The 1153433-nt window shown below is 38.2% G+C and overlaps 9 protein-coding genes, 1 long non-coding RNA gene and 1 other non-coding gene across 22 annotated transcripts; 4 read left to right on the forward strand and 7 right to left on the reverse strand.

The window, feature by feature from the left end:
- The first annotated feature begins 46156 nt into the window (after window positions 1-46156).
- Window positions 46157-56125, forward strand: LOC145994248 (PBAN-type neuropeptides-like). 2 transcript variants are annotated; one of them, XM_083130350.1, is made up of 3 exons: window positions 46157-46268; window positions 49362-49631; window positions 55823-56125. In XM_083130350.1, exons 1-3 carry the CDS (start codon window positions 46193-46195, stop codon window positions 56059-56061), a joined length of 585 nt encoding a protein of 194 aa, XP_082986476.1. In that variant the 5' UTR covers window positions 46157-46192; the 3' UTR covers window positions 56062-56125. The 2 variants fall into 2 exon arrangements, with proteins under 2 accessions (XP_082986476.1, XP_082986477.1); XM_083130351.1 differs by having other exon boundaries at window positions 55826-56125.
- Window positions 56126-85411: 29286 nt separating this feature from the next.
- LOC145994249 (uncharacterized) lies at window positions 85412-91033 on the forward strand. The gene is made up of 4 exons (XM_083130352.1): window positions 85412-85493; window positions 87613-87664; window positions 89510-89804; window positions 90888-91033. Exons 2-4 carry the CDS (start codon window positions 87617-87619, stop codon window positions 90896-90898), a joined length of 354 nt encoding a protein of 117 aa, XP_082986478.1. The 5' UTR covers window positions 85412-85493; window positions 87613-87616; the 3' UTR covers window positions 90899-91033.
- Window positions 91034-110798: 19765 nt separating this feature from the next.
- On the forward strand, window positions 110799-529120 carry Pi3K68D (phosphatidylinositol-4-phosphate 3-kinase catalytic subunit Pi3K68D). 4 transcript variants are annotated; one of them, XM_083129653.1, is made up of 28 exons: window positions 169725-169800; window positions 172369-172404; window positions 178460-178634; window positions 193009-194273; window positions 200029-200052; window positions 202521-202629; window positions 205099-205242; window positions 207157-207386; window positions 216726-216825; window positions 219387-219598; window positions 220762-220990; window positions 222987-223188; window positions 230759-230965; window positions 235903-236018; window positions 237622-237766; window positions 242529-242717; window positions 245896-246121; window positions 253411-253557; window positions 257747-257998; window positions 258477-258606; window positions 262215-262370; window positions 265822-265972; window positions 267638-267794; window positions 274810-275045; window positions 287472-287672; window positions 515404-515600; window positions 518769-519013; window positions 526150-529120. In XM_083129653.1, exons 3-28 carry the CDS (start codon window positions 178460-178462, stop codon window positions 526324-526326), a joined length of 5622 nt encoding a protein of 1873 aa, XP_082985779.1. In that variant the 5' UTR covers window positions 169725-169800; window positions 172369-172404; the 3' UTR covers window positions 526327-529120. The 4 variants fall into 4 exon arrangements, with proteins under 4 accessions (XP_082985777.1, XP_082985780.1, XP_082985778.1 ...); XM_083129651.1 differs by lacking the exons at window positions 169725-169800; window positions 172369-172404 and adding an exon at window positions 110799-111114; XM_083129652.1 differs by lacking the exon at window positions 172369-172404 and having other exon boundaries at window positions 169713-169800.
- LOC145994250 (uncharacterized) lies at window positions 294068-299642 on the reverse strand. Its single transcript, XM_083130353.1, has 2 exons — window positions 299510-299642; window positions 294068-296367 (listed from the first exon to the last, which is right to left on the reverse strand). The coding sequence occupies exons 1-2, from the start codon at window positions 299514-299516 to the stop codon at window positions 295184-295186; spliced, it is 1191 nt and encodes a 396-aa protein (XP_082986479.1). The 5' UTR covers window positions 299517-299642; the 3' UTR covers window positions 294068-295183.
- On the reverse strand, window positions 311997-333273 carry LOC145994251 (uncharacterized). Its single transcript, XM_083130354.1, has 2 exons — window positions 333163-333273; window positions 311997-313417 (listed from the first exon to the last, which is right to left on the reverse strand). The coding sequence occupies exons 1-2, from the start codon at window positions 333170-333172 to the stop codon at window positions 313026-313028; spliced, it is 402 nt and encodes a 133-aa protein (XP_082986480.1). The 5' UTR covers window positions 333173-333273; the 3' UTR covers window positions 311997-313025.
- LOC145994252 (uncharacterized) lies at window positions 364731-396109 on the reverse strand. The gene is made up of 2 exons (XM_083130355.1): window positions 395950-396109; window positions 364731-365345 (listed from the first exon to the last, which is right to left on the reverse strand). The coding sequence occupies exons 1-2, from the start codon at window positions 395960-395962 to the stop codon at window positions 365053-365055; spliced, it is 306 nt and encodes a 101-aa protein (XP_082986481.1). The 5' UTR covers window positions 395963-396109; the 3' UTR covers window positions 364731-365052.
- Window positions 449101-449175, reverse strand: TRNAA-UGC (transfer RNA alanine (anticodon UGC)). Its single transcript has one exon. It is a non-coding gene; the product is annotated as a tRNA-Ala (tRNA).
- LOC145993820 (uncharacterized) lies at window positions 452800-497079 on the reverse strand. The gene is made up of 2 exons (XM_083129650.1): window positions 496929-497079; window positions 452800-455792 (listed from the first exon to the last, which is right to left on the reverse strand). The coding sequence occupies exons 1-2, from the start codon at window positions 496930-496932 to the stop codon at window positions 455413-455415; spliced, it is 384 nt and encodes a 127-aa protein (XP_082985776.1). The 5' UTR covers window positions 496933-497079; the 3' UTR covers window positions 452800-455412.
- Window positions 529121-530605: 1485 nt separating the features above from the next.
- ZnT77C (Zinc transporter 77C) lies at window positions 530606-857603 on the reverse strand. 5 transcript variants are annotated; one of them, XM_083129658.1, is made up of 12 exons: window positions 724920-725234; window positions 669206-669253; window positions 619750-619954; window positions 608938-609018; window positions 574784-574912; window positions 561718-561952; window positions 551715-551921; window positions 551337-551462; window positions 546004-546185; window positions 541075-541161; window positions 537163-537330; window positions 530606-532511 (listed from the first exon to the last, which is right to left on the reverse strand). In XM_083129658.1, exons 3-12 carry the CDS (start codon window positions 619936-619938, stop codon window positions 532161-532163), a joined length of 1755 nt encoding a protein of 584 aa, XP_082985784.1. In that variant the 5' UTR covers window positions 619939-619954; window positions 669206-669253; window positions 724920-725234; the 3' UTR covers window positions 530606-532160. The 5 variants fall into 5 exon arrangements, with proteins under 5 accessions (XP_082985784.1, XP_082985783.1, XP_082985781.1 ...); XM_083129657.1 differs by lacking the exons at window positions 669206-669253; window positions 724920-725234 and adding an exon at window positions 857270-857603; XM_083129655.1 differs by lacking the exons at window positions 669206-669253; window positions 724920-725234 and adding an exon at window positions 628045-628211.
- Window positions 857604-940147: 82544 nt separating this feature from the next.
- On the reverse strand, window positions 940148-970541 carry LOC145993824 (uncharacterized). Of its 4 annotated transcripts, none has more exons than XM_083129664.1 (6): window positions 970498-970541; window positions 968425-968515; window positions 962628-962780; window positions 955620-955890; window positions 950352-950494; window positions 940148-943462 (listed from the first exon to the last, which is right to left on the reverse strand). In XM_083129664.1, the coding sequence occupies exons 2-6, from the start codon at window positions 968493-968495 to the stop codon at window positions 940426-940428; spliced, it is 3675 nt and encodes a 1224-aa protein (XP_082985790.1). In that variant the 5' UTR covers window positions 968496-968515; window positions 970498-970541; the 3' UTR covers window positions 940148-940425. The 4 variants fall into 4 exon arrangements, with proteins under 4 accessions (XP_082985790.1, XP_082985788.1, XP_082985789.1 ...); XM_083129662.1 differs by having other exon boundaries at window positions 962628-963317; XM_083129663.1 differs by having other exon boundaries at window positions 970274-970535.
- A 108969-nt stretch (window positions 970542-1079510) lies between these two features.
- LOC145994253 (uncharacterized) lies at window positions 1079511-1083421 on the forward strand. The gene is made up of 4 exons (XR_014442325.1): window positions 1079511-1079786; window positions 1080901-1081060; window positions 1081707-1081833; window positions 1083316-1083421. It is a non-coding gene; the product is annotated as an uncharacterized LOC145994253 (long non-coding RNA).
- Window positions 1083422-1153433: the final 70012 nt, after the last annotated feature.

Consider the following 1153433-nt stretch of genomic DNA (forward strand, 5'->3'; position numbering starts at 1 on the left):
TCAATAGCTTGCAACATGTTGCCGTGGTTTGTTGTTCACGCATACGCGATGCAATGAGTGTCTTGCTTTAGTGAGATTGCGCACCAAAGCGACAAGCGGCACGCGACACTTATCGCTTGAGGATTTCACCAACCGAACGCTGGCCTGTGCTTCCCGTATGCTGCTACGATGTGAAATGTTGCTCTTGATTGGCTCCTTTCCAAGCAACATGTGTCGCTTCGGTATGAAAGTTGACTTGGACCGAATGACCCGTGTCGCTTTGGTCTAAAATCTCCTTGAGGAAACGGTGCAGTCAGAGCTTGTGTCCCTACGGTTCGAAAGGCTGCATTGATTTCCGACTGCTCGCTTTCAAGCGACACTTGTGGTTTGTCGCCTCGGTATGAAATATCTCTCAGGATACTATTTATATTCTAATAACACAGAAAAATAAACTCTAATACACAGTCCAAGACCTGACGTCCGGAATCACATTGTGATGTTTCTTCTTGTGTTACGCACGCATGCTATTTATTTATTAATTTTATTTTACTTTTCTTTCCAAATTAATGCCATTTCGTGACTGCAAATCACTCCACAAATATAACTGTTTCCATCAATTCACGTAGGGGAGACCGGGGCACTTTGTCACAATTTTCACATTTTATTTTTTTGTGGCTCTCACGTAAGGCCGAAAATTATAATTTTTTACATGCAAATACTTAGTTATCTTGTGCACAACATATGTTCCTTTGTAAAATGGAACTCATCCTGAACTGGACTTATTAACTCTTCTTCATGATCAATACAGTTGTGACAATGTCCCCATATACGGGGTAAGTTGTCACAATATCTGGGGCAAGTTGTCACATGCTATTCTAGTGGCAGTTTCATTAAATAGGTATATATTATTAATGCAACTCATAGAAAAAGACTGGAAATGTTACTAGCACTAAATACTTAGCAGGTAAAAGAGACTTAAAAGCTAATTAAATTAAAAGGTAAATTATGCTAGTTAAACAGGAAATAAAGTAGGTAGGCCTGTATATTATCTTCATCCCAAAAGATACATATATTGTTACATCAATCTTTGTAGGTAAACCAGAACTTCATGAAAACAAGACTAGCTTACAGAGTAGCTAATGAATCAAAACTACAAACTTAAAGGTTACAGAAAACTGTTTCAGTAAGAACATTTACAAAAGATAGGGCCTACACTTCCCAAACACGAAATTTGCCAGTGGCATTCAACTTTCTTGTGATTTTAGAGTTAATAAATTGCAAAAGTATTCCTATTTATATGTCCGAAGCTTGTTTTAGGTATGATACTAATAAGTTTTCCTCATGTTCCGCAAATACTCTGTTACATGTTGAGTAATCCAATGTGAATGAGCATTGCCCGGACTGTAGTTCACTCAGTGGCGAAGCGTGGAGTTCCTAGCAGGGTAGGCACAGAAGTGCGATAATTTCCATTAGTTACTTAAATCTGTAAAAAGAAAAGGGGGGGGGGGGCTATGTCATGGAGAGTGGTTCAATGTCTCTCCAGACCGCTTCTTTACTTGTCAGTGGCGTGACGTTTTCAAAAGTGTTGTTACCGGCCATCAGTACGATAATTATGTCTAAATAAATAAATAAATAAATAGACGTTCTCCTCCCACTCACCAGATGTCATCGATTTAGATTTTTGTTCAGTTCTGGTTTTTTATTTGTTTGTATTTTTTCAAACCCTGATTTATGCACACACCTCCAGAAAGAACTACCAATCATGAGACATCGTGAAAATCCAACGAATAGTGCTCGAGCCCTGTTGTCAATTCTTCATCACTTTTTTCTAAATTTATTTATTTATTTTGCAATTGAGGTGAAAAGGGCTAGAAGAACCCCATAATTTTCGGGTCAATCTGACGTTTGTGCCGTGAGCAGACGACAGAATTCCGCACTTTCAGCGACTGTCAGTTTGGTATGTTATATTGCTGCCAACTTAGTTTTTTTAGCAAGACTTCCTTGCACTGAGGAAAACCTGTTGTCTAACTAAAGGAATGGTCGTAGTTAATTCCAGTCTTGGCTTTCTAGATAAATGAATTTCTGACACCTGTATGTGCAAGTAAACATAATTTAAATTTTGAATATTTTCGTCTCATTTGTTCTGATCTATGCTAATCGTGACGATGAGAATGTATGGAGAATGAATTAAAGATGATCAGGAAACATTGACATGACCACAATTAGGTCACCTGGCTTCGTAACGTGTTAGGATGACGACTACGGGGCTTTCAAGAAAAAAACATAAGTAAAGGTGACCTCTCTCATTCAGTGTGTATACTTCGCATCCTAGTTTGTTCTACCCCTTGTGTTAGTAGACACCTTTAAGTGATAATAGAACATAGGATCTTTGTTTGGGACCAGGCAACACGACAGGTTACTATGTAACATATAAACAGGTTATAATAAATTTAGTTGCTTGAGAGAATAGAATTTCAATTTTAGGCGCAATTTAGCTCTTTTCTGCCAATCCAATGTGACAACACTGGCCTGTTCCGCCAGACCTGAAACAGACATGGCCCGCGCAATAACCCCATAACCCTCTTTGTCCTAAACCCAAAAAAGTCTTCCCTTGCATTGTACTCTCCTTGACCGCCCTCTTCTCTTGTTATCCCTTCAGGGTAAACGAAACTGCCTACCTCTTCGCTTGTGTCGGCTGCATAAAAAATATATGCTTGTAATATTTATTCAACGACAGTGTTAACGCATTAAATAACGTTTCAACAACTTTGAATTTTTTAAAATATTTTACTGTCACTTGCCACTGCTACTTGCAAAAGAAAATATAGTTGAAAACATTTTAGAAATGATTGTTATAAGAAGGAAACATGAAACATTTAGCTTATTTTGAAAGAGTTGAACGGACGTGTTTTCGCGCAGCTCCTGAGTGGAGTGAGTGTAACGGGATGGGAAACAGTGTTGTGCAGTGGCGCCTGGCTATAGGCGCGTGGAGCGGGAGGTGGAGGCCCCAATCGGGGCAATCGAGAGGGCAGCTCCCCGCTAAAGAAGTGCGTTTGCTTTTTGTGGCCATGATTACTCTGGTGTTATTAGTGTTGAGTGGCTTGGAAGAGAATCCTGGCCCCTGCACCATCGAGGACGTCATGGCAAAACTTGACTCCATGGACGAAAAACTTAACTCGGTGACCAAAGACACGGCCATGTTGAAGGGTGAAATATCCAAACTCACAAAGGAACTGAATGACACGAGACAAGAAAATGACAGGCTTAAGCAACAAGTGCTAATGAACGAGGACGCTATAGATAGATTGGAAAGTCAATCAAGAAGAAATAACCTCGTTTTCTACAACATAAGGGAGGAACGTGAGGAGACATGGGCCAGAACAGAAGACTTGGTAAGGGAGTTTTTATCAACGGAAATGGGAATCGATACTGATGATTTCGACATTGACAGAGCGCATCGTCTCGGCAGGCCAAACGGACGGACCCGGCCAATAATTGTAAAATTGGCATTTTATAAAAGGAGGGAGGAAATTTTATCGAACAGTTATAGAGCCAAGAATACATCAGTCTATATCCAAGAAGACTACACGCGCCGAACGCGGATGGTACGTTCAGAACTCAAACCGTACCTTATAGAAGCAAAGGCTCGCGGTCAACATGCTAAATTGCAATATAACAAGCTACTCATAAATGGAAAACCATTTACTTTGGAAGAATTGAAATCCAACAACGTCCCGTCAAAACCACTTCCAGCAAGTTCCAGAGACGCACAAGTAAATTTGGCAACAACTTCGAACAAAGGACCCCGATCGTCTCCAGGAAAGAAGGAAGTCGTCGACCTCGGCGGTAACAGCAGGACTCCCCCCACCCCTTCACACAGTGGACAATCGCCAGCGTCTGGAACTGCATCTGATAGAACGTGGACGTCCAAAACCCCCAGGCCATGAGTTTCGGAAGGTGCGTGCAGTTTCTATGGAGGGATGAAGACGAAGCCCGAATCTCGGAAGCAAGTTGGAAATCCCCACCCCCTCCCAAATCCCACCCCTCCCCCAAATGACGTGGTAGCAGTGACAGCAACGGAGGAAGAATGTCAGCCCGGGGGCAACTCCCACAAACATAAACACGTAAGTTCTCAGACTAAAATATTTAGCATAGTGTACCAAAATGTTCGCGGGTTGCGTACCAAAATGCAAGTGGTCTCTCAGAACATATTATCTAACAATTACAGCATCGTAGCAATTACAGAGACTTGGCTTAATGAAAACCATCTAAGCACGGAACTTTTTGATGATCGCTATAACGTGTTCCGATCTGACAGGAACGCGACTGACTCTGGGAAAAATCTGGGTGGGGGTACTCTTCTGGCAATTCATAACAAATACGCAGCGACGCTCGTAGGCAAATTTAACGACGACCCTAACGTCGACTCATTGCTTGTGAAAATTGTAATTCATGGACTGCCTACCTTATACATCTGTATTGTGTACTTTACTCCATGCTGTAACGACAAGTCTTACAACTAACTTATTTTATAATTTTCTTGAAAGGCATTGTAGACCCACACATAACATTCTCCTCATAGGGGATTTCAATATCCCTTGCATAACAAGCAACGAATACAACCTCGTTAACGCCACTCCTGTATGTCGCGATTTATACAATCATATGTGCTTTTTTCAATTACGTAGCGTAAATAACATTCAAAATGGTAACGGCAAAACTCTCGATCTTGTGCTAAGTAACGTTTTTGGCATGCAGTTGACACGAGAAACTCAGCCACTCGTGCCTGAGGATAAGCATCATCCTTGTCTCGTAATCGAAATAAAGCACAGAAAAAGGACACAGAGTAACCATCCACCAAACAACCTCTCGTACAATTTCAAAAAAGCTGACTTTAACAAACTATACAACAAACTATCGGTCGTTAACTGGGATACACTAAAACTCTGTGATAACGTAAACGAAATGACAGATATGTTTTACAACATAATATACGAAGCATTTGACGCGTGCATCCCCTTGAGACGCATAACCCCTCCTAAATATCCATGCTGGTTTACCGCCAATATAATTAAAAAAATAAAAGCAAAGGCTCACCACCACCAAAAATTGAAGCAAAACGTAGGTAACCCAGTTCACCATGCCAACAAATTTAAAGAACTCAGAAAAGCAATCAAAAAAGAAATATCAGCCGCCCATAATAATTACTTGTTCGACATCGAAAGCAATATTCAAAGTGACCCGTCACTTTTCTGGTCGTACATAAATCGCAACAGGCAAAACAAACAGTTTCCAGTTTCTTCAAACAATGAACCCATATTAAACCTGAATACCGTCGTTGATGAATTTGCGAAATACTTTCAATCTGTGTACGCAAACAATACGGCAAAGTATAACCTCGAGATCATGGCGGGGCACACAGAGTGCAAAACGCTAGATTCACTCAACATTCAGATGATAAGTATGTCTGAAATTGAAGCAGCTGTAAAAAAATTAAAGCCAAAGAAGTCGGCGGGGCCAGACAAAATTCCACCCTACATATTCAAAGGATGTGTAGACATTCTAAAAATTCCACTCTTTGTTATCTACAATGCGATATTATCTTCCACGCAGTTTCCCGAAAGGTGGAAAGTTACTGCTGTATGTCCAGTACCGAAATCCTCGGAGAACAGAAACATACAAAACCATCGTCCTATAGCTCTTTTATCTGCCCCTGCTAAAATATTTGAGCAAATCTTATATTGCCACATATATAACCATGTCAAAGAAACTTTTTCTGAATACCAGCATGGCTTTCTGCCCAACTGCTCAATAGAAACAAACCTTGGCGAGAAACTGCATTATATAAGCACGGTGTTAGATGATGGGGGGCAGGTGGATGTAATATACACTGATTTTTCCAAAGCCTTTGACACTGTAAATCATGATGTACTACTGAGTAAATTGGGCACTTTCAACTTTTCCCTTCCCCTCAGGAAACTTATGGCGTCATATTTAATGAATAGAAAACAATATGTCTCGTATAAAGGCCACACATCCAGCGAATTTCTAGTACGTTCCGGAGTACCTCAAGGGTCCAACATAGGACCTCTTCTCTTTCTTCTATTAATCAACGACTTACCAGAACATTTGATTAATTCTAGAAAACTGTTATTTGCAGACGACCTGAAATTCTTTCAAAGAATAAAAAATATTGAAGACTGTGTGTGTCTACAACAAGACATAAATAGGTTGAGTGCGTGGTGCTTGCGCGACGGTCTTTCTCTTAATGCAGCAAAATGCTATTCCGTTACTTATTCTAAACAAAGAACGATCTTATATTTTCAATATAAACTTAATAATACCAATCTAAAAAAATCTGAAACAGCAAAGGACCTAGGAATATATTTTGACTCCAAGCTAACTTTCACTCACCATATTAACAAAGTAATAGGCAACGCTTACAAACTTATCGGGTTCATTATTAGAATGGGCAGAGACTTTCGAGACACCCAAACACTTAAGGTATTATATTACTCATTAGTGCGTTCCAAACTCGAATTCGGGTCTGTTGTATGGAACACTGACAGTATAGTACAGACTACAAAAATAGAGCGAGTACAATCAAAGATGTTACGTTATATGAAGTATAAACTTGAAGGTACTTATCCCAAATTTGATTCGTACAGTAATCTAATAGAGGAGCTCCGAATGCACAGGCTTGACGATCGAAGGACAGTCCGCGACCTGCTGCTGCTCTGGAAAATATTTAATGGAAAACTTCGCTCTCCTCATTGGATCTCACAATTTAAATTACGCGTTCCTAACAATAAGACGCGACCCAATCATCAAACCTGTTTTGTGAATAGAGCGCGAACAAACATTGTCAAGAAATCCCCTATCTGGAGAATGAGTATTCTCTACAATGCCTTAGAAAAGCGTAACAAAAAAATTGATTTGTTCTCTATGCCATATATACAATTTAAAAACTGTGGAATGAATACAATATCAAATAACAGCCACTGAAGCATGTATGAAAACCTGTATCTCTGAACTCTCTAACTGGGCGCCAGCCTGTTGAGTTCATTATTGAAAATAAAAAATAAAATAAAATAAATAAAAATAAGACCAAAAGTGGGTCCTACCTTACTGATGATTACATCTTCACTCAATTAAGAACTCTTGTTGTTCTTGCATTTCAGTCCAGCACTTCTTGCATAAATCTGATCGCTGCACACGACACGAATCAAAAACAAAGCTCGACCATCACGAACCTCGCGCGCCGAGCCAAGCTCCCTTCTAGCGTCGTGAGCAGGAGGCAAGTTTTCACAGAGGGGGAACGAGCCAGGAAATCCCCGTTCACGATAAGAATAAATTATTCTATTCCCAGTGAAAGTAAAACTACTTTGTACATATAAGGCGTAACTATCATTTTAATTTACGTAATTTGGTATGAAGACTTACTTTACAAATATAAGTTCTTTGGACTTTCTGTTTACGCTACGGTGTTGGGTGAATCGACAAGACCATCAGCAACGAAGTCAGAACTACAGTACTCCGTAATTTTCAATTTCACTTACACTTGTCGATGAAAGGAAGGAAAACCTAAGTTTCGTACAAAATATGGAGAATGTGCAATGAAATAGAAGTCTCTCTGCACGAACACAGGCTAATGTTTATTAAAAATGCTGGTACACCACAAATTTCCAACCCTGGCGGAAATGCAGTGTTGCTGATATTCTGTTCGTCCTAATGGGTAACACCGAGAGGCCGGTCTCAGGAGCACGTTATAAGCATACGGACAGTACTCGTAAGATTAGACTTCCCGCATATACGACCGTAGGACGGAATGTGAAGAGAAGAGGCCCCAGCAAATGTGCCTCACTCCGTGGAAAGTTCGTATACTGGACAGGGTTGGAATTTTTTTGTAATTATCATAAATGAAAATTCCAAAGTTTTCCATTGCATTACATATGTTTTGACGAAATAAGTAAATACACCTTTAAAAGAGTAATGGCGTGGGTAGGCCCGGCCTCCTGGCCTCATAGGACGCTTCGCCACTGAGTTCACTATCTGTAACACGTGCACAAAATCTCGCCAATGTTCTGTAGTGGACATGAAATTCTTTGGCAGCTTTACGTATTGATACGGTGTTGTCGTTTCTTTTCACGGCTCTTGCTGCAGCCAGTAGGTCTCCCATGGGCGGGGCATTCCTCTCAGTCTTTCTCTTGTATGTTCTCACCATCTGCGAAGCAACAGAGCCACTTATTAAAAGAGAAATACACCACTTGTATCACGACTAACCCACAGTGGGGCACATTGTCACAGTGACAACATGCCCCGTTTTGTTTGTGACAACTTGCCCCACGCGTCGTAGTTCCTCTTTTTTAAAAATATCTGTACCAAGCAATAAGATTAAGCGCATTCAGAGTACCACATTATGAAGCTCTATTTCTAACCTACATAACACACACGAAGATACTTACCGCTCACGCTTTCACGAACACACAGTAGGAAAATTCCAGGACTCAAAAAATTTATACTGAAGCACTGAAAACAGACAAAGCTCAACTGACTCAGCCACGTGTTTCCTGCACACCTCTAAACGAGTACAGTTGGAAGTGATATCTAGTGGGTAAAAGAGAAAGCAGCACCAGCTCGCTGACGTTTAGGCTTTTCTCAAAATTGCTATTGTGACAACGTGCCCCTTGTGACAATGTGCCCCTGTCTCCCCTACTGCCTTTCAAGACAAACAAATCTACATAATATATTCAAAAAACTAACTAAGCCGCATTACTTTCATAAGAAAATTAGCACCTACATTGATCGCACTGCCATCTATGTTTCTCATCCGTCTGGGGAACCAGTTTCTTGGGTCGTTTTCCACACTACGTTATTCAAGGCGCTGTATTGTAGGCAGTGGCGTAGCATGGACATTTCGGGTGGGAACGCCAAGTCCGAAGGAAGGGTCGGCCCTTTCTTGCTTAATAATTTACTTATGGTATTAGTCGCCACAGGCATTGTTTATTTGCCTGAAGTCAGCTGGGTTTTCAATAAAACATCATCCATGCATGTTTTAGCTAGAAAATTAGATGCCTCACTATGCCACAAATGTTTTGAACTCTGGTGTTTTATACCCTTTTTTATACCTTTCTGCATGACGCAAGTCATTAAAAACCTACCTGAATCACAAGCGCCTCTGCACAACAGTAGACGTCATTGTTGTGGATGATCCAACTACTGATTGATTTGGTTGATTTTACTTCGCTTTTCTACCACTTTTGGTTAATTGCGAATATGAATATGAGTGATGATATTGATGAAGGGACACTGACAAAGAACACCCGTGCTAACGCCGGGATTCGAACCAGGGACCTCTGTCGTCTTGGCGCACTGTGCAAAGCACTCTGACACGGAGGTGGGTGGATAATCCAAAGTAGTTGTATTGATACTATTATAAACTCAAGAAAGTATGAACCCCCCTCAAGCAGATTTGGCTATACTTAAAACAAGCTCAACATGCCCATATGAGCTTTTTGCTCAAGTGTGGAACCCCGTCTAATCCAAGATTTTTGTAAAAATGCCCTCAAATATTTCCTGAGAAAGTATGAACCCCCCCTCAAGCAGATTTGGCCATACTTACAAAAATTGCATCAGCCGGATTTTTGTCCATAAACTTGTCAAAAATTGATATTTTTTGGCTATACCTGAAATTAAGCTAAAACCCATACCTACATATACATATTTACTTCAGGTTTAAGTTTAATTGGATGCCAGGTTCAATTTTTTTTATCTATATGCAGAGTCCCTCTAGAATGGCAATGACCTTGTTATGTATTGATTTTTGCTTCCCAAGTAATGAAGCTTGGCGTGCAAACAATTGCATCAGCCACTATTGTGAGAGTGGTTGAGAAGAACAGATGCGTTGTTACAGTGCTTCTCATACTTACAGGCCTGTTTGTTTTAATATCATATTTCTGGTATATTGAACAATATTTTGCCTGACATCCAGCTTGTTTATTGTAATCCATTCATATTTAGGGGGTCAGGCTTATATCTGTCCCAGCCTGTTATATAAAAATCAATACATAATAAGGTTATTGCTATTCTAGACATGCATGTCCGTGCAGGTATTTGTACTAGGTCAGTGTGAATGAATATTTATTCTTTTTTTCCACTTGTAGGCTATTGGCTTTACAACCTGTCATAAGATAAGCATAGAGTTTTTGATTTGGACCCCAAGAAATTTTATATAAATACCAAAGCTAAAAAATATTAACACACATACACATACACATACACACACACACACACACACACACACACAAAATATACAAAGCACAGTGCTGAACCCAGCTGATATTTTTTATCCAGCATAGAGTTTTGATTTGAAACCCAGGAAATTGTATATAATAAACAACAACAAAAATGCCAAGTCAAAAATATTGTAATCAATGCAATAAGAATATATCCAGCCCTAATTGGGCCAAGCACCAAAAGATTTGTAACCCGGACAAATACAGAACCCCCACAAAAATATGCCCCAAATGCCATAGAAAATATAACATGCAATACTTCACATATAAACATAAAGATACTTGCTCTACACAGTTATCAACATTGCCCCCTCAACCATCTACATCTGGTCTGAAAAGGAAACATGAAGCACCTGTTAATGCTAGAGCAGCAAAGCAGCCACGCTATGTACCCATCCATAGCAGTTTTAATGCCCAATTAAGAGATTATCGGTTTGTATCAGAGCCAAGATGTGGTATTAAGAATTTTTTGAACAATATAAATCCTGATCTGCAGGCAATTCTAAATGCACAAAATGGGTCTTATAAGCTGTCCCTCAAATTGTTTGCACAATATAAGAAGCCAAATGGCACAAAATTTACACAGCCCCACATAACAGAAACTGTATCGGTATACTCAAATGCAAATTCAGACAAAATAATAAGCAGTTTAATAGATCAATTGAATATTAAACACTCTGAATTTGCAGCAAAAGAGTCAGGATGGAGCCTATGCGGTTCTCCACACAAGTTATATGTTAATATTTCTGAATTCAGCCCATTACAAGGATCTACATATTTGCCATTACCTGCCAATATTAAAAACAAAAGAGCCGTGGTTAATATTGAAAATACCGACCAGAAATGCTTTTTGTGGTGTATATTAGCTGCTTTGTTTCCAGTTTCAAGGAATCCTGAGAGAATAACTTATTACAAACAACATGAAAATGATTTTGATGAGGCAATGGAGGGTTTAGAATATCCAATGTCTGTTCAGAATATTGATAAATTTGAAAAAAGGGCCAAGCATATCAATGGCAAACAATTATCTATTAATGTATTTATTTGTTCCACTGGCAATTGCTTGATAGAACCTCTCAGAATCAGTACACTTGATGATGAATCTGCTATTCCGATTGATCTGCTCTTAATTGAAAAGGATGGCACATATCATTACACTCTGATACACAGTCTTGAAGCTTTGGTGAGAACACAACTAGACAAATCCAATACAATATTCAAGTTGTGCAGAAGATGCTTAACTGTATTTGATGGTCAAAAAATGGTGAATGGGGTTCGGGAAAAAAATGCAGAAATTGCAAAAAATAAGTTAATTGAGCATCTGAAATACTGTAAAAATCATAAACCTGTTCATATGGTGATGCCCAATCCAAGTGAAAACTGCAAATTCAAAAAGTTTGAAGCCTTGTCGGAACACCCAGCATATATTGTCTGTGATTTTGAATCAAACCTCAAACCTCTTGCATTTTGCAATCCAGATCCTGAAGAATCTTCAATTACACCATACCAGCTACATGAACCTTCCAGTTTTTGTTATATAGTTATACGGGATGGTGTAGCTAGTGAGCCACACTTATACCTGGGACCAGATGCCATCAAAGAATTTGCACATAGAATAGAAAATGAGTGCCGTGACATAGCATCTAACATCTTATTAAAATCAAAACCCATGTTGCCTTTAACAGAGAAACAGATTGAAGATTTCAACAATGCAGAAAAATGCCCGGTATGTGATTCTGAATTTTCAGATATAAATATCAAGGTGAAACACCATTCTCATACAGATGGTAAATTCAAAATGGCCCTGTGTAATAGCTGTAATATTAAGATCAAGAGACCAAGATTTGTCCCCATATTTTGCCATGGAGCATCCAATTATGATTTCCATCATCTGATCAGATACGAGGGGTTTGACAAGCAGAATTTAAACATTTTAGCTGAAAATGATGAAAAATATATATCTATTAGCAAGATAATTAAAGTTAATGGTGTTCCTATTCACATAAGATTTCTTTATTCTTACAGAATTTTATCTGCTAGCCTGGCTACACTGGCCACTCAATTATCTGATGATCAATTCAAAATCACAAGTGCCTTGTTTCCAAATCAGGACCTGAAATTAATTAGGCGGAAGGGTGTATATCCATATGACTATGTTACAGATTTTTCTAAATTTGATGAGTGTTCTCTGCCACCACAAGAAGAGTTTTACAGCAAAATCAGAGGATCTGGAATCACTGATGAAGATTATCACCATGCCCAGTTGATGTGGAACAATTTAAATTGCCAGACATTTGGTGATTATCACATGGCATATTTGAAACTTGATGTCACCCTCTTAGCTGATATATTGCAGGCATTCAGAAAATCTTCTATGCAAAATTATAAACTGGATCCAATATATTTTTTCAGTGTTTCGGGCCTAGCATGGGCCGCAATGTTTTTCAACACCAAAAAGCCATTGGATCAGATCCAAGATCAAGATACGTATCTGTTTATGGAGAAATGTATAAGAGGAGGGATGGTGCAATGTTCCCAGAGATATGCCAGAGCAAATAACAAATATATGCCTGATTATGATCCAGCACGGCCATCAAATTATATAGTGTATGTAGATGCAAACAGCCTCTATGGTCATGCCATGATGCAAAAACTGCCATATGCAGGGCTTGAGTGGGTTGAAGATTTCAATATTGAAGATCTTCAGGACTTTGATGACAGTAATTATGGCCTATTCTTAGAGGTTGATCTGACAATTCCTGATGATTTGCACAATAAATTTTCTGATCTGCCCCCAATTCCCGAGGTTCAGTGCTCACCTGGCTCTAAACAGAAGAAGCTCATGATGACTCTGGAGCCGAAACAAGGCTATGTCATATATTACAAAAACCTCCAGTTCCTGATGAAACATGGTGTCCAAGTGACCAAAGTTGGCAAAGTTTTGAGGTTCAGGCACTCAGAATGGTTGAAACCATACATTGATACAAACACAGAGCTTCGAACATCTGCAAACAGCCAATTTGATAAGGGCTTGTTTAAATTGATGGTTAATTCTGTGTATGGCAAAACTATTGAAAATGTCAGAAAACATACCGATGTTAAAATAATTACTGACCCCAGCCTGAGCAAAAAATTGGTTGCAAAGCCTAATTTCAATTATAGAAGAATTTATGATGAGCACATGGCACTTTTCAACATGAAAAAAACAAAGATCAAATTTGATAAACCTATTTATGTAGGGGCTGCGATATTGGAATTGGCCAAATTACATATGTTAACATTGTATTATGATGTGTTGAAACCTTTTTATGGTAATAATATAAAATTGATGTATATGGACACGGATAGTTTTATTCTTGATATTAAAACAGAAGATGTTTATCAAGATATGTCACAGCCTGAATTGTTTCAATACTTTGATACCAGTGAACATACAATAATTAAACACCACAACAAAAAGGTGCCTGGCAAGTTAAAAGATGAGACACTTGGTGATGTTATTGTGAAATTTGCTGGGTTAAGTGCCAAGATGTATACTTTTAAAACATGTAGTGGCGCTGTTGCCAAAAAGGCCAAGGGCATTGGCAGAGTGACTGTGGAAAAAGAGTTTGTATTTGAAGATTATAAAAATTGCCTCAAATCCCAGAATTTAATCAAAACATCAGAAAATAGAATTCAGAGTGTGGATCACTTATTGACTTCAAATATTGTAAGAAAAGTGGCCCTGGACCCACATGATGATAAGAGATGCATTTTATCATGTGGCATACATACTTTACCATGGGGGCATTGTGATTTGAAAAATGGAAATCAATGCCCAATTACAGAGCATGATTTGAAATAAATAAACATGCCTATGAACTTATTTGGGTTCAAAAAACAGGCTATTATGGACCTGCCAACACCACAACCCTCTTCTGATATGCTGTCTAAACTGAGTGGCTTGTTAATTATTCATCTGAACAGCATATTTACAGATGTTGATGATGAAACAGGCAAAACATTGTACATATTTAACAATAATTTAAATCATTACCAATTACCTGTAGGTGGTCAATTGCAATTTATTACAACCCCTGAGGGTGATGTTAAAATTTCAGTAGGGAGAAATATTTATAGAATTAAGCACTCAAACATGATTTCTGGCACTGTATATACTGTTTCTGCTGGTGACTGCTTATATATTGAGGTCCCTGGATCTTATGACAAGCTTATACCTTTTTTTATAGAATTAAGAATCAGATATTCAATAATAAATAACCACTAAAACAAAAATGCCTAATGATATATTTGGCCATACAAGACATGAAGATCACAGTGATGAGATTCTGATGCTTGATGTCAGAGTCAAGAAATTAAGAAGTGATTTACAAGCTTTACAAACCACACTCAATGCCAGTCTTCAATTAGAAATTAGAAATTTACAATCACAATGCATGGACCCTCTTCTTAAAATTGATTCTGAACTCAAATTATTGCTTCAGAAATATACTGATTTGGCAACTTTGGATAATTTTCAAAGTTTGGAAGAAGCTGTAGCAGCTCTTCAAGCCAAATTTAAGACCCAGGCTACCAACTCCGAGCAATTGAAACAACAATTGGAAGAGCAGATAAATAATGTCCAGGCACAGCTCCAAACAATTGTCAAAAGCATAAAATCACAAGAAGATTTTGATCTAGTGATTTCCACTCTAAAAGAACAGATTCAATCACTCCAAATACCTAATCTGGACCCTCTGGACAATGCCATAGCCGAGGTTAAAGAAAAAATTGAGACACTTGAAAATTTTATGAACAATTTGCCATCTTCTGATGCTTTGAATGCAATAACTCGGAGTGTAGCAAATATTAAGCTGCAACTTGAAACATATGAAGATTTTGGAAAAATTCAAAGTACCATAACCCATCTTGAAGGTACAATAGCAGCAGTGCAAAGTGATTTGACAAATGTACAAGAATCCCGCCTGCCCGGTATTGTAGACACTCTTGTCAGTGTCCAGCAACAGATCACAAAGCTTGAAAACCTCAACACCGAATCTGAACTATCTCATTTTCATCATTTGATTGATGATATCCAAACAAAACTTGAAATTTTACAACAATCCACACCCTCTCAGGCAGATATAGCCCTGCTCCAAAATGCTATGCAAAATGTGGCTGATGCTTCTGAATTAAACAATGTAAAATTGGCACTTGAATCTTTGCAAAATACTGTATCAAATCTGCCCACATCACAGGAACTTAAAAATATTAAGAGGGCAGTGAATCGCATATTGAAATCAGAAGATATCAAGAATATCCAGGCAGAGATCAAACAACTCACTCAGACAGTGGCCACTCTTCCAACCAATCAACATATTAATGAACTGCATGCTCTGTTTGAGGATATCAGAAGACAGGTCCATGATCTTACTGCTCAAAATTCAAAATTGGCAGTTGTTGAAAATTTACAGCAAATTGTAGCTAATATCAAGCAACAGCTAGGGACCATGGAATTCAATCAAGCAAATGCTTTGTCTGTTTTTGCCACCCAGCTTCAAGAGATTGTGCAACAATACAAGAAACTTGTTGTGGACATAAAAATTAAGCCAGGCCATGATGATGTTGTTAGGACCATCAATGAGCACCTTGAATCTGTAACAAGCAGATTGCTTACAGCAGAAAAAGAAATAACCGGCATAATTGAGAATCCAAAACATACAGTAATTCTTGAATTGTACAGCATCCCCAACAAAGAATATGATTCACCATTTACACCAGGTGGCAAAATATATATGCTGTCCCCTGCACAATTTTATTACCAGTTTTTTGTTGGGGGCACACTGAGACCAATCAAGATCAAATATTGGCTTCAACCACAAGCACACCACTACCCTACCTTATCAATAACAAATGCTGACAACAAACCAAAAATCACCAGTGTAGAGTTAGAGGATTTTACAGATCCCAATACACTAGAAACAGCCTATGTTGAAGATGATGGCTCTTTGGAATTTAAAATACATATTGGAGACAAATTATATTTAGAAAATCCTGCAGTCTCAGCTGCTGAACACCCCATAGTTGCAATATTCTTGTTTACATATTATGTCTAGAAAAATTATTGTTGATGAATTACACAGACAGGCCAGACATAATTATAAGAGACTCCCAGTAGTCACAAAAGGCATAGATGATTTATGGCAGAGCGACTTGATTGAAATGTCAAGTGGACAGTTGAAAAACTTAGACAAAATCAACAAGGGCTACAAGTATCTACTCACTGTGATTTTCAAAATTTTCAAAATTTGCCTGGGCTCTGCCACTCAAATCCAAGACTGGAAAATGTGTTACAGAAGCCATCAGAACAATCATCAATCAGAGTGGAAGATCACCGCGCTATTTGCAAACAGATAATGGCAAAGAATTTTATAATTCAGTGTTTCAACAATTTATTAAAAGCCAGGCAATAAAACATTACTCGAGTTACAGTGACCTCAAGGCCTCAATTGTAGAGAGATTCAACAAAACCCTAAAAAATCTTATGTATAAACAATTTACACTTCAAGGTAATTATAAATGGATTAATATTCTTCCAGAACTTCTACATAAATATAACAACTCGGTCCATTCCACAATCAACATGAAACCCTCTGAAGTAACTTCATCTGATGAGCAAAAATTGATCAACACTGTTTATTATCCTAGATACCAGCCAACAACAAGAAAGGCCAAATACAGGGTGGGTGATCAAGTAAGAATCAGCAAATATAAGCACTTATTCAAAAGAGGCTTTACAAGAAACTGGAGCACTGAATTATTTACAGTGGTTCAAGTTAAACCTGGGACCCTTAACACATATATAATAAAAGACCACCGAGGAGAAATTCTCAAAGGCAGATTCTAAGAACAAGAGCTCAGCAAAACTAAACAGCCTGACACATATCTCATAGAAAAAATCATCCGCAGAAAAGGCAACAAGTTATTTGTCAAATGGCTAGGACTTCCAGAACACAGCTGGATCGATGCAAACAAAATAATAATATGAACACCTGGGATGTTATAAAAAGGCTGCCAGAACCTGAACAACAGAATAAGAGAAATGGCAACTTGCTGCCTGAAAATATTAGATGTCTTATTGTTGGGCCATCGGCTTGTGGTAAAACTACACTAATGGTTGATAATTTTTTATTGGCACCCAACTGGTTAGACTGGAAAAACAGGCACTTGTATATCTTCTCTAAGAGCTTGGAACAATTAAAATATCAGCAGCTGATGAAGCTATATGATGGATTGGATTTAGCCACTTTTGAACCAGATGTTAAGCCACTTCATGAATGTCTCGATAATTCTGTTGTTGTGTTTGATGACATTATACTGGATAATCAAAACAAGGTTAGAAATTTCTTTACACAGGGCCGACACAAAAACATTGATTGCTTCTACCTGGCACAGACTTTTTCTAAAATACCGAAGCAACTGATCCGAGACAACAGCAATTTTATATGTGTGTTTCATCAAGATCATACCAATCTCAAACACATACATGATGAATATGTAGGTGGGGACTTGAGCTACAATGATTTTTCTAAATTTTGCAGTAGGTGCTGGAATCAGGACAGTTATGGGTTTGTCACAATTGATATGACAAGAACACCCAATAGTGGCAAATACAGAAATAAAATCAACAATTTTCTAGACATTGAAATATAAATAAATAAACATGAAAAGGCCAATCATTGATGATCTTAAGTTAAGAGATTATCTTGTAAAAAGATTTAAGGGATGGAAATCACAGAACCGAGGAATTTATGAACAACACAAACAAGCAGAACAGCCTATCATTGATGCTATTAGTGAATTAGGTAAGAATATCAAAACTGTTACAGAGCAAAATCAAAATTTGATCACAGAGCTTGTACCTGTAGCTGCTAGGAACATATTAGATTATCCAATCACCCCACTTTCCAGTATTCATACACCTAGTCCTATTGCTCCTAGAAGAATTGAAGCTACTCAGGATCCTATTGAATTGGGTCTTCTTGCTCAAAAATATTTAACCACACCTAAAGACAACAAAGATGAGGTCTTTGGCTTATATGCTGACACAGAGCTTGATGGCAGTATCATACATAGAATTGGCAATTTCAGAGTAACATTTATGGGGGATGATCTGATTGTATATTCAGAATCTCATCTTGGAGAAAAAGGTGGTTTTGTTAAATATCCCGGCACACCTGGGTTGTGGGAACTGATGACTCGGAAAAGGCCTGGCAGCTATACAGATCAAGATTATGAGCATTACAAAGAAATATTAATAAAATCAGATGCTCTATACCAGAACAATGATCCCACACAAAAAAGAGTCAAGTCTAGCAGTGGGGCAAAATACAATAATTTAATCAAGCCCATATGGTCACAGATCAAGACTGGCAGTGGAATCAAACAATACAACACCCTGCCTAAAGAATTTGTCTGGGTTGATGATGTCAGGAAACTTGTAGATAGGTTATTGGTGATAGCTGGGGAGGAAAATGCTGGGAACCACAATTTTTACAATGAAAAGGTTGGAATTATGGACATGATAAGCACAAAATTGTCTAATTTTATAGTGAATGACACTAAGGGGATTGGATATCTCATAAAAATTATTAATACTCTACCACCTAAATTTTGGAATATTTCTGAGGGTCGGGGCTTGGTTAATGACATTATAAACAAGCTGCCATTTGAACTACACATTCCAGGCTATCAGTATTGTGGTCCAGGCACAAAATTGGATCATAGATTAAACAGAGGTGATCCTGGTGTAAATCCCCTAGATGCTGCTTGTAGAGACCATGACATAGCATACAACACACATTCTGATCTTGACAAGAGACATGTTGCAGACAAGAAATTAGAAGAGGCTGCATTTGGTAGATTTGTAAGCAAAGATGCTTCTTTAAGTGAAAAAATAGCAGCATTGGGAACCACCATAGCTATGAACACCAAACAAAAACTGGGGTGGGGGTTGTGAATATGTATATAATAAACCTACAATGAAGACAAAGGGTGTTATGTATCAAATACCTTATGCAGGTCTTAAATCTCTTAAAACTATTGATAGTCTTTTAACCAAAAAGCAGCGCAAGAAAAAAAGCTCTTGTATTGCCAAGGGACATGGTATGAAATTGTTGCTTAGTACCCCCCAATTAAAAAAATTACAACAATCCAGGAAAAAATCACATGTGGGGGATTCATATTTACCATCCCTGCCATGTTAGCAGCTTTGGGGGCTGTTGGGAGCTTGGCTGGGGGATCAGCTGCCATAGCAAAAACAGTAATAGATGCCAAGAAGAATAAGGCAGAATTAGATGAGCAGAGGCGCCATAACCTGGCCATGGAGAAAAAAGGCAAAGGTGTTAAGAGAGCCATGAATAAGTTTAAAAAAAACAAGAGCCGCTTACAAACCAAGATATTGAAGCTTTAATCAAGCCACTGGCCATCAAAAATTTTAGAGGTGTGTACATGTCTGATTCTTTACCAGAACAACCACTCAACAAAGAGTGTGGCATTGTTAATTTGGATAAGTACAAAAATCAGGGCACTCACTGGATTTGTTATCTTAAATATTTAAACAATGAGGCATTTGTGTTTGATTCATTTGGAGGTGTTCCACCTGAAAATTTAATAAAATATCTAAATTCAGCTAATCTTTATTACAATAATGCACGTGTTCAAAACTTCAAAGATGTTAATTGTGGACATTTGTGTTTATCTGTTCTCAGATATATGTCTCAAATAAATAAACCATCAATTGAAAATTTTCAAAAGGCCTTGTGGTATCTGAAACATCATGGGGGTATTCCATCTCACCAGCCAAAATTCAATATTGAAACTCAAATTACATGATGATATAGTATATCCCAAAACAATAGCTCTCAGAGCATTTTACGGCATGTACTTGATCCCTAATATTACACACCACAACAACACAATTGCAGTAGGGGATCAAAAAATTGTCATCACTCCAGGGCAATATAATCTATCCACTCTAAATGCTCAATTACCCAGAGGTGTAGTATTAAGTCAAAATTCTGTCACTCACAGAGTAGAGATTGTATCTGCTACAGAAACAGTGGATCTGGGTACTATAGGAGAGCTGTTAGGCTTTGAGAACAACACAAAACTTGAACCGGCCATCAAACACACTGCTATTAATATACCCAAATTCTTAGCCATAGAGACTCTGAATATTCACTGTAATGAGGCTGAGGGTATGATCACCAAATCAAATGGCATAGGCACTCACAAACAAACTGGCATCATTGCAACATTCAAACCTAATTCCGAATTCATGGAGCCAATCATCTACAATCCATCCCCAACATTATATTTTCCTGTGTGCCATAATAGAATGGATTACATTGAGTTGATGGTCACTAATGAAAAAGAAGAATTAGTTGATTTTGCTGGAGCCACAACAACTGCTATCATAGAGATTAATATTTAAATAAAAATACATACAATGGAAAATATTGAGAGTTATGAGCTACAATCATTCTCCCCAAACAGGAGGACATTTGCAAATTTAAATCAACCCAACACAGAAATTGAAGTTGATCTTGATGTTGGGGATGGATTTATACACCCTCACTGAGCAGATCTATACATCAAATTTGATGTTGTAAAGCTCGATGGAACAGATTATCCGGCAAATTCAAATATAAGACTTGTAGACAATTTTGTGCCGCATCTGTTCTCTGAAATTGAGATCAGAAAGCATGGTGTTGTTATAAACAGAGTGGATTATCCCGGCATTACCTCCACAGCTTTGGCCACATTAAAATTATCCAAAACCGAGGCTTCTTACTACAAAATAGGTGGATTTGAGGCTGGTGAGAAAATATTATCTAAAAATCACACAGTGCTGTTCCCGATGCGCCTGTTGCCAGGATTCTTCTCAGATTACAAAGATATTATGTGGAAGGGTGGTTTAAGAATTACATTTAGAAGAGCTGCCAATGATAATAATGCTTTGATGAGGTACAGCACATTAAACCCTACAGGAGAAGCTCTGCCTAATACCCTACCTGATGAGGGCAAGTGCATTATTCAGACTATGGAGCTAAGAATCCCGGTTGTTGAATATGAAGCCAGTTATGCTCTTAAATACAAAGCAGATATAATAAAAAATCCACAGGTTCTTTTGCAATTTTATACATATCAATGTGTACAGAAGCCTGCCGCTGGTTCTTATTATGAGTTTGATGCTACAAATTCATTCTCCAGTATTCAATATGACATGCCGGATTTTGTGGTGGTACTGTTTCAGACTGGGAGACACAATAATCAGGAAAAAAATTCAAGTAGATTTGATAACTGCAACATCAAGAACATATATCTTAAAAATGGCAGAAATGAGGTATTCCCTAGAGAAAATTACAATTTAGACATGTCCAAGAATGATTTCCTCAAATTATATGAGGCATTTACGGCATTCAAAAGGGTCACTACTGGCAATACTGACATGTATTACACACCAGATGAATTCAAAGCACAGAGACCCATGTTTGTCATCAACACCTCAAAAAGAAAACAAGTTGTGGTGAATGACAGGACAAACATTAAAATTATCTGTGAATTCCATGAGGCATTACCTGATGACACCATATGTAGTGTTATTCTCATAGGTGAAAAATCATATGTTTATGATGTAAGAAATGAGAGGGTCACAGAGCAATTCTAGAAGATATTTGCTCTATTATCCTGTTGTACAACACACAAACCTCAACTGTATATCAGCTAGCAGTGAATATCTTATGTGTGGGCAGTTATATATATTTCAATCTTATATCAGGACTCGAACCCAAAGCCCCTGATTACAATGCAACAATATTAACACTTCTCAATATGGAATATGCCCACATTTTACTGGGTTCTGAGACCTTAATACAGACAAAATTGGATTTTGAACTGCCATAATATTTTCTAAGTCTTTGCCTAGGCTCTTATTATCAGAATAATACAAAACTAGAATTGCTTTCAGCATGAAAAGCAGTTCATTGCTACTGTGTCAGAAAATATGTATCTTTATCTCAATAATCTTTGTTACACTTTTACATGTTGCACAGAAAATGTGTATCTTTATCTCAATAATCTTTGTCACATTTTTACATGTCACACAGAAAAATTAATGACCTCTTCAGTGAATCGCACAGAAAAATCATTAATGCTCCCTTCTAGCTGTATAGATTATATCTCTTGCGTGCCGGCAAAACATGCAAACAATTAATTATGCTTACCCGCTCTTCTCCTATTGTATGGCTGAGCGGGTAGTTCCCAATAGAGAATAATTTTGATCTGTTGAACAACACTTTTTACCAGGTTTCAGATCTGGGAGTTGTATATCAACTAGGAATAATTATTCTCAAAATCTCACGTATGGAGATATTATTTTGCAACATGTATTTCAATCTTATAAATTTTATCAGGACTCAAACCCGAGCCTCCTGATTACAAAGCAACAATATTAACATTTTGCCATCAGGGGAGGCTTCACATTTTACCAGGATTCAAACCCGAGCCTTTATTACAAGGCAATAAAAACCATGCACCACACTCTACTGGGTTCTAAGACCCAGTATATCAATTCAAGATTCCTGGGATTTTGACAGAAAAACACACTATAAGCAATAAGATCATATGGGAACTTGGCATAGTTTTAAGTATGGCCAAATCTGCTTGAGGGGGGTTCATACTTTCTCAGGAAATATTTGAGGGCATTTTTACAAAAATCTTGGATTAGACGGGGTTCCACACTTGAGCAAAAAGCTCATATGGGCATGTTGAGCTTGTTTTAAGTATAGCCAAATCTGCTTGAGGGGGGTTCATACTTTCTTGAGTTTATAATAGTATCAATACAACTACTATCCAAATATCGTACACTCTACTGACGTAACAGTGCCGATTAGTAATTCAGACCACTGTTTATTACATGTTGAGAATGCTGATAAACATTTTAAAATAATTTTGTCCAGAGACAATTCGATGTTAAGAGTTTTCAAATGAATGCTAAACATTTCCATTGACACAATATTAAGCAGTTAGATAATAACGAAAAAATAATAACAATAAAAAAAATAATAGTTTTGCGGGTTAAGTGGTAGAGCAGCCACAGGCTGAATTTCTACCACGAGGACTTCACCAACTTATTTGACAAAAACTGTGTTGATCTTTTAGATCTAATGCACATCGCTGTTCGTGCGATAAATTATACAATGCAGTGGTCATTAAGAAGCGGTATATTTAAGAGATTGGTAAAGTTACGTCAGTCAATATTGCGTATTGTAGCATCACATAGCACGAGTTGCATGAGCGCGAAGAACCAGGTAGGAATTCTACCGCTGTCGTCTGTTTAGAAGGCAGGAAGGGTCACATGAACCAATCACGGTAGACCTCTGCTGCTCCATACGCTGGCGTATGAGAGAGCATTTACGCGCCTGCTGTAGACATCGAAGCTTTCCCTCCAGAAAGGCAGCAAGGAATATATAGAGCCTTTACGCCGAACCTGCTCGGCGTCCCGCCAGGAAAGGCATTAAAAAAAGATGCTAGAACGAGTGTTGAGAGTGGAGCGTTGCAAGCGGATCGCGAAAAATAGCTATTATAATGCCATGAAGGTCAAACATATATGGAATTACTCAAGTTTTACTTTATATTCACAGCATTTACGCATTTTTGAAATTTTAAATCTGGGAACTCCGGGCGTACGGGCGTACTATAAGGCTACGCCACTGATTGTAGGTGAGCATTTTCCTGCATGGACACCATCTTGAAATCACGTGATCGCCTGCACAAACGTCATTCAGCAGTGTGAGCAGAACAAGATTTTAAATTCTCCTTTGTGTAAAAAGAAAACAACAATAGAACCACATGTACTTTTTCACGATGCACATAATATCAGACACTAATTAATATGCTGTCTTTCGTGGTACCCCTCGTCCACAGTACAATTGAGGGGCCTCCAATTGCAAGGGACAGATTTTCAAAGTTGTGACGACGGAAGGATGAAAGGGATTAACTTACTTCCTTGATATGTGTGAATTAGTCAGATAGTAATGTATTTATGGTTTTGGCTATTTTCCAAACACCATAGCCTACATTACGTGTCGAATGGGACGACATTCTCGAACAGTAAGTCTCGATCCCGTCTATATTTTACAAAGTTTGTGTTGTTCTCGGTCTTGTCTCTATTTTCAAGAGTTTTCTCGCTCTAATTTTGAATTTTGAGACGTGGCTGGAAATTTGTAGCAATTCCGCTTATTTCTCGTGTCTCGTCTCAAAAATATACATAAAAATGTACACCACGTGAAGTATCGGTATCCTCGTTTCGTCGCGAGAAGTTCTCACAAAAGGAAATTTTATTCTGACGGAAAATAACCACACAGCATTAAGAGATTAATCAATAAGCCCACAAATTTTTAACTTTTTTTTCTGTAGAAGTCAGGCTGATGGGTATTTTTAGGACATCCTGTAGACAAAACGTGTGAAGTGACACATTGCTTGACTTGATTTTCGAAATCAGCGGGTAGAGATTATTTAAGAATACCCAATACTGAATTTTCATTTACTCTCGTGTGTTCAGTACAACATTTTGTTTGAAAAAATACATATGGAGTATTCCATTGTCACACGGACTACATTGTTAATATTAAAGTAACTATTCTACTCGTACTGATAGTTAAGCAACATTTTTCTTGAAGTTTCTGTGCAATGAAATATGAAACTTAACACTGTTGATTAAACATAACTACCCTTAAGATACTTTCCCAGATTTGTAGATAGAAGTGAACAATTTTGTCAGACGAAATGCTGCTTCTTCACTTAATAAGGAATTATTTTTAATGTCTGTGAATTGTCAAATGAAAAATAAATTATAAAAGCAAAACAGAAAAGGTAATTGACTTTTTAATATTCCAGTGCTGTTGAGGGGGAAATGCTACAGTTAAAGGAGAAATGAATTTATGGTGTCACAATACAAAACACTAGTACATCAAAAAGTTAAAATAAACAAACAATGTGTAAAATACCTTCTAACTTAATTATGTATAATACTTGATTTTTTTATGCAAATGACAATTTTAGATTGTTCACTCACAAGACAGGATAAAGCTACAGCATTGTATTTAATTTTGAAAATTGAGGTTCAGGTACACTTTCACATGGAATGCTCCATTTCCATGCGCATAACATGTCACAATAATGCAGGGTTTCTATAAATTAGTTATACAAAAGTAACCGTTAATTGTGAAGAAAGTGTATGTGTAATAGAAATGGTTTATACATCAATGAACACAGCATATCTTCAAGTTTATTGTTGCACGTTGTTAGTTTCAGACGCCGCCACTGGAGGCGCTAGCGTTTGTTTATCTTACACAAGTACCGACTTGGGTTGGTCGTGGTGGAACGATTCCGTGGCCACCTCGTTCGCCTGATTGGTTCCACATGGATTTCTCTATCTGGGGTTACATTAAAGAACGTGTGTTTGTTCCCCCTCTTCCCTGCAACGTCGACGAGGTGGCCACGGAATCGTTCCACCACGACCAATCCAAGTCGGTACTTGTGTAAGATAAACAAACGCTCACGCCTCCAGTGGCGGCGTCTGAAACTAACAACGTGCGAAAATAAACTTGAAGATATGCTGTATTCATTGACGTATAAACCATTTCTGTTACACATACACTTTCTTCACAATTAACGGTTACTTTTGTATAACTAATTTATAGAAACCCTGTATTACACATATGTGCCAGTCTTCGAACACTACTTTGTCTCCCATACTATCATTATCAGCTGCGATGGCTGCAACCAGTGGCGTGTCCAAAGGGGGGTTGGTAGGCGTCAAAACCGCCTTCCCTATTTTTAGCCCTGTATTCCTTAAAAAGAAACAATGTCAAAGGAAGAAAAAATGGAAAAATGAGGACTGAACGACTGACTATAGCTCGACCACAAGGAAAAAAACCTTCCGTCCAAAGCGTTCGCGCAACTTCCCTGCCGTTATCGGTGTTCGGGGCAGTGTTGCCAGGTCAGATTTGAAAAATTCGGGAGATTGTTTCTTGGAAGCCAGAAGTTCTGCTACAAAATCAGATGATCTAATAGTAGCGGATGAACGACGTTCTTGGGGGGAGGGGCGGCATAGTTGTGCGCACTGGGGGGGGGCAAGGGGAGTGGCGCGCATTGTTTACGGTGTAAACGTCACAGATACTTTTGTAACAATGGTGCTAAACCCAGCACCCTGTGTTTGGTGAAAATATACCGAAGATCTCCATTTCAGGAGTGGACATGATTCAAACAAAAGAAAGTAAACCGCCCGAAGGAACCGACCAACATCTTTCATCTCTTCCGCATTTTCCGGTTAGAGGGTGCGTGGAAAACACCCTCAAATTTGCCCTTTCTCAGCACCGACACAAGGGGTTTGCGATGCCTCTATTGTCGCGAGGAATTTTTATGACAGGAAATGGTAGAAAGTTGTGTTCACAGATGAAGCTAACGTGCCGCCTTTCGTTGTCGGTGATTTTCCACAATCTTTCAAGTCGAATGCTAACAATAACAAATCAATTTGCCTTCTGCTGGTGTTCGGTGTACAGTTATCGATAGGGGTGGGCACGCGTCCTGCACCATAATGAAAAAAATGCATTACGTATGTGAAATATATTTGGTGAATTAGACAGCATGTAATGTAATAAAAGTAATAAAATAATTTCCTAGCACAATTGAGTAGCATTTGACATAATTTCACAGTTCAAACAGCACTTTTCACGGCTGAGTGGAGTTCCATTCCACATCTCCCCTCCATGTTCAAGTAAAGATGAGCAGGAAACGTGTTTTTGAGCTGGCCGTTGAAGGTTCCATAGCAATAGTTTATTAAGGAATTCTCCCGAGAAATCAATAGGCCTGGCAACGCTGACGTGAGCCGGCTGAATGTTCCTTCCCCCCTGCCCTTTCCCGCACCCGCCGGCGCGATGTGCTTCTGCGCAGGTTTTTTTGCTTGTGGTTCCACTATACCAAAATGAGGCCTGACTACCATACCCTTCCCTTTTCAAAAGTCCTGGGAACGCCACTGGCTACAATCAACAACCAGACTGGCTGCTCGGTTTCACTGAGATACACGTGTCAGAAAAGGAGGAACGCACGAACCAAATGTAGGCCAATTCCCCTCTGGATGTGAATTATACCTAATTACCGCTAAAGGAAATTGATCTATCGCATTTTTTTTTTCTTTCGCGTAGTTGAGAGGATCTTTTTCGCTCGCCCTCTCGGCGCGGACACAGAAGTTTCTCTGTTTGTTTGGCCCCTGGAGACATCTATCGGCAACTGGGAACAACTGAGCGACTGAGATTACTGGAGCCGGCGGAAAGATGGTGCCCGTGGCCAGTGATTTACGAGGTCAGTCCGCGAAAAGTGTTGCCAGGGCATACATTGAAAAAAATATGTATTTCATGTCCACTTTTTCTCTTTACCTGTGGTGCTTCAAACAGTTCCACTTTGAACAGTAACCAGGGAGAATGCAGTGGTGTGTCCCGATAAATATCAGGTGCTATTTTTTTTACGGGGGTAATAATTTTGTAATGTGTGTGTGTGTGTGTGCATTTATGTATTCAGTCAAGTGACCTTACTTGGGACATTACCCTAACATGAGACAATTTTTGTTTTGTTTTTGCTGTATTATCAAAGTTTTCTGATTGATTGATTTTGATTTATTTTGCCTTGCATTTCTTCCACTTTTGGCTAATCGTGAACATGAGGATGAAAGAGATGAAGGGACAATCACAAACTCGTGTGGACAACACTCAACAAAGTCCCATAGAGGATTATATTGGCCATAGGTCCAGACGCCAGAGCCTCGTTAGGCCTCAAATTCCGGTCCAGGGTGTAATACGTGGAAGTGAGTTTGGCATTTGGATGTCTACACTCCTTACACCCTATGAATGGAGGAGATGGATGAAGGGACAATCGCGAACACACATGGACGACACAACACAAATCCTACAGAAGATTATCCTGGCTGCAGGTTCAGGCACCAGAGCCTCGTAACTCTGCAAAATGCAGTCCAGGGTGTACTACGTCGAAGTGGCCTTGAGAAGGTCAATCACCCCACCCCATACATCACGAATGCACGCTGAGTCAGAGGAACTGTAGGTAGGATGAATGGGCGTATATATAGTTCACGTAACGGAGGGGGGGGGGGTCAAATTTTGGTCCGATTAGGATTCCTGTATTCCATAAGTGAAAACCTGGGACACTGCTGACTGGAAGCTTATTAGGGAGAGGGGGCTGGACCCGACAAAGTTGACACGTTCTTTGGCCAAAAGAACATGATTTAACTACCGGAGCAAATAATAAATTCACATGAATGACTCGAAAGCATACACGTGATGCCTCTCAGGGTATGGGGTAATATCTCTCCTCGTTGTTCAAACCAAATAAAAATCAAAGTTAAGTTTGCACTAAGAAAAAGGAAGTCTATTTTACTTCTTTGCAAACTAAATACTTATATGCCTAACATATAATCCATGTCTCTCAAAGAAATTAAACTTCTTATAATTCAACTTGATCACTCTATTAAAAAAACCGAGCCCGAACTTCCAAGTCAAGACAATAGATACTCGTAATTGCAATGGTAACAGCCCTTACAAAATAAGTATATACAGGTTAGTCACTATCCTGACATTATCAGTGATAGGTAAATTACAGAAATTAAGATTAAAGAACTATAAACATTTGTACAAGAGAAAAGATAATTAATAACAATAGATATTAGTGCAATGGGAAAAGGACGTGGCAAAGTTGTATATGTACAACATAATGGACTGTACAAATGTGCATAATAATTATCATATTCTTTACACTTCTTAATAAAAAAGCAGAAATCCACATCGAAGTACAATCATTAACCCTGGAATTTCTTTTCGGTGCCACAATGAACTAAACTGCAATCTCACAATGTCGAAACTTTACATGAAAACTCCGGACTGAACAGATAGGCACCCGATCACTGACTGTTTACAGTAAGCAGTTTACTATGCTGCTAGCAGATGGAGGTGCCATCGTGGAGTCAAACATCTTTGCAGCATCTTCTTGTAACTTGATAACTCTGTATTATCGAGAGGGATCGGTTCAATGTACAGTTAGATTGTTTTACAAAATGAGCATTTTAAAATTACGCCCACGCATTTAAATATAAATAAAGTTCAGGAAAGTATAGTTTTATATCATTTATTCTTTCCCACCCGTGCATCCCGTAGAAATTATTCGGGACACCGGGACAAATTATAACATTCCGTGCCTGAATCGGAAAATCCGGGATGTAGGTAGCAGGCCTAGGTATGATCAGGCTATCAAAATCCAATCTGCCGCCACATGAAAGGCCATAACTTTATTAATTTATGTCTATCTACAAACTTCTAACTCCTCCATATAAAATGAGTAGAAAATGCTTTTAAAAAAGCTATTCCCAGCTTCATTTTAAAAAGGAATTACAATATTAGAATTAGTATTCTCCTCCTTGCTACAAAATTGAAAATAACATCATCTGTGTTATTTTAATTGCAGGGTCCATTAGCCGAGAATCTCCCGTTGAATTCGAAGAAACGATTTCAACTTCTCCAATGTTGAAAACATCCTCTCGGGTGTTGCAGTTGAAACTGGCTGTCTAGCCAAGATCACAAACAATTTGTGCATTAGGTAAAAAAGCATATCACAATTTCTACTGCCTATAATGCCGATCCTGGACGTGTCTTTTCAATTATTGTTTGCCACTCCTTTGGCTGCATTTGTCATTCAGAATTGAAAATGTAAAAATTATCAAGCAGGCCATTCAACATTTTGACACACTGTTCCAATGAATGAGGGTTAGCCATTTCACATTTTTGGAAGTTGTTGCAATTTTGCACTGTGTTGACTGTGTTCAGAGAAAAGTGAGTTCATTTCTACTACACAGTGGTCCAAAAATGGACAACAAAGGTTTACATTGTAATATTTAATTTTTACCTAAAGTTAAAATATGTGCTGAACAATGCACAAAAATGGCTTTTGGACACTTTTCTGGAATTATTGATGACACCCCCTTAAATCTACCATGCGTTACATCAGCACCAGCATATCCTTTAACAAACATTTTCCCTCCTAAATCTACACCCAACCCAGAGATAGTAGAAGTAATAGCTGAAGGTAACCCACACGCTGTTACATCTCCAACAGGAACAAATCGGAAATGTAGTTTGAGACTAGACTTTGAGAAATGATTTATCGACTCTCGGGATTAGCTATCGAACAGTGCGGAACGTTGAACGTTGAAGTTTCTTGAAGTTTTCTTGTTGAAGTGCCGTTTCCTTGACTTCCATCTGTTTTGATGTTGTGGTAGTGGCGTAATGCGATGAATTGGCTTCTGTTACCTCTGCAACTGTCGCTCGAGGTTCGGTCTGCGATGGCAGTTCAATTGTGAACTGAATGTTGTGGTCCTTAAAAGGGCCGACAGAATTTTGGTCCTAAGAAGGGTCGAAATAAATTTTGGTCCAAATTTCAAATTGTCAAAAAATTAGAATTTTATGAATGCTTAATATCGGGAACTTACAATGAAATGGTAATATTCGTGCTACAAGTTCACAAACAACTGCTTCGGGCAGTTATAGAATTTGCGAAATGTCAGGAATTATCTTAGCATTTTCCAGAGAAGTTCCAAAACTATCAGAAAATTGCAGATATTTGGCCTACAGCCCCATCTGGTGTGTAGAATTACGTAATTTCCTTCCCATCCGTATCCCGTCCTATACGTCTCTAATTTAGGAGAATAAAATCAGTTTAAAGAAATTTTTATGAACAAGAGAATAGAATAGGTAATGTGGTAACCAAAGGGGGGGGATGGACCCGTTGAACTCCCCTCCTTAAATACACCCGCCCATAGTAGGATATTTCTAAACCATCCGAAAATTATAAATATTACGTACTATATTCTTTAATTAAATAAACGACTAATTTATTTACAAATTTTGTTCTTAGAAACCTCTCTTGTAGAGAACAAACTGGTGCAAACAGCGTGGTGCTGATCACATCACCTCCAAAATGACCGAGATCCATACCCTAAATGTGCCTTCACGGTACGGTGCTACATGCACGGGGAACTTTACCTTACCAAGAACATTTTCACGACAACTTATCATCACCTTGCAACCCTGCGGTGCTAAGATGCAGAAAGCGTTGACGACCCCTGTCCCCCTTGCGGACGGGCCACACACTCCCCGCTTTTGGGAGTCCCCAGCCTCCCTAAGTGGAGAGGATTGATTTAGTGACGGCGCTTGGCAGACTCCCACGGTCACCCGGCAGACTGGATAAAGGGACCTTTTACATTAAACGCTCGTAACTTAGAATTGACTCGCTGATCCCTCGGGAGACTTTTAATGGTTCCCCACGCCTTCCGCTTGGCAGACGTCGCCTGGCCCTCGGGGGTGAGTGGCGACAATGTGGTGGGATGCCGTGGGCGCTGGAACCACCTAGGGGACCAACCACAAAACGGTCGACATCCAATATATTAACGCGGAGGAGTTCATTAATGTAATCTGATCTACACGGGGGCAATGCTTAATGTGTGTGTGTGTGGTTTTACGAAGCAAGCGTTTCAGAATTTCCAAGTCCTAGGTTCGATTTCCTAGCAGGGGCTCGGCTCAGTGGCGGATACAGAAGTTACAGTTGGGAGGGTCGAATTTCAGTAGTGTACACAGGGGCGGCGCTAGAAAATTGTGACCGGGTGGGCAGGATCCACTTATTGATAAATTAGGGTGGGCACATGTAAAGTATAGGCTATATGAGTTTCACAAACATGTATTCTCTCTCTCCCTATCCCCTCTTCTCCCGATTTCGTTTGTTATTCTTTCCACATTTTTTTTTGCGGGTGTATATTTTCTGAATTTTCATTTTCATCCTTTCATAAATTATTCTAAACAAATTTCCCATCTGAATTCTCTCTATTCACTCCACTCTAGAAAAATTGGCGAAGGAACTCTATTCCGTCACCCATTGAAAAAACATTTGGCAGGTCTTGGTTCAGGCCCGTAACCACAATCTTTTTTTTTGGGGGGGGCTCATCCTTTATCAGCAGCTGCCATCTAAAGTCAAAACATTGGGAGGGTGGAATCCCTGAAGATAGATTTCTCAGTATATTACAACTCATTATACAAGATCTTTAATCCTGCTAAAGAAGTCAAATAAATTTGCACTGTATACTATTTAAATTATATATTTGTAGGATTTCAGAGGGGCTTCAGCCTCCTTAGCCCTCCCTCTGGCTAAGTGCCGGACTTGACCACTGAAAGATCTGCTTCTGCTCAGAGTTTTCTCCTCTCTATAATTTCTTCTGTCTCTCTGAGTCTCTTACTTCTCTCTCATTATTAAGCCCCCCTTCCTTTCATTGTATCTCCATGTCCATGCTTTCAATTCTCACCATGCACTTGGCTTTGCATACTGGATATATTGTCTTGTCCCTTCAAGTTAAGAAGGAAATCCCCGCCTTCAACTTTATTAGGTGAACGTAGAAAATAACAGTAGGGCTGTACTGATTAAGGCGAGGAGATACAATTACGCAACAATTGTGCATTTATTTCAGTATCGCCCGAATGGACACTGCTACTAAAACAAACCCTGGGTGTATCCAAGAGTATGAATTTCTCTCCATGTTGCAAGTGCAAACATTTTGTTATGTTGATTATTAAGCTGGACACGATGTTTGAAAAATATGATGAATAATAATTTTCGGAATCCCATGTATTCCTTATGGGGAATCAACTTCAACATCAAGTTACGGCTAATCAAATGGAAGTTTCGACTTTTCCGCTGGTGAAATTCATCCTCAAACTGCCCTCTTCCCGTTGACATCTCTTTCTATTCCATCGGAAGTTTTATATTCACAAGAGAATGAATCAAATCATACTCCCATATGTTCAATCCTTTTTCCCTTGCCTCCTGGCAGTGTTGCGAAACCTGATGGGCATAAAATAACTAAATTTCACCTTAAATGGAGTTAAAACTGACTCTCATCGAGCTAGATTTACGATGGCTGGATAAAGTGCCTTCTAGGGTAATGTTAGTTGTCAAAGGGGTGGGGCACTGCTATTATCGTTAACTCTAAATTGATGACAATTTATTCTTAGTTTTCAACATGTAGATCCGGCGGCATTGCCCATCTCAATAATCCACCGATGGTGGTATGAAATCGAAAGTAAAGAATTCCCTGACGGCAATATTATGTCAATTTCACGTCTAACATTGCGCTATAAAGAAGTAGCTGGGGAGATAAGAGAGAGCGGGGCGACGCAGCCAATATAACAATATCACGTCACGTGCAAAATGTATAATTATGACGAAAGGTGGTCTATGTGGGTCGGAACCAGAGATGGCATCATAGTGGGGCACGGGGGCGGGCGTCCCAGTTCACAGCCGAACGAGTGCACGAAATATTGATTGATTGATTTAGTTTATTTTACTTCGTGTTTTGTGCATCTTGGCTAATTTGTGAAGATGGGGATGAGTGATGAAATTGATGAATGGACATTCGCAAACAACCAAGCCCGAGCGGGATTCGAAACCGGGACCCTTGGCGTCGCAGCGCGATGTGCTAACCACTCGCCCACAGGGTCCGGCTAGAGTGCACGAAAGAGCCAGATCTGGCTCCGAGAGAGCTAAGTTGGCACACTGTCATGGACGGAAGAGCTTGGGAAGACTCCCGCGGAAATTGTATCGCATGCCCTTAATTCATGCGACAATTATGAAACGTGTGGAAGAAATTCTTTACCACTGTAAAAGGCAGCGAAACTTATTGGGTTACAAGAAGTATTCATATTTGTGAAATCAGCACCGCCGTTGGAGATGGTCAAGCCTTCGCTCTACATGGAGGTAAGCCACCTAGCAACAAAAATATTTTATATGGAATTTTAGCATACCCAGTGGAGGCATATATCGGTTAGGATTCCACATTAAACTGTAGGTCCAGTCGCCATTACTTAAAACAAAAACTCAAAAAACTGAAATTTCAGCGTTTTAGAAAGCAAGTTAAGCCAAAATTCGACATTTACAGTTGCGCAAGTTTCAACAGCTTTTCTTTATTTGCCACTTTTCACGTCATTTACAAAACGAAATATCATGGTCTTCTTTCGATACAAGACACATGCTGCATGTACATATACAGAAGGTATGTAAACACCGACAACAGTAAAGATTTTTTTGTTTTGTTTTCTCCGTAATTCAAAATGATCTTGAATATTCAAATAGAATATTATGGCTTTATAACTGGAAAGAGTTCTGCTTCCTGGATGAGGATTAATGAATTATCCATTTACTTGGCTCACGGTTTTTTTTTAAATTGATAAGTCCATATGAATCTTTGCATTTAATTAGTGTCTTATTCTGAACATTTTAAAACACACAAGGAACACACAATTTTTGTTCATTCTGCATGAACTTTCTCAGCATAAAAACAAGAATTTTCACAGATATCACTAAAAGGAATTTGAGCAAAATGAATATCGAAAAATCGATGCTATTACAGAAGCGATCACTTACTGTAGTAAATCTTCATCTGGCCAATGCAGAAATTTCCCGATAGGTTTGAATAAAAATATGCATAGCGCTTGGGAAAACTTTTACCTTACTACCTTACTACGAGGGTCATTCGGAAAGTAACCGCCATTGTGGCGTGGCGCTAATAGTAGTGGGAAGAGCGCAACCGTTGTTACGTCATGCAATCTGTGATTCAGTAAGCTTACAGCTGTGCTAGTGAGAGCATCGTAGTGCCGCGCGTGTGCTGGTTATAACGTCACAAAATGTGTGCTACGAAAAATCCCGCCAAATGCGAGATACGCGGAGTGATAAGATTTCTTTGGGTAAAAATTCATGGAACGTGGTACGACAATCACTTCTGAAGTTTACTGTAACACTTTGCAGAAACTGAGACGAGCCATCCAGAAGAAACGTCGTGCTCTGCTGACATCTGGGGTTGTGTTCGTGCATGACAACACTCGCCCTCACACTGCTCGACGAATTCAAATGGGACGTTTTCGATCATCCCCCTTACATCCCGGACTTGGCTCCTTCTGATTTTCATCTGTGCACTCACATGAAGAAGTGGCTTGGGGCACAGCACTTCGTTGAGATGAGGATCTTCAAAATGCTGTGACATGTTGGTTGAATTCCCAGGCGGCCGAGTTTTACGTATGCAGAAGGGATTGGTAAGTTAGTGAAACGCTATGAGAAGTTCTTGAATTTACATGGCCTTTCAGATGTAAAGTAAATATTTGTTGTATCTATGCGGGTTTTTTTTTATTTATACCCAAACGGCGGTTACTTTCCGAATGAGCCTCGTATATTGTGGAAACTAATTTAGACCAAAAAAATCATCAAATTTGATCATGGTAGTTACGTAGCAATTCTTCTCTTTTGATCATAGCGTTTTAAAACTTTTGGAAAAATTTCATTTACTGACAATTATCACCATTGTCGCCGACTTTGGGGGGAGTTACTTTCTGCCTTTCTCCAAATCCCTCAAAAAATATTGTTGTCAATCTTTCCGCCACCCCACTCCTTAATATTTATATGAAGCTTGCACCCTCTGAATTATCACACTATCGAAATGAGATATGCATGACCCAAAACACTAGGATAAGGAAGCCTTGTCATAGATCGTAATTATTTTTTATACCATATGGAAGTAACGCGAGGAATGTGTTTTTATTTACGTGTTTGGTTGTTTTAAGATATTTGTTCCATTCAGTGGCGTACACTGAGTCCAATATCTGGGCTATCTCACGTGGTCCTAGGCTATGAATAGAAATAAGTTTACCAACTCCTAAGAAATCAGGTTGCTAAGTCATAAGAAATCAGGTTTCCAACTCATAGGAAATCAGGTTGCCAACTCACAAGAAATCAGGTTGCCAACTCCAGAATCACCATCATCATTTCACTGATATGAATAATTTTATTTACTTTATTTTGAACGATTTCCCTCCTGTATTTTATTATCTAGACTTCAGGCTTCGCAGATAGCCTAGCTAGCCTAGAATACACGCTCCTGGTTCCATTATATATGATTTTGTACTCTCCACCTCGGAAAACGTGCACTTTGGCTTAGCCAGATACACTGTATTGCTCTACTTCTAGCCACAGAAGTATTAACTGGATCATGTTTCAAGTTTTAAATGAGAGAAAAATTTGACAGGAATTTTCCATCAACATATTTCTAACGCTTTTCCTTATTGTTCTCAGTAAACTAACGTAAATCCAAAAACAACGAATGAGCGAAACTTCTTACATGATAATTCGTGACACTTTCAAGTACCGACAATATTCATAAGAAAAATGTGCATGGAGTCAAGACAAGAATATACTTTTTCTTATTGAAGCATTCGTATTTTCCTAAACAGGTCTTGAATTTGTTTGGTTGGGCAATCGGGTGGGCAGAGGAACTTTTGGGTGGGCGCTTGCCCACCCTCGTCCACCCGTAGCGACGTCCCTGAGTACATGACCAAAAATCAATTCTAACCTACACTTGCATTTTTGTACACGGGAATCAAACTGACTTCCCCAGGACTGGAGTAATGCTTACTTATTCCTATATTGTTATTATAATTGCTCACATTGTCACGGTAAACTGATAGATCAGGTATGAGGAATAAATTTAATAAACAAAGAAAACAAAAATATATATTCCCTCAAGGGGTCTCGAGTTCGATATCCACTTGACGCATATTGCACAGTCGTTCGGATCCAAATTTAAGCTGATGTGTAATTTAAGGGGCGACCCTTTCTACGGACACCCTAATCCTAATGTCAACGTAGTACACCCTGTACTGCATTTTCAGGCTAGCGAGGCTCTGGCGTCTAGATCCAAGGGCAGTATAATTCTCCGTGGGACTCGTGTTGTGTGTTGTCCTTGTGTGTTTGTGTTTGTCCCTTCTTTCATCTTATCGCCATTCATGCTCATCTTCGCAAATATCTAATAGTGGTAGAAACGTGAAGCAAAATTAATCAATCAACCAATTTTAAGCTGCAGGCACAGTTTCGATTGAGCTTAAAGTAGACTTTAAAATATAATTTCTCGAGCCTGTTAAACTTGGTGATAAAACAGAACATTTCAGCCTTAAAAATATAAGGCATAATAATGTATCCAAAATCTGGCAGTTGGGAGGGGCGATCACCCCTACTACCCTCCCCGTTGCTCGGTTGGACCTTTATCCAGGGCAGATATTTTCGAATTTTCCCCTTCGGCTTCCGAAAAACCGCTAAGAAATTTCAAAATCTGAAAAATTACATCAGCTTACAATTCCTTCTAGAGCTGTTGTTCAAATATTCTCAATAGGTTCGTGTCTACGCAAGTCTATTAAACTATTGATACTATCTAGACAACAACTAAAGCAAACAAGTCAAGATTCACTGTGACCCGGCTGGTCGGCCGGTGCGCCGTCCTCCGAGGGGCCCCAAGCTGAGGCGTCCTCCTTGATAAGTGCCAAACCCTTATACGTATGTAGATTTAGATTTATTTTCTTTTTGTGCGAACCATAGGCTGTACGCACTACATTGTTTTGATTTTTCTACAATATTTTGTTACATTTAGTTTTCTTTTAAGCTGTCTCTTCCTTTGTCCCCTATATAGCCTACACATTCTTCCCCTCTCTCGACAGTTCTTCTTTCAGTTTTTCTTCCTTCCTCCTCGCCCCATTTCTCTTTTCCTGCACTCTCACCAAAAAACGCATACATTTTACTTTACACACACTTACACTATAAAGATGGCTCGGCTGAAGCATGATCACTCATTTCGTTGCCTTCCCTAATAGCTTTCCCCCGCCGTTCTCTTACTTCTCCCAGGTATTTACCCACTTGCTGCCCCGCTTCCTTTATCTTTATTCTATCGTCTACCACTTCTATCACCTCCCTCCCTGTTAAGTTTTTCAGCCATTTGTCCCTTAGGTCACGTGTAGAAGGGCAGTTCAGTAGGATATGCTTGTCCGTCTCCTCCCCATCGCACAAAGGACATATCGTCTCCCCTGCTTCGTTTTTCTTTCTTAGTTGTTTCCATCCCCCTAATCTGAACCATGCCAGCGCGCCTCTTTCATTTTTTCCCACAACCTGGATATATTTCGCTTTCCCCATTCTCTTACTCTTAGCTGTTCCCTGATTGAGGTCAACCTTGATGCGTTTTGATGCACCAGCATGCATCTTTTTTGATGATGCAATAAGATGCATCAAGGTGCATCAACTGATGCATTAAAGTGCATCTCGACGGAAATAAATCGTCATTTGAATGAAATGATGCACTTTGGTGTTTCTTTCACGACATTCAAAAATGCACTAAAATGCATCAAATGTGAATCTGATTCTTCGAAGAAGCTACAAAAAACACTTTAGTGCATCAATCGATATGATGCATTTAGTTCTCTGTGTATAGGTTTTTCATTGAACTGGATCTCCTGCAATTGCATTGCAACCATCTTTATTCACTGCATCCCAATCATCGAATGAACCAGCACGATTCCGGTTGTAACACACTTCGAGTGGCCCTGACAATGGCACCACCATGGACGTCCGCAGGATTTTTTCCAGGGAGGGGCAAGGAAGGTATTTTTTTTCCAGGGGGGGCAAACAAGGCAAATTTTCCTGAAAAAAACATTGCTTAAATTTGAACATGCAATAATTAACACATATTATTGTGGCTAAAATGAAATTATATGTGTGAAATACATAATTTTAGGTTATTTCATTTTCCAGGGGGGGCCACGGCCCCCCCTTGCCCCCCCTTCCGGACGCCCATGGGCACCACGCATGCATTAGCTACACCAAATTTATCGCCACCACCTTCATCTTGATCATTTGGGCAATCTACTTTGTCTGGCGTTAGAACGACAATATCGGTGTTGCTAACTTATTGGTTTTCACTAATATCGTTTAGGAGAGCTTGTAGCTATTTCTTAAATTGGACACGCTTAAATGTGTGATAAACACGACATTGTTCTTCTAATAACCACAAAGCGTAAGATGAGGTAAAGTTCCATGTGCATGCATATAGCACCGTGAAGGCACATTTAGAGATATGGGGTAGGGCCCCATACATTCTCGACCTCGACCATTTTTGGAGGTGATGTCATCAGCACCACGATTCGGCCACCTTTACCACCCCCACCCCCCAGGTATCCATTGATTTGAGGCTGGGTGAGTCCAGAGCCGCTTTATGCGGAGAGAAAAAACTGGAAAAATTCCAACCATAGATCACCAAGCACAGGAATCAAACCCGAGTCTCCGCGTGGCAGTCAGACACCCTACCGACTAAACCACCGCGGGAGCTCTTCTGACAATCACAAAGAGTATATGCAAGAACTACTGGTAAACAACAATGCAGTATTTGTCGCTAATCATGCAACGTAAACAATGGAGAGGTGCGATTTACAAACTATCAGTGTTGCCAGTTCCGAAATGCCCAAGTTCCAGTAATCTCATATGAGATCACCGTTTTTTTGGCGAGGAAAAAGGTGGTAGTTTTTTATTTACAGTGACGAAAATTGCTCTACATTGACTTCAAACTAGGGGCAATAATATAATAGTACAATTGACCTCAATATACAACATAAATAATGAATAACAATAATTTTCTGTAATCCTTCAGAGGAAGTTAAAGAAATGAGTTTTAGTAGAGACCAGTAAATCCTATTTACATTATACGCAATTCATGGACCTTGCAAAAAGACATGAAAGAGTGTTTATTAATAATTATTGCAAAATATTTACTAGAATAACGGTTTTGTTAGGTGATCTTACATGAGATCACTGGGACCTGATAACGGCCACTGGACCCCTCACCATTCCGAAATCAGCATCCTCCATTTCAAATAATATTAATAAAAATACTTATTATAATAATAATTATTATTTTGATAGCCGATAATAGAAATAAAATTCAAGTAATTAGTACTCCTGCAGAAAAAAAAAGTTTCACGAGTTTTCGAAATTCCAAAGGGCCTCCTTGGTGGCGTAGTAGCAACGTTGTCGTCTTGTAAACAAGGGGTTCCGGGTTCGAGACAGAGTGGTTCGGATCCCATTTTACACTGTAGCTCTAGTCCCGATTAGACTGTGCGTAAAGTAACTCAAACTCAAATTCCAAAAATTGAGATTTTTATGAGAGATCATACAACGTAAACTTGGCGACTATTTTTTCCTCACTAAATGTCAAAGTCTCTTTTGAACGAAGTGCAATTACACGAAGAGATACTTTATCCTCATTAGTCAATATGTAGAAGGAAACTACAACAATAAATTGGGAGATACGCCTTATTCTGTTTAGCAACCTTGAAGCACATCGTGATTACACAGTAAACTGTAAACGTAATTCCAACTTGTTTATGTGTACGAAATACTAATAGTCGTTAGTTATTTCTAGCGCATATTGTTACGAAGTTACGATGCATATTAAAAAGGAAAAGCTGAAAGGCGAAAATACTTTGCACTCAGGATGACAAGATGATGACAGATAACTTAACAAACAGAATGCAAAATCTGTATTGGATAGGGGAAAATTTCAATCTCAGTCAAGAGGTTATCTGAGATTCTTTGGATGAAGTTCGCTTTTCAAAATGTTCTAATTTTGTTTTTGTTTCGGAAAACAAAACATTGTTGGAAGATTCAAGTAAAGTGCAACAGTGACCAAAGTAATCCAAGCAGAGAAATGTCTTTGGTGTAAATTTTTAGCTCACGATCTTTTACAAATCAGTTCTCGATCAACTTGTTGACTATCTCTTGCATACAAAAGTCATTCTTCCATTCTGTATCATCTATCAGATACTGGGTCACATGGACACACGCACACATACGTATATATAATAGGCGTCGATAGAGAGGGAGGGGTGGACTGGTTCGTCGACCCCCTTGACATTTTTCGTTTAAAGTTACAAAAATGCAGAAATCTTATTCTTAATAACAGATATAATGTTCAGCTAGTTAATACTCGAACAGAATGACAAAGAAAAATGTTTAAAAAAATTAATGTAAAACAGAGAAACCACTTTGTGTTTTTTTTCATATTTTACCACTGTTCATCCAAACAATAAATGGTTCCACAGTTTTCAAAATATCAAAAAAATTAGAGTTTCGTGTCAGAGGTCACACAGCATAGACTTTATGCTTAAAGTTTCCCCCTCTAACATTTAAAGTTTTTTCGTAGACGGGGTGTGAAAAACTTAATTATAAAATGTGATAGCTATGTTAACATAGCTACTCTATTTTATAATTGAGCTAGCGACATTAACTGGATGAAGTGTAAATAATAATAATAATAATAATAATAATAATAATAACAGTTGTGCTGGATATTCACTCATCTGGTTGGTCGAGTAGGAAAGTCTCCCTGGCCTAGGGTAGAACAATATTAATAATGATAATAAATTTGGAAAAAATTGGTATATTTTGATGAGATTATAATAGTAATTTATAAAAATAATTATAAATATGATAATAATTATTATTAATGTCATTATTTCTAATATTCTAGTTTTGTCAATGGCTTGACACCCTGCAAAAAAATCTGCTGATACCCACTGCACACACACACACACAAACTTGAAAATAACATTAATAAAGATTAACAAAAGTAAGTTAAATATTGCATGATTTGATATTATTTAGCAGCATTTGTCCTGATGGAAGAACGAGAGGCATAGTCTTGAGGAAAATTGAACTGTATATCGACACTTCATGGAAGGTCATTTAATTGGGAAGTCTGTAGAAGAGGGACCTGTCATTAACAATTTCGTACAGATAACTGAGATTATTCAACAAGCAGCGCTGATAGGGAGTCTGTAAATATATTCTTGATAATATTTCTAACTCTTTAGGTGAATCGTCAATATAACTAAGTGAACAATGGATCGTCCGATGAATAATGAGAATTCGAATAGAGGACCATAATTTGTCAGTGTCTTAAGATAATAATCATTCCACCGCGGTAGTTGGTTGCAAAATTACTTTTGGAAGTAATGTGGTATTTGGTGGTCTTTATATCTACTATAGGTCTTTTTAGTTCTTACGGCGGGCGCTCTACAAGCTTGCGAGGGAAGTGGAGAGCGGGAAAAACGCTGCAGACCAACCGGACAACAGCAGTGGCGCCGAGAGATACGACGTGGCGGGAATAAGTACTACGTGAAGCTCGTACTACAGGCTGCTGCGTTTCTTATCGCGCTGGATTGGTCGCTTCCCCGCTCCCCACTTCCCTTGCCAGCTTGTAGACCGCCCGCCGTAAGAACTGAAAAGACCTATAGTTTTTCTTAGAATTATGACCCCCAGTTTCTGATATATTGATACTTAACAAAGTATGACTTCAGTTACAGTCACCGCCAATAAGAATGGGACACCTATAGTCAGTGGCGGCGATTGCCGCCAAAGCTGGGGCTCAAAGACAGTATATTTCCCTTTGTATATAAGGTTTAGCATATTGCGGGGGCAAAAGTGGCGAAAAGTGGAGGGGCAACTGCCTATAGTGAAATTGCGGTATATGCCGGCGCGGGACCCGCCTTTCTGGCAGTGACCCTCTGTTGCCGCGTTTACCTACGAAGGAACTCGCGGTCAAACAACCAATTAGGCTTAGTACTTGGGCAAGAAGCGGCAACATTAGAATCCCTCCTCCCCGAAGCAGCCAGTAGGGAAACAGGATTTTGTCAAAATAGCCGTTCTGCGTTGTGATTGCACACAGGTTCCTGGCTTGACTCGAGAATTGATCTTGAAATGAGGACTAAAAGTGGTAAACGTTGTAAGTGCCAAAAGCGAAAGTGTTGGGAAATCGCATCGTTCCGCACATTGGCCCGTAAGAACGTGTACACTAGTGACCTCTTTACACGCCCTTTGAACTACTTAGAGGGCTACCAGCCACATTATAAAGCATGGCACATTTCACAGTTTAACGTGGAGAACGGTGTTTGAATTATTGTGGCACTTACAGCGTTTACTAATTTTAGTCTTCAAATACTCGCTTCCTCGAATGGCGTCATGTTTGTTGCCTAACTCTGCGGCGATGAGTTGAATTTAAAATAGCAAATTTACAATAACAAGTGGTACCACCGCCGTACAGTTAGGCAACACGCATAAGGCCATTCAAGAAAGCGAGTATTTCAAGATCTATTCTCGAGTCAAGCCAGGAAGCTGTGTGCAATCACAGCGCAGAACGGTTATCTTGACAAAATCCTGTTTCCCTACTGACTGCTTTGGGGATGGGGATTTTTAACGTTGTCGGCTCTTGCCCAAGCACCAGCTATGGTTGTTTGTATGGTTGTATGGAAACTCGGCAATACGGGGTCACTGCCATAAAGACGTTCCCCGCGCCGGGATTTAGCGCGGGCTTACTGTAGTGTCCCATTTTTATTGCCGGCGAGTGTACTTGATTCTTCCCCAGTACAGCAGCGTAGCGCATATGTCTGTGCTCCCTGCACTCCGGTGAACCTTAGTGAAAAATTAATTGCGAAGACATACATAGACAGTGATGATGTCAGAGGGTTAGAAAGTCTCAACCCCTCTCTCCAGTCACAACGGACAGGAAATTAAGTAATGGCCACGAAAATAAGGTTCATCTCTCTCACATACTTTTTATTATCCACATGTAGGTACGTACAATATGATTGAATTAGCTTCTGGGAATTAAATGATGACATGAATCTCGCCATAAGTAAGTGGAAGACGAAATCGGAGATTTTATCTTCCTTTAACGCCATGCCGCAGCCAAATTGTCTGTGTTGACCCAATACCGTGAGGACAACAGAGTCGACACTGTTTCGGGAATCTATGGAGCAAGCGAACTAAAACACGTCTCTGCGCAAGTAGAGTATTTAGAGGGCTCCACCTATGAATGATTAAGAGGGAAAGTGACTGCACGGAGAAGAGCGCAGTTTGCAGCAGTGCGGACTGCTTTGCTCCGCCCACTTTCTCACCTTCTCTAACCTTATGCGCGGCCTTGCTACACAGATTCCCGAGACAAAGTGTACTCGAATGTAATAGTTGCAGACTCAAGTTTCTTGTGTGTGTGAGAGAGTTTGTGTGTGAGTGAGTGAGTGAGTGAGAGAGAGAGAGAGAGAGAGAGAGAGAGAGAGAGAGAGAGGTAGAGACAGATAGGCTACAGAGTGGACTGGATTCCCTGACCAAATTCGATGGTCTGTTCGACCTTTAATTTCTTCCATGATATGAGTTCAAACCGGCACACGACGTAGAGATATTTGGTTCTAGGCTAAAGTGGATCCGAGTTTACTTCTAAATTTAGCGGACCTCGGCATGAATTATACCTAATATACACTTAGTTTTCGATATACCAGTAAATACATTTTGATAAGACTTTTCGGAAACAGTTTCTTTTTGTAAAATTCCATCGGCAAAATCTTCATAATACGCTGCTGAAAATCTCAGGCGATAGGAAGGTGATTAAAACTTCAGTGCGGAAGAAAAGTTAAATCAACATTGTATTGATTGATTGATTTTCTTTATTTTACTTCGCTCTTGTGCCACTTTTGGCTAATTTATAATAATTGAGAATAAGTGATGATATGATGAAATTGATGAATGTACACTCACAAACAACCATGCCCAGGTCGGTGTTCGAACCCGGGACCCCTGGTGTCGTAACGCGATGTGCTAACCACTCTGCCACGGGGGCCGACCAATTCAACATTGTAACGTACATAACCTATTTTCGCGAAATAGAAAATAACAGAAACTTCACAAAATCCACATAAATAATGGCATATTAGTATATCCTTTACCTCAGAGCAGTTGTAGAATTTACAACTTATTATCGTCGACATTAGACCGCGATCTGTACATGTGGAGACTCCGGCCAAACATCAAATTGAGGCCCTTATATACACTTTCACTTGTAACTTTCAGGCCAAGTTATATGAGATAATTCGTTACACTATTTATATTTGACCACATTTGAAATACCTCATTTCTTTCATTTTGTTGCCCTTTTTGAAACAATTTTTCTTCAACGGAGGCCCCTTTTGCACTTGGAGGCTTGAACCTAAGGCCGCACCTCTACACCAAGGCCTGGAAGGCATCAGCTTTTAAAAGGGAAACACGTGAACATACACGTTTACAAACATTTGTGAAGTATTTGTGTCTTCTACGTTCGTTGACAGTAAACAAGAGCAGCTTTATCTATTCTGCTTTACTCTCTCCTACACACACGCTCTCTCTCTCTCTCTTTCTCCCTCTCAAGAAAGAAAGAATAATAGAGAAAATAAAGAAATAGAGGAGCGAGAGAGAAAAGGGAAAGATGAGAGAGGGAGAGAGAAAGGAAGAGAAAAGGAGAACAGAAAAAGAGGGAGATAAACTCAAGGAGAGAAACTCAGAGACCGAACGCACGACCCCTCGTTTACATGGCGACAGCATTACCACTGCGTCATCGGGGAGGTCCTATTTTCAAAGTTACCTTTCAAAAGCAGTTAACTTTTCTCAAGAGGTCGAATTTAATAGCAACCTCCGTTATTGAAATCTTTAGAAGGACTCGAAAATCACATTTCTAATAATGCTCTTCAAAATAGCAGGAAAAGGTAAATTGGTAAGGAAGTAGGACTCTACGACACCGCAGCTTGCGTCAAACTTACATTGTTTTTTTCCTCTGGCGCCATCTAACGTGATCCTCGACAACCTCATTTCCGTCACGTAATTCAAAATGTTGACAAATTCCTAATGCCGCTTCACCTCATCCTAAATCCCTTCCGACTGTTTGATTAAATGGAGATGTCCATTTGTCAACCAGCTTCCAATAACGCTCGCTGTTGGCGCTGCACCCCTGCAGTCACGCCAAGGCGTTGTACGTAAGTGTCGAACCTAGTATATAAACCCTTTGGAAGCTGGTAAGGGATCAGCAGAACATCAACAGCAGCTCAACCATGGCATCTGCAGCGCTTCTTGTTGTTCATACGCTGGCTATCTTAGTTGCAATAGGTTTCTTCTCCAGCACCGTTGGTGAGTATTGGCTATAGACCGAACCTGCATTGAAAATGTATTCAAGTTCACATTCCATTTTTATTGCAGGTAACTGTACATACAATTCATGCAGTAGGTATACGCTAGGAAAGACCATGTCTCCATTAATTTTGGATTATGTTTCTATTAAATATATGTAGATGATATCATATAAGTTCCGCAAAAAAGTCATTGGTGATACAATACTGATGATGATGATTGCAGTGGCATGCGTGACAAAATGGGGGTTCCTTATACTTTCTTTAGTAGTCAGTCCTCATTTTGCCATCTTTTCCTGCTTTGACGTTCTTTTTTTAGAAGTGCTGGGCCAAAAGGGAAAAGGGTTATGACCCCCACTAACCACACTTGGGCACGCCACTGGATGATTGCCATAATTTCCATAAATAGGCATAATACAATAGAGAAGAGATCTTAAAATATGAAACGCTTATTTTAATTACTGCATTTGAACGTAAAGGATACAGTCACTGACATCTTTAATCCGAGGGAGGCCTGGGCGTCCGGAAGGGGGGCAAGGGGGGGACGTAGCCCACCTGGAAAACGAAAATCAACCTAAAATTACATATTTCGCACATATAATTTAATTTCAGCCACAATAATGTGTGTTAATTATTACACGAACATGATAAATTCAAATTTAAGCAATGTTTTTTGAGGGATGAACACTATTATTGGGGAAAATATGCCATGTTGCCCCCTCCCTGAAAAAAATACCTTCCTTGCCTCTCCCTGGAAAAAATCCTGCAGACGTCCATGGGCCGGAGCCCTCAATTTGGCAACCCTGTAAACCGTGACATCAGCCGGCCGATGTTACTCGGAAGAAACATTAGAGAGTGAACTTACAGACGTAAAAAAGTAATAATTTTCTGTAGCTCATTCATCCCGTAATCACTTCATTCGCTCAAATTCTATTCGCTAGTTTATTCAACGTTATTTCTAATAAGTGAAGCAGTATGTTATTAAGTTGTTAAAAATATGCATCAAAGTTTTTGAGCCGCATACCAGCATTTCACGCAGCATTCCGTACTTTTCACATGTGGTGAATCATCAAATATAATAAATATCCAATAATGATGTCATTAAGATTTTTAATTATGTGCAAAATAAATCAGCGACATCGAAAGCTATAACCATGACATAGAGGCATGGCAAAAGCAAATTCCACGCTGAGAAAAGTTGTGTGCTAGAGGCACCACACGCTAAGCTTTAAAGTTATACGTATTAAGTACAAGGGCGAAACTACAACACCCCAAAAAAAAAAAAAACAATTCGTATAACCTCTAACGAAAACAGCAGAACACAACACTCATTCTTTCACTATATCATATCTCCGCAAGAGAAAAGCAACGGAAACGTAAAACTAATTTCTAAACCATGCAAAATTATCCACTTTCTCTCAGGGAGTATATAGCCACTAACACCCGAAATGTCACTTGTTTGGAAAGATTTATTTTAAGATAATAAATGTCGTGGAAGGCATAATTTTAGTCTTGTATATATATATATATGCACACAAAACAAATATTTTCTCATACGCACATCGTAACTACAACGTATTGTCTGTTGAACAAAATCTTGCCAAATTATGTCGTAGAATGATAAAATGAAGACGATGTACAGAAATATTATGGACACAAGATAAATGTTACACTCTGCAATACTCGCCCATGCTGGTTTATCGCATCCAGAACTATACTTTTACGTGTTACTTTTAAAACTTTAAAGCCAGTGTGTTAGATCTTCCATCACTTATATATTTAGTTTCTAAAGAGTTTCTAATGTCATTCCGACATTCTAGCAAATAAAATAGGGTCAAACAACTGTACACATTATTGGAAAGTTCCATGCTGCATATGATATGTAAAGTTGGCCTTGTGTTTTATGTTTATTTCCATTTATTTAACGATAAATTTCCATTTCTATTGTTAATGTATGTTTTCCACTTACATCATAATGTCAATCTGCATTCCAGATTTGGATAAAGAAAAACATTTTACACAGATTCGCTTGTTTCTTTGAAAGTCAACATTAATTTTGCTATTCGCGCCCATGCTATGTAGCTTGATGTTTTAGGCCGGCGAGACAGCGTTGCCACCTTTCAGGATTCCGGCCCTAAATAAAGCTGGCCGTGATACAGTACAACATGTGATTGTAGTTCATTTTCATGTTGATATTGCTTTTGTGAATTGTCAGTTTGTATACTGCTAATAACTTTAATAATACTGCTAATAACACTAAAAATGAAGAACTTGGAAAAATGCTTTGAAGACCTCACTATTTACATTGCTTAATAGAGTCTTCTTCAGGAGCGGTTGTACCTCCAAAGTGCCTCTTTTGATACGTCACCAATTTGTGATAAGGAAGTTTTGCACAAACTCTAGAATAAGCATGATTTGCAGCAAAATGGTTTTGTAGCCATATTTTCACATATTTCTGAGGCTTAAACTGATCAACAGGTGAGCCGTCTCGACATTTTGTTCCCGATGACACGAAACCAGAAGTATTTATTAGTAATAACCGCATCGGTGTAATGGCCAAGTTAAGTTACATAAATAAAGAAAAAGGGAACGAAAGTAGAAGGTACACTCATTGTAGAAAGTATACGCTAATGAGGAAGGTTTACCAATGGGTACATGGAGTATATCGCCGTATACCCACGACTACAGCTCTGATGGTTTAAAATTTGACCAGTTAGTTCGCATATATGGGCACAATGGAACGCAATTTACTTTTAGTTACCAAATGCGACATAATAGCAAAAGGTGTGCATACGAGAATTGTATTGATCTGAAGTACTACACTCTGTGTTGAGAATCTGTGGATCAAGGTCGCACATAACGGTAGAGAAGGGAAGAAAGCGAGTGGGTAGAGCAAAGCAGTGCGCGCTGCTTCAAAGAAGTGGTAGCTGCAGCCTGTCACTCACTTCCACTTTTCCCTCCCCTCACTGCTTGCTCAGAGACTTGTTTTCGTTCTCTTGCTCCATATATTCCCGGGACAGGGTGTAGATACGTGCCTACATATTTTTACAGGTATGAAGAGCAAGGTTACTTAAAATGTAAATATTTTTTTCAGCTCTCAGGTTACCACTGAGCTACATCACCTCCCCTTACCTGCACGCGAGCGAACCAAGCTTCGATGGTGATGACGTCATCGATATAGAGGTGGACGACCCCAGCGAAGTCTTTGGAGGGCTTGGCAAGAGGGAGGCTGGGAGCGTGTGGTTCGGTCCCCGGCTGGGTAAGAGGGACAAGAGGTCGCTGGAGTCCAAGGCTGAACAAAACGAAGCTTTCAACCTGGTGGAACTTCTCAAGGATGCGCCTTGGGCCCTTATTGCACTGAAAGGTAAATATTCTTTTTCGCTAATGTCTGTCGTTCTCAAGTAAAATCCTCATGATCTTGCGTTTGATTCTCAGTTTCAAGTTACAAGCATGTAGCAAGCAAAAATGACAACTACACTCTTAGGAACAATGTACTCGATGGCGTAGTGGATACGTCGCCGCCTTGTAAGCAAGGGGTTCCGGGTTCGATACCTGCAGGTATGATGGAGGCACATCGTGATTCGGATCCTGCTTTAAACTGTAGCAATTAGCCTCTCTGTACATAAAAGTGCATTTAAAAACCATGATACACATGAATTTCACGATGCATATTTTTACATATTTTGGGATATTAGGTAGAAAAAACGGATTTGTTTGAATGACAAAACTCGTTTGTTTAAGATTTTTGTTAACCGTAACCAAAAAATTAGGTAACATTTACATAATTTGATAATTTAGATTAAAGTTTTTTGTAGTTCTAAGCAAATGTGGACGATTTCTAAAAAAAATTGCATTTTGTTCGTCGCCTATTTTAACAGATATTTCGTTACAAGTGCTACCTCTGCATACGTTAAGGTGCACCTTCATGTCCATCTTCTACCGTAAAATGTACAATATTCTACCGTTAAAATTTAAGTCTGCTTGTTAATTTACAAGAAAAGGATTTAACTTTAACTTAACTTTGACTTAAATTTGAATATATGTATAAAGATAGATAACGATTATTCGTAAATTGCAGTTGGGTTCACCACAAATATATTTTTAAAACTGAATCGTTAAATTACATTATTTATGTTAACGATTTAATGACCGTTAATACTTTAAAAACGGCCATTGTCATTTTTACAGTAGCTTAATGGCTTCGGAAATTGAATCTTATACCGTTATTTATTCAGGCAACTTCTTATACTCGTAAGGCACATGTGTCAAATAAGGCCCAACTAACATTTGGTAATATTTTTTGTGAGCGAGCTACAAGTTGAAAAGAAGCCAGTAAGTGTTCTCCCAATATATTGGCTATAAAGGACAAACATTAAAATGTGTATGACTTAAATAGCACAGCTGCAATAAGTTATCTTGCGAACACCTACAAATTGGCCTTTTTAGAAACATCTGTTCCAAATAAGGCCCATACCTTACACATTGTGTGTGACAGAGTCTTGTACACTTCTCTTATTTCAGTCGTTCACCGCCAGCGTGACGGCCGTTCGTCGGAGTCTTCATGCAACAGGTCCCGGCAAATTGCGTTCAGGAAGTCCGTAACAGAAACCGCTTGTTTTCTAATGTTTCCACTTTTCACAATTACAGTTACAATTACAATTGAAATAAGCACATACCTTGTCGCAAGGATGCTGCAAAAGGTGTCCTCGCAAATACAAATATTTCTGGCACCTTATTCCTGACATCTAATCTTAGATTAGACATCGGTACTTTATCCTCAGTTGACATTAAGGGAAGACAGCATCCCGGCGCATAAAGCAAACCGAAAGCGTAAAATGATATTTAAAAGTAATAATAATGATGATCACTAACCTCCTGTGTTATAAGAGATGTTGAAAATGACCTCCTTGAACCTTCTTAGGTTCAAGAGATCCTGTCTCTCGTAATTCCCTGACCACTTTTCTGCAAGAATTCGTTTTCACGTAATTATCGTACATAAAAACTCTCTGTTCAAGAGTATATTTGTTTAACGGCATAAGTAATGAATGAATAACAATTAACACACAATAAACACTGGCCATGAGTAGCACATTACAATAACACAGTATAAACAACACGCGTACTGATAAACGCAAACAGAAGTGAACATGAACGTACAGTGACTACGTCTGGTAGCTGACAGTGTTGCTAACCATTTTTCGGCAATGTCCCTACAGACGTAGTCAAAATGTCCCTACAACTGACCAAATGTTCCTGCTCCACGTAAAGCGACTAAAAAAAAAAAAAACACCTCATGAGCATGCAAGACAGAAGATAAAATATACACATTTACTTACCAAATCTTTCTGCTCGGTGCTTCCACAATTAATGAAGGAGCGAATTTACTGTACAGGACCCCTCCCCGATTTTTGTAATATTTGGCATACTCACTAATTGAGGCCTCCTAATCACGAATTTGAAGTTAAAATTTGTGGGTCACGTGTAGAAATTGCAAAATAAGTTAAATTGAGTGGTCCGCGATCGGCACGATTGCTCATTATTTACCGGAAGATTTTGTGTTTCCAATACTTAAAAAACGAAATATACATTCATGATATTACTACGACCCCAAATTTTAACTATGTTTGCTTATCCTAACCTAACCGTACCTGAATGGTTCGTGGGGCTATCCGTCAATGGTTTGTTGGGCTACCCGTGCATGTTTTTTTCGAGCCCAAATTTTAACTATGGTTGCCTTGCCTAACCTAACTTAACCTAACCTTACCGAGAATGGTCAGTGGGGCTATCCGTGAATGGTTTTGCGCTAATGGTGATTACGAACCGATAAAAAATCTTATTTTCGTAGCACTTTAACGGCAAACGTTCATCATCGAAGACGCCATTTTCGTATCCTGCAATTTTATGATTGATGTACTGTTGCCAAATTTACCTGTAATCAAATGAGTTCTTCTACATCGTGATTGTCGCTGTCACATGTAAGGACGTTCTTTGGGCAATATACTGAAATCCATAAGTTTATTAATTAGCCCACGGCCATCCTCCTGCACACTCAACCTAACAATCTGTACAACATTAACAACTTTTTACTGTTCTCTTCCGCCATTATTACACAATTCATGCTCTCCAAGTATGAAATCAACAGTGTGGCAACGCTGTAGAAAGCGTAACTAATTGCAAACGTCAATTGTTCATATCAACAAATATGGCTACCATACTTGTATACGGAGAATCATTGCGAGAATTGAAAAGCTTATTTTACAATTTCTACACGTTAATGAACAATTTTTTCACCTCACCCCAACATGTTAACTTGAGATAAATCATCACGACTAATTATTTCGTGAGTATAAGACGTAGCATAGAAATTACAGAAGGGTCCGGTATTGTAAATTCTTGCCTTAATGAATAATAGGGGTGTGCGGGACAGAATTTTTTGGGTCGGGACGGGATCGGGACGGTAATTTTTTTAAATCCCGACATTCGGGACTGAAAAATTTGCAATTTCCCGACCAAGTCGGAAAATTTTCGGGACGGGAAATGTTCGAAATTTTCCGAAGCACTGGAAATTTTAGTCATTTTCACTTTAAGTGATTGTTTTTGCATTTCTAGAATAAAAATTTACAATTTTCGATAAGTTCCAAAAACTTACAATGCAGAAAACGTCGAGAATTAACGACTTTTTAAAGTGACCATTCGGTATTTCCCGACTGCTCGGGATCCCGAAAAGTCGGGAAGTCATTTCCCGAAGTCGGGATTGGGACGGTAATTTTTTTTCCCGATCCCGGTCCTGACTTTTCGGGATCCCGCACACCCCTAATGAATAACGTTGAGTCGTTTACTATTGATTATGTTATTTGAAGTCACACATGGTGTTGCTGTGAAGAGATAGATGTTGGTTGGTGATATATGCTGTATTTCCTGCAGTCTTTAACAATTTTGGTCCCATTTTATTTCCCTTTGTTGTTTTTGTATCACTTAACATTGAAAATATTCTCTCCGTTTCCACGTTAGAATGGGGCAATGTTAGCACTATTTTCGCGAGAGTGGAAATGTTTTCAAAAAAGAACGTGCCTTGAAAGTTTTTGGTAACCGATAACATGTTCCAAAATTATGATGGAGACTTGTCACTTAGTTCTTTTTTTTCCTCCTCGCTAAAGTATCCAGATAAACTAATACATAAAATGTAATTTTCCAAGATTGAAAAAAGTACCTACGATTTCCCTCATTTGGCAAAATCTGTCCCTACGTCCCTACGCGGGCGAAATTTAGTGAAAAGTCCCTATGCGTAGGGACATGTCCCTACGGTTGGCATCACTGCCGATACGTGCAGTTTGAAGCGCCCTCTCGCGGCTGACAACTCCCCCAACCTCCGATAAGTTGCCGGCGCTGTCGCGACAACTGAGGATAAAGTAGCGATGTCTAATCTAAGATTAGATGTCAGAAATAAGGTGCCAGAAATATTTGTATTTGGGAGGGCACCTTTTCCAGCATCCTTGCGACAAGGTACGTGCTTATTTCAATTGTAATTGTAACTGTAATTGTGAAAAGTGGAAACATTAGAAAACAAGCGGTTTCTGTTACGGACTTCCTGTAATGCAATTTGCCGGGACCTGTTGCATGAAGACTCCGACGAACGGCCGTCACGCTGGCGGTGAACGACTGAAATAACCTCCCTGTACTTGCATTCTGGTTAGCCGTCGTCATTTTGAACAACTGTTGTGAGTTTTGCAATTGGACGTTGTTAACGTCTGTTTGTCAAAAAGCAAGAAAATAGTTTCGAAACGTCAAGCATACAAGTCATACGCGTGAATCAGATCAGTGTCAGTTGCTACTCATTTTACTCAGCATACTGTCCATACGTGTAACTTATTTGTCATTTTAGAGCTTGACATGTTTCAACTCATATCTCGTTACGGTGGCTTCTCCGACCCAGGTTCTCTCAAATTGTTCAATGATGCATCACCCATTTCCTGTTTCATTTTTGCACGCTTTCGCCGAATCATCCTACATACGAAGGTTGTTCAAAAAGTCTTGCCTCCCTGGGCTATAACTTTTTTTTGAGTGAGGGAAGTTTATGATTTTACATTCAAATGAAAGTTTGGAATGTCCTCTTTTAAAGGGTAACATCATTTCTCGATGTAGTCCCCACCAGCGTCGATACCCTTCCGCCATCGGTGCACTAGTGCCGTCAGGGGAAATGAGGTTGGCTAAGGTTTGTCAGCTGACGAGGGAACCAAAGTTCGTCGTTGATGACGCGATTCAAGAGATATGCCCAGAATGCCTACGATCTTTCTCTGCGGCGATTACCACGAATCAGTTCATCAATACGTGTCACCATCTCTCGATTGGATGCAGAGAGCGCGTCCACTGAGGTGCTTGTCTTTCAAAGTGGCCGTGGCTGGGTTGACCGTGCTAACGCAACGCATGCTTCCCCATCTACGACACGCAGGACGATGGGTTTCGATAGGTGGAACATCTTTCGCAGTCGGAAATTCAATCACAGCACGCCGCTTGAACCGTACGTCCACGTATAGTTCGACATCTTTCAAGCTACTGCTCCGACGTCCGTGGCACTAACTCAAACAGAAAAGATCCTATGAGAAGAGCCATTCCAATTTTTTTTTAAATGTGAAATCATAAACTTCCCTTACTCAATAAAAAAGTTACAGGTCAGAAGGCAAAACTTATTGAACAACCCGAATATATACAGTATATAAGATCACGGGTACCGGCCTTTATGGCGGAGTGGTTAGCACATTGCGCTACAACGCAAGGGACTCCGGGTTCGTATCCTGGCCTGGACATGGATGTTTGTGAGTGTCCATTAATCAATTTCATCATTAGGGCCTCCCCGAAGGCGCAGTAGTTGCGACATCGCATTGTATCAAGGGGTCCCCGGTTCGATATCCGGTGGAGGCACATAGTTGTTCGGATCACACTTTAAACTGTAGGTCCAGTACCGATTAGCCTTTCTGTGCATAAAGTGGACTTAGAACAACAATTGAAGCCGCCCACCGAATAACACTGTATGGCAATTTTGGGAATGTGCCGAGTTACCAGTAGAATCATGCTGCGGCCCTGCGGCTACAGGCTCTAAGCTGGCCAGTCATATGGTTGGATGTTGCCTAAAGATTGATACTGTGTTTGCATAAGGTTTTATGATTCTTTCTACTGTAGGCAAGTAACATACAACAGGTTGTATCCGTTGTTCTCGCATTCACTGAAATGTGCCATACAGCGTTATTCGGTAGGCGGCTTCAACAATTCAATCAATCAATCAATCATCAATTTCATCATATCATCACTCATCCCCATCTTCGCAAATTAGCCAAAAGTGGCACAAGAAGCGAAGTAAAATAAAACAAAAAATAATAATATAAACACGGAAAATTTGGGGGAACGTGGAAGTTTTGAAGGGACAGTATCCCCGGGCCCTCTTTAACGATGTCCCTGCTATCCTGTCCACCATAAGACAAAACTGGAATAATAATAATAATAATAAAAAAATAATAGTAAAATAAAGCAACCACATTCCTTGATTTCCTTCTGTTGCAGCAGATTCCGGAAGCGGCAAACGCCATTCCATCAACTTCACTCCCCGCCTCGGAAGGGAATCGGAGGAGAGCCAGAGCGTGGAGGAGCGATCGCCTCCCTTCGCCCCCCGCCTGGGGAGGAACAGCGAGCGCCGGAGGGCCGTCCCCATGACCCCGAGACTTGGCCGAGAGGAACCCGAGAGGACAGGGAGGGCCAACGTGTTCTCCCCTCGCCTGGGGAGGTCTACAACCAAGCACTGATTGTTAATTCGGCTTCGTTTACCCCGTGTACATTCCATCCAATAACTCTTCATATCTTCTTAAGTATGTGTAACGTATTATAGACTAATAAAGTACTATTACATGGTAACACGACCTAATTTGATTCGGCCACTGTTCAAATTTTACACAGCCGAGATTTGGAAAGGCTAGTGTCAACTTTTCAACGCAAACGTTTATGTTTACAGCAACTGGTAATTCAAATATATACAGTATTAAACAGGGTGTCCCTAAAGTACCGTTACCATTAAAATCAAACATAACTCTGAAACCACATGACATAGAGCAGGGCGGTTTACTGCAAAAGGTTCTACAGCTCAAGTACGTCAGTGCACCTCAACGTGTACCCCTCTGGTTGCACTCAGGATGTTAAGGCCATATTCCACTTCTACCCATACGTGCTGAAGCGTATCAGCATCAACCGTTTGCACAGCTGCAATGATCCTCCTGTGAAGTGTAACAAGATCTGGAACAGGGATTTAGTATACACAATCCTTGACGTACCCCTAGGAAAAAATCAAAAGGGGGGGGGGGTGATATCAGGAGATTGAGGGGGCTAGGCAATTGGTCCTCATGATTTATCCATCTGGCAGGGTAATGCCTATCCAGAATATCCCGAACATCATGAGACCAATGTCGGGGTGCTCCGTCTTGTTGGAAAAATAATGTATGCCTGCAACTTCTTCACCTGGGGTAGTAGGTACTGTTCAAGCATATCGCATTACATTTTCCATGAAATCAGTCCTGCATAAAGAAAAATGGGCCTAGAACACAAATGACAACAACAACAACATTTTGAGCTGTAGAGCACTTTGCAAAAAACCGACCTGATCTATGTCATATGCAATGATAACGGGACTTTAGGGACTCCCTGTATTTTTAATACATCGTGTCTATCCCCTTATATAGGGTAAGAAGCATAATTATGTTGCCTTTATGGCAGTGACCCGCTGTTGCCGCATTTACTGCAAAGATACTTGCAGTCAAACAGCCAATTAGACATACCGCTGCCCCTCTTTGGGCAAGAAGCGGCAACATTAGAATCCCTTTCCCCCGAAACAGCCAGCAGGATAACAGGATTTTGCCAAAATAACCGCTCTGCGCTGTGAATGGGGGCCGGTTCTTTTGGCGTCACTACTACAAGTTACAGTTACTGATAGTTTGAAAAGTAACTCTAACTTACTTTTACAGTTACTTTCTGCTCAGAATATTCTTGCAAAATAATTCCACACAATCAATGATCATTAATTGGAACAAAATAAATATATGAAGACCTGCACTCGTTTCATTTATGTTTCTGGTGAATAATATAAATCTTCAGATATTTATATTATTACAAGAGTAAAATGAAAATATTGGAAGTCCAATAAAAGCTGTATACAGCTCAAATTTACATGAGGTATCAACTGTTATTTACGAAACGACCTCAAGGCTGCAACCATGGACGTCCGCAGGAATTTTTCCAGGGAGGGGTAAGGAAGGTATTTTTTCCAGGGGGGCAAACAAGACACATTTTCCCAACTAATAGTGTCGTTCCCTCAAAAAAGATTGCTTAAATTTGAATTTATCATATTCATGCAATAATTAACACATATTATTGTGGCTGAAATGAAATTATATGTCAAAAATATATCATTTTTGGTTGACTTTCATTTTCCAGGGGGAACCACGGCCTGCAACATTAATCAAGTGAGCTTCAAAACGCCATTTTTGTTATTTTAAAGATGGCGCCTTCTATACATACGTGCACCAGTGAAGAGAAGTGGTTTTTTGCCCTCTGTCAGCCTAAAACTTACAGAAATTTATCGGCAATTGAAAATTCAGTATGTCTGTGCATGCTTACCACACGAACAAGTTCACTAATGGAGAAGAAAGTTGAACAATGGCCTCAGTTCGCAGGCAGGTGGGTGGAAAGGCTTTTCCAGTGGCTCATAAGTAGGGACCTGACTTGAAGTTTTCGTTTTAACGACAACACCGAAAAGTTGAGGAAAGCAAAAAAAGTTTGTAAAATTTATTTGGGTAGGTAAAGGGGGCGTTTTTAGGTGTTTCGGAATCGCGAAATAACTAGAATTCTGCCTTTTTTTTAGAATAACACCTAATATTACACTTTAACGCGAAATATGCAATATAAACTGGGGATAACACTTCTTTGGCTTAAAAAAAAGACATACCTGAAGCCCTTATAACGGTCAAATATTGAGTAACAAGTAATTAACCTAATTGCCCGTTATTAAGAATTAACTACGATTGGTAATATTAAAATCCGTCGCGAATACAGGTGTCTAGCGACTGTCTTAGCCAACACTAACTTGCTCACTCACCGTTTTTCGCCTGAATTCGGATTTACATGCATTCTTATGGAGAATAGCAGGAAAAGATCAACTTCTAAACCAATGGACCGAATTGGATGAGATTTTAACCAGCGAAAGACCACATCTTGAAAGTACTGATTCCAGAATTTGAGCCTAATCAGAACAGAACTACGGGAGTTATGAATTATTAAAGATTCATCGCTGGATTCAATGGGAGACTGTATCCTGGTGAGATGGCCCTTTCTGAACGTGTCGAACACAATAGCCGAGGATTTAGCATAATCTCTGCACGAGGGGCTGCTACGAGAGGTTAAGGACCGGGGTGAGCGTTGACCAGGATAGGAGGACAACGGTCAAAGCACCAGAAACAATAAATTGACACCTGAATACAGAGACTAGAGCGTCACTTCGTTCAAATCTGGAATAAAAGGGATGATTTGGAATAACGAGAAACAGTTTTGCCTACAATCGCCACCGGAGTGTGAGCTACGTGCGACCTAGCTCAGAGTCGCGATCGGATCCGAGGTCTGGATTTGTTTTTTCCTCGAGTGAGTGTTTTAGAGCCATGGAGTAGAGCAGAGTAGACAAAAGGGGGTCGTTTCCCCCTCGCCGTCAACGCGTTCGTGCACATACGTGTGGTATGTGAGAATAAAGCCAGACACGTCCACCTGTGTCAATCGTCCGAAACAACGTCCTAAGTTAGCAGAAGTTAATAACATTTAATAGCCATGTGAGTCCATGTGAAACCGTGAAGGACTGACCTACTACTGCGCTAGTTGTCGTATGGAGTCGACAGTGTACGTGTACCGTCATGGACGTCCCTGTGAAGTGAACGAGTGAAGCCAGGATCCGATGATGCCATACGGAACTGCCGGGAGATCCATTTTCGCCAACCAGGATAACCGCGAAGTGCAACAATGGAGTGCAGACGTCTTCCAAAACTGTAGGACCACTTTCACCCTACCCAGGTCAGAGGGAATGCCGCGAAGGTAAGATCCAACCATGTGCGTGTGTGAGAGAGATGACACCAATCTACCGCGAATCTGTGTACATCAAATCATTGCATAACTTAAATCAGTGCTAGGGCATAACTAGACATCGGTATTCCGGCGGACAATCAATGTTGTAGATCAGAGTTTATGTTAACAGCAAACAAAAGTTCATTGAAATATATTTATACCTTCAGAAAAGATAAAAGGGGTTCGCACAAGGAACAATTATTCACTTTATACTTAAAATCCTAAACGGTAAATTGTAAATGGCAATGTAGCCAAGAAATAGCATGAGTATAGTCAAAGTATTAATTAATCTAACCTTTGTAATTGACATATTGTCGCAATATGCCATGGAATGAGTGTATGAATGAGAGATCGAGTGAAAAAGGGCAAGATGTACTGTGTATTTATCTGTGCTTTAATATATGTGTATATTCAGAACCACCGTAGTATTATGTAACGTCATTTCAGGTACTTAAAATCAAATCCTCCTAGGTTTATTCTCGGTAACTCCGACTGTAGGCACTTATCCTGACCGTATTATAATTCATGTAATGTTTAATCCGCGTGACAGGTGTCACGGGGAGCGATTCTGCGTCGTTGCGTTGCTTAGCTCAGTTAAGTTGATCCTTTTCAGCGCGTAACACCCTATTCTGTCATTTGTGGTCTATCTGGTGATAGTACGATTCAAAAGAGATTATCACGCTTCATTTATTGTAGATTGGTGCAGACATAACTCACAGTGTTTAAGCTCGTCCTGAAATAGAATTCGTTCGGGTGATCTTCCCAGAAGGAAAATTTCTAAGGAACGGGAAAAGTTTCAGGGAGAACCACCTCTTGTGCTTCGGAGGGTAGGTTGGGGGGGGGGGGGGAGGGCGTGTATGTGTGTGTACACAAAACTGTATTTTGAGGTCGCAGAGGGATTTTTTGGCACTGTTAGGGAAACGTCATGTTTATGATTGTGTTCAAAGATTTGGGTGTTGTCATTCAATAAACATTTCATATTTAGTGTCTGATGAGATGAAATAGTTTTCCAAATGGAAGCAATTTGGTAATTTCTCACAAAGGTAAGCCATATTTTTTTGTCATTAAAATTTGTCTAAATTTTCCAGAAGTAACACAATGTGAAAATCTTAAGCAAAAGAGGAACAGGAAAAATACATGTAAAAATAACACAGATTTTAAATTAATGTCACCATTTTGCCCTAAACCGCGAGAAATAACACCGAATTGCAATAAAAAAATAACATTGAAATTTAGAGGAAAATAAAACTAAAACTTCACGTCCCTACTCATACGTGACTGCACGTGGACCCCAAAGACATATTCTTCTTGAGATATACAGGACTAACTCAAAGTTGAAAATATATGTAGATCAGCCATAGGTCTGTGTTAAAATGCAGCAAATTTGTGCAGCCCTACAGAAATCTACTAGATGAGAAACAAAAAGAAATTAAGATCTATTTATTTGACTCTCCCTTGTATTACAACACACAAATAAAAAAGAATAGAAAAAGGAGTCAGCTTTGTTTCAATGATTTGAATTCGAAAAATTGTTCGTATGCCTGCACGGTACTTTGCATGTGATGGCTTCAATTCCACTTGCACCTATTTCTTTCTCCTACATTTCCAGCTCAACAAGATCCACTCCCTCGACAATAACGTTTACCAGCTCGACTACCACCTACGTTCCAAATGAATCCAGAAATCCACCCAAAACACTAAAGTCTGTAACGGTCGGATTGACCATTACTGGTTTTGGTATATTGTAATAATTAATTGCTGGCCAGCAACAAGGTGTAGGGTTAAGTAATATGCTTCCATGAGTGTACTTTTATGTTATTATTGCATGTAAGTGTATATATTATTGGATTGTGCTTTGCTGGATGTTAGATTCCTCTGTTTTTTACCTCCCCGGTTGGGGGAGCTAGCTGTCTTACAAAGGACCGTTGGCAGTGGAATTTTCCAACGCTACGGGGTCCACGTCCACGGACGTTTACCCTGACTATAAAAAGAGCCAGTGGGCTTTAGCAAAAAAACAGTGTTTCCCCATTGATCGACGAAAGAGGAACGTCTCCTCAAGTTTAGTCCACTTATGGTGGCTAAACTGGATATAATAATGTAGCATCTGGTTATGCCAGCCCCTGTTGCTGTCCCAAGTCCCTTTTAGAAAAAGCTTTGAATATGTGGATATTTCCGTATTTGATAAATTGATGCCCAAAAGAAGGAGCGAAGGCGTAAGAAAACGCATTTGTAACGGAATATCATTTAAGCTGAGGATAGGCCCACCGAGATAGTTATGCTAACTCGGTGGTAAGGGAAGTGCCGATGGTTATGCCATAGGTGAGCAACTATATTGATTTAGAGATTTGGTAATTTGGTCTATGCAAGACACTCATGGAAACGCTCTGTAAAATATGTATATATATAACTACGTATAATAAACCAATATATCCTACGAGAATGTTATGATTTCAAGAACTGTCCATTTAACCAGTTGTATATTCACTTGCTGTATATGTGTAAACGAACCAGGGACATAAAAATATAAATTGTTATGTGAAACCCCCCCCTTTTGTAATTCCGGCGCAAATATAATCTGCTCGCTTGGCACCCAGGGTAAGGTGAAAGGAGAGATTGAGAGATTAAGTAGGAAGTAATCCAGACGGCCGGATAGAAACGAGGGATAGGGGGGCCGACACTTTCACAAGTCCTAGCACGCAATTAGAAATGTTATTTTACCTTAACACCCAGAAAAGACACATAGTTGGAAACAGTTGTTAAATTTACGTACTACTGTATCCATCGTATATACTTTCATTCTGAGCACTGAAGATCTTTATTTACGTATAATAAAAAACGCGATGGCACGTTTTGATTAGCTATACTTTATTAGAATTAAATTGACATATACATAATATATGAATGAAAATTTAGAACAATGTTTTTCCACACATTTCAAAAACTGTCGGCTAGCATCGACAATTTTCATTAACTTTATTTGGTTGTTGCCTCATAAGAACATTTTTATGTACGTACATAACATAACGCCCAGGGGCGCCGACTTGTCAAAATTATTGGGGGGGACTCTGATCACTGAAATATATGAATGAATGACCCACTCCCTCCCTTTTTTAAAAATAAAAATTACGTCTTCGTATAGCAGTTCTTAAGCAGCTATTATATTCGTCATGCAAATGAAATGTAACATGAAAAACGTGTGTCTGCTCATTTGTTTTTTAGATAACAATTAACATTTTTATTTAAAAGTAGGCTATGTATTTACATTAAGAGGCCAACATAACAGTTTTATGCCGGCCTCGGTAGCCGAGCGTGTTGGTTGGTCGGCTGAACTCGCTTTGATCCTGAGGTCTCGTGTTCGAGTCCCGGCGAGGGCATGGGTGTTTTTTAATGTCCGCAACAGATTTGTAAAGAAAGGACATGTGACGGGTGCAAAGAACCTTAGTGTTGACGTACCCATAAAAATAGCGAATATTTACAATATTTACCAGTTTTATTGAATTATTTACATAAATGATAAAACAAATCGTAGGCAAATAGTTTTACTTTTTTGTTCTTGCTACAATATTTTACTTTTTAAATTTAATTTTGCAATAATAAATAAACACATAGCACGCCGTGCTTTAGCAATAATGCCTTTAATCATAGCCGTTCCCGCTTTCGCTTTCATAAGCTTTCCTTGAGTACTTTACTGCAAGCCAGTGTTAAATAAACTCAAAGACTTTAGAATTATTTTCCCCTTATTCTTTGGACTAGAGGAAGAGATTTCGAGGATAACTAAATATCGTACATATCAATATTGCCTGAAAGTCGTGTTTTCGACCTCAAATTGTTCAGAATTAACTAAACAACATACTGGTAAAATTGTCCTATCACCTCGTTATTTTGAAACTCTTTTTAGTAAAAATGTTAACAATACTCATAATTTTATACTTAGTATATAGTAATAAGTCATGTGTTTTTCTGTCTCCGTTCATAGCCCCCCCAAAGTTGATGGTTTAGCGGTCTCAGCCCCCCAAATTTGATGGCTAGAACATTTCAAATATGTATTTAAAGTTAAGTTCATGTGGCACAATTCAGAGTAAACTTTACAAGAGAAGCAAAATAATACATTAGATCCTCTTAAGCAAATTTATTTGGGGAGGGGGCTCTGCCCCAACATCATTAACATTGGGGGGGGCTCGAGCCCCCCCAAGCCCCATGGAGTGATAACGCCAAATAACGGGTGATTCCCTCGCTAGAGGCTCCAAACTTTTGTCTATAAAACTGTCATTTACTTAAAGTTTGTCTTGAAATTTTGTATGCACATAACTTGAACAATGTAAAACAGGATCTAACCCCTCGCAATAGGTTTGGACTCTTCCAGTGACCTTCATTTGTTTTGTTCCGCGACAATGCATCTCGGTAGTGTTGGCTCGAATGTACAGGGATTACAATGTACACAATCGAAGAGCGTGTGTTCCTCGTTCGTAAATACTGGCAAACTGTTTCATTTAAAGTATGTCAAAGGGCATTTCAGACTGAATTTCGTGTCAGACGTGTACCTTCAAAGTGTTGTATCCCGAAAATGGTAAGAAAGTTAGAGACAACGGGAAGTCTTGTCACACAGCATTCAGGAGGCCGGAAAATGTCTGAAGAGACAAAACAGGATGTAAAGGAGCGATTACTGGCATCACCATCAAAATCATTGCGAAAACTTTCCCAAGAAACTAATCTCCCATATTCCACCTGTCAAAAAGCTGCAAAAAAAAAATAATCAAAACTACACGCTTACCGCGTGTCATGTGTTCAAGAATTGCAACCGACAGACCATGAAAAACGTGTGCGGTTTTGTTTATGGTTTCAAATTTTTCTTATTCAGAATCCTGGGATTTTAGACCTCACTTGTTTTACGGATGAAGCATGGTTTCATCTGAGTGGCCATAACTCTCAGAAGAAGGAAATCCTCGTGCAATACATGAACAGCTTTTGCATTCTCAGAAAATTGGAGTGTGGTGTGGAGTGTCTCGTAGGCGAATTATAGGCCTTATTTTTTTTAGACAAACGGTTAACACGGAAGTCTGCCTGGAAATATTCACTGAATTTGTCAATCAAGTAACAGATGATGAACTAACTGATGGATATTTCCAACAAGACAGTGCGACATGTCACACTTCAAATGTCAGCATGAGAGAAATTAAAAGTTTTTTTTGGAGACCGAATTATCTAAAAAAATCTTTGGCCACCAAGATCTCCCGATCTCATCCTACCCGACTTCTTTCTTTGGGGCTTATTGAAGGGATAAGTGTGCAAAAATAAACCCCGCATAATCGCAGCCCTGAAAGAAGCTATACGTCAATATATTGAACCCAAAAGTATTCCGGAATTTGGAGAGACGTGTACAAGAGTGCTTGCATGTGGAAGGGGACCATTTTCAGCATCGGATACGATCAGATCCTGTTTTACATTGTTCAAGGTATGTGCATACAAATTTTCAATACAAACTTTAAGTAAATGGTAGTTTTATAGAAAAAAGTTTGGGGCCTCTAGAGAGGGAATAACCCTGTATAATATTCTATTTTTAACGTGCAGTTGAAGTTTTAGTTATTTTTGGTTTACGTTAATAATAGAAAATTGTAAATTAACGATACAAAAACTGTCCGTTGCTACAGTTTGTAAAATGCGTGGAAAAACATTGGTCTAAATATTAATTTATTTTATTATAAAACATAAACTAAACGTAACGTTTCAACCTTCTAGCAAGGAGAATGGGGAAGACCACAGAAACGATATGCAAGGTGCTTAGGAAAGAGGGCATTAAAACTTACAGGAAGGGAGGGAGAAGCATCTTAAGAATAACGAAGATTGCAAACAAGAAAAAGGAAAACAGAGAAGAGGAAGAGGGAGGGATTATCTACGAAGTGTGTACATAGGAGAAACAAAAAAGTGGCTGAAAGACAGGTTGAAACAACATAGGGATGATGTACGACTTAAGAGAGAGAGAGAAATGCGATATTTAAACACACAAGAGAAACAGGACATGACATAGAGTGGGATGAGGCTTAGCAGATAGGAAGGGAGAAGAGAATACTAGTGAGAAAATGGAAGGAAGCCAAGGAAATAGAGAAGAAAGGTGAAGAAGACACAATGAACTGCAATGGGGAATGAAGATAAACAAAGAATGGAAGAAGGTGTTAGAAAGAGTAGAAAGGACAAGAGAGAAAGAGGAGAGAGAAAGGAAAAAGAGCGTGAGATAAAGAGTCCAACCACATTCACTTTCAGGTGAAAGTACAGTTGACAAGGGAAAGCCACCTGCTAGATTGTTCCAGAACAACTTTCTAATAGTCTGGAGGGGAGTAATGTTTGTGTATATATATCGTTCTTTTTTTGTACCTTGTTACATTTGTACTTGGTGCAGAGTCTGAAGAAGACCTTGCTAGAAGGTTGAAACGTTAGGTTCAGTTTATGTTTTATAATAAAATAAATTTCTGCCTTGGTCAGCATGTTGAGTTTTTCAAATCTTTATTAGTTTTGTCAATTCCATTATTCTAATAAAGTATACATTTTTTTCAACTAGTAGGCTATCTTGAGAATATTTGAAATATAATTTTGTCATACTTATCATCTACATGAAAATGCTGGGGCTAGTCAGAAAGAGTGTGCAAAATGTTGAAATTAAGAAGCAACAATGGATGTAAACAAAGTGATATGTTTATATCTGTGCAAACCACCTACTACCAGAAGTAAGAAACAATGTACAAAAAAATGACAATGAGACAGGTAACTGCAGCTACAAAATTAGCAAGCTGACAACTAGGAAGTCGTTTTTAACGAGATACACCATTCTTCAAGAATTCCGCGCGTAAACAAACGAACCATTTTACAAACTACATGGACGAGGAACTTCCCAGAACACGAATTAGTTCCTGCCAGAACATTTTTAATGGCTGCCGTAAAAGCGAAATTAAGGAGGCCGATGTTGGGTTTGAAGCCAAAATGAGACCCACATCAACGTGTCAGCAGCCGCTCGTTAAATCGTTTTAAGATCCTCACGTCGGTGGCGTCCTCTGTGCTTGTCTTGTGAATTGGGGAGCTTGTAAATGGGGGCGTTGTTTCCTTTATGTGACACGTGCGTCGTTTCGTTGCTTCTGTCGAGGTAGCTGCAGAATTAGCCATGTTTGCACACATGGAGGGAAGCAAATAAACATATGGGATCTGCTTGAGTTTTAGTTCCCAGAAATTTGATTTTTTTTTATTTCTCCCTTGTTTACTACACACGATCTATCTAGTTAAACATCAGTGGCGGGGATAATGACTATCCCCGGAATCTGTGGATCAAGCCCGCGCATAACGTCAGAGAAGGGGAGGAATCGAGTGGGCAGAGCGAAGCAGTACACGCTGCTGCAAAGGGTGTTAACTACGGGTCTGCCCGTTCGCACTTCATTTCTGCAACCTTGTGTTCTGATGTCAGACGAGGAATGCCTACGAGGTTAGGTTAGGTTACATTAGCATAAATACTAATAAAAATGATTATTTAGGCTAAGAGAACTAAACCTAGCTAGCCTAGCCTAACAGTGTAGGCATGTATCCTAATATCCTAAAATCAAAAAGCTTTCTCCCGTGACATCAGTACACAAGGTTGCTAAAGTGTTGTGCGATAAGTGAGACCCGTTAACTGCAGTTGCTTTCCCCCCTTCAAGCGATCCCGTTCCCTCTCACGTGTTCATTGGTGGAGCCGTCTCGCTTCACTACTTGCGCAGTGACGTGTTTGCGTTCGCTTGCTCCGGAACGGGTCTCCCTTTTTGGACAGCACTATACCGCGTTTGTTACAACCTGTCCCGGTTCCCGCGCTAGTTGCTCCCTGGCTTTTCTCGGTGCTGGGGAAAGTCAAAGCCAGGCAGCCAATTAAAATACGCAACGTCGCAACAGCATCTACGTAAGCGCCTCTCTTGTGGCTCCCATTCGCTCCTCGCTGCCCAGCAGACGATTTTTTCCTCGTTTCTCATTGGCACCGAAACTGTCGAGCGCTCCCTAGCGCGGGAAAGGGGACAGGTTGTAACAAACGCGGTATAGAGCAATCTTGTGTTTTAACATCACCGGGAAATGCTTTTATTGTTAGGCTAAATGCCTAAGTTGTAAGGCTACCTAGGTTTAGTCCTCTTACAATAGCATAAATAATAAATTTTCAGTGCATATATGCTAATAGAACCAAACCTAACAACATAGGACTTCCTTGTCTGACGTCAGAACGCAAGGTTGCTCTAATGTTGTGCGATAAGGGAGACCCGCTCCAGGAAAGAGTAGCCCCGTCTAGCTCGCTGCGCTTTTTGACAATAGCTGTAGTGCAGGTGTATCCCGGTGTCGTCAGGCTGGTGCAAGAAAATGGCTTTCAACCAAGTAGACGAATAGAGGTGCTCAAGTTCGGAAGACCCAACAAATGCCTGTCTGCTGCTTTAAAGGCTCATTTGATTAGTTAGCACACATCACGTGGTGACCATACACCACACACTACACCGCTCCAGAACCTAGTGCAAACGGCACAGGCACCAAAAACACTACTTGTCTTGTCACCAAATCAACGAAGTGGACGAGTCGGTATTGCACCGTGTAACCAGAGGCGCAACCACGAATTTTTGTCTGGGGAGGGAGGCAAGTACCAGAATAAACGTACCAATATTAATAATAACAACAACATTGACATTATTATTATTATTATTATTGCTACTACTACTAGTAGTGGTGGTAGTAGTAGTAATAGTAGTGGTATCAAAAACGTTATTATTCTCATAAATTACGCAAAGAGGGGGTTAGAAGTCGATGCTAAAGCATTTGTTTGGAACAAACGATTTGAAATACTTTTTCAACACGTTCAATTTCACATTAGCTAATAATTAAAAACAAGCACAGAAACCGTATTTTTGAATGGCAGAAAATGAATGATAAATTCATTGCGTAGATAATAATTGAGGCGCTCAGAAAAATAACGGCAGATCCCAACCAAAGTTCATTTTGAGAAAAATGACATTATCTGTTTAATTTCAAAACAACATTAACATGTAATTTTTTTAGGTTCTTTTAAATATGGTTTTTAACGTTTATCTACAAATTCTTGAACCATTGTGGTTAATAGTTTCACAGATTTTGTGCTGTTTACTTGGAAAAAATATACACAAGTGAAAAAATGGGGTAAAACTTATTTATTGAGTTTACATTTATTTAACATGTTGTATTAATCCAGCTCCATTCCCAGATTTTCACATTCTTCTTCAACATCAACAGCATCATGAAAAAGATTTTTTATAAAAACCATGATAGACGGGTAGTATATATATTCAATAGTTGCATCAGGTCAGTGTATTTAGCTTTCTTAATTTTTCTCTGTTCACTGTACTTCCGCTGAAACTTAAACAATGAAATATCTAAAGTTTTACCTAGTTTCCTAAAATTAACTGTTTGATGCACGTCAATTTCAGAATAAGATAAAATAAATTTTACAATATCAGGATTATCATGTTCCACAATAATGGAAGTAACCTTACGTAAAAGCAGAGGAGCACCATCAACATCTTTTTTTTTTGTGATGGCAAAGTTTGAACTACAGTAATACTAATTTGAATATCAACAAAATCTTCCCTATTCATTTTATTAATAGTGAAAAGGTTTTTACTCTTGCTGCTTCAATGACATCACACCATTGGTTGGGGCAATACAAACACCGCATCTTCCTTTTCTTCTTTTCAATAGCTTCATTCTTCATCGTAACATGATAGGCCTACTTTTAGGTAAACTTGCGTCTACTTTCGTTTCTGATTATTCTGTCCTTTTTGTATGCCTCTCGAGGTTCATTTTTTTTCGATTAAATTGAACAAATAGGTGTTCTGTTTATTATAATCATCAAGGCCATAAAAATTTAAAAACAATGTGTCCTTCACATCGTCAGACAAACGTTGAAACACGCAAGTTAAATCAGGGAAGTTACAGCACTTCTCTAATGGTTGACGTCTTTTTTTTTGGAACCACAGTTGAAGTTTTTGTTACATATGACTCATGGCCGTAGGCAGGAAAAATTTTCGGGGGGGGTTCAATCATAATTGTTCCCATGGGCGTCGCCAGAAATTTGAATAATAGAAATAATAACAATAATTGTACAATAATAATTAAAATTTCATAATAATAATACTAATAATTCTTATTATTATATAATTGTCATATCCTTGAGGGGGTTTACTCAATCCAGCAGATGAGTGAATATCCAGCACAAGTTTCTTTTTTTTTTTACGTTTCATACAATGTGTACTGAAATGCACAATTATTATACTTCGTCATTAAACTTTAGATACCTTCAAGAAAAAGCTTTAAATGTTAGATGGAAATTTTAATGATAAAGTTTTTGTTGTTTGACTTTAAAATTAAATTTTTGGAATTTTGAAAAGAGTGGAAGCAGTTATTATTTTTAAAAACTTAGCCTGGTGCATGGATTGTAACCTCAATCGCGAACGTAGCGCTACGAAACTGGAGATCCTAGGTTTGAACTCCTATCAAGGGGGATTTTCGACTTTTTCGGACAGGGAATTTAAAAGCTGGAAAGGGAATTTTGGGACAATCATAAGGGAATCTTCAGTCTATATTCCTTGTGACGCAGGAACAACACTGGAAAGATAACAGCAGAAGTGAAAATGGAGGGGTCGCGGGTAGGCTAGGATTCTGAGAATAAATCCTGTTTCACTACACTTTCAGAATTTTAAATGTATAAAAATTCTAGCTCTATCGTTTCAACATTGTCCCCTTGTATTTTTGTGATGTTTCGAAAAAAAAAATGAAAATTTGTTACACATTTTGGTTTCTGAACTTCCATTAATCCAACATGTCGGAAGTTTCGGGGGGGGGTTGAACCCTAGAAACCCCCCCTCTAAATACGGCCATGATATGACTTGCCACTGTTTCTGCATAACTTCCGTTTGTTTATTACCCATTCAGTTGAGTTTTTCACTCGTTTTTGACCTTTGTGCGGAGATTCAGGCATAACAACACACTCAGTCACGGACGTTGCCATATTGTCTACAACGCCACCGAACTCGTAGCGGACATAAACAAAAACACACACAGTTGGGATGTCATTTTTCCACTGAAAATATTTTCATTTTCCTTACGGTCGAATTTTGAACGTGACATACGAGAGTTTTGACATATCCCAATTCTTTTGATACTTCAGCATATGAAAGGTAGGTGGCAGCAGTATACCGTCATACTTATATCTCAAAATTCGAGGTCGATTGGGATCTGCCGTTATTATTCTGAGCACCTCAATTTTTGTACATATACGCAACTTGTATAACTTTTATGTCTTATATATATGCAACATGGAACGACATAAAATAAGAAAATATATATGCAACATGCTAACATTAATCGTGTACGTATTGAAAATTTATTCAATACATATAACACACGTATAGAACAGATTATTTAAATAGAATATATTACAGAAAAGAAAGAAGTTGCGAGCGAAGCGAGCAAGAACATTTTTAGATCCAATTTTTGCAGTTTGAAATAATATTTATTTAATAGGGCACAAATAATTTCACTGGACGGCATGGCATTCTCTCTTATACAACTTCTTTCATTTAGATCGCTCGGCATCCATGGCCAACTCCCGCTGTCCACTAGCTAAGGCTCTGAACTACAGTAGACGAAACCGAGAAAAGTAGGCTTTGCGAGCGAGGCGAGCAAGAAAATATTACGAAATGTATTTTAATGTGCATAAAATATGAAATTGAAGGGAGCAATTTCTCCTCTGCGCCCCCCTTGCAGGTGCTCTTTGCCGTCAATGTTTGCCCCTCCTTGCCCCCTATTTAGCCCTAATAGGGCGTAAATAATATCACGGGGTGTCAAGGCATTCTCTCTTTCACAACGTTTTTTCATTTAGATCAATGACTGACTCGAGCCGCCACCTAGATACGGCTCTGAACTTGGCGAAACTGAGAAAAGCAGGCATTGCGAGCGAAGCGAGCAAGAAAATTTTACGAAATGTACTTTTATTTGCATAAAATTTGAAATCGAAGGGGGCAATTCTCCTCTGTGGCCTCCCTGCAGGTGCCCTTAGCCGTCAATGTTTGCCCCCCTAGATTTAACTTCCGTCGAAGGTTGGGGGGGGGGGGGGGCAATGCCTTAAATTTGGCAACGCTGTCTCGCCGGCCTAAACATCGAGCTACATAGTATGGGTGCGAATAGCAACATTGATGTTGACTCTTAAAGAACCAAGGGAATCTGTGTAAAATGTTTTTCTTTTTCCAAATCTGGACAGAAGATAAACATTACGATGTAAGTGGAAAACCTACATTAACAATCGAAATATAAATTTGCCGATAAATATCTGGAAATAAGCAGAAAACTTTGCATTTCACACGCAGTATGGAACTTTCCAATAATGTGTAGTTCGCTCTTATTTTATTTGCTACCATTTCGGAATGACATTCGAATCTCTTTAACAGCTAAATATTTAAATGGTGGAAGATAAAAGTTAAAGTTCTGAAAGTAAAACGTACAAAGTAGTTTGGATGTGATAAACCAGCATGAACGAGTGTTACATTCAGAGTTTAAATAAATCTTACGTACGCGTACATATTGCTGTATAACGTCTTCATTTTAGCAGTCTTGGACATAATTGCCAATATTTCGTTCAACAGACAGTACATTGTAATTACAATCTGCATATGTACAAATATTTGTTTTCTTTATATAGCATATAGCCCATTTATGTAGAAGGCTACAATAATGCCGAGTGCTGGTGACTACCTACTCCCTGCGAGAAAGTGGATAATTTTGCATGGTTTAGAAATTATGTGTTACATTTCCGTTGTTTTTCTCTTGCGGTTACAGTGAAGGAATTAGTGATTTTGTGTTCAACTGTTTTTGTTAGGTTAGGCAGTTTTATGCTCTTAGAGGTTTGTTTGAGTTTTTATCGATTCCCGAATTCTCTTTTGAGTGTTGTAAGTGTAACCCTTGTACTTAATACAAGTAAAAGCTTAGCGTGACACAACTTTTCTCAGCGTCAGCGTGGAATTTGCTTCTTGCGTAAACATTTAAGCCTATATGTAATGGTTATAGCTCTTCAACGTCGCTAATTTAGTTTGCACATGAAGAATATTAATGACATCAATATTGGATATTTATAATATTTGATGATTCGCCACATGTGCAAAGTACGGAATGCTCCGTGAAATGCTGGTATGCGGCACAAAAAATGTAATGTATATTTTTAACAACTTAATAACATACTGCTTTACTTATGTAAAATAACGTTGAATAAACTAGCGAATACAATTTGAGCTAATGAAGTGATTACGGGATGAATAGGTAAAAAAAATATAAAGTGTTCCCCTGTGCTTAGCACCACGCCATGAAGGAGTATGGGGGTGCGGGGCTAACGCCCCACACTTTCTTGTACGGTCGTGAGTGGGGGTAATGTGATCAGCACCACACCCCTGACCGCCTTTACCCCCAGGTACCCATGTTATTCGACGCTGGGTGGGCGCCGGGGCCGATTCCAACGTTAGAAAAGTTCCCGGATTTGAACCGGCCGGGGATCGAACCCGGGACCTTTAGCATGGTAGTCAGACGCGTTACCGACTGAGCCACCGCGGCCACGAATAGGCTACAGAAAATTATTACTTTTTTACGTTTGGAAGTTCATTCTCTAATGTTTCTTTCGAGTAACATCGGCCGGCTGACGTCACGGTTTACAGGGTTGCCAAATTGAAGGCTCCGGCCTTCAATAAAGCTGGCCGTGGCTGGTGCCACGTAGTGCGGGGAATAAGCGCCAGAATATTTCAATTCCGGATCTTTCATTCTCTTAAACCTCCGAACACAAGGGGTTGTGCTCCGACGTGGCAACAGCACGAACTTTTGCCACCCGCCTAATTTCATGGCCGTGCGTTTCGACGCGCAAGTGCAGAAAGATGGACTAACAAGACTCTTTGCTTTATTTTACTTCGCTTTTCTACTACTTTTCGCTAATCACCAGTGACGTGCGGTGACGTCGACACGTGGGGTAGCAATGAGTGGCGTGCCCAACGGGTCATAATCCCCCCCTTTTTTAGGACCCAGTATTTTTAAAAGAAGAACGTCAAATACAGGAAAAATTGCAAAGTTAGGAATGACTACAAAAAATTGTACACATAACTTCCACCCACTTTCGAAAATCAAAAACCCTTTGATTTGACTACTGAGCCAGAGATGCCGGGTTTCAATCTCGGCTTGGCAATGGGTGATCTTTGTGTGTCCCTTGCCCTTCATTAATTTTATCATATCGTCTTCGCGATTAGCCAAATATGGCGGAAAGCGAAGTAAAATAAACCAAATCAAACAATCAATCAATGAATGATTTGATTTGATTCGCTTTTTTTATACATTTGTTTAATCGCGAAGATGATACGACAAAATTAATGAAGGGACAAACACAAAGAACACCCATGTCCAGGTAGGGGTTCGAACCAGGAACTCCTGGTGTTGTAGCGCGCTGTGGTAACCACTCCCCCACGGTTGGTTGATTTGACGTTTTAAGTCCACTTTATACACAGAAAGGCTAATCGGGACTAGACCTATAGTTTAATGTGGGATCCGAACCACTACATGCCTCCATCGGGTACAGATCCGGGACCTCTTCCACTCCCCCACGGAGGTCGGCCGACAACAAACGTGTGAGGAAGACTCTAACCATTCGGATACGTGGGTATCTGTAAAGCAAACTGCATTTTTCCTGAGTAGTAATTTTCAGTTGAATTTTTGAAATACCATCTTTCGTTTTTTCAAAAATTTTGCATTGCTTGATTTCCATAATTTCCCCATCTCACGATCTCGTTACTGAAGGATCCGGACTCGAGCCCTGGCCTTTGCATGAGTGTTTCTTTGCAACCACTCTTCACCCGTTTAATTTAATCAACGTTCATCGTCATGGCAGAAATTAGGTAAAGCGGTGGAAGAGAGAAGAAAATACAAATAATTTCCTCCCAGTGCATCTGCAGGGCACTGTGAAATCAGGAGCCTAGAATTCTCTGTTTATGATTGTCCCTCACGACTTTCCAAGCTCTTAGCTACTTATTCCGATTAAATCTATACAGCTAGAAAAAGCGATGGGTAACAAAACACAACTTTAAACAAACCATTTTTCTACTTTCTTCAATGATATTCATTTGGCTTTTTGAGTTCTGGGATACATTTTTCATTTCTAATTTTCTCATTATTCACTGCAGGCAGAGTACAACACATAAGAACAAGAATGCATGCTCGTCACGAATTCCGGCCTGAATTGTTTTTTGTGAGGTCCGTTCATCACTTTCATCACTTTCATCATATCATCACTCATCCTCATTTTCGAGATAACCAAATGTGGCAGAAAAGCGAAGTAAAATAAACTAAACCAGCAACAAGAATTGGAACGCGCGTTCACTTGCCCAAATAAGTACATCCGTATTTATGACTGTTTAGCTTATCCATTTTTTTATTGGAGGCCAAGAGATTAGTATATTTAAATAAAACACTACTAAAACGAGAACAAGAGAGAGCGCGAGCACATATTTGTTATTTAACCATTATATATTCCATCTTTTTTAAAAAAGCATAACATTTTGTCTGCACATAAGACGTTCCAATTGCATAAATGATAAAAGCACATCCCATATTATACATACATATTGTACAACGTGTAAAAAGTAGTGTAAATACAGAGGACAGAAGTACTGCAGAAAAATTTCCCCTTAGTTCTTTAGAGGATTTCAAAGAAATCGAAGGGAAACCAATCCCCTATCTGTCCTATAGGAGACCTGAAAGCACGGGCTTTCAACCATTGCAGTGGGGGCGAGGTGGCAAGGGAGGTAGAGGCAGAAAAGAGGCAGAAATCTTCCCTTTCCCTTCGAAAACCCGTTTCTACCTGGAACTGCTAAGGCGGAGAAAGAGCGAGCTAGGCCGCTGAACGCACCGAGGGATGAGAAGGGCGTGAAAAAAAGTGTTGCATATGAACTGTGGCTTCAACAAAACAATAAATATTGTGATTTGAAAATAATTAGAGATGTGAGATTGATTGATCTATCTCTGCTAGACTAGCTACTCCTCAGTGCACGTCACTGCTAATCACGAAGATAATGGTGAGTGATGATGTGTGATGAAGGAACACTCACAAGGAACACCCATTCCTAGACCGGGACAGGAACCTCCTAACCACTAGGCCACGGAGGTCGGCTAGTGTTGTATCGTCCATATCTGTTGTCATCGCAGGGGTTACAACAAGAGGGATTCATGACGCGCCTGTGTCATTGGATTTGGGGGGGGGGGGGATTTATAGTTTACCTACCAATTCTACATATCTTGACTTGATATTGATTTTTAGTTATGGTTATTATGTACAGTTTTTCTACCTACCTGTGGGTGATCCCTGCGATGGGGTTGAAATGAAACACCACCTCTTATGCGTTTGGAATCGGTTTGAAAGGTTGGGAAGTGCTATTCGCATTAATTCAAGGTTAGTCAAGCAAACAAACTGTCAGGGGCGTGCCGTGACCTTTCGTGATAGGCAAACGATGGGTGAATTTTTCGTTTCGGTTAATTATAACAATTTCAAATATAATATAGGCCTACACACATCCCCATTTACAATAATGTGCATAATGGTGACGTATCGGGCTTGAGTGTTTGATGTGCATAAATACCGTAAAATCAAATCTTCGCTGCACGGTTTTTAAAGAAGGAAAACAGCCTTTCGATATAACTTTTAAATTCCAACCATGAAGAAAATTATGATTTACCTGATATTTGAGGGCAACTATAAATTAAATTACGTTCTTCTTTAACCCTGAAAATAAGAAACATCCTATTAGCATAAAGTTTTGATATTAAATAAACGGATGGGTTTCGGTTTCTCACTTAGCTAGAATTATGAATCATGACTTGTCTTCAGTTGAATGCAAGCGCAGATGTGATTCTGCGAACGTTCATGTCTTTGCACTGCATTATAAAAATTTCTCGTCACTCACCGTAGCCTGTATAGTTCCATCAGTGGCGTGCTCAGGATTTTCGAAAGGGAGGGGTTATGTATACTTTTTCTTGGTACTCAGCCCTCATTTTGTCATATTTTCCTACTTTTGACGTTCTTTTTTAGGAATACTTGGCGAAAGAGGGATTATAACCCGCATCAACCCCCCCTCCCTTGGGCACGCCACTGAGTTCCATGGTCCTACATTTGTATTGAATGAAACGCATGGCGAACAAAATAATTTATTAAGATCATTGCTGCCACATAACCAGATAATATTGTTGTACTGAAATGTTTTAAACTGCCTAATGAGAACTTTCACATCTTTCTTAGTTGGCTTGGTTATGAACAATTCAGGACACGGTCGCTGATGGTTCACAAGCTCCAACCTTTCACCTTACGTTCTCGAACTGAATGGTTTTGAAAGAAGGCCCCTAATAATCAAGTCCTTACCTGCAACACTGCAAATCGATGGCTCGTCTGGTATGTCAACCATGGCGGAAATTTTCAATGTAGAATCATACTTTTACATCAGGTACAAAAACACTACACAAAGAACAGAAAAACACAGCACAATATCACAGTAAAAAACAACACGCATCCGCAGCACCCACGCTTCTTCCGTTTCACCCTACCTGCAGTGTTACATACCCTACATATTTCCGAGTAACTGACTACATGACGGATATGTTCAATTACCGGCTGTGATGTTATTTCTTATAAATAGCATACGACTGGTGATCACTGGCTAACTTCATAATGTAATTTGTTAATTACTATAGAGTTTCAAACATGAAAATCGTACCGCGTGGGGTGGTGGTACGGACGCACAGAAAATTCTGGAAGTTAGCAACCTTGTGGCCAGTGTGGACGAATTCTTTCCAAGACCCTTGCCAAAGACAGATGCGGGCTTGGTGTCGCTTGCCCTCGGTCTTTTTTCTTCGTAAACGGGGATGGACAGTTTCCATGCAAGAACTGCATAAGTCACTCGAAAAGCGGGGAGAAAGGCGAGCAGTCCTCTTCTTCTAACGCGGTCAGTCGTGCAGCATCGCCCAGCGTCATCAAGGGTGCAGCCAGTTTATGTTTCAAGCCAATAGAACAGGAAATAGGGGAAATGAAAATTCTGCAATGTAAATATCTTATAGTAAATAAATTCCATTCTAATGTGTATGAAGGCATTGAAAAACACGTACTTAAGATATTAAAAGTGTTTTAAAAAACAACGCAAGCGGCGGTTGCTCCGCCTTTCCTTACCGCACGCTTCTGCAAACTGTTAAGAATACGGTTCAATATACTAACAATGAAGTGAACCCGAAGAAATTATCAACAAGTTTGCTGCAACTACTTTGTAACGTCACTAGTTACTGTCATTTATTTAAAATGTTATTTCAATCGATGTCAAAGTAATATACAACATACATGTTAATGTCTGCATTATATTTTTCCGCAAATTTGGTCTGATCATAATAATTTAAGTAAATAATTAGGCATATAGGGGGTGGGCGCGAGGGGAGTGTTCTACCTTTTTGGGGGGAGTGCGTCATTGGCCTTGGGGGGATGGACATCTCTGTGTCATCCTTATCTTCGTGATTACTGGTAGAAATGCGAAATAAAATAAATAATTCAATCAATCGAAGGGAATTTTACTCTCTGCTTTACAATCTCACGTTTCCCCCTTTAGAATTTCGACCTTTCCATGTTTCTTAGTGGGGAAAAAAAAACAAGAGGAAATGACCTCAGAACGCAGCGAAGTATTCCTGTACACCTGTACTTTGGTTAGTGTAACGAGCCTTGCGCAAATAAACGTCGAATGGGGTCTGGTGCGGCGCTGTCGTCAAAGTGGTTAGTTTCCCGGTGCGAGCGCAGTGATTGGTGGGCGACAATCGTTCCCTTGCCCAAACATACACTGTGGCACGTGAACGGGGGCTCATGTTTAGCCAGATGCCCGCGCTTCCTGTTGGAGGGAACGGCGGATGTGTAAAATGTGTTGCCAGAACCTGAATTGAAACTACACCAACTACAATTTGGATTCATTCTTATAAACAATGATATGATGATTACTCGTGCTTGAATCAAAGCTAATAGAAGAGTTTGGAAATTCTCCCTCAATTTTTCTTCCAGTGTTTATTCTTTCAGCCGTATTGGAATTTTTGTTATTTGGCGCGTTTTCTTGCCTTTTTTTACTAATCGCGATGATTCAGCAGTTCTAAAAGTATCTTTAACCGTAAAAAGTAAGCTCTCACCCTTCTGACAATATACATCTCTACTTTCATCGTGGCGGAGTGGTTATTATAGCACATTACGACGCCAGAGGTCCCGTGTTCGAATCCCGACCAGAGCATGGATGTTTGTGAGTGTCCATTCATCAATTTCATCATATTAACACTCATCCCCATCTTCGCAAATTAGCCGAAGTGGCACTAAAAGCGAAGAAAAATAAAGCAAATCAATCATGGGTAAATTACGGTGTATTTAAGGTGTACATTTTTTTACATATATTTTATAAAATTGTATAAATGTTGGAATTTATATTGTCACGTACCCGGAGAGCCATGTGAGCGTGAAGTTTATGAAAGCTAAACATAGATGGCAGCACCAGGCTGAAAAGTTAAAATTACTGTTTATGCTTATAAACTTGTTTATAAAAACGTAAATCAAGATGAAAAGAATAGTTAATAATGATTGCTAATATAAAAAGAAAAGAATATACCGAATAATATATACATACACACATACACACACACACACACACACCATCACACACACACACACACACATATATATATATATATATATATATATATATATACACACAGAGAGGTTATTTCAGTCGTTTACCGCGAGCGTGTCGGCCGCTTAGCGGCGCCTTCATGCAACAGGTCCCGGCAAATTGCGTTACAGGAAGTCCGTAACAGAAACAGCTTGTTTTGTAATGTTTCCACTTTTCACAATTACAGTTACAATTACAATTGAAATAAGCACGCACCTTGTCGCAAGGATGCTGGAAAAGGTGCCCTCCCAAATACAAATATTTCTGGCACCTTATTCCTGACATCTAATCTTATCCTCAGTTGACAGAAAGGGACGATAGCATCCCGGCGTATATAGCAAACCGAAAGCGTAAAATGATATTTAAAAGTAATAATAATGATGATCACTAACCTCCTGTGTTATAAGATATGTTGAAAATGACCTCCTTCAACAGCAATACAACACGTTTCTTAGGTTCAAGAGATCCTGTCTCTCGTAATTGCCTGACCACTTTTCTGCAAGAGTTCGTTTTCACGTAATTATTGTACATAAAAACTCTTTGTTCAAGACTATATTTGTTTAGCGGAATAACTAATGAATGAATAACAATTAACACACAATAAAGCACTAGCACACCAACTCAATAACACAGTATAAACAAGACACGTACTGATAAACGCAAACAGAAGTGAACATGAGCTTAGACTCACTACGTCTGGTAGCCGACAGTGTTGCTAACCATTTTCCGGCAAAATCTCCCTACAACTGACCAAATGTGGCCGCGGTGGCTCAGTCGGTAACGCGTCTGACTACTATGCTGAAGGTCCCGGGTTCGATCCCCGGCCGGTTCAAATCCGGGAACTTTTCTAACGATGGAAGCGGCCCCGGCGCCCACCCAGCGTCGAATAACATGGGTACCTGGGGGAAACCCTGGGGGGTTAATGATGATGATCACATCACCCCCACTCACGACCGGATCAATAAAGTGTGGGGCGTTACCCCCACACCCCCTATACGCCTTCATGGCGTGGTGCTATGCACAGGGGAGCACTATACTTTTTTTTTTACTTTTAACTGACCAAATGTTCTTACGCCAAGTAAAGCGACTAAAAAAAGCAACACCTCATGAGCATGCAAAACAGAAGATAAAATATACATATTTACTTACCAAATCTTTCTGCTCGGTGCTTCCACAATTAATGAAGGAGCGAATTTACAATACAGGACCCCTCACCGATTTTTGTAATATTTCGCATACTCACTAATTGAGGCCTCCTAATCACGAATTTGAAGTTAAAATTTGCAGGTCACCTGTAGAAATTGCAAAATAAGTTAAATTGAGTGGTCCGCGATCGGCATGGTTGCTCATTATTTACAGAACGATTTTGTGTTTCCAATACTTAAGAAACTAAATATACATTCCTGATATTACTACGACCCCAAATTTTAACTATGTTTGCCTATCCTAACCTAACCTAACCTTACCGTGAATGGTTCGTGGGGCTATCCGTCAATGGTTTGTGGGGTTACCCGTGCATGGTTTTTCGACCCCAAATTTTAATTATGTTTGCCTTGCCTAACCTAACTTAACCTAACCTTACCGAGAATGGTCAGTGTAGCTATCCGTGAATGGTTTTGCGCTAATTGTGATTACGAACCGATAAAAAAAGAAAAAAATCGTAGCAATTTAACGGCAAACGTTCATCATCGAAGACGCCATTTTCGTATCCTGCAATTTTACGATCGATGCACTGTTGCCAAACTTACCTGTAATCAAATCAATCCACATTACACATGTTCTTCTACATCGTGATTTTCACTGTCACTGTCGGGCAATATACCGAAATCCATAATTTTATTAATTATCCCACGGCCATCCTCCTGCACACTCCACCTAAAAATCTGCACAACGTTTACATTTTTTTTACTGTTCTCTTCCGCCATTCTTGCACGATCCCTGCCCTCCAAGTATGACAGTGTGGCAACGCTGTAGACAGCGTAACTAATTGCGAACGTCAATTGTTCATATCAACAAATGGCTACCATACTTGTATACGGAGAATCATTGCGAGAATTGAAAAGCTTGTTTTACAACTTCTACACGTTAATGAACATTTTTTTCACCTCACCCCAACACGTTAACTTGAGATAAATCATCACGACTAATTATTTCGTGAGTTTGGGTTTGGGTTTTAATTACACTTTATGCACAGTAAGGCTAATCGGGACTGGACCTACAGTTTAAAATGGGATCCGAACCACTTGTGCCTCCATCGGGTATCGAACCCGGAACACCTTGATTACAAGGCAATGACGCTACCACTGCGCCTTGGGGGAGGCCCTTATTTCGTGAGTATATGACGTAGCATAGGAATTACAGAACGGTCCGGTATTGTAAATTCTTACCTTAATGAATAATAGGGGTATGAGGGACAGAATATTCTGGGTCGGGACGGGATAGGGACGGAATTTTTTTTAAATCTCGACATTCGGGACGAAAAATTTGCAATTTCCGCACATTTTCTGGACGGGAAATGTTCGAAATTTCCCGAAGCTCTGGAAATCTCGAATTCTACACGTCATTTTTACTTTAAGTGATTGTTTTTGCATTTCTAGAATAAAAACGTACAATTTCCGATAAGTTCCAGAAACTTACAATGCAGAAAACGTCGAGAATTTTTAAAGTGACCATTCTGTATTTCCCAACTGCTCGGGATCCCTAAAAGTCGGGAAGTCATTTCCCGTATTCGGGATCGGGACGGGAAATTTTTTTCCCGATCCCGGTCCCAACTTTTCGGGATCCCGCACACCCCTAATGAATATCGTTTGAGTCGTTTACTGTGGCTTATGTTATTTGAAGTCATACATGCTGCTGCTGTGAAGATATAGATGTTGGTTGGTGATGCTGTATTTCCTGTAGCCTTGAACAATTCTGGTCCCATTTTATTTCTCTTTTTTTGTTTTTGTATCACTTAACATTGAAAAAATTCTTTCCGTTTCCGCGTTAGAATGTGGCAACGTTAGCACTATTTTCGCGAGAGAGGAAATGTTTTCAAAAAAGAACTTGCCTTGAAAGTTCTTGGTAACCGATAACATGTTCCAAAATTCTGATGGAGATTTGTTAGTTAGTTCTTTTTTCTCCTCCTTGCTAAAGTATCCACATAAACTAATCCATTCAATCCAAACCGAGCACAAAGAAAGTGCAACTGACTGGCTAGTAAGCTTTGCACCTTTGCACAATAAAATGTTATTTTCCAAGATTGAAAATAGTCCCTACGTTTTCCCTCATTTGGCAAATCTGTCCCTACGCGGGCGAAATATAGTGAAAAGTCCCTATGCGTAGGGACATGTCCCTACGGTTGGCATCACTGACGAAAGGTGTCCCATTCGCGCCCTCTCGCGCTGAGAACTCCCCCGATAAGCCGACGGCGTTCTCGCGACAACTGAGGATAAAGTAGCGATGTCTAATCTAAGATTAGATGTCAGAAATAAGGTGCCAGAAATATTTGTATTTGGGAGGACACCTTTTCCAGCATCCTTGCGACAAGGTGCGTGCTTATTTCAATTGCAATTGTAACTGTAATTGTGGAAAGTGGAAACATTACAAAACAAGCTGTTTCTGTTACGGACTTCCTGTAACGCAATTTGCCGGGACCTGTTGCATGAAGGCGCCGCTAAGCGGCCGACACGCTCGCGGTAAACGACTGAAATAACCTCCCTGTATATATATATTTCGCAGACCGAACCTCGAGCGACAGTTGCAGAGGTAACAGAAGCCAATTCATCGCATTACGTCACTACCACATCATCAAAACAGATGGAAGTCAAAGAAACGGCACTTCAACAAGAAAACTTCAAGAAACTTCAACGTCAACGTATATATATAATAGCTTTAACTAAAGTTCTCATATGTAAAGAGGCCTCCTCCATGGCGCAGTGTTAGCGTCATTGCCTTGTAATCAAGGGATCCCGGGTTCGATACCCGGTGGAGGCACAAGTGGTTCGGATCCGACTTTAAAAATCGTAGGTCCAGTCCCGATTAGCCTTACTGAGCATAAAGTGGACTTAAAACACCAACTCCAACTCATATGTAAAGATATATCAAATTATAAGAATATGAAAGGCTGTTAGAAATTTGGGTCTCGTAACAGATTTCGGTCTGTTAAGGTATTTATATCCCCTTTGTGGAAATTCTGGCTTACACCAGGGGGAGCGCGTTCCAGTCGCAGCACCACAGCACTTTTGCTGCACGTCAGAACCACCGCACGACATGGCTGCGCGTTCTAGCCGCTGCACCGATTGATTGAGTTGGTGTTTTAAGTCCACTTTGTGCACAGTAAGGCTAATCGGGACTGGACCTACAGTTTAAAGTGGAATCCGAACCACTATGTGCCTCCACCGGGTATCGAACCCGTTGCACAGAGTTTGCACTTGTGGTTTATAGGAGTATAGGTGGTGGCGCGTTCCAGCCGACGCCCCAATGATTGGGAAAGTTAGTTTAGTGGAACATAGATGCCAAAGGTTAGGGCAATGTCAGGAAGATTATATACGAGGACCTGCCAATAAGTAATCCAAAAGATCCGCGTGCATATATTCAACCACTCCACAGAAGGAATCCCACCCCTGAGATGGAAGTCCGTCCGTAGCAAGAAGTCCGTCCCAGAGAAGGAAGTCCATTCCAAAGAAGGAAATTTGTCCGTTCCAGAGAAGGAAGTCCGTCCGGAGAAGGAAGGACTAATATACACGAACATAATATGTTACGTACCCAATAGGACCAAGTAATGTAAATAGTTTGCCAAAGAGGAATAGAGATGGCAGCACCAGGCGTGCAAGATTAAGAATTAGCATAATATGTGTGAATAACTTTATAAATAAGAACAAAGCAAATTGGAAAGATGAAAAACAATAGAATATATTATAAGAAGACAAAGAATAAATATGAAATAAATAAATTAATATATGCATTTTATAAATCAAATCAGTGATCATATGTAGGTTAATATGCGTAGCACCTACTTGGATGCGCGTGTCAATCGTTTGCACCAAGTATACACTCTGTTGTACTCAGTTAGTGTTGGCGCGTTCCAATCGCAGCCGCAAGGGAGGATATTGGTATTATTCCCAAAGCTTAAAGGAAAAAGTTGGAAAAGGATAAAAGAATTCGTTAAATAGTCAAAACATAAACAAATTGAACTCCAGAGGGAGGTTTACAAAGAAGACAAGAAGGAAGTCAAGATCCAGAACGTCCATTAAGGGAAGTCCCGATTCAGACCGTCCATTAAGAAGGAAGTCCAGATCCAGATCTGTCCATTACGAAGGAAGTCCAGATAGAAGAATATTCAAATAGAGAAAATAAATAATAAAAAGAATATTGAGATGAAAATTGACTGTAAACAAGAAAATTATAGAAGAAAGTAGCTTATCATGTAAATATTCTTACTCCATGTATCCTGTGTTTAAATAATATATTCGTTTAAACGTCTCCATTGGAAGGCATCCTGTCTGGTTTCGTTGTCTACAAAGAACCCTGTAGATAAGCTAGGTGAGTTTTAAGATTAAGATTTATGTACCTTTGCACCAAATGAAGGTAGCAAATATTTAGCAAAGTGAAAGAAAATTTATAGTGTAACGAGACAAATATTTTGAAGATTATAATATAATTAATGGACTCTAAATATTTTAAAAGAATGTGATATAAATATAAATGTAACAAGATAATTTAATAGAGTTATGTAAAATAAATCCTATAATACATTCTACTTGTTGTCTCCATTGGAAAATATTCACTCTTTGATTCACAATTCCTATAAAGAACCCCTTACCCTAGAGATTTAGGATTTGCACCCCAAAAGAGAGGTGGCAATTATTTGAAGGGAAAAAATCCCCACAAAAAATCTCGATGGCGCAGTCTGCGACATAATCCCCCCCGTTGACGTCAACAAAACTTCAGACTAACGTTTCACACTCAATTTAAAATAGATTTGATCTGATCAAATTGTAGAATGAGAAGAGTTAAGTGCTTTTACACAATATGTTACCTTTTGTTAACAAATGATGAATTTCTGACGTAACAGACTACTTTAGAAATATTTTTTGCTAGCAGCAAAGTGGAACTTGTACAAGGTTAAATATTAAAAGCAGATATCCGATGTATTATATTCTCCTGTGGCGAAACTTTTCTCCATAACATTGAAGTCATTTTTTTAATCAAATGGTTTTTGAGGCAACCACTTCAGACACACGTGTTGGTTTCCTCATCACACCCACTGGCATATAAGCTCGCCGGTGCTACAGCATCGTTTCTCACAGGAGCAGATATCGTCAACAGAGGTAAGTGCAGAATTTATTATCATACTGTATCGTACCCAAGGTATTGGGAAAGAAGTGTCAAGTCTTAACATAGCAAAGAAAGGAATGCTGAATAAGTAATCAGGCAAAGATTAGGTTATTGACTTGAGAGGCGTACGTGGCATGAGAGTTGGAAGGGAGAGAGAATGGACAGTTGGCGAGTGGACTGGATAGAGCAAGGAAGTTGGAGGGACGATTATTGGACAGTGGTGCATGAGGAGAGTGAACTCTGACTGAAAGGTCAGATGTGTGTCAATTACCATTATTGAGAGGACAATCTATGGAATAATATTCATCTATTTGTGAGGCAAATATCCACATCGGTTCAGTCATGGAGAGTACAGAAACTCAATTACTGTACGTGTGAACTATTGTGCCATAACTTTGGATTTAATCTTTCGCATACATTATACTTAGGCTAAGCGAGTGATAACCATCTGAAAGATGAATGATGGATAACTACACTACCCAATACAATGTAAAGGTTCTTGGTTCGATCCCAAACGCAGAAGTAACATTGCGTTACGTGATGTAAGCTGCGTTACGATACTTAGAAACTCTTTCCGTTTCCACGGTAATTTCTCTGTAACATGGTGTTGTTCAAGCAACACGCCAGTGGCGTATTCCGAAAATTTAACCTGGTTTACCGCAACAACTCTTATTTATTTAGTGTATATATTACAGTATTATACAGCCCATTCAGTTTAATTAGATGTAATAGAAACAAAACACGAATGCAGGCATGCAAGTAGAACAAAAACAGAAGTACAGCTACTACATTAAAATTTTATAGCAATTTCTATAATTTTTAATAAAATCTCGCCTTTTGCCTAAAATCGGATCTAGAATTTTCCATGCACCAAGGAAAATTTCAAAGTTCTCTAAATTCTGGTTTAGAAGCTTGTTTTAATAGTTTGCATAATATATAATTAGCAATTACCCATATCTTAAAGCTAAATGTATATATAAAAAGTTGGTTTACCTGGTAAACGTGGAAACATGGAGAATATTACACTGCAACATACATATATAAATGAAATAACCCTGGCTCGACAGTCCTCAAAGGGCCTTGACCTATCTCCCGACTGCCAGTCTCCCTCCCACAATCCTACCTAGAGGTGTGGAGATCTTCAACCGGTAATGGGGTCAGCACGTCGAACCCCCAGCCGTTGTAGGAGATTTCCGAGACCGGGTTACGCTACTCACTCGTAGCTCCTCAATTTCCTCACGATGGTGGGTTGCCACCGGTGCTATACAGGCCGAGAACCCAGAGACTGAACCCAGGCGGACTCGAACCCATGCCGTACCTTAGTCCAAAGCACAGCGCCTTAGACCGCACGACCACGGGGAAGGACATAACATACATATACATGTATTATCAGATTGAATAAGGCCCATTCTTTCACTCTAAGTTACAGGGATGTCAAGTACCTACATCGTTCACTTTCAATAGACTGATCACAAGGGAATGGATGTGTAAGTAAATACATACACATGAATCCAAAATCAATGTTATTTTACATTTACTTTGCGAATTGTAGTATATACAACGACAAAGCTATTTCAATTTTCCAAATTTCTTTTAGTACTTTTTGCATATAATTTCCATATGTTCAAATAATTTCCGACATATGTTCTATATTCATGATATTGCTACATTTTCCCTTGTGTTAAATACCAAAGATTTTCGTTCATCTGTATTCTGTTTGTTTTGCAGTTTCTGTTATTTTAAATGTTGACAATAGGCAATGCATCTATTATTCTAACCTTAGAGAATGCATCAAGTTTTCACGGTGAAATCCAATCCAAATCCAAAATAACTAAATACTGTATCTAACACTATTTTGTAGAAAGCCCTTCACGGAGAGCATGCCTGGTTAAGAGCGTGGTTTATAGCAAATTATGCCTATTAAACTTCAAATGTTTTACAATAATACGGTATTATTGGAAAAGTATTCACTATATAATTGGAAAGATACAGTATATCTTCTGTACAGAATTGTTTCTTTCCAATGTTTGAATATTATTCATTCAAGGTAAAAGAAGCTATTCATATCCTGATTGTTATTGTCTGTCTGTCTTATTTTCATTTATTTTTCAGCTCAATGGCTTGGTGCAAGGAAATTTTGTTCACCACACTGGTCGTCATGCTGGTAAGTTTACTGTCTCTTGCTTTGCACAGTGTCCCCCCATTGGATATCAAATATTTTAAACAAGGTAAACCAAATTACGCAAGGTGTTATGGGCTGCATTTAGAGTTAGGTATATCGTTGCGGCGTACCCAATAGGAATGTCTTAAACCTAAAAATGGAATACGAGGGATATCTCAATTCTAATATCTCGCAAAAAGGCCAGAGCTGAACTTGTGGAAAGCTACAATAGGAACTTAGGATGATGTATAAGATTGTAAGATCTATTGTATTATTTTATATTTGTGGGTTCAATATTGTAATTTTTATATCCTATTTTGATATAATGATTTAACGTATGGTGAAAAAAATTTGCACAAATTTTGCAACCCTGCGGAACTGGCAATATTGAACACTGACACACCATTTGAGCTGTGTTGGATTGTACGTCTACCAGTTATGTAGTGTGAAGAGCAAGAGAAGGTTGGTGTAAAAACAAGTCAGTATGGAGCTGAAAGAAGACGACCGTCGGAAAATGATCGTGCAATATTGGACAGAGAATCGTGATGTTCGAAAGTCCGAGCTTGTGAAACATTTTCAACGTGTAGGATTTTCCCGTCGTACGGTTTATAATATTGTGTCACAATTGGAGAAGGGAATCAATGTGGAAAGAAAGCCGGGCAGTAGACGGAAGTCGAAGTTAAATGAACCCAGAGTGTTGCAACAACTGCGACGTGTTACTGCAGGTAAGGTGGCAAAATCCTACCGTGAGCTTGGTAGGAGGTTTCAGTGTGATAAAAACACAGTGAAGAAAGCATTACAGAAGATGGGGATACGGAGATATAAACGAAAAACTATGCCAAAAGTGACGGAGCAACAAGTTGTTGTCCAGAAACAGCGTTTACGAACCCTTGTGACAAAAACGTTCACTGCAACAAATGACGTGATTTGTATCATGGACGATGAGACTTATTTCACCCTAGATGGCAATGAGTGGCAGCCGAAAACCTACTATGATCCTGGAACTGCTGCCGTGCCCGATCCAGTGCGTTTTGCTGCCAAAACGAAATTCCCACAGAAGGTGTTGCTATGGCTTGCCATGAGTGAGAAAGGACTGTCGAAACCTCAGTTTTTCAAGGCTGGCCTTGCACTCAACGCCGACCGGTATGTAAAGTTATGTTTGCCTAAAGTGAAGGAGTTTATCAATGAATACCATCGTGGGGACAATGTTGTTATTTGACCAGATTTAGCCAGCTGCCATTAAGCTGCACAAAGTCTTGCGGCCATGGAGCACTTAGGTATCCCTTACATATCCAAAGAACATAATCCCCCTAATGTTCCCCAACTGCGGCCCATTGAGGATTTCTGGGCAAATTTAAAGCGGATGGTGTATGCCAATAATTATCAACCACGAACCGTTTGCTACCCTCATCCAACGGATCCAGAGATGCTTGCGCGATTTTGATACATCAACATTTGCTCCATCTATGCAGAAAGTGCCCCAAAATTGTCGCAAGGTCAGCAGACTCGGTGTGAATGTGTTTGTTCATTGATGTTCAGATACCACCCTTGTATACGAACCAGCACCCGAAATACATCTGTGCGTTTTTGCCCTTGACCACAGCGTTTTATTTTTGTGCACATTTTTTTCACCATACGTTACTTGGTTGTCTATCGTGCTCATCATGCTCATAATAGTAATAATAATAATAATAATAATAATAATAATAATAATAATAATAATTATTATTATTATTATTATTATTATTATTATTATTATAGATCTTAGGATAATTTATTAGCATTTAGCATAATTTCACAGTTTAAACAGCTACTTTCCTTTTCGGGAAACTCTTGTTTGTTTATCAGATCGCCACTGCTATTGGTGATCCGAAAGGAGGTCCTGGAGGCGGACGAGAGCACGGACAGAGCAAGAAGGAGGAGCACGGACAAGGCGGACACGGTCAGGGAGGCGGACGGGAGCACGGACAGAGCAAGAAGGAGGAACACGGACAAGGTGGACGGGAGCATGGACAGAGCAAGAAGGCAGAACATGGAGGCGGACGGGGAGGTCGTAGTGTTGTTTCTGCAGGACCGGAAGGTCGATCTGCACCGGGTGGTCAATCTGGCGAAAACAAGCAACCTACAAAGAAGGGTCCACAAGGTAAATTGCACGTTATTACCTCAGCTAAAGTTTCAATTTCAATGTTTCCACACACAAGACCATCTAATTGATTTTATTTCTAAAAATCTTGTATCGAGAATAAATTGATTAGATGCAAAAATACTGTGCCCGCGCAAGGGGTTGTCATTTACCCTTAAAAATAAAAGAAAGAAAATATCACTTCATGATTTACATTAATTTTGCCCTGCAAAGAAGAATTCTCGTGTCTTCATTTCTATTCAAAACTTGCACAATTTTCTTCCCTTTGTTTTATCACCTTACTTCTTTTATATTTTAATATTTTTACCTCCTACTTTTATCCCCTTGTTTTGTTCGTCTTTATGCTTTTCCTTTTAATGAATTTTCGCACACCTAATATTCTTGTACTTTCATACTCTCTTTTTGACTATTTCCTTTAAAATGTATATCGCCCGTTGTCTTTGTTCATATTAACCAAGCTCCTTCTATCTTTCATTCTCTCTCTCTCTCACACACATTCATGCACTCTCTGCTTCACACGAACCACTTCAAAACTATGTGGTTCTCTATAAAGGGCACCAATGGAAACATGAAAATTACTACTACTTTTAATATATTATATCTTACAAATATACAATATTGATTTATTTTTTGTACTAATGCTTCCTTAGGACGTTAATTAATATTTGCAATTTTCAATTTGTTTTTGATTGTTTGGTGCTTCTTGTCCTCGGTAGTACACCCCACTCACCCCTTCCTATCTACGGCTCTGTAAAGTAAGGTCAGATATCTTATTCATCAACTTTTAAATTATTCTTATATGAAAGTTGTAGCTTGAATTTACCGAAGATAACATTTTCTATCGTGAGGCTAATTTAAACAGCATATCTCTGCATGAGGTTTTCCTATTGAAGCTACACTACGCCTAAAATGAATTAGAATTCAATTCCCACTAGGATATACGTAAGTATGCATACAATAAATCCTTCACTTTACTTTGCAATTTAATTTTGATGTTATGGTTCTTCGAACTTATTTGCTTAGTAAAGCAAGTAAAACGTGCAATATTTTAATGACTAATACTATATTCTTGTTGCTCTCTAGGTGGACGTTAAACCGAACCAGCAAGAATGCAACAGCTGGGAGATTATTTACCTTTCAGTTGGCAAAGTCTAGGCATTGATACATAATTATATCTTGTTGAGACTAGACTTGAGACTAAAATAAAAGTAGCACAGGAAAATGTATAATGGTATTATATTTCAATGTATTTAACCTCACTGTTATGCCACATTTATTTTCACCACGCACTCGGAAAGCGTTTCAAATGAAATGACATGAGTCAGATATCAAGACCAGCTTTTCTTGTTGAGTTTAGGCTATAAATTGCGAGTGGCAGAAGAAATTTCAAACGTGAAAACAGATTTGAGAACAAAAGGTGGTAAACGTTGTAAGTGCCAAAAGCGAAAGTGTTGGGAAATCGCATCGTTCCGCACATCAGCCCGTAAGAACGTTCACACTAGTGACCTCTTTACACGCCTTTTGAGCTACTTAGAGGGCTACCAGCCACTTTTCACGTTTACCACATTATAAAGCATGGCACATTACATAGTTTAACGTGAATAACGGTGTTTGAATTATTTTGGCACTTACAGCGTTTACCAATTTTAGTCTTTATTTCTGCATTCGTTTGAACTTTAATTACCGTGTTTCTCACAAGTACGACAATGTGACTTGGAGCTATCTCTCCCCGACCCCTTCACTTGTGATAGAAATGCAGAACGAAGGATCGTAATCCTTAAATGACCTCTGCGGGCAGGGACGTCGGAACTTATTTTGGAGGAGGGGTGTAGGTTTCTCAAATCCATCAACAAGTTTTTACAATATCTCCCCTCCATATATATATATATATAGGCTAAAGTTTTGCAACGAAAACTTGAAGAGGGCCGAGGTGTCAAATATGGGGCAAGTCACCACGCTACGCCAGTTGGTTTAAAATTAGATATTTTGATCTGTAATTATCATAGCAGCTAGGTACCTGGTATTGCATTTGAATAAAATCAGTCTTAACTTTACATGTATTTCAGATCAATGGCCCTTCTCAGATGTTTAAGATTTGAGAGAATAACCTAAGACTGAAGGCGAGAGGGGCGATCATCCCCCTCCCCTCCCCTCCCTCATAGAGAAGTCTAAAATATCGATCATACCTCGACCTTATCACCTAAAACTGAAGAATTACTCCTCCCAACGTAAAAATAAATCACCCGTGAACATAAGAATAAATGATGTTACCTCTCTCTGAGGTCTAAAACTAAGCCATCAGCCCTGAACATGACGTTTAAAACAAACATTAAACTTTTAATAATCTAAATGGCCAAGAAATAAAAGTTCCTCCCTTTCCACGAGAGGAGATGGTTCATACACTCCAAAGTTGGCAGCGTTAAAATCCGAAAGGGCAGAGAACTGATGGTACGTCTGTCTCTAGTGTCGTCTTTTTCTGTCTGTTCACAAAAAAATATAAATTAGTATAGAAAACGTAAGGAGAGAAGTAAAACTTACCAGTCTTTTGATTCTATACCAGACGACTAAAGCCCCTATCACACGGAACTGGATTTCTAGTTGGAATGCTCTAGTTGACGCTGGACTGGCTACCCATTTGCTAGTTTTCGCCTCACACGGTACTTGTTATACCGTACTTGTCGATAGTCTTTCGTTCCCATAATGGCGGCCGCGCGAGATGTAAACAACGTATCACTTCACACTTTTAAAATACGATAACTATCCAACCGAGAGGAATATCGCATCGCATTAAATGGTTTTAGGTAGAGAAGAACGGCGCTGATAAAATACATACTTTACAACGTTTACTGTACACGTATGGAAGAATATTTTAGCTTTTTCAATTGTAAACATGCCTTTCGTGTTGTATGCACTCGGAAGCCACAGACAAAAAAACGCTACTTTACAAACTCACAGAATATCTTCACATGGCCAAACTTTGCTCTGATTGGCTGTTCCACAGAATCTAGTCGAAGTAGTTAGCAGCAATTAGAACATGTCCTATTCCTCAAAACCAGTCAAGCAGTCAGCCAGGCGGCCATGATTACTAGCCAGAAAGTCAGTTCATCGCCAACTAGGGCATTCCAACTAGAAATCCAGTTCCGTGTGATAGGGGCTTTAGTGCAGTGCAGTGATCTTCCGACGTGACCTTGCAGTTGGTGTATTTTCTGCAAATGATTTGCACGTATACATGCACAGTTGTACCGCTTGGTGCGGAAGGAAATCCAAACTCATCACTACAATTTCCAGAGGAAATGCCGAAACACACCTTCTGCGGTTATTCTACTCTAAACAATAACTGTGTCGTCTGACCAAGTCAAATTTTGGAAAGGGAAGGGGAGATTAGCGTAGACTTGAATTTCCAAGAAGTTACAAGGTGCGACTTTTCTCATGGCCGATAAGCCTTTTGACAGCAAGGGGCCCTTAAAGAAAGCTGTCCTCTGTGCCCCTACCCCGGTGCATTGTTATATGAGAGTGCACTTGTAAGTACAAATCCTGGCAGGCTTCAAAGCAAAACTGGAAACCGAAGCAGCGAATTCCTACGGGGATACTTGATTTGCAGACACCTGAGTGCGATGTCACGTGATTCTTGCTGTTAAAGGAAACTTGAGTACACTTTCACAAATCTAGTGCAAAAATATTTTCCCAAATATTCTTCAAAACCGAGATAAGTTGAAAATATTATCTTTTTAGGGCGTGACTGGGGGGGGGGGGAAGCAAAAAGACATTCTTGCCCCTCCTCAGTCGTTTCTTCACATCAATCAATACTGATAGCACTTGTGGGTAAAGACGGAAGAACCAAGGGAGCGACTTTTGTTTCTTGGCTATTCAGATTTATTAGAAGTTTATTCTTTGTTTTAAACGTCATGTTCAGGGCTGATGGCTTAGTTTTAGACCTCAGAAAAAGGTAACACCATTTATTCTTATGTTCACGGGTGATTTTTTTTTTTACCCGTACATATAACACCGTACCATGAAGGCACATTTAGGGTAGGGCCCACACATTCTCGATCTAGGACATTTTGGAGATGATGTGACCAGCACCATGCTCCGGACGCCTACACGGGATGCCCACAGGTTCCCATTGATTTGAGGCTCGATGAGCCCCTGAGCCGCTTTATGCGGGACAAGGCTGGAAAAATTCCAACCTTAGATCACCCACCCCGGAAATCGAACCCGGGTCTCCGCGTGGCAGTCAGACGCCCTACCGACTAGATGCATTCGTCTCGAATTTTTTCCACCAACTTTTTACCTAGAAAGCTCAAGCTTCACCTGTCCCCCCTGGTTCGTAGTCCTTGCATCCGTGGAATGTAGTTGCAGATGGAAAAGAAGAGATTTAAAATTAAGCTTCTCTCTGCCCCCTTCTCCTCGGGGTTCGCGGGGTTTATTGATTGATTGATTGATTTCGTTTATTTTACTTCGCGTTTTGTGCCTCTTGGCTAATTTGCGAAGATGGGGATGAGTGATGAAATGATGAAATTGATGAATGGAAATTCACAAACAACCAAGCCCGACCGGGATTCGAACCCGGGACCCTTGGCGTCGCAGCGCGATGTGATAACCACTTTTTTTTTTTTTTTTTTTAAAGGAAATACCCCCTACACGGAGGTATCCCCCACCATTCACTCTTTTTCTCACTTTTACACTTTTCAATTCTTACATTTTTTTTCTTTGTTTCTTATCAACTGGACGAACACAAATACCCATGCCTTACCAGGGACTCGAACCCAGAACCCCTGGCGTTGTAGCGCGCTCTGCTAACCACTCCGCCACGGAGGTCGACGCCACTCGGCCACAGGGTCGGGCTCGCGGTGTTTATTGTTTCGCACTGATGTTCTAGGTACTAGCTTGTGTTTGCTGAGCGGTAATGGTAAAGTCGAGTGAATTCGAGTCTCAGGTTCAGTGGTTATGCCACAAGATAGTTACGCAAGAAAGAAGGCCCACACTTCTTTTCCGTCGTCTACAAGAAAATAAAGAACAATTCAATAATCAGTATTGCATTGTCTACCAACAATAGCATTCTAATCTCAGAGTCATCAAGAAATTTGGATCATGTGACCCAAACTACAGAATACTGTACTTCACGAAAACCACATTTAAAATGCAATGAAAGATAAGATTTCTGAAAACAAAACATATGTCAAGCTAAACTTTAGCATTCGGCCATTAACTGCAAATAACAAAAACTCAAAAGCCAAAGAAAAGAAAGCTATAAATTATACATACCTTTTAGTCTGTTTCAACAAGTGCCGCCTTATGTGGTTGACACCAAGATGATATTTTCATGTTTGCAAGTTTTTAAATACATGTAGAGGACTATGAAGTCAATAAACTTCACACCAGAGGACACATGCTAGTACCAGAAATGCAAAGAGATCACACAACTCCCTGCTGCCATCCAGTGCAGAAATTTTTAAACATGAAGTACAGTATACTGTACCGTGTGTCTTAGGAAGGAACGGGTCGCAGGAACGGGGGTTATGTACAGTCACCGGCATAAATAAATGGTACACTTAGATTGCTACCCTGCAAAGCGTTATGTGTATTGCCTAAATCTATGGCGATAAGTGGATTTTAATAGCAACATTATCAACAGCAACTTCTACCACCTCAGTAGAGTTAGACAGCAGGTAAGCGAATATTTCAGGACTTAGGTGTCCGATTTTTATTGCCGGCTTCAGAACGTAGTGGCTGAACGCAACTCCAACTGGCGGCTGACCTTGACGACTATTTCTGGCCCTTTCTGTCCCCCATTCGTCTTCGGGGGTGTGTTGCTCGATGGGCGTCAACAAACTCACAAGGGAGTTTATTTAAGTGTCCCCCTCCGATTTCCATGAAACCTGGCAGGTGTATAGAGGGGCTCAAAGGAAGAAATATGTGTTTCTTTGTTTCGACTAAAAAACTGTTTTAGGTGGCAACCCCCCCCCCTCCCCTCAAATGTTAAGATGAGGAGAAATTGAAGCGGGGATCTGACCCCTGTGTCTCCTCCGATTTCCATGTAAACTTGGCAGGTGAATAAAGGGACCCAAAGGAAGAAGAAATACGTGTTTTTTTTTTGTTCCGGCTAAAAAACTGTTTTAGGGGAGCAAAACCCCCCTCAAATGTCAAGATGAGGAGAAATTGAAGTGGGGGTCTGACCCCGAAACCACGTAAATATGGCATAGGACGAACACACACATATGATTGGAACACACACAGCATAGAACTGTAGGATTGTCGGTACCAAACGCAAGTGCTATCGTGAAGGACGATGGCGGTTGAAGTTCTGTGCTAATAGTACTGGCAGATACACAAGTAGGACACTTGAGATATGGAGTGCATATAACTGGCAAACACCCCGCTGATTTCTGGTGCTGGCAATGTCGTTGCCCAAGAAGACTTTCTCGCGCATTACAGTACGTTTGGCAACATGTGGTGGACCCAACGCTCATTTGTTTCGTCCCGCGAACAACGTTCGGTACTTTGTGACTCGAAAATGCCCGATTCCAGTCGAAGAAAATTCAACTGATCGCTGATTCGCTGTTTCCCAGTCGCCAGTTGGAGTTGCGTTCAGTATAGACACGTAAGTGCAAAGAGAGACAGGAAGCGTACCGGCGGGGGGGGGGGGGGGGGCACGGAGAGTAATACTGGGCTCTCATTTCGAAGCGTTAAACTTACCAATTCCCTTGCGTATTTCCAGCTGTTTCATGCTATCAGTTTACAATACAATATTTTTATTAATTTTATTGTAGCTACATGACAGATAATTTTCTATGCAACCACATACAAACAAACAATTGTAACTTGCAGGCATGGCGTTATGATTATAAAAATACTAAAACAAAATTCCACCAAGATTTTCCGCCTAACAATGTCACTGCAAGCGTGTAGGCAGGTAAGGGTTAACGAATTACCTCTTAGGCTCAAAATGAAGAATCATTCTATTTAGGTACTTTAATGTATTATATCATGTTTCACATGTATTTGTTATGTATAATACTCCAGGCAAACTTATTTTCCCGTTTACTTAACTTTATTATGTAGCATTATTTATTTAAGAACCATAATTGGACTACAAAGTAAGTTATCTCAGATAATTCTATCTATAATTCCATACTGTATGGCAAATTCTCAGTTTGGTAAAGTGGGATGCACAAATAGTGCTCGACGAAATGTCACTGATTATTTTCATTGACTTTTCTCTTGCATCCTGCGTGTTTTTAATGACTAGATTTTGACGTATGCTGGTGCAGATTTTGTTTAACGTGTAGCACTAATTGTGTAAAAGAGTGGCATAAAACATTCATTCTGCAGATCTGAAATGCTGAAGCGTGGCCTCGGATTGCACATTAGATAGCTTGCATATTTATCTGAAAATAAGCAATTTCAACCCCCTTGAAGTGAAAACCTCTAAAGAATTTTAGAAATTAATAATGAACTGTCGCATCAAGATAAAAGCATTTCTGTGCTCCATTTCAAGTTTTCACTTTATGCTCTTTTTTGATATGTGGATAATGCAACACTTTTATGTTTTTTCGGGGGTTAGATTCACTTGATCCCACAATCCGTCATCAGATCGCATACATTTTGATTAAACAAGCTTACGGCCCAACCTTGACCTTGATATTTATATCTTTAATAGATGGCGATGTAATTATGAATTGAACTTTTAAAGCTCACAACTATTATACGTTCATACTGTACGAGAGAAAATATAATATTTGGAAATAAAATTAGAAATTCGTAAGAAAAGAAACAAAATTACACTTACTTCTTTTTATGTGTTGTAGGATCATTAATAAAAAAAACTAAATCTTCGGAAATAGATGTTGTACATTGGCGCTTAAATACATGCCATAATACACTATTTAACTATCATTTTTTATTCACAAGGTTTCGATATTTTTGCAGGGGTGTTTTTTATAGTTGAATCTTGTTCACTAAGCCAGAACGCCCTATAATTGAGATATCGGGAAGCAAACATACACAATTTGCGTTTGCTCTTCGAGGATGTGGTGAACTCTTCTGCTACTAATAGTTTTTTAAGTCATCAGATAGTCTAATCGTGACAGGACCTACAGTTTATATCGAACCCTGGACTTCTTTATTAAAAAGACGTTACCACTACGCTATCAGGGACATCAGTAAGATGAATAATAAACTAAGAAACACTGTACAGTTTTCATAATTTCAAATACGTCACACTGTTTAAAAAATAACTCTCACTTGCAGGACCTATTCTACCCCAATTCAGATGATAAAAACATATTTTTCATGTACGATGGAAGTGAGACCTGAAAATGTCATCATCAGATAAATAAATGTTTTGAATTTACGTAATTATACAGGCATATACAACATTAATAACCTTTAACTTTTTGGAATTTAAAATTACATCTGTTTTAAAAAGTATTTACCGGCTTTTGCACTGAAATTATGAAGCATTAGTAAACTGTTACAGGAGCATTATTAACTATCTTTAGAACAATGAAGAGATACAATAATTAGCCCTGTGTGTCGGAAGAGAGCATCTATGACAAAGAAAATCAGTGGGGTTTTTTAAACGAAAATATGTTGTCCTAAATTTACTTCAATCTCTTTCTCTCGCACACATGGCACTATTAATATACAGTGTATCCCAAAAGTATTTGTCCACACACCAATATGTATGACGGTCCAACTGCACAGAAACTTTTGGGACATCCGGTATATGCACATGATAACATCAAGATTGTTTCACGCAACGTGAAGGGAAACTACTGAAATAAAAAAATTGCCAAAAATTACAAAAAGCAAAGAAAATGTTTACGATGTTTGGGCTTTCATGCTGCAAAACAGAGGGTAGGGTAATTTTATGTCAGGATCGTCCAATTTCGAATGTTTCCAGAAAATTCTGATTTAATTCAAGCTCCGTAAGTTTATCTGTATTGAACAATGAAATCGAGATATCAATTATCATTAATACAGTTTAAGCGTAACACATACCTATGTACTTGCCGTATTGTGTATTCTTCTTGCCACTTATATGAAAACCAAAATGAAAAGCAAATACTAAATCGTAGTACATATGCATGGATTTTGATTGTAGTTGCGCAGTTACAGGCGTCATTTTCAACAATACGCAATTGTTGAGTGTCTTACTGTTCTTAGACTGGTTCGGTGAAGTGGACAACTTGCAACTTCCCAACCGAAGTTCCCGGATTCAATTTGTTTTATTCATTCAGCATTAAATGTATCTACATTACCAACTCATATCATGATAAACAACATATACAATTAGTATTCGGCAACGTGGTTTTGAATTGTAGAGAAAAGAGAAATTTAATTATATACTTTGTCCCGGGTATCTTTGGAGCGAACGAACGAAAACAAGTCTCTGCGCAAGTAGTGACGCGAGACGGCTCTACCAATGAACACGTGAGAGGGAACGGTATTGTGTGTAGGGGGAAAAGCGAATGCAGTCGCCAGCCTTTGCAGCAGCATGTACGTATGTGCATATGTACTCAGGTTGGTCGGAAATTACTTTGTGTGCGTACACAGAAATTGCCTAACAGTACTTGGGAAAGTATTGATTCGAGGAATTCATTCATATATATATATATATATATATATATATATATATATATATATATATATATATATAAAATAAACCGTTGTCATAATCACACAACAAACAGGACGATTCATTTCTTTTTTATTTTATAATTTTCAGCCTTGAATGTTTGTCCTCTTCCACTGTTGCGTGTTTTTTCAATGGAAAACTAACATTGTCATGTTTACAATACAATGTGAAAGGTGGAATTTATACAGCTGCGTCCGTCCCGGATATTAATTCACTTATTTTCCACAATCACCTCTTCGTCCCATCTCTCCCAATATCTTTCTGTCCCTCTCTTTTCCATGTAGGGACCGTAGACTTTCTGAAGAATAGTATTATAATTTGAATAGCTTTGTGTGATTAATACACCACGTACGCTTTACCTCGCGTTGAATTAATCTTTTCAATCCATTGCACAACTTTGTGAGGGTCTCGGACCAATGTATACACATGGAAAGAACCCTCTTCGACATCCTTTTCTGATCTATTTAAACAACCCATAGCGCAACAGCCCTTGAGGGCCAGGGCCTAACTACCGACCGCCGGCCTCACTCCCACATGCCTCAGCAGAGGGCATCCAATCAGTTACGGGGTGAGGTGTAGTCAGCACGACAGCCCTCCAGTCGTTGTTGTAGGTTTTCATGACCGGGTTAACTACCCCCTATTTCCTCACGATGGTGGGTGGGCAACGGTTTCATAAACAGGCCAAAATCTCGGGACAAAAGTTGTTATGCTTCCCCTAACTAGGAGACTCGAACCTGCGCGCCTCCCGTAGCCGGATCTCCGTACGCAGGATTTTATCAAGGGGGGGGGGGGTATTTCTAAAACTTTCTCCAAATTCACATTACCATTGTTTTATTATACTTTAATTAAATAATAATCACAATTAATTAATAATACTTATAATTAATTAATTAGCTGAATTACTACTAATAATACTACTAATACCACTACTACTATTAAGTAGTAGAGATCTACATAAATATAGTATTTACGAAAGCAATAGAACAATATCACTTTCTAGTCATTCGATTTTTATCAAATTCTGGGAGCATTTTTTTGTTTCTTTGTTACGAAATAATTGTCTGGTCAACGAGGTGAGACATTTTAAGTGTGAAGAAAATCCATAAAAACAAGAAAATATATTAAAATTAATTAAAATAATCAAAGTGTGGAACTCATCCAAGGAGCTGCGGTGGTCTGGTTGGTTGGTAGAGCGTCTGACAACCACGCGGGAGATCCGGGTTCGATTCCCGGAATTGGTTGGAATTTTTCCGACTTTTTCCCCTCATAAATGTCCCCGATAATTCACATCTGTATTGTCTCTCTGTTCTTACCAACAAAACATTTTACAATAGTTAAGCTTATTGTCGTTTGAATAAATGTCTAGTCAACAAGGTGAGACATTTTAAAAGAGAGACATTCAAACATGCTGCGGTAAACAATGGGAAGGCGGACTGGTGACTGTTCTTGTCAGCCTAGCCTTTGTCTATACATTAGCAGCTTACAACGAACCAAGAACTTTCTTTAGTTAATTCTCATTGTTCACACAAAAAAATACATGTTCATTGAACACTGACGTACGTAGAGGGGTGGCTGATGGGGTTACAGCCCCTACCGAAATTTTGAGAAAATCAGAATTTTCAAATAAAAATCCGTTAAGAACTTTAAAATATCAAAATGTGTAAATGCGAAACCTCTTTTAAAGTGAGTCCCGATTACCATTTTTGTCTTTGAATACAATTTTAATAGACTGAAAAGCTCGAAAAATACGAAATATTTTATTATGCATCCTGCCCTCCAAAACGAAGGCATGTGCTATCCACATTTACTATTCCAGCCCATCCCGAAAAAAAATAAATCCTGCATACTATGCCAGTGTATTGAACATTGTTGCAACTGAGATACAAAACAAGTTTTATCTCTTTTAAATCATAGTTTCCATCATATTTTGTTTTCAAGAATACTTGTTAATTTTCAAGGCTTTCTCTCTGAAAGACGCATGTGTTTGGAATGCTGTGCTTTTCTCCGTGCTGCATGGAAATAATAATTCAAATTATTATTATTATTTTTATTATTATTATTATTAGTAGTAGTAGTAATAGTAACAGTATTGTCCTAGATCTTTGACTGTGGTAAGTTGGCCATTTAATTATTTTTTCCACAGCATTTGTCATAACATTTCACAAGCTCAAGGGGGGTAAACCTCTTACCCCTCCCCCCCTTTGCGTACGCCACTGTCTCAAAGCATGACTTTACTGGAACTGTGTCCAATGACCAGCTGCCTACCAACTCGGCACTTCGTAATAATTATTTGGTTATTTTTCTTTATTTTGCGTAGTAATTCTGCATGTCTAAAAGGGGCTCTACAAACAATATAACGATCTTTAAAGCATATTATTCTGCAGTGAATGGAATTATACAATTTCCTACTTCATATTTACTTTGAATAACTACCAACCAACGGAAATCAGGTTCCAGGCGTCAGGTTTTGTGCTCGTGCTTGTTTGACATTCATTTCTCATGGGAGGGCTTGGCCCCTGTTTCCTCCACTCGTTTCCCCTTCGCTTGATCCCGAGTGCCTCCATGTTGCCATATTTATAACGTCTCTCACTTGATTCGTTGGAAAAAAAAAGCTTTAAATATTATGTCTCTTTTTTTACTGTGTACATTTCCCCCTTCATAATGACACAAACATATGGCTAGGACTCGGAAGTAGATGAAAGTTTTTTTTTTATCAATTACAAGAGAGTAGTTGAATAATTCAATAAAACCCGTTGTTTGGTGGTTTAAAGTACAGTAAAACCTCGTTAATTCGAACCCCGATAAGACGGACTTCGCTTAATCCGGACAGGCAAAAGGAAAAAACAAAGCAGAATGCAAGGTTTGAAATGTGGCTAGAAGTCAACAGTCGCATTGTATGTACAGTATTGCTTTACATTTTACTGTACTGTAGTAGCTATACTGTATTTAGGCCTATGCCCTTTAAATACACCATAATAAACGTGTTTTGTTGCTATAAACGGAGTTTTAATGCACTTTTCACTGTTCTTTTAGGTTATTTCAGTTAATCCGGACTTTCGTTAAACCGGTTAACTTATTCCCCCATTAGTCAGGATTAACGAGGTTTTACTGTAACTCTTTATTTTTACTTTAAGGTTATATAAAATACGCCACAAGGTTTTTTGTGTGTCATTTACCTCCTTTCAGAGCGAGCCTTGCACAATACAGTGGTCGGTCAGTATCTGAAAATACAGAAGTATTTCGCGTACATCAGATTATACATATATGTCTATTTTTAATGTTGTAACAAATTTTACTTTAAAATCACAGATTAAAGAGATTATACTTGCTAGCAAGGAAACCTCAAATTAGGCTTCTTTCGCCCAAAGTATTTGAAGTTTGCTGGAAGAAAAATAAATTTACCATTGACAAAGCTTTCAATTAAAATAATATTGTGCTTTTGCATTGTCCATATTTTCGTTTAATGGTGCATCTGCTAAATGGATCATGTTAGGAAATTTAAATATGTAAGTTATATTAGCAAGTGCATGTAAAATTCATGAAACATTAGGGAAGGAGCAAAAAGAACCTAAAAAAATTATTAAAAATTCGACCAAAAAATACTGAAAATTACCTAATCGCCAAAAAGACCGGAAAATGAAAAAAAAATTGCAAAATAAAAACAATGTTTCCTGGTTCTAATTGAAGAGAAACAGATTATATCAGATTTAGCGTTGTCTTCAAGGTCCAGAAAAAAATATGATTTTTCGTCGACTTCCTAGCCCTACATATGACACTACATAAAGGCGACGACAATGTTTTAAAGAACGCCGCAAATTTTGGCAGCGGCATGATTAGATGACAAGCAGCTGATTGCATCGCCCACGCTCCCTTAGCTCGACGAGGCGTCAAGGGGTTTTCTCATCTTGGTCGAACTGTACAAAGGGACACTTCTGGATAGAAGAATATAAAATTTCAGGACATCTACTGGCAACACTTGGAATCGAATTTCAAAATCTCAAGAAATATCATTGCTGGCCCAGGTTAAATGTACATTTTTAATCAAAACACTTGTAAAACACTAGCATTATTCAGACATAAATATTAAACGATGAGAATCACATTGAGCACATCCTCTAGGACGTACCGGTGGTACCTCAGCATGCGGTTGCCACCTTTCAGTGTCAATACCTTTGCACCGTTACTGCTACCACACAACTAACTGCATTTCTTCGAAAATTCTAATGTGTTTTGATACCCCCACACGACCACCTTGCCATTTGAAAAAAAAAAAAAAGCTGGATCCAATATGGCGGACTTCAAGATGGCGATCATATCTCGGAAGCACCCTCACACATGGGCCCCTTACCCCGATGTACTTAGGTGAAGTTGGATATGCCATTACCGCATCCGTTTCAGAGGAGAAAAGGTGTCATCGGACTTTTGAGTCACCCTGTATTTATTAATTAAATGCTGGGTATGCAACTCGAAAAATTCCGGACAGAGTCTAAAAAGAATCGACTCCCCGGACTAAGTAGGAACGTCTGGTAGCCTTATATCAGTGCTTTTTAGACTACAATTATTAAATATTGCCGACTTCAGACTTTTCGAGCCTGCCACTCTCCAGAAACAACCCACTCATTTATGACAAAACCGAAATTCTTGCAAAATCTAAAAAAAAAAAAAAAAAAAAAAAAAAAAAAAAAAAAAAAAAAAAAAAAATTGTAAATTTGTATAGGTTCACATTAAAATATTTTATGTCTCGAGGGAAGGGGGCATGCCTCCCCTGGTTCCCCCTCTGCGTACGGACCTGCCGCCACGGAAGTCGACAACGTACGCTGTATACAGCCAAACCATTTACTTGGCAGATAAAATGGCAAGCTGCATTGCACACAAAATGACGAAGTGTACGATGTAGTTTTAGGAATTCGACGCCAGATGGCAGAAACGAGCAACCATAGTGTAACGAATGTAGCGCTATCTGTTGGATGAATATCTCAACTCTTTTAAAGAACACAGACTGTCCTTGCTCCAAATTAAGGCGCTGTACTCCAAATATTGAGATGAACGACCGTGCGAATGTGGTGGTGGTGGAGTGGTGGACTCCAACTTTGCGATGAACAACTGAGGATTCAACCCATCTCCCTCTGATTAAATCACATATCGCCGACCTTCGTGGTTTTCACAGCGCGCTACAACTGCAGAGGTCCCTGCTTCGAGTCCCGGTCTGGGCATGGGTCTTCTTTGTAAGTGTCCTTTCATCAATTCATTATATCATCATTCCTTCTCATCTTTGCCATTAGCCAAAGTGGCAGAAAATAACAAGAATGAAAAATCACCCCCCCCCCCCCTTGCGATGTTTGCGATAATAACATGTGTCTCCCCTCCAAAATACCATCGCGCTACGACGCCAGGGTCCTGGGTTCGAATCCTGGCCTGGGCATGGATGTTTGTGATGTTCATTCATCAATTTCATCATATCATCACTCATCCCCATCTTCGCAAATTATCCAAAAGTGGCACAAGAATCGAAGTAAAATGAAGCAAATCAATCAATCCAAAATACCAGATTAACTTATTTGCTCACAGATGGTCATCGATAGGATAAAAGAAGCTTCATACTTTCATACATCGTTTGACGTAGACATATAGAGCGTAAATTGCCTACGGTTATGAATCCAGTAGGAAGATTCAGTTGCTCAGCCAGTCTGTTTCTATCACACAATAAGCAATCGAAATTGATAATTCGTGAACTTTCACCACTAATATTAGTTTCACATGTGGCATTTAAAAGAGCAAGACCAATTTCCCACATTGTCCACATGCCTTACACGTTATTCTCGATTTCTTGCTATACTGTGACAAGGTAGTTGATTTTCCTTTTAACTGTTAACCCACAGATAAACATATTATAATACATTTATCTGTGGTTAAACACTTCAAAGGAGCCAAGACCTCAGTAGGAGGTGGAGTCCAGGCGGCAATTATCCCTTTGCCTTAAAGGCCAGTGCTCAATATCGTGTATTTCACACACCTCTTATGTCGTACAGGATACTAAATAGGAGTTAACGACACCATGATTTTGGGGAATTTCATGAAGTTAATTTTTTTCCATATTCAAGGTTTGCGAACATTTCTGTCGAAACGGTTCTTGTTTTATAGTTTACTAGTTGATTGCCCGGCGTTGCCCGGGTATTTATTTATCCCAATCTTCTATTAGACAGGAAAATAATGAATTCTAACTAGAGTGTAACATGAACTTGGAGTTGAACGGCATTGGGAGTGTCACTATTCATCTCAGCGACCCCGAAAACTATGGATTCCACACTAATATCGGTCGTTTTCGATTATTTTTACAAGTCACCCCCTCTCCACCGCCACCCACAGGGGTGCCGGGGGTGTCTTACCCCCACAGTATTTCTTTCCAGATTGCAAGTGATATGCGTACCAAGTTTGGTTGAAATCGCTCCAGGCGTTCGAGAGTTATACCGGAACAAACATACGCACACATACATCCATTTTTATATATTAGAAGATTATAAGAGTGTTTTTATGTGATCTATTTAAAAATATATTCTTTCATGAAAAAGGTCTAAGCAATATATGCTCAGTGGCATATCGAAAAGGAATGGCATCGTTAAAATGGTGTTTAATAATATCGACGTCCAGTAACTTTCCGTGTCTGTGTGATAACAACGTTTTGAAGGCCAAGTCCTTCCGGTCAGGGTTCTTGTAGGTTCAGGAATTTTAAATAAATTCAATTCCGGTCCAGGGGAGAAAATCAGCAAGCGTAAATGGGTTCTGGACCGTAAAGAACCTTTTTATTCGTAAAGTATTTCAATTCGGTCCAGGAACCTTTTTCCAGATCAATTTAAATTCGGTCCAGGAACCTTTTTTATGGCTGAATTTAAATACGGTCCAGCAACCTTTTTTTTTGGTTCAATTTAAATATTGTCCAGGAACCTTTTGTTCTGGATCAATTTAAATACGGTACATGAACGTCTTTTCCGGTTCAATTTAAATTCGGTCCAGCTCCCTGGACCTTTAACAACCCTTCTTCCGATCAACTTTTCATTGATTGACGCGTGATCAGTGAATCGATTCCGGCCACTCTTTCTTTCTAATAGGGTTGGCCACAAAGAACAGTCCCGCCTCATCTCACTTGGTCTGAAACTAAACTTTCTCCTGATTTAATGCCATATAATGAACTAGGCTATATGCTGGAAAAGGAGGGGGGGTGATGTAACGTGTCCAGATGGGGGAGAGGAGAGGAATGACTGAGTGTATGAGAAAGAATTGTAATTTCAGAATAACATATTTCAATTGACCTTGTGATGTTGAGTCTACGGTGACAATCTATAGGTCCAGTTCAACCCCCAGTACTGAACTCGTAAGTTTGCTTGAATATAGCCTATGTGACACTATTATGAGGGGGTATCAAAAAGTTTTGCCTGTTGAGATATAATTTGTTTAATAATGGAAAGATTGAAACAATGAACATACATATAGTTTGCCTGTAGTGTCCTCTACTGAGAGTTACCCTTACACACAGTTGCCATCATGTTCGATGCATTTGTGCCAGCGTTTTATACAGCCCTCAAAACCAATTTGGAAAAATTCCACAGAACACTCCCTGCCTCACCGTTTCAAAGCTGTTTTAAGCCCTGTAGGTCATCGAATCTCATGCCACGAAGCAAAGTGTGGACATGACAAGGAGTGGCAGGAGTGAAAGAAAGTAATAATTCTTCTCCCACAATTGATGCATGCGTCACTTCAGATCCAAGAAATGTAATATAAGCTTAGTTGAGCGCTCTCGTGTAAAATAAATACTTCTCCTATATGAAGAAATTAGAATGTAGAAATGCTCATGAATGTCGTCGCAGAGCAAGCTGTCCTTTTCCCCACAATTGACGCATGCGCAGCATGTACCGCATGCGTTCACGAGACGCCTCTGTTTGAGGCCTGGCTTAAATGCATCGAACGTGATGGGAACTATGTGTAAGGGTAACTCTGAGTAGAGGATACTACAGGCAAACTATATGTATGTTCATTGTTTCAATCTTTCCATTATTAAACAAATTATACCTCAACAGGCAAAACTTTTTGATACCCCCCGTAGTATTAAGTGTTAGTAGGCGATAGAACCTACAGTCTAGAGTGCATCCACTGGGTAGCGATGCTGATACTCTTTCGAAGGATTGATTCATTTGGTTTATTTTTCTTCGCTTTTCTGCCATTTTTGCCTAATCGCGAAGATGAGGATGAGTGGTCGATATGGTACAATTGATGAAGTAACACGCAAAGAGAACATCCATGTCCAGACCGAGTTTCGAACCAGGGACCCGGGCGACGACATTACCACTACGACATCAATATGTGATTATTACACAATTCTATGACAAGGTTGTTTTAGTGGTGTGAATTTTCACTTTTCAAAACAGTGGCGTCTACTTATATGGACCAGTGGGGCTCGAGTCCACACAATAATGTACGTATTATTATTATATTTGAGAAATACAGTACCAGCATTTAATAAAACAGAAGGTTTCAAAATTGAAGGACTCGGGTGTAAAACATGGTAAGTGTTTATTAGTTTATGAAAGTTTATTAGAAGCTACGTATACTGTAGATAAATTGCTTTCATGTTGCGTTTACCAACATGCCAATTTCACTCGAAAATTGAAGGATGGTGCATTTTACTTTGTAACTCAGAAATTACCAAAATGTCACTTACCACGTTTTACATCCGAGCCCTTCAATTATACTATTAAATAATTCTCACAACTTAAATACTGAATGAGTGTTATCTAGTTATTAAATAATAATTTGTTAGATTCCAAATGTGACATTTTTCAGTGTTCTGTTATTTACATTATCCGTATCCATATTGGTATTATGTGTCGTCGCCTTGTAATCAAGAGGTCTCGGGTTATATACTCGGTGGAGGCACATAGTGGTTCGGATCCCACTCTAAACTGTAGTCCAGTCGCGATTAGGCTTACTGTGCATAAAGTGGACTTAAAACACAAACTCAATCAATATTGGTATTATGAAAGTAAGGGAGAATGAATGATTGTGTTGTGTAGAAATTTACACAACAAATCTCCAAATCTTTAAGTCCAGCCCCCCCCCCCCAGCATTTTTAAAAGTTGACGCCTCTGTGCTCACCACTAATGCCGCGTTTACACAGAATGTTATCAACAAATGTTATCAACTTTTTGTTACCAACACGGTTAATAACAGATGTTGTCAACAAATGTTGTTACCCAGAACACTCGTTTGACTTTATTTTTGTTCATAACTTTTGTCAACATTTTGGCTGCTGACTGTGGAGGAAGTTGTACTCTCTGTGGCAGCATGTGTCATTTTGGCGCAACAGAGGAGACCAAGAAGATTCTGGGTGAGACTTTCAGTGCTGGCAAGAGCTAATTATAGCACAAGTGAATTCTTAGTTTTTGCCTTTAAATTGTGAACAAGTTTTGTCCCAAAGGACAGGTTTCTCGCGGAACAATTCAGCTAAGTTCAGCACTTGATCCTTTGACCACTCCATCTCACTCAAAAGATTTTCTATGATAAATACAAGAAAACAAAACACACCTCGCAAGGTTATCTGCGAAGCCTGAAGCCTAGAAAGCAAAATACTGATAAAAAAATCTATTAGAATCTGTGAACTAACCTGATTTTAAAAAAAAAAATAATGGCAATTCTAAAGTTAGAAACCTGAATTGTTAGGAGTTTGCAACCTGAATTCTTAGGAGTTGGCAACCTGATTTCATAATAGTTGGCAACCTTAATTTTTATAAGTTTGCAACCTGACTAGCGTTGGTATAGCAACGTGGTTTTTGAAGACGTCAAGAATGAACCTATTCTTCTCCCTTCCTCCATAGCCTAGGACCAGGTTGTAGAGCATTCCCCGATATTCGCTACGAGACACGGCGACAAGCGGCCTGGCGTCAGCGCTTGTCTTTCCCGACGAACGCGATCCGCGACAGTCGGTAGAGTCGGCTATTAAAAATACAGTTTTCCTTGACTACAGAAGGTGTTGAAAATGATGTCACTCTGCTGCAACACATTCCTGGTATCTCCGAAGTGAATTGGCATTTACAAGTGCAAGTTCGTCTACTGAATTCCCCAGATTTCTCGTACAATACTCTTTAAACTCACGGATGGTGTGCGGATTGTCTTTGTATACTTTATTTTTTAGATTTCCCCATAAATGAATATCACAGGCTGACAAATCGGGGGATCTAGAGGGTTTTTGAAACAGCCGTTTCTTGTGAGAGGCGGCGGATAGATTTCCGAGGAGACTGTTCTAACCTTTGTCCTATCTCATCGAGTTTTTCCTCAGTAAGTACACGTGGGTTTTTCTTTCCACTTTTATTCAGAACTGACCATGTTACTCGAAACTTTTTTACGAGGTTTAATATAGTGGTCCTATGTGGAACGCGAACACCAGGAAATTTCGTTGCAAAACGTCGTCGCACTTCTCCACAATTCCTCTTTCCGAAGTAACACTCGACAAGATAAATCCTTTGTTGTAATGTAAACTTTTGGGGTGCCATATTAAGCCACAATCTTCAACACACGGACACGACACAACACAACTTCCGAGGGAGGATTATACTGACGTCAGTCTGCAACCTCAACAGAAAGGGAAAGAGAGCGATGGCAAAGAGAGCGAAAAAACAACAGACTGTAGCGTGCGACTGCCGCGGACCCGTTCACCGGGAAAGACAAGCGCTGATGCCGGGTCGCGCTTGCCGCCGTCTCTCGTAGCGAATGTCAGGGAATGCTCTTATATTAAGCAAGTCCAGGTCGTAAACTCAGCAAATGGTGCTAACATTCTTTGATCTTTACCTACTTCTTGTGGATAACAAAATTTCTGTAGCCAACACGAGAAATCTGTTGCTAACATGAGATGTTGATAACAGATTCACAAGCGTTTTTCGAAATGTTACCAACATTTGCTGGTAACATGTGTTAGCAACCCCGGTGTAAACGTGGTTTTAACCACGGAAGTGAACTATAGACAGAATAAAGACCACAAAAAAGACAAAAAAGTTAAGCGTAAGACAACTTTTATGGTCAGATAGAGACTAGATCTGCAATTTACGATGGGGATCCGGAATGCTGTGTAATGCACCTCCGCCAGGAATCGAACATAGAACTTGTTGATTACATAAAAATTCTATCAATGCCAACAAATCTTACACCAGAGTGATTCAATTCTACGATGCGGGAAGTTATCGCTAATGATACGCTAACATTGACGTCTTATCATTTTTACTGATAAAGCTAAGCTGTTATGTTGTGCTTCTTTAGCTGAACGGAAGTCGAGCAGTTGCTCTGTAGTGGCAAGTAGTTTGACTTGTAGTGACTGTGTGTTGGTATTCTGTTTGTGTTACGCGTATCAGCAACATTGAGACATTCGCAGCGTAAGCTTAACTGAATCGGTTAGTGAATGCGAGCATGTGCTGTCTGGCGGTCGAACGAACGAGGATCTGCAAGTATGACGAAAGGAAGCTTTGACGTTTAATCGTCCCACCATCCAATTGCACGAGAATATTCGCATGCGCACAAACCGCGAACGTTTACTAAAACAGTGTCTGGAAGAGTTTTAAGTTGGTCATCGCCCTCTGAAAATGGATCGGCAGCTGGATTTCGTCGTGCATTCTGCTTCTTGTTTATCAGGCAAGTACTGTTTTTTTCCCCCCGTTGTTTTATCTCTCTTTGTGCAAAGCAGAACGAGCCGGCCATTAACTGAGCTTGCTTGGCTTTTTAAAGCAACGCCTCTGAAGTGAAAAGTTCGCGTACGTATTCTGTCCACTTCAGGGTTTAACGGGTCCAAACCCAACCATTGGTTTCATAAACACTTTGCATTATCTAATTTGTCGCATCAACTTCTGATCAGATCATCATGACATTTTTTGAATTGTAATTCATAATAATTTTAGTAATAACAAAAATCGTGTCGTATTAGATCGAGCGTGTTTCGGCCTCGAGGATCGCTCTTACAACAGAACCTCGTCTGGGTCATTGTTATAATGCAAAAATGTAACTCAAGCAAGATTGTATGCTGATTGAAGAAATGACTGTCCGCAGCCATCAAACTATAGAGCAAAACAATTATCATGACCATAGGCGCCGACTCCATGGGGCTTGGGGGGGCTGCCCCCCCCAATGTTAACGATGTGCTTTGTTTAAGAGGCTCTAATGTATTATTTTACTTCTCTTGTAAAGTTTACTCTGAATTGTGACACATGAACTTAACTTTAAATACACATTTGAAATGTTCTAGACCATCAACTTTGGAAGGGGGGCTATGACCAAAGACAGCAAAACACATGACTTATTACTATATACTAAGTATATAATTATGAGTATTGTTAACATTTTTACTAAAAAGAGTTTCAATTGACGATGTGCATGAACTAGGGGAGTGGATGAGACGTTCGGGCTACAAATGGCTCCCACATGACATTCAGAACGAGATCATTGATATATTAGGGAGATCTGCTTTGAGCTCCGTGGTAGCAGATATTAAAAGTCGGAAATATTTTGTTATTATGGTTAACGAAACTTGTGACATATCCATCCGTGAACAATTGACATTCTGCATTCGAACTGTGAATGAAAATTTTTATATTTTTGAGGAATTCATGGGCTTTTACGAGATTCCGAACACTGAAGCCTAAACTTAAAAAAGGGAGTGAGTCATTCATTAATTTATTTCAGTGATCATAGTCCCCCCAATAATTTTGACAAGTCTGCGCCTCTGATCATGACAGATTTTAAAGTGTTAATTGATTGATTTATTTTACTTCGCTTTTCTGCCATTTTTGGCGCATCTCGAAGATAAGTATGAATGGTGATGAGTGATGAGATGGATAAAGCGTCAATCACAAACGTATATACACGACACGACAACACAATCCCCACGGATTATACTGGCTTCGAGCCCAGACGTCAGAGCCTCGCTAGCCTGCAAAATGCAGTCCAGGGTGTACTACGTGGAAGTTTCTAAAGCATTAACGGCCAGTAAGTACATACGTACTACATAGTTAACAAGAAACGTAAGTTGAAATGATTCAGTTTTTAAAAATATATTTAGATACGCAACTGCAATTTATAATCGTTGACGCACGATAGAAATATTTCAATTTAAAAAGTTATTTCGTCGCAATTTTGTAAATTAACAGGCAAGACTGCTAAATTTAAACTTTATAGTATTGTAAATTTTCGGTAACACACAACAGTAAACGAATTAAAATGAATAATTTAGTTATTTATTATTACCGAACATTTGGTTTCGGCTTAACAAGCAAGAATGGGTGCATCCAGCCAGGGTACACATGCACACCTAGGAGAACGAGTGGTTAAAATCACTGTCCGAATTAACCTTTTTGCTTTGGCGAGATGCCCACTCAGTGGCGTATTTGCGATTTTATTTCTGGAGGTATTTTTTTTGGGGGGGTATGCAAATGTATATGTTACCAGTTACTAGATTTAACTATTGCCTTGCGGTTTTAAGTACCTTAGACAACATTGGTACTAATCTAGGTCATTAAATCTTATAACATTTACACGTAATTTAGAAACAATATACAGTAGCTATTTATAATGTAAGACAACCCAAATTCATTCATAAGATGAGCTATCGAACTAGTAACATCGAAAACTTGACCAAATGTCTATTGTCAAGTTCAAACTTAATGTTAATTTAACCTGCCTACAAGTTTCTCGTCAACATTTTAACACATGTAAAATATCAGCACGATGCCATGAAAACTTATATACAGTATAAAGGTATATGCAGATATGCCTGGATAGCAGTGGCTACCATTTGATACTACGTAATGGGCCAATCATGAGTGCCAGCCAAACTTGCTACGAAATCTCTTACCTGCCTCGTAGGTGGATGACGTATTCAGTGGCTAAACGTGTACATTATTAGGCTCCATAAATCGTATTGCTATTCTGAATAAATCTAACAGATGTGTAAACTGATTTTTTTTTTAAGTAGGACATCGTTCAACATCTAAAGAGCCGTTTATTTTCTTTTCTGTTTGTTAGTTACTCATTCGAGAACTGATAATGGTATGAGTGTTATCGATGTTCTCTCATTGTTTTCATCGTTATATCTATCCTTATCGTTGCAAATATTCAAGAGGGAGAAATAGGACGTTAAGAAATCAAAGAGTACACAAAGTAACTAATTCTTAAATGTTAAGAATTCGAAATATTAAAATTGGACCTCCACGCCCTGGTTATCTAACAGCAATACTGCTGCCTTGAAATTAAGGAGTCCCGGGTTCGATCCCTGGTGGAGGCACATATCATTAAGTGGCTCCGATTCCACTGTAAGCTGTAGGTCTCGTCCCAATTAGCTTGTGTGTATTGGTTCTTAATACAAATCCAATCAAGTAAACATTTTTGCATACGATGCAAAAATCAGCACGCTTGGGCAAATTTCATTCTTCGCAGGTCTAGGTCTACATGCTAATTAATTATTATTTGTGATGTTAGAAAATAATTTCTGCAGTACCGTCAAAGTGGCCAAATTTGATTCCGTACAAGAGAATCAATCTTTGAAGCACATATCATAAAACTATTGATAGAATTCTAATCAATATTCAGAGCATAATATATTCTGAAATAAAATTATAATCTTCAGCAGTCAATTCTCAAACCAAAATGGCCAGTGCAGAGTTGCAACTACATATATTGATTGATTTTATGTGAATATATTTGTCTCGTAGTGGAGGTGGATTTGTAGTGAAAATATTTTTGTTCCTTGAGAGTGGCACGTCCTAAGTGGACGATATTTCTCACATCCTCCCCATTTATAGCCCTAAGTTCTGAATTCCAGTCGTTGAACAAGAAAAGTGAGATATTTCATAATGGAAGAGAAAATGGTATCATCAATACAGTTTCTATTAAATGGTGTTTTCGCTTATTTGATGCCTACTTTATTAAGTTAGTGCCACCTTTCTGAAGCATGAAAAACTACAATCTTTATACGCTCCCTACTGTTGTGATTTGGACAATTTGCAATCATGGCACACTATGACGCAGAATTGAAGCCAAAATAAAGACCTTCAGCAGCTGCTTGCAATGATTGAAATATTCAAAATTTCCTTTTACGAAACTTTATAAGCTTTGGGTTATTGAAATGTTGGTATCAACGGTTGCTTGCAACAAACCTTCGAAATCTAATTGGTGACGAGAGGTTGAGTGCTCTATCTGTTCTGTCCTTTGAAGAGCTTGCAGAATCTTTGGATTTGAAAAAGATTGTGGCTGGTCATAAATATAGACGTATCTTATCGTAGTTTCTTGCTGTGGCTCATTTTTTCATTTTAGCAATTTACATAGAAATAGTGTTACGTGAAGTATTTATACGAATATCCAGCGAGTTGATAATGTAATGAGTGTAGTTTCTATGGTGTATTTTGTACTCTTCACATGACTAGTAAGACTCTGATATTATTCCACTCAATAATGGCTTAGGAAAAGAAACAATATAATTATTGCATTTTATTTGACATAAGAGATTAGTGCCTAAAAGTACTTTTGTATATGATGGAACAAAATGCAACATCTCATTGATTTAGCTTGAGTTCTGATTGTAAAATATGCAAGCGGTAAAATTATACCCTAAAAGTATGAAGTAAGTATATTTTAGTCAGTATTAGTTAGCCCCCGAGAATTTGACTCTGAAATCTGTGTAGCCCCACCCCCCACTTATTTCAGGCTGGCGCCGTCACTGTCCACAAGGTTTCATACTTTTCGACAAGGAAATCTTTGATAACTGGAACATTAATGAGCACGAATAATTTTTCAATTGTGTTTGTCACGTAGTTAAGAAATGGCATATTATATGATTCAATCCAATTAATTTTCTTTGAGGAAGATAAAAACATCCCTGACAGGGATAACAATAATTTTCTTCTGTGATATTTCTTTTGTTGGGGGAAATCTTCAGCATCCCCCACATTAATTCACACATTGGTTAAAATTGTAATTTGGTTCATTGTGCTTTTACGTTGGAAGTAAAATAAGTGTTTTCCTTTTCATACAATTCAAAATAAAGCATTTTCATAATTTTCAAGTATATATTCCTTGCCTTTTCGGTGAAAGTTTTGTGTCCCCCCCCTGGGCAAGAAGTTGTGTTTGCCCCCTCCTCCGGAAAAAAGAAGTCTGGGTATGTCCATGCAAACGAAACGAGTGATTGATTCGGTGACGTATTTGAGGGTCTGTGACTTCAGCCCCAAAACCCCACTCAGAAATATCCTAGAATCAGAAAAAGTTGTTATACTTTATAATCACTTTTTCAATTATAAGTTATGTCGTCTTATATCCGCATCACTGGCATGCGCAGGGGGTGAGCTGATGGGGCTAAAACCCCTCAAGAAGTTTTGAGAGAATGAAGATTTTCAAATGAAATCGGCAAAGAACTCGGGGAAAGAACAAAATGGTAAATGTAAACCATCTTAAAATCATTATCTACCTCTTGCATGATAAAAATATTCAAATTTATATAAAGAGCAGATACGTCGCGTTTTTTATAAATTAAGACAGGCTGTTAAATTTAAACGGTAAAATACTATGACTTTTACTGCAGCTTTAAACAAATATCCCACAAAATATTTGGATTATGCACTGTATGGGATCCATGAGTATTACAGTGCAAATTGTCCATGACTATTTTCATTAATTTTTCTCTTACACCCTGTGTGTTTTTAAGCTATGGATTTTATGTATGCTGGTGCAGAAGTTGTCGACAGCTTGTTTTGAGTTTTATTTTAATTCTTGAAGCTCTTATTGGGTCAAATAAAGTTCACGAACATGGTGATGGACAATTTGCACGGTAATACTCATGGATCCCACTGTACGTGGTGGACAGGAGCAGCGAAATGACCACAGCTTGCTTATCTCGTTGCAATTTGTTATCTGAAAACGTGCCATCTGGCAGTGTTCCTACACACCACTAGGTTACAAATGTGGTTTATACCACAAGCTGATTTCGCATGTATCGTATCGCTTGGCATTCTAGAAACAATTGCTTAATCTTTGCCGCCTGGTAGTAGCCTAGTATAGCAGGGTCCACAATTCTAGGCTCTAAAAAACTGCAAGAGTAGTTAGATTGGTTAACTTTATTTTTCTTCCCTTTTCTGCCTCTTGCGACTAATCGCGAAGATGAGGATATATGTCGATACATTAAGATGGATGAAGAGACGATCACAAAGCCATGAACGTTGCCCGAAATTTTTGCAAGGGGGGAGGGGTCAGGTCATTGATAAAAGTTCAATAGTAGAAATAATTACAACAATAATATTTATTACCATGGTAATGTTGTCTACAATAAACTAATAAAAGTAAACAAATTTTATTCGAAAATTACTACTATTAGCTACTCTATCCACCACACGAGTGAATACTTAGCACCACTATGTTACATTATTTCTGTTACATTTCATACAGTTGGTATTCTGAAATGCACAGTCATTGTATGGCCTGGCCTCGTCTATGACAGAGGTTGAGAAGAAGATAAAGAATATGTAAAGATAAACTGTGGATATTGCTATGTGGAGATAGTTTGTGTTTTGTCTTTGTTAATGTCTTGAATGGAGTTTTTGTAACATGGAGTTTTAAGTTACAATAAATGATGAATTGATGATCATTAGAATCTAGTCTCCAAGTATCTGCTCTGATCCGATCTCGTCTGGTGTCTAAGGGTCTTATAGGGACTGGCTTGGATCATCTCGTCTCGACCGAATGGTTCTCTGATCAACACTTAAGCAGTGGTCTCGTTTCGATTGACTTGGAAATTTGAGACAATATCTATGTGTTTTGCTACAGTTCCTAAATACAGTAAAACCTCGTTAATACGGACTAATGCGAGGGATAAGTTGACCTTTTTAACGAAAGTCCTGATTAACTTAAATAACCTAAAAGAACAGTAGAAAGTGCATTAAAACTCAGTTTTTTAGCAACAAAACAAGTTTATTATGGTGCATTTAAAGGGCATAGGCCTAAATACACTATACAGTAGAGTAAAATGTGAAGCAATACTACAATGCAGTACGTACAGTCATGGAGAGTTCTGGGTTGTAACGCTTCCATTGAAAGTCAATGGGATTGTTACAACCCAGAACTGTCCGTGACTGTACATACGCGATACCCACATTATGATGATGTGCCCGACGGACCTGGCTCTGCGTTACTCGAAACTCTTGCTGTGGAAGTTGATTGTTGACTTTTAGCCACATTTAAAAACCTTGCATTCTGCTCTTTTTTTTTGTGCGGATTAAGCGAAGTACGGCATATCGGGGTCCACATTAACGAGGTTTGACTGTACTGCTTACAAAGTGTTCGTTTGGCATGTTTCTACCTAGGGTTAGCAAAGAGATTGTGTATCTAACGCCGTGTATCACGTCGCACATGTTTGTTTAAATCGCATGACGCGGCGCAGCTTGTGTGTTTATTCCCGTTACACATTTTTGTGTCACGAACATCATACTCACCTTGACGTGCCTTGGTAAAGTTGTTGCCGTGTATTGGAAGAGTATGACAGAAAGGTCAAACATGCCTGATCTTTATAATACCCACCCCACCATCCCTGTCAGTCATTTCACTACCACCCAGTCGTAGGCGTGCGTACGGGGTGCAAGAGGGGGCAGTTGCCCTCCCTAATGCTCTCACTTAGAAATTTAGTGTAGAGGAATCTTGTCACTGTTATTAAATAATATTATGCCCTTTGCATACAAACTAAGTATTTTAAAGCCGACAAAAGTTCCAAGCAACTTGGGAGGCAAAGGAAGGTGTATTACTGCATTTCCTATGGAATTGAACTATCCAACTTTGTTTTCTAGCAAATTCCTTGTTATTAACAATCCGATACACTTTATTTGTTAGTTGTGTTACCTCTGCATCTGCGGAATACATTGCCCATACATTGAAAATCCGTAGCGGTGATTGGGTGACAAAAGTGTAAAAGGGGGGCGGGGAGGCAAGAAAATTTTACCTTTTTTTTGTAGACATGCATTAAGAGGCCATAGTGCAGGGGCAAAAGTGTTGGGAGCAACTGCCTCCTCCACGCCCCCTTAATCACCGCAACTGTTGGAAATTAATAGATTATACGAAGTGGTTTTCAATCACCTGTACGAAACTATGTTTATATGTAAACTAATCTCTGAACCACAGAGAGGGAAATAAAGGAGAGGGGCAAACTACACTTTTGCCACGGAGGTGTGATTTCTTCTAATAGTTATTTTCGGCGGGTCCGGACACACACTATACAGGGTGTTTCCGGGCTGAGACTAACATTCAGGGATGATGGAGAAGGGCACATGTTAAGACTTGTATGTATGAGTATAATGTGTGTGTGTGGACCTATGTGAAATGACTTAGTGTACTTTGTGTATAATATAATAATGTATAATTTTAAATGTATGGTTGAGTGGAAGAAAAGGCTTTGTACGGCTTTAACTCCGCCATTTAAAACAAGGCGTTAATAAATAAATAATAAATAAATAAATATCAATTTGAGATAAGGAACCCTGCTCCGGAAACGAGTTAGTCGAAAGTTATAAGCGAAAATCGGTGTATGAAGATTTAATACTTTTATTACCTGCACAAGTTTCACAAGCTGTTCCTTGGCCAGCTCGGTCACCTGATCTGCCCCACTTGATTTCTTCTTGTGGGGTCATGTGAAAAGTCTTGTGTACGAGACACCTGTAGTACACTGAAGAGTATCTCCTGGCAAGAATTCTCGCTGCCTGTGACATTGTTCGAACGACCCCGGGGTTGTTCCAATGGATACGTCAGAACTTTGTGCGACAATGTCATGCCTGCAGCGAAGCTAGGGGACGCCACTTTGAACAACTGTTGTGAATGTAGGAGCTTGTGCAACTTGTGCAGGTAATAAAAGTATTCCACCTTCATACACCCATTTTCGCTTATAACTTTCGACTAAGTCGTTTCCGCACCAGGGTTCCTTATCTCAAATTGATACATGTGCCCTTCTCCATCATCCCTGAAAGTTTGTATCATCAGCCCGGAAACACCCTGTATACACCCCTGATCCGTACCGATCAATACAATAAAATAGTACGATGAAATGTGGTTTTTCTTTCTCCAATTGAACTTTCTTCAAAGCCTTAATGAGAGAGCCTGCGCACGCCTATGCACCCAGTGGTGGCGATTAGGAGATAGTTGCCGCCCCCAGTTTTGCCCCGCACTATGCTAAACCTTATCTACCAAGGGAAAGTAAACTGTCCTCGCCCCCCCCCCCCCCAGTTCAGTTTTGGAATCCAAACGCCTTCACTGCTACCACCGATGAGCAACACACTGCCAAATTTCATTTCGCTTTAGATTCTCACCCACGTTATTTCACTTCCTTGATTTCTTCTGAAAGTGTTTTCTTATTAAAGACCACCTCAGTTGCATAGCAAGTGATGAAGCACGTTGGAGCTGTGCTTGCTATCTAACAGCCATATGTGGCATATTCACGGGTTTACTGGTTATAGATTTTAAATGAATTGTTAATGAGAATATCTTGTATCTTTCATTAGCATTTGAATCTGAATTAATTCCACAAAGTTTCATCTTCGCAGTATTTTAATAGCCAAACCGATATAACTACTATTTTATTAAAATTATCTTGTTGATATTTTACTCACAAAATATATTCCTATTCTATTGGTTACGGATATGTCGCCATAGATCTAGGCCCATGAATAGTATCGAAACGCGACTTGTCATTGAGACTGGTCAGTGTTTTGTTGGATCATAGGAAATTGACATGATTAAAGTCGCCGCCAAAGTATATATAATTCCATACTAAGAATCATGCCATTAGACTTTATTGGCTCAGCCTTTATGCTTTATATAAGATCTCCCACTCTCGGATGTGGATTACCTAGCTCACTGTTGATTTTGGGGTTCCATCCCTCCACTACATTATTTGTCCGGTGCTTCCTGTTGAAGCAGTTTCACATCACTTAAGGCACCAAGGGGTTTTCGAGTCATTAACACATGAATGAAAGTCAGATTACGTCGATAGACTGAGAGGGTGAAATGACCTTGGAGGAATTTACAAAGCAGAATACCATGATAAGTCAATCAGGTTGGTTGGCTATTGTTGTTAGTCAAACCAGCTGTTCCACTGCGTCACTACCTTATCTGTTTTTGAAAACAGGTTTTCCAGCCTCATGTGTTCGCAATTAGGGCATTAAATTATTTATCACTTATATGTGTTCGCAATTAGGACTGTTCGCAATTAGGACAAAACCATTATTGGGCAAGGTGTTGGCTTGATTTTGGGAGTGACACCTTCCCTACATCGACGTCCTCATGGTGCTAAAAGGAAAAGAACATCTTTCAAAAATACATAGAGGACTCGAAATGCGTCAAGGTTTTTGTGCATCGATTGACAAGAGTTAAAAGAGTAATTTTGGTTTATTCGAAATGATCCTGCCTGATCTTCTCAATCGGTGCACTTTTAGTGCATCCCATGGAGCAGCAACTGAAAAAAGTGCCATTTGATGCACTTCTCCGTGTCATTGGGTTCTTTGTGTGGGCTACTTTGTAAAATAAGCACTTTCCTGAGTCTATTTTTCCTTCAGCATTAAGAAAAGTAAATTTTCAACGACTGGCGTATATCGTCCCCAACATGCCTTATCACCAGAAATTGTCCTGGGAAGGGGGCGGGAGTAAAGCAAGAGATGAAACTTCAATAGTAGAAATAATAATTCTTAATGTTATTGTAATAACTATTATAAAGTAATAAATCAAATGTAATTCCAAATTTATTATTATATCCTTTGGAGACTTTTCTAATTCGATCCACAGCACAACTGTTTTTATTATTTATTTTTCTCATTTCACACAGTTATTGAATCGAAATGCATAGTTATTCGCTTTCGTTATTGTCTTTTAAACACCTCGTTGCAAAAAAGCTTTAAAAGTTTGGAGGAAATTGTAGCCATAGTGTTTCTTGTCTACCCTCTACGTTTAAAGTTTATTTTTTGGAATTTTGAAAAATGTAAAAGCATTTATTCTTTGGTTTAAATGAGAGAAGATGAAAAATACACTGGTTCCTTTATTTTACTCCCTATTTTTTCGATTTAACGAAGTTTTATTACTTTCTTAATCTGTTCGAAAACCGCGCCAGTGGTTTATCGATGGCTCCCACCACATTTCGCCCCACAACACGCTTTGAACTTACTCTCACGCCTTGTTGAGGCACGATTCAGCACTTCCAATGATACTTTATGGTTAGCCTCTTTGCATATAAAGTGTAGCAAACCTGAAGTAGCTTTTTATGTTACGGCATTGTTCTCTCCCCGATTAATTTCCCATACATTCATATCTTCACTTTTGGGTGACTGCAAGAAATGAGGATGTTTACTTCCTGCAATTTCGTGGGATTTCCTCTTCCACCTTCTTCCGGAACCAAAGACGACTACTTGAATAACTTCAGATAACTTGGGGAAAAGGGGGAGGGCATTATTGATTATATATATATATATATATATATATATATATATATATATATATATATATATGTGTGTGTGTGTGTGTGTGTGTGTGTGTGTGTGTGTATATATATATATATATATATATATATATATATATATAATTTCATAATATCAGGTTGTAATACGGCCTCCGCGGCCGAGTGGTTAGCACAACGCGCTACGACGTCCCGGATTTGAACCCCGACCTTGGCATGTTCTTTTTAAATGTTCCTTCATCATATCATTACTCATCGTCGCGATTAGCCAAAAGTGAAAGAAAAACTTCGATCGATAACAAAATCGATCAATTAAACTAGGGGGAAAGATTGGTTTGGGGTAGTAAAAAGGTAAATATTTTCTCGCCTAAGTTTATTTGTACAGCAATTGTTTTTGAAGAAAAGTAATTCTTTCCCTTCAAAATAGCAGCATGTACAATTAACGGCGTAAAACTGAGTACACTTTTATCATACATTTTCATAAAACAAGACTTAAAAGAAAAGAGATCTCGATCCATGGGCGTCGACAAAGGGAGTGAAACCGGTCAGCCGAGCACCCACGCCATTCCCGCCTGGAAATTGGAATTGTTCCCTTCCAGTTATAAAGAAAGCCTGTTATTTTTATTGTTAATAACACAAATAAAGTTCGGTTACTTTCTATCCGAACAAAATAACACTGTGTGAAATGTATGTTTGTGTCTATATATATATATATATATATTACACTCCACACACACACACACACACACACCCCACCCCCCCACACACACCCCCACACACACACATGAATAACAGTTGTGCTATTTACTCATCTTGTGGATTAAGTAAAAGCACAGAGAACTCTCCCCAACGAAATTATGGTAGTGATTGCTGCCACTACAGTTTTAAGCGCAGCTTCATAACCTCATAGAGCGCAGCTGGTTGATGTCTTCCTGCAAACTGAAGATATTGATCGCATGGATTGGCATGCTTGCTCTCCCGACTTGAACCCGATAGAGCACGTGTCGGATGCTCTCGGGAGACGAATTGCTTCACGTCCGACTCCACCAAGCACTCTCCGGGAGTTAAGAGTTGCTGTACAGGGTGAATGGGCATTAATACTGCAAAATGAGATTGATGACATTATTCACAGCATGCCACGTCGTTGTCGGACCTTGATTACTGCCAGAGGTGATCACACGCCGTATTGAGAAGAAGTAACCCGTCTTCTGGCGTTTGTGACAGTGGATACGATAAATCTTGTAGCACAGCAGACAATGGTGGTTTGTTACTGTTCTTTCATCAACAAGACATCAACACATACTGTGCCAGTGTTTACTTTGTTTATACTTTATATTTGACAATACCTGATACTATTTTGTGATAAATAAATAACACGAGGAAAGGATTTCTGTTTGTTGCTTTAATTTTGGACACTAGTGTATATGTGTGGGGGGGGGGGCAGTGGCGTAGCGTGATTCTATGAAAGGTGTAAGGCTTCCTTAGATAAACCTGATCTGAATATTGTATAAAGAAAACCCAAAGATATTTTAACTAAATAGAATCTATTTGAATGTAATGTAACGAGTGCACTCACGGTCTCCGAAATGACGTGTCCATCATACCCCGGCACGGGGTCAAACGTCGTTATGTGTATGGGAAACCGGTCGTGACTCTCACGGTTCAGGTTTTCAAGTTCGGTACTGAGACGGTCGTTTGTTGTCATACTATTGCGAGGCGGAGATTAATACCTTGAAATGTTAAACTGTTTTGTTTACCTTTGATATGTACATTCGAACAATCATAAAACACTAATACCTGAAAAACGTCAAATATCAACACTGACGAACGGTAAAAAGTGAATATATATTGTAACAACAAAAAAAAATATTGCAATCAACAACTCTTTACAAAGCCTCCTCAAACGCTCACTCATTCACTCTTTCTCTCTTTCACACCTCTGAGGTATTTTTACATGTGAAGTATAGATACAAATCATGGATCTCGTTAACATATCATTCCTTTTAAGTTTTTAAACCTTTATGTGAATATAGGGCATTTGTCTGCCAGCTCCTGTGCTCTTTTAAATTAACTTAAGTGCCAGCCCTCGGAAAGCGGTTAACTAAGACAATTGGGTCGGCGTGGTTAAATCTTTCGTTCGAATGAACGTATGCATACAGTCGTAAGCACGACATTACACAAGTTTCTCGGACGAAGGTAATACACACAAGCCTCTCTCGTCCAATGAGAACAACTACACAATTACATAGTGATGCAAAAACTTAATTGGCTCCAGCTGCCGGAAATACACAAATCAATCGTCGGCGCGAGCAAAAATTACATCAAAAACCACTATGCAACAAATAATACTACTTCATGCGCACGACCTTGCAATAAAAATTACGCTCTCCAAAATTAAAAAGGACTCATCAGTCAACTATTGACAAGTTAAATGGCGCGACGGGGCGGTCGGTTACACAAAAAATGGAGCACACTTTGACAATTTACACTAAATATTAAAGAAATGAAATGGAGCTTCTAACGCTGAATGCAGACAATTAAAGTAGAACATCTGAACATGAAATAACCCTTTTTTATAACTGTATCAAAAAATTGTCAGACACGGGGGTTAGGTTTGGGGTTTCCTGAGTAACTTTGCAAATATGTGAGACTTCGGCGTTAACAGTACGGTGTTGATACTAACAATGCACGTTTACATGGACATAGACCCTCTGAAGTATACTCTACCGGACTCTGTTACATTGCGTGGTCATTCATCTCTCCTGGACGCGGGACTTGCACACGGTTCCTTTGTGGCGAAATTGTTCTCCGAGGTCGATCGTGGCGAAGAATAATTGCGACGATATGGTGTACTTGCACCTCCTCAGTACTTCGGGCGTTCATCTTGTCACTAGCGTCGGGTGTACGTGGTCACGCGCCGGTCCGGAATCTCTCTTAGTGTCGGGCATCAATTGGGTGTCGATCTGCAATCATCTCTCTCTGGTAACGGGCTTCGGTTGGGCGTCGTTCTGGAGTCGTCCTTCTCTCTCTCTCTGGTAACGGGCTTGAGTTGGAACGTCGATCTGGAAACGTCCTTCGGGCTTTAAGCAGTGGTTGGTTTTGGCGTCGTCTGGCTGGCTTCTGCGTCGTTGCGGGTGCCGGGGAGGCGACGGCCCCCCTTCTCTATCTTCTTTAGCCCTCCATTATTATGTAGTCCACGCTTAGCAAAAACAAATCGCCGCGTAATCTTCACCAAAATAAGGCGCACACTTGTAACTCTCTATCTGCAATTCGCTCACGGTACGTAAGGAAACAAAGTTCACGGACACAAAACAATAATCACGCGAGAGTGTAGCGCGGAGATGCTCTCTCTATGAAATCCGGGTAAAAACTGTGTTTGGAATCGTGGTACTCTTGTTTATATGTCACTTTCGAATTTGTCCGTTGGGAAGGACGCTAAGGTGGCTTCGCTTCGGTTTCCCCAGGGGACGGAAATGACCTCTGTCCATTGTCTTGAAACGCGCGGTCGGCACCGCGTCCTCGATCCTTGCAGGCTTGGGCTCCAGCTGGTTTTCCTGGTCATCCGTGAACATGGGTTCGACCGCCCGCCGCGACTTGAAGCCCGGTCACGACGAAAATAATCTTTCCTTTTCTCCGTGTTGGTGCAAATATGTCATCTTCAAAGCAATGACAGCTCGGCTGTCACTCAGGAAAAACCCGTCTCCTAACTCCCGACGTCTGGCTTGGATACAAAGTTATCCACAAAATAAAGAACCTCACACTTTTATATTTGAACATAAAATGAATCAATAAACAAAAATAATTTATATCGAACTGCGTTTCACATGTCACTAGATACCGTGACAGTAAGTCATGCATGGGCATACTCAATTTCAAACAAAAAATGCACACACTCTATGTTAACAATAATAGCATATGTATGTACAGTCATGGAAAAAAGTTCTTCCCCATAAGGCTTTAATAGGAGCAAGTAATGCAGGAGGGTAGGCAACACATATTGCACCCTTCGATGATCGGGTGATTTTGCCTGTCTTAACACCGAGAAATGTGTTCCATGCGAAGGTCAACATGACAGGAAAGCAAAGAGGGTCACGTGACTATTGGTTACGTGGAGTGTTGTTGTGCTTCTCCACGTCCCCAGTTCTTGATCCACATTGCAGAAAAAGTAGAGCTGCATGCAATATATGAAAATAGGTTGTTTTCAACTACACACTTAATTATAATTTTCCCAATTGTAAATCTATCAGACGTGTCTCCCGATTTAGTCGGGACAGTCTTTTACTTTGAATTCCTGTTTGTCATAGGCGTAACTTGACGGGAGCAGAAAGGGCATTTGTAACCCCCCCCCCCCAAAATCAGGTTTCTTAAAGCTGCTAAAACAGGAATTAAATACTATGATTTGACGCGTCCAAAAAAAGTATTATATTGAAAGATTGTTCCCAAATACGTAGATAGCAATTTAATACTTTGAAAGTGTCTCAGATTTGTTTATTATGTCACATCTTAGTGTGGCACAGGTCTACTACAAAAGTGGAATTTCGTAACAGAAATATGAACCCACTCCTTTTATTTCGTAGCCGATTTCATCTTGAAACTGAAACTAAGAATATTAGTTAACAATGTCATTGGTAAACAATAAAAAAATGTGTTAGACCCAATTCTTTAATACCTTATCATAATCTTTATCGCAATTTTAAATGTTGTTGTAAGTCCACTTTATGCAAAAAAAAGTTAAAGTTCTCACCTGTGCTTAGCGCTACGCCATGAAGGCGTATAGGGGGTGTGGGGGTAACGCCCCACACTTTCTTGATTCGTTCGTGAGTGGGGGTGATATGATCAGCATCACGCCCCTGACCGCCTTTACCCCCAGGGTTTCCCCCAGGTACCCATGTCATTCGACGCTGGGTGGGCGCCGGGGCCGCTTCCAACGTTAGAAAAGTTACCGGACTTGAACCGTCCGGGGATTGAACCCGGGACCTAAAGCATGGTAGTCAGACGCGTTACCGACTGAGTCACCGGCACAGATAGACTAATCTGAACTGCATACAGTTTAAAGTGGGATCCGAACCACTATGTGCGATCACCTGGTATCGTACCCGAGACCCCTTGATTACAAGGCCTTACCACTACGCCATCAGTGAGGCGCACACAATCTTTGTATTTCGACCTTTTTAAACCTATATGTATCATATAAGAGGTTGTTTAACGTTGCTATGCCTCTATGGATTATATTTAGCCAGTATTCGAGCACATAGCGTCAGGTTTCATAGAATATAAGCTTCTCTTCCATGTTTATGGTTTCCTGTCTGCAGTAGAAAAACTGGCAGGTTCCCATAGCTTTTCTTTCAATAGTCTTCCAATGGTTGCATATCATATCACTCAAATTTGATTCATTCGTTTCGAACACAATCCCCGATGGCGCAGTGGGATCGTGGGCGCCTTGTAATTAAGGGATCCCGGGTTTCGATACTCGGTGGAGGAACATAGTGGTTCGGATCCCCCTTTAAACTGTAGGTCCATTCACGATTAGCCTAACAGGACATAAAGTGGACTTAAGACACCAAATCAAGCAACCAACACAATCCCGTTATTGTCCAGATTATCGAATCCAGAGCCTTCGTCGCGAATAACATAAGCAGGAAGACAACGTGAAATAACCGAACAGAAACAGAACCTAAAACCTACATCGGATAGATTGGATTAAGTCGACGATACAGCACGGGTTCTGAAATGAAAAAGAATACGAAAGTTGAAGGACCTCTATACGCAACCACTTTTCCTCCACTCAATGGGGAAGATATCCTTCTAGCTGAGAAGCCTTTACGTAGGAGTGCCCTGAGGGAACTTCAAGGCCACGACGATAAAGTGTTCTAGTGCAATGACGGGACCAAAACATACGTCAGATAGCTGTGTTCCTCCTTATTTCGTACGGCATTGAATACTGGAACACGTGACCTCGTCTTTGATAGAGCAGAAGCCTGCTTGCTTGCCACCAAACTTTAGTTCAGTGACCTTCGCCCGTAGTCAGCAAGAGGGAATGACTCACCATATACTTGTTGTCTGTGAGGCTACACAAGAATAGATATTTCGTTAGTGGCTGTAAGTATTGTTTCATCTGCAGTTATATCAGTTAACATTTCAATAGCTTTCTAATGGTTACGTTAGTGATAAACATGTAAATTAGTTCTCGAGAGTGAACGTTTTATCTATTTGAACGGGGGATTTTTATACAGCCTGCATGTATTATTTTTTCCTGAAACAAGAACAAATTCGAAGACGCAAAAAGAGTTGTATAAGAGTAGTTAACAAAAGGAAAAAAGAAGAAGAAAACGAAAATGTAAATGCTGAAATAAATTATGGTAGAGATCGAGTGAATAACATTTTGTCATGGGGCCTCCTCGATGGCGTAGTGATAACGTCGTCGCCTTGTAATCAGTGGATCCCGGGTTTGATACACGATGGATGCACATAGTGGTTAGTATCCCACTTTAAACTGAAGGTCGAGTCCAGATTAGCATATCTGTGCACCAAACCAAAACTAAGAAAGAAATTGTCACAGTGTAAGAAAATTTCATGTTCAACCAGATACGAAACAAAAGGGAATAATATATTGCAGGTTGGAGTTCACATCTGTAGCATCTAATCAGCACAATTATGAATCGCAACATATCGTATGAGATCCATTTTTATTATACATGTATGATAATATAAGAGAAGTAGAGGAAAGAGAAAACCAAGCGAAACACGGACGCCTTCTCCAGAATTTCAAATCTCGTTACATAAGGTTCTGGGTTGGAGTCCCGAACAGACATGACTTTCTTGTTATTGCCCTTTTATCTGCTTCATTTCATCATAATTCATCGTTATGGTTTACCTGCAGGGGAAGAATTATGACAATAATTGCCAATACAAAGCCAATGACAAACAGAACAACTCGATTACGGAGATGCCAAGAAGAAACGAGACTTGACAGTTTCTCCGTCTCTCGGTTTGTCGAACTGAAAATTGCTCTTCCGTTCTCGGTCTCGATTAGTTAAATATAGAAATCGAAAATGTATGTGAATGAATATACATGTATTTTATATATTCCGGTTTTTTAGGAGATTTCGTGAGAGATGAAATAAGTACTCCTCCATCGTATTTATTTTTATAATTTTTATTCCCTGTTCGATGATCGCGACGATAAGGACGAGTGACCATTACATGAAATTGATGACGAAATAGTCAAACACCCCCGACAAGGACGGTACTCAAACCCGGGAACTTTGGCGACGATATCGAATGTCAATCACTTAATGAGCTTGACCACCGAGCCTGCTTAATGTTGTTTCTGTCAGGTAATTCGTAATAACTGTCAATATCCCTCATTCACTATCATTTTCTTCATAATTTATCTTATTGTTGTGATTAACCTGAATTCAAAGAATTAGTTGAAAGGCAAACATGCAAGATTGAATGTCTCTGTTACTTCGTGCCGAATAATATGACGTGGTATTATGGTACCCCCACACCCCCTATACGCCTTCATGGCGTGGTGCTATGCACAGGGGAGGACTTTACCTTTTTTATTATGGTATGAATTTATTAATCATATAATATGCCTATTCATTCCATTGATTGATCCCAATTGAGCACACAAAATATGCTATAATGTCCACTCCATGGAGGAGTGGTTAGCACAGCGCGCTACGATGCCATGGGTCCCTGGTTAGAATCTCGACTTGGGCATGGGTGTCCTTGGTAAGTGTCCCTTCATCAATTTCATCATAGCATCACTCATCTTCATCGTCGCTATTTGCCAAAAGTGAAAGAATAGCAAATCTAAATAACAAACATCCAATCAAATCGAACATCTCTACCGATTTAATTCTATACGGTACCGAATTCCCACTTTATTACTGCATCTTAAGTCATTTTACAGCATCTCAATTGTTTTCCGATTCGAAAACATTTGGAATGTTGTTTTGTGCAGTTGATTGTGCATTGTTTCGTTGTTTGGATTGTTTAATTAACGTCGCATTAATTAGTTTTAGACCAATCGTGACGGGGGAAGCAAGAGCACAAAGAAAGCGAAAAAGACAAGGAAGAGACCACGGCTTTCATTAAAGATAGCATCCCGTGAATACAACTCAAGTGACTACAGAATATTATGAATAAAATTTATTTCGCTTTTTCCTTTTATTTCTGTTTGTTATTTTACTTCGCTTTTCTTCTACCACTCGCGTTACTCGTGTCGGTGAGGAAGAATTATAAACTCGTGAAATGGACGATGGTACAAAAAAATATATGCCTCTCCCACGGTTCGAAACTGTCAGTACAAAATATTGTCTTATTTTTAAAATTTACGGGCAAATATGGTTTGTCACGTAGCAATTTTCGCTTATCTCTTTCTCAAGGGGTTCCATTGCCTCTCTGATTTCGTAGTGGTAACGTCTTCGCCATGTAATGAAAGGCTTCCGAATTCAATACCAAATAGAGAGGCATTTGGTTCGAATCCCATTTTAATCTGTAGGTCCAGTGCATGAACTGGACTTAAACAATTAACGTGTGGCATGTGGTCTGTGATGAGAACCATCATTTCAGCGAACCTTCTTGACAATGACTCTAATATCACTTGATAGAATAGTATTTCCTTACGAGTAGCTCTTGTCAAGAAACCAGTTCCTGAAATTTTCTTCTGGAGGCATCGTAGCACCCAGCTGTTTGTTGTGGCTGGGGCACGAGTCATGTGACTCATGCTATCAAAGCTCAATCCTTCCCGAGAACTCAGAATCACCAGGCAAACTTAAGCGAATATTTTGTTATTTGGGTTGCATAAACAACAGGCTTTAAGACGTTACGAAATTCTACGTCCCGTGGCCCAGGTATTTTTTTCTAAGACTGTACTACTTAATGAAAATTCTCATTTATACTGTAACTCGATCCGGCGATCCTTTAGTCTGAACACCTCCAACACGTCGTCGTAGAATCGGGAGTTTCTGGTCAATGTTTTTGGCATCTCCTTTTCAATGGATATCAGTCCCAAGTCAGATTTCCTTGTTTGAGTCTGTGTGCTGCGTTGAAATGTGTGAATCCTCTTCAGTGCAGAAAACTACTTTTCCACCGACGAGGTTGAGGCAGGAACAGCGAGGAAGAATTATGTTAGTTTGTACACTTGTTCAACAGCTTCATTCAAATGGGTAGTGCGCAAATACTCATGAAGTTCAAACACACTCTTTACTCGATATTCGGCTTCAGAATAAATTACCTGTAGCTCAACTTTCAACTGGTAGCAATTGACAAATTTCGCATACAGCTTAGTTAAGGACACAAACTCTTCTTCTGGAAAGGCCATGTCATATTTTTATTCTAATTATTCTTTTTCTTTCACTAAAAAGCCATTTGTGGGAAATGCGTAGGATACAATTTGCAAATGCAAATGCATTCGAGAATATTACTCATTATCATGGTTACGATATTTGCGCACATTTTGAAAAGCATATCAAGCAACTTAGTCAAAGGAAAAGGTAAAACAAATCTGTAAATCATAACGCTAAGTATTACGCGCATGCTTTTAACATTACGGGCAACTGGGATGAACGCGCCTAACTTTACGGGCGCTGCCGGATATAGGATTGCCAGATATTCCTCTTTTATCTTTAACTTCGCTGCTTCTAATGAAGGTAATATCCAACATTAAACCATCTCTTTGTGAACTTCATAGCTAGTTTACACATTTAAAATGACATCCGTTTTGTTAGCTACACCTCCCGTCAAGCATTATTGAAACAACACGGGAGTCGATTTTCTTGGTTCTCTTCCGACCGTGGCAAACAGACGCAGCGGGGACAGAAATCTTGCCAGTTAGCACCCACTGGTAATGCGCCTTACAGTGCGTGAGAATCGGGACGCCCTGTCATTGGTTGAGAAGATACTACGTAAGCAAACACACCCGCCATGGGCGAGTCCAAATCATTTCTTCCATTCACCGGCATGTAAGTCCTCTCAAGAGGCCTTACAGAGAAACAACTCGAATCAAAACAAGTCCTCAATTGTTTCGTTAAAAGTTCTACTTGAAGTCTGATATTGCCATGTGTGTTCAACCGATAAATACGGGAATGAAATACGTTTACTTCAATAATTTCAACTTGTAAGGTGGACTTACAAGCCTTACGTGGGCACTACGCCGCTGGGGGGAGTGTATTGGAGAGGGTGGGTAGAGAAATTTGCTCATTTTGCTACGAAATGTTGAAGAACAGCATTTTCTAACCTATATGTATGCAACCACGTGACAAATATTTGCAGTTGACACTGACATTTGTTTCTGTCAGAGAGCAAATAAAATGTATATGATACGGGTAGACTACATGTGTGCATAATCAGAGGCGCAACCACGAATTTTTGTCTGGGGGGAGTAAGTACCAGGATAAAGTACCAATAATAATAATAATGTTATTATTATATAATTATTATTGATTTGCTTTAATTTACTTCGCTTATTGTGCCACTTTTGGCAAATTTGGGAATGAGATGATGAAACATCCATGTTCGATTCGATCCCGGGACCAACATTATTATTATTAGTAGTAGTACAGCGCCTAGAATAACGTAGTGTGGAAAACGGCATGGTTCTGCCCTCTCTCGCTGGTTCCACTCGAAAATGATCCGCTAGAGGCGCTGGTGTTGACCCCGGTGCTTGGTGTTCGACTGCTTATAATGGAAGTAAATGGGGTTTTTGCTGCAACGTCTGATTCTTTTCTTTGTAACATTTCTTTGTATCAGAAAATTGTTATGATATTTGGTACAGTAGTCGCGAAAATATTAAAGAATATTATGAACCGTCGATCATGACCTGTCCTTGAGTGTTTTATTAACAATACGGAAGAAAACATAGGTATGGATTGTAACACGGAACATGACAATTGCTGCGAGAATTAGTATTGTGTATGCATTATCCTGAAAGGTTCATTAATATTGTCATTGTCACAAATATTATTTTTATGGAAATTTACACAGACAATACTTGTTTATTTTTCAAAGATTGTTTTACATCCACTCGCGTGTTGTCCAACTTACCGCCCAAAAACTCGCAAGCGTGAAATATGACACTTTTCGTTTCCCGCTTACTGGAAAAATGTAAACAACGCGTTGGTTGAGTTATATTTTCACCATGTCTGGAAACTGTCGCCACTGTTTTGTGCCTGGTTGTTCTAGTGGATATCGTTGAAGTAAAGAAAAGGGTATTTCTGTATATAGTGTTCCCAAACAAAAAGATAAATTAGCCGAGTGGAATCGTGCAATTCCCACAGCTGACAAGGAACTCTATGACACAGCTGGTGTTTGTGAATTGCATTTCGATGAACAATACATTATCAGAGATTATGTTCACGTAATAAATGGTAAGGAGGTAAGGTTGCCAAGGGGGAGGATATTATTAACAAAGGATGCAGTGCCTACGAAGTTTCCAAATCTGACAAATTATTTCACAAAAACTGTTCCTGGAAAGAGAAAATGCAGAGAAATGTGTGGATCAAGTGCAAAAAAGCCAAAGAACAGTTTGACATTTAATGAAAGTTTGTCCATTCCCTCGCTTAAAGAAAACCTCACGGTACCCACAGAATTTTGGGGAAGGCATGTATGTAATCGGCTATTTGAACTCCATGGAATATGAAATTAAATTCTTTCGAATATCTACATTTCGGGAAAATGACTTCGTAATATGTACGCCACGAAACACTTTTTTTCCTTCAGGACACTATTTCAATTTTATTAGTATACAAAAATAAACTTGTGTACACAATCCAACGTTTGACGTCCAGCCTCACATGCGATATGTTGATGCTCGTGTTGCGTTGCACATAAAACGTATTTATGTTACTTTTCTGTGTAAATTAATGCCATTTCGTGACTGCAAATCACTCCACAAATATAACTGTTTCCATCAATTCACTTACCGCCTTTCTAGAGAAACAAATCCACACAATATATTCCAAAAACTAACTAAGCCGCATTACTTTCATAACAAAATTAGCACCTGGGTCGATCGCACTGCCATCTACTTGTCATCGTCTCGGGGAACCAGTTTCTTGGGTCGTTTTCCACACTAAGTTATTCAAGGCGCTGTAGTAGTAGTATCAAAGACTATATTACCCTTGTAAATTATGCAGAAAGAGGGTAGAAGTTGGTGCTAAAGCATTTGTGTTCGAACGAGCGATTTAAATTTTTTTTCAACATGTTCAATTTCACATTAATAATGGAAAACAAGCACACAAACTATTTTTGAAAGACAGAAAATGCTTGATAGATGCATTCAAAGTATAATTCTTTTTTACATTAACATGCATAACTTTCATGCACGATGTATATTTCACATAGGTATATGCAACATGGAGCGCTGTGGATACTAAATTGTGTGCGTATTCAAAGTTTCATTGATACATAACACATATTATTTAAATGCATTACACAATCAATTCATCTATCTCACAATAAACCAACAGCAAAAATTTCATAAATTGTCTCTGAAATGTGCACGCTCCCTTTCCTCAAAACAATTGTTCATGCATTTAAAACAAAATCAATGAGGACAAGTCATATTTCTCTGTCTGGTAATTTACAATGCATTACAGAGAACCACGACATATTGCGAGCGAAGCGAGCAAGAAAATGTTTGAATCCAATTGTATTGCAGGCTGAAATCAATATTGATTTAATAGGGCGCAAATAATTTCACGGGGCGCCAATGCATTCTCTCATCTACAGCTTTTGTGCCTCCCCGGTGGTGTAGTGGTAACATCGTCGCCTTGTGATCAAGGGGTCCCGGGTTCGATACCCGGTGAAGGCACATTGGCACAGTCGTTCTGATCCCCATTTAAACTAGGTCCAGTCCCGATTAGCCTTCCTGTGCGTAAAGTTAGACTTAAAACCACAAATCAATCAATCAATTTTACAGCTTATCTTTAAGATTGTTCGGTCCCCAACAACGGGTGTGAAGTTGAAAAGACGAAGAAAAGGAACAGGTATTGCAAGCGAAGCGAGCAAGAAAATTTTACAAAAAGTATTTTTATTTGCATAAAATTTGAAGTTGTGGGGGGGGGGAGGTTATTGCCCTGCAGGTACACTTGGCAGTCAATATTTGCTCCCCCCCTAGAACTCATTTCCGACTAAGGTTGGGGCAATGCCCCCCTGTGCATAATGCAAACAATTCAAATAGCCTACGAAAAGCAACATATGTGTGTGGGGTTGATAGATGGGGGTTCACACCCATTTTGCAAAGTCCCTGAATTTTCCAGGTATTTTACATAACTGTGTAATGATTTAACATGCTAAAAAATAAAAGTTACACTTCAACTTTATAAGTTAATTTAATGAATCACGTTTGTTGAACATTTTTGAAATAAAAATAAAAATGAAAGAACCTTTTTATAAGCAATATTACCCAAAAGGGAAGATTGTTGGGAAGATAAAACAAAACTTGTTTCCGATTACAAATTCTGCCAAGCAAAAATCATTTAATTCCCCTGACTTTTCCAGTTTTTGAAAGCTTTTATTAAAAAAATGATATGTTTCCAATTACCTCAGTCCTAGCCTTGTTTTCCTGACTCCTCCAGTTGTCAAGGACTTTGGAGTCCGTGCGAACCCTGTAAATAAATTATCTGAAGGGAACGGCTAATTGACTTCACCCTGGCAGTGTGTGTGTTGGCATAATATTGTTTCCATGTTGTGTTAGAATCTTATTCGACAGTAAAAATAATTGCCATTGGCAACCAAGAAGCTAAGGGTGTCCCAAAAGTAACGCAGGATTTTAATCGTGCGCCATTTTTCCCCTCAGGGTTGGCAGCGTTCTGAGAGGTTACATGTTGTAGGAAAAACATTGCTGTTAGTCAAAATGGAGCGCTACATGACGAAGGAGCGAGTGGCGATCGTTAAAATTCGTTACAAGTACGGAAACTGTGGCCAAATTACCTGACATCTTTGATAGGAGAAGCGTCTCAAATGAAACAACTGTGGACCTCACACCGTGCGATTTTTCTCCTCTGGGGATTCATTAAGTCCAAAGTTTATGCTGCGAAGAAAACAACGATTCCTGAATTGAAAGCAGGAATTCAATGAGCTTTTCCTTAAATTAAATCCTGCGTTACTTTTGGGTTTAATTAATGGGGATGCATACATGTGGATGGAAAATTTCATTTTTAACTGCTTGTAGCATCGAATTTTTGGCCTTGATGTCCTCTGCACACTGTGAAAGTTATACGGTCACACCACTGTGTATTTATGTTCAAGACAATTACAAGTAGAAGAGAAGAAAAGTTACAGTAAAACAAATTCCGATCGACAGAATTTCGTAAATAATAATGTACTTAATTTCTTGAGTGTTTTGGACAAATAACAATATATGTTGTTAAAAGTACTTCAGGCAATTTTTTACCCCAAAAATCTAGCAACGATTCTGCTGTGAAGTGGAATCCTATTTACATATTATTAATTAACCTTAAGCCATTGAGTGGCAGAATGGACATCAGTTGCAGAAAAACCCTGATGTTGGAGAAAGAAAACAACGTTTTTTATCCTTCTGCTCAGTGGTGGCGAAAAGGGATCACAGACCTTGCGGTGTGGGTGGAGAGCTAACTGCCCCTTATATGGTTGGTTTTGTATTGCAGTCCTTGAGGAAGCTTTCTTCCATAATGTAATGTAATAGAAAATTCCCCTCTACTCTAATTATGTGAAACATTAGTGACACTGTAATAGAAGAAACCATTCAATGATCAAGGGGTTCCTATTTGTCGAATGTCGTCAAACAACTGTTTTTGACTAAATAGCCCAATATTACAGACTGCAGACTTCTAGAGCCTGCCTCTGTCCAGAAACAACCTATTCATTTGTGCAAGGACAAAATCGAAATTCATGCAAAATTTGAAAAACCATCAACGTAATTTTTGTAGGTTTATATACGTTCAAATTAAAAAATTTCATGGCTCGAGGGGGCCTATGGCCTCCCTGCCCCCCCCCCCTTGGGTACGGTCCTGCCTCGGAGTATGCTCTTGCAGTGCAGTGTTAAAGGCTCTGTCCAAAAGGTAAAAAGTACAGACTTGAAGTATGGTCTTGTGCGGAAATGACGTCACCTAGTACAGTTCGAAAGCGCCAAGAACAGAAGCACGCAAGTGCACAGCTCGCAGTGCAGATGGTTGGTGACTAGGTCACGTAGTTTCCGCACTCGTTGTTCATTTGTTTAAAATTGCGGAGGTAGAAAGCCAGCGACACAGGTAGATATACGTTATGGGCCAGCAAGTTGTTGGTTATAGTTCTTCTAATGTGTGGAAATGTATGTGTACGAACATTTGAAAATGCTATGTGATTTCTATGGTGAAAAATAAGTGTTTAAAACGCGAGGAAAACAACGAGTACTCAGTTTTATCTACTGATCGTATTTGGCGCTGCAGTCGAAGTGCAATTCGAAAGACGTGTACTTCCAGTCCACGACTTGAAGACCGCACTCCAAGACCATACTCGGAGGATGCTCGCTTCAAGTACGGTATTGCACCTTTCGGATACGGCAAAAGTCGTGGGCTGGAAGTGAAAGTCTTTCGAACTGCACTTCGACTGCAGCGCCAAATACGATCAGTAGATCAAACTGTGGCTCTGTCCGAAAGGTACAAAGTAGATACTTGAAGTATGGTCTTGACGGAAGTGAGGTCACCTAGTACAGTTTGAAAGCGCCAAGAACAGAAGCACACAAGTATGCAGCTCGCAGCACAGATGATTGGTGACTAAGCCAAGTGTATAGCTAAGTTTGCAGCAGGTTTTATGTATCAATCCGCGCGAGGCTCAGAACCTTCCGTGCCAGTCTTGCCTCAACCGCCGAGCTGCTTACATCGTAGACACTGAGAAAATCCACAGTATTGCCAACCGCACAACACATCAAAACCCGCATGCATGTCAAGCGGAATGTATTTTCGCTTCTTTTTTGTCTCCTGAAACATAAAACTTTATAAGTACTTTCTGCGCATAGATTTAATAAATGTGTCATTACTTAATATAAATGCGAAATAACTTCTAAACATGAGAGCATGTGTGTATATTTCGAGCACGCAAAAAGAAAAATAAACAAAGATAAAAGTAAACAAGATAGGCCCCTATTGAATTTAATGACGAATTATTGTTTTTGGTTTAGAAAGAAATACATTTATGAAAAACTTCGTTGCTTCATTCTCAATACATCCGTTACTGTAAGACACACGCACTTCAAGTTATACCAACAAAAAAAATAAAAGATTTGTTATTGATGACAATCAGGTGCATTGTCTGCTGCTATAGACGGTGTTAAAGGCGGAGCTACTGCGGAGCATGCGTACTCGTCTGGCTCCCCTCAAACATCCGGTTACGCTTACGGTGCTATGGACGTTAATATGAAAGGGCAAAGTGGAGATTCTTTTACAAGGAAATAGGGTGTCAGCTGTGTAGCCTATGGTTGCACAGTTCGATCAGGAACAAATTTATTGAGTCAAGTATCACTTCGTAGATTTCCGAAGGACGTAGAGAGACGAAACTTGTTGATACAAGAAGAACGACGAAAGTATTGGTACCCGGAAAGGATTTGTACGTCTTGCATTTTGTTACAAGCATGTTGATCGTTTATCTCCGTATTGTGTTGTGGTGAAAAGCACGCCTCTTAGTAAGGTTTCAAACCGAAGCGACAAGCGACACAGGCCCATTTAGTCTATAAATAAGCATTTACCGCTCATGGAAAATCAAGTCTTAGGAGGCACAATACACGCTATTGGGAATCTGAGCGACACGTGCAACTTGTCGTGTCGCTTCGGTTCGAAAACTTTCATTGATAACTGAGGATTCACTTTTAAGTGGCACGGAGATTACACACCGAAGCGACAAGCAAGAGCCCCTTTACTCTAAAGGAAACAATTCACCTTGCATACGAGTACAACAGACCGAGGCGACACGATGCATAGTACTGAGAAAACAACAGTCCAGTCCAAGCGACACGTGCATTTTCTCGTGGTGAATTGGTTCGAAAGGAAGCTTTCAGACTGCAGCGATACGTCTCTCTTGGAAACCAACATTAAAAAATAAACAACACCTTCCGAATTTAAGCGACACGACAAATTGCAGGTGTCGATTTTCGTTCGGACTTGCCCGTTTTATCAATACCTTGCATTGTGTTGCCCCGGCCTGTTATTTGCGCAAGCGTGACTGGTGAATGGTTTGCCTTAGATCGAATGCAACTGTGCGAAATCCCGATATCGCTTGTCGCTTCAGTCTGAAAACTCCCTTGTTGTTTGAAGTAAATTCGTGCAAGTGAAAGTGGCATGCCATATTATAGGTTTTCCCTAAATCCCTCAGGCGGAAAGGCGACGTTGAAAGAACATTTTACTAGCATTTGTTATGTGTCATTTCATTATTTCTGCAGATTTGTCGGCAAAGATTCACTTATGCATACTGTATACCTATAATTATATCACTAGTTTTATAGCATTATCTTTCCCTCACTTTTCCATTTACAAAATAATTGAATATATCTAAACTTTCGTACGTTGTGAGTTCGTCGTGCGTGTACATGAGATACTTGTATGTACAAGGGTTGGATAAAAAGTAATGGCAACACTGGTATAATTGGTACTTGACTGTATTGGCAGAGGAGCACGTGTTACATTCCTTCAAAGTAATCGCCCCTCATCTCTACGACCTTCTGTCACACGTATGGAAGGCGTCGTACACCGTCAGCGCGTCCATCTCTGTCGATGCCCCGCAGTGACCGCCCTATAGCACGTATGATGGCTTCGCGCGTGTCGTAGTGCTTCCCGCCCAGTGGTTCCTTCATTTTGACAAAACGGTCGTAATCACACGGTCTCATACCGGTGAATACGGCGGATGTTCCAGTACCTCCCACTACCAGTTATGCAGGAGCGCCGTCACATTGTTCGCAGTGCGACACCTTGCCGTCGCTTCCTTCTTAATGCAAGACGAAGGTGGTGTTGCAAGAATGTGCAGAAGTAGGCTGCGTTGACCGTCTGCCTGAAAGACGTTGTTCTTCTTGCCTAAACATATTGTTAGGGCGCTTGCACTTTCGTCCTCTGCTTCAGAGCACTGCTGTTTTTGACTGAATAACATACAATTGCTCCCACTCACTATACTTCCTCGTCTGACATTCCTTTATCAGCCACGAAACGCTTGTGGCGCTGTGACTCACCCCTTTCACGGGACAGCAGTGTTGCCATTACTTTTTATCCAACCCTTGTAGTATGCTATACAACTGGCGGCCACAAAGACACGTCATATTTTAATAATCTGCTCTGCAGTTGATCATCTGACAGATTCTAGACGTCCACTCCTTCATAGTAGAACTTTAACAAATACCTTTCTTGACTATCGTCGCACAACTGATGAAAACAAGCGCTCATTTCTTACTTCGTATGCCGGTGAATCTGCACTGGAAACAACGGGGACTGGCCTAAACCGGAAGTTCCGGGGGGACCGGGCAAGACCTCACCAATGTTTATGTTTACATTTTTAACACGGTCCATTACTCTGGTTTCAATTTATAAATCACTTCACTAAACCAGGATTCAAATCTTGGTCTGTCCATTTCTTGCTGATGATCACCCTTTCTTTGCACGGAACAGTAAATATGCGCCTTCAACAAAGACGTCATTGCCGCCAGTGGGTGAAACAATAAGCCACCCCCTCTTCTTTTCTCGTCGGTTTCTTCAGCCCTGGCGGTGGTTTTGCACGGTGGTGTCCTTCAATGTTTGGTTCAATGTACGCCCCCCGCCCCCTCCGAGTTAAAGCACGTCTCGTCCAAATAATAAACATGTTTCTTATCACGGCGGAGATTATTTTGTCGTCAAACAACAAACAATCGTGCCCTCTTCCTAAACTTAAACCGCAAATCATTCAGCACCCGTGATTCAGTTCGTGCGCACATTGACGGCAAATCACCTCACGCCCTATTTTACTTTGATCATGTTGTCGTAAGGAGGATTATGCATTTAAAACAACTTGCTTGATTTGAAGAGCTTTTCCCTTCGGATGAAGCCCAAAATAACACTCGGGTAAAACCGCGCGCTGAACAGGAGACCTCGATTCTGCCATTCTCGCCGCTATATAGCATCATTATTACCACATTGACTGCCACCGTGTAACTGAAAATGTATCTCTTGTGGGCCAATCCGATTTTCTTGTTACTGACCGACTGTGAATGAAATGTGTATGCATAATATCTCAATACAATTGAAATTAAGCCCATTGTTGAGGTTTTTGTGGTGTGTATGCATTTCTATACACGCGGCGTAGGTTTTCAATTTGACATTGTATGCCACTTGTATATGATTTCATACACGTAAGTATTCGCTTTGTGTTACCACATTTTGTCTTGTTCTTTCCGAATATCACGCTGTTTTAAAATTTTGTGGTGATCAAAGTACCAAAATTATCAGACTACTGGAGCACTAGTGCTTTGTTTGATTTCCTCTTCCCCGAAGTATAATGAGTAGAAACAGTTTTGAAATGCCTCTACGAATGTGGCATTTTGCAGACAATTCACGTGCTGTCCCTAATGATAGATTACATAAAATTACGAACATCACCAACAAACTCATTTCACAATTCCAAGAAATATACTCACCAGGGGAAAAAAATTGTGTCGACGAAAGTATGATACCATGGCGGGGAAGACTTTCATTTCGGCAGTACATCCCTTCCAAAAAGAATAAATACGGAGTGAAAGTTTTCAAGTTGTGTGCCAGCAGGGGCTATACATGGAACATTATTCTTTATGTTGGAAATATAAATGGCCGGTAACATGCCAGTTCCTGAAACTGTTGTGTTACAGCTTGTAAGAGATCTTCTCGGTGAAGGCCGGCATCTTTACACAGATAATTATTACACCAGCGTTCCTCTTGCTTACCTTGCCATTGACAATAATACCCATCTGATCGGTACAATTAGGTCTAACCGTAAATATTTGCCAGCAGATGTTGTTCAAGATAAATTGAGGAAAGGTGATATTGTAGGAATGGAAACTCAGGAAGGTGTGACTATTCTGAAGTGGAGAGATAAGAGAGATGTGTTAGCAGGCGCGTGCCCAGGATTTTCGTAAGGGGGGGGTTATGAATCCAATACATTTTCCAGTTCACAGGTCAAATTTCTTGTAATAAATTAGATAATTAATATACTTGGATTTTACCCCAATGAATGCAATCAATGTATTTGCTATGGATGCTTCATGTTTTTATTGCATCATATAAAAGCACCTGCTTGAATATTTCCAAATTATTAATATTTTATATTTAATTGCTCAAATATAATTTTTTTTAAAAAAATATGTACACTCAACATTGTAACAACATTAAAGAGATTAAGACTACTTGATGTCTTAAAGACAGTAATAAATAAGGTACCACAGTTCAACAATTTAAATTCTGAAATTTAGGAATCGAGGTTTCTGTGCGAGTTCTGACAATATGCCGTCACAAGTAACTTTTATATCCCGGTGAATGTTCAGAGCAGCTAACCCATTTAATCATTCTTCGCAAATGGTATGTCGAAGATAGGTCTTCAACAGCCTCAAAGTTGAGAATGATTTATCATTTGATGTTGTTGTTACCGGGATTGTACACAATATGCGCAAACGTGTGTTTACCCAGGGAAATATTACTTCACTGCATATATCAATTGCTTCAAGAGCATTTACTGGACGTCATTGCATTGCTGCAAGATGACGATACCACAGTTTCATTTCAGTGTGAGCGTCGTCGCCTTGTAATCAAGGTGTCCCGGGTTCAATAACCGGTGGAGGCTAATAGTGGTTCGGGTCTCACTTTAAACTTTAGGCCCAGTCCCGATTGGCCTTACTGTGGATTTAAAACATCAATTCAATCAACATTGTACTTGTTGTGGAGGTGATTTTGCTAAATATTGTGTACATTTTTGGCATTGTATTATTATATTATTATATTATTGGTGAAAACATTTGTTTGACAGTCGACAAACAAATACGAACACCTTCAGTAATTAACATTTTCTACTACAGTGTCATTAATGTGTCATATTCATTTTCATATTAGGTCTATGGAGAGGAATTTTGTATAATGTTAACGTTATGGAACTGCGAAACCAACTGTTCAAGGGGCCACTCCCCCCTTCCCCTCCGAAGCCCAGTACCGCACCACAGGATCTGTCACTGAGCCCGACAAAATCTTGCCACACAGTGCTCGAAATAGAAATTCGTAGCCGAAAAGGGAGGGGATATTTGATCGATTTTGGAGATACAAGGGGGTACATCCTTGTATGGATCAACATGGAGACAATACAGTAGGTGGAGGATGCTCAATATGAAAATTATTCTAATTGGGGGTATGATTTGTGAAACTTTCTTAACTGGAGGCAGCATCCCCTAGTTCGACCACTGATGCCAGAAAAGATGCTTTCAGAAAATGAATTTATTACTGCACACGTATATTACTTATTGTATTTGTTGCGTTTGTACAAGAGAAATATTCAGAAGATTTGTAAGGAATATTTACAGTTAATAGGATGCCTATCTAGTCTATCCCGTGTCGTAATACAAATTTTATCCCTTTCCTACAAAATAATAAAACTGTCCATGGCAACTGTGATTTTATAATGTGGTTGCATACATATACACTGTATAGTAGCACCAAGCTTTCTGGGACCTCGGAAAATACGTGCCACTGCTCCGACGCCAGGGTTTCAAATGCCTTGGTGGATCTATAAGATAGGTAATATCGTCTTTTGAGTGTTCGTGAACAAAACAAAAAGTAAATGATTGTAAAGTCCATTTTATATTCAGATACGTTAATCGGGACTGGACTTAAATTTTAAATCGGGATACGTACCACTGTGCAATGCACCTTCACAGGGGATCAAACCCAGGACCTCTTTGATTACACCACCATCGGTGAGGCCCCTGAAATCATTGAGGGAACTTGTTCATCTTCATGTTATCTCGCCCTGCGAAAGTTTATTGGTGACATCCTACACATGTCTTCCAGACATACACACGCGGGCACCCCCCCTCCCTGCACACACACGATTGTATGCTTACAGCACATGCTGTGGCCTCCCAGAAAAACAATTCTAAATCCGCCTATGGATATATCTGCTATCAAATAATGAACGTCACTTACCTCGACAGTTCCTTGACATAATTTTGCAACAAGGTTTGCAATATCTTCTGTTATGCCTTCTTGTTGAATATCAAGAGTCTGAAAGTTCGCACGTTTCACTCTCGCAATTCGGATGGAATTCCTCTGAACTTAAATCGACCATTTCTGACGTTCTATTTGTGGAAGGTGAAGCTTCAACTTCCATTTTTTGTTTCTTTTGGAAATAATCTAATACGTATTTCTCCTCTTTTCCCTATCCATCTTTAGTTCCACGTCAAAAATCTATTACACACGCAGAAACGTAACACACAACACGACCACTTCGACTTGCTAACTTGCATACTGCAACTCCCTACAACCCCAGTGAACACCAGGACTTGGGACAAAGATACCTGGCGGTCGAATGTCTGAACCATGCATCCAGCTTGGTCCAGCTCAAATTACGTCACCAGTGTTGACAGCAACCAGTAGTATCAGTGTCAGTAGTGTTGGCAACTGCTAAATTATTTACGCACAAATTCAAGTGAGATCTTTCACACATGTTACAAGAAAATTCAATAAACTGAAGGCTGGAAATTGGTTGAGAAAAAAATATCTAATTTGTAAAGAGCACAAGAGTAAAACGTATAATATTTTGGCATATTAATTGCTTTTATTTTGTTTATGAACTGACTGGGCCAGTTGGGCTATATAACGCATCCTTCACCCCTCCCTTCCTCCCGGCATGCTATTGTACAAAACATCGCTTGCCTCCTTCGTAAAACCATGCTTCGCTACTGCCTGCAACAATTATTATTGTTATTATTATAATTATTGATATTTTGAAATAAATATGCATCCAGGTGCGAAATAAGATTTCGACTTACTTTGCCTACTAATTGTAGTGATTCAAATCTCACAGAACTTTGCTCTGCTGGTATAAATGGTATAAGAGGGGGAAAGAAAGAAAAGGGAAGTTAGCAGCACTGTCGTAACAGGAAAGGGAGGGTCATTCTCCTAAGAGGGTCATCGTGGGTGAAAGAAAGGGGAGGAGGGATTCCTTCAGTTCGCATTCCAAGGGTTACGGCTCTTTTCTTGACCATACTGAGAAGGAAATTCTCCTTCCTTTTCAGTGACTAAGGAATGAATGAATGCTTGTGCATTGCTGTAACTCAACTCCAATATTATCAAAAGTAATTGAAGAAGCAAATACATTTCTCATTGCCAAATGTAAACATTTTACAATATTGGCGATTTATGAAATAAAATGTATTTCTGTTTTGAATTTTTTTAAATGACGAAACCAATGGGGGGGGGTTTTAACCCCCACCAACCCCCCCCCCCTGGGCACGCCACTGTGTGTTAGTCCTATCTACAGCTCACTCTGCTGAAGAGGTAACTAACTGTAACAGAAAGACATGGTTCAGAAATTGGAAAGCCTACCGCAATTATTGATTACACTACTAACAAGTCCTTCATTGACGTAAGTGATCAATTCGCTTCATATGGGAATGCTCTGCGAAAGACTACAAAATGGTACAAGAAAGTTATTATTGAATTTATATGGGGAACGTGAATGCCTACATTCTCTACAGTGACTGCATCCAGTCCAGTAACATACACATAAATGAATTCAGGAAACTTGTAATCCTAAATATTCTTTCTGAAAAATTACCTCCTGGACAGCAAACTCACTTTACCTGTGCAACAAGGCAGAAAAACTCAAACTCATCACTTGATAAACAAAGTAGGGGATAATGGAAGAAAGAAGCAAGGACGCTGTGAACATTGCTACAAAATCTATGGCAGAAGTGGAAATTCTGACTCGACAGGGAGGAAGTTTGCCAGGTGGGTGAACACAGTATTTGACAAATGTCCCAAAAATCCTTTTATGTGCCGGGAGTGTTTCAACAAAAATCATTGAACTTCCAAAGTGTTCGGTATAAAATATGCCATCCTTATATCTATCTATATATCTACAAGGAACATAAGTTTACAAAAACATATTATATAACGAATCGTTTTGTAAGAATTATGATGTACTAGCAATGTATTCCATAATGCATAATCGTTTACTGTGAATTCCAACCAGAAAAAAAATGTATTTACACATTTACCCTTCCTTTTTTAGTTGTCAATACATCTGTACTAGTGAAAAGAATACGTAAGCGTAAATAAAGATTTGAAGATTTTTTTACTCTTGTAAGACATTACAGAAATTAAAATTATTACTGCCCCATCTTAGCTGTACGCCACGGCTATTTAACAGTCATATAGTTTTGCTTGAACTGTGTATGCGTATCCATACACGTGGCCAAGAATCAGGTTCTTGTTTGTGTATGGAGTAGCATACACGTGGCCCAGAAGCAAGAAGCCATGTGTATGACATATCATACACACGGCAGTCAATGTGTTAATCAATCACATCACAATAAACATAGGGTTAAAATAGTGGGATATGCAACACTGGTATCACGGATTCCACGCGCTCTGCAACGTATTCAGTCTTGCTCGACTCGCTCCTGATCTTCAGCGATTCTTCAGCGCAATACAAACCCCAGTTGGCGAATCTGCGGATCCTAGTTCGTCTGCACAGTGATTGCAACCGATCAAGTACATACCTGCTAATAGTTGTATTATTTTGTGTGTATTTTACAAATTAAATAACTGTTTTCTTGCAAGTATGCAGTTGTGTCGGAATAGAACCCGTCTCAGTGGAACTATATTCTTACGCGAATGATTGGATCTACATATGCGAAAACCTGCTGCAAAGTTGACTTGACGCTTGGCTTAGGGCACGTGATATCCACACAAGTTGTTCATTTGTTTAAAATTGCGGAGATAGAAAGCCAGCAACATGAGTTAAATATACGTTATGGGTCAGCAAGGTGTTGGTTAATGTGCTTCTAATGAGTGGAAATGTACGTGTAAGAACATTTGAAAATGCTTTGTGATATCTATGATGAAGAACAAGTGTTTAAACGCGAGCAAAACAACGTGTCCTAAGTTGTATCTACTGATCGTATTTGGCGCTGCAGTCGAAGTGCAATTCGAAAGATTGCACTTCCAGTCCACGACTTCAAGACCGCACTGCAAGACCATACTCGGAGGATGCTCGCTTCAAGTATGGTCTTGCACCTTTCGGACACGGTCTGAGGACACGTTGTTTCCCTCGCGTTTTAAATACTTGTTTTTCACCATAGGTAACATCACATATCATTTTCAAATGTTCTTACACATACATTTCCACACATTTGAAGCACTTTAACCAACAACTTGCTGACCCATAACATATAGCTATTTAACCCGTGTTGCTGGCTTTCTATCTTCGCGAGTTTAAACAAATGAACAACGAGTGTAGATATCAGTGACCTAGTCACCAACCATCTGCACTGCGAGCTGTGCACTTGCGTGCTTCTGTTCTTGGTGCTTTCGAACTGTACTAGGTGACGTCACTTCCGTCAAGACAATATTTCAAGTATCTACTTTGCAGAGGCGTATTCTGGGCGCATGCGTCAATTGTGGGAAAAGAATTATTACTTTCTTTCACTTCAGATCCAAGAAATGTAATATAAGCTTAGTTGAGCGCTCTCGTGTAAAATAAATACTTCTTCTATATGAAGAAATTAGAATGTAGAAATGCTCATTAATGTCGTCGCAGAGCAAGCTGTCCGATGTACCGCATCAGCGAAGGACGATATAGGCCGTGTCCGGATTGGCAAGCGCTCCTCCGTCCCATTCTCTCCCGTTGCTCTCGCGTGCCGTCGAAGTCACGTCCAAGTCGTCCGAATCTACATGTCCCCTTGTAGTACGGTTGTCACTTTTCCCGCCAGGTGTCAGCCCGAACTTCACCCACCGCGCTCTGGAGCGCAGGCGCACCGCACGCCAAACAAACATCACAATGATTTCCTCCTATTTACTACTCATATTAAAAATGTAACATGCTATTTCATCATTTACAATTTTTCTGCATTCAGTATTATCGATAAAATGTTAAAGTATCACTGAGTTTTACGTCGTCTAATCAGTAAATGTTGTCTGTACAAAGTGAAAGTTGGAATATGGCTGCCAAGCGCAGGGTCACAGCGAGTTCAAGCGTGCATCTGTCGCGCCTCTCTGCTCTCCCCTCAAGACTCCACGTCTGCCGCGAATTCGGACAACGGAGGTTGGCTGCGTCCCCGGATGGAACGGTGCTCTAGGTGACATCTGCTGCTGGTTCGAACGCGGCCTTTAACGTGGGCAAGCTCTGCTCGCGTGCTTCTTCCCTCCCCTCTCGGCTTCTTCTCCCTCACAATGCGTGAATTTCGCGTTGGCTGCATGCGGTGAGGTGACAGCTACAGAGAAGAGTATGCTTGTTGTTTCGTTGAACAAAGAGGTGGCAGCGATCGATTTTTTTCCCTTGGAGGTACAGTGCAATGCACATTTAGTTTAAAGTTAGGTTTATTTTTATTTATGGGCCCCCTTTCAAAGTTTCACATGGCTTAGTGCAGTATTTTCCCGAAATATTTTAAAAAAATGACTGAAAATGAAACAGAGGGTGTGATACAGGATTATTATTATTATTATTTGACTTTGTAAAGCTAAAGAATGAGTTGATTGCTCTCTATTCTTCCCCGAGTTTGAAAATAAACCTTTACATGCACTAGTACCATATATGAACACGAATAATATTCATAACATTATGAGTGAAACAAGTTGGCTACACTCATTTTGTCAATACCAGCTTCAACTGTATCAGTGTAACGATCTCCTGCACCCCGACTTCGAAAACAGCTTGTAGTTATTCATCTTCATTGTAGCGATTAGCCAAAAGTGGGAAGAAATGTGATGTTAGAGATGATACATAATAAATTAACCATGCGTTCTTATCGTTGCGGTTAAACAAAGTAAACGAAAAAGCGACGTAAAAGTAGGCTAAATACAAAAATTTGCAATATATTATATACTAACTGAAGAAAACTGTCATTTACTGCAGGAAATTTAAAAACTCACCGTACCTTTTTATACCGTATCACCTCTTATATTGCAGAAATTGGCGTGTAAACCAGTGTGTTTTAAAAGTATTATCTTAAAATTTGTGAAGGAAATATTATGACGAAAATAACTGTAATTCCAGAAAAGGCATTCCTATAACATTAAGTTCTTGCCAGTCAGAACTAACCTATGTATTCGCAATGAACAAGGCTGTTCACGTGTTCAGCCATTGACTCTTACAAGGTTTGCTTTGTCACCCTAATGGGAAAACCCTCTACCGAGTGGCTGAATTATAGTAAATACTACTATACTGCTAGGGCATAATTCATCACCAAGAAATGGAGCACAGATTTTTGCACTGGAAGTTGTAAGATACTTGTTTTACACAGTAACAAGTGAATTTTCTGTCGCTTCCGCGGCTCATGCTAAGTTGACGGGACGAACAGAAGCCCCGCCTGCACGCATTTCTAAGTGATGACGTCAGAGGACCACCTCTAATCTGTGCCTCCTGTCTGTGGAGAGTACGTTTTCAAATCCGTGACGTAGTAGGTGAATTTCAGCGGTGTTTGAAGGCGTGTTTCTCGAGAACCGAAACAAATATCACCGAGATATTTTGCACATCTCATGTTTGTGCCATTATCTGTAAAATGAATGGATTTAAAACGTTTTTCATGTCAAAGTGGAAATGTCCATTATATTAGAGCAACCCAATCGCAAGAAAGATTAAGTTCGCTTGGTATATTATCCATTAAAAAAGAGCTGCTTCTGAAAATTAAAGCATTGCCCTCATTTTACGAAGATGTTATAAGGGAATTTACCACTCAAAACAGACGAGCAGAATTTACATTTAAATTATTTTAATTAAGTCTGGTCTTTTGTTCCTGAATATCTGATTGTAATTTAGGCCTCTACTATCATGTTATTTGCATAAGCGAAACAAACCTAAATTGTGAATCTCCAATGTAAATATAAACTGTTTATAAATATCAAGTGATTTTATAATTTTATGAAGACTTCCACATCAGACATCAAACCTGGTGAGTTTTGAACTTTATTATCTATATTTGTACCTTTCGGACAGAGCCTTACTTCCATATTAGGTTTCTAAATAAAAATTACGCATATTATCATAAGATTTAATGACCTAGGTTAGAACCAATGTTCTAAGGTACTTAAGAATCGCAAGGAAATAGTTTAGTTTACTGACTGACATATATACACTTCTCAACATCTTATTTGACCGCCATGAAAAAATTCAAAGTCCGGAATTCGTAAATTTGGCAGCATAGCGCTTCAGAGCCAACTTTGCAACATTTCTTCTTCCTGAATGAAAACGCTCGTGATTTTTTTTTCATTCTTTCACATTCCATAAAGTAAAGATACCCTAAAGCAGTAATAAAATATATGAGTAGACAAAAAAAATATTAAGTAGAAATACGAATATTGAAAATATTTCAAGATTCTTCGTTCTGAATTTGAAAATAGGAAAATGTATGTGCATTGTGAAACACTGAACAGGTTCCCATCCACCTGGAAAGAATTGCGGTCACATTTGAATGCAAGAAGGCAAATTTATGATGATTTTATGCGAAATGTTTAGTAAATATACCTTGCACACACCAAACGATTCTGCAAAGTGTCTTTTTTCCTTGGTTCTTGGCGAAAAATGGTTCGAAACTCCGGCACAATGTTGCTTCAACATAGATTAACGTGTTTTAGTGAGCTTTCTGTTAGCAATCTCCTGGAGTAGTTGTTTAGATGACAGCACTTTCGTTTTTTACTGTTTCGTCAAGATCGAAAAATCCTAGGTTCAAATCCCACCCTTTCCTTATTATTTTTTCCTTTTTATTTACCGACTACGAAGTGTTCTAAAAACGAAATATAATATTATATGATATTACTGTAAATATTTATGCGATGCATGCTCAGTGGCGGCGATTGGGTTTCAAAACTGATGGGGAAAGGTGGGGGAGGGGGGAGGGCAAGGACAGTTTCTTTCCGTTGGTAGATAATGTTTAGCATAGTGCTGGGTCATCTGCCTCTCCACACTCCATAATCGTCGCCACTGTGCATGCTTCAAGTAATGCTTTAATCTTTCAGTGATTGGCAGGATTTTAGGAAATACTTTTCCTTTCAAGTTAACACATATTAAGAACTTACATGTCAACTTTCTGCATCCGGAAATGCTGGACATAAATCGCATAAATATCAACGGAAATATCCAAGAAACGTAGATAAGCATTCTCGTCCAAAGCCGTTTACTTTCCGAAAAAGATTTCGCAAAGAAGTAGGTTTGAACCCATGACCTTCCATTCCATAAGCAAACGACCCCCCTACACCACACGGTTCACGTTAGTAGATGGTATCCGCGCCAAGGACAATTAGTGCATGGGTGTTAATTAATTTGCATATAATTAAGAACTAATTTGCATAATATGAATAAATTAGCATATCATTAGAATACTTTACATTTATGTATTTGCATGTTTATAACTTTTTATGAATATATAATTATTTATTTTATGAAAAATATGTATATAGAAGGTAATTAGAGGTACTAAACGCTATGCATATGGTTTTATATTCATTACTGCAAAGTATGTAATGTATCAATCGATAATAATTAATGTTTATAATATTGAAAATAAGTTTTCTATGGTTTATGTACCGCTATGAACGGTGGTAATGGCTGTAGGTACAGGTTCAATTACGATTGGGGACGGTCCCGGTACTCGAACCCGCGATATGTAATATTATTAATTAGTACTATGTAATAATGTATGTTATTATGGTATGAAACACGGTGGTGCAACACGCCAGACAGAATACTGTCTCCGAATCTCGACTCGGCTGTGAAGGTAGACGAGAAAGGAATTTGGGAGATGTGCGGTCAAGGTCAAATGACGTCACAACGTCAGAACAAACAAAGAACCCGATTGACCAATCAGAACCGGTTTTTTCAAGGTTAACCAGTACGCAAGAACAGGGGGAAGCTATGCAATGCCGTAGGGCAGGGAGGGATTCAACCAGACAACAAAGGATGTCTGGAAATAAGCAGCAAGGGTCAAATCTCTGAAGCTATGCGTCGCTTGTAGAATCGGTTTCCGCCGCCATTTAATATTCCGTTCAGGTTTGCCTTCAAGGCACAGGACGCTTTAGCGCAGGTTTTTTTTATCTGTACTATGAAGAAGGGAGAGCTATTAGGGACGGGGCCTACAGTTTTCACCATTTGCTTTTATCACGGGGTAACGAACCTAGGACCCTTTGATTATTGATTTAGGTAGTAAATGTATGTTACTGTGTGCTATTTAACTTAATTTTGAGTTTATTTTTTACCAAACTTTGACTTTATGTCAAACATTTTCACAGCTTATCCTTATTTTTACAAAAATAACACTATTTGTACTATTCAGGCAACATTTTTTATTAAATTTTGGACTCGCAAAGATATTTTTACAACTTTTTAACTTATTATTTTACAACTTTATGTTAATTTTTTACCTAAATAACACTATTTGTACTATTCAGGCAACATTTTTTATTAAATTTTGGACTTACAAAGACATTTTTTTCAACGTTTAACTTATTATTTTACAACTTTATATTAATTTTTTACCAAAATAACACTATTTGTACTATTCAAGCAACATTTTTTATTAAATTTTGCACTCACAAAAAACATTTTTTCAATTTTTAACTTATTATTTTACAATTTTATGTTAATTTTTTTACCAAAATAACACTATTTGTACTATTCAGGCAACATTTTTTATTAAATTTTGGACTCGCAAAGACATTTTTTCAACTTTTAACTTATTATTTTACAACTTTAAGTTAATTTTTTACCAAAATAACACTATTTGTACTATTCAAGCAACATTTTTTATTAAATTTTGCACTCACAAAAAACATTTTTTCAATTTTTAACTTATTATTTTACAATTTTATGTTAATTTTTTTACCAAAATAACACTATTTGTACTATTCAGGCAACATTTTTTATTAAATTTTGGACTCGCAAAGACATTTTTTACAACTTTTTAACTTATTATTTACAATTTTGTACCTATTTTTTACCTAAATAACACTATTTATACTATTAAGGAAAGACTTTTAGTTATATTTTAGATACACAAAGTGTGTGTTCTCAACTTCTATCTGTTTATTTCACAAGTTTAGGCTTATTATTATTCAAATAACACAATTCAATCTGTTCAGGAAAGACTTTTAGTTATATTTTCGACACACAGAGTGTGTTTTTTCAACTTCTATCTGTTTATTTCACAAGTCCAGGCTTATTATTACCAAAATAATACAATTCAATCTGTTCAGGAAAGACTTTTAGTCGCATTTTCGACACACAAAGTGTGTGTTCTCAACTTTTATTTGTTTATTTTACAAGTTTAGCCTAATATTTACTCAAATGACACTATTTATATTATTCAGGCACCATTTTTATTACATTTTGGACTCTCAAAGACACACACACACACACACACACAGAGAGAGAGAGAGAGAGAGAGAGAGAGAGAGAGAGAGAGAGAGAGAGAGAGAGAGATTTTTTCCAAGTTTACAGGATTATTCTCTAGTTTACTCAAATAACACAATTTAGATGTGTTTTGAATTATATTTTGGATGCAAAAGTATGTTTTGACAAGTTCTACCCTTTTATTTTACAAGTTTAGGCTTATTATTACTCAAATAACACAATTTAATCCAGTCAGGAAGGATTTGTTATTATATTTTGGATGCACAAAGAGAGGTTTTCAACTTTTTTATTGATTTTTTGCAGGGTATGTATTAATTTTTATTTATTTTGTTTTGTATCATATATACATTTACAAATTTTTAACTTAGAGTTTAGTATTTATTTAATTTTTTCAAAAACACTAAAAAAAAGTACTTTTAGCTAAAATGTAAGCCACAGAATATATTATTATTATTATTAGGGTTTACTGATTTCCACTATGCTATTTTTGGTTCTGTATTTCTATATGTATTTATTTAGGGCAGGTTACGCCTGCCACGTAGGAAAGTTTGTTTATTTTAGAGTTTGCTGAGTATTTTGTTACTGCTATACTAGGTAAAGTTTCCAAAATATATCAGGTAGGGCTCCATCCATATACTTTTGTTTTTGCTGTTTGGAGATGATGCGATCAGCATCACTCTCCATCTGCTTTTTATTTTATGTACCCAATATTATTTTGAGGCTTAGTGAATTCTAGAGCCTATTTATGCAGGAGAGAGGAGAGAGGACTTGAAAATTTTGATCTCAGACAACCCACAACTATTTGTCAGAGTATTTTAAAGGATATTTTATACTTATTATGTGCCACTAGAATATCAAAGCTTGCTTAATTTTTATGTCTGTAACGCATTTATTGTATTTCTAGCTAAGGCTTACTGGATAAAGTACACGAAATGTTTAACATTTCAACTATTTGCTTTTATACGAAGCCAAATTTTTAGTGTAACGAAAATTATTGTGTGTCTATGAGGTCTGAAACCCCTTTCCCGATGGGTCCATAACTGGACGCTTACTAATATTGTTTTTTCCCCCTTACATATAACAATTTAACAATATAATTACAATACGAAGTTAACAGACGGCTTAGGGGCCTAGGTCCACTTTCCAAACTTTTTTACTATTCTAGAAGAATTATTTAGCTTTATAGCCTTTTTCAAAGTATTTTTGAAGTATTACTGGCTTCTTTGGGTGCATCAACACTTGGGTTATTTCCATTTGGTTTATTATACGAGGTTTATTTTTTACTCTAAGATCAATATATGTCTCCGAGGACTAAAATACATTTATTGAAGCTAAAAGCTTAGGCTGTAACTAGGGACTTAGCATGTATATCGACAATTTATAGGACAACACGAACCTTACAAAGGATTATAGGTGACGTACGACCACACGTCAGAGCTTTGTTAATCTGCAAGAAGCAGTTGCAACTAATGCTATGAGGATATAATGTTAATTTTTCATTGTTTCACAAGGAGGCTATTTTTTACACAACCAATATTTGCTTTTTCAAGTAACTACATGTACCAGAAGCACACATGCCAACACTAACTAGATTTTGATTTATACTATCTCAGGTGCTAAATGTAGCAAGAACTATATTTCTGAGGAAATACGCAAAAGCAGATTACCCGATTAAAGTATCTGAAAAACAGATTTTTCTATGTATGTATATTTTTATTGACTGGATTATTTAACAGATCAAACAGGAAGACTGCAAAATTCATTAAATGTAGTTCTATAGTATAGGTGGTTTCAGAGATATAAAAAGAACAAATATAAGATATCGCTTTTTTTGCTTCTGAGGCTAATCGCGACGCTAAGGGTAAATGGCGAGGAAATATAACGGAGGAGAAACAGTTCCAAAAGTTATGGGCTGCATGTAAGTTAATACCACAGAGATATTACAGTAGGTGTAGGTTCTACCACCAGAACATTTCTATTATAATAATACTGGTTATGCTGTACTGTTAGCTAAAGATGCTGATATTTGAGAAACTTAAAAGCTTATTTGCAAAATTTTAGATAAATAATAATCTGTTAGACTGTAAACATATTTTATATCCATTCTGCAAAAGACCCGATGACAAAATTTAAAAATTGTTATCGCCCAGACAGGGACTCGAACCCTGGACAGATAGGTTAAAAGCCTAACGCTATACCAACTAAGCTATCTGGGCACAAGGTATTCTTTTCTTGAAAAGTTAGTTATGTTAAGAAATATATTGAAACACTTGAGAACACTCTTGGTCTGGTTCGACAGAGAAGGAGACAACATTTCCAAATTTTTACAGACTGGGTGTATTTTTCCACTATAGAGGCCTTCACTATATGTAATTCGAAACGCCAAAGTTCAGCTAGCTTCCAAAACTGAGGTAAAGATTGTGTTTGGCGAGATTAACAAGTTACAATTATATCCAGTTACGGACAAATAAAGCTAAAACTCTCAGATTTACTGTACTAGCCAAGTTTTAGTAACATTTTCCTTCACTATAGTACTAATACCAAAGAAATAGGTATATTTTATTTTTTTAATAATTTGACAAAATGTACTAGTATTTAATTCACAAAGTTAGGTAAAGAAACAGTATTTTTAAAAAATATTGTTACTGCCTTCAAATTTTATGTTATTTAGCCACTAACAACTGGTTTACACTGTTTGGCATCCTTTAAATAGGAAAAGAAGGAATTATTTGTTTATTATTTTTACTACTTTATATTTATTTAAGAAAACAATTCTACAGTTTAACTTAATTTTAACAAATTGTTACTAATTTATGTATCAAAGTTATGTTATTTAGAGTGTATCAAGGCGTATAAAGTTAATATTTGTACTTATCAGTTCAACTAACAATTATATTTTACACACAAAAGATGATGTTTACAGTTAAATTATTTGAATCAGAGAATAATATTTTACAGTAATTGATTCATTCAGCACTAGTCAGTACTTTTATGCTTCAGAAAGTTTTTTTAATTTTCTATTACGCATGCTATTTTGGGCTATTTTTAAAATGTATTTCTAAGGCAAACTGGTTTAATTTTCTGCTTATAATGCAAAGTTGACATAGTTTTCGCACAATGCATTGTACATTTGTTATATTCTCTACTTACAATTCAAATATTATGCTTATTTAATGTATAACTAACTAACTCTCTAGCCTTCTTAAACCCGAAGGTTCATGGCTGCAGCAACACATGCCTTTCATCTGTCCCTGTTCTGAGCAAGATCTATATACTCCTTTCCTTCCCTACCAATTTCCTTTTGGTCCATCTCTACATTATCCCTCCATCTTTGTTTTGGTCTTTCTATTGGTCTTTTACCATCAGGTTTCCCAACAAGAATCCTGTATACTCTTTTTTACTCTCTCATTTGTACCACAGGATCTACACACCTAAGTCTTTTTGATTTAATCATTCTAATAATATCTGGACATGAATACAAATTATGTACTTCCAAATTATGTAACCTTCTCCACTCATCTGTCTCCTCATCTGTTTTAGGTCCAAATATTTTCCTAAGGATTTTATTTTCAAATACTTTCAATTTATGTTCCTTTTTCAATCTAAGGGACCAAGTTTATTTACTGTATTTAACTTTTATTTTTTGTAATTAACAAAAATTAAAAGCTTATACTGTAGTTATTATATCTTTTTCTATCAGCTTATTTTGAAATTAATATTATTAGGTATAGTCTTTGATTTATAACTATATTGCTTTTTTTATCAATTTATCTAAGAGTACACGCAGACAAACACATGTGTACACAATTTTATGTAAATAGATATGCCTTTTTTCAATATTTTAGTATGAAGATTGCACTTTAGCTATTTAAGCAAGGGTAGGAAAGGTAGGATTTCTGAGAATATGTTGCAGGATTTTGTTGTCCAAGTATAGATGAGAACTGAGCTGGGAGACTGTTTCGAACCTTTTCATGAGAGTTTGCATGTGAACTGTATGCAAATTGAGCACTATTGACTGTGCATGCTTCTAAGTTTTGCTGTTATTTTACATCAAGTCTGTGAGACTGTAGTCAGTTTTCCCATTTCAAGTAGTTTTTATTGATTGTATTTGTATATGTTTTGGGGACTTAGCAGTCTTATGTTATGAGGCAGTTTGTTGTAGAATATTTTTACATGATTGTTTTGAGATATTGAGTGTCTGCTGTTTTACTTGTAATTATTTTTCTTCTTGTGTTGTGTATTAGACTATATTTTGTCCAAGTTCGTAGTATTTAGAATAATTGTTATTGACTTGTAGATGTAGGGAGTAATAATCCTTTGCAAGATGCCCTATACTTTAGTCTGAACATTATTCTTACTGTTCACTTTTGAAGCCTTAGTATTCTGGTAGTATTATTAATGTAGAGGTAAATTAGGCTGAAATGTAGGCATTTTTCTGATAAATTATACTCACTTAGTTGTTTCAGCAGGTAGAAGTTGCATGATGGTTTACTGCTGATGATGTTAATTTGCTCTTCTTATGTACTACGTATGATGTAGCTTACTTGAGTAATTGGAATTTTCTACTGAAAAAGGATTGCTTGTCTATTTTATTCCTATGTTGTTGAGTTTGTCCATAAGCAAGCCATGTTTTTACTCTATCCTATGCCTTGGAAGAATCTAGATATATTGTGTTTGCAGTTTTATGTTTCTCTAAGCTTTCAGCTATGTAGTTTTTTAAACTGTGCTATGGGTGTGACTACTGATTTCTTTTTCTGGATGCCATGTTGGTTTCTGTGTATTCCTCTTGCTGCTTGAATTTGACTTAGGTTGTTTGTTTAGATCTTTATTTGTTTATTTGTTCAGTATTTTTTATTTTTTTGAATTTTAATTACTTTAATTTTACATTAACTAATATATTTTACTTTAACAACAAAAGAATTTACTCTAGTATAAAAACGTCTACTAACAAAAATGTACTATTATAACTTTTAATTTTAGAAAATTGTATTTTTAAAACTTTAAATTTGAAAAATTGATTTTAATTACTTTAATTTTACATTAACTAACAAATTTTACATTAACAACAAAATAATTCGCCCTAGTATAAAAACGTCTACTAACAAAAATGTACTATTATAACTTTTAATTTTAGAAAATTGTATTTTTAAAACTTTAAATTTGAAAAATTGATTTTAATTACTTTAATTTTACATTAACTAACAAATTTTACATTAACAACAAAATAATTCGCCCTAGTATAAAAACTTCTACTAACAAAAATATACTATTATAACTTTTAATTTTAGAAAATTGTATTTTTAAAACTTCAACTTTGAAAAATTGAATTTTAACACATTTTGACTTTAACAATGTACTTTGAATTTTTTTATGTAAAAGAATATTAAAAAATAAAAAAATACTGAACAAATAAACAAATAAAGATCTAAACAAACAACCTAAGTCAAATTCAAGCAGCAAGAGGAATACACAGAAACCAACATGGCATCCAGAAAAAGAAATCAGTAGTCACACCCATAGCACAGTTTAAAAAACTACATAGCTGAAAGCTTAGAGAAACATAAAACTGCAAACACAATATATCTAGATTCTTCCAAGGCATAGGATAGAGTAAAAACATGACTTGCTTATGGACAAACTCAACAACATAGGAATAAAATAGACAAGCAATCCTTTTTCAGTAGAAAATTCCAATTACTCAAGTAAGCTACATCATACGTAGTACATAAGAAGAGCAAATTAACATCATCAGCAGTAAACCATCATGCAACTTCTACCTGCTGAAACAACTAAGTGAGTATAATTTATCAGAAAAATGCCTACATTTCAGCCTAATTTACCTCTACATTAATAATACTACCAGAATACTAAGGCTTCAAAAGTGAACAGTAAGAATAATGTTCAGACTAAAGTATAGGGCATCTTGCAAAGGATTATTACTCCCTACATCTACAAGTCAATAACAATTATTCTAAATACTACGAACTTGGACAAAATATAGTCTAATACACAACACAAGAAGAAAAATAATTACAAGTAAAACAGCAGACACTCAATATCTCAAAACAATCATGTAAAAATATTCTACAACAAACTGCCTCATAACATAAGACTGCTAAGTCCCCAAAACATATACAAATACAATCAATAAAAACTACTTGAAATGGGAAAACTGACTACAGTCTCACAGACTTGATGTAAAATAACAGCAAAACTTAGAAGCATGCACAGTCAATAGTGCTCAATTTGCATACAGTTCACATGCAAACTCTCATGAAAAGGTTCGAAACAGTCTCCCAGCTCAGTTCTCATCTATACTTGGACAACAAAATCCTGCAACATATTCTCAGAAATCCTACCTTTCCTACCCTTGCTTAAATAGCTAAAGTGCAATCTTCATACTAAAATATTGAAAAAAGGCATATCTATTTACATAAAATTGTGTACACATGTGTTTGTCTGCGTGTACTCTTAGATAAATTGATAAAAAAAGCAATATAGTTATAAATCAAAGACTATACCTAATAATATTAATTTCAAAATAAGCTGATAGAAAAAGATATAATAACTACAGTATAAGCTTTTAATTTTTGTTAATTACAAAAAATAAAAGTTAAATACAGTAAATAAACTTGGTCCCTTAGATTGAAAAAGGAACATAAATTGAAAGTATTTGAAAATAAAATCCTTAGGAAAATATTTGGACCTAAAACAGATGAGGAGACAGATGAGTGGAGAAGGTTACATAATTTGGAAGTACATAATTTGTATTCATGTCCAGATATTATTAGAATGATTAAATCAAAAAGACTTAGGTGTGTAGATCCTGTGGTACAAATGAGAGAGTAAAAAAGAGTATACAGGATTCTTGTTGGGAAACCTGATGGTAAAAGACCAATAGAAAGACCAAAACAAAGATGGAGGGATAATGTAGAGATGGACCAAAAGGAAATTGGTAGGGAAGGAAAGGAGTATATAGATCTTGCTCAGAACAGGGACAGATGAAAGGCATGTGTTGCTGCAGCCATGAACCTTCGGGTTTAAGAAGGCTAGAGAGTTAGTTAGTTATACATTAAATAAGCATAATATTTGAATTGTAAGTAGAGAATATAACAAATGTACAATGCATTGTGCGAAAACTATGTCAACTTTGCATTATAAGCAGAAAATTAAACCAGTTTGCCTTAGAAATACATTTTAAAAATAGCCCAAAATAGCATGCGTAATAGAAAATTAAAAAAACTTTCTGAAGCATAAAAGTACTGACTAGTGCTGAATGAATCAATTACTGTAAAATATTATTCTCTGATTCAAATAATTTAACTGTAAACATCATCTTTTGTGTGTAAAATATAATTGTTAGTTGAACTGATAAGTACAAATATTAACTTTATACGCCTTGATACACTCTAAATAACATAACTTTGATACATAAATTAGTAACAATTTGTTAAAATTAAGTTAAACTGTAGAATTGTTTTCTTAAATAAATATAAAGTAGTAAAAATAATAAACAAATAATTCCTTCTTTTCCTATTTAAAGGATGCCAAACAGTGTAAACCAGTTGTTAGTGGCTAAATAACATAAAATTTGAAGGCAGTAACAATATTTTTTAAAAATACTGTTTCTTTACCTAACTTTGTGAATTAAATACTAGTACATTTTGTCAAATTATTAAAAAAATAAAATATACCTATTTCTTTGGTATTAGTACTATAGTGAAGGAAAATGTTACTAAAACTTGGCTAGTACAGTAAATCTGAGAGTTTTAGCTTTATTTGTCCGTAACTGGATATAATTGTAACTTGTTAATCTCGCCAAACACAATCTTTACCTCAGTTTTGGAAGCTAGCTGAACTTTGGCGTTTCGAATTACATATAGTGAAGGCCTCTATAGTGGAAAAATACACCCAGTCTGTAAAAATTTGGAAATGTTGTCTCCTTCTCTGTCGAACCAGACCAAGAGTGTTCTCAAGTGTTTCAATATATTTCTTAACATAACTAACTTTTCAAGAAAAGAATACCTTGTGCCCAGATAGCTTAGTTGGTATAGCGTTAGGCTTTTAACCTATCTGTCCAGGGTTCGAGTCCCTGTCTGGGCGATAACAATTTTTAAATTTTGTCATCGGGTCTTTTGCAGAATGGATATAAAATATGTTTACAGTCTAACAGATTATTATTTATCTAAAATTTTGCAAATAAGCTTTTAAGTTTCTCAAATATCAGCATCTTTAGCTAACAGTACAGCATAACCAGTATTATTATAATAGAAATGTTCTGGTGGTAGAACCTACACCTACTGTAATATCTCTGTGGTATTAACTTACATGCAGCCCATAACTTTTGGAACTGTTTCTCCTCCGTTATATTTCCTCGCCATTTACCCTTAGCGTCGCGATTAGCCTCAGAAGCAAAAAAAGCGATATCTTATATTTGTTCTTTTTATATCTCTGAAACCACCTATACTATAGAACTACATTTAATGAATTTTGCAGTCTTCCTGTTTGATCTGTTAAATAATCCAGTCAATAAAAATATACATACATAGAAAAATCTGTTTTTCAGATACTTTAATCGGGTAATCTGCTTTTGCGTATTTCCTCAGAAATATAGTTCTTGCTACATTTAGCACCTGAGATAGTATAAATCAAAATCTAGTTAGTGTTGGCATGTGTGCTTCTGGTACATGTAGTTACTTGAAAAAGCAAATATTGGTTGTGTAAAAAATAGCCTCCTTGTGAAACAATGAAAAATTAACATTATATCCTCATAGCATTAGTTGCAACTGCTTCTTGCAGATTAACAAAGCTCTGACGTGTGGTCGTACGTCACCTATAATCCTTTGTAAGGTTCGTGTTGTCCTATAAATTGTCGATATACATGCTAAGTCCCTAGTTACAGCCTAAGCTTTTAGCTTCAATAAATGTATTTTAGTCCTCGGAGACATATATTGATCTTAGAGTAAAAAATAAACCTCGTATAATAAACCAAATGGAAATAACCCAAGTGTTGATGCACCCAAAGAAGCCAGTAATACTTCAAAAATACTTTGAAAAAGGCTATAAAGCTAAATAATTCTTCTAGAATAGTAAAAAAGTTTGGAAAGTGGACCTAGGCCCCTAAGCCGTCTGTTAACTTCGTATTGTAATTATATTGTTAAATTGTTATATGTAAGGGGGAAAAAACAATATTAGTAAGCGTCCAGTTATGGACCCATCGGGAAAGGGGTTTCAGACCTCATAGACACACAATAATTTTCGTTACACTAAAAATTTGGCTTCGTATAAAAGCAAATAGTTGAAATGTTAAACATTTCGTGTACTTTATCCAGTAAGCCTTAGCTAGAAATACAATAAATGCGTTACAGACATAAAAATTAAGCAAGCTTTGATATTCTAGTGGCACATAATAAGTATAAAATATCCTTTAAAATACTCTGACAAATAGTTGTGGGTTGTCTGAGATCAAAATTTTCAAGTCCTCTCTCCTCTCTCCTGCATAAATAGGCTCTAGAATTCACTAAGCCTCAAAATAATATTGGGTACATAAAATAAAAAGCAGATGGAGAGTGATGCTGATCGCATCATCTCCAAACAGCAAAAACAAAAGTATATGGATGGAGCCCTACCTGATATATTTTGGAAACTTTACCTAGTATAGCAGTAACAAAATACTCAGCAAACTCTAAAATAAACAAACTTTCCTACGTGGCAGGCGTAACCTGCCCTAAATAAATACATATAGAAATACAGAACCAAAAATAGCATAGTGGAAATCAGTAAACCCTAATAATAATAATAATATATTCTGTGGCTTACATTTTAGCTAAAAGTACTTTTTTTTAGTGTTTTTGAAAAAATTAAATAAATACTAAACTCTAAGTTAAAAATTTGTAAATGTATATATGATACAAAACAAAATAAATAAAAATTAATACATACCCTGCAAAAAATCAATAAAAAAGTTGAAAACCTCTCTTTGTGCATCCAAAATATAATAACAAATCCTTCCTGACTGGATTAAATTGTGTTATTTGAGTAATAATAAGCCTAAACTTGTAAAATAAAAGGGTAGAACTTGTCAAAACATACTTTTGCATCCAAAATATAATTCAAAACACATCTAAATTGTGTTATTTGAGTAAACTAGAGAATAATCCTGTAAACTTGGAAAAAATCTCTCTCTCTCTCTCTCTCTCTCTCTCTCTCTCTCTCTCTCTCTCTCTCTGTGTGTGTGTGTGTGTGTGTGTGTGTCTTTGAGAGTCCAAAATGTAATAAAAATGGTGCCTGAATAATATAAATAGTGTCATTTGAGTAAATATTAGGCTAAACTTGTAAAATAAACAAATAAAAGTTGAGAACACACACTTTGTGTGTCGAAAATGCGACTAAAAGTCTTTCCTGAACAGATTGAATTGTATTATTTTGGTAATAATAAGCCTGGACTTGTGAAATAAACAGATAGAAGTTGAAAAAACACACTCTGTGTGTCGAAAATATAACTAAAAGTCTTTCCTGAACAGATTGAATTGTGTTATTTGAATAATAATAAGCCTAAACTTGTGAAATAAACAGATAGAAGTTGAGAACACACACTTTGTGTATCTAAAATATAACTAAAAGTCTTTCCTTAATAGTATAAATAGTGTTATTTAGGTAAAAAATAGGTACAAAATTGTAAATAATAAGTTAAAAAGTTGTAAAAAATGTCTTTGCGAGTCCAAAATTTAATAAAAAATGTTGCCTGAATAGTACAAATAGTGTTATTTTGGTAAAAAAATTAACATAAAATTGTAAAATAATAAGTTAAAAATTGAAAAAATGTTTTTTGTGAGTGCAAAATTTAATAAAAAATGTTGCTTGAATAGTACAAATAGTGTTATTTTGGTAAAAAATTAACTTAAAGTTGTAAAATAATAAGTTAAAAGTTGAAAAAATGTCTTTGCGAGTCCAAAATTTAATAAAAAATGTTGCCTGAATAGTACAAATAGTGTTATTTTGGTAAAAAAATTAACATAAAATTGTAAAATAATAAGTTAAAAATTGAAAAAATGTTTTTTGTGAGTGCAAAATTTAATAAAAAATGTTGCTTGAATAGTACAAATAGTGTTATTTTGGTAAAAAATTAATATAAAGTTGTAAAATAATAAGTTAAACGTTGAAAAAAATGTCTTTGTGAGTCCAAAATTTAATAAAAAATGTTGCCTGAATAGTACAAATAGTGTTATTTAGGTAAAAAATTAACATAAAGTTGTAAAATAATAAGTTAAAAAGTTGTAAAAATATCTTTGCGAGTCCAAAATTTAATAAAAAATGTTGCCTGAATAGTACAAATAGTGTTATTTTTGTAAAAATAAGGATAAGCTGTGAAAATGTTTGACATAAAGTCAAAGTTTGGTAAAAAATAAACTCAAAATTAAGTTAAATAGCACACAGTAACATACATTTACTACCTAAATCAATAATCAAAGGGTCCTAGGTTCGTTACCCCGTGATAAAAGCAAATGGTGAAAACTGTAGGCCCCGTCCCTAATAGCTCTCCCTTCTTCATAGTACAGATAAAAAAAAACCTGCGCTAAAGCGTCCTGTGCCTTGAAGGCAAACCTGAACGGAATATTAAATGGCGGCGGAAACCGATTCTACAAGCGACGCATAGCTTCAGAGATTTGACCCTTGCTGCTTATTTCCAGACATCCTTTGTTGTCTGGTTGAATCCCTCCCTGCCCTACGGCATTGCATAGCTTCCCCCTGTTCTTGCGTACTGGTTAACCTTGAAAAAACCGGTTCTGATTGGTCAATCGGGTTCTTTGTTTGTTCTGACGTTGTGACGTCATTTGACCTTGACCGCACATCTCCCAAATTCCTTTCTCGTCTACCTTCACAGCCGAGTCGAGATTCGGAGACAGTATTCTGTCTGGCGTGTTGCACCACCGTGTTTCATACCATAATAACATACATTATTACATAGTACTAATTAATAATATTACATATCGCGGGTTCGAGTACCGGGACCGTCCCCAATCGTAATTGAACCTGTACCTACAGCCATTACCACCGTTCATAGCGGTACATAAACCATAGAAAACTTATTTTCAATATTATAAACATTAATTATTATCGATTGATACATTACATACTTTGCAGTAATGAATATAAAACCATATGCATAGCGTTTAGTACCTCTAATTACCTTCTATATACATATTTTTCATAAAATAAATAATTATATATTCATAAAAAGTTATAAACATGCAAATACATAAATGTAAAGTATTCTAATGATATGCTAATTTATTCATATTATGCAAATTAGTTCTTAATTATATGCAAATTAATTAACACCCATGCACTAATTGTCCTTGGCGCGGATACCATCTACTCACGTTATTTTATGCACTCGGTTCGGATTCCACTTTAAACTGTAGGTCCAGTTCCCGATTAGCCTTAATATGCATAAAGTTGACTTAAAACACCAAATCAACCAATTCATCTCCTTTCAGAGTGGGCCTTCTATGATACTGTAGTCGGCCAGCATCCGAAAATACAGTTCTGCTTCGCGTATACCAGAGTGTAATTGCATTTAATATTGTGACTAATTTTACTTTAAAACTACAGATTAAGGCGATAATAGTGTCCAGAAAAAGAACCTCAAAGTAGATCTTCACACAAAGTAGCTATTCTAATCCATTGCCAAACATTTCAGTTAAGAATAATATTATGCTTTTCCTTTGACCGTATTTTCGATTCATGGTGAATTTGCTAAAAGGACCATCTCAAGAAATCTAAATATGTAAGTTTTACTAGTAAATGCATTTAAAATACACGAAACAACAGGGGAGGAGAAAAATAAACCTCAAAAATAAGTAAAAATGCAACAAAAACTGTTAAAAATACTGACAAATAAACTGAAAGCCAAAAAAGACAGAAAAATGCAAAAAAAAAAAGAAAATGTAAAATGGAAAGTGTTTTTCGGCTCCAACTGAATGGAAACGGACATGATATCAGGTTTAGCATTGTTTTTAAGGGTCAGAAAAAAAGTTGATTTTTCATCAACTTCCGGACCCTAATTAGAAATTATGATCATTGAAAAAGTTGGAGGTAGCTGACTTAAAATTTTCTTGCTGAGGGATCGTATTGTCCCATATCTCCACTTCATAATAAAGAAAAACATCAAGTTCATATTTCGAAAATGACTTGGAGTTTTCCACCACGAAAATATGTTTTTCATAGTTTGAAGTTCGTTAGTATTATCTTTCAAGATTTCCATTGTTTTAATTTCACACATATTTTATATTTCATACGTTCCTTTCTCTTTTCATACAGTCTTTGGAAAGAAGCTGAAGTTTCTTGTCAAACGGGGTCTGGTTCAAATGACTCCTTTTCGCTCTCCTGTTCCTACTAAACAAACAACAAAATAGTTCATAACTAAACGATTGCTTGTTCAAAACACGGAATGTTTACACAATTTACAAAATATGACAAAACGCCAATAGACGTGTTTATCATTTTTCCCTTTCAGCGTTTCTCGATTTTATCTGAATTCGTTTCCTCATGAAAATTGCCATGAGGAAATTATAGATATGACATTATGTGTGCATTGGTTTCTTCAAACTGGTAGCAAAATTTAACATGAGCTACCTGGAGAAGAGGTAGTCGTAGGATCGATTCTCCACCTAAGCAGGATTTTTTTCAGGATTATATCGTTGGGTGTAAAGTTTATCCACAGTGCTAAGAAGTTAACATTGGTCTCTGTATTTCACGAGAGGAAAGGAAATAGTAAGAGAAAGTTATTTCGATGATAGGAGGAAATCACATGCCACGTGGAATGCGCAGAATCAAGTTACGTAGAGCTAAGTCTGTGATGGTGGTATCGAATATTGCAAAGTTAGTGGGAAAGTTTGTTATATCTGATACTCGTACTTTCTGTTCAAAGAAGACAAACATTTTAGATACATAGCAGTGAGCAATTAACGATCATTATGAGGTTTTGAATTTTTTGTTTGTCACTCACTATATATAAATAATTATTAGTAGTTTCTTATCGAATCGGCCTTTGTCGCAATAACAATTTATTTATGTTAATAAAAACTAAACCCACAGCGCTACAGCCCTTTGAAGGGCCTTGGCTTACCTACCGACTGCTGGTCTCCCACACTGTTCCTCCGTCACCTGTTATAGCGTGGAGGTCTTAGACCAGTATTGGGGTGACGGGTGATCAGCCCGACGAACCCCCAGCCGTTATTGTAGGTCTTCTTGACCGGGTTACGCTCACTCACTCGGAGCTTCCCAATTTCCTCACGATGGTGGGTTGCCACCGGCCCTATACGTAGGCCGAATAAATTCCGACCAGAGCCGGATTCGAACCTACGCCGTCCCGCAGCGAACGATCTCAAGACGAGTGAATTTATGTTAATAATCGATTTACTATTAGTTTTAGACGCATGGTAAGATGGTGGTGAGGGGATTGACAACAGTCGTTACGAAGGAACGGACATAAAATTACCAATCTTAGCAATTTGAACTCATTAAACGTTCTCCTTCGTTACAGTACTGCACTACATCACTACTTAAACATAACTGTATATCTTTTTTTAGTATATCGAAATCATATAATCAATATTTTAGGTGTCAGTGAAGAACAAACAATAACATAACTTAAATAACATTACATTTTGCATCCTGAATACATATATGTGATTTGTGAATTAATCATGATGTGTGTGTTAACACAACATATGAACAATAACTAAAAAGAAAACTTTTAACTTTAAATCCTGGAAATCTCCAACTTCTAAGGGGAAATATTCGCAGAAGGGACGTCCCTCAAGTGTGCATCGGATTCATTTTTTTAAATATTCTAATATCAACGGTATCTGTGCAGCAAACAAAAAAAGAAAAAAGAAAGACGAGAGGGTGGGATTTGAACCCGCGACCTTTCACGCTTGATGAAAAATAAGGATAGCAGCGCCTAACCAACTGCTCTACGTTAACTTAATGATGTTATACCCTTAAAAACATGTTGACGTTTATGAAGACTCCCACCTTCCTGTGTTTCAAACACATTTTCTCGACAAGTCGTGTAAAATATATGTTTTTGAGAAATGTTCGATATTATGCAAGGTATTGTAAATAAAATGTCGCATAAACTCCTCACAAATTTGCTTCTTTATGCACAAACTTGATGGCAATTTCCTCCAGGTGGAGAAAAACTCTATTCAGTGTTTCAAACCCCCCAAATTTCAAGTCGAGCAAGCAGAATCGTAAATATCATACAAGGTTCTTTTTCCAATTTATTATATCTGTTTGATTGTGTATTATAATAGCGGTTTATAGTTTCTAAGTTCATGGAAAGTGTTAAATTGAAAACCTATCACCGCAGCGTTTATCGTCTAGTGGAAGGACCTACTCAAAGTTGGCTACTCTCACCTGGAGCTGAAGTGCAATGTTACTAAGTTTACGATTTCGGGACTTAGAATTCTTTCGGGGCGGTCAAATAAGACGTTGCGAAGTGTACAAATTTGCATACTCCCCAAAATGGAATCACAAGCACGCCACTGAGTGCCCCCCAGAAAGCTTTATTCGCGCTGTGCCTGTCAGTGACGGCGACAGAAAAAAATGAGGATGCAAGAAAAGAAGGGGGATATTTAGTAGTAGTTACTTTTAATATACCAAATATAATTAAAATGTACATTTGGGCTGAAAGAGCTTTAATGGAGGGGGACAGTAAATGTGACCATGATGTGACGAACTCTTCGATAGACCTTACGTCGTCCCCGATGCCCGCTGGAGTCGTTATAGACAGATATGTCACACACAACTACAATTTATTTATTTTTCCCTTGTCCATTCCAAATGGTTTCTTAGCATCTTGCTAATTGTTACTAATAGTAACAGAAAACAGACACTGTGCCTCGAGCCGGACATTGAACTAGGTAGTAATAGAAGTGTTAATTTTTTTGAGCTCACTGAAGCATTCGTTACACGAGCATTAGTCTTTATGATTTGGATGAAGATGGTCAATGTCAATGTTCTTTCGTTGTGCGAAGTTTAGTAGTGGTTGAAGAAAGTAAATCTGAGAACAAATTTGCGGGTAAATGTTTGTTTGTAGTTCCGAGGTGTTTGTGTTTAGCATTGAACTCGTGTTTACGAATGAAAACAAATGAACAACGGAATGTCAGTGAAAGGATTGGCCGACAGGTGGCATTGGATCTTGTAAATTGTCATTATGGCAGATGCGAATGAAGTGCATGATAGTTGATGCTTGCTGATTTTGCTGGATTTTGCATATTATCGTAAAAGTAAGAAGATATTCACTACATTTGTAGAGTCCCTTAACACTCGACTCTGTGGTATTCTTTAATTTAACACAATGGAAGTAAACAGTGCATCAACGTTGTGGAATGTGAATTCTTGCATGCATAGACGTTCTAAACAAGTGAATTTATTCTGCTTTTGTTGACAGTAGAAGAAACAAATAACCCAAATATCTTACAAAATCATTGTGCTTCAACACTGATAGGAAAAACGTAGAGCACTTGAAACAGGAGACTTGTGAAATAGCATTAGTCATAAACTTCACTTGCTAACCTGTTAGAATCACTACACGATTATATATTTTTTTGTGCATGATGTTCTTCGGTAGTGTTGACTATCGGCTTTCTGTTAGGCACAAAATCTAAAATATTTTATTGCTTTCTGATTGAAACACAGAAGTGCAATATAATTTCTCTTTGTAACATTAATTCTTGGTAAAGAATTAACAAATAACGAGATGTGTTATATGAAAATGACTAATGCTTCGAACTTAATACAAATTACTTCAGTTAGATATAAATATGATTGTCAGCCTTGTTTTCTATGTTAACTGTTAAACCACTCCTATTTTACAGTTCATTTTAGAATATATTTTGTTAAAGCTACATATGGATACTGTGCAGTCATTCTTATCCTGGGCATGTAATGTAACTGTGCCCTTTTATTAGTGTTTTATAATCTTTCTCTGCTCTCTCCTTCAGTAGTCAGTGTGCATATAGTTCATACATTTGCACTTTTTACCATTACAGACATGCATGGTAAAACTATGATTCTTTGTCAGTATTAACTTCTGTAGGTATAGTAAGTGTTGTGCGATTTTAGAAAAAAAAATGTTCATCTTCTATGTTGTTTACGTTCATCATTTTATCTTGTAACATTGGTATTTTTCAAAAGGAAGTAGTGTGTGGCTGTACGTATATTTACGTGTTAACAAAAATGGTGTCTTGCACTTCAAAACTTTATTAATTGGAAATGAAAGTCACATATATAGAGATTCTATATTTATAGCAGTGGGAAAACATTGTTTGCTTGTTTTGAATTGTCAAGCCCACTTTATGCACAAATAGCCCAATCGGAACTGGACCTACAGTTTAAAGTGGGATCTGAACCTGGGAGAGAAAACACTGTTGGTAACATTTGGAATATTTAACATGCTCTTCACTGATAGATCAACCTGTGAGGAACAGGAACTTGAGCCTGTCTGATTCTTTGTGGAAAATATTCAAAATTGAGTTATAGAATACCATATTTAAATAAGATACAAGCAACAACATATGCTACTCACAAATTTTGCAATTTCACTCTACAATTCAACATTGCACCTGTCTCTATTTTATCGTTTTCTAGCTGAAATAATTTTCTTGCTGCTGCAATTTAGTAAACTTAATTCCTAGACCTATTATATTTTTCATAGCCATGATATACAGAATACTTGAAGTAAAGAAAGATAATCACTTTCTTATAGAAATATTTAAATATATAACTACAAGTATATTTTTGAACCTATTAATTTCGTCATAGTAAAACTAGTGACGGACTTACTGGCTTCCATTTCAACTGACTGTGGGAAAGCAATGAATCTATGTTTCATTTTAGTCCTGTTTCATTGACAGTTTTCTTTCATGTCTCAAGGAGCTGCACTCCACTTGCAGTAGAAACAAATGAGTGTCGAATACACCATGTGTTGCCACAGTAGCGTGCACAAGGGGTGCTTGGCGTGGGTTATAACCCCTCCCCCCTTTGACCCAGTATGCCTAAAAAAAGAATATCAAGGCTAGGAAAAGATGGCAAAATGAGAGCTGGCTACCAGAAAAAGTGTATGTAACCCCTCCATTTCGAAAATCCTGGGCACGCCACTGTGTTGCCAAACCTATTCGCGATTAAAATTAACCGATATGTCATCTGGTGGGATTTTCAGGAAGTACTCTAAGTAGGATATGTTGTGTTGAAGTCGTTTAAAGCATGGGGAATATGCGAGAGACTAAGGTCTACTGTTCAGGTTTTTTTTGCTCTAAAACGTTTTATGGGTCAGAACATATTAAAAGTTTTCATGTGTTTACTGCTGAATGTAAACAAAGATTTATCCTACTTAGAGCGGCCATATTGGAAACGACACTAGCACTCAGGTGGTAATTTTAATCGTGAATACTTTCTGCTGCATTGAAGATAAAAATATATATACACACAGATCAAAATATTCCATGATAAAAAAAATGATTGAATGGTTGGTTGGTAACAATGGCAGAATTATGCTTGCCATTGTTGCTGCAGGACAGCCAATGTGACATGTCCGGATTTACTTTGGAACTGAGATTGCAAACCCATGAAAATGATTGGCAGAAATAGCCATCAAGGGTCTAGTTGGGATGGCAGTTGTTATAGATAATTTCATGCAAAGGGTAGCAAATTTTCAGTAGATGGTAATTGTTGAGCAGACCAAAATGTTAGGCACCATTTATGTTAAACTGTGCATGTGCATACTAAATAATTGGGAATAGAAATAACGTCTGTGAACATAAGATATGGTTTCTCAGTTGCATTTCTTTTACCAGTACATGCTGCAGGCAATTTGTGGATGGATACAGTGAGTAAGTTAATTTGCTTCTTTCACAGCACAAATTGTTTTCAAAAAGTTTATGATTTACATCATCAGTGTTGCACAGTAAGTTGATCTTGATAATAGGAAAATTCATGCAATTAAGATTTGTCTTGAGATTAACAGATCATTAACACAATTTTCTAGCCATACATTGATTTGCTCATTTGATTTTTGCACTGTTTTGCTGTTGTCATTAGCTAGGCACCATAATAGGGTGCAAAATGTTCAGAGGTGGTGAGGATTTTCCTCCATCAACCATCTTATCTCGCAAGATTTCCCAGGGGTAGAATTTATTGGTTATAACTAGAGGCATGCATATTTCGTTTTTGACGAAAACACAAAATGTGAAATAACGCATTGTAATGTTAATTTTTCATGTTTCTGAAAGGTGTGAGGTTCATTTTCCCACCATGTTTTGTCACAAAATAATGCGAAATGATGCGCAAAATGTGAAATAAACTCTTAAACATGAAATTTAGAGTTTATTTACTGACACGACACTTTCTGAAGTCAGAATTATCCTGAGAGTTATGCAGTTCATGGAAAATTGATTAATTCTGCTGCAAATATTTAAGAAGCAAAAAAATGGACCCCTTTACACAGGAATAAACTTAATATTCTGGTAACGACATAAATGTGCTATTAGAAGGGATATGTTTATTTTGTGTAATAAGTGCAGTTTTTAAATCAAATTTGGATTATATTCACATTTTTAAATCCAAAATGTAATTTTATATACCACCTTTTCACTGCTATAACAGTAAAATTTTATTTTATTTACTGCTTTTGAACCTGAAGTTGACTCTGTTTTTGTACCGAAATTTTACTTTTTTTATTTACCAAAAATATGTGTCTAGTTATAACAAGAAAAATAAGGTTGAGGGCTTATATATGGTCGAGGAGGAAGGTCATTTTTACGCACCCACCCACACATAAATAATTGTGATGAACTTGTATTGATGAATGTACACTCGCAAAGAAACATCATCACCACGTTGGGTCTCAAACTAAAAACTTTTGTTGGCGACATTTTGAGTTCTCTACTCAAAGCTTGGTCACTTAGGTAAAACAATATGGTGTGTATATGTGTACACCTTTGTGTCCCACCATTTTCTAAGGACCTTCCAGTTTTCTACTTGTTCCTAATTGGAAGTGGAGGTAGCAGGACATAGGGAAAAGTATTGTTAGAACATGGTAACTCAGTGTTATGGGTAGGAGTGTTGAAAGTAAGTGAGAAGATAGGATAGATCAGGATTACACACAGAATTCACACTTTAGGTGTTTTTGCAGTAATTTTACATGTTACATTTACATTCATGCATGATAGAATCATGTGTTTCATAATTTTATTATTTTTTTCTCAATTTTTTAAAGTACAGAAGTCCTGGAAAAAATTACAATAATATCTTGGTCAGAAGTCCAAGAGCTAATCAATATAATCACAAATATATGCATGTACAGTGTAATAATTTGAACTGGAAAAGGAGAAATTAATTTTATTAGTTTTTTTGTTCTGCACAATAATGTATTTTTATTATTGCACATCGCTTTTCTAATTTAATAGCAAAGGTAAAATGGCTCATGGAAGTCATGATGATGAGACCATCATAAAGATAGTCATTGTTATCTTGAGTTATTTGATGAACATTATGTTCAGTTGTTGTTTCAAGTCCGCTTTATGCACAGATAGGCTAATCGGGACTGAACCTACAGTTTAAAGTGGAATTCGAACCACTATGGGCCTCCACTGGGTATCAAACCCTGGACTGATGGACACGATGTGTGATACAAACTATTAATATATAAATAAAGGTAAATAAAATTAAAGTTTTACCAAATTATCATTCCTAATAAAATTGCTACAAAGTTTGTTCTACAATCTATAATTTTGTGCATCATTTGGTAAGGGGTGCACAATACTTTAAAGCACTAATTGCAAAAGTGATAATTGAATGATGAGCACACACAAATACATACCTACCTACCATCTCAATCAAGTGCTACTCCAAGTTGTTGTATGAGAACCAGAGGAATGTGACTTGAAAAATATGGTTTTCGGGTTAACACATCTCTGCTGAGAGCTCTATTGGAGCAGACAGACACATCTCCACTTCTGATCCTTAGCAGTAAGGTGGAGTCACTTAATTATCTCCAATTTGCTGACTCTTTTTAAGAGTCAGAGATATTCCTAAGAACACATTATTTCTTCTTCCCTGTAAATTCGATAAATTGGGAGTTACGTCATCTGGTTCTCACACAACAAAGTGTAAAAGTCACTCCACTCCCTAGGTATTGACAGGTAGATTCATTCTTGTATAGCACTGACTAAACTTAGCACAAACCATGTATTTTACTCCATAAACACAATTTCATTAATTTTGTTTATTTCATTTCGCCTTTTTTTTGCCACTTTTGGCTAATCATGAACATGAGGATGAGGGATGAAATTGATGAAGAGAAACTCGCAGAGAAAACCCATATCCTGGCCGGGATTCAAACCTGAGACCCCTGGTGTCGTTTCACACTGTGCTAATCACTCCACCATGGAGACTGGCTCGACACCTTTTGAATTAACACTTGGTAGTGTGAAATGAAAAAAAAAGTTCAGAATTGATTACAAAAGATGATATTTGGTTTTATTTTTGGTGCCATTTCTCTTTAATATTTTTCGTATCCTCAAGCTTGGTCATGTCATCATAAGATCACAAAGTTATACTTTTAAGTGTTTGGCTATATTTGTCTTAGTGCAAAGTACTCCCAGTCTTTTTCCTTTCACCCTGGTAAGTTACCAGGAATTAGATAATTAACTGGTACTGAATTGCCAATAATTTTAATTTTTAAAATTTAATTTCACCAATATGGTAAATAAATAGCCAGTAACTAGGGACATGCATATTTTGTTTTTGACGAAATCACGAAATGTGAAATAACGCATTGTAATGTTAATGTTTTTGAAAGGTGTGAAGTACATTTGGCAATTATGTATTGTCACGAAATGATGCGAAATGAACTGCAAAATGTGAAATAAACTCTTAAACACGAGATTTAGGGTTTATTTACAGACATGCCACTTTCTGAGGTCTAAATTATCCTGTGAGAAGCAAATCCTTTACACAGGAATAAACTTAATACTCTGATAACTATATAAATGTGCTATTAGAAGTGAAATGTTAATTTTGTGTAATGATTATAGTTTTAAGTTGAATTTTAGTTTTTTATTCACCATTTTTAACACCAAAATGCCATTTAATATACTGCTTTTGATCTCGAAATATGCCCAGTTTTTGTACCGAAATTTTGACCTTTTATTCACTGTAAATATGTGGCTCTCCCTGTTACATAATTCATGAGGTGATTGAACCATTCACGTTCTTCATGGATCCTTTGCATATTATTCAATTCTTAATTTTGAAATGATATCATTTATTGGCCAGTGTCATATCAGTACCTTAAATTATTCTTATTACAGACCTGCCAAGAATTTGTGTCAATCTGTTTTAGAAATGTTTGATCGTCAGTTGTGTATTACTTTTGAATAATAATGTGTGTCAGTGAACAAAGTCAATTGAACTTTTTTTGTAATTACATAATACTAAAGAAAATTAGCATAAACAGCAACCACGTGTGAAGTACAAAATTCATTCCTTAAGTGACAACCATTGCTGAATGTTTGGTTTGCATGACATCCATTTCTCTTTCTCAGGGGTTTATCCAGAATTTTTCATTTAGAGTTGTGTAAGTTCATGTTTAGAGGGTGTAAGTGTGTATATTTAGAGCCAAAATGACAAAAAATGGGGCCTTTGTGAGTTTTTCTTTGGGGGGGGGGGAAGATGTGAATAAATCACTGATCTTGTCATGCAGTTGGCTATTGCTGAACCATAAGAAGCAACGACCTGAAAGATGGTCAGCCCACCACTCCCATAACAAAATAGAAGCTTTATTTTTCCCAATTTTTAACACAATACATATGAAAAGAAATGTAAGCATGCAATGTTAATTGGACATTATCCATTGTCTAGTGCTTTACAGATTATTTTAACACTAACTTTTGAGATGGCACCTCTTCTCCCATCTTTAGGTGAAGTTTATTTTGCCAGTGATGGGAATCGAACCTATGACAGACCTGTGATTTTACTACAAAGCCGGTCCTCTGACCAACTATTCCATGGCAGTACACATGGGTGTGCATAGACTCTCTAATTAAGGGTGGAAAAACCTTGATGAAAGTTCAGTTGGGAAAGAAAAACCTCATTTTTATCTCGCTGTTTTAGATTCATTCATTGTTCATTGATGGGTACATGTATATAAATGCAGCAACATAGAGGCACCATAACGAATCAATAAATTGTCTCTGAAATGTGCTGCACTCTTTTTCGTCCAAATAATTATGTTCATGCATTTGAGACAAAACTGTTCAGCAGCAAGAGTCTGAAGTACAATGCATTACAGATAAACAATAAAATTGCGAGCGAAGTGAGCAAGAACATTTGTAGATCCAAATTTTTGCAAACTGAAAACAATATTGATTTAATATGGCCCAAACAATTTCATGAAGCTCCATGGCATTCTCTTTTACAATTTTTTTCATTTACAACCCCCTAGCAATGGCTCTGAACTTGACAAGACTGTAAGAAATGCAGATAATGCGAAGCGAAACAAGGAAGAAAATTTTACGAAGTGTATTTTTATTTGTATAAAATTTGATAAAATGGGGGGGGGGGGGGCAATTTCTCGTTGTGCCCCCTGCAGGTACTCTTGGCCGTCTGGAAGAAATAATGCAAGAAAGACGTGAAAACTTAATGCCATTTTGAACGACCTAACGTAACACTTTTGTTCTGCTTCTCTTAGATTCTACTATAGTCTCGCTTTCTTTTACCTCAATGTTTGCCCCCTTGCCCCTCTAGAATTATTTTCCATCCAAGGTTGGAGATGGGCAATGAGCATTGCCCCCTGTGGTTGCGCCACTGCACTTCCTTCCCCTGTAGTTGCATTGTACTTCGGCTTGAAAATATTTATTTTCTTTAAGAGTATAATATCGTTTAATAATGGCGATAAGATTCCTCTACACTAAAATTCTAGGTGAAAGTATAATAATATAGGGACATGGATGCCTGGAAGGGGGAGCAAGGATGGCCACACCTCCCCCTTATAAATCTAATGTCAACCTAAAAGTGCCGGATCCTGTGGCCGAGTGGTTAGCACATCGCGCTACGATGCCAAGGGTCCCGGGTTCGAATCCTGCTCGGGCTTGGTTGTTTGTGAATGTCCATTCATCAATTTCATCATTTCATCACTCATCTCCATCTTCACAAATTTGTCAAGAGGCACAAGACGTGAAATAAAATAAACTAAATCAATCAATCAATCTAAAAGTATATATTTCACACGTGTAATTTGATTTCAGTCATAGTAATTTACATTAATGTGATCATTTCAAATTCAAGTGGTGGTTTTTTGAGGGGGCAACACTTAATATACCCCATGGAAAAATACCTTGCTTTTTCCTCCGTGGAAAAAGTCTGTGGACGTACATGATTAGGGGACGTCTTCCCCCCATGCGCACTACAATGGCATTACATGCATCTTTGCTAGAAATGCAACTAGTTCCTAAAATATTTACCATTTCTATTATATTCACACACTGTTAACTATTGTTGTTACTTTCATATTATTCTTGTTGATATTTGAAAAGAATTTACTTTGATAAATCTTTAACCTATATTTGAAGAATGACACAGCAGTCTGTCTTGAGATTTTTGTTGGAACAGTCGGATTTAATAACACATACTATGGAACCCCAATTTTATATTTTCCCACATTATACATTTTTTTTGTGATGGTCCCAATATAGCAAAATGCCATAAAATTTTCCTCGATTTTACATTTCCCCGCATTGTAAGTTTTATTTGTTTGGTCCCCTGAGAAACGTAAAATCGAGGTTCCACTGTATGTGTTAACTTCTGGCAACCCTGTATATATTGTAGTTTGTATAGGATCTATGAAACCACTTTCATTAGTGACAGTAGAATGTGTCATCTTTGCAGATGTCAGATCAAACCATCGATGCGCCAGTGGCTGCACCTGCAGCTCCAGACTATGAACGCCAATTCCAGGAAGATCTAGAGAGAGCCACAGCACTTAGTCTGGAAAGCTTGGCTCTGGAAGAATTTCGGAATCAAAAGCAGCAACTGGAACAAATAGAATCTCGAAAATCTTCAGGTAGGTAACCTTTTGTTTTTGCCCAAGTTTAATCTACATTAAATTTAAACTTTAAATGTTATAGTTTGTTTCCATTAATGTGAGAGTAATGTAAGTGATGGCAACTTTTTTTTTTTTAATATGAAATATATAAATGGAAGAGAACACTATGGAACTGAACAATCTACGAACACTGCAGGTCATGTGCACCAGGCATTGGTAGGGAAATGCCAAACTACAGTAGCGTGCAAATTAATCCGAACAAGATGCATACTTTTCCAGGTATACAATAATTTTAAAATGTGTTTCAGTTTTAAGCTTTAGTTTCATTTTTTTTAAATAACTGCACATTCTCTCTCGATAATGCCCTGTGCTGTGAACAACGATCCATTTTTACTCAATACTTCATTGTTGAAGACCCGAAGTGGTCTATTGTTGAAGAACTTTGTTATCGTCGACAGACGAAGAGTCGTTGTGTTGCAAGTTATGTGCGAAGCGGAAGGTAAGTTTTTTTTTTGTGTGAGTGGTTCTTATTTTGGCTGCTACCCAAATGGATACAATGCCATGCAAACGGTCGAAAATTGTTACGTTATCACAGCATACTTCAATGACACAGAGACAAATTGCGACAAAATGTGGTGTCAGATTGGGTACGGTTATTTCAATTTTGAAACAATACCAAGATACTGGATCTATCGAGCCTCAAAGAAAGGGAAAATGTGGTCACAAACGGAAGACTTCGTTGCAGGATGACCAAATTCTTATTACAAAAAGCAAACAGAACCCCAGACTGACTGCTGTTGATTTAACACGTGATTTATTGTCAAGTGGAGTGGACGTCCACGCTACAACAGTGCGTCGCAGACTGCTTGCATCTGGAAGAAAAGCTTGTAGGCCATTGAAAAAACAGTTGCTTACAAAAAAAAATTGTAAAAAGAGTGTAACGTGGGCAAAATGTCATCGGGACTGGACCGTGAGGAGTGACTGGAAGAAAGTGCTTTTTTCGGACGAATGCCATTTTGAAGTGCATGGTCACAAGGTTTCTTTCGTTCGTAAAGGAAAATGTGAAAAACTTTCACCAGAACACATGCAACAAACTCCAAACACCCCCCCGAAAATAATGTTCTTGGGTTGTTTCACATCTGAAGGGCCTGGACCAATAGTTCCTGTTAAGGGGATGATGAACAGTAATAAATATATTGACATACTGCGACGAAAAGTTATACCTCATCTCAAGAAATCTTTTCCTGATTTTGATGGTGTTTTCCAACAGGACCTATCAAAATGTCATACATCTCGAAAAGTCAATGAGTTCTTTGATAATAACAATGTACAAGTACTCTTCTGGCCAGGAAACTCACCTGACTTAAATCCAATTGAAAATTTATGGTCTATCTGCAAAAGAAGTATGTCAAAAGTGGGTTGATCAACCAAGGAGAAAATGATTTGTGCCCTTGTTAATGTGTGGTACCATGATGAAGAAATTAAAAACATTTGTGCAAATTTAGTGTCATCCATGCCTAAACGTGTAAAAGATGTGATTACAAACAAGGGAGGTCACATAAAGTACTAAGGGTATTTCTAAATATATTGCAGCAATTACATTAACTCTTTCGCTGCGGAATTCTCTGGCACACAATATCCCTTGGCTGCGTAATTAAATTTGAAAAAATATTTTTTTTATAAACAAATAATTTTCACAATTACATTGCGTTATATATGAGAGAGAACTTACAAAATTCATTCCTTGCACTGGAAAACCATTCTGTAGTCCCTGGTGGTAAGATATTTTGAAAAAAAAATATTTAGAAAGTATAATTTTAAAAAATTACATTGCAAAATATGTTATAGAGAAATTACAAAAGTCATTCTTTGCACTGGCAAACCATTCTGTAGTCCCTGATGGTATGGTATTTCTCAAAACATGGGATGACGCAGAGTGGTGGAGCGGCGTGGAAATTCGTAAGTAGTATCAAGATACTGGGTGGTGAAAACTTCAGTTTGTTCTGCTGTGTGTTCAAATACTGAGCGGAGGAAATATTTGATAAAACAAGAAAATGGTGTGCTAAATACTGTACGGTCACCAAGTAACTTAGCACTTGCCTGTGTCGAACTTCCCGCACCTAGAGCAATGCTGCTTTGCACTCTGCTACATGATGTTACGGACGGCGGTACAAATTCTTCAGCAGACACTACACAATCACTGTCACCACTTGAAGTCTCATAAAAACTTTCGCTATTATCATCACAACTTAATTCACCTTCTGATTCAACAGTTGAGTAACATCATTATCAGACAAGTGTTGACGACTTGACGAAGCTATGTTGTTTACATTCGAACATGCATTTGAAACTGACATGTCAGAGAACTCAACGCTCGTATTCTAAACGGAGGCGTAATTAGCGACATCATACGGATATAAACAAAACTACAAGTTCAAATAGTTCCAAATAGTATCAACAGATGTCTGAAGCCTACTAAAAGCGACGTACTGCGGAAATGCGACACCTGCAGCGAGGGGAAGTATGAACTTGCAATAATGCGACTTCCGCAGAGCAAGGTACCGGGCGTGCTGTGCATAAATGCGACGAGCGCAGCGAAAGAGTTAAATGACAAAATGTGTATCTTGTTCAGATTAATTTGCACGCTACTGTACAATATGAGTATGATCTTCCTTCCGAAGAGAGAATCCCTCGTAACAGTACATTTTGTCATCAGATAACAGTGCAAAGTCCGATTATCGTATGGAGGGCACGAGAACATCGGTAGTGAGTCAAATTTCATGCAGGATGGAAGTTACTCTGCATGAACAGCATTCTTATGTCTACCAGAAAATGGCACAGGGAGTTGGTGGAAAGCATTAGGGACAAACGTCCTATCTTCAGTAATATGCTATAATTTTCCATGACAACATAACACTGCTTAAATCAGAATGTGTACAGGAGGTACTAGACCACCCACTATACTACTCACCAGATGTGTCCCTGTGGTGTGATTTTGACCTCATACCCAAAGTAAAGAAACATCTGCGCAGGAGACTTTACTTGAGAGGACATCACCACTCACACATGATAAGGTGGATGGTATTAGATGCCTCCCATATCGTTGGTAGTGTATTCTGGATGAACTGGGGGACTACTTTGGGGGTTCATAAGTTGCTTTGTGTGTGCCTCTTGATTTTGTACTGCCAAAGTAGCATGTATTGTTCTACATGCTTGAATGCATGTAGAACAATACTTTTTTTAAATGATTTTTTTGGTGCTTCTCTACCAACCCCTGATATGCATTGTTCATATATAGGGACATGAAGTTTTAGTTTTAGTTGTATTTTTATCTAAATTTCGATATTATTTTTTACTGCAATTTGATGTTATTTTTCACTGTTTAGGCCAAAATTCAGTGTTATTAATTTAAAATTGTTGTTATTTTTACATGCATTTTTACTGTTCCTTCTATGCTTAAGATTTTCATTGTTTTTAGCTCTGAAAAATTGAGACAAATTTTAATTTCAATGACAAAGATAATAAATTATGACTTAACTTTGCAGGAAATGGCCAAATTTCTTCCATTTGGAAAACTATTTCAACTCATCAGCCACTAAATATGAAATGTTTATTGAATGATATCACTCAAATCTTTGAATACAGTCATACACATCACATTTTCCTAACAATGCCAAAAAATCCCCCTGCGACTTCAAAATACCGTTTTGTGTACACACACATACACAGCCCCTAATCCCCTCCACTGAAACACAACAGATGCTTCTCTGAAAATTTTAACGTTCCTACAAAACTTCCCTTCTGGGAAGATCCCCAGCGAATTCCTTTTCAGGACGAGGTTAAACACTGTAACGGTCGGATTGACCATTACTGGTTTTGGTATGTTGTAATAATTAATTGCTGGCCAGCTACAAGGTGTAGGGTTAAGTAATATGTTTCCATGAGTGTACTTTTATGTTATTATTGCATGTAAGTGTATATTATTGGATTGTGCTTTGCTGGGTTTTGGATTCCCCTGTTTTTTTACCTCCCCGGTTGGGGGAGCTAGCTGTCTTACAAAGGACCGTTGGCAGTGGAATTTTCCAACGCTACGGGGTCCACGTCCACGGACGTTTACCCCGACTATAAAAAGAGCCAGTGGGCTTTAGCAAAAAAACAGTGTTTTCCCATTGATCGACGAAAGAGGAACGTCTCCTCAAGTTTAGTCCACTTATGGTGGCTAAACTGGATATAATAATGTAGCATCTGGTTATGCCAGCCCCTGTTGCTGTCCCAAGTCCCATTTTAGAAAAAGCTTTGATTATGAGGATATTTCCGTATTTGATTAATTGATGCCCAAAAGAAGGAGTGAAGGCGTAAGGAAACGCATTTGTAACGGAATATCATTTAAGCTGAGGATAGGCCCACCGAGATAGTTATGCTAACTCGGTGGTAAGGGAAGTGCCGATGGTTATGCCATAGGTGCGCAATTATATTGATTTAGAGATTTGGTAATTTTGGTCTATGCAAAGCACTCATGGAAACGCTCTGTAAAATATGTATATATATAAAACTACGTATAATAAACCAATATATCCTACGAGAATGTTATAATTTCAAGAACTACGGTACTGTCCATTTAACCATTTGTATATTCACTTGCTGTATATGTGTAAACGAACCAGGGACATAAAAATATAAATTGTTATGTGAAACCCCCCCTTTTGTAATTCCGGCGCAAATATAATCTGCTCGTTTTGCACCCAGGGTGAGGTGAAAGGAGAGATTGAGGGATGAAAGTAGGAAGTAATCCAGAGGGCCGGATAGAAACGAGGGATAGGGGGGCCGACACTTTTCACATATGGGGGTTCATCCGGGATATATCTTGTATAAATTGTCGTCAGGTCTATAAGTTTGAAAGATAGACGGACTGACGGATGGATAGATTTTTTAATTTTTACAACGAAGATTGTACAGAAGTGAATGTTATTACGTAGTGGAAAAAGTAAAGTAGAAAAAATGGCAGTACAAATTGATAGAGATTTGCTTGGACAGCTATTGGGTAATCAGGATATAAGCGATAAATCTCAGGAGGAAATTATTAGGGAATTAAATAATCTTGCTTTATCTCGCACTGAACAGCAGAGTGCTAAGGAAGAGGAGAAGAAAGTTCAGAAAATTCTCGATAAGTGAAATTTATCGATTCCAGTCTTCACAGGAAGCGATGACAAGATTTCGCCGCATGATTATTTGCAGGAGTTGCGGAATTATAAAGATGTCATGAGCATTTCGGAGAAGTCATTGTTTGACAAGATTCTTCCGTTTTCGCTAAGGAAGGCTGCAGGGGATTGGTTTAGATTTTCACGCCCGTTTCAAGATTTCAAGAGCTTTGAAAATGCTTTCTTAGAAGAATATTATTCTGTAGATTATAAGAATGAGATTGAGAGATTGATTCCGAATCGATTTCAGATTATTAATGAACCTTTGGTATTGTTTATTCGTCGAATGAGAAAACTGTTTTCTGAGGCAAAAAGAGACAGAATATGTTCGATGACTTCACCTTCGTCTATCTCATGCACACCCTAGTTTCCGAAAGCATTTGTATGGAATGCAATTTCATACTTTGAGGGAATTGGAATCTGAAGCAGCCATTGTTCAGAGAAGGTTGTATTCAGAAAGGCTTTATTATTCACCGCTCGCCGGTGAGACGGAATTATCTTTTTCTGAAGTTTGCAACACTGAAGAGGACACCTCGCGAAGAACAGGGGTAAAACATATGGCTTGGTCCGCGAGGACAAGCGAAGGGGGAACCGAGAGTGACCAGCTACCCTTATGCTCTCTCAATCCAGGTTTAGGAAAAAGGATCAAGTGCTGTGAAACAACCGTTTTACCAAGAAGGGGCATTGGCGGTGATGCAACCGTAGGGCAAAAGGGACCCTCTTTTCATGCAACTTTTGGACAAGCGGGGGCCAATAAAAATTCTGCAAAGTTAATTTGTTGGGGCTGTCGTTGTGAGGGCCATAAACTTCAGGAATGTCAACAGGCCAATAAAAGGAACCAACCCTCAGGAAAGGGGGGTCAGTAGCGCCCCCAAATAAACCTTCTGTCACCCGCCGGGAGAAAACGCAGAAACAAAGGCCGTTTTCTGAATGGAGAAGGCTGTTTTCAGCAAGACCTCGAACCTCTCATTCAATGTAAGATTAACAAGAAACGCTTTGTATTATTTGCAGATACGGGAGCTTCAGCTTCTACACTAAGTTTGGAAACAGCCAAATTGTTAGAGAGGGATGAGAATAAATTCATGTAGACGAGAAAATGGAACATTTCATTAGCTGTGGGCAGCGTTACATCAGCTGGCGAGATGTATGCTACTGTTTGTATTAATAACATGAAATTTAAGCATAAATTTATCATCCTTGAGAATTGTTTCCGTGACATAATCGTTGGAAGAAATTTTTTGAGGCAGAGTGGGATAATTTTGCACATTGAGGAGAAAGGTTGGTCGTTCAAGGATAGCGACGTGATTTACACGTTCTCGAAGCGTGCATGTAAACGAGAATTCGCTGTTACAGTTATGGAGAGAAATAAAATGGTACAGGAATAACTCGTCAGATCCCTCGAGCCTGGATGGATGCAACACACATGCACATGAGAATAGCGGGAAGTCTACGAATGAGGGTACAGGCCAATTAGTGGATCCCCAAGGACTCGAAGTTCAGAAGACTGCAAACGCTGGTACATTATGCTCTCTGAAAATCTCGAAAGAGGTGAAGAGAAAACGGAGGAAGGGAATAAAAAGGGAATGCAAATTTCCTCGAAAAAATTCCATTTCTACTGACGAGAAGAACCATTCATTATCATTGTTGCCTTTTGCTTTAGAGGACAATGAAAAGGATGAATTACTGGTTTCTGAGAGGCTACAAAAAACTTCATCGCTTGTTTTAGAGCAAATGAGAGACAGTTTGTTATCTCAAATAATGAAGCAACTGAAGTAAAAGCATTTCTATGGGAGTAAGAAGTATAAGGAGAAAGTTGCTAAGTTGGCCAATCAGTCGTTTTTGGATGAGGAGGGAGTTTTGTGCAGGAGGATAGTCTGCAAGCAAGATTCTAAGGGAACAGCCAAGATATGGGTCCCGTTGAGTTTGAAATCTCAAATATTGACGTCACATCACGATTCTGAATTTACAGGACACAATGGGAGGCAGAAAACTTTGTCGAAAGTCAGGGAGCAATATTCGTGGCTTGGAATGTCACGAGATATCGCTCGCTACGTCAGAAGTTGCGTTCCCTGTACAGTTTCCAGCGAAATGAAGAAAGAAATGAGACCGAAATATAAGAAAACGAGCCCAGCCTTACTTCAGGTGTTCTCGGATGAAGAGAACGAGATCAAATGTAAGCCATGAAAATTTTGCATTGGAGACAAGGTGTGGCTGAAAGAGCACACTACATCTGGTAGATTGCGTGGCGTTAATGGTGAACTTGAAACGGAACACTCAGGTCCATGTTTATTGTCTGGAAGGATTAAAGAAGATACTTTCAGGGCAAAGAATGGGAAGGATTGTCCGATTGTGGAAGGTGAACCAGGCCAGTTGTCCAGCCATAAACCACCAGCTTTTGCTGCGAGGTGGAGGGACAGCAAAGGGTTGAAGGGAGCCACGCGACAAGCTCCTAATGAGGGTTAGGAAGACTACTGTCGGGCTGCCTAGCCTGCAATCCCAGCTGTCATAATAGCCGACCGCGGATCTTCTTTTATTTGTTATTTTTTTATTTAGTTTTCATTTGTATATAACTTACCCCATTTTCTTCATTTTCACAACACTGTTTATTTATTTGCGTGTCTCCAAGTGGTAAACAGAAAGACACATTGTGGATTTAGGTTTGAGAGTCGAACCAGGACTCGGTTGAGAGTCGAACCAGGACTCGGTTGAGAGTCGAACCAGGACTCGGTTGAGAGTCGAACCAGGAACCAGAGAAAACCAACTTCAAGGAAGATGCTGTCAGGAAGACTTCATCCTAGAGAGGATACTTCAGTGGCGGACTTCACAAGGAAGAGGAAGCTTGGTGAATCTGTGAACATTGTGGACAATGTGATAAAGTTAATGAACTAGTGACTATTTCATTTTTCAGATACTTTGAGAACAGTTGATTTTTTAGTGTATGTTGGATGATTTTGTAAATATGGTGATCTGGTTTTGAGTGTATTGTTTTTTCTTGTTCCTCTTGAAGGGGGGAACTATGTAACTGTCGGATTGACCATTACTGGTTTTGGTATATTGTAATAATTAATTGCTGGCCAGCTACAAGGTGTAGGGTTAAGTAATATGTTTCCATGAGTGTACTTTCATGTTATTATTGCATGTAAGTGTATATTATTGGATTGTGCTTTGCTGGATTTTGGATTCCCCTGTTTTTTACCTCCCCGGTTGGGGGAGCTAGCTGTCTTACAAAGGACCGTTGGCAGTGGAATTTTCCAACGCTACGGGGTCCACGTCCACGGACGTTTACCCCGACTATAAAAAGAGCCAGTGGGCTTTAGCAAAAAAACAGTGTTTTCCCATTGATCGACGAAAGAGGAACGTCTCCTCAAGTTTAGTCCACTTATGGTGGCTAAACTGGATATAATAATGTAGCATCTGGTTATGCCAGCCCCTGTTGCTGTCCCAAGTCCCATTTTAGAAAAAGCTTTGATTATGAGGATATTTCCGTATTTGATTAATTGATGCCCAAAAGAAGGAGCGAAGGCGTAAGGAAACGCATTTGTAACGGAATATTATTTAAGCTGAGGATAGGCCCACCGAGATAGTTATGCTAACTCGGTGGTAAGGGAAGTGCCGATGGTTATGCCATAGGTGCGCAATTATATTGATTTAGAGATTTGGTAATTTTGGTCTATGCAAAGCACTCATGGAAACGCTCTGTAAAATATGTATATATATAAAACTACGTATAATAAACCAATATATCCTACGAGAATGTTATAATTTCAAGAACTACGGTACTGTCCATTTAACCATTTGTATATTCACTTGCTGTATATGTGTAAACGAACCAGGGACATAAAAATATAAATTGTTATGTGAAACCCCCCCTTTTGTAATTCCGGCGCAAATATAATCTGCTCGTTTTGCACCCAGGGTGAGGTGAAAGGAGAGATTGAGGGATGAAAGTAGGAAATAATCCAGAGGGCCGGATAGAAACGAGGGATAGGGGGGGCCGACACTTTTCACAACATTGCCAGACATGTCTGCACCAAACTGCAATAAATGAAGATTAACAATCTCTCTTGAATCAAACTTTCACCAGCTAGACTAGAAATGACAGATCTAATAGTGCTTTAGCTAGTTCTCTTTGAACAAAAGAAAAGTCATTCCCGGTTTATATTTCATATTTCGTGGCGTTTTTCATTCTAAAGTGGAAATTTTGGTATTATTCTGAAGAATTGCAAAATTCGCATTATTTCGCGATTCCGAAACACCGAAAACCTGCCTCCTTAGCGTACCCAAATACATTTTGAACACTGTATTTTGCTGTCCTCAACCTTTCAGTGCTTCAAGTCCCTATTCATACATTGTTGAGCTCCATACAGTGTGCTCTTCAATTTTTATATTTCAAATATTTATGTGGGTCCTGCATTGTTTTTGTATTGTATTGTTTTTACTGTCCACTGTTAGGGTGATGCAACTTTTGATGACAGGCAGTGGCATAAAAGTGATATCCCCCCCTCCATCCATCCTTTGCAGGTAAAACGCAAAGAACCCTTACTGAAAAGCTAATCAACAATTTAGAAGTACTTCCTGTATTTTTATTAGGGATGGGACCGATTAATCGGTACTCTATCGGTATCGGCCGATATAGGCGTATCGGTTTATCGGTAAAATTACCGATTATTTTACCGATCCGATATATCAATAAATATCTTATAATTTAGTGCAAAATTCTGCCATTTTGTTGTAATTTTTATGGACAATCTCGATGCTCTACTTTCTAAAAAGTAATTGTCTAAATATTCAACTTCTTTTGCAATGCAGTCACCTCGAAAAACACATTTGTTAAGGAGATCAAGGAACATTTCATGTACTTTAAGTACCATATCTAATTTTATATCGGATTGGTAGAATATCGGTTATCGGTATCGGTAAATTTTATATCGGTACTTTATCAGTATCGGCCAAAATTTCATATCGGTCCATCCCTAATTTTTATTTTGTGTTGCCTCCTCCCCTCCCCTCCACTTGTGGAAATGACGAGCATGAATGATTACTGGATGAAATCAATGAAGAGATTAATCACACATTGTGGCTAACCATGATGATGATAAGAAATGATTACTAAATGAAATTGATGAAAAAATTGAACAAACATCCATGCTGATACCAAGACTCAAACCTAGGCCTTTAAGTGGTGACATCATGAGCTATTTACTCGTCTTCCACCACTGAGGCATCCAGAATATGCAAGTATAGATGACTCCAGAGAATGAATGAATGCCACCATAGTTAGACATCCTAACTTGCTCCCCTTCAAAAGTAGAGAATTTTTTTTGATAATTATAGAACTTGTACCCGTGATGTGCCAACCGTACCCAAATGTGTATTGTGTGTACACATACATATGAAGGGCCAGGGGGAAAAACGATGAATGTCGACTTTTCGCAAATTTTGAGATTGCAGCACCATCTGATAGTTCAGAAGCTGTACTATAAGATTGTGAAAGGCCTTGGGGGGAAAACGGTGAGAAGTGCCTGAAAAACGCATTCAAACGTATGGGACAAGGGGGAATAACATTGAATAGCAAAACTTGTTTTTCATTTCCTGGCAAATCGTCTCGAATGAACATTCATCGTTTTTCCCCCTGACCCTTCATATGCTTAGTTGTTCTTTGTAGCTAATCAGTGGTGATTTATTCATTCTAGTTTTTTGAACTTTTAACCACTGTTATTTTTTTAAAAAAAGATTTACCTAACATTTCGGAGGCTGAATCTGCCTCAGTCTTCAGGGTAGCGTGTAGTCTGTTAGGTCACATAAATGGTTGCCTAGGAGGATTATTCTTGGTGGCCTAGGCTCCACCGCATCTGTAGGTCACAAGGACCTCTATATACAAAAAATTGCCAGGTAAGATTATGAGTGGCCCAGGCTCCACTTTGTGAGATGACCACGTCAAGGTCACGATCAAGGCTTCGTGTGGCACCGTTAGGTTTCGACCTTGATCTCCGGGGACTGGACCGCCCCAGATTGCATGCATATGCTTATATGCATATGCATTCTTAGTGTTGATAACTTTTTAAAAGATTTAAGGCACAGCAGTTGAAATAGGCAATCACAATAGAATCTATATGTTGTGACTATTGTATACTGCAATGTATTTCTCTAGTGTACAGGCCTGTTCATTGCAACAACATTTTTGTCCTACAATCCAGGCTCTACCGATAACCAAATGTCAGGTGTTACGAATTTGAAGGAATCTGAACAAAATTGTAAAATAATTTTATAATTAGCAGCTTCTCTTTCTAAGATCAAATCCATCATATCCATACGCTAATTGAGGAGGTTAATGAATCACTGATATTTGCCATGCAGTGTTTGTCCCCCCCCCCTTTTTATCACATTGGTATAATATTGGTTGTTATTGTCCGTAATTTCATTATATTAGTAAATATGTCATATCAGCAAATTCTAGGGTGACCAGACACACACATTCAAAAAAGAGGACAGAGCATGGTGAAAAAGGAGGACAAAGTCATAAAAAAGAGGACACCGCGAAAAAAGGGCAGCACATTTTGCCATTACTCATAATTTAATCAATATAAAAAAACTACCAACACTTTACTCACAGATAATTCTGATGATTTTTTCAATAAATTCCTCCTACTTTTAAGCAACGAAAGCAATTTCCTAATCTATTGTTTAACATGACAATCATAACTAAGAATATCTATAGTTTTGAAGCACAGAATTTTACTCTTTTTTTTTTTTTTTTTTTTTTTTTTTTTCCAATTCTTGGATATTAGAATGCAATAGCCGCATATGTGAATGTAAATGTTAAAAGTAAGCTTCGCTTTAACTTACTTCCAAAAACTAAATTTAAATATTAGGTAGTTTAGATTATGTCAGGATATTTGATTTTAATGCCACGAACATTTTGGCACTCTTTCAACAGCAGGGGAAAGTGACATTCACCTTACACTTAACCTCATGTTCGTTTCTTCCATCCATTAAAAGCGGAATATTTTCTTGGAAGATCATGATGAATTTACACTTTCGCTTCGTTATTTCATAATAGTAAATGTAAATATGACTTAATAATCAAAATTCTCACTATGCATTTCTGTATCGCATATATTTGACTCTAAAATGAACTGGCCGATCTCTGTGGCGGAGTGGTTAGCACACCGTGCCACAACGCCAGAGGTCCCGGGTTCGAATCCCACCCTGAGCATGAGTGTTCTTTGTGAGTGTCCCTTCATCAAAATTATTATATCATCGCTCATTCTCATCTTTACGATTAGCCAAAAGAGGCAGAAAACCATATCCATCAAAACCATATCAATCAATCAAAAATGAACTGCTCAGATTACATGTGTTTCAGAAGTCTCAGATTGCGAAGCAACGACTTAGAATAATACTAATGACCAGGGTTGTTAAAGGTCCAGGAAACCATAAATTCTATTGGGTTCCGCTACAGGACCGGAACCTTTATCTCGCACAATTTAAATTCGGTCCAAGTTGCATATTGTTTCATTTAAAAAAGGTTCCTGGACCGTATTTAAATTCATCCCGAAAAAAGGTTGTTCCTGGACCGTATTTAAATTCATCCGGAAAAAAGTTCCTGGACCGAATTGAAATACTTCACAGATAAAAAGGTCTTTACGGTCCAGAACCCATTTACGCGTGCTGATTTTCTCTCCGGGACCGGAATTGAATTATTTAAAATTCCTGGACCTTCAGAAACCCTGCTAATGACTAGGGAGTGTGCGGGACACAACTTTTTTTTTTTTGGTCGGGAAGGGAGAGAATCGCGATTTCCGGACCAAGCCGGGAAATTTTCGGGACGGGAAATGTTTAAAATTTTCCCGACGTTGTGGAAATCACGAATTATACGTCAGTCTTTTATTTATTTTTTTTTTTTTTACAATTTCCGAGAAGTGTCAAGACACTTATAACGCAGAAAACATCAAGAATTGACCACTTTTAAAAATAACCATATGAAAGTTCCTGACTGCTCGAAACCCTGAAAAGTCTGGAAATCATTCACCGAAGTCGGGATCGGGACCAGAGATGTCCAGCCTTGTGAGGTTCGGACTCGACCTCAGCCTCCACGACCATTGCGAGGCTGAGGCCGAGATGGAGTTCGGAGACTGAGGCAGGATGCCGACCTTCAACTCGGAGGCCGGGCCTTGCGGGGCCGAAGTTAAATGGCCGGGAAATTATTTTTACAGCTCTCGGTACCGGCTATTCTGGATTCTGCACACCCCCACTAATGACTTAGTCGGGAAAATGATCGTGTTAAACTCTCAGATGCTAGGTGAGCATTGCTCGAATACTTAACGTGCCCCAAGTGACATGCCTTAAATGATGATCGTTTCATGTGGAAGCATTCTCTAGGCAGGACATGTGCTATGGTCGATGCTAAACTCTTTCCAAAAAGGAGGACATTTACCGATTTCTAAAAAACCCACCCGGACAGACACCTGAAAAGGAGGACATGTCCGGATAAAAGAGGACGTCTGGTCACCCTAGCAAATTCCTATAATAACTAGACTGAGAGCTGATACCACTTCCCACCGATACAGATTCTTGAAAATTGTAACAGTTAAAAGTATTGATTAATATTTGTGTGCAAGAATTCCACTCCTATTATAAGCATACATTTGAAAGAGTTTTGCTTTAAAATAGTAATAAAAAAAATCAGACTTTAAAAATACCACAGTATTGGCTCAGCCTTAACAACAACATTTTAAACAATCTGCAAAATTACTTTTTGTTAAACAAAATTTTGAAGTAATCACTGAACTAGCATTTTTGCTGGTGTATATGACACACCGGCATAAAATACTTTTTCGTACACATTTTTGAGGAAAAATCTTTATCACTGAATTTATAATTAATTTACAGTATTTCAAATATAAAGTAATATGTATGTCTACTTTCAACAAATAACTTACCTAATCTAACTAGGAAAGAATACATTTTTAATCTTCTTCGTCACACACTCCAAGGAAATCGTCTAACTCAGAACAGACTTTCCAGAAATGAATGTAATCAAGAACTGAGTATCGACATGTAAGACATACCCTGTTTTTCAGACCTATTTTTAAAGAAGTGCATCTTATATGCCAACAAATATGGTAACTCAGAATGATGTAAAACTTTGGATTCATATTGGCTAAATTGACATATTGTTTCTTTCATTACAGAGAGGGTAACTCCAGACAGGAAGATGTTTGGGCAGACTGAACGACCGGAGAAGTTAGAACTCAAACCAAGGCCACGTCCAGGTTCATTCAAAACTGGAGGACCAAGAACAGGCCGGGATTCAATTACTATAGCTCCCCCTCCACCACCTTTGAAGAAAAATAGTTCAACTCCAATAGTGCCTAGTTCTGTAAATTCTGGCGGACCATCAAGTTCCGATTTGATATCATTTAACAGCCCTTCGCCTACCGAAAAATGCAAGACAAGGACCAGATTTACAGAGTTCTGTGCTTCTATACTCGGAAGTGATGACGGTAACATATCAGCTGATAGCTCCAATTGTAATACATTAAGTTTTCATAGTGCCGTTAGTCAAGAGCTTACAACAGTAAACAACAGGTTTCAAACGATGCCCAATCCTTCTTCAGTGGTTCCGTACGGATCCTGGTTTCAGAATTCTCCAAACACACCCCAAGCTGGAAATTTTACAAAACCTGTCCTGAATCCAAAGCTAGACTTGAGTGTTTCTAGAAGTTTAAGTCTGACGTCGTCACACGGTGTTTCTCCTATTACCACGCCACCTGTCGGTGTAGGCATGGTGTATAATACTGTCATACCTGCACTAGCTCACGAATCGCAAATACCTAGATCTTCCAGCCTGACTCTTGCACATGTATTTGACGTTCATAAAAACCTTTCAGCACCAAATCTGAGAAATCTGGAGCCTCCTGAATCATCAACCAGAGCTAACAGTGTTGGCAGTCTGGAATCTTCATCCTTGGAAGTATTGAAGGTTGTCGAAAAACGTAACAATAGCAATCTGATTGATTTAACACCATTCGATAACACTGAAGGTGAACAACAGACAGAAAAAACATCAGTTCGCGTTAGTGTTTTAGAAGCTTTTGACCCGCTTTTGAAATTCGACGATATGGAAACAAATGTTAAAACATTCTACGACTCAACTCCGCCTGAGCATAATCAGCATGTAAACAACGGTGAAACAGCTAGCGGTATACCGGATGAGAATCAGTCGGAATGTTCAAGTTTTTACGAGACTTACGATCCATTTGATTACATGTACTCAGTGTCTCAAACTGGCTCTCAGACTGATCCAGTTTATGCAGCAGTTGTAAAAGAATTTTCGCCAATAAAATCACCACCAGATGTGCCTGATAGACAATCATCGGAACCACCACCGCTACCCCCAAGACCATCTTCAGCATGGAGTACCATTGAAAGGAGAAAGTCTGGCGTTGACAGAAGGGTGAGTTTTCTCCTTTTTTGTATTTATTTTTATCTTAAGTTCTCAGTTGTATAGAGTTTAACCCTTTCCGGATGAGCGATAGAATTTCTGTCTATTAAGATGAAGATGGCTGATGGGCATAACCTGTCATTCACTGTGGGATATAATCGCACCATGTCTCTTGTGCACCAATGTTGTATCCACCTCTTGCAACAGTCTTTGTTGCTGAATTTTACTTGTACTCATGTCAAATTAAGTTGCGCTTTTGTTTATACTCTTGAAAATAGCATTTAATAATTTACACACACATTGTGGAAATTTCTTACAATGATTCCGCTTTGGATTTAGCACTTAGTGATAATTTTGATCCTAATTGAAAGTTTTTGTTATTTTCATGAATTAATTTTATATTTAGATAATGTGTAACTTACACCACATGCCAAAACATTGTTACAGAAAAAAATCATAAATGTGAAAAAGTTTACATAATATATATCTGTGGAGAGAGGAAGTGCTGTAGATTTTAGAAAAAAATGTTAAATAATAGCACACTTAACATATTTTCTGATTTTTTTAAAAAAAAAACATAAAAAAAAAAACAAGTCTCCTGGGGAAAACTCGATATTGTAAGTCTTGTCCGAAAAGGGTTAACAACAAGATGGAAACAAGTAGACCAAGTTTGATTTACATGTGTATATTGTTTTGCAAATTGCATTATATGACAATAGAAACTTCTTACGTCACATGCAAGCAAGATCTTTGTTAAACACCACACAGAACAAATAAATAGCATGATACTAGTGATGTATTTTGGCTGCTTGTTGCAGTGGTTCTCAACCTTTGTGAGACCACAGCCCAGTAAATTTATTTCTTACAAGTCGATGCCCTGGATCCAAAAAATTCACTCATAAATACTTTTCTGATCTTTGAAGTTTATATGGAAATGAATATGCACCCTTAATTAATGTTAATATATCAACTATGATCAGTGGCAGTGATAAGGGGGGTGAGGGGGTAGTTGCCCCCACTTTTTCCCACCACACTATGCTAAACCTTATATACCAAGGGAAAATAAACTCATTCCCCCCCCCCCCCCCCCAGGTTTGGCACCTTGCCCCTCCAGTTTTGGAACCGACTGACTATGGTATAATCATAGTTGAATTATGTATTGACTTGCGTCAAATATAAATTTATATTGAACTTAGTCTAGGGTGACCAGACACATACATTCAAAAAAGAGGACAGAGCAGAAGAAAAAGGAGGACAAAGTCATAAAAAAGAGGACACCCCAGAAAATGGCTGTACATTTGCCATTACTCATAATTTAATCAATATACAAAATCTTACCAACATTTTGCTCACAGATGCTTTTCAGAAGATCTCTTTCAAGAACTTCATCTTACCTTTAAGCAAAGAAAGCAATCTCCTAATCTGTTTTTTAACAAATTACAAAGAATATCTATAATTTGAAGCACAGAATTTTACTCCTTTTCTATTTTTTGGATATTAGTCTGAAATATCTCCACAAGTGAATGCAAATGTAACAAGTAAGATTCGCGTAACTTATTTCGAAAAGCCAAATTAAAATTTTAGGTAGCTTGGATTGGGTAGAGAAATATGATTTCAATGCCACGAACATTTCTAGCACTCTTTCAACAGCAGGGGAAAGTGGCAACCACCTTACACTTTAACCCATATTCGTTTCTTCCATCCTTTAAAACTGGATATTTTCTTTCGCTTCGTTATTTCATGAAAGTAAATATTACTTAATAATCAAAATTCTCACTACGCATTTCTGTATCGCGTATGTATAACTCGAAAAGAAACTGGCCGACCTCTGTGTTGGAGTGGTTAGCACACCGTGCCACAACACCAGAGGCCTCGGTTTCGAATCCCGGCCTGGGCATGTGTGTCCTTCATCAAAATCATTGTATCATCGCCCATACTCATCTTCGCAATTAGCCAAAAGTGAAAAAAAAATACGAAGTAAAATAAACCAAATCAATCAACCGAAAAAGAACTGCACAGACTACATGCGTTCCAGCAGTCTCAGCGCTTAATACTAATGACTGGGGTGCGGAAATTTGCCTTTTTTATTCCTTTGTAGTAAACCATAGGCTTTCATGTTTAAACTTTTAAGTTCGTTTCATGGAGTTTCTATTCTGAAAACACGTTTTTATAGTGCCTATAAATTCCTATTTTGATGGTTAGTGCCTATTTTGCTTAATCGTGCCAAAAAATTGATATTCTGCAATTTTTGCATACTCCAGCTTTTTTCTTACGTGCATTTGGCTTTCCCTATATTGAAAGATGTAAGTAAGGATTTGTTGATGTTGTACTGACTGAAATCTGGAATTCTCCAGATTTGATGGTCTGAATTGGAACATTGTTTTAAATATTTTTTTATTACAATGGTGCAAATTGTTTATTCATCATTTGTTCAAATTTGCAGTCGTTAGCACAAGCTCTTTTTGTGAGAATTACTTGAACAGACGATTCCCCGCAAATGTGAATTTCGATCAAAAGAGTATTATAGTATGTTAATCGCTAGCGCACTCTTATGTATAAACTGAAGTGCTAATACAGTATAACTGTGCATTGTAAGAAGAAAATTTAAATAAGTTCACATCCATTGCCTATTTTTATGTCTTTTTTTAATTTTAGGGTGCCTTTTTAGTGCCTATTTTCGTGCCTTTTCTTAGTTTATGGCAGTGACGTGCACTGAGGAGTAGCTAGTCTAGATGGATCAATCAATCTCACATTTCGAATTATATTCAAATCACAATATTTATTGTCTTGTTAAAGCCACAGTTCATATGCAACACTTTCTTTTCCACGCGCTTCTTGTCCATCGGTGTGATCCGCGGGCAAAGCTGGCTGGATACCCTAGCTTGCTCTTCTTACGCCTGACCAGTTTCCAGGTAGAAACGGCCGGCCCAAGGAAAAGGAAGATTTCTACCTCTACCTCTCTTGCCCCCTCGCCCCCGCTGCAATGGTTGAAAGCCCAGGCTTTCAGGTTCCCTAGTCTATCTCCTATAGGACAGATAGGGGATTGGTTTCTCATAGATTTTTTTGTAAATCCTCTAAAGAACAGGGTATAATTTTCTGCAGTACTTATGTTCTCTGAATTTACACAACCTTTTACACGTTTTACAATATGTATGTATAATATGGGATGTAGTTTTATTATTTATGAAATGGGAACTTGTTATGTGCAGACAATAATGTTATGCTTTTTCTTTTTTTTTCAAGTATGGAATATATAATGATTAAATTACAAACATGTGCTCGGGCTCTCTCTCACTCTCGTTTTAGTAGTGTTTTATTTAAATATACTACACTTGGCCTCTAACAGTCATAAATACGAATGTATTTATTTTGGCAAGAGAACGCACGTTCATATTGTTGTTGGTTTGGTTTATTTTACTTCGCTTTTCTGCCACATTGGTTATTGCGAAAATGAGGACGAGTGATGATATGATGAAATTGATGAAAGGACCTCATATGAACAATCCAGGCCGGGATTCGAACCCGTGATGAGCACACATTCTTGTTCCTATGTGCTGTACTCTGCAATGAATAATGAAATAATTTGGAATGAAAAATGTATCTCAGAACTCAAAGTCAAATGAATATTATTGAAGAAACTGCAAAAAAGTGTGTTTTGTTACCTGTTTTGTTTCTGTGCATAAAGTGGACTTAAAACACCAAATCAACCAACCGTGGAGGAGTGGTTATCACAGCACGGTAGGACACCAGGAGTTCCAGGTTCGAACCCCGACCTGGGGATGGGTGTTCTTTGTGTTTGTCCCGTCATTAATTTTATCGTATCATCTTCCCAATTAACCAAATGTGACAAAAAAGCGACGCTAAGTAACAAAAATGAAATCAAATCATTGATTGATTGCTTGATTTGGTTTATTTTACTTCGCCTTTCTCCCACTTTTCGCTAATCGCGAAGATGATACGATAAAATTGATGAAGGGACACACACAAAGAATACCCATGGCCAAGCAGAGATTCAAACCCAGGATCTCTGGCTTAGTGGTGAAATCAAATCGTCTTTTATTTTCGAATGTGTGTGGGGTTTACGTGTACTATTTTTTAGTACGCATTCATCATGTTGCAATCATTTCCTCTTATTGACATTCTTTTTTAGGAATACTGGGCCCTAAAGGGGGAGGGGTTTGACCACACCAACCCCAACCCCTTGAGCACGCCACTGACTGCTACCCCAAGGGTCGATGTCACCGCACGTCACTGGTTTATGGTGCTTTTTAAGTGCCTATTTTCATCATTTTGGCCTATTTGACTGCCTATTTCAGAGGTTTTTAGTGCCATAAATACGCGCCCTACTAATGACCCAGTCAGGAAAGTGATTGTATTGAGCTCCCAGATGCTAGGCGAGCATAGCTCGAATAAATGCGCACCAAATGAAGCATTCTGTATGCAGAACATTTGCTATGTCAATGCTATACTCTTTCCAAAAAAGGAGGACATTTACCGATTTCTAAAAAATCTGCCCGGATGCCGGACAGACACCTAAATAGGAGGACATGTCCGGATAAAAGAGGACGTCTGGTCACCCTAACTTAGTCGTCACACATATATTTTATCATTCACTAAAACTCACAAAGTTCATAATAATTTTTTTATTAATGCTTTTTTTGTTTGTAGAGGTTTATTAAATATAATAATTACCATCATTACCAATCAATTGTACACTGTCACTGGCATGAGTGTCTCGAGTGAGACTCATTCAAAGATTGCACCTGATATGCCCACAAAGTGCATTTGCCTCCTAATTACATTACATTATGTTTTTGTGAAGAAAAGTAATACAGAAATATTGGGAACACCCTAGGGAACAATGTAATTTATTTTCAAATAGTTGAAAAATCTAAGGAATAGATGTGGTGGGCCTGCAAGCTCCCCCCCTCTCAGTAAGCTAGGGTTAAAATTGTATTTGAACCACTATGCAATATGTGTCCACTGGGTTTAGCCAATATCTGTCTCTTGGCTGTTAGATCATGGAAATATTTTTAGCTAGTTGTAAAATTATGTCACTACAAACCTGTAACCTCATAACAGTAACTTCAACTGAAATAGGTTAGCTGTAATTGGTAAAAAGACAAAATTTCAGTTTTTTTTTTTTTTTTAAAAAACTGGCTTTTTATTTAAACAAAACTGCCCATTCAAAAAGCTAGTTTTTTTGCAACTCTATGATGAAGGGAGCGTGTGTTCTCCTGAAATGTGTTTATGTGCTTGTAAGAGCGTAAAGTAGTTCAATTTTTATCCTAAATGTAGTTATTGGAAATATTTTAATTTTATTCCGTTTAAAGAAATTCGTTTCCAGTCAAAGAAGTTTGGTGCAGAAATAAGAGTTCTGTCCATTAGATAATGTGAACAAGTTATCCCAATTCCAGAATGGCCTGGGAGATAAATTTTTAAATTATTTTTAGTTTATTCATGTTTTGGGAAATGAGAAGACATGGGAGTAAATAGATATAGTACTCACTTATCCATGCAACTGGTTTTTGTTAGTGTTCTGGTAATTTCAGTGGTGCATTTAGTGACAAATGATGATGAGAAAATTCTCATTTTATATTTTTAATATTGCTTCACCTTATTATATGTTCCTGGATTTACCCCCCCCCCCCCCCTGTTATACATTCATGGTCTCAACATAGGAAAACGTGAGTTATATTTATTTGAATGTAAGAATGTAATTTACTGACTATCGCTTGACTAATTGAATCTAATGTGTATTTTCAAGCTTCACTTGGATAAAGAGGATGAGGTAAGTGAAGCTTATGGCCTCCCACTAGCATCATTAATGTATGATTTAGTTCAAAATTTAGTATTTTAACTTAGATCAAAACAAGTTTTATATCACCTGCTTCCCGCAATAGTGTGTGCTTTGAAGAAGTGGGTCAGCTATGGTTATAGTATTGAGAAGGGACTAATTTTGGCTAAATTTAATGTTAAATACATATCTATCTAGTTTGAAAAAATACCAACAAATTTTGATATGTTGAACCTCAAGAGGCCCCATTGTTGTGCAAATTTAATATTTTTTTCCTCTGACCCCCATTTGGATTAGAGTATCAAACTTTCATTTTTTTTGTTGTTTTTTTTTTCAAAATTTTATTTTTTGGATGCTTAAAGACAGTGCTCGAAAAATTTTCTTCAAAGCTAGGTGCTAGCTCTGAAAATCAGGTGCCCAGAAAACACCTACTAGCAATTGTGCATACTACAGTATGTTTCAAAAGTCGCACAATTCAAACTTTGAAAATGTATATTATGAAAATCGTAAGAGATATTTACACCGGGTTTTCTGTACTAAACTAATCCTGTAGGCTATCACTGGGTTCATAAATTTATGTTAGCATTTATCTAAATAAAGGCAATTACATTATTTAAAAAAAAAACATTGTTAATTTACTGAAGACATCTGAGAACTAATTTTTAACAATAAATTCCAACTCTTAAACAATTTGTGGGATCATTTGTTGGTGTTTGGTTGTAAAACAGTTGCTTTGTGAGATAGCTACAGCAGAAGCAGGGAGGGCATTTTTATTGGAAAACATCTTGCACATGAGTGTAAGAATGAGTAGTAAAATACTCTTCAGCAATGCACACGTACTGCTCCAATGAATGCTGAATGAATTAAAACAAACAAACACAGTAGCAGCGAAAGTGAGGGAAGATAATTCAATATAAACAGGGGCAGCCTAGGATTCTGTCAAAGAGTCCAATTTCAGCACAAAATCTTTATTTACGATTTTTCACGTAAATGTATAGCCAATACTTAAAGACACTTGTTTGCGACTGTTGGCAATCTTTCGACCTGCTAGTGTTGCCATATACAGATATGTGTCCCAAAAATGGCACTTTTCGCTCAACCATAAAATCGCCAGTCAAAAATTCATCAAATGTTGCACATGACCAATATTGGTTGCAAATGACAGACTGACATGGCATCAGTCATCAAATGTCTGATTATGACCCTTCGATAATTTCTTACATATTTTTCTTACTCAGAAGTTCATTTCTGGAAACATTTGAATGGTGCTTTCCGTCAGTTATTAATTTATATATTTTTCTGTATGGAGTGAACTGATAATTTTAAGCATTGAAAAATATCTCAATGGATGAGGCTTTCTAATGCAGAAAACCCGGTGTAAATATCTCTTATGATTTTCATGATATACCACATTTCCAAAGTTTGGGTTGTGCTGTGCGACTTTTGAAACACACTATAAGATGCTGATCATCACGGTATTCAAAACATCGCTACATTATTTGAGAAAGCAGGAAATGGGGTGTTGGGGGACAAAGGGTAAGAAATTGTTACAGACTTTATGGAATGCTCACAATGTTGATAAAAAAAAACATCATTTGCTAACTTACGCTGTACTGCAATTTGAACTTAGAACCATCAAAATATCGTACATATAACAGCAGAAGATCACAGTTGGCAGACTGAAATTTTTAGTCGCCATGGCGACCAGGATTTTAAGAGCCCTGCTTATAGAGAAAATAGAGGCCCAGGCACCTCATATATTTAACAATTTGCAGTTTTACCAGGCACTGCACAGTAAGCATAAGAAATATGTTCAAGATCTTTTGCCCTGTTCATGGTTATTTTGTGCCCAAAATATCTGAAATTATGAAAGAAATTTTTTTGGATACAATATGGTATAGCATGGAAACTACCAATCTGAGGGCAAAAATTGTAATAAACAAAGAGAAAGAGCATTTATTTCTAAAGAAAATTGTTTTGAATCATTATATTTGGAATAACAAAACAGAAAGGTCTGAAAATACAAAAATCATTACATGTAACTAACTGAAAATGGCAGTCGGATTCAAACTCAAGCCTAAAAAACATTTTCAATGTTGGTTTATGGAAATAAGTGGTTAAATTATTATTTTTTTAAAAAAATGGTGAAGCAACAATTTAAAATTAGTTGAAATGTTATGGAATGACCCTACAAATAAAATTATCTGTAAACACAGTGATGCTCCATGTACTTGTCATTCATATTATATACTCCATTGGAGTTGAAATAGGGAGCAAGTACAGTGAACTTCATATTGTGTTGAAACAAATGCAGATTTCTTATACATTTTTTGGTGTTTCTTCTTTCAGTCACTGCCTGTAATATGAGAGAATGTACTATTTATATTTAATAGTAGAAAAGTGTATTTTCCAAGGTGCAAGAAAGTATTTTAATAAATTTTGTTTTACTTGTTTTTTTCCAGAGAAAGCAAAAATCTAGACTGTATGAGAACATACAAGTTGTAAAACGAAAAGCAATATTAGTCAATTCAGATATTGAAGCATTTCATCAGATGGTAAAAAAATTGAGAGGTAAGATAAAATTGTTCGTATATTTATCTATATCTATCTATGCATGCACACACGCATGTATATTCACAAATATTTATCCTGATTCCAGTAGACAAGTAATATAAAATTTACCAACAGTGAACCCACCCAATGAGTACATTATTTCTGAAGCTGAATGGGTAATCAAATCCCTAATAAATGTAGCAGATCTCCATGGCAATGTGGTTAGTACAGCACACTGCTATGCCAGCGGTCCTCGATTAGAACCCCAGTCTTGGCATGGATGTACTTTGTGAATTCATCAATTTCATCTGGTCATCGCTCTGTCTCATCTTCAGGATTGGCCTCCCCGATAATGCAGTGGTAGTGTCGTTGCCTTGTAATCGAGGGGTCCCAGGTTTGATACCCGGTGGAGGCCATAGTGGTTCGGTTCCCACTTGAAACTGTAGGTTCAGTCCCGATTATCCTTACTGTCCACAAAGTGGACTTGAAACACCAACTCAATCAATTAATCATCTTCGGGATTGGCCAATACTGATAGAGAACCAATTAATGTGCCCCATTTCATTGTCATACTGCAACAGACACTATGAAAATACAGGGTGTCCCAATGGTCTCCATACACAGTGAACTTCACTTCAAAGTAGAAATGTCACATAATGCAGTGACCTTCAAAAGCCAGGCACAGATCAGTGGGTTCTTGCCTGTGAATGTGTCAGGTTGATGAGCTCCTCACCATTCAATGACATTTTGGTGTTTCATCTGCAAAGTAAGAACATTTTCCCATGTATGGATACTTTTGGGACACCCTGTAGATCATATCATGGCAGACACTAATTTCTGTAGCTACTTGATCATGCATAACCTTTCAGTAATGCTTCATTGTGCAACCAGCTTTTTCAGTCACTACAAGAACCACTACTGCTTGAACCTGCACAAGTGCATTAGTCAGTGAATTCACAACTTTCAACTTAATTTAATAATTTGCTGAGAGATAAGTATTCATAGTCATATTGAACTGTTATTCACGCATTAGTCTCATTAAGGCTTCAGAAGTCATTTTGGTGACGGAGCATGCTAAGTGCTCTTCTTACCTCTCCACTCAAGGTCCTCGGTTAGAGTCCTAGCATGGGTATGGATATTCCTTGCGAGTGTCCCTTCATCAGTGTCATCCAATTATCACTAATCCCCATCATCACAGTCAACCAGAAGTGGCAGAAAAGGACATACAATAATAAAAATACAAATTACGTATATTAACATTCAGAAAACATACCACGGATCCTCATTCATATAAGTTTGGAGTGGAGCCACAACCTTTAAACTAATATAATAATGTGTTACAGCTCATGTACAGCATGGAGGATGATTTAAGACAGCTGATACAGTGTCCTATAGTTTTAGTGTTCAGTGAAGATTTTCATATGATTCTTGTATATACTGTATATTTCCTATATAGTTTGTAGGTATAGATTGATATGAATTTGTTTGCTCCTACTGCAAAGGGTACAGATATAATATTAACCAAAAACTGATATTGTACTGTTCTGATATAAAATTGTAAATGTTACATGAAGAACACAAATGGTTTATTAACCTCCTTAATTGATGTTTGAAACCAGGTGATTGCAATGTATTTTCTTCTATAAAAAGAGTGTGTATTTATCCCTTTGTTACAAAAGCCAGACTCAAGATTTATGGGTTTATACATATTCTTAAAACTAATAGAAAATTAACAAAATTTTGCACTAATTTTGAATCTCTTTATAGATACATCATATTGGTAAAATGTTTGTAGTTTTAACCCTGTGTTGGTCACGCACGGTCTCTAGTTCTGGGTGTGTGGTTTTAATGTCTCAATTTATCATTGATTTTTTTGTCAACACCATCCCTCTGTCTAGCTGAGTTTCTAACCTTCCTCTTTTACACCACGATTTTGTTTTCAGTGTTAGTCAGATCCTTGAGCCGCTCGTGAGGTTTGTTGAAGACCCTTGCTGTCTTGAGTCCATGCGCAACTATAGGTGTACCTAGTTTTTACTCAGAATCCGGTCTGCCATTCTGTGCCCGTCTTACAGAGAGTGGCTTTTTATAGTTTTATAGAATTTTCAATTTTTATAGTTTTATAGAATTTCAATTTTTATAGTTTTATAGAATCTCAATTGTTGCAAGAAATGATCTAATCATAATACTTGAGGGTTTGGCGTTTTAGACTATTTTTTAGACATATTTTAAGAAACCGGTCTCTGGCATCAATCACAACCATCAACGTATCTTTTCTCACGCGACCCACAAAGGGTTAATGACACACCAATATTCTTATATTGGCTGATACCAATCTAGTACTGACCCCTCCCCAATAGTTTGCAAAGGAATTAAGTAATAAAATTGACTTCCAAATTATCAAAATTCATTCCATTAGTATATTTTTACCCTCAAGCCCTTCAAAATATATTATATTTTTCTAACATTTGCATAATCTTTTCATTTTAGCTGATCATCCATACAGTGACCAGTACACAAATGTTGGATTGGTTATTAGCCCTACAATAGAAAGCACATACATTGAAGGAACAAGTATCAAGCTAGTCGTCTATTCCAAGGACTACGAGAATCCTGTTACCTTCACATGTGATGGTAAGATGTTATTATTTCTTTGTATTTGTTTAATTGAACTGCCACTGTAACAAATAGTAAAATCAATTTTATAAAATATTAGTGACTTAGTAATGAAGGCAGGGACGTATCCAGAAAGGAGGGGGGGGGAGTTCCAGCCAGGGTGCCATCCTCCAAGGCCAATGACATGTCCTCCTCTATAATAATACATTGATAGTTATCTTGTTTATTATTATTATTATTATTATTGTGTTTTGTTATTCGAATCGCAATTTCAGAATTGAATGTCTGTTGACACATTTTAAGCAGTATGAAATATTTCACTGAACACCTCATTTGAAATTTCACAAAGTCCCTGAAGCAGTTCTGTGATGTCTCTTGGCTAAGAAAGAGCAGAGTCTAAATTGTGATGAGGGCTCTAAATACAGTAATACTTTTCTCAGATAAAGAGTACAATTAAGAAAGTTCCCTTTTCAACTGTGGCTAGAAGATCACTTGCTTGGGATGGTTCACTTGGACCGCTCTGCTTAACTGACAAGGTTGAAGAAATTTGACAAAAATATGAAGTGAATCATGTTTTTCTAGAAGTTGAGTTTCACACATTGACAATAGTTTTTTTCAATGTCTGGTACATAATGCAATGTATTTGTTTTTAGTATTTCATTTAGTGGATGTTATTTTCAGAATCTACAAAAAAAAAATAAAGGAATTGGGGGAGGGGGGCTCCAGACCCCTGGATACGCCCTTGAATGGAGAATAAAACACATTGTTCTCAATGTTTTATGATTAGTGTTTACATTTTTATTTTAATGATAGTATAGGTTTTTGCAGGTATGTTTATTCAGTATGTGATCAGTAGAGGCATGCATATTTATTTTTTGACAAAAACACGAAAAATGAAATAACACACTGTAAAAATGCGAAATACAATATTAAACATGAAATTTAGAGTTTATTTACTGATGTGACACTCTGATGTCTGATTTATTCTGTGAGTTATGCAAATCAAGATAAATTGATTCTGCTGTAAATATTTGAGAAGCAAAAATTGACTCTCTTTACAAAAATAAACCGATAAATACATAAATGTGCTATTAGAATGTTTCTTTTGTGTAATACGTGTGGTTTTAAAATTAAATATAGGGTTTTATTCACAATTTTAACACCGATATGCCATTTTTATACTGTTTTTTATACCGAAATGTGCTCGGTTTTATGTGCTGTGTTTTATTCATCATAAATATGTGTCTAGTGATCACGTTATTGTATTTAGGTCTATTTATAATTTAATATAATTTATTATTTGTGATATTTATCAGAGCTGAGCTGCCAGTGTGATTCACACCTATACAAATGCTTGAAAATTGTACCAATTAAAAATTTTTCACAATATTGTTACTATGTAAGTATTTGTTTTATACCATAACATGCATATTTTACACGGTGAACTAGCAGCTATGGTCAAGTGCATTAGTCTGTGCATAGCAACTATTATGCACCTTGTTTATGTGTAACTTTATGTATGATTTTATGTGTTAAAATGTAAATCCACTTTATCAGTTAAAATATATTATTTATGAAGTTCCACTCTTGACATATGTATTTATATTTATGTCACTAAGATTAAGACATAAGAGAATTCCATTGCTAGGTGCATTAACTTACCTGAATTTTGTTTTAAGAATTAAATCAGAAAATTGAAATAGCAGCCATTTAAAGAGTTTTTTTCCTCCAAAATCAAAACTTTCAATTATGGGTAATTTTCAGGATTATTAGATTCCATGAAAGTGTCACATCAAATTTTTGTGTTCGCAGCGAAAAGCACAAAATCCAGAAAAGTATCAGCCCATATATTTTACCCGGTATTTTCCAATACCAATACCACAGTTATCAGCTGATGCCAATGCATGTTGTAACCCTTTATTCCTTTTTCAGTGGATTCAACAGTTGAACTCGTGGTGGAGCATGTTGTTTGCGAGCTGGAAGGTGACATAAAGGGAGATGTGAATGACTACGTGCTGAAAGTCTTCGGTTTGGCCGAATATTTTAGTTTCCACTCGAGCCTTTCAGATTACGAGTATGTTCATCAATGTATTAAGTTGGAGCAAGACGTTGTCTTAACCATCATGCATATTGATCAACTGAAACGCCCCTTGGGAAGAACTGTAAGTAATATTTAATCCACTTTTCATAGAGAACCATATGCATGTCTAAATGATTAAAGAAAATCCCAACAGCTCTCATGTTCTTTGTACTGAGGTTAGTGACAATGGTCTATCTAGCACACCCATTTCGACTTAAGGAATTCTCCAGCTACAAAACCAAGTGCATCCCCTTTGAGCCAAGACAGCACGTAAGTCTGCATTCTGCATTCTTCCACATTGCTCACATTAGTCAAAGAGTGGCATGTGCCTATTCAAGATTTTCTTCAGTTTTTTTTGGACTTATCCTTTTTTCAGGACCCTTTCAGACAAAATAGGCATTGGCCATTCGGAAAGCTGCACGTGTGTCAGGCATAATTCTTGGAATTTCAAGTTCCTGGCATTCGGGCAGGTATATTTCGGCATCAGGAAACGCGAGAGAGTCTTTTTGTTTGCATCCATTGTCAATAGATGGCATTTGCTGAAAGTATATATCGAAAGCGACGTCATGCTGACGTCTGTCGCCTGACATAGATAGAATCATTACACTCGTAAGTGTAACTTTTCTCCTTTTTGTTTTAATTTTTTTCTGTTCAGAGGACATATTGGTGTCGTGAGGCTAGGGGTGGAAAATCAACTTCTCTTGAGGGATGGGAAAGCAGGTGATCTTTTCTTTAGTTCGTTAGGTTTTAGTCATCAGAGAGCATTGTCGGCATTTATTCTTACGTTAATGGACTATTTATTGTTAGTTGGGGAGGAGTGATCGACTGATCATTTAAAGATATGTAAAGTTACGATTGGGTGAGAAACTCTACAGTACGGCTTTTGGTGCAACATAATTTTTTTTCGCACCAAATATTGTTTTACATCACTCAAAATACTGTTAAAACAATATTGAGTTTTATTTTGATTGGGGAAAAATTGAGGAATCTTTATAAATACATGCCCTATAAATAGAAGAGCGAAATGTGTTTGGGAATGACACATAAATGTAGCAAGTGTCTACGAGGGGAAAAAATATCCGCAGTTGCTGGTAACACAATATACTTTTACATCATTATCCTCTGTCGTTTTCACGGCGACAATAGATTCTTAAGTACACACATATATTATTAACACATCATATACTCTGCATTTCATTGTGTGAAAAATCTAATCACGTTCATATTCCTGTGATTATCCATTACATCTTTTGCGGCATTCTAGGCTGTAGATCAAGTTTCGTTAAGCCCCTGTGTATAAAGTTGTATTTAAAACATGCACTATATTTAAAAGTATTTATGGCCAAACTGAAGCCTATGTGATGTTACAAAATTTACCAAGTGTTTTGTTACTTAATCTCAATCTCTAAATCGTGATTTAGACATGGATTAGAAAATATAAGAAGAATATGGAATGCTTACTCGCAGCCACAGGCTGAACTTTGCAATGAATAAAGAATTTCTAATTCTAACAGTATTTTCAGAATTATACTCATATACACGCAGTGGCGTTTTTCATTTTGGAGAGGGGTGGGGTTCAAAATTCGGCCTCCCATATGTATATGTATATATATATATATGTGTGTGTGTGTGTGCGTGTATATATACACACCACACACTACTTACTTCACAGATACCTATACTTAGGTATAATGTGAAGACATGGTAAATATTCCATTTTAGAACAGCACACACACATTTGCATAAATAATTTTTATTTCTTTGTTTGGTTGTTTTAAAAATGGATTTTAAGGCCAGATAACAATTCCGAAATATATAAAGTTCTGGATCTTGTTCTGGCCTCATTTTGATTTGAACGGAATGGAAAATGAGGAGTTTGAAATATGAAAATTGCAAACAAAGATACATCTATTCATTTCAATGCAGGGTGAGTAGGATTCCCCCCTCCCTTATCTTCAGCTATCCCAACCAGGAATAATCATCTCCCACCCACTGGACATAGAAACCATACTATTACACATATCATACTTACATAGTTCCACTCTAGTTCAGTTTATTTTAATTTTAAAGTCCCATAGCTACATATAAAAATATTTTTAAACAATTTATGGCAGATGTGCACATCCAATGCCAATACATGCGTGTGTTTCAGGGTGACATGTCAATTCTTCATTTATGTGAAAAGGTGAACTTTAATGTAAGCAAAAGCATGTGCGCATCACAATTAAAGATTTTCGCATGTACAATGAAAATACAAAACACATTCCCACCTCGCCAGTCCCCGTGGTGGAGTGGTTAGCATAGAGTGCTACTTTGCCAGATGTCCTGGGTTCATATCCATGCCTGGGCATGGGTGTTATTTGTGAGTGTCCCTTCATCAATTTCATCATGTCATCACTCATTCTCATATTTGCGATTAGCCAAAAGTGGCAGAAATGGGAAGTAAAATAAACCAAATCAATTAATGAAACATTCCCATCTCACTCAAAGACCTTGTGAATCTAATCCAAAATCTACCAATATCTACAGCTCAATGTGCAAGCAGGTTGGTTCAATGACATATAACCTATCCTTAACTGATTAGAGAAATCATTTAGAAGGTTTAACCTACTTTTCCTTTCCTTATACCCCTTAAAGAAGTTTCGAAGAACACAGGTCAATGAACTAACTAGTAGGAAGCACAATGTTTACGGTAGTTTGAATTTCTGTGGTAAGGAAAATAATACTTATATGTTCTAAGCAATAGAAATTTTTTTTTTTGAGTGAATTGAAAATAGGTTCTTTTAACAGTAGCATCTTGCACCTGCCAAATTATCTAAGGGGGTGCAGGTGATACAATTGGATTTTTAGGGAGGTACAGTACCCTCTTCAAAAATTTTGGGGGGTACAATGTAGTGGCAACCTTTCCCACAGTGATCCTGAATTGGCAACCTTCACCACACTGATCCTGAATTGGCAACCTTTGCCACACTGATCCTGAATTGGCAACCTTTGCCACAATTATCCTGAATTGGCAACCTTTTCCACAATGATCCTGAATTGGCAACCTTTGCCACAGCGATCCTGAATGGTAACGTGCACACAGGGGAGGGGGAGAGAATCAGAATTTCTCTCTCTTTGTGTGTTTGTGGGTATGTTGTAGACACTAAAATGAAAATATTGGCAGTCTGTTTAATTAATAGTATAATTTGTATTATCAGTTTGCAAAGAAATACACTAAATATTTCTTGCTCGCTCCGTACACAGTGCAAAAATGTGAGTCACATCATATCTGTATTCATTACACCAGTCTGCATGGGTTTGGATGTCTCGCAGACGACTGTATTCTCTGAATAATTTCAGCATGCTGATTCCAAAAATGAAATACATTTATACCTATGACATCTAGTTTTTTCAGAAAACCATAATATATTAAAGTACCTTAATTTCACAGTAAAATGTGTAATTTCATCATTACCCCAATAGATGGCTTTGTTTAGATAGTGGTAAAATATTGATTTTCTACAATACAAATCCTCCAATTTCGAACTGTAAATGCACATAGAATAGTAAGCATTTAATCCACCATCTACCTTCACAAGATACATTGGCATGGAAATTGTATGGACTTTGATTATATAAGTTTTATTTTCAAAATCCCTCATAAAAATTTCCTTCACAATATGTCCAAAATTCAGTGTTATAACATGGTGGGTTGATTGAAATTTGTGATGTGTAGAAAAATTCTGACATGACGAGAAGACATTTATGTCATTTCTGTGATTAGCCTACAAAATACTAACGGAATCACCTATTGGTTTGTAAACAACTGAAATTTCACAAGTGTTGCATTCTGTGATCGGCCTCCCCAATGGCGCAGGGGTAGCATTGTCGCTTTGAAATCAAGGGGCCCCAAGTTTGATGCCCAGTGGAGGCACGTAGTGTTACAGATTCCAGTTTAAACTCTAGGTCCAATCTTGATTAACCTTACTGTGCATAAAGTGGATTTAAAACACCAACTCAATCAATCAATCCAAAAGCATTCTGTAATTAGCGTTATGGAATGGCGAATATGAGAATTTTGATTGTGAAATTGTGAAAATTCCTGACGTGATTGGGGAAAAAAGATGTCATGTGCGTGATCAGCATTCAAACTACTTTCAGAATCACATTGATTTGAAAACAACCGAAATTTCCCTTGCATAAATTTATTTTGTTGCTTTAAGTAAGAAATTCAATGTAATGGCGAAAACAAGAATTTTGATAGTGAAATTGTGAAAAATCCTGACGTGATGGTGAAAAATATATGTTATTTCCGTGATCAGCATTTAAAATACTTCAGAATCACCAGTGGTACTTTATAAGAGGGGGCAGGGGGAGAGCGCCAAGGTGAAAAGGGCACCGAACGAGCGAAAATAATTGTAAAGAGTGAATGTCGCAGGACACTATGAATTGAAAGTGTAGTGAAAGTGTTTGAATAATATGTATTATCCGTTTTGCAAGGACATAAATCTAAAAATTTTCTTCCTCTCTCCACATACAGTGCAACAATTTACTCAAGAATCTCATTAAATCTGTAATCATTATTACTTGAAATCAGTTCTTATTAAGTGCCATGTTATCAACTGTCTGAATATGCAAAATTGTAGACTTAACTCATCATAACACATTGTAAATTACTAAAAAGAAATTAAATAAATAGGACTGAATGCATGTTAGGAGCATTTTATCAAATTGTGATTTGATGTTACTAGGTCTTCTTTGCTGCAGTTATGAAAAACCTATTATAGAGCAACAAAAGGCACTTAAGACTAAAATGAATGTATTTTTTTTCTATCGATGCAGGTCAGTTATATACAGTACATGCAAATTTTAAAGGGAAGTGTAAGTTAAGAAATATAACACTTTTCTCAAACATGGGTGCAAAATTTTATTTTTGGTCCGGTCACAGAGATCTCAGAGAAGGAATCCAAATATATATGACATTTTCACTACAACTATCCTCTCAGATAAAGATGTTTTTCAAAAGTTAGAAATATATTTCAGGTAATTATGTATGGGTGCGTTCACTGATTCTTCAGCGGTTACGTGGGATCGCGTTGTGAATGCTGTCGGACTCAGCTGATAGATCTAGAGGTTTCGCTTTATTGTCCCCCTACAGTCTCCCTTATCAACTTCTCAGCCATAGCGTGGAAGGAAATAAGGGATGTTATGCATCGACCGACTCGCTTCTCGATCAGCAGTCCAGCGCAGACGTCAGGCATTAGGTTCATGTTATTTTCTGTTGCCCGTGAAGTCCACAGTCTTTCGGTTCTGTGGCGATGTAGGCTGTCTGGGCACTGGTGACTGGACTGAAAATGATTCCGGATACTAGGTTTCCCATTGATAAACCATCACTTTGCTGATAAATTTTGCCATCAAATATGAAGTAATTGTAATTTGCACATATACGAGGGGGTATCAAAAAGTTCATGCAATCTCCTGGAAGGAAACAAACTAGAAACCCCCTCGGATATGTGTATTGTACAATGGTCCTTCTAGGTTAAGCACACAAATTTTTGTCTGTTTTGGATGTTTATTGCTATCCTTGTTGAGGCATGGAGCGTCATCAAATTCCTGCATCTCCAGGGGAAAGCAGCGAAGCGAATTTACGATGAGATGAAAGCAGTGTACGGGGAGGAAAGCCCATCCCATGAGATTGTTTCCAAGTGGAAACGGAACTTCCAAACCGGTCACATGGTAATTTCTGATGCCCCTAGGACAGGGAGACCGTCCTTCACAAATGATGCCACATTGATGGAGAAAGTGGAGATGATAATGAAAGACAGGAGGATCACCATTGAAAGTGTGATGTCTGTAATCGGTGTTAGTTATGGGTCCATCTGGAATATCATCCATCACCAGCTGCACCTACATAAAGTGTCGGCACGGTGGGTGCCAATATTGCTCACCCCTTTCCAGAAGAGGACTAGAGAGGAAGCAGCACTAGAGATGTTAGGCCACTTTGAGCTGGATGAAGAGGATTTTTTCATCAGACTGGTTACAATGGACGAAAGCTGGATCTACCTTTATGACCCAGAAACAAAGGAGATGAGTAAGCAGTGGAAACATAGCTCCTCACCGCCCCCTCAAAAAGGCAAGAGTGCAAAGTCAGCCGCTAAGGTGATGCTGTCCGTTTTCTGGGACTGTGAGGGAGTCATCGTGACGGACTACCCGCCACAGACTCACACAATCACAAGTGACTATTATTGTGATCTCCTAGCTCGGTTACGTTTTGAATTGAAGGTGAAAAGGCGAGGAATGCTCACAAAAGGAGTGCTGCTATTGGCAGACAACGCACCAGCCCATTCTGCTCATGCATCCATTTCGAAAACAGTTCAATAAGGATACAAAATTTTGCCCCACCCTCCATATTCCCCAGACCTGGCACCGAGTGACTTCTTCCTCTTTCCGGAAATGAAGCGTCCACTCAAAGGATGCCACTTGACACGAGGGATGGTGTAATTTCTGAGGTGGAACAGTGGATTCAGGCCCAAAATGCAGTGTTCTATAAAAACGACTTGCACAAGGTGAAAGACCGCTGGCACAAATGTGTCACCAAGCATGGTGACTATGTGGAGAAGGACTAATACCACCATAATTTTGTACTTGTCCAAAGTTGTTTCCTTCCAGGTGATTGCACAAACTTTTTGATACCCCCTCGTATAGTAAACAATTGCACCACTACTCTCAGCTGGTGCCAAAGTACAATGTTGCTAAGTTTTCGAATTCGGGACTTACAATTATTTTGGGGCGTAAGAAGTTGCAAAGAGTATATTTAATGATTACAAAATGAGAAAATCTGTACTGTATGTAGAAACCACAGAAATATATAATATATTAAGTTGTTCATGTTCAAAGGATTATGTAGGACAAACAATAAGGAAAATGTCAATAAGATGGCACGAACATGATTTGGATATTATAAATTTAAACCCAAGAATAGGTTTGTCAGCTCACATCATCGAGGAGAAGCATATGATTAAAAGGAGAAGGGTTTTTAAAGAGAATGATGGGAAACATAGATTTGAATGTCTGGGAAGCTTCATTCATTGCAGAAGAACACTGGAATAGATTAAATAATGAAAACTGTAACATAGATCCACTATGGAGTTTTCTTAATGGTGTAGACAGATCACGGTCTTTAAAATTTAATGTAATGGAAAACATAAAGAATCTCTGTAAAAGCAATGATGATTTTGAATTGCCTGATGATATTTGGGTTTTATAATTTTTAAAGATTGTAAAATATAATAAAGCAGACTGCTTGTTTCACAGTTAAGTTGCTACATTACAACAATGTAACATTAACAAGATCCATTGTATAACTGATTCTTTTTTGTTGAAAATTTTTAACCATTGTTGTAACTGTATCTTGAATCATAATAAAAATAAATGAGGGTGACTACTTACACTTGAATTTTTGGCTCCGGGAATTATGCATGAATTTTTCTCCTTAAACTTTTATTAATCCAAATCCAATTGAACTTATTCATATTTATATATACTCTGAGGCAGGTATTTAACAGTTTAGCTTTTATTTTAATCAAAGAAGGGAAAGAAATCTACATGGAAAATAACAGAATTCTCTCAAGTTTTTATTTTGTTGGGGTTCTTTGCAGAAGAATATATCTGACAGACGGAAGTTTACTGAAAGATAAGATACGATCTTGAATTTGATCATGTAAAATTGATTTAAAAATTCTTGCATAATTAACAATTTTTCGTAGATTAGTTTATACGTAACATTTGTGACTTGTGTTTTTAGATGTATTTAGAGTCTATGCATCTGAAATTTAAAATGTAAACACCGCACCTTAAATGAAATACACATACCGATTAATTGAATTGAATCAGAATTTTTGATTTATTGATTGACTGATTGATTTCATTTAGTTACCTCACTTTTTTGTGCCACTTTTGGCTAATAGCTAATATGAGGATGAGTGATGATACGATACAATGAAATTGATGAAGGGACACTAACAAACACCCATGCCCAGGCTGTGATTTGAACCTGGGACCCTTAATCAAAATTTTCTGTACATTGGAATCACAAAGACCCTTTATATTGTTAACATACAATAGTTGTGTGTGTGCGGGGAGGGGGGGGCACACCCCACACCCCTTATACGCCTTCATGGCATGGTGCTATGCACAGGGGAGCACACTACCTTTTTTTACCTAGAGTATCCACCCTGTAAAAACTGTGTGCTTGTAACAACCGTATATTACAAGAAAAATAACATTAGAACAATAGATGAATTCCAACCGATACATCATAAATATGGGGGAAACTGCCTGATACAATGTGCTTTCATACATTTTTAAATATGTTTTCTGTATTCTCGGGGTTTTACATAGTTATAATATGATTTTGCAAGGTAAAGGGAAATTAGCACATTGCAGTGCTAATTTATGAATTCAAATTTTGTGATCGTAATAGCTTTCATGTGTCAGGCAGGGGACTTGTATTTTTCTTAGCATAGTTGCAGTAGTAGAAACTGTATTTAATATGTGGTGGTATTTTTATCTGTATACCTACTCATTATTTGCAAGAATTTTCTGAATGCGGTGGAACCTCAGTTTTTTTTGGTTTTCCAGGAGACCAACATGGAAAACTTAAAATTCTGGAGAATGTAATATCCAAGAAACATTTATAACATGTTATATTGGGACAAGAGGATGATATGTATAATGTAGGAATATGTAAAATCGGGGTTTCACTGTATCTACAAGCTTTTATTGATAGCCTGAATTAGAGCTGAGCATATAGCCATACCGATGCCAGTACTGTTACCGATTGCCACCAATACCTGTACCGATGCGTGAAAATTGTAATAATTAAAAGTTGTTTAAATTATTGATTAATATTAGTTTGTATTATGCACATCAATTTACCAATAGTTTTGCTTTAAAATATTCAAGAATTACATCATAATATTAAAATACATATTATGTAAACACAAGATACAGTTTTTCACACAAAACTGGTCCAAAATAAAAATAAACTTCTAATTTTGTGTAACTTCCAGGATAATTATACTGCGAAAGTGACGTGTGGTATTTTCTGGAGCCTGCTAAAGACCAAAACACCGGAAAAGTGTTGGCTAGTGTAAATTAGAAGCTCACCCCATGTCAGGAGTTTAAGTACCTTCTTATGAATAGTGCCTTGTAATCGAGGGGTCTCGGATTCGATACCCATTGAATTCACGTAGTTGTTCATATCCCACTTTAAACTGTAGGTCCTGTCCCAATTAGCCTTACTGTGCATCAAGTGGACTTAAAATAGAAGAAAATATAAAAAGTCATCATTATTTCTTACAAAGTGATTTTAACTGTTTGTTCCATGATTATGAATGTAAAAGCTTTCGAGTTGGTTTAATGCAGATGTTTTTTCCAGTTGCAGGATGATAACAATGACAATACTTTGTCCATAGAAGACCTTCTGCCAAATGAACCAATCCTGCCAATTAGTTATGATTCACTTTTGATATTATTGGGTATGTATCTTGATGTTAGTTTATGCAAGATTACATAGGCTTTACTAGCATGTTTTTTTTTTCCATGCCACATAATTTGTCCTACCTTTTATAAATTAAAAAATAATCATACAGTGAATTTTTTTTATGCAAGGATTGAACATTACATACAAGAACATAAAAATCATAAGTGTGAATGTTGTTTTGCATTTTATTGAGGTCAATACAGACAAAGAAGTGTAATTTTTAATTTATGTTGCCGACTACATGTTGTATGCTTTGTATCTGGGACTGTACTTTCTATGCTTCAAGATACATGCTGACTGGAAATATTGTTCATACCTTTTGTTATATACAGGGTGGCACACGAAAGGTTTCCCCTTTTGTTCTTGGATAAAAACTGTATTATAATGAAGCTTTCACAAAAAAGGTTATGCTTTGGAAAAATGTACTACTGTAATACATGCTCAAAAGGACCACCATTGTTATTGTTAACTTCAGTTAAGCTAACACCAATGTTACCAATTACCCTACGGCACACACTTCAAGCTTCGCTAACTTTTTCATGAATCACTCGTGGATTCTCAGTTGCCCAAAAGTGCACATTTTGTTTCTTAACCACACCATCCAAATGAAAGTGTGCCTCATTAGAAAACCAAATGGTGTTCAGTATGGCAGTGTTATCCTCAGTCCAATGAACAAAGGCCATTCTCTTCTGTTTGTGTTCATTGGTGATTTTTTGCACCACGGTAATCTTGTACACATACATATGGAGATCATTTTTAAGAATTTGTTGAACAATGCATCTTGATATCCCTAGTTGTGTTGCTGCTTTTCTAGTCGATTTGCCGGGACTCCTCTTCTTCATAGCGACTCGAACAGCTTTTATAATTTTCAGGCGAACACACAGGTTTGGGACCATCATGCTTCGATTCCAATACTGTTCCTTCAATTCAAAACTTTTCATGCAGTTTGTGTAACTTTTTTCTAGGGGGGGGGGGGGAGGGAGCACCAAGTATCGAAATGTGCATGAAAATGCCTTTGAGTCACAACATTGATTTTTGTTTCAGCTAAAAATAGCACAGTTGCTGATAGCTGTTGAGTTGTAAGAGTTTCTTTGTCTGCCAAGTTGTCTATTCTAGTCCCCCCTAGCGGCAAGCATCATGAATTACGCTTCAAATTTCATCACGCGACTTTTCCAATGACTACTGCAACTGCTTTTGACCCACATGACGTGATTCCTCATCTCAGATCCGAAAAAAAAAAATGAGTAGGGGATCATTTCGTGCACCATCCTGTATAATCTTCAAATATCTCATTTTTTTTCATTTATAGACTTATAAGAAACTTTGACAGGGCTTAGAGTGCAATTTCAAGAAATCACCTATTTTTGTGTGCTTAGAGTTTTGGGTCATGTTTTGATCTTGGAGTATGTGTGTGTATATATATATATATATATACGAAGAAAATTACGAAGAAAATATATATATATATATATTTTTCTTCGTAATTTTGGTCCTTGAATATTAAGACGTGATTCCTCATCTCGGATCCGAAAAAAAAAAATGAGTAGGGGATCATTTTGTGCACCATCCTTTATAATCTTCAAATATCTCATTTTTTTAAAAAAAATTAACAATTGTAAGATTATTAGATCTGATACCGTCCATTCATAAATATTGTGACAATTGATCATATTAATTAATATACATAACAACACAGTACCTCACCCTGGCCATCTTGTCTAAGGTGTCATGCTTGGTGCTCTGGCTACGGGATGGGATGTGCGTAAGTTTCTAGTCACCGGGAGGGAAGCTAACAAATTTTCTCCTGAGATTTTGGCCAGTGTATGGGAACGGTGGCCACCCACCATTGTGAGGAAACCTACAATGACAACTGGGGGTTCCTCCTGCTGACCACTTGTCACCCTTTAACTGGTTGGATAATCTCCCACCTCTACAGGTGGGAATGAAGCAGTCAGTCGGTAGGTAGGTCCTGGCTCTCACGAGTTGTTGTGCCATGGGTTATTATTACATGACATCACAAAGAAAGTGTTGCAAATACAGTGTATTGTATAATTATTGTATTAGAAAAAGGTCATTGATAAGGTCTAATAAATTTGAAAGAAATTACATTTTTGTGACTAAAAAAAAATTGTGTACACAGTGGAACCTCCATTTTATGCTCTTCAGGTGATGAAGGTAAAAAAAAAAGTGGGAAAATGTAAAATATTTGGAAATATAACATTTTGGTCAATTGGGGTCATGAAAATTTTATGTGTAATGTAGTTTAATGCAAAATCTGGCAAAAGAAAATCTGGTTCCACTGTTTAAAAGTGGAACCTTAATTTTAAGTAAAAAAAAAAATACATTATTCTACACTGTACACTCAACTTTCCTGATCCCACTAAGGCAATGTGTTCCAAAGTTTTCCCAGTTTTTACATTTCCTGCTTTATAAGTTCATTAGAGGCAGTCCCATGAAAAGTATACAACAGAGGTTCCACTGTGCTATTGTCATAATATCTTTAAATATTGTTTTCCCTTATGAGAAGTCTGACTGTTGCTATTTTTTTTATTGCAGAAACTTTGGAAAAGGAAATTGATAAACTCCAGTCTGCTGCTCTTCAAATGTCGGAAAGAAGTGATCCAAATATTATGCCTGCTCTACAACCAAAAGGTTTAGTCCAGTCTGTAAAGGCTGTGTGTGCATTAATGGGAAATGTTGAAACGCTAGAGATCACAGAAGCTATTGATAGTTTGATTTCATCATGTCTACAATTTGATATGAATCAGGTTAGATCTTTATGAATTGTGATTTTTCACCATTACAGTAACATTGAAATATGAGTTGAGATCAGGGTGGCGAAAAACTGGGAAAAGTCAGGAAATTTCAGATGTCAAAATAGTCAGCGACTTTTTTGTGATTGACAATTTTTTCTTTGTTGAACTGTTGATACAATGAAGTGAATGTGCCAGGCCTTTAAAGAGATCGTTATGAAGTGTTGCCCGTAACAGGAAATCTTGTTGGGAAACCTTGGCATCAACTTTTAGGTCCCTTTTGCATACAACACTATAGTGGAACCACAAGCAAAACAATCTGCGCAAACCCACAATTCCTGTGCACCATACTCTCGTGAGGGGGAGAGTGGACCATGCTTCCTTATGGTCAGAGCTGAATGGAAAAAGGGAAAGCTGCGCGGGGACTTTTCGTCCAAGGTTTTTTCCTTGTGGTCGCTCTATACCACCGTACCAGAGACAAGTGATGGAAGGTGGTGAGGTAAAATTAGAGTAAAGTGTTCCCCTGTGCTTTGCACCATGCCATGAAGGCATATAGGGGTGTGTGGAGTTAGTCCCACACTTTCTTGATCACTGTCGAATGTGGGCGTGATGTGATCAGCACCATGCCCCTGGCTGCCTTTACCACCCAGAGTTTCCTCCAGGTACCCACTTTATACGATGCTGGGTGGCCGCCGGAACTGTTTAAACAGGTGGAAAAAATCCCGGTTCTGCCTTGCTGGGTTCAAACCTGGGTCTCTTGCATCGTAGTCAGATGCCCTAACAACTGAGCTACCGTGGCTCAAGGTGGAGAGGTGGGGGAAAAAATTTCCAGAGGGGCAGACTAATTTGATAAACCTCTAAATATCATGTGTAAAATGTCTGTATGGGAACAGTAAGATGGCAAAATTTATACTGGAAATGTCGGGGAATTCCATTTCTGCTTGTCTGTAGCCATTCTAAATAAATGCATAGTAAGTAATGGCTGTATAATATTTTTGCCAGCAATATGGAATTGCTAAAAGAAGCAAATATTGGTATTTGCTGTAATTTGTATGAATATCAACATTAGAACCTATCTAATGAAATACTTGAGTGAGAACCTTCAATTTTATTCTTGATATTTTTTTGGACCTTCCTTGTATCAACTTATGATCCATTTTTTTTCTTATGCTTTAAAGGACAATGAAAATATTGCTGAGCAGTTGAAGCCGGAAATAGTGTCGGACGATGGTGATTATGCTGTGGTCTCACTTCGGAACCACAGTGTGAAGAAATCAGATACTCTCCAGGATACGATTTCCATCCAAGTGGACCGTGTGAGAGATGCTGTACAAGGACTCATTGAAATGTACTGCAGAGCTTTTAGAGTGGATTTTCAATTGCTGGCCAGATCTGCCTTTCCCACAAGTAAGAAACCATTACATCTCATGTAAACACTGTATCTATGTTAATTGTGAAGAAATGTATTTTTTATTCACATGTCAATATTGGTGACTCGGTGTCATCAGTCACAAAGGACAGTTTGTTTATGTTACTAGTGTATTGAATAGCAATAGAAAGAAATATTTAAGAAGCTTTACTTAATGAAATTGCTCTTAAATTTTAGTGGAATTAGTTTATAACAGTGATTTTTTTTTTGTGTTCATTATTTTGTGTTGCAGTTGTTTATAACCTTTTACCCCTTAAGTATGGATGTTCCATGGGGAAGGCGTATATATATATATATATATATATATATATATATATATATATATATATATATATATATATATATATATATATATATATATATATATTCATATATATTATATTATATTCTTTATTTCCGTTGACCCATGTCCATAGGTATGGAAATAGTCATATAACAATACATACAGTAATAAAATATTAATACAATTTTAGACAAGGATTACAGTAATGATTTTAAGAACTACTACATGAAGGAAATCCATATACACTAATAAAATATTAATACAATTATAGACAAGAATTACAGCAATGATTTGAAGAACTTCTACATGAAGGAATCCAAATAAAGGAAGAATACACTATTGGAGTGAAATTACATACAATATTTAAGGCGAGCACAATAATAAGCAAAGAATTTTTTTAGTGTAAAGATAAGATGTAAAAGTAAATATGTAACTTATACAACATGGAAGAATGCAATATATATATATACAGAACCGATTAATGATCATTTAGGCACAATAATAGCATATAGTGAATACTTCGTACATGATTATATAAATAGTATAATTCCATTTTCTGTACAACCGAACCCTCTTTGTTGACAATTTATGTAATTTAATATTTACAAATTTAGAAATTCATTTATTGAATAAAAACAATGTCGTAATAAGAATTTTGTTAATTCCCTCTTAAATTGGGTAGTTGATTCCATTGTTTTCATGTGATCAAGTAATTTATTATACAGGTGGATACCTACGAATTTAGGACCTTTTTCAAGGAGAGTGGTATATATTCGCTTTGTGTTTGCTTGGACTATATTCGACTGTGGGCCAGCCAGCCACACTGAGCCTTTTTGTGTGTAGAAGCCATGTTTTCAGATTAAACAGCAACAGCGTCCCTAGTGACGAACCTACATATTAATTTCACAAAGCCAGAAAAACTCTACGATTGGTCCAACGCATCTGCAAGAGAAAAATCAAAATCAGTGTAATCACTGAAGAGTAAGAGCATTATGAAATCAGGGTAATCATTTTGGGACACCCTGTATAAAAACAGGTATCCATAGTAGCACATCATGCTATGAAACAAAGTGTCCTTTTTTCATCACCCAGGTTTGATACTCAGGCGAGGGGGAGGCACATAGTTGTTCAGATCCCACTTTAAAATGTATGTCCTTTCCCGATTAGCCTATGTTTGCGTAAAGTGGACTTAAAACAGCAACCATGGATACCAGGTTCAAATCCTGGCTGGGCATCAATTTCATATCATATCATTATTCATCCTCATCACCGTGATTAGTCGAAAGTTACAAAAGAGATGCTAAATTACAAAAATCAATCCGGTATCCATAGGATCTTAAGAAAGTGCTAGTGCTACATGTAAAAGGGTGCAGGTTAAAAAGTGTTTGTTCCTACATAAGAGATGCTTGTACTGTGTTGTGGGTAAGGACTATTCTCTGAAGAAACCAAGTTAACTTGATGAAATATTGGATTATAATCATTCGACATGTTAAGGTGGATACTTTTCTTTTAATATTACAATGTTGGCACATGACATGAATGAAACTTTAATCAAACGGTGAATGTTTTAATAAAATAAAATGTTCTCCACCAGGCTTTTGGGAAGGCTACTGATTCACTAAACACCACGAGAAACATTTGATGTGTGTATGGAAAGAAAGCTTAATAATTATTTAATGAATCTTTCCCAGATACCAAGAAGATGACTGAAGTTTTGGATAGTGTTTTGGTCCACGTAGCTGGACTTCATAGACTAGGACAGAGCTGGACTCACGATGACTATTTAATAGGTGCTCACATATATCATGGAACAAGGCCTGTTGGGCAGCCTGTCTTGTCTAAACCTGTTGTTCGTTCCAATGGTTTCTATGACCGGATAGTGTTTGATAGTTGGTAAGTTTTTATCTCTTTTTAAAGTGCAATTTGCTAAGCTTGTTCTGAATGTTAGTCCTGTTTATTGTACATAATGTTATATTTTTAGAACCTTGTTAAGCCTATGTGCTGTAAATGGTTCAAGGATAGAATGAAAAGAGATAATTTCCTCATTCATTCATCTGGCACAATTTGCATGCAATTGCTACTTAGAATATACTGGTAATGTGCTAATTGCTCACAATCGAATATCAACTAAAGGTTAAAAGATTAAAAATCAGTAACTTACGCATGTGAGCATGAGATTTGTCGAACTAAGTTTCGAAGGTTATACTACCTCCTTCTTCAGGTTGAAGTGATGTATTCAGACACCTGACATGGTGCCTCGTCGAGAAAGTGTTGGTGAGGATTTAGGTCAAAATGTATAGGAGAAGACACTTACTAAAAAGATGATGTAAAATACACATACTAAAACTGCACAATACTCTATTAAAACAAAAGAACGTTCAAAGCTGCTGAAGGTAAACTGCCGATCGGTGCTCGGGGTAGGCGAATGCACAGTGTCAGCTCATGCTTGGAGAAGGAAAACTCCTCCCCTCTGGCCATTCCCCAACTGGGGCTCGTGAGTCACTATACGACACACACTTTTAGAAGCTATATCGGGCGGGGCCACGCCGAGGGTGTGCGTGGCGATCAGCCAATGGCAGGAGTGCAACGTTGCACAGTTAGGAGACTGCGGCGCAGAAGTTAAAAGCCGTGTTCTGTATTTTTCTTGCGCGCAAGAAGTTTTACTCGCCACTTTAAGGTTCATCATAAGATGGAGAAAGACATTTTGAACCTGACTGTCCAAATCCCATGAATTTCCGTCGCCTACAGCCGGAGTTATCGTTCCTTGAAGAAACAAGGGAAACATCACCTTTCATTTCCTTTAGCCTGTTTTTTCGTTGCCACCGTGTTGACGCAGCTGAGTTGTTGTGTCTAGGGAAAACTGTGGGTGTTAAATTTGCCTCGATATAAACAATGACCCTTCATTGTTCTGGGCGTTCTTGAACATTGAAAGCCTGGGTCAGTTTGTGTTCAGCGTTTTCGTAGCAAGGCTGGTGTAAAATTATTCGCTTATCGTTCACTCGTGCGCCACAAAGAACAGTTTGTGAAAAGATTAAATACACCCATTTCGTGCGATAGTGTGTGTTCCCTGTGTTCTTTTAAATGTCACTCTCAAAACTTAGCACCAGTAGTACAGGCACCAAGGGTGCAAAATCTTACCATTAACCTCCAGGAGAGTGATTCGGAAATGAGTGAATTCAGTGACACGGAGACCCATGGGCGTCCGGGAGGAGGGGGCAATGGGGGGCCATGGCCCCCCTGGAAAATGAAAGTCAACCAAAAATTATATATTTTTCACATTAATTTCATTACTGCCACAATAATATGTGTTAATTATTGCATGAATATGATATTCAAATTTAAGCAATGTTTTTGAGGGAACAACACTATTATGGAGGAAAATGTGCCTTGTTTGCCCCCCCTGGAAAAAACACCTTCCTTGCCCCTCCCTGGAAAAAAATCCTGCGGACGTCCATGCGGAGACCGAGGAAGACGACGAGAGCGGTGATGAATTAATAAATACCTTCAAGCTTCTTTCAGGTATGGGTTTCTCGTATATGCTACAGTGATATATTATAATCCTGTGTAGAAATATTCACTATTATTTCACTGTACTCATATATACCGTGCATGCATTATCAAAAACAATGGACACATTGCGAATTTTCTGTCCTTCCCTTGCGCTAGCAGTTAGTTGGGCAACAGCGCAGTAGTACCCCCTTACTGGCTGGGTATTGGCCGAACTCATGTTCCTTCTAAAAGCGTGCGCCGTATAATCCAAGGTGAATTCGACTTCCACCTCGGCGGCTTTCCTAACCTCAGGGGTAACATGGAAGCCCATCTCGGCTCTATTCCCGGTGGCTTTATCTCATTTTTAAAAAAAGTTTATCCAGCCGTCTTCCAAGTTTCAACCTGAAGAAGGAGGTAGTATAACCTTTGAAACGTAGTTCGACAAATCTCATGCTCACACACGTAAGTTACTGATTTTTAATCTTTTAACCTTTAGTTGCTGTCAATATCAGAATCTGGTAATTATGAAAATGCAAATAAACCTTATCATAGGAAATAATATAATCTAGATTCTTAGTGTGTGAGTGTATACTTTTGTGTCATATGCATGGGCACCAAGATATTACATGAGTTTCAATTGTTTTTTGGTACAGCTTGGTAATTTAAGTGGTCAGGGAATCAACTGATCACTATTGAAATGAGCATTTTCGAACTCACTATTCCATTGCATGCACATGCCCATGGGCAGCATTATTAAAAAGAAAACCCTAAGCATCTATTGAGAAAATTTGATCTTGATAATTGGTTTGGCATTATGTGATGTGTACATGTACAGGGTGTCCAAAAATCGTGCAACAGAGACTGAAAGTATGTACAAAAAACAATAGAGACATGAATCTTACACTGGATATTAACGTCCGTGAATATTTTTTAAATGTTACGTACCCCCAGGGGTACATAGATGACTTGAAAGGGGTATGCATACCCCCAGGGGTACATAGATGACTTGAAGGGGGTACGCAATCAGCTCTGAAGAGAAATATTGAGAACACCCACCAGACAAAATTTTTCCTGCAGGTGTGTAGAGGAGATTTCATAGCTTTAACACTCGACAGGAAATTAAGGCTGATTTTGTCATTGATACTCTTATCTTTATTCATATGTTTTGAAATAAAATACTCGTTCGAAATCTATAATAGACTAAATTTGAAGCCAAATCTCTTTGAAAGTTTCAAGTGCACAACCAAACTCCAAGAAACTGTGTCAGTCTATGCAGGTACATCCTTTTCACTAGAAACAGGATTTACAATAAAAATTCCAAAATTGTGCACGACAGTTTGTTTACAAACTTATTTTTGTTCTTTACTTTTTTTTTCAACAACTCTGGAAAAAATATGTGAAAATGAAAGTTTTTTTTTATATACTTGTTAGCATGCGTGTGCTTCATATTTTTATTCTTGTAACTAATCATAAAGATTGTAAACGTAGGAACACCCACCAATCAAGCAGAAAAGAAACCTTATTCGGAGAAAACCTATGATGGGTGGAGGCATATTATACTTTAGTTAGGACTAAAGGGTACAATGAGAAAGTTTGAGAACCACGGCTCTACATGAATGTTCAGTTTAGGGGAAAAGTTACTAAAGTATAAAGGAGTTTTTGTACAAAGTAAAAACAAACATGGATAAAAGACAACTGGGTAGTTGCTTGCAAAAATTTTCAATGTGTATTGATGGTTTCTGTGGGTATTTTTCGTACTGATTAAAGAACAATAAATTTTTATACATTTTAAGCATTACAGCCTATTTTATAAGATTAATTATGGCATATTCATTAAAAAAAAGTGTTTTTAATTACAAGGTGCAATGGCAACATTGGTCATGTCAGAGAACAGTACCAGTTGTGCCCGACATCTGGCTATGTTGTTCAACCAATGCCAAATAAAGGATTTGAAATTTATTGTACTAAAATATAGGTAGAATCCTGCACCGTGGCTGTGCAGTTTAAGGTATAAGCTTTGGGTTTGTGCTACGGGATGCATGTAGGTTTTAGTCTCCTGGGGGGAGAAGCATTATAGCTTGGCCTGAGATTTCAGCCTATGTATGGGACTGGTGGCCACTCACTATCGTGAGGAATTTGGGGAGCTATAAATGAAAAGCGTAACCCGGTCACAGAAACCTACAATAATGACTGGGGGTTCGTCGTGCTGACCACACATCACCCTGTAATTGGTAGGACGATCTCCCACCTCAGCAGGTGGGAGTGAGGCTGTCTTCTGTAGGTAGGCCCTGCCCCTCATGGGCTATTGCATCACAGGTTTAAAGATCGGTAGGTTAGTTTTTGTATGATAAATTTCAAATCTTTTCTGTATTACATACGTTCAAAGTCAGTTGCATGACTTTTTGGACACCCTGTAGTTTAGTTGCTGCTGATCTCATTATATTAGGGAGCAATCAAATGAAAACATACCTTGCATATAACATGGTGCATAAAATACTCACTTTCTTTGACCAACATGGCCCTCTACTATTAGAGCTTCTCTTCACAGCAGCATTCTGCAATACTCCATCTGAGAGCAACTCATCAAGGACTAGTGCCCAAAGGAATCATCCTTTTCTTCCGTGTGTTAATGTCTGTCCATGTAGTAAATTTTACTGCAAATTTGCTGGAACGTGCGAGATCACCTTCCCTACAGACCAGACTTGAGCCCTTGTGACTTACACATTCTTGGTTCTGTGGAAAAATGCTTCAAAGGGCACTAATTTGCATTGGATAAAGAGGGGTCAAATGACTGTTGGTGTTTGTGAGAGTTCCTGTGTGGTGGCATGCATCATGCTCACCTAACAGCGGTTATGCATATACAGAGTGGTCACAATGTGGGCATAACCCCCCTCCCCCTTTATTTTCGACACTATGATATATTTTTTAAAATGCTTGATATGGATACATATTTGATGGTTTAAGAGTCTAGAACATCTGTATGGAGACTCATTTTCGTAGCACAGTAGAGTTTTGCGCCATGTTCTAGCTGATGCTTTACGGAGATTAATACAGGCATCTTTCACAGCTGCTCGTAACTCTTGTGTTGTGTGTCACCTGTTATTTGAGACTGTCATTGAGGAACACCCAGATATGAGGTTGGTACTTCTTGGAGGTTAGGTAAAGGTATTCTTCGGAACCTCTTGCCCAGGAAAGGTGTTTTTTAGGTTATGACTAGACCTCGAATTTTAGGTTTTTAACCTTTTTTTTTACATTTACCGTTATGTAAGAAATAATAAGTTATGTCAGGGTTTCATTAAAAAATCCAACAACTGATGAAATTTTATAGTGCCTAAAAAACCTATTTTGCTTGTTAGAACCTATTTTAGGTTTATGCACCTAAATGAAGCATTTTTTTTAGGTCTTTATATATTTTTAAAGGTTTTACAGGATTTTTATGTCACACACAGGCATTTGCTTTGTTTGGTCATGAAAAAATTCAATGCCGAACGTATTTGAAACATACTCTCTGTAGATTTCCCTTCCTCTCAAGTCCATGGTGATTTTTCAGAGCTCTAAACAAAGCAATGACACTGTTATCTGTACAATTCAAAGTAGTCTGATCTGTGTGGTCTTGCTCACTTTCTTGTCACTTCGGTGTTTTGTGGCATCCATGCCTTGCAAACTAACATTTCAGCATTGAAGTTTGCACCACTGACTATGTTTTTGTTGAAAGATTATTTTCAGCATATATGATAAAAAAGATTGGTGCCTAACTATATGGCGAAGAATGGATTTTAGTAGCAAATTTCTAATGATAAGTTCTCCCATCGCCATAGGGTTAGGCAACACACACAACATTATACAAGATAGTGCATATTTCAGGATATAGGTGTCCCATTTTCATTGCTGGTGAGTATACCTAATCATAATGAGCATTTTTCAGGAACTTTGAACTATTTTAATTTTTTAAAAACCTACTTCAGAATTTTTCAAGCCTAACTTATAATTTTACAACCTATTTTAGGATTTTTAGAACTTATTTTAGGGTTTGTCGAACCTATGTTAGGATATTTAGCCTATTTTAGGATTTTTAGAGCCTATTTTAGGGTTTGTCGAACCTATGTTAGGATATTTAGAGCCTATTTTAGGGTTTTTAGAACTTATTTTAGGGTTTGTCGAACCTATGTTAGGATATTTAGAGCCTATTTTAGGATTTTAGAGCCTATTTTAGGGTTTGTCGAACCTATGTTAGGATATTTAGAGCCTATTTTAGGATTTTTAGAACTTATTTTAGGGTTTGTCGAACCTATGTTAGGATATTTAGAGCCTATTTTAGGATTTTTAGAGCCTATTTTAGGGTTTGTCGAACCTATGTTAGGATATTTAGAGCCTATTTTAGGATTTTTAGAACTTATTTTAGGGTTTGTCGAACCTATGTTAGGATATTTAGAGCCTATTTTAGGATTTTTAGAGCCTATTTTAGGGTTTGTCGAACCTATGTTAGGATATTTAGAGCCTATTTTAGGATTTTTAGAGCCTATTTTAGGGTTTGTCGAACCTATGTTAGGATATTTAGAGCCTATTTTAGGATTTTTAGAACTTATTTTAGGGTTTGTCGAACCTATGTTAGGATATTTAGAGCCTATTTTAGGATTTTTAGAGCCTATTTTAGGGTTTGTCGAACCTATGTTAGGATATTTAGAGCCTATTTTAGGATTTTTAGAACTTATTTTAGGGTTTGTCGAACCTATGTTAGGATATTTAGAGCCTATTTTAGGGTTTGTCGAACCTATGTTAGGATATTTAGAGCCTATTTTAGGATTTTTAGAACTTATTTTAGGGTTTGTCGAACCTATGTTAGGATATTTAGAGCCTATTTTAGGATTTTTAGAGCCTATTTTAGGGTTTGTCGAACCTATGTTAGGATATTTAGAGCCTATTTTAGGATTTTTAGAGCCTATTTTAGGGTTTGTCGAACCTATGTTAGGATATTTAGAGCCTATTTTAGGATTTTTAGAGCCTATTTTAGGGTTTGTCGAACCTATGTTAGGATATTTAGAGCCTATTTTAGGATTTTTAGAGCCTATTTTAGGGTTTGTCGAACCTATGTTAGGATATTTAGAGCCTATTTTAGAATTTTTAGAGCCTACTTTAGGGTTTGTCGAACCTATGTTAGGATATTTAGAGCCTATTTTAGGATTTTTAGAACTTATTTTAGGGTTTGTCGAACCTATGTTAGGATATTTAGAGCCTATTTTAGGATTTTTGGAGCCTATTTTAGGGTTTGTCGAACCTATGTTAGGATATTTAGAGCCTATTTTAGGATTTTTAGAGCCTATTTTAGGGTTTGTCGAACCTATGTTAGGATATTTAGAGCCTATTTTAGGATTTTTAGAACTTATTTTAGGGTTTGTCGAACCTATGTTAGGATATTTAGAGCCTATTTTAGGATTTTTAGAGCCTATTTTAGGGTTTGTCGAACCTATGTTAGGATATTTAGAGCCTATTTTAGGATTTTTAGAGCCTATTTTAGGGTTTGTCGAACCTATGTTAGGATATTTAGAGCCTATTTTAGGATTTTTAGAACTTATTTTAGGGGTTGTCGAACCTATGTTAGGATATTTAGAGCCTATTTTAGGATTTTTAGAGCCTATTTTAGGAACCTAAAAATCTGAGGTCAAGTCATGACACACTTGCAATGCGAAGCGTGCCGAAACATGTGCATAATTCAGTTGTGCTACTAAAATGACTCTCTCCACCAATGTTCCAGACACTTAAAGTATCAGGTATGTGCTCATATCAGGTATACAACCATAACCATCATGGTGTTGAAAATAAATGTGGGTACGCCCACTTTATGACCACATTATTCCTTCATTCTACTTGATAATTAACTTTTGTACTGTTTTATAAATATTAGACTGTAAAACAAACATAATTTTACTTGTGTGCATGCATGCAAATTAATTTGGTTCTAATTTAATTTTTGCAGGCTAAATTTTGAGAGCACCGCAATATGCACACTGCCTCGTGAATCACGTCTAGTTATTGTCCTGTATGGTCGGACATTGGTGCCACCCGATGGAAAAAATGCAGATTCTGGAGATTCAAGTGCCTCTTCAGGGGGTCCAGGAAAGGAGCCAATGTATCAGCAGGTTGAATTGGGTTGGGCATCCATTCAGTTTTTCAGCCATGAAGGGTGAGCATTAGTATTAGTATTAGAAACAATTCCAAAAAAAGAAATTCTGTTGTTTTGAGTGAACATGTTTTTTGTTTGTTTACTTTACTTTGCATTCGTGCCACTTGTTGGTTAATTGTGATGATCAGGATGAGTGTTGAGTTAACAATCACAAAGAACACCCTTGCTCAGGCTGGAATTCAAATCTGGGAACTCTGGCATTGTAACCACTTTGCCAAGGAGGCTGGTGAGTGAATATGAATAATGTAACTATTAGGCGCATCCAGAAAGTAAGTTTCCCTGGGGTCGTGCCCAAAAAGGAAACCTTATTTCAATGAATGATTTATTACCACAGATGCAGCACTTGTCCATTTACTTGTCAACATAATTCCCACCAGAATTCCGGCACTTGTCATAGCGTGGGACCAACTTTTGTATACCTGCATCGTAGAAGTCCGTCACCTGGGTGTTGAACCACTGTGTGACAGCTGTCTGAACCTCTTCGTCACTGTGAAAATGTTGACCTGACAGGAACTTTTTCAGGTGCAAGAACAGGTGGTAATCACTGGGATCGAGATCCGGGCTGTACGATGGATGATTGAACACCTCCCAACTGAACCTGTCCAGAAGGGCTGCAGTGCACCTAGCCATATGCAGCTTCACATTGTCGTACAGCAAGATCACCCCGCCACTGAGCTTACCGCGTCGCTTATTCTGAATGGCTCGTCGCAATGTCCCCAGTGTTTCACAGTAACCGTTAATGTTCACAGTCTCACCTCTGGGCAGAAACCCGATGAGCAGAATGCCTTGTCTGTCCCAGAAAACTGTGCACATCACTTTTCGTGCCGACACAGTCTGTTTGAACTTCGTCCTGCATGGAGTTCACTCTGACGCCAATGCATGGACTGATGCTTGCTTTATGGGGTGCTGTATGCAACCCACTTTCCATCCTCTGTGATGATCCGGTTGAGAAAATCGTCATCATCAAGGTAACACTGCAGAAATGCCAGCACCGTGCCCATGCACTTTCCTTTGTGTTCGGGCATCAGTTGTTTCGGGCCTGACCGGGCACACAATTTCCGGAACGAGGCATTTGGTCACAATGTCGTGCAACAACGACCGAGAAATCTGCGGGATATGACTGCTGAGTTCCGTGATCGTGACGCGACGATGCTCCAATATTCGCTGCTGCACCTGTCCCACAAGCTCGTCCATAATGGCTGATGGCCCACCGCGCTCGCCGTCATGCACATTTTGCTGGCCTTCAGTAAATGTCCTGCACCAACGATGCACCATCTGCTTGCTCATGATATCTGCTCCATACATCTGGCACATCTGACGATGAATTTCGATCGGCTATATGTTTTGTGCGTCCTCCTCCGTAGTCGAGCGGGTTAAGGCGTTCACTCGTCTTGAGATCGTTCGCTGCGGGACGGCGTAGGTTCGAATCCGGCTCTGGTCGGAATTTATTCGGCCTGCGTATAGGGCCGGTGGCAACCCACCATCGTGAGGAAATTGGGGAGCTCCGAGTGAGTGAGCGTAATCCGGTCGAGACGACCTGCTATAACGGCTGGGGATACGTCGGGCTGACCCCCCGACTATTCCAATACTGGTTGAAGATCTCCACGCTTAGAGGTGACGAAGGAAAGCGTGGGAGGGAGATCGGCAGTCGGTAGGTATGCCTAGGCCCTTCATGGGCTGTTGCGCAACTGATTATTATTATTATTATTATTATATGTTTTGTGCATTCAAGAACTTGATCACCAAACGAACCTCGCACACGGCGGGAGATGGAATAAGAGCCGCCATGTTTCATCGCTTCCGCGATGCTACTGAGGACTTTCTGGAGGCGTCTTCTAGGACATTCACTAGCCAGGGCAAGTGCCTCTCACGCATGTGCAAAACCGGTTTCAATACGCATGGCCTGCCACCTGTGGGTGAGATGGAAATGTACTTTCTGGATGCGCCTAAAATATCATTACATTATATTGTTATGGTATATCACTCAGTAAATATGAAAATCATTGAGGAAAGTAGTGTAATATATGGTGATTTTGATAAGAATATATTTTTTAAACATTGTCATTTAAAAAAAGATAGTTAATGATGTATATTTTCTAAATAATACAGGGCTTTTCATAAGTTTCTATGAAATTTTGGAAGTTTAAGCTCAGGGACAAACTGATCCACGGGGATGAGAGCATGTCAGTGAAAAGAGAAATTAACCTACCGTACAAATGTTCGATATGTCCTCCCTTGTTGTCTCGAAAAAACGTCAGTCCTGTAATCTAGCTCCTGCTACCAACATTCTTAACATATCAACATCGATGGTAGCCACTTCATCCATGATTCTCTGTCGAAACTCTGGTAAATCTTTTGGGGAAAGGAGACATGTAAACATAATCTTGAACGCAACCCCACAGAAAAAAGTCACATGGAGTGAGATTGGGTGATCTGGGAGGCCAGGGAATAAGTGTTGAGTCATCCTTAACCTTGCTGTTCACCTGAAAATGCCATGTTTTGCACACTACTGCTTTCCAACACAGGTAACTAAACCACGGCATCTGTAGCAAAACAAAATTGTATTTCCCCTAACCTTTGGCATGCTTTCATCTTTTGTATATGTGTATTCTACTGCAGTGTTCCGCAACCTTTTTTTACTCACGGCACGCCCCAGACGGGCCTAGACCCAACAAGGCACACCAAAATGTCTGTCCCCTCAAATCTTAATATAATTACGAAATATTACGTCGTTATGCAATCAATTATTATTATTATCATTGTTGTTATTATTATTATTATTATAAAACATGAATAGACTTATGCATTTATTAAAAATTTATTAACTTTAATTCACTGTAGAAAATACACATTTCTAATACGAATTTTAAAGTAAATAACTCTACTCATGCCTTCAATGTGATACTTGAGCCTGCTTAGCTGCACACAGATGGCTGATTCGTGGCGGAATCGTTGACAAAGCAAGCCTCATTTCTTCATTGATGGATTTGAGTCTCTCTCTCTTCGATGTTTTAATTGCAGTCAACGTCGAAAAGCCCAGTTCACACAAATAAGTAGTTGAAAATGGTAATAACACATTAATTGCCATCTCAGAGTCACTTCTTATTGACAACCAAAATGTATCCAAAGGTACTTCGAAAAATTTTAATTTCAATGTTCTGTCTGCTTTCAAATCTGCCAGTTCCTCTTGTAAGCGTAAATTTTTCGGAAGATATTTCAAATCCATACTGAATGGATCATCATCTGCAAATAAATCCGCATACTCATTTGATGAAGGTCACGACTTATACTACTTCATCCATCACAATTTTCAGAGGAGATGGCTTCGCGGTGAATGAGACAATGGTCAGTTCGTAAGATAGGATTTACTTCGCGTACTTTACCCATGAATCCTTTCACTCGGCCTGTCATAGACGCGGCTCCGTCTGTACAAACACTAACACAGTCCTCCCATGTTACTTCATTACGGACCACATATTCATTAGTCGTACGAAATATTTCTTCACTGGTTGCTCGCTCGGGTAGTTCTTTGCATAAAAAGAAATTACTTGCAATTACATCCCCATCAACATACCTTATGTAGGAAAGAAGTTGTGCGTGACCGCCAATATCGGTGGACTCGTTGATCTGAAGTGAGAACTTTCAACCACTCTTTATTTTCTCCTTCATAATGTCTTTGATGTCACTGGACATGTCCCTAACTCGGCAGCTGATTGTGTCAGCAGACTGAACCCAGCACTATTTTTACCATGCTTTACACGCAGACATTAACAACGTTTCCGCTATTGTGTGTGGTTTTTTGGCCTTTACGATAAGTTCGGCTACCTTATAGCTAGCTTCCTGTATTTTTTGCGAAACACGTACCTACGTAGTCATGAGCGTCACTTGTTTTTTTTATTTTGTTCCAACAACAGACGTAAATAATTCACATCTTTACTTAACAGAGAGGAATGTTTTGTTGACAAATGTCATTTTAATTTACTGGGAACCATAGCAGCATTACTGAGTTTTTCACAACACACAACACACTTAGGGATTGGGCATGTTTTGTCGCCACACAAAAAAAACGTGAGATAAATAGTTATCACTATATTCCCGGTGAACTACTTTCCGTTTCTTTTTTTCGGGCTCGATGGTTTCACTACTTGCACTCGAGGACGGACCACTTCGTACAAGGAACTTATCCATATCGAAAAAGAAAATAGTACGACTGGTGTAGCAATACAATATTCGCACTACTGCAGAGCACAGCTTTGATAGAACTGAACTGTAATTGTTGTCTGACAATGTGTGGGTCCTTCGGCGAAGGAAAAGAGCAATAAAGTTTAAGAAGCACCGACAAACAGGCACAAAACAGCCAGCCGTACACAAAAGATGCAGTGTTAAAACAAAGAACTCACTTGAGTAGCTCTATTGTATGATTAGTGCGGGCTGCTAAAAGGCTTGCTAAAAATTTTACGCAGCTTTCTTTGCAGTGAACACAAAGCTTGCCGCCTGTAACCCATAAAAACGACCCAATATTACAGGCGAGAATACATATAAGATGAGCAAACTATATATAGCCTAACAATATTGAGTAAATAAATTACATTTAATTTCTATGAAAATTTAACAGTTATCAGCAAAAATAAACAAGCACCTTCTTACTTAAAATCGACAATTAATTTCTTACAATATTACAATAGTAGGTAAAAGTTCGCGTCACACCTTTCACCTTGTGACGGCACACTAGTTGCGGAACACTGTTCTACTGCATGGGTAAACTTCAAAATCCCTGAGAGACTTAGGAAACATATTGTAATATGGCTCGTATCATTTAAAATTTGCACTATATAATTACCATATTCTTTAACTGATAGGTACCTTAAATTTTTATCTATTCCAATGATAACTAAGATTTAAGCCCTAATTATTTTATTTTTCATTTTGAAATGCAGACTTCTAACTCAGGGAGGCTTTCTTTTGTCCTTGTGGCCAGTTGTGGCAGACAAAAGACTGGGTCCAGCTCCTGCACCTGGCACTCATCCTCACGGAGATATTCATCCAGTTTTATGTAAGTAATCATTCAGCATTTAAGTAGCACATTTTATAATCAACCATATTGACTGATCAACTTGTAGTGTTTATTCGGAAAGCTAAGGAGAGAGTGTGGGGTTTATTCATTACGAGTGCCAAATATATCAGGTCAGCAGACCTATAATCACAGTCATGGTGGTGGTTGGATTATTGTTTCATTGTGATTTATAGAGACGTGCATATTTTGTTTTTGACGGAAACACAGAATGTGAAATAACACTTCATGCTCATTTGTAATGTTTTCGAAAGGTGTTAGGTTCGTTTTTCTACCATGTTTTGTCATGAAATGACGCAAAATGAACTGAAAATTGTGAAATAAACTCTTCAACGTGAAATTTATAAAGTACGTGAAATTTAGTGTATTTGCTGACAAACTATTTGTGAAGTCTGAATTATCCTCTGAGTTATACAAATCACAGAAAATTGATTAATTCTGCTGTAAATATTTGAGAAGAAAATAGGACTCCTATACGCAGGAATAACGTTAAAACATAAATATGCTCTTGGAAAGGAATTGTTTATTTTGTATAATAAATATAGTTTTTTTTTATTAAAGGTAGGATTATATTAACCATTTTTAACACCAAAATTCCATTGTGTGTACAACTCTTGATCCCAAAATGTGCCCAGTTTTTGTACCAAAAATCTTGATGTATGACTAGTGGTTAGGCTTGAGAAGTAGTAAAACTGTGTAAAATAACAAAATAGAAAATATATGACAATGCAGCAACAACATTAATAATTTGTAAATTTGTAATCCATGTGCTGGAACAAGAATGGAAAACTCAGGCTTACCTTAAAAGGTACAGTATGACAGAAATTTAAAACTCAGTTGCAGGCTTTTGAATTTTTCTCAGGCTCATTATCAGGGAGGAAAACATGAAGGTTCCTTTATCTTTCTCAGGCTCATTATCAGGAAGGAAAACATGAAGGTTCCTTTCTCTTGCTTCTGTACGAGTTGACAAGCTTGAATTAAGTGGTATTTCTTGATATGTGCGTTAATTCAAACGTGCCAATAATTGCTTCTTGTTAAGTGCTTTCATTATTTTCAACTGTCAATTGTGTCATTTGTGATATTTGCTTTGTGCAAAATTTTAGAAAACTAATTTTCAGGAAATGTTGACATTTGGACATTTCCCATTGAACCCCTATTTGTCGCACATTGTGAATAAGATCTTTTTGTTTTCATTATTACATATAAGAGTAAAATATATCATCAAAGGAGAAAGATCTAAATTTGTTAATAATAGTAACAATAAATATATTCCTTTGTGATTCAGGTTTGCCATACCCTCATACGTATCCAAATGAACAAGAAGACAGAACTGAAATATCATGCATAGTTTCGAAGAAATGACTTGACTTGTTAATTCTGCCACATGAAGGTGGTAAACATAGATACCGCTCTTCCAACCAATAATTTCCAGTATGAATACCTCTGGTATCGGCTCAACCCCAATTAATTGTGAAACGACTTTCCTCGCTGATGTTTACTACAATGTACTGTCTAGGTTGCGCATGGAATCCTGAAACCTTTTTTCTCGCATTTGATCTAATGGCAGTGCTTTCTTGTTTCACAGGCATTGAACTGCCAGACTATGGAGGCCGTGTTGTTTTTCCCGACAATATCGATGTTACTTCAATGCAGAGGCACGATTTCAACAGCTTAGATGACAACACCCAGCAACAGCTGTTGGATATAATTGAGCGAGACACGTTCACAAGGTAAGAAGCCTCACCTTTACTTTTATTTCTTTCTTTATGCATGCATTCAAAGTTTTATGTCTTGTCGTACTTGTTACAGGTTCAAACATGAAATCAGAAGATAAATGTGTACGGTGTGAATAATTTTAATTCTAAGGTTTTGTACCTAGGTATGAGCAAAGTGACATTCTTTACATGGGTGATATGACACAGCATGGGATGATTTATGCAGTTGTATGGTCAATACTAGGTACATGCCTACTAGAATGCTGCATCATTAGAATTTCATTCAAGTGCCCGATAGTTCACATGGGCGATACTGGATGGCATATTGAATTGAGAGCTCTTCCACTCAATCAAGCAGCATACACTCAAAGCCTAGTAGTATACGTATAACCTAATTTGTCTGTGGTAGTGGACTCGCAAATATGGATCATAGTAAAAGACGCAGTAAGATTAAAACTTAAGTCAACATAGTCATGATCTCCATGTTAAAATGTAGTTTTGTCTATCTTATCAGTACACAATGGAAATGAAATAGATGATTGTAGGTTGAAATTGTCTAGGTGGACATTTTATGTATATAATTCTCGAAGCTTTCATGGCAGCAAATGATGATGAGAGTTTCTTGGGATATCAATGATTATGATTTACCGATAGGAAAACCTCAACAGGGACACACGACTCGAACTGGATCCAGCCTGGTTACTGATAGTTGACTGGGAGTGCAGACGTCTGAGAGATGGCACCTGATTGGCTTGCCACGTACACCTGACCCCTCCCATACCAAATACACATAACTTTACCCTGACACATTTCTGCACTTCAATCCCTGAGGATGACGTTAACTCTCGGAAGCCTATCCGGAAATCATCTGGTTGATATCCCGAGAAAGCTCTTCATTTTATGTATAGTTTCTATGATTATTGTCACATAAAAATATTACTTACGTGAAATTTAAAAGATTTTGTAATTCCGCGTTGCACAATTTAATGGTTCAATCCTATTAATTTCGAAGATCCACTGTCTTCATTCACAAAAGGGTACGGCGTTTGAAGCGGAGATGGTTCCGCGTCAGTACATTGTTTGTTCCCGGGCGGCGGTGGTTGCGATTTTTCCCGTTCGGCAGCACTGGCGCGCGCATCTTGAATGAAGACAGTGGATCTTCGAAATTAATAGGATTGAACCATTAAATTGTGCAACGCGGAATTACGAAATCTTTTAAATTTCACGTAAGTAATTTTAAACCGCGTTTACCGCAACCACCATGAACATTAAAATATGTTTGAATGTTATAACCATGTCTTATTATTTCCATTTCGCAGAATATAATTATCCTTTTCGGTAAGTGAACAATGATGTACAGGTATGTGTTGCACTGTGCTATGATATTTTTAATTGCTTAGGCAGGTCTGTCAGCATTTGTATCCTTGGGTTGCATTTTACGTTTCAGTCTGTAGATATTCCATACTTTCATATAACTCATATGTGGGTCTTACCTACAGGGTGGCTCAATAAGTCACTTAACACCCCTAGTACAAGGCCACTGCAGCACGCAACATGAAAATGGTGATGACCAATCGTTATCAGGCCAAGGGGGAACCACATTGACGCCACCCACATTGTCGGCGGCCATCTTGATGTCCGCCATCTTGAATTCAACTTCAGAATTTTAAATGGGAAGGGGGTCGTGCGACATATCAAAATGGGCTAGAATTTCACGAGAAATGTAATGGTGAAGGTTGTTTTGACGTATCTTTAACCAGTAAAAAGTTACGACTGAATTATTGTACCAATTTGCTCCTTTTTGAGGTGTTAGAAAAATGCCTTAAAATTTGTTTAGCGCTTCGGTAATGCATCGAGATCAAAGTGACGTCTATGGAGAGACGTTCGCATGCCATTGCACATTATTTTAATCGGATACATCCATGAGGAGCTGTGCAATATGAATGGTTGTCGCGAACAATTTACAGTGTGACGCTTCCATTGAATGAAATGTCCTTCACAGTGACAAGGCTAATGTTTATGTTCATAAGGAAGTTTATAAACAGAATATGTGACCCTTGTCATCTGATAACTAACCTTGGACAAAAACTGGTTCATAACGTTCCCATAAGTGTTCTGGTGTTCTTCCCTATTGAAAAAACTCTGTAAAAAGTACCTTCTTCCATAAGAAAGGATGAAAAACCCTGTTCATTAAACAAGTCCAAGTAGCCCTAAGCATTTAAGGTTCCGTTGATGGAACATTGACTAACCAATCGTGTTCCACACAGCACGCCACACCATTAACTTACCAACACTAACCATTCAGCTTTGATCTGTCGAAAATGGGTTATCAGATAAAAATCATCGAATATTCTGTTTATGAACTTCTTATGAACATAAACATTAGCCTTGTCACTGTGAAGGACTTTTAATTCAATGGAAGCGTCACACTGTAAATTGTTCGCGACAACCATTCATAATGCACAGCTCTTCATGGATGTATCCGATTAAAATAATGTGCAATGGCATGCGAGCGTCTCTCCATAGACGTCACTTTGATCTCGATGCATTACCGAAGCGCTAAACAAATTTTAAGGCATTTTTCTAACACCTCGAAAAGGAGCAAATTGGTACAAGAATTCAGTCATAACTTTTTACTGGTTGAAGATACGTCGAAAAAATCTTCACCATTGCATTTCTCGTGAAATTCTAGCCCATTTTGATATGTCGCACGACCCCCTTCCTATTTAAAATTCTGAAGTTGAATTCAAGATGGCGGACATCAAGATGGCCGCCGACAATGTGGGTGGCGTCAATGTGGTTCCCCCTTGGCCAGATAACGATTGGTCATCGCCAATTTCAAATTGCATGCCGCAGTGGCCTTGTACTGAGGGTGTTAAGTGACTTATTGAGCCACCCTGTAGTATTGTACGGACTTATTATTTAGAATTGTAATTGCATAGAGTAGTTTCATTCCATAGGTTTTAGGTTGACGGTGCTTCTTATTAGGCTCTGAAATATAGGATGTTGCCAGTCATTCCACTCAAGCATACCCAGCTCAAGTACGAGCGAGCGAAAATGGTCTCATGCAGCACTCTAATGTCTATCAAATTAGTTTTATTTTAGTACACACCACTTGTCGTTATAGATAAGTGTTAATGAAAATTACATACAGTATTTTGCATTGGCATTTTATGGACCTGCTCAACCTGAACCCTTTAATTGTATCATCTGGTATTGCTGTTTTAATTTGACCCAATATGTTCTTATACCATTCTCAATAGTATCAGCTGATGTTGGTATTTATATCAGTCCACCTGTAAAATATATGGATGCATGTATATTAAGATAACCAAATGATTAGACCAGTTCTTAAATATATGATCGCATACATATATTGATTAAGAAGGTGAATTTGTCATTAAGGATTGGCACAAAATGTTTGCTGTTAAATGTTGTTTCAGAACCTTGATATACAGGGTGGCTACTCACTGAGAATTCCTTGAATTCATGGAATTATGCATGCATTATTGACTCCGGGAATCATGCGTGAATTCTGCATGAATTTTTCTCCGTAGACATGAAAAACTTTTAATAATCCGAATCCCATTGAATTTATACATATTTATAAATGCCCTGAGGCAAGTTTTTCACAGTGTAGCTTTTATTTGTATTGAGAAAAGAAAATAATGCTGCGTGGAAATTAGAACTGAATTCAGTCCATTTGCTTTGATAGTATTCTTTGCAGAAGAATCTATTGAAGACAGACGGAAGATTATTGCAAGATAAGATGTCTTGAAGTAGATAGGTAAATTTGAGGTTGAAATTCTCATACAATTAACTATTTTTCGTAGATTAGTATATCCCGAAACATTTGTGACTTGTGTTTGTAGATATATTTAGTCTGATAATGTGAAATGGAAAATTTAAACTCTGCACCTTAACTATTAAGAAAATTAACTAGTTTTAATACTATTTAATTGAATTAGATGTTTTTAAAAATTGAAACACACAGACTATATATTAGAGTGCTGCATTGGGGCTTTCTTGCTCGATCGTCGAATAGTTCGCACAGATGACGCTAGATGGCTTACGGAATTTACTGTTTCTTCGCTCGAGCGAATAATGCTCGAACAGGCAAAGATCAGTATATGTTCGAAGCCCAGTAGTTCACGTACAACAGTAATGTTTTACGTGGTAGTGGGCCTTCAAATATACTCCGTGACGTGAAAGATGCAGTGAAATTGAAACTAAAGGAAACATAGTCATCATTCCCAACGTTAAAATGGAAATTTAGCCTATCTTACCAATATATAGCAATATATGAAAATGAATAGATGATTATGACCTGAAACTACCAGCACTAATTTTACCCATATTTGTACGATTATTGTCACATCGAAATGATATTTGATATTCTGTATATTCGAGCGAATCACGCTTAAGCGTGGGAGATTTGATCAAGTTTGAGGAAGCGAAAGTGGTTCAATGCAGTACTCTACTATATATTGTTAATATAATGCATAATTAATGTAATACATATGGTTGAAATATGGAGAAAACATCTGCTTGTACCGTTGAATTTTTGGAAAGTTCATGTTGAGAATTGGGAATTATGCTTGAATTTTATCATGGTCCTAGAGTGGCCACCCTGATATATCGACGTTACCATTCAGTTCATATATATATTAAATCTTCTGCTAATGCTGAAAGTCCTTGCTTGAGATAAGGTGGTGATAAAAGGTTTGTTTCATTAAACCAGTATCTTTGTATAAGTGTTTTCTATTTATGCTTGCAGACCTCCTGTAGAAGATAGAGAAGTCTTATGGGAAAAGCGACACTACCTCTATGACAAACCACAGGCATTGCCAAAAGTGCTGCTGGCTGCTCATAGTTGGGATTGGGCTTGTCTGTCGGATTTACATTCAATGCTAAAGAACTGGAGTCCCATGGAACCAGTAGATGCCCTGCAGTTGCTTTTGCCATGGTATGTTCCATCATTTGCTACTGCACATTTATGTCTATATTCAAGTCAAGTTTCATACATTTCCCCTCACCTCACTTCTAACATGTAGCGTTATTTTTCTAAACATTTAATATAGTACAGGTAGGCTAATTGTGACTGTTTAAGAGTGTGATTCAAATTACTATGCCTCTTATGGAGGACCATGAACTATGACAGTGAGAATAATAATTTACATAACGAATCTGATATTAAGGCTCGGCTGGACATATGTCCCGGCCGATGCCAGGCCAGCTATTTTTCGAATTTTCCTGTCTATTTGAAAAACCGCTATGATATTCCAAAATTGAAAAATTACATATGCTTAGAAAGTTGTCTAGATATTACCAATAGTTAATAGACTTAAGTAGCCACAAAACTATTGAAACAGAAAGCAAACCACGTGAAGATTCTCGTGAATGCTCTAGAAGGAATTCTAAGCAGATGCAATTTTTCAGATTTTGGAATATCATAGTGGTTTTTCGAAGAGAGAGGAAAATTAAAAAAAAACAGCTTCCCTGTCATCGGCCAAAAGTCTAGCCGAGCCCAGGTGTGGTGCGAGGGGATGCTTGCGCACCCCTTAGTTTTCTTCAGCACCCCCTACGTTCAACTGAAAACACTAACCCTTACAATGTCATATTATGTCATCATATTGAGTGCCGAATGTTAGGTAGTGAAGTTAGACAGTTATTATTTGTATGCAACAGGCAAGCACTGAAAGAGATGCACTGGCAGCAGCCTCTATAAAGATCAGCGGTAGTTTTTTTCTTTCGTCAGCATTGTTGTGCATTTTTTCTTCTCTTGTTTCTTCAAGTGGTCTGTTTGTGGTTTTCGATAATTGCCTATAGCTTAATGTGAGTTATGTTTTTTTTCTTTTCTTTCTTGCATTGTTGATAAATGGTTTATTTTCCGTCTGCTTGTTTCTTCCTCGCACTGGACAAAAATATTTAGCTGCTTTCAATGTATCGCCAAGTTGTGCTCGGAAAATTATTTAATGCAAGTTGTAATGTGAAGAGTGGTTTTCTTGTTAATGCGTTCTATGTATTTGTTCCATGTAACATGTCTAGTAAACATACCATTTCAGGCTTTTTCAAAAATTGTTAGGAAGAGGCCCAATGTTCACGAAGAAATTTTACAGTTTATTATTGGTAATAGTGCAGCAGAAGGAATTTTAAGGAAGACGAAGTTGCTGTGCACTTTGCATTTTGTCCTGAAGTGGCAGACTGAATGTACAATGTACTATGTATTTTGTACCTCCATTGGTTACATTGAAAAGGTTTAAAAACTGTGTTTTAAAGGCAAGGATAATTTAATTTTGTATTTCACTACATAGTTCGATAAGACTGCAATGTGCATGTGAATGTTTACACTGTTTGACCACTTTCTTGGAGTAGAAGACTTAATACATATCATCATGGACGTCGATGGTGAGGGCAAAGGGGCACAGCCTCCCTGGTAAATGAATGCCAATCTAAAGTTATATATTTCACACATATTAATTTCAGTCAGTAATTTATGGCGATTAGGGATGCAGTTACCCCCACTTTTTGCTATTTTTGCCCCTGCACTATGCTAAACCTTATCTACCAAGGAAAAGTAAACTGTCCTTGACACCCCCCAGTTTTTAAAGGTTGCATGCATGTTTCATTTTTCTTATTTTCAGCACCGCACCCTCTCAGCACCCCTAGATGAATAATCCTTGCGCCGCCCCTGCTGATTCGATTGCTTGAACATGTCACACATTTGAAGACTCAAACACATACAGTGTATCACAGATTTTAAGTTTTTCAAGAGACCAAGCTGAAAAATGTTAAAATGCAGGAAATATATAAAATTGAGGAAAACTTTGTGGCATTCTGCTATATTGGAACCATCAAGTTTTAATGTGTAAGAGCGGAGATTAAAGTGGTGGGTAATAGAATCACGCCTGTTAAAATAGTCAGGAATTTCGTCAATATGCATGGTTGGGTGTTTTTTAATCAGGGAAAGGATGACGAATATTACAGAACCTATAAGTAGAGCCATATATCTATGGTGAATAAGAGATCAAGATTTCTGTACAAAAAACTGGGCACACTTCAGGTCAAAAGCTGCATATAAAATTGCACTTCAGTGTTAAAATGGTAAATATAACGTGAAGTTTGATTTAAAAAGCCTATACTTATTACACAAAATAAACCTTTCCCTTCTAACAGCACATTTGTGTAGTTGTCAGGGTATTAAGTTGATACCTGTGTAAAGGAGGCCATTTTTGCTTCTCAAATATTTACAGCAGAATTAATCAATTTTCCGTGATTTGTATAACACTCAGGATAATTCACATTTCAGAAAGTGTTGTGTCGGTAAATCATCATCATCATCCTTCACCATTTCCTGCCTCTGGAAATAGTTCAAATTCTCACCACCAGGTTGAAATGTGGCACTGAAGTAACAACCAGTAATTTGAGTTTGTCGGTACAATAGTGTTTAATATGTGCTCTTGTCAACACAAATGACCCTTTGGAAGCATAAAACAGTGTTATCAATGGCCGCACGAAGCATTTCCCGGGATGTTTTTCAATATGCACCATATTTCAGTGCCCCACATTCACCTGGTGGTGAACATTGGAACTATTTTTTTCATCAGTATTCGCTTCCCCATGGTTTCTATAGCTTTTTTTACCAAGTTTCAGTGCAATCCGTTGCTTCGAACTTATGTGATGGAACAGGGTTTACTTTCCTATGTTCAATGGAGGCATTTGATCGTTGAAATTGATAGGTTTTTAAGAAAAAAGTTATGTAAAAAGAAAACCTTCTTTCTTCAGGAAAAGCGAGTGTTAGTCAGCAATATATCCTATATTGGGTATATGTAGTTAAATATCTGAACTTTCTATAATGCAGAGTTCCTTTTAAATTATCATCATCATCCTTCGCAGTTTCCTTCCTCTGGCCGGGTCAGGATAGAAGTCAAGCCTCTCCATTTTTTCCTGGTCTTCCACCACTCCTCTCTTTCCACAGTGTTCCAATCTTGTTCTCTTCTCCTAACACTCTCCACCATCTGCTCTTTTCACAGATATCTTGGTCTTATTCCTACTCCTTGAGCATGGTAAATTATGATCATGATAAATTATATGATGCGTAAATCTCAGAGTTTACTTATGCTAACTGCAAGAAATTGGCACAGTTTTCCAGATTGTGAAGTTCGACGTGTAGCGCTGCGTTGGATTAAAGACATTGGAAGCGATGAATTGGTTGATTACTTACCTCAGCTGGTTCAAGCCTTAAAACATGAAACATTTGAAGCTTCTCATCTGGCATGTTTTTTACTAGAAAGAGCTTTAACTTCACCAAGAGTTGCTCATCACCTATACTGGCTCCTGATGCAAACACTGCCAGGTCAAAGTCCACAGGTAAGTAATTTTTTTACATGTTTTAATGTTTACATTCTACATAATACAAATTTTGTCGTTTTATCTATTGATATTTTTTTTAGCTTTTTTGGTGTTATTTTTCCTCAGTTTTATTTTAAACCATGTACAATGTATTGGAGTTGATTGTTTCTCTCCGGAACTGGAATATCTACATATGTAAGCGTTCGTATCAGTGTATTGGTTTATCAATAAAAAAATATATTTTTACGGGTCTAATATTTCCTCAAATAGTCTCTAATTTTCATGTATTTGTAGTGAATATAAAGTTATAATGTATGTCCTACAATTTTGTAATTTTGGCTGATACCAATATAGAATTTACTGATAACCGATATTCTACCGATCCGATATAAAATTCCAATTGACCCTTGAAGAACTTGAATTGTTCATTGACCTCCTTAATACATGAGTGTTACCAGACTACAGCAATGCAAGAGAACCTGTATATTTAGAGATTTACTTTAAAAAATAAGAGTACAAAATGGAATTCCTATGTTTAACATAAATGTTTTCTACTGGTAAAACTTATATATAGACAAGACCAACTGCGTAATTAAAAAATATAATAGAAAACTTCAAATTTAAAAGTTGAGGGTTCCCCTCACCCAATATTACATCATATGCCTATGCTATCAAATAATTCTTGAGTACACTGAGGAATTCAGTGCACTAAAACAAGCAAAATATGTATGCAAATATGTCATAAAATGTAAGGAATGTGCACAAAAATATGAAAAATGAACATGAAAAGAATGCTACTTCCATTCTACAAAATATGAACAAGAAGTAAAACTGCCACACAAACAAAACATAATATTAAAGCTGTCCATTTATACTGAAAATGTTATATCTAAACTACAATAATTCATGTTGCAATGTTCAACTAAGATTTTTTATTAATTTACCGTATTTACGCATGCATAGTGCACGTAAAATGCGCACTCTGGTTTTGGATGGGTAAAAGTGACAAAAAATTATATCTCGTATATAATGTGCAGTACAATCCAGTTTCAAGAAATGGCTTTCTTAGTTGTAGGTTGAAAATCTGTTGCTGTGCTGATCAAGAGTGAATGACGTCATACCTATTCAATTGCTCATTCCTTCTTTTTCAAAATATATACTCTTTCTTTCTGTGACTAATGTAAAATTTATACGAGGCACATTCAGGACCTTCCAAATAGCAGGTAGCAGCACATTTCATATTATTTGGCCAGTAATGCATTTTAATTTTTATTATATTTTTCCTTATGTTTTCTTTCATCCAAAGTACCATAAAAATCAGAACGTTTCTTCATTTTTTTATGAACTGATTTCAACCGCATTTCACATTAGTGTCGTTATCTTGTATGGAATACTGTTTCCATATTCAGAGACTGCAGGATTCAACGATATATAACATGATAGGGTTCCGTAAACATGAAATATTAATGCAAGTGTCCCAAAATCATGTAATGACGCTGTACGGTTTCATGTTGGCTGTCTGAATTATTCCGTGCATAATACGCACCACAGTTTTTGGGTGCAAATATTTTGGAAAATAGTGTGCATTATGCATGAGTAAATACGGTATTCCCGTAGTCTGACAGCTCTGTACTCTCTACAGACAGACGAAAGCCCTTTTAAATGAATGGTTATGTGCAAGATGTATATTCAACTGCAAATTAAATTGCCTCTTATAAAATATTCATCATCGGCATATTATTTTTTTTCTGGAGTTCTTACTTCATCAATCCACTTTCATTTACTGAGCTTGGACACTTTTCTTTAATAAATACTGGAGCTCGGAAAATCTCAGAACTAAATAACAGAAACAATCAAGAAAATTGTTGCCATAAAATGGCAAGTGGTAGTGGCCATATCATGTCATCCAGCAAGACACATTCCTCTACCAAACTCTTTCTGTAGAATGAGGGTGGTGTTGATTCATGCAGATGCTTTTTGGTTGTTAGTGGTCAACTTAAATGCATAGTTGTTATTGTATGTACATATTGCTTGCATTGTAGAATTATTTTTCTTGCAGTTCACTGTTCTTACAAGGATATAAACACAATTTTTGCTGTTATGTTTCGCGAGAACACACACTCCTTTCATCAGACATTTATTTATAGTTTGAATATTATTATATTTCTATCAATGGAAAGAATTTAACAAAAGCATAAAGAAGCAGTTATACAATGAATCTTGTGAATAATATTACGGGTACATTGTTCGAACATAGCAGTTCAACTGTGAAACAAGCAATTTATTAATATTATTTTTAAAATGAAGTTGTCAAATTTTAATTATGGATCCCAAATATCATCAGGTAATTCAGACATCCTCCTCCTTTGTATGAAGATTCTTGATCTCTCCTGTAGGAGTAAAGTTCAAAGGTCGTGGCTTACCTTACTTGTGAAAGAGGGAACTCCATGTTGAGTCTATATTGCCATTCTCATTATTTAATTTCTAATTATTATTTTATTTTTTAACTAGAAATAAATGTCTGATGAAGGGAGGGTGTGTTCTCCTGAAACTTAAAATTATGTTTGTAAGAACCGTAAATTGCAAGAAAAATAACATAAATGCAGTTTCATTTACTTAATTTGTGTCAAAATGCATATGAAAAATATTTTTGAAATCTTATTTTTCAACAAAAACATCACATTTGTGTATAAATTCTAAGTCTGTTCATGACACACCATGGAAACTGTGGAACATTTTGTGAATGACACTATTCCCAAAAGCACATATTAAATTAAGTCACCTACTGTTACCAACTGTGTTCCAGCATAGCATAAATAGAGATATCTCATTTGGACATTTACTTTCCAGCTTGGCTCAAAAGTTAAATATAATTTGCATTCCATCTAGAAACTAGCAAGCTATTATTTTCAGGCTGATGTAACTTAAACTGATAATACAATGTTTCTGTCAATGTTAAATGCTAAGGGCAGCTGTCCCAAAATGTTTTGTTGCATATTTACAGGATAAACTTTTAAATCTTTACAGTGGAAAAATGAAATATTACCAGAGTAACTTGTATTTTAAAAATAGTTAATTTTCTGATATCTGCAGTACATTATAATATGTGCTGCTGAATTTGTACTGTTTTTGAATGAAACTGGTTTCATCTGTTTTATTTTGTTAGAACTTTCTTTTTTTTTTTGGTGCCTCAGAAATGGATTGACAATTTTCTGCAGGTAATTTGAGGAATGCTGTAATAATGTTATGAAAGCATGGACATAGACAAAACAGTGCACATATTCTTGTTAAACACATCTGCTGGTAGTTTTGTGAAATTAGATATTTGTAACTAACTACCTGCATGATTACTTGCTACAGTACATGTTGTGAGTATAGCTTATGCAGATGCAAATATGTGTTTATGGAATGAATTGTATTTGCTGTGACCCTCTCACCTATCCAATAAGCTTACAGTGGATGTTCTTGAATCATGTAAATGTAATTCATAATTGGGAAAAGAGACGCGGTAGTATATAAATATGGAGAAACTAGTACTCACTTTATCCACGAAACGGTGTTTTTCTTCTATTAATTTCAGTGGCCACTGCCACCATCCTCGTTGGTACTCGCTGTACTGTTGCTTGGCGTGTGTCTTTTGTTTGTAGTTCTCCGGTCGCTGCAAGGTGCACTGTTGTTAACTGTACGTCTGCGCCCGTGTTGTCTGCTGCTATTTCCCGGGGTTAACTGTTGTAGTAGGGGAATCCAGGTGTGGTGTGCCTGTCCGCTATCGATGTTCAGCTCGTGCGGGAAGTGCATTATGGCATGATGGTGGCTATCACTGGAATAGCCCTGAAACATAACTTTCCACTTGGTGCAATAAAGCGGAAATACAGGTCAGGCACCCTAACCAGCCACAATCAACCTCCAACAACCAATATAAATGGTTTGCCTTCCCCTACCATCCCACCACATCCAACCACTTATCCAAAGCCCTTCTCCCATATGGCATCAAAGTAGTGAAGAAACCCAATGCCAAATAGCTGATAAACTAAACATACACAAACGGTACTTCCTCTCCCCCCTTAAAAACCTAGGTGCATATGATGCAGAATGCGAGTGCAAGGCACATTACATTGGCAGATCCATCAGATCTATCAATGAAAGATTCCAACAGCACCTAACGGATGCAAAAAAAAGCCCAACCCACTACTGGTCTTGCCAAACACATCTAATACCATAGCCATAAAATTCAAAAGGTACAAGTCAAACACACTGCCCACACACTCGTAGACACCAAAATCAAGGAAACGCATGCCATAATGCACTTCCCGCACGAGCTGAACATCGATAGCAGACAGGCACACCATACCTGAATTCCCCTACTACAACAGTTAACACCAGGAAATAGCAGCAGACGACACGGGCGCAGAAGTACAGTCAACAACAGTGCACCTAGTGGCGGCCGGAGAACTACAAACAAAAGACACACGCCAAGCAACAGTACAGCGAGTACCAATGAGGATGGTGGCAGTGGCCACTGAAATTAATAAACAAAGAAGAAAAAACAGTTTCGTGGATAAAGTGAGTACTAGTAAATGTAATATTTAGCAACTCTGTAAAATATTTGTAGTACATATGTTGGAATTGTAATGATTAAATGAAGTCCACTTCATAATATTTCATCCTTTATCGTGCTGTATCAAAGTAAAATTATGGCTTGATACTACTTTCAAGTTTGTGTTTGGCATGCATGTCTGATGGAATGTGGTAAGACATCTGAATTTTGTGTATATTAACATGTAGGCTGGACTTTACTTTAAAAAAGATATTTACTGAATCACCAAAAAACTGCATGATATGTAAATTGCACATTCATTTCTGTAGTTTAGTTCTGCTGTGTATTTACTTTTGTAAACATTGCAGTTATGAGTTTTCTGAAGTAACTTGTGGACAATAGTCTTTTGTAATTTCTTCTATTTTGATGTACTACAGTGCCTTTATTTGGTTACTGCACTGCTACTTGGCCACATGTAGTGGCTGGAAGCAGGCCACTTGCTGGCTAAATTGGATGTATGTACTTCCTCAACTCAGCACATAGATATATGTTAATTATTTTTATTAAAATGATTCACAATTACAATAGTAGTACATCTTGTGTGTGCCAAATAGTAAGACTAGGCTTGTCTGTCAAGAAGGAATATACATTTTAGGTTGTTTTATTGACTGTAACAACAGAAATTTTCTCTCCTGGCTTTTCGTAGGTACACTCCTGTGTGCACACTTCAACTGTCAAAACTAATAAAATGTGCCACCTTATGTGAACATGGGTGTATATCACATTGCATTTCACATTGCAGAAGGGATCATTGTGTGTCTTTCAAAGATACACTCCAGTCTCATGAAAATTTTTCACATCAATTTATAATGCTTATTCCATTATACAGTGCTTTTCAGTGTTGAGTCGTCCGTCAAGCAGCGACTAACGCACCAGGCGGTGGAAGGGTGTCTGCCGGCATTTAGACCCACAGCTTTACACTGACCTTGACACTGGATGGGTCAGTGCATCAGTATTCAGATAGCTGGTGTAGAGTTTGCACATATTTGTGAAGTGTTAAGATGTTAACAAGTATTTTACATAGTTTTGTTTTATTTTATGTATTACTGGTGCTTTGTGCAGTCTAATAATGCCACTCTATGCGTACAATTTGTAACAATGCATTATTATGCACTACTCTTACGTCATTACAAATTATTGTAAGGAAGTCAGAATACGTTTTGCAGCAGAATTTCCAGATGTTCCTGTTTCACACAGATTCAATGTTGTGATACTTGTGAACAAATCAGGGTCTGTACTTAATAAGAAGTGAAGGGTAAAACAGCGTGTCCTTAATGAGAGAAACTAGACAACGTTGAAGTACGATCAAAAATCCCTCTGGCGCCTTGCACAAGAAACTGACATTTGCATGACGTCTGCGTTGTGAGCTACCAAGCTTTTAAACCTGAAGCCATACATTAGAAGAATTGAAAGAAAATATCAGGAGAAAAATTGAATCAATTTCGGAAGAGGAACTGATACATGTTAGTGAAAATTTCCTATAAATATGCCGTAAATGTGTGGATTCATCATTTCCAACACCTCTTGCAACAAGGTACATGCTCATTTTAATTGTAACTGTCCATGTGGCTGCGGTGGCTCAGTCGGTAACGCATCTGACTACCATGCTAAAGGTCCCGGGTTCGACCCCCAGCCGGTTCAAATCTGGGAACTTTTCTAACGTTGGAAGCGGCCCCGGCGCCCACCCAGCGTCAAATAACATGGGTACCTGGGGGAAACCCTGGGGGGTAAAGGCGGTCAGGGGCATGGTGCTGATCACATCACCCCCACTCACGACCAGATCAAGAAAGTGTGGGGCGTTACCCCTGCACCCCCTATACGCCTTCATGGTGTGGTGCTAAGCACAGGGGTACACTTTACTTTTTTTTTATCATGTAATTGTACGAGCTTATTTCATTACATAGCTAGCGGTTCCATTTATGCAGATTTCCGGTTTGCTGGCAGACACACTCTCACTGCCCGGTGTAATAGCTGCCGCTCCGCGGAAGACTCGACCGTGAATGACACTCTACTTACAAAGTCTATCGATTGCACCCATAAAGTTTTCCCACTGACATTATGTTATAAAAATACATTAGGAGTATCATTATGCACCTCAAAAATCACTTGAAAAGATTCTACAATTTGGACATTTTAAAACCTGAACATGATAATTATGCTTGTACATTACAAACAATTTAGATTCTCATTGACTATAGTATGATCATAAAATGCGAAAAAAAAAAAAATAATACAATTTAATCTAAACCCTGAAGTATATACTTATGAATTGTGGTAACCAAAGTGAAATTACAATTTTCTAAATTAACATTATTATTTTTTTTCAAAAATCTTCTCAAAGTAAGGTGAAAATTGAGCACATTATAGGATTTTAAGCCTTGATATTTGGAAACTTTGTCGTGTAAAACTTGCTTAAATTTTACCGTGCTTGTAGAGTAGCTTCCATGCATGTTGTGGTATTTATATCTATCTAATCATAGTAATCTCAAATTGTTAAAATGAATAGGTAATGCTATCACCAGAAGTATCTAAATATACTAACAGTGAATCAGTGTAATTTCGATACTTCCAATTATGATGATTTTTTTACAAATCATGATTTCCGTGATATGTAGAAAGCATTACTATGAATTATATAACTATTTATGTATGGTGCAAAACTGCATGTAGGTATTTGTGTTTTACATTTCTAGATTTTTTTTATTTTCAGAATTCATTCGAAGTACTGCCACCTGATGACAAAAGTCTGAGCGAATCAAGGTATCATCGGCGCCTGCAACTCATGCTGAGAGCTTTGTTAGCCATATCAGGAGAGGCATTGAGAAATAGATTTCTCTCACAGCAACTTCTGGTTAAGGTATGATATGGTAAACGCAAATGTAAAAAAAAAAAAAATGTACAAATTGCGACCAGTCCATGAATTAAACCTTGGTTCTAGTAAATTGCATTTCTTAGAATGGACATGAAACTATACATAGGTTGTGAAAATTTTATATAGATGCCAAAGTTGGGCTTAGTACACTCTGTCCCAGGAATCTCTGAAGCAAGCAATCAAAAGACAAGTCTCTGCGCAAGTAGTGACTCGAGATGCTTCGTTCAATGAACTTGTGAGGGGAGAAGTAAGTGCGGCTACCAGCCATTTGCAGAAGGCGTGCTTTGCTCCACCAACTCAGTCTTTTAGGTATGCGTGGTCTTGCTCCACAGATTCCTGGGATAAAATGTAGCATATTTGGTATAGCATTGGCATGGAATGATGATGATCTCCAGTTAAACCCTTGGTTGATTCATGATATTAATATAATTTCATTAAATTATATTCTGTTTGCTGTAAGCTATTCCATACAGATCATTTGGATTGAATATCACCATTTTTCTTATTCTATTTTAACCTTGATTACATGATTTCAGGTATTGTCATCTCAAGAATCTTACATATGTTATTTTTTAACATGACTGTTTTGATTTGGATGCTTTGTAAGGAAATTGTACTTGGAATAGTGACTTCTCTCATTATTAGGGATGAGCTGATATCACTTGATTGATTTGGTTTATTTTACTTTGCTTTTCTGCCACTTTTACTAATCGTGAAGATTAGGATGAGTGAGTAATAAAATAGACACAGAAACACTCCTAAGGAACACCTCTGTCCAGGCTAGGATTCGAACCTGGGATTTGATATCACTTTTAACCAATGCCGATACTCTCTCAGATTCTCACCGGGAGTGATGCTTGAAAATTGTAACAAATAAAAGTTGTTCAAAATATTGATTAATGTTACTGGGCGAGTATTCTACTCCTATTATATGAATCAATTTACCAGACTTTTGCTTCAAAATACCCAATGATTATATCAGAACATTGATGTAATCACAAAATACAGTTTTTCCACACACACTATTCGCGATTAAAATTATCCGATATGCCATCTGGTGAGATTTTCTGGAACTGCTCTATGTAGGATACGATGTTGTGTTGACGTCTCAAAGCATGGGAAATGTGTTCGAAAGAGTAACATCTACTGTTCAGTTTTTCACTCCAAATCGTTTTGTGGGTCAGGACAAGTGAAAAGTTTACATGTGTTTCCACCCCGTGGAATCAACAAAATCAAATTTGTAAATAAATCAGGGAAAACAAAATTGTTTGGCAGAAGATTGGCATTTACTGATAACATTGAAATGTGGTAAGGAAATTACGAAGAATGCACGAGTCCGTTCACTTTATTTTCTGAAAGATGATTCTATTACCATGAAAGTAAAGTTTTAAATTGTTCTTTATGAATAAAACTTTTTTTTTTCGAAAACAATGTTTTATCCCAGACCTTGTTACTAACTAACTAACTCTCTAGCCTTCTTAAACCCAAAGGTTCATGGCTGCAGCAACACAGGCCTTCCATCTGTCCCTATCTTGAGCAAGATCTATATACTCTTTTCCATCCATACCGATTTCCTTGAGGTCCATCTCAACGTTGTCCCTCCATCTTTGTCTGGGCCTTCCTACAGGTCTCTTACCATCTGGTTTCCCAACAAGAATCCTGTAAACTCCTCTTTCCTCTCCCATTCGTGCCACATGGCCTGCCCACCTAAGTCTTCTTGATTTAATTATTCTAATAATATCTGGACATGAATACAAATTATGCAGTTCTAAATTATGTAACCTTCTCCACTCACCTGTCTCCTCATCCCTTTTAGGTCCAAATATTTTCCTAAGGATCTTATTTTCAAATACTCTCAATTTATGTTCCTCTTTCAATGTAAGGGACCAAGATTCACACCCATATAATACTACAGGCAAAATTACTGTTTTGTATATTTTAACTTTTAGTTTCTTAGATATTAAACGACAAGACAAAAGTTTATGAAGAGAGAAGTAACATGCATTTCCTGAATTAAGCCTACTTTTTATTTCCTCTTTAATATAATTTTCATTTGTTAATATTACTCCTAAGTATTTGAATTTGGAAACTGGTTCAAACGAGTTGTTATCAATAATTAGATTTTGATTATTACCTAACACTTCGTTTCGGCCTGTAAGCATATATTTAGTTTTCTCTTTGTTAACTTCCAAACCTATTTCTTTAGCAGTTTTGAAAAATATTTTAGCATTATTCTTAATTGTATTCACATCATCCCCCAGTAAGTCTACATCATCTGCATATGCTAACAACTGAGTCACACCATTTAATTTTAGTCCTTCTTTAGTTTCTTTTACCTTCCTTACAGCATATTCTAAGGCAAAATTAAAGAGCAATGGAGATAATGCATCTCCTTGTTTTAACCCATCATGAATTGTAAATTTGTCAGACATATTAATACCCACATGAATTTTACTTTCTGTTTCACTGGTGCATATTTTTATCATACTAACAAGCTTCTTAGGTATTCCAAACTCTACTAATATATTATATAATTTATCTCTTTTGACCGAATCATATGCTTTTTTGAAATCAATGAATAGCTGATGGACATTTTGATTATATTCCCACTTTTTTTCAAGTGTCTGTCTGATGTGAAAAATTTGATCTGTAGTTGATCTGTTACGTTTAAATCCACATTGATAATCACCTATAATTTCATTAGCATATGAGGTTAGTCTTGTTAAAAGAATGTTAGACAATATTTTGTATGTTGTTGAGAGTAGAGGAATTCCACGGTAATTATTGCAGTTCATTTTATCACCTTTTTTAAACACAGGAACAATTATGGATTCTTTCCACTGTTGAGGGATTTCTTCTTTATTCCATATTAAACAAATTAATTTATGAATTTGACATATTAATAAATTTCCACCATATTTAATTAACTCAGCTGGTATTAAATCAATGCCAGGTGCTTTGTTATTCTTTAGCCTTTTAATAGCATCTTTAACTTCAGTCAAGTTAGGTTCTGGAACTAAAGGTTCTGCTGTGTGGACTTCATTTACTTCTGATTTATCTCCTACATGGACATTTAAAAGGTCATTAAAGTAGTTCTTCCATCTATTTAGAATATCGCTTGGGTCAGCTAGAAAATCATTGTCTTTATCTTTTATCAAGTTTACTTTACATGTAAATAAAATTTACTTCGTAATTTCTTGTAGATGTTACATGTAGATGGAGCCCAGACCTTGTTGGTGGTATTATCTATTATGTTTGAAATTTGGAACAGGTGCAAGTCAATTAAGTGTGAAGATGGAAATAGTTTGAGAATTAATTATTGTCTGTAATTATAAAGATAACCAGAAAAAGAAAATCTACATGCTAATGTTGCTGTTTCATTCAGCAATTCCTTTTTCAGTGAAGATAGCCTTGATGAAATCGTGAATTCTATTGTGTTATTATTAAACCAGTCTGCCTCTTTGGGGGAAGAACTGCAACGGTATGTTTAAATTTTTCTCCTGCCCAAGCTTTACAAATACAAGTGAATAGATTTATTTTCAAATTATTTCCAAGAGCCCAGTTATAACCTGAGATGCAGATGAAACAGCACAGCACCAGTGCTTATACATTACTTTCGTCTGCTTTTTCGTGTTATTTTTGCCTATCATAATTAAATGATTCGTTCTCAGCACAGCTTCACCTTCCTTATAGTTCCTGGAATTCACATCGCATTCACAATATTTAAAAATATTGCGTAATTTAAACGTTTCTTCCATACCAGCCAGACAACATTACTGAATGTAAACAAAGATTTATCCTACATAGAGTGGCCATATTGAAAGAGATACTAGCGCTCGGGTGGTAATTTTAATCGCGAATTGGTGCAAAAGAAATTTAAACTTAAAATTTTGCATAACTTCCAGGATATTAATACTGCGAAAGTGTCGCACATCATTTTTGTGGACCCTGAGTAAAACCAAAATGCCAGAAATGTATCAGTATTTTATTTATTGGTAAATAAAATCAAGCAATATCCAATACCGATACTCCAATACCGATACCACTGGTATTGGTTGATGCTGATACATTGGCATCGGCTAATCCCTAATTGTAACACTAAATTTCTATGTTATACATATGTATGTGTTGGCGTATTGATAGTTTACAAAGCATATCAATATTTTTTTTCCAGAGCTTGCATGAAGTAGCAGAAAATATAAAATCCACAAAAGAGTCAATGAGACTGAAAGCCTTAATGCAGAGTTTGGAGACTGTTCATCATAGCTTAGAAGATTCCGCAACTTGTCTTCCACTTAGTCCTAGTTTAGAAGTTGGTGGAATCCAAGTTCGTACTTGTTCATATTTTCCTTCAAACACATTGCCATTGAAAATCAATTTTCTCAGTCTGGAAGAGGATGGAGGGATTATTCCAGCCATCTTTAAAGTAAGTATGTCTGTAGTATGATGATTGGTATAACTACATTATTAGTAATAATAACATGGACGAAAACAATATTTTGATGGAAAGCAAGGTGTGAGTAATTTTCAGAGATGAAAGCAGAGACATAATATTTAAGGTTATTGAATTTTTTGGTAATGAAGCAAGGGAGAAGTTATAAATATATGACAAGGCACAAGGAGAGGGGACGTGAGAAGAGAAAATAAATGACTGTCCACTTTTGTTTGAGAGTTTGTCAGGGTTTTTCTTTACTTGGTAACATGTAACATGATACACAAAAGCCTACAATAAGAGATTGCTGTCTTTCCTACTTTACGTTTTTGATTTTCCCAAGCAGTTACTGAAGAAATCTGATTTAGTTAGTAGTGATTGCAAAAGTAAAACTGTTAGATGCCTTTAAATCAAACTAATTTTACTGTCAAAACCCAGTGAAAATGAAATTTTTATTTTCTTTTTACTTCAGGTTGGAGATGACCTCCAGCAAGATATGCTCACAATTCAAATGATACGAATAATGGATAAGCTCTGGCTGAAGGAAGGGCTTGATTTGAAAATGGTTACCTTTACCTGCATTCCTACTGGACATAAGAGAGGTTAGTATACAAGAAAGATAAACTATGTTTTGTTTTGTCAACTCTTATAATAAAAGAAAAAATAATAATTTGAAAGTTTATTCTGGTCCTTCGGGGTCCCAGTCCTTTTCAGTCCCCCTCACTTTGTGAACCGTTTTATTGTTTAATCTGTCTTTTGGGATTCTGATCTTTTGTTGTTGAAGATATTTCCTTAGTTATCATTTCTCTATAGAGTAACTTGATACTTTTTTGTTGGTGGTAGCGTAGTACATGTAAGTGCATTATTTCCCCAAGCAAGTAGTCACACCGTCAGTCTCATCCATGGGACTCGAGAGTCATTGATGAAAATAAGACATACCTCAATAGAGTCTACTTCTTGCTGTGGTTGCAAAAAAACTACATACATATTGGACATGTTGAAGTTGTATTCTGTGCCTTAAACTTCAACATGATGTACTTTTCCATCAAGATGGCATGCTCTGCAATCATGCCCATTGAGAGATTTCCTAATCCATGACTTACCTAAAAGGTGGATTGGAAAAGGTGCTAATCCTATATATATCCTACCTAGATATGCAGATATTACTTCTCTTGACATTTTACAAATCTACACAGAGAAATAAACTGTACCAAATGCCAATAGGTGATCTTCTTGACCTACAAAGCATTTGTGCTGTTATAAAGAATTTGACACTGAATACAGATTGGGCATCTGATGTACAGCTAGGTTACATATTGGAGGATTATTACCTATCGTGGGGGTGCAGTCAGCATGAAGAAGCGATTTGCAAAAGTTTCCCTCAATATTACTGCCATCACCTACATATATTGTGTAGCCAGACATTCTCGCACCAGCCACCATAAGTACCTCCCCAATGGTGTAGTGGTAACGTCGTAGTCTTGTCATTCGATACCCGGTGGAGGTAAAAGAAGTTCAGATCCCACTTTCAACTGTAGATCCAGTCCCGATTAGCCTTCCGATGCATAAAGTGGACTGAAAACCTCAATTGAAACTCAAGAGAAGCTACCAAAAATATCTCGTTGAGCTACTGATAACTCACTATCAATGCTTTTGTGATTTTTGTCCTGGAATAATGTGAAGAATATCGATGATTGGCACATGTTTTATTCTTTAATATCAAGAAAATGAAAGTTATTTTACTGTCATTGTAATTGTATCGATCTGGCCCTTTTTTCAGCAGTTGGGGAAAGTTGATAAAACCCTTAGTGTATTTAAAAAACCTAAGTAATTTTCCCTTGATTAGTAACAGCTTATTGCAAATAACTTTACAGTGTGTTATCTGTATTTCTGTACATACGTTAGCCAGCCCCTACATAAGCCATTAGTGATCTTGTCACCGGGTTTGAATCCCAGCCTGAGCACATGTGTTCTTTGTAAGTGTCCTTTCATTAATTTCATGCAAATGTTGCACTGAAGTAACAATCACCAGTAATTTCAGTGTCTGTACAACAGTGTTCAATATGCCTCCCTGTTGACATGAATGAACCTTTGGAAGCGTAAGGCTTGATTCACATCTACACTCAAGCAACACTCAGGTCACTGTCCCCTAACGCTCCACTCATGTTCAGGGGGTACCCACACTAGCGTATAAGCTTCGCTCAGGTCAACGTACGATCAGTGTGAGTCTGGTATTGGTTTCTTCACAGAGTACACAGATTTTTCTGTATAAAAAGCCTGCCGATTGTTTGAGAGATTTTCAGTGACGGACTTGTCTGTTACAGCACTGCCATTAATTAGAAGAAAATAAAGAAGAATGAGAATTGCAAAAATGGGGATTGATTGATATGGTTGATTTACTTAGCTTTTCTACCAGTTTTGAATAATTGCGAGGATGAGGATTCGTTGTCATATGACGAAATGGATGAAGGGACATCACAAAGATCATCCATGCCCAGGCCGGGATTCAAAATCAGAGCACCTGGCGTCGTAGCGCACTGTGCTAACCACTTGGGCATGGATTGATTGATTGATTTAGATTACTTTACTTCGCTTTTTGTGCCACTTTTGGCTAATTTGCGAAGATGAGGATGAGTGATGGTATCATGAAATTTATGAATGGACACTCACAAACACCCATGCCCAGGCTGGGATTCGAACCTGGGACCACTCGGCCACCAAGGTCGGCTATTAAAATATAATAATGTTAATTGATATACTTTTGGTTTGAAATCGGCAAACGTTTATTTGCAACTACAATGTGCAAAACTGTAAATGTCAACAGTGGTAAACACTACTTTGTTGGTCTAGGTTTGGTGTGAACATTTTCGGCCTCATTGTTTCATATTGACAGTGTTGACCATTTATTTTGTCAGAAAGTTTCAGACACAAAACGTGACAGATAAACATCAGGTTCTAAGCCTAGTTTCAAGGACCCAGTTGTTATGCACATTGTGTGAAAAGTCATCTTCCTCGACAAAAAAAAAGAATAACTTTGTTTAGTATTCTGTAAATGAAGAAAAGTTCATTGTTAATCTTGATTCGGAGCTAGATATCAAGAATTATTTTTTCACTTGGCAGAGAGGTGACAAATACCTCCTTTCCCTTTGCGCACACACACACAAATGACAATTTTGTTGTCCGGAAAAATATGTCTGTCAACATGTTAGCTTTGGATTTTAATTCATGCAAAAAAGTTCATTACAACTAGAGCTCATGGATCATATTTGTGGTTAGTCTTTTATTGAATTTTTTCATTGGCTATAATTGTCATTTGGTTGTTTCGGCCAGTTTTTCCTTAAATTTCTTTTACTTGGTTGATGTGGTGTTTTAAGTCCACTTTATGCCCAGTAAGGCTAATCGGGACTGGACCTACAGTTTAAAGTGGCCACTATGTGCCCCCACCGGATAACGAACCTGGGACCCCTTGATTACAAGGCGACAATGCTACCACTGCACCATCAGGGTGGCCCTTTTATTCTGCTTCATGAAATCATATTTTGCACAATCAATCAATTTTATCTATACTCGTCTTTCTCTGTGTTTCAATAAGTCTTTGACTTCAGCTCGTTCATCTTCTACACACAAAACTAGGTTACATATCCTCTGCAACAAGGCTAAGACTGCTACTGAACTGTGGGTTGAGCGATACAGGCGTTCACATCAACAATCAAGCTTCGGCAAAGTCAAGCTCCTCCCCCTCAAGCTCCAGTCAAATATTCTTTCCACCTGATTGTGACCGAAGGGCGAGCCGAGTGTGATCGAAGCTAACCTTGACCGGACCACTAGGTGTGAATGCTTCTATTTAAAAAGCATTCAAGAATATTTGATCGCACTGTGAGCGCAGGGTGATCTGAGCGTTACTTGAGGGTAGATGTGAATCAAGCTTAAGACAGTGCAATCAATGGTTGCATGAAGAATTTTCCTGAATGATGCTCACTGTGCACCAGATTTCTCTCAGTAGGGCAACTTTGATTGTGGCCACTGGTATTGCAAGTAATTTTTCAGTTTATTTTGCACTAATATATAATAATTCCATGTCTTTTCAAAAAAAAAAAAAAAAAAAAACTTTATTAATGTATTGATTTTGTGAACTCACTGTCACCATTCAAAGACTGTCAGTTGGCTTCAGTTATTCTGTTGAGTTTAATTTTCTTTTATGCATCTGCAGGTATGATTGAGATGGTTACCAATGCTGAAACTCTGAGAAAAATTCAAGTTGAACTGGGATTAACAGGCTCTTTCAAAGACAGACCAATTGCTGAGTGGTTAGCTAAACATAATCCCTCTGCTTTGGAATATGAAAGAGCTGTAGCAAATTTTACAGGTGAGTTGTGATGAAGTCGTCTTAGTGAGTCTTAAATAAGAAACTGTTGTGTATTTACACAGTAGAAATTCTATATGGCAGGTTTATCCAGATGTATTTGGAGGTTCTCTCTTTGTAGGCATTGTCATCACCTTGTATTCAAGGAGTCCCATGCTTGAAGACTAGTGGAGGTACATAATGGTTCAGATCCCACTTTAAACTATAGGTCAAGTCCCAATTAGTGTAACTGTACATGAAGTGGGCTTTAAACAAAAAACTAATTTTTTGTGTGCGTAAAAATTTTTAGTGCTCAAAATATTGATACGCTCCCTTTTTAGATTCCTCTTCATTTCTAAAACTGATAAACTCTTTTCATGTCAATATCAGTTAGTAAATAGTATTTATGTACTACAAAAATTATATGTTGGGCCAATGTTTTGAAGTAACTAGTTAGTTGTAACACAGTTACAAGTAAGTTTCTTGTGAAAAATTCTAGCTCTAATTAGCTACTTTTAAAAGTTAAATGACTGTAACTGTAATATTACCAGCAGCTGCTTTTACAGTTTCTTTGGAATACTTAAATTGTTAACATGAAATTTTGGACATGGGGTAGAGAGAAGTTTTGTTAATGTGTTTCCAATAATTTCTCTTCTCAGGATGCTAAGGTGACAGGATTTTTGTTGCATGCTAAATTTAGAGCATTCACCCTTTATTGCCATTTGTCATTTCTAATTGCACTTGAAGACTTGTGATTTTTCCATTGTATTTTTATTTATTGTGATAAAAATAAATATACAAAAACTTTTACTATCTACAGTCATGGACATGTCTGGTTTGTAACAATTCCATATTCTCTGGTAACCAGAGAATATTCATATAAGTTTTCATATTTATTTCATTATAATTAATGATCACTGATTGTATGCAATTTGTTTGCAAGAAAATTTCCAGCAGAAAGTAACTGAAAGTAACCTTCAGTTACTTTTCACGTGTCAATAACTGTAACTTGGTTACTTCTAAAAAGTAACTTTCCAGACACTGGGTTAGGCTGTACAAGTTAAGATATCCATGGATCATGAGATGTAATTTTCAAAACATCTGGTTAAGTGAACTGCAAAATGTAATTTTAAAGATGGCTGATTTGCATGGCTCCTGGAAAGCTTCAAACCCCGAGAAAGAATGAATGAACATTCAGTATTTCATGCTCAGTGTATGCCTACCTCTGTAGTAAGTTTGTGAATAGAGGGGAGAGTTTTGGAGATGGGTAGGATTGTCACCTCAAGAGATGTTGCAGGAGCAACCCAAAGACTATTACCACATAATATATATATATTTTCCAGTGCTGTGAGAGTGCCTTTGTTACCTTTAGGAATCAAAGGTACTCGCACAGCACTGAAAAATATGTATGCAGGGTGTTTCTGTGACCGTGTTACAGATTTGCAGGGATGATGGAAGGGAACAAACACAACAAAATGAGATAGGGAACCCTGGTCCGGAAATGCCCCAGTCAAAAGTTACAAGCCAAAACCTTCGAAGGGCAGGCAACCATATATAACACGGAGGGAACCATAAGAGATGTCTGGGGAAGTGGAAAACAAAACACAGAAGAATCACTGTAGTGACTTTAATGAGTAATAACTCCAGCCATCATTACAGCAGTCGTTCAAAGTGATGTCCCCCTGCCTTGATACAGGCATGATAGTGTTGCAATAAGCTCTGTCGCATCCGCTCTAATATCTCAGGAGTCGTTCAGACCAGATCACAGGCTGCAAGGATTCTTGCCAATAGTTCCTCTACATTACTCACAGGTGTCTCTTAGATAACACTTTTGACAAGACCCCACAAAACAGAAATCAAGTGGGTCAGATCAGGTAAATGGGTAGGCCAAGCAACAGGTCCGCGCCTCCCTATCCACTGCTGTGGGAAGGTCTGCATCAGAATATCACGAGCACCAACTACAATGTAGGCTGGGGCCCATCATGCTGAAACCACATGCATTGACGAACAAGAAGTGGGACATGTTCCAATAACTCTGGGAGGATGTCTCTAAGTGTACCCTGGTCCAGTTAATCGTGACTGTAAAAGATACAATCCTATTAAATGTTCCAGGGCATGCACGGTGGATTCTTTCCCCTTTCTTTTATGGTTCCCCTATTTGTTGAGCGTGGTTGCCTGCCCTTCTTTTGACAGGCATTTCTGGACCAGGGTTCCCTATCTCATTTTGTTGCGTTTGTTCCCTTGCATCATCCCTGCAAGTCTGTAACACGGTCACAGAAACACCCTGTATTGTACTGTTCTGTGTTGAAAAATGCCAAATTTATGCACTCCTACATGCAAAAATCTATGAGGAGGAAATAAAAGCTGAAATAAATTACATTTTTCACATCCTCATAATTTGGCAAACACATTAGATTTTATTGAAATTCAAACAGTCTGAATTAACAATTTCTTCAATATTTATATTCATTTTGTACAACATGGCACATATATGAGACGTACAAGGAAATTTAAGTAAAAATTCAGGCTTGACTGGGACCCAAACCCAGTTTTCTAGCATACTGTGTTTGTTGCTCTACCAACTGAGATACCGAGCTAGCCCTGATTTCGGCTGAGTTTTCGATTCTGCTGCTTTGTGTGAAATTGCCACACTGTAGAGATATTGCAATGGGATCTGTTACTTTTGAAACACTGATGACTGTATACATCTCCGTGCTAGGAGAAACTAGGCCCTGTTCACATTGCAACAAATATTTCTTTCTTTTGAAACACTGACAGTGTCGCCAACAGAGACAATTCCACTTAGATAAAACAGCACAAGCAAAAAAATCACCCAAAGTAGTAGTAGCAGCTTAGTTGGTAGAGCAATGACTTGGAATGTCAGAGACCTGAGTTTAGTCCTGGTTGAGCCTATGTTTTTTGCTTAAATTTCATTCCAATATACAGGGTGTCCCATGTAACTTGACAAATCGAAATATCGCGAGAAATATGCAACGAACGAAGAAATGTTCCATATGGAAGTATAGTAGTACTGCCTCCTTACACACTTGCCACCCACTGCATTTGTGAGACACAACAACCAACATGTTGCACTTATGGTGCCATATCTCTATCTATCACGAATGGAACAAAATGTGTCGGACAAAACCTACGTATGTTCTGACGTCGAATTCGAATCTGCAATCCCTTTTAACATTTCAAGGTTGCCCCCCTGGCCCACCCCCTTGGGGGTGGCAGGCTGGGTTCATTGTAGCGTAGGTGACTTGCCCCCACAAGACTATTATACTTTCATATCGAACATCTTTTCGTTTGATGCATATTTCTCGTGATATTTCGATTTGTCAAGTTACATGCCAAATCGTGTATAATCAAGATAATGTCGTTCTTTAAAGTTTCTTACTTTTATCCTGTTGAAAACATTACAGGCAATTGCTCAATATATGTACAATCTGAAATTTATGTATTTTAATTTCAGCTTCATGTGCAGGCTATAGTGTTGCAACATACGTGCTTGGAATCTGTGATAGACATAATGATAACATTATGCTCAAAACTTCTGGTCATTTATTTCATATTGATTTTGGAAAGTTTCTTGGAGATGCTCAAATGTTTGGAAATTTTAAAAGGTTAGTTAATTAATTCCATTTTGGTTGAAAGCAACAAGACAAAAATATCTAACTTTGTTCCCATATGAAAGGGCTGCTAGTTAACTCAAAATTTTTGGTTAATTGTCATGTACCCTTCTTAACCTTTGTACTAGATTAGGTGAACTTAACGTTTATGAAATATCATATTGAAATCAAATGGTGTAATGCCCACTGCAGTGACTTGCGCAGAGCCGAAGCATGGAATTTTTGTGCCAGATGTCCCCAGGTTTCAAGGGTAAAATAATATTTTTGCTGTCTCCAAATGCCCTTTCATGTAATGCCACAGCTCTTCATTTATTTCTGGCAAGCATCGTGCTCGTGCTGCCGAGCATGCAAAATGTTCCACTTGGAGGCATGGTTTGGAGTGTGGCGGCACGGTACATTGGTGGACTACCCTTGGAAAGGCACATGGAATTTTCCACTCATAGTTTCGAGGTGGCACCTTTCCGACATCTCGGTGGGCGTTAAGCTTAAGGGTTGTTCAAGTGAAACAAGGGAGACAGAGCCGACAATACTGTGGCTGGATGGTAGCAACACTGCATGCCTTGGTTTATGTGGTAGAAGCACAGAACAGTCTGTGAAGCATCTGCGAAGTAGAGGATGTTCTCGCTACAGTGGTGTGTAATGGGTACACCGAAATGAGCACAACATGCAATGATCCAATTCCTGTGCAAGGAAGGAGTTCTGTCAAGTAAAATCTTTTATTGAATGTTGGTGGTGTGTTGAGTTTGAGTAAGATGGATAAGCATGGTGGATCTTGCACGGCCTGGACAGGTGGCTGCAATCACTTGAGAAACAATTGAAGCTGTAAACGAGTTGATAAGGGAAATCATTGTATAACCATATGTGTTACAATGGTTAATTTCAGTATCGGGTTTATTCTCAGTTCTTTCAGAAAGAAAGTACTGGGGTATCATATGGAAATTTGACATGTGAGGAATGCTGGCATGGACTCAAAGTTTACAAAAACTTGCCCTGTCCTGAAAAATAACTTTTTATCATGAATTGGCTCACAATTTTTGTCTCTTTCTGGTAGAAAGCAATATAAATTATAATAGGGATGGGCTGGTTTGCCGATAACGATAAATTACCGATACAAAATTTACTGATAACCGATATTCTACCGATTCAATATAAGAATCCAAATTGTACTTGAAGAACCTGAATGGTTCATTAACCTCGTTAATAAATTATTTCCAGGTGACTGCACTGCCAAAGAAGTTGAATATTTAGACATTTACTTTTTTAAGAAGTAGGGCATGGAAATGATGAATAAAAATTATAACAAAATGACAGAATTTTGCAATAAATTATCAGATATTTATAGATAAATCGGAATGGTAAAATAATCGGTAATTTTACCGATAAACTGATACACTAATATTGGCCAATACCAATAGAGTACCGATTAATCTGTCTCACTCCTAAATTATAGTATTTCAGGTTGCACTGTTACACTCAGGAAAATCTCATGTTTAATGTAATAAGTTTACTGTATCAACTCATGTGCTCTGTTAAAACCTTGAGAAAATTTCGTACCCTCTTATTGTGTACTAGAAGTAACACATGAATAATAATCATAATTATTGTTAGGTTTTATTTTTAACGTGTTAAAAAATAATACCATAACACCTTGTCTTACAGGGATAGAACTCCTTTTGTGTTGACATCAGATATGGCATACGTTATAAATGGAGGGGACAAACCATCAGCCAAATTTCATCATTTTGTAGATCTGTGCTGTCAGGCTTTCAACATTGTTCGAAAGTATGGAAATCTCCTTCTAAACCTATTTGGCTTGGTAAGTGATTGCAGGTTAAATTTTTAATTCATGTAGTGGAAAAGAATTATATAAAGCTCAACAATTCATGTATCTGGCACAAGCCCCCCCCCCTCCTTTTTTTACGCAGTAAGTATATTTTTTTTCAGCTAGAGATGTTGTGGAGAAATTTTGGTCGGGATGGAAGATTTTTAAAATCATGATGTTCAGGAGGGGGAAACCTTTGCCATTTCCCAATGAAGTGGAAATTTTTGTGATTGAAAATGTTGGTTAAACTTTGGCACTGTGTCTGCTCGTAATAGTTTTAATCAAGCTGAAACTGAACTCTACAGCACAACAGCTCTTTGAGAGCCAAGGCATGCCAAGCAGCTTTTCATTATTTGATGTGTGGTCAGTGCATAGTCAGTCCCATTGCTGCACTTTTCTGAATTTTGTAGAGAGGAGTCTCTTATCTGTCTCTCTTATTTTTTTCGAGCATCTCCCCAATTGTGCTCAAGATGCTGGGTCAACTATTTTTTGAGCTCCCACCAGTAATCGAACCCAGGATTACTTGCACCAAAAGTTAGAGTGTAACCATTTTGCTGAATGAGAGCCCATGTAGTTTTTATGTAAAAGGAGAAAATACATTTCACAATGAAAAGTGCACAATTGCATTTCCTCTTTAAAGTAATAAAATAGTTGGTGCCAGATTCTTTATTAAGAAAACATTTGTTACAGCCAGAATGAGGTTTTTGTGCATGTTTTTGCTGATGCTGATAAAGTACATATAACATTTACAGATACTGATAACCAATATTCTGCCAGCTCGATATGAAACTACATGTGTTTCTTGAAGACCATTAATGCTTCGTTAACCGTCTTAGTAAATATATGTAACCAAGTGACTTGTGATATGTTTTCCTTTGAAAGAAAAACATCATATTTTGATATATACTTTACAGAATTATGTCATGTGTATTATGTTTATATTTTAACTAATAGTAGAAAATGGCAGAATTTTGCACTAAATTACTGGCTATTTATGTATATATTGAATCAGAGAAGTTAACTTTAGGTTTACCCATACCAGGGTGCATGGGGGTGGTAAGCCCCCCCCCCTGGAAAATGAATCTGTACCTAAAAGTTATATACACTGGCTCACAAAAAAAGTGAAGCACCCAGAAGGAGTGGTTGGACGTGAATGAAACTACATATGCTGAAAGTCCATGTACCTTTATTGAATTGATTAGAATATAGGATGCAAGAGTCAAGCCCGTTGGCAGTTACAGGTGGAATGGTGGCGCCAGGTCAGTAGGGTGTCGCACCCCCTCTGGCTGCAATGCATGCCCTTATGCGGTTCGGAATAGTGTCAAACAGCCTTTGGATCCTCTCCTGAGGCACGTTCGTCCACAGGTGTTGCAGCTGTCCCTCCAGATCCCGCAGGTTGTCACTAGGACGGAGTCCCCGTCCAATGTCATCCCACACATGTTCAATGATGGAGAGGTCCGGCGATCGTGCTGGCCACGGGAGGACCTCAACATGCTCTAGGCAGTCCATAGACACATGCGCTGTGTGTGGGCGTGCATTATCTTGTTGGAACACTGTCCCAGGGTGCTGTGCCATAAGGAGTAGGATGTGTGGACGCAGAATGTCTGTGACATATCGCTGTGCAGTAAAAGTCTGCCGAAGCACTATTAGAGGTGACCTGAACGCATATCCAATGGCTCCCCACACCATGATGCCAAGGGTCACACCTGTGTGTCTCTCCACAATGTAGGCAGGATGTGCCCTCTGCCCTCGATGCCGCCACACCCGCATCGATGGTCATCGGAGGTCATGGAGAAGCGGGACTCATCACTGAACATGATGCGACGCCATTCGTCCTCTGTCCATGCCTCCTGAGCACGGCACCACACCAACCGCAGGCGTCGGTGTTGTGGTGTCAACGGCAACCGGCGCATGGGGTGGTAGGACCCGAATCCGGCGGATGCGAGTCGTCGAAACACCGTGCGGGAACTCACATGATGTTGTAGAGTGTCCAGTACATGTTCTTGGATGAAGTTGTGGGATCCCGCCCTGCTTGGAGCGCCATACGACGCTCCTCCCTCGGGGTGGTGTTTCTTGGTCGAACTGAACCTGCACGACGTGCATGGGTGCCCTCATGTACCCATTGATTCCAACATCGGGCCACTGTGACATCTGAATGGCCCACATTCCTGGCAATTGCCCGATACGACCAACCCGCCTCATGCAGTCCCACAATGCGGCCTCTGTCAAATGCTGTCAATTGCTGGATCGACTGTCTTAACGCGTCTGCGAGGCATCGCCGGTGCTTCGTTTTCCTCTCTGAACAACTTCTGCACTGTCTGACTCACAGCAGGTGACTAGTCCCACCTTATCAGCAACAGGAGGTGACGTCACAAATGCCCTTTGGTGGGCGTTCTACATATTACAGATCCTTGTACATCTAATCATTTACTCATACATCAATGGTATGCATGTAGACCGAAATGGGGTAATCTTCGACCACTCCTTCTGGGTGCTTCACTTTTTTTGTCAGCCAGTGTATTTCACACATAATTTCATGTCAGTCACAGTAATTTATGTTAATTAATATGTTCTTTGAAGAAACATGAAAATTTCAGACTGAAATAGTGTTTTTGAGGGGGCATCACAATTTTTAAAGAAAATCTGCATCCCCCCCCCCCTTGGAGAAAATCCTGCGGATGTCCATGCCAGGGTGGCTACTCACAGAGTTCCTTGTATTCTGGGAATTCTGTGTGAATTCTGCTTGAGGGTGGCTACTCACAGAGTTCCTTGTATTCTGGGAATTCTGCGTGAATTCTGCTTGAATTTTTCCAGCAGATGTGAAAAATTGGAACTTCTATCAATCCAAATCTCTCTGAATTTATTACATATTTTTTAATGCCCTGAGGCACGTTTTACGCAGTTTAGCTTTTTATTTTTATCGAGGAAGGAATGTGTTGCATGGAAAATAAAACAGAATTCTCTCAATCCTGCAGAAGAATGTGACATACAGAATTATTGCAAGATCCGATATCTTGAAGTTTATTAGGTAAATTTGAAATTCTTATGCAATTAACACTTTTTCATAGGTTACTGTACCCCATAACATATATGACATGTGTTTGTAGATGTATTTCTAGCGTTGAGTATGCAAGATGGCAAATGTAAACTCTGCAACCTTAAATTATATATATACACACCGTTGATCATCATCATCCTTCGCCCTTTCCTGCCTCTGGCTGGGTTGGCATAGAAGTCAGCCTTTCCCTTTTTTCCTGGTCTTCCACCACTCCTCTCTTTCCACGATGTTCCAATCTTGTTCTCTTCTAACACACTCAACTATCTGCTCTTTCCACTGACATTTTGGCCTTATTCCCACTCCTTGTGCATGGTAAGCTCTTACTGGTAGTCTTTCTGCATCCATCCTCTTCATGTGTCCGAACCACCTCATCTGTGCCTGATCTATCCTGTCCTGAAGCTTCACCACCCCCACTGTATGTCGGATCTCCTCATTCACTATTCTATCCCTGCTTTGAATTAGAAATCTTGGATACATTGGAATCTGGAATTGTGAAGAACTTTTAGGTGTTAATATATTTCTGGGCGTGCGTGTGCGTGTGTGTGTGGGGTGGGTGAGTGGTGGTAATACAGCGTGTCCACAAAAACATTCAGTGATTATAAATGACCACAAACTTTGAATTATGTATATTACGAAACTTATACCAATGCCATTAGAAAGAAAAGCTCAGAGAATTTTAGTGGATGTGTAATTGTTGGCATTAACTACAACAATAGATGGCATAACAATCAGAATGAAAGAAAGGAAAAATCTTATTAATGTGTTATTGTAAATGGCATTGTTGTTAGAAGCAAATTGTGTTACTGTTGATGATTTTCGCTGACAGGTTCTCATTATTCTCCGTAAGTGTTAATAAATGTTCACAGAAAGCAAGTCGTTTCTCTCTCATCAGGTTTCAACTTTTGCAGTAACTGCAGTTAGTAGGGATGGAACTTCAAATGAGTACATAGGATTTTGGACACTTAGGATTTAGGGATTTAGCTCTACGCACAGATTTCCTGTGGGTTCGCCATGAATCTCTAAACACTACAGAATTCACACTGAACTGAAATGAAAAACTAAACATCAACAGTAACACAATTTGCTTCTAACAATGCCATTTACATGTTAACAATTGTTTTCCTTTTTTTGTTATTTTATTGTTATGTCATCTATTGTAGTTAACGCCAACAATTACACATGTGCTAAAATTCTTCATGCTGTTCTTTCGAATAGTATCTGTACAAATTTCATAATCTACATAATTTACATTTTGTGGTCGTTTAAAATCATGGAATGTTTTTGTGGACATGCTGTACATAAGGTTGAAATAGAGAAAGCATGTGCTTGTACCCTTGAATTTTTGGAAAATTCGCCTTGAAAACTGGGAATTATACTTGAATTTTATCATGATGCTAGAGTGGCCACCCTGCATATGTCGATATGTATGCCTATGTGGACTCATGCAGAAAGAGTACAATGTATCTATGCTCTACTTATTAACAATTTTTGTGGCATTCAACTAAGCCTTGAAATTGCTGACATTGCCTTTCTAAATATTGCAGTAGTATCGATTACACTAGTCAACAAATTTAAACTTTTTTTCTGCAACACTGGAAAAAAAGGGTCAGTTTAACTAAATCGAACCTCCTGAACACGAAAATGATAGTAAAAATGTCATAACACGTAACGTTTTTGTGTTACACTGGTAAAGAGGATTGTAGTGAAGGCGACGAAAATATATTACGTGACTTGTATTTTTAACTAGGTTACGAATGCAGTTATTACACTTCTATGAGTAAATATCATCAATAAGATGTAAAAAAGATCAAGGTACACACACGCACACACATGTGTGTGTGCATATGTGTAATATACACAATATACAGCTATCACAATGGATGCAATTACCCTTATTTCCTCCTCTTGTAATGTTTATCACTATCTCTAACTAGGAACCAGCAGTAATCGCCCATCATGTGAGGATCCCATCTACCTTGATATCTCTGCTCCATTGTGCGAATATCTTGATGGAATCGTTCCCCTTGTTCATCACTGATGGCTCCTAAGTTCTTTGGGGAAAAAATCAAGGTGGGAGTGGAGAAAGTGGATTTTGAGCGACATTTGACATTCAAGCTTTGCATAAGAATCAAGGAGTTCCAGAACTAATTGAGTATAGTTTGGTGCTTTAGTATTGCCCAGAAATCCATTCACCACTGCACTAAAAGCCTTCCAGGCAGCTAGTTCTTTGACACTTAACTTCCTATCAAAGTTGTGATCTCTTAACAGTTTCCGAATTTGGGGGCCAACGAATATTCCCTCTTTCACTTTAGCATCACTTAGTTTTGGGAAGAAGCTCCTGAGGTATGCAAAACCATCTCCATCTTTGTCCATGGCCTTTACAAAATTCTTCATGAGGCCTATTTTGTTATGCAAAGGAGGAAGCAATATGTTGTTAGAATTAACTAATGGAGCATACTTCACATTTTGTTGCCCTGGTATATAGGTTTCTCTCGGAGGCCAGTTTTTCACAGTGTAGTGCGATTCTGTAGCCCTAGTGTCCCACAAGCAAAGGAAACAACAATACTTTGTAAACCCACCTTGGAGTCCCATTAATATGACAATGACCTTTAAATCGCCACAAATCTGCCAGCAGTACTTATTATATTGAATCATATTTAACAAGACAGACATACTGTCATGTGTTTCCTTCATCTCAACAGAATGTGCGACTGGTATGGATGGTTTTTGGTTGCCATTGTGTAACAACACTGCTTTCAGGCTACTTTTGGATGAGTCTTTAAACAGTCTCCATTCCTCAGGAATGTGCTCCAACCCAAGCTTATCCATTAAACCGTCTATATTTGACATACACAGAGGGAATTTTTAATTTCAAAGTAGCCTGAAAACTGTTCATGTCTCTTTCTGAAATGGGTAATTCTAGTTCCGGAAGCCAGCAGATTCCACTGTTGAAGTCGAGATCCAAGCACCTCAGCCTGCTGCTTAGTTAGATACATATCTCTAACCAAGTCATTCAGTCTGGACTGGTCGACAAGGAGTGGTTCCATCTCTGGTTGTGGAAAATAGCTTGGATCATTGGAAGTGGACGGGATGGGTGGCTCTTCTTCTTCTGCAAAAGATTCCTCTAAATGTGAGGGTGGGCTAGGGATTGGGAGTCCAGGTCCATGTGGTATGGGTCTCATAGCGGAAGGAATATTGGGGTACACAATACTGGATTTTGATCGTTTATGCTTGTTAGGCAGAAGTAACAGTCCTCAGCATGGCTACTCGGTTCACGCCAAACCATTGGCACCGCAAATGCCATAGCACGGGTTTTGTCTCCACGAAACCACCTCACAAGAGTTGAATAACAAGTCACACAGCACACATGGGGAGCCCACACTTTGTCTTGATCACCAACAGTGACTTTTTAAAGTGTACTGCCCACACACATAGCAGAAATTGTTTGGTAAATTTACACAACCACGTCGGTTTTTCTTCATTGCAGTGTCACCCATGTAACTTCAACACAACTTCTCTACCTCAAAGCACGTAATACTGAACTCATTAAATCACACTCCCTTCAGTCTGTAGAGCATTCTCCCTTACCTTATCTTATCAGTAACTCATTCTTGGGGGAGGGAGAAGCAGCCTTTTTGAACGTTAACATAACCAGAAAAAGAAACAAATCTTTTTATAAGTGTGTTTGTTTATACATTGTTGCAAAATTTATTTTCATTGTTGCCCAAAATCATATAAATTGGAATCCAAATGTAAATAACGTATCCACGTTATGCCGGATATGACGTCACGTGTATCTCTGAAATGTTACGTGATACAAAAATTTCAGTTGCAGATCTGAAATCAGCACATCCGAATTAGTTAAGAACACATGTTACCTTTGATGTTGCAAAATGGTTGTTGACTAGTGTTATTGTGACACTATTTTTATTTTTTAAATAATTGTTTCAGATGGCATCATCTGGTATTCCTGGAGTCACAATGGATGCCGTTACGTATGTTCAGAAAGCTCTTCTGCCTGATTTGTCAGATGCCGAGGCTGCTGCTACATTTGCTAGGATGATCGAGAGCTCTCTGAAGTCGTGGTTCACCCAGTTCAACTTTTTCTTGCACAATTTGGCTCAGTTAAGGTTTACTGGAGACCACAATGATGGGGAACTTCTTAGCTTTATACCAAAAACCTACACGTAAGTATAACTGACATGCAAACATATTATCTCTGCTTCTAATCTTGAGTTCATTTTTTTTTCTCTTTTCATTGCACTCGTTGCTTTCTCGAGTTTGTGAAATATTTGACTGTTGTCATCAACAAAATTGATATTGTAAATAGGACTAAACCAATATCAATATTGGCTGATACCAATGATATTGGTGTCTGAAAGTAGACTTTCAAATTTAATGACTGTTGCGTTTCTTATTTAAACACTGGACTGATTATATACACTATTTAATGTACACTGACACTGGACTACATTGGAATGGAGTCGACCACCGTGTAGCAATGTCTCTCGCTGTTCTCTCGTTCAGTGCGGGTATTTCCCGATACGTACCACGCCCTGCACAGTCTCCGAAGAAGAGAGTCTGCACTGTCTTGCCACCTAGTGGCGACAAGTATAATGAATACTTAAAATATACAAATTTTCACACATTGATAACACAAATAATAATACATACACTAATCTATCCCAAACATAGTCCCCCCCCCTCTTGATCGAATCGATCAACAAAAGTGCAACTAATGATCTATTGGAAGAAGCACTAGTTTGTTAACTGGACGTTTATAGGTTGAAGATGAAGTGTGAACAGTTGCAACACGCACTAGTCTATCCGCACCAGGATGCACTTGTTCAACTATAGCAAGTTTCTATATAAGTGGAGGTAGGTGATCTTCCTTCACTAAGACCACTGTTCCTGGTTCCAAATTCTTCTTTTAGGTGTTCCACTTGGTCCTCTGCTGCAGGGAATGCAAGTAGTCCTTTGACCAATGGTCCCATAGTTGTTGGTACATCTGCTGCAATTTCTGCCATCTGGATAAACTGGATTCTTTGATGTTAGTTAGACTAGGCTCAGATTTCATTGATTCCAAGGCTTGACATTTTTGTTCCAAAAAGGTAGAGAGCTCCTTCATGTGAGAATCAAGTTCAGCCAAAAAATGGTATATCAAAATAACATCTTCTAACGGTGTTTGTAATTGAAGAGCTCGAAGAGCATTTAAGTTACTGGTGACGTCATTGATGAACTGACTTAATTCTGTGGGATTTTCCTTGTTAATTGCGTTCACATGGAAGATATTATTGACATGACTTGCTGCTTTCAGTCGTTTGTTCTCATACCTATCTTTCAACAATTGCCATGCAATATCGTAATTTGAATCAGTCATGGGCAAAGTATCTGTAAGTGTTCTTGCTTCAGACTTGTGACTGACCCAAAGATGTTCATTTATTTCATTTATTATTTATTGTTTAATTTTGTGTTTAACATGCATTATGATATATATGTTGTTATCAATTACTATTTTGTTATGTTCCAAAACGTTGTTGAATTAATAAGATGTATAATTAATTATTGATAATGTGAAATTGTGATGTATAAATTTCTATACATATTTTGAGCATAGCAACGAAAAACAAAAGACAGTAGATCAATAAGTGATAAAATATATATGGACATTTTAAAATAGTGACGTCCGAGTTTCATTGAATTTATCAAAATCCTAATTGCTATTTTCGTAAAGTGAATACTATGATCCTTCGTTGAAGTTCAAGTAAAAGGCTTGCTTCAATAATTTAGCACCTACAGCCAGGATTGATAAAAAAAGGACAATCTTCTGATGCGTGGTGAGAAGTTTGCGCAATGGGAGTTATAGACTTTTAAATTTTATTTTGTCTTGGATTTGCAATTTGTTGAACATGTTGTGAAGACAAAATTGGCGACCCTTAATATTTTACTCAAGATTATTATTATTCTGTGCAATCATGGCAGATAAATCTAAAGAAACGAAGCCTAGACATTCTTGGAGGCTAAAATCTAATGTTGCATATGAAGGAACCTACTTAAATAGTAGTAATTCTCACGATGGTGACATTTGTGATGTACAGTCAGGTAAGATTGAAGGAGTGACGTGTTGTGATAAGCTCGATAATGACCTGAGGTATGTGCAATGTTTTGATTGTCGTTCGTAGTATCATGTTTCATGTTTGAAGCTTTCCGTCACACATTGGACAATTTATTCTACCACTAAGGAAAAATATTGTTGTAACAAATGTGATTCCAGTTGCGATCCTTACCAATTGCCAGTGTATTTGGAAAGTGTAAATCCTAATTTAAATGACATACTAAACAGCATTAGAAGCATACAATTAGCTATTGTAAGTTCTAATCAGGAACTTAAGACTCAGTTTGAACAGTCTAATCAGGAACTTAAGACTCAGTTTGAACAGTCTAATCAGGAACTTAGATCAGAATTAAATCTGTCTAATGAAAATATTCAGGTTGAACTTGATGTTATATCTTTAAAACAAGCTGAATTATCTAGTGTACATACACAGTTATCTTCACAGCTTGATGTCAAATTTGAAGCTGTTAATCATGATATTAGTCATGCTAACAATCGGCTCAATATTTTAATGTCTGAATTTAAGGACAAAATAGATGCGGTTAGAACAGTGTGTTTACAATCAACTACACGTCTTGAACCTGTGTTTGATAATAAATGTCGTAATGTTGATATCAAACTATCTGAATTTGAAAATGTGCAATTATCATTGAAAGAACACGTTCTTGATTATGACCAATGTTTAGATAATCTCAATTCAAATTGTAATGACTGCTCTGCTAATATAGTTGATCTTATATATAGAGTCACTATTTTAGAAAGTAAAAGCGATGTTAATGCTGATGTACATAAGCATATTTCTCATTGTACAGAAAGGTTCCAACAGTTTAATTCCCATATTGAAGGTATAGAACAAAATATCAAAAAGCTTCAAGCTGATTAAAGGATTTAACAGTCAAGGTTAATGATAATGATGAAGGTAGCGTAGCCCTTACACATAATTCCTCAGCTGCTCGTAATTCTATGACGACACAGAAGGTTCATTACAAAAACGAGAGTTAGATGCTGAGAAATATAACTACACAGATGCTTGCTATCAACTGTTTGGTACAAATGCACATCCAACTTCTAGTTTTGTGCTTACTACGAATAATGACAATGGTAGGAATGTACATAATAATCCACATTCTCATCTAGATCAAAGCTCTAATTCTCCTTGTATGTGGTGTGATTTTAACCCACAAATATTGAAACCTAACCCACAAAATGATTGTGTTAGTAATACTTATCGTGATGCAAGTGTACCATGTTCAGTTTCGAACAATCACGATGATCATCAGTCATCTGTAAATGGTTCTAGATTGCATGATTATGTTAACACAGGGTTAAACGGAGCAAATCATATTTGTTATAATCGACCGTATAGTTCGAGAGGAAGAAGTGATCATCCTATAACTAGAAATACATGCAATGGAGAAGTAAATGCAAGAAGTGGATGTTTAAAATTAAGTGAACTATCTCAATTGCCTAAGTTCTCGGGAAAGATAGAGCAACAATCAGCGAGAGAATATATTGAGCAGCTGGATAACATTAAATGTTGTAGGAGTGCCAACAGAAATGAAACTGCAAAGTATTCAACAATGCTTCATTGGGAGAGCTGGTTATTGGTTTCGGACTCATAAATATTAGTTTAATTCTTATGATCAGTTTGTACAAGAATTCATTAATCAGTTTGCTTCTTTGGAAGTTATCCAGTCACAAATCTCCGTATTGAGGAATCGCAAATACAATCCCAGTGTACATGGCAGTTTAGAGACTTTTGCTTTAAAAACTCACTTTAGTTATTGCAATTTGGTTGAAAATCCTCAAGATATAGATGTTGTGCAGTTAATACTTAGCCAGTTACCTGATAATATTGCCAACCACATTACTTGTCATGAAATTCATTCAGTAGATCAACTGACTAGCATGTTAAGAAGATTAGATGTAATAAAATTTAATAGAAAGAGGCTTGTTGTTCTTCCTAATGAAGACAATGAACGTGAAAATATTCCAAAGATTTTTAAGATCTCTGAACAAAATAGAGGCAAGTTAAATGTGCGGCAAGTTAATGTTCGACGTTCGAAGACCACTAGTGTTTGTACTCAGACTCCAACTAGTAGTGAGGTAGATGCCAATGCTGTTATCAATCAAGGTTACGAAAATCGGCAGGGAAACAATCTTCGAGGTCGATATTTCAACAATTTTAGGCGAACCTCTAATAATTATGGACATCATGGAAATTTTACTGCACGAAACAATTATAATAGCTTCAGATCTAGAAACGGAGGACAATTCCGAAATAATTACAGGCAAGATAGTTATCGTTCAGTTACAGGACAATTTAATGATGAAAATTTGCTCAATCAATCGCAATTCAATTACAGGAATGAAAATCGCAGTGTTAATAATAATACAGTGCCATATCAGTGTTATCCTGCAAATTCTAATTCATTAAATTATCAACCTGAAGCAGCAGGTTTAGTATCACAAACTAATTCTGATTCTACAAGAATGGCAAATCGGGAACAAAATACTTCGCAAATAAATCAAGTACAAGGTTTTTTCCCTTTAACACAAGTTCCCGTGAGATGTTAAATTAAAAGGCTGAGATGATTTACTTCAAGCAAGTTTTTTGTACAAAGTCAAAGGTTTGCTTAAAACAACATCAAGAAATGTATTTTTTAATTATTTGCACTTTAATTCAAAGAAAGGTGGAATATTTTATATTTTAATCTATGCATATTCAATATAACTAATGTTGTTGGAACTTCTTTCTATTGCTACTGATGTGCTAAAATATGAGAATTGTTGCTGCATGCAAGTAAGAATGTGAATGTACATTCTGTTTCTGTGCAATATTGTTTAAGAATTTGTTCAGAGAATAATATACTCTGCATATAAATAATTGATTTATGCCAATCTATTGTATCTAGTAGGAATGAGAAATGTAATTATCCACTAGATTATATATGGTTATTATTTTATTTGAGAATTGATGTGTCTACAAAGTACATGAATAAATGTAGACAATACTTTTATGAAAGGCCATGGATGCCCTGATGATGTGATGATTATCCTCGTCTAACAAGTTTATGTGTGCGCAAATAAGTATGATATTTGAAGACAGAGTCGCAACATTAATTTATTACTTGCAACTCAATTGACAATGTTTAAGTATTTGTTCAAGGAAATTTGTAATCAGGTAGCCAGCCATAGCCTATTTAAAAAAATTACGGCGTTTCCAACTGAGATAGTGATTTTGAAGATATAGAAGAAGGAATGAACTAAGTGTGTGTTTTGCATTTCTTGATTGCCGTGTATTAGTTACATCTATTGAACATATTGCTGAAGAAATTATCCAAGATTTAGTGAAGAAGTGAAGTAAGAAGGTTTTGAGAATTACATCGGACAATGAGAAGCTATAAATACAATTTGAGATGTAATAATTTATGTTAATGATTGTTTCCATTCAAGAATATTGTTTTTCGTTTAGTGTAGCTACTGAATGAATGGAATTACAATAAAGTGCGATACAAAATGTGTCAGTCAAGTTTGATTCACGGAATTCATAATGAACTGAAATAATATTGTTTAATAAAATGAAGAGTTGATTACAAGTTGTAACTTAAAAATGCAATGTTCACAAGTTTGTAACTAAATGTAAAATTTTTGATATTTACGGAACTTAAACAAGTCGAAAATTTGCACCCGGAAGGGGTGCGTATTGTGACTCACCCAAAAATGTTCATTTATTTCATTTATTATTTATTGTTTAATTTTGTGTTTAACATGCATTATGATATTTATGTTGTTATCAATTACTATTTTGTTATGTTCCATAACGTTGTTGAATTAATAAGATGTATAATTAATTATTGATAATGTGAAATTGTGATGTATAAATTTCTATACATATTTTGAGCATAGCAACGAAAAACAAAAGACAGTAGATCAATAAGTGATAAAATATATATGGACATTTTAAAATAGTAACGTCCAAGTTTCATTGAATTTATCAAAATCCTAATTGCTATTTTCGTAAAGTGAATACTATGATCCTTCGTTGAAGTTCAAGTAAAAGGCTTGCTTCAGACTCTAATGATGAACTCAAGTAGTGGAATTTCTGTATTTTAGGAATATTGTCATTTGTGTGAACCATAGCCTGAAATGCATCTGAATATGCTAACCAATCCTGATAATTACTGTGAAACGTGGGTAATTTGATGTGCTTGGTGCCTAATAATGAAGCATTTTTTACAACATCTGATCCATCTGTAGGTGCTGTTTGCGCTTGTTTATGTTTCTCTATAATGTCTTCCATTTTACCCTGTACCTTGTAGTAAACGTCTTCAAAATCTTCCCTGTGAGGTTCATGATTTTCATTTATATCTTCTACTTCTAAACGAGTTTGAACTTCATCATATTTTTCCCACAATGGTGTTAAATTCTGCAAACAGACCCTTACTTCTTGAACTTCACCCGTATCTTCAAAGGCATTGACAAATGCTTGTGTTCGTGTTAATTGGCCTCTAAATCCAGCTCTGTTGTGTATCAACACTCTTTTTTCTTCTTCATCCATCGCGAAGGAAAGAGGGCAAGATGTGTGGGAAATAGTACGTGAGGAAAGGTGTAAACAAAATATGGTGTGAGCCTAGCTAACTACTGACCTTGATCTCGAAACTTCCTGGGTGTTGGCGATGACGTCACTTCAGCTGGCATGCAGGATCGTGTAGGGGATGCTCGAAACTGACGAAATTTATGATATTCAGTCCCGTGATGAGTTATCGTAACAGATAATGTCCACTGCATATTACAGTGTATAACTTGGTCTCGTAACAAAACATTCGACGTACGCACGAGATAACAATATGGAATGTCTGTTCAAACCACACGCGTAATGGTTGTGATTGAAAATTACACATAATACGTAATAAGTACCGTGACACACAAAAGTACTACGATTGAGCACATAATATGCAACTGTATATTGCCATAAGTACGAATGTCAGTACACTTCTGTAACTGGAACACTGCATACAAAGTCACTTCAATACCGCACAAAAACACTCCTTCTTTTCATGGCGGGCGAGTTGAGATGTTTGTTTTGATGCGTAACATGTCATATCTCACAGAGATTATTCACTTGGTAAACTAATCCTGCCTGGAGATGACCATAAAATGTTGCGATTGTTATTTACACACTGGACTGATTATGTACACTATTTAATGTACACGGACACTGTACTACATTGGAATGGAGTCGACCACCGTGTAGCAATGTCTCTCGCTGTTCTCTCATTCAGTGCGGGTATTTCATGATACATACCATGCCCTGCACAGTCTCCGAAGAAGAGAGTCTGCACTGTCCTGCCACCTAGTGGCGACAAGTATAATGAATACTTATAGTATACAAATTTTCACACATTAATAACACAAATAATAATACATACACTAATCTATCCCAAACAATACCAATACAGGCCAATATGTTTTAAGAGTTGTTGGTATTTTGGGGTGTGTGACAAAATACCAATCAACTATCAAGGACTCTTAATTACGTTGAACAACAAAAATATGACTTGCAAAATGTTCAAAAATTATGACCTTTAAATACAGAGAAACTCATACTCACTTTTTCCGAGAAACTGTTTTTTTCATAGTTCTATTAATTTCAGTGGCCACTGCCACCATCCTCGTTGGAACTTGTTGCGCTGTTGCTTGGCGTGCTTCTATTGTTTTTAGTTCTCCAGTTGTGGGTTACACCCACAGCTACATAAATATCCAAGCTGTGTCTGTTCTGGGCACATCAGTGCATTCTTCTTAACAATCTTACCAATTTCCTTCAGGTCCATCTTAATATTGTCATTCCATCTTTGCCTTAGCCTTCTTACAGGTCTCTCAACCAGGGATGTCGGAACTTATTTTGGAGCGGGAAGCAGGTTTTCAAATCCCTCAACCAGTTTATTATTAAATAGATTATTTTATTTTATTGTTATATTTATATATTTTTTACATAAATATTAAATATATACTTATTGAATATATGAATATCGACAGTGGAGAAGACTTACAAGAGATAAGAGCAGGCCCAGAGGCCTCTATTACGGATTATTTTATTACTTATAGTTCCATTAAACGGCATTTAATACATGAGAACTGAAATAATATATATTACGATAATTACCACAAATTTCCATCCCTGCCTGGTACTCGATCTTCGCCTGCAGTGAGGCATTCCTTTAATGATTAGTAACATAACTGAAAACGCACTACTTTTAAAAGGGGGCGAAGTACATGTGCAAACGTATTGAGAAAATCCATGTTTCTGAAGCTTTCTGATCGATGTGTTGCAAAGAAAGTTGCACGTGGCAGTGTTCTCATTTACTATTTCATCATTTTATAAAATTTAGTATAATTTTGACAAAAACATCGCATACTAAAGAAGAATTACATGAATGAAGGAGTTAAAAGGAAATGATTTAATGATAGATTTAGTTTATTTTACTTCACTTTTCTACCATTGGCTGATCGTGAAGGCAGTCTATGAGATTGAGGCAATATCGTATATTCTGTTTTGTAAGCACTACATTTTTCACATTTCAACATATAAAACATTTCTGCTTCAAAAATGGCATACAGAAACTATTCTTTCACCTGTTATTGATATTTTCAAATCCCAGACAGTTCATTCTTATTCTTAATCTCTGAATAGCAATCAGTAATTTTAGAGCATTTCTAGGCTAAAGTTTTGCAACGAAGACTTTCAAATATAGTGCATGGTTGGAGAGGGCCGAGGTGTCAAATATGGGGCAAGTCACCATGCAACGCCAACAGCTTTAAAATTAGATATTTTGATCTGTAATTATCGTAGCAGCTACTAGGTACCTGGTATTGCATTTGAGTGAAATCAGTCTGAACTTTACATGTCTTTTCAGATCAATGGCCCCTCTTAGATGTTTCAGATTTGAGAGAAGAACCTAAGACTGAAGGCGAGAGGGGCGATCCCCCCACTCCCCCCACCCCAAGAAGTTGAAAATATCGATCATGCCTTGACATCTAAAACTAACCTTCCAATGTAAAAATAAATCGCCCACGAACATAAGAATGAACGGTGTTACCTCTCTCTTGAGGTCTAAGACTAAGTCATCAGCCTTGAACATGACATTTAAAACAAAAGTAAACTTTTAATAAATCTAAATGTTCCAAGAAATAAATGTTCCTCCATTCCCACAAGATGAGGTGGTTCATACACTCCAAAGTTTGCAGCATTAAAGCCTGAAAGGGCAGAGAACTGATGGTGTATTGGGACGATAGTTGTCTGTCTCGTCTTTTTATGTCCTTTCACACAGAAAATTAGTAAGGAAAACGTAAAGAGAGAAGTAAAACTTACCAGCCTCTTGATTCTATATCAGGCGATTATATAGTCGCAGTGCAGTACAGTGACGCGATCTTTCAGTCGGTCTACTTTTTGCAAATGATTTAAATGTATATAAACTATGTATGCACAGTTATATCGATCGCTTGGTGCGGAAGGAAATCCAAACTCATCACTACAATTTGCAGAGTAAATTCCAAAACACGCCCTCTGCAGTTATTTTACTCTGAACATTGACTGTGTTGACTGACCATGTCTAAATGAACCTAGACTTGAATTTACAAGCACTTACAAGGTGCACCTTTTCTCATGGCTGATGACCTTTTTGACAGCAAGGGGTCCTTCAAGAAAGCTCGTGTTCGGAAAGTGCACCGGAAGATTTAAAGTTAAGCTGTCCTCTGTGCCCCTCCCCGGTGTATTGTTATATGTGAGTGCACTTGTAGGTACAAAACCTCACAGGCTTCAAAGCAAAACTAGAAACAGAAGCAGGGAATTCCTATGGGGATACTTGATTTGCTGAGACCTGACTGCGATGTCACGTGTTCCTTGCTGTTAATGGAAACTTGAGTGTACGTTCACAAATCTAGTGCAAAAATATTCTTCACAACCAAGATAAGTTGAAATAGATATAGTCTCATTTTTTAGGGCATAGCTGGGGTGGGGGGGGGGGACAAAAAGATAATTTTGTCCCTCCTCTGTGACTTCTTCACATCAGGCAATACTGGAACATCCAAGGGATGAACTTTCATTTCTTGGCCATTTAGATTTGTTAAAAGTTTACTGTAGCTGCAGTGGCTCAGTCGGTAATGTGTCTGACTACCATGCTATAGGTCCCGGGTTCGATCCCCGGCCAGTTCAAATCTGGAAACTTTTGTAACGTTGGAAGCGGCTCCGGTGCCCACCCAGCGTCGAATGACATAGGTACCTGGGGGAAACCCTGGGGTGTAAAGGCGGCCAGGGGCATGATGCTAATCATATCATCCCCACTCACGACTAAATCAAGAAAGTGTGGGGCATTACAATTACACCCACACCCCATATGTCTTCATGGCGTGCTTCTAAGCACAGGGGAGCTCTTTACTTTTTTTTTTTTTTTTTTTTTTTTTTAATATCATGTTCAGGGCTGATGGCTTAGTTTTAGACCTCAGAGAGAGGTAACGCCATTCATTCTTATGATCACGTGTAATTTTGTTTTTGAACCTGGGCATATAGCACCTGTAGGCACTTTTAGGGGATGTGGGGGTAGGAGCCACATATTCTCGAGCTCTGACATTTTGTAGGTGATGTGATCAGCACCATGCTCCGACCGCATTTACCTCCCCCCTCCAGGTACCCATTCATTTGAGGCTGGGTAAGCTTGGTAGCTGCTTTTTTGCGGAGAATAAGCTGGAAAATTCAGACTTTTGTTTGACCACACACCATGGGAATCGAACCCGAGTCTCCACGTGTCAGTCAGATGCCCTACCGACTAGACCACCGCGTCGTCTCGGATTAGTCTCGAATTTTTTCCCACCTTCAACTTTTTACCTAGAAGGGTCAAGCTCCACCTGCCCCCATGGTTCTGAGTCCTTTCATCCATGGAACGTAGTTGCAGATGGAAAAGAAGAGATTTAAAATTAGGCTGCTCTCTGCCCCCTTCCCATCGGTGGGTTTATTGTTTCACACCGACCGCATCTGTACATAAAATCGAAGCGACAAATTTCTAAGGGGATAATTCCACACTTGATTTGCGGAGACGTGACTGCAATTCTTATCTACACTTGGATCTTTCTGTCATGTACTTCTTGTTGGTAGCGAAACGTGAGTCTACGGTCATTTAATTAGTGCAAAAATATTCTTCCAATTTTTCAAAACTAAACAAAAGTTGGAAAAAAATATAGTCTCATTTTTAGCATGCGACCGGAGGGTAAAAATACTTGTTTTCCAACAAGAACACTAAACTTTCCCGTCTTCTCCAATGCTTGCTACAGGGCCTGCCCATTGAAACCTTCATGATTTAATTATAGTATCACATCCACAAATGGCAATCAGATTGATGGTATTTATTTGAGTACAGAAATACTCTGGCAAGAACAAGTTGATGTGTAATATTAGAAAGATGCTTTACATTTCAGCATTTCTTTCTGTGACTTGGTGAGAATTTTAAATGAGTGCCTGAGTGACATTTAATGGAAACGCACAGGCTGTAATTTTTGTCATAAAGAATCGGCTATATAAGCTTTAAGTCAGTTTGAGTTTATAAATATATTACATTAGAAAAAGTATGCATTTGAAAGGAAAACTATAAAAGCAAGTAATTGATTGTTTTTTGGGTTGGGGGGGTGTTTGAGGTTCAGCTTGCAATTTCATGTTCTTCAAGGATATTTTCCTGTTCTTTGATCTAATGTAGATATTAGTTAAAAGGAGTTTCCTTGCTTATTTATATGTGTGCAAATAATCTGTAGTGCTGACACACTTACCTAAATGTTAATAATCAAGGGAACGAAAATGAGCAGAATTTCACTGACAGAGTGCTTCTCCTTCATTCATCCTTCTTGTTTTTTGTGTGCACTTTTTTTTACCTTGAAATCACAAGCAGAAAGCAAAAAAAATGTTAGCGTTTATTCTTTTCTCTTTTTTCTCCCTAAGGCTTGGCTAATGTCACATGCCAGCATGTAATATTATTATATGAGGTATTCACCTTAGCACATCGTAAAGTTTTTATTCCATATTTCACAAATTCATTTGTCTTCTTCAGAGATAGATTTTAAAATCAGAGTGCTGCAATCTCCAACATCAAAGTGCTTCTGTTTTAAAATTCATTCCTGTAGAAGCCAAGTGAACTCAGTGAAATATAAGAAAACAACCGTACACCTCAATGTTCACAATGGCAGTTTTTTTATGCACTGTGTTATTTTGTGGACCTTGTCATACACAGGTTGTGTTTAACACATGGTGTAAGAAATCATGTGTGTGAAGTTTTCTTTTGGTTGAAAACTTTCAGTATGTTGACTTTTCATAAAGAAATTCACTGAAAATTCCACCCTGTTGGTAGGAAGAGCAAATAGTTTTGAACTAAATTTTAGTGTGTCCAATTTTGATTTACAATGTTTTCCTGAACATGCTTAGAACATGAAATTAAACATATGTATCTTATTGCAGAATGGCTGTGGATGGCCGTATAAAATCAGTAGACGTGTATGGATATCAGAAAAGATATGATCCCGAGAAATATTATGTGTACATATTACGTCTGGAAAGAGAGAACCAGCTGGATCCAGTATACTTGTTCAGGTCATACAAGGAATTCTGTGAACTCCATCAGAAACTCTGCTTGCATTTTCCACTCGCAAAGTGCCACAGGTAAGTCATTACTCCATTTCATAATAGCTGCTTTACTGGACAAGCTTGCTATGATCTTTTATTATAAATGTTGAACTATTTGTTGCTGGATTTTTAACCTTGTTTTATGCAGACTTGTTAAAAGTCCAGGATCCCATCCATTCTAATGGGTTCTATTTGGTTCTGTAACAGGACCGGAACCTTTTTTCTCGCACAATTTAAATTCGATCCAAATTGCATATTGTTTTATATCAATATGGAACTTGGACCGTATTTAAACTGATCCGGATAAAGGGTTCCTGGACCGAATTGAAATACTTTACAGATAAATAGGTTCTTGAAAGTCCAGAACCCATTTACGCTTGCTCCTGGGCCAAAATTGAATTCATTTAAAATTCCTGGACCAACCCTTGTTTTATTGAAACCAAACTCCGTGGCACAATAGCCCTTTGAAGGTTAAGGCATGGCAAGTGACTTTTCATTGGGTGATGCTAGTTTTGTGTAGGACGGTTACATATAGTCATTCTGAACCAAGAAATCATGGAAAATCGGAGAAATTGTCTTGCGACTGAAAAAGTCATGGGAAAAATATCAGAAGTTCCATAAAAATATATTTAAAAACTTGGAAAGCAATGGAATTTTATGTATGGAATTGCACTAACAGTGAATATGGGTTTTTCACATGCAGTATTTCTAGATCCTGATATGATGCAACAAGCACTCTCAAATAAGAAGGGAATACTTTATAATATGCCATATTTCTTGCAACTGAAGCTATTGATTTCATTCTTCAAACCAAAAAGTATATTGCGAAGATGGTGGAAAATAAATTAAAATATGAATATTTTGAAGTCCATGTGGCAACTTGATACTGCGAGATTTATGGGAAGGCCAATATGAAGATAGAGCGATGTATGGCGATGTTCGTGTCCACCTTGTGCCAGCTAGGGACCCGCAGAATGTGTTTCATTGCACCCTTCTTAACATGCGACATGGGGAGTGGCACGAGGTAATGGGGAACAAGTTTCACATTATCAATTCCACCATTGGCACATGGCGTCTCTCGTACCATAGCACCCATCGAGAAGAGGTCATTTTAATTCAACTTGAAGTGGACGCAGCCATATCGCCCATGTTCTTTTGCTGCAAGGGCTGGACCCTACAATGTGTCGTGTATGTAATGTTTTTGAAAAGTTCAGCATATTCCTATCGAATGCTCAGAATTTACTTTCCTCAGACAAAGTTTTATTCTTTCCCTCTGTTTCTCATCCATGTTGGGTGAAGACTACATTGATCTAACAAATGTTTTTAGCTTTTTGAGAAGAGCTGGGTTTCTTACACTTTTTTTGAGGAAGTTCTTTTAGTTTATCCATACCTTTTAAATGTACTGTGTTTGTCTTGTGCAGGTCTCTTTACAACTTTTGCAATTTTAACCTTCCTGAAGAAGCTCTTTACACCCCTTTTTTAATTTCAAGGTAAGGGTTTTAGATGGGATTTTTCCTAATATTCTTAGAAGGGTGCAAAATTGCCATACATACTGAAGCACCCAAGACGTTTTAAATCAATCAATCATCAGTGAAGCGATGGAATCTCTCATGTAGTGTAAAATCAGTTTTTAAGTAGGACAGTGGCACTTTTCACAATGTTTTGTTTTGTTATCATGGCATTTCTAAAGTCTAAAATCAATTTTATGTTACTGAAGTACTATGGCAAGTAATAGTCTAAGAATAAGTATGGATTTAAGTTTTTATCATTTAATGCTAAATATAGCTAGTCTTTTTACGAAAATGTAGATTTTGGGGAAAATAATGCAAAAAATAAGAACAATAACACCAATTTTTGCAAAGTAACTCTGGTCCCTAACTATAACAAGAAAGCAGGGAATGTATGTGTCAGCAACAATAATTGCAAAGGACAATTCCTTGTGTAATTAGATTGAAATGTGGTTGGGGTGATTATTCCTTGTACTTAGACTTTTGTCTTGGCACATGCGACAAGAAGAATAGTAGTTGAGAACAAACTCATGTGCATGGTGTGCAATTTTAATTCTTTACTACATGTTGTTATACAGTACCTTTCACGGTCAAGGTTGCCATGGAGTTGTGGTTAGCGTGCTGGGAAGTAAGAGCACATTTGACGGCAAACTAAATGCAACATCTGCGTAACTGGAACCGCTAGCTATGTAATGAAATAAGCTCGTACAATTGTATGGACAGTTACAATTAAATGAACACGTACCTTGTTACAAGAGTTGTCGGAAATGTTGTCCTCCTGCTTCCGCACATTTACCGCTTGTTTAAAGGAAATTTTCACATCAATTCATCTTCCGAAATTGCTTCAATTTCTCTCCTGATATTTTCTTTCAATTCTTCTAACGTATGGCTTCAGGTTTAAAAGCTTGTTAGCTTGCCACGCATATGTCATGATAATGTCTGTTTTTTGTGCGAGGCGCCGGAGGGATTTTTGAGGAGTATATTCCAATTGTGCTCAAACGTTGTTTCACCATTAGCTTCTTATCAAGAACAGACCCTGTTTCCCTAAATTGTTCACAAGTATCCAAACACTGTCTGAAACAGGAACATCTGGGAATTCTGCTGCCCTACAAGAATTTGTAATGACGTAAGAGTTGTACAGAAAAAGAAAATGTTTTATATTGTATGGATAGTGTGACTTTAATAGACTGCAGAAAGCATACATAAACTAAAACGAAACAATCTAAAACACTTGTTAACACCTTAACTCTTTCGCTGCGGACTTTTTCAAGCTGCGTAGTTTTTTTGAGGATTTTTCAGAATTTAAAAAAAATTGTAAATAATTATTCTAGAACTCTACTACGTATACTACTTCTACAAAAGTAAATCAGTTTTCTACATAAGTACACTTTAAGGTAGATTTTAATGAAAAAATGATGCTTATGTTACAGTCTAGCACTGACAGGTAGCTTTGAAGTTCTTTTGTGTGTGGTAGATCTCAAAACTATGAACACCACCATTTACAGAATCACTTTCACATTCTGAACATGAATCTGTACCACTCACTAACACATCGTCAACACAGTCACTTTCTCCATCTTCTCCAGCACTAATTACATCTGATCCACTAAATTCACAGTCCGAAATAACATCCAAAAGCTCTCTTACTTCTCTGTGATCTGAGAGTTTCAAAATCTTACACGCTGCCATTCTTGTTTACATACGCACGGCAGTACACTAAGTTAATTTGTTCAGAAAAGAAGCACGATTTGTCCTTGAAAACTAATTGAAACGAAAGCCGCTAGGTGCCAGCATCATCCAGTAATGCTTTCGTTACGGGGCGACTTCACTCGACACCAGCAGCGACGAGAATATTTCAAATCGACTGCAGTCGCTTTCCGTAAGTTACGCATATTGAACCAAACCGACTCAAGTCGCTTCCCGCAGCGAAAGAGTTAACACTTCACAAACACGCCCAGTAGCAAGTTAGTGTATAGGTGTTGGTCTAAATGCTGGCAGATTCGCTCTTACTTCCCGGCATGCTAGAAGCCGCTCTACATTCTAAATCTTGTTCACCTGAATCAAATTTTTCCGAAAATCTTGGTTTAACCAAGATTGATTAAATTAAATTTTAAATATACACAAATATTCTTCTGTGGCTATAATCAATCTATAATATAATCAAGGTGGCTACTCACCGGGAATTCCTTGAATTCCACAAATTATGCGTGAATTATTGGCTCCGGAAATTCTGCGTGAATTTTTCTCCGAAGTCGTGAAAAAATTGCAATTTTTATTAATCCAAATCTCATTGAAGCTATACATATTTATAAATTCCTAAGGCAAGTTTTTCACAGTTCAGCGTTTATTTTTATTGAGGAAGGAAAAGAAAGCTACGTTGAAAATTAAACATATTCTCTCAATCTGTTTACTTTGTTAGTGTACAATCTATCTGACAGACCGAAGATTATGGCAAGATAAGATATCTTGAAGTTGATTAGGTAAATTTGAGTTTGAGATTCTTATACAATTAGCAATTTTTCGTAGATTAATGTATTCCGTAACATTTGTGACTCGTTTTTGTAGATGTATTTTTAGTCTGAGTATGTGAAATGGCAAATATAAACTCTGCACCTTAAATTAAATATTATATATGTATATACACGTGGGCGTACCCAAAAGAAACCGAACTAATTTTGTGGTGGGCAGAGCTTTTGTAGTACAGTGTTTTGCTGCTAGGAGCGCATAGAGCGAACCTTCCTGATTCCGTAAGCCGAGTGCCGTCGCTGAAGCAGGTCAGGACACGTTTCGGCAGAGTTTAGAGTGACAGCTGTTTTGTGTGATCGTAGTTTTAGCAATGGCTGATTTTCGGGAACAGCGTGCGGCGGTGAAATTCTGCTTTTTGCTTGGAAAGAGTGGAACAGAAACTCTTGAAATTTTAAAAACGGTATACAAGGACAATGCTATGGGGAAAACTCAAGTGTTTGAGTTGTTTTCCCATTTCAAAAATGGTGAAATGTCAATTGATGACAAACCTCGTTCTGGTCATCCTTCCACGGCCCGAACACATGACAATGTTGAAAAAAATTCGTGAAATCATCAACGAAGATCGACGACGGACCAGTGAACAAATTGTGGAGCTGTCGGGAGTGACTTGGAGTTCAGTGCAGCAAATTTTGACAGACGATTTGGAAATGAAAAGGGTGGCTGCCAAATTCGTACCACGACTACTGACTGCTGAACAAAAACAAGGTCGTGTGGAAGCATGCCGTGCTTCTAAAGAAGTCCAAAAATGATCCAAACTTTTTTTCAAAAATTAACAGGTGACGAAACGTGGTGCTATGCTTACGATCCCGAATCGAAGCAACAATCAAGCCAGTGGAAGTCTTCAAGTTTGCCACGCCCCAAGATAGCTCATCAGGTGAAATCAAACATTAAAACAATGCTGCTTTGTTTATTCGATGTGAGAGGAGTCATCCATTCAGAGTTTGTTCCGCAGGGTCAGACAGTTAACCAGGCTTTCTACTTGGAAGTTTTGAAACGATTGCGCAAGTGTGCAGCAGAAGCGGCCCGATTTGTGGCAGTCGGGTGACTGGTTTTTCCATCATGACAATGCCCCAGCTCACACAGCCCTGTCTGTACGACAATTCTTGACCAAAAATGGTATGACCCCTGTTCCTCACCTGACCTTGCCCCATGTGACTTTTTTTTGTTTCCTAGAATGAAAGGAGACCTGAAAGGAAAACATTTTGCTGATGTTGCTGAGGTGAAGAAAAAAACGACGGAGGCGCTGTCACGCATCACAAAGGATGACTTTAAAAAATGTTTTGAAAAATGGAATCAAAGATTGGACAAGTGTCTTTATGAAAGTGGAGAGTACTTTGAAGGGGATTGAAGGTTTGTACTTAAATTGTGAATAAATAAGTTCACAAAAAAATTAGTTCGGTTTCTTTTGGGTACACCCATGTATACTATTTAACTGAATGAAATTGAAATTTTTGGATACATTGGAATCTCACAGACCTTTTTTGTTAATATACCTGTGTGTGTGTGGGTGGTGAGAGGTGCTAATGCGTAAGGTTGAAATAGAGAAAACATCTGCTTTTAGCCTTGAACTTTTAGAACGTTCGACTTGAAAACTGGGAACTAGACTTGAATTTTATCATGGTCCTAGAGTGGCGACCCTGGTAATCTATATAGTGTATGAAAGCAATTCCATGTGACATAACATTCTACATGTAATAACAACATTATTCAGTACAACATATCAATATTAAAAATGTTTCAGACATTATATGTTGACAGTAACTACTATATAACTTTACAGCAGTAATTACGCCCCAGCTACAGTATAATATCGTTTCAGTGCTCACTGCATGTGTGCAGAATGAGCTGCACTGGTTGCTGAGAGTTGTCATGCTCGTGTCACAACCATACGAGTTTAATACAGTATATTCTGCATTATTCGAAATGGACATGGTCCTACCAAATTTGGATAGCCAATTTTTTAGTATATACAGTGGTACCCCAATATTATGTTCCTAAGTTTTTGCCACTTCATGCATTTTAATTGTTTAATTCGGATGAAGCAAACCTTTTAATGGAAAATTTTTAAGTTCTTACCCACACTTCCTTGAAAAATGCATAATCAAAGTGCTACTGTTTATACAATCATATCATGGAATTATCATTGTATAAATAATGAAAATTATTAAATACTATCAGAAAAAATATTTTATTTTTTAATCATAAAACTTTCAATTAAGAAATCATTAACATTAAAACAGCTATCAATTTTACATAAACATAAATCCATATTGCACAATTTAAGTAGAATATAGAACTTCAAATTGAAAACAAATCTTATGATAAAAGGTGATATATTTTGTGTAAAAATATTAGAAGACCTCATATATATATATATATATATATATGAAACTCGAAACATGAAATGTCATAAAATTGAATTTTATGCTGTTACTGTTTACTACAAAGAGAAGAATGAAATTATTTCTTACTCCTTTTAATCTTTACTGGCTGGTACAGCAATAAAGTAAAACTTTCTTGTGCTGCACATATAGTAGCATTCACCCCAGATAATAAGGCAATTAAAGCCAAAAAATAATTCCTACGAATTCCAACGAGGATGGGGGCAGTGGCTACCGAAATTAATAGAAAATTACTTAAAACAGCTTCACGGAAAACGTGAGTACCTGAATTGTCTATTACCTCATCTCTCATTCCCAGAGTATGAAGTCATTCTTGTCGCAGTGTCTGTGAAAAATATTGATCTCTTACCGAACGAAATATTTGACTCAAGTCACTTTGTGACAAATGTGATGGTTTGCAGCAAAAACAAAGGCTGATGAAATTTGGTCTCTTGTGGGACAGCTTGCTACAAGACAATTTGTGCATGTGCCAGTCCATTCACTTTAGGCACAGGCATCTAACCACAGACTGAAAATGGGGTCAACTTGAAGCTAGCAATTAACTGTAGTCATTGAATCTTACAACAAATGGTTAATGTCATTTTCTAACCAGTTATTAGCTAGAAATGTATTCAATTCACAACATATAAACTGATACATCAATTTTACATACACATTGATTCTGCTGTAAACTTTTATACTTACAATACTGCATGCATGGGCAAAATTCGCTATCAGATTTTAGCCAACAAATTAACTCATCTTTCCACGTTGTGACTCCTCATGTTGCATTTCGTCGACATTGTCACCTCATGTTGCATCAGATTGGGTGTACTGCTGGCCTTAGGGGTGAATTTTTTCTGTTTTTTTTTCTGTTAATATTGCAAATGAACAGCAGGAACATACCAGTACTTTTATTTTCTTGCCATAAATTTGTTTGCATTAAGCTACTGTGGTTATATTCAATGACAAGAGATACTAAATGCAGCACCATTTACTGATCTTGGATAGAAATGCTTCATTGTGTTTCACACAGTTGTAAATGCACTCTATTTTTTCCTGTTCACTGACAAAACACACTTTATAACAAACCCCTACTATGAAACAAGACACTTTAATCTAGAAAGCTATGTTACGCATCAAATTCTTCATCTATCTGTGTACTACTAAACATGCTACCATAGTCCATTCCTGGTGGAAAATAATCGTCAGCACTTATATCAGGTGGTTTAAATTCAATACCTCCGTCATCATCATCATCGTAGTTATTAAACATGCTTTGGTTTTGATTCCCAAAGCGAGATAAGAAATTGTATGGCACTGGGCTTGGTTCACGGGTTGAAGTCAGAGAAGCTGTTTCTTTGTCGTGAATTGATCCTAACGAACTTAGGGAATTTGAAATATCGTTTTCCTTGGCTCGTGCTAGAATGTTGTCATTCTTCGCAGAGTTTAAGTAGCTGTTGTCTTGCAAAAGTGGGTTTCTGAATCGTGCTGGCATAACGGGAGCAGGTTGTGGTGAACTTTGTGGTGCTGTACGAGTGGCAGGTGAAGATTTTGGTGCTTGTTTTTTAGGTTTCGCACTTTTAGCAGCTTTCTTTTTAGTTTGTGGTTGTGCATCTGGTGCTTGTGATTGTGTATCTGGTGCTGTCGGTGTAGTTTTTGGAACCTTCTTCTTTGTAGATTTTTTCTTTACTTTACCGTTTGCTTGTGATGATTGTGCGTCTGCTTCAGTACCGGCAGATGGCAAAGCTTTCGGAACCTTTGTGGTAGATTTCTTTTTCTGAGCGACAGGCTTCACTTCTGCTTGAGTTGCAGCAGGTGGTTCTGTAACAGCAGCTGGTGATGTTTTCGGCACCATTTTCGCAAAAGATGGTAATGTACTTTTCACTTCAGTTGGTAAATCCGATTTCGGTTGCTCGTTTGGTGTTTTTGTGTGGGAGTTAACATCATTCGTAGTATTGTGCGTAGCAACAATAGACTTATTCTTGGATGGTGACGGTAATATGACTGACTTTGGACTGATACTTCTTCCTGGTAATATGACGGACTTTGGACTGATGCTTCTCCCTGCACTGTTAGCATTTGCCTGAGATGTTTGAGAAGTTGTTTCTTGAACGACACTTACTGACACTGTTGGGAATTCTGGAAATTCTTGGAATTGGAAAGATTTATATGTTCCAGTTGCTGATGACCTGATTGTCTGCACTGGGTCTGCTGTTGATTTGAAGGCAATTCGTGCTCGAAACTTCTTGAATTTCAGAATAAAAATTATGCTCAGGAGGAGCACAGCAACCGCAAATACAGATACAACTGCATCTGAAAGAGATGAGACAATTACTTGTAGAATGCAAGAAGCATTACAACAATTATTTAGTTCAAGTAATTTCCTAAATGTTTGTGTAGCCACAGTTGCTAATTATTAAAGATGAAATACAGATCTTACTTACATGTGGCTTTATTGGAGAACCTTGAAGAAGGATCCAGTAACGAACCCGAAAGATCGGTTTTAATAAGAACCTTGTAAGCCACACATAAGTAAATATTTGTATTTTATCTTTAACAGTTATTAAACATGTAGGGTTAGTAGACAGTTCCCAAATCATATTTTCTGCAGCCGATTTTGAGTGTTACCATATAGACTGTTTACATTGACTTTCTCTACATCTGTGAAATAGCTTAAAATTAATTAGGTTTAAATTTTTATAAAATTAAAATTTTCACAGCCCTATGTATTCTTGAAACAGTGTGTACCGTACAGATCTCAGCATAAAACAGTAATAGATGGAATTTATTTACTCTGAAATTACAGAAACTCTTAACAGAGGTCACACTTTTTTTTAACGTGATGAATGAGGCATAATGCTTGGAAAGGAGGGGGGATTTTCATAAAGATCTGCGATCATTTGCATAATCATCCCTCCACATGCTGCAGTGTCTCCATGTTCATCCACACAAGCATTCCTCCATCTATCCCCAAACTTGACCAAGCAACCGGGCCTTCCCAGTGCAGTGCACCTTGTAATGAAGAGGTCCCGGGTTCGATACCTGGTGGACGCACATAGTGGTTTGGATCCCACTTTAAACTGTAGGTCCAGTCCCGATTAGCCTTACTGTATGTAAAAAAAAAAAAGAAAGAAAGAAAGAAAGAAAGAAAAGTAGAAACGCAAACACCAAACTTCTCAACAGACTGGTTTCCAAAATGACTTGCACTATGAATGTTCTTGACAGCCTGTGGCCGAGCATGCTAAGTGGCCAACTACCGATTTCTCCACTGAAGATCATGGTCCAAATCCTGGCTTTGACATGGGTGTTATTTTGCAAGTATCTCTTCATGAATTCCATCATATTATCATTCATATCTCATCAGGATGAACCAAAAGTGTCAGAAAAGTAACATTAAATAACAAAGATATGTATAAAATGTCTCATATTGTGAATGTTCTTGGAGGTTCTTTAAACTTGTTACTGAGAATTTGAACCAAAATTATTAGACAGCTAAAAGGTGCATTTTTCATGTATTGGGATAAAGCTAAACAAACCATAATTTACAGAATCTACCCTTTGTGTATATATGCAAGTATACTTCCATAAACGAAAATTAAATATAGCAAGACTTACCAAATTCAGACTGAGTTACATGTGACCTCTGTTATATTTTTATATTTATTAATTATTTTTGCTGCTTTAAATTTGATTTAATTCTCTTCTATTTATGTAACATAGTTGACACCAAAGAAAGCTTTTGAAAAGGAAGATGAACTTTTTCTCCATGTAGTTAACTATACAAAGATCTGAACTGAAAATGGCAGGTTTATTCTTTCGATGATCATGCACATGAAACAAACAAGAGTATAAGATCACTGGGGACATGCATACTTCATTGTTGATGGAACTTTGAAGTAGGAAACTCAACATTATAATGTTCATTTCAAGTGATTTTAAAACCATGGAAAATGCATTTTCTTGCCATATTTTGTCACAAAATGCATAGGTTAATGCAGAATGCAAAATAAATTTGTAAACACAAATTTGCAATTTATTTTCTGACTCAACATGTCCTTGAATCTAAATGCAGAAATTGTGGCAAGGTTTCATTACAATTATGCAATATGTGGAACCACTGAAGCAGACCCAATTTTCTGGGCTTAATTTTACAACAAAATGTCCTGCACTGTGGCTGTGCTGTCTAAGGCATCAGGCTTTAAGTTCGAGCTACGGGATGTGCACTGGTTTGAGTCTCCTGGGCGGAAAGAGGGGGGGGGCGAGAGCATAACAACCTTTCTCCTGAGATTTCGGCCAGTATATGGGACCTGTGGACATCCACCATTGTGAGGAAATTAAGGAGTTAAGAATGAGTAGCGTGACCTAGTCATGGAACCCTACAACAATGACTGGGAGTTTGTTGTGCTGACCACACGTTGCCCCGTAAGTGGTTATTAGATCACCCACTTCTGCTGAGGCATGTTGGAGTGGTAGGGTAGGCCTTTGGCCCTCAAGGACTGTTTGCACTAGGGGTTATTGTTATTACATATTGATTTTCCAAAATATAGGAAACATCTGAGTGTCGCGTTAAAATTTCACTTGAATATTTTTTTGCTAGGAAATGTGGAATAACGCGTGAATTTTGCTGAATTTTTTTAACTTAGCACAGGAGCAGCTACTAACAAGTAGTTAAAAAAAATCATTACTGATTAGTTTAATTTGGTAACTGAACCAAATAGACAGGTTAGGTTTTATTTTCAGCATATCCTATTGAAGCACAAAATAAGTTTTTATTATTACTAGTATTTCTGTGTTAACTTATTTTTAGGGATGGGACTGATTAATCGGTACTCTATCGGTATCGGCAGATAAAGGCATATCAGTGTATAGGTTTATCAGTAAAATTACCGATTATTTTACCGATCCGATATATCGATAAATATCTGATAATTTAGTGCAAAATTCTGGCATTTTGTTGTAATTTTTATGGATAATCTCCATACCCTACTTTCTAAAAAAAAGTAAATGTCTAAATATGCAATTTCTTTTGTACTGCAGTCACCTCGAATACACATTTATTAAGGATGTCAATGAACCTTTCAGGTTCCTCAAGGACTGTTTCTAATTTTATATTGGATCGGTAGAATATTGGTTATCGGTATCGCTAAATTTTATATCGGTACTTTATCGGTATTGGCCAAAATTTCATATCAGCCCATCCCTACTTATTTTGATTTTGAAGTGAAGTCATATCTATATTTGCTCATTTTTATTTGTTGAGAATGAAGTTCATTTCTGGATTGTGAATTTTGTTTAGTGTCAAATGTAACCTAAATAAAATGGTAAGAAATGGCTTAGGAAAGTAAAGGAAGCGGTACAGATAAACATCTTGGGATGGCCGCCATATTTTTCATGTTTTCCTTCTCTGTAACTACAATTTTCATCCACAGTGAATATATTATTTAATTGTACTTACCTTGCATGTTGAACGTTGTAAGGGTTCTGTCCAAAACCCACAGTTAACAATGCAATCTGATCACATTTGTCTTTAATACTAGGTACCTTAACTGCAGCCTTTAAAACCCACTACGTTTTTTGTTCAGAGCCAGATCAGGCTTCATTGACATGTTGATAAGAAGTGACTGATAATACAAAGCAAGATAAATGCATACAAGATAGGACACTTGTATCTTCAAGATTTAGATAGTGGAATTCTAATTTTGAGTGTTTTCTTTTCCATTATGTGTGTCGAATTACACATTTTTTGTAAAAGAAAAAAAGACAAAAGAAATTATGGGGAGAAATTAGTGAACAAAACCAACCATGACCTCCTGATATTTCTAATGTTGTTTTTTGAAATACATAAATTAGATTACGTGCATCTGTGATATGTAATGTATTCTTTATAGCATTAAAGATAAGACTAAAATAATGTGACAGTTCATTTTTGGAAAATCTTTTAACAGATTGCTGATTTTGCAAGTGATAAAACGATTACTTGATGTATCTTAAAATTACAGTCAAAGGCTTTTTCCGATCAATACCACGTATTCATTGTATCATAGATAGAGCCACAGCCACATACTTATGGTGATTAAAAGATTTCAGAACAAAAACTGGGCACACTTTAGGATCATTAAAAATTACACAAATTAAATATTTCCTTCTAATAGTACATTTATGTACGTAGTTATCAGAGAATTAAGTTTATTTGTGTGTAATGGAATCCAGTTTTGCTTCCCAAATATTGACAGCAGAATTAATCAATTTTCCATGTTTTGCATAACTCTCGGGACAATGCAGACTTCAGAAAGTGTTGTTGATAAATAAACTCTACATTTCGTGTTTAAGTGTTTATTTCGCATTTTGCAGTTCATTTCGCTTCATATTGTGACAAGCTATTGTAGGAAAATGCACCTCTCGCCTTTCAAAAATATGAAAAAGGAACATTATTGTTTATTTCTAGGGCTGAGCTGATACTGATGCCGATGTGTTGATATCAGCCGATACCAGTGGTATCGGTATCATATAGTAATGGTTGGAATTTATGTACTGATACCAGTCAATTCTTTTGTAGCATTTTGGTGTTTCACGGGATCCGCAAAATATGTCACGTGACGCTTCCATGGAGTCTTAATTTTCCTGGAAATCATGCAATACTGAATCTTTATTTTGCACCAATTTGCATGAAAAACTGGATTGTATGTTTTGTGACATAACATCAATTTGATAATTCTAAAGCAAATTTCTTGGTAAATTGATCATAATTGAAGAATATTTTCACACTGTATGTTGTTCAATATTTTGAAAAACCCTTAATTATTGCAATTTACAGGTATCTGTATTGGCATCAGTATCGGTTCAAAGGGGGATCTGCTCAGCCCTAGTTATTTCACATTTTGTGTTTCCGTCAAAAGTGAAATATGCATGACTCTAATCATAGATACTACTTAAGTACTACTGGCCTCCATGACAGAGTGCTTTTCTTAACATGCTATGAAACTAGAGGTCCCAGGTTTGAACCCTACTAAATCCTAACATAATTTCATCTATTTATCACTCATCTTCATCATGAGATAGGAAACTGACATGTGCTGACCTTCATGGTGGAGTGGTTAGCAGAGTGCGCTAAGATGCCAGGGGTCCTTGGATTGGAATTCTGGTTAGAGCATAGGTGTCCGATGGCTCAGTGCATGGCTGTAGGCAGGAACAATTTTCAGGGGGGGTTCACTCATAGTTGTTCCCATGGGCATCGCAAGAAATTTGAATAATAGAAATAATAACAATAATAATTATTAATATAATAATAATAATTTTTGAAATTTCATAAACTAATTAATTCCAAACATATTAAAATAATAATAATAATTATTATTATTATTTGGTCTAGGAATTAATTCGTGCGGTTGTTACGCACACATTGAAGCTGTAGTTCAAACACAAAATACATAAATACCTTAAGAAAAATATTGTCCATCGCGAGCCACCACTTTCGCCCATCTGTCAGGCAAGTTACGGATTCTGTGGCGAAAGAAGTCCTCATCCTTTGAAGCGATCCAGTCAGAGACCCATTTTTCGATATCTTCTGAAGAAGTGAACCGCTGTCCAATCAAATCGTTATTCATGCAGTCGAACAAGTAGTAGTCCGAAGGAGCAACGTCTGGTGAATACGGTGGGTGGGGTAAAACTTCCCAACAGACATTTTCTAAATAGGTTTTGATCGGTTTTGCGACATGTGGGCGAGCGTTATCATGTTGAAAAATAAGTTTATCATGTCTGTTCTCCCATTCTGGTCGTTTCCTGGCCAGAGCTTGCTTCAAATGCATTAATTGTCGTCGATAACGTTCTCCATTAATAGTTTCACCCGGTTGCAGCAGTTCATAGTACACCACACCTTTCATATCCCACCATATGCACAGCATAACCTTTGCACAGTGAATATCTCGTTTCGGTTGTGATGGATCTAGTTCACCTGGCTTCACCCAGGCCTTTTTTCATTTCGGGTTCTCGTAATGGATCCACTTCTCATCGCCAGTAACAATGCGATACAAAAACCCCTTTCTTTTCTGTCTTTGAAGCAGCAATTCGCAAGTGGTTTTTCGTCTTTCAACGTCTCTGTCCTTCAATTCATGTGGAACCCAATGTGACATCTTTTGAATCTTTCCCATGGCTTTGAGGCATTTGGAAACTGTTGTTTGATCAACGCCTAATGCTTCTGCAAGTTCTTCCTGCATTTGACACAAATTCTGATCGAGCAATGCTCTCAATTCTTCGTCTTCAAATTTTTTTGGCTGTCCAGGCCGAAATCACCACTTCTAAACCGTGCAAACCACTTCTGACACGTTCGCTCAGCTAGCGCATGGTCACCATACACTTCCACCAAAATACGATGACTTTCGGTAGCACTTTTCTGCGTGTTAAAGTAATGAAGCAGAACACCCCGCAAAAACACTTTATCTGGCACGAACTGCGCCATGTTCAGTTCACTACAAAATGCTGTTGTTGACACGTCAATCAACTGCCCTATACTACAAACGATGCACGCTGACAGGAGTTTTCAACGCATGTGTGGCTACACGGAACTGTGGGACGATACGCTCGTTATGCGATCTCTTGTCCAGGCGCACAAATTAATTCCTAGACCAAATACTATTATTATTATTGCTGTCCTTATATCCAGGGCTCGAAAAATCCTGGTCGCCAGATCGCCATGGCAACTAAAAATTTCAGCCTGGTGAGTGTGATCTTATGCTGTAATATGTACGAACTTTTGATGATTCTAAGTTCAAATTGCAGTACAGCGTAAGTTAGCAAATTATTTTTTTTTTTAAAATCAATGTTGTGAACATTCCAGAAATTCAGTAATAATTTCTTACTCTTTGTCCCCCAACACCCCATTTCCTGTTTTCTCGAATGATTTAGCGATGTTTACAATACCATGATGCTCAGCTTCTTATACAGTGTGTTTCAAAAATTGTACAACCCAAACTTTGAAAATGTATATCATGTAAACCGTAAGAGAGATTTACACCGGTTTTTCTGCATTATAAAATCTCATCCATTGAGATATTTTTCAATACTTAAAATTATCAGTTTTCTCCATACAGAAAATTTAGATAAATTAATGACTGGCGGAAGGCAGCGTTAAAAGTTTTCCAGAAATGCACTTTTGAAATAGAAAAATACGTAAGAAATTATCGAAGCATCATAATTAGATGTCTGATGACTGATGCCATGTCAATCTGTCATTTGAAACCACTATTGGTCATGTGCAACATTTGATGGATTTTTTTATTGGCGATTTTAGGGTTGAGTGAAAAAGTGCCATTTTTGGGACATATATGGCAATGCTAGCAGGTTGAAATATTGTCAACAGACGCATGCCACATGTGCCTAAGTATGGGCTATACATTTACGTGAAAAATCATAAACCAAGATTTTGTGCTGAAATTGGACTCTTGAGTCTGCCTCTAGTTACACTGAATTCTCTTCGCTCACTTTCGACGCTTCTATGCCTGTTCTTTTAATTGATTCAGCATGGCATATTCTTTGGAGCAGCACGTGCGCAAGAGCAGCACGTGCGCATTGCTGAAGAGTATTTTACTACTCATTCTTACACTCATGTGCAAGAGGTTGTGCAAGAAAAATCCCCTGCTTCTGCTGTACCTCGCAAAGCAACTGTTTTACAACTAGTCAAACACCAACAAATGATCCCACAAATTGTTAAGAGTTGGTATTATTATTGAAGATTAGGCACATACAGGAGATGTACTACGTAGAAATTTTCAGTGAAAAATGCAGGCACGACCACAACTCGAACCTGGGTCTCTGGCATACCGTACGATTTCTCTAACCACTGAGCTACTGAGCTGGCCTGGCCTCGCCTGATTTCTCGCTGTCGCTGTTTTACCTGTGTGGAATTGTCTCTGCCAGTGCTACAGCAATGGGATCTGTTGCCTTTGAAACACAGTAGACTTCGACATTGCCTGGTTCCTCCCAGCGTAGAGATGTTAATGCATATGTTCGCTGATAATTTCTACGTAGTTTATTTCCTGTGTGTGTGCCTGATCTTCAATAATTAAGCTTGGTTTTGCATGTTTGTCTGTTTTTTTTCCCCCACATTGGTGCCCCATATGCGATTATGCTATTGAATATAGAAAGTATATAGGTTTTTACCATCGCTAGGGGCAATCTATACTCAGCAGTAGCTATTGTTGCTATCTTATTCATTGTTCCTAGAGACTTGGTTGTGGTGTATTGGCTGTGCTTAGAGAGCAGTTGCTTTTCCTGGATCATAACTCCAAGGTATTAATCTTCCTTTGCTACTTTAATATTAATACCTTTTATTTTTATGGTTGTATTTCTACGTGCACTGATGATACCTTTTAAGATTATGTATTGCATTTTACGTGATGATATGGAGAGTTTGGCGGAGTCTCACCAGTCAATGAGGGTTCTATTGCATCATTAGACTTATTCTCGACCTCTCTTCTTGAGTCGCCTTCAACCAGGATTAAGACATCGTCCGCATACACAATAACCCTTTTTATTTTGTTCAAACTGTTCAACTTGTGTAAAGCTGGTTCCAGGTTTAAGTTCCACAGCTCAGGTCCAAGAATTGAGCCTTGTGGACAGCCTTTTTTTATGCCGTTGGTTGTTACCTTGCTGTGTGTTTTGATGTGTGCTGTTCTGCTGCGGTAAAAACTTTTGAGGATATTGTATAATGTACCAGGACAGTTGAGCTCACGTAGCATTTTAAATAAGTGCGGCCACCATAGATTGTTAAATGCTCCTTCAATATATACCAGAATTCCCACCACACACTCATTGTTAGAGCTCTTCACAGTCTCCATCAATTTAGTCAGTGTCATTTGTTGATCTGCAGGACATGAAGCCAAATTTATCGCCCTTCATTTCTTTCAGAGCGTGCAACTCTTTCAGCCTCTTGAGGAATAGTTTTTCCAGTAATTTGCCTAATGCGTTGAGGAGGCATGTTGGTCGGTAAGAATTAACCTCGTTGTCGGTGTGTGTAGATCTTTTTTAGATGGTGATAACATAAGCTTCTTTCCAGCACTCCGGAAAATAGTGTTGAGCAAGTGCTTCATTGTTTAACATGGTCAATCAAATATTTTGATAATTTCGGTTTTGCCCACTGTAGCACCTCTACGGGAATGTTGTTGGGCCTTGGTGACTTAATTATCTTCATCCTATCTAGTTCAGTCTGTTTCCTCTTTTGCAAAAGGGATTATCAGGGATCTGGCATAAGTCCTATTCTAGAGTTCCCTTGTTTTCTTGTTATCTTCACTGTCAGTTTGTTGGTCGTTGTCCGGGAGTAATGAATTTCAGATAAATTTGTGGGTCTCTTCAGTGTCCTTAGACATGCTGTCATCTTCTTTCTTCAGAGTTGTAATAGTGGATGACTTCCTAATATTCCCTGCTGCTAATTTGTATGGGAGACCCTATTTATCTTTATAAAGTTGAGCATGAACAAAATTCGACCAGTCTTTCAGCTTTGTTCTTTATAGTTCCGGCTCGTATTCAATTTTCTTTTTGTCTATATAAGTGAAGATTAATTTCTCTATATCTATTTATTCTTGTTTTCTGATTAATTTTACGCACTTTCCTCATTTGAGATCTCAGCGCAGTTAGTTTATGTTCTAAGGGCAAATTCTGCTTGTGGTGTTTCTTCGGGTGCTGATTCTGTTATCGCAGTTTTTATGACATTGGATATTTTGAGGGCTACTGTTTTTAATGGTTTTGACTTATCAATTTCTTCTGGTACTGCAATTTTGTTTAAGAATTTGTAGACGTCTATCTTCTTCCAATCTAGCGTTGGATCTGTCCTTGGTGTTTCCAGCAGTTGTTCGTTTTGGCAGTAGACATTGAAGGTAATTATATTGTGATCACTGGTAGGAAGAAGATTGTGCACCATCCAACTATGAATGTCATTGGAGGCCCTATTATTGGTTAACTTCACATCAATATTACTGGAAGGTCCTCCGGCTCTGCCCTTGTATGGGGTTGGGTTGTTAGGCTGGTTGTTGACTTGCAGATTATTTGCTGCTATGAAGTCCTCTAGCAGTTCTCCTTTGGTTTCGGTGTGGTCTGTGTACCACCACGAAGAGGATAAGTTTGTGTCTGCTGTGATTAGAATTTTACTATTGTAATACACGTTGCAGATGTCTGTAAATTTAGGGTTGTTCAGCCACAATAGAGGAAGTGTGTTCTCTGAAGTTACCATCATGGAGTGGAGTTATTACGAAAATCATGTGACAGTGATAATTCTTAAGGCCATCTGCTCACTGGATCCGACATAACTTTTGTTCTGTGTGACTCATTGTTGCATCATGTTGTCTTGGATCTGGTGTTCAGGTGGCCTAAGGTAGGAAAATCAGCACGTTCGCAACTCTTTAGAAGCTGAGAATAAGCTGGATGTTTGTTTACTGGATCATGAATAGATTCATTGAGATGGGATTGTTGAACACCACGTAGCGTGAGGACCAAAAAGCTGCGTTCATGAAATGGCAGCTCATATTCAGAGCAACTTGTGATGGCAGGTGAGATGCAGATATCAGGAATGTTGATGCCTCGTATGCCAATGCTAAAAAGTGACCTAGGGGCGAGAGCATTGTAGTCTTCATCACTTCGCAACAATATTTTCGCAATTCAGGAGTCTTTCAACTGCCAAAATGATTGGGTTTATTTCAGGCTCACAAGAAGCTAGAATAGAGCATTTTGTTTTTCTGTTGTTGCATTTTCACAATTTTTCAGTAGTGTACATCAGTGTCAGAGACCTTAGCATAAAACACCAGCTTTTATTATGGACATAATTAGTTCTCTTATTTTTTCTTTGGAAATCTTGTGGAGTCAGTTCGTCATTTGATATCCTAGACACAGGTCAAATCTACACTTTTAAAACTTGCCGGTCGTGCTTTCAATATCACTTTCATTCAGTCATCATTCTCTGCCTAATAGGTAGGATTTTCACTGCAGCATTCAGACTTTCCGATTTCATCAGTGTAGAATCCACTTAATTTAATATTACCTATCATCTGATATCTTATTTCTCGCTGGATCCTTTCTCTGTTAACCATTCCTTCTGGTGCATCTTTCAGCAAGCAGTTCATTCTTAGCCAGTGTCCCAACCCATTTCTTTTCCTGATGTTCATCGCTTCCAGTATTCCTATTTCACAAACTCTTCCCAACACAGTTTTATTTTCTTTGCCAGAGCCACATTTCTTTTAGTGGCTTTCCCTCACTTCTTCGTACCGTACAGGTTTTGCAAAATTCAACACCACATTCCACACAAAACACTCCATTAATATCTCTCTTAGTTTGTGGTTTGTCCAAAGGTCCACAGTGCTCTACTTCTATTAAAGGCTTCTTTTGCCATTGCTATTGTCACTTTCACTTAGTGACTGTAGCTCATTCTACTGCTTATGATATATCCCACATATCTAAAGATGTCAACTTTTTCAATACTTTGGCCTCGAATTCTCACGTTGAATTTCCTTGTTTTTTCTCCAATAACCATAGCCTTTGTCGTGTTCACATTTATTTTCATCCCGTTCACATTCACGTTTAAGTTTTCTAACATACTGTTCACCGCATCGTGCTGTGATGCCAAGTGTCCCGGGTTCGAATCCCAGCATGGGTGTTTGTGAGTGTCTATTCATCAATTTCATCATATCATCACTCATCCCCATCTTAGCAAATTAGCCAAAAGTGGCACAAGGACTATCCTTTTGTCCTCTCCTAACAAGGCCATTTCGTTTGGAAGTCGAATAATGTACACATTCCCCCCAGCATTTGAATCTTTCAGTTTCTTCTGCGAACAATACAAAGGTGCTTCTTTCAAACCTTTTCCGTCCATATTTCAAGATCCCGCGTTCTTCATTAAAATACATTTTTACCTTCTATCTGTATTTTAAACTTGATCGTTGTACAGGGAGTCCATAAAGTCCTGCAAAAAACTAAAACTCTATAACTTTTTAGCTGTTGCGTTTAACAATACACATTTTTTGGGTGAGAAGGGTGGAAGTTTAAAGTTTTGTTCTGGCCACACTGCTCAGTGACGCTTGCACTGGTAATCACGTGATCATGTGACTTAAGATGGCGTCCATCCAGGAAAAGGCACAGTGTGTTCTGTGGTTTGCAGAGTTATAATCTTTTGTTTCAGTGCAGAGAAAGTTCCAGACAACATATGGGAAACCATCCACAGCAAATTCAAGTATCAAGAGATGGTATGAAAAGTTCAAGGCAACGGGAAGTATGTCAGATTTGCCACGCAGTGGAAGGCCAGGATCGAGTGATGATGTGATTCAGTCAGTGCAGGACAGCGTGGGCCGGAGTCCAATGCTACAGACATTCCTTGTGCCAGAACTTAATAGTTTAGGCATCATCAATGACGTCTACATGCAACAAGATGGGGTGCCGCCGCATTTTGCCCTTGAAGTTCGGCAGTTTCTTAACGAACAATTTCAAGGTAGATGGATTGGCCGAAGAGGGCCCACACCTTGGCCTGCAAGATCACCAGACTTGCCACCTTGCGATTATTGGTTTTGGGGACATGTAAAGACCGAGGTGTATTCACAGAAACCAGGTAATCTGGATGACCTAAAAGAAAAAAATAAGATATGTGATTCTGAATATCCCAGGAGAGCACCATCAGCACGCAATTCTCGGTTTCACGAAAAGACTGCAACAGTGTTTGGACGTGAATGGTGCACAATTGGAGGTTTGGCGATGAACATAACAAGCAGGAAATAAACTTTGAACCTTTCTGTAAGTACACACAAAATATTTTGTTAATAAACTTAATAGTTTTCAAGTTATAGAGTTTTAGTTTTTTGCAGGACTTTATGGACTCCCTGTATTAAAGCACTTGTTATATTTCTCCGCTCCTACCAGATCATTAACAGATGCAATTTTCCTTGGAGAGCACTCAACTTCGGAATAGAAGTGGGAGGGGGCAGGGGGATTGCCCTGTGGAGGAAAAATCGATATCTGAAGATTCAAATTAATTATTTTGTGGGAAGGAAATGAGGTGATTAAAAATACCTAACAATTGCCTGCAAGGTTGAAACCTCTTCCAATAGCTGTTGCATAATTAGTTTGCTACAGGCTTGAGGAAATAATTATTTGAAGCTTGAACAGGGCGTAAGATCCCCTTGGGATTTAATTAGGCAGGATAGAGGCTCTAAAGGATGTTAAATCTTTTATCTGTTTGGTACATTTTCAATTTCCTTGAGTGTTTATATAAGGAGGTGTATTACTGTTGGAAAGGAAACATTCTCATTTTCACCTGTTTCGTAGCTTTCAGAGCTTAGTATGCTCAGGAAATTAACATACTAACACACTATTGGCTTGCTTGAGGAAAGGTATATAAGGACTTTTTTCTTCTAGAGTGATTTCCAGGAATCTTCAAGAGCTCATCTCTAGACTGAGCTCGTGATTGTAATGATTTTGATGAGCTTCATACTCACGATTGCAATATGCTTGGAAAATATAGGGTAATTGAAAATGAATGGTACAAAAAGAAACCATACCTGTGACTAATGAATGTAATTCACAATTATCGATATAACATGAAAGATCAACTCATCAAGTTACTTGGTACATAAACTACCCATTTCCATGAACATTCTTTGACAAATTTCATCCGAAAATGTTTCTGAACAATGGTTAACGATGAAGTTTTTGTGTATTCTAGCAAACAATAAGCCTTTTCTTTCGCTGATGCTGCCATTTTGGATGACGAGCTTGTTTTGTTTCAGTGTTGCCAGATGAAACCTGAAGATGTTATGTCGATAATTGTGAATTAAATTCATTACTGCAGTCACAGTTATGGTTTCATTTTGTACCGTTCATTTTGAATTACCCCGTACATTAATACAAGGATGGACTGTGAACCCATTGTCATGGAGGCATTGGCTTTACCCCCTCAAAACTCTGGCACAGGTCATTGCAGTAATGAATAACTTCAAACAACCAGTCTTGCGTGTAATTTTTAGTCTCTTATAATAATAACAATTAAGCTGCCCTCCGTAGTGGAATGGTTAGCACAGTTCGCTACCACGGAAGCAATTCCGGGTTCGAAACTTGTCCTGGTCACAGGTGTTTTTCGTGAGTGTCCTTTCAATATAATATCACCACTCATCTTCATCATCGTGATGCTAAATAATAAAAATCAAATTGCAGTGGCTAAAATTAAATTGTGCACGTGAAATAGATATTAAGCTGGCATTAATTTTCCAGAGGAGGTGGGCACGGATCCTGTTTGCCCCTTTTTCGGATGCCTATGATTGATTGATTGAGTTGGTGGTTTAAGTCCACTTTATGCACATAGTAAGGCTAATCGGAACTGGACCTACAGTTTAAAGTAGGACCCAAACCACTATGTGCCTCCACCGGGAATCAAACCTGGGACCCCTTGATTACAAGGCAATGATCAGGGTGCGTAATCATTGAAGGGAAGGATAAGATCTTAATCTGCACGCACGCACGCACGCACGCAAAAATATATAAATATTTGTACATATAATACATATTTATAATAATAAATATACAAGTAAATTAATATTTAAAATACATTATTATTATTATAATTATTATTAAGTATATACATATACTTTTATACATATCAGATATTTAACAAGTAGAAAACTAATTCCTTTACTGACTGGTTAAGTATGTCAACAAATGATAAAATAGTTGAAATATTTTTATTATGTTTTAAGTTTTTGTTTAGTTTTTGCTTTCTATTAGTATAAACCAATTAGATTTCATAGTTATATTTGTCTTGCATTCTTATTTTATCTTTATTATGAATATATTATATCAATATAACATTTGTTATTGGTGTAAGATCTGTAAGTGGTCTCTTGAATGAGAACTGGAGAAAGTATGCAATACTCACAAACACATTACTTTGTGTGTGTTTTCGATACTATGCTTAGTAAAGTGTATTTGAAGTAAAAAATAATTGCTCGCAAATATAATTTGTTTTTATAAAACACTCCCCTTTAGAAATTTTTGTTGGGGCGAATTTTGAAGCCAAGATTGTTGGTAGGGGTGTGGGAAATATCCCCTGTTCTACCCCAGGACTTTGCACCCTGGCAACGATGCTACCACTGCGCATCGGGGAGGCCCTTACCGGACGCTTATGTTAACTGGTAAGAGAAGCTTCAGCAAATATGTGTCAAATAGCGTACATATGATGCATTTAGAAAGCATATAACGTCAAAATTGAGGTCTTAAGTGTCTTCTTGTTTGGTAGCACCTAATAGTGTGTTCATTAATGTTTTGACACCCTGTATGCGAATTTTCATATTGGTTATTGTTGTATTACTCAGGCAAGGGTATATATTTCCGCTTTTAAAGATATATTTTAAATTATGATTTTTACACACACACACACACACACACACAAACAACCACATCACATACACGACTCCAGCTAAAAGTACGTGAATGGTAAACACGTTCACCCACCTGTGTGAAATTTTGGACACAGACTCTCAAAATATGCTGTAAAAATGTAGTACTACCATCTACCGTTGCATCCAGCCACTACAACTGCTGTCCAGATGGCAGCACCAGTCCCGAAAATTCTGCTTAATGCCTGGTATCTATGCTTATACCAATTAAAGTGAATCATATTATGATGCAGCCGTTGTAAGTTTTGACAAGAATGTTTTTCGTCTCTTACTGACCTCTCTATGATTTCTTGAATGCAATATCATCGAAAAATTTGTTAATTGCAACAAGGTGGAAAATAAATTACAATTAAGTAAATATTTTGGATTTCGTTAGATTTTTATTTCATTAGGATATATTAATCTTAGTCTATTTATACATATCTTGCCAATCCTAAAACATTCCACTCAAAGTTTTGAACAGTTCAAAATCATTGTATCATGGCATGCTTGTGACATCTTTACACTGAGTTTTAATTATTTACACAAACCATACGTACATCAGTACTGCAGAAATGTTTTGAAACATATTGTCCATGTAGATTGTAATAGACGTCAGTGGTGCAGGAAAGGTTTTGATTTTGGGGTGGTACAAAGTTCAACCTCCGTTGGGTAGATGGGCATTTCTATTTTAGAGTAGCCCACATGGCTCTCAATTTTTAGAATAAAATTTGCATAATCTCGTATTGCGAATGCAAAATAAAATTTCACAATAACTTTTTTTTTTTTTAAATATAGTTTATGGATATTTTCAAAATAGTTTTAACACGTTTTAAATGCATACACAATTCAGGTTTCATTCGTATTCCTTAATAAAGTTTCCAGAGAACACAGATGAAGGAAGCTAACTGGTATCACAATGGGATATAATAGGTTCGTTGTGGTTTGAACTACAGGGATATTGCACAGCCTGTTCTGCTTAGAGGAATCGAGAAATGATAATTTGAAGTGTATATAATGATTTATCAACACACCTTGATGTAGAAAGTGTGAGAATTTAGGAACACTGTGAATGCAACTCGATGAGTGCTCCTTGAGTTGCCCTGCAGACACAATAGACTGTCCACATTGTTACCTTCACGTTGCGTGTTTGTTGTTCTACTACTGAATAATGCCAGATCTGCATAACACATTGGCACGCATGCGCTAGCACGTGTATTTACTATTGGGGTATAAAATCAGTTTCTGTATCTTGTAACATGAAAATTATAATAATATCTTCCTCTGTTTTTAAACGGTGAGCATTTATTTCTCGATCCCTCCGAGTGGATAACTCTCTATTTTTGATAGGGAGATAATATACACAGAATAAACCTATAGCTACTAAGAACGAGATTTCTTCCTCGGCACCATTTTGCTTCTGTCAAATTATTTGAGGGGAATACAAGGGGCTTACTTCAGAGCAAATGATTTAGGGAGTACTGTACTCCCTCCCACAAATTTGAGGGCTGCAATGAACCCCTCCCCCCCGTTCCCGCGCCACTGATAAACACAAGCTATTGATGTAGCAGCATTTCAGTATCTTGAAACCACTTCATCGTAGGAAGGTGGGTAGTCTGGATGTCTCCGGGCGGGAGTTTCATGAAATGCAAATATTACAGTGGTTATCTCGGGAGACGGCCTTCGTTGTTGTTGAACTGGCCTTCCTTGTTGTGGAAATTGCCCTGGTTGTTGTGGAAATTGCCCTGGTTGTTGTTGAAATTGACCTGGTTGTTGTTGAAATTGCACTGGTTGTTGTTGAAATTGCACTGGTTGTTGTGGAAATTGCCCTGGTCGTTCTGGGACTATCATTGGTGGTGGTGGAACTTCTTCCTGTTGAATTGTCTGACATGTCCTCATCATTTGTGTAATGCACACCACGATGATTACAAAGGCAACTATTACAGCCACAGTCACCGCTATCGCTACTGCAAGTAAAAAAAAAATCAGTGAGGAGAGAAGAAAATAACTTCAACAATGAGATCAGCACCTTCGAACGTTGCAGGTTTAATTCCTGGCCTGTGCATGTTTTTTTTTTCTTTTCTTTCCTGAGTGGCCCATGGTCCGTTGAATTAACAAAACAAGTTTGGTTAACCCTAGCTTACCCGAGTGGGCTGTCACGCCCACCAACTATAGTTTTTCGATTTTTCAATTGAAAATTTACATAAAAAATTGATAATACATTGTTTCCTAGGGTATTCCTAATACAGAACGTTCAAAAAGTCCCCACACTCAAAGTTTGAGAATGTTTTTCCTTATAATTTATTGAACTTGTCAATGTAATGAATACATGCATTTGTTAACTATATCTTGAAATACACAAAAAATAATTTGTGAACTAAATGTGATTGAGTAATACTGCAATCTCTGAGGTCGGTAACACAATGACAAGATGGCAAACTAGTTTCTGCGTGTTGAAATACACAATAAGAATGTTGAAACTAAATTTCAAACAATCATCCATTGTTTTTTTTAGCTGCTGCCAGATCATTGGGAAATCAGACTTCTCGATTTCTCCACACATATCCCACATGACATACTCAAAATATGCTTCCAACATACCGATCCGCTGTGTACGTGTAAAGATCGACGTCCACTAAGATGCAGCAACAGAACACAACTGACGTGTTTCCGGCATCTCAGTGGGCGATAACGTTAAAGATAACCTGCAGACTTCTGGCACGGAAATTTCGCGCTTTTCCCTATAGTGGGCATTACACAATTTGATTTCGATAGAAACAGACAAGAGAAGTTGTGTTGCTTTCTGTTGCCGCATTTCTCCACGTTTCCACGTGTCTCAGTGGGCGTTGTAATTAAGAGGCATCATTGACAAACTGTGATTGTACGTCTCACACCGAGGATTGTAACACGGGATCTGCTCTAAATATAACATAAACTCGTTCTTCAAGGTCATATAGGCCGACACACATATATCTGCCGCGATCGGTGCAGCACAACGCGAGAACCAGTGTTGCTATTCTGTTTGATAGAAAAATCGCTACAGTGCACCGAGGCACAGCTGTTCGTAGAACAAGGAAATTAGAGAACTCAGCTCTATCTAAGCATTGAGTTTTAAACTCCATGCATTATAACCAGGGCTGGGATTAAAATGTGCTAACAAATGACTTTATACAGGGTGTCCCAGAAATAGGTGGCATAACTTCAGGAGCATGTTCCTTACATGTAAACAATGAAAAAAGTTTATATGAACATAGGTCCGGAAATGTTTGGTTCCCGACTTTTAGGCAGTCATAACATATGCTCACTGGAATTTGTCCATCTTCCACAGGTTGTTTTCTGTAACACAACCAGCTATTTGATGAGTGGGCCTTGTTGAGACCATGTACACCAGTCAGGAACGAGCAGATAGGCACTTCATGTATGGTTTGGCAGATGACAATGCTGTAGAGGCCCGTCGTTTGTACTACGAAAGGTACCCACACCGAAGATGCCCAGATAGAAAAAAACATTTGTGAGTATCCATCACCGCCTGTGTGAATTTGCCAATTTTGCACCTTGTGTTGTTGAAAGAGGACAACCTCGATCTAAGACTCCTGTAAAAGAAGAGGAGATTCTGGATATTGTGACTGCAACTCCTGAAATCAGCAGATGAAAGATAGCAATGCATGTGGATATTCCTCATTCCACTATCTGGAGAGTATTGCGAGAACAACAGTTGTATCCCTACCATCTGCAATGTGTAAAGGCATTATCACCTGCAGATTACCCTGTGCGTGTCGTGTTCTGCCAATGGTTTTTGCCGCAATGTGCTACAACTCCTAACTTTCCTGGGCATCTTCAGTGTTACTTTTCGTGGCACAAACGACGGGCCTCTACAGCATTGCCATCTGCCAAACCATACATGAAGTGCATATCTGCTCATTCCTGATTGGTGTACATGGTCTCAACAAGGCACACTCAGCATGTACCACTCATCAACTAGCTGGTTGTGTTACAGGAAACCACCTGTGGAAGATAGACAAATTCCATTGAGCACATGTTATGACAGCCTATAAGTCGGAAACCAAACATTTCTGGACCTATGTTCATATAAACTTTTTTCATTGTTTACGTGTAAGGAACACGCTCCTCAAGTTATGCCATCTATTTCTGGGCTAAAACTTTGCTAAATATGGACTAAAATCTGGAGTAACACATGCGTAAACTTACCCGAAATGATGCAAAGAAGACTTCTTCATAGTGATTCAATATTTGTGTAATTTCAAATAAACTAAACAATGTATTATTTTTCCATTACATTAATGGACCTGGTGGCATTTTAACTGTTAACTCCCAATAAGCACTGGTACTGGAACTTCAACGACATGTGATATACGACTGACACTACCACTTGTTTGAGAACTAATAATAAGTATCCTGTGCTGCGAACGTGTTAAACCTCGACAATTGGACCACAAAACTCCTCCTTAAGCAGTATTATTGCCTCTCTGTGATGGGCGACAGTCGGCTGCCTTTGCTGTACATTTACAAACGATGCTGGCTTCCGCAACAATAACATGATAACAAGTACATACACATATATTGCCACCAGACGATAAGCCACGTGGATTTTTCTTTTGTTATGAACTTGCCACCCATCAAAGCATGCCAACTTTAACAAAGAAACCAATGTGCATCACATTAAGCAGCAAAATAACAGCTACCTTCCTTCGTACAATTCCTACAAGAACACATGACTGAGCAGAGAGTTGAAATACTCATGCATCCACATAATTTATTTATTTTGAGCAATGGGTCTGCTCAAAGAAAAGTATTGTAGGTGGCAGCACCCCTCCCTGTTGTGTTCCCACACTTTTGATGGGTAATTGTTCTCCCATTTAAATACGTGGGGGATTTGATTACATTACATTACATTAAATTGCGAGTTTAATTTAATCTTAACCTCAGAAATTATGTCGCAACGTGATAGATAAATAATCAATGCTGTGAAACTAAGAATTTTAATAAGACGATCGTCAACAACATTAAAGATATCGGAACTCAAAAAAGCCTTAAAATTTGCACAGCACTTGTTAACGCCATTTGCAATTTTCACAATTTAAGTGCTTCATTGTTGTGAATCCGCACGCTATACTTTTATTTTTATAGTTGTTATTAATAACTGACTCATTTTTTATCACGTGATATCATACTTTTCCACGTGGCTAGTAAATATGGTCCTTTGTTTTATATACACACATTTATCAAGAATAATAGTTGTTACATATAATATTTTATCCTCTGCTTCATGTCTCGCAACCACTAGGGCTTCTTTTTTACAGAATTATAATTTTAAAACTGTTGTTGCCAAAAAAACAAAAAACAAAGTGCAAAAATACGACGGGGAAAATGTCTGCTTAATACAATGAAAACATACGTTAATATTATGTTATCGGATAGGGCATATTATATAGTGTATATTATATATAGTGTATATTAATAAATATCATGCACTTATGTACTTAATACATTTTCTTTACAATTTTGGAAGTTTCTCAGACTCCTACTCCTGCCGTTGAATTACACATACTCGCAACCAGTTTAAAAATTTAAATTTTTGTATGAACCCATTGCAGCTAGGGACGACCTAAATAACGTCAAGTTTAGTGCTCTTTCTTCATAAACGCACTATATTTAGCATGTTTGCGCTTTAATATATTAATTCTTAGGTTCAGGAGAATATAATTTTCGGAAACTTATGACCGACTTCATAATCTTAAAGTTTTGCTAAGCCCATTTTTATTATCGATATACACAAGAAATCCTTACCTTCATTGAAAATAACATTTGAATAGCCATCCCATCGTGCTCCAATGTAAAGCTTAGGGCAACCAAATGACAAATGAAATTCTTTAGGGACACAACAGTGGTAGCGCCGCCACGAGAGAAGTTTGGCAATGAACAGACCCATTCCAAAGTGATGAAATATGAACAATAGTACTGGAGGCATTATGGAATTAACGTTCACTAACCAAACACATGCACTTTAACATACACATACGCACACACAATGTGTAACCAGTCAAGTACTTAAATAATATTATGGTGCTTCCAATCGAGCAAAACTCTGTCACTTTGTCTTTGTCCTTCCATGATAGAAATAGTGCTTCATTAATACAGTTGGCTACACTAGTTATTAACTAGCCAATGAAAATGCACTGCATAAAAGAAGCAACCATTACGTCATGCTATATTGCCACATTAACGTCCCTGTCGAAAGGTGTGAGCTGGAGCGCTATTCAATTGTTTTCAATTATGTTTGCGCGAGTGTGTGTGGGAATGGAATGACAATTGGCAACAATGTCAAAGGTTGGCGAGCAGGGTAGAACATGTGATGCTAAGAGGCAGGGAGACTAAACGAAAATTGGGATCTGCTCAGCGGCAGAGATTGGTGTGTTTGCCTCTACCAATCCCTACTGGCAGGCTTGCCAACTCATCCAGATTAATGCCTTAGTAGCTTCTTTTTAAAGTATGGGTGCGGGGACTTTTCGAACGTACTGTATTCTGTTACTACATAACTGCACCTTATATAAATAAAAAAAATAATTGATGAAAAATTAATATTGTTTTTGACAGTTTTAGTGCATGATAAAATAGGTGTGTGGCCAATGGCGAAGCATAGATTTCCTAGCAGGGTAGGCACAAAAGTGCGATAATTTCAATTAGTTGCTTAAATATGTAAAAAGAAAGGGAGGGGGACTATGTCATGGAGAGTGGTTCAATGTCTCTCCAGGCCGCTTCTTTACTTCCCATTGAAGTGACGTTTTCAAAAGTGTTGTTACTGGCCATCAGTACGATAATTATGACTTAGACGTTCTCCTCCCGCCCACCAGATGTCATCTATCTAGATTTTGTTCATTTCGTTTTTTTTATTTGTTTGTATTTTTTTCAACCCCTGATTTATGCACACACCTCCAGAAAGAACTACCAATCATGGGACATCGCGAAAATCCAACGAATAGTGCTCGAGCCCTGTTGTCAATTCTTGATCATTTTTTTTCTAAATTAATTTTGCAATTGAGGTGAAAAGGGCTAGAACCCCTCCCCCATAATTTTCGGGTCAGTCTGACGTTTGTGCCGTGAGCAGACGACAGAATTCCGCACTTTCAGCGACTGTCAGTTTGGTACGTTCTACTGCTGCCAACTTAGTTTTCTTTAGCAAGACTTCCTCGCACCGAGGAAAACACCATTGTTATCTGTTGTCTAACTAAAGGAATGGTTGTAGTTAATTCCAGTCTTGGCTTTCTAGATAAATGAATTTCTGACACCTGTATGTGCAAGTAAACATAATTTAAATTTTGAATATTTTCGTCTCATTTGTTCTGATCTATGCTAATCGTGACGATGAGAATGTATGGAGAATGAATTAAAGATGATCAGGAAACAGCTTTCAAGAAAAAACATAAGTAAAGGTGACCTCTCTCATTCAGTGTGTATACTTCGCATCCTAGTTTGTTCTACCCCTTGTGTTAGTAGACACCTTTAAGTGATAATAGAACATAGGATCCTTGTTTGGGACCCGGCAACACGACAGGTTACTATGTAACATATAAACAGGTTGATAGAATAGAATCCCAATTTTTAGGCGCAATTCAGCTCTTTTCTGCCAATCCAATGTGACAACACTGCCCTGTTCCGCCAGACCTGAAACAGACATGGCCTGCGCAATAACCCCATAACACTCTTTGTCCTAAACCCAGAAAAGTCTTCCCTTGCATTGTACTTTATTTGGCCGCCCTCTTCTCTTGTTATCCCTTCAGGGTAAACGAAACTGCCTACCTCTTCGCTTGTGTCGGCTGCATAAAAAAATGTCTGCTTGTAATATCTATTCGACGACAGTGTTAACGCATTAAATAACGTTTCAACAACTTTTAATATTTTGCTGTCACTTGCCACTACTACTTGCAAAGGAAAATATAGTTGAAAACATTTTAGAAATGATTGTTATAAGAAGGAAACATGAAAGACCAAAAGTGGGTCCTACCTTACCGATGATTACATCATCACTCAATTAAGAACTCGATTGTTCTTGCATTTCAGTCCGGCACTTCTTGCATAAATTTGATCGCTGCACAAGACACGAATCACAAACAAAGCTCTGCTGCCACGAACCTCGCGCTCCGAGCCACGCTCCTTTGTAGCGTCCTGAACAGGAGGCAAGTTTTCACAGAGAGGGAATCCCCGTTCACGATAAAAATAAATTATTCTATTTCCAGTGAAAGTAAAACTACTTTGTAAATATAAGGCGTAGCTAGCATTTTAATTTACATAATTTGGTATGAAGACTTACTTTACACATATAAGTTCTTTAGACTTTCTGTTTACGCTACGGTGGTGGGTGAATCGACAATACCATCAGCACTCTGACCAGAAAACGAAGTCAGAACTACAGTACTCCATAATTTTTAATTTCACTTACACTTGTCTATGAAAGGAAGGAAAACCTAAGTTTCATACAAAACATGGAGAATTACAATGAAATATAAATCTCTCTGCACGAACACAGGCTAATGTTTACAAAAAATGCCGGTACACCACAAATTTCCAACCCTGGCGGAAATGCAGTGTTGCTGATATTCTGTTCGTCCTAGTGGGTAACACCGCGAGGCCGGCATCAGGAGCACGTTATAAGCATACGTTCAGTACTCGTAAGATTAGGCTTCCCGCATATACGACCGTACGACGGAATGTAAGGAGAAGAGGCCCCAGCAAATGTGCCTCACTCTGTGGAAAGTTCGTATACTGGACAGGGTTAGAATTTTTTTGTAATTATCATAAATTAAAATTCCAAACTTTTTCATTGCATTACATGTGTTTTGACGAAATAAGTAAATACACCTTTAAAAGAGTAATGGCATGGGTAGGCCCGGCCTCCTGGCCTCATAGGAAGCTTCGCCACTGTGTGTGGCACTCGTGGAATAATTAGTTACTATTTTTTTTTTATTATTAATGATAGTAACGTAATAATCCGTGACTCAACAGTCCATTGAGGACCCGGGCCTACCTACCGACTGTCGGCTTCACTCCTACCTGATTCTACTGATTTACTCTCCCGAGGTGGGAGATCATCCAATAAGTATGGGGGTGACGTGTGGTCAGCACGACGAACCTTCAGTCGTTGTAAGTTTCGCATTACCGGGTAATGCTACTCATTCGTAGCTCCCCTATTTCCCCACGATGGTGAGTGGCCACCGGCCACAGGTCGAAATCACAGGAGAAAAGTTATCTTCCCCAGGAGAATCGAAGCTGCGCGCGTCCTGTTGCGGGACATTTAATGATGGTAGTTTTTGTAATTACTATAATAAATAACTGCCCTTAATAAACAACAAATGAACCAGTGATTAACAAAATGGTTTCTTGAAATTTAGTGATAAAAAAGGTGGGATGTAAGTAAGTTTCTCGTACAGCACGTGTAAGCTAGGGTTAATGTGGTAGCCTTTACTGAATTGTGTGCTACCTATTTAAACAAATATTTGATTATGAGAAACATGGTTTGTCAGACTAACTATTTCCTGTGGAGTCATTATTCATCTTAATCGTCGGGAATGATAAACCAATCGGGACTGGGCCTACAGTTTAAACTAGAATCTGAACAACTATGTGCCTCCAACTGGTATCGAACCTGTGATTCCTCGATTACAAAGTGATGACGTTGCTAGTACTTCAGCAGGGATGCCTCTTAATCGTTGGGATCAGCCAGCAGTGGCAGGAGAGTGACGTAAAAAAATAAGAAAAAAACATTGGATAGAAACCCTGGATGGGACTGGACAGACAGCCAATCCGTCCCTTGAAAAGTCTTACCACTAGATGTTTATCATCGATGCACGACTTTCTCATTCATAGGTTCTACCTAGTCATGATCTGGACATGGGCCTCCATTGTATTACTGTTATCTATTTCCTATTATCATCGTTCTTCTGTAGTTTCAATTGTAATGAGGCGAATCATTACTTGATCCTTTTTTATTTTATATGTTTAATTAATTAATCTAATTGGATCGGTCAGGTTTTAGTGTCATGTGTTTGGTAATGTTGTGGATGTCTTATGTATTCATGTACGTGCGTATTCTTGGCCGTTGGGTAGGTAGATGTGTCGCTGGACAGCCAACCAACGGAAAGTTTCCCGTAAGGGAGAATTCACACCGAAGAAACACGCAACACGCGACGTGCAACACGAAACACGTGTCGCTTGGAAGCCAACACTCAGTAATCAATGCAACCTTTCGAACCGAAGAGACACGGCAAGATTCGCGTGTCGCGTGTTGCTTACGTGCCTCTCGGACTGTGCCGTTTTCTCAATACCGTGCATCGTGTTGCTTCAGTTTGTTGTTTGCGCATGCGCAGCGAATGCTTCATTCCAACGAGCTGTATTTAGACTCTAGAAGAGAGCCCAACCGGCATTGTGTTTGATCCTCTAATTTGTTGATATGATAAAGTATACGGAGGCGAAGATGTAGTACAAGCAATGCAAGCACTGCTTGCATAATTCGAATATCATTTAATGTACTTAATGTTCTAACCGTATTTAGTTTCCATCGCACTCGATTTCACGAAAAAATGCGGCCGCAAACTCCCCCAGCAGCTCTGTAGCAAGCACCAGCCTCAATGCTTGCAGCCGTTCTGCGGGAAAATAAGGCCTCCGAAGGAGTCACATGGCGAAGCGTGAAATTCTGGTGGAACCCGTCCACAAAGCTTCTACAAAAAGCTGTGCTTTCCGAGCTTGCGTGATTCCCGAAAATAGCAGAGTTCAACCGAAAGCAGAAGGATTCATGTATGGGTACGTTGCCAGCAAAAACTAGTAACGAATATTTGTCTTCATGAACACGTAAACAAGATCGCAAATATAATAATAATTGTTAGTCATAAAATAACTAAAAGAAGTTATCACTGTTCTAAATTCCATATATATCATATTATATTACAAATTATTTTAGATTTCGCGAAATGTAAAACGCGTAAAAAAAGTTGACATTGGGAGTTGGGGCAGTGGAATTTCTGCACCCCCGTGAAGAGTTTTCTCAGGGAGGGAGGGAAGATTGGACGGACCTTGGTCCTGGACCCTGCTTCCTGGTCGGTCCAGCTCAAATTACGCCAGAAGTGTTGACCGCTACCAGTGTTTGCAACTGCCAAATTATTTACACAGTAATTCAAGTGAGCTCTTTCACAAATTTTACAATCAATAAATTGACTGCTTTTGAATAAAACTTGGGGTGAAAATAAAGCTATCTGAGAAAGAACTATCTACTGATATTTGTACATGGCATAGAAGTAAATCGTATACATTCTGCATATTATGAGCACAAGAATATGTTTTAATGATTGATTGATTGATTTGTTGTTTTAAGTCCACTTTATACACAGTAAGGCTAATCGGGACTGGACCTACAGTTTAAAATGGGATCTGAAACACTTGTGCCTCCACCGGGTATCGAACCCGGAACCCCTTGATTACAAGGCGACGACACTACCACTGCGCCATCGGGGAGGCCCGAATATGTTTTAAGTTCTATCATTATGACGCAAGTGGTGTTCCCAGGGTCTTTTTACGGTCCCCATTTTGTCATCTTTTCCTTCCTTTGACGTTTTTTCTTAGATATACTGGGCCAAAAGGGGGTTATGTCTACCATCCACCCCCCCCCTTTCGCCCGGGGCACGCCATTGAATGACACTTTATTACTTAAATATTAATGTACATACTCGTTCTGCTGAAATGATTCTGATTCCTCCGCGTAATTTTTATCTCCAAACTGATATATCTTTCCTTTGTGACGGATAAAATTAAGGAAATAGGTTGGTATCACTTTCTGTTGTTTCAGAGATTTTCAAAGTGATCTTGTGTGGATGCTTGCATTTGCAGTTGTGGAAAGCGCGTGGGATAGTGTGTGTTTGTTGCTTCGTGTTTTGTGCTGTGAATTTATCGGATTGAACGCGTATTTAGGAACGGTTGATGTGAAGTGCGGGTGTATTATTGAGCAATTGAAAATTGCTTCGTTTAGCTCGAGAGAGATAAGTGTTAAAATGAAAATCGTGGAAGGGGGTCGACCAACACCAAGAGTTTGAAATTTATTGTGGTGAGTACATCGTCTATGCATGTGTTTCTTTCCTTTGAAATGAATTTTTTATTGTTTGTGTTTAACTTTTTATTTAGTGTTTAAGTTACTTCAATGCGGTTTTTAGGGTGCCCAAAAATACTAAATTACATCATGCAGCGTAAAATAAACAAATGATTCCCTTTTTTTTTTTATCTAAATCGGTTTGGTCACCGTTTGACCATATTAAATAATAATGAACAAATAAAGGTACTAATAAGTAAGTAAGAAATTCCGTCTTCCTTTAGTCGTATGCGGAAAGTTCGCATATGCAAAACGTTTTAATATCATATGAATAACGTTACCTGGATTTTTTTTAAAAAGTAAATGTGACGTTTGCGGATCATATGGTTTATTTTTAGTACAGTCACTTTATTACGATATTTTGACAAATCCAGCGACTGGGTAAATGAGGCTATAAACCTTGAATCTTTCCCCTCGGCATGTCGTTGTACTACATGTTTTGTTGTACTGAAACATTGCTTGCCTCCTTCGTAAGACCGCTTCGCTACTGAAAGTATAGATATGTACAATGTTTTAAGATTTAAGCACAACGTTCATTTCGCTTTATAAAGTTTTTTGATGCAGTTATCTATCGGCTGTAATTTGCCTTCAACAAAATGCCGTGTTTTGGCCATTTACCTGACTGCTTTTATTTGAAAAAGTCAGCTTATGGAGGCACTTTAGTCCAAAATATATTAGTCAACATGGTAAAGTACTCTAGTGCATTGTCTCTCAACCACCGGGCCGCGACCCGATACCGTGCCCTCGTATCAACTATACTGAGCTGTGAAATGTTCCGCTGAAACTGGTTGACAACTATTATAATCCCAATATCATAAAACGAAAACTCACAACTCAACTATAAGTCCATTTTATGCACAAATAAACTAATCAGAACCGGATCTGCCCGTTGCCTCCCCGGTTATCGAACCCGGGATCACTTAATTACAAGGAGACGACGTTACCACCAGTGGCGTCTCCTGACTCTGAACTTAAGGCGTTGGCAAAGAAGGAATGTTAACCCCTCCCCCCTCTCATTTCTGTAACCCAATTTTACTAATTTTCTCCGAACATTTTTGGTGTAAATTTAGAAATATTTAGAAAAACATTACATTACATAAATTATTTTAAATGAAGTAAATACTTCATTTAAAATATTAATATTTTTGAAGGGTAAGGACAAGCAAGGTCTGTTTAAACGAAAATTAATGTTCAATACTTCGCCAAACAATTAATTTTTTAAGCATGAGTTTGCAACCAGAGGGGTTGGTGGAACTCCCATCACACCTAAAAAAACACCGTGGACATAAGAATGACCCGACCCGTTCATTGAAAAATCGCTAAAATGCATTCCCGGTTTTTTCCCTTTACCCTTCATTTATCCTTCCAAAAAGTAAATTTTGAAAAATCAACTGCTCATTACTTACAGTTACTTGAATGCCAGCTCCATTCTTCTTTCTTTAGAGAGAAATGCGCTGATTACCGCCTCATAAAATTTAGATTTATTCCCTTCTCGCAGCTTAGAATGTAATTCTTTCTCGATGGAGATAAGACTTAAATTCGTCATCCAGTTCTGAGTTTGAGTAGAGCGGCAGAATGTGTGGATCCTCTTCAGTGACGAGAACGATCTCTCGACAGATGACGTCGTGGAAGGAATTGTTGCGATCAACACTGCTAATTTATATATTTCCGTAAACCCACCCACTAGATTCGTGTCCAGTAGATAATTTACAATCTCAATTGGTGTTTTCTTAGATCCTTCAGTGGAAGCATACCAAACGTAAAGTTCATTCTGCAGTTTGGTTAAATTAAACAGACTGCCCATAAATTTCCTGCAATTTATGTACGAGATGGTGAGGAAATTTTCTCTTTTATTGAAGGAGCCCCTTTTGTGGGATTTAGTAAATCAAAATATTGCAATTCTTCAAATGATGTGAATCTAATTGTTATCTGGTTGCTGATATTATCATTGATTTCAAAGTAAAGCCTCCGGCAGTGGTCTTTCTGTGATTCGTTGTTCCGTCGCCTCCTTTTAATTTCAACAACCTCTTCCTCTTCTACTGCACCAGTTATAGAATTCCATAGTGTTTCGAAATTCTCAATTTCCTTTTGCAGCTGTTGTTGAAATTCAGTTATTGTATTACTGCAATGCAAAATGCAATACAAAATATCAACATTTTTAGACTGCAATATACTGAATAATACGTCTTAAAAGGCAAGCAAGTTGGATAAAGCCTTTATTAAAAATATATTTTCGAAATCCTTCAGGAAGCTAGAAAATCCTCTTGAAGTCATTGCAGTCAAATGACCTAAGTCTCCACTTACGTTTTTTGAACATGTTAGTGAAAGTGACATGAGCATAACAATGCGTAAAGAAAGATTTTGGATACTTTTCCAAAACTTTACTTTGAAGGCCATTCAACTGACCACTCATTACAGAAGACCCATTGTATGTCTGGGCAATTAATTTATCCCCACACTTATATTTATCCATTATTTCAGTCACGTGACTAAAAAGAGCTCCTGCAGTTTTATCGGCGCTCATGTCATGAAACCCAAGAAATCTTTCAATTACTTTTTTCTGTGAGGCTGAAAAAAACGTAACACGGTTGACACCTGAGATTTATTGCTAATGTCTGATGTTTCATCGACAATGATAGCCACAAAGTCTGTGTTTTGAATTTCATTGTAGATTTCATCTCTCAGAATATCGAAACTGAATTTATTAAATCATTTTGAATGCCTGCCGAAGTGCCGCGAAAATCTGTAGAATTTAATAAATGTTCTTTTAATGAGGAATCAAACTCGGCACTTGCAGTAAGGAATTCCATGTAATTGCCCTTATTTAGAGATGCTGCATTTTCCTCATGGCCTCGGAATGGCAGTTCTTGCTTTGTTAAATAGTAGACCGCGTTAATCGACCTCTTTAATATTTCCCTGTTCTTTTTACTTTTTCATTGTGTAGCTCTGTTTCAGATTTTCGTTGAGTATCCAAAAGAATGTCAATTCTAGTAGGGGTGACAACAAAACTACTAAATTTAAAGAAACTAGAAAGATGAAATTCAGACTCACTGTGTTTTTTCACTGCAGTGTTGAGATGATTCAAATCCGCATACCCTTGATAATTCCGAACACCTTTTTTAGTCGAGAGTCGGGACATGATATTTTTTAAATCCCGACATTCGGGACGGGAAAAATTCTCAATTTTCCGACAAAGTCGGGAAATTTTCGGGACGGAAAATGTTCGAAATTTTCCGAAGCTCTTGAAAAATCTAATTATACACGTCATTTTCACCTTAAGTGATTGTTTTTGCATTTCTGATACAAAAACTAAGAATTTCCGATAAGTTCCAGACATTTGCACTGCCGAAAACATCGAGAATTAACAACTTTTTAAAATGACCATTCGGTATTTCCCGATTGCTCGGGATCCCGAAAAAGTCGGGAAGTCATTTCCAGAAGTCGGGATCGGGACGGGAAATTTTTTCCCCGCTCCCGGTCCCGACTTTTCGGGATCCCGCACTCCCCTAAGAATAATAAACATGTTCAACAGTAAAATTTATTCACCACATCACACTCGCAAAGCCAGTCTGATATTTCATAGAGTTCTTTTCGAAAATATCTCTCAAAACCTTTTCCAGCACCACTTTTTCCTTTAACATATGTTGACATCGTGAGATTCGGACATGGTCGACCATTGTCAATCACTTGTTTCTTCTCTAAATACGAAAGCGAAGAAAAGGAATTATTTAAATATTTTTGGACAACACTTTCACTATTCTCCATCTTAAAATAATCACATCACTTCACACCACACGTTTAAAAAATAATGCACAACAATCACGAGCAAAACAACGCGGAACGCGGGGTGAATGAAAGTCAAACCGTTGGGAACAAATACAACGCCTTGAGAAGCTAACCATGGTGGTGGGTGGCAGGGTGCGCATGCGCGGTCATCCTATGTTTCGGCAGTGGTAAGATGTTGTATTTCCTCTCCAACGTCCTGGCAGTCCGGGACCGATCTGCCTGCCTGACAACCACTGCGCGCTGCGCCGCGTTCGAAAACTACCGGGCGCTCGAGACTGACAATTAAAGAAAAACGCTCAAAATCGTAATTTATAAAAGTACAGATACTTTCTTCTTTATTTCATTTTCCTTTGGCCGTTGACACACGACTTACACACCCAGAGAAATCGCCACTGGTTACCACTTTGTCTTCCATATTTTTATATTTGTCAACAATCCTACACACGTAATCAAACTATTATTACTCTTATGATTATGCTAGAATTTATTTATCAATATTTAATTTCATAGGTACATGTTAATTCATGCATAAAATCTTCAATACTGTAAAGATTTACGAGGAAAATTCTTCTGCTAAGGGCATCGACTTAAAAAAATAATACCGTGACATGGTTTCACGAAGGTTGAGAACCATTTCTCTAGTGTTTAGGTATTCGCTTTATTCAGGCTGAAAAGTCTAGCGTATACAGTTTGAGGTTAGTGCATATTATTTCTCAGTTTTCTCGTACACAACATGCCTCTCCCAAGTTTCAATAACTTGCACAAATTTTACAACGCAGTTTACATGTAACAATATCTCTTGTTACGTTATTTTCGGGTGACTAATAAGCTGATTAATGCAATTATATCGGTACCATCATGCAAACTGAGCAAAGAAAACAGTGTCGCTTGCCACGTGCATCTTGTCTCCTCGGTGTGAAACACTCGTGTCGCGTGTTTCTTCGGTGTGAATTCTCCCTAACGGTTAGGTGATCAGCGGGGCCTACATAAAGGAAGGGAAGGGAGCAGTCGGCCTCAGAGTTTGGTGTAATACGGCGAGGTAAAGAGGTGTCTTTACTCTAAGGGGCGAAACGGAGAACTTTCTTGATAATATGAATCGGCGGGGACACTAACTTCTTTTCTTCTTTTAATTACACACATTTGATCAATTTCCCATTAATTCAGTAGTTCATCTCATGTGGGAAACCAGGTACACACATACACATACCTTCAGCCACCTTTTTTGGTACTAAAGGTTATATTTTTTTTTTACTCGTGAAGTCAGTGGCTACAAGAGTCTGCACACACACACACTCTCTTCGAAAGGGGGGACAGGGCACACTGAAATGGGGATTTTGCGAATAACGGCGAAGATTTAAGTTATGTAAATAAGATATGAATAATCCTGCATATATCTAAAATGAAATGGGCGTTATTTATTGATACGAAGAAATACCTTTCCATTGCCAATAGTTATATCCACAGAACTTCAGATACTGCATGTTTTGAACCTAGGGACAAGGTTATAAAATGTATGGGTGTGAAAGTTGAAGGCGCGAGGTGAGAAGCTCGGGAAAAACACAATTTATACCTTTACACAGTTAACATAAACATCTCTAGAAGTAAATTATTTTAATTTATGAAATTTTTGCTGAGCCGATGCCAATACCAGTAGTAGGCCTATCGGTATCAGTAAGTATAGGTTGGAATTTATTTACCGATACCGCCTGATATTTTTCCGGCATTTTGGTCATGGACTCTGCGAAAATGGCGTGCGACACTTTCATGGAGTCTAATTATCCTGAAAATTATCTAAAATTCATTTTTTTTTAAAAAAAATGCACCAATTTTGTGATAAGAAAAGAAAAGAACTTTAAAAAATCACTGATTTAAATCACTTTAAAAAAAATATTTATAGAATAATGTACATAAGGTTTTTGTACACATCAAAATAACTTTTCTTGAAAGTGCACTAATCTTGTAATCATTTAATGGTGTTTATTAGGCTCTAAGAAAGAAAACAAAAAATATTTATATATAGGCCAGTCAACAAGGGATGCTTTTGGGGTCCAATAAGGAAAAAAATCAGGGAAAGCTGGAACAAATTTTATTATGTTCGTAAAAGTGTTCTTAATATATTGATTTTGCACCCCTCTACCCCTGCTTTGGTCGCCATCTTTGAAAAATGGCGCCTAAAATAAGTTTTTTGGAAATATCTCGCTTGACAAGCATTTGACAGCAAAATCTGTTATGACAAAAATTAATTTACATAAAATTCTCAACAAAATATGTTCTGTGCATTTTTCTTCTAGGATGTGCCGTTTAGGTGCTAGAGGAGTTGGAAATTTCACCCTTTCCCCCCCACCTCATTTTGCTAGAGCGAGACTCGAGGAAACATCTTTTCGTACGATAACTTGATAGATTCGGTTTATTTGTGACTGTAGCACGTATTTTGAATATAAATTGTCTTCGAGAATGAATGATAGGATGGTGAGGTATTGTGAAAGATACGTCACACGGTATACCTTGAAATGTTTCATTCGAGTCGGCAACTCAAATAGTGTATAAGTTAAGCAGTGACTAAAATTTTTCACATTGTAAGTAATGAAACAAAAACAAGGTTCAATTTGTTTTAAATAACTACAAATTTAATTCAGCATTTTGTCACCGATTGTATTACATTTATTTTAATGATGTATGTAGCCTTTGTTCTCATAACAAAAAGATACAGGACTGCATATGCGCCGAGAAAAAAATCGGGACATCTTCACGTCCCTACAGCGGTTGGAAATGAAACTCGGGTGTCGAGATTAGCAAGGAAATAGTACCCAAACAAAATCGGGACGTATAGTAGACTTTGTAATAAGTAGACCTCGGATTTTTAGTTTCTAAAAAGTGTGCATTTAGGTTCCTATAATAGGCTCGAAAAATTCTAAAATAGGTCCTAAAAATCGTTCAAAAAACTGAAAATAGTTCATAATTCCTGAAAAATGCTGATTAAGTATAGTCACCGGCAATGAAAATGGGACACCCATATCCTGAAATACGCACTATATTGTATAACGTTGTGTGTGTTCCCTAACCCTACGGCGATGGCAAAACTTACCATTGGAAATTTGCTATTAAAATCTACTCTTCGCCGTATAGTTAGGCAACAATCTTTTTTTTTCATGTTATCCACAGTCAAACTCCGTAATTTTGTCTGTGAGGATCATCTTATATGCTGAAAATAATCTTTGAAAAGTTTGCACGAATATGTTTTTGTTGAATGATGAAATGCTAGTTTGCAAGGCGTGAATGCCACAAAGCACGGAAGTGGCGCGAAAGTGAGCAAGACCACACAGACCAGACCACTTTGGATTGTACAGGTAACAGTGGCACCAGACATTTTGCTTCGAAAAATCTCCATGGACTTGGAGGAAGGGAAATCGACAGAGAGTACGTTTCAAACACGTTCGTCATTAAATTTTTTCGTGACCAAACAAAGCAAATGCCTCTGTGTGACATAAAAATCCTGTAAAACCTTCAAAAATATATAAAAAACCTAAAAATGCTTGATTTAGGCGCATAGACCTAAAATAGGTTCTAACAAGCAAAATAGTCTCTTTTAGGCACTATAAAACTTCATCAGTTGTTGCGTTTCTTTAACGAAACTCTGACATAACTTATTATTTCTTACATACTACCTGCAAAGGAAAAAATAGGTTGAAAACCTAAAATCAGAGGCCTCCTAATAAGGTAATAAATATACCGGGTGGTCCATTTATAATGATAGTATGGAATATCGCATGCAGAATGCGTCCAATCGAAAAATTGCACAGAATAAAAGTTTGATACTATTGAGGGGGTAAGTCAATGCCGCAAAAATTTCGTCGCCGCCACCCACCCCTTAGGGGGGGGGGAGTAAATTTGAAATTTCAAATAGAACACCCCCCTTCGTTTTACATATTTGGATTCCGTGTTGAAAAAGAATAATTTTTTGTTTGAAAAATTTTGTAAAAAAATTGCAAACTTCGAACATTTATAAACATTTGGTAGTTTCAGATTCATTTTGTTCCCTTTATGTAATAACGGTTTTGGTTTCCGCTGAGAACATTGCATAAACAAATTTTATTCAAAAAATGTGTGCAAGGAATTCGGCAAAAAAAAATTGTTTGCAATTTATGTTCTTGTGTAACAATGAATAATACTCCCTCTGTCCCATAATTACATAATTATTGTCCGGTACACTTTTGTTTGTTGTCCCATAATAATTGTACGATATTGGAACTGTGACATTGGTGTATACAGAAGAAGTAAATGAAACACGAGAATGTGTCATACAACGTTATTACTCAAGGATCAGTACAAATTGGCCGATCAAGTATCCAAAAGAACCTAAATAAAAAGTTACCATTTTGGCATACCGGACAATAATTATGGGACAGAGGGAGTATTAATTTGTTCCAACTCTTTGGTTTCAAGGGACAATTTCATATGAACAACAAAATTAAGTATGTTACTACAAATTAGTTACCATTCGAGGTACACAAATAAATGTTTAAGGGAGCAAATGTTCAAAATGATGACCGTTCTCTTCAATGCATTTCAAAACACGGTGTCTGAAGCTCCACACTGTTCGTCCCAAAATGTCAGGAGTGATAGAGGCACAAGAATCAATAATTCGTTGCCTCATGTTTTCTGGCGTTGTTGGAACTTCGTGGCGACGTGAGATCGGGTGAACGAGCTGGCCAAGAAAGGGGTCCTCCACGTCCTATCCATCGACCAGGAAACTTTGTATCCAACATGGCTCGAGCCTGAATGTAGTAGTGTTCATATGAAATTGTTCCTTGAAACCAAAGAGTTGGAACAAATTAATATTATTTATTGTTACACAAGAACATAAATTGCAAACAATTTTCTTTTGCCGAATTCTTTGCACACATTTTTTGAATAAAATTCGTTTATGCAATGTTCTCAACGGAAACCAAAACCGTTATTACATAAAGGGAACAAAATGAATCTGAAACTACCAAATGTTTATAAATGTTCCAAGTTTGCAATTTTTTTACAAAATTTTTCATACCAAAAATTCTTTTTCAACACGGAATCCAAATATGTAAAACGAATGGGGGTGTTCCATTTGAAATTTCTAATTTACCCCCCTCCCCCCTGAGTGGTGGTTGGCGGCGACGAAATTTGTGTGGCATTGACTTACCCCCTCAATAGTATCAAACTTTTATTCTGTGCAATTTTTCGATTGGACGCATTCTGCATGCGATATTCCATACTATCATTATAAATGGACCACCCGGTATACTGCTATGGAAGCCTTACGGGGGGAAGGACTTTTCCCCAAGACTGGACATTGAAATATTAGGTGACAACTTATGTCGTTGCAATTTGAGTTGAATGTACTGTAGAAATTGAATTTATTTAGCAGATACATTATCATTTTTCATGCAGCTGATGTATGTACACTCCTGTTTAGATAAAGTGACACATATTTCAATTGTCTTAATCTTATAAAATGTGCCACATCATGTGAATAGGAGTGTACCTCCCCGGTGGCTTAGCGGTAACATTACTGTCATGTAATCAAGGGGTTCCCGGTTCGATACCCTATGAAGGTACACGATGGTTCGGATCTCACTTTAAATCGTAGGTCCAGTCCCTCTTAGCCTATTTGTGCTTAAAGAGGACTTGTAAGCTGCATGAATATCAGTTCGTTTGAAAAAAAGTGAGAGATTTACAGTAACAGCAGTTGATATAACTGGTATGATTAAACAATTAAACATTTTAGGATAGAATACTTACCTACAGACATAGTCCTGGTCGTGCTTAACAATATATCTAGCAATATCTACTACGAAGATCTTAGTTCTCTAACAGAGAATATTTCACCATTGGTGTAAGTTTATCTGCAGCGTTTGCTCGTTTACGTATGAATCATATCTGAGCAATCTTATCGCTACGGGACATTCATATAATTGGTGCAATTGAATACTTTATATTGTCACCCTTTTCCGTCCTTGGAATCATATCGTCGAGATAATCGGATTGTTGCTGGGAAATTTTAATGAAACGTAGGTGTGATGTATTTTCATGCAACATGTGCAGCATGGTCTGGTTGGTGTGGCGAATAAGTCAAGTGCCACCTTTGAACCCTGTGTTCGATTTCCATGGTGGTTGATGATCTCGGTGAAGAATCTTCCCGTTAATCCTCTCAGCTGAATCAGCTTTGGCCAACTAGCTATTCATGTCTGCAGCATGCCGCCATAAACACAGCTCCAACTTAGTTTTTTTTTTTTTTTTTAATGCCAGAAGGTTTAGGTTTGTCTATCGAAATTTGTATTGGATATGCTTTAGATATAAGTATGAGAGTAAAAAATCTTGGTAGTTACGGACGAAAACATTTAAGGAAGTGAAATAGCAATATAAGAGATCAATAAAAAATGAGCTACAGTGTAAGGTAAGAATGTGTTGAATGTTTTTCACAAAGGGGCAAGAATTCGCCCAGCTGCATTAGAAATATAAAATCTCTTTGAAGGAATACATATAATTTCGTGTCCCTATCGACACAGTCTGGTTTAGTTTTTTTTTTTTGGGGGGGGGGGGGCTGTGTGTATAATGCCTGTAGTGACACCATAGAACTTGAACATGTTTATTTACTCTTTGTGTTTATAAATTAGATTCCCTGTATTTAATAATTATTATTCTGTTAGTAGGAAGTTTTTGTTCACTCGCTACAAGCAAACTTCAACATGTTATCCAACACTACTTCAAAGGCGTTATTTTCCAGAGCATTTCCTTCCTCATAGTTCGATTCCAGCTATTTAGTTAGCACGTTGAACCCTGTCGCTGTGCGCATATTTGCTAACACTATTTGTTCCTTCGTAAATCTGACATTTTGGTGGCTGCCCGCGATTGGAGCATAGTGTTTACTGTCAGCTTGCTGCGTTTATTCGAACGTCGTCTAGCCTTTGAAGTAGATGTACCATTCTCTCTTTGTATCTTTGACTTTATATCTCTGAATTCAAAATGTTCCATTAATAATACCTGTAGTGTAATGTTAAGTAGAATCGTACCAGTATTTTAAATTCTAGTAATGTGGTGGAAAAGAAACTTTTCAATCAAATTAGAATCTTCACTACCATTAAAAAATAAAAAAATCCAGGACATGTAATGAAATGTTTAAACGGCGAAGATTCCATTCATCTTTGCTTCTTCCCGCATCAGGCAACAGATTTTAATACTTTTATTTCAGAACGTGGCTGATTGCTGATAATATAAAACTTTTATGTATGCTGTACCTCAGGCCCGTAGCTAGAATTTTATGTGTGTGTGTGTGGGGGGGGGGGGGTTATTCCTTATCAGCAGCCGCCGTCTAAAGGCGAAAAATTTGCGGGTGGGTAGAAGCTCTAATATGAATTTCTCAGAGTGTATTACAACGTATTATCCAAGATGTTTAATTCTGTTAAAGATGTCAAATTAATTACCATTATACACCATTTCCAACGAAACATTTGTAGGATTTCGGGGGAGGGGGCTTCAGCCCCCAGAGAGAGCCATCTCCCTGACTACATGCCTGATGTACCTCTTATTGTTCGGAATCTTTACACTCGACGGGAAAAGTAATAGGGAATTGTCCCTCATAATTTTCATTGTCTGTTTTCAGTGGCGTATTAGTAAACCAACTTTTCATATATTTTTGTACAATTGGCTTAATGTATGGGTAATTGCTCATTATACAAAGGAATTTCTGTACAATAAAGGATTATACAATGATAGCATGGTATATCAGATAGGCAACATTACTGTCAAAACTGTTCCATTGATATACCTCGGTGTAAACGGATAGAATACCGATTAAGCTCTCAATTCTAGTAATGATAAAGAAATAGAATGTTATGGCTAGGAGATGGGGCGGGGGGTAGAGAATGAAGGAGGTCGTCATAAAATAAATATAAAATACCAATGTATTGAGTACTCTGGGAAAAACTGGAGATTTCCGGAAACTCTGGGAAATCCCATGGAAAATTCATTTCGAGTTTGTGGGAACCCTGATTGAGGCCTTTTTTTACTCTACAGTCTCTAATATATATAAAAACGATAAAATATATTGTAACATTCTTACCTCTAGCAAGCCGACAAACCTATTTAATTTTTGAAATTAGTTTACTTTTTCCTACAAGGCGGCCCCGTGGCGGAGTGGTTAGCACATCGCGCTGCAAGGCCTGGGGTCCCGGGTTCGAATCCCGGCCTGGGCATGGATGTTTGCGAGTGTCAATTCATAAATTTCATCATGTCATCACTCATCCCCATCTTCGCAAATTAGTCAAAAGTGGCACAAAAGCAAAGTAAAATAAAGCAAATAAATAAATAACCTTTTTCCTACAAGTATAAGAAGTTCGTAACATTCCCTGTATGAAGAACATGGTGTGCCCCTCAGGTTTAAGAACCTCTATTTTATGACGTAGAATAAGGAAGTTAACACAATTTCGAAAATATTCACCAGCATCGCAATTTTACTATGCAAATTGGTACGGAATACTGAAGATCAATTTATGTTCTGCTAGTTCTCCGCCATATCTGAATGAACCATTGATTTATGTAATACCTGTTGAGATTAATTTACCTTGTGTTTGAACTTGCGGGAAGCAATTTATGATCAGTTTCCGAACGGGAGCAAGGCAGCGTGTAATTCCCCTTTATGGTTATCGGCTGAGGGGCTTAGATTGATGTCTCTGTAGCTTTGAGGAACACATACAATGCTCTCTCTCTGTCAGTTGTAAATCGATAGCATCTTGCTTCCCATTTATATATCACCGGTAAAGTAATAGCGTCTGGAAGAACTGATAACTTGCATTTTAAAATGTAGTATTTCACTTTTTCAGACACTGCACAACTCTCGTAAGATTAGTTCCACGTCCGCGAGGGAAACCCTTAGCAACTTACTGAGAAATCAGAAGCAGGGTTGCCAGGTTGTGATGATGAGAATAAAGATACATAATTACAAAAACACAAGTGTATAGCCTTAACAAACATTTCTACCTATCTTTTGATCTTCAGAACAGTTGTTTCTTATGAAAAACTACTAGTAGACGCTTTAAATTAAGAATATACGGTTTTTTCCGTGCACCAGTCCTTGAACGTGTTGCATTGGATCGCTGCGACCGCCATGTGTTCGTTCCTTCAGTTAATTTTCCTCTGCTCCTGCAGTCAGGAACGTGGAAACTCGAAGGGTTTTCACTGAAACCATCTCAGGTGGGCATAAAGGACAACTCAGACCACCGGATAGAGTCTGATATCAATTTATTATGAGAAGTCAGTCTGCGTACATTATAGTGGAACCACAAGCAAAAAAGCCGTGCAGACCCGCGACTCCTGTGCACTGTACTCCCGCGAGGAGGGGAGGGGCAGAGTGGAGCATGCTTCCTTATGGCCAGAGTTGAACGGAAGAAGGGGGAGGTGCGCGGAGACTTTTCGTCGAAGGTTCTCTTGTTTGTGGTCGCTCTATAGGGTAGAAGCAGCATGGGATCTAGAATACGGGTATTAACGAACTTGAAAGCGATAAAGACTGGCATGAGTTACGTTAATCTCTATAACTTAGTATCCAACCGAGTTCGTACCTTAAGGACTTTACTCAGTATAACCACCTGCGAGGTGTGAATCAATTCAACACTGTCTGAAGACACACACGCAGGCGTGGATACAAATCATCTCCCCTAGTAACGAAAATTTGGCGTATTTATACCCGCGTTCTGCAGTCTCGAACTCCTGTCTTGAACGTTTTATAACATAATATTTTCTTAGGTTACAATAAAAATGGTTGTTTCGTGTCATTCTATAGAATGAAGGGATCTGAACCAGTTAATTGATGGGGTGATGTAAACTACTCATCATTCATCCTCTTGATGAGACCACTCGTCATTGACATGACGAGTTATTGCTTGGCATGCGAAAGGTACAAATTACACAAAGGAATTAAACTACTGAAAAGACAATGGCAACTCGTTGGATTTTGTGAACCGTTGAACCTGTATCATGGCTGGGTGTAGGATAATTACCTGTCTAACTGAAGTCTCTGAGCTGAATCGAAAATAGCGAAGTCCTCTGTAAGCTTCTCTCTAAGTGTTGACCAAAGCGTGCTTCCACTATCGACCTCCTGTCTTGCTGACCTCCTCTCTCTACCCACTCAATTCCCAAAGTCCAGTCCCTTCCCAGCTTGTCTCACCTCTATATTCCCTGGCCATCGAGCTCTTCCTCGATGCCGAATCGCCGAATCGTGTTTATTATAATTGCTACCATGCAAACCGCTGACACCAAACCCAGAAGTGTTACCTGTTTCCTGAAAGCTCAGGAGGTTTGCATGGCACAACACAACGCATTGTAAACATGCCTAAGAGGCTTGAGACAGCTGAGAAAAACAAGTGAATGCCCTGGTCAACATGAAGCGTTCAGAGAGACTTAATAAAATAAACATACAATATTAGGGATTGATATGGTTTATACACAATTGTGTACATAGGTAAGCTTTGACAAATTATTTAAAACGTTTTGAGAATGACTTATCTTTTTGATGATATTCATACGTCAAACAATATAAATGTTAAACAACCCGCCATCAGTTACATACATAAAGGTTAGTACGTCAACATCTTTTAATTTTTAATTGGCGTTCATTCATTTACGTCATAATGTTTAATATCAGAACAATCAAATCTGCTTGTTTCGTCATGATTAATCTTTGTAATTTTCAACCTTTATACTTTGTACCTTATATTTACATTTTTTCTTTCGTATTGTTTTATTAAATTTATCAAATAATGCAGAGGCGTAACACATGAGATGATGATAAATCCTTTGTTGCATTATATGCGACACGCTCTACCGCCATTTTTCAACCACGGGTAAAAATCTTCTTCCTCCAATCACGAAATATTCTCAGTCGTTTCATCTTAGTCCAGGCAATTTACAGTTTGACCTGGGCAAAATTGTTTCAGAAGGTTTTCAAACAGTTTCTAGCTCAGAAATCATTGATGAATAACATATCCAAAATCAGACAAAATCGGACCACGGGAACACCCCCCCCTCCCCCAAAATTGATTTCAAAATGGCTGACTGGCTGTTTTCTACTAAAGGGCAAAAATAAAGTAATTTACGTATTATAGAGAGAGAGAGAACTTTTATTTGCATCTAATAATATTTAAACTAAAACCACATTTCAACAATGTACCATTTATTATGTAATTTTGATATTTGAAATTATTTGTAGGTTAGAAATCTAGAAAATAATAATTACTTCAAATGTATATATTTTTTATGTTCTCTTAATTATACAGTCAACTTCTAAGGATGGACAAAGTTTAATTAATCGTCTTCATCACTGTAAACCACTGGCGTGCACATGGAGCGGGGCAGATGCGGCTACAGTCCCTCCAGAAATATTGAGAAAATTCAAATTTTTTAAATGAAACAGCCAAGGACTTGGGAAAAACCAAAGTGCTAAATGCAAATCCCTTTCACATTAATTCTCAGATTACAATTATTAATGAAAGTTCCAAATATACGAAATATTGTATTGTATACCCCCCCAGTAGAACGTAGGTAATGCCCATTTTTACAATTCCAGCACTCCCCTCTATGTCATGTCCTGTTTTTCTCGTGTGTTTAAATATCGCATTTCTCTCTCTCTTAAGTCGTACATCATCCCTATGTTGTTTCAACCTGTCTTTCAGCCTCTTTTTCGTTTCTCCTATGTACACACTCTGACATTCTTTATCTACGAAGTGAAATGTAATTATTTTGAAGACTGTCCGTACTAACTCCTGGACCAACTGTGACTGCTGTACTAGTGCTGCAGTGAGTGATAATGAAATAGGGATATTGATTCCAGTTGTTTGATTGCTTTTTTAATATCATTACGGTCCCCTGTCTACTTTCTCGCAGTTCATTGTGTCGTTCACTACTCTTCAACAAAACTCTTGGACATTCTTGAATTGCTAAGTTGTAAGTGTAAGTCTATGGAAAACAGCCACGTTGCCTTCTGGATTTCTGCAAATCCGCTTCCTCATGTCAGTCCTCTATTACGAGGTATGATCCGAGTCCGACCCAGGATCCCGGATTCGATACCCGGTGGAGGAAAATACTGGTTCGGATCCCACTTTAAACTGTAGACCCATTCCTAAATAGCCTTTCTGTGCATAAAGTGAATATAAAACAAACTCAAAACTCAATCCGAGTCCGGCCCATTATCTGTCACTTAATGTTGTCACAAATTTGCCTCCCAGGAACATTTTGCATGGTTGGATTTTCAGACGACAAACAAGGTTTTCTGTAAGTAAGGTGGTTATAATTAAAGTGACGGTGTTCAGAGTGGTACAGCACGGGCTGTAATGAGAGTAGCAGTCTGAAACTTCGTAGATATGCTAATGAAGCAATGCGCTCGCGAATTATGCAAAAAAAAAAAAAAAAAAAAGTTCCAATTCTCGCCACCAGGGTAAAAAATGGCGCTGTAAGGAGTCAAAACGTGGTATAGTTACAGGAAAAAGGCAGGAAAGATCAAACACATGAGAACAATGGTTCTGGCATGTTTATTAGGAACTATGGTTACAAGAACTGTTCAATATGGCCTCCCAATTCAGCAACATGCTGCATTCGTAACACGGCATGGTCGACGGTTGCTCGCAGCATGTCTGGTGAAATCTGAGCGACATGTCTTTGTATGCTAGCCTTCAGATCAGGCAGAGACCGGACATGTCCCTGATAGACACGATCTTTTAAATATCCCCACAGCCAGAAGTCACATGGATTAAGGTCGGGGGATCTGGAAGGCCAATCATCTGGAAACTGCCTAGAGATGATGCGGTCATTAGTGAAGGTTTCTCGCAGCAAATCTTTCACGTGGCGAGCGACATGTGGTGTTGCCCCATCTTGCATGAAAATGGTGGTGTGTTCACAGTTCCGTTCTTGCAAAGCTGGAATCACGTGTTGCACAAGGAGGTCCCTATAACGTGCAGATGTCACTGTACACCTAACAGGCCCTCGAGGTGTCATCTCCTCAAAGAAAAACGGACCAAGAATGAAGGAGTTAGTGAACCCACACCATGCAGTCACGTAAACTGAATGCAATGGTTGTTCCTGCACAACATGTGGACGAGTGGAACCCCATATGCGACAGTTCTGAGTATTCACTGTACCGACCAGAGTAAAATGCGCCTCGTCAGTCCACAGAATATTCCCCGGCCACATGTCATCCACTTCCATGCGTGCCAAAAACCGATGGGCAAACTCACGGCGTTGTGGAATATCTTGGGGTTTCAATTGGTGCACAATTTGAATCTTGTAGGGATACCAGTGTAAAATGCACCGCAATACCTTGCGTACTGTTGACCAGGGGAGTGACAATTCACGTGCCACAGCTCTAGCACTGGTTGCAGAAGTTGAGGCATGTGCTGCACGGTCAGCTACAGCTACAGCAACTTCGTCCACAACTTCCACGGGGATGGGCCGCCTTCCTCTCCCTGGTGCAACACCCAATTCACCTGTTTCTTCGAATTTCTTCATCTTCTTCAGTCCATTAATTGACATGGGCCCTCTTCTCAGCCCTTTATGTTGGCGATATTTCCGCAGTGCAGCGTTACTATTGCTCCCATTCTGGTAAAACAACTTCACTAGCAGTGCACGGTCTTTCTTCGCAATAGCCATTGCTTTTTACACGGGAAAAATCAAACTTTTAATGTTCGGCGAACATTCACATCACTAAAGGAAAAAAAAAAGCAACAAGCGTCACCAACAACAACCAGGGAGCTCACACAATGGTTAGGCAATGTCACCGACTTTGACGTCAGAGTTACGGAAAATTCCGTTTTGACTGCTTACAGCGCCATTTTTACCCTGGTGGCGAGAATTGGAACTTTTTTTTTTTTTTTTTTTCATAATTCGCGAGCGCATTGCTTCATTATCATATCTACGAAGTTTCAGACTGCTACTCTCATTACAGCCCGTGCTGTACCACTCTGAACACCGTCACTTTAATTATAACCACCTGGTACAAGTATGGGGGTTGAGGTAATAGTGATTTCTGCCTGCTGTAAGAGAATCTTCAGCATAGCTTGCAGATGCAAATCGTCCACGAGCCGGTTCTATCAGCATTTATCAAGTTACATGCAATGCTGGTCATTCTTGGTGATTATATCTTTACTACCTCTTGTCCAATTTTTTCTCACAAATCAAGCACAATTTAGAGATTGACATTCTTAAAAGGCAATATATAATTTGAAACAACAAGAGAACACAAATTATAAGTAATAATACCCAAACTATTAAAAAATATTCAGAAACATAAAATGTTGGGAAATTCACAATAGCCAGTCCGCCATTTTGAAATCCGTTTTCGGGGGTTTTCCCGTGGTCTGATTTTGTCTGTTTTTGGATATGTTATTCAGCAATGATTCCTGAAAAACCGTCTGAAGCAATTTTGCCCAGGTTTGAGGTAAAATTGCCTTAGTTTGCCTGGACTATCTACTTTGTATTGGAAGACTGTATACGTTTGACATTTGATCTTGAAACACACAACAGAACTTACTACGCATTGGCCAACAGGATGGCTTCAAAAGATTTGGGTGGATCATATCAGAGTAGAGTGCGCTGCGAAACGAAAGATCGTCATTATCTTTACAATTTCATGTTATTTTTATCACGAAATTTGACAATTAACATTTTCGGGGTGGGTCAACAGGTTCGGAAGCGCTTGGCTTAAACTTATCGACGCCCCTGTTACAGCAACAGCCACACACGACGTGCTCTGGGAAGAAAGTAGACAGAGTACAGAGTAAAGAAACAGGCGGGGAAGTGGAACTGATATTAATATCTGTCCCACAATGCACCGCCACCGGTGAAAGTAAAGTTGATGAGCCTGGCTTTCAGAAATATGAATACAACGAGAAATTTTCAAACAGGGAAAATTGACGCCCCGGGAACACGTAACATAAATACGGGACGGTTCCTTAAAACATCGGACGCTTGGCAACCCTGTTCAGAAGCCTATTAGTAGATTATAAATGTGACCTAGGTGACAAATATAAACTGAACTAGAACCTGAAATGCTTTACACAAATATATATATCCAGAAACTTCGCTTTTGAAGATGACATAATTTTGACATTTTTTAAGATATGATTTTTCGTATTACTCTATGCATAGAATGAACTTAAGAAATATACAAGTTCAGAGTCTTTTTTTATGTTAGGCAAGTAGATATAGGGTAGTACTATCTCTATTTTACTACATGTGTCTGTTAATTCGACCACAAGTGAAATTTTTTAGAGCCTGAACGAGATATCCAAGAAAAAATGTTTAGCAGTTAATTTTATAATTATATATTTATTCTTGGAAAGATTTAATTTGGAAAAAGGCACTCCAAGACACTTGTTTTGTGCCAGTTTGTGAGGAGAACCAACTTACGCCACGAATGAATCAGATATGATATGTCCAGAACACAGAAAATACAGATCCTACAGATCCACCTTTCGCGTGGTTTCCTTTTACAGCACTTCCCACAATATATAGTCAAGATGCTAAATCGGAAGAATGACAAGCACCGACATATCTTTAGTTGACAAAAATAACCTTGTTGAAAATGTGGTGTGGGTTAGCGCATTGTCATGGTGGAAAATTCCTCTTGAGGGAGAGAAGTTATTCCTGGAACAAACACGAATGATCTGTTGTCGAAGATGCTCAAGAACTTCCAGAGTGAAGATTTCCTTCCGGTCTTGATCTAAATTTAACAACTTTGCATTTCAGGTTCGACTGATAACATGGATATTTCTTTTCTGTCCGGGTGATCTCATCGATCACTGTGGAAACGAAGTTAGATTTCCTGTTTGAGTTAAAGATATAGAGAAACTCCACTGACTTCGAAGAAAGGCTGCAGATAGGTGTGGGAGGTCATCATTAGCTGTACATTTTTTTTATACTTGCCATTGCATGTAGTAATATCTAGGGCTGATACATCGGTAAGTATCAGTTCAATTTTCTTAGCCGATATCATCTGATACCAACGATCTTGAGTGGGTAGAACACTTGACTTGGGTGTCCAATACAGGAAGTTCCATGTAGATTGCGGAGAAATACTGTACCCTCCTGTGAAGCAGATGAGAAGATCAAAGGCAGGACTAAAGTGCTGCATCCAAACGTGACATTGAAGACATGTAACTGCCTGGTGGTCAACGCTATATGAATATGGGCATTCCATGTCAAATCAGGCAGGAGTTGACCCTCATAGTCACCGATTTTGATGATATTTCGTACACAGCTTTGCTTTGCTCCAAAACCGACACCTGTGAAAGGATTTTGCTGAAATATGATTATTACAAATTATATGAGGGTTGTTCAAAATGTCATTTTTGAGCAACATGCTCTTTTCAATTAAGTATATCTCGAGAACGAATGAAGATACAGAAGTGTTCTTGAGTTCGTTGTAAAGAGGAAAGACTTTTGCATATTATGAGATGATCGAATGTTGAAACTTAGTAAAATTTGAACACACTGTTCAAATTTTAAGTTTGAACAGCTCGAAACACCCCCTCAATCGATTTTTCTCATTTTTGGATATTTTAAACTATCATCCTTCCTCTTCATAGTGAGAAAGTTTTATCGAGGTGTTTTTTGATATAAGGGAGAAAAATGAGATTGAAATTTGTCCTAAATCAGCAATGAACTGAGCTGCAGCGTCCCTACGATGAGACTTTTCATTTGTGTCGCGCTAAAGGATATATATACTTACTGTTCAGCGACAGATGATATTCCACTTGATAATTGGCTTCATTTTGTGCTGTTATTGCTAATTTATACGGTACTGTTTCTATATTTTTATTTTTCGTGGGGACGAGATGTGGGCGTGTTGTGAAAACTTCTGTGTTAGCGAAAAAATGAAGGGGGGAAAACGACGAATGTCGGGAATGTTTGAGAAAAAATTCATTACCTATAATATTTTATGAGAATAACTGTGAGTTACAAGCAATAGCGGCGATTAAGGGGGACTTGGGGCAATTATCCCCAACTTTTTGCCACTTTTTTGCCTCGCATTATGGATGGCCTCGTAATGCAAAGTCTTGTCTAATAACAAAATTAACTGCCCCTTCCCCCCATCCCCCAAGGTTCGGTGCCCAATCGCCGCTACTAGTTAGCAGTCTTAAAAATATTCCCGAATCAAACGATAGTATTATACAGGGTGTCGCAAAACAACTTCAGCAACACTTGGGTGCTGGTAGATATCATGGAAACAAGTAACTTTTCCTTACAAACTTTACCTCGAAAGCGCTTAGTTTCTGCGCTACGAGAGCTTAAAATCTATCCTGTATGTATGCAACCCAACACAGCAAACAACCGCTCTGACATAAGTTCCAGGGGCGCGCGGCAGGGTTGCCACTAGCATCACTTGGCTGTCTTACCTGAGCAAAATACAAAATAATGATGATACTTGCGATGCTGTAAGAATTATTTACAGTATTTACAAACTGATCAAGACAAAAGATTTCCAATAAATGAGGACTAAAATTTTAGTGTGTTCATTCTAAAAAGTCTCCATCGTGTTTCGAACCCGCTTCCTAACTTCTGTTTTAGTTACTCTTGAAGTGAAAGAGTGTCGCATTTCTTCATCCGCATCGACGATTCTTGGTTTGATATTTCCACGGAAAGCACTGGTGTTGTGTAAACTACGTAATACTCGATAGTGCGCTGGACAGCCGTCGTTCTGGAATATCATTTGTCGTCTTGTTGTGAGAGGGACATCCCCAAGCAATGTCATCAGCTCATTTGTAAGAAATTCTTCGTAATACTCTCCATTTAAAGTTCGAGGCAGAAAGTAGGGCTCATTCAAATAGTTGTCAAGAACTCCCATCCATAAATTCAGATAAAAACGTCTTTCTGAACCTGTTGGTTCCAGTTTTCAAGGGTATCTTTGTGCTTTTGGTGCACAAGAATGGAGATTGTGGTAGTTGGTAATTCTTTGGAGTCAGTACGGCAGTGTCCGGACGAAACTTTTCCAAGGAGTTGGATCTGTAGGGTAAGGCCAATCCCGTGGCCTGCAAGGTGTCCCGACTTGAATCCTGTCGATTTTGAAGGTCTTAGTTTACTCAACACCAGTGCTTTCCGTAGAAATATCAAACAAAGAATCGTCGATGCGGCTGAAGAAATGCGACGCTCTTTCACTTCAAGAGTAACTAAAACAGAAGTTAGGAAGCGGGTTCGAACGTGTATTCGGCATAGAGGAGAACATTTTGAGAAAGACTTGTGAACTAAATCCATTATTACATGTAAACGTTCTTTCATTTCATTGTTCTTTCAATTTCCACTTCATAGTCGCGCTTTATCTGTCCCGTTGTTATTGAACTTTTTTCCAGAATTTATTATTTTTTGTGAACATTGTAATACGTCTTCGGACAGCTAATAAAACAAGGAAGTTTTTTCTAATAGTTTGCACGCTTAGTGTCTTATTGATATTTTGAGATATTTGCTGTTTTTTGGTAAGTAACTTCATTGAAAATCTTAAAAAGCTCGAGTAAGTTTTGACCTGCTCTTTGAAAATTTTCGGCGCATTTGATTGTTTTACTGTTCATAAAATATTGTCAACGTGTTGGCATGACATACAAAGTAAAACAACTTGAATTCGATCACCACATTTTTATTATTTTTATTTTGAACCTGAAAATCGGGAGTTTTTCAACAAAATCAATAAAAGTGGAATATCTCGAAAATGGACCCCTTTGGTATAAGGCACTTTACGGTTAAATTTGTTGCAAACTCGCTGTACTATCATGCCTTCAAAGGAATACATTGAGTTTGAGGTAACCCTGTACTATAAGTATCGGTATCGGCAATTGGTGGTATCGGCCCAGCCCTAATGAATTCCCATTAGGATTAGATCGTTGAGCAGTAAAGTCAGTTTTCCACTCGTTCAGCTGAAACATTGGAACTGCAGTGCTGCTACTATCGTGTCCCAATATATGACCTACCAGTCAGTGGCACGGGAGTATTTTTCATTTGAGGGTACAAATTTCAACTTCCACAGACACATGTACATACAGTATATTTATTATTTAAATAAGTGCGTAACACATGGACCATTCCATTATAGAACATGCCAAATGGATCTTAATTTTTAAAATAAAATTTGCGTAACTTCGTGATGCCAATAAAGAAGTAATATTCACAAAATAATACTGTTTTTTTTTTTTTAAATGGCTATTGTGAAGGTTTTTAGAGGCACGTACAATTCAGGAATGGCTAAGCTTTATGCTTCATTCTATCGTTTTGCGCTCACTCTAAAGAATTTTTTCTTATAAAATTTTCCATGTGTACCACAATCTACACTCTCGGGAATCTGAGGAGCAAGACAGCGCATAACGGCAGAGAAGGGAAGTAAGCGAGTTGGTGGGAGAAAGGCAGTGCGCTGCTGCAAACGGCTGGTAACTGCAGCCGCGCTTTCCCCTCCATGGCATCCTGCGTTCAGTCATTACTTGCGCAGACTTGTTTTTGTTTCCCGGACAGAGTGTAGCCAAATAGATTGGTACAACAATAGTGTCAGAGACTGTACAGTATAAGCTTGTACGTCGCGATCCTGGCCACTGTTACCAATGATGATGTAGTTACGTAAACAGTAAGTAAGACTGTCCATTATATCTTGATTGTCTTACACTCTTTCTAAGAGAGTAACGAATACAGTAATGCATGAATTCTGTTTGTACCGTGGTATTTCTGCGTTCTCCCTTTTCTTCATTTAGTAAGCTTATTCCTATAGCTCCAGTCAATATTAACCGTACCATGTCTCACTGCTCGGGTTCGATACTCGGCGGGGCACATTGCTTACGGATCCCACTTTATACTGTAGGCCAAGTCCTGATTAGCCTATCTGTGCATAAAGTGTACACACATTCACAATTCATTCCTCTATCACTACGTGTTTTTCCTAGATTCATCCTCTGGAGAAAATATGTAAGGGGTGACCTCGGAATCTCGCTTCCTTCTGTTAATCTCGCATCTATGTAGTGCACTCCTGTAACCGAATTTGTGCAGGCTAACGAGGCTCTGTCGTCTGTATCCTCTGAATTTGTGCGTTGTCCTGTGTCTTTGTCATACATGTGCTGAGTGCCCATTTACAGCGTTTAACCAAGGTATGGAGAATTTAGTCTTCAGACATATGTATTGTTTTTAGTTACAGCTAAGGGGCTTGACTCCAAATAACGTGACGGGCGGAAAGAGCCTAAGTGTTGAAGAATTTACAATTTTAATTTGAATCCATCATCTTCGACATGCATTATACCTAGTGCTTTTTTTTTCCGTGAAGAAAGGTTCCGGGACTTTTCAGGTTGCTTTATTATTGTTGTTTTCATCACATGAATTATTTTAAACATTGTACGTTCATAAGTGATTGTGCTTGTTTGTAGTTACGCGCACACACACGCACAATGTATCATTCATTAAAATATAATACTTTAAATTTTATTTTCGCCTTTAAAGAAGTGCGGTACGACGTACCGTTACGTATTGCAAGGGGAAAAAAAACACTATACCAAAGTTTATGTTGATGCCACCTCACTTTTTGATGCTTTACATATGTTACTGTGGCATTCTCAAATATATTTTTTTTCTAACTCTTTAAAAGGTTAGGATACTGTAGGGACAAATTAGGGCAGATTAGGGAAAATATTAGTCACCTTACTTTGTGTAATTGGACCTCGTGTATACTGAACCTTAACATTGTAACAAAACCTGTGGTACTAACTGTATTTTTTTCTCTTTACAGGTGAGTACATCATACTGTATATGGCTGTTGCGGTAAGTACATGACATTTTAGCAATGACGAGGAGACCTTTTTAACGTGACAGATGCAAATATGCATGCTACACTATATAGCCAAAAGTCACCGGACACCTTGTGCTGTTCATTCCAAAGACACCATCCAGGTAACTAACAAAATGTCGAACCTCCCTTCGCTATTATTACAGCATTTACTCTTCGGGGCAGGATTTCCACTAAGTTCTGGTATATTGTTGGTGGATACTTTTCCATTCGACGTGTAGCCTCGTGAATATTTATTTCATGGGTGGTTTTCGGTCGAGTGGGTCTGGCACGCAACCGACGCTCCAGTTCATCCCCAAAGATGTTCTGTGGGGTTCAAGTCGGTGCTTTGAGCGCGCCAGCTAAGCAGCACATTCTTCACTGATTGTCCTCAAACCACGATGCAATGGACCCTGCTTTATGGACAGGAGAATTATCGTGCTGATAGAGAAAAGGGGCCCATTCCAAGCTGTTGCCACAGTGTTGCCTAAAATGTCCTCATAAACACCACTGTTCATGTTGCCACTGACCAAAACTAATGGCCCGAGCTCAAACCAGTAAAAACAGCCCCAGACCACGTTCACTTGGGTGTCCAGTGACTTTTGGCAATATAGTGTATTTTCGTTTCAGTTATCCATTTCATCACACTCCCCAAATTTTATTGATTTTCGATAACGTTAGAGCAGTTTTGCCAATCTTTCTTATTCAGCGAAACATCTTCGCTTAAATTTCTACCTTAATATGTTCGTTTTGGGAGCCCAGTGCGTCAAGCGTGGCTCTCAAGTAGTGGACTTTCGATCTCGTCATCGAAGTTCCTGGGATCGAATCGCGACATGGACATAGCTATGTGTTCATTTTCGAGTGTTCCTTCATCAATTTTATCTCTCGTTCTCATCGTCGCGATTAGTGACAGAAAAGCGAAAAATATAAAGCTTGTTTGTCACAACACACACAAACTGACACATATTAGGCAAAGTACTTTTACCTCTCTCCTCCTCAAAATTCTGATTTTAATCACCAAATTTCGCGGCATACCTGAACCTCGATAGCCACACACTTGGGCAGGAAATGCTGGCTCATAGGAAGGGCATGCAACCATTTTGTCATCATGAATTTCATTAGAGACAACCAAGGTGGATAAAAAAACAAACAATTTTGATTGTTTTTATTTAAATCGGATTTTTAAAATTTAAATATATATTTTTAATTTTTCTTAAAACCACGCTTAAAATTGCTTGTATGGGTTCTTGGCACCATACATGTATTTATGTTGTTTTTTTTTAATATAAAAGGCTTTTTCTGATAAACGGTCCTGTAAAATATTTGACCAGTTCGATTAAAATATGTAAATATTTTTTTCTGTTTCTGATACTGTATATATGAATTTACTGTGGAAATGTTTGTTGAGTGTGTTAATGAAACTATAATAATTTCAGTAACTTTTCTTCTAGTGAAAATAATACATTCTGGACGTACTATATTATTGTAACTTAAAATATTTTTTGTAGTCTTTGTAGTTTAATTTTGGCATTTTTTAAAACTATAATTTACAAAATATCAGCTGCCATGTTCAGTTTAATGATAATTACACTATTTACTGTTTAACATGATTAGTATTTTGTATATTATTCAGCACAAGATGTTTGCGACTTTTTCCTATAAAAATTGTTGAATTTTAAATCAAGAAAAAATTAAAGGTGTTTGCAGTTTACATATTAAATTTAATTTCGTATGAGCTTCAACCCACGAGTACATATATTTTGTTTCCTTTCTTTTCCTTTCGTAGAGGCTAACAAACACCATTAAATTATTACGAGATTAATGTATTTTCATTAAAAGTGATTCTGATATCTACAAAATCCTTATGTACATTATTCTATAATATTTTTTTTAGTGATTTAGTGATGTAAAGAAAAAATCATCTGATTTAAATGAATCCACCATGGTGACAACTAACGTAATGTTTTCACTTCATGGAAAAGACTATATTGTTCTGCTCGATTTTGTTTTTGAATGATCCTTTTCGTTGGAGCCCCATTTACAAAAAAAAAAAAGTACTGTATTTGGGATATTTTTGTATGTAATTAGGGTGACCATATGTCCCGTTTCAGAGACAGTCCCGGTCGTCCCGTTGATGCTATTAAAAAGTCACTATTTGTCCCGTTTTATAAAAGTCTGGGAGTTAACGTAAAAACCAGGTCTAAATTTGAGAGACATTTAATGAAATAAAATGTTGATGGAATTTTGAACTAGCGTAACTGCAACACTGTGACAACATCTGGACTGCGTTTCAAGAACTTCATAACAATCCAAATGTTGCATTGTCGTTGATAACTTTCGAGCAGACAGCAGTTTACTGTTACCGTTAAGTTAGTTGGCGTCTGGGATTGTATTTTTTGTGTACGTTCCGTTATTTATAAGAGCAGTAAATAAGCATGACCAAGAAGCGTAGCACATGTATCAGGTGGTTATAATTAAAGTGACGGTGTTCAGAGTGGTACAGCACGGGCTGTAATGAGAGTAGCAGTCTGAAACTTCGTAGATATGCTAATGAAGCAATGCGCTCGCGAATTATGAAAAAAAAAAAAAAAAATAGTTCCAATTCTCGCCACCAGGGTAAAAAATGGCGCTGTAAGCAGTCAAAACTTGGTATAGTTACAGGAAAAACACTATAAATCGCAGAAAACAATACTCTTTGTAATAAAATATCGCTACAATTTCACTATTCGAATTACATGAACATTACTAAAGGAAAAAGCAACAAGCGTCACCAACAACAACCAGGGAGCTCACACAATGGTTAGGCAATTTCACCGACTTTGACGTCAGATTTATGGAAAATTCCACGTTTTGACTGCTTACAGCGCCGTTTTTTACCCTGGTGGCGAGAATTGGAACTATTTTTTTTTTTTTTTTTTTTTTTTTGCATAATTCGCGAGCGCATTGCTTCATTAGCATATCTACGAAGTTTCAGACTGCTACTCTCATTACAGCCCGTGCTGTACCACTCTGAACACCGTCACTTTAATTATAACCACCTGGTACATGTGTGGTATTAATACCAGTGCCGGATCTACAACTCGCAAAACCCCGCACTGCGGAGACAAGTAAGCCTTTAAGGGCCCTCAGCCATTGACATAGCAGAGGGTTCGTATATGCGTATGTAAAATATAAACGTAGTTACTCAAGGGTATTGAAACTAATCTAATATATAGAGGTAAAGTTAAATTATCCTGTGCATGACACCTTGCCATGGAGGCACATTTATAGTAGGGACCCACATATTTTCTGTGTCGACCATCTTGAAGGTGATGTGATCAGCACCACGCTGCTGCCTTCTTTATCCTCCTCCGGATACCATTTGATTTGAGGCTGGGTGGGCCCTAGAACCGCTTTATGCGAGGCGGAAAAATTCCGACCATTGATCACACACCCCGGATTTCCCGCGTGGCAGTCAGACTAGAATCAAGTCAGGCTAGAATTTTACGAGAAATGCAGGAAAAAGTCTGCATGATTGTAACAAATGTATCATTTTCCAGGTGTGAGAAAATAGTGTCATATCTACATCACATCATACATTTTCTTTTAAAAGAAATTGAGTTGAATTCAATATGGCGGACTTTCGCATGGAACACACTAATGTGGTTCCCCCTAAGCCTAACCTGTTTCTATCATGACCAATTGTACCCAGCCTAACTCCTTATCTTATTATAGGGGGTGTTAAGGGACTTTTGAATCACCCTCTAGGCCCTTATATGCGACTTTGTCAACATGAGGTCAATAATTACACCCATACACACACATTATGCGCACGCGCGCGCGCGTAGAGGTACTGTAGGTAGTAGTTGGGGGGGAGCCCAAGATTTGTAGATCCGGAACTGATTAATACGGACCTTCAACGAGAATTTAAATTCCTGCGTCTTGGCACAAACTGAAAAGACAAAATCGCGCATTGTGTGTCAGATATTTGGGGTAAGTTTTTCGAGGAGTTTTATGAACGGTTGGCGAAGAATAAAGATATTCTGAAGAGGATTGGTTCTTCTAATAACAGGGTGACGACAGACCTGGAAAACCGGGAAAAGTCAGGGAATTTGAGGTGTCAAAAAATTCAGGGAAATGTCAGGGAATTTCGTCTTCATTAATTTTTTTTATTATTATTATTTATTTATTTAAATATATCGTTATGGAACTCTGCACGGGAACAGGAAATCTCGTTCGTAAGTTTCGGCCTCAACTTTTAGGCCCCTTTTATGCTCAACACAACCACGGCGCCAGAAACCAGTGATGGCAGGAGGAGAGAGAGAGAGAGAGAGAGAGAAATTTCTCTCGGCGGGAATTTTAAATTCGAACAGTCTTTGGACGAAAATTGTTATAACTCGAGCACTATGGGAGAAATCTACTTTGGATAACTTTTGTTTTTCAGCTAAAAAACATCAGCGTATGCAACCGTGTACAATTCAGAACACCGGACCGAGGAAAGGGGGCTGGGGGCACGTTCCCCGAATTTCAATGTAAAAATAACAAAAATCTGGCGTTTGCCCCCTCTTCTCCCGCTATTTTGGGGAAAAGGCACAAACTTTAGTATTCTTTTCAAAGAATGGACATTTCTCAAGAGAATGAAACATGTTTTATGTTCTTGGGTACCATACAAGTTGAATAATAAGCCAAAATGTGATATTTTTTTTTTTACGAAAAATAGGTAATTAGCATTTTTGGAGGAAAATGGTTATAACTCGGGCACTATGGAAGCAATCTACTTCGGATAAGTTTTATTTTGCAGCTAAACATCATAGCATGCAACAGTGTACAATTCAGAACGCCGAACCGAGGAAGCCAAAATGTCATTTTTCTTTTTTTACGAAAAATAGGTAATTTGCAGTTTTGGAGGTAAATTGTCATAACTGTGGCACTATGCAAATATGCTCTTCGAATTTTATTACTCTTCTGGCTCACTTCACCTTATTTAATGTAGCAGTGCTTACGAAGGTTTCTTTCATCATCCTGACGTATTACTGGTTTCGCACAAGTTAACATACGTTTACAATGACATTGCACTATTCATAGATATCAAGAAGAATCCAACCAAGTACTATCACGAAAAAGTGAAACATAAATCTGCATTGGTGAACGTTATAAAAATTGGCAAGTGCATGCTCCCAACCTTAAATTTACTGCAACACTAGTATTGCAATGAAATTAACGCCAGTCTCTGTCCTTTCTGTTTAAACTCGTGAAAGATGGTCATTAATCTATCACTGAGTGAAGTTAATGTCCAATATTATGAAATAAAATACTAATAATAAATACGTAAATATTTTAATATCGTATTTACTCGAATCATTCAGTCATAAAAGCAAATCACTTTCTTCAAGAATTGACTTTTCTCTGCCAGCCTTGCTAAATTTTCACTTTCCATCTACTGATTTATACGAGGGGTGGCCAGAAAGTAATTTCCAATTAGTAGGGACATTGATTTTTCGCAAACGCCAAAACCATGAAAAATCGTAATTTCTTCTAATTTATGTTTAGGAATGTGCAGTGATGTCTGGACACATTTTTCGTCCGTTCGAAATATGGAAATAATGCGAATTTGGCATAAAATGCGAATTGTTGGCGTTTTTAGCGATTTTTTTTAAGAAATGTCCTAAAACAACGAAAAATTCCATGAAATCCAACATTCTTGTCTTTTCTAAGCCATGTTTGTGTACATAGAACATGCAAGTTTTCCAACATTTTACTCAAGAGTAAACTATAGAGTTATACGTACATTGAATAATTCCGACAGCCACATTGAATCATGCATTTCCCAAGATTTTTTCAACTTCTATCAAAACCATTTGCATCACAGAGCAAAGTGTTAGGGTTCTAATAGGAGATCGACTGCGTATCTACCGTCACACGGGACCCACATCTTCGTATTTGTCACACGAGATATGTTTTGAATTACCAAGCTAAGTGCGCACCATCAGCATTTGTCGAGCGAGTAATAATGGAGGTCAGTCATTAAGGCGCCTGACTACTATGCGAGAGACCCGGGGTCGATACCCTGCGGGGGAGAACCGGGATGTTTTCCACCTATTCAAACTGCTCCGGTGCCCACCCAGCATCATATGAAGCTGATACCTTGTGGAAACTTTGAGGGATAAAGATAGCCAGGAGCGTGGTGCTGATCACATCACCCCTACCTTCATCCTTGATCAGGAAAGTGTGGGGCTCTAACTCCACACCCCTACTATACACCTTCATTGAAAAGTGCAGGGAGCACTTTACTTTTACTTCCTCAAAAATCTGTTCCAACATATCAAACTGTCACGAAAATACGTAGACCATGTGACCTACAATTTAATATAATAGTTTAAAAGCACAATGGAGTATTAAGTTTCGGTATATTTGGCAGATAAATGTTCTAAAACAAAAACGCGAATTTTGGGAAACATAACCCTAACAAGTCAAAAAAAAAAGAAGATAATGCCAATTTTTGGTGCCATAATATATCGGTATCTGTCATGTGAGATTGATTTTTATGGTCATTATGCATCCTTCAGTATATACGGGGAAAATTCCATTATCTAAAATCCTTACCTTAAAATTAAAAAAGTGGTATGGAAAGTAACTTTCCCAAAATAACTTTCAAGATATCAAACTCTCACGAAGAGGCGTAAGCCATGTGACTTACAATTTGAAACAGTAGTTTAAAAACACCATGAAGGTATAATTTCAGATATTTGCCAGAAAATGCGCTAAAATGAAAATTGTGAATTTTGGAAAAAATAACATCGTAGGCTATAGTAAAAAATAAGAAAATACACTAATTAAAAATAAAAAAAATATCAAGGTCCCTACCGATTGGGCATAAATAAAACAAGAATATCAGTTGTAATTTATTGCATTAGTAACAGTGAGTCCTAACCTAATTCTCGGCAGAATCACCACCGTTGTTCTGGCATTTGTCGTAGCAAGGCACTAAATTTGTATGCCCATGGTATATGTGTCTGACAGCAAAGACTGGAACTATCTCTACCACAGTGTAGCTGTCAAATCCTTGTCCTGCCAGAAACCTCTTCAGTTAAACAAAGAGATGAAAGTCTGTACATTGAAGGCCAGGGCTGCACAGGGAGTGGTCCAAGATCTCTCACCTGAAGTGATGCAAAGGGCCCGTGTGTACTCAGCTGTATGGGGTTGTGCACATTCGGTTGGCCTTCCGTGAATTGTCTGCACCATCGTCTGACCATACTATCACTCACGACGTCCGGTCTGCACACCTCACACGATTGCTGGTGGCTCTGTGCCAAATTCTGAGCGTGCAATGTAGGCTACATCGCAGTCGGTGGGAGACTGTATGAGAGCTGCAATCTTTAACCTAGAACTGTCCTAAAACGGCTGCATTGCAGCTGTACCAGATTACAGCTACATGCCACTTCTTCCTGCCTGCATGTGTGTGAGTCGCTCTCCGACCATTAGTGCTGCGTATAGGCACCATTGGAGCTTTTTTCAGGATGCCCCTCGTATATGAACTTTCAGAAGCTTTTATTATTAGTGTGTTCCTGTTTTAATGTGTGGTTAGCTAAATCAGGTACCTATACAATGCAATTTTATAAATTCCTTGCGTTAAATTTCTAATACCTACATACCCTTTTCGTCAGCAGTAATGGTATAACTGCATGTTGTCAGTTTCACAGTACTTCACTTAGATATACTGTACTGAAGCAGAAATCCCATTGATAATGTAAGGAAATATGACACTTTATTTTCTTAGATTCAATTGTTTCACTTATATGCAAGAGTCAAGTTGTTTGCTTTACAGAAAAGAGAGAAGTAGCTTTATGCATTGAAAAATGTGTCCGCACTCATGGTTCTTGCAAGCAGAGGGTTCCAAACCTCAGTGGAAATATCAACGTGTAAAACCGAGAATGTATAAGGAGACTGATAAATTACAAATTGTATTTCTTAATCATTCACTCTTCACTCTTATCTCATTTAGTCGTAACTTTAAAAATAATGAAGTATTTTATTTTAAACTTACTGCGTATGACAAAATTTCGTAATCCTTCCCTAGCTTGTGAATTGTAATAATTTTCCAGATTCACTATTTTACAGTTTGAATTCAAATCATAGAGAATAGAGAAATTAAGTCAATTTCATAGAAGATAATATTGGTACTTAACAAATCCATACCTGGATCTGTATGAGTTTATTATTTCCATTTGCAAAAACATCGATTTAGTTTAGTTTGTAATTGTCAGGGAAAATGTAAATTTTTGTCCTGGAAAACCTGGAAAAGTCAGGGAATCTCATTTCTGCTTGTTTGTAGCCACCCTGAATAAATACTTCTGACATTCTTCAACTTCGGCGTAGGACTAACATCAAAGGTTGATTATTTCATTTTTTGTTTTTGATTATCATTTATGTGAATAAATACGTGGTATCATTTATGTGAATAAATACGTTAATAATAACAATAATTTTATAATTAGACCTAGCACCAAAGGGGGGGGGGGTAAGTAAACACCTTGGAATGTCCCGTTTTGGGCCAAAATATTGTGGTCACCCTAGGTATGTTGAATGCACACAGTTCGATATTGGGTGTACACATCTTCTGTAACTGATAATTGTGATTGTTTGCTCTGGGTCAATCCACAGAACCAATCCAGAATCCACAGAAGAGGCTCAGTAATGGTCGCTCAACCATTTTGATAAGAATAATGTGTAGGATTTCACGTCTCGTTTAGAAATGGCAGCCATGTTTTGGCGCCTAGTGAATTTTGCTCTTGCATACTTCTTATTCAATCAATATCTCTGGAGCAGTAAAGCCTAGGTACGTGAAACAAGAATCATCCCAATTAGCACATTTTGTAGTACACCTTCATGTAATTATAATTTCTGTAAATATCTTTCTTAAATGATATAATTTAATCTAAATTTCCGCGTGTTGTTTGTGAATGAAGCAGTTTACAGGGCGACCTTATCAAAGGAAGGGTTACTTGGACTTTTCTCCTTTTGTTCCTGTTATCATTATTTTCAAAATATAAAATTTTGAAAAGACACCCTTTTAGTTATGGAGATAATCTATTTTCACACTTTCCAGCGTTAAGCTGGGGCGATGCAGCCGGAGCTTGGTGCTGACCACATCACCACCCCTCTACTGGAAATTAAGAATGTACAGGGCCATACCTCCACACCCCCTATATTTTTCCGTGGCACGTAGCAGAAATATGCCTTTGATCTGACTTGGGTATAACTCTTGTCTCAAGGACATGTCTGTCATCTGTTTCTTCATTGTCCTTGCTTCCAGGGGGAGGGGGGCGGAACTAGTAATATCCTGGGTCTTCTCTGAATCGTATTTTGTGTCTCTTGTCCTGCATGTAACCATGGCTCTATATTTTTCCTATTTTCAAGTCCCAAGTGAAGTGGGCGTTATTGTGAAGCTTCTAACTATTGAAACCTGAATAGACTGGTTGTCGGGAAGTGAAGTTGTCACGGCAACGACGTTTCATTTAGAACAGGAGGTCGTAGAAGATGGGACTATGATTAATGGAATTGTTGACGCGAACAGCTAGTTTTCCAAGAATTTCCAAACAGAATTTTTCTGCACGCAACTTCCCAGACGATGGCAGGATGGGTACTATCAGTGTATCATTCCTGTTTTTGTTAGGTTTCTGGATGGGATTGAATTAATTATAGATCGCTTGGGTTACATTTTCCTGATGTGTGCATTTCTACGGTTGGAAAATTACGAGGGAGAATCAAATTAAAACCTTTTGTTTACATTTTTGCATGTAGGGTCTCGCATGTTTGCTGCATTTTAACATAAACTCATTGCTGATATACGCGTACGTATACTTTGAAGTCTTGAGTTAGTGCCTGTGTACCTCAAGAAGAATCATTGGGATACATATGCAGTCGCTTTCTGCCCATCTGCTTGCGAACTGAGGTCATTGTCTAACTTTATCCTCCATTCGTAATCTTGCTGGACTTGGATGTATTGCTTTTTTTTTATGTACCTGATAATTTCTGTAAGTTTTAGGCTTCCTGTGGGCAAGAAACCACTGCATTTGGTGCGGCAGGTCCCGGGTTCGATCCCGAATGGAAGCTCCAAAAATTTCGCTGTTGACCAGGAGCTCGAGATGAAGTAGCTAATTTGGATCTAGAAAGCCACGGGACAGTGGCATTGCGACACTATGCGCTGACCTCCCAATTGACCTTCCAACCATTTTGTCTGCAGCGAGCACGATGAGTACCAGTCTCTGTTACACAACATTTTATTGTTAAATTTGGTGAAGATTAAAGCAGGCAGTTAGGAAGTGAAACATTATCGAAAACCCAATAGTTTGTGCGTCATGAAACGTTTGCTAGCGATCGTGCGCGACGGCCCCAAACAAGCCTAACGACAGCAGCGCGTTAAAACCGCTTATGTGACGGCGAAAATGCACTTGACTGTGCTGGAACATCCTCCCTACAGCCCTGATCTCTTATCCTGATATTGTAATTTGTTTGGACCACTTAAGGGGACGTTGGGCGATCAACGTTTCGAGAGCGATGAGGAGCTGGATGGAGCGCTTCTCAAGCACTTGGCTTCGGCCACTAGCATAAAAAGTGTCTTGAGTGTAGTGCAATGCACACAAAAAAATGATCCATTTGTATGTTTGCAATATTTTCACGTAATAGAAAGTTAGAGGGCCAGGGACTGCCAACGCCAGAGTCCGAAAGCATTTTGCAGTCGATGGTTCATAGCTTCTCCCCCTCTATAAAGCAGCAATCAGCAGAGGATAATCAAAGAGCGGAAGAAGAAAACGTTTAATTGGATTCAGGGGTGCGGTGCATTTCGCGCAAAGAACATCTTCCAATATTCCTAGGTGGGAGGAGATCGTGGAAACCTTCAAAGCTTTAATTTTCGCATTTCAAAGCCTACTTTTAATGATTCTCGCTTCGAAAAAGCAAATGCATGTCCTTGATTTTTAGGATGCCGATCATCAAAAGCTGACAGAAGTGTCCTTATGTGACAAACGTGTTCGTCCTTATCCTTTCAGAAACTATGGGGCTATAAAGATGAAATTTGGTGGTCATGTTGACCTTCCAAATGAAATCTCATTGCAATGCCAATTCACTGTATCTAACTGTTTAACGCCGAGAATATAATAATAATAATGCAAATTGAAGAAACCGGAAACTAACAAATAGTAAAATCTTATGAAGACCTAGCAAGTATTGATGCGTCTGTCTATGGTAGTAAAATACGAGGCAGGTCCAGAAAGTAAGTTCCGATTAGCCAAAAACAAGAACTTCAGGGGTAATTGACATAGTCACCATCGTTGTTCAGGCATTTGTTGTAGCGTGGCACTAAATTTTGTATGCCCCTGTCATATGCAGGTCTGTTAAAGGTCCAGCAGTTTTAAATAAATTCAATTCCGGTCCGGGAGAGAATATCAGAAAGAGTAAATGGGTTCTGGGTCGTCAAGAACCTTTTTTTATCTTTAAAGTATTTCAGTTCGGTAATGAAATGAAACAATACGCAGCTTGGACCGAATTCAAATTGTGCGAGGAGAAAGGTTTCGGTTCTTTTACGGAACGCAATAGAACCCATTAGAATTGATGGATTCGTGGACCTGTAAGAACCCTGGTATTATGTGCCTGCCGGATAAGAATGGAACTGTCTGCACAGCAGCGTTCAGAATATCCCGATAGCGGCTGCCGCGTTTTCCCCTCCATGCACTCGCTTTCCATCCCGCGAGTATATTGGTCGAGCCCGCCCGAGTCACTATTTGCGCAGCGACTTGTTTTTTTTTTCCACTTGCTCCAGATGTTCCCGAGACAGTGTGTACACAATCTGGAACGTTGTGTTATTTTTAATGTACGTGGATCACTGATTACTTCAGTGTACTCGTCCCTATGGAAAGAGCAGTTGGAAAATGTCTCTTCTGGGTGGTCACTTAAACTCGTGGATGTATGTGTAATGCAATGGCGTATGCTGACGAAAACCTGGACTAGCTCACTATGACACCTGTTTCTGGGCTATGTAGGAAGGGAGAAGACTAATAGGCTCGTTCTTGACGTCTTGAAGAAAGCCAAGTTTCTATCCCAACGGTAGTCAGGTTGCCAACTCCTAAGAATCGCCATTATCTTCTTTTTAAAATCAGATTAATTCAGTTTCTAATAAATTTTTCTTCAGTATTTTACTTCCTAGGCTTCAGGCTTCGCAGGTAGCCTAACTAGCCTGGAATATACGCTCCTGGTGTAATGGAATTAAACTCTGTGGCGACAGCCTTTTCAGGCCCTTTCAAGGTTTCGCTGGACGGCTTGTCTACACCCCTACCTTGCCCTTGTTAATTTGTTACGAAACGCTGCTGCTTTTATTACGTTTTTTTGTTTTACGAGACTAAACTTGAGTAATTCATTCTATTACTATTTTGCTAATTTAAGAAACTTTACCCTAAAATCAATGCGTACCTGATGGAGACGCGGGGAGGGGGGGGGGGAAGGCGGCCGCAGCTTGGTGCTCACAACATCACCTCCAAAATGGCCGATAACCAGAATGTGTGGGACCCTACCCCCACATCCCTTAAATGTGCCTTCATGGTATGATTCTAAATGCACGGGGAACTTCCTCTGCCAGGTAATTTGTGATTGAGCCGCGATGATCCAATTGGTAGAGTGTATGGCTACCATAACGGAGATCCGGGTTCGATTCCCGAGGTGGGTAACGTCCAACGGTACTTCTTGTCGTAAATATTCCGGCACAAGCGGTCCTGTTCCTCGCCCAGACTCCACATCAGTGAATAAAAGCAGGCATGGCATGGTGCTATTCATAGTATTTTCACCATGGCCGTCAGCTAGAATTTGTGGAGCCGAAAGTTTCCCTGTTAATACAATTAACCGCCGGCCTCCGTGGTGATGTGGTTACCGCATCGCGCCCCGACGCCAGGAGTCCCGGAATCGAATCCCAGCCTGGGCACGGGTGTTCTTTCCGAGTCCCCCTTCATCAATTTTCATATCATCAACCATCCTCATCTTCACGATTAGCCACAAGTGGTAGAAAACTGTCGTAAGATAAAACAAACCATCCAGTTTTCCACATGACTTTGCATTCGTAACTTTTAAGACACTAATCACCATACCTGAAAGAAAACGTTTTCAGCGAGACAGTCGTCTCCCCCCTGGAGAAACTAGGATGATGTCTATTACCTACTAGAGCATCAAATAGTTATCTCATTTTGCCCATTTAAGGAACCACAGTGATACTGTTTTGTACAATAGACTGGATTAAAATACCTACTAGTTTATTTCATCTAAATGTCTTACTTAAAATTTTAAGGCTGCCGTGGTACATTGGTTAGCGCACCGCGCTACGACGCAAAGTGTCCCGAGGTTGAATCCGGCATGGTTTTCTTTGCGAGTGTCCCTTCATGAATTTCATCATACCAAACTGGCAGAAAAGCGACGTAAAATCACCTAATTCAATCAATCAAATTTTAAGAGCAATTATTTCCAAATTCGAAGGAAAAAGTGATATTTGGATAGTTGTATTTTTTGACCACCGTGATATTTTTACATGTTGAAGTAGGTCATGAGAAATGAATTTTGTGCAATTTTGAGACCCTGAAAAAAATTTCCCTCTACTGTAGAAAATTTCGAAGTTCAAGGTCAACCGTTCATTTTTCATGAAAAGTGAAGTACGAGTATGTTCGGAGTGTTGTATCTTGTCACGTACCCGCGGCCGGCTCCTTGGACATCCACAGGTATCGTTACTCGTTGAATCGGACTCTCAGTAAGGCAGGACTAACACCTAGTTACAGGTCGGAATTTACTTGTTCTATCTTCGAACAGTTTTTTATATCATCTGTTTATTTACTGAGATGATTTAGCTGTCTTCATAAATGGTTTAGTGTGTCATCGGCCCTTGTTATACCGCTATTCCGAGAAGAGATTTGCGTTGATCTTAAACTCAGTTTAATCCTAAAAAATACTAAAGACTCGTTAGCGGTGAGAATCAGGTACTCCTGGGTGAAGACCTTGGGTCGCCTTATTACTGACTCACTGATGATTATCGCACGAAAGCTCTTGGTTGGGTTTAGGTGAAGACTTCGTCCCCCTTGCAACTTTCCGCAATGATCCTCAGACAGCTCCGTCTACGTCTCAAGGGTGAAGACCCTGTTGACGGGACACTTGGGCAGAGTACATATGGGGTGAAGACCCTATATGTCTCTAGTAAGGTTATTAAAAGTGGTCTCTAGCTAGCTGTCGAAATTGGCCCGCTTTTATATCCGAGCTTGTTGACACTGTAACTAGGCATTTTTTTTTATTTGTCTGAGGGTTGCTATGCTTTCAATTTAGCCTTTTGCCTTTCTGGCTTTCTGTAATTTGCAAGTAAGACATAAATATCATTCCTTAATTTTTATCTCTTATGAAATAATCCTTTCCTTTAATATTCATAGTTTTATTTAAATAACAAAATATAAATCTCCAACGAAGTATAGGAGCATCCTGATATCTTATCTATGAGAAAGTGAAGTTCATATAGCTGAGTCCTATGACAGGGAAGTTAAGTACCTGTCAATCTTTGGAAAACAATAACACCTCAAACTTCTGTTTCCATATACTATTTGTATAACCCTCCTTGCTTATAAACATTCTCTTGCTGTGGTGGGACATGTTGCTTTCCATTGTTATGCGCCAACAAAGTGTGTCCAGAATGCAGTTTTTACATGTTTTCGGCCCTTAATATTTTGGTTAAGGGCATGCGGAACACTCCACGGGGCTCTTCCCAAGCTCTTCCCCCGTGGCAGGGTTGCCAACTTAGCTCTCTTGGAGCAGATCTGGCTCTTTCGTGCACTCGTTTGGCTGTGAACTGGGGCGCCCTGTCCCCCTTGCCCTACTATGATGCCATTACTGGTTCCGGCCCACATAGACCAACTTTGGCCATGATTATACATTTTGCACGTGACGTGATATTGTTATATTGGCAGCGTCGTCCCACCCTCCCCAGTTACTTTTTTATAGCACCGTGTTGACGTGAAATTGGCATAATGTTGTTATCATGGAATCCTTTATTTTCGATTTCATACGACCATGAGATGAGTGCTGCCGCTGGATCTAGATGGTGAAAACTAAGAATGAATTGTCATCAATTTAGAGTTAATGGTAATAACTAACATTACTCTAGGAAGCACTTCGTACATTTAGTTCTTTTATGCGCATCAGGTTTGGCAACATTGCCAGAATGGCCTTAGGAGGCAAGGAGAAGTGCATTGGGCTTGTGGGAGTATTATTTGATTTGTTATGTTGGGAATATCAAACTTCCGATGGAATAGAAAATGATATCAACGGAAAGAGTGCTGTTTGAAGATGCATTTCACCAGCGGAAAAGTCGAACTTCCATTTGATTAGCCGTAACTTGATGTTGAAGTTGATTCCCCATAAGGAATACATGGGATTCCGAAAATTCTTATTCATCATATTTTTCAACTAAATCAATCAAGCACTGTGTTAATTACTTTGTGTATCCTTTGTGTATTTGTTTTCAATTTTTTTTAGTATGTAGACGAGCCTTTGTTTTCAATTTTGTATTTGTTCTTTTTGTGTCTTCTTTATGTTTCTTTCTTCTTTGCTTGTTATTTTACAAACATTTAGTATGTAGAATGTATTTAGTATTTATACTAAATATGTATCCATCGGGGTTCGGTGGTAGAACAGCCGCAGACTGAACCTCGCCCTTTAATAAAGGAAAATTGAATTGAATATACAAAAAAACGCTTCCACTTGCAACATGGGGAGAAATTCACACTCTTGATACACCCAGTTTTTTTTTAATAGCAGTGCCCATTCGGGCGATATTGAAATAAATGCACCTTACCCTTTAGCCCCCTTAAACCCGAAGGTTTAAGGCTGCAACAACACAGGCCTTCCATCTGGGTTAAGCAACAGAACCCCAAAGATTTGATTACTAGGCATTGAGCTCACTATTTGGACAAGTTAACTTTACTAGGATATTGAGGCTGTTACCAGGTGTAACCCTTTAAATACTCAGAAATTGCGAAATCCGCAAATTAGGCTTATCTCAAAACAACAGCAGGGCAAAAAAACAAAAAACAACATAAGTATACAATCTTGTAGCTGAGTACTTGTACTAACAAGGAAATAAAAAAAAACATTGGGACCTTGTCCTATTTTCGAGAAAAATAAATAAAAATGTAAAGAAACGTCAATGTAAATTATCACAGTTCCTCCCCTATCAGAAAGTGGAACAGACCTTTCTCCCCTTTCTTTGTTCCAAATGGAACATTCCATATCATGACATGTTATGGGACAGTTTTCGTTTTTCTTTCCTTGATGGATAACGTAGTGGTAACGTCGCCTCATTGCAATCAAAGGGGTCCCTGGTTTTTGATTCAAGGTGGAGGTAGAACTGTAGGTCCCCAGTCCTGATTAGCCTTCCAGTGCATAAAATGGGCTTAAAAACAAAACTCTACCAAACAAATTGTCAGAAAACACTATTATTTTCTCAAATACTCTTTACAAAAATACAATAACTTCTTGTGTTGCACCAACGATAAGGAACGAACCGGTAATACAATTCTTCTTACACACATAGTGTTCGTTTTTGTGGTATAAGAGTCAAAATTAATTTCTGTAGCCAATTCTGTATCGCACCACTAAAATGTTTGTTAACGCGTGGCATATTTTGTGCATAGTACGCTCATGAATACAGCAATAAGCCATTAACTTGTGCGTAAATCACATTATCCTGACATCCACACATTTACTAAGAATCAGTCGTATGGTCATCACAGCGGAAAGACGCCATAATTTATTTGTGTAGACGAACCTTATCCTTTTGAAAGGCTAGTACTTTTGTAAAAGTCCAAAGGTTAAGGTAATGATTGAGTTTGTTCGTGTTCATGAAAAAAGTACGATGGACGCAAATCGCCGTCTTTCAAGCTGGGCCTCTTCGGTTGTAACTGGTACATCATCCTGTGGTCACTGTCTTCCACACACTGGTTGATGTTGATGGTCGGGCTGTTTGGGGGCCAGTTGCTTGACGGACAGTTGGGCGTCGCGTTGGAGGACTGGTTACTGCAACAGGTGCAGCACAGTCTTATCACTACCCCGAGCATCACCAACGTCATGAACACAAAAACTGTGATAAGTGGCATTGGGAAACCTGCAATAGAGAAAAGAACATTAGTAATGTGTTGTTATATGCTTGTGTGAGGGAGCTTTCAGACCAAAGCGACACTGCCAACACGCATGCGCAACCACCAGACCGAGGCAATACGGTGCTATCAAGTCCAAGCGAAAACAACATGTTCGGCTTGTATCAGGAATGATATGTTGTGTTTGTTTCTGAAGGTTCGTTTCCTAAGTGACACTTGTCGCTTCGGTCTGAAAGCTCCGTAAATCAAATCAAGAACTTATGTTTTGTTATGTACAGTCACGGACACTTTTGGGTTGTAATGCCCTAATTTACTTTCAATGGAATTACTACAACGCAGAAGTGTCAGAGACTGTACTACTTGTAATACACAATTACGGTTCTTTTCCTCCTTTCGGAATAATATTCAGAGTGTAAGACTTCCAAATACCCACCTCACTTCCACGTAGTAAACCCTGGACTGCATTTTGCAGACTAACGAGGCTCTGGCGTCTGGACTCTCAGCCTGTATAATCCTATGTGGGGTTTCTATTTTGTCAGTTTCGCTTCATCTATTTCATCTTATCACCATTCATCCTCATCTTTGCGATTAGCCAAAAGCAAAGTAAAATCAATCAGTCAATCAAAATTTGAAAGAAAAAAAATCATGATTTACTTCAGGTACTTATGCAAAAGTAAAGTTTTGTAAAGCTTTGCCACGAATTTCTGGTCAATAGTTGTTTCATTCCGCACTTTGTACTAAATTTCACAGCGGTGGTTGTTATACCTAATGATCCAATTGTCATTGTCTTATTTTGAATATTGTCAAGTTCAAGTGGATCCCAAATATTAAAACGGGAGAGATTTGTGGTTCGAATCATCAACGAGTTCGAGGAAACCGGAATTATTGTTGAATTTTCATATGATAACCAAGGAGAAAATTCTGACCGCTAGACCATGAAGATAACTAGGTTTCGTTTTTACAGTAGAGTACATAGTTTACAGAAGTTCATGAACTTCCAGTTGGTGATATCTTTTGAACTAAGAGACCGTGAGAAACTAACCGAACTGCTTTGAAGAACATTATTACAGTTGGTTGGACATCAAAGTCAGCAAACCTGTTACTCGGAAGTAAAATTTATCCAATAGCCTGATGCGGAAAACAAAACACCTGTGTACAGATAACTCTTTCATTGTTCTTTAGACTACAGGCCGTACGTACAAAGCGGACGTTCTATCGGGCAATGCAAATATAAACCCATTACGTTTCCTGCTCAATGCATCTGGATTTAGTTTTCCTTTTATGCAACCCATTCGTTTCTGTCAGCTTTGCCTGAGTGAGAGAAGATTCAGTTTCGGATGTTTAGGGATATTCCCCATTTACCAATAGAAATCGTCTCCATCGACCCGTGTAGCCCTCAACGTTGTATCTGCTGGTAACCCGCACCAATCTCTAGTCCAGAGTTCAACGTATGTTATGATTACTAGGGTGCGGATTTTTGCCTATTTGCCCTTTTTATCGCTTTCTAGTAATATAGGCTTTAATGTTTTAAGTTCGTTTCATGGTGTGCATATTAATGTCTATTTTGAGGGTTAGCGCCTATTTTGCTTAATGGTGCCTAGAATACATATTCTGCAATTTTTGTTTACTTCAGTTTTTTTACGCACCTTTGGCTCCCCCTACATTGAGAATGGTAAAGCTTTTATGTTGAATTGACCGAGATCTTGTGTTCGCCAGATTTGAGGGTCGCAATGGATTCTTTCGAGATTTCAAATGTCCCTTAATCAAGGTAAGCAAAACAGATGACTCATACTTGGAGAAAACAACGCCAAACAACCCCTTATTTTTTTTCCAGCTAAAAGCTTGTAGGAGTCGATCAGTACGTACACCGATGGTGCCTCGTACGATTTATGAGCTAAGTAAGGATGTTTCTTGTCAGTTTTAAAGACAGACTTTTTAGCCAATTTTATTGCATTTTTAATTTCAGTGCCTATCTTTGGTGTCTATTTGATAAGTTTTTTGTGCCTATAAATCCGCACCCTAGTGATTTGACACATGCAGGAGATGTACTACTATGCAGAAATATCAGCGAGAAATGTAGGCTTGACATGGACTCGAACCCGGATCTCTGGTTAATGTGCCATTGTTATACCAGCCGAGTTTCAAGCCCGCCAGTTCAACACGGGTAAAACAAGAACAGCGAAACAAGGATGATCAATGATATGATGAAATTGAAGAAGGGACACTCTCAAAGAACACCCATACCCCGGCCGGGATTCGAACGCGGGATCTCTGGTTGCTTATGCTTCGCTTCCATCTTGTAATCGAGGTGTCCTGGGTTCAATTGTTGCCGGGTCACTTTTTCTGTTTTGTAAAGGTAAAGTTCTTCGTGCATATAGTACCGTGCCATGAAGGTACATGGGATGTGGATTATTTTGGAGGTGTGATCAGCACCACGCTCCAGCCGCCTTTACATCCCCCTTCCAGGGTTGCCCCAAGCTACACATTGATTTGAGGCTGGGCGAGCCCCAGACCCGTTTTATGCGGACAAGCCCGGAAAAATTTCCCACCTTAGATCACCAACCCCGGGAATCGAACCCGGGTCTCCCGCGAGGCAGTCAGGCACCATATCGACTAGGCCTCCGCTGCTCTTCTAATTTTATGGTTCCACTTCAATTCGAGTAGCACACGTTTGCGTAAAATGGATCTATTACAATTTTGGCCAATCTTTTTAAATGAGGGATATCACTATGGAAAGTTTAACGAAAGTTTAACGTGAAGAAGTTTTGCTCATGGTTGTTAGGACAATGCCGTTGTATTCTGTATTAAACTTCAAATGTTTACCCGAGGCAATATAGTCTTCCACTTCTCGCAAGCTCATACAGTTCGTGTAAATTTACAGTGACGAAATAAGTTACTTTTCTGTGTCGTATATATTCGTCTTCAAACTCCCCCTAACTCCCCAAGAGAAATTCTCTACATCTACGGCGAAAAGTGAGATGGAAGAAGCCCAATATAAACTTTAAATTGAGATAAACTAGAAACGTCTGAAATATGAGAAGCACAGATAAGAAATGCTTCATCTTTCTTCGTATACGCACATAGATCTTTTTCTTCTCATGAAGTTTCCGCACTACATCTTTTCTGAAATTTTGAACACGTTCTTCTGAATACAAAACCGTCTAGACAGAATTATAAAGGGGTTATTTTGTTACGAGTGTGCACGTGATGTAAACTTTTGTAGATAACCGGTACTCCAGAAAAACAAGTAATTGAAGTGCGTAGCCGACATCCGTGGCCGAGTGGTTATCACAGCGCACTACGACGCCAGAGGTCCCGGTTCTTTGTCACTGTCTGTTTATTAATTTCGTCATGAAATAATTTCATTATCCCATTTCTGGTCGGGATGACATTCCATTCTAAGGATTTCCTGAAGGAGGGTGCCCACACTATAATAAATAATTATGCGGTATGTGTGTGTTTGTGTTTGTGTGTATATATATATATATATATATATATATATATATAGTGTTTGTGTGTGTGTAATAGCTATAAAGATATTGGAGTCAATAACTTGAGAATTTATTTTTGGTTCCTGTTATCTCAGCATTCAGCTTTAAGATTTTATAATAGATTAGAATATGGTATGTTCCATATACATTGCATTATACTTAACTCAGAGCCCTCTGTAGCCTGTTTGAGGCATCGTAGAACTTTGAAATTTGGCGAATCCACTATGCAGACCATGGGGAAGAGGATGGCGATAAAAATATAGTTAAATGTTCCGCCACCAGGTTGAAATTTGGCGCTGTAATTCCATGATGGATTGTAGTAATGACGTAAACTGCTCCAATTGGTTATGGATTTGCCTTTACCTTGCAATCTTGCAATAAACGAGAGATTTTTTCTCGCAACTTCCAGCCACTAACAAATGTCTTTCTAATTAATAACTCAGCTAAATCACTTAACGTGATTATTTGTACAACCCATCATGGAAGTACAGCGCCACATTTCAGCCTGGTGGCGGAATATTGAACTATTTATTTATCGCCATCCTCTTCCCCATGGTCTGCATAGTGGATTCACCAAATTTCAGAGTTCTACGATGCCTCAAACAGGCTACAGAAGGATCTGAGTTGGGTAACTTCAATTCTGGCCACCCGGTATATAATATGAGATAATTATTGCTAAAATTTGTATTAAAAAGGTAATGTGAAATATTTGTTTCGGTGTTTCGGGAGATAATGTGCCCTTTTGTCATAGGCGAGAGATTTTTACCATTAGAATGACTTATATGAAAATTTATGAATAGACCATGTTGGTAGCCTCAGTATTCATAGTATATGGCAGTGTAACACTGATATTATCATTTGATATTTTGTCTAGTCACGTAGGGGGGTTAAGGGTGACCTTCTCTTAGGGCTCTCAAATGCCAACTTCTGTTCCACGTCGTGCACCCTGGTCTACATTTTGTTGCAAGATAACGAGGCTCTGACACCTGCACCCACAGCGAGGATAACCTTTTGTGGAATTTGTGTTGTCTCGTCCATATATGTGTTTCTGATTCATCACTCATAATCATTCATCTCCATCGTCGATATGAGCTGAAAGTGGCAGAAATATAACGAACCAATTGAACAATCTATTCGCGTACATCAACGAATGTAATATGTTGTATAAGATGGCAGTAAAATCGACGATGTTTCTCAGTTCCAGAACGTTAAAGTGTGTGGACACAACTTCGATATTTGCGGGGCAGACTGCTGTTGCGTTCGAAAAACAACGTTAGTTCGTTACTGCTATTACTGGGAAGTAAAAAAAAAGTCGAGTAATTCTACTTGTGGTCTAGAATGTTTGCTATCACAATGACTGACTGGTTGATTTTAGTTTGTTTTTTTACTTCACTTTTCTGCCCCTTTTGGCTAATCGCAAAGATGAGGATAAATGGTGGTAAGATAGATGAAGGGACAATCATAAATATATAGGGTCAACACGAGCCCCACATAAGATTATACTGGCTGAGAGTTCACACACCAGAGCCTCGCCAGTCTGCCAAATGCATTCCAGAATGCATTAATAGATAAAGCAGGTCTAATTCTCTTGTTAAATACAGCTTCAGTTTTCATTTAACTGGCCTTTTAGTAGGGGGGTTTCATTAAATAAATATTTTTCTTTATTGCTAATTTTCAACTTTACCTACATAAGGGTCGAATAAATACAGTTTAAGAAAAAACTAAATAAAGATGAAGAAAAAGTATTGAAAAAGTCAAGAATTTTTGATTTGTTATTGTAGTAGATATCGTTTTTAGTTCACTTCATACAATTTAAAGTGCAATATGTACCACTGTGCAATGTGCCCTCATTATATTAAGGCTTATTGCACAGTGGATCAGATGCACATTAGCCTATGTGAACATAAAATAGACTTAAAAGAATCTTTGACAAACTTTTTGGAGTTTGAACCCCATGTTTACAAGGCGACTACTTTATCACTTCGACCTATTATTAAAATATTATTCCTGCAGACGAACACGTGCGATTTTTAATTAAATGTTATTTTCATTGACTTGCTTGTTATAATTAAGGTATAATTAATCTTTTCCATTATTATTAATAACTTGATTACTCTTGTGAGTAAATAATATATCAAAAACTCTGCTGACTTCGCCGAGAATGATTTTCTAAAGTTTTTTCGTGCAAGGAAGTAGTTATGACTTGAAAATCTGGGGAAATTTCTCAGACAGCTAATCTTGAAATAGCTGCGTTTGACAGTTAAACTATTTGCGGATGCGATTACAATCGACGTCTGTGTAAATTTTGCAACTCTGGGTTGTCAGTTATCGCTATAGAGAGAGTGGAAACTGACGTTGAAACTTTAATTGGAGTGTAAAGTTAGAATTGACCAATAATTAATTTCCTTCGTTTGTATCACGTGCAGAACGTATAATGGTAGAGAACATTCTTGTACGGGGTCCTTTCCTTATGTCTTAACATGGAAAATTTATGATTTTTTTTGTCTCATTTGAAATAATCACTTTCTCTCTGTTTTCTCTCATATTTTAATATTGGCATTCCTCTTCCATCATCTTAACCCCCTCTTTCTTTTGAGATTTCTTGTTCTTGCAGGTCTGGGTAACCCAAGCTCTTTCTCAGACTACAAAAATTGATTCCATGGGCGATGTCTTCCTAAATTTATTTTCCCATTTCGAGGCAAATGGCTATCTGAAATCCTCAGAATATATGGATTCCACTTTAACTAATATTTTTGAATTTCTCCCACCATCGCTTCGACCTTCCATTTATTTCGGATTTCTTTACTTCTAATGTTGTCTCGTAAGGTTACTTCACTTAAAGGCCGCAAATATATATTTGTCCTTTGAGATGTGATTCACAATACATGGAGATTTTTTAAAATTCCAGAAGATATGTGAATGTTCTTCAGCAATATTATTTGTAATACTCTGAAAGAAAATCGAAAGAAGTAAAATACATAATTCTTTATACAGGCTGGCCCCAAAAAAGATAACCGAAACATAAGCTATCGAAAATTATTCGGTTACCTTTTTTGGGCTACCCTGTATACTTTAAAGTGCACAAAGGTCTCAAAATGTTGCCAACGAAGCTCTGGACCCACAGCTAATGTGTCTTCTGTTGTCCACATGTCTTTGTGGTTGTCCCATCATCCAAACAATCCCCTATCGTCGCGATTAGCCAAAGTGGCCGAAAGGCGACGCTAAATAAACTAAAACAAACGAAATAAGTGATTCATAATTACTATGTTGTGAAGTATGACGACGTAGTGTGCCACAGTGTGGTTGATAGAGCCAATATATCTCTGTGTGTGTACACATGGGGTGCCCGGTTGGTGATAAGTCAACATGATGATGGGAGTTTTTACCCAGACTTCCTCCTCCGTTTTGTCACTATGTCGCTCCATCATTCGTGTCTTTCCAAGAATTGAAACCGATTCGATATTTGTAGGAAATAAGGAAAGATCGGCTCAGTGTTCGACCTATCAAATTGGTGCTAAAATTGGGCAGGTTGTATGGGGTAAATATTTAATGTTGCACATTTGACGCGTTCCTCCCAATAATACAGTTATATCATTTATGTGTAGGATGTATCGTGCATCATGTCTAGTGACCTCGATTTTTCGGTGTTATTTTTTTTCCCCAAAATTGGTGTCAAAATTTTCCCAAAATTCGTGTTTTTATTGCACCACACTTTTCTGGCAAATATAACTAAAATAAAACCTTAATTGTGGTTTTAGCCTACTATCTTAATTTGTAGGCCACATGGCCGACGCCTGTTCGTGTTTGTTTCATACATTGAAAAAAATATTTTTTTAGGAAATTACTTTCCATTTAGAATACGACGTAGGTCGCGTGTGACGTAGGCGCGCATTCGATCTCCACCAAAACAGCACCACTTTGCTCGATGACACAAAATATTTTTCGCGTGACAATACCGATGTTGCGGTTCCATGTATGGAGAAGCAAGGTCAGGCTATTGAAATGGAAATATCGACTTTTTCCCACCAGAAACAAAATCTTCAACCTCTCTCTCTCCTCTTTTCGTTCATATGTTTTTATACGCCATCGGAAGTTTCATATTCTCAAGATAATAAGTAAAATAATACTCTAAGCTTAATTTTTTTACTTTCTCCTCCTCCTATATCCATCCAGTTCACAGACCTCTCCTTCTCTAGCTCGCCGCAGGGATAGGTCGGTGGGGGAGGGCACTCTTTTGCCGAACCTCGTGTTTGGCTGGACATTAAAACGGTTCCTCGTGGCCGTAAGCACGTTGTTACTCAGGGTACATCGTCAAGACTGTAAGACTGGAGCCTCCTCGATAGCATAGTGACAACGTCGTCGCCTTCTAATCAAGGGGTCCCGGGTTCGATATCCGGTGGAGACAGTGGTTCGGATCCCACTTTAAACTCTAGGTCCAGTTTCGATTAGCCTATTTGTGCATAAAGTGAACTTAAATCAAACATTTAAAAAAAATCAACACTGCAAGACGTGTGGGGAAGCATTTACAATTCATACCTTTTACTGAGTGACTTCTACTGTAAGGGTTATACGAGTACAACCTGACCTCATTTATTTTTGCTCTCCGAGGCATGTTTTTTTAGAAGAGGGAAAAATTAGTGAAGAAACGTGCACATTACGTTCTTGACTCGCCAACCGCTGACAATGGGAAACTGAGCTATTCCATCTTCCTACTGACCACGCATGCACAGTATGCAATACTTTAAAAAAACTATCCTCGTATATTGTCGGTTAATTGTACGATCAAAATGTAAAAAAGAACGAGAAATATTACTTTCATTTTGTGCTTAACCAATCTTTGTTCTGGTTGTACTTAGTTATTGCTGTTGAACTGCAATTTCAACACACCTTTTGAGAATTTACCACTGGTAGCGAATGAACGAACCCTCAGCAATCATAACTCCATTGGAGAATGGACTTTGGGATCCAAATCTGTAACATATAATATGAAAACTAACAGGAAAGCTAGGAAATGTCTATTCCCAACACACTTAAGTGCCGTAGGCGTCCATTTCTGCCTTGCGAATAACCAGGTCGTTTTTCGTTTGATGCACGACAGTTTCTTGTCCGAGGTAATAGCTGGATTCACTGCGTAGGATGATATTTCCGCATGGCAAACTTCTGCGAAAAGAGCCTCCAGGAAGTGCCGTGAAATTAGAGCTGCATTTATATAATTGATGGAAATTGGGTTGACACGGCAACCCTCTACAAACAAGAAATCTTGAGTAGTGACGTGAATCTGATCAGGAGGTCACAGCAGCTTCCATCATACGGTATAGGTCTGGAGGGTTGGTTTTAAAAGGTTTAAATATTTAGGTTGTTCGATAAAAATACGACCAAACTAAAACTCAACCTAAAAGGGATGAAGAGACAAGTGAGTGGAGGTTACATAATTTAGAACTGCACAATTTGTATTGCTGTCCAGACATTGTTAGATTAATTAGATCAAGAAGACTTATGTGGGCAGGCCATATGACACGAATGGGATAGGAAATAGGAGTTTACAGGATTCTTGTTGGGAAACCTGATGGTAAGAGACATGTAGGAAGGCCAAGACGAAGATAGACCTAAAGGAAATCGGTAAGGAAGGAAAAGATTGGATCCATCTTTCTCAGGATAGGGCCACATGGAAGGCTTGTGTTGCTGCAGCTATAAACCATCGAGTTTAGGAAGGCTAGAGAGTTGGATAAAAATACGGTTCTAAATCCATATTTAGATAACTACAATGGAAATAACAAGAAATGTTCCTTTGAATTGAAACAATGTTTGAAAGTAACCATCTTCAACTCTTCTTGAGCTGTGGGGTGTGTGCGCTCAACTGTATACAGGATGTGTACCAATATCGAAAACCTGGTAAAGTCAGGGAATTGCATTTTTCTGGTGAAGTCGGGGGAATTTACTCTTTTTAATTGAAAAAAATAAGGCTTTTGTAGCATGCTAACGCACAATACAATACACTTTTTTTGAGTCAGTAGCAACAATGGATAAATTCACTACAGCAGGTGTAACTCATCCAATGAGGAATATCTTAAGTCCCTGGTTTCTGTTCACCATATTGAGCAAGGATCTCTGTCTACAACAAGTACTAACTGACTACCCTACCGTGGCTTATCACCAGGTTTGAACCTTGCAAAATATACTGGAATTGGTTTACTTTGAAACGTTTGTTCTTAATTCAAAATGGTTTGGTCATTTCGTATAAAATGAGAAATATTCTATAAATAGAGAAGTTTTCCTTTTTTAAAAAAAAATTGTTGTGGACAAACTATGCTTCAGTTTGAGTGAAAGTTCTCTGTGATAGTGACCACTTCTTACACGCATGTTGATGGATGTACCCTAATGATTTGGTCAGGGAATTTTTTTTTTTTTTTGATGAAAATATACTCGTTTATGGACGAGGGATACAGTTTTCCCCAAGAAGGAGAGTTTAATTTACTTCTGTAAGTACTCCAATAACACATTATTTAACACACAACTGCACAAATCAGAAATCAGAAAGCTTGAAGATGTCGCATTTCAAGATAAGTCCAAATATTGTATGCGCTGAGTCACACAATCCTACTTTTAATTTACCAAGTCAGTCAGTGATGTTTCTTGCTGTATATGGGAGAAGGAATGCTATTTCAAACATCTTCAAAGTCTCGCAGTTCTCTTATTTATTTATTTTCCATTTAACTGCAGTTACTTTTTTATTCTTCCTGCATCCCTCGGGATGAAAATTCGATTGAATCAATATTCCAGTGGAGTACGAAAGAGTAGACGGGGGAAGAGTGGTAGACAAAATGTCGAGGCTAAATGCACTCCTGTTGTACAGAGGAGGAGGAACGCGAGTTCTTCAAAACAGACGTAGGCACGGGAGGAGGTGCTGGAAGTAATTTCTACCATCTCCAAGTTTCATCGTATCTTCAGTTTACACCGAAATTTGCAGTCATGTTCTGTGTAAACAAGTTCCTCTAATGATAATTCAACTGTAAATTCTGAGATCTTGTTGTTTTGTAGTTGATAATTTGAAGTGATAGTTGCACTGTTACTACTGTACGCTTCTGCTATTATTGAGAGGCTTCGGATTCGGAAAGCTATTGAATTAGATGGACTGTTGCAGTCTATAAAGCCACGAGCAGAAGAATACTGCTGCGGCACGAAATGAAGAGTTTTGAATGGCAATGTACGATGCATGCATATATTATCAAGTTTCATAGATAAGGACCAACCAAGAAGCATTGTACTTTTGTGAAAGAGAGTCCAATACTTGATGTCACTTGGCTGGGTCCAGCCTGCAAATGATAAATACAAAAGTTTCTAATTACCATAAGTTATCCCTAACACAACCTGGGTTCTTTGCTCTATTCTCCGCGAGGGCACGTTTCGGCTAGCAATCTGCAACGTCCAACCATGTTCGGATGTGCAGCACTGTATTATCTTATTGCAAATGTTTGTTCATTCTCAAATCGGAAGAACTGGATTCAGGGGCGAAAACTCCGGGCTTGCTTGATTAAATTATAACAACTCTGTAGTCACTTGTAAAACACTACAGTATGACGTACACACACACAGTTAGTTACACCAAATATCGCTACTACTTCATCTACAGGTACGGTAGACTGTTCTTAACTTCATGATTTCTCAAGTCCTCGTCTCGACGAAGATGTTGAGGACAAGGGATATCCATTTATTACTCGGGGACAGATACCTGAGAATATAAATGACCTTATTTTATTTTAAAGCTCAAGTTTTACTGTTTTCTACAATTCACACTTTGAGGCTACACCCAGATCTGTAGCTAGTTCCTTTCATCACTGCAACTCTTTTGTTGCTGAACAGTGGCAGAAGAGCGAAGTAAAATAAAGCAAATTAATGTTTTGCTGCTTAATTCTGAGCTTATCTGCTTGCCCTGGGTACTCGGACATGTTGGCCAGTTAACATTCGGCAGCTAATTGAACAAATCTTTCTAAACCTTTTCTCGAGTAGGCCTCATCTCCCGAAGATATCAACTCGGGACAAGCCGCGGCACCTACCAACCTGTTGGGTGAGCCGCTGCCAAGGCGTCCTGCCTCTTTCGACACTAATTTGCACGTCATGCTCTTGTTGAACTGCATAACCATGATTAAACGTGTGCTATACAAAATTACAGGATACAACTAAAAATAACTACTACTTCGAAGGGCCATTACATATAAAATAACGCCATTTGGATGTTTTTACTCGTATTTCATTGTGGATAAGAAAAGGACATATTCTGGACTAGGATTGAACTTAATCTGGACATTTTATTACACATCGTTTTGAACGTTATGGATATCTTGCACACATATTTTGGTTGGTTGGTTGGTTGATTTGGTGTTTTAAGTCCACTTTATGCACAGTAAGGCTAATCGGAACTGGACCTACAGTTTAAAGTGGAATTCGAACCACTATGTGCCTCCACCGGATATCGAACCCGGGCCCCCTTGTTTACAAGGCGACGACGACGACATATTTTGGATACGAAAAAACATTTCTACATTAGATTACGCGATACTAAAAACTGCATTGCCAGAATTGAATATTAAAAAAGATGCAAAACTGGATACCTATACTCTGTCCCAGCTAACTGTGGAGCAGTCAAACGAAAACAAGTCTGCGCAAGCAGTGACGCGAGATGGCTCCACCAATGAACACGTGAGAGGAACGGAATTGCGTGGAGTGGGGGAAAGCGGCTGCAGTTACCAGCCTTCCCAGCAGCGTGTACTGCTTCGCCCTGGCCAGTAGATTTCCTTCGCTTCTCTGACGCCATGCGCGGTGTTGCTCCACAGTTAGCTCGGACAGGGTATAGTGGACTTCCAATAGATGTGCCCTGGGGATTTGTGGCGTATGCAAAGCCACCGTGTTGCTCGAACTCCCACGGAACTAAACATTAGTTCCGAATAGACAAGCTCTCAGAACATTGGAATCTAAAATTGCAGGTCAGAGAACAATTTTGACGGACACGGGTCGTTGACGGTCGACTGAACTCGTGAAATGGTTCTACGTAGATCTTCAGCTTAATCGCAGCGTCCTCATTGGATTGACGTGATGAAAGGGATTAATTAGTTTCTCTGAACATATGAATGAGGGGGTTGAGTTGGAAGTAATGCGATCATGTCAGCACAGAACATTGCAAATGCGCTTCAGGAAACCGAACATTCAGTTGTTAGATTAACGTACCGGTGAAATTTGCGGTTGAATTCTTGTCTTTTGTTTGAATCAAATCAGGCTTCGGCTTGTCAGGTCAAATAAAAAATATATAATAAGTTTTAAAATCTCATACGCTTCCTGAGCTACAGTATGATTCAAAAGTCACGGAACAAAATGTTTCGATTGCCAAACACAATGCAGTGTGGGCGCAGCATTCAGGAATATTTCTACTAATTTTCTTTAAATGTTCCCTGTGTTCAAATAACTTCATTATTAATTTTAAAGTTTGTAGGAATTTCTGATTATTATCCACAATAGCTGAATTTTCTGATTGCAGTTTAGTATTTGCACACATTACTCATTCTATTCGATATTACTAATATTCTCTCCAGGCCTGGATCACACGTCCGTATGGTCAGAACCGTTGGCAACGTTCCTTGAAATATAGAAAGCTCGGACGTTCCCTTTCCATATGACGAAGAACAGGGTTAATACGTCATGCCACAAGGAGCAGCTTGATTATTATGTAGGCCACAAATGGAAATGTTTTCGCGAACTTGATAAACTACCGTCACGAATCCGAAGGCATTTTCATATCGTCTTTCCCATCTTCTCTTGCGATAAACGTTTGCAGCGTTTTCTTTCTCCTGACATGATTTGTAAGTTTATGAAAAGTCATTTTATTGTTACAGTTTAACCTCGCTTTTACGTTTTTTTTAAAAAGACCAAGGATAAAAATGGCCGCCCTCCGTGGCAGAGCGGTAACCACAGAGCGCTGCAACAGCAGGGGTCCCGGGTTCGAATCCTGAAATGGGTGTTCTTTGCGAGTGTCTCTTCACCAATTTCATCATATCATCATCCATCCTCATCTTCGCGATTAGCCAGAAGTGGCAGAAAAAGCGAAGTAAAATAAACCAAATCAATCAATCAACCACGGTAAAAAAAAAGGAACACGCTGGAAAATGTAATCAATGAAATGTATGCCCGTCATTGTACACTAAGTAGTACATTATGATTGATACCAGTATAACACAACTGATTTTAACTAATATGACACTCGCTAATCTTGTTTTAAATATTCCAAAATTATTCTTTTCAACGACGAAACTGAAGAAAATAGGTCCACGCTGTTTTCACTACTAGCGATGTTGTTTCCAAGTTGTCGGCCGTAACATAACTTTATTTTTCGTGGATTTAATATGTTAGTCGTGTGACTAAATACTACGTATACACGAAGCTCATTTGGTATAAGAGTTTGAAAACTAAATTTCCTACAATTACATTAATAGAGTTGAGCTTGTATTCGGTAAGGTTCTGGAATGGAGCGTCGCTTTTCTTCAAGTTTTCGCTAACCGCGACGATGAGGTTGAGTGTCCACCACAGAAATCGACATATTTTGGTTAAAGCACATAATAACTCCTTTCACCTCGATGCTTTTTACTTAAATTCCAGTCTAGCACACACTCTAAGGGTTAGATTTAAGTAATTAAGATTTGATAACGTCCGAGACAGCCGTGTTGTGTTCTGAATAAATTCTGAATAATTTTAGTCATCATTAAAATTTAGCATGCCCAACGCGCGCAATATTTCTCGGAATCTGCTGGTTCGAAAGTTTGTCATTTTCAGAAAGTAATCACAACTTTTTTTGGAATTAGCTTTAATCTCGAGTTAAAACCTTAACTTTCAGATGTTCAGGTGAATGGCCGTCGATAGAGCTTCGAATGGGAGTTCTTGTATGCCAGAACTATTTCCCCTTTATTTATTGTGGTTAATTCCGATATCAGTGCGCCTCTTGCAGTGTGGGATCAGATACACTTCATCTCACCCCTGTAAGTTCCAAGTTATCTCGTCCAGGCTCTCGGCGTACGGCGTACTATGAACGCTTGCATGCTGACCACAATATACAGAAGGCCCCACGGGAGGCAAGAGAGGGCAGTTACCCCCCTAATTCTATCACTTAGATTTTAGAATCTTATTACAGTTATTAATCAAAATTATACTCTTTAAAAAATTAAATATTTTCAAGCCCACGAAAGGGGGAAGAAGGTGTATTGTTTCCTATCAAATTGAACTATGCATTTCGTTCTCTAGCAAATTTTTTGTTATTAACACTCCCACACACTTCATTCGTTAGTTATGTTACCTCTAAATGTTTACAGAATAAATTGTCCATACATTGGAAATCAGTGCCAGCGATTGGGTGACAAAAGTGGGTAGGGGGAGGGGCAAGGACAGTTTACTTTTTCTTTGTAGACAAGACTTAGCACTAAGAGGCCATAGTGCGGGGGCAACTGCCCCCCACGCCCCCTACTCGTCGTCACTGTTGGAAATTAATAAATTATGTTTGGAATCTGTTGAACGAAACCGTGTTTATATGTAAAATAGTCTTTGAACCACAGACGGAGGAAATAAAGGGCGGGGGGGGGGACATTGGTGCCACGAAAGTTTGAATTCTAATACAGTGCGAATTTCTGCGGTTCCGGCCACACTTTATATACTCCCTCTTCCATACCCATTAATACAATAAGACAGTGAGATTCAAATTCTCCGATTGAATTTGCATCAATGGCTTTTGCCCCCCTTAATCAGAAGGCCTGCGCACGCCGATGGATGTCAGTGTTTTATCGAAGCAAAAGCTTCCCTCACCACAAATGCGCGGAGTGACATAGCAGCAAATTTCATTGTGTGAGTGGAAATGGAGAGCTAGTTTGTTCGTTGGACGAGAGGATTAAATGTACATAAAAATGTGACTTTCCTCCCAAAGTAATAAGTTGGGTTTGCCTGGCAATGCATATAATTTCCATATTAATTAGTTAGTAATGTAACTGCATCTCCCAGCCGGCGTAAGTACCGGAGTTCCCAGATTCAAATCTCGGCATAGGTGTGATTGTCCCTTCACTAATTTCATCTGGGATGTAAGGAGTGGCTCCTGAAGGCACCCCAATGTCAACTTATCTTCCATGTAGTGTACCCTGGACTTAATTGTTGCAGACTAGCTAGACTGGAGTCTGGACTTGCAGCCAGTATAATCCTATTCGAAGCTTGTGTCCTGTCCATGTACTCTATGTGATCAAAAGTATCCGGACACACCGCAAAACGTGTGTTTATCATAGAGGGCGACACAGTACTGCCATCTACCGCGTGGAACACATTGTCAGCGAACTCAGTAGTCTGCAGACAGTGTGAGACAGCAGTATGGGATGGTCTGAGGAACTCGCAGACTTTCAACGTGGTCAGTTGGTTGGGTGCCACTTGTGTAGGAAGTCTGTGTATGAGATTTCCACCCTCCAAAATATCCCTCTGTCCACTGTTTCCGATGTTATAGTGAAGGGATGTGTTCAACACAAAAGCGTGCAGGTCAACCTACCATGTTGACCTCCAGAGACCATCGAGTGTTGAAGAGGGTCGTACAGCATTATCGTCAATCATCCATCGCCATCATCACACAGGAATTCCGAACTGCATCAGGATTTACTCCAAGCACCATTACTGTTTGGCGCAAGGTGCGACAACTTGGTTTGCATGGCCGAACAGCTGCCCATAAGTCAAACATCACCCAGACAAATGTCAAACGCCGCCTCATGTAGTGCAAGGAGCGTCGAAACTGGACCATAGAACAGTGGAAAACCTTTGTGTGGAGTGATGAATCACAGTACACAATGTGGCGATCCGATGGTAGGGTGTGGGTGTGGCGAATGCCTGGTGAACGACATCTAACAGCCTGTATAGTGCCGACAGTGAAATTCGGAGGTGGCGGGGTTACAGTATGGTCATGTTTCTCCTGGAGGGGGCTTGGCCCCCTTGTTGCTTTACATGGCAATGTCACGGCACAAGCTTACGTTGACATTTTAACAGCTTTCATGCTGCCTACCGTGGAAGACCAGTTCGGGGATGACCATTGTGTCTTTCAACACGACCGAGCACCCGTCCATACTGCAGGACTTTGGGGGGAGTGGTTTGACGACAACAACGTCCCACTAATGAACTGGCTTGCGCAGAGTCCTGATTTGAATCCCATAGAACATCTCTGGGATGTTTTGGAATGCCGACTTCGTGCTAGACCACACCGATCCACATCAATACCTCTTCTCACTTTGGCGCTCTGCGAGGAATGGGCTGCCATTCCTCAGGAAACCTTCCGGCACCTGATTGAAAGTATGCCTGTGAGAGTGAACGCTGTCATCAAGGCTAAGGGTGGGCCAACACTTTATTGACTGCCAGTATTCCCGATGGAGGGTTGCCCAAACTTGTACTTTATTTTCAGGTGGGTGTCCGGATACTTCTGATCACATAGAGTATGTTTGTAATTTTTCGTTTACCAATTTCATCTTATCACTTTTCATTTTCATCTTCGCGATTAGCCAAAAGTGGCAGGAACGCGAAGTAAAATAAAACGAATCGATCAATTTAATTACCTATCTTCATCGTACGGTTAACTAAAAGTGGCAGAATAACGCCACTGAAATAAGAATGCAAAGTGCATATCTCCAAGTGTTTTTTTTTTTAAGAAATAAATTCATCTCCCACATACAAGACATACTGCAAAAAAAAAAAAAAATGGAGCAACTGCATTTATGATTTCCACACTTAAAAGAACGGGGAAAAATACTAAAAAGCTAGGAATAAGGCAGGGGTGAGGAGAGGTAATAACATTTAGTTTTGGCGTTTTAGTTGAAGCTGGGTGTGCCTCGCACCAGACCCAGTGGATGGTGATGCTCTACTTGTCAGAATGCGCCAGCACTTCCACAGTAGGCTTAAAAATTATTACATCTATAGTACATTTGTAATCATTTCTTCTTTACGGACTAGACTTTATGGTCAACCTGTATACTGATGGGCCATAACAAAAAAGAAAAGTCCAAGAAGTGTGGTAGTGATTGAAATTAGATGAATATTTGATTTTTAAAACATTTTCCAAGAAATATGCTCTACAATAAGGAGAAAAGTTATTTACATTATTTAAGAAGAATATAGACTTGGAATTTGAGGAGAAACCTGGAATTACCCTTGAAATTGGTATTCTTTCTACAACAACACTGTATATTGCATTAATGTACCTGCTGTGCTACCGTTGGATCGTTAGTGAACATACTTCAATTGTCCTTAATTTCCCAAATTATGTCGATTTCCTGCAGGCTATTTGTGTATGATCGTGTTGTAGTAGCAAGTTTGGTAATGTGATAACCACAGAGGTATTTCACACCCATCAGCTCTTCACGGTGAACAAGTCAAGGTCATTGGACGGTAAACAGACGTTGTGTTTGAGTACGATGGGGCACAAGGACTTGGCTTCTGAACAGAGGAAACGTATGTTCTACATCGTGTTAGGCGGAACATGCAACTGAGTGATATACTAATGTCCAAAAAAATGGTTGGCCAAAATCAGTGTGCGAATTAACTGGGGTGAAGGCGGGACTTATCCCAGGCAGAAGAAACATTTTGTAATTCCTGGCCGGGATCTTTTTATCCCCGCCAAATAAAATGGGGCTGAAAGCATATAATATACCATTTCTTAACTATGGAACACAGACACCACTGCAAAATCATTCGGAAAAACGGTTCATTAACCTTTAAGACAATTGCATCCTGCTTCACGTTTGAAGTTTTCTGTCCATTGCCAAATAAAGTCCGAAAACCTACCGCCATGACAAGAAGAGTTGATATCGTCAGCCTTATTCCTTTGGAGGTATGTAGATCACATTTATGGGCGTGGGGAGGGAAGGGGGGGGGGGTCGAACGGGTCGGTGAAACCCCTCCCCCTGGAAATTGACATCGTTCATATAAGGATACAAGAAAGCCGAAAGTTTGTTACTCTTATTGTTAAGAACAGAAAAAAAAGTTCATTTTGTTAGTATTCGAACAGAATAATCAAAGTAAAAATGCATCGAAAACATTGAGTGCAAAATACAGGCACAAGGTTATATTCTATGATTTCATCCAAAGAACAAATGAAGGGCTTGGGTGTAAAACATGGTAAGTGACATTTTGGTAATTTCTGAGTTACAAAGTAAAATGTGCCATCCTTCAATTTTCGAGTGAAATTGCCATGCCATACAATTTGCATTGGACTCGGTGAAGCCTTCTGAAGTATAACACAACACGAAAATAATTTATCTACAGTATAGTATAGCTTCTAGTAACTTTTTTTCTTAATAAACTCGGAAATGACCAAAATGTCACTTCCCATGTTTTATACCCGAGCCCTTCAAATGGTTCCGCAGTCTTCAAAATTCTAATAATCACAGCTGTAGATGAGAGGTCACACAACAAACTTTATGAAAACAATCCCTCTATAATTTAAAGCCTTTTCTTGAACGAGACGTGCCAAAGTTGATATCAAAATGCATTTCAGATACTAACTGCATGAAATGCAAAATAAATAATGGAAAATAATTGTGCTGGTATTAACTAGTTTGGTGGATCGAGTCTCCACATTTATATAATAATAATTATTATTTTTATTTCGAATAAAATTTGTTTTTATTCGTTTATAATATTTATTATTGTATAAAGACATTAATAACCGTTGTAATAATACTCATTGTTATTTTACCTGCTAGTCAACTTTCATCAATTGCCCGACCCCCCCCCCCCCCTGCCAAAAATTTCTGGCGACGCCCATGATCACATTTCTCGCCACACGCAGTCATTGAGTTGAACGCGCAATAGATATTTGGTCACGTTTTCTCAGTGTTACTATTTGCAGTTCAATAGCTCTTCTTGTGTATGGGTTTGGGTTTCCTTAGAATGTAAATATTCTGGTTTCTAAAGTGCGCCTAAATGTTATCATAAGATTTAATGTCATAGGTTCTTAGAACTGGCAGGCAATAGTAAAGGTTACTAACGGGTAACATACAAATTTGCATACAAAAAAAAGAAGAAGAAAAAATGTCAGTGGATTGTTATAAAATGGGATGAAATCTACAAGTATTTTTTGCGGGGATGACACATTGATTTCCCAAATATTACATCCCCTCTCCACGAATTATAGTTGCCTCGGCGACCGAACACTTCGGTTCATAGACTCAAGATCTCGCCACCAGACGTTCCAGATTCGATCCCCGGTCTGAGAAAGTGCCTTCTTTGTATCCCTTCATTAGTTTCATCCAGTCATCATCAAGTGTCGTCATAGAGTGGCAGAAAAGCGACGAAAATAAGAGAAATACCAAATACCAAGCGTTTATGAATTGGAATTACTGCAGGAGCGAATCTTCTGTTTCTAGCTGGCATTGCGTATCTCAGTGTTGAGGCCGTCTGTGCTAATATTGTCCACGTACCAATTGCTTCCCTTTTTACTTTTCTTTTTTAACAAGCATTTAGAAAACAAGCAGTGAGGTTTGGCACAAATAAAAATTTAAAAATAAAAAAATAGAATTGACTTCTCTCTCTCTCTAAATTTCTGCAGTCTTCTATGTTGTATAGCATACAAATAAAAAATTGAACTGACTTCTCTCTCTTTAAATTTCTGCAATCTTCTATGTTGTATAGCATACAAATAAAAAATAGAACTGACTTCTCTCTCTTTAAATTTCTGCAGTCTTCTATGTTGTATAGCATACAAATAAAAAAATAGAACTGACTTCTCTCTCTCTAAATTTCTGCAGTCTTCTATGTTGTATAGCATACAAACAAAAAATAGAACTGACTTCTCTCTCTCTAAATTTCTGCAGTCTTCTATGTTGTATAGCATACAAATTAAAAAATAGAAGTTACTTCTCTCTCTTTAAATGTCTGCAGTCTTCTATGTTGTATAGCATGTTTCCCTTTAACTGTTGTAGCCCAGTTAAATATTTCATACGTAATGAGAATGGCTCATTTGGCAATATGTGCAACACACTCATACACACACGCACGCACAGAGCGAAAGGACAGAGGGAGGATATTTTTTTTTCATAAATAATCTGTAAAAAAACACTACACAATGAAAACTTTACCGAACAATTAATTTCAATATTCAAGGAGCCGCTGTGGTGTAGTCGGTAGGGTGTCTGATTGCCACGCGGGAGACCTGGGTTCGATTCCCGGTTTTGTGATCTAAGTTAACGTCGGAATTTTTCCGGCCTTGTCCCCGTAAAAAGCGTTTCTGATGTTTACCCAGCCTCAAATCAATGGGTACCTTGGGGCCGGGGGGGTAAATGTGGCCGGAGCCTGGTGCTGATCATATCACCTCCACATCCCCTAAATGTGCCTTCATGGTACGGTGTTATATGCACGGAAAACTTTACCTTACCTTACCTTTTTTACTTTAAGGAGTATTTTGACTTTCGATTAGTCTAGCACTAACGGATACTGCCTCGTAATGACGAGAACTAGGGTTCGATTCTCGGTTTGCGCAACCATTTTAATGGTTTTGATTTCCACTTCAGCCAGCTGGTTTGTTATTTTCACTGTATCGCATTTAGGGCTGGTCCTTTTACCATTTTTTTTGTTCTTAAATCAGTTAGTTATCTTTGTACGTCAGAAACTTTGTAATTTCACGAGTTGGTGCATTCTCATAAAAGAGTGCACTGGCCCGTGCTAATGAGCCTATGCAATTTTAATTGTCGATCAATATATCGGTTTGCCTTTTTTGCGTCCATTGTTCGTTCAGCAGCGTTCATCCTTCTGGAACGTGCGCCGTGGTTTGGGGGAGGGGAAAGGGGGGTAGAGTGCCTTACAACACTCCGATGCCAAGGATTGTGCTCAGGGTTGTTAAAGGGACATGAACCTGTAAATTCCGATGGGTACTATTGGGTTCCACTGCAGGACCGGAATCTCTTTTTTTCAGCACAAAATAAATTCGGTCCAAGTTGCGTATTGTTTCATTCAAGAAAGGTTCCTGGACCGTATTTAAATTGATCCTGAAAAAATGTTCCTGGACCGAATTTATATAGCCGGAAAAAAGGTTCCTGGACCGATTTAAATTCAGCCAGAGAAATGGTTCCCGGACTGAATTTAAATTCAGCCGGAGAAAAGGTTCCTGGACTGAATTTAAATTCAGCCGGAGAAAAGGTTCCTGGACTGAATTTAAATTCAGCCGGAGAAAAGGTGCCTGGACTGAATTTAAATTCAGCCGGAGAAAAGGTTCCCGGACTGAATTTAAATTCAGCCGGAGAAAAGGTTCCCGGACTGAATTTAAATTCAGCCGGAGAAAAGGTTCCTGGACTGAATTTAAATTCAGCCGGAGAAAAGGTGCCTGGACTGAATTTAAATTCAGCCGGAGAAAAGGTTCCTGGACTGAATTTAAATTCAGCCGGAGAAAAGGTTCCTGGACTGAATTTAAATTCAGCCGGAGAAAAGGTTCCTGGACTGAATTTAAATTCAGCCGGAGAAAAGGTTCCCGGACTGAATTTAAATTCAGCCGGAGAAAAGGTTCCCGGACTGAATTTAAATTCAGCCGGAGAAAAGAAATTGATCCGGAAGAAAGGTTCCTGGACCTAATTGAAATACTTTTTACGGTCCAGAACCCATTTACGCTTGCTGATTTTCTGTCCCGGACCGGAATTGAATTTATTTAAAATTCCTGGATCTTTAACAACACTGGTTCTGCTCCCGAGAGAATGTGGCATGTTTCAATGTGCCTTAATCCACCAATTTCATGTTAATGAAACCCATTCCAAAAGGAAAGCAAGGAAGCTTGGAAGTGGTGCAGCGCAACCTGAAGATACCTTATGCGTGCACACTCTCCGGTAGGGAATCCGAGCGGGAGGCAAGGCAGCGCATAACGCAGTGAGCGCCGCAGCAAACGGCTGGTAGTTGCCGCCGCGTTTACACTCGATACTTTTTTTTCGTTCGATTGCTCAGATTTCCCGGGAAAGAGTAGAATAAATTGTCGAATGTTGCTATATAGAGTCAGTACCTAATGGAAACTAGACCGCTCTTATCAAGATGGGACTCAACGTCGTTCATTTGTCCCAAGCAAACATCGCTGAAGATGTTCCACCCAATGAATGGATTTCTTAACGACTCATTACTCAACCAATAGTGATATAAAAAACAAACAAATACTTTCATTTCAATGCTGCTATTTTGAGTTTGTAAGTCCACTTTATGCACAGATAAGCTAATCGGGACTGGTCCAATAGTTTAAGGGGTTATAGTTTATCGTCAATTGAAGTTAATGTGGAATAATGAAGCGGTAGTCCTTTCGGTAGGGTGTCTGACTGTCAACGCTGGTGCCCAGGTTCGATTCCTAGGGTGGGTATGCCGAGTAGAAATATTGATTATAAGGCAGTAATGTTACCGCTAAGCCACCGGGGAGGTACACTCCTATTCACATGAAGTGGCACATTTTATAAGATAGAAATATTAGCCACTAATCTAAAAGGAGTGTACATACATCAGCATGACAACATCACTGCATAATGATAATGTATCTGCTAATAAATTCCATTTCCACAGTACATTCAACTCAAATTGCAACGACACAAGTTGTCACCTAATATTTCAATGTCCAGTCTTGGAAAAAAGTCCTTCCCCCGAAGGCTTCCAAAGCAGTATATATTTATTACCTTATTAGGAGGCCTCTTCAACTTTTAGGTCTTTTCAACCTATTTCCTTAGCAGTATTAGAAATAAAAGTTATGTCAGAGTTTCGTTAAAAAACGCAACAACTGATGAAGTTTTTTAGTGCCAAATAACCTATTTGCTTGTTACAACCTATTAAAACCTAAAAAAAAAAAACACATTTTTTCAGTTTTTTTTATATATATTTTTGAAGGTTTTACAGGATTTTTAAGTCACACAGAGGCATTTCCTTTGTTTAGTCACGAAAAAGTTTAATGACGAACGTGTTTGAAAACGTACTCTCTGTCGATTTCCCTTCCTCGAGTCCATTGGGGATTTTCCGAAGCAAAATGTCTGGTTCCACTGTTGTACAGTGTCTCTCAAAAGTTTTAGGGACAACGACATTTTAAACTAGGCAACCCAATTTAACACAAGGCGTTGGTGGGTTGCGTGCAAGAGTTATGCTCAATTTCAGGTTGCCACATGCACAATAGATATTTATAAAACACACGAAAGAAATAAAAACAAGTATTATTGTATAAAATTATTAAAAATATCTATCGCAAGTGATAAAATTCTTTTTCACAGAAAAAACATAGGTTTTTATAGTATTTCATCGCTGATGAGTCTACAGAAAGGAAAAAAGGTGAGAGAAACAAGAGGTGACAAAGAAGAGGAGAAAGAGAAAGCGAAAGGAAAAGAGGAAAAGTAGAGGAGAGAAGAAGAGAAGAAAGAGAGGATAGACGAGGAGAGGAGATGTAGTGAGAGAATGGAAAAAGATTCTAGGAGAGATGAGGAAAATGAGCAAAGAAGAGAAAAGAGAAGGAAAACGAGATGAGAGAAAGAGGAGACGAGAAGAGGGGAGTCGAGAGTAGAGTAAAGGAGAGAAAAATAGAAGAACGAAAAGAAGAGGAGTAGAGTGCAGTGGTGTCGGAAATCTAAGACAGGAGAGGAGATAGGGAGGAGTGGAAAGAGTGCGATGGAGATAAGATGCGAGAAAAGTAGGGAAGGCGATATGAGATAAAGAGAGAGCAGAAGAAGGGGAGAGAAGAAGGAGAAGAGAAGAGAAGAACAGAAGGGACTGAAGAGAAGAGGTAGTTGCAGAAAATATCGTCTCAGTGTCAAGAATTGATGCATTGGTCAAATTATCGACATGAAACATTCAATAACATTTTGAATTGTATTGGAGAATGTATTAGATCGGTTCGAAATGCCTTTTGGCTTAGTTCAGAGCAAGGTAAAATTTTCCATGTAATATCTTTGATTTTACCTAAAATTATACCACTAAAAACATGAATGTAATTTTAATATTTATAAGAATTATCCATTTTTGTCCATTACTCGGTTCGTTGAAATGGAGATTTTGTAATTTAATATTTCCCCTCCCCCCCATCGTTAATTCCAAACTGAATCATTCCGTTTCACAGAGTGTGGACAATGAACACAATGATAAGTGTCTAAAACTTACGAAAATTTTCTGCCACCGGAAGGGTTTGAACCTACGACCATCAGATTCACAGTCCTGAACGTTAAACACTTACCCCTACAAGCTTTCGCTCCTGAAAATAAGTAGAAGGAGCTCACCAATGTGAAATGTCGATGCAACTCTCCTCCTACATGTAATGTGCAAACAATACTTGTTTGTAACAAAGAAAAAAGAATGTAGTAAGACTCGGCCGAAATCATTAATGGAGAATTGCACATGATGAGAACTTTTCATTCGATATTTGCGGAGGTATCCTTGCATTGAACTCGAGTGGGAAAAGGGGTAAAATTAGTATGTCCTGAATTGCCACAAATATAAATAGTTATTTCATTAATATATGTCAATGTCTTTGAAGCAGTACACAATTATCGTTAGAGTATCATAATTCACGATCTTATACATGAAAATATCCCTTTGAACGTGTGTCAATTCATTTATTTGTTTATTTTTTATAAAATCCATATGCAGAACAATGTAGCCACTATACACTGCTATTACAAATAATGTTACCATGCTCTTGTTTAATAGAAGGGGATTTAAAAAAAAAAAAAGAAAGAACACCTAGTATAGAGGATCGAACCTGGGACAGCAATCAATGCTTTCAAGAACTCTAACCAATACACTACGCCCTTTGTTTCCCTTGGAGCAACAGTTCTTAATTATTCTGTCGCGTCAATATTGTAAACGTTATCCTGCAAAAAGAAGTCCAATACTCTGATATAGCTCTGTACTTCTAGAATTTTCTCTATACACATGCATTTGAAATTTAACTCTGAATTTATTTCTTCGTTCTTAGTACATCTAAGCTTGTGAATATAGTTTATTTGTAATTTATAACTGTTACATGAACATCTACGAAATAGTTCCTTATAATACCCTCCGGTTGACCAAGTTGCCAATACAAACAAATGGAATACAGATTGTCTTCGAGCTTACATTGTTAAAAAGGAACGGATACACGTATTATTATCCCAATACTTATTCAATAAGGTTTCTTTTTTGTCAGAAATTATCACTTAAACTATTGCATGTTGAGCTAGTGTCCACCTAGCCGCCTCTGATGAAATCTATCATCTTCAGATTTTCTTTAAAATTCGACTCTGGTCACTTGTAACTTGCTGGGTGCAGACACTGTGTATGGGCGCACAGTTTTGCGATAAGAAGCGGCCTTGAATAGCGTGAGTGAGTCACTTTGAACGCGAGCAAGCTACGCTACCAGCTTGTCTGCCTTTGAAAACAATGTCATTTTTTTTCACCGTTTCCGAACGCGATTGCTATTGTAGAAGTATATATTATCTCAAAAGAGCAAGAAAGGAATTTCGACCAATGTTCTCCCCGTCGTATAAAACCAAATATTACCTATTAAACGAAAAGTTCACGATTGTCAATAAACCTATCTGATAATAAAATTTAATAGAAAGATTCTCCAAAATTTCTCTCCCACTGTCTACGTCAGGTCAGGTCAGTACCCGGGGGGGGGGCATGGGGGCCATGCCCCCTCGAACCCTGAAATATTTAAATGTGAACCTATAAATAACTACGAAAATAACATCGTCGATTTTAGAAATGTGTAAAAATTTCAATTTTGTTCTTACATAAATTAATCTGTTTCTTGCACAAAAGTCTTCAGGCTGCAATATTGGATGGTTTTAGTTTTATAATGCAAGGCTACAAGACGTCCAATTCACCGATTTAGTCAGGACAGTGCATTACTTTCAATCCCTTTCCCGACTTTTTCGAACTGCAATCGTGATGCGAGATGTCTCTTTATTATTGTCTTTTTCTTAACTCACAATTAGACATGTTCTTTATTGTAATAATAATTCCTAGTGCGCAACATTCAATTTATAAATATATTATTTTCTAAACACAGAATTATCATGACTTTTCAATGGCGCCTGCACTATTTGAACTATTTGGTAATATCTGTCTCTCTCTTATATATATATATATATATATATATATATATATATATATATATATATATATATATATATATATATATAAATAAATTTGAGTCTGGCACCTCCCTCAAAGAAATCCTGCGTAAGGGCCTAGTCTACGTCAATGACAGAAATGCAAGCAATATTTTTATTTATTTTTAACCCAACTAAAGGAATGTGGAAGAATTTAAAAGAAATAAGAAAGAGCGGAACGACTGTTGCTCTACTTTAAAAATTGTTGTTCTTCGAGGAAGAAAAATAAGAAGGATTTACCTTAACACAGTGTCCCACGAGTCTCTCTTCACTAATACTATCAAATATGAAGTGATTTTATGAATAAAATTTTCTGCCTGTTTACGTCTAACGCTGCGAAGATTTGGTAGTTCGCAAACGGTGTAATTATTTCGTGTTACCTTACGGAACAGCAAATACATTTCATAAGACTGTTCTGAACACGGGATTTGCGTCAGTAAACAAGCATTTCGTCTATTGCAGTATCATAGGAAAAGAATATCGTCCTGCAATGTTCAAGCCTCTAGATGTTTTCCATTAATAATGTCTAATCACAATAATAGTCCTCCTCCGTAGTCGAGCGGGTTAAGGCGTTCACTCGTCTTGAGATCGTTCGCTGCGGCGTAGGTTCGAATCCGGTTCTGGTCGGAATTTATTCGGCCTACGTATAGGGCCGGTGGCAACCCACCATCGTGAGGAAATTGGGAAGCTCCGAGTGAGTGAGCGTAACCCGATCGAGAAGACCTGCAACGGCTGGGGGTTCGTCGGGCTGATCCCCCGACACTCCAATACTGGTCTAAGATCTCCACGCTACAACAGGTGACGGAGGAACAGTGTGGGAGGGAGACCAGCAGTCGGTAGGTAAGCCAAAGCCCTCATCGGGCTGTAGAGCTATGGGTTATTATTATCTTATTATTAATCACAATTCGCATTTTCACAACTAAAAATATTCTCGTTTTTCTTCATCACTTCGAAAATTATTTCTCGAATATATCTGCCATACTAAAAGAAAGCAATTCAAAATTAAAGTAAAAGTTCAACTACATGTACAACGACATTTACAGGGCATGGTGTTCTTTATTAGTCTGCTAGCGGTCCGAGGTTCGATTCTCCTTAGGCGGTGTTCTTTTTTTTAATTCTCCTTTTATTATAAACAAGAGCATGGTAACATTATTTGTAATAGCAGTGTATAGTGGCTACATTGTTCTGCATATGGATTTTATAAAAAAATAAACAAATAAATGAATTGACACACGTTCAAAGGGATATTTTCATGTATAAGATCGTGAATTATGATACTCTAACGATAATTGTGTACTGCTTCAAAGACATTGACAAATATTAATGAAATAACTATTTATATTTGTGGCAATTCAGGACATACTAATTTTACCCCTTTTCCCACTCGAGTTCAATGCAAGGATACCTCCGCAAATATCGAATGAAAAGTTCTCATCATGTGCAATTCTCCATTAAATGATTTCGCCGAGTCTTACTACATTCTTTTTTCTTTGTTACAAACAAGTATTGTTTGCACATTACATGTAGGAGGAGAGTTGCATCGACATTTCACATTGGTCAGCTCCTTCTACTTATTTTCAGGAGCGAAAGCTTGTAGGGTAGTGTTTAACGTTCAGGACTGTGAATCTGATGGTCGTAGGTTCAAACCCTTCCGGTGGCAGAAAATTTTCGTAAGTTTTAGACATATATCATTGTGTTCATTGTCCACACTCTGTGAAACGGAATGATTCAGTTTGGAATTAACGATGGGGGGAGGGGAAATATTAAATTACAAAATCTCCATTTCAACGAACCGAGTAATGGACAAAAATTGGATAATTCTTATAAATATTAAAATTACATTCATGTTTTTAGTGGTATAATTTCAGGTAAAATCAAAGATCTTACATGGAAAATTTTACCTTGCTCTGAACTAAGCCAAAAGGCATTTCGAACCGATCTAATACATTCTCCAATACAATTCAAAATGTTATTGAATGTTTCATGTCGATAATTTGACCAATGCATCAATTCTTGACACTGAGACGATATTTTCTGCAACTACCTCTTCTCTTCAGTCCCTTCTGTTCTTCTCTTCTCTTCTCCTTCTTCTCTCCCCTTCTTCTGCTCTGCTTTTATCTCATATCGCCTTCCCTACTTTTCTCGCATCTTATCTCCATCCCACTCATTTCCACTCCTCCTATCTCCTCTCCTGTCTTAGATTTCCGACACCACTGCACTCTACTCCTCTTCTTTTCGTTCTTCTATTTTTCTCTCCTTTACTCTACTCTCCACTCCCCTCTTCTCGTCTCCTCTTCTCTCATCTCGTTTTCCTTCTCTTTTCTCTTCTTTGCTCCATTTTCCTCATCTCTCCTAGAATTTTTTTCCATTCTCCTCACTACATCTCCTCTCCTCGTCTATCCTCTCTTTCTTCTCTTCTTCTCTCCTCTACTTTTCCTCTTTTCCTTTCGCTTTCTCTTTCTCCTCTTCTTTGTCACCTCTTGTTTCTCTCACCTTTTTTCCTTTCTGTAGACTCATCAGCGATGAAATACTATAAAACCTATGTTTTTCTGTGAAAAAGAATTTTATCACTTGCGATATAATAGTGATATTTTTAATAATTTTATACAATAATACTTGTTTTTATTTCTTTCGTGTGTTTTATAAATATCTATTGTGCATGTGGCAACCCTGAAATTGAGCCTAACTCTGCACGCAACCCACCAACGCCTTGTGTAAATTGGGTTGCCTAGTTTAAAATGTCGTTGTCCTAAAACTTTTGAGAGACACTGTACAATCCAAAGTGGTCTCACCTGTGCGGTGTTGCTCACTTTCGCGTCACTTTAGTGCTTTGTGGCATTCACGCATTGCAAACTAACATTTCAGCATTGAAGTTTGCACCACTGACTATGTTTTTGTTGAAATATTATTTTCAGCATACAAGATGATCCTCACAGACAAAATTGCGAAGTTTGACTGTGGATAACATGAAAAAAGATTGTTGTCTAACTATACGGCAAAGAGTGGATTGTAATAGGACATTTCCAATGGTAAGTTCTGCCATTCCCGTAGGGTTAGGCAACACACATAACGTTATACAGTTATACAAGATAGTGCGTATTTCAGGATATAGGTGTCTCATTTTCATTGCTGGTGACTATACCTAATCAGCATTTTTCAGAAATTTTGAACTATTTTAAGTTAAACCTACTTCAAGATTTTTCGAGCCTTACTTAAGATTTGTAGGACCTATTTTAGGATTTTTAGATCCTATTTTAGGAGCCTAAAAGCACACTTTTTAGAACCTAAAAATCCGAGGTCTAGTTATCACAGCTCTCTGCCACACCAGGGGTCCCAGGTTCGAATCCCGGCATGGATGTTCTTTTATCGTGTCCTTTCATCGTATCGTCACTAATCCTTATATTCTCGATTAGCTAAGAGTGGCAGAGAAGCAAAGTAAAATAAACCAACTCAATCATTCGATAGTCAAGAATCAAAACCAATCGATACGTATCGATTTGTCAGAAACTGCTAGCGATGGAAACTTAAAGAGGGGTGGGGGGGGGGAGAATCGTTACCTAATACTAACCTAACGAGATGTAACAGACCTAGATTTGATTGATTGATTGGATTTATTTTACTTCGCTTTTCTTCCAATTTGACTAATCGCGAAGATGAGGATGCATGGGGACAAGATTAAATGGATAAAAGGACAATCACACACACAAATGGACAGCACACAACACAGGTCCCGTGGAAGATTATACTGGCCATGGGTCCAGTCGCCAGGACCTCGTTAGTCTGCAAAATGCAGTGAAGGAAGTGGGGTTGACATTTGGGTGTACTACGTGGAAGCGTAACCCCTTACACTTCCGTATCTGAATTTTAGTTCGTGTCTGTTGACAGTCAAATAATCGCAAGTCAACATTCGATCAAGACTGCAAAACTCGTACTTACGCGCATAATAGGTGTATATTGCATTTGTATGCGCGTTCATTACTTACCCATCTCTGACATTTCGTCCTATCCAACACGAGTCACTATCTCATCCAAAGCGCACAGAGATCCGAAAAATGCATTTTAAATTCCGCACGTCACACACCACGCGGATCAAACAAAACCCCTTCGTTGTCAGACGCAACTTTGATCGTCGACCAAGAGCGTCCCCGGCTATGATCTGTCTCTTCGTTCTCCCCGAGTTGCGCTCCAGATCCGAAGCGGCATAGGCAGATTCTAGGGCAGGTGGGCGTGGTCTGTGCATTTTTTATTTTCATTCAGCGTCGAAACTTTTCCCTATTCTCGTTGAAAGCTGCGAATTTCACTTCACGTGTGTGCAGACCCACAGAACCAAACATTGATTATTTTCCTGTTTGTGCTGCATTTTATTGTGGTACTTTGGCTCGCAAGACTCTTTCCTTTCGGCCGAGGAATGCGTATGGTTATGATAACTGCGGATGCTTGACAGTCAGTTGATGGGCTTCGTGGTCTACTGGTTAAGGCTCAGCTGGACCTTTGGTCGCCTCCAGGGCAGATGTTTACAAATATACCTCTCCTTTGGAAAAACCGCTATCACATGACACGTTCTTTCAGTCAAAAGAACAGGATTATTTAAGTACAATACAATAAAAATGATCACATGAAGACTCGTAGCATTCACGTGATGCCTCTTCGTTCGTTGTTCAAACCAAATCAGGTTTTCAGTAAGAAAAGAAAGTATATTTTACTTCTTAGCAAAATAAAAATACTTACGTGCGAAAAACTAAATATGCTGACCAAGGCAGTAATTTATTTTATTAAAAACATAAATACAAATACAATGATATAGTGTCTAAAGAAGACCTTGCTAGAAGGTTGAAACGTTACGTTTAGTTTGTTTTTAATAAAATAAATTACTGACTTGGTCAGCATATTTAGTTTTACATAATCATGGAAACAAGGCTTAATGGTGTTATTATGTGCGAAGTTCCATCAAGATTTCAAATAAAAAACAGCATATTACAATTCAGCTTTATCAGTCTTTGTTCTTGCATATGGCTGCTGAATGTGCGAATCTGTAACATTTCTTACATTGCATCACATTTCTAACTTTAGGAGTAACATCGAAAATGTGACTAACCACTATAATCTGTTTAGGCATATCTTGAGATCTAAACGTGATTGATATTAGCTTAGTAGGAACAAAATAATATGAACCATAATCTTTTCGAATTCTCTTTTTCATTTTTTCCACTGATGTTACTGTCGGGTCTTCAATACTTTCCTTAATTTCCTCCTCTTCAAATTCAGTGGGCGCACCATATATCAATCCTTCCTTCACCAATAAGGATTCTGGGATGAACACATCAATATTATTTTCTTTATGAAAATGCATATTTTTCATGAAATTGTTAGCTTCATTCCTGGTGTAAAATAAATCTTTGCTCTATATAAACCACTTGGTTGGATATATCTGACCCTTATATCTTTCTTTCGCAATTCATTTCCTATTTTCATAGTTAAATTTCTTTTCTGCACGTTTTGTACTAGTCATTATTACTAAATATGGCCCATTATATGTATACCATAGTACGTTCTACACTTGTCTACATTATTTTCTCTTCGACCTTCTCCAAACGTGTTTACTTTATCTCTATTATCTAACCTGTCCATCCTTACCGCTTTTGCTGGAACTTGATCATCTTCAGGAGATCTGACTCTTTTTAGCTTGTTTTCTAGATGTTTCTTCTATAATGTTATCTTCTATAACAATTTAATTTTCTTCTACCAAGTTCGTTATAATTTCTACTTGATATTAAGTTCCATATAACCTATGGCATCCGCCGTGACGTTAACAAGAACTGCCTTAAGCAAATCACATTAATGAGTATATTTCCTTTTACCGTAGTTTTAAACTTCAACTTAAATAAGTATATGGGTTTAACTCAATTCCAGTCACAAAATTCTCTCTTTATAAACAGTACTCACTGAATTAACAACTATTAATATTACCACAGTATTAAACATTTCCATCAACCACTCTTTATTTTTTATTTATTTACATTTTACTTGGGATTATCAACCACTCTTTAAACCTCAAAGCCTTCTTTCTTTCTTTCTTTCTTCTTCTTGTTTTTATTTTATGGCTCACACCGCGTTTGCAGTTTCTAGCCAGCCAAAGTTGCTGAGTTCAGGTTCTATTGTTAATATCTATGTTCCAAACTGTTGTTGAATATCATTCACTTTCCTCGAAAACCAATACAAAACACAAACGTAATTCCCATGGCAACAGCTCATACAAGATACGTACATAATGGTCAGTCACTATCCTGACATTATCAGTGATAGGTTTAAATATTAAATACCATACGAATTACAAAATGAATAACAGAGATTACGATAATAACAATAAACATTTGTGCAACGAGAAAGGTAATTATAAACAATAAATATTTGTACAAGAGGAAAGGACGTGCCACACATTCCTAAATCTGAACAATTACATAAGCTTAGAATTTCTTCTAGAGCACTGACGTGAATTTTCGTGTGGTTTGCTTTTGTTGTTATCTAGATATTATCAATAGTTTAATAGACTTACGTAATCACGAAACTGTTGAGAATATGTAGGTAAGAGCGAAAGCAAACCACACGAAAATTCACGTCAATGCTCTAGAATGAATTCTAATCTCACGTAATTAAGATTTTGGAATGTGGTAGTGTTTTTTCCAATGGAGAGGAACATTTGAAAACATCTGCCCTCGAGGCGACCAAAGGTCCAGCCCAGCCTGAACGCTTAGTCGACATCAGTGAAGTTGTTTTCGGATATTGCTACGAGGCTCTGACGTCTGGACTCGTAGTATAAATCTCTTGTGAAGCTTGTCTTGTGCCGTCCATACATGTTTGTCCCTTCATCCATTTAATCTAATCACCATTCATCTCAATCTTTGCGATTAGCCAAAACTGCCAGGAATGCGACGTTAAATAAACTAAATCGACGGATCGAAAATTCCTGTGTTTTCCAAAAAAAAGGCCGATATTCCAAATTCTGAAAAGTTTACATATGTCCAGCCAACCTCCGTGGCGGAGTGGTTATCGCAGCGCGCTACGACGCCAGTGGTCGCGGGTTCGAATCCCGACCTGGGCATGAGTGTTCTTTGTGAGTGTCCCTTTATCATATATATATATATATATATATATATATATACACACACAGGGTGCTCGGAAATTCCCCTTACAAACTCCTAGGGCAAGTAGAGGGGTCTGAGTAGACAATATTTGGAATAGGAACCCGTGTCCGGAAACTTATCGTTTCCGTGGTGCTACAACCATGACAATGTGTAGGATGTGCCTGTGTTGGTATGCAACCGGGTAGGCAGTACTTGACGTCAGAAAATCACCTGATGGCACGTGACGTCTACAAATTGTTGCGTTCCACTGTCGACACAGGTGTTGATCAATGAATAGTACGTTTCTTTTTTGTTCCCTTGGCATTGCTACCAAATAAATTGGTTTGTATTATGGACTGAGTCACACATCATTCACTTCTGTACCTTACGTAACACCTCATTTGATATGGTTGTAATAAATGATTACACTTTAGGTCATCAGGTGATCTTCTGACGTCATGTACTGCCTACCCGGTTGCATACCAACACAGGCACATCCGACACATTGTCATGGTTGTAGCACGGAAACGGTGCGTTTCCGGACATGGGTTCCTATTCCAAATATTGTCTAATCTGTGCCCTCTACTTGCCCTAGGAGTTTGTAAGGGGAATTTCCGAGCACCCTGTATATATATATGTATATAATCACTCATCCTCATCTTCACGATTAGCCAAAACTGGCAGAAATGCGAAGTAAAATAAACGAAGTCAAATCAAATTACATGTGTTCAGAATTCCTTGTAGAGCATTACACGCGAACATTTGTGTGGTTTGCCTTTATTTTCTAGATATTCTAGACACCGAAAGGCTATTTGCTGTCACAGATAACTAGACGACAGTGAAAGGAAATCACGTAAATATTCATTTGAATGCTCTAAAAAGAATCTAAACAGTGTAATTTTCATAATTTGGAATCCCAAAGCTGTTTTTCGAGATAATTTTTCTAAAACGACGTTTCTTTTGCAGGCCATAAGTCCAGTGCGGCCTCAAAATAAGTAGTTGCGAAGTCAGGGTACTGGGTTTGAATCCAAATCTAGCTATAAATGCCCCTTTTAAATTTTATCGCGAACGACAAACGTCGTAAAGCATGTGGAACATACAACACACTCCCCACACAAAATAATCTTACTTATTCTTAGCGAAAACATGAAAATGTGCCCTATTCGACGTCGTCCGTGTCTGACACTGCGAAGACGAAATTTCTTGGTCCGTGCATCCTTCCTTGAGAAGGAACAGTCGATGTCTAGAAAACTAAGAAGTATGAAGATCTAAAATTTTGCGAGTTGAAAAACTGATGCAATATACATAGCGTAAAGGTTGGTAATATTGTGACTATAGTAATATTGTGATAGTTGCTGTGTAAAATTGTCACAAGATTGCTAAGCGAGCTAGAAGTTTTCTCTCTGCTTCGTTGCTGCATTCCTCGAGAATCGAACCTACACTGAGCATAATGGTGTCTCGGAAGAAGGACGCGTGCAGGAGCCAGTCTTCAAAGAAAATGACCAACAGCAACGAAAAGAGGTAAGTTGATACAAAAATGTTGTATTGAAGGGAAGTAATAACTGGTTAGATGCTATAAGTAATATCAAAATGAAATTCCGTGTGCTAATACTGCATATTTAGACGTATTTTTTTCTGTGTGAGAATTCCGTTGTCAATGGGTCATGTCCCTGCTAGAAGCTTCTGAACATGGCGTTCTTTTTTACAGGAGTGTTGCAAGATCAAGCAGTGGAGGACGGAAAGGTTCGCATACGGTGTGATTACGACCCCCGTAAACTTAAAGGTGCCGTAAAAATGATAATTCATCATCATTGGACAACATATAAGGCTTCAAAAGAGTTTGGGATTCCTTGAAGTACCCTCAAGCTCCATGTAAATCAGCATACCTCGGACCGTTCTTCACATGTAGAAATTGACATTGCTAAACTTGGACGGCCATTCGTGTTATCGAAGAAAGTAGAAACTAAGTTCGCGAAATATCTCATTGAAATCCAGGAACTTTGCTTTGGTTTATCCGTTAGTAATTGTCAGTAAGGAAAACCAACAATGTTGAAGACCGTCGAACTTCTGACGACCGAACTAATGGGACTGCACCTTCTACAAGTAAGGGAAGAGCAGATGATACGTTTTGTGGTGAATGTTCTGGCTCCTATAATAAGGATGTACATATCAAAAATGGAGCTGAGTGGAATCAATGTGGATTTTGTTTTGTATGGTACCACGAAACATGCGCCAACATTTAAGAATCTCCACAGTTCATGTGCAAAAAATGTGAGGATTATTCTGTGGACGATGACAGTGCTTGAGAACAGAACGTGAATTTTGCCGAAACTTTTATATCAGGCACTTAAAACTTTACTACATAAGTTTCTTGTTTATTATATTGATTAATAATGTGAAATACATACAGAGTTTGGTTTTTTTTAAAAGTTTATCACAATATTACTATCACTGTCACAATATTACTCTATGCTGTGGACATAAATGTTTTAATTGAAAAATATTTCATGTAATTGTGCAGTGGGATAATCGGAAAGAAATAATACAAAGCCTGTAAGTAGGTATTTATTAAACTAATACAAACGGACTCACGTGAAAGGACACTTCATGCACTTCTTCTCAACATAGTCCCTCCTAGAGGCCTGCATAGTCTGCCTTTTACCTACCCACTGCCCGCTAGCCCGGGAGGACAGGTATACCTGCTCGCCTGCTTACGGCAACGAGTCGACTTGCGTCTTTACCCGGGTTCTTGGTCTTCAAGGCGCTCTGCGCTTACAAGGTAACTGGGCATTCAACAAGACCCGGGCACCTGCAAAACCTGCTGGAAGGAAACAGCCCTCCGGCAGCGTGTCGCTCCAGGTGTTTCATCACCACGTGGACGGCTGCAGCCAGTGTTGCCTACTTACGTAGCTCCTAAATCCTACGAAGTCCTAGGAGGAGCTCTCTCCTCCAAGGATAATTTATATACTTAGCGATTTCAGTTCAGCGTAAGCAGTTTTTATCTTATTGCCAGGAAATACACGCAATATTACAGATTCATTTATCTAAATGAATGATCAAGCAAACAAAAATCTCCTCACTGAAAACTAATTGTTTTTCATCGCATGGTGCCTTAACCAGGCACGCAGTGGCGCAACCAGAGGGGCCAGGGTGCATTGCTCACAACCTTGGACGGAAATTAAATCTAGCGGAGGGGTCAGGGTGGGGGTCAAACATTAAAGTACAAGAAAAAACAGGCTAGCAGAATTTAAGAGTAGCAGGGCTAAAGGGTACTCAAGATGGAATTAATTTTCATATTTTTCTTGCATTTTCATTCCAGACAGCCAAGGGCACCTGCAGAGGGGGAATGGAGGGGTAATTGCAACCCCTTGATTTCAAATTTTATGAAAGTAGAAATATATTATAAAATATTATCCAGTCTCATCAAGTTCAATGCCGTAGCAAAGGGGTAGCGGGAGTCGGCCCTGAGCGCCGAACGATCTAAGTGAGAAAAGTTTTAAAACAGAGAATGCTATGGCGGCCCGTGATATTATTTGCTATTAATGTTGGTTTGTTACGAGTTGGATGTAATACGTCGCTCCATGTGAAAAGAAAATATTGTAGATGGAAATTTTACATGCCATATGTATGTACATTCGGAATGCATTTATCATGCACTTTTTCTTTCAAAAACAGTTTGTGTGCTTGTTTTCCATTATTAGCTAATGTGAAATTGACATGTTGGAAAAAAATATTTCTAATCCTCTGTTTCAACACAAATGCGTGAGAACCGACTTCTACCCCCTTTTTGCGTGATTTATGAGGATTATAATGCCTTTCATGCTACTTTATTACTATTATTGTTGGCACGTTTATCCAAGTACTTGTCCCCCCCCCAAACCAGGGTAACGGCAATGCCCCTGGCTGGCTACGGCCCTGGTGTTCGCAGTAGAACAGTGTGTTGTTCGACTCGCGACCTCAGCGTCGAACGTGACATGTTTCAGTCCTGCCCTATATCACTATATATACGTATATTGGTTGTTTACGACATATACTTATGGATCCTGTGCCACGGAAAACCTATTTCAAATGTGTGTGTGGGGGGGGGGGGGGTGGGAGTAGCAACATTCGTAAATCTCATTTCATTTGTAATGTGGCTTACGAAGCTTTGAGTTCCCTTTTTTAAGTAGTGAAAATCTATTGCAGTTGGCAACACTGCAGAACGGTGTGGGGCCCGGTGCAGTTTCTACTCGAAGCAACTACGTCATGCAGAGGGAGGGGTCTGCAGTTGATGGAAAGAACGAACTGAGACCTACTAGGTATCGTAAGACTGTGGGTACCCGGCGGGTCTACAATGCCTGCCAGGAACGATCTGGGCAGGTGGGCATACAAGCTGCTCAAGCGAGGGTGTTGCGCAGGTTGCATGGCATGTCAGGAGATTGTCTCGCGAATGGGTCTGCTCCAGGTCTTGTGCAGGCCTCTGCCCTCCCCAGTTCAGGCGGTTATCTCAGCGCTCCATGAGGTTCATGATGCCTGTCTCCTAAAACTTGGGGTCTTGTTGTCGGAGCCCAACGCTTGCTTCGTGCTTGACAACATCATTCGAGTGAAACAGGCGTCCTCTGAGATGTTTCTTCAATGGAGCAAAGAGATGGTAATCGCTCATAGCAAGCTCCGCGAAGTATGCTGGATGATAAGAGCATATGCCACCAAAAACCCGCCAGGCCAGGAAGCTGGGCTCCGACAACAGGACACAAGAGTTCTATGAGACAGGCATCATGAACCTCGTGTAGCGCTGGGATAAGCGCCTGAACCGGGGAGGGACTGACTATGTTGAGAAGTAGTGTATGACTTGTCCTTTTACGTGAGTCAGTTTGTATTCATCTAATAAATACCTACTGTAATTTGTAGGCTTTGTATTATTTTCTCCGATCATCCCTAGCATTATCTCTTTGTCCGTTTCTTGTTTCGATCAGGACGAATCGGCAATATTAAGGAGACTTGCAAAACCAACTTTGGAAACACTTTACTTTGAAAGCCAGGTCTCGTACCCATTTAGAATGCAAGTCAAGGTAATTAAATCTAACAAGGGAAATTACATTATTGCAAGATGCTTCAAGGGAATTGATAAGCTACTTGTTTTGAATATCTAAGTGCGTCAAGATGTTCTTGGGAGAATCCGTTTAGTTTCCACTACCAGTTTCTATTTTCTTCCCTTTCGCTTTGTTCTAAGAGCCTGAAATAGCAGCCCCATGCGTCGGTACTGTCTATTGTTGTCAACTATAGATACAGAAATTGTTTGTTTCATCATTTATATCTTCAATGTCTGGAATTTGAACCTGGTACCAGTTGTTTTTGTTTTTTTTTCGCATGACGTTACTCTAGCACTCTATCGTAGTGTAGATGGAGGTTGGTTATTACTACTTTTCGAATTTTTTATGAATCCAATATGTTTACATTATTTAAGAAGTAGGCCCCTCTGGAATTTTTCGGTGTATATTAATGTAATAAATGATTAATGGAAACATTAAAATATGTGGCGTAGTGGTAACGTCGTTTCCTTGTAATCAAGGGAATCCTGGCTTCGATACCCGGTTCAAGCCCATACTGTCTCCGATCACATTTTAAAAGTGTATGCTCAGTCCCGATTTGTCTATCTGAACTTCCCTAGAAAGCAAACGTATCTTAAAACCTACGATCCAAGGTGACCATACTTCACAGAACACCCCTTAGTCGGTGGGCAGTGGACTCGTCGGCTCAGTTCCGCTCACCATGTTGCCTTTTGTGTCGGTTTATGGCAGACTCACAGGGGGTGCTATTCCGGCTTCCCGCGCTACGGCGGCACATGAAGGTCTTCTGCTAGAGTGACGTCAAAAAGGGGATCCCTCAGCTGCGGGCCGCTTAATAACATATAAAATCATACAAGTTTATAGCCTCATAGAGGCGATTATAACTCTTGGGAAGCAATGTTTATAACATGTAGTTCTTCTTCACTGCTTTCCCGTACCTTCTCAAGTTAACTGAGGATGGCAAACGAACAAATTCATGCAGAATTCAGCAAAAAGGGAATCAATGTATTTGGTTCTGTAACACTATTTGTCTACACTTCTACACGCAGCAATAAAGTTAGTTGGTTGGTTGATTGGTTGGTTTGGTGTTTTAAGTCCACTTTATGCACAGTAAGGCTAATCGGGACTGGACCTACATGTTAAAGTGGAATCCGAACCACCATGTGCCTTCGGGTATCGAACCCGGGACCCCTTGATTACGAGACACAGCAATGAAGTTAAATGATTATTAGATGAGAGTCTCATCTTGAGACGAGCACAATAGAAAGAACACCCGAAAAATCGTAAAGTGAAACAATTTGAAATGTCTGTGTGTGCTGGAGGGGGGGGGGTGGGAGTAGAGTCTCGTGCGCATATTTTCATGCAAATAGTTTACTAACTTAATTAATTATAGCGTGGACATAACTGCAACAGGATCGAGAGAGTAAGATTGAACGGAAAGGATTAAGTAAGTCCCTCTACATGTATATATAACGGGTCTCCATGACAGCATAACGCTTTAGGAAGCCAGAGGCCCCAGTTTGAACCATAGTAAGGCATATAGCAATGTTTGTCTCATTCTCCACTCATTAGTTCATCATTCATCCTCATAGTAGCGATCAACCCAGTAGAAATTCGTCTTTAAATGAACGACACATACATACATATTGATTTATTATTATTTCGTTTTTCTGCTACTTCTGGCTAATCGCGAAGATGAGGATGAATGGTGATAAGATGAGGCGGATGAAGGGACAATCATAAACATGTAAGGACAACACAATACGAGCCCCACAAAGGATTATAATAGCCACGAGTCCAGACGCCAGAGCCTCGCTAGTCACTAGTATGCAAAATGCAGTCCAGGGTGTACTACGTGGAAATTACTACAATTGGGCACTCAGGATATATATATATATATATATTGTGTGTGTGTGTGTGTGTGTAACGACCCTATATTTATACTTTTTTGTAGTCTTTGGTATGAGTCCTGTCGAGTTGCATCCACGGAAGCTCCAAAATTTCGGTGTTGTGTGCGTGTGAATAAAACTATTATTATTATTATGAAGTTACAGTTACGCAATAATAAACGTCTAAGCCGTATGAATGCAAATATTGCCATCAGTTTCAATAATACGAATGTCTATAACAGTATCCTTCTTATTTAATTTTTATTTAACAGGTAGTTTTTTTTTTTGATACGGAAGAAACATGCATCAAATTATGTCAATATATTGTACATATATTCAGGTAGTGTTGTATTTTAAAAATTTCCAGCAGTAGAATTTCAGCAACTTCATTGCAGGGGCGACTTATTGTTGACAAGAATTAATTGAAGTTACTGCTGCGTAACATAATAAGTACTAGTATATTGCAAAATCATAGACAAATTGCAGTGGGTGGAGGATGTCTATGCAATTTATCCTAGTGGGGGAATTTTCTTTAAGAGGATTTTCTTAACTAGAGAGATAGCATTCCAAAACCTTTCCCTCTTTGAGCACTGCTGCCTCTCCTGTGGAAAAATCTTGCGGGCGTCCTTGTCAAATTGCGTCATTACGAGGCAAATATTTTTTTCTTATTTTTGGGTTGCTTTCCTGTAACTTTTACCTAATTGGAAGGCGAGGATGAGTAACGAATAGATGAAATTGATGGACACCCGCAAAGGGACACAATGTCCAGGCGGGACTCGAGCCTTAAACCTTCGCTGGGTAGCGAGATCGTTACTGAACCAATTAACGTTCTCATCTATTTCTATTTTGAGGGCCTTCCGGATGACGTAGTGGTGGCGTCATCGCCTTATAATCGAGGGATCCCGGGTTCGGTACCCGGTGGAGGCACGTAGTGGTTCGGATCCCACTTTAAACTGTAGGTACAATTAGCCTCAATGTACAGGGTGGTCCATATGTCTTGTTACCCCCCGAATCAATATCTTGTTATCTATAATTCAGTGTTTCTTTTGCAGAGATGGCTGACACAAGCTCCTACAATGTAGAAGAGCGCCTTGTTGTCAGTGTTTGGGCCCATGAACGTCCACATACCGGCAAGACCATGGAGGATGTGCGACGAGATTTCACAAGACGATTCCAAAAAAATGCACCACCAAAAGTGACAATACTGCGTTGGGAAAAGAAACTGTTTAAGTTGGGATGTATCAAAGACAAACCGAGGCCTGGTGCACCAACCAAAAGACAGATCACATGTGCAGGAGTGGAGGCATCTGTGCTTCGGTCACCACAGAAGTCACTGCGCAAACGGTCTGCACATGTGATCTGTCTTTTGGTTGGTGCACCAGGCCTCGGTTTGTCTTTGATACATCCCAACTTAAACAGTTTCTTTTCCCAACGCAGTATTGTCACTTTTGGTGGTGCATTTTTTTGGAATCGTCTTGTGAAATCTCGTCGCACATCCTCCATGGTCTTGCCGGTATGTGGACGTTCATGGGCCCAAACACTGACAACAAGGCGCTCTTCTACATTGTGGGAGCTTGTGTCAGCCATCTCTGCAAAAGAAACACTGAATTATAGATAACAAGATATTGATTCGGGGGGGTAACAAGACATATGGACCACCCTGTACATAAACTGGACTTAAAACGCCAATTCAATCAATCTCTTTTATTATTTCACGTCGCTTTTTGACATATAGAGCAAACTAGGGTAATAAAATGAAAATGAAAGATGAAATAGATAAGACACACACTGATACACACCCATGCCTCAACCAAGGTTCGCTTCTGAGTTCATAGAGCCTTACGCTAGCGATTCCTCCAGGTAAGGGATATACGATAGACGATTTGACGTACACCGAGGGGGTTCATACCTGCAGTTGGGAACATTCAAATGAAAAGTAATTTCTTCCAGTTTCCGAAAGCGACATGGCTTTCATTGTTCGGTATAAGCCAACGGCACAGATTTCTCCAAGATGTCAGAAAAATCTGCAGGTTCAGTAGTAGCGATCAGGTATTCGTTTACAGAAGTGCTTGTGCTGTTTGTCTTGAATATTAAAGCGAGTAATTTTAGGTCGTATTACGTGTATTCGGTGTCTGTACCATGAGTAAGCGTGCCAAAGGTAAGCATTCTTGTGCTGTTGCAGTGTACCAATTGGGGCTTTAAGGAATCTGCCACCACATCTATTTCTATTTTGAGGGCCTCCCCGATGGCGTAGTGGTGGCGTCATCGCCTTATAATCGAGGGATTCCGGTTCGGTACCCGGTGGAGGCACGTAGTGGTTCGGATATGGAAAAAGTTATTCAATTTGAGATTGTCTTTGCATCCTTCCATGGGTCAACTGTTTCCAAGCAACATAAAGTTATGGACACTCTAAAGACAGTACTGAAGTTAACGAAAAGATTATTTCCCTGTATGTCAGAACAAGAACTTTTATTAGAATTCGACATTTGAATAAACTAATGAAACTCAAGTCCATGGAAGCAAGTGCAGCGAGAAAAAGACGACAGTGGGTAGCATCGTCTTCAAAATCATAATTCTCCAGGAAGGGTAAGTTGTAATGAATTTTTATTCTTACTGATATTTATTTCCGCCTCGGCATCCACCGTATAGTGATTAACAAATCACATTGCTAAACCAAGACAGAGGCCAGGCCTATTGTTCATGTATTTGTTATTTGACGTCGCTTTTTTACCACTTTTGGTTAATCGCGGCGATGAGTGTTGATCACATAAAATTGATGAAAGGGCAGGCACAAAGAACATCAATGCCCACGACGTGACTCCAAGTCGGGAACTTCAGTGATGGGATTCAAAGTCGAATACGCGGTTGACCAGATTCGCCATCGAGCTGACACGAGTTCCCTTGAATTTATTAAGGGATTACGCTTTCCCACGACATTGCATTTTATCCATTTATTATTTATTTATTAAGTTCTAAAAAACATATCTTGATGTTACGGTTTTTTAAACACAAATCAGTTTAGGTAGAATATTTCTGCAATTTTACCATAGTGTAAACTTTAATGTAAGCGAAAGCATGTGTGCATCACTAGTTAAAGATTATCACATCTACAAAAAAAAAATATCCAAAACCCATTTCCACCTTACTCAAGGATTATGTTAATTCAATTCAAATTGTACGCGGGTTCAGTGTCATGAATCTAACCTTTACTGAACAGAATGAGATTGGTTCATAGAATGTATCGCCGAAAATCAATTTCGCTGATATCCCGTTGTCGCTGTTCTATTTTCATTAGATACGAGCTCCAATTACCATTTTAATCCTTCGTTTTAAAAGTTATTCAAACACAAAAATGGTTATTGGGGGTCATTTTAAAGTTTTTTTTTTTTTTTACTTCATTACTGTCTTCATTTGATTATTTTTATTTTCTAAGAATTTCGGCGGGCTGCAGCCCTTTAAGCCCCCCTGCGTACGCCAGTGCTTGCCACACTCATCTAGCCTACGCTCCCATCAAATTTATCATTCATTTTTATTGTTGCGGTTAAACTAAATATGTAGAAAAGCGACGTCATATAACAACAGCGACAGCGACATCCTATGTATACTAGATATATAAATTATAATGAACAAATTATTAATAACAAACATCTGTGAAAATTTGAAAGTATGAAGGATAATAAGTATTGGTGTGGTAGCAAAATATTTAATACGTAAAATTGTATTTATTTACCCATACGCAACTTCAGATTTCAATGTAGGGGCGATATAAGAGGATATTCGTGATTACTTTTTGCTTGATTTGTATAACGCCATTTATTGTAATTGCGTGCTGTAAACTTCTTCATATTATTACCTAGGTCTTATTCCTTGCGTTTTGCTTATTATTCTGCCTCAAATGCTTAATAGAACCAAGATATGGACAATTAAAAATGAAAATATTTCCCGTAAGCTTCCATTGCTACGCGAGCCTCGCCCCTTGACAGATCCCCTTGGTCACGTCAGAGCTCGTTGCGGCTTCTAGCCAATGGGAAAGCTCCGTGTCTCGGAATGCTCTTCCTAAAATACTTCTATATTCCTTGGCAGACTCAGTTGTCAAACGGCTACTGGTATAGTTGTTTTCAGAACGCGCTCGTCACCTGAGCTTCTCCGTCTGGATTTTTGCTGGAAACCTTTCTTGCCAACTTTGAATTTTTTTCATTATTGTGTATAGTTTGTGAAGTTTTTAGTGAAGGTTATGTTTTGATTGAATTGAAGTTCAAATTATTTATAAGCACCAAAAATGAATTCACAAAACCAGCCACGCACAATCTGCGGAATTTGTCCATCGGCAAAGAGGAGGATGACGTCATTGTACTGCTGCCGCTGCAACAAGCCGATCTGTGGGGAGCATCGGGGAAAATGCTGTGTGCACTGCAATGATGAACTTGAAAACAGTGTTTTTGTAACCAAAATGCTTGTCAAGGTGTATTCTAACAAGTCTTGTTCATTAAAATTCATTTTTTTAAAAACCTATTGGTTGTCATAGTTTTTTTAACCGCCTCGTAAATTTTACGATACCTTAGCTTAAACGAAACTTTTCATACACGTTAGCTTCCTAGGGTTAGAAAGAATTTAAACTGTGTCTTTTAAGATTTTATGTAGGCTATGTGTATGTGTGTTTTGTCTGTGTGTGTGTAGAGGGGAGGGGTACGCTTCTCATTCCGTCGGTACTGCTATTATTTTCCTTGGTACAGAATTACAAAGTATCGGTGGTGGGCCTGTCTTGTAATTTGCAGAGTTTAATAGGCACTATTCATCTTGTATTTCGTATTCAATAGCCCCCCCCCCCCAAACCCCTCCTCGCCGTCCATTAGATGAACCGAGTTAATGGGAAAATGATCATTTAGTTGACAAACTTATCACTCTTTGTGCTGCAAAATTGGTGTGACGAGTACTCTTTGTGTTCAACAACAATAAAGCCTGGGTGTTCGAAACCGATTGAACTTGTAATTAAAATCTACTTGCTGTTTAAACGTGGTGTGAAAAGAGTCGTCAAAATTACTTAAAAGAAACACCCCACACCTTTTTTGTCTCACGCTGTGCTTGACGTCCTTCTCGCGTGTGAATGTTCAGGGTTCGGGGTTCGAATCCCAAATAGAACATAAATGTATCTTGGTGTTTGTTCTTTCTTCTAACCATCATTGGTCTTCAGTGCGTTAATTGAAATGAGCGGAGGAAATGTTACCTGTAACATCATAGTCCGTCCAGTTTCATACAATTTCTTTCCCTCCTAGAAAGTAAAGGAAGACAAGACAGTTCAAAGTATTCTGACATGTAACGCTTCTACGCATGACGACAAAATTTTAATTTTTTGTTCCGTGTCTTTACCAGTCTACTCGAAACAAAAGCCATCTGAATAGCTTCATTACTAGTGAGCGGAAGTTGATGAAATGTCATCTTTTTTCTGACATCTCGGACACGATGCTCATTAAATATACAGAATATTACACTTCGTCTAGAACCCAAAAAAGGTAATTCGAAAGTACATTTTTTTTGCCAATTTTCAGGGTTTAGGTCATTTTCCCCGATTTTTCAGTCATTTTTCGCAATATTCGGTGTATTGTTTCGTCATATTTTGTCACTTCTTTCGTTTTGGTAATATTCTTGAGTATTTTTGCACCAAGGTGAACATAGACCTATATATATCTCGCAGGATTGCAATTTACGAGCAAAAGAAATGCTGAACTGGTGACAGTCCTTCGTTGTGTCGTTTTTTTAAAAGCAATATTGCATTTTGTTCAATTTTCTTTTCATTTCAATTTTTAACCTGAAACTAACAAATTTAATGCTAATTTTTTACGTCATTCTTCCCCATTTTTTAGGACATTCTATAGGTCATACACCTATATATTTTTAGGTCATCAACTTCCACTCCCTATTCAATACGATCTGGATTGGACGTTTAAATAATTTTGTCGTTGAGTTCATAAATCGTGCGTTCTTGATCTGCAAGTACTTCCGTGCTTACAACAATAAGGTTCCTTGAATCTTAGAGCAAGACTCCCCCAATTTCTCAGATAATCAAGTACGCCCTTGAAGCTCTTATGGTGAAAGATGATCAAGAAGTTCTCGCGCGCTCTCTGAATTTCAACCATCTCTGCACCTGAGTGACTTTAGCTCTTAAGACTCGACGTCTATTCCAGAGATCGCTTGGTCGACTTTTCCACAGAACCTCTTCATTAACTTCTCAAGCACTCCCTTCAAGGCTTTTCAGTTTCCTAAGCTTTTCAGTTTCCAACAGATTCAAATTGTTTGACTTTACGTAATTAAGAGAAAAAGAAGTTGCTTTATAAATATGTGCTAAGGTCTCGACGTTTCTAGGAGAACAGTTCATCAATATCCAAAATATTTAAGTTTACGTAATCACGTCTCCTTTGATATCAATGTTGATGAGAAATCCAATTGTTTATAAGTGTAGCAAACTTTGTGTAATTTGAGTGGAGGGAGCACAGTTTGCATTATACTTAGAGCACTTTGAATTATTACAAAGTGTATGTGTATAGTACACAGATATTGTTCCGAATTACTATTCAGTATGGTGGTGGCAAAACACTTGTAATTTCAGTAACTGGTAGTGCTCAAAATACTTCTCTTGAGATCTTCACTACACATACACTCGCACACAAGAAAAAACTCGGCTATATTACGTCATTCGATATAAAATTGAAATTGTATTCTTCTTAGTATCAAAATTGATATCTCAAACACATCATTACCCCCTAGTTCGTCCATTTTCGACACCCATTGTTGTTAGTTGCGTATCACAAAGTGTCCACTGGATAACTAAAACGTACAGACGTAAAACAGTCTGATGCTCTTATTGGTTAAACCTTTGATATGGAGAGATCGAAACTTTTCTTTCGAGACAGACTAATACAATACCGCAGTTGATATGAATTGAATTGTTTTGATTGATTGAATTGTTGTTTTAAGTCCACCTTTAAAGTGTGATCCGAACCACTATGCGCCTCCACCGGGTATCGAACCCGAGACCCCTTGATTACAAGGCGACGACGCTACCACTGCGCCATCGGAAAGGCCCATGCAGTTGATATGTCCAGGCGAGGGGTGTAAGGGGTGATCTGGGATGATACCAAAAAGTCAACCTCGCTTCTATGCAGTATGCCCCAGGAGGGTTAAAAATATAGGGCGCCTGAAAATTTTCACGTGGCGCCTGAATTTTCAAATTCAGTGGTAGAAAAAAATATTTTTCAATGTTTTGAGTTCGCTTACGGAAATTTCCATGACTTTTTGTAAAAGATATAATAACAACGAGGACAGTGGTTTTTTTTTTATGTTTGTGTGTTATCTGTATCATGTGTATCTTTAAATCATAATAATAATCATGCCATTGTAAATATTTCCACTGTTATTAGCCGAATTTTAAAATCTGCTGCGATATGGTAGTCCGCCACATATTAGAATGTATTGCATAGTTATTGATGCTGTTACCAGCTGAGCATTCTTTAGGAAGGCCGCTCTGGCGCAAGAATTACTTTTAATCCAATCTTGTATTAGTTAATACATTAAATCTTTTTATAGCATATTTAAAAATGTGCAGCTTTATCTTGGTTGGATTCATGACTTTCTTAGACCATATTTGCAAAAAAATGGAGAAGTAAATAAATAATAAGCTGCCTCCTGAGAAACTGGAGCTGGCACCTCCATTACTTTTAGTTGTTTCTACCCCTGCATCTCGGCAGGTCAACGAGGCTCTGGCGTCTGACCCTACGGCCAGTATAATCCTCTAGAGGTATGTGTTTGTCATTATCCCTACATCCATCGCTCATCTTCGCGATTTGCCAAAAAACGAAGTATATAAACGAAATCAATCAATCAGTCGATATGCAGGCGAGAACGGGACAGATATTTGCAGCTCGAGACTGGGAACGAAACGTGTTCTCGACGCCATTCTCAGTTAGGAGAACTCTGTATACCCAAGTAGAAACATTCTCTATAGTTTGGTCCGAAGAAAGCCTCGACTGTTGGTCTATAGGTAGTCAGAGAGAATAATAATAAAAAAAGTAGGCTGAGTATAAACATTTGTTCTTGCAAAACCACCTTCTGGAATCACCGCCGAAACCATTCCTCCAGTAAAATAATCACACTTCATAGGTGATCAAATTGTTTGCTAAATCCCTGAACAATAAGTTTCACTGTGATGGGATTTCCTCTTTCCTTGTTCATATATTTTGTTTGTTCTGTTCTTTGGTTGTTAAAAATGTAAACTGGATATATCCACACAAGATCAAATTATCGTACTACACCCAGGCGATACGGCGGTATGTTCTTTAAGCGTTTCATTGTCGTGGTAAATTGATAACTAGGGTTAGGATTTTCAGCATATTTTTTGGGGGGTAAGGGTGCTGTGTTCACTAAACACATAGAAATTCATATTATGAAGAAACTAATTGAATTAAGGTGCTTTTTAAGGGCATATTTGGCCATTTATACGTGTTAGAGCATATTTTGATGGATTTTCGGTCAGCATATTTTCGCTTTTTAAAGAAATATACAGTCATTTTCGGAGTGGATTTGTTCAAACTTCCATGTTCACTCGAGTTTTTTTTTTTTACTGCAGCAAAATCTTTTTCATTTTTATTTGAAAATTTACAGAAAGTATTCATTGTGCATTGCAACTCAGGACCCATAAAGTGAACTAAAAATTGTTCGTATGTGAAAATATTTCAGCATATTCATGTTTGAAACAGTCCAGTTATAAGGGCATATTTTTCAAATTCTAGTGCATATTTTGTAAAATTTTAGGTCATAAAAACCCTATTCATAACATTTCCAGTCGTGCTTATTCAGAGGCAAGGGCCAAGATCCAATAAACTTTCCTCCCATTGAATCGTTACAACCCAGAAGTGTCCTTGACTGTACAACTGGATAGTTACAATGTAGTCCATATGATTGCAGACTGCTGAATCACAGTATGCCACAATTTCTATATAATTCCAAATTCCTTCTCGCAGTGGATGATACTGGAACAAGTATTTGTCGTTGGTTACCATAAAAATTGGTGAAGCATGACCTTTCATCCACGTGGTACACCTCTGTAACTGGATCTTGCAGGCCAACGAGGCACTGAATGACGCCTGAACCGCAGTCACTATAATTACCTGTGAGGTTGTGTTCTATGTCCTGGTGCTAGGTGCCTCTTCACAGCCTCGGCTTTCATCAAAGGAATGGCAATTCTACTCCTTAGATGATGGCGTAGTTTTAGTTTTGATAAGGAGTTGATATCCTTAGAAGTTTTAGAAAGAAACAGTGTGCTCTAAAACTGTATATTTTATCTTATTAAGGTCCTCTACATTTTTTTCATTAATGGGCTTGTCCCCGTATTAAGCGACTGTTCAAATATCCCATGTGTGCCCATAATTCTAAATCAAATCAATCAATCAGGATAGAAATTGTTGTCTGTGAAAACACCGCGCGCAGGATTTGGACAAGCCATCGGCCGCAATCAAGCATAGTATGACCTGCTAAGTGACAAATCCTGTTATTATTCTCTGCATTTGGCAGCGATGGGACGATGCTCCCGAATGGATTTAAAAAACCCACCAGTAACGTTCCATCAAAACTATATAGGGTACGTGGACGTAGGATAGGATGAGACACTCCGTCCATTTTGATTGTAAACAGTCAGGTATGGAAATGAATTCATTCTGCATTAAGTTTAGACCTAGATTTATTTCTCATTTTCGCGAGCGAGTCATCGCCTGTGCTCATTTACATAATTTTGTATTTTTTTCTATAGCATGCAGGATCAGGTGATGTAGATTTTGGTTGTCCACGTCCTTCACCCTCAATGTCCAATCCCACCCCCGCCAGGGCCTCCGATGGCGCAGTGGTAGCATCGTCGCCTTGTAATCAAGGGGTTCCGGGTTCGATACTTGGTGGAGGCACATAATGGTTCGGATCGCACTTTATAATGTAGGTCCAGTCCCAATTAGCCTTTCTGTGCATAAAGATGACTGAAAACAATAATTCCAATTTTCCTGCTTTAAGTAACGCCTGTCTAAAATTTGTAGCACTGACAAGACATTAACTCTATACGCTGTCACAAAGTTTCGACGAAATTGTACCATAAGCCTGGCTTTACGGTGAAAATGCATAAATGTGACGTCATATCGTTGATGGATGTTCGTGATCTACAGAATGGCATACACATTTGTACTTGTGGTTGCTGTGTTTTTTCTACCAGTGGTCATTTCATACCCAGTTTTTGTCAGCTGGTGTTGTTTGCTTGGTCTTCAACGTGGGGGTACTTGCATAAGATGCTCGAATTGTATATATTTTTCATGACTTTTTGGATAGGTTTCGTACATTATGGTCTGGGTCAACGCCGAAATTCTGGGGCTCCGACCAGGAATCTAACTCGCGACAGCTTGCACCAAAGGCGAGAACGTTAACCATCTGGCTACGCAAGAGTCCATATGCATTAGTAATGCAAATTATTGTTGACCGTCCCTCACATTATAACTGGTGATATTCGAGATGGCTTGTATATTGAGAGGAAAATGTTTAATGTATAAAACGTGAGCAGTGGAAAAGAAAAAAGTTCTTTACTGTTATTCATATAAGTATATACATTTTTGATTGATTGATCGCTTTTCTGCCAGAAGCAAGGGCCAAGATTCAATAAACTTCCCATGGAATCGTTACAACCCAAAAGTGTCTGTGCTTTTCTGCAACTTGTTGCTAATCGCGAATATTAGAATGAGTGATGATTCATTGAGTTTGTGTTTTTAAGTCCACTTTATGCACAGTAAGACTAATCGGGACTGGACCTACAGTTTAAAGTGGTATCCGAACCACTATGTGCCTCCACCGGGTATCTAACCAGGGACCCCTTGATTACAAGGCGACGACGGTACCACTGCGCCATCAGGGAGGACCAGGATGAGTGATAGTGTGATGACATTGATGAAGGGCCAATCGCAAAGAACACTCATGGCCAGGCCGGGATTCTAGCCCGGGACCTTTGACGTCGAAGCGCTCTGTGATAATAACTCCGCTACGGGGATCGGCACAAACTTTTGGAGAATGCAGTGGTGTTATAGTTTAAGGGCCTACATAAAGTACGCGATAATTAATTTTCAACCTGAGAAGTGTGTGTACTTATCGTAGAATGTAATATGTTCCAGTTCTTTAAAACTTTTAATCTAAACAAATCGCATGAAGGAAAATTGAATTACGTTACGAACGTGTCTGCGAGACTTCATGACAAGGTTTGTTACACCCTTTTGTCAGTATGTTAACCTTGCGGTTTCTTTTCTCACATGGTGTGAGTATATGTAAAGCAAGAGCTTGAAGTGTGTCCGTTTGGGTTCGTTCTTCTTTGAAAATAAACACTTGTCAAATGCTGACGTACTCTTCCCACGTTGTATACGTTCGACTTACATGCCGAAAACAGTCAGTCGTGGCATCATTTGTACATATCCATGTCCACAAAGTATGGTCAGTTATTATTAGAAACTGCACTTTACAGGCGAACGAGTCTCTGGCACTCTTACCCACACCCATGTGTTGTGTCCACATGTTTGTACCTTCATCCATAGGGGTAACTTGGCGGGGGCGCTTGCCTCCCAAAATTTTCGGGTTTATTAAAATGTACAAGTTAGGGTACCTGAGGAGCAAGGTAATATAGAGTAATATACGTCACAGTTATTTACCAAATAATCTTGGATGCTGTATTTTTGGGATGGAAAACTTTTTGAGTCTCTTCCTCCAAAGTTAAGCCCCAGGTTTGATTCTGCCCCCACAAAATTAAACCCAGTTTGATTCTTCCCCCTCAAAATTAGGCCAAGTTTAATTCTGCCCCCTCAAAATTAGGCCCCAAGTCTGATTCTGCCCCCTCAAAATTAGGCCCCAAGTCTGATTCTGTCCCCTCAAAATTAGGCCCCAAGTCTGATTCTGCACCCTCAAAATTAGGCCCCAAGTCTGATTCTGCACCCTCAAAATTAGGCCCCAAGTCTGATTCTGCACCCTCAAAATTAGGCCCCAAGTCTGATTCTGCACCCTCAAAATTAGGCCCCAAGTCTGATTCTGCCCCCCCTCAAAATTAAGCCCCAAGTCTGATTCTGCCCCCCTCAAAATTAAGCCCCAAGTCTGATTCTGCCCCCCTCAAAATTAAGCCCCAAGTCTGATTCTGCCCCCTCAAAATTAGGCCCCAAGTCTGATTCTGCACCCTCAAAATTAGGCCCCAAGTCTGATTCTGCCCCCTCAAAATTAGGCCCCAAGTCTGATTCTGCCCCCTCAAAATTAAGTCCCAAGTCTGATTCTGCCCCCCTCAAAATTAAGCTCCAAGTCTGATTCTGCCCCCTCAAAATTAAGTCCCAAGTCTGATTCTGCCCCCCCCCAATTAAGCCCCAAGTCTGATTCTGCCCCCTCAAAATTAGGCCCACTTTAATTCTTCCCTCTCCAAGTTAGGTCCCAAGTTACGTCCATGCCTTCATCTATCTTGTCTAATCACTGTTCATCCTCATCGTCGCGATTAGCCAATATATTAGAAAAATGACGTAAAATAAACCAAATCGAATAGATGAAAAGTACCTGACTGAGACCAACAGGAAATAATTGTAAAAAATAACCACTTTCTATTTCTCATGCCATGACTTTTTGATCGTCTGGAAATATATTTGGACGTTTTCTGTTCCAGTTACTTTGTTTCCGCTTAACAAAGGGAAACGGACGTATCACTTATCTTATAAAGATGGAAACATTTTCGCAAACCCTCCATAGATGCTATTGGTGTAAGGGGTGGCTTTTCTGTAAACACCTAGTACACTCTGAACTGCGGATGGACTCGCCGCCAGTATAATCCTCTGAGGGGCCTGTGTTGTGTCCTGTCCAGGGGGCGATTCCTCCATGTAGGAAGTTCCTACAGTTCATTTGTACTTCCTTCCAGTTCTCTACTTTTTAAGATTTTAATAATAATGCGCGTCATAAAATTATGAGCGCAATGTACGTACAATTGACTAGGTTAACTACTGTCAAGAGTTGCCGCTCCTTCCAGCCGCAGTCCAAAGACGATGGACACACAGGCTTGGCTGCCGCTCGCTGAGGTCATCCTACAGACAGATGGGCGAGGAGTTGAAAAGTGGCAGGGGGGAAGATTGCTGTTTTTAAAGATCCAGCGAGGAAGCATCGAGGGGTTCCTCAATCAGTGGTGCCAACCCCATCAAAATGGTACTAAACGTAGCACGGTTTGATCTTCGTTGGCCCCTAGCATCAAATCTAGCATAATCTGCAAACGCGAGTCCCTGGGAAAGGGAAATCGAATTCAAAGGAATAGGTTTTCATGAAATTAAAATAACATAACGTCCAAATCGTATTTATACTTCACCAGCGGACTTGTTTCAAATAAAAGGGAGTATGCATACACAGCAACACGCTCTTCTTACAACCATGCGACGATCCATCGTCTATATTTTCTTTATCCTGTCGATTTTGTTCGTAAGGAGATTTTACGTCAGTAAAACGATAGAAGGTTTTGGATAAACAAACAATTTTCTCACTGTTTCAAGTTCTATGCTGAACCCATTTCGTTTGTTGAGCCATTCTACACAATTTTGTGTAGTAAGTAATAAGTAACGCAAGTTCAAAACTCGAAAAATATATGCATAATTGAACTTAAAACTGCATTTATCCGAACAAAGTAATTAATAATAAATCCTAGCACAATTTAGAAGCATTTAGCATAATTTCAGAGTTTAATCAGCACTTTTTATTATCCTCAATCCACACGACAGGGAGAGGGGACAAAATCGAAATTCTTGCAAAATCCGAAATATCGTCAATTCTATTTTCGTTGGTTTTTATAGGTTCACATTAAAAAAATCATAGTTCGAGGAGGCAAGGACCCCTTGTCATACCTTGTGCGTGGGCCTGCAGGTAACATTCTAAATGCAATGGATAGTACGAGCGATTTGTGCGACTGTAATTGAACGCATGTTTCAAACCTTCCTCAGTTTACCATAACTTCTTCCTACACCCCGAAAAAGCCATAAGTCGCCACTAGTCGTGTCTATGTGTGTGTGTGAAATTGTCCTTTCATCAGTTTCATCTGATCATCCTCATCTTCGCGATTAGGCTTGGGGCCTCCCCGATGGCGTAGTGGTAACGTCGTCTCCTTGTAATCAAGGATTTTGGGCTCGATACCCGGTTGAGGCACATTGCACAGGGGTTCGGGTCCAACTTTAAACTTTAGGTCCGGTCCAGTCCCGATTAGCCTATCTGTGCATAAAGTGGACTTAAAAGGAACAACTCAAACTTCGCAATTAACCTGAGGTGACAGAAAAGCAAATCAATCAGTCGGTTCATTCTACACTGTGAAATCTCTGGAGCAAACGAACGAAAGCAAATCTGCGCAAGTATTGACTCGAGAGGGCTCGGCCAATGAACTCGTGAAATGGGAAGTGAGTGAATGGAGGGGAAAACGCGGCTGAAAGTACCAGCCGTTTGCAGCAGCTCGCTCTGCTTTACTTCGCCCACTCGCTTCCTCTCCTTCTCTACCGTTACGCGCGACCTTGCGCTACAGATTCCAGATACAGAGAGTAGTGATATGCGCTGGCACCGATGTGGTAACATCGCAAACCTTCCATCCGCCTAATTTCATGTATGCCAAGTGTAGATGTTCGGTGCTGAAGTCATGGATTTAAGAGATGCTCCACTGTTTTTATGGTCGTGGTTCGATACCATTAGTGCCTCTAATAATATTGATTAGATTACAAAGTAAGCACCCTAACTGAGATTAATCTAGAACTAGTTCTATTAATCTAGAAACGCACCTCTTCAGCTCCAGTTACTGCTGCTCTCCACGGTTTCAGTGATGCCAATCAACTTTATTAAGGACTAATTGATTACCCGACTTTCCCTGGGTATTTATTTATATCAATCTTTTATTAGACAAGAAAGTAATGAATTCTAACTATAGTGTAAAATGAAACTAATTTTATTTCATCGCGAATGTCACCAATTACCGACTCCGAAAACTATGGATTCGACACTAATCTAGGCCATTTTTGACATTTTATTTTTCACCCCCCATGCCGATAGGAGGTGAACTTGGAGTTGAACGGTATTGGGAGTGTCAGTATTCATCTTAGCGACCCCGAAAACTATGCAATTTCGCACCTTCTGTGTAGGCAACCAAATTCGCCGTGCTGTGTAGCGGGAAGCATAACTTGCAGGATATGACGCACGAAAATGTCCGCAACAGAATTATACTTTATGTCCCCTTTCCACCCCCACCCCTAGGGGTGCCAGGGGTGTCTTACCTACACCCTATTTCTTTCCAGATTGCAAGTGATGTGTGTACCAAGTTTGGTTGAAATTGCTCCATGCGTTCGAGTGTTACGCCGGAACAAACATATATATACACTCGCACATACATACATACATCAATTTTTTTATATATAGAAGATTAACTATTTTGTACCGTGCCGCAGGCCCTAGATATTGGCACTTTTATTAATATTGAATATTGGCTTGTGTGCGAGAGCGAAGGGATGGAACTTTGTCCTCTGTTAGATTGCCCATATCTCTCCCCCATGTTTCTGTATACTGTAATTATTTCGCCTTGTTTTTGTTCTTCAGTTCATGTCATGCATGAAAGTATTTTGTGCACGCAACAAATTGTTTTAAAACACTGCTACGCAGTGCTAAAGTTGCCTTTCTCAAACACATGGATATAAATGACTGATAAACAAAAAGGGGAATGTCCTGGTAATTGAAAGCAATGAAAACTTATTCCTTGTAAAAGTTTCGAAGAATGCGTGTAAATGTGTAGCATTATACGAGTAATTTGTTAATGGTAATTGCTCATTTAATGCATGATAAAATTCGTTAAAATTAATTCCAATTATGTACTTTTTGTTCTATACTGCGCGAAAACTTTCTTCGCGTTTATGCTTCTTTTATATGTTGAAATGTCGCTGACCAGTTTTGGTTGTTGTGCGTAATTGAAACTTCAATTTTTTTTCGGTCCATCCATTAAAACCACTCTCTTCTATCTTGTGCACACCTTTTCCAATTCTTTATCTGTGTTCTTCTCGTATCTTCGAGCACATCTTCCTATTTATTTTTTGGCCTCGTTCAGGCCCGTAGCTAGAATTGATCTCAAGGGGGGCTCTCGGGTTATAAGGGGCCTTTGTAAAACAAGACCATTTTTAAAACAATTAACAGTATTAAATGAAGATGTGTGTGTGTGGGGGGGGGTCATTAACTTGTATAAATATCATACAGATAATACATTTTTCTACATCTTTTAAACCATCTCTTGACAAAATCAATACTACTTTAGACGATACAGACATGTATATCACACACAAAAAAAACACAATATTCAATCACATTGCCTACAGTACATTTCACCCCCGGCCGAAGCAATGACACTCCCCTTCGTTCTTAAAACTTGGGAGCTGTTGACGTTTGATGCAGTTGCGAAGGGAATTTGCATGATGACAAAGTCACAGATTTCTGTCTAAACGAGAGGACGCAACAGGTACATTGAAGGTACAGGTAAAGAAGTTACCTATGAAAGAACTTGCAAAGTCTAGATAATTCTAAATATTTGCAGCTAGTTACACTTCAGCTCATAAACAAGATGAGCCTGGGGTGCCGGGTTCGAATCCTGGCCTGGGTATGAATGTTTGCGAGAGTCCATTCATCATATCATCACACATCCCCATCTTCGCAATTAACCAAAAGTGGCACAAGAAGCGAAGTAAAATAAAACAAATCAGTCAATCAATAAACAAGATGAGCGAATGTAATAGCTGAATGTTCTGTGGATTTATCCTTAAAGTTATGAGCTGTCTACATTTTCACTCTTCACTGCAAATAAATTATTCAAAATAGTTTTACCTAATGTCAAGGGGGGCTGAGCCTCTCTGGCCTCTGCCTGGCTACGGACCTGACCACGTTATTTTGTTTTGCAATTCTGTTTTGCCCCGAACTGCTAATGTTAGAATAAGTGTCAATATCAGTTGCAAAGTGACTGCAGCCAATACTAAAGTTCGTTACTTTTTAATAGATGGGTGAAAACCACCCTATCCTGCATTGAGCTGCCGATGAACGGACTTGTAATGGTGTTAGTAACAGAAAACTTGTATACGTGACTGTTATCATATTTCATGTCCTTTGCGTGCATACAGTTTATGCAGAATACGGCCAGATTGATTTGGCGAGCATCAATGCTACTGGCAACTGTGCAACCAACCACTATGTTCGGAAGAAAGGGATGAAGAAGGGTTCGAAATTATTGAGGGTAGGGGCTAGAAACATGAACTTGAGCCGTTTCCTACACACTATACTACACACCACGGGATTTAAGGCACCTAAATGTCAGCCTCTTTACCTTGACTGCATTTTGTACACTAACGAGGCTCTGGCGCCTGAACCTGTAGCCAGTATAATCCTCTGTAGAATGGTGTTGTCTATATTTGTTTGTGATTGTCCCTTCATCCATTTCATATTGTCATCATTCATGCTTATATCCGCGATTAGCCAAAAGTGGCAGAAGAGCTAAGTAAAATCAATCAATTAACAGCAGATAACATGCAACATGTCAACGTACATCATGAACCAAATTACAGTGTACGAGACGACAGCGTTCGATATCCGGTAGAGGCCTTGTAATCAAGGGGTCCCAGGTTCGATACCCGGTGGAGGCACGTAGTGATTCGGATCTCATTTTAAACTGTAGGTCAAGTCACGATTAACCTTTTCGTGCAAAAAGTGGACTTAAAACAACAACATACCCGATTAGTCTACTTGCGCATAAAGTAGACTTAATCTTCAAACAAGAGAACAGCAAATTGAGATTCTCATCTGTAGCAGCATGCATTCGTGTTCGACTTGAGTATAGTTTGCATTTTTTAGCAAGTAATGCTAACTTCATTATACCAATTGGCATTAGTTTAGAAGCTGTGTGTTGACATGATTAACTGCCGACAAAACTGTTGTTGGTACGTTACGTAATGCGCTGCCTTCTGGGTGCAGTAAAGTGCATCACATATGTCTTGTCACGCTATGTCAACCCGTTTTTCATGATTCAAAGGAAGCTGTCATGTTCACTTCCTGGCGCCAGCCTCATTTCTCTCTCTAGACATTTGAAAGACAGCTTTCGAAGGGCGCAGGAATAATTTCATTTTCGTGTTTCTGGCGAAGTACGTGAAATTTTTATGAAGTGGTGATTTGACGCGCTCGTTTCTCTATCTTGTACGCATTGTTGGAAAAAATAGTAATCCCTCTAGTTCGTTTTATTATTTTCAACACCTTCGTCCTATTTATCTTGTTTCCCATGGGTTGTTGGATAGATATTGTATTGAATGTTGTGCATATGCATTTATTTACACACAAAAATAACATTCTTATTAATATTATCCAATTACCTTTCATTTTAAGGTTACATGCACAGGCACAGCAAAAATCGCGAAATTGAGTAATTAGTATTGCGGGCAGTTTGTGACACTTGGGAGGGAATATCCCCTAGTCATAGGCGTAGATACGGTGTGTACCTAGGCACACCCTAATGGTCTGCTTTATCAAAGAGAATTATATACAGATATTTCAATAAGAGAGAAAATAAGCGGCAGTTTGTAAGAAGTTGAAAATGTCATTACTTGGTACAAACGTGTGCATTATCGCTGATGAAACGAGTGTCTATAGACTTTCGATTTTTTTATGTCATTGGAGAAAGAAGATATTTACTGCATTCTACTCTGTACTGCAGCGCTTTTCTTCTATACCTGTCACAAGCTGCACGTGTGAGAGAGCTTTCTCCAAGCTTACCCAAGTTAAAACTAAATTAAGAGCAACTCAGAAGCAGGATAGATTGGAAGCCCTGCTCTTGCTATTTCTGGAACAGGAAAAAGCTTAGTCTATTGATGTAAATGAAGTTATTGATGAGTTTAAGAACATTGTACCTTTTGACAGACGTCTCTTGTTATAGATGACATGTATTTTGATGTATTTGTTTGTAACATTTATGAACATTTTGTGTGTGTGTAATTTCTATGCAATTTGATTTTTTTTCTACTACATATATTCAGAAATTTTCAACACTGTCATTTAGTGAATGTATATTCCTTTACAAACATCAGTGCAGTTAAAGAGCCAAGTGATTGTGTTGCAAAATATGCTATTAAAAAGGTACAAGACCTCATTTTATTTTTTTCCTTTGTGCACACCCAAATAGAAAGTTCTAGCTACGCCTATGCCCCTAGTTACTTAGTCACTGTGACCAACAGGTAACAAAAGTAATATCTAATAGTATTATGTGATTTTTGTTATTTAGCGTCGCTTTTCTGCTCATTTTAGCTAATCGTGACGATGAGGATGATGTGATGAATGGACGCTCACAAAGAATACCCATGCCCAGGTCGGGATCCAAATCTGGCACCCCTGGCGTCGTAGCGCGCTTTGCTAACCATTCCACCACGGACGACGGCGTCTTATAATATGAGTTTAATGAAAATACATAGTCAGCAGCCCTACACGTAGATAAAAAACATTGTTACTCTAACATTTTTTTGTTAAGTACAGGGACCGGCAATAAAAAATGAGCCGCCTACATCCTGAAATACTCGCTTTCCTTGCATGGCGTTTTGGGGGTTGCCTAACATGCAGACGGGGACGAGTTTGACACTGAACATTTGATACTAAGGTTCGCTCATCGCCGTACAATTATGCAACGCACATAACATATTGCACAGAAGTGAGTATTTCAGAATGTAGGTGACTCTACATGTAGGTACATACAGATATGTGGAAGTACGGCCCACACATTCACGACTTTAGGACATTTTTTGGACGTGGTGTGAGCAGCACCACGCTCCGACCGCCTTCACCCCCCCCCCCCCGAGTTGCACCAAGGTGGAAGCTGGACGAGCGCCGGAGCAACTTTATGCAGGTACAAAGCCAGAAGAATGTCACCTTAGTTCACCCGTCCCGCGAATCGAAGCAGACGCTTTGCCGACTGGTCTACAGAGGCCGGTTCATAAGTACATTAATAAGTGTATTGTGGAGTGTATTTAACCTCCCTTTTTATAATAACTTAGTTTCAAGGCCACTTCATGTTCAGATAGGCTAATCGGGACTGAACCTACAGTTGAAAATTGTTTCTGAACCACTGGGCATACACCAGAGATCGACGACCCTGCAATTGCAAGGCGAGGGCGTTACCACTACGCCATCATTAATCAATAGGAAAAACATGTCACCAACTATTTTCAGTCTTGCTGTACGAAGAGAGGGTTTCCGTTATTGTTTTGTTTGTGATGCTGTATTAATGGGGCACGAGGCAATATCCCAGTCATTAACACGTATCATTTATGCACTTGCTATTTTGCACGGTATTTTAAACGACCATTTCCTGTGAATAACAATGAAAGCGCGTTTGAATGCATTCCCATGGCACTTTTAATATCTGAGAATTGATTACATGCATGGTAGCTCTTAATTGCCGACAGTCTCCCCCCCCCCCGGTCCCCCGAAATAACGTACCTGTGTGCAGTGCCGTGCCCAGGATTTTCGAAAGGGAGGGGTTGTGTTTATTTTTCTTTGCAGTCAACCCTCATTTTGTCATATTTTCCTACCTTTGACGTTCTTTTTTTTTAGGAATACTGGGCCATTAGACACGTGTAAAAGGGAAACCATTAATTCGGAATTCTTGTCGTGGTCAGTTGTAGAATTAGCAAGCACCACGATAATTGATATTTACAAACACACATAAATTAATTGGCAATTGTATGAATGCCGGAAAGGAGACGCGTATATCGCCAAACTGTTTCTCTTTCGCTCTAAATATTTTTGTTAATAGGTTTTATGATGTGAAAACAACTCATTTTGGAGAGATTCGTAGATTAAGTGAAGCTTTTTAAAGAAAGGAAAATATATTTCAACATGGTAGTCCTAGTAATGTAGTCAAATCTGCCACTAGTAGTACATCTATTAATAATGAAGGAGATATAATTTGTTAATTTTTATATATATTTACAGTGCGCTTTTTCGAAGGATTTTCTTAACAAAAATGCGTGTCACGTATATTTGGAAACAGTAGGCTATATGACCTAGAAATATAAGTAATAATATCAATGTCTTCTAACAAGACAGCTCTAAATATAGTAAATTACATTGGTCGACATTTTGAAAAAAAAATCAGATGTTTTGAAAGCAATAGGTGATTTTGGAAGTATTTTGAATGCTTATCACAGAAATTACATCAATTTCTTCCCACCACATCAGGATTTTTTTCTATGTCTGGATTTTTTCTCCACTTAACTAAGTTCAGTCAACCCACCATTATAACATTGAGTATTGGACATTTTGTTAAGGAAATTTTGATGAGGGATTTCGAAAATAAAACACACGTAGTCAAAGTCTATACAATTTTCATGCAATGTGTCATATGAAGGTGGATTAGATGCTTAAAATGTACGTGCCTTTATACCGTGCGTCCATTTCGATCTGCAGCCGAGAGATCGGGAGAAGCGTGGCGGGCGGCGCTGACGGAGAAGCCGACATTTGCGGCCTGTAATGCCCGCTTATTTTTATAGACATATGCAGACATTTATATAAATATTGCAAAACGATCACTAACCTGTGTTATAACACGCAAAAGTTCTTCTGTAATTCATCCAAGTTCTGCTCTTATATACACAAATAAATACGCTATAGAAACGATGTTAAGAGCCACAGATAAAAAAGCATTTTAATCATGGTTTTGATCAGTAGCGTCCTGCTTAAGTTTATATCCTTGAAAGAGTTTTGTGGCGATGGGAATCGTTTGGAGGTTTCGAATGTGCAACACTGTATCAGGATTACACTGCAGACGAAACCGATAAAAGTGAATGGTTTTCGTGAGCTTCCTCGCAATCCGAAATATCTGAGCTCGAGTTTTTTGTTCCTTCGCGACTAGATGAAGACAGAGTTGTAAATATAGTGGCGAGCAATGTAAACCAAGAGCGTGTTAATTTCATACTGTGCGCAAGAGTGTTATTCTTGGTTACTTGCAGTTACTTGTTTGTGTTATTGTAGTGTGTATGTGTGACGTGTCAGTGAGACGATTGGAATGCCAGCCGCAAGATTCACGTTAGAACAAAGATTTTTTTATGTATGACACGTACCTACGTGAAAACAAACTCGTGTCGAGACGTGTGTAGGTAATTTGTACAGAAATTCCCATGCGTTTCAACTCCACACAGAGATACGGTTAGACATCTTGTCCTTAAATTACGAGAAACTGTATCGTTAAATTTTAAAACACCTAAGCAAAAACGACGGATTCTAACCGAAGCAAAACTCGATGATATTGGTGCAGCGTTAGAACGTTCTCCAAACAAACCTCTACGCCGTGTTTCACAAGAGGTGGGCGTGTCAAAATCATCGGCACATACAGTCAGTAAGCTACTAAAATTAAAACCATACTCTTATAACACAGGTTAGTGCTCGTTTTGCAATATTTATATAAATGTCTGCATATGTCCATAAAAATAAGCGGGCATTTCAGGCCGCAAATGTCGGCATCTCCGTCAGTGCCGCCCGCCACGCTTCTCCCGATCTCTCGGCTGCAGATCGAAATGGACGCACGGTAGTTCAAAATTGAAGGATTTTGTATTGTAGAAAATCAATATTTTACCACCATCTGTTTGAACAGAGCCATCTATTGGGAAAATGATAGAATTACATATTTTATTGTGAAATTAAGATAGTTAATATATTGCTGTTTTCCAGTGGCGTAGCATGGGCATTTCGGCTGGGAACGCCAAGTCTGAAGGAAGGGTCGGCCCTGGAATTAGTCGCCACAGGTATTGTGCGTCTGAAGTCAGCTGGGTTCTCAATAAAACATCATCCATGCATATTTTAGCTAGAAAATAAGATGCCCCACTGAGCAACAAGTGTTTTGAACTCTGGTGATTTATACCTACCTGAATCACAAGCGCCTCTGAACAACAGTAGACGTCATTGTTTTGGATGATCCAACTACTGATTGATTTGGTTTATTTTACTTCGCTTTTCTACCACTTTTGGTTAATCGCGAATATGAATATGAGTGATAATATTTATAAAGTTGATGAAGGGACACTCATAAAGAACACCCGTGCAAACGCCGGGATTCGAACCAGGGACCTCTGTCGTCTTGGCGTAACAGTGCCGATTAGTAATTCACACCACTGTTTATTGCATCTTGGAATGGTGATAAACATTTTAAAATAATTTTGTCCACAGACCATTCGATGTTAAGTTTTCAAATGAATGCTAACATTTCCATTGACATAATATTAAGCAGTTAGATACTTAAGAAAACATAATAATAATAATAATAAAAATACTTTTGCGGGTTAAGTGGTAGAGCAGGCACAGGTTGAATTTCTACCACGAGGACTTCACCAACTTATTTGACAAAAACTGTGTTGATCTTTTAGTTTTTAATGCACATCGCTGTTCGTGCGATAAATTATACAATGCACTGGTCATTAAGAAATGGTATATTTGAGTTTGGTAAAGTTACGTCAGTTAATATTGCGTATTGTAGCATCACATAGCACGAGTGGCACGAGCGCGAAGAACCGGGTAGGAATTCTACCGCTGTCGTCTGCTTCAGAAGGCAGGAAGGGTCACACGAACCAATCACGTAGCCCTCTGCTCCATACGCTGGCGTAAGAGAGAGCATTTGCGCGCGTGCTGTAGATATCCAAGCTTTCCCTCCAGAAAGGCAGCAAGGAATATAGAGTTCTTTACGCCGAACCTGCCCGGCGTCCAGGCAGGAAAGGCATTGAAAAAAATGCTGTAACGAGTGTTGTTAGTGGAGCGTTGCAAGCGGATCGCGAAAAATAGCAATTATAATGCCATGAAGGTTAAACATATATGAAATTAGTCAAGATTTACTTTGTATTAACAGCATTTACATATTTTTGAAATTTTAGATCAGGGAACGCCGGGCGTATGGGCGTACTATAACGCTACGCCACTGCTGTTTTCTGAAGAAAGGAAAAAAAAACTAGACGTGATGGGAAAAAATGGATTTCATTTCTGGAATCAGCATGCTGAAATTATTCAGAGATAAGAGTCATCTGCGAGACATCGAAATCCTTGTCGCCCTGTGTTATTTTCAAATGGGGTGAGCCTTTCCCAAGACACCCAAATGTAAACCTCCCTTCCACATGCTACACTCTGGACTGCGTTGTGCAGACTAACGAGACACTGGCGTCTGGACTCACATCTAGTATAATTCTCTGTCGACTCGTGTTGTCTCGTCCCTATATGTTTGTGATTATCCCGTCATTCATCTCATCTTGTCATCGCCTGCCTCCGTGACGGAATAGTTAGAACAACGCGCTGCGATGCTAGGGGTCCCGGGTTCGAATTCCGCCCTGGGCATGGGTGTTCTTTGTGAATGAATTTCATTATATCACCACTCATCCACGTCTTTTCTATTAAGGTTCAACTCGCGATTACGTAGATTTATTTAACTATTGATAATATCTATATAGCAGTGAATGCAAGCTACACGAAAATTCACTTGAATGCTCTAGAAGGAATTCTAAGCTGATGTAATTTTTCAGATTCCTGGCGGTTTATCGAACGGAGATGAACATTTGAAAAAAAGTCGCCCTGACAGCCTTAACCAAAGTGGTAGTAATGCTCAGTAAAATCAACCAAATCAATCAATATTTTATTTATTTATTTATTTATTTACTCAGAGTTTCAGATACAGTCTTATTTGGCCATTTTAGACTGAAACAACATAAAGTAGAAACAAAAAATAAAAACAATAAGATGGGATAGATTTACAATTTCTTGGTCAGTAATATACAAAAATACGTTCTGGAAGGAAAATATCTACATTCAGGGGACGTTTGTTGTAGATTTCTGGGAACCTGTAAAACAAGGAGCGTTGTAGAAGGGATAGCCGTGTGGTTGGGTTGTGGAAGAGTTGCAGGTTGCGCCCTCGATGACATCTTCGCGATTAGCCACAAGTAGCAGCAAGCGAAGTAAAATAAATATCCTTGCTAGACTAGCCATTTCATCAGGAGCTGCCTCCTGGTCACCATTTACTATTATTTCTGAAGATATTGATGTCTGTGCATTATCAGGCACTAGGTCATTTCTTCCTCTATGATGTCCAGTGAATAAAATTGTGGTAATCGAAAATGACAACTGTGTATTTCCCCGCGGAGTACTGGTCGGATTGTAGATAACATATTGGGATAACTAATGATCCATTTTTTTATTTGGAAAAACCATAAATGACTGGAGGAACTAGGCAGAAATTGCACTCAATTAACGTGGCTGTTCATACCTCCCCGTACCATGGCAACAACAAATTTCATCGACCGCTTTCAGCTAGTGACGAAGATTTGTTGCAACATATACATGCTCCCATATTTATTGGAACACCAATTCATTTTTCTAATTACACGCGTATCTGGTTTAAAAATAAATGAACGCAATTTTTAGAGCTTCTGTTGATTAAATATGACTGATGAAGATAATCCAATCCTTAAAAAAATAACAGTTATTATTACTGAAGATAGATGACCGTATCTATATTCAACATTCGAAAATGTACTTCAACGTAATTATTCGAACAGCTGTTGGAGGCATGGAATAAAATGTCTGTCCCCCGAGTCAAATTTTCTTGAAGAGATCATGAGGAAATTGGGTCCCAGGTGATAGGATAGAACACTAAGTCTGCGGCTTATTTTTTATTTTTTTTTTGTTAAGAAGGGAAAACTTTCGAACGAAGGACAAATACTAACGATTGAGAAGAGCACATGGTTACTTTTTAGAGTAATGATAACCGTAACTAATCTACATTTGAAAATGAATAACTGTATTAGAGTTCCGAACAAGACTCCCGCGTAGCAAAATGGTTGGCGCTATCCCCTTTGGTGCGAGAGGTCCCGCGTTCGATTCCCGGTGGGATCCTCAAAATGTCGGCGTTGATCCAGCATCTTGAGGACAATTGGAGAGCTACTTGAAGGGAAGACGTAGCGGACTCCGGCCTCCGGTCTGGAAAGCAGGAAAATAGTGGCGATGGGATTCTCGCATCACCCAATGAAAAGGAAGCTCTGGTAGACCCTAGCCATAGGGCTCTTGCGTCGTGGAGTTTAGTTTTTCAGATGAAGAACCCAGGCAAATTATAGAACTAAAGTGGACAGTCATTTGTTTTCTCCTCTCGCTCCCCCTGTGTACCCTTCGTGACGATACAAACACTTGACAATGACTAAAGGTGACGACGATGTGCTGCATGCCGCACATATTTTGTAAGGCAGGAACTGAACTAAAGCCCACACGACCAAAGAACCAACCTGAAATTCTATTTTTGCATTTTGCGTCGGACGGCAAGGAACCTTTGAACAAATCAGGTTGGACCAGTGATGTACGAGGGCCATCCGGAAAGTAGTTCCCGTTTGCGCCGTGTGGAGCGCTAGTGACGCCAGTAGCTGCCGCTCAAGGTCAAACGACTTCAGTCGACTGTCAGTGTAGTTATTGTTTCTGTGAGTGTTTACAATGTTTTAAAAAAATGAAAACGTCGCCACTTTTGAAGTTAGGGCTGTGACCAGAATTCCCAACGGCAGGAATGTGCGACCATGTGATATTTACCGTCAATTAAAGGAGATTTATGAAGACAATGTTATTGCTGAGTCGTCGTTCGGCGCTGGTGTCGAAACTTTAACTCGGGGAGGGAGAACGTTCATGCTGACGTTCTCTCATTACGGACGAACTGCTGAGTGCAATTGAATTCATCATACTGCTGGAAAAACACAGCAACTTCACCAACAATTCAAGTGGAAAATTTTCAATCATCCACCCTACAACCCGGACCTGGCTCCTTCAGATTTTCATCTCCTCACAAAATTAAAGGACGTTTTGGGAGAAAAGACATTTCACAGTGATGAGGAACTGAAAGAAGGGGTGAATACTTTTATCAATGGACTGGCGGCAGAGGAATATGAAGCTGGGTTACAAAAACTCGTCACACGTTATAACAAATGCTTAAATGTACATGGTGACTATGTAGAGAGGCAATTTAAAGTTTGTTGTTAACAATGACAAAGTTTTGTCAAATTTTTTTTTTAGTTTTCTTTAAATTCAAAAAGGGGTACTTTCCAGATGCCACTTGTACAAAGCCTCAAAGTGCAGATTGATCCTGACTGCTTCAAGACAACTTCCTCCTTGACAGCAAAAATGTATAGCTTGGGTTTGTGTCCTCTTTTTCATTACCTGAGGCGCGGGGAGGTTGGGTCTAGCTGTCGATTTGGCGAGGGGAGCTCCGGCCGCATACCGAACCTTCGATGGTCCTTCCGGTAAATTTGTCGTGTAGGACCACGTGTGCAACTGTGTCATTAACGCCCTTTGGTTTCTGGTGCTGACGACATCGAGGTAGGAACATCGGTGGCCGCCCGGTTGGCAAATGAAAGGGTCTCTCCCTAAACTGTGAGCGAAGGGTGGAGTGCATGTTGACCCAGAAGGTGTCATATTAGAACTGGACAAAAATCAGGCGTCTGGCAATACCGCTTTTTTGCACTTTGAGACTCCCTCATCTGGAGACGAAACGTCTGGGTAGGTTCTCTTATCGTGCGAGCTTTACATGGGGCGCGTTCCGAAAGTCTTAACGAAACGAACGCATTCAATGAAAATAACTGGGCTCGTGAATCTGGTGAAACCAGTTATTTTACAAACTTATGGGACACACTAGGCGAAAGCGCAGTTTAGAGAAAGTTTCCACATGGCGTCCAGCGGAAGGAATGTCCTTATGGCAAAAATAAAATACTGTGGACACTGTTACTCATTTTAATCACATTCTGAGAACGGTTAAGCCATACTCATCTTGTGCATGTTGCTTCATATCGCTATCTGTTAAAACTATAATACATTTTCCGAACTAGTGCAGTTAGAATCCATCAGTACGCGCGTTGTCTGTAGGCAGCAAACGATTCTCACCGAACAAACCAGCCTCCTAGCCCGTGAGTTTGGTGAATCTCGTTCTTGCACGAAACGCACGAAATGCGACTTTTGGGACAGCATAATGAAACTCACGAAACGCACGGAAGCACTTATGGGACATCCAGTTACCATAACTCGTTTAACGCGTTAAACTCGTGGGACTTTCGGAACGGGACCATGGTAAACAGCTTATTGCATCACCCCCTGGACGTAGGCCATTCCGCTGCCGCGTGACGTCACCCACGGTAAAAGCACACGTTCACGCTGCACACAGCTAAGCTAAGCGTCAGGTCAACCTTGCAGCAGGTTTTAGCATATGTAGATCCAAACGTGCGCGCAAGAATATAGTTCCACTGAGACGGGTTCTATTCCGACACAACTGCATACTTGCAAGAAAACAGTTATTTAATTTGTAATATACAGACAAAATAATACATTGATTAGCAGGTATGGACTTAATTGGTTGCAATCACTGTGCAGACGAACTTAGAACCGCAGATTCGCCAACTCGAATCTGTATTGCGTTGAAGAGACATTGAAACTTTAGAGCGAGTCGAGCGAGACTGAATGCGTTGCAGAGCGCGTGAAATCGCTGATACCAGTGTTGCACATCCCACTATTTTAACCCTATGTTTATTGTAGAGCGGCGAGAATGGCTGAATCTCCTGTTCAGCGCGCGGTTTTACCCGAATGTTATTTTGGGCTTCATCCGAAAGGAAATGTTCTTCAAAGTCAAGCAAGTTGTTTTAAATGCATAATCCTCCTTGCGGCAACAAGATCAAAGTAAAACAGGGCGTGAGGTGATTTGCCGTCAATGTGCACACGAATTGTATCACGGGTGTTGAATGATTTGCGGTTTGAGTTTAGCAAGAGGAAACGATTGTTTGTTGTTTGACGACAAAAGAATCTCCGCGGTATTAAAATATATCGCAGTGAGAAGAAACATGTTTATTATTTGGACGAGACGTCCTTCAACTCGGTGAGTGGGGGAAGGGGGAATAAACCATGGAAGGATACCACCATGCAAAACCACCGCCAGGGCTGAAGAAACCGACGATGAGGGGAAGGGGGAGGCTTATTGTTTCACCCACTGGCGGCAATGAAAGCTTTGTTGAAGGCGCATATTTACTTTTCAGCGCAAAGAAAGGGAAGGGTGATTATCAGCAACAAATAGACAGACCAAGATTTGAATCCTGGTTTAGTGAAGTGATTCATAAATTGAAACCAGAGTAATAGCGACAGACAATGCACCTGATTGTATATATCACCAATAACAAATCATGCTTTTTTGGTGGTACAACTTGAAGTGCGTGTGTCTTACAGTAACGGATGTATTGCGAACGAAGCAACCAAGTTTTTCATAAATCTATTTCTTTCTAAACCAAAAACAATAATTTGTCATTAAATTCAAGAGGGGCCTATCGTTGTTTACTTTTATCTTTGTTTATTTTTATTTTTGCGTGCTCGAAATATACACACATGCTCTCATGTTTAGAAGTTGTTTCGCTCTTATATTAATGACACATTTATTAAATAATATATGCGCAGAAAGTACTTTTAAAATGTTATGTTTCAGGAGACAAAGAGAAGCAAAAATACAATCCACTTGACATGCATGCGGGTTTTGATGTGTTGTGCGGTTGGCAATACTGTAGATTTTCTCAGTGTCTCCGATGTAAGCAGCTCGGCGGTTGAGGAAAGACTGGCACGAAAGATTCTGAGCTCAGTTCTCGCGCGGATTGATACATAAAACCTGCTGCAAGGTTAACCTGACGCTTGGCTTAGAAGCTCAAATAACTACCGCTTTAACAGGGATGCGAGACATTTCCACCCTTCTTTTTCCTTGACTTCCACTAAGAATCTGCCGACCATTACGTCACAAGCACAAGATTGATGACCGATTTGGCCTTCCCCTAATCCCAGGGGATGATGCCCAAGAAAATTCGAAGACAGCGTCACAGCTGTAGCGTAGTTGCTTTCCTTTTCCTAAGTTTCCACTGTATAGTCATGATATTAATTTCAAAGCGTGCAATGTGAGAGTGAGAATCGGCAACACAAACTGGGACATGGACGTAAATTGATCATACACTCACGGTAAAAGGAACTGTTGCGTACTTGCTACTAGATAAGACATTTTTTTTTCCGATTTGTGTAAGCACATAAACCTACAAAATGTCCGCAAACAAATCATCCTCTCTTAATGTCGACACGCGAGTATGGTCACGCCAGCGTAATAACGGTAGACATTGTTTTAAGTGGTCGTGAGGGCAACGAGTTTTCCCTTTTCCTCGTTTCTGTACAAGGTCAACAACATGTTCCCCAACCACACACTCTCGCCACATTTGTATTGTTTTTAATGCTTCTATAATATGTTCAGTGTGGCTTTTGAAAACTTTCCAGTAGGACTTGTGGAACAATAGTAACTACCTTTGAAGCACCATGATGGTCTGTGTATACTAGTGTTGGGCGGTATATCGTCCAAATGAATATTGGTTTATTTTACTTCGCTTTTTTGCCACTTTTGGCTAATCACGAGGATGATGTTGATGAAGGGACACCCACAAGGACACCAATGTCCAGGCCGGAATTCGAATCAGACACCCCTGGCGTCGTAGCCTGATGTACTAACCACTCCGCCACGGAGATCGGCCAATGTGTGTGCACTGGGCAGGTCCGTACCCAGAATTTTTTGAGGGGGGGAAGCCCGAAACCTTGGTTATATACATAATTGTCATGAAATATATGTCAATTATTAAATAATTAATCAATATCATTAATTAATTTATAAATTAGCAAATTAATTCCTTTAACGGCTGGTACAAAATGTTAAGAAATTAGAAGATAGGTGAAATGTTCTTAATTAAAGTTAGATATTATTTAATTTTTGCTTTTTATTAAAAATTGTAATTAAATTTTCATACTTTTGTTGTGTTATGTTTTTATAATGGTGTAAATCTATTAATGGTCTCTCGAAAGGAAATATTTCCTTACAGAGTTGTAGCTAGAGATTTCAGCGCCCAGGACAAGAATGATTTTCGCACCCCCCTACCTAGATGTAGAAATTGAATAGACATTGTAGAAATTTTATGTACTCACTCTCTTCCGTTGAATATCATGAAAACTTAGCATTCATGAAATGTGGCTAATAAGAGGACAGTCGGTTGTGCATCCCACACCATCTTCATTGAAGCAGTGTGTGTTGTTGTTAACATCTGCAAAATCGATTGCAAATTAAAGATAACTAGGTGGAGGGACAAAAAATTAGAAACCTTTAGAAGACATTAGTTTCCTATTAAATTAACATGTAAATGCTATGTTTTATTCCCGACGAAGGAAGGTGAGAAATGGAGGAGAAATAACAGGTCTGTCTAATTTCTACGTTCCAGGGGCCTAGGGTAACAATGACAACCACCTTCGCAGCTACGGCTCCATTTCTTACTAGTCCAATTTGATATAATTTTAAAATCTTATCTATGACTGTAGAAATACGTTTTACCCCATGCTGTTACCAGCCATAAAGAGAGAGAACAAAAGATGTATACAACATTCACACACAGGCTGACATCATTCTTCGTTATTCCTTCTTTGTATGTGTTTATGATGTTATTCTTAGTAAAGTATAAAAATCTTAAAAGTTATCCATATTATTTTTTTAGGTTTGCCTAAAAATATTTCATGGCTCGAGGGGGGCTGGTCATGCCCCCCTTGGCCCCTCCTGGGTAAGAGCCTGATACTGGATGATTCTGAACAATGGGGACAAACTTCAGGGAGTGGTTCATGACAGGACAAGGAAGAAAAAACTCGATATGAACATACATCCGGAAATGAATATGTTCCCAGAAAGATGGCACCACCCCATGGGGGCAGGGGGTTGTTTTCGCAATTGGATCAAAATTCACGTTTCCAGGTGCTACAAATTCCCATGTTAGGCGACAAGTGCACTTACGAGGGACTCCTGGCATGACGACGAGTGGTGCATCTATCTTGGAAAACATTTCCGGGCATATCTTCATGTGGACTTTTTGTTCCTTATTCTGTCATGAATCACCACCTGAATTTTGTGCCCATTGTTCATAATTACCCTGTGTAAACATTTGCAATCAAAGGTGGAATTCTCTCGTCTCCCAACAAATACCAACCACTCTAATTGTATGTGTATTTGTGTATTTAATGGTATGTGTGTAAGCGAAACGACTCTGCGAAACGTATGCAATCAGTTTGCTTTTTAACGCTTATCTTATCTAATCTTGAGAATGCGTTCGATACTTGTTAAATATGTGGATTCCTGGGTAATGTTCACATTGTGTGATAAAGGCCTGTGTAGCTTATTGTTTGTTCTAACGTCCCTCTTGTATTTATCGTTATGGAGTATTCATTTTTTGAACCCTGGATTGCATAAAACTGTGAATAAAAGTGGCGATGGACAATATGCTTGGTATTATTTCTGCATCACACTGTAAAATTCGTGTCCTGCATAAAGTGAAGACTTGCCAGCATTTATTTAGCAAGCGTGTGTCATGCGTCATCTCTTGGGACCGTGAAGAAAATAATATTTTAATTCTGGCTTTGAAGGTCATTTGTTTAAAATCAACTCTCGACTTTTCAGATTTTCAATTTTCTCTTTTGTTTTAATTAAGACACAAAAGGCGGTTTTACATCAAACGAGATGGTTATGTAATGTTGTATGGGCTTCTCTCCTTCCGAAGTGGTTAATATTCGCATGAGTGGGACCACTTCAGGTAACGTTTAAAAATAATATTTTGTTATAATGAAGTTCATTTAAAAGTAACACCGAGTTGTTCTCTAACCATCCAAGGTCGTGCTAGTATGTTCCTGGAGGCTTAGCTGCAAGTTTCTGACGTCATACAGTACTGTTGGGTTTACCACTCCTGTTTGTTGTCGCCACAATGTTTAACGTTCTCGTGTTGCTGGTTAAATCTATCGCATTAACTCATTCAGTAGTATCAGAGATGGTTATTGCGTGTTAGCAGGACGCATTGTGAATTCCATGGGCGTAACTTGGGACTTAATTTGGGGGGGGGGGGGCAGGTACGAACTTGAGGCTTAACTTTTGTGGGGACACGAAAGTTTCTCATCCCCTAAAAATAGTTTCCAGGATTACTTGTTAAATAAGTGTTACATTTGCGAAATCACAAATATTATTATTTATTAATTAGCTCCTCAGGATATTAACAAAAGTATCCTTAACTTGTGAGTGTTAACAAACCTGAAAATTTGTGGGAGGCAAGTGCCCCCCCTTGCCCCCGCCACGTTACGTCTATGGTGAATGCTGCTCACTTTTCGATCTTGCAGAAACAAATGCAAGTGTGAATACTTCATTTACTTCAGGCTTTTTTTATATATATAAATAAATAATAGAATTAACTATCTCTGTGACCAACTACATTTAGTGTTCGACCCGCAACCTCGTCTCCATTGGTTCTGTAGTCGATATCTTATTTTGAATTTCCTTGCCACTTCTGGCTAATCGCAGCCATTACAGGCTGGCTACTCACCGGAAATTCTGCGTGAATTTTCCTCCATAGACGTGAAATTTTCGAAAAAAAAATTTTTTTTCCAAAAAAAAAATAGTTTTTCGAAGAAAAAAAATCGTTCTTTGTTTATAGAAACGAAATAGTTTTTAGTTTTTTTTAAAAAAAAAGGTTTTTCGTTTTTCGAAAAAAATACGTGAAAAATTGCAACTTGTGTTCATCCAAGTCCCATTGAATTTATACATATTTATAAATGGACTGAGGCAATTTTTTCACAGTTTAGCGCTTATTTTTATCAAGGGAAAATGCAACAGAATTCTCTCCATCCGTTTACGTTGTTAGTGTCAGACTGAAGATTGCTGTAAGATAAAATATCCTGAAGTTGATTAGGTAAATTTTAGTTTGAAATTCTTATACAGTTCACAAGTTTTCGTAGATTAATATATCCCGTAAAATTTGTGACTTGTGTTTGTAGATGCACTTCGAACCTGTGTATGTGAAATAGCAAATGTACCTCCACGTCTTAAATTAAATATTTTAAATATGTATACCATTTAATTGAATTGAATTAGAATTTTTAGGTACACTGGAATCACTCAGACCCTTTTGTATTGTTAATATATTTTTATGTGTGTATATGCGTGTTTGGTGACAGGCGGTAATACATGAGGTTGAAATTGAGAAAACATCTTCTTGTACCCTTGAATTTTTTGTAAGTTCGCCTTCAAAAACCGGAAATTATACTTGAATTTTTATATTGGTCCTAGAGTGGCCACGAATGCTAATTAGATTAAAGTAACGAGATCAGTGACGTAGGTACTGGGGGTATATTGTATCCCCTTCAAATAATTTGACATACGCAAGATGCTGTCGGTCAAGAAATATTACTTTTTAGTGGGTAAACACAAAAAAGTTTATTTTGCCCCATTATCTCTCCGTTCAAAATAATTCAACCCACATTGTGGTACTATTTGCCTTGAGACATCTACGCTATCGAAAAACTTTGAGGAAATCGTTTACAATGAGTACAAAACGATGGAATTGAGCCTAGAGCTTAATATAGGTTTCTGAAAACTTGAAAACACCCGTAAAATTTTTAAAAATGAAAATGTTAAAAGTTATTTTATGATTTTTTAAAATTTTTATTGGCAGTGTAAGTTTATGCAAATGTTATTTAGAAATTGAAAGCTCTCTGGCCTCTACTAAAACTGAACTTTCGCACACAGACGCCTCCTTGATTGAGTAACGGTAAAGTAGTCGACTTATAAACAAGGGGTTCCCCGTTCGAAACCCGGTTAAGGTGGAGGCATATGAGGCGAAATCAACACAGCCCCCAACCTGACCATCTCCGATTTTCATGAAATTTGGGGAGTTGAAACTATGCATGGAACTTAGTAACTATGCAAATTTTTAGTTTCGTTTGTCTTGTAATTGTTAGATTATTCAAGGTCAAAGTCAGCAGAAATTGCTCTTTTTGAGCCCGCTTAGCTGTACTAAATGTGCTGTAACTCCGTCCCTATTTCGCCTAGAAAGCTCAAATCACAGGTATTGCATATTATTTGTATTAACTTTATCGTTATCTTAAAAATTAGCCTTTGTTTTTAACACCTCGAAAAGGAGAAAATGATTACAAGCATGCAGTAATAACTTTTTGCTGCCAAAAGATAAGTTGGAAAAACCTTCGCTGTTTCATTTCTCGTGAAATTCTAGCCTGATTTGATATATCACATCACCCCCTTTCCTTTCAATTTTTTGCGTTGAATTCAATATGGCAGTCAACAGTATGCCGGACCTGCGCTTGACACACACAGCTAGAGATCTTCCTGTGCCTAACCTATTTCTTTCATGACCAGGATAACTCCTTTACATTTTGTAGGGGGTGTTAAAGGACTTTTGACTCGACATAGTTCATGTAATGAGGCTATTATCAGTCGCATAGTTACACATAGTATTTTGTATCTTCTGATCCCATTGCAGTCCCAGAATAATTTTTTGATATGTTGTATAGTATGGCATGAAGGACCAAGTATATTTTTTTCACGATTTTTGGTGATGACATGTTTTGAGATATTAAAGTTCAAAGGTCACGTGACAAAATTATATTTTTATCCAAAGGTCGGCTTGTTATATATCACTGGAAAGCTTGTTCAATTCCCTGTACAATAAGCTTTACTTGAGCTTCCTAGGCAAAATAGGGGCGGAGTTACAGCACATTTAGTACAGCTAAGCGGGCTCAAAAAGGGCAATTTCTGCTAACTTTGACCTTGAATAATCTAACAATTACAAGACGCAGAAACTAAAAATTTTCATAGTTACTAAGTTCCATGCATAGTTTCAACTCCCCAAATTTCATGAAAATCGGAGATCGTCAGGTTGTAAATTGAACATATCTGTGTTGATTTGGCATGGAATGACTCCTATAGTGTTTCGGATCCCACCTTTAAACTGTAGGTCCAGTCCCGATTAGCCTTTATGTGCGTAAACTGGACTTAAAAACTCAAACGCACAAAGAAATTCATATATAGGTTCACCTTTGTGTCCCCCAAACCGAAATCGTTACTACGCCACTGGTGAGAGGAGACTAACGAAGAAACACCCGTACCTAGGCCAGGACTCGAACCCGGAGCCTTTGGTGGCGAGACTAAGCTGAAACCTAAGCCACCGAAGCTGCACAAATGTGGGTTCGAGTCGCGGACAGGTCATAGATGTTTCATTGTGTTTCTACTTTATAAGCTTTTCCTCATCATCATTCTGTCTCGTTATTGCGATTAAACCAGAAACATGGAAAAGGTACTTTAATTTACCCAGACGCAAACAAAGTAAAACGGACAGCATGCAGAGTGCGTGCTGCAGCACGTAGCTTTCTCCTCTGGTGTGGAACTTTCATAACAGTTTAATGAAGCAATTTGATAACGAGTTGTAGACAGTTTATTCTCATCATGCGTTATGCTTGCATGGTCATCAGCGTTTCCGAAAAAATCTGACAAGTAATGCTAAACCTACCCAAAAATCTTTTCCACTTAGCTTTTATTTCCTGTTTTTTTTTTATATAAAAAAAAGACCTATTTCGTGAATAGTTTTACATTAAGTAACTGGTTAAGTTTTTGCAGCATGTTTTGAAATATCTCTAGTGACACGTGAATAACAAAAATATTCTCGATGTTTTAGACAACCAATGTGACTTGGAAATCATAGAAAACCTACAAAAGTCCGGGAATATCAATTTTGTTTTGCTTGTACTTACTAGGAATGAAAATAAATTCCACTTTTTTGATCGATAATACAGTAAAACCTTGTTAATCAGGACTAATGGGGAGGATAAGTTGACCGGTTTAACGAAAGTCCGGATTAACTGAAATAACCTAAAATACCAGTAGAGACTGCATTTAAACTCCGTTTATAGCAACAAAACACGTTTATTGTGGTGTATTTAAAGGGCATAGGCCTAAATACACTATACAGTACAGTACAAAGTGTGCGGGAAACAGAATTTCATCAGTGGTTGACTGCCTTTTCTTTGGGAACTTCTCTTGTTGACTTCTAGCCACAATTAAAACCTTGCATTCTGCTTTTTTTTTTGGCCTGTCCGGATTAATCGAAGTCCGGCTTTTCGGGGTCCTGATTAACGAGGTTTTACTGTATTGTATTTTAAAAACGTTTTTGTGGTTTATTTTCCTTCATTTTTTAACAATGTTACATAAATTTGATTCTTTTGATTAGTAGGTTCAGTTTAACTAACATTTAACACTAGGTCACTAGTATCTTAAAGCACTACTATGATCTGTAAATTAATTACGCCTGGAAAACATTTTGTTGGGGAGGGGCAATGATTCCAAAATACGAGGGATGATCGAAAAAAAAAAAAAGGTTACAAAGCCTATTATGGCGTAGCTGGAAGATCAACACACCTGATGATGGAGGGCACTCAATACTAGTCCTCGATGTAATCACCTTTTTTGTTCAAGCACTTGTCACAACGGTAGACGAGGTTTTCCATACCGGTTGCACAGAAATCCGCGTCACGTTCTCGTAGCCACCGCGAGGCAGCTCTTTTGACATCATCACATGTCGGATAATGGTGGCCAGCCAACCTAATGGTAGTCCCAGCACAGCTGATATTGAGAGTAATGTTGTTCTTCTGTCCTCACGAATACACTCATCCACAGGAGCACAGTTCACGTCAGTGGATGAGGTACTGGGCCTACCGCTGTGTCCAGGGTTGTCATTAACAATAGTGGTCTGTCCTTCTTTGAAGGCACGACACCACTTCGCTACATGTTGCCTTGAAATTGTCCCCTCCCCATACACCTCCACAATTTGCCTATGAATGTCAGCAGCTGTAGTGTTTTTGGCCCACAGGAACCGCACCACTGCCCTCACTTCTACTCTTGACCAATTTTCTAGACGAGTTACCATTTTAAATGTCCGCTTCTCGGGTATACATGGTCAGAATCCGAAGTCCTCAAACTCGCAACAAGACAAACATGTTATTAATTTACACATAAATTTTCGTTACGTTACAGTGAATAAAACAAAAGTTATATGCTTTGTAACCTTTTTTTTCCGATCATCCCTCGTAGTAGTGGTGTAATTTCCGCAATCCATGTAGTTCAGTATGTAAGTTAGTGTGTAGCCACGTCAGGCTTCTCAGTGATGGTTGTTTTCTGTACAAAAATTAAATACGAACTTTCTCTCTTTTCAGGTGAGTACAACCATATTGAGTCTGTTGGGTGGTCTGCAGTCCGTAAGTACCTTGCTTGAAAGATAGATATTCTGTCCAGATGAAATTGTTTTTATTACGCGATAGTTTACCTCGTTGCCCACTATGTCGCTTCTAAACGCGGTACCCCGAACCACAGTCTAGAACTTTGTGTTATTTTTTCGGAGAGATTCTGCCCACATGTCACGGCGCTCCGAACTGCCGTTGCACAACGAGATACACAGAGTGTAGCTTTATATTTTTATATTGTTTCCCTTCAGTTTCCGAAGTAGTGAATACGAATTTGGTGGTGATAGCTTGCCGTTATGAATTACTCAGCTGCCATGATGAGCTGCCTCTATAGATTGCTTCCTTACATGTCTAGTGATCACATGAAAGTTGGGGCTACACGTTTAGTTCGGACCACGTCAGCTTTTCAATATATCACCACTCCGTGGCGGAGTAGTTGCGCGCGCTACGAGATATCTGTTCCGAGTTCGAATCCCGGCCTGGCATTCACTGTTCTTTGCGAGTGTCCTTTCAGTTTCACCATATCATCAGTCTTCGTCGTAATTAGCCAAAGGTGGCATAAAAGCAACGCCAAATAGCAAGAATCAAATCGATTTACCATAGAGGCGATCGTTCCAAAAATAAATCTTTAGTGCCATCACTGGTAACAAGTATGCCAAAAATAACAATTTATCCTTGAAATCTGGGATAAGTACTCTTCTGTTCACCCAAAATTTCCTAGTCCCCCCATCTGCCCCTTCAGGTCCCCACTTAGTAATTGCTGATGACGTGGCCGAATCACTTGCGTCATTGCCATCATTATTTCTCACTGGGAGCAGTTAATGAAAAGACTACGCACAACTGGCAACGTTAACAAAGGTTTTGGTACGATTTTCAGTCTTATTTGCTTATATATAGGCCATATATCTTGGTAGCCTCAGTTCTACACAGCACATGTGCCATTCTTCCCCGTAAACTAACCCATATAAATTCATCGTATGAATAAAGTTGTTTGTTTTGCGAAGCGGATACGCAACACAATAACGGTGAAACCGGAAACTCGCATGGTTTCCTTCCACAACCTTCAAAACTGCTCAGCAAATTAAACCCTGCTGAAATTGCCTTAGAAATATCTGCTGTTGGGGAACTTAAACTGATGTTCTTTGAACTTGATACATTTCCAGAAAAATTTATGTGTATTGATGGCAAGTGATGTCGTATCACAGCCATGTGTGACTTGATTGATTGAGATAATTTACTTGTATTTTACTTCGCTTTTATGCCACTTTGGCTAATTGCGAGGATGAGGATGAATGTTAAGATGAAATGTATGAAGGAACAATCACAAACACTTATGGGCAGCACACAAGTCCCACATTATAATGGTCATGTGTCCGATGTATGATGTATGTCATGGGTCCCACCAACACATACGCATATATTGTGTGTAAACTTGGCTGGAACGTGGTTGTAATGTGTGTGATGTTGCTAATCTGCTTTTGTTGGTATCCAAGATGCTTGTATTACGCGTTGTGCGCATAGGGACTATTGGATATTGTCCTTATGTAGTTTGCTTTTACTGTTATCTAGATATTATCAATAGTTTCGCGATTACGTAAGTCTATTAAACAATTGATAGTATCTAGATCATAGGCGTAGCTAGAACTTTATATTTGGGTGTGCACAAAGAAAAAAAAATGAGGTCTTGTGCCTTTATAATAGAATATTTTGCAACACAATCACTTGGCTCTTTAACTGCACTGATGTTTGTAAAGGAATATAAATTCACTAAATGACAGTGTTGAAAATTTCTGAATATATGTAGTAGAAAAAAATCAAATTGCATAGAAATTACACACACACACAAAATGTTCATAAATGTTACAAACAGATACATCAAAATACACGTCATCTATAACAACGTCTGTCAAAAGGTACAATATTCTTAAACTCAATAACTTCATTTACATCAATAGACGAAGCTTTTTCCTGTTCCACAAATAGTAAGAGCAGGGCTTCCAATCTATCCTGCTTCTGAGTTGCTCTTAATTTAGTTTTAACTTGGGTAAGCTGGAGAAAGCTCTCTCTCACACGTGCAGCTTGTGACAGGTATAGAAGAAAAGCGCTGTAGTACAGAGTAGAATGCAGTAAATATCTTCTTTCTCCAATGACATAAAAAAATCGAAAATCTTTAGACACTCGTTTCATCAGCGATAATGCACACGTTTGTACCAAGTAATTACATTTTCAACTTCTTACAAACTGCCGCTTATTTTCTCTCTTATTTAAATATTTGTCTTTAAATTCTCTTCGATAAAGCAGCCCATTAGGGTGTGCCTAGGCACACCCGGCACACCCCGTAGCTACGCCTATGATCTAGATAACAGTGAAAGCGAACTACATGAAATTTCACGTCAATGCTCTAGAAATAATTCTAGGCGTATGTAATTTTTCATATTTTGAAATATCCAAGAGGTTTTTCGAATGGAGAGTAATTTGTTACAAAATTCGCCCATTCAGCTGCCAATGGATCAGCCACAAGGACGAGATTTGGCTGATTTCTGTGAACATTTAATAAACTCATTGCCTAATAATCTTCTGCCGTGTAGTGATATCGTCATCAGATGGAATAAATAGCAAAAGTAAAAAGACTTAAGAGTAAATAAGTGATTATTACTCACATAAGCTCACTATGAAACACCTCTTCCTTACAGTTTCAACGGTGCAAATATAACAATATATTAAGGGTCAGTATTTCAATGTACGATTAAGGTTCAAGTTGGTACGTAACTGAAACATTTCTGTTTTTCAATGTACGGTTAGCTCGGCAGGTGTCGGTTAGCTTAACCCACCATTCCTACATTTTTTTACGTTCAATTCAAGTTTGACCTCTGTCTCAGGAATGTGTGGAGAAAGGCCGCACATAACTGTAAAGAAGGGCAGAAAGCGAGTGGGTGGAGCAAAGCAGTGTGTGTGTTTGTGTGCGCGCGCGTCTGACTGCCACGGAGAAGACCCGGATTCGATTCCCGGGGTTGGTCGTAATTTTTCTGACCTTGTTCCAGCATAAAGCGGCTCACTCAACCTCAAATCAATGGGTACCATGGGGGAAAAGGCGACCGGAGCGTGATGCTGATCACATCACCTCCAAAATGGCAGAGATCGAGAATATGTGGCGCCCTACCCCCACATCCACTAAATGTGCCTTCATGGCATGGTGCTGCATGTACGGGGAACTTTTGCTTACCTTTACCTGTGTCTCCTATTGATACTTTCGCTGTATGCTAATTATTGTAGTTGTGAGAAGACCTTGCAGATCATGGTATATCATTAGACGTTCTGCCCGTCTATAAAATTGAAGGCGCTTCATTGTCATCTGTCATTAACTAGCGAGCACGTCCTTTCAAGTTTCGCTCGCATGATCACATTGCGGATATCCTGTCCTCTGCGAAGAAACCACGCCGACCTTGGCAATGTCGATCTCCTATGTGCACACTTGTTTACAGTTCTTGTTCGCCTATTATCGCCACTGCATGACGTAATGAATAATGCTGTCACGAGGGACATGTTAATGACCTTCATTGCCAATGCCGTGGTGGAATGCGTTTGATGAAAGTGCCGAGTGTACTGTCACTCACTGCTTTCCGAAATGTGCATCAGCAAATTCCGTGAAACGCGCGTGTTTTCCCGTTTAGCCTTATGCTTTATCAACACACAGAAACTGGTTGATCTCCAGTGGAAGTCTCCTTTCGCCTCAAAACCGGAAATAATTCACGTTAAGGACATTTTCGTTTCTAAACATATCCATCGAGAATGTTTACAAGAAGTAGTTCATTGAAGTTTTTGGGGAATAAATATGTCTTCCCCTTCTTCCACCTGTGAATACACACATGTGCATTCCTGTGCGGGGCAGCAGTGTTTTACATTTCCATATGCGTGTCATTTACCAAATGTTTAGTATGAGTGTGTAACTGATTTGATAAGAAAGCTTATTGAAGAGGTTTTCTCGGGCAATCAGCCAGGTGATTTCCGGAAAGGCTTCCAAGCTTTCGAGAGCTAACGTCACTCTCATCTTCAGGGAATGAAGTGACTTCATTGCTGATTGCTCGAGAAAACCTCTTCAATATTCGCCGCCAGGAAAGCTTCAAGAATTAGAAAGCTTATATTCGTATTTATATTTGATTCTACTTGGTGTTTAATTAATCGGCAAAAGTCGTCTCTGGAATATCCCTTCTGTGTATTATTTCCATCTCTGTGGTTTTAAGGCGAAAAGGGACCTTCCATTTCGCCTTAAATTGACCACTGGAGATCAACCGTGCTGATAAGGGGAAAGGCGAAACGGGCATAGACCAGTGAAACGTGTTGTCCTCCTGTCATTTTTTTCTCTGTCAGTTTTCATGCATCTTGTGTTAATAAGAACTTGAGAATAAGAAGTACCCCAGTTTTTTTATTATTATTACTTTTCATATTTTTCGTTTGTTTGAAAATCCTGGGTGCACCTATATTATAACAAATAGTTGGAGCAGTGTGTTATAGCAAGTGTAAAAATATATTTATATGTTTGTGATTACCACGCATTGTTTACATTATTGTTGCCAATACATCTTTGTAATATGTAATGTTAAATTACTCAACGCGAAACGGTATAGATCGATCACAAGGAAAAGAACCTTCGACGAAAAGTCTCCGCGCACCTTTCCCTTCCTCCGTTCAGCTCGGGCCATAAGAAAGCATGCTCCACTCTGCCTCTCCCCTCCACGCGGAAGTACGGTGCACAGGAGTCACGGTTTGATTTTGATTTGGTGTTTTAAGTCCACTTTATGCGCAGTAAGGCTAATCGGGACTGGACCTACAGTTTAAAGTGGGGTCCGAACCACTTGTGCCTCCACCGGGAATCGAACCCGGGACCCCTTCATTGCAAGGCAATGACGCTACCACTGCGCCATGGGGGAGGCCACAGGAGTCACGGGTCTGCGCAGGTTTTTTGCTAGTGGTTCCACGTATAGTACAGTGTTCGCAAGGACTGATATTTTATACTATCTGCTATAACGTTAGATGCAATTCCCGACTAAGTTTTGAAGTGGAACTTCATACATGATCAGATGAATGAAATTCAGGTTTTATCACTTCCATTGATATAGATTGCTGAACGACACGGATGGAGGAACTGAGCTATGCATTTGTGTGGTCTGGGGAGGAGGGGATACGCGATACTTCAAAGATTTGCTTATGATCAGTTGCTACCGTAAGTGCCGAGTTCACCGCACGTCAGTATCTGTTAGGGTGTATACCCTTTGCGGTTATGACCAATAACTAATCTAGCATTTGCGTTAATGGAATTTGATGGGATTACTCCAAGTGACTCAGCATCTATACAAAAATGCGAGCATTCCATATGTCACTATCAAAGGAGAGAAATTCCTCTTTTTACTATCCTGCAGAAAAAAAACGTAGACTTGTTGCCTGACAGTGCTAACTCCAAAGCCTGGATCCACTGCTAGGATAATCCTCTGTGGAGTCGCGTTGTCCTGTGCTTGTCCTTGAGTGTGGTGAGTGCCCCGTTTACAGCCTCAGCCTTTAATAAGTAAAGATATTTTATCCTCGGAAACAGTTCTTGGTTAAGTAATAATAAAGATATGCTTAGCCTAAGGTACCTGTCGTCAACTTGTGTGTGTCCTCAGGCACACATCATATAACCTTACCGTGATAAGATATCCAGGACTCTCAGAAATAGGATTGGATTTCGAATAATATTCCATTTACAGTTATGGTACATCTATTCCATTTATCTTTAGTTCAATTCGTGTCTGATCTTCCCAATTGATGCATTTTATTGCATCATACGGAGCAGTATCTGATACCCTTTTCTGCATTTCTTTGTGTATTTTGACGAAGTTCATCATTTGCAGTTTATGCACGTTAATGTGTTGTTGGAGTCGTGTGTCAATTGACACGTTTCGGGTTATATGTGCAGAAGATGTGTTGTTATATATACCAAGATGGCCTAATGGAGAACCGAATTAAGTTGTTGCAGTATTGGTTCATATGATTTGAACAGGCCTATCCTAAATTTACAACTACTGAGATAAGATTAAAATCGTGACTCAAAATACTTGAAAAAGTCCGAGTTTTGCTGTAGCAAGCGGGAACCCGTGAGATAATCGGTAATCAAGATAATTTGTATTCATGTTCAGATATTATTAGAAAAATTAAATGGAGACACTTAGGTGTGCAGGCACGAATGGGAGAGGAAAGAAGAGTTTACAGGATTCTTGTTGGGAAACCTGATGGTAAGAGATCTGTAGGAAGGCCAAGATGAAGATGGAGGGATAACGTTGAGATGGACCTAAAGGAAATCGGTAAGGATGGAAAAGATTGAATTGATCTTGCCCAGGATAAAGACAGATGGTTTGTGTTGCTGCAGCCATGAACCTTCGGGTTTAAGAAGGCTAGAGAGTTAGTTAAGATAATCGGTTGTATCCATTCAACCCTCTTATTGTGCCGTCGTAATTAAATGATCTCTCTAAACTCCGTCCCAGCTAACTGTGGAGCAGTCAAACGAAAACAAGTCTGCGCAAGCAGTGACGCGAGACGGCTCCACCAATGAAGAGGAACGGAATTGCGTGGAGAGGGGGAAAGCGACTGAAGTTACCAGCCTTCCCATCAGTGTCTACTGCTTCTCTCTGGCCAATAGATTTCTCTCGCTTCTCTGACGCTATGCTCAGCCTTGCTCCACAGTTAGCTGGGATAGGGTATAGTCTCTCTTCTTACTGATTTGATTGCACGCTTAGTTCTTCCTTTCACATTTGGTTCAGCAGAAATTTGAGAGTGCTCTTGTGGCATCCATTGGTTGCAACCTAATTTTATGCTTCAGAAAACACTTGCGAGATCGCTTCAAAGATTCCGACGTCACCTGCTGAAACTCAAGACTGTTCTCAAACCTATTTGCAGTGAAGGTCTTCAAACCGAGTGGAACTTGGGTTTATGAACTTTGCTAGAATAGGAAATAAAGGAAGGGATTTGCATAAAGTTAGATTCAAGTTTGCTGGTGTCTTCTGTATCACCCCAGAGTATAGTAAATTCCTCTATCTGGTCTTTTCATCTTCCAGACTCCTTGTCATCCATTATGGCAGTGTTTTAGCAACATTTAGCTCTTTGAGAAACACTGTCTGTGAGGAAGATTTTTAGTGTCGCCTTCCTTTTTAACGTGTTGTGTATATCCTCTGCAGGCCCCTGTACAACCTTTCTCAAGGAGCTTCTACACCCCCTTTGAGGTAAGGGAATGTATCCTCGTATACTTTGAAGGGTGCAATATAGCCATATGTGCAGAGGTACCCAGAAACTTTAACTCATTCAGTCATTGTAGTAAGGAGCGAGTCTTGCATATTGACTGGTGGGGCGAGGACCAACTTTCGTCGCATGAATAACTTCAACCAATAATTTAGGACCTTATTCATGATGTCAACATGTATATAGCGACGGTAGAATGTTTTCGTGCGGGCAGAGAGAAGATACATAAAATTATCTTGATAGAAATTATTGAGTAGCACTTGACTGACTTTTCCTATATAACGTCGTGAACAGCTGCAGCTTTCGGGCCTCACCGATTGTAGTCGTACCGCTATCGCCTCGTAATTAAGGGGCTCCGGTCTCAATCCCCCCCCCCCCACTACGAAGCACCGGCAATTTTTTTTGTTAATAATTTGCGTTCAATGTTTTTTTATAAAATGGTTTGTGATATTTACAGCCTGCAAGTTTTGAACTGAGGATAAGAAGAAAAACTCGTTAAAAAAATATAGATTGTGTTTAAAGATTCGTAGTTTCCATTCCTGATTTTTTAAAAAAAAGTTTAGCATATTTGAGAATATTTCAGTTATGTCTTAGTGTCTGAAAGACATCTTTAAAAGCTTACTCTTAATACCACCACAGACAAAGTACTTTGGGAAACAAAATTCCAGCAGAGTTAACGGAATGTAAGCCTACAAGTAAAAGAAGAAAGAAGTTAAATTTCAAATCATTCATCTGTGCTTAAAAAAAAATCATTATAAACTATGAATTACGCATTATTTTAAGTGAAATTTATAAAATATTTATTTGTTGCAATAAGAAAAGAATGGTTTGAATGGCGCCCTAGACTTCAGCCCCATAGTGTATCCGTCGCTACGGGCCTGGCTGGAGGCACATTGCACAGTGGATCGGATTCCACTTTAAGCTGTTGTTCCATACCTGAGTAGACTACCTGAGCAGAAAGTGGCCTTCAAGTAAACTTCGGCAAATTTTTGACTTAAAATAATATTTTTCTCTTTTATGTACGCATTGCTTGCATTGTAGAACTATTTCTCTTGTAGTCTACGGTTATTACAAGTATAAAAACACAGTTTTTCGTTGTGACGCTTCAGGAGAACACACCTTCCCTTCATCAGACATTTATTTTAGTCAAAATTTTTATCTATTAAGTTTTTATCAGTTAAGTTGCTATATTACAACAATGTTCTTCCTACAACTTTTACGTATAAAATATACTTTATTAGATAAATCAACACACATAGTATACACAAAAGAAATCAATATTCGTCATCATCTATACCCATAAAGAAATTACCAAGACATTCCCCTTCTTATGAAAATCCATCTTCAGTTTCGAAGTTTCCCCAAAAGGTCAAAAAGTTAATGCGGAACATGCATATGATATTAACACGGTACGAAAAACCGAACCAGCTCTCGATGTCTTTCCCCACTTGTTTTGTAACATATGAAATGGAAAAATCACTTAGGCTATGTTCCCGTTACATTAGCTCCTGAAAGTGGTTTCAGCCAACCTCTGTGCAACGTCGAGCCGTATAATGTTGTTCTGAAACACCTTCTGCGTGAATTTAAGTTCGGCTAGTCCGTGGATTACTTTCATAAACCCTGCCCTTGAGGTAATCTCGCAGGCAAAAGTCACGTACCGTTAAGTCTGGTGTTCGCGGAGGCCATAACCCCTTGCACGCGGTGCGTTCTGCTGTGAATACGTCATGAACTGGGCGAAGGAACGCTCGTGATCAGTTAACCGCTTGAAAAATTGCTCCCAAGATGTTCATGTACACGGCAGTGTTCACATTGTAACTCATGGTGACAGTGAAGTGAATCATAAATTGTACGAGGCGGTTCGGTTTTTCGTGGGCCACCCTGTTTACAATTGATGTTGTTGCATACTTATAACAAATTATTATGTACCCAATACTGGAGTGCGGGAAGAGGCACCTGGGTTCCTAATTAATCGCGCGCCACCTTCTTGGCAGGACCTTAGCGTCACCAATGATTCACTCTTGTCTCACTATAGTGTCGCGACCACAAATTCAACTAAGCCCTGATAATATCCTACACGAAATTCCACGAATGTCCACGCCCAACCCGGGAACTTCGTCAAAGAACACCGGAGTATGGTCCTTTACACTTTCGTTGTATATTTAAGTGCCTCAACAATACAGGTTGTTCCACTTAGAGGAATCGAGAAATATTGTTAATTTGAAGTGTAAATAATGGTGTAAAAACTCTCGGAGTTCAGGCAAATGATGAATGCAACTCGATGTGTGCGCCTTGCAAACATGTAAACAGTCCACATTCTTACCGTCGCGTCGCGTGTCTGTTGTTCTACTGAATAGTGCCAGGCGTATTCACTATTGGTATACAAACTCGTGAGAGTTTCTGTATCTTGTAAAATCAAAATCATAACAATATCTTCCTCTGTTTTTAAACAGTGAGCATTTATTTCTCGATCCCTCTAAGTCCAAGCGGAACACGCTGTATATTCCGCCTCTCCAGACATTTTTTTCTGGTGACCTTATTGTTCGTGACAAGCTCAAATGTGTTTATTAGGTAGAAAAACGGCACGAAATAAGCAAAATAATTACAAGATGCGTTGACGGTACAGAAACATTGTCGGATCCATGAAAATATATGGTGAAATATAGGACTAGCTGTTTAAGAAGAGAAAAAATGGTGCCCCTTCTGAAGGTAATATGCCATCTATTATGGAATTCATAGGCACGCCACTGGTTCACATGTCCCAGTAATAAATCTTTAGCTTAGTTTATAAACTTTTATTTTGAAATATAAATCATTATCATGTAATAATAAAAATTTCTCGCACTTTCAGATCCAAAACTCACATTACGGCACACTTACTATCTACATTGCACTAACACTTAACGAAAGTCACATCCACACATGCTGTTTTCTGAGTGAAAACATTTCGTTTCAGGGACCTTTCAGATCGAAGTAACAGGTGACAAGCCACATTTGTCTCAGAAATGAATGAAATCTTCCCGACCTCAACGACACAACAATCTGCACGTGTGTCTTGTCGCTCAGACTGGGTCGTTTTCTCAATATCCTGCATCGTGTCGCCTTGGTATGTTGATAGCGCATGGGCGATGAATAGTTGTTTATGTACTGAAGGGGCTCGTGTTGCTTGTCACTTAGGTGCGAAACTCCGTGTCGCTGATGCGTGTCCCTTCAATCTGAAACCTCCCTCAGGGAGCTTTCAGACCGAAGCGACAAGCGGCACGTGTCTATTGGATCCGATCCTCCATAAGCAATGCAACCTTTTGAACCGAAGCGACACAAGCTGCATGTGTCGCTCAGACTTGGGGTTTTTCTCAATATCGTGCATCATGTCGCTTCGGCCTGTTCTTCGCGCATGTGCGGTGACTGTTTTGCTTCGGGGAGATTTGACACCGAAGCATAACGCGACACGTGTCACTTGAGAATTTTACCAAGCTTCTTGTATGTGTCGTGAGTCGCTTCGGGGTGAAACCTGCCTTAGGGAGAATTCACACCGAAGCGACAGGCGACACGTGTCGCTTGAGAGTTTCACCAATCGAACGCGGTTGTGCGGCCTTTCATGCCGCTACGGTGTGAAACGTTGCTGTTGATTGGCTCGTTTCCCAGCGGCATGTGTGACTTGGGTCTGAAACCTGCCATAGACTGAAGGGGCCCTTGTCGCTTGGGTCTGAAAGCTCACTTAAAAGGCAACTGACATCAGTTTGGTTTAGCGTTAAAGCATTTGAATCAATGCCATTCTTCTTATACGAGTTTGACCGAACGAAGGACGATCACACAGTTTCACACACATTCTATTCCCAACGTGAGATACCACTTGCACAAACACTTTCATTGCAACATAAACCTTTTATCACAACCACTTGGAATTAGGACACTGGCTCCTTGGCAGTCGTATGTTTCTGAGCATCGTTTCCGAAGAGCTTTCGCTCGAATATGTCGTTGTACGAGGGAGGATGGTCGTGTTCCGGCACCGTCGGGAGATGATGCTGGTAACTCTTTCCCGACATCCGCGCCTGCAGCGCGTCGATGCTCGCGCTGGGCTGGATCGTGTAGATTGAGTCCCTGGACATGATCGCCCTGGGGCCGGTCCGTAGCGGGAGGAACCCATGGGCCAAGGCGGCGTCGTCCGTCATCGGCTCGTCCGACGGCTTCTTGTTGATGGCCCTGCAGCAGGCACAGGCACTTACTGCTAGAACGGCCAGCACGATCACCGCAACGACGAATAGCAGCAAGGGAGGAACTTCGTCTGGAAGAGGACAAATAATATGTTGTTGTTATTATTATTATTATAGATGTTTATACTGCTGTCAATATGATTACAGCAGTTTTACATGAATACGTTACATGGAATTGCAAGTTATGAAGACACAAGACATTTTATAAGACATGTAGTAAGTAACACATGATTAAAATAGTTTACAACTGAACATAAACAAACATAAATGTAATTAGATACCGGGTGGTCCAAAAGTCCCGGAACGGTCACATACCGTGAGAAATATACATCGCATCGGAAAACTAAAAAATACGTGTTTAATAAGTGAAAGAAAGCCACCCCTTGGCGGTGGGGCGGGGGGCAACTATGATATTTTAAATGGAAACCCCCATTTTGTATTGTAGAATCAGAAAGAGAGCTTCATTCAGAGTCCAACGAGCTATCAACCATCCTCCTAGCTCAATTAGGAACTGAGATATGGCGATTTTAAATTTTCGCAAAAATATATATTGAACATTTAACCTTGGTATATGTAAATTGTAAGTATTAATAAGAAAAGTAGAAACACATTGTTTTTATGCTTCAGGTCCGGTAACAATAGTACACTATTCTCCCAAAGATTGCGGAAATTCACCTTTAAAAAATCGAAGTAGTTTAGGTACCTCTTCCTTTTAAAATACTCTCCAAATAAGATATTTTACGTGTTTCACTTCTAACTTCAATTCTGTGTAATTTGAAATGTTTCTATATGTTGTCGTACTCGTAATATTACTTAAAAAGTCTAAATTTATATTATAAAAATATAATAATCCTGTTCTGTATTATTTCTATTGATTGTTTCTTCTTTGAAATACAAGCAAAATGCCCAATGGATTTAGTGTATTTATCGTATAAATGTTGTAAACATTAAAAGTAAGAATTGCAGATTGTTAACGTGAGCGTCGCCAGAACGTTTTGTCAGGTCATTGATAAAACTTCAATAGTACATATAGTAATAATAATTATAAAATATGTATTGTAAAGGAATACAAGTAAACCCATTTCGTTGCGAATTAGGTGATAGGTAAAGTGAAGCTCCCCTACACATTCTTGACCTGGGCCATTTTCGGATGTGTTCAGCACCACGATCCGGCTGCCTTTACCTCTTAGGGTTGCTCCCAGGTACCCATTTATTAGAGGTTTAGTGAGATTCCAGAGTCTGAAGAATTCCAACCTTAGATCAGTCAGCCCGGGAATCGAACTGTTAGTCTCCCACGCGGCAGTCAGACACCTTACCGACTAGACCACTGCGGTTCCTCATTCTGAATTATTATTATTATTTTAACATTGGGTGAGGCTTCTTCTCGACCCACTACATCCAATGGATTGTTATTTAATTTTTTTTAAACTTGTACAGTCACGGACACTGCCGGCTTGTAATGAATACATTGACTTTTAATGGAATCGTACAAGCCGACAGTGTCCGTGACTGTACATGCCTCGTTCAAGCAGAGGCTTGAACTATGTCAGTCAGAAAGTATGTTATTTAACCTCTCACATAAATCTCTATTTTATGTGGTTTGTACGTTAGATATTTTGTTCTAATACTCTAACTGAACGTTATTTTTGTCATTGGCGATAAAAATAAGAGCTTTCTCCATTTTTGTAACTTGGAATGAACAATGTCAAATACAAGGGGGTCGGTTCGACGTTCATATATATTGACGCCCATGTTTGATTTAGTATATTTTACGTCGTTTTTCTTCCCCTTTGGCTAATCGAGAAGGTGGTAAGATGAGATGGGTGACGGGACAGTCAAACATATAGAGACAACACAACATGAGCCCACACTGGCTGAGAGTCGAGACGCCAGAACCTCGCTAGACTGCAAACTGCAGTCCATCGTGTACTACCTGGAAGATAGTTTTGACATTTAGGTGTCTTCAGACAGGATCACCCCTTGCACAAAAAAAAGTATGAATAAAATGATAAAAATACAAATTATGAATATTAAGTATATCTACAGCCTTTTGTAAAAAAGAATATTGTCTAAATTTCCTTTGAAGCGAGAAAATTTGTGGGTTGTTAATTCAGCAGACGATTTTTTCGCAATCACTGCTTCGGCTCCATTATGAATGCAGACGCAATCTGGTGCTTGACGTTTCTCTATTGTTCAGATAATTTGCAATACATAGTCATTTGTTTTTTCAAGTATGTTGTTTCCTTTTGTTTTTTCTGGTTTCTTTGTTCAACGTGTTAACAGCTTGAAACCTTCCATTTTTTTTACTTGATCCGCATTCCACACCTTTTTGTTCTACCAATAAGTAAACTTACATGAACTTGAAAGCAAGGCGTGTTGTCCACTTGAGGTATGTCCTCTAAGTGACAGTGAAAGCTCCACTTCCCACACTGGAACTTCACTGTGTTTGTGTAACATAGATTATGAGCTAGCTGCCTGTGCCTCACAATTCGACCTTGGTACTTCTCGTCGAAGGCCAGGTGGACCAGATCTTTGCAGCTGAAATCCTACGTCAGCACTCGTTCGTATACACTGTTGCATGCAATGTGACAGAGTAATATTTCGACCAATATACACTGTGTATTGTAGCTCATTTTTCTTTGCTAGAGAATGAGGACTTTATTGGAGAGATATTAAATTTAAATGCAGACTGCCTACTGAGGGTAAATTTTCTTCTCATTTGGGAAAACTTTGGATTTTAATAATTTAACTACTGTAAAATTTATACATTCATATACAGGGTGATTCAAAAGTATCTTGACATTTTCCTTATATCGCTACTGAATGGTTTTCAGGATGAGATAAAATACACTGTTTTCCAGCAAAATGGTGCACCACCCCATTGCACCAGAATCGTTCTTAACTACCTCGCTGACACCTTCTCCGATAGGTAGATCGGCCATTGCTCACCAAGACTTTGGGCGGCTCGCTCTCACACCTGACTCCCCTAGACTTTTCGCTCTGGGGGTTTATTAAGTCTAGGGTGTACCAAGTAAAGATGAACTATAGAGGAAGTGACATAGCAAATAGCTTCTGCAACAGGGGAGATCACGCCAGCTATGTTAGAGCATGTATTCCGAACTACAAAAGAGATGTGGGTGTTATGCCTAGACTTACAGGACCACCGCATTGAAATATACTGAGTTTGTCTTCTATTCTAGAGTACTTTTCAGCAGTACTGTCAATAAAATGCTTTTTGATTAAAATGTGAAGACACCTTTGAATCACCCTATATATTCTGATATACGTATATTTATTTATGGGTACGGACAGTTTGCCACCATTTTATTTTAATTTGGTCTTCACGTGATTTAATTGCCGATCTCCGTGGCGGAGTGGTTTGTACAGCGGGCTGCAATGCCAGGGTTCCCCGGTTCGAATCCCGGCTTGGGCACGGGTCTTCTTTGCGAGTGTCTCTTCATGAATTTCATCACTCATCGTCATCGTCGTGATTACCCAGGAGTGGCAGAAAATAGACGTAAATTAACCTAATCCAATCAATCAACCTGTTTTAATCACGTGTTCGATGAGGGAGTCAGTTAACAATGCACATTCCTAGGAAATCTCTTTAGGTTTCCTAGATTTGTGAATATATAAATATGATAGCGACTTCTTGCACTCAGTTTAGTACACAGTTCGCAAAAACATCCGAATACAAGGCACGTCCAGAAAGTAAGTTCCGTTTGGTAATAAAATTAAATTGTGTACAGATACAGAAAAGTTATTTATTGCACAAAATTCTACAACTCTTAAACTACTTTTCCACATAACTGCCGAAATTTTGCAGGCATTTGTCATAGCGTGGCACAAGTTTTTGTATACCTTCTTCATAGAAATTTGCCGCCTGTGTCTTCAACCAGTTGGAAACAGTTTCTTTCAGCTCGTCGTCATTGTTGGAAGTGTTGACCGCTAAGGAAAGACTTGAGATGTAAGAACAGATGAAAGTCGCTAGGAGCGAGGTCAGGGCTGTACGGAGGATGGTCAAACACGTCCCAGCCAAATCCCTGTAGGAGGTTTTTCGTCACATTTGCAGTGTGTGGTCTGGCGTTGTCGTGAAGAAAAACAACACCTTTTGACAGCAATCTTTGGTACCCAACGTGAGCAAAGTTTACGAAATTTCAGTTTTTCGGTAACAATTTCATGCATTAGTGATCGTGAAATTTGGGGAAATTACATAACTAGAGCACTAATTGTAAACCTTCGGTTTTCCTGGATCTTGTCATCAATCGCGTGAACCAGTTCTTCTGTAACCAAAGATGGACGCCCACTTCGTTCTTCATCGTGCACATCACTACGTCCGTCATTGAACTGTCGGACTCATCTTCTCACCATTGAATCACTCATCGCATTTGGTCCGTAAACATCGCAAATTTGCCGATAAATTTCACTTGGTTTCACTTTCCTCGCATTCAGAAAACGAATCACAGATCTGATTTCACAAGCGGCGGGATTTTCAATCAACACCGACATTGTAAAGAAGCACAACAAAGCGTACGTGACTGACTGCGATCTCCAAATGGCTCACGTTTCTTCTCCTTGATACAGAGCGTCTACCGCGCATGTGCGGAACTGCGATCGCAGCGCTGCAGCGGAGATAAATTGAAACGGAACTTACTTTCTGGACGTGCCTTGTATACACAATTCCTTATATCTATGATGTTCGGGAAAAGCGCACAAGTCACAAACTGCGGTTTTCTCTTGCTTTCATCTAAGTCCCACTGAATCAATTAATGAAAATATATGTATAATTTTATGTTGGGCATGTTTAAAGATTCTAAATAGTGATGATCCAATATGTATAAGCTATGCTGTAAAATTACATTTTTTGACGTAAGTGCTTTTTCCCAAACACCCTAGATATGATAATGGTGAAGAGCAAATCCAGGATTTCGTTCATTGACGGAAACGTCTCCAAGAGTCCGAAGTTAGGTTGGGTCAGGTTAGGTAATTAACTGTTACAAAATAGGTTGTTTTGTGAATGATGGAAACTAGTTTTCCCAGTTTCTTATAAAAGTTGTTTAAAATTAAAAATGTCATCTCTCAACTCGAGCTTCAGACATTGAACATTACGGTATTTCATTTTCCTTATGCCTGCATTTTTTCTTAATTTGTGAAGTGTCCGGTGGTAAATAGTTCTCTCTTTTGTTCTCACTTAGGAACAAGAACATGTTGCTTAATCAAAGAGTCAGTGGTGTTTATGGTGTTAAACAAAAACAAGAACCAACCAGTCATTTTGTTAATATTGCTTGCCGAGTATCGAGCAGACACGAAAAGTCACGTGGTTGAGCCTCATGCAGGAAATTCGTAGTGACATCTCGAATAATGATTTAGCCTTTTCCGCCCAAGCGTCTCGATCGAGACGCTGTGTCAAGTTCGTAGTTTTTACGTTATAACTTTTCTATTTTTGGCTAGAATTTCGATTTTATTTTTTTATATTGTTCCTAACATATGTATTTAACAGAAATGTTTTTTTTTTCATTTTTTTTTTTTGTCCATGAAAATGGGAGGGGAAAAGGCGGGAAAAGGTACTTCTCTTTTGCGGCTCTTTTCAACGTCAAATTTTTGCCGACAAAGGAAGACCGGCTTTGTTGTTCTAAAGCAATGCTTTTCACTCCCTCCTGCTAAGTGCATTCGGAGGAAGCTTGTTTATCAGTATCCGATGTCAAAATGTAAGTTTTCCGTGAGGGCGCAAGCAGGGGGTGGGAGAGGGGAAGGGGGAAGACTGGTTGTTGAATCTGCGTTGTGAGAATGGAATTTCGAAGAGCGCTGAAGGAAACCTTTGTTTTTTTTTAGCACAAGTGTCCACAAGTGGCAACAGGGGTTACCCAGCATTGTCTAAAAATATAATTTCAAGCAGCTGCAAGAATTGGCGCTCATTTTTCACTACGTTGTAGCTTTTCGTCCGTGAATGTTGTGCGTAGGTGTCGTTTTGTGCCCAAGTGCAAGGAGATTTTTTGGGTGAAGTGACAATTTTTTAAAATAATTTTTGGGGGTTTTCTCCCTTCCCCCTCCATATATACGCCAAATTTGCATACATTTTGCATTTTGACATTTTTTCGGGGGGGCGGGGGGAAACACCATTTTTTTTAAAGAAAAGTATTTTTGAGGGGATTTCCCCGCTTTCCCCCTCCATATGTACGCCGAATGTGCATAAATTATATATCGTCTGAATCTGTGATTCATTCTGCGTACAACGGTATATCTTTCATATCTCTAGGACATTTAGTTTCTGAGCTATAGTCATTTCAATGTAACTCTACATTTTGAAGCTTGAATCAGTGGCGTGGCGACCATTCCTTTTGGGGATACAACTCAAGTTACATTGGTCATATGATAATAATGCAAATATTTTTGTGTTCCTTACATGTCAGCGATAATTTCTATGTGCATTTTGAACTTTTCATATCCTTTTTCGGGGTGCGGGGGGGGGGGGGGAGAAACCCCATTTTAAAAAAAAATCAGGGGGATTTCCCCATTTTCCCTCTCCATATGTGCGCCAAATGTACATAAATTAAATATCGTCTGAATGTGCGATTCATTCTGCGTACAACGGTATATCATTCATATCTCCAGGGCAAATAGTCTCTGAGCTAAAGTCATTTCAAGGTACCGCTGCATTTTGAAGCTTGAATCAGTGGCGTGCCGACAATTCCTTTTGGGGGTATAACTCAAGTTACATTGGTCATATGATGATAATGCAAATATTTTTGTGTTCCTTACATGTTAGCGATCATTTCCATGTGCATGTCGACACTGTCAAGTACTTTTTGTTTGAGGTGAGGGTGGGGGAACAAATTTTTTTTTCCCGAAATTTTGTAATTTTGAGAGTTAGCCCCCTCCCCCCGCCACATATACGCCGAATTTGCAAAAAATTCATATAGTCTGAATCTCTGGTTCATTCCGCGTACAACGGTATATCTCATCTCTCTAGGGCAATTAGCCTCTGATCTACACTCATGTAATTGAAACTCTGCATTTTGCTCAAAATCGGCTCGGGACAGCGAGGCTTACATGTGAAAAAGGCCTTGGGCGGCAAAAGGTTAAACATTGCAGTGCCCTTCCATTTCCAATTTAGAAGTTTGCGAAGTTCCTTCTGTAGCCATGATGCCCATTCTGTCTAATGTAATTCGCGCGAGTTGACGACCATACGTAATGTAAAATGAACTTTTGCATTTTGTAACAAACTCCTTGCTATCGCCAGTACGTAGGGAGACGTGGTACAGTGGGGGAAATGCATACCTATTTTTTCGGTGAGTGTAGACTTCAACCCATTCCAGTCTCAGAAGCCGGCTTCTGAGAACTGACTAACTCGCTAGCATTCTTAAACCAGAAGGTTTAAGGCTGCAGCAACACAAGCCTTCCATCTGTCCTTATCCTGGGCAATATAGATCCAATCTTTTCATCCTTACCGATTTCCTTTAGGTCCATCTCAACGTTATCCCTCCATCTTCGTCTTGGCCTTCGACAGTAGCCGGACAATTGCGATGCCATATTAAATCTCCTATCAGATTGAAGGATGACTTAACACCCCGAACAATACCTCTTACAAGAGAATTATGCGAAATATTGATATTTTCGGCTGGGAATGTGGTTCAATCAAGTTTTTGAACATGATATAGAGCCAACAGTCACCTTTTGAAGTGACCCGTTTTCTCATATGTGCGAATACACTTTCCAACTCTCTCGTCGTTTTTAATGTCACGCTTCTTCCTTTTCTGACCTTCTAGATTAAGTTCCATCCACATGTACTTGATGTTGGTGTCTTCTGCTTGGCTCTTGAGGCAGGCTAGAGCATCATGAATTTTTGGATGCGGTCTTCCAAGCCACCTATTTATTTTGTTGTTCCAACCTTCTACAGCATTATTAGTTGTGTGTTAGGTTATGTCATGATCGTTGCAATTGTCCTACCATTGATTTGTAAAATGACCTTCACCGTCAAAATCATCGCAATTGTCCGTGATTTTGGCTTCATCCCAATTGTCCTAGATTCCTTACCATTAGGTTTCCCAACAAGAATTACGGTTATCTGTAGTTAATTTCCTCTATGGTTTTCCCGAGTTATAACTCAAGTGGGACACATTGGCGGCGATTAAGGGACGTGGAGGCAGAGGCAGTAGTCCCTTCCTCTCTTTTTGAAACTTTTGTCCCCGCACTATAGCTCTTAATGCTAAGCTTTGTCTACCAAGTAAACTGCAAAAGCAAACTGTCCTTGCCTCAAAGTTTTGGCATCCAAATGCCGCTACTGGTGGGACATATTGATATTATTATTAAAATTGAAATAGAAATTAATATTTACATTCTTGAGGGACACTTTACTGACTCTTGGTTTAAGATTACTGTCCTCACTTGAATATAGAGGTTCGTTACACATTTCACAAATATTAGATCGAAAACCTACGTTATGTTCGAAATGAAACATAAAAAGTAGGAAGTTAATTCTGAATACAACGAAAGAATAAATATAGTGTGTACAATTTCACACCTGTCTTCTACTCGGAGTTGTTTGATTTTGAGTGTACAATTTCACACCTGTCTTCTACTCGGAGTTGTTTGATTTTGAGTGTATTTTCTTTTCGAGAAGAAAATACACTGTTGCGGAGATCGTGAAAATCCTCCATGGCCATGCTTTGTGGACTTAGCGTACGAAACTAATAAGTGTGTTAGTGCATCAGTCGCCTTGTAATCAAAGAGTCCCGGCTTCGATACCCGGTGGAGGCGCATAGTCATTCGAATGCCGCTTTAAACTGTAGGTCCAGTCCCGATTAGCTTTTCTGTGCATAAAGTAACTTATAACCAAAACAAAAAATCACTACAATTTACCAGTAAACATTTCAAATTTAGTGCATGGTTTATGACGGGGTTTCTTTCGTTTCTCTCTTTTTCATTATGACTTTACTTCTTTCTTCTCTCTCTCCTTTCTTTCCTTCTTTCTTTCCATTTCTTTCTTTCTTTCCTTTTTCTTTCTTTCCTTTTTCTTTCTTTCTTTTTCCTTTTGTTTCTTTCCTTCTTTCTTTCTTTCTTTCCTTTTGTTTCTTTCTTTCCTTCTTTTGTTTCTTTCCTTCTTTCTTTCCTTTTGATTCTTTCTTTCTTTCCTTCTTTCCTGTTGTTTCTTTCTTTCCTTCTTTCCTGTTGTTTCTTTCTTTCCTTCTTCTTTCTTTCCTTCTTTCTTTAGACAGAGATAGAAAGGGAAAAGAGAAAGAAAGAAAGAGGGAAAGGAAAGAAAGGAGAATTTTAAACACGACACCCTGTATTATTACTTTTGGGAAGAACTAAATTGAAAAACTTATATCATTTCTTGATGAATCTTTCTGCAAGTATGAAAACACCATTTTGTGTTGATACAAGGTAACACGAAGAGTTCATTTCGCTTACTCTGTGTATTCCTTACTAGTTGAGAAAGGAAGCAAATCTCTGCCGAAAAGTTGAGATCTGAGGAAAACAGATCTGATGAGAAAAGTTGCACCGCCTGTTGTATGCAGCTCTATTCGGATCGAACTTCTAATTACATGAAGTTACTTTTCCTGCCCCCTAGCGTAGTGGCTCTGGGTTTCTAAGGAACTGGTTCGGATTCCTCTTAAATCTCCAAGGCCACGCCAAAACTCTGCTTTCAACCTCATTTTCTAAGCTATACTCATTGTGAAGAAAATTTTATGATGTTAATTAGCAAAGCTAGGGAAAAAAGTGCGTGTCCGAAACGACTGGAAGTTCAACCTATATGCATTCAAAAACGATAGCTTAATGGAAAGAAATTGTCTCCATTTTTCCTTCTTGACTGTTTATTTTGCGTAGTTTTTTTCCTGCCACTTTTGGCTAATTACTTAAGCCTGGATATCTAGGCATTAAAATCTTCCGAGATAGACAGGCAAAAAGGCATTAAAATTAGCCATAATGGGAATTCCCTTTCAATATAGTAAATAATGAAAGGCGTCAAATTAAAATTCTCTCATCCAAAATTTAATTATTCCATGACATTATCAGTTGTAATTTCATAATGCATGGAGAGGATTGTATAATTTTTCATTTAACGGAAACTGTATTTTTATACATTTATTCACTTTCAAATCAGAAAAGGGGCCTTCCGATGGCGTAGTGGTAACGTAGTCGACTTGTAATCTAAAGGGTTCCCAGGTTCGATACCCGGTGGAAACACATAATGGTTCGAATCCCTCTTTAAACTGTAAGTCCAGTCCCGATTAGCCTTTCTGTGCATAAAGTGGACTTAAAACTCAAAACATATTTTTTAAAAAATGCTGTTGTACCCTCAAATAATACAAGAAGTTTATAGTGTGTAACAACAATTGCTTTACATTTCTGATGACGAGTCAATCACAAAGGTATAGCCTTGACCAGGTCGGGATTCGAACTTGGAATCTTGTGTATCGAGACTGTGGGTCGAGAAAAGTATGGATTCCATTCGCAACGCAGCCTGAATGTTAGACAACCCGAGAAACACTATCGTTGTGCGGATTGCATAGAGTCACGGATGTCTGTTTATGTCTGTCTTTGCGGAATTTAATATCGGTGGTTTTCGATTATTTTTACATGTCACCCCTTCCCAACCCACCTCTAGGGGTGCCAGGGGTGTCTTACCCCAAAAATATTATTTCCAGATTGCAAGTGATACGTGTACCAAGTTTGGTTGAAATTGCTCCGGGCGTTGGAGAGTTATGCCAGAACAAACAAATATACACACCCACACACATACATCCCTTTTTATATATATAGATTTATTGTTAAATTATAATCGTCAAAAGGAGGGGAGCATCTGTCTGTGCTCCCTGAATTCACCTGTGGAAATCTTTAACAAAGAAGTCCCCGTCCCTATTACCCTATCTGTGCATAAAGTGGGATTGAAAAGAGTATGCCTTGCCTATCTCCCAATGCAACATTTATGGCGTGAATCAATATTCCCATTGGCCCTGTACCCGAACAGAGAGATGCGTAAAACGTATGATTTAATCGCTGTGCGCTTTTTCTTTTCTCGCTTGCGATTCAAATGCTGCTAAAATTAAATTCCTGGAGGAAAAATTGGAGATACTGTATCTGAATACTTTTTAGTTCTCAACTATTCTCGGATGCAATCACCTTCGTCCTCTTTTTCTCTGTCTGTGAATACCTGTACTTTTCGGTGAGAGCGGGGAGAATGAAGGGACGATGTGCTAGGAATTTCTCTTTGTACCTTAGTAACGGGTAGCAGATATAGATTTCTTTGAAATGAGAATAAAAAGTTGTAGAAAAATTATTTTTTTCTGCAGTGCTTGCAAATGTTTTAATATTTCAGCAAAGCTCAAAGTTAAATTCCTGGATTTGAACCGTCTGGAAGGTGTCTGATTTTTTTGAAATAATTCCCAGAATCTGTTTTTTTATTATTGCATAACACCTTCTTCTCGTGGACACATATCCGTTTGTTGGATCAGACTCTCTCTCTCTTCAAAATGCTGTGATTGACTTCACATGGAGTTTGCTAGTCTGTAATAGTGACAGTGTGCTCTTCAGTCAGCAATTGAGGGATCCATCTGGCACAGATTTTGTTGCACTGAAGGTGTACTGTAACGGTTTCGTGTAGAAGAGATTGTGAAATTGCAGGAAAATATTCACGTCAAACGTGGAACGTCGGTTTGCCAAAATTGCTTCATCGATCTTTGTCTCTCTGTAGGTTGAGTGTGCTACAGTCGAATGTTCCTTCTTTCCGGAAAGCACTTTGCCACTACGGCTGTTGACGCTATCACTACATGGTTGAATACATTGGCGGCAAGCAACTACAATGACGGTATTAACAAACTGGTATCACGCTATGATAAGTGCTTGAATATTTGGAAAAATAGAGGACAGTATGTAGTTTCTGTACTATAATTTTTTTTGCACACATCATTTGCGTTTTAAACCAAAACGTTCCTTTTTTTCGGAATGCCCCTCGTATGTTTGTGACTATCCCTTCATCCATCTCATCATTCATTCATTCTCACCTTCGCGATTAGCCAAAAGTGCCAGAAAAGCGAAGTAAAATAAAACAATAAAAAAAATTATCTTCCGTCTTGCATGGTGATCTACATAGAAACTGAAAAACTCGTGGAAACTTATTTTGACCACCACAGGTTGCATTTAGCGTGTAACTGTAAATGATATACAGTGATTTGAATTTTTGTTCGTAGGAAAACGTAACTACACTCTGTCCAAACCATCTCTGGAGCAGGCGAACGAAAACAAGTCTGCGCAAGTAGTGACGCGAGACTGCTCCACCAATGAGCACGTGAGAGGAACGGGATTGCGTGGAGCGGGCAAGCGACTACTGTCTGGCTGCCTTAGCTGAGACCATGGACGGAAGTGCGCATGCGCCAACTGGGCGTGTTCATTGGCAAAATAGGGGTGACGGCACTTGGGTCAGGAAGCGGGTTCGGTGAAAATGGTCTGCTGTGGGAACAACAATGAAGTTTCAAACGTACTAACATCCGCCAAAATAAGTAGAGATGTTTACGAATTATGTAAGGGTACAGAATGGAGAAAATAGCCATCCATATACTATATAAGCAAACAGAATATATCAGGAAAGTATTCATCACGTCACATTAGTAGATAAACTTGTTTGTAAAATTGTAAACCAGTAACTTTATTTTAGATCATTCAATTAAATTGATCTCCTTAGTAAATATTATAATTTGCACAAATGTAGACAGCAGTAATCAGAATAGTATTCACTCTTCCTAATAATAGTATGTGTTATACATAGTATATATTATAAATATAATAAAGAAAATGTAACTGAATGCTTTGTGACATTGCGATGTCATTTTGTAGAATGTGCAACACGCACCAAAACGACACAGTTTTGTTTGTTCCACTTCGAAACTGTTTGTTACGAATTGTAAGAGACAAACACAACACAGCAAGCAGTAATAAACACAACAAGGAAACCCATGCAAGCAAAATGCCACAGGGTAATTTGATGAGTGTCCTACCTGCTTCCCCTCTCGCGTTTGGAATCGTCTTTCCAGCTAGTTTCGTTTCCCTTGGCTGGACTGTACAGTTATCAGCCTTCTCAGTAGCGTGTACTACTTCGCTCTGCGTGTACTACTTCGACCCCCCTTCTTTGCCGCTACGCGCGCCCTTGTTCCAGAGATACCTGGGACAGGCTATAAAAGTATTCTTCCGTTGCTAAGCAAGGAATTGTTAAAACAAATACATAGAACAATTTAACAAATTTTCTGCAGTTCCAGTTGCATTGAATTTTTGATTGATTTGTTTCATTCCACTTCGATTTTCTGTCAATTTTGGCTAATCACGAAGATAGGGATGAAATTGATAAAATAACTATCAAACAAAAAGAAGGACATGACACAACACAAGCCCGACGGAGGATTATGCTGGCTCTGAGTGCAGACGCCAGAGCTTCGTTAGCAAGAATGCAGTCCAGGGTGTACTACGTAAAAGAGAGGCTCACATTTGGGTGTCCTTACAAAGGGTCATTCCCGGACACCCCGTAAAAATTAGTTCCACTAAGCAACTGGCTCGTGATTTGGAAATAATATTGCTGTTTAGTTATCGAAATATACAATGCTCGTACCTCAGTGTCTCGAGCACTTACTTACATTAGCTGTATGAAGAAAAAGGCAAACTTTTGACTAGCTTCTGTGCCACCTGGCGGTGCAGATATGAACCTTTAACTTCATGAGACCTGGGATTAATTTCGCTGTATGAAGGATGTGAATGCAATTAGGGAAACTTTGGTGCTTTTCTGCTCTCTTAATAATTATTTTGGCACACGACGTTTCATATTGAAATGACTCATTATAACAGTATAACTGGGCTCCAGACGTTGCAAGTGAGTGAGCGTGCTGTATTCTGTGGAAATTACGCTACGCGACAGTACATGTTGGATCGAGTGAAGGTAACTCTCGCATAAATATGAGATGGCGGACAACGGACTGTCCAGATGAAGATTTTTCGCAGAAACTAAAAGTTTTCATGCTCACTTGGTACATGGTGTGTGACTGTACCGAGTGTCCATCTATTTTATCTTAATCATCATTCATCCTCATCGTCGCGATTAGCGTAAAGAGGCAGGAAGGGGACGTGAAGGTAAGAGGATAAAGCTACCAGTGCTATGAAGGAGGTGCGAGTGTAGAGCCTCATGAGATTCTTGGCCATAGTGGAGGTGCGAACAGCAACACACTCCTGTCACCCTTACCCACCAGAGCCGCTATGTGCAATGCACTGTTTGGAGTAGAATGCAGGGGGGTGCGGGACAGAAATTTTTGGGTCGGGATGGAAATTTTTTTAAATCCCGACGTTCGGGACGGGAAATGTTCCAAATTCCCCGAAGCTCTGGAAATCTCGAATTCTACGTCAGTTTCACCTTACGTGATTGTTTTTACATTTCTGGTACAAAAACTAAAAATTTCCGATAAGTTCAAGGTATTTACAATGCAAAAAACGTCAAGAATTAACTACTTTTTTAAATGACCATTCGGTAGGCTATTTCCCGACTTTTCGGGATCCCGAGCAGTCGAGAAATGACGGAATCGGGACGGGAATCCTTTTTCCCGATCCCGGTCCCGACTTTTCGGGATGCCGCACACCCTAGTAGAATGACGTGTGGCAGGAACTTGATTTCAGTATTGATGTCTGCCGCGTCACCAGGGGTGCACAGAGTACCTGTAAGGTGGAAAGATTTTTATGTACTGATATGCACGTTTGTGCTGTATGTGTTATATTTCTTGTGCCATAAACGTTCGAAACCTCGGAGGAAATTACGAATCACCCTGTACAATTTAGCAAAATTTGACGTGAATGTGTCATTGAGGAGAGGTATAGTAAAGTCTTAGAGTAAGGAGTTAGCATTTTCCTTTGTCTTCCGTCATCTTTGGTCATCTCGAACAAGTATCAACAACTTAGATGTGTATAAACAGAATATCGCAAAATGCAGTGCCCTTGGCAACCCTATACAGGAAACATTCCGGATATCCGAGCAACAGTTGCAGAGTCAGAAGGATAGCAGTCCTGATATGTATCAAATTTCAAGAATGGAATTCGAAGCTCTTGGCGGGGGGGTTGTTTTTTTCCGCAGCGGAGCGGAGACTGGAGGAAGAAACTTTTGAGGCATCCAGCCGGGGGATGCCACTTTGCGTCGCTTATGTGCTCGAATCGAGAAGTTCGAGATGCTCTCCCACTTTCCGTTCCGTGGAATTCTCCGCGTGAGTTTCCAAAAGTGAATTTCAAGTATTGATCGCCGCCAGGGGGAGTCAGACCATGGGGTGAGATTCTCCCCATCTTCCGAGTGTGGTAAGCTGGACATAAAAGGGAAAACTTTGATAAATGGAATGGAATTACAGTGCTGCAATATTCTCTGCGCCTTGGGGATATTAATGATGTATCTCTAGATTTACTCATAATGGTGCTTGTCTCTTTAAGTGCTTGTAACTCCCTTTTACGTATATAGGGTAGCTCTTCCACAAAATTACAAACATTTTCTGAATTTTCAAGGAGGCATTTTCCAAATTTCAAAAACCGAACTTTTAATCGCATGTACAATATTATTTCCTTATTTTGAAGAATATTTCTTTTGTAAAGAAAATATGTCCTTTTGAACACACACAGCTGACTCTTTTGTCGATAATGATGTATGTTTACTTATGGTTCGTGGAAATAGGATCAGACACCTACCTAGAAATATATTTCAATAGGAGCCCAAACCAAGTGTCTCATAATAATAATAATAATAAAGACTAAAGTTTATAGTTAATGGGTTAATGAGATTAATACGTATATTAATAATAATACGAGGGTGAATCAAATATAAACGGGAATTTCTTTTGCACGGCCAGGGAAAATGTGGTACAGCCCTGTGGCCTTGAGGTGGTGATTGTGGGGGTGTGTAGATTCTGTTCCCTCCCTGGAGTCCTTGCCAACTCTCCACATCAGTCAGTAGCACGGTGAGTGAGCAAGAGGTCCGTTGCGCGACGCATCATTATCAAATTTCGTACAAAAGAAGGGTTAAAACCGGCTGATATTTAGACGAGAATTAGAGCTCAGTTTGGGGAGTCCACCCTTTCAAAGACTCGTGTTTATGAATGGCAAACATTTTTTGGAAGGACGAGAAACTATGGAAAATGAAAGACATGAACGGCGACCAAGGACAAGCGTCACTCAGGAAAACATTCAAGCTGTTCAGGACCTTATTGAAGGTGGCCGTCGCTTGACAGTGAGTAAAATTTCTTCTGCCGTGGGCATACGCTATGGTAGTGCTCACGCGATCATTCATGACAACCTCGGATACCGAAAAATCGACTCTTGGAAAGTGCTAAGGCTGTTTATCGGACCAAACGACGTAGCACACCAATCCGAAATGTCCTACTGCTTCATAACAATGCCAGACCTCACACAGCTGCTGCAACACACGACAAACTGGAGGAAATTCATTGGACACCGCTTGAACATCCTCCATACAGTCCAGACTTATATCCCCCCTGTGACTACCATATGTTCGTTTGGGCCACTGAAGGAAGCACTGTCGCAGCTACTGGCAACGCAAAACTGTATAATCAGTATCTAATTCTTACCTTTATGCGAGTTCTGCGGAAATAAATCAACTTCATATTATTCAATATTAAGCAAGTATTTTGCTTGTTTAATTTTGGACTTTGTAAGTCTTTCGGGCGAGTCTGGACTCCCTCAACTCCCTCTAAATACATCCTTGACTCTCACGCACTCACCAAAAATAGTCAGATCAAGGGGCAACACTTACTTGATTTGATGGTATTGTCTGGTTTGTTTCCCTTCTCAATCTCTTCCGTTATTGATGTAATTCAGCAACTCTTTCCATCACAGTTCCATTTTTTTTTACTTTCAGTGTATTTCACACACTCCGTTCTTTTAATGCACCTATACTCGCTTTTCCTTATTTCATAGCTTCCAGGTTTCTGCGCCATATAACGCTACACACAAATAAAAGACGTCATTCGTATTCCTTACTTTGTTCAATGGTCCACAAAAGACATGAACGTAAAATTCAATTGGAATCGATTCGTTTGTTTTTTTGTTTTCTTTTTTTGGCAGAGCTTGCGAAAATTAATCGATAATAATATTAATATGCATAAAAATAATAAATCATTTTTTACCAATTGGAATTTTTTTTGTTATCTTAAAATTTTGCATTTTTCTATTCATTTTGACATTTATTTCCTTCAGAACAGCAGTGGCGGCGATTGGGTTCCAAAACTAAGGGGGGCCAGGTGCCGAAACTGGGAGGGGGGAGCAAGGACAGTTTACTTTCCCCCTTGGTAGATAAAGTTTAGCATAGTGCAAGGGATAAGACTGGCAAAAAGTGGGGGCGACCCCCCTCCTAATCTCCGCCACTGACAGCTTGTGTATGAAAATTGTAGCACTCTGATCTATAAGTATGGTAAATACATAGTAATAATAATGTTAAACATATTCTTAATATAAAATGGATTCTTTAATTCGCCGTTGTTAGTAAATTATGATTATCTATCAATAAAATACATTATTACATGTGAGACAGTGTGTATAAGTACCGCTCCCGGAATATTTTTCTAGGTATGTGCCTGCACATAATTGAACATGCTTATCTCAAGTTTGCGACCCAGTAACAAAATAGTTCCGCCACTGGTTCTTTTCCGGACATGTCTATTGTTAAGCACTCACTCTCTCTCCACATACACATCATGCGTGAAGTAATGTTTGCTCTTGTGATGTGAAGCGAGGAGTCGTGACATCAACAGCGACAAACAAGGTCGCAGGCACGTAATGTGGAAGGTGCTAACAAAGGAGAACATGGTCCTTTGTGGGAATGTCGTTGCAGCGGGAGAAAGCGCTCAGGGAGCTTGATAAGCCTTTTCCCAAAATCAGGCAACCTCCATCCCATGCACTTTCACTTGAGCTGGAAAATGGTTTCATCTTCTTACTTAATATGGAATTTCCAACTTGCTCGGAGGTTGACATAAACGCATATCCGTGAACGAATTTAGCGATCTTTACGTTAAAAATTAATGTTATTGAAACTCATCTACGAGGGAGACTCATTGTGTTTCTTGTCTAGTAGATTTCTGCGTGAAAGGTTGCAAAAAAGTTCATGTTGGTCTACCTTGCAGCCACGTAGTTCTGTCGTCAGGAGCAACATAAAAAAATGGCTTCCCGAAAAGAGGAGAGCTTGGTGCCTCTATTGGTGGTTTCAGTCGACTTTTTCTCACAGATGGAACTCCTTTCACTAAATTGGGAGTACCACTTATGACTTTCATGCCCACTAGATGTATATAAGTAAACTTGACACAGAAATGCCATTACATACGAATAATATGTTTGTGAATGTGGAAAAAGCATTTTGAGTTGATTGCACAGCAATGTGTGTTTCAAATCGATCACATCATTTATGCTAGCCCTGTATTTTAAAATTTGGAGTTAGTTCCTGTACAGTCAAGAAAAATAATCATGCAGGCGCTCACGAGCCAGGTCTTTCCACCCATCTACCTGAGAACTGTGGCCATTGTCGAACTTCCTCCTTCATTCGTAAACGCGCTGGTTTAGTAAGCACTTTTTTTTGTATTGAATTTTCATTTTACTGGAAATTTGTACAAGTTTTTAGGCTTCCAGAAGGCAAGAAAGTACTCTTCACTGGTGCAAGTGCATGGAGGATGCACCATCTTTAGAATTACAGAAATGGCGGTTTGAAGCTCACTTGGTCAGTGTTGCAGCCTTGAGGTCGGTTTGTAAATAACAGTTAATACCTCATGTAAAATTTTGAGCGGTATGCAGTCTATTCTATAATTTTTGAAGGACTTTCAAAGTTTTCCATTTAATTCAGCCTCGTACATTATATAGCCACGATGTAAATTATTTTACTAAGATAGACGTTATATTCCAGTTGTTTTCTTGTTTCTTAATTTAATATATTGGTCTATTCAGCCTAATTACAAATAAGCGTTCATGTATTGATCGCGCAAGGGGTGGAGTCAGGCAATGTAAATATGAATGTGAGAGCATCTACATCAATATGAACATTAACGCATTGAAATTTATTCAGTATTAAAGTTGCAAAGAATTGTCCGTAGAAGCCACGTAGGTTTTATCATTATTATTATTGAAACAAGCAACTAGTAGGCTAGAAGTTTACTTAAGCCCAAATACGTACATCTCTGTAGTGGTTTGGTGTTACTTGTTGCTAAGCTGAGGACTCTGGGCTCGATTTCCTGGTAAGGTGTACTTTCGATCTATAATATGTTTCATCATTTTGTTTTCTCGTGACCGCTAGGAACAAGGAAAAATGGACAAGAGAAGCTTCCAAGAAAAGTCCCAACGTTGGTAAGGCAGATGCAACACCCTGCCACTAATACAGGTGGCCAGTCTGGGATATATAATTCGTTTAATCGCTTCTTTTAGTCCTGAGAGTATAATCTGTGGAGAGATTAACCACAGAATACTCTACTATTCTTCCGTGACGTCGTTACTGCACGTAATATGATTACAGTGTTTGTTTTTCCATTTGTATGTTATATACAGTGTTATCCAGTTAACCATTTGCATTCAGTCATCCTCCACACTCGATTGACTACAGTTTTCTTTTTTCAGACAGGAATTTGTTGTGTGGTGTTGGATAGTTCGAACAGTGCTTTGTTACATCGATTACTTTCGTCTCCATGGGTTATTTTTTACGCTAAATGTCCAAGTGTTCGTTTATATGGGCAACTTTTATGCTAGATTCTCAATTGTTATTTCATACGGGCCATTTTGTACGACAATGCCCATGATTTAGTTCACGCGCGTCATTTTTACGCTATATTCGTTCATACGGGTTATGGATTTGTATTTTTTTTTTGTATTTATTTATTTAGTGTCGCACATCTGCCACTCTCGGTTAAGCTCGACGATGAAGATGAGTGACGATAAGATGAAATTGATGAAGAGAAACTCGCAAAAAACACCCATGCCGGACTCGAACCCGGAGTAGGGTTACCGGACGTCCTCTTTTACCCGGACATGTCCTCTTTTTGGGGTATAGACAACTGCTTCAACTTCAAGATTCGTATTTTATATTTGTAAACAATTGTTAATATTTTATCCGTTTTCAATTTCACAGTAAGGAAATACAACACTCAGTTGCAAGCGCAAAGACAAGAAACTTTTCTTCCAACAAAGAATGAATATACTAGCTTAGGCTGTTCATTATTATGTAATATTCTCCATTCCCGTGTTTGTTAATCTGTTTTGGGTCCCCAAATATTCTCCTAAGTACTTTATTTTTTTAAAAAACTCAATTTTGTTCTTCTTTTAAAGTTAGAGACCAAGTTTCACAACCGTATAATTCTAACGGCATAGTAAATAAATGTTAGAATATCCAAACATTTGCCTGTAATGAGGCCTATTATTAGTTATACTGAAACGGTGCAACATTATTTATCAGGGGTGTATGGCCTGCAAGCTCACCAAAACACTAGTAAAGACAAACTTGTGTTCGAAGTGCTGCGTCTAAAAATATCCCCTTTTTTTAGATTATGAAATCTAAAAGTGTCCTCTTTTTTAAAGTTTGTCATCTGGTAACCCTAACCTGAAGACTTTGGTGGCGAGGTGGAATGTCAAACACTTGACGCTCTGAATCACCGAGCAGGGTGACGTTTTAACGCTACATTTTCAATTGTTTCTTCATCCGGGTAGAATTCAACGAATTAAGGATGTTGTGTTTGTGTACATGACATTTGCGGGAAGGAAGAAACCATAGGACTTATTTGGATTCTTGTGCTCAGTGGCGGCGATTGGATTCCAAAACAAGGAGGAGGGGAGGAAGGACAGTTTATTTTCCCTTGGTACATAAAGTTTAGTATAGTGTGGTGGGCAAATGTCCCCCCTAATCGCCGGTACTGCTTGTACTGAATTGGCAACACTGAAACGTTCACATTGTCTTGCAAGGGAAGAGAAGTTATTTTTACTCTAAAATTTATCATTAAGCGAACTTGTTACCGACATGCAATCAGCCTGTGTCCTTGTTAAAAACATAAAATATAGCCGAGTGCTACGTCAGTTCTGTAACGAAAGCACTTAGTTTAGAAAATGAAGCGTGTGGGTAGGCGAAGACGGAAAATTCAAGCGCTCCTCCTGGTGATTTTTTCCCAGCGAACTACGCTAACGTCCACGCAGAAAAATCCACGACCAGCGTGCTAAACATGGAAGTGAGCAGATTACGCACATTATGTGGAGGCACGTGAAACATATTTTCATTCTCATTTATCTTGCACGGCAGCCTCAAGGTCGAGTTGTTATTGTTCACGGATTGTGTCGTAAAATTTGGAACAAAAGAGGGGGGGGTGTTTTGACGTTAATTATTCACTGTTCTCAGGCATTTTCCTCTGGGTTTTGAAGCAACTGCGTAGCTGCCACTGTTGTGTACTGAGAGTCTTGTTGTCGGAACAAAAGGTGTCGAAGCGCATGGATGATTGGACGTGACTGCTCGCAGGTAGCCGTGACTTCCTGCATACGTGCTGTATCATCAGCGTAGAATGTAAATGTTCTGCTTCCGTAATCGGGGCAATGGTGTATAGCATTAGCGATCAAGTATAGATTTATCAAGGAACTAGTAAATGATTAGCACAAGCCCGTAGCCATAGGCGGAGTTCTGGAGGGGGCCAGGGGGGGACTGCCCCCCAACTTAAAAAAATACTAAAAAAATAACACATGATTAAGTTCAGTTACTACATTTTTGTTATTAAGCCATACAGCAAATCTTGACGTTTGGCATGATGGCATGTGCGGTAATTGCGCCGCAATAGTGGGTCTTAGACGATTTGATTGATGTGTACAGTTTGAAGAAACAAAAACGTAAAATGACTTTGTGTTGAGTCAACAGTTACTGCTGAGGCATCAAAATAACTTTTTAAATTATTTTTTCTAAAATTTCTGAAGCTTACTATTGTACCATAACTTTTTAAAGTAATACGAGTATTGTATCGATAAAAAATTAATGAAATGCAAAATGCAATAATCGTACTGTTTTGCTTCTCTTAAAACTGACAACCAATATACTAATTAATATTTGTTTACTTAAGCGAGGACATTTAACATTTTCAAATCTAAAAGGCCTAGAACTTAGTGTTTTTAAGTTGTTGTTTTTTAATTTCTGGGGGAAGGTCTCCGGACAGTTAGGGGATATTCAACGACCCTCAGGTACATCATATGCTTCTCCCAGAGTCTGGCTCCCCCAAAGCAAAAGCTCAAACTCCGCCCATGCCCGTAGCCAGGATTTTACTTCGGGGGGGGGGGTCATCCCTTATCAGCAGCTGCCATCTAAAGGGAAAAAGTGGAGGGTAGAAGCCCTAAGATGAATTTCTCAATATGTTACAACTTATTTATAGATGTTTTATCCTGCTAAGGAAGTGAAATTAATTACCATTATACGCTATTTAAATTAGATATTTCTAGCATCTCAGGGGGTCTTGAGCCCCCACAATCCTCTCTGGCTTCATACCTGCACTAACATGATCTAATGGTTCCTGTATAATAAACCTTTTCGAGCAGGCCTCATTTCCAGGAAAATATCAACTCTGGGCAAGCCCCGGCACGTACTAACCTGTTGGGTGAGATGAGTCAAGGCAAATAGATATAATAAACCTTTGCCTGCTCCCACAAAAATAGGCAATAGTTAGGCTGGAGAGTTCAATAAACTAACCGACCTCTAACTAAGCACTGGTAATGATCAGGCTGGAAAGTTCATACTGATCTAATGGCTCTTAATTTGTTACATGATAAGTCAACGCACAATAGAATGCCGTTGAAAAAAGGCTTGTTCTGAAAGTTGCACCAATTCAAGGCGTTAAGAGTTCGAATTTGCCATTCCTTAAGTCCTAGCGTGAAACTTGTAAAGTCCGTTCTGGCGTTTCTAGAGTACTTTTTCAGTATATAACATGTATTGAGCGGTTACCGACGCCATCTGTAATTCTCATTCTGGCTACGTCTCGAATTCTCATTGTGGCTACGTCTCGACAGCACAGACACAAATGCGCTCATGAAAAAAAAGGGTCGCCTCCCACTTTTCAGTTTTTGCAAATTTTAACTGTAGAATATTGCAAATTTTACGACAGCGCTGATTTCTTCTTTCATTCCGGCCTGGGCATAGTTGTTCTTTGTAAATGTCCCTTCATGAATTTTATATCATTCTCATCGTCTCGATTAGCCAAAAGTGGTAGAAAAGCAACACTAAATAACAAAAATTAAACACATTTGTTTATTTCTTATTTTTGGCGCAGCAGTTTTCCAGAAGTTCCACATTAAAATGACAATTTTTGATCGGAACAATTTTTAGTAGTATCACTATGATCGATGCAGGGAAAATGCGATTCTATGGAGGAGCGGTTCGTTTCTGGATTTGATTCACTTCCAACCTAGACATCCATTTAGCATCACGTGTAACTACTTCCCGGAAGTTAGTCTAAGCGTTTAGGGTCCAACAAACTATTTATGTAAATGGAGCATCAGTAAGTACCAAAATTGGAGCACAACCAAGTAAATATCAATGTAGATAAGTTGCTATGATTCATTCACTGCTCTTTTTAGATATGCGGATACTCGAATACCAACAACAACTTGGCGATAAAGGAAACTCTATACATGCACACGTTGTTTGTTTCGAATCTGTTAATTATTCTGTTGTAATACTTGTTTGTGGACTATGTTTATTCCATTGTAGCTATTTCTGTTCTTGGTATACATAATCGGCTCTGCAGTCTGTTGCTGTAGCCCAGCCAATAAGTCATTATGCAGGAAAGCACCATATGGCGAGAGCAGCCTGTTACTGTATCCCCCCCTCCCTCTTTTCCCTCGACTTTCTCAAGTCGGTATAATTAATCAGAGTCCGATGTTCGATTGAGAATACACACAGGTAACGGACAAGATGATTGATTGCTTTCTTTATTATTTTTTTTAAGAAACTTTAAAAGAGAATCCAAATAAAGTGCGACTGCCCAGAAGTCAGAATTGTTAAAGGTCCAGGAATTTTAAATAAATTCAATTCCGATCCAGGAGAGAAAATCAGCAAGTGTAAATGGGTTCTGGACTGTAAAGAACCTTTTTATCTGTAAAGTATTTCAATTCGGTCCAGGACCTTTTTCCGCATGAATTGAAATACGGTCCAGGAACCTCTTTTTCCAGATGAATTGAAATAAGATCCAGGAACCTCTTTTTCCGAATGAATTGAAATAAGATCCAGGAACCTCTTTTTCCGGATGAATTGAAATAAGATCCAGGAACCTCTTTTTCCGGATGAATTGAAATACGATCCAGGAACCTCTTTTTCCGGATGAATTGAAATGCGATCCAGGAACCTCTTTTTCCGGATGAATTGAAATACGATCCAGGAACCTCTTTTTCCGGATGAATTGAAATACGATCCAGGAACCTCTTTTTCCGGATGAATCGAAATACGATCCAGGAACCTCTTTTTCCGGATGAATCGAAATACGATCCAGGAACCTCTTTTTCCGGATGAATCGAAATACGATCCAGGAACCTCTTTTTCCGGATGAATCGAAATACGATCCAGGAACCTCTTTTTCCGGATGAATCGAAATACGATCCAGGAACCTCTTTTTCCGGATGAATTGAAATACGATCCAGGAACCTCTTTTTCCGGATGAATTGAAATACGATCCAGGAACCTCTTTTTCCGGATGAATTGAAATACGATCCAGGAACCTCTTTTTCCGGATGAATCGAAATACGATCCAGGAACCTCTTTTTCCGGATGAATTGAAATAAGATCCAGGAACCTCTTTTTCCGGATGAATTGAAATACGATCCAGGAACCTCTTTTTCCGGATGAATTGAAATACGATCCAGGAACCTCTTTTTCCGGATGAATTGAACCTTGAATTTTTAACAGTTCTCGGTGGAGGCACATAGTGGTTCGGATCCCACTTAAACTGTAGGTCCAGTCTCGATTAGCCTTTCTGTGCATAAAGTGGACTTAAAACAACAATTCAATCGAACCGTTCTCAAGGGGATTTTGCCGACCTCCGTGGCCGGTACAACGCCAGGGGTCCGGAGTTCGAATCCTGGCCTCCTGGGCATGGGTGTTCTTTGCGAATGTCTCTTCATCAATATCATCTCATCGTCACGATTAGCCAAAAGTGGCAGGAAAGCGAAGTAAAATAAACCAATCAGTCATCCATGTTGTGAGACCATGACAGGGTTTTTAACTTTATGAGAAGCACGGGCCTACAGTCTGTCCCGGGAATCTCTGAAGCAAGTTCCGACTTCAGAGAGGGGTATCCGCAGTTACGACCTTCAGCTTCGAATGCAATGTTTAGAATTTAGCAAAAACGAGAATTTTCCCTGGGTGTTGAAGATAAACATTTTAATGTGATCAAACATGGAAGTTATCGCAGTATGGAAGATTCATTATCAAAGAGCACAGTGTCAATTCCACTCTCGCACCGATCTGGCAGACGTTCTTTTTTCCAATTTCCGAAATAGTGCTGTGCGTCTGTTCAAAACTACCTGAATTGGACCTCACATAACTTGCAGTTTTTTTGGGGGCTAGAATGAGTTAAATTGAAATTGTTGAATTATTCTTTGTGGAGATGGAAAAATGGATTTTCATTGGATGGGTTTGCTTTGTGTGTCCAAGTTGCATTGAGTCACCTGCAATTCGTGTGTCGATATGAAAGTATTGATAAACGCTTCTCTTTCAGACAGTAATGACGCATTGCTCCTCGATAAAGATGGCTGAGTTTGAGTTTTTAAGTCTACTTTATGCACATATAGCATAATCAGAACCAGACTTGCAGATCCGAACGACTATGTGCCCTCACCGGCTAACGAACCCGCTTAATTACAAGACTATGACATTACAACTACACCATCGGGGGAGGCCCTATAGGTGGTTGAGCTATGCATTCCCTCGGTATTCAAACAAATGTTCTGCAGTTAAAAATGACAATTAATTTTTGATTGGTTGGTTTGGTGTTGTAAGTCCACTTTATGCGCAGTAAGGCTAATCGGGAGTGGACCTTCAGTTTAAAGTGGGATCCGAACCACTATGTGCCTACACCGGGTATCGAACCCGGAACCCCTTAATTACAAGGCGACGACGCTACCACTGCACCAACACTTAATTTTGAAACTATTATAGTTCCTTGCTATTTTCAAAAATTACTGTTTAAGATGTGAAAATAATAATTGGCAAGTGATACACTTGTAGCGCCATGTGTGTAAATATTAGACTCAAATTTTGTGTTCTTATATTCACGTGTTTCAAGGACACATCACAACAGTTAATTTACTTTAAAGTTCCAGATATTCTAAGACTTTTATTACTCATTACTCTGGACCTGTAACGAGAATAACAAAAATATAAGAAGCCGATCTCCGTGGCGTAGTGGTTAGCACATGGCGCTACGACGCCAAGGGTCCCAGAGGTCAGTGTCGTTTGCACCTTGAACATCAGACTTGTTTGAAATCTTCTGATATTAATACGCCCAATTGAATGTTGGATTTTTCTTCCACCAAATTGTTGTTCTGAGCATGCGTCACGCAACTCTCCTGCCAAACAGAGAAGCCCATGCAAGGATATAGTTGGAGTCCTGATTCGAACGCCACTTTACTTCAAAGAAAGTTATGAAAGATCAGTTTGACAACCATATGTCAAATCCGTGTGGAGCCCAGTAAATCAAACCTTTCCCAGTAGCGTCCGTTTTGGAACTGGCAGTACTTGTCAAGTCCGCGTTGAGTAAATAAGTTGCCAATTCAGTTTCTTTATCTGTTGGATGTATAAACACTGCAGGTAAAAGTGACGACATCAGCGCTTTTCAGAAAAACCGTTGCTGGCTCGAAACCAGATACGCGTCAAGTCTGCTTCCTCTCGAGCTACGTCTAATATACCGAACTGGCGTTCCAATCAGGACTTAAAACTATTACTGGTGAGCGAAGATTCATGGAAAAATGTTTTGACGTGCTTCTTCTGAATGGTTTGCTAGTTCTTGCGTGAGGTTGTTCAAACATACAGCTTGCAAATGATGCCTATTATTACCTGAAGTCTGTGAAGAGGGACTATGGATGGTGGGCAATTGACGTAACAGACCGTAACGCAACACAACTCAAACATTCAACTCGTACTTCTAAATGATGGCGTTTGCAATTGTAAGCACTTCTTACGTAATAGTAAACCATGTGCCTGTATTTGGCGTGGCCGTGAAAACAATTGCCAGACAAGCATAGTTTTTTTTTTTTTTTTAATGACAAGCCAGTGGGTAGAAGAAATTTCGATCTTTTGGTGTCACATTTACAGTCACCTTTCCTGCGACAACATTAGCCAGAGCCGGTCCTAGGGAGGGGCAACTGGGACCCCGTGCCAGTTAAAAATAATTGTTTATGTACGGTTTATTACGAGTCTATACGACGCTGGTGCTTCGAATTAGGCAACTTTTCTGATTTCTTCCGATTTCGTGGATCGCTTTGACATACTTAAAATATCCAAAGTTATTGAAATCATATTCTATACGAAGTATTAGGGTTGCCCAAATGAAAGTGAGACTCTTGTTTTCTTCTGTAATGATTTATTGATTGGAATATATGAACATACAGGAAGTAAAAGTGATCGATGGGTGACATATCCTCTACACATAGTCACCTTGTCTGTTCAAGCAAGTGTCCCTGCGCGTCACAAGGGTATGGATACCCCGAGCGAAGAACGTCCGTGGTTGACTGCGGAACCAATCAGCATCGTTGGCAAACCGCCGAATGTTCTTTTAGTGGCCCGAAGATGTGGTAGTCGGAGGGCGAGAGATCGGGGCTACAGGGAGGATGGTCGAGGACTTCCCAGCGGACACGCCGCAGCAGATCACGGCGCACCTGTGCAACATGAGGGCGTGCGTTGTCGTGCAACAGAATAACTGTTCGCTGGGACTGTTTGGACGAACCCATGTTGTGAACGTGCTTCTGCACATATAAACAACACACTGCGCCGTCAGACCATACCAGGTATGCATACGATGTATGCTTTCTTACATACAACGCCACCTACCAGAGCAAACACAAAGCTCTGCATAGTTAGGCTACGACGCTACGACAAAACAAAGTATTAGTTTCATTTGGGCAACCCTTATAGTACATAAAAATAGTATTAATATATTTCAATCAAAAATAGTTGACACCATTAAGCCTTGTTTCCATGATTATGAAAAACTAAATATGCTGACCAAGGCAGTAATTTATTTTATTAAAAACATAAACTAAACGTAACGTTTCAACCTTCTAGCAAGGTCTTCTTCAGACTCGGTATCAAGTACAAATGTAGCAAGATATAATATAAAAAGATAAAATAGTTAATATTCACTATTCGTTTAATTGTAAAATATCATAGAGTGAACATAAATCATATATGAAACAATGGAAATTCACTACACCGTCAAAATTCCAGGAAAAGTAAACAAAAGAGAATTATGATGGAGAATGTTATTGGATAAGGTTAAAAATTGCCACTTTGATATAAAGAATAATACAGTTTACCAGTAAGAATACCAGTTAAGAAAGTCATGAATGTCAAGAAATTGTACTTGTGGTCAAGAATTTTTGCTATCACAGTGACTTGGTTGATTGGTTCTATTTATTCTACTTCACTTTTCTGTTCCTTTGGCTAATCGCGTAGATGAGGATGAGAATATGGTAGGGTAAGATGGATGAAGGAACAATCATAAGGACGACAACACGAACCCCACATGCTGGCTGTGAGTTCAGACGCCAGAGCTTCGCTAGTCTGCCAAATGCAGTCCAGAATGCATTTATAGATATAGCAAATCTAATTCTCTTGTTAAATACAGCTTCGGTTTTCATCTTAGCTAACCTTTTGATAGGGGTTTTTCATTAAATATTTATTTTCTTAATTTGCTGATTTCCAACTTTACCTAAGTAGGGGTTGTATAAGTAAGGGTTAAGAAGAACTGAAAAAAAGGTCATGAATTTTGGATTTGTTATTTTGGTAGACACCCAATAATAGTTTGGTGTCGAACACCAAATTTTGTCATGTAAAATGAACGTCACACCACCGGTGCATCGGAGATTTTATTAGTTCAAGCCTCCTTTATGGACCTTTCGGACAGCCAGAGTATAGTAGCGCTCAGGAAGTATGTATGGAGGGGGAAGGGAGGAAAGGGGGGATGCTTTTGAGTGGACTTTCAAAAAGATCTTCTCGTTCTGAAGGGACTTAATTTTCCAAGACTTCTACTTCACCGTGTGTTTCAGAAAATATTTCCAGAGCTTGCGGATACTTTTTCCCCCTTGTATGAAAGGAATTAATTCGAGACAAAAGTTCTTCCTCTCAAAAAGAAGCAAATCAGGTTAAATTGAACGCAAAAAGGCAACGTAAAATGAGAAACGGGGGGGTCAAGACGCCCATCTACCTTGAACTTTGGCTGCTTCAGAAGTTTCCCAACTTGAAAACATGGCATCTTCGCACGCCACTAACAATGAATTAGTGCGTCCTTGGCATCGCGTTTTCATACAAGAGTAATATAATAATTCCTTTATGTAGCGGGCAAGGTCCAGTCATACATTACTCTACCACCTAATACACATGCGTAATATGTACAATCATGGAAAAAAAAGTACTTCCTCCATAGAGCCTTAATACCAGTAGTCTTATGGGGGAAGAACTTCTTTCCACGACTGTACATAAATATATTGAAAAACATGTGTAAGATATATGTACGGTATATGGAAATATGGAAAAGATTGGATTGATCTTGCCCAGGATAGGGACAGATGGAAGATTTGTGTTGCTGCAGCCATAAACCTTCGGGTTTAAGAAGGCGAGAGAGTTAGTAGTAGCCTTCGGTCCTTTCCACGCCCCGGTAAACACAATGTTGCGGGCCAACGAGGTTCTGGCGTCTGGACCTACAGTCAGTATAATCCTTTGTAGGGTTGTGTTTTGTCCTTATATGTGCCGAGAGCCCTTTTACAGCCTCAGCTTTTAACCTAGGTAAGGAGATTCTAGACCCCAAAGATATGTATTGATCTTAGTTATGGTAAGGACATGGTCCCCATATAATGTGACGGGGCACATAGCCTAAGTGCTGACGCATCCAAAGTTTTCATTTCGTTCATACAATCATTCGGTCCTAAACTTCATTCAGGTGCTATATTTTTAGGTTTCAGTGGATGACTTGGTGACACTGAAGTACTAACCTACACCCGGGTTCGATCTCCGATGGAAGCTCATTGTTTCGGATCCCGCTTTGATCTGCAGGTCCTGTACAGATTAGTGTATTTGAGCTTAAAGTAGACATTAAAATATTTTACTATTTGACTTGTTCGTCGAGAATTTGTCGCGTACGATACGATATGTCATCAGAATTCATGTACTAGTTTCAATTTTTCCTTTAAAGTCTTCTTCACAGCCTGGCTTTTAAAGTGCTTTTACCTTGCAAAATATGGTGAAATATGGCGCAAATTGATGACACTAAATATATTTTAAGAAACTCCAATTGAAAACAAGAAAGTAGCAATTAAAGACTTGTATTTTACAAAGGAAATCCCTTTTTATTTACTCATTTTTTTTTGTGAACCAGAACAGGTGAATGTTACACAGTTTTTTGTGGAGAAGTAGTTGCTTATGCACAGAAAGTCTAGTCGGGACTGGACCTACAATTTAAAATGGAATCCGAACCACTACGTGCCTCCACCAGGTACTGAACCCGGAACCCCTTGATTGAAGGGTGACGATTTGAGTTCACCATGTAGATTTCGAATCTGATTAAGGTAATGGAATTGTGGGACGACCCTCGACCACGGGCGAACTAAATACTTGATATTTTTGCATATATTGGGAAAAATAATAATATATTGATTGGTATTACTTTACTTCGCTTTTCTGTAAATTTGGGCTAATTGGCGAAGATGAAGATGAATGGTGATCATATGAAATTTGCGAAGGACAATTACAAACCCACATGGACAGTATACAACACGGGCCCCACAAATTATTATACTGACTGTAGGTTCAGGCACCAGAGCCTCGTTAGTCTGCAAAAATGCAGACCAGTGTGTGCTACGTTTGCGTTTTTGTTTTAAGTCATGTATGAGTCATTCCATGCGAAATCAACACGGCTTCCAACCTGACCATCTCCGATTTTCATGAAATTTGGGGAATTAAAACTATGCATGGAACTTAGTAACTATGAAAATTTTTAGTTTCGTGCGTCTTGTAATTGTTAAATTATTCAAGGTCAAAGTTAGCAGAAATTGCCCTTTTTGAGCCCGCTTAGCTATACTAAATGTGCTGTAACTCCGCCACTATTTTGCCTAGGAAGCTGAAATAAAGCTTATTGTACACAGAATTGAACAAGCTTTCCAGTTATATATAACAAGCCCACCTTTCGATAAAAATATAATTTTGTCACGTGACCTTGCCCTTTGACCTTGAATATCTCAAAACATGTCATCACCAAAAATCGTGAAAAAAATATATTTAGTCCCTCATGCCATACTCTAAAACATATCAAAAAATTATTCTAGAACTGCAATGGGATCAGAAGATACAAAATAATATGTGTAACTATGTGACTGATAAGCCTCATTACATGAACTATGACGAGTCAAAAGTCCTTTAACACCCCCTACAAAATGTAAAGGAGTTATCCTGGTCATTCAAGAAATAGATTAGGCACAGGGAGATCCCTAGCTGTGTGTGTCAAGCGCAGGTCCTGCATATTTTTGACCGCCATATTGAATTCAACGCAAACATTTCAAAGGAAAGTGGGTGATGTAATATATCAAATCAGGCTAGAATTTCACGAGAAATGAAGCAGCGAAGGTTTTTCCAACTTATTTTTAGGCAGCAAAACGTTATACGCACATCTTTCACTTACGATATATGCACATTATAGTGTTGTCAATATTCCTGTGAGCACACTCGTTGACGTCTCTCGCACTCACATAGAACATTTGGCAATGTAGCAGGTGCATCATCATCGCAAGCAGCAACTATGCCTTCTCTCAGATGGTCAATATCAGGGACTTGGCCTCCCCGATGGCGCAGTGGTAGTGTCGTCGCCTTGTAATCAAGGGGTCCCAGGTTCGATACCTGGTGGAGGCACAAGTAGTTCGGATCCCACTTTAAACTGTAGGTCCAGTCCCGATTAGCCTTACTGTGCATAAAGTGGACTTTAAACACCAAATCAATCAATCAATATCAGGGACTTTTAGTGCATGCACCATTCTCTTCAAATGTTTCTGAAGGTAAAAGTCCTCCTAAGATGTTAGATCTGGAGAATGTGCAGGCCTTTTAATAGATCCCCGTCTGCCCATCAATCTACCTAGAAATTTACCATGAAGAAATTGCCAAAATGTTCATATAGTGTGGTCACACACTGTCCTGTTTCAAAACTCTGGAAAAGTGCCATATCCCGTAAGCAAGGATGAAAAACCTGTTCACATTCAAGAAGCCCTTACCATTTAAGGTTCCGTTGTTGAATATGGACCAACCATTCCCGTTCTCCATACACTATACCACATCATTAGCTTACCAGCAACAACCATTCGGCTGCGATCTGTCTACTGTAGATTATCAAATCACAGGTATTGCATATAATTTTTATTAACTTTACCGTGAACATAAAAATTAACCTCGTCACTGAAGAATTTTTCATTCCAAAGGAAGTGTAACGTAATTGTTTGAGATACTTTTCCTAATATTCTCTTCACTAATCAAGTATTTGGTGAATGTTGCTGATTAAAATCATATGGAATGGTGCGTATACTTCTTTGAAATTTTTGCGTTGAATTCAATATGGCGGTCAACAATATGCTGGACCTGCGCTTGACACACACAGCTAGAGATCTCCCTTTGTCTAACATATTTCTTTCATGACCAGGATAACTCCTTTACATTTTGTAGGGGGTGTTAAAGGACTTTTGACTCGTCATAGTTTATGTAATGAGGCTTTTATCAGTCACATAGTTACACATATTATTTTGTATCTTCTGATCCCATTGCAGTCCCAGAATAATTTTTTGATATGTTTTAGAGTATGGCATGAGGGACCAAATATATTTTTTTCACGATTTTTGGTGATATGTTTTGAGATATTCAAGGTCAAAGGGCAAGGTCACGTGACAAAATTATATTTTTATCGAAAGGTGGGCTTGTTATATATCACTGGAAAGCTTGTTCAATTCTGTGTACAATAAGCTTTATTTCAGCTTCCTAGGCAAAATAGTGGCGGAGTTACAGCACATTTAGTATAGCTAAGCGGGCTCAAAAAGGGCAATTTCTGCAAACTTTGACCTTGAATAATTTAACAATTACAAGACGCACGAGACTAAAAATTTTCATAATGACTAAGTTCTATGCATAGTTTCAACTCCACAAATTTCATGAAAATCGGAGATGGTCAGGTAAAAAATTGCACATATCTGTGTTGATTTGGCATGGAATGACTCGTATGCACAGCTAGGTTAATCTGAATTGGACCTACAGTTTAAAGTGGGATCCGAACCACTATGTGCATCCACTGGGTATCGTAATCCGGGACCCCTTGATTTCAAGGCGATGGCGTTACGACTATGCCATCGGGTAGGCCCAAGTGTGTATTACGTGGAAAAGAGTTTGACATTTGAGAGCCTTGTCAGGTAACCCCTTCCACCCCGAAAAGAATTAATAAGATGACATAAGGATCTTCCTCCTCATGACACAGGTGTCCCGGGTTCGAATCCCGGTCTGGGCATGGGTGTTCTTCGTGTCTCTTCATCAGTTTCGTCATATCACTCATCCTCATCGTCGCGATTAGCCGGAAGTGAAAGAAAAGCGACGTTCCTGTCGCGCTACTGATGCCAGTCAAAAGAAAGAAAGTAACGCACGTGTTTGTCCTGCCTTAAGCTAGGCGCTACGTATTGCTTGCAGTTACGAGCAGTGTCTGATGTGCGCATTCAGCCCGCAAACGTCTGGTTCAAGGTAAGAAGCTGCGAGCATTGATTAGAAAGAATGAGGAAAGGCCAGTCAGCCATCCTTGTAACCTTGATCGGAGTTCAGTAAGGAACAGGAACACGCGCTGGGAAAAGCTACCGGCTCTTTGTTCTTGGTAAGGTGTGCAGTCGCCAGGTGAAAAACAAAGGCACATTCCTGCCACGAAGCCTGCTGGCTGTGACTGAGGCGTGAGTGAAAATACATTCTATACACCTTACTCGTACAAACGAGAGAAATGTTTTTGTTTTTAATTACTGGAACTCTTCTGTCTGTCTGAATACAAATATTCTTGAACATGGGCGTCGGGAGGGGACCCCCCTGGAAATTGACATCGTTCATTTAAAGATACAAGAAAGCCGAAAGTTTGTTACTCTTATTGTTAAGAACAGAAATAAAGTTCATTTAGTTAGTATTCGAAGAGAATAATCAAAGTAAAAATGCATCGGATCGAAAACATTCAGTGAAAAATACATGAACAAGGTTATATTCTACCATTTCATTCAAAGACCAAATGGTTCTACAGTTTTGAAAACTCTTTAAGAAATACAGTTGTAGGTGAGAGGTCACACAACAAACTTTACGAAAATAATCCCCCTAGCATTTAAAGCCTTTTCTTGAACGAGACGTGCAAAAGTTAATATCAAAATGCATTTCAGCATAAAACGCAAAAGAAATAATGGAAAATGGTTCTGCTGGTATTCACTCGTTTGGTAGATCAAGTCTCCCCATTTATAAAGGGTGTTCCATTAATTTGGAACGATATGAAATGTGAAATAAGGATACGTGTTTAATGTTTTTTTCTTTTTCTTTAACATTTAACAACTTCAGTCCTTGGCAATTGCAACCATGGAAAGATTAACAATCGAGCAACGTGTTAAAGTTATCGAAGCGTATTACGAAAATGGACGTTCAAACAGAAATGCTTTTGGGGGAACTTCGCGATTTTTTTGGTCAACGTAATCGGCCAACCGAGAGTACAATTGGCAAAATTGTTCGTAAATTCAAACAAACTGGGTCCGTGGCAGATGTGAAAATGCCAATGCATGCTCGTTTACGCCGTTCAGCTGAAAACATTGCTGCAGTGCGCGAGAATGTGGCCACGAATCCAGACACCTCTATTAGTCATCGCACGCAGGAATTGAACCTCTACACAACAACGCTACATCGAATTTTGACAAAGAATCTGTCTCTACACGCATATAAAATTCAATTGACACAAGAATTGAAACGTGCGGACCATTTGAAGCGCCGTACATTCGTCAATTGGATTCATGAGCAAAAACAAGCCGATGATGATTTTTCGCAAAAAATCATCTTTAGTGATGAAGCCCATTTTCATCTTGGTGGGTTTGTTAATAAGCAGAATTGTCGCATTTGGGCTGATGAAAATCCAAGGAACATTATTGAAAAGCCACTGCATCCACAAAAGGTCACTGTGTGGTGTGCATTTTTGCTAGCGGAATCATTGGCCCATATGTCTTCAAAAATGATGCCGGGAATTCTGTAACGGTCACAGGCGAGCAATACTCTGACATGATAACCAACTTTTTATGGCCTGAATTGAATGCTATGGATGTCGAAGATTTGTGGTTCCAACAGGACGGTGCCACAAGCCACACAGCCAGTGCAACAATGAACTTATTGAATGAGAAGTTCCCAGGTCGCATCATCTCTCGAAACAGCGATGTCAATTGGCCACCACGATCGTGCGACTTGACCCCATTAGATTTCTTCCTTTGGGGTTATCTCAAAAGTAAGGTCTATGCCAACAAGCCAACAACAATTCAACAGCTGAAGGATGAGATAATAAGGCATATTGGTGAGATCGAGGAGCAACTATGCAGAGACGTCATCAAAACTTTTGACCATGGAGTGGACGTGTGCCACCGAAGCCTTGGCGGATATTTGGCCGATATTGTTTTTCACACATAATTGCCATGCCTCTAATAACATGATCCAAAAGTGAAATCAATAAAGTTTCACCAATAACACCGTTTTATTTAATGCTAACTTTGATCCATCTTAATGGAACACCCTTTATAATAATAATTATTATTATTATTTCGAATAAAATTTATTTGTTAGTTTATAATATTTAATATTGTATATTAACATTTATAACCGTGGTAATTCCTACTATTCAACTGTTATAATTTGCCCGACCCCCCCCCCCGAAAAAAATTCTGGCGACGCCCATGTTCTTGAATTACTTGACATACGTCTTTCTTTTCGGAAACTTTCATTTAGAGATAGCACCCAAGCGAGTCGTGGCACAATCTCGTCTTCATATCTAAACTTAAGCCTGAATCACACAAGGCTAGATCTCCTTCTGGATTTTCCAGTTAGACTTGGATTAGTTTTGTAGCACTTGCTCAGCTGCTACTTGTCTGCTTACACGATACTTGTTAACGTACTTGTTGGTAGACTTTTGTTCCCACAAGGCATTGCGCAGACGAGCGACTTGAACGTTGTAGAAGAATATCTTCTGCTCCTATTTGCCTTACTATTGTTAAAATGAAATATAAAAAGCATATAATAGAAATTTGCGCGAAAGAAAATATGGTAGTCAAGATGTACTCAATATGGTATGTATTCCTAAATGAGATTCGTAGGCAAGTAAGTGAAAGCCAATTCGATTTTGCACTGCAAGTGACGGGGAAAATAACATCGCATATTACAGAGCTATGCGAGTCACTAATGTTATGCGGATCCCCAAAAAATTGGTCCTGGAATCACTGGCGTACGCAGGATTTTATTTCGCAGGGGGCTGGAATTGTAAGGGTAGTGGATATTACATGCCTGCGGTCTAGGAGGGGGATACACTATAACAGATTTCGTAGTTTCCACTTAACCATCGATTTGAAAGTTGTCCAAAGCCAAAAATGGTAGTCGGGGGTTATTTTAAGGGAGGGTCGCATTTACCACTTTGGTGTTTCCTAGTTCTTTATTGCTATCATTTAAAAATGTTGATTTTTTTTTTTGAAATTTCGGGAGGGGCTGTAACCCCATCAGCCCCGCTCTGCTTACGCCAGTGACTGGAATGGGGAACGAAAATCTCCACGTCAGGACTGTGATTTCTGGAAATCTCTGCATCCTGAACAATCGGAATATTTCGAATGGTTCTGTACTAAATATTGTCGAAAATTACTTGGAAATGTATTGAAATAATGGGAAAACAGTCACTTTTAGGTTTACCAGACGTTCTGTTTTTACCGGACATGTCCTACATTTTAGCCTTACGTCCGCCGTCCGGGGAGGAATTTGAAAAATATCATAAATGTCCTACATTTTGAGCGTCACGTAATATTAATTCGGAAAATACTTGTTTCACTTCAACAAAGAGAAATCATGCAAGTTACAAGTCTCACAAACTCAATAGTGAAATTTATTTTGATTCAGTCATTGCCCAAAAATAAAATAAAAGTTTCTGCTGGAACAAAAACTGAAGAAATTTATGAACAAAGTCTTGGGGTCACATTCTGATGATGCCAAGTTATTGAACTAGAAACTACCCTAGATGAAACTTATGGAACCATTTTAAGTTACGGTAATTGCTGAATATTTGTTAGCCATTCCAGGTCATAATAATATAGTACTTTCATTACCATCATCACAACGGAGTCATGAGAGATTTTTTTTTTTCAAAATGTCTGTAGAAATTTTGGTAGGGGGTTCAGTATAATTTCCGAGTTTGTCTGTTCTGTCTCTCATAAATATATTTTGACAAAACCTGGAATTTTGATAAGAATTGTCTCCTCTGAGAAGTATCAGTTAATAAGAAATGTATTGTGTAGTACAAGTGTGAAAATTTTGCATTTAAGAATTCATTAAAAAATCATATTTTTAAAAGCTGAAAAGTGTATATTTTGTATTACTTTCTAACATGTTCTGTAAATGTGTATTATTTATTGCGAATGTTTTTGTCCTACATTTTGGGACAGCATGTCCTATGTTTCCCTCATTCCCTCATAGCGATCTGGTAACCCTAGTCACTTCGGAAAGAAAAAGTGTGTTGGATTCAAGATTTCTACATGTGTGTGTGTGTTTTAGGAATTTTCAGTGTTAAGTATATAATAGGATGTCCCTTATATTTCGACTTAGAAATGTTTGGGCGCCGACTCCCTAAAATTGTTTCATTTTTCTTAAATCACCCTGACGTTGAATTTCTTGCTCGCCTTACCTTGAAAATACAGTGGCGAACAGAGGAAATTATCAACAGTAAATGGGCGTCGGGAGGGGGGATCGAACCGTTCGGTTGACACCCCCCCCCCCCCCCGGAAATTTCCATCTACTTTTTTCAATTTATGGCAATTTATAAACGAAGCACTTTATTTCACCTCATTTTGCGCCATTGTTTAAAAATGGTCTTGAGATATCGAATTTGGTACGAAACTTTCATAATTTGCAACACTGAAACTCTGCTAATTTGTAACTTTCAAACGGTTTGAAGCTTTTTATACCACTGCGTTTGCTGCTGCTACTGCTACTCATGTTCGAAGTAACTATTATGTAATCTTGGTTGTAACGAGTACTATATTATTCATATAATAAACTTATTGGATGCTAAAATAAACTAAACTAAAACTGCCACTGCTACTACTACTACTACTATGTAATAATAATAGTAATAACATAATTTAAAATACCGATAATGCAAGAATTTTAAAAATGAACCCCTCTTTGACAAACTTCTGCATATGCCACTGGTCTGTATCAGAATATTTTTGAGGAGAGGGATGCCCTCGAATATCTTCGATTCGACCCCCCCCCCCCTAGAAAAAATTATGGCTACGCCCATGCAACAGTAGTTGTGTAAACGATGATGTGATCTTTCAGTGTGTCGACATGTACATCAAATATAAATGTTATTTAATATTTTCATTGATAATTTTGGACTAATTTGCTCAATGTCTAATAATTTCCAGTTAAGCCTAGCATTCAAATTTGAAGGCCAAGTTAACACCATGCGATTGCGATTAAACGTCATATCAGAGTACATAAGGAACAAAATTATGGGGTATGCGCAAAAATTGGTTTATTTATGCAAGACATTTCCAAAGGGTAAAAATCAGTTTTAAATTCTTTAGTTTTAACTTAATAGTTTTCTGTTTATTTAGAAGAAGAAGACACTGGAAACGTGTCGTCATAAAATTTTAATTATATTGATGGCACTGGCGTACGGAGGATTTTTTCTCGGGCAGGAGCTGGAATTATAAAGGTGTTTATAATACAGTATAAACATAGCTGCTTTCTAGGGGAGCGGCATACTCAATGAGATATTTCGTATATTTAAGAGCTTTCCACACTCAAAAATGGCAATTGGTGGTCATGTTAGGGGGGGGGGCTGCATTTACCACTCTGGATTTTTCCGGGGTTCTTCACTGCTTTTATTTCAAAATGTCAATTTACTAAGAATTTCGGAGGGGGACTGTAGCCCCATCAGCCCCCCTCCTCTGCGTACGCCAGTGATTGATGGCAGAGAACTGCGTTATACATTCACTGTACAGTTATCTCTTTCTCAACCAACACCTTCGCGCTACGACGCCAGGGGTCCCGGGTTCGAATCCTGGTCTGGGCATGGATGTTTGTGAGTGTCTATTCATCATATCATCACTCATCCTCGCAAATTAGCCAAAAGTGGCACAAGAAGCGAAGTAAAATAAAGCAATTCAATCAGTCAACCAACACCTGGACGTTGAAATAACATAGCGAACACAGTATTGGGGCCCGAGGACGTAAAGAAAAATGAATGAAAATGAAAGGAAATTTGCGTCCACGTATCTTCGTTCGTGGTAGCCGGGATATGCAGTGGCAAGACCTGGCGAACACATTATTATTATTAATTTCTGAACGGAAATCGTTGCAAGAAATCATCATCACTCTCACCCAGGGGAAATGTGTTGCTTATATATTGAATATTACTTACTTATTGTAAATCACTTTTAATCACAACGACAATGATGAACCTCACCGAATGGCGTTGTGATAACACTGAGGTGGAGGCATACTGCACGCAGGGCCGGATTAACCTATGGGCAACTGGAGCAATTGTCCCGGGGCCCCCACCAAAAGGAAACTGTGAAGGGCCTCCACCAAAAAAATCTTTTAACAAACTTGCTATGCTTGTGAAAAATTACGTAAGAAGTTGTATTTTAAAAATAAAATAAACTTCAATATTGTCGTATGTCTACACTCTTCTGGATCCAATTGTAGTAGCACCATGGATAAAACGCAAGAAAAGTGTGTGTACTATAAGTGTTAAGCCTTTGGGAATTTTCATGAAGAAAGTGTAGTTACTACAATTTCTACAATGAACCTGTCGGTAATTGTTCAGTAGATGGACCGTGCATATGTAGTGACATATTTACTCTTAATTGTAAATAATATCATTTATAAAAAAATATGTACGTAAGTACAGTCTACTGCTCAGTTCTCTGTTTCCGTCTGAACTCCCTTAGTATTTACTATATATTGTAGTTACGGTGTTCACTCTTCATAACATACTGTAGACATTTAGACGCAGGATTTACTGCTGCTATAGCGCTACAATTTTCGTCCTGTAATTTTATTTTACTGCGTTATTCACCCTGCAAAACTATCTGCGATATGTTCGCTTGTGACTGACTACTGATTCTAAAATCAGGTCTACCATTTCAACTGCTGGAAATTGGCGGTTAACATATTGAGCTAATAAAGCTCCCAGTAAAAAATAGTAAAAAAAAATGGGGGGGGGCACAAAACATTTTGCCCAGGGGCCTCCACAAACCTTGATACGGCCCTGACTGCATGGGTCCAGCTTCAAGCTGGTCCAGTCCCGATTAGGCTATCAGAGCATAACGTGGACCTTAAACGTTGACAACGATGTTTGATGTAGTATTAGAGGAGGAAACGAGCATAAAGAAATACCAATGGCTGGCCTTGGACTCGAAGCCGGAACCTGGAGGCGGCACATTATACTGACACTTTGTTATGGTATGCATTGAAACAATGTTTAGTTAGTGCATCCCACTAAGTGTAAATGGATGTAACAAGTACCGCAGGAACCTAATCGCAGTTACTGACACTTTATTAATAAACTTTTCAAACGAACTGTTTAGGAGCAGTGGACGTGTTGCTCGGATGGGAAGCATCAAGTCACAGGATCATAAATATCACAAAATACACGTCTTGAGTTCGGATCAGCACAGTTGTTAAAGGCCAACGTGAGACTTACCCATTGCGCCGGACCAGGACCTCCACTTTCACCTGCTCGCGCGCCGAGGCACCAAGACTCACTGCTTCGTTTTTTCCCTCACGTGATCACCCAGCACCAGCCTGTCGGTGTGTGCTCCCTCCTGTCTGTTGTGCATTTCTGATCTGACGGAAGCTGCGACGAGTTTTGCCCTTGCAGACGACGTCAGTGCTGGGTGATTTAATAACCGTGCTGGGGGAAATTTCCACGTTTTCCTCGTGTGCGTAACCGTGCAGACGGGGAAAAGGCAGAAAATGTAACAGAAACGTGAGGAATGTTATTCGTTCTCGTTGAAAGCAGTGTCGTGCCTTCAAGAACCCGCACCGCCGTCAACTTCCGAGGTGTGAGAGGAGAACAGGGGGAGGGGGCTTCTGTGCTTGCCGAAACAGCAATGATCTGTGATATTTTAGATTTGATTTGGTTTTTGTCATCGCTTTTCTGCCACTTGGGCTAATCGCGACAATTAGATGATGAAATGGATGGACACAAAGAATATCCATGCCTAGGGCAGGATTCGAACACGGGGCCATGGGCGTCACCACAGATTTTTGCAGGGGTGGTCAGGGCATTGACAAAAGTTGAATAGTAGAAAAAATAACCGTGGTAATAATACTTATTGTTATGAATGTTGTTATATTAATGACTCGATCCACCAAACAACTATTTTCAATTATTTATTTTACTAGTTATACAGTTAATAAACTGAAATGCACAGTTATTGTTTTTTGTTAACTTTTGCGCGTGTCGTTCAAGAAAAGACTTCAAAAGTTTGTGGGAATTTCTTCTCATAAAGTTTGTTGTGAGACCATTTATTATTTGGATGAGATGGTAGAATATAACCTCGTTCCTGTATTTTTCACCTAATTTTTTCGATCCAATGCATTTTTACTTTGATTATTATGTTCGAATACTAACTAAATGAACTTTATTTCTAGTATTAACAATAAAAGTAACAAACTTTCATACTTTTTTTGTAACTTGAAATGAACGATGTCAATTTCCAGGGATAGTCGACCGACACCCCCTCTCCCCCCTCTCGCGATTTAAATCAATTTAAATATAAAAAATAGAGACTTATGTACATGAGGATTTTGTAGATATCAGAATCACTTTTGGTGAAAGTACATTAATCTGGTAATCATTTAATAATGTTTATTAAGCTCTAAGAAAGGAAAAGAAACAAAATGTATGTGCTGATGAGGTAAAGGTCATACGAAATGAAATGTAATATGTAAACTATAAACACACTTAAATTCTCTTGATTTAAAATTCAATAATTTTTGTAGGTAAAAATAGGAAACATTTTGTGTAGAGAAATATACAATATCATGTGAAACAGTAAATAGTGTTATTATCATTAAACTGTAAATAAACATGGCTTCTGATATTTTGCTAACTATAATTCATAATTTCCAAAATTCAGCTACAAAGACTCTAAAAGAATATTTTAAGTTACAATTATAGAGTACATCCAGAACGTTTTATTTTTACTGGAAGAGAAGTTAGTGAAATTATATATTGTAGTTTCATTAACACACTCAACAAACATTTTCATAGTAGGTTCATAAATATAGTATGAGAAACAGAAAAAAATATATTTACATATATTTTTTATTTGCTTTAATCAAACTTAAAATATTTTACATAGATGTTTACTAGAAAAACTTTTCTATAACTATATGTGTGGTACCAAAAACCATACCAGCAATTTTAAGCGTGCTTAAGAAAAACGATTTAATTATGATTTGTATCCACTCTGGACATTCTGAACACACATATTAACGCTGACTTTCGCCATTGCTGGATTTATAGTGTGTGCTGTATGGAGTAAACCGATAGTGTTAAATATTGAAAACATATATCAATGGGTGAGGCCTTATAATGCAGAAAATCCGGTGTAAATATTTACAGTTTTCATTTTATGAGCGGTCCAACTTTAGGTTTGGGGAACTTTGAAATACTGTAATATCAGTGTAATATGTCACGGTGTTGAAATACTGTATTATCAGTGTAATATGTCACGGTGTTGGTTGCTAAAACTGTGAAGGTTCCTTGTGATCAGTTGTCTCGCCGGCTGGAATTGATGGGGTGTATCGTTGGGGCCATTACTGGTTTTCCGGAATGCAGAAACGTGATCTCGCCGTGTCGTTAACAATCGTGGTTCCACTCCAGGGTGATGATTCGGACACACATGCGTGATCCTTGCCTAAACAACACGAAGGCAGTTATTTAAGATATCTTCAACAACCGTTTGCATTGTATATCGTCGTTAGAAATAGGGACGTCATAATGTGGAAGCGTTGAAATGATTGTAGTACCATGCAACATGCATCCGGGTCTCCTGGCGTAGCGGTTAATGTTGTCGCCTTCTAATCAAGTTGTTGTGTAAGAGGTGATCTCCAAAGGCATATCAGGCTAACGAGGCTCTGTCGCCTGCGTGTTTGCGATTGTCCGTTCATCAGTCTCATCACTATCCATTTCCATTGTCGCGATTTGCCAAAAGTAGCGGAAAAGTGATGTAAAATAAACTAAACAACAACTTGTAATGAAGGTGTTCAGATTTCGATTCTGGAATGCAATTTAAACGGGAAAAATATATTACCTTCTGTTACATAAACTTCCTCTGTAAATACAACGATGAATTTCCCCTACTGCGATTTTTCTCTCCATAAGGAATCCATTGTATTCTGAAAATACTTATAAGTCATGTTTTCAAACATGGTGTCGTCGGCCTCCGTGGCGGAGTGGTTAGCACGTCGCGCTACGACGCCATGGATCCCTGGTTCGAATCCAGGCCGGTGCATGGATGTTTGTGAGTGTCCATTCATCAATTTCATCATGTCATCACTCATCATCATCTTCGCAAATTAGCCAAAAGTGGCAGATAAAGCGAAGTAAAATAAAGCAAATCAATCAATTTCATCATGTCATCACTCATCTCAATCTTCGCAAATTATTTTACTTTGCTTTTTGTGCCACTTTTGGCTAAAGCAAATCAATCAATCAAACATCGTGTCTATCTTAAAACCACTTCCAGTTGAACATGGGGAGGAATTCGTACTCACTTGCTTTTTTTTTTGTATCAGTGCCCATTCTTGGCGCTAATGGTATACACTCGAATCCCATTAGCACACTTAAAACTGTAACTTATCTGTGGTAGTTGGCCCTCAAATATGTATCGTGAGGTGAAAGATGCAGTGAAATTGAAACTTAATGAACATAGTCATTATCTTCATATTAAAATGTTGTCTAGTCTATCTTACCAATGCAGTGATATATGAAAACGAAACAAACGAGTGTGGGCTGAAACTGCCAGAACGGATATTATACACAAGTGTCTACGATTATAAAGTGATATTCCATTGTATACGCTTAAGTGTAGCACGCTCAGGGGTGGGAGACGTGTACGAGCGAGCGAAAGTGGTCCCATGCAATACTCTCAGGGTGGCGACAGACCTGGAAAATCGGGAAAAGTCAGGGAATTTGAGGTGTCAAAAAAAGTCAGGGAAATGTCAGGGAATTTCGTCTTCATTGACTTCGAACACTCTTTTGACGAAAATTGTTATAACTCGGGCACTATGGGAGCAATCTACTTCGGATAAGTTTTGTTTTGCAGCTAAAACATCAGCGCATGCAACGGTGTACAATTTAGAACATCGGACCGAGGAAGGGGGTTTGGGCGGGCACGTCCCCAGAATTTCAATGAAAAAAAAATCTGGAGTTTGCCCCCTCTTCTCCCGCTATTTTGGGGAGAAGGCGCGAACTTTAGTATTATTTTCAAAGAATGGACATTTCTCAAGAGAATGAAACATATTTCATGTTCTTGGGTGCCATACAAGTTGAATAATAAGCTAAAATGTGATTTTTTTGGTACGAAAAATAGATATTTGCATTTTTGGAGGAAAATTGTTATAACTCGTGCACTTAGGGAGCAATCTACTTCGGATATGTTTTGTTTTGCAGATAAAACATCATAGCATGCAACCGTGTACAATTCAGATCGCCGAACCGAGGAAGGAGGGTTGGGGGGGGTGCGACCCCCGAATTTCAATGGAAAAAACAAAAATTTGGAGTTTGCTACATTCTTTTCAAAGAATGGACATTTTTCAAGAGAATGAAACATGTTTCATGTTATTGGGTGCCATACAAGTTGAATAATAAGCCAAAATGTGAAACTGTTTTTTACGAAAAATAGGTAATTTGCATTTTTGGAGGAAATTTGTTATAACTCAGGCACAATGGGAGCAATCTACTTCGGATAAGTTTTGTTTTGCAGCTAAAACATCAGCGTATGCAACGGTGTACAATTTAGAACATCGGACCGCGGAAGGGGGGCTTGGGGGGCACGTCCCCCGAATTTCAATTTAAAAAAATCTGGATTTTGCCCCCTCTTCTCCCGCTATTTTGGGAAGAATGCGCGAACTTTAGTATTCTTTTCAAAGAATGGACATTTCTCAAGAGAATGAAACATATTTCATGTTCTTTGGTGCCATACAAGTTGAATAATATGCCAAAATGTGATTTTTTTTTTTACGAAAAATAGGTAATTTGCATGTTTGGAGGAAAATTGTTATAACTCGGGTACTATGGGAGCAATCTACTTCGGATAAGTTTTGTTTTGCAGCTAAAACATCAGAGCATGCAACCGTGTAAAATACCTCCTCTTCTCCCGCTATTTTGAGGAGAAGGTGCAAACCTTAGTATTCTCTTCAAAAAATGGACGTTTCCAAAGAGATTGAGACATGTTTCATGTTGCTGGGTGCCATACAAGTTGAATAATGGGCCAAAATGTGAAACTGTTCGGAAATGTGGCATGGATATGTTGCAGAGAGGGGGGAGGTTGGTCATCAATATGAATTTCCCAGGCTTGCTCCAGACCTGTGTCAGAGTTTCCACCCAAACATAAGAGTATGAAGGTCCAAAAAGCACATTCATTTCGTAATCAGCACCATGATACCATTATGGTATCATCGGGCCAGTACGACCTTACTTTGATGATACCATATGGTTAATATCATCGGAGGAGTGAAGGTTAAGCCTCTAAATATTACGTGGAAAATGCATTGAATTATCATTTTTTTCTTGTCCGTATGGGAGTAGTAAGGGGACTTGTCAACAGATGGAGGGGATAAGAGCGGGTGGTGCCGTCCGATAGTTGTCGGACGTCGTAGTAAGGCATTTTGTTGGGCAAACTGAAGGAACATAGAAACAAATAGGTTCCATTGATACATACGATTTTTGTCGAATATCGCCACCTGACAAAGTATCTCACTACAGCATGCGACAGAAATTGCATGGACTGCAACATCGAACAAAAATCGCATGCATAAACAAGAAGAGCTTTAGACTGCAAATATGCTGCTGGAATTTTATTACTCTTCTGGCTCACTTCACCTTATTCAATATAGCAGTGCTTACGAAGGCTTTCTTTTATCATCCTGACGTATCACTGGTTTCGCACAAGTTAACATACGTTTACAATGACATTGCAATATTCTTAGATATCAAGAAGAATCTAACCAAACATAAATCTGCATTGTTGAATGTTATAAAAAATGTAAATTTTGTCCTGGAAAACCTGGAAAAGTCAGGGAATTTCATTTCTGCTTGTTTGTAGCCACCCTGTACTCTAGTCCACATAGTCTATGCAGAAATTTGAAAATGTCAATAAAAAAAGGTACTTTCAATTCTATTCCCGTTCTACACTTCGAGATCGATGCATAAAGCATGATCCGCGTCTCAGATTTTGCCGTGAAGATCTCAAATTGTGATTGCTGATATTTCATTGTTGTAAATTGAAGACATCTTCGTGTTCAAACTTCTCGGCTCAACTTAGTACGAATGAAACCGTTCTCTTCGTGCAAGGCGGCAGATCTACTAGATTGGGAAGTTGATCTGTCTCCTTGGATAACGAAATCAAGGAAAGGATGCACCAGTTTTGGAAAAACCCAGTGAGACCGTATAATTAAAATCGATTGGACCAGCCCTTTCGGAATGAAAAGGGAGGGAAAAATCTGACAGAAGATATCTGTTCCCCGTAGCTAGTTCCCAAAACTTGGATCTTTTTAATGCTGATTCGATTTGTTGAATGGAACCGGAATGATTATATGCATCGGTGGTTTCTTTCTACCTCTGAGATTTTTAAAGGAAAATAATGTAGAAGTGTTACTCGAACTAAAACAAAACTTCTTGTCGGGAGTTGTAGCCTTCGGCGATAACGTAGTGGTAACATCATCGCCTTGTAATCAAGGGGTCCCGATTAGCCTATCTTTACATAAAGTGCACTTAGAAAAATAAACTCGTAGCTGCAGCCGTGGCGGAGTGATTATCACAGCGCGTTATGAAGCCATGGTTCCCGGGTTCGAATCCTTACGTAGACATGGGTGTTCTTCGCGAGTGTCCCTTCATTGATTACATGATGATGATATCCTCATGGCCGAGACTAATCAAAAGTTTAAGGAAAGCGACGCTATATAACACAAGTCAATTCAATCGTAGCTGTATGTTGTGTATCCTAACTCAATTAGAGATTATATCGAGGCAAGACAAAGCTTATCTCATTTCCTGAATGAGGAGGAATCGTAACTGGAAGGACAAATCTCGTTCTCGAAGGAGGTTCTAATTTCTTGAAATAAAGTATTGTGGTGCAGTTTAAACGAATTCGTTACCACATTCCATAACCAACAAAACAAGTATGTTCAGAATCTTCATACACTTGCAGAAAACGAAAAACTTCAATTTCAAGGCTTAACATTGGACATTTCGACTACATTAATGCAAATTTCACAACTAGCGACAATTTTAAAATTCCAAAGTACGTCAAAATCATGCCGCATGGGATATTTATACTCCGAAACAGTACCTTTGCAAACCTTACGTAAGGTCCTGGACAAACTTACTGAAAACATATTCCTGATGGATATTCATTGGCTATTCCAACGAAATTGATTGAAATCTACTATCAAACGCAAATAGCAATATGCAAAATAACGACACATACATCTATGTAACTCTTGATGTGCCAATTAAACGAAATTTGTCGGCTTATAAGCTTTACGAAATAATCACCATTCCATTTAAATTCGACAACGAAGCATGCCTCATTGACTAAGTTCCATCTTTTGTGGCAATTAACGATGATAACGCTTTCAGCCTTATAAGGGGCCGATTCCTTATCAATATTCCAAATTTCTATCTTTCACCTTTTACTTCCTTTAATTGTATAATTTGAGGCAGAGGCACCCTCTTTTAGGAGAGACCGCCCCAAGGGACTCTGTACACTATTGACAGAAGTTTTTAATCACGTGCCATATCGAATCATGGACTATCTACCTTGTGGTTGAAATCGCGCTTGTTTGCCCGCGCATAGTAAAGGAAATGTTGTGGGAATGTATATTCCAATTTGCTTCTGCACAGGTCACTGCTACTTTTCGCGTTGGCTATTTTAATTTTTTTGCATTTTTTTTTTTAGAATGCTACCAAAACTTCAAAGTCAGGAGTGTACGTTTAAAAACTAGCTACATTATCTGCGAAGCCTGAAGCCCAGAGACTAGAATAAGAAGAATCGATTTGAAATTGTGATAAAACTGTTCATTTCGATAAGGTTCGTTTTTTTTTTTCTGGAGTTGGCAACCTTATTTCTTAGAAGTTTGCATCCTAGATGCTGTTGACATGGCAGCGTAACTTCGTTGAGGACGCCGAGAACTAGCAAAATGAGCGTGTCTGACCACCTTTTATATATTGCCTTTATGAGGGCCTATCTTCTTTCCTTCATAGCCTAGCACCACGTGTCATAGGTAGGTTGGACCCAACATACGCTACTGTTCAAAGTATACCTTGACTTTCGAGAGATAACGGTATCGTTGCCCGGCGCCTCCACCACTTAAATCGCCTAGGCAACCATGGTAGTTATACCCTGCCCCAATTATCTCTGGAGCAGCCGAACGAAAACAAGTCTCTGCGGAAGTAGTGACGCGAGACGGCTCCACCAATGAACACGTGAGAGGGAACGGGATTGCGTGGAGGGGGAAAGCGATTGCAGTTAACCGCCTTCGCAGCAGCATGCACTGATTCGCTCGTCCACTCGATTTCCTTCCTTTCTCTGATGCTATGCGCGGTCTTGCTCCAAAGGTACCTGGGGCAGGGTATAGAGCACTTTTGGTAATAAAAGAATGTAGATGATTTTAACTGTTGGATCGAACACAGAATAGGAGGAGAAAGGTAGGTGGCCGATGGATGCGCCAGCACTTACCTCTGCTTCCTGGCGGCGGCACTGGCTGCTACTATCAATGATCCACCAACTAATTCGTAACTAAGAAGGAGACCTGCTACAGGGTAGGGATGGTCAAATGGATCCGGATCCCAAAGTTCCGAATCCGAAAATCCGGATCCCGATCCGAGAGTTTCGTATCTCAATCCCATTATAATATTACCGCACCTTAAAAGGTATTATGATCTTCGATTACAAAGAATTTTTTCATTAGTTAGTCCTACAAGATTTTTTTTCAAGTGTTGTTCCTAAAATACTTTGCTACGCATCGGCTAACACACTCGTGCACAAAAATAATCTTATTTGTTTAACATAAAATGTCAGAGGTGGTTTTGTAAATGCCATTGAAACGAATATGTATTCATTCGAATGTATTGGAAATGGAAACACACATAAATGTGAGACATTCCATTCCAGGATGAAACCTTTAACACATTTAACAAGATAGAAATGTTATACAAAAGTTATACAATTGTTCTACAGTTACAGTTTTAAAAATTAAAATAAAACATTATAATATATGCCAATATTATATAATTACAAAGTGTAAGACTAACAAGGGAGGTTATCTAAGTATCCCCCTCCGATTTCCATGAAACTTGGCAAGTGTATAAAGGTGCCCAAAGGAAGAAATACGTGTTTTTTTGTTTCGGCTAAAAAACTGTTCTAGGGGGCAACCCCCCTCCCCCTCAAATGTCAAGATGAGGACAAATTGAAGTGGGGATCTGACCCCTGTGTCCCCCTCCAATTTCCATGAAACTTGGCAGGTGTATAGAGGGGCCCAAAGGAAGAAATACGTGTTTTTTTGTTTCAGCTATACAACTATTTCAGGGGGCAAAACCCCCTCAAATGTCAAGATAAGGACAAATTGAAGTAGGGATCTGACCCCTGTGTCCCCTCCGATTTCCATGAAACTTGGCAGGTGTATAAAGGGCCCCAAAGGAAGAAATACGTTTTTTTTTTGGCTTCTGCTAAAAAAACTGTTTTAGGGGGCAAAACCCGCCTCAAATGTCATGATGAGGACAAATTGACGTGGGGATCTGACCCCTGGGTCCCCCTCCGATTTCCATGAAATTTGGCAGGTGTATAGAGGGGCCCTATGCCTCCTGTTTCTTCCTATGTCATATTTACGTGGTTTCGGGGTTGGATCCCCACTTCAATTTCTCATCATCTTGACATTTGAGCGGGGGAGTTGCCCCCTAAAAGTTTTTTTTAGCTTAAACACAAAAACACGTACTTCTTCCTTTGGGTCCCTCTACACACCTGCCAAGTTTCATGGAAATCGGAGGGGGACACTTAGATAACCTCCCTTGTAAGTGTGTTAATTACAAATTGCGCACGCGATTTAGTAGTTTTCGAGATAATCGAATTTGTTTTTTTTTTTAAAAAAAATGACAATTTTCCACATAAAAAGATGAATTGCTCATTGTATGGCATATATTTCAGCGTTTTCGGATAGCTAACAAATAAGTGGTTCGTTGAAAAAAAAAAGTTTTTCCCAAATAACAATCACATGTAAGTAACGGGTGAGTTTAAACTTACAAGTGGTGATAAAAAGATACTCTCTTAGTTTACTAGGCAACGTATTAATAACAAAAATGGTATGACACGAAGCGTACAAATTACTTAAATTACTTCGTTGAGTCATCAGCTATCCAGGAAGGTACAAATGTTGCTAACGTTCATGTTTGTGTACAAGAAATAATACTTCATTCATCTTAATGTGAATGGAATCAATGAACAATAAAATTAAAGAACATTACACGTCTTGCTCAAAGTGGGCACCTCCGTTACGAATGCAGGCAGGCAGGTTTTTACGGACATTTGGTCTCGTAACTCGTGATGTGATGGTGTCCTTGATGTGTTGACCAGCTGTTAAGATCCTTTCCCTGAGCTCTTCTTGCGAGTTTCGGTGTCTTGTAAACTAAGTCTTTTATGTGGCTCCAAATGTAAAAGTCGCAAGGCGTCAAATCGATCGGGGGATCGACCTGGGCAGCCATTATGCTTGTAAATCATATCACGTCTTGTAGCTAGAGGCACATCCTCCAACAACATTGCCATCCCGTTCCTCAAAAAATTTTCATAAGTGATGCCATTTAAGATTTGGGGCAGGAAAAATGGCTCGATCAAATGATTGTTGATGACGCCCATCCATACTTCTGCCTGGGCGTGCGACAGTGACTGGATAAAAATTATACAAAGAAATGGATTGGCCAAGGAGCCCGATTCCCTGGCCGGCTCGATCCCCCGATTTGACACCTTGCGACTTCTTAATTTAGGGCCACATGAAAAAGACTTGGTTTACAAGACACCGGTAAACTCGCAAGAAGAGCTCATGGAGAGGATCTTAACAGCTGGTCAACACATCAAGGACACCATCACATCACGAGTTACGAGACCAAATGTCCGTAAAAACCTACGTGCCTGCATTCGTAACGGAGTTGCCCACTTTGAGCAAGACGTGTAATTTTTATCACCACTTGTAAGTTTCTCACCTGTTACTTACATGTGATTGTTATTTGGGAAAAAAACTTTTTTTTTTCAACGAACCACTTATTTGTTAGCTATCAGAAAACGCTGAAATATATGCCATACAATGAGCAGTTTTTTCTCAATTGATCTTTTATGTGGAAAATTGTCATTTAAAAAAAAATAGAAATTCGATTATCTCGAAAACTACTAATTTTCGGACAGGGTATCTATCATATGGTCAAATTTATTGCAAATTGCCTCTACTTTAACCCCTTTCAGGGAATACATCTAATTACAGGTCACCCTGTATATATATAATATGTATGTATGTATGTATGTATATTATATATTAGCAGGTAACAATATGTTATAAACACATTCTTACTTTCCAAAGAAGCGCTCATGTGGGATGGCCAAACTGATCTGGATCCGAAAAATCCGATCTTTTTGGATCCGGATCCGAAAGTTCTGGATCCGAGGATCCGGATCTGGCCATCCCTACTACAAGCCACCCTTTGCTTATATGAGGGCAATTCAACGGATGTTTATATTTCTGTGCTTTCTTGGCGCGAGCGGGAACTTTACTTCCGGTCTTCAATAGAATAACATGCAGTTCAACGGTGTAAAGGCAGAAGGCGACAATCATTGTGTGGCTTTTGTTTACAACACGAGGTTGGGGACAAATATTTTTTCTCTGGTATCTATGCATAGTTTTCAGACAGATCCGATACGGAAAAATCAATTGATTCAGGCAGTAAAGCGAGAGGACTGGACACGAACACGAGGGAATAGGCTCTATAGTCGTCACTACATCACCGGAGTTATTCAAATGAAATTATTTTACGTGTTTCGAAAGTCATAATTGTTTAACGCACATGTGTTGACTATATTTAAAAATTGAAACTGTTTATAATAATCCAGAATTCCAAAAATTGTAATTTTATAATTTAATGTAATCAATGTAAACTTTATTAGTAAAACTTTTACGAACTTCTAAAGTATTTTCTTGAACGACACTTGCAAAACTTAATAATAAAATGCAATAACTGTTCATTTCAGTATTGTAACTGTTGTGCTGGATATGCACTCGAATAGCATTAATAAATAATAATAAATTTAGAATGAAATTTGTTTATTTCATTAGTTTAGTAATTATTTATTGTATAACATTCATAACAGTTGTAATTACTATTTCTACTACTTTTATTACTGTCCTTTACCCCTACAAAAATTTCTGACGACGCTCTCTCTAAGCCATATGATAAAATTAAAGGGGCTGTGTTTGACTACAGAATGTCGAAAATTATGTATTTTACTGTTGTAAAATTGAAGTATTTCAATGTTTTATAATTTATGTAAGCTTTATTTCAACCTGCAGAAGTCTTAACACGAAACTGTTGCTAGAAGATCAACATTGTCTTGGAAAAGACTACTGTTTTTCCGTAAATCTTCATCCGAAGGATCCGAGAAATTGCCAATCTTTCCTAGGTACCTTTCTTTCTCTATATCACTCAGAAATTTCAAGTGATCCATTTTGTATCCGATCTTTTATAAGAAAATCAGCTCGGTGACTATCTGTATTCCACTTGCTTACATTGAAAAATTGCCCAAACCGGAAGTTCTTCCCCGCCATCAATAATCGAATTGTCTGATCGATTATTTTTTTTTGTTTACTCAGGAATAACCCCATAGTAGCCAGTTCCGCTGTACTTTGCAACCTCAGTTTCGTGTGGAATTCTCCTATGCAAGTCGGAGCATTCCAGGAGACGGAGGACACCGGATGGGAAGTACACCAGGAAGCAAACGTTCTGCACCCGCATCCCTGGCCATCTACAATATTAAAGATTTTCATTAACTATGCGACTATTCTGAAGTGATCGTAATTACACTAAATATTGTATTCCATTATATTAGTAATATTATAAAGAGATGAAGCAAACTTCAGAAATAGATTACTGATTAGATCTGTTGAACGTGAACACGTCATCCGTGTATTTACTTGGAATAACCGAGAAACAGCACGGAAAATCTTCACTCAGAATGGCTGTCTAACCTACTCAAATACCCGAGATTCTTACCGTACTGGAATTTCTACCAAGATGGGAATTTCTGGTATAAGCCCCTTTCTCTTGTGTTTTTTGAATTTGCGGTTTCTCCTCTAGTAGCCCTTGAACAATTAATTTGACTGTTTAAGTAACTGTTATTAATTTTTTTCGAATTTGCTGAATAATATTTGTTCCATTACTCCAGTTCATCGGATGTTTTGATGTCGGGTCAGGAGAGAACCACGTATTTTGTCTCGCCGTGGGACGTACACCGAGCGAGTTCTGTGCGGTGGCGCATTGTAAGGAGATAAATGGGAATTGTTCGCTTCTGGATGATTTAAACCCCCACTGATTGCAGAAATATGTCCCCCAGGAGGGAGATTACATATCGATCTCGTCTGTGAATTTTCGGCATTCCGGGAAAACGTGTAAGCTTCACGCCGTGGATTGTCATTTGTAGGTTGAGGGTTCAAACTCTTAGGCTGCCGTTTCTCCCTACCCCACCTCTTGATCATCCCACACGAATGTTGGAATGGTACTTTCGTAAATGTAATTTACTTCCTCACGTAAAGCCGCCCGTCCACTATTCTATTGTCATTGAAACCGAGCATTCATTACCCAACAAAATCGACAATCGAAAAGCCCCTGAACGAAAATCTTGAGAGGTCTGAAATTGCCCCCCTGTACACGATGAGAGAAAAGTTTAACAATTTCACATTTTACCGAAAGGTCGCAGTGTGTACGGCAAGAAAATAAATAAATAGATTAGCGATCAGCCGTAACAAAGAAAATAATTTTCTTGCCAAACGAAGATGTATATCAGAAAGTCGAAAGAAGTGTGATGTATTTTCACAGTATTATGGTAAGTCTAAGTGTAATCCGAGACAACAGAGAAACTGTGTGAACGCGAAATAATTTCATAAAATATTCCACACATATATTTTTTAATTTTGTCTATCTAAATAAAAATTTAAGTTGAACACAAAATATTATATTGTTCGGAAGTTTGTCGAACATAATTTATTATCACATCACTCACTGCTGTAGAAATAATAAGCATTTACTGTATAATTATGATTAAATAAACTCGGACAAGACCGCTCCTCCTTTACTTTCTCGCAAGGCCTCATCACAACCACTTTCCACGTCTCTTTCTCTTCACAACACAATAGAAATAAATTACATCTGTACGTCGTTGCTTCTTTTCGAAAATCGATTTCAATAGCATGTGCTGTGATTAGTCGACATTCTGCTACGAAATACTTTATTTAGAACCGTTTCCTGATTAGAAGCTCGTGGACATAAACCAGCAATTCGACAAGAAATATAACATGTGCTCTGACGTCACTTCGTTTAAGCGTGGAATACAATGTGTTGTTTTGTGTTTCATTTGATTGTTTACGGACAGCCTAACACGACGTTATTTCTAGCAGGCATGGACAACTCGGATGCGCCTGCGCAGGCGCACGAGAGCTCTCTGTTGTGCGAACAGCCTGCCTACAGAATGAACCTCAAGGCCTCGTGCCTTGCTCGCTCCGAGTTCCACATGTGCATACAAGAGCGCTCTTACACAAGAGACACTAGTTGCCCAGGCCTGATGATTTACACAACTTCTCGGTAATCTGTGGAGCAAGGACGCGTAGAGAAGAGGAGAAAGCGAGTGGGCGGAGCAAAGCAGTACTTGCTGCTGCAAACTGCTGTTAGCAGCAGCCACGTTTTCCCCTCCATACACTCACTTCCTCTCTTTATTCGCTTGCTCCAGAGATTCCCGAGACAAAGTTAAAAAATAGGTTTTCACGTCACTGTCCTGCTCTTCCTTACGGGCTCCACTCCAGTGTAGGAAGTTGACATTATTTAGATGTCCCGGGTTCGATTTTCGGTGGGTTCGTCATTCAGTCTGATCTACATTTCAAACCACAAATTCATTTCCGATACAATCTGTGGTTTTGTTCACTCGCAGAAATTTTTGTAAGAGGTCTTGCCGTTGATACAAACTTGAATACTATTAAAATATTAAAAATCCATAATCACTGTAATAACTATTAATTATTTTGTTACCAAAGTATTATTAATGGTGTTGTTTTAACTTTGGTGAGAGATTTCTCTCAATAAATCAGATTAGTGAATATCCAGGGGACTGTTTTTCTTCATTTCTTCACCACACAGTCAACAGTTTGAAATGCACAACTGTAATTTTTTTATTAACTTTTACACACTTCGTTCAAGGAAAACCTTTGTTCCGCGATCTTTCACATAAAAATCTAATTTCCTGAATTTTTGCAGTCAATTCTTTGAGCTACTCACTTTTTGTTTTGAATATTGTGCTAGAATGCTAATTAACTGAATTTATTATGCTGATTGTCAATAACAGATATAAAGTTTATTACTTTTATGTAATTTAAAATTAATAATATGAATTTCCTGGGGGTCGAATCTTCACCACTCCTTCCTTACGCCCATGATCTATGTATTCTCCTGCAATCTGAGACATGCAATTTGCTCCATAATAATTAGTGTGCTCAAAGTCAAATTAATTCGGATAGCAACATCAAAGCTTTACTGCTGATACACCATTCCCATTGCAATATCGTCATAAAACTCAGCATCTGTATATTATCCATGCTTCTCAGGTGTGAACAGGCTGTGTTCATAATTAAGAACAGAAAAGGGTTGGTTCGTTGTGCCTGCCACTTGCTATTCACTGAAGTCTATCTTCCCATTATTCCTGTCTGAAAACTTACTGAAACTTCACAGGAACTTTGTGGGAATTTGCTATGCAAGTCTAAGGACTTCTCATATTTGCTTTTCTCTTGTAAACGTCAATTCGAGCAAAGATGGAAAGTGAATTTGCAACTTTGTTTCGGGTGGAAGCAGGCGCAACAATGTCAAATGTTTTCAAGTGAGGTCGGGATAAGTAGTTCACACACACATATATATCACACACGAGCCTGGAAAGGTGCCATTTAACTGAGGTAGTAATAGAGTTTTCGAAACATTCATCTAGGAGTATTAGTAATTAAGGAAGTGTATCAAGTCATATTGAAGCCTTTTGTATGTACGTGTATCAAGGTTAAGAGCAAGTTAAGTTCAGATTATCTGTACTAGAATTGTTATTATTTTTATTATTGGTCCCATTCAGATAAATTCTTAGCACCCCCTTTTTTATGCAAGGAGTGGTAGCATCGATTTCTAACCAACCAAAGGAAATCTACTTTGTAGACCTACACATCCTATAAATTTGTTGCACCACTGTGTTCAATTTCATCATTGTCTTAATTACTATTATTATTAAATGGGTACCTTCAATCATGTAATGAATAACCTAATAAACAATACTGTATGGAAATTATGAAAGGAATATTTTACTGTAACAATATGAAATAATATTACAATGAAATCATGCTAAAATATAGATGATGCATCTGTGATGGCTTCATAATGGATTAATATTTCCTAAACAGATAATAAACTGTATATCAGTATATCAATTGTAAGACATCAATATTGTAATACAGTATATCATTCCTAGATTACAAAATTTCATAGAGCGAGTCTAGTGTGGACCTAGAAAATGTCAAAGGGAGTCATGTGACACCTTCTTTGAGATGTGTCTTCATTTCAGGCAACTTTTGTAGGAAACAGATTTTGTTATGGGACATCATATTTCAATGCAGCCAAATAAAAATGGTTTCCCTATTCACATTATTGTATTTTTATAACAGGTGAAGAAAATATTGCGAACAATTCATGCATTTGTAAAATTGTAGGTGAGTAATCATTGAGGTTTGGAAATAAGAAGGAATTCATATTTTATGCAGTCTCTTTTTTGGATTTGGAATAAGAGCTCATTGTTAATTTAAGCATGCTTATGAATCTGAAATCTGTATCAAATACAGCAGCCTGCTATGTCATTTCCCCCTTGTAAAATTTGCCAGAAATTAATAGAACTAACAAAATATATGTCACTTCAACTCCTTTGTTGTTCAAAATTTTCAAGAAACCTGAGAGTCCCAGTGTCACTTTATGGAGGCACCATGAATTTTCAAAACCCTACTTTTCGACTCAATGTAATGACAATTTTTTTTCGTTTTGCTCTCTGCTTTGTAATAATAATAATAATATGTTACAAAGTTATTGACACCGTAACAAAGTTTTTGGAAACCTTTTCAAATACCGGTGTTTGGTGAGATCTAACAAACATGTCTCTTTGCCCCTATCTCCACTCCACCTGCAGTCATCAACATCAGTCAAAAATCTGTGAATGCAAGCACCATCAGCTACTCGGGCCTCCCCCATGGCGCAGTGGTAGCGTCATTACCTTGTAATCAAGGGGTCCCGGGTTCGATACCCGGTGGAGGCACAAGTGGTTCGGATCCCACTTTAAACTGTAGGTCCAGTCCCGATTAGCCTTACTGTGCATAAAGTGGACTTAAAACACCAACTCAAACCAAACCATCAGCTACTCCTGGGATGACAGATCCTGTTTCATATGATTCCCGAACCCAAGGAATTTTAGAACTGCTATTGAAAGATGATAATGATATGTGAAGACCCTCAGTAACATCTATTCTAAGTTTGCCCTCCACAATGGTGACCACTGCACTTTTGTATTGCACAACGAAAATGACAACCTGCTCAGGCACCAAACTGGCAAGTTGACAGCATTGGTACAGAGGTGGCAGACTTTCGATCTCGTTATCGAATTTCCTGCATTTGAGTCCTGGTGTGGGCATTGCTATTCTTTATGAGAATTACTTAAATACTGTATTTGTAAGCTGCCTTTGTAAACCTAAACTTCAAAGTCTACTCTGTTAACTAAGAGCCATAACCTATATAGAGCTTTAGCTTGAACACATTCTTGAAGCATAACACACATGGTTACAAACAGACCTGTACAGGCTTTTATCCATTTCTGGAGCACGTTGCAATTGTTTTTTGTGTGTACCAATGTGGCTCAATGCCACACATTATTTCTATATGCCCTATTTAAGTCTTACGTCTAGTTTCTGAAAGTTTTTTTTTTTTTTACAAAATCAAAAATGGTCTACATTCTGGACATCACATAATTTGCATTAAGAAAATACATCTTTCAGTTGGAGGAGGAGAAAACAACAAAAGTTATTTATTCCCTGGAGAATTTATTGCTTTAGTAAAATTTGAGTACAGAATGGTATCCATAGAAAGAAGATACTCTATCATCATTTTTTCATAGATTCTGTATAATACTTGATAGTGGTTCAGTGGGACCTCAAAGATTTTATCTGTTTCGAGTTTTATAATTATATTTTGACCAAAACTGAAATTTGAAGAAAATTTGACTTCTGAGAGAAGTATGCTTGAAAACAGATGTAATAAGTTATGTGTTGCAAGTTTTGAAATTTGTTCTCAATAATTCATTATTTTTGAACTGAAAATGTAGCAATTTCACATTTTTGAAGTATTTCATAGTAATATGTGTTTTCCTTTAGTGATCCGTTAACCCTAATGGCTCGCCTACAAATAAGCAGAAACCGTTCATCAAAATTATATCAAAGCTTCAAGATATTGTGCTTTGTGTTCAAAATTTCAGAAATAGCATATTATAAAATTAAAACTTTAGAATTTAGCAATAAGTAATTTGTGTTGATTTTGAGGTAAATGTGGTAATGGAGATTGTTTCCTTTTATTTCAGCTTGCCAAGTGGAATCCACGTAGGGCGTTCAAATATAAAACAAGTAGCAGAGAAGAGACGTGTAGAAATAGAGCGCTTCCTTCAGTCTTTGTTCAAGATGGCAGATGAAATAGCTCATTCAGATCTTGTGTACACTTTTTTCCATCCTTTGCTAAGGGATCAGCAGGAAGAAAATATTGATGTGAAGAAAGTGAAGGGTTAGTAATTACATGCTAGTAGTGCCAGTGTGTTGCTTGTAATTTTCATAACATATTACCTGCTTCTGTGATGCATAAGGCAAAGCATGGTTTGAATCTGAGTTTTATTCATCACAATTGTTAAAAGTAACCTATTCCTATGCAGTAATATTGATACTTCAATATCCCATATGATTTGAGGCAAAAAGAAATCATATTTTTTTTCTAAGTACTCAGTTAAGTGGGTTTGTGCATGGAAACTATGCAGCATCTTGATGGAGAAGAGACTTGGTTATTTTTGTAAAGTGGAAGTCCAATATTGTTTACCTATTTTTTCCCTAACATTATTGTTACTACTACACTGAGCAATGTAAGTCCTCCAGTTGGACAACAGTCGTCACAAAGTTAGTCCACCACTCCTTGTGCCGTGAACATGAGACACTATTTAACTCTCTAAGGCTTGCTCGGTTTAAATACAACATGGTTCTCAATGTAGACCAAGTTTTATAATCACTTATATATCCTATGAACATACAAGCAATGTCCAGATTTGTACACGTTTCTTTAGTTTTGTCATTTGATGCCTGAAGAGGCGAAAAGAACAATTCTTAGAGCATTTCAACATCACAATCACTAAATCACAAGTACATACAGAATTAACTTTGGGCAAGACAACGAAAATACACAAAAGTTTCTGTACGTGAATAGTATTTCGTGTATCGCCAGAAAGAAACAAAATTAACGCAAACCAATGTACAATTCTTGGATTCCATTTACCATTAACACATTGCTGTTGATTCCCCACCTTCTCTTGTTTTCCATCTCAGCCTGTTGTTAGGCAACAATATTCACTTCCTCCGCCAAGTTAGAAATGCAAGGTCAACACTGACAGATTATGACGCATTTCAGAATGTTTCAAGTTCAATAAGGTTTACCGTCTAATAATAGTTGTCTGTGATATAATTAATATAAGATTGATTGATTGATTGATGTGGTGTTTTAAGTCCACTTTATGCACAGTAAAGCTAATTGGGACTGGACCTACAGTTTCTAGTGGGATCCGAACCACTATGTGCCTCCACCAGGTTTCGAACCCGGGACCCCTTGATTACAAGGCGACAATGCTACCACTTCGCCATCGGAGAGGCCCATAATTAATATAAGTTGAAATACCAAATGTATTTTAAAAAACTCAATATCTCAACAAATATCGAACCTTAAACACTCAGATTTATTACAATATATGTAACTAATAATGCTGTATATCCCTTTGTTTCTCATATAGTCAAAGTTTTTTTTGTAATTCAAGGCAGTCATGCTCCCATCCTCCTTGAATTATCAGGTCTCTACTGTGCATACCTTGATAGAAATGCTTATTGCAAATTTCCCTCAAATAAAATCTGTGTATATCATGGACAGATGAAGGGGTAGGATGGAGCAGTGATCCCTCCCAGAACATTCAATTCTGACAATAAGTCTTCAATGAATATAAGAGTAGATGGTGATCACATTTCTTTCATTTATATAAAGGCAATCACCCCCTCTGTGACATCTAAAATTTAGCAACTGCCCAACTCCCTCTCCCCAAGACAATTTACACAAGTAAATGGCACCCCTTCCATCTCCTAAGGTCTAAAATTAAGGAAGTACCTCAAGAGATGACTTCAAAAGCTAATAAAACCCTCATTAAACCTAGTAGGCGACAGTAAATAAAATCCACCTTGGTGGCCATACTAAGTGGTTGCCACCAAAGATTTTGTGTTCAAGTCCCAGGCTGGAAAAGTGTGTTTATTTATAATTGTATCCTCATTGTTGCCGTTAGCTAAAAGTATCGCCAACATCATACAAACAAGAAAAAGTCATTAATGTGCAACTGATATTCTTGAGATTCATCACATTGTACATAAAATGCAAATATATTCAAACACAGTACAGCTCTCATGGAAACACTTAAGGTGGCACATGATCATTATTATACATGTTTCCCAACTCCCTAGGAAGAAGTTATTCATGTGCAAATTTTGGCTTTTTCAGCTGCTGCAGTTTCAGACTGTTTTTGTTGATGCCTATGCTAACTCATAACTAGGTACACATTTTACCGATGACAACATTTACCCAAATGTAAAACCCATTTTTTCCCAGAACATTGAATAGTAAAATGCTCTTACCTCAAAGTATGATTTAGCACATTTATGGTATTGGCATTGGTGCAACGATATGGCCTATTATGATGTATAAAAAACTATTGACCTGTATTACCCTGTTTTTCAAAGAACATTGTGATATTTATTGTCTTCCCTTAGTCGCAAAGTGTACGTGTTAAGTGTTTGCAAAGCATATATTTTTATTTTGTAATTAATGTAACTCATTTATTTCTGTGCGAAGAACTACCAGAAATAAAGAGGGAAGACAGATTTCGAAAAAAGTAATTATGCCCTCCTCTCCTTAAATTGTACAGTATGTCTGAGAAGTCCCTGTACCCCTACTTGCATGCATCCTGTTGCCACCATGTTGAAAATGGGTCGGTATTCATTTGCTTGGGAATGATTTTGTTTTCGTGGTTGGCATCCCTGATCTGAAGACACTGTTGAATTTGTCAGTTGTCGCACCGTGGCTGATGTGAACAGCTGTAGTTACAGTGCTGAGGAATGGATAGTGCTGAGTGTATGATGTGTGTGTGGTGGGGGGGGCACAAATGAAAAATTATGTACTGTAACATAATGTAAAGTTCGCAAGTATGTAAATAAGTAGATACATATGAAGGGCTCAGGAGTAAAAAATGGTGACATTTTGGTCATTATTGAGTTTAAGCAGAAAGTTTATTAGAAGCTATACTGAAGATAAATTGTTTCAGTGTTGTGATTACCAATTCCAGAAGGGATCAATGAGTCCAATGCAAGTTGCATGACATGACAATTACATGCGAAAACTGAAGGATGGCTCTTTTTACTTTGTAACTTAATAATGATCAAAATGTCACTTAACATGCTTTACTGCCTAGCCATGCATATGTTATAATAAATAAATATAACATACATATAGATCAGCAGCATATGCTACTGACTTAGGCTACTTTTTCATGCACTAGTCTGTATAATCTAAGACTTCTTGGACACCCTGCAGAAGCAGTGTTTTTACTAAAGATCATATGTGTGGTCAAAAGGTGATTAATGATATTGTTAATTCCAGAACCAAAACCACAACGAACTTCCAGTTCAGAATCAGCAAGAGTTAGAGGACAACTAAAATTGTCTCTTCAGTACCAAAGAGGAACCTTGATGGTTATGGTTCATCATGCTCGAAGTCTGCCAGTGATTGGTGGTCAGGAACCATCTCCTTACGTAAAAGTGTATTTGCTTCCCGACAGAACAAAATCAACCAAGAGAAAAACAAAAGTTGTGAAGCGAAACTGCCACCCAACGTTCATGGAAATGGTAAGTAGCATGGAGCATTGTCATCATAAAATCTGATTCTCCCCTCCCCCCTTAGTTTGCGAACTATTTATTTAAATCTCTCCAATGAAGTCCCAATTCTGATCAACACAAGTCCTCTAGCATTTAACTGGATTCCTCTAAGGACAAGGAAAGTGTTTTATCCCAGGTTGTTAGAAAATATTTTTCACTTGATTACCTTTTTAATGCTAAAAAAGGCTTACCCAAAGATCACTACAGATACTGCAAATAAAGGTGTGCATTGTGTTTTATCAGTAACAAACATTCATTGGTGGTTCAAATGGGTAAGAAACTATTATAAATTCATTGCCAAAATCTTAAATAATGTTTATTGTTTATTTGCCCTTGGTAGATAAGGTCTTCTTCTGGCGAAAGTGCCAAGAAGTGCCTTGCACCCCCTCCCCATCCTACTCACTGCCACTGTAAAGGCACATTCCATCTCAAAGCAGGCGTGAGGAGCCCCTTGACCATTACAGATTTAATTGAAAAAATATATTTAATTAAGTGTTTAGATATATATTAAAATCTGAAATATTTGTTTTCTCTGTAGCTTGTTACAACAAAATTACAAACTTGAAAAGATTTGAGAAAAAAGTATACATTTTGAAGTCGTGAATACATGCTTATCTTCAAAGTTATGCCATTCCAAAGTGAAACAGCCTACTTCTTTCTTTTTATTATTATTATTATTTGAGAGATCTATAATGCTAATTTATGTTCTAACAAGATGTCAATTTTAGGAATGGATTGAGACAATGTAAAAATTGAAATGCGAAATTTAAAATTTTTCCATTCTTCAAACAAATTTCGTAGAATAAGAAACATCTGTTGCAGGAAGGTTTTCTTCCATTGTAGTATAAGTTAGTATCTTTCCAGAAAAAAATTGCTGTTATTGCCCTCAACGTTAATTTAGCTGTAATGTTTAATAATAATAATAATAAAAATACTAATCTGTGGTGCTTCAGCCTGTGAGGGCCTGCCGACCTCACTCTTTCCTGCTGAGGTAGTAGGTATGGCCAAAAATTTAAAAAATTGCATTTTTCATACTTTTTGATATGGCAGTATCTAAAAATATATATATTTTTGTTCAAAATTGTATAAAAATGTCTTCAAGCATTTGTCAATAAGAACTGTGGAACCTGAGTGAGCAATAAGTTTTTTCTTTGCTTGTAATGAATTGTTATGTATTTGGGTGTATTTGAATTGACCATTCTGATAGTGGCTCTTAATGAGATAATATGTGCATCCACAAAGGATTGAATGCAAACGTATCCTAGCTGTAGCTTGGTGCAAGCTGGGAGCACCCATGTCCTCCACATGACGCAAGGTGTAAGGTGTTTATGGCCAGGATTAAACACTGCTACAAGCCGGGAGTTGACTAGGTTAGGAGAGGTATTTCCGTTGCTTTTCCAAGAGGTTTGGCTGTTTCTTGTGCTTCCTCTGGACTTCACCTTGGAAATGTTCTTCAGTCGACAACGGAGCATCAACTGATTTTGAACTGGATTCACTCTTGTATAGCTTTTTGTGGCCCAATCACAGCATATGCAGGTGGCTTTCTTTGGAACTACTTGCATTAATTCGGTCCACATTCATGTCCTGTGATTTGAAGACAATATTGCAGAGCCTCTATTGGCACCTATGGGAACTTGGTGCCCTTAGCAAGGCATAACACAGTTTAAATGTGTGCTAATACAATACAGTAATTAAATACAATAAATTCACAATAATAGTTGTGGTTTAGGTCAGATTTAAGATGTAAGCAGGAAATAAATACATTATACATGGTTAGCCTAAAAGAAATAGACAGTTTAAATGCTTTATGCCTATACAAGGCATATTTTTAAAGCAAGTACCATTTTGAAATTCCGCCGCTGCATGCACACTGTGTACCTACATCTGTTGGCAAGCCACAGACGCCATTGCGGCAACAATCGATCGTGTATACATTTGCTTTTGCGTATTTAAAATGCCTCCGCTGATTGAGAATCCCTCCGACTGTGAAATACGCGCTGTTATTCATTTTCTTAGTGCTAAAGGCGTGAAAGCAGTTGAAATTCACCGTCAGATTTGTGAAGTGTTAAGACAAAACATTATGAGTGATGGAATGGTACGCAAATGGGTAAGAGCTTTCAAAGATGGCCGAAAGAATGTTCATGATGAGGAACGGAGTGGGCGACCCTCTGTGATCACTGTCGATTTGGTGCAGAAAGTCGACGAAAAAGTGAAAGAGAACAGACGCTTCACGATTTCTTCGTTATCAGAGGAGTTCCCTGAAGTTTCAAGAAGTGTTATCTACGAAATTGTTACCGAACGCTTAAACTATCGAAAAGTGTGCTCACGATGTGTACCAAGAATGTTTACTGAAGTGCACAAAAGCAAACGTTTAGGTAGCGCCTTGAATTTTCTTGTCAAGATCTCATCGCATCATTTGGCTGGGAACAATTTGATCATCCTCCATACAGCCCCGATCTAGTGCCCAGTGACTACCACGTGTTTCTGCAACTGAAGAAGCATCTCGGAGGTCAGCGCCACGAAGACGACCATAGCCTCAAAACAGCCGTGTTGCAGTGGCTGTCAACTCAGGCGGCAAATTTCTATGACGACGGAATACAAAAGCTTGTTGTTCGATATGATAAGTGCCTTAATATTTGTGGCAATTATGTGGAAAAGTAGATAAAAGTGTGGTCTTTCATGTAGCAATAAAATTGTTACAAAAAGTTTATTTTTTGTACATATCAAAATGGTACTTACTTAGAAAATACGCCTCGTAAATTGAAATTTGTTTGTTACATCAGAAAGCATTTAATACTGTTGTGTAGAGAAAGTCTTCATGTTTACGACCTCAGGTGATGCTGACGTCTTTGTGACGTCAGCATCACCTGAGCACCCTTGACGTAAGTCTAGCAGTATGGCTGCCAGCCAGGTGGAGAAGGCTTTCTCCCTGATTTAATTTGCAAAAACAAATTGTTTTACTGTCGTACAGCGTCATTTTGGAACATTGTGTGGCAAACAACCACCCACAAGGCAGTCCATCTATGATTGAAGCAAAAAATTGGAGGAAACTGGTTGTCTGCGCAAGGGGAAATGTCATGTTTGGGGAGAAGTGGAGTATCGCATTGATATCTGTCGCGTTACAAAAGGGTCACACACAGAACACTCCTAACTTACCAATGTAAACGTCAGGACGTACTCTTCAAACCATTTAAGTATTTCCACCCTATTACTAAAACTCTTCTTTCTGCAAAACTTTGAGTGTCTATTTCTTTTAGGCTAACCCTGTATTTAGCCAGGTATCTCACTTTTTTTAGACGAGGAGAAATACATAATAGTAATAGTAAGATTAAAGCAGTGGAACCTCAATTTTACATTTTTGAGGGAACCACGATGAAATCACTTGAAAAGTGGAGAATGTAAAACCAGAGAATATAAAAATTGGGGTTTCACTTTATATTAAAGTCAGTGCAAACTGTTATGAGTAGGGCCCGGGACATTATGTCATATAAAATGGTAAAATAGGTAATTATGTCATAAAATATGAAAATTATGTTGATACAAATTAAAAATATGTCAGAAAAATGCAGAAATATTCCCAGTAAACCAAAAATATGCACAATAGCACTTCGGAATTTCTCATTACCTGGGAAGTCAGTATTTTCCAGTGAAGATTGACTAGGGTGGGCGTGGGGTATCAAATGAAGTCAGAATCCCTTTAACCGAAGAATGTAGAGGGAAAATACTGAAAACATTGTGAGGTTCACTGCAATTATCCTAAGTTTCATTTACTATTATGTCAGATCTACACCTTTGGGAAAACCAAAGTTTTGGTAGCTCGCTACAGCTCTGGTAAAACTAGGCAATCAATACACAACTTTTTTAGAGAAATTTAAACTATATAGAATCTATAAACAAAAATACGTTAGAGTATTGAATTTCGTCAAGTGAGTATGTATTCGTTGTAAACTACGTTTCGGAAGCGTTACTGCTTCCTTCTTCAGGTGGTCGTATTTTAGGCTCTGAACATCAAGCCAGTCGGAGAAGTGTCATTTACAACGAATACATACTCACTTACGTAAGTAGACGAAATTCAATACTCTAACGTATTTTTGATTATAGATAGTGAGTAACACGCACGTAACCAATATGCTATATAGAATTTGAAAACAGCGTACAATTTTTTTGTCAGACCATTCAATATTATTTTGGTTTCACAATGCCTATATATCATCTTCTGGCACCAATCAATACACAACCACAACATTTTAGTGGGATTTTTAGAATATAGAATTTGAAAAACAGCCTTCATAATTTTTGTCAGAACAAGTTGCACTAGAGTGATGCAGTACACACTGCTGCGAATTCTGACAATTGCAGTCTCTTTCACCCCCCCCCCCCATGCAATCTCATTCACTCTCGTGTGTTCTTGGTGAAGCCGTCTCACATCACTACTTGTGCAGAGACTTATTTTCGTTCGCCTGCCCAGAGATAACCAGGACAGTGTACACACTGATACGTGCATGGCTCAAACGACAAATGATCTTGAAACTTCTGTACTCGATTGCCGATAGAGTAGGGTCTGTATGTACCAACTGTTTTTCTTTTGACTGGTTGTTGTGTGAAGCGAAAGAAAGGTAAAGAAATTTGAACAATTGAAACTTGTTTACGGTGATTGTTGTGCACCTACAACAATGACTAAGAATATTTTGCCTCAATAATTTTCGCATGGCTATCAATTGTAAGAATAATTATATGTAAATAAGAAATATGTCCCGGGCCTTAGTTATGAGTCTCTTATTTCCTGACCATTCACTATTCCACTGCTGGCTACATTGAAATTTCATTTGCACTTATTCTTATTGCATCTTACAACACTTTGTGTTGTTTTATTTATATTGTTGTATTAGTATCTAGATTTTTTTATACTACCAAAAGTTACATCTTGTATGGAATCAACATCTGAATCTATTAAATACTTATTTGAGCCATATTTATGAACCAGTGGAAATCTTGACCTATTCCATCTTCTTGTGGAAGAAGTTAATACTTGAAGCATTCATCCATGTCTGGCTGGAAATTGAAGAATGCATCAACTGCGACCTTAATTTTAACTTGATAATCCTCTGTCCACAAATATAAAGTTTGGAACCAGTGCTGCTGTGTACCCTTCTGGCAATTCTGAATGATGCCATTCCCCAGTTTGATTGGCTAGCAAGTTCGGGATCTGTTAAAGGAAACAACCATGCCTAGCCATTAGCATGGCCGTAGGCAGGAAAAATTTTCAAGGGGGGGGTTAATTCATAATTATTCCCAGGGCGTCGCCAGAAATTTGAATAATAGAAATAATAATAATAGTTGTACAATAATAATTAAAATTTCATAATAATAAAACAATCTTATTCCATAATAATAATTATTATTATTATTATTATATTATTGTTATATCCTTGAGGGGGCTTACTCAATCCAGCAGATGAGTGAATATCCAGCATAAGTTTCTTTTTCTTTTTTTTTTACGTTTCATACAGGGTGTACTGTAATGCACAATTATTTTATTTCGTCATTAAACTTTAGATACCTTCAAGAAAAGACTTTAAAAGTTAGATGGAAATTTTAGTCATAAAGTTTTTGTTGTTTGACTTTAAAATTAAATTTTTGGAATTTTGAAAAGTGTGGAACCAGTTATTCTCTTTAAAAGCTTAGCCTGGTGCATGGATTGTAACCTCAATCACCAACGTAATGCGCTACGAAACTGGAGGTACTATGTTTGAACTCCTATCAAGGGGGATTTATTTTCGACTTTATCGGACGGGGAATTTAAAAGCTGGAAAGGGAATTTTGGGACAATCATAAGGGAATCTTCAGTCTATATTCCTTGTGACGCAGGAACAACACTGGAAAGATGACAGCAGAAGTGATAATGGAGGGGTCGCCGGTGGGCTGCAATTCCGAGAATAAATCCTGTTTCACTCAACTTTCAGAATTCCAAATGTATGAAAATTCTAGCTCGATCGTTTCAACATTGTCTCCTTGTATTTTTGTGATGCTTCGAAAGAAAAATTGAAAATTTGTTACAGATTTTGGTTTCTGAACATCCATTAATGCAACATGTCAGAAGTTTCGCAGGGGGGTGGGGGGTTGAACCCTAGAAACCCCCCCTCTAAATACGGCCGTGGCCATTAGGTGTGTTGATGCTGGGGAGCAGACACACTGAAATAATTAAGCTCCATACAGTAGGTACCAACACATGAGTGCTTAGTATATCTTTGTAACTTGGAAGGTGATTGATATGTGTTTCTAGTAGCGGCGATAGGGTGCCAAAAAGGAGGGTGGGGGGCAAAGGATAGTTCAGTTTCTGTTAGTCTTAGTAGACGAGGCTTAGCATTAAGAGGCCATAGTGTGATGGCAACTGCCCCCCGCTGCATCTGCAGTCACTGTGCATTTCCAATGGTTTCTCTTCTTAATAATCAATTAACTTCATAATTATGCACACACACCCTCTAAATTATATCGTTGTACTACTTACTCTTTGGTTTGAGACAATTTTTGTTACTTCCCCGAGTGTTGAGGTACTAGCTATTCAACTTTTACATTCTTATCTAAAATCGTGAGAAATGGGGAACATCATCTCAAATAAATTACATCAAGTTTTGTATTATAAATGAAAAGATAAAACTTTTTGAAATTAATTGTGATTTGGTTATATTTGATAATGAATCTCTTAATTAATTGCTTGAATAAAATAGGGAGAAATTTATCTTAAATGTTTTTATACATAGTTAATATCTCCCGGAGCAAACTGAGTTCAACTTCGGTGTGTTTCCATTGGTGGATCATCTTTCTGTCATTGGGGAAGAATTCAGTTGAATAAAGAACGTGAATCACTTGGAAACTTGGAGCCTTAAACAGAACAGTTGTAATTTTTGACTAACTTTTAAATCTTATCTACCATCCCAAACAAGCCACATGGTGTGGTGAACACTTGAGGAAGTGAAATTACATGCTAAAACAGTGTACATTATTTTTCGAAAGAAAATTTTTGTCATATATTTTCACACTATAAATAAATTCTAACTCATATTGTTTTCTAAAATACTTTTTTTTTTTCATGCTTTAATTAACAGTTGGAATACCGTATGCCTTTGGACAACGTACGATACAGAACACTTCAAGCGACTGTGTGGAACCATGACCCTCTACAGGAAAATGAATTCCTGGGTGGTGTGATGATTCCCCTGCAAGATATTGATCTGGTAAAGGAAAACATGGAATGGTACTCTTTGGGAAATGTCCACCGGTAGAACACCACGTAACACCATCAACATTTAAGACTGAGTAATGTGATTGTCCACTTTTCTACAACATATCTCCATCCTTCGTATTCATAGTTAACAATAGGTTTTTCAGAGCAATGCAACAAATTTGTATTAACTTTACTTTTAACTTTGTATTGGATATCACGGTTGATGGACATTTACGTAAGACTAGGTACAACACATTGTTCAGTATATACTACATAATTGCCTTAGATATAAATAGTATCCCGTTCAAGAAAGCACAAAGTAATAACTTGTTCACAGAAAACTTAAGGGGTGAGGTTTATTTAGGACCATTATGGATATTTTTGTAATTTGGAAACTAAACTTACATACGTAATCTCAACAAGGACCCATATGGTCTTGACCTTTCCGTAAGTTTATAACAAAGACGTGGTCTGCAGAGAGTTACCATTTAGCCTAGCACACACTCGTGTTGTTTAATAATTCCCTTTACAAATTATGTCAAGATGTACATATTTGTATAAGAAAGAATTTGTAAATATAAATTGTTTTTTTACTATGGAATTTCGACACAAGCAATATTTTGAAACATGAAAAATGAGATAATTTTGTATCCATTTACACCTACTTAGGGTTTTCTTTTTCAGTAAGGTAGTGTGTGTATGTTGTGTATGTGTGTGTGTTACGAGGACATTTGTAAATAATATTTATTCTGATGTTTAATGAACTGTCAAGATTTATTTGTTATGTCACAAGGTAGCTGCTCTTTTATGGATAGTTAATGTTTACATATGCAAGAAATCATCAACTAAGAATAAGCATTATTAAGATTTGTATTAAAAAGTAATGAATTTATATTATAACCATGTCACACTTTGCTTCAACATATACATAAATGCCATTTTGCAGAATGCATATATTTTTTTCTAAATAAGTAAGCCATTTCTTATTGTTAGCCGGTCATAGTGTGTATTCACTTTCTTTTGCACACAGCTCCATTTAATGCACCCTGTATGTATATTTTGTACAATTTGTGAAAGTCACCTAAACATTATGCTTAAAAATCATGACATTATGATCCCTTTGAAATATTGAAAGCTGGAAGGAAACCATGGTAAGAATATTAATGAATTATGGTGCTTATAGCTAGTTTCTATGAAGACATATTTGTAAAGAGATGTGTATATATCATTTCAGTTGCTTATTGGCACACAATGGAAGAGAATTAGGTATGGTCACATATCATAATGCATAATATATTGCCTAGTCGTAATGATTATTTTGAATGCTTGATTAACAGAAGCACTAGATTCGTATATAAAGTTTAATTTATTAGGTTTCTGATTCATATACTTCTAAAACATAAAACGAGAAGTATATTATGGTCACTGACCTTTAGAAAAGGAAATGTTATTTTTCACATGACCATAGGGAAGGCTTTTATAAATTCTTGTTCATAGTGGATCAGTGGAAATGGAGATACGTTTTTCATATACAAAACACAAAAAAAAAGTTGCTATAAAAATGAATTTATTTATTTAGGTCTAATATTTTATGAGGTCTGTCGGTTGGTCTATTGACCATGTTGAGAAATATTTTTAAACATCTTCTTTGGCATAATAGCATATAGCTTTTCCATCATGTTTATTGTTATATCTTTGTAATTTAGAACACACAAAAACTTGTCAGGCTTTGGTACTACTGATCAATTTGTACCACATAGTACAAGAAATTGAAAGTGACAGATGTGTGTTTTACTAATATTTTCTGTTATAATTGTCATGTTATTATTTGAATTTGTTGAACAAATTAGGTCTTACTACATGTTATATTCAATTAAGAGATAACATGGAAAATTTACAAATTTAGCATTTGTGAACAAAAAAGTTGAATATTCATGAAGGTATTCAATTTATATACACTTCAATACTTTAAGTTATATAATAGACATTGTTGACATAATTTAATTTATGTTTATGCAAATATGGTATCTTTAAGTGCAACACACTCAGTAAGTATATGCATAATATATATAATATACAAAGTTATTGTAACCAAACGAAGCTAAACTGTATTTATTTTACACTTCTTTTATGCAAATGTTAATAATTACGATATTTCTGCATAATTATAGGTAAAATTGCTTGTATTTGGGATTCGCACAAACAATGGAATGACAAAGAGTTAACGAGTCATGAACAGAAATAACTAGGAGATCAATATTTTTTAGAAATAATTGTTGGGTGTGTGTCTGACCAGTGATTGCTATAAAATATTTGTTGGCTCTAAAAAAATGCATATTTGTGAACATATATGGTACATATTGTAATCGTCTATCTTCAGTTAAGGTCTTTATAAATAAATGTATTGGGACAATAAGGATTATTGGACATATGTTCCTGTCGATGAACTAATTGCAATTTACTCTTTAGCTATGCCCTCAAGTGTAATATTTTACAGAGGTGTACACCTCTTTGTAGTCCAAGTGGAACTACATGTAAATGCATAATGAGCTTAAATTTTTTCTATGGAAAAAAATTGTCAGTTATGAATGAGCTATAATTGAGAGACTGAATATTTGTTTTGGAATTATATACATATTGTTGTGAGTATGACTATGTATGTGTCTATTATGTATCTATCCTGCTTCAATTGTTGTTTATTTGTAAAAAAATGTGTGAGTGAATTGTTAATTTAGGACTATATGAATAGAACCTATGATTATTACATCCCCTATAGATGGTTGAAAACTATTATAAAGAATATGACACCATTGTTACAGGTATTTACAGAATACAATAAAATGTAGTGGTTATACACTTGTTTATACTTTTTTGCAAATAATTTTTCATGTTTCAGGCAGTGTAAGATGCTGTAGCAAATTAATATGTTGAAAGGAAGTATTCCTTTATCTGTGGAACTGGTTTAGCAGATGCCCATCCAACAATGACAGTGAGGAGTAGCTAAAAGAAAAAAGGAACAGATAATGAATGAGTACTCCCTTCCATTATGATGCCATATTACAGGAATTTAGCTTGTAAATAATTTTTTGGCCACTATTTTTATTTGTTGCAAAATATCAATTATGAGGAAATAATTACTGTACAGAGAACCCTGCAGAATGTGCGAGAAGGGGCGCAGCATGTACTATATCAGTCTTGCTTGAACCACTGAACCATGCATATCGCTGCAATTTGAGTAAATTAACAGTGTTTCCAACCTCAGAACACATCCATACCACATATGCATGCCAAAAAGTGAAATGTGATATAAAATGTCAAATGTTCCTTGTACACTTCTGTTCACATAAAGTGGCACACTTTACAGGATTGAGCAGTTGGAGAATGTGTCACTTTATCTGAACAGGGGCGTACAACATTAATCTTCTTCATTACCATATGATGTAACTGTATTTGCTTCGAAAGAAGTAACTGCATATTTAGAGATTTAATTTACAAAACTATGACATAAATTGTGTGTTTAAATTCATAAAAATAAAACACTTTTGACACACTTTTTTTTTTAGAAGAAAATGTTGCGACCTCACTCTGCTCATGGACAAACCAGTTTGGTGCTTTGATTTTTATTTAGTGTTGCTCTTTTGCCACTTTTGGCTAATTGTGACTGACATGATGATATTGATTAAGGGACACTCACGAAGAACATACAAGCTAGGATTCAAACCCAGGAACCCTGCTATCATAGTGTGCTCTGCTCCACTGAGACTATCTCCAAATGAAAACATAAACATTGTAAAAAAAATAATAAAAAAAGCAATTTTTACTGTAAAAAGACCACCAAAAATATTCAATTGTATATTTTTATTGCAATCATATTACACTATATATACATATCAGATTTAAATAAATCTGAGTGTAATACAAAAGTAAATTTGAGATACAAAATAATTATATCAATATAATATATATATATTAAAATAGTTGCTTATGTATAATATGCTTTCTTGTATTACATTTGTACAATGTTCCTACTTTATATATGTATACATACATGAAAGATCACATGTTTACTTACGTACGATGTAAGTAACATAACTACAAAGATATGGAAGCCACTTCAAAATCTGTTAAGTTGCAATTATTTCTATAAAAGATTTCCTTTATATCAAATTGTAATTCTTGCACAGTTTTTATGAACTTAAATATGGTGGATGACCTTCATTACTTACAATCTGTACTTTTATTTAAGTTGTTCTTTATTCCAAGAAAGTGGTCCATAGACTTAAGTCGCACAAGAATTGCATAATCGTAAATGTTGAGCTTAAGGAGGAACTGATTCATTTTTTTTTTAAATAAGGTTTATTCATTAAGGTTTTTTCCTTATTCCTTGGACAACTTTTGTATGATAATTGCAATTGGTTGGTTAATATATTGTACGAGTTCATTGGATTTTAATTCCTCTGTAATCACTAATAAAAAAAGAAAGAACATGGTAACATGGACGATAGCATATAACTTTCTGCACCTGTCAACATATGGATATTGCTTTGTTTAATTATTATTCAGGTAAAAGTGAAATGAACCATGTCATGGTTTTAAAGCAAGCAGTTTATATGTAAATGTAAGAAAAAGTGATAATGCAAGCAAGTGCACAGGGAACTTTTCTTTACAAAATGTGTAAAGTACAAAAATATACACTTTCCGTGTAACTTATTGTTCAGAAAACGCACTGTCGTTCAAGAAAAACAACACTGTCATTTCGAATTCAACTATATCATTTCTTAAGCAGCACCAACTCACTTAAATATATTACTTTGCTCTTGCTTCATTTAGGTACTCAAATCATCATCACCATTTGCCAGCATAAATATGCTTTACCACCGTATGAAATTAAGATGTCCATTCCATCTTGTACGTAGACACTAATGTTCCATCTTAGTGAAATGCACTTAAAAAATCACAGCAACATCTCATATAAACCGTATCTTCTCTTCGAAGAACTGTAGTAGTATCTAGATACATTTTGATGCTGACTTGTGATTCAAGTCATATTGTTCAGTCACTGATCTTTTCATCAGAAATTAATTATCTTTATTCAATTAAAAACAGCAGAATAGGTGTAAAGTGCAAAAAGAATAAAATGCATACAACTGGAATCGCACCATGCAAAATTGTGTACATGTTTTTATTAAGCATGGGAAACTATTGCAAACTTTCATATATTTGTGCTTTTCTTGTATTATTGCGAGTGTTTTGTATTAAAAGAAAAGAGGCTAACTTGTATTAGCAGAAATGAAGGTTGCTTGTCTGGCTATTGAAACAACCTTTTGCGTGAATTATTTAATCAAAGTTAATGCTTACCAAATACCTGGTTTATGAGATCTCTTATTTAAAAGAACAGTAATTTTCTTTTCCATCAATTATTTATAATAAGTCTTTCCAGTTACACCTGGCAGGACTGGAGAGTTGAAGGCACTTTTGTCTCCATTGAAATATCTTAATTGACTAGTTGCCACTTCGCACTAATAATCCTTGCTAAGTATTTAACGTTATTGCAGAGATACATAATTTCTTCTTATATTCGCTTCTGAAGTAAAAGTTCCTAATAGTTGAAAAATATATAAGTCCTAAATCCTGAGTTCAGGAAAATTTAACTGCTGTTACAAACTTCATTACCACCATAAAAAAAATCTAAATAAGGCACAAGTTTTGCCTATCATCAAAGTTGATTATCTGATTGCGCTTGATCTCGCTTGCACAATCGCGTAATTCTTCACTGGCACGTAGAAGAGGCATACAGCTTCATCTCGAAGACACTTTGAATCTGTGTCAAGTGGTTGCCATTGTTCTAGCAACCAATGTCTGGCATCTTAGCGTAGCCATGTACTTTGCAACTCATGATACGGAAGTGTCTTCAGCATTTTCACTAACTTTCTCCGTAGGTTCCTGCGACGTTTCTTCAGAGCTTATCTGAGTTTCTTTCACATCATCATTTTCTGTCTTGGAGTCTTCATGCGGTGCAATTTCTTCAGTTGTACATGAGCATTGTTGTTCTTCACTTTTTTCACTAGTATTTTCTTCTGGTATGGACACTTCTATTACTTCAAGTTCTCCCGTACCAGGCGAATCATCTTTGTCCTTGTCTTTTACTTCAGGTTCTTCTGTATCAAGTGAATCATCTTTATCCTTGTCCTCTTTTTCTGTCAATCCATTGATTTTGTCGACATTTATATTCTCCCCACCATTCTGTAATTAATAATAATAAACATTAATAAAAATTAGAGCTCGTCAATGCCAATGTAATGGTATTGTACCAATAGTATCAGAAAGCATTGATTAGACTATATTTAGGGTGTTTGGGGGGGGGGGGGAAGCACAAAGTCAAAAATGGAGTTTTACAGCAGACAGTTTTCTTATCTTTCATCTTTTAATAGCACACATTACAGACATGATATGCATATTGGACAATCACTGTTTAGAATTTTTACACATGCCCAATATAAAATTATACTAATAATACTAATACATTTTCTTGGATGTACGTAACCGAAAAATCACAGTTTGTGACTTAAGTGCCTTTTCCTGATATACACTGATACCAGCTATTATTTTTCAGAAGACTATTTTGAGGACAAAATTTAAAGTTTTCATTTATTTCGCACCAGTATTTTGTGATTAAATGACAGACATTTTAATATTATGAATATTAAAAGAAAGCCATAGTAAGTTGATTTATATAATTGCAGTAAAAGCATTAAATATATAATATTTATAATAGGGATGGGCCAATATGAAATTTTGGCCAATACCGATAAAGTACCAATATCAATTTTCCGATACCAAAAACCTATATTCTACCAATCCAAAATACACTGCCCTCCAGAAATTAAGCAACAACAAGAAAATGTGAGGTACAAGAGAAAACAGTTGGAGAAAAGAGAAGAAGAGTGGTGGGCACGCTGAAAGAAAGCAACGAATGCGTTAGGGATCATATCCCTTATTAGTGTCAGACAACGGTCACTTTCGTTACAAATAAAATATGTACACCCTCCGGCCTTGTGTTTGATTCTATTGGATGATCACCATTTGTTGCTTAATTTATGGAGAGCAGTGTATAAAATTTCAAATTGTTCATTCACCTCCTTATTAAAGGCTTTTTCCAGGTCGCTGCAATACAACGGAAGTTTCATATTTAGACATTTACTTTTTTAAAAAGTAGGGTGTGGAGACTATCCATAAAAATTATAACAAAATGGCAGAATTTGCACTAAATTATAAGATATTTATAGATATGTATGTAATCGGTAATTTTACTGAAAAATTGATACACCGATATGCCTATATCGACCGATATCAATATTGGTTAATCTGTCCCATCTCTCATTTACAAATCTTTTGAACAATTTTTAATAATTACAATTTCATGGTATTGGTGGGAATCTGTAAGGGAAATTTACACTGAAGCAACAGGTGTCGTTCGATTGGCAAAATCCTCAAGCATTGCGTGTCGTGTCAGTGTGAAATTCCCTTAGAGATTTGGCAATTGTATTGGAGTCGATTCAAAATTTAAATTAGGAAAGGTTTAGCCATAGGCTGCCCTTCTGAAGTCACCAAATTACAAACAATTACTGCAGGCTAACAAAGCTATTTCTAAGAACACAAACTGAATAACTATGTGCAGCACGATAGCTAATATCATTCCCATCTTTAGGGAATTAATTCAGTTGGTCAATATCCCGAGAAACTTCTTTATGTTCTGAAATGATTTAAAACCTTTGATATACGAGAGCCTTGAACACATACCGTGGAATTTCTCTACTCTCAACATCATATAAAGTATTATCTAACATTCTTTTAACAAGACGAACCCCATATGCTAATGAAATTTAGGTGATTATCAATGTGGATTTAAACACAACAGATCAACTGTATAGGTCAAATTTTTCACATCAGGCAGACACTTGAGACAAAGTCGGAATATAATCATGTGATTCGGTTAAAAGAGGTAAATTATATAATATATTAGTCTAGTTTGGAATACCTAAGAAGCTTCTTAATATGATAAAAGTATGCAATAATGAAACAAAGGAAAATTTGTGTGTGGGTATTAATATGTCTGAAAAATTTACAATTCATGATGGGTTAAAATATGCATCATCTCCATTGCTCTTTAATTTTGCCTTAGAATATATTGTTAGGAAGGTAAAAGAAACTAATGAAGGATTAAAATTAAATGGTCTGACTCAGTTGTTATCATATGCAGATGATTTAGACTTACTAGGGGATGATATAAATGCAATTAAGAATAATGCTAAAATATTTTTAAAAGCAGCTAAAGAGATAGGTTTCGAAGTTAGCAAAGAGAAAACAATACCGATATAAAATCCAAATGGTCCTTGAAGAACTTGAATGGTTCATTGACCTCCTTAGTATGTGTTTGCAGTGAAAAATAAGTTGCATATTTACAACACTTACTTTTTTAGAAAGTAGGGCATGGAGATTATCCATAAAAATTACAACAAAATGGCAGAATTTTGCACTAAATTATCAGATTTTATCGATATATTGGATCGGTAATTTTACTGATAAACCAATACACCAATATGCTTGTATCGGCCGATACCGATAGAGTACCGATTAATCGGTCCCATCCCTAATATATATGCTTACAGGCCAAAAACCAAGTGTTATATAATCAAAATTGAATTACTGATAACTCATTTCAATCAGTTTCCAAATTGAAGTACGTACTTAGGAGTAATATTAACAAATGAAAATCATATTAAAGAGGGAATAAAAATCAGACTAATTCAGGAAATGCAGGTTACTTTTCTCTTCATAAACTTTTAGGTTCTTAAATATTATATGGGAAGATAAAATTTAAAATATACAAAACAGTATTTTTGCCTGTAGTATTATATTTATGTGAAACTTGGTCTCTTAAATTAAAAGAGGAACATAATTATAAGAGTATTTGAAAATAAAATCCTTAGAAAAATAGTTGGGACCTAAAAGGGATGAGGAGACAGGTGAGTGGAGAAAGTTACAAAATTTAGAACTGCATAATTTGTATTCATATCAGGATATTATTAGAATAATTAAATCAAGAAGACAGATGGGCAGGCCATGTGGCACGAATGAAGAAGAAAGAAGAGTTTACAGGATTCTTGTTGGGAAACCTGAAGGTAAGAGACTTGCAGGAAGGCCAAGACGAAGATGGAGGGATTGATCTTGTCCAGGATAGTGACAGATGGAAGGCTTGTGTTGCTGCAGCCATAAACCTTCAGGTTTAAGAAGACTAGAGAGTTAGTTAGAAAAGTGAGACCCAGAGGGTTTCAGTGGTGCAAGCTGCACCGTACTGTCTTTAATTTGGTAATATCTGCTCTTTTCTCTTTGTCTCACTTGCTCGCACATATGTTTGATTAAATAATACTTTAGTATAATAATACTTTTCACTTCAACAGTTGCATACAGATTTCTAAACTAAAATAAACTGCAAGGACCAGGGCCTTCAGTTTTTATTATTATTATTATTATTGATTGGGTTTCAGAACTGTTATTATTTAAAACTTCCAAGAGTATCTTTTTGAACTTCTTGCAGAAGAAATGGTAAAGAAAATGTGTTTAACTTGTCCCAAAACAAAAATGCAACAAGCTGCTGCTTGAGCATATCTTACACAACCTAGAGAAAATTACTTTTGTTAGCAACTTATTGAAGAACCTGAAAAACAAGCTTGAATTATGTGTTTTTTTTTCTTTCTTTTTGTTTTTTTTCCTGTAGTTTACGGTTATTTACAAGCATAAGAAAACAGTTTTTCGTTGTGACGTTTCAGGAGAACACACGCTCCCTTCATCAGACATTTATTTTCATTTTGACTAAAGATACAGTTATAATAATGATTAGCAATTTTTAAAACAAAAAGAATTTGTTATATAATCGATGTTGTCAATGTTACATTGTTGTAATATAGCAACTTAACTGTGAAAAGAAGCTGGGTTTTATTTTTATTTCAGATAAAAAAAATTGATCAACTATTTTTTTATTTAAAATTATGAATCCCAAATATCATCAGGACACGTCTGACTACCATGCTCAAGGTCCTGGGTTCGATCCCCAGCCGGTTCAAATCCGGGAACTTTTCTAACGTTGGAAGCGGCCCCGGCGCCCACCCAGCGTCGAATAACATGGGTACCTGGGGGAAACCCTGGGGGCTAAAGGCGGTCAGGGGCGTGATGCTGATCACAGCACCCCCACTCACGACCGGATCAAGAAAGTGTGGGGCGTTACCCCCACACCCCTATACGCCTTCATGGCGTGGTGCTAAGCACAGGGGAGCACTTTACATTTACTTTACTTTAATTCAAATTCATCATTGTAAGTCTCTTGGATGTTTTCTGTTACATTAAATTTTAAAGATGGTGGGTTACTCCATTTGTGAAAAAGAAAACTCCATACTGGATCTATGTTACCATTTTCATTATTTAATTTATTCCATTGTTCTTCTGCAATGAAGGAAGCTTCCCAGACATTCAACTCTATGTTTCCCGTCAATCTTTTTAAAATCCTTCTCTTTTTAATCAAATGCTTCTCTTCAATGGTGTGAGCTGACAAACCTGTTCTTGGGTTTAGATTTATAATGTCCAAATGGTGTTCGTGCCATCTTATTGCCATTTTCCTTGCTGTTTGTCCTACATAATCCTGAAACGTCACAACGAAAAACTGTTTTCTTATGCTTGTAATAACCGTAAACTACAGGAAAATAATTCTACAATGCAAGCAATGCCTAGATACAAGAAAAACTAGATTAATGTGTTGCCATTACCTGCTAGAAAGAAACAAACTATACAGCTATTTTCTTCTGCCTCTAAATATAATTTTGCACCATTTCTTACTTACTTGCACTCCATTTTCCTCTATTTTCTTTGCACAGCCGTTGCTTGTTGTAACAGTCACCAACTCTTGGCTGTTATATTGGTTATGGCTGCAACAGTGCATGAGCTGGCAAGACTCTTGCTGGCACTGAAGGATACACTCCTGCTCTTGAATTGAAGCCGGGCTGTTTGACTGCAAGACGAAATCAGAGTAAGAAACAATCTTCATATTATTGTATGCTATACTATTTATGCATTAAAAATTTAAGGTTAAAATATCTAGTCTTCAAATGTGAAAAAAGAGGACTGGTGGAAGACCAGGACAAAATGGAGAGGTTTGACTTCTATGCCGACCCAGCCAGAGGCAGGAAACTGCGAAGGATGATGATGATGTCTAATCTTCAAATGTATAAATGTTTTTACAATTACTACCAGATGCTTAGGTGAAGATAACATTTGCTTTCTGGACCATACCCTATGATATTTGTTTGGACACCCTTTTATGCATGGTGCTATTGAAAACAATAAAATATAAAATGAACACATGTAATTATCATTGTGGAATTTAGTACGAAATACAATGTACAGTGCAATTCAAAATTCTGTGAACACTGATTTAAAAAGATCCATTGCTGTGAAACTGGACAATACTTCTAAGTAAGGACAGATTAATCGGTACTCTCTCGGTATTGGCCGATGCAGGCATATCAGTGTATCAGTAAAATTACAGATCCGATATATCTATAAATATCTTATTATTTAGTGCAAAATTATGCCATTTTGTGATAATTTTTATGAATAATACCCATGCCCTACTTTTTAAAAAAGTAAATTTCTAAACATGCAACTCTAGCACTGCAGTCACCTCAAAACACACATTTATTAAAGAGGTCAATGAACCCATTCAAGTTCTTCAAGGACCATTTGGAATTTTATATCGGGTCGGTGAATTTTTTTATCGGTACTTTATCAGTATCAGTCAAAATTTCATAAAGGTCCATCCCTACTTCTAAGTATATGAGGATGAACTGTCAAATGCAGTGCACCACATAGCCATACCTGACTGTGTGCATGTGCGTGTGGGAGTTAGGAAGAAGTACAATCCAGTCTACCATGAGTCTTGCACAAGAATGAGATTTGCTGTGCTTAAAGCATATGTAGCTGTAAAACCTTAGAAATCCAAATCTTTCACCAGAGTTGTCCTGATATTCTTGTACCAGAGAAAACAACTGTGTATGATCTAGTGAAATGGTTTCGCAATATGGGTAGTGTTAAAGATAGGCTTAGAACCCAACCATAATTGGTAATGCTCACTTTAGTGCAGAAAAGTTCAGCTTAGACTGCAGTGCTGCTCAGAAATCAGTTTTGGTGGTTGTCACAGCAGTTAGGAGCATCGTAATCTTCCCGTCAGAGTAACTCAGTCTGAAATTACGGGCACATGAGCTTCAAGTAGTACAAGAGCTATATTCTTTGAATTTTGGAAAGCACATTAACTGGTGCCAATAGTTTCAGAGATGTGTGTGCAACAATGTGATTAACCAGCTTAACAATACTTTCTTCAATGATCGAAGATGGTTTCATTTGGATGGATGTGTCAACAGTCAGTAACACTCACACCTTGGTTGTCTGGAGGCAATGGTGAAAGGGTGTTGATTTTGTAATGGAAATGGTTGGTGTCATGAAGGTAGAACTTCCACAAGATTGATTGATTGCACCCTTCTAAGTATATGAGGAAAAATGCCCTTATCTAAAACCCTTACCTCAAAGTAAAACAGGAGTGTAAATAGCCCCTTTAAAAAGGTTAAAAGTACATAACATAAATTTCTTCACAGATAAAGGTTAATTTATTATATTGAGAGAATACATTGATTTGATTGATTCCATGTTTTAAGTCCACTTTATGCACAGTAAGGCTAATCGGGACTGGACCTACATTTTAAAGTGGGATCCCAACCACTGTGCCTCCACCGGGTATCGAACCCAGGACCCCTTGATTACAAGACGACGACGATGCTACCACTGCGCTATTGGGGAGGCCCTTGAGAGAATACATGTAATAACTTGGAAATACTTAAAAGTGTATATAAGCACACAAAAAGAAGAACAAATCATATAGAATATAACAAACACTGTGCCATATGATGACAAAAGGGCTGCTTAGGGATTTAAATTTCCAACCAGCTTTTGTAATAAAGAAATAAATAGTCAAATTCCGTAAAGCCAAGATGCATACACCCTCCTTTCTCCAAACAATTCTGCATATTTCTCCCCCCCCCCCAAATTGATCCGCATAACCCAACATAACAAGAGGCTAAGGGTCTGGTTTCAGCAGTACTTTTACACTGGTGTACATTGCAGAACAAACAACACATTGTAAATAAGTGTGGGCAGTCTCACTGATGCTGCGTCACTTTGGCATGCATGGCCATGGTTCACTGATTACTGAATGGAAACAATTTTCTTTGGCCAAATTTGCCAGAAGAGTAATGACATGTGGTCTTTATACTTGACTTCTTGCATTGGTTGGGTAGCTGTAATGGACAACAAAAAGTATTGATGTGGTTTATCAATGTAAATCATTAGACAGACACACATCAATCGGGAACCAGGAAACTGTGGCCCATGTCAAAGTACTAAATTTTTAAAATTAAACACAATGCTGTTAATTTTATCGCATCTTGTGAGTGAACAATTTGAAATTGTCATTTGCATAAAAATTCATGCATTTTACATGATTAAGTTAAAAGGTAGAAGATGTTTTACATATTGCTAGCTTATTTTAACTTTTTGATTTACTTGTGTTTTGTATAGTGTCCCACCTGTGACATCAAAAAACAATTAATTTCTCTTAACTGTTACATTTCCCTCTCAACTCCACTAGAATATTCAAAGGTCAATTCACAGAAATGAAAATAAATTTCTTATTAAGTAAAAAAGGCAGTTCCACCTGTGACACAAAATTCTTCCTTGCAGCTAATAATCTGGGAAAGTGTTTTAACTCACCGTTACTCCCGGGTGAGCACTGTGCTCACTTTCATTTTTAAATGCTTGTAATTGGAGCTTGGTGGAAGTGAGAGACCCAAGCTCTCGTCTGCCTATCTTTCAGAGTATCCCCTTCAATAAAATACCACAACCTGAAATATGAGTCATGGCTAACGCTTTCTGAACCATATTTTTCTCAGATGGGCTGGAGGCGACGGAAGAGAGCACTGTGCACACCCATGAGCAACTATTTTCACATGGCAATGAGTTACAATAGATTTTATTCGATTCTTAAATAGATTAAGTGAGGAATAAATGATTATTCATAAACAAAATATACATATATTGCATAAACGTCCTGATCTGAGTCAAATTTAGCAACCAAAATCATTACAAATATGAAAATACTTTGGGTGAGTGTCGCACTCACTGGTGAGTAGCACTGGGTTAAGTGTAGTTATGTTTAATCAACATATTTCATTGCACAGAAACTGTAAGAAACATCTTGCTTAACTATCAGCAGAATAATTATTTAATATAAAAAATGTAGTCTGCATGTCCCAACCATGACAATGGAACATCCCACAAATAATAATAAACTTCCAAAATCTCACTAACCCTCTCCATTCATCCTCTCCAATATTTTTAGTAAAGGGTCTTTCAACAACAACATCTCATTAGCCATTTGGATACATTCTACAAATGAAACACCACCGCCAGAATGTTCATTAGTCAAACTCGCAAATGTTCGTCAAAAATCAGATCCATCATCCGGATGAACATACGGTAAGTGTTGTCCAGTCACTTACAATAGGCAGATCAAACCTTACTCCACACCCCAGTCCAAAAAGAGAAACCCTACTGCCTGGTAAACATTACACTATGCAACTGATTTAATTATATACTTAATAAAGTAGGAAAACTATAAGCCAACATACCAAGACACTTCACGTACCTGAAAAAATTCTGGTTGTATAGTGACTTGAGTTATTCCTTGTTCATGAAAAAAATCTGTGACTTCCTCTACAATGCGATTATACACCTGTGGAAATAAAAAAAGCAAATGCAGTAGTCTGTAGTCCATCTGTTTTCAATCAGCATGTTTGCAGTAAAACAATGCAATTTATAATTATAAAAACTGCTGTTAAAATAACAAAACTCACATTAAAATAGTGCAGCATTTCCCACTTTGTTTGTTATTTAAGTCTTACGTTATGCACAGCAAAGTGGGATCCGAACTGATGTGTCTTCACCGGGAATCAACCCTGGGATCCCTTCATTTCCACTTTTCAGGAAAGAATGTATGGTCCATGTACTAGTGAAATGATGGGAATGATTTTTTTTGGCTTTCAACTGTGTTGCAAAGAACACGCAAAAAAATGACCAACTACCAACCACATTGTGTGTTGTTAAACTTAGCAAGAGACAAGTCCAGTAACCCAAAAGGAAGTAAAACAATGATACAATTGATTGAGTTGATGTTTGAAGTCCACTTTACGCACAGTAAGGCTAATCGGGACTGGGCCTACAGTTTAAAGTGGGATCCGACCCACTATGTGCCTCCATCGGGACCCCTTGATTACAAGGCGATAACCTTACCACTATGCCATTGGGGAGATACAACAATGGTACGAAAAACAATGGAAAAACAAATAACTTATGCAAAAGTAAGTAAGTGGTGGAAACTGAGACAAAAAGGAAAGAAATGAAATCATGCCTCAAGTTGGTCAAGGGAACCAGAAATTGATGATGGAAGGGAATGGGAAATGGCACAAATTAAATTTTCACTTGTATTTAGAGTTTTGTTTTTACTTTGAAATATATTTTAAACTTAGTTTTTTGGGGTGTGTTGGGCTCTTCTATCCACATTTGAACACTTGAAAACGTGTCCAAACCAGTGGCATATTCTCCATGTTATCTCGTTTACTGCTGTAAACCAACTTCTTTCCTACACTTTTATGCATTTAGTTTTTATATATGGGTAAATGCTCAATACATATTATACAAATTATTAAAACAAGCTTCTATACCAGAATTTAAGCAAATTATTTAAAGAACTTATAGACTTGTTTATGTATGCCACTGATTGTTCTTCATCGCACCCTTCTGACGTCCAGGTTTTCTCCCCGATTATATGCAGGGAGGGTGAGGTAGCTGAAAAAGAAGTGAGCGAGTGGCTAGTTTAAAACATATGGCCTGGTGGCCAGTTCCACTGTCGCAAACAGCATTAACAGGAAAGCATGACTTGTTCCTTCCTGCTTTCTGTGCCCCACTTGACAGAGGCAGTGTTGCTACATGAAGGGAAATTTCTCTCAGTGAAGGAGAATCCAGGTCCAATTTTAGGCAAAAAGGGAAAATTTTTATGAAAAATATATAAATTGCCAGAAAATTTTAAGTTTGTATTGTTTTACTTGCATTCCTGCAACAGTGTTTAATTTCCATTATATCCAATTAATCTAGATGGGATGTATAATAAATAAGAATTGTTGTGGTAAAGCAGGTCAAATTTTCAGAATATGCCACTGGTCAAATTACATGGGAAAGTGAAGGTCCATATGTCACGGAAAATGTGGAGGATGGACACAGGAAGAAGGGTGGTGGAAATGCAGGTACTGGGTGGGTAAAATAAAATCCACACTGGCAGACGTCATACCATAGATGCAATGAAATGTTATGTTTGAATTGCAAGCATACAGATGGCATTTTTTTTTTTTTTTAACATTCATAGTGCAATTTTAATGACTTCTAATAATTTTTATGGGATTTTTACAAGAAATGGAAATTGTCTATATTTTCACTTGTCAAAATATGAGAACCTTGCACATATACCTACCACAAAAAACCAGGAAATTTGTTTGAGCTCATTTAATATGACTGTACCTTTGTTACACTTTGCCATATTCAATTCAAATGTTCAAAATGCTTCCCATGGGCTGTTACACAATGCCGTAGATGGTGTAACCAACTTGCAGTGGCATTCTGGATAGTTTCAAGCGGAATATTGTTCCAAGCTTCTGTCAACACAGTTTTTAAGGAGTCAGTGTCTGCGATTCCTCTCCTCTGTATTTGAACTTGGTGTAACAGTAGACCCCATATGCAAGAATCCATTACGTTAAGATCTGGACTTTTTGACGGCCAGTCGTTAGGTTCAATAAAGTCAGGAGTATTGGCTCTGAGCCATGCCACGGTGTCCCTGGCTGTATGGGCCTTTGCTTCGTCCTGTTGCCACGTCCATTCATCCAGGTCCATTACTTTGTTTACGTCGTGGAACATTTAGGTGCACATTTCATCTCTATACACAACCTGGTACACATTAACAGTTGGGCTGAAAAGTTCGTAGGCTAACATAGTAAAAAATATTTTTTTGACAAAATTCGATTTTATTATTCAATATAGTTGCCTTCGAGGGCGATACAACGATTATAGCTGTCATACAATTTTTCGATGCCATTTTTATAGTACGATTTCTCTTTAGCCTCAAAATAGGCCTCAGTTTCGACGATTACCTCTTCATCAGTGCTAAATTTCTTTCCAGCGAGCATTCTTTTAAGGTCTGCAAACAGGAAAAGTCACTGGGGACCAGATCTGGAGAATATGGTGGATGGGGAAGCAATTCGTAGTCTAATTCATATAATTTTGCCATCGTTTTCATTGATTTGTGACACGGTGCATTGTCTTGATGAAACAGCACTTTTTTCTTCTTCAAATGGGGCCGTTTTTTCATGATTTCATCCTTTAAACGCTCCAACAACGCTATGTAATAATCGCTGTTGATGGTCTGGCCCTTTTTGAGGTAATCGATGAATATAATACCATGCGCATCCCAGAATACTGATGCCATAACCTTGCCAGCCGACTGTTGCGTCTTTCCACGCTTTGGATTCGGTTCATCACGTGCAGTCCACTCGGCTGACTGTCGATTGGACTCTGGAGTGTAGTTATGGAGCCATGTTTCATCCATTGTAATATATCGACGGAAAAATTCGTGTTTATTACGGTTGAATATCGCTAAACATTGCTCCGAATCATCAAAACGTTGTTGCTTTTGATCGACTGTGAGCACGCGCGGCACCCATTTTGCACACAGCTTTCGCATGTTCAAATATTCATGCACAATATGTCCAACACGTTCCTTTGATATTTTTAAAGTCTCAGCTATCTCGATCAACTTCACTTTACGATCATTTAAAATTATTTTGTGGACTTTTTTGATGTTTTCGTCGGTAACAGCCTCTTTGGGGCGTCCACTGCGTGCATCGTCTTCGATGCTCATTTCGCCTCGTTTAAATTTAGCAAACCACTTCTCAACGGTTGATTTTCCTGGTTCAGAGTCCGAATAGTGTTTATCAAGCCAAGCCTTGGCTTCAACAGTATTTTTTTTTGCCAAAAAGCAATGCTTTATTAACACACGAAATTCTTTTTTATCCATTTTTTCACAATAACAAAAGCTGCTTCACTCACAATGCTATATCTCACGAACTAATTATCCGGCAGCTGTGAAATTTATACACGTATCTTTTGAAGGTTAGTACTAAGTAAAAATCACATGGATTTAATTCTAGTAACGCCATCTATGAGTCAGCCTACGAACTTTTCAGCCCAACTGTTACATTACAAATAATTACACATCACATTACAAATAATCTTCACAGTGAAACATTAAAACAACAAAATAACACGTATAAAATACAAATAACTTTAAATTTCCTGTTTTTTTGTGAGGCACCTGTAGTTGAAACAGGGCCTGGCTTTTCCTAATGGTGACCCTTCTAGGCACTGTCAATGTCATCGATGTTTCAAAGGCAACAGATCCCCTTGCAGTATTACAAACAAACACGCTTTCACACAGGTAAAACAGGGAAAAATCTGACCAAACCAGTAGCTCAGTTACAGCAATTGCCCAGTATGCCCAAGACATGGTCCTAGTTGAGCCTGCATTTTTTGCTGGAACATCTATGTAAAATTTGTGTTGCATTAAAAAAAAATGGTGGCTCTTCCATTTACTTCTTCTTGGTTAGCTGTGGTAATAAACAAAATAACATCTTTCCTTATGTTCGAAAACAGTCATGATACATCAATCGTGGAAGCATTTTGTGTGTAGCAAGAGTGAGCATAAAGAAAGACTTATTTATGTCTCTATTCATAAGTTTTGTAACACCTCATATGATGGTACACGTATGGCTACAATCTACTCAGTCTTCTAGTTAATATGACACTGGTTGTAAACATAAATTATGCTACATTCAGTGTTGTGAATAGAGCTCAAAACCTGGTTCTCCTAACCAAACCACATAAGCATTATTAGACCTAAGCAGGATTGTTAGGTTAGGAGAGGTAGGGTTAGGACATTTAGCAATTAGGGTAAATCCATATGAAGTGGTACAACATGGTTGCTTAACCATTTTTTAAAAAAAGTATATATTTTGTGTGGTGTGAGCCTCATATGTTGACAGTTCAGAACCACTGTTATTTTATTTTTCCTGTCACTGATTTCAAGATGGTGGACATTTTTTTGCATCTTTTTCTACATTTGCAAGCATCAATGGTAACTTTTTTCTCTGCTCTGGTAAGTCCTACGGCAATGAGACAAAATCTGTGATGTTATTTAACTCTGGCCACCCGGGTATATAAGGCAAGTTGCTAAAGCAAAGAGAAGGTCATATTCCTTTGCAAAGTGAGCACATTACTGGCTACATTTTAAAGTAAAAGTCACATCTCATTTCATAGTAACTTCTAATTGAAATTTAATACTTTTAAGTGTCCAGTCTATGCTCATGCTGAGGAAACAACCTAAATAAATAAAAGTGCCACTTTTTTTGCTTATTAACAGATATTTCCATCACATATACATTTATGTAAATTGTTTTTCTGAAGTCAAACTTACCTTTGAATCCAGGAAAATAATATGTACTGTTGAAAATATTTTTGTCGGAGTGAGCTGCCACACGTGTATGTCATGGACATTGATAATTGTTGGGTGAAAAGCATCCATCAGTTGTTTTTTCAGTGAGTCGATATTGATGTGGTCTGGGATCGTTTGAAGTAATATCAGACCAGATTCCTTCACTGCAATGAGAGAATAATCTTCAACATCAAATTTGCAGAGATACTGGTAATTGGTTAGTGATGTACTAATTTAAAAGGACAGTTTCCACAAGTACATTACTGTAATGTTCAAAAAGAAGGAACTTGATTCTAAATTTAATTATTTATCTCTAAATTAACCCTTTGTTAGGTGTGTAATTTCCTGTAACTCAGGCATGTAGGTGACACCTATCACTGAACCCCTTAACTGTCTTTAAACTATGAAATACACTGTGAACTATACTGCGCATGCATGTTGAATTTATTTATTTTTTTAAAGCTCAGCTGTATAGCTTTCCTACACTTCTAAGCGTTGGTGAAAGTTATCTATTATGCACCTAAGCAGGCACGTATCCAGAGGGGGGGCTCAGGGGGCTCGAGCCCCCTCCGAAATTTTTCGACTTACACTAGATAAAATGAGGTTTTTGGCTTGTGTGTGTGAAATGAAATATTGTGATTATAATTTAAGGAGAAATTTAATTATCGAGGAAAGACGGAGAATGTTCTAGAACCCTGAAGGATAACCCTGTTATTGATAATATTGTATGTAAACTTTTCTTGCTCTTTTGGTGTTGTCGTCCAACGAACTTGAGCATTATTTGGCCGGGTTAAAGTTACAGTGGTGTAAGTCACTTTTTTAAAAAAAAAAAAAAAAAGCAAAGAGTCTGACTCACAGCACTTTACTGATCAACCCAACAGCTGTTTCCTTTATCACAAGAACTTAAACTGTCATCTGTTGCCAGTTGAATGAATCTCTGACTTACTTCACGTTTTCTGTTAACAGATTGACTCATCTCGATCTGATTTCTGTGTCTAAGTATTTTTTTTTTTTACAAAGGGACTTACACCACTGTAACTTTAACCCATCCATTTAAAGATTTGTCAGCATTTGGAAGTTGCACAACAAAGCACTGTTGAAGGTAGCGCCATGAGTCGGGCGATTCGTTGCATTACTACAAAAAAAAAAAGTGCAGAACATTCTAGAATATAATATGGATATAAATACATGGATTCGATTTCACAGTTGGTCTGTACAAAAGAATAATTCAATAAGACTTCACGAGTAAGTGCCACAGTTGATTAGTGATCAGTCAGTGTCCAAGGACAGTTTTATAACATGTAGAGATTCGGAGGAGGAAGGGAGGTGGAAGAGGACTAGTGACACATTTTCCTGGAAAGTGCTGAAGTCTACCACTATTAGTACAAGTTCGGCTCAAAAGCTGAAGACATTGCCGACAGTGTAGTGCTAGTTTCGAGTCATGAGCCGAAGAGATTGAAGGTCTCTAAAGTAAATATTTCAGCAGTAATGGGCATTGGAGCATCATTTTTTTTTAAAAAAAAAAAAAAAAAAAAAAAGGAAATAAGCTGCACAGATCGACTTAAAATCTAAGTTTTTAGTGACGATTTATTAGTGACCGGACCAAGTTTTGTGTATGCAGTCCGAGAGTTTCGTGGGTTAAAAAAGGACTTTTAAGTCAACTGTTTTGGAAAAACACTCAAACACTATCTACCACAAAGGGGCAGCCATGAAGGCCGACAATTTTATGAATGTCGAGAATAGAAAGCAAGAAGATGTTGTCTATGTGGAAATGTTAGCGGAAAAAGCAAGCTCGACCATGAACCAGGTTCTCGGACATATGCCGTGGCATTCTTTGTTCTACCAAGTGAACTATTGAGTCACCCTTGGCTTCGCTTGATCTGTTGAGCAATGGCACGGTATGCCTGGTGGAGTCGGCATTTTCCGCTAAAATTTCTGCATAGCACATCTCTTGTGTATGACCAACCGTAAGATGTTGCCTGTTTAATTAACAAGCACAGAAAAAGGAGATAGAATAAAACTAAGGGACATTCCCACCGGTTGATAAGATATTTTTCTTCTGTGGTCAACACGGGCTGCCGTTTCAAGGTGACAATGAGATTGACCCACCAGGTTTCACACCGAAGCTACAAGCTATACGTGTCGCTTGAGGATTTCACAAATCGAACACAGGCTTGTGCAGCCTGTCGTGCCGCTGCGGTGTGAAAAGTTTCTGTTGATTGGGTCACTCATTGCAAACGACGTGTGTGTGCCTTCGTTCTGAATTCTTCCTAAATCTTGAAGATCCAAGTCACAAGGATAACATATTAGTATTTTCGTTAAGGTTACGTTTCGAAGGCAGGCGACAACACCATAAAGAATCATATCCAAACGTGGGAGAACACATTCAAATGGATTGTCCATTGCATAACAGCTTCATGAAACGTATACACACATACACATACTTTTTTAAAAAAAAAAAAAAAAAGCAAAGAGTCTGACTCACAGCACTTTACTGATCAACCCAACAGCTGTTTCCTTTATCACAAGAACTTAAACTGTCATCTGTTGCCAGTTGAATGAATCTCTGACTTACTTCACGTTTTCTGTTAACAGATTGACTCATCTCGATCTAATTTCTGTGTCTAAGTATTTTTTTTTTTTACAAAGGGACTTACACCACTGTAACTTTAACCCATCCATTTAAAGATTTGTCAGCATTTGGAAGTTGCACAACAAAGCACTGTTGAAGGTAGCGCCATGAGTCGGGCGATTCGTTGCATTACTACAAAAAAAAAAAGTGCAGAACATTCTAGAATATAATATGGATATAAATACATGGATTCGATTTCACAGTTGGTCTGTACAAAAGAATAATTCAATAAGACTTCACGAGTAAGTGCCACAGTCGATTAGTGATCAGTCAGTGTCCAAGGACAGTTTTATAACATGTAGAGATTCGGAGGAGGAAGGGAGGTGGAAGAGGACTAGTGACACATTTTCCTGGAAAGTGCTGAAGTCTACCACTATTAGTACAAGTTCGGCTCAAAAGCTGAAGACATTGCCGACAGTGTAGTGCTAGTTTCGAGTCATGAGCCGAAGAGATTGAAGGTCTCTAAAGTAAATATTTCAGCAGTAATGGGCATTGGAGCATCATTTTTTTTTAAAAAAAAAAAAAAAAAAGGAAATAAGCTGCACAGATCGACTTAAAATCTAAGTTTTTAGTGACGATTTATTAGTGACCGGACCAAGTTTTGTGTATGCAGTCCGAGAGTTTCGTGGGTTAAAAAAGGACTTTTAAGTCAACTGTTTTGGAAAAACACTCAAACACTATCTACCACAAAGGGGCAGCCATGAAGGCCGACAATTTTATGAATGTCGAGAATAGAAAGCAAGAAGATGTTGTCTATGTGGAAATGTTAGCGGAAAAAGCAAGCTCGACCATGAACCAGGTTCTCGGACATATGCCGTGGCATTCTTTGTTCTACCAAGTGAACTATTGAGTCACCCTTGGCTTCGCTTGATCTGTTGAGCAATGGCACGGTATGCCTGGTGGAGTCGGCATTTTCCGCTAAAATTTCTGCATAGCACATCTCTTGTGTATGACCAACCGTAAGATGTTGCCTGTTTAATTAACAAGCACAGAAAAAGGAGATAGAATAAAACTAAGGGACATTCCCACCGGTTGATAAGATATTTTTCTTCTGTGGTCAACACGGGCTGCCGTTTCAAGGTGACAATGAGATTGACCCACCAGGTTTCACACCGAAGCTACAAGCTATACGTGTCGCTTGAGGATTTCACAAATCGAACACAGGCTTGTGCAGCCTGTCGTGCCGCTGCGGTGTGAAAAGTTTCTGTTGATTGGGTCACTCATTGCAAACGACGTGTGTGTGCCTTCGTTCTGAATTCTTCCTAAATCTTGAAGATCCAAGTCACAAGGATAACATATTAGTATTTTCGTTAAGGTTACGTTTCGAAGGCAGGCGACAACACCATAAAGAATCATATCCAAACGTGGGAGAACACATTCAAATGGATTGTCCATTGCATAACAGCTTCATGAAACGTATACACACATACACATACTGAGATCGTTTCGGCACAAACACAACGTTCGTACATTGCAACAGAGGAGTCGAGTGATAAAAAATGTCCCGATATCACGTTCTGAAAGAAGAAAAATAAGAAAAGAAAAGAAGGAAAAAAAGCAGCTTAAACAGTGGCAGATTTAGGAGACAGTTGCTCTCCATTTTTGGCCCCGCACTATGGCTTTTTAATGCTAACCTTTGTCTACCAAGATAAAGTAAACTTTTCTTGCCCCCCCCCCCCCCCATACCGTTTAGGAAGTGAGTCGCCACCATCGACCTTAAACCTTGCGAAGTTCTATCTATAAGCCTGTAAAAAATATGTTTAGCCCCCCCCCCGAAAAGAATTTCTGGATACGTGCCTGCACCTAAGTACTTAACAACAGAAGCAGTGTCATGTTCACTTTTGATGACATGGTTACTTGCATGTTCACTTGCACACACACACACACACCTCTGTATCATTAACCCAACACCTTAAAACATCTGCTGTCTCTTGATGGTTTGACATTTTTCTTTGTTACGTATTTAGGCATGCAATTGACAAGCATCTCCCAAGCATGCAACTGACTACTTTTATGATATTATGCATCTTATAAGTGCAGCAGAACTGCACAACTGAGCAAAGAACGAAGACAAAGAAATATTGTTCAGTTATAACGTGACCACAAACAAAGGAACCTTCGGCCAGAAGGCTTTACACATATTGCCCTCCATCCATTCAGCTCGGACCATGGTGAAGCCTATTCCACTCTGCCCCTCCTCTACACACAGGAGTATGATGCACACGACACTTGGATCTGTGCAGGTTCTTTTGCTTGTGGTTTCACTACACACAAAAGCACATGTGTAGTATAGTTCACAGTGTTGCAATCTAGCAATGAATATCGATGGGTGACACTGTTCATCCACATACCTAACTGCTGAAGACAATTTGCATGAAATTTGCAATTTGGATCAAAAATTAATTTAAATTTCTCTATGTAGAAAAGAATTAGCTCATTTACGACACATAAATGTTACTTTATATCTAACTGGGCCATACATTTTACTTTACTTCCTATAAAATTTTTGTTAGGACATATGTTCAACGTATTTGATACAGATATGTAGTGTATCTAGTAACAACTTTTATCTAACCCAGTGTTATATCACCAATTAAATTTTTCAGTTAAAGTGATTCTAGCAAAATTTTTAATTTTCTAGTGCTGCTTGATAGATAAAAATATATGTATATTAAATACTTACTGTAGGGATAACTGAATCCTAGCAATAGAACCGCTGATAGAATAGACATAGCTGGATCTACATACTTTGCAACTTGACCATCAGTGAAATACACCACTAAAGAACAAATAATAACTAAAACACAGCCTGCAAGAAAGTGAGAAATAAATATCAGTAACAGAAACAGTCATTAGAAACAACGTATTGCATACACTTATAATTGTTAAAATAATGTTTCCTCCACCATATTTTGAAGCATTTGCATTGCATTGCATGCTTGTATCATTTTAATTATTTTTATTCCTGAAAATGAAGCATAAATATTAGCATATTCATCATGCCATTTGAAGCTTAAAGTGCAGTGTTAGCTTTGAATAATATACGTGATCGTTACTGTACCAATAACATCACGACACATTTCTCGTGGTCCTTGTCTAAGTGTATACGGAGGAGGCGGAGCGGGACGCCGGCTTTGTGCGGAGAGACGTCTTTGGCCTCGTCGGACCGAATCTTGAGTCACAGCTCTGTTGAGTACCACATCACCACTGGCTGTGACATGCAGGAAGCTCCCTTGGTGGAAGGTGTAACCTGTAAAACAGGGATAAACTGGACTACCTGAATTACGAAGAAGTTCAAAATGCTTACTTTCTAAATTCTTATATTTTATACAATTTGTACACGAATGATGTGTGAATTGGAAGAAGAGACGGGAAATTTTTAATGTTACAGTTAAAACATTACAAATGTACAAAACATTCACACACATTAACTACTATACCAATACTTAACAATACTTAACACTGCGGTGGTCGCACTGATCACATGCTACTGCCGTTTGGCAACACTTGACCTTTACTCCCAGTAGTGTACCTTTCTGAAACCGTCCAGGATTTATTTGAAAAAGATCTATTGTTGACTTGATATAAAGATCACATCTCAGTGGAGCACAATAGTGAACCACGTGACCATGAAGGGAGCATTTTCGGACACATACTACAGTAAAAGCTCATTAATCAGGACCCCGATCAGCCGGACTTTGCTTAATCTGGACAGGCAAAAAAAAAAAAAAAAAAAATGCAAGGTTTTAAATGTGGCTAGAATTCAAGCAGAGAACTTCCCAAAGAAAAGGCAGTGAACCACTGATGAAATTCTGTTTCCCACAGACTTTACTGTATAGTGCCTATGCCCTTTAAATACATAATAAACGTGTTTTGTTGCTACAAACGGATTGATTGATTTAGTTTATTTTACTTCGCGTTTTGTGCCTCTTGGCTAATTTGCGAAGATGGGGATGAGTGGTGAAATTGATGAATGGACATTCACAAACAACCAAGCCCGAGCCCCCGGGACCCTTGTGCTACAAACGGAGTTTCAATGCACTTTCTACTGTTCTTTTAGGTTATTTCGGTTAATCCGGACTTTCGTTAAACCGGTCAACCTATTCCCCCCATTAGTCTGAATGAATGAGGTTTTACTGTATTTACATATATATGAGTATGCGTTTCTAAAAATCTGTTATTTATGTATGCAGTGGGTGCATCCAGACCACAGGAAACCTGTTGTGAATCTTGTGTGGAAAGAGAATAATAAAAGTAAGATTCTAAAAATACCCTGTATGCATTTGTGTTTCATCACATTCAAATGTAATTCATTAGATTTAGTACTTCCTCCCTCCTGTAATGTGTTGAGTGAAATAACTTGTATTTTTTGTTAAGTGAACCAGAATATTTTAAAAGGACAGTCTCGCTATAAAACCAGATAAATTAATGGATAATAGTGATCCGTGCAACCAATGACAAGTTTTTCTTTCTGCACGACCACTGCAGTGTTAATCCAAAAAATGATGGTACAACTAATAAAAAATGCCCAAAATAATAGTTTTCAATGAAGAAAGAAAGATGTTTTTTAGAAATTATTCCATTATTAATGAAGTAATGGAAATAATACAAATCAATGTTGAAAATTACACAAGAAGGCAAAACAGAATGGCACAATACACACAATTTACATTTAATAAAACAACTACAAAAGTTATGTACACAGGGGTAGTAATGTTAGAATTATGTTACTGATAGTCAAGATAGTTTTTTAAAAAAAAACATCAATAGAAATGGAACTAAGGTGTAAGTAACATGCAAGGCCCAGCTGGAAATGTCTATTGGTTCCAAATTAAATTTCAATTGGTTTGAATTGGCTTTAACTCTAATGAATTGGATTCCGAATGAAGGCATTGGAATGAATTGGGTTCAATCGGAATCTCAACTGAAATCTATTAGAAACGCAGGACAATTTCCAATTGGTGAATTGTATCGAATTTTAAGTTTGTATATATTGGAACCAATTGTTTTCAATTGTAAAATCAATTAGAAATTTCATTACTGTTTACAGTGTGGAAATTCTACTGTTTTTAACTAACTTCTACTGTGAACTGAAATGTACTGAAACCCAATTGTAGGCCTACTGTGCAGCTACTGTACTGAAACAACAATGTTTTCTACAATATGTCTCAGCTGAAAATTTTTGCCACTGGTTCCAATAGCCAACATGAGTTTTAGGAGACACTATTGGAACCAATTGGTGAATTGTTATGAATTGTGTTCAATTTGAACTATTTGGTGAATTGTGTTCTGTTGAAACCAATAGATGTTCTGAAATGAACCAGAATTATTATAAACTTATTTATTGACTCCAAGCACAGATAATTCTTGACACCACATTTCCAGTAATTTAGAAGTGCGTCTGAAAAACAGCACATATGAACCGAATTTCTTCTGAATTCTAATTAACACTACTGAAGTGAAGTATATTTTAATGAATATGTGAATAGTATTCTTTCTTAAGAAGTAACTCAACCTTACAGCAGGTAGTACTGTAGTTGGTTCATATTAGGCACAGGCCCGTAGCCAGGAATTCTTAGTAGGGGGGGCAAAGTCAATCCCAGAGGGGGCAAATTTTTAATATATTGTGTCGCATTGGCAGATATAGCAGGGTACACTTGCCCCCCTCCCCCAAAAGCTATAAGTAACAGGAAAGGTATGATATCTTGAAACTCCAAAGAAACAGAAAAAGTTCGAGCAACATCAAATAACAGTATTTCGATAATGACCTTTTCAGGCTGCCAAATAATACAAAGATAAAGTCTGGTCGGGACTGTATCTACTTGATATTTACAGGTCGATAATGTTAATAGACCATTAATATGTACCAGCAGCTTTGAGCCTCTGTGCAGAGCTGATTAAGGGAGCCCTTTACAAATCGTGCTTCATAATGTTTCCCTCTAGTTTCCAGTATGCAAGATTTTTACGCACAAAGGAATCTAATGAGAATCCAACTACAAATTTTGTCGCTTTTTAACCAAAATAATAAATCTGAAACACTGTCACATTTTCATCATGTTTGATAATAATTTGACCAACTAAGATGTCCTACATCTTTCACCAGCCAACCTCTAGGGTGGGATGGTTACACAACACACTACGAAGCCAAGGGTCCCAGTTTCGAACCTGGGAATGAGTGTTCTTTGTGAGCAGAGGCGCAACCACTGGCGTACGCTACCGCCCCCTCATAAATTTTGAAAAATCGACATTTTCAAGTAAAAGCACCATTCTGGATAAACCAGAGTGGTAAATTCAAGCCCTATAAAATTATCCCCAGGTGACATTTTTGAGAGTGGAATGTTGTAAATATACGATATATCTTATTGTGTATGCCGCCCACTGGAAAGCAGACAGGGATGCCAAATTTTGAAAAACATTGGGTTCTTATAAGTTTAAAAAATCTCAAATTCTCCCTTCCATGTATTATGATATTAATACGCACCATACTCGCTATATTAAAAATATTATTTATTCATTTTAATACGAAAATATATAACAATAACAAATATAATAATAATAACACGAGAAATTATTAGGTGCGCTATGTTCTCACTGATCCCTATAAGTTTGCATCACTGAAAGCATCCATCTATACAATTCCAGCCAATCCAGAAAAAAAAACCTGCGTACGCCAGTGGGCGCAACCACGAATTTTTGTCTGGAGGGGGGCCAGTACCAGGACAAACATGCAAATAATAATAATTGTAATATAATGGTGGTAGTGGTAGTAATAATAGTACCATCAAAGACATTATTAAAAATCACGCAAGAAGGGGTTAGAAGTCGGTGCTAAAGCATTTGTGATGGAACAAATGATTTGGAAATATTTTTCCAACACGTTCAATTTCACATTAGCTAATACTGGAAAACAAGCACACAACTATATTTTTGAAAGACACAAAATGCATGATGAACATAATTCTATTTGTGTATATACAGAGCATTCCCTGACATTCGCTACGAGGCTCGGCGGCAAGCAGCCGGTCATCAGTGCTTGTCTTTCCCGGTGAACGGGGTCCGCGACAGTCGGTAGAGTCGGCTATTAAAATTATAGTTTTCATATTGTGTACTAACCTTGACTACAGAAGGTGTTGAAAATGATATCCCTCTGCTGCAACACATTCCTGGTATCTCCGAAGGAAATTGGCATTTACACGTGCAAGTTCGTCTACTGTAATTCTCCCAATTCTTTGTACAATACTCTCTCTTAACTCACGGATGGTGCGGATTGTCTTTGTATACTTTATGTTTTAGATTTTCCATTTTTCTTCCGAGGTTTAAAATAGTGGTTCTATGTGGAACGGGAACACCAGGAAATTTCGTTGCAAAACGTCGTCGCACTTCTCCACAATTCCTCTTTCTGAAGTAACGCTCAACAAGATAAATCCTTTGTTGGAATGTAAACTTTTGTGGTGCCATATTAAGCCACAATTTTCAACACACGGACACGACACAACACAACTTCAGTCTGAAATGTCAACAGAAAGGGAAAGAGAGCGAAGGCAGGGAGGAGAGCGAAAAAAACAGACTGTAGCGTGCGACTGTCGCGGACCCGTTTACCGGGAGAGAGAAGCGCTGATGCCGGGCCACTTGCCGCTGAGTCTCGTAGCGAATGTCAGGGAATGCTCTGTATGACATGTATAAAACATATATTTTATTTATGCAACATGGAACGACGTAAAATAAGAAAATACATAAGTATGCAACATGTTAACGCTAAATTGTATGCATTCAAAGTTTCTTTAATGTATATATTATTTATGAGAATACATTAAATACATTACATAATCAATTCATCCACCTCGTAACAAATCAACAGTAAAACTAATACAAATTTTGTCTCCTTTTCCTCAAAATAATTATTTGTGCATTTGAAACAAAACTTTTTAGCAGCAACAGTCTGAAGTAGCTACATATTTGGTCTTACTTCTCTCTCTCGGGTAATTTAGAATGCATTACAGAAAACAATCATGTTGGGATCGATGCGAGCAAGAAAATTTTAGATCCAAATTTTTCAAACTGAAAACATATTGACTTAATAGGGTGCAAATAATTTCATAGGGCGCCATGGCATTTTCTTTAACACATTTTATATTTCATTTAGACCGTTTTGGCCCCATAGCTATGGCTCTGAACTTGGACTATAACAATAGCAGACATTGCGAACGAAGCGAGGAAGAAAAGTTTACGAAAATTTGAAATCAATGGGGTCAATTGACCCTCTGTGTCCCCCCCTGCAAGTTCCCTTGGCCGTCTGGAAGAAAAAACTAATTCCATCTTGAGTATCCATTTGTCCTACTATTCTTAGATTCTGCTAGTCTTGTTTTTGTACTTAAATGTTTGCCCCCCCCCCCTTAGAATGGACTTCCGTTCAAGGTTGGGAGGACAATGCCCCCTGCCCCCATGTGGTTGCGGCACTGTTTGTGAGTGCCTCTTCATCAATTTCACGTCATCACTCATTGTCGCGATTAGCTAGAAGTGGCAGAAAAGCAAAGCTAAGTAACAAAAATTAAATATCCATTCCCTCTCTCTACTGCATGAATCACTATTACCAATGGTAGACTTAGGAAACAAGAAATTAAGTAGTTCAAACTTCATAGCATCTTCATAGCAACACATCCAAGTAAAACATCCAAACACATTAGGCACCTTTAATAAAAGACTTCTCAAAATGTCATAACTGTTCTAGATACTGAAAATTACGAAATAATTTCCCGAAGTCTGAATCAGGAAGGGATCCCGCCCCCCAATCCTAGTACGACATTATTAGGAATCCCACACACCTCATTAAATCACAAAATCAATAAATGTCTTTGTTAAGTTGCTACAGTAATACAGGATATAATTGTAAAGATTAGTGAGAATACCAGGTAGGATTGTGTTCTGTATATTTCACAGGGGGGGCAAAGCAGGCTCTCAGGGGGGCAGTTGCCCCCCTGCCCCCCCTCTAGCTACGGGCCTGATTAGGCATTTTTCTATATGGAATTTCCATGATTATTTTTATGTGTAATGCAATTGCAGAAATGAGCAATCTTTTGATCAACCAAGTCTGGAGTGTTTTGTCGTCACTTTTTCAATCTTTTTTGGCCAGTTCTTTGTTGCACCTAATTTTTTTGCTGTATGTTTATCTTCTACAGTGTGTAACACCAAATGAAGTTACACACTTAAAAGTGTTCATTATATTTGATATTTTGTGTGTGTATGTGTGTGAGAGAGAGAGAGATAGATAAAGTAATCCTAACTAGCAAATTCCACATTACCAGACATTTAGTTCAGGTGTTTTGTATGATTTCCCCATTGCCTTGTATAGATAAGATTTTTTCATTACTGATAATAGTAGTGTTTTCACATAACAATATAATGAAAACAATAAAATACGTTCCAAAATAACACGATTCATTACAATTCACCAATCGGTTCCAATTGAACACAATTCATTACAATTCACCAATCGTTTCCAATAGAGCATCTACAAACTTATAATGGCTAGCGGAACCAATAGGAAAAATTGCCAGCTGGAGGAAGGGTATGATGTTATTTTGTAAGATTAAATACACAACATTTACATATAGAAAGATACAACCAGAATAGTACGTATTTGTCATATATCGGTAACATGAAAATAGGAAACATGATAATATTAATCATATTTACTTCAAGAAAAATATGTCAGAAAAGTTTTAATGAGGTAGGAGATGGAAATGTATGATCTTCATTTTGGTTCCACATTTATACTTACAAACAAGAACAAAAATTTCCTGCATTTGTTATTTGTCATTTTATTCTCATTGGAATACTATTACAAGTATATGTAGGCAAGCAAAGATGTTTTCAAACACATTTTGAAGGAGAAATTTGGACAGCAGAACAGAAATGATATTGTTTTAAGAAACTGCAATATTTTCATTAGGGTTCAAAGCTGAATGTACACTTCAGTCAAAAGAAGAAGAAAAAAGTAAAGTGTTCCCCTGTGCATAGCACCACGCCATGAAGGCGTATAGGGGGTGTGGGGGTAACGCCCCACACTTTCAGTCATCTCTTTTAATTATTTTTAAATAAAATATTTTAATAATTATCACATCTTATGATTAAGCTGTTACTACCAGAAAAATGTTTCTTTGAAGCACAAAACAAGTCCCTTCTTCTAGTCAATAAGATTTCTATAAAATACACTGATTTGATTTGTTTTATTTTACTTCGCTTTTTGTGCCACTTTTGACTAATTTGCAAAGATGAATGGACACTCACAAACATCCATGCCCAGGCCAGGATTCGAACCTGGCATTCCTAGCATCGTAGTGCAATGTGCTAACCACTCTGCCACATTTTATATTCTGAGAATTATATTAGATGAACAGAAAGAAATACTAATTAATTTATCTTTTACACTTTGCATAGTTTATTTTGCACCTCATGTAAAATTTTAAAAAAAAGGTAGTTATTGAACAAAACACAAACACATCTTGTTTTTGTGTAACTGAACATGCTTTTTTGTGTGTACTTCTTTATTTTTTGGAGAAAGGATTATTATTTTTGTGGATGAAACTTAAGAGTTTCTATTGCAGACAAGGTATTGGTAAAATTTGTAACCTACAAAATATTTATTTTGTTGGTATAGAATTGGGCACATTTTTCATCATTTTTATAAAAAGAAATTCTGACAAATAAACATGTCTTGTATTTTTGTTTACTACTCCAGAAGAGGATGCCCTAGAATCTAAATACATATATACAAGGTGAATCTTAGGAAGATTTCACACCAAAATGACAAGGGCATGAGTTATTTGTCACATGTGGATTTTACTAGTCAAAAGCAGTTTTTGCTGGATGTCTTCGTTGCTGTTGATTGGTTCAGTTCCAAGTGGCACGTGTTGCTTATCACTTTGGTGTGAAATATCCCTCAAGTAGAAAAGTTAACAATATAAATAGAAAAACGATGGTTAGAGACTCTCCATTTAAATCCCTGTAATTTACACTGTGTGACTACAACTACGTGAAGCATATGGTATCAGATGCGAGAAAGAAAATAGTCATCCACAAAATTTAATGCTGTAACAACTAAGCTGTACACTACCGAGGGGAGGGCCAGACTAGAAACTATAGTGAATCAATTGCTCGTGCATACATCTAGTTTTCTAACAATTTTTACCCCTCTCTTCTTTACTAACCAATGATTTAAATTTCAGTGTTGCAAAATGTTATACTTGGTGAAGGCTAAAACTATAGAGTGGAGAAAGCAAGCAACATTAAAAGTATGTTCTGAGCTTCTTTACATAGATGGATCAAATTGTCTCTGTATTAAGAGGAATTTCAATCTTTGTACATCAACTGTGTGATCTCTTAAAGAATTCTGTACAGTTTAGTGATTGGCATCACATCAAAATAAAGTAAGGTAAAGTTTCCCATGCACTTTGTACAATGCCATGAGGCATACATAGGGGGAAGTGGGATAGGGAGGGCCCCACACATTCATCGATCTAGGCCATTTTGGAGATGATGTGATCAGCATCATGCTCTGGCCACCTTTGCCCACTAAGGTTGCCCCCAGGTACCCATTCATTTGAGGCTAGGTTAGCCCAAGAGCCACTTTCTGCGGGGACAAGGCCCGATAATTCCCGACCTTAGATCATCTACCCTTGGAATCCAACCTGGGTCTCCTGCATGGCAGTCAGATGCCGTACCAACTAGGCCACTACGACTCATACCACATCATAATAATGAAGTAAAATATGGACATCATTTCATCACCACCAGATGTATATGTAATCTGCATAGATCAGAACTGGGCATATAGTTTGAAATGGAATCTGGTCGATCCCACTGGAAATCAAATCTTCTTGATTACAAAACAACATAAGTATACATTGTAAATTTTAAGGGAGCTGGAGGGTCAGCTGCTGGAAAAGCCTTTTAAATGACATTATGGGTAGGAAAATGGAAGCCAACTAATCGCAATGGCCTGTTTTCTTCTTGGGGAGTATCCTCACAACCCTCCCTGCCCCCTTTGGGTGTACCTACGCAAGAGAATAGTGTTAACCGCTGCATTACTGGCGAGGACCCTGAAGGGATGAAGTGGAGATGTTCATGCTAAAAATAAATTGAGTGAAGACTTGCAAAAAAGATATTCCAAAACATTTACCCATGTATACATATTTTTGTTCATTTCATTACAAATGAACAAAATCAGAAACTAACAAAAACATATCAATGGGTGTGATTTATCATTTTTACTCTGTTTTTTTTAGTAATATAGATCCATTGAAAACCGAAAAGTGATTGTTCTAAACTTTTAGATGTCTACTAGAAATATAAGTTCTAAAAAATGAATAGGGAAGAGAGGCAATAGTAGTATTGGGTTTTCTTTCTTAAATCAAATAGAGAAGTTATTGTATTGTCATCATAGTTACTTGCTATGAATATTGCTTCTGCATTGGCATCAAAAAGCCATTCATTGTGGCAGTGGTTGGTATAAGGTGCTATTTGGTTCAAACCCCTTTCTAAGGCATGGGTGTCAGTATGTTTTCCACATCATCCAATTCATCACTTCATTATTCATCCAAATTGTTATGATTAACCCAAGATATTTTCATACGATTTTTGTTATTTAGCATTGGTTGATTGCTTGAATTTTACTTTGCTTTTGTGCCACTTTTGGCTAATTTGCGAAGATGGGGATGGGTGATGATATGATGAAATTGATGAATTGACAGTCACAAACATCCATGCCCAGGCTGGGATTCGAATCCATGATCCTTGGCATCATAGGATGATGTGCTAACCATTCCACCACAGAGGTTTACAATTAACCCACAGATAGAAACACGACATTTAATAACCAAATAGAGAAAAAAAGAGACATGAAAAAATGTAGATATCTTTGATTTCTGCAACATAATGTTCTAAAGAACGTAAGGTTTTCACTGGAAAGTTTGTAAATTATGAACATTGCATTAGACAAAATAGCAACCCTTATATTTCATTATCTTAAATCACTGCCTTAAATCTTTAACTGTTATCAAACTCACCTCCAATTAGCAGATAGCAAATTCCATTTAGGACAAGGCCTATGCATCCAACAATGAGAACTGGGATTGGATGGTGCATTTCATCCTGGTGGCCAATGTGGAACAACGTCTGAAGTGCTTCCACAAGAGCGGAGAAGCACAGAGACGCCAGGAAGATGGTCCCAATAAGCATTACCAAGACATCAATTCTAGCCCAGCCAAATGTGTTTTTTAAACTGCGTTCCGATTTGCTGTCCTGAAAAGGCAATATCTGGTTAAGAAAGTTTTCTTGACAAGAGACAGAAATTACATTTATAACAATTACAAGAACTAATGTCCTTAGCAACTTATACAGGGCATACACAAAAGAATGGTGCAGATTCAAAAGTTAATAAAAATGGGCTCAACATAAACCGTCAGCAGCAGCAACTGTCCAAGTTTCTCATGCATTAATTAACATCCTTCAATATGTGCACTCTGGGTAACACAACATGTCCTCATTGCAATCAAGCTCATCCCAGACTCGGTGTAGCATGTCTGCTGTAATGGCCTGCAGTGCATGCGTCATCCTATCACAAAGTTTATGGGCAATGTTGATACATAAACGCTGCCTTTAAAAAGCCCCCCTCCCCCAAAGAATGAAATCACATGGTGTAAGATTCAGCAAATGGGGTGGCCAAGGGAGAAGGTTGTCATCTCCATTTGCAACACATCCGATCTAGCACTGTGGAAGAACACCACTGAGAAGCACTCATACATTCCTGTGAAAATGAGGGGAAGGGGGGAGCTCCATCCTGTCCTGGAATGTAATCGTCATAATTGGTATTCAGTTGGGGCACCCTGCTGGCTCTTGTCACTGACTTGCAAGGGATTTACTTCACTGAAATGCCTCACAGACTCTTTCAATGCTGCCATCAGACACATGAGGTTGGTCAGGACTCTTCCCATTACACAAACTGTCGGTACCACACCTAGTTATGATGTCTTTTTAAACCATGCACAAAATTCATGCTGCCCTGTAATCACAGATCTGGACACCTCAAAATGGAATACACAGAAAGCCTTCTCCTGCTGTGACGCCATATTGGAAACTGGCCCTGCAGCCTCCCAGTAACCATGAGAATCAAACTGCTGGTACCACATGAGAAACTTGAGTTGCCGATGCTGACAGTGTATGTTGTACCCATGTAAGGTGATAAATAAATGTTTTATTAACTTTCAAAACAGCACCATTATTTTGTGTATGCCCTGTATATCTGGTGTGACAAGCTTGATTTCATGAAAAAATCGTGTGTTCTCTAAGCACAGAATCTGATACTACAGTACAAGTTATTGAGTATAACGCTTACACTAACAGTATGGTATCTGAAAAATGTTCAGTAATTCCTCTTCAAACATTACATAAATTTTATGTAATGTAATGTAATGTAAGCACATAGCAAAAATGAACAACCAGAGGGGAGATACAGCAACCGGATTGGATAACACTGGTCAACATGGGTTCTGATGTTTTTGATCTGTGTGTTTTATTATAGTGCCTTGGTAGCTGATTCTGGAACAGCTTTTAGTGTCTTTCCATCACGCTCAGTTTTCGAGAAATTCAGGTTTTTAATTTTCCAGCTTTTCAATTTACCCACTAAGTGACAGGGTGCAACCTTTCGATTAATTTGTCTGTGTAGTGCAAGTCTGTGTTTGTTTCGTTCTCGAAAGTGAAAAGGATCAGAATATCAGGTCGAAAGAAGTACACGTGAGGTTTCACACTGAAGCGACACGTGTCGCTTGAGGATTTCACTAATCGAACGCAGACTGGTGCGGCTTATAATGCTGATACGACATGAAGCACTCTTGTTGATCGGCTCACATCTAAGCGACATGTGTTGCTTGTCGCCTCGGTCTTAAACCTCCCTATGAATTCTCCCACTTTTTTTTTATTTGCAGCTGATATTTGGTGAAGAGGGAAGAATGGACATTAGAAATTTGTGAAAGATGCTTACCATGTGTATTTTGGTACAAGTGTTGCCCACCACACGTGTTCACACAGGAACACCTGAACACATTCTTCCAAATACCTACATTCATCCTTTTTAAATCATTCTCAACCGTATCAATCCATCTTCCCCTTGGTCTTCCTTTCGGCCTTGTTCCCCCTAGTTTCTGGTTTAGTACCAAGCTTGGTAGCCTGTCCTCCATTCTCATCAGACGTCCTGCCCATCTTAAACGTTGTGATGATAAACTCTTCTAGCTCCATGTTATTCCTAATTCTATGCGGCCAAAAATCTTTTGTAAGATTTTTCTTTGAAAGCACATTACCTTGCTTTCTGCTTTGGATGCAAGTTTCCAGGATTCTGCACCATAAGCTAGGGTCAAGTGCCCATATTTCGGATACTTAATTTCAAATTAGATTTTCAGTACCTAAATGTAAACAAAATAAGCCATAAATGTGTTAATAAACATTGAACATATATTTATTAATGTTTCTGAAAGTTATATTAACTAACATTTATAAGAAATAATTGGTATATTTTATGAAACAAAGAATTGTATGCATATTTTTTGTCTGACAAAAAGGTTGCTAATGTCGGATAGGGTATTTCCCAATTTCGGATAGGGTTACTAATGATAAATTTCAGCTTTCAATATAGTTAAAATATTTGCTAAACTCATAAAATGAAATCAACTGACTGTCTATAAAGGACGTGTATGTTCTTACAAATTGAAAGATATCATGAAATCAATTTTAGTTTTCTTTGTCACTGACAGTATTCACACTTGAAAGTCTTCCATTCATTCTTGTCTGTTCCTGCACACATCTCGTGGACCCATCTGAGGCACTGCACACATCTTATCCAATCTTCTCCAGATGTATCTTCACGGTAGGGAACGGAACAATAGATACATTCTTCATCTGCACTGTCTTCGTCGTTTGTGGAAACGAGGTGGATAGAGTCTTCGGAGACACTTCCCTCATCCTCGGATGAATCCTTATCAATCGATTTTGGCTTGCTTTTTCTCGATCTTTTTGAGACAGCTGGTTTCTTCTTTCTCTTTCCTCCGTCATTTTTCTCTTCTCTGAAAATAGCTCTCACACATTTCATTGTTTTATTGCTGCATGTTTCGCTTGTTTGATCCTTTTTTTTTCAACTAGTTCCTTCTGATAAGGAGATGCAGTAATCACAGCTGCTTTGCCAGCTTGTCTACTGATCGTGGAGGAGCAAGGCAATGTTGGTGGAGGCCGAAGGTCGAAAGGCGAGACATGTGCAGGAGTGTTTCCTCCACTAGTCTGCTGTTCTGGTAAGAAATCAGCGTCACTAAAAACTGTGGGGTCAAAGGGTGATATTCCACATTTCTTGAAACCGTTCATAGCAGTTTGCATGTTTGCTGCCTTCACATATACCTTGCCGAATATTTCACCAATTTGAAACATTGACACTGCTTTGAATGGGTGGTTATCAAGCCACAAATCTATTTCTTGTGAATAGTACTTTTTGAAGGGACCCATGAAACTAACATCGAGGGGTTGCAATTTGTGGCTTGAATGTGGTGGGAGGCACACAATGTGTACTCCATGTTGTCTTCCTAACAAAACTATGTCTAAGTTTCTTGTATGGGAATAGTGCCCGTCTAAAATAAGAACCACCGGATCTTCGTTTGATGGCTTGACTGTTCGAATAAAATTTTCAAACCACTGAGTAAAAATATGGGTTTGTATCCAACCAGATGGATGACAGGCTGATACCGTCCCTGGTGGCGTTCCAATCAGCAGCTCAGGCTTCATCCTGGCACGTGGGAAGACGATCAGTGGAGGGACAAACGTTCCTGCTGCACTCATGCACGTCACAATTGTGATTAGCGAACCTCTCTCTGCTGAAGACAGTCGAGCTACTTGCCTCTTGCCTTTGATACTCAGGACTTGAGACCGAGTACCCTGAACTACACAGATTCCAGTTTCGTCAACATTAAAAACTTTTGTGGGGTTAAATGTCACCTTTTGTAGTTCTGGTCGAAGAATATCAAAAAATGCCGAGATCTTTTCTTTGGTAAAATTCTTAACCCTACTTAACGAAATCAGCTCTGGCTTTCTGAATGAGTGCATAGGATGCCTTTTTAAAAAGCGTCGCAACCATTTCTTTCCAGCTAAACATTTCGTTGCTGAGAATGGATGACTAACATTATTCCGCACTGCAAGCTGGTACGCTAATATTCGGATGTCACGTCTTCTTAATCCATAGAAACGTTCATCCATCACCTTGCAATATTCTGAAAGTTCCTCTTCTAGCTCACTGCCAAGTGCACACTTCCGGCCAATTGATGATGACAATCGCTCATCAACATTTTCACTCTTTACATAATTCAAAAGAGTGGATTTTGGAACTTTAAATACTTTAGATGCTTTTAGAAATCCCATTTCCTTTTTCTTCACCGCTTCGATAGCATTTTTCATTGCTTCTTGGGACCAGTTTTTCCTTTTTCGTCCAGGCATCTGTGAAATAAATAACACATCATGAGTATTTAGAAAGGGTGCACAATTTCGGATAGTCGAAATTAGGTACCCGTGTAGCATCCGAAATTAGGAAACCCAGTCGCATGTTCAATATGGCGATTCTGTGCGTTCACCCTCTGAAACAACGTGACTGAAACTACGTAAAAATGTTTGCTGAATCTCTCAAGATTATATAAAATTTACACAGAAGTGAGTAAATACTAACCTTCTAGTTGTAGGCCTTAAGTTTGGATAGTGAAATATTACATCAAAACTCCGGAAAAGTCAAAAATATCAACCACACACTAAAAACACATTGCTCAAGGTCAAGCACAAGGGTGCAACTGGGGGACGAAGTAACGTGTTAGTTCGCATTATCTGCACTTCGGCGCTGCTGTTCTAAGGTGGAAATTTCTTGGTATCCGAAATTAGGAACCTATCCGAAATATGAGCACTTCACCCTATCACCAGTCTGATAGGTGTCCTATATAGTCTCAATTTTGTGTTCTTGCTTTTGAACTTGAATAATTCTGTATGTGCATAATATTGTCTGTTTCAAGCCCGGATCCTGTGGTTAACTATCTCTTCTCCTTCTATATTGTAATGTAGAAGGGGTCCAACGTAGGTAAAAGTTGAAACTCTTTCAAACAGTGTGCGCCTACATTCAGAACCACGGGATTTTGTCTGGTTGGCGATTCACGTTCACTCGCGGACGAGTTTACTCCCCGGCGAGTAGCTAGTAAACTCGTCAAATGTAATTGAGCCTTAAGTAAAGTAATCGTAATGGGGTTACGTGTTCAAGCTTGTTTTGCGTAGATGTCTACTAAGTCTTGGGATTTGTTTTGATTGGTATGTGCCTTGATGTAGGTGAAGGTCACTGCCTGCCCCCGTTTTCGGAGTCGTTACGCTGCACTTTGAATAAGATAAGGAAAAATCGTAAGTTTGTAGCCTGCTCGTGAAAACGTTTGGAGCACGCTCAAGGCGTCGGTCAGTATGAGAGAATGTGGCATGTTCGACGCTAGAATATGAAGTAAAGCTCTATATATTGTGTAACATTCCGCCGAGAAGATTGACGCGTCGTTAGGTAATTTATATTGTCTAATTAATTTCTGGGACGGGATATAAAATACAGAACCTACTTCGATATCGTCTTTTGATCCGTCCGTATATATTAAAGTCGACTCCGGCCATCTGTCCTCATATTTTCCATGTTCACCACGGTCGACGTAATGGATGTCCAGGTTTGACTCTAGAGGGATAGTTAATTGGAATATGAGCTGGTGGTCGTGGGTAATGACATCTGGTAGGCCTCTGTGTCTATGAAATAACAGTATAAGAAATAATATCGGGGGGTTGAGGAATCAATGAACTTTACTATCTTTCATTGTCTTTGTATGGCGAATTCCCTGTTGAAAGGGTGGGGGTGTATAGCCCATGTTTTGAGTAGGAATTGTACTGTGAGTTTTTAACGGTTTTGAGTGAGTAATTGTTCATTGCTCTCGATATACACACTCACGTTTGGACTGGAAGGCATTAATCCGAGGCAAGTACGTAAATCCTGTCGTTGTAATATATCTAACGAGTTCAGAAGTGTTGTGTTTGTTCCACAGTATACTGGGGCTGCGTAATCGTATAGCGATCTAAAGCAATTTTTATAAAATAATAACATTACGTATGGATGACTCCCCCACTTAGTGGTAGATATGCTTAGTAATATATTAATATCCCCCCCCCCCTTTTGCTTTGATGTATTCAATGTGGGGTCTCCACGTAAGTTTTCTGTCAAAATAGATTCCGAGATATTTATTCCTACTACTAGAGGTATATTTTGGATGCTTGGGATATTGTCTGGATAAGCTAAGGATTGTCGGTAATTGCAAATTATTATTTTTGATTTGGAGGGTGAGAAAGTTAGTCCTATACTCCAGAGGTTACCCCGAAGTACAGTTATAGCTCTTTTTAAAGCAAGTATGCCTTGAGTGGCATCTGAAGTTTGTTTATAACAGCATAAATCATCGGCGTATTGTAATATGTTAAATTCAGCAAGATCTAATTGATGCATGTGTTGGGTGTGTATATATATTGAATAATAGGGGGCTGAGGGGGGACCCCTGTGGTATTTCGGTTCTTATTTTTCGGACCCCGTCCACTCGATCATCGAACCAAAAGACAAGATTTCGTTCATTATATAAATTCCAGATAATATTAGCAACGGAAGGATGTATTTGTAATTTATCTAATACAATGCATAGTATTGGGATAGAAAGAGAATCGTAGGCTTTCTCAATGTCTGTAAACATGCTAAAACAATAATCCTTAGTTGTCTGACCATTTTGTATTGCTACTGTGAGCATGGATCATCATCATCATCTTGATTGCCTTGATTGAGCCTGAGTCCCATTTGTGTTGGGGGGAAAATTGTTGCTTTTCCAGGGCTCAGTTTATTCGATGTTATAATGTGTTGTTTTTTTCAAAAAGTTTGGTGAGTACCGGAATTAATACGATGGGGCGATACGAGCAGGATGGCCCAATCATTGGTCTGGTCAAAGCAAACTATTGTAGAGGACAGCACCCCTGTTGTGACCTCACGCATTTCATCGGCAATTGTTCTCCCATTTAAATACATGGGGAATTTGATGCTGAACGTGCTGCTGTTACATTAAAATTACAAATGTAATTTTATCTTAACCTCAGAAATTATGTCTGAATATGATAGTTGAATAAATATAATCAGTGCTGTAAAAATAATTTTTTTAAGACGATCGTCAACAACAGAAAATACATCGGAACTCATAAAAACCTTAAAATTTGCACAGCACTTGTTTAGGTCACTTGCAATTTTTGACAATTTAAGTGCTTTATTCTTGGGAATCTCGTCAAGAATAATACATAAGAATTCTACGCGACTGTACTTTTATTTTTATAGTTGTTATTGTTATTAATAACCTAATATTGATCAACTACAGATCAAATTTTTCACATCAGACAGACACTTGAGAAAAAGTGTCCATCTTACTAACACCATATTCAAAAAATGAACATTTTTCAGGTACACTAGTAATTTCAACTCATGTACAGTACATTCATGTTCAAAAAATAACTAATATTTGCACTATCTATTTTTTGTGATTTTTTTTAAATCTTCCCGTTTGACTGCCTCACCCTATATTAAGATTTTCAGTCAATCAAACTCGAAACTAACTTTTGAAATATAGATTCAGGAGTCTATTTCTTTATTATCGAATACGAAGTCATTATTTAAAAGAAACCAAATGTACATAAGTGTACAAGGGCAAAACTATACAAAACAATAAATCAAACTGCCCTGTCAGTCAAAAAGAACATACAACGGCACTGACTAAATATAAATGCACAAATATATCACCCCGAGACAAAGGTCTCAAGAAGGGTTGTGGGTTCGAGCCCAGACAATAAGAAACCAAATAAATTCGTCCGCACAGAGACCCTCAACAAGTGCCAGGGCGAAAACGAGTTGTGTACAAACGAGAGGACGACCGTAGGGGGTATTGCACCCCACACCAGTCCTCCACATGAACCTCACCCCAACGAGCACCAAGGTATCTCGGGACCATGCACATAACAAAAAATTTCATTTTTGTAAAAAATCTCAAAATCTGAATGAGGAAGAACACCCACCTTTTCCAGGATTTTTTTTTTCAATTCGAACATTACAGTATGGTGAGATAGCCCACAACATGAACTCGTTATATGCTTTGGGAAAAACATTTGTATTATGATCCGCGTAGGGGGTGTAAGTATGGATGTCCGGAAGTGGGTGCTAGGAAAGAGCACGTCCCCCATGAAAAATGAATGTTACATAAGATTATGTATTATACACTTATATTTCACTCATAGGGGTGCGCAGACCCTCTGATTAGGGAGGAGGGGCAAAAACCTTGATGAAAGTTCACTCGGTAAAGATTTAAACCTCATTTTATCTCACTGTTTTAGTTTCATTGCATATATATTTGCATATATATAATTTTTAGATCCAAATTTTTGCAAACTGAAAACAATATTGATTTAATATGGCACAAAAAATTTGATGGGGTACCATGGGATCCTCTTTTACAATTTCCTTCATTAAGATCTTTCGGCGGCCAGGGCTAACTCCCGCCGCCCCCTAGCTACGGCTCTGAATTTGTCAAGACTGTAAGAAAAGGAGAAATTGCGAGCGAAGCAAGCAAGAAATTTTTTACCAAATGTATTTTTATTTGTATAAAATTTGGTATCGATGGGGCAATTGCCCCTCTGTCACCCCCCTGCAGGTGCTCTTTGCCGTCTAGAAGAAATAATGCAATGTTACAGGCCAATTTCTCTCCTTTCCACACTTGCTATTGTCTGTGAAAAGGTTCTAAAAAATAACTTCTGAAATTCACATACCCTTACATTAACCCAGCACGACACGGCTTTCTTCCAAATTCTTCATGCCTTACCAATCTGTCTTCTATGCAATCCTATGCCATAAAAGCAATTACTAATCGTAATCAGTTGGATGTTGTGTACTTTGATCTGTCCAAAGCTTTTGATTCAGTGGATCACCATTATTTACTTCATAAATTAGCTAACATATTTAATATAACTGGAAACACGTTAAAAATAGTGAAAGACTATCTAAGAAATAGACAACAACGTGTTATATTCCTGGAACTAATTCTAACTGGCTTCCTGTTATATCTGGTGTGCCGCAAGGAAGCGTTCTTGGCCCTCTGTTATTTGTATTATATCTGGATGATCTCACATACCTCTTTAATTCCCCCATCTCAAGCACAATTCTAATGTTCGCTGATGATTGCAAGATTATGAGAGAAATAAAACAGCCATCAGACATGCAACTTCTCCAAAATGACAAAAATAGATTCTCTGAATGGTGCAAGCGATGGAAACTGACCACAAACCCTTCGAAATGCTCTTACATAACAATTTCATTGAAGCAAAACATTCTTGAAGGTAATTATACACTCACCGACATCACTCTAACAAAAGAAGCACAACACCGAGATCTAGGTATCCTCATAGATTCTAAACTAACTTTCGATAATCACATATCAACCATCACAAAAAAGGCAATGCCTATGCTAGGCTTACTTTACAGATTCACCGAAATCCATAACCCGAAAGCACTTTCCATTTACTTCAAAACTTTTGTGTCCCCCATTCTAGAATACTGTTCACCCATCTGGAACATGGCTGCCCCTTCTCATACCTCCAAGATCGAGAGTGTTCTCAGCTTTTTCCTCTCCATCGTTCGATATACAGTGCCGGTCCTGAGACACCTACCTAAGAGAGATCTGCTTATAAACTTAAACATAAATACTCCAGAATCACGTAGATACGTTGCAGATATGAAATTACTACATAAGATAATTAATGGAAACCTAAGAAGCAGCATTCCACTCCACGAACTCTCCCTCAGACACAAAACACGGAGCAAGGAAACTTTCCACACTGCAACTCCAAGACTCTCACTCATTCAACGTTCACTATTTCATAGACTACCAAATCAGTTCAATGTCATCTCAAACCAAACCGATATATTCAGTTCATATCCATCTTTTATCACCAACATAAAAAATTGTATATAAGTAATGCTTTTGTGAAACACATCTGTTTACCTTGGAACTGTCTCGACTTGTTTATGTTTATATTTATATTTTCTTTATTTTATTTTATTTTATTTTATCTTGTTTCGTGTGTTCATTTTAACTCTAGTGTACTGTTTTACTGTTGTTTCTTTCCGGTTTAAAATGGCTTCTGCTGTACTGGAAATTTCAATAAATAAATAAATAAAGAAAGAAAGACGCGAAAACTAATTCCATCTTGAGTATCCTTTTGTCCTGCTACTCTTAGATTCTCCTAGTCTTGCTTTCTTTTACCTCAATGTTTGCCCCGCTTGCTCCCCTAGAATTGATTTCCGTTCAAGATTGGGGACAGGCAATACCCATTTGCACCTCTGTGGTTTTGCCACTGCAACCCCTTCCCCCGTAGTTGCTTTGAACTTTAATCGGCTTGAAAATACTTAATTTTCTTCAAGAGTATAATATCGTTTATAACGGCAGTAAGATTCCTCTCCACGAAATTTCTAGGTGAAAGTACAATAATGTAGAACGGACATGGACGTCTGGAAGAGGGGGAGGGGCAAGGATGGCCACACCTCCCCCTTAGAAATCTAATGTCAACCTAAAAGTATATATTTCACACGTATAATTTCAAATTTATTGTTGTCTTATATTTACTTCGCTTTCCTGCCACTTTGGGCTAATCGCGTGGATGAGGATAAGTGAGATGATATGATGAAACTGATGAAGGGGAGCTCACAAAAACAGGCTGGGATTTGAACCTGGGGTCCTGGCGTCGTAGCGCGCTGTACTAACCACTCCGCCTCGGAGGTCGGCTCTCTTAGTGGAAAATATCGTACGGACGCCCATGGCTGTAAGTACAGTAGTTGAAGTAAGATTTAGTAGATGTCTGTAACTTTAAGAGCTACTCAGCGAGTTATTGTTCCGGGAACTTCGCAACGAATTTGGTTAACCAATTGCTTGCCTTACTTAGTTCTAAATAATCTCAAAGAAGAGGATGTGCTCTCACCAACCCAAATTTGTCTTAATGCAATAGGAAAGTCGTACACATTGCACATTTCAAAAGTCACTGCTGTCGATTATGCATTTTGTTGATGCCGTCTCGTCGATTGTCCTTTTTCCCATCCACTGTTGTGCGTATCTGTGTTACAGTAGCGCCAACTTGTAAGAAATATTGGTTGAACTAAACTCGGAGATTGTTTAAAAAAAAAAAAAAAAACAAGTAGGCTCTTGCATTGAGATCCCATTTCAGATTATTTCAGAGAATAATACATTATTTTATAGTGGCTATTTTTGTCTGTTTTAGTCATAAGTGCCTATAACTGCTTCTTGACTGTCTAATCCTGGAAAATGTTGCAAAAACTGTCGATGTTCATAACTTTTAGACCCTATTTTTGTGCTTTTTGTCTGCTTAGTATGTAAGTTTATTATTGCCTATCGGTCCTCATCCTAGTTACAAAGCTCTTATCCTTCCTTCCTAATAACGATGTGAGCAGGGATAGTGTAAATAATATAGGACAAGTATCATATTGGTGATGTAACAAATTATTATTAAATTTCTTGATAATAGTCAGTCAGTAATTAAGTTGTTTATTTCTAAAATATTAGGCGGCCTCGAGCCCCACAGGCCCATATAAGTTGGTGCCACTGCCGTGTTGGGAAGTGGAGATAGAGTGAATATGAGCAATAATAAGACAATAGACGTCTCAACTTCTCTGCGAACACCCACAGATTTTCTCCGCACGATGCCACCCTGCCTACTTATTGAGATTCACCATTCATGTCACTAACAGGTGAGTTTACTCGCAAACACCACTTAGTACGTCCATGCACACACCTTATGCAACGTCCGACCCTGAACTTGCTGTAAGCATGCCATTGGCCTCCTTTTCTTGCAACGAAAGGCAGTCACAATGACCCAATCGGGACCATTGCTCAACTGGCGATGTTATTCGCGCGAAGTTCCCATGTCTGATTTCAAATTGTGTCAATTCTCGAAATACTATGAGCGACCTACTTAGAAATAAAACAAGTTGGAGCAGCGTTCACACGGGTACGTAATTGGTACACACTCCGTGCGTACTGTAGCGCAAAGATCTAGAAAGAGATGAGTGTCTAGGATAATAAGTCTCGTTTCGAATTTTAAAGGGCTGCAATTAAGAAACGCAAGGCCCTTACACGTATTTTGAAAAGATAAAATATAGACAACTTCAGTTTTCTCAAAAATTCTATACTTAAACATGGTTACCACTATTGCGTAATTATTACATACTGTTTACATATGGTTTATTTTACTTCGCTTTTCTTCCACTTATTACTAATCGGAAGATGAGGATGAGTAATGATATGATGAAATTGATGAATGAACATTTACAAAGAACACCCATGCCGGGATTCGACCCCGGGACCCTTGGACACTTTGCTAAACACTCCGCCACGTAGGTCGGCTACACACACACACACACACACACACACACACACACACACACGGATAGCCTATATAATGGCCGTGATCCACCGACAAATTTGACACTGCCTAGGCCGATACCAGTGGCGGTGTGGTTAACACAGTGCGCTACAAAGCCAAGGGTCGCAGGCTCGAATCCCGGTCTTGACATGGATGATCCTTGTGAGCGCCCTTGCATCAATTTCATCATGTCATCCTTCATCCTAATCTTCACGATTACCCAAAATGGCAGAAGAGCAAAGTAAAATAAACTAAATCAATGCATCATGCATGACACTGTCCAGAAAAAGTGAAGGCAGGAACTTCATTATTGTAGGAAACTCAAGATACTCTTCACTTCGGTGGAAATAGTAGTACACTGCATCGTGCTTCAATATAAAGCTTAGGGAAACCAAATGACGAACGAAATTATCTTCGGACACAACTTAGCTGGCGCCGCCACCGGGAAAGTTTGGCAGTTGACAGCCCCATTAAGTAGATAGATACTTCCACCTGTTCCAAAGCAACTAGATGTATGCTGTATTGTGCAAATGAACTTACTGATTTCTTGGAATCCTCTTGCCACTTAACAGAGCATCCAGACACCTTTTTCTCTGCCGCTTCTTCTTCTTGTTTTGATAGAGTCCCAATCGTCGGTTGCCTCTTCTCTCCTTCTTCACAACTTCCATACTGGAACAGAGAAAAGGCACAATTAAACTATGAACCTTGCCTTTTTCGACACTTGCTACTTGTAAATTTATTGCCTTTGGCAAATGCCCAATTCAAGTGTTATACTTTTCTTTTTCTTTGAGTTTTTAAATTGACATCACTTTTAATAACAAGAACTTTTAATGAAATGGCAGAAATAAAAGTAGGCTTTAAGTAACTATTTACTTTTCTGAAATTAATAAGTGTGACAGTAACTCTGATACTTTTCCACAAAAAAAATCGTAAGAGTTATATTTGTAGTTACTTTTCATAACGTTTTCTCATAGAAATAAGTTTTTCAGCCAGATTCTACACACACACACACACACACACACACGAAGAAGTTAAAAGATAAGTTGCATTAGCCCATAATATTTTGTTGGATAGCAGATCGCACAGTGGTTCGGATCCCACTTTAAACTGTAGGTGCAGTCCATAACGAGGACAGGACCTACAAACGTACTATATGTCCAGATAGTAAATGCTCGGTTGATGGTGGCGTTTCGAATTCAAGTATGAAAAGTTTTACGACCAAATATGTGACTAAACACACGATTCCCACTTCAAATTGTACCGTTGTACCGTTATATAAATCTGGAGACAAGGATGCTGTTGCTTCTTATAGACCCATTTCCCTATTATCACCACTTTCTATCGTCTGTGAAAAAATAATAAAGGACCGACTTTACAAATTGACCTCTCCATACATAAATACAGCACAGCACGGCTTCTCACCAGACAGCTCCTGCTTAACTAACTTGAGCATCGTATTATCTGACGCTATCAACTGCATATCTGAAAACTCCCAACTGGATGTAATATATCTTGATTTCTCGAAAGTTTTCGACTCTATAAACCACAACTACCTCCTACATAAATTATCTCATCGTTTTAATATTCATGGGAAATTTCTCTCTCTGCTCAAACACTACCTCCGAAACAGACAACTAAAGGTTGTACTTTCCGGAACCTCTTCTTCTTATCGAGGTGTATCTTCTGGTGTTCCCCAAGGCAGTGTTCTTGGACCTCTTCTCTTCATCCTCTACCTTGATGATCTTCCAGATTTTATTTCTGACTCATGTAAAAACCTTCTTTTGTTCGCCGATGATTGCAAAATATACAGTAAAATATCAAATTTAAATGACGTGGCACTGTTTCAAAAGAACTTAGATTCCCTAATAAAGTGGTGTGAAATAAGGAACCTGATACTTAATCCTCAGAAATGTACCACCATGATCTTATCCAAATACATTTAATACGCAATATTTCATAGAAAATAATTGCGTTCAAAGAGTTGCCGCACAGAAGGACTTAGGCGTCATATTTGACGAGAAACTATCCTTTTCTGACCACATCTCTGCAGTCACTAAGGGTTCCATGCGTATGCTGGGTCTTCTCTATCGTTTTGCTGGAATAAACAACCTGTCTGCTCTCGGCCCTTTTTACAAATCTCTCGTTTCACCAAAACTTGAATACTGTTCTCCTATCTTGTCTATGGCATGCCCCTCAAAATTAGATAGACTAAATTCTGTTCTAAATTTCTTCCTGGCCCTTGTTCGTCATCGAATTCCATCCACAAAACATTTACGTAAGTCCATCCTTCTGAAAATGCTAAATATCCATAGCCCTCATGATAAGACACAAACTTGCAGACCATATTTTCCTCCATAAAATAACCAATGGGAACATAAGAAGTGATCGCCTTCTTTAAGAAATTCACTTTCGAGTACCGTCCCGCACCACAAGGAGCACTCAGCTTTTCACATATCAGAAACCAAGATTAAGCCTAATACAGCATTCTCTCATCCACAGACTACCCGGTCAATACAACACTCTACCAAACCGAGTTGACATTTTTGAAAACCAGGCAAGGTTTAAAAAGCTATTGTGTAACGACGTGTAATTCACTTTATCACATATACCGGGTGGTCCAAAAGTCCCGGAACGGTCACATATCGTGAGAAATACACATCGAATCGGAAAACGAAAAAAATGTGTGTTTAATAAGTGAAAAAAGCTATTCAATAATATCACACTTGATTCCCCACCCCCGCCCCCTGTGAAATTTAAATGAAAACCCCCATTTTGTAGAATCGGAAAAAGGACTTCATTCAGAGTCCAACGAGCTATCAACCATCCTCCTAGCTCAATTAGAAACGGAGATATGGCGATTTTAAATTTTTTGGGGGAAAAAAAAACGCTCTGCCCCTAAATCAGCTAGAGTGAAAGCGATTTCAGATTCGGAATCTGCACGTCAAGACCTTTCAATAGAGTATATGAAACCATTTCCATATACTCTAGCTCAATTAGGGGCAGAGCGTCCCTTTGAAATTTTTTGGGGTATTATGAAATTTTCACGTTGATTTTTTTTTAATTAAGGCTCCTTCATACATTTGACGAAAGTCGAATCTGAGGAAGAAGAAGAAAAAAGGAGGGTCATGTGGGTTGGTTTTTGCGTGGCTTACTCTGTAACGTATCTCGGACGTAACCGAGTACGTCACGAGATTGGCAGTCTTCACAGTTTGCTTGGGCTCAGCTTCTACTTCCTCGTAGAGCTCCGACACAGTAAATAGTCCCTAACGAACCTACACAAGTTATGTCAAAGAAACAGCGAAATGATTTTTAAAAAGTATAAAAGATCACCTACACATGGAAACAGATCTTCATATGAGATCGTTGAAGGTAGGCATTCGCTGTTTACTGTTCACGGCTGACGGGAGGGCAGTTGGGGTGGGGGAGTACCTGAGGAGAAACAAACACAATCGCTTGCGACGGAGGAGGACGAAAATTTGTTTGTTGTGAAGCAGTTGACCGACCATCTGGCGCGCAGGCGAGCAAAGAAAGCAAACATGAATTATCGTTCTTTTAACACGTAACGAATTTTTCATGATAGTAAATCCGTAATTTGATGACAAAAGATTCTCAAACATTCATGAAATGGAAGATAGTAAACACAGCCGCGCTTTCATGTCTTGAATCTTGGATATATCATTATGTGGGAGAGGCAGGAAGGGGAAAAGGTACTTTCTCTCTCTCTCTCTCTCTCTCTCTCTCTCTCTCTCTCTCTCTCTCTCTCTCTCTCTCTCTCTTTAATCTTCCATAAAGAGCAATGAAAGAAAAATCGAAAACTGTTCCTGTTTTGTACCTACAGTTCCTAAATAGAAATTACAATTTTTGTAACTATAATTGGCTTGCGCAGAATTTTGTCGCGAGGTGTTTCAAGTTTGTTTAGATTTTAGTATTTATAGTAATAATAACAATACATTGTTTTTTGATTGATTGATTGATTTGCTTTATTTTACTTCGCCTTTTGTGCCACTTTTGGCTAATTTGCGAAGATGGTGATGATATGATGAATGAACACTCACATACAGTGGCGCAGGAACGGGGGGGAGGGGTTACACAAATTTTTAAAGGGGGGTGCTGTACCCCCGTAAATCGAGTTGTAACCCCCTTTGGTAATTTTACAGCAGACGGAAGGTGCTACTGTTAAAAGAACCTATTTTCAATTCTCCCAATAAAAAAAGTGTATATTGTTTATAATTTATGAGCATTATCTTTCTTACCACAGAAATTCAATCCATTGCAAACTTATTCTACTACATTGTGCTTGCTACTAGTTAGTTCATTGACCTGTGTTCTTGGTAACCTCCTTAAGGAGATGAAAATTGTTTAAAATGTGTGTGGAACGATGGAACTATATTTGCTCTCAGAAAATCATGCTGCAGACGAATGCTAAAGAAGTGGTCTCGTCGATTCGAAGATAAGATACAAATCTTCATCAGAAGAGTATATGACTGACTCCATTTTCTTTTGAATGTTTAAAATGTAATTTTTCGAAACGAAATATTTACACAAACGAGACGAGACACGACAGTCCAACTTGGGGGGTACAATGTACTCCTGTACCTCACCCATATTTTTCATAACTTTGTAAGATGATGTACGGAAAACTATACTTAAACCTATATTTTAAGATATTTTTTTGGAAATAGAGTCCCGATTAGCCAATTTGAGCATGAAGTGAATCTAGAATAAGTTTTAATAACTTCAGAGTGGAAACCGAAACAAAAATAAGCACAAACAAGAACGAGAAGGACCTCGCCACACAGGAGATGAGATGAGGCTATGACAATTCTCGACTCATCGCATAGCGATATCATTCCTAGGTGAAATTAAATTTTTCCTAGACATTTAAACAGGATGCAATTTGCGACTTTATCAGGGGGACTTATTTTTACCTATGTATTAGGGTATACTTATAATTGGATATTAATTGCTTATAATCTAATTGTGATATCGAATGCAACACAAACACAACGCCATTTTAAGTTAAACCCTGAAGTCAAACTGTACATTACAATAGTCAGATGAATGAACGACATAATTGAGATTCACTGCAGGTTCTATTGGTATATTTTGGATTGGGTGGATTCACAAGGTGTTTGATTCATTTATTTTACTTCGCATTTCTGCCACTTTTGGCTAATCGCGAAGATGAGGATGAGTGATGATATGATGAAATTGATATACACTCACAAATAACACCCATGCCCAGGCCGGGATTCAAACCTGGGTCCTCTGACGTCATATCGCGCTATGCTAACCCCCATCGTCACGGAGGCCGGCGAGGTGGGAATGCGTTTTGGATTTTCTCTGTAGATGCGAAAATCTTTAACTGTGACGCGCACATGCTTTTGCTTACATTAAAGTTTACCTTTTCAATAAACGAGAAATTGACATGTCACCCAAAAACACACGCATGCACCTGCATTTAATACCATTACATATGAAAATAAACCTTGGCCGGCTCTTCATATTGTCCACCAACGATTGAAAAGAAGAAAAAAAGTCTTGAGCATATAACTTTCCTTGTTCCCTCTGAGATCTGAAGGATTTCGGTTTTGTATATGTAATGATAAAGTGCTTGTAGAGTGTCATTAGGTACAGCTAATTGTAATTATATAAGAAATAAATGCTTTGTCAAATGTTTCACAAATATTTCAAACTTAGACTTCTTACGAGTTGATCGGGAACCATCTCAACTCGAGTTTTATTTTCTTTTTTAATACAACGCCCTATAGGTGTCTGAGAAAATACCAAATACATGGCTTCTAAAAGGCATTGGATGTGGTACACATCTGCCATAAATTGTTTAAGATATTTTTATGCGTAGCTATGGCACTTTAAAATTAGAATGAAAAGAACTGAAGTGGAACTCCATAAGTATTATATATTTAATAATGTAATTTCTATATCCATTGGGTGGGAGATGATTATTCCTGGTTGGGGTGGCCCAAGATCCTCCCCATCCCCTTTAATCTCAACCTGCATTAAAATGAATAGATGTATCTTTGTTCAACATATTCTCTGTTGCTATACAAAACGCCTCCTGTGCACTGCAATACACAAATAAGATCAAATTCATGAAGAAATTAGCCTCTAAATACTTACTATAGTAAAATCTGTTGCTGTATGTTATGTGTAGGCCTCCCAGAAATTAACTACTTCCAATTATGCCACAAACAGTGCATACGTTACCTACAAAGGTTACCTCGTTTAGAAAGATTCTCCTTCTTGATCAGTTTGCCGGTGTTTTTTTTTTTTCTTCCCTTCTATTTTGGGCTTGGATTATTCTCGTGGGATTTCGGATCTGCATTGAACATGTGTGCCGTGGATAGACAAGTTTTCGTAGTAGACACTCAACATAGAATTGTTGTAGCTGCGTTTCCATATTCTTCTTCCAGAATTGATCATCTCTCTGGATGTATTCTATTTTAACACCTTTCTGTGTCCACAGACCAAAGATACAGTACCTTCTCCGTGTAATAATTACTATTACCCTACACGTGGTAATAGTAATTATGTGTGGTGTTCACGATCTTGGCGTTATGCTCTTCGTCAAATTTCCAGAAAGTTACTTTCTTCGTCTTGACGGCATGTGCAGGTGTTACATGTTTGACAGAAAAGGGACACTTAATTTCGATAATTGCATAACGAAATAAATGTTAGATACAGTGAAGTTTCTGATAGATATTGTATACATATTGTTATGAGTTGTAGTATGCATAAACGTTCTTTGTAATATCATTCAAAGCCGTGCTATCCCAATATAATCCCTGCCTTCCAATAAGTTCAGTCTCTTCAGATAAAGCTAACAACCATCATATACAACAAATGCTAAACGAGTATTGTTATTATTTTATTACTTGGTAATCTTTTCGTTTGGGGGAGGGGGTCCAGACGCCCTAAATAAATCCTTTATGTCTTTCAAAGCCTTATGATCTCAATCCTAATCATTGCCTTCCAAATTATTCAGAGTAAAAATAGTAGTACGTGATAAGTATTTCGGGTGCTATACTTCAAAGCCGTATTATATTTATAGCTATAATCCTTCCCTCCAATACGCGTTCAGAGGAAATTATCCATCGAATATACAAAAATTGCTAAAGGAGTATATTTACATTATTTAATTTTAGTACTTCATAAGCCTTTCGGGTATTATAGCGTAATATTTGCCAAGGAGACCGGTTTAATTGAATTACTCAAAATAACGTTACTGGTTTACGTACGTACAATGTAAACGTCTAATGGAAAGCGATAAATACTTCCCCATTTGATGATGTAGTAAACGGATAGGTATTATTTATATTTCATTCTGAACCCTTATTTTGCCGGCGATTTTCTCGGAGTCCACATCTTACGCCAAACACACTTGCTACCGTCACCCATATTTTGCAATTGAACACGTCCAGTTGACGCAAGCACACTTCCCTGTCTCTTGCGATCGTGTTTTGTCTTCACGAGCTATTTTGTTGTATCCCTCCGCGTTCTAATGTGGGTGGGGTTTAGAACGCTTCTACCTACCTGCACGAGATGTCGCCACAGTGCAGGGACACTTTTACGTATTGCAAGGGTTTCGTTTTCCTCAAACAGTCTCAAAATAGGAAAACTGACTTCTAGAGTGATGATGTTAATGTCAAGTACAATGAACATTGCATGGCCCCAACAAAACAGTTTTCCATAAGCTTGTGTGGTTAACGAGATAATTGCATGGGAAAATTACGGTTTTTCCCATTTTTATGCCAAATTTACTTATTAAGCAGGGTCTTTTTTTAAATTTCTGCTTTGTAGGAATTACGCAGCCATATTTTCTGAAGGACAGAAAACAAACCCCGAGGTCCTATCTTTGCTCGTAACTGAAAAATCTGTTTAAAACGGAACGTCTGCACTACGCGTTTTCGTCAATGTATGAAGGAGCCTTAAAAATCGCCATATCTCCGTTCCTAATTGAGCTAGGAGGATGGTTGATAGCTCGTTGGACTCCGAATGAAGTCCTCTTTCCGATTCTACAATACAAAATGGGGGTTTCCATTTAAAATTTCACAGTTGCCCCCCGCCCCACCCTAAGGGGGCGAGGGTGGGAAATCAAGTGTGATATCATTGAATAGCTTTCTTTCACTTATTAAACACATATTTTTTCGTTTTCCGATTCGATGTGTATTTCTCACGATATGTGACCGTTCCGGGACTTTTGGACCACCCGGTATATATTCTAGATCTTTATTGTTACTTCCATTGTTATTCTTTGTTATTTCCATTGTTATTACATTCCAATGTAAAATGGCCAAAGCTGGTATTTGGAATTCTCTGGTAAATAAATAAAATAAAGAAATATTCTTTTTTCTGGGAGTTACGTCCCAATAATGTATTCCATAAAGGTCTCCATGCTTGGCAGAAGATAAATAGTAACGGTTGGAAAAACAACTACATGTGAAAGAAAATAAGCGAGAAGAAAGACGCGTAGCCAGTGGTGAAACAATTCAAAAACTTTACGTTCTGAACGATGCGTGTTCGAGCCCGGTTAGGAAGATTTTTTTTTTTTATTCAATTGCCCATGAGGCTCCAACTTGTGTATGTTCGAATCCGCATTTAGACAGTGAGACTCTTTTTTTTTAAATTGTGTAATCGCAGATTCTCGAATACATGTGATGCAGGAATTGTATACCAAGTGCATTTTTAATCCATGATTTCACCTGCTAATTTCGATAAACATCTTAGATTTTAACTTCTTAACAAAGTATTTTTACACTTATGGACAAAAACATAGAGCTGTCGGATCATACCTACTTTCACTGTGACTACAAATTACATGCCTCTATATTTTAAACTAAAGATGATTTCGAGTTTGTTGACGCAAGCTTGCCTTGTCAACGACAAGTATGTTTAATTTAATCTGTATCAAAAGAGATATTGTTCTGGAATCCTAGAATACGGATGAGTCAGAAGTTTATATAGGGGCGGGAGTGGGGAGGTGATGAAGTTCTTACAGTTTTTAAAGAACGTTTGTGGTTTCAATTTTATTAAAGTAGTTTTGCATTGAGCAGTTTCAAAACTATTTGTAATTTGTATTAATAAATAAAAACATTTGTCATCAAATACGCAATAAATATTTCAGACACTTACATTATTTGGCATTCTACCGTTTATATAAAAAAAGATGTAGGGGAGAATCGAACCGGGGACCTTTCGTGTGGTGAGCAAGTATCAAAATTACTGGACCACACCGTCTTTCTTGATATATTGCTTACATGCTCCTACCCATGTGCTGAAACCATATTGCACTCTTTTATCTGCTATTCATAGAAAGTATTTCAAACAAAATATTACAATGAAATTGGTGTTTTTCGAAATTACGAAACATTATGTTTTCTTGTTAACTCTAAATATTGAAAACGAGGGAATTTAGAATTCGGTCACAGACAGGATAGCCCAATGTCGTGTATGATTCAACAGTCTTACCTACAGAAGACTGCGAGCTGAGCATACGCAGTTCTACGATTGGCAAGCTTCGTAATCTCTGACTGAGGCCACAATTCACAGTCAACGCGAAGGTTCTCTCAACAGTATGACGTTATCCTTGGTTGATTTGCAGCGGCGTGCCCAGGAATTTGTAAACGAGGTATATGGGTTGTCATGGTTGTTTCTATTGATCTTTTAACGATCAACTCATGTTTTACCTCACAGTTGGACCACAAAGGGTTAAGATTATCACCAATATCTCTCTGTCCACCCTATTGCATCCTGTAATTTAGTTTTCGAAAAGCTACATGGAAAAACACATCCCAAGTGTTGTCGACGAGTAATTAGATTTATCAGAAGAAGGAAGGGTTTTCATATTCTCTCTCTTATAAATGTCCAAAAGCAATAATTCTACTAAATATAAAAGTCGGTTCTACAAGAGATTTGAACCTACGATGTTCAGACTATGGATGGCCAGATCCGGATCCAGAACTTTCGGATCCGGATCCGGAATTTTTGGATCCGGATCCGGAATTTTTGGATCCGGATCCGTTTTGCCTTCCCACATGCGCTTCTTTGGAAAGTAAGAATGTGTTTATAACATATTGTTACCTGCTAATATACATATATATATAATACCTAGGTATACCTAGGTATATATATACATACATACCTACACACATATATATAGTGTGTGTGCGCGCGTGCGCGATTTGTAATTAATTAATACACTTACAAGGGAGGTCTAAGTCTCCCCCTCCGATTTCCATGAAATTTGGCAGGTGTATGGAGGAGCCCAAAGGAAGAAGTACGTGTTTTTGTGTTTCAACTAAAAAACGGTTTTAGGGGGAAACTCCCTCCCCCCTCAAATGTCAAGATGAGGAGAAATTGAAGTGGGGATCCGACCCCGAAACCACGTAAATATGGCATAGGAAGAAACAGGGGACATAGGGCCTCTCTATACACCTGCCAAATTTCGTGGAAATCGGAGGGGAACACAGGGGTCAGATGATCCCCACGTCAATTTGTCCTCATATTGACATTTGAGGCGGGTTTTGCCCCCTAAAACATTTTTTTAGCCGAAACAAAAAAAAACACGTATTTCTTCCTTTGAGCTCCTCTATACACCTGCGAAGTTTCATGAAAATCGGAGGGGGACACAGGGGTCTACATCTAGTACATAGAATAGAATAGAGAGAGAGAGAATAAAATGGTCTTTATTTAAGCAGGCCTGTTTCGGACTCGTGGGTCGTTCTTACAACCAACCCTTGTCAAAGATACAATAAATGAATAAAAACATAGAAACATTGATCATGATAATACAATAAAGATAATATAAAGATTATACAATAATAAAATGATACATTGAATTGATAAGTATAAAATATAAGTAATAAGTCTTCAGTAGTTCATTTTTTCCGGGGGGGGGGTTAGGTATGCATTGTGTGATGTGTAAGTGCAGGTGCAATTGTTAACATATGAAGGTGTTAATGTAGTTGTTGGGACAATAGTAAGTTGTTTCTTAAAACTTTGATGGCAAATAATGTTAGTCAATGGTGGAGGCAGTTTGTTTCATTCCCTTATCCCTGTAACAATGAAGGACTTGTTATAGGTGGCGGTTTTATGTTTGAGTATTTTTAGATTGTGTTCCTGGCGGATATTATGTTCGACCGAAGTTCTACGAGAGCAGATCTTATCGATTAAGTATTTTGGGGCCCACTCTTTAAGTATTTTGTGCATCAAGGTGAGTGTTAAGTAAATTCTTCTATTGTTAATGTTTAACCAAGAAAGTTTCTTTAAGTAGGGGATACGTGTTCTTTTATTTTTAGGTTAAATAAGACAACAGTTCTGAATTTTTTTGAAGCTTATAGTTTAGGCCCTGGGAGATATTACTGTACACTGGAGCGCAATAGTCTAGTGTAGATAGAACGAGTGCTTGCATAAGGCGATCTTTAACATTAGCGTCCAGAGTAGGTTTTAAATGATACAAAGATTTAAGTTTCCCCATACAGCTTTTCACAATACATTCTACTTGTGCCTCCCAATTTAAGTGTCTATCGAACACATAGTGCATATGATCCCATTTAAACTGTAAGTTCGTTCCCGATTAGTCTCTCTGCGCATAAAATGGACTCAAAAACAAACTCAAACCCACTCTTTATCCGAGGGGTAAGGGGGCGGGCGACCTAGCCCGAAGGCATTCAAATATCAACATTTCTCCCACGCTGGTTAACAGGACTTTGCCACTTGAATCCACAGAAAGTATAATCCTCTATTGGGGGTTTGTTTTGGGTTGTCCATGTGTATTTGTTCGATGATTGATTTGGTTTATTTAACTTCGCATATCTGTCACTTTTGGGATAATCGCGAAGATGAAGATGGGTGATGATATGATGAAAATGATGAAGGGGCCCTCTCAAAGAATACCCATGTCCGGACCGGCATTCGAACTCGGAACTCCTGGCGTCGTAGCGCGTTGCGCTAACCTCTCCGCCACGGAGACCGGCATGTGTGTTTGTCATCGTCGTTCATCTATATTATCGCCAATCATCCCCAACGTCGCGATTAGCCAAAAGTGGCGGAAACGCGACGCGAAATCAACAAATCAAAATCCATGCTAGGGCAAATTGCGGAATAAAAGCTGAAGACATCTCAACTGCAAGAAAAGTAAATTGCTTTGTTTCACGTCGGTGACGTAGTTCAAGAAAAACGATGTCGAAGTAAATTGGATGGACTTGGCAATAGTGATCAAAGTTGCTACAGCTGTGCTAGGCTTGTAAAGCTATCGGTAGGTGGAGCTCGCTGCATGTGCCAGGGAAGGCTCCTACATCAAAAGCAAATTAACCCGTTGACCTTCAGAGTGGAATTACGCTCACTCACAAATTGCAATCGTCCCAAATTCCGCTGCTCCCGACCTACCTTACTTTCCTGCTTGTCACGTGGTCACGCTCTGATCGCTTCAGAGCATCCAGCGCTGGGAGCCGAGGTAAAAAGAGAGCGCCAAAAGGTAGCGTCACCCTATTAAATTCACATCATTATCAGAAGCAGCACATTATACTTATTGCTTAAAACAATTATTGTACGCTGTTTATTCATGATGCAAGGATGTGATTTGATTTGCTTTATTTTACTTAGCTTTTTGTGCAACTTTTGGCTAATTTGCGAATGAGGAACGATAGGATGAAATTGATGAATGGACACTCAGAAACATCCATGCCCAGACCAGGATTCGAACCCGGGACCCCTAGCGTCGTAGTGCGATGAGCTAACCACTCCGCCACAGGGGCCGGCTGTAAGGATGTGATCCGAACCAATATATGTTTAGTTTAGTGCATTTTCCTTGTACGAGCTTTTCGCGCTACATACATTTTATTTTACGCACTATGTCTCCTCTTAAAGACATGTTAATATCGCACTTTCTTTACGTTTATTATACACCTTAGTATAGTCGACGCGCTAGCTACGTTAACGACCGGCTGGCTTTGAAGTCGACGGAGCGTGCTCACCAGCTCCAACAATCACATTCAACGCAAAGTGTTGCCACACGTCTACTCTCCACATCTACTGTACGCCACCTTGTCCCTCCGCGCATGGTCTCCACATTGAAGTTGCAAAGTACGGCAACAGCGTTTCCGGAGTCGTGAGACTGAGACTCCACGTGGAGTAGACGAGCAGAATGACAGCTGCGCCCATTGGCTGAAGGTTGGGTGTGATTGGACGAAAACAACTCGACCGCTGTTTATCCCCACCCACGTTTATGGCGGCGACTTTCTTTATTTCTTCGACGTTAACGAAGTAAACGCGTGGACCTTCAGACAAGACAAGAGAAAATTAGAAATTAAAAAAAAATAATAATCTGAAAACCAAATATTGCACATGCAGATAATTTTTTATTGTTACGTGTACGGCTCCTTTGGCCTACAATCTCTTTGTAGCTGTTCTTTATTGCTTTACCTTGACAATCTCTCACTTCCCACACAAGCCTCCCCACTGATTGCATTGTTGCACTTTTGTTTCTTTGGCTGTCTTCCACACTTCCATTTCCCCCTTCGTTATATGGTAAGGGTTATATGCTACCCTATAAAGATAGCTCGTTTGGAGCATGTTCTCTTTTACTACGATGCCTTCTCTTATAGCTTTCCATGCCGGCCACCGTCCAGTCCGTGCTTGGCCACGGGAGAGGCAGGTCGAAGCTAAGCAGTCGTGCGGGCTTAGATAACGCGTGACGCGGAAAACCGAGTGCGAGTGTTGAGCCAAGTGGAAAATAGGACTCTGATCGGTAATAGTATTTGACAATAGTTAATAAGAACAAAAAGGATAGAAATGGAACGTGAAAATACCATTTTGATAAATTTCGCATATGGAGCAGCAAAACCCAGTGCAATGGATGTGCACGAGTTCATTTACAGTAAGTTTAAACTCAGTATTGATGAAATTTTAGCAATACAAATACCGACAACTGCGCGAGGTGTTTATTTGAAATTAGTGCGACAACGTACTATGTTAAAATTGCTAGAACAGTACCCAGGTGAATTAGAATTTAAGTATGATAATGGGAACGTAGTGAAAGTAAAAATTAGCGACGCAAGTCGAACAGTGAAATACGTACGTGTATTTAATTTACCTATGGAAGTTGAATTAAGACAAGTGCACGGGAAATTCAGTGAATATGGAACAGTGGATGAAGTGACAGAAGAAATGTGGAGTGAAAAGTTTCGTTACCCCGTGCCCAGTGGCGTACGTACGGTAAAAATGTCATTAAAGAAGCCAATACCATCATTTGTAACTATTGGCAAATATAAGGCACACGTGATATATACGGGACAAACTCCAACGTGTGAGTTCTGTGGTTCGGATGAACATTTAAGATACAGTTGTAACCAGCGGCAAATGACTACCCTACGGGTCCCACCGAAAGTCAAGGCAACCTACAGTAAGGCAGCTTTGTCCAGTGAGACCGACATAGTAAGCTCAGAGGGTTTAGCTAGTGCATCAAATCAGAAGAAAAATGAGGTTACCTCACAAATGAAGCCAACCAGTAATAATGAGATGGGAAAACAAATAGGAAGAACACAAGAGGAGGGAGCAAATAAAAAAACGTCAGAACCTCAAGATAAAAAACACTCGAAGGAAGAAAAAGAATCAAGAGAATCAATGAAGAGTGAGAAGAAAAAGGAAGAATTCATGGACACATCCCTCCCCCCCACTACCTTATCACCAGAGGAAACTGCATCCGCCACTAAATCACTGAGTGACAAACAAGAATCAGAAGAAGACAGTGATCTCATTTCCACTTGTGGGAGTGAGAATAGTAATCAAATGAAGGTAAGTGAAACTAAGCTTAAACGAAAAACAAAAACAAAAAACTCTATAGCAAAACGGCGTTCTACCAGACGATTAGGAAATAACTTTTCAAATAGTGCTCCAATTATTGGATTAAATTCTCCAGTAGTGAAGATGGGGACTGGTAATCGAAGTAAAGAAAGCGAAAAGGCAGCTCAAGAACATAGTACTTAGAGTAATTTATTTATATGGAAAATATGTATTATACAAAAGTGTGGATTATTTTAATACTATTAATAGTATTATATAGGAATATGGAAACATCAGTAATACGAGTTGCAAATATAAATATAAATAATATACAAAATGAAACAAAGTTAAAATCACTACGTAGTTTCTTGCATCAAAAAAGTATAGATGTTGCGATGTTGCAAGAAGTAGGCCGAAATTCGCTAGAATGTAATCAAAATTACATAGAATATAATAATTTTAATTCAAGTGGTACAGGAACTGCAATTTTAGTTCGTAAAGGACTATCATTTATCCAAGTACAAAAAGAATCCAGTGGAAGACTAATCATGGGGAAATTGGGAACCTTGACATTAATTAACGTTTATGCCCCGTCGGGATCAAGATACCGGAACGAAAGAAGTAATTTTTATACATATACAGTACCACAATACATTGCAGGTAGTGCAGGTTCAATGTATTTAGCAGGAGATTTTAATTGCGTATTATGTAATGTGGACCAAACACCGGGTTATAATTTTTCAAATGCTTTGCAAAAATTGGTGCACAACTTGCAGTTAAAGGACGTGTGGCAAGAAAAAAGAGGCAATGAACTCGGATACACATACGTCACTGCAACTAGTGCCTCGAGAATAGATAGGGGATATGTTTCAAGTGAACTAAAATCAAACATTACCTCTGTTCATATGGAACCGGTGATTTTTAGTGATCACCATGCTGTAATTACAACAATGAAATCACCGGTAAGGTTAACTAGAATAGGGAGGGGAACTTGGAAAATGAATACATCACATTTAATTGAAGAAGATTTTAGATTTGGCTTTGACAAACAGTGGGAAAAATGGACTAAGAGATCGTTATATGAACAAAATATTAATAGATGGTGGACAGAAATTTTTAAGCCAAATTTCCAAAGATATTGTAAACAATACTCCTGGGAAAAACAACACGAATGGTATAATAAATTTAATTTCCATTATGCAGTATTACACGATCTATATAAGAAAAAGAACAATGACCGTGACACGCAAACGAAAATTAAAAAAGTAAAAGCACAACTACTGCGCCTACAGGCAACAAAAGTAGAAGGAATACGTATACACAGTGCGCTCCCCAATATAGATATTGAAGAAGAAATAAATTTAGTTCACGTAACAAATATATATCAGCGACAAAAACAGAGTCTGATAACAGAAATGCAGGATAATCATGGAGTAGGCCATAATGAGGGGAACCAAATACAACAAATAGTGTATAAATATTTGGAAAATAAATATTCAAACGCATATCAAAATAATGAGAAGGCTAGTCAATTTTTAGACAAATACATACCAATCCTGAAATCAGAAGAAATGGTTGGATTAAACCAACCATACACAAATGAAGAAGTGTATAAAGCAATAGTACAGGGGGTACGGGGAACAGCACCTGGGGAAGATGGAATAGCGACTAATGCATATAAAGTTTTATGGCCAACAATGGGTAATACTTTAACAAAATGGGTTAATACAGTATTAAACAAAAATAATTTAGTAAATTATGAGACAACAGGAATAATAATTTTAATACCAAAAAATAGTCAACCCAAGGAGATGAAAGATTACAGACCAATAACTTTATTTAACACAGACTATAAAATACTGACTAGATGTGTAGCAAATCGATTAAAGTTGATTTTGACAAAACTGGCTACACCATATCAATATGGAGTAGTTGGAGAAAAAAAAATATACCATTTATTGACACTATTACGAGATGAAATAATAAAATCTCAAGACTCCCAACAAAATAAATACCTCGTAGCGATTGATTATTCACAGGCATTTGATAGAGTGGGACATAGTTTTTTGTTAAAAACAATACAAAAGATGGGTATTCATGGACAAATGTATGAAAATATTAAAACATTAGTGACAAATATAAGCTTAAAGGCAAAAATCAATGGGTTTTTAACTAATAAATGCATAGTCAAAAGAGGACTTCCGCAAGGAAGCCCATTAAGCTTACCCCTTTTTGTAATGGCCTTGGCACCTTTCCTTCAACACTGTCGCACGACCGTAAATAATAACATTACAGGAACAGAATTTACGATTGGAGCTTATATCGACGATGTCACAGTCATATGTCAAAATCAGGCAGCGATTAAGAACTTAATGGAATGTATACGACAATATGAAATAGAATCTGGTGCCTTAGTGAATAAGACTAAAACATGTTACTTAACATTAGGAAAACAACACGAACAGCCACCTGTCGTGACGTTCAAAAAAGTGGATCAAGTTAAAATCCTAGGAGTGTTTTTTACAAATGACACTACAAAAAGCATAAAACTTAGTTATGATAATATATATCAGAATATTAATTATACCATACACAAATTTATACAACGACCCTTCACTTTATGTACGCGAGTCAAAATAGCAAATGTATATATCTTATCAAAACTGTGGTATGGAGCCCAAATTTGGCCATGTGATAATCGTAACTTAGCACGAATAAAGAAAAGTTTAAACCGGTTCCTTTGGGCAGGAAAAGTTTTCCGAGTGAATCAGCAGACACTTAGCTTACAAAAACAGCAAGGAGGAATGAGTTTGGTGGACGTTGGTAAAAAAACAAAAGCTTTGTTTAATCATCGATATTTTTCAATGATTCAATCTAAAGAAAATGTCGAGGACATTCCAGGGTATACATATATAAGAGATATTCCATTAGAAGCACCAGTGAATGAGATCAAAATTCCCACTTCCCAAAAAGTATATCGAGAAGCTATAATGGAATATTTATATGGACTTATAAAGAAAATAGACTATAATCAGCTAACAGTGAAAGATTTGTATAATCAATACCTTACTCAAAATATGGATACGCCGCACATAGTGAAGAAACACCTACAATATAATTGGAACAGAATTTTTACCAATATCTCGGCAAAACACTTATCCAATAGACAATGCAGTCAATGGTACCAAGTTGTTCACGAACTAATTGATAATAAAGCAAAACGACATCGGTTGGGGTTTAGTTCAGACCCTAATTGTGAGCAGTGTTTATTAGAAGATACAATAGCACACAGGATGACGTACTGTGGAAAGGCAAAACAAGACTGGCCGGTACTCCAAAAAATGATAGCACATATAAGTCGATCATCAGTTCAGTGTATTACTCCGAAAGTAATAATTTTTCCGGAATTTAATTTTTTCCCTGCTACAAAGCATCGAGCGATACAGTGGATTATAGGTACGTACATGATATATATTTTTTTCAATGGACAAACAGGAAACAATATGAGGGACTATTACCGAAGTGAATATGGGAAAATTTTACCTAGTAAAAAAAAAATGTTATATGCAAACTATATTCAACACACACTGTATGACTCAACAATAATGTAACATTTGTGAATGTAACCACAAATGAAGTATGGTTAAACCTTGTTAAAAAGTAGTAGAATGTAATAGTTATATTGTAATAAAAAAAAAAAAAAAAAAAACCGTGGCGGAGTGGTTAGCACATTGCGCTACGACGCCAAGGGTCCCGGGTTCGAATCCTGGTCTGGGCATGGATGTTTCTGAGTGTCCATTCATCAATTTCATCATGCCATCTCTCATCCCCGTCTTCGCAAATTAGCCAAAAGTGGCACAAAAGGCGAAGTAAAATAAAGCAAATCAATCAATTATAGCTTTCGCCCGGCGTTCTCTTACTTCCCACGTGTTGCCCCGCTTCGTTAGTCTTTATTCTATCGTCCACCATATCTATCACCACGGGCCTCCCTTATCGCACAACACTTGAGCAACCTTTCGTTCTGACGTGAGATGAAGAATGTTAGGTCTGTTAGGTTTGGTTCTATTAGCATAAATACACCAAAAAACTATTACTGGCTATTTATGCTAAGAGAACTAAACCTAGGTATTTAGCTTAAAATTAAAAGTATTCTTCATCTAACGTCAGAACGAAAGGTTGCTCAAGTGTTGTGGAATAAGGGAAACCCCTATCACCCCCTCCTGTTAGGTTTTTTCAGCCACTTGTACCTTAGGTCACGTGTAGAAGGGCAGTTAAATAGGATATGCTCGTCCGTCTTCCCTTCATCGCACAAAGGGCATATCACTTCCCCTGCTTCATTTCTCTTCCTTACTTGTCTCCGTCCACCCAGTCTGAACCACGCCAGCCCGCCTCTTTCCCTTTTCCCTACAGCATTGATATATTTCACTATCCATCATTCCCTTACTCTTAGTTGTTCCCTGATTGAAGTCTTCGTTTGGCAGTCTGCTATTATTTCTTGTGTGTCTATGTCTACAACGGGTATCAAACCGGGGACCCCTTGATTACAAGGCGACAGTGTTATCACTACGACATCCGAGAGACCGTGTAGATAAGGGCTTCTGCCCTGTACAGTGTGATTAATGCAAATTCCTTAAAGATCACATGCACATACTGTGTAATTGTCAATCACTCAACAAAAAATATTTCCTCAAGTGAGAAATTGAAGAATTTCACCAGAAACTTTTGTAGGGTGGGTTAGGCAATGGATACAACTCAAATAAAGGAAATGATAAGTATTATTATTATTATGCTTGTTTATTATTACAAAATAATAACTAATGTAAAGTAATACAACAAATTTTATTCTGAATTTTATTATTATTATATTTATTTATGTATTTATTGGGGAAGACTTTTCTACTCGATCTGCCAAATGTGTGAATATCAAGCATAACTGTTTTTTTTTGCACACTTATAGTGCATCAAAATGCATAGTTATTATATTTATTTTCATCTTTACACACCTCGTTCAAAAGAAAGGCCCCAAAACTTTAGGACGAAATTTTAGCCATAGTGTTTCTTTGTTGTGTACTCTCTCACATAAAAGTCTAATTATTATTATTTTTAAAACTGGGAAACCATTAATTCACATTGCTTATTCACTATTATTGAAATGACATAAGATGAAAAATAAACTTGTTTCTGTATTTGACATTCAATTTCCCACTTTTGGCTAATCTCGAACATGAAAATGAATGGTGATATGAAGAAATTGATAAGGGACACTCACAAAGAGCACCCATACTCAGACTGGGATTAACTTTGGTAAGCTCTCCCCCAGTGGCGAGGCGTGACTTTTATCAAGTCTTACCGGCCATCAGACGTTATCATCTCCACTCTTACCCCCCGCTCGTTAAAAAAAAAAAATATGCCTTCGATCTAGATTTTTGTTCATTTCGGTCTTTTTTTGCAATCAGCTCAGTGATTTAACCACAATCACTCCTAGAAAAAACTACCACTCATGTGAGAGTTACCCAGGCTCGTAGCCAGGAATTGTTTGTAGGGGGGGGGCGAAGTCAATCCTAGAGGGGGCAAATTTTTAATATATTGTGTCGCATTGGCAAATATGGTAGGGTACACAGAGGCACTTGCCGCCCTTCCTCCAAAAGCTATAAGTAACAGAAAAGGGATAGTATCTTGAAACTGCAACGAAAAAAAATAAAAAAATCAAAAAAATCGAGCAACATCAAATAGTAATATTTCGATAATGGACTTTCCAGATTGCCAAAGAATATAAAGTTTAACATAAATAGGCTAATAGGGACTGTACCTACTTGATATTGTAATTGATTGATTTGGTGTTTTAAGTCCACTTTATGCACACTAAAGCCCCTATCACACGGAACTGGATTTCTAGTAGGAATGCCCTACTTGGCGCTGAACTAACTTTCTAGGTAGCAATCATGGCCGCCTGTCTGACTGCTTGACTGGTTTGGAGGAATAGGACATGTTCTAATTGCTACTTGCTTTCCTCGACTGGATTCTGTGGAACAGCCAATCAGAGCAAAGTTTCGCCCTGTGAAGATAATCTGTGAGTGTGCAAAGGAGCGTTTTTGTCTGTGGTTTCCGAGTGTTACTCCAGCAATGTATAACGTATACAGCATGAAAGGCGCGTTGAATTACACCATCTATGCTGAGTGCTCGGTGTTTACATTTGAAACAACTAAAATATTCTTCCATACGTGTACAGTAAACGTTGTAAAGTATGTATTTAAGCAGCGCCATTGTTTTGTACCTAATAACGTTTTATACGAAACGTTATTGCTCTCGGTTGAATAGTTATCGGCTTTTAAAAATGTGAAGTGATATATTGTTTACATCTCACGCGGCCGCCATTACAACTTCCCTCGTATGGGAACAAAAGTCTATCGACAAGTACGCTGGTAAGTATCGTGTGAGGCGAAAACTAACAAATTGGTAGCCAGTCCAGCGCCAACTAGGGCATACCTACTGGAAATCCAGTTCCGTGTGATGCGGGCTTAAGGCTAATTGGGACTTGACCTACAGTTTAAAGTGGGATTCGAACCACTATATGCCTCCCCCCTACTTGATATTTACAGGTCGATAATGTTAATTGGTGACTATAGATCGACCACAAGGAAAACACCTTGGACGAAAAGTCCCCGCGCAGCTTTCCCTTCTTTCCTCCACCTCGGGCCATAAGGAAGCATGGTCCACTCTCCCCCTCCCCTCCACGCGGGAGTACGGTGCACAGGAGTCGCGAGTCTGCGCAGGTTGTTTTGCTTGTGGTTGCACTATAACAACAGCTTTGGGCCTCTCTGCAGAACTGATTAAGGGAGCCCTTTATAAATCATCCTTCATAATGATTCCCTTTAGTTTCCAGTATGCAAGATTTTTACGCACAAAGGAATCTAACGAGAATCCAACAACACCATTGTGTTGTGTTCTACAAGCAAAACGGAATTAATTAAGTAATAATAGTTACATATTATCTGCACTTTGATGAATTGTGTAAAAAATTGTAATACTTTTTTTGACCTTGCTAAAACATTAAAACATGGGTCCCTTAGTCCACCACGGACTCTATTTCCTTCAAAGGGGAGACTCTTGTATCACTACAGACAATGTTTGCCTACTGGTTACGTTAACCATTTTGCAAAATATTGTGTGAATTGCATTATATTATAGTTGAAATACATGTCTCGACACCTGACAAAAAAAATAAGAATCCCTTGATTGATAAATGACTTCTTGGATTACAGTGTCACCATTAATATTTGATATTAAGTTTCATAGAAAGAAATTGTTTTAATAGGGCGCAAATAATTTTACGGGGCGCTATGGCATTCTTCTTAATATTCTTTTTTCATATAGATCGTTTGGCTCCCAGGGCCGACTCCCGCCGTCCCATATAGCTATGGCTCTGAACTTGGACATTAAGAACAGGAGATATTGCGAGCGAAGCGAGCAAGAAAATTTTACGAAATGTATTTTTATTTTTATAAAATTTGAAATCGAAGGGGGGCAATTGCCCCTATGTGCTCCTTGCAAGTACCCTTGGCCGTCTGGAAGAAAAATGCAAGGTACACCTAAAAACTAATTCCATCATGAGTATCCAATTGTCCTGCTATTCTTAGATTCTCCTAGTCTTGCTTTTTACTTCAATGTTTGCTTCCCCTAGAATGAACTTCCGTCCAAGGTCGGGAGAGGGGGAATATGGCCCCTGCCCCCTGTGGTTGCGGCACTGTCTGTGAGTGTCTCTTCATCAATTTCACGTCATCATTCATTATTGCGATTAGCTAGAAGTGGCAGAAAAGCAACGTTAAATAACTAGATTCAAATATCCACTCCCTCCCTCTACCACATGAATCACTATTACCAAAAGGTAGACTTGGGAAACAAAAATTTAAGCAGTTCGAAGTTCATAGCAACAAATCCAAGAAAAAACATCTGAACACATTCGGCACCATTAATACAAGACTACTCAAAATGTCACAACTGTTCTACTAGGGACGTTCAATATATAAGTTTCCCTGTGCTATAAAATATTGTATAAAGCAATGCCATTAAAAAGAAGCACATGGTTGACAAGCGCCATCCTTCGTCTACAAGGAACAACAATCGATTCGTTATCAGACGTGAAGGCGCATGCGCTCAAGGGCGAAAAGTAAATGCTTGTTCGGAAAACACGGGCTCGCGTCATAAGGAGTTCAGAAGCATGGATGCTAAGGGTGTTCTGCTGATGGACTTTTTGGAGCGAGGAAGAACAATTAATGCTGACCGTTATTGTCAAACATTGGATAAACTGAAAAACGCAATTCGACATAAGCGACCAGGTCTCCTGTCAGCTGGTGTCATTCTTCTTGACGATAATGCTCGCCCCCACTCAGCAGTGCAAACACAACACAAAATTGAAGAATTGGGGTGGGAACGGCTGCCGCACCCTCCATACAGCCCTGATTTAGCGCCAAGTGATTTCCATCTTTTTCCGGTGTTAAAGTCTGAATTGCAAAGTTACCGTTTTGAAACAGATCAAGAAGTGAAGCGGAATGTGAGAATAGTGCTCAATAGCCAGAGCCCTGATTTTCTTGCAAAGGGTATGGACAAATTGGTGCAATGGTGGGACAAATGTCTGAATCTCTATGGGGATTATGTGGAGAAGTAAGGAAGGATCCTCCTACACATGTATATATAGTTTTCTAATGTATCTTAAAAATAAAAATAAAATACAGCATACGGAAACTTATATATTGAACGACCCACGTAGATACTGAAAATTCTGAAATCATTTCCTGAAGTCTGAATCTGGAAGGGAATTCCCCCCCCCCCCTTTCTTGATACGACATTATACGGAATCCCATACACCCTACTAAATCATAAAATCAATTAGTGTCTTTGTTATGTTGCTAGAGTAACACAAGATATAATTTTAAACATTAGAGAGAATTTCAGGTAGGAATGTGTTCTGTATTTTTCACAGGGGGGGGGAGTTGCCCCCCTCTAGCTACGGGCCTGGAGTTACCGCGAAAGTCCAGTGAATAGTGGTCGAGCCTTGTCAAATCTTCATCTCTGTCTCTTTGCAAAGAGGTGGAAAGGGGAAGAAGAACCTCGCATTTCTCGAGTCAGTTTGACGTTTCTGCGGTGAGCAGACGACATAATTCCGCTCTTCCAGCGGTGGAACGGAAGTCCAGCTGTACATACTACTGTTGCCAACTTAGTTTTTTGGAGCAAGATTTGTCCAAAGCATGAATCGCACCAAGTACTTATCTTTTCGTCTATTACCTAACTGGTCTCCGTTCTAGTTCAATCCAGCCTTGGCTTTGCAGTCTAGCTCTAGTTGCTTCAGAGAAATAGTATCCCGTTTTAGGCGGGATTTAGCTCTTTTCTGCCAATCCAATGTGACAACACTGGCCTGTGTCCGGCAGGCCTGACCGGTAACTGGACCCCTAAACAGGCATGTGAATAACCCCACAGCACACTTTCCCCAAACTCTTTCCCTGTTCTTCCCTTGCATTGGTGCCCTTTCCTCTTGTTACCTCTTCAGGGTAGCGGAACGGCCCCCTCTTCGCTTTTGTCGGCTGCAGAAAAAATGTCCTCTGTCGTTTAACATATTTAACAATGTTGTTGTTTTATTGAAAGGACTTTATAATTCTTTTACATTTTGCTGTTACCTGAGGTAACACCGGTTACATGCACGCCACGCCTCTGCTCTCCCCATACTTGTCCTTCTCTATCTATCTATCTATCTCTCTCTCCCTGTATCTGTGTATGTATGTATAAATATATATGTGTATGTGTGTGTGTGTGTGTGTGTGTGTGTGTGTGTGTGTAGTATATGAACGTGTATGTTGTTTTGGTAAAACTGCATTAGAATACACTCTTTTCCAACGGGAACCAAGTCGGATCTTGGGGGGGGGGGGGATAATGACATATAATTTTGGGCTAATTCTGAAAAGTTCCCCAAACAGTAGAAAATTTTCATAAAGTGTGTGAATTAGTTCCCATCAAACATTCCAGGTGGCAGCACAAATACAAAAGTGTGTAAACCGAGCTCATTGTGAAGTTATAACATGCACCAATAGATGGGCAGAAACCTGTGTGTATTCCAAAGTTGCAAATTCAACGACGTTGTGCATACGCATGTATGGGCGAAGGTACGTACATGCAAGTTGGCAGCCCACGTACATGCTGCGTCTTGTCTTTTAATCACATGCAATAAATTCCGGTTGGTCGTTTCATAATAAGGCAGCAGGTGACCACCGAGCCCTGTCGCTGGGCATTGAATGCCCATCCATTAGCATGCTCTAATCAACACAAATTTGGTTTGCAAGTGGTCCTTGTGAGTAATATCCGGGAAACAATTTGCTCTGATTCTCTTGACGGAGATCAATTCATCGCAGAAATTAATGTGTTCTGCAGAAAAGCGGAAGAGCTGTGTTCCGTTCTTCCTTTTGGCTTCTAGGAACTCAAGGCGAAATATCCCATTTCATGGTGTGAGACCATCAATTTCCGGTGCCATCCAAGTACCGTAGAACAATAATGACGGTTTTGAAAGTATTAACCTAGTAAATTTTAGGATTCTATCTCGAAAAATTGTCAAGGACGAACAACGACGACTGACAGGATCGCAAACAACAACGCCGCAATGGCAGTGCCAATTTCCAAGGACGATGTGACTTCCTTCGTCGGACGTCAGTTTGTATACCCAAATATACTGTAGACAAATGAAGCACAGGCGAAGAAAAACGCACAACCACTGATCGGTCGCACGGCAGCTGCTTAACTGGACGCGACGAACGTCTCGACGCTACTGTCAACTCAACCTCTTTCACAGCGAGCGAAGCTCTGCTCGTCTTACCTACCTGCGAGACTTACCATGGCTGTTACGCGCTCTTATTCACGCATGAGGGTTGACCTTAGCTTTATGTAAGACGCTATTCATCTGCGTAATATATATATATATATATGTTCATATAACTGCGTGTTATTTCACTCTTCACTATAGATAGCCTTTCAGTAACACACACACACAGAGAGCTGCAAATTATGGTAATGGTAGCCTGCCTCTGACTTCCAAATACCTTATCTTCTAATTTCACCTCGGCTAAAACTCAGACGGCTAAATGGGATACTCTGACCCCTCTCAGGTACGGGCTTGGTGATTAAAGCATTGAGAACTTAAGGGAGGTGTTGGTGAATCATGAAATAAATGAACGACTTCTCTCAAATTTTAAGATTGGCAACTGCATCTTCTGGGAGGTTACTTTGACCTTTCTTTTCATTAGCTTTTATCCAGGAGATGGTTTATTTCCAATACATACGAAAGCTTATATTACACTCAGTTACAATTTACAATCCATGAATATCCTTAAATTTAAAAGAAATACAGAATCCCCTGTTCGTTAATATTAGATTATTCGATGAATCCAGAATTCTAATTTGCTGCATGTCTCCATGGGAAAAATCAAAATATGTATATATGCAGGGAATAGTTACGTGTGTATGTGCGTCGCTAGGAGGAAGCCGTACCAGGGAAGAGAACCCTGTCGTTTTTGCAACCGTAGACGAAGCTTACGGCCTACTCAGTAACCTTAAATGCGACTGTGCAAGGAGAATTCACTAAAGCCAGAAGCTACATCAAACAGATGATGACAACAGCCCCGTAAATACATGGCGCGCAATCACTACCACCAAATGTACCACTAACATTTTTGTTATTACTACTGGAACCGAACCAGGATACTCGCCCTGAGTAAACCAAAGATACGTTTTATATGTCTTATGATTTCACGCTGCAATGCAAGATTAATTGAAATTAATTTGTTCCCTCTTGAATACTGGTTACCATCGGGTGGCATATCTCAGATACCCCCTACCATCACCATGTCATGTATACAGAGAAATCAAACCTATTGAATGTCGTTACTTAAACTCTCCAAAATACAGACTCCAGACGAACTTGTGTCAGGACTAAGCCTATACTAATGGCAAATGTCCCCTCGACACCCTATCGTTCTCACATTTTCTATGTGTGGAGACGTATTTTCCCAAAGACGAACAAATACAACATCCAGTGTCCCTGATGTTCCCTTGTGTTTCTTTAGAACGCCAATCAACACGATTCTACCCGAGAAATTCGCACAAAAGTTTACAATGAAACTTGCATGCACATGTGACAACAAATTCAAAATGATACTGCCCACTTAAAAGCTGTTGGCTCCAAAATGATAGTGAGGCTGCTTGACTTGTTAAATACTCCCATTTCAAATTTCCCGCATAAGACTGTCCATCAGATATCTTTCCTGAGCTATAAATTTGACACCAGACCCCAACTGAACTGACGTTTGAAAATAAAAAAAAATAGTATTCAAATGATAATTATATTCAAAAATTTATTTTAAACTTTCCAAAGATCCATACGTTATTAAATCCTTCAAATTAAATATAATATTATCTTTAATATTTACATTTTGTACAAAGCGTAGTTGCTTTCACTGATCAAAGAGTGATGATCGCTCCGATGATCTCAACAGGCTTCATCTTTGAGCAATCATACTCAACCATATGCATCCCATGCCATTTTCTTCTGACATGAGTGCGATGCCAGATCATTCTAACCCTGTACCAAAGAGACAAAACCAAGAGAAGACAAATACTCAAAATTTCCCCCAAAACTTTTGTGCTGGTACTTTTCCGAGGAGACCCTTTTGTTCTTCTCTTCCTAATATGGCTTGGATGGAGAGATACTCTTCCTCCAGCAACAGTTCGACTTACTACCAAAGTTTTCTTGGGAAGTGAGTCAGTAGGTGACTTCATTTTAACTCTGATGCGCCTCCCATATCTGACTGAATAACCAGTGCCTAATTTCATGAAAGAAACGACACATGCCATACTGGCAATTCTTTTGGGCATAAGAACACGCATAGGACCACACCTAATGCAACTTCTGGTTTCGATTACTGAATTCCTCACAACAGTCTGCAATGGATAACCAACTACTGGTATGACTACGTTGTGTACTGAATGATTTTGAACTATGGACACTTCAGGTAAGTCAATACTATTTTCCCCAACTGACACTACAGACAGGGTAGATTTGTTCTGAGATGATACTGCATTTGAGTGTAGGCAATGAGAAACCACCTTACTTTCCGAACACCCTGTATCAGCTTGCACCGTGTAGACACGCTTACACAACGAAGATGAACCCGAAGAACCACTTTGTTTAGAACCAACACCCAATAAAGAAAATTGCAAGCTCGGTTTTGGGAAAGATGCATCTTTTGTGCAAAAGCCGACAGGGAAAGACTCGTCTCTGTTAGCCGACACCCCAAAAGACCACTCCTCGCTTATCAAATATTTTCCTTTATTACCCTTGTGGTGTTCTTGCTCTAACGTTCTGTTTCGGTTCATTTCGCTGGTACTCTGTGCATAACTTTCTGACCAGGAAGTCAGAGTGCCTGTGCAGTGGTCATGTTCGACCGAATGTGAAGTACACATGCAATTGGTGACCGCAGAAGAAGTTACCATACCATTCATCAGTTCAACTTTACTCCCTGACAAATCAAACTCCTTCGTCAAAGACTCATGCCTTTTTTCTACCAACTCAGCCCTGTATTGTGATACTGAAAACGTGAGATCGTGCAGACCCTCATTTGTTTTAACTACATCTTGCCGCAAGTCTAAGATACATTTGCTGGTATCACTAAGATCTGACTGAAGTTTCCCCACCACCTTACTTGTATGAGCTGCAAGTTCTGTTTTGAGCAACTGATTGCTTTCACTGAGTTCTGATTTGAGCAACTGATTGCTTTCATTGAGTTCTGATTTGAGCAACTGATTGCTTTCATTGAGTTCTGATTTGAGTTCTGATTTGAGTGACTGATTGCTGTCTCTGAGTTCTGATTTGAGCAACTGATTGCTTTCATTGAGTTCTGATTTGAGTGACTCAGTGCATTCCTTGTACCTTTCCTGACTTTGTTTAATAAAGGCGAACAAGGAATCTAATGTGACCGGTTCCTGCTCTGTTGCCATTATTAATATTAGCTTTAACAACAGCAATTAACCAACTAAAGATTAACCTACTTGAAACCCAACAAAAATTCAATAACGCAGCCCCTCTGCACTTGAGTCCTCGTAATCTTGCGACGAGCTAAATGGCATTCGTTCAATTTATTAATTTAGATCAGACAACTACGACTCAATAACTGAGTCTCAACGATCCTGAAACGTTGAATATGTCATTAGTTCGAATTATTTGTTTTGATAAACTTTGCCTGGTAACGCTGGTGACGCGTGCAGATCGCTGGAGATTAAAATTTTATACCTTCAGATTTTCAAATAGGATTTCAAATAATTTACAACTAACAATAACCCCTTTCCATAGCAACAGCATTAACCCGATTTACACATGCGAAATTCCCCCCTTCTGAAAGAGAAGAATTAATCATTTAAACATTTTCACAAACACTAAATACAAATGGAAGAAAATGTTTTAGCACGTAAATATGAACACCAGAAACAGTAAACTTATTTATTGTATTCAATTTAACACATATTTCCTGCGTACGTAAGCATCAACAATCTGTCCTTATTAATTAAGAGACGTAAAATAAAACTGTCGAAACGTGAACGAAAATTACCCATCAAAGTCATATAGCATGCACCTTTAATGCCATATAAGGAATTACAAAGTCCTAATTGGTTCCTATTTTGACATAGATCCAATCTGGGAACATGCTCCTCGTTTGTTTGATTAGTGCTATGTGTTTCTTGCACGAAAATAAATCGTTTTACGAGTGCACAGAGCCCTTTTCAAACATGGCGTCTATGGCCATTTTGTAAATAACGCATGGTCTGTGACGTGTACTAGTACCGTTTCCCGTAAAATTCAACACACGCGAGATAGCTATCTCATAAACAACTTTGCTTAAACGTTGTAAACACGATCTTCGAGAATTTTCTTCCTATCGAAGTCACTTAAGATAATAAATTTCCTCACCTGGTGTGTCGGGAACGACGAATCCAGCACGCCCGAGTCCACTCTTACCTCTCTCTTCCTGAGAGCTCCATTCCTTTCCAACACCTATTTTTGCGATGTGCTTTCACTTCTTGCTATTATCTGCCGTTTTGTCCTAACTGCAGATGTAAAATTCCTCCCTAAAGCACGGAAACAATTCTGATTTCCTCCACTGTAGTGACATTACTCTGTTCACTCCATGTTTTTTTCTTCCGGAAGTCCTTCTCCACCACTGCACACCCCTATCGATCACTGTTAGTCATTTTTGCAGAGCACATTTGTCTTTACCAAACAACAATTTTACATGATTTAAATACCACACGTTAACAGATATGTATAAGCGTTAAAGAACCTATTGTAATGCTTATTAAGATAAACTTTTTGCTGTTAATTAACCAATGGCATCTAGACCAAAACGCTGTAAATTTTATTCTTTTGCGCCATAACTGCGAATTGCCCATGCGTGCAGTGACCGACACATCAAAATGTCCTTGTGCATAAGGAAACCGCGAGAAAATCGGATCTCAAACAAAGGAATTTACAATTCAAATGCGCACAACGGTCAGAGCCATCTAGCGATTCTTCGCGTAAGTATTAAAGCAACAAAGTTTTCATATTGCATAGGCATTCCACCTATCGTGAATTCTCTGCACTAGACGAGTTCATCGTCTTAGGACGTGAGATGGGCTACTTTACCCCAGCAACACACACACGAAACTCAAGTTTCCAGAATACCTTATGACAGTTCGTCATAACAGATACGATCAAATGATGTGTGTGGTTGCCAGCATCCAGGCGGCAAAACGGTCTTTTTTGAACGGCTGTAGCGTCGAATCGACGCACCAACGAGAAAAATGTTACTGAGAAAAGTTGTTTGTTTTGATGTCCTCTATACGTTTCCGTGGTCCGTGGGCGCCATTAAAATGACACCCTGTATATTAGCCGTGGTTCAATATCAAGATTTACGTACCTTTGCACAAATAGAGATATTAGAATGGGTGTTCTTTGTGAGTGTCCCAAGATCAATTTCAACATCACTCATCCTCATCGTCGCGATTAGCCAAAATCGGAAGAAATGCGACGTTAATAACAAAAATCAAATCAAACTATGTTTACTTTCCATTCCAGCCACAGCATAGAGAAGTGACAACATTGATACGTCTGCACTCGCAAAGAAAGAAAAGGCCGTGTACCGGTTTTGAAAATTAACAGACAGACTGTTAAATTTTAACGGCAGAATACTGTAAATATTACGGTAGCTTATAACAGTGTAGCGAGCTCGAAATGTTGCAAGTTTCCTTTAGCTATCGTTGATAAAATGAAAACAAAAACAAGTTGAAGACAACGGTGACAAGACTCAACCGCTTTGCAGTACTGTTGTGCCACGGAGTATTTATTTTAATGTAACCTGATATGAACCATAGAGGCTAAAATTACAGATACATATATTCAAAAGGTTCTCATTTTATGCTATAGTCAGGCATGTATATGTATAATTGAAGTTGTAACTTATTTATTGTAATATTTTTAAATAAATAAACAGAAACGGGAGAAGACACTATTCATTCCTTTCAAATGCATTGCTCCACTCTTCGCTTCCCCATGCACCTTTTTTAAATGCTCTGTTCTGATCAGTTTTTATGACTTGTACTTTTCCTTTTACTTGCTTTCCCTTTTATGCTAATCTATTTTCCATCGAAACATTAAAAGAAATAAGGTCGATCTCTTATAATAAGTGCACTTTCGCTGAATGCCTACATCTTAATTTAGGATAAAGAACAAGGTTTTGTTCAATCAAGCGTCACTCCTCCATATTACTCTGTTTAACCGTAAAATACTAACAGTAGATGTTATGAACTACAAGAATGAACTTGTGAATTCTGTGATTAGAACTGCATTGATCCAACTTTAGCTATAGAACGTTTCTTTACAGATCGCGATAGCTACAGCCATGAAGTCGTGTAGAAGCTGTTAAATCTCAAATGCTGTACTTTTAGTAGGTAAATATTTCCTTCATTCAATTTTTCGACTCATATCTTTCTCATGAGTTAATAAATAAAATACGCTCGTTAAAATATAGCAATTGGACAAGAAATGACAAGTGTTAAACGTTTGCTTACCTTGTCGTCGTTGTATTTTCATTGGCTCACACCGCCTTTTAGCGATTTCTAGCCAACGGTGCTGAGCTCTGGCACTATATATGTTCCATGTGCGTCATCCAGCTACCGTAAAAAATTAGCATGACCGTTTTTAAAGTATTAAATGCAATTATATACTTAATTAATTTTAATTATTCATTTTTCTAAGGGGATGTAAGGAGTGCCCATTTCTTAAGGCACCCAAACGTTAACCTCACTGCAATGTTGCAGGCTAATGAGGTACTGGCGTCTGGACTTAGAGTCAGTGTAATCATCTGTAGGGCTGTGGGTTGTCCTGTGTTTTGTCTTTACATGTGTCAAAACTGTAGGGAGGGGGACAAGTATAGTTTACCTTCTCTTGGTAGACAAGTCTTTGTATTAAGACACCCTAGTGCAGGGACAAAAGTTGGGGGACCGCCCCTCCATGTCCCCTCCCCTAATTACCGCCATTGATAAGAAGATTTAGTCCTCAGAGACGAGTGTTGATTTTAGTTATGGTAAGGAGCTTGGCCTCGTACAATGTGTAGGTCGTAAATAGCCTAATTGCTGACGAACCCGAAATTATCATTTCAATCAATCAATTCAGTCAGCCAGTTTTCTAAAATATATTTATGGTTCACTTAACTACAATGTATTATCAATATCTATCTTTATGTAGGATAAAATAATAAAATGTTAATAAAAAATGGTTGCGTCCGTTTTTTTTTTTGTTTTTTTTTAATTGACAGGCAGACTTCAAAATATTAACGGTACGTTAACTTCTAACAGTATATCCGAGCATAATGATTAAAACAAGCTTAAACTGAATTTTAAGAAATTTGAGGAAAACGGAGGATGACCCCTCAACTCCCCCCTAAGGCACATCTCTGGCTGAACAGACTTTTCTTATTGTTATTATTTTTGCTTTATTCTGAACTACACACGTGTAGTATGATTGCAAATCTATTTTCGTTAAACCATTCTGAAATACTTACTCCAGCAGATTTCATAAGATTTTCCTCGAATACTGTGCATGCGACTCATGTCTAAATATTTGTCTGAAGTTGTGGTGGAATGAAATATAGCTTTATATGTCAGCGCTTTTTTTATCAACAGCCAGTGCTATAACCACGGTCCTCTGTCATTTATTACGTTCACCTGTTGTCTCTCTCAACGAGTGTTTCACCCATAAAAAGTCGTAATGACTTTGCACGAGTTATTGGAGAGTACAGGAACGACAGAATACACGCGTAGAAACTCTTCAGTTGCTATGCACTGCATATTTAAGAGACAATTGTCATATGAGTCACACAATGCAATGTAAACATTTTTTTTGTTTACCTGGAACGCATTTAAATATACCCATTCGCATCTAAGCTAAACTCCGTGAAGTTTTGTTACATAAAATCTAGATAAATACTGTCTGCAAATAATATTGGACGTACGTACGAAGAAAAGTAAGGACCGTAGCTACATATTTCTGCGCCTATACCCTGTCCCAGCTAACTGTGGAGCAGGGTCGCGCATAGCGGAAGAGAAGGAGGGAAATCGAGTGGTGAAAGCGCAGCGTTGCCAACCTTACGTCCTGACCGTACATGTACGGATGTACGGTCCAGACCTTAGTCCGTACGCTAAATGCACGGCTTGTCAAAATTCCCCACTTGCTGTTTTATCCCTAATATTTCCCCAACAAATTCTAAAACCAAGCGAACGGACCTGGGGACAAAAATACGGTCCGTTTGTCCTGTGGGTACTATATTATCGTTTTCAAAAGTTTGCAACGCTGCAGAGTGTGGGAGAGAAAGTGGGTAACTCCAGTCGTCCATTACGCAATACCGTTTCTCTCACTGTTCATTGGTGGAGCTGTCTCGCGTCACTAGTTGCGCAGAGACTTGTTCTCGTTTGCCTGGTCTACAGTTAGCTGGTACAGGGTTTAGGTTGAGATAAATATTATTTCCCTACACTCTGTCTCGGGAATCTGTGGAGCAGGGTACCGCATAACGGTAGAGAAGAGAAGAAAGCGAGTGCGCGAAGCAAAGCAGTTCGCGCTGCTGCAAACGGCTGGTCGAGCGAAGCAGAGTAGAACATTGCCGTAGCCAGATTTTTTTTGGAGGAGGGTTCAGACTATTGATAAAATTTGAATGGTAGAAATAATAACATTAACAATTATTATCATGGTTATGACTGATATTATACACTAATAACTACTATAATAAAAACAAATGTCATTCCAAATTATTTATTATTATTATTATTATTATTATTATTGTATCCTTGGGGTACAGTTGCGCTTAATTTTTTTTTACATTTTATGCAGTTAGTGTACTCACTCTGGTTTGTTATTAACATACATCGTTCAATATTGAATGATTGAATTGATCTTCTAAGCCCATTTTATGCACAGATAGGCTAATCCGGACTGGACCTACAGTTTAAAGTGGGATCCGAACAACTGTGCTTTGTGTCTCACCGAGTATCGAACCCGGGAACCCTTGATTACAAGGCGAAGACGTTACCACTACGCCATCGGGAAGGCCTCACACATCGTTCAAGGCGAAATAAAAAGTGCCTACTATGCGTCTTTCATTTTCTGAGAGAGATAGAATGTGTGTGTTTGTGTGTGTGTGTGTGCGTAGGTGTATGCAGGTTAGTGAGTATCCTAGATTGCATGTCGCGGAGAGAAAATAGTAAATCGGATTACTTCGACGTAACGATCTCTCGTAAGTAGACTAAACGTGAATATAACGTGAACTTACTTTTTGATGACTCTCTTGCAAAACTGGATACTTTCGCCCCTCTTTTGGCTTGTCGCTACGTTTACATTCTTTGTACGGATGCTGGAACGATTTTGAGAATTATTTTTTTTATTGGTAAGATAAAGTTTTTTTAATTGAGACAAATAACGCTTCTTAATTATTGGTGCAAGTATTTATTTGTGCAAATCAAAGTACCGGTATAGTATTTTATGACAAATAAGATTTCGAGTTAACTTAATAGTTTATTTAATTATTTAACAGTTAATTGAATAAGAATATAAAATTAAATTTTATTATTATTTTTGAACAATTTGATTTCTGACATTAATGAACTATGAGCTTTTAATTTTTTAACTTTTACTTTAGGAAATTTCAATCAATGTTAGTTAGTTGTAAAAGTTTGTTTATTCGTACAGAGCTTTAATTAAAAGTAAATTATAAACATTATTATGTGTTATGAAAGTAACATATTGACACTCTGTTAAAATAGTCCTGTGGGTTTAATAAATACTTCGTTGCTGCATATAGCATTCCGGATAGAATCAACATTGTCATATTAACCATTAGACCAGTAGGTAGCAAGCCTACAATGTATTAATTCTGGGTTCCTAATCATTGCTAATGGTGCTATATAATAATTCAACATGAACCAAATACATGGGTAGGCACGTTATTTATTTATTTTCTATTAATTCACAAATATTCTCTAATATGTGCAGTAATTGCCGATTCATAAAGAAACTCGTTCATTTCTTGCAACGGAAGTGAGAGAGTTGGTGTTCCTAGAACCGATCCTAGGGAGGGGTAACTCGTCCGAGGCACTAAGTTTCAGGGAGGCTTTGCTTTGCGTCCAATTAATAATAATTATTTGTTTATGGTTTATTGTAGAGAGTGAGTCAAAAGTCCTTGACCACCCCTTGTAAAATGAAACAGCGTAGATTGCAGCAAGTGGTCATGGTAGTAATATGTTAGGCCTAGGGGAAACTTTTTGGTGCATGTCATGACAACGTCCGCCATCTTCGTGACCGCCATCTTGGATCCAACTTTATTTCTTTAAATGGGAAGGGGGCATGTGGGGTATGGTTTTGGGCTAGAATTTCACTAGGAATTCAGTGGTTACGAGCTATTACGAGTTTATAGGACGCTGGTGCTTCCAATTAAGCAACTAATCTGATTTTCCTTGACTTCATGGATTACTGAAATCATATTCTAAACAGAGTAGTATCATTATGATTGAGAATGTTATTGGATATGATTAAAAATTGCCGATACATAAAATAATAGTTTGACGTTGAACCCACCCAACGTTTTAGTTAAATATAATGAACGTCGTACCAGTGGCGCATCAGAAATAAAAATAAACAGATATTTAGAAATTTTAGTCTCTCATAATTCTTGGTTTTGACCTTTAAGTTGTCCTGCTTATTGCTCTTAGGTAATAAGTAGGGACGTAAAGTTTCCGTTTTATTTCCCCCTAAATTTCGATGTTATTTTATTTACAGCAATTCGGTGTTATTTTTCGCGGTTTAGGGCAAAATTGGTGTTATAAATTTCAAATCGTTGTTATTTTTACATGCATTTTTACTGTCCCTTCTATGCTTAAGATTTTCACATTGCTTTGGTTCTGGAAAATTTAAAAAAAAATAATTTTTATAACAAAAAATATAAATTTAAGGCTTACCTTTGTGAGAAATGACCAAATTTCTTTCATTTGGAAAACTATTTCATCTCATCAGCCAGTAAATATGAAATGTTTATTGAATTATAATACCCAAATGTTTTAAAACAGTCATACGTACATATTACATTTCCCTAACAATGCCAAGAAAATCCCTCTGCAACCTCAAAATACCGTTTACACACACAAACACACGCCCCCTAACAGCCTTCCTGCTGCAACACAATAGGTGCTTCTCCCTGAAAATTTTCACGTTCCTAGGAAACTTTCCTTCAGGAGGGTAAAGATCCCCCACTGAATTCTATTTCAGGACGAGGTCAAAGCATTGTCAGCCATTTCTGAAAAATGACATAATTCGCGATTCCGAAACAGCAAAAACTTTCCTCAACCTATATCCAAATATATTTTAAACACTTTATTTTGCTTTCCTAAACATTTCGGTGTTATAGTTAAAACGAAAGCTTCACGTCCCTAGATGAAATATAAAAATTAATTGTAATAATGTTTGTTGTGATTATATAGAAACAAAAATCTGATTTTTTCAGAACTCGTAAAAATTCTGTTTATAGGGCAGTCCTGGTCGTTACTGTTTAATTCATGCACATTTCATCAAGAAGATAGAAACTGGAATATATTTTCTTAACTTGGAAATAATTTCCAAAGTTATTTGTCAATATGGCAGTCATTAATTGCATTTCAAATCGAAAATTGTAAGCAATGCTCAAATTTCTCACTAATTTAGACTGTATTTGCATAATTTCTTGCAAGGCTTATTGTTTTTTCGTTATAAATTTGTAGCATTATGGGAACGTTACTTATTTGTATGTGTAGAGGCAGGAGGGGGTGGACGAATACGAATGCTACATACAGCTTCTGGTGCCAGTGAGTCTTAACCTTCAAATACTATCCTTGGGGAAAACTTCCCATAATATATTTATCTTTGGTATTGTAAAATGACACACCATATAACATATTCTCCCAGTGCTTTACCGTTAGCGATGATGATGAAAAGATTTTTTAATTACATTCTTCTGTGCACACTTTGTTGGTGTGAATTTGCCTAACTGTAGTATTGTAAGAGTTAATCAGGGGTTCAGTATCAACATTTGTTTTCAACCAGAGATTTTTTCTTCAAGTGATTTTAGAGGACTAAATGTACTCGGTTTAGTTCTCAAGCAATGAGTGTAGTCCAGTTTTCGGATAATTTCTTATAAAAGTCAGCGAGTTCTTACTTCGCTGAAAAATATAACTCATACAACTTATATCTTATGTGTACTGAAAAATGACCGTTTTTTACTACATTAAAATTCTAAACTCACAGGTTTACATGTGAAAACATAGAGGTTAGCAAGTTAGAAAAAAATATTTTACTATTTTACGTAGAGAACATATTTTTTTCCATTATTGCTGAGATAAGGAGCTGTGTAATGTCCAGAATGATTGTTGGGAATTACAATTATGCACTTATGGTTTAGATGTCCTAATATATACTCAAAAGTTTAGATAAAATATATACTTTTCTCAGAAATATATTTTGGGCATCCCCGATGGCGCAGCGGTAGTGTCGCCGCCTTGTACTCAAGGGGTCCCGGGTTCGATAGCCGATGGGGGCACATAGTGGTTTGGATCCAACTTTAAATTGTAGGTACAGTCCCTACTAGCCTTACTGTGCATAAAGTGGACTTAAACCAACTCAACAACAACCAACTCAGAAATGTATTTAAAATAATTAAGGTTTGGTTACATCTAGGTTTTCGCTCAATGTGACTTAAAAAAGTAACTACTAATTCAGTTACTAGTTGTTTGAAAAAGTAACTGACATACATTCATGCTTTTCAAAACTTAATTCGTTACCATTACTCGAAAATATAACTTTTCCTAACTACAAGGACTAATCTGGTCGTCAGGCTGACATATAAAGAAATTTTACTGAAAATTCAAATAATTACTTTCTACATGACAAACAGAAAATTTGTAATTTCATCGGCTTTGTCTGAACCTCGCATACCTTGGATGTAACTGCAATGCTGTGCGCAATCTCTCCTGATGCGCAATCTTACCCGACTTTACATTATATACACTCGCATAGTGATTTGTTCGATCAGTTTCCTATCAGCTTTACGGTTACAAATTTGGTGTATTATTCAGTTTACTTCAATGCTAAGACGCATTATGTTGTTGTTTTGTATTTGTAACACATGTGACATGTGACAGATTTAGGGGGTTATTTTCGTAAACAATCCACGCCTACTCGTAAATTGTTCCGCTTTCATACAGCTGAATGGATGTAGAAAATGTCCTTGTGATTGGATTCGCCAAATATGGCACGCCGAAATATTAGTGGCCACTCCTTTACAAGGTCAGTTTTTTTTTAACGGTTTAGATCTAATAAAAAAAATATTTTATCCACCTGGAAGAAGAGACCAAGACAACATCCTGTTTGACAAGTCCATTCTTTCTACGAGTAACACATGTTATTTAAAGATATTTCATATGCTTTTACGTATCTTCATCCATAAACACGTTACCAAGCAACAAAAAATGTACAAGATACAAAAATATCAATAGATTTATAAGATAAGATTTTTGCCAATCGACGGAAACTTTAATACTGCTTTTATTGTAAAATGACATAAAATGGAAGCTTCTTCCAGGGGTCCCGGGTTCGAATCCCGGCCTGGGCATGAATGTTTGTGAGTGTCCATTCATCAAATTCATCATGTCATCACTCATCCCCATCTTCGCAAATTAGCCAAAAGCAAAAAGCGAAGTAAAATAAAGCAAATCAAACAATCAATCAATCGAAGCTTCTTCAACAACTATTGGTCCAGCCATGATAAGTTTATTTTAGGTTTTCTTTCATTAATCTCATTTCATATTTGGTACTTATTAATTATAAGTCATTTGTTTTAGTTTAAAGGCGGTTACGAAGTTGTAATGTACTTTTCAACGTATTGTACTTGAACCATAGAAACATTTTATAAGTAAATATTTATCTTCTCTCTGGTTGTTTTTATCCATTTATTTAACGTCACATATTTGTGTCGAGAGGTTAACTGTGGAGATGAAGAAAAGAGAACGGAAATACAAGTGTGAGCTGCCGTGGTCCTATGTTTCAAGGCGACAGTACAATCCTATGTGGGGATTGTGCTGTGTTCTGTCCATGTGTGTTTGTGATTATCCTTTCATCAATTCCATCCTATCATCACTCATCGTCGCGATTGGCCAAAAGTGCCAGAAAATCCACGTAAAAGAATCAAATCCGAGCGCCCAACGATTCCTCCCCGTAACGTCGCGCCTTGTAATCAAGGGGTTCGATACCGCATGGAGGCACATAGTTGTTCGGATCAGGGTGCGAAATCCTGGGGGAACGGGGGGGGATTTCCCCCACCAACAATCTTGGCCTCAAAATCCCCCCACCAAACATTTCCGGGTGGGAGTTCTTGTTATAACAAACAAAAGATAAGCAATTACCTTTAATTTCAAATATACTTTACTAAGAATAATATCGAAAACACACATAAATTTGGGTAGTTGTGACTGTGAGTATTGAATGCTTTCTCTCTGAATAGATAATTAACAAATCTACATCAATACGTACAATAAAAGTAAAACAAGAATGAATAAAATAACAACTATGAAATCTGATTTATTTATATTAACATAAACCCAAACTAAACAAAAACTTACACAAAATAAAACCACTTCAACTATTTCATAATTTATTAACATCTTTAACCAGTTAGGAAAGGAATTAGTTAGCTGCTATACAATATCTCATATGTATAAAAGCAACAAATTAATTTCCTTTATGTAATTAATAATAATAATATATTTTTAATTGAGTAATTTATTTTTACTTTCAATAACATTACAAATATGCATATCGTATAAGACACATATGTTTGTGTGCCGAACCCTGTGGCCGAATGGTTAGCACATCGCGCTGCGACGCCAAGGGTCCCGGGTTCGAATCCCGCTCGGGCTTGGTTGTTTGTGAATGTCCATTCATCAATTTCATCACTCATCCCCATCTTCGCAAATTAGCCAAGAGGCACAAAACGCGAAGTAAAATAAACTAAATCAAACATATGTTTGTGGGGGAGGGGGTGTTTGAAGATTAACAACTTTCTCACCCCACCAGTTTTCAATGATTTCGCACCGTGGTTCGGATGCTACTTTATACTGTAGGTCTAGTCCCGATTAGCCTATCTGCGCATAAAGTGAACTTAAAATATCGAACTCATTTCCTCTCCATTTCCGAAGACACCAAAATTTCAACCTCCTTTCCACGCAGTACACCTTGGACTGCATTTTGCAGACTACGAGGTTCTGGCGACTGACTCACAGTCACTATAATCACATATGTGGCTCATGTGTAGCCCCTATATGTTTGTTCCTTCTTCCATATCATCTTATTACCATTCATCATTAACTTCGCAATCACCCAAAAGTGGCAGAAAAGAGAAGTAAAAAAAAAAAAAAATCATTTTCCCTCCGATGCTTCTACTTATAGATGTTAATGAAATAACCAGTCAGATGCAGATGACGCCCCACCTAGTGGTTGCATGACCTTGTAGTTGGTATGGGGGCTTGCGTACTCTGATGATCCACTAGGCTATATCAGCGGTAGCATAGCTACTGGTAGGCTCTCCCATGCTGGGCAGGCTAGTGGTAAAGAGTCAGACTAAGAAGCAACCTACTGGTCAACGGCTCCAATGGCGGAAGAAGATGGATGGCCATCTCAACGGCGAAGGAGGCGGAAGAACCAGGAATCAGGAGGAGTAACACCTCTTTTTAAAAAACCTTGGGCCAGCTGGCACCGGCTGGTAGTGCCTTGTAAGGGCCCCTTGCCAGGGTTACGGTGAAGACCTCAACGGCAACTATGGCGGAGAAGGTGACCTTTGGAACGGCATAGCTGGCGGAAGAGGCACTCATTCTCATTGAGTATAAATATGAGAAAAAGCCACTGTCTTGTGGAGGAGGGATCCTAAAAGACTAGGGGAAAATACCCCGACAGAAAATTAGCCTGCTTGGAGGCTCAGGTGGCAGCCCCATCACCAAGATCGGGTGCTGTGGGCCAATAACCCGCACACTTTAAACCACACTATTAAAGAAACATCAACAAGAGGAAGCCGAACTGATTCTAAGACGACGACATTTGGCCTGAAAAGGACAACGAGAATTGGATTATGGAATGTTAGAACCCTGCGGGAGAGTGGAAAACTACGGCAGGCAGTGGCCTGCATGAAGAGCTATTGTCTGAGCATCCTAGGTATAAGTGAAGTCAGATGGCCAGAGTTTGGAGAGGTAAATACCCATGAAGGAGTTACATTCATATATTCTGGAAGACCTGAGGGTGAAGGTGTGAGCCGTGATGGTGTGGGTATATTGATGGACAAGGAAGCAAAAAGGAGCCTTATTCAATGGTATCCAGTGTCTGCGAGGATAATTGTGGCACATTTCAAAACCAATATCAGAAACATCGTTATGATTCAGTGTTATGCACCCACAGAAGTAGCAGAGCCTGTAGAGAAACAAGAGTTTTATAGGCAGCTCAATGAAACAATAAAGAAGCAAAAAAGGAAGGATATCATAATAATTGGAGGAGATTTAAACGCAAAGCTTGGGCATGACAACGAAGGCCTTGAGCATGTGATGGGTAAACATGGTTTAGGAGAGCGAAATGAGAATGGACAACTTTTTGTGGACTTTTGTGCTAGCCATGAATTAGTTATTGGTGGTACTATATTTCCTCACAAGAAATGCCATAAGGTAACGTGGGTATCACCAGACCATAGAACAGAAAACCAGATAGACCACGTGGCAATTGGACGGAGGTGGCGACGTTCGCTACAGGATGTAAGAAACAAGAGAGGTGCAGACATTGGGAGTGATCATCATTTGGTAGTGGCTAACTTTAAAATGAAAATTCAAGCTCAGAAGAAGAGAATGGAACAGACAAGGAAGCGGTATGATGTTAGTAAATTGAAGGATAAGAATCTCCAGGAAACCTTCAGGATTGAACTGAGAAATCGGTTCCAAGTATTGACCGATGAAAGTGAGCAGAATGAAACAATTGAAAGAGAATGGACAAAAATTCGATCTGCCTTCACAGAAGTAAGTGAAAAGGTTCTGGGCTTCAAGGATAGGAGGAAAAAAGATTGGATGTCTCTGCAAACCTGGGAAAGGATTAATGAGCGAAAAGTAATTAAGGAGGCAATGAACTCAAGCAGGACAAGGGCAAGGAAGGCAGAATTGCAAACAAAGTATACAGAGAAGGATCGAGAAGTAAAGAGTAGTGTTCGTAGGGATCAAAGAAATTGGGTAGACAATCTGTCTCAGCAGGCGGAGGAAGCAGCAAAAAAGAGGAATCTTAAATAACTATACAACATCACAAAAGTTCTGTCAAGGAAACAGATGCAGAGAAATCGACCAGTGAGAAGTAAAGATGGTACCCTCCTTACGAATACCGAGGACCAACTGAATTTGTTGGAAGGAGCACTTCTCTGCAACCCTTAATCGCTCTGTGGATGCTCAGATAGACCAGGGGGAAGAGGAAGATGATAAATGATGGTGATGTTGGCCCCAGTGTAAGAATTAGGACGGATGTTCCAACAGTAGGAGAGATTAAACAGGCTCTGAGAGAGGTACGTAATTGTAAAGCAGCTGGTGTCGACAACATACCACCGGAAGTGCTGAAAAGTGATATAAACACCACAGCAAATATGTTGCAGCCCTTATTTGAGAAGATATGGATAGAGGGAGTGATGCCTAAGGACTGGAGGAGTGGCCTGTTGGTGAAGCTACCGAAAAAAGGGGATACATCAAAGTGTGACAACTGGAGAGGTATAGCACTTCTGTCCATTCCGAGTAAGATCTTCACTAGAGTTATCCTAAACAGAATTAAAGAGCATGTTAACTCGAGACTCAGAAGAGAACAGGCAGGGTTTCGACCAAATCGCTCCTGTGTTGATCAAATTAACACCTTGCGGATAATTTTGGAACAATGTATAGAATGGTCATCTCGTCTCTATACAGTTTTCGTTGACTTCGAGAAAGCATTTGACTCGGTCAACAGAAATGCAATGTGGAAGGAAGTGAAACGATATGGAGTGCCCACAAAAATTCTTGATCTTATCCGAGAAACTTATCGTGATTATACATGTAGAGTTATACATGAAGGCCGTGTATCTGAACCAATAGGTGTGCAGTCTGGAGTGAGGCAAGGTTGTATATTATCACCTACAATGTTCCTGATCGTGATCGATGCAGTGATGCGAAATGTAATAGGAGGGAAAAGACGTGGTATCCAATGGGGATTGAATAACAGACTAGAAGACCTTGATTTTGCAGACGATTTGTGCTTCTTATCTGAAGCACATGGTGATATGCAAACAAAACTAGTAGATCTGACAGAAAGTGCATAAAAAGCAGGACTTGTGATTAACTCCAAGAAGACCAAGGCACTGAGGATTAATTCCACAAAAACAGACCCGTTTAATATTGGTGAAGAGATTATTGAAAATGTGGATAGCTTTACTTACTTGGGTAGTGTGGTGGCAAAAGACGGAGGGGAGGCACAGGATGTTTCTCAACGAATCCAAAAAGCAAATGGCACCTTTGTGAGGCTCTATCCAGTATGGAAAAACAAGAAGATATCTATGAAGACCAAACTTCGTATTTTTCGAAGTAATGTTAAGTCTGTACTGTTGTATGGGTCTGAGACATGGAAAGTAACAAAAACGATTACCTCTAAATTACAGACCTTCATCAATCGCTGCCTGAGAAAAATTTTGAATATCTTTTGGCCAGGAGTGATTCAAAACCAAGAACTTTGGAGAAAATCTGGAGAAACCGAGGTGTCCATACAAATAAAGCGGCGAAAATGGAATTGGATAGGGCATACGTTGAGGAAGGAAAATGAGGCTGTCGAGAGAGAGGCACTAGACTGGAACCCGCAGGGAAGAAGGAAGAAGGAAAAGAGGGAGGCCTAGACAGACGTGGCGAAGATCTGTTCACGCTGAGGCCTTGGAGGAAGGAAAGAGCTGGAATGCAGTGAAGAGAATTGCCGTCAGTATGACCAGGTGGAGATGCTTTGTTGATGCCCTATGTTCCACAGGGAACAACAGGAATTAAGTCAAGTAAGTCAAGTCAGATGACGCCTTAGCAACGGGTAACGCAAGTTGATTGGCTACTTGTGTCATGTTCTCTCCACTGCGTCACAAATTTGGCGGGCAGGAAATAACGTTATCTATTGTGTCTATTCTAGCAATCTAAACCAGGTTGCTACGAACAGTGGCAACAACAACACGGATCCTGGAAGCATTTTGATTACTATCAAGGTCGCTTCTTGTTACATAATCTGGAATGGGTGGTTCCTGACCTCGCCCTTCAACCCTTGTATGGCATTCTCCCATGAAGCACTTTGCAAGTTGGTAACGCAGTCTGGTAATTGATTTATTCAGGAAAAACATTCCAAGCTTGTCAGTTACGATCGGCCAAATACAGTGCATTTCCGTTACTGTGTCAAGTGAAGATTATTACGACTCAATGCGGCATTTATTCTGAAAACTTTAATATGGAAGTTTATTTAACTACTTCTGTCTCGGGAATATGTGGAGCAAGTCCGCGCATAACGGTAGAGAAGGAGAAAAAGCGAGTGGGCGAAGCAAAGCAGTGTAAAGCTGATGTAAATGGCTGGTAGCTGCAGCAGTGATTTCCCCTCCATGCATCATTTCCCCTCTCACGCGTTCACTGGTCTCGGAGTTCTACTTGTGCATTTGATATTACACACCAGTAGCTTCAAAGTACATTTCAGAAAATTCTGGTAAAAAACAACATGTGCCACCTCTATTTGGACATGGCCACTTCCAACATCTGGTCTGTACAGTTGAGCATGTGGCACTCTTGTGACCGTTGCCCAAGTTTTAACTAATATGCAAGTTGTCTGTACTTCATCAAACATACTAACACTCTTTGCTTCATTGGATATAGTTTTGTTTGGCCCACACTGTAGAATCTCCACACTTGACCAGCAAGAATTCGTAACGGAAGTTCGTGACTTCGCTCTGAAATAAAAGTTGTCATTGCCTTTCGGTACAAACACAAAGGTTGAAGAAGAGTGCACTTACCTTGATTGTGATGATGCAGCCTGTGAGTACAATGAGGTTGCACAGCATGTGGTAGGAGTCGACGAGCAGTGTGAGCGCGTGCGTCAGGTGGCTCACCACGAGTTCAGTGAGGAAGAACAGCAGGGTGAGACCCAGCATCAGGTACAGCTGAACAGGCTGAAGCCTTCTGAACAGATCCTTAACAGGCATCTTCGCACTGTTGAGCCTGAACAAGAGAAAACACAGAATAAGTAAAATGGTAATAAAAATTATACATAGGCGAGTCAAATGTAACCTTAATATTATCTTATTAACACTGTGCAATACCGTTGAAAACACTTCATCACTATTCAACAGGAAGAAGAAGAAAATGGAGTAGGGTCGGTCAGTTTGTGCTCAGCTATTTTTATTAAATTTAAAGTGTTTTATATATGGCTGTGATGCTGAACAGTATTACAATCACTGCAAGAATTACAATTAAAAGTCTTTGTAATAGGCGGAATATTCTATATCAGTTAATTATATTTATATAAAACTGTATATAAGACAATAGTTTTTTCCTCAGCCAACTACAATTCAATACTAGGAAAATTAAGTTACGTGGGCGAAACTTATTGATTCCCAAAATACCTCAAACTCATACATATAAAAGCAGCCCATTAGAATGTGTGATTTGTATAATACGATTTCAATCCATAACCAGGCCTTAGATTTCTCATTGCCGATCGAAGTTTATATCGGGTGATCCTCGCTAGAGGTCCCAAACTTTTGTCTATAAAACTGTCATTTACTTAAAGTTTGTCTTGAAATTTTGTATGCACATAACTTGAACAATGTAAAACAGGATCTAACCCCTCGCAATAGGTTTGGACTCTTCCAGTGACCTTCATTTGTTTTGTTCCGCGACTGGCTCGAATGTATAGGGATTACAATGTACACAAGCGAAGAGCGTGTGTTCCCCGTTCGTAAAGACTGGCAAACTGGTTCATTTAAAGCATGTCAAAGGGCATTTCAGACTGAATTTCGTGTCAGACGTGTACCTTCAAAGTGTTGTATCCAGAAATTGGTAAGAAAGTTAGAGACAACGGGAAGTCTTGTCACACAGCATTCAGGAGGCGAATTATAAGCCTTTTTTTTTTACAAACGGTTAACATGGAAGTCTACCTGGGAATATTCACTGAGTTTGTCAATCAGTTAACAGATGATGAACTAACTGATGGATATTTCCAACAAGACGGTGCGTCATGTCACACTTCAAATGTCAGCATGAGAGAAATTAAAAGTTTTTTTGGAGACCGAATTATCTAAAACAATCTTTGGCCACCAAGATCTCCCGATCTCACCCCACCCGACTTCTTTCTTTGAGGCTTATACAGAAATAAACCCTGCACAATCGCAACCCTGAAAAAAACCTATACGTCAAGATATTGAAGCCATTACCGATGCCACTTTAAGAAAAGTGTTCCAGAATTTGGAAAGACGTGTACAAGAGTGCTTGCATGTGGAAGGGGACGATTTTCAGCATCGGATATGAGCAGATCCTATTTTACATTGTTCAAGGCATGTGCATACAAATTTTCAATACAAACTTTAAGTAAATGGCAGTTTTATAGATAAAAGTTTGGGGCCTCTAGCGTGGGAATCACCCTGTATAAAGGAAATGATTGAATCAGAAATATAACAACAAATACTTTGTACTCATTTCGGTACCGCTATTTTATTTTCTAGTGTATTCTACAATTATGTGTGTATTCAATATATGTAATTACTTCACAGGTCTTTGTTCTTGTGTGGTGAAAGATTCCGATTGGTTAATTTTAGTATTTGTGATTATTTTATTGATTACTTGTATTATTGGTCTATGTATGTTTGTGTGTATGTAAACAAATATATATGTGTATGTTCTGTAATTGGAGGTTTCACCTCTACTGAAGGAAGTATTTAAATTAAATAAATAAACATAATCTCCACCATGTTCAATGCAAGTGTGTGAGCGCTTCACGACTGCCCGGATTCCACGAGGAGAAAAAATATTCTGCCTGACTGCATAATCACTCATGCACCATATCTTTCACCTTATCGTTAGTGCGGAACTTCATGCCCACCTAGTACCTCCTTAAGAGGGCCAAACGAATGATAATCACCTGGTGCTAGGTCCGGTGAATGTGCAGGATGTGGTAGACGTTCCAAACGAAGCTCCGTAATTTTTGCGCTGTTGCATGAGCTGTGTGTGGCCTCGCGTTGTCATGCTACAAGAGGGAGTGTGGTGCATGCCTCCAGGGGGCATTCTTGCTATGATCCCTGACGTCACCATTCCCATCAGACCGCGCGCGCTGGTACTTGCCACAGAAGAGTACGAATGTATATACGTGTTATTTATATGTGATGAACAACTGTCTACTACATTACTCTGATTGTTTTATTGCTGTATTAAGGTTACTTTTTGACTGCCTTGTATTTACAGCTCAACCATGATGAGAAAATCGCCCGACCTAAAGTTGATCTGTTTTCTCATCTCGCTTCTCCTTCGTTTGTGCCACAGTGATTTGCAATATTCCCTTGCTTCATTGTCAAAAACAACGACCTCCGAGGCGGAGTGGTCAGTACGGGGCGCTACGACACCAGGGGTTCGGTTTCGAATCCCGGTTTGGGCATTTATGTCCTTTGTGACTGTCCCATTAATTTCATTATAACAACATTCTTTCTCATCGTCGCGATCACCCCTCCCTAGGGCAGTTGTAGTAGTACTAGTACCAGTAACTAGTAAAAAAAGTGAAAGGGTCAAAGTTCGTTTGAGGTCCACTTCATGATCCAATAGTTAATTCGGGACTGGATCCTTAATTTAAACTGGGATCCAACTTATTAGTGCTTCTTCTATGTCGTTTTTCTACTTCTCTACTTTAATCGCTACGATGAGGATGAATAATGATTTGATGGAATAGATGATGGGATGAACACAATGCCTAATCCAGGATTCGAACTTAGGACCCGTGGCTTTCTAGCAGGTTACGATAATCTCCCTGTCCAAACGTCCTAGTTCTTAAATAATTAATGGGTATCAAGGTATTTTGACCAGAAGAGAGAACTGGACGGACTGATGACGTATGTTGTATCATGTAGGGAAGTTACAGTTGCCTTGTAATCAAGGGGTCCCGAGTTCGACACCCGGTCGAGGCAAAAGTGGTTCGGATCTCACTTTAAACTGCAGGTCCAGTCCCGATTAGTCTTACTGTATATAAAATGGACTTAAAAACCTAAATTCAAAGACCCCTAACTCAAATCACAGTTCTGTCAACTCACCGAATTGCATGTTAATAGCTTGAATAGTTTCGGAGATATAGGAACATTAAAATTTAATCCATTGTTGTCATTTGAATGCAGACGCGCTGGTCAATTGAAACAATTTACGCAGCTTTAAATTATCATCTTCAATTTTAGAATATTGCAGACAGAATTTGCAGATATTCACTTTCTGTAGTTTCCCCAGATATCGGCAGATCATTTTAGACAGATTATATCCATGGATGTCGAGAGGGGGGGAGGGTCAAACGGGTCGGTGGACCCCCCATGGAAATTGACATCGTTCATTTAAGGATACAAGAAACCCGAAAGTTTGTTACTCTTATTGTTAAGAACAGAAATAAAGTTCATTTAGTTAGTATCGAACAGAATAATCAAAGTAAAAAAAGTATTGAGTGAAAAATACAGAAACAAGGTTATATTCTACCAATTCATCCAAAGAACAAACTGTTTAACAGTTTTCAAATTTGTAATAATTACAGCAGTGGCGTGCGGTGCTAAATTAGGCAGGGGAACAGGTTACCTGCACTTTCTCCCTTACCTTGAGTGTCTCAATATAATACAGAAGACTAATCAAAATTCAACCCTTATTGAAATACACCAAAATAAATATACGATACATGCATTACAAATTGTCAGAAGTGACATACATGAGGCGCGTTAAAATTATATTACAATAATAATTTTAAAGAAAATATGATACGAAGAAAACATTAAAAAAAATGTTGGTTCGCAACGAAGAAAAATTTAATAAAATAAATTTATGAGTGATCAGAGGAAAAAGAGAATGTTTAGTTGAAACTTGTTTCATCTCTTTATTCATAGATTAAGGTATTTATATATATATATATATATATATATATATATATATATATTAGTTCATTATTCTTGTAATTCAAACGTCCTCGCAATGCAATGGCATACAGATGTCTGAGTTTTTTCATGACGTACGCTAGATTTGTAGAAGTTGTTGTTAATGTGACAAAAGCCGAACTGTATCAAACTCCCTTCTCAGGAACAAACAAGGACAACAATATAATTTACCACTGGAAGAATATCCAGTTAATCATTTTGCAGAGTTGTAAAATGCCTTGTGTACGATTCGTTTTAGTTTTTAATTCAGTTAGGATAGGTGTTGGTTTGCTGTCTTTTTCTCTGCAAAGTTTAACGAAAAGCTTTCGTCTTCAGTCAGTCGTTCATACAACACTCGCAACATTCGCTTTCTTGTCCTGCCGCTGCGTGCGTTGAAACTTTGGTCTTGGGGCTTGTGGAACAGGTGCACTGGCTGGAGCTGTTCCCTCGGAAGCTACTTCGCAGCATTTAGCCAAGGTAGTAATTTAAGGCATTTAGCAGACGCTTAGACTGTAAAAGATTTTTCCAGTTCGTTACGAAAATCAGACGCAATTTCGCAACGAGATTAGGAAATTATGGACTTACTACACTCAAAAGTATCGCCATGACGCAATTAAACTTCTGCACATAGCAAAACTCGAAGTAAAACGAATCCGCTATATCTCTCGGAGGGAACAGCTAGGGAGTTCAGCTTCCGTGGGATTTTGGGGATCTTATGCCTTCCCGCGTGGTCGAAAATACTCGGCGTTAGGTAGTAGAGGGTGAAACGATGAGGCTGTGCGACGAGGGTAGGTAAAGTAAACAAGCGTCCAGCCACGGGGAAAGTTTTTCTTGAGCGTTACTTTTGAAAACGTTGATTTCGGAAAAAATAAGTGTTTTTCTTATGTTAATATAGATAACTTAAATACCTCATAAGGACTATAAATAGGAGGGAACAGCCTGTTCCCTCTGTTTCGCCACTGAATTACAGCTGTAGGTTAGAGGTCACACAACACACTTTATATAAAAAAAAATCCCCCTAACATTTAAAGCCTTTTCTTGAACGAGACGTGCAAAGGTTAAAATCATTCAGATACTAACTGCATGAAATGCAAAAGAAATAATGAAAAACAGTTGTGCTGTATTCACTCGTTTGGTGGATCGAGTCTCCCCATTTATATAATAATAATAATTATTATTTCGAATAAAATTTATTTTTGTTGGTTATTAATATTTATTATTGCATAATAACATTTATAACCGTGGTAATAATACTTACAATTTTTATTAATTTTTCATTTGCCCGACCCCCCTGCAAATATTTCTGGCGACACCCATGAGTATATCTCACGATCGGGCACAGTCTTTATAAGCTCTGGTAGTTTATGAGATAATGATTTTTGACACGGATGGGCACTCAGACCAGGATGGGTAAATATCATAATTTTTATTCATTCTATAACATCATTTTTCATGATTTTTAAAAATTGATTTAAAAAAAACGCTTAAAATTGAGTGTATGTTTTTTGGCACCATGCATGTAGGCTATGCTTTATTATATAGAAAAGCTTTTAATAGTAAACACACTGTAAAATAGTTGAACAGTTTGATTAAAGCAAATAAAAAAATATATACATTTTTCGGTTAGTTCATGAACTTACTATGGCAAACGTTTGTTGGTTGTGTTAATGAAACTACGAGGAGGTCTCAAAAAGTTTTGCCTGTTGAGGTATAATTTGTTTAATAATGGAAACATTGAAACAATGAACATACATATAGTTTGCCTGTAGTGTCCTCTACTCAGAGTTAACCCTTCCACACAGTTGCCATCACGTTCGATTCATTTGTGCCAGCGTTTTATCCAGCCCTCAAAACCAGTTTGGAAAAATTCCACAGAACACTCCCTGCCTCACCGTTTCAAGGCTGTTTTATCCTCCTGTAGGTCATCGAATCTCATGCCACGAAGCACAGACTTAGCTCAGACTTTATAGTATCCCAAACTCTCAATCATTGCATGTGCTGACCCATAGGACATGTGCACTGCATCAGAAATTTCCTGGATGGTGATGCGTCTATCCTCTCGAATGAGCTCATCATCCCTGTGGCGGTTGTCGTCGGTCAACGACGTTGATGGCCTGACACTCCTTGTCATGTCCACACTTTCGGTTTCTCCCACTTTGAAGTTAACTACTTAAGTCTTAGCTAAGTCTGTGCTTCGTGGCATGATATTCGATGACCTACAGGAGGTTAAAACTGTGTGTAAGGGTAACTCTGAGTAGAGGACACTACAGGCAAACTATATGTATGTTCATTGTTTCAATCTTTCCATTATTAAACAGATTATACCTCAACAGCCAAACTTTTTGATACCCCCTCGTATAATACACAATTTCAGTAACTATTCTTTCAGTAAAAATAAAGCATTCTGAATGTACTATACAATTGTAACTTAAAATATATTTTTTTAAATCTTTGTAGCTGAATTTTGGTATTTTTTTAATATGATAGTTTACAAAATATAAGTTGCCATTTTAATTTACAGTTTAATGATAAAGACACTATTTACGGTTTAACATGATTAGTAGGGCCTCCTCGATGGCTCAGTGGTAGCGTCGTTGCCTGGTAATCAAGGGGTCCCGGGTTCGATACCCTGTGGGTGTACATAGTGGTTCGGATCGCACTTTAAACTGTAGGTCCAGTCCCGATTATCCTTTCTGTGCATAAAGTGGACTTAAACAACCAATCAAACATGATTAGTATTTTGTATATTTTTCTACACAAAACGTTTACTATTTTTGCCTATAAAAATTATTGAATTTTAAATCAAGATAAATTTAAGTGTGTTTATAGTTTACATATGAGCTTCACCCCATCAGTACATATATTTTGTTCCTTTCTTTTACTTTCTTGGAGCCTAATATACACTATTAAATGATTTCGAAATTAATGTACTTTCACTAAAAGTGATTATGATGTACATTATTCTATGAATTATTAATTTAAAGTGATTTAAATCAGTGGATTTTTTTTTAAAATCACTTGATTTAATTCTTGATTTTATCGCGATTTAAATCAGCCTGATTGAAATCAATTCACGTTGACTCAGACCGACACTTAAGTGTACCTTTTCCCTTTTCACTTCGCTGATTAGCACCCTTAAATTGATAAGTATTATGAAATGATCTGGGCGGCTGAAGATAAATTTTTCACCCGGGCGAGTTGAATTTTCGGATTTTTAGCACCCTCTACTTTCCAATCCTGCTCTATCTGTCTACCTTTGTCCTCATACTTTCCACCTTCCTCCAATTAAAAAAAATATATATATGACCATGTTATTTGCGGTTTTAATGACGAAAAATAATAGCCCTTTTTAACAAAACACTTTAAGTGTTACTGTTAAAGAACACGTTCTTTGTAGGTATGTGCTTATTTAATACCTATGACATCAATATGACAGTACTTGAGTTGGTGTTTTAAGTCCACTTTATGCACAGTAAGGCTAATCGGGACTGGACCTACAGTTTAAAGTGGGATCCGAACCACTTGTGCCTCCACCGGGTATCGAACCCGGGACCCCTCGATTACAAGGTAATGACGCTACCACTGCGCCATGGGGGAGGCCGATATAACAGTACTATCTTAGCTTAAATTGCTATATGATTTTCCAATATACTTATTATGTTATGCAGCAGTATCTTCAATTAATTCAATAAATCCAACTATTTTTAAAATAAATAGCCACACACCCGGTGGAGTCACATAGTGGCACTATAAGCTGTAGGTCCAGTCCCGATTAGCCTTTCTGTATATAAAGTTGACTTAAAATTATACTCAAACAAACAAATAGCCAAGCTTGTGCAATTAGAAATAAGGTTTCGGCGCTAATCAAGGTACAGTCGCCTGAAAACCCCTCCTAGTCTCGTATAACTTAGAAAATTACGATAGAAATAATTGCCAGTATCAAAATTCTTGTTTCTACCTAAAATATTTCTGATTCCTGGGTCTATTGTTCAGTAACAGCAAACCATAATGGTAGAAAGTGAGTTGGAAACATTATATTCCATTTTATTTTTGTAATGTACGAAAACACATGTATGCTAAAGATATAAGAGACAAACTAGAAGTAAGCACATTAAAAAATCACTTGAGAATCAACAATACTTTGTGCACTTAGTTCTTACTTACATATCGCCTTGTGATTGTCATGTGATTCGTAGGCACTCACTCACTAGTCTATGGTGCAGACAGCAGCACTAAGCGATCCGCAGAAAAGACCTACTATGGTTATGACGTTGACTGCATACTACTTTCATTTGATGGTACATACAACCAACACGTGCAGAACTTTCACTGACATCTTTATGGGAGCATTTTATGTTCATCCTGCGAACGTTGGAGAATTGAATGCGATAATTAACAATACCATAATGCATTTGCGTGGCATTTCAAATGTTAAATATTCATTGACATTTCAATTTTTAACGTTCTCTTTCTTCAAGGATTGATCATCTTTAAAATGTGTAAGTCTGTTACACACAATGCCCGTAACTAATGCTTTAACAGTATGTACCTTAGTTTTCCGTGTAAAAAATACACGAAATGCAATATTCTTATTGCGTTTTTCCCTTGTACATGACACATTTTAAAAGCATGAAGTAACGTCTTTTTATTGGAAGTCTTGTGTCTTTATAGCTTATCTTTGTCATTGGTGAGTTGATAAACAATATGCAAGTTGTAATGGGCCCCATATTAAGGCACTAATTCAGTAAACGTTGAACTCTTACATCTCTGGAACTAAATAGAATTCCAAAGATTGTATTCGTCAGGCAGTTTACTGCAATACAAATTATTATCGGTAGTTCGTAAGAGTCTTGCTAACTGTAAATAGTTAAGTGTGAGAGGAAAGGTTCATAACATTGTAACTTCGTATCACCACAGATAAACGGATATTTCTACGTTTATCTAAGGTATCACCTTAAATAACTATCAGTAGCAGCTGGTTTGTGACACAAAGTGAACAGAATTTTCGAATTTAAAACTTCCGACATGTTGCCCTTGCACACAAATCAACGGAATTAAGGTAAGATAACGCTTGTTAAGACTTTGGGGTCTGAAAATCAAAGTTCAGCTTTTGTGGTGATTTATTCTCGTCCAGCATGTTCGGCGTGATATATTTCAAGTATTTTAAACGCAACAAAGTGTCAGTGTTAAGATGCTTCCAACCCTCGCATTCCTGAGCGTTAGTTCCAAAATTGGACACGGGCACCACACATTGAGTTTCAGGATAAACAGTACGTATAGTCAGCACTAAATTGGCATTGTTAGAAACTTACTGAAACACATTCTGAAAGTCATACAATTGTGAATGTATGGCTGGTATGGTCACGATCCGCTACTGACTTGATTGTTCTACGGTGAAGTACCGTAGAGACATCGTCGTAAGTTACGGGAATGTTTTACAGTGCATGTTTCTAGAAATGTTTGTTCATACACTTCAAAAAATTGAACGTAAATCATCCTCGGCTATGACGACATTGATATAACTATAAAATTATAGTGATATCCCTTTAAAAACCAGTGTTCGTTTAGAACAAGAAACAGGAAAACAATCCACGCAGGGAGAAGCGTGTATCTTGTGATCAGGACCTTTGATAAGTAGGTCAGGTGCAAGCAACCGGATTGAGCGTTGCAACAGAATTTGCCATTCAACAACGATCATACACTTGGTTTCACGAAGGAAGTGGAAGGGGCTGCATTTTCCATGGCGTGAACAACTTAAATACGTCACTGGAGCTACTGAAGCTAATAAAAACGATATGGCGCAAGGAAATTTTATCGACCGAAACAGGAATAAAACTGACGTCATTGTTCTCAAGCGCGAAAAATGTAGATCCCGTCTAAACATGCGAGTTAAGTAGGTGTAGAAAACGCTGCAACATGTTCCTGGTTGCGGTAAATTATCTTTCTTTTTTTAAAAAAAGGTAAGCGAGTTACGTCTACTTTTTGGCCAGTTGAAAGGTAAAAAATCAAATTACACCACTGTCTTTTTACTATACTGGGAAATATAACAGTGACATTTGTTGAACTAGCATGCGGTATTTAATTGAATGTCAGTTTCTTGTTTCACTGAATGCTGAGATTATAAAGCATTATTAAAAGAATGCAATGTTTCCGGTGAACAAATGCGTTTTTTTAATGCTTAGTTTTACGTGAAGTGAATTAAAAAAATACGCATGCAATTTCTATGTTAGCTGTTTTTAACAAGTTTGAAATATGTCGTTAAACCTGATACGTGTTGCACATAAATACAAGAAGAGTGCTGGATATTACGGTGTAAACAAGATTTGCTATTTTCAGCATTTATTCCTCCCATCTCCCTGTGTCTACCTCTCTGTCAGTGACCTATGTCTATGTGTGAACCCCTTTCTCTCTCTCTCTCTCTCTCTCTCTCTATATATATATATATATATATATATATATATATATATATATATATATATATATATATATCTTATATATATATATATATATATATATATATATCTTTATATATCTCTCTCTCTCTCTCCAAACACGGTGTGTATCATATTTCTCTCTGTGTACTCTCTATCTTTCTTTCTTTCTCACTCTGTCTTCCTTTGTCTTCGCTTTTCCATCTCTCTATTTGAGTGTCCACTTCTCCTCTCTTTCTCCTCCCCTCCCTGTGTCTGCTCTCTACCTCTATCCTTCTCTGGCCTCTATTTATGTGTTCTCTCTCTCTCTCTCTCTCCTTCTTTCTACTTGTTCGGAGGAAAAGACCCGAACTATGGCCTGACAAGCGAATTCACCAACATGACAATGCCCCTACGCATTTCACGCTAGTAGCGCGTAAGTCCAACGTTAATGCGAGGAATTCCGGAAAACGATCTTCAAGACTCTTTCCGGCAGGAGCACAATCGTATCAAGAGCTACATAGCTTCACAAGAAGAGTGTTTCGAAGGCGACAACAGCCGCTAGTGCGCAGGTAAGCAAATTCTGCTTTCATTAGTTCAATCCGGGAATTAAACTGTCACGCCTCGTACGTATACAGTGCTTCGGATCCTAGTTTAGACTTTTCATGCCCAGTGGAATTCAACAAACACATCGATAACATAATGTCAACATGGCACTCTAAAAATATTTGTATTTTATATTCGGTTACTTAACGAAAGTTTCTACCTTTTAAGATCAATTGAGATGGAAGAAGAAACGTGAGCGTCCGTTGGCAAAATTTCAAAGGAATGAGAAACACAAATGCCTTATGAAAAAGCTACTTGTATAACAGCACAGGCACTTCAAGTGAAATTACTTCCTTCGAAGTTAAAATCTAAATCTCTTCCGGTTTGTCGCTTCGGCAGCTTGCCCTTGCACACAGAACGTTCAACGGTTGATTAAGATGCAAGACGTGACGTTCGGGCAAAAATGTTGCAGCTCGATGTACTCAATTGAAACCTGTTTATTGCAAATAGATTTCTCTACTTGTGAATCACTCAAGTTCGGAATCTCAATTTGAATCCTTAGACTTGTTACGTACTTTAATTGATATCGTGATTCACAGCTGCATTTGATAAGAACGAGACTTTTTAATCAGGGAGAATTAGTTGGCTTTGATAACAGAAATGTTATTTCCATCACTGGAATATCCTTTTGTGCTTTTCATTATCAGTATTTCGAAAGATTTTTAAGTAACCGTGTTTAGTTATTTTAAAAAGTAAGTCAGTTACAGTTGCTGGTACTTTTGCAGTTTCTTTCTGCAGGAAATATTCCTGTAAATAAAATACATACAATTGATAATCGTTACTTGTAATAAAATAATTGTATATATTTATTTATTTATTTATTATTACCTTCAACAGAAGTATAGCCTTCAATGACAAAAAGCGTACATAATAATAATAATAATAATAATAATAATAATAATAATAATAATTAGTAATTACAAAATTACAATACAACTACAATTACAATATATACAAGTAATCGTACTAATTGTATTCATTACATAAGTATAGATACACAGAACAGTTTCCAATTAGGATAAAGGACGGGTACTACAATTAACGTTAAATTACTTCCTTCGAAGCTAAAATCTATGTCTATTCCGGTTTGTCGCTTCGGCAGCTTACATGTGTTTTGCGGAGGCACAAGTGGTTCGGATCCCACTTTAAACTGTAGGTCCAGTCCTGATTAGCCTTAATGTGCATAAAGTGGACTTTAAACACCAACTCAACATGTGTTTACGTTTGTGGTACATAATATAAGCAGGGCGGCGATTAGGGGGAACCAGGGGGCAGTTCCCCCACTTTTGCTCCAGCACATGGGCGTCGGGAGAGGGGGCCGGACGTGTGGATGGACCCCCACTGGAATTTGACAATGTTCATTTAAAGATACAAGAAAGTCGAAAGTTTGTTACTCTTATTGTTAAGAACAGAAATAAAGTTCATTTGGTTAGTATTCGAAAAAAATAATCAAAGTAAAAATCCATTAGATCGAAAACATTGAGTGAAAAATACAGGAACGAGGTTATATTCTACCATTTCATCCAAAGAACAAATGTTCCACAGTTTTCAAAAATCTAATACAATTGTAGGTGTAATATTTATTATTGTGTAATAACATTTATAACCGTGGTAATAATATTTATTATTCACCTACTATTCAACCTTTATCATTTGCCCGATCCCCCCCGCATAAATTTCTGGCGACGCCCTTGCCCTGTATACTGTCTTTACCCCCCCAGCAGGTTTTGGAACTCAATCGCCGCCACTGAATATAAGTCTTCATATATTCATATTACAAAAAATGAATGATGGGACATTTTCTTTTACTCTATCAATAGACGTATATGCATATACTTCAAGCACTTTCTCTTGTTAAACGAGAAGTGCATTCACTTATAAATTAACATTTTTTTTAGTAGAAAAGTTATTATTACGTGCAAAGCTGCAAGGTAATTCCAAGCTAAACAAGATCCACTCCATCGAAAATGAATTCTTTCTAGCTCGATTAACACGTTCCAAATGAATGCAGGAATATAACGTGGATGTTCTAAATTTAGCGTGCAATGAAACCTAGCTTCCTTGCCTTAGGCGATTCCGCGAAATTCCTTACACCTTATCATCCGTAGAAGACACATAGTTGGAAACAGATGTCAAATTCATTTATTCCCCCACGTTACAAATTTTCAAGTTAACAATTTAAAGTAAGTGTTGATAACGTTACTTCTCTTGCAAAAAGGTAATGATATTACAGCTACTTAATTTTTAAAAGTAACTATTTACAATTATATTTCCTCAAAAATTAACCGTTACTTCTGAGTTGTAAGTACTAGTTATTTCTAAACACTGGGTATTATGAAGGGTCTTATGTAGCAAGAAGTACTATAAATTTGGATAATGCATGGGAACACATGTTACATGTACAGTCACCGTCAATAAAAATGGGATCCTGCAAGGAGTTATGTGTGTTGCCTAACTCTACGGGATAAGTGGATTTTAACAGCAAATGTTCAACGGCAAATTCTACCACAGCCGTAGCGGTACCATATCGTGTTCGTTAACGGCTTCTTCTTAACACAATCCCGTGGCTGTTGAACGAACAAGTACGTAGGAAAAAAAAAACTTTTCGGGAACGCTTTCAATGGTAAGCGCATGACTACTTAAGAGATAAAATACATCTACTTCTTACATAATTATATTTACATTGATTATGAAAGCTTACATTTTTTGTATTTTTGTTATTTACGTTGCTTATTTTCCAATTTTAGCTAATCGTGACGAAGAGGAAAACTGAACGTCCGTGCCCACGCCTGGATTCCAACCCGGAACCTTCGCTGACGAGATCGCAAGTCTGCCACTTAGGCAGGTATATACGAGGGGGGCTGGAAGGTTCATGAAATCACCCAGAAGGAATACAGCTGGAACAACCATTTTAATACATTTTCAACGTATTCCCCCCGAAGCTCAATACACGTTTCACAACGATGTTTCAACATTTGTAATCCTTTCAAATAGAAGATTTTGTCCTGCTGTGCAACCCAGCCCTCCACCTCCTAAACCAGTGCCTCTTCGGACTGAAAATGTGTGCCCTTGAGATGTTTCTTGAGGTTTGGAAAGAGGTGATAGTCGGACGGGGCCAGATCAGGCGAATAGGGTGGGTGGGGTACACAGGTAAAGCCCAGATCCGCCAGAAATTGCATGTTTGATGGGCCTTGTGCGAGGGCGCATTGTTCTGGAGAAATTGCACACCACGGCTCACTTTTCCCCGACGATTTTCCTTCAGAGCCGCCTTCAATTCAATCTAATATTGGGAATAAACAGCAGCATTGATGGTTTCACCCTGTTTAAGATATTTTATGAGGATGACACAGTCCTTATCCCAAAAGACCGATGCCAGAACCTTCCCTGCTGACCTTTGACTTCGGAACTTTTTTGGTCGAGGAGACCCACAGTGGTGTCACTCCATGGATTGCTGTTTAGTCTGTGGGTCATAATGGTGAATCCATGTTTCATCTTCAGTCACCAGACAGCGCAAAAAATCATCAGGGTGTTGAAACTTGCGCACTGTCTCCCGTAACATCTGCACCCGTGTTCTCTTCTGGTCAGCATTCGGACATTTTGGGATCCATTTCGCACTGAGCTTTCGCATGTCCAGATACTCTGATATTTTGACACCCACACGATCACGCGATATCCCCAGATACGCAGCAATGGTTTTGGTGGATATGCGCCTATCTTCCATGATCATGTCGTGAAATTTTTCAATGTTTTCCGTGATCACTGCACTTGCAGGCCTGCCAGAGCGGGGTCAGTCTCACCATGTCCAGTCTTAAAACGCCTCACCCATTTGGCTACTGTTGTATATCCTGGGGCATGTTCCCCCAAAATCTCACTCAAAGTTTTATGGATATCCATGGGGGATTTGTCTTGCAACACGAAAAACTTGATGACGCTGCGAAGCTCATTCTTCTGAAATTTGCTTAGGTCCTCCGCCATCTCTTCTTACTGAACGTGAAACAAAAAAAAATAACAATGACAAAAGGATCATACTCAGGATAAGAGGTTTACAATATATGCTCCTTCTAATGGCTACAACGAATTGTTTCAATTTTTATTTCTTCTGGGTGATTTCATGAACTTTCCAGCCCCCCCTCGTATACGCCACACAAACACACATATATATGGTAGAGCAGCCTACGACTGAACCTCGCCCGCCAAATAAAGGAATTATTATTATTATTATTATTCAATATAACCTACTCGATGGTGTGGTGGTATCGTCGTCATCTTGTAATCAAGGGGATCCCAGGTTCCATACCCGTTAGAGTAATATAGAGGTTCGGTTCGCACTTGAAACTGTACAGTATCGGCTAGTATCGATGAACAAAATCCAACCGATTCTTTCCGATACCGATGTATTAGTATCTGTACCGGCCCACCCGAACATATACCGTTCTGTGATGCTTCTACCTGAAAAACTATAATTAAAAGAAGCACGTGCCACAAAGAAAGTTGTACGTACAAAAACAGGTCAAGAACAAGGCAAGCAAAGAAAACACAAAAAAAAGTATCAAGAAGGAAAAATGACAGCAGAAAATTAAAATCAACCACAACAGACGGGGAAAAAATAACAATAAAGAGGCTAGATAAGTGAAGAAAACGACGATGAACACATTTTCACCATTTCACCTCGTCACTACTGATCTTGCCGTTCAGTTATTTATTACAAAATTTCCCTTCTCACAAGGATTGAACATGGTGTCAACATTGGCAGTTGACTTAAATTTAATACATGATGTGTCTGTTGCCATGATACTTTCACTTGGCGCCCAATATAGATGATGCAAACTCAACACACATGCGTCATTGTTGTGTAATGCCTTGCGCAAATATCGAAAGGTAGATGGCGGTTGTTTAAGAATCACGTGTGATTTCTTTTGGATTAATCACATATGCAAGAGATCTAGTAAGGAAAGTTACAAAAAAGGTTATTGAAAGGAGTATAAATGTTAGATGGAGTGACAAGAAAGAGGGCACACCTCTTAGTTTACCAGACTGCCAATTTCATGAGCTCCCCTGAAGAGTTATACCTTTTATTAAATGAACACATACTTATCATCATTCCAGTCTTCATTAACCTGATTTTCTATTACAAAATACGTATTTTAGCCCAATTTACCTTCTCCTACTTGACATTATTTCCTCGTGTGAGAACCAGTGGGACCTAACTCCAATATGCCTAGGTATCAAATTTACAGGAGAGAGTAAATATTGTATTCTTAGGAATATGTTTAACACTTTACTTGTCAGTAAATTGGAGATACATGACCACACCTTACTGCAAAGGATCAGAAGGGGAGAGAAGTTTATTTAAACAAAACTGATTATTGTATTTTGGAGTCACGTTCCTCTGGGACTCATACGACGATTTTGCCTGTAATAACAAAAAACAGTTTCTCCGGACCAACTTTGTTTAAATAAGTGACAAATAGCTGTTCACAAGAATCAAAAGCTGACGTCCATTGCAAAGTCTTTGACGTCCGTGGAAAATGAATCCAGCCCTAAATTATTTTCTTTCGATTATAATTAAAATTAGACTGGTATAGATCGTTGCAGAACATGTTAAGTTTAAAATGAAGCAGTGTTTGAAGGTAAGGGATCCTTTGCTTGGCCCCCACCCTGGAAAACTGCCTGTGAACGCCCCTGGCTCTACCAGTGGTTCATGACATTCTTTTGTTGAACGAATTTTACGAGCAGCGTCTTATCTTCCATTCTTAAGTCCGTGATGAGGGAAGCTGGGAATTGCTCGTTCCATCTAGCGGACAGGCATGAAATCAACACTTCGTGACCCATCAAAATGGCCATGAGTAGATAGAGACAAGATAGATAGTGCCTGAAGATGGATTCGTCAAAGAGAACAAACTTGAATGCTTGTAGGTTACATTGTCGTATGGTGAAATATACGATTGACAGAATCTAGTAAATAATATTGTACTCAATTTCTTAAGTATTTTGGAAAAATAACAGTACTTCGGGCAATTTTTTGCCCCTCCCCCCAAAATCTAGCACGGATTCTGCTGTGGATTCTCCTATTTACATTATATTCATTAAACCCAAGACATTGATTGACAGAATCGACTTCAGTTGCAGAAAAAATTCTTACGTTGGAGAAAGAACACAAAGTTTATTTTATCCTGCTCAGTGGTGGCGAAAAGGAACCACAGACCTTGCGGTGCGGTTGGAGAGTTAAATGTTCCTCTTATATGATTGTTTTGTAAGGAACCTTTGTTCTTTAGTAGTAAATAGTATACAAAATTCCCCTCTATGCAAATTAATGTCAAACATTAGTGACACTGTAATCGAAGAAACCATTCAATATTCAAGGGGTTCCTATTCGCCGAGAGTCAAACAATTGCCTTTGTCTCATAAAAAAATCAGTTTCAAACATATACACAGCATTCTACACAATGTTCTACATAAGCAGTCTAATGTCTGTAGTGACGCAAGAGACTTCATTTATTTCAAGTACTGCCCGAGCTGAGACGAAGAGAGTCAGGACATGAGTCCGGACTAAACCGGGACGTCTGGCAGACTTGCATTAATGGTTATAAAGCTAATATTACCAAATATGTGTGCGCCTTCTGGAGCCTGTCTATCTCCAGAAACAACCCATTAATTTGTGCAAGGACAAAATCGAAATTCTTGCAAAAATTTGAAAAATCATCAGCGTTATTTTCATGGGTTTTTAAAGGTTCAAATTAAAAATTTTCATGGTTCGAGTGGAGGGGGGACATGGCCCCTTGGGCACGGGCCTGAGTTGGAGCTGTTTTCTTCATATGCACTAATCGGAAACTTAAATTTTATTGTTTTTTTGGGGGGCGGCAGAATTGTAGCCGTTTCTGAGATATTGAAAGTTTATATAGAGTGATTGAAAAGTCTGGTCCAATAGGACGATTCCGTTATTAATGCACACAGCGAAAAATTGAAAGAGGGTAAAAGATGTTCGAAATATGTGAGTTTCAAATGCTTGAATTTTGAACGTTGAGGCTGTACACGGTACCAGTTGCCACAAGCTTCGTCCAGACTACGGTACGTCATGGTAATTACGGTACTACACTGGGCAAAATAAGAATTAAACTGAAAACATTTTTTTTTTATATAAACAATCTGTATGACCTGCTCGGTGGTCGAGCGCAGTAAGTAGTTGACTTTGGAATTCGCCACCAAAATTCCATGGTTCTAATCCCGGTATAGCCAAAGGCATGAATTTAATCTAATCAACACACATCCTCGTCGCGATGATTCAATAAGGGTCAGAAAAGCGACGCTAAATAACAACAGTATAAGTAAATTCTACGATTAGCTCCTCATTAGCTTTATTATAAAACGATTTTTTTTCCTCAAGTTCTCTGATAAATTATCTTTTCTCCTTAGCATAATATTATACTCCAAATGTCCTTATCTCATGTATGTTATTTCCTCGATTTGTTTCCATCGGGTCAAAGTCCAAAGGTTATATAAATGAAATTGTCCTCGCCTTGCGGACATGGTAATTATCAGTTTACAGAATTGGTCAACATGTTTACCTACGATGTTCGTGGCACTGGAGCATAGTTACAGCCATATTTGGAGAGCACGTGGGCGTATGCACGCTTTCTTCCAGGGTAGGCAAACAACCCTAAGAAAGACATTTCTAAACATTTCCAGGCAAATGCAAGACTGCAATTTCAATCAGTAGCGTACGCAGGATTTCATCAAGGGGGGTGTTATTTCGAAAACTTTCTACAAATTCACATTACCATTGTTTTATTATACTTTAATTAATAATAATAATTAATTAATTAATTAGTTTAATTACTACTAATAATTACTACTAATGCAGCTACTATTTATGAAAGAAATAGAACAAAATTACATTTCTTTTGTTTCTTTGTTACAAAATAATTCTCTAGTCAACGGTTATTTGTATATGATAAGTGAGACATTTTAAGTGTGAAGAAAATCCATAAAAACAAGCAAATATATTAAATTTATTGAAATAATCGAAATATGAAACTCATTCAAGGAGCCACGCTGGTCTAGTCTGACAACTTCGTGGGATATCCGGGTTCAATTCCCGGAATTGGTTGGAATTTATCCATCCTTGTCTCCGCACCCAGCCTCATAGCAATGGGTACCTGAGAGAAAAACCCTGGGGGATGAAGGCTGCCGGAGCATGGTGCTGATCACATCACCTGCAAAATAGTTCGAGATCGAGAATCTTTGGGGCCCACCACACCACTACGTGTGCCTTCATGGCACAGTGCTATATGCACGGGGGAATTTACATTATCTTTACATATGGAACTCGCCCAGGATGATGAAGCACGAGAATACATGTTGCTAAATTCCACTGAGTCTATGTTTTCGTTGAAAAGTAAGTTTATAGACATTCCAACACATTTATCACTTCTAGGTGATTCACAAAGCACTTCTTCAGCATTATTTAATGATGTGGATATAGACTCAGCATCACTTGAGAGTTCACAAGGGGATGTGAAATCAGTACCGGGAAGAACGTTTACAATAAGGACGAAGCAAGGAATTTTCACAATTCTCGCGAAAGTCACTGCGCGAGTTTTTGCAAAAAAAATTGCAAAATTGAACTTTGCGGCCGCTTAGATTGTGTTTGGAATGTTGTGCTTTTCTTCATGCTGCATGGAAATAATAATTCAAATTATTATTATTATTATTATTACTGTCGCAGATCTTTGACTGTGACAAATTAGCCATTTTTAATTTTTTTACAGCATTTTCCATAATATTTCAAAAGCTCAAGGGGGGGGTTTAAACCCGGTAACCCCCCCTTGCGTACGCCACTGATTTCAATGTTTGAGCAAAATTGGCATTCAAATCAGTTAGAAACATTGAAGCGGTATTGAAATTTTTGCCATTACACAAAATTTTTGTCAACTAAATTTCCAAGGAGGGCTTATGGCCCACTTGTCCCCTGCTGGATAGGATTCCTTGAATGTTGAAAATTTCGGACACGTTATGATTTGCACTTCAATATCTAAACGTAGGGCCTCCCCGCATTGGTAGCGTCGTCGCCTTGTAATCAAGGGGTCCCGGGTTCGATACCCGGTGGAGGCACATAGTGGTTCGGATCCCACTTTAAACTGTAGGTCCAGTCCCGATTAGCCTTACTGTGCATAGAGTGGACTTAATACACCCAATCAATGAATCAATATCTAAACGATCAGCACTCACACATTTGTTGATATACAGCGTGTTCGGCTTCGAGGGATCGGCTGATTTGATTTATTTTACTTCGCTTTTTGTGCCACTTTTGGCTAATTTGCGAAGATAGGAATGAGTGATGATATGATGAAATTGATGAATGGACACTCACAAACATCCATACCCAGACCGGGATTCGAACCCGGGACCCCTGGCGTCGTAGCGCGATGTGCTAACCACTCTGCCACGGGGGCCGGCTCGAGGGATCGAGACATAATTGATAATTTCAAGTGTAAAAAGAATGTTTATTAACATGTTTTTACATACCTTGATGTAGAAACTCTCCGTGTTTAGGAAAATTGTCAATGCAAGTCGATGTGTGCGCCTCGAGTTACCCTGCAAAATCTAAACCGTCTCGTCGCGTGTCTGTTGCTTCACTGACTATAGGTCTTTTCTACTCTTACGGCGGGCGCTCTACATGCTCGCACGGGAAGTGGGGAGCGGGGAATACGCAGCAGACCAACCAGACATCAGCGGTGGCGCCTAGAGTTACGACGCCGAGGGGAGGAACTGATACGTGCACCTCGTTCTACAGGCCGCTGCTTTTCTTATCGCGCTGGATTGGCTGCTTCCCCGCTCCCCTTGCCAACATATAGAGCGCCCGCCGTAAGACTGGAAAGAGCTACAGTGCCAGGCGCCAGGCTTGTTCTCGCATTACACGTTGGCGCGCATGCAGTCGGAGAGTTTCTGTATCTTGTAAAATGAAAATCATAACAATATCTTTTACACGGTGAGCATTTATTTCTCCGATCCTTCTAAGAAACACGCTATATAGTTTAGTTTTGAGCATCGTGCGACTTTCGGAACGCGCCTCATATTTGTTTGATATTCGACACATGGCAGTCGAAATCTTGTTACAACCTTACAATTGGATTTTTCCAATCATTTGGCACTAAATGCAGCGATTTATTTATGCACCACATCCCCAACATCCTTCTAACAACTCCCAACTTATTTCATAACAACATGAAATGTTTCACACAACTCTAATTTCAATGGTAATTTTTGTGATAAATTTACCTTTGTGCCTCTCACATTGAAATTTCTATACCAAATCCATATGATACGAGTATGTGCCATTTTAATGTGGCGCCCACGGACCACAGAAACATGTAGAGGGCTTCAAAATGAACAAGTTTTCTCGGTAACATTTTTAACGTTTGTGCGTCGTTTCGGCGTTAAAAAAAAACAGTTTTGTAGGCTATATTCTGGCATCCCAACATATTTGATCGCATCTGTGACGTTACTTCCTGTCGTGAAACGGCACATGATAGTGTTTCAAGGAACACAAATATTTTGCGAAAAATTACATAGCTACTACCAACCGCATTACGTGTTGTAAAACGCAGCTAAAGTGCGCGTCAAATCTCCTGCATATGGCGATAGCCAATAGCAGCGCACTGCAGCGGTGCCATGTCGAAATCTCACACGGAAAAGAGACAGCGTGGTTGAGTCAGACGCCTTGTCAAGGAGAGCATGGTAACGCCGCACGTCTGTGATTCACTGGTGCTGTTCAGCCGTTCAAGGCCATATGCAGGAGATTTGACGCGCACTCTAGGAATGCCTTCAGTAAACAGCGGGAATAAAGTAAAGACACTAAAAGCGGTGGGGGAAACAATGTACAATGTATTCAAAAGAAGTGGTGGAAACTATGTGTCTCACCTTCCTAGTTTGAAGTTTAAGACCGAACTAAATACTATATGGAAGGAATTTACGCTCTGAGACGATCTTGTGCGACATTTCTCAGCAAAGAAAGGGTTTGAACATGCACAATATTTTATTAATACAATGAACCGTTTGATTTCTTTAGAGCACTCTATATATACTATTACACTTCATCGTGTAATTTAAACATCTTAAGCCAATTATAAATTTTAAAGTATGCTACACATACTTGTATATAAGAGTGAATTACAGCATAAATGCTTCTAAAGAAATATCTAAACACAGATAAAATAACATGTTTTGACGGTAATAAGTTTTTAAAAACTTACTTATGCGTTTAAAGGTGCATCAATTACCATTAAAAAGCTGAATTATTAACATCACTGCCATCTTTCGAAGAATTTTAATACTATTTTCTATCCCTTTTTCACAGTTTGAAAATATCAAACGAAAAATGTTGTATTATGTTTTGTTGGCTTTCTATACTAAGATTGCCTTGTTTCACTCTCTCTCTTATGCCGGCCTGCGTAGCGGAGTGGTTAGAACAGCACGCTACGACGACGGAAGTCGCGGGTTCGAATCCCGGCTATTTTGTGAGTGGACCATCATCAATTTCATCATATCAACAATCATCCTCATCTTCGCGATTAGGCTTAAGTGGTGGAAAAGCGAAGTAAAAATAAAGGAAATCAAATCTCTTCCCCGCTCTATATTTATCTATGTTTTTCTTCCCCTGCTTCTGTAGCACTTTGTTTATATTTCTTCTTCTATTCTCCTCATCTCCTTCTTCCTCTTTTCTTTATTCCTTTTTCTGTTTACCTTATTCTTCGTTTCTTAAACTCCTTCTATCTCTTCTTCAACCTTCTCTCTCTCACACACTTTCTCATCATTTGTCTCCCATTCATTCTATATCTTTCTCTCTAATAATTTATCGTTTTCCTCCCCTCTCTCTACCTCTGTATATATGATAAAATATGCTGAAAATGTCTTATCTAGGCTATTTAGAAACGTCATGCTTCCATATTTTACCTCTTTATCCAAATAATAGATGGATCCAGAAGTTTTCAAAATTCAAAATAATAGTAATAATAATAATATTTTATGTACTTCTTGCAAGTGCTTTGTGGTGTTGCTCGTCTGTTGATTAACCGAAGCATCAGAGGTTAACGTATTGTTAAATTGCATAATTGTTAAATTATGGCAAAAATACGTACAAGCACAGTAATGAATCAGCAGCGAATATGCTGTCATATTCATAGTTACCAACCATTACATGTGTGTGCGGTACTAGGATAAACACTGGAATGTTACAGTCGTCAGAGAGCTACAAACAGTAGCTATAATCTTCTAATTCACTACGACCTACTACTACTTATATCCCTGTATTTTGAACCATTTTTATCCCTGCCGCATAATGCCCTGGACATTATATTACAGTTGTATGTTACATAGCTTTAGAATTTTGAGTTCGTTTATTTCTTATTTTGCCAAGTGTTTACAGATCTTGTCTGGTCTTACGGCCAAGGGAAGTGGGGAAGCGACCAATCCATCCAGCGCGATGAGAAACGCAACAGCCATTAGAACGAGGTTCACGTAGTACTTCTTCCTGCCGCGTCGTAACTCTCGGCGCCACCGCTGTTATCTGGTTGGTATGCGGCGTATTCCTCGCTCCCCACTTCCCTTGTCAGCATGTAGGCCGGTCGCCGTAAGACAAGACAAAAGTTATAGTGTTTGGTTTGGTTCGAGTTGGTGTTTTAAGTCCACTTTATGCACAGTAAGGCTAATCGGGACTGGACCTACGGTTTAAAGTGGGAAACGAACCACTGTGTCATGTTCCTCCACCGGGTATCGAACCCGGGACCCCTTGATTACAAGGCGACGACGCTACCACTGCGCCATCGGGAGGCTCTAAAAGCTATAGTGTGTCACAGTCACAGATACCTAGTATCAGAAGGACAAGTGAATAGACTAACCTTGGATACGCTTGACCCAGAGGCTCGTTCCTTTCCATTTTACCTTAGTTTCCACCACTTACTTCAGAATACATTGTTTCTTTTTCACCTTTTTTTCGTATCGTTGGTTTATTCCCGTTGGGCTACTGCGCGTGTTCCTCGCTACGTTTTACAGCACGTAATGTGGTCGGTAGTAGCTATGTCATTTTTTGCAAAATATTTGTGTTCCTTGCAACATGAGCCGTTTCACGACAGGAAGATACGTCACAGATGCGATTAAATCTTGCGTCAAAAATATTACTGAGAAAAGTTATGTGTTTTGATGTTCTCAATACGTTTCTGTACTGAGGAAGCATTTTAATGACATCTTGTATATTATGTATTGTTATAGCACCTTTATTGTGTTTAGCGCATTGGATTTGAAGATGTTGAAGTGCAGTATTAAGAGTGATTATTTAGAAAAAAAAAATATGTTGCAAATGTAAACAGCATGTAAATTTACTTTCGGTTCACAAAAAAAATACTTCGAACACACACTATTTTGAAACGAAATTGAAACCTCCATGATTAACATATTTCTCATTTTCTCAGTTTGTTTTACATTTTATGGTGAACTCGATAATGGAATGAAGAAAAATATAATAGATTATTTAGTCCTGAAGTAATGACTTGAATGAAGTAGATTCTAGAAACTATATAAGGATTTCCGGATAAGGAAAAGCTGTATGCCAACACTAAACTTCTTCGTACTTAAAATAATATGCCAATTTGCACAATCATAAGTCAATAAAATTGTATTTCAACCTGTTTCGCCTAGTTACTTTAGTGAACTTATTGTAGATGTCGCCACATTCGAGTATCAGTCCATAATTTAACTACACATCTAACTCGTTCGGTTACTGCTTTGCTACTCCTGCAGTTGTTGGAACAATTTTGATAATGTGAAAAAACAAGAACGTAGGTACACATACATGGAAAATGTCATACATAAAGCCAAAAAGGACATGAACATGTGGATATGTACGACATGATATTATTTAAATAAAGAAGCTTTTTTAATAATGAAACTGCATTGAACATACTACTTATTCCATATAACACTCCACGTAGACATGCATTTATGGCGCATCACAAATTGCAATTCATACAGGTATTTCGGAGGTCTACTTTACGTGACAGTTAAGGTAAAAATTTCGAAACAGCGAGCTAGCAACAATTCAAAGCTTGCTGACGTAAAAAAAGTTTCATTCTAGTTGTCAAAAGAATAAAACTTCCGGTTATACCATTCAGGCCTTCTTTTCAGATTAGCAGGATGTTGAATCTGAAGTTGCCGGTTCGACGAACATCATATCAAGACTGAACGAAACTGTATTTTACCGCACGAAACATATCCACACATGGATGCCTCTTTGTGTACAACACAGGGATATCTTAAAAACACCAGTACACCGATGGAAAATCCAGCGATCATGTTGACTTGTCAGTGTAGAGGCACTGAAATTCGTTCCGACCCTGTATTAGTTCATATTTTAAAATATCTGGTTAATCTAGATAATTTTGATCGAACAACTTCAAGTCGCAGGAAGCCAGGATACGAGAAATAGCACTACAAAGTCGATGAAAAGTTGTTGTTTTTTCTGTCCTTGAAGACGAGGCTAAATGTAATGCGGGCATTCCATGTTAAAGTGCTCCTGCCTGAATCTCAATTTCTAAAATGCAAGGCTGTAACTTCATCCTATATTGTTGAGTAAACAATCTAAAGTTACATGCATAAAAATTCTAGTATTATGCATAATTAAGTTAGAAGGCAGAAGGCATTTTAAATATTCTTCGTTTATTTTAACTTTTTGATTTACTTGTGTTTTGTATTGTGTCCCACCCGTGGCACCAAAAAACAGTTAATTTCTCCTTTAACTGTTATATTTCGCTCTCAACTCCAACTCACAGAAATTAAAATATATTTCGTATGAAGTGAACAGGCAGGGTTTCGTCTGTCCCACACGTGACACAAAATTGTTCGCTTGTACGTCTAAATCTTGGAAAGTATTTTAGGGGTAGTAGTTAAAGGGTAGTCCCAATTGGTACACTCTATTCCGGGAATCTCTGGAGCAAGAGAACGAAAACAAGTCTCTGCGCAAGTAGTGACTCGAGAGGGCTAGACCAACGAACGCGTGGGAGGGAACGGGATTGCGTGGAAGGGGAAAAGCGACTACAGTTAAAAGCCATTTGCAGGCGCGTGTACTGCCTTCGCCCACTCGCTTTCTCCCATTCTCTACCTTTATGCACGACTTTGCTCCACAGATTCCCGGAGAAAGTGTAGACCTTTTCAAAAATTCTGTTATTATCTGGATTTCAATTTTTGTTTTTGTTGTTTGTCATTTTAAAGTATTTTTACAGGTATGTATTGAATTTTTACAAATGTTTATGGCATTTAGCTGCGACTTTGTCATTCACGGTCGATCGTTTTGTGCATATTGACTTCTGTCAGCATTCTACAACGGAAATTGCAACTTTTTCTTCACTGACGTACAAAGAGCGAGCGAGAGAGAGAGAAAGAAAGAGTTGATTTGATTTGTTAAGTCCACTTTATGCACCGAAAGCTAATCTAGACTGGACCTACAGTTTAAAGTTGGATCCGAACCAACAGAGAGGGAGGGGGTCAGGCGTCTGTTCACATTGATACAACGATAGAGATACGGTAGAAAGAACTCAAGTATTCACCAACTGCAAATAAAATGTTCAAGTCCGCCAAACTAGTCTTAACTTTAAACTACCAAACATTCAGATGTATTGAATTATTCGATTACTTGCACAAGTGTACATGACACTCTTGTCATTCATGAAAAATTCAAGCTTACATATTAATGTCCAAAATAATTTTATTGCGTCATTATTAAAAAATAAAGTTAGGTCATTATCAAACAATTACAGGTCATTTTTGGGATTTTTTTGATCATGAACTTCCGAACGTACTTAAATTTTTCGAGCAGTGTTACAAATATGGCGGCACGGACGAACTAGAACAAAAATAAAATTTCAGTTTGTCTTATGTCAAATTGGCTGGACAGTTCAGCTGATATGGACTTTGCCGTGAAAATCAGTCTACTAATGGGGCAGCTATAGACAATTCATGCAACACACACAAAAATTGATAAATTACAGATCACAGGAAATAAACTCAGGTGTTACCTCAAAAATAATCTGATAAACTAGAATTTGTCCATTTATATATGTGTGTCATTCACCCACACACACATATATATACTACTGTGGCAAGAGCTCTTACATTTGATACTTCTAATGAAGAAAAGGAAAAAAACGAAAATACAAACGAGATAATAGGTGATGAACTCAAATTTTAACGTCTAAAGTTTCATTTTTCGAGTGACAAGATATTACAAGAAGATTTCTTAGTTATGAAGGCTTTGCTTGTCTCCTTAGATGAATTTGGACCAGGAGCATGAATAATGATTATCTGAATTTGATGAGGCCACATTCACAAAGGGACACAACATAGATTCTCGTGACTGAATTCGAATTCGTAATCAGTAGCGACATCCTACGGCCATTTTGATAAAAATTACATCATGAAACTTTGCTAGTGTCTTTAAAATTTAAATATACCGAATAATCAAATTCTGTTAGTACGTTCGCTGCCACCTAAAAAATTGCATACTTTTGTCAGGGGCTGATTAAGGTTCTTATGTAATTTTACTTATTTGTAGCATAAAATGGATTGATTTACATAAAATACATTGTAAATTTGCAATTATCATGTAAAGTTTACAATGACGCACATGTGCATCACCGGCATATACTATATATTGTTGTTACTCTGAGCCGCATGACGTGCAAATGCGTCATGTTTAATTGACATAGATAATTATTATTTTCGCACACTGTGCGATATTTTCACAATATTCTCTTTTTCTTTATTTTGCATGTTCTTCCTAACAAGACAAATTATTATATTACAATGTAATCGTGTTATTATTATACACATGTATTAAATGCATACATACATATTTATTATATAAAGCAGTCTGTATATTGAAATGGCTATATTGATGCATAGTTGGTTCAATACTTTGTTAGATAAACAAACAAACACAAACATAAACACCATATCTGCCAGTTTCTTAAATCACACACGTGTCATAGAAGTTCATCTCATAAACCAACATAGCTTTCAAAGAGCGCTCTTGTCACTTGTCCACAAACCATTTATACACGAAAATACTTGTTCAGTTAGTTCCAGGTAAACAGATAGGAAATTGCACTATCTTCAGAAAATATGGCACATTGTTGAAATTGAAATGTTAAATAATTTATACCCAACAATCCCATAGTTCATAGTAATGGTACAGAGGTATTGTTGCAGTAATTCTATGCCGATGAGTCACCGTCACAAAAAATGTATTTTGTAGGATTGTATGAAAAATGTGCTCAGTGAAAATTTCGCTCAAATGGAATGTTCCGAAATTTGCGCGCAGCTTCCTGGAGGAAAGAGTATGCGTATGACTCACCGCTGAGAACAATGTCACTAACTACGGTATTTATTTCATTTCATTTCAGGTGTGACTTTTGTGTGGTGCACTATGGAGATTCTTACAACTACTAAGGGCAAGCCTCGCGCTAACTATGAAGGCTACGCGTATCGTGTGTGTATATATATATATACTGGGTGATTTTTTTAACCTGAATCATTTGAATATCTTGAAAAAAAAAAATCATCCTACAAAAAAATGTTCCAAATAAAAAGTTGATAGTTTGGAGGGGAAGTTTAGTGGTGCAACAAAAGAACACCCCCTCCCCCTCTTGTAGGTGGGGCGGGGGGCAACTTTGAAATTTCAAATAGAAACCCCTATTTTTTATTACAGATTCGGATTTTACGGAAAAAAGTACATAAGTTTTGTCTGAAACATTTTTTTCGATTCGTGATAGATGGCGCTTTAATCGACAAATTTTCATTTCTTGAATGTTTACACTTTAAAACCAATGTATTTCATTTCGCAATTCATTTAAAGTCAAAAAATAAAACATTCTCGTGCATGAACTTTGTACTAATTCTTGACAAATCTTTTGAGATTTCATTAAGCTAGTAATTCGCGTATTTACAACATTTAAAAGTTAGATTCGATATTTGTTTAATTTTTTTTTATTGTTGTGTGAAAGATGCTTAAGAAAGCTACAACAGAAAAAAAATAAAAAAAATAAAACAATGTCAAGAAACAGTTCCTTTTTAGACTTTTCCTGTTAAATCATTGTTTGTTTTTCATTGCTTTTTAGATCACAAGAATGGTCCGAGCGATTAATTTGACTAAGCTGTTGATACTTTTTAATATCAATGGATGTATTAACTGTAGAAGAGAAAATTGAAATGGTTCTCGTGTATGGAGAATCTGGAAGGAATCTCTGTCAAGCTGTCGTTGTTTATGCTGAGCGTTTTCCAGACAGGGTGCGTTCTTTCGCTTCGTTTCAACGTACAGTCAATCAATTTACTACTGAAGGAAGTGTTAAACCTAAACAAAGGACCCGTCGAAGAACAGTTACTGGAGAAGAAAATCAAATTAATGTGTTAGCTGCTGTGGCCCATGATCCTCATGTCAGCTCATGAAAATTTGTCGATTATAGCGCCGTCTATCACGAATCGAAAAAAATGTTTCAGACAAAACTTATGTATTTTTTTCCGTAAAATCCGAATCTTTTCAAGATATTCAAATGATTCACGTTAAAAAAAACACCCAATATATATATATATATATATATATATATATATATATATATATATATATATATATATATATATATATTTTGGTAAATTTCTCGTATCGGACAACCGGCTGAAATTTGCTAGTTCTTTTAATTTCAACGTTCGTACTTACGTATTCTGCATTGAGAAACATTGTTGAAGGTGGTATTTCGCTTATTTCACGGAAATAAGCTATATTTGCGACATATCTAGTTAGTTTTCTTCGTTTCTTTTTGCCTTCGGTAACACGCAAAATGGCGGTCACAATTTCACTACCGTACTCGGCATGCAGTATTTCCACCCAACTGCACCCAAAAATACCTACGTAGCCCCACAAACCATTGACGCATAGCCCACGAACCATTTCCGGTAAGGTTAGGTTAGGTTAGGTTAGGTAGGGTCACGTTTAGGTTACAATAGTTAAAAATTGGTTTAGAAAGAAAATGCGTAGTACCACACACCATTCTCGCATAGCCCCACACACCATTCTCGCATAGCCCCACGAACCATTGACAAATAGCCCCACAAACTATTTGCGGAAACGTACCTTCTTCAGTTACAAAAACACGTGTTTGGAAACACTGACCGTCATTGACCGTGATTACGTCATCACACACAGGCAACATCCGGCTGGGAGGAAATGGAATGCAACAGCTTCCGTGCATCGGTCACACATTTATATTGAAAAATAGATGATTTACCGGCAAAATTCAATGAACGATGCGAGAAAACACTTCCCCGAACTTCCACAACTATAAAGAAACTGCATTCGGTAAGTCATTTCTCCTGTAAATTTGAGGAAATCCGTTTTCCGGATATAAGAAATTTACCTATAATTTTAAAATTTTCTTGTCTGTGGTGCAACTGAACATTCACGTGAAACCCCGGATGAAGCGCGCCTCGAAGTAGAGAAGAGTTTGCATCGTGTCTCAGAGCGATATCATTCTTACAAGAGCTTCAGTAAACTCGATATACCGATGATATAACCAGGGGCACCGACTTGTCAAAATTATTGGGGGGGCTCTGATCACTGAAATAAATGAATGAATGACTCACTCCCTCCCTTTTTTAAAAATAAAAATTACGTCTTCGTATAGCAGTTTTTAAGCAGCTATTATATTCCTCATGCAAATGAAATGTAACATGAAAAACGTGTCTGCTCATTTGTTTTTTAGATAACAATTTTATTTAAAAGTAGGCTATGTATTTACATTAAGAGGCCAACATAACAGTTTTATGCCGGCCTTGGTAGCCGAGCGTGTTGGGTGGTCGGCTCAACTCGCTTTGATCCGGAAGTCTTGGGTTCGAGTCCCGGCGAGGGCGTGTTTTAATGTCCGCAACTGACTTGTAAAGAAAGGACATGTGACGGGTGCAAAGAACCTTAGTGTTGACGTACCCATAAAAGTACCGAATATTTAACAATATTTAATTATTTACCTAACAGTTGGGCTGAAAAGTTCGTAGGCTGACTCATAGATGGCGTTACTAGAATTAAATCCATGTGATTTTTACTTAGTACTAACCTTCAAAAGATACGTGTATAAATTTCACAGCTGCCGGATAATTAGTTCGTGAGATATAGCATTGTGAGTGAAGCAGCTTTTGTTATTGTGAAAAAATGGATAAAAAAAGAATTTCGTGTGTTAATAAAGCATTGATTTTTGGCGAAAAAAATACTGTTGAAGCCAAGGCTTGGCTTGATAAACATTATTCGAACTCTGCACCAGGAAAATCAACCGTTGAGAAGTGGTTTGCTAAATTTAAACGAGGCGAAATGAGCATCGAAGACGATGCACGCAGTGGACGCCCCAAAGAGGCTGTTACCGACGAAAACATCAAAAAAGTCCACAAAATAATTTTAAATGATCGTAAAGTGAAGTTGATCGAGATAGCTGAGACTTTAAAAATATCAAAGGAAAGTGTTGGACATATTGTGCATGAATATTTGAACATGCGAAAGCTGTGTGCAAAATGGGTGCCGCGCGTGCTCACAATCGACAATGCACCGTGTCACAAATCAATGAAAACTATGGCAAAATTATATGAATTAGACTACGAATTGCTTCCCCATCCACCATATTCTCCAGATTTGGCCCCCAGTGACTTTTTCCTGTTTGCAGACCTTAAAGGAATGCTCGCTGGGAAGAAATTCAGCACTGATGAAGAGGTAATCGCCGAAACTGAGGCCTATTTTGAGGCTAAAGAGAAATCGTACTATAAAAATGGCATCGAAAAATTGTATGACCGCTATAATCGTTGTATCGCCCTCGAAGGCAACTATATTGAATAATAAAATCGAATTTTGTCAAAAAATATTTTTTACTATGTTAGCCTACGAACTTTCCAGCCCAACTGTTAAATGCTGACACAAATCGCAGGCAAATAGTTTTACTTTTTTGTTCTTGCTACAATATTTTACTTTTTTGTTCTTGCTACAATATTTTACTTTTTAAATTTAATTTTGCAATAATAAATAAACACATAGCACGCCTTGGTTTAGCAATAATGCCTTTGATCATAGCCGTTCCCGCTTTCGCAATACAGACATTTCATAAGCTTTCCTTGCGTACTTTACTGCAAGCCAGTGTTAAATAAACTGAAAGACTTTAGAATTATTTTCCCCTTATTCTTTGGACTAGAGGAAGATATTTCGAGGATAACTAAATATCGTACATATCAATATTGCCTGAAAGTCGTGTTTACGACCTCAAATTGTTCAGAATTCACTAAACAACATACTGGTATAATTGTCATATCACCTCGTTATTTTGAAACTCTTTTTAGTAAAAATGTTAACAATACATAATTATATACTTAGTATATAGTAATAAGTCATGTGTTTTGCTCTCTGGTCATAGCCCCCCCCCCCAAAGTTGATGGTTTAGCGGTCTCAGCCTCCAAAAGTTGATGGTCTAGAAAATTTTAAATGTTTATTTAAAGTTAAGTTCATGTGGCACAATTCAGAGTAAACTTTACAAGAGAAGCAAAATAATACATTAGATCCTCTTAAGCAAAATTACTTGAGGGGGTCTGCCCTCACATCATTAACATTGGGGGGGGGGCTCGAGCCCCCCAAGCCCCATGGAGTCGGCGCCTATGGATATAACAAAGCGTTCTAGCAAGAAAATAATGACGAAGTTTTTATAAACAAATTTTAAACATGCCTAAATAGTTGAAAGATATTTCAATTATTTAGCTAGTCCACAGCCTGGAAAAGGTGTGATGGGGATCAAATATTAAATAAATATAATACATGAATACTTGATTTATATTAGGGTGGAGGAGGGTCATTAATGGTTCTTCGAAGTGTGAGTGGAACTTTCGCGACACCTTTTGTAGTCCAGTTTTACGTTTAAAATGTCGGGACAGACTAAAAAAACAGGGACTGTACCGGCAAATACAGGACGTCTCGTCACCGTACCCTCCATTATCCCTGAAATTCTGTTACAGTGTCACGGAAACAACCTGTATAAAATGACTCTTCGACATTTTACTTCCGTCCCAATTGAATACACTGAGAAAAGAGTAAAGAAATTTCGTCGTAGTAGGTTCCGAGGAAATTGGTGTACCGAATGGCCTCGTAATCGTGACCCCGTTCAGTCAGGTCCAGTGCAATGTTTACAGTTCATTGCAGAGCCCCGTGCGGAATAAATTACCACTGCTCTTAGAAAGTGTCTACAGTGTTCCGAAGGTAAAAAAAAAAGTTGCCCGGAAAAGAAACGAAAACTCGCAATCTGGTGATCCGAAAGCAGACGAACACTTCCCAAGCTGTCAGCTGAATCAGTTAACAGAAGAAGTAGGAATGCTCCGTTTCTGTCTGGTATGACTTACCGCACCAAACTCAAACACCTTCTTGGTCAAGCCAGGCCCGTAACCAGACAGAGGCCGGGGGGGGGCGCTCCCTTGATATTAGGTAAAACTAATTGTATAATTTGTTTGCAGTGAAGAGTGAAAATGTAGACAGCAGATTTTAATTTGGTGAAGGGTGAACATGAACAGCAGCTATTGCATTTGTTCATCTTGTTTATAAGCACAAGTCTAAGTAGCTGCAAGTATTTAGAAGATTCTCTAGACTTTAGAAAGTGCTTTCATAGGAGGCTTATTTATCTGTACCTTCGCCCCTGTTGTGGCCTCCCGTTTAGACAGAAATCGGCAACTTTGACGCCATCATTCACATCTGCGTCAAAGGTAAACGGCTCCCAAGTTTTGGGATCGAAGGTGAGTTTTATTGTTTCGGCCGGGGGTGGAATGCACGGTGTAGGCACTATGATTGAGTACTGTGCATTTTTCCTTGCATGATAGAAATATCTGTATCATCAAAAGTAGTATGGAGTGTGTAGTAAGGAATGATGTCGGTAGCAGGCAATTAACGCTTCAAGAGATAGTTTAGAAGATGTAGAATAAAAAACCCTATAGTATGTGTATCATATTTCAAAATTTTATATTTATGACCCCCCCCCCCGCCCCAACACATACACATACCTTATTTTCTTTTAATACTGCTAAAGTTTTGAAAACTGGACTTTGTGAGCTCCCCCTGGGGATCAATTCTAGCTATGGACCTGTATTTCTCTTCTGACGTGAACTCGGAATGCTTCCTTTGTTAGGTTTACATATCATAGCATAAATATACTACATTTAGTCTAACAACGAAAGCATTTAGCTTGACGTCAGAAGATGAAATACGGCGTTTGACCAAGAAGGTGTTTGAGTTTCGTGCGATAAGTGAGACACGTTTATGTCAATAGAATCTTCAAGTACTTCTTCCGCTCGGGACTTGAAGATTGGATGGAGGTAAAGTTCTTTGGCAGGAAGTGAAGAATGGTCGTACGGAACAGGATGCTAAGAAATCCGAAGTCCTAAATTTAGAGCAGGAATTGGCCATGTGTGTAAACGACATCAAAGAAATCGGCAAGATTGTACTACAGTTGCTGTAATTGCAGCCAGACGATTTCCTCTCTATACACCATGTCTGCAAAGGATACATTTCAATCATAGCTGTCGGATCTGGTTTCTGTTGCATTTTCTATTCCATTTCTGCAATTGGTCCTCTTTCCTAGTTTTTTTCTGAAAATTCAAAAGTGAACACAAATGCATACACTCTGTTCAGGGAATCTCTAGAGCAAGCGAACGAAAACGAGTCCTCTGCGCAAGTTGTGACTGGATAGGGTTCGGCCGATGAACGCGTGAGAGGGGAAGTGAGTGAATGAAGGGGAAAACACGGCTGCAGCTACCAGCCGCTTGCATGTTCTGCTCCGCCCACTCGCTTTCTCCCCTTTACCGTTATGTGCGACTTTGCTCCACAAATTCCCGAGACAGAGTGTAGTACTGGCTCCTGGCGCATGAACAGGAAGGTACAGGGGTACAACTGGTCGCTACCCTGTAGCGAGGGGTACACTAGGGGGGGGGCTGAAGCCTGAGGCGCAGTGATGTGCCGTAGATTATAAGTCTACGTCTACATGCGTTGTCTACACGTAATCTACGCGTAGATTACATTGGGTTGTAGTTTACATAGACTACGTAGACAATCTAAAGTGCATTAGTATTAATTTTCAAGGGTTTCATGAAAGGAAAGTGACATTTTCAACTGTATTGGTTCCTAACGAAATGAAAAGAATCCTATTTACAACAAAATTTTTCTTCTCTTCTATTATCAACTATGGCGGAAGATAAAAATATGCAAAAAACAACAACAGATGGCAGTCGTGGGGCAAGAGTGGTCTTTTTCACATAAAACACTAGAATATTTCTTATATTAGGTTTCTTCCTAGGTGAGAAAATGTTCGAATTTGGAAGGAAGCGTATGAAAAGTTCTCTTCACACATCAGCAACTGATACGTAGTATAATTTTCTTTTAATTCCACGGCGCCCTTTGCTAAGTTATCACCTTTCGGCATGTTGTTTACATAGATTACGTAATATACGTGTATAAAATAGTCTACGTGTAGAATGTACTGCTGAGGCGTGATGTGCAGAGGGCGCCCGTCATTCAAGGCTTTAAAAAACAACAATAAGAAATTTACACTTGGTAGAGTGTAAATTGTACCTGAAAATCTGTGCGACAAATACAAATATTTAAAGTTAGTAAAGAAGTAGACTTTAGTAATATAAAACTTTTTCTTGCACTCACACAGTGGTGGCGATTGGGTTCCAAAATTGGGGGGGGGGGAATAGTGCGCACTTAATCGCCGCCACTCCACCCACATTATCCCCAAAGGTATAGCCTACGCAATTCCCATTTGTAAATGTTATTCACATAACAAAAGTTGACATTTTCAATATAGTGATTTTTATGTAAGAGGTTTTAAGAAGTATTAAAAATTCATAAACATGTGAAGCTATTGAACCCGTTCTGGGCTCATTTGAAAGCTACAGAAAAGTAGAAGTCAAATGACCCGAGAACATGGTTACGGGATTATACGCAGTTTGAAAAAATAGCAATTTTCTAGATGAGCATAGTGTTTTGCTTGTGGAAGCCTACAGATGTCGCAAATTTAATAAGAACCAAAGTTGAGGAGTTCGAACCCCCACATATTTTACTTTTTTATTTGAATTTGTTGACTGTATGACTTATTTCGATATTAATGTTATCGTGGATATGACAGTTGGTTTCGACTCAGAGTTACATTATCCTTACCTACGCTCAACATGGAAAAAACCCACCGTTTTCTAGTGTGACACAACGGCGGTTGGTGGCTCATAAGTGAAGCGCAGTGGCTGTGAATAGGGGGAGGGGCAGTTGCTACCCCACTTTTTGCCACTTTTGCCCCCGCACTATGCTAAACCTTATCTACAAAAGGAACCCCATCATGTTTTGCACCTTTCCCCCCTTTCCAGTTTTGGAACCCAATCTCCGCCACTGGCGAAGAGTTAGTAGGAAGAACATAGAGTAATAGAGGGTCGTTCAAGGTTGACCGGGACTTTTATTTCTGCAGAGGAAATAGGTAGCAGAAGAAACACCAAACTATGTCAGTTTTTCAAAGTATTCTCCGTGCGCGCCGAGGCACCGTTGCCATCGTTCTGGCAGCTCCTGAATTCCTTTGGCGTAGAAAGAACTTGGTTGTCGTAGCCAACGGAGGACATCGCTCCGCAGTGCTTCGTCTGTCGTGAATTTCTTCCCTCCCAGATGGTCTTTAAGGGGTGCAAACAAATGATAATCACTGGGGGCTAAATCCGGACTGCAGGGGGGATGGGGCAGAACTTCCCAGCGCATGTCGGCCAGAGTTGTTGTTGTCACATTGGCCGTGTGAGGGCGGGCATTGTCATGGAGAAGAATGACATTTCCAGACAACATCCCAGGTCTTTTCTTGCGAATGGACTTTCGTACAGCACCACTCAACGATGTGGAGTAATACTGGGCATTAATCGTGCTCCCTTTGTCCAGAAAATCCACATGGATAACGCCCTTCATGTCCCAGAAGACACTTGCCATGATCTTTCCAGCGGACGGCTGCGTTTTGCTTTTCTTGGGGGGCGGGGAACCTTTATGCCGCCACTCCATGCTGCGTCTTTTGGTCTCTGGGGGTGAATTGTGCAACCATGTTTCATCACACGTGATGATGGATTGCAACAATTCATCACCTTCTGCTCGAAACCGATTCAGAAGCTGTTCACAGACCGTCCTGCGTGTCCACCTCTGATCGAATGTCAGCTGGCGGGGAACCCACCTTGTACAGATTTTGCGGAAGCGTAAGTGGTCGTGAATGATTGTCTCAACACTCCCGACACTGATATTCACCTCGGCAGCAATATCCCGCACTGTTACTCACCGGTTCTCAAGAATCATTTGCTCAACACGTGCGATATTCACTGGTGTGACTGCAGTCGGGCGAATGTGTCCATGCGCTTCATTTGTCACCAGCTCCCGTCCTTCGCGAAACTGCTCACACCATTCGTACACTCTTGTGTCCGCGACATCGTTTGTTCACCATACTGTGCTTGCAATCGTCTGAAAATCTCAGCTGGTTTCACTTTCTCCTTCACGAGAAATTTGATTACACACCGCTGCTCCACAGCCACAGACACACTGCTTGCCGCCATGTTCGCTGCAACTGCTGCGCATGCGCGAAATATGTCATGCCGGGCGGTAGTTACTCGCGAAGGAATACATTACATCACCCGCACGTTTCATCATGATCCGGCTATTCATCGATTTTTTACGTACGAAAATCCCGGTCAACCTTGAACGACCCTTGTACATGAAAAGTTAGAAAATGAGGTTTCCAATCTGTACGTGTAACTATTGATCTAATTTTCTCTATTACCCTATTTTCTTCCTACTAACTCTTCGCATAATTCAGAGCCACCAGCCGCCGCTGGGTAGAAAACAATATCTGACTTATGACATGACTCATTAGTATGTATAATTTGCACCTCCACGCCCAAACACATTAGCCTAACTATGTTCCTATGTTTTAACGGACATTATTTCTAAATGCTTCTGTAGCGAGATAGGCACATACCGCAAGGTTGGAAGTTAGAGGAATTGACGCTAGATGACACGAGCTGTCAAAATCGCGGAAAAACAATAAATCCAGCATTGATTGGCCTAGACCTCTTTCTCCACTGAGCATCTCAATCTTAGAAAGATATATTTTGTTTACGATTCGTAACATTTGCGTGGCTATTGAAAACTACCCACATATTCGAAGCAAATAGTTGGGATTTTCAAAGAAGAAAATGTGTCTTTTTGCTTTCTAACTTTTCTGTAGCCCGCATAAGTACAATTCGCCGTTATTGGTTACAGATGCTACCTGAAAGTCAAGTTCAAAGCTTTCTACTTCTGCAGTTTCCTGTTGTGTCGATATTCTCACCGAAGGTCGGATCAGAGTGTAAAGGAAAGGCTAACTGAATGGCAGGAGAGAGAGTACCATAGCAAAGCCACTCGGCTATTGTAATCCTGATTGATTGATGATTTTCCAGACTTTCCTTCAAGAGGATTTGCGTTGCTTATCAGGTAAACGGTACACATTTTATATTCGTGTTCTCTTTCTATTGTTGCGGTGAGAAAGGTCATGCATTGCGTGCAGTCATACCAAGCCAGGATAGACCTCGAACAGTCATTTGTTTTTTTCCTCTCGCAGCCACTGCAGACGAAAATGATCCCCTTCGTTTGCGTCCGAGAGCCCCTGCGTTGCCATGTTTATAACTTGCCTTCCCTTGCTTCGTTGTCAAAAAACAAAATTAAATATTACGTCCCTGCTTTCGCTGTGTACGGTGGTTCCCTTCATGATGATACAAACACTAGCACAGAATAAAGGTGCGACGATGTCTTGGAACGATGCACATTTTGGCAACGCAGGGGCAGGATTACATAGCAAACAGCTGATTGCATCGCTCGCTTAGGGTTGCAAATCGACGACGGCGGCAGAGGATTTAGTCCTTTTTGGTAGAGCGGTACAGTTTCCTTATCTTTCGCTATCTGTAAGTACATTAGCTCTGAGGAATTTATTTGCTATACCATACCGAAAGAGCATTATTGATTGGGTGCTATTAATGCAGAATCCATGTACATGGTGATTCATAATTCCCTCTGTACTGGGGTTTGGAATTTTGTAGTGCAAGAACTATAACACGCACACATGAGCGTCGGGAAAGGGGGGGGGGTCGAACGGGACGGTGATCCCCCTGGAAATTGACATCGTTCATTTAAAGATATAAGAAAGCCGAAAGTTTGTTACTCTTATTGTTAAGAACAGTAATAAACTTAATTTTGTTTGTATTCGAACAGAATAATCAACGTAAAAATGCATTGGATCGGAAACATTCAGTGAAAAATACAGGAACAACGTTATATTCGACCATTTCATCCAAAGAGCAAATGGATTATTATTATTATTATTTCGATTGAAATTTGTTTTTATTAGTTTATAATATTAATTATTGTATAATAACATTTATAGTCGTGGTAATAACACTCATTGTTATTTTCTCTGCTAATCAACTTTTATCATTTGTCCGACCCCCTCCCCCCTGCAATTTTTTTTGGCGACGCCCATGCACATACAGGAGAAAGGTGCATATCAGTACATAAAGATTCTCTCCAAGATTGATACATGCCTTACAGCTGCTCAATATGTGCAACCCTGGTGACGCGGAAGGCATCAATCCTGAAATGAAGTTCCTGCAACACACAAGGCTGCATCGCACAGGCAGCCAGTCTACTTGAATTTGTTATACCACGCACGATACCACTGCTTCTGTTCGATATTTCGTAGGAAATCTCCGTTGTACCGTCACAACCGACTCACCTTTAGCGAATTCTAAGACGCAGAACGCTTTGTCTTCACCAGTGCACGCCAAGTTTGCGTTATCTGAGTTATACTCCCACCTAGCGGCTAAATCTACAATTACGTGAAGGGGTCTATTACGAGTGCAAACTTGGAGAGATTCTTTATGTACTGATATGCACGTTTTTGCTGTGTGTGTTATAGTTCTTGCAGTATAAACATTCGAGACCCTGGAGGGAGATATAAAAAACACCCTGTATATTGTATAAGCCAAATAACGAAAATAATACACATCTCGAGTTTGTGTGTTCACACAAGTTATTTTAATCACAGATTAGGTTGAAAAATTATCCTTAAAATGTAACAATAGTCCACAATTAGTGACGAGTAGACGAGATATAATTTTGGGGCTACGATGCAAATGATGCAACGTGTTTACGTTGTGGAGGCAATAGCACGTGCCCCCCCCCCCCCCCCCCGACGTTAATTACCTCAACACAACCCTTTGACGAGGGCCCTATTTATGGTAATTATGGTTCTAAATACATCCGTCAGATGGAACACCGATTGATAACCGTACTAGTAGGAGTTGAAAATTACTTTGTCGTATTAGAACAACGTGTCACACTGGTTTACGCTCTTCTCTCCGGAATGTGTGGAGCAAGGCCGTGCATAACGGCAGAGAAGGGAAGAAAGCGAGTCGGGGGAGCAAAGTAGTGCGCGCTGCTGCAAACGGATGGTAGATGAAGCCGCGATTTCTCCTTCAATGCCCTCACTTCTACTCTCGCGCGTTGATTGGCTCCAGCCCTCTTGAGTCCCTACGTACGCCGAGGCTTGATTTCGTCCCTTACTCCATACATTCCCTGAACAGAATGTAGCGTAACATACACGAGATGATGTTCGTATTTGTTCCATTATCTTAATTCACTTCAACAGTTCATCATTCAGCATTACTAATCTCGACAGGTAAAAAAATAGCCAGGCAAGAAGGAGCGACGTTTCTTGTTAATAAAAAAACGCACCTTCATCCTTCTTATTAACCATGATTAAAGTAAGTTATTTTACGTCGCTCTTCTTCCACTCTTGGCTAATCGCGACGATGAGTGACGATATGATGAAATTGATGAAGGGAAACTCACAAAGTACAGTAAAACCTCGTTAATCCGGACTAATGAGGGGGATAAGTTAACCTGTTTAACGAAAGTCCGGATTAACTGAAATAACCTAAAAGAACAGTAGAAAGTGCATTAAAAGTCTGTTTATAGCAACAAAATACGTTTATTATGGTGTATTTAAAGGGCATAGGCCTAAATACACTATATAGTACAGTACAAAGTGTTCGGGAAACAGAATTTCATCAGTGGTTGACTGCCTTTTCTTTGGGAAGTTCTGTTGTTGACTTCTAGGCACATTTAAGACCTTGCATTCTACTTTTTTTTTCACTTTGCTTGTCCGGATTAAGCGAAGTCCGGCTTATCGGGGCCCTGATGAACGAGGTTTTACTGTACACTCATTCGAACCGCTGGTGTCGGAGCGCGCTGTGCTCGCGCTTACCACTAGTAATTAGTAAAAAAACTAATTACGACAGAATTGGACATACTCAAGAACGTATGGGGAAGAGAAGACGAAATTTGTGACTTTACAGTAAATCTGATCTATTAGAAGATGTAGGTGATGATGATCATGAAGTGACGTCATTCCCAGAGCAGTAGACAGGAAGAACAATTGTCAAAAGAGTTAATGTTACGTTGTTAGGAGTTTGAATGAATTATACCTAAAATTATTGTTAACGAACACCAACTGAGCAGAAGACGGTAATTGTCCTAATTACAATCATGCAATAACAAAAAAAAAATTATTATTTTAACGTTGTAGAGTTGGCAATGAAATTTCAAGAATTCACACTAGGTGGCAGTTGTTAAAATTATTTAAATAACGATTCATATCTTAACATATTCCATATTTTTCACAATATTAATGGTTCAAAACAAGATCCTTTAAAAAGAGTCAATGCATCTTTTTTAAATATGGCAGTTCGTGGGGTTTTTCTAAGAAATGATGAAAATTCACAAGTTCTTGCAGGGGAAAAGCAGAGATTCAAAAATATTATCCATAAAACGCCATCAAATGATAGATTCTTCCCTACAGAAGGAAAAAAAACAGAATGGTTTCTTGTCACAAACAATATATATATTTCCGAGACAAGGGTTCACTCTTTATAGGTTCCTAGGAGAAATACGTCACGTAAATGTGAATCACAAGCATATTGTCTGCGTGTTGAGTTCCAAACATTGAAAATGACGTAACTTCTCATTGTTTTTTCGGACAAACGATAGAACGAAGAATCGTATTTCTCCTACAAGAAAGTCAACATGGATACCTTCTTAGCAAATGAAGTGTTACTGAATAATGCACATTCTTTCCTGTATTCGATGCCACATTTTTCAGGAAGAATAGGAAGGAAGTCACACTACGTTTAGATTCCTTGACAATGCGACACGGAATAACTTCCTACATGTTTCCGTGGATTTCGAATCGAATCTCTTGCACGGTTAGAAATCCATTTCAAGATGCATTCTAATTGCTGCAGCAATTTCAAAGGTTCATGAAATAATACGTTTCTTGAAATATCATTTGATATGTTGTGAAAGTTCGGCCCCCCTATCCCTCGTTTCTATCCGGCCCTCTGGATTTCTTCCTACTTTAATCCCTCAATCTCTCCTTTCACCTCACCCTGGGTGCCAAGCGAGCAGATTATATTTGCGCCGGAATTACAAAAGGGGGGGTTTCACACAATAATTTATATTTTTATGTCCCTGGTTCGTTTACACATGTACAGAAAGTGAATATACAACTTGTTAAATGGACAGTACCGTAGTTGTTTAAATCATAACATTCTAGTAGGATATGTAGGTTTATTATACGTAGTTATATATATACATATTTTACATAGCGTTTCCATGAGTGTCTTGCATAGACCAAATTACCAAATCTCTAAATCAATATAATTGCGCACCTATGGCATAACCATCGGCACTTCCTTTACCGCAGAGTTAGCATAACTATCTCTGTGGGCCTATCCTCAGCTTAAATGATATTCCGTTCACTACTAATGCGTTTCCTTACGCCTTCACTCCTTCTTTTGGGCATCAATTATTCAATACGGAAATATCCACATATTCAAAGCTTTTTCTAAAAGGGGGCTTGGGACAGCAACAGGGGCTGGCTTAACCAGATGCTAAATTATTATATCCGGTTTAGCCACCATAAGTGGACTAAACTTGAGGAGACGTTCCTCTGTCGTCGATCAATGGGGAAACACTGTTTTTTTGCTAAAGCCCACTGGCCTTTTTTATAGCCGGGGTAAACGTCCTTGGACGTGGACCCCGTAGCGTTGGAAAATTCCAATGCAACGGTCTTTTGAAAGACAGCTAGCTTCCCCCAACGGAGGGGGGGGGGGTAAAAAACGGGGGAATCTAATATCCAGCAAAGCACAATCCAATAAGCATGTACACTTACATGCAATAATAACATAAAAGTACATGGAAACATATTACTTAACCCTACACCTTGTAGCTGGCCAGCAATTAATTAACATATTACCATAACCAGTAATGGTCAATCCGACCGTTACAATGTTCAATTGTGTTAGGAGTTGTACAAGTATTACACGAATGCAATGGAATGATTGGTATTTTATACATAAAAACATACATAAAATTTTGTAATATATGGAATGATTGAGTGAGCTGCGGTGGTCAAGTCGGTATCGCGTCTAACTCCCATACGGGAGACCCGGGCTCAATTCCCGGAGTAGTTGATCTAAGTTCGGAATCTTTCCGGCCTTGTCCCCGCACAAAGCGTATCTGGGGAGGGGGGCCCACCCCGCCTCAAATCAATGGGTACTTGGGGGGAACTCACGGAAAGAACATTCACAAAGAACATCCTTGCCCAGGTCAGGATTTGAACCCGGGAACCCCGACGTCTTAGTGCGCTGTGCTAACCTCTGAGCCAAGGAGATCGGCGAATGTCCAATGGCTCTTCAGAACTACAGAGCATTCCCTGACATTCGCTACGAGACTCGGCGGCAAGCGGCCCGGCGTAAGAGCTTGTCTTTCCGGTGAACGGGGTTCGCGACAGTCGCACGCTAGTCTGATTTTTCGGTCTCCCTGCCTTCGCTCTCTTTTCCTTTCTGTTGACGTTGCAGACTGACGCCAGTATAATCCTCCCTCGGAAGATGTGTTGTGTCGTGTCCGTGTGTTGAACATTGTGGCTTAATATGGAACACCAAAATTTACATTACAACAAAGGATTTATTTTGTCGAGTGTTACTTCGGAAAGAGGAATTGTGGAGAAGTGCGACGACGTTTTGCAACGAAATTTCCTGGTGTTCCCGTTCCACATAGGACCACTATATTAAACCTCGAAAGAAAAATGGGAAATCTAAAAAATAATGTATGCAAAGACAATCCGCACACCATCCGTGTGTTAAAATAGAGTATTGTACGAGAATTACAGTAGACGAACTTGCACGTGTAAATGCCAATTTCCTTCGGAGATGCCAGGAATGTGTTGCAGAAGAGGGAGATCATTTTCAACACCTTCTGTAGTCAAGGTTAGTACACAATATGAAAACTGTAATTTTAATAGCCGACTCTAGCGACTGACGCGGACCCGTTCACCGGGAAAGACAAGCCCTGACGCCGGGCCGCTTGCTGCCGAGTCTCGTAGCGAATGTCATGGAATGCTCTGTAGATATCCCATGGGACATCTGCAGGGTGATTCAGAATTCCTATTACACACTTCTAGGGGCTGTAGAGGGGACTTAGTAGATCAAGTTTTGATAAGGAACCCATGTCCGGAAACTTACAGTTTTGGTACTGCGCAGTGGTACGACACAATTTCACATCTCCATCATCATCTAATTGGGTAAAAATGGTATGTGATGGAGTGACACGATGCGGAAAGCGCTCTGCATGCAGACGTTGCGCAGCTCTACCGTTACGTCCAGCTTAGCCGTAAATTAAGAACATGTCGGTGTTCTCGGCAAACGTGTATTCAATGATACTGTACTGTCTCTGAAAAGCAACTGACGTGAAGGTCGAAGCACACAGGATTGTAAACGGAGGACGCTGGAAGCAGCACACATGACATCAGGTGACTGAAGACGTCGCCCTCCGTGGATTGCCTACCGTGAAGCGGGAGATGTAAAATTATGTGATCTTGTCATCTGTGTAGTACCGGACATGGCTTCCTTATCAAAACTTGATCTACTAAGTCCTCTCTACAACCCCTAGAAGTGTGTAATAGGAATTCTGAATCACCCTGTATAATAGTATAATATCCATGGATCTGATTTGAATATTGTGGATATCCCTTGGACATTTGTGCTGTATGGGCTACTGTTCAGGGATCGAACAAGAGACCCCTTGATTACGAGACAACAGCCTTACCACTAAGCTGTCGGAGAGACCTGCTAATTTACAGAGATGTAATAGAAAAGCAACTGAATAACTAAAATCGAAGGCAAAGAACTTGAAACTGTTCTTAATGCGTGTAAAAGGAATAATGCGGGTTTATGACAATGGTGCAGTGGTGACTTGGAATCAAGGGGCCCCGGCGCGATGCCAGGCGAAGACACATAGTGGGTCGGATCCCACTGTAGGTTCAGTTTCTATTGGTCTTTCTGTGCATTAAGTGAACAAACTCCAACAAACAAACTAAGGATGGCCATAAATCCGGATAACGGATATTCTGATTTCAAATTATCCGATATTCGTTTCGAATGCAACGGTTAATTAATTCGGATATCAGACTAATACAGTTATTCCTGCCATCCGAGTATTCAGTTAATCTGTGCATGCAGATTGTTATCTATTTTTACAAGTTCAGTAAACTATTCTGGTAAGAGAGGCGTCTGAAATTAAGAAAATAATTACGAAATAAAAGATCGGGACACCAATCACAAAATGTTACATTCTAAACTCTATCTCACTTACGCTTTTATTTTTATTACTGCGCAAAACTTTCTGCATTTATACTGACCTTAGTAATGCAGAGATCTGTTTTAGCCAAATTAGGTAAACATGTTAAAAAAAATTCAGAGAATCAGTGAAACAGATAAACAGACATATTGGATGAAGGATTTAGAGAGAGAATCCGTACAGTAGGAATACGAACGTGAAGAATAAAACAATATATGCGGAGAGCCAGTAAAACGGATAAACAATTAAACTGTACGGATTATACACACATTTCGGATATCCGTATATTTACAATAATCCGAATATCCGGTATATCGGATAATCCGAAAAACTCAAACATCCAGATATTTCGGGTATCCGGATAAAATTGACCCGGATATTCGGATAAAATTGACCCTATTTCAGATATCCGGATAAAATTTGCCCTGGACATTCGGATAAAATTGATCCGAATAATTCGGATATCAGGATAAAATTGACCCGGATATTTCGGATATTCGGATAAAATTGACCCTGATATTTATATTTAAGATATCCGGATAAAATTTGCCCCGGATATTTCGGATTTTCGAATAAAATTGATCCGGATAATTCGGAAATCAGGATAAAATTGACCCAGATATTTCGGATATCCGGATAAAATTGACCCGGATATTTATATTTCAGATATACGGATACAATTTGCCTCGGATATTTCGGATATTCGGATAAAATTGACCCTGATATTTACATTTTAGATATCCTGATAAAATTTGCCCCGGATATTTCGGATAAAATTGATCCGGATAATTAGGATATCAGGATAAAATTGACCCAGATATTTCAGATATTCGAATAAAATTGACCCGCATATTTCGGATATCCCAATAAAATTGACCCGGATATTTCCGATATCCGGATAAAATTCACCCGGATATTTATATTTCAGATATCCGGATAAAATTTGAATGATATTTCGGATATTTGGATAAAATTGACCCTGATATTTACATTTTATATATAGGGATAAAATTTGCCCCGGATATTTCGGATAAAATTGATCCGGATAATTAGGATATCCGGATAAAATTGACCCGCATATTTCGGATATCCGGATAAAATTGACCCGCATATTTCGGATATTCGGATAAACTTGATCTTCATATTTCGGATATACGGATAAAATTGACCCGGATATTTAGGATATCCGTATAAAATTGACCCGTATATTTAGGATATCCGGATAAAATTGACCCGGATATTTCGGATATCCGAAAAAAATGACCCGGATATTTCGAATATCCGGATAAAATTGACCCGGATATTTCGGATATCGGGATAAAATTGACCCGGATTTTGCCATTGGTAACTCAAACAAAACAATGTGCATGCATATCGTAGCTCAAGAAGTGAAAGGTTTGAATCCTGCGTCTTCTACTTCCGGTGTACTGGAAACTTTTTACTCGCTCAGTCTGTGTTGCATGCCCTTCACACAGACAACTGGCGCAGCGTTCTACAGCGCATTACCACAAAGACCGAAGTTACTTTCACTGACCACAATGACAAATCCCATCTGCCTTCCGAGAAGCCACCTCACCATCGAACTGGAAAACATCCAAGCCATAAAGTCGGCGGGACAAGAAAGAGAAAAGAACACCATTACCTAGTCCACACATACGCTCTTGTGTAACAGACTTTCATCTTTTTGGCAACGCCTTGGGAATTTCATCACTGCTCATCTAAAAAGAAGAGGGAGACACTTTCTACGGAAGCATGATCAGCGGGTCTCTTCTGTGCGGTGGTTTCCGGTGCTGCTGGTTTTTGTTTTTGCTTTTTTTTTTTTTGGTCTTTTTCGCTCTCTTTCTGGGGTCATTGCCCAAGTGACCGCACCGCCACCGTTAAGCGCTTGGAGGTTGTTCAGGTGAATGGAACGTGCTTCTTGTAATCTGCCACAATTAGTGTTAGTGTGTTAGTGTTCTTCTGAACGTGCTGCCTCTTGGTGCTTGGGCGGAGGGATGACTGTATTTTGCACCATGACAACGCATATAGTTTTGCCACATGTACGAGGGGTGTACAATAAGTTCGTGCCCTGGCCCACTTCCGGTTGTGTGTGATGGACCCAATTCTGTAGTATTACTCATGTATCCTTTCGTTGTATGCGTTGCAGGTTTCAAGCATGTATCTAATAAACGTTTTGTGTTAGATGTGTAAACATAACAAAAGGTGAGGCTTATTGGAAAATGGATCCTTAAGATTGGCGAGCTGTGATCAAGTATCTATGGTTGAAGGGTCTATCACCTCAAGCAGTGGCGGCGATTAGTTTCCAAAACTGGGAAGACAGTTTACTTTCTCTAGGTAGATAAGGTTTAGCAAAGTATGGGGACAAAGGGCCAAAAAGTGGGGGAGCAACTGCCCCTCACGCCTTCCTAATCGCCGCCGCTGACCTCAAGAAGTCCACAATGATATGGCGCAGACATTGAGGGATAAAGCACCTTCATATTCCACGGTAAAGAAGTGGCATATGGAATTCAGCTGCTGTCATGAGTCGTGTGAAGATGAACAACGTATTGTAAGACCATCAACAGCTATTACCCAGAAAACAATCGACCGTGTGCAACAATTAATCAACGCTGATAAAAGATTCTGCTGACATTGTTGGCATATCAAACGGTAGCATTCACACCATTTTAATTGACCACTTGGGATTAAATAGAGGAAGTTGTCGTTGGGTGCCTCGAATGTTGACAGATGCTCAACAATGGGACAGGCTAAACCACAGCCGCTATCCAACCCTGTGACTTCAAAAGCTTGCGACGTCCATCTTATTACCCAGGTCTGGCCCCGAGAGACTACTACCTGTTTTCTGAACTAAAGGAAGATATGCAAGATAAGACATTTCACAATGATTCTGACGTCATGGACGCTATGGAGGAGTGGTTACAGGAGCAAGACAGAACATTTTACTCTACTGGAATTGCAGCATTAGAAAAATACTACGACGTAAGTGTCTGGCACTCGGATGGGACTATGTCGAAAAGTGGAAGAAATTTCCCAATACCACTACCGGAAGTGGTCCAGGGCACGAACTTACTGTACCTCCCTTGTATTTGTCTTTCTATTTTCCTCATTTTTAACTCACTTTTAAGTCCGTGGCGGAGTGGTTATCACAGCGCGGTACGACACCAAAGATCCCGGGTTCGAATCCTGGTCTGGGAAAGGGTCTTCTTTGTCATTCTCATCTTCGTGATTAGCCAAAAGTGGTAAAAAAGCGAAGTAAAATAAAAAATAACAATTTTAGTGCACGATTACTGAAATAATTTGTTTTGGTGGAATTATTTGGTAATTCTAAACAAATATTTTGTTAGCAGTAACTACTTAAACTTTTTTCTTCAGGTACTGATTTTTAATCCTTATTTGCCGTTCGAATCTTTTTTGGGGGGGGGGGGGGTATAAATGGTATAAACCCAGACATGCTCATATATTAACTTACCTCTCAAGAGGAGAACGAAGGCCAAATAACGAACAAGGAAGCGCCTACCTGTAAATAGAAGACATGACACTATTAGATTTTTCATGTGAACGTAACAACAAAACATTTACATTTTCTTTCTTAGCTCCTGATTATACTAATTTACATTTGAATACCAGTAGATATTTTTAATCACGGGGTACGTAATTGAATTCATTGACTTAAGTGAACATTAAGTAGAGCTTATTATACGTCGTTGCTAAACACACTTAATAACCCATGTAATTATGTTCAGCTGTGCACTTTTTTGTGCTCAAACGTCTTGCAATTTGCCTAATTTAACCACACTTACTGGACATTTGTAATTAAATGTAATAGGTTTATAAAGCAGGGGCGTCGTTAAAGGGATGAGAGGATACTGGTCCCCAACTTTCCCTTCCCCCCAATTTTCAGTGGCTTGGAATATTTTTTTCTTTAAAATTTTCAAAAAACCTCCAAATTATTATTTTAAAAATTGCATGTAGACGACAATCGTTTTCACTGTTTCGTAATTGGAGAATATATATATATATATATATATATATATATATATATATATATGTATGTATGTATGTATGTATGAGAGAGAGAGAGAGAGAGAGAGAAATTGAATTTTCTTGGAGAGCTGAAGGGGATATTTTCTCTAAATAACCCCTTAAATACAAGACAAAATGCATATTTGTACTAACAGATTGATTGATTGAGATGGTATATTTTACTTCGTTTTTCTGCTACATTTTTTGCTAATCGCAGAAGTGACTGTGCTAAGCAGCGCTGATTCGGTGTCACACATCATCGAAGTCCTGTGGCAGGGACGGAATACAAGAAGAAATCACATTGGAGTCAAGTCCGTAGACCTTGGTGGCCAGCGGAGTCTTGCCAACTGCTATACTCGTTTAACCTTTCGTTTACTAACATGTTCTCTCTAAGTTTAAGATGTAAAGATTAATACCTAACACTTCCAAGCTTTAGTCTCGGTTACACCGTAACGGAGACTAAATGCAAAAACCTTAACCATACTCCCTGTTTTCTTTGAAAACCAATGAGTATTCTGGATACCGAATAATCATTGGTCCTTGTTCTGGCATGATATTAAAGCATACCATCATGTAAAAAATGGAAATTACAAATAAAGGATAAAGAACAAAGAAAAACGGGGGAATCCGTAAATATTTCGCTAACTGACGTTCCGGTATAATTTAAGACCGGGACAATAGCACATATCTCCGAATGTGTGGAGGTGGGTATTTTTCGAGGGTCTCCCCTTTATTTATGTACCCCAGGTTCGATTCGCGGTAGGTGCACATCTCACTGCTCCGGATCTTACTTTGAAATAGAGACTCAGTCTCGATCAGCCTCTCTGTGTACAAAATGGACTTTATAACAAATGTAACACATTTTTATTCTACTTTTTTAACCTTGCAGTTACGTTTGAGTTCCACACGAGTCGTCACGAATGCATTATCATTTAGGCTCTCCGGCGTGGTTTGAAACAGATCGGGAGCAGTTCAAAAGCAATGAATTATTAAGAGACCTGCAGCAGAGTTAATATTATCCAAGATGGCCGCCAGTCATCTCCGAGGCACATGCAGGACGATAATATATTCCAGGAAGAAGTTCAGTTGCTATGTAACTTGTTGTACCGCACCAGACAATTTATGACTAGATTAATCATTGAGAAATACAGAAGGTCGCAGTGTTGCCAATGCACAAAGACTAAATTTGCTAGGTGTACTCCATCATAATAATCAAAATATTGAGGTGTGTTATTTTAGAGATTTTAATGTTTAGAATAAGGATATTAATGTGTTTCGTATGTGCGCATATCCTTGTATTCAATCGAGCTTCTGGGTCTTACTGGTCCCGGTGCAACCATGATGTAGAAAAGATGTTTTGTATGCAACATGCATGATGTGACAATTACTTCAGTCGTATATTATTTATCTTACCTTTCAGCAGAGTAAATTTTTGAGTAGGAGTATGTCGTACAGAGCTGCTTGTGTTTAAATGCTAATTTATTATGTAAAAGGAGCAATTGATGTAAAGCTTCATCCAGTTACCATGTTTCCATTCCCTCCCTTGCCCAAGGGGGGGGGGTGCTGAGGTCATAACCTCCCCATGCCCAATATCCCTAAAAATATACAGGGTGGCTCAATAAGTCACTTAACACCCTCAGTACAAGGCCACTGCGGCATGGAATGTGAAAATGGCGATGACCAATCATTGCCTGGCCAAGGGGGAACCACATTGACGCCACCCACACGGTCGGCGGCCATCTTGATGTCCGCCATCTTGAATTCAACTTCAGAATTTTAAATGGGAAGGGGGTCGTGCGACATATCAAAATGGGCTAGAATTTCACGAGAAATGCAATGGTGAAGGTTTTTTCGACGTATCTTTAACCAGTAAAAAGTTATGACTGAATCCTTGTACCAATTTGCTCCTTTTCGAGGTGTTAGAAAAATGCCTTAAAATTTGTTTAGCGCATCGGTAATGCATCGAGATCAAAGTGACGTCTAGGGAGAGAAGTTCGCATGCCATTGCACACGATTTTAATCGGATACATCCATGAAGAGCTGCGCATTATAAATGGTTGTCGCGAACAATTTACAGTGTGACGCTTCCATTGAATTAAAAGTCCTTCACAGTGACAAGGCTAATGTTTATGTTTATAAGGAAGTTCATAAACAGAATATGCGACCCTTGTCATCTGATAACTAACTTTGGACAAAAACAGGTTCATAACGTTCCCATAAGTGTTCTGGTGTTCTTCCCTATTGAAAAAACTCTGTAAAAAGTACCTTCTTCCATAAGCAAGGATGAAAAAAACTGTTTATTTAACAAATCCAAGTAGCCCTAAGCATTTAAGGTTCCGTTGATGGAAAATTGACTAACCAATCGTTAGTTAGCACGCCACACCATTAACTTACCAACACTAACCATTCAACTTTGATCTGTCAAAAATGGGTTATCGGATAAAAAGCATCGAATATTCTGTTTATAAACTTCCTTCTGAACATAAACACTAGCCTTGTCACTGTGAAGGACTTTTAATTCAATGGAAGCGTCACACTGTGAATTGTTCGCGACAACCATTTATAATGCGCAGCTCTTCATGGATGTATCCGATTAAAATCGTGTGCAATGGCATGCGAACTTCTCTCCCTAGACGTCACTTTGATCTCGATGCATTACCGATGCGCTAAACAAATTTTAAGGCATTTTTCTAACACCTCGAAAAGGAGCAAATTGGTACAAGGATTCAGTCATAACTTTTTACTGGTTAAAGATACGTCGAAAAAACCTTCACCATTGCATTTCTCGTGAAATTCTAGCCCATTTTGATATGTCACACGACCCCCTTCCCATTTAAAATTCTGAAGTTGAATTCAAGATGGCGGACATCAAGATGGCCGCCGACCATGTGGGTGACGTCAATGTGGTTCCCCCTTGGCCAGGCAATGATTGGTCATCGCCATTTTCACATTTCATGCCGCAGTGGCCTTGTACTGAGGGTGTTAAGTGACTTATTGAGCCACCCTGTAGAACTCCAAAGGCATGAAAAATATGGTAAAGTGAGGACTGACTAGAACCCCTTTCGAAAATCCTGGGCACGCCACTGTGTATATTATCTCACCATTATTTATTTGTATTTGAAGTATAAACTACTACAGACCACAGATAAACATAGAACAATAATTGGGTTCTCTTACTTTTTAGTGGCACAACACATATTCACCATGACAAAATAATTAACAGTTCGCATAAGCCCACCAGGAGACTTCAAACAACATCCAAAAAAGTTACTTTGCACCCTTAAAAATACACTTCGTAGGATAACTTCGCCCACAGAATGGTTCGTTAGCCCTGCACACGCCCAGACAGTGGGGACTGGTGAACGGCTTCTTCTGTTCAACGGACATTACCCAGCACATGAGCGTTCCCTCGTAAATGACACTGTATCAACTTGCCTCTGTCTCAATTTGCCCCGGTCTCCCCTATATATTACTAGCTGATTGCCCGGAGTTGCCCGGGTATTTATTTATACCAATATTATATTAGACAGGAAAATAATGACTTCTAACTATAATGTAAAATGAACTTTGAGTTGAACGGCATTGGGAGTGTCACTATTCATCTTAGCGACCCCGAAAACTATGGATTCCACACTAATATCGATCGTTTTACATGTCACCCCTTCCCATCCCATCCCTAGGGGTGACAAGGGTGTCTTACACCCACAGTATTTCATTCCAGATTGTAAGTGATATGTGTACCAAGTTTGGTTGAAATCGCTCCAGGCGTTCGAGAGTTATGCCGGAACAAACAAACACACACACATACATACATATATATATATATTGCAAGCCACCGTGGAGTAGTAATTCGCGCAGGAAGCTAGACGTTATTAGTGTTTTCTGCTCAGATATTACATAATTCTCTTCCGATTTCATCGTGTTACAGTTCCCCTATTTACTTTTTACTTTTATTGTGCGCCCCCTGAGCCCGAGATGTTGGAGGAAATACCATACAGATGTTTTATCAAATCGACACAAGATGGTGCCACGGGATACCATCTCGAAAAAGAACGCACTGGTAGAACTGAGAGTTCATTCTGTTGAGTTATTAGATAACAAAAAATAAAAACAAAGATATAAGGAAGAAAAAAAGTCATTTTGCATCTGCGGTGCTGTGGGTCAGCACTGTTGGCCTTGCTGTAATAGATGGCACGCGCAGTAAATTTTGGTAATCTGTATCAAAAATACTGTCTTTGAAACTCGTTAATGGAATTTGTTATATTTTACGGTTCAACACCTTCATTTTCTAACGCATTATCAAGTTTCTATAACTGGTGTAATCAGTGGTAAACACACTATTCAAAACAGGAGCAGCGGGAATTACGAACACCCACCCGCCCTTACACATTAGAAGTTTGTATATACATGTATGGATGACATTTTGTTTTCACACCCAATATGTTGACCAAAATATGTCCAACACCAGCTGACCACTCAGCCCTACACCTTGTCCTTTCTATCTCTGGATCAGGCGAAATAAAACAAGTCTCTGCTCAAGTAGTGACGCGAGACGGCTCCACCAATGAACACGCGAGAGGGAACGGTATTGCGTGGGGAGTAAGCGACTGTAGTTACCAGCCTTCGCAGCAGCGTGTACTGCTTCGCTCTGCCCACTCGATTTCCTCCTCTTCTCTGCCGCTATGCGCGGCCTGGCTCCAGAGATAGCTTAAGCCAGGGTATAAACAGGGGTAGCGCAAGCTACTCCTAGATGTATGCAACGTTTGCCACTGACCGTACTTGTAAAGGCTAATTTACACAGGGTGGTGGGCGGATTACACTGGTCAACATGATTTCTTTAACAAGAAAACTACAGGGTGGCGCACGAAATGATCCACCATTTTGTTGTTGAATAAAAACTATATTATAAAGAATCTCTCAGCGAAACATAAATGACACAAAGGTTACACTTTGGAAAAACGTACTACTGCAATACATGTTCAATCTGGCCACCGTTTTGACTTTTAACCTCAGTCAAGCGAACACTAATATTTCCAATTACCCTACGGAGATAGCGGCCCAGACCGTAACCTTCGGTGCATTGCTAACTTTTTCATGAAGCACTCGCGGATTCTCAGCTGGCCAAAAGCCCAAATTTTGTTTGTTAACCACACCATCCAATTGGAAGTGCGCCTCGTCAGAAAACCACACGCTGTACAGTGTTGCATTGTTACCCTCGGCCCAATTAGCGAAGGTCAATCTCTTCTGTTTCTGTTCATTTGTGAGTTCTTGCACGGATACACGAGGAGATCACTTTTAAGAATCCATTGAACAGAACGTCTTGATATCCCAAGTTGTGTTGCTGCTTTTCTGGTCGATTTGCCAGGACTTTTCTGCACAGCGACGCGGACGGCTTCAATAATCTCAGGCGAACGCACAGGTTTACGACGATCACGCTTTGATTCCAGTACTGTTTATTCCACTAGAAACTGTTCATGCAGTTTGTGTACCGTTTTACTCGAGGGGGACCACCGAGTTTGGAAATGTGGACGAAAGCGCCTCTGAGTCCACACAATGCTCTTTGTTTCGGCGAAAAATAGCACAGTTGCTGATCGCTGTTCCGTCGTAAGTCTTCCTTTGTCCGCCATGTTGTATACTCTAGCCCCCTGGGGACAGGTGGATGCACTAGGCTTCAGTTTTCATCACACGATATTTCCAATGACTACTGCAACTACTGTTGGCACACTTGACGTCATTCCTCACCTAAGAACTGAAAAAAATAAAAAACAAATGGTGGATCATATCGTGCGCCACCCTGTAAATGGCGAGTTTGTTGTACTCTTTTACCCTGAATTGAAATATGTAATTAGAAATTTTCCATCAGACACTCCTTTAACCCGTATTTACCTTACATGTAGTGTTTCTTTTCAAAATGTATAGGTGTTGTTCACAATTTTTTTCATACATTCTTCCAAAGTTAGTTTGAAAGCTGTGCTGATGCATAATTGCAATGAATTACGATCAGTACCTGTAGCGCATGCAGCTGGTAATAAAGAGACATAGAAAATATGAAATTTCTGTTGGAAAAACTCAAATATAGCAAATAAAACTTGTATATCTGTGGAGACTTATAGGTGATTGACTTACTGCTTGGTTTGCACTTTAATGCCTTAAAGTTTGCTGTTTCGTGCTTGAATGGGACAGCAGGGAGAACAAGTCTAGCTACATTGGAAAATTGCAGCCTTAATGTGAATCTCTTATTCTTGGGCAGAACAATGTGTTAAATACCCCCTTAGTGAATCCCAAAAACGTGTATTTACCGCCATTCCATATCAAATTGGGGGTCACTAAAAATTTTGTGAAAGCAATGCATAAAAACTCTGATGTATTTATGTACTTGAAATCTAAATTTCACAGTGTCAGCGATGTGAAACTAAAAGAAGGAATTTTTACAGAGCCTCAAATAAGATCACTATTGGCTGACAAACATTTTGAGGAACTGTTAAATCCACCGGAAAAAACAGCCTGGCAGTCACTCAAAAATTTATGTTGCAATTTTCTTGGAAATCATAAAGCAGAAAACTATTGTGATATAATGACTGATCTTGTGAATTCATACAATGCTATGAGATGCAACATGTCCTTAAAAATTCACTTCAACCTAGAAAATATTCTGGCTGTCAGCGATGAGCATGGCGAGCGTATCCATCAGCAATTTCTACAATGAAAAACAGGTGCCAAGTCAAATGGAGTATACTGGCTGACTACTGCTGGACCCTGAAAAGAGAGAGAGATCCCAAATGCAAAATATGTCTGCAAATCATTATCTTGAACGTTTTAAGTAAGTCAGAATGGCAATTTCTTTATTATGTACATTTACGTAAAATACTGATTTCATAAAATTTATGTCTGTCACACAAAAACCCTGCCTGATGGAAAAAATCTAAAAATATATTCACATTCAGCATGAAAAATACTTCTAGATTCAGTTAATTGTGTTCTTGTGAAAGAAAAAAAAGTTAATTTTTGTAGACCACTGTTTTCACCTTGACGTTTGAGACTGAAAAGAAATATTCAATGCTGTACTGACCGAGTTTTTTTTTTCAAGTACATTTTATGAACAGATATACAGGGTAAATCAAAATGAATGGTGCAACCTTACAGTTATTATGACGTTACAATTTATGGTAGAAAATCACACAAGGCATCAACATAAAGAAAAACTCTGGAAGTTTTACTCACATGACTCACATTATAAAGATTCAACATGGGAACCACGTATAATGCGGTAAACGTCCAACCCATAATGAAGTAGATGCTATGCACGAGACAGCAAGTCAATTGTCCATGGTTTCGAAGATACTAACAATTCACAGTTGAAACTCTGGCAAATCTTTCGGAAGGGTGAAATATGTGCATGACTACCAAAACGCATGTGTAAATGTCTTTGCACCATTGTGAGTGAATCAGTTCTTGATAGCTCCAACACACAATACACCTTCTACTGGTCACTAGCCATTTTGCAACACTGGCGATCCTGGTGGAACAGCGGCAAAACAGCATAAGCCCACTTAGCGAGAAGAAAACTTCCAGAGTTTTTCTTTATATTGAGGCCTTGTTTGATTTTGTATCGCATATAGTTACGTTATAATAACTGCGTAAAATTGCACCAATCATTTTGAATTACCCTGTAGTATAATCGGGCTGGACCTACAGTTTAAAGTACCGAAAAACTTCGCGCTCTCACCGGGTATCCAACACGGAAGCTTGACGATGTTACCGCTTCGGCATCGGGGAGCCACAAATGCTATGTTCAATTTAATTTAAATTCTTATAAAACTATCAAGACAACCAGACAGGGTTTTGACAGCATGGGCCTCCATTTCGAAAAGGGGTTCCACTGGATGAAATTACTGTGAAAAGAGTCTTAAAATGAGGGTGGGGAGTAATGAGAAATTTGAATGTGGTAGAATAGAGAAAATAAAAGTACCCATGTGGCATAATGCGCCTATAAATTACAACTGAAATTACATACTATATGGAGATCTCATGATTATGCTAGTTCCAGCCCTATTCATATACGTATGAATCCGGACATGAAGACAACTCCTATAGTTGAGTGGGAGACATTACATGGCAACAACAGAATATAAACCTTTCCTCGGCTGTCCGTTTGGTATCAAGGTGCGAGGACTTGCTGAGTGAGACTACACACTCGCTAGCGTACGCATGTTTTTTTTTTTCAGAGGGGAATGGAATTATAAAAGGTGGATTTACATAAGATATTTGTAATTACCATTTTTAAACCTTTGTTTTAAAAGTTGTTTAAAGACAGAAAAAATGGTAATCACAGGTCAGATAGGAAAGGAGAGTGCATTTGCCACTTTGGTTTTTTCCCCCGAATTTAATTTGAAACTTTTGATTTTCTCAAAATTTCGGGAGGAGCTGTAAGACTTTCGGCTTTCCCTGAGTACGGCACTGCACACACTCAATGCAGGCCCCTTTCCCCACACACTTTTCTGCTGTCATCATTCTAATTATGTATTGAATAAGACATTATCCGTCATTCTTGATTACAGACATGGAAATTAGTGAGCATAGTAAGCTACACTATCATAGTAAGCAAAGTATCAAAATGCACGTGATCCTTTAAACAGGTTACCCATTAGCCCCCACGACTTGGTGCCCTAATTGCAGCTCCAGAACTTTCAAAAACACAAGGGACATTTCTTGTGAAAGTGCCCCAGTACCTTAACTTTTACTAAATGCAATGCCGTGACTTTATCCTATATTGCGAGTGCACAATCTAAATTGTCATTTGGATAAAAATTCAAGTATTATAAATAATTAAGTTAGAAGGTATTTTAAATATTGTTAGTTTATTTTAACTTTTTGATTTACTTTTTTCTATTGTGTCCCACCCACCCGTGACACCAGAAAACAATTGATCTTTCCCTTAGCTGTTACATTTCTCCACTAGAATATTCAAAGGTCAATTACCTTCTTCCTTTGTCTTAAATAATTTATTTTTCATTATTTGACAATTCACAGAAATTAAAAGATATTTCGTATGAAGTGAAAAGGGGCAGTGTTTCGTCTGTCCCACTCGTGACACAAAATTGTTCGCTTGTACGTCCAAATCTGGGAAAGTATTTTGAGGGAAGTTATGTTTAATCAACATTGTTAAGTTCCATGTTTCATTGCACATAAAATATAAGAAAAATGTTGCTTAACTATCAGTAGAATGTTGTCCGTGTGCCCCATCCGTGACAATGGAATGTCGCAATTGGTATACTCTATTCCGGGAATCTTTGGAGCAAGAGAACGAAAACAGAGTCTCTGCGCAAGTAGTGACTCGGAAGGGCTCGACCAATGAACACGTGAGAGGGAAACGTTTGAAATGGACGGAGCAGCGTGATTGCGGCTTCCAGAGGTTTGTAGAAACGCGCACCGCCTTGCTCCGCCTACTCGCGTTCTCCCCTTCTCTGCCGTTATGCGCGGCTTTGCTCCACAGGTTCCTCAGACAAAGTATAGACTCCGAAGGTATCCCCCACCAAATTCCCATTCCCTAGCTATTGCATCATTCGCGGCGATTAGGTGGGTAGTTTTGCCCCCGCACTAAACCTTATATACGGGGGAAAATATACTGTCCTTGCCCCCCTAGTTTTGGAACCCAATCGCCGCCACTGTATTGCATATTCTAATAAGGTCAGTAATCAAGTATACATAATGACATTAATGGAAGTTCAACAATGAAAACTAAAATATAGCAACAACAATAGCATAAATGAGGGTGTAAAATGAACAAAGAATGGTTGATGACCACACTGCTTTCATTCCAATAAAGGAAAGCCAGCCAAGCGTAAGACAGTGTCTTTGATTCAACAGAAACTGTCATGACTGCAATCGAAATGCAACAATGCTTCACCTTTTATTGAATTATGGCTGTGGAATTTAAAAAGAGGCTGTTCTTTTATGCTTGCTTGACTGCTCGCTGACCTCTTTTGGCACACTGCTTCGCTGGTTTTTGGTTCGTTGTCCGCTGACGAGCTTTGAGGCATATAATTCACACCAGCAGAGTTTGTTGAAGGAGAATAGTGCACAGTTATAGGTTAATCTTGAAGAGGGGCATCACTGCAGTGTGGGTGAAAGGGGCTCTAGCCTCCCCCATAAAATTGCCTTAGCCCACTCTTCTGGCCACCACATACGTACATTCTCAGAACAATTTATAGTTGAGCAAGTGTCATTCAACACAGAAAGAGGAAGAATGAGAGAAATAATGAAATAGAAAACTGAGGAATTCAGTTAGAATGGAAGATCAAGAGAGAAAGAAAAGAAAAAGTAAGATATAAGGAAACAGAAGGGAAAGACAGAAATTGAGCTGGGAAGAAAGAAAACAAAGGAAGGATGAAAGATGTTGAGAAACAAGGAAAATACATAGAAATTGAGCTAGGGAGAAAGAAAAAGAAAAGATGGAAGACGATACAGACTGGAAAGACAGAGAAATTGAGCTAGAAAGAAAGAAAAAGAAAGAGGAAAGAAATATATAGAGAAACAGAAGGAGAAAGCAAATAAATTTAGCTAGGAAGAAAGAATTAAGATATAGTTAAACAGAAAAAATAAAGAGAAATTGTGGTAGGAGGGAAGAAAAAAGAAAAGAAGGAAGAAGATACAGAGGGGAAAGACAGAAATTGAGCTAGACAAAGAAAAATAAGGAAGAAAGTTAGAGAGAAGAGAAGGAGAAGGGAAAACAGAGAAATTGTGCTAGAAAGAAACAAAGTAAATACTGAGAAATTGAGATAGGAAGAAACAAAAAGTAAACAAGGAGGAAGATAGACGTAGAGAAACAGAAGGGGATACAGAGAACTTGAGCTAGGAAGAAAGGAAAAGAAGGAAGGAAGAAACATATATAGAGAAACAGAAAATGGCAGAGAAATTAATCCAGAAATAAATAAATTAAGGAATGAAGGAAGAAAAAGATAGAGGAAAACAGGAAAAAGGCAAGGAAGTTAATCAGGATTGAAAATATAAGAGATAACAAAAAAAAGTGTGTGTGATTGTAAGCTGGTGTGTAAGAAAATGGAGGAATGATTACGCTCCGAGCTTTTAGTGCTGTGTCGAGTATTTTGGCGATGACTTCATCTGCCAGAACGTCACTACGAGCTGAAAATGACTACATAATTGTGTGATTTAATCCTTGCCGATTGTTTAGTGCAAGACATTTCACTCACAAACTGAACAATATTTCAAAGATTTCTAAGATTATTTACAGTTTCGAAAACTGAATTAAACAATTCTTTAACGTATGGCAAAAATTTCATCTTTTTATAAACACTAACGCGTTCATTACGATCTCTGGCATTAAGGAACAAAATAAAACATTTAAACATTTCAACGTTCACATCAACGTGTATGTTGGTAAATACCGAGTTTATCCACAGATAAGAATTTGAACTGCGTTTTAATTTAACCGTGACGTGCGCACACGCTCCCAAAGAAAAGCATGCATTGAACTTGGAACGACGTGCATGGGCATTTTCATAATATTCTTCGTCGCTCGTGAAATATTAGCCACACTGCCACCGCATCGTAATATGGGCCACAAAGCCCATAATTCCACGTGAGTGAAATGGCTCGGGCGGTTAGAGCTCTGGAACGAAGACAAGAATTCTGATCGCGTTCTGGACGCTGACCAAACGGTTCCATGAACGTTTTTCCTCTTCCGGTATAACATGTCGACGACCTTCGACGTTACTATGCTTCAACGTGTCGACGCGGGTCGCTGCTATTGCGCTGACAAAGATCAAAAGCAGATAACTTCAATATAACAAGAACCTTGAACTACTGTACTGTACACATTCCCTCAAGGAAACATTTATAGCAAATGCAGTCATTGCCTATTGGTTATGAAGCGTGTTGACACGCACCTACACTGGTCCTCTAGGGCCTAGGAAAGGTTGCTAAGTTACCCTTGATCAGACTTCTCAGTTAGCTATTGGGGTAACTAAATTGCAGGCCCTGACTTGGTCACTGGTGTCGTATTTTTAATTTTTCCTAAGTTAGAAATGAAAGGGTATGGAACTTTCTTCCAATAAAATCTGGTTTATTATCGTTTATGCACAGTATACAATAACACTTATCCACTGGCAATCTTGGATTCAAGTTAACTGATGCAGATCTCAGTGCAAATCTGTAACGGTTAACCCTTCCAAGATTATTCACGGTTGCTTTTTGGTATCGCAAGAAGCCAGAGCCGAAGCAGCAGGTTTATGAGAAACTAACCCAAGCCAATTGCAGCGTCCACAAAGGACCGGGCAGTTCTGCCTACGAGGTAGACTTGTGATTCCATCAATCGGATAAGATAGCCCAAATATACAGAAATCTGGTTCCTTTTTATACTAAATGGTTGTTTACAAAATGCCAAGGAAACTTGGTCGATATTTACACGTTTCCATAATTACATCATGCAATTTAGATTTTTACAATATTTACATAAAATAATCAACGTTGTGGCTAGACTCTACTTTACGTCCTTATTGCCTTTTGGTGGTAACCGATGTGAGTTAACAACACTGCAGGCTCGTCTTTGTGTCCATGTTGTGAATGCGTGTGCTTTGCTCGTTTGCGTTCTGCGTGGTGATTGCTTCTTTGCGTTCGCAGTGCGTTGTGCGTGTGTATGGTGCGTGAAGAACAGGTTCCAAAAACTTGTAGATAGTGTAAAATACGTTTATCCCCAGTAATAATTTAGTGCATCGTTCAAAACCGTGCTTGCGGAAAGCCGGGCATCCCTTCGTCACCTTTTTCTTTTTACACTTTCTGTTCACGATAGCCCCACTAACCATTGACGGGTAGCTCCACGAACCATTCACGATAGCCCCACAAACCATTCACATTAGCCCCAAAAACCATGAACGGGTAGCCCCACAAACCATTCACGATAGCTCCAAAAACCATGCACTGGTAACCCCACGAACCATTCACGGGGACGAGGTATGTCACGAGGTTAGGTTAGGCCTGTTAGGGTTAAATTTATTTTTCAATGGTTTCATGTGCTTCATCATCGAAAAATTTCCTCAGTACATTCAATTACGCATATCCGGACAACATCGGTTTCTATCGATTTTCTCCTTCAGGTAATGTTTGCTCGCTTTGGAATTTACGTTGTTGAATTCCTTATACAACAACCTTTCCAACGATATATGACACGTATTCCTTCGAAAAAGGACGTAAAGTAGAGTCTTACCAAAGTTGTAAATAACATACCTTTCTTAAATATTTTTCCAATGCCAAAAAAGTTTACATAATTATTAACTTTGTTGTCTTTAAGAAATGTAGATTAATTCCCAAACCTTCGAATCTCGTGCAAGTCACAGATAATTTATGCACGCGCAGATGTTGAACTCCCTATTTTAAAATGGAAGCATGACCAGATTCGACTGGGGCGACACAGTGTAGCCAGAAATTATTGTGACGATCTGCCTTGAGGTCAGTGATGTGCCGTAGACTATAAGTTTACGTCTACATGCGTTGTCTACATGTAATCTACGCGTAGATTACATTGGGTTGTAGTTTACATATACTACGTAGACAATCTAAAGTGCATTAAATTTAATTTTCAATGGTTTCATGAAAGAAAAGTGACATTTTCAACTATATTGGTTCCTAACGAAATGAAAAGAAACCTATTTACAACAAAATTTCTCTTCTCTTCTATCATCAACTATGGAAGAAGATAAATAGTATGCAAAAAACAACAACAGATGGCAGTCGTGAGCAAGAGTGGTATTTTCCCCATAAAACACTAGAATATTTCCTATATTAGGTTTCTTCCTGGGTGAGAAATTATTCGAATTTGGAAGAAAGAGTATGAAAAGTTCTCCTCACACATCAGCAACTGATATGCAATATAATTTTATTTTAATTCCACAGCGCCCATTGCTAAGTTATCACCTTTCGCCATGTTGTTTACATAGATTACGTCATTACATGTATAAAATAGTCTACGTGTAGAATGTAGCCTATCGTTGTTTACGCGTAGACGCATATCACTGCTCGAGGTACAGTCACTGGTAATACAAATTGGACACATAGATCCTGAAAGACTCACTTCCCTGCAAAAGACTGGATTTTAATACCATTTTTTTCAATGGCAACTTCTACCATCGCCGTAGAGTTAGGAAACACACTTAACGCTTTTAAGGGAAGCGAGTATTTCAGGATCTAGGTGTCCCATTTTTACTGCCGGTGACTGTACATCCAGCTGCTAACAGGCAAGAAAACTGATTGCTAAAATCCCTAAACCTGGACCTCCTAGACTAACCACACATGCATTGTTAGAACTACGCGGAATTGTAATTGCAATAAATGCATATGTGGTTAGGTTATAAGGGTCAGGCAATTTTAGCAATCAATTTTCTTCACTGTTAGCAGCTGGATGTGCCTCAAGACAATACCTTTTTCTGTGAAGGTGATACATAACTGAACGCAGAAATGATAATAATAAAGCCAGCCTTAGACGAAAGCATTTCCTTTAACATTTTTGCTAGCATAAATGCTATGTATATGCTTCCAAAAATCTCATAGTAGATAGCACTTTACACGAAAGCATTTCATAGAACATTTCGGTTAGCAGTTGAGATTACATCGTATGATACATGCAGCACGATAGGCACATCGAGTTACACCATATATGGCAAGTACACGGTGTTTACAATTGAAAGAACTAAAATATTCTTACATAGCTGTACAGTAAACGTTGTAAAGTATATATTTAATCAGTGGCATGCTTCTCTACCTAAAACCATTTAATACGTAGCGCAATTCCTCTCGGTTGAATAATTATCGTGTTTTAAAAATGTGAAGTGATACGTTGTTTACATCTCAAGCGGCCGCCATTACAACTGCACTCGTGACCTAGAGGTCGCTTCTGATTGGTTACGCTACGAAAAATGCTACGGGCCGAGCCTATCCTTGATAAATGCCATGAAATATGCCATCTCATCTGAAATGCCATACAATTTCTCACTTTTTACGGTAGCATTTTGGTCATGGCATAAATGTTAAGGAAAATGCTTTCGTCTAAAGCGGGCATAACATGCTTTTTAAACCGATCCGCGGTGGCCTAGTCTGCAGGGCGTTTGGCTTCCACACGGGTGGCTCGAGTTTGATTTCCGGGGTAGGTGTTTCACGTGTCCCTGCATAAAGCATCCCTGGGGTTTACCCAGCCTAAAAAAATTGTACCTGGGGGCAACCCTAGGAGGTGAAGGTGACCGGAGCGTGGTGAGAATCACATCAATTTAAAAGAAAATGGTCGAGATCGAGAATGTGTGGGACCCTACCTCTTGATGGCGCAGTATAAGGTGCGGTTTCTAAATCAATAATAATAAACCAATACTGTCTTGTTGATATGCCGGCATCCGTCGAGGAGTGATTATCCCAGCGCTCTAAGACTCCAAGGGTCCCGGGTTCGAATCCCGGCCGAGGCATGGGTGTTCTTTGTGAGTATCCCTTCATCAATTTCACCATATCATCACTCATCGTCGCGATTAGCCATATGTAGTAGAAAAGCAAAGTAAAATAAACTCAATAAATCTCCCGGGTTCGAATCCCGGTCGGGCTTGGTTGTTTGTGAATGTCCATTCATCAATTTCATCATTTCATCACTCATCCCCATCTTCGCAAATTAGCCAAGAGGCACAAAACGCGAAGTAAAATAAACTAAATCAAATAAAAAAAACTCAATAAATCAATCAATTTCCAGGGAGTATAGACCGAATATGAACTGAACGTCGACTGTTCAGAAGAATTTGAACTGAACGTCGACTGTTCAAAGGAAATTGAACTGAACGTCGACTGTTCAGAAGAATTAGAACTAAGCGTCGGCTGTTCAGAAGAATTTGAACTGAACGTCGACGGCTCAGAAGAATTTGAACTGAACGTCGACGGCTCAGACGAATTTGGACTGAATGTCGACTGTTCAGAAGAATTTAAACTGAACGTCGATTGTTTAGAAAAAAATAAACTGAACGTCGATTGTTTAGAAAAAAATAAACTGAACGTCGACTGTTTAGAAAAAAATAAACTGAACGTCGACTGTTTAGAAGAATTTAAACTGAACTTGCAACTTATGGTCGCGCAGTTAGCCAAAAGTGGTAGAAAAAGCGACGTAAAGTAAACCAAACTTGATATCGTGAGAATTACACCTCTTTCTTCGGGACCATATATCAAACAATCTTCAATCGTGGCGGCCCTGCTATACAGAGACAATGAACAAAGACAAAAAGAAGAATGACAGTGAAAACTTCCATTTTACGCTTTCACATCCTCCAGGGATTTCCTTCCGCTAGAACTTTGGACCAGATAATTGGCAAAATAAAAGATTTTCCCAGTTCTATCAGCTATTCTATTTCATTTTTAGGATCAGAGATGGCTCTGATCAACCTGTCCGATCGTCTCCCATTCAGCCTTGCTTTTTCCTCGTGTTTACTTTACGGGAAAACAACTTTGTTGGAAATTACATGCCTCTACAAACTTTTTTTGTGTGTGTAACCCGAAGCTATTGTTTTCGCCTGATGGAAAGTTGATATGTCGTGACCTTCAATAAGAACACTTTCTTTTGCTCACCTAACTTCAGCCGGCGGTATACGTACAGCCTGTCACATTATAATTACCCTAGATCTTAAGCAGGAAAGGTTCTTGAGTTTGTTTTAAGTCAACTTTGTGCACAGATAGGCTAATCGGTACTGGACTTACGCAGTTCAAAGTCGGATCAGAACCACTATGTCCCTACACCGGATATCGAACCCGGGTTTCTTGATTACAAGGCGAGGTTACCACTGCACCCTAAGGGAGGGAAATAGCGATCAAGGTGGGAAGAGAGAAGGATAACAAAGACTAAAGATAGAAATAGGAAAGAGGAGAAGGGAAGGGAGTAAAGAGAGAATAGGAGAGAAAAAGAGAAGGACAAGAATAAAGCGTCGCTTTTCTTCCACTTTTGGCTAATCATGATGATGAGGATGAGTGACGATGTAATGAATTTAATAAAGGGACTCAGAAAGAGCACCCATGCTCAGGCCGGGATTCGAACCCGCGACCCCTGGCTTCGTAGGGCGCAGTGCGAACAACTCCGCCACAGAGGTTGGCAGGGAGAGGTACGAAGAAAGAGAGAACAGCATAATAGTTGAGTAAAGAAAAATAGGGAAGAGAAGGAAAGGAAGAAGAGACAAAGAGAAAGAGGGAGTAAAGAAAAATAAGGAAGAGATGGAGAAGGAAAGAAAAGGAAATAAAGGAAGAAGGAGAAAGAAAGAAGAAGAAAGAAAGGAGTAATTTTAGAAGCAGGGTGGGACGAATGCTACGCCCCTTGTGGGTACGTACTTACATGTTATTTACCACGGCTACAGATATCTTAATCTCAGGGGGATAGGTTCTTTGTTTGAGAATTCCAAATAAGAAAGCGTTTTATAGTCAAGAGGATATAGTAAAATGCGGATCTATATTCTGAGAACTTGACAAAATACAGAGAATATATATATATATGTATAATCGGAAAGGCTTCTTCTTCTTTTATTATCAAAAAGGCTTCTTCTTTTAAATGGCTTCTTCTTCTATTAAAAGGCTTCTTCTTCTTTTAATATGGAAAAACTTCTTCTTTTATTATGGAAACGGCTTCTTCTTCTTTTAAAAAGCTTCTTCTTCTTCTAAAAGGCTTCTTCTTCTTTAATATGGAAAAGCTTCTTCTTCTTTTTTTCGTTTAATTTATTATCTTCCTTTAAAGCGTAATCTTATTTATGTGCTCGCTTTTCCCCCCGCTTCTTTGTCAAACAATACAAGCTATACTTGTAGAAAGAGTAGGGTCGACTAAACTGACAATAGCGCCACCTCCTATTTGACGACCAAAGGGGAATAACCAGGATCGCTAATAACAAGCGCTGCCAATGGCCCAGTGCGACTAAGAAAAAGCGCAACCGAAAAGTGCTTCGGGGCGTCTAATTTGACAACAGCGCCACCGGGGACAAACAAACAAAAAACTGACGATGTTCTCCTCGTCAGATATATAAAGATACATTTCTGAATTCGTTATCTTACTTAATAACTTCCCTAAACGTTTCGTATGCGACAATATTCTTAATTATTTTAATTTACTATATACACCATTCTATTTACTTCTTCTATAGTATTTAGACTCTTCTTTTATATATTTCTCAATTTACTATACTATATATAATCCCTCTTCTCCGCTCTAAGTTTTTTATAATTTCCCTTGCTCCTTTTATATAGCGTGCTGCCATCTCTCGTCGATTCCGAGAAACCATTCCTCCTTGCAACATTCATTGTGTCGTGCGAAACTGGCACGTGACACGATATCCCCCTCCTTGAGGATAACAAATTATATATTGGAAAATTCATTTGTAAATTTATAATTTTTTCCACTTTACATCTCATTTGACTTCTCTTACTGTTTCTATTATTCATTAACCAAGCTCTTTCTTACTTCCTCTGTGCAGTTGTACCTCCGGATATTCTCCAGGTTCTCCCTTCTCTCTATCTTTGTTTCTGTATGCTTTACTACCGCTGTGTTCCGAAACAAATTCATGACTTCGTATGGACCTTCATATATGAAGAACAATTTCTTGATTGCTTTCTCTGATGCTTTGCTCATTGGGTGTGTTTTGCAAAATACTAAGTCTCTCTTTTTTAATTTTATTTTCGTACCATTCTCTGCTTTCTTGTTCATTTTCTTCATTCTCTTAATGTATATGTCTAGTAATACTTCCTTAGTCTCTTCTTTGGATATTACTTCCCTCGGCCAATCAAATTCCTTGAAGATTCCGGGTTCTTCCATATATCCCAGAAACAATTCAGCTGCACTCTTCTTTGTTTCCTCAGATATAGAGTTATTTATCCATCTTATGGTTCTGTTAACTGCTGTAGACCACTTCGTATGATTGTCATGACATAACATTCTTAGAATTCTTACTATTTCCCCGTTATATCTCTCTATCGGGTTCGAACTTGGATGATACCTAGTAACGTTTATCATCTTAATTCCTTTAAACTTCAAGTAATCTTTAAAGTATTCCGATACAAATTGTGTACTATTGTCCGTTAGAATTTTTAATGGAACTCCATAGTGTTTGACAAATCCTTCTTCTAAATATTTTACTATTTCCTTTGCTGTAGCCTTCTTGAGGTTATAACATATTACAAACTTACTGCACACGTCGACGCATGTGAGAATATATGTAAATCCTCGCGATCTTGGGAGAGGTCCAATCAAATCTATAGATATCATATCTAGAGGATTTTTTGCAGTTACGTGTAACTCTTCTCTTTCCATTTTTAATTTTGAAGGTTTAGTTCTTATACATAACATACAGTTTCTTACATGATCCACCACGTCTCTCTTCATACACTTCCAGAAGAAAAATCTCCGGGCAAGTCTCAATGTTTTATCGATCCCGAAATGTCCAGACTTCTCATGCACTTCTGCGAGTACTTTTTTAATTAGTGCTCCAGGTACGCAGAGTTGCACTTGATTAGATTTCTCTATGCTTACTCTAAAAATCATTCCTTCCTTAATTACATATTTTCCTTCTATCTTCGCTCTTCTCATTTTCTTTTCGTTTTCATTTCTATTTCAAGACATTTAAGATGCCGCTTAATTCTTCATCTTTCTTCATGCTTTCTATCCATTCCTGTCTCGATATGTTCCCGAGTTCTTCATCCATGATGGCGTTTATGGATAACTTCAACACTTCCTCCGGTTCCTGCGTCATATGTAAAGGGGATCTACTTAAGGCATCTGCAATTTTGTTGTCCTTTCCTTTAATATCCACTATTTCAAAACTGTATTCCTGGAGAAGTAATGCCCATCTTGTCAAGCGAGGATTCCATTGCCTTGCAGAGTTTAACCATATAAGACTCTTATGGTCACAAAGAATTTTAAATTTTCTTCCTTTCAAGTAAACCGCAAACTTTTCAATACCGAATATAATGGCCAAACATTCCAGTTCGCTAATGGTATACGCCCTTTCGAACGCCTTCAGTGCACGACTCGCATATTGAATTACAACATCTTCTCCATCCTCGGTTTTCTGGAAGAGATAGGCCCCTAGACCTATATTTGATGCGTCTGTTCCTATGATGAAAAGTCTTTTAAAATCTGGCTGGCCTATAGCTGGACTAGATGTTAGGTCTTCTTTTAGTACATTAAAAGCCTTTTCCTCCTCTTGTGCCCATTTCCATTTCACCTCCTTTCTCAAAAGATCGTATAAAGGCTTGGCCTTTGAAGCGAAATTCCTAATAAATTTGCTCCTCCAATTGCATATCCCTAAGAATCTTTGCAATTGTTTCCTGGTTGTAGGCTTTGGAAAACATTTTATAGCCTCATTTTTATCGCTACAAAGTCTTACGTTTCCTCCAGACACTATATGCCCTAGGAACTTGATTTCTTTCTTCGCAAACGAACATTTTTCTAACTTAACAGTAAGTCCTGCTTCTTTCAATTTACATAAAACCCAGTCTATTTTGCTTATATGATCCATCCAGTCCTTTGAATGTATACACATATCATCTACATATATTGCTAACCATGCCTTTGTTTCCAGACCAAATATTCTGTTTAGCGCCGTTGTAAATGCCGACACCGATGAATTTAGTCCGTAAGGTAGTCTTTTAAATTGCAATAACCTGGATCCATATCTAAATGCTGTGTATTTTCTAGACTTTTCTTCAATCTCCACCTGGAAGTATCCTAGCGTTAAATCAAAAGATGTGAAGTACTTACTTCCCGCAAATGAATGCAATAACTCATCAATTTTTTCTACTTGATTTCGTGGTAGTAATACATGCTTATTTAGCTCTCTCAGATCCAAAACAGGTCTCACGCCTCCGTTTGGCTTATCCACTACGTGCATGGGGCTTATGTGAATACTATTTGAATCTTCTATGATATCCCAGTCTAGCCATTTCTGTAGTTCTTCTTCAACAGCTTTCCTCTTGGTAAAAGGTATAGAATATTGCCTAGATACTATGGGCTGATTTGTGTATACCTCTATTTCATATGAATACACATTCGTAAGTCCAGGTCGCTGGCTAAATAAATTCCTATGCTTGACAAGTACATTTCTCAATTCTCTTCTCTCGTTTTCCGAGATTTCTATGCATTCGCTCACTTTATCTTGTATTTCTTTAACGGACGCCACATATTCATTTTCTTTTTTCTTTATTTCTCTATGTTTATCTTCGTCGTATTCACTTTCTTTATACATAACGTCCCTTTTGTTAACCACAAGACCTTGTTTTCGAACACACATTTCTTTTGTTGACTCGTCACACATTGTCTCCATAGGAATATCAAGTCTACACGACTCTTCCAATTCAACATTTAGCCTTCTCTCTTTGACATGAATGTGCCCATCGTACTTTTCTAGGAAAGACACTCCTAAAATAATCTCACACCGTAATCCTTTCACCACTAAGAAATTTACTGAGAAATTTTCACCTTGAATATTCATCATGATTTTTATTGATCCCTGTATCTTGTATTCATCCTTGCCGGCTGCCATGACCAATCTAATCCTGTCTTTCTCGCATGTGTCTAATCTAGCTTGCGGGTACTTCTCTCTTATTTTCTTCCAGCATTCGTAACTCATGACTTCCACTACGCTTCCACAATCTACCAAACATTTAACTTCCAGTTCTATTATTTTAGCTTTAACATAAAACGTTCTCCCAGGTTTTAGTCTTCCAAAGTCTGGTTCTCCTACTAAACATAATTCTAAACTGTCGCTGGGTTTCTCTATTGTTTCTCCCCTCATTTCATGTTTCTTTTCACTAGCTCTCACACCTGGGGATTGCTGCAAGAGCATTACATGTTTGACGCTCGATTACTTTGGGCGTTCTCCAAATGTTCTCCTCCGTGCGATCTTTCTTGGAACCTTCTTCCATCATTACAATAGCTTCTTGTTAGCTCCATTGCCTCGTTTCTCTCTTCGTCCTGAGATATATTTCTTCTCTCAGTTTCATCATTGGATGCTCGTCCATTCTGCTGTCTTTCTTCTCTTTCCTCTCTCCATCTAGGACTTCCCCTTCTGCCATATCTTTGGAACCTATTTCGGCCTCTATATGTCCTATCATATCCCTGGTACCTTCCATCTCCAACAAACTCTTGATTCCTGACGTGATCGTTCCTATTTCTCAAGTTGGTTCCTCTTCCTCTATCCTGGTCCTGACCTCTCAAATCCAGATTTCTAACCTCGAGCTCTTGTCTTCGGAACTTTTGCCTGTTGCTATTATCTTCGTCATCATAACGTCTCTTTGAATAAGGTCGACCATCCCTGTCGTTCCTCTCTCTATCCCAAGAGTTTTGAGTTTTCTTCAACATATCTTCTGTCCTTAGGTATTCTATTAAATCGTCCACTTTCTTTATTTTCACCGCTGCTATGGCTCTTTGGATTCTTACTGGTAGCGTTTGGATTACTTGTTTTACTAATTCCTCTTCACTGCATCCTTCTTTCAAATTCTTAAAGCTTCTCAAGGTTTCCCATGTACGTTCCTCCAGACTTTCAATTTTCGACCAGTCGATGTGTTTTCTTTTTAGGGCCTCCAATTGCCTTTCCTTGATGTCTTTGCTACAATAGTAATCTAAAAACTTTCTACTGAATTCTCGAAAATCTTTGAATTTGTGTTGGTTTAATTGGTACCACCCGGCTGCTGACTGTTCGAAACACGTGTCAATGAGACTAAGAGTCATGTGATCTGGGATTCTCATTAAACGTATGTTCGTGGTAAGCTCCTTCAGGAATTTCCTTGGGCATTTATCTGATATATTCCCATTAAATTTAGGCATATGCTGTAATTCCTGTGGTCTAGGTATCCTTGATTTATATCTTTCACAGCCTTTGTATTCTTCTTCTAGCGTATCTAAAAATTTCTCATTGTTGCTACTTTCTTCACTACTCTTCCATTTTCTCTTTCTCCTTTGGTAAGATCTTTTCCCATAATCTTTTTTCCTTTCTTCTTCTGTTGTAGACTCATCGCTAGAGCTTTCTTCTTTTATCTCTTTCTTGATATAAGTCTCTTCCTCGCTGCATCGAAAACTGGATCTAGCGTTCCTTTCTTTTACTGATATATTCCCTAATCTTCTTTCCACTTCTTCCATTCTCTTCTCTGTCTTATCCATCCTGGATACTGTTCCGTTTATTTTTCTATCCATTTCCTTTCTTCTCTTATCTGCTGCATTCATTTTGGCTCGATTTTCCACAATCTCCTTTTCTATACTTAGAGTTTTTTCTTGAGCTTCTTGAAGTCCATGCAAGTTTTCTTCTCTAAGTTTTAAAACTTCCCTTTCGATTCTATTGTTCATTTCCAGACTTCTATCTTCTATCAGGAGCTTAGCTTCCTCTATCTTGCTTTCGTTTTCTTTTATTCTTGAAACGGCTAATTCAATTTGAGATTTACTTTCAACCAGCTTTCTCTCCAAATTTTCATTTCTTTGTTTATTTTCCTCTCTGAGATTCGAAACCTCCTCTTCTATTCTTCTATTTATATCAAAACTTGTACTCTCGATTAACAACGTTGTTTCTTCTATCTTGCTTTCCAGCGACTTTCTATTTCCTTCACACGTTTCATTCAATCTCAAGAACATCTCGTGGGTTTCGGACCTCGAAGCTTCCAATTTCCTGCTATTTTCCTCGAGCCTTTCTTCCATCTTTTTATTATTTTCTTCAAACTTCTCTTCTAACTTTCTACTACTTTCATCTATCTTTTCTTCAAACTTGCTTTCTAATCTTCTGCTATTTTCTTCCATTTTCTCTTCGAGTCTTCGTTTATTCTCTTCCCCTTGCATCGATAACTTCTGGAGCATTTCTATTATGTTCACCTCTTCCGTCCTCTTTGGTTTTTCCTTCATTTTATCTTCTTCCTTTTCCCTTTTCTTCTCTGCTTTGCAATTTTTGCATACGTAATCTCCTCTTTCACTTATTCCTATGTACTTTTCTCTTCTTATCTTCTCACATAGCCAATGTTTCATTTCTTTGCATGAGCTGCATAGGATAGTTTCTTCCTCATTTCCCTCTTCTCCACAGCAGTTTAATATTTCCTTTCTGTCTTCCATTTCATCCATTATAGTTTCTCTGTTCTCGCCTTCAATTTTATTTTCTTCCTCCATTTTGGCTTTCTCTCTCTTTGCTTTCTCAGTCACAATTCTGCTAGCCGCAACGTTGGTCGCCACTAATGCTACGCCCCTTGTGGGTACGTACTTACATGTTATTTACCACGGCTACAGATATCTTAATCTCAGGGGGATAGGTTCTTTGTTTGAGAATTCCAAATAAGAAAGCGTTTTATAGCCAAGAGGATATAGTAAAATGCGGATCTATATTCTGAGAACTTGACAAAATACAGAGAATATATATATATGTATAATCGGAAAGGCTTCTTCTTCTTTTATTATCAAAAAGGCTTCTTCTTTTAAATGGCTTCTTCTTCTATTAAAAGGCTTCTTCTTCTTTTAATATGGAAAAACTTCTTCTTTTATTATGGAAACGGCTTCTTCTTCTTTTAAAAAGCTTCTTCTTCTTCTAAAAGGCTTCTTCTTCTTTAATATGGAAAAGCTTCTTCTTCTTTTTTTCGTTTAATTTATTATCTTCCTTTAAAGCGTAATCTTATTTATGTGCTCGCTTTTCCCCCCGCTTCTTTGTCAAACAATACAAGCTATACTTGTAGAAAGAGTAGGGTCGACTAAACTGACAATAGCGCCACCTCCTATTTGACGACCAAAGGGGAATAACCAGGATCGCTAATAACAAGCGCTGCCAATGGCCCAGTGCGACTAAGAAAAAGCGCAACCGAAAAGTGCTTCGGGGCGTCTAATTTGACAACAGCGCCACCGGGGACAAACAAACAAAAAACTGACGATGTTCTCCTCGTCAGATATATAAAGATACATTTCTGAATTCGTTATCTTACTTAATAACTTCCCTAAACGTTTCGTATGCGACAATATTCTTAATTATTTTAATTTACTATATACACCATTCTATTTACTTCTTCTATAGTATTTAGACTCTTCTTTTATATATTTCTCAATTTACTATACTATATATAATCCCTCTTCTCCGCTCTAAGTTTTTTATAATTTCCCTTGCTCCTTTTATATAGCGTGCTGCCATCTCTCGTCGATTCCGAGAAACCATTCCTCCTTGCAACATTCATTGTGTCGTGCGAAACTGGCACGTGACACGAAGATGAATGAAGGTATAGAGAGAGAAGAAACAAATAAGTACGGAGAAAATGGAAGAGAGAGGGAGGGGTGTGTGAAGAACCAGGATGGAGTGAGAGAAGCAGAGGGAAAGATTAAGAAGAAAAGAGAAGAGGTAGCGGCTGGAAAAGAAAGAGTGAAAGAAGAAGAGAAGGAGTAAAGCTATAAATAGGAAAGTGACAGAGAAGGAAGAAGGCAGATAGAGAGAGGGAAGGTGAGAAGAAAAGGAAGTGAAGAGAAAATAGAAAAGAGAGAGGTGTGAGGAGCAGAGGAAAATAGAGAAGAAAAGAGAAGAAGCAGATAAGAAAAGAAAGAGGTAAAAGAAACCTTTCTTCAGAAACTTCGCACACTTCAAGACCAATAAGGAAAGATAATGGAATTAAATCTCTTCAACTGTACAGTAGAACCAAGTCCTGAATAGTGGCCACAGTTTGATGTGTCTGTTAGAATATATTCCAGCTCTTCAATCGGCAATGCACATTCTGAACAATACCATGCAAAAAGGAGAAAAATAACAAAAAAACAGTAAATGCTGGGAAGTTTCCCACTGCAGGCTGCAATTGTCAGCTCGTGTATTTTATGACACCTGTTGTGTCCTGTGCTGTCACAGTTACGCCATGCTGTTGCAATTTACCTTGCATTCGCTTGAGAAGCCATGCTCGATAACTTAGCGTGCCAAGGAGCTGTTACGTTACAAGGTATTGATTTACACAAGCATAAAAGAAGTGCATTCCTGACACGGTAGAAGACCAATAATGCTAATGACATGGATTCTTAACATTCCACGAGTCCCCATTGGAAGGCAGGAAATGTATTATATGTTCCGAAATAAAGATCGCGTGTCTTTCACACTAAGTTGCTGTGGCTTGTAGCAAGGGGGCATTTATAAAATTTGGACCCCTAGGCTATCCTTTGCTTTGGACTCTGCCAACATTATTACTACTACTACTACTACTCAGCGGCGCCTCAAGGGGGAGAGCCGCCGTGCCATGGCACTACCCTAAGAAGAAATGCATACATAGCCCAAGTATTGTTAAATTAATACATTGATAGTTTACAGACAAGGAGATTCGAATCTTGCAATCGGTCAAGTTGAGGTGACGACCACACCAACCACAGACTAGATATGAACAGCCCCAACCTCCTCACTGCATCGCCAGCTGTTTCGTACACTCGGCGAGGCAGCGATCCGCGCCACTCAAGAGCTGGCCTAACCAAGTTGAAACACGTGAGAAGTCTCAGCGAGTAACATTTCCACCATGAGCCGGGAAGAAGGTGGCAGGGGGTGGTGTTAGCCAATGGGGTTAGCCCATAAGACACCATCCGTGCCCGCTTTGGCTTTGGCACAGCGAGGGAACTTTCGCAGTGTTGACACAGTTGCCATCTTCAGAGATAAGTCGCTAAATACGACGGATTCGTAACACCCGTTGGGGAAGTATTTCTTGAAAAAGGTACTATCTACTGCCAACTTTTGGAGAAACGAACCTAGTATTTTTCCAAAGTTAAATGAACATTTTGATAATAGATAGATGTGCCTAGAGGGCCATCCAGACTTTTTAAAAACATAAAAGTAAAAAATCTACGAGTATGTATGTACATAGTATTTCAGGGTAATGTACAGTAACGATAAGAACCTCTCAAAAACCGGTTCTTGCGTCTCTCCCTTCCCTCTCGAGGCTGCGGTTCCTAAGTTAGGAACATTCCACGTGAAAATATCAGTTCCCTAATTGGGAACTATAGTCATAGTTCCTCAATTGGGACATCCACGACGCCCAGGGGTCCCGGGTTCGAATACCGGCCTGGACATGGTGTTCTTTGCGAGTGTCAATTCATCAATTCCATCATATTATCACTCATCCTCATCGTCGCGATGAGCCAAAAGTGGCAGTGGCAGAACAAAAAACAATCGTATCATAGTAAGGATTTTGTGATATGGAGGAAAAACTTTCTAGTTTTCATTAATATCTCGCCATCTTTGTTTGTTTCCCCGCAATATAGCATGTTCCGTGTTCTTTCTCCTTCTAACCATGGTCGCCCAAACTACGGCCCGTGGACCACATCGTGCCCGCCATGGCCTTTTATGTGGCCCTCATTAGTACCACTTGTAAAACCTGTACACTTTAATGCATTATATTCAGTGTAAATATAGTGTAATATCACCCGTGACAATATTAATTGTCACTGCATAATACAGGTTTAGACAACCCTGGCTTACACAATTAGTTGAATTTTGCATTTGTTACACAAGTAACTCTTCCACAAAAAGAATTTACAATTTCTGCCCGTTTGCAATTTGCGTACAAAATAACGAATTTCTCGTTCTTTCTTGCGCTTCATAATTGTGGTTACACTGAAATCAACAACATAAGTCCACGAAGCGACTACTTATGAACGGGTTCATGCCAGTATTAGTACACCCAACAGCAAAATAAATAGTAGGGCATCACAACTTTCCTTCCGTCTATTTACCACAATGTGATTAAAATTAATTGAAATAAAAACGTTAATAACTAAAGGACATCTACTTCGAATCAATACAATTCCATTTCTTAAAACAACACAGGATGTAGAATAAAATATAATGAAAATAGCTATGAACAATTTGCCTACTATTATCTTTGGTGTTGACTTTACCAAATTTAGGCAAGTGACTCAAAAATTGCCGATAGATGGTGCACATAATGCAGAATTTACTTATTCAAATAAGCAATGGAAAATATATACTTAGATGCATGTACTTTAAGAAAACAAATATTGTTTCGTTATTGAATACAACGAAAAATGTATTCGAATATCTAATAAAGTATTTCTGGTTTCGAAGAAATGGCTAATATTGTTGGAGTATTATTGTATGTATGTATAATCAGACTAAAATAAAGACTGATGACGATATAAATAAATATATTCTAATTGCTGGAAGAAAATATAATTACAGTATATTCATTATTTGGGTCCGTCTACTTTCACATGATACATCGACACATGCCTAAATTAGTTACTAATAGCTAGGGACATTGAATTTTCGCGATGCGCGAAATCGCGAAATGTAAAAAAAGGATTCGATTTTGAACATTCTGCACGTAACTACACCCCCAATGATGAAATATGCATGAGTTTTATTCGCGAAGTAATGCGAAATGTGTGCTTTTCCACGAAATGAACGCTTTTTCGCAAAATAACCGTGAAATATCATCAAATTAAGTAGAAAACACGCAAAAACCGGCAATCGAGGTTGCGCGCGCAAACTGTCGATTTGTAACGAAACGTTTGCCTAAAGTTTCCTACCACTAGCAGCTGAAGAACGTTTTATCTTCGATCACATCAGGAAGACGCTGCAAATTGGGATTTCCCATGCACATAATCTCAGTTCGAAAACTTCGCTCCCTGTCAAGCTGCATTCCTTTCTTCCCCCGAATGTCTACTCAACTTCCAGTTTCATTGAACTTGCTAGCTGTAGCAGCGATAAGATTAGTCTGTTCCCGCACATCAAAGGAAACAATGGTGTCATTGGTGTTCAGTCATGAATGGATTTTGTTTATCATCATGTGATTTTTAACATGTGTTTGTGTATGTGCAGAAGTGATTATTTTATTTGTTGGACAGCAAGGATATCCTTTAAATACATACAATGAATAAATCACTTGAGATATGCAATTTAGAAATGAAGTCATTTTGTGTTGATGTTTTCTTTTTGGTTGGACAACTAAATACTTGTGCATGTGTACAGTATATAAAAATTAAGTAGTTTATCAATTTATAGGTCTTTTGTATGTTGTTTCCTCTCATAATGAAAAAGTGTGTGCGTTTTTTTTCACCGCTGGTATATACCGCTGATCTAACATTTTATTTACCGCTCTCCTCAGTTTTTATTTACCATAAATTTGTGTCCCTACTAATAGCTCTAAATGTGGCTCTCATAACCTAACCACGAAGTTATTATTAGAACTAGGTGTAATTGTAATAGTAAAAATAATAGGCGTCAGGCGGAGGGGGGTAGTCGAACAGGTCCGTTGACGCCCCCTTAGAAATTAACATAATTCACTTCAAGTTACAAAAAGCAAAAAAAAAAATCTACTCTCATTGTCAATAACAGAAACAAAGTTCAGTTTGGTTATTTTGATTGAATACTAAGTAAAACAGAAAAAAATCAGGTAAAAATTAGAAACCTGGTTATGTTTTTATCGTATTGTACCATCTAGTACAGAGAATAAATGGTTCCAGACAGTGGCAGCGATTAGGTTCAGAAAATGGGGGGGGGGCAAGGTGCCAAAACTAGGGGGGGGGCAAAGACAGTATATTTCCCTTTGTAGATAAGGTTAGTGCGGGGGCAAAAGTGGCGAAAAGTGGGGGGCAACCGCCTCCCCTCATCCCTCCTAATCGCCGCCACTGGCTTCCACAGTTTTCAAATTCCACAAATTACATTTTTATCTCAGAAGTCAAACACCTTTACGATTAAATTTTTTCTCTGGGAAATATAAATCTTTTTCTTGATCGGGGTATGTAAATGTTAATAACAAAATAGCAAGTTATACATTTCATTTCAGATATAAAAAAATATGGTGGATCAAGTAGAAAAGTCTCCCCAAGGATATAATAATAAATTTGGAATACAATTTGTTTATTCTTATTAGTTTATAATAGTTATTATTGCATAATACGTAATAATCATAACTATGATAGTAATTATTATTGTTATTATTATTTCTCCTATTCCAGTTTTATCAATGAGATGAGTTCTTAAGAGTCCATACAAAAAAAATATGGCGATGCCGATGTGCATGTTAGTAGGTGAGGAAGGTTTACCTGTGTTGCATAAAATATAAATGAAATATATTCAAATCAGGAACATCATTTTTGACTAACCGAATATTGGCTCTCTCTCCGAAAGATCCAAAAAAGCAGTCGTGAAGTACGGTTGTGTCGGAAGTGACGTCACCTAGTGCAGTTCGAGAGCACTAAATTAAACGATTAATCGAGACCCAAGCATGGGGCACGCGAGGTTGCAGGCTTGAATACTTGACTCGTGCACTCGATGCTCATTTGTTTGAAATCATGAAAGGTGAAAGTCAGCCAAAATGTTGGTTGTAGTTCTTCTAATGCGTGGAAATGTAAGTGTATGAAATTTTTAAAAAGGTATGTGATTTATATGATGAAAAACAAGTGTTTATAATGTTGGAAAATAAATGTGTTCTTAGTTTTATCTACTGATCGTATTTGGCGCTGCAGTCGAAGTGCAATTCGAAAGATTTTCGCTTCCAGTCCAAGACTTCAAGACTGAACTACGAGACCATTCTCAAAGTATGATAGCTTCAATACGGTCTTGCACCTTTCAGCCATGGCCAGTGTGCGACTTGCTTCTGGCGTATACAGAGGAATAAGCTTCTTTGTTTTGTATTCATCGACACGACATCTTTGCTGAGAATGAAATTATCAAGATGCGATGGTTCCCAGCGGTTCTTCCTGCTGTTTAGGCACCGTTTCTTATCGGCTGCTCAGAAGTGTTCGTCACGTCCTTTTAATGTCTGCCTCGAGGGAGCTGAGGTGAATATATATTTCTCACTTTGAGTTTTCCTTTGTAACCTCCCAGGCCAAATGCTACACCAAAAAGGAACTGCTGATGATCGCAGTGGGAAATACGTTCACGTGGTAGCTATTCCTAGTTATGATGTTTGTTCTCTGGTGTTCTGAGTGTGTTCGTCAGACTCTCCCCTGCGTTTCTCAAGTTCTTGACCTTTGTACGTCTATGGAACGTTTTTGAAATGTTGACAAATTGAATTTTGCTTGAGAATGTTTAGACGCGATATTTACGATTTTATTTCAGCGGACGCTACCTTTTTTCCATGGCGTAAGTATTTCCAGAATCAGGACATTCAGAGATATGAAAATGAGGATTTGGAAGTCAAAATAAGAATCCAGAAGTCAAAATGAGGAATGGAAAGTCAACTTGGGAATTGGAAAGTCAAATTGAGAATTTCGAAGTCAGCATGGGAATTTGGAAGCCAACTTGTTAATTTGGAAGCCAACTTGGGAATTTGGAAGCCAACATGGGAATTTGAAAGTCAACATGGGAATTTGGAAGTCAACATGGAAATTTGAGTCAACATGGAAATTTTGAAGCCAACTTGGGAATTTGGAAGCAAACATGGCATGAAAATTTGGAAGTCAACATGGAATTTTGAAAGTCAACATGGAAATTTGGAAGTCAACATGGGAATTTGGAAGTCAATATGGGAATTTGGAAGTCAACATGGCATGAAAATTTGGAAGTCAACATGTAAAGTTGGAAGCCAACATGGCATGTAAATTTGGAAGTCAACATGTAAATTTGGAAGTCAACATGTAAATTTGGAAGTCAACATGGGAATTTGGAAGTCAACATGGGAATTTGGAAGTCAATATGGGAATATGGAAGTCAATATGGGAATATGGAAGTCAACATGGGAATATGGAAGTCAACATGGAAATTTGAAAGTCAACATGGAAATTTGAAAGTCAACATGGAAATTTGAAAGTCAACATGGAAATCTGGAAGTCAACATGGCAAATAAGAAATCAAAATGAGAATTGGAAAGTCAAGAAGTATCGATATCTTTGAGTTTGGAACGTTCCACTTCAAACATTTCACGTAAAAATATCAGTTCCTGAATTGGGATCTTTCAGCTCCTGAATTACGACTTTCTGAGTTGGGGCATCACGTTTCCATATCAACCAGTAGGCCTTCCAGGCAAGAGACACTTGTAATTTATAAGTACATGTAGTATTTTTTGCTCTCCCTTCGCATGGGATTTTAATTCCAATCATTAGTCAATAACGGTACATGCTATCTTCATTGTTACCCAGCTCACTTACAAATTATCTGGTCACGAATTCAGTTACATTTTTTAAACTGAATTAGTGCCGCTAGATCACGAAAACCATTTAACAATGATAAATGGTATTCTTTTGTTACCGCTATTGTAAACTTCCAGGCATTTTGTTATATTTCGCATAAAATTATCCAAGCGCAGGTTGGCATTGAAAACATAACATGGTCATTAGTTTTTATTACGTCTTATGTTTCCAAGGAACAGATAGTGTTGTTGAAGCAAGACGTGTTATGTGTAATTTTTTTTTAATACTGTTTTACTAATTTTCTGTACGAAGAGATGGCGCAAACTCTTGAGATTGTATAAACATTCAAAAGCGTTTACCTTAGTAAATTAATCTAAAACTCCTTTCTCTTGAATGAAGGGAATATTTTCAGTTTAGTACGTTTCAATTACCATGCTGTGTTTTTTGTAAGATAATGGTCTTAAAAACATTCAATGTTTGTGATATCTCTAAATTGAGGATGCAGGAAATAGAAATATTCACAGGGTAAATATGAATGCCTACACACAAGACAAACTGGATGTAATTGTTGTAAGTAGGAAGGGAATTAGAGTTCTTGCTTGTCTCACACAACATTTCTAGTGTTGTAATTGGTTAACGTTTCTACAAACGCTGTAACTTTGCCGAAAGAAACTTATTCAGCTTTCCGATTCATAAGTACTAATTTTGTTTACCTCTGAAGCGTAAAAAATAAATTTAAAAAATATTGAAATCCGTAACATCATTTTGACTCGCCCTATATATAAATTTAGGAAAGACTGACGGATGCTTCTCTTTTACCAACTCACTTCAGAATCGAGGAGTCCAATCAGTAAGACGATATGTTTTCCCTGCGGCAAGAAGCAACGCAAAAAAATCGAAGCAAGAAGCCTTTACAAACCCGAGTTAGGTAATGCTTCGCTTAGTATTCAACAGGTGTCTCTCGTGGTCAACGCTCACGTAGGATAGGGCACAGCGGGTAGGTTGGAAAATCAGGGTGTGGACGCTTGAGGCGGTCAGCTGTGGACTTCCATCTGGTATTCGAAAGGAGTAGTTACATTGCACAAGGGAATATCATAACCTCTCTTATGCTGACGTTCCAGCCAATTGTGCTTTGAATTAATCATGACGGAAGGTGTAAGAGTTCGGAACTTAACCTGTATTTTGTTCCCATGAACCAGTGATTTATCTCCAAAGCTCCGGAAAATTTCCTCAACACCTTCCAAAATTTTTCACAATGTCCCAAGTTATGGTCATTTTAACTCGAATCCTTACACGCGCCCCCTCCCCAAATAAACCCCTGCCCGTGAACGGTATCGTAGACTTTCAATAACAGTACGGTAGCAAGGGTGTCCGCAGGACTTCTACAGCCTCTCCGGAAATGTTGAGAAAACCAAAATTTTCAAATGAAAGCGGTAAAGAACTCGAGAAGAACCAAAGGCGGTAAATGCAAACTCCCTTTAAAATGATTTCTAATTACCATTTTTGTCTTTGAATAACTTATAAAACGAAGGTAAGAAATAGCAATTACGAAATATTGTGTAGTGTACCCCGCCCGAGCTTAGAAAGGCAGCTATGTGATGTCCACTGTTATAATTCCAGAACCCTCCGAAAAATCATGGGTACGCCAGTGATCTTGCACTTATATTTTATCTTCATTATATTTATTGTACAAATCATAAAATTGAAATTAAATTTAAGTACATTGGCGTTGTTCTGAAGTTCAAACTTGAGTCCACTATTTAAATAGAAACTGAAATTTCCTTTGCTTCCTTTCCATAAACATCTGTCAATTTGTTGATGAACAATTCCCTTGTCTTTTCGTATTTTTTCACGATGCACAGATATCAAACAGATCCAACTTAATCTGCTGTCCTTCATGACATTAGCCAAATGCAGTAAACAAGTACTTTACTCCGCCCCTGTGGTTGTTTAGCGCACAGGATTTATAGTAAAAATCACAGGTTTATCGTAGATTCGATCCCCACAACCGAGAAAAATAAATTCGTACACCTGAAGACGAGAGAAGTGGTCTCGAAAACTAGTCTTAGAATAAATGTAGTAAAAGCACTAGACAATGGATAATGTCCAATTAACATTGCATGCTAATGCAGAACAATTGCCGCTAACAATCAGAGAATTATGAGTTATCGACATTGTAATTTTGATTCTTCTCAATATGAATAATGGAGTCATGGAGCCTTCATAACGCTACAGAACGATTATTTGATAAAACACAGTAAGATTGTATTGCATTGAGAAAGCGAATTTTTTCTTGTTTTGTTGATGTGCGAATGCCGTTTCTCCTTGCTTTGGCGTTGAATGTTTTCCTAGTTTCATACCTTCTGTGATTCTCGCTCGGAGTATTGAATGAATGAATGCAATTTTCTTGGTTTGTTGCTTTTGAAGTTCCGTTTCCTTGACTTCTATTTGTACTTTCCCCTTATTTTCTTTGTTGTTGATATCTTGCAGTGGTGTCCTTTGCAACTGTCGCTCGAGGAGTTCGTCTTCTTGATTTTCTTATATTGGGTTCACTCTGGCCGAGGGGTGCGGTGAGTGAGCTTAATTATGGCCGCTGTACCTATTTGATTGACTGCGGGGTTAAGATGCCTTCTGAGGTCTCTCCAGAATCTGGTTGTCTCTCTTCTGATGACGTCTTCAATCGGATCGATTTCCAGGTCATCATGTATATGTACGTTAGTCGTATATCTATCATGGTCACTGATATAATCCGTGCTGCTTTGTTTTGGATAATTTGTAGTTTTGCAATGTGCGTCTTGGCTGCATGGTGCCATTTTGGTATGGTATAGAGTAGGGCTGGTCTGATCATCGTCTTGTATAGTGCTAATCTTGTTTCCAGATATAACTGTAGGTTTCTGAAGATTGCGTATAGTCCTCTGGGTCTTTGGTTGCCTTTGTGATGCATTTCTGCTGCATGGGCCTTGAATGTTAGCCAGGTGTCTAGTATTAGTCCGAGGTATCTTGCATTCGATGCATGCGGTATCTGATGTCCAAAGAGCTCCAACGTTTTCTGCTCTTGGTTTCTTCTTCTGGCGAAGATGCCTGCAGTGCTTTTGGTTGCATTTGTTTTATCCTCCATTTAGTTGACCATTGTTGGAATTCCTCTAGCTGTCGATTTTGAGTTTTGTAGCAGCCTTTGAATAGTCGCCTTGATGCGAAAAAGGCAGAATCATCTGCGAATAGTGCTGGAAAGCACGCTGGTATTGTCGGTATGTCGGCTGTATGCCTCTCGTATAGAGAACATGCAGGATTGGTGCTAGTGTGGAGCCTTGAGGAACTCCTGCATTAATGTTTCTGGCCAGTGGTGTTGCTCCTTGGAAAGTGGAGATGAATGATCTTCCTCGTAGGTATCTTGGATAGGCATCTGGAACAGTTTTCGGATGAGTCCTGTTATCCATACTCTGTCAAATGCGCTCTCAACATCTAGGAAGACCTCTAGGGAATAGTTTTTCCTATGAATTTGGTTGTCAGATTCGGAGTATTGTTAACGACGTGAGACTAAAAATGAGATTTCATGAAAACTTGAAGCGAGTGAGACAGTTTGCAGTTTCTCCCTGTAACCCTTTTCCTAACAACAGCTAAAATAAGAATAAATATTTTTTTCAAAAAAATATCTCACGGTAATTGATGTGGTCAAAGTAAACACAAGCATTGACACTTCTATTTTAAAAAGTTTCACCAAGTTGAGAAAAAAATGGTGCCCTCTGTTAGGCATTCTGTAAATTACGAGTAAATAAAGTGGTCCGTGTATGTATAGTAGTTTAGCCCTCTAGCGACCGATTGTCGAAACACTTTCGCTGGTTTACGATAAAAAATTCCATTCAATCTTGATCAATGGGATGTAAAGAGTGGTCCTTTCTCAAGACACCCAAATGTCGTCAACCTCACTCTCACGTAGAACACCCTGGACTGCATTTTGCAGAGTAGCTAAGTTCTGTTGCCTGGCCCCATGACCAGTAGGGACTTATGCTGTGTCCTCTTCATGTGTCTTTGTGACTTTCCATTCATTTGTTTCATCTTATCACCAGTGGCGTAACAACATATCGATAGGCCCTGGGCGAGATTAGAATGCGAGGCCCCATCCCTTCCTCAATGTGAATCGATACAAAATTTTCAGGAATACGTCAGCAGATTATCATATTTAAATAATAATGATAAATTACTCACGAAAATTATATTTAATAATATGTGACGGACGGAGAAATTTACACTTGGCAGAGGTAAATCGTCAATTTTTGTGTAAATGTTTCATAAGAGAAATACGACTGTAAATTTTTACTTGTTCACTTAAACTTAGGGCCCGCCCGCCTGTATGTTACGCCTCTGATTTGAGGTATTCATTCTAATTATGTATAACGTGAAACTAAAATTTAGTCAGACAAAAATATAATTTCATCAACCCCACGGGACGCGAGGCCCCTTCAAGCGCGAGGCCCCGGGCGGTCGTAAACTTCGCCCACCTTCGCTACGCCACTGCTTATCACCATTCATCCTCATCGTCGCAATTAGCCAAAAGTGGCAGAAACGCGAAGTAGAATAATTCAATTCAAATCTTGAAGAATGTTTCTTTCTACTTGCATGAAGAAAATTCGAATTCGAAGTAACCCCCCCCCCCTTTTTTCCTTTCGCCTTCCTGGAAATTGACATCATTCACTTCAAGTCATAAAAAACTTGCAGCTATTATTGCTAATAAGAAATAATAACAGAAATAAAGTTCAGTTAGTGTTCGAACAGAATAATCAAAGAAGAAGCGCATGGGTCGAAGAAACTGAATGTAAAATAAGGCAACCAGTTTGCAAAATTCCACAAATTAGTTTTATGTGAGAAGCTAAACAATATAAACTTTATGACTAAAATTTCCCTCCAGGAAATTTAAAACTTTTTATTAAAAAAATAGAATAACTGTGGATTTCAGTGCCCTAACATTCAGTATGAAATGTAAAAGAAAAATGAGAAACAGTTCTACTGGATATTCACTCATCTGGCGGATCGTGTAGAAAAGTCGCTCCAAGGATATAATAACGAATTGGATAAAAATAGTTTATTTTTATTAGTTTATAATAATTTTTGCATAATATTTATCATAACCATGATAAAAGTTATTATTTTTATTTATATAATTTAAATTTTATCAATGCGATGACCCTTCCCCCTTTACAAAAAATTTTGCTGACACCCATGGACAGGAAATGTCGAAACTCAAGTAATCCACAGGCAATATACACACACTGCACGTTATTCCTTCTTTATCTGGAGCAAATGTCCATAAACTTCGAGAAAATAACAAAAGACAGCATTGAAAATAGAGTACTTACCTCAAAAATTTAAATGATGTCAAAGATGAAGCAGAGGCGTTACAAGACGAACTTTCACAAACTAGAGGAAGCAAACGCTAAATTTATGTCGGACAGCTGCGCTACTAATTCGCATACGCGACACTTCCACAGACACGGAATGTTTAGCGAACAGTGCTCGAACCAATTACGGAAGGGCTTCTAAGGCAATGACAAAGGTCAACCATTTCTAGATAATGAGGCGAGCACGTGGGGAGAGAGGCCCACATCTCCTTATCAAAGACTGCCACTTGACGACAAAAGAGGTTAGCAGATAGCACGTGCGACACTTCCAGGCTTAAGTGTGTTATCATTCACTTTTTAAAAAAGCTTACTGTAAAAAAATGTGTAAGTGTTTTGTTATGGTTGCTTGAAGATCACCGAAAGATAAGGTAATTTTACTCTGCAAGATGCAAATTGGTTCAATATCTTTACCTCTTTCAAGTTCTTACCTTAGGGATGTAGAAGTTAGTAGAACCAATTTTCATTACTTTCCACGACTGCAATCAACAACTTATCATTGAAGGCTAAGCACATTAATTGCTAATAAGGGGGAAAGTTATTCAGAGAAATAACATGGCAATACCTTTATTAAAGTATGTTTGTATTATTGCTCATGGAGGCGTCATCTCGACTTCAATGCAACTATATTGAATATTAGATCCATTAACGAGAATAAAATTTTAAAATAGGCTCTAGATTCTTCGACAACATTATGTTTCCAGTTCATGCATTTTTTTTTCAAATATTCTGATGGCATTACAGATGTTTAGGCTTACTATGGATTTATATGGAATTTTCCTCCGGTGTTAACAACATACACACACACACACACACACAGGGTACTATTTGAAAGGTGTGGGGGCTAAAGGGATCAAAAGCCTACATTGCTAATATTGGCTCTGGTCGAGATAATTTATGTATCTTGATGCTTCAGTAGCACTTACTAGAATCCCCCTCCCCACATTGGAACATTTTTTTTAAAAAAAAAAAACACTGTACGCGGGTGTGTACATATAGTGTGGTACATTTATATTGAAAATTATAACTGTCAGAAATTACACATCGTACAAAAAGAATGTTTTATATGAAATACACAATGCTAGAAGGGGAAGGCTAAAATGGTGCTATCGATTAGTCATAGATGGCGTTGCTGTAAATAAAACCGATACCAACTTAATTTTTTTCAAATGGGATCCTGACTATTGTACTGCAGAATCAAATTAACCACAAAAATATCAGGTATTTAGTAGGGATTTTTTTAAAAAACGTTTCGAAATAAAATTTTGATATCTTTTGCGTAGAATTTGACGTTGCTATGTCTAATTTTTCATAAATAACGTTAACTAACTTAAATAACATTAACTATTAAGTGTAGTTAGAGATCAGTTAGTTCATTTGAACCCTCCAGCCTAACTATTGCCTACTTTTGTGGGAATAGGAAAAGGTTTATTATCCATTTGCCTTGACTCATCTTGCCCAACAGGTCGCTAGAGTTGAGGCCTGCTCGAGAAAGGTTTATTATCGTAAACGTATAATAATTTCATTTCAAATAAAATTCTTAAAATCTATTAATTTGTCAAAATGTTTAGCACTTTACGAAAAAAATAAGTATTGTATTGTTTATTTACAAACTTAAAAAATATATATTCTAAGAATTTCCAGGACTATAAATTAAAACAATATGTTATACTATTTGATCTCTTTTTATTTCTTACCCTTTTAATGCATGATTCTTATTCATCATTTGAGTGATGAGGTACTTAAAAATTGTGTACTACAATAGAATGTATAATCGACAGAAATTCACAAACGGCTTGGGGGCAGGAATACGATCTTCAAACCGGAATATTTCACGCCAATTAGCGCTTTTGCCTTCAGAGGTACCGGGTTCGATATACACCAAAGGGTGTTGATCAAATCGTGATTAAAATCGAGGAAGTACTTGGAAAGAAGTAACGGTGTCCAGTTTACGTAGCTGGATAAACATGCCGAAGGGTTTGGATGCACTGACCGCTCGCTACACTGCAAAAAGTGGACCTCAAAGTGCCTTTGAGCCACATAGGAGAGTTTAGAATTAGCACTCAGGAGAGAAGAGGCTGGAAATATTTAAACACTTTCAAGAGCTGACGTCACGTCCCGAGTTGAGAGTATGTTAGCTGCTTGTAAAGTTTATAATAGTTCAAGCCAGGCTCGTACCAAGTTTATTTTAGGGGGAGGGGCAGATCTGAAAATGTGGAACGAAGGGATGACCGGAAGTGCTGTTCGATTGATCGCTTTTCTGCCACTTTTGACCAGTCGCGACGATGAAGATGAGTGATGATATGATGAATTTGATGAAGAGACAACCTGAGACCTCTGGAGTCGAAGCGCGCAGAGATAATCACTTCTCCACGGTGGGCGGCGAAATGTGTTGGAGTATTAGATGTGACCGCCCATGCTATGGTACGTAGTACTGCAGCTAAGGGTAACATACAATTGTAGAGTTGCTACATTATGGTCCAAATTAACGGGGAAAAAATCAACTCACCGATAGACCCCTCCCCTCCCGAGCCGACAGTCAGGAACAAGGTTGCTCACAGACAAAGGCAAAGAAAGATTACATGGGAAACAGCTGAATGCATCACTCACACTCCCTTAGGGATGAAAATTCTACAACAGCATCGGAGTGTTGTTCTCCTTTGGGTAGAACAGTATTTCCCTATCTCTTGGCGCACACGAGACGTGCTGCATAAATTTTTTAGCTAAAACTGCAGCCTTGGTATGTCAGATATCTGGGTTTGGGCCCTAGTCGAGCCTATGTTTATTTATAAAATTTTCATAACTTTATTTTAGACATTTTTTGACAGCTACGCACGTGTCGAGTCAGTAGCTCTCGCACAACACATATACCTAGCATAAGACTTGCTTTAGACGAAACCATTCTCCTAGCATTTTCTTTTTAAACATTTATTTATGCCATGATCAAAATACTACCTTGTAAAGTGAAGAAAATTATAGCCTTTCAGTTGGCACGGCATAATTTTATGAATTTCTCGGTCCCATTTCAGTTTAATTCTTCGTAGATAACCAATCAGAAGCAAGCTCTAGGTCACGAGTGTAGTTGTAATGGCGGCCGCGTGAGATGTAAACAATGTATCACTTCGCATTTTTAAAACCCGATAACTATTCAACAGAGAGGAATAACGTTTCCTATAAAACGGTATTAGGTATATATCAATGCCGCTGCTTAAATGCATACTTTATAACGTACATAATACACGTATGTAAGAATAAATTAGTTGTATCAATTGTAAGCACCGGGCACTGGCTCATCTCGTATGCATTTCGTGCTGTATATATTATCTAACGTTGTCTGCACGCTTCGCATCGCAAACGCTAACCAAAATGTTATGTGATATGCTTCTGTGTAAAGTATTACCTGCTATAAAAAATGCTGTAATATTTTTGGAAGCATTTATGCTAGCAAAAATGCTAAGGGAAATGCTACCGCACTTGGAGAACTAAATGCATCATATCGATTGCTGCACCAGAATGCATCGATTGATGCACTAAAGTGTGTTTTATGGCTTATGCATTTGGGTGGAGAGTGCGTTTTGATACACCTTGATGCGTTTTGATGTACAAGAATGCATCTCTCTTGATGATGCACTTAAATCTTTCGTCTCAGCTACATAAACTCTGTAGCTCAGACCAAACGTTTAAGCGCATCATCCAAAAAGATGCAGGAAAGTGCATCAAGGAACATCAACTGATGCATTGAAGTGCATCTTGACCGAAGGAAATCCTCACTTGAATCAAATGATGCACTTTGGTGTTTTGTTTCACGACATACAAAAATGCACCCAAATGCAACAAATGTGAATTGGATTCTTTGAAGAAGCCATAAATACAGTGCATCAATCGATGCATTCTGATGCATCAATCGATATGATGCATTTAGTTTTCTGTGTGCATCTAAAGCGGAATTACCTACCTAAATAGTAGGATTTTGTAGCATATTTAGGTCACCTGAAGACCTAGGATTCTTATTGTATTTCGCGGAGGATTCAGGGTCTAGATAAGAAATTGCTAAAAGAAAATGTTACGCTAATTATTTCAGGGTCAAACGTGCTAATTGAAAAATATTCATGAGCAGTGCCGTATAAATACTTTTTTTTTAGAACGTAACAAAGAGTCATTTGTTTATTTGTAAGCTAATGTTGCAATGCAGAGTCACTTTAAGGCACACAGGAGAACCGTTTTGTGTATGCAGAAATAACGGACAAAATTTATCGCCATTGTGAACCTGTATGTATCTCTGCCCAGTGATGATCCGTAGACTATAAGTTTACGTCTACATGCGTTGTCCATACGTAATCTACGCGTAGATTACATTGGGTTGTAGTTTACATAGACTACGTAGACAATCTAAAGTGCATTAAAATTAATTTTCAAGGGTTTCATGAAAGGAAAGTGACATTTTCAACTGTATTGGTTCCTAACGAAAACTAAATTTCTCTTCTCTTCCATTATCAACTATGGAGGGAGATAAATAGTATGCAAACAACAACAACAGATGGCAGTCGTGATGCAAGAATGGTCTTTTCCCCATAAAACACTAGAATATTTCCTATACTAGGTTTCCTCCTAGGTGAGAAATTGTTCGAATTTGGAAAAAAAGAGTATGAAAAGTTATCCTTACACATCAGCAACTGATACGCAGTATAATTGTCTTTTAATTCCACTGCGCCCTTTGCTAAGTTGTCACCTTTCGCCATGTTGTTTACATAGATTACGTCATCTACGTGTATAAAATAGTCTACGTGTAGAATGTAGACTATCGTTGTTTACGCGTAGACGCACATCACTGTTCTGCCTCTTGAATATATTTGATGGCATGCTATCGACATCTAGTTACGAATCATTTACCAAAAATGTGTTCACGCGTTCTCTATGTTGGAGTGTGGAGTGGCCTCCCGTATGGTTCAGTGGTAACGTCGTCGCCTTGTAATCAAGAGACCCGAGGTTCGATATACGGTGGAAGCACATAATGGTTCGGATCCTGCTTTAAACTGTAGGCCCAATACAGGTTAACCCATTTGTTTATAAAGTGGACTTAGAAAAAGAACTCAAATTCTACATTCGAGAAGCTTTACGAAGTTACTTCGAGATTTCGAACAATATCTGTAGCAAATACAGGCAGTAGGGATGTGCGTGCTTGTGGTTACCCTCTCGTCAATTTCATCTTATCACTATTCACTCTCATTTTCGTGTTACACAAAACTGCCACAAAATCAAAGTACTTTATCAATCAGAGATGTAAATGTAACCAATACAAATACAAGTAACCAGTTGCGGCGATTGGATTTCAAAACCGGGGGGGGGGGGGGAGTTGCCAAAACTGGGGGGGGCAAAGACAGTATATTTCCCTTTGTAGATAAGGTTTAGCATAGTGCGGGGGCAAAAGTGGCGAAAAGAGGGGAGGCAAATGCCCCTAATTGCCACTGCGAGTAACTGTATGTTTTTCAAATATTTGAGTCTTATGGTACCATAAGTGTAGCGTTATTCGACAGTTAACAGGAGTCATCATTCTACGATTCTCTCTATCTTCCTATCTCTTTCTCATCCCCTCTCTCTTTACCTATCTCTTGTCTTGTCTATTTCCCCCCTTTTCCTATTTTTCTCTTCCTGTCTTTTTTCCTCTTTCTTACCCCTCTTCTATTCTGTTTTACTGTCCCTTCAACTATATCCTATCTTGTTACTTTTCATCTGCTAATATTTTTAATATTCCTATTCCGTTCTACACCCATTCCTTCTCTCTCTCTCTCTCTCTCTCTCTACTCAATTTTCAGAGGCCCCCTCAATGGCGTCGGGGTAACGTCGTTGCCTTGTAAGCAAGGTGTCCAAGGTTCGATACCAGGTGGAAGCACATCGAATCTGATTTCACTTTAAACTGTAGATCCAGTCTCGATTATCCTATATGTACGTGAATTGAACTTGAAAGAAACATTGCTACAAGCCAGTAAGATCATTGGAGTAAAAATCATCTTGCAGACAAGGAAGCAAATCTACACACGGCTGCAGCCAAAGTTTTAGATCAGTATTCAACCTGCTAAATACGTCAAAGAAAGTTCTCCGCCTGGGCAACTTTCGAGATTTACAAAGCGTTAAACAAGCGTGAATGTGCTGCGGAGAAAATTATTCCTGAAACAAAACAGCAAATGTATTCTGCACCGATTTCGACTGTGTATTTTCCGCTGTCGACCTATTTCTAAATGACTGAGAATGCGTTTCCGTTTTCTGTGGTGGCTCAACCTCCATCTTACTCTTGTTCCGGGTCTCTGTATGCGACGCTCATTTTCCATTCCTGTGGGCAAACCTCGCGCTGTTAAGTCCCAGCTCCGACGAAATAACAACTGTGCAAGCATCCATGACAACATGCTGTTGTCTGTGAAACGTGGAAGAAGTCCGCCACATTTTTTCAAAGTACAAAGGGAACGTAGAATTTGAGAGAGAAAGTAAGAGAGAGACAAATAAAAAAAAAATCAGAAAGAGCAACGAAGATTATTGATCAATTGACTCATTTTTGTTATCTAGCACCGCTTTCTTGCCACATGTGGCAGAACGCGAGGATGAGAGTTGTATGATCAAATTGTTGAAAGGACACTCCTAAGGAGTGTACAGGCCGGGATTCGTGTGTGTGTGTGTGTGTGCAGGGGCGCCGACTTGTCAAAATTATTTGGGGGGGGGGGGTTCTGATCACTGAAATAAATTAATGAATGACTCACTCTCTCCCTTTTTTAAGGTTTGGCCTCAGTGTTCGGAATCTCATAAAAGCCCATGAATTCCTCAAAAATATCAAAAATTTTATTCACAGTTCGAAGCTAACTAACTAACTCTCTAGCCTTCTTAAACCCGAAGGTTCATGGCTGCAGCAACACAGGCCTTCCATCTGTCCCTATCTTGAGCAAGATCTATATACTCTTTCCCATCCCTACCGATTTCCTTTAGGTCCATCTCAACGTTGTCCCTCCATCTTCGTCTTGGCCTTCCTACAGGTCTCTTACCATCTGGTTTCCCAACAAGAATCCTGTAAACTCCTCTTTCCTCTCCCATTCGTGCCACATGGCCTGCCCACCTAAGTCTTCTTGATTTAATTATTCTAATAATATCTGGACATGAATACAGATTATGTACTTCTAAATTATGTAACCTTCTCCACTCACATGTCTCCTCATCCCTTTTAGGTCCAAATATTTTCCTAAGGATCTTATTTTCAAATACTCTCAATTTATGTTCCTCTTTCAATGTAAGGGACCAAGTTTCACACCCATATAATACTACAGGCAAAATTACTGTTTTGTATATTTTAACTTTTAGTTTCTTAGATATTAAACGAGAAGACAAAAGTTTATGAAGAGAGAAGTAACATGCATTTCCTGAATTAAGTCTACTTTTTATTTCCTCTTTAATAGAATTTTCATTTGTTAATATTACTCCTAAGTATTTGAATTTGGAAACTGGTTCAAACGAGTTGTTATCAATAATTAGATTTTGATTATTACCTAACACTTGGTTTCGGCCTGTAAGCATGTATTTAGTTTTCTCTTTGTTAACTTCCAAACCTATCTCTTTAGCAGTTTTGAAAAATATTTTAGCATTATTCTTAATTGTATACACATCATCCCCCAGTAAGTCTACATCATCTGCATATGCTAACAACTGAGTCACACCATTTAATTTTAGTCCTTCTTTAGTTTCTCTTACCTTCCTTACAGCATATTCTAAGGCAAAATTAAAGAGCAATGGAGATAATGCATCTCCTTGTTTTAACACATCATGAATTGTAAATTTGTCAGACACATTATTACCCACACGAATTTTACTTTCTGTTTAACTGGTGCATATTTTTATCATACTAACAAGCTTCTTAGGTATTCCAAACTCTACTAATATATTATATAATGTATCTCTTTTGACCGAATCATATGCTTTTTTGAAATCAATGAATAGCTGATGGACATTTTGATTATATTCCCACTTTTTTTCAAGTGTCTGTCTGATGTGAAAAATTTGATCTGTAGTTGATCTGTTACGTTTAAATCCACATTGATAATCACCTATAATTTCATTAGCATATCGGGTTAGTCTTGTTAAAAGAATGTTAGACAATATTTTGTATGTTGTTGAGAGTAGAGAAATTCCACGGTAATTACTGCAGTTCATTTTATCACCTTTTTTAAACACAGGAACAATTATGGATTCTTTCCACTGTTGAGGGATTTCTTCTTTATTCCATATTAAACAAATTAATTTATGAATTTGACATATTAATGAATTTCCACCATATTTAATTAACTCAGCTGGTATTAAATCAATGCCAGGTGCTTTGTTATTCTTTAGCCTTTTAATAGCATCTTTAACTTCAGTCAAGTTAGGTTCTGGAACTAAAGGTTCTGCTGTGTAGACTTCATTTACTTCTGATTTATCTCCTACATGGACATTTAAAAGGTCATTAAAGTAGTTCTTCCATCTATTTAGAATATCGCTTGGGTCAGCTAGAAAATCACCGTCTTTATCTTTTATCAAGTTTACTTTAGGTCGCCACCCCTTTCTAAATTCATTTACACCTTTATATAAATCTCTGATATTTTTATTTTTGCTGTTTGTTTCAATTTCGTTAATTTTGCTTTTCAAGTAATCTCTTTTTTTACTTCTAAACGTGCGGTTAACTTCTCGCTTTATTCTATTATAATTGCTTAGATTTGTATCATCAGAGTTATTTAACCACCTAAGTCTAGCCTGATTTCTTATTTCTATTAGATTATAACAGTCATTATCAAACCATGGCTTACTTTTTCTTGGTTTATGGTATCCTATACTTTCTTTAGCTGCTGATTCTATTGCATTACGTATGTGCTCGCAATTCTTATTTACGTCTGTTTCATTTATATTTTCATCATCATTTAAATCCTGCAAAACATCAAATCTATTTGACAGTTTAATTTGGTAATCTTTCTTAATTCTTTCATCAGCAAACTTTCCTGTATCAAATTTTATAACTTTTAGATTTTGTTGCTTATGATTTATCACTGAGAGTCTTTGTCTTAATTTAGCAATTACTAAATAATCGTCACTGGCACAGTCAGCACCTCTATGTGTACGAACGTCAATTATACTAGTATGCCTTCTCTTATCAATGAGAATATGATCTATCTGATTATGAGTTTTACCATCTGGAGAAGACCAGGTATATTTATGGATATCTTTATGTTTAAAAGTGGTACTTTTCACAATTAAATTCTTTGAGGTTGCAAAAGTAATCAATCTTATACCATTATCATTACTTAATTCATGAAGACTTTCTTTACCAATCGTGGGTTTAAATGTCTCTTCTTTGCCAATCTGCATTACAGTAACCTAACAGAATTTTCATATCATACTGAGAAAATTTATCAAAGATCTGTTCTAGCTCTGCATAAAAATCATCTTTAGTATTATCATCTTTATCTTCCGTTAGTGCATGTATGTTTATTAAAATAATTTTACACCGCCTACCCTGTAAAACTGCATATGATATCCTATCATTAATAAATTCTACAGTTTTAAGAGCCGAGATAATTCTATTATTTATGAAAAAGCCTGTTCCAAAATTATGATTTTCAGTACCACCATAGAAAAAAGTATAATTTTTAGTTTTACAATTCCCTTCTCCTGGCCACCTAACTTCCTGGACAGCTACTACATCTAATTTATACTTCCCTATCCTATCATTAATAAATTCTACTGTTTTAAGAACCGAGATAATTCTATTATTTATGAAAAAGCCTGTTCCAAAATTATGATTTTCAGTACCACCATAGAAAAAAGTATAATTTTTAGTTTTACAATTCCCTTCTCCTGTCCACCTAACTTCCTGGACAGCTACTACATCTAATTTATACTTCCCTATCTCATTAACTGTACACTGATATGTCACAAGTTTCGTCAACCATAATAGCAAAATATTCCCGACTTTTAATATCTGCTACCACGGAGCGCAAAACAGATCTCCCTAATATATCAATGATCTCGTTCTGAATGTCATGTTAGAGCCATTTGTAGCCCGAATGTCCCATCCACTACCCTAGTTCATGCACATCGTCTTTTGAAACTCTTTTTAGTAAAAATTTTAACAATACTCATAATTACATACTTAGTATATAGTAATAAGTCAAGTGTTTTGCTGTCTCTGGTCATACCGTAGCCCCCCCCCCCCCCAAAGTTGATGGTTTAGCGGTCTCAGCACCACAAAGTTGTTGGTCTAGAACATTTCAAATGTGTATTTAAAGTTAAGTTCATGTGGCACAATTCAGAGTAAACTTTACAAGAGAAGCAAAATGATACATTAGATCCCCTTAAACAAAATTATTTGGGGGCTCTGCCCTCACATCCTTAACATTGGGGGGGGGGGGGGTGCGCCTCGACCTCCCCCCCAAGCCCTATGGAGTCGGCGCCTGTGTTTATAGGTGAGTGAGTGTGTGTGTCAGTGTCGTATATAACACCCCCGCAACCCCCGCAGTGCACGAGCTTCGGGGGCGCAGTAAGAATGATAAATTGAGAAGCACCATGGTGCACAAGAGCTTTTCTTTCGTCATTAAAATATATTTTTCAACCAAACATATAAAAATGTAAGCCCTTACAACTGTAAACATAAAATGTTAGTGACTAGAAGAGTAGAAAGTGAATTACCAGATGAGAAGAAAACCTTCATTAGCTGAGTAGTTCTAGTAATTGATTACGTCACAGGTAGACAACAGGCAAGAAAATTCGTTGCCAACGCCCCCTTAGCCCCCCGAGATGATTAATCCTGACGCCACCGCTGGTGGTGATGATTTCGATGCGTGTGAACAAACACGACACACTGGTAACAATGCATTGTCTAAAACAGAACTTGTGGATTCTTACCAAGGACGTGAAAGTGACCTGTTTGACGATGACGTCGACTTAAAAACCGAGGAAGACACAAATGCTTGTGAATACCGATATTGGTTTCTATTTACATAATGAGGTACTATATAGCAGATGATCTTATAGCTTCAATTTTATCACCCAAATCAAGTAAACCAGAAACACCTGCGATTATTATTACTAGCTTGCACTAAAACCGGACAGAAAATAGAGGGACTTTGGTTAGGTTACTCGTCTATTTCAGACGTTGTTTATTGTGTGCTGTGCTGTTTGTTTGCCGAAAGGTTCGATAAACACTTTAATGATGCTTGGTCTTACAGTTTGTCCGTCGTCTTTACATTTCGTATCAGTTTTTACATTGATTCAAATTACATGTATGTACTTTCATATTTGTATATACCTAATACAAATGTAGGCATGAATTAATATTTTAGAAAATAAAGCTTTCATAAATGAGTAGAGGCGCACAATTGAAAGTTGCGGGGGAGAGGCAGACAGTGATGTGCCGTAGTTTACGTCTACATGCGTTGTCTACACGTAATCTACGCATAGATTACATTGGGTTGTAGTTTACATAGACTACGTAGACAATCTAAAGTGAATTAAAATTAATTTTCAAGGGTTTCATGAAAGGAAAGTGACATTTTCAACTGTATTGGTTCGTAACGAAATGAAAAGAATCCTATTTACACCAAAATTTCTCTTCTCTTCTATTATCAATTATGGAAGAAAATAAATAGTATGCAAGAAACAACAACAGATGGCAGTCGTGAGGCAAAAGTGGTCTTTTCCCCATAAAACATTAGAATATTTCCTATATTAGGGTTTTCCTAGGTGAGTAATTGTTGGAATTTGGAAGAACGAGTATAAAAAGTTCGCCTCACACATCAGCAACTGATACGCAATATAATTTTCTTTTAATTCCACGGCGCCATTTGCTAAGTTATCACCTTTCGCCATGTTATTTACATAGATTACGTAATCTACGTGTATAAAATAGTCTACGTGTAGAATGTAGACTATCGTTGTTTACGCGTAGACGCACATCACTGGGGGCAGATAATGTTATAGATCCACCAAGCTTTCTGAAACCTCGTAAAATATGCGAACTACAGCCTTCCCCGTAATTCTAACTAGCGACACTAGGGCTACAGCCCCCGCGCCAAGGTTTCAGATGGGTGTGTGTGTAGTGTCTTTCTCAAGACACCCAAATTTCAACCTCTCTTTCACGTACTACATACACCCTGGACTGCATTCTCGCGGACTAACGAGGCATTGACGTCTGGACCCACAGCCAGTAAGTATAATCCTCTGTCGGGGAGATGCCGCACAGAAAATATTTATTTTGCGTTTAGCTACTAAAAATGAGATTCTTTGAACTATAGCATCCAGAGGCTGTCAAATTATTTGAGGAGATACTGAGAGTACATTTTGGATCAAATTTTGTGGGGTACTGCGTATGCCCGTGCGTGCGCACGTCGAGCCCAGAATTTGACGAGTCGAATCGGACCCGCGGATCGCCGTCTGTTACCCGGATACTGCCTCACATTCTTACCTGGATTCGAGAAGTAAGGCCTGTGTGGACCTATTAAAAAAAATCAAATGTCATAAAGAAAATTAGGCCTCTTAGGGAAACAGAGAGGTGGAGCGCAAGAAAAGGGTTAAGTTGGAAAGAGAGAGACAGGGAAGACAGAGATACAGGGAAGGAGAAGGAGAGAGAGAGAGGGAGGAAAGATGGAGAGAGAGAGAGAAGGGGGAAGGAAAGAGAAAGGGAAGGCGATAGAGGGAAGAGAGGGGGGAGAAAGTGGTAAAGAGAGAGGGAGGTGGTGGCATGGAGGGAAAGTTAGAGAGAGAGAGGGAAAAAGAGAGGGAAGAAAATGGAGGAAGGAAGGGTGAAAGAGAGAGGAGTGTCTGTAATGAAGACAAGCGAATGACACGCTCCGCAAGGCGTCAAATGAAAGCCGTTTCCCGCTCCGTTGCTTTGCGAACCCCAAGTAAAAGAGTCATTGACACTTGCATTTGTTTGGAACCACAATTCCTTTCGCTTTCTTTTCTGCAAACAATTAACACCGAGCATCCAGTAAAAGTGGTCGAATTATTTATCATGTTGGTGGTCGCCCCGAGTTATTCCGCACAGGATGGAAGAAAGCGACATCTAATTTTAATTGGCACGTAATATTGTTTTGTAGCAGATTCATTTCCCGAGGGATATGTTTTAACTAGGGTGTGGCCGTTTTGGCTGCGAGTACAGCATAAAAATCCATTAAGGATTTTCCTTAATTTAAGCAAACCTGAATTATTTGCTTGAAGGCTAGAAGCCTAGCTTGTGCCTACAGGAAGTGAGAAGACAAAGCTTAAAAAAAAGAAATTAAGATTAATGTTGTTAACATGATAAGATTGTAAAAAATTATGTCCCACGGCATAACATGCACACGCACATAAAATTGATTAGCGAGATTTAAAAATCGGTAACCTGACAGGCATAGGCGCCTACTCCATGGGGCTTGGGGGGCTAGAGCAACCTCCAATGTTAACGATGTGGGGCAGAGCCCCCCAAATAATTTTGCTTAAGAGGATCTAATGTATTATTTTGCTTCTCTTGTAAAGTTTACTCTGAATTGTGCCACATGAACGTAACTTTAAATACACATTTGAAATGTTCTAGACCATCAAATTTGGGGGACTGAGACTTCTAAACCATCAACTTTGGGGGGCTATTACCAGAGTCAGCAAAACACATGGCCTATTACTATATACTAAATATGTAATTATGAGTATTGTTAAAATTTTTACTAAAAAGAGTTTCAAAAGACTATGTGCATGAACTAGGGTAGTGGATGGGACGTTCGAGCTACAAATGGCTCTCGTATGACATTCAGAATGAGATCATTGATATATTAGGGAGATCTGTTTTGCGCTCCGTTATAGCAGATATTAAAAATCGGGAATATTTTGCTATTATGGTTGACGAAACTTGTGACATATCCATCAGTGGACAATTAATATTCTGCATTAGAACTGTGAATAAAAATTGATATTTTTGAGGAATTCATGGGCTTTTATGAGATTCCGAACACTGAGGCCAAAACTTAAAAAAGGGAGAGAGTGAGTCATTCATTAATTTATTTCAGTGATCAGAGCCCCCCCCCCCAAATAATTTTGACACGCCGGTGCCCTTGCTGACAGTGCACCGTCTAATTTTGCGATCTACGTAGTTTTCTAGCCACTTTTTAAGCCCCAGTATATATGTTGGAATTTCATATTCAGCTGAGCTTACACATTTCTGACAGATCTTACAAACTTTTGCATATGTGCTGCCACCTGGAATGTTTGGTGGAAACTAATTCTCACACACTCAAATTTTCCACTATTTGAGGAACTTTCCAGAAATATTTCATTATTTCCTGCAGGATTTTTAGGTTTAAGAGGTGTGACTTCCCCGTACTGCACCCTAATGACAACCTCACTTCCAGGTAGTACACCCTGGACTGCACTTTTGAAGACTAACGAGGCACTGGCGTCTGGACTTACGGCCAGTATAATCCTCTACAAGACTTGTGTTTTGTGCCGCCGATATGTATTTTGTGATTGCTTATGCTTCATCTTATCACATTTCATCATCATCTTCGCAATTAGCTAAAACTGGCTGAAATGTCAAGTAAAACAAATCAATTCAATTACATTAATCAATCCTGCTCGATTTTGGATGTTTTTTCTCAGAGCCGATTTGGTTTCCTAGTGTAAAGGCGTATATTCTAATGCAGTACACACACACACACACATCACAGTAGCGCAACCACAGGGGGGCATTGCCCCCCCAACCTTGGACTGAAATGAGTTCAAGGGGGGCAAACATTGACGACCAAGTGTAACCGCAGGGGGCAATGAAAGTTGTAAGATTGATTGATTGATTATTGAATTTAAGTCCACTTTACGCACAGAACGGCTAATCGGGACTGGACCTACAGTTTAAAGTGGAATCCGAACCACTGTGCCATGTGCCTCCACCGAGTATTAAGCCTGGGACCCCTTGATCACAAGGCGACGATATTACCACTACACCATCGAGGAGGCACAAAAGTTATAAAAGAGAGAATGCATTGGCGTCCCGTGAAATTATTTGTGCCCTATTAAATGAATATTGAGCCTGCAAAAAAATTGGATCCTAGAATTTTCTTGCTCGCTTCGTTCGCAATATATCGTTGTTCTCTGTAATGCATTGTAAATTTCCAGACAGAGAAATAAGACTTGTCTTAATTGATTTTGTTTTAAATGCATGAACAATTGTCCTGAGGAAACGGAGCGTGCACCTTTGAGAGACAATTTATGTAATTTTTGCTGTTGGTTTATTGTGAGATGGATGAATTGGTTGTGTAATGTATTTTATAATATATGTTGTATATAATATGTGTTAAAGAAACTTTGAATACTTACAGAATTTAGTGTCCAAGTCGCTCCATGTTGCATATATGTGAAACATACCTATATCGTGCATGAAAGTTATACATGTTAATGTAAAAAAGAATTATATTTGGAATGCATTTATCAAGCATTTTCTGTCTTTCGAAAATAGTTTGTGCGTTTGTCTTCCATTATTAATGTGAAATTCAACGTGTTGCAAAAATAATTAAAATAGTTTGTTCGAACACAAATGATTTAGCATCATCTTCTACCCCATTTTTGCATAATTTACGAGGGTAATAACGTCTTTGATACTACTACTACTACTACTAATAATAATAATCATGTTTGTCCCGCGTACGAATCCCGGCTTGGTCATGGATGTTTGTTTGTGAGTGTCCATTCATCAATTTCATCATATCATCACTCATCCCCATCTTCGCAAATTAGCCAAAAGTGGCACAACAAGCGAAGTAAAATAAAGCAAATCAATAATAATAATAATGTTATATTATTATTATTATTAACACTATTATTATTAAAATTATTATTATTATCGGTACGTCTATCCTGGTACTTGCCCCCCGAACAAAAAATCGTGGTTGCGCCTCTGCACACACGCACACACACACACGCATACTCATTACTATACATACACACACGCATACAGATACACACAACCTCGCTGTTACAAAATTCCTGGGCATGTCATCCCCACTAGATCAGTTTGTCCATCTCCAAAAACTATCTGCGACTTAACACTTAAGCAAACGCGCAGGGTTGCAAGTGACTCTGATGCCGGTAAAACCCACGCTTCCCCTCAAACCATATTGACATCAAAACTGATCGCTTCTTCACTGTGCCTCTTAGCCGTACAATCAATAATCTCAAGTTTCGGGACACCATTAGTTACGGAGGGGCGAGGAAAAGGGTGTTTTCCAGTGGTTGGGTCATTAAGACCCTAACACAGTGTTGTGCCATTGATCCGTATTAATACAGCGTGCTTGTGCTTCATCAAACGTTTCTGATATTTTCATTCATAATATTGATTAAATTATCTTGTGTATGAGAAATTCTTATATTACAAACTTTCAAACCGTGGCTTGCAAACGTGAGGGAAGAAATATTTAAAAAATCCTAAAGCTATTAAAAGATGTTGAATTCGACAGTTATTATTAGTTCGTTAATCTTTCTTTAACATTGTAAAACAATAAATGGTTATTCATTAAAACATATAATAATATTATTAATTATGCATTACACTTATTCATTACAATCGCCTTTCGAACGTTCATTCTTGCTTCAGATTGTTTCAATTCAGTTGAAACTCTGCCGCAAGTCTCAACTAATCTCTATAAGTACCAGAGTCACCTAAATTTAAATCTCAAGGGCCGACCTCCGTGCCGGAATGGTTAGCATAACTCGATACGACCCCAGGGATCCTAAGTTCGAATCCCTGCCTCGACACCAGGAGCGTATATTCTAGACTAGCTCGGCTATCTGCGAAGGCTGAAGTATACAGAATAAAATACAGGAGAAAAATCGATCAGAAATTGTAAATTCATATCAGTGAAATGATGATGGTGATTCCGCAGTTGGCAACCTGATTTCTTGTGAGTTGGCAACCTGATTTCTTGTGAGTTGGCAACCTGATTTCTTATGAGTTGGTAACCTGATTTCTTGTGAGTTGGCAAGCCCAGACCTTAGACTCAGTATACGCTACTGCTCGACACGGCTGTTCTTTGTGAGTGTCCGTTCATCAATTCATCATCACTAAACCTCATATCCGAAATTAGCCAAAAAAGCGAAGTCAAATAAACAAAACGAAATCAATCCATCATATCTCAAGAAAGTAGCTGTTTGCTACGTGATCTTCACCGAAAAGGTCACATAGTCAATTTCGTTCGGCTGTGGAACTCATAGCAATCTGGATGAAAAGAGCGAAATCCTATATTCATTTTCTGTACATAGATTACCTAAATTGCCCTTGACGTATTATACAATATTAATTTTCTTCGTGTTACCCATAATAGTATTAAGCTTTATTCTCTTCTCTGTCTTTAATATAGCCTGTGGCTAAACAGAATCCCTCTACTTCGGAGGAATCTGAGTTTTCATTAATTCGCATTGTTCTCAGCTGAACATTCTACTGTTATTTACACTTCACACGACGTAGTACATTACGCATGATCCGATTTATTTTACCCAGCGAGTGCATATCTTATGAGCTATGAAACCTCAATAGTTAAAGTTATAAGTAGTTTAGGTTAGACTTTGTACGAAATATGCCTTTACTTGAGAATCGGCAAAGTTATCAGTAGAGAAGATTAAATAAATTCAATACTTCTCAAAATCATGAAGTCTACAAAATATATTGTACTTACGGTAGAGAAGTAAATAGTCTGAATTATGTCCATTTGAATAACACTATACACAAGTCACATCTCACGGATATTGGTTGAACGTAAGAGCATAAACACTTTACAATTAAAAGAGTGTTTCCTTGTGTATTCGACAAAACGATACAAGTTTTCAGATTGTGTTCAAGTGCGCCATCTGACGAGCTCTAACCTGTTCTATACATCAGACTGGCTAATAAACTCGAACTCCCGTAAACACATTGTCTCTATCCAGTTCCGCGCTGAGGTTTTGATAGCACAACGCAACGATATTGAATCGTGTATGCGCTCAATCGTCACACAGTTGATATGAATGCCCTTTAGTTTTATCCACAGCAACGGTGCATTACAGCAACAGCTGGGGTTTACCTTAGCACAGATCACTTGGAAAGTGTGTTTGCAAATAGCACGTGACTACCTTGACAGAAAAGAAAGAAAGAAAGAAACTGTCCGAAGTTCTTCGACTTCCTGCCTGTGCTTCCGCCTTCTTTGCGAGACAGACTGACTCACGTCAATGAAATTAGGCACAGCTCCACGGGAAAAGTAGGTTTTTCTTTTTCCTCGCAGTGCATTGCGGATTTGCAACATCATCTAGTTAATCAGATGCTGCGTCATCTGTGTTTCCGAAACTGTACCAATTGTTCTTCGTATTCAGTGGATTTAAAAAGGGGGTCAGGATTCTGACGACAATGCTTCAGTGGCGAATCCTGGAACTTCGTAAGCAAGCGTGGGTTAGGACGGATTTTTTATGTAATTGCATGTACCGGGTGGCCAAAATTAAAGTTACCCAACTCAGAGCCCTCTGTAGCCTGTTTGAGGCATCGTAGAACTCTGAAATTTGGTGAGTGCACTATGCAGCTATGGGGTAGAGGATGGCGACAAAAAATAGTTAAATTTTCCGCCACCAGGTTGAAATGTGGAGCTGTGCTTCCATGATGGGTTGTAATAATGACGTAAACGGCTCCAATTGGTTATGGATTTGCCTTTACCTTGCAATCTTGCAATAAACGAGAGATTATTTTCTCGCAACTTCCAGCCACTAACAAATGTCTTTGTAATTAATAACTCAGCTAAATCACTTAACGTGATTATTTGTACAGTCATCGGCAAAGATAATAGTAGGCAAATTGTCCATCGTTAATTTCATTACTTTTTATTCTACATCCTGTGTTGTTTTAAGAAATGAAATTGTGTTGGTACGAAACAGGCATTGCTCTCTGCTTATTGACGTCTGTATTTCAATTCATTATCATCATATTGTGCAATGCAGACAGAATGAAATGGTGATGGACAATTCGCCAACTCTTTTTTTTTGCCGTTGGGTGTACAACCCATCATGGAAGTACAGCGCCACATTTCAACCTGGTGGCGGAAAATTGAACTACATTTTTTTTATCGCCATCCTCTTCCCCACGGTCTGCCTAGTGGATTCACCAAATGTCAGTGTTCTATGATGCCTCAAACAGGCTACAGAGGGCTCTGAGTTGGGTAACTTTAAATCTGGCCACCCGGTATAAGTCTTCATATTTCTATATTATTACAAAATGTGAGAAGTAGTGGCGGACTGTATAGCACATCGCCAGGTTCGAATCCCGGCCTTGGCACGGGTGTTCTTGTCTGCGTCTCTTCATTAACCCTTTGTGGGTCGCGCGAGAAAAATTTGGTCGCTCACGGTGCCAGAGACCGGGTTCTTAAAATATGTTCAAATAAAGGTCTAAAACACCAAACCTTCAATTATTACCATTAAATCTGTTTTTGCAAACAACTGAGATTCTATAAACTTATGACATGTACATTTTAGTTAATACATTAAATACACAGGACAAAATCAGAAATATTATACATTTTAAAAATTTCAATGTTACATGTGCGAAATTTTTTTTTGAGAAATGATTTTTTTTTTGTTCATGTTTTAAGTCCACTTTATGCACAGGAAAGCTAATCAGGACTGGACCTACAGTTTAAAGCGAGCAGAACCACTATGTGCCTCCACCGGGTATCGAATAGTTTGTTTTGCAAATAAAATAACTGGTGATTGAAAAATCTTGATCCTTTTCTATGGCATTCGTACAAATGTTAATGGGTCTAACTGGTCATCTGAATCAAACTAACTGTCCATCTGTTGTCATTTGCCCTCGAAATTTGCAGGAATAGATGTTTTATCCGCTATTTTTTCTTTATGCCCATCTTATTACACCAACTGTTCAGTTATTGCACACGTATCTTAGTTGTATAGAAATCACAACACAAAAAAGGCACGGGACGGCAGACCGGATTTTCAACAACCCCCCCCCCCCCACCAAGTGGCTCAAAGATTTGACCTGCACTGAAAAATGAGTCGTAGTGTAAAAGAGGAAGTTCAGATACTCGGCTAGACAAAGGGAGGGTGTTGGCAAAATATTCATTAATACATGGTGACGTTAAAACCACACACGAAATGTCGAATGCATGCCGTCCACTGTACTTTGCACGTGGTTTCATTGATTCCATTTCAAGTTCAACATGATCTATTCTCTTGACAATGACTTTATTTCTAGCAGGACTAACAATCCACTCAAAATCCAATTAGAAATAACGAATTGCAATAAAGCATGGATGTTAGAACTTTAGCATGCAACGAAGCCGAGCTTCCTTGACTTATGCGATTACAAAAAAATCCTTTCACCTTAGCATCCAGTGAAGACATATAGTTGGAAACAGAGTTGCCAAATTTAGCTGTTCCCCCACACTCAGAGAACTAAATGCATCATATGGATTGATGCACTAAAGTGTGTGCTATGGCTTCTTCAAGGAATCCGATTCACATTTGATGCATTTTTGTATGTCGTGAATGAAGCACCAAAGTGCATAATTTGAGAGATCACTTCAATGCATCAGTTGAAGCGTTTTGATGCACCTTGATGCGTTTTGATCCACCAGAATGCATCTTTTTTGATGATGCACTTAAACGTTTCGTCTGAACTACATAAACTCATCCAAAAAGATGCAGGAAGGTGCATCAACGAACATCAACTGATGCACTGAAGTGCATCTCGACTGAAAGGAATCCTCACTTGAATCAAATGATGCAATTTGGTGTTCCTTTCACGACATACAAAAATGCACCCAAATGCATCAAATGTGAATCTGATTCTTTGAAGAAGCCATAAAACACACATTAGTGAATCAATCGATGCATTCTGCTGCATCAATCGATATGATGCATTTAGTTCTCTGAGTGCATGTTACAAATTTTCAAGTCAACAACTGTAATATTAAATTTTATAATGTTACTTCTATTGCAAAAAACTAACTGCTATAGTTCCATCTACTTGCTTTTAAAAGTTACTAGCTACAGTTAGAATTCATCAAAAAAGTAACTTGTTACTCCCAAACACTGTTAGAAATTACATAATCACACTAATCGTTTCAGAAGGTTAAACCCATTCAATGGGCTCCTGCGTAGCCGGTGGTGCTCTCGCCTCTGGTGCGAGCGGTGTCGGGTTCGACTCCCGGTGATTCCGCATGTGGCAGACCCTGGCCTGTGTGTTGTGAGGAGGGGCATTCATGAATTGATTTTGATTGTTTAATTGAATTGTTCATCTTCATTGCTGCGACTAGCCTTAGAAAATTTAACGTAAATTAACGAAAGTAAAACACTTCTCACGGCGAGCAGAAATAACATTTCACTGTACTTCTAACAGTTCTTTGGTTTCGCAACTGTATGAAGAGAAGTTGTAACGATTTAATGGGTCTACTGTAATGTTATCGTTACATCACATGGTATTTGAGTGCGCGAATGGTAGTCATCTCCGGAACAATCGTGGGACATTGAAGCCGTGATTGGCATGTTCAAGCACACGAGTCACTTTTGATAGAAGCAGAGTGGAGACATCTTCGTCGTCATAGTCCTGGACAAGCTTAAAGAAACAGGCCACCACATGTTCTTTCGATGTTGCCAATTCTTGTACGGACACTCAAGTGGATATACCGGCCTTGTCAATATTGTGTAAGTTTGTTCAGAGTGTTAATATTATTTCTACATAGTCTTCCTGCAACTACAGTAAATCTTCGTTAACACAAACTCGCTTAAGACGAACACGCGGTTAACATGAACAAAATGTTGGTCCCGGCATGGATCTTATAGAAAGTTTTATCGGTTAACGCGAATTTCGGTTACCACGAATTACGAACTGCTTTTTAGTCCGTTGAGTCATTAGATCTCATTTAACACGAACTTTCAAAGTTTTTCATAACTTTTTTCTGTCGTTCCTTTGTTAGGTTTGTAAGAAATCGCTCAACAATCTCTATCATCTTGTCAACAACCAACTAATACAGTATTGTAACCAACACATTCATATCAACAATGTGTTCAAATGTGTTTTTCTATTCTTTAAAACGTAGCCAGTACGAGTTTGATCCGAATTGACCACTAGTTTTACGGAAGCTATGAGTACAGTTGGCCGTGAAGTTACCAGGCATTTGCGTTCCCGTCTGCGACAGCGCAATATACAGGAATTTTTCACCAGAAAATGATCTGTGAATACTTTTTTAAAAAAGTTAATTACTGTAGTAGTATTTTCTATGATGACATACATAATACGTATTGTAAATGGTTAATGTGTAGAAAGAACTGTATTGCAACAATAAAATTTGAGTCCCCGGTTAGCACGAATTATTTTAACACGAACCATTGATTTTTCGGTCCCTTGGAATTCGTGTTAACGAGGGTTTACTGTAATGTATAATCGCAATGTTGACGATTGAACTGGCAACAATGAAAGGCCGAGAAACAAGTAGGGCTATAACCTAACCAAAAGACTCCTTGCTCCGCTTATTCATGGATGTCCGGAAGGGGGTGGGGAAAGGGGGGTCCGCGACCCCTGGAAAATGAATGCCAACCTAAAAATTATACATTTGACACAAAATTTCATTTCAGTCACAGCAATTTGGGCGTTGAATGAACATGATAATTTCAGACTGAAGCAATGATTTTTGAGGGGGAACATGCCCCCTCCCCCTTGAAAAAATTACCTTGCTTGGCCCTCCCTAAAAAAGTCCTGCGGACGTCCATATCCCTAATATAAATACCACGACTCCGCATTCGTCTAATTTAGTAATGCTTTGTTTCTTTATGTAGCACTTTTGTGCAGTGTCTATCCATCTGCACCTTGGACAAAAATGTTGTATAAAAGAATCGAATTGAGGCATTACAAGGAGGTTGTACGTTATAAGTAACCTCAGATTTTAGGTTTATAACCTATTTTTTTCATTTGCAGGTATGTAAATCAGAAATAACAAGTTACGTCAGAGTTTCATTAAAAAACGCAACAACTGGTGGAGTTTTATAGTGTTTAAAATAACCTATTTTTGCTGGTTAGAAACAATTTTAGGTTTATGCGGCTAAATAAAACCTTGCCTTAGGTCTTTACATATATTTTTAGGTTTTGCATGATTTTTATATCACACAGAGGCACTTGCTCTGTTTGGTGATGAAAACATTCCATGACTAACTTGTTTGACACATACTCTTTGTCGAATTCCCTCCCTCCAGTCCCGGAATTCATGGAATTCCCCTTGAGTAGCCATCCTGGTATTGTGCAGCAAATTACATACGTAATTCATTCCACATATTAACAAGTAATTTTTGCTAACAGCACAAGTATAGTATTACCATAATTTATGGATAGTTTTGAAAACGATGTACAGAAATGAAAATTTGGCTAGAAAATTAATATTTTTTTGCTGTATGTACCTAATAAAATTTCTAACTGTTATTTTGAAATATTGTTTTTAACAATTGTACCTAATCAGTATTTTTCAGGAATTTTTAACCATTTTAAGTTTTTGGAACCTACTTCACGTTTTTTCGAGCCTAATTTAATATTTGTAGAACCTACTTTTGTATTTTTACAACCTAATTTAAGATTTTTAGAACCTATTTTACTATTTTTAGAACGCAATTTAAGATTTTTAGAACCTATTTTAGTCTTTTTAGAACCGAATTTAAGATTTTTAGAACCTATTTTAGTAATTTTAGAACGCAATTTAAGATTTTTAGAACCTATTTTAGTATTCTTAGAACGCAATTTAAGATTTTTGGAACATATTTTAGTATTTTAGAACCTAATATAAGATTTTCAAAACCTATTTTAGTATTTTTTGAATGCAATTTAAGATTTTTAGAACCTATTTTAGTATTTTTACAATGCAATTTAATATTTTTAGAACCTATTTTAGTAATTTTAGAACGCAATTTAAGATTTTTAGAACCTATTTTAGTATTTTAGAACCTAATATAAGATTTTTAGAACCTATTTTAGTATTTTTAGAACAAAATTTAAGATTTTTAGAATCTATTTTAGTATTTTTAGAACCTAATTTAAGATTTTTAGAATCTATTTTAGAAACCTAAAAGCACACTTTCTAGAACCTTAAAATCAGAGGTCTAGTAATAAGCAGTTACTTCCAAACACCGATGAATATGTGGTATTGGCATTTCTATGCGCAATTTAATTTGTTTCATATTTCCTACAAGAATTACTTTTACCTGAGATCACAAATTGCAAATATATTAATTTTTAAAAAATCTAGCGTTGTAATGTAGATTTCTTTGTTGACACAAGTCCTTCACCCTGCAATGGTAATTTCTGCCATGTTCTGCATATGGAAGTTTCTGACCATATCTCTCTCCATTGGTCGATGGTGGTCGAATTCTAAACGAACTGCCTGCCCACCCACCCAACTTATTTGCCCCATGAATCCCCAAGCACACAATTCCTCAACAAACAACTACATTGAAAATAAAGGTTCTCTTGAAACCAAAAGGCAAACATTGCAACTTGGTTCCATAAACGTCCAAACACATAAGTGTTTGAAGAGTCAGTTATTGCTGCGCTACTCTTGACAAACAAGCTTGAACGTCCATACAAAAAGTTTATTGTGTTCGTCCAAATGGTTGTGACAAGGATTGACCTGAAGAAGCACAGTGTATAAAGATCCCTTTTATGTGCATCCATACATGGTGAATTACCATAAGATAAAGTAGGTATATGAGTTGAAACACCCGCTATGCTCTTATGTTATTGCACAGTGAGTGTTCTTATAGTACAACTACCAAAGTTGTCATTAATGTCTTAATTCTATCAACTAAATTTGTAACAGTTAGAATTCATCAAAAAAGTAACTTGTTACTGCCAAACACTGTTGGAAATTACATAATCACTTCTCTGCCACTCACAAATACCCCATCCCACACACACTCTCTATCTTTACACACACACACACACCCATACACACACACACACACACACACACACACACACACACACACGCAAGCGCGCTCAAACACACGATCTATTCACCACCGTGGCGAAGTGGTTAGCATATCGCGCTACGTCGGCAGGGGTTCCGGGTTCGAATCCTGCCCTGGCCATGGATGTTTGTGAGTGTCCATTCATCAATTTCGTCATATCATCACTCATCCCCATCTTCGCGAATTAGCCAAAAGTGGCACAAAAGGTGAAGTAAAATAAAGCAAATCAATCAAACTATCTTTTCATGTATCTCTGTCTCTCCACGTACGTACACCCACCCACCCACACAAACACACCCTGTTCTCTCTCTCTCCACCCCCCCACACACACTATATCTCTCTCTCCACATACTCACACACACTATATCTCTCTCTCCACATACTCACACACACACACACACACACACACACACATACATACATACATACAGGGTGGTATTTGTAGAGGGGATGGGGGATTTCCCCCTCTGGGTATTTGTGTCCCCCCCTCTGCTTGATAAATTTTATCCATGGGGGGAAATGTTATATGGCATAAAGTCATTATCTCATGCTGTCCCTAGACAGTCAGTAGAATTTCCCCCATTGGAAATTTCTTAAATACCACACTGCATACATACATACATACATACATACATACATGCATACATGGTGTGAAATCCAGTGTAGGTTTACAAGATTAATAAGCTTTTGAAAACCTGAAGATTGATTGATTTATTAATTGATTTGTTGCTTTAAGTCCACTTTATGCACAGTAAGGCTAATCGGGACTGGACCTACAGTTTAAAGTGGGATCCGAACCACTATGTGCCTCCACCGGGAATCGAACCCGGGACCCCTTGATTACAAGGCGACGACGCTACCAGTGAAAACCTGAAGAAAAACATTGTATATGAATTGAAAATTACTACAAACTGAAGATCCCTAAGAAAATGTTTGTGTTGGTTACACACTTTAATGCCACGAATAGTCAGTCATTCCTCCTTTTGTAGACGCCAATGCCCTTTCTTTAATCCATCTTTCAGTCTCACTTTGATTTCACGTTTGTTACATTCCCAATGCATTTGTCCTGGCTGATTTCTCCTCCCCCTTGGCAGAGAGTCCTCTAAGATTTGTTGGTTGTTTCGATTACCGCAAAGATCTCTGGACAAAGACCTTCGCTTCTGCCTCTTTTCTTATTTCTCCAAGTGGTTTCCTATCCAGGGCAGCAGTCAACCGCAAGATGTGCCAACTTGTCAGGACAACGGAATGCGAAAGTCCCGCGAATACTCTTTCTTCTAAGCAAAAGCACAGTGTTGCGTTAACCAGTAGCTATAGGCTTCAGCCCAGAGAAGTAGGCACTCTGATGAGATATTTTCAAAGAATGTCAATAAGAATTTAACACGACGATTTGTACTAGTAGGAGAATGACACAAACGTGCAGCGAACGAGATTCGGGAAGCAAGAGGAAATAGAAAGAGAAATAAATATAGTAGAAACAGATAGATATGCAGAGAGAGCGAGAGAAAGAGAGAGAGAAAAGGAAATGAGAAATAATGATAGATTAAAAGAGAGATAAGTAAAGACAGTGAAAAGAGATAGAGAGAAAGAAAGAATGGTTTTGAATGAGACGGAGGGAGAAGTAGGAGTGGGAGGAGGGAGAGAGATAATAGAAGGGTAAATGAAGAGAGAGAGTGATAAAGAAAGGTAGAGATCGAGAGAGAGAGATAATGATAGAGTAAGGGATACGGAATGAGAGATCGAGAGAGAGAGATAATGATAGAGTAAGGGATACGGAATGAGAGATCGAGAGATATAATGGTAGAGTAAGGGATACGGAATGAGAGATCGAGAGAGAGATAATGGTAGAGTAAGGGATACGGAATGAGAGATCGAGAGAGATAATGGTAGAGTAAGGGATACGGAATGAGAGATCGAGAGAGAGATAATGATAGAGTAAGGGATATGAAATGAGAGATCGAGAAAGATAATGGTAAAGAATGATACAGAAATGTAGCAAAAGAGGGAAAGGGAGGGGGAGCCTGAGTGAGGGAGAAAGGATGAAAAGAGAGCGATAATGAGAGACAGCGAAAGAGATTACGAGAACTCTGCTACTGCCATTGAACACAAAAATGCTTAAAATGTCCAAAATATGTATATGTCTGAGTAAGGATATTTTGAACGTGTTCTACACGTCTAGATTGGTGCCTGGTTGGTTCTTACATTTTTGTTTCAATAAATGCCACAGTTTTACTGTTTGCTATGCTTTATATACTATGAAAACTGGTAATGTTACAAGTTCACAGTCTTTGAATACGAAATTTAAATAAATAAGTCTTCAATATGTTGATGTAGTTAAGCAGATTTAAATTCAATTGTTTTTTAGTGTTGTTATTACTCTTAGTAAGATAAAATTTGATTAATGAAATAATGTTACCAAATACAACTTTTATGAAGAGGATAAAGGACGGCAATTGTGTTTTCTGTTACTTTAAATTGTATGCTATACTATTCATGTGATCAATATTTTTCCAAATGTAAATATCTAGGAGCATTTATTTAGATGATTTTGTTCAATCTTATCATTTTCAAATGTATTTATTTACTGTTACGTCATACTATATCAATAGTTATGGGAGATGTAGCTCCATCCGTAATCACAAGAATGAATGAATAAATAAAACAGGTATTGTTTACATGTAGACTTGCAACACTCACTAACTTAACCACATTCTGAACATGACAAAAATTTCATTTAACAGCCCTTATGACTCTTCTGGATATTTAAGGTAACCTTGTTACGTCACTTTTGTTCCGACTAGACATTCTCGCGTAACTTGCTCCGCCCATTTCTTGACTTCATGACTCGAACAAAGTGACGTCTAGATGGCGTGCAGCATCATGAATAAACAATTGACTGTGAGGCAGAATGACAAGTTGGCGTGCATGGCTACGCACCACGTAAAATGCGATGTAATACGGTCTACAACACACAGTAGAGATGCCATTCCTTTATGAAACATACAAGGTTGGTGTAATTTAATTAACGTCGCTTATATGAGACACTAGGTTAATTGCAACTGGGAGCTGGACAGAAAATGATAAATAAATGACAGAAGAAATCCGTGGCCACACCTTTCCAGCATTTGCCTGGAGTAACGGATGGAAAAACACGAAAAATCTCTGATAGGATGGCCGCCGGCGAGATTTGGATACGTATAAAGGATAAATTATCTTAGCATTAATTGGACATTATCCATTGTCTAATGTGGCCTCCCCGATGGCGCAGTGGTAGCGTCGTCGCCTTGTAGGCTAATCAAGGTGTCCCGGGTTCGATAGTGCATGAATCGATGCATTCTGGTGCATCAATCGATATGATGCATTTAGTTTTCTGTGTGTACGTGGTGACCGATACATTGTAAGTTGGTAAATTAAAATTCTCCTTGCACATTGCACTGTGCCATGAAAGTACAGTCACCAGTTTATTGCTAGATAACTAGATCCTGAAATACTAGTTCTAGGTTTCCAATTTTTATTGCCGGTGGTTCTAATGTAAAGGTGGTGTGGTCAGCACCACGCTCCGGTCGCCGTTTTCCCGAGCACCTGTTAATTTGAGGCTGGGTAAACCCTGTAGTCGCTCTATGAAAGTACACGGCCGGCAAAATTGTGATCTTAAATCACCCACTCCGTGAATCGATCCCAGGTCTCCCGCGTGGCAGTCAGACTCCCTGCCAGTAGCAATTCTTGCCAAGTAGATCAACACAAACAAATCTGATAAATTTTGTCCAAGATATACATGATGCGTTCCACGAGAGACTTAGTGTACATGCAATATATATAGATTTCGCAAAAGCTTTTGACAGAATTAATCATAATATTCTTCTAAGAAAACTTGCAAGTTTTGGGTTCTCAACACAATATGTAAATCTTTTTAAATCTTACATTATTAATCGAAAACAATATGTAACTTATAAACAAGCGAAGTCTGGGGTTCCACAAGGTTCAAATCTGGGTCCTCTATTCCTTGCAATTTATATTAATGATTTACCAGGTACAATCAAATTTTCAAAGTGTTTAGTGTACGCAGATGATGTTAAAATATATAGAGAAATTAGGGATATTACGGGGAAATTACAGACTGATATAAACATGGTTCATAGGTGGAGTGTAGAGAACGATATCAAGTTTAATATTAAGAAATGTTCATACATGATATTTACTAGAGCACGAAATAATGTGCGAAATGATAAGTATGTTATTAACGGCGAATTTGTAAAAAGAGTGTATTCAATCAAAGACCTAGGAGTAACTATTACCCATAATATGACTTTTACTGAGCATATTTCTTGCATTACCCAGAATGCCTACAGGAATCTTGGATTTCTAATAAGAAATGCTAAAAGTTTAAATGATATATGCTCTTTGTGTATGCTCTACAAATGTTTAGTTAGAAGCAAATTAGAATATGCTTGTTCCGTATGGGCGCCAAACTGTGACTCCCAGAAAAATATGATTGAACGTATACAGAAGAAATTTCTCAGATTTTTATATTATAAGAAGTATCGAATATCGCCAATAATTCTTAAAATACCATACAACGATTTATTAAATGAATTTGATTTTGTAAGCCTGTCAAATAGACGTGAAATTTTTCAACAAATGTTTCTGTATAAAATAATAAATGGACATATTGATAGTAGTTCTATACTAGAGAGAATATGGTTTAATGTAAGACATGGTCATTTGCGTAATAGACGTTTACTCTCATACAAAATCCCAAGAACAGAAATGTATAAAGGTTCGCCAATACAAAAAATGACACTTCAATATAACAAGATCTCAAATCATTTGGTGGACTTGGATTTCGCCATGACACGAACCAAATTTATGAATATGTTAAAGGGGTATCTCTCTTAATAATGTATTTATTATGAGAATTGGATTTGTCGTATTGAAGTTTGTTATAATGATACATTGTACCAGTGTTTGTGATACTTGTTTTGTGTAATTCAGATGAAATGTGTAAATATAGGCTATGATAATTTATGTTGTCACAGTTAAGCACTAAACCTGATCTGTCACCAAGCTGTCTGTATATATATATATTATGTATTATCTGTCTATGTTTGTGAATATGTGTGTGTGTAAAGGAGGAAGGATGGAGAATGTGTACGTGCGTACATACAAGTTGTAAATGAAAATGTAATATTTTGATATTACCTTTCTGTAATTGGAGACTTGTCTCTGTTGAAGGGAAATAAATAAAAGTAAAGTGCTCCCCTGTGCTTAGCACCACGCCATGAAGGCGTATAGGGGGTGTGGGGGTAACACCCCACACTTTCTTGTTCCGGTCGTGAGTGGGAGTGATGTGATCAGCATCACGCCCCTGACCGCCTTTACCCCCCAGGGTTTCCCCCAGGTACCCAATGTTATTCGACGTTGGGTGGGCGCCGGGGCCGCTTCCATCGTTAGAAAAGTTCCCGGATTTGAACCGGCCGGGGATCGAACCCGGGAAATAAATAAATAAATAAATAAATTCAGTGATATTTCTCACAACAATTTGCAGCATACTTCATCGAGGCTGGGGACCATTCAAAAATCATCACTGAAGACTTTTTTTTTCCATCTTCGCGGTTTTTAAAACTATCTGAAGCACAAAGTATCTAATCCGAAAATTTTCTCTTCTTCACTCTTACGCATCATAACAAGAGAGTACGTCACAGGACAATTTAGCAGCTGAAAGAGAAAGTACTTTCTATTGATGCTAATGCGGCAAGTGTAAATAAACATGAGGTAAAACCTTGGCGTTATACCGTTTGAGAAACCGCTTTACAAAACATTTCACCTGCCAAAACAGCATTTCGCATAATGTTTTACATAAACAGCCATCTTCATTTCATTCCTGAACTGAAATCATCATTTCACCTTCGTAATTACCTTCATTTTCTAATTTTGCTTTATGACTTCTCTTCTCTGAAGATTAATGAGGCCTAAAAATGGCTAAACAGCAACCAAGAGTAACTCTTATCCCACATTCAAATTATAACGCACTGTAATTATTCTTCGAACAGTTAGAATTGTCACAGGAAAACTCCTAAATTTAATTCTGTTTTCTCTTGAGCCATTTAGCTTATTAACGGAGACATAAAAATCATGCAGGAACAATATCTTTACATATCCTCCCCCCTCCCTCCCTCCCATTTACTTCACGTGTGGGAATTTCCACCTTTTTCATGCGTGATTAAAACGTAAGAATTAGCAATAACATTGATGGAGTGTTTGTGAGATATCTCGCCGTAAATTGTTCTGCAAATCCGAGATAACCTTCTCACTTCGTTCCCAAGCAATTTTAAAACATTCCAAAAGAGAGAGAATTCATGCAAAGTTCTGGAGTGGGGTCGATATTTAATATGATTTGTGTGCACGGAGGCAGTGGCGTGTGCAGGATTTTCGAAAGCGGGGTTACGTATACTTTTTTATAGTAGACAGTCCTCCATATTTTCCTATCTTTTCCTGATTGTCACACACTTTTTTTTATTTTTTTTATTTTTTAGGAATGCTGGACCAAAGGGAGGTTTGTAACCCCCACCAACCCTTTCCCCCCGTTGGGAAATTACGGTCTATGAAAAATAACCGTGGCCACTTTTAAAGTATTAACGGTTCTGCTACAACAACGGTAAACGTAATTGTCACTAGGGCCCGTGACTTTATGTTATAACATATTCCTCAATTGCCTTCGGATCTAATATTGGGGTGAGATCTTTACATATCTGATGAAAATCAGCCGAAATAGACAAACTTGACAAAGCATATTTTGACATATTTCACCAATTTCGCGTTTTTACAATAAATTTCTTCAATTTTGTTGTAATAAGACATATTTCTATATAATTTCGTAATTCTCTCGCACATAATCGGGTATTTCATAATTTTTTTCTTCGTAGGTTTAGCACAACGGATAGTTCATATTGTCGATGGCAGGATATGGAAATTGCGGAGGAAGAAAGGTGCCGTCTTTTCTCAGTACAGAACAATATAATACCCCACTTTTTTATCCCGCCGACAATTGATAGCCATGCAAAAAATATTGAGGCAAAATGTTCTCTCCCACTGTTGCACGGGAAGTAAAGAAGTTTCGTTCTCATCTTTTTACCTTTTTCGCTTTTCATAAAAATCCGTCATAAGTAAAAATAACATTCGGTACATTACAGCCCCTACTCTACTCTATCGGGTATGGGAGAAATTCGAGAGTACTGTAGTGCATATTTTTGGCTTTACTGGGAATATTTCTGCATTTTTCTGACATATTTGTAATTTTTCATGACATATTTTCCAATTTATATGACATAATTACATACATATTTTACAGTTTTATAGGACATAAAGTCCCGGGTCATTACTTTTGACGGTTCAGTTTTAAAGAAAATTATTTACTGTACCAACAACTCCAATTTCTAATAATTATCCAGCTTTATACAAGATAAAACATTCGAATTTAAATTTGAAAGCTTCTTTTTAAAGTCTCATTGTTGTACAACGAATTTAGTAGTATAGTGTAATTTATACACCACAAAATTCATGTACTCATTTTGACGTCTCATGTCAACCTCCGTGGCAGAGCGGAGTCCCGGGTTCGAATCGCGGTCTCGTACGAGTGTTCTTTGCGTGTACCCCTCCAATTTCATCACAAAATTGATTCATTCTCATCGTCGCGATTATCAGAAAAGCGACGTTAAATAACAAAAATCATAATTATTTTAACGTAAAGTTAATTGGAAAACTTTGCACTCTAAGAAGAATTACATTACACGACACAATTGAAAATTCTACTAAGAAATTGAATAGTGTCGAACGAACTGAACCTTGGACAAAACTGCTCTACAAAGAAGTGAATTACGGCGTACAGACAAGTGACGTCATGAACGCGCCTGCCATCACGAATAAAACAATTTACATAAACGTGACGCAATCAACAAACATACTGTTAAATTTTAACGATAGAATGTAAATATTACGACAGCTGTGGGAAAGAACTGATGGTATACAAGAAATTGGTAAAAAAAACCTTGGTCAACATGTTTGAAAACAATAAATATTTGTAAGATTACTTGGGGTTAGTGAACACAACAGATACCAGGTATTAGATAACATTTATACCTAACCTAATCCAGCCTATGCGAAACGTCTCAAGCCCGCCCTGTGGCCGAGTGGTTAGCACATCGCGCTGCGACGCTAAGGGTCCCGGGTTCGAATCCCGGTCGGGCTTGGTTGTTTGTGAATGTCCATTCATCAATTTCATCATTTCATCACTCATCCCCATCTTCGCAAATTAGCCAAGAGGCACAAAACGCGAAGTAAAATAAACTAAATCAATCAATGCGAAACGTCTCAAAAAATCAGGGCCGGTATGTCTACATGTCACCATTTTTTTTATGTAGAAAGTTTTAGAGGGGTTGGGGGCAAAATTCTGGTTACAGTATAAATAGGGTAAAATGGATACTATTCGTCACTAACCTCCAAATAGGGCAAAACGTCTTCTTCAGTGCAGTAGTTTTGTAGAAATCAACATACCTGGAAAGGAAAAACAAAACAAGTGTAAACACTTTTTGCATTGAAGTTGTTCACATTCATGCCTACAAAGGACTAAGTATCTAACAGTCTGACATTCCTAAACCTGCAGGTTTATTGTAGCACAAGTTTTCCATCAATCACGTCTTTGAAAAATGAATCCAATATGGACGAAACATAAGGCAATGAGCACCGAGACGAATATGGACTGAAAAAATGACTGCATATATCATTTTTATTACGCAATTACATAGCACTGGTACAGTGACTGTTAATAACAATTAGTAATTTTGAGATGAAACAATTACAGTTACCGCTAGTTAAAGTAACTATGAGCTACTTTTATAATGGCTTTATTTCAAGTAAGTTCTAACCAGTAGAACGTGTTATATGCATGAACTGAAAGAGCATTAAATGTGTGCAACTAAGCGCCATCTACAAGTAACATTAATATTTAATAAGTTATAATAATCCTATGCGTTTTAATACGGAAATATAGAGGTGAAGAATACAAATATAAACTCTTACACCTGCTTAGAACAAATGTATATATAAAGATTACAATTTTATTTATGGGTTCCAAGTAACTGGTTATCTTTAAACACTGATATGCCGGTAAAACAAATATGGATATGAAAACAGGAAGCAAACGTTCTAATATATGACGTAGGAAAGGGGGACATTCTTTAAAGTTATGTTATCAACATGGCGACCATCTTGAAGTCCCCCATTTTGGAGTAAAATTTATTTTCTTAAATAAAAGGTGGTCATGTGACATCAAAGTGAGCTAGAATATCACCTCAAAAACGATGTACTTAATTTCAACGTAACTTGAACAATTGTCTTGTTTCTTGTGAAATTCTAGCCCATTTTGATATGAAACATTATATTATTTCCACTTAAGAAAATTACGTTGATTCCAAGATGGCGGATTTCAGCCATCATATTCAAGATATAACATAACAGGTTCTCCCTCTTTCCTATCAAGCCATTTGATTCGTGTTTCCATATCCATGTTGTTTCAAACGGGTGATTCTACTATCCATAGAGTGAAATAGAAGAAAGAGAAGGATAAAAAGAAAGAAAGGGAAAGAAAAAGAGAAAGGAAAGAGAAATGGAGAGAGATAGAACAAAAGAAAGGAAAAGAAAAAGTGGAGAAAAAGAGAGAAAGAAGGTTAGAAAGAAAGTGAAAAGAGGGAAAGAATGAAATGAAAGAAAATAAAGGGAGAAAAGAGAGAAATAAAGAGAAAGGAAGGGGAAAGGGAGAAAGAAAGAAAATGAAAGGAAAAAAAGGGATAAAATTAAATATAGAGGGAACGGAAGAAAAGATAGACAAAAGGAAAAGAGATATAGGATAGAAAGCAAGAAAAAAGAGAGAAGGATAAATGAGAGGAAAAGAAAGATAAAAGAAAGTTGAGAAGAATAGAGATAGCGATAGCTAAGGGATAGACAGAGAGATAAAGAAGGGGAATGAAAAAAGGAGGATGAAAGGGGAGGACGGAGGTGGGTTGCCCCCCAAAAAGACAGCGATTCTCTTTCTCTCTCTGTTTCTCGTGATGGCAAATCATGGAGCGCGCAGTATACATAAGTTTAAATTCTTAAAAGAATCGACAGAAGGAATATCTTTTTCTATTACGCTGTGAAAAAGTGTGAAATGAATGCGCTTGGTTACTAACAAAAAGTGGTAACGAGTTCGACACTTCTTTTATAAAAGCAAAAAAGAATGACAGTAGAGCATTTCCGTGATATACGTCCTCATGCATTTAATTTAATAAGTGACATCCTACCATAACAAGCGGGGAAGTGATTAACGATATCTCGCACAGAGCTAAATATTAGTCTGAAATTGCCCCCTCCCCCCCCCCCCCCCCCCGGTCTCATCCAATCACATCCGGTTTACACTTGAGAAGTTTTATACCGGGAAAATGCAGGACAATTATCGCGGAAGCCATCATGAAATACAACTTATTATTTTTCTTATGGTTCATGTGCTTTTTGGAACAGCTACATTTTTTATATTCATTCTTGTGCGTGTGTACATCCCTCTGTACTAGTATGTGGGTCGTGAAAACGCAATTAATGTCATTAATCAACGTTTGCAATCTAAAACACACGTGTGCCTTTTTTATATATGATGCAATAACCAATCTTTAGAACAAAATGTCGTCTATGCTTTCAATTTTTTTAAAATTTGAACCGCAACGTAGATTCTAGTTTAGATCTACCAACGGGTTTTATTTGTGTTAATTATTATTAAAATAAACTTGATTCTAGTTCAGATCTACCAACAGATGTTCCATTTGTGCTAATTATTACTCACATAAACTTAATTGATCTCGTGAAATTTGTTTCCTATGTCGTTTTGTAAATATTGTATTTCACTGGCCGAGTTTCAACATACTGTGGAATAAATATTCTACCAGAGTTTGTTCCAAATTGTCAGTGCCCTCTGTATGTCTATTTTGAAATATCTGCCTTGTACACTGTATACAGTTAAGGGTATTTCTTGCCAGTGGTGAACACTTCTTTCGAAACAGGGGTGGGGGGGACACGACAAACACTCAGACACCCCATCACATTTCAAGTATGTATGTTGTGAGGCCAGCTTTAGACGAAAGCATTTTCCTTATCACTTTTCTTAACATTTGTGCCATGACCAAAATGCCACCGTGTGAAAAATGTTATGGCATTTCAGGTGCCATGGCATATTTCTAGCCATTTCTCAAGGATAGGCTCGGTCCGTAGCATTTTTCGTAGCGTAACCAATCAGAAGCGACCTCTAAGTCACGAGTGCAGTTGTAATGGCGGCCGTGTGAGATGTAAACAATGCATCACTTCAAATTTTTAAAAGCCGATAACTATTCAACCGAGAGGAATAACGTTTCATATAAAACGTTATTAGATACAAAACAATGGCGCTGCTTAAATACATACCTTACAATGAAACCATATTTTAGTTGTTTCAAATATAAACACCGTGCACTCAGCATAGATGGTGTAACTCGACGTGCCTTTCATGCTGTATATGTTATACATTGTAATCGCAAGAGCTAGCCGAAAAGTTACACGAAATGCTTGGGTGTAAAGTACTAACTGCTATAATATTTTTGGAAGCATTTACATAGCATTTGTGCTAGAAAAAATGTTAAAGGAAAGGTTTTCGTCTAAAGCCGGCTTAACTGTTCCCTATAACAACACATGCCAATATTTCTTATTTTCATTGACACTTTAAAGTACCACAACCATAAGTGTTGTAAACTTTCATGTGCAATGTTCAATAACGTTTGTTTTCAGTCTGTTATAAGGGGTGTAAGGGGTGACCTTCCACGTAGTACACCCAAATGTAAACCTCACTTCCACGTTAGTGCACCCTGGACCGAAGACTAACGAGGCTCTGGCGACTGGCCCCATGGCCAGTATAATTTTGTTTGTGTTGTCCTGTGTTTTGTCCTTATTTGTGCTGAGTGCTCCTTTACAGCCTCAGCTTTTAACGAAAGTTAGAATATTTTAAGATTTTTAATTATGCAACGTTAGAGTTGTTCTTTGTAATGATAAGGGGCTGGCCCCCGTATAATGTGACGGGAGCAAAATAGCCTAAGTGCTGACGCTTCCACAATTTTAAAATCAAATTCAAATTCAAAATTCAGTCTGTTATAAGTTGTATAACGTTTATGTGCTTAGCAACATTAATGCTGCCATAGTAACAAAAAAAATAATTCGAGATACAGTGATAAAAACGTTTCTATGATTTGCTGCGTTTTATTTTCTTTAAAATATCCAGGCAATTCTAAAGTTAGTTATACAGGGTGTCCCACGAACGGCGCAACTGGGAATTTAGAGTGGCGTTACTTTGTAACCGAAACCTGTACATACGTAAGTCATACACCAAATGTTAGCCCTGTCCAAGTAGATATTTTTAAACATAGAAACAACAAACGGGGTGCAGTGTTGTTCATGCAGTGTTGCCAAATGTAAGTGAAAGTGTAAATTTATTTTTCCACAAAGCATGGAAAATTGCGTGTCAAACATTCGTACGGAAATTTGGACGTCAATTTCCACCTTGGGTAGGTGGACTATTTCGCCATCTACAGTTCAGAGAAGAAAACAGATCGTTTTCGCGTATAGCCAATCCTGAAATGCCTCGTAAAGGCGTACCGGTCCAAATGGGTGTTTTAAAAAAAATTATGAGGTACAGTGGCAACACTGTTGATGTTTGAAGGCAACAAAAGGTGTGTTTAGTGATGGTCTATGACATGGAAATACTGGAAACAGGAAAAAAAAGAAAATGAAAATTATGGTGAAAAAAGTGTTACTTACCTACTCCTGGCAACCATGAAATGCGATAAGAGCGCCCCCGAACGAGAACAAAAGAATAAGTTAGTTGTGTACTCAGAACTGTTTGAGCCGTGCATTTCGCATTGTTCGTAGGGAAAGATTAGAATTGTTCTGTGAAATGAAGTACTCTTTGGAAGAGAGGGTGTTCATTGTGGAACATTATTTTTGTTTAAAATCGTACGCTAGTGTAAAAACTGTGTTTCGCGAGAAATATCCGAATAACAGTGTTCCAGAAAATTCGACGATATATCGACTTGTTTCCAGATTTCGTGAAACAGGATCAGTTAATGACAAACCCTACCACAGACAACCACCAGTTTTGACACAAGGTGTGCTGCAGGATGTGGAGCAGAGAATATCACAATCTCCCAGGAAATCTGTTCGTAAACTTGCTGCACAGTCAGGTGTATCAAAAACAACAACTCACCGAGCGTTAAAACAATTGCACCTACGTGCATATAAGGTACAGGCTGTGCAAGAACTGAAGGAAGCAGACAAAGGTGCACGTGTAAGATACTGCCAGTGGTTTAGAAATTTTATTAGAGGCAATGGTGTGAATATTTTGGATAAGGTTTTTTTCACGGATGAAGCATGGTTCCACTTAAATGGATATGTCAACAGTCAAAATTCTCGACACTGGTCAAGTAACAATCCCCATTTGTTACATGAACAATCACTTCATCCACAAAAGATCGGTGTATGGTGCCCGATTTCGCGGAGAAAAATAATCGGTCCATTCTTTTTCAACACAACAGTTGACGGAATAGTTTATCGTGACCTTATCACACAGTTTACTTCTCTGTTGGAAGGTGATGAACGTGATTGTTGGTTACAACAAGACTCCGCAACATGTCACACGTCTAATGAAACTTTAGACATGTTGGCAGAGTTTTTTGGCGATCACATTATAAGCAACAACTTATGGCCCAGTCGCTCCCCGGATCTGACGTCTCCAGATTTTTTTCTGTGGGGTTATTTGAAACAAACAGTTTACATTAATAACCCAAGAACACTTGATGATCTAAATATAAACATTTGCACAGCCATTAACAATATAAACCAATCAACCTTGCATAAAGTTGCTTCCAACATGATAAAACGTGTTGATGAATGCCTCAGGGAAAATGGTTGTCATTTTCAACATCTTTTGTAAAGCTACACTGCCTGTTACGCGCATTGCATGGTTGCCAGGAGTAGGTAAGTAACACTTTTTTCACCATAATTTTCATTTTCTTTTTTTTCCTGTTTCCAGTATTTCCATGTCATAGACCATCACTAAACACACCTTTTGTTGCCTTCAAACATCAACAGTGTTGCCACTGTACCTCATAATTTTTTTAAAACACCCATTTGGACTGGTACGCCTTTACGAGGCATTTCAGGATTGGCTATACGAGAAAACGATCGGTTTTCTTCTCTGAACTGTAGATGGTGAAATAGTCCACCTACCCAAGGTGGAAATTGACCTCCAAATTTCCGTACGAATGTTTGGCATGCAATTTTCCATGCTTTGTGGAAAAATAAATTTACACTTTCACTTACATTTGGCAACACTGCATGAACAACAATGCACCCCGTTTGTTGTTTCTATGTTTAAAAATATCTACTTGGACAGGGCTAACATTTGGTGTATGACTTATGTATGTACAGGTTTCGGTTACAAAGTAACGCCACTCTTAATTCCCAGTTGCGCCGTTCGTGGGACACCCTGTATAATCAGCCCACAGACGTTATCTTCGCATTTGCCAATCTTTCAAAATATCTTTCAGTTTAATATCGGTACACACAGGGCTGTAGTCAAGGGTATACGGCGCTATATGACGTATACCTCTGGTAAATCTTACCCATTAGCGTATATTTTCTGCTACAATGTGTATACCTTCTATAGATCCCTTGATATAATTCGTGTTTGACTTATGGACGTGTGCACGAACGAGGATCAAAATTTAAACTCGGATCGGGAAAGGATCACTGGAAAATTCCATTGCACGAAGACGATTCAACACTTGATCGCCATCTAGGAACATCAAAACGAGTTAATCTCCTGATCGACCATTCGCCACCGTTTTGGTGTCTGATCCTGGTTCACGATACTGACGCTTCGACTGCAGGCAGTTGTTTTTTAATATAAAACGAGCGGAAAGTGATATCGAGATCGTGCAAACGCTAGAGATGTTGGGTGTACAATGTTGATAATTTGAGAACTGTGTAAAAACTGCCAAAATAATAATAATAATCTGTGGTTCTGTGGTGGAAAGCCGTAATGTTTGTAAATACTTTCTACCCCAGACAACATGCCATATATTATGTGCAAGTGCAAGGTTTGAGTTTGTGATTGTAAGGCTAATCGGGACTGGACCTACAGCTTAAAGTGGGATCCGAACAACTATGCGCCTCCACCGGGAATCCAACCCAGGACCCTTTGATTACAAGGCGACGACGATACCACTGCGCCATCGGGGAGGCCCAACAAGTTCAAGGTAAATTAGAACAGAGCAATGTTACAATATTGCTACATGGTGTTGAAAATATGATTGTATAAATTTACGAAAATGCATGTTACTGGCTATTTGCACGACACGACAATATAAATATATAAGAATTAAGAAATGAAAGATTCAAATACTTAGAATACCACAGACATCAGTAGCATCAAACTCGAATTCATTTCGTAAGGCATTAGAGTTTCGTAGAAGAAGGTTCCATGCTTTCTCCTTCTCCTTTTGAGTTGTGCCGTCAGTTCTTTTTTATTAGTATGATGTTTTTACACTCTACTACATCCTTGTACTCGTCGACAAGGTTGATTAGTACATCTCTCAAATTCAGATAAGTTTGCAGCCCGAATTACTTTCTTTTCCTACATGTTGAAGCTTTAACACATCACACTGCTCTATGCGGTTCTTGATTGTAATTTGTTTTAGCCAACCAATCAGGTATAGCCTTACAAATTAATCTCGGATCAGTTGAACGGAATCTCGTGAACGTCGTTTTTCGTTGGTGCAATGAAAATCTTTAAACCAAGTTCATTTAGAGTTGATTACAATTGATCTCGTTCATCTGAACTTCGAAATAATCCGCGTTGGTGCACGCGGCCCTTAGGCTATTTGCGAATGATGAGGATGGGATTACATGATACTGAAGAAGGGACTTTGACAAGAAACACAAATATCCAGCCTAAGACTCGAACCCGGAACTTTCGGTAACGAGATCGTGATTCGACCAGAACGCCCTCGGCCACCGAGGTGGCTGAAATATTTTGTTGGGATTTCAATTTTGAGTTCACAAGGAGATATTTCCCATGACATTTAAACTGTGCCATCCTGTTGTTTCCGTGTGAACGCAAAGGTTTCTTTCAGTAACCGGGAAATTGGAAACATTAGAAAAGAAGAAGAAAACGCTTCTTTTGCTGACGTAGTTACAGATGAACTGCGTTAATTTCTTTTTTTAAATTCTATTGGCGACATGATTTTCCTCCTACGAAGGTCTTCCGTAGCCACAAGGAAAACATTTAAAGGTTAGGGAGGAGAGATTGACATGACGTGACTTAGTTCGCGAGAAAATTGCAAATATTTCGCGAGTCTACACTCTCCCTTTCTATGTGTTCCTTGTTACGTGCCCGCATGAGTGGAACATATAGCGAACAATTGAAATAATGAATCATAGATGGCAGCACGCAGAAGAAATATCAGGATCGCAGATTAAAGCAACAATGAGCATGGGAATTGAATGAAAATGTTTAGGAATGCTGAAACTAATTGTGTTTACCTAAACTTATGAACTTAGCTTAATAATGGAGAAGGATAAAGGCGAGAGAAAGAAATGATCACCATGTATAGCCTATGTGATTATATGCAGAGATTAATGAAGTCAGAAAGTGATTACGATTTTATATCTCTATTCTAGTACGAACGAAAGTTTTTGCTAAAAATTTTGGCTGTTTCCCCGGTGTGGCGCCAAGTCATAGGCGCATATATTGCAGACCCGGATCAAGGTGAGGGCGGGACAGGCGGCGCCCCTTGATTACCCCTTTCTCTGCTCGTAATAGGTGGTGGCACTACAAAGCAGCGACCCTATGGAAGGCATACAGCTATTTGAGGTAGTAACGCATGCAGATATCCGGTTATAATCCGAGAAGAACATATGTATTCAAGTAGATGGTTGTAACCCAAGAAGATTTAATGTATGTAGATAAAGGGTTGTGATCAGCGGCGTAGTGCCCACGTAAGGCTTGTAAGTCCACCTTACAAGTTGAAATTATTGAAGAAAACTTATTTAATTCCCGTATTTATCGCTTGAACGCACATAGTAATATCAGACTGCAAGTAGAACTTTCAACGAAACAATTGAGGACTTGTTTTGATTCGAGTTGTTTCTCTGTAAGGCTTCTTGAGAGGACTTACGTGAGGGTGAATGGAAGAAATGATTTGGACTCGCCCATAGCGGGTGTGTTTGCTCGCGTAGTATCTTCTCAACCAATGACAGGGCGCCTCGATTCTCAGGCACTGTAAGCCAACTGTAAGACGCATTACAGTGGGTGCTAACTGGCGAGAATTTCTGTCCCCGCTGCGTCTGACTCATGTTTGCCACGGTCCGAAGAGAACCAAGAAAATCGACTCCCGTGTTGTTTCAACAATGCTTGACGGGAGGTGTAGCTAACAAAACGGGTGTCGTGTAAACTAACTATTAAGTTAACAAAGAGATGGTATAATGTTGGATATTACCTTCATTAGAAGCAGCGAAGTTAAAGATAAAAGAGGAATGTCTGGCAATCCTAGATCCGGCAGCGCCCGCAAAGTTAGGCGCGTGCATCCCAGTTGCCCTAATGTTAAAAGCATACGCGTAATACTTAGCGTTGTGATTTACAGATATATATATATATATTTTTTTTACCTTTTCCTTTCACTAAGTTGCTTGATATGCTTTTCAAAATGTGCGCAAATATCGTAACCATGATAATGAGTAATATTCTCGAATGCATTTGCAAATTGTATCCTACGCATTTCGCACAAATGTTTTTTTAGTGAAAAAAATAATAAGAAGAATAAAAATATCACATGACCTTTCCAGAAGAAGGGTTTGTGTCCTTAACTAAGCTGAATGCGAAATTTGTCGGATCGAGTTACAGAATAAATGATAATTTTCATTAAGTAATACATATGCTAATATTGTTAACATAGTGTGTGTGCATTTTGTGTTTGAAATTGAGTATGCCCATACATGACTTAGATTCAAATAGATTCTATTTAGTTAAAATATCTTTGGGTTTTCTTTATCCAATATTCAGGTCAGGTTTATCTAAGGAAGTCTTACACCTTTCATACAATCACGCTACGCCACTGGTTGTGATCCCAGAAGAATATATGTATACAGATAAAGGGTTGTAATCCCAGAAGAATATATATGGATGTAAATGGTTGAAATCCGAGAAGAATACATGCATGCAGAAGTAAGCAGAAAATCTTAAGAAGAAGTCCATAAAAGAAGAAGCCGAGTAGTCCATAGAAGAAGACTCTAGAAGAAGCCGAGTAGTCCATAGAAGTAGAAGACTCTAGAAGAAGAAGCCGAGTAGTTCACAGAAGTAGAAGACTCTAGAGGAAGAAACCGAGTAGTCCATAGAAGTAGAAGCTTTGGGAATTCCGTATAGAGGAAGAAGCCGATAAGTCCATAGAAGAAGAAGCCTGGGGAATTTCATATAAGAAGACGAAGCCGATTAATCCATAGAAGTAGAGGCACATGGAATTTCGTATAGAAGAAGAAGCTGATTATTACATTGAAGAAGTCCATCAGTCTATTCCATAGAAGAAGAAGCCTGTGGAAATATATATATATATATATATATATATATATATATATATATATATATACATACACACACACATAGAAGACGTTAACCCACAGAAGAATTCCATAGAAAAAGAAATTGGAAGAATTAAGAAAGCAAACCTTTTAATTAGAAATTGTAAAAAGAAAATTAATCAAGTATCTGAAATGTATTATGTCAACGTTTTCAGAATATATGTCGGTTCGTACCTTCTGTAGTGGGTTAAATGAGTTGTTTGTTGTTTCCTTTAATTCCTTGTTATCATTCAGTTTTAGTTGCCCTGAGTATCTCATGTTTTACCCTGACCTAAGCAGGACTGGTGCTACCCTCTCCTGGACGTGTCATCCTGTTATTGCACGCTTAATTTTTTTTCATGGTGTGTCCTGTAAAGTGTGCATGCGTGTGAGGGTGTCAGACAAACAACGTCCCCTCTGAGTCATTCCAAACGCCGCGGTTTGTTCGTGTTTTCTTTACCTACACTGGCAAACACGAAATACTAAAGTATAACCGGAGTTTCTTTTCAAATCTGAGCATTATACGTAAATATGGCTGTAGTACGTGAGAGTATTCCTACAAATAATCTAGTTACGTCTTGAAAACAGCCTATAACCATGGATCTCTGTTGTAAACCGGTTTCCATGGCCTTCTTGCTGAACGGATATAAACTTGATACTTTCTTGTAATTAGACGCGTCGTATTATTATACTATTAATATTAACTTAATAATACTCAGCGTTGAACGATGAGACTCGGTGAAGTACACAGACTCCTCTCAGGTACAGGGATAGTGTTAGGCAAAGACAATATTCACAGCACAGAGAAATAAAACCACATTACTGCAGTATGTATAAACTGAAAAGTTTTATTTTTTATTTATTGCAATTATAATGCAAATATACTTGAGACGAAGGCGAGGATTTCGCTTTGTCGATGAATTGACTCAACTAAAACGCATAAACTCAATGCGTGGCTATCGGCAAGCCTATGATCACATAGACCTAGCTTGCGCCCCGAACTACCACACCAAGAGATATGCAATGATAACTGAGCCAACATTTGCTCTTTAGCCTTTTATTTCCAAATTAATCATTAGGCTAACTTTATTATTTAACGTAGAATGGTTGCAGTATTGTGCATATCATCAATGCATGGCTATCGGCGTACCTATGATCACATAGGCCTAGCTTGCGCCCCGAACTACCATACCAAGACGTATGCACAACACCGAGGAGTTCTTTTTAATTTTAAAAGCTTCGACGATCCGTGGCGAAAGAGTGTGATATTTCTTAAGCGATATCCTCGCTTTTATACGATTTCGAGAACACAGATTCAAGTACAGATGAATCACTCACTATTTACAAAAAGATTCTACCAACAAAACTGACATCTATACATGTTTAGAAATACAAATTCGTATAGTGCACTCTCTCAAACAAAGCTACATTAAATTACCCATAATGTAGCATAAAATACAATAAACAATAAACGAAAGATATACGTACATTACAAACAAGGTGCATTATTACATATAATAACAAAGAAATTAGGCTTCCTTCACAAAAATAAATACATTAGTGACATATTTTCTACTGGTGACGTCACATAAAAATGTGGATCATATCAAACTAGAGCTGAGCCGATACCGATTCTCTGACCAATACTGCTACTTGAAAATTGTATTTAAAAGTTATTCAAAATATTCATTAACAATAATGTGAAAATATTCCACTCTAAGCATATATAGGTACATCAATTCACCAAGATATTTGCTTTAAAATATACACAAATTACATTAGAATATTAAATTACATGTTATGTCATACGCGTAACAGAATTGAGTTTATTTTTTACACAAGACTGGTACATATTTTCCAGGATAATTATACTCGGCGAAACTGAAGAGACGATTCGGAGACCGTAAAAGACCAACATGATAAAAGGTATCGGCCGGTATCGGTAAATAAATTCAAACCGGTACGGGTATCGGTCCATCGCCATGGATGTATAATACGCATCACAATTTTCTTTCATAACAACAGTTCACAATTCTTAAAGCTGCCCCTTCCGGCGGAAAATTCAATGCTTTTAGAATAGGCTATAATCACGTGACTAATTTGTTTGGACTCTATCTTGCACCGTGACCTAACATAATATGGTCTGTTACGAAATATTTTTATATTGTATCCCGCCCCTATTTAGGATGATTGATTGAATTTATTGTTTTAAGTTCACTTTATGCACAGGAAGGCTAATCGGGACTGGACTACAGTTTAAAGTTGGATCCGAACCACTATGTGCCTTCACCGGGTATCGACCCCGGGACCCCTTGATTACAAGGCGACGACGCTACCACTGCGCGATCGGGGAGGCACCCTATTTAGGATGTGTTATGTGATATTCACTTTTGTAATACCAGCCCCCTTCGAAATTAAAAACAAAACCATGCGTACGCTAGTGAGGCAAGATAATAACAAATAATTTCAATAATGAACAATGGACGCCCATTTCCTTTCCGTGTAAGATCTCGAACGCTCGCGTGACGTCGGGTGCAATGCGATGCGATCAGAAGTGCGAGTGACGGTGAAAACCTGGGTAAAAACGTCGCATCCTTTCCTTCCCCGGGAGACAATGATACAGCGTGTGAAAGTCGGTCAGAGTGTCGAGCACCCATCCCTTCGTACTCTCCCCCACGATCGCCAATGTAGGTGGCGTGGGAATCGGAAGGGCGACCTGCTTTTGGTGCATTCAAACATCTTCGCCAGATGTGTACAATCTTGATGGACACGTCGTTTCAGTTCGCACGTCCCAGCAGCGATAGTGGCGGATCAGCGGACTTCTTTTGGGGGAAGTGACTTTTTTTTCCAAAGATCTCACCCACTTTGGGGGGGGGGGGATGAGCAAGAACAGTTTGCATTTCCTTGGTAGATAAGGCGTAGCATTAAGAGGCAATAGTGCGCGGGCAAGTGGCAAAAATTGAAGGGGCACCTGCCTTCCCACACGCCCCCTGTCCAAACACCTCTAACATCCTCCAAAATTTCCTCAACACCCACATTTCTTCACAAATGACACATTCTCTACCTCGGCCTTTTTGGAGGTGATCAGCAACACGCTCCAGCCGCCTATACCTCCCCTTCCCTCCAAGGTACCCATTTATTTCAGTGGTTTCATTCTTTAAGTTTGGTCTTAAGTCTACTTTATGCACAGAACGGATAATCAGGAGGCCACCACACATATGAGGCTGGTTGAATCCCAGAGACGCTTTGTACAGGGAGAAGACTGGAAATTTTCGACTTTAGATCACCCACCCCGGAATCGAACCCGTGTCTCCCACACACCATAAACACGAACTTACACCCCACCAGATGAAAAATTCTGGATAAAGCCTGCACGCGCGTAACTTTGTAATGGTCGGATTGACCATTACTGGTTTTTGTATATTGTGTTAATTAATTGCTGGCCAGCTACAAGGTGTAGGGTTAAGTAATATGTTCCGATGAGTGTACTTTTATGTTATTACTAACTAACTAACTAACTCTCTAGCCTTCTTAAATCCGAAGGTTTATGGCTGCAGCAACACAGGCCTTCCATCTGTCCTTATCTTGAGCAAGATCTATATACTCTTTTCCATCCGCCCGACCCTGTGGCCGAGTGGTTAGCACATCGCGCTGCGACGCCAAGGGTCCCGGGTTCAAATCCTGGTCGGGCTTGGTTGTTTGTGAATGTCCATTCATCAATTTCATCATTTCATCACTCATCCCCATCTTCGCAAATTAGCCAAGAGGCACAAAACGCGAAGTAAAATAAATTAAGTCAATAAATCAATCAATCTTTTCCATACCTACCGATTTCCTTTAGGTCTATCTCAACGTTATCCCTCCATCTTCGTCTTGGCCTTCCTATAGGTCTCTTACCATCAGGTTTCCCAACAAGAATCCTATAAACTCCTCTTTCCTCTCCCATTCGTGCCACATGGCCTACCCACCTAAGTCTTCTTGATTTAATTATTCTAATAATATCTGGACATGAATACAAATTATGTAATTCTAAATTATGTAACCTTCTCCACTCACCTGTTTCCTCATCCCTTTTAGGTCCAAAGATTTTCCTAAGGATCTTATTTTCAAATACTCTCAATTTATGTTCCTCTTTCAATGTAAGGGACCAAGTTTCACACCAATATAATACTACACGCAAAATTACTGTTTTGTATATTTTAACTTTTAGTTTCTTAGATATTAAACGAGAAGACAAAAGTTTATAAAGGGAGAAGTAACATGCATTTCCTGAATTAAACCTGCTTTTTATTTCCTCTTTAATATAATTTTCACTTGTTAATATTACTCCTAAGTATTTGAATTTGGAAACTGGTTCAAACGAGTTGTTACCAATAATTAGATTTTGATATTACCTAACACTTGGTTTCGGCCTGTAAGCATATATTTAGTTTTCTCTTTGTTAACTTCCAAACCTATCTCTTTAGCAGATTTGAGAAATATTTTAGCATTATTCTTAATTGTATTTATATCATCCCCTAATAAGTCTACATCATCTGCATATGCTAACAACTGAGTCACACCATTTAATTTTAGTCCTTCGTTAGTTTCTTTTACCTTCCTAACAGCATATTCTAAGGCAAAATTAAAGAGCAATGGAGATAATGCATCTCCTTGTTTTAACCAATCATGAATTGTAAATTTGTCAGACACATTAATACCTACACGAATTTTACTTTCTGGTTCACTGGTGCATACTTTTATCATACTAACAAGCTTCTTAGGTATTCCATAACTTTTATGTTATTATTGCATGTAAGTGTATGTGCTTATTGGATTGTGCTTTAGTGGATATTAGATTCCCCTGTTTTTATCTCCCCGGTTAGGGGAGCTAGCTTTCTTACAAAAGACCGTTGGCAGTAGAATTTTTCCAACGCTACGGGGTCCTCGTCCACGGACGTTTATCCCGACTATAAAAAAGGCTAGTGGGCTTTAGCAAAAAACAGTGTTTCCCCATTGATCGACGAAGAGGAACGTCTCCTCAAGTTTAATCCACTTTTGGTGGCTAGACTTAATATAATAATGCAGCATTTGGTGTAAGCCAACCCCTGTTGCTGTCCCAAGTCCCCTTTTACAAAAGCTTTGAATATGTGGATATTTCCGTATTGAATAATTGATGCCCATAAGAAAGAGTAAAGGCGTAAGGAAACTCATTTGTAATGAACGGAATATCATTTAGGCCCGCAGAGATAGCTATGCTAACTCTGTGGTAAAGGAAGTGCCGATGGTGTAAGACATAGGTGCGCAATTATGTTGAATTAAGGAAATTGGTTGATTATGTAAATGCACACATCGAAGGAGTATGTAAATATGTATATATATATATATATAACAATGTATAATAAACAAATATATCCTACTAGAAATGTTATGATTCCAAGAGATACGGTACTGTCCATTTAAAACCAATTGTTTATTCACTTGCTGTACATGTGTAAACGAACCAGGGACTAAAAAATATAAATTATTGTGTGAAACCCCCCTTTTGTAATTCCGGCGCAAATATAATCTGCTCGCTTGCACCCAGGGTGAGGAGAGATTTGAGGGATTAAAGTAGGAAGTAATCCAGAGGGCCGGATTAAAATAAGGGACTGGGGGGCCGACGTTTTCACAACTTTGAGCCTAACTTTTGTGGAGGCAGCATCGAACTTCTGGCTTAACATTGGAGGGGAGGGGGGAAGAATCGAAATGTTTTCCATCCCATAAAAATAGCATCCAGAACTATTCGATACCCGGGCCTGAAAGATAGGAATTTGTTGAATCTTCTGAATTTGAGTAACGCTCATTTTGCGTACAACGTCTGATTATACCTGCACTACACCTAGCGTCGAAAAGTGGAGCGAACTGGACGGAGCCACTTTTATGAAGCGAAACAGTTGCTCATAACCAAGCAATCAATCTAGTAACACACAAATTGTCCATTTTTATTAGATTACAGAAGGCATGATGCAACAAGGAATGATTATAAACAAGAAAGTCTTCTTACAACATGATCATTCTCCCGTCTGCTTAACCATTTTATTCCTAATCCCCTTCAGTGTGTCAGCTGCTCTCACAAGTTGCAATTTTCGCTTTCTTGCCGCGTATAAAGCGACGACTCAGCCACACCTGAAGGAACATAATTGCATTCGGAGCCTTGCACTGCACGAAGCGGCCGCGTTATGTCCGAACAGCATTCGTCTCTGACCTACATTTAGACTCTTGTTGAATGGACCACTCTCGCAAGGAACCAGGAGTCCCAGTGGAGTAGTACCGTGGGATTCATAAGTATTACCAAGCAAATTATCCATCACCATGTTCACCTCTTTGCTATATGCAATCAGAGCTTCAAGAACTGACACAATTATTATTGTTATAATTATGGATTATAATCCATACTAGTTGCTGGCAACGTATGCACCAGCATGAATAAAAATTCTGCCCTTAAAAACGCGTAGGAAGCAAGAGAAAATTCAATAAAAATGGTCGTGGACAATTTGACGAGCATTACTTGTGCATCCCACTGTACATGGCGACGATGTTACCAATACGCCATCGGTGAGGCACCCTTTTTGAATTGCATATATATTGTTATATTTATACATTTCTATGAGGGTGTCGCTTAAAGTCAGACGTCCGCTATCGTTATTTACTACGTTATTGTTATATTCAGACGCCTCAGGGAAGCACTCTCCGCTTCCTTTAATCTGCCCACAGAGAACACATTAATTGCATTTTCTTATTTCGCGTCTCTCTTCTGGTACTTTTGGCTACTCACGCTAGGGGTCCCGATTCCCGGCCTGGGCATTCTTTGTGTGTTCCTTCATCATATCATCACTCGTCTTCATCTTTGCGATTAGCCAAAAGTGGCAGAAATGCAAAATAAACCAAATCAATCAGTCAAAACTTTTGGTCGATCGCGACGATGTAGATGAATGATAATTTGAACAGATTGATGAATACCCTCACATTCACTCATATCGGAATTCGAACCCGTAAATCTTCGCAAGACAACCACTCTACAGCATGACCACCCCCACGGCATATCAATATACCACAGGAAAAGTATTTGAAGCACGGTGATGACCACACAATGTCTATAATTGGAGAGCCATTTTGAGAATATGCGCTGGATGTGACAACAGAAAGAAACTTTGCCTTACACAAGGGACGGGAATTTCGACAAGAATTACGTGTGACATCTTGAATAGTGGCACAAAATTTCAGGACGAGAACAATGATACTAAGGAGGGCAATGCAAATCTACATTTACCCAAGAAATGTTACACTGCACTGTCTAATTTAAGATGGCTCTCTCAACAAAGACAACATTTGTTTCAGAAGACAGCTCATTATGAATTTGCAAATTACGCAAAAGCCAAAGACCAAAATGGCTCTAAAGTGCTTTCAAGTACTGGCTTACGCATAATATCATCCAATGATGATGGAGAAGGTACCGTTAAGTCCACATTTGACCTTTCACAGTTATAATAATGTTTGTATTCATAAAGTTGTGTGAATTTGCCTTCTACCTTGATTACAATTAGTACCTTCATTTAAAATTCGAGGCCCCCAAACCAGTGGGGTACGTGTACGCGTAAACAACGATAGTCTACATTCTACACGTAGACTATTTTTTACACTTAGATTACGTAATCTATGTAAACAACATGGCGAAAGGTGATAACTTAGCAAAGGGCGCCGTGGAATTTAAACAAAATTATACTGCGTATCAGTTGCTGATGTGTGAGGAGAACTTTTCGTACTCTTTTTTTCCAAATTCGAACAATTTCTCACCTAGGAAGAAACCTAATATAGGAAAACTTCTAGTGTTTTATTGGAAAAAGACCACTCTTGCCTCACGACTGCCATCTGTTGTTGTTTTTTGCATACTATTTATCTTCCTCCATAGTTGATAATAGAAGAGAACAGAAATTTTGTTGTAAATAGGGTTCTTTTCATTTCGTTAGGAACTAATATAGTTGAAAATGTCACTTTCCTTTCATGAAACCCTTGAAAATTAATTTTAATGCACTTCAGATTGTCTACGTAGTCTATGTAAACTGCAACCCAATGTAATCTACGTGTAGATTACGTGTAGGCAACGCATGTAGACGTAAACTTATAGTCTACGGCACATCACTGCCCCCAACCCAACAATTTTACTCGTAAATACATTTCTAATATTTTAAACTTTATACATCAAACCCTAGATTACCCGTGCTGTACGAGAAACTTACTTACCGAAGGGGGTGAGGGGATACACAGGCACGCCCTTTTTCATTATTACTAAAATTCAAGAAATAATTTTCCTATTGAATCACTGCTCTCTTTGTTGATTATATATGTGCAGTTATTTATTAATTATAATAAATACAAAAATTACCATCATTAATAATTGCATGAGTGTCACACATATTTCAACATTCACTAAAAGTCACAAAAATCATATTTTTTCATTAATGCTTTTCTGTTTTTAGCGGTGCAGTTGTTTACTAATTATAATAATTTAATTGTAATATAATTAAACCTTGTTTCCATATTAAAAACACTAAGTTGCTGACCAAGGCAGTTGATTAAGATAAAAAAACCACTGAACAGGTAACGTTTTTTGTTTTTTTTGTTTTTTGTTCTTCGGAGAGACATGATACAGGGTTGAAACGTTACCTGTTAAGTGGTTTATTTATCTTAATAAACTGCCTTGGTCAGCAACTTAGTGATTTTAATAATTTTAAAAAAATACCATTATTTTGATGAACAAAAGTATTTTTTATATAAAAAATTAAAAATAAATTACATCAATTTTTTGTTAAAAAATCACAGTTCAAATATCAACAAAATAGAGGTGGTGGGCCTGACAGCCCCCCTCGGGTAAGCTAGGGTGAAAAGGTATATTAGCTATCCTGATCATTCGATAAAAAGGGCACGTTGAATAGTATGGAAGGAACAAATTATCTTTTAATGTCAGTGAGGCAAGTTAAGAATAACAAGGCTTCAGAAAGTACACGTATCTCTTCTAACGGAACGCATCTAATCAGATATAGATATTTTCAAGCCAACGGTATGTCGAAACAGGACTTTGTTTGTAAACAATTCCAAACTATTCCGTGTATTGAGTTAGATTCGCCCAATGGTAGCAGGGGATTACTAAGCTGCGGTAGTTAGATCAGGTGTAATCAAGTCAAATTCTTTGCGCTAAGTTTTATACTGGGGTTTCATTGTGTGACGTGTGGTTCCATCATTGTCGTTCCTGGCTTTCCATACTCTGTCTTGGGAATCTGTGGCGAGAATAACGGTAGAGAAGGGGAGAAAGCGAGGGGACGAAACTGCTGCTGCAAACTGCTGGTAGCTGCATCGGCGTTTTCTCCTCCATGCTCTCACCCATGCGTTCATTGGTCGTGCCCTATCGAGTCCTACTTGCGCAGACGACTTGTTTTTGTTCGCTTGCTCCACATATTCCGGGGACAGAGTGTAGGTCAGAATTCGCTGCTTCTTTCTAAGTATCTACACAATTATCTTTGCGATGCTGAGTCAACTTCGAAATGTTAGAACTTCCACTGAGGATTATTATTATTTATTATTATTAAAGTAGGGTTACAATTAAGCTTACATTTTTTTTACATTGATTCCGAACAACAAAAACAGCTTTTTGCCCTACATGAATTAATATACAGTTATGCTATTTGTTTATAAATATACATACAATGGAATATTATAAATTTATATAATTGAAAAATATAAGAAATAGACTAAAATAAACATTTTTTGCAGCTACGTTTTATGAAGGAAGAAATGAGGTAGAATAGGCACAGTGTCAGTATTCATAAATTAATGTCCTAATCTGTTGTTTAAATGTGGCCAAATTTCTCTCCTTTCTGCAATTTACAGGCAGTTGATTCCACGCTTTAATTGCCAGTGATGACAGGGATTTTGATCCGTATCTTGCCTTGTTACATTTTGGTACTCGGATACTGTTGGTGTTTTTGGATCGCAGATTGGGATAATTTCTATTACTAGATATCATTACTTTGTCCTTTAATAAGTGGTGGTGCTTGTTAATTGCCTGGTGAATTTTTAGTAGAAATGCATATTTTCGTCTGGATTCCAGCGTGGGTAATTGGAGTTCTTCTCTGCTTGCACGTGAGGTCGTGTGCGCTGTATTTCTTATGCTACGAATAGCCCAAATTTGCATTTTCTCTAGTTTCGTGGTGTTATTTCTATTAATCCCATAAAGTACAGAGGAACAGTATTCAAGTAACGGCCTAATAAATGCTTTGTAGAACGCTAATTTGTGGGCAAGGTGTACATATTTGCAGACAAATTGAAACTGCTTGATTTTAGGTGCTGCGCGTGAACACATTGTTTTTACATGTTGTGAAAAGGATAAACTTTTATCTAGGTGCATACCGAGATATTTTAGAGATTCACATGGTTTTATATTGAAATTTCCTATTTTAATGTTGTCAATTAGCGTATTGTTATTATTTTCACTGGATAGTATTAATACTTGCGTCTTAGACTCGTTCACTTTCAACATGTTAGATTGATACCACTCAAGAACTTCGGGCATATTTTCCTCAATATTTGCAATTACTTTTTCTAATTTGCTTGACGCGCAGTACAGGAGGCAGTCATCTGCGTACAAATATAATTCAAACCCAAATTCCCTGTCTGCGATGTCATTCACAAACATGTTAAACAGTTTAGGACCTAGAATAGATCCCTGTGGTACACCGAAAGATACATTTACACGGTTTGAAATCGAGTTGCCTACTTTTGTGTCGATACTCCTATTCCATAAATAACTTTCGATCCAGTTGCAAGCAAGGGCAGAGAAATTAAATTGCTGATGTAATTTCTGTATTAATAAATTTGGTTGAACACTGTCGAATGCTTTACTGATATCTAGAGAAATAATGCCAATGTATTGCTTCCCTTTACGATCTAATATATTTCTCCAGTTAATGTTATGTATCAGTTCGTGCACGAGTAATTCTGTCGAGCGATTTTTTCTAAAAGCAAACTGTCTATCTGTCAGTAGATTGTTAGAATGTAAGTATTGTTCTAATTGCTTGTCTATTACCTTTTCAAGAATCCTGCTTAATGAGGAAGTAATTGATATGGGGCGATAATTATTAACTTGCGTCGGGGACCCCCCTTTAAATATAGGTGTGACCCTTGCGTGTTTCCAAGTGTTAGGAAAGATTCCGCTTTTTAAGGATGAATTAATTATATCTGTGAGAGGTTCGACAATCCATGGGGCGAGTAGATATATTATGCGATTATTTATTTCATTGAAATCTGGACCTTTTCTGACGTTAAGTTTTTGAAGAATATTCATAACGTCATCACTTCAGACGGGCTTAAAACTGAAGCTGGTTTCTTGATATTTAGCGTCTTTTTCATTTTGTTTGCTACTTTCATTTTTCTTCGCCCTTAAATTGTTAGTGAATGCGTTGGATATTGACTTACCGACGTTAGCAAAGTGGTCATTGAGGACGTTCGACACCCTCGCATCTTCCGTAATTGTTTCATTGTTATGTTCAATAGATGCGATGGATTGGCTTTTGCTATCATTTCCAGTTAAGAACCTGAAAATCTTGAATTTGTTATTGCCTGAATATTTATCGGAATAGATCTGCGTAAGGATATAATTTCTTTTAGCATCTTTTACTGTTTTTGTTACGTAGTTCCTTATGGACTTATATTGTTCCCACGTGTAATTATTATTATTATTTGGACTACGTGCGCGCTTAAACATCCGGTTCTTGAGTGATATCAATCTAAGAAGACCGCCAGTGATCCAGGGACGCTTGTTGCCCCTAACACGAAACGTTTTTATTGGCGAATAGACATCCAGAGCTTCGGTTATTAATGACTGCAAATATGTCACCCTATCGTTTATATCCGGCATCATTGTTGTTTTGTGAAAGGGTAGATAAGAACAATGATCAACGAACTGTTGTTCAGGGAAATTTTTAAAAGAACGCTTAGTTACGAGTATTCTTGGAGATCTTTGTGGCCTTAGGTTAATTGAGGTGTATATCAGAAAATGATCGCTTAAATCATGCATTACTACGGCGGATTTATCATGCAATTCTTTCTTGTTGGTAAAAATGTGATCTATGAGACTCTCACTCGTGTCGGTGACGCGTGTCGGCAGGCGAACGAGCTGCTTGTACCCCGCTGATTCCATCGTATCGAAAAATGCATTGTCCGCTGCAGTTGGTTTCATGACGTCATGATTTGTATCCCCAACGAGAACCGAAGCGTGGCAAGCCGGAAATGACTGCAAAATATTTTCTAGTTTTTCATTAAAAGTGACGGGGGCCTTGGGATCAAAGGAAACACCATTAACCATCAGGCTATGCAGGCATTACTCTATGAGCTTGAGTTGAAGGGTTACGTACAGTCACTGACAATAAAAATGGGACACCTAGATCCTTAAATACCCCCCCCTTTCCCTGTATGGTGTTATGTGTGGTAGAACTTGGCATTGCAAAAATGCTATTACAATTCACTCATCGTTGTCTAGTTAGGCAACACACATAACAAGGAGAAGCATTTCAACATCTAGGTGTCGGGCCTCCCCGATGGCGCAGTGGTAGCGTCGTCGCCTTGTAAGCAAGGGGTCCCGGGTTCGATAACTGGTGGAGGCACATGGCACAATAGTTCGGATCCCACTTTAAACTGTACGCCCGGTCCCAATTAGCCTTAGTGCGCATAAAGTGGACTTAAAACACCAACTCAATCAACAGATCTAGGTTTCGCATTTTTGGTGACTCTACGTACATCCAATATCGCAGGCAAGTGACGTCCTTCAACCGCTACACGATCTGTCGGTCTTTATCTTGGCGGTTTAGTATGCCTCGAAGTTCCAGTCGGCAGGCTCTGCCTTCTGATCTATTGTCTTAAGTCTTTGTCATGGCGGGTTGGTCAAGTGTCAGTGTAATGTCACTTACAACTGTCGCAAGTGAAGGATATATTAGGGGAAATACTTCATGGGGGAAGGTCAAGGAATATTTTGACGTATGGGGAAGATTGATGTGGGAGTGCCGCTGAAGGGAGTGATGTAGGAACTAAGTGAGGAGAGTGATATAATCCACATTTTTATGTCACGTCACCGGTAGAAAATATGTCACTAATATATTTATTTTTGTGAAAGAAAGCGTAATTCCCTTATTATTATATGTAATATTGCACCTTGTTTGTAATATATATCTATTGTTTAATATTTATTATATTTTATGCTCTATTAAGAGTAGTTTAATGTATCTTCATGTTTGCGAGAGTGCACTATACGAATTTGTATTTCTACACATGTATAGATGTCAGTTTTGTTGGTAGCATCTTTTTGTAAATAGTGAGTGATTCATCTGTACTTGAATCTGTGTTCTCGAAATAGTATAAAAGCGAGGATATCGCGTAAGAAATATCACACTTTCTCCACGGATCGACGAAGCTTTTAAACCTAAAAAGAACTCCTCCGTGTTGTACATACATCTTGGTATGGTAGTTCGGGGCGCAAGCTAGGCCTATGCGATGATAGGTATGCCGATAGCCATGCATTGATGATATGCACAATACTGCAACCATTATTCGTTAAGAAATAAAGCTAGCCTAATGATTAATTTGGACTAAAAGGCTAAAAAGCAAATATTGGCTCGGTTATTATTGCATATCTCTTGGTGCGGTAGTTCGGGGTGCAAGCTAGGTCTATGTGATCATAGGCTTGCCGATAGCCACGCATTGAGTTTATGCGTTTTAGTTGAGTCAATTCATCGACAAAGCGAAATCCTCGCCTTCGTCTCAAGTATATTCGCATTATAATTGCCATAAATAAATAATAAAGCCTTTTAGTTTATCTACTGCAGCAATGTGGTGTTATTTCTCTGTGCTGTGAATATTGTCTTTGCCTAACACTATCCCTGTACAGTGGGATCCATGAGTATTGCCTTGCAAATTGTCCATCACCATGTTCGTGCACTTTGTTTGACCCAATAAGAACTCCAATAATTAAAAGAAAACTCAAAAGAAGCTGTTGACAAGTTCTGCACCTGGACACATAAAAATCCATCGCTTAAAGACACATAGGATGTAAGAGAAAAATTAATGAAAATGGTCATGGACAATTTGCACGGTAATACTCATGGATCCCACTGTACCTGAGAGGAGTCTGTGTACTTCACCGAGTCTCATCGTTCACCGCTGAGTATTATTAAGTCATTATTATTAATAATAATACGTTTAATAGTATAATAATACAGGCTTGAACGTTTCAAGAGAACAGGGGCTATTGCTCTCTTGAGTGGAGACATCCAAAATCGCAGGCAAGCAACGTCCTTCAAGCCGCTACACGAACGCAATAACGATATAATATACTTATTATACAATATAAAACCTTACAGATAAAAATGTACATAAAGAGTACGATTTCTTACATTAAAGTGTATAAATATACATATATATTGTGCATTAGTTAAACAGGAAGGTACATAGCTGGCGTGATACTCTGGTCACATCACATTCACCTACGACAGACTGACAATGTTAGCTGTCTTATCATCCCCACTAGATCACGTGTCTAAAGACCAATGGCCCGAAGATTGACGAGCATCATTTTTTGCACAGGGCGGATGTGCCTTTCCCTACGGAAATAAATCCTTAATAAATCCAATCGATGGAAAGGAAAGGCTTTAATGTAATTTTCTTTCCCTTCTCTCTCCGCTCAGAGGACAAGCGATCACTTTCCACGTGTGTTTCAAGAACATCCCGCAACCCAGATTTAAGGAGAAATCATGAAATTTCGCACGCGAGGAAGAAAAAATTGAGTCAAAGACCTTGAATAAACCTTCCTATCAGTCAACGAACAATAATTGAAAGGAACAGCAACGTAATGATCTTTATATAAAAAAACATCGTACTGTTTTTTATTCATAACAGCGATAATGATCAAGGTTACGAATGTTTCAACAATTACCGTCACGGTAGCATTGTTATATTCGTGACTTGTGTTGTGAGTTTAATTGCACAGTGTTACGAAATCATGATTTTTTAATAAAGAAAGATATTCTCTGTGATTTGGCTCATATTAATGAACTTAATAATGTGCTAAATTAGCTAGTATTATACATGTTATGTCCTTTTGTATTTCACAATAACTTTACACAGAGACTGGAATTTTATTTACAAATTGATTTATTGAATTTGAATTTTTGGGTGCGTCAGCACTTAGGATATTTTACACCCGTCACATTGTACGGGGTACAGCCCCTTACCATAACTAAAATACAGGACTATTGTAAATGATCTTCCAGATTTCAAAGTTTAATAACTCACGTTTATTTATTCACAATGACATGCAACTTATGTTAAATGAAAGAAAAAACTCAAAAAAGTTTCTTTTACATACATACGTGTTATGTTCCACGTCAAAGATGCTCAATATGAGTGCCTTTTGTAATTCGGGACACAGCAATCCGATAGTCAAATTCTTGCCACAATCTTCCCAACATCTCAGAGTCAATGGACGCAACTGCTTCTTGGATGCGTACTCGAAGTTCAGGTAAGTTGTTAGGTAGGGGTGGTTCATACACTTGGTTATTAACATAACCCCACAAAAAAAAGTCGCACGGGGTGATTGATATCTGGCGAACGGGGGGTGTCAAGGAAGCAGAACCTGATCCTCACGACTAGCTCGTCCTATCCATTGATTTGGTAACCGTCTTTTGAGTTCCATCCTGACATCCCGGTGCCAATGTGGGGGTGCCCCGTCCTGCTGGAAAATAAAATTTTCCATGTCCTCTTCCAGCTGCGGGAAAAGCCATGTCTGCAACACGTTCAACTGTTTCATCACTAACTCCTGGCCGGCCTGTTGATTTCCTCTTGCAGATACACCCACTCTCTTTAAATTGTCTGTACCACTTCCGAATTGAGTGCCCGCTTGGTGGATCTAAACCGAACTTCGTCCTAAAACTTCGTTGGACACAAATAACTGACTGTTGTACATGAAATTCCAGGATACAAAATGCTCTCCTGTCTTCGTTTCCAGCCATCTTAATTTACTCTCGCCCTAGCGACGGAATGCGTAACTAAAAATCAGCTTTGCCAGACACTAAAACTTTTTGAGTTTGTCTTTCATTTAACGTAAGTTGCATGCAGTGATGTGCCGTAGACTATAAGTTTACGTCTACATGCGTTGTCTACATGTAATCTACGCGTAGATTACATTGGGTTGTAGTTTTCATAGACTACGTAGACAATCTAAAGTGCATTACAATTAATTTTCAAGGGTTTCATGAAAAGAAAGTGACATTTTCAACTATATTTGTTCCTAACGAAATGAAAAGAATCCTATTTACAGCAAAATTTCTCTTCTCTTCTATCATCAACTATGCAAGAAGATAAATAGTATGCAAAAACAACAACAGATGGCAGTCGTGAGGCAAGAGTGGTGTTTTCCCCATAAAACACTAGAATATTTCCTATATTAGGTTTCTTCCTAGATGAGAAATTGTTCGAATTTGGAAGAAAGAGTATGAAAAGTTCACTTCACACATCAGCAACTGATACGCAGTATAATTTTCTTTTAATTCCACGGCGCCCTTTACTAAGTTATCACCTTTCTCCATGTTGTTTACATAGATTACGTAATCTACGTGTATAAAATAGTCTACGTGTAGAATGTAGACTATCGTTGTTTACGCGTAGACGCACATCACTGGTTGCATGTCATTGTGAATAAATAAACGTGAGTTATTAAACATTGAAATCGGGAAGATCATTTACAATAATTCTAATATAACATAACTATAATGTCGGTGGACTAAAATATTCTTACCTCGGTTAAAAGCTGAGGCTGTAAAGGGGCTCTCAGCACACATAAGGGCAAATCACAGGACAACACACACATAGCCCTACGAGGATTATACTGGCCGTAGGTCCAGACGCCTGAGCCTCTCTAGTCTGCAAAAAGCAGTCCAGGATGTACTACGTGGAAGTGAGGTTGACAATTGGGTGTACTACGTGGAAGGCTCACCCTCAATAGGTGAACAAAAACTATTTGTACTACGTCTATTCCGAAATTTTGGTTAAAAGAGATGTCATTCTGGATGAGAATTGTAATTATATTTTTGTTTAATACTTGAAATTGTCTTTTTGTTTTAAGTTTAACTTAGGCGCAGATAGGCTGATCGGGACTGGATCCACAGTCTAAAGTGGGATCCGAACTATTATTTGCCTCCGCCGGGTATCGAAACCGGGACCCCTTGTTTACAAGGCGACGACGTTAACAATACGCCGTGAGCAAGGCTATTTAAAAAAAAAAATCCCAAGCTTTTAAAGTTTCAGAAAATAGCTGACAGCTTCCTTTTAGCAGATGATCACTGTAGCTCTGCTCAACTCTGCAATCGTTATGTAAGTCAGCTGTAGATGCTTCAAGTCCAATTTAGACTCAATTAGGGTAATCGAGAGTAGGTAATGTGTCTCCACCGGGTAGAGAATCCGTATCCCTTGGTTGAAAGGCGACAGCAGGGAAGCCCGAGAGAGAAGGAAAGACAAGACAGAGAGAAAGAAAGAGATAGAGAGAGGAAAGAATAAAGAAGAAAAAGTAAAGCAAAAAGAGAGAGAGATAGAGAAATAATAGCAGAACGAGAGAGATAGAGAGAAAGAGGAGAATGAGAAAAGAAAGAACTAGAGAAAGAGAAGGAGAAAGAAGGAAACGCAGAAAGAGATAGAGGGAAATAGAAAGAAGAAAGAACACGGAAAGAGAGAGAGAGAGAGAGTGTGTGAGAGACAAGAAAAATGATAAAGAATGAAGAAAACCAGAAAGAGAGAGAAATATGTGGTTAGAGTGAAGTAAAAATGTAGAGAGATAGAGAAAGGGGAATGAGGATAGAGATATATATTTGAGGAAAGAAGTGTGGAAGACAGATAGAACGAGAGAGAGAGAAAGAGATATGAGGAAAGAAGTGGGGAAGACAGAGATAGAACGAGAGTTAATAATAACACGACCTTCCCTTTGAATGGTCAGAAATAAAGAAAATACTTATGATGAAAACAGAAAACTAAAGGCCATCTGGATCTGGACAAGTCCGCTTTTGGGCAGCTGAGGGTCATATACGAAAAATGTGAAGGTTGCACATGTTGCAGGACACCAATATATTCCTCGTAACATGCGTACGTGATTCGCAAAGATTCCCACGTATTAAATACGGACGAACATGTAATCATACTAATCTTATTCCCATTAGGATAACATGCCATCATGCGAGAGCCGGAACAAACAACCAATCTGGTTCGGCATTTCTCCCCCTTTACATTGTCCATTGACGTCATTTGCCATGCATGCGTGTTGTGCCAATACATAAGATCGGGTCCAACGTGTAGAGCGACGGATGAAATGGTCTCGTGCAACTTTTGACAAGGTCGTTCGGCTGATACCTCCGGATGCTCATCTGTTAACTTTCTCCGAGGTGGTCCAGAAGATGACCAAGACATGGCCTTCCAAGAGCTTCCCGTGGGCAATGAAGAGTATGGAAGGAGGTCGATATTCATTTACTTATGTAACACTAGGTCTGAGGCCAGTGGCGTGCCCAAAGGAGGGCCGGTGGAAGTCATAACTCCCCCCCCCCCACACCTTGATCCTGTATTTTTTAAAAGAACGTCAAAGAAAGGAAGAGATGGCAAAATGAGGACTGACTGCTGAAAATTACACATATCCGCCCCCTTTTAGAAAATTCTGGGCACGCCACTGGCTGAGACGGATACCACTTTGAACCGATACCGATATTCTTGCCGCTTCCCACCGATACCGATTCTTGAAAATTGTAACCACGGTTGTTAAAGATCCATGGGAATCCATAAATTCTAATGGGTTCTATTGGGTTCCGCAATTCGGTGCGTATTTAAATTGATCCGGAAAAAAAGGTTCCTGGACCGAATTTAAATTGATCCGAATCGAATTAAAACCCTTTACAGATAAAGAGGTTCTTTACGGTCCAGAACCCATTTACGCTTGCTGATTTTATCTCCTGGACCGGAATTGAATTTATTAAAAGTTCCTGGAACTTTAACAACCCTGATTGTGACAATTAAAAGTTGTTCAAAAATATTGGTTAATATTATTGATTGATTTGGTGTATTAAGGTCCCTGATGCAAATATGGCCAAGCTGGTAATATGGCCAACTGGCTCTCCTGCATGTAATTCGTAATGATAACTACAGATGGTGCTGGTGTGTTGTTTGGGCATGTCCCATGAGGGGCTTGGCAAGAGCTGGTAACGCGGTGTCCGTTACAACGGCGTGGAGACTCCATATTGTCGAGTTGTTGTTGAGAAGACAACACGCTTGTTAATTTGCTGCGGTATGTTCGCAGTTTCTTACATGTATATTACTGATAATTTCAATTTCGTAATTGTATAGTGAGTAGTATTCTGTGCTTAAACAAGTAAATTGCCATAATTAAATTGATCTTAACTGTTAGTTTACTATTTACAATTTGTGTAATATTACGTTGAGGTTGTTGATATGGCCATACTTGGCATTTTCACTTGTCCAAAATTCTCCCAATAAAGTCAACATAAACAAATGAAGTAACTTATTGTTTTATTGCAATTCTTATGTTCTTCTTTTCATTTGTAGTAAGCTTAAATGTTTCTATCTAACATTTCAATGCATAAAAAAGTAACAAAAGTTATTATATAAAACGTAAACAACCAAAAAAAAGTGCTAAAATGTTCCAAACGTCTTTTAACTTGCTTATTACTCTTTACATGTTTAACTGTATCAAATTTAAAACCATGTAATTGTATAAAATAACATTTAAAAGTTGTAAAAACTAATTTTACGTTGTATTTTTATTGACTTATACCATTTCAAAACCGAAACACAAATGGTGGCCATATTAACTTCATATGCTTTTAATATGGCCCAAAGTCAGATTTACGTTCACGTGCATATTTTTTATACTCATATTCACGAACGAAACTTGTTTTTTTGGTGTGCTATAACCAAAAGACCAATAAATTGCCTCGCACAACTTTTGTTTGGAAATTGCACAAAATGATGTCAGGATAATTAACTAAAGCTTAACGTGGCCATATTGGCAGCAGGGACCTTATATAGGGTGTTTTTTTTTAGATTGATAGAACTTTGAATTGAAATAAAACACATAGAAAAATAAGTTTGAAGCCAATTGTGTTTTCATTAGAAAGATAACTTTCTGACATTTACTTTTTGAAAATAATTTCCGGCATATGTCCACCACGACTAGCTGTGATGAACCGGATTCGATCAGTCAAATTTTGAACCACTTTTTCAAGTAATTGGGGACGTATGTCGTTAATAACACTAGTTATGTTGGCTTCCAAAGCGTCAATTGTTGCTGGTTTATCAGCATAAACCAGAGACTTTAGATATCCCATAGAAAATAATCCAGTGGCGTTAGGTCCCATGATCTTGTGAGGCCAATTCACTGACAGCACCGATATTTCCGAAGTGCTCTATACGTTTGGCGAACAGAAAATTGATTTTGGAAATATATTTCCACAATTTGTAAACGTTGTTGCGGCGTCAGTCTTTCCATGATCATTTGCAAATGCTCACTGATATGAAATGACAAAACAACATGTCATCAAAACAAAACAAATGACAGCTATCCCTATCGAAAGTTCTATCACTCTTAAATAAAACACCCTTTACTTCGCTTTTCTGTCACTCTTGGCTAATCGCGAAGATGCGGATGAGTTATTGTATAATGCAAGGGACACTCACAAAGAACACCCATGGCTAGATTCAAACCCTGTACACCTGGCGTCGTAGCGCGCTGTGCTAACCACTCCACCACGGAGGTCGGCTATTGATTAATACTAGTGGATGAGTATTCCACTCTAATCATAAACATCAATATGCAAGATTTTTGCCATCAAAATACAGTTTTTGGTTCACATAATATTGGTACAAGATCTATGGAAATTTCGAATTTTGCATAACTTCCAGGATAAATAAATTCCATGAAAGTGTCGCACGGTATTCTTGCGGACATCGCGAACGATTAAAATGCCGGGAAACCATCGGCCTGTAACGTTACCATTCTAGTACTATAAAGAAGGCCTAAACGTTCCCCGCTACAAAAACATGTCATAACTCCGATTCTAAATTAACATAAAGGTACAAATAAACGATGTTAATTAATGCCTGAATCACACAAGGCTAGATCTCCTGCTGGATTTTCGAGTTGGTCTTGGACTAGTTGTATGATACTTGCTCGCAAGGCATTGCAAATTTTAGTGACTCGGGGAAGAACGTTGTATCACAGAGAAGATTATCTTCTATTAATAGCTTCTGCTGCTATTTCATTACTATTGCCAAAACAAGGGCCTCCTCGATGGCGCAGTGGTAGTGCCGTTGCCTTGTAAGCAAGGGGTCCCAGGTTCGACACTCGGTGGAGGTACATAGTGGTTCGGATCCCAGTTTAAACTGTAGCCCAATTAGCCTTTCTGTGCATAACGTGGACTTAAAACAACAAATCAATCAATCAATCAATTGCCAAAACTTTAAAGAAAAAAGCATGTGATAGAAATTGGCTAGAAAGAAAATATGGTAGTCAAGATGTACTGAACAAGTTTTAATGAACTCAGGAATGTATTTATACACGTTCATGAGATTCGCAGGATTCGTTCATTAAAAAATGTTTTGTTCAAGAAAATATGTTAAAATATTTAATACAGTGGTAATAATAAAGATTTTCAATATCCGCTAATAACATCTGTCGTGTAAAAATCGCACTGTTATGGATAAATTCCTAAATATTACTCAACACGAATGCATCTTGTTTGCAGCGAACCAAAACAACTCCGAAAGCACAGACAAAAACCTTTTCCTCGCCAAACTCCTCATCTTTCTCTCTATCTCTCTCTGCTTTACCTTTCTCCTTCGCTTTCTCTCTCTTTCTGCTTCTATTTATTTCCTCACTTAACCTCTCCTCTCTAATTCTTTTTCATCTTTCTCCTTATCTTTCTCTCTATCTCTCTCTGCTTTTCCATCTTTCTCCTTCTCCTCCTCTTTCTGCTTTCATTTATTTCTTCATTTTACCTCTCTTCTCTCTCTAATTTTCTTCTTTCTTTCTCCTTATTTTTCTCTCTATCTCTTTCTGCTTTTCTTTCTTTCTCCTTTTTCTGCTTTTCTTTCTTTCTCCTCTTTCTGCTTCTATTTATTTCCTCACTTAACCTCTCCTCTCTCTCTAATTCTTTTTCATCTTTCTCCTTATCTTTCTCTCTATCTCTCTCTGCTTTCCCATCTTTCTCCTTCTCTTTCTGCTTTCATTTATTTCTTCATTTTACCTCTCTTCTCTCTCTAATTTTCTTCTTTCTTTCTCCTTATTTTTCTCTCTATCTCTTTCTGCTTTTCTTTCTTTCTCCTTTTTCTGCTTATCTTTCTTTCTCCTTTTTCTGCTTTTATTTATTTCTTCATTTTACCTCTCTTCTCCCTCTAATTTCTTGTCTTATTTCTCTTTCTCTCTCTCTCTCTTTCTGCTTTTATTTATTTCTTTACTTTATCTCTTCTCTCTCTAATATTCTTTCTTCTTTCTCGTTATCTATCTATCTCTCTCTGCTTTTCCTTCTTTCTCCTTCTCTTTCTGCTCTTATTTTTTCTTCATTTTACCTCTTATCTCTCTAATTTTCTTTTTTCTTTCTCCTTCTCTCTCTCTATCTCTCTCTCTGCTTTAATTTATTTCCTCTTTATCTCTCACATTCTGCTTTTCTCTCCCTATCTCTGACTCTTTTTATTTTCTTTCTTTCCCTCTCTCCCCTCTCCAGTCTCTCTCTCTATCTGAATTTCTTTCTTTCTCGTTCTTTTTCTATTTCATTCTGCTTCCCTTTCTTTCTTCTTTCATGACCAAACGATCGCTCTGATTGACTTACCGCAGCATCTAGCAGAGAACCCAGTTGCAATTTGAACCCGTGGCCAAAACCAGTGTAGCAGCCATTATTTCCAGCCAGGCAGCCAGAACATTCCTACTGGAATTCCAGTTCCATGCGATTAAGCCTTGAATCAATGAACCAAGGTTTCAAGGATACATCACATCATCAAGTTCAGTGATATCTTCTTAACGAAGCTGTTAACAAATTGGCCTTACCATTGTAATAAATCTCAGCAAGAAACTGTAAACAAAGGAACCAATGCATTTGGCATGGTAATGCGAGGAAAGAACTGTTAGTTCCATTGAATTCTTAAGATTCAAGGCTGGATTGCGAGGAATGTCCAGATTTCTCCATTTGGACGAGGAATGCGATGCGTAACCGTTCGCCTTCTGCTTTCTAATTGGTGCGTGCATTTATGGTCTTTGTCTAGGTCATGAGACAGACAATGCTGCGAAACATCCTCAGAGGTGAGGGTCAACAGGTGTAACGGTACAAGGCTGAGAATTTCTTTTGGTGAGGACACGGTGCGACATTTAAAGGAATACGGGAGTCCTACATACGAAAAACATGGGTGTCCCCAGATTTTTTTTTGCAGGATTGAATAACAGAAACGACAACTGTTATTATTATCATGCTCAGGGGTAGACAAAACTAAAAATAATTCAGGCGACAGCCCATTTTTCTTAAAAGCCAGATTTTTTTTCATTTTTTTTTTTTCAAATACGAGCTAAGAAACCCAAAGCTACAGATTTTGAAATGTTAATTTGAATTCGAATTTTATTACTCCATATAAACATTACATTGGTATTTGGAGGGTTCAGTACAGTTCAGATAAAATTTATAATTTACAATCTAGATATTCACTAACGCTATAATATTCCTTATTAACTAATAGTTTTTTGTTTTTTTTTCCAAAATTTGTTCTTGTAACTTGTCATGCTTTCTCCTTTTATATCATTTCGTAGGTTATTGAATATTTTAATTGCCATCTGTTGGGGTCCTTCTTGAACTAAATGTTAGCCTGGTGAAGTAAGGCTTTAAGAGCTGTTTATTTCGGGTGTTATGTGTGTGTTCTATTGAACTTCGTAGCGCGATATTTCCTCTCGCATATAATGACATTTCATATGTACAGAGAAGGGAGGTTAATATTTTGAATTTCTTAAACAACGTTTTGCACGATTCCCTAGGCTTTATTCCTGCTATAATCCTAATGGCATGCTTTTGATTTTTAAATGCTTCTAAACTTGCCGTTGAGTTCCCCCAAAATTCTACTGCATAATTTATTACTGAATGAAACATTGCATAATATACCTAAATTTGTATGAAGTGTTTGTTTTAATATCGTCAGTGCAAATATTTTGGAATTTAGTTTTTTAACAAGTATTTTTACATGGTTTGAACAATTTAGATTTTCATTTATAGTTACTCCTAAAAATTTTGTTTCGCTAGGTAATATTACTGGAAGATGTTTCTTTACTACATCTTTAGTTTTACTGTTTTCTTTAGTGTGAAAATGCACGTAATTTATTTTCTGTTCGTTCAATAGTAATTTGTTACTGTTAAACCAAGATTTCATTTTTCTCATTGTTTTTTTCAATGTTGGCTTCTATCTCGTTCACACAATTTTCCATTATTATTGCGCTAGTATCGTCTGCGTACAACAAAATCTTTGTATTCTGTATACTTAATGGTAAATCATTTATGTACAGAAGAAAAAGTGTGACCTTAAAACATTAATTTATTAATTGTATTGGATTAAAAGTAATTAATTCTTCAGCTGGAATGGCCTTCCTCAAGAAGACTCAACTGGTAACATTATGAATAACTATGTAATATATTCTAATTATGGCCGACTCTATCATATCGCTACAGATTTTAAATTTCGGCTAGGAACAGTGAAAAAATGTTATTCTGATTAAAAAGATACACGTGATACAGAAAACACATACCGTACTCGTTATTTTTTTTAAAAAAAGGTAATGAAAATTTCCATAGGCGAACTTGAAATTTTTTAATTTCCTTGTTTTATTATAACTGATAACATGGTTATTCATGGTTATTCGGTTAAAGCATTATCATGGTTATGATTGTTATTAGGCAACAACTAATATAAACTAATAAACGCATTTTATTCCAAATGTACTGATCGATTTATTGTCTTCGCTTTTCTGCTTTTTTGACTAATCGCGAAGATTAGGATGAATGGTGATTAGATGAATTGAATGAAGGACAATCACAAACACACAAGGACAACACGAACCCCACGGATGATTATACTTTGCGTTAGTCCAGACGGTAGAGCTTCGCCCACATTCATTATTGTTATTGGTGCTGTATTAGGTTTTATACCTAACTCATCACTTAAATTAAACTATGGTTTTTATTATATCCTTGGGGAGATCCACAAGATGAGTGAATATGCAGTACAACTGTTTTACATTATCATGCTACGACGCCGGGTGTCCTTCGTTCGAATCCCGGCCTTGGAATTGGTGTCTCTTGCGAGTGCCCCTTCATCATTTTCATCATATCATCCCTCTTCCTCAACTTCGCCAAAAGTGGCAGAAAAGCAAAGTGAAATCAATAAAATCAACCAATCCATCCATTATTATGTCTTCTCTTACAGTTAATGCACTGAAATGCATAGTTATTATATTTTCCTATTAACTTTCACACGTCTAGTTCAATAGAAAGACCCGGGTTCGAATCCTGGCCTGGGCATGGATGTTTGTGAGTGTCCATTCATCAATTTCATCATATCATCACTCATCCCCATCTTCGCAAATTAGCCAAAAGTGGCACATAAAGCTAAGTAAAAGAAAGTAAATCAATCAATCAAATCAAATCAATAAAAAGATTAAAAAGTATAAGAAAAATTTTACTCAAAGTCTGCGTTGCGTGACCTCTCATCTAAAATTCTATTTTTTTGAATTTTGAAAACTGTGGAACGATATGTTTTTCGGATTAAATTGCAGAATATGACAATATAACCTGCTTATTGTATTGTACACTCAATTTTTTCTATACAACGCATTTTTTACTTTTGTTATACTGTTCAAGTACTAACTGAACATTATTTAGTTATTATGAATAACAATAATAATCTTTTTGCTGTTTTGTAACTTGAAATGAACGATGCCAATTTTCAATGCTGGGGGGTGGGCTGGCGGGAACGGTTCAACACTCTTCCCTATGATATTAGCTACTCATTAGTTGCTCTTAGAATAGCCAGCACAATGAAATGTTGACCTCACGGAAATATTTACAAAGAAAATCCATGAGTATTTCTTGAGTATTCTTGCAGAATAAAGGCTTTCGTACTAGCGGTTCCTGGTTTCATCCAGTTTCTCTCAGCAAAAGCTTTTTGGAAATTTTCTCCCCTTTACAAAAACCTGATAAACAACTCCAGGCGATGCCGCAGTGTTAATGTCTTCTCCTTGCAATCATAGGGTCCCATGTTCGATACCATGTGGAGGCATATACTGGTTCAGCTTCAACATTAAACTGTAGATCCAGTCCCGATTAGCCTATATGTGCATAAAGTGGAATTAAAACCACTCAAACCATGGAGTAAGTGAGCAGCAGGTTGTATGTATCTGTGTATCCTAAATCGATTTCCAACGGATACTATGGAAGAAAACGAGGCAGCTTTATACAAACTTGTTTCTCCAGCAAATATTGCCTTAAGAAAGGTCAACCTTCCCTAGGAAATTAGCTACGAAACGTTCTTCCCAAAGCACCTTTGTGGTTGATCCGCAACGCATGGAACAAAATACGGAATGGAAAAAAATGAAAGACAATAATTACATATGTAGATCCATTTATTAGTCTGATTTATCCTATCTTCGTATTCTTCGGTAGTCTGGAAAGGATCACGTGATGCCTCTCAGGGTATTGGGTAATATCTCTCTATGTTCGTTGTTCAAACCAAATCAAAATCAAGTGTTCAGTAAGAAAAGAAAGTATATTTTACTTATGTGCAAAGTTCCATCGAAATTTCAAAGAAAGAACAGCATTTTACAATTCAGCTTTATCACTCTTTAAAACTCGAAGCCCGAACTCTAAAGTCAAGAGCGCAGTGGTAGAGTCGTCGCCTTGTAATCAAGGGGTCTTGGGTTCGATTCCCGGTGGAGGCACATAGTAGTTCGGAACACAATTTAATCTGTAGGTCCAGTCCCGATTAGCCTTACTATGCATAAAGTGGACGTAAAACACCAAATCAATCAATCACTCTAAAATCAAGACAAAACACAATCGTAATTCCCATGGCAACAGCTCTTAACAAGATAAGTATATACAGGTTAGTCACTACCCTGACATTATCATTGATAGGTAAATTACAGAAATTAAGATTAATAACAATAAACATTTGTACAACGAGAAAGGTAATTAACAACAATAAATATTGGTCCAAGGGGAAAGGATGTGTCAATTTTTTTTGTGGGGACACATGCTCATGTGGCCCCCGTTAAATCCGCCAATGCTAGTGGGTAATAAAAGAGAACACAGCGAGACTAATAAAGTTCAAAACAGCATTGTGCAAAATACATTCTCAAGTTTATTCCTGACATTTCGAGCACAACTGAAAGAAGTTTTCACTTTGAATACCTTCAATTAGTGATAAGAACCAAGAAGCGATTTTTGTGCTGATTTCCGAAGCGTGCGAAGGTCATAATGGTTAAATATGAACAAATGAATTAACACGGTGATGGCTTCCAAGCGTGTAAAGAAAGAGGCCGCCTTACTCATTGTTACAAGCTGCTGCAGCACGTATTGTCCAACTGCTCAGATCTTTCGCTTACTGTTAGTAGTGACGTCACTGCTCAGTACAATGAGACTCAATTTATTATATTAAACCTTACAGCCTGCTGCGTATTACTGGAAGTACTTTGTTATGTTATCTGATATTGTTCTACCATAACGTTATAATAAGGTTAATGATAAGTCATCGTATTATGTTGAGTGGAGGTGGCAGAGGAGGAGTAACTAACTCTCTAGCCTTCTCGAACCCGAAGGTTTATGGTTGCAGCAACACAGGCCTCCCATCTGTCCCTATCCTGGGCAAAATCAATCCAATCTTTTCCATCCCTACCGATTTCCCTTACGTCAATCTCAACGTTATCCCTCCATCTTTGTCTTGGCCTTCCTACAGGTCTCTTACCAACAGGTTTCCCAACAAGAATCCTATAAACTCTTCTTTCCTCTCCCATTCGTGCCACGTGGCCTGCTCACCTAAGTCTTCTTGATTAATCATTCTAATAATGAGCAGATGAGGACGGCCAGTTTTGTTATACGACAATACAAAATGCATCTCTGAGCTAAAAGAGCGTTAATTTTCCAGTTTCCTTCTTTCTTGGAGGTCGTTCATGTCGACTGGGGAAGGAACGTCGCCCCCTAACCCCCTTCTGGCACAATCACCGAGTGATGAGGATTAGTGACACTTCAGGGAAAGAGTGGGGTGGGATGATTACTAAATTATGAGGTGTTACGGCTTCTCTATGTAGTAGCTACTCTTATATTTTACCCAGTGTATGACATTCCTTTTAATCTTGTGGGAAATTAGTGTTAAAGGGGGGGGTCCCCATTGATCATCCTGTGCACGCCACTCATGAGGGCTTCATATATACAATGCCAATTTTGCTACCGCACTATGCTAAAGCTTATGTATCAAGGGAAAGTAAACGGTTTTTGCTCTAGTTTTGGCACCCTGACCCCCTAGTTTTGGAACCCAATCGCCACCACTGTACAGTACAAAAAAATGGGGAAAGTAATAATGTTCAACGCAAAGAGAACAAGGGAGAAAATAGACAACAGATGTCACTGCTGTCAACACACTCTTTTGGTTTAGTTAAACTAAGAATGAATTCACCTTCACGAGGTTTTCTTTCTTTCTGTTCATCTATTAAATATTTTGCTTATAGTTCTTTCAGTTAATACTATACTGACTAGTTTTTCTTTAGAGCACTGTATAAAAATATCGAGACACCGAAGCAGAAACACGAAGTAAAACGAATGACTCGAATGATTAGTTGACATTACAGCAATGTAGAGTAGAGACTCTTCTCGAACCAAATCTTTATATTTGAAGCTTTAGTTAGGGCAGTGCAAAGCCATGGCAAAAACGGTTCATTCCTTTAATTATTGTGCATGAAAGTTGAATATGTGTTATTAATATGTAAATGTTTTGATTGTTTTAAATGTTATACACAGTGTGCATTAACTGTAGCATTAGCGGTAACAGATTTTTCATCTTTGAAGGAATGAGGTCAAATGAAAGTCTTCGTTCGATTCTCGATCGGGACTCAGCCCTCTGGTGTTGAGCCAAGCATCGTGAAGATAAATTGTAACACTCGAAACTAGCAAATTCTCTCGTTAAAAAAGAAGGGGACAATGACCAATAGCTGCTGCGAGACAGTTTGAGGGAGGGCCTGGAAGTATACAGATGGTTCTAGACGTATAGTTCCCAAACCATGATAGATTTAATTGTTCAGTATTTTCACAAATTAAAGATTTAAAGAATCTAAGGGTGCTTCCAGACCGAAGCGACACGGGGATTTCACACCGAAGCGGCAAGGAACAAGCGACTTGCCACTTCAATCTGAAGGAAATTTTAGACCAAAGCGACACATGTCGCTTGGGAACGAGTCAACAGCGACGGTTTCACACCGTAGCGGTATGACAAGCATGCGTTCGATTGATAAAATCCTTGAGCGACACGTGTCGCCTGTCGCTTCAGTGTGATTTCTCCTCAAGAATAAACAATCACCGCGCAAGCGCGAACAGCAGACCGATGCGACACGATGCATGCCATTGAGAAAACGGCCCAGTCCGAGCGACACGTGCAGCTTATCGTGTCACTTCGGTTTGGAAGGATGCATTTATTTCTGATGGTTTCCAAACGACAAGTGTCTCTTGTCGCCTGGGTATGAAATTTACCTAAAGGTTAAAATATAAATTAGTAATTATGGCTTATTTTGTAAGGATGTGAAACGTGGTCCCTAATAAGGTAGCTTTCAGACCGAAGCGTGTCGGTTGGAAGCGAACTGTTAGTAATTAATGCAACGTGACAAGCTGCAGGTGTCGCTCTGACTGCGCCGGTTCTCAAATGGCGTATATCGTGTGGCATCGGTCTGCTCTTCGCGCATGCGCAGTGAAAGTTTTGCTTTAGACTGAAGGAACCCGTGTCGCTTTTATCGCTTGCCGCTTCGGTGTAAAATCTCCGTGTCGCTTCTTACTTCGGTTTCGAAACTGCCTTAGTCCCGTTGCGGAGTGGTTAGCACATCACGCTACGACGCCAGGGGTCCCGGGTTCGAATCCCGGCTTGGGCATGGATGTTTGTGAGTGTCTATTCATCAATTTCATCATTCTCATCCCCATCTTCGCAAATTAGCCAAAATGGCACAGGGGGCGAAGTAAAATAAAGCAATCAATCAATCAATCGAAACTGCCTTACTCTAAAAAGTAAACATTAAAGGTTTGTGAAAGTAACATTTTAAGAAGGATATATACGAATTGGCTTACAGTTTAAAGTGGGATCCGAACCACCAGGTATCGAATCGGAGACCCTTTGATTACCAGGCAACAATGGTAACCACTATGCCATTTGGTATTTGCAATGCTGCCCATAGTGAATGCAAGAGTTTTGGGAAATATGGGGTAATAGACTGATTATTTGCAACATATTGCTAACTATTTGATTTGATTTGATTTAGTTTATTTTACTTCGCGTTTTGTGCCTCTTATATTGCCAACTATGTAGGTGGTTGTAACATATGGGTGGGGGAGGGGGAGGGGGAAATGTTACTGTTGCGTATGATATTTCAGCTACGAAATTATATTGTTGCATCAACCGAAACTTCTGGTGGCAGGGTGTGGCCAGTAGACGGCCTGATGGACAGACAGGCCAAATGGAACAGTTTTTCTTTCTTTACAGGAAACGAAAAACATATCCATGCACGAACAGGAGAGAAAGCGGCGGTTTTGACTCAAATGTAAAGCGGCATGGAACATACTCAGCAGCCCGTTACGTTTCCGTATATTTTGCCAGTTTTGTTTTACATTTCGACCTATATAGATGCGGAAAATGTACCTGAAAGCTGTCAGACATCAAGAACATACAGGGTGACCAAGAAGAGAAAATCGCCTGGCGCTGTTGTCCAATTTTCAACCGTGCGGAGGGAGTGTGGATGATTGAGTTGAATCATGCTTATCTACGGTCTCTGGCTTCATAGTTCACGAAGGCTGCAGTTCAAAGTGGAATCCGGATCAATGTGCAAGAGTGGCATATTCTCAATTTTACCGCCGGTTAACCAAATTGTTTTTCATATACAGGGTTAGTCAAAAAGAAGGAGCAGATTTCAAAATGTTATTGCCAACAAACAATACACAACAGAAACATGATTCGCACATCATTGGCATAGGCGTAGTTTCACCAGTCCGCTTGGGGGGGGGGGGGGGGGGGGCTAGGTGGGGCTAACTTTATTCATGCTTTTATCCATTACAAAAATCATCACGGGCATTCTCTTTGGGAAACAGGTGATCCGTAGATCCCCATATCATCTTATCGAAAAGAAATGGAATTGTTAAAAGGAATAAATATGCTATTATAGATGGTTGTAAATTTATTAAGGAACACATCTCTTCTTAAGAATAAAGAAGGTATAATATTAATATGTGATAATATTATTGGGTAACCCTGTGTTCATGGTACTTAGCAAATTATAATGCTGTAAAGCATTTAAATGGGCAATCTACATAGATAATGGAATAGTAAAAAATTAAATGTCCTTAATTTCTGTACAACAAAACTTCGCATTTTCCTAATTTTACTACAACTGAGAACAACTTGCGACTAGATTCGTGAAGAAAACTTTAAGATGAACTTAGAGAGAAGAGAGGGGATGAACTTAGTTTGTTTATTATCTTAATAATCTTATAAATATTTGTAAAGAGCTCCCCAGAATAATATTCAGTAGGCTGTAATTAGTTTCCAATAATTTAAACCTCACATGCAGATCTTCTTTTTCACCAATATACTACGCATGCTTATAACTGGACGTTAATTCCTTAATCAAGGCCGCCCGTAGGGTTTTTCGAATAGGGGAGGGGGGCAGCAGTAAGTGGAGGATAGGTGGGGTGGTGCTTTTCCCCAGTTTAGAGAATACGCATATAGCATCCCCACCATTAGGATACTTTGCAAAGGCACTTAATGTGCTGTATTTCACTGCACCCCTTGTCCATGTTTCCATGCCACAATTTCAAAATTTGAATTGTATGAAGTCTTTCCAGATATCCACCCCGTCTGCGAACGACCTTGTGCTTAATACCTAATCGAACAGCAACCAATTCCATTCTAAGCTTCGTGCATTCAGATTGAAGTCCAGTACTGCCTACTGGCAAATCAGAAACCGAATAATAATGAACACAACGTATAAGTTTTGCCAACATTTAATGAGCAGCGACGTATAAAAAGATTGCTTAAAGAAATAATGTGCACTAAACTTGAACACTATAAGTATTATGACGCTTTCGGATCTTAAGAAATGTCTATTGAAGAAGTGAATTAAGGAAACGAAGAATTACGGAATATTACAAAATTGAGAACCTCGCAAGTTACTGAATTATAGCGAAAGGTGATGTTGCTGAATTATGTTGGTCTCTATGTAGGCTTAATTAAAATTCATTTTGTTATTAAAATAATTACCATTTGTGCCTGAAAACAAGGTCTGAATGAAACAAGATATAGAACATGCACTAATAAATGATGGCATGACGGATGTAGAAAGTTACTATCTATAGGCGAAATATTATTTAATTATCCTAAACTCTAGACTTTTGAATGAGAATCGTCGACCAAGTAACTTCTATATAACCCTGGCCAAGTGACTTCAAAAGAAAACCGATTATGACATTCGAAGCAGGTTATATATATATGATCACTTTGCACATGCATTCTTTAAGTTTCTTTCTGAAATTCAATAGTCTAAGCTGGTTTGCTCGACGCCTGACTTTTACTATTAATAAACTCTCTATTAAAAGAAATGACCAATCTGTCATCTGGGCTTTAATTTTACAAACAGTTCGAGCACAACATCAAAGAATGATTTTCCGATAATTTCCAATGTCCAGAAGATAATTAAGATTTATTGCTGTTATACAACCTGCATAAGGCTCGGCTGAACCTTTGGCATGCAAATGGGCGATTTTTTTCAAATTTTCCTCTCCGTTCGAAAAACTTCTTGGATATTTCAAAATATGAAACATTATATCAGCTTAGAATTCCTTCTAGAGCATTGACGTGAATTTTCATGTAGTTTTCTTTCACTGTTGTCTAGATATTATCAATAGTTTTGTGATTACATAAGTCTATTAAACTATAAACTTAATAAATGGCAGGAAGCATACTTGCCATAAAACAATATGCAATCACCACTAACCTTCACAATAGAGTTTTACATCCTTGTTGCAGCTTAAGAGCTTGACGTACCTGCAAGAAATTAGAAAAAAGTATATAAACTTTACAGTGCAATGATTTTGAGCAGAACGTAGTAGCTACGTGGAAAACTGCATGCAAATTTTATACAGGGTGATTCATATAAAACTGACATATTTCATTATCAACGTATGCAAACAAGGATAAAGCTGGTAACAAGTTATTACATCTGAAATGTAGCATAAATATGGGAGTTTAATAACCTTTACATTACATGACGAAAGTGTCCTCCACCCCCCCCCCCCCCCCCGTCCTGAAGGCACAGCTGCAAACGTGGCTTCTTTTTCCCGGTCATTCGTTCGAATATGCTTTTGTCAATACCGGCGATTTAATTTTTAATGCTCTCTTAAAATATGTACAATGTCCGAGGACGTGTAGGGTACACTTTTTTCATAAGATACCCTTATAGGCAAAAGTCGAGGGGTCAAGTCAGGCAATCTGGGTGGCCATAAGTTTCAGGAAAATTATCCGGTCGTCAAAAACACCTTGGATCAGCGCCAATGATTCATTTTGTTCATGGCACGTGCAGTCATCCTGTTGACACAGCTTAACCACAGGTGGTTAATGTCTATCTATTGCTCCCCCAAAAGATCTGAAGTCGGTGCACCTATAAACTAAAGTACAATAACATATTTACATCAACGCTGTTATGTGATCTTGAACAGTGTTAAGTTGGAAATTCTACTTGCGCCCAGCTGGTTATTGTAACTGCGATAATTCCCTACTGGACAAAGTACGATATGCTTTGAAACGACATTGTTTAATATATGACACATTTAAGTACAATACCTCAATGCATGCTGGCCTTTTTTCAAGTCATTGTGCACGGAGACCAAGTGTGCTATATGGCCATGAAAACAATACACGGGCAAAGCGTAAATCACAGTTATTATTTTCGTTCTCTTTATTTTTTGTTCAAGGTTCGTCAACTAAATTACATTGGCTTTTATACACGTTTCGTTACACGTCGTAACCCACAAATCGGTCAGTACCCATGGAAGCATTTACTTTAACATTTTTGTTATCAAAAATGCTTCCAAAAATCTTTACCATGTTTTATAACAGAGAGTACTTTACACGGAAGCATTTTGCGTCATCCCGGTTAGCATTTGCGATTGCGAAGCAAAGCGTTAGAGAACGTTAGATAATATGTACAGCACGAAAGGCATACCAATTAAATGATTTTAATTTAAAAACTGATAAATTTAAAGAGAAAGAGATGTGTTTTAAAAGAGGAAATGACTATTCAAGTGGCGTGATATCGTGTAAACGAACTGAAACTCTACACATTGTCTTTAACGTTAAGTAACCTCACAAAAAGTTTGGAATATTGTTATAGGTAGACACAAAATTTTGAATATTGTTATATTAGGCACAAAAACTTTGCAACATTGTTATGATAGGCAATAGGTGATAGCCAAGGTGGCATATGTCGGCGAAAGTCCAAGAGACAGATAGATACCATGTGGTGTTCAATTTCAAGGCCTTGGCTATCACCTATTGCCTAATATAACAATATTCCAAACTTTTTGCGAGTACTGTATTTCTGTCCATGAGCCGGTGCCCGGTGTTTACATCTTGAACAACTAATTTAATCTTCCATACATGCACTGCATACGCTATACAGTATGTGTTTAAGCAGCGCCATTGATTTGTACCTAATACAGTTTTGTGGGAAACGTTATTCCTCTCGGTTGAATAGTTATCGGCTTTTAAAAATGTGAAGTGATGCTTTGTTAACATCTCACTCGGCCGCCATTACATCTGCACTCGTGACCTAGAGGTCGCTTCTGATTGGTTATGCGAAATGCTATGATCCTATTCGTAAAAAATGCCATGCAACATGCTATAAGATATATTCAATTTACACGGTAGAATTAGATTGTGGCAGAAGTGTTAATTAAAATGCCAAGGAAAATGATCTAGTCGAAAGCGAGCCTTGCAGACTCGGTTGACTCTCAACGTCCCTAAGCATGCCACGCTAGGCGACATAAGAATGCTATTTCGCTCAATGAACGGACATAAACTTGTTTGCAAGATCAGCACAATTATGGCGCATATAATCGCATTGTGTTCTCATTTATATGGACTTGCATTTGACCGGCTTCCCATACGTAAACACATAGGAGTTTTTATTCACACAGTACAGTTGTGTAATAGAATAGAGAGCTAACAATATATTATATGCACGAGTATAAATATGTGTTCAGGTTGTAAACCAAACTAAGCTTCTATTCTCGTCCAGTACCTATAAACTAGAATTTACAATTCTACGCATAATCAATAAAGACAATGTGGACTGCCGTAATTTTATTATTGGCTATTGTGTTCCCAATGGTCATTTCTCAATTATTTGATCCTTATCGCATGCACCATTTGTTCTTTGACATGTATCTTTGAACTTCAAGCCAAGGTTTCTCGAAAGCTCGAATCATGTCTGTTTGTTATGCAAATAGTAGCGTGCCAAGGGATTTGTTATTTAGCGCCGTTTTTCTGCAACTTTTGCTTAATCGCGAAGATGAGGATGAAAAAGAACATGCATACTCAGGGCAGGATTCGAACCCGGGACCCCTGGCGTCATTGCGCGCTTATCTTTTCCCGCATTCGATATTCTATTGTGCAAGCGACAGGCCGGAATAGCATGTTTCCCGAATTGGGGAGTAGGGGCCATGTTGAATAGCCACTACAGTCACCTGATCTCAACCCCATTGACTTTGCTTATGAGAAATTTTGTAACTAGAGGTGTGTGCTATGAAAATTCTGCATCTGGATCATTTCCACTGAGGATCTTCACATTTTGAAGAAATTCAAGGAAATACGCGTATATTGAAACAATTGAGGAAGTGTATTGAGACTGGTAGCGTATATATGAAGCACATTTTGCATTAAAGAAATGCGCTGTTCATAGTTCTCCCATTGGTTACAGATTTTATGGTCACCCTGTATATGCAAACACAAATACTGTTTTCCCTTTTACACAGAACCACGTAGAATTCTGTTTGACGAATTTAAGATTCTTATTCTGTATATTTCTCGAGTTATTTTACGAGTATGTAGCATACAGATATCGCAAATATAACCACGATTATACATTCTTGATAATTGATACCATACACTCATAGTGACACATCTACTGTATATACGGAGGTAAAGCTAGATAATAAAATTCTTCATGACATTTTTAAACCTACGATATCTTATTATATAGCATACAACACTAACCAATATACAATGCTGATCTAAGTTAATGCTAATTTATTTATGAGGTATATTTAAGATTAATTCTGCAGCAAAATGCATTTAAGCTTCTGGAAATGTAAGACAAGAAAATGTAAAAATATTTGTTTCATTATTTTACCCCATCTATTGACTGACAGCGAAATTTCTTTCATTTGCGTACAATGGCACGTCAAAATGGGATTAAGCTACTACGTCTGCCGAATACACTAAAACCCTTGCTTTGTTTACATTAATTACACTAATCGTTCTAGGGAAACAAAAAAATTACACTTCCTTGGTGTTGAACCCATGTTATCTGACAAATAATTGCAGAAACTTTTTCTTTAATGGGTGAACTGTGGAAACATTGTAGTAAAAAGTACTGGAGAAACAACGGTCTAAAACAGGATTCTTTAGGGTCCAGGAACCCATACATTCCAATGGGTTCTACTGGGTTGCGCTGCAGGACCGGAACATTTTTATCGCACAATTTAAATTCGGTACCCAGTTGACATCAGTGGAAAGTTTCGTATTGTTTCATTGAAAAAAGGTTCCTGGACCGCCCCACCAAGAGAGATGGTGGAGAAGTCTTCGATCCGTGATATCAACCCGCGTAGACCAGGCCGCGATCGGGGCTTGAACACAATGGTAGTTTCGCTCGCTATGACGCTGTTGCAGCAGTCGCATAGAGAACGCTGATTGGATGTTTTGGCTTGAGCGCCGTGTGAGGGGAGGTTGCATCATTCAGGATGGCTGTGAACGCAGCGATCTGTCCGCGAGCAAATGTAGTGTTGCAAATCCATTCCATTAGAGATCGTGCATCTTGCTCAAAATAAACGGCCTCTGTGGCGCAGTAGACGAATTATCAACCCGCGGGGAGGGGGCGTGCATCAAATAGCCAGCTGTTTTGCATTGAGAGGCTGTTACTGCGTTACAAAATTATTTAACGCTGTCAAAAGGTGGTTCTTGTTTCAGTGCAAAGTGTTTGATTTCATGATGAATAGGGAAACTGTACATAGCGAAAGCAGACTTAACGTTATTGAATTTTTGGAGGGAAGTTAGCTACAAAGCCTGTAGCAACTGCAGTAATATATGGATACGGCGGAAGAGAAGGAAAATTCTGAAGTACGATTACGATGCAGGGCAGTGTGAACTTACTGAGTACTGTTATTTGCTTTAACATTTATTATTCTCTTGATTTCGCTTGATTTGCTTGGTTTGATCAGTCTGTCATTAGAAATAAACAACAGCTAGATAGATTACAACTGATTTCCTCAATGTGGTAGTTGGATCGGCTTCTTTTGTGTACGCCAATGTTATTATTCTCCTTGTTCATTAATATCAGCAGAGCCGGGGAGAAAGTTTTTACGAAATATTTTGCAAATCGACAATAGTATTGATATTGTAGATCAGTATTTCTATGTTTTGAGTGATTTTGTCAGGTTATCGAATACTGAATTACCTACTGCACAATAACATTGGTCTTCTCGTGATTGGCTGGATAATTTCCGAAATATTTGAAATTTGTAAAAAAAATCGTGTTAAAAAAATCATGAAATAGGTACGTATAACTCTGTCATAGCCCCATTTTCAGTGAAAGGTGATCAAAACTTGGGTTGCCAATATATTAAGCTGCATTATGTACGCATAAAAGGGTGTGAGTATTTTACAGGGGTGGTATAACACTTCTGGACGATAGACTGAAGTGCATACCCATAGAGCCAGACCACGAACCGCCACTGCCTCACAGAATAGACCGGAAACGTTTTTTAAGCATAAAACCTTACATTTTGTGGCCAAAGAACAAAAATGAAATTTAGAGCAGATCCTCAGCTTAAGTACAGAGTGTCCGAAAAGTCAAGCAACCCGGTGTTTACGACCGTATAACGGAATAGCGAAACGGAATGAGAAGAAACGCTTTCTGCCAAGAGAATGCCCAGTATATTGGGAAAATTTAGAGAGACAAACATATGTCAGAACATGCATGTTTTAATAACAAATAAGCAAAGTGTTGCCAAAGGCGGAGAAAAAATATTTGCAAATCGTGTATATTGATGCACAGAACTTATTGAGGTAAATTATTGCAACATTTCACAATACCAACGAACAATTTGGATGGCCATCTAATGAATTTCACAGAAAAAGAACTTTGACGAAGTTTCAAAAACATTTCAGAAGGGAATAAATGGGCTGTTCCAAAAATCGATGTTTTCACAATATTACGAGGGACACTGGCAACACTGTTGGTGTCACGTGTCACTAACAGACGTGTTTCACCTCAGGCTATCACACTACGACACTTTTAACGACAAAGGAGAAAGTTGGTTATTCTCGAACATATGCAATAAATTACATACACTTTGCAACCCTGAAATGTGGGTATCACTACAAATTAAAGCAAATGTTCGAAGTGTCCACCATTTTCTTGGATACATAAGTTGGTTCGCTTGATCATGTTCTCAGATACCTTCCTGAGGGTTGCAGCACCGATATTATTAATTTCCTGTGTAATGTTTCGTTTCAGCTCCTCCAATGTTCTGGGTGCCGTTTGGTATACTTTCCCCTTTAAGTAACCGCACACAAATAAATCTCCAGATGTTAAATCGGGCCATCGGGCGACTGGGCCATAAATTATTGGATATTAGACGATCACAAAAAAATTCTCTCAGCATATGAAGAGATTCATTAGATGTTTGGCAAGTTGCTCCATCTTGTTGTAGCCAAACATCACGTTCGTCTTCTTCCAGGAGAGCAACGAATTGCATTATGAGATCCCCGTACACAGCAGTATCCACTGTTGTCTCAAAGAATAACGGTCCCATACGACGTTGCGATATTCCACACCATACACCGATTTTCGGAGAGTGCAAGGGTAGTTCATGCAACTGATGTGGGTTCCCTGTCGACCAATGCCTGGAATTTTGGCTGTTGACATACCTATCCAATTGAAACCACATTTCAGGGTTGCAAAGTGTATGTAATTTATTGCATATGTTCGAGAATAACCAACTTTCTCCTTTGTCGTTAAAAGTGTCGTAGTGTGATAGCCTGAGGTGAAACACGTCTGTTAGTGACACGTGACACCAACAGTGTTGCCAGTGTCCCTCGTAATATTGTGAAAACATCGATTTTTGGAACAGCCCATTTATTCCCTTCTGAAATGTTTTTGAAACTTCGTCAAAGTTCTTTTTCTGTGAAATTCATTAGATGGCCATCCAAATTGTTCGTTGGTATTGTGAAATGTTGCAATAATTTACCTCAATGAGTTCTGTGCATCAATATACACGATTTGCAAATATTTTTTCTCCGCCTTTGGCAACACTTTGCTTATTTGTTATTAAAACATGCATGTTCTGACATATGTTTGTCTCTCTAAATTTTCCCAATATACTGGGCATTCTCTTGGCAGAAAGCGTTTCTTCTCATTCCGTTTCGCTATTCCGTTATACGGTCGTAAACACCGGGTTGCGTGACTTTTCGGACACTCTGTATAACATATATTATTGGATAAAATTATAAAACAGATGTCAGAGTTCAGCCCACGCAATGCTTTTCAAAGGTTGGTGCTACTGTATCTTTTTTCCCGTCTTCCAACTATCGTTAAAAAATGATCATGACTATTTTAAATGTCTGTAATAATTCAGTTTCAAAAAATATATATTTATGGTGAACGCAGCTATAATTTATAATCATCATCTATCTTCATGCATGATAAAATATTCGAATGTAAATAAAGAAAACGGTTCCGTCCCGTTTTTTGTAAATTAACAGGCATTTTTTAACGGTGTATCTGGCTACGGTGCGCACCATTTTAAAGCCTACCACAGGGGTTCCCAAACGTTTTCGTTTCACGGCGCTCTTAGTGATTCAAGATTTCTCCTTGGTGCCCAAGCCAGAGTGTAGGTCTATCTAACACTTGCAACGCTCAGTTAGTGTGGTTACTTACTTGGCTTAAGTAAAAACAACAACACACATTTCAAATTCAGAAACATTTTACATTTAAAAAGTGCTAAATAAGCACATATTTGGAATAATAATATCATTTCAGTGAAAATATTGGAATATATCGAGGCGCCCCTGTAAGCCAGGGCGCGCGGAGCACACTTTGAGAACCACTGTGACACGTTCATGCCTGTATTTCAAGTATTATTCTTGTATTAAACATATTATTATATTTATTAATAATGACTTAATAATACTCAGCGGTGAATGATCAGACTCGGTGAAGTACACAGACTCCTCTCAGGTACAGGGATAGTGTTAGGCAAAGACAATATTCACAGCACAGAGAAATAAAACCACATTGCTGCAGTAGATAAACTAAAAAGTTTTATTCTTTATTTATGACAATTATAATGCGAATATACTTGAGACGAAGGCTAGGATTTCGCTTTCTCGATGAATTGACTCAACTAAAACGCATAAAGTTAATGCGTGGCTATCGGCATGCCTATGATCACATAGACCTAGCTTGCGCCCGAACTACCACACCAAGAGATATGCAATAATATCCGATCCAATATTTTCTTTTTAGCCTTTTAGTCCAAATTAATCATTAGGCTAGCTTTATTTCTTAACGAATAATGGTTGCAGTATTGCGCATAGCATCAATGCATGGCCATCAGCATACCTATGGTCGCATAGGCCTAGCTTGCGCCCCGAACTACCATACCAAGATGTATGCACAACACCGAGGAGTTCTTTTTAGGGGTTTAAAAGCTTCGTCGATCCGTGGCGAAAGTGTGATATTTCTTAAGCGATATCCTCGCTTTTATACTATTTCGAGAACACAGATTCAAGTACTCACTAATTACAAAAAGATGCTACCAACAAAACTGACATCTATACATGTTTAGAAATACAAATTCGTATAGTGCACTCTTGTAAACATGAAGATACATTAAACTACTCATAATAGAGCATAAAATACAATAAATATTAAACAAAAGATATATATATTACAAACAAGGTGCAATATTACATATAATAACAAGGAAATTACGCTTTCTTTCAAAAAAATAAATATATTACTGACATATTTTCTATCGGTGACGTCACATAAAAATATGGATCATATCTACTGGCCTACGCATATGACAAAGAAGATTGCGGCGAAACTTATGAAGGAACACTTATGCAAACCTGCAATCATCACAGGAAATACTCATAACTTGATCACACAACAGTTCAGACAGGCTAAGAAAAGATTGTTATGAAGAATGGAAGATGACAGCACCTACTTCCATATATTATATTTCGATTATCTTCAGGCACTAGATCAAGAGTTTTATCTCAATCACTCCAAAATAAAGCGAAATATTTCACTGGGTTACCGGGTTAGTGCAATGCCCTCTGTCTGTACATACTTTGCACCTAAAATCAGTCTCTTATCTTATCAGCTATTAGTATTAATCTTCTCTGAAGAAATTTTATCATTTTGATAAACTTCTAGATAAGTTATACTCAATGGAAAAGAATACTTCAGATCAAAATGTTAGATCCAGTTAAAATAAAATACTACCAAAGAAGGAACAGGCACTGTCAAACTTTAAACCCTCCTAAACGAGTGAAGGGAGAGTGGGCCATGCAATCAGCATCTTGTCATGTAATACTGCCCTGCGTTGCCAACATTTTCCACGTTCTTCAACACATAGTCATGAAGGGAAAAAACGTACATATCGGAAGCAGAGATGTAATATGTAACGTTGTTGAATTTTTTGACAACGAAGCAAATTATGAAAGTTGAGACCATGGCCACACGGAAGGAGCAGTCAGACACAAGCGAAACGAAAAATTTTCGTCTGCGATGACTGCGAAGTATACAAATGACTGTCCACTTTGAGGTTCGGGAGATGCCAGGAAAATCAAATGACAGGGATATTTGCAATAATTATAAGTTGTGTCCGTATCTTAATGCCATCTAATGCTATTTATTTATTTATTTATTTATTTGCCTTTTTTTATATGGCGGAGATTAAGGCCCATGCCTTTTCTTACATTCAACCATATACAAAAAGTTCATAATATAATATACATATTATACATACATATAATATAATTAGATCCTATCGGAGATCTAACCTAGATTAATATCCTCATTTCAAACATTATACAGGATGTTTCCGGGCTGATGATACAAACTTTCAGGGATGGTGGAGAAAGGTACATGTATCAATTTGAGATAAGGAACCCTGGTCCTGAAACGACTTAGTCGAAAGTTATAAGCGAAAATCTGTGTATGAAGATGTACTACTTTTATTACCTGCACAAGTTTCACAAGCAGCTACATCCACAACAGTTGTTCAAAGTGGCGTCCCCGGCTTCACTGCAGGCAGGACATCGTCGCACAAAGTTTTGGCGTACCCAGGCAGCGAGAATTCTTGCGAGGAGATCCTCTGCAGTCTCACTTCCTGTGACACTGTTCGAACGACCCCAGGGTTGTTCCAACGGGTACGCCAGAACTTTGTGCGACAATGTTATGCCTGCAGGGAAGCCGGGGGACGCCACTTTGAACAACTGTTATGAATGTAGCAGCTTGTGAAACTTGTGCAGGTAATAAAAGTATTACATCTTCATACACCGATTTTCGCTTATAACTTTCGACTAAGTCGTTTCAGGACCAGGGTTCCTTATCTCAAATTGATACATGTACCTTTCTCCACCATCCCTGAAAGTTTGTATCATCAGCCCGGAAACACCCTGTATATGTGCTTGTTTATATTCACAACTACCAAAATTTGATGTAGGAGTATCTTTTTCCGAATGAAACTTATATTTATTTTTAAAATTTCATTATCATTATTAGTGTACATACTCAGAATGTTACGTACCCAATAGGACCAAGTAATGTGAATAGTTTGTCAAAGACGAATAGAGATGGCAGCACCAGGCGTGCAAGGTTAAGAATTGGCATAATATATATGAATAACTATAAATAAGAACAAAGGAAATTGGAAAGATGAAAAACAATAGAATATATTATAAGAAGACAAAAATAAATATGAAAAAAGTAAATTAATATATATATCTTATAAATCAAATCAATGATCACATGTAAGTTAATATGAAAATTAAGGAAGTCAAAGCACTGATACAAATTTGTGTCTTTGAACAGATATTGCATCTGTTTGGTTGATTTACCATTCCCGTAGCGGAAATTTTATTTACATCAGTGGCGAGCGCGTTCCGATCGACGCCCCACAGCACTTTTTGGTTGCGCGGTTTAACCGTAGCACCTACTTGGATGCGCATGTCAATCGGCTGCACCAAGTATACACTCTGTTGTACCTAGTTAGTGGTGGCGCGTTCCAATTGCAGCCCCAAGGGAGGATATTAGTATTATTCCCAAAGCTTAAAGGAAAAAGTTGGTAAAGGATAAAGGAATTCGTTAATTAGTCAAAACCTAAATAAATTGAAATCCAGAGGGAAGTTCACAAAGGAGACAAGAAGGAAGTCCAGATCCAGACCGTCCATTGAGAAGGAAGTCCAGATCCAGACCGTTCATATCGAGAAGGAAGTTCCGATCCAGACCGTCCATATTGAGAAGGAAGTTCCGATCCAGACCGCCCATTGAGAAGGAAGTCTCGATCCAGATCCTCCATATTGAGAAGGAAGTCCAGATCCAGACCGTCCATTGAGAAGGAAGTCCCGATCCAGATCTGCCCATTACGAAGGAAGTACAAATAGAAGAATATCCAAATAGAGAAAATAAATAATAAAAAGAATATTGAGATGAAAATTGACTAAACGAGAAAATTATAGAAGAATGTAGCTTATCATGTAAATAGTCTTACTCCATGTATCCTGTTTTAAATAATATATTCGTTTAAACGTCTCCATTGGAAGGCATCCTGTCTGGTTTCGTTGTCTACAAAGAACCCTACCCTGTAGATAAGCTAGCTGAGTTTTAAGTTTAAGGTTTATGTACCTTTGCACCAAATGAAGGTAGCAAGAATTTTGTCAGCTTATTGACCTTAAATATTACATAAACGTTTGTATGCTTTGTTTTTGTAACCCGAATATTAATGTGTATACCGGGCCTGGGTAACTTGCCGTATTTGTAGAAGAGAGCTCTCGTATGCACGTGTGTCCTGCAGAGCGAGCAGCGATGCTGTAGCGCTGTAAGAGGGGAGGAAAGGAGGCAATGAGCTAGGAAGGAGGCTTCGTCGGTCCCGTTGGTACAGTGAGAAATATATCGGCAACTGATTCGTGAGTAGCTTTGCAGTGTGGCATTGTAATAATGGCACAAGAAACAGCAGGTAGTTCCGTGAACAGGAGGGCTCCTTCCCCCCGCAGTATTTATTACTTCCAAACGTAACTGGCTCCACCACTCCTGCTCTGATGCTTACTGGCATTGATGTACGTACAGGTGGGGACCTCGCACCGCACGGAGCGTTCGCTAGCCTGCGTATAAGTCTTGAATATTATCTACACTCTGCTCCGGGAATCTCTGGAGCAAGAACGCGTGAGAGGAGAAGTGAGTGCATGGAGGGGAAAACGCGGTGCAGCAACTAGCCGTTTGCAGCAGTGCGCATTGCTTTGCTCCGCCCACTCACTTTCTCCGCTTCTCTACCGTTACGCGCGGTCCTGCTCCACAGATTCCCGAGACAGAGTATAAGTTACTTTTATATGTATACTCTCTCCCTGGAGTCTCTGGAACAAGGCCACGTATGATGTTAGAGAAGGGAAGAAAGCGAGTGGGGGAGCGAAGCACTTGGTAGCTGCAGTCGCTTTTCCCGCCTCTGGAAACGTTACGCCATTAAGTAAATTTGGTAAAAGGATAAAGAAATTAAAGACAGAACAACCTCGAAAGAATTTGGAGACCAGTGCCCTAAGGAGTCATCTCCTGTGACCTTCCTCAGTCCAGATGTTCAGTGTCAAGTCTGAAACCAGCGTAGGCGTTTTGCTTCAGGGCACAATCCTTCGGGTGGACAATACGTTCTACAACAGCAAATGCGCCGACCTCGGTGAGGTACAGGTCACTCATATTTATTTGTTTATCCTCCAACACTAAACTCTGAAACAACTAAGGTTCTGGCTTGTCTCCGTTGACCTTGCAAGTAATCACCACGTTCTTGTATTGTGTTTTGTTTAAGTCACCTAACGCCGTTTTCCATTACGTCGTTCTATTGTTTATATCCTTTTATATTCAGATGTGTTCGATACAATCACTCTGACCTAATCCATTCCTTTGTTATCAAATCTCTCAGTGATTTACACCAACTTTAAATGCTGAATAAGTGTAACGTTGGTGTTAAGCGTGGAAAATGGTTGAATTGTGGTACGTCATAATTGATTATCAACATTCAATTGTTTCAGAAAAGGAAAATGGAAGTTCAGACGTCTTGGAAATACAGTAAAACCTCGTTAATCCGGACTAATTGGGGGGGATAAGTTGACCGGATTAACTGAAATAACCTAAAAGAACAGTAGAAAGTGCATTAAAACTCCGTTTATAACAACAAAACACGTTTATTATGGTGTATTTAAAGGGCATAGGCCTAAATACACTATACAGTAAAGTAAAATGTAAAGTAATACTGTATATACAATGCAGTACGTACGACGAATGCGATTCTTGACTTCTAGCCACATTTAAAACCTTGCATTCTTCCTTTTTTAAATTTTATTTTGCCTTTTGCCTGTCCGGATTAAGCGAAGTCCGGCTTATCGGGGTCCGAATTAACGAGGTTTTACTGTAATTATGTAAGTTATACAGGGTGGAGAACTGTGAAGGACTTTTCATTCAATTGTTCGAGACAACCATTCGTAATGCGCAGCTCTTCGTGGATGTATCCGATTAAAATCGTGTGCAATGGCATGCGAACTTTTCTCCCTAGATGACACTTTGATCTCGATGCGTTACTGACGCGCCAAAGACATTTTAATGCTTCTTTCTGACACCTCGAAAAGGAGCAAATTGGTACAAGAATTCAGTCATAACTTTTTACTGGTAAAAGACACGTCGAAAAAACCTTCACCATTGCATTTCTCGTGAAATTCGAGCCTCATGTGATATATCACATCACCTCCTTCCTATTTAAAATTTTCAAGTTGAATTCAAGATGGCGGCCGTCATAGTCATATGCCCTATAGCATTTTCCGCCACCCATATTACAAACCTACAATGTTAGTTTTGTGGAACAGTATGTCATTCAATATTTATTCGGGTGTCTCCACATTTTTGGACCACCCTGTATATTATATCTTTGTTACACTAAATTATCGTAATGATCTTTATTCTAATAAGAAACGGGTGCATACATTCGAATTAGAAATTCTTTAATCGTGGGTGACGTTCAGCCTGTGACTGCTCTACCACTTAATCCGCAAAACTTATATCAAACAAACAGAAAATGTAATACTGATATGATAGATACAAGTATCAAATTACATTTATTCCTACTAAATATTTAAGTAACTAATACTGTACAACATAAAAAACAATTTTACTCTTTCACACAAATCGAAAGATTTTCGTTTAGGATCAAATCTGCTCATGAATTTTATTTCGATTTTAACGCAAGCATCCTCAATCTAGTCATGTACTGGGCACTGCACAACTATACCCTGTCCCGGCTAACTGTGGAGCAAGGCGACGCATAGCGTCAGAGAAGCGAAGGAAATCGAGTGGCCAGAGCGAGGCAGTACACGCTGCTGGGAAGGCTGGTAACTGCAGTCGCTTTACCCCTCCACGCAATCCCATCCCCGTCCCCTTGCGCAGAGACTTGTTTTCGTTCGCCTGCTCCACAGTTAGCTGGGACAGAGTATAACGTCATGGAGTAAAAATAAATAATAAAGAAAAGGTCAAGGAGTATGCTTATAGTTCAGTGGCGTGGCGTAAGTTTCTTGAAACTGTAAGCAATTCCAGTACTAACCTCATCATTGACTAGTGCCTGCTCAGCAACTATAACAACCGTTACCAGTTCACACCTAATGAATTTCACAAAAGCCTATCTTAGAGGTACAGCCCTAATAGACTGCAAAACCTGGCATGTACTTTCACAATCACCAGACTTCGATTCGATTCACTTAGGGAGGAGGCGCCCACCTCCGTGTTTAACACAGCGCGCTAGGATGCAGAGGTATCGGGTTCGAATCCTGGACTGCGCGTGGGTGATCCTTGTGAGTGTCTCTTCGTCAAATCATATCAACACCCATGCCCAGACCGAGATTCGAACCCGGGACCCCTTTCATCACCACTCCGCCAGGTAGGTTGGCAACAGTCACCTGAAAAAAGATGGATAATTTGGGACGCATTGGCAACACTGCCACCATCAATTTGAACACCTACGCCCTCATCTACCCCACCATAAGGAATATGACAATTCCAATTAGATTATGTTTAACCATATTGGCTTGAAACATAACGTGCAACAAACAAGAAAACGTTCAAATAACGAAGGTGATACTTACCCAGTATTTAAATAAAATATTTTCAACTACCGAAAGGCTCACACTAACCCCTACACTACAACGTTTGAAACCATCACGCCTAACAGCAAAGAGTGATGCTTTTACATTCAGGAAGTAAAATGCACAAAGTTAATACATGTTTATTTGTATAAAGAGGTCGTCCCGATAACAAATATTATGTTAATGTGACATTATGATGAGCTCGTTTCAAGAGATGATAATACTAACTGGGTTATGGGTTCGAGTTTTGATCGTACTGCTTTGGTGCAGATAACCTCAAGGCGACAAATGATCTACAAATGCTTACTAGGTTGGTGTCGAGATCTTTGTTCCTGTGCGATATTTATATAAGTTTCAAAACTATTAAGTTTATTAACATATTATAACTGCACAGCGAATAATGATTATATTATTTAACTTCTATTTCCAATGGCGGAGATTAAGTCTCATGCTTTGTCATACACTGAACCGTAACACTTTGAACAATCTACATTAGATCATAAGGTAATTCACACTCAACTATGAACATGCATATACCTGACAGAAATATTGAGAAGTAAATATGAAGATAGACTGTGTTGATGTTTTGCCAATGAAATTGTTGTTTTAGAAATTGTAACATGGAGTTGTAAACAATTTCTAAAACAACAATTTCTAAAACAACAATTTCTAATCGTTATTTAGGCAAAACGGTTACTTCAACATTAAGTATTGCAACTTCATGTTAATTTCTAAAACAACAATTTAATTGACAAAACACAATCGAACTTCACATTTATTTCCTTTTCTTCTCAATACGTTTGTGAACAACCTTCACAATAGACAATGGAAACAAAAGAAATACCGATTCATGTATACTCCATAGACAAAACAAGCTCTGTGAGGAAATTTGTAAATTGTGCCTGGTATTATAATCGATGTAAAACCATTTCTGACGGGTACACACTTTCAATTCCAACAAATTAAACAATAATAATATGAAAAGCGTTGCTGAATTATCTGAATGTTGCTTTTTCCGTAATTAGTACTTTTTTTCTTGAATTTCCAACGGATTCTACCATCGCCCAAAACCTAGAACACAAATTTCATTCTACAATCACACTTTCATGAATACGAAGTTCATCCTATTGTATGCAATTTAATATACATGCAGAAAGCGTGGGTTGCCTATCTGTAAGGATAACATAATTAACCTCAAGCTCATTTGAAGCTTACGTTTGAGGAATTTGGCTCTTCACTTGAACTTGCGGAATCCGTGAAGAAAGTGAGTCCATGGAGTTTTGGGGAGCGAAGGAGCCCTGTGAACTTTCGCCGCCCGCCTGATCAATAAGGTGACCCAGTCCCCCCCCCCCCCTTCCTCCCGTCTCACAGAGACAAAGAGACCGACACAGTTTCTCACTTCGCCACAGTTTCCTTTCTTCCGACCGAATCAACACGCAGGGAATGACTAAAATCATGATACCTCCAGACTAAGATCTGCTGTAAACTTGCCAAAAGCTTATAACTTCCAAGATTAAATTCTCCTGCAATCGTGAGAGATGCTCATCACTTGACTCATTTCATGCATCAAAGATTTTATGCAATCTTATCTTGTTCTTAAGATAAATCTTGGTAATACGTCATATGATTTATTCTAGATTATCAATATCTAGAAGTAAAATGACACACAAGAGCTAAATTCTTGAAATAGTGATAAAGGGCCTCCCTGATGGCGTAGTGGTAACGTCGTCGCCTTGTAAGCAAGGGGTCCTGGATTCAATACCCGGGGGGATTTAGTCCCGATTACCCTATCTCTGAATAAAGAGGCCTTATAACAGCTTCTTAAATTGAAGTAATAACAACTGAACAAAGTTTGTGCTACTTTAAGATGTTTAATATTTATTGTTTGATTTATTGATTTGGTTTCTTTTATTTCGCTTTTCCCCCAATTTTGGCTAATAGCGAAGATGAAGATGAATGATGGTATGATAAAGGAACACTTACAAAGAACACTCATGCCCAGGCTGCGTGCTAACCACTCCGCCACAGAAACATGAGTGTGAGATTAAACAGTGTAATGTTCATTTTTTAATGTTTTAGAAAGTTGTAAAATCCATTCTTCTACCAATTTTGCCGCGAAATGAAGTGCAGAGTGTGAAATAAGCTACTAAACATTTCTGACAAAATACTTTCCAAAGTTTCAATTATGCTGCAGGTTAATAATAACCCCGAATATTGATTAAATCTCCTGCAAAACTTTAGATAGATAAATAAACTTAACATTCCAATTGCTACTTATTGGAATCCAAATGTATTTTATAACAAAACTCTTATTTATTGTTTCAGTAAGTGTGTTCTAATTGCAACATACTATATAATTAATTAACTTAACATTAACGAAATGCTGAGATACGATTGAGACTGACATCTTACGGACACACTCAAATTATTTAGAAGTAAAACATTAAGCAATGTAAAAACATCGTCAACAAAGATTGTTGAAGTCAGATAATAGATATATCGTTAACGTACATAGAGAGGAAGATAAAGTTTGTGATGTCCAGAAGCACGTTGAGGAAAAAAGCTATATCGAAAAGGGGGGAATGGAAGATCAAGATTGAGATTGGTGAACGTTTCTGTTTATTTGAATCTGTTTAGATTGGATGCTGCAGAAGGGAAATGGAAAACAGGATGAACTGGAGATTGATTGTGGAGAATGTCAAGGTTCCCCAAGGTTTGGCTGCTACAGAGAAGCAGAAAGTAAAGGAAGTTTTGTTAAGAAGATAATTATGAAGTGTGCGGAGGAATGATCCTTAACACCCTTGCCGTATACAGATGTTTGAACCTTGAACATTGATCTTGAGGATGCTTGCAAACTACTCTCTGACACACAGATCTGATCTTGAAAATAATTCTTTCTTAACTTACGTTGAAATTTCAGTTTTGAAGCAAACAACAGTGGATAAAATCCCAACGAGAACAACCAATAAATTAGATGAAAAAATTGATCAGTGCAACAAACAATCTTTGACCAAATATCTGCGGGCTGCTGCAGCAAGGAATTGTGAAATTGTTCAGTGCAAATATCTTTGGCTAAATGTCTATGGACAGCTGCAGCAAGGAAATGTTCAGTGCAACAAACACTTTTGATCAAATGTCTACGAACTGCTGCAATAAGGAATTGTTCACTGCAACAAACATTTTTGGCCAAATGTTTACGGACTGTTGCAACTCTTCCAACTACAGTGTTTATAAGAAACCAACGACAAAGAGTACGTAAATACACTAATCACAATTAATACTACTAAGAGTACTAGATTTTCCCTGACAATACACTGTCCCTATCATAGGTTGGACCGCTCCCGAAAAAAAATATCGTCGCCACACACCTGATAATTGTTTACCATACAACAGAAGGTTATAGGTTCGACCTCTTTGGCAACCCACCCACCAATTTCACTAGCTTGATTTCTGGCGAAAAAATATAGTGCTGAAGACATAGGTCAGTGTCGGTTTCAACCAAGTAACATGTCACAGATTCAGACACAATTTCACCCACAGATAAATTTCACATCAACGTCTACAAACTTTCGCAAACTTTACATTACAATCGCTATTAATCTAGAAGAATGCTGTAGATGTCCGGAATGCTGTATTAACTTTACTTTTAAATATAAACAACGCATCATCAATAACTAAACTTTCGCTACGTAATCAGAGAAATACAAGCACTCTTCACGACATTATTAAAATTGTCCCATACGCATATTTAGTGAGAGTGGTGATAAAAACGTAATCTGGAACTTTCTTTAACGCTTTCTAATCGTCCCGTGTAATCTTTAAAGCATAAAAGTCGAGTGGAGAAAGTAGCATCCAGTTACAAGGAATGATGTAACGTACTGGATGCACCCAAGCTGGTCTGGAAGGTCAAAAACAGTCAGTGTAGGAAGTGTTCTAACGCAGGCTTCGCGAAAGAAGTGATCTCCTTTTGAAGTCCCAGTGCATGTTGTAACAATTCCAGATAGTTCTTAATGAATATAATCATCTGTTAGAACAAACAATCAGGTTAACCACAAGGGAATATTTGACTCCTTAACAATGATTGAATTGGTTCCTTTACTTAGCTTTCATGCCACTTTTGGTTAATCGCGATTAAGCTGTTGAAGGGACATTCACAAACAACACGCATGCTCAGGCCAGATTCGAACCTGGTACTCCTTAATACATGACAACTGTACTGTTGTCGTCATGTAATATATCTTCGCAGGGTTGCCAGACGTACTGTTTCCACAGAACATCCTGTATTCTAGTATACTGTGCCCCGGGTATCTCTGGAGGAAGCGAACGAAAACAAGTAGTGACGCGAGACGGCTCCACGTGAGAGAGAACGGGATCGCGTGGAGGGGAAAGCGACTGCGGTTACCAGACTTCGCAACAGCGTGTACTGTTTCGGTCTGCCCACTCGATTTCTCCCCTTCTCTGCAGCTATGCGCGGCCTTGTTCCACACATTTCGGGGATAGAGTATAGGTCTCTCTGTTTTTATGTCCTGCGAAAGCTAATATTACTTTAACTTGATATAATGTGAATTAGAACATACACAATATATCACTTTTGTGTATTGGTGTACAAAACTGTTTTATACAGTCCTGTTCCCTGTGAGAACGACATATAGTGCTTCTAACCCACTTTTAAGTGTAGGCCCAGTCTGATTAATGTTGGTGTACATAAAGTGGAATTAAAATATAAACTCAACAAGGTTGAAGTAAAAGAAAAACGTCATTAAACAAAAGACAATCTCTACTCGGGTACACGCGAAAATTTCGTTCTAAAAAAACAACAACATAGGATGTAGAAGAAAAATTTCGAGATAGAGATAGTTAATTATATCTTTGTACGGTAAAAACACCTCGTCAGTATATATTTATATCATCCTGTTACCGAAACAGCCACTGAGAAACAAACAGACAAAGTAATATCAAAACTTAAAGTCTGAGATTTATGTTCAGGTACATTAGTTTCTTCGTTTCTAAGACAAAGTATAAAGATCATAAAATTGCATAAGATACTCGTATTAGCGCACATTCAACATAATCATAAAAATGACAATCAACGTTACTATGCTTGAATAATGAACCTGCTCTAAACTCTTACTGTGGTATATTTCCACGCTTGGCATATTAAATCAAAGATACCAGGATATAAATGTATTATACTAGAGTTACAAACAAACAATTTCTTCATTTCATGAAACGGGTAATAAAAGACATTACACCTATATTTCATTCTCTTTTCTTCTAGCCGGATGTCCTCCTAACGTTACATAATCCAAAGAGCTTCATTTAACAGAGGAAATATTACTCAATTTCGCAAAAGGGTTTTTACACCATTTAAAAAAAATGCAGAAATATCTATGCACATACTTTTCGTAAATAATAATAAGCTATTGTTTTGCTTTTAAATGTGACTTGAATTCACAAACGTCGTTTAGGTGAAGAGGGCAAAATACTCCATAGCTCAGAGGGAAATTTACTTTAACATTTTAATTAAAAACTTAGCATGTAAATCACAATTTATTTAATCTTTTTAGCTACTGTACTTCTTGAAATATATAGTAAGTTGAATATTAATGTAATGGTCCAATAAACCGTTCGCAACTATTCGAAAAATATACACAACGTGCATTTTTGGCTTATTTCATGAAGGTTTACTGTAACACTGTAACGGTACACTTCGATGTTTATGTTACACCTTAATAAAACCATTAAATGCCCTCTTGTTGTTCAATCATATATATACACATACATACATATATACACGAGTGTTAGTAGATTTAATAAAAAAATAAGTAACTTTTCTTTGTAAACATTACTTCGAAAGCGCGTAGTATCTTCGCTATAACCGCTCAAAATGTAACCTGAATGTATGCAACCCAACACAGCGAACGATCGCTCTGAGGACCAGCATTCCTTATTCCTCATCTTAAGTGAATATTGTAGTCGCCACTTCAAGTCCGTCGCAATTAACGAATTCTCGTTAGAGTTGGCAACTATGATACGCATTATATATGCAACTGGGTACAGATTGTACTTTCCACTTGCAAGTAGTACCTACCTATGCTTACCGGTGTGGAACGTACTTTTATGTTGTTGCGCATGCAATCAAGCAAAATACACAGAAACCTTTCAGTGCAATTGACCATATGATTGAATAATGCAAGGTTACTTTCGAATTTCCGGAACATGCTGATTGCATTTCTTTGTGTTGGATCCTTCCGGTTGGAACGGCTAGGTTGAATGCTCTTCTGATCACCTTTTACGAATCTTTTATCATGCTTCAATATCAACTTCCTTAGTATGTACACCTTCGTGGAGTGGAGGTTAACTTAATGGCAAGACTTCACAAATCGGTAATCTTGGTTTCTAATCATGGCCGTACATATATTTGCATTATGATTTTGCTTGTAACCCTTCGTATGGGTAAGCAATCATTACTTGAAAAGGCTGCGCTGAAAAAACCCAATATTTGCTTTTTTTTTGTTTTATTTTCTTTTTCATCGGTTTTCAGCAACTTTTGATTAATAACGACGATGCCTCCGCCAGTGTTGGTCGAACGGCTAACTCCGCTAATGTTGGTGGAACGGCTACCTCCGCCAATGTTGGTGGAACGGCTACCTCCGCCAGTATTGGTCGAACGGCTACCTCCGCCAATGTTGGTGGAACGGCTACCTCTGCTAATGTTGGTCGAACGACTACCTCTGCTAATGTTGGTCGAACGACTACTTCCGCTAATGTTGGTCCAACGACTACCTCCGCTAATGTTGGTCCAACGACTACCTCCGCTAATGTTGGTCCAACGACTACCTCCGCTAATGTTGGTCCAACGACTACCTCTGCTAATGTTGGTCCAACGACTATCTCCGCCAATGTTGGTCCAACGACTACCTCCGCTAATGTTGGTGGAACGACACCTCCGCTAATGTTGGTCCAACGACTACCTTCGCTAATGTTGGTCCAACGACTACCTCTGCTAATGTTGGTCGAACGACTACCTCTGCTAATGTTGGTCGAACGACTACTTCCGCTAATGTTGGTCCAACGACTACCTCCGCTAATGTTGGTCCAACGACTACCTCCGCTAATGTTGGTCCAACGACTACCTCCGCTAATGTTGGTCCAACGACTACCTCCGCTAATGTTGGTCCAACGACTACCTCCGCTAATGTTGGTCCAACGACTACCTCAGCTAATGTTGGTCCAACGACTACCTCCGCTAATGTTGGTCGAACGACTACCTCTGCTAATGTTGGTCGAACGACACCTCTGCTAATGTTGGTCCAACGACTATCTCCGCCAATGTTGGTCCAACGACTACCTCCGCTAATGTTGGTCGAACGACACCTCCGCTAATGTTGGTCGAACGACTACCTCCGCTAATGTTGGTCGAACGACACCTCCGCTAATGTTGGTCCAACGACTACCTCCGCTAATGTTGGTCCAACGACTACCTTCGCTAATGTTGGTCGAACGACACCTCCGCCGATGTTGGTCAAACGCCTGCCTCCGCTAATGTTAGTCGAACGACTACCTCCGCTAATGTTGGTCGAACGACTACCTTCGCTAATGGCAGTCGAACGGCTACTTCCACTAATGTGAGGGGTGTAAGGGGTGACCCTTTCTCAACACACCCAAATGTCAACTTCCCGTCCACGCAGTGCACTCTGGACTGCACATTGCAAACCAGCAAGGCCCTGGCGTCTGGACCAACAACCAGTATAATCCTACGTTTGGCTCGCGTTGTGTATTTGTGATTGCCCTTTCATTATTTTCATATTATCAGCGGTCATCCTCATCTTCATGATTAGCCAAGAGTTGTAGAAAAGCGAAGTAAAAAGAAATCAAATCCAATCAATCAATCGACTGTTAGTCGAACGACTACCTCGACTAATGTTAGTAGAACCAGAAATTCGACTAATGTTAGTCGAACGACTACTTCGAGTAATGTTAGTAGAACCATAAATTCGACTAATGTTAGTCGAACGACTACTTCGACTAATGTTAGTAGAACCAGAAATTCGACTAATGTTAGTCGAACGACTACTTCGACTAATGTTAGTAGAACCATAAATTCGACTAATGTTAGTCGAACGACTACTTCGACTAATGTTAGTAGAACCAGAAATTCGACTAATGTTATTCGAACGACTACTTCGACTAATGTTAGTAGAACCAGAAATTCGACTAATATTAGTCGAACGACTATCTCTACTAATGTTAGTAGAACCTCAAATTCGACTAATATTAGTCGAACGACTACTTTGACTAATATTAGTCGAAAAACTAGTCGGCTAATTAGTCGATATTTTGTTGGTGGTGGAAATTAGTCTATGGTGACAAGTTGTGCCTGCTTATTTCCCCGAACCGAAGTTCTGTTTGCTTTACGCGGGAAATGGCCTCGGTAGTTCCAGTAATATCTATGCTCTTTGATCTCGGCACATTGCACACAGTTAAAAGTCCTTTCCTCTAAAACCATTCCACAGAATTAAACCGTTGCTAAGTTCCTTCGTCACCTCAGCTTCTTCTGGAATAGCGATGTATGTTGTGATATCGCTAGCAAACTCGCGCTGCGCTCCTAATGGCTTTCCGTAATGGGAGAGCAAAGGTTCTCCGACGACATTGAACTTGAAACGTAGAAGATCCCGTTTCCTTCGCTTGACCCGCCTTCTGTTACGTCACAGCAGCTCGAGGCCAATTCACACGTCCTGCTTCCAGCCTTTCTCAATTAAGATGAGTCCCGTTACGAGGCTGCTGGTAGGTACGTGAACACACACATACATGCGCGCGCATACGTGGCTTGATATATGAGGATCCTTTGCTGGTTCAGACATGCGAACTCTTTGCATTGTGAGAAGCAGAGATACGGACAAAGTAGGGCGATAACATGCTGTGGTAATCGCTTCAAAGTCCAAAGTCCCAGACGATTGTTTGTGCCAATTAGTTATTATTGGGAGTGTAGTGACCACATCAGATCGATAGGAGAGGGGCACGGGGTCCATGCCCCCAGTAGAGTAGTGCGTTAGCGTGACCCCCTCGAGAATTACGTCGAATATTTTTAAATCGAGAGATTTCAATGTTTTACGTAATGTAAAAGTGGTTCCAGCCTTAGGAAAGCACAAATAATGCGAGATATTTGATCCCAAAGAATGGCTCATGTAAGTTGAAAATTGCAATTTCGGAGTACTTTCGTCGCTTTTTGTTAGTAAAAACTGTTTGTATGCACACTATAATAGCAAAAGAACACATCAAAAATAACTACCAGCACCAAACTAAGCAATCCTAACCTAACTATGTAAAATTAAAGCTGCTGTTATGGAAAGTCGTTTTGGGTGCTATATTCACTTGCGTGAAGTCTTCGGGTTGTTCTGCCTCACAGTAAAGTAACATGCTAAGGTAACAAACGTACGTTTACTTCACAATAACACATTTCCAAGAGCCAAAATATACTGGAAACGTTCATAAGCAAAAAAATCTTCATAAACCATGCAAGATATTTCAGTTTCTCTACGGGGTCAAGGGTCAAGGGTAAATACAGGTTAGCGCACCGGTCTGTTGTATAGGTGGGTTTCATGTGACGTCAGGATTCGCACCGCCGCCATGTTTGCGGCCAAGTTGTTTGTCGTCTGCAAGGAAATACCCATCACGTAGCGTTCGCTACACCTGCGCCAACTGTACGTTTGTTAATACTGTGTAAAATGTCGGTAAAATTTCATAAAATTAATGAGAATGTCGTGCCATCTGGAAATAGCGGTAATTTTTCATATGTTCAAACTCTTTGCATAGTCGACAGAAAAAGTTCTAGAGAAAGAGCGAAGTTTTACGGTGTAGATCCATATGAACTGGACAATAACGAAATGAAAAAGGGGTCTAAACCTTTGTCCAACTGTAGTTCACGTGTGTTTATTTACTTGACCCAGCTACCTGGAATCAAATTGTTTTCGTATTTATTAGCGGTTAGAATTCTGCTTGAAACATTTACATCCAGTAAAGATTAACTGTAAAATTCCAAGGTTTGTTCAAGTGCTGTAATTTAAAATGTTGAGGTGCCCGAAAACAGTAGTTTCACTCGTTGATTTAACAATTATACCGGCCTCTGTGAGCAGAGTGGTTAACACGGCGCGCTACGATGCCAGGTCTCGGGTTCGAATCCCAGCCTGAGCATGGGTGTTCTTTGTGAGTTTCGCTTTAGCAGCTTCAACATATCATCACTCAGCCTCGTCTTCACGATTAGCCAAAACTGGCATAAAAGCAATAAACCAAACCAATCAATCAATTTGGGATATTTTATTAGCAGTGCTTTTTTTTCTGACTGTAGCTACGCAAAGCCTACAACCGGCACCTTTGCTTGTGGATCGAATAACAATTAATAACAGTATGTGTTAACGAACGAAATATAATAAATAATCAAGAACAAACGTACTATTATCAAGATGAATTAAACTTTGAATATTATCATTTTCATCGTCAAACTTATCGGAAGTATCAGCACCTTTCTACCAAAAAACAAGGAAACACTACTGCAAGTATGATTAAACACACCCGTTCGATACATTTGTACTAAAAGTCACAGACAAAGGTGGCATATGACTTACCTGAGAGGAAATGTTCACTGTATACTTTGTAATGTTCGCTTTGTTCATTAATGTTGGCACGATTTATTCTCGCCAACCAGACGCGGCGTGGCGTCGTCTGATCAACAATTATCGAGTCCCGTTCCCTGAAGCGCACTTTCTGTTCTTTCTCGGAAAATTCGAGGATAAACGTGAGTTTCTGTTAAACAACCGAATACCGCACAATATGCAATAGTAAACAAGGGTCAAATCTCCCGCCCACCCGCTTGAAGTCCGTATGCTTAGAAGAACCGGCCTCAATCATGGCTGCTCGATCTCACAAAGCAACAGTTTGTGACGTAGGTGAAACAAACCTTATCGGTCTGTCGAAGGCGCGATCCTGTTCACCTGAAGACGAGAGAAGACGTACTCTCTCGAAATGTGTTAGGGAGAATTCACACCGAAGAGACAAGCGACATGCGACACAAGTTGCATGTGTTTTGTGTCGCTTACGTGTCTCTCGGACTGTGCCGTTTTCTCAATACCGTGCATTGTGTCGCCTCAGTTTGTTGTTCGCGTATGCTTCATTCCAACGAGCTATAAGATTCTAGAAGAGAGCTCAACAGATGGCTTTACAACATCTTTGAAGCTCTAATTTGTTGATATAATAAAGTATCGATATGTACAGTGTTTTAAGATTTAACAACTTTTTTTCGCTTTATCAAGTTCTTTGATGCAGTTATAGGCTGTAATTTGCCTTCAACATCGTGTAAAGAGGCCGTGTTTTAGCCACTTAGGGCGTGATTGCTCAGCCAACACGGTAAAGTACTGTAGTGCAGTGGTTCTCAAACTGTGGTACGCGTACCCCTGAAGGGGGTACGCGATCAGCTCGAGAGAGAAATGTCAAGAATATTCACAAGACATCATTTGACTTCATTGTTTCAGATTTCATAGCTTTAACACGATCCCACACGATAATAAGGCTGATTTTCTCACTGACACCTCTTATCTTCTTTTCAAATGTTTTGAAATAAAATACTCGTTCGCAATCTATAATAGACTAAATATGGAGCCGAATCTCCGCCTGAAAGTTTCAAGTGCACAAACAGACATCAAGAAATTGTGTCAGGCTATGCAGGCACATCCTTCTCACTAGAAACTCTGAAGATTTACAATAAAATCTCCAAAATTGTGCTTGACAGTTTGTTTACAAACTTATTTTTGTTCTTTACTTTTTCAATAACTCTGGAAAAAGATATGATAATCAAAGTCCTTTATACTTCTTAGCATACATGTGTTTCACATTTTCATTTTTGTAACTAATCATAAAGATTGTAAACGTAGGAACACCCAATAAAATATTGAACTTAGGATTCTAATGCATATTTGTTTACGATCTTTTCACTTACAGCCAGAAAGCCATTTTGCTCTCTTGGAGATGAACGCCTCCAACATATCAAAAACTCCCTACCAATCAGGCAACCGAAAATGTTCCCCAAAACTCACAATTCGGAGAAAACCTATCCTGGGGGTACAGTCATGGAAAAAAGTTCTTCCCCATAAGGCTTTAATAGGAGCAAGTAATGCAGGAGGGTAGGCAACACATATTGCACCCTTCGATGATCGGGTGATTTTGCCTGTCTTAACACTGAGAAATGTCTTCCACGCGAAGGTCAACATGACAGGAAAGCAAAGAGGGTCACGTGACTATTGGTTACGTGGAGTGTTGTGCTTCTCCACGTCCCCAGTTCTTGATCCACATTGCAGAAAAAGTAGAGCTGCATGCAATATATGAAAATAGGTTGTTTTCAACTACACGCTTAATTATGATTTTCCCAATTGTAAATCTATCAGACGTGTCTCCCGATTTAGTCGGGACAGTCTTTTACTTTGAATTCCTGTTTGTCATAGGCGTAACTTGACGGGAGCAGAAAGGGCATTTGTAACCCCCCCCAAATCAGGTTTCTTAAAGCTGCTAAAACAGGAATTAAATACTATCATTTGACGCGTCCAAAATAAGTATTATATTGAAAGATTGTTCCCAAATACGTAGATAGCAATTTAATACTTTGAAAGTGTCTCAGATTTGTTTATTATGTCACATCTTAGTGTGGCACAGGTCTACTACAAAAGTGGAATTTCGTAACAGAAATATGAACCCACTCCTTTTATTTCGTAGCCGATTTCATCTTGAAACTGAAATTAAGAATATTAGTTAACAATGTCATTGGTAAAAAATAAAAAAATGTGTTAGACCCAATTATTTAATACCTTATCATAATCTTTATCGTAAGTTTAAATTTTGTTGTAAGTCCACTTTATGCAAAAAAATAAAAGGTAAAGTTCTCACCTGTGCTTAGCGCTATGCCATGAAGGCGTATAAAGGGGTGTGGGGGTAACGCCCCACACTTTCTTGATTCGTTCGTGAGTGGGGGTGATGTGATCAGCATCACGCCCCTGACCGCCTTTACCCCCAGGGTTTCCCCCAGGTACCCATGTCATTCGACGCTTGGTGGGTGCCGGGGCCGCTTCCAACGTTAGAAAAGTTCCCGGGCTTGAACCGGCCGGGGATCGAACCCGGGGCCTATAGCATCGTAGTCAGACGCATTACCGACTGAGTCACCGGCACAGATAGACTAATCTGAACTGCATACAGTTTAAAGTGGGATCCGAACCACTATGTGCGATCACCTGGTATCGTACCCGAGACCCCTTGATTATAAGGCCTTACACTACGCCATCAGTGAGGCGCACACAATCTTTGTATTTTGACCTTTTGAAACCTATATGTATCATATAAGAGGTTGTTTAACGTTGCTATGCCTCTATGGATTATATTTAGCCAGTATTCGAGCACATAGCGTCAGGTTTCGTAGAATATAAGCTTCTCTTCCATGTTTATGGTTTTCTGTCTGCAGTAGAAAAACTGGCAGGTTCCCATAGCTTTTCTTTCAATAGTCTTCCAATGGTTGCATATCATATCACACAAATTTGATTCATTCGTTTTGAACACAATCCCCGATGGCGCAGTGGGATTGTGGGCGCCTTGTAATTAAGGGATCCCGGGTTCGATACTCGGTGGAGGAACATAGTGGTTCGGATCCCCCTTTAAACTGTAGGTCCATTCACGATTAGCCTAACAGGACATAAAGTGGACTTAAGACACCAAATCAAGCAACCAACACAATCCCGTTATTGTCCAGATTATCGAATCCAGAACCTTCGTCGCGAATAACATAAGCAGGAAGACAACGTGAAATAACCGAACAGAAACAGAACCTAAAACCTACATCGGATAGATTGGATTAAGTCGACGATACAGCACGGGTTCTGAAATGAAAAAGAATACGAAAGTTGAAGGACCTCTATACGCACCCACTTTTCCTCCACTCAATGGGGAAGATATCCTTCTAGCTGAGAAGCCTTTACGTAGGAGTGCCCTGAGAGAACTTCAAGGCCACGACGATAAAGTGTTCTACGTGCAATGACGGGACCAAAATATACGTCAGATAGCTGTGTTCCTCCTTATTTCGTACGCCATTGATAACTGGAACACGTGACCTCGTCTTTGGTAGAGCAGAAGCCTGCTTGCTTGCCACCACCCTTTAGTTCAGTGACCTTCGCCCGTAGTCAGCAAGAGTGAATGACTCACAATATACTTGTTGTCTGTGAGGCTACACAAGAATAGATATTTCGTTAGTGGCTGTAAGTATTGTTTCATCTGCAGTTATATCAGTTAACATTTCAATAGTTTCCTTCCTAATGGTTACGTTAGTGATAAACATGTAAATTAGTTCTCGAGAGTGAACGTTTTATCTATTTGAACGGGGGATTTTTATACAGCCTGCATGTATTATTTTTTCCTGAAACAAGAAGAAATTCGAAGACGCAAAAAGAGTTGTATAAGAGTAGTTAACAAAAGGAAAAAAGAAGAAGAAAACGAAAATGTAAATGCTGAAATAAATTATGGTAGAGATCGAGTGCATAACATTTTGTCACGGAGCCTCCTCGATGGCGTAGTGATAACGTCGTCGCCTTGTAATCAGTGGATCCCGGGTTTGATACACGGTGGATGCACATAGTGGTTAGTATCCCACTTTAAACTGAAGGTCCAGTCCAGATTAGCTTATCTGTGCACCAAACCAAAACTAAGAAAGAAATTGTCACAGTGTAAGAAAATTTAATGTTCAACCAGATACGAAACAAAAGGGAATAATATATTGCAGGTTGGAGTTCACATCTGTAGCATCTAACCAGCACAATTATGAATCGCAACATATCGTATCATATCCATTTTTATTATACATGTATGATAATATAAGAGAAGTAGAGGAAAGAGAAAACCAAGCGAAACACGGACGCCTTCTCCAGAATTTCAAATCTCGTTACATAAGGTTCTGGGTTGGAGTCCCGAACAGGCATGACTTTCTTGTTCTTGCCCTTTTATCTGCTTCATTTCATCATAATTCATCGTTATGTTTTACCTGCAGGGGAAGAATAATGACAATAATTGCCAATACAAAGCCAATGACAAACAGAACAACTCGATTACGGAGGTGCCAAGAAGAAACGAGACTTGACAGTGTCTCCGTCTCTCGGTTTGTCCAATTGAAAATTGCTCTCCCGTTCTCGGTCTCGATTAGTTAAATATAGAAATCGAAAATGTATGTGAATGAATATACATGTATTTTATATATTCCGGTTTTGTAGGAGATTTCGTGAGAGATGAAATAAGTACTCTTCGATCGTATTTATTTTTATAATTTTTATTCCCTGTTCGATGATCGCGACGATAAGGACGAGTGACCATTACATGAAATTGATGACGAAATAGTCAAACACCCCCGACAAGAACGGTACTCAAACCCGGGATCTTTGGCGACGATATCGAATGTCAATCACTTAATGAACTTGACCATCGAGCCTGCTTAATGTTGTTTCTGTCAGGTAATTCGTAATAACTATCATTTGCTTCATAATTTATCTTATTGTTGTGATTAACCTGAATTCAAGGAATTAGTTGAAAGGCAAAAATGCAAGATTGAATGTCTCTGATGTTACTTCGTGCCGAATAATATGACGTGGTATTATGATATGAATTTATTAATCATATAATATGCCTATTCATTCCATTGATTGATCCCAATTGAGCACACAAAATATGCTATAATGTCCACTCCATGGAGGAGTGGTTAGCACAGCGCGCTACGATGCCATGGGTCCCTGGTTAGAATCTCGACTTGGGCGTGGGTGTCCTTGGTAAGTGTCCCTTCATCAATTTCATCATAGCATCAGTCATCTTCATCGTCGCTATTTGCCAAAAGTGAAAGAATAGCAAATCTAAATAACAAACATCCAATCAAATCGAACATCTCCACCGATTTAATTCTATACGGTACCGAATTCCCACTTTATTACTGCATAAGTCATTTTACAGCATCTCAATTGTTTTCCGATTCGAAAACATTTGGAATGTTGTTTTGTGCAGTTGATTGTGCATTGTTTCGTTGTTTGGATTGTTTAATTAACGTCGCATTAATTAGTTTTAGACCAATCGTGACGGGGCAAGCAAGAGCACAAAGAAAGCGAAAAAGACAAGGAAGAGACCACGGCTTTCTTTAAAGATGGCATCGCGTGAATACAACTCAAGTGACTGCAGAATATTATGAATAAAATTTATTTCGCTTTTTCCTTTTATTTCTGTTTCAGTTATTTTACTTCGCTTTTCTTCTACCAATCGCGTTACTCGTGTCGGTGAGGAAGAATTATAAACTCGTGAAATGGACGATGGTACAAAAAAATATATGCCTCTCCCACGGTTCGAAACTGTCAGTACAAAATATTGTCTTATTTTTAAAATTTACGGGCAAATATGGTTTGTCACGTAGCAATTTTCGCTTATCTCTTTCTCAAGGGGTTCCATTGCCTCTCTGATGTCGTAGTGGTAACGTCTTCGCCATGGTATGAAAGGCTTCCGAATTCAATACCAAATAGAGTGGCATTTGGTTCGGATCCCGTTTTAATCTGTAGGTCCAGTGCATGAACTGGACTTAAACAACTAACGTGTGGCATGTGGTCTGTGATGAGAACCATCATTTCAGCGAACCTTCTTGACAATGACTCTAATATCACTTGAAAGAATAGTATTTCCTTAGGAGTAGCTCTTGTCAAGAAACCAGTTCCTGAAATTTTCTTCTGGAGGCATTGTAGCACCCAGCTGTTTGTTGTGGCTGGGGCACGAGTCATGTGACTCATGCTATCAAAGCTCAATCCTTCCCGAGAACTCAGAATCACCAGGCAAACTTAAGCGAATATTTTGTTATTTGGGTTGCATAAACAACAGGCTTTAAGACGTTACGAAATTCTACGTCCCGTGGCCCAGGTATTTTTTTCTAAGACTGTACATTAGACGTTTAGTTACGACTAAAGGGTACAATGAGAAAAAGTTTGAGAACCACTGCTCTGCTGCATTGTTTCTCAACCGCCGGGACGTTGTATCAACTATACTGGGCTTCAAGAGGTTGTTTTGTAAGTGATTCCCAAATAACACAATCCCAAAAACGCATTTGAGTTGTGAGTTTTCGTTTTTTAAGTCCATTTTATGCACATATAGACTAATCAGAACTGGACCTACCCGATGCCTCCACCGGGTATCGAACCCGGGATCACTTAATTACAAGGAGACGACGTTACCACTTCGGCATCCATATTTTTATATTTGTCAACAATCCTACACACGTAATCAACCTACGAGGCTAGAATGTATTTATCAATATTCAATTTCATGGGTACACGTTAATTCATGCGTAAAATCTTAAATACTGGAAAGGTACTTACGAGGAAAATTCTTGGGGACATGGTTTCACGAAGGTTGAGAACCATTTCTCTAGTGTTTATGTCTTCGCTTTATTCAGGCTGGAAAGTCTAGTGTGTACAGTTTTCTCATGCACAACATGCCTCTCCCGAGTTTCAATAATTTGCACAAATTTTACAATTTACATGTAACAATGTCTCTCGTTATGTTTTTTTCGGGTGACTAATAAAATGATGAATGCAATTATATCGGTAACATCATGCGAACTGAACAAAGAAGCAAGTGTCGCTTGCCGCGTGTCTCTTCGGTGTGAATTCTCCCTTAGAGTAACCGTGTAAAAATTGTAAGTTAAATACAATAATGGCTGCAGATCTCTCCCCTAAGACCAGACGAAATGGAAGAGTGCCCAGGGAAAAAAACAACCCTATATCAGTTTCTATATTGCCTATAGACACCCATAACTGAAACTACGGCTTTGAACAAAGCGGTCTGAAGGCAATGCGTATATTCAGTCTTGTAATCCCGTTTCTCCTAACGGCTTATCTGTATAAGATAACGTAATTTATGAACCTAAACCAGCTTAAAGGATGACGGATATTCTAGTCGGTAACAGGGAGAATATACGGTATATTATGTATACAAAATTTCGTTTTGCAATGATACCATTACTTTTCTATTTTCAATTTCAATCTGATTATACGAGGGTCACTATTTATATTTTGAGCCTAACAATGAAAAAACAGGAATTTGGCATTGAAAACTGCTTTATTGTTTTTCGAAGTATTCTCCTTTATGGTCAATATACTTTTGCATTCGTTTGAACCATTTGTCAAAGCAGTTTTTCCAATCTTCTTGAGACACCTCCATAATATGGTTTTGGAACGCATCAACGGCGTCTTCCGCCGACGAAAATCGTTGTCCACGCAATTTATTCTTGACATTCTGGAACAAGATGAAGTCATTGGGTGCCAAATCAGTACTGTACAGCGGATGACCCATCAATTCGATTTTTTGACTGTTCATAAAGTCGGTTGTTAGACGAGATGTGTGACAGCTGGCATTGTCTTGATGAAGAATGATCCGACGGCGTTTGTTTGTTTTCCGTATTTGACCGAAGACCTCTGGCAAACAAATTGTTGTGTACCATTCAGAGTTGACCGTTCTACGTTCTTCTAAAGGCACAGTTGCCACATGACCAGTTTTCCCGAAAAAAAACAGGCGACCATTTGTTTCGATGTGCTTCGAGCGCGAACAACTTTTGTTGGATTGGGTTCATCTTGAAACACCCATACAGTCGACTGCTGTTTACGTTCCGGCTCATATGCATATATCCATGATTCGTCACCTGTTACAATCTTATATACGTCTTTTGAAGCACCACGATTGTATTTATTGAGCATTTGTTTGCACCAATTGACGCGAGCGTCTTTTTGAGTTTTTTGTCAAATTGTATGGGATCCAACGAGAACATAACCTTTCTCACAGCTAAATGATCATGTAATATTTTATATATGCTGGTGCAACTAATGCCTATGGTTGCCTCAATTTCACAGTATGTCACATGACGATCTTGCAGTATTATGTTTTGCACAGCATCAATGTTTTCTTGAACAACAACTGATTTTGGACGACCTTCGCGAATCTCGTCGGTGAGCGAATGGCGGCCACGATTAAATTCGTTATACCAGCGTTTCACAGTGGCAAAGGATGGGGCTTCATCGCCGAATGTGGAAGTAAGTTGATCGACGCACTCTTGTCTTGATAATCCACGTCGAAAATCGTAAAAAATCATCGCACGAAAATGTTCACGAGTTAATTCCATTTTATTGTTGTCGCGCAATCTCCAAGGCAACATAAACAACACAAATGAAGCTATTGACAAAACATTTGGAGTACGTTATGGCCAATAATGCCAGACGATTCCGTGCAAACGTCAAATCGCGCCTAACTTCAATCAGTGTTGCCAAGGCTCAAAATATAAATAGTGACCCTTGTACTTATATGCAGAATCGTGCCACCTTCCAAGGAGAATTTGAAATGTATGTACAAATCACTGAGTACCATATGACTCGTCAAGTATACATGCTACTCATACTAATTTGTGTGGCCTCCCTGATGGCGAAGTGGTAGCGTCGTCGCCTTGGGGTCCCGGGTTCGATACCAGTTGGAGGTACATAGTGGTTCAGATCCCACCTTAAACTGAAGGTCCAGTCCTGATTAGCCTTAGTGTGCATAAAGTGGAATAAAAACACCAACTCAATAACAATAACTCATATTAATTTGTAACTCCGCGAGTCCCTAGTACAGCACTGCCATGGCCTTGCTATACGTTTAATGTGCATATGCAACTGCTTTTGAGTCTGTCAGGTTTCAGTATCACTCCGCCCCAAAGATAAGTAACGTGTTTCTTCCGTCTCTCTTTGCCTTTCCAAGGCAGACCTTCATACGATATCTCGCCTTCTAAACTGACCCATAAATGTATGTTTCTCCTGTTTATATCCTCTTGTTGTTTAATACTTGCCATCTGTTCTATCTGCATCCGGCCAGGATTTTCGTCAAGAGTTCTCCAACAGCAGCTCCCAAGAGATACGATTTTATACTGGGTGTGTTTACAACCTTAATTTACAAAATCTAAATCGAGGTTTTCAAGGGTCCAGGAACACATACATTCTAATTTAAATACGGTCCGGGAATCCTTTTTTCTCGCACAATTTAAATTCGGTACAAGTTCCGTATTGGTTTCTTTGAAAATAGGTCCCTGGACCGTATTTAAATTCAGTCGGAAAAAAGGTTCCTGGACCGAATTGAAATGCTTTACAGATAGAAAGGTTCGTTACGGTCCAGAACCCATTTACGCTTGCTGACTTTCTCTCCTGGACCAGAATTGAATTTAAATTTCTCGACCTTTAACAACCCTTATCGAAATCGAAGTTGGTAGGAGGGATACATAAGTTGGCCCAAAAGTCAGCTGACGTTAGCAGTTGAGACTTTTTGAGTTTTTGTTTCAAGTTCACTTTGTGCACAGTAAGGCTAATCAGGACTGGACCTACAGTTTAAAGTGGGATCCGAACCACTAGGTTCCTCCAACGGGTATCGAACCTGAGGACTCCTTGATTACAAGACGACGACGTTACTACTACGTCATCGGAGTGGCACCTATAGCACAGTAGCCGTGGCGGCGATTGGGTTCCAAAACTAGGGGGGGGAGGGACAGTTTACTATCCCTTGGTAGATAAATTTAGCATTGTGCGGGGCAAAAGTGGCAAAAAGTGCGGGGGCAACTGCCCCCCTAATTGCCGCCACTGCACAGTAGCCACTTGACTAGATAAAGGTAACCCTGTGCGTCTGCACAGATGGCATGAAGGCCCTATGGGCTGACGAGGAGGTGTAGAGCTTCACATATTTTTGATGTCGGCCATAGTGGTGATGATGTGATCAGCATCACGCCCGGTCGCCTTTAACCCCTTAGGTACCCATTGAAACGAGACTAGGTGGGCCTCAGAGCCGCGCAGAAACAGGGAAACGACCGCAAAATTGATGATATGATGAAATTGATAAAGCGACACTCTCACAAAGAACACTCATGGCCCAGACCGGGACTCGAACCTGGGACACCTGGTGTCGTAGCGTGCTGTGCTAACTACTTCTTCTCGGAGGTCAGATCATGCATTTTGGTATGATGTTTGTAAGGTAACTTCAAGTGCATAGCGTATAAGATGCAAATATTTATTTCTTCCTATGTCAAGCTGTAATTTTAATGCATTAACTGATGCATTTTTATGGAAATACCGGCTTGTTTCTCAATATATTTTTTTTTGCCGAAAGCAAATCCAGAGCTTCTTGTAACCCACTTAGTACTGCGGTTAACCTAAAGTTGTAGGGAAACTATGTTGAATGACTAAAAGCAAACAAAAAAATATATAGAACTCACAAGTCTGAATAGGACAGATGTGGTTAGGTGGCCATTCATTTCGTGTCTGATTTCTGCTTCTCACTTTCTTGAATTCGTACAGTGAAAACTCCACAACTGATAGAATATTTTCACGTACACCCATTACTGTGGGACGAGGCTAGAGTGTACTACAAAAATAAATGAAGTAAAAGAGTAGAAGCAGCTACAATTTAGCTGGGAAAAAAATCCGCCCACAATGAGCAAGGCGATAAGTAGCACGTAGCAACTTATGCATCTACCACTGCCCTGTCCATATGAATCTCGTGATAATTTCAGAGCCACCAGATTGATTTGGTATATTTTACTTCGCTTTTCCGCCACGTTTTACTAATCGCGAAGATGCTGAAGGGACACTCACAAAGAACATCCAAGCCCATGACTGGACTCGAACACGGGACCCCGGTCGTCGTAGCACGATGTGCTAATCACTCCGCCACGGAGGTCGGTACCAGACTCTTTCCAGAGTTACAAGGGAGGTGCTAAATTGTGCTAACAAGAAAATGCACCTTGGATAACTGTTTACGAAATAGTTTCCCTTCATTTACAAGCACCCATTTTGCTTACACAGTTCGGTAACTGTTTGTAAACAAAGATGACAGTTTGTATACAGACTATGTGTACAAGGTACCTACAAGGCTTGTTTTTGTTTGTTGCTAAGTCCACTCTATACTAAAACTTAGCCTATAGGCTATAACATAGACAGATCTTTCAGTTTAAAGTGAGATGCGAACTTCTGTGTAATGTTCCCTCGAAAATCGAACCCGGGACACCGTGATTTAAAAGGGACAGCGTTACCACTACGCCATCAAGGAGATCTATAGGTACTTAAGGTCCTATTAGACTACGAAATGTTATTATAAACACTTATTTGGAAACATTACCTTCTACAGGTTTACAAAAGTTGTTAGTGTTCAAACTGCTACTTATTCAAAACGAAACTAATTAAATGAATTGCCGGACAAAGTTGATACTGATACCACAACCATGGCCTGGCTCAAACTCTAATCCAGAACTTTAGAAAGCAAAATCGCGAACTGATCACTTAACTCTAAGAGAGACGCACAAAGAAACGAAAGAAGGATGAGAAAGATAAGGAAAAGGGAGGAATATAGGTAAAACAGAAGGTGAGAGAAATAGTAAGAGGGATAAAAGAGAGGTAGATGAAAAAGAAGGAAGAAAGGGGAAACAATAAAAAAAGACTGAATGAGAGAGATTGGCAGGGATATACAGATATAAAAGAAGAAGGGAGTGAGATAAAACAAGAAGAAACCAGGAAATAAGCAGCAAAGGGAACAAATTAAGATAGAGATGAGAGAGAAAGGACACAAATAGCGAGAAGAAAAGAGGGATTAAGAGAGAGAGACAAAAGAGAAGAGAGGAAATAAGAGAAAGAGAGAAATAGCAATAGGAATGAACAAATTAAGAAAGTGAGAGAAAGAGAAAGGCAATGAGAAAAATTTGAGAGGGAAGAAAGAAACTACAGGGTGGCTCAATAAGTCACTTAACACCCCCAGTACAAGGCTACTGCGGCATGGAACGTGAAAATGTCGATGGCCAATCGTTGCCTGGCCAAGGGGGAACTACATTGACGCCACCCACACGGTCGGCGGCCATCTTGAATTCAACTTCAGAATTTTAAATGGAACTTCCTTATGAACATAAACATTAGCCTTGTCACTGTGAAGGACTTTTAATTCAATGGAAGCGTCAGACTGTAAATTGTTCGCGACAACTATTCATAATGTGCAGCTCTTCGTGGATGTATCCTATTAAAATCATGTGCAATGACATGCGAACTTCTCTCCCTAGACTCACTTTGATCTCGATGCGTTACCGATGCGCTAAACAAATTTTAAAGCATTTTTCTAACACCTCGAAAAGGAGCAAATTGGTACAAGAATTTAGTCATAACTTTTTACTGGTTACAGAAACGTCGAAAAAACCTTCACCATTGCATTTCTCGTGAAATTCTAGCCTGATTTGATATATCATATCACCCCCTTCCCATTTAAAATTCTGAAGTTGAATTCAAGATGGCGGACATCAAGATGGCCGCCGACCACGCGAGTGGCGTCAATCTGGTTCCCTGGCAACGATTCGTCATCGCCATTTTCACGTTCCATGCCGCAGTGGCCTTGTACTGGGGGTGTTAAGCGACTTATAATACGAATATAGTGATCGTGGAATTGCTTTGCAGTGAACTTGAGAAGCGAAACGCTTACATTGTGCTAAGTGCTAGAACTTCTAACGCGGAAATGATGACAAATGTTACACACCGTTTACATTAATATACTAATTACACGGTCGAGGGTTCCTGGAGAATTGGGCTGATCCACGAGCGTTCTACTGGCGCTGGCGCTGAACGAATCTCGTTGCAACCTGCTTCTTCACTTGATGAGGAGTTAAAAGGCTTAATCTCGCAAGAGAAAAATTAAACAAATATGCTATTATTATTCTCGCTAGAGTAGCTTCATTCCGCGAAGATGCTTATCCATCTTCAACGGTCACCTTGGTGAAGAAGGCTACCAGCGAAGTCCTCCACAACCGAAATCTTCGTCAGGAACTGTAAGCGATTTGAATATTTACTGTGTCTCTCTGAACTAATCCAAGGGTAGAATGTACTTATTTACATCACAAAAGCACATGACTAGGACTTGGAAGTTGGATAACCTAAAAAAATATTTTCAAAAACTACAGAATGACCTTAAAGTTATTAAAAAATGGCCTAGAAATAATTTTCGCTCTTAAAATGAAAGCTTTATTTTTTACATAAATTACAAGAGTAGTTAACAGTTGTGTATCGCGTACATCAGATTATACATATTTTGTAACTGTTGTGACTGCACACCCGCCGCCATTACAGCCGGCGCGGGAACCGCCTTTATGGCAGTGACCCTCTGTTGCCGCGTTTACCTACGAAGGAACTCGCAGCCAAACAACCAGTTAGATCTACTGCATGGGCAAGAAGGGGCAACTTTAAAATCCCCCTCCTTAAAGCAGCCACCAGTTAAACAGGATTTTTTCAAAATTAACGTTCTGCGCTGTGATTGGACACCAGTTGGTACGGCGGCTTCATCATATCACATTATATATATAATCTTTAGCCTTTAATATAGGCGTTATGCAAGAAAATTTAAGTTTGCTGAAGGAAAAATAAATTTACCACAATTAAGTATTTAATGCATTGCCAAACATTTCAGTAAAAATATAATATGTGCTTTTACATTGACTATATTTGATTAATGGCGAACTTGCTAAAAATACCATATCAGGGAATTTAAATATGCAAGTTATGCTAGCAATGCATTTAAAATTCACGGAAGAACAGGGGAGGAGAAAAAGAAACCTCAGAAATGAAAAAAATGCAACAAAAACGGCAAGAAAAATATACTGAAAATGACCGAAAAGCCAAAACAGGCCGAAAAATGCAAAATAAAAACGATATTTTCTGGTTCTAGCTGAAGGAAAACGCACTGCTATCAGCTTTAACATTGTTTTCAAGGCTCCGGGAAAAAATATGATTTTTCATCAACTTCGGAGCCCTGATAATTATGAAGGGAATTAGTGAATTTCGAAGGTTAGGAAGTTTGGAGATGATCAGGATTGGGATGATATCTAAAGCAATATTACAAAAGAGAAAGAAAGACGATTTCGTGGACGAGACGCACGTGGGCAAAGTAGTGTTGCCCACGAGACGAGACTTTGGCCTGTCTCGTCTCGTGGAAATGCTGTCTCGTCTCGAAAATATTCGTTTGTCAAAGGGACACATGATCAATCTCGTCTCGTCTCGAATCTTTAAAAGCCTGTCCCGTCTCGTCCCGTGGGCAACACTAGGGCAAAGCGCACAAAAAAGGGGAGTTCGGTGGGCGAAAGCGCACAAAGGGAATTCGGTGGGTCAGGTCGTGGGTTACTCTTCTGTACAAGCAACTTGTATGTTAGTAGAATGGCTAAGCCTAATCCACAAATACAGTCAGAAAATATACAAATATTTATAAAATGACATCACCATCTACAGAGATAACTTTTACTTTTCTGCAGAATAGTACAACCAACTTGTACAAGCGGCCTGGTGGCCTTGTCAATTGGCACCATATTTAAAAATGTATATACAATATGGCGTTTTTCGTGTCGTGTCGCACAATGTGTCATAAGTAATTACAAAATGGCATCATTTACAGAGATAACCCTTATTCTAGCTTCGTAATATACGCCAGTGTACGTAAGCATTTCAGCAAATCTCCTTCCAAGTACATATTCAGAACCATCCGTATTCGTTGCTTAACCTAACCTAACCTAACCTAATAATAATATTCACGGGCTCAGGTTCAGTCCGGGTTAGCCTCGCTGTGCATGAAGTGAACTTAAGTCACCAAATCCATTAATCAGTCAATAACAATATTGTTTCTATACTGTAATAATAATAATAATACTAATAGCACTCCTACGACTGACAACTCCTACAACCCTCCACTCTACTATCTTTGTCATACAACCGGTTCCGCGAACCGGAAGTGAGGCTCTGTCCGAAAGGTTCAAAGCACAGACTTGAAGTATGGTCTTGGCGGAAGTGACGTCACCTAGTATAGTTCGAAAGCGCCAAGAACAGAAGCACGCAAGTGCACAGCTCGCAGTACAGACGGTTGGTGACTAGGTTACGTGGTTTCCGCACTCGTTGTTTATTTGTTTAAAATCGCGGAGGTAGAAAGCCAGCGATACAGGTAGATAGATATATACGTTATGGCCAGAATGTTGTTGGTTAATGTGTGGAAATGTATGTGTACGAACATTTGAAAATGCTATGTGATTTCTATGGTGAGAAACAAGTGTTTAAAACGCAGGGAAAACAACGAGTACTCAGTTTTATCTACTGATCGTATTTGGCGCTGCAGTCGAAGTGCAGTTCGAAAGACTTTCACTTCCAGTCCACGACTTAAAGACCGCACTCCAAGACCATACTCGGAGGATGCTCGCTTCAAGTACGCTCTTGCACCTTTCAGACACGGCCTTAGGTGCAAGTCAGGTGTGCTTCAACCACTGTGCGCTTCGACCACGGCACCAGGAAGACAGATGGATAGAAAGAAAATGCTATTGAAGATTTGAGACTATGAATATTTGATGATGATGTAGGTTACATTAGAGGGTTGAGGATAATAAATAAGGATGATAGGGCCTCCCTGATGGCGTAGAGGTAACGTCGACGCCTTGTAATCAAGGGTTCCCGAAATTGATACCCGGTGGAGGCACGTTGAAGCCCCGTCTAGTACGCTGCACTTGTATGACTCAAGATGTTGTGCAGGTGCATCCCAGTGTAAGGCTGGTGCAAAGAAATCATGTTCAACCAAGAAGACTATAAGCGGTACTCAAGTCCAAAAGATTCAACAAATGCCTGTCTGCTTCTGCATCTTTAAACGTTCGTTTGATTAGTTAGCACGCACCACGTGCCCATACACAATATTGTACACCGCTCCAGAACGTAGTGCAAACGGTGCAGACACCAAATACACTACTTGACACCAAATAAACGAAGTAGACGAGTTGGTGTTGCACCAACTAGACGCGTGAGTGCAGAGAGAGTAAAAAAGTGCAGCAAACTAAACGGTAACGGTTCAGATTCCACTTTAAACTGTAGGTCCAGTCCCGATTAGCCTTTCTGTGAACAAAGTGGACTTAAAACCAATCTCAAACAGTCAAATAAGGATGTAAATCTGACTGTGAAGGAGGTCAAAGCTTACTAATAGCAGTGGCGTTATAGAGAGACCTCAAACAATTAACTTTTGCCCAGAATTCATCGCCCATCTTCCCCTCAATGCGTTCTACTCGGGCCACAAGGAAGTCTGCTCTACTCTACCCCTCACCTCCATGCGCAAGTACGATGCACGGGACACGCGGTTCTGCGCAGGTTATTTTGCCTGAGGTCCCACTATAGATAAAGAAAGTAAATTAGAGAAAGTAAAATAGAGAGTGAGAAGAGAGAAAAAGTGAAATTCAGAGTACGAAAAATAGATGGAGAAAAGAAAAAAACGGGGTGAGAAAAATACTACGAAAGAGAAACAAGAGAACAGAAATAAATATAGTAGAGAGAGAGAGCGAACGAAAGAGTATAAGAAATTGAAAGTGAAAGAGAGAAAGCAAAAGAAAACTAAGAAAAGGAAAAGGGCGATTGCCTGAATTGTGAATCTGTGGGAACGTCACCTCCACATAATTCCACCCGCAGGTGGGGGGGGGGGGGAGCAGTGGGACAAATGTAGACTGATGCTTTCCCCCAGTCAAGAGAATTCTCATAAAGGATTCCCAATACTAGCCTAATTCCCATACGCGTTTTATCTACTTTCACGGCACCCCTCGTCTATGTTTTTACGATACAATTTTAAAATTTGAATTATGATTTCTTTCCCACCGGCCCCTTTCTGCAGGCACCTTTTTGCCTCCACATATGACTTCACGGCATGTTGTAGCCGTGGAGTAGCTTTTCACCTTTTTACTTCACAACATGAACAATACAACATAGAAGTAAGCTGAAGCAACTAATTTTCCACTTAGAATGTCGCCATCAGAAATATTATTTGCGTGCATTCCAGTACAGCAAGTCCAGTAATGCTGGCCCACAATATTTCAGTAGCAAGATACTATTTTTTTTAAACAATTTTTTTCCTGTAGTTATCGTCTATCGCGTCAAAGGAATGTACTTCCAGTCCTCCCAGTCAGTTCCTTTTTTAAAATGGCAACCCTTGGCACCATCTTGTGGCAATTTTAGAAAACTATGTGTATTTCGCCCAACACTCCGGACTCAGGGGAAGCAAGAACTGAAAACGGGACTCTGTGACCTTGAACCATCCAATAACAGACCAGGTTCTATGCAAGATCCTTTACCACCCCAATCTGCAGGGGCTGAAATGCAATAGCAGTACTATCAGTAAGGTCTGCTGCTGCAGCTACCGTAGTGTTGCAAACTGTAGGGTTAAATATCTACGTACAGGGATTTGTGTACCACTGCCATTGCCAGCTTTGAGGCAGATCAGTAAAGCATTTTTTTAAAAAAAATATAATTAAAAGCTTTGAACCTCAGCAGAGGCACAAAAACTATGATTTTTGACAGAAGAATAACATATTAAGCATCTTTTGCAAACATTGAAAGCAAAGAACATTTTCATCAAGAAATGACATGAATTTGGAAAGACAGAGAAAGGCTACTTTTCACCTTCAAATAGCCACTTATTGAAGATCGTTTTGACCGTAGAAAGACCTTAAATATTTTTGAGTTCTTAATTTTTCTGGGGCTGCTTCCCCAAGGATAAATGTGCACGCCACTGCATCTTATGTGATGCATTTCAGGATTAAAATTTCAGGAAACGCTTTAAGTGCAAGTCAATATGTTTCTTCGAGAGAAGGTCATGGTTAGATTGATCCATTCAGATGAACTACTCTCAGGTATCGAATTACCATCCCCCTGACGTGGTCTGAATTGAGGTTTTGATAAATCAATAGCATCGGAAACCGATGGCTAGGCGCATTTTCATTGCTCCAACTTGGCTACCTTCGCTTGGGCACTATTTTAAATGCAAGTTCCGTGGAGCTGTTGGATTTGTGATGGATTTTAAGTGCGAAAAGGTAACGCGAATGCAATTCCATAAACAACGTTACCGTTAAAGATTCATCCTCTTCAAACTTAGCCCACCTCGATAAGAACATTCAAGCTGTATACAGTCAATGAATCTAGTAGTCCCGTGTAATTTATACAGCACAATTTTGATACACGCTTTTGACGTTTTGTAAAGATAATTAAAAAAGTTTTCGCTTTCACTAAGAATAATACTAATAAATACTAATTACATGAAGTAATACAGGGTTATTCATAAGTCAATGTCACATTTCGGAGTTTTATTGTGAAGTACATGACATATCAGCATGAATGATATAAAAAAAGAAAGACAATCTCAAAAAGTTCGTTTGTCATACCTTACAAGTGCTCAATGTGTGCACCTTTGGTTACACGGGAGACATCTAGGCGATAGTCCAATTCTGCCCACACCCGCACCAGCATGTCACGGTCTATCGCTGCTGTAATGCGAACTCGGAGGTCGTTCAAATCAGCTGGAAGCGGTGGAATGAACACCCTGTCCTTCACATATCCCCAGAGAAAGAAATCATAAGGTGTGAAGTCTGGGGATCTTGGCGGCCACCGAAACAATGTATCACGCAAAATGCTCTCTCGTTACCTGAGAACGCCATATTGTACACTGCTGCCGCCTAGTGGCCAACCGCGTCACCACAACATGCGCTGTTCACGCGACACAAACTTATAGAGTTTCTGATTCCACACGTACATGATTCGGACTCGCACGTCTCATACATCACACACACGATGTTCCCCAAATGTGACACTGACATATGAATAACCCTGTATATAAATGCTATTAAAGAAACAATTCAACACTGTCGGGCGAATTGCACTTTGACCAAACAGAAACACTACTAAATAAGACGAGTGTGCCTTTACGATGGAATAAAGACTATGATTAACTTTCAACAAGCTGTCGAGAATTATAAATACGAGGGTGGTCTGAAAACTTCACTCCCTCGACAATAGATGGCAATGCTAACGGTAAGTTTTTCTTCTTCTATGTTTGCTACTATCCCCTTGTATCAGTGGCGTGGCGTGACTTTTTCAAAAGTGTTACCGGCTATCAGTACGTCAATTATGCCTGCTAGACGTTATCACCCCCCCCCCCACCCCGGTGATGTAGCCACAAACACTCCTAGAAATAACTACAACTCATGAGACAGTTACCACGAAAAGCCAATGAATAGCGGTAGACCCTTGTCAATTCTTCATCTCTCTCTGTTTCTTTGCAATAAGGTGCGAAGGGGAAGAACAAGATTCACAGTTTTCTCGGGTCAGTTTGACGTTTGTGTGGTGATCACTGAGCCGACGACAGACCTCCGCTCCTTTGTGGAAGGGAAGCCCAGCTGTACGTACTACTGTTGTTGCCAACTTAGTATTTTGGAGCAAGGTTTGTCCAAATCACAAATCACACCAAGGAACTATATTTTCGTCTATTACCTAACTGGTCTCAGTTGTAGTTCAATCCCCTTGGCTTTGCAGTCTACCTCTAGTTGCTTCACAGAAATGGTATTCCTAATTAAGGCGGGATTTAGCTTTTTTCTGCCAATCCGATGTGACAACACTGGCTGATCCGGTAGGTATGAACGGCAACAGGGCCCCTTAACAGGCATATGAATAACACCATAGCACACTATGCCCCAAAGTCCTTCCCCGCTCTCTCCTTGCATTGGCCCTCTTCTCATTTGTTGCCTCTTCAGGGTAGCGGAACGGCCTCCCTCTTCGCTTCTGTCGGCTGCAGAAAAAATGTCCTAGACAATATCTGCGGTGTTCATTAACGTATTTAACAATGTTGTCATTTTATTTACATTTTGCTGTTACCTGCGGTAACACCGGCTACATGCACGCCACGCCTCTGCCTTGAATAATTTGTTTACCCTTTGCTCCTACTGCCGGTGGCACAGACTCTTCCAGGTATACTCTAAAACCGTCTCTGAGATGTGGAAACTCGAATCAGTTGATTGTAGAAACAGTTGTAGGAGTCGGAGTTAAAATCTGATAAATCTGGGAAGGGATAGTTTTGCCGGGAAATAATAATTCCAATTCTTCAGTAACTAAGCCCTCCTGCTCTACCCAGGGACCGATGGCCAATTTGCCAAGGAACCAAGAAAACTCAACTTAATCTTCCGTTGTTTTCTTTTTACCCGAGGTTTTATTCTCTAACCCCTTTGATCACAAAATCATTACAGTTACATTTACTGAAATTATTTAAATATATGTTCATTAAACTTTACAATTTTTAAAAGTAGAAGTATTATATACGGCTTCTTTTATAAAAGAGAAATTTAATTAACAAATTACAGCCATTAGTGAGCTACATGCAGGTTAGTCATTACTAGGGAAAGGAACTTCAGGTAAATAAATGTTTTTTCTGCGATAAGATAGAGACCCTCATTTTTGCAAAAATTCTGATCATAGCCTTATATGTCAACACAGCAAATTTTATTTTACATAAAAACACATATTTTCCAGTTTTCCGTATGTAAATACATATTTTGCGAATTTTCATTTTAAATACATAAAATCGCTCATTGACTTCATCTACCTCAAAATCCTCGAAGGAAAAATGTTTATTCTCCCCACCTCTTTCATATCGAGAGTGCTAGGTTTGTTTTGTCTTTGAGCACCCTCGCTGGCAGCCTCTGGCACCTCGCCTACGATCCTATTGGGAAAAAATAGCTGTGAGTAGCTGGGGCTGGCTACACGTAACGATAGCAAGGCTTTTTAATGAAGCAATGCAGCTATTGTGGCCAGAAGGCATAAAATTTGACAATGTTCTTCTCTTGACAGATGCTGCAGCTTACATGCAGTGGTCTTGCCGTTAGCTACCCCAAAAGGGTGCACGTTACATGTGTCGCGCATGCGTTGCATAGAATATGTGAAAAGATAAGAGCTCTTTTTCCCAATGTCGATAAACTGGTTTCAAATGGGAAGAAAGTTTTTATCAAGTCGCCTAGAAGAATAGACATTTTTAAACAAAAATGTCCTGAGGTTCCCCTTCCCCCTACACCTGTAGTTACGCGATGCAGATGTTATGCCCAGAACTTTGAAAAAAATTGTATCTGTTGTAAATGATCTCGACAAAGAAGAATTCTGCAAGAACTGTTGATGGAGCCCTCCTTAAAAGTCGAATTGGCATACATCTCAACAAACCTGTCCATTCTCTCTAATTCCATATGAAAGCTTGAATCGTCCGCGAACACTTTGGCAGCTTCCATTGGTAAAGTCCGTATAGTAGAAACGAAACTGAAAGAACTCACTGGATCTAAATGTCTAAATGTACAGAACTTTTGGGGAAAAACCAAGGTTTTCAAACATTGTGACAAATTGCATGTGTTTTGGAAGGAGGTGAAGTAGAGGAAGAGGAAGCTTTGGAAAACTTCAGCGTTAGTGACATTTCGTGCTTCAAATATGCAAGAATTGTTTCTTGTGACGTGGAGCGATCTTTCTCACAATATAAATGCTTTTTAGAGATAATCGTCACAGATTTACAATGGAGAATTTGGAAAAAACTATGGTGATCCGCTGCAACTCTTCCAAAAAATAGGTCGCTAAGAGGTAATCCTTTAGAAACTAATTTCAGGTGTTTAAAATGCATGTTATAGTTTGTTTTTGTTACCAAATGTTTTTATTTTTGTCACATATTTTCCTGTTTTTATCACATATTTTCAACATTTATGACACATAAAAAATAAATATTTCTGAGTTTTTTAGCACATAAAGTTCCGTTCCCTAGTCATTACTTAACAATTGAACATCGTTTTCTTTAACACATGAAAATTCCTACATAACAAATTTGTATTTTACATTTACTTCCGAATGTTTGAATGTTATGATTCAAGTCATTCCATCAAACAGTTTCTTTAATACAGCTGTCTGAAGCAGATGTGATGTCAATATTCCTTAACATGGAAAAGAAATTAATATTGTGCAGTGAGACAATTCTTTGTAAAAGAAGGTTTAACGCCATGAAGTTAAATAACTTAAAAGTTCAAGTTCATAAAAGCATCAAAGTGTACCATAAATTTGTATAGTTGAAGAACAGAATCGTAAATATTACATTAAAAACATTGACGGTTGTTTATTACAATAGTTGAACGGCAGTGGAAGTTGACTATCTTGTACCGATGTGCATTTATTTGTGCTAAATGCTAGCCTACGATCAATAACTTTGCAGTTATGAACATTGCATTCTTGCAAATTCTGCACCAGCAGTTAATGAATACCTTAATCTCATGAGGCAATATAAACGTATTATTGGGTAACAGCTTCAAGCTTTTAAAACGACATAAGAATGAAGCTACATAATGGAAGATTTTGTCACGATTCACTTCTTTAGAATCCTCGTTGATATTATACAAGGGATTACGTGCCATAAAATGAACATCGTCGGGAACAACAGTCTTATTAGTATCTCAGTCACTGCATTTTTTCACGACAAACACGAACATTTTAAGAAAGTAGACTCATGCTAGCCACGTCACGAAACTTTTATGAATTTTTCCAACGTAATGGACTTACTTCAATTTCCTCGCTTAGGTTGATTGTTGTTGTCTTCAGTGGCACACGCAGGAACTTCTCAAAGGTGGAAGGGGGATATGACCAAAAACGAGAGCCTCACAGATCTGGTGGTATAGTTAAAGTCCTGTTTCGAAGGCCAGTCCGGTGTCTTTGACATAGCTCGAGATGAAGCCGACCTGACGCGTATCTGGTTTCGAGCCAGCACCTCTTTCACTGAGAAGCGCTGTAGTCACTTTTACCTGCATGTTTAGACATCCAACACGAACCGCGATGATGTTACACTCCCACGGTCTTCACATTGTACATAAAAATAATAGCACAACACATTAATATACATAGAAAAGATAACCGCAACCTCAAGTTAAGAAATCTCTAAAGAAACTGAATCGGGAATATCTCATTTACTTCACGTGAACTTGACAAGTACTGTCAGATCCTAAAACACACGCTATTTGTGGGAAAGGTATGAGGGGCTCCACGTGGACTTGACACATGGTTCTCAGAGGAAAACTAATCTTTCGGAACTCTCTTTGAAGTAAAGTGGCGTTCGAAACAGGACTTCAACTTTAACTCCTTCCCAGGAATCCCGGGTTCTATCCCGGTAGGGATACACATTATGCCGCAGATTCAGTTCTGATTTGTCTGTCTGAGCAAAAACACAAACTTTGTGGAAAGATACTAAGTTTAGATCAGACCTGGTCAACCCGTCATACTTGCGGAAGAACGCTCTCATGCACAGACTCTCACCCTCGGGAAGAATTGTGAAGATGAGGACAAGTCATGAGGGTATTCACGATTAAAATTACCACCTGAGCGCTAGTGTCGCTTCCAATATGGCCGCTCTATGTAGGATAAATCTTTGTTTACATTCAGCAGCAGAACGTAATAGCAGCGTGTTGTCATGGCTGGTATGGAAGAAACTTTTAAATTATGCGAAATTTTTTTAAATATTGCGAATGCGATGAAAATTCCAGGAACTATAACGAAGATGAAGCTGTGCTGACAACGAAGCATTTAATTATGATAGGCAAAAATAACACAGGAAAAGCAGACGAGACAAATGTATATGCACGGTTTCATCAAAGCAGTGCTGTTTCATCTGCACCTCAAGTTGTTACTGGGGCTCTCGGAAATTATTTTAAAATAAAGCAATACACCTGTACTTGAAAATCTGGCTCAGGAAAAATGGACAACATATCGTTGCAGTTCTTCCTCCAAAAAAGGCAGGCTGGTTTAATAACAACACAGGATAATAATAATAGAATTCACAATTTCATCGAGGACGTACTGAATGAAACAGTACGAAAATATCGACTTTCTTTTCCTGGTTACCTTTATGTAATTAATTCTCAAACTATTTTCATCTTGACACTTATCGACTTGCACCTGTTCCAAATTACATACATAATACATTGTTTATCTGGTTGCATTGGGTAAGACGCTTCATGACTTTTCGAAAATAAATGTTTTATTCATAAAGTACAATTAAAACTTTACTTTCATGGTAATAGAATCGTCTTTCGGAAAATAAAGTGAACAGACTCGCGCATTCTTCCCAATTGCCTTGCTGCATGTCTATGTTATCCCTTAAATCATGCCACTCTTCTGTCAATCAATTCCGTTTTCCCCGATTTAATTACAAATTTCATTTTGTTGATTCCACGGGGTGGAAACGCATGTAAACTTTGAACTTATCCTGACCCACAAAACGATTTAGAGCAAAAAAACTGAACAGTAGGCGTTACTCTGTTGAACATTTCCCATGCTTTGAACGACTTCAACACAACAGTATCCTACATAGATTAGTTCCGGAAAATCCCACCAGATGTCGTATCGGATAATTTTAATCGCGAATAGGTGAGTGAGGTTGATTTAAAACTAACCCTACTGCTCTCGTATGGACGTGTGGATTGCTGGGAGCGAACAGCAGTACTGTAGTGTCGAAAGAAGCGCTGAAAGGAAGGTGCGAGCGGGGAAGAAGGCTTCGTCGATCACGTTCATGCAGTGGGAAACCTCTCGTCATCTGATTCGTGAGAAACATTAGCCCCGTCTAGTTCGCTATACAATTTGACACCAGGCAGTGGCGGTGATTGGGGGGGGGGAGCGAGGGGGGGAAGTTACCCCCACACATTTCGCAACTTTTGCCCCCAGTGACCAGTGTCAGGTTGCAAGGAAATTGTGTTCAACCGAGTACATGCTGCTTGCAAGAATAGCAGTGTAGATTCAGAAAATGCCTGTCTGCTGCTTTAAAACGTACATTTCATTTGTTATCATGCACCACGTGACAATATAACACACCGTATACCGCTCCAGAGCGTAGTGCAAAAGGTGCAGACAACAAATACACTACGTGACACCAACTCGACGAAGTAGAAGACAAGGTGTTGCGCTTTGGAACCAACTAGACGCAAAGGGAGCCAAAAAATACAGCGAGCTAGACGGGCTATTGCTGTGTTCATTGTAATTATGGCAGAAGAACAAACGGGATTCCTACTCTGCTGATACTGACCTTGAGGTACAGCATGCAGGCGGGAAAATCCTGGTTTAGAGGCTGAGAATTGTTTGATATGAATACACATAACTTAATACATTTTCGACGAACAAGGGTTTGGTTTCTTTGATTTGGTTTTTAAGTCCATTTGATGTACTGTACAGAAAGACTAATCGCGACTGGACCTACAGTTCAAAATGGAATCTGAAACACTATGTGCCTCCACCGGGTATCGAAACCGAAGACCCTTGATTACAAGGCGACGACGTTAATGTGCTTATTTGAAAATGACAGGGAAATTTACAAATATGACACATTAAGCCGTCAAATTCCTAATAAATAAGCAAATTTTTTTCTTGGATATGAACACATCAATAACCTTTGGATATTTCACTTAAAAAGTATTTGTGTCTTAAACATGCTTTGTATGAAAACTGAATGCGTTCGTCAATTCTTGCGTGTTTTAGAGGTACAGTAAAATCTCGTTAATTCGGACTAATAGGGGGATAAGTTGACCGGTTTAACGAAAGTTCGGATTAACTTGAATGACCTATAAGGACAGTAGAAAGAAACATTAAAACTCAGTTTATAGCAACAAAACACGTTTATTATTGTGTATTTAAAGGGTATATGCATAAATACACTATACAGTACAGTAAAATGTAAAGCAATACTGTGCATACAATGTAGTACGTATAGTCGACGCGGTATCTTCGTTATCGAACGACTGGCTTTGGAATCCACGGAGCGCGCTCACCAGCTGCAACAATCACATTTAACGGACAGTGTTGCCACATCTACTCTCCAGAGGCGCCAACGCCACATTGTCCCTCCCCCGCACTAGCACCTTCCCACGGTCTCCACATTGAAGTTGCAAACAACAAATTGACACTACGGCAACAGCGTATCCGCAGTCATGTGACTGAGACTCCACGTGGAGTAGACGAGCAGAATGACAGCTGCGGCCATTGGCTGAAGGTTGTGTGTGATTGGACGAAAACTGCTCGCCCGCTGTTTAACCCCACCAACGTGTGTGCCGGCGGCTTTCTTCAGTTCTTGGACGTTAACGAAGGAAACGCGCGGACTATAGGTACATACGCGATACTCGTATTATGATGATGTGCGATTGTTGACTTCTAGTCACATTTTTCACTATACTGTCACTATTGCACAGAGAAAAATGTTTGTTTGGATTAACCAAAAAAATGGTAGTGGTGAACAAATCGTTTGTTTAAATAGGCATCAACCAAACAATTGTTCACCAGTACCAAAATATTTGGTCAAATTCTGTTTGTTTGTTGTAAACATTTTTGGTTACCAAAACCAAATATTATTTTGGTAAATATAACAAAATGTAGCCCATTTGTTTAGGAAAACCAAATAATTTAGTCAAAATTACCCAACGCCAACGATTTCATAAATTATTTATAATCTGGCTAATTTTAGCTAGGGTGGATAGTTTGTACAAACTAACTGATCTCAAAATACACATTCAGAATGGAAAGTTCACATGAACTAACAGTCTTTGGAGCGTGTTTGCTTTTTGTTCGCCACACTTAGCTCCTAGTTATATAGTCTGGAATCAAAAAGGTTGCTCATGGGAGATTCACTTTTATTTACTGCAGTACATTTTCTTCTATAATTTGTAGCTCTAATGTTCACACATCTCTCGAAGAGTGTTAAAGCACAATTTTTCACTATGATTACAATCAAACGTACCATTATTTGTTGTACAAAAACTTATGTTTCTTCTAGACATTTTAGTAGAACGATCTAGTGGCCTGTGTAAGAAGCTCAGTATAAAGTATGTATATTCTGAGCTTTTTTTCAGAATATTAGGTTACACAACAACATAAAGACTCGCTTCGAGTAATTATCTATCTACATGAGTTTCAATTTTCGACAAATACTACACTCAACGAAACTAGATAATCGTTATTTCAAATTCGAAAGCACGCTCACACACATATAGTAAATTTAACCAAACGTTTTGTTTCTCTTTACTTACATATGTATCATTTTGTTTACGAATACCATATTTCTTCTGACCATTTTTTTTGGCATTCTTAAACAAAATGCTTTAGTAATTACAAGCAACATTTGGTTATCGGAAACAAAAAATCATAACCAAACATTTTTGGTAATTCCAAACAAACCAGTTTTTTCTGTGCACATAAGTGCAATTGTATTCGCAAACTGATGAAAACATGCAAGTTTAGATACGCGCATGGAGAGAACAAAGAACTTAATTTTCTAAGAATTTTTCGCAGTAAGTGGTCACGAATGCATTCAAGAAACGCCACAGGACATATTGCGTAAATGTCTCGGAAAGAGAAACTAGCAAATCATAGAGAACAGACAGCGAAAATGACGTCCGGCGTTATGCCTGCCCTGCGCCACAGTGACCTAGTTTTTCTTCAGCTCTCAGTGTTGAGAAATCACTTGCTGCGATATGCATATGTACTAGAGGAGTCCTGTTATACTTCTTAATCTCTTCTCCATACTACTCCGTAACAGACAGGCGAGAGGGAGGGTGTGCGTGGGGGTGGATGCGTGAAAATACAAATGGTCACACACACACACACACACACACGCACACACACAATATGGTCTTCTCTGGCGGTATACACAACGGTACGCCATACCGACACCTTTTGCGGGTAAGAATAAAAATAATAACACTTTTTTTTTAACGAAATAAATATGTGCGTGGGTCTTCGTTATTACATGAATGAACGATCATTTATGAACATACCTCAATATTTGGAGTATTTATTATGATGAACACAATAACAAACCAACTTGAAGAGTACAGGAAGCCTTTTCCTCCAGAAAAAACACTGTATATTGAATTCAATTGTTGATTTAAGTCCACTTTATGCACAGGTAGGCTAATCGGGGCTTGCTCTGCGGTTTAAAGTTGGATCCAAAACACTATTGTACGTGCCTCCACCCAGGAATCGAACTCGAGATCCTTGATTACAAGGCGACGACGTTACCACGAGGAGGTATAATTTGTTTAATAATGAAAAGATTGAAACAATGAACATACATATAGTTCCTCTGCAGTGTCCTCTACTCAGAATTAACCCTTCCACACAGTTGCCATCATGTTCGATGCATTTGTGCCAGCGTTTAATCCAGCCCTCAAAACCAGTTCGGAAAAATTCCACAGAAGACTCCCTGCCCCACTGTTCAAAGCTGTTTTAACCCCGGTATCCCAAACTCTCAATCATTGCATGTACTGACCCACAGGACATGTGCACTGCATCAGAAATTTCCTGGATGGTGATGCGTCTATCCTCCCGAATGAGCTCATCATCCCTGTGGCTGTTCTCGTCGGTCGTTGATGGCCTGACACTTCTTGTCATGTCCACACTTCCGGTTTCTCCCACTTTGAACTTAACTACTTAAGTCTAAGCTAAGTCTGTGCTTCGTGGCATGAGATTCGATGATCTACAGGAGGTTAAAACTGTGTGGAAGGGTAACTCTGAGTAGAGGACACTACAGGCAAACTATATGTATGTTCATTGTTTCAATCTTTCCATTATTAAACAAATTATACTTCAACAGGCAAAACCTTTTGATACCCCCTCGCATAAACACACATACATACACATCTGTGTGGGTGTATTTTGTATGTACTCCTACCTCCCTGGAGGAGGAGTGTTTAGCACAGGCGCCACGGGTTCAATTCCCGTGGCCATGGATGTTCTTTGTGAGTGTCCCTTCGTCAATTTCATCATATCATCACTCACCTCCATCGTCGTGATTAGCCAAGAGTGGCAGAAAAGCGACGCTAAATAACAAAATTCAAACAAACGAAAAGGCTACGTATGTATATTGTGTGAGGAGGAAAATAAATACTCACACGCATGCACGCAGAAAACACACATAGGCTACATAGAGAGAGAGTTGAATTTCGTTGAGCAAAAACCGGTGTAGTTCGCTTCAAAAGCTGCTGATTGTTTGAGAATAAGAATTCTAGAGGAATTCAATACACATTCCGAATCAAATTAACTCCATTCAAACTGCTGATCCGATATCAGTTCCCCAGAGACTTGCACAACGCACCTTCATTGACGGAAACCTTGGTATTACGACGCACGCGTGACTCGTGGAATATTAGCTTTGCGAAATGTTACATAAGACAATACCCTTGCAACCGTCTACGTGCAATTGGAAGAAAAAATGCAATAACCTGCATTCCACGTGGCGGACATTCAATGTTCTGAATACATTTTCATAACGTACCTGTCATATAATCTGACCGAAGTCAAAGATCGTCATTTTAACACCCGGATAATCATTTCGCAGCTACACGTTACACGTCGTATAACCAGACATGAACTGACAAAGGGAAAGGAAAAAGAGCATGGTTCGAGCTGTGACTGTAACATAGACTGTCTTCACTTATTCTCTCAGGGAGAGACATAAAACTCCGTTCTTAGCTGGAACTATTTAACCACGGAATTGAAATTACGGGTTGGGGTGGTATTTTTAGCAATAATGACATTACAGCTTGGCCAAGACAAGAAAAACCCTAGAAAACCAGAGAACTAAAGTGGACTGTCATTTGTTTTCTCTCCTTTGCCATTCGCATGTGTCCATGTTGCCATTCTTAAAGCTTCCTTGCTTTGCTTCGAAGTTTATTTGTATAGTAATTGCATTTGAGATTGTACTGTAGAAATAACAGAATGAGTTTTAGAGGCCAATGCATGAAAATGCTAGAATTCTCGATAAGATTTATTTGGATTTTTCTTAATTCAGTGGAAAATTAGCATTTTTGTACAAAAATGAAATTTGGGACGTTGTTGTAAAACTCAACAACGTTAAATATTACGTCTGTACTTTCGCTGGGTACAGTATATCCATTTCATGATGACACAGATACTTGGCACTGAATGAAGGTGACAACGATGAGTTGAAGAATTGCACATCTTGGCAACGCAGGGGCAGGATTACATGGTAAATAGGTAATTGCATTGCCCACGCTACCTCTCCTAACTAAGGGTTGAAAATGAAGGCAGATTGACCCTGTGGCGGAGTGGTTAGCATATTGCGCTACGACGCCATGGGTTCCGGGTTCAAATCCCGGTCTGAGGATGGGTGTTTGTGAGTATCCATTCATCAATGCCATCATATCATCAGTTCTTCCCAGTTTCGCAAAGGCAAAAAGTGGCAGAAAAGCGAAGTAAAATAAACTAAACCAATCAATCAATTATCCATCCGATCCTCCATAAACGAATTGAATCTATCCGTTGATTTATTTATTTGGTTCATTATACTTCGCGTTTCTGGAACTTTTGTATAATCGCGAAGATGAAGAAGATTGATGATGAGATGGATTAAAGGAAATTCACCCACATATTGTGTCGCCCCTTTCAACACATGCCTTTTAAGCACTAAACTATTCAGTCTATGTTATAAAAATGTTGTTAAGAATTAGTGTTGAATCTTTTCAATAAATATTGTTAGATTTCTTGCCATAAAAATGTTATTGTTGATGTTACAATAGGCAATGAATTGTTTAACTTAAATCAGGAAAAAAATGCTGAAACTATGGAAACATAAAACAACTATGTAGTAACCATGGTAACTTGTAAACAAAATTATGATATAAAAGAGCTAGACTTTTGTGAGTCTGCGGGACATTCTCCTGGTTGCCGAAAGGCTGATGGTTCAGGGGACGTTGGGTAATATCTTGCTTCAATCTTCGGATTGGCTGGTGTGCTTGTACTCCATTTGGCAGATATTACACAAACCCAACTCTGAATAAGGCTTTCTCCTGCATCATCAAAAAGACCAGGGTTATAAACTTCGGTACAACTAATAGGTTTAGGCCTACAAGTTGTATCGGGTGAATTGTCTGTTTGAAAAGTGTTTGTATATCATCGGAAGTTAAAATAAATCTTCGAGTAAAAGATCTTAATGATCTTTCATTTCAAACGTACATAGGTGATAATTAAAAATAAATCCTGCACCACAGACCTCGCAAGGGCTTGGTCCTACTAACCCTTAGAAGCCTTTGAGAAGTCCGATAAAAGGGTTGTAACCGACTAACATAAAGCCCTAAAGGCAGAAGGTGCGTGTCAATATATGGACGACACAAAACAAGCTCCATAGAGAAGGCGACTGAGAGTCCAAACACAATAGCCTCTCTATAGTCTGCAATATGAAGGGGCTTCTAAAAGGGTTGGTTACCCATTGATCTATCCATGTTCACATAAGCAAGTAAAAACTATCTCATGTGAGTCGGCATCAATAAATAAAACCATCGCTCTCGTAATACTTAATAATATGGAAATTAAACTCGACCAAATTGGTATAGGTTCGAGGCAGGGTTGTTAACGGTCCAGGAATCTTAAATAAATTCAATTCCGGTCCACGAGAGAAAATCAGCAACCGTAAATGGGTTCTGGACGGTAAATAACCTTTTTATCTGCAAAGTAATTCAATTCGGTCCAGGGACCTTTTTTCAACGAAACAATACGCAGCTTGGACCGAATTAAAATTGTGCGAGAAAAAAGATTCCGATCTTGTTTCGGAACCCAATAGAACCCATTACAATTTCATGGGTTCCTGGTTCGATGTGCCCAGATGTAATACTACAAAGATTTACAGTCTTAAGTAGTGTTCATTTGTGACGTCACGTTTTAAGGTTTCTTCAATGATAATAAAATAGCGGCATTCCATTCAAATCGCTCACGAAATACCAATATGTTATACTCTGCAAATATAAATCTTTCACCTCCCTGTGCGATCATGTCGCGCACGTTTCAACCGACCGCTTATTTCCTGAAAGCATGTTGTGAATACTTTAAAGCACGCGTTTCTAATTAAATGTCTGCGGTCTTGTCCTTGCTGAGTTAGCAGACACATGAACGGGCACGGAATCATCATATTTTTATCCGTTCCTGGACGGCAGTGTTGCAAACTGAGCAGAATTTCCCTTTCCTTCGTCCAAAATTTCCCTTTCTTTAAAAAATTCCCTTTCCCGCATAATTTTTCCCTTCATCTCATAAGGATTTAAACACGTCAGAAAACTTCATGATAAATAATATTATTATTAGCATTGACTCACGGAAAACATTAACACTAGGATAAACGAATGAATCAAAAGCAGGAAGGGAACAACAAAAGAATATGTAAGATTAACGATTTCAAATTGTACACCTTTTACGAAAATTATGTGAATTACGAAAAATTGATAATCGGTTAACGTTAAGCTAACATGAACTGTGTTCATGAAAATGCATTGATTGTTCCAAGACAGAAGTTAAAACTTCCCTACACGTTCAGCATTTTCATTAAATATCCCTTTTTCCCTCCACGTAAAATTTTACCAGAATTTCCCTACGTGGAGGGAAATTTACAGGATGTGGCAACACTGCTGGACGGCATGAAATATGAATTTCATTCGCATGCTACACTCAATCGCTTCCGCTAACAATACAATTTCCGCATTGTTCATTCCATCTGGTCCTTCCTAATCCGCCAGGTCGTCATCTTTAATGTTGATGTTGCCCTTGAAAGAATATTTGGGGCCCATGTTTTCCGGACCACCCGAAGTAATTATTTCCTCATCAATAGACCGCATGTGAAGAGTAGTTGTGCGGAAAATCGTCAGTGTACTGTACGGTGCGATTTCCTGGGGGGACTGGAAAATTCCCCCCCACCAAAAAATTTCAGAGAGGAGAGTTTTTGTTAAAACAACAAAGATAAGCAATAAGCTTCAAATTCAAATATACTTTTCTAGTTTTCTTAGGATATCAGTGAAAAAACACACAAAAAAAATGAACGATCATGTCTGCCTATATATCTCTCTCAAGAGACCATTACCAGACCTATACCCTGTTTCAGTTGTCTCTGGAGCAAGGCCGCGCATAGCAACAGAGAAGTGAGGGAAATCGAGTGGGCAGAACGAAGCAGTACATGCTGCTGAGAAGGCTGGTAACAGCAGTCGCTTTCTCTCCTCCACGCAATCCCGTTCCCTCTCACGTATTCATTGGTGGAGTCGTCTCGCGTCACTACTTGCGCAGACTTGATTTTGTTCGCCTGCTCCAGAGATAGCTGGGACAGAGTGTATGCCAACAACAATGTAGTCACAATAAAAGTAAAACAAGAATGCAAACAAATTCTTATACAATAATGAAACTATTTAAATTATTTTGTGAGTCATTGATATTTTATTAACCAGTTGATAAACTAATTAGTTTGGTACTGTATAAGTATCTGATTATGTACATAAAAGTCACAAACTAATTCCTTTGTATATTGTATATATTCAATAACTGAGTCCATGTCGCTTGCGCCGAGGGTTCTTATCGGTTCATTTCCGCCGCGACATATGTCAAGACCTTCCTTGGTGGGTTTTCCCACAATCTGGAGTGTCATTATCGCCGCGCGCACGTGTGTCTATGACGTTGCCCAACTGGAGCTGTGTTTATCTTCGATTGAAAAGGAAGGTGATTGGTAAATGAACGTAAGATGAAAGTATGTATGAGGGATCTACTTTGGGAAATTAGTATTTATGTAAAACTGAGACTTGTAAGAGACGACAAGATGGCTGAGAATATGAAAATATCAATACATCGAAATGGACAAATGTGTTGAGTGTGTTCTTTCGAAGTACAGAAGCTCAGGCGATCTTTAGGATGCCTTCGAGCATTTGAATACCTACAAGAATTCAAATAACGTTTGTACTGTTCTTGTGCAAGTGTATCGAAATATTGTGTTTATATATACGTAGCTATTACTCATATAATGTTTGCAAAAAATAACACTGTATTTACAATGTTTTTTGACGATTAACGATAAATGATTAATAGTTAATAGGCTGATGCTGATTTATGTATTTTGTGTTGTGGAATAAAATTGATACAAGCAATCCTGTGTAACGTCTTTTGAAATACAGTAGAGCGTCGATTATCCGAACGTCGGTCAACCGAACGACCGCTTAACCGAACTGTGTACTCGCTCACTTTCAGATATCTGTAATGAAAAAAGTACGTGAGTTAGCTGCTCGTAAGCGTGTAGGCTTGCTTAGACAGACCAAAATAAAGGATTTTTTTTAAACGTTAATTTTGTGTACTGTGTGTATTGTTCATGCAAAATGCGTATGTAATATGTACATATTTTTGTTTAATAAACTGTACCACATACTATATATTCCTACTAAAGTTGCCTTTGTACGTTACTTTGTAATACATACTTAAAGAGATGCCTGTTTTTATGAATAAATTTACTGTACAGTACTCCTTTTTGGCAAATAAACATGTACAGTTCGATTATCCGAACAAACCAGTTTTCCGAACACCCATGTCCCCCAATTACTTCGGATAATCGACGCTCTACTGTAAGTAAAGAAAAGTCATAGTTGACTCTGGATAGGTTTAACATTTCAGTGTAAACACAGCTGTGCAACGTCATAAACATACGTTTGATTTTATGTTATAAGTCCACTTTATGCACCATGTGGCCATAAACACACGTGCGCGCGGCGGTGATGACACTCTGGATTGTGGGAAAACCAGCCGAGGAAGGTCTTGATATATGTCACGGCGGAAATGAACCGATAAGAAGCCTCGGCGCAAACGACACGACACCTCAATAACGTACTATCGGTCTGTGGGTGTGTGTGTGAAAATTAAGATCTTCCTCCCCACAAGCCTTCAATGATTTCGTATCCTTGAGTGCTGGTAGGAGTTTGATGTGCAGAATGGATCGTAATTGTAGACAAAATATTACTGTTGCAAAACCATTTATTGAGTATAAATATTGGACGGAGTGAATATTTGGATGATGTTTTTTCTAATTTGAGCTTAATTTCAATAACGAAGAATTGTAGCTTATGCTTTGCAATTCCCCAGTACTTATAAACCATAGTTTCCTGGCTGCTGTTCGTTACAGTTTCTGATTGATGCGTCTCTAATGGTCTATGCTCGTAAACCAAGCCAATAAACATTTTATTGTCCTCTATTGTCATCCAAGCAACGCACGAAGAATATAAAAAAGAGCACGGCACTTCGGGAGAATTCGGATGAAAAACCAATGATTCGGTTCCATTCAGTGGTCGGTTAAACAAGGCCATAGTGTCTTGTTGCCAGTGTGACCGCCCCACATTATACGTAGCCAAGGCCCTTACCAAAACTAGTGTCTGTGAGGACTAATATCTCCGTACCCAGCTTAAAAGTACAGGGTGTAAAGGGACAATCGGCATATACAGGGTGTCCCAAACAAAAGTGGTGGTAACGTTTGGGTATACTTTTGTTTGGGACACCCCGTATAAGGATAAAATAAAGGACAACATACGGGATTATGCCGGCTGTGGTTCCAGACGTCAGAGCCTCGTTAGCCTGCAGAAATGCGGTTTACCTGGGTGTACTTCGTGTACATGAGATTCACATTTGGCTGCTCACGTTTACACCTCATATATTTGTGCATTTATTATATATTAAAATATATAAATTATTCTGGAAATTTCTCATTTAGGCTATTTGAGTGGACACCTGAATAGGTCATACCAACAATATACAGGGTGTCTACACCGAAATGCCCTATTTCTTGAGGCAGTTTAAAAATAGTAAATCTTTCTCGTTTCAGGTCTGACTTGTCCGTTGTGTGCAGAAGGTCTTAAAGTTGCTGCCTACATTTTTTCAACGTGTGGCGCGCATTGGTGTTGGTGTAGTTGTCCATCGAAACCAAAATGGCGTCAGTGCAGGGGAAGGCACAAACTGTGCTTTGGTACGCGGAGTTTAAATCCATTGTGATGGTGCAAAGGCAGTTTCGTTGTGTTTACAAGAAAGCAGCACCAGACGCCAAGAGGATAAAATCATGGCACAGACAGTTTCTGGACACTGGCAGCATTCTGAAGCGGATGGAGGGTTTCGGCGTGTCTCCGAATAAGAAGTTGAGAATGTTCGCCAAGCGTTCCAGCGAAGTCCACGCAAATCAATTCGTCACGCTTCACGGGAACTTAGATGCCACGTGCAACTGTTCATAAGGTCCTCAGAAAGCGGTTGCATCTGTATGCATAAAAGGTGCAGACTCTGCAGGCTATGAAGCCTGATGACAAGCAACGACGATATGACTTTGCATGTGACAATCGACCGGAATCCTGCCTTCTTGTCAAGTGTAATGTTTTCTGATGAGGCCACGTTCCATGTCTCTGGTACTGTGAATAAGCATAACGTTAGAATTTGGGGGTCAGAGAATCCACACAGTGTCAGGGAAATGGTGCGAGATAACCCGAAAGTGAACGTTTGGTGTGGCCTCATCTGCGACAAGATCATTTGACCGTTCTTCTCTGCTGAGGAGACTGTCACAGGAACGACGTACCTAGACATGCTGGAGTTGTTTTGTTTTCCCCAGGTTGAAGACCTGCAACCAAACCTTTGGTTTCAGCAAGGTGGTGCTCCACCTCACTGGTCGCTGGATGTTCGGAAAACTCTGAATGAAACATTTCCAGGACGGTGGATTGGACGAGATGAACCCGTGCATTGGCCTCCACGTTCTCCGGACATCACACCATTAGATTATTTTCTCTGGGGTTACGTGAAGGACAGGGTGTTCGCCACTGCAGTGCGGGACCTTGAAGATCTCCGTAATCGGATTGTGGAAGTGATTGCTATCATCCCTCCGGACATGCTGCAGCGGACCTGGATGGAAGTTGAATATAGACTAGACATTCTTCGTGTCACCGCAGGGGCTCACGTGGGAGTGTTTTGATTTGTTGCTGCAATTTTTTTAAAAAAACTTAACTTGACACACAACTTATTTTTGTGAAAAAAATTAATTAATTTCATTTCATTTTGTATGTGGAGCAAATTGAAAATAGGGTATTTCGGTGTAGACACCCTATATTTGATTTGAAAAAATGTGTTGTTAAATTCAGTTAAATCAACTTACTAATGTAGTAAATTACCAATCGATTATTTATTTATTTATTTATTTCACCTATAACAGAGCTTTCGCTCCAATTACAATAGGCTAACACACACACACACACACACACACACACACACACACACACACATATATATATATATATATATATATATTAAACAATTAAATATTGTAATTCCAACAATACAAAACAAAAGAAGAAGATGGAGAGCAAAACTACAATAATCGTTTCATAAAGAACAAGATACATATCTATATACAGAATGAGACATTTATAACTATACACATGTAAATACTAATATATAAACAAATATACACACATATAGGCATAATTATATTTACAAACATACCCATGTACACAGAAAACATCTATAATTATTTATTATTTATTCATGATATTCTTCGAAGGACATATAACAAATGTTCTTTCTTATTATTTGTACAGTATACAAGGCACGTCCAGAAAGTAAGTTCCGTTTGGTAATAAAATTAAATTGTGTACAGATACAGAAAAGTTATTTATTGCACAAAATTCTACAACTCTTAAACTACTTTTCCACATAACTGCCGAAATTTTGCAGGCATTTGTCATAGCGTGGCACAAGTTTTTGTATACCTTCTTCATAGAAATTTGCCGCCTGTGTCTTCAACCAGTTGGAAACAGTTTCTTTCAGCTCGTCGTCATTGCGAGACACTTCGCGCAATACAGAATAAGCGCCGAGGATTGCTGTCAAAAGGTATTGTTTTCCTTGGCAGTCAACACTTCAACAGTGACGACGAGCTGAAAGAAACTGTTTCCAACTGGTTGAAGACACAGGCGGCAAATTTCTATGAAGAAGGTATACAAAAACTTGTGCCACGCTATGACAAATGCCTGCAAAATTTCGGCAGTTATGTGGAAAAGTAGTTTAAGAGTTGTAGAATTTTGTGCAATAAATAACTTTTCTGTATCTGTACACAATTTAATTTTATTACCAAACGGAACTTACTTTCTGGACGTGCCTTGTATATTACATTACCATTCATTTTATCTCTTGCATTTTGTATCTTGCTCTGTATAGAAAAAATAAAAAGGGGGCGTATAAATTGAGCGAAACTGACGTCATGGTTTATTTTTAACCACAGAACACTACTGTACGTAAAATTTACGCGTGGTGTGCCCTCAATTCCCTTCCCTACCTCCCACCTCTCACCCACACACCCCTCTACCTAGCAGTGCCTCAAGCAGTTTGTCAGACATAAGGCAACACTGTGTTAAGGAGGGTGCAAGCGCTGATCGTCTTGATTTGGTTTGTTATGTTGTGCACTGTACGTCAATTTTACGTAGCTCTATTAAAACGAGAAAAATCTTTCATGTAATTTTAACATTTGGATAGTTAGATTTTGAAAAGAAATGTTTAGAATCATGCATTATTTTCTTGTAAGACATTATAATTTCATTCGTTCCTTATTTACATCGTTATGAATATTATTACTGTGCGTTTTTCAATGTTTGAACTTTTCGCCTTCATTCTTAATGTACGTACGGGCTTGTCAATCAAGACAATCTCTTAAAATATTCTATGCTTAATATAACCATTTTTATACATTTTAAAATGAAGAATAAAACTCCAATATAAGGAAAATAAACAAAATAATGTTCACAAAGAATCGTCATTTCGTTTTCATGATGTAGAGGTTGTGTTGAAAATCGATTCCTTCATGTACGTAAAATTTACGTAGCCCTAGTTACACTGTAATATTGGAACACGGTAGTGTTCTAGGGTTAAAGGTACGCCAAACGGCGAAAGAAGCAGTAGGCAAATTGTCCACCACCATTTTCATTCGCTCTGAATTACACAATGTGATGGCAATGAATTCAAATAATGACGTCAGTAAGTAGAGAACATTGCCTGCTTCGAACCACCATAGTTTCATTCCTTAAAACAATACAGGATGTAGAATAAAAAAGTAATGAAAACAGTGGTGGACAATTTGCCTACCATTATCTTTGTCGTTGACTGTACCAGGACAATAAGCGCATTCCGTCCAATGTATGCGGGTGGAGGAGAGCTTACTTCGGGGGTTCCCCCTTTCTTTCTTTTCATTTATCATTATCCTATTTCAGTGGGCAGGAGGATATGTATGATACAAATATTTCACGGTAGGTTAGTGTCCACTTTCGCCCACCCGGTGGCTACGCCCCTGCAGCAGAGTTCGCCATGAAATAATGAGGCACATGTTGCTTGTCGTAAGCAGTGATGTGCCGTAGACTATAAGTTTACGTCTACATGCGTTGTCTACACGTAATATACGCGTAGATTACATTTGGTTGTAGTTTACATAGACTACGTAAACAATCTAAAGTGCATTAAAATTAATTGTCAAAGGTTTCATGAAGGGAAAGTGACATTTGCAACTATATTGGTTCCTAACGAAATGAAGGAATTCTACTTACAACAAAATTTATCTTCTCTTCTATGATCAACTATGAAAGAAGATAAATAGTATGCAGAAAAGACAACAGATGGCAGTCGTTAAGCAAGAGTGGTCTTTTCCCCATAAAACACTAGAATATTTCCTATATTAGGTTTCTATTTAGGTGTGAAATTGTTCGAATTTGGAAGAAAGAGTAGGAAAAGTTCCCTTCACACATCAGCAACTGATACGCAGTATAATTTTGTTTTACTTCCACGGCGCCCTTTGCTAAGTTATCACCTTTCGCCATGTTGTTTACATAGATTACGTAATCTACGTGTATAAAATAGTCTATGAAATTGAAAAAAAAAAACCTTTTTATAGTTGCATTACGTAACCAGAAATTATGTTAGTCTTTGGTGCTTTCTGAATGAATCGGAACTTTCGAACACGAATCTTCATTTCGGCTCTCAAAATATCAATATTTCAAAACATAACTGATAATTTACTTTGTTCCCGTTTGAATTCACTTAAAATGTTGCCGATAGATGGCATCCCGATAAGAGAATATATCTAATTCGTAAAGTAGCTTAACAATATGCCCACCTCTGGAAAGTTTGTAATACTATATGTGCTAATATTCAGATAATTATGAAAATTTTAGAAATCTGTTACATAGAATTTATAATTGTTCATATAGTATTTGCATATTACAACTACTCTTACCATAACAATCTTTTGTTTGATTTAATATACGTAGTTGTTTTTTTGTATATATTCCGATTCAGTTGTAAGGTCCTTGTAGATCTTTTTCTCAGTATAATAGCAGAATATAATATTGGTCTTAAATGATACGTGATTAGAGATACAGTCGATTCTTGGTATTCGTTGTTTGCCAGGGACATAACTGATCGCACGAAACTCAATCACCTTTTTGGTGAAGCAACGCTCATCGTGTTCTTGTGGGAGTCTAATGCATTCGTTCTTAGGTTGGGCATGTCAGGTTTAGGGTTCTTGGAATTAACACACTATAATTTTTGTGACATCAAAAGTCGAAGGGCGGGGCTTGTCCTAAAAGGTGATTGAGTTTCGTGCGGTAAGTGTCACTCATTGCCAGCGGGGTTTTGCTTCATTTCAAAGGTCAAGCCGTTCTCAAAAAGCCACAAAGATAACATGACGTCACGAGCACGGGAAAAGGCGCAAGTCGCAGAGATATGTTATTATATTCTTTGTTTCTTATTTGTAATTATAAAAAGAGAAGACATACATAGTGAACTTCTGCAAGGAATGAACGGATTAGCAAGAGTCTACTGTATTTTACAGTATCTATAGATTGATGTTTTCGTGGCTTTTATATGTAAGATAATCGTAGCAAGGTAAAACTTTTGCAATGTTAGTAATTCGGGTGAAGCTCACTAGCGCACTAAAATGTGCAAGTGTGCGCTCGTGGTATATGAAAGGTGCCACGAGCGCACAACATCCAATGCTGCGTTGTCACATCTATGATTGTGTAATGGCTAGGTTAGGTTAGCTTCGACTATGTCTCTGGTGTCTCCCTCCTTCTGTAGCGATACATTGCCTGTCTTATTGATAGTGAGGTTATTTAAATGGAATAGGGTGTTATGAATATAGGCATTCACGTAATATATGATACAAATATGTCAACTTATTAGGACCCAGCCCTTGAAAAGCAAAAACTGTTGACACAACTTGGCAACATCGCCATGGATTTTGTGCGCTCGTGGTATACATTTTTAACCACGAGCGCACGCAGCGTTTTGTTTGTGCGCTTCCGGCCTACGGACAGTAATTCATATTTTGGCGTTGTCAAAGGAACCAGTGGGTTCATGTGTTTTATATGTATCATATGACAGCTGTTGCTTGACAACAGGAATGCCTCTCTGTGAAAAACTAATAAAGCATTATCATTATGACTGATTTATGAGGTGTGGAGATAACATATTCTACTTTTATTTCTTGATAAACTGTCTTCACATATCACCTAATGAAGTGTTCCAATGTAACTTCATGCTGTGTGAGGGAGGTGAAATAGACACAGGGAAAGGAAGAATTAGGTCAACACTTTTGGAATGCTTTATTTTTTTATTAAGTAATCTTAAAGGCATACTGTTTGTGTAGTAATTAACATTAACTCAAAAATTGTTGTTTTCCTTACAGGTAAGCTTGAAAACACTTGTTGGCAAGACGTCAATCTACTGGAATCAAATATTTCGAAACTTGCTCTGTTGTTTAATTTTACATTGCACAGAGGTAGTAACTATCAAAAGAAAAATTGATTTCAAACTGAAGTACAGTAAAATCTCGTTAATCCGGACCCCGATAAGCCGGACTTCGCCTAATCCTGACAGGAAAAAGAAAAAAAAAAAGAATGCAAGGTCTTAAATGTGCCTAGAAGTAACAACAGAACTTCCCAAAGAAAAGGCAGTCAACCACTGATGAAATTCTGTTTCCCGCAGACTTTGTACTGTACTGTATAGTGTATTTAGGTCTATGCCCTTTAAATACACCATAATAAACGTGTTTTGTTGCTATAAACGGAGTTTTAATGCACTTTTTACTGTCCTTTTAGGTTATTTCAGTTAATACAGACTTTCGTTATACCGGTCAACTTATCCCCCATTAGTCCGGATTAACGAGGTTTTACTGTATATATTTTATGCTTCAAGATCATCGTATCATGCCAAATTTGGAAACCAAATTACGTTCGTCGAAAATGTATTTATTATAACAGGGAGCTTGCTTTGTTCTCCATAAAACAGTTTATTTACAAAAGATGAAGGTATCATTACACAATAATTAACGAAATTTAATCGGCAAATATTCAAGTAATTTGCTTGATTAATCACGTACAGTCAAACATCTACATAATAAGTTTGTTAAATTATGAAAAATTAACAAAATAATTCTCGCTTTTAGATTGTACTAGAAAATCCAATTTGGTTCTGTGAGGGCTTCATAAGAATGGAAAAGATTGAGTTTTTAATTAACCGGGCATTTAAGTTCTTGAAAAAGAAATTTTACTTTCTAAAAGAAAAAGCTAAGTCAATTTGTAGAAAGAAATAATACGCGTGCCTTCAAAAAATGGAAAGTACTTATATTCATTCTCAGAAATTGTGTGCCTACCAGGTATTGGCTTAAGGCTGTGGCAAAAAAAAACTTATTGCAGTTAAACTGACATTGTTTTCACTTTAGAAATTGGAATGTAAGTGGTATTTGGAAGACTCTTGGTAGAACAGCAGCAGCCTGAACCTCGACCTTTAATAAAGGAAAATTGAATTGAATTGAATTGAACCTCTTCACAGAGCTGTTACTACGATTCCCCGAAAATGTATGGCATTTTAAATACTGAAAACTGTGAGTTGTTCTCTGGTTGTAATGGATAGAGGAACAAAAATTAAGTTGAGAATCATTACTAACAGTTGAAATTAACTTCAAAGATAAAACTAGCAGTTGAAATCAACGGCTTATTAAACTTTTTGTTTAACTAACTAACTAACTCTCTAGCCTTCTTAAACCCGAAAGTTCATGGCTGCAGCAACACAGGCCTTCCATCTGTCCCTATCTTGAGCAAGATCTATATACTCTTTTCCATTCCTAACGATTTCCTTTAGGTCCATCTCAACGTTGTCCCTCCATCTTCGTCTTGGCCTTCCTACAGGTCTCTTACCATCAGGTTTCCCAACAAGAATCCTGTCCCATTCGTGCCACATGGCCTGCCCACCTAAGTCTTCTTGATTTAATTATTCTAATAATATCTGGACATGAATACAAATTATGTAGTTCTAAATTATGTAACCTTCTCCACTCACCTGTCTCCTCATCGCTTTTAGGTCCAAATATTTTCCTAATGATCTTATTTCCAAACACTCTCAGCTTTTTTGTTTAATATTGCATATTTGTACATCAATTATTTTTTACAACAAGGGTTATAAAAACGATTCAAGAAATCGTTCATTATAACCTTAATAAATACGATATTTATAATTATTGTGTTTAACTCCACTTTAGGCCCAATATTATTATTATTATTAATCACAGGTAGGCCTAATCAATAGTGGAAAGGAATGTAGATGAGGGTAGACCCAACAGAATATTTAGTAATGCAACACTATAGAAAACGATTTCAAGGCGAAATGCTTTGTCAAAGAATACATGATGCTTTAAATCTATTGTTCGATTGCAAGTATTATTACGTGAGAAACAAATGAAAAAAAGTTTACATTTTGTTATTTATATCTACATACTACAAACCCATTCTCCAACTACGACCATTTCAAAAGCAGTCATGATATCAGGAATAACAACACACACGTCTTATCCACAGCGTATAGAATGCCCTTTGTTTTGTCCGTAAATTCCCTTATCAACAAAACAGGCTTTTCTTTCCTCTATTTTTTTCTGTTCGTACAAACACCGAATGAAAGGTCATAAAATACAACTGGCCTAGAACTGGATTTCCGTTATGACACGAGGTACAGTGTTTCGATCCAGTGCATCCATTTAGACTATCACTGAAAAGTCAGTCTCCAAATATGCATTAAATGCCACAACTATTTAACAAAACGTACTAAAACTTAGACTATATATTTCCTCGTAGAATCTGACAACAATGAAGGATAAAATTTATACAAGCAAGATTTATTACAAATATTTCTTCAATTTCGCTTTAGAACGTATATTGCAGGAACGATGCCATTGGCTCCAATCGCATTTACCCTTCAGTGTGACCCAAACAACAGTGGTCTTCAACCCGCAGCCCGCTGGCTTTATTTCAGCGGCCCTACAAAGCCATTAAGTGAAATAAATTAAATCAATGCGATCCAGTGAACTCATAAACTGTTTAGATGTAGCTGCAAGTGGTTGTTCAAAAAAGTGAAAAGAATGCTGAAGCTGTCTCAGCATTAAGATCTGAATTGGCCACACGATTTGAAGACTTCAGGTCACATGACATGTTCAGGATATTCTCCACCCCTTTCAGTGTAGATGCTGCAGCTAACATGCACATGGAACCTATCGAATTGCATTGTAATACTCAATTAAGGCAGAAATTTAACGATGTGAGGGCGTCACAATCCTCCTGTATAATCATTAGGGAACGAAAATATAGCTGTTTTTATACCGATCATTTGAGATATGTATTTTAGGACATGAAATCAAGTCAAATGAACATACTGTTGCATCTTTTTGCACCTTTGCGTGAGATTAGCCCCTTTTTACCCCCTCTTTGATGCTTCAGCACATTTTCCCTTCCTTTTCTTTTAGGTTTTGTTAAAAAATTGGACAGAAAAATATATAATTTTCACTGCTTGAGCAGCTACATAAAATCCTATGATCTCATTTTGTAGAGCAGAACGAGAGCTGTAAAATTATATAAACTCGTAAAATCATTGTAGCCCAAACAGTTCCAACATAATGCACCTTTCTTTGCACCATTTGAAAACATTTTCAGAACCTTCGTTTCCCTTGGCCCCCGCCATCATTTTGCACCTTAAAATCCATTCACAAATAAACATGTGCTGTTCACTGCATCTCTCTGTTAACAACTTTCTTTTCAAAATGAAAGAAGTGAAATCGAAGTTGAGGAAGAAGACCGACACACACCTTGAAAAAACAATCACAGTTCTCTCATTATATCTAGTATTTGTTGTGTTGAAGTGCCTAATCTGAATTCAGAACTTGTCAGTGTTCTTTGTAATAGCTGATTTACCCTTGCTGACAGTGGCGGAGATTGGGTTCCAAAACTGGGGGGAGGGACAGTTTACTTTCCCTTATAGTAGATAAAGTTTAGCATAGTGCGGGGGCAAGAGTGGCAAAAAGTGAAGGGCAACTGCTCCCCCCCAATCGTTGTAAGTTAATTGTTTATTGATTTGCTTTATTTTATTTAGCTTTTGTGCCACTTCTGGCTAATTTGCGAAGATGGGGATGGGTGATGGCATGATGAATGGGCACTCACAAACATCCATGCCCAGTCCGGGATTCGAACCCGGAACACTTGGCGTCGTAGCGCGATGTGCTAACCATTCCGCCACGGGGGCCGCTATTTTATAAGTAAAGAGTGTGGTAAATGAATGTATCTTTAACAACATAAACCATTGTTTGTGATGCTACCACTGCCTCTGTGAATGTGCCTGGAACAGTGTTGCCAGTCAGTTCCTTGTAGAATGTGGAAATGGTCCGCTATAGGGAAAATATCGAAGCCCTCACGCTGGGGCGTTGCTGGAAACCTGGAATCACCTTTCCCGGGAATCGAACAAAAAACACGAACATTTATGATTTGAACCCGGTACACTGATGTCGTAGCGAGGTGCGCTGACCAATCCGCCACGGGTGAGCGACGATTGGATGACAGCGGTTCTTTAATCGGGGAAGTGCTTCATAGAAATATCGACAGACTCCCGTTTAAAAAAAGGGACTGGATGCACTCAATGCAGGGTTGTTAAAAGAGGTACAGGAATTGTAAATAAATTCAATTCCGGTCTGGGAGAGAAGATCAGCGATCGAAAATGGGTTCTGGATTTTATCTTTAAAATATTTCAAGTCGGTCCTGGAACCTTTTTTCTCGGATCTAGGTCCAAGTTCGGTATCGAAATGAAACAATAAGCAATTTGGACCGAATTTAAGTTGTGCGAGAAACAGGATTCCGGTCCTGTTACAGAACTCAATAGAACCCATTAGAATTCATGAGTTCCTGGACGTGTAACATCTCTGGCTCAGTGCTCTGTCACGCCCAGAAAAAATTGGAAGGGGTGCGTGCCAAAGGGGACAGAATGAAAGAAGGGGTGTACAAAAAAATTCTCATTAGTTCGAAAGTTCAATCCCTAAGAATCCTTATAATTCATATTCCTTTCTGGCAGAAGGAGCTGCGTTGTTTTTCAGTAGCAGAAATTGGAGCAAGTCGACAAGTCTCTAACAACGGAATTTTCTACAGACTGTATGTGACAATAATTATATCAGGTATTTATTCAGAACTTCTCAAGAAGGATGTGAGGGGTCCAGGGTGTAAGATTAAATTTGGAGCCAAAAAAGGTGGGCCTTTGTAAAAAAAAATATAGGGGGTGTTGAGGAAATTTTGGGGGGTGTTATCGGGGTGTGTGGATAAATCATTGGATTCTATTATAGTCTTATGATTTTATTCGTATTGTATTTTCTTGTAATTTAATTTCTTTGTAATGTTTAATTCTTTTAGTTTGATCTGTACAATTTGGGGTTAGATGGTAAACCAGCAACAACTGAATCTCGCCCAGTAATAAATGATTGATATTGGTTTAATTTACTTCGCTTTTCTGCCACTTTTGGCTAATCGTGACGATGAGGAGCGATGAATGATGACACTGATGAGGGGACACTCGCAAAGAACACACAGGTTCAGGCCGGGATTCGGACCCAGAAACCCTGGCGTCGTAGCACGCTCGGCTAACCACTACGCCAAGGATGTCGGCAAAAAAAATCATTATCGAAGGGGCACAGTCGGTCAAGTGCACCTAACGGAATTTTCTACCGACTGTATATGACAATAATGATAATATTATAATATTGATAGTGGAAATATGTGTCTTTAGAACTTGTAGGGGCAGTGGTATTTGGTGGGAGCTGTTGCCCTCTGCCCCCCTTTTAGTATTGCTACTGTTGTCATTCCTTAAAGGGACACGGAGACTGTATGTCTGCCGAAATGGATATTCCGGTGTGAAGGTTTAAAAATGCATCTTTACTGAATTCAATTCCTTTTTAGGTTCCAGGTTCGAATCCTGCCCTGGGCATGGGCGACATGACATCATCACCCATCCTCAACTTCTCGATTAGCCAAAAGTGGAAGAAAAGCGAAGTAAAATAAACCTGTTAAACGTTCATGCTATCGCTTCTTGATAACATGTTTGTTCTTACGAAATAGATAAACAGAGCATTTCATGCAAATAGCAGTATTGTTTAGAAATATATAAAGCATGTGACACAGTACCTGTTCTATATTTCGTCTGCTGAATCCCGGTCGCTGTTACGTTGTCCACGTGTTTAACTCTTGCTGGTCGATCACCCGTATTGTCATTCGAACACTCGTAAACTTTTAAAAACCACGTTATCTTCTTGGCTCGCAGGTACAGAAAAAAATGTCAAAAGCGTGACAAAACACACGAGAATCCTTACCGCTGCTGCGGAATGTGTTTGAAAAACCCACTGACCTTCTTCTACTGCAGGAAGTCGCACACACTACCTCCAAGAACAAGGATTGTTCGCGCACACACACACACACACGTCAAGCACGATCACACCACTTACTTGCGACCTAGGCAACCGCGGCGTGGAGACTGTCCCTCTTTAGTTCTGGAGCACTGGCAGCAGGCGTCCAGCTCAGTGTTGCCAGAACACGAAGGCACGATTTCCCTTTTACAGGTGCTACATTTTCCCTATTTCGCCCAGATTTCCCCTTCACCTGCAAATCACGATCACAAAACTTTTGCAACTATTACTATAATAATGTTTCGGCCTCGCGGGCCGTTCTTACAACAAACCCTTAAAAAAAAAAAAACATATTACAATTGACACAATTACACTTCTTGAAAATCATTGTTGCAGTAGAAAGAATAAAAAACAAAAAAACGATAAAAATAAAACATTCATACTTATAATGTAAACAATGAATGTACTGAAGGTACAGAGTTAAATCTAAAACCACAATTAGATTGATTTTATTGATTTAGTTTATTTTACTTCGCGTTTTGTGCCTCTTGGCTAATTTGCGAAGATGGGATGAGTGATGAAATGATGAAATTGATGAATGGACATTCACAAACTACCAAGCCCGACCGGGATTCGAACCCGGGACCCTTGGCGTCGCAGCGCGATGTGCTAACCACTTTTTTTATTTTTTATTTTTTTTAAGGAAATACCCCCTACACGGAGGTATCCCCCACCATTCACACTTATTTCACTTTTTACATTTTTCAATTCTTACAGTTTCTCAGTTTCTTTTCATCAGGACAAACACAAATACCCATGCCTTACCCGGGACTCGAATCCAGAACCCCTGGCGTTGTAGCGCGCTATGCTAACCACTTCGCCACGGAGGTCGACACCACTCGGCCACAGGGTCGGGCAAAACCACAATTAGAATACAATTATTACAGCTAAAACTAAAACCAATATCTCATTCCCATTCATTACAGAAAATACAAAGCCAGACACTATTGTTTGGACAGTAGTTTGAAAGTAATATTTACTTTTTCCATGAACGATAACGGAAACTCGTTACGTTCTGAATTTAGTGTAACCAGTTATTCTTGAAATTATGTAACATTTTGAAATCCGTTACTTTTTAAAATTAAGATGACCGGACCCCTCTCCGATTTTCTTCATATTTGGCATACTCACTAATTGAGGCCTCCTAATCACGAATCTGAAGTTAAAAGTTGTATGAAACGTCTAGAAATTGCAAAATAAGGCGTTAGTTTTCGGAATGGAAACCGTCGATTTTCGCGATTTTTTTTTGTTTCACAAGGATATTGATTGATTGATTGATTTAGGTTATTTTACTTCGCGTTTTGTGCCTCTTGGCTAATTTGCGAAGATGGCGATGAGTGATGAAATGATGAAATTGATGAATGGACATTCACAAACAACCAAGCCCGACCGGGATTCAAACCCGGGACCCTTGGCGTCGCAGCGCGATCACAAGGATATATATATATGCATGTATATATGTATTTTTTTCCTGATACTACCACGACACCACATTTTGACTATGTTTGCCGAACCTAACCGAAATTAACCTAACCACACGTCAATGGTTCGTGGGGCTAGCGTCAATGGTTCGCAATTATTTCGCAATTTCTAGACGTTTCTGACAAATGTTATCTTGAGATTCGTCATTAGGAAGCCTCAATTAGTAAGTATGTCAAATATGAAGAAAATCGGAGAGGGGCCTGGTCATCTTAATCATACCTTAGTAACTGTTACTTATTGAAATTAGTAACTTGATTGATTGATTTGGTTTATTTTGCTTCGCTTTCCTGAGTTATTTTCAGTTACTTTTTAAAAGGTACGTGTAACTTTCTTAGCACTGTTATTATTATCAGTCTCTGGCGTGATTAGGAGGGGCAAGAGGGGGGCAGTTGCCCTCCCACTTTTTGCAATTTTTCCCCCCTCTCACCATGAGCTCTTAATTCTAAGCCTTGTTTGCGAAGGGAAAATATACTGTTGATAATTTGTACATTTTGCGAAAAATAAGAGTTTCATAAACAAGCCGTGTTATTTTAATAATCGTACAATTTGAACGTTATAAAGATTTTGTTTCCCAAGCCAATTTTAAATTATGTGAGAACCCGATAGAAGAAAGGAAACAATTTCATACTCGTAAAACTTTCACATTTTCATGCGATTCTAATATTTCTCGTGATATTCTTTCCCCCTTAAAAGTCTGCCTGAATTTCCCTGCGCGCCGTGGTAAAATTTCCCTTCGTGTGGAAACACTGGTCCAGCTGATCGGTGCTTTCACGTCGTCTGCTGTTGACGTCACGTTCACGCGGCCTTGAAGTTCGCAAGAGCGCCGGCAGGTGTAGTCGCGGTTGAGCACGGTAGTTGTTTCGAGAGAGGCGCGATTATTCAAGAGGGGTGCCCGCATAGAATTTTCCGAGAGAGAGGGAATGGGGGATTTAAATCGGAAAAAATATGTCGACATCGTGTTTAACTGTTTTAAGGGAGAAAGTTAAGGTTGATGGGTTGATTGATTTGGTTTATTTTACTTCGCATATCATCAACTTTTGGTTAATCGCCAAGATAGGGACGGGTGATGAAACTGAAGGAGCAATCACAAAGAACATCCATGCCCAGGACGTTTCGAACCCGGGACCAGGGTTTTTAAAGGTCCCAGGAACCCATAAATTCTAATAGGTTCTATTGGGTTCTGCTGGAGGACCGGAATCTTTTTCACAATTTAGATTCGGTCCAAGTTACGTATTGTTTCATTGAAAAAAGGTTCCCGGACAGAATTTAAATTGATCCGGAAAAAAGGTTTCTGGATCGAATTGAAATACCACAGACAAGGAAATACTTTATACGTAAAAAATGTTCTTTGCGGCCTAGAACCCATTTACGCTTGCTGATTTTCTCTCCTGGACCAGAATTGAATTTATTTAAAATTCCTGCCCGGGACCTTCTGTACTGCGCTGTGCTAACTACTCCGCCAAGGAGGGCACACTTAGGGACGTATCTAGGTTATTCAGTTTGGGGGGTGAGGGCAAATCTGATATTTATGAAACTATTACCAGACACGAAAGCTAAAGAACGCTATACATATTAACGGACAAAAGCATAGATGTTAGTATGATCTATTTTTGCCAGCTCCAAGTTAATTGATTCTTGTATGTAAAAATTATCACAAAAAATAGGAATTTATCCATTAAAAATAGGAACCCACTACAACTAAAATATCACTAGACCTCCAGGCGAGGGACATTCGCGAATAGGACAAGTATAATTCCAGGTTTTCAAGGCGAACCAGATGTTTTCTCTATTTCAACCTTATGTACTACCACCTCTCACCAAACACACACATACAAACGCAAATATTATTAACAATATAAAGGATATGTGTTATTAAAATGTATCCAAAAAGTCGAATTCAATTCAATTAAACGGTATACCTATACGAGTATATATAAAATATTTAATTTAAGGCGCGGAGTCTGCATTTGCCATTTCACACACAGAGACTCGACGTACTTCTACAAACACAAGTCACAAATGTCAAGGGATATACAAATCTACTTAAAAATTGTTAATTGTATGAGAATTTGAAACTTCAATGTACCTAATCAACTTCAAAATATCTTATCTTGCAATAATATTCCGTCTGTCAGATAGATTGCTCTACAAATGACACTAACAAATAAAACGGACTGAGATAATTCTGTTTATTCTCCACACACAGTTCTTGTCTTTCCTCCATAAACATAAAAGCTAAACTGCGAAAAAATTGTTTCAGGATATTTATAAATATGTATAAATTCAATTGAATTTCGATTAATAAAAGTTTGCAATTCTTCACATCCATGGAGAAAAATTCACGCAGAATTCACATATAATTCCCGGAGACATTAATTCACGCAGAATTCCCGGAATTCAAGGAATTCCCGGTGAGTAGCCACTCTGGATTAGTATGGCTGAGATTGGGGGTGGAGACACAGTGCGGTGAAAATAGAGGGAGGTGCATATGAATGTATAATATGAAAAGGGAATGACGGGACGGATCACCTGTTTGCATGTCCGAGAACGCGCGCTCTGCAGGACAAATGGCTGGAAGGTGTGGGAAAAGAAGATGCACAGAAATTAGTTGTGGAACAGAGTGCAGAAAGTGTGGAAAAGTTGGAGAAAGTGGGAGTGTTTTTGGTGAAAGTGAAGGAAAAGAGAAGCGAGGCGAGGAAGAAGGAAGAAAGACTGGAAGAAGAACGATTGGGGTGAATGAGCTGTTAGGGGAAGGGAAAGAATGTGTACATAGGGGACAAACTACGAGACAGCATAAAAGATAAACTACATGCAATATATATATGTATTGTAGAAGAAAAATCCAAAAGTTATACTGCATACAGCTTATGGCTCGCACATGAAAGAATAAATCTAATCTAATCTAATCTTTTAGAACTCTTCCCACACACGAACAAATACACATTGACCGCACCCGCAGCAACTCGAGACGAGATACTGCAAGAACACAAAACTCTCAAGTTGAAGCAGAAATAAATTTTAAATCTCAGAACATTATCAGCTATAGAACACCATGTATCTCCCGACATAGAAAAATAAATGACCATGACTAAGAAGAGGGGAAGTAAACACAAACGAAGAGGCACGGTATTAAAACCGAGACATTCAAAGCTAGAAAGAAGATACAGAAGATACAAAGAAGAAAATAGATAAAAAAGAGTCACAAATACAAGGGAGAGAGGAAGGAGACGTAGGCAAGTTTCGCTTTCTCCACGGAGGATAATGCGGCATCCTTGAGGGATGATGTTTGTAACTTTCACATACCACTGACGCCCCCTTTAACTATCTCTCTACGGTAACTTCTTTCTTTCTCTCTGCATCTGTTAGTGTTGCCCACGAGACGAGACTTTGGCCTGTCTCGTCTCGTGGAAGTCTCGTGGAAATGCTGTCTCATCTCGAATTTTTAAAAGCCTGTCCCGTCTCGTCCCGTGGACAACACTAGCATCTGTGTGTGTGTTTTGTCAGGGGAGAGGAAACAGATGAATTTGTAGAAGGGATGTCTCTTACCCCCAAACTGAAAGTGCGCCGTTTATTATATAAGCGTACAGAGACATGCAATTATATCACGTATCAAGGATCTGCAGAGAGGGCGTTTGGAGATCAACCCTTTTGAAATAATAATAATAATAACAAAAACATAATATTAGCCGTATTTGGCTGGTAAAGCTATCTCCTTCGCGTGACACACACGGAAAAATATACACATATGTGAACTTTGTCCTGGGCAGGTTCCTTGTTATTGTTACGTACATCATGCCTTGTATACATGACATTCCAAAAGGTAGTTTTCGTCATTTAATTCCCCAGCATACAGTAAAGGTGAACAGATTATCCAAATAATAAAACGGGAGAAAACGCGACGACAAACTGTACACATTTTACGCGTAATATAAAACTGTTTCGTCATAAATACTTATGCTTGAAAACTAACTGAACAAATAAATAGTGTGTAAATAACTTACATAACATAGTGACATGCATGGGCGTAACTTGGGACTTGATTTTGAGGGGGGCAGAATTAAACTTGAGCCTAATTTTTAGGGGGCAGAATCAAACTTGGCCTAATGTTGGGGAGGTAGAATCAAAGTGGGCCTAATTTTGAGGGGGCAGAATAAAACTGGGCTTAATTTTGGAGGGGGGAGGCAGAATCAAACTGGGCCTAATTTTGATGGGGCTGAATCAAACTGGGCCTAATTTTGATGGGGCAGAATCAAACTGAGCCTAATGTTGGGGAGGTAGAATCAAAGTGGGCCTAATTTTGAGGAGGCAGAATAAAACTGGGATTAACGTCGAGGGGAATTAAACTTGGGCCTAATTTTTAGGGTGAAGAATCAAACTGGGCTTAATTTTGAGGTGCAGAATTAAATTTGGGCCTACTTTTTAGGGTGCAGAATCAAACTAGGCATAACTTTGAGGGGGCAGAATCAAACGGGGCTTAATTTTGACGAGAAGAATCAAAATGGGCTTAACTTTGAGGGGGAAGAATCAAACTGGGCCTAATTTTGAGGAGGCAGAATAAAACTGGGTTTAATTTTGAGGGGCAGAATCAAACTGGGCCTAATTTTGATGGGGCAGAATCAAACTGGGTCTAATTTTGATGGAGCAGAATCAAACTCAGCCTAATGTTGGGGAGGTAGAATCAAAGTGGGCCTAATTTTGATGAGGCAGAATAAAACTGGGTTTAATTTTGAGAGGGCAGAATCAAACTAGGCCTAATTTTGCGGGAGCAGAACCAAACTAGGCCTTATTTGGAGGGAGCAGAACCAAACTGGGCTTAATTTTGAGGGGGCAGAATCAAAGTGGATCTAATTTTGATGGGACAGAATCAAATTGAGCTTAATGTTGGGGAGGTAGAATCAAAGTGGGCCTAATTTTGATGAGGCAGAATAAAACTGGGCTTAATTTTGAAGGGCAGAATTAAAATTGGGCCTAATTTGTAGGGTGCAACATCAAACTAGGCCTAATTTTGAGGGGGCAGAATCAAACGGGGGGCTTAATTTTGAGGGGTAGAATCAAACTGGGTTTAATTTTGAGGGGCAGAATGAAACTGGGCCTAATTTTGAGGGGAAGAATCAAACTGGGCCTAATTTTGATGGGGCAGAATCAAACTGAGCCTAATGTTGGGGAGATAGAATCAAAGTGGGCCTAATTTTGAGGGGGCAGAATCAAACTAGGCCTAATTTTGATGGGGGCAGAATCAAACTGGGTCTAATATTGATGGGGCAGATTCAAACTGAGCCTAATGTTGGGGAGGTAGAATGAAACTGATCCTAATTTTGAGAGGGCAGAATCAAACTGGCCTAATTTTGAGGGGGCACAATCAAACTGGGCTTAATTTTGAGGGGCAGAATCAAACTGGCCCAATTTTGAGGGGCCAGAATCAAACTGGGCCTAATTTTGAGGGGCAGAATGAAACTGGCCTAATTTTGAGGGCGTAGAATCAAACTGGCCTAATTTTGAGGGTGCAGAATCAAACTGAGCCTAATTTTGAGGTTGCAGAATAAAACTGGGTTTAATTTTGAGAGGGCAGAATCAAACTGGGCTTAATTTTGAGGAGCAGAATCAAACTGGGATTAATTTTTAGGAGCAGAATGAAACTGAGGCTAATTTTGAGGGTGCAGAATCAAACTGGCCTAATTTTGAGGGGGCAGAATGAAACTGAGCCTAATTTTGAGGGGGCAGAATCAAACTGGCCTAATTTTGAGGGGGCAGAATCAAACTGAGCCTAATTTTGAGGGTGCAGAATCAAACTCAGCCTAATGTTGGGGAGGTAGAATCAAAGTGGGCCTAATTTTGAGGAGGCAGAATAAAACTGGGTTTAATTTTGAGAGGGCAGAATTAAACTAGGCCTAATTTTGAGGGGCAGAATCAAACTGGCCTAATTTTGAGGGCGTAGAATCAAACCTGCGGCTTAAGTTAGGGGGAAGAGATTCGAAAAGTTTTCCATTCAATAAAAACAGCGTCCAGAATCATTTGCTAAATAACTGTGACGTTTGCGAAATCACAAACAGGTCCTCTAACTTGTAAATTTTAATAAACCTGAAACTTGTTTTTGGGGGGTGGGGCAAGTGTCCCACCTTGCCCCCGCCAAGTTACGCCTATGGTGATATGTGATATGAACAGAATTCCAAACAAGAAGTCCTATAGAATTAGAAGTCATTCATTGATATTTTGCCGATTCAGTACATTCTTCTTTTCAAATAACATTTTGTAAAAGTTTACACATTTGTGAGTAAAGTTCACCTTACTAATCAAAGTAGTCTTGAAAGTTTGTACTGAAAGAGCTTTCTTGTTACTTGTCAACAAACCATTCACTTACGAAAACACTTGTTCAGTGATTTAATTTTTCCAATATTTCTGGCGTTATGTAGTAATTCTATGCCGATAAGCCGTCACAGAAAAGGGGCATCTTGGCGTCTTGATTTACGTTCCAAAAAAGTCAGGACAGAGACTCAAAAAAAGGAACTGTCACGGCTAATACGAGACGTATGGTCGGTCACCTTATATTAACAAAAACATTACGTTAGCAGTGTTTGACCCGTAAAGCTCTCTCCCTTCGCGCCACACACACAAATATATGTATATCCACAAACGAACTTTTTCCTGTTCAGGCTCCTCGTTGTTGATATATCATGTGCGCATGACATTACAAACACAGTTTTCGTAATTTCCTTCGTCTTTTCCATCTTGAAACGTGACCAACACAAAGATAATGCAAGTATATCGAATTACAGTTACTTATTTCTAGGCCTCATGCTTGGAAGGGGAAACAGGTTTCAAAAGAAACGACATTCGTAGTTCCGTTACGACATAAAACGTACGCACCAAGTACAGGAGTAACATTTGTTTCTTCAATTTATCTCCCATTCGGCAATTCAGCAGAAGTGTCTCGCTTACAAGCACACATTAGATAATGCAAATACAAACTTACGTCGTAGCTGTGCGAGTAGAAGAAAAGTATAATTTATTTGTTGTCACAGCCCCATAAGCATTATCTGTTCGAAAAGAATAAAAATTGTTGTGTCAACGTCATTTGTAGCACGAGGATCTCAAATGAAGCAACATAGTGGTTCGGATCCCACTTTAAACTGTAGGTCCAGTCCCGATTAGCCTTACTGTGCACAAAATGGACTTAAAACACCAACTCAATCAATCAATCAATAAATTAAGCCGCTTTTTCTGTTGGTGATTGTGCATGTCGCATCGTGTGCGTGCCCTAGTGGATAAGTAAATCCTTTCGGACTTAAAATTGTTTCTGTAGAAACAAGTAACGTTTCAGAGAAAACTGTCTCAAACTTGTGACTGTCTTCAACGCTAACAGATAAGCACGTATTTCTTTTTCCATTTTACGTGTGTTTATTAATTAACAGGGACTCGCTGAGTTCAAGAACGCTGTATAAATGCCAATGTTTTAAAAGTAGTTTCTTTCGATTAGTTTCGTTTGGTAAGAAGATGGATTTTTATGTACTGCCTTGTGTTGAAATGCAAATTGCATTTGTAACGGATTATTTGAAGAGAAATATTATTATAAATGTAAACTATGTTTCAATTCTTGCACCGAAGTTATATCATATCATGGAAAAATCCAGTTGAGTGCTTAAAGGCTCCAAGTTCAAACTTTAAATTGTACAAGAGCGTGCTAATCATTCCCGTGTCATGTGAATTAGAATTTCATTGCACAATGTACAGCAGTGGCGTATGCTGAGTCCAAGATCTGGGCTATGTCACGTGATCGTAGACTATGGAGGGAGGGAGAAAAGTAGGCTCGCGTAGACTCCGTGTGTAAGTGGTTAGACACACCCATTTAATCGTTTTCGGAGTCTTCAAGAAGTCACTTTACCATGCAAGTGACAGCCAGGTTGCCAACTAGTAAGAAATCAGGTTGCCAACTCGTGAAAAATCAGGTTGGGAACTCGTAAAGAATCAGTTTGCCAACTCGGAAAGAATCACATTGCCAACTCCAGAATCATCATCATCTCCTCACTGAAATGAATAATAATATTTACAATTTCTGATCAATTTTTCTTCTGTATATTATTTTCTAGGCTTCAGGCTTAGCAGATAGACTAGCTAGCCTAGAATATACGCTCCTGATGTACGTCATCGGCAATACAAATGGGCCACCTAGATCCCGAAATTGCTACGACCCTGGGGGTACGTACTTAAATGTTTTTTACCACGGCTATAGAAATATCTTAATCTCAGGGGATAGGTTCTTTATTCGAGAATTCCAAATAAGAAAGCGTTTTATAGCCAAGAGGATATAGTTAAATGCGGATCTATATTCTGAAAACTGTACACATTACAGAGAAAATATATAGCGAAGCTTGTATATACATTGAAATATATGGTGATTCCAAATTTACGTCGGTTATATTCTTCTTAATATATATATATAATTGAAAGGAAATCTTCTTCTTCTTTTCTTCCTTCTATTTTTGGAAAAGGCTTCTTCTTCCTTCCTATCTTTGATTTGGGAAAAGGCTTCTTCTTCTTTTCTATCGTTGATTAGTTAGAAGGTTCTTCTTCTTTTCTTCCTTCTATTTTGGTAAAAGGCTTCTTCTTCTTTTTTTCTTCTAATTTTGGAAAAGGCTTATTCTTCTTTTCTTTCTTCTAATTTATTGTCTTTCCTTTTAAAGCGTAATCTTCTTATTACATATATGCGCTCGCTTTCCCCGCTTCTTTGGCATTATACAAAACGACACAAGCTATACAATTTTGGAAATTTAGGGCCGTCTAAACTGACAGTAGCTCCACCTGCTATGTAACGACCAAAAGGGGGATAGCCCAGGATCGCTAACAGCAAGCGCTGCCTACGGCCCAGTGCGTCTAATAAGGAGCGCAACCGTAAGTGCTTCGGGGCGTCTAATTTGACACAGCGCCACCGAGGGACGGACAAACACAAAACCTGACTATGTTCTCCTCGTTAGAGGTATTAAATCAAATTTTGATCACTAGGATCAAAAAGGAGATACATTTCTGAATTCATTTGCTCACTTATTAACTTTCCTAATTGTTTCATATATGAGCATATTCTTAATTATCTTAATTGGCTATTTACAACATTTTATTCACTCCTTCTATATTCTTCCTTTATGTATTTTGCATTTACTATAATATATATATATATATAATCGCTCTTCTCCGCTCCTAGTTTCTACAATGAACTCTGCTCTTCTTTATATGTCATGCTGCCATCTATCGTCGCTCTCGGGAAACATTTCTTCCCTGTATTTTCCATTGTGTCGTCGGAACTGGCACGTGACAAAGTGCGTTGTGTGTGTTGCCTAACTATCCGGCGATAAGTGGATTTAAATAATGGCAACTTCTTGCACCGCCATAGACTTAGGCAACACACATAACGCATTGAAGTGAACTGCATATTTAAGGTTCTAGGTGTCGCATTTTTGTTATTTGTGACTGTACAAAGTTGTAAACTTGTCGCGACCCTCATAAGTGTCATTGTTACAGCCCAATTTTGATCCTGAGAACAAGTAATGCTATTCTCTGGACAATGGATCATGCCATGAAAAGTTGGAAGTTGGGGGGGGGGGGTGTAGGTACTGTTCCACTTATTATTGATGTCAACTTTTATCCTGTTAATTGTATGAAATACGCGAGCTCACAGTGGTGCAGCAACGTTTTGGATTTGGAGGGTGTACAGACTTATCCAGATAATAATTTTGATTTATTTTCTTTTAAAATGTTATGGCTGTGTTTTTGTGTGTGTGCAGAATGAACTTTGTACTCCCAAGTAAATAAATAAATAAACATTCCTGCACGACTGAATATTTTAAACCTTCCTCTGACAGACACCACTTCCATTCTAATAAGAAATCCTAAATTTCATAGGTATTGAGGATTGGTGTATCGGTGCCTATCATTACCATATTCTCACTATTTCATATAATTACTTCATGATGTAATCTCCAAATGTGCAATGAAGTCGAGTTTGATCACGCATGGTTGGTGTAAATCATAATGGAAAAATCAACGATATTATTCTCGAAAATTTTTCAAAGTTCATGAAACAATTTGCTTGAAAATTTTAATGTGATCTTATTTCTGGTTACAGGCAAGTTGAGTTTTGGGTGACCAATACAAATTACCATTACAGCAATGACCGAGCTGGCCAGAGACAAGGATGTTTGACACCGAGCAGCGTAGGGAGTACTCGTGGAGCGGTGATCAACGTCGACAGGAACAAACGCTACCAGGCCATGGAAGGTTTTGGGGCTGCCCTTACCAATTCGGCAGCGTACCTCATACACTACAGCAGACACCGCGACGAAATCTTGCAAGCTCTGTTCGGAAGTGGAGGAATTACCATCAACTACATCCGTCTAACCATGGGAGCCTCCGACTTTATGGGACAAGGCAAGGCATATATACTTATGACGCCAATTACGATCCCAGCTTGTCCAAGTTCAGCATATCCAAGGACGAGGAGTTTGTGATACCTACTCTACTGGCTGCCAAAAAGATCAATCCAAGTGTAAAGATAGTTGCCTCACCGTGGTCAACACCGTCATGCATGAAGACCTCCAAAAGCTTGAACAGTGGAAAGTTCAACTCGAGTTACACCAACATTTACGGAAACTACTGGGTCAAGTTATTGCAGGCTTACAGGGACCGTGGGATCAACATAGACGCCTTGACTTGACAGAACGAGCCTTATTGGCGGATCTCAGGCTTCCATGTACTTCGAGACTGGTCAAGCTGCAAGGCTTGTCAAGAATCTCGGAACTAAACTCGAAAATGCAGGATTCGACACGAAGATTTGAGTTTGGGATCACAACTGGAACCGCGTGGACTACCTGGAAAAGGTTCTCAGTGATCCCGTTGCAGCCAAATTCATAGATGGCGTTGCTTTCCATTGCTACGCTGATAACTACACTGCTCCTTCCGATGTATTTTAAGAAGTACAAGTAAGTTATTATACTTTCTTTGCAGTTGACTTTATTGTAATGTATCAACAATCACCACGTTCCATATTTGCAGACCAAAACCTGCCAGTATCTATAAACAAGGTAGAGGGAGATTATTTCCGTAAAATCTTTGGCTGTTATGCATTTGAAGCATCGGAACGAGTCACAAACCTCGAAGCAGCCAATTAACCAAGCGAGCCGCTGACGTCATCTCAACCCAGAACCTATCACTAAGCTCCTTGCTCAGGTTCTACACGCCCACTAGGCTCGCTAGACAGATTCGCGCAGTCCGCTGGGGATGTTCCGAAAGTAATTCGACTCTATTAGTTCCCCAGTTCTCGTTCAGCCCAACTCCGTGAAGCTCATACGACGCTAGGGGTCACTGGTTCGAATTCCGACCTGGGTATGGATCTTCTTTTGTGAGTGTCCCTTCGTTAATTTCATCATATCATCACTCATCCTCATCTTCGCGAAAAGACAAAATTGTCAGAAAAGTGAAGTAAAATAAACCAAATCAATCGATCAATTATTCTCCTTCAACAGGTTGCTCACTACCCGAGGAGCTCCTTCATTGTTGATAGTAACCTAGAGAATATGTCCTGCATGAGATAAGTGTGGTCTAATGTAACAAGGTCTAATTCTGTTAAAATTGACTTGGTTTACAAAAATGTAAGGTACAAGGAATATAGTAGTATTATTAAGTCGCATCCGATCAAGACATACAACTGCAAATAGTCATTTCGGTAAGAATCAAATTGTTCCAAATCATAATTGTTTGTGTGGCAATGCAGAATGTACACATCATACCTTGCCTTCATGTGGTTATTGTGCCGTTAGAACACGGTCCGTCTATCGGCTGGAAGCAGGCTTCTTGCCGGCGGAAGCCATATGTTTGTTTTATTTAAAATATTTCACAGTTGCAACTAAAGTAATTACGCACTTTTGTCGCAGAAGATGGGAATGTTGTTCTTGTGCTGCTACACATTTTTGACATCGTTTGAGAAAGTGGGACGACTTCAAAAGGCGGTAATCCAAAATAAATACACAAATAAAATATATTCTTTGATTTGGATCAAAACAAGATTAAAGAAAAGGAATATGAAAGATTATGTACAGTAAATTGTTTAGGGGGAAACTGCAAAAGGTGGTAATCTCAAATATAATAAAATTTCAATTCGTTAGTGCCAATCTTGAACCTTACACTGCGTAACAAAAAGGTTCATATGAGTAATCACGTACATTTTGAGGATCATGGCTCAATGGCATATTTCTTAAAAAAATATTTTTCAGAACCAACATATACTTCACCGAGTGCACAGGAACTTCAAGTGACGAAACGTGGCCCAGGGTCTTCAGGTAGAATATGTACAACCTTTTCGTCGGGCAACCAAGAAACTGGGCAAAAACCGTTCAATCTCGTTCTGGACGAGAACTACGGTCCCGTGTACGAAGGTTCTGGCGGATGCAAGAACTGCAAGGGAATTAGAGGCGCGTAGCCAGAATTGATCTCCAGGGGGGGCTCACGGATTTGTAAATCAAGTCCAGCTTTCAAAAGTTTAACAGTATTAAATGAAGGTAAATTGGGAGGGGTTATGTTATTATAAAATATAAAATTTAGAAATATCATGCAAATACTACAGTTTTTTCTATATCTTCTAAAACATCTATTGAAGTGTTAATTGACTGCTACTCACACCCTCGCTTAATACACACACACTAGCTATATACTATTTTTGATGATTGATTGGTTGATTTGGTGTTTTAAGTCCACTTTATGCACAGTAAGGCTAATCGGGACTGGACCTACAGTTTAAAGTGGGATCCAAACCACTGTGCCTCCACCGGGTATCGAACCTGGGACCCCTTGATTACAAGGCGACGAGGCTACCGCTGCGCCATCGGGGAGGCCCACTATTTTTGATGCCACAGGTATTTAAATCATACAAGTAGAAATGTACAATATTAAATTCCATCATAGTGTCTGCCGTACCCCGGCCAAAGCAATGAAACTCCTCTTATTTCCCAAAACTATGGATCTGTTGGTATTTGACGCAGCTGTGGAAGAAATGTGGATGATGATGTTAAAGTCGCAGATATTTGTCAAACGATAGGCTGCAACAGGGGCAGGGAAGTTACAGACAAAGAAGCTCCCCTATGAAAGAACTTTCTAAAGTCTAGAGAATTTTCTAAACACTTGCCGGTACTTAGATTTCTGCTCACAAACAAGATGAAGAAATCTAATAGCTGCTGTTCATGTTCCGTGAATTTATCCCTCGCGAACTGGGGAACAAAATAATATATGCTGTCTACATTTCACTCTTCACCTCAAATAAATTAGAATACAAAATAGTTTTACCTAATGTCAAGGGGCTTCCCCCTTGGCTACTGGCCTGGGGAATCATCAACCTCTATAGCGACGACAGCCATTTTGAAAGGAGCATTCGAGTACCACGCCATTGGTCACATGATCAAGGCGGCCGACCGTGGCGCCACTCGGATCGAAAGTACCTCGGGGGTTGGAATCAACAACGATTTGTTTTGAGTTGCCTTCGACAACCCTGATGGCACCGTCGGGGTTGTTGTCGGAAACAGCAACTGGCAGAATGAACAACCGATCCAGGAGAATCTGAAGGGTCAAGTCTTGGAATTCACTGTTCCGAAAGAAGGAGCAGTGACGTTCCGTAACTGATATAAATGATTTCTAAAGCACATGTTCTATAAATTTGCAGTATGATGTTGTACAGTTACTGTGTACCAACCATAATTTTAGTCACGGAATTAGGCTATTTATGATGTCTTAGGAATAAAAATGTTTCTGGTAGAAATGTAGGCGTTCATTCTGTTGCAAACAACTTACAACAAATATGCAAGCAATGGGGTATAATTTTGTTTTCGAATTTCAAAAATCCTATTACGAAATAAGTTAATTTTTATTTATTTATATAGCCTAAACAAATGAGTATGAGCAACGCATGTAGAGAAATACAAAGTACAGGTGTAAAAGTTATCAGAATATACTTAACAGACAACTATTCAAGCGACAATAAAATTGGGTGTTTCTACGCAGTACGGGATAAAATAAGGACAGAGAAACAGGGTGGGAAACTTTTGTAGGGTCAGGGTATATACAATTATATGATCCAAACGAAAAGCAGGAGATCATTCCACCCTTGATTACTTAACAAACAACTTACTAGGCGTCAAACCATTTGGGTTCTGATTATTACAACACAATTAAGCCTTGTTTGCATGATATGAAAAACTCAATATGCTGACCAAGGCAGTAATTTATTTTATTATAGAACATAAACTAAACGTAACGTTTCAACCTTCTAGCAAGGTCTTCTCCAGACTCTACACCAAGTACTAATGTAACAAGGTACAAAAACAGGACGATATACAGGGTGACTGGTAATTAGATGTATTCCCTGAAAGGGGTTAAAGTAGAGACAATTTGCAATAAATTTGACCATATCATATCCCGTCCGAAAATTAGTAGTTTTCGAGATAATCGAGTTTCAATTGTTTTTTTAAAAAAATGACAATTTTCCACATAAAAAGATGAATTGAGAAAAAACTGCTCATTGTATGGAACTTATTTCAGCGTTTTCTGATAGCTAACAAATAAGTCGTTCGTTGAAAAAAAAAAAGTTTATCCCAAATAACAGTCACATGTAAGTAACGGGTGGGTCTAAACTTACAAGTGATGATAAAAAATGCACTCTTAGTTTACTTGGCAACGTATTAATAACAAAAATGGTATGACACGAAGCGTACAAATTACTTTAATTACTTCCTTGTGTCATCTGCTATCCAACAAGGTACAAATGTTGCTAACATTCACATTTGTGTACAAGAAATAATACTTCATTCATCTTTATGTGAATGGAATCAATGAACAAAACAATGAAAGAACATTACACGTCTTGCTCAAAGTGGGCACCTCCGTTACGAATGCAGGCACGCAGGTTTTTACAGACATTTGTTCTCTTAACTCGTGATGTGATGGTGTCCTTGGTGTGTTGACCAGCTGTTAAGATCCTCTTCCTGAGCTCTTCTTGCGAGTTTTCCGGTGTCTTGTCATGTGGCTCCAAATGTAAAAGTCGCAAGGCATCAAATCGGGGGATCGAGCCGGCCAGGGAATCGAGCCGTCTCGGCAAATCCATTTTTTGGGTAATTTTCATCCAGCCACTGTCGCACGCCCAGGCAGAAGTATGGATGGGCGTAATCAACAATCATTTGATCGAGCCATTTTTCCTGCCCCAAATCTTAAATGACATCACTTATGAACATTTTTTGAGGAACGGGATGGCAATGTTGTTGGAGGATGTGCCTCTAGCTACAAGACGTGACATGATTTATCAGCATGATGACTGCCCAGCTCGATCCCCCGATCGATTTGACGCCTTGCGACTTTTACATTTGGAGCCACATGACAAGACACCGGTAAACTCGCAAGAAGAGCTCAGGGAGAGAATCTTAACAGCTGGTCAACACACCAAGGACACCATCACATCACGAGTTAAGAGAACAAATGTCTGTAAAAACCTGCGTGCCTGCATTCGTAACGGAGGTGCCCACTTTGAGCAAGACGTGTAATGTTCTTTAATTGTATTGTTCATTCATTCCATTCACATGAAGATGAATGAAGTATTATTTCTTGTATACAAATGTGAATGTTAGCAACATTTGTACCTTGTTGGATAGCTGATGACACAAGGAAGTAATTTACGTAATTTGTACGCTTCGTGTCATACCATTTTTGTTATTAATACGTTGCCAAGTAAACTAAGAGTGCATTTTTTTGTCATCACTTGTAAGTTTAGACCCACCCGTACTTACATGTGACTGTTATTTGGGATAAACTTTTTTTTTCAACGAACCACTTATTTGTTAGCTATCAGAAAACGCTGAAATAAGTTCCATACAATGAGCAGTAGTAGTTGGGATCTGAGATAAGGCCGGTCGCTATTTAATATTCGCAATTCATTTGCACGTACTTATAACTAATTTGCACGGGTTTTAATTAATTTGCACGTACTTAGAATTTATTTGCATGTACTTAGAGTACTTTACATTTATGTATTTGCATGTTTATAACTTTTTATGAATATATAATTATTTATTTTATGAAAAATATGTATATAGAAGGTAATTAGAGGTACTAAATGCTATGCATATGGTTTTATATTCATTACTGCAAAGTATGTAATGTATAAAATGTTAATATTAATGTTTATAGTATTGAAAATAAGTTTTCTATGGTTTATGAACCGCTTTGAATGGTGGTAATGGCTGTAGGTACAGGTTCAATTACGATTGGGGACGGTCCCGGTACTCGAACCCGCGATATGTAATGTTATTAATTAGTACTATGCAGTAATTTCATCATGTTATGAAACACGGTGGTGCAACACGCTAGACAGAATACTGTCTCAGAATTTCGACTCCGCTCTGATGCCAGACAGAGAGAATGAATTAATATTCCGCGCAGGTAGACGAGAAAGGAATTTTGGGGGAAGCGCGCTCAAGGTCAAATGACGTCACAACGTCAGGACAAAGGAAGAACCTGATTGACCAATCAGAGAACGCGTCGGTAGATTTTCAGAACCGGTTTTTTCAAGGTTAACCAGTACGCAAGAACAGGGGAAAGCTATGCAATGCTGTAGGGCAGGGGAGGTATTCAACCAGACAACAAAGGATGTCTGGAAATACGCAGCAATGGTCAAATCTCTGAAGCTATGCGGTTTCCGCCGCCAATTAATATTCCGCTCAGGTTTGCCTCCAAGGCACAGGACGCTTTAGCGCAGGTTTTATTTATCTGTACTATGAAGAAGGGAGAGCTATTAGGGACGGGGCCTACAGTTTTCACCATTTTCTTTTATCACGGGGTAACGAACCTAGGACCCTTTGATTATTGATTTAGGTAGTAAATGTATGTTACTGTGTGCTATTTAACTTAATTTTGAGTTTATTTTTTACCAAACTTTGACTTTATGTCAAACATTTTCACAGCTTATCCTTATTTTTACCAAAATAACACTATTTGTACTAATCAGCAACATTTTTTATTAAATTTTGGACTCACAAAGACATTTTTTTCTACGTTTAACTTATTATTTTACAACTTTATATTAATTTTTTACCAAAATAACACTATTTGTACTAATCAGGCAACATTTTTTATTAAATTTTGCACTCACAAAGACATTTTTCAACTTTTAACTTATTATTTTACAACTTTATGTTAATTTTTTACCAAAATAACACTATTTGTACTATTCAAGCAACATTTTTTATTAAATGTTGGACTCGCAAAGACATTTTTTCAACTTTTAACTTATTATTTTACAATTTTATGTTAATTTTTTACCAAAATAACACTATTTGTACTATTCAGGCAACATTTTTTATTAAATTTTGGACTCACAAAGACATTTTTTCTACGTTTAACTTATTATTTTACAACTTTATATTAATTTTTTACCAAAATAACACTATTTGTACTAATCAGGCAACATTTTTTATTAAATTTTGTATTTACAAAGAGATTTTTTTCAACTTTTAATTTATTATTTACAAGTTTAGGCTTATTTTTATCAAAATAACACAATTCTATATGTTCAGGAAAGACTTTTAAGTTACATTTTCGACACACAAAGTGTGTGTTCTCAACTTCTATCTGTTTATTTCACAAGTTTAGGCTTATTATTACCAAAATAATACAATTCATTCTGTTCAGGAAAGACTTTTAGTCGCATTTTCGACACACAGAGTGTGTGATCTCAACTTCTATCTGTTTATTTCACAAGTTTAGGCTTATTATTACCAAAATAATACAATTCAATCTGTTCAGGAAAGACTTTTAGTCGCATTTTCGACACACAAAGTGTGTGTTCTCAACTTCTATCTGTTTATTTCACAAGTTTAGGCTTATTATTACTCAAATAACACAATTCTATCTGTTCAGGAAAGATTTTTAGTTACATTTTCGACACACAAAGTGTGTGTTCTCAACTTTTATTTGTTTATTTTACAAGTTTAGCCTAATATTTACTCAAATGACACTATTTATATTATTCAGGCACTATTTTTATTACATTTTGGACTCTCAAAGACACACACACACACACACACACACACACACACACACACACACACAGAGAGAGAGAGAGAGAGAAAGAGAGAGAGAGAGAGAGAGAGAGAGAGATTTTTTCCAAGTTTAGGTTTCTTTCCACTCAAATAACACAATTTAGATGTGTTTTGAATTATATTTTGGATGCAAAAGTATGTTTTGACAAGTTCTACCCTTTTATTTTACAAGTTTAGGATTTTTATTACTCAAATAACACAATTTAATCCAGTCAGGAAGGATTTGTTATTATATTTTGGATGCACAAAGAGATGTTTTCAACTTTTTTACTGATTTTTTGCAGGGTATGTATTAATTTGTATTTATTTTGTTTCGTATCATATATACATTTACAAATTTTTAATTTAGAGTTTAGTATTTATTTAATTTTTTTTTCAAAAACACTAAAGAAAAAGTACTTTTAGCTAAAATGTAAGCCACAGAATATATTATTATTATTATTATTATTATTATTATTATTATTAGGGTTTACTGATTTCCACTATGCTATTTTTGGTTCTGTATTTCTATATGTATTTATTTAGGTCAGGTTACGCCTGCTACGTAGGAAAGTTTGTTTATTTTAGAGTTTGCTGAGTATTTTGTTACTTTTATACTAGGTAAAGTTTTCTAAATATATCAGGAAGGGCTCCATCCATATACTTTTGTTTTTGCTGTTTGGAGATGATGCGATCAGCATCACTCTCCATCTGCTTTTTATTTTATGTACCCAATATTATTTTGAGGCTTAGTGAATTCTAGAGCCTATTTATGCAGGAGAGAGGGCTTGAAAATTTTCATTTCAGATAACCCACAACTATTTGTCAGAATATTTTAAAGGATATTTTATATTTATTATGTGCTACTAGAATATCAAAGCTTGCTTAATTTTTATGTCTGTAACGCTGTTATTGTATTTCTAGCTAAGCCTTACTGGATAAAGTACACGAAATGTTTATCATTTCGACTATTTACTTTTATACGAGGCCAAATTTTTAGTGTAACGAAAATTATTGTGTGTCTATAAAGACTGAAATCCCTTTACCGAGGGGTCCACAACTGGACGTTTACCAACATTGTTTTTTTTTTTTTAAATATATATAACCATTTATCAATATATTCTCAATTCACAGGACAAGACGAAGTTCACAGACGACTGACTATATGGACCATAGGTCCACTTGCTAAACTTTTTTTCTATGCTATAAGAATAATTTAGCCTTATAGCCTTTTTCAAGGTATTTTTGAAGTATTACTGGTGTTTTGGGTGCATCAACACTTGGGTTATTTCCATTTGGTTTATTATACGAGGCTACAATCACTATCTGAACACTGAAATCCTCAGATTGAAACTAAAAGCTTAGGCTGTAACTAGGGACTTAGTATGTATATCGACAATTTATAGGACAATACGAACCTTACAAAGGATTGTAGGTGACGTAGGACCAGACGCCAGAGCTTTGTTAATCTTCAAGAAGCATTTACAGCTAATATTACGAGGAAATGAGGTTGATTTTTACTGTTTCACAAGGAGGCTATTTTTTACACAACCAATATTTGCTTTTTCAAGTAACTACATGTACCAGAAGTACTTACAGGCCAACTCTAACTAGACTTCAACTTATTCTATATCAGGTGCTAAATTTATAAAGAACTATGATTGTGTATATTTCTGAGAATCCAACTATATCAGGATTTTTCTATGTAAGTATATTTTTATTGACTGGATTATTTAACAGATCAAACAGGAGGACTGCAAAATTCATTAAATGTAGTTCTATAGTATAGGTGGTTTCAGAGATATAAAAAAAACAAATATAAGATTTCGCTTTTTTTTTTTGCTTCTGAGGCTAATCGCGACGCTAAGGGTAAATGGCGAGGAAATGTAACGGAGGAGAAACAGTCCCAAAAGTTATGGGCTGCATGTAAGTTAATACCACAGAGATATTACAGTAGGTGTAGGTTCTACCACCAGAACTTTTCTATCATAATAATAATGGTTATGCTGTACTGTTAGCTAAAGATGCTGATATTTGAGAAACTTAAAAGCTTATTTGCAAAATTTTAAGATAAATAATAATCTGTTAGACTGTAAACATATTTTATATCCATTCTGCGCAAGATCCGATGACAAAATTTAAAAATTGTAATCGCCCAGACAGGGACTCGAACCCTGGACAGATAGGTTAAAAGCCTAACGCTATACCAACTAAGCTATCTGGGCACAAGGTATTCTTTTTTTGAAAAGTTAGTTATGTTAAGAAATATATTGAAACATTTGAGAACACTCTTGGTCTGGTTCGACAGAGAAGGAGACAACATTTCCAAATTTTTACAGACTGGGTGTATTTTTCCACTATAGAGGCCTTCACTATATGTAATTCGAAACGCTAAAGTTCAGCTAGCTTCCAAAATTAAGGTAAAGATTGTGTTTGGCGAGATTAACAAGTTACAATTATATCCAGTTACGGACAAATAAAGCTAAAAGTCTCAGATTTACTGTACTAGCCAAGTTTTAGTAACATTTTCTTCACTTTAGTACAAATACCAAAGAAATAGGTATATTTTATTTATAATTTGACAAAATGTACTAGTATTTAATTCACAAAGTTAGGTAAAAAACAGTATTTTTTTAAAATATTGTTACTGCCTTCAAATTTTATGTTATTTAGCCACTAACAACTGGTTTACACTGCTTGACATCCTTTAAATAGGAAAAGAAGGAATTATTTGTTTAGTATTTTTACTACTTTATATTTATTTAAGAAAACAATTCTACACTTTAACTTAATTTTAACAAATTGTTACTAATTTATATATCAAAGTTATGTTATTTAGAGTGCATAAAGGCGTATAAAGTTAATATTTGTACTTATCAGTTCAACTAACAATTATATTTTACACACAAAAGATACAGTTAAATTACTTGAATCAGAGAATAATATTTTACAGTAATTGATTCATTCAGCACTAGTCAGTACTTTTATGCATCAGAAAGTTTTCTTAATTTTCTATTACGCATGCTATTTTGGGCTATTTTTAAAATGTATTTCTAGGGCAAACTGGATTAATTTTCTGCTTATAATGCACAATGCTTTGTACATTTGTTATATTCTGTACTTACAATCCAAATATTATGCTTATTTAATGTATAACTAACTAACTCTCTAGCCTTCTTATACCCGAATGTCCATGGCTGCAGCAACACATGCCTTTCATCTGTCCCTGTCCTGAGCAAGATCTACATACTCCTTTCCTTCCCTACCAATTTCCTTTAGGTCCATCTCTATATTATCCCTCCATCTTTGTTTTGGTCTTCCTATTGGTCTTTTACCGTCAGGTTTCCCAACAAGAATCCTGTATACTCTTCATTCCTCTCCCATTCGTACCACATGATCTACACACCTAAGTCTTCTTGATTTAATCATTCTAATAATATCTGGGTATGAATACAAATTATGTACTTCCAAATTATGTAACCTTCTCCACTTATCAGTCTCCGCATCTGTTTTAGGCCCAAATATTTTCCTAAGGATTTTATTTTCAAATACTCTCAATTTATGTTCTTTTTTCAATGTAAGGGACCAAGTTCATTTACTGTATTTAACTTTTATTTTTTGTACTTAACAAAAATTAAAAGCTTATACTGTAGTTATTATATCTTTTTCTATCAGCTTATTTTGAAATTAATATTATTAGTTATAGTCTTTGATTTATAACTATATTGCTTTTTTATCAATTTATCTAAGAGTACACGCAGACAAACACATGTGTACACACTTTTATGTAAATAGATATGCCTTTTTTCAATATTTTAGTATGAAGATTGCACTTTAGCTATTTAAGCAAGGGTAGGAAAGGTAGGATTTCTGAGAATTTGTTGCAGGATTTTGTTGTCCAAGTATAGATGAGAACTGAGCTGGGAGACTGTTTTGAACATTTTCATGATAGTTTGCATGTGAACTGTATGCAAATTGAGCACTATTGACTGTGCATGCTTCTAAGTTTTGCTGTTATTTTACATCAAGTCTGTGAGACTGTAGACAGTTTTCCTATTTCAAGTAGTTTTTATTGATTGTATTTGTATATGTTTTGGGGACTTAGCAGTTTTATGTTATGAGGCACTTTGTTGTAGAATATTTTTACCGGATTGTTTTGAGATATTGAGTGTCTGCTGTTTTACTTGTAATTATTTTCCTTTTTGTGTTGTGTATTTGATTATATTTTGTCCAAGTTCGTAGTATTTAGAATAATTGTTATTGACTTGTAGATGTAGGGAGTAATAATCCTTTGCAAGATGCTCTATACTTTAGTCTGAACATTATTCTTAGTGTTCACTTTTGAAGCCTTAGTATTCTGGTAGTATTATTAATGTAGAGGTAAATTAGGCTGAAATGTAGGCATTTTTCTGATACATTATACTCACTTAGTTGTTTCAGCAGGTAGAAGTTGCATGATGGTTTACTGGTGATGATGTTAATTTGCTCTTCTTATGTACTACGTATGATGTAGCTTACTTGAGTAACTGGAATTTTCTACTGAAAAAAGGATTGCTTGTCTATTTTATTCCTATGTTGTTGAGTTTGTCCATAAGCAAGCCATGTTTTTACTCTATTCTATGCCTTGGAAGAATCTAGATATATTGTGTTTGCAGTTTTATGCTTCTCTAAGGTTTCAGCTATGTAGTTTTTTAAACTGTGCTATGGCTTAACTATTGATTTCTCTTTGTGGATGCCATGTTGGTTTCTGTGTATTCCTCTTGCTGCTTGAATTTGACTTAGATTGTTTGCTTTTTTTCTTAGATCTTTATTTTTTATTTTTTAAATATTCTTTAACAACAAAAAAATTTACTCTAGTATAAAAACTTCTTCTAACAAAAATGTACTATTATAACTTTTAATTTTAGAAAATTGTATTTTTAAAACTTTAACTTTGAAAAATTGATTTTTAATTACTTTAATTTTACATTAACTAACAAATTTTACATTAACAACAAAATAATTTGCCCTAGTATAAAAACTTCTACTAACAAAAATATACTATTATAACTTTTAATTTTATAAAATTGTATTTTTAAAACTTTAACTTTGAAAAATTGAATTTTAACACATTTGGACTTTAACAATGTACTTTGAATTTTTTTTATGTAAAAGAATATTTAAAAAATAAAAAATAAAGATCTAAGAAAAAAAGCAAACAATCTAAGTCAAATTCAAGCAGCAAGAGGAATACACAGAAACCAACATGGCATCCACAAAGAGAAATCAATAGTTAAGCCATAGCACAGTTTAAAAAACTACATAGCTGAAACCTTAGAGAAGCATAAAACTGCAAACACAATATATATCTAGATTCTTCCAAGGCATAGAATAGAGTAAAAACATGGCTTGCTTATGGACAAACTCAACAACATAGGAATAAAATAGACAAGCAATCCTTTTTTCAGTAGAAAATTCCAGTTACTCAAGTAAGCTACATCATACGTAGTACATAAGAAGAGCAAATTAACATCATCACCAGTAAACCATCATGCAACTTCTACCTGCTGAAACAACTAAGTGAGTATAATGTATCAGAAAAATGCCTACATTTCAGCCTAATTTACCTCTACATTAATAATACTACCAGAATACTAAGGCTTCAAAAGTGAACACTAAGAATAATGTTCAGACTAAAGTATAGAGCATCTTGCAAAGGATTATTACTCCCTACATCTACAAGTCAATAACAATTATTCTAAATACTACGAACTTGGACAAAATATAATCAAATACACAACACAAAAAGGAAAATAATTACAAGTAAAACAGCAGACACTCAATATCTCAAAACAATCCGGTAAAAATATTCTACAACAAAGTGCCTCATAACATAAAACTGCTAAGTCCCCAAAACATATACAAATACAATCAATAAAAACTACTTGAAATAGGAAAACTGTCTACAGTCTCACAGACTTGATGTAAAATAACAGCAAAACTTAGAAGCATGCACAGTCAATAGTGCTCAATTTGCATACAGTTCACATGCAAACTATCATGAAAATGTTCAAAACAGTCTCCCAGCTCAGTTCTCATCTATACTTGGACAACAAAATCCTGCAACAAATTCTCAGAAATCCTACCTTTCCTACCCTTGCTTAAATAGCTAAAGTGCAATCTTCATACTAAAATATTGAAAAAAGGCATATCTATTTACATAAAAGTGTGTACACATGTGTTTGTCTGCGTGTACTCTTAGATAAATTGATAAAAAAGCAATATAGTTATAAATCAAAGACTATAACTAATAATATTAATTTCAAAATAAGCTGATAGAAAAAGATATAATAACTACAGTATAAGCTTTTAATTTTTGTTAAGTACAAAAAATAAAAGTTAAATACAGTAAATGAACTTGGTCCCTTACATTGAAAAAAGAACATAAATTGAGAGTATTTGAAAATAAAATCCTTAGGAAAATATTTGGGCCTAAAACAGATGCGGAGACTGATAAGTGGAGAAGGTTACATAATTTGGAAGTACATAATTTGTATTCATACCCAGATATTATTAGAATGATTAAATCAAGAAGACTTAGGTGTGTAGATCATGTGGTACGAATGGGAGAGGAATGAAGAGTATACAGGATTCTTGTTGGGAAACCTGACGGTAAAAGACCAATAGGAAGACCAAAACAAAGATGGAGGGATAATATAGAGATGGACCTAAAGGAAATTGGTAGGGAAGGAAAGGAGTATGTAGATCTTGCTCAGGACAGGGACAGATGAAAGGCATGTGTTGCTGCAGCCATGGACATTCGGGTATAAGAAGGCTAGAGAGTTAGTTAGTTATACATTAAATAAGCATAATATTTGGATTGTAAGTACAGAATATAACAAATGTACAAAGCATTGTGCATTATAAGCAGAAAATTAATCCAGTTTGCCCTAGAAATACATTTTAAAAATAGCCCAAAATAGCATGCGTAATAGAAAATTAAGAAAACTTTCTGATGCATAAAAGTACTGACTAGTGCTGAATGAATCAATTACTGTAAAATATTATTCTCTGATTCAAGTAATTTAACTGTATCTTTTGTGTGTAAAATATAATTGTTAGTTGAACTGATAAGTACAAATATTAACTTTATACGCCTTTATGCACTCTAAATAACATAACTTTGATATATAAATTAGTAACAATTTGTTAAAATTAAGTTAAAGTGTAGAATTGTTTTCTTAAATAAATATAAAGTAGTAAAAATACTAAACAAATAATTCCTTCTTTTCCTATTTAAAGGATGTCAAGCAGTGTAAACCAGTTGTTAGTGGCTAAATAACATAAAATTTGAAGGCAGTAACAATATTTTAAAAAAATACTGTTTTTTACCTAACTTTGTGAATTAAATACTAGTACATTTTGTCAAATTATAAATAAAATATACCTATTTCTTTGGTATTTGTACTAAAGTGAAGAAAATGTTACTAAAACTTGGCTAGTACAGTAAATCTGAGACTTTTAGCTTTATTTGTCCGTAACTGGATATAATTGTAACTTGTTAATCTCGCCAAACACAATCTTTACCTTAATTTTGGAAGCTAGCTGAACTTTAGCGTTTCGAATTACATATAGTGAAGGCCTCTATAGTGGAAAAATACACCCAGTCTGTAAAAATTTGGAAATGTTGTCTCCTTCTCTGTCGAACCAGACCAAGAGTGTTCTCAAATGTTTCAATATATTTCTTAACATAACTAACTTTTCAAAAAAAGAATACCTTGTGCCCAGATAGCTTAGTTGGTATAGCGTTAGGCTTTTAACCTATCTGTCCAGGGTTCGAGTCCCTGTCTGGGCGATTACAATTTTTAAATTTTGTCATCGGATCTTGCGCAGAATGGATATAAAATATGTTTACAGTCTAACAGATTATTATTTATCTTAAAATTTTGCAAATAAGCTTTTAAGTTTCTCAAATATCAGCATCTTTAGCTAACAGTACAGCATAACCATTATTATTATGATAGAAAAGTTCTGGTGGTAGAACCTACACCTACTGTAATATCTCTGTGGTATTAACTTACATGCAGCCCATAACTTTTGGGACTGTTTCTCCTCCGTTACATTTCCTCGCCATTTACCCTTAGCGTCGCGATTAGCCTCAGAAGCAAAAAAAAAAAGCGAAATCTTATATTTGTTTTTTTTATATCTCTGAAACCACCTATACTATAGAACTACATTTAATGAATTTTGCAGTCCTCCTGTTTGATCTGTTAAATAATCCAGTCAATAAAAATATACTTACATAGAAAAATCCTGATATAGTTGGATTCTCAGAAATATACACAATCATAGTTCTTTATAAATTTAGCACCTGATATAGAATAAGTTGAAGTCTAGTTAGAGTTGGCCTGTAAGTACTTCTGGTACATGTAGTTACTTGAAAAAGCAAATATTGGTTGTGTAAAAAATAGCCTCCTTGTGAAACAGTAAAAATCAACCTCATTTCCTCGTAATATTAGCTGTAAATGCTTCTTGAAGATTAACAAAGCTCTGGCGTCTGGTCCTACGTCACCTACAATCCTTTGTAAGGTTCGTGTTGTCCTATAAATTGTCGATATACATACTAAGTCCCTAGTTACAGCCTAAGCTTTTAGTTTCAATCTGAGGATTTCAGTGTTCAGATAGTGATTGTAGCCTCGTATAATAAACCAAATGGAAATAACCCAAGTGTTGATGCACCCAAAACACCAGTAATACTTCAAAAATACCTTGAAAAAGGCTATAAGGCTAAATTATTCTTATAGCATAGAAAAAAAGTTTAGCAAGTGGACCTATGGTCCATATAGTCAGTCGTCTGTGAACTTCGTCTTGTCCTGTGAATTGAGAATATATTGATAAATGGTTATATATATTTAAAAAAAAAAAAACAATGTTGGTAAACGTCCAGTTGTGGACCCCTCGGTAAAGGGATTTCAGTCTTTATAGACACACAATAATTTTCGTTACACTAAAAATTTGGCCTCGTATAAAAGTAAATAGTCGAAATGATAAACATTTCGTGTACTTTATCCAGTAAGGCTTAGCTAGAAATACAATAACAGCGTTACAGACATAAAAATTAAGCAAGCTTTGATATTCTAGTAGCACATAATAAATATAAAATATCCTTTAAAATATTCTGACAAATAGTTGTGGGTTATCTGAAATGAAAATTTTCAAGCCCTCTCTCCTGCATAAATAGGCTCTAGAATTCACTAAGCCTCAAAATAATATTGGGTACATAAAATAAAAAGCAGATGGAGAGTGATGCTGATCGCATCATCTCCAAACAGCAAAAACAAAAGTATATGGATGGAGCCCTTCCTGATATATTTAGAAAACTTTACCTAGTATAAAAGTAACAAAATACTCAGCAAACTCTAAAATAAACAAACTTTCCTACGTAGCAGGCGTAACCTGACCTAAATAAATACATATAGAAATACAGAACCAAAAATAGCATAGTGGAAATCAGTAAACCCTAATAATAATAATAATAATAATAATAATAATAATAATATATTCTGTGGCTTACATTTTAGCTAAAAGTACTTTTTCTTTAGTGTTTTTGAAAAAAAAATTAAATAAATACTAAACTCTAAATTAAAAATTTGTAAATGTATATATGATACGAAACAAAATAAATACAAATTAATACATACCCTGCAAAAAATCAGTAAAAAAGTTGAAAACATCTCTTTGTGCATCCAAAATATAATAACAAATCCTTCCTGACTGGATTAAATTGTGTTATTTGAGTAATAAAAATCCTAAACTTGTAAAATAAAAGGGTAGAACTTGTCAAAACATACTTTTGCATCCAAAATATAATTCAAAACACATCTAAATTGTGTTATTTGAGTGGAAAGAAACCTAAACTTGGAAAAAATCTCTCTCTCACTCTCTCTCTCTCTCTCTCTCTTTCTCTCTCTCTCTCTCTCTGTGTGTGTGTGTGTGTGTGTGTGTGTGTGTGTGTGTGTCTTTGAGAGTCCAAAATGTAATAAAAATAGTGCCTGAATAATATAAATAGTGTCATTTGAGTAAATATTAGGCTAAACTTGTAAAATAAACAAATAAAAGTTGAGAACACACACTTTGTGTGTCGAAAATGTAACTAAAAATCTTTCCTGAACAGATAGAATTGTGTTATTTGAGTAATAATAAGCCTAAACTTGTGAAATAAACAGATAGAAGTTGAGAACACACACTTTGTGTGTCGAAAATGCGACTAAAAGTCTTTCCTGAACAGATTGAATTGTATTATTTTGGTAATAATAAGCCTAAACTTGTGAAATAAACAGATAGAAGTTGAGATCACACACTCTGTGTGTCGAAAATGCGACTAAAAGTCTTTCCTGAACAGAATGAATTGTATTATTTTGGTAATAATAAGCCTATACTTGTGAAATAAACAGATAGAAGTTGAGAACACACACTTTGTGTGTCGAAAATGTAACTTAAAAGTCTTTCCTGAACATATAGAATTGTGTTATTTTGATAAAAATAAGCCTAAACTTGTAAATAATAAATTAAAAGTTGAAAAAAATCTCTTTGTAAATACAAAATTTAATAAAAAATGTTGCCTGATTAGTACAAATAGTGTTATTTTGGTAAAAAATTAATATAAAGTTGTAAAATAATAAGTTAAACGTAGAAAAAAATGTCTTTGTGAGTCCAAAATTTAATAAAAAATGTTGCCTGAATAGTACAAATAGTGTTATTTTGGTAAAAAATTAACATAAAATTGTAAAATAATAAGTTAAAAGTTGAAAAAATGTCTTTGCGAGTCCAACATTTAATAAAAAATGTTGCTTGAATAGTAGAAATAGTGTTATTTTGGTAAAAAATTAACATAAAGTTGTAAAATAATAAGTTAAAAGTTGAAAAATGTCTTTGTGAGTGCAAAATTTAATAAAAAATGTTGCCTGATTAGTACAAATAGTGTTATTTTGGTAAAAAATTAATATAAAGTTGTAAAATAATAAGTTAAACGTAGAAAAAAATGTCTTTGTGAGTCCAAAATTTAATAAAAAATGTTGCTGATTAGTACAAATAGTGTTATTTTGGTAAAAATAAGGATAAGCTGTGAAAATGTTTGACATAAAGTCAAAGTTTGGTAAAAAATAAACTCAAAATTAAGTTAAATAGCACACAGTAACATACATTTACTACCTAAATCAATAATCAAAGGGTCCTAGGTTCGTTACCCCGTGATAAAAGAAAATGGTGAAAACTGTAGGCCCCGTCCCTAATAGCTCTCCCTTCTTCATAGTACAGATAAAAAAAACCTGCGCTAAAGCGTCCTGTGCCTTGGAGGCAAACCTGAGCGGAATATTAATTGGCGGCGGAAACCGCATAGCTTCAGAGATTTGACCATTGCTGCGTATTTCCAGACATCCTTTGTTGTCTGGTTGAATACCTCCCCTGCCCTACAGCATTGCATAGCTTTCCCCTGTTCTTGCGTACTGGTTAACCTTGAAAAAACCGGTTCTGAAAATCTACCGACGCGTTCTCTGATTGGTCAATCAGGTTCTTCCTTTGTCCTGACGTTGTGACGTCATTTGACCTTGAGCGCGCTTCCCCCAAAATTCCTTTCTCGTCTACCTGCGCGGAATATTAATTCATTCTCTCTGTCTGGCATCAGAGCGGAGTCGAAATTCTGAGACAGTATTCTGTCTAGCGTGTTGCACCACCGTGTTTCATAACATGATGAAATTACTGCATAGTACTAATTAATAACATTACATATCGCGGGTTCGAGTACCGGGACCGTCCCCAATCGTAATTGAACCTGTACCTACAGCCATTACCACCATTCAAAGCGGTTCATAAACCATAGAAAACTTATTTTCAATACTATAAACATTAATATTAACATTTTATACATTACATACTTTGCAGTAATGAATATAAAACCATATGCATAGCATTTAGTACCTCTAATTACCTTCTATATACATATTTTTCATAAAATAAATAATTATATATTCATAAAAAGTTATAAACATGCAAATACATAAATGTAAAGTACTCTAAGTACATGCAAATAAATTCTAAGTACGTGCAAATTAATTAAAACCCGTGCAAATTAGTTATAAGTACGTGCAAATGAATTGCGAATATTAAATAGCGACCGGCCTTATCTCAGATCCCAACTACTAGCAGTTTTTTCTCAATTCATCTTTTTATGTGGAAATTGTCATTTTTTAAGAAAACAATTGAAATTCGATTATCTCGAAAACTACTAATTTTCGGACGGGGTATGATATGGTCAAATTTATTGCAAATTGTCTCTACTTTAATCCCTTTCAGGGAATACATCTAATTACCAGTCACCCTGTATATACACAAACATTACTCCCCTCCAGACTATTAGAAAGTTGTTCTGGAACATTCCAGCAGGTGGCTTTCCCTTGTCAACTACTTTCACCTAAAAGGCTAAACATATTTTCTCCCATCTAGAATGTGGTTGGACTCTTTATCTCACGCTATTTTTCCTTCATTCTTCTCTCCTTTTTCTCTCTTGTCCTTTCCATTCTTTGTTTATCTTCAGTCCCCCATTCCAGTTCATTGAGTCTTCTTCACCTTTCTTCTCTATTTCCTTGGCCTCCTTCCATTTTCTCACTAGTATTCTCTTCTCCCTTCATATCTGCTTAGCCTGATCCCACTCTATGTCATGTCCTGTTTCTCTCGTGTGTTAACGAGCCACCTGCTAGAATGTTCCAGGACAACTTTCTAATAGTCTGGAGGGGAGTAATGTTTGTGTATATAAATCGTCCTGTTTTTGTACCTTGTTACATTTGTACTTGGTGCAGAGTCTGAAGAAGACCTTGCTAGAAGGTTGAAACGTTACGTTTAGTTTATGTTTTATAATAAAATAAATTACTGCCTTGGTCAGCATATTGAGTTTTTCTGATTATTACATGTTTACATAACAACCATTGTATATCGAACGCCATAGGGTAAATGTAATCCTTGCGGATGAAACCAGACATCCCCACTCTCCAGGCTATAGGACTTACTGAAGTAAGCAAAGTAATAATAACCAACAACATGTGAACAAAATGAACTCTACACTCTTTCACGGGAATCTCTGGGGCAAGCGAACCAATTAACGCGTGAGAGGAGAAGTGAGTGCCAGCCGTTTGCAGCAGCACGCACTGCTTTCCTCCGCCCACATCCTTTCAAAGTCCATACCATACTACACAGCATCTGAAGACAGTTAATAAAGATATAGGCAAAATAATGCCACGGTAGGGTATTTGAACCCATCTTTCTTGCTGTCTTTCCGGGTTCGATACCCGGAGGAAGCACATGGCACAGTGGTTCGGATTCCACTTTAAACTCTATAGGTCCAGTCCCAATTTGCCTTTCCGTGCATAATGTGGACTTCAAATAACAATTCCTAATTCTTTCTTCTAGACGTTCATCCTTCCATTACTATTCCATTACGAGTACAATGGAGCTGCATTGTTCAGACACAGCTCGTGGCCTTAGAATGTCCTATTTTTTTGTATCATCTGCGTAGTAGTAATTGTTGCCAAGGTTTCGGCGACTTGAAGCCATAGCTTCTTCTTTCCGTGACCTTGTTCGAGTTTTTACCGTTGTGTCAAATGCGCCCATAAAAACACCGGGCCTTCTTGTTTAATAATTTTTCACGTGCAGCAACTAGTTGTATGTAATATAGAAGGACAAGATCCATACAAGAGTAGAAACTCTATACCATCATTCAATTTTTTATGGTGCGAATCCTTCACTTGAAAATCCAGCAATACTCGTGGCTATTGTTACTCCCGCACTACCAAGCACCGACACTTTGTGTGCGTCCTTCGAAATGTTCTTCTTATGACATGGTTTGTGATATTGGTTTGGTTTGGTTTGGTTTGAGTTGGTGTTTTAAGTCCACTTTATGCACAGTAAGGCTAATCGAGACTGGACCTACAGTTTAAAGTGGGATCCGAACCACTATGTGCCTCCACCGGGTATCGAACCCGGGACCCCTTGATTACAAGGCGACGACGCTACCACTGCGCCATCGGGGAGGCCCTTTGTGATATTTACATCCTACAAATTTTGAAATGAGGAAATAAAGAAAAACTCATTAAAAATAACCTAGGTCATATTTAAAAATTCATAGTTTGCATTTATAATTTGAGGAGAAGAACAGTTTAGCATATTTAAGAATATTTCATTTATGTCTTAGTGTCTGAAGAATATCTTTAAAAACGTTTTTGGAAACAGAAAATTCCAGCAGTGTGTTACCAGAATATAAGCCTACAAGTAAAAATAAATAAAAAAAGGTTAAGAATAAAAATTAAAATAAATAATACAGTATGTTCTCAGAAGAAAAGATTGTAATTCAAAATGATTCAACTTGAAAAAATAACGTTGTTGTTATGTACCATGTATTATGTATCATTCTAAGTAAAATTTACAAAATATTTATAAAACCCGACTGATATCTGAGAATGAAAATGATGCCCTTTTTGCATTGCGCCCTAGGATTTAGCCCCCCTTGCCTACCCCTCTCTACGGACCTGCTCCTGCGAAATCCTAGCAATATGTGAATTATAATGATGAAGACAAACGCCAGACTTTATATACAGTTTACAGTTAGATCTGAACCACTGTACTCTGACCCCACAGGGAATCAAACCAGAACCACTTGATTACAAGGCAGTGAAGTGAAATGACAGAACAGCATTAGAACTGCGATTAGGACTCGAATCCTGCCTGAACTTCCATGTTTCATTACATTTCTAGAGCATTCCCTGACATTCGCTACGAGACTCGGCGGCAAGCGGTCCAGCGTCAGCGCTTGTCTTTCCCGGTGAAATGGATCCGCGACAGTCGCACGCTACAGTCTGTTTTTTCCGCTCTCTTTCCCTTTCTGTTGACGTTGCAGACTGACGCCAGTATAATCCTCCCTCGGAAGTTGTCGTGTCCTTTTGTTGAAGATTGTGGCTTAATATGGCACCACAAAAGTTTACATTACGACAAAGGATTTTTATTGTCGAGTGTTACTTCGGAAAGAGGAATTGTGGAGAAGTGCGACGACGTTTTGCAACGAAATTTCCTGGTGTTCCCGTTCCATATAGGACCACTATATTAAAGCTCGTAGAAAGTTTAGAGTAACAGGGTCAGTTCTGAATAAAAGTGGAAAGAAAACCCACGTGTACTTACTGAGGAATAATTCGATGGGATAGGACAAAGGTTAGAACAGTCTCCTCGGAAATCTATCCACCGACTCTCACAAGAAACGGGTGTTTCAAAAACCCTCTAGGTCCCCCGATTTGTCAGCCTGCGATTTTTATTTATGGGGAAATCTAAAAAATAAAGTATACAAACACAATCCACACATCATCCGTAAGTTAAAAGAGAGTATTGTACGAGAAATCGGGAGAATTACAGTAGACGAACTTGCACGTGTAAATGCCAATTTCCTTCGGAGATGCCAGGAATGTGTTGCAGCAGAGGGTCATCATTTTCAACATCTTCTGTAGTCAAGGTTAGTACACAATATGAAAACTGTAATTTTAATAGCCGACTCTACCGGCTGTCGCCGACACCGTTCGCCAGGAAGGACAAGCGCTGACGCCGGGCCGCTTGCCGCCGAGTCTCGTAGCGAATGTCAGAGAATGCTTTGTACAACAAAACACTCCATTTATTTACATTGTTGTATGAAAGAATAGTCTGGGTTTGTTTTTAAGTCTACTTTATTCACAGCTACGTTAATCGGGACTGGACCTACAGTTTAAAGTGGGATCCGAATTAGTAGACCTCTACCGGGTATCGAATGCAAGATCCCTTGATTAAAAAGCGACGACAGTACTTCTACGTCATCCAGGGAACCACATTTTTACATTATCACAATGTAAAGTCACAAGCAATGAGAATAAATTCAAGAACGCTTCGATTTTACGAAATGCAACAAGTATTTATTTATTTCAGAAATTGAACGCAATAGTTATATTACCCAGTTATGGGTACCCAGTTGTACAAAACTTGAGATAAAATTATTGATTAATTGCACAGATCAATGTAATATGTAGACAGAAAACACACTTAACAAACACACAGTTCTCAGGTTCTATCGTAATTTATGTAATTTTAGTATTTTCCTTTTCAACATTGGGGTTGGACAAAATAGGTCAACACTGTTTTCACTTTTAATTATATCATTAATGTTCCAAATTCGGGATATTGCCAACGCGTTGGTTCTATTACGATGGAGGCTAAAGAGTTGCTTTCTTGGTCGTAATTTGCTTGAGTTGACGTAGAAATCAAGCTGTGACAGGGCGAGAGCAGCTTCAATGTGATTATTTAGCATTTTGTGGAGAAAAATGAGCTGGTGCATGATCCGTCTATTGTTAAGAGTCGTTAAGTTAAAATATCTGGAAGGCTTTCACGAGATTTAATTTGAGGGTAAATACCATCTAGTTTGTACTTTATATGTCTTAAGAATTTAATTTGAATTTGTTCTATTTTGTTTATGTCTTACTGAGTTTGAGAGTGCCACACTATGCTTGCGTATTCAATCTTCGCTCTAACGTAAGCATAATACAGCATCATTAAGCTTCCGACACTTTTGAACTCCTTGCAAGTACGCATTATAAATCCCAGAAGTCTGTAAGCTTGTGAAGTTAACGTGCACGTGAAATGTAAGTTTGAATCAAACAGAACTCCTAGATCTTTGATTGTTTCTACCTGTTTTATTGTTGTTTTTTAAATGCAATATTCGTATTTTATTGATATAGTGTTTAGAGTATATGACATTTGGTAACATTTTTGGCTATTTAAGACTAGTTTGTTGCTTTCGCACCATTCGACAAGACTAGTTATGTCTGCTTTAAGTCGGTGCAGTCATTGCAACTGCAAATTCTTTTGTATATTTTTGAGTCGTCCGCAAAAAGTAACTTACCCGATTGATTCAAATGTTCATGAAGATCATTTATATACGAGAAAGAATAAGGGACCAAGGTTAGAGCCTTGGGAAACTCCGGATGTAGCCTCGAATTCATCGGAAGTATTTCCCTGAAACGTGACGCACTCTTTGCGGTTTGCTAAGTAGGATTTACACAGTTGTAACATAGGATTCGATTGATTGTAAGATTTTAGTTTTCTATTAAGATTCTATGATTTACGGTATCAAACGCTTTCGAAAAATCTGTATATACGAGATTACATGTACTTGGGCTCCGCTATCCATCGCAGTGCTCTGAAGACCAATGATGATGAAGAAAGATGTTATTACTGAAAAGAAAATGCATCAGTTGAACCAAAAAATGCATAAAGTATGCTCAGGCCAGATGTTTATTGTATCATGGAGAAAGATACTGGCAGGGGCATCCACAAAAACGTATCAATTGCTGCATTAAGTACAGCTCGACATAGAAGGAAATGCTTATTTGCATCACATGATGTACTTTGTCGTTACCTTTACAAACGACATACAAAAATGCATTAAACTGTAAACCTGATTCTTGGGAAAAGCCAAGAAACACAATTTAGTGGAACAATCTATGCTGGTGCATCTGGTGACTGGTGCATCAAGTAAATTTGATGCATCTGTCCCTAGATTAAAATGATGAAGAGGTCCTCACACATAAACACTCGTACCCGGTCACCGAGATGGAAGATTAAACAAAACAAGCTGTTGTAATACTTAAAAGGAAGAAGCAGTAACTACGGATGACTTGCAGTTTTAAGAAGTGGGACAAAGACATTACTACATATGGATACTTTATAAACTCCAGTATGTTTTTCCTCTTCCTGGCATTCGAGCAAGGTATCAGCGTACACTTTCGGAATCAACAATCAGATCCGCTTGCCAAATGTTCTATTTTCGATCAAAAGGAATAAGGCCATGAAATCTTGCTATCCTTGAATTGTCCAAAATCGTCTTCGTCGAACTAGCAATGGCAGATACCTGCGTTCTTTTGGAGTAATTTTCCTACCGGCCTTCTTTGAGTTCAGAGTTGAATAAGTCAGTCTGCAGAAAAGCAAAAGCTACTTTGCAGCCTGGTCAATGCTGAACATAACCATCTACACTTATGGTATATTTCTCCTAGTGGAGGAGATACCAGTTTTGTGGCCCCGCTACACAACCGAATAAGAGGTCGTTATGCAAATCGAGTTTAAAACTTTTCGAATTCTATCATTTCAAAAATTAATAAGTAACAACAAGGAAATTCACCACCTGACTACAATTAAATAAACCAATCCTTCATTCTAAGGTTGTTTTCAGTAAAACCCAATAAGAGTGCGGGTCAAGCATGATACCTGACCTCGGATAACTCGTGTTCTATGAAAACTCCACCAGATTGCTCCACGAGGGAACCTGGGCCTCTAATTGTGTGTGTAAGTGAATTAATGTGTTAATAATAAAATTAAAATTATCGTTGTGGCTATGGAGACGAATGGAACGGGTGAAATGGACAGAAAAAAATGAGAAATGAAACAGTGGTAGAAAGAGTTGGGGAAAAGAGATCAATGCTGTAGATAATCATGAAGACAAAAATACATTGGTTGGGCCACTGGATGAGAAGAAACTATCCTAAGGGAACCTATTGAAGGAATGGTCAATGGAAAGAAGATACCAAATGCTCGACGACATCAAAATAAATGAGCTCTACGATGCTACAAAGCGAAGAGCTGAAGATCGAACAGCATGGGGGTTGCAAGGAAAGACCTGCTCTTGGGCAGAAAACAATGAATGAATCGTTGCAGAACTTCAGTTTAACAGAGTTATGGAGCACCAAAATTCTTGAATGCACTTCAGAAATTCACGAAATAACAAAACTTACAAATGTTTTCGCAAAATACTTTCTGAATCACTAATCAACGATCAGAAGCAAGATCAATCAATATATGAATAACCAAAAATTCCTGTGAGTTGCCAGAAATTAAATTTCACATAACTTTTAACTTTCTTCAACTTATTTACTTTTATAATCTAATTTACTGCTCAAATTGTTTCTGTTGTCTATGATTTTATACTTATTGTACTTTATTCTTTAATTAATTTGTAATCTTTATATTTTGATCTGTACTTTTTGGGGTTTGGTGGTAGACCAGCAACAGCTGAACCTTGCCTAGTAATAAAATCAATTCAATTCAAAACTACGGATCAATATTCGTCCAATGTTGTAATCCTGTGATTTTACCTATATTAGAGTTGATTAAAACTGCATATTTACGCAAAGAAAAATATCTAAATTGTGGTGTGTTTGGAAAGAATGAGAAATGAGGAAGTGTAAGCGTCGGCATGAGCTGGAATGAAGAGTGGTGCGAGAGCTGTGGTAACGGTGTTGGCGTATAGGTGAATGGTCGACATTTTGGAGGAAAGGAAAGTATGAGAGTTGGATTAGAGACAGGAATGAGGGAGCATCGAGGAGAGGAAAAGGTCCTCACGAAACGTAGGTAAATCCTAGCCAACCTAGTACTTAACTTGCGTCTGTAGTTGTATTTGATTAGGAATGATATTACTGTGGGTATAAATGGGTGTTTTATATTCGTTTGCATCAGTGGCGTGGCGTGACTTTTTAAAAAGTGTTACCGCCTATCAGTACGACAATTATGCCTGCTAGACGTTATTACAGCCCCCTTCGGTAAAGAAAACATGTCTTCGAGCTAGATATTTGTTCACTTCGTTCTTATTTTGCAAGCAGCACAGTGATTTAGCCACAAACACTCCTAGAAAGAACTACCACTCATGAGACAGTTACCACGAAAATCCAATGAATAGCGGTAGATCCTTGTCAATTCTTCATCTCTCTCTGTTTCTTTGCAATAAGGTGCGAAGGGCAAGAACAAGATACACAGTTTTCTCGGGTCAGTTTGACGTTTGTGTGGTGAGCACTGAGCCGACGACAGACCTCCGCTCCTTTGTGGAAGGGAAGCCCAGCTGTACGTACTACTGCTACCAACTTAGTATTTTGGAGCAAGGTTTGTCCAAATCACAAATCACACCAAGGAACTATATTTTCCTCTATTACCTAACTGGTCTCAGTTGTAGTTCAATCCACCCTTGGTTCTGCAGTCTACCTCTAGTTGCTTCACAGAAATGGTATTCCTATTTTAGGCGGGATTTAGCTCTTTTCTGCCAATCCGATGTGACAACACTGGCTGATCCGGTAGGTATGAACGGCAACAGGGCCCCTTAACACGCATATGAATAACCCTATAGCACACTATGCCCCAAAGTCCTTCCCGCTCTTTCCTTGCATTGGCACCCTCTTCTCCCTTGTTGCCTCTTCAGGGTAGCGGAACGGCCTCCATCTTCGCTTCTGTCGGCTGCAGAAAAAATGTGCTAGGCAATATCTACTCGACGGCAACGGTGTTCATTAACGTATTTAACAATGGTGTCATTTCATTGAAGCAACTTTTTAATTCTTTACATTTTGCTGTTACCTGCGGTAACACCGGTTACATGCACGCCACGCCTCTGGTTTGCATGAATCCATCGGCGTTTATTCATTCATTTTGCCAAGGATGAACACATCCCCATTGAGATAAAGTAAATTACCTCTCACAGCCCTTCCTAATTTCTAGGAAGGTAACGAAATACTTCTATCATCAAAACAATATAACTGCAATTATTCCATTAATTTCTTCATTTCTTTTCAGAGACCATTACTAAGCAATATTGTTTGGTTGGAATGTGAAGGGACATTTATAGGCAAAATGTGTACTGAAACATTCAAGTATTTACGACTCTTGCGTTAAGTTTAAACAGGAAACACGTGATACTGTTTCATTTCTTTAACAATAAAGTAAAATGCGAAACTTCATTGGCACGTAAGACCTTGGAACCGTGAACACACTCTTGTTCAACGTCCGTCTGTCACGGATGTGCCTGTCACAGAACACAATTCGAAAAACCGATTCTCCTGATACGGTACACAGTATATGTATTTTATAAAGCAGGAAACGCGAAAAAATTTTGTAGACGCTTGAATACATTTCCATTCCATATTCATTTGTGGGTTGTTATTTTAGTATTAAACTGCAGCGAACTTCCTCGAAAGCAAAAACCAGATTCTGTTGCACACGTCCTTCCTTCCTCTTGCTGACACGAATGACGTGCTTGTATTCTTTCACTGTGTTTGGAATCCGAAAGGTAGAAATAATATATACAGCGCCTTTTCCAGAGGTCCTGAAAAAAACAGTATGTAGGGTTACTCTTACTGCAGAACGTAAAAAAAAATTGAGCAGCGGATCATTTTCAGGAGATATATTTCGCAAGAACCACTTTTGTCGTCCTTATGCCAAAGTCATGTATATGAATTTTGTTTGCATTTACTTAACAGCATTTTTCATGTGGTTAGTCGATATAGAGGAGAGAAATAGATTATTTTAAGTTTACTTTATGTGCAGAAAGGTTAATCGAAACTTGATCTGCAGTTTAGTTGAATCTGATAGCTTCCACTGGGTATTCCACCCAGAAATCCTTGATTACAAGGCAACGACGTTACCACCACACTATTACAAGGGGAAGAGGAGGCCCGTTAGTTGATATACGAGGGTCATTCGGAAAGTAACTTCCGTTTGCGTATAAAAGAAACACCAGAACATTGGGAGAGTTTTTCTCGTATTATCGTGACTTCCATTGAAAGTTACTGAAAATTTCAACTTTGAATATCGCTTTGGTGTCAGTGACCGTGAAAAATTTCAACTTCTTTTTATTTAATCAACAATTTTCAATAATCAATGTAACGTAACATTTACTTGAAGATGCGGAATCCGCAAATAACCGAGATATTTAGCCCATAAATGAGACCAATGTTCGTTAGATTCCTCGTATACTGGAGGAGTTTCACCTTTTCAACCTAAATATTGTGGTATGCATATTACTAGCATAACAATCCGACTTAACAATATAAAATTACTGTAGAACTCGAATTTCATTTCGAAATTATTCTTTCTTCAAGGCTCTCTACAATTGGATTGCATCACAAGCAATAATGAGAAGAAATATTTCCATTGTTATCTGTAGTATCCTTAGTAACAATTAGATACATCAAACTTACTGTTCTTTGTGTATGATTTGTAATTTCTTGTATGAAGTTTCCAAAAGTATTCAGTGCGATAAATCACTAATCTTATTCTTCAAATCAGCTTTAATGAAAGTAACAGAATTAATGTTGTTGTAAGCTTTGGATCGACTGGATCAGGTAAGCTCGATAAAATGGAAGAGGCTCTTCAATTTTTAGTTCGAAAGATTCTAGTTTACATGTATGACTCAAGTCTATTTCATACAGATATCAATAATTTAAATATAACTATGAAATAACAACATATTAGTAATAGTAATAAACAAAAACAACAATAATAGCAAAAGTAAGAAGTTCGACTTTTACGTGCCTGTTAATGTGCAATTGATGAAGTTCGTTTGGATAGAGTAAAGTCGGAAGGACTGTTTGGTGAATTGTACAGAGTTGGTAACTATTAACAATGCTCCCCTTCTACCCTTAGAGAGTCTTGGGGCTTTCTATTAAAAAAAATACATATGTATGGGGAAAAATTAGAAATGCATTATTTTGAAGATAAATCACAATACTGTGACTTCACAGCAGAGGGATTGATATTATATTTCGAAATTGGATAATTTCATGTAAAGGAGGTGTACTTATATTTGATAATTCTGATTAAGAAATTCACAATTTTGTCGCTTTCCTATACATATGTTATTGGCTGAAATTGAAATAAATATCAACTTTTTACATTGACTATTATTCTTATTTTGAGGTTTTTAAAGTCAATTTTACGCACAGATAGGCTAATCGGGACTGGACCTAAAGTGAAAAGAGGGATCCGATCCACTGCGTGCCTCCACCAGGTATCGAACCCGGGACCCTTTGATTACGGAGACGACTTACCACTACAACATGGGGGACACTATTCGTATCTTTATTCTTGCACTGCATCAGTATTGCCAAGAGACCGTTGTAAAAGCGAAATTTGTTATTATTTTTAACCGATACCAATTTGAACAGATACCGATACTCTCACCGATTCCCGCAATACCAATACCGATGCTTGAAAAATATAATAAATAAAAGTTGTTCAATACATTGATTACCATTTGTGTGCAAGTATTCCACTTTAATTACATGCATCAATTTTCCAAGATTTTGGCTTTAAAATATAGAAAAATTACATCAGAATATTAAATTACATTTTATCACAATATTAAGTTTCTTCACACAAAATTGGTGGAAAATAAAAACAAGCGTCGAACTTTGCCTAATTTCCAGGAAAATTAGACTTCGCGAATGTGAAGAGAGGCTGCGGAGTCCGTGAAAGACCAAGATGTCGGTACAGTATAGGTAAATAAATTTAACAGATACTTTCCTATACCGACCAATGGTATCGGCAGATACCGATAAATCGGCATCGGTATCGGCTGAGATCTACTTATTTTATTATCTCCTCTTAACCTTTATATAACTGCTCATTTGTTTGAAGTCCAGAATTTCGACTTTGCACTGACTCATGTAAGTTATCATGCCTATCAGCTTTTGCAGTTAATATTTATATGCCAAGTCAAGTGTTAATCAATTATATTCATAAATAAGGTATGCTCGTGTTCCACTTTGTTCTTTGTTTGATGTGAGAGGTCCCGGATTCGAATCCAGGCCTGGGCATGGATGTTTATGAGTGTCCAATCATCAATTTCATCATGTCATGACTCATCCCCATCTTCGCAAATTAGCCAACAGTGGCACAAAAGCGAAATAAAATAAAGCAAATCAATAAAACGAACAATATGAATAACCCAGGAAATAATATTCAAATGTAACCGTCGTTACATGTTAATATGAAAGCCATATATCTCTTGTTCATATTTCCAATTCGGTAATAACTTCCAAAAAGATGAATTCTATCAAGCGTAGCGAGACTGTCCAATAAAGATAATATGAGGAAAAATATACTATATCACTCATTATGCTTCCAAATTTTATCTTTTCAGTGCCTAATTTTTTAGATTTGTAATGAACACAATATTAACATTAAGTTTTTGATTTGCTGAGAACAAAACAGCATGTGTGTGATTGTGTTCACATTTACATATGAGATAACTAACGGTCTTCAATTCGTTTGCTATTTGGATTATGCACGAACTAGGCACAATTCACATTGTTTTTCTCTTGTATAGGTTTAACAATATCCCAAAGATGTCAGAGGAAACCTTGAGCATGGAGATCTTGGACAATATAAAAAGTTCACTCTGCCACATGACGCAGAAGACATGAAGAATCTTAGCACATGAGACATAGGCATGACAGACATCCTTCATGAACTCAGACAGAAATAAAAAAATCATACCTAACAGGTGAGTATAGTGTTAGGCCATTTCCTCTAACTCATTTGCTTCCAACTTCCTCCCTTCCATTCTCCAAATATCTTTTTAATACTCCATAAAAGTTTACCTCTTTCCATCTCCCTCAGCATTTCTTGGAGACATTGCCTGCTTGCTCTCTTTTATCTCCTTCCATAATTATTCCATAGTCTGTTACTAGCTTCTTCTTTTCTACGCTGCCTTTCGAGGTATTTCCTATTTCTCTTACCCTTTATACACTCTGGAGACTTTGCCTCCTGTCACTCTCTTTATTTCTTGTGTTACTTGCCTTCTTATGGTTTTTCTTTTCTTTTTCAGAATATTTCCCTTCCCTTGACAACATTTCTGGGCTTTCCACGCTTCTTGGAGACATCAATTGCTCCTTTATTTTCTCCTTGAGATTTTTCTATATCCTATATCCACTCATCTCTCATTCTATTTGACTATCTACTTACAACTTCAGCAAAGCTAATTTCATTACATGACGCGAGCGAATGAACAATAAGTTTCTTCCTTGCTCCTGCGGTGAAGCAAACGATACCATTGCATTGACAACAGTTTCTCGCTTGATCCTGCAGTAAAGCACACAACACGAGTGAATCAGCAACAAGTTTCATCCTTGCTCCTGCGGTGAAGCAGACGATGCTAGTGCATCACCAACAGTTTTCTTGCTTCCTCCTGCGGCGCAGCACACGACGCGAGTGCATTGACAACAGTTTCTCGCTTGATCCTGCAGTAAAGCACACAACACGAGTGAATCGGCAACAAGTTTCATCCTTACACCTGCTGTGAAGCACACGACGCGACTGATTCACCAACAAGTTTCTTCCTTGCTCCTGCAGTGAAGAAGACGATACGAGTGAATCAGCAACAAGTATCTCGCTTACTCCTGCACTGAAATACACGACGTGGAGTGCATAACAACAAGTGTTTTGCTTGTTCCTGCGGTGAAGCAGACGATGCTATTGCACCACCAACAGTTTTCTTGCTTCCTCCTGCGGTATAGCAGACGACGCGAGTTCATCGACAAGAGTTTTCTCGCTTACTCCTGCAGTGTAGCACACGACGTGAGTGAATCAGCAAAAAGTTTCTTCCTTGCTCCTGCAGTGAAGAAGACGACGCGATTATAGTAGCTACAAGTTTCTTGCTTTTGACTGCAGTGAAACAGACGACGCGAGTGAATCAGCAACAAGTATCTCGCTTACTCCTGCAGTGAAGTACACGACGTGATCCTGTGTAAGTAATCCTGTGATCCTGCAGTAAGGCACGCAACGCGAATGCACAGCAAAAGTATCTGCCTTGCTCCTGCGGTAAAGAAGACGACGCCAGTGAATCAGCAACAAGTATCTCGCTTACTCCTGCATTGAAGTACACGACGTGGAGTGCACAACAACAAGTGTTTTGCTTGTTACTGCGGTGAAGCAGACGATGCTAGTGCATCACCAACACTTTTCTTGTTTCCTCCTGCGGCGAAGCAGACGACGCGAGTTCATCGACAAGAGTTTGTCGCGTACCAGTGCAGTAAAGCACACAACGCGAGTGCACAGCAAAAGTTGTTTCTGCCTTGCTCCTGCGGTGAAGCAGACGACGCGAGTGCATCGTCAAAAAAGGTTTTCTCGTTTACTCCTGCTGTGAAGCACACGACGCGAGTGATTCACGAACAAGTTTCTCCCTTGCTCCTGGGGTGAAGCATATGATACCATTGCATTGACAATAGTTTTTCGCTTGATCCTGCAGTAAAGCACACAACGCCAGTAAATCAGCAACAAGTTTCATCCTTGCTCCTGCGGTGAAGCAGACGAAACGAGTGCATCTACAAAAGTTGTCTGGCTTACTCATGCAGTGAAGTACACGACGTGAGTGCACAACAACAAGTGTCTTTCTTGCTCCTGCGGTGAAGCAGACTATATTAGTGCATTGACAACAGTTTTCTCGCTTACTCCTGCAATGAAGCACAAGATGCGAGCGAATCATAAATAAGTTTCTTCCTTGCTCCTGCGGTGAAGCAGACGACGCGAGTGCATTGACAACAGTTTTCTCGCTTGCTCCTAAAGTGAAGCACACGACGCGAGTGAATCAGTAAAAAGTTTCTTCCTTGCTCCTGCAGTGAAGAAGACGACGCGAGTGCATCGACAACAGTTTTCTCGCTTGCTGCTGAAGTGAAGCACACGACGCGATTATAGTAGCTACAAGTTTCTTGCTTTCGACTGCAGTGAAACTGACGATGCGAGTGAATCAGCAACAAGTTTCTCGCGTACTCTTGCTGTGAAGCATACAACGCTAGTGATTCACCAACAAGTTTCTTCCTTGCTCCTGCAGTGAAGAAGACAACACGAGTGAATCAGCAACAAGTATCTCGCTTACTCCTGCAGTGAAGTACACGACGTGGAGTGCACAACAACAAGTGTTTTGCTTGTTCCTGCGGTGAAGCAGACGATGCTAGTGCATCACCAACAGTTTTCTTGCTTCCTCCTGCGGCGAAACATACGAGAGTCAAGCAGACGATCCACCACGCCATAATCCACGCTGTTCGTAAACTGCAGCGTGGGACAGCTTCGCAAGTGACGTTTCCTGTGACGTCTGCGTAAGCCGTTCGTAAGTCCTGGGCTGAGTTGGCTGTAGTTTACGAACGACAGTATTATCAACAGTTTTCTTGCTTGCTTCTGCGGTGAAGAAAGACGACGCGAGTGCATTGAAAACGGTTTTCTCGCTTACTCCTGCAGTGAAGCACACGACGCGAGTGAATCAGCAACAAGTTTCTTCCCTGCTCCTGCGGTGAAGCAGACGATTCCAGTGCATTGACAACCGTTTTCTCGCTTGATCCTGCAGTAAAGCACACGATGGGAGTGAATCAACAAGTTTCTTCCTTGCTCCTGCGGTGAAGCAGACGATGCGACTGAAACAGCAACATGTTTCTTCCTTGCTCCTGCAGTGAAGTAGACGACGCGAGTGCATCGACAAAAGTTATTTCGCTTACTCCTGCTGTGAAGCACACGACGCGAGTGTAGTAGCTGCAAGTTTCTTGCTTGCTCCTGCGGTGAAGCAGACAACGCGAGTGCCGCCAACAGCTTCCTCGCTTGTTCCTGTTGTGAAGCACGCGACACAAGTGAATTAGCAACAAGTTTCCGGCTTGCTCCTACTGTGAAACATACGACGAGAGTACATCGGCAACTGAGTTCTTGCTTGCTGCCACATGAAGCCGACCACAAGGGTGCATCAGCAACAGCTTTCTTGTTTGCTAATGCAGTAAATGAAACAACGCAAGTACATTGGCAACAGCTTTCTTGCGGCAAAATTTCAAATATTATAGATTTATGAAGCACTTTTCAAAAGAGAATAATAGAGACCATAATGAACATTGCACAAAAGTAATTATTATAAAATTGGTAACAGTATAGTATAGGGGTGACGGATTTCATCAAATTTACAGGAGAAAGTACTAACGGAAATCATTTTGTGTAGCGTTGTGAAAGTTCGTGAATGTAGTTTTGATCCATTTTAATGCGAATACATGTTGTTTTCTGCGAAAATATCTGTCCGACACGCTGTTTCTGCTGCCGCCATTTGCTTTCTGCACGAGAGCACAATATTCCGTGTGTTAGATGACGTAAAATCCGTAGTCAGTGTTTCAAACTCGTCGTGTTTTCACTAGAACATGACGTGTTGAGTATTTTAATTTTTTAAATTTTCTTTAACTATGCTTGCCTAACCTAACCTAACCTAACCTTACGGAAAATGGTTTTTGGAGCTAACGTAAATGGTTTTTGGTGCAAACGTGAATGGTTTGTGGGGCTAACGTGAATGGTTTGTGAGGTATTAGCATAATTTCAAATCCGGGCACGAAAGTAGGTATTTTCCGGTGAACAAGGTTGCAACACTGCATAAATCGACAAAACACTCTCACAACGCGCGATGAACCAGTACATAATGTGTGTTACAGGATCGAAATAACAAGTAACAGTAAGTACTCGTAAATGTAAGAAATAGACATTATCTTAGTTAGAAATGCATTATTTCACCTCAGGAAATGTTCCGTATTCTAAACTAGTATATTAGCAATGTAAAAAGTGCGAAATATATGATTTATAGGTGTCACCCCCCATACTATACTAGTACCATAAAATTTTCAACATTTTACATTAAGTACATTTGTGACATAAATTCATAATTTCAATAAATAGGTAAATATATTGTGAGGATATATTGCACGGTCACAAAGAAACAAGGAGAATAGGATGATACTATGCTCACTGGGAGACGAGAGGAAAATAATAGTTTAGGAATCTGGAAGGAGGAAATAGGAGAATACAAGAGAGATGAAAATGAGGTTAAGTCTGCCAGAAAAGCTGGAAGAATGACAGACAACCCACTGAGGAAGAGAGAAGATAATGGAAGAAAGCTAAACTTATAAGGAAACAAGCTGGAAAGAGATGTAGGGGAAAATGTAGTCGAAGGCTACCAAGAAACCAGATTGAAAAAGAGTGATGTGTAAAAATCTAGGAGATAAAAATGGACAAAATCTAAACATACAAAGGAGAGAAAGATGGAAGGAAGAGAAAGAAGAGTAGTGAGAGGCTAAAGCTACAAGTAGAGGCAAATGTAAGGTAGTTAAGCCTGGCTACCGATCAAAGAGAAACAGAAGAGTGTGAAGTCTCCAGGAAAAGAGGAAAAGAGCAGTAGGAGGATAACCCTAGAATTTGAATTTAAAATTTTGGGTGCGTCAGCACTAAGGCTATTTGCACCCGTCACATTAAACGGGGTCCAGCCCCTTATCGTTACACATAACAACTCTAACGTTGCATAACTAAAATCTTAAAATCTTCTGACTTTCGTTAAAAACTGAGGCTGTAAAGGGGCACTCAGCACACACACCCAAGGACAAAAAACAGGACAACACAAACAAAATTATACTGGCCACGGGGCCAGTCGCCAGAGCCTCGTTAGTCTACAGTCCAGGTTGTACTATGTGGAAGTGAGGTTGACTATTGGGTGCACTACGTGGAAGTGAGCACCCCTTACACCCCGATAACCATAGAAATTAGACCAGATCATAATAGGTAAGCCTCCAAGGAAGAGGGAAAAATGGAGGTTAAAGCTGCAAAGAATGTGGAAGGGAAATTGAAGGATGAGGTAGAACAGGAAGCTTTTATGCTACAAGATAAAGAGAAAGACAAAAATAGAAAGAAAGTAAGAGTACAGAAGAAAGTTAAGATTTGAAGAATGAGATGGAAAGTGGGGAAGGGAGATCAAACCAGATAGGGAGAAATGAGGTGGATGATAGATATTAAACCTCAATGGTTAAAAGAGAAAAGAGGTAATAGAGCCTCTAAGGGAGATTAGAAGAAGTTAAGACATTAAGGATAACAGAAAGAAATAGCTGTAGGTTAGGCCTTTCATGAGGAGAGAATTGGATAGAAGGATATTAATTCTCCAGATAGGAAGATAGAAAAAAGTGAAGCTACCAAATTTGAATATAGGGATTTTAGAAATCTTAAACGTACAAAGAAAATGGAAGGGAATATAAGAAGGTTAATCCTCACAAAGAAGATTCTAGAGCAGAAGGGTGTTAGTCTTTCAAGGAGATGAAAGGGAAATGTAAAGAATGTATGCTTCCAAAGAGACCACAGGCAGCTAAGTGACAGTTAATCCTCCAAGCTGGGAAGTCAGAGATGAGCAGCAGTTAATTTTCCAAGGAGTGGTAAGAACGATAAATGTAAAGCAAGCATCCAAGGAAAAGAGAGGGGAAAATAGATCCATGTAGAAGAGTGAGGTATGGAGATAGAAAGAGAAAAAATCTCGAAACAGAAATGAGATAGAATAATCTTAAACTTTCCAGGAGATGAGAAGGCTAAACAATAAAGTTAAAACTCGATAAATAAGAAATGGTGACAGAAGTGGTATAAATCTGTAAATAGAAGACAGAGAAACAGAAAGAAACTTAACCTAGCATGAGAACAGAGAACTACAGGGGAAGTTCAAACCTCCAAGCACAAGAGAGAGAGAGAGAGAGAGAGAAGGAAGGGGAAAGAAGATTGTAGGTTAATCCTTCAAGGAGAATATAGGTAAATAGGTGGTTAATTATTCAAGGAGAAGACAGTGAACTAGTAAAGCCTTTGCTTCCAGTTAGAATATGAATATACTGTAAAAAGGGAATTGTATAACTCTAAGGAAAAGAGAGGGACATATCATAAAGTTTTTCAGGAAGAAAGAAATAGATGCAATGAAATCTCACATGCAAGTATATAGAATGAAGATAAGTATGAGGAAAAGAAAGGGAAATACAAAGAGGAAAAGGGACTATAGAGAGGACAATAGTAGGCAATTGAGTAAAGTTAAGCCTCCAAAGAGAAGAGAGGTAGAAAGCAGATCATTAAGCCAAGGAGGAGCGATATATGGGGCAAACGTTCAAAGGAAAGAAATGAAAACTTTATATAATGGGAATAGGAATAATATTAATTTCTTACCTTGAATGCTACTTTTCACCTTCATTAGGTTCCTGAAGTTAATATCACTGCAATAACATGCCCACTCAGATTCCTCATGTTCTACTCTCTCACACTTGTTATTACAGATTCAAGAAAAGCTGTTGAAAAAGTAAAAAAAAAAAAAACAATAATAAATAAACTGGATGCTTCTAGCTTAATACACAATCACAATAGAATTTAAATATTTAATTTGTTCAGATAAATTTAATTTATGAACTCTCATGCAATGACTGTCATATCAACTACTAAGCTTAGAAATAAAGTACTAGTAAGATAATATTTTGGAGAAATTACCGTATTTCTTCATATTCAAAAGGTGAGCCTGAAATGTTGGTTCAGCTTTTTAGAAGAAAAAAAAAAGCTTCCAATTTAAGGTGTCCTATGATTGATTGATTGATTTAGTTTATTTTACTTCGCGTTTTGTGCCTCTTGGCTAATTTGCGAAGATGGGGATGAGTGATGAAAGGATGAAATTGATGAATGGACATTCACAAACAACCAAGCCCGACCGGGATTCGAACCCGGGACCCTTGGCGTCGCAGCGCGATGTGCTAACCACTCGGCCACAGGGTCGGGCAAGGTGTCCTATGGTATTACTTACCACCATGCCGTTGGGGAGACCCTGGAGAAATCAGTAGAAAAGATACTTGTACATTGTACAATATACTATTTGCCAGTGGTGTTCAATCTTTTTCAATTGAAGTCCAATTGGAAAATGTCAAACAATTTGTCAACCAACAACAGACGAAGGTGGTATATCATTTTTACATTTCTCATTTTTGATGCAATGAAATAATTTTACTTGTATTATTATGTTTGGAGCTGAGTGTGAGTGTTCTAACATCAAGGGCCCCAGTCAATAATTTCTATCATAAATATTTCACACCATAAAATCTGAGGAACATGATGATTTCATAAAAAAAAAACATAAAAGTCTAATCTCATATTCAGAAATGAATGTACAGAGATGGGTGGATTGATAGAGAGAAATGGAAACCCTAAGATCACACACAATACAGAACATTGAGGAAGAATATGTTCTGTTTGACTCAATTGTTTTACCTTCTGCGACATGTAACTCAATACCAGTTTACTCATAAAATAAGAAAAATGGTTACATGTTAGTGAATGGAGAATGTACGGAGTTTCTTAAGAACGCAATATTATTTACATGTAGAAATTTCAGCGAAAAATGCAGGCTTGACTAGGACTCGAACCTGGATCTCTGACTTGCTGTGTCATTGCTATACCAACTGAGGTACCGAGCCAGTTCTGGTTTTGCCTAATTGGCACGATATGCCAGAGAGACAGGTTCATGTCCTGGTTAAGCCTGTAGTTTTTGCTGAAATTTCTAATATCTCCTGTTGTGTGTCCTAAACAGCTAGATTGTCTACTCCGAAGACTCAGTGGGATGTGTTATGGATGAAAGTGAATTTTTCTGTGTGTGATTTTTTAAGGTATTATATTTCTTAATTTATTGACATTGTTTTCCTTTAAAATTGCATTTTAAAAAACAAGCCATATTCAGCATTGAAGTAAAAAAAATTGTAATCTATTATTAAATATAAATACAAGTTTTACTTACGTGTGGTTTAAAAGGAACCTTTTAACTTGTGGTTTAACCCTATAAAACACACATAAGTAAAACTTTAAACTTTTATTTAATAATTTACAAACTTTATTTTTGTGAATATTTAAGAAATTAAAATCGGTGCTTATCTTACACTTTTGTATGTGGCACAGAACAATCATTGTACAACTTGTATACAATTTGATGAAAAGAAATAAACCAAAATCAAATAATACATTTGACTGGCGTATATTAGAATTCAGGATAAATGATGACCTGAAAGATTACCAAAGTTGGACAGTTTCCATGGCATATTCTTCTATGTTATCTGGTTTACCGCCACTAAACCAACTTTTTCATATATATAGAGGAAATCACATCAAAATTTGAAGTTGTCAGACTTCTGTTTTCGTTTTACTTTCATGCATTGGTGTTTTCTTTCTATTATATATAATTAATATGTAATAAATATACACAATAAATAAAGATACTTCACCGCTTGCAGTTAATTTTCCATTGATTAAAGTTATCATTAATATAATGCTTAAAACCAACTACTAACAGTATGACCAGTGATCTGCGTAGCAAGTATCTTATCAAATTCCTCTGCAGAAACTAGAAATTACTGTATGTATATGTATCATGTCTTAATGACATGATAAGGGTTTGAGTAAAATCCAAGATCTCAATAATCTTCAACAGTGAAATTTTCTCATCCAGTGCATCTATTTCCAATGTTTAATTTTTTTAACAACACCTTTCAAATTCTACTGATAAAGATGTTCAGCCAGTAAAAACAGAGTTATTGATATTATTTGTGTTTGTATTTGGTGTAGCAACATGTATAAGCTTCAGTTATTTTGGAGTACAAGCTGTGTAATACTATACATATTTTCTGATATATTGGGAGGATGCCTCCCTGTTAACAATGCTCACAGCTACATTGTCAATTTGCAAAGCAGTTTGAGTTTTCAAAGTCTCCATTATGCACACACAGGCTAATAAAGACTGGACCTACAGCTTAAAGTGGATCCAAACTATTAAATGCCTACACTGGGTATCAAACTCTGGGGCCCCTTGATTGCAAGGCGATAATGCCACTACTATGCCATCAGGAGGTCCATACATTTGGAAAGGTTTAAGTTTTTAATCTACTAGCATTACCTTATCCAAGTGAATTGATATAAAAACATGATCTAACTGACAGTTCACGATTGACATGGCACAACACCTACTCAACATATCCTGTGAGCTGCAGAAATGTCTCCGACACTGTTTCAGAGAACCAACACTGTGAGGAATATAAATGTTGTAACACTGATTTCATAAGAGACAAAATGTATCGATGAAAATAAAAAAAAAATATCTAAAATTACAGATACCAATTTACACCAATTTTCTGAAATATCCACATACACTCTCCCAACTTATTAAAACATTATAATGATAATTAACAGTAAATTAAGAGATTATTTATGTGAAGTAAGGTTGGTTTGTAATAGCATACTGAGATTGTCATTATTTACCTGTCCTTCATGAAAACAAGAGGTTAACACATTATTTAAAGTGCAAGATTTTGCTCATGCCACATTGGTCTCACCAAACTTTGTTTCCATGGTTTCACTTGTCTGCGTTTCATTCTGTTCACAATTGTTGCTGCAGTACTGTTGTGAATCTAACCATACATGAAAGCAAGTTTAGTGAACTAACTCTCTAGCTTTCTTGAACCTGAAGGTTCATGACAGCAGCAACACAGGCCTTCCATCTGTACTTATCCTGAGCAAGATCTATATACTCTTTTCCATCCCTACCGATTTCCTTAGGTCATCTCAACATTATCCCTCCATCTTTGTCTTGGTCTTCCCAGTGGTCTCATACTATTAGGTTTCCCAACAAGAATCCTGTGAACTCCTCTTTCCTCTCCCATTCGTGCCACATGGCCTGCCCACCTAAGTCTTTTTGATTTAATCATTCTGATAATATCTGGACATGAATACAAATTATGTACTTCTAAATTCTGTAACCTTCTCCACTCACCTGTCTCCTCATCCCTTTTAGGCCCAAATATTTTCCTAAGAATCTTATTTTCAAATACTCTCAATTTATGTTCCTCTTTCAATGTAAGGGACCAAGTTTTGCATCCATATAATATTACAGGCAAAATTACTGGTTTGCATATTTTAACTTTTAGTTTCTTAGATATTAAACGAGAAGACAAAAGATTGTGACAGATTACTTTGGGTCACGTAGAATAACGCACACGTAGGACGAAAGGGTGATTACGAGGAACAGGAATAGTGCGTAGGAAGAGTGTTGGATTTCAGTGAGTGTGCTTTGCATAATGTCACAATGGAAGCTGTAGCTAGGCGAGTAAGAGCTTGAATGCTATTGGTTAACATTGCATGATGTGATTATGCTAAGACCAATCACAACCTTAGAGTTGCAATGGGGTGATTGATGCAAAAAGAACGAGAACAGTGCAGTTGGGAACAGAAAAGACTTAACATCAATTTTCGCGGGGAGCAAAGATTTCCTCGGTTGGCAGTAGTGCCATCGGACGTGGCGTTGTGAGTTCCCCGCGATTGACCAATCTTTATCCAGGCGTCGAGAAAATACATTTAAATGCATTAGATGGTAGTTTAAATCGTTAGTAAAGTTAAGCTTGTGAAAAGTTGTTATTGAAAGTGAAGACGTACTTTTATCAGCTCCTCTCAAATTGAAGACAAAATATGATGATAAATGTGCAAAGTGTAAAAGATCTGTAAAAAATGGAATTCTGTGCGACATGTGTGACGAATGGTTACACTTTAAGTGTGGCAACTTGAATGCCAATGAAGAAATCGACCAAAACAGTGAATGGTTCTGTCCGCAATGTGAAAACGGGGGAAAAAGTGTTGAAAATGAGGAACTCGCGAATCTTTTGCTGGTAGTGAATCTACTGCAAAGTGATATAAAGGAGTTAAAAAATGAAAATGAAGCCTTGAAAAACAGACTAGAAACTATTGAAAAGGCAAAGGAAATAACAAATACTACATCCTCATGGACTCAAGTGGTTAGGAAATCAACAAAGAAAAACATCACATCGATAGCATAAATTTCGAGAGTAAAAACAGATTTTCTACACTACAAGATTTCCAGACTGAAGAAATACACCCAGAAACTAATTCAAGAACGTACAGAAGAAATGTGAAGTCAAAAAACACAGCCACAAACATCTCGAAAATAGAAAAATAGAGTGTTAGTCAACCAGAAGTGCTCATCTATGCTGATAGTCATGGCAGAGGAATGGCAGAAAAAGTGAAGAGTCAGCTAGGCGATGTTTCAGTGTTAGGTATTGTCAAGCCAGGTGCAAAAATTGGGCAGGTTGTAAGTAGCCTAAAACCTCAAAACAAAGAAATCAGCAGCTGTGTAGTACTAATGGCAGGTGCAAACAATGTAGCATGCAATGAAGGTCACGATGTGATATATACATTGGAAAAGAAACTACCTGGAATAAGAAACTCTAAAGTGATCGTAGTTAATATACCAACGAGATACGATCTCATACCAGAATCTTGTGTTAATGTGGCCATAAAAGAGACAAACAAGAATATCAGACACCGGTGTAAAAACTTTAGTAATGTCGATATTGTTGATGTAAGCAGGCTAGAGAGAAACAATTTCACAAATCACGGCATGCATCTGAACCGATCTGGAAAAGAGAAGGTGTCAAAAGCAATAGGTACAGTGATAACTGAATACATTATAAACCAAAGAAGAAAGTGCAATCCTATTGAACTGAAATGGCACCCCATAAATAATCAGGGAAGTGAAGTGGTAAATGGAAAGAAATATAGTGATGTGGTATATAGCGGAAAAGTCTGTCTTGTGATGAATGGTGAAAAATGCAGTAAAATGGTAAGTGATGAAAAAGGTAGTGAAGAAAATGAACATTGCAGTGAAGTGAGAAAAGATGAAAAAGACAAGAAAGTGGAAAATGACAAAAGAGTTAATGTAAAACAAAAAGAACCATCTGCACGAACATCCGATAGAATAAGGAGTGTTCCGGCCAAATTTAAAGATAATTTTTTATTGTAAAATGTAAAAATGCAACAAATATTGTAAATGTTAAACCTAAGGAACAAGGTCTTACACCCAATAGTTTCTCTCAAATGAAAAAGAGAGTTATACAATGCAATATTGTGCATCTAAACATTCAAGGTATTACAGGCAAAGTGTTAGATTTAGAAATGCTCCTAACCGATGAATGTTTAGATGCACATGTATTGTGTGTTACTGAGCACTGGCTGTCCAAAGATGAAATTACTTACCTTCAAATTCCAAATTTCCACCTAGCTAGTTTATCATCAAGGTCTCTAATAAAACGAGGGGGAACAGGTATATTTACAAAAAATGATATAATTGCCAAACAAATTGTCCCCAAAACTGTGAGACCTATAGAAAAACATTTTGAAGTTAGTGTTGTACGTCTTGCACAATATAATTTAATAATAGCATGTTGCTACAGAACACCTGATGCAGACTATACAATATTCATAAAAAATCTGTCAGTATTGTTAGATGAATTAAAAAGTTATACATGTGAAATTGTGGTATGTGGGGACATAAACATTGATTTTCTAAAAAATACAGGATGGAAACTGCACTTTGAAGCCACAATAAACACTTTTGGCCTAAAGCAAATTGTAACTACACCCACGTGCATAACGAAAGAGACACTCTCCCTCATAGACCACATGTTAATAAGTGTACACTCAAAAGAGTTTCAATGTGAAAACATATCAGTCCACTTCTCTGACCATGAAGCACAATTTTTATGTCTCACATGTAAAAGAGAAGCTACTGAATATCATAGAAAGCCACTAAAAATGCAGAAACGTAAATATGATGAAGGTTCTATACTCATGTTTATTGGAAAACTAAACAGCGAAAATTGGGAAGATATTTATAATTTACCTTCCACAAACGAAAAATTTAATCTCTTTCTGAACACAATTATCTTGTTACACAATGAATGTTTTCCACCTAAACAAGTTATCATATCCACTGAGTGTAAACCATGGGTCGCAAACGGAATCAGAATCTCAAGTAGAAAACTAAAAATTCTCCATTCTGAAAGTAACGTGAATCCCAATCCATCTTTTCTGAAATATTACAAGAGGTATAAGCAAATATATAAAAATGTACTCCACCAATCAAAAATTAATCATAATGACCATAAAATCAATAATTCAAACAATAAATGTAAAACAATGTGGGAAATTATAAGAAATGCATCAACAAAACACCAATCTTTACATAATAATATGGTGATATGCATTAATGGAAAAGAAGTCCAACATCCCCCTAATGTTGCGAATGCTTTCAATGAGTATTTTGTAAATGCAGTTCCAAATAGAAGGAATGGGCTTATGACTGTTCCATAAGAATGTTCTACACACATAACAGTAAATGACAAATCCTTGTTCATTTCCCCCATTACTGAACAGGAATTAAAGATAATCTTCAGGCGTATAAAAAACAAACGATCTTCCGGCATTGATGAAATACCAGACTTCCTAATTAAGAAATGTTATAGTTCCCTATGTCAACCATTACTACATATAATAAACAATTCCATTGAATAGGGTATTTTCCCAGACAGGCTAAAGATAGCTGTTGTTAAAACATTACTGAAGAAAAATGACCCAAAGGATTTATCAAATTACAGGCCCATTTCGCAACTCTCAGTCTTCTCAAAAATTATTGAACATGCAATAATGACAAATCCTTGTTCATTTCCCCCATTACTGAACAGGAATTAAAGATAATCTTCAGGCGTATAAAAAACAAACGATCTTCCGGCATTGATGAAATACCAGACTTCCTAATTAAGAAATGTTATAGCTCCCTATGTCAACCATTACTACATATAATAAACAATTCCATTGAATAGGGTATTTTCCCAGACAGGCTAAAGATAGCTCTTGTTAAACCATTACTGAAGAAAAATGACCCAAAGGATTTATCAAATTACAGGCCCATTTCGCAACTCTCAGTCTTCTCAAAAATTATTGAACATGCAATAATGATGAGAGTAGAAAATTTCTGTAGTAAACACTCAATCTTAAGCTTGTCGCAGCATGGTTTTAGGTCTGAACGAAGCACGAAAACAGCATTAGCAGACTAAGTAGAATGTGTCACACAATCACTGAATAATTGTAATCACACGGTAGGAGTCTTTTGTGACCTATCAAAAGCTTTCGATTCTGTAAATCACGAGATATTGCTGTGGAAACTTCAAAAACTTGGTATTCGTGGACTACCACAAAAGTGGTTTCAATCTTACCTTACCAATAGAAAGCAAATTGTAGAAATCGCTCACACCACAGCAAAAGGATATGTAACACATCAACACTCCACCATGAAAAGTGTAACATATGGGGTGCCTCAGGGAAGTATTCTTGGCCCTCTTTTGTTTCTTATGTACATAAATGATTTACCAAATGTTATACCTGAGGCAAATGCAATATTATATGCTGATGATACAAATATTATAGTAACAGACACTTCCAAAGATGCTCTACAATCTAAGGCTAATAACGTATTAAACAAATTAGATGACTGGTTTTTAAATAATAATCTACTCCTCAACAGCAAAAAAACAAAAACAAATTACATTACATTTTCTACAGTCCAAACCAGAAACCAAATAAGCCTCAATCTAATATCTGAGAATACACAACTAGAGCCTAAAAAAAATTTCAAAATTTCTGGGTATCATTCTGGATGAACACCTTAGCTATACAGAACACATAAACACGCTACAATCAAAATTAAGTAGTGTGTGCTATGCCCTTCTCAAGCACCCAAACTGTAAAGTGCCTTTATATGGCAAACTTTGATGCTTTACTAAGATACGGGATTATGGTTTGGGATAACAAGGGTCACTCCAATGTCCTTTTTATGCTTCAAAAAAGAGCTATAAGAATCATAGCTGGAGTAAAGAAAATTTATTCATGTAGAACTCTTTTCCGTAAACTTAATGTGTTAACTCTCCCCTGCATATACATTTATGAATGCTTAATTTATGTTAAGCAAAATATTTCCAACTTTGCCACAAATGAGGAAATACATGGCCTAAACACAAGAAATAAAGACAAACTTCACATAAAACACTGCCGCATTAACTTATGTAAGAAAGGTCCCTTAAACTCTTCCATAGATCTCTACAATAAACTACCACAAGATGTGAGGAAAGAACCAAAATTGATGATATTCAACCACAAGATAAAATCAATGCTTCTGAAGCATGTTTTTTATTCTATAGCTGAATAGATGGAAGCGACTTTTACATAAGACAAATGTACATAATGTAGTATAATCACATATTATTCTTGTAAAATTAAATGTCAAATGAAAGTGGATAATTAGTATCACCTAGAAGTAGACTGCAATGTTATATATCTTTTCATGTTATATTTTTTTTGTGAATTTGATATAATACCAGAGTAAGACCCATTTTTTTTACAATTTTTGGCTATATATTTTGTATTTGTAAAATCTATTAATGTAGTATTGTATTGTAATGTAAGTTTTGACATGTCCTATATTACCATGTACTGTAATTTGTACACACCGGTAGTTCTTGGACGCAAATAAACTAAACTAAACTAAACTAAACAAGTTGTTACTATTTTAATCCCGCGCCACATTCTCTGGCATAAGAAGAACAGCATAAGAAGAAAAGTTTATATTGATTATTGGAATTTATAGTGTAAAATGTAGTGAATATTGGATTTGAAGGTTAATTTTCAAATACAAGGTAAAAATTAGATATTATTAGTAGTTTATTTCCTTTTGTGTTAATCTTATTTACTGTTAACTAATTAGCTAACTTAAGACTTGCGAGTGACTGGTCGGTCTGGTGCCATAAACCCAGAGCTCGCAAGCCGAATCAGGTTACTAGAATCAAAGCAATAGTAAAATTACAAAGTAAGTAATCGACTTAAAAACAAAAACGATTGAAATTTTATGAAGAGAAAAGTAACATAGTCCAGGCAAACTAAAGCAATTTTCCATCAAACCTGGGCAAAATTGCTTCAGAAGGTTTTTAAACCATTTATAGCTCAGGAATCATTGCTGAATAACATATCCAAAATCAGACAAAATCGGACCACGGGAAAAAAAACCAAAACGGATTTCAAAATGGTGGACTGGCTATTGTGAATTTCCTTCCATTGTATGTTAATTTGTGAATAATTTTTAATATAAGTATTTTGTGTATTATTACTTAAAATTTGTGTTTTTTTTGTTATGTCAAATTATATTGTTCCTTTTGAGAATAAAAATCTCTGAATTGTGCGCAATTTCTGAGAGAAAATTGGACAATGGAATAGATGTATTTAAAATATGAGCACCACGAATGACCAGCTTTGCATGTAACTTGATAAATACTGCTAGAGCAGGCTCGTGGAAGATTTGTAGTTGCAAGCTATGCTGAAGATTCTGTCTATCATTGCAGCAGCCAGACATCAAAATTACCTCAAGCCCCTATATCTGTACTTGCAGAAAACGTTGTTTGTCGTCTGAAAATCTAACCGTGGAGAAAATGTTTCTGGGAGGTAAATGTGTGACAAGATTAAGTGACAGATTATGGACCGGACTAGGATTGATTTTTTGTTTGAAGTCCACTTTATGCACAGAGAGGCTAATTGGGGCTGGACCTAAAGTTTAAAGTTGAATCCGGTACCCTGTGTGTGACTCGAATCAGACCTCGTGTCATTCCCTGCAAAGCAGGTGAGGACTCACACGAGGAAACGGATTTACAGAAATCCAGAAGGCAACATGGCTGTTTTCCATACACTTGTGTTCCACTTACAACTCGGTAATGCAAGAATATACCAGAGTTTTGATGACAGGTAGTGAGCAACACAATAAAATGTGAGAAAGTAGATAAACGAGGGACCGTAATGTTATTATAAAAAGGAATAGAATGACTGGAATCCATATTCTCATTCCATTTTGACTCAACTTTCTGCAACACTAGAACAGCAGTTAATTTTGATGAATTGCATTACATTGGTATACATAACATCTTCAAAATAATTGAGAAACATTGTGTTCAAATATTCTGCCAAAAGATTGACAAAGTGAAAACCATAGAATTTTCTGCTGCTGCATTGTGGATCATGTCGGATACGATATACAAGTAGATGCAGGACTCTTTCAGAGAATTACGGCTTTTGCCACTGGAAGATATCATGTCTTACGAGCTTCGTGCATATCCTCGTACATTATTCAAATGATAAAGTATGTTGGAAGCAGCCCAGAATTTTCAGTTAGATCATGAAATAATCAAATACACCAACAACTTTCGATTGGAAGTTGAAGAAATCCAGTGCACAAGCCAGTGCGTTTTGGATGATGGATCTCTCCAACATTCCGTTCCATGGTAACAATGAAACACACAAGAACATTGCAATCCATTGTGTAGATTTCACTCTGAAAACAGATGAAAGGGCTATGGTATTTGATGGCTACAGAGGCTTTCTTACGAACAAGGGCTTAATCCTCAGGAGATTCTGCATCGAGACTAGTAGGAATGATAATTTCAGCGCCGGCAAGAAAGAACCCTCCCCAGCTAATGAAGAAAACAACCAAGCAATTATTTCCCTTATTGGTGAGACGTTGAAGAAGCACCGGTGTGCTGTGTACAATGCAGGTGAGGATGCTCATGTGGACATTGTTCATGCTGCAGTCTCATCATCACAAAGTGCAAGTATTTGTACAACAGTAATAGAGGGAAGTGGCCTAATTGCTTCTGCACCATGCCAAGGACAATGGTTTCAAGTCGTACTATCGCAGTGATATAAGACGGGGACCATCTCCCAATATTGTGTACAATATCATCGGAATTCAATCATTGTTGGGTCGTGACATCCGCAAGCCGCTCCTGTTTCTGTATGTTTTCACGGACTGTAATACCATACCAAGAATATTTCTAGCCTCTCTGCTGGCGTAGTGATAACGTCCGTCACCTTGTATTCAATGGGGTCAGGGTTCGATGCCTGGTGGAGGCACGTAGTGATTAGGATCCCACCTTAAACTGCATGTCCAGCCCTGATTAGGGTATCTCCGAATAAAGTGGACCTAAAACTCAAAACCACATCCAGAATGTGCTAGATTGGGAATTCCTCAAGATTAGACAAATTGATGAAGATAACTGAACTCCGTTCAGCTGCAAATTTATTTAATTTACATTCCTACCAACATTCAGATATTGAAGCCATTTGAAGAAGAGCAATGCTTTTGTTGTATGACTGCGAGTCTTTGGAATACAGAAACGAACTATATTAATTGATAAGATAGCTGCAGGTATATCGTTTGTTACACCTGAGTGTTTGTCACCTAACAATTCGTCCACAAAGTACCATAAATTTCGCACACACGTTCAAATAAGAATCTGGAAGTATAGAGAAGAGACGATCGAGGTAGAAGGGTGGAGTTGGTTTGCTGTACACCCACTAAATCTAGATTTCCTCCTTAAGATGATTTGCTGTTAGTGCACGTCGATCCTTGGTGATACCTCACGATGTGGATTCAAGCGTAATCGATTGTCCTCTTCAACAGCTCGTGGCGAGTGGTTGCAAATATAATATGATGGCAGTCACTAGTGTACGCAGGATTAATTTTTTGGGAGGAGGGGGGGGGGCTGGAATAATATAAATGGGCATTACTACGTTCTACTGATTTCGTATATTTGGAACTTTCACTCAACATTGAAATCTAAGGATTAATTCAAGAATGATTTGCATTTAGCACTTTCGTTATTCTCAAGTTCTTTGCTGCTTCCATTTAAAAAATTTGATTTTTCTCAAAATGTCTGGAGGAACTGTACCCCCGCCCCCATGTTACTTACGCCAGTGTTCACGGTGATGAAGATGATTAATTAAACTTTGTCCATCCTTAGAAGTTGACTATAAATTAAGAGAACTTAAGGGGGTTCTAAAGCCATGTTAAAGCATAGGCCCAAATTTCAATGGATAACCGTACAACTAATATAGATTCGGTAAGGAAGAACTTTTCCGATATAAAAAAATGTTTTATTCACTAGAACTTGTGAGCATTATAATTTTGTTACGATTAAAGATATTTAAGTAAATAACAGAAAATAAAAGGTCTCCGTCATGTTCAAACTTCTGCGTACATATGGCGCTGAAGTGGTAGTTTTGTCAATACCGGTGCATAATTTTTTTCTTTTATACTACAGGGTGGTCCATATGTCTTGTTACCCCCCCCCCCCCCGAATCAATATCTTGTTATCTCTAATTCAGTGTTTCTTTTGCAGAGATGGCTGACACAAGCTCCTACAATGTAGAAGAGTGCCTTGTTGTCAGTGTTTGGGCCCATGAACGTCCACATACCGGCAAGACCATGGAGGATGTGCGATGAGATTTCACAAGACGATTCCAAAAAAAAAAAAATGCACCACAAAAAGTGACGATACTGCGTTGGGAAAAGAGAAGAACTGTTTATGTTGGGATGTATCAAAGACAAACCGAGGCCTGGTGCACCAACCAAAAGACAGAACACATGTGCAGGAGGGGAGGCATCTGTGTTTCGGTCACCACAGAAGTCACTGTGCAAACGGTCTGCTCAGCTTGGAATCCAGCTGAACTCTAAGATATCAACAGTGCTTGGAAAGCTACTTTTCAAAAGTAATTCAAAGTTAATAACTTGAGAAATTAATTCGGTTATAATTACTGTTGCTTTAAAACGTATCTAATTTAATTACTATTAAATTACTTTACTCTAGATTAGTTACATCTCGTAAGACATGGTTCACAACATGAAATGCAAGCATGCTATTCATTTCATCACAGATGACCGACCACCAACAACTTAGCATTAGTTTCATATATAATTATAACTGCCGGTCTCCGTGTTGGAGTGGTTAGAACAGCGCGTTACGACGCTAGGAGTCTCTGGTTTGAATCCCGGCATGGGTATTCTTTGTATATAAATGATCCTTCATAAGTTTCATCATATTATCACTCATTCTCATCTTTGCGATAAGACAAAAATGGCAGAAAAGCGTAGGAAAATAAACTAAATCAATTAACCGTATAATTATAACTAAGTTAATATATTTTATATTTAAATACAGCTGGCAATAAGTTCCACATCTTTTACTTAAAGATGAAAAAATAGTATTTTATTGTACAGCGTGTCCATAAATATACTGTCATACTTTAAAGTGGTATTACGTCGCTGGATAATCGTATTTAAATGAAATTGGTGACATTTGAAAGAACAACTCAAATATTTTTGTGCATGTCAACAATGGACACCAATATCAGAAATGGATAACAATGAACGAGATCAAACATAGAAACTGAAATAAATTTACTCCTGACAACAATGGACGATGCGGGTTCATTGTTGGATATTTAGCAGGCAGACAGGTTACATGTGAATGTTTTCCTTTAAAATTGTGTTGTTATTACAGAAGATTTAAGAACGTAGTTGGTGTGTTTCAGAATATCATTACACGCAGAGTTTGGTGAACGTGTTGGTGTGTTTTATCAGTCCACGCAGAGTTTGGTGAAGGTTCAGCGTGCGGATTGAAGTCGAGGTCACCTGACTTGACGGTCTGTGACTTTTTTTTTTATGGGGTTACATAAAAGATTGTGTCTATGTAACCCCATTGCCTCAAAACCTGCAAGAACTGCAAATTCGCATCACTTCTGCAATCCAGTCCATCCCTGTGGATATGTTGGAGCGTGTGTGGCATGAATGGGAATATCATCTTGATGGCTGCAGGGCCACTCGTGGGGGCCACATTCAATGTCTATGAGTTGTAAAATAAAATATTTGAGTTTTTCTTTCAAATGTCACCAATTTCATTTAAATACGATTATCCAAAGCGACGTAATACCACTTTAAAGTATGACAGTATATTTATGGACACGCTGTATTTTTGTTGCGCAAACAATATATTATTGACTGTTGAACTGTGGTATACCAATGATTGTTGGAGATTATATAGCCTTATGTCGAAATTATTCTAATTAAAATACGCTTGGAATGGATACATTCTGGTTCTTGGCAATAAATAAGATTGTTCTCGTGGTCTCACGATTTCAATAATCACTAATTCATCAGGCGATCATATGATTCAACAAATTGTAAAAATGGAACAGAAAAAAATCCTTTCTATGCGAAAAAATAGTAATTGTACACTTCTGTTCAGAACAAGTGGAACATACCTGTTCGACCCTATAAAGAGTGACACTTTATGTGAACAGGAGTGTACAACTAACTTTCAATTTAATTACTAGTTAGGTGGAAAAATAACTGAATTTAAGGTACTAATTTAATAACGTAAGTAGTTTACAGTTACTGTTACTCGAAAATATTACTTCCAAAGACAGCTGCAGAACAAACCAGTATAATTCGTGAAGAACTGTGAAACAGGACTTTGGGCATTGTGCGAAGACAACGTGTGTAAAATTGTACTTAAGTAGTATGAAACGAACAAATAATCACTGTGCTGCTAATTTACCTTTATTCCCGGTTTCCAAATAAAGGCCTTCCCGATGGCGTAGTGGTAACGTCGTCGCCTTGTACTCAAGAGGTTCGATACATGGTGAAGGCAGAGGCAGACCCACGAATTTTTGTCTGGGGGGACGGCAAGTACCAGGAGGATAAACGTGCCAATAATAATAATAATAATAATAATAATAATAATAATAATAATAGGAATATTAATGATAATGACATTATTACTATTATTGGCATTTTTGTCTGGTATTTTTTCAACACGATCAATTTCACATTAGCTAATAACGGAAACCAAGCATACAAACTGTATTTTTGAGACAAAATGACGAATATAATTCCTTTTTTACATATGATATGTGTAACTTTCATGTAGAACATATGTTTTACACATATGCAACATGGAGCGACGTAAAATAAGAAAATACATATGCAACATCTTAACACAAAATTCTGCACGCATTCAATGTTTCTTTAATACATATAAGAATATTATTTAAATATATTACATAATCAATTCATCATAACAAACCAACAGCGAAAATTATATAAATTGTCTCTCACATTTATGTGCTCCTTTTCCTCAAAACGATTTTCATACATTTAAAACAAAACTGTTTAGCAACAACAGTCTGAAGTACATATTTAGTCTTATTTCTCTCTCTCTCTCTCTAGTAATTTACAATACATTATAGAAAATAACTAAATTGTGAGCGAAGCTAGCAATAAATTTTTCAGATACAATTTTGGAAACTTAAAACAATATTTATTTAATTTAAATTTAAAATTAAATTTAAACAATTTCACGGGGCGCCATGGCATTCTCTCTTTTACAACTTTTTCATTTATATCGTTCGGCGACCCCTAAATACGGCTCGGAACTTGATTGGGTGGAGGCGCATTGCAAAGTGGTTCGGATCCCACTTTAAACTGTAGGTCCAGTCCTGATTAGCCTATCTGTGCATAAAAAGGACTTAAGGCATCAATTCAAGGTCCTCAAATAAATAATTTTCTTATAGTATAGAAACTTGAGCTTTAATTTCCATCTTCAGTTTTCTTCCAATATTGCGAATAAGAATTTTGCAGATTTTAATATACCCGAAAAGAAAATGAAACACTATTTGTATCAATTGGAATTCTGTAACAAAATTACATTAAGAAACTGAAATTTACGGCCTTGTGGAAAAATTAACATTACTAATTTTAAGCATTTTTCAACAATGTTTATAATTGAAAAAATTGAAAATCTGCTTTATCTTTAACTTCATTCTACTAATACTGGATGGGGAAAATAATATCTTGAAAATGGAGTTTCAACAATGAAAGCACGGTGTGTTGCGTTGCGTTCTACCCAAGAATATATTATGAATGCACTCCATACACAAGAAAACTTCGCTGGAGTAAGCGAACGGAAACGTCTCTGCGCATTAGTGACGCGAGACGGCTCTACGAGTACCAATGAACACGTGAGAGGGAACGGCGGATATCAGCTGAAGTTACCAGTTTTCGCAACATCATGTACTGCTTCGCTCGGCCCACTCGATTCTCCTCCTCCCCCCCCCCCCAACTTCTCTGCCGCTATGTGCAGCCTTGTTGCAGCGGAGATAGTCGGGACAGAGTATAAAGTCTCCGATCAAAGGTAGACAGTACTCTCATACAAAATGAAGTGTACAGTCAACGCAGCATTTGCTTCAAACGAATTCACAAAATGTTTTCAATTATTTCAATTACTGTCCTCACTTGGCCCGTTTCGTTTTTGAATTAACTACACTTATTATTGTATTTTCTTTTCTGCTTTCTAAATATTAAAATAAATACTTAATATAAAACAACGGATTTTATATTAATATTTCGACTATTAATACCTTCCACTGATGATATAATGCTTATTTCTATAATAAGAACATATAACTAATATCTGATGATTATCAATTTTCTTGATTTACAATTTTTTTAATCCACTAACTTACCTGTAATCAATATGGCGTCACCTCACATCAAGTACCCTAATCAACCAACCTGTATATATCTACCCTGGTTATATTTAAGCAGAGATCTGGCAAAACATGGCACTCTGTTGCCATGTCAAACGGTGCTGCCATCTGTTATCGAAAAATTACCACAAAATTACCTTTAGTACGGCCTTAAAAGAAATTAATTTGAAGTAATTGTTATTTTCTCAATTTCCAACTTCTATAAATAACTTTTAATATTAAAATTACATAAGAAATGGTATAATGTTGAAAGAAAGTTTTAGTTTAAGCATTATTATTAAATGTAAATAAAAGCATTACCTCTCTTTAAAATGCGTAAATTACTTTATTTTTGTATTTCGTAGAGAACAGCCAGTCCGCCATTTTGAAATTCGTTTTTGAGGTTTTTCCTTTGGTCCGATTTTGGATATGTTATTCAGTAATGATTTCTGTGCTAGAAACTGTTTAAAAACCTTCTGAAGCAATTTTGCCCAGGTCAAAGTGTAAGTTGCCTGGACTAACATGCATTTCCTGAATTAAGCCTGATTTTTATTTCCTCTTTAATAAAATTTTCATTTCTTAGTATTACTCCTAAGTACTTGAATTTGGAAACTGGTTCAAACGAGTTGTTATCAATAATTAGATTTTGATTATTACCTACCACTTGGTTTAAGCCTGTAAGCATATATTTAGTTTTCTCTTTGCTAACTTCCAAACCTATCTCATTAGCGGCTTTGAAAAATATTTTTGCATTATTCTTAATTGTATTTACATCATCCCCCAGTAAGTCTACATCATCTGCATATGCTAACAGCTGAGTCACACCGTTTAATTTTAGTCCTTCGTTAGTTTCTTTTACCTTCCTAACAGCATATTCTAAGGCAAAAAGTTTAGTGAAACTCCAATAAAATGTCTTTCACTGAAAACATTGGCACACTATCTCAATATATCACAATGAAGGTATCGTGCATTTCAGCAGTGTTTCCAACTGTAATATGGAAGAATATGAAAGTATTAACTTATACAGCACAAAAATGTCCAAGGGACATTCAATATATGTCTTTTGGATATTTGTAGCGAAGTTCTGGACATTGGATATCCAAAAAAAATCAAGTAGACATTTATTGGATATCTCCTGAATAACCATATGTGCATCCAGGAGACATTTATAGGATATCCAGAAAGGATTTCTTATGGATATGTTGTGGATCATTCTTAGATATACTTTGGACATCAATCTTGTGTAGCTCACTTGAATACGGATGTCATCTGGATGTATGTTTTGGACAGCGGCGTGCATTCAGGATACGCAAGGTACGCACTGCGTACCCACAACACAGTAAGAAAAAATAATCACTTTTTCGTCTTCCCCCGAACATAAAAATTCAACAATTATCGCTACGAAAGCAATTCCACTGCAAGTAATTCCGATTTCCTCACGAACACGCTGCTGCCTTCCTGAAGGCAGTCCCGAATGATCCCGATTGTGACTTCGGCACCCACCCGATCCGCGTTCCTGCCGATTTCCGCAGAAAGACGCCGTTTCTTCTGCTTGGTACCCCAGAAATTCGGAAGGTAACCCCATTGGCTCATATCAGCCCCGACCACGTGTTTCGGTCTGCCCGCGCTTACCCTCTCTCTCACTTCTTTCCCGGTTCTAAGCATCGAGGGTACCCAAGATTTTGACAGCGTATGCAGTGTTGACAGTAGTCAACATATTTTTTTTTTGGAATGCTTAGCTTACTAGCATTTAGCAGCCACGCGTAGATAGATCACTGTTGGGTTGCAATAAAAATACATTATAAAAAGTTATACAGGAATCAGAGAGGAGGGCAATAATATGTAGTGGTGGAAGATCATATTTAATATACGCGTAAACTATCACATACAAAATATTTATGTGAGGTTAAAGTTACACTAGCAACTTGTTTTTTTGTTGTTTTTTTCGTATAGGTAGGTGAGGACCAGAATGGACTGTCACTGTGTCGAGGGGAAAATATGTGAACGATTTGCAAGTTTCGCACAATTCTCAAAGTATGAGAGTATCTGTTTATCTCCTTTCGGGATCAACATTTCCTTTGAGTTCCATAGCATGGGTGTTGATTGTTGACCCGACGATATGAATGAATGATAAAAGAAAAACATAATACAACACAATGCTTACAATGGGATTCGAATGAGCCCCCCTCCCTCCCGCCAGACATTGCAAAGGGATGTACGGTAGTTTAACTTTTGATGTGTTCTGGGATGTATGCTGACGTATTTTCTACTTGTCCTTAATTATCTCCCTTCTACAAAATACTTTGTCGACTGGCAACTCCGATTCATTCGTCCACAAGAACGCGTGGTTTTCGGGTATAGCGGGACCGGACACAATGTACCGTGGGAGGTTGACTTTTGCTTTCTTCTGTCGTGTGAAATTTGCAGCGAGTCTTTCGTTCATATTATTTACATTACAGGATCTCTATTGTTTGTCGGTGCTGTGAAGTGATAAAATAGGGGGACCGGGAGTTATTGATGACATACTGGAGAAGGGATTTTCGGAATTTACGAAAAAAGTTTAAACAATCCGAAATGGAAGGTCTGTTCCTGATTTGGAAGAATTGTTTCAGGCAGGAGTTGTGAAGGATGGTAAGCAGTATATTAGGCATTTTGATTTTTGAGAAGAAGAAAAAATATCCCTACAGAGTGATTGACTGAGAAACTTTATTGTTGGCCTTATTCGTTGGTTTCCTCTGCGAAAGGTGTGAAATAGTAGAGGATACTGAGATTTATTACATGGAATTTGAAAGGACGGAAAATGATTGTGCCATTTCCTTCCCGTTCAATGTTCATCACACTGCATGAAGGAAATAATCAAAGTTGAATTGTTGGACTCGACGTAGCTACTATCAGAATATATTTGCGAATATAAAATATCATACATATATTTTACCTCGTTACATTTGCATATTGATACAAGGATGATAAATTTCCCATTATAAAATTGTAGAAAAATGTTATTTTCTGAATAACATGATGGCCAGGGAGGAGGGGGGTTCTGGCCCCCATAATTCATTTCGGTTGGCCCATGTTGCGTACCCTAGTTTAATTGTCACCGCACGCCACTGGTTTTGGATAAGAAAAGGATATATTATAGACTAAAACTGGATCTAATCTAGACATGTATTAGACATCATCTGGACAATATCTGGATATTGTTCAAACATGTCTTGCACACAACACCACCATTCCTGAGCTAGGTTTAGGCATATCAAGGATATCTTGCACACACATGTTTATAGTATGTATACAGACACAATTTTTCTCTCCCCATTCTTATACAGACACAATTTTTCTCTCCCCATTCTCTCTTTCTCTCTCACACATACATACACAGACACACATCTACACATCTGGAAAATACTTTATATTCATATGCATCACAATCACATCAGTGGCGACTTCTGGCTTTTTCGGAGTGTGGGAAGAAGTTATGGTAAACTGAGGAAGGTTTCAAAAATGCGTTCAATTAGTCACACAAATCGGTCGTATTATCCATTGCATTTAGAATGTTACCTGCAGGCCCACACACGAGGTACGGCAAGGGGCCCTTGCCCCCTTGAACCATGAAAATTTTTAATGTGAAACTATAAAATCCAACAAAAATAGTATTGACAATATTTCAGATTTTGCAAGGATTTCGATTTTGTCGATTTTTGGTTTGTTTACCCCAACCATCTATCAATTTACTGCCGTAAAATCTCCTCAGGAACAAAATCGACAGAATAAAGAAAATATAGAGGATGGATTGTCGCATGGTTGTAAAAAAAAAGCATGTCGCTGTGTATGCATACTCCCTTTTATTTGAAACAAGTCCGCTGGTTAAGTATAAATAAGATTTGGACGTAACTTTATTTCTATTTCCTGAAAACGTATTCCTTTGAATTCGATTTCCCTCTCCCAGGGAATCACGTTTGCTGATTATGCTAGATTTGACCATTATGCCAAAAGCAGGATCATGGGCGTATATATAGCTCACGTAAAAGGAGGGGGGGGTCAACTTTTGGTTCAATCAGGGTTCCTACATTTCGTAAGTGAAAATCCAGGACACTACTGACTGGTAGCTTGTTAGGGCGTGGGGAGGCCTGGATCCAATAAAGTTTTATGTATGTACAACATAATTGTCATTTACATCTCACATTGTGTGCAAACTTTATTTGAAAAATGTGGATTGAACAGATATAGTGGGTTATAAGCAGGTTACTATAGAATGGAAGAGAATCGTAACTGAAATTCAGCACTGCTAGCAGACGGCGGCCCCATCGTGAAGTCAAAGATATTTGCAGTACCATCTGTATCTTGTTAACTCTTGTATTATGGAGAGGCAGTGTTTCAATGTTGAGTTAGATTGTTTTGTAAAATAAGCATTTTAAAATTACGTCCACACATTTAAATATTAGAAAAAGTTCAGGAAAGTATAGTCTTAATCATTTCTTCTTTCCCACCCGATTCCAGGACATTTGTGCATCCCGAAGAAACTATTCGGAACACCGGGACAAATTATACCATTCAGGGATTGTCCCTGAAAATCCAGGACGTATAGCATTCCTAGGTATGATCTGGCTATCAAAATCCATTCACACATTTATTAAATTATGTCTATCCACAAACTTCTAACTTTTCTACATAAAATGAGCAGAAAATGTTTTTGAAAAGCTAATCCCAGCTTCTCTTTAAAAAAGAATTACAATGTTAAAATTAGTATTTTCCTCCTTACTAGAAAATTGAAAACAACATCACTGGTGTTATTTTAATATTCAAATGTATGTACATTTAATAGTGCAGGGTCCATTAGTCGAGGATATCCCGCTGAATTGCGAGGACATTATTTCAACCTCCTTAATGCTTAACACATCCTGTTGGGTGTGAAGCATAGTTCACTAAATTTACTAGTGAGAGAACAGATTAAACAGTACTCCTTATGTATCAGACAATATACCAGTAAAAATACCAATAAGTTTTTCAAACTTATATTTCTAAAAATAGCCTGTAATTTATTGCACAAATTCTGCCATTTTGTTGTTTTACTTGTTTAAAATCTAAAGGTACCCATGTTTCATTGATTTTACTTCACTTTTCTGCCACTTTTGGCTAATTGCAAAGATGAGGATGAGTGAAGAAATTGATGAAAGGACACTCGCAAAGAACACCCATGCCTAGGCCAGGATTCAAATCCAGGACCCCTGGCATCATAGCATGCTGTGCTAACCACTCCACCACAGTGCTCGGTGGTTCCTTGTTTTGTGCAGTAAATGTCTTAAGGGTCATTCCATGCCATTTCAACGAGGCCATTTCACCCACCAACTCCGATTTCGATGAAATTTGATATACAGCCTTCCATTATGGTTGAAAGAAACCACCTACATTTTTTTTCACTATCTCTAACGGTATTCATTTTACAGCACTTTAAAATGTCATGAAATCAGCGTTGTCTGTCACTCTTGAGACCCTCGACACAAGATACACTTGCTTACTTTTTATTTCTTTTCTCCTTAACCAATGATCACATCTCTTTGAAATTTTACATGAAGTTCAATGAAATAATGAGGATTTCAGAAAAAAATACATCAGCACTCAAAAATTTTTACAAATGCCTATAAAAAGCCTAATAATGGACTTGTAGTCTAATTTTTGTGGTGGGAAAACTAGGTTATGAAAATCTGAATTTTCATCATGTGGGTATGATGGAACCAAAATCTTTTGATGTTGAAAATCATTGCAGACATGTTCTTTCTCTACAGAAAATAAAAATTTTGTTTTTTTATTCCTTCTAAGGAACATTTTATATTTTTTTGGACATTGCCTAAAATTTCAGGGTCAATCCGTGCCAAATAATCCAGCACTGGTCGCTCGGCAAAGTTCTAATTATTTTTAGAATAATATTTTGGTGCATTTGCTTCAAGAGTATAAGCTTGTAATTCTGAGACACTTTCTCTCATTTGTCAGTTTATTTCCTTTAATAGCTAATAAAAATGTCCACTCTATATGGACATGTTTGCATTCATATATATTTCGCGTGATTTCCAGTAACATATCTCAAATATTTTCTGCTAAAACTTTGTATGTAAAAAAAATTATAGCTCTGACATTTCATTGCTTACCTACTTTAAAAAATATATGCTATACATTGATTCCCCTTCAAAATTAAATATCAGTCAGTTTTGAGCCTAATTTTCAGCCATTTGTATTAGATGTGGTGAAAAAATATACGGAACATAAAATGTAGCCTGAAATGTACTGGCGAAATATATATGAATGCAAACATGTCCATATAGAGTGGACATTTTTATTAGCTATTAAAGGAAATAAACTGACAAATGAGAGAAAGTGTCTCATAGAAAGTTTTCAACGTATTTATCAAAATGAAAGCAATCAAATGTATGAAATACAACTCGATGAAACTTACAAAATATTTTTAAAATGTTCAAATCTCAATATGTTTGTCCTACTTTTACGAGATATAAGTAAAAAAAAAGCCATATTGACTCAAATAAAAGGAACTGAATGTTGTCACTTTTCAATATAATTATTTTGACAAGTCTGATATTTCATATGGGTACTAGAATGATTTCTGCATACTAATAATTTGCATTCCAAGCAACGTAATGTAATTTTATTATTCTTATTTCCACCAAAATCATGGCTGGCATGCTATGATTTAAGGTAGGGAACGTTCCCGTGCGTGGTACTGAGTGCTGCAAAAGGGGGACCAGACACTTCGGAGGCATGTAAGCAACTGAAAGAATGTGAGAAAAAAAGGTGCAAACAACTCTATGTTTTTGTGGGAACAGTGTAGATAGGTTACCTAGTGCGTTACCGGCCATTATTGCACTGGTAAGGAAAATAATTTAAAATTTTAAAAAAGGCTGCACTCGGTGCCGCTGCATGGGTTACAGAGGTTTAATATTCATTGCTTGAAGTGGAAATTCCTAGGTTAGAGTACTTGTATGTTTCAACAAAACTAGGGACATTGAGTTTTTGCGATGCGCGAAATTACGAAATGTGAAAAAAATATGAAATTTTGAACATTCTGCACGTAACTACACCCCCAATGATGAAATATGCATGAGTTTTATTCGCGAAGTAATGCGAAATGTGTGCTTTTCCACGAAATGAACGCTTTTTCGCAAAATAACCGTGAAATATCATCAAATTAAGTAGAAAACATGCAAAAACCGGCAATCGAGGTTGTGCGTGCAAACTGTCAATTAGTAACGATACGTTTGCCTAAAGTTTCCTACCACTTGCAGCTGAAGAACGTTTTATCTTCGATCACATCAGGAAGACGCTGCAAATTGGGATTTCCCATGCACATAATCTCAGTTCAAAAACTCCCTGTCAAGCTGCATTCCTTTCTTCCCCCGAATGTCTACTCAACTTCCAGTTTCATTGAACTTGCTAGCTGTAGCAGCGATAAGATTAGTCTGTTCCCGCACATCAAGGGAAACAATGGTGTCATTTGTGTTCAGTCATGAATGAATTTTCTTTATCATCATGTGATTTTCAACATGTGTTTGTGTATGTGCAGTAGTGATTATTTTATTTGTTGGACAGCAAGGATATCCTTTAAATACATACAATGAATAAATCACTTGAGATATGCAATTTAGAAATTAAGTGATTTTGTGTTGATGTTTTCTTTTTGGTTGGACAGCTAAGTACTTGTTTATGTGTACAGTATATAAAAATGAAGTAGTTCATCAATTTATAGCTCTTTTGTATGTTGTTTCCTCTCATAATAAAAAAGTGTGTGCCAATTTTTTTTTTCCACTGCTGGTATATACCGCTGATCTAACATTTTATTTACCGCTCTCCTCAGTTTTTATTTACCATAAATTTGTCTCCCTAAACATAACATGATACAGGTGTGGGGGATGATTTAAGCATTTTTTTTACTTGGGGGGGGGGGGCATTTCACACAGCCACCCCCCCCCCCCACTCTGAGCACTGGTAAATTGATTAAAATCCACCATAGGAGGGAAAGTACATGGGAAAGCATGCACAATGAAAAATCTTATTTTGGGACACAAAAATGGCTCGTTAGCAAAAACCCCATCTGGGGGTAAGAACAATTGAGCGGTATGCACCTGTGAAGTAGCTTGTACAACATGGGCACTCCACTGACTTACACCATGGAGAAGCAAGAAAGCGTTATTAATTTTTTTGTAGTTACAGGGCATGAAACCTTAAATCTATAGAAGTATGTAAGTTCAGTGAACACAGTTGTTAGATTTGGTTTATTTTACTTCATTTTTCTGCTACTTCTGGCTAATCATGAGGATGATTGATGATATGATGAAATTGACAAAGGAACACAACATCCATACCCAGGCTAGGATTCAAACCTGGGAACCAGAGTCAAGAGGAGAATATACGAATGGGTGGAAAGGTTTAAAAACACAAGACAAAATGTCTGAAAACAACACTGAAATGGGGAGACCAGATAAGAGTGGAAACTGAGGCTGTGAAACAGCAAATCTTCATTGCAGGTGAGTGACTACTGATCAAATTATCGCAAAATGTAACATAAGTAGGGAACGGAACTTTATGTGCTAAAAACTCAGAAATATATACTTTTGTATGTCATAAGTGTTGAAAATATGTGATAAAAACAGGAAAATATGTGACAAAAATAAAAGCCATTTAGTAACAAAAACAAAATATTACATGCATTTTAAACACGGGTCATTCCATGTCAAATCATCCAGAATTTTGTGAAAATGTCACCCACCATCCCCGATTTTGATGAAATTCGGTATGTTTATAGAACTTTTGATGCTGATTACAAAAATGACAACTTTTTAAAAATTTTGTCAAGGGGTTCAGAAGTTACGCGCTTTTTAAGATCTCCGTGTACGCCACATCCGGCTCCACTTTGAATGACACGCATTAGGTTATAAACCATCGTATCTTCCCTCGGGTTTGCCGTAGAAACTTCAAGTTTGTTTTCTTTTGTTCAGAATAGTATAAGCTTTCATTTAAATAACATTTCAGATGAATGCATCAATAAACATGTATTTTTATATATAGTTTTATGTATTTTTTTAGAAAAATAAATGACTAACTTCAAGAGCAAATTTCATGCAATGCCCCCCTTCAATTTCCCCCCAATTTTATATGTAGGTAGCTCAGAGTGTGTACTAATGCCTGATGAAAAAATTGGGATGGGCGGATCAGAGACAGGGTGATAAAAAAATAATTTGCATAAAATGACATTAAAAGTAAATCTTATTAAAAATGCTTATGTATTTAGCACAAAGCCTGAAGTACAATATGTTTCAAGTTACAATATTCAAAATTTATGTTCACTAAGCATAGGCGTAACCTGGCGGGGGCAAAGGGAAGCACTTGCCCCCTCCAAAATTTATAGAATAATTTAAAATTTGCAAGTAATAATTACAGTGGAACCCCGATTTAAGTTCCTCGATTTTACATTTTCCTTCATTTTGCATTCAATCTTAATGGTCTGGTTAAAAATTTTCCGAGATTTTATATTTTCCCGCGTATTACGTTTTTTCAGTTTGGTCTCCTGGTTAACGTAAAATTGAGGTTCCACTGTATCTAAGTTTTTGTATCATTTTTTAAAATTTTATATATTATATAATTATATATAATTATTATTAACATTGACAAGTTTAGCAAATTTATCTTCGAGAACATTCTTTTTGTGCATTTTATCTCAATATGGAAGTTCTTTTTTGGCTACTCTTCATGGGGATACGTAATATGAAGTAAGAATTAATACTACACATTTGTGCTGATTGAAGTTTTTTCAAATGGAGCTTTTTCGCCACATACCACAGAAAATATCCTTCTGACGGGATGGTTGGAACAGTAAAAATACTTGAAAAGACTTCTATAGTATAAAGCAACAAGTACGGCAATTATGTAGAAATCGTATTCAAGGCATATATTTCTTAGTAATCATCTAGGGTGAAATGACGACAACCCACAGTACAACGTGTCAGCGATTGCAAAGCACTACAACAGTACCAGGAAGTATGCACTATTTTGAATTTACAGGTTCCGTAAGTTACTTTTTACAAGTAACTGAGTTACAGTCAATCATTAAAACAGTTACTCAGTTAACTGTTAATGATCATTGATTTGTGTAAACGTTACACAAAATCAATAATCAAGAAGACTTCCATGTTTTACTTATGTTTCTAGTACATAATATGTATTCATATATTTACATTATTACTGCTAATAAATAATGGAAAACACAGTCAACTTTGCTTGAACGATTATAATTAAAAATCATTTGTATGCTGACTACGGTATTTTGAATATGGTGTCATTGATTCCACTTGCACCTATTTCTTTCTCCTCCATTCCAAGTTCAACAATATCCAAAGATCCACTCCCTCGACAATGACTTTTTCCTAGCTGAACAACAACATTCCAAACGAACGCAGCAGTCTACCAAAAACAATGGAGTTTTCACATACAATTAGAAATGAATTACAGTAAAGCGTGGATGTTCTAAATTTAGCATGCAACAAAGTATAGCTTCCTTGCCAGCAATTCCAAGTAAATCCTTTCACGTAGAATCCGGAGAAGGTACATATTTTATTTTTTTAGTCTGGAACAGAATTGTCCAATTTAGCTATTTCCCTACTGCAAAAAATAACTCTGTTACCGTTGTTAACGTTACAGGTACTTACTTTTAAAAGTAGCTAGTTACAGTTAGAATTCCTAAATAAAAAGTAACTGTTACTTGTAACTTTGTAACTAGTTACTTCGAAACACTAGTTGTTTAACAGTCAGAGCCAAAATAGTAAGTGCTGATGTGATATGTTTTGTATAACTGTATGGTTTGACTTTTGTGAAGAAGTGGCTTTCGAATTCCAACAGTGAACAGTTATGTAGTAGCATGTGTGTGTGTGACTCAAACTTGTTTGTAGGATTGCTTCAAAATTCCACGTGAAAATGGCGATGCAGCTATTAAATTCTTGCATCCACTTTGTCCATCAACTTCCCACTACTGGCCAAAAAGTATGCTGTGTCCAGTGGACATTAACAACACAAATGGATGGACATATGTACTTAGTGATAAGTCAAATACTTTAGTGTGTTTGAAATGGTCAAAATATCCATCTAAAATGTGAACGGCACAATTTATAGTACATGAAATTTTGGCAATGCATAGAGTACAATTTTTAGGTACTATCTTAATGGGTCACTTGGAAACTTTCTTCGGGTTGAGATAATCGCAAAGTTTTCCATCACATAAAAATAGTGTCCAGGATTATTTGATAAATACATTTGAAAAATCACAATTATTACTCTTTATTCGTTTGTTCCACAAGTGCCAGGAGGATCACAAAATATATTTAACTTATAAATTTTAGAGGGGGCAAATGCTTCCCTTTCCCCCGCCAGGTTACGCCTATGCTTAGTGAACATAAATTTTGAATATTGTAACTTGAAACATATTGTACTTCAGGCTTTGTGCTAAATACATAAGCATTTTTAATAAGATTTACTTTTAATGTCATTTTATGCAAATTATTTTTTTATCACCCTGTCTCTGAACCGCCCATCCCAATTTTTTCATCAGGCATTAGTACACACTCTGAGCTACCTACATATAAAATTGGGGGGAAATTGAAGGGGGGGCATTGCATGAAATTTGCTCTTGAAGTTAGTCATTTATTTTTCTAAAAAAATACATAAAACTATATATAAAAATACATGTTTATTGATGCATTCATCTGAAATGTTATTTAAATGAAAGCTTATACTATTCTGAACAAAAGAAAACAAACTTGAAGTTTCTACGGCAAACCCGAGGGAAGATACGATGGTTTATAACCTAATGCGTGTCATTCAAAGTGGAGCCGGATGTGGCGTACACGGAGATCTTAAAAAGCGCGTAACTTCTGAACCCCTTGACCAATTTTAAAAAAGTTGTCATTTTTGTAATCAGCATCAAAAGTTCTATAAGCATACCGAATTTCATCAAAATCGGGGATGGTGGGTGACATGGCCTGGATGAATTGACGTGGAATGACCCACACCTGAATTCAGTTTCTAAATGCTTACCTCTTAGTGAGCTATTTTTTGGAAGAGTTGCAGTGGATCATCATAGTTTTTCCAAATTCTCCATTGTAAATCTGTGACGATTATCTCCAAAAAGCATCTTATATTATGAGAAAGATCGCTCCACGTCACAAGAAACAATTCTTGCATATTTGAAGCATGAAATGTCCTAATGCTGAAGTTTTCCAAAGCTTCCTCTTTCTCTACTTCACCTTCCAAAACATGTGCAATTTGGCACACAGTTTGAAAACCTTGGTTTTTCCCAAAATATTCTGTACATTATTTAGACATTAGCACTTTTGAGTTAGATCCAGTGGGGGTAATATTTTCCCTCAATAGGATCGTAGGCGAGGCGCCAGAAGTCTGCCAGCGAGCGTGTTCAAAGACAAAACAAACCTAACACTCTCAATATACAAGAGGTGCGGAGAATAAACATTTTTCCTTCGAGGATTTCGAGGTAGTTGAAGTCAATGAGCGATTTTATGTATTTAAAATGAAAATTCGAAAAATATGTATTTACATACGGAAAACTGGAAAATATGTGTTTTTATGTAATATAAAATTTGCTGTGTTGACATATAAGGCTATGATCAGAATTTTTTTCAAAAACGAGGGGGTCTATCTTATCGCATTAAGTTTATTTACCTAAAGTTCCGTTCCCTAAACATAAGTCATGCTCTGTGTACACCTAATGACATTGAGTATAGGAAAATATGCAGCAGAGACTGAGAGATGATCGATGCAGTGAAAGCACCAATCATCTCCAACCATTTAAAAATTCAAGAGACACGCTCCGCTGGTAAAATCATGGTGACCATCTTTCGGGATGTCAATATTGGTGGACTTTCACAAAAAGGGTTAAACTGTGGCTAGTGCTATATACAGTAACATGCTGGTGAACAAGTTGAAGCCTGCAATATGATTGAAACCCATGGGACTTCTCTCAAAAGGAGCATTGTAGCTTCATGACAATGCCCACACCCATAAAGCTGTGCATACAATGGAATTTGTTGATCCACTGTAGAGTGTGGAGTGTCGCAATCAGATTTTCACTTGTCTGGGCCTTTGAAAGTACAATGCCTTTCAGGGCCGAGTCTTCCGAGGAGTGGCGGCTGTTACACCGGGCAGAAAGAGCACGTTTGCTGGCAAACTGGATGCTACATCCACATAAATGGAACCACTAGCTATGTAATAAAATAGGCTCTCGTACAATTACACAGACAGTTAAAATTAAAATGAGCACGTACCTTGTTACAAGAGGTGTTGGAAATGATGTCCTCTTGCTTCCACACATTTACGGCATTTTTTAAGGAGATTTTCACTAACACGCATCAGTTCCTCTTACAAAATTGCTTCAATTACTCTGCTGATATTTTCTTTCAATTCTTCTAATGTATGGCTTCAGGTTTAAAAGTTTGGTAGCTCGCCATGCAGATGTGATGGAAATGTATGTTTCTTGTGCAAGGAGCTGGAGGGTTTTTGAAAAGTGTGTTCCAATTGTGCTCCGTTGTCTAGTTTCTCCTCAGTAAGCACACGCAGTTTACCCTTTGTTTCTTATCAAGAACAGACCCATTTTCCCTAAATTTGCTCATAAGTTCTCGAACATTGCCTGTGTGTGGAACAGGAACATCTGGAAATTCTGCTGCCAAATGCCTTCCGACTTCTCTGCAAGAATTCGTAATGATTTAAGAGTCGTACATAAAAATGCATTGTTTCAAATTGTACAGATAGCGTGGCATTATTAGACAGCAGAAAAGCACCAGTAATACGTAAACTAAAACAAAACAATCTAAAACACTTGCTAACACCTTAAAACTTCACAAACACGTGCTATCTGGCTGAGGCACTGACACATTCAGTGCCAAAGTCAGCGTACAGCTATGGGTCTAAATGCCGGCAGACGGCCTCCCATTGCCCGGCATGTTAACCGCCGCTTCACGGAAGACTCGACAGTGAAAGGCACTGTACATTTGTTAGGTCAGAAGTTTGAAGATAACAAGGACGTAATGGAGGCATGCAAAGTTGGTTGAAGGCCACAACTAAAAGTTTTCTTCTTGTGGACAAAGTGTGTTGTGAAGCAGAGTGACTATGTCGAATCCAACAATATCTGTAAGTACTCTTGTGAAAAGTTCCTGTTACTCAGACCCTTGTATTTCAGAAATGAACAAGAGATTGATGTTTTGTGTGAACAAGGATGAAACACTTGAGGAGTACACAAAATAAAACATATAGCACGGTAGTATGATGAAAAATGTTGCCACCTTGGAACCAATTTTGAAGTACATGTATTTGTTATTTGTATATTATTGCAATTTCTTCATGTAATACGCATTTACACTTTACGTGCATTTAACACTACAGTGAGTATCTTGTATTATAGTACGAGATATATTTGATGCATCAAAATGAGCTTATCTACAAACCTGTATTCTCCATCTTGCTGTTGTTGAATGATATGTATTTGGCTTTTTGGTGGTAGGATTCAGAACTATGTAAATTCTAAAATATGCAACACTGCTTCAAGTCACTGCTACCAATTTGTTCAGTTCCATATAAATAAATAGTATATATTTATTCTGAGGTGGTAACGTTGTTTATGTGACCATGTTAAAAGATTTCTTTTGTGTGGTCTTAAAAGTGTTTACATTAATTCAACACAATATAAATATCTTACCTTTCTTTCAAAATATTTCTGAGATGGATTCTCCCCTCTTTCATACAGAAACGCACACCAAGTTTCCAGAGGAAGAAAATACAAATACTGTTTTTTCCATTCATCACATGTTTCTGTTCATTCTGCAAACTGAGCCACTTAAGATCTAAAACCTCTTTTCTTTCTGTCCTCTTAATTGGAAGCTCAAAGATATACGAAGAAGATCAGGTACAATCTTGATCCTAGGCCTAAATTAGCTGAATCTTTAATTAGCAACTAACACAAATTAAGGGCAAACAAACTAAATCACATTTAAATACTGAATCCTTTTTACATGAGAAATAAAAATTAAATTTTCTGGAAAACACAATTTCTTTCTTAAAATTTGTCACATTTCATTTTGACATGTTTGACATGCACACTTACATAACAGCAAATTCATTTCTGAAACATTGTTACAATGACATTACATATGTGCACAAAAATATAAATATTTAGAAAATATATATATAGATATTTCTCTTGTAAAACAAATTTGAAAAGAAATTCATTTTGCTGTCAGAACAACATCAGCATAAAAAGTTAAATATATGTACAAGTACATACAAACATTCACCAAAGTTTATGTTACCACTCGTCATCATTTTCTTCTCTTGCGACTAGGTCACCACAAGAAATTTGACTATCATCCACATCTTCTGCGCTTGATGAGGTCACATGTTTTTTTTCTTGAAAGGTGTGGAATTTAGGATATCTTGCGCTAGTGTCTCGCTGGAAAGGTTCTCTCAGATCTTCTTTCGTAGCTGCAGCTGCAAAAGCAGTTTGTTCTTTCTCATTTTCTTTTTTGTGAATATAGTCAGATCCATCCTGAGCTTTGTGGAGTTCAGCAGACTTATCTTTTGGTAAGGAGGAGAGAGAGTTGTCGCTGCTTTTGTTTGTTTTGTGCATTGATATAAATGAATTATGATCTTCCATATTATTATCTAGGGATGGCTTATCATTTTTCAAAACTACCTCTTCAATTAATTTCTTACTACTTGGTTTCAGGGATGCTACTGAACTTTCATCTCCTGAGAGAAAAGGTGAGTTTCTGGGACTGTCACTCAACGGTACTTGAGTCACAGGAGGAGGTGGAGATTTGTAATTTGATCTTTCAGTTAAATCTATACCGTCTTCTAATTTTGAAGATACAGTTTGTTTGTTACTGTCTCGCTTTAAATACTGAACTGTCCCCGCGGAGGATTTATCTAGCGAGACGTGGAAAGGTTCACGTTCTGAGGAAGATGAAGTTGAGTTACTCTTCTCTGCGTGCAACTTATTCTTCCTTACATCAAATTTTCTTGATTTCATGTTTTCAGTTTTACCTTGGTCTCTTTCATCAGTTCGTTGTATTGTGCATTTATCAGGGTCATTTTCATCCTGACTTTTATTTTGAGAGTGGAGAAAAGATGAAGTATACTTACTGTGAAGATAGTCTTGTAAATGTCTACCTGGACTTTGAGGCAACAAGGACTCTTTTACGTCAGGATACGGATACTTTGGCCGAATTGGTTTGGTTTCTTTAAAGTTAACTTTGTTTTGTAATTCTTTAGCTGCGTTATTACTTACTTCTGAAGAAGAAATCTGAAACAAAGAATTAGTGTTTTCAAGTAGTTGTTCTACTGATTTTCTTGTTCCTTCTGTAACAGGATGATCAGATTTTTCTGAAAGATCTGTATAAGTTGTAGAGTGAAATTTTTTGTTTCCAAATTGTTTTCCTCTTGAGACAGAATCCATTGATTTTGAGCGAGTGCTTTTTGAAAAGGACGGAATTAATCTTTCATGTGGCAATACTACACTACTTTTAGGAAACTCGCTGGTGTAAAGTAATGAAGTAGATGATTTATTTGCATAATTTCTCGGATATAATCCATCTTCAAAAGGTTTTGATGAAGTGTTATGTAACAAGGTAAGATGTCTGTCCGTTAATCGTTGACGATCATCACTATTTATACTAAAAAGTTCAGAATCACGTATGCAGTTCAAATTATACTCAAGATCAGGTGTTGTACTGCATGAATGTACATGACCTAATTTATTAAATGTATTAGTACTACGAGCAGCAAATCTTGTATTTGATGATGTGAGGAATGGCTCATTTTGGTTAGGAAAATGGCTATTTTGTACAACTGGAGATAGAAGGTCATTTGTGTTAGTACCTGTTTGCAAATTCTTTGAGGGTACTGATGAAAACAGTGTATGCTGACTACTACTTGGTGTAATTGGTTTAAAACTCGTCGCTGTGTATAATGGAAAGGCATCACTGATCAAGTCTAAAATAGGTGACACAGACCCCCTGTGATATTGATTGTTAGATGTTGTGTGGACAGTTTCATCTGGAAACAATGATGAAGAGGTAGCTTTAGTCAAGAATGGTCCTTCACGCAATGACTTCAACCAATTCTTGGATCCCCCAGGTAGTCCACTGATCTTCGGAACCTTCGTTGCTGATACAGTTTCCGTGAGTAACTGAGGAGAAGTCATGACATGACTTAAGTCAGTAATATTTGTCGCTGGGTCAGTTTTTGTTACAGTTGAACACTGACACAAATGAAAAGGCTGGCTTGCAGGAACGGTATAGTTTGCATTCGATGCTGAAGTGGTTGGTGGGGCTTGCTTGTCTAGGACATTATAAAGAAACATGCTCCCATGAGTGTATGACGTTGGGAGAATTGGCTTAGAAATCACACTTGGTCGTGATAATACTGTCGGAATTGAATATGGTACACTGGCAAAGTGATACGCTTGTCTTAATCTGAAATTTCGATAGTTTCGGTCCACTTCTTCAGATTCTTCCTCAAGTTTACGCAGTCGCCGTCGAGCTTCATGGAGAATTTCATCTGTAGGGCTACTGCTAACATCTGTGCTGTCGCTGTCATAGTGAGACACCATTCTCTTCAGTGGTCTTCTTCTTCTTTCCGTCTCTTCTCTTTGAGGTGACGGGTGCTTTGTGGGTGACTGTGAGCGAGCTAAGCCATCACCTAATCCAAGCACACTTGGATGGAAATAACTCTGGATAATTGGAGGCATGACAAAAGGAAAGGGAGCAGGTGTAACAGAAGGCTGAGTAGGAGGGGGTGGAGAAGGAGGTGGGGGAGGTGGTGTTGCTGGAGGCGAAGACACACGGGATGAAACACGTGACTTTCTGATAGCAAGGTGACTTTCTTCAAGTTCGTTCGCAAGATACGATGCACGTTTTGTTAGTTCATGAATGCGTAGCCTTTGCTGTTCTGTATTGGTTCGCAAGTCACTATTTTCGTTGCACAATCTGTTAAGTTCTTCCTTCAGTCTCTGACACTTGTTTGTGGTGCATTCAGATTGTGGTACAATGCTCATTTCAGAGGCACCTTCTCTTGTACGGTGGTGAAATGACTGAGAAGCAGCTCGAGACGATGGGGCTTCCGATTCGAACTGCACGGCTGCTGTTCGGGTTTGTAGCTCCTTAAGTTGTGTCCTGGTGCGTTCCAACTCTTCCTTGAGCTGTGCACAGATCTGTTGCAGGTCACGGAGAGAGGAAACTTCTGCTTGAGACTGGTCGAGCGCACACGACACTCTCTCCACATGCGAACGACTTCTCTCCAGCTCTTTACGGACTTCATTCATTTCCTCTCGTTCCCTCTTTAACCTGAAATAGAAATATTACATTTTTACCACTTTGTTTACCTGGTGAAAATGATGCTGTAACGACGACTTTACTTCCAGTTAAACATACCACATGAACTTTTTAGCTGCTTCGAGACCAGGAAGAAAAATGAAGGTAATATAATTGATATATGCATAAACTTAAATATAAACACACACATATATGAAAGGAAGAAGGGCCAGAAGGACTAAATAGTAAGTGAGAAGGAAATAGGGAAACACTCACCGGACAGTGGCAAAAAATCGGTGGTAGAAAAAAGATGGCAGAAACGGAAGTGAGTATTTGACTTGAAGAGTTGACAGGTTCAAATCGAAGATATAGTCTGTACAGAAAAAACTTGGTTCTCTACCTAGGTTCGTCGAAAACTGTGAGCGGTATATAAAATTGTGTCCAGAGCATGAAAATGTCACCAATGAAACAGAACCAGAGGAATGGCTTTAAGGGTTTGGTAGTATACAGGTATTCTTGTTCAAGTTTTCCCATAAAGAGGTTGGCATATGATGGGGCCATTCTGGTGGCCATGGCTGTGCTTCAGATCTGGTAATGTTTGTCCTCAAAGGTACATTTGTTACATGCGAGGACAATGTGAGCTAGGTGGGTCAGGAAATTAGTACGGAGATTGTGGGATTTCTGTCTATTATGGAGGTAGAGTTCAATGAAGTGGAGGCCATGGGAGTGAAGGAAGCTGGTGAAGAGGAAAGTGACATCAATGGCAGCAAGGATGCCGTTTGGAGGCAATGGTGGAATGGCGTTGATATTCTGAAGAAAATGGTTGATGTCATGGAGGTAGGAGGGCAGACCGTTCACAAAAGGCTGAAGTTGGAAGTGGACAATGGCTGAAATGCTTTCATTGGCTGGAAACGATAGGTCTTGCAGGGTTGCCAGGTTTGTGAATTTTGAGCAGAGGTTGTCTGGGGTGAGTGTGGATATAGTGGATGGTGTCAGGCCTTCAAGGGAGGCCTCAGATGTGGATGAATTCCTGGATTTTGCTGAGGTGTGTGCTTGATAGGTCAACAGTGGTTGTATCGTAGGTGGAGGAGTCTGCCAGCTGGCGATTGGCTTCGGCTAGGTAATCATGAGAATTCAAGATCACTGTGGAGAACCCCATGCCAGGTGGGAGGATTTTGATGTCATGATTATTGCAGTTCTGAAACAAACCTCACCCCTCCAAACAACAAGATCATGTGAATATTCATTTGGCTTGCTTTCGCTGTTTTCCAGATATTCGAAATTGTTTAATAGGCTAACGCAGCTACAAAACTATTGCAAATATGTGGGTTAAGTCATAAGTCATGGCAACTAATTTTTTTCTCGCGAACAGGGGACAACACTAAAAATCTAAGATATATGTTTGAAAGTGTATGAAATGTACTTTCGAAAAAAGCCATCGGATGGTGCATGTGAACAAAGGTGGGATAATAAGCATTCACCCAAGTTCAGTCGGTGAATGACAGTGTTCGAAAATTCGCAGATACCAATTTTCGTTTCGTCTCCCTCTCTCTTAGCATCACAAGTTCTACCCTGCTCGCCAACCTTCACCATTGTTGTCATATTGTCATTCCATTCCTGGACACACACATGCAAACATCATTGAAAACAATTGAATAGCACTCCAGCTCGCGGTTCACACCATTCGGCAGGGACGGTAATGTGGCAATATAGCATGCATGCTTTGTTTATGCAGTGCATGTTCATTGGCTAGCTAGTAAGTAGTGTTGCCAACTGTAAATACGAAGCACCATTTCTGTTACGGAAGGAGAAAGGCAAAATGACGGTGAGTTTTGTTGGATTGTCAACACCATATTTTTATTTTAAGTATTTGACTGGTTTGACATTGTGTGCGTGTATTGCGTGTGTGTAAGTGAAAGTGCATGTGTTTGGTTAGTGAACATTAAATTCCATAATGCCTCCAGTACTATTGCTCATATTTCATCACTTTAGAATTGCTCAAAATAAATAAATTATGTAGATGCATGAGCATTTCAACCCTTGTCTCCGGCACCAGCACGTGTTATTGTAGGAATTGTATGATGGAAGCGGTTATTTTTGCTGCTTATTGCGATGCATGTTGGTTTTATTTTGTGTGTGTTGAAATTGGCATGTTTAAATGAGTGACAAGTTCATAATAAAAGAAAAAGCCGCGTGGCTTATCGTCTGGTGGCAATATATGTATTTCTTATTCTTGTTGCGGAAGCCGGCATCGTTTGTAAAGGTACATCACAGAGAGGCAATAATACTGCTTAAGGAGGAGTTATTAGTGTTATTAGTTCTCAAACCAGTGGTAGTGTCAGTCGTGCATCACATGTCGTTGCAGTTAAAGTACCAGTGTGGACAGGCTTACTGGTAGTGAACAGTTAAAATGCCACCAGGTTCATTAATGCAATGGAAAAATAATAAATTGTTTAATTTTATTTGAAATCACTATGAAGAAGTCTTCTATCCATCATTTTGGGTAATTTTGCGCAAGGATTAGTCCACATTTAGCAGTTTTAGTCCATATGTATGTACATATAAAGTCACTTGTTAGCACATATAAATACCAGCCCTGGTTATAATGCATGGCGTTTAAAACTCAACGTTAGATAGAGCTGAGTTCTCTAATTTGCTTATTCTACGAACAGCTGTGCCTCGGCGCACTGTAGCGATTTTTCTATCGAGCAGATTAGCAACACTGGTTCTTCCGTTCTACAGCGCCGATCACGGCAGAAATATCTGGGTTTGACTATACTGGCCAATACATAATTATAAGTTTGGGTTACAAATTGAACTTGAGTGTATAGTGGTAGATGGTACCATATGACGTTATCTTGCGCTGAAAAAATAATAAAGAGATATATGTGCTTTCTAGATTGAAGATCTATAAAATTAGAATTAAATGAGAAAGGCATCATCGAAAGTAATGATTACTATTTATTTGATTGTGTGTGGTTGCGCAAGCAACAGAAATGCTTGAAGGTATAAGAAGTTGTCCGTAACCTCGGACTAAATACTTCTCACATTAAATACTGTGTACATGTTAGGTGGTAGTATCTCCACGGCTTTCCTTTTCTGCATATCCACCTAATATGTTGCAAGTGGTTGTAATAGCAACAGTAGAAATTACTATCAAGTCTTGGGAGTCGCTCAACACGACTTTCAGGAAGCATTCCTAAAACTCTGGAACTGTTCTCTACATGAAGGTGGTGATGATAGCCAGTAGGCTTGTGGTGAGATGGTGAGCATATTGAAACCTACAAGCGTACGAATGCTGTCCAGAATGCACCTCAGTTAATTGATACAGTGGAACCTCGATTTTACGTTTTTGAGGGGGCCAAGCTGATAAAACTTAAAATGCAGGAAAATGTAAAGTCGAGAAAAATTTTATGATGTTTTGCTATGTTGGGACAATCAGGATTGAATGTATAATGCAGGAAAATGTAAAATCCGGGAACAAAAAATCGGGGTTCCACTGTAATTTGTTTCAGTTACTAAATCCTCTGTTTGCTTACTGTACAAACTGCTTAAGTTGCTGCACTTAACAAAACATTTCATATTTACAAAGCAATGTATTTTTCACCTTCCTTGTGATTTGGATACTTTTAATTTTTACAGAAAATTACATGTGCTTCATAAAACTGCATTTACAGTGTACTTTATATTCTTAGAGGTATAAAAAATACAAATACTTTCTTTGCTACCATCACATTAATGGTAATGAATTCTTTTAACTGAGGTTTCATCCTGCTTTCCTTTTCCCAAACACATTATGTGGATTTGATTTGGATTTTGAACTTTCACTAAAATACAGATTCCTAAATTTTCCGGACATACATTAAGAATGTGAATATTCAATACTGGAAGAAGAAAAATGTATGTCTGATTTCTGTATAGGTTTCCAAGCTTTTGAGAGCTAACGTCACTCTCATCTTCAGGGACGGAAGTCTGGAAATCACCTGGTTGATATCTCTACATATTTTTAATCAAATTGTCACAATCACTTAAAAGAATCTCTGCTCATCTAAAAAGTTAGAATTGGAGTGGAACACAACACTTTTGATCCAGCAATTAGTAGAATCTTTACATGGCAGTAATAATGGAATTTCAAATCATTTTGTCTAAATAAATTCCCTCACATATTTAAATAAACTTTCAGACTACATTGCCCAATTCAGACTGTTCTTCAATTCCTGCATGAATCTCCCTCACAATTTCAATATTACGCAATTGTCCTGTTATGTGATTAACTTGGTATTCTTGATGTGCAACACAAAGCATCTTGTTCCTATATAATGTCAAATAGAGGTGAACTGACACTATTGCAGATGTATCGGTATGTGGTATCGGAAAGTATCAGTTGATTTTATTTCCTGACACCGGCCTATACTCTCTGGAATTTTTGTCTCTCCTGGAGTCTGCAAAAATGTCACGTTGTACTTTCGCAGTATAATTATCCTGGAAATTATGCAAAATTTGAAGTTGGTAAATTTATGCATATAATTGGAGCAAAATACTCACCCACCAATATTAAAAAATATTTTGAACAACTTATAATTGCTACAATATTCAAGCATTGGTATCGGTATGAATCAGGGTTGTTAAAGATCCAGGAATTTTAAATAAATTCAATTCTGGTCCTGGAGAGAAAATCATCAAGCGTAAATGGGTTCTGGACCATAAAGAACCTTTTTATCTGTAAGTATTTTAATCTGGTCCAGGAAACTTTTTCCCGATCAATTTAAATACGCTCCAGGAACCTTTATTCCAGGATCAATTTAAATATGCTATAGGAACCTTTTCTCTGAATGAATTTAAATACGGTCCAGGAACCTATTTTCCAGATGAATTTAAATACGGTCTGGGAACCTTTTTTCCTAACCAATTTAAATTCGTTCCAGGAATCATTATTCCAGGATCAATTTAAATATGGTCCAGGAACCTTTTTTCCGAATCAGTTTAAATAGGGTCCCAGTTCCATATTGAAATGAATCTGGTTTTTGAATCTGGCTCATGAGAGAACAACAGCGTTTTGATTTATTCCTGCGCTACATTTCTACAACCGCAGTGTGATATTCCAATGTAAAATGTAGTTGCGGAAATTTTTAGAAGGCAACTTTTAATCGGTCAAGCCTGGTCTGCAATAGACCACTCCATTCAAATCATCAACAGAACAGGCACTGCTAGAGAAATACTTCCACATCACTGGCAACGGTTGTACACAATGTTGGCGACTACATAATGGGCTGTAAAAGTTTCACAGAGGTTACTCTTTCGTATCATCTGTAAATTAATAGTTGCCACATTAAATTTCCAAGCCACTTACTTTGAATAGATCACATGTATTGTCATAATAATATAGTGTCATTAAATATCAAATCAAGAGAATTTTTAAACAAATTTTACTCACTATCTCTGAAATTTGTCGATGCCCACAGAATGGTGATAAAAATGATCTTAGGCTCATATGTCATCTGGATTTGAAGTAACAGAGACTTGAACAATTTCATGGATTTTCATGTGATACACAACACCACATTAGTCGGAACACTGATCGAAGTACAGTTTGACTATTATTAGTTGGAAATGTAGTCGTCTAAAGGAGATATCACATCGAAGTGACAGGTGATACAGCCTACTTGAGGATGTCACCAATCGAACACTGGCTTGTGCAGCTTGTTTGCTGCTACGGTGTGAAACGTTGCTGTTGATTGGCTTGTTCCCAAGCGACATGAGCCGCTTCGGTCTGAAATCTCCTTAAGTGTTGGTTCAAAAAGTAGTGTTACAACTTTCTTAATACTGATCAATCGATGGTGTCCATCACTAGTAAGGTAAAAATGGCTAGGAAATTAGCTAAGGAAGAAGTTAATGTTAATAATCAAGCAGTAGGTATGGTTTACTTTATAATTCTTTGATAAGCCAAATTGGTAGCCGAACATGGTAAGTCATTGACTTACGATCTTGTAAAATAACTCAAAACACTGCGCTTATTGTCTCTATGATGATGTCCTGCAGTCATATTACATACCTAGTCATATCATAAATACTGTCACAACTTTGGAGGCTGGCTGGACACCTTCAGGGCAAGGGCAGCACTTGCCCACGGGGAGCTGTAAGACCGGAGTCATTGTGTGGTGTGCTGTGGATGGCTGAAGGTGATTGTGATACAGGTCAGGATGAAATGAGGCGAGTATGAAAATCGAGTGGCTGTCATTGCACTACACAAGATAGAGAAAGCTGCAGGTGAGATTTTCAAACTTCTCCAGAATGGCTACACATGAAAGACGTACATTGCACACCCTTGTCTTAATTTGCCAAGTCACCTCCCTATCTTGTATTCATTTTAATCCTTCGCTGTTTCCTGCCTCTGGTCGGGTCAGCATAGAAGACAAGCTTCTCCATTTTTTCCTGGTCTTCCACCACTCCTCTCTTTCCACGGTATTCCAATCTTGTCCTCTTCTCCTAACACTCTCCGCTCTCTGCTCTTTCCACCGAAATCTTGGTTTCCTCTCTCATCATATATATCTATACATTTACTCGAATCAAACCTCTTTCTCTGTGCTAGCTGGTGGAGTCAGCTATCAGAAAATATTTGAAATGTAAGCCAGTCACTGCTTTTAGTATAAGTGCATGCCATTCCTTCAGAATAATTGTTAGCTCTTCCATGCCATGTAGATTGCTCCAAATGTTTTCTTGTGAAAATGTACGTGGATTGAAGAAAGAAAAAAAAATATCTGAAAGTAGTTGTTAAATGTGGTGTTACATATTTTCGCATAAATGGTGTTGATATCTGCTTTTCTGTAAGTGTTCCACCTAGGTAATAGTCGTGACTGGTGTTACAGGTAAGGTGGCGAATGAGGTTAAGATAACATAAAAAACAAAGGCAAAGCGACCATACCTTTCTGAATCCTCTTCCAATTTTCTTTCAAGCAAATCCAATTCAACATATTTCTTGGCTAGTTTCTCATCTTCTCGTTTCTGCATTTCTTCCATCTGTTTCTCCCAAGCTTCTTCATGTGCCTTCAGTGCTTTTCCCTTCTCCTGTAATTACAAAATGATAAGCACATTAAACATTAACCACCTGCTTATCATTTTGTAATTTTCCATTGTACAAAATGATAAGCAGATTAAACATTGAACTTTGAATTCAAAAAAGGAAAAGCAAGTAATAATACAGGGTGATTCTTAGAGAACCGGCCTGATGAATTTGCTAATAATGCTGCACGTGACGCATATAACAGCTCACAATTATGACATAATAATCCGTGGGCCTGTACTGGGTCGAATGGTGTGCATATCATCTGACAGTTGGCAGCACTTATGCTGAAAGGTTAAAGGACACACATTGGTGCACGTACAAATGTGTTTGCAGTGTCCAGGCATCAGGCCCCCAAGATGCTACCAGCCCGCATTTCTTCTTTTGGCATTTACTGAAGGACAGGGTGTATGCAAACAAACCACGTACGTTACAAGCTTTATAGGACAACATTTCGGCTGAAATCAGGAACATCACTAGAGAAACACTGCGGAGAGTCACGGCGAATATGCAAACGTGGGTGAAGGTGTGCCTTCTTGAAAACGGCAGACACTTTCAACACATACTCTGATCACAAATAACGGCACACTATCCAAGGTACAACATGTATAAATTATGTCAATATCTGTATGGTATATTTCATATTACAGCTCATCGGGCTGGTTCTATAAGAATCACCCTATAATATAGAGATAGAGCTTGGCCATGGCACCAGCCATGAAGACAAACAGGGAAAGTGCAGGTAGGGTTCTAATATTCTTAAATTGCCTCGATGGTCAAGAGTTCTGGGCTCTCGACCTTGCAACCAATGGTCCTGGTTTAATGTCCTTGTGTAGGCATGGGTGTTACTTTGTAAGCATCCTTTCGTCAATTTCATCTCATCAACGTTTGCCTAATCATTGCAATTATCCCAAAACTGACAGCACTGTGATTAAAAGATTTTGGTGTTAAAATGGTGAATTTAATTCAAAACGCTATACTTATTACACAACATAAACATTTCTAATAGCACACTCATGTAGTTATCAGAGAATTAAGGTTATTCCTATCTCCATTTTTGCTTTCATATTTTTACTGCAGAATTAATCAATTTTCCATGATTTTGCATAACTCAAAATTCAAACTTCAAAAGAATGTTCTATCAGCAAATAACTCTAAATTTTATGTTCAAGAGTATTTCGTATTTTGCATCATTTTGTGACAAACCATGTAAGAAAACGTTACCCCACGCCTTTCAAAAACATGATTGATTGATTTGGTTTATTTTACTTCACTTTTCTGCCACTTTTGGATAATCAGAAAGATGAGGATGGGTGATGGTCTGACGAAATTGATGAATGGACACTGACAAAGACCCATGCTGGGATTCGAACCCGGGACCCCTGGCATTGTAGGACGATGTAGTAACTGAGGCCAGCTCAAAAACATGAAAAACGAGCACATTTTGTGTTGGTCAAAAGTGAAATATGGATGTATCAAGTGATGCTAATAACTAAAATACATACAAACATCCTGATCTCAGGAGGTGATGTGAGCAGCACCATCCTCTGGCCTGCATCCCTTGTACACTGCGCACTACATTATTTCTTTTTAAAGCAACACTCATGCCTAGGCCAGGGCTCAAAACTGGAACTCTCGATAACAAGATCATGACTTCTTTGGGTAATACATTAGGTTACGAAGGTGACTAAAAATGTGAATGGAAGGTTTAAACAAGACAAAATTGGGCCCAGGTATTTGTGAAATAAATCCCTTGTTGTTAAGGGATAACAGAGTATCTGATTAATTTTGGAACTGTCTCATTTGAATCTTACTCTCCTGTACATGCTGTTTGTCTTTTCTCTAACCATGTCTTGCTTGGCTTCGCTTGTGTTGCAATAAGGAACAGTGATTGTTATTATTGTTGAAATAAAAATTTTGGGCACATCAGCACTTATGCTATTTGCACTTGTCACATTATACAGGGCCAAGTCCCTTACCATAACTAAAATCAAAACGTGTCTCTGGGAACTAACATCTCCTTACCTAGGTTAAAAGTTGAGGCTGTAAAAAGGCTTTCAGCACATATAAGGACAAAACACAACCCTACAAAGGGTTTTTACCGACTGTAGGTCCAGACACCAGAACCTCATTCGTCTACAACATTGCAGTTAACGGGGTGTACTTACACCCCCAGTGTGCATGTGATTAATCATCATCCTTTACAATTTTCTACCTCTGACTGGGTCGGCATAGAAGTCAAGCCTCTCCATTTTTTCCTGGTCTTCCACCACTCCTCTCTTTCCACGGTGCTCCAATCTTGGCCTCTTCTCCTAACACTCTCCGCTATTTTGCTCTTTCCACCAACATCTTGGTCTTCCCCTTGGCTTTATTCCCACTCCGTGTGCATTGTAAGGTCTTACTGGTAGACTTTCTGCATCCACCTTCTTCATGTGTCCAAACCATCTCATCTGTGCCTATCTATCCTGTCCTGAAGCTGTCTGTCGGATCTCCTCATTCCTTATTCTATCCCTCCTAGGCTTCCCCAATATACTGCTTAAAAATTTCATCTCCACTGCCTGCATCTTTCTATTATATCTCTCTGTCATTGTCCAAGTCTCTGCTCCGTACGTAATCCATGTGTGATTAACAAGCTTTAAAATAATTTGTTTCAATTTTACATGCATTTCATACCGATTTTCTTTTGCCAATAGAAAAACCAATCAATGTGTTGTGAATTAACTAGGTATGCAGGAGAAAAGATTCTATGGCTGGTAACATAATGCCCTGACTTCTACTGATTTTCCAGGTTTCTTGTGGTATGAACTGGATCAGCTGTTTTTTTTTTTTCACTTCTGACCCACACTTTCCAGAAATTCAGATAGGGAAATGTTTGATCATGGCTCATATTACAGTCCGGACCTTGTGCCCTAGCACTGAAAATATGGATTTTTTTTTCCAGGAGGCAGAGGTTTTTTTGCTGTTTCTTTTTCCCAGAAAATCGTTGAAAATATGTTGCTAAGTGTGTTAGTAATCATTGACAAAAAAAATGGAGCACCTAGAAGGAGTGGTGGAAATAAAATGAAACAGCACCTGTTGACAGGTTATGCGACTGTATTGCAATGATTACAAAATCAGATTAAACGGACAACAGTACGGGCGTACTGCTGACCCCATGCCAGTAGGATGTGGCACCCCCTGGGTCTTGATACATGTGCCGATTCAATTTGGAATGGAGTCGTAGAGCCTTTGTACCCTCTCCCGAGGCAATTCGGCCTGCAGCCGTTGTAACTGGCCCTCAATATCCTGCAAATTGGCACTGGGTCGGAGTTGACGTCCGAGTTGATCCCTTACATGTTCTATCAGGGGATCTTGGTGACCACGGAAGAACCTCAACATGATGTAGGCAGTCCATAGAACCATGTACCGTGTGCAGACAAGCATTATCATGTTGCAAGACTGTACCAGGATGCTGTCTCAAGAGAGGTAACGCATGAGGACGCAGGATGTCCGTGACGTAGCGCTGTGCCATCAGAATCCCCAGAACAACTACCCGAGGTAATCTGAAGTCATACCCAATGGCTCCCCACACCATGATGGCAGGGGAAATGCCGGTGTGTGTGTCCACAACATTGGCAGGATGTGTCCTCTCCCCTCGTCACCACCATACTCGCACATGGTGCTCATTAATGGTAATGCAGAACTGAGATTCATCCCTGAACATGATGCAATGCCACTCGTCACTGTTGTCAGCAGTCCATGCCCCCCGGATACGGCAACACTCCAAACGCAGCCATTTGTGGTATGATGTTAACGGCAGCCCCCGCATCGGAAGGTGAACTCGTAGTCCGGCTGCTGCCAATCTACAACCAATGGTGTGGGATGACATAGGGTGTTGTGGAGAGTCTTGTACATGTGTCCGGATAGGAGATGCAGACAATACTGCGATGCTCCCTTATGTGGCCAGTATTCACTACATCTGTAGGTGCGCTCATGTATCTATTGGTGCCAACATATGGCCAGTGTGACATCTGAATGCCTGAGATGCCTGGCAATTGCACAATTCAACCAATCGGCCTCATGCAGACTCTCAATACGGCCCCTTTCGAACTATGACAAGTGCTGGCAACACTGGCTACGAGGCATTCTCTGTGTTGATCACCCTCTTGCACGGTGTTGACTGACTGACTGACACTCCACACACACCCTATGAATGCTATCAGGCCTGATAACACTATCACGCGGTGGCACAACTAATGCACTCTGGTGGCCGTTCTAGACCTTACAAATCATTGCAACTCTAATTATTAACATACATATCGAAGGTAAACACATGTACGAAATGACGTTCAAATTGGATCTTTCCTTCTGGGTGCTCAACTTTTGTTTGTCAATGAGTGTATATAAGATTTTTTTCTTACATCTATAACATGTACTCTCCCCACAGATATATAATATGTGACAGTTTACATGCATTTTCTCACATTAATAAATTTTCTTCTGAAACAATTTTGTGAATGTAAAAAAATTATACATTGTAAAGAAATCCTACACTGGTCTCCATTTTTACATTCCCGGATGACGAGAGCAATGTATGCGCTCCAAACATTGGAACCCGATTTAACCTGCCTGGTAACCCGAGAACACTTGTTCGAATCATGTCGCCAGGAAAGCTACAATTCCTATTGTAAAGAAAGTTACTGAAAACATATTTTCAATACATAATACAAAAATAAATTAATGAAAAATAACCAGAAAACCTTTTCTCGGGACTGAAATCACCACCTCTTAATCGGGAATCCAAAATGGTATCATCTCTAAAAACTTCCACAATGTGCATATAAATTATTTAATGTTATTCTCAAGAGTATAAACGAAAACACAATGCCATTTGACATGTAATGCTTGTAATTTGAAAGAGGTGGTTACAACATATGTGCACAAGCGACACCGTGCAATTTTAGTCCATCGTTCATTCACAATACAATTTTGTAGTGAATGACGGGCTATGTCTGTCACCCATCTTACTGCACAGTAGTTGTACAACAGGCTATGCCAGTCACTCATCCATAAGGGTTAAAGCAAGCAACAATGTTATCACAAAACACTAAACAAATCCTAACATGAAATAGTGTACATACTGCAACTCACCTCTACTTCATTCATTCGTTTCTGAACCTCCTCTTGCTGATCATGCAGTTGCGTCATAAGATCCAATAAATGTTTTCTTTTCTGAACCAATTCATTCTCAAGAAGCAACTTCTGCTCAGCTTGATGTTCATCTGCTTCTTGTATCCTCCTTTTCATTTCCTCTTCCCTTTTGCCTAGTTCCTCTTGAATTCGCTTCTCTCTTTCCAATATTTCCTGTCTATACTTTGATTCTTGTTCTTCTCGCACCTTTTCTACCTCTGATTCATAAAACCTAAAATGAAAAAGTAGTTAGTGTACATTAGAATGATAGCAGAGTCAAGTAATTATGTGAGCTTTCAAACCAAAGCAACATGGAGGTTTCCACCTAAGTGACAAGCAACATTGACCCAATCCAGTTTGTAGAAAAGAATTTGCGGTACACGTGCTACCAACAGACCAAGTTGACACACTGCACAACGTTGACAAAAACTGCCAGTACGATCTCAAGCAACACGTACAGCTTACAGTGTCACTTTGGTGTATCCAAATTAGACATGTTTCTTCGGTTAGAAAGCTTCTTTTCATTTTATTTCCTTAACTACACAAACTCTTAGGAAGTAGAGTATTGAATGCAGAGTTGCTACGATTTTTTGATTGTGAAATTCCCTGACATTTCCAGGTTTTCCAGCCCAAAAATGATTTTTTTCAAGACATCTTTATCATCATGATTTTTGCTATTGAACCTTGTGTTTTTTAATTAAATATATAATCCATTAATTATTATGAATATCCACTCTCACAACTTTCTTTTTTTTTAGCAAATATAATTCTACACACACACACACAAGAACACATGAAAATTTGAAGAGTAAAATGTAAAATTACAATCAGCATCAAATGTGGTACAATCATGTGCATCTAGCCTTCAGGCTAAGATAACAAAGGTACATTATTTCACCATAACAGATCTCCATAATATAAAAACAACAGAAAAAGTTCATAAACCATACACAATTTTGCATTTTCTGGCAGATTTATAGTGTCATAGAAAATGCTGCTTTTTTGCTTATATTTATAACTACACAGCATCTGGAGAAATTTTTGTGCATAGGAATTCTATAGGAAATGCCAACAACACTAAGATCTATAAAATAATAGACGATAACCTAATCTTCACCAACCTTTCAGATAATTATGATCATATTGTCAATGTACTTTAATTATCAATCAGATATCTGGACTGCAAGTTTTACTTTGATATTCTTTCTAATATCTAGTATTATAAAAGTGAAAATTTATTACAGAAATTCGAAGGAACCATAATTTTGCACAAGAACGAAAGAAACAAGTTTCTAAACTGAATCTTTTTTTGGGAGTGGAATCACAAGAACAGAATCCAGAAGTGGAAGTGAACTGCTTGTTCATTTTGCAACTTCTTCTCTTGCAGACTCCAAAATGCACGTAAATTCTAGACGATATGCAAAATTCACTGATTTTTCCCTGACAAGCCAAATTTCCTGACATTTCCCCCATTCTTCAGGTTTTCCAGATGCATAGCAACCCTGGCATGGAACCATTTTCGCCGTTCGCTCGTACTAGTTTCAGTCTCAATCCTCAAGTGTACTACGCTCAAGTGTTTACAATGGAGTATCATTTTAATGTGACAATAATCATAGACACATGTAAGCAAAATATCTGCCTTGGCACTGTCAGCCTACAATCATCTATTTCATTTTCATGTATCATATTTATTGGTAAGATACACTAAACTGCATGAGGACGATGACTATGTTCACTTAATTTTACTTGTACACTCTTTGTTGGTTTGCTATTTTCCTCTAATACATTTTCTTTCTGAGCAGTGGCGTCGCTAGGCCATCTGCTTTGGGGGGGCTGCAACCAGATACATGACTTACTAGTATTGTAAATATTTTTAATGTTTGAAAATAGCAAAGTGATTAATAAGACAATAATATATAACAAGCATAAGGAATTAAAACTAACATAGACTTAGTGCATTAATTTTTATGAAAACAGATGGATATTCTTGTCCTGTTTTTCTAATGCTGGTGAACTATGTCTTTATGTATCAGCTGTACTCTGCGGTTCGAATTTCTTGCAAAATTATCAATAACACAATCCACACACAATTCATGACACTCTTCCTTTTCTATGGCCAGTATTGCAAGTGAGGAAAGTCTGTCTTGGCCCATACTATTACGCAAAAATGTATTGATTCTCTTCAAACAGCAAAACTCCTCTCACACGATGCTGATGTCACAGGAATTGTCACTGCAATTTGCACCATTCTGCATAAGTTCGGAAACATGTCTTTGGGAATGGCGTTCATTAAATGTACTATGGATGTGATGGTGTATGTCAAGTTCTTCAGGTAATTTTTTGTATCTATAGGTATGTTCCTGCATTAACAATTGTTCAAATATGTTTTCTCGAAATACTGTATGTAATAATAGCTAAAAGTTGGGGGGGCTTATCGAGGGATTGGGGGGGGGCTGAAGCCCCCCCAAAAAGGGCCTAGCGACGCCACTGTTTCTGAGCCTGTGTTGTTGTTGAATTAATTTTTGAGTTTACATTGAAGATTATATGCAATGAAAAGGAATTGTCCAAGTTACCAGAACTCGAACACCAGAAGCTGAAGCAATTTCCAGTTTTGTAGAAATTTTTGAATAAAATTCAAGTATAATTCCCAGTTTTCAAGGTGAACTTTCCAAAATTTCAAGGCTACAAGCAGATTCATTCTCTAGCGCCTCTCACCAACCACACACAGGTATATTAACAAAAAAAGGGTCTGGGATTTCAATGTATCCAAAAATTCCAATTTAATTAAATTAAATAGTATATACATATATAATATTTAATTTAAGGTGCAGAGTTTACATTTGCCATTTCACATACTCATACTCAAAATACATCTACAAAAACGAGTCTCAAATGTTACTGGATACATTAATCTACGAACAATTGCTAATTGTATGAGAATCTCGAACTCAAATTTACCTAATTAACTTCAAAGATATCTTATCTTGCCATAATCTTCTGTCTGTCAGATTATTCTACAAAGGACACTATGAAATTAACGGATTGAGAGAATCTATATTATTTTCAACACAGCTTTCTTTTCCTTCCTCGATAAAAATAAAACGAGGGCTGAACTGTGAAAACTTGCCTCAAGAATTTATAAATATGTATAGCTTCAATGAGATTTGGATTAATAAATTTGCAATTTTTCACATCTATGGAGAAAAATTCACGCTGAATTCAAGCATAATTCCCGGAGCCAATAATTCATGCATAATTCCCGGTGAGGAGCCACCCTGGGAAAGATTGTGTGCTATTGATTAATTTGGTTTATCCTACTTCGCTTTCGGCTAATCGCGAAAAATGAGGATGAGTGGTGATTCGATAAAATTGATGAATAGGACACTCGCAAAGTACACGCATGCCCAGGCTGAGATTCAAACCTGGGATCCTTGACATCGTGGTACGGCGTGCTAACCACTCTGCCACGTAAGTATGAGAGTCTGTTATTGAATGAGTTGGCGAGACAACATGGGATTAGACAAAATGTTGATTGAGATGTGAGGGATGATGCAAAATCTGTGGAAAACATGTTTTTAAAAAAGGAAGAACCAGCTTGTTGTATTGTGATTGTATAAGTGAGTATAGTGGCATTATATTATTGTGAATGTTCGAAATGATATGAATAATAAACCTTCAACAAAGGTAAGATTTTTTTAATCTTTTTAACATCATGTTGTTGAACCATAATATTAAGGAGAGTCACATAACTCTGCCACACATGGAGATTGGGCAACCACCATGATGTAGTAATCCTTGGTTCTGACAAAAAGAAACATCACAAGGTGACATGATGCACGATATAGCAATACTAGCCCAGACTAAGCAACATACAAGCAACATTTGCAATTTGCCATGTCACTTCAGTTCAAAAGGTTGCTTTCCAAGTGTAGCACATCGCTTGTCACCTGTCATTTTGGTCTGAAAGCTAAACTAATATATCCAGAACAGTACCTTATTACTGTGATGGTAGAAACCCACACATTTAACTCAATTACAAGGTGATTTCAAAAGTAAAGGTTGATTTTGTATTGAAAATGACTGACAATAGTGATTAGATCATGCTTCCCCAGTAGTTCCAAGTAGCCCATCAAACATGTGCACTCAGCAATCTTCTGCTGTTTGCCTTTGTGTTAGTCACATCTGCCAGTTGTGAAGTACAGTCAAGCCAGTCAATATCTTCATGCGAAAGGCTGTCATCCTGGTAAAATTCACCATCAATTATGTGAAATTTATGAGCCAAGAAAAACGAATGAATTAAAAGTATGGCTATGGTGCCATGAGCTTAGGGAACACCACACAAATGGGATGACGAGAGCAGTTGTAGGCTTACAATGACATTGTTGGACATGTGAAATCAAAAGAGTGAGAGTTTAGTTGGTGTTTTAAGTCCACTTTATGCACAGTAAGGCTAATCGGGACTGGACCTACATTTTTTTAAAGTGGGATCCGAACCACTTGTGCCTCCACCGAGTATCGAACCCGGGACCCCTTGATTACAAGGCTCAAAAGAGTGGGAAAATTGTTGCTTTGACATTCTGGGTTATCAGAAACAGTGTGCATGATGGGTTCCGAAAGTTGGATGGCTGCTCAAAAAATGAAAAGAATGAAGAGTTGCACTTACATATATGGGACACTACTAGAGAGTTGGAGACAAACTTTTCACTCTCATTTTGATTGGCAAGGAAACATAGATTTTTATGTCAATGTCAAGCCAAAACAACAATCTGTACAGTGGTGTCATTCACATTCACCAAAGGTGAAAAAAAAAAATCCATGCAAAGTAGATCTACACGAAGATCATGGTAATGGTGTTCTTGGTTTAAAAAGGTTTGCTTTTGGTGGATTTCATGGAGCCAGGAACAACAATCAGGTCATGGAATTGTTCTCCTTCATAACACATGCCCACACCATCAGAAAGTCTGAAGGAAAATGTTTGATCATGACTCACCCTACCTTACAGTCCTGACCTTGTGCTCAGTTACCATCAGGTCTTCCAAAGAAGTGATTTGCATTTCAACAATTCAAAGAAAGCGAAGCATAGAAAACGGTAGTGCTGGACTGGCTGAACTCCTAGGTGGCAGAATTATATGCAGAAGGTTTGCAAAAATTTGTTCCACAATACCAAAATTGAAAAATAATGGTCACTCAGTGTGTATGTTTGTAACCACTAATACATTTATGTTTCACTTCCTTTGTTATTTTATATAGCAAATGCACCTTGTATCTAAAAACTTATCAGATTATTTACATGTGGTCACAGAAGAAAAGAGAAAACAATCTCAAATAATTATATGTTTGAACAGAGAAAGTTTTCTAAATTACCTGTACATTATCTACAATATATTTCAACCAAAATTTAATATCTTCCACTATATGTAAAAAAAGAAAAAAGTTTTGGACAAAAGCCCCTTAAGAACAAGAATTAATTGTAGTTATTTAGGTAGTGAGATGTTTTGTAACATTAGAAATGCCCATAAAATTGTAAAAAGCAGGTGAAAAAATATGTTACCTAGGTTTTGGAACAAGAAAGTGTTGCAGCATATAAAATTTTAAGAAATAAAAAGAATGATAGCTGAACCAAGACTCGGAACGCTGATCTCCAACATACCAAACCATTTTTCTACCAACTGAGGTACTGGACTAGTTCTGGATTCTCTTCCAGTATTTTATCTGTGGAGGAATAGCCTCTTCCTATTCAAACACTAAGTTGGTACAGGGTATCCCTAGAGGCACATATTTTTGGTAAATAAAAAAGCAAAATTTCGGTATAAAAACTGAGTCAATTTCGGGTTCAAAAGCGGTAAATAAAATAAAATATCGGTGTTATAGCGGTGAAAAATTGGATCAAAAGTGGTATATAAAAAGACATATTGGTTTCAAAATTGTGAATATAATCCTAAATTTGATTTAAAAACTACACTTATTCCACAGAATTAACATTTCACTTCTAATAGCTCATTTATGTAGTTATCCGAGTATTAAGTTTATTTCTGTGTAAAGGAGTCAATTTTTGTTTCTCCAATATTAACAGCAGAATTAATCAATTTTCAGGAAATTGCATAACTCTCAGGATAATTCAGACCTCAGAAGGTGCCGCGTCGGTGAATAAACACTAAATTTCGTGTTTAAGAGTTAATTTCGCTTTTTGCAGTTCATTTCGCATTATTTCGTGACAAAACATGGTCACAAAATGCATCTCACACCTTTCAAAAACATGAAAAATTAACAGTACAATGTGTTTTTTCAAATTTCGTTTTTTCGTCAAAAACGAAATATGCATGCCCCTAGGTATCCCCAATGGGGTACTGGTAATGTTGTCGCCTTGTAATCAAGGGGTCTTGGGTTCGATACCCGTTCGACGTACAGTCAGTGCTCGGAAAATCTTCTTCAGAGCTAGGTGCCAGGTAACCACCTACTAGCATTTGTGCATACTATAAGAAGCTGCACATCACCGTATTCAAAACATCGCTATATCATGTGAGAAAGCGGGAAATGGGGGGTTTGGGAGAGACAAGAGTGAAAAAATTGTTACTGATTTTATGGAATGTTCAGAACGTTGATAAAAAAAAATCATTTGCTAACTTACACTGTACTGCAATTTGAACTTAGAATCTTCAAAATTTTGTACATGCAAACTTAAAGAACGGCAATATTACAGCAAGAGATCACAGTGGCCAGGATGAAATTTTTAGTCGCCATGGCAACTGGGATTTTTCGAGCCCTGTGTACAGTGTATAATGGTTTGAATCCTAATTTAAACTTACGTCCCGTCCTGATTAGCCTATCTGCCTGTGACTCAAAACAACAATTCAGCAAAACAAATTAAGTTGGTACAAGATTGGCACAGGGTTTGAATTCTGGTTGAGCCTGTATTAACTGCTAACCACGTAATTAAAAATTACTTATTTAAAAAAAAGTATTATATACCTTTTCATTTCCTCTTGCAATTGCTTTATCCTCTGATTTTCTAACTGTGACTCAATCAAACCTTGTCTCAAGTCATGGGTCCACTGCACATCTATTCCATTCTGCTTTGATTTCATCCCATTCGTCTCATCATCTTTAAAATTTGTACCATTCCTAACAACAGAAGTAGAAAATCTGCTAGCATCAGTTTTTACAGGTTGACGAACCTCGTCAGATTCATTTTGAGCCAAGCTACTTACTCCAGCCTTATCACTACCGAGAATAGGAGAAAATAAACTAAGAATGCATTTAAGAAGTGGCTCTCTTGCGGTGACATCGTGGTAAAGATGAAAGATCTTCTGACCTTCTTTACTGTCTGGCGGAATACCTAGAGCTTGCAAGATATCCCTCACGTCACATTTTTGAAAGCGAGGGGGATCTGAAAGTTCAGTTTTTGCAACTGAATTATAAATGGAGGATGAAAATTCAGGCACGTTGGCAAGTAAAGGCACTTCACTAGAAAACACAGATAAAGTATAGTGATAGTTATTTTGCAGTAAAAATTCTGCAAGTAATAAATTCAAAGCTTGTAACTTTGGAGATACTGATTGTCGACATCTTCCTGGATCCAAAGATGTGTCACGAAGAGCTATTATCATCTGTCGTCGCAGATGGGATCGAAGTTCTGTGATGAGACCACGATCCTGAAACCTAAAAACAAGAAGTATTAGATAACGCATTTCACCAAAATTATTAGTTATGAAATAGAGCTCAAATGATATACAACCTTATCAGAAAAGTTCCAGGACTGATATTTTATTATTTACCTGTGATATTCAAACACAAGCAATGGGTGTTATTCAGTCACCTGAATAGACTGCTCTGAATATACATAGCCTTGCAAGTGCTTCCATGTAAACCCACTAGGTTGCAGGGCTGTGCTTAGCAACCCGCTGTTCTGCTTGCTGGTGCACTTAGTTGGAAGTTACACTAGTGACGTGATGGACGTGGATTCCGAGCAGAGAGTTAACATTAAGTTCTGCATTAAGCTTGGAAACCCATAGTGAAACATGGAATATGAAACAGCAAGCATATGGTGACGAGGCATTATCGAGGAGCTGTGTCTTTGAATAGCACAAAAGGTTTCAGGAGGGCAGAGATTCAGTGCAAGACGATCCAAAGACAATGTTGATTGCATTTTTTGATGCTAAAGATTTGGTGCACCATGAATATCTACCTGAAGGACAAACGATAAACCAAAACGTTTATATTGACGACCTGAAACACTTGTGTCAAGCAATTCTGCAGCACCATCCTGATTTATGGGCATCGGGGCAGTGGTTCTTATTGCACGACAATGCAAGGCCCCACACTGCTTTATCAGTCAAGGCCAATCATTGTATCTCTGCTCTACCACATCCCCAATATTCACTCGACCTGTCAGTGTTTCCCCGTTTGAAAATGCCGCTGAAAGGGAAGCATCATGAAAATATTGTAGCAATCCAAACGGTTTTGTGACAGATGTGCTGAGAAGCATTCCAGATGAAGCTTTCTCTGCTTACTTCCATGACCTCCAGAAACGATGGCAGCTGTGTATAGATAGCCGAGGGGAATATTTTGACAAGACCTAGGACCATTAATTCGTAAGTTCAATACATTCTTTTTTACGAGCTCAGTCCTGGAACTTCTCTGACAAAGGATGTAGGCCTGGTTCCATATGTTTTTTTTCAAAGCTAATTTTGGTATAGATTTAGTACAACATGTTAACAAAATCACATAAAAGTTCAGAGAATCACACTTCATACTACATATTGTTACTATCATTATTGATATTTGAGCACAGATAGAACAAGACAAGCATTCAACTCTGCATTGAACATTCAGGAAATTTATTTTCATAGTTAAAAATAAGTATAAATTTAGCTAGTACAATGTTTCAATAAAAATTAAATAAATTCTGAAAAGTATTATCAATGTAGTAGTATGATTAAAATTATAAATATAATCAGGGTGTCTACATTTTTTGTAAAAACAAAATTTCCTGACTTTTCCAGGTTTCCCAGACCAAGTTATTAGGAAAATTCATGTATTTAAGAAGGCCATCACACTCAGAATCCCACTTAACGAAGCTTTTAGAACATTCACTTAACATGTTAAAAGTAATAACAAGAAGGAAAACTGAACAGAAACTGACTACAAAGATTTCCTTTTTCATTAAAATCATAGCAATTACAGTAAAATATGTATTAATCCTAATATCGACCAAACAACCCAAAAATTGCAACAAGGAAGTGGTAAATGTCAATAGCCACTTATTGTAGTAGATTTCTACTTGAAAATAGTTTAAAATATGATCCCTTTTCTAGAAATTTTAATGTGCAATACTGCTACAAAAATGTTGAGTAAATTTCCTTGACATTTCCAGAAAAAAAAGAAACTTCCTGACTTTTCCACGGTTTCCAGACTGGTAGACACCCTGATATTATTTTTATAACACATCAGCACACAATATAGTTACAGTTACAAGGTTTTTATTATTTCTGCAACCATGCATGTGTGTATATTGCATTATTTGATTTAAAACTTCCATGAACCAAGTTGGGAAGAAAATAATGCATGGCTCTGATAAGAAATCAAAGTATAAAAATAATAAGCCATAGAATAAACAAGAGAAGAGGAAGAAAAACATAGAAATAAGAATGCATTTTAAAATGTATGCACTATGCAAGTAATGAAAAGGAAAGCAACATTAATAAAGCAGAAAATAGATCACATAAAAACTTAGGAAATAATAAGCAATGTTTCTAGATTAAGATTTGGCACACACATTTACAAATATTTCTAGGTTTAAAAAAACAACAGTATGACTAAAAACAGACACAAAATGCAAAGATATCTCCAGTGCATTGCCATGTGTAATGAACGTGCATAGGGGATGTGGAGGTATGGCTCAACACATTCTCAATATTGGCCACACTGGAGGTGATGTGACCAGAAACTAGCCTGTTAGAAACACTCAGGAAACCAGACGCTCTGCAAGATTACTAGCAGAATCAATACTACGGAGCCCCAGTCAACAATGAAACAGAAGGCCTATGAAATGCAGGAAGGGTTTGAAAACGGTCAAAACACAACTGGACCAAGTGATAGAAGAAGAGAAAATCAAACCCCGTCCAGCAGGAAATCCTTTTGCAGTTAACCCCAGAAGGTCCAACACTCTGAGACTTACATGTAAAAATGTCTTGTTTTCTATTGACCTTAATCAGTATACTTTGCAGTTAACCTCGTATTCCATTCTGCAATTGCAAGGTATGATAATGTACACACAACATTCAGGTGTAGTTGTGGTATTATGTTTTCTATTTTATCGTTTTATTCTTTTCTTTCATGCAGAATTCCCCATAGGTCTTTTGTCTACTAACCAATATATGGTATAAATTTGAACATAAATTTTTTCCTTCGAGGTCATACTTCTTACAATGAAAATTTAATCTTGATTCTGTGCAGTTTTACCGAGTTCCCTGTTAATAAAATCAGATTGAGATGTTCACAGGGTACAAATTACAAGAAAAATCTGGAAAAATATTTAATTTATGGGACATGTTCACCTCATCTCAACTCACCAACTCATTACATAAATGTCTTCATGATTGGGAAAAGAGAGACGCGGTAGTATATAAATACGGAGAAACTAGTACTCACTTTTATCCGCGAAGCTGTTTTTTTTTTTTTTTCCGATTAATTTCAGTGGCCACTGCCACCATCCTCGTTGGAACTTGCTGCGCTGTTGCTTGGCATGCGTCTTTTGTTTGTAGTTCTCTGGCTGCCGTTAGGTGCGCTGCTAGCCAACATCGTCATGCACCTGGCTGAAAAAGAGATACTCCACACTCCAGAACTACAACACATCCGATATGGAAGATACGCGGACGACACAATAGTTGTATACAAAAAGGCAGAAGAACTCAACCTCCTAGTGAACAAACTAAATAACATCCACCCCAGGCTCAACTTCACCGTAGAGCATGAAAAACTTGGTAAAATCAACTTCCTGGACATCACCATCAGCCGTGCACTTAACAAATTCACAACCACCGTCTACAGAAAACCGGATGCAGGCAACCAGTACATACATGCTCTCTCTAGCCATCCCCCTAAGCAAAAAGCCAATGTGTGGCTAAACTTTTATCGAAGAGCCTTCTCCTACTGTGGCAAAGAAGATGATCTACGAGAGGAGATAGCCACCATCACAGAAATAGCCCTGAAACATGCCTACACTGAATCACAACTTTCCACTTGGTGCAGTAAGGCGGAAATACAGGTCAGACACCCTAACCTACCACAATCAACCCAGCCACAACCAACCCCCAGCGACCAATATAAATGGTTTGCCTTCCCCTACCATCCCACCACTTCCAACCGCATAGCCAAAGCCCTTCTCCCATTTGGCATCAAAGTAGCGCACAAACCCAACTCCAAAATAACTGATAAACTGAACAAGCACAAACGGTACTTCCTCTCCCCCCTTGACAACCCAGGTGTATATGATGCAGAGTGTGAATGCAAGGCTCATTACATCGGCAGGTCCATCAGATCTGTCAATGAAAGAATCCAACAGCACCTAGCAGATGCGAAAAAAGCCCAACCCACTACTGGTCTTGCTAGACATATCAAATACAATAGCCATAAAATTCAAAAGGTTAGAGTCAAACACACTGCCCACATGCTCATAGAAACCAAAATCAAGGAAACGCACGCCATAATGCACTTCCCGCACGAACTAAACATCGATAGCGGGCAAGCGCACCATACTTGGATTCCACTACTGCAGCAGTTATCGCCCGGAAATAGCAGACGACGCACCAAGATGCACAGCGCACCTAACGGCAGCCAGAGAACTACGAACAAAAGACGCACGCCAAGCAACAGCGCAGCAAGTTCCAACGAGGATGGTGGCAGTGGCCACTGAAATTAATCGAAAAAGAAGAAAAAACAGCTTCGCGGATAAAAGTGAGTACTAGTTTCTCCGTATTTATAAATGTCTTATCGGCCATAATTATTTATTTTTTTAAATACTTAAAACTAGTTTTTCCAAAATAATTTATGGTAAAGGTTCTGAATGATTAATGATTCTTTCAAAGTTTCCTAGGAGAAAGACAAATTATTGCAAAATAGTGAAAATGATTGTGAAAGTAAATTTGAAGCTTCCTGAAAGTAATTAACACAGTTTGCAGTTCCGAATGTTATATTTATTAATGAAAAAAAATATGTTCAATGCACCTTACCTGAACATTCCTGCTTCCCATCCACAAGGCATTCCACAGACTGCTACCTGACTTGCCTAACTACGAAAGCATTTTGGGATTTTATTGAATGCTAAGGGCCCTAAACCTGACCTAATGTAATAAAAACTACACAATAGCTCACTCACTCAAAACCCCTTTGCACCCCAGACATGTGAACATGACGGTGGCAGTCCGTTACCAAGACGACAATAAATAAATGACTGGTGGCAAGGAAAGAATAATAGGTGTATGTGGAAGCAAAAAAACATTCTAAAACAAACATGCATCCAAAGTATGTGCAAACAGTCATAAATGGAAATCAAACCATGTAAAAAATGTCTGTGTACCAAGATGAAATGGGAATTAAACAGTCTGAACTTGGATCAAATTAAAAATAATTTGACAACAAATTTAGTGATATGAGGCTAAAGAACAACATTTTGAAAAAGGAAATTAGTATGAATTCTGTGTAGTTGCTTGTCAAAAGTCATAGTACAAAAATTATCTAATTATATACATTACATGCATTCACTTACCAACGGTATAATCTTTGTTGAAAGTCATTTGATGATAGTTCATCTTTGTTTGAAAAAGGGCCATGAGCCATAGTCTCCTTGAAACTTCAACCTGAAAATCAAAAATAATTAATTTTGTAATATACTATCAAATTAAGTAAGAAACAGAAACTTGAGAAATAGTATTACGGTAAATGTCTGTTATATCGGAGACATATTTCTTCATTTTTACAGAAGAAACTACTCATGGAAATGAGTTTCTGTAGTATTTTGAAAGTTCGTGGAGGTATTTTCTCACAAGAAATAAGCACTTTTGATATAATAAACTTGCATTTTGTGCAAAGTGACAACATTATGCCGTTGTTTCCATGAAGTACCTGCAGATGGCGCGAGTGTCAAAAGTCACGCGGTCTCACCAGTGTTTCCAAACGTGCATTTTTTGCCAGAATTTTATTGTTTTTATTTTTGTAACTATGCTTACCTAACCTAACCCAACCTTGCCGGAAATGGTTCGTGGGGCTATCGTGAATGGTTTTTGGGGCTATCCGTCAATGGTTTGTGGGGCTATCGGGAATGTTTTTTGGGGCTATTGGGAATGGTTTCTGGGGCTATCCGTCAATGGTTTGTGATGACATAATGAACACGAAAGTAGGTATTTTTCGGTTAAGAAGGTTGAAACACTGCATACCCACTCCAAATCGACAAAACACAAGCACGATGCACGATGATCTACAGCTGTGTGCATCATATTGTATGTTCCGCAACAGAAGAAAGGGCCCAAAAGAATTACTCGTAATGTGAAAAATCTAAATTATTTTCATGTAAAAAGCATAATGGCACCTTCAACTATGTTCCGCAATACAAAATTGGTAAGTACGAACCATTTAAAACTGAAAATATCCGATAGAAATGTGTCTCCGATATAACAGACATTTACCAATATTACTAATGCACAGCAATTTGATTTCCACATGCTGGATGATCATAGTGTGTGACAGGATGAGGAAAGTGTTTGAAAGTGAGCGTGATTTAGACTTTGAAACTGTAGAACATGATCTGTTGGATTTAAGTTCTGGTTGTGGTGTGGCAAAACTCCACACAAAATAGTATGTTCAAGCTGCTGGAGGTATATTTCAGTTCTAAAAATGTTACATACACACAGAAGATCAAAGTGTACAAATCCATGGCGATCCAAACCCCTAATTGAGCCTGTCTAACCTACTTGTGTAATAATTATAGAAGAGGAATTATATTTTTGCACAAAAACACAAATCGTAGCGCAATGTGCTAACCACTCTGCCACGGGGCCGGCTGTACTGCTGATATGTCACATGAACTAAGTATGAAGGGATATTATGTTCCTAAATGCTTTCATTGTCAGGTTACGCAGGTCATGATTCACACTATTAACATTAGAATTACCTCTGCAAATACTACCCACCACCTGATCATGTAATTTCTGGTCTTCAGAACTTTCTGCTATTCTGACTACTTGTTAATAGTATTAGTCGCACCCATTTTAATTTTAAATAACTTCTTAGCAGTAAGTTCATGCTATTCTCACCACCTGGTGAAAATAGTCGCAGCCTAATAAGAAATAGGCTATATATTTCCATATTATTTTTGTCAGTCTGACAAAATATCGCCCTAAAAATACCAAATCTGCACGGAAAAATAAATATTTCCCTAATATACAAGGCCCAGAATCATAATTCACCAGTATTTTTCAAGAGAAGTAAGTATGGTCCAGCACAATTCCCGGAATTGACATATTTCAGAGTTGTCAAGCATGAAGACAGAAAAATATTTTCACACAATATCTGATGTACGAATTATAACTATAGTGTATAATATGAAATGTATAATTAACCTCTTGTATTTGCAGTCCTCGCTTGTATTTGAAGTCCTTAAGAACATAAATCCAAAACTTTCTAATTAAACACTTCCTGCATTGTTCGCCAATATCGAATACATTTCAAGGACCGAACTTTCCTTACAGCCGAACAGTACACAAATAAAGTTGAAAATTAATCGCATCCATAAATAACATGCTTCCACTTAAATTTAAGTAGCATTATACAAATATTAACATACGGTAATTTAAAATTTTCCCACCCACTTGGATGTTTACATCTCGGAGTGGGAGACGCCTGATGTAGAGACATCTAGTGATAAACGTGAGAAGTTGCCAATAATAAGAGAATAACGAATTTCGATTCTCCTCGAGTTGACTGATTTCGTGTTTTAACATCAACTCCACTTTATGCAGCACAGTAAGGCCAATCGGAATTGGACCTACAGTTTTAAAGTGCGATCCGAACCACTATGTGCCTCCACCGGGTATCAAACCCGGGACCGAATCTCATCGACTTCTATAAATAATAAAATAATAGTAATGATAGTGATAAGTAGGGGTGCGAGTCGCAAAATTTTTGATTAGGACGGGAAATTTTTAAAATCCATACGTTCATGACGAAAAAAATACGCCATAATGTTCGAAATTTCCCGACATTGAAAAACAGGTTTACGAGGCACACGAGAATGAGTTTGACGTAAATTTTTGGGAAGGATTAATTTAAAATAATAATAATAAACTTATTACATGGCCTGTAATGTTCAGGATTTTCCGACACTGTGAAAATCTCGAATTTTACACCGATATCTCCCTGAAACGATTCCTTTCTCATTGCTGCAACGAAAACTGTTCTCAGGCACGTATCCAGAGGGGGGGCTTAGGGGGCTCGAGCCCCCCCGAAAGTTTTAGGTTTACACTAGATAAAATGAGGTTTTTGGTTTCTTGTGGTGTGAAATAAAATAACGTGACAATAAATTAAGGAGAGAAATAATTATCGAGGCAAGACGGAGAATGTTCTGTAACCCTGTTATTGATAATAGCACGTATCCAAGATGGGGCACAGGGGGCTCGACCCTCTCCCCAGGAAAGTTTTCAGTTTACGTTAGATAAAATTAGGTTTTTGGCTTCTTGAATAATGTGAAAATAATTTAAGGAGAGAAATAATTATCGAGGCAAGACTGAGAATGTTTTATACCCCTATTATTGTTAATAGCACGTATCCAAGGTGGGGATGAGGTGGCTCGAGCCCCCCCCCCCCCTCAGGAAATTTTTCAATTTACACTAGATAAAATTAGATTTTTGGCGTCTTGAATAATGTGAAGATAATAAATTTATAAATCTGAGAGAAATAATTATCGAGACAAGACGGAGAATGTTCTATAACCCTATTATTGTCAATAGCACGTATCCAAGGTGGGAATCAGGCGGCTGAAGCCCCCCCTTCAGGAAATGTTTCTGTTTACACTAGATAAAATTAGGATTTTGGCTTCTTGAATAATGTGATGATAATTTGGGAGAAATAATTATCGAGACAAGACTGAGAATGTTCTATAACCCTGTTATTGTTAATAGCACGTATCCAAGGTGGGGTTGAGCTGGCTCGAGACCCCCACCAGGAAAGTTTTTTTTTTTCACTAGATAAAATTAGGTTTTTGGCTTTTTGAATAATGTGACGATGATTTAAGGAGATACACAATTATCGAGGCAAGACGGAGAATGTTCTATAACCCTGTTGTTGATAATATTGCACGTAAACTTTTCTTGCGCTTTCGGTGTTGTCGCAGCGCACTTGAGCACTATGTAGAAACTTGTCAGCATTTGGAAGCTGCACAACAAAGCTGGCGCTACACGTTGTAATTTCTAATCTCTGGAAGGCGGGAGAGGGTAGGGTCTTGAATGATAGAAGGAGTCAACTGCTGGCAATATTAACGAATCGTTTTATCTGCGGAACGTTCTAGAATATAATGAGGATATAAATACGGGGATTCAATTTTTCAGTTCATCTCTACAAATAATCGGTTAATGAGATTTCAGAGGTAATTGTGACAATTCATACAGTCGATTAGTGATCAGTCAGCGTCCTCTGGTTGCTTTATAAGATATAGTGATTCGAAAATGAAGACATTGACGACAGTAGAATTTCCGGGGCCTCAATGTAGTGCTAGTTCGGGTCGAGGGCCGAAGAAATCAAGGCCCCCCCTCTCTCTCTCTATCTCTCTCTCTAAAGTGAATATTTCAGCAGTACCGAATATCGGAGTGGTTTATTAAAACAGAAATAAGCTGCATAGATCAACTGAAAATCAAAAGTTTTGAGTGATGATTTACTTTTGCCAGAACTAAATTTCATATATGCAGTCCGAGAATTTCATGGTATACAAAAAAACTTTTCTTTAAGCCTACTGGGTTCAAAATACATCCAAACACTTAACTACCATAAAGAGACAGCCGAAAATTTTATGAATGTCGAGAAGAGAAAGCAAGAAGATGTTGCATATGTAGACATTTTAGGTGAAAATTGCAGGCTCTACCAGGACCCGAATCAGGGCTCTACCAACTGAGCCACATAGCCATCCTTGACTTCAACCGATTTTTCGTTAAAATGTCTACATAGTACATGTCCTGCGTATATCAAATCGTAAGGTGTTGCCTGTATAGTGAACAAGCACAGAAAATATAGGAGAGAAGAAAACTGAGGAGCATTCCCACCGGTTGAGGAGAATTTTTTTCTTCTGTGGTCAACAAGAGCTACTACTTCGAGGTGACAATGACAGTGGCCTAATAAGGGAGATTTCACACCATGTCGCCTGAGGATTTCACAAGTCGAAATTAGGTTTGTGCGGCCTTTTGTGTCGCTAAGGTGTGAAACGTTGCTGTTGATTGGCCCATTCCAATCGACATGTATCGCGTGTCCCTTCAGTCTGAAACCTTCCTAAGTCTTGAAAATCCAAGTCACAAGAATGGAAAATTAGGGCCTTGTTAAGGTTAGGCGTGAAGGCAGGCAGACGACAGCACCCTAAAGGATCATATCCAAACCTGCAGGAAGAACGCATCTTACTTTAATCTCCAATACGGAATGATAATAAATTCTGGTGAGTTGATATTAAAAAATGTGTCCGAGATAAGGAGTGGCGTGCCCAGGATTTTCGGAAGGGAGAGGGGTTACGCATACTATTTTTGGTGGTCAGTCCTGATTTTGCCATTTTTTCCCTGTCTTTGACGTTCCTCTTTTTTTTTTTTTTAAAAAAAATGGAATACTGGGTCAAATAGGGTTATGACCTCACCAACCCTCCCTTGGGCACGTCACTAGAGATAAATGAGTAAGCATTTGATCATACTGGGAGACGAAACATTAGATGTGTTGGGAACGGAAGGGTTTTCATTGTGCATAAATTGTTTTGTGATCCAGCTATATTCGAGAAGACTTCCTTTGTTTCGTGTCGATATATGACAAGACTCCGGAAGCTGTGACAGGCATTTTTGAACACTTGTGAGTGCTAAGGCCCGAATCTGAACAATTTGGTGGGTGTCGGCTTTTATAAGAGCTCAAACATGGGGGGACAAGACACGTTAGTGTTGTTCAGGCTCGAATCAGAGATACATATTCGAGACCTGTCTGCGTCCAGTTGGTAGGCCACAATTTGAATCTCGCGTTGTCGAGTGGATTGTCCATCCCGTGCATGTGTAACAGCTTCGTAAAAACACTCAAAGACACCATAGATGTTTTTATGCTGAGATGGTTCCGGCACACAATGTTAATGCATGGAAACAGAGGAGTCTAGTGGTAAAAAAATGTTCCGATTTCACGTTCTGATTAAAATGACAACCTTACAGTGGCGACGATTTAAGGGATAGTTGCTCCCCATTTTTTTGCCTCAACATTATAGCCTCTTAATGTTAAGCCTTGTCTACCAAGAGAAAGTAAACTCTCCTTTCACAGCCCTCCGCCCCCCCCCCCCCCCGTTTTGGAACCCAATTGCCACCACAATTGTGAGGTTCTTACGATACCCCTTAAAAAATTGTGTTGAGCCCCCCCCCCCCCCGAAAGGAATTCCTGGATACGTGCCTGACTGTTCTATAATATATTTACGATCGACACTACAGCGAAATTAGACAAAATGACGGAGAAAAGTTTCCACTGGCAAGTAGCTTCCTAGAAGCATGTCAAACATACTAAAGTCATGTGCATCCGTATCGTGTGTCGGTACGGTACACATTATTTCCACACCCATTTCCTTGGTTCTTACATGGACGTGGGGAGGCGGGGGGCGAACTGGCCCGTGGAACATCCTAATCTCTTCTGAAAATTGGCATCGTTCATTTCAAGTTACAAAAAATGTAGAAAACTTGGTACTTTTATTAATAATAACAGAAATATAGTTGTTAGTATTATTGGAACATAATAACTAGGGCTCGGAAGTTGATGACCTAAGAATCTCAAATTCGACCTATAGAATGACCTGAAATTATTACAAAATTACTTTTTTCCTAAATCAAATTAACTAAATTTTTTTAAAAAAATTGCCTAAAAATAATTTTCCCTCTCCAAATGAAAGCTTAATTTTTCCATAACAGAGTAGCTGAATAATTCGATAAACCTGTTGTTCTGTGGTTTAAAATACCGAAGCAAAGGGCAGGGAGCAATTAAGTGCCAAGGTTATATAAAATACACTGCAATGTTTTTCTATATAAGAAATTCACCTCCCTTCAGATTGGGCCATTCACAATAAAGTCGATGGTCAGTATCTGAAAATACAGTTGTGTTTTGCGTGCATCAGATTGTATACTATATGTATATACAAGGTGTCGCAAAACTCTTTCAACAACGCTTGGGTGCTGGTAGATATCATAAAAACCAGTAACTTTTCCCTATAAATATTACCTCGATGGCGCTTAGTTTCTACGCTATAAGCGCTTAAAATCTATCCTGTACGTATGCAGCCCATCACAACAATCGCTTGCTCTGACATAACTACCAGGGGCGCGTGGCAGGGTTGCCACTAGCGTTCCTCGTTAAGAGAGACGACTTGAAAACAACAACTTGGGAGTCTTGCCTGAGCAAAATCCAAAATATTAATGATACTTTCGATGTTGTAAGAAGCATTGACAGTATTTGTAAACTGACCAAGACAAATAATGGGCACACTGAAATTCAAGATTACTCATTCTAAAATATCTCCATAATTGATTGATTGATTTGGTTTATTTTAATTCGCTTTTCTGCCACCTTTGGCTAATCACGAAGATGAGGATGATATGATGAAATAACAAATGACACAAATTTCTAGGCCAGTACTTAAACCCGAGACGCCTGGCGCCGTAGCGAGCTGTGCTAACCACATCACCACGGAGTGTTTCGTGTATCATGCAATATCAACAATTACAAGGGAAACATGACATAGGGGAAATCCAACGTAATCCACAATACGAAGAAACCTTCGGGGTTGGTGTCTACAGCGCCCGCGTAAGAAACACAAACCAATGCGTTATGAGGCCAAGGTCACAAGTAGCCAACGTACAATACTTATTTCAGAAAACAGTGGCAACGTATAAATTTTAGCGACAACTGATATCCATGTAAGAAAAATTATGTGTTTTAAAAGTGGGTTTCAAGAAAATTCTATTTGCAATACTAGGAACATGCTGCGAATTAAAAACTCTCCCCCCTCTCTCTCTCTCTCTCCACTCAAACTGGTTCATCTTGAATGTTCTATTAAAGAAGTTCTAGGAAGAAATTAATATTTAATTGAAAGAAATTACATTGAGTTCGGTGCATACTGCCTGTACTAGTTTGTTCCGCACTTCATGATATCGTTTGATATTGGTACATACATCAAGAGAAATCCTCGTAATTTACACTATTTTCATGCATAGGAACTAGTTTTCTCATTTTGTGTTTTTGTTTCGCATTTTTATGATCGAAAAAAAATCAAAAGGAAACCATTGAGTACACGTCATAAATTGTACATATTCATCATTCATTGTAGCAACTTGATATCGACATTGAAATGTAAGAGTAACATATTTGGAAGGCACCAAAATGTCAACTTTTAGTTCAACCTGGAAACAACGTTTTGTGGCAAACGTGCGAGATTCTGACATCTAGAATGAATTTCCTGGATATTTCTTGTGAATTTCTATTCTTCTCATTGTACGCCATTTTGCTGCACTTTCAGGAAAGTAGTAAATACGAGGACGAAAGATCCAGTGACACCTTTGTCCAGGTCGGAACTCGTGTCCGGAACAATCGGTAGAGAGATCATGTCTTGAAAACTAAACGTACTCAGTCACCGTAGTTGCTCAAGAATATTCATCTGCCGGAGATTTTTGTTTCATTTCAGTATAGAGGTTTGCCTGCTTTTTATAACGAACTCGATTCGCAATAACGCTAGTTCACAATTTTCTAATAAAAAAAAATGTAATAACATTAGAATCTGCGTGTTCGAAATGAGGCAGCAAACACATCATGTTTACATTTGATCGTTCGTGGATTTCCCCTATCTTACGTGTCCCTTGCAATTGTTGATATTACATGATACACGAAACACTCCGTGGTGATGTGGTTAGCACAGCTCGCTACGGCGCCAGGTGCTACGGGTTTAAATCCTGGCCTAGACATTGGTGTTATTTGTTATTTCATCATATCATCCTCATCTTCGTGATTAGCCAAAGGTGGCAGAAAAGCGAATTAAAATAAACCAAATCCATCAATCAATTATGGAGATATTTTAGAATGAGTAATCTTGAATTTCAGTGTGCCCATTATTTGTCTTGGTCAGTTTATGAATACTGTCAATGCTTCTTACAACATCGATAGTATCATTAATGTTTTGGATTTTGCTCAGGCAAGACTCCCAAGTTGTTGTTTTCAAGTCGTCTCTCTTAACGAGGAACGCTAGTGGCAACCCTGCCACGCGCCCCTGGTAGTTATGTCAGAGTAAGCGATAGTTGTGATGGGTTGCATACGTACAGGATAGATTTTAAGCGCTTATAGCGCAGAAACTAAGCGCTTTCGAGGTAAACTTTATAGGGAAAAGTTACTGGTTTTTATGATATCTACCAGCACCCAAGCGTTGTTGAAAGAGTTTTGGGATACCCTGTATATATAATAGTGCCCAGTAAAGGAACTTCAAAGTAGGTTTCACCCAAAGTATTTTAATTTTTCTGGAGGAAAAATGAATTTACCAAAATTAATTATTTTATCCATTGCCAAAAATAAAAATCTATTGTTAAAAATAAAACTGTGCTTTGCATTGACCATATTTTCGATTAATTGCATTCTTGCTAAAAATAAATTAAATTTAGAAAATTTAAGTAAATTAGTTATGCTAACAAATTCATCTAAAATTCCTACGACACGAGGGGTCCCGGGTTCGAATCCTGGATGTTTGTGAGTGTCCATTCATCAATTTCATTATATCATTACTCATCCCCATCTTCGCAAATTAGCCAAAAGTGGCACAATAAGCGAAGTAAAATAAAGCAAATCAATCAATCGATCAATCAATCAAGCATCTATAATTCACGAAACAGCAGGGAAGAAGAAAAAAGAAAAAAACAAATTATAAGAAATTAAACAAAAATTGCAAAAGAATATTCGAAATGAAACAAAAACTGCCAAAAATACTTTAAAATTCGAAGAAATGCAAAATGAAAACAATTTTTTTTTCTGGTTCCAACTGAAAGGAAACGGACTATGCAGTATCAGCCTTCGCATTGTATTCAAGGTCCAGAAGAAAATGAAATTTTTCAACTTCCTAGCCATAATAATAACTAATGTAAAAACTGCATAATATCTATGAAAAAAATAGTAGACTATAAAATATAGGAATCAGATTATCTTTTCTTATTCTACTATTTAATCCAATGACTAAATGGTTCCACAGTTTTCAAAATTCCAACAATAAGACGTTTTCCTGTGAGAGGTCACACAACAGCGGAAACTGACGGTACGAGCAGCGTGTTCAATATTTCTTCTGTTAATTTCTGTGTGAAAAGAAATCAAGCGGTTTCATTTATGCCGAAGTGGATAATAATGACGGTTGAAAGAGGAACTTTTATTTGTTAAAAGAGTAATAAATATCCAGAAATTAATAGAAAATCAATAAAAAGGAAATGATATCTTCGAATAATCCAACTTCTATATGCCAAGGGTTACACAGATCAGTTGGAAGGGAGGCCTAGAAGTCTTACAGCACATAGGGAGATCACCGTGTTATTAAAGTTAAAAAAATTAATAATGGTGCTGAAAGTTAGGAAGTTCAGAGTTATACCAAACTGATTTATCCACATATCCCCATCACCCTCAAAATGTCATCAACATCCCCCTAAAATTTTTCACCAATTCCTAATTTAAAGCCATTTTTCGTCGAAATTTACCCTTACACTTTCCTAAATTTGGACTTAACTTCTCCAATGGAAAATTGTGGATAAACTGCTGATACTAAAGCCGTTGTAATTTCCTCCCATTTCGCTTAGGCTATTGCGCCACCGAGTGAATTAGGCAACGTGATTGGTCGCTTGCGAAGTTGACTTCCCTACGCGTCACAGCATCCGCTTGGAATAGCTAATCAGAAGAGCAGGTTCTTGAAATCTTCCCGCGCTCTTATGCCATTGGAGGCTGGCAATAACCCCAGGTGTTCGGAACATCTAATCAGACGAGCATATTCGTTATTCGAGGCGTGGTATAACACTGGTCATACATTAGAAGTTACACTCGACTGAAGGACGTTACAACGTAACCTTTAATTTCTTCAAATCATGTCAGACTTTCTTGTAATTTCTTTTAACACCGAAGCTTGTTTAACTGAGTGAGGCAACCGAGTGATATCGGTGCATGTCTGAGTTCGAACGAGTCGGTTTCTCGCAACGAATTCTCGACCTTTCACATCAGATCACGATTCCCATTCTACCGTCCTCTTTTCTCCCCCAACACTAATTTAATTTCTCATCAAGGAACTTCTCCATCAAAGATCGACAATTGAATTTCCTTTTCCTTCCGTCCTCATTTGCGCACAAAACTTCCTGGCATCTCTCAAACTCCCGGTCGACAGCCGTTCATTCAATTGACTCCTGGGTTTCTGGGAAATGTTGCTCTTTATCGATCGTTCGTCACTTGTTGCAATGCAAGCTTCTGGATCTTTGTAGTGTTGCAGTCTCCTTCCTGTTTTAACTTTGCTCTTCTTGACAATTGCATAATTTAGTGTTTTGCCAAATACCTGTCTATATCAAGTTCATTTATAAACAGTTCATGGCTGTGACGTCATATCTAGCTTCACATTTTCTCCGATAGGATAACTTGAGAGCTTTTCTTACTTGAGGTTGAAACACTTATCTTTTAAAAAAAAACACGACAAAATGCCAAAATAAACTACTACTGTGTATATAACCATTAGTTTATTGGTATTTTTGTTAATTATGCTATTTAGGGGAACAAATGTGAGAAGCGAGCAAGAGTATAATTAACCATTCGATGTGTAAAGGCAAGAAGAAACTACATTTAGCTACATTTATAAAGAAACTCCATATTATTAATTCTCCTCATAGAGTTATCACTAGATCCCGGATTTTTATGTAATACCAAAGTACAAAATATGTACATAAATATGTACCAATAATTGATAAAATATGTACGTAAATATGTATTAACAAAAGGATATGTAGCTAAATATGTAGTATCAAATAATATGTAATAATAATAATAATAATAATCGAGCATCCAAGCAATTTCAAGTATTCTGCTAGATATTTATTTTATTTGAACATATTCAACATAATTTTAAGAACATAAGTTGTTCAAATTAAAATTTGTATCAAATTTATAAACTCAAAAATGCACAACAACGTGTACATATTTAAGAAACCAATTTTGTCAACTATTAATTGCTTTTCACATCGGAAATTATTGTAGAATATTTAAATGTAGGGGCAGATTCAAGAACTTGTAACTTTCGAAACAAATTGTAAAATAAGCGTCTACAGAAAGGACAAGCGAATGATAATACATAGTAACTTTTGTACTTCTTGTACAAAGGAACATATTGTGTAACTCGCTACGTACAAGAAAGTAGCTTTATTGTCCGATGCCAAGTTTCTGTGTGTTTTGCCTAAACCTAAAAGCGAAACGATAATATGGAACCAGAAAGGGGTGGGGAAGGGGGGAGAACTCCAACATCTTTCGATAAATAACAGTTCCCGTATTTTTTTGTCTTCAGCCTGTCTGTTGGCTTGGCAGTTAATTTTCGGTGACGTAGCACTATGCATCTCATTGGTTAGAAAATATGACATCACATGAGATACAAATTTTCGTCATCATGTTTCAGAGATCGAAAATATAGGACAAAGGATCAAGATAGGAAAGAAAATACCGAAATATGTTGTTTTCAACTAAATTAAGATATATATGTAAAATATGTAATATCCTGGCAAATATGTAAAAATATGCAACATAAAAGTTATGCAAAATCATGTCAGTTATATAATTCGTTGCCATTTTCGTGTTCAAGGTATGTATCTAGAAAGGAATACATACAAATTCGGTCTCTAGTTATCACGAACCATAAACCAGAAAAGAAAATAGTTAATAAATTTTTAGTAATGTCGTCCAAAACTTTCAATTTATTTGGTGACATCAACAAACCGACATTTCCTCCGTCTTTTCCAGATAGAAAATGTATAATTGGAAAATTAAATTACGATCCTACAAGAATATATTCGTAGTTAACGAGGTTTTTTTGTGATGAGGTTTCTGAGTCATGCGGAAACGAAGGAGCGAGTCTTCAACTTTAATAAATCCCGCCAGCCAACTCATCTGTATTTTTGATGAGGATCGAACGCCCTGCAAATGAGGAGAGTCGTTCTTGAACCGGGCGAGGGAGATATCCCACATCCTTGAAGCATTAGTCACGCTCGTCCAAGCCCTCTTGCCGAGCCAAGGAAGAAGGTGGTTCCCCTTGCACAAGAGCACCAAGCCCAGACTGCATGACGTGGCGTACATGGCAATGTAGCAAACACCATGAAGTTTCCACTAGACAAAAATCTATTATCGATTATAGAAGGAATTCAAAATATATGCTATGTGATCACGGTGAGAAATCACTGAAGACTTGTGCGGGTGGCGGTGAGGGGAGGAAAATAATGTAAACACACGATTTTATACATACACACACACACACACACACACAGTTAATGTAATTCGAATGGTGAAATTGTAGCAATAATTTATATATAAAAATATTGTTTTCTGTGACTTACAGAAAGTAAGTTACAGAAACTATTATTATTATTATTATTATTATTATTATTTGAAGCAAAAATCCTGCGGCACCCTTGCCACTCAGACGGATATACTTAACGGTAAAGCACAGATGACAAGAAAATGAAATCCCTTGGCGCTTTAACCCTATCGACTGCTTGTCTCACTCCCACATTTCTCACAGATATACAATCATTCAACCACTTGCAGAGTGGTAGCGTCATCGCCTTGTAATCAAGGGGTCCCGGGTTCGATACCCGGCGGAGGCACATATTGGTTCGGATCCTACCGTAAACTGTAGGTCCAGTCCCAATTAGCCTTACTGTGCATAAAGTGGACACCAACTCCATCAACAAATCAAGTCAACCACTTACAGGTTCACGTGAAGTCAGCAGGACGAATCTCCATCAGTTATTATGAATTTATGCTACTTAATTCGTAGCGCAATAATCTTCTGATGATGGAGGGTGACCTCCGCTGCCATAAACTGGCCGAATTCCAGGGAAAAAAATGTACGCTTCCCAGCAGGAGAATCGAACCAGCGAACATTCCGTCACTCGTATCCAAAGCATGACTGAAGCCTTAGACCAAATGGCCACCGTGGGACAAGTCAATGAGAAGCGTAAAACTTAACTCGGACTGTGCTTAGCCAGGACAAGTTCCAACTCGCCACAACAAATACAAATGTCTACTTCGGAAAAGCAAACATCCATTCCTTGCTATCAAATAAATGAGAATCCGCTCTTGATAGGAGATCACCCAGTAATTTCAATAAAAAAAATAGTGTAGCCTTTCAAGAAACATTCGTTCAGTCTGAAATTATCATTCTTCGCTCTTATAATAATTAACATACATTACTATGATTGAAATTAAATTATATGCATGATAAATAATTTTAGGTTGAAATTCATTTTCCTGGGGAGTCCTTGGCCCCTTTTGCTTCCCCTTCCGGAATCGTCTGTACCTCATTTTCAGCGAAGATTGAGGAAAGGAAATAAATGTCAGTATAAATTAAATCCTCATCATTGCTAATCAAGATTCAAGAACGATGATCTCAGAAATAATTGATTCGTCCTCACATGAAGGCATTCGTGATCTCATTCGTACTGTTCAGCCACCAAAGCGAGTTTTCTCTTTTACGATTCATATATTACATGATTCACACATAGAGAGATGCGTGATGTTCTTAAATTGAAAATTGTGCTTGGAGTGTGACTAGTATATGGGAGTGGAAGGGGTGTAGGAAAGAAAGTTCAAAAGTTCTTGACTCCGATACGCAGAAAAAGAAAACGAGCTAGACAGTTGAAACTTAGCACATAAGCACTAAATGCTTCAGTCTGTCGTTACATCATGTAGCAGTAAACAGCCTGTTGTGTAACATGACATGACATTTCCTATATTGTATATGAGTGGTGAACTGGCAGCTATGACCAATTTTAATAGTATGTATGTAAAAGCTATTTTTTACCTTGTTTATATGTTTCAACATTTAAAAAATGTAAATTCGCTTCGGTTATAAGTTAAAATATATGTATTATGAAGTTCCGCTCTTGATATATGTATTTCTGTTTGTGTCATGAAGATTTAGACATAAAAGAACCTCACAACGATCTTTTCACACATAATAGTCCAGGGCTATAATCATGAACGTTGAAACATTAACAAAACTGAATACCGATCAGTCAACTCAACTCAACTCAACAAAGTTTTATTGGACTTACAGCTTTACAGGTGGCTGTTTATGCCCACCATACATTATAAGTACGTACATAAGATACATTTTTTATATAAATTGTACATACAAAGTTCAAAAACGCTCTTAAATACAATTGTATATAACTACATTAACTCATTCAGTAACAAAAACATATTAGAATTTTATATCAGCTGTTTCCAGTATTTCCATGTCATAGACCATCACTAAACACACCTTTTGTTGCCTTCAAACATCAACAGTGTTGCCACTGTACCTCATATATTTTTTAAAACACCCATTTGGGCCGGTACGCCTTTACGAGGCATTTCAGGATTGGATATACGCGAAAACGATCGGTTTTCTTCTCTGAACTATAGATGGCGAAATAGTCCACCTACCCAAGGTGGAAATTGACGTCCAAATTTCCGTACGAATGTTTGACATGCAATTTTCCATGCTTTGTGGAAAAATAAATTTACACTTTCACTTACATTTGGCAACACTGCATGAACAACACTGCACCCCGTTTGTTGTTTCTATGTTTAAAAATATCTACTTGGACAGGGCTAACATTTGGTGTATGAGTTATGTATGTACAGGTTTCGGTTACAAAGTAACGCCACTCTTAATTCCCAGTTGCGCCGTTCGTGGGACACCCTGTATAACATATCCAAATCTAACATCTGGAGCATACAACATCGAAGTCATATTAATTGGAAAAGGAACATTAATTTTTGATATTGTTTTGTATAAACCGATCAGTCATCAAGTGCAATCATTTCCCAATCATTTCCAAACAAAATCTATCAAGGTAAGCCATGTAGCTGGCTGTTTATATAGACACATATGCCCAGCCTATGCGATTGTATTGGACACGACAAATTCAACATGCATAAGTTCTGCTATTTATCTATCAGGATATGGGAGACATGCACTAGAAGTGGAGGAAGTTATTATTTAAGACAAACGTGTTCGGGTTGAAGCCATTTTTTATTTATTAAGCAGACGAGGTTCAGTCTAAGGGCTGCCCTGCCACCTAATATACATACATGATAAACTGCACATTGAGCAGTAAAATGATACATATATACCTGCAAGTATACAAAAATGTGAAACTGCAAATACAAAAGACAACAATAATGATGATAATATTCTTCTTCTTATTATTATTATTACAGTTAACATCAGGGACGTAACTAGGAAGAGGCAGCCGGGGCGGTGCCCCAGGGCCCCCAAGGTAAAAGGGACCCGAAAGACCAGAATACTGTAATGGATTTTCCTGACTTATGTTTTTGTTAGACTAGCCCGCTGCAGGCAAATTATAGTGGTGTGTGGGGCCCAAAGCTAGTGGTTTCCTTTAATGCACGTCTGAAGTAATTATGACATGATTTCCCATTATCCTAAGCAAAGAATGCCAGCGGAAAAATATTACAGAGGTTTTAACACAATTAAGTAAGGATTGCAACGCTGGCCATGAAATCGGTGTACGTACAAAAAAGAACTTAACTTGCAGCTCAAAATTTCGTTAATCATAATTTAAAATTGGTTCTAAATGCTGTAGAAAGTAACCGAAAAACAATTCAGAACGTCTATAATATTTTTACTAACAGAATTCAGCGGTGGCAAGAGTTAAATTCTTGAAGAAATCCGAACCTAACTTTCAAAACACTTAATCCAACACGACGGGCAGGAAGATAATAAGTTGGGTATGCTCTTAAAAAAGGGCTTTTTGATGTTTTGAAAGTTTTTCTTAATAATATTAACAAGCATGGCTATTGGTCTTTAGGGGAAAATTGAATCTTTCAGTTTAATTCATTATTGACTGTAAATGTATGGAGCAGATGAATATCACTTATATTAAAGACAGACTCTCTTTATATGGCTGCATAATATGATCTCTTACGGAACGCTCTCTTAGAAATGACTGAGCTTCGGAGATCATTTGAATCACTTGTTGAAATGATCGAAATATGTGCCAAGAATGAGAATTTTAAGTGAAATCTCTGACAAGAGAATCAAAAACATAAAGAAGTACTTTGATGAAATATGTCCAAAGACTTGCCAAATGAGACAGCTGATTCAAATTATCAATAGTTTGATAACAACAATTCTCCCAACTAGAAAATCGTTATAAAGGCATGGCAGGAGTTATATACACATAAAAAGTGATACAACATTCTGTCAAGATCTATAGACAGACACTCATCTTCGAAAAGAACCTAAAAAAATTGCAAAAACATTTCCAAACATTTATTTCAGTCACAACTATTACCAGAGGTTCTTTCAAACACAATATATAAAGGACATGAATGATGTCAAAGAGCTTGTCCACCTTATGATACAACATAGTTCATTAACTTCCAATTAACCTGATGTGTGCACGGCTTGCTTCACGTACAGTCCACGGCAATAAAAATAGCACACCTAGATCCTGGAATACTGGCTTCCCTGCAATGCGTTGTGTATGTTGCTCAATTCTGCGGCGATCAGCTTCAATAGCAACTTTTTAATAGAAAGTTCTGCCACCGCCGTAGAGTTAGGCAACATACACAACGGTTTGCAGGGAAGCCAGTATTTCAGGATCTAGGTGTCCCATTTGTATTGCCGGTGACTGTACCTTACTGTTCCTCTCACAGTGGCAAAGCGAGACAGATCGTTTACTAAATTTAAAATTATAAAAACTTATTTACGCAGTACTATGAGTCAGGAACGGCAAAGTGCTCTGGCTTTACTTTGAATTGAAAATTACAGATCCCAAAAAAATCAAGTTTAACAAAGTAATCGATGCTTTTGTGTAAATGATAATAAATTAATCAATAATTAATCATTGTAATTAATCGTTAATCTTAATTTGTTCATGAGTAAAGAATGTATTTCACAGAATGTATTTTATTAGTTATTTTGTACTGTTCGTCTCTAGCATTTATCAAAAATAAACACGGTATTAATTATAATAAATAGAATTATATTTATTTACATCCGTTATGCTAAAATTACGCATTTTTCTGATCGTAGATCCAGTAACTGGGGGCCCCACTTGAGTAGTCTGCCCCGGGGCCCCCATGAGTCTCGTTACGCCCCTGATTAACATATAATTCTACATACCTCGATTTCATTTGCTTTATTTGCGAAGACGGGGATGATATGATGAACATGATGAAAGGACACTTACAAACATCCATGCCCAGGCCGGGATTCGAACCCGGGACTCTTGGCGTCGTAGCGCGATGTGCTAACCACTCCGCCACGAGGGCCGGTTAATTCTACATAGTGAATGACTTGGTATCTTCAGTATGTGTCATGACTTTACCATTGTTCTACTAACAGCAAATCATTTACTTTACTTCTGAAACATACAGGATTGTTTACACATGCGATGTTGGCATACATTAGCCAGGGAAGTATTTTGACTATCGTATTTTGGCAAGAAAATATATGTGGTATTCAGAAAATATATTTGGTATTCTTTAAGTTTTTAAATCCTTCAGTTTTTACAGTTAGCAGTTGAATAAATGAACAAATAGGATATTATTTTAAAAATAATTTGTTCTTGAAGAAGAAAATAAAATTACATTACACACTAAATGTTATATAAAATAGCGGAAACATTTTAAAGCCAGGGAAATTTTGCTCGGTAACAAATGAATATAGAGAGAGTGATGAATTGTTGACTATACGTGCCTTTCAACCATTTCAGTCCTGTACTCGGTAATATCGATAAATTGTTAATGCCAGAGTTATCGGAGAGACTTCAAGACCAATAGAGCGATGTGAGAAGTATTCCCCACCCCATTCAAATTATTACTGTTGCCAGAGCTGCCACATATTATGAGCTGTTAGACACTTGGTGCAAACAGTTTCCGGAGTTGGCAACATTGTGATACTAGGTTGACTCACACACACTTTTTCGAGGATCTCGACTCGAATACTCCCTCTCCCTCCTATTGCAAGGAAGATATATGGAGGAAGTTCTCTCGTTCGTACTAGAGAACTCCCCTCGGGATACAAGTTGAACTATATTTGGTCTTAGCTCAGCCCCTGCATCTCCCCCTCTGCAGGAATTTTATTTCTGTTATGTGATACGACCCCTTACAAACTGAGATCCCTTCCACGCGAAAAAAAAACCGGCATTATGGATCTTCCGTTTGGACTTGGAGATGAAAACCCATGAAACTTCGTAATGAGGCTGCTACAATTTCCCGGTAGAGGCGTTAGGGTAGTTGTGTCTGCAGACAATTACGTTTGTCATTTGTTTGCCATGTGATTTACATTGCAACACGATAATATGCGTTAAAGGGGGGGGGGGTGTTGATCTGGGCAGTAGAGACAACAACTGGGTTCGTGTTGCTAGAGTGTTCTTTCGACCCCCTCCCCTTTTCCCAAGTGACTGTTTCCACACATTTTACTCTGTTCATTCTTATTGCAATTTCGCAGGGTCACTGCATATCCAAATCTACCATCGTTTTGGGAAATAAATTCTTGTACGGAATTGTTTAGATATCTCACAATTTATTACTGATATGTGGGTGCCCATCTTATTTATACATAATTAATCTTTAATTTTAAGACAGTTGCCCTGGATACTGATTGAGAAGTGGTTTAGATTATTTCGTTATTCTTTTTTTTCTTTTTTTCTAGTTTTACTCAAATGAGCTGAACATAAATTATAGTTTTGCACAGATTATTGGAAACAGAAAACATTGTTAAAAATAACATTAAGGTACAAAGTGTGAGTATACCAGCTTACTCAAAAATTTCGGGATACAGTGACAATGGAGTCACATGAAGAGTGTTTTTTTAAAAATTCTAAAGTACTCTCGGTGACACAACTTCTCGTTCTTGGAGTCATTCTATAAAGCACTAGCCGCCCCCCGTGGCGAAGTGGTTAGCACATCGAGCTACGACGCCAGAGGTCCCGGTTCGAATCCCGCCCTGGGCATGGATGTTTGTGAGTGTACATTCGTCAATTTCATAATGTCATCATTCATCCCCATCTTCACAAATTAGCCAAAAGTGGCACAAAAGACGAAGTAAAACAAAGCAAATCAATCAATCAATATGAAACACTGTTGCCACTTTTGTTTAGACAGTGCACCAACTTCCATCTGGCGGGTAAAATTGACTTCCGTTTGAGTTGAGGATTGACCATCAGTCATTCGATTCATCGTCAGTAAAGAATTTAATCTAGGACATAGGGTTCTTTGCCTGAAAATTTCCATTGATGTGAACACTGTGTGAGCAGAGATTCTTGTGGTGCAAGTTTGAGGAAGGCCGAATAAGACATCACATAGCTGTCACAGATATTTTGATCCTCCAATCCAATATTTTCCGCATGACCACCACTTTGCCTCACTTTGATGGGATGAAACCTCGAAAGGCTTATGCTGACTCGCTTTTCGGTAAATCTAGATAATTTATATCATCGTAATGTTCAATACAAGGTGTGATACACCATTATCAAGAGTAAAAATCATCTCTGAATATTTATGTACGGCACCCACCCATTTCGATGAAATTTTCCTTGGTCTCAGGAGTGAGTGGTAAAAGTTGATGCTGCTGGCGATTAAAACCTAAGTCTCCATTTGTATTTCAAAGCCCTTTCGTCCTTTTCTTTTCTGCAAGAGTATGTTTTCTTCCATAACTTCAGTCGATGACTTTTCGTTCACCGTCTCTTCCATCAAAGAAATTCTTCCAGTATTTAAAATCCGCCAACCACCGAAACACTCAAAGATTACCGAAAGGTATTGGACAGTGGGCGGCGATTAAAGGGGGGAGCGGGGAAGTTGTCCCCCCCCCCCCGCTTTTCGCTACTTTTGCCCACGCACTATAATAAACCTTATCTACAAAGGGAAATATACTGTCTTTTCGAAACGTTCCAAAAGCAAGATGAAGATGAACGTTGCAGAAAAGGCTATCCATAAGTGAAGCAGTCTTCACTTGGATAATGCACAACCATTGAGGAATCTGATCTGCTTTCGGAACCACGAACGCAAAGCAATCATAAAAAATATCGGTAGAAAAGCAACATCCAAAAAAAAACTTTCCGGAGTCAGAATCACAATTAGAGGAGAAATATCTGAAAAGGACTTTATCACCTCACCTACAATGCCACCTCAAGTTTCATTTGGATATTTTATATTAAAACCTCTGGTTGCATTTTTCTGCATAGCTACAGGAGTAAAATTCATGTGTTCTACAAGAGTTGCAACAATTTCCCCAAACATACATTTTCAGAGTTCTTTCACGTTGAATTGGTTCTGGTATATTACTTATGCTCAATGGATATCCGTAAACATTTTGTTCTTTCCTTTATGAATGGAGAGTTTCCTATGTTTGCAGATGAAATTATTTCCAGACACACATATCCTTTCTTTATTGCTCTCTGTTTGGTGAATGGACTGTACGTAAACATCTTCATGCAAACGTCTTGCCTTGTTTCTGTACAATTTGGGCTTTTTATCAGTAATTCCACATCGAATATCTTTTCTTTCCACATCATATCAAATATCTTCATTAGGTGTGTTTGATCTATAGTCTCTATTATAATAATTATGAACTTCCCTCTAGTATTCGAATGTGGTAATTGTTGAGCTTCTTCAAGAACGTTGGAAAATATTTCAAAATTGTATGTGGCAATAAGATAACAGATGCTCTTGCCACTAATATAAGAAGGATTGTTGTTGATAGCATGCAGGGCTCCAAACTTTACATTATTTATTCTTATGGGTATTGTATCCTGTTTCATTATGTCTTTGATATTATCAAAGATATCACGCATACTCTCTGACTGTGTTATGATGGAAATGTGTTTGTTAGATATCATTCGGTTTGCACAGAGATTTCAGAGATTTTAAACGATTCATTCAGGTGCCGAAGTGAAGTGCAGGAGTAATAGCATGGTACAAGAAGTGCCACGAACCAACGGGCAATGTGAATCCCCATTGTACGTTTGTTACTGTATTCAGTGAAGTTTATTGACTTCTTTTGAGAACTTGTATCGCGCTATTAGTGTGATCAACTCTCGGGAAATATTGTCCTTCTTTGGTGTAGGTACACTTATTTTATATTTATGCATTGAAGCCTTGTCTAGAAAATTATATACTATAAACAATATCTTGTCGAGTAGAGACAATAAAATTACAATAGAATATTATATACTTTATTTCCTAATCGTTTAACGAGAAAATTTGTTTTAATATTTAATTTTAGCCTTGTAAAACAAGTCACGCCCCCTTTCCTAGCAATGTATTTCGACATTCTGCATATCACACGCAATAAACCCACAAGTGTGACTTGTCTATTGACGTAAAGTATTGATCTAGAAAATCCTGTAACTCAATCAGACGCGATATTTGAATTCAATTTGAACACATAGAATAGGATCAATGAAATATTTGACATCACGATTTGATTACATCTCAGATTGTTCAACAGAAAACCTAACATTTTGGGCTGAGAGCTCCAATTTGATGTTACGTAAAATCCGTCAGAATTTACAGTCTCGCAGTCAATTAACATGTGTACAAGTGGAAATCATTGTAACGACATCTGAAATACTGACAAAAGATAATACATTTTTGGTCTCATAATTAATGAAATTTTCTGTGACATGGTACTATACAGGGTGGCTCAATAAGTCACTTAACACCCCCAGTACAACGCCACTGCGGCATGGAACGTGAAAATGTCGATGACCAATCGTTATCAGGCCAAGGGGGAACCACATTGACGTCACCCGCATGGTCGGCAGCCATCTTGATGTCCACCATCTTGAATTCAACTTCAGAAATTTAAATGGGAAGGGGGTCGTGCGACATATCAAAATGGGCTAGAATTTCACCAGGAAAACAACTGTGACATTTGTTTTCACCTAACTTTAAATTTAAGGGCGATTTCCGCATGGGAGGGTGACACGTCCTTTCCTTTTTGCTTAAATGTTTTTTGTTCAAATAATCGTTAGTATGTGATTATGTGGTATTTATTGTTAGACCAATCACTGAAAATGTCCGGATATTGACTTATCGGTATGTACATATCTTGTAGTATTGGTTGGCATGGGAATTACGATTGTGTTTTGTCTTTACATAAAAGTTTAAAAGAGTGATGATGTGAATTGATCGTGTCAAGAGTAGCATATTTCCTTTTTCACTGATCTGAACGAAAATGCCACTAACACGTGAGGAACGGATTGCCATCATATTGATGTCAGGGGAGAGAAGTACGCGTGACATTGCCGCAGACTTCAATAACCGCAATCCTGCAAGACAACCGGTGTCACATGTGGCCGTCAGCCAGTTGCTGGCAAAGTTCCAAGATACTCGATCTGTGGATGACAAGCCGCGACATGGACGTCCGAAACCAGCCACGGATGAGGGTACTGCTGTAGCGGTGTTGGCACCATTTGCAAAGTCCCCAACCCGTAGCACACGGAGACTGGCGCTGGAAAGCGGTGTCAGCAGGGGTTCAATTCAAAGGATTGTACGTGACCACCAACTGCATCCGTATAAGATACAGCTGCAGCAGCACCTTAGTGAGGACGATCCAGACAGGCGTTTGCAGTTTTGTGAGTGGGCTATAGCACAACTGCAACGTGACCCTGCCGTCGGTAGCAAGATTCTGTTCAGTGATGAGGCTAATTTTTATGTGTCGGGAGAGGTGAATAAGCAAAATCTGCGGTACTGGTCACCCGAAAATCCACATTGGACAGATCCCAGGAAGGTGAAGGGAGGCGGGAAGCTAATGGTGTGGTGTGGTACTTGGGGTTCCCGACTTGTTGGTCCATTTTTCATTGAGGGCAACTTAAATGCAGAGGGCTACTTACTTCTGCTACGGGAGCAGATCTTACCATCCTTACTGTCCGAGGATGGGAGCTATCCTGAATGGTTCCAGCAAGATGGTGCTCCACCGCACTATGGGATGATAGTCCGTCAGTACCTGGATCAACAATTCCCTCACCACTGGATTGGTCGCCGAGGGACTGTGGAATGGCCTGCACACTCACCTGACCTGACACCATTGGACTTTTACCTCTGGGGACACCTGAAAGCCATGGTGTATGCTACGAAAATCAGGGATCTGACCCACTTGCGCACACGCATTGTGGATGCCTGTACTGCAATAACTCCTGAGGTTCTTCATAATGTGGTAAGGTCATGGGAGAGACGATTACACGTGTGTGTTGCGCAAGAGGGACGTCATATTGAGCATGTGTTATAACTTTGTGGCATTGTTAACTCTGCAACAATTAAAGTTAGGTGAAAACAAATGTCACAGTTGTTTTCCTGGTGAAATTCTAGCCCATTTTGATATGTCGCACGACCCCCTTCCCATTTAAATTTCTGAAGTTGAATTCAAGATGGCGGACATCAAGATGGCTGCCGACCATGCGGGTGACGTCAATGTGGTTCCCCCTTGGCCTGATAACGATTGGTCATCGCCATTTTCACGTTCCATGCCGCAGTGGCGTTGTACTGGGGGTGTTAAGTGACTTATTGAGCCATAACTTTGTGGTATTGTTAACTCTGCAACAATTAAAGTTAGGTGAAAACAAATGTCACAGTTGTTTTCCTGGTGAAATTCTAGCCCATTTTGATATGTCTCACGACCCCCTTCCCATTAAAATTTCTGAAGTTGAATTCAAGATGGTGGACATCAAGATGGCTGCCGACCATGCGGGTGACGTCAATGTGGTTCCCCCTTGGCCTGATAACGATTGGTCATCGCCATTTTCACGTTCCATGCCGCAGTGGCGTTGTACTGGGGGTGTTAAGTGACTTATTGAGCCACCCTGTAGAACTGTGAGTTGGCAAAGAGCTACACAATTAGGAGAATTAGAGCGTTGTTCTGTAACAAGTTGAAGAAAAACCTATCGATATTTTACCATTATATATACACTGTTTATTGTCTACCAGTATGAATTAGATAAAGACTATATTTCCTGCAATCAATTGTAATTTTTTTCTGATTGTACAACTTGATTTTCGCCGAACTCAGTCACTTCAAAGTGTTAGAAACTAAATAACTAACTCTGGTATTCCTATGGCGAAGATCAATGCAATCTTGAGCACCATTTTCTATTTTCATTTCGCTTACCACTCTCTTGGGCTTCTAAAAAGTCTCTTACCTTCAGGTTGACCAACACAGATCCTGAAAAAAAAAATGTTTACAAATCTTGCACGACTAATCTTATTTCACATTGTGAATATTGATTGAGTTGGTGTTTTAAGTCCACTTTATGGACAGTAAGGCTAACCGGGACTGGATCTAGAGCTTAAAGTGGGATCCGAACCACTATGTGCCTCCACCGGGTATCGAACCCGGGACCCCTTGATTACAAGACAAAGAATCTACCACAACGCCATTGGGGATGCACTACATTGTGAATATGTGGAAACCACCACACACATATAGTTTCAAAGCTTTCAGATAAACGTGAGTGTGTTTCGTGCTATTTTATTGTTGAGCATTAAGTTTCCTATATTTACCAAGTTCTAATGTACTATAGTAAGAGCCACGAAAACTGTCCAGTCAAGGTCACGGCATCCACGTACAGTGTTGCCAATAAGCACCAATTTCAACTTTCAATAATAATTCAGAAAAAAATGTTAGAAAATAGTACTTAACGTAAATATTATATGTTATATTTTTTACACTGAAATACTTTCTTGGCAATTAAGAGAAAAATAAAAACATTTTTCCGTGAAATTCACGAGGAAAAAATTATTATTTACTACAAACTGTAAAAAATAATGGAAGCAGTGACACAAGAGGGTTGGAAAAAATAGCGAAGCATTCGTAAAGTCCATAGATGCCTACAGTATATATTTCATACACAAAATGTATAAGCATGTGAAGTAGAAAAGTAAAATGTTCAAAGATTCGCAAAAATTTTCGGGTTATGTAATATAAAATATCGTCGTTTACTAACTCGCGTTCTATTTGATCACGTAAAAACATTCAGCGAGAAAGTTTTTAATAAAACATTGAAATTAATTTTAAGAACAAATACAGCGTCCTTAGTGACATGTCAACTGTATTTTATGTTTTATTTGAACCAGTGGCGGTCCCTCCATGGAACAGAGGGAACAGGCTGTTTCCTTCTACGTATCGCCCTTTTTAGCTATTTAAATTATCTATAATAACATAATAAGAACACTTCTTTCTTCCGTAATCAACACGCCGAAGAAAAACTTTCACCCTGACTGGAAGTTTGTTTACTTCACTACATTCTAGGCGCTGTAGCAGAACCGTGCGCTTTTTCCACACTACGTTATTCAAGGCGCTGTAACTTCACCTACCCTCGTCGTCCCACCCTCTGTCTGACGCCGAGTATTTCCGACTACGCGCGAAGGTAAACGATCCTCATGGAGCCACTTCCCACCGCGGAAGCTGAACTCTCAAGCTGTTCCCTACGAGAGACATAGCGAATTCGTTTTCCTTCGAGTTTTTGCTATGTGCTAAAGCTTAATGGCGTCGTAGTTATAGTTTGGAGTGTAGTAAGTCTATAGTTTCCTAATCTCATTGCAAAATTGCGTCTGCCAGTCATAACGAACTGGAAAAATCTTCTAGAGTCTAAGCGTCTGCTAAATGCCTTGGCTAAACGCTGCGAAATAGCTTCCGAGGGAACAGCTCGCATCCACCTGTTCCACCAGCAAGACAAGCGCAGCGCAGGACAAGCAAGCGAATGTTGTATGATCGACCGGCTGAAGACGAAAGCTTTTAGTACATTTAGGGTGACCAGACACATACATTCAAAAAAGAGGACAGAGCATGGCTAAAAAGGAGGACAAAACCCCAAAAAAAGAGGACACCTACCCTTAACCTTAGCTTATCCAAAAGGGGGGTGGGGGGGCTGTCTACTTCTTAGATTTTTCAACTGAATATTTTTAGAAAAAAAATTAAAAATAAATTACAATGTTCCCTAGAGTGTTCAAAATATTTCGGTATTACATTTGTTCATAAAGACATAAAATGCAACGTAAAGGGAAAATTCACTTGGTTGGGCTATCAGGCAACTCCCCTTTTATTGGATGCATGTTATTCGTGCCATTGATAATGGCAGTGCACAAATGGTTAGTAACAATGGTATTTTATAGTAATAATTATTTATAAATAACAGCAACTACATAAACACGAAAAAAACTTTGATGGATAAATAATATTGTTTTTGTGAGGTTCAGTGTATAAAATGTGTGTGTGACAATCATACAACAAGTGGTTATTTTTCTCATTTATGATGTTAATTTTTGTAATTATTAAAATTATTAAATAACTGTACTTATCTTGATTGATTTTGGTTGATTTTGGTTGATTTTCTTTATTTTACTTCGCTTTTTGTGCCACTTTTGACTAATTTGCGAAGATGGAGATGAGTGACGAATGGATGCGCGTAGCGTGATGTGTTAACCACTCCGCCGGCATCTGTATTTATATAAACAACAAGACAAGCAGTGACGGTTTCTTGAATTTTAGTGATAAAACAAAGTATGGGCTTTTGAGCCCCCTCAGGTAAGTAAGTTTTTCGTTCCGGAGGGGTACGAGATCTGACTTTCTCCAACAATTTGTTGATATTTGTGAGAAAATTCTCTCAACATTTGTATTAAGTTGTCGCGGCACAGAAAATAAATATTTTGCTATATTTTGAGTAGTTCTGAATAACATTCGGCAGACTTACTTGAATGGAAATATTTAGTCTATTTCTCATTTACATTTTCTAATTCAGAATTACCACCAACAAACTGCTTTAAGATGAAAAATTAGTAAAAACTTTAACATCATCAATATAAAATCCTTTAATTTAAACCATAGATTTCCATACATTTTTTAACATCACTGTATTTCCCATTTGTTTTATTCCTTCACTTAAATCATTCAAATTCATCAACAAGACTCACAAGCAACATATATTGTTCTACCTCTTTAACAAATCCATCTTTTTCAGCACTTTCAATAATTTCCTCTTACCTTTAAACACAGAAAGCAATCTTCTAATAAATGCTCTAACAATCATAACTAAGAGTATCTATAATTTTAAGCACACAAATGTGTTCCTTTTCAAATCCTTTGGATTTTGGAATGAAATATCCCCATATGTGAATGCAAATGAAACAAGTAAGTTTCGCTTAACCTATTTCCGAAAGAAACTGAATTAAAATTTTAGGTAGTTTAGTTTTGAACAAGAAACATTTTAACGATGCGAACATTTCTGGCACTCTTTCATCAACAGGGAAATGTGACAGCCGCTGACACAGATGGGGAGGGGCTGATGGGGCTGCAGCCCCTCCACAAATATTGAGAAGATCAAAGTTTTCAAATGAAAACAGCAATGGACTTGTGAAAAACCAAAGACGTAAATGCAAACACCTTTGAAAATGAGCCCCGATTACAAATTTTGCATTTGCACAACTTTTAAAACGAAAGTTAAAAACTGCAATTATGATATATATTGTATACTGTATACCGTTCCGTCCCACCAGAACACAATTGCAGCCCTGCGTACGCCTACTTGACACTCTGCCTCATGTTTGATTCTTCCATCCTTAAAACGTTAATATTTTCATGCTTTTATTGTTGAATTTACACTTTAGTAAAAGTAACTATTAAAAGAGGACGTCTGGTCACCCTAAGTACATTGAACTTTACAGAAAAGACAGCAGACATACACCTATCCTAACCTAATTAGAAACTAAAACGAAATCGTACACAAGGCATTTTTCAAACAAGTTACTACAACTCTGTAAAATGATTAACTGGATACTCTTCCAGTGGCAAATTTTTGTTGTCCTTGTTTGTTCCCGAGAGGGAGTTTGGAACAGTTCGGATTTTGTCACAATTTCTACAAATCTAGCGGACGTCATGAAAAAACTCGGCCATCTGATTGCCATTATTGCATTAAGGACGTTTGAATTACAATGCTCAACTTAAAATGTCAACTTAATCTACAAATGGAGAGATGAAACCGGTTTCGACAAAACATTTTTTTTCTGATCAATCATAAATTGCTTTTATTAATTTTTCCTTTGTTGCGCATCAACAATTTTGTTTTTAATGTTTTCTTTACATTATATCATATTTGCTTTAACATTAGTATTTTCATAATTTTAACGTGCTTCATGTATATCACTTCTGAAAATTTTTAACATATGTTTCGTATGTTTATTTGGTTCATTTCAACAAGGGTTGAATTTTACTTGGTTTACTGTATTATATTACGACAGGTATGGGAGGGGAGGGGCAAGTGCAGGTCACCTGTTCCCCTGCCTGATTTAGCACCGCACGCCACTGATTTGAACGGATTTTGCCGCGCATCGAGCTTGCTCTCTTGAGCGCTGCCTGTGACGTGTGCCCAGCTACATTTACTTACTGGGGGAACCAAATATTTCCCGCAAGTCCTTCGTCCACAGTAAGAATCATCACTATGTCCCTCTATAACAGTGGTGGCATTAGGAGGGGTGCTGGGGTGGGAATGCGGAATCAAATTAAGTGGTTGCGATCTTGAAAATAAAGACAACATGAAACAAACATGTACGGAGGTTAACACCAATCAACTCTTAGAAGGTTTCCATAAAAATATGCCATTGAAAGTGAATTCTATCATAGCAATTGGCTTAATTTTTGTATATTTGTGTAATTTAACTCCGATTTTCTGTCATCTTTGACCAATCGCGACGATGAGGATGAAGGATTGGATAACATTGATGAATGGACACTTACAAGAAACACAAGGCCGGGACTATAACCAGTGAACTTCAGTGGCGAGAGCAAAATTAGGCAGCTCATTGAACTGTGGCACCGAGGCGGTGTTTCATTCTTGCAAGATTTTAAAATAGCCAACAAACACATGTTTTGTAATTTGAAACGAACAAGGCGTGTTCAAGGAAAGCCAATGGCATACTATATTACGTTTCATTCAAGGAAGTGGTTATAAAATGTAAACCGAAAACGACAAACGGGCCGACTGAATAAACAGAAGGGGAAATAATTCTTAACAACAATGCAGGCAAAAGAGAGACAGCATCCACTGATCTTTGTAGAGACCGCCACTACTGCATCAAAGCAAATGCTAAAATCGTCAATTTCAGTGCTTTAGCGTTCCCGTTTGTAACTCTTTGTTGGTAACTCGAAGACAACGTTCACACCTCGAGAATCTGCCGAAGTTAAAGTACTGCTGATACGTTCTACAGACTTTTCAGAAACCCCACAAGCTTCCGCAGTCAGTTTTTGTACTTGTGCAAAGTTGATGTTCTTCTTTGCTTCTTCGTTATATGCAAGATTTCTGAAAAAGTTGTAAACGTTTCGAAGGATTACCTTACTTTGTTTTTAAATGTCCGTTCGCCAGGTTCGTACAGTACCATCACTTCCACCTGCTATTGTACCGCACGTAGAACGCTGCTCCTCAATGTCATTCATAATGAATGCAAAATTAAATAATCCGTACACAATATACCATTGAAGAAGCAATCGGCCGTATCGTACGTACAAAGCGCGAGGTGTCGACCTAGCAGCTTAGAAGAAGTGTGGCAATCCTGGAGGGCCAGGGGTGTAAAGGAGGCAAGGAGACACTTCGACCTTGACTGGACAGTTTTCTTGGCGTTTTCTTTCCTTGAGGAAAAAAAATTAAATATCATTTTTTTTAAACAAATACTTAATTTAATTAATATTTGTTGCATCCTGTTGTATACATGAATTAACAAGAACATTTCACGAACTGCGATTTATAAAGATTTCAAGGTCAGAAGGATTAAATTAGAAATTTTGCATAGACGTAGATTTACCTCGTCTCATAAACTTCTAGTATAAAATATATGAATATTTTTTTTAATAATAAGAGTTTACATGCAGAAACTCAAGTGCAGGAAACACATGCCCACATCTCGTTCTAACAGAACTTACTTGAGTTGAAGAAGAAGAGCCTTACATTTGTGGAACACTTCCTAATAGTTGATGAAGTTCTCTCTCTGCTTTCTGGTGAGATGAATAAAGAAGACACTTAATATTTGTCTCCTGATAATCTTCATGTTCTTCATGAAATACCTTTACGTGGCGATAAGGTTACAGTATGGTGCGGTACTTGCTTGCAAGGCACACTCAGTTCATATGTCTTCCAGGATGGAATTGTTTGGATTTGAATATTAGATAGTTTATTTCCTAATCGTTTTACACGGAAATGTATTTTTAATAATTAATTTTAGCCTTTAATTTTCGCACCCATACTTTTCCAAACACTGTATTTCAACATTCTGCGTATCTATCGCAATAAACCCACAAGCGTGACTTGTCCATCGACATAAAGTATTGATCTAGAAAATCCTGTAAACACTAACTCTATAAGACAAAATATTTCAGTTTGAACACATAGAATAGGATAAACTATCAATAGAATATTTGACATCACGATTTAATTACATCTCAGGATGTACTACACCACAGCACAAGACTTCAAACTTTGGGCTGAGAGTTCCAATTTGATGTTCCGTAAAATCCGGTAGGATGTATAGTATCGCAGTCAACTTCACATGTGTGCGAGTGGAAAATAACGTGACGATATCTGAAATACTGACAGATGATAATACATTTTTGAATTTATCTGTGATATGAAGGAACTGCGAGTTGGCAAAGAACTATAAAGTTAGGAGAATTAGAGCGTTGGTACAATGTACTGAAACAAGATGATGAAAACCTTTCAATATTTTGCGTTTATCTTTATTGTCTTTCAGTAGGAATTATGCGACTTTTACATTTGTGTAAGTCAATATCTAAATTTCTTCTCATTGTATAATTTGATTTTCGCCTAACTCAATCACGTCAAAGCTTTGTTATACACTCTAAGAAACTAAATAACTAACTCTGGTATTCCTAAGGCAGATTTTTTACTGCATCAGTACAAAGATCAATCATGATCATCATTTCCTATTTTCATTTCACTTTCCACTTTCTTGGTTTTCTACGAGGTCTCATACCTTCAGGCTGCCCAACACAGATCCTGAAAACGCTTTGTGCCACCTGACCCCCTTCCCAACTGTAGTATTTCCGATTTAATTATTCTAATGATATTAAATGATTTATGTAAATTACGTAAGTCAGCATTATGTCATCTTCTCTACTCAGGTCTTTCTATATCTCCTCTAGATTCGGTATACTTTTAATTTCCTTTTTTTTTTCCTTCTTTCCGAAAACCTGAAATTTATGTTCCTCTTTTAGAGTAAGGATCCTGTTATTCCCATAGGTTACTACAGGTCAAATTACTCTTTTGTATATTTTAACCTGGGTTCGGAAAGTTAGTTTTCAAAAGTAACTGAGTTACAGTTACTCACAGTGGCGTGCCCAAGGTGGGATTGGTGCGGGTCATAGCCCCCGCCCCCCTGTTTGGCCCAGTATTTCTAAAAAAAAAAAAAGAACGTCAAAGTCTGGAAAAGATGGCAAAATGAGGATTGACTACTAAAAAAAATAATTACGTAACCCCCTCCTTTCAAAAATCCTGGGCACGCTACTCGTTACTCATTATAAATGGTAACTCAGTTGAGTTACAAAATTTGAAGTAAGACTTGCTTGAACTACCCTAACTGTTTATAACGTTTCTTATATTGCAAAAAATAACTCTGTTAGTTTAACAGAAGCTAATTACAGTTACAATTTCTGAAAAAAGTACGTATCTGTTACTTGTGACTGCGTTAACTAGTGGCTTACAAACATTGGTATCCTCTACAAAAGTAACTACACTCTGCATACAAAAGAAGTAATTTATTTTTCTAACTCTTCGTCACATTCTTAAGTTCAATTTGCAAGTAAGTTCTTTAACTTATGGTGAACGAAAAATAATATTTTTATGATCGTGCTCTTTGTAGCTTTCAACTACCATGGATTCGAACTTCCTCGGATACCGTTCCGTGTATGTGTAAGCTGCTGCCATCTGCAGGATCCCCCTGTAACTACCCGTACCAAGAGGTTCTGCTCTTTCGTTGGGAATATAGTAACTTAACTTAGGGGTGACGTGCAGTGTATGCCACTTTAACTGTTCTCCAATATAATCAATTGTTTGACGGACCAAACACGTTCATGCACTTAGCGGGGAATTGCTAATTTAGTTAATTCATTCAATCGGGACTTTCTTTTCCGCTTGTAACCGAAATATTTTTTTCACAAAGTTTTCAAGTCTACTTTTGCACATGTAGGTTAATCGAGACTGGATATAATCATTGTTTCCTACGCTAAGATAATATCACTTATAATTTCTGTCCGCATTTGCATAGGTATACACCTCGAAAGCGGTTGATTTTCGATTTCTCTACCGAAGTTTCTGGATTAGAGTCCCGGCTTATTTGACGATCTCTTCATGAATTTCATCAAATCATCACTCATTCTCAAAATCGCAATTAGCTAAAACTGACAGGAAAACGACGCTAAATAACAAAAATAAAAATAATATATCTCGCTCTCTCCACACACACACACACTCACAGAGACTAACGACCCACATGTAATATTTTGAAGCGTGATGAGCCAATCGCTCAAATATGTTGATTCAGGACATTTTTAAAAAAATCATATTGAGGGTGGTATTTGATGGATGGGATGAGGGGGAATTCCCCCCTGTAGTTTTTCAATCTCAGTCTCTCTCAGGTTATGTATAATTTAAATATAATATGCAGTTCGTTACAAATCTGTTATTGGAATATCCTCCACTAAAAAAAATTCAAATATGGAAAACGAAAAGAAAAATTACACGCTTTACAGCTTCTATAGTTAACATTTCTATCACGATGGAGAAGTAGCTAATAGAAGGAGGGGTATGGTGAAACAAGCTACGTATATCTTTAGAATTGTAGTTAAGTTATTAAAAATCAAAAAGAAGGGAAACACACACATGATTTTATTTTATTGGTGTAGTTTTGTAATAAATTTTAGTAATTCTTATATGCTTAGTTTAATGGTCTTCAATATATTTCCATAGGTTCAGAGGTTCGCGAACCCCTAGATGAGAATCACTTTGTCATAGGATCCTGTATATCTGAAGATAATACTTTTAATTTTACTTTTCGGAGTAACTCTTCTATCATCTAAATTCATTCATTACCTATTTATGGTCCGTTACTTATTTCTTATGTTACATTAAACTGAAACTGTATTATCATTTGGAACATGTATTTTCATATTTCTATAGTACGTATGATTGACAAAGAGAAATACTTAATTTCATTAGTAAATGCCGGGATTTTTTGTGGGTAAAACATGCGAAATATGTATATAAATATGTAGAAAATGTCGCTGAAATATATAAAAAATATGTAAAAAAAATATGTAGTAAGTACATTAAAATGTCTAATATGAGTATTCTTTCTCATTTCTGTGCTGTTTTTTAGGTTCCTGGCAGTAAAAAATGTAATTATACAAATTAATTTTTCAATATTATTATATTATAAGAAATTTACTTGAAAGAATAAAATTGTAATGTACTAAATTACATTGGAAAGTTCGTAATCTGGTAAAGTAATAATATGAATAAAAACAGTTTTAAGTAGTGTGGTCAGATATTTTTCACCGCGAGAGATGGATTTACATTTCTACAATGGCAAAAAATAAAATGTACATTTAATGCAACAATACATTACTTCTTAAATAAATAAAAGTGCTTTTGTTTCAGTGCATACCAAGTTAATGTGATGCACAGTGAACCACCTAAATACATTTTGAGAGTTTTTAATTTTGGAGAAATCAAAGTTTTGAATATTTGTTCCACAATCATAGTTCGTTACAAAATGAAAACACAGAAAGATGGCAGAAATTTATGTAAACATTTTGTGTAAAAAAATATGCAATATAAACGAGAAATATGTAAGAAATCTCAAAATATGTAAAAATATGTAATATGAAATTCACACATACGATTCTTAACATCGTAATTCGCCTACATTTGTAATTTTACTTGGCTACATACAAAGGGAAAAAATACGTAATTACGTACATAAAATTCTGGGCCCTAGAATAATGATCATGATGTAGCTGGAAATGTTTGTAGTTGCTTGCGATTCGTGGTCGCCTGGCAGGTCGAAAGTGAGAGTGTAAATGCAACTAGAATAATTTCTAATGGATCATTAACCCCTGGTGGAATTACTTTCCCATAACCTTGAAGTCATTACTGTCTGGCTCACGAAGGTATTATTCTTATTAAAAGCCCAGCAGAAGATCAAACAACCTGCCGCGTCGACTGTGCAGGAATTTTAGAACAAGTTGCAAGCTAAAAACAAAGCAAGTCCAGAAATATTTCAAGACCTTGCAGGAAATTATTACGCTATCCTCTTCCTGATGTGCCATCAACATTTCAGCTCGAGGAAAAAAAAATGTGAAGATACAAAGCGTAGATTGTTTACATTCCTGATACCCGAACACGTCCTCTGCTATACACACTGTACCGTTAGATATGTTGCCTGTACGCATTACGTATGTATATTAAGTACTGATTAATCCATCTTCGAAATATAATTATAGAGACATGCTCAATGCCGCACCCACACTGACGTAGTTGAATCCTTACTCTTCTGAAAATGCTCCAGGTAGACCACCAATGGGCAACTCGTTTGCACTCGTGTAGACTCGCGAGTACCTCGAAAACGCTCTGTGGACTGTGTGCCACTCGCCTACATAATGCACCACCTCAAGGCCACCTGCCTCGTTCACTCTCTCCCAGAGTGGTTGCCAATGGCTGTGTAATCAGTAGGGGCATGCATATTTCGTTTTTGACAAAAAAACGAAATTTGAAAAAACACATTGTAGTGTTAATTTTCCATGTTTTTGAATGGTGTGAGATGCATTTTGTGACCATGTTTTGTCATGAAATAATGCGAAATGAACTGCAAAAAGCGAAATTAACTCTTAAACACGAAATTCAGGGTTTATTCACCGACGCGACACCATCTGAGGTCTGAATTATCCTGAGAGTTATGCAATTCCCGGAAAATTTATTAATTCTGCTGTTAATATTGAAGAAGCAAAAATGGACTCCTTTACACAGAAATAAACTTATACTCTCATAACTACATAAATGTGCTATTAGAAGTGAAATGTTAGTTCTGTGGAATAAGTGTAGTTTTAAAATCAAATTTAGGATTATATTCACAATTTTAAAACCAAAATGTATTTTTATGTACCACTTTTCATCCAATTTTTCACCGCTATAACACCGATATTTTATTTTATTTACCGCTTTTGAACCCAAAATTGACTCAGTTTTTGTACCGAAATTTTGCTTTTTTATTTACCAAAAATATGTGCCTCTAGTAATCAGACACAATGGGTATACTACCGATCAGTGGCGGCGATTAGAGGGGGTAAGGGGGGTAGTTGCCCCCCCACTTTTTGACAGGTTTGTCCCAGCACTATGTTAAATCTTATATACGAGGGATAATAAACTGTCTTTGTCCCCCCCCCCGCCAGTTTTGGAGCCATGCCCTCCCAGTTTTGGAAGCAAATCGCCGCCACTGCCACCGATGGCTATGTGTAATTTTGTGGGCAATGGAATGGTGCGTGGGTTTTGTGTGGATTGTTCAAAAATACTCTATTCTATAAAATCTTATGGGCAATATTATTATTATTATTATTTATTATATAAGTATTCTTCACATAATTTGAAATCATAAACCAGTATTCTTACTTCTGCTTCTAAGAGAGTGGACCTCTTTCTTCCATTTCAAAGGATTTACTCCCGTTTCGCCGAATGCCCCAGAGACAAATATCTCCTCTCTTTCCGTTGGTGTCAGTTACATGAATCATTTCATTATCTCTGTAAATTTCATGGAATTTACTCTATTTAATGCTTTCTGCAATATTTTTTTTTTAAAAAAAACTATAAATACGTTCTTTCTCTAGGCATCTTTCACCATGTAATCTTTTAATAAGTTTTCTGCTTGTTTACACATGAAATTTCCCAGCGGAGGGGAAATTAATTCTCTTCAAAATATCCAGCGAATCTGAAATTTGCCTTACCCGGAAAAAAAAATACTTAGGTGGGACATTGATATAATGCGCCTCTGGGCAATTCGGTGAAACGGGAAAACAAGATTTCTAAATAACAGCCTGAGAATGCACAAAGAAGAATAAAAAAGATATTGAAGACAGAAACCCGGATAATTTGAACAGAGCAGCTTGAGATCAAACGCACAATTTCCATAACCAAGATAACATTTCTCATCCCACTCTTCAAATAGAACCATATATTTTCCAAAATAATAATAATAATAATACATGCACATAATTCACTCCAGAAGATATTTTCGTCATTTCTCCTTGCTTTTCTACCTCTTAGAAAACATGCTGAAATAAGTGGAGTATACACCACGATAAACCCACTGAGCCGCCCCTGTAGCGTGGGGCATTGAGTGGTCCTTGCATCCAAAGATTCCAAGATTGAGTCTTGGTCTGAGGATTAGCGTTCCTCAACTTCTTGCACTCAAAATTCTTTATCGTCTTGAGACACAGGTGAACCTCGAAAGGTTCGGGGATCAAACCTGGAGCCTTTTAGATTAAAGTAATTATTCTATTGGGGGTTAGCGGTAGCTCGTAAGCTCTCGCTTGGCTGCATCTGCTAACTGCAGGAGGTACCTGAATAAACTTAAATTTACAGAACCCTTTATAAAATGGCAACTCTCATGATTTGGGTTACTATGACCTTAAGTCTGCATTGGCAAAGGATGGCATTATAAAAGTATATTACCTGTCTCTCTTTAGAATCGTGGACCGAAGAGTTTCTAAAGTAACTGTCACTTGCTTGCTGAAGTTCGCCTCTTAAATTCTCACTCAGCTTCGCTGCACTCCACTTCCAAACAAGTTTCTGAAAGTCTGCATCCAGCCTCAATCTCCTTCAAAATCCAACTCACTCTCCTCTCTCCAAAACTCAAAAACCCCCTTTTCTTACTCCCGAACCACTCTCCTGTTCTCTCCCAAAACCAAGACCAACTCCCCTCTCTCTCCCGAGCCAGATCCAACTTGCCTTCCTCCTCATCAAAACTCCTCCCCTTTTTCTCTCTCATCAATTTTCCTTTGCAAATATTGGCGAATGCTTTTCGCTGAGCTGGTGCTGAAGTTAACACTTTCCTATACTTCCTGTCAGGCTGCCTAGCTACACGTAACTCGAAAATGAAAATGAGGGATACGTAACGTTATAATTGTCTCCATTAACCAAATGCGAAAGAAAAGCAACTTAAGAAATATACAAATATTCCCCGCGTCGACAGCCACCCGTTAACTATATATAGTCCGTTGAACACGCGGAACATGAGTGTTTTCTTCAATAGACATTTCCATTACGAAATGAAATAAGTTTTAAATCCATTCATTTTTCTCATAATGGTACAGAAATGCAAAATATCTCGGGGATATTTCTTTTCGTTCTTGAGAAATACGCCTTCAAACATTGCTGAAAATTACTACATAGGAGTGGGAACGTCCTCTGATTGGCCTGACGTCATCTATTGGCACGGGCCGGGAAAGCGAGAGCAAAATGTCATTTGTTACTGTGCAACACAAGTAACTTATAACTTCCAGTGGAAAGACGTGTGCTCCATTTCTTGCAGAAAATTATGTCACAGAGGTCGACTTATAAGAAGAGGCAAGAAGTTCAGGCATTTATTTTGGTTAAAAATTGGCAGGCAAAAAAGGCATTTATGATTGATTGATTGAATTGTTGTTTTAAGTCCACTTTATGCACAGAAAGGCTAATCGGGAATGGACCTACAGTTTAAAGTGAGATCCGAACCACTGTGCCATGTGCTTTCACCGGGTATCGCACCCGGGACCCCTTGATTACAAGGCAACAACGTGCGCTATCGGGGAGGGCAAAAAGGCATTTACAATGTGGAAAATAGGCACCTAAAGAAAAAAAAGGAAAAAAGTGCAAATTCCAAGTCACTTAAATATATAATTCCATTCCAAAAGTTAAAATCTACATGGAAATAACATGTTTTACTTTCCATTGTTGCCTTGATTTGCACATAATCACCTTTTTTACTTTCTTAGATAGCCGCGTGTCAGAAAGAATGCTTTCTCATAACAGAAAATAACATCTCTACTTCGACAGAAGTAATTGGACCATACATGAAACAGGCTATATTGTAACCGGATTAATTTCGTCAGGAAAATAATTTCCTCCTTTAAGAATATGACATATTGTTTCCAATTTTTCCAAAGCCACATTTGCACTCATTACATGTTTGCCAGTGGCGTATACTGAGATTAAGGTCTGGGCTATCTATGTCACATGGTCCTAGGCTATGAATAGAAATAAGTTTAAGAAGAAATCAGGTTGCCAACTCATAAGAAATCAGGTTGCCAACTCCTAGGAAATCAGGTTGCCAACTCATAGGAAATCAGGTTGCCAGCTCATAGGAAATCAGGTTGCCAACTCATAGAAAATCAGGTTGCCAACTCATAGGAAATCAGGTTGCCAACTCACAAGAAATCAGGTTGCCAACTCACAAGAAATCAGGTTTCCAACTCCAGAATCACCATCATCAAGATCTCACTGATATGAATAATTTTATATACAATTTCTGATCGATTTTTCTCCTGTATTTTATTCTCTAGACTTCAGGCTTCGCAGATAGACTAGGTAGCCTAGAATATACGCTCCTGATGTTTGCACTTTTCTGCAACGGCTAACTTATCCTCCTGGTATTCAATCAGCTGCCGCACCGATTTCTCGAAAACTTTCATGGATGCTATAAGAGTTTCACCCCTTTTTTCAAGCTTCGTATTTGTCTTTGGCAGCACCATAATGTATTTGAAAGAAAAAAAATAGTTACATGCAATAAAAAAAAATCTAAAATTTACAAGAAAATGGCAAAAAAAGGTCTATCAAATTAAAAAATAGGCATTAGAATACAAAATAGGCAAAATGAAAAAGCTTCTAAAACATTAGCAACAAAACCATACGAGGGGAGAGTAAGAAGTTTTGAGCCTCGCAGGTAAGGGGGTGCTTGAGTTACAGTTTCCCATTATGATTTCTCTACATAATCACAATCTCTATAATCACCCCCCCCCCAGATCAATGCACTTATGCAGTCTGTGCTGCGATTTGTTTACAGTCAACTGTTAGAATGATTTAACCGGAGTCTCACACCACTGAATGACCGCCTTCGTCCGCGTGGAAGTGACTTCCTCGAAGTGAATTCTTCATAGCAGGGAAATGATGAAAATCTGACGAGGGTAGGTCCGGGGAATAAGGTGGATGGGGAAGTGCGGTGAAGCCACACTCGACCAAAGCAGCCTGTGCAGTGAAGCCTTGCCGACAGAGGTACCGAATCACGGCCCTGTTGCCCACTCTCTTCTCTGACGCTTCATTCATTTCCAACCTGACAAATAAATAGAAGAAAACATGTGAATTTCATAAAAGTTCGCAGAAAGTGTCCTAAAATTCAAACCTTATATCCTCCAAAATTTTAACTACCTAACATCCCTCCTTCCATGTGAGGCTCAAAACTTTTCACTCTCCCCTCGTATATCAATAAAATACAGCAGGAATAAAAGCATTTTGCCAAACTTCCGGGATCTACTTATAAGTTATGAATATTTTTTTTAAAAAAAAAATGCTAAGAAAGTTTCCATTTTGTCTGTAACTGGAACTATTCTATTCTATTCCAGTGTGGCAGAGGGCACAGTAAGGTGCAAAATGTCCATTGCTGCGTTGAACCTTGAGACGAATCGGTTCTTCAACCTCCGTCCATGTAACCTTTTGTTCCAGCAGCGAGATTCCTTTGTTGACAGATCACGGAAAGGGGGAAAGAAGGTGAGGTGATTACTTTCTCCACGCCGGTGCCCCCGGCAACAGCGGTCCTCCCGTTTAACATGCATACCTGTCCACCACATGCAAGTCCCCGCCGACGTTGTCATGTCCGTTAGGAGCCCACGCTGCGGGCCTGATCATTACTCTAGGAACCAGTGTTGCCATGATTTGACATAATTTCCCTATGCAAGAGGACAATTTCCCTTTTTCCTGAAATTTATTTTATTATTATTATTATTAATTGAGTTTGAATTGTTGTTTTAAGTCCACTTTATGCACAGATAGGCTAATCGGGACTGGATCCATTGTCCTCCACCGAATAATAATAAAATAATTATTATGTATGTAAATAAATATAATAATAATTATTATTATTAGTGGTAGCATTAATCGTAGTAAGCAGTAGTAGTATTTTCGTTGGTCCATGCTTCATACATGAAAAATGTTAAAAAAAAAAAAAAGAATCGCACAGGCCAGATGTATTATGTTCTAGCCTTGTTCGTTGATGAATGTACAGTTGTCTTTTGTTCCATTACCCATTTCATAAGTTCATCATTCATCACTTTCACAGGCGCACCCAGGAATTTTCTATGGGGGCTCAACCAAATTAAAAATAGGAAAAGTAAAAAAAAATATATAGTATACCTATAAAAAAAACTGCTATGGTTCTTATTCTTAGGCAACAACTTTGGTAATGGATGAATTGAAAGTCCTACAAAAAGGTGCATCAATTAATAAATGCTGCTGTGCTGTACCAAACAATGATTCCTGTTATTTGGAAATGACAAGGTTGGGGAATTTTCCATTAGAAAATTAGGGGGAAAAGTAATTTTCTGTAATGCATTATGGCCCTGGGGGAGAGGTCTGACTACCATAACTTCCCCCCCCCCCCCTCTGTGTGCGCAGGTTCCTTGTGGTTGCTAATAACCGAAGATTCAGAAACACGACTTAAAATATAGAAAAATATATAAATATTTATACTCGAAGGAATAGTAATAAAAAGGAACAAACGGTAACGTCGTTGCCTTGTAATCAAGGGGTCCCGGGTTCGATTCCCAGTGGAGACACTGGTTCTGATTCCACTTTAAACTGTAGGTCCCAGCTCATATTAGCCTTTCTGTGCATAAAATGGTCTTAAAACCAAAATCAAACCAAATCAAGAAAGAACAAAAATAATGATGAATACGAATAAACAAATAAGTTTCTCATGTGCACGAAATTGGAAAAAACAGGAATTTGCTTCTCTTAATTCAATTCTTCATTTTGTACGCCAGGTCTATATTGGGTTACAGTATGTACATACACTACATGGAATTTTGGGAGAAACAAAAATATGTAAACACAATTTAGGACATACAAAATATATATTTAGTGTCATTTTCGTAATCAAAATTCATACTTTTCAGATTTTATAGTGATTATTATAATAAAAATTAGATAAAATAAGTATCGAGAGCCTTTTAGGAAGAAGTATTCATGTTTACAACTTTTTTTTTGAAAATTAAGTGCACATGTAGTTGATATACAATACTGGCTATTTATTGTTTAGTTAGAACTAATTACTCTGCTATTTATATTGCGTCACAGTATATAAAAATATATATTTTAATTTTCTTCTATTACAATACAATCGTTACATATGAGAGATACAGGGTGCCCATATTTAATTTACCTTTTTTAGTGGGTGTTCTTAGTGTTTTTCAATGTGTAGATTTCTTTATAAAGAATTTGTTTGTGTGTGTAATTTTGAATGTATCTGTTATGAATGATAGATCTGTTTGCTTGCTGCTTTTCAGCATTCTAAAAGTAATTACTTGAAAAAAATATAAAAAAAATAATATTTAATAATACTGAAACTGAATTTTGATGTTTTCAAATTTCCCTAAATTTTGGTATCTTTTATCGAAATTTCCTTTTCCCTTTTGGCTTAAAATTCCGTCCAAAGTTCCATGCAAAGAAGGGAAATTTTCCTGCAAATGGGAAATTCATCCTCTAAAACGGGAAATTTCCCTCCATCTGGCAACACTGTTAGGAACGTGATTCCAGAGCGGGCGGTTCTCGAGGGACCACTCGGGTGGTTAAATCGTTACCACCGGCAGCAGCGGAAGGCCTTCGCACTTCTCATTTCCAGAACCGACATAAGGAATTTTGGCAACGTCGAAGGACCGCATTCCGCCACGTTCTCGATCTATAGGCGAATTCTTTCTCTCTCAAGGAACGCCGATACCTTTCAGGGTAACCAACTTATGCCGCACGATTTAAAGAGATGAGCAGGCTATAATATTGGTTCATTTTCGTTAAGTTTATACTTGAATGTTGTTGAATTTCGATTGAGTTGGTTGCTTGATTAAGTCCACTTTATGTACAGTAAGGCTAATCGGGACTGGGCCTAAAGTTTAAAGTGGGATCCGAACCACTATGTGCCTCCACCGGGTCCGAACCCGGGACCCCTTGATTACAAGGCGACGACACAATCAATTGTGTCTTCAATTTCGATACTTAAATCATGGACACAGCTAGACTGATTTGTTTGGGGTGGTGGAAATTTCAAATAAATAAAGTTTTTTATGTATTAATAATTTTCATTACATGAAGCTCGTCTAATTTGTGTCATATTAAGATTTTAATATAAAAAAGTTGACGTTTATTATTGCTGAGAAGATACCGCTGCCGATGTATCGGTATGGGAAAGTATCGGTTGATTTTTTTTTACTGATTCCGGTCGATGCTTTTCCCGCGTTATGGTATTTCGCGGGTACGCAAAAATGCCGGACTTTCGTAGAGTCGAATTATCCTAGAAGTTGTGCAAAATCCGAGTTTCTATTGATTTTGTCTTTTTGTTTAAGTTTTTTCATAAATAATTTGGAATAATTTTTTTTTCAGAAGTAAAATTTCCTCCAAGCCTTTTAAGTTTCGGACCCCTCCTTGGCGACGCCCCTGATTTAAATACATTTCTACTTATTTAGATAAAATCGCGAAGCGATAACATAACATACGTAACCCGAGGTTCTATAGCCCTGGAAGGGCCTTGGCTTATTTCCCGACTGCAAGTCTCCCTCCCACAATCCTACCTAGAGGTGTGGAGATCTTCAACCGGCAATGGTGTGAAGTGGGGTCAGCACGTCGAACCCTCAGCCGTTATAGGAGATTTCCCAGAGCGGGTTACGCTACTCGTAGCTCTCCAATTTCCTCACGATGGTGGGTTGCAACCGGTCTTATACACAAGCCGAGAACCCAGAGACTGAACCCATGCCGTCGGAGCCCAAAGAACAGCGCCTTAGACCGCACGCCCACGGAGGAGGATCACTAATACTTACACAAAATAAACAAAAGAATAAACATTTTATTGTCCTGGACGAAATTCGAATCTATATCTTGACTATTTCTACTTTCGTTCTATCTCTTAGATTAATAGCGTCGATGTAGACGAACGAGTCCGTGTCGCTTGCGCCGAGGGTTCTTATCGGGTCATTTCCGCCGTGACATATGTCAAGACCTTCCTTGGTGGGTTTTCCCACAATCCGGAGTGTCATTACCGCCGCGCGCACCTGTGTTTATGACGTTGCACAGCTGCAGCTGTGTTTATCTTCGATTGAATAGGAAGGTGATTGGTAAATGAATGTAAGATGAAAGTATATATGAGGGATCTACATTGGGAAATTAGTATTTATGTAAAACTGAGACTTGTAAGAGACGACAAGATGGCTGAGAATATGAAAATATCAATACATCGAAATGAACAAATGTGTTGAGTGTGTTCTTTCGAAGTACAGAAGCTCAGGCGATCTTCGAGGATGCCTTCGAGCATTTGAATACCTACAAGAATTCAAATAACATTTGTACTGTTCTTGTGCAAGTGTATCGAAATATTGTGTTTATATATACGTAGCTATTACTCATAATGTTTGCAAAAATTACACTGTATTTACAATGTTTCTTTGACGATTAACGATAAATGATTAATAGTTAATAGGCTGATCCTGATTTATGTATTTTGTGTTGTGCAATAAAATTGATACAAGCAATCCTGTGGAACGTCTTTTGAAATAAGTAAAGAAAAGTCATATTTGACTCTGTGGATATGTTTAACATTTGAGTGTAAACACAGCTTTGCAACGTCATAAACACACGTTTGATTTTATGTTTTAAGTCCTCTTTATGCACTATGCACCATGTGGCCATAAACACACGTGCGCGCGGCGGTGATGACACTCTGGATTGTGGGAAAATCCACCAAGGAAGGTCTTAATATATGTCGCGGCGGAAATGAGCCGATAAGAAGCCTCGGCGCAAACGACACGACACCGTGGACGAACGAGGAACTAATTACATTGATGGTGGGACATGTTAAAGAGCCATGTAAATTAACGAAAGCAATTAAAGCGGTAATGGTAGTTCCAATTTTATCCGATCTAAACGTTCGTTTAATTTCCAAAGTAAAATGGCAAGATCCCTTCTTGAACTTGGTGTAGAATATACAGTGAATATTAAATACCAAAAAGAAGGAAAAGCTTCCTTGTTGAATGAAGAGTTGAAAGAAAGAACGTCAGCACGTGCAGAAAAAAAAAATTCTTACATTTGTCGTTGATGTCATCGAAACCTGTTGTGTAGTATAACTGTCAAAGTCACGCCCATGATTCCTCAAGGAACTTTTCTCTCATTGGTGGAAAGCTCCGTGTGGATTGCCTTGACCCGTCCAATGAAAAGGACACGATTGTGAACGTCGACAATGTTGCCAATAACTAATTGCACATTTTTCTTTCATAACGAAGTCTTCGGCGTAGTAAAACTCTAAGGTCTGTTACAACAGGCTGAAATTTATCTCAGTTAGGAGCTGGGCAATGTATATTTTGAGATGGGGTGATCGTTTAACATTAGACACCTAGTAGGGGCGACTGCTTGATTTTACACTCTGTATATGGGTGGTCGCTTAATTTTTACGCCGAGTAGGGGTGACCGCTTAATTTTAGAGGCCGAGTAGGGGTGATTGCTTGATTTTAGGCGCCGAGTAAAGGTAATTGCTTGATTTTAGGCGCCGAGTAGGGGGGGATTGCTTAATTTTTACGCCTGGAAAGAGCGATCGCTTAATTTTAAATACCAAAGGGGATTGATTTCTTTTCAGAAATGAATATGATGGATCGTCATTCCCTGTTATGTTACTGGATGGGAGGCGGTGCATCTCTTGTCATTCTCCTTAATGCGTCCATGCTTTATTTCCTTGTTTTCTCTACATGAGAAATTTGCTTGGAACAAAATGTTGGCTAGACTTTTCAAAGTATGTTGGGAGACAAAAAAATGTGTCTATCTGCTTTCCATGTTCACAACGTGTTACAATCGGTGTAAATCAGTCCCTCTAATGATGCTAATGTCATGGAAGTCCTTCAGTTATTGGGGCCTGTCTTAAAGCACATCTTTCAACGAGTATCTGTTCAGAAGATGTTCCGCCCGCTTTCATATCCTTCGCTTTACGATGCAATCCGATGTCAGTGTGGCCAAACCTGAATATTAAAAAAGATCCAAACCGTATCCAAAATGAAGCTAATATTACTTTCAGCGAGCTAGATTCACAACGTGTCTCCATGTGGTCCCAATATCAACTCAAACCAGGAAATATGAATCGACAGTGACATAAAGCTTCGTTCACATTGAATCAGCAAGCTGGTGACATAGAGATATTTACCAAGTATCATCAACATGAGTATGGAAACTACATATATATTCGTTCATACATTTATTTCTTACTTCTGCTGATACAATTTTCTGTTCCTAACTTAGCACTAAACCTAACCTATTCACGTGTCTATTTCTGCTAGGATCATACGTTAGTACTTAGTAGGTTAGGCAGGTCAGGTTTTGTGCTGTTAGTATAGCTGTCCCTAGTCACTCGCACGAACAAGATATGGTGATATTCCAAAAAGGGTTTAGAAGTTGCCATGATAATTACAATATTCTACCGTTAAAATTTAACATGCGCATTCGTCGCCTGTCTGTACTGTGGCTAGAATAAAAGAGTGAACATGGCGTCAATAACCATTTGGAATATTGAACACACACACACATTCTTACTTGTTAATAACGTACATATAGACTTATATGTATAGTACTCGTACAACACTGAGGCATGTAAGAAACAAACTTTTAAATTTAAATTTGAAAATTTCATCTTCCATAACAGTAAATAATGTTTATAGTAGCCTACTTTAAGGGGTCATGCTCATTTCCTTACGGTAGTTGGATGGCAACGAAAATTGACGGGTTTTGGCCGTAATTTATAATCTCCGATAGCATAGAGGTAACGTGTTCGTCTTGACATCGAAGGGTTCCACGTTCAATACCCGGTGAAGGCTGTTTCAGATCCCACTTTAAATTGTAGGTCCAGTCCAGATTAACCTATTTATGCATAAAGTGGATTGAAAACAAAAACTTAATAATAATAATAATGAGAAAATAAATAATAAACATGACAAATGACAATTTACCTAAGTACCTAGCTTTCATTGCGTTAGATTATTGCGTGAGGTGTAATTTTAAACGTGGTATATGAATTGATAATTTTCAACGAGGTTCGGAATGCACCCCACCCTGTCACTGTATGATTTGTTTGATTTGAAATTCATTTTAAGTCCACTCTTATGCACAGGTAGTCTAATTGGGACTGGGCATACAGTTTAGACTGGGATCCGAACAACTTTGTGTCTCCAACGGGTATTGAACCCGGGACCCTTTGATTACAAGGCGGCGGCGTAAATGATTTCTTGTAGACAGACCGCTATTATATGTAGTGGCAATGCAAAATGGAGTTAATTGCGATTTACATTATAAGAAATAATTGGTTTTGGACTTCGTAATTCTAGTCAGGAATGTCCTTCGTTTTAGAATTTGGAGTGCAAATGAGCCAGATTTGGCTCCAATAGAGCGAGGTTGGCAACAGTGAAAGATGTAGCATCCACCTACATGAAATTTGACTGCTTATCAGTGTTCTCAGCCGTTTGATCTCACACCTCCGCGCCTCGGGAGAAGACAAAACATCCGTTAGTGAGTATTTTGAGGCACTTTTCTTCGGCTCGTCTGAACTTCCTGATGAGCAGTTTCTCACGATATGTGGCTGGCGGCAGAGTGTTCAAACAGGTTTGTAGAACAAAGAAAGCGGATGTTACCGGCCGCAGCCTTGTTAAGGTAAGGCCTGGGCTCTCACGTAATAGTAAGATAATTTTAAGTGTTTTTTTTTTTAATACAAAGTTACCCTTCACGGCTGTGATGCTTTAAATGGTACTTAGCTAACGAAAATTGCACTAGGAAACGGGTGTGAAGATGGTAGACTGGTTTCCGGCACCACACACCCTGGAGATACCGTTACAATATCTGGTGCTCGTTCAATGTAGTCTTAATCAGCTTCTGGATAAAGGTCTCCCCGATGATGTAGTGCAGTGTTTCTCAAACTGTGGTACGCGAACAGCTCGGAAGAGAAGTCGAGAATATCCGCGAGACAATTTTTTTTGCTGCAGGTGTGTAGATCAGACTTCATAGCTTTAACAGGAAAATAAGGCCGTTTCTGTCATAACACCATGAAGCCTTGTTTCCATGATTATGAAAAAATATAAATATGCTGACCAAGGCAGTAATTTATTTTATTAAAAACATAAACTAAACGTAACGTTTCAACCTTCTAGCAAGGTCTTCATCAGACTCTGTGTCACTGACACTCTTCGTTTCATATGTTTTGAATTAAAATACTCGTTCGAAATGTCTACCCATTTCATTTTCAACTCAAAAATCTACAATCATTTGTTAAAGTGTAAAAACGTCTCGAGTATGACTGGGATCAGTACGGAGATAGATTAAATTTGAAAATGAATCTCCGCTTGAAAGTTTCAAGTGCACAGCAAGACATCAAGAAACTGTGTCAGGCTATGCAGGCACATCCTTCTCATTTAAAACTCTGAGGATTTACAACAAAACTCCAAAATTGTGCTTTACAGGTTCTTTACAAACGTATTTTTGTTCTTAATTCTCTTCAATAACTCTGGAAAAAATATATGAAAATTAGTTTTTTTACACACATTTCTTAGCATACATGTTTCACATAATGTTTATTTGTTTACTGTCTTACTACATGCAGCCAGAATGCCATTTTGCTCTCTTGCATATACACGCCTCTAACATATAAAAAACTCCCCACCAATCGAGCAGTCAAAAAAAATCCCCAAAACCAACTATTCGAAGAAAACCTATGGGGGTGGCGGGTTACATTAGACGTCTAGTGACGACTAAAGGGTACAATTGTCCGGGGTTCCATATCCGCTGGCAGTGACGGCGCCATACTCATATAGGGGCCACAGATTTCCGTTTCAAATTCTCGGGGGATAAAAATGGGCGCAACTTGGAGTCTAACTCCTTGGGGAAGGGGCAGAATCGAAAAGTGCCCACGACGATTTTGCTAAATAACTGTTACATTTGAGAAATCATAAAAATATTTCTTCTTTTCTTCGTTCCTCAGGTTAACAAAAACACCCACCTAAATGTTAACATTTCAAAAGTTACGCCTATGCTAAATAATACCGTCTAGAAGATATTTACTTAATATTTTCATACGGTATGATTATAATGATATGTTTTATAGTCAGACCCAAAAATATACGAGGGCCACTATTTATATTTTGAGCCTTGGCAACACTGATTGAAGTTAGGCGCGATTTGACGTTTGCACGGAATCGTCTGGCATTATTGACCATAACGTACTTCAAATGTTTTGTCAATAGCTTGATTTGTGTTGTTTATGTTGCCTTGGAGATTGCGCGACAACAATAAAATGGAATTAACCCGTGAACATTTTCGTGCGATGAGTTTTTACGATTTTCGACGTGGATTATCAAGACAAGAGTGCATCGATCAACTTACTTCCACATTTGGCGATGAAGCCCCATCCTTTGCCACTGTCAAACGCTGGTATAACGAATTTAATCGTGGTCGCCATTCGCTCACCGACGAGATTCGCGAAGGTCGTCCAAAATCAGTTGTTGTTCAAGAAAACATTGATGCTGTGCAAAACCTAATACTGCAAGATCGTCATGTGACATACTGTGAGATTGAGGCAACCATAGGCATTAGTTCCACCAGCATATATAAAATATTACATGATCATTTAGCTGTGAGAAAGGTATGTTCTCGTTGGATCCCACACAATTTGACAAAGACGCTCGCTTCAATTGGTGCAAACAAATGCTCAATAAATACAATCGTGGTGCTTCAAAAGACGTATATAAGATTGTAACAGGTGACGAATCATGGATATATGCATATGAGTCGGAACGTAAACAGCAGTCGACTGTATGGGTGTTTCAAGATGAACCCAATCCAACAAAAGTTGTTCGCGCTCGACGCACATAGAAACAAATGGTCGCCTGTTTTTTCGGGAAAACTGGTCATGTGGCAACTGTGCCTTTAGAGGAACGTAGAACGGTCAACTCTGAATGGTACACAACAATTTGTTTGCCAGAGGTCTTCGGTCAAATACGGAAAACAAACAAACGCCGTCGGATCATTCTTCATCAAGACAATGCCAGCTGTCACACATCTCGTCTAACAACCGACTTTATGAACAGTCAAAAAATCGAATTGATGGGTCATCCGCCGTACAGTCCTGATTTGGCACCCAATGACTTCTTCTTGTTCCCGAATGTCAAGAACAAATTGCGTGGACAACGATTTTCGTCGGCGGAAGACGCCGTTGATGCGTTCAAAAACCATATTATGGAAGTGTCTCAAGAAGATTGGAAAAACTGCTTTGACAAATGGTTCGAACGAATGCAAAAGTGTATTGACCATAAAGGAGAATACTTCGAAAAACAATAAAGCAGTTTTCAATGCCAAATTCCTGTTTTTTCATTGTTAGGCTCAAAATATAAATAGTGACCCTCGTACAAAAGTACTTTTATAAATGTATGCGGACGAATCGTTTATGCCAAATAAAATACCACAATTATATTGAACGTCAAAGGCACAAAAAGACGGTCTGAAAAAAAAATCGAAAATCCTGTTCACCCCACTGACTACATGTAACAGTATTTCTGTGTAAAGAGTGTGAATACTTTTTGCTGAAAGGAGAAAATGAACCACAGCAAGAAACTGTAATACGATACGTCTGTTTTTTATGAGCAGCTGAAAAATTATTTACAACCTTGTTTAAATACACAGATTTTGCAAGCTTTTTCTCAATGGAGGGAATAGAGCACTCAACCTTTCGTTACCAATGCGATTAAGAAGGTAACATTTTATTTGCCGCAAACAAGAAAATGTTATTCCACATCTAGCTGTTGATGGAGTATGCACATTGCTCTAACACAAAGCTTATAAATTTCATGAAAGGCAATTCTGAATAACCCCTAGTTCTGAATTTATCAAGGTAAAGAAAAAGTAACAAAAGTACCTTTACAGTCATGTAATTTTCCATAACGTGTTACTAACGTATGTACCCAAATAGTAATGTGTTACGATATGTTATTCTCCAAATCTGATGGTAATTATATGATTTGAAGTTAAAATTTGAAAATAACCATCATGCAATTTGGTTTTAAAATGAACAATAGCAAAATATTTTATTCGTGGTATTAATGAAATAGATTGCTACATTGCATTTCAGAATTGTTCATCATACCTCCCTACATACAAATATAATTTGGATAAACATGCAGTAATTGATTTTTATTTGAATGTCGATAATTTGATTCTATTTTTTTTTAAATGATTAATTTTCGAAATGCTTATGTTTTAGACAATGAAACTGGCAGTATGTTACAATTATCCAGTCAGTCGTAGCATAGGAACACACACAAGCGAAACAAATCGTGCCTGAAATCATTCAACACTAAAACTGAAGTCCGCATGTCGGAAGTTCCGAGCCGACTCTGAACTACCACAAAGGAACACCAGATAGTTTACCACTGGTCAAGATGCCAATTGAAAGGCGCATGAAATTCGAATCCTTTCATTTCAGGTGGAATAAAAAGACGAAGAAAGAAAATGCACGGCTCACTTTCATGTTTGCTGACATAAAACTGCCCAGGCTCACTGGAATTGTTAGTATACTGAATCAACCTTGTCTGCTTGACTAACCTTGTATTAATGCGAACAGCACCTCCCCCCGTCCAAACCGATCCTAAAGGCATAAAAGACGGTGTTTCATTTCAACCCCATCGCGGCGATCACCCCATAGGCAGGTAGAGGAACTGTATATAATAACCATAACTAAAATCAATGACAAGTCAATCAAACGAAACGATCCCCCCATCATTTTTGTGTGAAGAATTGGTAGCTAAACTATAAAATGTTGTCCCCCCCAAAAAATTCCCATGACGCATGTGCCTCATGAATCCCCCCTGTGGGCACCCCTGATTGCAGGCACTAATAAATGTATAAACATCGGTACATCAATGCGAGATACCATCAGTTGTAGTTCATAAATCAATGTCTGAAAAATTATTCTGAAGAAGAAACACTCACGGGAATGTACAGGTTGGAAAACTAGAAAACTACAGATTTGCCAAAGTTTAGGAAATAAAAGGTACAAAAACTTCTCGTGAAAACCAACATGGAAGGAACACCCACAAGACAAAAACATTCCATTGAAATACAACCACTTGCATGCAATGTACTCTAAAAACACTAAATTGTTTTCGAAATAATGTGTAACATGTTTTCATAACTAAAGTCACAGATTTAAGTAGACAAAGTATAAAATGGCGCGCCATTTAGCACAAATTATATATTAAACCATAAATTGTTACATTCTATATTGTAAATATCTTTTCAGATAATTCATTATTTCTAAAATATTAGATGGTATTCAAATTTCAAAATTACAACACATGTCTAGAACGAAAGGATAGAAGTATGTAAGTTTTAACATGTAGGCTAACTGATTGTTGGATTTTTATTATCTTCAGGGCCGGATTAAGCTGGGTGCTTTTGATGCTGCAGCATTAGGCCCATTCCTGAAATAGGCACAGATGAAAACAGACGAGAATTTTCCGAAAGCTGAACAGTTTTCTTTTGCTATATTAACCTGAAAATAAATCTTAGAATGAAATTTGGAGCCCCAATTTCGGACGCCTAGACACACTTGACTTATTATACAGTTACTATTATTATTTGCACTGTGACGTAACTATAACGTCGTTGTGTTTATTGTTCACCGAAGATTTCAAGCATCAGCCCCAATTTCGTCTTAATCCGGCCCTGATTATATTTTATAACATGTGGAACTGGCGAATGTAACGGAAGTTCCTGTCTATAGTGAACGAGATGCCAGTCGGCACTAGCATTCGGAGAGGCTAATTACGAACATAGCAACGAACTGCATCTGTGTGTTTTACAGAGTTCTTCCTTTTTGCTTCAGAGCATTCCGTTGCATATTGCATCATCGTCCTCACATCTTACATCACTGCCGCATATGCACATGGAGGTTTTCTTTTATTTAAATGAAAAAGAAAAGATCGTATCGATACTAGGTCATGTGAACACACATGTGCATTACATATCCTCAATTGGACAGTAGCCTCCCTGTTACAGTTGGCATGGGCGTTATGCACCCGACAGTACCAAGTGGTACTCTTGAATCCACAACGACCATCAAGGCAGCACCCAGAAATATGAGAGCAAACATTACATAACTGATTAAAAACATAAAAACAGTTGTTTTTTATTCTCCACATGAAATAAATCTTTACCGCCCAGCACTAATTCATCCTCCAAGTAGACTCTTCAAGCTTCCCATCAATATGTGTACCATTTATCTCATGAAAACACTTCAGTAGTCTCATGTCTGCTTTCCATCTCAGTCCACTTAACAATGTGCAAAAATAAAGAAGCGCACAACAATTTCTACACGTAATTCTATGTAGCCTGTGCGATTTGTAGGGGATTTATCAAGTAGTGAAACAGAACTTGAAACCACGAAATTTAAATAATATGATATTTTTTCAGAATAAATACAAGGTAGAAATAGAAATTCAGTATTCGAACACGGGACTTTAGATTTCGTAGCGATATGCTAACCACTATACAACGGTGTTTGCCGTGAATTAGGTTTTTATCAGTGGCGTATACTGGCCTGGGCTGTCGTACCATATCATAAGTGTTCGAATGTACAGAAAATTGCTGCTGGGATGTTTTTTTTAGCATAAAAAAATATATGCCCTTGGTTTTTATGGTTGATGATTGATGTAATTTACTGTTTTATTGTACATATAACAATTAATAATTATGAATGATAAGTAGGTTATTATGAAAATTATGTAGAGTATAATCTAGTTTAATGGGTATGTTTGTGGGATTAAAAAGTATCTTTATGATAATTTAGCGTTGACACTCCTATGTTATAGCTGTTAACTAACTTTTTCATCAGAAGTAGTTGTTAAATTAATATTTATTGGTTTAAGAGGTCATTACTTACTTCTCAGTCATCTGATGATCCTTCTATAATTTTTATTAATGAATTAAAGGATTATGTGTTGTGGTTTCAATGACAATCGGTAAAAATCTGTGATTTGATTTGCTCCACAAATTTCTGAACATTTTTCGAAGGTGAGTCCAGTTCGTCTGATGTTTGCTTCAGCTTGTATTAACCTTCCGATGACTAACCTGTTTTCTCTAACTTTAAGATATTAAAATTAATAATTGTAGATCTAACACAGTAACATTTTAACCCTACTAACAAAGAAAAACGGGGGAATTCGGTAAACATTTCCCGTAACTGACGTTCCGGTATAATTTAAGGCACCGGAACAATAGCGCATACCTCCTGCGGTGGCATCTATCTTAATTCCTATTGATGGTCTATCCCATGAATATAAAAAATCTGCTGATGTAGTTAAAATTCGGATATCTGTGTTAATCGGTGTGGGAACACTAACCTATCAGCAGAGTCCTAATTTCAAGACAATAGAACTGCCCAAATATGCAAGAAAAAGGATACTAAATGTGGGAAATAGGCACTAAATATGAAAAAGGCATATAACAATATATTCACCTTCAATGCTGTGAACAATGAATGGCCTCAAATTCGGGGTAGATACAAGTATACAATTACTTGTATCCCTTCTAAATCTTTAAGTATCTAACAGTATAAAAATGGATAAAGATATTACTCATTCACACCAATAAAAACTTATAATGATTCTATTACCCTGAATCCTACTTGTACAGGATGTTCCGTAAGTCTGGACCCATGGGAGTTTATACCGAAAGACGCCACTCCGCATTAAGCGCTTACAGTGCGCCATTACCTTGACACGCAGTTTCCTGCACTGTACACCGAGGATCAATGGTCTTCAAGGAACCCAGATTTGACTCCGACCACATAAAAAGCCGTGGTGCACAAGGTGCAGTCGTGGCAGCAAATATCTGCGACTGTGGTCTATACAATGTTGCGGAGGGGAGGTGGATATTTCGTCTTCAACTGTGCATGCGATAAAATGGCGGATACTGAACCAACTCTGTAATTCTAGGTACCTTTCCCCCATGGGTATACTGAACGCATACGGTTTGATTTGATTTTTGTTTCTTAGTGTCGCTTTCCTGCCCCTTTTGGCTAATCGCGACGATTTGATTTTGTTTGATTTTTGTTATTCAGCGATGCTTTTCTGCCACTGCTGACTAATCGCGACGTTGAGGATGAGTTATGATATGATTACATGTATGAAGGGACACTCGTCGTAACGTCGTAACGCGCCGTGCTAACCACTACGTCACGGAGGTCAGCTAAACATACGAAACAAAATAGGCATTCGGGGCAATACCCGAGCTCTATCATTTACCACTTAGAAGATGGCCGTATTAAGCGGATTGATCCCACGAAAAAGCCTGCGAGGGATACGCAGTTTGATCAGCAAGGCTTATCACCCAGACCGGAACGACCTTTCTGCCAACTGGGATCGTTACCCTTGTTTGGAGTGTGGAGTCGTTGACCTACGCTTTGCAGATTCGAAAAGCTCTCCTGGGTTCTCTTTAACCCGGTCGCTGACACAGCTCGCTCAGCTATCGAACCGTCCGTAACCAAGGTGTGGATGATGACCTTGTGGCAAGACCTTGCGCCAGTGTTGCCTCCTATTTTCCCTTCAGTGCGCAAAAATATTTCCCTTTTCAGCTAATTACGTCCAGGGGAAGAAGAAAAACTACGAGAGAGAGAGAGAGAGAGAGAGAGAGAGAAGAAAGAGAGAGGAAGACGAAATAAAGAGAGGCAGGGAGAGTGGGAGAACTAAGAAAGAAAGCTCCCTTTGCAACATTCGTGCAGAATGGTGGATGGTTGTAGACTTGTAGACTCCCATTGTCTATTTTTTCTTTTTCAAAACCGAATACACTATTGTATTGTATGGTGAAAAATGTTATTCAGGTGTATTTCAATTCCCTGCAATGTCGTGATTTCCCCTGAAACTTCTCACGATGAGGGAAATAGTAAAGATTGATTTTCCCTTCACCGAGAGAAATATCCCTCCATGTGCAACACTGCCTTGCGCGCTGAACAGGGGCCGTTGTACCGGGGTCCGGGATGTCCCGCAGAACACAAACTGCAAGTACGTTTATCGACACGAAAGCAAAGGTGGATGTTCTTTAATCGAATGCCTTTTTGAGAACAGCAGCGGCGCTACCACGAATTATTTGTCAGGAGGGGGAGGGGGGGCAAGTACCAGAATAAACGTGCCAATAATAATAATATAGTGGTGGTAGTACTAGTTACTAGAAGTAGTATAAAAGACATTATTATCCTCGGAAATCACGCAAAAAGGGAGCAGAAGTCTGTGCTAAAGCATTTGTGTTGGCACAAATGATTTGAAAGACGTTGTTTTTTTTCAACACCTTCAATTTCACATTAGCTAATAATGGAAAACAAGCACACAAACTGTATTTTTGAAAGACAGGAAATACACGAGGAATGTAATTGTTCTTGTACGTATGACATGCACAACTTTCATGTGCAATATATATTTTACACATGTGCAACATCAATCTACGTAAAATAAGAAAATACATATGCAACTTGTGTAACACTAAATTGTGTACGTATTCAAAGTTTGTATGTATCATATATCATAATCAATTCATCCGTCAATTAAGAAACCAATAGCAAAAATTATATAAATTGTCTCTCACATGTGTACGCTCCTTTTCCTCAAAGCAATTGTTCATGCATGTACAACAAAACTTTTTTGCAGCAACAGTCTGAAGTACATAGTTGCAGTGAGGGATTAAGGTGGGTGCTATTGATGCTGCAGCATTAGGCCCATTCCTGAACTAGGCCCAGATGAAAACAGACGAGAATTTTCCGAAAACTGAACAGTTTTCTTTTGCTATGTTAACCTGGAAATAAATCTTAGAATGAAATTTGGAGCCCCAATTTTGAACGCCTAGACACGGCGTTACTTACTATACAGTTACTATTATTCTTATTATTCTTTGCGCTGTGACGTAACTATAACGTCGTTGTGTTTATTGTTCACCGAAGATTTCAAGCATCAGGCCCAATTTCGTTTTAATCCGGCCCAGCATAATTGGTCTTACTTCTATCTCTCTGCTAATTTACAGTACATCACAGAAAAGAATCACATTGCGATCGAAGCGAGCAAGAAGAATTTTACATCCAAATGTTTGCAAACTGAAAACAATATTGATTTAATAGGGTGCAAATAATTCCACAAGGTGCCATGGAATTCCCTATTACTTTTTTTTTATCATTTAGATAGTTCCGCTCCTAGGGGCGACTCCCGCAGCCCCCTATCTACGGCTTTGAACTGGACGCGACTGTAAGAAAAGCAGACATTGCGAGCGAAGCAAGCAAGAAAATTTTACGAAACTTATTTTTATTTGTATAGAATTTGAAATCGAGGGGAGCAATTGCCCCTCTGTGCCTCCTTCAAGTGCCCTTGGCCGTCTGGAAGAAAAAAAATCAAGAAATGCGTGAAAACTAATTCCATCTTGAGTATCAATTTGTCCTGCTACTGTACTCTTCGATTCTACAAGTTTTGCTTTCTTTACTTCAAATCTTTGGCCCCCCTAGAATAGACTTCCGTCCAAAATTTGGGGGGGGGTAATGCCCCCTGCCTCACATGTGGTTGCGCCACTGGAGAACAGTTTCCACTTGTAAGCAGGTAAAGTTATTACTCTGTGCTGATTATAATAATAAATTAATATGGTATTCGTATTATGACTTCAAAACTGCCAGATTGAAATATTGATCGACAGAAGTTGTAATCGCATTTACCCCTCAGCTCAACCAAGATGAGAATAACCCAAGCTCACCGACGAAATAAAGTGATTAGTCATTTGTTTTCTCCTCTCGTTTGCCCTTCGCTCCCGAAGTGCCATAGCCCTTGCTTTGTTGTGAAACAATTGAACAGCGTTCCGGGCGGTTTTCCCCTTCGTCAAGATACACACACTTGGCACCGAATAAAGGGGACGACGATGTGTTGAAAAATGCAGCACATTTTGGCAACACAAGGGTAGGATTACATGGCAACCAGCTGATTGCATCGTCAACGCTCCCTCCGTTCGCTTGCGGTTGAAAATTCGACGACAGCTTTTTCTTTTGTTGGTCAATCAGTACCACGCACTCAAAACAACAATGGACTCCGAGTTCCAATCAGGAACAGTTGTTTCATGAATCCGTTCTCGTTGTCGCGGTTATTCAAGACGAGTAGAAACGTAACGGATAATACATTTATCATTATCCGTTAGCCTTGCGTTTCGGCTACTTCTTGCCTAATCACAACGATGGAAAGTATATATTTGGAGGGGGGTGACGGGGAATCCCCCCTCTGGTTTCTGCATCTCCCTTTCTGTTTGCCAATTTGTGGCTCTTGGGGGAACTATATATCATATTTATATTATCCTGGTGCTTCAAAGGTAATTATTACAACCCTCCAGAAAAAAAAAATCCTATGGGTTTGCGGGGCAGAAAATGTTTGGTCGGGACGGGAAATTTTTAAATCCCGACGTTTGGGGCGGGAAGAATTCGGAATTTCCCAACCAAGTCGGGAAATTTTCTGGACGGGAAATGTTAAAAATTTCCCGACGCTGTGGAAGTCTCGAATTCTGCACGTAATTTTCCCTAAAGTGATTGTTTTTTGCATTTCTGTAGTGAAAACTAACTATTTCTGAGAAGAGCCGGACACACATACCCTGTCCCAGCTACCTGTGGAGCCAGGCCGCGCATAGCATCAGAGTAGCGGGGGAAATCGAGTAGCCAGAGCGAAGCTGTACACGCTGCTCACAGGCTGGTAACTGGAGTCACTTTCCCCTCCTTCACGCAACACCGTTTCCTCTCGCGTAGAGCCGTCCCACGTCACTACTTGAGCAGAGATTTGTTTTCGGTCGCCTGCTCCACAGTTAGCTGGGACAGAGTATACAATGCATGAAACATCTAGAATTGACAACTTTTCGAAATGATCATTTGGAATTTCCCGACTGTTCGGGATTCCGAAAAGTCGAGAAATCATTTCCCGAAGTCGGAATCGGGACGGAATTTTTTTTTTTTTTTGCCGATCCCGGTCCCGACTTTTCGGGATCCCGCACACCCCTAAAATTTCCCAATGATGATCAGATGAAATTGATGAAGGAACACTCACCAAGGAATACCATTGCCAAGGCAAGGACTCGAACCTGGAACCCCTTTTCATCAACGACGTGAGTCGACCGACCACTCAGCACTCTCGGCCACCAAGGTGACGGCGGGCAACACCTAAAAACAAATAGAGTAGATGCAGTTAATTTCTATTTCTACTGCTCAACAATTTATTTCTTCACATGTGTAGATTAGCATAATTACTAAAACAATATGGAAAATTGAAGAAATTGGTAAGCAAAAAAAATGCAATGAGAAATGTATTAAAAGAGGATGACTTTACCGCGTATAATATTCAATGAAAACTACATAAAAAAAGAACCATATAAATTAACAGGGTTATAATACATTGGGTTTACGATTTAAAACCGTAAATTACTCACTTTTAATGGAACCCAGGCGCACAAAATTAATGCGGGTGGAAAGATAAGGAAATACGTTTTGTTGGTCTATCTTGCAGCCACGCAGTATGTATGCGGGGATCTTCCACATGCCTTCAAGTTAGACAGACAAAATCTTTTTCAATTTATCAATCAATCCGTAAAAAATTTGTGCGCCTGTGTTCCATTAAACGTGAGTAATGTATATTTCAAATCGAGAACATTATTGACGCAAACCCTGTATTATTCAGTGCTTCTTGTGTATTTTTAATTAGAAAGTTTGTTTTTAGTTCTATTAATGCTCATGTACTCTATTCTGGACTGAACCTACAGTTTAAAGAGGTATTCGAACCACAGTGCTTCCATCGGATGTCGAACTCGAGAGTCCTTCATTAATAAGTTTGTCATTCTATATACTGTATATATGTAAAATAACACACACACACTTTCTATACACCCTGTATTGCAAACAAATAATGATGTCTCATTTGGTTGCGACTTTTGGGCGGATTGGGCGTTCTCGTATGTCTAAGCATCTTTTGTTGTCTGTCACAGATGAAGCGAACAATGCGGTTGTGATAAACGGACAGTAATTATGGGAGACTCCTGACTCCTCTAATTACACAATTACATGTATTATTCCAGGCAGTCGGTCAACCAATGCGTCAACTACCTCAGCCTAGATCATTACCTGGAATTTAGTTCACCGCCGTCGCCTCGTTTTACCAGAACTTTGACTGCTGTACTTGGAAAATGGTTGAAACATCCAGGGGGAAGTTGATGGGAGTTAGCACACATTCTCCCTTTGGTCCAGATACATACGTATATACAGGGCCTCCCCGATGGCGTAGTGGTAACGTTCTTGCCTTGTAATTAAGGGGTCCCGGTTCGTTACCCGGTGGAGGCACATGTCACAATGATTCGTTTCCCACTTTAAACTGTAGGTCCAGTCCTGATTAGCCTTTCTGTGCATAAGGTGGACTTAAAACAACAAATCAATCAATGAAACCAGATATGTACAGGGTTTTGCCAAACTGATTGTCGGGGTTTGATGCAATTATTCCTGATACTTTCTTGTTAAAGAAACTAACTTTGCTGCTACGATCTATCGAGAAACATGTTTGTGTGTGTCTTTCTTTCTTAACGTGTACTTGTGTGAATGCTCGCCAGGAGGCAGTGACCTTGAGCTAGGGTGTGAAATCCTGGGGAGATAGAGGATTTACTTTCACGAACGATCTTATCTTAAAATATTCCCACTACCCAGATTGCACGAAAACTTGTAGCAAGCTTATGATAGCTTCATTATAGCTTGTCAAGGCAAGTTTGATATTGCAAGCTTGATGCAAGTTCGATGCAAGTGGTACTCGGCAAGTAAGTTTTTGCCGACAGCTAACAGATAGTTATGACAAGCTTGATGCAGGCTTGCATTGGCAATTTTGCTGCAACTTAGACTAATGGTAACTAAGAGCATGCTGCAAGCTACTCACTTGCCATGGCAAGCTTGCTTCAGACTTGCAGCAAGTTTTCTGTGCTATCTGGGTAAAAATGTTAGGCTGGAGGGGAAGAATTTTTCATTTCTATAACACAAAGGTAAACGGTTAGTTTTAACTTTCCCCATGCGTTGCCAAGCACAATGTGATGTCTGTACTTGGAAAATAAGAACATCCTAATTTGGAGTGGGGGAGAATACGAATACGAATAATGTCCATATGAAAATCAAATTTTTTCACGTGTGTGGATCCCATGAATAAAATCGAAAGACCTTACTGTAATTTACCGTACTGTTTTTTTTTTCTTTCAAATGCCCCTTCCTCGCAGATTCCTAACGGGCTTTTGATATGAAAAGGCTACCAAAAACATTATTAAGTTTCCATAGATTTTCCCGTGTGATAACGTCCTCAAAATTGTTGGACTCGATGAAATTGTGTAATTTAGTGTCATTTGAAACGAACGACATGGAAATTGCTTCATGCCAGAACGTACCAACATTGTGTGTCATTGTGTCTATGACGTCAACCGTTCCAGTATTGTAATCGAAAAAAGTGAAACAACCTTCGTGTGACAGTTTCTATACGTTTGACCTCTTCCCTTCCTTCCGTCTATTTGCGTTTTCAACAAACTTCCATTTCGTAATAATACCACTAGCCTTTTATTGCTATATGAACAATGCTTTAGCTTTCAGTTTCGTGCTTGTTATTCTTTGTGGATGAACATTTATTGTTATATCAATGATTTTCCGGCAGTTGATATATGTGTCTTTTCAAAGTCAATACATGGTGTACACAAAGTGTCGGACACATTTAAATTATTAATAAATTAGTGACTAATGGAGATGAAAATAAACTGGTGATAATGATAGATACGTAGATAAACTCAAAACGTTTTATGACCTGCATCAGTACACTTCTACGCGTGCTTCTTTTGTCACACGGAGATTGTCAAGACGACAATCTATTTCTTTCCACGTTTGGGTCAGCATGCCAACATCCACGGTGGATATCGTGTTGTTTCTTCTGGCTTTCAGTTCATCAATGTTCATCACTTTTGTAAAGTTCGTCATTATCGTCGTGTTTTAAACGAATGCTTTCCGGGAAGATGGATTTGATTTGGCGGTCCATACCTTGGCCCCGAAGGTCACACGGCACAACCCCATTGGATATCTTTCTCTGGGGACAAACATTGCTTTTAGGCAAAAGTTCGACAAAATGAGCACATACAGAAGTGTACTGATACAGGACATTAACCTTTTTGAGTTTATCTATCATTGCCACGATTTTATTTGTACCTTCATTAGATTCTAATTTATTTATAATTTAAGTGTTTGAGATTTAGGTTTTAGATTTTGTCTTAAGTCCACTTTATGCACAGAAAGGCTAATTGGGACTGGACCTATAATTTAAGTGGGATCCGAACCACTATGTGCCTCCACCGGGTATCGAACACGGGACCGCTTGATTACAAGGCGACGACGCTACCACTGCGCCATCGGGGAGGCTAAAATTGAAATGTGTCCGACACTTTGTGTACACCCGGTGTAAAACTCCAACTACTACATCACACTGCCCTAACGTTTACGCAATTTTACGATTCATATCATATTTAGTTAATAATCCTTTCACTTACAGTAATGAGTTTACATTTGGCGAATTTTCTCACAACGTCACATGCATATTTACTTACCTACTATTTTTAAACAACGTAGTAGTTGACATATATTGCAAGAATACTTCCTTTGTATATACATATTGTTATTCATATTTCTATATCCCAATGTCGCAATAGCCATTGTCATGCGATTGGGTTTTTTCTTTTATCGAAGTTGTTGGGAGTTGACACTATGTAATCACATGAATTATTCACTATATTCTTCTTCATCAATGAAATTAGTTTCCCATTAGATCTTTCATATATACTGAAATAATATTAATAATTATAATTATATAAATTATGTATGCAAAATAGGCTATATTACACGTAATATATTACATACATATTTATCAGACTTGGTTCCAAAACTAGGGGTGCAAGGTGCCAAAACTGGTGGTGAGGAGCAAGGACAATTTACTTTACCTTGGTAGATAAAGTTTAGCATAGTGAGGGGGCAAAAGTGGCAAAAAGTGGGTGGTAACTGCCCCCCATAATCGCCGCTCTTTAAACATGCATGACCTTTCAAGAAATTACAAGAGGGCACGTTTTGATCTTATATAAAAATGTCTGAGCTTCCTTCTCTCCTCTGTGAAAACCAAAACTTGCTCTTGAAATTCGAGGAGTCACCACCAGCTGTTACCACAGAGCTCTGAGATACCAGGAGTTCAGCCTGTTTGTGCCAGTTCTTTCATTCATTCTCATTCACCAGGGGGCAGCATTGCTCTACTGGCAGATTTTTTCGCCTCAGACAAAATGTAGGTTATGGTTATGTAATATGTGCCAGATCGTCTAATTTCAATGGCTTACTTTTATAAGGGCTTTTTATTAAACAAATTCCCGTACTACACTCTGTTGCCTTTCAATTTGATTAGGGTGTATCTCATAAGTAGTCCTCGGATTTTTAGGTTCTAAACAGTGTGCTTTTAGGTTCCTAAAATCGGCTCTAAAAATCCTAAAATAGGTTCGAAAACCCTAAAATAGGTTCTAAAAATCCTAAAATAGGTTCGAAAACCCTAAAATAGGCTCTAAAAATCCTAAAATAGGTTCGAAAACCCTAAAATAGGCTCTAAAAATCCTAAAATAGGTTCGAAAACCCTAAAATAGGTTCTAAAAATCCTAAAATAGGTTCGAAAACCCTAAAATAGGTTCTAAAAATCCTAAAATAGGTTCCAAAACCCTAAAATCGGCTCTAAAAATCCTAAAATAGGTTAGAAAACCCTAAAATAGGTTCTAAAAATCCTAAAATAGGTTCGAAAACCCTAAAATACGTTCTAAAAATCCTAAAATAGGTTCGGAAACCCTAAAAGAGGCTCTAAAATCCTAAAATAGGTTCGAAAACCCTAAAATAGGTTCTAAAAATCCTAAAATAGGTTCGAAAACCCTAAAATAGGCTCGAAAAATCCTAAAATAGGTTCGAAAACCCTAAAATAGGCTCTAAAAATCCTAAAATAGGTTCGAAAACCCTAAAATAGGTTCTAAAAATCCTAAAATAGGTTCGAAAACCCTAAAATAGGTTCTAAAAATCCTAAAATAGGTTCGAAAACCCTAAAATAGGTTCTAAAAATCCTAAAATAGGTTCGAAAACCCTAAAATAGGCTCTAAAAATCCTAAAATAGGTTCGAAAACCCTAAAATAGGTTCTAAAAATCCTAAAATAGGTTCAAAAACCCTAAAATAGGTTCTACAAATCCTCAAATAGGTTCGAAAACCCTAAAATAGGTTCTAAAAACCCTAAAATAGGCTCGAAAACCCTAAAATCGGCTCTAAAAATCCTAAAATAGGTTCGAAAACCCTAAAATAGGTTCGAAAACCCTAAAATAGGCTCTAAAAATCCTAAAATAGGTTCGAAAACCCTAAAATAGGTTCTAAAAATCCTAAAATAGGTTCGAAAACCCTAAAATAGGTTCTAAAAATCTTAAATAGGTTCGAAAACCCTAAAATCGGCTCTAAAAATCCTAAAATAGGTTCGAAAACCCTAAAATAGGTTCTAAAAACCCTAAAATAGGCTCGAAAACCCTAAAATCGGCTCTAAAAATCCTAAAATAGGTTCGAAAACCCTAAAATCGGCTCTAAAAATCCTAAAATAGGTTCGAAAACCCTAAAATAGGTTCTAAAAACCGTAAAATAGGCTCGAAAACCCTAAAATCGGCTCTAAAAATCCTAAAATAGGTTCGAAAACCCTAAAATAGGTTCGAAAACCCTAAAATAGGCTCTAAAAATCCTAAAATAGGTTCGAAAACCCTAAAATAGGTTCTAAAAATCCTAAAATAGGTTCGAAAACCCTAAAATAGGCTCTAAAAATCCTAAAATAGGTTCGAAAACCCTAAAATAGGTTCTAAAAATCCTAAAATAGGTCCTAAAAATCTCAAGTTAGGCTCGAAAAATCCTGAAATAGGTTAAAAAAAACTGAAAATAGTTGAAAATTCCTGAAAAATGCTGATTAGGTATAGTCACCGGCAATGAGAATGGGACACCTATATCCTGAAATACAAACTTGAATAACGTTATGTGTGTTGCCTAACCCTATGACAGAACTTAGCATAGGAAATTTGCTATTAAAATCCACCCTTCTCCGTATAGTTAGGCAACAATCTTTTTTCGTGTTATCCACAGTCAAACTCCGCAATTTTGTCCGTGACGCGAAAGTGAGCAAAACCACACAGATCAGACCACTTTGGATTGTAAAGGTAACAGTGGCATCAGACAATTTACTTTGTTGAGAGCTTTGAAAAATCACCATGGACTTGGAGGAAGGCAAATCGACAGAGAGTATGTTTCAAACATGCTCTTCATGGATTTTTTCGTGAATGCAATTGCCTCCGTGTGACAAAAATAATCCTGTAAAACCTTTAAAAAAATATATAAAAACGTAAAAGAAAGGCTTGATTTAGGCGCATAAACATAAAATTGGTTTTTAGGCGCTAAAAAACTTCATTAGTTGTTGTGTTTTTTAACGAAACGCTGACAAAACTAATTATTTCTTACATACATGTAAAGGAAAAAATAGGTTAAAAACCTAAAATACGACGTCTACTCATAAGTAATAGCGCAAACTGGCACAGTTGAAAGTACACGATAATAGAAGCAAAAAAGTCTCAGTAATCATGGGTCTGCAAGCGAGCCGTTTTCGAGATAATTGCGAATGTGTGGTTACAAGCCGCCACTGACTTCATTGTTTGTAAACGTCGTCCTAGATGGTAAAATGCTAATAATGTGTGCGAATGTGTGGTTAGAAGCCGTCACTGATTGCATTTTGTAAACGCCGAGTGCTTTACTCCTTGCACGTTCCCAGGTTTGCTCTTCGTTTACAAAACAGAACATCTCTGAGAGGTTTCGTTGTAATCGAACAGGATGGATGCAATCAGTACACAGGCTAATCGTACTGTGGGAGTCACGTCAGTTGTGCTGTACTAAGCAGTGAAAATGGAACCTTACAATGGAATCAGATGCAAGGACGACACTTTGAACACCTCCTTTACCAGGTACGAGTGTACAGTAAATGTAACATGTAACGTACTAACATAGTACTGTATTCCTTGTTAAAGTAAGTAGAATGATCAATAAAAGCTATATTACTAGCATTTTACCAACTAGAACGACGTTTACAAACAATGATGTCCGTGGCGGCTTGTAACCACACATTATCTCGAAAACTGCTCCTTTGCAGACCCTGTTTACTGAGACTTTTTTGCTTCTATTATTGTGCACTTTCAACTGTGTCAATTTGCGCTATTACTTATGATACACCCTGTATATTTCGTAGAAACAATATGAATCAGGGAAAGGATTGTACCTAGGTATACGTAAATACGAGGGATATTACGAGGAATACGAGCTTGCATATTAAACGAATTATTAATACAAACAAAAATTGCGGAACATTTTGCTGAAATGGTATATGCCAGAATATAATTTACGAAAAATAAACCCTCCAATAGTAAAGGTGCTGGAATTTATGCGAGTACTTCAATTAAAGTCTTTTCAAGGGACGCCAACGGCAACTGTATGTCTGGAATCTCTTAGCAGGAGTGCAACGAATGGCTGCATGTTTGGGGGTAATGCGTCTATTTGCTTCTAGGATGATTGCCAGGACATTTGCATCTGGATGCAGTAATAATAAACCTCTGAAGCCAGATGTGGGGTTAACCTCTACTGCTATCGGAATGTTTATGACAACATAACTGTTTTCCTGCCTTCCTCTGTCGCAGATGGTACCGTTTCCAGTAATTCTTCACAGCAGGTAATAAAATATTCTTATTATTTCGTTGCATTAGTCATGGTCATGACAAAACACTGCAGCATACGGAAGCGATATCTAACGGCTATCAACTACACTAAATATCAGTGGCGTATCCTGGGTTTAAAACCTGGGCTATCTCTTTTTTTCATAATGTTCAAATTGGAGGCTCTTTTTCGTTCAATTTCTTGGATTTTAAGGTGATGTGACATTGCGATTAAAATACATAAATTACAATTTGCTAATAATTATAAAAATATCACTTTCATTAATATACAAACAATAAGGAAAACATTTCAAATATTTCATGGTTATTTATAAAATATAGAGGCCCATATTGTGAAATATTTATGTAGGCCTACGTGCGAGAATAAAATATACGCGTATTAAACTTCTTACCTTGAATATTTAATTTGGACAGGAACTCCATTCTTCTCTTGGCAACCTCTGTGGTAAAATGGTTATTAGCACAGCGCACTACAGCTAAAATCCAGGCATGGACATGGGTATTCTTTGTGAATGACCCTTCATGAATTTAATCGTATCGTCACTCATTCTCATTGTCGCGATTAGCTAAAGTGGCAAAAGAGCAACGCAAAATAACAAATCAAATCCATTCTTCTCTTCTTTGCGATGCCAGAGGCCTGCATATCTCCACGATTTGAAGTTTATCCTCATGCAAAAGCAGAGTAAATTGTTTCGGCAATAGTTCGTTAATTATGTCATTCATTTTCGTTCACTACACAACGCAGCACAGATCATTCAAAACATATATGCGTAATTTACTCACTCAATGCACTTAAGAAAATCCACACAGTAAGAAACCTAATTTTCTTAAACTTCCTTCAACGCGATTTCCACTCGCAAAATGCCCTTTCCGGCCAGTCAATCCAGGGAGTCGTAACGTAACGAAATGGAACGGTATTTTCAATTACGGTTTCCGTTACGTTACAACCAGAAACAGAATAACTTTTTTCGTGAACAGAAACGTTACCTCAGGTATATGAACATTACGTTACAGGTGTGCATAACGGTACCGAACCATAACTGATCTCTAAAGGAGTAGGTCTTCACGTGACACTTTAACGTTACATCCATTGCCGGCAACCAGTAACGTTACAGGGTAAGAAAGAGGTTCGTCACGTATTGACTAGTAACTTTAGTGTGTGTGGAAAGTGATAGTAACGTTACAATTAACCAGTAACTTAATTGAGGTCACTACTGAAAAAAACGTTACACTCCTTTTTTCAAAGCAACAACGTTATTTATAGCTGGTATCATACAGACGTTCCGATGTGCAATACCGTGTCCGATGCCGTGTTCCGGAGAGAATAACATAGGTCTCTCGTATAATTGTGCTCGTTACTTTTGTAACGTTACAGTTCTTTTCGTCCACAAAAGTCTGTTTCGAAAAAGTGATACACATATCCGTTACGAATAGCAAATACCGTTATCGAAGGCGTTTTCGAAGAAGTCTCATAATTGTTTGATTTTGATTTGCTGTATTTGACTTCGCTTTTTTTTTGCCACTTTTGGCTAATTCTCGAAGATGGTGATTGGTGATAACAATATGAAATTGATGAATGCACACTCACAAACATCCACGCCCAGGCCGGGATTCGGACCCGGGACCCGTAGCGTTCTCATAATTGTGATCGGCAGCATAGTAACATTACAATATTTTGACACCTTGAAAGTCATTAAGTTATAATACGTATTTTCGTTTTGGATGTCAGTGAAAACATTAAATTGTAAAACAAAACGTTTCATTCGGCGTGACAGAATTCTGGTTATCGGAATTTACTGACTAACTATGTATTTATCACAAATATATTTCTTTTCTGCATACTTAATCACTTTACGTGAATTTGTTCTAATTTGAATATCTATGCAAGATGAATTTTAACATGTGCGTTCACTTTATACAATAGGAAAACAAACGTTTGTTGAAGGAAAACGTTTCTATCTATCTATCTATCTATCTCTCGCTCTCGGTTTACATGTGTTACATCAATTAAAAAAAAATACATTATGTTTTTCGATGAGAATGATTCGTTCTTAGATTAAAATGCTGAAGGACGAAACATAAAGGACCAACCATGGTCGAGCCAAAAAGTCATCCGTGCCACGCGTTCGTCCACATAAGCGAGAGGCAAGCTTTTTCCTATCGGAAGACGAAAAATAATTGCTTGCTGCGCGACCTTGAGAAGGCGAACCGAACTGATAGCAGCAGCACCACGCAAATCGGAAAATCTGAAACTTTGTACACGTGACCTTCGATCACGAAGCATCCGAGTAGACAACGCCCTGAGGCGATATGAAAGGCACTTTTAGCCAGTGGCGGCCGGCGGGTACTGTCAACGTGATCAAGAAATCGAAGAAAAAAAACCTCCGCAATGCCTTGGCCCCCCTCCTTGAGGTTGCCCCACTGGCCAAGATGTATATCCTTGTTTGGTAACGTGGAAAACAGTGTGTTTAAGTAATAACACACTAATACGATTCATCTTCACTCACTAACCTATCTTTAAACACTACAGGACACTTCACTAAAAACACAATTACAAGAGGAAGGGAAAGCAAATCTTCTCACCTTCTCCTCCCCCATGCACACGTATTCCAACTGGACGTTGAAAATATTCTACATTTGATGTAAAAAGAAATTGTCGAAATGCCAAAGGAATTTTTACTTTTATATTTTTAAAAAGTCTGGATGGCCCTCTAGGCGCATCTATCTATTATCAAAATGTTCATTTAACTTCGGAAAAATACTAGGTTCGTTTCTCCAAATGTTGGCAGAAAAGTAGATAGTACCTTTTTCACGAATTACTTCCCCAACGGGTCGTACAAATCCGTCGTATTTAGCGACTTATCTCTGAAGATGGCAACGGTGTCAACACTGAGAAAGTTCCCTCGCTGTGCTAAACGGGCACGGCTGGTGTCTTATGGGCTAACCCCATTGGCTAACACCACCCCCTGCCACCTTCTTCCCGGCTTATGGTGCAAAGGTTACTCGCTGAGACTTCACCAACCCTCTGCACGCGTTTCAACTTGGTTAGGCCAGCTCTTGGGTGGCGCCGACCGCTGCCTCGCCGAGGATACGAAACAGCTGGCGATGCAGTGAGGAGGTTGGGGCGGTTCATATCTAGTCTGTGGTTGGGGCGGTCGTCACGTCAGCTTGACCGATTGAAAGATTCGAATCTCATTGTCTGTAAACTATCAATGTATTAATTTAACAATACTTGGGCTAGGGGCTAGGTATGCATTTCTTCTGAGGGTAGTGCCATGGCACGGCGGCTCTCCCCCTTGAGCCGCCGCTGCTTTTAGCAAGTAGAAAATACGTATAAAGGATGGAATTTGTGTACGAAACAAATGAAACCGCGTTTGCGCAACTGGTCTGTAGCTAGACAGGGCCTTTGGACTCTGAAGTAGGCAACAATTGTATGGAGAGTGATTCTCAAAACTAAGCGAATAAAAGGACAGTACACGTATTTTACAAGGGCCCTCATCTGCTTACAATTTTGAAAATTACTTTCAGTAATTCGTGCCTTTTTGGACAGGAGATGAATTAAACTTTGTGGTGTAGAAACAGACAGAGCGCCTACCACGTTTGAAAGAAGAGCATAGGCAGACATTAAAGTAATTTTCAAGAATGTAAGAACGACAGTCGACATGGACATTGAGCAACGTGTGACTGAGAAATACAATCGGAACAAAGGACAAGATTCTTCAAGAAACAGTAATTTTATAAAACTTCCTATCATTAACTAAGTTCATCCTTTTATCCTCTTTTGTTTCTTCTACTTTTGTATTGTTCTTGTATCGCTTTTCTGCCACTTGTAGATAATCGCGACTATGAACATTAATGATGATCATATTAAATCTATGAAGGGATGGTTACCAAAGAAAACGCTCATGCCCAGGTGTCTACTCGAACTTGAAATGTTTGGTAGAGAGTTTATGAGTGGATCACTCAACGACTTCGGCTTCGAGGATACTGTTTCAGTTGCAACATGCAGTATAATTACGTTTCTACTACTCTCAATTGACCCAAGCATGTGGTATGTGTCCTTCATTTTACTTAAAAAGCCCCCTTGATACATGCGATACTGCAAATAACTTCAGGCATGCCGTCGAATTCACATTGCCTGGCACTTTTTTTAAACTAAGTAATGAAGTGACGTGTATATTCATATTACGACTAGCTCGAACTAAAAACTCTTGTGGAATACTGTGTATATGTTATCCTTGTTGAAGTGAGGAACTTCATATTTTGCTAAGAAAATATGTATGAAAAAATATGTTTGTAGCTACTAGAAGAATTCAAATTATTATGATGGAATTTCAACTTGCGTATACTCTTCATATAACGTGGTATATAGTTATCGCAGACGAGGTCTTGTTTCGCAGTCAATTTATTTTTAGTTGAGGAACTCGAGAGTAAGTTGCAAATATTTAATGACCCACGTTGTGGTGTGCTGTTCGATTAAGCAGAATTGGAGTGAGAGAAATCATTCAACACGTCAATTTGTAACTGTGAATGCAAGTTTTCTTTGATTTAGCGGGAAATCAGTCTGCTATTGTTGTAAGTAATAAATGGAAACATATACATTTTCTGCTCGAGTAGGAATCCACAGGCGTTATCCAATCAATCAGTTTCTGTGTTTGAAACTTCTGTCTAGGAAAGCTACATAAAATTTGCTTTTAATAACAGCAGCTTCAAAATAACCTATCCATTCTTGTCATGCCAAGTAATGTTTGATTTTGATTTGTTATATTTAACTTTGGTTTTCTGCCACTTTTGGCTAATCGCGAAGACGAGGATGGGTGATGAAATTACAAAATTGACGAAAGGACATCACAAAGAAAAATGAAAATGATGCATAGGCTGGGATACGAACTCGGGACCTGTGGCGTCGTATTGCGATGTGCTAACCGCTCCGCCACGGAGGTCTGCAAAGTTGTATTTGACCATTGTACATTGTTAATGAAATAAAAACATTACATATACAGTGGCTCACATTAGTAACCGAAACGTAGCATTTTGTTTCATTTCTTCACAATATTTCACAATTAACAACATGTACATAAATATAATCCATTGTGAAATATTTATACGCATTTATTAAAGCTATATTCCCTGTTACGTTTTTCTTTTTTTGTTTAATTTTGGGTGTTTCAGCACTTAGGCTATTTTGCACCCGCCACGTTATACTGGGTCCAGCCCCTTACCACAACAAATAACATAACTGTAAGGTCGCATAACTGAAATATGAAAATATTCTGACTTAGGTTAAAAGCTGAGGCTGTAAAGGGGCACTCAGCACACATGACAAAAAGCAGGAGAACATACAGAATTATACTGGCCAGTCGCCAGAGACTTGTTAGTCAGCAAAAGGCAGCCCAGGGTGTACTACGTGGAACTGATTTTGACGATTGGGTGTATGTACTGCGTGGAAGGTCACCCCTTACACCCCTGTTACGTTTTCAAATCTGAAATTAGTTATTTATATTTGGGTGTGAAAAAAAAGATCACTTTAATATTCAGACAAATCTTGAAAGCCTTCTGTTACTGTTACATAGTTTTTTACCGGTCAACTACAATGCGGGGAAAGAACAATTCATGCTACTTCCTGACTACATCTGTTATGAGTAACTGCATTGATCCCTGACTGAAGTACGAGAAAAATGGGTAACAAAACAAAAAAACAACATTTGACGAACGACAGCTATTTATATTTGCCGTATCTAACCAAAGGGTGTCGGTACGTGCAAGGAAATTGAAAATGTTAAGTACATGTAAGCGTACCGTGGGTAACGCAATAAAACGTAATGAAAAGCAAAATGAGGTAAATTCCGTATCTCAGAAAATTCAACCAAGATAAATGGGAGAAAGAAATGAAGGAGCTTCGGTATGAAAAATCAAGACCCTTTCCTCACCCCCACCCCCTTCTCAAACCAAGGGCTCTGAAAGCAGCTGTGCAACTTGGAGCAGACATTGGGACTGCTTTACAGACGGGATAAAATGAAATGTACTTCCGTTTTCCTACCAACTCAGAAGCGAGTTGGAAACTCTTCATTGCTCCTGTATAGATAAGAAAGTGGGGGAGGGCAGTAGCAGACAAGGCCACCACGGAAACTTGTTTCCAGCAAGCTTTATGTTGGAGTCTTGGCAGTTTGTGGAAGGATTTTGTGTTCTGCCTTCCCCCCCTCCTCTCTCTCTTTGGATTGAAAAACAGGGTGCGACGATTATGCGATGAAATACGGTAATATATAACGATAAAGCTTTATTTGATTGAAGATGATGATAATAATAATAATAATAATAATAACCCGTGACGCAACGGTCCGTGAGGGCCACGTCCTACCTACCGACTGCCGGCTTCACTTCCACCTGCCGAGGTTGGAATTATGGGGTGACGCGTGGTTAACAAGACAAGTCTTCAGCTAATCTGTGGTCTTCAGTCTTTGCAGGTTTCCATGGCCGCGTCACGCTACTAATTTGTAGCTCCTCAATTTCCTCACGACGGTGGATGGCCACCAACCCCATACACAGGCCGAAATCTCAGAACCAGGGGTTCCGGGTTCGAATCCTGGCCTGGCCATGAATGTTTGATCTTTGCAAATTAGCCAAAAGTGGCACAAAAAGCGAAGTATAATAAAAGAAAATCAATCAATAAATTGTTTATTGTTGGTTGACGTGAATTGTTAATATGCCTAAACTATTAAAATACTCTAATAGCAGGTTTTCTGTTGCAAATTATTATTTGAATTTTGAGGGCATCCATGACGAAGTGCTTTGCATACTGCTCTATGAAACCGGAGACCCTATGATCGATTGATTGATTGATTTGCTTTATTTTAATTCGCTTCTTGTGCCACTTTTGGCTAAACGCGACGATGAGGATGGTCGATGAAATGATGAAATTAATGAAGGGACACTCACAATGAACACCGAATGAACACAATGCCAAAGCCGGTGTTTAAGCAAGCTGTGCTAACCACTCTACCACGGAGGCCGGAATCCTTCTTAATGTATAGGAGAAATCGTTCTTTGACATCGAACTAAGAACAGTTAATATGCGTCACCTCGGAGTTATTATATTTTAAATTTCGAACAATCAATTGAGATTTATTCTTCACCATTATTTTGTCCACATCAAAACTTCCACACAATAAGATCAATTACACTAAGGACAACAGCATTAGAGTCTATGCTTTAAGGAATGATTAAGCACACAACGATGACGGAAAATAATTCACATGATTAAAGTGATGCATTACATCAGTGAAACATAAATTTTCGGTCATGAAGAAAGATTGAAAAACGCAGGGACACAATAATCGATGTGTTTATTTATTTTATTTCGCTTTTCTTCCACTTTTGGGTAATCACAAAGATAAGTATGAAAGGTGTGTTAAGATGAAATTTGTGAAAGGACAACTACAAACGTAAATGGATAGGACACAGTCCAAACCCCACAGACCATTATACTGACCTTATGTCATGACGCCAGATCCTCGTTAGTGTGCAAAATGCACTCCATGGTTACAATGACGTAAGCATTCGTAGAATTGATTTGTATATCATTCTTTCTTTTTTTCAGAAAAACGCGAGCTAAACTATTGCGCGTTCTGTGATATGTTCATTACTTCTCAGGAACACTCGCGGCCTTCAACCAGTTTTATCCTTAAACAAAATTGCGGGTTAGGATGTTAACAGATACTTCAAAGACAATATCCAAAAAATTACTTGTCACATACGCAGAATGTAAAACATTTTTATTTTCTCGTTTCTTCTACATCCTTGGGGAGTAAAGACGGCTGGAGCGTGGTGCTGGTCATATGACCTCCAAAATGTCCGAACTCGAGAATATGCGACACCCTACTGCCACAAACCCTTAAATGTGCCTTCATGGCACGGTTCTATACGCACGACGAACTTTACCTTACCTTTACTACTACTAAGTACTCATGCCCGGAATTTTTGTATTTTTGATCCCTCATTATGTCTCCATTGCTAACCTGTTTCATTTCCAGTCATGACAGCAATTAGTCGATGCAATAAAAATACGTCAAACTTAAAATGAAACAGGTGTCGGCGCGCGCACACACACACACACACACACAAACACAAACTCAAGGAGAGAGAGAAAGGCGGGGTTGGGGTGGGGGAGGAACACAAAATCCTTCCACAAACTGCCAAGACTCCAACAAGACGCTTTGCCGGAAACAAGTTTGCGTGCTGGCCTTGTCTGCTATTGCCCTCCCCCACTTTCTTATCTATACAGGAGCAATGAAGAGTTTCCAACTCGCTTCTGAGTTGGTAGGAAAACGGAAGTACATTTCATTTTATCCCGTCTGTACATCCGAAATGGTAATCTGGCGGTTAAGAAAGCAACGATGAGTATGAGCGACGAAATGGTGAAACTGATGAAGGGACAATCACAAAGAACACTCCTGCACAGGTCGGGATTCGAAACCGGAACCCCTGGCGTCGTAGCGTGCTGTGCCACTCTACCACGTAATATTTTTTATGTACTCATTTTTAGCTACTTCCTTTGTTCCTTATTTTATTAAGTGTATCCGAATATTAATGTTGCTGCTATGTAAAGTCCAACGTTCATAATTTAATATCTGACTAAATTGTATTTTTTCAAAATTGTTCCACTTTGTATCACACATCTACGATACCGAAGATATTTTTTTAAAAAAAATTCTAACGTTCCTTCATTTAAAATGTGTCTGACATGCCTTAAAATGAAAACGTCTTATCTGGCCAAATATTCGAGAGTCTACCTATTTAGCGAAGCGTTTTTCTGTTGTTTGCGACGTGAACAACGTAACGTCTCGAAGGTAGTGAAGTATAAAGACATTTGTAGACATGTGAGCACTTTTGTTATCATATTCACTGATTGTAAATGTCAAATGATGGGGAATTGCAGAATTACGCCTGTTTATTTGATGGAATTCTAAGTGAAAAAGAAGAGAGGAAATGGAGATATTAATACTAACATTTATTGAACGTTTTATCCTGGATGCGAACCCGGCTTCTTAAAGGTAAGTGATCTCACTTTGTATTTGTTGAATATGTATTTAGTGTACACATTTGTGCCTAATAAAGAAGTCCAAGAAAAATGTATTTTTTAGCTAATACGTTTTAGAATTATTATTTTTTTAAGTATTTGTAGGTGTATTTTACAACAAAAGAGCATTTCGGTATCAAAGCAGAGGGACACAAGAAAGAAAATGCAAGGGCATTAAATGAAAACTCCTTAACTTCATTAGGGGTAACATCTGAAATAAATAAATCAATAAATAAATCTAAGCGTACATATGGTGAGACATGAATCCATAGGGACAAAAGTATATTTTTGGTGAAATGGATTAGAATCACTGCGTGCACCCTAGAAAGTTTGATAAAACACCTCAAGTGTTTTTCTTAAGAGAAGTGTAATACTACCAAATAGGACCTCTGGCAAGAAATCGCTAATAGGCGGTGTGTGCCAAACAAAGAAGACGACGACAACCTATCTCCAGTTCTCAAGGGCATTTAGTGGAATGAGTGATTATAAAGTTTTATTTTGGATTTGTTCAGTAATATGGTGCAGGCGATAATCGTTCAGGTGTGTATATGTATATGATTAATTGAATTAGGTTATTTTACTTACCTTTTTGTCATTTTAGTATATATATATACTAAAGCAAGATATATATATATATATATATATATATATATATATATATATATATATCTTGCTTTAACCCACGGAAATAACTATTTCTGCTTCTGCATTTTTCAGCAGTGTACAAATACGCCACAAGCTGCTTCTACATGGAGCCAATCAGATTCGCAGTGTTCGATTTAAGGGAGGGGTAGGAGGTTAGAACTACATTTTACAGCGGAGGTAGATGAAGAAATTGGGATCCTTAAAACTAGCGTGAATGGGAATCTCGGTCTTTTACGATTGGTTACAATGGAAGGAGAAGGTTCTTCGCTATCCAAGGGAAGAAAGAGAAAAAATCCCGTTCGCATGTTTTTCTCCTTTGATGACATACGACGAGAATCTCACTGTCTTATTCCGGGCTGCGGAAAGAAAGTTGCGGTAAGTGCAATCTTCGGGCAGGTTGAAATGTTTCAGTTCTCGCCGTAAATTCCGTTATTTAGGATTTCAGGATGGGACTTATCTTAACTTGTCGAATCTCATAGCCGTCCTAGACCGAAGCCACCTTGATCGTGTTATTACTATTTAAACATCATAAGTGTTTTCTATCTTATAAGTTACATTCTTCCTCTCAATTGTTCTGCCAGTGAGGGTCAACGTAGAGAACGTGGTCTCGAAAAAGGAAACTGAAAACAGCTCGTCTAAATGTCGGAGAGCCTTAGTTTAGAGTGCAATGGGGTTATACGTCGTATAGAGCGACCACAAGGGAAAAAGAAACGCCGAAAAGTGTACGCACAGATTTTCCTTCTTCCATTCAGCTCTGGCCATAAGAAAGCATGCTTTACTGTGCCCCTCTCCTCCACGCGAGAGTACGGTGCACGCGAGCCGCGAGTCTGCTCAGGTTTATATCCTTGTGGTCCCACAGTAGTTTCTGTTCATTTCTGCAGGAATTCAATCTTATCATAAAAAACTAACTAAACTTTTTGCTCTGATTGTCGTGGATTAAAAAAATGTTAGGATGCAGGCGAAAGGAAATGGAAAATAATTAACGTTTGTAAATTACACGTAGGATTGTGCACGAGTGCACTCTTGCTCACACATCACATTCTGCTATGAGCCAGCGTATTTAAAGGTGCTTGAAGACTATGGGCAGATCTTTTCATGTCTGCAGGTTTGCCTTGGGAAAATTCAAATGCCTAGTTTCAATACATTAATTAATTTAACTTTATTTGGGATTCTATGAAATTATTTGCATGGAGGTGCATATAGAAACGTTCATTTCATCATGTTAACGTTTGAAAGCAACTGATATAGTCTGACCGTGGGCAATAGTTGCTTCGGCATTTCAAAACTCGGCTCCATATGCATGTGTGGGGGGTAGAGGAGTATTTTATTTCCTATTTCGGCAATTTTACGTAGCTTTCCTACCTCTTCAGTTATTTACTATGTTGAGGTTGAATAGATATTGGGACAAACTCAATGGTACGTCCATACCTTAGCCAGGGTTTCAAATAGCAGCTTAGCTGATCAGTCACGGAGCAGGCAACGACTTTAGTCTTTACGGTGTTCTTCAAGCAGCAATTTTAGTATGGTGTCTTGATACTAATTTTTTCATGGCCATTATTTTGTTGGCCGTGACGATATAAGTTGTTATTGAACATTGTATCTAAAACTCAAAGTTTGCTGATTTACGTGAATGCTGAACTCTTACTCCAAATTGAAATGAATGCAATACTCCTTGACTACTAAAAAGTGATAGCGATACTTGAAGTGAAGGTCGGCTTCCCCGATGTCGCAGTGGTAGCGTCGTCGCCTTGTATTCCAGGGGTCCCGGGTTCGATACCCGGTGGAGGCACACAGTGGTTCGGATCCAATTTTATAAACTGTAGGTTCAGTTCCGATTAGCCTTACTGTGCATAAGGTCTGACTGTTAAACGTGACTCAGTCTTACAGATAAGAATTAGAAGTGGAAAAATGTCGATTTACTTCAAATACCCTTCAGAGGATTTTTTTTTTAACAAAACTGAAAACCGCATTTTTGTAGTTACGTTCGTCTGATTCCCGTAGGACGATAGGTGAAATACGTTTCCCGAGAAATATTTGAAAGGAGTTGTGTTAAGATGTCAAGCATGTAGCCCACAGCCATGCTGTATGATGAAAGCATAGAGGATAAGCCCCACACTTAATCTAGGTTCACAACAAAGATAGCGACTGAGAGGCCTAGCGTAATGAAAGGCAAGGAAAACTGTTAATCATTGGAAGAGACAATGAGTTTCATGTTTAGATCATTCTATCATATGTATAATTAATGAAATTGCTTATAAAAATAAAAAATGGTACAAAATGCTTCAAAGTAATTGAAAATATCGTCTCCAGGAAAAACCGAGAAAAGGAATACGCCCATTCAAACTGCAAACCTCGATTTGCATACTATATAGAAGGAATTTCCACCACATACTTCAAATTAGTTTGAGAAAATCTAAAATACGAGGAATCCCTATTCTCGTGTTGCTATTTCCTGTCAAATAAGAGGCTGTTGCGGTCTACTTCCGCGCTATACATTGAAGAAACAACGCTTTATACTCCGAAGTAGATACCAATGGTTCATGGACGCCCGCATTTTTTTTCAGGGAAGGGCAAGCAAGGTAGTTTTTTCCAGGGGGGGAAACAAGGTGCATGTCCTACACCATAAGTGTTGTCTTTTAAAAAAAAACATTACTTTAATTTGAAGTTATGTTCATGCAATAATTAACATATATTATTGTAGCTGAAATGACATTATATGTGATATATATATATATATATATATATATATATATATATAATTTTTGGTTGACTTTCATTTTCCAGGGGGGTCGTCCACCCCTTGCCCCTCTTTCGGACGTCCTTGCAAAGGTTCTATTTTTATTTCGCGTCTACCACTGTTAATCGCGATGATAAAGGATGCGATAGATGATGGAAGTGGTATAAAGACAATATCTTCTAGTCCAGGTTCTAATCAGACTTTAGACTTCGCATTGTATTACGCTAATTAATTTGCCACGGGATCGGCTACTTTGTGTTTGTCTGCTCATCAAATGATTAATTAGTTATTCAAACTCTATAGGTAGCAAAGCGATATAAAATAACGAAACGGAAAAAATCCACTTGACGTCTTGTAGTACTATCATCAACCTACAATTTCATGCTCACAAATCCACACAGGAAACTTCTTGTGGCATTAGTTTTGCGGAATGGCCTTGGGAAATAAAGATCGCCCATTTCCTTGTTCAGCTCTAGACAATTCAGGTGCCTTATCGAAGCTGCTCTTGAGCACGCAGGGTTTCTAACCTACTTCGCCGTAATTCAGTTGTTGTATCTTGATCAATATGCTGCATTGAACATTCCACTCAGAAATCCCATCCTATTCAACAGGGCGAGCTCACTACCATCCACTATGTGTAGGGTATTCTATAGTATTTTAATCAGGCGTAAAAAGTGCTGGGATTCCAATTTGTGACTAATCTCCATACATTAAGCATATTGTTATATAATGACAGTTAGTGGTCTCCATATATTTACGTATATGGGTATATTGTACGAATACACAAACTCGCACATAGATTTTACTTTGATATTAATTCTTTCAGTATGAATAAAACTATTTTCTTTATAGGGAGATCATAGTGGTAACCTAGAGAAACATATCAAGCGGAGGCATCAAGATAAGCTGTCATTTCTGCAGAAGAAGAAAATGAGAAATGCTATCTCTAGTAATCCGAAAGCCAATATTCTCCTAAATGTAAAGATGACCGCAGACATCCTCAGGCAGTCTTGCATCCGACTCATCTCGGAGCACGGACGTCCTTTTTCACTGATGAATGACCAAGCATTTCAAGATATAGTGAATCCTCTTTTGGAAGCGATGCCAGCTTCTGACAGGTGCGTATTTTCATCAATGTCGTCAGATTGTCCTTTACATGTATTCCTTAGTATGTTCACATTGTATACGAATGAAATTATTTTCATTGTTAGTAACGGACAGTCTTAATCAGTGTTCGGAAAGTTACTAGAGTCAGTTGCTTGGTTCAAAAAGTAGGTTCGGTGCAGCTACTCAATTTAAGAATAACTTACTTTTGCAGTTACTTTCTGTTGGATATTTTATTGCGAAAAATTGAACACACCCAATGATCATTAATTACAAGAAAATAAATATTTAAGAAATTTTATTTTGGATTTTATGTCTGTGGTATGTCATCGCATTGTAATATTATGACAACAATCAAGATTAAACCAAACACTGAAGTTTTAATGAGCAACTAGAAATGACGAATTGCAACAAAGCGTGGATGTCCTAAATTCAAAATGGAACGAAGCCCAGCTTTCTTGCCTTAGTAGGAGATTCCGAAAAAAAAAAAAAAGGAAACAAAAGCGTCCAGAAAAGAAATAGTTGGAAGCTAAACTACCCCTCTAAGAGAAAGGCCCTTAAATCAATTTGACGTATACAAACAAGACTAATTATTCAAATGCCAACAACTCTAAGCTGATTTTTCAAAGGATGACGCTTGGTCCGCGCATAGTCCATCGCAGCTATTTCTGGCTTTCAAGACAGAACCCACTCCTTAACTAGCTCAACTACTGTCCTCGCGTAGCTGGGCAGGACTGAAATTTTGGAGGGCTCCCACCAGGAATTTAACCCTGGACCGCTAGCGCCAAATGTTAAATCACTAATAATTTGGCTACGCGGGAGCCCATAGTTGAAACAGTGTTGCGAAATTTAACTTTTTTCCCCAACGCTACAAATTTTAAAGTTAAAAATTTGTCTTAAAGAATAGTAAAAGTAACGTCATAAAGTTACATCTATTGCAAAAATGAAACTCTGCTACGGTTACAGCTACCTTCTTTAGTTAGAATTCCTTAGAAATTCATTTCAGGTTACTTCAAATACATTGATTTTATTGATCCAGCCTCATGTAATGAAGGTAGAGAGTTCTGTATATCCTTACAATGTTTAGAAGGAATGCAATTACGTTAAGTTAGTTTTTCAAATAACTGTAAAACTAGTTACTCACTGACATAATCATGAGTAATTTCAACTGCAACAGTTACTCTTTGAATAAGTAAACTAAGTATAACTGTCTGGAAAAGTAATTTTCTGAAGACTGATATGTATGAGACACATTTTTTCATCAAATGATATTTAACACACTTTTGTACACTCAAACAAAACTAATTAATATAAAGTTTTCAAATATTATGTCAAATTTTCCTCAATTTTACAAAGTTGTTACATATACAGTGCGTTCGTTTTAAACTCTTATAACACAGGTTAGGTCGGAATATGTAATATAAATACTGTATAATTGTCTGCATGCTAGACGTTACGGGACGAAAGTGCCGGCATCTGTCCCATATCACGTGCTAACTCTGCGCAGAGACAAAACAAACTCACTGTACTCCATATGCCTAGAGACAGGTTATGCTAACATTCTGTAGCTTTCCAGTGCTGGATGGAACTGAGCATGCAGTACAACTTATTTAGATATCCCCTATATACTATTGTTAATATATTTTAGAAAATAAAAAAAATATAGGTGTCACATATATCCTTTTCACAGCCTTAGGTATATCTGAATGAAGCAAAAAGACCTATTGCCAAAGCCCAGTGCTGTGACCAGGGAGGGTGGTGTTATAACTTCCTCATTAGTTCAAACTTTACTAAAGAGCGTTGATTGCATCAAATAACACTGTTATTGCATGCAAGCTGCGTTAGTTTCTAGACACACTGATAGAGGTTAACCTATTATGGTTTTAAATAACAATCTTTTTCACTTTCACCAAAAAAGTGTTCTGCTTTCTCATATTTGTAGCATTTGCCTAGTTGATGAAAGCTTGATAATATAATTAATTCATACTATTTGAAAAATATTTTTAAGAATTTTAATTCTATTTTGGGTTTGAAACAAATGTCTTGAAAATTTCAAAAATCAAGAAACAACTTATCAATTAAGGATGAAAGCAAATTTTATTCTCTGCAGGTTTATCGTGAACAAGGAAGGTGTACGGAACATGCTATTCAGTCAGGCCCAGCAGATCAGAGAAACAATACGCGGCGAAATGGAGGGAAAATTGATACATCTAAAAGTTGATTCTACTTCGAAAAATGGACGATCATTCTTTGGTGTCAACGTTCAGTTTGTTGTAAATGGGGCTCTCCAATTGCGTCCGGCCGGTTCAAATCCGGGAAATTTTCTAACGGTGGAAGCGGCTCCGGCGCCTACCCAGCGTCGAATAACATGGGTACCTGGGGGAAACCCTGGGGGGTAAAGGCGGTCAGGGGCGTGATGCTGATCACATCACCCCCACTCACGACCGGATCAAGAAAGTGTGGGGCGTTACCCCCACACCCCCTATACGCCTTCATGGTGTGGTGCTATGCACAGGGGAACACTTTTACCTTTTTTTTACCTTTACCAATTGCGTACTTTGTCAGTTCAAGAGTTATTTGTGTCTCAAACAGGTAGCAATTTGCGTTACGAATTGTTGAACATTCTGGATAAGTATAATGTGCCCGTGGAGAATATATATAGTTTAACTACAGACACTGGAGCAAACATGATTAAAGCCGGGAAACTTATTGGGGAAGATCAAGAAACACAGATGTCTAATATTTCTCAAGACACTTACGAAGATGAAGATATTGAAATGGAATTGACGAGTAAAGATTATCGTCTCCAATCCGTTCGTTGCGCGTCGCATACTCTTCATTTAGTCGTAAATGATGCTCTCAATTCCATTCCTGAAGTTAAGGATATTATTGTGACATGTCAAGCAGCATGCCGTGTCTTACGATCGCCTACAGCACGGCGTCAATTGAATGCAGAATCACTGCCGGTACCATCCCTTGATGTCCCGACAAGATGGAACAGCACAAATGATATGCTCCAGTCACTTTTTACACTTAAAAAGTTCATAGGGGATTACTATCAAGAGCAAGTTAAAATAAAGCAAGAAGACTGGATATACATTGAGGCTATTTTGACGTCACTGGAACCAGCCAAAGTAGCCACAAAGAGGCTGCAAGAAGAACAGATTCTACTTGGCGACTTCTACGGGATATGGCTGGAGTGTCGCCTTAAAACATCAACAATCAACACAGACCTTGCACGCCACATAGTAGAGGGCATGGACAAACGAGAAAAACAAGCATTATATGTCAATAACGAAGAGAGACTTCCATCATTATTTGAGTATCCAGGATTTCTTGCTTCTATTTACATGGATCCCAGGTACTTTTCTGTTTTAAGTGAAGAAAACATCCATGTGGCGAAGGTGTATCTCCAGAAGTTGTGGTTAAGACTTGAACACATGAAATCCTTATCAGTGTGTGGAGAGGTAAAGAAACAAGAAGATTCCAGCACTGAAGATGATGACAGTGACCATGTCACAAACTACTTAAAGAAACAAGATTTATTGCGGCGGAATACCATATCTGCACCAAAGTTTAATATTGCGTCATTATTGGACACTTACTTTGTTTCAACTCGAAGACTGAAAAGGACTGAAAATGTTCTAAATTTCTGGGAAATTAGAAAATCAAGTTGTCCCGAATTGTACATTTTGGCTTGTATTGTTCTCTCTACTCCTGCAACACAAGTTAGTGTCGAGAGACTCTTTTCATCTCTGAAATTCATACTAAACCCACTCAGGTGTAATATGGCAACCGAAATTATTGATGACATACTTGTTATTAGAAATAATTATATTTTCATGAAAAAAAATCTAACTAAATCTTCATTAAAAAGCAATCTCAGAAATAGCAGCACAGAATTGACTACAAACATTGTAGCAAACTTTGTGGAATCCAATGATACACCACAGAAAGATCTTGTACAACATGTTGAAAATGTGGGGAATATTATTGTCTAGATTAATAATGTATATAATTACTTGATTTTTTTTGTGATCTTATAGTTCATTATACATAAGTAGCTGTAACCAAAGAAAATCTTTTCAGAGGTTCCATAAGAAGTAATTTAATTAAAAGAACAATTTTGCTCGTACTTGTTTAATGTTTCCTAGTAATTAATAAATTTAGTTTTGAGTAGCTGTCTTACCTGTTCACAAAATTGCACAGATATACTGATGTTATACAAGAGTATGAAATATATTTTTATTCATGTCAAATTTGTGGAATTCTGTTTAGTTTTAAATTGACACCTGAAGGAAATGACAGTGTATTTGCTTTGTTTTGAAAGATACAAAATTTCTCTAGTTTTTTAAGTAATAAGGTCTTTTTTTTCCTTGTTTTAGAATTTACCTTGGAATGATTAAGAGAATAATAAAGATATTCAACAAAATTTTAAAAACTGTTTCAATATATACTTTTCAGAACCTCCGTTCTATTCTTATGCTTATACAGTACGAATGCATACTTTAAATATATGTATATTTACATTTTTTTAAAAAAAATTGAGCTTCGATGTTGTAGGGAGTTGAATATATGGCAAATATTGTTATTCCTTGGTTGGTGAACAAATCCTAATTTTTTTTTATTGTATTAATTCCCATGATATCTGTTTCTTTGTGAGAGATTAGTGTAAATTTTTAGATTTTTTATGATAAATTTGACAGCCATTTTAGAATGTACCTCAAAATGTAACATTTAGAGCACATTACTCAGGAACACCACTCAATAACAGACGTTACTGTTAGCCTCCTAATATGTAACCTAAAATCAATTCTTGTTTTTCAAACACGCTACTTCCTAAGGTTAAGTTTAGTTCTCTTGTTATAAAATTCTCTTAATAAAATATCAAAAAATGGCAACATCATTGTCATTATCTTGTCTAAGTAATTATTGCATGGCATCTGATAAATTATCAAAAGACGCACGCAAATGCAAATTAATGTACATTAATTACCTTGATGGACGCACGTGTCTGCCTGTGTGTGTATCCAAATCAGCATGTTACTTTCTAATGTTCTGGACAATGAGTTTTTGAAGAATGGAAACCGAATAGTCAATCACTCTACTACCAAATCATCCCGTGTAACAGCATGGAATGTAAATGGAGATGACAAATAGCATCCACATATCTTTTGAACTTGACTCATTTTGTTAGAATCAGTCGTTCCACATGTCTTATCGATACCTCAAAAATACTGAACCCACAATTGTAATATTAAAATGGGCTCCAATAACTATCAAAGTTTAATTTTTGCATGGCTGAGTTGGGGTCATGTAAATTCTTGTCCTCGCTAAAGTACAGTATGCGTACGTTGCACAAGACTATATAAAAACAAAGTAAATTTGTTACACACACATAAGTGCGCGCCCGCAATTGCATAGCTGAAAGTCTACTGAACACACACACACATCAACTTTCGAGCACTAACGATGACCATTGCCATAAGCACAATCTCTGGCGTGTGTCCAAACATGCACTTCTATGTTCACTATCTAGTAGTAGCAATTTATGGTAGAAATCAATGGTCACTAAAAGTGCATGTTACAACGTCTGCCCACACCTGGGAGTTAGGAATGGAAGACATCGCCATTATGTTATTAAGTGTCCTGTTCAAAATGTCCTTACTTTTATTTTTAAGAAATTTGCCAGAGAACGAAGCGCGATAGTTTTCAATTACATAGAAAATGATGCACCCCCTCAGAGGAGTAACCACAAATTCTTGTCTGCGGGGGGAGTACTTGGATAAACTATTAATAATAGTAGTAATAATGGCACTATTATTATACGTACACAATTTATATAGCCTATATTAATACATTACATAATGAATTCATTCGCCCCACAACAAACAACAAAAAATATGCCTCTGAAATGTGTGCGCTTCTTCTCCCCCAAACAATTGTTCATACATTTAAGACTCAACTGTTTGTAATAGTCTGACGTACTTACTTCTTGTTACTTCTCCCTCTGGTAATTTACAATGCATTACAGAAAATAAATTGCTAGCGAAGCGATCAAGAAAACTTTTAGATCCAAATTTTTGCAAACTGAAAACAATATTGATTTAATATGGCGCAAAAAAATCATGGAGGCCCATGACATTCTCTTTTACATTTTTTTTCTATTTACATCGTTCGGCGTCCAGGGCTGACTGCCGCCGTCCCCTATACATCGACCACAAGGAAAAAAACCTTGGGACGAAAAGTCCCCGCGCAGCTTTCCCTTCTTCCCTCCACCTCGGGCCATAAGGAAGCATGGTCCACTCTCCCCCTCCCCTACAAGCGGGAGTATGGTGTACAGGAGTCGTGGGTCTGCGCAGGTTGTTTTGCTCATGGTTCCACTATAGCTAAGGGTTTGAAATTGACAAGACTGTAAGAAAAGCAGATATTGCGAGCGAAACGAGCTAGACAATTTTATATAACTTTATTTACATTTGTATAAAGATATAAATCGAAAGGGGGCAATTGCCCTTCTGTGCCTCCTTGCAGATGCTCTTGACCGTCTGGAAGAAATAATGCACGAAAGACGTGAAAACTAAATCCGTCTTTAGTATCGTTTTGTCCTGAAACTCTTAGATTCTGCAACCTTTCTTTCCATAGTTCAATGTTTGCAACCTTACCCCTTAGAATTGATTTCCGTCCAAGGTTGAGGCCCAATCTCCCCCCCCCCTGTGGTTGCGCCACTGCACCTTCTTTAGCCGTAGTTGTTTTGTGAACTTTCATTGGCTTAAAAATACTTCATTTTCTTCAAGAGCATAATATAGTTTAATAACCGGCGATAAAATTCCTCTCCCCTAACTTTCTGGATTAAAGTATAATAATATAGGGGCATGGAAATCTGAAAGGGGGGTGCGGATGGCCACCTCTCTCCTTTAGAAAACGAATGTCAGCTAAAAGTATATATTTCACACGTATAATTTGATTCCAGTCATAGTAATTTACATTAATTATTATAATGGGTATGCAGGAATGCGATAATTTCGAATTCAAGTGGTGTTTCTTGAGGGGGCAACACTATTATCGGGGTAATATGCCCCATGGAAAAATACCTCGCTTCTCCCTCCGTCGAAAATATCTGCAGACGTCCATGATTAGGGCGGGGCATTAACCCCCCCTTTGGACTTCGTGCGCACGCCTATGGCTACTCATTTCTACACTACATGGAAGGTTTATTCAATTTCGAGCCAAAAGTGTAATTTTCAAATCAGGGTTTTTAAACGTCCACGAACCCATCAACTAATGGGTTCTATTGGGTTCCGCAACAATACCGGAACCTGTTCTATCACAGTGTAAATTCGGTCCAAGTTGCGTATTGTTTCATTTCAAATATGGAACTTAGACCGTCTTTAAATTGATCCGGAACGAAGGACCCTGTGCCGTATTTCAATTGATCCAGAAAAAAGGTTCCTGGAACTTATTTAAATACCTTAAACATAAAAAGGCTCTTTACGGTCCAGATCCATTTATGCTTGCTAATATTCCCTGCTGAACCTGAATTGAATTGATTTAAAATTCCTGATCCTTTAACAACCCTGGTGGAAATTCATTAATTTACAAACAACCATATTTTTAACGAAACATTAATCCCACACAATATACTGAGTTATTTTTCGCAATGTTCCAATGAATGGCAAGAGATTTGGGCTATTCCTTTTTCTTCCTTGATGTTTAATAGATTATATTTGTCACGCACCTATAACGTTACTAGCAAACATTTGTGAATTGTTCTTTCCTTGTAACGTTAACATCTACCATACTGAATTTATTTACGTTCCTTATGCAGATGGTATGTACCCAACTGCATTTTGTTCCGTTCCGCTACAGTGGTTTACATTTTGTTACATTCCTATGTAACGTTAATTAACCATATTGCCTTTCACTTCGTTCCGTTACGGAGGATTGCATTCATTACGTTCCTATGTACCGTTATTTACTACCATGTTGCATTTCGTTACGTTTTTTTGTAACGCTAGTATATACCACAATGCATTTCGTTACTACGTTCCTTGTATCCTTGTAACGGTAGTATATACCATATTGCATATTACGTTATGTTCCAATGTGCTCATTTCGTTCCGTTCCTTTATAACGTTAATATCTACCATAATACATTTTGTTACGTTCTCTGTAACGTCAGTCTGTAACATATTGCATTTCGTTACGTTACATGGGTACCAGCAGCTGAACCATACTCTTCCTCCTACAAAATGGAACGTAACGTGTAACGCAAATTGGGTACGTTACGACTCCCTGAGTCAATCTACCCCAGCCAGTCATAAAGAAAGCAGCAGAGGGGTTGAAAACATCGTAAAGCGTGTTTGGTTGAAGGTCAGCGGCCTGAGAGTTCTGCATGTGTTCGATGGGACAGTGTTGTTTTGGCCTAGAGGACAAATTCCCTATCACATGTCAGCCACTCTTTTCCCGTTTCTGTAATAGTAGTTTAGTTTCAAAATTTCCCTTGTTTGGGAAAATCCCATGTTGGTTAGCGCATTGGCATCGCTGTAAGGTTTTACCGCCGTTGTAAAACGAAGAGTTCCCTGTCTAAGAAACCGCTACAAATACGTCACCTACCGCCAGGCGCTGATCGGGGAAGAATTTAACCACTGAAGTCTGGTGGTAGTTTTAAAGGAAAGGAGTCCATCCCCATGTATAGAGCGAGCACAAGGAAAACAAACCTTGGACGAAAAATCCCCGCGCAGCCTTTTCTTCCGTTCAGCTCGGGCCATAAGGAAGCATGGTCCACTCTCCTCGCGGGAGTACGGTGCACAGGAGTCGCGGGTTTTATACTATCATTCTTTCCCGCGGTCGTTGTTTGAGAGTGAAGCATCAGTCACAGTTGATAGTCGATTATTTTCTGTATTTAATCTGGGCTTCGGCGATAGCCTAGGTAGCCTAAAATATACGCGCCTGCTAAATATCTGTATTTGAGTACAGTAGAGCGTCGATTATCCGAACGTCGGTCAACCGAACGACCGCTTAACCGAACTGTGTACTCGCTCACTTTCAGATATCTGTAATGAAAAAAGTACGTGACTTAGCTGCTCGTAAGCGTGTAGGCTTGCTTAGACAGACCAAAATAAAGGATTTTTTTAAACGTTAATTTTGTGTACTGTGTGTATTGTTCATGCAAAATGCGTATGTAATATGTACATATTTTTGTTTAATAAACTGTACCACACACTATATATTCCTACTAAAGTTGCCTTTGTACGTTACTTTGTAATACATACTTAAAGAGATGCCTGTTTTTATGAATAAATTTACTGTACAGTACTTCTTTTTGGCAAATAAACATGTACAGTTCGATTATCCGAACAAACCAGTTTTCCGAACACCCATGTCCCCCAATTACTTCGGATAATCGACGCTCTACTGTACTTGCAAAAGGTGCTGAATTGACTGAAATGCTGACGATGCCCATTTAATGAAGCGAAACCAAAAACATTTCTTTAAACAATTACATTCGGACCTTTCCATGTTCACTTATTGCGCACTGCCTCAGCTCGTTGAGTGCTCAACCCACTGGCGTACGCAGAGAGAGGGGCTGAAGGGGCTACAGCCCTCTCCGAAATTGAGAAAATCAACATTTTGAAATAAAAGCAGTGAATAACTCGGGGAGAAAACCAGAGTGGTAAATGCAAAGTCCCCTGAAAATACCCCCTCCCCCGATTGTCATTTTGAGAGACGAAAATTCTAAATATACGAAATATCTTATTGTGTATGCACTCCCCCACCCACCAAATAAAGCATCTATATACTATCCCGAAAAATTCCTGCGTACGCCTAGTGGCTCAACTCAACACGTCATTGGAGGTAGTGAGTACAAATTCAGTTCTTGGCTGAGCACGGGTGTTCCTTTGTTTTGTTTCAAGTTGATTGATTGAGTTGGTGCTTTTTAAGTCCACTTTATGCACAGTCAGGCTAATCGGGACTGAACCTACAGGTTAAAGTGAGATCAGAACCACTGTGAACCTCCATCGGGTATCAAACCCGAGATCTCTTGATTACAAGGCGACGACGCTACCATTCCACCGGGGAGGCCCTATTTCAAGTTGATTTGGTGCTTGCATTAGGTAATATGGACCGTAAGTACAGTTTCACCTCGAATCAACAATCTTTTTCATCCTATCCACAATCAAACTCCGCAATTTTGTGCGAGGATCATCTTATATGCTGAAAATAATCTTTCAACAAAAACATAGTCAGTGATGCAAACTTCAATGCTGAAATGTTAGTTTGCAAGGTGTGAATGCCACAAAGTACCAAAGTGACGCGAAAGTAAGCAAGGACACACAGATCAGACCACTTTGGATTGTAATGGTAACAGTGGCACCTGGCATTTTGCTATGTTTAGAGCTTTGGAAAATCACCATGGACTTTGGAGGAAAGGAAATCGACAGAGAGTACGTTTCAAACACGTTCGTCATTGAATTTTTTCGTGACCAAACAAAGCAAATGCCTCTGTGTGACATAAAAATCCTGTAAAACATTTAAAAATATATAAAAACCTTAAAAAGGGCTTGATTTATGAGCATAAAACTAAAATAGTTTCTTGACTTTTTTATTTCTTTTTCAATTTGAATTTAAAATTTTGGGTGCGTCAGCACGTAGGCTATTTTGCACTCGTCACTTTACACGGGGTCCAGCCCCTTACCAGAACTAAAATAACATAACTCTAATGTCGTGTCGTAACTAAAATATTAAAATATTCTGACCGGTTAAAAGCTGAGGCTGTGAAGAAGCACTCAGCACACATAAGGAGAAACCACGGAACAACACAGAATTATACTGACCATAGGGCCAGTCGCCAGAGCCTCGTTAGTATGTAAAATGCAGTCCAGGGTGTACTACGTGGAAGTGAGGTTGACAATTGGGTGTACTACGTGGAAGGTTACCCCTTACACCTCTAAAATAGGTTCTAACAAGCCAAATAGGTTTTTAAGGCACTATAAAACTTGTTGCGTTATTTAACGAAAAGCTGACAAAACTTATTATTTTTTACTTATTATTTTTTACATACCTTTAAGGTGAAAATAATTGTTTAAAACTTAAAATCCGAGGTCTAGACATAAGATAGCGAACGAAAATTCTACTTTTACTATCTTGCGACCTCCAAGGAATTTAATATTGGAAAAGGTGTAAAACAAGGTGATGGACTTAACCCTCTTCTTTTCATAATATTCATGGATCAAATTATAAAACAATGCAAAAGAAGAACAAGAAAATGTAAAATTGGAAATTATTGTATGCTGAAACCGGTATGGATACAGGCATTAGTATATGCTGATGATATTGTTTTCCTAGCAAAAGAGAGCCGGTCCCCGTGGCGGAGTGGTTAGCACATCGCGCTACGACGCCAGGGGTCCAGGGTTTGAATCCTGGCATGGGCATGGATATTTGTGATTGTCCATTCATCAATTTCATCAAAATCATTACTCATCCCCATCTTCGCAAATTAGCCAAAAGTGGCACAAAAAGCGAAGCAAAATAAAACAAATCAATAATAATAATCCTAGCAAAAGATAGTAACAGCCTACAAAATGCAGTCCTAGAATGGGGCCGAGCATTCAAAGAACGAAAGATGGAAATCAATGTAAACAAGACTAAAGTCATGCATTTTACTAAACAAGAACCAACGAAGATGCGCATTCATTGGAATAATAAGGCCTTAGAACAAATAGAACAGTTCGAATATTTAGGAACCATACTAGCTGCGGACGGGAAAATGGACTCTGAAATTAACCACAGAATTCAGAAAGCAAATAATCTGTGCTATAATATTAGTAACACCATTATAGGCAAAAAGGAGATAAGTGAAGAAACAAAAATGAAAATATATCTCCCTACTTTATTATATGGATCAGAAAGTTGGATAATGCAAACCAAATCGGAGAGCAGCCTTACTGCTACATAAATGAAATTCTTAAGAAAAAGAGTAGGAAAGACAAGGAGAGATATGGTACGAAACACAATAATAAGAAGAGAATGCTTCAATCAGGAACCACTGCTTGAAACCATAGAGAAGGGGGAATTAGGCTGGCTGGGACATCTCATAAGGATGATGGAAGAGAGAAAACAAAAACAAATATTTGAGGCCAGACCAGAAGGAAGTTGAGGTAGCGGACGACCCAGGTTAAACTGGAACCAGTACATTTATGGACTGGCACAGAAGAGAGGGAAGACACCAGAAGAAGTGAAAAGACTGGCACATGATAGAACTTCTTTTAAGAAGTGGCTGAAAGGACCCGACGCCTAAATGGTCATAAGGAAGAAGAGGAAGCAACTATCTTGCGAAAGCTTCAAATTTGGCTCACCAACATTTGTCTATATTGCATTCCCGTAGTTCAAGAGACGAAACTCAAGCGTTCTAGGACATTTTCAATAAAATCTGCATACTAAGACCAGCTTTAGCATTTTTGCTAGCATAAATGCCGCGTAAATGCTTCCAAAAATCTTATAGCAGATAGCACTTTATACGCAAGAATTTCATGTAACTTCTCTGCTAGCTTTAGCAATTACAATGTATAACATATACAGCATGAAAGGCATGTCAAGTTACACCATATATGCTGAGTGCACGTTTTACAATTGAAACAACTAAAATATTCTTCCATACGTGTACAGTAAACGTAGTAAAAAGTATGTATTTAAGCAGCGCCATTGTTTTGTATCTAATAACGTTTCATACGAAACGTTATTTCTCTGGGTTGAATAGTTATCGGCTTTTAAAAATGTGAAGTGATATATTGTTTACATCTCACGCGGCCACCATTACTTCTGCACACGTGACCTAGAGGTCGCTTCTAATTGGTTATGCTACGGAAATAGGAGGGATCCTATCCTTGAGAGATGCCATGAAATATGCCATAACATTTCTCACTTTAGACGGTAGCATTTTGGCCATGGCATAAATGTTAAGAAAATTACTAATGAAAATGCTTTCGTCTAAGGTCCGCTTTAAGCTAAATAAAGCCATGAAAATAATCCATTCAAGGTCACGCCGCCCACCTGCAGTGTTGCCAATAAGCAACAATTTCAACTGACGAAACCAACTGCATACGTATAACGCGCAATGTGTCGACTGAGAAGCTTAGAAGAAGTGTGGCAACCTGGAGGGCCAGGGTTGTGGAGGAGGCAAGGGGAAGCTTCGACCTTGACGGGACTGTTTTCGTGGAGAGAGCAATTACTAGGTATGGGAGCAAGTCACCAATTTTGTGATCACCATATCTGCAAAGTTTTGTGTTAAAAACCGCAATTGTATATATTTTTGTCAACAGAAACCATACACGACATGGCCGTAATTAGAGGGGGGAGGGTTAGGGTTCAACGCCCCCGAAACATCTGGCATGTTGGATTAATGGGATTTCCAGAAACTAAAATTTGTAACACATTTTCAAAAAATTATTCGTAGTTTCACAGAAATACAACAGGGAGACAATCCTGAAATGATCGAGCTAGAATTTTCAAACATTTTGATTTCTGAAACTTGAAGGTAAAAAAAGGTAAAGTGCTCCCCTGTGCATAGCACCACGCCATGAAGGCGTATAGGGGGTGTGGGGGTAACGCCCCACACTTTCTTGATCCGGTCGTGAGTGGGGGTGATGTGATCAGCATCACGCCCCTGACCGCCTTTACCCCCCCAGGGTTTCCCCCAGGTACCCATGTTATTCGACGCTGGGGGGGCGCCGGGGCCGCTTCCATCGTTAGAAAAGTTCCCGGATTTGAACCGGCCGGGGATCGAACCCGGGACCTTGAGCATGGTAGTCAGACGCGTTACCGACTGAGCCACCGCGGACTTGAGCGATAGGGATTTAATTTTCAGAATCGCAGCCCATACACGACCCCTTCATTTTCACTTCTGCTGTCCTCTTTCCAGTGCTGATCCTTGATCAGACTGAAAATTCCCTGGTGATTGTCCCAAAATTCCCATTCTAACTTTCAAATTCCCTGTTCGATAAGGGTTTAAATTCCCCTTTATAAGAGTTCAAAAGGGGCAATATGAGCGTCGGAAAGTGGGATCGAACTAGTCTAAAGAACACCCCCTCCCCCAATTGACATCGTTTATTGCAAGTTACAAATTAGCAGAACGTTTGTTAGTTTTATTGTTAATAACGGAAATAAAGTCCAGTTAGTTAGTATTGGAGCCAAAGAAAAACCACGTTAGATCGAAAAATTGAAGTTACATTACAGGCACCTTTATGTTTTACCATTTAATCCAAAGAATTACTGGTCTCCATAATCTTCAAAATTTCAAACATTAAGTTTTATGTGAATGGTCGAACAACATAATCTTTATGACTCTCTCTTAGTTTTAAGGCTTTTTCTTGAGGTATTCGTAAAATTTAATAACAAAATATAATAACTGTGCATTTCGGGGTAAATATGCGATATCGCCCGAACGGATTTATTCAAATTTACAGGAGAAACTACTTACTGAAATCAGTTTCTGTAGCATTGTCGAAGTTCTTCGAGGTATTTTCTTTCGCGGAAACTGAAAACTTCACCATCGAATGCTGCAGAACAAGAAATAATCACTTTTTACGTAAGGAACTCGCATTTTCTGTAAAGCGACATTATGCCGCTGTTTCTATTATGTACCTGCAGATGGCGCGAGCGTCAAAAAGGTAAGCGGTCTCGCCAGTGTTTCCAAACGTGCCTTTTTGTTACGAATTTTTTTATAACTATGCTTACCTAACCTAACCCAACCTAACCTTGCCGGAAATGGTCTGTGGGGCTATCGTGAATGGTTTTTGGGGCTATCCATCAATGGTTCGTGGGGCTATCGTGAATGTTTTTGGGGCTATCCGTCAATGGTTCGTGGGGCTATCCGTCAATGGTTCGTGGGACTATCCGTCAATGGTTTGCGGGGCTATCGTGAATGTTTTTTAGGAGCTATCCGTCAATGGTTTGTGATGACATAATGATCACGAAAGTAGGTATTTTTCGGTTAAGAAGGTTGAAACACTGCATACCCACTCCAAATCGACAAAACAAGCACGACGCGCGATGATCCATGACGAGTGCACGCCATATTGGCTGTTACCCAAACGGAACAAGGAAGACAAATAATGACTCGTAATATGAAAAGTTGACACTATTTTATGGAGAAAGGCATAACTTCACCTTAAAGAATCTTCCGCAATGCAGAATAGGTAAGTATCAATGCTAAAATTAACGAAATAAACGAGTTAGAGGTGTTCGGGCGATATCGCATAATTACTCATTTCAGTACACACTGCATGAAAGGTAAGAAAAAATATAAATAAAAACAGTTGTGCTGCATATTTACACTTCTGATGGATAGAGTATAAAAGTCTCCTCAAGGATATAAGGACAGCAATAATAATTTGACATTTCCTTCCCGGACCTATGAACAGATTGTTGAAGTACACCATCCCGCCTGGTATATATGAATCTTGTAGCTGGAAGTTACGAGATTAATGGAAGTGCATGAGAGAAAGATTGTGCTGTTACTGTGATTTTTTTTGTGAGTTTCGTTATGATGTATAACTTTGGTTCCTTTTAAATTGCATAATCAAGATAAATAGATTCTAAATTCATATGTTAAAACGTAAGTTCTGTGTTTTTGTTTCTATTTACTGCAAATCTTAATGTTTTCCTGTGCCCTGGGAGGTATCACGCGTATACCAATATACAGTCTCATGTTGTTCATTCTCAATTTGTATTGAGATAAATATATTCTTATGGCTATTAATATCCTATGGTTGAACCTGGCACGACCGTGTCAAATTAATAATAATGTGTTTGGAATCAATTACTTATGTATTATGAAATTTTAATTATTATTATTAATTTTCATTATTGTTATTATTTATATTATTCAAATTTCTTGCAACACCCATGAGAAAAGGTTTCCTGCCTATGGCCATTATACACGAGACGTTCGTGGATATAGCTCGTACGCGACATCACATTTCTTTACGATTGCTCTGGGTGACGTTTTCACATCATGTTTGGAACATTATGATGTATTGAGTCGTGTAAACAGTACGGCACGAAAGTTATCTCGTCATGTCCCTTTGAATCGGCACCCACGGCACAACATGAAACCTGCTGGTGATTCTGAAAGACGTGAGAAAAGAAAATAAGTGAACTTCTCAAGTGACACGACAAATCCCTCTATAGAAATGGAAACCCTTTGTGGAGGATTAGGAATGGGTTAAAGGGAGATTAAGGAATGAAATCGAAGCAACTTTCACAAATTCGAACCTCTCCTATGACAGACCACCATTATTTCCTTCGAAGCGTATTTTTTTTATTGTTAGGAGCTTGATACTTTAACACTACTAAGAGAGAGTTGTAAGTGTACACTATATCTGTTCACTGACATGTAGAAACTTCACACATATCAGGTTTTCGGGAGCTGAGGGAACAAAGAAGCTGGATTATGTTCGAGTTCAATTTCCCACAGTTCCAATGAAACATAAGCCAAGGCAACCTACACCCGCTGTCTGCTTCGTTTATCTTTCGGAAGGGAAAAGGATTGAATGAGAGGAGAGGTAACAGCCATTGGAACACAACTAAACTCTCTCTCAGTAATGTCTGGACTGGAGCAGGCGAACAAAATCAAGTTTGCGCAAGTAGTGACGCGAGACGGCTCCACCAACGAACACGTGAGAAGAACGGTATTGCGCGGAGGAGGAAAAGCGACTGCTCTGCCCACTCGATTTCCCCCCTTCTCTGCCACCATGCCCTGCCTTGCTCCAGAGATAACAGACAGGGTGTACTAGCAGTGCGAAATACCAAAACCCACTCCCCGCGGTGATCGCAGCGCCCCTCAAAACATCAATTTCGAAGACACTCAGTTATTGACCTACATATCTCCTTAACCAATGGTCGTTGGCAGATACTTTTTTAGTCTTAATCCTTATTAGATGGGCTACAAACAAGTGTGTATAATTTTTCGATAATGTCAGTGGTTTTCCTGTAATATTTAACAATAATAACTATTATAAGTCATTAAAATAAACCAATTTTAATTCAAAAATTTATTGTTATAATTAATTATTTTAATTATTATACTGTTGTTCATTATTTTTCTTACATGTTGTACAGTTAGTGTACTCAAATTCATAGTTATTGTATCATGTTATTAACTTTTACACATTCCGTTCAAGAAAAGCTTTAAAAGTTACAGCCAAATTTTACTCATGAAGTTTATATTGTGTGACTGACCTGTTACAAAGAAAACTATAAATTTTGAAAGCTGTGGATCAATTTATTATTTGGATTAAATGGTTGAATATAAATACATAACCTGGTCCCTCTATTATACACTAAACTTTTTTCGATCTAATGTTTAATCCTGCTAAGGAAGTGAAATTAATTACCACTATACAGTGTTTAAATTAGATGTGTTTGAGAAAACTAAATATATGCTTACTAAACCAAGTGTTAGGTAATAATCAAAATCTAATTATTGATAACAAATCATTTGAACCAGTTTCCAAATTCAAATACTTAGGAGTAATATTAACAAATGAAAATTATATTAAAGAGGAAATAAAAAGTAGGCTTAATTCAGGAAATGCATGTTACTTTTCTATTCAAAAACTTTTGTCTTCTCGTTTAACATCTAAGGAACTAAAAGTTAAAATATACAAAACAATAATTTTGCCTGTAGTATTATATGGGTTGTGAAACTTGGTCCCTTACATTGAAAGAAGAACATAAATTGAGAGTATTTGAAAATAAGATCCTTAGGAAAATCTTTGGACCTAAAAGGGATGAGGAGACAGGTGAGTGGAGAAGGTTACATAATTTAGAACTACATAATTTGTATTCATGTCAAGATTTTACAAGAAGACTTAGGTGGACAGTCCATGTGGCACGAATGGGAGAGGAAAGAGGAGTTTACAGGATTCTTGTTGGGAAACCTGATGGTGAGAGACCTGTAGGAAGGCCAAGACGAAGATGGAGGGACAACGTTGAGATGGACCTAAGGGAAATCGGTAGGGATGGAAAAGAGTATATAGATCTTGCTCAGAATAGGGACAGATGGAAGGCCTGTTTTGCTGCAGCCATGAACCTTCGGGTTTAAGAAGGCTAGAGAGTTGATTAGTTAGTTAGTGGGATTTCGGGGGGTAGCTTCATCCCCCTTAGCCCTCCCCCTGGCTACGTGTTTGCTTGCAACTTTCGAACAAATTCAATGACAGGAAATTGTTTCGAATAAAAGTTGTAGACTAATTTGTAAAATTTAAAACGATATAAGTTTTAATGTGTTTTAATGAAAGATGCACCATATAATGTCTCTGCCAAATGGAGACTGCTACCAAAAACTGGACTTAAACAAAAATTCAAACTAGTGTCTATTCATTTGTGGTTGGTTTTCCGGCTGTGAGTGAAACAGCTTGAAGCACTGGCTGTGAAGACGAGGAAACAACAGAAAAACGAAGCACTTCATTTGGGTTGCTCAATAGCAGACCTCCTTGAATCTAATCTCGAGCAGCTCCCGGCCTGAAGGAGGGGAATGCCCATGACGTCACTTTGTCAAAAGCCAAGAAGTCTCTCTTCCAGGAACTCTTGATGAGACCTTGGTGAGCACCAAGCAGGCTGCGAGCGTCGTCCCTTCCCCGCAAACGGGTCAGCGACGCGCCATAACAAGTTGCTAGCATCATGAATCTTCCACGACTTCCACTTTTATTTCTTTCCTCCACGCTTTCCTCCTTCTTCTCCCCCCTCATTTCGACATCCGCAGATGGAGGAAAGACAAGTTGGCTCAACCTCCACGTGCGTATGTTGCCAACGGTTTTTTTTATATACGAATTCCCGAAACTTCATTTTTATTCGGTCGCTACCTCGAGTTCCCAGAACTTGCGTGTGTGACACCCCCTCCCCCCCCAGGTCTTGATTCTGTCTTCCAGGTAAAAGGAGAGCAGCATTTCTGCCATCTCGTGATTACTTTCTTACATCGAAGTATGCAATTGTTCTCGAACTTGTTGAGGTGAATCGCAGTAAAGGTTACCAGGTTGACAAGATGAGAATACGGGATAACAATCGCAACATAAGTTGAAAATTAGGAGCCAAATTGTAATTGCGTGTTGACAAGGGGCAAAATTCCAATCGCAACTTGAAAGTAAGATGCAATCGAAGTTGAAAATAGGGGATAAAGTTTAAAAAACACAGCATGTAATCTTAAGAGCCCGTATCAGCGTCACTCGAAAAACGCACCGGACAGATGTCAAATTTTCTTCCTAGTCTTGCCAATATTGATTCCATTTCCCCCTTCGAACGCAAATCCATTGCATGGTAGACCGTTTGAGACTTTACTGGTGGGAGGGTTGCTGTGTCGAAAGAAACAGAAGACAAGGTTCCCTGTCCGCTACTCCCCCCCCCCCCCCCCGGGAAGGTCAGGCTCTGACCATAATAGACCTTTCTTTTGAGCCCGAACGTTTATAACTCCGAGCCGAGAGGGTTTCTGTGACAGGACAACACATGTTCCGAGTGTCTGAAAGAAGAAAAACACACATTGACGAACATCGCAATACAACTTACATGTAATAGAGCCAAGGACTATTTAGGGGAGGCGGGGTGTCCAGGGAGTCCGAATCTTCCACGAGAGACTTACTAAAATTAAATTATGTAAATATGCTTGTTTTGTTTAGCATCTGTCGTATAATCGAGATAGGTGTATTTCCGTCAAACTTATTGTAAGGGAAGGATTACATTGGGGTCATACAACTTTGGATGACTGTATCAAAGAAGATTTATACACACCACTACCTAAGTAATATGATTAAATATTAAATTAAGAGCTTTACTTTTCGTCAAATGGATCTAGCATCCTTTTTCGTTATTCAATAAATATTCAATTCCTTATCTGTTTCACAAACACCTTGCCAGGGCAGTTGTTTTTATACAAATTGAAGCGATCTGAACTATTCATGAGCTAGATAATGAATATGTGCGGCTATATTCCTATTCATATACCGTCTTTTTCCCATTCATGTAATAACAATATTAATTAATATTTTAATTATTAATTTAATATTACAGTTATTTTAATTTCTTTTTATTATTAGAAGAAGGTACCAACATCATAGGCGTGCGCAGACCCTCTGATAAGGGGGGGGGGCAATCCCCCCCCGCCCGTGCGCACGCCTCTGACCAACATATATGGAATAGTTTATAACATCGAGTAGCAGGATATCTCTCCTGTATGGTGCCGCGGTGGCTCAGTCGGTAACGCGTCTGACTACCATGTTCAAGGTCCCGGGTTCGATGGAAGCGGCCCCGGCGCCCACCCAGCGTCGAATAACATGGGTACCTGGGGGAAACCCTGGGGGGTAAAGGCGGTGATGCTGATCACATCACCCCCACTCACGACCGGGATCAAGAAAGTGGTGCTATGCATAGGGGAGCACTTTACCTTTGTATGGTGCTGTAAACTAGGGAAATAATGACGATGTTTTGTAGTAGTGCATAGCTATTCACCCTGTTGCGACACATGTGCAGAACAGGTGGAAGACATTCTTTTGTGTTTTCTGCAGTTTGTGGATTATCCTAGGTGAGGGGGTAGTGAGGGTTGGAGTCCGTCCGTCAAAATAGTTCTTAGCCCTCAGATTTGTATTGTACAGTAGAAGCATTTCGACCGAAACAAGATATTTTTTTTTTCATTATAAAACTAAAACTTTCATAAAAGGTCATTACAATGCTCAAGTACATTTCCTACTTCAGGAAGATGTTACCTTATTACCATGTGTTCTAAAATCGTGGAAGGGCAGGGCAACATCTTATCTGCCTGGATCAACAATGGCCACTGATCATTTGATACTAAGAAATTGTTAAATCATGAGTCGCCAAACTTGTCACGAAATTAACATGATATTCTGCTGCCTACCTGGTAAGTGGATTTATTCAGTAGCTGTGAGATTGTTATTTGGTTCTATAGGTTATACATAGAGTTAAATGTGTAAAATTATTATCCTCTACAAATGGTGTTTCCAATTTCCGGAATAGGTGTGAAAAATGATTTTTTGAAAGTTGGAGGACGTTCAACATCTCAAGAACCGTCAAGTTTATTTTCTGTTTGTAGTGATTGATTGATTTAGTTTACTTTACATGGCTTTTCCGTCACTTTTGGCTAATTGCGAATATGGGGGATGAGTGATGATATGATGAAATTGATGAATGGACACCCATACCCAAGCTGGGATTCGAACCCAGGACCTCTGGCGTCGAAGCGCGATGTGCTAATCACTCCGCCACGGGGGGCAGCTTTTTTGATTGTAGTTTATCATTCGAGTATTTGCAATGAACATAATTGTCAGCGATGTTTTCTCAATCCTTTCATAGTTACATCTATTTTTGTTATTGAAAACATCCGAGAGGCAAAAATTTTTAAGGAATTAAAAGACTAAAGAAACTAACTAACTCTTAAATGTTAATAATTAGAAAGATTATGAGTGAACCTTCCCGCCTCGGTTAGCGGTAATAATGATGCTTTGTAATGGACGGGTCACGAGTTCGATCCACGGTTAGGCACATTTAATTAAGTGGCCCGGATTCCACTATAGGCTGTAGGTTTTGTCCCGATTAGCCTTTGTGCAACTAAACATTGCAATTTAGTGCAAAAATCAGCAAGCTTGGTGAGTTTTATTCCTTGTAAGCCTAGGTCTACATGTTAATAAATTATTATTTATGACGTTGGAAAATAATTTATGCCGAGTGGCCAATTTCTATTCCATGGAGAAGAATCAGATGTGAAACACACATAAAACTATTGGTAGTTATTTTCACTACTAATCACATCTGCCCAGTGCGAGAGCTGCAACTGTATCCATTGATTTATGTCAATGATATTGATAGTCAATGCTTTTGTCTCCTAGTGTAGGTGAATTTGCACTGAAAATATGTTTGTTCTCTCAGTGTTACCTTCACAATACAATTGGTAACATCCTCCAACTTATAAAAATTAATTTTTAACACTCGTTCCAAAAATAGTGACATGATTTACATAGGATAATAATTGTTATCATTTAGCTTCGTAGGCATCGTATTATCATCGTTTGACCCTCCAACAACCAAACAGCAATCCCACAGCCACTGAACACATCCACCTACCAGATAGGCAGCAGAGTATCTGTAAATCTTTTTTGGCAATTTTGGAGACTTGTGATTTAACAATTACTTAGTACGTATTAAATAATCAATGTCCGTTGTTGATCCATGCAGATCTGCAGCTGCCACCTCCAACCACGATTTTACGTACAACACGTTGTAATAATCTTGCGATCTTATAAAAGCAGGAAATGTACTTGAACATTGCAATGGCCTTGCCCTAAGGGAAGTTTTATAATGGAAAATATTACGTAAGATAGCTTCTACTTCTTTAATTTTCGATCGAAAGGCGTCTACCGTACTATAAAAATCTGGGGGCTACAGGGAGCTTAGATATGTTGTTGGGGTTTCATCCCCCCTAACCTCCTTGTAGCTCCGTCCCTGGCTGTATGTATTTCGTCCAATGAGTACAAGCTAGCAAAACTGTGAATTTCAACAAGTTTGTAGATAATTCTGCAGCTGTTCATAAAAACAGACGTATTTTTTTAGTTTCTTGCTGTGGTTCATTTTCCCATTTCATCAAAAACGTATTCACACTGTTTGCATACGGTGAGTAAATGGGGGGAAGGGAGAAGTTGCCCCTTAATAGCCTCACTTAGAAATTTAGTGCAGAGGAATCTAATAACCGTTCTTAAACAACATTATGCTTTTATAGAAATAAAAGTAAATACTATTTCAGACCTACGAAAGTTCCAAGTAACTACGTAAGGAAAGGGTAGTGTATTACTTCCTATGTAATTGGACTCTCCCACTAGCAAATTTCTTATTAACACCTCCACATATTTTATTCTTTAGTTGTATTATCTGTATGTGTCTGCAGAATAAATTGCCCATATATTGCACATGAATAAATCATGTGTAGTTCTTTTGAATTTGCGGTACTAAACCACGTTTATACGTACAATAGTCTTTGAACGGCAGAGATGGAAAATAATGCGCCAGCAGAGAACAATGGTGCGACTGAAGTTGAAATTCATCTAATAAAGTGATTTTAGGTGCGTCGGAACACACACGACCCTGTTTTGTTCCCATCAATGTAATAAAAACAGTGAGATGGAATGAGGGCTTTATTTCGTCAGCTGAACTCTTATCAAGGCCCTTGCTCCCCATAATCGGAGGATCTGTCGTATATCCAGAAAGTTGATTGATTTGCTTTATTTTACTTCGCTTTTTGTGCCACTTTTGGCCAATTTGCGAAGATGGGGATGAGTGATGAAATTGATGAAATTGATGAATGGACACTCACAAACATCCGCGGCCAAGCCGGAATTCGAACCCGGGACCCCTGGTGTCGTAGCGCGATGTGCTAACCACTCCCCCACGGTGGCCGGCCCCAGAAAGTTGAAGTGAATGAAATTTTTATGGTGTGGGTTGTATGGTCATTATCAATAGTAAGTCTGTCATATTATTCCACTAAATAATGTCTTTGGGAAAGAAAAAACAACATATAATTAATGTATTTTATTTTACATAAGACCTATGCCTAAAAGTATTTTTGTATATGATGACACAGAACTATCTTATGTTGTGACTTCTTTGGGTCTGACTGTAATATATATATATATATATATATATATATATATATATATATATGTAATTGGTGATAAAATAACGCAGTAAAGTATTAAGTAAATATATTTTATCCCCCTACTTACAAATCATGAAGAGAGTCAAATTCGAAATTAAATTGAACGGACGTTCAAAATTTTTAAAAATAGCACTATTTCAATAACAGGTCATCAAGTATTTTTTACCATTGACCCTCAGGAATATCTCAAACTTACAATGAACGTTCATTGAACTTATTTATGATCGACAGCTAAAAAGTCATTCATTTGCATGACTGGATGATAATCCACCACCAGATAGAATTTACACAATATTTACCTAAAAACTTTGGGTAAAGTCACCTTCACCCTAAAAAAAAAATTCCTTGGTAATGGACTTTCGTGTTCTCACAACAAAAAAAAGTTATAATTTGGCACAATTTTTCTTTCGCGGGCAAACCTTTTGTAAAGGTATACTTCAGTCTGTGCAATCAGCCCTTCCCATTTGTGAACAATATACTGGGGAAATCCACCGTCCTTCACTGTTGTCATTGCACTACAACACCATCGTGATTTAGTATGAGGATATCGCGTAGTGAAGAACTGTTTACAAGCATCGCCCAAACCATTGATTCTCCCCCCAAAACCTTTCCCTGCCTTCTTTTTTCTTTTCCTAGCTCTCAGCATGCGGTTTCCTTGCCACTTGAGGAAGACTGGCCGATTGTGAAAGAAAAAAGGAACGGGAGAGGAGGGGGGTTCATGAGGGGCGCGAGCGGTACAGAGGGGGAAACGGCTAGCGCGACCAGCTGAGAAAAGTCGAAGTTAAAATTTACATACATTGCTCTGTACGTCGAAAAACTACAGACATTCTAAAGAAAATTATGTAAGATCAGTTTCATTTCTTTGCTGTAGAAGAACAGTAGAAGCTTTCTTGTTGTTTAAAATGTTGATTTAAGTTATTACATATAATTGGCGAGCAAGTGAATTTTACGAAATTGAGATAAGGAAAACTACGTAATAAATAATGTATTTAAAAAAAGGCTTAACGACATAACAAATTTCATATTTGATCTTTAACTCAGTAAAATTTAAATGCCACACACTTGACTGTTCGAGCACAGAAGGTCGACGCAAGAACCTATTTTTTAGGTATCGTCACCAGCGGTGATACGGGCTCTTAATAAACATTTCTACTAATCTTTTGTCGTATTTCTCATGAAAAACTACTAATGGATGCTGTGTGAAGACGATACTCCGTTATTCTTGTACTCCATTCCTCGAGCATACTGCACTATCGTCCGTGCTATTGAAGATGCTTTGTTTTTGCATGGAGCGGCGCTGGGGTTCACCCAGCCTACGATACATGGTGACTCGGCGGGGCTGAAGGCTGTCAGAGCGTGGTGTTGATCGCATCACATCCACAAATAGCCGAGATTACGAATGTGTCGAGCCCTATCTCCACATCACTCCATCGGCATGCAATGTGGAGAGGGTAGCTTTACCGGAAACGTAAAATCAGGATTTCACTGTATTAGATATAGTTTAATTTCTTATAGAATTTATTATTATAAAATACCAGGCTATCATTCACTGTTCAGAATAATTATTATTGCCAAATTAATATGAGTATTGTAAGACTTTTGATAAAGAACTTTAAATAAACGTTTGATTGACTCTATAACTTGGAGGATCGTAACAACAAAATATACAGAGGGTGTCCGCTTACAGAGTAACACATTTTGAAAGCATACAAGGAATACAGTGAAACTAAATATTGAATTCCAAAATACACTCACCTGATTTTATTAAAATGCCTACTGTCGCCACCGCATAATTAATCCACTGATTCGTGCGAAGAATATCACAGTTCCTCTTAACACACACAACGCTTGTCACGTATTATTTGGAGGGAGGAGAATATCCAGCATTTGCATATTAAGACTCGCTTTAGACGGAAACATTTCATTTAATATCTTTGCTAGCATAAATGCTATGTAAATATCTCCAATTAATTTTATAGCAGTCAGTACTTTACACGGAAGCATTTCATGTAATGTTTCGGTTAGATTGCGATGTATATAATATAGCACACCGAGTTACACCACCTATGGTTAGTGCAGGACGTTTACAATTGAAACAACTAAAATATTCTTCCATACGTCAACTGTACACGCTATAAAGTATGTATTTAAGCTATGCCATTGATTTGTACCTAATATATTTGATTAGGAAACGTTATTCCTCTCGGTTGAATAGTTATCGGCTTTTAAAAATGTGAAGTGATACATTGTTTACATCTCACGCGGCCGCCATTACTTCTGCACACGTGACCTTGAGGACGCTTCTGACTGGTTATGATACGAAAAATGCTACGGAAATAGGACGGATTCTATCCTTGAGAAATGGCATGGCTTCTGAAATGCCATAATATTTTTCACTTTACAAAGTAGCATGTTGGACATGGCATAAATGTTAAGATAAATGCTAAGGTATATGCTTTCTTCTTAAGCAGGTTTTAGCCTTAAGTTGTGTATTATGGCAACGATTTGAAATGTGTACAGGGTTCAGCCAACCTTCTGCAAGTATACTATGTGACCTTTCAAGCTAAAAGCATTTTGCTCACGAACTCTGATCGTCACGATCTGCTATCAAGATGGTCCCTGTGGAACACGTGCGTGGGAGGAAAACAAAAGCTTCTATATATAAACACAGAGAATCGATCTATTCATGTGGCGTGCCTAATTATAACCAAGGGAGCACTTAATGCTATTACCTCCTTGCAAATCGCATTATACACAGGGATCGAGTTACCGTCAGACAACAAGACGCCTGTTTCCGGTTCCATTGATGCATCCAATTTCAGTCTTGCTATGAATGATGGCAAGGTTAACAGTATAAATAGAACTTGAGGTGCAGTTAAGAATAAGCTGGATCGTTGCGTACTACTGAAAACATAGTTCCAACCACAACTTGAGGGAACGAACGATCAATGAGGTCATATACCACCAGGGTTCGAAATGGAAATTTTCACGTAACATTGTGTTTCATTTCTTCTTCTTTTGTCTCTGACTAACTACAGCAACGACATTAACGACCATTGAAATGACACGCTGCATTAAATTAATAATGATTTCCATAAAATATCCATTTTTGAAGTATCTAGTAATGATCTTCACTTGATTTCTTACACTAAGGTTCAAAAATAATTCGACTTCAAGTGCACAAAATCTCATAGTATATCTACAGACGATTACGAACTGTAAGGTGTTAAGTTATCCCTTCTTGCAAAATGGAAGAGAAAAGTACACCTTTTAGTGAAATTTTTCATTACAGCAAGAAAATGGAATGAAGAATAATTTTCAGATAACATTTATCAAAAGGAAGATACTTCCAGCTTTCCAATGAGGTATATTTGACTTTTTTCCGCCCATGGAGTACAATTTTACAAGTACGTGAACGAGGTGCTCAATATTTTTTACGTGGATAGTAGAATGTTGGAATGAATAAATTGTTTATTTTACATCGCGTTTCTGCCCGTTTTGGCTAATTCCAAAGATGAGGATAAGCGGTGATAAGATGAAATAGATGAAGGGAATCACAAAAACACATGAACAACACAAAACACAAGCGTCACAGAGGATTACACTGGGTCCAGACGCCAGAGCCTCGTTAGTCGGCAAAATCTAGTCCAAGGAAGAGAGAGTGATATTTGGGTGTATTTGCAAAGAGTTACCTTTTGCACCTCTCTAGAATGTTGGTCCTATCTTAGTAGATCCTTATTTTCAAATTCAAGGCAAATTAAGGGTGGTTCAAGAAGATGGGACATTTTGAAACGGTGATATTGAGAAGGGAATAAGTAGTTGGAGAGATTTAATCACGGGAATGAATAGTGGAGAGGATGTTATTTATTAACTGTATACCGCTGAAGAGATGGGTAGGTGTATGACCTGATGATGACGATCTCTTCCAAGGAACCATTCCTGCAGTCGTCGGGAGACATCCTGCATAACTCGACGTAATATGTCCGCAGGAATCAGGGCGATTTCCTCACGCGGATCCTTTCGACTCGACATGCTACAACTGAATAACCGCCGACTTTCCTGTGGACATGTTACGTCGAGCTATGCAGGATGTCCCTGGACGAATGCAGGAATGGTTGCTTAGAAAAGGTGAATTAACGGGGAGGATACCGGGGATTTACCCTCACAAAAGAATAAAATATCCCTCCGGTAAAATAAAATTATTTTTATCCCTGCCAAGTATGTTTTATCGCACACAAAGAAAATGGTATTGAAAGCATAGAGTATATACAATTTCTAAATCATGTAACAAACACAATTGAAAAAACTCATTCGTGTCTATTAATGGTCCAGTCATGAAAGGTTTCCCTGCCGAAAAGTATGCAGCCTTGTGGATTAAAGAAGGAGACCATTCTGATACTAACCAACCTTGTGGATTAAAGAAGGACACCATTCTGAAACTAACCAACCTTGTGGATTAAAGAAGGACCTCATACTGAAACTAAGCAACCTTGTGGATTAAAGAAGGACACCATTCTGAAACTAACCATCCTTGTGGATTAATGAAGGACACCATTCTGAAACTAACCAACCTTGTGGATTAAAGAAGGACCTCATTCTGAAACTAACCAACCTTGTGGATTAAAGAAGGACATCATTCTGAAACTAACCAACCTTGTGGATTAAAGAAGGCCACCATTCTGAAACTAACCATCCTTGTGGATTAATGAAGGACACCATTCTGAAACTAACCAACCTTGTGGATTAAAGAAGGACATCATTCTGAAACTAACCAACCTTGTGGATTAAAGAAGGACATCATTCTGAAACTAACCAACATTGTGGATTAAAGGAGGACACCATTCTGAAACTAACCAACCTTGTGGATTAAAGAAGGACACCATTCTGAAACTAACCAACATTGTGGATTAAAGGAGGACACCATTCTGAAACTAACCAACATTGTGGATTAAAGGAGGACACCATTCTGAAACTAACCAACCTTGTGGATTAAAGAAGGACTCCATTCTGAAACTAACCAACCTTGTGGATTAAAGAAGGACACCATTCTGAAACTAACCAACCTTGTGGATTAAAGAAGGACATCATTCTGAAACTAACCAACCTTATGGATTAAAGAAGGACATCATTCTCAAACTAACCAACCTTGTGGATTAAAGAAGGACACCATTCTGCAACTGACGAAACTCACCGAGCCGAGGCAAAAATCAGGCTGTTTTCCACTTAATTTTTCATGGCGTAGTGTTGATATTTTCCATGTATCAAAGCGTTCACAAGAAACTTATCGGTGGGTTAGGTGGACGTTAAGTTTGAACTTAGCAATGTAAATTTGGTAAAGTTTTCGTTCTTATTAGTTGGATACCGATAACTCTTTTTGTGTAATTTTTTATATGTAAATATAGTGTTTCTAGAGTACGCGTAAATGTTGTCATAAGATTTGATGACAGAATCAATGTTCTAAGGAACAACCGCAAAGAGATAGTTTAGTTTACTGACTGGTAATATATACAAAACTTCCATACCCCCTAAATAATCTATCTCAAATCTCAAATACGCCACTGAGTGGGAATCACCCTCCCCCAAAGCAAAAATCTAAATTGCACAATGCTTATCGCTCATCATCAAATCATAAATGCTAAATGTCTCTTCATTTCAGCGGTATGTAATTAAATAATAATATTCTCTGCACTATTCATTCTCATGTTTAAGTCTCTTGCAACTACTATTTCTTCTCTATACCTCCGTTTCAAAAGTCCTGTCTTATTTTAGACACCTATTACTTCTTGCAATTACAACGCAATTTCTGGCGCCAAACTCTTTGAAAAGTACAAATACTGACGGACGTGATCTTTCCTCAAAGATATTTGTTTTCAGTTTAGTGCTGATATTGGCCCAAATTTATTTTCTCTCCTAAAAACTTGCTCGGGACAATTTACTAATCCATAAAACCTTGCATTTTTCTTTTGTTTTCTTGATGCTAAAACTTTCCAGGCAAATGCGTTTGTGATCGAAGTTAAAGTTCGCAAGCCACCAGAGTTCGGATCTGGTGTCCGACACTGGGCCAACACTAATGGCTTTCGGATTGCTACAGTGGCGCCACGTCAGTCTAAGCTGCTCAACAAGCGACGTAAACCTATCGGAAACCGCCTCCGAGCAAATAAACAGAGAACTCTCGATGAAATCTTGGTGTTTACTCTGCTGTGACGCAGGAGTCCTTTGTTGTCAGAAGTACAGGATCATGCCGCGTGGCTACGGTAAACGTGGAAAGTTTCCAACAACGGACAACAATTCAAGTAGGCTGAGGTTCTCATTACATCAGATTACGGTTGCTTAGCCCAATGTCTTTTCCAAAGCTGCGTCACAAGCAGTGCCGGATCTACAAGCCGCAAAACCCCGCAGTGCGGGGGGCCCGGAGACAAGTAAGCCTTTAGGGGGGCCCTCAGCCATTGGCATAGTGCAGGGTTCGTATGTGCGTATGTAAAAATAAACGTAGTTACTCAGAGGTACAGAAACGAATACAATATACCTTGGAATACAGGTAAAGGTAATGTTTCTTGTGCATATAGCACCGTGCCATGAAGGCACATTTAGGGTATGTGGGCCCCTCATATTTTCGATGTCGGCAATCTTGTAGATGGTGTGATCAGCACTACGCTGAGCCCGCCTTTTGTTATTCTCCCCCTCCCCCGCCTGGTACAATTTGATTTGAGGCTGGGTGGGTCCTAGAGCCATTATGTGGGGACAAAGCCGGAAAAATCCCGACCTAAGATCACCCACTCCATGTACCCACGTGGCAGTCAGACTATAATCAAATGAGGCTAGAATTTTACGAGAAATGCAGTGGTGAAGGTTTCTTCAACCTATCTTTAACCAGGGGCCTAAGTCTTGAACTGTCAACACGTTAAGGTCTAACGAGTTCGTGACGTTTTTGTCAAGAAAGGCTAACGAATGCCATTTAGTGTAGTCTCCACTCTTCGTTAACGAATACGGTTACGGACGCGCTAACAGAAAACGAGTGGAACCTACTCACAAGCCAGGCACCTACCGAGTTCGTTCACGGCTGCAGATTTTCAAGATGGACACTATCAGCTGTTGCGGATGATGGTTTTGAAGAAAGAAGAATTGCAAGCCCACTTTGTTTCAGTCGTATTTCGAGTAAGTACGTCATGTTAGTATGTTATTAATATTATTGGGTATGAACATAAGGACAATTGGAACAAATCTGGGGGAGAGTGAAATACGTATGTATTGTGAATTGTTGCTACGATGTACCTAAAGAATTAAATACTTCGTGCTATTTTCCTTCTTATTGTTAATTACATTGTTCCACGTACTTTGTAAGAATTAGAGCTGATATTTTTGCAACATTCCTCTTAAGCTTAGCAATCGCGAAATAAAATACTACTGCAAAATATATTTTGATACACCTGGGAAATGTATGCCAACATTCCACCAACGTCACATCAAAATGTAAAATAACGATGCCGCACAAAATAAGAACAATTAATTTTCTGCAACATATTGTCCTGTTACAACCAGTAAATGAAATTACGGTACTATAAAATACATCAATTAGGCACCACTACTATATGTTATATATAGGGGGAAAAAAATGGTACACATGATTTATACAGTACGTGAACTGATGATAAAGATTTTAAAGGAAATTTTGACACTATATTTTAAGTTGTATTAATTGCAGGTCGAGTGTACTAAATTACGTACTCCCTCGAATTTCCAGGAAAAATTCCCCATGGAAAGATTAACTTTTGTTAAGACTATATCAGAAGCTTGGGGGCATAGAAACGTATATTTACAGAGTTACGGACATTAGAATTTATCCCAAATCTATTTTTTTATCACGACGGGAATGTAAAATTATCTTTTTTTTTATTGTAATCACAAAATCTAACCTAAACGCCTAAGCACCAATAAAAGTGAAAGTACTCCATTCGGTTGCCCAGACACTGGTGAGAGAAAACCTTTTTTGTGACAAAAAGGTCATTAGTAATGTATATATGTGTGTGTGCATGGGAGGGGGTACTTGGTATACTGTATTCATAACCATCAATTGAAAAGGGGAAAATATTTTTTTTCTATATGAAACCATCAACAGAATGCACTCAGTTTAACTACCTTATGTCATGTGTTGATAGTGGGTAGCATGAATTTATTTTAAGCATGAAAATCTTTGAGTCAGTGGGAACTGTTTAATAGAAGTTTCCTTGTAAGAGAATTTATATTTATTTTTTCTGAAATAATTTTATAGGTGCTAGAAGCTCTCATTTTCACAGCATGGAGGTACCAGCCAGATGGTTATAGGTCATCAGCCAGTGTATAGAGCAAGTGCAGTGCTATGGTGGTTATTGCTCCTCACAATGGATGAAGTTCCCAATGATACAAGTGGATCAGCTGGATGTTAAAAGGAGGTAAGATAGTATACGTTATTTTTGTTTCATTATAATAACACCTATTGACATCCATCATGTGGTGGGTTTTAGACAGCTTCTACAATAAAATGTAATAAAACATAAATACTGAAATGAGTGGCTGACTGGCCATGTAGGTAGGTATATTGTGCAAGTGAACATGCTAGTTAATTTTCAATACTATCCATATAGTTCTGGATTAGCAAACAAATTTGTATCACTTTTTATCTCGTATTCCTATTTGCATGGACAAAACAATACAATTATAATTGTTAAGACAAACCAAATCAAAGGTGCTCATGGCAATATCAGTTCCAGAGTGATATTCTTTTAATATTTTATTATTTTTTATTGGAACACAGTAAAAGGTGAATTTGTGGGGTTTTCAAAACAGTTGCTATTTTAAAATAAATCAGAAGTAAACAACTGAGTAATGTGTAACATCAGATGGATGGTATTTCTCATTCAGAATAACATGAATATATATATATATATATATATATATATATATATATATATATATATATATATATATATATATTTTTAAAAAATCATTAACTTTGTGCAGTATCTTATTATGATCAATACCTCAACTTGTTAACCCAATTATTTGTGCAAAAGTTACAGTACTTTTCCTCTTTTGCAGATAGCCGATTAAAATGAAAATATTGTGACTACTCTCGGTATCCAGGGTGGACACATGAGGAATTCCAACATCAGATACTTTTGTCAATATAAGAATAAGGCAGGTACAAGGAACACTTGGCTGTTAGGTATGTAGATGTTCTAAGTCTGGAATAATTATTGTTAATAATTTTTCCATGAAGTATTTAAATTACACTCATCTCATATATGAACTGCATTATTAAAGATGTGAAGTACTATGTTTATTACCATTACTGTATTATGAATACATGTGCAGTGTTGTTTCATAATTATCTATATTCTACAATAAGTCTAGTATTCTCTTCTCTCACCTTTTTATTATTACAAAATGTGCATTATCCGTAAATTTTAAACTTAAACATTTCTGAGTTCTTCAAATGTTATCAAAACGTTTTATTCTTAGATACAAGTAGTAATAATAATAATAATAAGAAACCCTACCAGTATACAACAAGACCATGCTAGGGACAATTTTATGTGGAAGCATTTTTATTAATAGAAATGTGCTTGTACTTGATACACAGTCTGAAGAAGACCTTGCTAGAAGGTTGAAACGTTACGTTTAGTTTATGTTTTTAATAAAATAAATTACTGCCTTGGTCAGCATATTTAGTTTTTCATAGAAATGTTACGTGAATGTTTCATAAAATCATATAACTATTTTTATTCCAGACAATACTTTTCATGGAAGCCTTCACATAACATTCACAGTTAGCATAATCTATAATGTTTGCCACACAATGAGCATGTGATTAAATATGATACATGTTTAATTTGGATATGAATAACAAGATTATTGAAATGTAATAGAATTTGTAGAATGTAAATTGAGGATGTTGTAGGCAAGTTTATAAAACACCTAGGAGTCATAACACATTAGCCCCGTCTAGTTGACTGCACTTTTTGACTCTCTTTGCACTGAAGCGTCTAGTTGGTTGCACGGTGCAACACTGAGTTGTCTAGTTTGTTGATTTGGAGTCAAGTAGTGTATTTGGTATCTGCACTACCTTTCGGACTGGTGTATGGTCACGTGGTGTGTGCTAACTAATCAAATGACCGTTCAAAGCAGCAGACAGGCATTTGTTGAATCTTCTTAACTGGAACACTGCTTTCCGTCTAGTTGGTTGAACGTGATTTCCTTGCACTACTCTTGACACTGGATACACCTGCACTGCACAGAGTGTAAAAAAGTGCAGCAACTAGATGGAGCTATTACATGTTCATTTGTTCAACATTCCATTTGCTATGGAAATAGAGCTTTTGTGGAACACTTGCATATTTTTAGAAGTCAAACATTGACATTGCGATTTAAACGAAAGTACTCAAAATTTATATAAATGTGGCACTTTAGAGGATTGCCAAATTTAACATACAGTTTGTTTCATAAGACAGTGGGGGGACCTTCACCGGATATGTGCACTTTAGATGTTTTGAAGTAAAGCAATAGATTATAGAAGTGCTCATAAGTTAATACTTGAATTCCTGCTGATCCTTTAAAATCTCTTTTAAGTGAAGTTACTTTCAATTGTTATTGGGATATTTATTATCTACAGTGGAAACTCAGGACAGGCCTTTCTTTATCTTTGCAGGTAACAGTGGGTATCCAGAGGACCATGGGTCATGACACCAATAGATGGTGCTGGTGAAAACACTCTTGAGGTGCATAGCTGTCTAATGCCATTTGGACCATTGGCATCTTAAAACAAAAACGGAGGTGTCTTTTAAAGAACATGGTGCTTCACTATCACCCTCCCATGGCAACAAAAATCAAAGATTGAGGGATGGAAGAAAATTCAGTTTTCCTATCCAAGGTCAACTCTGCATGTGTGTGTGTGTGTGAATCTTCAGATGTGCTTTAATGTTATTAAGTTTGTGTGAAATAGGTTTTCTGTGACATTCTTTTTGAAATATAACATTGTAACGGTACACCAGAACTTTATTTCAATATTGTTAGCAGTGCCAATTCCTCACTTATTTCATTTAATTATTGAATACTTTAAATGGTTGTTATTTATTTTTACTACCTGCTGGAAAGTTTTCTTGAAGATTGGGACTCAACCAACAGAAAACTAAATATCTGCTTGAGCCAGAATTTTCAGATAATTTTTCAGTAAAATGCACATCAGCCATTTCATATGGCTTGGATGGCTGTTACCTTAAAATATATTTCTTTAAAGAAAGGAGATTTATATTTTCATATGCAAGATGAAACATGAAAAGGTTTATTTTATTCTGTTTAAAGCTTCCCCTTTGCAACAGTTTTTAAGCCTTGTTTGTCATTATGAAATATGAATGTACTTCATTGCCTTAGTTACTTTTGCCATAAAGTAGTGTGTTGTTGTAGAAGATTGTTATTGCAAGAGCTGTAACAGAACACACAAAAGGGTTTTCCTGAAGTTTTAAAAAGCTGATATTACATGCAAAGTTCCCATGTAGTCAGTTTTTTTTTTTAACTATGCCTTTTCTGTGTACAAAAGGTCTGCATCAGTGTGTATCTGATTTCATGAATACATGTTTCATAATGTACACAATCACCTCACACTTGATTTAGAAAAGTTTCATTGCAAATATATTTTTCAGTGCTGTTCTATCTGAAATTGATTTACTTTACTCATTTGCTCACTGACAGTTCAAGCCTCTTCATTGGTGTATTGGAAATGTTGCATGTTGCCATCTTGTAATCAAGGGATTCCATGTTCAATACTCAGCAGAGGCACTTAATGGTTCAGATACCACTTTAAACTGTAGCTTCTTTGTGTATAAAGACGACCTCATGTCATATGTTGCCGTGTGAGAACCAGAGGAACGTAACTCTAAAAAAGCCGTGTTTGGAATCAGATTCACCCATGTCCAGCTTTTCTCATTAGTGGTAAAGAGGATTTAAGTATCTTCAAATTACTGACTTTTTTATATTCAGACATAATCACTCATGAAAATTACATAAATTTAAGTTAGGTCCAACTGGTTCTCGTACAACAATATTGCAATAGTCATTAATGGGAGGACTTCTTTGAACAGTCTCCCCATTAATAGATTAGTCAAATCTTAATTACCTCAACATCAAGGGGACTCCAGATTTCATTTTCAATCTCTTGAGAGACTTTTTATTATTATTATTTTTACCTTTTGATGCTATATTTCAATTTTCATACGGCATCCACAATACTTTTTATTACATCATCTACTTCAAATGGTACGGGTGCTTCCCCAATGGCATAGTTGTAACATATTTGCTTTGCAATCAAGGGGTTCCAAGTTTGAGAACCGGTGAGGCATAGTGGTTCGGATTGTACTTTAAACTGTAGGTCCAGTCCCAATTAGCCTATCTGTGCACAAAAGTTGACTTAAAACTCCACTCCACTCAAAGAGTAAGGGAAATCCTACACTAAGATTGTCATTATAATTCATAAATCTTTTCACATCACTGTCTCGGTACTATAACGACTGAAATAAATAGTTTTGATGAATTATAGTTGTTGTACCAATCATTAAATAGCATCTAGGAATGCAAAATTTACATGTTAGAGACATTAAAATTGACTGAAAATTTATGAAATGGAAAAACATGTCTTTGGTATTATGTGCCAATGCTCACAGAGTTTCCAAAAAAAAAAAAACCTGTGTATTGCACTCCCATAATTTCCACAACTTGGATCTCTGTGTAAATTTAGAATGCCAGTTCTGTAACTTCTTGGTTCTGTTAGGCATTAATAAGTTACAGCATACAATTTGTCATGCAATTACTGTGTTCTTCCTGCAATGGAGGTGCCATCTAGTTAAGCATATTCACAAGTTGCCATAAGCTATTGCATATAACTAGCTAAGGATATTCACACCTCCAGAAATGTTAACTTGAATGGTAAGTAGATAGGTTGAGGTACACAATGAAGATTGTGTGGCTGTCATAAACTTCCAGAAGTAACAATTTTCATTTTTGACAAAGCACCTTTATGAAATCAGTAAGTATATTTTCAGATTTTTTTCCCCTTACAGGCCTCAGATTTTTGTCATGTTTTTATCCTAGCTTGTTTCTCCACACCAAATTAAATTTCCTATCTTCTGTGAACGCTATGATGATGCTGTCATTTGTCATGTCACAAAACCTAAGGCATATTTTTTAGCAAATTCATTGTATGACAGCATATTTTTGTCATTTTTGAGGTATGTTTTCTGTACATTTCACTGAGGAAAATCACACTTGAATTGGTAATGCAAAGAAATTCTGTATACTTCCATCTCCATTCAATAAATTATGAATTAGTGAGGGGAGGAACCTGGATTTACCAGGAATGTGCCATAAAAGAATTACATCAAAAGGTTGCTTTTGCACTTTAATGTTATGTCAACAATGGATAACTCCTGTATTTCCCAATGTTTGATGTCTTCGTTCGATTTTTCAATAGTTTTTTTTGTAAATAAAATTTGGAAAATATAGGATAAAATGCATACATATTCCTACAATGCTCATAGAAAATCACCCCTCATTCACAAACTCCCGCAATTACCTACCGAAAATCAATATTCTGCCATTAATAGAGAAGTTGGCAACGGTTCCGAATGTTGAATGGTATTCTTTTCTTTTTTCTTTTTTTTTCATTTTTGCAAATTTTATAGATGTATTAGAAAGTAGTTTGGAATACTGGAAACAATATGTGAAGGTAAGTTTGAAGCTTGGAGAAATGAGTTAGCACTGTTAAATTCTACACAAAGTATTATTTACCCGAGATACTTCGATTTTTAAAGGAGCTTACACGAGTAGCTGTGATTTGCAGCAAATAATCATTCTTGGTTTCCGGTTATGTAAGACATGGAGTTTTAGCAGATTTTCATCAAGGTTCGAAGGGAGTTTTGTGCTTGAGACTGGATGTTTTGTTCACTTAGAGATATTGTTATAATGCTAAGAACCCTAAACCTGACTAACCCAACCTTACAACGAAAGTATTTAGGAATGTTTTATTAATTCTAAGAGCCTTAAATCTAACCTGCTTAACCTAAAACGTAAGATACCAATCAGCTATTTGTATCAAAGACAAGCGAAACATTCATTTTAGGAATGTGTGTGTATTTTTGCCATTAAAATTTCGTAAAATATTATTTACCAAGAAAAACCTAACCTTCAATATGTTGCAATATATATATACTCCCAAACAATCATGTAGGTATGTGTGGAGGGGAAAAATCGTTCTTCACACGAGATGCAGCAAGAAATCACTAAAACTATAAAGAATGTGTGGTAACGATGTGTTAATACAGATAAAAAAAATCGAGCCGTGTAAAAAATACCATTAATTTTGAATTAAACGATCGGAACTTGGACCACATATTTGAAACACCTCTTTTCATAATAAATTTGAAAGAAACAACCCTCCCTCTCCCTGCCTTCTATGCAGTGAAGAAAACTACTATTACATCTTTAAAAAATATTGGGCTGGACATTCATAACATTGTACAACTTTTTTCTTCCTTTTTTAAGTCTTGACGTCTTCATGGCATGGTGCTATGCACAGGGGAACACTTTACTTTTTACACTTTTTTTATAGATTTGTTTTATTTTTTCTTCCGAAAAATCCGCATGGAGTGCCACTCACATACATACATGAATATTATCTATTCGAATAAACTCACTATTTATTTTTCCGTGCAGTTTTACATTTAAGATCAATTTCGACATTTGGGCAACTTCATAAGACAGTAAACAAACCACAATCGATTTTTAGGAAGATCGATCGATTCTTCACGACTCTCGATTTCAATTCTCGCCATCTGATTGGTTCTTTGGGTGTAGCCTCTACGACAAACTTGTTTTGAATGCATCACAGACTATATTCTCAGTCGTTAGCGAGAACTCGTAAGCCATCGAAGTCGGCACTCGTTAACGACCAGTCAGGACTACGATTTTCTCTCCAATCACGAGTTGGGGTGATAACGAAATGGTCGTTTCCGTTCTCACGTATTGAGAGTCGGGACTAAGCACCCAGGAAAAAGTTACGACTGCATGATTGTAACAAATGTATCATTTTCCAGGTGTAAGAAAGCAGTGTCATATATACGCTCTCTGACATCACCTCCTTCCCATTTAAAAATTGTGACTTGAATTCAATATGGCGGACGTCCGCTTGGAACACACCAATGTGGTTCCCCCTAAGCCTAACCTGTTTCTATCATGACCAATTGTACCCAGCCTAACTCCTTTACTTTTTATAGGGGGTATTAAGTGACTGGAATCACTCACTAGACCCTTATATGTGACTGTCAACATGAGATCAATAATCACACACACACGCATACATTATATATATGTATACGTTTTTATATATGATGTGTGTGTGTGTGTAAAAGTAGGTAGGTAGAGGGGGCCTTTGATAATATTTTGCGGGGGAGGGCAAGCTTTGTAGATCCGGCACTGGTCACAAGACATTTTGCTGAGATTCTTCCACAGGCGGGTGTACGGGAGGGGGCAAGGGTAGAGGGGCAGTTGCCCCTCCTAATACTCTTAGAAATTTACTGCAGAGAAATCTTACGAGGGTCACTATTTATATTTTGAGCCTTGGCAAGACTGACTGAAGTTAGACGCGATTTGACGTTTGCACGGAATCGTCTGGCATTATTGATCATAACGTACTTCAAATGTTTTGTCAATAGCTTCATTTGTGTTGTTTATGTTGCCTTGGAGATTGCGCGACAACAATAAAATGGAAATAACTCGTGAACATTTTCGTGCGATGATTTTTTTACGATTTTCGACGTGGATTATCAAGACAAGAGTGCATCATCAATCAACTTACTTCCACATTTGGCGATGAAGCCCCATCCTTTGCCACTGTGAAACGCTGGTATAACGAATTTAATCGTGGTCGCCATTCGCTCACCGACGATATTCGCGAAGGTCGTCCAAAATCAGTTGTTGTTCAAGAAAACATTGATGCTGTGCAAAACCTAATACTGCAAGATCGTCATGTGACATACTGTGAGATTGAGGCAACCACAGGCATTAGTTCCACCAGCATATATAAAATATTACATGATCATTTAGCTGTGAGAAAGGTATGTTCTCGTTGGATCCCACACAATTTGACAAAAACTCAAAAAGACGCTCGCGTCAATTGTTGCAAGCAAATGCTCAATAAATACAATCGTAGTGCTTCAAAAGACGTATATAAGATTGTAACAGGTGACGAATCATGGATATATGCATATGAGCCGGAACGTAAACAGCAGTCGACTGTATGGGTGTTTCAAGATGAACCCTATCCAACAAAAGTTGTTCGCGCTCGAAGCACATCGAAACAAATGGTCGCCTGTTTTTTCGGGAAAACTGGTCATGTGGCAACTGTGCCTTTAGAGGAACGTAGAACGGTCAACTCTGAATGGTACACAACAATTTGTTTGCCAGAGGTCTTCGGTCAAATACGGAAAACAAACAAACGCCGTCGGATCATTCTTCATCAAGACAATGCCAGCTGTCACACATCTCGTCTAACAACCGACTTTATGAACAGTCAAAAAATCGAATTGATGGGTCATCCGCCGTACAGTCCTGATTTGGCACCCAATGACTTCTTCTTGTTCCCGAATGTCAAGAATAAATTGCGTGGACAACGATTTTCGTCGGCGGAAGATGCCGTTGATGCGTTCAAAAACCATATTATGGAGGTGTCTCAAGAAGATTGGAAAAACTGCTTTGACAAATGGTTCGAACGAATGCAAAAGTGTATTGACCATAAAGGAGAATACTTCGAAAAACAATAAAGCAGTTTTCAATGCCAAATTCCTGTTTTTTCATTGTTAGGCTCAAAATATAAATAGTGACCCTCGTATTACCGTTATTAAATAATATTATTCTTTTTAAAAAATAAAGTATTTTGAAGCACCCGAAAGTTCCAAGCAACTACGGCGACTTTATTTCCTATATAATTGGACTATCTCACTTCGATCTGCAGCAAATTGCTTGTTCTTAAAACTCGCGCGTTTAATTCCTTAGCAGAGGCGGCCACTGAAAATAAATTTTGGGGGGAAAGACTGGCATAAACAATATTTTATACATGTAAATACATATAATATCTCTTCCTTTACGTGAATTTGGGGGGGGGGGGGCAGAAAGTCCTTGCCCCCCCGAAGTCGGCGCCTATGTTCGTTAGCCTAGTTGTGGTACACCTATGTATAGTCGCAGGTCTGAACCACAGAGAAGATAAATAAAGGAGAAGGGTGACAGAGAACTACAGCGTGTCCACAATGAGACTCCAACATTTTGAAAGTCTATAACTTTTTCATTTTAAATTGTACAGCTGTGATTCCGGAAGCAGCAGAAGCAGAAACTCAAAAAGTTTATGTGGTAACGTTTTAGTGCGCGCAATAGCCGTAGTGGCGCTGCAGCAATCGATTGTTTGAAAATTGAGATTCCAAACGAGCGTGCAGAGGTTGTGTGGTGGTGTGCAGAAACGAAATCACTTATTCAAGTGCAACGAAGCTTTCGTCGTGTGTACAATAAGGATCCTCTGACATTTACGACTATAAAGAAGTGGTGTGATCAGTTTTTGGCGACCGGCAATATTTTGAAAGGACACTGTGGTGGTAAACCCAGAATCCAGGAACAGGTTGTAGAAAATGTGCGGAGGTCATTCGAAAGGAGTCCACAGACGTCAGTAAGACAAGCAGCGAGAGAACTTGGTATGAAACAGTCGACAGTTCACACAGTTCTTCACTGCTTGTCTTACTGACATCTGTGGACTCCTTTCGAATGAACCTGTGCACGCTCGTTTAGAATCTCAATTTTCAAACAATCGATTGCTGCAGCGCCACTACGGCTTTTGCGCGCACTAAAACGTTACCACATAAACTTTTTGAGTTTCTGCTTCTGCTGCTTCCGGAATCACAGCTTTACAATTTAAAATGAAAAAGTTATAGACTTTCAAAATGTTGGAGTCTCATTGTGGACACGCTGTATTGTGCCGCGCAAGTTGGAATTCTTCTAATAGAGTGATTTTCGGTGGATCCTTACACACACTATATACGCCCCTGTTTAGTACCCATCAATAGAATAGAATAGAATAGAATAGAATTTATTTCCAGTATGAGCCTTTACAGCTATACATACCATACAAGTGAAAAATTTTCGTGTACTTTCCATACACCCTTCCTCCTTTTTAGTCTGCTTCCACCTTCACCACTGCTTGGGAGTTCACAAACACTATGTCATTTGAAATCTTTTCCTATACTTGCACTGTTACCTGAGTGGTTCCTAAATTTTCTCACATTTATTTACTAATTTATTATTTAGTACCCCTCCCCCCTTTCACACATTTTCGCTATCCCCACTGAGCTTCTTTGATCTCATTACCCAGGCGTAGTGTAGGAAAGTTCCCAGATTCCTTATTTGCGCCTCCCCCCCCTCTCGGTCTCTTCCTCCTGATAACGCTTGTCATTATATTCTCAATGTTATCTTTATTTATTTCCCTGATATATTTTTGTCTTGCCTCCCCTGTTTCTTTGCACTGGAGGAAGTAGTGTGATTTGTGATAGGATGAGCACCACTTATAGGTGTAGAAAAGAAGAGGTCATTTGATTAAACAGCCCGATTTGCCAACACTTAAAATTATGCCAAGATCCTCTTATTCCCTATTTCTTCAAGTGTGATATGCTCTTAATCCCCAAGAATTTTGAATCCTAGTGTAGAAAAGAAGAGTTCATATGCCCCGATTTGCCCACACTTAAAACAATGTCAAGGGGGGGCATATGCCCCAATCGGCCATGTGTGTACATATTTAAATCTAAAGAATTTTGAATTCTAGTGTAGAAAAGAAGAACTCCCCTCAGACAGATTTGCCCATGTGTGTAAAAGCTACATCTCTCAGTTTGTTGTCCATAAACTTGTCAAAAATATGCCCCCCCTTGATATTGTTTTGGCTACACTTAAAAACCGGTCAAAAATGCTTATATTCTCATGCTCTTCAACTTACAGATCAATACAATAGGACAAGGTCAGGCTGCAAATTGTTTCATGTTTTTTCTAATCTTTGATCAGTTTCATGTCCCGGCCAGCAATAAATTATGCACGCCTGGGAGATTTAATATGCTTGCATGTATGAGATAAAATCTACACTGTGCTCTTTCAGGGAAAATTCCCCATACATTCCATCATGTTATTGACTCCAAGGGAAATTCTTAGTAAAAGGAACATTGGCCTCTTGCATGTTGTCATATAAGCCTGAATTGGATTCAGGTTTTGCCTCGTTCTGATAATATATACACGAGTGGGACTTACAGATTATTCATTGCACAGTTCAAAGTCCAACTTTGAATTGTATTTAGCTGATATACAGCTCATAACTCCTGGGTTCTGATATTCAATGTGTATTGCATGTGGACATAGTCCCATGGCTTATATGCTTTATAATCAAAGGCTTCTGGGTTTAAGACCTCTCTATGGAGAAGTGCTAGTCTTGTTGCCTTGTAATCAAGAGGCCCCCAGGTCTGAAACCTGGTAGAGTGTGTGGGCCTTCCCTGATGGCAAAGTGTTGGTATTATTGCCTTGTAATCAAGAGGCTCTGGGTTTGAACCCTGGTAAAATGTGTAAGATTGAAATACATGTGGCAGAATAATATCCCCACATGTGATATTTTGAGAATATTTACTGCTGGCTGATATACAGCTGAGGTTTGAAACCTGGTAAAGTGTGTTGTACAACAGCATAAAAGAGCAAAACTATTTTATATTGGGGATCACCAGACCCTAGTTATTGCTGTTGTTTGGGTATAAAAGCATCAGCTCAGCCACTAATTGCTGTTATAATTGTTTTGGCATATTGTCCATAGTTCTGTTTTTTTGGACCAATAAATTTTATATAAACAAACAACAAAAATGCCAAATCAAAAATATTGCAATCAGTGTAATAAAAATATATCTAGTTCTAATTGGTCTAGGCATCGCCATATTTGTGACCCTAAGAAATGCAGAAAGGCTACAAAAATGTGTCCAAGATGCCATAAAATATTAAGCAAGGCTTATTACAAATGGCATAAGTGTATTTGTTATGAACAGTCATCAATATTGCCCTCACAACCATCTACATCTGGTCTGAAAAGGAAGCATGAAGCACCTGTTAATACTAGAGCAGCAAAGCAGCCACGCTATGCACCACCTATCCATAGCAGTTTTAATGGCCAATTAAGGGATTACCGTTTTGTATCAGAGCGAAGATATGACATTAAGAATTTTTTGAACAGTATAAATCCTGATGTGCAGGCAATTCTAAATGCACAAAATGGCTCTTATAAGCTGTCCCTCAAATTGTTTACACAATATAAGAAGCCAAATGGCACAAAATTTACACAGCCCCACATAACAGAAACTGTACCTATATATTCAAATGCATATTCAGACAAAATAATAAGCAGTTTGATAGATCAATTGAATATTAAACACTCTGAATTTGCAGCAAAAGAGTCTGGATGGAGCCTATGCGGATCTCCACACAAGTTATATATTAATATTTCTGAATTCAGCCCATTACAAGGATCTACATATCTGCCATTACCTGCCAATATTAAAAACAAAAGAGCCGTGGTTAACATAGAAAATAATGATGAGAAATGTTTTTTGTGGTGTATTTTAGCTGCTTTGTATCCAGTTTTAGATCATCCTGAGAGAATAAGTTATTATAAACAGCATGAATACAATTTTGATGAAGCAATGAAGGGCTTAGAATATCCAATGTCTGTTCAGAATATTGATAAATTTGAAAAAAAAAAGCCAGGGATATTAATGGTAAACAATTATCTATTAATGTATTTATTTGTTCTACTGGCCGTGGCAATTGCTTGATAGATCCTCTCAGAATCAGTACACTTGATGATGATTCTGCTGTTCCGATTGATCTGCTCTTAATTGAAGAGGATGGCACATATCATTACACTCTGATACATAATCTTGAAGCTTTAGTCAGAAAACAACTAGACAAATCCAATACAATATTCAAGTTGTGCAGAAGATGTTTAATTGTATTTGATGGTAGAAAAATGGTGAATGGTGATTGTGAAGAGAATGCAGAAATTGCTAAAAACAAGTTAATTGAGCATATGAAATACTGTGGCAACCATAAACCTGTTCATATGCTTATGCCTAACCCAAAGCCTTGTTGGAACACCCAGCATATATAGTCTGTGATTTTGAATCAAACCTCAAACCTCTTGCATTCTGTAGCCCAGATCCTGATGAACCTTCAATTACATCATACCAGCTACATGAACCTTCTAGTTTTTATTATGTGGTTGTACAGGATGGGGTTGTTAGTAAAGAAGATTTATACATGGGAGCAGATGCCATCAAAGAATTTGCAGATAGAATAGAAAATGAGTGCCATGACATAGCATCTAATGTATTATTAAAATCAAAACCTATGTTGCCTTTAACAGAGGAACAGATTGAAGATTTCAACAATGCAGAAAAATGCCCGGTATGTGATTCTGAATTTTCAGATACAAATATCAAGGTTCATCACCATTCTCATACAGATGGTAAATTCTTAATGGCCCTGTGTAATAGCTGTAATATGAAGATCCAGAGACCAAAATTTATCCCTATATTTTGCCATGGTGCATCCAATTATGATTTTCATCATTTGATCAGGTACGAGGGGTTTGACAAGCAGAATTTAAATATTTTAGCTGAAAATAATGAGAAATATATTGCCATTAGCAAAATAATTAAAGTTAATGGTGTTCCTATTCACTTAAGATTTCTTGATTCATACAGAATTTTATCGGCTAGCCTGGCTACACTGGCCACTCAATTATCTGATGATCAATTCAAAATCACATGTGCTTTGTTTCCAAATCAGGACCTGAAATTAATTAGGCGGAAGGGTGTATATCCATATGATTATGTTACAGATTTTTCTAAATTTGATGAGTGTTCTCTGCCACCACAACAAGAGTTTTACAGCAAAATCAGAGGATCTGGAATCACTGATGAAGATTATCACCATGCCCAGTTGACGTGGAACAATTTAAAATGCCAGACATTTGGTGATTATCACAAGGCTTATTTAAAACTTGATGTCACTCTCTTAGCTGATATACTTCAGGCATTTAGAAAATCTTCCATGCAAAATTATAAGCTGGATCCAATGTATTTTTACAGTGCTCCGGGCCTAGCATGGTCTTCAATGTTTTTGAACACTAAAATGCAATTGGATCTGATCCAGGATCAGGACATGTATCTGTTTATGGAACAATGTATAAGAGGAGGCGTGGTGCAATGTTCTCAGAGATATGCCAGAGCAAATAACAAATATATTCCTGATTATGATCCAGCACTGCCATCAAATTATATACTGTATGTAGATGCCAACAGCCTCTATGGTTATGCCATGATGAAAAAACTGCCATATGCAGGGCTTGAGTGGGTTGAAGATTTCAATATTGAAGATCTTAAGGATTTTGATGACAGTAACTATGGCCTGTTCTTAGAGGTTGATCTGACAATTCCTGATGATTTACACAACACATTTTCTGATCTGCCCCCAATTCCTGAGGTTCAGTGTTCACCTGGCTCTAAACAGAAGAAATTGATGATGACTCTGGAGCCAAAACAGGATTATGTCATATATTACAAAATCCTCCAGTTCCTGATGAATCATGGTGTTCAAGTGACCAAAATTGGAAGTCTTGAGGTTCAGGCACTCAAGATGGTTGAAGCCATATATTGATACAAACACAGAGCTTCGAACATCTGCAATGAGCCAATTTGATAAAACCTTGTTTAAATTGATGGTCAATTCAGTGTATGGCAAAACAATTGAAAATGTCAGAAAACATATTGATGTTAAAATAATTACTGACCCCAGCCGGAGCAAAAAATTGATTGCAAAGCCCAACTTCAATTACAGAAGAATTTATGATGAAAATGGCACTTTTCAACATGAAAAAAACAAAAATTAAGTTTGATAAACCTATTTATGTAGGGGCTGTGATATTGGAATTGGCCAAATTACACATGTTAAAATTGTATTATAATGTGTTGAAGCCTTTTTATAAGGATCGTGTAAAACTGATGTACATGGACACAGATAGTTTTGTTCTTGATATTCAAACAGAAGATGTTTATCAAGATATAGCACAGCCTGAATTGTTTAAATATTTTGATACCACTGAACATTCAAAAATTAAACCCCACAACAAAAAGGTGCCTGGCAAGTTAAAAGATGAGACACTTGGTGATGTTATTGTGGCATTTGCTGGGTTAAGGGCCAAGATGTACAGTTTTGAAACATGTAGTGGCGCTGTTGCCAAAAAGGCCAAGGGCATTGGCAGAGTAATTGTTGACAAAGAGCTTGAATTTGAAGATTACAAAAATTGCCTCAAATCATGTAGCACAATCAGAACATCAGAATCCAGAATTCAGAGTGTGGATCACTTGTTGACTAGCAATATTGTAAGAAAAGTGGCTCTGGACCCACATGATGATAAGAGATGCATTTTATCATGTGGCATACATACTTTACCATGGGGTCATTGTGATTTGAAAAGTGGTAATCAATGCCCAATTACAGAGCATGATTTGAAATAAATAAACATGCCTATGAACTTATTTGGGTTCAAAAAACAGGCTATTATGGACCTGCCAACACCACAATCCTCTTCTGATATAATATCTAAACTAAGTGCTTTGTTAATTATTCATCTGAACAGCATATTTACAGATGTTGATGATGAAACAGGTAAAACATTGTACATATTTAACAATAATTTAAATCATTACCAATTACCTGTAGGTGGTCAATTGCAATTTATTACAACCCCTGAGGGTAATGTCAAGATTTCAGTAGGGAGAAATATTTATAGAATTAAGCACTCAAACATGATTTCTGGCACTGTATATACTGTTTCTGCTGGTGACTGCTTATATATTGAGGTCCCGGGATCATATGACAAGCTTATATCTTTTTTTATAGAATTAAGAATCAGATATTCAATAATAAATAACCACTAAAACAAAATGCCTAATGATATATTTGGCCATACAAGGCATGAAGATCACAGTGATGAGATTCTGATGCTTGATGTCAGAGTCAAGAAGTTAAGAAGTGATTTACAAGCTTTACAAACCACACTCAATGCCAGTCTTCAACTAGAAATTACAAATTTACAATCACAATGCATGGACCCTCTTTTTAAAATTGATTCTGAACTCAAATTATTGCTTCAGAAATATACTGACCTGGCAACATTGGATAATTTTCAAAGTTTAGAAGAAGCTGTAGCAGCTCTTCAAGCCAAATTTAAGACCCAGGCCACCAACTCTGAGCAATTGAAACAGCAATTGGAAGAGCAGATAAATAATGTCCAGACACAGCTCCAAACAATTGTCAAAAGCATAAAATCACAAGAAGATTTTGATCTAGTGATTTCCACTCTAAAGGAACAGATTCAATCACTCCAAATACCTAATCTGGACCCCTTGAACAATGCCATAGCCGAGGTTAAAGGAAAAATTGAGACACTTGAAAATTTTATGAACAACTTGCCATCTTCTGATTGTTTGAGTGCAATAAGTGTTGGGAGTGTTGCCAACATTAAGCTGCAACTTGAAACATATGAAGATTTTGGAAAAATTCAAAGTACCATAACCCATCTTGAGGGTACAATAGCAGCAGTGCAAAGTGATTTGACAAATGTACAAGAATCTCTAGAATCCCGCCTGCCTGGTATTGTAGACACACTTGTCAGTGTCCAGCAACAGATCACAAAGCTTGAAAACCTCAACACTGAATCTGAGCTATCTCATTTTCATCACTTGATCGATGATATCCAAACAAAACTTGAAATTTTACAACAATCAACACCCACTCAGGCAGATATAGCCCTGCTCCAAAATGCTATGCAAAATGTGGCTGATGCTTCTGAATTAAATAATGTGAAATTGGCACTTGAATCTTTGCAAAATACTGTATCAAATCTGCCTACATCACAGGAACTTAAAAATATAAAGAGGGCAGTGAATCGCATATTGAAATCAGAAGATATCAAGAATATCCAGACGGAGATCAAACAACTCACTCAAACAGTGGCCACTCTACCAACTAATCAAAATTAATGAACTGCATGCCCTGTTTGAGGATATCAGAAGACAAGTCCATGATCTTACTGCTCAAAATTCAAAATTGGCAGTTATTAAAAATTTGTAACAAATTGTAGCTAATATCAAGCAACAGCTAGGGACCATTGAATCCAATCAAGCAAATGCCCTGTCTGTTTTTGCCACCCAGCTTCAAGAGATTGTGCAACAATACAAGAAACTTGTTGTGGACATAAAGATCAAGCCAGGCCATGATGATGTTGTTAGGACCATCAATGAGCACCTTGAATCTGTAACAAGCAGATTGCTTACAGCAGAAAAAGAAATAACAGGCATAATCGAGAATCCAAAACATACAGTAATTCTTGAATTGTACAGCATCCCCAACAAAGAATATGATTCACCATTTACACCAGGTGGCAAAATATATATGCTGTCCCCTGTACAATTTTATTACCAGTTTCTTGTTGGGGGCACACTGAGACCAATCAAGATCAAATATTGGCTTCAACCACAGGCACACCACTACCCCACCTATCAATAACAAATGCTGACAACAAACCAAAAATCACCAGTGTAGAGTTAGAGGATTTTGCAGATCCCAATACATTAGAAACATCTTATGCTGAAGATGATGGCTCTCTGGAATCTCATATACAAATAGGAGAAAACTGTATTTAGAAAATCCTGTAGTATCAGCTGCTGAACACCCCATAGTTGCAATATTCTTGTTTACATATTATGTCTAGACAAATTATTGTTGATGAATTACACAGACAAGCCAGACATAATTATAAGAGACTGCCAGTAGTCACAAAAGGCATAGGTGATTTATGGCAGAGCGACTTGATTGAGATGGCAAGTGGACAGCTGAAAAACTTAGACAAAATCAACAAGGGCTACAAGTATCTACTTACTGTAATAGACACATTTTCAAAATTTGCCTGGGCTGTGCCACTCAAATCCAAGACTGGAAAATGTGTTACAGAAGCCTTCAGGACAATCATCAATCAGAGTGGAAGATCACCGCGCTATTTGCAAACAGATAATGGCAAAGAATTTTATAATTCTGTGTTCCAACAATTTATTAAAAGCCAGTCAATAAAACATTATTCGAGTTACAGTGATCTCAAAGCCTCAATTGTAGAGAGATTCAACAAAACCCTAAAAAATCTTATGTATAAACAATTTACACTTCAAGGTAATTATAAATGGCTTAATATTCTTCCAGAACTTCTACATAAATATAACAACTCGGTTCATTCCACAATCAACATGAAACCCTCTGAAGTAACTTCATCTGATGAGCAAAAATTGATCAGGACTGTTTATTATCCTAGATACCAGCCAACAACAAGAAAGGCCAAATACAAGGTGGGTGATCAAGTAAGAATCAGCAAATATAAGCACTTATTCAAAAGAGGCTTTACAAGAAACTGGAGCACTGAATTATTTACAGTGGTTCAAGTTAAACCTGGGACCCTTAACACATATATAATAAAAGATCACCGAGGAGAAATTCTCAAAGGCAGATTCTATGAAGAAGAACTCAGCAAAACTAAACAGCCTGACACATATCTCATAGAAAAAATCATCCGCAGAAAAGGCAACAAGTTATTTGTCAAATGACTAGGACTTCCAGAACACAGCTGGATCGATGCAGACAAAGTGATAATATGAGCACCTGGGATGTTATAAAAAGGCTGCCAGAACCTGAACAGCAGATTAAGAGAAATGGCAAGTTGCTGCCTGATAATATTAGATGTCTTATTGTTGGGCCATCGGCTTGTGGTAAAACTACACTAATGATTGATAATTTTTTATTGGCACCCAACTGGTTAGATTGGAAAAACAGGCACTTGTATGTCTTCTCTAAGAGCTTGGAACAATTAAAATATCAGCAGCTGATGAAGCTATATGATGGATTGGATATAGCCACTTTTGAACCAGATGTTAAGCCACTCCATGAATGTTTCGATAATTCTGTTGTTGTGTTTGATGACATTATACTGGATAATCAAAACAAGGTTAGAAATTTTTTTACACAGGGCCGAACAAAAACATTGATTGTTTCTACCTGGCACAGACTTTTTCTAAAATACCGAAGCAACTGATCCGAGACAACAGCAATTTTATATGTGTGTTTCATCAAGATCATACCAACCTCAAACACATACATGATGAATATGTAGGTGGGGACTTGAGCTACAATGATTTTTCCAAGTTTTGCAGTAGGTGCTGGAACCAGGACAGTTATGGGTTTGTCACAATTAATATGACAAGAAAACCCAATAGTGGCAAATACAGAAATAAAATCAACAATTTTCTAGACATTGAAACATATATAAATAACCATGAAAAGGCCAATTATTGATGATCTTAAATTAAGATATTATATTGTAAAAAGATTTAAGGGATGGAAATCACAGAACCGAGGAATTTATGAACAACACAAACAAACAGAACAGCCTATTATTGATGCTATTAGTGAATTAGGTAAAAATATCAAAACTGTTACAGAGCAAAATCAAAATTTGATCACAGAGCTTGTACCTGTAGCTGCAAGGAACATATTAGATTATCCAATCACCCCACTTTCCAGTATTCATACACCTAGTCCTGTTGCTCCTCGAAGAATTGAAGCTACTCTGGATCCTATTGAATTGGGTCTTCTTGCTCAAAAATATTTAAGCACACCTAAAGACAACAAAGATGAGGTCTTTGGCTTATATGCTGACACAGAGCGTGATGGTAGCATCATACATAGAATTGGCAATTTCAGAGTAACATTTATGGGAGATGATCTAATTGTATATTCAGAATCTCATCTTGGAGCAAAAGGTGGTTTTGTTAAATATCCCGGCACACCTGGATTGTGGGAACTGATGACTAGGAAAAGGCCTGGCAGCTATACAGATCAAGATTATGAGCACTACAAGGAAATATTAATAAAATCAGATGCTCTATACGAGAACAATGATCCCACACAAAAAAGAGTCAAGTCTAGCAGTGGAGCAAAATATAACAACTTAATCAAGCCCATATTGTCACAGATCAAGACTGGCAGTGGAATCAAACAACACAACACCCTGCCTAAAGAATTTGTCTGGGTTGATGATGTCAGGAAACTTGTAGACAGGTTATTGGTGAATGCTGGGGAGGAAAATGCTGGCAACCACAATTTTTACAATGAAAAGGTTGGAATTATGGACATGATAAGCACAAAATTGTCTAATTTTATAGTGAATGACACTAAGGGGATTGGATATCTTATAAAAATTATTAATACTCTACCACCTAAATTTTGGAATATTTCTGAGGGCCGGGGGTTGGTTAATGACATTATAAACAAGCTGCCATTTGAACTACATATTCCAGGCTATCAGTATTGTGGTCCCGGTACAAAACTAGATCATAGATTAAACAGAGGTGATCCTGGTGTTAATCCCCTAGATGCTGCTTGCAGAGACCATGACATAGCATACAACACACATTCTGATCTTGACAAGAGACATGTTGCAGACAAGAAATTAGAAGAGGCTGCATTTGGTAGATTTGTAAGCAAAGATGCTTCTTTGAGTGAGAGAATAGCAGCATTGGGGACCACCATAGCTATGAACACCAAACAAAAACTGGGGTGGGGGCTGTGAATATGTATATAATAAACCTACAATGAAGGCCAAGGGTGTTATGTATCAAATACCTTATGCAGTTTTTAAATCTCTTAAAACTATTGATAGTCTTTTAACCAAAAAGCAGCGCAAGAAAAAAAAAATTCTTGTATTGCCAAGGGCCATGGTATGAAATTGTTGCTTAGTACCCCCCAATTAAAAAAATTACAACAATCTAGAAAAAAATCACATATGGGGGGTTTCATATTTACTATCCCGGCCATCTTAGCAGCACTTGGGGCTGTTGGGAGCTTGGCTGGGGGATCAGCTGCCATAGCAAAAACAGTAATAGATGCCAAGGAAAATAGGGCAGAATTAGATGAATTGAAGCGCCATAACCTGGCCATGGAGAAACAAGGCAAAGGTGTTAAGAGAGCCATGAATAAGTTTAAAAAAACAAGAGCTGCTTACAAACCAAGATATTGAAGCTTTAATCAAGCCACTGGGCATCAAAAATTTTAGAGGTGTGTACATGTCTGATTCTTTACCAGAACAACCACTCAACAAAGAGTGTGGCATTGTTAATTTGGATAAGTACAAAAATCAGGGCACTCACTGGATCTGTTATCTTAAATATTTAAACAATAAGGCATTTGTGTTTGATTCATTTGGAGGTGTTCCACCTGAAAATTTAGTAAAATATCTAAAATCAGCTAATCTTTATTACAATAATGCCCGTGTTCAAAACTTCAAAGATGTTAATTGTGGACATTTGTGTTTATCTGTTCTTAGATATATGTCTCAAATAAATAAACCATCAATTGAAAATTTTCAAAAAGCTTTGTGGTATCTGAAACATCATGGGGGTATTCCATCTCACCAGCCAAAATTCAATATTGAAACTCAAATTACATGATGATATAGTGTATCCCAAAACAATAGCTCTCAGAGCATTTTATGGCATGTACTTGATCCCTAATATTACACACCACAACAACAAAATTGCAGTAGGGGATCAAAAAATTGTCATCACTCCAGGGCAATATAATCTGTCCACTTTAAATGCTCAATTACCCAGAGGTATAGTATTAACTCAAAATTCTGTCACTCACAGAGTAGAGATTGTATCTGCTACAGAAACAGTGGATCTGGGTACTATAGGAGAGCTGTTAGGATTTGAGAACAAGACAAAACTTGAACCTGCCATCAAACACACTGCTATTAATATACCGAAATTCTTAGCCATAGAGACTCTGAATATTCACTGTAATGTGGCCGAGGGTATGATCACCAAATCAAATGGCATAGGCACTCACAAACAAACTGGCATCATTGCAACATTTAAACCTAACTCTGAATTTATGGAGCCCATCATCTACACTCCATCCCCAACATTATATTTTCCTGTGTGCCATAATAGAATAGATAATATTGAATTGATGGTCACTAATGAAAAAGAAGAATTAGTTGATTTTGCTGGAGCCACCAACAACTGCAATCATAGAGATTAATATTTAAATAAAAATACATACAAAAAAAATGGAAAATATTGGGAGTTATGAGCTACAATCATTCCCTCCAAACAGGAGGACATTTGCAAATTTAAATCAACCCAACACAGAGATTGAGGTTGATCTTGATGTAGGGGATGGCTTTATACACCCCTACAGAGCAGATCTATACATCAAATTTGATGTTGTAAAGCTCGATGGAACAGATTATCCGGCAAATTCAAATATAAGATTGGTAGATAATTTTGTGCCGCATCTGTTCTCTGAAATTGAGATCAGAAAGCATGGTGTTGTTATAAACAGAGTGGATTATCCCGGCATTACCTCCACAGCTTTGGCCACACTAAAATTATCCAAAACCGAGGCTTCTTACTACAAAATAGGTGGATTTGAGGCTGGTGATAAAATTATATCTAAGAGCCACACAGTGCTGTTCCCTATGCGCCTGTTGCCAGGATTCTTCTCAGATTACAAAGATATTATGTGGAAGGGTGGTTTAAGAATCACATTTAGAAGAGCTGCCAATGATAATAATGCTTTGATGAGGTACAGCACATTAAACTCTACAGGGGAAGCTCTGCCCAATACCCTACCTGATGAAGGCAAATGCATTATTCAGACTATGGAGCTAAGAATCCCAGTTGTTGAATATGAAGCCAGTTATGCTCTTAAATACAAAGCAGATATAATAAAAAATCCACAAGTACCTTTACAATTTTATACGTATCAATGTGTACAGAAGCCTGCCACTGGTACCTATTATGAGTTTGATGCTACAAATGCATTCTCCAGTATACAATATGACAATCCGGATTTTGTGGTGGTACTGTTTCAAACTGGAAGACACAATAATCAGGAAAGAAATTCAAGTAGATTTGATAGCTGCAACATCAAGAACATTTATCTTAAAAATGGCAGAAATGAGGTATTTCCTAGAGAAAATTATAATTTAGACATGTCCAAGAATGATTTCCTTAAATTATATGAAGCATTTACAGCATATAAAAGGGTCACTACTGGCAATACTGACATGTATTACACACCAGATGAATTCAAAGCACAGAGACCCATGTTTGTCATCAACACTTCAAAAAGGAAACAAGTTGTGGTTAATGACAGGACAAACATTAAAATTATCTGTGAATTCCACGATACACTCCCTGATGACACCATATGTAGTGTTATTCTCATAGGGGAAAAATCATATGTTTATGATGTAAGAAATGAGAGAGTCACAGAACAATTCTAGAAGATTTTTGCACAATGCATTGTCTTAGTACTAGAAATGCAAGTTGAGGCTGGTGTCCAATTAAAATATTGAGCATATTCCAGGTAACATATTAACATAACAGCAACAAGTATTTAAGCATATATTACATTATATTATTGTGTAAGCAAAAGCTCTTATGAGCATTTTTGACTTAGTTTTAAGTGTAGCCAAAACAATATCAAGGGAGGGCATATTTTTGACAAGTTTATGTACAACAAACTGAGAGATGTAGCTTTTACACACATGGGCAAATCTGTCTGAGGGGAGTTCTTCTTTTCTACACTAGAATTCAAGATTCTTTAGATTTAAATATGAACACACATGGCGAATTGGGGCATATGCCCCCCCTTGACATTGTTTTAAGTGTGGGCAAATCGGGGCATATGAACTCTTCTTTTCTACACTAGGATTCAAAATTCTTGGGGATTAAGAGCATATCACACTTGAAGAAATAGGGAATAAGAGGATCTTGGCATAATTTTAAGTGTGGGCAAATCGGGCTGTTTAATCAAATGACCTCTTCTTTTCTACACCTATAAGTGGTGCTCATCCTATCACAAATCACACTACTGGAGGAGAATGTGAAATTTCGTCTCGTCTTCGCCGCATAACGGGCATTCTTCGCTCCCGTCCTCCCGTTTAAGTTTAACTTGTGACCATCGCCCCAGTCTAAACCAGGCCAATCCTGACCTTTCTTTTGCCCCACACAAATCTACGTAGTTCCTCCTTCCCCATTCTCGATCCGTATCCACTATTTTCGCCGATGTTAACGATATTTTTGCGTCGCATTCTGCCAAAATTTTCTGTTTGGTAATATCTTCCAGTCTGGCACGTATGGCCCCTAACATCTGCGTATCAATTCTCCCCTCTATTCCCTCTTCCCACACCCATCCTAGCCCTATACTGTATAATTACGTCTTTAATTTTGCTACCCATTGCCTCCCATTACCCCCTTCCCCCTTATCTGTGATTGTACACAGAGTTTCTTCAAATTTCCCCCCTCCATGGTGATCAGTTTTGCCCAGTATTTAATGCTCCTCATTTTGGCATCCACTTCCTCTCTTAATTTTCCCATTTCCCTAAGTGCCCCACATGTTGCCGTACCCCTCCCTACTCCTAGCCCTTGTTTTAGGAATCTAGACTGTACGAATCCACGACTTTTGCGACACCGTCGTATGCGACACTGGCATTTTTGCCGTCATATGCGACACTGTATGGAAAATATATTCCATGACAGTTGCGACACCGTCATATGGGACACAAAGTGTAAATAGCTTCCCTTCACACTTTATCCAGGCTTAGGACTGGCAGCATCATGGAAGCTGTTGTGTTTATGAAAACCTTTATTAGTTTTCCTTCACACTGGCATCATGGAAGCTGGGTGTTTAAAAGCTGGATGTATTTATCCTTCGTTAATGATGGATTGTTCAGATCCCTTGTCAGTATAGGAGCAGACTGCAATCCCTTGTCAATGTAGAAATGTAGAATGCGTCGTTTCTCTTGTAGTAAAACCAACATCTTACTATTTTCATTCTAATTTCTGAACGTACGCCATTCTCCTCAAAAAGCGCTTAAGATCTCTATGCATTTCATAGTCGGCAAATGCTCTTTGTATTCTCTCATCTAATGTAATGTACTGACGTCGTCTACGTTTCCCTTTAAGATTCAAGGCCCTCCTCTGACATAAGTCGTCGTTGTACATAGCTTCTAACCACTGTTCTTGAACCACTGTTCAACGAAATAATCCAAAAATTTTCTCAATATGTCGTGGTTTGGCGCATCTTTCATCAGACATTAACATTGGTTAAATACAACCACTGATCTGAGCCTCGGGAAATACTTTCTTCAGAGACGCTATTGCTGCTGCACGTACGCAAATGTCGCTAATTCTGGTAAACAAATTAGAAATCGTAGGGGAAAATCCAAGCAGTGTCGCTTATGACGGGAGAAAACCAGTTTTTGCCTTAGTGTCGCAAATGACGGTGTCGGAAATGTCGGAACTACAGACTGTATGACGTTTACGGTTTCCCCTCCCTCCCAGACCCACAGTTCGATGCCATAGAACAGTGTTGCCTTAACTGTGGCCTCGTAGACCCCCTCCAGAATTTTGATTGGAATATTTGGTACTTTGTATTTTATTTTTCTTGTTTTTTCTAACGCAAAAATTGCTTTACATTGATTCCTGTGTACGTGCCTTGCCCACCTACCCGTCATTGTCATCACCATGCCTAAATAATCGTACTGTTTCACCCTATCGACACTTGCCTCCCCGTATTTCCATTGTTCATCCTTACCAAATACGTACCCGTTCTTAAATACCATTATTTTGGTCTTCTTCATATTTACTCGTATGGCCCATTTCCCGCAATATCCGTGTAACGTGTCTAGACCGTTCTGTAGACCTGCTGTTGTGTTCGAAATCAGTACCAGGTCGTCTGCGTATAACAAAAGTGGTACCTTTACGTCGGATAGCGTTGGTGGATCCGTGTCCCTCTGCGTTATTTCCTCCACGATATCGTTGATGAAGAGGATAAACAGGAGAGGGGAGAGAACGCACCCCTGCTTCACCCCCAGTATTGATTCATTTGCCCCTGTTACGCCCTCGTTCCCGCACTTCACGCAAAACTTAACTTTTTCATATGCCGCTTGGAGAGCTCTGATCATTCTGGCGGATACCCCAACGTCCCACAATTTTGCCCACAACATTTGCCTGTTTACCGTGTCAAAAGCCTTTTCGAAATCAACGTAGCAGCAATATAATTTCCCCCTTTTGACCCCTAGTTTTTCTTGTATCAATGTCTGCAATAAAAGTACATTGTCTATTGTCTGAAAATTTTTCCGAAATCCAGCTTGCAGAGGAGAAAGAACATCAAAAATTTCGCACCATTTTTGTAATCGTCTATATAATATCTGGCAGTACAAAAACAGTGAGATGGAATGAAGTTTTTCTTTCTCCGACTAAATTTTAATCAAGACTTTTACCCCCCTTAATCAGAGGATTTGTGCACGCCAATGGCTTCTTCTATGCGGTCGGGCTTGGTTGTTTGTGAATGTCCATTCATCAATTTCATCACTCATCCCCATCTTCGCAAATTAGCCAAGAGGCACAAAACGCGAAGTAAAATAAACTAAATCAAATCAAATCTAATTCTATGCATCTTTACCGCTGAATCCATTTGGAAACAAATTTTCAATGAAATTATATTGGGCAATTACATAGGCTAGAGAGAAATTGCATCCAACACGTTCTGTATGTGATCATGAAAGCTGTAACGTCAATTTTTCAGCACAACCTGAGCGTCTTTGTGTATGGGCAATCACGTTTGAAGGACATGACATATGAGTCCACACTTCTTTGATCATCATTACTCAGCAGAATGTGTTTGTTCCGTTACTTCAACTTGTTGTTTCATCAGACTACTCGATCACAAATATTCATTAGCATTTTGCACATAGTCGTCAGAGAAGGATGAAAAAGGGCAGTGAGAGTTCGATTCATGCTTCCAAACATTGCAAAATTTTCTAGTAATTCCCGTGTATCTTCTTTCCAGCTTTTGATATTCTTTTCTCAGTTTTAGTAAATTTTATTTCTGTTTACTTCCTCCCTTCTTGATAATTTCATTTTCTATGTTTTCCTTACCTCTGTTTCCTCTTTATTCTTTCTATCGATCTTCTACTATTCCTCTCCCTTCTCTGCCTTTCTTGCTTCTGCATTTCGCTTCTTTCTTTCTTTTTCCCGTTTCTCTATTTTCTTCTCTCGCACTTTCTCTCTCTGTCTCTTCTTTCTTTCCTTCTCTCTCTCTTAATTCTGAAGCGCATGCTTCTCTATTTCTCTTCTCCTGCCGCTACCATTTTCTTTTTCTTTCTACAACGTCCTTATTTATCCTCTCTCTCTCTGCATGTGTGTGTGTGTGTGTGTGTGTGTGTGTGTGTGCATACCTCGCTTCTGTTTTCACTTCTCTTCTTCTTCATCTCTCTCGGTGTGTGTGCATACGATGTGTGTGTGTGTGTGTGTGTCGCCCCTTTAGTTCTTTGTCTTTATCAGGGTTGTTAAAGGTCCAGGAATTTTAATTAAATTCAATTCCGGTCCAATAGAGAAAATCAGCAAGGGTAAATGGGATCTGGACCGTAAAGAACCTTTTTGTCTGTAAAGTATTCCAATTCGGTCCAGGAAACTTTTCTCTTTGGATCAATTTAACTACGGTCCATGTTCCATACTGAAATGAAACAATACACAACTTGGACCGAATATAAATTGCGAGAGGAAAAAACAGGTTCCGCTCCTTTTGCGGAAGCCAATGGAATCCATTAGGATTTATTGGTTCATGGACCTTCAACAACCATGGTCTTTATCTGTATCAGTTTATTTATTTAATTTTTGAAGAATCCTGAATACAGAAAAATCTATTTTTCAACAGGATATCAACACAGAAAATAAAACTAACAAATAATAAAATACGCGCGTGCACACAAACAAACACGCAAGTGTACATACTATATTACAAGAACTAAAACCAGCACTATTTTCTCTTCAGCTGCACGCCGTTTTGAAAGTCTATTTCGACAGATGAAAGCGTCTTTTAATGAGAGCCTGTAAAGGATAGTCTTCAAGATTTAATGTAAAGTAAGTTGTTGCATTTGCTTTTGGTACGTGGGATTCTGATATTAAGAAGTGCCAATAGTTCGCTAGTGAAATGTTGTCCATCCATGATACTGAAATGTTACAAGGGTTGCATAAAAAGTAATGGCAACACTGGTATAATTGCTACTTGACTGTATTGGCAGAGGAGCACGTGTTACATTCCTTCAATGTAATCGCCCCCCCATCTCTACGACCTTCTGCCACACGTATGGAAGGCGTCGTACACCGTCAGCGCGTCCATCTCTGTCGATGTCCCGCAGTGACCGCCCTATAGCACGTATGATGGCTTCGCGCGTGTCGTAGTGCTTCCCGCCCAGTGGTTCCTTCATTTTGGCAAAAAGGTCGTAATCACACGGTCTCATACCGGTGAATACGGCGGATGTTCCAATACCTCCCACTACCAGTTATGCAGGAGCGCCGTCACAGTGTTCGCAGTGTGACACTTTGCATTGTCAAGCAGGATGATGGGACACCGTGCCAGAACGTGCCGTCGCTTCCTTCTTAATTCAAGACGAAGGTGGTGTTGCAAGAAGGTGCAGTAGTAGGCTGCGTTGACCGTCTGCCTAAGAGACGTTGTTCTTCTTGCCTAAACATATTGCATATTGTTAGGGCGCTTGCACTCTCGTCCTCTGCTTCAGAGCACTGCTGTTTTTGACTGAATAACATACAATCGCACCCCACTCACTATACTTCCTCGTCTGACATTCCTTTATCAACCACGAAACGGTTGTGGCGCTGTGACTCGCCCCTTTCACGGGACAGCAGTGTTGCCATTACTTTTTATCCAACCCTTGTAGATCTGAAACTTCACGAATAGATAGATCATGAATTTGAACAGTGGATAGAATTTCGTGTTTGCAAAAGTTTGGAAGGACTTCTCTTTCCATTTCTCTGTTTATGCCTGGCTACTCTTTAATTATATTTATTTCTCTCATTCTCTACAGCTAATTTCATCTCCCCTTTGGGGATGAGGGACAATTTCGCACCAGTTGTGCATTTATTTCAATATCGTCGGAATGAACACTGCTACTGAGGAAAAAAAAGCTAGTGTTCAATAGAGTATGAATTTCTCTACATGTTGCAACTGAAAGTGTGTTTTAAAGTTGATTATTAAGCTAGATACGATGTTTGAAAAATATAATGAATAAGAATTTTCAGAAACCCATGTATTGGGGAATCGACTTCAACTTCAAGTTACGGCTAATCAAATGGAAGGTTCGACATTTCCGTCTGTCAATTACTACTTCAGTCTGTCCTTTTTTGTTGATATATTTTTCTATGGCATCGGAAGTTTGATATTCCCAAGAGAACAAATGAAAAAATACTCCCATAAGAGCAATGTATTTCTCCTTGCCTACTACGGCCATCCTGGCAGTCTTTCCAAACCTGATGCACATAAAAGAGCTAAATTTCACAGTAAGCGGAGCAAAAACTTTCAAGGAACTAGATTTACGAAACTGGATAAAGTGTCTGCTGAGGTAATTTTAGGTGTCAAATGAGTGGGGGTGTGGGTAGGGGGCGCTGTTATTACCGTTACCTATAAAGTGATGGCAATTTATTCTTAGTTTTCGCCGTCTAGATCCGGCGGCACCATCCATCTCAATAATCCACCGATGGCCATATGAAATCGAAAATGAAGTATTCTCGGATAACAATATTGCGTCCTCTTCACGTCAGTCAAGGCGCTATAAAGAAAAGTAGCTGGAGATGTAAGAGGGTGGGGCGACGCAGCCAATATAACAATATCACGTCACGTGCAAAATGTATACATATGGCAAAAGTTGTCTATATAAGGCGGGGCTAGTGATGGCATAATAGTGGGGCAGGGGGCGGGTGCCATAGTTCACAGCCAAACGAGTGCTCGAAAGAGTCAGATCTGGCTCCAAAAGAGCGAAGCTGGCAACAGTGATCGGCAGCTGCCCCTTAAGGACACAACTTTTTTATTTGCTTTATTTTAATTCGCTTCTTGTGCCACTTTGGCTAATTTGCGAAGATGAGGATGAGTGATGATATGATGAAGTTGATGAATGGACACTCACAAACATCCATGCCCAGGCCGGGATTCAAACACTTGACCTCTGGCGTCGTAGCGCGATGTGCTAACCACTCCGCCAATGGCGCCGGCAACTTTTAGATTTTGATCTCTCTTGGAAACTCTTCTGCCACAGCCCACGGTAGTAATGTTCCTGTAACTTTCTATCAACTAGAGAAGAAAATACGCCTTCTCACTTTGATTTAGGATCGAAGAAGACATAAATCTTGCCACAGGATGCGAATGTCGCACATGAAAACCAGTAATGGTAAACAACTCCAGGAAACTCCCTTTATCTTCACCGTATTGTTGACTTAAGGCATAAAAAAATTCACAGAACTCATACGACGCACGTGAACGTTATCGCCGAGCAAACAAACGGCGGATGCTCTCGCAGAGAGTTTTCCCTTTCCTTTGTGGGCTGATCGGAGCAGAAAGCAGTCAAGTGCTGCTTCGTGGATTGCATAAGGCTTCCTTTAGTCTCATGCACGATCAGGCGTTGCCAAGCCAAAGTGTAAGTGTAAGCACGTTGTGACTTTCTGAATGAAAAGCTGATGATGGATAGAAACAAGTGTACAGTACACCAGGCTACATATAATTCAAGTACATCCTGTCGTAATATGTAAAGGAGTTTGTCCTCACCCACTGACTGATCTATGCACAGCCCAAGCCCCTGGACTTAGAAACCTGAACATTTAGGGTGCGTATTTCCCTCATTACATAAACACCCTCCTAGATAGTGGCGTGCCCGGGATTTCCTAAGGGGAGGGTTACGTATACTTACTTTGAGTAGTCAGTCCTCAGTTTTCCATCTTTTCCTACCTTTGACTTTTTTTTAGAAATACTTGGTCAAAGGTGGGATTTTAACCCCCACAGCCTTTCCGGGCACGCCACTGCTCCTAGAGGTTTATCAATTTCAACTCGTAAGATAAGAAAAGCGGGTGCTATTTCGATAATTTTACATCCCAAAAAATTATTTCTAGTAATAATTGTCAGCGAATAGTGACAATTGTGAGCCTGTGCTGCGTGGATAATTCAGGATAAAAATCACATTTTGCGAGGACTCGTAGCGTTGAACCGTGGCGTCAAACAAAGAACATTATTCAGAAAAGTTGTTTGCTTTAATGGTCCCTATAGGCTGACAATAACTGAGCATCGTCCCTATAGACGAAGACGAGAATGAAGTAGGCACTTTTTAAAAAAATATTTTCTACCACTTTTGGATAATCGCCAAGATGAAGATGGGTGGTGGTGGTAAGATTAAATTGATGAAACCATAAAGGGCCACCCCTTACAAAAAAAATTATCTATCTTCTATATATACAAAAATGAATGTATGTATGTGTGTGTGTGTGGGTGTGTATATTTGTTTGTTCCGGCATAACTCTCGAACGCTTGGAGCAATTTCAACCAAACACGTGTCACTTGCAATCTGGAAATAATATTTTTGGGATAAGACACCCCTGGCACTCCTAGGGGTGGGGTGGGAAGGGGTGACATGTAAAAATAATCGAGAACCACCAATATTAAATTCCGCACAGACAGACATCCGTGACTCTATGCAATCCGCACAACGATAGTGTTGCTCGGGTTGTCTAACATTCAGGCTGTGTTGCGAATGGATACCATAGTTTTCGTGACACTTCCAATGCGGTTCAACTTCATCACCTATCGGCATGCGGGGTGAGAGGGGGTGAAAAATAAAATGCCACAAATGACCTACATTAGTGTCGAATCCATAGTTTTCGGAATCGCTAAGCTAATTGGTGACATTCACGATCACATTTAAAATTAGTTACATTTTACACTATAGTTAGAATTCATTATTTTCCAGTCTAATACAAGATTGGGATAAATAAATACCCAGGCATCGCCGGGTAATCAGCTAGTTATAAATAAAATTTAAAAAAAAACATGAAAGGCGTTAAACACAATCAGAAAAATAATAATATTCCCACATTACAAGATTGGATTTCAGTTCCATCTTCCAAGACTTGTCAAATTTCTCTTAGGACGTTGCGGTGATGACGAGGAAAGTAACCCCCCAATCGATCCTCCTGAAGTACGCCACTGGTTACGCATGAGCCCTGACCTTACGCATGCAACCTTGCGCAGAATTGGATTTCTTGTCCCCCGTAACCTTCGAGCTAGCTACCCACCGACCTTCACGAGCGCGATCAATTTTGGCGACCGTGCTTTCAAGAGCATTCTCCTAACGGCACGATGTTGTTACGGGTAAGGTGTACTTTTATTTCAGTTCTGTCGAAGTGCTAACGTGTATATTGAGAAAGCCTGCGTGACTTCGTGGGGCGTTGCCATGACAACTCCGCCACGGAGGCAGTTGCAGCAGATAGGTTATACCAGCAAAAAAATGTTTTCGCACTGGTTTTTCATTCTGAATTTGCATTTTTGCTTTTCTGCCAGATTTGGATAATCGCGACGATGAGGATGAGTCAGGTCCGTACTCAGGATTTTTTTTGAGGGAGGGGCCAGACCCGACAATATGTGTTGTATTCATATCCACAGCGTCGGGGCACATACTGAAGGTATCAAGTCACTCACTAGGCTATATGGAATTGTACAGTAAAAACTGCATATCCCGGAACCTCTATAAGAAGGAGACCTGTAAATACGGGGAAAAAAAGTCCCAAGAACGGACCGATTTTATACCTGAAAATGACCTGCTTAAGGCGGAAACCTCCTTAACGCGGAAACTGAACACCATTTAAAGACCAACGAGATGTTTCTATTCTCAGTAAGACGGAAATTTCTTCCTTTATTTTTTTTCGCTACAATACTCATAGCTGTCACGATTCAGTTTCTTTCTTTCATCTCTTACCCTCTTTCTCCACCTTTCTTTGTCTATTTCTCCTCTGTTCTTTCGTCATCTTTCTATTTTTCTTGTTATCTCTCTCTTTGTTTTTCTTTTTCTTCACTTTTATCTCAATCTTTCTTCACCTCTCTTATTCCATATTTCAATATTTCTCTTTCCCTCTGTGCACATCGCGCTACGATGGGTTCGAATCCTGGCATGGATGTTTGTGAGTGTCCATTTTACTTCGCTTTTTGCGCCACTTTTGGCTAATTTGCGAAGATGGGGATGAGTGATGATATGATGAAATTGGTGAATGTATCACATTTTTATTCATGTACGTACATGCATTAGTATTCTACATTACAAGTTATGCGAAATGTAAACCTGTCTTTCCATTATTTCCTGCAGCGCTCTATACTGTATTTAAAGTCAACCCTGTATAAGAAGGAAAATTGTTAAGACGAAACATTTTGCTCGGAACCATCATGTTCCGATATACACAGGTTTTACTGTATTATTATTACTATTGTCTTTTGTATTTCAAGTGTATGCAACTAATTCCTATGTTGTTGTTTTTTGTATCTGTGTATTATTTTACATTTAGCTTACTGCTCCATACGCAGTTTATCTCATCTGATATGTATTATCATATTGACAAGGGTTAGGTGGCAGAGTGGCCCTTGGCTGAATCTCGCCCGCTTAATAAAGAACATTTATTATTATTATTATTATTTATTATACAAAACACATTTACAACATATATATATAAGGTATAGCTTGATGCATTTTGTTTACATTCAGTTTTCATAAGTATCTGAATGGTACCAGTTCCGCAAATTAACAGTGTATTCCAATCTCCAGCACCACTGAACAGCAATGATAATTCTATGTTTAGGCAATAATATATGTATACTAGTTAATTAAATGTTGCGTATTAGCAATGATTATTAAATTAAAGCACATGTCTAAATGTGAGTTAACAAAAAAAATAGACATTTTCGCAACACGACTGCAATTTAAAATAAAAGATGGGACAGAGATTAAAAATAATTGACTGTCTTGATTAAATAGGGACGTCAATGGTTATTAAATAAAACTTCTAATATTGCAGACTTCAGACTTCGGGTGCCGACTTCTCTCCAGAAACAACCCATTCATTTATTTATGCAAGCACACAATTGTTTTTTTTTACAAATTTGAAAAATCGACAATGATATATTCGTAGCTCTTTTATAGGTTCACATTTAAATATTTGAGACCTCGCGGGGGAGGCATGGTCCCCATGGGCCCTCCCCTGGTTATGGGCCAGGGATGAGTGGTGACTGGATGCAATGGACGAATGACAAATTACAAGAAGACACACATGCGAAGGCCGGGAATAGAACCAAGGAACTTTGGTGGCGAGATTGAGAGATGGACCACGTGACGTTTTTTTTTTTCCAAAAGTAAAAAGAACCCTAAGCGTAACTTCCCCCTGTCATTTTCTCTTATAAATTTGACCTCATTTTCTACCTTTTTCAATGAGGACCACTGCTCAAAGTGAGGGGGATGCGGGAGCAAAATTTTCGCAAAGCGTCCCACCCTCTGGCTCATGTCACTATGTTAAACCGTAAGAACATCCCCTTAGCTAGACCAAATTTCGCCCAAACATTCCCACAGCTAGCATTTTCCGCTTCAAGCGCTGTTCAGGACAGACAAACACAAACCTCCATGTCTTACATAGGATTCGAACCCAGGATGTCGACCGTTCGCGTCGATTATTAGCCCCGCCTTACATGGTCTCCCCTTTTTTATATAGATACAGTAAAACCTCGTTAATCCGGACTAATGAGGGGGATAAGTTTACCGGTTTAACGAAAGTCCGGATTAACTGAAATAACCTAAAAGAACAGTACAAAGTGCATTAAAACTCCGTTTATAGCAACAAAACACGTTTATTATGGTGTATTTAAAGAGCATAGGCCTAAATACACTATACAGTACAGTACAAAGTCTGCGGGAAACATAATTTCATCAGTGGTTGACTGCCTTTTCTTTCGGAAGTTCTCTTAGTGACTTCTAGTCACATTTAAAACCTTGCGAAGTCCGACTTATTGGGGTTCGAATTAACGAGGTTCTACTGTACTTGGTCGCATGGACGTCCGCAGGATTTTTTCCAGGGAGGAGCAAGCAAACGAGGCATATTTCCCCCACAACAGACAAAAAAACCACTTCTTCAGAATGAAGTTATCATGCTCCTGTAACACCCTTCAAATGATTTACAAATTACTGTGACTGAAATGAAATATATATGTCTAATACTTGTATATAAGTTTAGCGTAACATCCATTTCACAGGTGCGGGCATGCCCCCCTCCTTGCGCCCCTTCCGGAACTCCATGCTTGGTCAAGATGGTTAAATACTTTTCTTTGCACGCCAATGATACAACAAGAAATCACACTTGCGTTTTATTAGTTTTCAGCAAGACAATGACCCTCCTCATCCCGGACATAAACTTAAATAACTTAATGATAGTTCTCGCTATTCGTTTGGAACTTCGCATCCAACATTCACCTACATGGTTCCATGATAAAATAGCTTCGGGCAGCAGCAAAAGGGGGGGGGGGGCACCCTAGTACTCAACCATCGAAGAGGAACTCGCTGTTCTACTCAGCGTCACGCTTCAGTTGGTCCTCGCAAATCAAGTTTGCCCGAACCAAGAACTGGAGGATCTAAAAAAAGGTACTTGGAAGCATGGTTTATTGGACTAACAAAGCCTCCGCATCACAAGCATGTTCGCTCAGTGTATTTACAGCCAACCTGTCCCCCCCTTTTTTTTTTTCTTTTTCTTTCTTTTTCCACCTCCCGCTTCAGGTTGCTCCTGTGCGGGATGAGGAGAGAAAATGCTCCGGTGGCTGAATGTATTGATCAACCTCCGCTTCTCACTCGCTCTCCCTGTCCCCCAACCTCCTCCAACCCCTCCACACACATCTCCCCGAGTGCTTTGTTGTCAGCGGGCAGGTTCCGAGCAGGGTTGCAAGCGATCCGCTAGAATTTACAGCTTTTGATCAGTCTCCCAGACTTCCACACAGTGGCGCGCCCGAGGGCGGGTTTGTGGGGCTCATACTAGAGATCGCCAAATCGGGATTTCAAATTATCCGATGTCCGATTCTGATACAACGGAAAATAATTTGCAGAATTCGGATATCCAGCCGAATATCCGGATACAACAGATTTGATAAAGGATTCGTACAAAATCCGTACAGTAAAACATGAAAATGACGAATAACAGAATATGTGAATAACCTGTAAAATGGATAAACAATAACTGTCCGGATAATATACACATTCGAATATCTGAACATTTCGAATAATCCGAATATCCAGATAATTCGAATATCGGGTACCCGGTAATTCAGATATCCGGATATCAGAATATCCGATACGCGGATATTAGAAATCCAGAATACAAAATTATCCGGATTAGCCTCGTGCAAATTCTCAGAAACGTGGCTGTAAAAAGTGTAGGAAGCATTTTTGAGGAAAAGCGGACAAACAATCTTTTCTGAATGTAATTGATGAGCTGATTCCGAATATTTTGTTTGCCACTCTCGATTTTTATGTTATGTGCTTCAAATCGCTAAAAACAAAATGGCGGCCATACGAAATGAGCTCCAAATAACATTTGAAGGAGCAGAAACAAAATAGTGATCTTGGTGTCAAACATTAATTTTTTGGGTATGCTGAATCCAAATATTATGTTTTGTAATCTGAAATTTTAAGCTATTTGCTCCAAATCGCTAAAAAACAAAATGGCGGAAATACGAAATGAGTTCCTATTAACTTTTGAAGGAGCAGAAAGTAAAAGTGATCTTGGTGTCAAACATTATGTTTTTGGGTATGCTGAATCCAAATATTATGTTTTCTAATCTGACATTTTTGAAAATTGTTGTAGTTTTTCCTCTTTTTTTGAACAAGAGAACCACAAAAATGACTAAACCTATAATATATATATTTTTTCTTTTTTTACTTTATTTCAGAATGATAGAAACATAGAACCATGGATCCACTTATAAATTTGAAAAGACCTGCACCTGTGAGCCATCATGTTAAGATGTTTCTTATCAGTTCCTCCAGAACATTGCCACAAACAAAGGATTTAGCTACTTCAGATATTCAAGATACTCTCCTCAAAGCTGAAACATTGGGCCAGGTAAAGCTAGACACCTTCGTGAAGGAAAGGATGATGGCCCCTGGTAAAAGTCACACACAAGTCAAGTTAAGTGATCCTCTACATAAGTCAAATGCAAAGACCTTTAAGTCCCTCTATGAAGTTAAATTGGTAGTAAGTGGCAAGGAAACCATTTTGAAAACTGACAGGAATATTCTCCAGCGTCTCGTAACTGCCTATGAGGCAGGTCATCATGCAGATCTAAATCGCATTTTGTGTCATGAACTAATGCCAATTCCAATCTCCCTTGCCAACACAAACCGAAGTCTGAGAACAGGAAACAAAGCCATTCTAGTTGATGTGATGACCAAGGATGTAATTTGTCCACCTGATATATCAATTCCGTCTGCGTCATGCCTTATAATAGATGGTCAAGCATTAGTTGTTGCACTTGGAAATCCTGCAGGAGTTTTTAAACTTTGGTCAACTGGCAGATGCATTTCTTAACCTTGTTCCTTCTATGGGAAGAAGCTTTAAGAGGATTGATGTCACCTTTGATCGGTATAACGCAACTTCAATCAAGGCTGGAACAAGGGATAGGCGCTTGAAACATGCTCATTTAGTAAGAAGAGTAATTGAAAATGGATCCGTGCCAATCCCCAACAAATTGAGTGACTTTCTTGTTAACTCGGAGAATAAAAAAGATTTGGCCTGTTTTCTCTCTAATCATTTGATCGACAATGCTCCTGCAGACAAAATCTTTGTGGATTCCGGTGAATTTCACAAGGAGGATAACGTACGGACAAACAATCGTGATGTGTCTATTGAAGGATTGCAGGCAAACCACGAAGAGGCGGACACGCGCATTGTCCTTCACTGTCTTCATTCTGGTGCTGATAACATTGTTGTCTCAGCAGATGTATTAGTGCAATTGGTAGTGTTATTTCACAAGATTAGATGTACGAAATTGTGGTTGCGAGCAAGAACATCAAAAAAAGAAAATACATTCCAGTACATGAAGTCAGGCAGAAGCTTTCATTTATGGATCCTGTCTTCGAAACTCTCATCCCATTCCACGCCATAACAGGATGCGACACAGTATCCTACATTACTGGGATCACTAAGAAGACAGCATGGAAAATATTTAACACTGATAATAATGATCTACTAAATCTTGGTGTTGACGAATTGAAACAAGAAAGAGCGCACAAGGAAGAGAAGTTCATATGCAAGTTGTATGGTGTACCGGAGGCAAGCAGCTGTGATGAAGCCAGAGCAAAGCTGTTCAGCAAAGGAAAAACACCACAAGCACTGCCCCCCCCCCACTACCGATTCTCTACGGTTACATGTACAACGGGCCCACTATCAAGCCATGGTGTGGAGGCAGTCGGTCATACCAAAACCTGTGTTACCACAACCAACTCTCTTGGGATGGAAAATCCAAAACTTCAATCGCTGCCACCAATTCCACAACCCTGCTATGACATTGTCACCTGTGGATGTTTGGGTGGTTGTATATCCGCTACATGTTCCTGCAGGAAAGGTCAGCTTGTATGTACTGCATCTTGCAAATGTGAATAAGGATAACGTGCGGATTTATCATACATTGGTACTGTTAATATTTCAATATGGTAAATATTATTTTCCATCTTTACTTTAGCAATGTTCTATACTTTTTTCTGTATTAAAAACCTATTGTTACACTGTTTTATTTCTAGTTCAAAAGTATGGATACGAAACATTGCATTGAAGCCGCCATTTTGGTTTTTGGCGATTTGGAACACACAGCTTAAACTTTCAGATTAGAAAACATAATATTTGGATTCAGCATACCCAAAAACATAATGTTTGACACCAAGATCACTATTTTTTTCTGCTCCTTCAAAAGTTAATGGGAACTCATTTCGTATGGCTGCCATTTTGTTTTTTTAGCGATTTGAAGCATATAACATCAAAATCGAGAGTGGCAAACAAAATATTCGTAATCAGTACATCAAATACATTCAGAAAATGTTGTTTGCTCTCTTTTCCTCAAAAATGCTTCCTACAGTCAGAATTTTCGAAAATTGTCCCAGTCTAGATTGGGCCATCCCCAGTTCATACCCCGCAGGTACTCCCCGTTGGCGTAGTGGTAACGTCGTTGCCTTGCAATCAAGAGGTTCGATACCTGGTGGAACCACATACTGATTCGGATCCCACTTCAAAACTGAAGGTTCAGTCCCGATTAGCCTATCTGTGCATAAAGTGAACTTACACACAAACTTATACATCCCTCATTTCGCTCAGTATTCTAAACAAGAAAAGAAAACGCCCAAGGCAGGAAAACATGGCAAAAAGCGGACTGACTTCTAAAAGTACATTTCGCTAATCCTGGAGACGCCACTGCTTCCGCAAGTTTCAACACACCGAAGAATTTAGAACCTGATGGTACAGCTTTTGCAAGCTGTTCAGCTGAAATGCTTTCGGCTCGGTGGTCTAGTTCATCGAATTCGCCATCCAAATTCCTGGGTTGGAATCCCGACCTGGATGTTCATTGTGAGTGTTCCTTCACCAATTTTATGCAATCATCACTCATCTTGGCTAAGAGTATGGTCACACTGGATTCGGTTTCGTCCGAACTTTTCAACTCGTGCACACTGCATACAAGAGTGCGTAATGTGAACTTTACTCGGAGGAATAGGACCTATCCCCTTCTCATGATCAGTGTCTTGCCGGATGCACATTTCTCTCTTTTAAGGAACCGCTATTTCAATTGCAACAACCTTACTGGTGGCCATTCCGCCTAGTACCTTTCCTAACCGAGTGGTTATGTTATGTGGCTCACATTAACTCAACTTTGTATCCATGGCGCAACAGCCCTTAAGGGCCAGGGCCTACCTCACTCCCACATATATCAACAGAGCAGGGCCAGTTACGGGGTGACGTGTGATCAGCACGACGAACCCCGGGTCGTTGTTGTAGGTTTCCGTGACAAGGGTTTCGCTACTCATTCGTAGCTCCCCAATTTCCTCACGACGGTGGGTGACCACCGATCCCACGGCCGTAGACAGGAAACATTTTCGGGGGGGGGGGGGGTTCATTCATAATTGTTCCCAGGCCGTCGCCAGAAATTTGAATAATAGAAATAATAATAATAATTGTACAATAATAATTAAAATTTCATAATAATAAAACAATTTTATTCCATAATAATAATACTAATAATAATAATTATTATATTATTGTTATATCCTTGAGGGAGCTTACTCAATCCAGCAGATGAGTGAATATCCAGCATAAGTTTCTTTTTGTTTTTTTTTACGTTTCATACAGTGTGTACTGAAATGCACAATTATTTTACTTCGTCATTGAACTTTAGATACCTTCAAGAAAAAACTTTAAAAGTTAAATGGAAATTTTAGTCATAAAGCTTTTGTTGTTTGACTTTAAAATTAAATTTTTGGAATTTTGAAAAGTGTGGAACCAGTTATTCTCTTTAAAAACTTTGCCTGGTGCATGGATTGTAACCTCAATCGCGAACGTAATGCGCTACAAAACTGGAGATCCTAGGTTTAAACTCCTATCAAGGGGGATTTTCGACTTTATCCGACAGGGAATTTAAAAGCTGGAAAGGGAATTTTGGGACAATCATAAGGGAATCTTCAGTCTATATTCCTTGTGACGCAGGAAAAACACTGGAAAGATGACAGCAGAAGTGATAATGGAGGGGTCGCCGGTGGGCTGCAATTCCGAGAATAAATCCTGTTTCACTCAACTTTCAGAATTCCAAATGTATGAAAATTCTAGCTCGATCGTTTCAACATTGTCTCCTTGTATTTTTGTGATGCTTCGAAAAAAAATTGAAAATTTGTTACAGATTTTGGTTTCTGAACATCCATTAATCCAACATGTCAGAAGTTTCGGGGGGGGGGTTGAACCCTAGAAACCCCCCTCTAAATACGGCCATGACCGATCCCATTCACTCGGAAGAATAGTTGTTACTCTTAGTATAAGCTGAGGCTGTAAATAGGTACTCGGCACATTTAAGGACGCAACACACGGCCCTACCGAGGATTTGCTGACTGTAGGTTCAGAGGCCGCAGAGCCTCGTTAACCTGCAACAATGCAGTTTACCTTGTTGTACAGTAGTGAAAAAAATACTTCCCCCATAAGACTACTGGTATTAAGGCTCTATGGGGGAAGTATTTTTTTCCATAAGTGTACACTCATCTCACTTAGTACTATGGCAGTTTGTTTCGTTATACAGCATATTTGCAGAAGATACAATTAAACCTATGTGTATCAATATACGCTGTATAAAACACACTTTATTACTAGAGACGTGAAGTTTTCATTTTATTTTTCCCTGAATTTCGATGTTATTTTTTTTACTGAAATTTGGTGTTATTTTTCGCGGTTTAGAGCAAAATTCGGTTTTATTTTTACATGCATTTTTACTGTTCCCTCTATGATTAAAATATTCACATTGTTTTAGTTCTGGAAAATTTAGACAAATTTTAGTTTTAATGACAGACAAAAAAATATGGGTTACTTTTGTGAGAAATGACCAAATTTCTTCAATTTGGAAAACTATTTCATCTCATCAGCCACTAAATATGAAGTGTTTAATGAATGATAACAACCAAATCTTTGAACACAATCATACATATCACATTTCCCTAACAATGCCAAAAAAATCCCTTTGCGACCGTTTTGTGTACACACACACATACACCCTCTCCCACTCCCAAACACAGCAGGTGCTTCTCCCTGAAAATTTTCCCTTTCATACGAAATTTCCCTTCTGGGAAGAACTCCCCTGCACAAATTCTATTTCAGGACGAGGTTAAACACTGTCAGACACGTCTGCGCCAAACTGCAATAAATGAAGCGTAACAAGACAGAATAGCGCTTCAGGTAGTTAGTTCTTTTTGAACAGAAGAAGTGTTATCTCCAGTTTATATGGCATATTCCGTGTTAAAGTGTAAAATTCGATGTCATTCTGGTAAATGGCATAATTCGCGATTCCGAAAGAATGGAACTAACTTCGTTGTCCGTACCACGTGGAAGAAAGGTTGACTTTTGGGTGCGTAATCAGAAGATCACCCTGTATTAGAATAGAAAATATTTAACCAGAGTTATCGCTAAGTGTTGAGAGGGGTGGAAAAGCAGGCTTCGAAGAAAAAAGACCAGCCATCAGCCACAAACATGGGCGTCGGAGGGGGGGGGGTCGATCAAGTCGGGGGACCCCCCCCCCCGGAAATGGACATCGTTCATTTAAAGATACAAGGAAGTTTGTTACTCTAATTGTTAAGACCAGAAATAAAGTTATCTTAATCAGTATACGAAGAGAAGAATAATCAAAGTAAAAATTCCATGGTTCGAAAACATTGATTGAAAAATAGAGGAACAAGGTTGTATTCAACCATTTCATCTAAGGAACAAATGGTTCCACAGTTTTCAAAATAATTACAGTGGTAGGTGAGATGTCACACAAGAAACTTTATGAAAAAAATCCCCTCACATTAAAAGCCCTCTCTTGAACGTGACGTGCAAAAGTCAATATGACGATACAATTCAGATACTAACCGCATAAAATGCAAAATAAATAATGGAAAATATTTGTGCTGTATTCACTCTTTTGGTGGCTCGAGTCTTCCTATTTATATAATAATAATAATAATAATAATAATAATAATAATTATAATTATTTCGAATAAAATTGATTTTTGTTAGTATATACTATTTATTATTGTATAACAACATTTATAACCGTGGTAATAATAGCTACGTATTATTTTTCTACTATTCAACTTTTATTATTTGCCCAACCCCCCCCCCCCCGGCAAAATTTCTGGCGACGCCCATGGCCACAAACTACTATCTCTAGTAAGTAGCAACTGGTTAACTCTAGTACATAATAGTTCGTTCATTGCCATCCAAAATGTCCTTCAGAGACAAGACAAAGGAACTGGTTTTGTCTTTAAAACAAACACAGACTCAATCACCTTTTAGAGAACTGTAAATGAAGAGGAACAATATTGACGTTCGGTGACATAAAAGCAACTGGTACCTGCTCCTTCCTACGTTCATCAAAATGTCACTGACCTATGAACAGTGAACTTTCTATAAGAAAGAAGTTATACGTATTTAAACTCTTCAATTGTTATGCATTTTCAGTAATTTTGTAATTCTTGATGGAAACAAATTGAAAGTTTGGTTGGATAAGCAAGATTTGGCAATGGATTGTTTACTTAATTAGGTCAGGTTCACCAATCTGCAAGGACGTAATTATGGGGGTCCAGGGGGTCAGGACCCTCCGACAGGATTATCAAGTATTATAATTAAATAATGAAAATATCCTCGTTTAGCATTTGTTGTATAATCCATGGTTACTAATTTACTCTGAACGTATTGAAAGTCAAGGATTATATTGGGAACATACAGCATTGAATGATATTATAAAGATTTATACACACTACTACTCATAATAATGTGCATAAAATATTAATCAGAAATTTTACTTTTCTCCAACTGCATCTAACATTGTTTTTGTTTTTCAATAAATATTCAACTCTTCATGTATTTGACATTAATTTCATTGCCAGAGCATTTGTTTTTACATCAATTATTCCGATCTTAACTACAGATAAGCTACATAATGAATATGCGCTGTTAAATATTTAGGGTAACTCCGGTGAATAACGCCAGGCGAGAAACAACGCCATTTCAAAGTTTCAACTCTGAAAGCATGGACGCATGTAAAGTTAAGGGGTGACTCACTGTTTTGCGATAAACAATGGTGCCTGGTAGCATTGCTGATAAGAACGGTTGCCATTGTCGAGCCTTCATTTAAGAGAAACACTTTGAAAAGTGTAGACGTTTGAGTTGCGTTTCGAGGAAAAAGGGTCCACATTTTCATCGCGCCGACAAAGATGAGTGTTTTTCTATTGTAGGATTAGATTTTAAATGTTAACAATGTTGTACGTACACAATACGTTTATTACGTAAGAAAATGATGTGTCTACGGTTTTCATGGTCGGTGTCGTAAGTTTAGAACAGTTGGTTAAACTGCAATCTGTTGTTTCGGGAAATAACGCCATCGTCGTGTCGGGGAATAACGCCATTCAATTTAAACTCAAATTTAAGGAAATGTTGATTTCGAAAATAGGTTTATTCTTGCTCAGTTACCTTCGAGGTGTACAGATATTTATTCTCGGTTAATTTCCTCTCTCAGATGGCGAGAAAATGTAGAAATATACAGGCCAAATGGTCAGTAGATGACTTTAGGCAAGCTATGGCAGTCGTCAAACAAGGAATGAAGATAGCATGTGCTGCACGTTTGTTCCAAATTCCTCGCAGAACTTTGAGGGACTGGGTATCGCGAAAAGACAAAAAAAGACATGCTTTTTCTAATAACTTACTACAGTAATTATTTTTCCTAGTACAGTTTAGTAAAGATAATGTGAATGTTTTACTTGTAAAGAAGAACATGGCGTTATTACCCGACAGGTCTGGAAATAACGCCATTTTGCATTAACAGAGAATTTCGTATTTTATTGCTTTCATTATAACAGTGCAATCAATATTTTATTATTACACAATAGAGGAAAGTTCATTCTCCTAAACATGTAAGTTTCATGTTCCTAACAATAAAAATGTATGAGTTATAGAACAAAATGACATATTGGTGGCGTTATTCACCGAAGTTACCCTATTCTTATACCGTCTCTACCTATTAATGTAATACTAATAATAAATATTAATTTATATATTGTAATTAGTATTCATTTGATTTAATGCACTTATTTTAATTCAAACATTATTATTATTATTATTATTATTATTATTATTATTGAGACACTTAGTTCGGACCCCCCCGAAACATATTTCTAAATACGTGCCTGCCAATCTGCCAACAAGTTTTGATGTTGACGAAGTGTATGAGTGTAAACATGGCTGAATTAACGACCTTCTTTCATTGGGACGAATGACCACATATCTTAGCCGACGTTCATAATTACCACATAACTTATGCAAATTACCGAACATGTAAAAATTGTTAAAATGTTAAGTATTTCTTATTTGCATTTATGCTATTTAGCGTCGCTTTCCTGTCATTTCTATAATCGCGACGATGAGGATGAGTTGATGAAATGGACGAAGGGACCCATGTCCAGGCCGGCACTCAAGACCTGGGAATTTCGGTGTCGAGTCCGAAAGTAGCGGTCTTCGAGGATCTGGGAACTGCTCTGCCCATCAAACGAAACCGCTGTCTAGTCGACAAATGTTCTGACTGAGCTAATTCGCCAACAGTAGCGACTTGAAAAAAGTTGCAATTGGAGCAAAATTAAAATTTCTAGTCACATTTTACGACCGGTAATTTGTAACACTGATTTCAAGAACTCCCGATTTTTTCTCCTGATTTTTTATTATTATACTGCAACACACCAGCCTCACGTTATGAGCTCCTGAAACTTTAGCAACGGTCCAGCGTGGCCTACGTGCTGCACACTGCACGCTACACTTGTGGGGTGTGCAAAAGTGTGCCCATGTACGCTAACTTGTAACCAGCCGTAGGCAAGAAAACTCTAAATATCTCGGGGCTTGCTGGGTTTAAACAACTAAAGCAGAACTCGAATTATCATGTTTATTACCAGGCAAAAATGAGGTATGCACAAAGTTAGGACTAAATACATTACAATGTCCTTAAAGGGAAAACCTATGCTTTTACAATATATATATATATATATATATATATATATATATATATAGTATATCAGCTTTACACCTTTAACCTCTGCATTTGACTGCAGTGACACCTAACAGTATAATTAGGCTCTGGCTTTTTAATTATTCGATAGTTAAAAGAAACATACTATATACAAACTCCTAATATTTATAAAGGGCTTGAACCAAAATACTATTAGGCTGTAACCCCAACTAAACATCAAGAAGAAGAGAAAAGTTACGGGATTAAATTGGATGAGGGAATAGGATTGGGAGTAGCCCGTTGGAGTGCCTGTACTCAGGAACGGGCGGAGGAATAATGTCCGTCGGTGCGCCTATATTCAGGAATGGACAGAAGAAAAGGAAGAAGGGGGCGGGGAGTCCATTGGAGCGCCCATAGCTGGGAACGGACGGAAAGTTCTGGCTGGAAAAAGTTCATCCAGGTTTAGAACCCGGGAACCAGACCTTGAGAGGGGGACTCATCCATTTCAAGGGCCTGGTTGGGGTGTTTCATTTGGGGCTTGCACCCCAGGAACCAGGTCCTTGCCAGTTGGCATCCCGCAGTCAACCGATTTCTGCGACCCTATCACGCTACTTATATAAAGGTGGCGCTCTAATCAAGTGGCCGAAATCAGAACTATAGTGCACGCGTAGCTAACCCCAAATATTTACACGTTTCCAACCAAAGCTATTTAAATTACCCTTTTTACCACTTAAAATAACCACATTGAAAAATGAAAAGCATAAACAAACAACATTGGGAATAAAAGACAAAAAAAAGCAGAGAGCTGTCCATCAACAATTAACCGAGACAATCTGTTAAAATGTTAGGCTGACCAACTCAAGTAATACCAACAGCGGCTTTGCTTCAGAATGCAAGAACCGCGGGTTCGTTGCAATACCTACCTCTATAGGTAGGTAGGTAGGGGAGGTAGGTAGAAGTAGGCAAGAAACAACGATGTAGGTTTCGGAGCAGTATTTCGTTTGTTTATTATCGTTCGCTTTGATGTGTTTTGTGATTTGCTATGGCTGTTACAACTTGTAATCCTGCTAACTTTTTACCGGCGAACTTACTACGTGTGAAATTCAGCAGGAGACGATTTTCAAGGTAAACTTGTTTTCTGATATTGGTTCCACGTTGTACTGGTCGGATTGACCATTACTGGTATTATGCTGGCCAGCTACAAGGTGTAGGGTTAATTAATATGTTTCCATGTGTGTACTTTTATATGTTATTGCTTGTAAATATATGTGCTTGTGTTGTGCTTTTTACTGGATATTAGATTCCCCTGTTCATAGCTTCCCAGTTGGGGGAGCTGTCTTTCAAAATACCGTTGCTGGGGAAAATTCCAGTGCTACTGGGTGAACGTTCACGGAATCCCACCCCGACTATAAAAGAATGCAAGTTGGGCTTAAGAGAAAACAGTTTTTTACCACCTTCACGACGACGAAGAACTTTTCCTCGAGTGACTTATGGTGGCTAGAGATGATGAAAATGTAGCATTTGGTACAGGGAGAGGTGTCGAAGATGAGAGATTGAAACGATTGAAGGCGGAAAATAATCCAGGGCCGGATAGAAAGCAGGGAATTGGGGGCCGCAAACACAACGTTCCACACCTATTTTGCCAGTAGACTCTTCCAGTTAGCGCATGCTTACTTTTATCGATGGTTGCAACTAAGGGAAACAGACTGTAGTAGCAACCCAGGTGTTGAAATATAAACTATATATTGCAAGCCAGTGGCATATGCTGAGTAGGAAAGACTCCCTTCCTAGTTCACATTATCGGATAAAAAAATTCAAATCAGGAATCACACAATAAGCAAATTATTATTATTATTACTTTTTCTGTTGTCCCGTTTCCTATTGAAATGAACAATTTGATGCACATTTTCTTATCGATTTTTCTTATGTATTTTAAAAGCCTTCAGGTAGTGTAGGTAAATCCCGTTAGCAACCTGTAAGATCCGCCCTGGATCGTACTTGATGTGATGGGTCTATTGAGCCTCGGCTACACGCTCAGTAACTCTTCGGGGCTTGAGTCTCCTCGGCTCAAGGTTCGGGTTAATCCGGCTGCTTCAGTTCTCAATGAAAGGTCCGTCGTAATTCTGGATCAAAGGTTCTCAATCTACTTATAGATCTTGACCAAGATCCTACAAGCAGTCGACAATCCTTCTTCCCACTAGGTTCTGTCGATATCCAGTTAAGTATCCAACTTCCTTTTCTCTCCCCAGCCTCTGACCAGAGAATCGAAGATTCTTCCATGACCACAGAATAAGAAAAGGTGTACCCTGACCAGGGTTACAAACGTTGACTACCAACAGTCTATTGGCCGATCCCGAATTCTGGCATATCTTAAGACAATCACAACTCTCTCAATTGTATCTCCTGACCAGGAGCATAGAACAGAGATAATATACGCCTTCTGACCAGAAGAGCTAAGTAACTGTCCTAAGGTAATCCCAGAATGAACTAATTTCTAAGATCGAAGTGGATGTAAACGCAGAAGTTCGAGCGTCGAAAGAAAATACGGTTATACGAGTTCCGCATTTATCAGAGGTTCGAATACAAAAGGCCACGGGCCACAGAGCTTCGCTGCTTATATCTGATTTCTCGCTGCCGTGATGGATTTACAAACTTTTATCTTTACACAAATACGAGGGTCACTATTTATATTTTGAGCCTTGGCAACACTGATTGAAGTTAGGCGCGATTTGACGTTTGCACGGAATCGTCTGGCATTATTGACCATAGCGTACTTCAAATGTTTTGTCAATAGCTTGATTTGTGTTGTTTATGTTCCCTTGGAGATTGCGCGACAACAATAAAATGAAATTAATTCGTGAACATTTTCGTGCCATGATTTTTTACGATTCGACGTGGATTATCAAGACAAGAGTGCATCGATCAACTTACTTCCACATTTGGCGATGAAGCTCCATCCTTTGCCACTGTGAAACGCTGGTATAACGAATTTAATCATGGCCGCCATTCGTTCACCGACGAGATTCGCGAAGGTCGTCCAAAATCAGTTGTTGTTCAAGAAAACATTGATGCTGTGCAAAACCTAATTGGTGCAAACAAATGTTCAATAAATACAATAGTGGTGCTTCAAAAGACGTATATAAGATTGTAACAGGTGACGAATCATGGATATATGCATATGAGCCGGAACGTAAACAGCAGTCGACTGTATGGGTGTTTCAAGATGAACCCAATCCAACAAAAGTTGTTCGCGCTCGAAGCACATCGAAACAAATGGTCGCCTGTTTTTTCGGGAAAACTGGTCATGTGGCAACTGTGCCTTTAGAGGAACGTAGAACGGTCAACTCTGAATGGTACACAACAATTTGTTTGCCAGAGGTCTTCGGTCAAATACGGAAAACAAACAAACACCGTCGGATCATTCTTCATCAAGACAATGCCAGCTGTTACACATCTCGTCTAACAACCGACTTTATGAACAGTCAAAAAATGGAATTGATGGGTCATCCGCCGTACAGTCCTGATTTGGCACCCAATGACTTCTTCTTGTTCCCGAATATCAAGAATAAATTGCGTGGACAACGATTTTCGTCGGCGGAAGACGCCGTTGATGCGTTCAAAAACCATATTATGGAGGTGTCTCAAGAAGATTGGAAAAACTGCTTTGACAAATGGTTCGAACGAATGCAAAAGTGTATTGACCATAAAGGAGAATACTTCGAAAAACAATAAAGCAGTTTTCAATGCCAAATTCCTGTTTTTTCATTGTTAGGCTCAAAATATAAATAGTGACCCTCGTATTACCTCACAATAAAATACAAATCAATGCGAACATAATTAGTTACATGTATAAATTATTACTTTTGCCCTTTTGTGATTAATAAACATACAATTGAATATTAAACGTTATACACAGTATTTAATTTGACTAGGGAGTATGGCTTCTTGCAACTTCCCTCTCTCCCCGCAACAGTCAACGCGATAAGTCAACAAACAAAAAAAAATATACAACTTGAAAAATGTTGAGTAAAATAAAATATACAGGTTTTGTTTTGCGCGGGCATAACTTTTTTATGCGTCTTGTACCTAAATTCTGAAAATACTGTCTTGCAGCTAAAGAATCAGGGATTATTATGATATAAGACTAAGTTACTGTCCGCCAAGGGACACGACAGATACAGAGTGGGAAAGACAGCCTAATCTTTCGTCTTTTCACCTGTGACGTTTTCATAAGATCGTGTCTGCTTGGCTCTTACACAATAGCGATAGCTTTCCTGCATTGTTGTCAACTATTTATAACAACTTCCAACTCAGCTTGCTGGCAGAAAGAAACAAACTCTTGAAACTTAGATTAACACCAGGATGTATAGTTTATATACGAGGTGTGTTCCACATTACTAGGTATCGACCATTAATATATAGAAGTATAGATACAAAAAAAAAATAAGTTTATACAGGGTGGGCCAAGATAAACCGAACCCAACCAAGTAATGAACATATGAACTGCAAGGCTATTTTATTTTATATTTTTATACAAGTAGATCACAGACAGAAGCCTACTCACATGCATTTCTCCGTCTCTACAGATACTGCTGGAAATGTTGACCACCATGGTCCAGGCACAGGGTGCCCCGACGGATTACGTTCAGTGCGACTTGCTGTAAGTCGTTCTGTTGGATGTCGGCGATGGCGTTGCGTATGTTCTCTTTCAGTGCGTCAATAGTTCGCGGATTGTTGTGGTATACCTTGCCCTCTAGGTTGCCCCACAAATAAAAATCACAACTGGATAGATCAGGGGACTGTGGAGGCCATAGATCTTTCGAGACTTTTATGTCAGGTGTGAAAACAGAATGCACTGCCTTCAAGGAGACGTGTGCTGTGTGTGCTGTTGCGCCGTCCTGCTGGAAATAGGCGAAACGTCGTTCGTGTGGCGTCAATTGATGTGCGAAGGGCTCGAAGATGTCGGCATTGTAACGCGCTGAGTTCACTGTCTCTTGGAAGAAAATTAATCCAATGATTCTCGTTGCCGACACAGCGCACCACACTCCAATCTTTGCATTATGCAGCGGTAGCTCAAATACTTGTCGTGGGTTGTCGACAGACCAATACCGCGTATTTTGCGAATTAACATAGCCACTGAGGTGAAACTATGCCTCGTCCGTCATGAAGCAGAGGCTGGAATCGAGAAAGCCACTTTCGATTTCCTGCAGTAGCCATGTGCAGTACTGTACATGTCTAGCATGGTCTGGAGACTTTAACTGTTGCAAAGCCATGATCTTGTATGGCTTCAGGTTAAGGTCCTTCAAGATACGCCGGCATGTTGTTGTTCACACCACTCCCGACTGCTGTGACAGCCGCCTCGTGGACTTAGTGGGGCTCTGCAAGATCCGCTGACGAATATCCTCATTCGCCTAGGTCCTTTTCACACGCGGGTATTCATGCTTCTTGTCAACCACGGATCCTGTTGCCTCAAACTTCTTTATGAGTTCGTGTATGGATGACTTGGCGGGTGGTGTCCTGTTGAATTCGGTATGGAATTTTTCTTGTACTCCTTTCACTGATCTACCCTGTGAGTAATTTTCCTTTACGATTAATATCCACAGGCCTCGTTCATTAGCAGCATTTTTGTGTCTACACTGGTGATAAGCTTTACTTCGATTCTTGCCTTTACACGTGTAGGTTTACCCCCTCCCCGCGCCTTTCCTTCTCTCCGTTCACGATCAACGTCAGGTCAATGTCAATGTACGTCGTTCGCAGCTCCCTTCTTTGAAAACGAAATATTATTATCATTGCGTGTTGCTACATCCAATATCTTCTTCCATGTCGGGTTCGGTTTATCTTGGCCCATCCTGTATATTCTTGTAACGTGGACACATGCTACACGTTACAAACCCATTTCAAGAAAGAAAGGCATCTCCTTTAGTAATGACAATAACAATAAAGGAATCACTGGTTATGTTATCACCAACTTCGAAACCGTGAAAAGGTCAACCGCAAGAAGTTGTTTCTATGTGAATTCGTGCATTCGTAGGCGACATATGAAGGGGATTTTCACATTATATAAAAGGCGCTGAACTGAAATGGTAATCTGTGATTTCAAGTATGATTTACGGCACCGTGGAAACTTTTGCAGATTACTACTCCCTTTCGCGCTCCAGAGCGGAAAGTATTTGCACGATTTCTACGAAAAAGCACCTGAATCCACGTTCGAAGAATAAACAGCGGCTTCGTGGAACTTTGCGATCGCTGTGAACCCTGTTCGCTCAACCCCACTCCCTCCTCATCTCGTTGCTAGGCAGACGAACTGGATCCAACGTAGGGCTGGCTGTGCATTTGCGAGGGGGAGCAAGCGAGCTTCTGGCAATAAAACAGTGGTTGCTTGACATTTACAGTACAGCTACATAGAGGGGTAACTCTAGACGCCTTAAAAAGTCCACGTGCGAATGTCTTTTCCTCTCGTAAACTCAGCATTCGTTTAATTTTGAAAAATAATTTTTCTTTTCCTGCGACATGCTAATTTTTCTGGTTCATGCAATTTCCTACGAAGATCGTATTTTAATTGTCGACAGCTGGAATGCTATCTGAATATCTCGAGTATAATACAATAACCCGTGACACAACAACCATTGAGGGCCAGGGCCTTACCGACTGCCTGGTGGGACATACGTATCTCAAGCAGGGCTGTAGTTGAGGGTATACGGCGGTAACCTAACTCATAGCGTGTACCTTCGGCTAGAATGCGTTTACCTTCTACTCTTGGTTACAATTATTTAGGTAATTTGGACATAACTGCAGTCAACTTATTGAGAACTGCCTTTTGTTATCAAAACCAATGTAGAAATTTGACTTTACGTGACTTGAGATTTCGAAGTATCAAATAAGTCCCATACGAAAGTCTCAACAATATGCTTACTTATCTTTTTCACAACAATGGTGGCAGACTACATACGCTAAACGCAACAATTTGTGGGTCTCTTGTGTTGCAGTTTCAAACACGTAGAGACCGAAAGAAGACAAAATTTTTGCTAGTTTTTTTTTGTTTTCTTTATAAAGTATTATCCACATTTTTCATTTTTAGTGCAATTAGCAGTATTATTAAAGTTATTAAAAGTATAGAAACTGATAATTCACAAAAGCAATATTAAGTTTATAGATTTCTGTTGAATGTATAATAAGAAAGTGTTTTATTGGTTGAAGAAAAAAAAGTAAAGTGTTCCCCTGTGCATAGCACCACGCCATGAAGGCGTATAGGGGGTGTGGGGGTAACGCCCCACACTTTCTTGATCCGGTCGTGAGTGGGGGTGATGTGATCAGCATCACGCCCCTGACCGCCTTTACCCCCCAGAGTTTCCCCCAGGTACCCATGTTATTCGACGCTGGGTGGGCGCCGGGGCCGCTTTCACCGTTAGAAAAGTTCCCGGATTTGAACCGGCCGGGTATCGAACCCGGGACCTTGAGCATGGTAGTCAGACGCGTTACCGACTGAGCCACCGCGGCTATTGGTTGAACTAATTTTGAATTAACAGTGTCTATGGCTTCGTGGCTGATGTTGTGGAACTAACATTTTTGTTGTCCTGCAAAAAGTGATTCTTTTAAATTTTATTTTGACACAAATATTCTTCATAGAACAGTATTATACAGTTCTAATTGTACTTCATGCCAACTTTTTTTTTACCTCGTCAGTAATGGTAAGTAATGGGTGGGAATACGTGAGAAATATTTATAACTCCTAGTGGTCCTAAAGTGAGCCCCACGTCATTCCTAAAGTGGGCTGGCCCCTTGTGTTGTTGTGCAACAAGCACAGAATGCGTTCACCCAAATTCTAATCATGGAATTCTAGCACAGGTTCCAAGAGAATATATATGACGAGGACATGGGAGAAACTAAGAACAGGGAATCAAGATAAGATGTCCATATAGATTCTACACGAATGAAAACTATGATCTTGAAGAAAGCTTCAAATACTGTCTTTTTCACAATTTAGAAAACGTTTCATTTTATTCCACAGCCTTTCATGTATCGTATTTAAGCTTATATCACTATAATTTATGCTTTTGCTGAATATAAGGGGCACTTTAGGAACATTTTTTCAATCTTCAGAATTGCATCTCTCCGAATAAATAGGATTTTCACAATGAATTCATTTTTACTCGTTATGGGAGGAGACATACCAAATAAGCACATATAGTACCATTTCAGGCTTTAGTACCGTTTATTTTGGCTTCATAGTTTCCTCGATAAGCGCCAGAAACAAAATGGCGGCCCACATTTTTTATACTTCCTCTAATATTTTTTATTATTTCGTGACGTAACCGGTTAGTCCGTTAAAATATCGAAATATGTGTATATTAGAAGGTGTGTGCGGAGCGCAAATGTCAAAAACATGTTGTAAATCCATCTTATACGCAAATAGTTTAATCGGGACAAACATGCAGTTAAAAATTAGATTCGAACCGCTGCACTGAGCAAGTTGCTTTCACCTCAGATCGAACCGGGATAGCGTTTCTAGTACCCCAGTTGACACAAGATGGCAGCAGTTTCAATGAGTTTTAACTTTAGCAAATAAGACAGTGCACCATTATCATTCCTTTCAGTTTTAAATAATACTGGTAGATTATTATGAAATATACACAAATGTAATCACAGTTAAATACATTTATACTTTACAACCTTTATTTGCAATTTATCATTTAAACTTATGGTAGTAATGAGTGTACAAATTCAATAAAAGGAATTGCAATGTAAACAAATTAAGACGATATATGATACTGCTCTAAACCATAGAACGATCATGGCACCTCAGACACACACATTCTCGTTTACATATGCGACATACAACTGAAAACAATAAGAAAACACAAGAAATAAACAATCGTGGCGGAAAGTAGTTGTAAAAATTGAAATAAGCAAATGAAGAGCCACACTTGCTTACCTTTACGCAAAAGCAAACTTCAATACTCCACAGAAATATTAATAGCGAATATGGCGTCCCCTGTCTATGTGGTGATATACAACTTGTAGTCTTATCATAGTTACACCGGCATGTTTTTAACTCGGTTCGAAAAGGATCTTGTAGCAATAATAAAATTAATTTTACATAATTTTGATTTTAACAAGACTAACCCCATATTCTAATGAAATTATAGGTGATTATCAATGTGGATTTAAACGTAACAGATCAACTACAGATCCGGGAACTTTTCTATCGATGGAAGCGGCCCCGGCGCCCACCCAGCGTCGAATAACATGGGTACCTGGGGGGAAACCCTGGGGGGTAAAGGCGGTCAGGGGCGTGATGCTGATCACATCACCCCCACTCACGACCGGATCAAGAAAGTGTGGGGCGTTACCTCTACACCCTCTATACGCCTTCATGGCGTGGTGCTATGCACAGGGAAGTACTTTTACTTTACTTCAACTACAGATCAAATTTCTCACATCAGACACACACTTGAAAAAAAGTGGGAATATAATCAAGATGTCCATCAGCTATTCATTGATTTCAAAAAAGCATATGATTCAGTCAAAAGAGATAAATTATATAATATATCAGTCAAGTTTGGAATACCTAAGAAGCTTGTTAGTATGATAAAAGTATGCACCAGTGAAACAGAAAGTAAAATTCGTGTGGGTATTAATGTGTCTGACAAATTTACAATTCATGATGGGTTAAAACAAGGAGATGCATTATCTCCATTGCTCTTTAATTTTGCCTTAGAATATGCTGTTAGGAAGGTAAAAGAAACTAACGAAGGACTAAAATTAAACGGTGTGACTCAGTTGTTAGCATATGCAGATGATGCAGACTTATTAGGGGATGATATAAATACAATTAAGAATAATGCTAAAATATTTTTCAAAACTGCTAAAAAGATAGGTTTGGAAGAGAAAACTAAATATATGCTCACAGGCCGAAACCAAGTGTTAGGTAATAATCAAAATCTAATTATTGATTACAACTCGTTTGAACCAGTTTCCAAATTCAAATAGGAGTAATATTAACAAATGAAAATTATATTAAAGAGGAAATAAAAAGTCTTCATAAACTTTTGTCTTCTCGTTTAATATCTAAGAAACTAAAAGTTAAAATATATACAAAACAGTAATTTTGCCTGTAGTATTATATGGGTGTGAAACTTGGTCCCTTACATTGAAAGAAGAACATAAATTGAGAGTATTTGAAAATAAGATCCTTAGGAAAATATTTGGAGCTAAAAGGGATGAGGAGACAGGTGAGTGGAGAAGGTTACATAATTTAGAACTACATAATTTGTATTCATGTCCAGATATTATTAGAATAATTAAATCAAGAAGACTTAGGTGGGCAGGCCATGTGGCACGAATGGGAGAGGAAAGAGGAGTTTACAGAATTCTTGTTGGAAAACCTGATGGTAAGAGACCTGTAGGAAGGCCAAGACGAAGATGGAGGGACAACGTTGAGATGGGTTTTTAATGGTTCCACCGAAGTGTGGAGTCACGTGGCCCGTATCTTTACGAAAGAAAAACACACACGTTGGTTATTGTTTCCAAATATTTGCAAGAGACACATCATTTTATTTATTTATTTATTTATTTACTTCCGAGTTTCAGATCCAACACTGAATGACCATTTTATACTGACACAGAAAGAACACGAAAAATGCTATGACGCCAGGAGTCCCGAGTTCGAATCCCGGCCTGGGTATGGATGTTTGTGAGAGTCTATTCATTAATTTCATCATATCATGACTCATCCCCATCTTCGCAAATTAGCCAAAAGTGGCACAAAAAGCAAAGTAAAATAAAGCAAATCAATCAATGAAGCAAAACACGAAAAATAACAACAAAACAAAAAAAGATGGCACAGAAAAAATATATATATATACATTCGTAACAGTTGTCGAAAACTGTGTTCTGGCAAGAAACTTAACATTTGAGGGCAGATAGATTATTGTATGAAGTGGAGAAGCCTATAGAATAGTGACCGATGTAGAAGGGAGAGCTTTGTTAGTGGCGCGTTGATGGGGGGCATACTCCACCCCATTCCGCCCAGTATTCCTAAAAAAAAGAACGTAAAATGAGGGAAAAGAAAGCAACATGAGAACTGATTACTAAAAACGTATACATAACCTCCACCTTTCGAAAATTCTGGGTACGCCACTGACCCACATAGTGGGATTGTGGAAGAGCTTTACGTTGCAGGTTGGTCGTGTGGGTTCTAGAATATTTAATTGGTTGGTTCGAATTTAGGTTTTAATTTCACAATTGATAATTTTTTACAAAAAATTGTATTTAACTTGGTATGCAAGGTTTTCATTTTTTTAAAGGTAGAAAATAAAATTTTCTCTAGACCACCCAAAATATTGGAAGGGCTTAAGTTCCGGGAAAGACCATTGCCCCCCAAGCTCCCTCTTAAATGACGTCCCTGCTTGTTATTTACGGTACGAATACTGGGAATCGTAATTCCAATTTTTCTCGCTTAGCTTAACCTCAACAAAAGTCATGTCGCAGAGGCAGGTTTTCATTATGATGACAGAAAAGTGAATTTTTCCTTCTCGTGTTTCACCTTGTCTCTCTGATGAGTGTCAAGTTCGAAAGCTGAGATTTTAGATTCTGCAACCTCCGATTTCTAGAAAACAAAAGTGTGGGAAGCACGCCAACAAACAAAGCATTCCCAACTTATCAAAGTCGTTAAGCTGAAAACGATGTAAGAGCGCGTGTCGGTGACATTCGGATCGAGAGAAAAAGAATGTGGTTCTCTCGCAACCTTTGCTCTCAAGAGTTTCTTCTCTCAGTTTTGTTCTCAATTTTTTGGGGAGAAGTTTTGATGTGAAAGATAGACTTTTCGCTAAAACGCATATTTTCCTTAGCCAGTACACACTGTTCCGGGACTCTCTGGAGCAAGCGAACGAAGACAGGTCTCTGTGCAATAGTGACTCTACGACGCGGCTGCAGCTACTAGCATCGCGCACTGCTTTGCTCCACCCATTCGCTTTCTCCCCTCCTTGCGCGGTCTTGCTCCACATATTCCCGACAAAGAATGTAGATGTAGCTATAGTTTCTAAGCTACCAGTAACTTATACGTACTACTGGAACAGTACAATGCTTAGGTTGTAAGTGTCTTTTCGAACCGATCTCTGTGGCGAAATGGTTAACACAGCCAGGATCCCGGGTTGGAATCCCGGGCTGGTCACGAGTATTATTTGTGAGTCCGAACCAAGTGTCTCAAAATAATAATAATAATAATGTTTACACAAAAATAATAATTATATTAAAATAATTAAAATAGCATTAATTAAAATATTCAAATTAATTAATAAAGTTTTATTACATGAATAGGTTAAAGGATGGTGTAAGAATAGTGATATAACAGCATATACACACACACACACACACACACACACACACACACACACACACACACATATATATATATATATATATATATATATATATATATATATATATATATATATTATCTAGCTTACGTGTATTTAAGGTCGGCAACGAAATTAATGTCAAATAGATATATTTATTAAATATATAAAAAAGGTTGTTTGATCCGTTGACGAAAAGTTAAGTTCCTGGTGTATTATGACTGTTACGTTACGTTATACGTAGTAATAATTCTTGCATAAATCTACTTTGCCAGTCATTCAAAGTAGTATGATTACAATATAATCTTTGCCTTCGAATAAGTTTGGCGGAAATTACTAAACATCGATTAAGGAACAAGTATATTTTTATTATTTAATATTAGTTTTTTATTATTTCATTATTTGCATTATTTAATTTTTGTAATTAGTTCTTTCGGGGGTCCAGACCCCTAAATACGTCCATGTTGTGAGTGTCCCTTCATCATATCATAACTCGTCCTTATCTTCTCGATTAGCCGAAAATGTCATAAAAGTGAAGTAAAATAAACCAAATCAATGTCCTTTGGAAAGAGGATGGGGGATATTTCATCGGTTTGCTCCACCAAAATGTACTTCTGGTTAGTCTCGGCACAAGTGTAATTTGATTCAACCTATGTCAAAAGAAACCTATCTTATATTTTATACACAACGAATGCATTCATGCATGCTGAGAGAAAAGACTGAACGTCAGGTGAAGAACTGCTGTTCCACCTGCGAAACTAGCGCTGTGCTATTGGTCGGAGGGTTTGCGAGGGGGAAGGGGGGGGGCAGATCCCATCCCTGTCTCCATTACAAAAGACGGGAGAGCCGAACCGATAGGAAAGAGTGCTTTGACGTTATCAATGGAGCCTGTCAGACGCAGGGGCACCGCAGCGCAATTCAATTTCCAGAGGAGGGAACCTGAAACGGGAACCCGTCCCATGATTCCCTGCGCCATTGCCTTCTGGTTCTTTGACCTATTTATAAGGGCTTAGCGAAAGGAAGGGATCCCAAGAAAAATGCGAGGATCTTTTTGCAATCGTGAAAGACCCGGTCGACAGGGAACGTAGAACAATTGAAACGTTTCCAAGAGAAAGAAATTGATTTTTGGAAAGAGAAGAGAAGCATGAAAAGATGGAAGACTGATATGGCATTTATATTGTCGTGAAGACAACCAAGCGGTTGAGAAATGAAGACAATGAATTTCAGTTCGTATCAGAGCACAGAATTAGAGAGATTGCAATGATTGCTAATCAGAAGGGATTCATATCTTCATAAATAATGCTAAATGATAGGGACTCTCCGATATGGTAACGTCATCGCCTTGTAATCAAAAGTTCCCGGGATCGATATAGTGGCTCGGATCCCACTTTCAACTGTAGGTCTAGTCCCGATTACCCCTTCTGTGCATATAGTGGACTTAAAACTAAAACTCAGTCAATGTTATTTAGTAACATAACGCCGGGTATTTACAGCTGACCGCTCAGGAGAAGATCCCTGACGGAAGTGAAGTGACGTAGCAGCAGGCGACTCCACTATTAGGGTCGGGGGTGTGCACCCTAAGTGAAAAACACATGTGGGCTCGCTGTAACCGGTGCAGCGACGCAAGTCGTTTAGGGTTACCAGAAGTTCTCTTTTACCCGGACAAATCCTGTTTTTCGGGCACTAAAAATGCTCCGGGCAGGTTTTTAGGAAAATTTGGAAATGTCCTATTTTTTGGGGTATAGACAGCTGCTTAAGATTAGTAACAAAATGTTATTTGTAAACAATTATTAATATTGTTTCCGTTTTCAATTTCAAAGTAAAGAAATACAACACTCTCAGTTGCAAGCGCAAAGAAAATAAACTTTCCTTGCAACAAAGAAAAATTGTTGGACCTTTGCGTCTCTTCTGTTGTCACCGCCGCGCCGAGTGAGGTTTTGATTCCAAAGCATTTGTGACATCTACCGCGGCTCTTGGTGAGCAGCAAGTTTCTGACAATAGGTAAGAATATGCAATTCGCCGCGGCTTAAATTGATTTGACTTTCATGGCAGAATTCAGAAATAAACAGTATTTTTTAACTGCCGTACATTGTTGTTCCATTCCAGTGGAGTAGTGAAATTCTGTCGATCAGCAATCTGAACCATGCCAAAATGCAAATGTGTTTTTAGTGACGTCTTACAAAAGCGGTTTCCTGACTTTGGGCCTGGAAGAAAAAAAACTCCGAGGCAGAATGTCAATTTATGCCATGTTTTTAAAGTAAGAGACCAAGCTTCACAACCGTATAATATTAGGAGCATAGTGAATAAATATTAGAATATTAAGACATTTGCCTACAATGAGACCTATTATTAGTTATACGGAAAAGGAGTAAAATTATTTTACAGGGGTGTGTGATCTATAAGCCCTCCAAAAAACAAGTAAGCACAAAACGTGTGTCTTCGTCTAAAGTTAACAACATTTTGCAATCTAAAAATGCCTCCTTTTTTAAAGTTTGTCATTTGGTAACCCTAAAGTCGTTGCCGTATATTCTTTTAAAATTATTTGAAATACAGTCTAAATAATGCACAGGATAAACAATACAGAAGTATTCTGGCCACTGAAAGAAAAGCAGCAAACTGTTGCTGCGGACACACGCTCTGCGTGCTTGACGCAAATCAACTCCCACGCACTTCGAAAAGCCGGAGCGGAAGACTTTCTGCTACCCCTAAAATCTGCAAATGGACCGGTCCTTTCCTTCACACCCGCTCCCCGTCTCCCCTCGTTTGGGTATCTTCTCGTGAGCGGTGAGCTGTACTTATCCCAATCTTCTATTAGACAGGAAAATAATGAATTGTATCTATACTGTAAAATTAACTTGGAGTTGAACGGCATTGGGAGTCTCACTATTCATCGTAGCGACCCCGAAAACTATGGATTCCGCACTAATATCGGTCGTTTTCGATTATTTTTGCATGTCGCCCCCTCCCACCCCTACTCCTAGGAGTGCCAGGGGTGCCTTACCCCCACAGTATTTCTTTCGAGATTGCAAGTGATACGCGTACCAAGTTTGGTTGAAATCGCTCCAGGCGTTCGAGAGTTATGCTGGAACAAACACACACATACATACATACACACATACTGTGCATCCATTTTTATATATTACAAGATTGTAGCTCGAAAAATGCTATCCTAAGTTATTTTTTTCTTTCTTTTTCGTTATTTGTACTAGAGCTGTATCGGTATCGGATATTATCGGTTGGATTTTATTTAACGATACCAGCCGATACTTTTCCAGCTTTTTCCTCAAGAATACCACACGACATTTTCGCGGTCTAATTATCCTGGATGTTATGCAAAATTATACGTTTCCATTGATTTTGCATCAGTGCACTCACCTCACTTAGTACTTCGGCAGTTTGTTTCTTTATACAGCATATTTGCAGAAGATTCAATTCAACAAGACAAGTGTATCAATATACGCTGCATAAAACACAACTTATTACTAACTTCGTTAACCGTACTATGTGAAACAAAAGCTGCATTTTGTGATTTCATAACAAGTATTTTAATACTCTTATACAATTTTTGAATATTTGAAAGCAAAACTCTGGTAAGTAGATGCTTGTAATTGGAGTTTACTACTCACTCACTAATATCAATCAATATTTTTGAATAACTTGTAATTGTTAAAATTTTCAAGTACAGTAAAACCTCGTTAATTCGGACTAATGCGAGGGGGGATAAGTTGACCGGTTTAACGAAAGTCCGGATTAACAGAAATAACCTAAAAGAACAGTAGAGATTGCATTAAAACTCCGTTTATAGCAACAAAACACGTTTATTATGGTGTATTTAAAGGGCATAGGCCTAAATATACTATACAGTACAATACAAAGTCTGCGGGAAACAGAATTTTATCAGTGGTTGACTGCCCTTTCTTTGGGAACTTCTCTTGTTGACTTCTAGCCACATTTTAAACCTTGCATTCTGTTGTTTTTTTTCTTGCCTGTCCGGTTTAATGAGGTTTTACTGTATCGGTATTGACATCGGTTCCAAGTGGTATAAGCTTTTACATAGCACTTCCATCATATTTCAAACATTTTCCCACATATACACATTACATGTTATTACTACACGTTCCCTTGTTGTGTTAAATACCAAAGGTTGTTCGTTTTGTAATCTCGGTTTATTTTAAATCTTGACAATAGACAATGCATGTGTTACTCTGGAAATTCTTGTCATCAATAAAAAATGCAAGCTCAAGCTTTCGCAATTGAATCCATTGTATATTTTAAATATACTCCCATTACTTCATTTGAACACAGTTTCAGTCAGTATAAATCAGTCTTTAAAGACAAGAGGAGATTCACTGAAAAGAAAGTACTATTGCAATTTTTACAATCAATATCATATATGCTCAATGTATTTTATTTAGGTATGTGAGTCGATTGCTTAATGAGTATGGCCATATGCTCACATTTGTAAATCCATATGTAATTCTATATTTTGATTAAAATAACTAAATCATATCTAACACTTTTTTTCGACACGAACAAACAAATGGATGGAAGAACGCAAAATATTTTCTAGAATAAAGTTGATATTTTAAATATCTTTCAGTCCAACAAAACACAAGTTTATAATTTTATTTAGCTACTTCTAAGATATCGAAGATTAGACACTATCCATTGTTTGACTACCATATACAGACAGGCGCTCATATCGTGATCGTGTGTGACGGTAGGTGAGCCAAAGGTGGCCATAGTTCCAAAGGTGGCCCACTTCACAAAAATCATATTAGTATTTAATGATGCTAACAAATGGCACAACATCAATGTACCCAGTCCCCCTCTGGTGCACTATGCAGAAAACGAAATGTCTCGGGCTGCAACAACCATTTTATGTAAGTTATTGTGTCAGGGATCGAGCAGATTAATTGTCGTTGTTATTTTAAGGAAAGTAAGAAATGTGTGTGTGTACGTCCTTGAAATTAATGAATGTTAATAATTTATAGGCCTACAATTTTGAGAGCTCGTTTAATTATCTTTTTGATCACATAGTTACATTGTAAAAATGTTTTTGATGTCAAAGGAACGTAACCTATTTTTGTTGAAAAACGTAGCCCTTAGTACGCCGCGCGGTCTGACGAAAGTAAGCCCAATGTCGCCGAGGCTTTGAGCGGGAAATTTAAATTCGTATACATAATGGAGAAAAATCGTAATAACTCTGGCACTATGGGACCAATCTACTTCGGATAACTTTTGTTTTGCAGGCAATACATCGGTGCATGCACCCATGTAAAATTTGGATGCCCCAACAGCGGGGGGAGGGGGGTACGGGCGGGGGCTGCATCCCCCGAATTTCAATGAAAAAAACATAAAAATGTGGTGTTTGCCCCCTCGTCTCCAGCTACTTTGGGGAGAAAACCGGAACTTTTGCTTTTTTTTCAAAGAATGGACCTTCCGCAACAGAATGAAACTTGATTCATGTTCGTGGGTGCAATACAATTTGAATAATAAGGCAAAACGTAAAACTCTAGCGAATTTTAGCCAATTTGCATATTATTCATAAAATTGTTATAACTGACACTATGGGACCAATCTACTTCGGATAACTTTTGTTCTGCAGGCAGAACATCAGTGCATGCAACCATGTAAAATTTGGATGCCCCAACCGCGGGGGGGTACGGGCGGGGGCTGCATCCCCCGAATTTCAATGAAAAAATCATAAAAATGTGGAGTTTGCCCCCTCTTCTCCAGCTACTTTGGGGAGAAAACCCGAACTTTTGCTTTTTTTCGTTCGCACTTGCATCTTGTGTAGCTGCTGTGAATCTTTCTTCCCTGTTGACTCGGCTCTTTGTGGAAATATGTCCGGAAGGAAACGATTGTGCCTTAGGGAAATCGATGAGCTGTTATATGATACGAACTGTTTATGGTGATGCCTTTGTTAGTCCTAACAGAGGAGGGAAGGGAGCCTTTGCAATCGTTTGTTTTGTCTATACTTCTGGATAGACGCACGCTTTAGACTCATGCTTCTGGCCTATGGCTATCGTCAAGCTTCATTGCATTTCTAACATAGAGGCGACAGAAAGCTGACACCGCCAAACCTTATCCAATCCCCTCTCTCCTTGCCCTACCCCCTTCCCCGCCACTACTTCAGCTGGATCACCAGGTCTAAACACAAAGAAGAATGTGTGCCTTATCAGTACTAAATCACAGCGTTGGAAGCTTGGAGGAAAGCAGCATCGTAAATACCAAGCATTTATTGTGTCTGTCAGCTGAAGAGCGAACACGTGTTTGGGTGAGCCGAAACACGTGACATATTCCGAGAAAGGAGGGAGGGGGGAATTTGAAATTTTCGAAACACGATTGCAAAACATGTTTCCGAACGAACTGTCAGTGTTTCAACCTCAATATACAAATATAAGTGTGGCAAACCCTCGATAATTGTATCTAAAGCTGTTTGTAACATATTTGTTACAGCGGCTACAAGGGACATACTTTTTTTGTAACATATGTGTTACGGCGGCGAACTAAGGTTGTCGTTGTTATTTAAGGTAAGTAAGAAATGTGTGTGTGTACGTCCTTGAAATTAATGAATGTTAATAATTTATAGGACTACAATTTTGAGAGCTCGTTTAATTATTGTTTTGATCACACAGTTACATTGTAAAAATGTTTTTGATGTCAAAGGAACGTAACCTATTTTTGTTGAAAAACGTAGTCCAAAGGCGAGTTCCTAAGGTAGCCCATGGCGGGCCGGGCCACCTTGGGAATACGTTAAACTCGACTCTGGAATTTACATTTTTTTTCACATTAAAATACGTTTTATTAGTAAAGATTACCTAATAATGTTAAATTTGCACAGACTTTCATGAATCACTAAATGTTATTAATATGTTGGGTGGGTTTATACACTGGTTGACAATTGCTAGGGAACAAACATATTTTCAGTCATAACGCGGCTCCGTAGCTGTGTAGCGGCATAAATATATCAGTAGATGGCACTAGAAGTGCGCGCCAAATCTCCTGCATATGGCCTTGAACGGCTGAACAGCACCAGCGAATCACAGACGTGCGGCGTTGCCTAGTTCCGTGACAATGCGTTTCGCTCAACCACGCTCTCCGTTTCCCGTGTGAGATTTCGACATGGCACCGCTTATCGCCATATGTAAGAGATTTGACGTGCACTCTAGTGAGGAATTGCGTCCAAGAGGAGGGACAACCAGGCGAGGTTCTTGATCGAGGACAAACGCCAGACTAAATCAGAAGCTTGGACCAGCCCCTTATCATAACTAAAATAGCATAATTGCAGTGTCGTGTTACTAAAATATTAAAATATTCTGACTTTCGTTAAAAGCTGAGGCTGTAAAGGGCCACTCAGCACACACAAGGACAAAAAACAGGACAACACCCAGTCGTCAGAGCCTCGGTCGTCTGCAAAATGCAGTCCAGGGTATACTGCGTGGAAGCGACAATTGGGTGTCCTACGTGGAAGGTCACCCCTTCCCCCCAGAACTCTCTGTACTCATGACAACTGACATTTCATGTCATCACTCCATATTGCTCTCCATGTGTTTCCCTTGTTTTTCAAGTCCTGTTGCTTTCCATCATGGCGAATTCCGCCACATTTTGTCAATAAAGCTGGTATAACATCTGTACCTATATATTGCTCACTTACTGTAACCTGACTGTGTTCAAAAACTTATGGCTGAAAATGTGTTTGTTCACTAGCAATTGTCAACCAGTGTATGTTAGAGGGAGATTATTTCCGTAACATCTTTGGCAGTTATGCATTTGAAGCTTAGGAACGAGTCACAACTCCTGAAGCAGCCAATTAGCCAAGCGAGCCGCTGACGTCATCTCAACCCAGAACCTATCGCTAAGCCCCTTGCTCAGGTTCTGCACGCCCACTAGGCTCGCTAGACAGACTCGCGCAGTCCGCTGGAGATGTTCCGAAAGTAATTCGACTCTAAATATTTCAGTTATAATTTCTTTCGGAAGTGTTTCTTTTATTTATTTCAAAGGCAATTAGTAGGGTGGAATTAGCTAAAATTGTGCTCAAACCCGGAATTAAATATTCTTTTCAGGAATGTTCTCCAATGTTAGGTCAACTCAAATCCAAAATGCTAAGAGATGGAAGCTTGGGGAAATCATTCTACATACGAGGGTCGGTCAATAAGTAACCACTCCGCCACGGAGGTCGGTTATGCGTCGTTACTGTACATAACGCATGTCCCCAATCAAAATTTTGAGACTAACAATTTCTCTAAGAAATTATAAAAAAATGAATAAACATGAATAAATGTTTTCTTGAGCACAAGCAACATTTTCTATTAAACTATAAGCAGTGGGCCACCTTGGGAACAGATGTAACGGATTTGTAATTCTTTAAAAAAAATTACAAGCAATTTTACAAAATATTTATATGGTACATGCTGTTAATTAGTTATGAGTAATTTCTTAGAATTTTATAAATTTATCTCGCATTGGAGATTTGTAAATTACCCTAGAAGTTTAACTATGGCCACCTTTGGCTTACTTACCTTAGTATTAGTAGGTACAGTCACGGACATTTCTAGGTTGTAACGAACCCATCGAAAATAAATGGGTTTAACCCAGAAGTGTCCGTAACTGTACAAGTTTCAGTACACATCTATTGTTGCATTTTTTCAATCTATAGGTATATGCAACAATGTGTTGGAAGTTGTATGTGTTAAGCAGTGCATGCTTCTTGGAAAGCATAGGCATTATAATGCCTAACTATGCATGAAAGTTCAAAGTAAGAATATGTTGAGGCATGGTGTTCTCAAATGACTTCTTTGCACCAAATCTGCACCACTTCCTGTACAAGTTCCACAGTCCAGACAATGATGAATCACAAGCATTCCATGCCAAGTGAAACACTTGCTCACCATATCCGTTTCCTTAGCAGTAATGCATCATCTTAGCAAAAATGTATGGATAAAACGGCTTCTGGTTTTGCGAGATTCATAACCTCTGAGGTGGTGCCAGGTTTGCTGTCGTGTGTGGTCCATAAGCAGTCTGGCGAACACGTGTGGGGCTGAGGGGGCTCTCATTCCTGAAAATTGTTTTAGTGCTTTTTGGTATGTTCATTTGCAGCCCATGTACGTATATCATGCAGGTGTCAGTCGATTGCCGAAGAAAATGGTGCCCTTGCCATTTAATTGTAGGGGGTCGGGGGCGCTTAGTGTATAACACGCCAATATCTTCCCCATACAGTGTGCGGCAATGAATCGGGCGATTTTCTAACAAACCTGCTTTACCATTCAGTTCTAACGGAGCCGTGGAAAGGGGCACATTCGCTGTAAAAGCGTACTGCGAAAACAACATCAGGGATAATCCTTTTCCCGCCAATTCACCGAATCTGTTCGCGTGTGATCATTTTTGGGGAGTATTGAAAGCAAAAGGTCGCAACCATGCACCCTCAATAAACTTAATGATCGGATCCGGGAAGAGGTGGCTCAAATTCCTACCCAGAGATTGATAGAGTGCGTGGAACGAAATGGAGGCCATCGTAGTAATGTTATTTTCAAATAAAACACAAAGTAGTGCATTTGTATTCTGTTCACGTGTTTCTTCTTCAATGAAAAATGTACAGGGTGGCCCAAAAAAAGGTAACCGGAACTTATCCTACCGTACTGTAATTTCGGTTACCTTTTTTGGACCACCATGTAGATCAGTTTGTCTTAATTATGTACGTTTTCTTGTGTATTATTTTGTATTAAGTGTGGAGCATTTAAAATCGCACATTCATTGCTGTACCCTGTGCATCATGCAGTTTCCTACAATCTTTTGACGCCTCTAGGAATGTTAACGAGACTTAGTGCGATGACTTGTGTCCAGTAGCAGCGGTTGAATGACAAAACGGATGGAGCAAGAACAGCTTGCTTTTCTTGGTAGATTGAGCTAATGGGGGCCACCAACCATAGCATCACTCATCATAAGCTTCGCGGTTAGGAAAAAGTCTAAGAAAAGCGAAGTAAAATAAACCAAACTACTCTATCAATCAAACTTACAACAAAAGTATTGGTAATGGTTAACGTACTGACCAGGAGTGTAAGTTACTGGTAAACAGGATTGGCAAAATTTGTGTTTTTTTTTTAAAAAAAAAGAAACAAAACAAACAGTTTTCTTTGTTTTAAACATGTTTTAAACAAGAACAGAAAAAAAACATGTTTTACACCAACAAAACGTTTAAAACATAATGCCAAGAAGACTTATTTTCTAATAATAATGATGGATGGACTGTGTTCCTATTATAAAGTAAATGCTTGACTAACTTCTTAAAATACACATGTATTTTAGTCTTAAATCTCGCATGTAGGCTGTTCGAGAAGCTTGAACTAATCCACAGTTGCCAGACCCCACTGAGTCCATGTGGTAGCTACTGTTTTTTAAATACATTTTATCGTGAATGTAACTAAATATTGATATTAACAACAATGTGCACATCTTGCAGTGTGTTAAATGAGGAACAAAATGATTTCATTCATGTAGTATTCATTTTTTTTAAATACACACCTGTTAAAAAAAGCAACCAGTGTTTTAAACGGGTATTCATCACGATATGTTTCTTTGTTAATTCAATATACATTTTCAGCCACTGAACAGATTTCTATGCATAATAAACAGAATGACACGCATTGAATGAAAGTCACATTTACGAAACACGCAAATAACCACAAACTATCAAACATGAAGTATCAAAATGTGTTTGAAACAAGTCTGAAAAAAACGTGTTTAAAACACTTTTCTTTTAAACATGCCAACCCTGCGAGTAACTTAGAATCTCTACAATCTAAGTAGTGGGGTGGAAAATCAACAGTACAGAAACCTTAAATTTACAGTTCTAATACTAAAAAGTAATACTGTGCATAAAGTGGACTTCAAACACCAACTCAATTCAATCAATCCAAAATCGAATTTGTGTTTTTGTTACGTAACTGATTTTTTTGCGTGTCTAGTTTAATTGCTACAAAAGAGAATGAATAATGAATTAAATAGATGAAGAGACAAATACCATTAAACGCGTGTCTTACCTAGAACCCAACACCAGTAGCTTCTAAAATAGAAAGTAAAGTTGAAAAACATCAACCATTTTAGAATTCCAAATCATGAAGTTTAGCAGGAAAAGCTACAGAGTTCGAAAATAAATTTTGGTTGGAGGCCAATTCTAACTACAGACGTGGAATGGTAAAACCAGGAGAAAAATTGTCATTATTATGGTATCATTACAGCACATCCTAAAATCTCTTATGATATATATTAGTTTTTGTCTGACAAGGCACGTAATGGTAAAAATCAAGAGGCAATGCAATTACAAGGTTGTACGAAATTGTAGGGAATTCAGCGAGTTCTTCAAGTCCCTGACACGATATCAGAATTTCGCATTAGTTACCAAGAACGATTGAATTTGACATGTCTCATTTCATTTTGAGGAACTGCCTGTTAGCAGTGGAATCCGTAACAGAAATCGCACCATTATTTTCCCTACTTTTGAGGCCTTTTGAAATCTGACGAAGGCTCTTGGCCCAGAGGGAGGATTCCGAAATCAAGGTTCCCCTCGTCGATCGCTCCCTCTCGACCCATTGCCCTTGCTAATGGCTCACTCGTCGCGCGTGCTGGTCCCCCAGAGGGAGGGGAGGGGAGAAGGTTGCCAGTATTATGCAGTCTCCCACGAGAGGCAAGGACGGGAGTTGAACAGCGGCCTTCGGGGCGGAAGGCCGTTCGTCTCTTCCCAGCGGTCGAAAGCCATTTCCGGCGTTTTCCCTCCACTCAGTCAGTGGCAGCGTCGTTCGAAAGGTCAACACGTTGTGTAATAGGGAGGGGAAGGGCGAGACACTGATTGAGAGGGGGAAAGTTAGAGAGAAGAGACAGCGAGGTAGGGATTTATCCAGAAATTTCCATCTGGGGGTGTAAGTATAAATTTAGAGCCAGAATTACTATAATTCGGTCCTTCGTAAACAACAACAACAACAACAAAAAAAAGAGGTTATTGAATGTTTGTGGGCGTGGTAGGGGTGTGTCTCTAGTTGGGAGAGAATGCGATAGGTGAGGGAGAAGTAGGGATGTGCCGAAGCCGATTACAGATGTATGAAAATCGGCCGAAATTGACACATCGGCATCGGCATCGGTATCGGAATCGGCAAAAATCCGATATTTAAACCGGTACAGATTATACTAGAGTTTTTACCTTCTAAGTTTTATATTCTAGTTTTGTAAGATTTATTGAAAATTTGTTTATGATTCGTCATTATTGTAGAGTTTTTGTAATAAAATTATTGCAAACTCTCATTCAGAGGATCAACCTAACTACATATAAATCGGAAATAAAACAGCACATTGCTGAACCAGGATCTGCTGTTGTATTGGAAATTCAAAAATGAGTATTCAAACCTGAAGCAAGTGCTGAGAAAATACTTGGGCATACCTGCTGCATCAGTATTCAGTGATTGAGTGTTCAGTGTTGCTGGACAGATTTGAGATAAGAGAAGAAGTAGGTTATTTCCTGAAGTGCTTCCAAATCTCGTGTTTCTGAAGTTGAATCTGGCAGAACATGAATTCATTTTGCATTTCAAAGAACTGCTTGTGTACTAATTGTAAAATCTCTTGAGAATCCATGTTCTTCTTAAAGGTTCACATAACCACCTTTTGTAGATGCAAATGTACATTCGCATCTCTTGAGAATATATATATGTATATACATATGATATGCATTAGAAATGTACATAGCAAATTTATTTTTGTCATGCTGAAAATAACATCCCTTTTCTGTTTAATAATCTTATGTATCGGAATCGGTTAAATATCGGCATCGGTATCGGTTCCAAAAATTATCGGTGAGTACATCGGCATCGGTAAATTTTCAGCTTCGTCACATCCCTAGGGAGAAGCAAAAAGGAATTGGTCAAACACTTGTTGTAAGTACAGTTTATGACCAGACAGGCTAATCGGGACCGGAACTGCAGTTTAAAGTGGGATCCGAATCACTTCGTGCCTCCACCAAGGGATCGAACCTGGGACCGGTTAATTACAAAGGAGAGAGCGTTGCCGCTATGTCCTCAGGGAAGGCCAGAAAATATAAGAAAAGGAGATAGGCACAGAGGGAGAAAGGAGATGGGGAGTGAATAAGAAAAGTAAAAATTAATAGAGAGAGAAGGGGGGGAAGACAGAAGAAAAGAGAAAAAGTGCAGAGATTGAAGTAGAATTACAGACACAGAAAGAAAGAAAGGGGAAAACATTGAAGATGGAGAAAACGGTGAAAGGGGAACAGAAGGAAGTTTGAAATGGAAGGAATACGAGGAGGGAAAAGGGAAAAAGACAAGGGAGAAAGCGAGAAAAGAAAAATAGGGTTGGAAACAGAGAGAGGAGGGGAGTCGGCGTTAGTGAGTAAAAATTGGGGCTACCTTTTTTAACGTTATTTCTAAAGTACGTAAAGCCAGTACGTCCATTCAGTTTTTATGTTCAAGTGCAGAATGTCAACTTGAGTGAAGTTAGCTCCCGAAAGCATAATTGATATGCCTGACATCCCGACAGAATCATTTGCCGCCAAAAGAACGCCAGGAATATATTTACATTCTTCACTTTTGGAACAAAACTTACTGTATCTTCTATTTCATTTTCCAGTTCCTTAACAATAAGATCGTTTAATGCGTTTAAATGTGTGCAAAACTTTTTTTACACGTATTCTGTCATCGGTTCGAATCTCAAACAGCCACTTGGACACAGCTGTCTTCCTTCTGGACTTTCTTCCCAGTAGTTACTTATGGGACCCATTTCTCCGCTCGTCATCTCAATCCCACATTTCCATTAGGAATTACGTCATCCTCAAGATCAAAATTGACGTCATTTAAAATGCTCTAATTCTCCTCCTGGTAAGCTATCTAACAAACGTCTTCCCGGAAAAGCTAAAGGACTATAAAAACGTGGGGGAAAACCCATCTGGACCAAAGATATCAAACAGCTGAAATTCAGCAGCCGCAATGGGGTGAAAATACAGTAGTCATGTGGCTTTTTTATAGCTGACATAAGGTAACTGATTCCATGTCGTATTACAGAATGGTGTGCGTAATTGTACCGTATCATACTGTGTACTACGATAAATTCATTCCGCATATGGTCCTACAACACAGGACAGGAACGAAATCAGAACACACGAACACTCACTTTAATTTGGAATATCCATGCCCTGGAGGTGTGTTTAATTCTGGACAAAACCCTTACGTACAGTGTTAACATTTAAAAAGTGCTCTACCTAGAGGTGGAACCGGGACTTGGGCCGAGAACCTGACAGAACCAGCTATTGAGATCCGGTTTTCTGGATGTTTTAATTTTGAAAATAAATTTAATTGGCATGAATTTGGAGGATGGCTGCAACTCCACCAATCCGTTCCTTAGGTGACCTATTTATGATGCTAGTGGCTTCCGAGAAAATAAAAATCTGGTTTGGTTAACTGACTGGTTCCAGATTTTTTTTAAAGGCAGCCTAACGCAATTACAATCATAATTACTTGAATAACATTGGTAACACGAATTTCACGCAATTGCCAAA

Source organism: Lepisma saccharinum, chromosome 10 (genome assembly GCF_977018435.1).
Source record: "Lepisma saccharinum chromosome 10, izLepSacc3.1, whole genome shotgun sequence".
NCBI lineage: Eukaryota > Metazoa > Arthropoda > Insecta > Zygentoma > Lepismatidae > Lepisma > Lepisma saccharinum.

Coding starts and splice junctions, on each gene's coding strand:
- LOC145994248 (XM_083130350.1), top strand. CDS start 46,193: ATGGCATCTGCAGCGCTTCTTGTTGTTCATACGCTGGCTATCTTAGTT. Junction 46,269..49,361: donor TTTCTTCTCCAGCACCGTTG/GTGAGTATTGGC, acceptor TATTTTTTTCAG/CTCTCAGGTTACCACTGAGC. Junction 49,632..55,822: donor GGCCCTTATTGCACTGAAAG/GTAAATATTCTT, acceptor CTTCTGTTGCAG/CAGATTCCGGAAGCGGCAAA.
- ZnT77C (XM_083129655.1), bottom strand. Junction 561,953..574,783: donor AAGAGGATTCCAAGAAATCA/GTAAGTTCATTT, acceptor TTGCCTTTTCAG/GACAGCAAATCGGAACGCAG. Junction 546,186..551,336: donor AGGATTCAGTTATCCCTACA/GTAAGTATTTAA, acceptor CTCTCATTGCAG/TGAAGGAATCTGGTCTGATA.
- LOC145993824 (XM_083129662.1), bottom strand. CDS start 968,495: ATGGCTCATGGCCCTTTTTCAAACAAAGATGAACTATCATCAAATGAC. Junction 963,318..968,424: donor CAACAAAGATTATACCGTTG/GTAAGTGAATGC, acceptor TCTTGTTTTTAG/GTTTCAGGATCGTGGTCTCA. Junction 950,495..955,619: donor AACGAATGAATGAAGTAGAG/GTGAGTTGCAGT, acceptor TTGTAATTACAG/GAGAAGGGAAAAGCACTGAA.
- LOC145994249 (XM_083130352.1), top strand. CDS start 87,617: ATGGCTTGGTGCAAGGAAATTTTGTTCACCACACTGGTCGTCATGCTG. Junction 87,665..89,509: donor CCACACTGGTCGTCATGCTG/GTAAGTTTACTG, acceptor TTTGTTTATCAG/ATCGCCACTGCTATTGGTGA.
- Pi3K68D (XM_083129651.1), top strand. CDS start 178,460: ATGTCAGATCAAACCATCGATGCGCCAGTGGCTGCACCTGCAGCTCCA. Junction 178,635..193,008: donor AGAATCTCGAAAATCTTCAG/GTAGGTAACCTT, acceptor CTTTCATTACAG/AGAGGGTAACTCCAGACAGG. Junction 265,973..267,637: donor ATGTTTGGAAATTTTAAAAG/GTTAGTTAATTA, acceptor CTTGTCTTACAG/GGATAGAACTCCTTTTGTGT.